Here is a 1,056,530-nt window from a genome sequence, read left to right on the forward strand (position 1 = left end):
GACTTTATCTACTGAGGAAGTCAATTTGACTCCTAGATATATCAAGGAAGGCGATGCCCATGGAAAAGAGAATGATTGAAGAGCCTGTACTCGTGTATTTGACAACGTGATGTTCAATATTTCCGTTTTTGAACGTTAATTTTAAAATTTGAAAGTAGGCTATAATGGTCAAATTCGCGTAGCCCCCCTGGCGGTTTTCCCGAGTGTGGCTCGGGGTTAAAATTCAGTCCCGTTAGCGGTAACCCCGAGCCACATTCGGGATTGCATTGCAGGATCCTGGTGCGGCGTTACTTACCTTGTCCCCGGGATCCTGCGATGTCCCCCGCTGTGTCTGCGGCTCCGTCCTCTGCCCGAAGCCTCTTCGTGCCAGGCTCCGTTCCCTGCGAGCGTCGCGATGCACGGGGCGGAGCCTGGCGGCAAATTAAAAAAACTGTAAAAATCATAACACATACAGTACTGTAATCTTACAGATTACAGTACTGTATGAAATTATTTCACATCCCTTTTGTCCCCAGTGCTTTGTCCTATGCCCTGCATGCAGTTCTATATTATATATACTGTTCTTTCTGGCTGGAAACTGGAGATTGTCCATAGCAACCAAAAAGTGTCCCTTTACATCAAAAATGGTTTTAGACCAGCTAGAAAACTGCGATAGTAAATTAGAACACTTGCAGAATTGAGCGATAGTGAATCGTGGGGAAATTTATTTTATTATTATTTTATTTTTATTTTTTTAATTATTTATTTTTAATTATTTATTTTTATTTATTATATTATAATTTATGTTTTTGTGTCTCAAACTTTATCATACCCGGGATATCTACTAGACTCTTGTTTGGACAGATTTAAGTGTGTTATTGTTAAGAATTACAGACCTACAACATAAAACGCCAAATTTCCATGCAAAATAATTGTACCGCTTTCAGCACCTAAAATCCGAAAGAATCATACCGCCAGGGAGGTTAATAAATTTGGTAATGTAGTTTCTGGTGAGGTAATAAAAAACAATATATCATCAGCAAAGGCCGCAATTTTGTGCTCCAACTTATCAACACGACAGCCTTGAATATCTTTACTTCGTCGAACATGTCGCAGAAATGGTTCAAGAGTTAATATAAAAATCAGTGGAGACAGGGGACAACCCTGTCTTGTACCATTACTCATACTGAAATAAGAGGAAGTCACCTCATTGATTTCTTACTGCCGCAGATGGAGCCAAGTATATCGCCTCTATCTATTTACTAAACGCCTTCCCTACGCCAATATGGGTCAACGTCCCCTTCAAAAATATCCAATCTACTTTGTCAAAGGCCTTTTCTGCATCAGAAGATAATAAACACAGTGGTATTTTTTGGGAATGGGCTAAGTAGATAATATCTAATGCTGTGTACACACGTCCGGACTTGTCGACCAAGCTTGTCCGACGGAACGAATCCGTCGGACAATTCGACCATGTGTGGGCTTCATCGGACCTGCAGCAGACCTTTTCTGTCTAAAATGTGAGGGACTTTAGATTTAGAACATGTTTCAAATCTTTCCAACGGACTCGAGTCCGGTCGAAAAATCCGTTTGTCTGTAGGCTAGTCCGAAGGACGCAAACCGACGCTAGGGCAGCTTTTGGCTACTGGTTATGAACTTCGTTATTCTAGTCCGGTCGTACGTCATCACGGTCGAATCCGTCAGACTTTGGTGTGATTGTGTGTAGACAAGTCCGATTCGACGGAAGTCTGTCGAAAAGTCCGACGTGATTCAGTCCGTCGAAAGTCCGGTCGTGTGTACACAGCATAAGGCTTTAGTAGTGTTATCGTTTGCCTCTTTTGTAGGCATAAAGCCTTCCTGATCAGGGTGGATGACATTCTGAAGGAGGTGTTGAAGCCTTGAGGCTAACATCCGTGTAAAAATTTTTAAATCAACATTTAATAATGAAATAGGTCTATAATTTTTTCATTGAGCATGATCCTTACCCTCCTTAGGAATAACTGTAATATGTGCACTAAGAGTATCTCTCGGTATAGCCCGATCTTCTAAAAGGGAATTAAATGCTTTTATAAATCTCGGGCCTAGGGTGGAAGCAAATGCCTTATAGTAAGCTACCGTGTACCCGTCGGGGCCAGGAGCTTTGTGGGGCTTAAGCATATTAATCGCCTCATATATTCGTCGATTGACATCGGTACATTTAGTAGTTCAGACGCGTCTTCGGATATAGACGGTAATCCTGAAGAGGAAAAATACTCTCAAATTAGTTGTTGCTTTTGTAATATCTGATCAGTAGATAACTTGGTCTGCAAATTGTAAAGCGACAAATAGTATTCTCGAAAGACCTCTGCGATTTCACTAGATCTAAAACTACAATTCCCACTGTCGGAGTCGATATGTTGAGCATAGTTTCTCCGGGAAATTTCCCTGAGTGAATGTGCCAACAATTTGCCTGATACAGGCCCGATTGGTGGAGTGCATCAAAGATAGTTGTTCTTCTGGAAGCTTCTCCCCTCTCCACAGAGAAATTCTGGAGCTCTGTTAGAGTGACCATCGGGTTCTTGGTCACCTCCCTGACTAAAGCTTTTCTCCCTCGATCGCCCAGTTTGGCCAGGCAGCCCGCTCTAGGAAAAGTCCTGGTGCTCCAAAACCCTCATCTGTATATATGAATTTTTATATATTAACATGTCATACTCAATATATGTTCATACAAGATGCTTAACCCTTTATCTATGATACTCTGCTTTTATATACTCTCCAAAGCTGCAGTGTCAGTGGCAGACAAGCAGCTTTATCACTACACACATGACTGTCTTTGGGACAAGCACCATAGTGAAATAAATGGATGTAAGCCACTAAGCAGATCATAAAATACTAAGATTTAGCCTTTCCAGATGTATTCTAATACATTCACTTATACAGATAGTAATAATACCCACTTTTCAACGGTATTTTAGTACCATATATATTCTCCATACTATAATTAGAGACAATGCTACGATATTTTTTTGATTTTTTCAATACTATTTTTTATATGGATATATCCTTTGCAAAACACATATGTACAGTTTTACCTGTATCCCATATATTTTACTTATGGCATAAACTGGATATCCATAGGATACCATACATAACAATACAGACCTGATAACAGATGTGGAAATACGGGGCAATTTAGGTAACAGCGATCACAGGTCAATTAGTTTCAGTATAAATCACACAAATAGGAAACATGAAGGGAACACAAAGACACTGAATTTCAAAAGAGCCAACTTCCCTAAACTACAAACCTTGCTAAAAGGCATAAATTGGGATAAAATATTAGGATCAAAGAATACGGAGGAGAGATGGGTTTGCTTTAAGAGCATAATAAATAAGGGCATTAGCCAATGTATCCCATTGGGTAATAAATTTAAAAGAGCAAACAAACATCCTGGATGGCTTAACTCCAATGTAAAAATGCATATAAAAGCAAAGGAGAAGGCCTTCAAAAAATACAAGGTTGAGGGATCATCCTCAGCATTCAGAATTTATAAAGAATGCAATAAGAAATGTAAGGGTGCAATTAGGATGGCTAAGATAGAACATGAAAGACACATAGCGGAGGAGAGCAAAAAAAATCCCAAGAAATTCTTTAAGTATGTAAACAGTAAAAAAGGGAGAACAGACCATATTGGCCCCATAAAGAATGAGGAAAGACATCTGGTTACAAAGGATGGGGAGATGGCAAAGGTATTGAATTTATTCTTCTCCTCAGTCTTCACGAGTGAATCGGGGGGGTTCAGTAACTAAAACTGCAGTGTTTATCCTCATGACACAACACAGGAAGCACCTACATGGTTAACAGAGGACGGAATTAAAATTAGACTTGAGAAACTTAACATTAATAAATCACCGGGACCAGATGGCTTGCATCCGAGGGTACTTAGGGAACTCAGTCAGGTGATTGCCAGACCGTTGTTCCTAATTTTTACAGACAGTCTATTGACTGGAATGGTACCAGCTGATTGGAGAAAAGCCAATGTAGCACCAATATTTAAAAAGGGCCCAAAAAACATCCCTGGGAATTACAGACCAGTTAGCCTAACATCAATAGTATGTAAACTCTTGGAGGGGATGATAAGGGACTATATACAAGATTTTAGTAATAAGAATGATATCATTAGCAGTAATCAGCATGGATTCATGAAGAATCGTTCTTGCCAAACCAATCTATTAACCTTCTATGAGGAGGTGAGTTGCCATCTAGATAAAGGAAGGCCCGTAGACGTGGTGTATCTGAATTTTGCAAAAGCATTTGACACAGTTCCCCATAAACGTTTACTGTACAAAATAAGGTGCATTGGCATGGACCATAGGGTGAGTACATGGATTGAAAACTGGCTACAAGGGCGTGTTCAGAGGGTGGTGATAAATGGGGAGTACTCAGAATGGTCAGGGGTGGGTAGTGGGGTTCCCCAGGGTTCTGTGCTGGGACCAATCCTATTTAATTTGTTCATAAACGACCTGGAGGATGGGATAAACAGTTCAATCTCTGTATTTGCAGACGATACTAAGCTAAGCAGGGCAATAACTTCTCCGCAGGATGTGGAAATCTTGCAAAAAGACCTGAACAAATTAATGGGGTGGGCGACTACATGGCAAATGAGGTTCAATGTAGAAAAATGTAAAATAATGCATTTGGGTGGCAAAAATATGAATGCAATCTATACACTGGGGGGAGAACCTCTGGGGGAATCTAGGATGGAAAAGGACCTGGGGGTCCTAGTAGATGATAGGCTCAGCAATGGCATGCAATGCCAAGCTGCTGCTAATAAAGCAAACAGAATATTGGCATTCATTAAAAGGGGGATCAACTGCAGAGATAAAACGATAATTCTCCCGCTCTACAAGACTCTGGTCCGGCCGCACCTGGAGTATGCTGTCCAGTTCTGGGCACCAGTCCTCAGGAGGGACGTACTGGAAATGGAGCGAGTACAAAGAAGGGCAACAAAGCTAATAAAGGGTCTGGAGGATCTTAGTTATGAGGAAAGGTTGCGAGCACTGAACTTATTCTCTCTGGAGAAGAGACGCTTGAGAGGGGATATGATTTCAATTTACAAATACTGTACTGGTGACCCCACAATAGGGATAAAACTTTTTCGCAGAAGAGAGTTTAATAAAGACTCGTGGCCACTCATTACAATTAGAAGAAAAGAGGTTTAACCTTAAACTACGTAGAGGGTTCTTTACTGTAAGAGCGGCAAGGATGTGGAATTCCCTTCCACAGGCGGTGGTCTCAGCGGGGAGCATTGATAGCTTCAAGAAACTATTAGATAATCACCTGAATGACCGCAATATACAGGGATATGTAATGTAATACTGACACATAATCACACACATATGTTGGACTTGATGGACTTGTGTCTTTTTTCAACCTCACCTACTATGTAACTATGTAACTATGTAACTATATAACCTTTTTCTATGATAGACCATACATATCATGATTTTTTATTTTATTTTCACATTTATTTCTGTCTCCAATACTTACTCCTTGATATTGTGCTGCCCCCAGGGGATCCTTCCTGTTTTGCCTCAGTAGTCGCTTTGGCCTGCACGCATCCGGGAGGGACGAGGATAGGTGAGATACTGTACCCCATTGAATTGGGACTACCACCAGTTAATACCATTCAGTACTAATCCTGATGTTCTCATGACAACTGCACCAGTAACAATGCCCAATGCCATCCCAGTTTTGGATTTTTAAAGTAACCTAACCTAGCATATTACAAAGTGAGTGATCTATTTCTACCTGATTATGATTGGATAAATACATAACCACATACATAGAATTTGTGATAATTTTATTTATTATCCCATATTCTAATCTGTTCTAGACGAATTGCTCTCTTTTTGCTATACCCCTGAAGAAGGACAAAAACATTGTTTATTCCGAAACGCGTCGGATGAAAAAGAGCCCTCGCATAACTCATTGTTTTGTGAAGAATACTATACTATTGATTATGTAATTATGTAATATGCTTTGTGGAATTTATGAAATACCATGTTTTTAAGCCATATTATGTTTAAAAAAAAAATCCTTTTACTTCCTATACTCTGTCACATACAATTATCACGTAAATATACACATATATTTTTTAGCAAAGTGCCTGTAAAGTCCATCTAGGGGAATTCTTTATTCTATATAGTTATATCTGGATGTGGCACAGCCCCGGTTCACCTAAGGAAGCAAATCACCCCATATTGACTAATAAGCCTTGGTAGAAAATACCGCTCCCCGTATGATTTAGCATTCCCTAGGAGACTAAGATAACGTAAAATCTTTTTAAATTATTAAAATCATCTCCAATAACTACTTTTCAGATGAGATTTGCTACAAATACATTTATTTTGTTATTGAATTAACCAAAACAATCTTTGATTAAACCACTCCCTTTTTTCCTTTGACCCTATGGCATCCGAAACTGAAAGCATGGACATTGAAAATAAATTTATAGGACAGGATTGGGAATCTCTCATGCAGGGGTATCTCAAAAAATTCGGAGACAACGAACAAATTGAAACGGAGATTTCCTCCTTGTTTTTTAGACTATCAAAAAATTTGGAGAAAAAAAAATCCCTCCTTTTCTGGCATGTACAATCATTCCAAGATTACATTAAAAGCAATATTAACCCAATGGGACTCCATGTCCAGATCTTCCCAACTATGGAAGACCTGGACACTGACTTCAAATCAACATGGGAAAATATACTCAGAACATGCTCACGGAATCTGATGGAGGCATTAATAGATGAATACACTAAGAGGACCAAAGTGTTGGATATGGAAATGATTAAAATATGTGAATGTGTGAATATGTTAAGACACACAAATCAGCTATTAATAAAGAGAAAAAACTAAAGACCCACCTAGAGTCCTTTAATAAAGACATTCTCACTAAAAAAGGTCAAACATTTTTGAGAGACAAAAACGCTTTTGAGGCCGGAAAAGCATATAAATGGAATCAGAACAAAACCACTACTAGAAACATCAACACGATACAGAATTCTAACTCTAATAGACCTCCATCTCACAACACGTCCTCTACAAATTCCAAGTCTAAACCTACAGTATGAACCAAACGCCAATTCCAAAGCGACTCTACATCAGACCACAAATCTAAAAAACAAATCTCTGAAAAAACACCTAAATCCCTCCACTCTAGCCTAGCAACACCTAATATCACGAACCTTTCTACATCCCATAACACACCACACGAAAGTACACCATCCACCCATCAAAATATACACACTACACAGGACACATAATGATATATCTTTTTTAGACCAAGTCTTAGCTGGGATCAAGCCAGTTCCACCCAACCTCAACACCTACATTCAATTAACACTTTGAATGCTCACCCAAAAATTTCTACACACCCGAATACAGATTTGAGTGTAATTAATTTATCGTCACATTCTTTATCGAGAGATGAAATTGCAGTCCTCAAAAAAGGACTTAACTTCTGCCTTAATCATAATTTAGACAAATTTGAACTCTACAAAGACCTTCAGCTATTTATTCGCAAAGTAATTCTCAAAAAACTCTATCAGAAACAAAACACAAGAACAAATTATACCCCTCTAGAAAATCAAGCGTTGGATCAACTAATCACCCTCCTTGAAGAGAGTGATACATCTGACCTCATTGACTCAATAGACCTTCCCCGAATTTTACAATCTATAGAAGAACCAGATTTGGTTAACCCTACCACTTCAATTATGTCTAAACTAAAGAAAAAATCAGATTTCTGTCCACCACCAAGTACATGCCCAAATGCGGCAGCTTTTCTAAAATTAGTTAATAATGACCTTAAAAAACGAAAAATACAGACAAAAGGACCCTCTAACCTAAACTCAGGGGAATTAGACGCACTAAACTCATTAGCAGCCAACACTAAAATCACTATAAAATTTTCAGACAAGGGCGGTAATGTAGTTGTTCTAAATAATGAACACTACATAAATATCTGTGAGAAAATCTTGAATAACCCTAATTGGTACCGCCGTATGCCAGTAACCATCATAGACAAATATAATAAAGAATTCTATATGCTGGTAGACTCTGTTCTTTTCTAAATAATACCATCAACAAATCCACTTGGACCTTCATTAGAAATAATTTTCCCAAAACTCCCACATTTTATATACTGCCAAACATACATAAAAATCTTCAAGACCCTCCAGGCAGACCAATTATTTCTGGTATTGGGTCAATTAGTGACAATGCAAGTAAAGCAGTAGATGAATATTTAAGACCCTTTGTGGTTTCATTACCATCATATGTACAAGACACAAGTCATCTTCTAAAAATTTTGGACCAACTATATGTGCCAGACCAAGCCTACCTGGTAACAATTGATGTGGAAACATTATATAGTTCGATCCCACAAGACCGGGGATTAGCAGCTATTCGACATATCCTTCAACTAAACCCAGACACCGATCCTACGTACAACGAATTCATGATCTCACTGCTCGAGTACATCCTCACCCATAACGTCTTCACCTTCAATGGCTCCCACTACCTCCAGGTGCAGGGGGTAGCGATGGGGACTTGTTGTGCCCCATCGTATGCCAACCTATACTTGGGGGAGTGGGAGAAAACCTTTCTTTCAGATGACAACCTTACCCAATATACCACCCACATTCTGGGATGGTATCGTTATATAGACGACATTCTTGTCATCTGGGTTGGACCCATGGATGTGCTTGAGCAGTGTTTATCAAGAATGAATAAAAAAGACTTTAATTTAACATTCACTATGTCATCCGACAAAGATCGTATAACATTTTTGGACATAGCAAGATACAAAAACAAACAGGGGAAATTAGGGAGCAAGCTATTCAGAAAAACCACCGCAGGAAACACAATAGTCCATGCAACTAGCTTCCACCCTCAACCCCTTATTAACTCGATACCATATTCACAATATCTTAGAATCAAGCGCAACTGTACAGACAACGACATGTTCATAAGAGAAGCAGGTTTATTACGAGATTGACTACTAGCACGGGGCTATACTCACAAAACTCTAAAAAGAGCCTATAAAAAAGTACTACAGAAACCAAGAGACACACTCTTTCAACCCCGTAAGCAGAAAAATAATAGTCAATTACTTATTATTACAACATATAATCAACAACATGACCAAGTCAGAAAAAATATTCAAAAATATTGGCACATGCTTACTCTTGGGTCATTTAGTACCAGAGAAACCCCAATTCACATTTAGACGAGTCAAAATTCAAAAATGAAGGGACAAGAACACACTGCAAATACAAAGGTACTTTTGCCTGTGCATCCTGTCGTTATTGCAGATATATGCTTACAGAAAAAAATCCTACTCTTCCGAACGGAAAGAAATTCCACCCTAAACATTTTGCCAACTGCAGGACCACTGGAGTCGTTTATCTGCTCCAGTGTACCTGTGGTTGCTTTTATGTAGGCAAAACAAAGTTGGAGTTTTGGAGGAGAGCCTACAGACACATACTCTCTATGCAAACGTGTGACCCCGGACCTCCCCCTAGGCCGCCATGTTTCATTAGTGCATGGAGGCAATTTCCCAAAGATAAAATTTTTAATACTAGATCGGATACACCCTAGTCATAGGGGGGGCGACTGGAATAAAATCCTCCTCCAAAGAGAGCTAAGATGGATTTATCTACTAAAAGCCACAACGCCACCGGGCCTCAATGAGGCAGTGTGCTTCAAACTCTTCCTCGAGGGCTTTTGCTCCGGCGGAATGGAGAAATAAACAGTATGCTCTCCATACTAACCCCAAAAACTCTCTGGTTTGCCCTCTAATTTACTATACACTCAATAATGATGAGAGTAGGCCTTTACCTTCTGTTTGTAATAGCACAAAATATTTTTAATGCAAACAATGATCAAATGTGATGTATAAACTAAGACCAAATACAATGCTTGATATATATGTATACTGTAAATTCCTAAATTTGCTTCCTTTTTTGTGTGGCACACAGGCCTGTATTTGTCTGCCCCCCCCGATGCCAATTATAACAAAATACTTCAGTCGACTCTATATAGCCATTCATAATATTTTGTTCTTTTTACACTGGCTTTGTATAGCATACATGGCTATTAGAAAATCGAAATAAATAATCCACTAGAAATACATAGAATAATGATATATAAAAATTCAAACATTATCGGGCATCTTGGGGGTATACCCGGGCTTAGCAGGCGGTGTGTGCCATATATAAAATACATATGTACATGTAATATGATTAATTGTTAATATACTGAATATTGCTCTAAGAATAATTATTCTGTAACATCTACTATACATATATTGGACTGTCATGTTTCCCATGTCATTGCTTACTTACTGTCAATAATTGTCTACTTTACTGTATTCTCCACTTTCTGTCTCCTGATAAAACAGGTGTCTTAACAGACACTAACTTTCCAGACTGACAAATCCCATATCATTTGATCATTGATACCAAAATAAGATTGTATTCCGATTCTTGTTCTGCATATTTATTTACTCATTTATACATATATAATAGTATATATGTTCTGTAAACCTTTATTAAGTGCTGTTATCCTTGTTCTAACATATATCACATCTAAGTACTACCCTTTAAAAGCACTAATTGTACTGTCTTTCTCCCTTCCTAGGTCTCTCCCTGATGCGGACAGCCAAGGCGAATGCCCGGCACGGAAAGCCGCCCAGATATGATATCTGGGCGGCGTCAGAGGAGGTCAGCTGGACGTTTAACATCCCCGCCCACGACCTCCATATTGCTACTCCGGTGGATATGCATAGTCCGCCGGCGCAGTATTCCGTGTCGGTGGGTGGGGTGTGCGTGACGCCGCTCCAACGTAAGTGTGCTCGCGCATGCGTGGTAGGGGCGGCGCCGCGCATCCCCCACTCAGGAGGCATATACGAGGCTCCCCTGATTTAGGACTACCCGAATCAGCTGAACGCAATTATTTGCGTCAGCTGATTGGGCGTCCACACACACAAAATGCCAGATCCTCTCATTCCCAGCTAAGGCGTTGTGCACGCTGGATGCTGGGATGCGCGGCTGGCAATCTTTAAACCTGAGCTAAATAGGTAAGCAAAAACCTTCAGATATCATGCACTATGGTATATTTATTTCTATCTAAGTAACCTTCAAACAATCCTTCCCTTGTTTCTTCTGTGGCAACTCTGCTCCAAAACCCTCATCTGTGTATATGAATTTTTTATATATTAACATGTCATATTCAATATACGTTCATACAAGATGCTTAACCCTTTATCTATGATACTCTGCTTTTATATACCCTCCAAAGCTGCAGTGTCAGTGGCAGACCAGCAGCTTTATCACTACACACATGGCTGTCTTTGGGACAAGCACCATAGTGAAATAAATTTATGTAAGCCACTAAGCAAATCATAAAATACTAAAATTTAGCCTTTCCAGATGTATTCTAATACATTCACTTATACAGATAGTAATAATACCCACTTTTCAATGGTATTTTAGTACCATATATATTCTCCATACTATAATTAGAGACAATGCTACGATATTTTTTGATTTTTTCAATACTATTTTTTATATGGATATATCCTTTGCAAAACACATATGTACAGTTTTACCTGTATCCCATATATTTTACTTTTGGCATAAACTGGATATCCATAGGATACTAAACATAACCTTTTTCTATGATAGACCATACATATCATGATTTTTTATTTTATTTTCATATTTATTTCTGTCTCCAATACTTACTCCTTGATATTGTGCTACCCCCAGGGGATCCTTCCTGTTTTGCCTCAGTAGTCACTTTGGCCTGCACGCATCCGGGAGGGGCGGGGATAGGTGAGATACTGTACCCCATTGAATTGGGACTACCACCAGTTGATACCATTCAGTACTAATCCTGATATTCTCATGACAACTGCACCAGTAACAATGCCCAATGCCATCCCAGTTTTGGATTTTTAAAGTAACCTAACCTAGCATATTACAAAGTGAGTGATCTATTTCTACCTCATTATGATTGGATAAATACATAACCACATAGAATTCGTGATAATTTTATTTATTATCCCATATTCTAATCTGTTCTAGACGAATTGCTCTCTTCTTGCTACACCCCTGAAGAAGGACAAAAACATTGTTTATTCCGAAACGCGTCGGGTGAAAAAAAGCCCTCGCATAATTGTTTTGTGAAGAATACTATACTATTGATTATGTAATTATGTAATATGCTTTGTGGAATTTATGAAATACCATGTTTTTAAGCCATGTTATGTTTAAATAAAAAAATCCTTTTACTTCTTATACTCTGTCACATACAATTATCAATTATTACGTAAATATACACATATATTTTTTAGCAAAGTGCCGGTAAAGTCCATCTAGGGGAATTCTTTATTCTATATGGTGATTCCTAACTTCATCCATTTACGGATGATGGAGGCCACTGTGCTCATGGGGACCTTCAGGTCTACAGACAATTCCTTGGACTTCATGGCTTGTTTTGTGCTCTGACATGCACTGTTAACTGTGGGACCTTATATAGACAGGTGTGTGCCTTTCCAAATCATGCCCAATCAACTGAATTTACCAAAGGTGGACTCCAATCAAGTTGTAGAAACATCTCAAGGATGATCAGTGGAAACAGGATGCACCTGAGCTCAATTTTGAGTGTCATTGCAAAGGCTGTAAATACTTATGTACTTGTGATTTTTTTTTGTTTTGTTTTTAATAAATTTGCAAAGATTTCAAACAAAATTCTTACATGTTGTCATTATGGGGTATTGTTTGTAGAATTTTGAGGAAAATAATCAATTTAATTCATTTTGGAATAAGGCTGTAATAGAACAAAAAGTGGAAAAATGCACTGTAAGTTAAAAACAAAGCTGCTTATCACTGTGTCCACATAAGAGCAAGGACAGCTCTCCCCATACACCACTCATTGTTTCTGTAAGCAGACTGACAGGTATCTTCGATGGTAGAAATCGATGATGTAACGTGTAGGGTGGGGAACCAAGACCTGTCAGTCTGCTTTATATATCTGAAATGTATTTGTCTTTTATATAAATGAAGAGGACTATGGACATTTTATTCCTTTTCTGAGCTACATTTGAAAATTGTCTTTGGTCAACCATCTAGTGCAATAAATCAGTATCCTTGGGCATGGCCTATCCTGGCTTTAAAAGGGGACTTTGCATTCCTGACCGACCTCCACTCATGTGAAATTGCACTCACCTTTGCAGGTCCAACTGCAAAGATGAGTGCACTTTCTCATGAGTGGAGGTGGTGATTATCACAAATAGTTGTGGCTTTGAGGCACCTTTAAAGCCAAGAAGTGTGACGGGGGATTGATTTGTTTTCTTTTGATTTATGGACATTCTCTTTTTTTGAGACATCAATTGTTTATCACATTAATATTTGTGTCTTACATATTGGAGCACCTAAATTCATTCAAGAATTTTTGTTTATTCATTATAAAACTAGTTTGTTTGGAGTCATCAGCTCATCTTCGTGCCACCAAGCTTTTACCATAGGTTAAATGATTCTGTGCTACCCAGAATTGGGGTTCTTATTGAAGAGCGAGATGCACACATTTTGTTTCAAAAGACTAAGGAAAATGTTTACACCTAGTCTGTGATACATTTGGATGCAGAGGGCTTGGCTAAAGTGTCCAGGGAGAACATTTACTGCTGTGTGGTTTCCTGCTGGGATGGCACACAAATCAAATGTTTGGCCTCTTCCTGACACCGTATTGCTAAAAAGTTATGGCTTTCTGAATTACCTTTGTCCTGGCTGTGATTTTTAAAAATGTTAATGACAATAAGCAAAATGTTCTTTTGCTTTGTTTCATTTAGGTCACTTTACAGTAAAGCAAGGAAGCAAAAACCCTTTAGTATATTATTGTGCGTTTACTACATAAGAATACTGTACAAACACAAGCTACTTACAATTGTAGGAAAATATTATAAGACAGAGTATTAAAGATATACATACAACACATGCACATGCTATCTAACTTTCCTGGCAAATTAGCATGGACAATGGTTTATGTACAATAGAAATATGCTAAAAGTCAATTAGCTTGGTTTATAGTAGGTTCATGACCTCCGTAGGCAATCGGGGCTCCAGGCTCTACTCAAGCAATTGCAAGAAACTGTGCACTAGTGTCACCCCAAAGTGAAGTTCCTTCTTTAGTTGTGTGAATTCTCCTTTGGCACAATATTTTCTTCTTATGTTGCAATGGAGCACACCATTCAGCTTATGCTGCTGGCCTTTTATGTGGAACGTTTGGGTAGCCATTCTTATATGGGTATATCCTTTTTTGCATCAGTTTCTATGAGCGAAACATTTCCTAACTCAAACTCTATATGGCACTTTGTATCATACATGCTATAGGTCAAATATGTCAAAAGGTCAAGCTATTATTGATTTTTTTTTACATAGCTTTGGTGCACTGTTTGACCTGAACTCATGTAAAACAGTGGGAGCAGCTAAAATGTGTACATTGCACATCAGCTTGTTTACTTTTGCCCAATATACCACTATAGTACCTATTTTACCATTGTATTAAAGGCCAGCTCATGCAAACATTGTTTTGGAGGCATTTGTTTGAGCAATATTCACTCAAGGAGACTATTTACTTATAAGAACAGATTTTTAAATGCGTGTGAAAAGTCAAACCTATACTAATATATATATATGTGTATATATGTGTGTGTGTATATATATATATAGATATATATATATATATATATATATATATATATCTATATATCTATATATAGATATAGATATATCTATATAGATATATAGATATAGATATATCTATATATACATACTGCAACACAGATGTTGTCCAAACCCACACTCTCCTTTGACTGTATCATGACAGAGATTTTCTTTCACTTCTTGTGTATGTAGGATAAGAAATAAGTAGGAATTGCCCCAGCAGACAGTAGAAAATAAACTGACAGATTTTTATTCTTCCCTGCTTTATTCAAAACAAAAAAGTTTGGGCTATACATACAGTTTAAAGTGAATCTACACTGCATCTGAGCACAACAATCCAAACACACTAATTGTAATTCATTTTTAATATTCAAAAGCAAACTTCCCCACCTATCCATGTCTCCATGCTTTATTTTGTTGAGAAATTACTTTGAAAAACATTCCACTAGCATTTCTGCCCATGCTCATCTCGAGTATAGGTAAATTATTCACGTAACATTTACTTCCTGGAATCCATCTGCCCTTAGCTCAAGCATGCATGCAGGAGGGTGTGCTTAGCTGAGAAAACCCCTATTCCTCTCCTAAAGACTCCTGGGATGTGTGACATCATTTACCAGAACGTAGCTAAATAAATGTAAAAAAAAAAATGAAAACAAATAAATATGATATACTTTTATATCTATTTACTAATGCTAGCAGCATGAGGATTAAAAATAGTCAATGTTGAATGGGAAAGTTCCACTTTAATGTCCAAAGCCTGACTACAGGTTCACTTTAAGATTCTGCCAACATACCCGGTATGTAGCCCCATGTATTTCCACATCTTGAAAATTCAGATGCTCTGCATGCTTCCAGCTGTGACTCTGCAGCATTTCAGCCTTCCATCCTCTAACGAAAATGTCCTGGAAGGGGGAAGCAAGAGTATGTAATCTGTTCCTTCTTAACTCACAGTCAGTAGGTTGTGCTGCTTGTGCCTCTTCTTTTCGGTGAAATTGTTCCCCGTCTATGCCCAACCACCCCTACCACTGTAATTATTTTCCAGTGCAGCAGAGGTTCATAGAAGTAAGAGGCTGTCACAGGCCCTCATGAAGAGTTACTAACTATGCCTGCCCTTTGAACCCAGCTGGTTCATTCATAGAAGGCATACTACAGCTTCTCTAAATGAAACTGGATCTATGAATGGAACCATTAAATGTTGAAAAGGTCTGCCCACCATGGGAGCATGGGAGGAGGGGACGAGGAGACTATAGAGCAGGAGATCTTCAGAGGATCGAAAAGGTCTTGTGGGTGATGTTTTCCGATGAGGCCGGTGATATAAATTGGGAAAAGTTGTGGATGCCTTTCGATGTCATAGTTGGCATTATGAGTTTTATGCATTGGGCGAGCAGAAACCAGCAAAAGGATTGGCAGAGAGGTTTGGTGAACACTAAGTGATTGGATAAGTGGATGAGTCTGGCAGCAGCAATCATGTATTGCTGCCCATAAAGCCCCGTACACATTCGGTCCTTGTGTATGGCAGCCGGTTGGAAAAACTAGAAGCTGACTGGCTACGGATCAGCACTCTCAGCTGATAGCTGAGAATGCTGACTGGAGTGTCCTGGTGGGGGGGTCCGTCCCCCTGTCAGAACAGCTCAGCAAGGGAGATTGCAGTACTAACGTTTGATCGTTAGTACAGAGGCTCCGACTGGAGCTGACAGTTTTTTGGTTTTTTTTTTATAAAAAACTCATATTGTGTACCAGGCTTTAGGGTCCAACCTGTCACCTCAAATAGAACAGTGAGAGATCTTCCCATCCGAATGAGCTACCAGCAGGCCTGTTGCATTTTTCTTTCCAACTTAGCTGACCTTGAATGCAAAACATTTTCTGTTATGCTATCTTTCCCTTTCCTGTAAAGAAAAAGGAATGACGGTAGAGAGGTTGTAAGGGTTTCCTAATTAAAATGCTGGAAATGTTCAGCATACTATTAAGTCAAAAATTTGCCAGTTAAAGAAATAAATGACTACTCTTAGGTCAAGGTCCAGTGGCCATTTTCCCTTTCTGGATTCCCTTTTTCTAGCCTAAAAGCAGCCTTCAAATTTCCTGTTTGCCATGAAGGCCATGATGATGTTCCCTGGCATTTTGGGATGAGCTTGTACAACCTTCAGTGGCTACACGTTACTCAGCAAAACGGTCATGAATTGGCTTACGATCTATATTCTAAGCCAAGCAGACCTTGTCTGGATATATTGAAGAGCTTTCATTTGATCTTGTATTTTGGGAAAAAACAGGAATAATGAGCACTCTTATGCCCCGTACACACGGTTGGATTTTCCAATGGAAAATGTCCGATCGGAGCGTGTTGTCGGACATTCCGACCGTGTGTGGGCTCCATCGGACATTTTCCATCGGATTTTCCGACACACAAAGTTTGAGAGCAGGCTATAAAATTTTCCGACAACAAAATCCGATCGCGTCAATTCCGACCGTGTGTGGCCTGTTCCAACGCACAAAGTGCCGCTCAAGCTCAGAAGAAATTCCGAGACGGAACAGCTCGGTCGGGTAAAATTAGCGTTCTGAATGGATACAGCACTTTCGTCACGCTGCAGTGTCAAAAATAGTTTAATACAGAGCACTCTCTTCTTCTTTATAATGTGAGAAGAATGAAGTCGTTTTGCTGCTCATATTCACACAGACTTCTCACAAACATCTTTCTTTATTATTTATTGTGATTCCCTCAATGTATTTAGATTTGTCACATCTGACCAAATTTGTTTTTGGTTGTTTTTCAATTTTTTTGGTTTTCTTCCAGGCTGGTTTTGTGTTTTTGGGGTTTTTTTTTTTTTTTTCAAGGCTGTGTTTTTATTGTTGTTTTTGTTGTGTTTTACTCCAGAATATTTGTGTGTGTGTTTTGTGTGTCAAGTTACCACGACACCATTGATGTCTTATATTATTTAATCTGTAGGAGATTGTTTGGTGTTGGTGTCTCCTCACAAACAAACTGTCCTTTTTAAAGGAAAACACACATAGGCAAATATAATTAAACAAAAAATTCCTTTATTAAGGGCTCACAACTAAACAAAGAGGGGGGCAACTCTGGAGAAACAGCTGAAATGGGTGAAGCCTTTGACCCCCAGGGCACACATCAACTATTTTCAAGCAAAATTGGTGGCCTGATAGTCCATATATAAGGGAGTGCAGTCTGGTCCAGAAGTCCCAGAGATCCGGAAAGCAGCAGATGACATCTGTGTCCCCAGGCTGTGGTCATACAATTGACTGCTTCTTTTGCCAGACCAGACTGAACTCAGCGTCATCACTCTCTGGTCTTCCTTCCACGCTTCCTTCCACGCTGTGGCTCTGGTGGTGGAGTTGTGGCAGCAGGAGGAGGAGGAGGAGAATGGTCCAACTCAATCACGTCGGTCTTGGGTGTGATTTTGCCACTCTCCCCCTTAGTTAGGACTTTATAAATAAGTTGCTCACACATGAGGCGTTGATCCTCCTGCATGCACTTCAGTTTGGTGGCAGCCATGCAGGCAAAGGCTTCTTCAGGAGTGGGTAAGGCTCTGAGGGACGCAGAAGCCTCCTGAATGAGCCTGAGCGCTGAATCCTGCATGTGTGTCGCCTTCCTCGCTCTTTTGTATGGAAGGCAGAGGGGAGGAACCTGCGATTCTGCCAGGCTGCGGCTGGTCCCAGGCTTCTCCTGGCTGACACTTAGCCCCGCCTCCTCCTGGCTGCCACTAACCCCCGCCTTCTCCTGGCTGCCACATTCCACAGCCTCCTCCTGGCTGAGGTCTTCCTGTGTATGAAAAAGGGACATCGTTTTAGTTTTTTATTCATCAATCACACACAATTTTCACCTCCTGACTGTTGCAAATTGAATGTTAACAAATATAACAGACTATCATTCTGAGCCCAGCATTTTTCATTCTTGTCCCAATTATTTGTGCCCACTACTATCTATTGATATGTAAAACACTTTTTTTCAATCAGCAATTAGTGTTCAATACTAACATCTAGTAAACATAATTTATTTATTGACCAGAAATCTGTAGAAGAATGCTATACCTGACTCAAGCTGGGCTCCTCCACTTCTTCCTGGCTGGAAGTCCCAGGTTGGACATCGGAAGCCTCAGCTGGGGTGGAAGGAAGAGTGGAAGGAAGAGTCGAGAGGGATTCCCTGACTTCAGTGTGGTCTGACAGAAATCGCAGTCTCTCACAGTCTCAGCCTGGGGACATAAATGTCATCTGCTCCAGCTCCTGATCTCTGGGAATCCGTGACCTTCTTGCACTCCCTAAGATATGTGCTCCTCAGGCCACCAATTTTGTTTTTTAAATAAGGGATGGTTGCTGTGGGGACCACCGGCATCACCAACTCCAGTAGTTTCTCCAGCGCTGCCTGCCTCTTTTGTTTATTATTATAATGAGGATGTCTCACCTGCCACAGACAGGGCAGCTCCCTGTATTTGTCTATGAACAGAGGGAGGAAATTGTGGTCGTTGAAGCCATCCATTTTCTCTGCAAGACACAACACAAGACAAACCCTAATGTCAGGCTAAACTCTACTAATCTTGTTACAATATAGGCCTCAATCTAGAAGCACTATAGGCCCAAGTTTGGCTCTTACCTTCGTTATCACGATCGGCGCCTCCGATACTCCTTTCTCCGCTCACAGCTCGTACGTACTACGCACGCGTGTTACGCTTTATACACACTGCGCATGCGTGTAACTCCGCCCACCCCTGACATTCTTTCTAGTCTATTCCCCGCCCCTTTTTGTTCGGCGCAGTGGGGGAAGAGCACATGGCGGAGACACAGCAGGTGCGTGCTAATTACAGCAACGAGGAGGAGGGGGAGGAAAGCCCGGAGCCAGAAACGTCTGGATCAAGAAGGAGAAGATTTAAGGCCTCAAATATGTCCTTTGGGGAGATGTTGGAGATGGTCGACATCCTGAAGAAGGCCAACTATGATGGAAAGTATGAACCTTACCCCAACCCCAGTGTCCGAAAGGCCAAGATAATGGCGAAAGTGGTCAAAAGACTTTCCCCCCGAATTTACGACGGTACGGGTACGACGATCGAAAGTTCAGCTCAGGAACTGGTAGTCGGACCTCAAATTAAGAGAACATGAGCAGTACAGAAAGATCCGGAGAGTGCTGCAAAAAAGTAAGTAGTTGTCCAGTGTTCCTATTCTTTTTGTGTTTATTACGTTCGTGCTGCTCCATGTGCTTTTCTGAACTGTTGTACAGTTTAAAATGGCAACTTTCATGTTCATGGGTACATTATTTGTTCGTATCAAACATTTTTCTTTCGGACTATAAAACACCATTGTTTTTGACATATGCATTGGACCACATTTTTTAGGGGCTACTTGTATGAAACTAATTTGGTTGTGTAGATGTGTTTGTTACAAGAATGAAATGCAAACTAGATTCTGTGTAAGGAGAGGACACTCAGCAGCAGTTTTCACATCTGGACACTGGAGCACTAGTGTGGGACACAAGAACACCCTTTTTATTAGGGGGCCCACACAGGTGCTCCACTGTATACTATAGGGGGGACTCCATCTGTGAAGCTTGTACAAGACAGGTAAAGTATTGAAGCTTGACAAAGGACAATACAAATTATACATCTTGGAACTCTATCAAAATAGACAATTGTACCCCACTTCCAAGCAATGTTTCATATTTATAGTTCTGCCATCAAATATCTGTGTGCTAAGTATACTTTTTTTTTCACATAGGGGAGAAAAGACTTGGAGGACACCCCTCATCCGAGGAGACCAGAGACCCCCCACCTCTGGAAGAAGGGGAAATAACCCCAACACAAGAAGAGCAGGAGGAAAGAGACGTGGTGGAACTAGTCACCACAACAGGTGAGTGTCTGCGACCACAGGCTCAGGTAAGAGATGGATGCCGGCATATTTATAATACATGTTTTTTTGGGGTTTCTCTCTTTTTAGGTGATCGTGATGTTGTGGATCCTGATCCTTTCACCTTGGAAAGTGCCCAGATCCTGATTGGGGAGATCATGGGGTGTAATGTTGCCTTGAAAAATATCATCAAAAACATCAATGATGTTATTAATAAAAATAAGAACATCACTGATGTTTTGGGGAGAGTTTAAAACCCCTCCAAAGCCCTTTCTTTTATGGTGTACTACAATTTTAAATTTTTTGCGCAAATTGTAGAAAAGCCACATTTTGAGGATGCACACAGTGTGCCAACATGTGCTATCTGCCATCACGGGAGATCAATGGACGCGTTTTGGGGTTGCAACCCCTTCCTCAATAATAAAGTAGCTGTGAGGAAGGGGTTGCACCCCCAAAACACGTCCCTTGATCCCCCGTGATGGCAGCTAGCACATGTTGACATTCGTACATTGGTGTTCAAAATTTGGCTTTTCTTGGGGTGACTTCTCCCCATCTGAACGCAATATCAAACACAGTTCCTAAATACTCATGTCTGATATTGCCTTCAAGTTCTACCAAATGTGAACTTTGTAAGTTCAAGATTTGTGTCTTTCTTGTTGGTTTGAGGAGGGAAGGACGGCCTCGGGACTTTGAGTGAGGTGGGAGAGATTCGGAACACTTCCAACATCAGTGCAAAAAATGTGTTTTATTGATCACAAAATGCTAAATACATACATGGGATCAGCAATGAGTGTGCGTTACCCGGCATAGTGGCCTAGTTTAAAGCATAAGTAAAGAACAAATACAATTCATTACACTTGATTTGTACATCCATAAGAGATCTTATACATAGTGAATCGCTAGAAAGCTCAAAATACACATACATCATCTAAATTAGTAAAATACATAATACACATGCATGGATAGCAGCAGTGTGTGACCATGTGATGACCAACTTCAAATACCCAACAAAATGGGCATGCATGTGGCATCGATAGTGCCCTACGCGTTTCGCGAGTCTCCTCTCGCTCATCAGGGGCTGATGCGTAATTTGTATGTCTAAAACAAAAAATATATTGAGAATAATGAGAATGTAAAAGTAACTAATAAGTCGGGGTAAACAAGGTGATTAGCACGGAAAGTCTGTAACAAAACGACCCCGTACTTACTTGGGTCTGTGAGAGCACCATTTATGCCTGGGACTTTTTACATCCACTCAGGTATTATTCCTTCAAATCTTTTTTCCACCTAACAAAACCTGTTGTGTAGGTGATACCCTCTCACCACACACAAGATTATCCAATTTAATTTGATTTAACATTTTTTGTTGGTTCACACATTTACCTTTATACAATTTAGATTTATTTTATATCATATATTTATTTGTATGTGTGCACTTCCCTCCAGCCCTTGCCCTTAATTATTTGTCATCATGACGGTCTATTCATTTATTTTTATTTTTATTTTTTACCATTTCATACTAGGAATCAACGTTAACCTTTACATATTTAATTTTTTACTTTTAATATAATCCTCTTCGGTTATTCCTGAGGATTAGAGATGACCCTCTGATGCTCAGTCTACTCTGGGTACATCTGTTTGAGACTCATGCATCCCTATATATATATTTCTTCCAGATATGTTTATGGACACCTCCAGACCACTTACCACATTAGCTCCTGCAGTCCTTGCTGTGCTTCCTGGTCTGTCCTGCAGCGGTTGTTGGTTGTCACTTCCCCTCAGCCCCCGTACCGGCATTGTTCATTGCCTCCATCTTGGGACCCGGTTTTATGGTGACCTAATCCAGCCAAGTGGTAAGTACGGGGTCGTTTTGTTACAGACTTTCCGTGCTAATCACCTTGTTTACCCCGTTTTATTAGTTACTTTTACATTATCATTATTCTCAATATATTTTTTGTTTTAGACATACAAATTACGCATCAGCCCCTGATGAGCGAGAGGAGACTCGCGAAACGCGTAGGGCACTATTGATGCCACATGCATGCCCATTTTGTTGGGTATTTGAAGTTGGTCATCACATGGTCACACACTGCTGCTATCCATGCATGTGTATTATGTATTTTACTAATTTAGATGATGTATGTGTATTTTGAGCTTTCTAGCGATTCACTATGTATAAGATCTCTTATGGATGTACAAATCAAGTGTAATGAATTGTATTTGTTCTTTACTTATGCTTTAAACTAGGCCACTATGCCGGGTAACGCACACTCATTGCTGATCCCATGTATGTATTTAGCATTTTTTGATCAATAAAACACATTTTTTGCACTGATGTTGGAAGTGTTCCGAATCTCTCCCACCTCACTCAAAGTCCCGAGGCCGTCCTTCCCTCCTTTTGCTGTATTTAGGGATGGAGGTGGTAGAGCGGTTTCTTCAGACCACAATTCTCCCTTTTCTGTATGTACCCGGGTGGAAGACACCCATTAGGCCTAAAATGTGGTCGGTTTTAACCAATGGTCCATTTTCACCAATACATCCTGCCTGAATCAGGTTTTACTTCCGGGTTGGTTTGGCTCCCTTTTGCTGTGGTTTGTTTGGTGGTGACACTGCACTTCCGGCATTGGGGGCTGCGACGTGCAAAGGGGAGGTTCACCCGACCTACTGCTGCCCTCGCCTGTCCTCCGGGCGGGCGGGGCCACCTGCACGTCGGCGTCATGTTTTCCACGCCCAGTGTGCGATGTCTTCTGACCTCGCTTTCCTGGGCTGTGTGGGACACCCCGGATGGTTGAGCGGCTGTTGTCACGCCCATCCGGCCTCTCTGGTGGGCGTTTCCAGCATCAGCCTATCACCATCCGTACATGCCGCTGGGGGCGTGGCCTCCGTGGCCGCTGTGGGTATATCTGGGGGCTCGGCGCGGCTGCAGTCTGCATTTGTGGTCGGTTGGTCTGCTATTATGGTTTTGGGTCTGTGAGAGCACCATTTATGCCTGGGACTTTTTACATCCACTCAGGTATTATTCCTTCAAATCTTTTTTCCACCTAACAAAACCTGTTGTGTAGGTGATACCCTCTCACCACACACAAGATTATCCAATTTAATTTGATTTAACATTTTTTGTTGGTTCACACATTTACCTTTATACAATTTAGATTTATTTTATATCATATATTTATTTGTATGTGTGCACTTCCCTCCAGCCCTTGCCCTTAATTATTTGTCATCATGACGGTCTATTCATTTATTTTTATTTTTTACCATTTCATACTAGGAATCAACGTTAACCTTTACATATTTAATTTTTTACTTTTAATATAATCCTCTTCGGTTATTCCTGAGGATTAGAGATGACCCTCTGATGCTCAGTCTACTCTGGGTACATCTGTTTGAGACTCATGCATCCCTATATATATATTTCTTCCAGATATGTTTATGGACACCTCCAGACCACTTACCACATTAGCTCCTGCAGTCCTTGCTGTGCTTCCTGGTCTGTCCTGCAGCGGTTGTTGGTTGTCACTTCCCCTCAGCCCCCGTACCGGCATTGCTCATTGCCGCCATCTTGGGACCTGGTTTTATGGTGACCTAATCCAGCCAAGTGGTAAGTACGGGGTCGTTTTGTTACAGACTTTCCGTGCTAATCACCTTGTTTACCCTGACTTATTAGTTACTTTTACATTCTCATTATTCTCAATATATTTTTTGTTTTAGACATACAAATTACGCATCAGCCCCTGATGAGCGAGAGGAGACTCGCGAAACGCGTAGGGCACTATCGATGCCACATGCATGCCCATTTTGTTGGGTATTTGAAGTTGGTCATCACATGGTCACACACTGCTGCTATCCATGCATGTGTATTATGTATTTTACTAATTTAGATGATGTATGTGTATTTTGAGCTTTCTAGCGATTCACTATGTATAAGATCTCTTATGGATGTACAAATCAAGTGTAATGAATTGTATTTGTTCTTTATTTATGCTTTAAACTAGGCCACTATGCCGGGTAACGCACACTCATTGCTGATCCCATGTATGTATTTAGCATTTTGTGATCAATAAAACACATTTTTTGCACTGATGTTGGAAGTGTTCCGAATCTCTCCCACCTCACTCAAAGTCCCGAGGCCGTCCTTCCCTCCTTTTGCTGTATTTAGGGATGGAGGTGGTAGAGCGGTTTCTTCAGACCACAATTCTCCCTTTTCTTGTTGGTTTGAAACATGCCTGTTTTATCTTAAATGGACATTTCTTCTTTTTCTAATGCCACCCCAAAAATTGTTATACAACAAATATGTTGGTTTGTTTTAAAAACCTTTTCTAAATGCACATGTGATTGTGCAGGTATTTAAAAAGATTGTTAATCAAGAATGTGTGGATTATTGTCTCAATGCTCCAACACTTTTGTGGTGCTCCAATTGCTGCTTTATGTGACAATGGGGGTTATTTAACAAGGGCCAATCCACTTTGCACTACAAGTGCAGTTTCAGTGCAGTTTCAAGTGCACTTGTAATGCAAAGTGTCTTTGCCTTTAGTAAATAACACCCAACAGTGCTTTGTAAGGTTACGCAATCACACCATTTTCAGGACTCACCACATTTCTGTCAGGGTCAGCTAAAACAAACACAAGCAGTAAATGTCAACAAAGATTTGCTTAATTTGTTTTTTTATTTGATAAAGGTTTCACACATTGTCTGGCATATTGATGGCCCCCCTACCCACAAAGAATTCAAGGTATCTTAGCCGGACATCACGGGCACTCGGGGGGGCAAGCCAGGACGGCCACTTTCAAGCGCCGTCAGGGTTGTTTCATTTATAATTCCGGCCTCAGGCCCACTGAGCCAGCATAGTTGGCAGAATGTTGACGTAAAAAGTTATGTAGAACACAGCACGCCAGGATAATATGATTCAGTTTATACTCCGCCATATGTATGGGTGTAAGAAATAGGCGGAATCGGCTGGCCATGATTCCAAATGTGTTCTCCACCAGTCTTCTGGCTCTGGCCAGCCGGTAATTAAAAACCCTCTGGTCCGGGGTGAGGGTCCTCATTGGGAATGGCCGCATAAGATGGTCCCCCAGCACAAATGCTTCATCCGCAATGAAGACGAATGGGAGTCCTTCCACATTGTCTTCTGGAGGTGGCAAGTCCAAGCTGCCATTCTGGAGACGCCTGTAAAACTCCGTCTGGGCGATGACTCCACCATCGGACATCTGGCCATTCTTCCCCACGTCCACATACAGGAACTCGTAATTGACTGACACCACTGCCAACATCACAATACTATTGAACCCCTTATAATTATAATAGTACGACCCCGAGTTGGGTGGTGGGACGATGTGGACATGTTTCCCATCAATTGCCCCTACGCAGTTAGGAAAGTCCCACCGCTGGGCAAAGTGGGAGGTCACAGTCTGCCATTCCTGTGGCGTGGAAGGAAACTGTTGAGGAAAACAAAAAAAATTAGTCTTTTTGCACATAAACATGGAAAGCAGATTAGACACAAAACTTCTTGGCCAACATCAAGATAACATTGATTAATGGGAATTTTTAAGACCTAAGTATAAGGTACACCTATCAGATTCTCCCTCCTCCCCCCTCTCATGGGCCATTTCTAACATTATAGGGGGGGACTCTTGGAAAGGTAACCCTCTCCACTTCATTGAGAGATGAATGCCTAAATAATGGGTATTACTTGGAACAGCCCCTCCTTAGTTACACTATTGGCAGCCCACTGGACAGGTAAGAACTGTCATAATACAAAGATATAAATACACACTGTACACATTTTAGCACATTTGGACATTCTGCTATTACCTATCAAGATAATAATAGGATACAAAAACTTTAAACAGTACCATTTGAAAGTATACAGGCAGGCCCTTGCACTACATGCTTTGGGGAATTCATCCATAATTCTGAGCACAGAAGAGATGGGTATAGTGTGTATGGGTTTGGCAAAGTCAGCAGATAGATGATTGAGGATAGATAGAGAATTGTTATCAGCTGACTTAGCAGTTGGGGGAGGGAGGGTTCCAAATGATTTGGGGACCACCCAAAAAAAGCTTCTGGCACTCTGCCAGAATTTAAAGCACAAATCACATTTAAAAACATTTTAGGGGGTATTTAGGGTAAAGCACTACTATGGAGCTGATAAAATACATTGTTAAGTGACTACATGAATATAGGGGCAGGAGACCATGCTGGGGAGGTAAGTGAAGGCAAATATGTATGAAGGACAAAAAAAAATAAGTACATAAAAATCCAGCATGCATGAGGACAAAGGGGACATTCACAGCATATTACAATCATGGTAATTAGGGAATGAGGAAAGAAATACATTACATTAGCAAACAATAAATACAATAAAATGTGATATTAAAGGATAAAAATGTTACCTTAATATACTCCTTCTGCAGGACCTGTATGATGGCAGAACAGGTCTCTGGGATAATGATACCCAGAGCCTGGGGGGAGATGCCTGTCGAGAACTTCAAGTCCTGCAGGCTTCTCCCTGTCACCAAGTACTACAGGGTGGCGACGAGCCTCTGCTCCGGAGTGATGGCTTGCCTCATGCAGGTATCCTGCCTGCTGATATAGGGGGTCAGCGAAGCCAACAAACGGTGAAATACGGGGTCCGTCATCCGGAGAAAGTTCCTGAAATCATCAGGATTATTCTCACGGATCTCACGGAGCAAAGGCATATGACAGAACTGGTCACGCTGAAGCAACCAATTCTTGGTCCATGAACTCCTCCCCACCTTGTTCATGGACTGGACTTGTGTCAAGGTCAGGACCCCAACACCAAGCCCCCGCACAGCACGAACTCTACGAGGAGTACGTATACGCAACATGGCTAGAAAACGGTCGGCTGCTCAGAACTAAGTAACAGAACGCACTGAAGAACAGCAAGGCCTGTGAAGAGCGACCTGAAAAACAGTAACGAACGAACAAGAACACAATGACTAATCAAAGTCACGTGTAGCTTGCTGCACGCACTGAAGAGCAGATACAAACCCACAAGCACAAACTGAACAGCAGAAAACGATCTGAAAACCACGAGTCTGAAGAAACATGAATCGTCTTTCACCAAACTTTTACTAACACGAGATTAGCAAAAGGAGCCCAAAGGGTGCCGTGCTTGGCTCTGAACTGTCCTTTTCTAGTTTCGTCGTACGTGGTTGACGTCACCGCGTTCTTGGCGATCGGAAATTCCGACAACTTTGTGCAACCGTGTGTACGCAAAACAAGTTTGAGCCAACATCCGTTGGAAAAAATCCTAGGATTTTGTTGTCGGAATGTCCGATCAACGTCCGACCGTGTGTACGGGGCATTACAATGCTTTATCTGAACTCCTGCTCTATTTCTCACAGAGTTCTAGAAAACTTTTTGTATTTTTATGCATTTTTTTTTCTGAAGTAGTATCAGGAAAAGTACTATGCAGGACAAATTTATATTGAACAAAAGGTACGCCAAGACATAGCTGATAGTTGTAACGATAATCAGGTGTTACAGCAACAGACATGTGGTATCTCAATATATCCAAACAAATAAATCGGCGTAGTCTGTGAAGTCCAGAGTTCTAAGGTATCATCTTTTCAAATAAGATGTTAGTCAGTATAGATCGCAAGGATATGGGTTAGAGGAGTTACGGTGGTACCTGATACTGGAGTTTTTTATCTTGCTAGAAAACTTTTTGTTTTATGTAGCTTCTGTATTGTGTAGCTAGCTATACAGGCAACTTACTGTAAATATGTATTTTATCTCTCACCTATTTTTTTATAAAATGTTTTGCAATACTGTTAAAATACAAGTAATCCAAATATTTCTTTTAAAAAGTCAACAGCCTGTAGCTAAATACATTAAAATAATACAAGTCAGTACTGTGTTTGCTAAATGTCCAAGAGCATGTTTGTCCACATTCTTTTATAATCAGTCTTCAGTAACTCATATGATAAATGTCCGTGACATGTGCGTGTTGTCTTTGCTGAGAGGGATTAAGCTTGATTAATTTACACTAATTTGGCAGCAGATTTACCCAGTCCTGCACTGCTTTACCATAATGAAAAATAGTGACATAAGTGCCATTAATCCGCTAACATCTTTTTTCTTTAACACAAGATTGTGTCATAATGATAAGAATGTTTATGAAAAGAAACAGTGTGTTTACAGTTGTTTGACCCAATTGTACCTGTATATGTAGACTTCAACCTATTGGTAAATGTCATGTCTTCCAAAGTTAACAATCAAATTTGCACATCAGCAGACTGGTAAAGCTAGCAAAAAGGGATTAATCACTATTCTTAAATTGCTGAACCTTTTCAGGATTACGTGGTAGTTGGTAATTAAGAAAGGGATGGGTGAGTTGTGTGGGCTTTGTTACTACCGTAATTTTTCCTTTTGTCATATATGTATACCTTTTTGATGTAAATTAATAAGAACCTAAATTAAGAGATGCGTGGAAGGGTATTACCAACACAGTTCTTATAAATACTACTAGTGGTGTTTATATAACATTTCAATTAACAGTATGACTGCTACTAGCCTTAGAATTTGTTGGCAGTTGCAGTTTACCCTCCCCTCTGAAGGTGGCGCTGTGTTACTAGCTGTTGTACAGAGGAGTGGAAGATGAGAGGAGCATTGTTCCTCTGCAACCTTTGTAGGTGTTACCAGGGGGCAGTGGTCCAATTGGAAGCTGCAACACTGGGTGACCTCATGGCCATCTTTAGTGGATCAATGCTAAGAAATAGCAGTGCCCCACTGCAGTTGGTGCACACATACAAAGTGGATTGAGCAGGGACAGGATCCACGCTGGATAGGGACATTTTACTTAACCCTAGGGAGAGGTTTCTGATGAGGAGGGACACCTCTGCTATTGCCTGGACTGCAGTGCTGTGACAAATTTTTGCATCCAATCTCCCCAGTCCCGCTTACACCGCTACGCTGCCTAACAGCCACCCCTCTACTCAGATGCTGCTCCTGTAACATAAGCCTTATTAGAGTTACCCCCTTAGTGCTGGGACAACTCCAATGTGCCACTAACTTTGCTGAGAACTTTTGCACCCGTGTTTATTGTGCTACTGAGACTATATCTCCATATTGTTTTGGAATTGTTAAGCAAGTAGTTTTCCGCTGCTCTCCATGTGTGTGTGCAGGTCAGGTAAGTTTTCAGTATGCTCTTACAATTGTAGCCAAGTCCCCTTTGGTCTAATGAAAACCTCCAGAGTTAGGGACAGCTGACATCCTTCTATGTAGAGTGGGTTACGAGGCATGGTGGGTATAATGCAAGGTAGATTCATGGGCGCCAGACACATCTTGAATGAAAAGAGATTTATTGTCTCTTAAACAGAACCGTGGGAGAGAGGGTTTAGGGCCAGGACAACCTTTAGTAGTTGCAATGTTAATTGGCAGTCTCCGAGGCTTCTATAGGTAGACAGCCATGCAGGGAAAGGCACCCAGCCACTCACCACATCTGGATATGTAGACACGCTGTCTCCTATGGCAACGATCTTGAACAGTTTCTAGCAAAGATTACAATGAACTCTTTCACTTCCTCTACAATCTCCTATTGTAGATCTTCACTCAACTGAGCTCCCAGTCTCTCTCTCACTAGACTTGCTGATCCACCGCCACTGGATCTCCTGAGCTCTTCCAACTTTGTCTCTCAGTATCTTCCTCGAGCGTCACCCCCGATTCCCTGCTGGGTCCCTAGCTCGGCATCGAAGATACTCCTCAAGTGTCACCCCACTGGCCTGCTCGGTCCCTGGCCTGGCACACAAGGCTGCTCTGTAAGCGTCACCTCCGGTGGCTGGGTCCCTGGCTTGACACCTGCTGCAGTTTCCCAATTCTTCACTGTCCCCGGTTGGCGAGAATACTGCTCTGGTACTTGCATCAGCTACTCACAGTGGTCCCTGGTAAAAAGGTGGATGGTCCCTTAGTGGCAACAGCTTCTCCTCTACCTCCAACCATGACAGGTTCTCCAGCTGGCAGAACCGTCACTTCTGGTTGGACTGCAAGCTGCAATCCAAACCCTACACTGCTCTCTTGCTTCTGGATAGGCCTTCCGACAGCCTAGCAGCCAGATATCACTGGGACAGGCCTCAGGCTCTGGCCTAGCAGCCCGGGGCAGCACAACACACGTCCACTCATACAGCCGTCCAGGTGGCACAGAACCCCAATCACCTAACCTCACCCAAATAAATAGGCTCTCCCAGCAGGCCAAGGGACCAAAGAAAATATCTGCCCATTGGCTGAGATACTCCATCTATTCCTAATCTGTCCTTACAATGCCCTTCTTGTCAGAAACCATGAATCAGACTGAGACAGAAGTACAGTTAAATCACTCTTGTTTATTAATAATAATAATAATAATAATAATAATAATAATAAAAAAAGGTAAACAGAGTAAACGTAGTCAAAACATAGTCAGAGTTCAGGAACCGGAATGGATAGTTAGACAAGCCAAAACATCAGGGAGCCAGAGATGAGCGTAATAGAACAGCATGCAGGATCTGGAGCCAGAAGGAATGTCAGCCAAGCAAGTCTTAAACAGGAACACAGGAGAGTGTCTCTAGAGATGTAACCAAGGCGAAGGCAGAGATCATCTGGACTGGACGGCTTAAGTAGGCAGGACTGACGAGCAGGATATCATCAACAGGTGAGTCACTGTGGAGAGATAGGAACTGGCAATTAGCTGACAGCTGAGCGGCCAGCTTTGAGAAGGAAGGGCTGAGCCCAGCCCTGACGCTTGTCTTATCTAATGCCACCAGATACCCGGCCATCTAGTGACAGAAGAGAGAAGTGCAGAAAATCCAGAATTGGGGTGGAATCAATTGATCCCCTATCAACTGGCCAAGGTGACTATACCTGCCAGGTAAATTTACTAGCAACCCTGCCTAAACATCAGGGTGCTACACAACATTTTTGTTTCATCATATCACTCTATGTGATTTCACACATGCTGAACTGCATGGCGCTACAGCACCATGCAAATCAGTTCAGTGCAATTTCAAAAAAGAGTCAGACTTTTTTCTCGCATTGTTGCACTGGGGCTGCCTATGCCAACTTCTGGTGACACAAAATCCACATATACGATGAACTGCAGTCAGTTCAATTAAAAGAGGATTTCAAAATAGTTTCTATGGTTTACTTTTTTAGTTAATTATAATTTTCTATGTGCTGCCTTAACTGAAAGAGCAAAATAAACTTATAAATGTGATCTAAAATATCCAGCTATATTGCAAGGTATATGGGAAGCTTATGTCTATAAATTGGACGTAGAATAATATGAGTTAAGAGACTTGAATCAGCCTATATACAGCTGGCACTGACAGAAGATCAGCAAATGCTACAAGCATGCATGTGCTAAAAATGGACTCACATTCCCATAAGAGTATTACATTTTAAGAAAATAGAAAGTAAACATTATGATCAGCCAGTGTTTGTAAAGTCATTTAGGAGGAATTAACCGGGGCTGTGGATGCTATCAATTTTCATGCTTCGGCTACTAGAAGAGCATGCATATTCTTATGGGTTTAACTAAGGTAACTAGACTTTGTGCAAAGGAAAAAACACGAGGAATGGTTTACATGTGCATACCTTATTGTTTGCACTTTAACCTCTTATATGAATTTGCTAAACACAACACATGGTCAGAGTTTAACCATTTTTCTTTGTAAAAAATATTGAACTGTATAAGACGATATGAACTAAGAGAATATGGAGGCTTCTACTACTGATCTATCCTTCTAGGACTGCTTGTTGCCTGGCTTTTTATGTTCATTCAATGGCTTGAAATATATTTACATTTTTGCAGTCAAATTTGAGAAAACCTCATTATATATTTGTTATGTGTTCTCATTAACGAGGTACCTGTTTAACCAAGCAAAGATTTGCATTTCTAGTAGGGTTGCACTGATACCAAGCATTAGCAGCAATCATCCCCTGACTTTCCCCTGTGTCCTCCCCCATTTCCTCATCCATACTCCTAAAGTCCCCCCGCCATGTCCTCCTCCACTCCCCCTCCGTGTCCTCCTCCGCTTCCCCTCAGTGTCCTCCGCTCCCCATCTGTCCATTCATAACTTTAGTGTATGAATGGAAAGGAGCCTCTGTCTCCTGTCCATTCATCTTCAGTGCCGCTTTCATCTTCAGTGCAGCTGGGGCTACAGAGAAAGGGATTATGGAATCTGTGCACTCAGTCCCCAAAGGGGAGATGTCAGTGATCTATTTAGACCCCTGATATCTCACCAAAGCCCCCCTCAAAAGGGTTGATTAATAAAAAATTAAAAAAAAAAAAAAAAAGGAACATTTTTAATAAATATTTAAAAGTAAAATTGTAAAAATAATAAAAAAACAAAAAACAAAAACACTGACACTGGACCCCCCCCCCCCCCCCTGAAAAAAAAGCATTGTAAAAATAACTTAAAATCAAAAAGTATATAAATTGTAAAAAAATAATAAAAAAATATCATTGTAAAAAATAAAATTGCAAAAAAAATAAATAGTGAATAAAAAAATACTGACACAGTCCAAACCTCATCAGTGCCACCTATCAGTGACCATCAGTGCTACTGTCACATGACATAAAACAAAAAGTATCGTAATCAGTATCCGTGAGTACCTGAAAAAAAGTATCAGTACAGTGGGGACGGAAAGTATTCAGACCGCCTTAAATTTTTCACTCTGTTATATTGCAGCCATTTGCTAAAATAATTTATGTTAATTTTTTTCCTCATTAATGTACACGCAGCACCCCATATTGACAGAAAAACACAGAATTGTTGACATTTTTGCAGATTTATTAAAAAAGGAAAACTGAAATATCACATGGTCCTAAGTATTCAGACCCTTTGCTCAGTATTTAGTAGAAGCACCCTTTTGATCTAATACAGCCATGAGTCTTTTTGGGAAAGGTGCAACAAGTTTTCCACACCTGGATTTGGGGATCCTCTGCAATTCCTCCTTGCAGATCCTCTCCAGTTCTGTCAGGTTGGATGGTAAACGTTGGTGGACAGCCATTTTTAGGTCTCTCCAGAGATGCTCAATTGGGTTTAAGTCAGGGCTCTGGCTGGGCCATTCAAGAACAGTCACGGAGTTGTTGTGAAGCCGCTCCTTCGTTATTTTAGCTGTGTGCTTAGGGTCATGGTCTTGTTGGAAGGTAAACCTTTGGCCCAGTGTGAGATCCTGAGCACTCTGGAGAAGGTTTTTGTCCAGGATATCCCTGTACTTGGCCGCATTCATCTTTCCCTCAATTGCAACCAGTCGTCCTGTCCCTGCAGCTGAAAAACACCCCCACAGCATGATGCTGCCACCACCATGCTTCACTTTTGGGACTGTATTGGACAGGTGATGAGCAGTGCCTGGTTTTCTCCACACATACCGCTTAGAATTAAGGCCAAAAAGTTCTATCTTGGTCTCATCAGACCAAAGAATCTTATTTCTCACCATCTTGGAGTCCTTCAGGTGTTTTTTTAGCAAACTCCATGTGGACTTTCATGTGTCTTGCACTGAGGAGAGGCTTCCGTCGGGCCACTCTGCCATAAAGCCCCGACTGGTGGAGGGCTGCAGTGATGGTTGACTTTCTACAACTTTCTCCCATCTCCCGACTGCATCTCTGGAGCTCAGCCACAGTGATCTTTGGGTTCTTCTTTACCTCTCTCACCAGGGCTCTTCTCCCCCGATAGCTCAGTTTGGCCAGACGGCCAGCTCTAGGAAGGGTTCTGGTCGTCCCAAACGTCTTCCATTTAAGGATTATGGAGGCCACTGTGCTCGTAGGAACCTTAAGTGCAGCAGAAACTTTTTTGTAATCTTGGTCAGATCTGTGCCTTGCCACAATTCTGTCTCTTAGCTCTTCAGGCAGTTCCTTTGACATCACGATTCTCATTTGCTCTGACATGCACTGTGAGCTGTAAGGTCTTATATAGACAGGTGTGTGGCTTTCTTAATCAAGTCCAATCAGTATAATCAAACACAGCTGGACTCAAATGAAGGTGTAGAACCATCTCAAGGATGATCAGAAGAAATGGACAGCACCTGAATTAAATATAACTGTCACAGCAAAGGGTCTGAATACTTAGGACCATGTGATATTTCATTTTTTCTTTTTTAATAAATCTGCAAAAATGTCAACAATTCTATGTTTTTCTGTCAATATGGGGTGCTGTGTGTACATTAATGAGGAAAAAAATGAACTTAAATGATTTTAGCAAGTGGCTGCAATATAACAAAGAGTGAAAAATGTAAGGGGGTCTGAATACTTTCCGTCCCCACTGTATATACTCTTTAAAAAGTGGTATCGGTGCAACCCTAATTTCTGAGATTTAAACAGCTCTGGCACATAGCACAGCCAAGAGAATGACAACACTCTCTATTTTACAATAAGCAATACATGGCTGACACTTCACTGCCCCTAGCTCACTGGACTGGACAGTGAGAGAGCACTAGCAGACTGATGAAGTAATTTTTCTGCTCATTTACTGCAGCAAACCTGATTGAATCCCATTGCTCCCACTCCCAGCTTTAATGTTGCTGTATAGGGGATTGCAAGAGGCTGTTATCAAGCCAAATTTAGGTATTTAAACTGCATTTAAGATTACCATTTAAATGTATTATTAAATACAGAGCTGTATTAATTTCTGTTTTTATATCTGCTTGAAGTTTAGCTAAAAAGTACAGCTGAAGCCAAAACTATTTTGTTTTAAATTTGTATGGTGTGGACAAGGATTAGAATGGCTGTTGGGTTTTTCTAGCTGTCTGCATCCTCATTAAGAAGATTAATCCCTTTATCTGTCCTAGTGACCAATGTCAATTGACTGAGCGTCAAAGTGAAATATAATCCCAACTTTTGAGTTTTTTCCAGAACAGGAATAGAGTAGAAAACATCCACTACATCCAGTAAACCAGGGATTTCACTTACTTTGGAGGAATTTGCTCTCAGTTCCTGTTATGGCTATAGGAAAGGAAGTGAAGGAAAATCTCCCCAATGAGACAAAGATGGCAATAAAAAAAAATAAAAGATAAGAAACTGGAAGGGATGTCTATCCAAAATGAAAAAAAAAAGTTTTGCCCTTAGTTCCACTTAGTACTTTGAGGTAAAAATCAATGTAGTATGTTTGATGACAGTGTGTACTCTTACCTGTCGCAAAGATCTATACCCTGGTTTACAGCCAACAATTGTTTGTTGTTATAATGGCTATTGCTAGTTTTGTATACTTTCAAAATTCTGAATAAAAACCATTGACAACGACATATCTAAAACAAATATAAATTCTGACTTTACTCAGATATTCTAATCTACATGCTTGTTCATCCAGGCAACTCTCGATTCACCAGTTCCTACAGTTTTCCAAACTCAGGCTTCAATATTTTTTTTAATTATAGGGTATAAAAACTCAAAACAGATATTCTGATAGACACTACATATTAACATGATCTGGAAATCACTTTAAAAGAGAAGTATGGGAATCACAAAAAAAAAAAAAAATCATACTCACCTATGTTATAGCTGTCCCTCGCCACCTCTAAGACCCCAGCCTTCAGAGAGCTGGTGACTGTCAGTCACCGGCTCTCTGCTCTACCCCTCCAATGTTTACTGTGGAGGGGATGTTAGCGGCTGGCTCAGGCTCTTAGTGGCCCACTGAGAGGATGAGCCAGCTGTTGGTCCTGTCTTCTGGGTGGATCTTTTCAGAGCTGGGACCCACTCTGTGATATCAGCCAACAGTGGGCTTTAGCCTGTTGTCAGCTTAAACGGGTCGCAGGAGTACAGAACTAACTGTACTCCTGTGACCAGGGGCGGACTGACCATTCGGGCACTCGGGCTCTGCCCGAGGGCCCCATGCCACTAAGGGGCCCCATCAGGGTTGCCAGCCTCAATAAAACCAGGGACAGTATGTAAAAATCCGCCTCTCCAGTGTGTGTATGTGTACTCTGTGTGTGTATACTGTGTGTCTGTGTGTGTATACTGTATGTGTGTGTGTGTATACTGTGTGGCACCGTAATCTATTGCCTGGGGGCCCCATAATCTCCTATTGCCTGGGGACCCCATAACCTCCTATTGCCCGGGGCCCCATAATCTTCTCCTATTGCCCGGGGGCCCCATAAACTCCTATTGCCCAGGGGCCCCATAAGTTGTCAGTCCGCCCCTGCCTGTGACCCACAGGAGAAGTATGGCCAAAAAGCTTTGCCTATACTTCTCCATTAAATAGGAAATGTCTTTTTCCTTACTGTAAGGTGTGTACAATGTGTAATGGAAAGTCATACTCACAAAGGTTTGTAGTAATAAACTGTGTATTAAAGCAGCAGGAGCTTGAAGTCACCTGCTTTTCTCATGTTGGTGGAGAATCCTGGGCTTTCCAATATAAGTTCTAATATATTTGTGGAGTGCCTCTGCCCTAGGCTGGATACATTTAGTTTTTGACTCTGCTGTACTTAGTGTAGCAGCATTTTTTTTTTTTAGGTCTGGTCAGGTCTATCCCTAAACCTGGGGGCTGATTGCAACTGCCTGCCTCTGGAAGAAGCTTCCAGAAATAGAGCAGGATGATTAATCTCTGGGCTATGAATATTTATCTGACCCCAGCCAATGCAGGGCCGCCATGCCCAGAAGGTGGCTGGGGAGAAGATGAATATTGGGGAAGGCTTGTTCAGAATCTCTTCTCCTTGGGCCATTGCCCCTGAAAGGCAGCCTGTGCTACTGAAAATCTTGCTGTTAGGCCTTGTTATGTGCTTGGCTGAGGGCCTGAAAGACATCTGCTGGAGGACACTATTATGAAGCTTATGAAGCTGGTTTGGAGAAAGACCCCCTTTTACTAAAGAGTGTCACAGGGAAGATGGTTGGAGAGCTGTCTCTGGTTATTGTGAGTAGAACCCTTGCCTAGAGTTTCAAGTGTACCTGTGTTTTGAAGTTTAGATGCCATGGGTAGCTACAAGGACTGTGACTGGTTTTACAGATTCTCAGATGGACTGGCTGTCCCCTCTGCCTTAAGCAATATTTAGGGTTGCTGCTGAAAGATTTTTGCTTGAGAATTTGTGCTCCTGTGCCTGCTCGCATTTTTGGAGTATCCTGCACCCTCTCTCCTGTTCAAGTACTGCAATAAAACTACAAAACGACACCCCTAGGCTAAGCCTGTGTGGGCCTGGCAGCCTCTGAACATGTATGGAAGACCTGGATTATTTCCAGTGGCCCCTTCAGGAGTAAGCAATACATTTGCATGCAAATAATGATACAAGGAGAAATTCTTCATACTACAGGCAAACATGCTCAAGTAGAAGTTCAGCCTTAAACTAAAATCTCTAAATCTACTTGCAGCCACAATCCAAGACTAACCTATCTAGCCCTGGAAATCAAAAATCGCTATACATATCTTTTCTGAAGCCGCTCCGGTCCCACGCTGAGCTGTCAGCGGTGGCTTCTCTGTGTATGCGGGTGCAGAAGAGGCAGCTGACAATGGAAGCTCCATAGTAACTCTATGGGTGACGCCACATCCCAGCTGATGTCAGCTGTCTCATGCACAGAGCTTCCCCTGCTGGAGACCGGACTGGAGTGGCTTCAGAAAAGGTATGTACAGTAAAACCTTGGTTTGAGAGTGTTTTGCAAGTTTAGCAAAATTTTTAAATACATTTTGACTTGATAAACAAGGCGATGTCTTGATATAAAAGTAGCATCCTGTGACAACTGAGAATAAAAAAGAAGAGAAGAGAGGCGTCTCTAAGGCTTTATGTACACGGGACGTTTTTACAACCTCTCCTGCTGAACGATTTAACTTGACTGATAGTAACCCACATTTAAAACATCCGTTTTGCTGCGTTTAGCAGCATTTTGCCGCGTTTGCGTTTAGAAGCGTTTCTAAAAAAAAAAAATACATTTTTTTTTTAAAATGGGCAAAAACTATAAAAACGCCTATAAACGAAACGCGGCTAAACGCGGGTTACGTGTTTGGCGTCTGAAACGTCGGAAACTTTGGTGTCTGAACTCATTTTTTTGCCTTCAAAAAAAGGCCTATAAACGCAACTGCCTAAAAACGACAGTAAACAAACCTGTGTACATGTACACATAAGATAAGATTGAATGAGTTCAGGGGCAGTTGAAAAAAGTGTCCAACTGCCTCCGAACGTCCGTTTAGCAGCAGCAGTGTACATGCGGCCTAAGTGTAGCAATATCCCTACATTTAATGAAGGTACAACATTTAGCAACTCACATGGTTGATGATTTAAACAGGCACATCAAAGTATGCAGGCATCCAGGGTAAAGCTGTCCACATAGACCGTCTTCTGCACTGCCATTGACGTCATCCCTTCCACACTGCGCTCCATGAGCGCTTCAAGCCTCACTTTTAGATCGCTCTACTGCAGGGTAGTCTTCCCGTTCATGATTGCAGACTGACAGCGGTGAGAGAATGGTCTATAGTGGACAGCTTTACCTCAGTTGCCTGCATACTTAGATGTGCTTCTTTTATTCATCAACCACGTGAGTTGCTAAATGTTGTACCTTAATTAAATGTAACCATATTGCTACATTTAGAGGAGCCTCTCTTTTATACATTGTAGCTCCTGCTGGATTTTGCTTCTAATCCCCTTGTGGAGGCTGCCACTTTAACCACTTGCTGCCCACCTACCGTCAAACGACGGCTCTTGTTCTGGGTGGACGGCATATGACGGCTTCCCAGAACAACCTCTCGCGCAGCGCGGTGATCGCGGCCACGCCTTGTTGCAAGGACATGCGACCCCGATCTGTGTAAGGAGCCGCGGCTCTTTAACCATGTGATCGGCTATGTCTAATCACAGCCGGTCACGTGTAAACACGGAAATGCCGATCAGCGGCATCTCCTCACAGGGGACAGCTAGGTATGTAATCAGGGCACTGATCATCAGAGCCCCGATTACAATTAAGTGCCCACCACTGCCAGCAACCAGTGTCAACCAGTGCCCACAAGTGCCAGCAATCTGTGCCCACAAGTGCCAGCAATCTATGCCCACAAGTACCATGCACAGTGGCCATTAGTGATGCCAGTCAGTGCTGGCTATCAGTGCTGCCCATCAATGCCCATCACTGCTGCCCATCAATGCTCATCACTGCTGCCCATCAATGCCCATCGGTGCCGCCTATCTGTGCCCACCAGTGCCACCTATTTGTGCCCAGTGCCCACCAGTGCCACCCATCAGTGCCACATATCAGTGCCACCTATCATTGCCCATCAGTGCTGCCTCATCAGCGCCCATCAGTGAAGGAGAAAAATTACTTATATTCAAAATTTACTAAAAGAAACTAAGAAAAACTGTTTTTTTTTTTTTCAAAATATTTTTTTTTTTAGGAAAAAAAATTAAAAACCTAGGAGTGATTAAATACCACCAAAAGAAAGCTCTATTTGTGTGAAGAAAATGATAAGAAAATGATATACTGAGCATGACCACGCAATTGTCATTCAAAGTGTGACAGCGCTGAAATGGCCTGGGCAGAAAGAGCGTTTAAGTGCCCTGTACTGAGGTGGTTAAAGTTGTGAGCACTGGGGTTTTTTTTTGTTTTTTTTTATAATGTTCTGCATGAATGGTGACAAATCAGTTTCTAATAACCAAAACGATTTACAATTAACTGCATGTAGTTATGCAGTATATATTTTTCAATCAAATGACGACTGTCCTAAATACACACAGAAAAGCAATAAAAATTAATTAGTGTGTTTGTGAAAAGCCCGGACTCCACTAATTTTCATATAGAGTACTAATAAATGTAGTGTAGCTAAAAGTTGTAATGATTTGGCATGATGATCCCTTTTGAAAAACATTTGTGTTACAGTTTATCAGACCTTTTACATTGTCAACATGGCATAAACTTTTTTGAAGTTGAAAGACACATATCACTAAAGGGCAATAATATATAGATATATCCCATGTTAGAGAGAGAACAATTGCACTAAGCTAAGCCATGGACACAACAAGGGCAATCATGGCATTATTGGAAGTATTACTCATGTGTATGTTATGCTGTCAGAACTGTGTACTACTGTGTGTAGTGGATAGAGTTTAAAATATCTACTGCTGTCTGCTGCGTTTTCTCTAGTGTAGCAAACTATTGAGTGAAGGAGAAATTTTGCACACATAAAAGGGATTGTTAAATGTACTTTGTTCCTTGAATTTCAGTTATATAACTTGCAGTGTACTGTTGTTATATACCTGTTTTAGAAGGTTAATCTTAATAATTTTCTATACACCTCAAATTGTTGTTTATTGCTGTCATATTTAATATTATGTCACCTTAGATGGGGTTAAAAATTCGTTTTGCGATACAATGAAAGTTTAATGTCGGGCATCCCCAGGGATAATGTGGCATCCCTGTTTTGTCAGCTATCCCCAATAGCTGAATTCTAAGGCTCGGTTCACATATATACGAATTTGATGCCTTTTGACCCGCATCTGATTCACATACCATGTGAACCAGACTGGCTTTCAATGGAGCCAGTTCACATATATGGGGGTCAGTTATGGTGCACATTAAAAAAGGGTCCTGTGCATTTTTCAATCCAGTTCAGGTGTGATTAAAATCAAATTCATCAAATTCGCACCTGAACCTCTGAATGGAAACCATACCCTGCACCGAAACTAGACCTGAATATATATTAACCGAGCCGCAATGATACAGAAAATGGGGGTCACTATCTTTGACTTGGTCAGAAAAGGTAGCGTAGGACCAAAAAATTACAGGGCTTGACCTATTTATTGGATTGAATCTAAAATGTAGGTTTGCAGGCTCGATTCACACTACTGCACTGCGATTTTCACATGATCTTCAGTGTGACTTTGGTTGTGACTTGGGTTGCGGTTTGGATGTCGTTTGCATATTCTTTGGGGACAAATCACACTGTGATACACAAAGTAGTACAGGAACCTTTTTCAAAATTGCACAGCACAGAGTCGCATTGAAAGGGCACCATCGAAAATAAGTCGATTTTCCTTGTCATGAAATTCTGCGTGACTCAAGTTGCATTTGAAATTGCACAAGTGTGAACGCAAATCAGTTTACCAAGACAGCCTGGGACCATTACCTTTGCTTTCTCTCTTATTAGCAGTCATCAATGTTACTAACAAAATGTTGTTTGAAAAAAAACTACTAAAAATCGTAAAATTTCATAATTGATTTTCAATGTACAGTATATGTTAATCTCACAGTGCTACTATAAATATATAGACTGATGCAACAAATCAAATAAATAATCAGAAAGGTGTGCAGCTTTACACTAATATGTGTTCCTATATCCAACAAAAATACACGAACAGAACTGTGACATGCTACCTTTCCTTCACTATAAGGTGTAACTCCCTATGGGGCCTAAAATAATGATATATCCAGTGATCAATATGCTCTGTAAAATAACAAAGAGACTTCTGAAATAACAAACTGAACTGAAAAGAAAAATGTGGTGTTATATGTACAGTATCTCACAAAAGTGAGTACACTCCTAACATTTTTGTAAATATTTTATTATATCTTTTCATGTGACAACATTGAAGAAATGACACTTTGCAAAGTAGTGAGTGTACAGTTTGTATAAAAGCGTAAATTTGCTGTCCCCTTAAATAACTCAACACACAGCCATTAATATTTAAACCGCGGGCAACAAAAGTGAGAACACCCCTAAGTGAAAAGGTGCACATTGGGCCCAAAGTGTCAATATTTTTTGTTGCCACCATTATTTTCCAGCACTGCCTTAACCCTCTTGGGCATGGAGTTCACCAGACCTTCACAGGTTGCCACTGGAGGCCTACTTCACTCCTCCGTGACGACATCACAGAGCTGGTGGATGTTAGAGACCTTCTGCTCCTCCACCTTCCATTTGAGGATGCCCCACAGATGCACAATAGGGTTTAGGTCTGGAGACATGCTTGGTCACTCCATCACCTTTACCCTCAGCTTCTTTAGCAAGGCAGTGGTCGTCTTGGAGATGTGTTTGGGGTGGATATCATGTTGGAATACTGCCCTGCTGCCGAGTCTCTAAAGGGAGGGGCTCATGCTCTGCTTCAGTATGTCACAGTACATGTTGGCATTCATGGTTCCCTCAATGAACTGTAGCTTCCCAGTGCCGGTGTCTTGCCGAGAAAGTTCCCTCGGTGGATAAGTTCCCCCCCTGTACTGCGCAGGCACAGCGCCTGCGCAGTACGAACTACTGTCAGCCGCCGGAGATAGCCGAAGCTCAAACTCTTCAATCAGCTGTACACAGCGCCTGCGCCCTAGGTCCAGGTTCCTTCCCCACCATCCAAGTGGACCTAGAGGGGGAATCTAAAAGAGCCGAGCGAAGCAAGGCCATGCCCGAAGCGTGGCGAGTGAAGCAAGCCGCGAGGGGCCCTCTTACAGGCGCCGTGTACAGCTGATTTTCAGCTATTCCGCTTCGGCTATTTCCGCCGGATCCTACTGCGCAGCGCCTGCGCAGTAGAGGGGGGAACTTATCCGCCGAGCGGAACTTTCTCGGCAGAACACCGCCAGCACTCATGCAGCCCCAAACCATGACACTCCCGCCACCACGCTTGACTGTAGGCAAGGCACACTTGTCTTTGTACTCCTCATCAGACCACAGGACAAGGTTCCAATAATCCATGTCCTTAGTCTGCTTGTCTTTAGCAAACTGGTTGTGGGCTTTCTTGTGCATCATCTTTAGAAGAGGCTTCCTTCTGGGACGACAGCCATGCAGACCAATTTGATGCAGTGTGTGGCGTATGGTCTGGGCACTGACAGGCTGACCCCCCCACCCCTTTGACCTCTGCAGCAATGCTGTCAGCACTCATATGTCTACTTCCCAAAGACAACCTCTGGATATGACACTGAGCATGTGCACTCAACTTCTTTGGTCGACCATGGCGAGGCCTGTTCTGAATGGAATCTGTCCTGTTAAACGGCTGTATGGTCTTGGCCACTGTGCTGCAGCTCAGTTTCAGGGTCTTGGCAATCTTCTTATAGCCTAGAGAATTTTTATGTAGAGCTGCAATTCTTTTTTTCAGATCCTCAGAGAGTTCTTTGCCATGAGGTGCCATGTTGAATTTCCAGTGACCAGTATGAGTGCGTTAGAGCGATAACACCAAATTTAACACACCTGATCCCCATTTACACCTGAGACCTTGTAACACTAACAAGTCACATGACACCGGGGAGGGAAAATGGCTAATTGGGCCCACTATGGACAATTTCACTTAGGGGTGTACTCACTTTTGTTGCCAGCAGTTTAGACATTAATGGCTGTGTGTTTAGTTATTTTGAGGGGGCAGCAAATTCACACTGTAATACAAGCTGTACACTCACTACCTTACATTGTAGCAAAGTGGCATTTCTTCAGTGTTGTCACATGAGAAGATATAATAAAATATTTACAAAAACGTGAGGGGTGTACTTACTTTTGTGAAATACTGTATCTACTACTGACTTGTGGTAAAATAAAAGGTAAAACACCCTTATAAATCGTGGCAACGACCCCCAAATAAATCGAATTTGACATAAAACAAAACTATGCACAAAAATATTTAGTTTAATGATCCCTTGAATTCTATGACACACAGCAGTGTCAAACATTGGAAGCAGAGGAAACAGCCACTATGATATTTAGCTACATTGGAAGAGTGGATATATGCTATCCAGAGATAATCACATGTGCGATTGTGGGTGGATATAGAGTCTAGATCAGTGGTTCTCAACCTTGCTAGTACCATGACCCCTTGATAAAATTTCCCAAGTTGTGGGGACCCCTAACAGTAAATTTATTTTCGTAGCATGGGTTATCAAGGCAAGACAAGTAATTTGCGCCCCTAACCCACGGACATTTAGTGCTCCCTGAGTCCCTTCCACTTGTACAGTATTAAAACCCCTTATGGTACATTTTAGAATGTACCACTCTTTCTTTTTGTTCTACTTTCTTTCCCTTTTATCTCTCTCTATACTAATTTATTGTGTTTTTTCCCCCTACCCCTCCCTCTAGCCGTTTTGCTTGTTCCTTCTCTTATTCTTTCTCTCCCTTTTACTTTGTCCCCCCCCTCTTTTCTTCTACCTTCCATGTATTCTCTATTTTTATTCCTTCTCTTACTCCTTGGTGGGGGGGAATGAGATGAGTGGCAGTGCTGACGGGAAGTTGGGATTGGCTCTGATGAGCCAACTTAGGTGCTTTTGATCCAGGTCATCTGATCTGAGAACTGTAGTGGGGACTTTTAATGGCAACTATAATCACAGGTAGTGTTACTCACTGTGTCTCCGGCTTCACTGTGTCTCCCACTTTGTGGCGTCTCGTAGCAGTGACACCTATGCCAAAATCAGAAGATTGGGGTCTCCTCCAGCCCCTCCCACTTCACATTCCTCACCAGTCCGCTGACCTCTAGTCTCTGCCCCCCAGCCATGCTGTTAACTGAATGGGCGGCTGCGGGCTCCAGGGACAGCCCTGCTGGGCAGCCGCAAAAAGGCTGGGAGAGCGGTGCGGGCTTCAGGAATAGCCCAGGGTTCGGTGACCCCTGGCAAATTATCATTTGACCCCGAGGGGGTCCCGACCCCAGGTTGAGAACCACTGGTCTAGATGTTAGAAACAGATAGATTCACCATGGGGAGATATATGGGGTGAGTTGGAAATGTCTCTTGTAGATAAAGTTACAACAGTTGATTATTGTAAGACCTTATAAATGTGATACATAAATGAAACATTGTAGTAGCAGGACTTCAGCATTCCGTATCAAGATCACACCCACTATGCTGCTTGTCGCCATAATCTGTTCATAACAGTAAGGTGTAACAACCAAAAATAATGTAAAAGTTAAATTTAATACAAAGGTGTTATTATTCTCCTTGTTTGCATTAATGGTGCTGAGATCAATCAGGTTTTCCCCAGCTAGGGGATAATTCATTCAGAACATTTAAATCAGATTTATTATTTTCTCAAAGTATGGTAATATTCATCGTTAAAAGATTGAAAAAAAATGGCTTGACACCGCTGTGTCATAGAATTCGAACATTTGAATATTTGAACAAAATATTTCTTGCAATTTGGTCTACTGAATGCCTTATTTCAGGCTTTGAATTATCAGTCATCCCCGTGTGTATGTGGAGTGACTGTGAGTGTGCTGATGAACCCAGGGCTGTTGTTTAATCATGACAATGTTGTCATTAAGGTGTCCTTTTATGAAACTGAGATCAGCGGCGATCCCGAGTCTCACCGCTGATTTCAGCTCATTACCAGTTTATGAAACTGAGATAATCAGCAGAGAACATGTTCTCCGCTGATTATCTCAGCACAGTGAGAATTTGTAACTGACTTCACAGAAATGGCCAGTTTATGAAGGTGCGATCTCAGCACCTCACTGGCGATCTGTGACAGAATTCTCACTTTCTGATTCACCATTTCAGAAGTGGAGAATCAGAGTGAGAAGCCTGAAACTGGCTGATATTCTGGAGAAAGCAAGAAGTCTTTTGACTTCTTTCTTTCACCAAACAGTCAGAGCACACCTTGCCCACCATTACACACCCCAAAACCAGCAGGATAGGAATTTATAGTGTATATATATATATATAGATATATATATCTATATAGATATATATCTATATAGATATATATATATATCTATATATATATATCTATAGCTATAGATATATATATATAGATATATCTATAGATATATCTATATATATCTATATCTATAGATAGATATAGATATATATATATATATATATATATTTTTTTTTTTTTAGATGTTCACGTCTCTGGCTGGGTTCACACTTGTGCGATGCGTGAACCAGCGTGATTCCTAAGTGGGTTTTCACATCGCACCTACATTGACATCTGCGCACCACTGCAGGTGTCAATGTAACATTAATGACACCCCCAGATCATTTCACAGATCGCAGTGCGAACTATGTAATGGTGCAGGAATCGGATCGCATGGGTGTTCACACCCATGCGATCCGATTCCAGTGCGGACCAAATAAAGGGTCCTGCACCATTTTGGTGCAAATGCAATATGATTTAGGGCCAGTTCCCACTGCTGCGGTGTCCGAGATCAGATGTGATTCGCACCGCACTGCAGTGCAAAATCACATCCGATCTCTGTGCGATGCGATTTCAGCCATACAGATAGTATTGCTAAATTTGCATTGCCCTCGGACCAAACTCTTACAGGACCCTTTTTTTGGTCCACAGCAGAATCGGATCGCATGGGTGTTCACACCCATGCGATTAGATTACTGTCCGTGTTTGCAGATCGCACTGCGATATGCGAACTGATTTGGGGGTGTTGTTAACTTTTAGGCCCAGTTCACACTTGTGCGATGCCAGACATCGCACAGGCATCGCATGTTATTAGCAGCACACTGCCATTCACATTACATGCGATGTCTGTGCGGTGCGATATCAGCTGTACAGATAGTATGGCTGATATCGCACCGCATTCGGTGCAAACACGCACAGGACCCTTTTTTCTGTTTGGACCAGAATCGGATCGCATGTGTGTTCACACATATGCGATCCGATTCATGTCCGAACTGTCAGTTCGCAGTGCGATATGCAAGCTGATCTGGGGGTAACAATGTATTGACACTCCCCAGCGATTCGTATATGGCAGTGTGAACAGACATGCGAGTCGCTGCGATGCGGGAACCCGCAGTGGATTCGCAGTGTTCTCGCATCGCACCAGTTTATCAATTTTTATGTTTATCTATAATGAAATATATTTTATTTTAATTTATTAATAAATATTTATACTTGTATACTTTATTAAAATTATTTTTTTAATGATTATAAATGTGTTTTGCATTTATATGAATGGTGTATAGCTGCATTACATATGTGCATTACATTCATTTACTATACACCATTCACATTTAAATAGGGACATGTATGATCTTTAAATATTGATAAAAACAATGTTTTTTTTTATAATTAGGTTAATGTATATTGTGTAGGGGGAATTTAACTTTATTATTTTATTAATATGTTGGGGAATAATGTGTGCTGATTTGTGTTAAACTTTTGTATTTTATGGTTACTCATACTGTAATCCTGCTATATCACGCGAGATTACAGTGAGAGGAGCCATTCTCAGGAGTTCCTGGCGTTTGTAGATCGCTCCTCAACTCAACATGAGAAGCGATCTACACACTTTCATAAACAGGCACTCAGAGGAGAACGATCTCCTCTGAGAATGCCTGAGAACTGAAAAGCGGTATTTTACCGCACTTTCATAAAAGGACACCTAAGTTTTAATCATTCTATTGGTGAAGGTTCTGATTAATTGTTCTGCTTATTTTGCCATATGATATGTTTATATTTCTGATTTTTGTATTGATAAAATTTTGTACCTATTCCGCAGTGTGTGTTCCATTTGAAGCCCCTTTTTAAACCTCTCTGGTTTAATTTTCTCTGTATGCATTCTATTAAGGCTTCAGGAACCCCAGTTATAATTAAGCTGAGTCGGTAACGTACTTAATATATTATTTTTATTTAAACTCTCAGCGTTGAATTTGCCCTTTCCATATCTGTTATTGTCACTTTAATGTATAGCCAAATTATTTTTTTATGAGTAGAGAAGGGTTAAAACGCCTATTAGGTCACTTTTTGCTGTCTGAGTCCCAGGGTATACCTAGTATGTCCTTGGTCTACAAACAATCAATAATATTTATTAATTTTGTTAAGGGTTGTAAATTATCATGTCTTTGAACACTGTCATGCATTAGTAGATCACTTTTTGAAGGGATTCTGCAAGCAGCATCTTAGAGCCTCATCTCTCCAACTATTAAGTTACATTGTACAGGATTAACTAAAAATTAGCCAGGCCCTATCATAGAGCACGTAATACTTACTTTCTTAAAGTGTAGTTCCACCCTCAAAAAAGTTTTTGTTTAAAAGTCAGCAGCTACAAACACTGTAGCTGCTGACTTTTAATAAAGACACTTACCTGTCGAGGGAGCCCGCTATGTTGTCCCCCCGAGGCCGATCCGTCCATCTGATCGTATACAGGTGCCACCATTGTAACTAAGAGAAGCTGGCAGTGGAGCCTTCAGGCTTCCCAGCCGGTTTCCTACTGCACATGTGCGAGTCGCGCAATGCTCAGAAGGCAGCGGGGGGGGGGGGAGGAGGAGGGGCAGCGCCAGAAGAGGAAATGACGACCTACCTCGCTGCGGCGAGGCTGGGATGGAAGTTCACCTTTTTACTACTAAGGTAAGCAAAAGAAAAAATTGTATATCCAAAAACGAGGGGTGGAGGGGTGGTCTGTTGTTTAAGACCAAGTACTAAAGTTGGGTGGAACACTAAACTCTGGTTTGAAAAAAAAAAACCCTCAATTCAAGCATGTATTTTTAACTTCAAAAAGTATTTTTTATTGTTCTCAGCCTCCTCAAAATTCCTTTCCTTTCTTCTTTGATCTGACTTTCCTGTTATAGCGTGCATACATTCATTCTCCATGGTCCCACTGTATGTAGGAACAAGTCATCCTCTCTTCTCTTGCTGTCAGTAAAATTGAGTTCATGCCCATGCTGAAAGAACAGTGTGTGTGTGAAGAAATATCCACAGGACTGGGCACAGAATAAAGGCCGTGTGTACATCTACACTTGCACGTTTGAATTGACTTTGGTGCCCAGTGACCTATTTAAAGCATTGCAAGACTCAGGATCGTTGCTGAGTGGTTGTCAGCCCCTGTGGCCAGACCCTGCTTGTTCTGTGATATACCTGGTTTGCCTTCTGACTACACCTGACCTCTGACTTGCTTCTTGAATCTGTACCTTGTTTATCCCTTTGGTTGATCTTCTGTCCATGTGACACTGACTTCAACCTGGTGTTTACTCTTCCCGTTTTTTTTGTACCTCTGCTGCCTGCCCATAGCCAACTTCTGCCTGTCTGAACACTAACTTGGCTCCCGCTTCTGCAGGCCCTGTGACAACACCTAGCACGAAAAGGCAGGCTTGTAAACAATTTCTGGGCAATTTTTAGGCATTTTGCCAAGGCACCCCTACAGAAACTCCCTAGAGTGCCTGTTTATAAAAGGCTGGGCCAAGGAATTTGCTAGTGAAACACTACTATATGCGAAAACAAAAAAAAGTGGGGATGGGACTTTACATGAGGTATGTTGGTGTGTATAATGGTATATGGAATAAACATGAATAAGTTGAATGTCACAATCCCCTAGGGGTAAATACATAATAATGCTAATAATGAGCATAATAAAGCCGGTAACACTGAAACATTTATGATACAAAATGTAATCATAAAGAGTCAATATATATAATAATAATAATAATACATTTAATAGCAAATGATTAATTGATGAACATGATTTGTGACAAACAAGGTAAATGATAATCAATCAAATACATACAAATAATTCATACATGATTTACATGATACATGGAATTGATAAAGGTTGTAATATGATACAGTTATCAGGGAAAACTTGTACTTGGCACCCATAGATGAACACTCAACGCGTTTCATGGGCCGTTGCCAATCGTCAGGAGTTGGGTGCATAAATGAGCTAAAGAATAAATAGATAAATTATTGAGTTATCTATAGGGATCCACTATTCCCCATAGAAAAAAAGGCAGAAGAAAGAAGGGAGAAACACTATCAATATTACTTACAAAGCAGCCCATAAGTTATAGCCAACTCCAGGGAATGGAATAGAGCGGTGGCCCGGCATAGGTGGTCCCAACAGGGGTTGAGGCAAGAGATCCTCAAAACAGGATCCGTAGGGAACCATGGCCAGGGAGCAGGTTGGACAGTCACAACACAACGCCATGTTGTGAAATATGTGCATAATTGGCATCTGCCCAGATCTGTGTGCGAATCTAAAGTAGAATATTGAGGAGCAATCAATAAACTGATGAGTTACTTGACTAGTGTGAGTGTAAGGTAAATGTGAGAGTGAGTGCGTGCAAAATTAATTGAATATGTGCAGTAACAGAAAATGTGTATATGATTAAATTAATTAAAGAGTATATATATATACATTTTTTGAATACATTGGATACATTTTTTGAATACTATTGCCCCATATGGTTTAAATGTTGATTTGGATTTGTATCTATTTGTTTGACATCTTTCAATTATAAGTGACAACAAAAAAAGAAAAAATATCTAAATGTGTTCTGAGATAGGGAGTTTTATATAAGGGTATACTCATTCTACCTATATATGCATTTTTTATAGGTTAATAGAACTCATTTGGAGAATAAGAATGATGAGATAAAGATATCGGCCGCTAATTGCTAGATCTTGTGTCTGTGGTGTATATAAAAATCACGTATCTGCATAGGTGGTGAATATACTATGAATTGAATCAATTAACCATATTGTTTCCACATGCGATGTATACCACTAATTTGTATTTAAAGGATTCATTGCAGTGAACCTGTTAGATATGCTCTGACGGATCTTAGGAAGGGCGCAAGCATACTAGCCCGAAACGTAATCCATCCATATCTGCATTCATAGGCATATAAATGTCATGATTTTGTCTGGAAAGATTGTACTTGCTTTGTAATTTTTCCATGTGACTACATGAAATAAAGCAACTGAAAGTTTTTAAGTGCAGCAACCCTCTGGACTCTTCTTCTATATATATACACATGTACAAGGCTGTGCAAAGAAATGTGCCAGTAGGTAGTTAATGCGTATGCAGTAGTGATAAATATGAATGTGTGTAGATGTATGTAAATGTATATTATATGTATGTACATGTATGTATGTGTGTATATGTATGTTAGTGTGTGCTTGTGTAGAAGTGTTTGTGTGTGCATGTGTGTGTATGTGTAGAAGGTATGTGAAGTGATGAAATAAATCCCCAATTACCTGAACTGAAAATCAGTGTGACACATAAAAATCTAAACCCCGTAATGATGGCATGTGAAGTGAAACGCCAGCTAGCCCCGGGCCAGATATACCCCTGGTCCTGGGCGGGTCCCGCCAACGTCATGTATACCATGTGGCAGCCTTGAAGAGGAGCACGCCACTCTTTATGATTACATTTTGTATCATAAATGTTTCAGTGTTATCGTCTTTATTATGCTCATTATTAGTATTATTATGTATTTACCCCTAGAGGATTGTGACATTCAACTTATTCATGTTTATTCCATATACCATTATACACACCAACATACCTCATGTAAAGTCCCAACGCCACTTTTTGTTTTCGCATAACATTTAGGGATGGAGGTATGTTGATGTTGTTGTTCTAGGATGAGACAGGTCACATTTATTTCTAGTTTTCTGAAACACTACTATAGTTTTTAATATATAGTTTTTTTTTTAATTCAGTAACATTTAACTACATTGTCATACACAATGCTAAAATCGCACATCTCATTTTGCCCTTGGTTCAGCAGTGAAGATGCAGAAAAATTAGGTATCTGTTACAAGAATAATAGAATCGAACTCCTTAAAAGGCAACAACACTAGAAAGCTGCTGCTACCATCTTGTACTAAATTGTTTAACATTCACAGCAATTAATGGGGTAATTGACAGGTCATGGTTAAAAAGGCATCTAAATTTTCTGTTCATTGCCCCAGCTCATCAGGAGGCCCCAACTCAATTCTTGGATGTGACAAGGAAATTGTTGTGCATTGATCCTAAATATGGTAGACAGAAGGTGCTGTGACACACTGTCAGATCCTTGTACACAGCATGAGAGGCCCATATTTGCATCAGAACTACAGCTAATGTAGGGCTGTCATTAGGCCCCATGTTTCAAGAATGATTCCAATTACTATTGTTATGTGTAATTGGAAAAAGCAGTGTCTCCTCCACATTAAAGCACTAATTTAATAATGACCAAAGTGCCTTTATGGGATGTTATCAGCCGGAAACACTCACTTAAATCAGTGGGGGTTTTGTCCAATAACCAGCTGAATAGCAGCTTCAGCTTAATTAAATTACATCCTAAATCTGAAACCTGAGCAAGTCGGAAAATCTGAGCAAATTCTTAGAGTCACGTGAAACTGACAGTTTGCTCTTAGGAACCCTATGGTTATGGGTTCTTCATGTAAGTATTTCCCCTAGCAATAAACCTTAGCACAAATGTACATAAAAAAAAAAAAAAAAAAAATTGTAACAAACTTAGAACAGTTTGTATTGCTCTTAAGTTTTTTTTTGTAGAATGCAGAAGTTTTTTTTATTACACAAACTACAAGGAAACTTAGCATTAATGCTTTAATCCAGTAACCCTATTATAAGTTTACTTGTTCTAGATTAGTGAGTCTCAAAGTACTGAACCAAAAAAAAAAAAAAAAAAAAAAATCAATACCTCAGGGATATCATTTTACTATCTAACTTGCTTTATTACAATTTTTTAATATGTTACAGGAAATCATATAATTCAACATCTAACTATACTCAGCTACTTGGCTTTATCTAGCAATGTGCTGTTAATTTTCTGCATCTGATACTTAATTGTATATGTAAATAACTAGAAAGATCGGCTAGGTTGTGTGTTTGTGAATATATATATATATATATATATATATATATATATATATATATATATATATATATAGTGTATATATAAATAGCATCATAGGAAATTCCTATTACACCTGATACCACCTAGTGGCTAAATTAGTTTTTTTCTGTTTTAAATCAATGAAAAACATTTGACCAGCACAGGAAAAAGTCAAATAACATTTTCTTTTTCTGCTCCATTCACAGAAAACAAATGTAAAAGCATGTTCACTGGGCAAATTGCTATTATTTATTTTACATATCCACCCCATAGCGTTTCAAAAGGCTTATGAGAAAGGAAAAAGCTTATGCTGAGCATTTATTTAAAAATCCTATAATGGTTTGTAAAACTAGTGTCATGGATGCACTCTGTTTTAGGACTTTAGCACACAGGCTACCTGAATCCATTCAGCGTAACTGCAGCCATATTTCCTCCACCCAGGCAGCCCAGGTACAGCGTAAAGCCTGCTATTAACATGAAGGGCTTTGTGCAACTGTATTCTTGTATAAGGTGTTGCTGTTGTAAACATGAGTACAGTGTATGAGTGTTTGCAAATATTTAAAAAATTTGGGTGGAGGAAACAGGACTGCAGTTATCCTGAACACATTTAGGCAGCCCATGTGCAAGAGCCCTTAAAGCAAATTTATGGTCAAAATGTAAAACTAGATAGCAATTTCCACATCGTGTTTAAATTATTTCTAGTATACTCCAAAAAATCTAGTAAGTAAATTGCTACAGATCTGGCCTATAACAGGCAAGCTGTGGGAGAGCTTTGTATTCCCTGCCTCTGGCCGCGCTGCCTCTCCTTAGCTCAGGGGCTGCAAACACCTTCACTCCCTGACACTCCATGTTATGTATGTGATTCCCGGCCCTGGGACATGCAATGCGGTGCCCCCCCCTGACTGATTGTGCACACTTGCCTTTAGGTAGCACCAGCCCTTCCGGGGGGGCACTTGACCCCCCTTGCCCCTACCTGCTGACGCCCATGCCTATGGAGAAGTAAGGAGAAATACTGTAGGTACCAGCCAGCCACTGGCAGTTGGCCAGAAAAATCCATCTATGTTGATCATTTTTTTCCCTCAGAGTGGGTTTACCCATGGGGTATCAGGGAAAAAGGGACATGGCCTAACATTCTCTCATGTGTTTAGGAATCTTAATAAAGTGGAGCTCCACCCAAAAGGAGAAGCTCCGCTTGTTTTCTACCTCCTGCTCCCTGCTACCACATTTGGCACCTTTGGGGGGGGGGGGGCGGTTACTTGTTTTTACACAAAATATAGCAGTGCAGCGCTCAATACAGGTCAGATGTATACGCATAAAATGTACATATTAAACGTATATAGATAAAACGCATGAGGCAAAGTCCCAAAAAGTATATATTAATCCAAGGAGATCAAAAGCTGCCCACTTGCAGAAGGGGGATCCCTCAGTTGGCAAGGAAAGGGTGCAGTGATAGGATAAGATTGTATTCGTATCACCACCAATGTGAACCTCCACCAAGGGTCTAGGCTGCTCACCTTATTGAGTGGACCTTCTGCGTTAACAGCAAGGTCACTCATGCATTCCCTTCCACAGGGTAGATTATGGAGATAGGGGTCCACAGGCAGTACCCCAAATTCAGTCTCATCGGTTGATATATATCATGTTAAAAACAAAAATAACAGGACATAGTGCTCTCCATACGAAAAGGTATAAAATTTATTAAAAAGGAAAAATATTACTCACAAAGCAAATTTTTTATACCTTTTCGTATGGAGAGCACTATGTCCTGTTATTTTTGTTTTTAACATGATATATATCAACCGATGAGACTGAATTTGGGATACTGCCTGTGGACCCCTATCTCCATAATCTACCCTGTGGAAGGGAATGCATGAGTGACCTTGCTGTTAATGCAGAAGGTCCACTCAATAAGGTGAGCAGCCTAGACCCTTGGTGGAGGTTCACATTGGTGGTGATACAACGAATACAATCTTATCCTATCACTGCACCCTTTCCTTGCCAACTGAGGGATCCCCCTTCTGCAAGTGGGCAGCTTTTGATCTCCTCGGACTAAGATATACTTTTTGGGACTTTGCCTCATGCGTTTTATCTATGTACGTTTAATATTTACATTTTATGCGTATACATCTGACCTGTATTGAGTGCTGCACTGCTATATTTTGTGTATGTCTTTTTAGGTTTTGTATATTGGCCTACAGTGTCCAGCTGCTGAGTTTTAGTAATTAGGTTTTGCGCTGTCTGTTTCTTCTGTTTAAGGGTTACTTGTTTTTGACAGGTTTTTCCCCCGGAAGTTTGGCCCCCCTACTCCTTCCTCCACTGCCGGGACATTCACAAAGCTCAGCGTGCTTTGCACATGCACAGTAGGGGAACCGGCTGTAAAGCCACAAGGCTTCACTGTTGGTTTCCCTTACAAGGAACGTTAGCGGCAGCACCAAAGAGCCGATTGAAAAATTGTCTGGGGTGCCAACATCACAGGATCCTAATATTAAAAATGAGCGGCTGGTGCTCAAAATTTTTGGGGGGCGCAAGCAAACTGAAAAATTCATATGCAACCTCTGCCCATCATATACAACCTCTGTGCCCACCATATGCAGCCTCTGTGCCCATCATATGTAGCTTCTGTGCCCATCATATGCAGCCATTGTGCCCACCATATGCAGCCTCTGTGCCCACCATATGCAGCCTCTGTGCCCACCATATGCAGCTTCTGTGCCCACCATATGCAGCCACTGTGACCCCCCCTCTCGCCCACCATCAGACCGGCACTTACCCCATCCGGGGGGTGACGGCGAGCTGTGGGACGGGCAGGCGATGGCTCCTCAAAAAAACAGGGGAAGGGAACGGAATTGGATACCCATTCCACCCAAAAAAGAATTCTTCAGTAAGGAACGAGCAATATAGCAAAAAATATAAATACGTTTAATAGAAGAAATTTTCACATATACACCAATCAAAAATTAGACAATGTGATGAGTAATGAACCAAAAACCTTCACCATGAAATAAAATAGACAACGTTATCTAAAAACAGAAAACACAGATGGCCACCACTTGACACACACATACACACTCCTAATCTAGGGCGAAGAAACAAGTCTTCTCAGTATATGCATATGATTGCTGTATGTGACAGGGAGGTAGGTGTGTGCAGCCATAAATGATGGGGATCCACCAGCAGAATGCTAACATCAAAACTGACAAATGTCCTGCAACACGGGCCACAATGATAATTGACTGCAGTAAGTAAAGTTGGGTGCCATTAACCAAGTGGCCAGTAAAGTGGATTAATGTCCTATGCAGAGAGCTGTAGGTAGGTGGAGATGGGAGTGTGCCTGAATGGATGCTTATAATCAGTCATAGCTACGATGCTAATTCAGGGAGAGAGACACACACTTGCGTGTAGACACAGCAATCCCATGTGGGGAATAAGCGGATTCAATCCCACCACTCGGTGGACCCCGATATGCGGCAAGCATGTAGGAAACTTCAGTCCTTCTTGGACCGTCTCATACCATACAGGGCAGCTGGATCCTTCTCATGCCCCGTACACACGGTCGGATTTTCCGATGGACAATGTCCGATCGGAGCGTGTTGTCGGAAATTCCGACCGTGTGTGGGCGCCATCGGACATTTTCCATCGGATTTTCCGACACACAAAGTTGGAGAGCAGGAGATAAAATTTTCCGACAACAAAATCCGATCGCGTCAATTCCGACCGTGTGTGGCCTGTTCCGACGCACAAAGTGCCACGCATGCTCAGAAGAAATTCCGACACGGGACAGCTCGTTCTGGTAAACTTAGCGTTCGCAATGGATACAGCACTTTCGTCACGCTGCAATGTTCAAAATGGTTTAATACAGCGCACTCTCTTCTTCTTTATAATGTGACAAGAATTAAGTCGTTTTGCTGCTCATATTCACACACACTTCTCACAAACTTTTATTTGTGTTTTTTTAGTGGGATTCCATGAATATATTGTTATTAGTTATCACATCTGACAGTTTTATATTTTTTTTATTTTTTGGATTTTCAGCCTTTTTTTTTCTTTAATGTTTGGATTTTTGCCAAGGCTGATCTTTGTTCAATGTTATTTTTATTTTTACTCCCGAATATTTTTGTGTGTGTTTTGTGTGTCAAGTTACCCCAACACCATTGATATCTTGTATTATTTAATCTCAAGGAGATTGTTTGTTGTTGGTGTCCCTTGTTCATTTCACATTGTATATTTGAAATGTACCTGAATCCTCACAAACCAACTGTCCTTTTTGAAGTAAAACACATAGGAGAGTATAATTCAAAACAAAAATCCTTTATTAAGGGATCAGAACCAAACAAAGAGGAAGGCAACACTGGATCAACAGGAGAAATTAGCGAAGCCTGGGACCCCCACGGCAGACATCAATTCTTCAACATCAAAATTGGTGGCCTGAGGAGTCCATATGTAAGGGAGGCCAGTCTGGTCCAGAATTCGCAGAGATCCGGATAGCAGCAGATGACATCTGTGTCCCCAGGCTGTGGTACCACAAGAGGCTGCATTTTTTGGCCGACCAGACTGAACCCAGGGCAATCACTGTCTGGTCTTCCTTCCACGCTTCCTTCCGGGCTGTGGCTGTGCAGTTGGAGATGTGGCAGGAGGAGGAGTAGGACCTGGAGGAGGAGGAGGACTGGGAGGACCTGGAGGAGGACTGGGAGGACCTGGAGGAGAGGGAGGAGGAGGAGGACCTGCAGGAGGAGGAGGAGGACCATCCCCAAGATGTGTGTGAGGTGTAATTTGGCCCCTCATACCTTTCTCCAGAGCCTCCGATATGAGGTCCTCACACAAGACTTTTTGGCCCTCCTCCATCCTCTGCATTTTATAGGCTATGAAGGCAGCAATGTTCTCCTCCATGGTGTGGGGTGCTCCCAGGACCTCTGTAGCCCTCCAAAAGAATGCTATAGCAGCCTCCTCTAGGGTACTCCTCCTACTGCCACTTTCTCTTTTCAGGGGGGGTGGAGGGACCTTGATATCAGCCAGCCGGCTCGGCCCGGCCACCTCCTGGCTGAGACTTCCCTGTGTATGAAAAAGGGACATGGTTGTAATGTTTTGCCTCATCAATCACAATCCTAAATTAGTACTCCCAACTAACATCTAGTTAACATCATTGATTGGACAAGCAGAAATATTTACAGGAATGCTATACCTGGCTCAATCTGGGCTCCTGCACATGTGACCTGGAAGGCCCAGGTTGGGCGTCAGAAGCCTCAGCCGAGAGGGATGGCCTGGGTTCAGTCTGGCCTGCCAGAAAGTGCAGCCTGTCGTAGTACAACATCCTGGGGACATAGATGTCATCTGCTGCTCCGGATCTCTGTGATTTGAGGACTTTCTTGCGCACCCTCAGATGTGTGCTCCTCAGGCCACCAATGAAAATCTTTAAATAAGTGATGTCTGCCGTGGGGATCACCTGCTTCACAATTTCACACAATTGCTCCAGTGCTGCCTTCCTCTTTGCTTGGTTCTTGAAATGGGGGTGGGTAATCTCCCACAGACAGGGCAGCTCACTTAGCATCTCTACGAATACTGACATGAAGTCATTGTCTTTCATTAACCACTTAACAACCAGCCCATAGCCAAATGACGGCTACAGGGCGGTTGTTTAACTCTGGGAGGACGTCCAGGGACGTCCTCCCAGAATTCTGCTCTCGCGCGCCCCCTAGGGCGCGCACTCGAGAGCATCCGTGATCACAGATCCCGGTAAATGGCCGCTGATCGCGGCCGTTTACCATGTGATCGCTCCGTCAAATGACGGAGCGATCACATGTAAACAAACCGGCGTCATCTGATGACGCCGGTTCCTCTCCTCCCCCTCTCCTCTCCTCCTGTGTACCGATCGGTACACAGTGACCGAAGAGGCGGATGGATGGATGGCTGCAGCGTTGTGGGCTGCATCTGTAGTGCCCACAGCGCTGCACAGAGACATCCAGCCATCCATCCATCCATGCTCAGCCATCCCTACTACTCTGCATGCCCTGCAATGCTGTGCAATACTCTGCAATTCCCTCTGCAATACCCCGCAATACTCTGCCATACCCTGCAATACCCCGCAATACTCTGCCATACCCTGCAATACCCCGCAATACTCTGCCATACCCCGCAATACTCTGCCATACCCTGCAATACCCCGCAATACTCTGCCATACCCCGCAATACTCTGCCATACCCTGCAATACCTCGCAATACTCTGCCATACCCCGCAATACTCTGCCATACCCTGCAATACCCCAAAGGCATCATTCAGATATCAACTTTTTCAGCCAGCGATTCCCTACACCATAAGAACTATCGTAGCGGCTGTTACACTGCTTGATCGTTCTTACGGGAGGCGAGAGGGGACGCCCCCCCCCCTCCCGCCGCCCTCCGGTGCTTCTACCGACTTACCGCTATGATCGAAGCCAGGATCTTTTTTTTTTTTTTTTTTTTTTTAATTTCAGGAACAGCCTAGAGGTGAGATGTGGGGTCTTATTGACCCCATATCTCACTGAAAAGAGGACCTGTCATGCCATATTCCTATTACAAGGGATGTTTACATTCCTTGTAATAGGAATAAAAGTGATCAAAAAATTTTTTTTTTGGGAAAAAAGTGTCAAACTAAAATAAATAAAGTAAAATGAACAATAAAAAAAAATAAAAATTTTTTAAAGCGCCCCTGTCCGTGTGCTCGCATGCAGAAGCGAACGCATACGTAAGTCCCGCCCACATATGAAAACGGTGTTCAAACCACACATGTGAGGTATCGCTGCGATCGGTAGAGCGAGAGCAATAATTTTGGCCCTAGACCTCCTCTGTAACTCAAAATTTGTAACCAGTAAAAAATTTTAAAGCGTCGCCTATGGGGATTTTTAAGTGGTGAAGTTTGGTGCCATTCCACAAGCGTGTGCAATTTTGAAAGGTGACATGTTAGGTATCTATTAACTCGGCGTAACTTCATCTTTCATATTATGCAAAAACATTGGGCTAACCTTACTGTTTTGTTTTTTTTTAAAGCAAAAAACAGTTTTTTTTTTCCAAAAAAAACGCGTTCCAAAAATTGCTGCGCAAATATCGTGCGAGATAAAAAGTTGCAATGACCGCTATTGTATTCTCTAGGGTCTTTGCTAAAAAAACATATATAATGTTTTGGGGTTCTATGTAATTTTCTAGCAAATAAATGATGATTTTTACATGCAGGAGAGAAATGTCAGAATTGGCCTGGGTGCTCCAGAACGCCTGAAGGTGCTCCCCTGCATGTTGGGCCTCTGTATGTGGCCACACTGTGAAAAAATCTCACACATGTGGTATCGCCATACTCGGGAGTAATAGCAGAATGTGTTTTGGGGTGTAATTTGTGGTATGCATATGCTGTGTGTGAGAAATAACCTGCTAATATGACAATTTTGTGAAAAAAAAAAAAACTTGATTTTGCAAAGAATTGTGGGAAAAAATGACAACTTCAAAAAACTCATCATGCATCTTTCTAAATACCTTGAAATGTCTTCTTTCCAAAAAGGGATCATTTGGGGGGTATTTGTACTTTTCTGGCATGTTAGGGTCTCAAGAAATGAGATAGGCCGTCAGTACTTCAGGTGTGATCAATTTTCAGATATTGGTACCATAGCTTGTGGACGCTATAACTTTCACAAAGACCAAATAATATCCACCGATTTGGGTTATTTTTACCAAAGATATGTAGCGGTATAAATTTTGGCCAAAATATATGAAGAAAAATTACTAATTTTCAAAATTTTATAACAGAAACGAAGAAAAATTTATTTTTTTACAGATTTTTCGGTCTTTTTTCTTTTATAGCGCAAAAAATAAAGAACCCAGCGGTGATTAAATACCACCAAAAGAAAGCTCTATTTGTGTGAAAAAAAGGACAAAAAATTCATATAGATACAGTGTTGCATGACTGAGTAATTGTCATTCAAAATGTGAGAGCACCAAAAGCTGAAAATTGGTCTGGTTATTAAGGGGGTTTAAGTGCCCAGTGGTCAAGTGGTTAAGATATCCATGTTCACTGCAAGACACAACACAAGACAAAGCCTAATGTCAGACAAAACTCTCCTAATCTTGTTACAATATAGGCCTCAATCTAGAAGCAGTATAGGCACAAGTTTGTCTCTTACCTTCGTTCTTACGATCGGCGCGTCCAATGCTCCTTCCTCCGCTCACAGATCGTACGTAATACGCACGCGTGTTACGCTTTATACACACTGCGCATGCGTGTAACTCTGCCCGCCCCTGACGTTCTTTCTAGTCTATCCCCCGCCCCTTTTCGTTCGGCGCAGTGGGTGAAGAGCACATGACGGAGTTACAGCAGGTGCGTGCTAATTCTAGCAACGAGGAGGAGGAGGAGGAAAGGCCGGATCCAGGCACGTCCCGATCCAGAAGGAGACGTTTTAAGGCCACAAATATGTCGTTTGGGGAGATGTTGGAGATGGTCGACATCATGAAGAAGTCCGACTATGACGGAAAATATGGGCCTTACCCCAACCCGAACATCCGAAAGGCCAAGATCATGGCGAAAGTGGTCAGGAGTCTTGAGAGGAATTTTGGGGTACGAAGATCGAAAGATCAGCTCAGGAAGCGGTGGTCGGACCTGAAGTTGAGAGAGCCAGAGCATTACCGAAAGATCCGGAGAGTGCTGCAAAAAAGTAAGTAGTTGTGCTGTGTTCCTATTCTTTCTGTCTTTATTCCGTTCGTTCTGCTCCATATGCTTTTATTAATTGTAACGTTTAAAAGGGCAACTTTAATGTTCATGTGCCCATTATTCGTTTGTATCAAACATTTTTCTTTCGGCCTCTAGAACACCATTGTTTAGGCCATATGCATTTTCACACATTTTTTGGGGCCTACTTGGATGCCAAATATTTGTTTGTGTAGATGGGTTTGTTACTAGAATGAAATGCCAACTAGATTGTGTGTAAGGAGAGGACACTGAGCAGCTGTTTTCACATCTGGACACTGGAGCACTAGTGTGGGACACAAGAACACCATTTTTATTAGGGGGGGCACACAGGTGCTCCAGTGTATACTATAGGGGGGCTACATCTGTGAAGCTTGTACCAAACAGGTAAAGTATTGCAGGTTGACAAAGGACACTAAACAATATACATCTTGGAACTCAGCTAAAATAGACAATTGTACCCCACTTCCAAGCAATGTTTCCTATTTCTAGTTCTGCCATCAAATATCTGTGTGCTAAGTATACCATTTTTGTTTTACATAGGGGAGAAAAGACTCGGAGGACACCCCTCATCCCAGGAGAACACAGACCCCCCACCTCTGGAAGAAGGGGAAATACCGCAAACACAAGATGCTGAGCAGGAGGAAGAAGAAGACGTGGTGGAGATTGGCACCACAACAGGTGAGTGTCTGCGACCACAGGCTCAGGTAAAAGAGATGGATGGTGGCAGATTTTTGAGACCTTTTTTTTTGTTCTTTATCTCTTTTTAGGTGATCGTGATGTGAGGGATAGAGAACGCTTTACTTCTGAAAGTGCCCAGATCCTGATCGGGGAGATCATGGGGTGTAATGCCGAACTGCAAAACATCAAGCAAAAAATCAATGATGTTATTAAAAAAAATAATAACATCATTGATGTTTTGGGGCGAATTTAAACCCCACAAAATCACCTGTTTTATTATTGTGGTCCAATCTTCCAAAAATGTTTTCAATGTTTAGAAAAGCCAAATTTGGAGGATGCACACAGTGTGCCAACATGTGCTATCTGCCATCACGGGAGATCAATGGACGCGTTTTGGGGGTGCAACCCCTTCCTCAATTATAAAGTCGCGTTGAGGAAGGGCTTGCTCCCCCAAAACACGTCCCTTGATCCCCCCTGATGGCAGATAGCACATGTTGACATTCGTAAATTGGTGTGCATCTTCCAAATTTGGCTTTTCCAGGGGTGATTTCCCCCATCTGAACGCTATATCAAACCCAGTTCCTAAATACTGATGTCTGATATAGCCTTCAGGTTTTACCTAATGTGAACTTTGTAAGTTCAAGTTTTTTGGCTTTCTTGTTGGTTTTACACAGGCCTGTTTTATCTGAAATGGATATTTCGATTTTTGATAATGCTACTGCAAAAATTGTTATACAACAAACATGTTGGTTTGTTTTAAAAACCTTTCGTAAATGCACATGTGATTGTGCAGGTATAAAAAAGTGCCTTACTCAAGAATGTGTGGATTATTGTCTCAACACTACAACACTTTTGGGGTGATGTGATTGCTGTTTTATGCAAAAATGGGGGTTATTTCCTAAGGGCAAATACACTTTGCACTACAAGTGCAGGTTCAGTGCAGTTGCAAGTGCACTTGTAGTGAAATGTGTTTTTGCATTTAGGAAGTACCAGCCAACACTGTTTTTTATAAGGTTACCCAATCACAACATTTTCTGCACTCAACACATTTCTGTCAGGGTCAGCTAAAACAAACACAAGCAGTAAATGTCCACAAAGAATTTCTTTTGGTTGTTTTTTATTTGAAAAAGGTTTCACAGATTGTCTGGCATATTGATAGCCCCCCTACCCGCAAAGAACTCCAGGTAGCGTAACCGGACATCACGGGCACTCAGGGAGGGCAAGCCAGGACGGCCACTTTCAAGCGCCGTCAGTGTTGATGGATTTGGGATTCCGGCCTCAGGCCCAACTGAGCCAGCATAGTTGGCTGAATGTTTTCTAAAAAAATTATGGAGAACACAGCAGGCAAGTATTATATGGTTCAGTTTATACTCCGCCATATGGATGGGTGTCAGAAATAATCGGAACCGGCTGGCCAGGATTCCAAATGTGTTCTCCACCAGTCTTCGGGCTCTGGCCAGCCGGTAATTAAAAACCCTCTGTTCCGGGGTGAGGGTCCTCATCGGGAATGGCCGCATCAGGTGGTCCCCCAGCGCAAATGCTTCATCAGCAACGAACACAAATGGGAGACCTTCAACATTGTCCTCTGGAGGTGGCAAGTCCAAGTTGCCATTCTGGAGACGCCTGTAGAACTCCGTCTGGGCGATCACTCCACCATCGGACATCCGGCCATTCTTCCCCACGTCCACATACAAGAACTCGTAATTAGCCGACACCACCGCCAACATCACTATACTATTAAACCCCTTGTAATTATAATAGTACGACCCCGAGTTGGGCGGTGGGACGATGTGGACATGTTTCCCATCAATTGCCCCTCCGCAGTTAGGAAAGTCCCACCGCTGGGCAAAGTGGGAGGCCACAGTCTGCCATTCCTGTGGCGTTGAAGGAAACTGTTGAGGAAAAAACAATAAACATTACTATTTTTTCACAGAAACATGGCAAGCAGATTAGACATAAACATTATGGGGCAACCTCCAGATAGCATTTATTAAGGGGAATTTAACAACAACAAAGTATAAGGTACACCTATCATATTCCCCCTCCCCCCCTCATGGGCCATTTCTAATATTATAGGGGGGGGAACTCTTGGACAGGTAACCCTCTTCACTTCATTGAGAGATGAATGCCTAAATAATGGGTATTACTTGGAACAGCCCCTCCTTAGTTACACTATTGGCAGACCACTGGACAGGTAAGAAGTGTCATAATACAAATATATAAATACACACTGTACACATTTGAGCACATTTGAACATTCTGCTATTACCTATCAAGATAATAATAGGATACAAAAACTTTAAACAGTACCATTGGAAAGTATACAGGCAGGCCCTTTCACTACATGCTTTGGGGAATTCATCCATACATCTGACCAGTAAAGAGGTGGGTATAGTGTGTATGGGTTTGGCAAAGTCAGCAGATAGATGATTGAGGATAGAGAATTGGGATCAGCTGACTTAGCAGTTGGGGGAGGGAGGGTTACAAAAAATTTGGGGACACCACAAAAAAACCCTCTGGCACTCTGCCTGAATTTAAATAAAAAAATAACATTTCAAAACATTTTAGGGGGTGTTTGGGGTAAAGCACTACTATAGAGCTGATAAAATACATTGTTAAGTGACTACATGAGGTGAATATAAGGCAGGAGACACCATGCTGGAGAGGTTATTGAAGGGCAAATATGTATGAAGGACCTAAAATAATAATTACATAACAATCCAGCATGCATGAGAACAAAGGGGACATTCACAGCATATTACAATCATGGTAATTAGGGAATGAGGAAAGAAATACAAGATATTATCAAACATTAAATACAATAAAATGTGAGATAAAAGGATAAAAATCTTACCTTCATATAGTCCTTCTGCAGGACCTGGATGATGGCAGAACAGGTCTCTGGGATAATGATCCCCAGAGCCTGGGGGGAGATGCCTGTCGAGAACTTCAAGTCCTGCAGACTTCTCCCTGTGACCAAATACCGCAAGGTAGCGACCAACCTCTGCTCCGCAGTGATGGCTTGCCTCATGCAGGTATCCTGCCTGCTGATATAGGGGGTCAGCGAAGCCAACAGACGGTGAAACACGGGGTCCGTCATCCTGAGAAAGTTCCTGAAATCATCAGGATTATTCTCACGGATCTCACGGAGCAAAGGCATATGACAGAACTGGTCACGCTGAAGCAACCAATTCTTGGTCCATGAACTCCTCCCCACCCTGTTCATGGACTGGACTTGTGTCAAGGTCAGGACCCCAACACCAAGCCCCCGCACAGCACGAACTCTACGAGGAGTACGCATACGAAACATGGCTAGTAAACGGTCGGCTGCTCAGAACAAAGTAACAGAACGCACTGAAGAACAGCAAGGCCTGTGAAGAGCGACCTGAAAACCAGTAACGAACGAACAAGAATACAATGACTACCTAAAGTCACGCGGAACTTGCTTGCACGCACTGAAGAGCAGATACAAACCCACAAGCACAAACTGAATGGCAGAAACGATCTGAAAGCCACGAGTCTGAAAAAGCGCGAATCGTCTCTCACCAAACTTTTACTAACAGGAGATTAGCAAAAGGAGCCCAAAGGGTGCCGCGCTTGGTTCTCAACCGGCCTTTTCTAGTCTCGTCGTACGTGGTGTACGTGACCGCGTGGTTGTCGATCGGAAATTCCGACAACTTTGTGCGACCGTGTGTAGGCAAAACAAGTTTGAGCCAACATCCGTCGGAAAAAAATCCTAGGATTTTGTTGTCGGAATGTCCGAACAAAGTCCGACCGTGTGTACGCCCTATCAGACCATCTCCATACAGCTTAGCATTCATCTGTTGGCGGTGTAGGTGTGGGCGATGGCTCCTGCATCCTCCATGGTTCCCGTGCGTCTCCTCCTCCTTTCCATTAGGTGTCCAATAGGGATGTATGTGCCTTCAGCCAATCAGGTTACGTGTATTAGACCCGCTCTCCCTGATTGGCTGAGAGGCGGTTCAGTGTTAGCAAAGCAAATATTAATTTGCTTTGCTAACACACCTGGGTGGGCTCGTAGCGCAATACTCTGCTCCATGAGTCCACATTTGTTGAAGCCTATTAGCGCCTATGGCTCTAATCCGGTGCTTCAAAAATACCCCCTGCCACTGTAATTCAGGCGCCCTTATGGATGCACTGCCACTGGTGGAGGGGTTGGAGATCCTCTTTAATAATAAATACTGTAGCTGTCACATCTCTCCCACAATTGTCTGATGCTGAAAAAGTCTCTACGTTTTTTTTTTTCCTTTTAGCGACTTGAATATGGAAATGCATATGAGACAATTTCTGGGTCTTTTAAATCTTCCTGAGCTGATTATCTTTAGTGTTTGATATTCTGATTTGACATTGATTTGTTTATTTCAGAACTTTATGGTTCAGTGTACATGTGTATTTATTGTTGCTTTTGCTTCTAGGATATCATATACAAGCCATTTTCTCTGAAAGCACTTGAAAACACATTGCATTTGACTTGCTTCTGAAGCTGAAGACCATGTACACTAACCCAAACACAGTGAAACCTAAACCTCTTGCCAGAGCCAGAGTTCCTGAACTGAATTCTTGTCAGGAAAGGGTTCACCTGCTGGTGGTACTGTGGCTTCTAGACCTATAGGCTGCAGTTCCGATGTCAACCAGTGGGTGTCCCTCAGCAGCCAGAAGCTCACATCATCTCATGTAATCAGTTATTACCTGATGCTGGTTGCAGGAAGTGTATTTAAACCCTGCAAATGCCCTTCCTCACTGCCTTGGTGTTGTGTCCGTGTGCCCCTGACTTGCATTCCTATGTTCCTACATTCCTGTGTTCCTGCATCCTGATCCTGGACCCTGATCCCAACTCTGCAGCCCAATCCCTTCCTACCTGCTCGCTCCGTCTTCCGTTACCCTCTCCTTGTCCTGTCTTGTTACCAGCTCCCTCTGCTTGGTCTCCCGTGAATGACCCTGGCTCTGTTACAACAACGCTTTGTTTATCCTGTTTTCTGTATATACTTGGTTTGGGCAGTTGTTGATTGTGTGTCGCTATTGTTTAGTTATCTGATTTGATTTACACAGTTTTGGTATATTGGAGGTGTGTTTACATTTATGTTATTTACTTGGTTTTAAATAAATTATATTTCTCTATACTTACGTGAGCCTGATATTCTCTGTGGCAGTTCACACATTTCCGGTCACATCGGTTCCTGACAATACTCCTCATTTTGTGTCTCAAAGCAGCCCTTGGGTTAATGGTTGACATGGAGGATTCATGTATAGTATACTCTGTACTGTGGTTCAGCTCCTCAATCAGCCGTGTTCAGCCAACACTTTTATGTAGCCCTTCAAGAGATAGTGACCTAACCTCACTTTCAAAGGAACTGAAAGATGGACACCTATCTAAGAGTGTTTTATAAGATTCTTTATGCACCATGTCTCTACATTCACAGTTGTCCTATTATCTTTTTTGTTATGATGGGGAAATAGGTAGGTGTAATTGGAAGAACAAAGGAAAAGTGCATATAATAAAGTGATTTAGATTGAGCTGGACCATTGAATAATGCAGGTGCTGGAGTTATGCCATGTGAAGACTGGCATAAAAGAGGTTTACAGTCTTATCTCAAATAGCTCCTTAAAAATCTTATATTCCCTAAACACATCCTGAAAGGCTTTCAGAGTTAGAATAGCTGTAGTATTATCAGATGCATCCCTGTTATCCTCCTGTGTAAAAACGGCTGGCCTGTTAATGGCCACGGATACTGGAATGAGGTTTTAAAAGTTCTGTTCTCAGGGGTAAACAGAGAAAGACAATATTTTTTTCTGAATGGAAACATCACTACAAGATTAACTGCTTTCATAGTCAGTGGGCAAGAAAATATCAGTTCCTCATTACTGTGCATTTGTGTATGGGTATTTTTTTTTTCAAAAGCAATATTTTTGTATTAAATATAAAATGTGACAGCTCTGCTCACAACTAGTATGTGTCTAATACATAATACCATCCAAAAAATGAAGTGTCAGTGCCAATAAAGACAAATTTTCAATAGGTGCAAAGGATTCATAAAAAATTCAAATAAAGTCCATAATAGATGAAAACAAATATCAAATAAATAAATAAATGGATATATTCTTAAAAATAATGCGCACAACAAGCTTCGCCATGGAAAACGCGCCTCACAACACTTTCTACTCTGTGACTTGTGCTTCCTTCATCGGGTGCAGTGCAAGCTCACCACCTTTTTAGACCCTTTAGTGGTCAAACACGCTCTGAACACAGTGTACTTCTCCTTTAAAAGTGGCTCCACATTGGTCACCACTCACCAGCAGCTCCAAAACGACATAGAAAGACAAGAATGCTTCCTATAGTGCAGTACCTAGGTATAATTCTGAATGAACCTCACCACCCCAGCTTCATATATTGCACTCACATTTATTTTGATAAAAAAACAGCGTGAACAAACATGCCCAGCAGATCTCACATATAACATGTAGATGACACCGCCTGGCTCTACCTCTACACGTTACGTCACCATCCTTGTGGCTTCATCTGGAGGGTAAAAAATTCTATTTTTGTATCTAATCCTCTTTAAGTAGTAAATTATATTTAGGTGCTCATGAATTTGCAAATTCTGCTACTACTGTCATTTATATTAACTAGGTGGCAAAATTTGTACATCATTGATATGCAGTATTCATTAAACAGAAACTACAACAATTTGGACTAAGGTTATTTGTTTTTTTATCCACTGACCAGGCCATTTTTTGTGATACGGCACTGCGTCGCTTTAACTGCCAATTGCGCGGGTGTGTAATGTTGTACCCAAACAAAATTTATGTCCTTTTTTTTTCCCTCACAAATAGAGATTTCTTTTGGTGGTATTTGATCACCTCTGCGTTTTTTATTTTTTGCGCTATAAACAAAAAAAGAGTGACAATTTTGAAAAAAAAAATAATATTTTGTACTTTTGCTATAATAAATATAAAAAAAAATAAAAAATAAAAATAATAATTTCTTTCTCAGTTTACGTCGATATGTATTCTTCTACGTATTTTTGGTAACAAAAATTGCAATAAGCGTATAATGATTGGTTTGCACAAAAGTTATAGTGTCTACAAAATAGGGGATAGATTTATGGCATTTTTATTATTATTTAATTTTTTACTAGTAATAGCACTGATCTGCGATTTTTATCGGGACTGCAATATTGTGACTGACACATCGGACACTTTTGATACTTTTTTGGGACCACTGACATTTATACAGCGCTCAGAGCTAAAAATAGCCATGGGGGGAGGGATTGGGACCGCATGCAGGCGAGAGGATGTGTGTGATCTGAGCTCCGTACGACCCACTCCTTCCTACCGCAATTGCAGCAGCCCAGACCAGCCTCAACACACCAGCAGGGATGCCATCAAAGAGGGGACCGTCCCCGCAGCCTTGACAGACCCTGAGGCTCCGCTCCAGCTCCCTGGAAGCCTACTTTTACTCCCCGCCAAGGCGGATCTAGAGGGCTTTGTGGCCCGGATGGAGAGGGCCCTTAGACAAGACAAGACATTGAGGCCTTACAGGCTGACACAGCCCACATTGGGGGGAGAGCGGAGATGCTAGACGCTTCACTGGAAGACATCACCCCCACACTGTGGGCCCTGCAGACTCATTGCCAAAAACAGGATCAAAGAATTGACTCCCTGTCTAATCAATTGGATGATGTGGAAAACTGCAGCCGCAGGGTTAATATCAGCATCAGAGGCCTACCAGAAGCTACTGCACCCAGGGACATAGTTCCCACTTTACAGGGAGTTTTCAAACATATCCTGGGCAGGGAAGCCCCACTCATATTGATATTGAAATTGATTGTGCCAATAGGGCCCTAAGACCTCCCTTGGATAATTCAGATAAACCCAGTGACATCATATGCAAGCTGCACAAATACTCCCTGAAGGAACGTATAATGCACCATGTCAGGGGGGTCCGCCACATGGACTTTGATAGAGCTAAACTGTCCCTGTTTCCAGATCTCTCCAGGTGTACGCTGATGCAGCGCAGAGCCTTTAAACCTATGCTGGAAGTCCTGCAAAAGGCCCATACAGTTTACCGCTGGGGATTCCTCTTCAGCCTTTCCATCACTAAAAATGTCCGTCAGGTCACCATGCGAAACATGTCGGGTTTGTCCTATTTCCTCTCTTGCCTTGATCTACCTATGGTGGACATCCTGGATTGGTGCACACCATCATAGACACCGACACCCGCTCATCCAGCGAAATGGCAGACAGCACAAAATATTACATAGCACACATGCAAAAAATGACACTTAACTCCTGCAAGGCTATTTAAAACACCTGAACATTTTCAAAAAATATGGGGATTTGGTCACACCATATTGCTATATGGTGCTTAAGCCCACTTACTGCGACAAAGTACCCCATTATTAGTTGCTCCTATGCTATCCATAGAATGGAAGATCCTGCTTCTCTGAACCATGGGAGAAGTATACTCCTCTATATAGGAGAACTAAAGGACTCCTCCTATAACACAGGTGGACACTAATGAGAGGCAATGTTGGACAGGAGCACCCCACTCCCTCATAAGGATTTGGTCGGAATCCATACAATAGACAAACAAAATATTTGGGTGCACACCCTAAAAGATGCATTAAAGATGGCGCAGCCCAAATATTTTGTTCGTTTATGGCAGACAGTAAGTCGCAGGCGCCGCAACAAGCCCCGCCATGGATCCGCACCTTCTACTGAACGAGGACCTTCTTCCTCGGCTGTACCCTGATTGACTGACCCTGCTGACTTTAATGTTTTTCCAAGCTTTCTTTTTCCTTTTTTTAGGATTACTGCTGCTGCTGCATATTTTTGACTTGCACATCCAACCCATGTTTGTGCTCTTTAGCTGGAGCGGGACCCCCCGGATGGGCCCTCGCCTGTTGCTGCGTTGTTAGGGTTGTTCTGCCACAGGTCTCTCTCCAAAATCCTCTGATCCCTGGTGCTACGCTGCCTATTGCACAGCTATGGCTTCCCTGAAGACTGTCTCGTATAACGTCCGTGGCTTAAGCTCTCTGTCTAAATGCAGTAAGTTGTGACTTGAAACAAAGAGACTGGGGGCACACGTTTTACTCTTGCAGGAGACGCACTTTCGAACTGACTCGGTCACCCGGCTTCCTACACACCTATATGACAAGTGGTATCTCTGCAATTTCACCCAACTAAAATCTGGTGGAGTGGCAATTGTGATCCATAAACATTCAAACGATATCGGAAGCTCAGACTGTGTTGCCCTCTAAGATTGCGGGAGCTTTTCGGGAATATTACGCTCAACTTTACCAACTTCCTGCCACACTCACTGGATGAGCAACTCAGCAAAAAACAGAATGCCTTTCCCACTATCTTGACGAGGCCCTAGCCCCCAAACAAACAACGCCAATTAGCGAACACCTTGAGAGGCCTATCTCCACGTCGGAGATTGAATTGGTAATTAAAGATTTGCCCCAAGGTAGGAGCCTGGCCCTGATGAGTTCACTAATGCCTACTATGGGAAATGTTCTCCCCTCCTCACTACCCCTACGGATACTTCAATGCTCTGGCCTCGGGCACCCTTCTTCCGAAGGAAGCATTGCTAGCCCATATCACAGTCCTCCTGAAAGAAGGAAAAGACACTTCTTCCCTGGGTAGTTACAGACCGATCTCATTGTTAAATACCGATATTAAGATTTTGGCGAAGATCTTAGCGAATCGGTTAAAACCCATCATGCCTACGGTAATTCACTCAGACCAAACAGGCTTCATAGCGGGGAGGGAGGCAAGGGATGAATCCAATCGCGCCCTATAACTAATCCATTGGGCAAATTTACAACAGACTGGTTCGTCCTGCCTTCTGCTGTCTACTGACGCCGAGAAGGCATTTGACAGGGTGGATTGGACTTATCTTCAGGCAGTGCTGTCTAGATTAGGCCTTGGCAAGAACATGCTTAGCTGGATAGGCTCGTTATACAGTTCCCTGGAAGCTCGGGTGAGGGTAAATGGAACTCTCTCGGACCCCTTCCAAATATGGAACGGGACAAGGGCTCCGCCCTATCTCCGCTCATATTTGCTCTTACCCTGGAACCACTGTTAAATATGATCTGGCTAAACTCTAACATTAAAGGGTTTACGGTGTGTACGACGGAACATAAACTATCAGCGTACGCTGACAATGTGCTCTTCTATGTCGATGACCCGCTGATTTCCCTTCCAAATGTAGTGCCCCTATGGGTCTACTGGGAGCAAAGAGGTACCTCCAGAGGCAGGGAGCGAGCTTACATTCACCCCAAGGCTGAGTCCATGGCTGTAATGGGAAGTTAGAACAGAATTTAGATGCCAGTCACTTTAATGCTTTAATGAGAACTTGAAAGAAGTAGTAGGAGAGAGGGTTAGGAAGGTTTCAGATATCCTTTTTGCAGATCACTTACAGACTCCTTGAATCTAAAGGCAAAACAGCTTTCTTTTAAGAGGATCTTGGATACCTGGGTAGGTCTCTCACACAGACCTAACAACCGATAGAATGTCTGGACAAGCCTCTCTCACAGACTTAGCAGCCAACAGAACCCCTGGATAAGTCTCTCTCACAGATTTAGCAGCCAGTAGCACTCTTGGATAAGTCTCTCTCACAGACTTAGTAGCCAGGAGCTAGATATCTTGTTTAAATTTTAGAACATCTTCACAGTACCAAAACCTTTAAGCCGACCCGGCGATACTGTAAGGTTAGTTAGATATAGGTGCGTACTCCAAACCAGGCCCTCCTGAGAGACCAGTCTTCACCCTGGCTCTCTCCAGCAAGGGTCCTCCCCTGGATCTCCTCAGCTTGCTCGGCTTCTTCCACACAGGCAAGACAGCCTAAGGACCACCCTTAGGATTAGTAGGCCCCAGACAGGCTTCTGGGCCTACTTGCAGAATATGCAGCAGCACATCCTCAGGCCAGGAGGGCCCCGATGTAACGAATGACTAAGAGCAGATGCAATCTGTTCAATAAATACCCCTTCCCAGAATGCACAGCGGCCAGGAACCTCCTACTGGGGTGTTTCTGGAAAAAGAATATTAATTACAGCTCAATTTAGTTGTAATTCTCACACTGTCCTGTGGTACCAGTGACACCTACTGGCAACAGTGGGAAATGCACAACTCAGTCAAGTTTAGAACAGTAACCAAATATACAATCAAATCTGAGCTGTTTACAGCTCAGCCAAAAACTACATTTACAATATAGCCCCAATTTTAGGAACAGGGGGCTACACAAACATGGCTGAATTGCAGAGATTTCACTCCCTATCTAACTGTAAAATTAAACATAGAAAGTCGGAAATTCTTCCTCTTGATATTCCCCCTGCCATGTGCTCCCAACTGCAGGCATCTTTCTCATTTACCTGGTGTTCTTCCTTGAAATTCGGTACTTAGGTGCAGGGTTTTTTTCAGCGGGAACGCGGGGAAATGCAGTTCCAGCACCTCCAGCACTGACTGTATGGGTACTGGGGTGTGCTGCAGGGTCTATTGATGCTGGCTGCTGAGGGATCTATTCTAACTGGAGGGGATCTATTTTTGCAGGGGGGTCTATTCTTACTGGTGGGGGGCCTATTGTTGCTGGCTGCTGGAGAGTCTATTGGTGCTGGCTGCGAGGAGCTCTTTTGTTGCTGCCAGGGGATTTTGTTTCGGGTGGCCCATTGTTAATGTTGGGATCTATTGTTGCTAGAGGGGGCTTTATTGTTACTGGCTACAGGGGATCTATTTTACTGCTTTTCTTGTTATCATTAACAAATTCCATATAAATTACTTATCACCAAAAAATGATACCTGGTTCTGTATTCTCTAAAAGGGCAGTAATGGGAGGTAGGTAGAGGGTGCTTGGAGGTGGGTAGGGGTGGAGAAAAGGGGTGACTCAGAAAGGGGGAGTTCCTGCACCTATTCTCTGAGAAAAAAAAGCCCTGCTTAGGTGTCTTACTCCCGGCCGTATTTACACAATTTTATACCTGCAACTATGCCCCTTTGCTCTCCACAATTAAAGCCTACTTACTGAGATGGGACCTACCTACCTACCTTTTCTTGGATGGGCCGAGTCAGTATCCTAAAGATGAATATCCTGCCAAGAGTCCTCTTCTATCTTCAGATGGTGCCTATTTCTCTACCCAGGTCTTTTTTCTCTCAACAGCCTGTTTTTAAAGTTCATCTGGCATGGTCGGAGCCCCCGTTTCGCCTTACGCACTCTGCAGCGCCCCAAGCAATTGGGAGGCCTTGGGGTCCTTTCCATGCGGAGACATTATTAGGCAATTGCTTTCTCATGCTCCATGGCTCCCCCGGGATTGTCGAGGCCTCTCAGACTTTGTGTCTCCTATCTCTGCTCATGTGCTATGGGTGTGGGACACCTTAAATGCTCAGGGGCAGCTGTCACCACCTGTATCCCTGCTGGCACCCTTAGGAGGCTTCCCATGGTTCATTCCAGGGGAACACCTCTCCTATTTTCGCACATGGGCAAGGGACGATGAGGCACAATGCGGAAGGTTCATACAAGAGCAAGACCTGGTCTCTCTGGACTTGCTTCACTCTCAGTTTGGCCACCTCCCGATGGACAAGTGGCGCTACAGACAGCTGCATCACTTTATTTAAAGCTTATCTCATACCATCCAGCCCCCATCCTCCCTGACTCCATTTGAGAAATTATGCATGGCTGCGGAACCTGTTCCCCATCCTATTTCAGTGGTTTATAGGATGCTGCAGTCGGCTGAGTCTCAGAGTAGGCCGGTTTATATACGGGAGTGGGAGAGAGACCTGCGGCATACGTTCACGGTACCCCCAAATGGAACACCTGTATAGCCTCACCCTCATAGCCTCGAAGATGCAAGAAAATAGCTTTAAGTTGTTGACCAGGTGGTACAGAGTTCCGGCCACGTTGGCTAGAATTTACCTGGCGGTTTCTGATGCCTGTTGGAGAGGCTGTAGGCTTTGGGGTACCTACTTCCATATATGGTGGGGGTGCCCGCAGCTTAGGCCCTTTTGGCAGGATATCAGAGCTCAGGTGAAGGTTATACTGGACATAGATATGAATGACTCCCCATTCGAGTTTCTACTTCACGTGCCATCCATGCCTCTTAGTGCATACCGTAAATTGGTTTTGCCACACCTTTTAAATGCTGCCAGGTGCCTGATTTCAGTACATTGGAAGTCGCTTCATGTTCCTGGAAGATCTGACTGGATTAGACTGGTTAATAATATTATGGTAGCGGAGGAATGGATGGCAAAGTGCAAGAATAGAAATGAAAAATGTTATTGTATATGGGCCACTTGGATACATTACAAATCTAATACATCATCAGTGCCATAGCCAACTACCTCTAGATCCTTTATGCCCTGGTCAGTAGTACCGGAGATCTTAACGGTAACATTCTCATGTAATTCAGTTAGAGGCAGAGGCCTGCATGTTACGGACCCCCGAAATATCTGTTTTAGCACTATTCATGAATCTAGACAAAGTGCTAGAGGTCACTTCCTCTGTTTTCAGACCCCCTTAAAGTTTTCACTCTTTGCAGCCATTTGCAGAAACTTGAACGGAGGGGATTTAGGGTTCGGGATACCCCAAAATGATAACAGAAATCAACAAAAGGACAAACTTCTGGCACAAATCCTTGTAACTACAGCCACAAGTCCCACAGTAGGTCTCATTTACAATGTCCCAGGAGATGACTGCCACCCTTCTTCCACATTACTCTCTTCAGTGAGGGAAACAAAAGAACCTTCTCTAGACTAGAACTCAAGAACAGTGCCTTCCACCAAAAATCACTTTAGCAATCTTGTCTGGGCCCTCAACCCAGCACCAGTTGAGGCTCAACTGCAATTAATATCTGCCTTAAAATAGCTGCATTCCAGAGGCAGCAGCCCCAGGACAAGTGGAACCCTAATTGCAGAGGAGGAAGAACACTCTGGAAACTGGAAAGCCCTCTAAAATATGTATCACTTTCCCAACCATCTGCTGGACACCTCCCTCCAGGGATTAGCTGAGGTATGATAAATATTCATAACTGAGTGACTGACCCTCTTGCCCTATCTCCGGGAAGCTTCTTCCAGAAACAGGTAGGGACAATCAATCAATCACCCAACTTAAAAAACCCTGACTAGACCAAAAGCCTAGTTCCTTGCTCCACTGACTAAATTTAGCCTAACAGAGGCAGTGTGCTATGTGTACATTTCATTCAAGTGGAAAATTATAATTTTTCTTTTTTGTGTGACCATTTCACCTCTTCTAAGCATATACAGAATATGCAGGTCAAAAACTGGAATTTTTTTTATTGTTGCCTTTTGTGCTCCTGCATGAACTGAACAGGCAAAGAACAGAATCCAGCAGAGAAGCGGACTAAGAGACATAAGGGCATAGTTCTAGAGCAGTATTCATATATTCACAGGGGCATGTTGTTGGGAACATTCACTTGCACATTCAGCCTATCAGGCACCTTTACCAATATATCTTCTTCAGTGGTCCTTACTGCACTATTTGTGCCCTAATTATAACTCAGAAAATTTGAAATTTACTTCATCTATGCTAAAAAAACAAAACAAAACTTTGCTTGACATGTATGCCTTTCTAAAGTAGCCAAAACGTGTCTTAAAGGAGAAGTGTGGGGTTCCAGATAAAACATCTATACTCACCTCTATGGTTGCAGCATCATTCTGATGCTGCAACTGTCCCCCGCCGGCTCTAAGACTGAGAATTGAGTGATCACATAACTGCTGATCGCTTTTTTCTCAGTCTTCCCTGAGTAGAAAAGGGTGACTGTTTCTTTGTGCGCTCGCATACAGCCTGAACAAGCTCTGAGATCACTCGCTCAGCACTGCCACCATTCACATAATGCCTTGTGTCTTTTTCAATAAATACAGTGGGGACAGAAAGTATTCAGACCCCCTTAAAGTTTTCACTCTTTGCAGCCATTTGCTAAAATCATTTAAGTTCATTTTTTTCATCATTAATGTACACACAGCACCCCATATTGACAGAAAAACACAGAATTGGTGACATTTTTGCAGATTTATTAAAAAAGAAAAACTGAAATATCACATGGGCCTAAGTATTCAGACCCTTTGCTCAGTATTTAGTAGAAGCAGTCAGAGAGATCTTATGTAAAAATAGATATCAAATTTTATTTAAAGTTACTATATATCAAAACATGCTAGTATAAAAACACTTTGTTGCTATCTCTTAAGGCAAATTGCCTATGTATCCTCTGAAACCAAACATAGGTTGATACTTCAAATGTGTTCATTAACAGATGATGTATCAATGTAACAGATGACAGGACTTAGACTAACAATACACACACAATAACAGACCGACAAATAACAACTGCAGTGCAGGCGCCAGACGTGATCCACATTTGCATAACAATCCCAGTGGCCAATCGCCAAAGTAGATAATGGAAAAGATATATGAAAGAATATTAAGTCAAGGGGTTGTTATGCAGGAGTGGTCCCCGGGGAAGCTGATAACCTAGGTAGACTAAATCGCTGTGGTCCCATACATGGAACTATTAATCTCGGGGCAGATGGAGATGCAGTGCGGGACAAGGATTTCTAAGCCTACACAAGTCCTTCAATGTATTCTATCAAGTCCTCAGATGTTGTTGTATTTAAGTTGCTGTCCCGTGCTTTTTATTTGGGAATCTAAGCATGAATATACAAGAGGTTACTAACAGCTGAATTTGTGATTAGGATCAAATTGGGTCAGGTAACACCAGGAAACAGTAGTGTGCATGTAGGTGGTCAGTAAGAGAGAAAGGCACTAGGTTTAAAGTTCCTTTCTATTTCCCGAGGTTTCCCAGGTTTAATTAAGCCTATTGGCTATTCAGGCTTTTTCCATGCATATCAACCACATTGAGATATTTGAATGCTGCGGCGTAAATAGATCTATTACTTATCTTATGTTGCCATTTCTCTTCCTTATGTAGTTCCAGATGCTCCAGGGAGAAATAGGTAAGGTCGTTGCTCCTTCCTAGTGTCAGCGCTGAGTGGTTTGGGCAGTTGCTGGTGGGTGTAATGTCCCAATGTTTTAGCAGTTACCTGCCCAGCAGCGTTGACTGACCAGATGGCTCCAGGTGGATCTGGCGTCCCAACAAACAGACGGCTGGCTCTTCGCCTCAGCGGCGCTTTCACTCGTTGTCAGCTTACACTGTATGTGACTTCAGCTCAGCACTGGATGTCGTTTGCTATACAGCAGCTCTCCACTTCTCCGCTTCTCCGCTACCAACGGTGCAGCGGGGGGGTCACAGATCTGGCGTCCTAGCACGCGACTGATGTCGGCACGTTTCGCAACGTTTGCATTACGTAGCTTCAACTGGACATTGAAGGGGCAGATCCACACCTCTCCTTTATGGTGTCTCAGGGTGTGATCACTCCTCCTCCTGATGTTTTCATTCAAAGATGTTTAGGACAAGCTTCAATGGCAGCTTGGATGGATGTCTTCCATACATCTGTGACATCTCCATGTTAACCCTATATCTCTTACAGGCTTAGTTGTTTCTTTACTACCTACTAGTGGATCCTTTAACACTTCTTGTGATTTCTATGTTTCTAATTGTGACAACATTAAACATATAAACATAAATATTTGGAGTCTAATTGATGGGGAAGTTTGCTGAAGAATTGATTAGACAGTCTAACGTGTTATGAGAGTGAGATAGACTTAAATGGGGGATCAGGGGGATGATCAGGTCCTGGGGGCAGACAAGTCCCTTGATTGAAATTACCATTCAGAGTTATTAAGAAAATATAAAAGAGGGCTACAAATATCCCAATTAAATCTTAATGGGAACGGAGGGGAAATGAAAAAAAAAAAAAAAAAAAAGAGAAAAAAGAGAGAAGAGAAAGAAAAAAGAAGAAAAAGAAGGAAAGGTTAAGGTAAGTTAGGATCCAAGTTGATCCACTCTGACCTTCTCTCACCCCTAATTGATTTTTGACCCTCTGACACCTCTCATATTGTGCCCATGTTTAAAATAAAATAAATCTACACTAGCACTGAGATAAATCTAAAAATGGCGTTCATTTTGGGAGAAGATATTGATAGGGAAATCAAGGAGACGTTTGAAGGAGACACCTCACAATGCCTAATAAAAATGAGGAGATCAGGGAAGGATTTAAAGAACACAAAAAACTTTTGATAAAGCACCTAAATAGGAAATGGGACGTCTCATTCCTAGAGATGTATATCCAACACAAAATAGTCCCTAGAGGGCTGCGAGATAAGACCATACCCGCCGAACACTTACATAACAATAGATTCCTTCCTAAATGGAAGGAATTATGGGTTGATCATGGTATAGCGGTTATGACCTTAATTGTGGAAGAAGAGAAAATTCAAATGATAGAACTCAAAAATAAAATAGAAGAAAGTGCTAAGGGACTAGACCTATTTAAGGAAGAAGATAAATTTACAAGGCAAAATTAACTCTTAAAAAGAGAAATAGAAAAAATACAACAAAACCTGAAGGCTACAAAACAATCGAAATATAGAAGGGACACCTTGGATTTTGAAAGAGATCAGGCATTTGACTTAACAACTAGAAGGGGGAGGAGTGGCTCAACACGAAGAGGATCCAGATCTCAGTCACAAAACAGACGAGATGGATCCCCTTCTTCAGTAGAAGAGAATAGTAATAACAAAACAGTCACTTTTTTAGAGGAAGAGGGGGTGGAAAAACCATCAAACCCCCCCTCAATGAGCAATCCTTCTCAAAAGAAACAAGACGGAAACAGGAGACAGAGAGGGAACAACTTAAAACAACAAACGGGAGGCTCACGGACAAGAAGCCAAAACTGTTAAAAACAACACTTAAGGAAGTCATGCCTAAAAAAGACAAGACTGTCATTAACTTATCTTCATTCCCCCTTCATTCCCCCTGGCCCAAAGACATATTGAATTACTACAACATGGGATGTCTTTCTCGCCAGTAAGCTCCATGGATGAATTTACCGTCTACAAGGATGTATTACTATATTTGAGAAAAGTATTTTTTAGATAATTGTACGAGCAAGACGGACCCATGGAGCTTAGTAAAGAGAAATTAGATGAGGATGATCAAAACGCAATCGAGATCCTCAACTCCCTATTAGAGGAAAATGAAAAAACAGAAATAACAAACTCCCCGACTAGAAGATCAGCAAATCTAAATATAAGATCTACAAAAATGCCATCGTTAGGCAAAAATAAATGGTTGCCATTCTGGAAATGGTCCAGGTGGACTTGGGTGAGATTCCCTGGAAACAACTAGGCCAGGACAACCTCACTCCCACAGAACGCAAGGCATTGAGAGAACTGAAAGAGGCAGGACAAATCATAATTAAAAGAAGTGACAAGGGCGGGAATATCGTCCTTATGGATGATGAGGATTATGAAAAAGAAGCCAAAGGCCTCTTGGGGGACCCCAATACTTATCAAAGATTAGACCACGACCCTTTCCCCAGAGTGGTGCGAGAATTGAACAGCAAATTGGATGATGCAGTGGAGGTGGGTTTATTAACAAAAAAAGAATTTGAATACCTTTCAGTAGAAGACTATAGTGTCCCCACCTTCTACTGCATTCCAAAAGTCCACAAATCCCTGGAAAAGCCTCCAGGGAGGCCAATCGTTTCCGCTATCCGAGGACCCCTGGACAGAATAGGAAAATACCTGGACTCCCTTTTAAAAACTATGGTGAACGACTTAAAATCATTTGTACAGGATACACGCCATGTACTGGCCAAGGTCGTGGATTTAAGAATTACAGGGGAAGCATGGTTAGTTAGTATTGATGTAGAATCATTGTATACATCAATACCACACAACTGGGGAATAGCGGCAGTTAAAGGCTTCCTGGAAAAAGTTTTCCACACTATGGGCCTCAAAATGAATTTCTAATCGAACTTCTGGAATTTGCCCTGAACAATAATTTCTTTCAATTCAATGGGGGCAGCATGGGCACCTGCCTCGGCGTGCCTCCACCTGGGAAGTTGGGAGGAGGAGGAGGTTTTCGGCCATCCGATGTACCTCAGCCACGTACATATGTGGTTGAGGTACATTGATGATGTGCTGGTCGTGTGGGTGGGTGACATTGACTCTCTTCATGAGTTTATTGCTGAACTAAACATCAACAGACGTAACATACGTCTAACCTATGCATACGACCAGCACAAGCTGTCTTTCCTGGACCTAACCATCAAATTTGAAGATGGCAGGGTAAATACATGTACTTATCGTAAACAAACGGCGGCAAATACACTACTCAGGGCCGATAGCCACCACCCCCCATGGTTAATAAATGGAATCCCTACAGGACAGTTCATTAGAATAAAGCGAAATTGTTCTAATGTCAAAGATCAAAACAGGGAGTCAAAAGAACTGTACAAAAGATTCCGGGAAAGAGGGTATTCCCATCGACAGATTCGTAGGGCAAGACAAAAAGCAGCAGCACGAACCAGAGAGAGCCTACTTGCCACTAATCAAAAACCAAAAATATCAAGAACAACTGAACCAGGCCCGGTGAGACTTATCACCACATATGGAGCACAGTGGGGATCTGTACGTAAAGTTCTAGAAAAAAACTGGAATGTCCTCTTTTTGTCCTCAAAAGCATAGCCAAAATAGTGGGGGATAGACCCAAGATGGTAGCCCGTAGACCAAAAAGCCTAGGAGACATACTTATACACTCTGAATTCACAAAACAACAAAATTCCACCTGGTTGTCTGAATTCCCACGTAGTAGGGGAATGTTTCCATGTACAAAGTGTCAAATATGCCCATTTGTGGAAAGAACAAACACGTTTAGAGATGCTAAGGGAGAGGGAGAATATGAAATTAGAGATCTTATAAATTGTTCCCCCTCTAAGGTGGTATATATGATAGCTTGCCCATGCCCTAACATCTATATAGGGAAGACTAAAAGGTCCCTCAAGGTTAGGATAGGGGAACATCTTAGAGACATCAAGAAGGAGAAGGAGAGAAGTTTGAGGGGGGAACAGAAGGAGAAAAAAGTTGAACGACCAGTAGCAAAACATTTCGCACAGTACCATCATGGCCAAATAGAAGGTTTAAAAGTAAAAGGTATTTACGTTTTGAAATTACCAGAAAGAAGAGGAGACTTTGATCGTATCCTTTTACAAAAGGAAAAATGGTGGATATATACCCTGAGGTCTCTCGTACCCCTAGGTATGAACACAGAATTGAATATCCAACCATTTCTAAGCCAATAAAATATTCCTGGCCTAAAGTTACATCCTCGGAATTTATGTCTTAAGGATATTTATTCCGCTTCCGAATCAATCCTCCTCTGCTCCTCTTCTGGTCTCCCCTGGGTCTCTCCCTCCCGTCCCTACATGGGACCTTCCCTCTTATATGTAACATATGGGACCTCTCTCCTTCTAGCTCTCTTCTCTCCACTCTCCCCTCCCCCCCACTCTCCTTTTTTCCCCCTCCCTCCCCCCCCTTCCCTTCTTTTTCCCTCCCCCCCCTTCCCCTCTCCCCCCCTTCCCCCATTTCCCTTTTCCTTCTTTTTTCTTTCTCTTCTCTCTTTTTTTTTTTTTTTCATTTCCCGTCCGTTCCCATTAAGATTTAATTGGGATATTTGTAGCCCTCTTTTATATTTTCTTAATAACTCTGAATGGTAATTTCAATCAAGGGACTTGTCTGCCCCCAGGACCTGATCATCCCCCTGATCCCCCATTTAAGTCTATCTCACTCTCATAACACGTTAGACTGTCTAATCAATTCTTCAGCAAACTTCCCCATCAATTAGACTCCAAATATTTATGTTTATATGTTTAATGTTGTCACAATTAGAAACATAGAAATCACAAGAAGTGTTAAAGGATCCACTAGTAGGTAGTAAAGAAACAACTAAGCCTGTAAGAGATATAGGGTTAACATGGAGATGTCACAGATGTATGGAAGACATCCATCCAAGCTGCCATTGAAGCTTGTCCTAAACATCTTTGAATGAAAACATCAGGAGGAGGAGTGATCACACCCTGAGACACCATAAAGGAGAGGTGTGGATCTGCCCCTTCAACGTCCAGTTGAAGCTACGTAATGCAAACGTTGCGAAACGCGTCAACGTCAGTCGCGTGCTAGGACGCCAGATCTGTGACCCCCCCGCTGCACCGTTGGTAGCAGGGAAGCGGAGATGCGGAGAAGCGGAGAGCTGCCGTATAGCAAACGACATCCAGTGCTGAGCTGAAGTCACATACAGTGTAAGCTGACAACGAGTGAAAGCGCCGCTGAGGAGAAGAGCCAGACGTCTGTTTGTTGGGATGCCAGATCCACCTGGAGCCGTCTGGTCAGTCAACGCTGCTGGGCAGGTAACTGCTAAAACATCGGGACATTACACCCACCAGCAACCGCCCAAACCACTCAGCGCTGACACTAGGAAGGAGCAACGACCTTACCTATTTCTCCCTGGAGCATCTGGAACTACATAAGGAAGAGAAATGGCAACATAAGATAAGTAATAGATCTATTTACGCCGCAGCATTCAAATATCTCAATATGGTTGATATGCATGGAAAAAGCCTGAATAGCCAATAGGCTTAATTAAACCTGGGAAACCTCGGGAAATAGAAAGGAACTTTAAACCCAGTGCCTTTCTCTCTTACTGACCACCTACATGCACACTACTGTTTCCTGGTGTTACCTGACCCAATTTGATCCTAATCACAAGTTCAGCTGTTAGTAACCTCTTGTATATTCATGCTTAGATTCCCAAATAAAAAGCACGGGACAGCAACTTAAATACAACAACATCTGAGGACTTGATAGAATACATAGAAGGACTTGTGTAGGCTTAGAAATCCTTGTCCCGCACTGCATTTCCATCCGCCCCGAGATTAATAGTTCCATGTATGGGACCACAGCGATTTAGTCTACCTAGGTTATCAGCTTCCCCGGGGACCACTCCTGCATAACAACCCCTTGACTTAATATTCTTTCATATATCTTTTCCATTATCTACTTTGGCGATTGGCCACTGGGATTGTTATGCAAATGTGGATCACATCTGGCGCCTGCACTGCAGTTGTTATTTGTCGGTCTGTTATTGTGTGTGTATTGTTAGTCTAAGTCCTGTCATCTGTTAAATTGATACATCATCTGTTAATCAACACATTTGAAGTATCAACCTATGTTTGGTTTCAGAGGATACATAGGCAATTTGCCTTAAGAGATAGCAACAAAGTGTTTTTATACTAGCATGTTTTGATATATAGTAACTTTAAATAAAATTTGATATCTATTTTTACATAAGAACTCTCTGACTGCCCTTTCTGACCATAAGTAGCTGTCTTTTTTATCCCAGGGACGCCCCTCTTGTGGACTTCCCTAGGGATAGCCCCCCCTTCTCTCTATATATGTATATGCTATAGGCTACGGCCAGAACTTCCAAAATGGAGGAGCGACAGCGAGCAATCAACGGCTATTAAATTATAGGAGTGAGAGAAATTATATGGTCAACCCCCTTTTTTTGTTTTGGTTTTTATTTAGTAGAAGCACCCTTGTGATCTAATACAGCCATGAGTCTTTTTGGGAAAGATGCAACAAGTTTTTCACACCTGGATTTGGGGATCCTCTGCCATTCGTCCTTGCAGATCCTCTCCAGTTCTGTCAGGTTGGATGGTAAACGCTGGTGGACAGCCATTTTTAGGTCTCTCCAGAGATGCTCAATTGGGTTTAAGTCAGGGCTCTGGCTGGGCCATTCAAGAACAGTCACGAAGTTGTTGTGAAGCCACTTCTTCGTTATTTTATCTGTGTGCTTAGGGTCATTGTCTTGTTGGAAGGTAAACCTTCGGCCCAGTCTGAGGTCCTGAGCACTCTGGAGAAGGTTTTCCCTCGATTGCAACCAGTCGTCCAGTCCCTGCAGCTGAAAAACACCCCCACAGCATGATGCTGCCACCACCATGCTTCACTGTTGGCCTGTATTGGACAGGTGATAAGCAGTGCCTGGTTTTCTCCACACATACAGCTTAGAATTAAGGCCAAAAAGTTCTATCTTGGTCTCATCAGACCAAAGAATCTTATTTCTCACCATCTTGGAGTCCTTCAGGTGTTTTTTAGTAAACTCCATGTGGGTTTTCACGTGTCTTGCACTGAGGAGAGGCTTCCGTCAGGCCACTCTGCCATAAAGCCCCGACTGGTGGAGGGCTGCATTGATGGTTGACTTTCTACAACTTTCTCCCATCTCTCGACTGCATCTCTGGAGCTCAGGCACAGTGATCTTTGGGTTCTTCTTTACCTCTCTCACCAAGGCTCTTCTCCCCCGATAGCTCAGTTTGGCCAGACGGCCAGCTCTAGGAAGGTCCTGGTTGTCCCAAAGGGCTTCCATTTTAGGATTATGGAGGCCACTGTGCTCTTAGGTACCTTAAGTGCAGAAGAAATTTTTTTGTAACCTTGGCCAGATCTGTGCCTTGCCATAATTTTGTCTCTGAGCTCTTCAGGCAGTTCCTTTTACCTCATGATTCTCATTTGCTCTGACATGCACTGTGAGCTGTAAGGTCTTATATAGACAGGTGTGTGGCTTTCCTAATCAAGTCCAATCAGTATAATCAAACACAGCTGGACTCAAATGAAGGTGTAGAACCATCTCAAGGATGATAAGAAGAAATGGACAGCACCTGAGTTAAATATATGAGTGTAACAGCAAAGGGTTTGAATACTTACGACCATGTGATATTTCAGTTTTTCTTTTTTAATAAATCTGTAAAAATGTCAACAATTCTGTGTTTTTCTGTCAATATGGGGTGCTGTGTTTACATTAATGAGGAAAAAAATGAACTTAAATGATTTTAGCAAATGGCTGCAATATAACAAAGAGTGAAAAATTTAAGGTGGTCTGAATACTTTCCGTCCCCACTGTACAAGGCATTCCCTGATTAGACAAGGTGGAGAAGAGAAGTGATATGTCACAATCTCCACCGGATACAACCAGAAAATACCTTGTATTCATTGAAAAAAGGCGTTCGGTGAATGGTAACAGTTGAGCAACTGGGAAGGCCAGGGTAAAAAGCAAGCAGACAGTAACCAGGATCTATCCAATTTGTAACTAGGAACAACCCTTAAGAAGGGAATAGCATAGAACAAGCCAAGTCATCTTCATGAGCAGAAGATGTGGATATCAAAAGTACAGAAAAGTGATAACTAATTTGCAAAGCCCGGTAAGTTGTCTCTAGTGCTTGCTTGTTAGTGTAAAAATACATTTTAGGCCTCATGTACACTGCTGCTGGTAAACGGACGTTCAGAGGCAGTTGTCTGCTTTTTTCAGCTGCACCTGAACTCATCCAATGTTATCTTATCAGTACATGTACACAGGTTCATTTAATGTCATTTTTAGGCAGTTGAGTTTAGAGGCCTTTTTTGGAAAGCAAAAAAATGAGTTCAGACGCTGAGTTTAGAGGCATTTCAAGCGCTAAATGCTTCTAAACGTGGCTAAACGCGGTAACCTGCGTTTAGCCGCGTTTCATTTACAGGCTTTTTCATTTTTGGCTATTTTGAAAAAAAATGTAAAATTTTTTTTTCAAACGCTTCTAAACGCAAGCGCAGCTAAACGCGGCATGTAAACGCGGCAAAACAGACATTTTAAACATGGGTTATTATCTGTCAAGTTAAATCGTTCAGGAGAGGTTGTAAAAACGTCCCATGTACATTAAGTAGAACTAAAGGCATTTTATTTCATTTTGAATAATGTAAGGGAGGGTTATATTCCCTGTCAGTTTTTTTGCAATCTGTGTCCAATTGGAGAGATTTGCCTTCACTTCCTGTCCCATAGCCAAAACCAGGAGTTAGAGGAAATCCCTGCAAACTGAGAGAATCCCTGGTTGTCACCAAGGTCACAGGAACTAATGTCCCGATTGAAAGATTTTCCCTCTATTACTGTTCTGAGAATGACCCAAGATGTGGGATTTTCTTTCACTTACAATGATAACAGTAAACAGGACAAATACAGAGGATGAATCTCCCCAACAGGGGCACAGAGATCAATAAAAAAAAAACAGGTGTTCTAAACCCTCTCCTCTCTATCCAACAGTAAAAAAATAAAAATAAAGTTTTACCTATAGTTACTGTAAACTTTAAGTCACCAACTTGGCTTTACCATCTGGCATTCCTTGGACAAATGAAGTCCAAATGACAAGCAGTGAAGGGAGATCACCTCAATGGTATTTTCCACCTAAAATAGATCAAGGAAATGAAAGAAAGTGATATATTTGAGAATTTTATCAATTTCTTAATATATCAAGTATCATGTTCTAGTAAACTAGTTCAGCAGTGGGAACTGATTCAATATATTCAAATACCAGCATATTGACTCCACAAGTTCTGCAGTATTGAGATCTATGGAGAGGTTTACTTGTTGGCAATTGTAAGTGACCTTTAATTGTTGCTCCTCCTTTGGTAGTTGGGGTATTGGAACTGGACACCCCTGACCAACATGATGTAGCCTGTGTACTGAAGAAACAGAGATAGAGACTTCTGCATGGCTGAATTACCAGGGCATTCAGAGGACGCATTGGGGACAGAAAGAGAAACCTTTCCACCCAACCTTCGTCTAGCAGGTCCTGTGGCTTGGTTTAGGACAACCTCAGGGCCTATGTGAGGAGCACCCTTTATGTGAGGGGAAGGTACATTTGTGATAAGAGAATGGTAACATCTGGGAAGATAGCTGCAACAGTTCTGTGACTCAGTGAGTGTTTGGCACTTGAGGGACTGCTGTTCACGATGTCATGTAATGGCAGTATAGTGCTCTGCACTTCAGATTTCTGTTCAGTGAGTAATATTAGTAAAAGCTAAGCTGTAAAGTGACTGACTTTACAAGAGATATACAGAACCGGTGATTAAGTTGTGCAGTAAAAGCATTTCAAATGCAATGGGACTGGAGGTTCGTTTATTCTGGGTAACAGGCATTAGAATATGGGAGGCAGTAGGCCTCAGGCCAGGAGACTGGGCCACAATCTGGTGGAGTAATTCCTAAAACAATAGGTAGGTGAATATCTCATTCAAGAAGAAACAGGGTGGGTCTAGAGTCACCATGGCACATACTAGCTGCTCCAACCATGGACAGCCTGTATATCAATTCCATGGGTTACTGTTGATGGACTTCCCATCTTCTTGCTGCAGGATTTCAGCTGTGTTGTACTGTATAAGCGAGGATATTTCTCAGTCGTTCATTGACAGACACAGCCTTCTTTATTCCTAACAATAGGGTTATATTGCCTCCGCAAGAGTAGGACTAGGCAGAACAAAAAAACAAAACACTTGGCCACTCCCATGGGCTGTCCTCAGTCCATATATAACCCCCTCCCTGCTCTATGTATTCAGTTCTGCCTAGTCAGGAGTAAGGACTTGGTTCCCTGCTGGAATTGCTAGTCCTGGGAATTGTTTGTTTATTTTTTGTTTTTTCTGGATTTTTTCCGGAGAGATCTCCAATCAACTGCCGGGCTGGGCGATGGACTGGACACTTGGTCCAGGGGTCACCCCAGTCTGGCCAGCGAGAGCATGCAGACCGCAGCTATGTAAGTACGTAAGAGGTAAGTAGTCCCCTCCTCTCCTTCCCTGGAGTGGTGTGGGAGGCGGGTACTCCCTGGGGTGGTTGGTCCCTCTGGGGTTCTCCTCCACCTCCCCTCCTCCCTCCTAATCCCCCCCTTTTCCCGGGTGAGGCCCAGGCTTCCGGCCTAGGGACTTTTTGGGACACATGGCCCTTTTTTCCACCCTCGGGTTGTATTGGGGGGCATCTGGTGGTTAGGCCTGGGAGGGGGTGATCGGGGGTCCTGCTGTCTAATTTAGGCCGCAGCTTTGCGGCCTACCAACTAGGATCAGTCTGGTCCCCCCGTGGGCCACGCATTCGCGGCCGGTGTGCGAAAAATTCAGGCCATGGTTTCGCGGCCTACCGGCCAAGTGTCCGTTCAGGGTAGGTCTGGCCCCCCCTGCGTGCTTGTGGTGGGCGGCAAAAAATTTAGCCCGCGGCTTTTGCGGCCTACCAGCTCTTGTCTGTTCAGTCTCCCCGCAGGCCACGCACTGCAGCCGGCATCCATAAATTTGGGCCATGGCTTGCGGCCCACCGCGGTCCAGTCCCCCCAAGGGCTGCGTGCTTGCGGTAAAAAATTTAGCCTGCGGATTTTGCGGCCTACCGGCTCTCATCGGCCCGGCATCCGTAAATTTAGGCCGTGGCTTGCGGTCTACCATGGTCCGGTCCCCCCGCGGGCCGCATGCTAGCGGCGGGCAGCCAGAAATGTAGCCCGCGGCTTTTCGGCCTACTAGGCCGCGGCTTCGGCGGCCTGCTAGACCCTGTGGCGGCCCCCTTTCCTGAGGGGTGGCACTGCGGGGGTCTGTGCCCCCTGTGAGGGGCTCCATTCTGTGCTCCCTGTAAGGGGCTCAGGTCTGTGCCCTCTGTGAGGGGCCATGGTGGTGCCCCTGTGAGGGGCCCAGTCTGTGGCCCACAGGGGCAATAGTTTGTGCCCCCTGTGAGGGGCCACGATCTGTTCCTGTGAGGGGCCACGGTTTGTTCCCCCTGTGAGGGGCCCCAGTCTGTGCCCCTTGTGAGGGGCCCAAGTCTGTGCCCCCTGTGAGGGGCCTCAGGGGTGCCTCCTGTGCAGGGCCACAGTCGGCATCCCCTATGTAGACTTCGGAGGGGGGTCCCAGTGGGTGGGACCCCCATCCCCCCTGACTTTTTGTTGTGGCGCTTAGGCAGATAGCCTAGTATAGGGCACTCCTGCCCTCCCCTACCTCCCCTGTTGAACAGTCCTACATCTGTGCGGGAACCTTTCAAGATGGGGGATGCAGCGGTGGCTGCGGGGGAGGGCCGGTACCGTCTTGGATAAGTCGTCTTGCGTGACGAAAGCATTCCCTTCTCTCTCTTATTTTGACAAATTTGTTCACGAAAACTGGAAGTGTCCAAAGTGCCTTTTGTGTTTCCAAAAACGCTTGCTGGAAGGTACCCCTTTGAGGAGTCCCCCTTCAGAAGGGGACTGTTACACCAGTAGTGAACCCCTCTGTTTCTAGGCTGCTCAAGGCAACCATGGCTCCAATAGAGGAATCTCTGGCTTCTAAGGGCCCAGCTGGCATACCTGGAGGGGGAGCAAAATCCCCCTGCCTTTGCTGCTTGGGGATTTATTGGGTGGGCGCTGCGGTTTGTCCGCTATGCCTCTTGGCCGCAGTTCCCCTGGTTGCTGAGTCTGTTGCCTCAGTGGTGCTTAGACATGCATTTTGAGGGGGCTACTCTGAATGACTTCATGTCGTGTCTTGAGTTTGTCCGGTTATAAGATAGTTTTCCGGCTGTGTTCCTCCAGTTTGTTGCTTCCAATGGTCATCTGTCACCAGACTGCTTGCTGTTCTCTGCGGGGGGCTGTGCAAGGCGCGTTGCGGCAGAGTGTGATTGGCCCGGTTCCCCTGCTGGGAACAGTGTCAGGGGTTTTATTCTAACCTGTTCTCAGTCTAAAAGATGGAGGGCAGGGTACATCTAATTCTGGCCCTTAAGGCCCTGACCTGCCTTGTGTGGGTACAGGAGTACAGGATGGAGTCCGTCCACACAGCGGTGGCACGCCATCATGGGGTCTTTCTGACTTCTACGACATCACGAATGCTTAAGCATTCTGTTATGTGTCCGACTCCAGCACTTCCTATGTCTCGTTGTGGGTGTGGAACATTATCGGCGCGTGGTGTGGTCCTTTGATCTGGCCACCACTCCTCGGGTGTTCACGAGGTGTTGGCCCCAGATCTGGCATGGTTATGTCAGTGGGGGTTGACGGTCCTTGACTGCCTGGGCGATCTTCTGCGCCGACTTCTCGATTACCCCGAGGAGCAATGTAGTTCCTATACAGACTTCCTCTGTTTTCAGTTGGCGTCTATACTATCGGAAGTCTGCTTTGGCCCTGCCGGAACATTGGTTTATCTGAGCCTGCCGGGCTTTAGCTCTGGCCAGCGTGTTTCTTCCCCTGGACAGACTCCAGAAGTGGCATTTTTTCATTTACTATCCAGCAGGTGGGCTCCTCTGTGGATCTACATGTGGGTGTTGGGTCTGATGGTATCTACCCTTTTTTTGAGGCAAGGTCATTTGCATCGTTCCATGTGGGCTCCCTTCGGGGAGATCCTGGCATCCTGGCATAATGGGACAAATGCCCAAGGTCTCTGAACAATCGGATTCGGCTGAGTCAGGAAACCTGAGGTTCCCTAGTCTGGTGGCTTAGTTCTCCGGTTCTTCAGTAGGGAAGATCCTTTCTCCCCTTGTATTGAAAAGGGTGACCACCAATACCAGTCTGTCTGGACGGGGAGATGTCCTGGGACGGGGCTCGGCTCCGGTTCATTGGACATTGGTGGAATCCGGGCTACCGTGTAATATCCGGGAACTTCAATTGATCAGACTAGGTCTGGATCATGGACGGCTTGACTCTGGGGGCTCCCAGTACGGATCCAGTCGAACAAGGCAACAGTGGTGGCTTATGTCCCTCACCAGGGTGGGCCAAAAAGGCTGTTGGCGACTCTGGCTGTTGTCAGTATCCTCCTCCGGTGGGCAGAATGTCTAGTTCCGGCCCTTTTCCGACGTATGCATACCAGAAGTGGATTACTCTCAGACAGTTACATCAGTTGGCTGGGGTTGGGCCACAGGGTGGGACCTTCTCTGGGCCAAGTTTCATCAGATTTGCCCTCGTTCCTATTAGGTGGCTCTGTTTCCGACCTCCATTTACGGAGGGATGAGCAGGAATAGGCCTTGAGTACCATAGAGGGCCAGGTGTCAGCCTGGGTGGTCTTCTTCAACGTCTCCTGGTCTCGCACTCCCTGGTGCGAGCCTTTGTGTTAAAGCGGTTAGACGTCTGTTTCCACCGGGGCGGTTTCTCCCACCGCCGTGGGATCTGAACTTGGTGTTTTCGGTTCTCCAAAGGCCTCTCTATCTTTCTCTCAAAATATTCGGGAGGTTCCACTGCTTACTCTGTCATGGATAGCAGTATAGTCAGTGTTTATCTGGCGCTCCAAATGGAGTAATCCTTAGGGGTATAGTCTGTGGCTGTAATAGCTGGATGGTGATGTATCCATAGAAAGGGGTATTAAAGGTTAAAAAGGAAGGCAGCCATCCTTCAGAGTGTGTCCAGAACTCTGCAAGACATGTAAGGAAAAAACAGGGAGGGGGAGGCGCCGACCTGACTGTAGTATTAAAATGATGACTTTAATAGGATAAGATTAAAAACACTTACAAGATGATAGAAGATGCATGCTCGTCAAAGTAAAGTGCAGTCCTGGCATTTCACATGGCTCTGCAGGTTGCAACGCTGTTCCGGATAGCTGGAAAGGATTGAGCAGCTGGCTGGAATGGATCACAGTGTTTCTCCAGTAGCAAAGGAACCAAGCAGCTCCACACAGACCAGCATGGACCGTGGAACAGGAAGTGATGTCACCAGCGTCTGATTGGACCTAGGCAGGGCTGGAATCTTGTCAATCAGGGCTGCAGTGATGAAAGGCTACGCACTTGGAGCTGACTGCTCCTTGCCCTGCTGCCCTCTAGAGGAGGACAGCTATATATACACAATGGAGAGCATGTGGGTGTGGTCGTGGGACTGGACCCCTGCTTAACCTTGCCCCTTGCTATAATTTATTGTTTACTGATTGGTCTGCTGGAAGTTCCAGTCCCACAGCCACACCCACATGCTCTCCATTGTGTATATATAGCTGTCCTCCTCTAGAGGGCAGCAGGCCAATAGAAGGAGCAGTCAGCTCCGAGCACATAGCCTTTCATCACTGCAGTCCTTATTGACAAGATTCCAACCCTGCCTAGGTCCAATCAGACGCCGGTGACATCACTTCCTGTTCCACGGTCCATGCTGGTCTGTGTGGAGCTTCTTGGTTCCTTTGCTCCTGGAGAAACACTGTGATCCATTCCATTCCAGCCAGCTGCTCAATCCTTTCCAGCTATGCGGAACAGCGGTGGCACCTGCAGAGCCATGTGGAATGCCAGTACTGCACGTTACTTTGACGAGCATGCATCTTCTATCATCTTGTAAGTGTTTTTAATCTTATCCTATTAAAGTCATCATTTTAATACTACACTCAGGTCGGCGCCTCCCCCTCCCTGTTTTTTCCTTACTCTGTCTCGGAAGGTGGCCTCTTGGTGGCTATCACCTCTACTCGCAGGGTGTCGTGAATGGTGGCGTTATCTTGTCATTCAGCTTACCCAGGTTAAGGTGGTGCTTCGCCCTTTTTTGCATAGTTATTGGATTTCCATTTGAATAAGGACATTGGGTTGGCTTCTTGTGTCCCTGGTCAGCACATCCCAAGGAATTGGCTTTATCTGGCCTGGATGTGTTTTGGGGGATTCGGATGTATTTGCCAGCCACTGAGTCTGTTGGTCTGAATGGATCGGACAGATGATGTCTCTGGGCTATCCTGTCAGGGATCGGTTTCCTACTTTCCCGGTTATGGCGCATTCTTCTCGGGCACTTAGTGCTTCTTGGGCCTTCTGTCATCAGGCGGCCGTTGCGGAAGTTGTACATTTTCACAAGTTCTACAAAGTGGATGGTTTGGCATCTGTGGATGCCTCTTTTGGCCACAGGTTTTTTTGCAGGCCACGGGTCTATTCCCTCTTGAAGGGGTATCGTACAGGTGGGGTTCCAGCTTGTCCTGGGTGAAGCTCCTGTTACCTGGTTGGCTCTTGTATAACCTCGGGATTTTTCGTTTTACCACCCCTCATGTTGGCACTGCTTTGGGACTTCCCTATCATTTGGAATAAAGAAGGCTGTGTCTGTCAATGAACGACTGAGAAAATAGGATTTTTTACTTACCGTAAAATCCGTTTCTCTGAGTTCATTGACAGACACAGCACCCTCCCCTCTATGGAGTTTTTTTTGATACTTCTATTACTGCTTGCTACTAAACTGAATACCTAGAGCAGGGAGGGGGTTATATACAGACTGAGGACGGCCCATGGGAGTGGCCAAGTGTTTTTTTTTTTTGTTCTGCCTAGTCCTACTCCTGCAGAGGCGATATAACCCTATCATTAGGAATAAAGAAGGCTGTGTCTGTCAAGGAACTCAGAGAAACTGATTTTACGGCAAGTAAAAAATCCTATTTTACTTGGCAGTAGACAGGGTATAGCATATCATTTATGATTTGAGATTATTTTAGCTTTCTGGAGTTTTCGAGGAATTACCAAACTGCTTCTCACCTAGGATTTCAGTTATATTTTTAAACATATTTTTCACATAAAAACATTCCATAGCATTTCATTTCAAAACCTTATACATAAACATGCTTATAATACATATATATATAAAACAAAACCCAAAATAACCACATTAAACTCAACACTTGGATAAATCTCATAAAACCTTCCAAAGTTGTTATGGGTGTTCGACCATCCCCCCCCCCCGTCTATATATTACAACAAAAAAAAAATCTCTTTTCTTCCTTCCTCCGTTCCCCCTTCCTCCCTCCTTCCCTTCCTTTTCACAAAACCTCCACCACCCTCCGAACTTTAAAATATAGTGTATCCCATTCCTCTTTCCCCTTTATTCTGGTGACTCCCCCCTTCTTATTTCTTGTTCCCAATCATAATTATCCTTTGTCCCATACTGTTTCCCATATATAAATATATATATATATATATATATATATATATATATATATATATATATATATATATATATATATATATATATGTAGCACTGGTAGATTTACAATCTACCGCAGATTAGGTAAATTTAGTAAATTGTGTGTTAGGAAGGTTAAAAGTTCGCCTCTGTTCCAGCTTGGCTGACGTTGTGTGTGCTTCCGTGCTGACCGGTGGGTGTCGCTGTTACCATTAGTCAGTGTTGGAAGGGCAACGTGTCAAAGTGTATAGATGCTCCTCTGTCTCGGAGACAAGCTCGGTGGAGGTGGTCCTCCGAGTTGCATTCTGGGAAGGGGGTATTTATGGGACAGACGCCATGTTCTAAGTTCGTTTTGCAGCCACCTGCTGGCCCTCCTGGCCAACAGGTATGCGTTAAGGAGCTACCTCGTGGTCCTCCGATTGGGAGGCCCACGATGCTACGGCGCAGGGGTGGGTCCAGAGGCTTGTCTGGGGCCTACCACCGCGGCCGTAGAATGGTCCTGAGCTGTCGGTCCTGTGTGATGAAGCTGGACAGCTGAGGAGATCCCAGGGGAGGACCCGTCTTGGAGAGATCACGCAGCGTGCTGGTCTATAGAGGGGCCTGGTGACTCGGTTGCAGGATGTATCCAAAAGAAGTAACTATACAGCATAGTGTCGCCGTTTCTTCTTAAAGGTTCAGGCACTGTGGCTGACTGTTCACTGCAGAAGATCTGCTACATCCTGTGGCAGAGGATCATGCAGATTTACCCCCAAGTAAGTCTGTGGCAGAGACTTTACATTCGTGCTGCGTACTGGCTGCTAGACCGGTGAGAGAGGCCTATCCAGACGAGCAAAGAGTGCATCCCATGAGGGGAACGCATTCCACATAATTATCTGACTTCTACCGGGACATTTGTCGCTAAGATCTTGTAAGAAGATATTTGAGTTTCTCCTGAAGGTTTCCTTTTCCGTCTCTTTCCTGCTACTTCCTAAAGTTTAACTATTCAATAAAGCATTGAAAACGTACTCTAGTGTTGGTGCGTGTGTCGTCCAGCAGTAGACTCAACGGAACCCCTAGACCCGGTGCCGGTGAAACAGAGGGAAGCAAAGTGAAGGTAACAGACCCATTTAAACCAGCAGCTCCACCGTGAGTTAGTGCTACATATATATGTGATATCTGTAATTTTCCCAACTCTATTTATGTTTATTTTAAAGAGGAGAAAGTCGCGACTCTCTATCATCATTATATTCCTCCTTAGTGATAAAAAACTCCCCACTACTTTACTTGTATGTGAGAACCATCATCTATTGTATTAAAGTGATTACCTTTTTGTGTAAAAAAAATACCCCACATCCCTCCCATCTTTATAGTGTAGTGTATCCCATTCCTCTTTCCCCTTTAATTTAGTGACCCCCCCCTTTTATTTCTTGTTCTCGTTCATAATTATCCTTTATCTAGTGCTATATCCCTCATATATATAAGTGATGTTTATAGCTTTCCCAGCTCTATTTATTTTTTTTTTAATAAGGAGAAAATCGCAACTCTCTGCTATCATTACATTTCTCCTTAGTGATAAAAAATAAAAAACACCCCACTACTTTACTTGTGTATGAAAACAATCACCTGTTTTATTAAATTCTCTAAGTGATTACCTTTTTATGTATGTCCAGGAGGAAAGAAGAGAAAGAGAGAGAGAAAAGAAAAAAAAAAGGGGGGGGGGAAGAGACGGGGAGCAGCGGACCCCCTAATCACCACCTATATATCCCGCTTAAAAAGTTTGTCTAAATTCCAGCCAACACTTCCAAGTGTTGGCATATTTTATTTCTGAATTGTTTTGCATGTGGATTACCTCTTCCATAGACCTAATTTTATCTATCTTCCTAAACCAATCCTATATCGTCAGGATATTTTTTAACTTCAAATATTTCGGAATTAATGCCTTTGCTGCATTCAGCAGGAATGGAGTAATTGCTTCTCTATATTTCTTCCTTGGCATCACCGTTACATGAAATAGGCACTGCCAAGGATCAAATTCAGTTTTAAATCCACTGATCTTCTTTATCCACCCTACTACTTCCCTCCAATATGGTTGAATTAGGGGACAATGCCACCATGTGTGTGCATGAGTTCCTTCCTCCCCACAATCTCTCCAACAGAGAGAAGATAGGTCAGGGTTGATTTTATGCAATTTTAATGGAACATAGTACCACTTCATTAATAATTTATAATTCATTTTTTTCATCCTTGTGTCCATTGAAGATGAGTGGACGTAATCATAAATTTTACTTCTCATTATTTCCGGCAATAAATGATTTAGTTCTAATTCACAACTTTCCAGAGGACGCATAGATTCCATATTAGGGGGAATCATCTATTTTTTCCCCCTTGGTCAACTAGTCTTTCCCATGAATCCAACCCCCTTGCTGAACGAAGAGGCTTTGGGAGAGATCCTACAAAATGTTGAAGTTGTCTATACTTCCATGTCCCAAGGCGTTTCACCGTATTTTTCTTGTAGTTCTGATAGTGAGCAAAGAACATTTCCTTTTAGAAAATCTTTTAATCTTAGATGGTCATAAAAAGTCCATTTTAAGTATAGTTTGTAATCCTAACCTGGAGGGAAATAGTTATTACCTGTGAGGGGCATCAGAGGTCTATTGTATTGCCTCAATCTACTTTTAGAGAGCTTATCTGCTTCTCACCTATGAATGAGACTGATGATAACATCCTACCACACCGCCTAGCAAGGATAGAAAACCCACTCTTTTCCTACAGGGAAGAAAAATAAGCTGAAGCAAATAAAGGTGTGCAGAGGGGGTGACACTTCAAACAAAAATATACAACATTTTTTTTTTTTATAAAACTCATTAAATGTTGTACTGCTTTCATATCTTACAGCTGCAGCAGCTCAAAAAAGAAGTTTTCCTTTTTGGGGTTCTTATTGTTTTCAAACAGGTTGTTAGTGCACAAGTCTAAAGATTGTTTTAGAATGATTGTACCTATGTGTCCAAGTCAGGAAAAATTCCTTTTCCCAACCAGGGTACAAAAAGCACAACAAAAAAGTTTCATAATATCCTGAGCTGTTATAAAAATGTGTATTTGGTGTGAGCTATTTCTGGACTGAACCTCTGTACCCAGCCTCAATAAAACTGCTAGGATCCAACCACCACCCAAACCAAACAGCACTCCCTTACCAGGCATTAGAGGGGTGTGACCACATGTTAACCCTTAATTTCTCACACGTTTTATCAGATAAACCACCAGTTTCAGTTCATGTACAGATAATGTCTAAATCAAGCCACTGACAATCAACAATTAAAAAAAGAACATGTGTGCATTTAGCATTAATGGTTACTGCTTCTTGGAAAAATCAAGTATACTACCTGGTATGGTCAAATAAAATAGTCTATGATTTTGTATAAACAGGATACAACTGGGCCTAGCTTTTTTTTTTAAATCAATCTATTTTATTAGTTCATAGAAAAAAATACAGAGACCAAGTGGCCTAGCCCACACAGGCAACTGGGAATGGCTTTTAACGAGAAAGGAAATTAAATTATATCTAAAGCCAAAGCTATTTGACTACTCCTTTCAGGTTTGTTTGTGGTCTGTGTCCCTGCTGGGGGAATGAACTCTCCCTTTAGTGCTGGTCTTTGGGCCTTTTCATTGACGGGGTGGAATGATGTCACTCCTGCACATGTGAGCAGGCAGGTAGAGGCATGTTATTGCAAAAAAGATCAGGACAGAAAGTTAAAGGGGTTGTAAACCCTTGCGGTTTTTCACCTCAATGCATTCTATGCATTGAGGTGAAAAACCTCTTGTAGTGCACCAGCCTCCCAGAGCCCCCCTTTTACTTACCTGAGCCCGATCGTTCCTGCGTTGGGGATGAGCACACCCGCTTCAGCCGATGTCTCGGGTCCTGAATGGATAGATTGATAGCAGCGCAGCCATTGGCTCCCGCTGCTGTCAATCAAATCCAATGACGTGGGAGCTGGGGGGCGGAGCTGAGTCCTCCTGTCTGTCAGGGGCGTTGCTAGGTATGCAAAAGATCTGGGTCTAGAGCCCATAGCAGCGCTCACCAACCTTTTTGCAGGCCCAGGGGGCACGCGGGTGGTAAGCAATTTTTCGTGGGCAAAGGCTGGTGTTGGCATTTCAATCATCATGGCACCATGGTTGATATGATGTCAGGGTGATTGAAGCGCATTGTTTCTATTGTTACATTCTAATATATAATGAAGTGGTTCAATATGCAGAATCAGTGGGAGCCCTGGGAGTGTCACTTGCCACATCTCCTGCCACCAGATGCAGTATGTCACCTGCCACCGTCACCTATCACCAGATGCAGCATGTCACTTGCCACCATCGCCTGTTACTAGATGTGGCTTTTTAACTTGCCACCGTCACCTGCCACTAGATGTGGATTGTTACTTGCCATGTCGCCTGCCACCAGATGTGGATTGTCTCTTGCCACATCACCTGCCACCATTTGCAGATTGCCACGTCACCTGCCACCATTTGCAGATTGTCACTTGCCATGTCACCTGCCACCTGATGTGGATTGTCACTTGCCACATCACCTGCCACCATTTGCAGATTGTCACTGGCCACGTCACCTGCCACTATTTGCAGATTGTCCCTTGCCACATCACCTGCCACCTTTTGCAGATTGTCACTTGCCACGTCACCTGCCATCATTTGCAGACTGTCACTTGCCATGTCACCTGCCACCATTAACAGATTGTCACTTGCCACGTCACCTGCCACTAGATGTGGGTTATCACTTGCCAACTGATGTGGATTGTCACTTGCCATGCCAGCCAGTGCCACCAAATGTGCATTGTCACAGGCTGGCAGCACTGATCCATTTAGTGAGGCAGGAGAGCGGAGATGCGGGGCAGGCAGTGAGAGATGATGTAATCTCTCTGCTCCCCACCGCACCTCCGACATTTTATAGGCCCGTGTGCTGACAAAATGAGCACCCACGCTGTGAGGGTGGAAGAGCGCTGATGTGTGGCGGGCAGTGAGAAATGATGTCATCTCTCTGCTCCCCACCGCACATCGCTCCCACAGTGAAGTGGCCCGGCTGTGAGGGCGGAAGAGTAGTGACGTGGAGCGGCAGAGAGAGATGATGTCATCTCTGCTCATCTGCCCGTTCGTTTCTCTCCTCTCATCCACCTTTCATGCAGCCTGCTCGCCGCAGCCGCGACCCGCTGGTTAGGCAGGGACCCTGCGACAAGAGACTCGTGGGCTATGGACTCCAGATTCGGGTCTACAGCCTCAATAGCCACCCCCTGGCGATGCCTATGCTGTCTGTGTCAATAGACGCAGCAGCAGGACACGGGAGCGCGCCCACATGAGTGCCCTGAGGGAGAGCGCTTCTCCGACGGGACACTCAAGCAGAGGAGGACCTAGGAGCGCTGCTGAGGGACCCCAGAAGAGGAGGATCAGGGCCACACTGTGCATAACCAACTGGACAGAGGAGGAAAATATGACATGTTTGTTTAAAAAAACAAAAAAAAACAGAAACAAATGTTTGCATATCCTTTAAAGTAAATTCAAGATTTTAACCAATTCAGCCCCAGAAGATTTTCCCCCTTAATGACCAGGCCATTTTTTGCGATACATCACTGCATCACTTTAACTAACAATTGCACTTTACTGCGACTCTGTACCCAAAGAAAATTGACGTCTTTTTTTCCCCCACAAATAGAGTTTTCTTTTGGTGGTATTTGATCACCTCTGTGGTTTTTATTTTTTGCGCTATAAACAAAAAAAGAGCAAAATTAAAAACAAAAAAAAACCCAATATTTTTTACATTTTACTATAATAAATATCCAAAAAAAATGTAAAAAAAATAATTTCTTCATCAGTTTAGGCTAATATGTATTCTTCTACATATTTTTGGTAAAAAAAAAAAAAAAATCGCAATAAGCATATATTGATTGGTTTGTGCAAAAGTTGTAGCTTCTACAAAATCACTGTCACTGCGGGGAACAATCGTGGGTCGCCGGCGGACATTGAGTTAGCCGGACTGGCTGATTGGCTCCCCCGCTGGCCAGTGGGAACGTGCGCCCACAAATCGCCGTGTACGAGTCGATGTACACCTACGGCGATTTGAGGGGTCGAGCCATATTGCCGCAGTGTAACTGCGGCAGCTGGTCCTTAAGCGGTTAAATTGGTTCTAAAGTCAAGACATTTTTCACCTTAATGCATTCCTTGCATTAAGGTAAAAGATGTCTTAGTAGTTGTATTGTCCCACTACCTCCCTAAACACCTTAGTTCTCTCTTGATCCAGATCTGTGCCCAACTGCAGTGGCGCCATTCCCTCTTCTTCATCTCACAGGACACAGAGGCAGCAGTGGGAACCATTGTCTCCTGCTGCTGTCAATCAAATCCTGTGAGGAGGGAGCAGGGCCGAGCCGTGCCCGCATCCTCCAATAGAATTGTGTTGCTCTGGGGGCACTCGCAGAAGAGGAGGAGCGGAGAGCACTGGCAGGGGACCCCAGAAGTGGAATTAAGAGACCACTCTGTGCAATACCGTTGCACAGAGCAGATAAGTATAACATCTCTTTTTATTTAATGGAAAAAATGACCTTTATATCCACTTTAAGTTGTAACTAGAACAAAGTAGAGGAGAACTCTTCCTTTGGGGCACTTGTTCCTGTGACAACTAATAGGATAAAAACCACACTGAAATGTCATCATCATCCTGTTCTCTGTTCCTGTCAGCATTTTCCCTGGCAGTATTTTAGCACAAATGAATTGACTGTTAGTACTGTGCTTTTTATTTCCATTCTGCTGTACAGGAAAAAACAGAACAGTTATTATAATAACTGCATTTTAAAATACATTTAATGCAGGTTTTAAATAAAACATATACTGTAGGTGTTAATTTAAGTTGTTATAGCTCTCTCGAGTTCAGATTTAAAAGAGAAATATATGAATTAATTTTAATTGAAGATTCATACTTACCTATCTGGATGCAGCATCGGTCCGATGCTGCATCTGTCACCCACCAGCTCCAGCACTGACAGCCTACAGCTCTCTGCTCAGGGAGCCCTGAGAACTGAAGGATTGGTGGGGTTTGATCGCTCGGTTCTCAGGGCTCCCTGAGCAGAGAGCTGTAGACTGTCAGTCACTCCCTCACTGAAGTGCTGGGCTGTGGAGGGGGCGGAGAGGCCGGCTCAGGCTGTCAGTGGTTCGCTGAGAGGCTAAGCCAGGTGCCGATCCAGGCATGTGGGTGGACCCTGACCATATGAATGTGATACTAACTGAGCCTGGACCGGCTCTGTGATCTCAGCAGACCTCAACCCACTGTCTGTTGAAAATGGGTCACAGGAGTGCAGACAGAACTGCACTCCTGTGATCCACAGAAGTACCGCCAAACGAGCTTTGGCAGTACTTCTTTAACCACATGCAATCTACATTTATATACGATATTTTATACAATATAAATGGCTACAAATCGTTTTCAATGAGAGGGCAGCACAAAAACTGTGCTCTGGCATGTTCAAAAATTGCAATTATATGTCTAGGCTACAGGGCTGACAAGTTTGTGACAATATATTAGTTATCTTAACTCAGAAAATACACACAGAAATACTGACAGTAAAGCTTCAGATCCCACAGCAGCTGGAGAGACACAAATTACTTATGTATAATCTACAACACCAAGACTGTGGAAATCTTCAATGGCTATGGCAAAAAAATCAAAGCTTTTTTCCATCAATTTAAGTATATTTTCAGATTCCTACTTATGAATTATGCATACAATTTCCAGCACTAATGAGCTCTGAATTTGGGATTACAGAAAAATAACCATGCACATGTCTCATTGATTTTCCATCTTCTGAAGCACTTGTTTTCAACCACTCCTCTGTGGAGATCATCTATGCATGTTAGTGGCTTGATTTGTTCCAATGTTTCTTTTCAAATGATAGAAAATGCAGATTTTCCTTAGGATTTTTTGTTTTCTTTTAGTACAATGTCTGATCGATCAGCCGGCTGAATCTAAAGCATTCGGTTATACCTTGCGTTGTGAAATTTAGTTGTTTTGCCTATAACATCCTGGTTCCGAGTATTTTAAGCTAATGCTAATGAGAAGACAAAACAAATGCAGTCAAAGAATAAGGACCACACTCATTTTGATGTTCATTCTTGGTAATAGATGGGTGACTGTAGTGGATGGCACCACGTAGATCTCAGTAAAAGATGCCACCAGCACTGCAAACATATACACTCATTTATTAGTGCAATTTTGCATTAGTCAAATATGCAAATGTTTCAGGGTCTTTTCCTCCAGACGACATAGTGACATCTCACTATGTTGCCCTGCTTGTGGCCCCCACAAACATTGGCTTATATGACTGATATGACATTGCATTAATATATGAGTGGACATGTTTGCAACACAGTGCTGGTGATATCTCATTGTTTTAATAAGACAAAACCAATGTTACATTTCTTAGTAGTACTGCTGCTTTCATGACATGCACTAGTTGTTTTAGAGGCTAAGTCTGCTTTTTATACCATGGTACACCCATATTTAGGGTGCCAAGCTGCCCCCCCTCTTTCATTACAGAGTCTGGGGGTTCCTCTCTTATGGCAGCTGATATCACTTGTTAAATTGAGCATGGCTGTGTGGGCAAGGGCTCTGAATGAGTAAACTACAAATCCCATCTGTCACCATGGCACAGAGACTTGTAGTGATCAATGCAGTGATTACCGCACTTTTAGTCAATTGATACTTCCTCCAGCTCTGTAACTGAATGTCCATACCGTACTGTATCCACTGATCATGGATGCAATGCTTTGCAGTCTCACATGCAAACAAAAAATAATAAATGCACATTTTGTTTTCTGCAAATGTAGGGGCCTTTACAGTGGGGACGGAAAGTATTCAGACCCCCTTAAATTCTTCACTCTTTGTTATATTGCAGCCATTTGCTAAAATCATTTAAGTTCATTTTTTCCTCATTAATGTACACACAGCACCCCATATTGACAGAAAAACACAGAATTGTTGACATTTTTGCAGATTTATTAAAAAAGAAAAACTGAAATATCACATGGTCCTAAGTATTCAGACCCTTTCCTGTGACACTCATATATTTAACTCAGGTGCTGTCCATTTCTTCTGATCATCCTTGAGATGGTTCTACACCTTCATTTGACTCCAGCTGTGTTTGATTATACTGATTGGACTTGATTAGGAAAGCCACACACCTGTCTATATAAGACCTTACAGCTCACAGTGCATGTCAGAGCAAATGAGAATCATGAGGTCAAAGGAACTGCCTGAAGAGCTCAGAGACAGAATTGTGGCAAGGCACAGATCTGGCCAAGGTTACAAAAACATTTCTGCTGCACTTAAGGTTCCTAAGAGCACAGTGGCCTCCATAATCCTTAAATGGAAGACGTTTGGGACAACCAGAACCCTTCCTAGAGCTGGCCGTCTGGCCAAACTGAGCTATCGGGGGAGAAGAGCCTTGGTGAGAGAGGCAAAGAAGAACCCAAAGATCACTGTGGCTGAGAAAGTTGTAGAAAGTCAACCATCACTGCAGCCTTCCACTAGTCGGGGCTTTATGGCAGAGTGGCCGAAGGTTTACCTTCCAACAAGACAATGACCCTAAGCACACAGCTAAAATAACGAAGGAGTGGCTTCACAACAACTCTGTGACTGTTCTTGAATAGCCCAGCTAGAGCCCTGACTTAAACCCAATTGAGCATCTCTGAAGAGACCTAAAAATGTCTGTCCACCAACATTTACCATCCAACATGACAGAACTGGAGAGGATCTGCAAGGAGGAATGGCAGAGGATCCCCAAATCCAGGTGTGAAAAACTTGTTTCATCTTTCCCAAAAAGAATCATGGCTGTATTAGATTAAAAGGGTGCTTCTACTAAATACTGAACAAAGGGTCTGAATACTTAGGACCATGTTATATTTTAGTTTTTCTTTTTTAATAAATCTGAAAAAATGTCAACAATTCTGTGTTTTTCTGCCAATATGGGGTGCTGTGTGTACATTAATGAGGAAAACAAATGAACTTAAATGATTTTAGCAAATGGCTGCAATATAACAAAGAGTGAAAAATTTAAGGGGGTCTGAATACTTTCCGTCCCCACTGTATTTATTTACTTTTGCAAAAAGAGAACTTTAGTCTTCTTTAGTATTCACTGTGTTGCTTGTGCTAAAGCATTGCTCACACGGTCTTCAGTCCGCAAGAGCTAATTTACACATTGTGCATCGACAGGCATTTTACTTCATCAAGGATATACAGAAAACAGTTGTTTCCTGTGTGTACCATGAGCACTGCAATGCAGCCCAGAGCTGCAGAGCAGCATGCTGTGATAAAATGCAGAATTGCATGGCACTGTACAGCAGCGCACCCCATCATGCTTGTTCTGCCTCCAGCAGGATATTAGGTTGTTTGTCTGCAATATCAGATTTAAACACAGGTTGGAGCCAGTGGTAAATTTACTGTTTTTGCAGAGTCTATAAACTGTTCACCTTTTACAAAAATACCCATCATTCTTCAGTCTAAGGAAGGGAGACAGGTGCATCCTGGGAGAAAAAAAAAAAGATTACAGCACACACATACAAAAATGACATTTAACTCCTGCAAGGCTATTTAAAAACATCTCAGCATAATCAGAAAATATGGGGATTTAGATACACCATATAGTGCTAAGCCCACTACTACGTCAAAGTACCCCAATATCAGTGATACCCACTCAATACCCACTGATATTGGGATACTTCGACGTAGTAGTGAGATTATGGCTATATGGTGTAACTAAATCCCCATATTTTCTGAATATGCTCAGGTGTTTTTAAATAGCCTTGCAGGAGTTAAATGTAATTTCATTTTTGTATGTGTGCGCTGTAATCTTTTTTTCTTTCTGTATGGTCTTATGGCCCCCCAAATCTTTGTGATTAGGCCTGATGAGAATTGTAGTTCCTGAACAACTGGAGGGCCGTAGTTTGAAGATCCCTGGTCAAGTGCATCCTAGGAACTCAAACTCTATCTTAGGGACTGAAAGAAGAAACCAGCTATCAGAGCACATGCTGGACTAAAACTTGCATCCCCTAAACAAAGCAGCCTTGATGAGAATTACTCATCGCCATCTACAGCCTAGCTTATTAATTGTATTTCTGTATATTTCATATATTGAATATATGCATCTGTATTTGTCTTTTTCTCCATAGTTTCACCCACCCTGTTTTGTTAATAAAGCTTCAAGATTACACTCAGTCTGGCTTATTGCAGAATCGGAGTGTTTAGCTACATGTCGAGTTACACACAGGGAAACGTGTAGCAGGGACAGAACAATGTGTCAGGGCTGGGCGCTGAGCCCTTCCTTCTCTGTGCTCAGGTTGCTCAGCTGCCAGTTAATTGCCAGTACTCATCGTTCCACAGTGGCTCACCTGTTGATCATCTCCTGCTCGTCAGTTAGATCCCATTCACACAGGGGCAACACGACTTGCAGGTCGCCTCAGCAAGGCGACCTGCAAACGACTTCCGCGGCGACTTGCAAAACGACTTCTGTATAGAAGTCTATGCAAGTCGCCCCCGAAGTCGTACAGGAAACTTTTTCTAAGTCGGAACGACTTGCGTCGCTCCCCTTAGAACGGTTCCATAGCACACAACGGGAGGCGACTTGTCAGGCGACTAGGTCGCCTGACAAGTCGTCCCTGTGTGAACCGGGTCTTAAGCTCACAGCCAGCCCCTCCTGGCTATTTAAACTGCCTGGTTCATTTCATCAATTGCCTTCACCTTGGTCAAACATATCTAGAGACTCTCTACTGTGTTCCAGTTGAAGACTTGTCTGGCTGACGTCCCATGGGTCTTGATCCTGTCTGCTGCATCTGACTAGGCTAAACTCTGGCTTCCTGATTTCCTGGCTTATTCTGACTACGCTAAACTCTAGCTTCCTGATTTTCTGGCTTATTCTGACTACCCAATTTGGCTACCGAACCCTGGCTATGTTTTGACTATGTTTACCAGTTGTACCATTTTATTAAAAGGTGTGATTTTTACTGCGTTTTCTGTCTCCGTCTGTTTCATGGTTCCTGACACAATGCTTCTGTACAGAGACATGAATGAATTGTACTTTTGTACAAATACAAAAAAAAGGGAGCGGTGTGTGATGCGCTAAACTGCGCACCACACTGCCCCCTTCCACAGTTGGGAACGGACAGTTGCAAGAGAGGTTAAAGTGCTCTGGCAGCAGTCCATTCCTGTGTGAATACAGTCTAAGAGCAGTTTGCGCAGCAAATATTCGCAAAACTTTTCAGCAGGCTTGGACTTTAAGGCCCCTTTCACACTTGTGTGACCTGAAAGTCACACAATTTTGCCGTGATTTGATGCGCCTTGAAGAAAGGCCTGTGTAATCTTGAGGACTAGGGACCTCAAGTCGCATCAAAGTCAGACCAAAGTAGTGCAGGGACTACTTTGAAGTTGCTTCGACTTGAATTCGCACAGATATGAAGGGTACTTATTAGAAATCATGGGGTACGACTTGTCATGCGACTTTGTAGTCTCAAGTCGCACAAGTGTGGAAGGGGCCTAAAGCACTATTCAGCTTCAGTTTCAACAACCATCATATGTTCTGCAGCTAATCGCTTTTCAGGAGGCGGTTGTTGACAGGTGGCAGAGAGGCAATATGTCACCTCTCCACTATCTGTTTTAACCCTCTGAAGGTTAAATCACAGCACTGCATACATTGCACGTGGTTGCAGGGCAACTGTACAGAAGCCACAATAATCTAAATGGGTCACATTTGGTGGTGGTACTGTCAAGTGAACGTGATGGGGGTTTCGTTTTGCAATTGCTATGAAGCAAATCATCGGAGCCACAGCAAGTGTACAGCTGGGAACAGTTGCATATCCCTGTTTAAGTGGATGGTTGGGGGCAGCAAAACTATGGCTTGACTGCCTGTGTTTACTGCCCATTGGCCTCCTGTGTGAACAAGCATTTAAGATATTTCATGTGTGTTATTCACTTGTAATAGCCTCCCTTGTGTAGACATCCAAAAGCCCTGCTACTGCTCCTGGGTGCCACAATCTTTGATCATGTCAACAGTATCAGCAGACTCTGAGCTGTTACTTAAAACCTAAGTGCAGCCAAAACACAAAAATAGTACAAGGGACATAACTTACAGTTAGTAGGATGTGTCCCCTGTGCTGATGCCTCTTTTGTCAGATGAAATCCTCCTTGCCCAGCTGTTCCATTCATAGAAGCCGTACTACGTGATCTATGAATGGAGGACGTGCAGATGATTGAAAGGTCAGCTGTAGTAAAACTTCTATGAATGGAAAGGGCAGGCATAGATTGGCACTCTTGTTGACAGCCTGTGAAAGCTCCTCAGTTATTTTAACTCCTAACAGATTATGGTGGAAATCGGTGATGGGGGTGGGAAGCATGGAGAGAAGGGGACTCAGATTGCAAGCAATTGTGCTGCAAGTTTGCTAAGCTATTGCTAGACTTGCCAGGCTTCCCAGGTTTGTTGTACAATTGCAGCAAGTCCACATTGCATGACTCCAGGACAAATTTCTTTACAAACATTCTGCAAGTTCTGGTTCAGTTATGTTGTGCAATAATCATCCCACCACAGGGATCACTGTGGCTGAATTTTCATGCTGTAGAATTGCAGAGTTCTTGCTGTATTGTCACCACTGCAACTTTGCTCTTGCTAGAGACTTGCCATATACATTTGCTATCAATTGGAACAGTGTAAACTAGAACTTGTGCTTCAAGTGCTCTGTAAGTGTACAACTTGCCAGAGAAAATGTGCAGCAAGTTACCAGGCTTACAATTCAACACTGCCACACATTTGTGTCAAGTTAGCTATGCTATCTGGGAATTTCCTTTACTGGTGCGTCTCAAAATTAGAATATCATCAAAAAGTTAATTTATTTCAGTATTTCAATTCAAAAAGTGAAACTCATATATTTTATATAGATGTGTTACACAATGAGTGGTATATTTCAAGCATTTCTTTCTTTTAACCAGTTCCCGACCCGCCGCCGCGATGACCACTGGGCACCCGCAATCGCTCGTGATAGAGCAAGAACCAGGATCTGTGTGTGTAAAGACACAAGTCTCGGTTCTGTCAGGGGAGAGGAGACAGATCGTGTGTTCATACTAAGTATGAACACCGATCGGTCTCCACCCCTAGTCAGTCCCATCCTCCCCACAGTTAGAACAGACCTAGGGAACACAGTTAACCTCTTGATCGCACCCTAGTGTTAACCCCTTCCCAGACAGTGACATTTATACAGTAATCAGTGCATTATTATAGCACTGATCGCTGTATAAATGTCACTGGTCCCAAAAATGTGTCAAAAGTGTCTGATTTTTCCGCCGCAATATTGCAGTACCGCTAAAAATTGTAGATTGCGGCCATTACTAGTAAAAAAAAAAATAATAATAATAAAAAACTCCATAAATCTATCCCCTATTTTGTAGACACTATAACTTTTGCGCAAACCAATCAATATACGCTTATTGTGATTTTTTTTTTTTTTTTTTTTAATTTGGGAAAAAGTAAAAGATGTTGTGTCTTTTCAAAATTGTCGCTAGTCTTTTGTTTATAGCGCAAAAAATAAAATCCGCAGAAGTGATCAAATACCACCAAAAGAAAGCTCTATTTGTGGGAAGAAAAAAAAGGACGTCAATTTAATTTGGGTACAGTGTTGCACTACTGTCAGTTAAATGACGCAGTGCCGTATCGCAAAAAATGGCCTGGTCAGGGAGGGGATAAATTCTTCCGGGGCTGAAGTGGTTAATGTTGATGATTATGGCTTACAGCTAGTGAAAATCCAAAATTCGGTATCTCAGAAAATTAGAATATTACATAAGACCAATAAAAAAAGGATTATTAATACAGAAATGTTGGCCTTCTTAAAAGTATGTCCATGTACAGTATAGTATGCACTTGGTCGGGGCTCCTTTTGCATGAATTGCTGCATGAATGCGGCGTGGCATGGAGGCGATCAGCCTGTGGCACTGCTGAGGTGTTATGAAAGCCCAGGTTGCCTTTATAGTAGCCTTCAGCTTGTCTGCATTGTTGGCTCTGGTTTCTCTCATCTTCCTCTTGATAATACCCCACAGATTCTCTATGGGGTTTAGGTTAGGCGAGATTGCTGGCCAGTCAAGCACAGCGGTACCATAATCATTAAACCAGGTATTGGTACTTTTTGCAGTGTGGGCAGGTGCCAAGGCCTGCTGCAAAAAATTAGACCAGCATCTCCAAAAAAAGCTGGTCAGCAGAGGGAAGCATGACGTGCTCCAGAATTTCCTGGTAGAGGGCTTTTGACTTGATAAAACACAATGGAACACCAGCAGATGACATGGCTCCCCAAATCATCACTGACTGTGGAAAATTCACACTGGACCTCATGCAACTTGGATTCTGTGCCTCTCCAATCTTCCTCCAGACTCTGGGACCTTGATTTCCAAATGAAATGCAAAATTTTCCACAGTCTGTGATGATTTGGGGAGCTACGTTATCTGCCATGTATGGTGCAGAGCTGCACCAGATTTTGTTTTTAGTAAAATACCCCCACTGCTTTAACGTTTCGGTTTAAAGTATATTCAGAACTTAAAGTCATACCTCCCAACTTTGAACTTGAGAATAAGGGACATCAGGGAGATAGTGACCTGCGGCGCACTATACAAAAAGTGCTTGTGACCAAACATTATAGTGGGAGGGGCTTAAGGGTCGTGGTTAAACAAAACCTGGAGAACAGAAAACCAAGATTCCAGGAACAATATTTATTTATTTTAGGTACTTATATAGCGCCGTCAATTTACATTGCACATTCACATCAGTCCCTACCCTCAAGTAGCTTACACTCTAAGGTCCCTAACTCACATTCATACATACTAGGGACAATTAAGACAGGATCCAATTAACCTACCAGCATGTCTTTGGAGTGTGGGTGGAAACCCACGCAGGCACAGGGAGAACATGCAAACTCCAGGCAGGCAGTGTCGTGGTTGGGATTCGAACCAGCGACCCTTCTTACTACTAGGTGAAAGTGCTATCCAGAATACAGATGACTCTTGTATTTAGACATTATTATCTCAGCCTGGAGCTCACATATAAAGCAAACATGATGGTTGTCAGACATTAGAGGCATCCAGAGACAAGCCATCAGAGCCCTCCCCTGTACAGACAGCACCCATGCCATCAGAGTTCTTCCCTGTACAGACAGTGCCCATGCCATCAGAGTTCTCCCCTGTGCAGACAGTGCCCATGTCATCAGAGCCCTCCCCTATGTAGACAGTGTCCATGTCATCAGAGCCCTCCCCTATACACACAGTGCCCATGTCATCAGAGCCATCCCCTATGTAGACAGCGCCCATGCCATCAGAGCCCTCCCCTGTACAGACAGTACCTATGTCATCAGAGCCCTCCCCTGTACAGACAGTGCCCATGCCATCAGAGCCCTCCCCTGTACAGACAGTGCCCATGCCATCAGAATTCTCCCCTGTGCAGACAGTACCCATGCCATCAGAGCCCTCCCCAGTACAGACAGTACCCATGCCATCAGAGCCCTCCCCTGTACAGACAGTTCCCATGCCATCAGAGCCCTCCCCTGTACAGACAGTGCCCATGCCATCAGAATTCTCCCCTGTGCAGACAGTACCCATGCCATCAGAGCCCTCCCCAGTACAGACAGTGCCCATGCCATCAGAGCCCTGCCCTGTATAGACAGTGCCCATGCCATCACAATTCTCCCCTGTGCAGACAGTGCCCATGCCATCAGAGCTCTCCCCTGTACAGACAGTGCCCATGCCATCAGAATTCTCCCCTGTGCAGACAGCACCCATGTCATCAGAGCCCTCCCCTGTGCCGACAGTGCCCATGCCATCAGAGCCCTCCCCTGTAGACAGTGCCCATGCCATCAATATACCCCCCCTTGCAGAGTGTGCCCATGCCAGGCGAGCCCTCCCCTGTACAGACAGTGCCCATGCCATCAGAATTCTCCCCTGTGCAGACAGTACCCATGCCATCAGAGCCCTCCCCAGTACAGACAGTACCCATGCCATCAGAGCCCTCCCCAGTACAGACAGTATCCATGCCATCAGAGCCCTCCCCTGTACAGACAGTGCCCATGCCATCAGAGCCCTCCCCTGTACAGACAGTGCCCATGCCATCACAATTCTCCCCTGAGCAGACAGTGCCCATGCCATCAGAGTCCTCTCCTGTACAGACAGTGCCCATGCCATCAGAGACATCCCCTGTACAGACAGTACCTATGTCATCAGAGCCCTCCCCTGTACAGACAGTGCCCATGCCATTAGAATTCTCCCCTGTGCAGACAGCACCCATGTCATCAGAGCCCTCCCCTGTACAGACAGTGCCCATGCCATCAGAGCCCTCCCCTGTACACACAGTGCCCATGCCATCAGAATTCTCCCCTGTGCAGACAGTACCCATGCCATCAGAGCCCTCCCCTGTACAGCCAGTGCCCATGCCATCAGAATTCTCCCCTGTGCAGACAGTGCCCATGCCATGAGAGCCCTCCCCTGTACAGACAGTGCCCATGCCATCAGAATTCTCCCCTGTGCAGACAGTACCCATGCCATCAGAGCCCTCCCCAGTACAGACAGTACCCATGCCATCAGAGCCCTCCCCTGTACAGACAGTGCCCATGCCATCAGAGCCCTCCCCTGTACAGACAGTGCCCATGCCATCACAATTCTCCCCTGAGCAGACAGTGCCCATGCCATCAGAGTCCTCCCCTGTACAGACAGTGCCCATGCCATCAGAGACATCCCCTGTACAGACAGTACCTATGTCATCAGAGCCCTCCCCTGTACAGACAGTGCCCATGCCATCAGAGCCCTCCCCTGTACAGACAGTGCCCATGCCATTAGAATTCTCCCCTGTGCAGACAGTGCCCATGCCATCAGAATTCTCCCCTGTGCAGACAGCACCCATGTCATCAGAGCCCTCCCCTGTGCAGACAGCGCCCATGCCATCAGAGTTCTCCCCTGTGCAGACAGCGCCCATGCCATCAGAGTTCTCCCCTGTACAGACAGTGCCCATGCCATCAGAGCCCTCCCCTGTACAGACAGTGCCCATGCCATCAGAATTCTCCCCTGTACAGACAGTGCCCATGCCATCAGAATTATCCCCTGTGCAGACAGTACCCACGCCATCAGAGCCCTCCCCTGTACAGACAGTGCCCATGCCATCAGAGCCCTCCCCTGTACAGACAGTGCCCATGCCATCAGAATTCTCCCCTGTGCAGACAGTACCCATGCCATCAGAGCCCTCCCCAGTACAGACAGTGACCATGCCATCAGAGCCCTGCCCTGTACAGACAGTGCCCATGCCATCAGAGCCCTCCCCTGTACAGACAGTGCCCATGCCATCAGAGCCCTCCCCTGTACAGACAGTACCTATGCCATCAGAGCCCTCCCCTGTACAGACAGTGCCCATGCCATCAGAGCCCTCCCCTGTACAGACAGTGCCCATGCCATCAGAATTCTCCCCTGTGCAGACAGTACCCACGCCATCAGAGCCCTCCCCTGTACAGACAGTGCCCATGCCATCAGAGCCCTCCCCTGTACAGACAGTGCCCATGCCATCAGAGCCCTCCCCTGTACAGACAATGCCAATGCCATCAATGCCCTCCCCTGTACAGACAGTGCCCATGCCATCAATGCCCTCCCCTGTACAGACAGTGCCCATGCCATCAATGCCCTCCCCTGTACAAACAGTGCCCATGCCATTAGAGCCCTCCCCTGTACAGACAGTGCCCATGCCATCAGAGCCCTCCCCTGTACAGACAGTGCCCATGCCATCAGAATTCTCCCCTGTACAGACAGTGCCCATGCCATCAGAATTCTCCCCTGTACAGACAGTGCCCATGCCATCAGAATTATCCCCTGTACAGACAGTGCCCATGCCATCAGAATTATCCCCTGTGCAGACAGTGCCCATGCCATCAGAGCCCTCCCCTGTACAGACAGTGCCCATGCCATCAGAGCCCTCCCCTGTACAGACAGTACCCATGCCATCAGAATTCTCCCCTGTACAGACAGTACCCACGTCACCCACTATACACTCCCTCAGATACATTCGAGCCCTCCGCTCTAGCTGTGTTGGGACGGTCACGTGCTCCTATGACACGACGTGTGCCGGGTCACATGACGTCCCTGTGGCTGCGCAGACTCCGCTGTCACCCGCTCTGTACTCTGCTATAAGTCAGGAGAGGAGGAAGAGTTTCCGGGCGGACTTTGTGCTTTTCATTATTCCTTCCCCCGTAGCTTATGAGCCGGTGAGGTGACAGAAGGTCTGGGGTCGCGGAGGAGTCGGGAAGTGACAGAGTGAGAAGCTGGGGAGGGCAATGTTATCATAGACTCTGTGTTGGTGATACACGTGGGCTGACCGGGCACAGAGGGCTCACATAGGTGACATTATATCACTAGACATTCTGCTTATACTCCAGACAGGCAGACAATAACACCGCTGTATAGTCATTAAAAATAACATTGTAAAAAGTATGGACCTCTGACAGCCCTCTATAACAGCAGCACTCAGACTAGGAGATGGAGGGGCAGCACTGGCAGCCAATCAGATGTTCTGCATGCAAAGAAGGAACCTGCCAATAGGAGGAGAGAGCATTCTGCTAAATCCATTAGTCTTTTGATGCTCCATCTCTGCCCAATCACAGGCTGGGGGCAGGCCACCCGTATGACATCTTTATTTCTATAGAGAATAGTCCGGTCACTAACCTGTCCATGGGCTGTATCAGTGCGACTTTGAAATCGCACTCCATCACCATGATTTCAAAGGCACACTGTGGTTTGGACCTCCGATTTCACGGTGACTTTTAACTTTATTTAACAGAAGTCAAGTTGCAATGAAATTGTAAAAGAGTAGTGCAGGAACCATTTTCAAGGTCACTGTGACTTAATCCCAACTATTTGAACAGTTCCGTTGCCAGCAATAGGGTGCGACTTGTCATGCAGTTTGAACTGTCAAATTGCATGACACATCGCACTGGTGCAAACCAAGGCTATGTGTTTGAAGTTCAGCTGTAAGAGTTTAAAGTGGAATTAAACTCCTAGAAATACCTCCTCATTCCAGCAATACAGTGGTTAATCCCTCTCTGGCCAATGTCATCTTCTCCCTGGCTACTTCCAGGTGCCAGGTCTCTGGATTGGTTGGTTGTGGGGAATTATATCATCTGGCATATTCAAATGGGAGTCTATCATTCTGGCACAGCTGGAGTGTGACAGGAATGCAGGCTGAGCTGCGCATGTACAGCTCAGTGTGCATTCAATGTAAGACTGCGAATGGGCATGGCATGTTTCTTCAGCAAAAAAGATTTGCCTGCTCAGTTTTTTATTAGTCAGGTTTAGTTCCACTTTAAGGTTCCTTTCACACAGGGAGGACTACGTTTTGATCAGCACGAGATTTGTCCGCTGACCTGAGCGAGCAGGTAACGGGTCCGTGTGCGCTCAGTTTCTGCAGAGAGGTTACAGACCAAGCTCGCTCTGCTCTATGGGTACCCGGGTGTAAGCAGACTCCTGTCCATTTACACCCAACTGCCCTCCGATCCGATCAGGTAGAGGTGGATGGATCCCCGTCCACAAAAAAAAAAAACAGATTAGATTGGAGGTAGGTGGGTGTAAAAGGACACAAGTCTAAAAGTAGAACTGAGGGCAAAATTATATATTTTTTTCAGTTTGGATAGATTAAAGCCTCATACACACAATAAGATTTTCCGATGACCGTTTATTCGTTTTTTGTTGCATGCTAGTCTCATGTCGAAAGTGAAGAGGTTACTCACCATACGAAAATTCTCGTATGACAGAATACAACTTCAAAAGTGACGTCATGGGTTAAATAGTTTTGTATGTATTCTTTCATTTCCGAGTAATCTTGCTCTTACAATCTTTTTTGGACAAAAACCGTACTGATTAAACGAAAATCGGACGTTGAGTTCACATCCGACAAAAATGTTATAGTCTGCACATCCAGCTTTTGTCGAATGAAAAATCGGACTCTGCTGTCGAAAGCACTGTTCTAACAATCCGAAAATTGGCAGATCGTCCATTGGATGAAATTTTACTTCTGATTTTCGTAACGTGTGTTTAGAGCTGCACGATTAATCGTTAAAAAATCGTGATCTCGATTCAACCCCCGCTCACAATCTCAATGCAGAATTTCTCGATTAATTCATGTAACAAGTGTTGAGAGTTCTATGCTCACTCAGCTGTCAAAAGAAAAAAAAAAAAAAACGGGCAGTCTGCCAAGTTTATCACAACTTTGTCCCTCCTGGTAGATAACTATAAACATTGTAACTTTTCATTCTTGGATCTAAAAGGAATGAACTTGGGCCTGTAAATTAGGTTAGTTTAACCCCTTAACTGCTTCAGCCCTGAATTAATTTACCCCCTTCCTGACCAGAGCGTTTTTTTGTGATTTGGCACTGCGTCGCTTTAACTGACAATTGCGTGGTCGTGCAACATTGCACCCAAACAAAATTGACATCCTTTTTTTTCCCCACAAATAGAGCTTTCTTTTGGTGGTATTTGATCACCTCTGCGGTTTTTATTTTTTGCGCTATAAACTAAAAAAAAAGAGTGACAATTTTGAAAAAAAAAAAAATCAATATTTTTTACTTTTTGCTATAATAAATAGCCCCCAAAAAAATATAAAAAAAACAAAATTTTTTTCCTCCGTTTAGGCCAATATTCTTCTACATATTTTTGGTAAAAAAAAATTGCAATAAGCATTTATTGATTGGTTTGCGCAAAAGTTATAGCGTCTACAAAATAGGGGATAGTTTTTTGGCATTTTTATTAATCATTTTTTTTTTTTTTACTAGTAATGGTGGCGATCAGCTATTTTCATTGTGACTGTAATATTATGGTGGACACATCAGACACTTGGCGCTATTTTGGGACCATTCACATTTTTACAGCGATCAGTGTGATTAAAAATGCACTGATTACTGTGTAAATGTGACTGGCAGTGAAGGGGTTAACCAGGAGGGGGCGCTGCAGAGGTTAAGTGTGTCCTAGGGAGTGATTCTAACTGTGTGTGTGTGGGGGGGGGCTACGTGTGACACGACACTGATCACCTCTCCCGATTACAGGGAACGGGGATCAGTGTCAGTGTCACTTGGCAGAACAGGGAAATGCTTGTTTACATCAGCATTTCACCATTTTTTCCTCTCCGTGAGACGATCGCGGGTATCCCCGTAGACATCGAATCCGTGGGACCCGCGGTCGGACTCACGGAGCTCGCGGCGAGCGTGTGCGCGCCTGCTATCCAGACCTTGCGAGATCACGTACAATAATATGATTTCGCGCAGCGGAGCCAACCTACCGCAGTAAAACTGCGGCGGCTGGTCCGCAACTGGGTAAAGACTAAATCTTTTTCTGACACTTATTTCTTACAAAGTTAAAATCATTTTTACAAATCATTAAAATAATTTTTTGCTAGAAAATTACTTGGAACCCCCAAACATAAAATATATATAATATTAGCAGAGACCCTAGGGAATAAAATGGCGGTTGTTGCAACATTTTATGTCAGACTGTATTTGCGCAGTGTTTTTCAAATGCAATTTTTTGGGAAAAAATGCACTTCAATGAATTAAAAAAAAAACTAAACAGTAAAGTTAGCCCAATTTTTTTGTATAATGTGAAAGATGATGTTACGCCACAAGAATCGTGAGAGAATCGTGATCTTTATTCTAAGCAAAACAATTGTGATGCTCATTTTAGCCAGAATTGTGCAGCTTTATCGTGTGTACGGGCCTTAATGGTGGGTTACTATATTTGTCAGGTTTTTTTTTGCCATCTGTGTCCTATTGAGGATATTTCCCTTCATGTTTTGTCCTATAGCCGTAACAGGAAGTTACACGAAACCCCTGGTAGTCGCCGCAATTTCTGTCCCTATTGGAAGATTTCCCCACTATTTCTGTTCTGGTGAACACACAAAATTTGTTTGTTTTTTTCTGTTGTCACTCTTGGTGATAACAGTCACCTGGACAAATAGACCAGGTTAGGGCTCTTTCCCACTGATGCACTTCTGATGCATTCCCAGTGACTTACAACGCAAGGTGCCTTTTTGGTGCGCTTTTGCAATACTGCACCAAAGATGCTGCTTGCAGGACTTTTCAAAGTGCAGTGTGAACAGTTAGGCTAGGTTTACACTGTGCGGGGTAGTTGAGGGTGCAGGAATCGCAGCTGTACCCGCAACCACCCACAGCCATAACGCTCTGCTCTAGAGACCACGCAGGGCTGCCATTCATTTTTAATGGCACCCCCATGTATCTTAGCGTGCTTGTGGGTTTTTTGCGAGAAACGCAGGCACAGCAGCCCATTTACATGAATTGGTTGCCGTGCCTGCGCAAATGCAGACCACAAACCCACACAAGTGTGAACCTAGGGTTACATAGGATTTAATGGGGGATAGTTTTCATGTGATTTTGTCGCCTTGGAAAAGCATGCTGAAGTACACTAGTGTGAAAGGGACCTAAATCTCCTTAAGACCCCTTTCACACTGAGGCAGTTTTCAGGCGTTTTAGCGCTAGAAATAGCGCCTGAAAACCGCCTTCTATTCATTTCAGTGTGTCTTTTCACACTGGGGTGGTGCACTTGCGGGACATTAGGAAAAGTCCTGCAAGCAGCATCTTTGGGGCGGTTTGGGAGCCCCGTATACAGCTTTCCCAAAACGCCCTGCCCATTGAAATGAATGGACAGCGCTTCCAAAGTGGTTAAAAGCGCCCTGCTAGCACCCGAAAAGCACTCCTAAAACAAGCGGTGTTTTAGTGCCAACGTGGTTTCTGCCCCAATGTGAAAGGGGTCTAACAGTAAGGCTGGGTTTACACTGACGGCATAGCTTGTTGGTCTTCTGAAATACCATAGTGGATCTATTGCTTTTCAGAGGTCTATGACAGGTGGTGAGGAGGTGATATGTCACCAGCTCACTGCTTGTTTTAACCCTCAAAATGCTGGTCCACCATGCCAGAAGGCTGGTTGCTGTGTGCCACCAGTCACTTGAATGGGTTGGTGGTGGTGCTGCTCACAAACACATCTCTGGGATAATTTTTGCTGCTCCTGCGATGTCTGGCCACTCACCCACTTGCCTTTTAGGCCTCATGCACACTGGACGTTAAAATAATGTTATAAAAAACGTTAGTAGCTTTGCAGTGAGCTTTTCAACTTTTTTCAACGTCTTTGCAATAGTGTTTTTTAGCGTTTATTGGCGCTTTTTTGTCATTTTTCCGCGTTAGTGTTTTAGCGTTTTTTTTTTTTTTTTTTTTTTTTTTTTTTTTTTGAGGGAAAATTTTTATCTTTTTTTTTTCAATGGATTAAAAACGTTAAACGCTGGTGAGCGACGTTTTTGAGCATTTATCAACGTTTGTTAGAGTGTTTTTACAGCTGAAAAACATCTCTCAGAACCCAGTAGTTTTTTTTACTGCTCAAAAACGCCAATGCCCAAAACTGCTAATTCAGCCTATGTGTGCATGGACACATAGGATAACAAGATGGAGAGTTTAATGTCTGTAGAAAAAAAAGTCTACAGCCAAAAACAGCAGCTGTAAAAACATCACAAAATGTCTAGTGTGCATGAGGCCTTAAAGTAGGACAAGTATCTGTGTCCATGCAGTTGCTGCATCCCAATACACTTACGTGGGCTGCCTGCACACAGCACGTGTTGACAAATATACAAACATCCCCTTTACAGTGTAGGGGCCACAGTGCCCATGCGAATGACGCTTTATACAGAGCATCAAGCATACAGGCTGGTTTAAACAAGCCCTTAAAACAGATGTGCCTCAGCATTGGATTATCACCTGGCATGAATTTAGAACGTTGCCAGCTCCCACCCAATTTATATCCTCATGCAGTTAATGTGAACCATGCTGGTGTTATAACCACAACATTCATATTAGTGATACACAGTTCAGGGCACAATTTTGGAATCAAAAGCTTTTAACATTCTTATGCACATACGTATATACATGTGGTTGACAACAATATGTGCATGTGTTAGGGAACAGAAGGAGCAGGATGTACAAGCAAAACAAAGTTCCTGATACATAAGCAATCGCTTTAGAGCTCAAAAGACATATTACTTTTGTGAAGGCTTAACTGAACTAAATGCACCTCTATTAAGTTCTGTTGACAATCCAATAGTTAATATATTCACATATATGTAATTGAATCTTTAGTGCATATGGAAATGACCGCAAATATTATTTATCTTTTAATGTCTTTGCACTAGTCTGAGAGGTTTATGTTTATCATTGTACCTAGATCAGTATCCCATGCAGTCCCTGCTTCGTCTTTCATCTACTGGGACACTCCCAACGTCCTCTTTGCGCAGGGTGAGATGTCTGTTCAACCAATTACTGAACTATCGGGGTATCATTCCTCAGCCCGTCCTTCTGAAGAGCCACACAACATCTACAGGTATGGTTAACAAATGCTGGCATCTGTAGGTTTGACATCTTACAAAGCATTTATAAACAATAACACTCAAGTGCTTTAAAGCCCAGCTCCATCCATACCAGGTTTACTCGTTTTAGAAAAAGTAAGGATCAAATCTCTCCTTATTCCTGTGTGTGTGGTTCTATTGGGGAGGTTTCCCCTCTCTTCTTGTCCTGGTGACCAGGTAAATTTCCTTCACAGAAAGATGTGGAGATGCTGAGCTTTAAAGAATATGTTAACCTAACGTTTCATATTCCTGATATGTGCCTGCTGTACCATGTACTTGTATGACAAAGTATCCTGTTCTTTGTAAAGGGGGAAAAAAAACGTACTAATGTATCAATAAAAATGAATCACTAAATAAAATCCAATGAGCAGCAGCTTAATGTGAGATATACACAAATAAAACATAAAAGGAAGAAGCCGCACTAATAAGTCCAATTTATATAATTGATTGTAGAAATGAATATCATCTCTCATATGGCAAAAACATGTTGAATAATATTCAGATTCTTCTAATATTAACACCACAGTGAGTTTGTTCAACAAAAATGTGTCCCCACCTTTATAAAAACTCGCTTACCAGATGGCAAGCAAAACTGGCATGTGGCTATAGCCCAGCCAAGGCCTTTGCTTGCACAGAAGATCGTGGAGATAAGCTCTGGATGGATGGCTGCATAGATATATCCAAACACCGATGATACAGCTCAATCCAGGACCATTAGTTCAGCAACCCACTCAGCAGTAAACCCAGAAAGAGAGAACTACCATAGTGTAATATTGCCTAACTTGTTATTTATTGTATAAAAAACAACATTGCACTTACATTGTATTCAATTTAAAAATCGCGCATAAAATAATAGAGCCAGCCGGCTACAAACAAGCTCCCGTCCTAACGAGACAACGTGCTGACGTCACCGCGCTGTCTCGTTAGGAGGACAGGATTTTATTTGTAGCCGATCGGCTCTGTTATTTTATGCGCAAGCCGTTTCTCCTCCCCCAGCCATCTAAGCTCATAAGCTGAGTATTATGTGAAAAAGTAAAAGAAAGGGTATTTATATTTTTTCTTTATACTGTATGTATACACAAATGTTTTGCCTACATTTCTTTCCATAATTTTCTGATGAAATAATTTTTGATTTTGCTTGGAAATGCCCTAAAATACTTTTTTATTTCAGTAAAATTCAGCTTTATGCTTTCCCACTGCAGTGTTCTATGCTGGCAGAGCTTATTAACAGCCACATACCTCACCACAAGTGTCATAACACAGACTTGGATTGCAGATATAGGAAGGGGGTGTTTCTGACCAGGTCTGTTATATCACTGAAAGCAAAACTCTAGGACCTATGGACCTGCATAGTCATAATTAGACAATATTCACACAGGTGTACATATTCTTACACCCATGCAAAGGGCCATCTTCACCCACAGGGGGTGCACTGGTGTTCCATACAGACCTGTGCAGGAACCTTGTTAAAACCAATGACAAGTGGTCGGCATGCAAGGGCGTGTATGGATTTCAAGCTCATCTTGCAGTCCACATGCAGACAGTGTTTTCTGATCTGTGCAACAGACCCACACATCTACAGTGGGGCAAAAAAATATTTAGTCAGCCACCAATTGTGCAAGTTCTCCCACTTAAAAAGATGAGAGAGGCCTGTAATTGTCATCATAGGTATACCTCAACCATGAGAGACAAAATGTGGAAACAAATCCAGACAATCACATTGTCTAATTTTTGAAATAATTTATTTGCAAATTATGGTGGAAAATAAGTATTTGGTCACCTACAAACAAGCAAGATTTCTGGCTTTCACAGACCTGTATCTTCTTTAAGAGGCTCCTCTGTCCTCCACTCATTACCTGTATTAATGGCACCTGTTTGAACTTGTTATCAGTATAAAAGACACCTGTCCACAACCTCAAACATTCACACTCCAAACTCCACTATGGTGAAGACCAAAGAGCTGTCGAAGGACACCAGAAACAAAATTGTAGACCTGCACCAGGCTGGGAAGACTGAATCTGCAATAGGCAAGCAGCTTGGTGTGAAGAAATCAACTGTGGGAGCAATAATTAGAAAATGGAAGACATACAAGACCACTGATAATCTCCCTCGATCTGGGGCTCCATGCAAGATCTCACCCCGTGGGGTCAAAATGATCACAAGAACGGTGAGCAAAAATCCCAGAACCACAAGGGGGACTTAGTGAATGATCTGCAGAGAGCTGGGACCAACGTAACAAAGGCTACCATCAGTAACACACTACGCCGCCAGGGACTCAGATCCTGCAGTGCCAGACTTGTCCCCCTGCTTAAGCCAATACATGTCCAGGCCCATCTGAGGTTTGCTAGAGAGCATTTGGATGATCCAGAAGAGAATTGGGAGAATGTCATATGGTCAGATGAAACCAAAGTAGAACTGTTTGGTAGAAACACAACTCGTCGTGTTTGGAGGAGAGAGAATGCTGAGTTGCAACCAAAGAACACCATACCTACTGTAAAGCATGGGAGTGGCAACATCATGCTTTGGGGCTGTTTCTCTGCAAAGGGAACAGGATGACTGATCCATGTACATGAAAGAATGAATGGGGCCATGTATCGTGAGATTTTGAGTGCAAACCTCCTCCCATCAGCAAGGGCATTGAAGATGAAACGTGGCTGGGTCTTTCAGCATGACAATGATCCCAAACACACCGCCCGGGCAACGAAGGAGTGGCTTCGTAAGAAGCATTTCAAGGTCCTGGAGTGGCCTAGCCAGTCTCCAGATCTCAACCCCATAGAAAACCTTTGGAGGGAGTTGAAAGTCCGTGTTGCCCAGCGACAGCCCCAAAACATCACTGCTCTAGGAGATCTGCATGGAGGAATGGGCCAACATACCTGCAACAGTGTGTGACAACCTTGTGAAGACTTACAGAAAACGTTTGACCTCTGTCATTGCCAACAAAGGATATATAACAAAGTATTGAGATGAACTTTTGATTTTGACCAAATACTCCATAATTTGCACCATAATTTGCAAATAAATTCTTTCAAAAATCAGACAATGTGATTGTCTGGATTTGTTTCCACATTTTGTCTCTCATAGTTGAGGTATACCTATGATGACAATTACAGGCCTCTCTCATAAGTAAAAATGTCCAAATTGGGCCCAATTAGCTATTTTCCCTCCCCGGTGTCGTGTGACTTATTAGCGTTACAAGGTCTCAGGTGTGAATGGGGAGCATGTGTGTTAAATTTGGTATTATCACTCTCTCTCTCTTACTGATCCCTGGAAGTTCAACATGGCATCTCATGGCAAAGAGCTTTCTCTCCGAGGTGCTGAAAAAAAGAATTGTTGCTCTACATATAGATGGCCTAGGCTATAAGAAGATTGCCAAGACCCTGAAACTGAGCTGTAGCATGGTGGCCAAGACCATACAGCGGTTAAACAAGACAGGTTCCACTCAGAGCAGGCCTCGCCGTGGTTGACCAAACAAGTTGTGTGCACGTGCTCAGCATCATATCCAGAGGTTGTCTTTGGGAAATAGATGTATGAGTGCTGCCAGCATTGCTGCAGAGGTTGAAGGGGTGGGGGGTCAGCCTGTCAGTGCTCAGATCATACGCCGCACACTGCATCAAATTGGTCTGCATGGCTGTCGTTCCAGAAGGAAGCCTCTTCTAAAGATGATGCACAAGAAAGCCCACAATTTGCTGAAGACAAGCAGACTAAGGACATGGATTACTGGAACCATGTCCTGTGGGCTGTTGAGACCAAGATAAACTTTGGTTCAGATCGTTTTAAGCATGTGTTACTGCAACCAGGTGAGTAGTACAAAGACAAGTGTGTCTTGCCTCCAGTCAAGCATGGTGGTGGGAGTGTCATGGTCTGGGGCTGCATGAGTGCTACCGGCACTGGAAAGCTACAGTGCATTGAGGGAACCATGAATGAATGTACTGTGACATACTGAAGCAGAGCATGATTCCCTCCCTTCAGAGACTGGGCCGCAGGGCATTATTACAACATGATAACGACCCCAAACACATCTCCAAGACGACCAATGCCTTGCTAAAGAAGCTGAGGGTAAAGGTGATGGACTGGCCAAGCATGTATCTAGACCTAAACCCTATTGAGCATCTGTGGGGCATCCTCAAACGGAAGGTGGAGGAGTGCAAGGTCTCTAACATCCACCAGCTCCGTGATGTCGTTATGGAAGAGGACTCCAGTGGCAACCTGTGAAGCTCTTGTAAACTCCATGCCCAAGAGGGTTAAGGCAGTGCTGGAAAATAATGGTGGCCACACAAATATATTGACACTTTGGGCTCAATTTGGACATTCCCACTTAGGGGTGTACTCACCTTTGTTGCCAGCGGTTTAGACATTAATGGCTGTGTGAGTTATTTTGAGGGCACACCAAATTTACACTGTTATACAAGCTGTACACTCACTACTTTACTTTTTAGCAAAGTGTCATTTCTTCATTGTTGTCTCATGAAAAGATATAATAAAATATTTAAAAAAATGTCAAACTTTTGTGAGCTACTGTATGTATGTTTATTATAATTAACTATTAATTACATTTTCAATTTCTATCTTTATCTTCAAAAAACTTGTGACAAACAAATTTGAAAGACTTGTTATACCTTGGGCTGTCTGCTATCCTAAAATGTGGTCAATTTGTGAGTTTTTAACCTGTCCTGGTACTCCAAGGCCTCCAAAAATATAATGGGTTTTCAGGGAATTAGATGCGGAATTTCCCAAATCATCTTATAGGACAGCTACTTAAGGGAGAAGTATAGGCCAAACTTTTTTGGCTGTACTTTTCCTATAGATCACAGAAGTGCAGTTAGTTCTGCACTCCTGTGCCCTGTTTTTAGTCGAAAGAGGGCTAAAGCCCACTGTCCGCTGACATCGCAGACCTGGTCCAGGCTCTGAAAAGCTGAAAAGATCCGACCATTAGGTTGGGATCCTACCAGAAGCAAGGGTTGGAAGTTGACTCAGCAAGCTGCTGAGAGTCTGAGCCAGCTGCTCCCGCCCCCTGCACAGCCCAGCGATCCAGTGAGCGCTGGAGGGGCAGAGCAGTGATTGACAGTCACCGACTCTCTGCTCACTGAAAACCAAGAGCTGAGCAGTGTTTGATTACTCAGTTCAGTCTTAGAGGTGGCCGGGAACAGCTGCAGCTGGAATCGGTGCTGCATACATCTAGTTAAGTATGAATTCATTTTTTTCTAAGCCCATGCTTCTCTTTTAAGAGATGATTGACTCCACCTTCAACAGGAAACACAAACCAGAAACAGATTAAAAAACCCCTCCCTCATCCTCAGTTGTTTTGTGTTTAAAACCATCTAGGAGTAAACTTTGTTATGTACATTTTGTTTCCCGTCACTGATAATTGTGGTTGTCCGGCTCCCCTCAGGTGACTAGGTCCTGGTGTGACAGTGTTCCTGGTCTGGGTGCTTACCTGAGAGTTTTTTTTTTTTTTTTTTTTAACCTCAAGACATGTGCTGGACCTTGCTGCTTGACTGATGCAGGCAACTTCAGCTGCCGATTGCTTTTTTGGTCTGTTGCTTCTTATGTGGTAGTGGTGCTGGTGGTCATCGGTCCCCCTTGGTGGGGGGGGTATCTTCCCACATTCTTCCGGCAGTATAGTGGGCAGGTCCCTTGTATGGTAGGCTGAGGAGAAGCAAGATGGTGCTGGATTTGTTCCAACTTCTGATAATGACACACTTCTCAGTTCCCAGAATGTGGACTTCCACCTGGCCACTTAAAAGCATGGATGTTCACACTCCGGTGCCATTCTGTTCTGGCCTATGATTGCCGAAAGGAGCTGACATTGGGCCAGTGAATACTACAGGCTGCAGCAGTGGAGTACATACAGCTGTAGGTTCCAGGGTGTGTGCAGGACCCAGACAGCAAGCCTCCTAATGAATCCCCACTCTATGCAGCTAAGTGGGGAGCCATCAGGCAGCAATTAAGCCTCCTGGGCAGGCTAGATTGGGGTTCATCTTTACTTTCAGAGTTGCATTTCCTAAAATAAGCCCATACCAAGTACCTTGTGATTGTTGCCTCAGGTACTGGGCTCTTAGCAAGACTGCATTGTATTTTTATTGTAGTCTAGCCCATTGTTTCTCAACTCCAGTCCTCAAGGCGCCCCAACAGGTCATGTTTTCAGGCTTTCCGTTATTATGCACAGATGATTTGATCAGGTTCACTGCCTTAGTAATTTCCACAGCTGTTTCATCTCAGGGAAATCCTGAAAACATGACCTGTTGGGGCGCCTTGAGGACTGGAGTTGAAAAACACTGGTCTAGCCTATTAAGAATATGGAGGTTGTTTCAGTGTGGGTCACCGCATTTATTGTTTTCGTAACTTTGGAAACTGTTTACTCACTACTTTGTTTTGTCACCTGTGCACTGTCATGTTGCAGTGATTTTTGCTACCTATGGTATGTCACTTTTCGACTCTTCCTTTTTTTTTTTTTTTTCTTATAATACTATTATTGTTTTCTGTGAAACCTGAAAATTCTATAAACAGTTAAATAATTTAAAAAAAAGGACATGGAGGTTGTAAATTTTAAGCTTTCTGATTCATATTGTATTTTGCTTGTACTAGGATTAGATCCTGCTGTTTGCATAAGGGTTTTTATGATGGGTATGCTTCATCAAACTGATGTGCTTGGATTGTTCACTTCCAATTGTCTTTTTTGCTTTACCTTGTAATATTGTGGTGGCTGCAGTTTGCAGTGTGATGGTTAATTGATTCATCTATGTCCATCCATGGATCACAAATGTTTTTATGAAACAAGCAGATCTCTTCCAACATGGTAAATTGTTAACCACTTGGGAACCACAATACGTTGCAGTTTCCAAGTGGCTTACCGGAATTATGCTTGAAGTTATCAACCATATTTTTTTCAGCTGGCTTTCTCTTCAAAGCATTCCGAACGGCTCTTGACGACAAAAAAATGGATCGTGTTTGATCACCACTATGGCCTTGGAGGAACAGAGTGACGTCATGACGTCACTTCTGGTCCAGGGTGGAAGTAAACAATTTTTTGTTTTTAAAGGTAAAGGAGGGGTCTTTTTGATCCCAGTTCCCTCCATAAAGAGGATCTGTCATCCATATGTATATTACAAGGGATGCTTACATTCCTTGTAATAGAGAAAAAAAGTGATAAAATTAAAATAAAGGGACAGTGGAAAAATAAAATAAATAAGAAAAAAAATTTAAAATGTAAAGCTCCCCCATCCCTCTGCGCTCGCATGCATAAACAAACGCATATGTAGGTCGTGCACGCATATGTACATGGTGTTTGCACTACACATGTGAGGTATTGTCACAAATGTTAGAGAGCAATAATTCTAGCGCTAGAATCTAGCGTTAATTCTGTAACTCTCAACAGGTAACCTGTAAAAATGTTTAAAGTGTCATCTATGGAGATTTTTTAATTACTGTAGTTTGTCGCCAATTTTTAAAGCATGACATGTTAGGTATCTATTTACATGGTGTAACATCATCTTTCATATTTTACAAAAAAAGATATATATATTTATTTTGTTTTTAATGAATTAAAAAAAAAATTCTAAAATGATTGTGTTTGAAAAAACACTGCGCAAATACTATGTGTCATAAAAAATGGCAATAATTGCCATTTTTCTTCCCTAGGGCGGGGATGTCAAACTTGATTTCATCGAGGGCCGCATCAGAATTATGGTAGCCCTCAAAGGGCCAGTTGTATCTGTAATGCCCGGTACACACAATGAGATTATTGGATGAATGATTGTCCGTTTTTGTTTTTTGCATGCTAATCTCAGATCGAATCTGAAGAGTTTACTAAAGTCACAAAAGAATAAAAATTCGGAAGTGATGTCATGTGTTGTAATGCATTTGTATTGTATTTTCAAATGACAGCTGTACTGATTTGAACGAAAATCTGGCATCGTACAAAAAATATTTTCGTGCCTGTCCAATTGGATAATATCGGATGAACTGTCATGATCGACGCTCGAAAGCTCTGTACTAACGATACGATTATCGTACTATCAATTGGAAAGCGGTATTTCTTTATTGTACATCACGGGACACAGAGCAGCATAGTAATTACTATGTGGTTATAGGCCACCTTCAGGTGATGGACACTGGCACACCCTAAACAGGAAGTTGCCTCCCTATATAACCCCTCCCATACAGGGAGTACCTCAGTTTTTTCGCCAGTGTCTAAGGTGTTAGTCACGGTTGAAGAAGTGCTATGAAGAACTCCGCTAGAAGGATCCTTGCTGGATCAAACGGCCTTTGCAAACTGGATCCATCCAAAGTGCCTCTGAGGCCAAAGTGGATGGTACCCGGGCCTTGTAACAGAAGAAACAAGGTTTTGCCTGTAACGCCTCTCCTTTGGAGGGCTGGACCCTGGGATCCAGGACTTTGGTTATGCCTCTAATACCATAAAGTTTTCTGGCAGGGTGCTATACAGGTCCAAGGGAGTGGACCCCCAATAAAAAGGGACCTGGTCCTTGAAGGTTTTTTAAATGTAGCCTGCCGTGATGGGTGAAGATTGGGTCTGTCTGGTCATACCACAGAATCCTGCGGCCGGGGAAAATGTAAGTGAAGAATCCTAAGATACTTTAAATGTACTTATGGATTTCTTCTTTTGAATAAATGTGGTCATGCCTAATTTCTACCACTAGAGGGTGTGAGAGCACATACCTTTTACATGTTCCTCAAATCTCGCTCTGTGTCCGAAAGGAGACAGCGTGCTAGTCTCAGCCAGTAGGATTTTGCAGGGGGGGATTCCTGGATAAGCCATGGTTAAGAGAGCCTTTACATACAGGTTCTTTTCACCCCGGGAGCAGGGGTGATGGACTCTGTGGCGGATGGCCTGTGCCCCATCCCCTGCCCCCCCCCCCCCCCCCCGCACGGAGGTCGCGGCAGCTCCACATTTTTTTCCTCCTTCGCTCTCCCCTCAGATCCAAGTGGCACCAACGCGCGCAAACACATAATCTCTAAATAATAGAGATGGGCGTGTTGGGGAATGGAGAGGGCTTAGCGCATCGCCGTGTGCGTGACCCAGCGTCCACGTGTATCACATGGCGCAGGGCTGCCGAGCCCATAAGACAGCCTTTAACCCCTTCCCGCCGACCGAACGCATATATGCGTCCTCGGCTTTCCGGGGTTATACCGGGATGATGCCCGCAGCAGCAGGCATCATCCCGGTACCGTTGTTTTCAGCGGGCGATCGGCTACCCGTATATAACAACCGATGCGGCTAAAAGCCGCTCGGTTGTTATACCGGAGGAGCGGGAGGGGACATCCCCCCCCTCCCGCCGCCTTCCGCCGCTGTTACCGGGCCTCCCGTGCGATCGGGAGGCCCGGTGTCCGTTCCGCTGCCTTCGGCGGCTGGGGGCGGACTGGAACGAAGCTGCGAGCGGCTTCGTTCCAGCCTTCTTCTTGTAAATGCGGAAGCGACGTCATGACGTCACTTCCCGTTTACTCGGCTGCCAATGGCGCCGAATTTAAAAAAGTACACAGTATTCAGAATCGCCGTTTTCGGCGATCTGAATACTTTGAAGTGTAAAGGAGGGATGGGGGGTCTTTTAGACCCCCCATCCCTCCATAAAGAGTACCTGTCACCACCTATTACTGTCACAAGGGATGTTTACATTGCTTGTGACAGCAATAAAAGTAAAAAAAAAAAAAAAAAAAATTTAAACACAATTTATAAAGTACAAAAATAAATAAATTAAATAAAAAAAAAAAAAAAAAAATTTTTTAAAGTGCCCCTGTCCCCGCGAGCTCGCGCAGCGAAGAAAACGCATACGGAAGTCGCGCCCGCATATGTAAACGGTGTTCAAACCACACATGTGAGGTATCGCCGCGATCGTCAGAGCGAGAGCAATAATTCTAGCCCTAGACCTCCTCTGTAGCTCAAACCTGGTAACCGTAAAATTTTTTTAAAGCGTCGCCTATGGAAATTCAAAGGTACCGTAGTTCGTCGCCATTCCACGAGTGCGTGCAATTATAAAGCATGACATGTTTGGTATCTATTTACTCGGCGTAACATCATCTTTCACATTATACAAAAAAATTGGGGTAACTTTACTGTTTGGATTTTTTAAAATTCATGAAAGTGTCACTTTTCCAAAAATTTGCATTTAAAACACCGCTGCACAAATACCGTGTGATAAAAAATATTGCAACAATCGTTATTTTATTCTCTAGATTCTTTGCTAAAAAAATATATATAATGTTTGGGGGTTCTAAGTAATTTTCTAGCAAAAAATATGGATTTTAACTTGTAAACACCAAATTTCAAAAATAGGTTTAGTCATGAAAGGGTTAAGCATACAGTGCAGCTGGCTGAACGGACACAGGAGCAGTAAGGTCATGTAAAGCTGGTGCATACGGGCATTCCCAGGACACATTTACTCAGTATCAGGCTGAGCATTAATAGCAGCTTTTCTTTGCTGGACTATAAGCTCAGCAGGTGGTGAGCTGGTTACTTTAGTACCTCTGCTTTTGTGCTTAGGACTATGCCTTCAAAGAAGGGTACAAACCTCCAAAGAAAGGCTCCTAAGGCATTTCCATCAGGCTCTGAGGATTCTAGTCATGCCTCAGTATCTTCCTCTCTGGAGAGACCAGAGGTGGCTAATCAGGGTGAGTCGTTGAGATTGTCAGTTGCAGCAGCTGTTTCCAATCTTCCAGCCCCTGTTTATGTTACTGAAGAAGTTTGTCCTCAGCTTTGGTTGGGTTACTATAGAGGTTAGCTGCTTAATCGCATCTTCTTCCCGGAGTGGAAAGAAACGCGATAGATCTCCCTTCCCCACACCAGGCCCTCAAGCAAGGGAGCAGCAGTGATCACATAAAAACACGTGATCGCATAACATGATCATTAAAAATGCATGTTTGGATGGATATGCGTGGTGTTTACTTAATCGCACAAGGGTGCTTGGTCACACAAGGGTGCTTGATCGCAGAAGATGCTTGATCGCACAGGGTGCTTAATTGCACAGGGATGTTTGATCACATAAAATGCTTGATAGCACAAGGGTGCTTGAGCGCACAAGGATGCTTGATCACACAACATGTTTGATGACACAGAGAGGCTTGATCGCCTAAAGTTGCATGATTGCCTTAAAGTTGCATGATTGCATAATGAGGCATGTTAATACATGTTTACTTAAATATACATGATTCCTCATGATCGCATAGGAATGCATGTCTGCATAGATACGTGTTGCGTAATGTAGCATAACATGTTTCATAAACGCATGCCTACTTTGCAAAGATGCTTGTTCCATGGCACGTGCTACATGAATGCGACTGTACATCGTGCACTTTTCATATTTCGCCTAAAAGCATATTTGTATGGACCATGCTTCCATGAACGCACGCTTCCATAGAGGCATATTGCTTTCATACATGCAGCATACATTAATGCTGTATACATATGTACTTGCTTTCTTCTGGAACTATTTACCTATGTGTTTCTTGGCATAAAACTACGGAACAGCCTGAGGGGAGAAGCCTACAAAACAGAGTCCCAAGGCCTCGATCACGGTGGGCGGAAGACTTCTGTGATTTTTTTTTTTTTTTTTTTTCAGGGGCTTGGCAAGAAGAGATCCTTGACGGATCGGCCATCTCTGTGGTAGCTCTAAGCTACTCCCCAAAGACCCTATGAAAAGTAAACCTTTGTCTGGTGCTAGATCGCTTTGAGCTGCCTTCCCCTCCAGCCCGAAGGGGAACCCGCCCACTGGCAGACCGAGCCACCTACCGCAGCCGTAGGCGCCCGGACGCTCACGGCTGAGGAGGGATTGATGTCTCAACGTGTAATCGCAGAGAGGGTATATAGTTTTATTCAAATCTCTTCACGGTACCGAAACCGATTAGAGATGTCGGGCCCATTTTAGATCTCAAAGATCTGAATCGCTTCTTAAACAATCTGCTTTTGTCGCATGGAGTCAGTCCAGTCAGTCGTATCCACCCTACGGGGAGAAGAAGTTATAACATCAATAGACTTCAAAGATGCATATCTACATTGGCCCATTTTCCAGCTCTTCAGAAATTTCTAGAAAACACAAAGAATCCTGCGAGCCACCACTGACCAGACGCCCATTATATGTATAGAGAAAGAGAAAAAGCTGCTGGCGTTAAACACGTCTCACAATTTGTGCAAACATAAATTAGTAAATACTAGGCCGCACTATAAATATGATCTCATCAAAAATATAAAAATATGCAAAAGGTAATAGGATCAATATAAGAAGCAGCAGCTAAAATCAGAACAAATTGTAAAATAAATGAATTGAAAAGTGCTGTACTATGTAATATGCACTATACACCCAATGATTGGATCCCAAATGTGTATATATAACATAGAAACACACAAGTATTGACCAATGGTGAAGTGCCAGTAAATAATAAAAAAATAAGGGAGTGGAAAAAAAAAAAACGTATAGATTCGTAAAATTCATAAAGTTCGTAGAAGTTCATAAAATATATGCGAGAAGAAGAGAAAAAAAAAAAAAAAAAAAAAAATATATATATATATATATATATATATATATATATATATATATATATATATATATATATATATATATATATATATATATATATATATATATATATATATATATATATATATATATATATATATATATAATATATTAGAGCAAGTAATAAAGTGCTCATGTGCAGACAGTGTCCTGCTGTGCTTCTAATCAATACGCAGGGTAGTCCATGCAATCAAAAAAAGCTTGGTAGGTGTTCAGATGTGCCAAGGTGTCCTCCCTCCAGACAGAGTGTCCTTCCCTCTGAAGTAGATACGAAATCTCTGTATCGAATACGCGTTGGGGAGGGGACAGGACGGCACGAGGAGCAGTCTACCTGCCATAGGAGGAAATGCACATCACCCCCATACCTTTCTGGTATCTGTTCTTATTGGTTATTGCTGGCAATAGAGTGGTGCACTAGACGCACTTTATAAATGTGAGTACCCTGTATTAGGGTTTGTTTGTGTTCATTAAATTGTTTAAACCTACTACTAGTGATACACCGAATTTTCGGCCGCCGAAACGTATCGTCCGAAAATGGCCTTTTCAGCAAAATGGCGAAAGAGAATTCTTGCCGATAATGTCGCCGAAAATCGCGCAGTAGCGGTGGGCGGTGTGCACGTTCCTCGCGGTTAAGACGCCGCACTCGTAAGCACATTCCCTGCACGTTCCCTGCTGAGACGCTGGCACCTTCCCTGCGGACGCTCCGCGTGCTTGAGAGATGCTGCTGGGACCCGAGAGATGCTGCTGGGACCCGAGAGACGGCTTCATAGAGGGCTGCACATAGCACACTCGAATACAAGAGTGGACACTGTCCCTCTTGCATGGCTACCATTACTACTATTCGCCGGTGAGCATTTTGCCTTATTTAAACTGACAGAAACAATCCAACTAGCAGTAGTATTATTTTATTTTATTATAGTACTGAAACTGAAATGATGATCTTTCTGTCTATAACAGTCAAACAGCATGTATTACTTACTACTTGGCCTTTGTTAAACAACAAGCCAGCACTCTTACCATGCAATACTAGTATTTAAAATTTCTTACTGTCTGCACAGCAGTAGATCTGACTTGTAGCAAAAAGATTTTATATAATTGAACTGATTAAATATGATTTGATTTGAAATGGAATGGAATGGATTGCAATTGCGTGCTATTTATTTTTTGAGCTATTCTATAGCTATAAAATGTATGCGCTTGTCATTGAGTATAGTTATACTACACGTGACAGCGAGCGCATGAATTTTTTAAACATGACATGACAGTATGCAATAAATATAATATAGTTAATTTAGTATAACTGATAATACTAGTATACTACGATGACAAAGTGTCAAATTCAATGACAACAATTACAAGTTTATAGTATACTACAGAATAGCTCAAAAAAATAAAATAGCATGCAATTGCAAACTGCAAGCAATCCCCCCCCCCCCCCCCCCTCAGATTTCACTCCCACTATAAAAAAATCATTCTATGCTATTATTCTGCGCTACCAGCAAAGGTGGACCATGTCTGCAGTATGGAAATATTTTAAAGTTTCTGAAAAAGACCCCAAATTTGCTATCTGTAGTCTTTGCTCAGCAGAAATTTCAAGAGTTGGTACAGTGCCAAGGCATTTTTCAACAGGGTTGATACACCACCTGAAAACACATCATCCAGTTCAGCATGCAGATTATAAGAAAACAGCGCCACTTTCAAAAAGTGCCTCAGGCTTAACACCATCTGTGGTCACAGTCTTTGAAAAGGTTAAAAAATTTACAGGTGACAGTCCCAAAGCTCGTGCCATTACAGATAAAATTATGGAATTTATTGCATTAGACAACCAGCCATTCTCTGTTGTGAAGGACGTTGGATTCCATAGGCTCATGCAACATATTGAGCCGCGTTACTCACTACCAAGCAGACGCTACTTTGCAGATACCTGTCTACCTGAATTGTTTTACAGTGTTAGAAAACACGTTCATGAGCTCATGACTACCGACATCATAGCAACCAGTTTTAATACCGACATTTGGAGTTCAGACGTCAGTCCAACGAGCATGCTTAGCCTCACAGCGCAGTGGATAGATGACAAATTTCAATTGCAAAACATCCTACTTAACGCACGTGAGTTTGTTGGATCACATACAAGTGAAGAGGAACACACTCCCTCCATATCTGATATGTTTGAAGAAATTTTACACGAATGCACTCCAATCCATAGCGGTGCCACAACAAGTGCAGCTACCAAACAGCTGGACATTTATTTAGCTGAACAGCCTACTGCCAGAAGCGACAATCCCCTTGAGTACTGGCGCATCAACAAAGAACGTTTTCCCTTGCTTGCACAGATTGCACGCAGATATTTATCTGCCCCAAGCACCAGTACAGAGCGTGAGAGACTATTCAGTCTAGCATCTCATATTCTTGATGAGAAGAGAAACCGTCTCTCCTGTGAGAAAGCTGAACAGCTTTTGTTCTTAAAGCAAAATCTGCCACTTTTACTGAAATAGATTTAAAAATCCGTAGCATAGACCAATTCATTTACCATGTTCATTGTAGTTCTACAGTTTTTTGCACTTCAGTTTAAGAGAGAACTCCAGCTTTTGAACTACTGTACCGTAGTTTGTTGCTGTTGGGCTAAACTATGTCTCTCCCTAAGCTGTCAGCCCGCTGCATGTGCAAATGAAAAACTGTATGTTCTGTATCTGTGGCTGTCTACATACTACATACTATAGCGCACTGTGTTCCAGGTATGGGCGGTGACTTCCATAAACACAGACTATGTACGACTATGTATGTAACCCGCAGCTACATACATACACTTATCGCACATCCAGCCGCTGACACCTTAGGGAGAGAGAACTGAATTACTAGTTCTGATGTAAGTTGGAAATTAATAAAATATAAAAAAGTCAGTCTTTGGCAGTTTTATATTATTATTATTATTATTATTATTATTAGGGGTGCAACGGATCAAAAAACTCACGGTTCGGATCGTTCCTCGGATCAGGAGTCACGGTTTGGATCATTTTCGGATCAACAAAAAAAAATCTCCCCCACTGTAATATCCACGTCATCTCCCCCCACTGTAATATCCACGTCATCTCCCCCCACTGTAATATCCACGTCATCTCCCCCCACTGTAATATCCACGTCATCTCCCCCCACTGTAATATCCACGTCATCTCCCCCACCGTAATTTCCACAATCTCCCCCCCACCGTAATTTCCACAATCTCCCCCCCACCGTAATTTCCACAATCTCCCCCCCACCGTAATTTCCACAATCTCCCCCCACCGTAATATCCATGTCATCTCCCCCCACCGTAATATCCACGTCATCTCCCCCCCACCGTAATATCCACGTCATCTCCCCCCACCGTAATATCCACGTCATCTCCCCCCACCGTAATATCCACGTCATCTCCCCCACTGTAATATATCCACATGTCCCCCACTGTAATATATCCAGTCCACATGTCCCCCATTGTTATATCCAAAATCTCCCCCACTGCAGTGCTGTAATATCCACAGACTCCCCACTGTATACATTATGAGATGAGTATTAGTAAGACTAGTGCTGTTAGTCTTACCTTACAGTTAAGAATAGAAGCCGCCAAGCCAGCCGCCGGACCCACGAGTTGAGGGCGGGGTGATGACGTCACCGCGCAGCTCAGCGCCGCCGGGTGTACCAAGATGGCCGCGGCTCCGGAGCTAGGCCGAAGCCGCGGCCTTTCCTAAGACCTGAGGCTGCGGAGCGCTCCGCGGATCGCGGGTGTGCCGATCACGGATCGGTGACGATCCGTTGCACCCCTAATTATTATATTTATTATTATTATTATTATTATTTATTTTTTTTTTTTTTATGCCTGTTTTATTTGGTATGGTGGTGCAATGTGCGCTGACTGCAGTCTTATTTTATTTTTATTTTATGTGGGTTACTTTTTATTAAAGTACTTTTTGACATTACTGGATTGTAGTATTCTTTTCTTCATAAAATTAATGATTAAGTTGAATATAAATAATAAAACGAATACGAATGTAACACAATTTTGTATATCCAATAATTTTTTGGGGTAATAAAAAAAAAAAGCCTATTTCGGTTTCGGTGCTGTTTCGGGATCAAAGAGGATTTATTTTTGGTATCTGTTTTGGCACCAAAAAACCCATTCGGTGCATCCCTACCTACTACACTATCAAGCGCTTTTATTTTTGCATAAACTGAGGTATTTCACGGAGGAGCCCTGGATGCAGTTTTTCCCTTCTGAGCCCAGAGGAGTTTAAATGCGTGTTTAGACTTGGCTTAATCGCTAAGTCCCACGCTCTAAGGTGAGCGTTCACTACCTAGGGGATCACTGGAGGGAGGACACCTTGGCACATTTGAACACCTACCAAGCTGTTTTGTGTTTGCATGGACTACCCTGTGTATTGATTAGAAGCACAGCAGGACACTCTGTCTGCACATGAGCACTTTTTTTTTTTTTTCCCGCATATATTTTATGGACTTCTACGAACTTTATGAATTTTACAAATCTATGTGTTTTTTTTTTTTTTTTTTTTCACATGAGCACTATATACTTACTGTGCATTTGGGTTTCCACTTCCTTATTTTTTATTTAATTATTATTTACTGGCACTTCACCATTGGTCAATATTTGTGTGTTTCTGTGTTATATATACATTTGGGATCCAATCATTGGGTGTATAGTGCATATTACATAGTACAGCACTTTTCAATTCATTTATTTTACAATTTGTTCTGATTTTAGCTGCTGTTTCTTATATTTTCCTATTACTTTATACATATTTTTATATTTTTGATGAGATCATATTTATAGCATGGCGTAGTATTTACTCATCAGAAATTTCTGCTTTTTGAGGTGGAACAGCGCCACTTTCAGTTTGTGGCCTTGCCCTTCCGGTTAGCCACCGCTCCCCGGCTATTTACAAAAGTTCTTGCCCCAGTACTAACAAAACTAAGAGGCCAGGGTATAGCGGTAATGGCATACCTTGATCTACAGCAGCAGGTCGTCTGTCGGTGGCACGGTTAAACCAAGGGTGTCAAGTACAGTCAGTTATCTGGAACACCTGGGCTGGATTCTCAACCTAGAGAAATCATCCTTACGATCATCCTTAAGATCATTAAGGATTTATTTTTGCCCCAGGCAAAATCAATGCTATAAGGAAGCTGGTCCAGGAGGTCAAAGCGAGGAAGGGTTCCTTCATTCACCTTTGCATGAGGTTGCTAGGGAAGATGCTGGCTTCATTCGAAGCAGGTCCCTATGTTCAGTTTCAAGACTGGTGCAATACAGTATTCTGTCTGCTTGGAACAGAAAGGCCTAAGCCTTGGATTATCCAATGAATCTGGCCCCAAGGGTGCGCCAGAGTCTCAGTTGGTGGTTGATAACCAGGGATTTTCAGGAAGGGAAATCCTTCATTCCAGTTACTTGGAAAATAGTAACAGATGCCAGCCTATGGGGCTTGGAACCAGTCCTAGAAGAGACCACTGTTCAAAGGAAATGGTCAGAGTCCACAAAGTCCTTGTCCATCAACATCCTGGAGAGTCAGGCAGTATGTCTGGCTCTAATAGCCTGGACATTCAGGTTGCGGAATTGTCCCGTCAGGATACAGTCCGACCTATTTGGCCTATTTCATTTACCAAAAAGGGGACACCAAAAACTCACGCAGCCCAGAGGGAGGTGAACATGTTTTGACTTGGGCAGAGGAACATGTTCCTTGCCTATGAGCAATCTTTTCGCAGGGGTGGAGAATTGGCAGGTGTTTTTTTTTTTTTTTTTTTTTCTGAGCCGCCAACAGTTGTTTCCTGGAGAAAGGTCTTTACATCTCAATGTCTTTCTAGCCATATGCCAGAAAGGGGGTACCCCCGGACATGGATCTATTAGCATCTAGGTTCAACAAGAAGTTGGACAGCTTGTGTCAAGGACAAGGGATCCGCTCGCCTAAGGGACGGATGCTTTAATGACTCCTTGGGATCAGTTCTCACTGATCTATGCGTTCCCTCCAGTTCAGCTGCTACCGTGACTGTTACGCAGGCTCAAGGAGAAACGGAAGCCGGTAATTCTAGTGGCCCCGGCACGGCCCAATAGATCCTGGTATGCAGGAATATTAAAGATGGCAGAAAGGGGACCCTTGGTCTCTTCCATCTCAGCCAGACTTGCTTTCGCAGGGGCCAGTGTTCCATCCTGCCTTAAAGGGGTTAATGTGACGGTTTTGGCTATTGAAACCCACATTCTAAGGAGTAGGGGGAATTTCAGGTTCAGTAGTAACTACCCTGATTAATGCAAGGTAGCTGGCCTCTAGGACCATTTACTATAGGGTCTGGAAGGCCTAAGTTTCTTGGTGTGAAACCAAAAGATGGCATCCTCAAAAGTATGTCATAAGTAGAGTTCTTGCCTTCCTACAATTAGGAGTAGAAATTAAGTTTAGCCGTGAGTACTATCAAGGGTCAAATCTTGGCCGCTTGCTTCGCATTCTTGGTCCAGGCCTTTATACAAGGGGTAACACGTATGATTCCACCAGTCGGGTCGCCCTTGTGCCCGTGGGATTTGAGTGTGGTTTTGTCGACTTTACAAGGTCAGCCTTTTTTAAGCCCTTGCGCCATGTCCCCTTGATCCTTGTGATAGGGAAATTGGTGTTCTTGGTTCAGGTAACTACCGTAAAAAGAGTTCCAGAGTTGGCAGCTTTTTCTTGTAAAGAACCATACTTAATCATTCTTAAGGATAAGGTGGTGCTGCGTTCTCACCCATCCTTTTTTACCTAAGGTAGTATCTAGTTTTCATGTGAACCAAAGATGTTTCCCTAAGGCCCCTTTCACACTGGGGCGGTGGGGGCGTCGTCGGTACAACATCGCTATTTTTAGTGCTGCTGTACCGTCGTTCTTGCAGCGGTATTCGGCCGCTAGCGGTGCGGTTTTAACCCCCGCTGGCGGCCGAAAAAGGGTTAAAATCCCTCGTACAGCGCGGCTATAGCCGCGGTATAGCCGCGCTGTCCCATTGATTTCAATGGGCAGGAGCGGTTTAGGAGCGGTGAATACACCGCTCCAAAGAAGCGGTTTGCAGGACTTTTTTCACCGTCCTGCCAGCGCACCGCTTCAGTGTGAAAGCCCTCGGGCTTTCACACTGAACAAACAGCGGAGGCTGTTTAGGGGCGGTTTGCAGGCAGTATTTTTAGCGCAATACCGCCTGCAAACTGCCTCAGTGTGAAAGGGGTCTTACTTCATTTTTTTTCCAAAACTCCGTTCTGCAGAAGAAAGATTATTACACTCTCTCGATTGTAGTAAGAGCGGTTAAAGTCTGAAAACAACTGCTCAGATATGGAAAACTGATACTTTGTTTGTGCTGCCAGAAGGGCCCAGGAAGGGACAGGCAGCGTCAAAATCTACTTTTTTTTTTTTTTTTTTTGAGTAGATTCGGCAGGTTATTATTCAGGCTTATGGTTTGAAAAGGAGGATTCCGCCTTTTCGAGTTAGAGCATGCTCTACCAGAGCAATAGGTGCTTCATGGGCAGTGCATCACCAAACCCTCCATGACTCAGATTTGCAAGGTCGCAACTTGGTCTTCGATCCACACATTCACTAGATTCTATCAGGTGGATGTAAAAAAGGCGTGAGGATGCCGCCTTTGGGTTCAGCGTGCTGCAGGCAACAGTATAGGTCCTCAAGTCTGATGATGCCCGATGAGCGGGGATGGATGTTTGTATGATCCTTGCTGCAGCGGCCCGCTGGGCAGTACGAGGAGCCGCGCATGCGCCCAGATCAGTCGGCGCTGTGTGATGTCAATCACGGCCGTGATAGGAAGTAGTGACAGGTAAATCGTCTCCCTGGACGGGTGGTTGCTATGACAACATGTTTTGGAGGCGCAGCAAAATATCAAATATAATGCTATTTATTATTTATGTTAATGAGTTGTACTGTTATCAAGATCATAATTGCAGTAATATTGTTTTTAATCTTTATGGCAGTACATGTGATCGCTTTCATTCATTTCAGCTAATTTGCAAAGAATAATATATTGTAGGGTTGTTTACTAATTATCTGCCCCCTCCCCTTTTTAATATCAATGTTATGTGAACTCCATACTCTCGGCCTGGTTCATTTTAAGTACTTGTCCCAGGAAGGGGTTTTGGATTCTGTATATAATGTGGGTAATGAAAGGAAGGGTGTGACCTAAAGGAGGCCGCGCCTCTGAAACATGTTGTCACAATAACCGCCCGTCCGGGGAGACGATTCATCTGTCACTACTTCCTACCCGTGGCCGTGATTGACGTCATGCAGCGCTGGTTGGTTCGGGCGCATGCGCGGCTCCTCGTACTGTCCAGCGGGACACTGCAGCAAGGATCATACACACATCCATCCCCGCTCGTCGGGTTCTGGAGCCCAGTCACCTCCACAGGCCCAGGAGAGGAGGCATACATGTTGGTGTAATCGCAAATATCTAATCTCCGCTTGTGAGTGCAACTTTTTGCTTTTACTTAATGATTTTAATTGAATAAACTATATAATACTAGGGCAGATGTGCGCTCTCTTTCTCCTTTTATGAGTTACAGATTTCAGTCCACCACCCAGTGGATTTACAAGGGAGCTGCAACACCTAGATCCAAGAGAACTGTTAAACACAGACTGGTATCCATTTAAGAAGTGTTTGTGGGACTTGCACTGTTTGGAAATTTTGTGTGCTATGCACAATGTGCAGGGTTCAGCTCTCTTGGCTCTGCACATCTCACTTCCACCCCTCCTCGTCTCTGACCTCTGCATCATTTCCTTGCATCTCACCTACCCTGCCCAAGGATCTGTGAGAGTTTTCACTATGTTTCAGCTGAAAACCAGCCCTGGGTGCGAAGGCCACATGAAATGGCGTGGAGGGCCGCATTCGGCCCATGGATATATATGAACAGGATAAGATTTTGCTCCGACTTGTTTTTTGACCATTTAAAGCAATCCCAGTGTGACATAAATTCCTTTTTACTGCTGCTGTAATCACCATGTCGGATGCCACAAGTTAGGCGGTTAGGACAAGGATCTGACTTCTAATCCGACTTCAGTGATATTCAATGGGCTGAAGTAGTACCAAAGCAGTGTAGGAACTTTTTTCAAAGTCGGACCGACTTGTTTCGGACCAGTTAAGACAGCTCTCATAGGGAACCATTGTGATTTATACACGTCATGTGACATGTGCTCCCAGAGTCAGCATGTATGTCATACCAGTGTGAACCCAGCCTGAAACATGTAAACAACAAGTGTCAGAAAAGGCTTGGTTTACAGGTGGTTAATTGCTTTCACTTACACCTAATCTAATCCAATTACCATTTAGTTTTAACCTGCACCAACACTAGGCTGGAAGTCCCAGGGATTGTCAGATGTGTAATTTCTTTACAGGAGATGTTAGGCTTTAGCCTACAGACAGAGGTCATGCATTAACCTATGCAGTGCCATGCAGCATGCTTTATATTCAAAGAAACAGAAACATCTGACACTGGGATGTGAAGATTTATTCTACTATAGACCCAGACCAACTACCTGGTCATAAATAGGTGAAAGGCAGGTAGGTAGATTTTTAATGCCTTTAAGTGAGGGTTCAGGATAATGGTATGCTTTCCCCCAATATCCTTGATACCCCTAGTGTTCAGGAAGATAATCCAGGACCGAGCAGAAGTAATTTTGATAGCCCCACAGGTCCAATAAAGGAGCTCTGTCTCAGCTTTGAAGTCTCTGGCAGTTGGTTTTTCCTGGATTCCACAGAGTTGTCTGGATGTATTATCTCGGGGATCGCTGTTCCCTCTGAAATTTTGACTCTTTCATCTGATGGCCTGAGGACTGAGAGGAGGATTCTCAAGAAAATTCCTGGCAAAATATAAATGGCATACATTCATATTCAATTCATTCATTTCTGGATAAAGTCCAGGAAGGAGTTGAGAAGGGTTTTTTGCTCAGTACCCTTAAGGTGCAGGTGGTGGCCCTTTTGGGTTATCTGTAGATTAGATTTGTCAAAGATCTTTTGAACTTCTAGTCTTTTATATAGTGGTCCCTTCTAGGGCTCAGTGCCTCCTAGAGTACCATGACTTGATGGATTAGAGATGCTATTATGTCAGTGTTCAGCATTTCTGGCCAGTTAGTACCTTCTAGAATTTAAGCTCATCCCTCAAGGTCAATGGCCTCATCAGGAGAAAAGAGGGCAGGTGCTTTATGAAAATAAATCTCTAAGACTGTGGTCTTAGAGCCATGCTTTCAGGAAGCTCTACTATTTGAAAATGTTTCCAGCTAGGACTTCTCCTTCGGAAAGAAGGCGTTGCAGGCATTGGGTCCCCCCCCCAAGGTATGTTTATTTGTTTATCCTCTCAAGTAACTGTCCTGGAAGATGATTTTGGAAAACCATGGTTACACTTATTGGTAACGGTATTTCAGAATCTTTCAGGACATCGTCCATACAGTATTCCCTCCTAGATGTGTATGGTGTTTTGAAATAGTTTCATTTTTACCTAAAAATCCCCCTTGTGTACATTGGTGCAGGTTCTTTACCTACAACAACTGAGTGGGAGGGAGGGGCTTTTCAATCACTTTCTGGTTTGTGTTTCCTGTTACACCTCTCAAGTAGCTGTCCTGGAAAATTCTCAGATATATCGTTCCTGGTAAGTGTAACCTTGGTTTTATACCCCTTGAAAGCCTGAAGGTGCTCCGCAGATTCTGGGTCCCTCTATGCCTCTAGGCAGCTAAAAAGGCTCACACAAGTAGTATCCTCATACTCAGGAAGATTAACAGAATGTGCTTTGGGGTATAATTCTAAGTATGTCCATTTTTTGTGTTAGAAATATAATTTAATCTTCTCTTTTCCTCTTACAAAATACCTTGTGGGTCTGCTTTCCAAAATGTGCTCATTTAGTGGTGTCCCCACTGTCCTGGCACTCCAGAGATTACAAAAATGTGATAAGTGGTCAGGAAATTAGGTGTGTAATTCATGCTCAAGAAATGCCTCTTAGATTTTGGGGCATCTCTATGTGTATGTGCAGTGAAAAGGTCTCACAAAAACTTAGAAGAAGCAGAATGTGTTGTGGGCTTTAATTTTAAGTATGCCGTGTGTGAGAAATAATTTGTTAAAACGACAACTTTGTGGGGAAAAAAAACAAATGTAATTTCCCCAAAAATTTGGGCAAATGCCTCTTACGAAATATCCTGGGGTGTCTACTTTCCAAAATGGGATCAAAAAGGGTGTTTTTCACTGTCCTGGCTGTTTAGGACCTCTAAATAATATACATTTGTTTCTGTTATTTTTTACCAAAGCAATGTAGCAGAATACAATTTGACCTACATTTATGAACAACGATTATTTATTTATGTTTATAACCTTTTTTTTTTTTTTTTTTTCTAAATTTTCAACTGTTTTCCTTTTTATACTGTAAAAAATTACAAACCTCGTGATAATTAAATGCCTAAAGAAATCTCTTTTTAGGATTTTATCCTGGTTGATTAATAATGCTTAGACAATAAATCACTCAGTCAACAGTTTTTGGCATATGTATAATTTTTACTAATCTTTCTAATCTACAACATACAATATACTATATGCCTAAGCTAATTACAATGTAATATATCACTAAAATATATTATCTTATGTCATCAGTTACTTCTTAACGATATTATTTATATTTTTGGTATCTGCACACAGTAAACGGAGACAGCAACTTTATGCTGAGGGCATTCTGGTGTGGTGCTCACTGAACAGTTTCATTGTTGCAGGGTGTTCTATCGAGAAATGCCCTCCGTCGAAAAATGCCTCCGATGGGTCTGCGCATGAGCAGTACGCAACGTCACTCCAGGTGTGACCTGAACATGGTGCATGCGTAGATCGTCGGAGGCGGCATCCGACGATCTGCTAAGCACTGAGGGAGAATGTAATTGTCAGATTCTGCCTCGCTGTTGCGAGGTGGTTTGTGGGTTTTAACTCGCCCTTAGACACAGCCAAAACCTGCCGTTTAACACACTCAAGCCACCGTGCAGCAAACAAAAAACATGCCGTTCAATATAGCCAAAACCTGCCCCGCAACAGTGAGGCAGAATCTGACAATTTAATAAATTAATTAGGAAGGTCTGCGCTTAGGAAGTGTGTGAAGGTTGCAGCCTCTCCAACCAACCCCCCCCCCCCCCCCACCCGTAAGAGGGCTCTAGAATATAGAAAGAAAGAAGATGTGAAGAGGCGCTACCTATATGTCAAATAGTGCTCTACCAAATCACTCTATAGTGGCTAAGTATTAAAAGACACAGTGTTAATGTGAAATAAATTATAACAAACAGTTTCCATAAAGGTGATAGTGTAATAGTTATCACACCTCACCTACCCCAGTAGGTGAGTACTAAAACCTTCTACAGTACCTGACCGCGAGATTGTGTTTTCAGCGCGATCCCATCGCGCTGGTTCTTGGGGTCTCGGCGACAGGGTACTGTGCATGTCGCGCTGGCTCGCTGATCGGGAAAGGAAAATTTTTTTTTTTTTTCCTTTCGTGATGAGTGACAGGCAGTGCTGTCAGCTGTCTGGTATGAATCATGAGGGGAAACGCCCCGCCAAATTTTAAATGAAAAAAACGGCATGGGTTCCCCCTCGGGCATACCAGGCCCTTAGGTCTGGTATGGATTGTAAGGGGAACCCCCTATGCTGAAAAATCGGCGTGGTGGTCCCCCCAAATCCATACCAGACCCTTTTCTGAGCACGCAGCCCGGCCGGTCAGGAAAGGGGGTGGGGACGAGCGAGCGCCCCCCTCCTGAACCGTACCAGGCCGCATGCCCTCAACATGGGGGGGTGGGTGATTTGGGGGAGGGGGGCACCCTGCGGGCCCCCCCACCCCAAAGCACCTTGTCCCCATGTTGATGAGGACAAGGGCCTCTTCCTGACAAACCTGGCCGTTGGTTGTCGAGGTCTGTGGGCGGGGGGCTTATTGGAATTCGGGAGCCCCCTTTCATAAGGGGGCCCCCAGATCCGGCCCCCCACCCTATGTGAATAAGTATGGTGTACATGGTACCCCTACCCATTCACCTAGGAAAAAAAAAGTGTCAATTAAAAAAAACACACTACACAGGTTTTAAAAGTAATTTATTAGGCGGCTCCAGGGGTCTTCTTCCCAGCATGCGCAGGGACTCTCGGGTCACGCCCCCTTATGACGCTAGGGTCCCTGCCCATTCTGGGACTGTGACGTCACAAGGGGGCGGGGTCACCGCCTATATAAAAGGCCGCGCAGCTCGCACACAGCATTCCAGCAGGAGAAAGCGTTGTGTCAACATCTCTGGAAGAGAAGAGGGGACAGGACAGAGCAGAAGATAGCGGAGGAGCCCGGTAGAAGGAAGAAGGCACCGGAGAAGAACCAGAGAGCGCGGAGACGACACTGGAGAGAGGGAGAAGAGGCCTGAGAGACCCCTGAAGTTGGCAGAAGACCCCCGAAGTCGGCAGAAGACTCCGGAGCTGCCTAATAAATTACACAGAGTGTAGTGTGTTTATTTATTTTTTTTATTGCCTTTTTTTTTCCTAGGTGAATGGGTAGGGGTACCATGTACCCCGTACTCATTCACATAGGGTGGGGGGCCGGGATCTGGGGGCCCCCTTATGAAAAGGCGCTCCCGGATTCCGATAAGCCCCCCCACCCGCAGACCCTGACAACCAACAGCCAGGGTTGTCGGGAAGAGGCCCTTGTCCTCATCAACATGGGGACAAGGTGCTTTGGGTGGGGAGGCCTGCAGGGCGCCCCCCTCCCCAAAGCACCCACCCCCCCATGTTGAGGGCATGTGGCCTGGTACGGTTCAGGAGGGGGGGGTGCTCGCTCCTCCCCACCCCCCTTCCTGACTGGCCGGGCTGGAGGGGGGGGTGCTCGCTCCTCCCCACCCCCTTTCCTGACTGGCCGGGCTGCGTGCTCGGATAAGGGTCTGGTATGGATTTGGGGGGACCACCACGCCGATTTTTTGGCGTAGGGGTTCCCCTTACAATCCATACCAGACCTAAGGGCCTGGTATACCCCTGAGGGAGAACTCACGCCGTTTTTTTCATTTAAGATTTGGCGCAGCGTTCCTAATCATGATTCATACCAGACAGCTGTCAGCAATGCCTGTCGCTCATCGCGAAAGGAAAAAAAAGTTTTCCTTTCCCGATCAGCGAGCCAGTTTGGCGCTGGCTCCCGCAATGGGGCTCGCAGGTGTCAAATCTCGCCGATAAATGCTGCGAGATTGACACAATATCGCGGTCACCTACTGTAGGTGTGGACACCAATCCTACACAGGAGAAGTTGGCACCAAAAATGTATTGGCTTACAAATTAGTGTATAAAACATCCGTACATGAATATCATGATAGTATAGTGATCCTTTGCTTGTAACAGTGCATATAGTGTCCAAACCCAAAATACAGGATGTGAATGAACCCAAAAACCATGCAGTTCATGCAGCATAATGCCTAGTCCCATAGGGGCAGCACTTGCCCCTATAAAGCATAGGCAACTGAGCTGTAGGTGGACAGCGTGCACTCTGGTTGCGTTCCACCCACTCGCTCAGCTTCCTGGAAGTCACGTGATGTGCGTAGTCTGTGATGTGCGTAGTACGTCTGATGAAACGCGTACGGCGTTTTTTAATTTGCCAAAATGAATTTTATTTTCAGAAATGAGAGCGATAAAAGCTGAAAAAAGACACAAGCTTGAAAATGATTGTTATTGCAAATAACATATGTACAATAGCTTAGTGAATTGAGCCTAGTGCCTGTTACCAGGATGAGGGCATACTATAGACGGGGTAGCAGTTGTCACAGCTCATTTATTCTATTCTCAACACTAGAGTTAGCCATCACATAAAACCCATAAGGATACATGGTGGACAAACCTACATCACTTTGCACTTTTAAAATTAAAGCTGAAATCTAGTCACCTGTAAAAATTACCCTTACTTTGGGCCCCACCTATGCTGAAAGGTTTAAATGCTCATTTTGTCCAGGGGGGATTAGAATAAGCCGTCATTTTTACCCTGTACCCCATTCCCTTGGTCGACGACACTCTCTTTCCAATGTGGGTGGGCCCTTGACATCCTTATGTACAAATAAGGATTTCAGGACTTCTGGTCCTTCATTGTACATGATGACTTCGGAAAGCCTGCAGCTGGAAGAACGATGAAGAGGAGTGGTTTTGGGGGACCAGTCATGCAGCTAGGAAGAAGCTTGCAGGAGAAAAGAATAAGTTAAAGCGGCTCTTCAGTCATTTTTTTTTTCAACTTTGCATCTATTAAACTTTCTGCCCTTGTTGTTTTAACTTTGGATAGTAAAACATTTTTTTCTGCCAGTAAATCCCTAATACAGCCCACTTCCTGTTTCTTGTGTGGTAAAAGAAACTAGTCTCATGGCATCATTCACAGCTCTCACTCTTGTGAGAGTTTGCCAACAAGGGGGGAGGGATGAGTCATAGGAGGGCCAATGAGAGCCACAGAGCTAGAGGAGCCTGGATGAGGGCAGAGATAACAGGAGACTGCAGAAATCCATGTGTATTCATCCACAGAGGAGAAATGTGAAGGCAAGCAGTGGTGTGTGCGTGTGTCTGTGTAAATCCAGGAAGTGAACAGGCAGCAGCTTCAGCTGCCCACAGTTCAAATGACTGCAGCCAGACTCAGTGGCGGGAGATTTCTGCAGCATATATGTCAAGTACAGAATCACAGTATATATAAAATAATATTCAACATGGTTGGAGGGAAGCTTCAGGATGGCAAAGATGGTTTTATTACAAATTATGTGAGCAGACTGCAGTTGCTCTTCAACCATTTGCTGCCCGCCATATAGGGTTATAACCCCTGTCAGTTTTTGCCATCTGTGTCCCATAGGGGAGAATTCCCTTCCTGTCCCATAGGCAAAACAGGAAATGAGAGGTTATCCCTCCAAAGTAAGGAAATCCCAGGTTGTCATCAGGGTCACCAGAACTTGTGTCCCTATTTGGAAGATTTCCCCTGTATTACTGTCCTAGTGTCAACCCAAAATTTAAGATTGTCTTTTTTACTTTTGATGATAGCAATAAACAGGACAAATGGTGAGAGTGAATCTCCCTAATGCGGACATAGACAGCAATAAAAACGAATAAAATAAAAAAGACAGGTGTTCTAATCATAGTTATATAATAGGTAAGTGTCAGTTAAGGGTACTCACCGAGACCGAGATGCTGAGAGCGGTAACTTCTTGCGACTAAGCGCACTCCACTCCTGGAGATGGTACAGGGGGTGAAGGGCACAAAGAGGCATGAGTCACCAGCAGGCTGGGCAGGTCTTGCGTGAAGGTCACCGGCAGGGAGAGAGCTGTGCAGGACTGGAAGATGCTGAAGCTCAGGAAGGAGGATAAACAGCTGATCCAACAACAGGCCGGGGATCAAACACCGTTGGTTAGTAAGAGTCTCTAGATAGGCAAAACAGTCTAGTGCAAGGACTGTCAGCAGGTCTGTCAGCAGGCTGATGACTAGTACTGAAGATTGATAGCAAAAAGTCCGTAGGCAGGCAGAGGGTCAAACACAGGTGACTGGAAGCAAAGTCTGTGAGCAAGCCAGGGGTCGAGCACTGAAGACAATAGCAAAGTCCAGGAGCAGGCTGAGGGTCAATCACTGGAGACGGGAAGCAATATCTGTAGACAGGCCAAGGGTCAAACACAGTAAGCAAGTGGAGAAGTCCGAGAGGCAAGCCGGGGGTCAGATGCAGGTAGAGATCAGAGCAGGTCAAGGTCAATCCGGGTCTTAACAGGTAATCAAGAATCAGGATACAAAGCAGGAACACACGGGGAGCTGAAAGACAAACCAGCAATCTGGCCATGGCACAGAGTGGCTTTTATAGGCCAGTGGGAGGCTCATGTTGTGCATGCTATTGCGTACGCACGTTCGCCGTTACGCTGAATCGCGCACGTGCATTAGCCGTTTAGCTGAATTGCGCACACGCATTAGCCGTTTCCCTGTAATGTGCCCAGGGATGCGCCAGAGTGCCGCTCTACCGCGCATGTGTGAAGGAAGGCAGCGATATTGGCGAGACTGGTACTTGCCTCTTTCCTGACAGTGCCCCCCCCCCCGATGGGCGGCCTCTGGACGCCCAATCTGGTCAGTAAGCCCGGGTGTTTCTTGTGGAAGGCTTGAATTAAGCATGGAGCGTGTAAATTACTTGGAGGTTCCCAAGAATTATCCTCAGGGGGGTAGCCCTTCCATTTAATCAAGTACTGGAGCTGCTTGCCCTTCTTCCTGCAGTCAATTATAGCTTCTACCTCAAACTCATTCCCGCCATTGATTTTAACCGGAGGAGGAGGTGGTCTTTTTTTTTCCTGAAAAAGGGCTAGGAATCACCGGTTTCAGTAGGGATGCGTGAAACACAGGATGTATCCTATAGGAACTGGGTAAGGCTAATTCAAAAGCCACAGGGTTCACAATTCTTTTGATTTTGAAAGGGCCGATGAATTTCGGTCCTAATTTCCGAGAAGGACAAGGTAGCCTTAGGTTGATGGCGGACAGCCAGACTTCATCCCCTACCTTGAAGGCTGGATTTTCCTTTCTTCCCTTGTCATAGTGTCTTTTGTAACTGTCCTGGGCCTTCTGCATGGTTTCCTGATTTTTTTTTTTGGAAATTTGACTGGATGGAAGTTATGCGGTCTTGCACAGCTGGAACTGATATTTCAGGGAAGGTATTAGGAAGAGAGGAGGGATGAAACCCGAAGTTGGACCAGAAAGGCGTTTGGTTAGTAGCGGAGTGGATGGAATTATTATAAGCAAACTCCGCATAGGGCAGGTGAGTGGACCAATCATCATCCTGGGAGCCGGAACAGAAGCAACGAAGATATTGTTCTAACGTTTGATTTGTCCTCTCCGTTTGGCCATTACTTTGAGGATGGTAAGCTGAAGACAGACTGACTTTAATTCCCAGTGCTTTGCAAAGCTCCCTCCAAAACTTAGAGGTGAATTGAACACCTCTATCGGAGACAATATTATTGGGTACCTCGTGAAGCCTTACTACTTCCTTGATGAACATATTGGCTGTATCCAGGGCAGAAGACGTGCCCACCATGGGGAGAAAGTGTGCCATCTTAGAGAGGCGGTCAATGACAAAAATGGTAGAGAAGCCTTCAGAGGGTGGTAATTCAACAATAAAGTCCATAGACACTTCCTTCCATGGTCATTCCGGGATGGGCAGAGGTTTCAGTAGACCCCAAGACTTGGCATTTGGCCCCTTGTTTCGCTGACAGGAGATACAGGAGGAGATGTAATCCTTGCAGTCCCGTCTCCAACCAGGCCACCAAAAGGAAAGAGAGACTAGTTCAGTGGTCTTTAGAGCTCCGAAATGACCTGCCAGTTTGTGATCATGAAAAGTCTCCAGGATCAGAGGTCTTACCTCAAGCGGGACAAAAATTTTATTCTGGGCCCAAAGTAAGTCATCCCGTTTCTTCAAAAAGGGCACCTCTGGCTCAGTACAGTGTGTAGAAGCTTGTTTAATGGTGGTTCTGAGGTCAGACTGGGTGATGAGGCAAAAATTTTGCGGGGAAAGGATGGTGCTAGGTTCTGTTATTTGAGGGGATTCTGGGAGAGTGCGTCCACTTTCCCGTTCAAGGAACCAGGTCTGTAAGAAATGTGAAAATTGAATCTAGAGAAGAAGAGTGCCCACCGGGCTTGTCGGGGAAAATCATTATAGAATGGGACGCACCCTCCAACAGATATCTCCATTCCTCCAAGGCGAACTTGATGGCTAATAACTCACGGTCTCCAACATTGTAATTTCTTTCAGGAGGGCTTAGTTTCCGTGAAGCAAAGGCTACTGGATGAAGGAGGGACTTGGGACCCCGTCTCTGAGACAGAATAGCACCTGTAGCCGCCTCTGAAGCGTCTACTTCCAATATGAAGGGTAGTGCGGGGTCTGGATGCTGCAGGATAGGTGCAGAAGTAAACAGGGCCTTCAACTCCTCAAAAGCCTCTTGAGCTTCCTGGGACCACCGAAAATGATTTTGTTGACAGGTCAGCTGGGTAATGGGCGAGACAATGGAAGAAACATTTTTAATAAGTCTTCGATAAAAATTAGCGAAGCCAATGAACCGCTGGACACCTTTTTTATCTGCAGGGGCCGGCCATTTTTGAATTGCTTTAACCTTTTCCGGGTCCATTGCGACCCCATCGGTGGAAATAATGAATCCTAGAAATTGAACAACAGTTTTTTCAAATTCACATTTCTCTGCTTTAAGGTAAAGTCCATGTTTTCTGAGGATAGTAAGAACTTTCTTTACATGAGTCTGGTGTAGTTCAATGGTAGCAGAGAAAATAAGGATGTCATCTAGGTACACAATTACGAAATTATCAAGGTACTCTCGAAAAATGTCATTTACCAAGTATTGAAAGGTGGCCGGGGCATTGCATAACCCAAATGGCATCACCAAGTACTCAAAATGTCCGAATCTGGATCTGAAGGCGGTCTTCCACCCGTCACCAGCACGAATCCGGATGAGGTTGTATGCACCATTTAAGTCTAATTTGGAAAAAATTTGTGCAGTTCGAAACCGCTGGAACATCTCTGGAATGAGTGGAAGCGGGTATCTGTTCTCCACTGTTATTTTATTGAGTTCCCTGTAATCAACACAGGGTCTTAGAGAACCATCCTTTTTTTCGACAAAAAAGATGCCGGCTCCAGCCGGCGAGGAGGATGGGCGGATGATTCTCATCGATGTAAACCCGGAGGGCTTCCAATTCAGTCTCGGATAGCGGAAATATGCGCCCATAAGGAATTTTCAGAGCCGGGTAAAAGTTCAATAGTCGTAAGACCGGTGAGGTGGGAAAACTCTCGGCTTTTTTCTTGTCAAAAATGTTCCTGAATTCAAGGTATACTGGAGGAACATGTTGAAGGTTGTCGGGTACCGGTTGCACAGTCAAACAGGAAGCTGGAACTGGGTTTAGACCGTGTTGAGAACAGTAATCCGAAATCTCTTTCTTGCTCCAATTAATCTGGGGATCGTGGGCCTGCAGCCAGGGAAGACCCAAGATGATGGGGAACATTGGGGAGCAGATGTCAAAACACAAGAGTTCTTGATGGCCGGAATCTGTGGTGGTGAGGATGGGTCTAGTCTCTTGAGTGATGGGTCCTGAACAAGGTAGAGTCCCATCAGCGAGGTGGACCTGGAGGCTTTGCTTCTTGTTCAAGAGAGGAATGCGTAGTCTTTGTGCTAGAGATGCATCTAGGAAGCAACTGCTAGCCCCCGAATCAATGATGGCCAGAAGCCGGATTCCCTCTTCCGCCACCTGTAAGGAGACAGGAAGGATGACATGAGTTTGAGCAGGACCAGTGACCTGAGAGTTCATGGTAAACTGGGAGCGTGACTTACTCACGGGACAGTTGCGTAGGAAGTGTTCTGAACCCCCACAATATAGGCACAAATTGGCTTGCCGCCTCCGTTGTCTTTCATCTGGAGTGAGAGGAGATCGGACCAGTCCTAATTGCATGGCCTCACTCTCTGGAGCAGGAACAGCAGAAGGAGCTGAGAATGGAGGATAGGCTGAAGAAGGCTTGGGAAGTATCCAGGTAGATCGGGAAGACTGAAAGCGCTCAGAGCGCCGTTCATGCATGTGCCTGTCCAGTTTGATGGTCAATTGGATTAATTCCTCCAGAGTAGTTGGTGTCTCGACCCAAGCCAGCTCATCCTTAAGAGTCTCAGAAAGACCCTGACGGTATTGGTACTTTAGGGCAGCTTCGTTCCATGCTGTATCAGCTGACCATTTTCTGAAGTCTACCGTGTAGTCTTCTACTGGTCTTTTCCCTTGGGAGAGGGTGTGTAGGATGGCTTCAGCTGTGGCGGTGCGCTGGGGGTCGTCATACAATTGAGACATAGATTAAAAGAAAGTGTCCAGTGAGTTCAGTATAGGGCTTCTTTGCACCATAAGGTTATGAGCTCAGGCCTGCGGCTCTTCGGATAATAAGGAGATTACAAATCCTACTTTTACAACTTCTGTAGAAAAAGTTCTGGGTTGGAGGGCCAGTTACAAGGAGCATGCGTTCTTGAAAGCTCTGAATTTCTTCCGGTCGCCAACAAATCGCTCAGGTGTAGGAACCCTGAGTTCAGGGAGGGCCATTACCATGGCAGCTGGAGCAGGCGACCCTGACAGATGCTGGAGACGATCCTCCATTTGGACATAACCCTCCTGCAATTTCTGGACGACTTGTGTGAGGGCTGCAACCTGCTGGCACAGGGCCTCAAGAGGAGAACCCGCTCTGTTGGCCTTTGACATGGCTGGTTTGTTCTGTCAGATAAGGGTACTCACCGAGGCCGAGATGCTGAGAGCGGTAACCTCTTGCGACTAAACGCACTCCACTCCTGGAGATGGTACAGGGGGTGAAGGGCACAAAGAGGCACAAGTCACCAGCAGGCTGGGCAGGTCTTGCATGAAGGTCACCGGCAGGGAGAGAGCTGTGCAGGACTGGAAGATGCTGAAGCTCAGGAAGGAGGATAAACAGCTGATCCAACAACAGGCCCGGGGGTCAAACACCGTTGACTAGTAAGAGTCTCTAGTGCAAGGACTGTCAGCAGGTCTGTCAGCAGGCTGATGACTAGTACTGAAGATTGATAGCAAAAAGTTCGTAGGCAGGCCGAGGGTCAAACACAGGTGACTGGAAGCAAAGTCTGTGAGCAAGCCAGGGGTCGAGCACTGAAGACAATAGCAAAGTCCAGGAGCAGGCTGAGGGTCAATCACAGGAGACGGGAAGCAATATCCGTAGACAGGCCGAGGGTCAAACACAGTAAGCAAGTGGAGAAGTCCGAGAGGCAAGCCAGGGTCAGATGCAGGTAGAGATCAGAGCAGGTCAAGGTCAATCTGGGTCACAACAGGTAATCAAGACTCAGGATACAAAGCAGGAACACACAGGGAGCTGAAAGACAAACCAGCAATCTGGCCATGGCACAGAGTGGCTTTTATAGGCCATTGGGAGGCTCATGTTGTGCGCGCTATTGCATTCGCCTTTACGCTGAATTGCGCACGCGCATTAGCCGTTTCCCTGTAATGTGCCCAGGGATGCGCCAGAGTGCCGCTCTACCGCGCATGTGTGAAGGAAGGCAGCGATATTGGCGAGACTGGTACTTGCCTCTTTCCTGACAGTAAGGTTGAATAAAGACAACAGTCCATCCAGTTCAACCTGTGTTGGTGTGTGTGTTTGTGTAGATAATCATTTCCTATATCCCTGTATAATGTGTTTGCTAAGATGCATGGCCAAGAGTCTTTAAAACTATCAATACTTCCTGCTGACACCACAGATTGTGGTAAAGCATTCCGCATCCTTACCTGCCTGACAGTGAAAACCCCCCTATGCAGCTTATGGTTAAACTGCTTCTCTTCCACTCTTTGTGTGGCCCCGTGTCTTCTTACACTCCCTGGGATCCTGGTGCTAGGATCATCATTAAGATATTTGTATACCGCTATCATATCTCATCTCAAGCGTCTCTTCTCCAGGGAGAATAGATTTATGGGGCCTACATGCGGTCGGACTTTTCGACCGGACTGGTCTGACGGACGCCGACGGACCAAATCCGGCGAACAATCCGATCGTGTGTGGGCTTCACCGGACCTTAAGTGGACCTTTCCAGTCGCAAATCTGACGGACTTTAGATTTGGAACATGCTTCAAATCTTTACGTCGTAACTCCGCCAGACCCAGAAATCCGCTCGTCTGTTTGCTAGTCTGACGGACAAAAACCGACGCTAGGGCAGCTACTGGCTATCAACTTCCTTATTTTAATCTGGTGTACGTCATCACGTACGAATCCGTCGGACTTTGGTGTGATCGTGTGTAGGCAAGTCCGGTCATTAGAAAGTCCGCCAAAAGTGTGTCGAAAGTCTTTCGGACGGGCTGTCGGACTTTTGTAGCTGAAAAGTCCGACCGTGTGTACACGGCATTAGTGCTTGTAGTCGTTCCTCGTAATTGAGGTCCTCCAGTCCCCATAATAATTTTATTGCTTTTCTCTGGACTCTCTCTCTAGCACATCTGTTCTGAGGATTGGTGCCCAGAACTGGATGGAATACGCCAGATGCAGTCAAACAGTTTTATAAAGTGGCAGGATTATCGTTTTATTTCTGGAGTAACTCCCCTTTTTATTGCATGCTAATATTCTGCTGGCTTTGCTTGCTGCAGCTTGGCATTGCATGCTATTGCGCAGTCTATCTTCTACTAGAACCCCCAGATCCTTTTCCATCCTGAAATCCTCCAGGGGTTCTCCCCCTAGTGAGTAACTTGTGTTTATATTTTTAACCCCCAAGTGCATTACCTTACATTTTTCAATGTTAAGCCTCATTTGCCATCTAGTTGCCAACTCCATTACGACTTTTTTGTGCCGTCATCAAACACTGAGATTGAGCTATTTATCCCATCCTCTATATCATTTATAAATAAATTAAACAGAATTTATCCCCAGGACAGAGCCTTGGAATACCCCACTAACCACTCTCAATACATGTTATTTATCACCGCTCTTTAGACATGCCCCTGTAGCCAGTTTTCTATCCAAGAACAAACCCTGTGGTCCATACCCACAAACCTCATTTTGTAGATTCACCGTTTGTGGGGGACTGTATCAAATGCTTTTGCAAATTCCAGATACACCTCATCTAGTGGCCTACCTTTGTTTAGATGGCAGCTTACTTCCTCGTAGAATGTTAACAGGTTGGTTTGGTAAGAGCAACCTTTCGTAAACCCATGCTGATTACTACTAATGATACTGTTTTCATCAGCAAATTCTTGGATGTGGTCCCTTAATATCTCCTCAAATAGTTTACAAACTACAGATGTTAGACTGACAGGCCTGTAGTTTCCAGGAATATATCTCTGCACCTTTTTAAATATTGATGCCACGTGGGCTTTTCGCCAACCAACTGGTACCATTTCTGTCAGTATGGTGTCCATAAAGATTAAGAATAGTGGTCTGGCTATAAACTGACTGAGTTCTTTGAGGACTCTTGGGTGTAAGCTATCCAGTCCTGGAGATTTATTTATGTTAAGCTTTTCTAATTCTTTTTCGGATTCTGGCCTTTGTTAGCCACAAGGGAACATCCTGTGACGTGTTACTGACAATACAGTCGTGGTTGTTATACCCATCCTTCTCCTGTAAGAGGATTGAGGAGAAGAAAACATTAAGTACAGTTGCCTTCTCCTTGTCATCTGTAACCATCTTCCCTTCATCGTCCTTTATGGGGCCTATATGTTCCGACCTTGCCTTTTTACTGTTTTATATATTTTCACTCTATCCAAAACTACTTGTAAAAAGAAAAGTTTTGCCTTTAGTTACACTTTGAGGAAAATTTCCAACTTTCAACGTTGTTGATTAAAATAACAAACAAATCATTTATAACAGAATTAAGCTCTTAGACAGTGGTGTTCAAATTGGTAAATAAAGAGGGCCTCAGGTGCAGCCCCCTGACATGTTCAAAGGCCCGCACAATAGAATTTGTACCCGTTTAAAATAGCGCTTGCATGTTAATATGTGCGTAATGCATACAGACTGGTGTGTGTTGTGCATATGTACTTCTGTGTGCTGCAGTGCATTGCTTTTTCTTTTTTTTTTCTCCCTTTTTTTTTTTTTTTTTTTTTTACAACTTCTATGGAATTCTTAATGCACTGTAGTGTGTTGAGATGCGTTACAGTTTGTTGGAATGTGATGCAGAACAACCTTTTTTATTTCTTCAGCCCATCAATGCGATGCGTCGGTGTGCAAACTGAAGGCATAGGACATAAAAAATTACTTTGTTCTTGTGTTGGGGCTGCATTGGGCATGCTGCTCATATATTCAAAATTGTTTTTTTCTCCTTTTTTTCTTTAGGTGACATTATTAACATTGGAGATGTATCCTATACAATAAAAGATCCGAGAAACCCAGAACTGGTACCTCAGAGTTACAGTAAGTCTCTTTGATTTCACGTCTGTAATAGAAGTATGAAAAGGCAAAATAACAGGTTGATTATATAGCAGGCATTCTATACTTGCCTCTCCAGTGCTCCTCTACTGCCAGAGCTCCTAGAAACACTTTTGCAAGATAACCTTTCTTGCAGGGTTAGGTAAATGCTGAGGGCAATGTCCAGTATTCAAGTATCCCCTGCCATCCCTGATCCCCCAATACTAGGGCTCTGTGGCAAGAAAGTGATGTCAAGGTAAGGACTGGATGCCTGTGCTATTAAGTTTGCATAAGCACCTCATAATTCTGTTTAAAAATTATTAAAAAGGAAGCTTGGGCATTTGACTGTAATAATGAATTGCTTCCTTGGAATTGCTTAAAAAACCCAGTACTGTTCATGAAAAACGTGGCACCTGCCATGTGTATTTGGTTAACCTAAAGGGTAACTTGGTGGAAAAAAATATCAAAGAAAAAAAAATAAAGCATGTAAAATTGCTACACAAGCCATATTGTAACTGAATGTTTATATAAATTACTTTTCCTTTTCAATCTGCAGCAGTGTAATTTTTGGAAAAGTCAATGCAACATGGCAACCTGGAGGCGTGCTGTACACAGCTGGTGTACAGAACGCCTCCAAAAAATGTCATCCTGCTTGTATGATTTTCCCAGAAGCCTGCACTAAGGTAAAAGTCAGATTTTGATCACCTCCTACAAGTTTTGGTGATATACTCCAAGAGTTAATTACTTCTAAAGGACTGCAGCACACAGAAAACGGAAAATTGTATACTCATCTTCTGTATTTTTCCTTTGCTGACGCATCTTCATGGCAGCACACACTGGGTTGTGACTCCGCCCTCACAACCTTACAGGATTGGTTAATTATAAATTTGTAAGAGAGACACCCCGCTTCATTACTTGTATCTATTACCTAAAAAAGAAGGGCGGGATGCTGTGTGCTGCCATGAAGATGTGTCCGGAAAGGAAAATTACGGAAAGGTGAGTATGCAATTTTCCGTTTTTCTGACGCATCATGGTAGCACACACTGGAAAATATCTTGCCAGTCGGGTGGGTGTAAGGAAATAATATTTATTTAACATGTAGCTGAAGAATTGGCTCGGATAAGGGTTCTTACGAATTCTACCGTTGTTAACTGAGCAGAATCTACCCTATAGTGGGACATAAATGTATGTCTGGATGACCAGGTAGCTGCTTTGCATATCATCTCCGGCGAAACCTTGCAGTATGCTGCCCATGAGGTTGCCATTGCCCTAGTTGAATGAGCCTTAATGCCCTCAGGTACTGGAAGTTGTTGAATGGAATATGCTTTCCTGATGGACTTGACTAGCCATGATGTGATTGTGCGTGGTCCTGCCACTTGTGCTTTTCTGGTCCCATGAAGAATTACCAAGAGATTCTCCATCTTCCTAAAGGAGGTTTTAGCTGTCAGATAAGTGGTAATTGCAGATTTTATATCTAAGGCATGAGGTTCACCCTGATCGTTAGAAAAGGTCTGGAGGCTGATGTCCTGGTTGTAATGGATAGATGTTGCCACTTTCGGAATAAAACCGTCTGAAGGCCTTAGTATCACTCTGTCCGGGTACAAAAACAGGTAGGGTTATGTTATCATCAATGCTTGCATTTCTGAGACTCTTTTAGCTGAGCTAATGGCGATGAGGAAGGTTAATTTTAGTGTTAAGTCCCTTAATGATATAGCCTCAGCTGGGTGAAAAGGGGAACTTGAAAGTATATCCAGAACTAGTGAGAGATCCCATGCTGGAAACGTAGGTCTTCTGGGAGGCCTGATCTTTAAGCATGCCTTCAAGAATTGAATCACGAGAGGGTGTAATGCCCATCTGATGTCTGCCAGAAAAGGCAGAAATCTGGACCTTAAGTGTACTTGAGCTTAGACCCTTCTCTAGGCCTTCTTGGAGAAATTCCAAGATCTGCGGGGCTTCTGGCGATAATAAATTCCAATTTCTTTGCTGAGCCACAGATGAAAATCTGTCCCATATTTTCCCGTAGGTGGTGTTAGTGGTACATTTCCTAGCTTGTAGTAGTGTTGATATTATTTCTTGAGAGCAACCTTGTTCTAGAAGCCTATTCCTTTCAACCTCCATGCCATCAAGGGCAGTTTCTTCGGAGCCGGATGAAGTTATTGGCTTTGGAAAAGCAGGTCCGGCATCACAGGAAGAGGTAGTGGGTCTTCCAGACTGAGCTTTAGCAAGGTCGTGAACCAAGGTCTCCTTGGCCAGAAAGGGATTACTGCTATCACCATGGCAGACGACCTCCTGAGCCTGGAGAGAAATATTGCAATTTGCGGCATCAGTAGAAATATGTATCCTAGTTGGAAGTTCCAAGGATGGAGAAGGCAGTCTATTCCTTCTGCCGATGGGTAAGTCGGCCAAATCGATATCCAGAATTCCCCAAGTCTCGGTCAGGAGAGAGAATGCTTGGTGGCTCAGAGACCATTCGTTGTTTAACAGGAACTCCCTGCTTAAACAGTCGGCCAACAGGTTCTGTGCAATTGGGACATACACGGCTCTCAGATCGGTTAGATATGTTTGGGCCCATTACAAGCTAGGGCGAACTTCCTCTAGTGTGCGGCTCCTGGTACCTCCCTGCCTCTGGATGTAAGCCACCGCCACTTTGTTGTCCATCTTTATTAAGACATTCTTCCCCTTTAAGGATGGGCCAAAGGCTAGGAGAGCCTGAAAAGCTGCTCTGAGCTCTAGTATATTCGATACAATGCCCTGAGCCTGGAACTGCCACTGTCCTTGAGATGCTTGATCTTGGTAGTGAGCTCCCCATCGCTCCCGGCTGGTGTCCGATGTGATCACTTCCGGCTCTGGGGGGACTATAGGCCTGTGTCTCCTGAGGTTGCATGTATGCGTCAACCACCATACTAACTGCTTCACCCTCTTGTCGTTGGGAATCGTCTGAAGCATTGATGCTCCATCCCACTGCATCAGAAATTCATTTTGCAGCATTCTCATGTGCCATTGAGCCCACTGGATCATTGGGAGAGTGGCGGACATGGAGCCCAGGATGCTTATATAAACTCTGGCTGGCAGAAACGTTGCTGACATTAATGTCTTCATCTTTTGAATTAGAGGAATTATCTTCTCTTGAGGAAGCTGCACTTTGTTAGTCTTGGTATTCAGTTCTGCCCCTAAAAAGATCATATTTTGTGTGTGCTCAAGGTTGCTCTTCTCCCAATTAATTTAACCAGCCGATGCTCTGGAGAGTCTTGACCAGTACTCTTTGATGATCAAGTAAAGTTTCCCAGCTGTCCGCTAGCAGCAGAATGTCATCTAGATAATGGTGTACATTTAATCCTTTTTTCCTTAGAAATACGATTACAGGTAGAAGAACTTTGGTAAAGGTTCTGGGAGCAGAAGATATGCCGAATGGTAGGCACTGAAACCCGAAGTGTTGGTGGTTGACTGAGAAATGAAGAAACTTTTGAAAGGCAGGATGTATAGGAACGTGTAGGTAGGCATATCTACGGACAGCATCCAATCTTCTAAATGTATTGCCAGCAGTATTGACTGGAGGCTTTCCATCTTGAAGGCTTTGATTTTGATCCTCTTGTTGAGATTTTTTAGATCTAACACTGGGCGCAGATCCCCTGTTTTCTTCTTTACTAGAAATAATGGGGAATACAATTCTCTTCCCTTCTGAAATGTTGGAACTTCCAGGATGACTCCCTTTTTTATTTTAACTCCATTACATACTTGAGTAGTATTCTCCTTTTGTCTGGTGACGATGGGAGTCTGGTTGTCTGAAAATGGTTTCTGGGCAATTTGCCAATGAACTAACATTTGTGACCGAACTCTATCGTAGAAAGTGTCCAGGTATCTTCGATGTTTTCCGTCCAAACCTGTATGAACTCTTTTTTTAAATCTGGCTCACAGTTGCACAGAATGGACGTGCGCATCTTCAAAATGACTTCTGCTGCTCCCCAGTCGGGGTGGCCTTAGATTTGTGCACTCTCTCAGAAAAGATGGCTGTTTATTCCTCCAGTTTCTTTTAAACTCTCTTCCTGGTCTATATGCCTTCGCCTCTCTGTACATTTCCGGAAGGTTGCGTCTATAAGATGGCTCCTTCTGTGCACAGCTTTGGTCTTCTGTCGGAGGGGATCAAGCCTGATTTGCCTCCTGTCACTTTTGAAATGTCCGAATCCAGTTTGGATTCAAATAGGTTAGATCCATCATATGGAATTTTGCACCAATTAGTCTTTGATGCCCGAGCAATGTCTGCTACCCATGGCTTTAGCCATAAGGCTCTCCTTGCCTTAACTGAGGCTAACATTGCTCGGGCAGAGGATCTGATGATATCTACTGAAGCCTGCCAGTTTCAGCTCTTGAAGGGAAGTGATGATCTTCTCCTGGTCGGCCCCCTCGCAAAGAGATTTCTCTATATTTGTGGTCCATCCAGATATGGCCCTACCAACCGCCACTGTGGTAACTGCTGGTCTACATGCACCGCCTGCCGTGGAGTATGATCTCTTCAAATCTAAATCGATTTTCCGATCAAGCACGTTTCGGAAGTGTAACGGAACGTCCCACACTCCACTTGAGTGCTTCCGTCAGTATACCACTTCCTTGTAGTCTGGATACAGATATCAGATATTCCAAATGCTTCCAAGCACAAAACAAGGCGAGACTTGCTTCACTGCTAACATGGACTATTTTTTTATATAGAATCAAAATTACAAGACTTTATATGTTGTTGGAACCTCCTCTAACAATACAACTGTAACCTAATTAACATGAGCTAGTTTACTAAATCATAGTTACATAGTAGGTGAGGTTGAAAAAAAGACACAAGTCTTATCTAATAGTTTCTTGAAGCTATCAATGCTCCCCGCTGAGACCACCGCCTGTGGAAGGGAATTCCACATCCTTGCCGCTCTTACAGTAAAGAACCCTCTACGTAGTTTAAGGTTAAACCTCTTTTCTTCTAATTTTAATGAGTGGCCACGAGTCTTGTTAAACTCTCTTCTGCGAAAAAGTTTTATCCCTATTGTGGGGTCACCAGTACGGTATTTGTATATTGAAATCATATTCCCTCCCAAGCGTCTCTTCTCCAGAGAGAATAAGTTCAGTGCTCGCAACCTTTCCTCATAACTAAGATCCTCCAGACCCTTTATTAGCTTTGTTGCCCTTCTTTGTACTCGCTCCATTTCCAGTACATCCTTCCTGAGGACTGGTGCCCAGAACTGGACAGCATACGCCAGGTGCAGCTGGACCAGAGCCTTGTAGAGTGGGAGAATTATCGTTTTATCTCTGGAGTTGATCCCCTTTTTAATGCATGCCAATATTCTGTTTGCTTTGTTAGCAGCAGCTTGGCATTGCATGCCATTGCTGAGCCTATCATCTACTAGGACCCCCAGGTCCTTTTCCATCCTAGATTCCCCCAGAGGTTCTCTCCCCAGTGTATAGATTGCATTCATATTTTTCCCACCCAAATGCATTATTTTACATTTTTCTACATTGAACCTCATTTGTCATGTAGTCGCCCACCCCATTAATTTGTTCAGGTCTTTTTGCAAGGTTTCCACATCCTGCGGAGAAGTTATTGCAATGCTTAGCTTAGTATCGTCTGCAAATACAGAGATTGAACTGTTTATCCCATCCTCCAAATCGTTTATGAACAAATTAAATAGGATTGGTCCCAGCACAGAACCCTGTGGAACCCCACTACCCACCCCACCATTCTGAGTACTCCCCATTTATCACCACCCTCTGAACTCGCCCTTGTAGCCAGTTTTCAATCCATGTACTCACCCTATGGTCCATGCCAACGGACCTTATTTTGTACAGTAAACGTTTATGGGGAACTGTGTCAAATGCTTTTGCAAAATCCAGATACACCACGTCTACGGGCCTTCCTTTATCTAGATGGCAACTCACCTCCTCATAGAAGGTTAATAGATTGGTTTGGCAAGAACGATCCTTCATGAATCCATGCTGATTACTGCTAATGATACCGTTCTTATTACTAAAATCTTGTATATAGTCCCTTATCATCCCCTCCAAGAGTTTATATACTATTGATGTTAGGCTAATTGGTCTGTAATTCCCAGGGATGTATTTCGGGCCCTTTTTAAATGTTGGTGCTACATTGGCTTTTCTCCAATCAGCTGGTACCATTCCAGTCAGTAGACTATCTGTAAAAATTAGGAACAACGGCCTGGCAATCACTTGACTGAGTTCCCTAAGTACCCTCGGATGCAAGCCATCTGGTCCCGGTGATTTATTAATGTTAAGTTTCTCAAGTCTAATTTTAATTCTGTCCTCTGTTAACCATGGAGGTGCTTCCTGTGTTATGTCATGAGGATAAACACTGCAGTTTTGGTTACTGAAGCCCCTCGATTCACTCGTGAAGACTGAGGAGAAGAACAAATTCAATACCTTTTGTCTGGGTGAAAATCATTTACCCAGACTAGGTGACTATTCAACACACATTACCATAAACATCAACACAGGGTTAATTAGAACAAACAACAATGTGTGGAATACCCTTAGAACCTGTGGTAAGCCAGACTAGACTGTTCGTCTCCTAGCCAATCCTGGAGGCTAATGTGATCAGCTCATTCAATTAACAGGTTGAGTTCACAATCAAACAAACCAATAATAGTCTCTACATACATCCTGGGAGATATTGTGGACAAATATTACTGTCCCATTTTAAGTAGTCCAAGATATATTTTCTCACTCACCCTGTGCCAGGATAGCACAGGGTGACTTAGACATAAGAGGTGTATGGGGAGCTGAAACAAGGGCATCCCCTACTTTCCAAGGGATTCTGAGTTCCACGGGCCCTCCCGTCACAGGAAGGTTACCGCATCTTTGATTGGTAAGGTAACATGTCTCACAAGTCGCATTAAAGATGCATCAATGACTGGTGCGTAAACTGGAGGGTATAAACTGGGTTCCTTTTAAGGGATACAATTTCGCTAGCCTGTTATTAAGCCTGGATCTTTTATCTGATCTTTCCCACTGATCTTTATTGAGATCCTCCAATTCCTCAATGAAAGGAAAGGATTCCAGTTCTTAAAGTTTTTGGGAAGTATTTTCAGACCTTTCGGGGTATTTCCTTAGTCTCTTCCCAACCTATGGCCTCCTTCACTTTAGCAAAAGGTTCGACTAGGGTAAAGTCGAATCCTGCTGACACCTCCTGGATCCTCATTTTCTGATGATGACTCTGGATCTACAGTCTGAAGAGGGGCTGCAGATGATGTGCTTGGAGCCACCCTGTCTGTTTCAGGCGCTGAAGTTTCAGGGAAAGATTCCCGCACTGACTCTCTGATGAGATCTGTTACCTCTTTGGCGTCTGACTCTTTCTCTTTTGTTGCTTCATTGAAGCATGTGCGACAAGCCAATTTCTCTGGCAAAGCTAGAGCGCCACAAACCCAGCAAGCGTTTGCTGCAGGACAGGTGTGATAACTCCTAGTGCGATGGGATGAAGGTGACCTCCCTTTGACGTGAGTGGCTATGACTTAAGTGGCAATGACATGATGAGGATCTCGATTGGCTTCTCCTAGATCTTCTATGGCTTGAGGCATAGCTTGATTGATCTTTACGTCTGGAGTTTGCGGGTCTTGACCTGGTAGGGCTGCCCAGAAATTGCAGTGTTAGTGGTCATGGTCTCTTTTTTTCTCTCTTCAATACTTACCTAAAAATGGAGGACAACCTCTTACCTTATATGCTGTGGGTGGTCTGCTTGAGCGGTGGCCTCCATGATCTATGAAACAAGGGATTAGAACCTGCAATAGAGTAGTAAGAAAAAAAAATACCCCATTAGATGAGATTAGAAAATACCAGTATATACAAAGGGAGGAAAAGGAAGGAGCAAGATACCCAATAGGAAAAGCAGTAAGATGTCAGACTCCTGTGCAGCAGAATCGTCCATAAACCAGCCAGCGTTATACTGACAGGAGAACTGAGCCTTTTAAATTCGCCGTTGCGGTGGAAGTGAGGTCATCACGCATGCGCAGAAGCAGTCTGGCGGTGCTTGTGCCATCTTGGAAATAGGCACAGAAGACTACTGGCTGGCTCTGATCTGGTTGACTGTGGGACTACAAGGCCCAGAATGGCCACGAAAAAGGAAAAGAAAAGAGGTAATTGAACACCCTGTGTGGGAAACAAAAGATAGGAGGCAACTGCAAAGTATGAAGCTTCTTTAACGCTTGTAAAATGCCAGAACATGTAACAGCCCCGGAGACCACCAGATTGGGGTTCTCTGCATGCAATAGCTCCTTTAGAAGACTGTACAGGAGACTTCCATCCAGGAGAGGCTTAACCTGGCTGGGGCGAATGCGGTAAGAAGTGCGATATTCATCTAATCTCGTCCAGTGAGGATAAGAAAATAGAATGAAGCGTGGTGTCTATCTTACAAATTTATAGTTAACCAATCCTGTCTGTTAACTTGCTGCACATTTTCACTGGCAAGTTGTACACTTGCAGAACATTTGAAGCACAAGTTCCAGTTGACACTTTTCCAATTTATAGAAAATTTACACCATTTAATTGGGTTGCAATCAAAAGATAGGCAGGCTATGATGTGTCCAACATTCTCATTCTCATTACATCTGTGGGATAGATTAGCGAAGCCCTTATGGTTTTAAGTCACCGCATAGTCCCATGGCTCCCTTAGTCTGCAACCCATCATTCACTCCAGGTCTCAATGCCCACACCTTTGCCTGGTGGACCAACAAGAGTTTGATGCGTATTTTCGACCTTTGAGATCACAGAGGGTTCTTATCTAAAGACACCCTATGAGACAAATACCAACTTTCAAACTCAGATTTTTTTCATTATGTTCAAATTGTGTATTTTTTGAAATCCTTACAATGTACATCTGATATTACCACTTCTGCCTCGATGGAGTATTTGTGTAGGTCCTTTGATAAGCACACTGGCCACATCTCTAAAATCTAGAATGTACTGACTTCCAAGTCAGAAAAACTGTTTTGTATGACGAAGTGGAAACAAGACATAAACGAAAAGTAGGAAATGGATGAATAGTTCACATTGTCACATTGTGCGTCAAAATCGTACATAAATACCTCATTGATTGAAGCAAACTATAAGGTATTGATGAGATGGTACATGGTTCCGACAAGAAAAGCCACATTTGTCACAGGGGGATCTTCCTCTTGTTTTTAAGGGTGTGGGTTGGAAGGCACAGTATTACATATATGGTGGTCTTGTCCCAAAGTGAAACGCTTCTGGATCCGTATCTACAATTTCATTTACTCACTTACACAGGTGAATCTACTCAAATCACCACAGCAAGCTCTCATGGGACGACCAGTTGAAGGAACACCAAGACAGGCAGGGAAAAATCATAGCCTTTATTTTTATGGCAGCTAGGATAGCAATAGCTAAGTCATGGAGAACACCCACGATCCCCTTCGACTTGGTGAAAAACAAGTTGTTGTGGATTATGGTAAACAAACGCTTTGGCGATTCTATTAGACAAACGAGCTAGGTTTGAAAAGATCTGGGAACCCTGGATTAAATACTTGTCTGACCCCTTGTGAGCTGTCAGGGTTCAGATAAGCTCATACTATGGGTTCAGATAAGCTCATACTCCCTGCACTGTCAGGGAGATTGACATTCTAAAATATGTTACAATGAGTATATCATTAAAGGGAAGGTTATAATACTCTGTCCAAATGTTGCATTTAGTGTCAGTATTTCTAGATCACACTGATCCCATGATAAATAGGATAGAGGATACTGGCCTCACAGTTATGTTACCATGGTCTTTCTCCTCCTTCCTCCCATTGAGTGTGTGGGAGCGACGGGGAAACCTTAATATACTTATAGTCACCTCCAGGGTGCAGAAATGTTGTTTTGTTGTATAATTTTCCCTTTTGTTTTTTTTCTCTATCCCTGATATGGGAAATGTTCTCTGTATCTGTACTGCGATACAGATTTATGATATGTTGTTCAATTTTTTAACTTTCTAATTTTGTCCTGTAAACTTCTTCAATAAAAATCATTGAAACAAGATTTCCCTCTTATCTTTTTCTAGGGACAAACCAAAATGTTGTTTTTTCTCTGTTTACTTTCAAGGATAATGGTAAACAGGACAAAGCGAGAAGATGAACCTCCTTAAGGCTGGGTTCACATCACAGCACAGAGTGGCTTACAGCAGGGGTCTGGTGTGTCCCTGTTCACCGTTTCAGGTCTGATTTCAGCCTGAATTTTTGTGTGAATTCGGACCTGAAATGTACCAGAAGATGCACAGGACTCCTGTGCAATTCACAGCAGAGCCGCTCCCGAAGATGTGTGAACCGGCTCCATTTGAGAGCCAGACACAATCTCCTGACATGCAAATTGCAGGGAAACCCACATCCAATTCGCAATAGTGTGAACCCAGCCTAAAGGATAAGTTCACCTTTTGACAATGCACACCCTGTGTATGGGTGTAACATGTTATGAAAGGTGAACTTATCCTTTAACCACTTTAATACCCAGCCATAGTCATATGACGTCCACAGATGGGATCTCCCATCCTCGGCGGGCGTCATATGACGTCCTCGGCTTCCCGCCGCTACTGCGGGCCCTCGGGTGCCCGTGGAACAGCCATCTGGGATCTGGCTTGTCCCACGGGACACAGCCCCTCCCCGATCAGGGTAAAGAGCCAATGAAATTGTCTCTTTACCACGTGACCAGCTGTGTCCAATCACAGCCAGTCACAAATGTCAACAAACCTGAGGGTAACAGCTGTTACTGGATTCTCCTCCTCACACACCGATCCAGTGTGAGGAGGAGATCGCGGTTAACAGTGAGTTACCACATTACTGTGAATTTACTGTGCCCAGATTGCCCACCCTGAATAAAGAGGACCTGTCATCCATCCATCCCATCAGAAGTACCTGTCCTGTGAGCCCATCAGAAGTACCTGTCCTGTGAGCCCATCAGAGTAACTATCTGCAGCCCATTGGTCCCTGGCGTTCAGCCCATTAGTCCCTGGCGTTCAGCCCATTAGTCCCTGGCGTTCAGCCCATTAGTCCCTGGCGTTCAGCCCATTAGTCCCTGGCGTTCAGCCCATTAGTCCGTGACGTTCAGCCCATTAGTCCGTGACGTTCAGCCCATTAGTCCGTGACGTTCAGCCCATTAGTCCCTGGCGTTCAGCCCATTAGTCCCTGGCGTTCAGCCCATTAGTCCCTGGCGTTCAGCCCATTAGTCCCTGGCGTTCAGCCCATTAGTCCCTGGCGTTCAGCCCATTAGTCCCTGGCGTTCAGCCCATTAGTCTGTGACGTTCAGCCCATTAGTCCCTGGCGTTCAGCCCATTAGTCCCTGGCGTTCAGCCCATTAGTCCCTGGCGTTCAGCCCATTAGTCCCTGGCGTTCAGCCCATTAGTCTGTGACGTTCAGCCCATTAGTCCCTGACATGCAGCCCATCAGTGTCACCCATCATACAGCCACTATGTCCAGAAAAGTATATACTCCAGAAGAGGCATATCAAATACTGAGTCTGTCCGATGAGAGCAGCGAGGAGGTCTCACATCCAGTTACAGTTCTGATTCCTGATTCTGGTTTGGAATATGAGCCCGTCGAAGGCAGTACACCATCATCCGAATCAGAGGAGGAAGTAGTCCGTCCAAAAAGAAGACGGTCTGAAGACCAGGAAGCCACCAGCAGTGCCAGACACCCCAATGGCCAATCGGTAAATGCCAACGGCCCTAGACCCCAGGAGGAGAGGCCCAGTACAAGCGCTGCTAGACCCCAGGAGGAAAGGCCCAGTACAAGTGCGGGAATTTCACGCCAAAGAATGATGCCTTAGCAAACCCATTGTGGCTGCCTTCTAGCACAGGGTCAGCCACAATCCCCCCTTTCACAGCACAGCCAGGTGTGCAGGTCAACACTGAAGGTTTTTCTAAAATGGATTTTTTCAATTTATTTTTCCCTGACGAATTAGTTCAAGGCATTGTGGACCAAACCATTCTTTTTGCCCAACAATTCATAGAAAACAACCCCAGCTCAAGCTATGCCCGCCCTTTTGAATGGCGACCCCCTAACAGTGGAGGAGCTTAAATTGTTTTTAGGCCTAACACTCAAAATGGGGCTTACAAAAAACAAAAAGTGCATGCATTTTGGTCTATCAGCCCTATCCACCACATGCCAATTTTTTCATCTGTCATGTCCAGGTCCCGATATGAAATTATAATGCGCAGGCCCCCCCCGCGAAATCACCCAGACTGATAAATTATATAAAATTTGCCCCCTAATTGATTTTTTTTTTTTTCCAAGAGGTTTGCCGAACTTTATATCACTGACCAGAACATATCTGTGAACGAGTCCCTGGTCCATTTCACAGGCCGGCTGGGAATCGAGCAGTATATCCCCAGTACGAGGGCGAGGTACGGATTGAAGCTTAACAAGCTCTGTGAAAGCTCCACCCGATATGTGCATGCCTTCCGCATGTACGAAGGCAAAGACTCCCAGCTCCAGGCCCCTGAGTGTCTACAGTACATGGGAATAAGCGGGAAAATTCTCTGGGAGTTGGCATTCCCACTCTTGAAAAATGGGTGTCACATTTATATGGACAATTATTATACTAATTTGCCCCTTTTCCGCCACCTATACCTGAAGAATACTTTGGCCTGCGGTACAGCAAGGAAAAACAGAAAGGGCTTCCCACAGTGTCTAGTCACCACAAGGCTACAAACGGGGGGAATCCATAAGCTTGAGGAACGAGTAAGTGTTGACTGTGAAGTGGAGGGATAGGAAAGACATATACATCATGTCCACCATCCATGATGACACCTCGGTGGAACTTCGCAGAAGACGCGGTCCCGTTCGAAAGCCTTTCCTGTATCCACGAATACAATAAATTCATGGGGGGGGGGGTGTGTATTTAAATGATCAAATGTTGCAGACCTATCTGTCAACACAAAAATCCCTCTTCTGGTATAAAAAAATCGCAGTTTACTTTTTTCATTTGACAATTTACAATGCTTTCATCACCTACCAAAAATTGACGGAAACACCCAACACCTTCTTAAGTTTATTGAAGAAATTGTCACTGCCCTGATCTATCAATAAGGCTCCCCCCCCCCCAGAAAGCATTCGCTCCGATTGTGTCAGCAGACTACATGAGCGCCATTTTCCTGACAATAATCCACCATCAGCAACCAGAAGAGGACGCCAAAAAAACGTGTGTGCACCAAAAGAGGAGTTAGGAAAGACCCCAGTTTCCATTGTCCCCAATGTCCCTCCCAACCTGGCCTTTGCATTGGAGAATGCTTCAGACTCTATCACACTCTCGTAAACTATTAGCCCATTTTCCTAATAGACTGCCTTTTCCCCGTTTTCAATTTCTGTTTTGAATATTTCCCTGGTGCCTCAACCAACCATATCATTGCCTTCCATGTGAACTGACCCTGGCCTGTTTATCGACTATGCCTCTGCCTGCCGTCTGCATTGTTTATCCGCCATGTTTCTGCCTTTCATGTGAACTGACCCTGGACTATCGACTATGCCTCTGCCTACTTGTCTATTTCTGCCTTTTACCTGCACTGACCTCAGCCTGTTGACTATGTTGTTTTTTCCTGCCCCTTGGACTGATCTTTCACTCTGCTACACAGGGGTCTCACATGTGAGGGGCTCCAGATGTGTGTTCTGAGTTGAGAAAAACGTTTTTGGTTTTCTGTGTTCCTGGAACAGGGTCTGGTTGTCCGGAGGCTTCAAAGAGATTTGGGTGGGAGAAGCCTCTATCCCTGATGGTGCTGCCTGAACAAATACTTTGACTGTGCTGACAATATCTCTGCCTGCACTGACCCAGGCCATGTGCCTGTTGCTTGGACCAATACTTTAGCTGTACTGACCATATCTCTGCCTGCTGCCTGTACTAACTATGGACAGTATTCCTGCCTGCTGCATGGACGATCCTTTTGCTGCTGCTGACAACATCCCTGCCTGCTACCTGGACCAATTCTTCGGCTGTGCAGACATTTCTACCTGTACTGACTATGGACAGTATTCCTGCCTGCTGCCTGTTTTGTTGTCGCTGTTCACGTTCCTGCCTGCTGCCTGGACCGGTGCTCTCCTCTGTGGACCACTGCACTACTAAAACCGCAGGTAATGTTTTCTTTACCCTTTGCTCAGCAGAATGTATTTTGATTTGTAATTGGTATGTACAGTACATGCTATGTGTTAGAAGTATGAAGGGCCTTCAACAATGTGGTAGGTTGGCAGGAATTTATGTGTGATTTATGCTCCTAAAACGCCTGACGGAGCTACTTGGATGTTGGGCCTCCTGTATGTGGCCAGGCTATGTAAAAGTCTCACACATCTGGTATCGCCATACTCAGGAGGAGTATCAGAATATATTTTGGGGTCTCATTTTTGCTATGTACATGCTGTGTGTTGGAAATGTCGGAAAAAAAAAAAGTTTTCATTTTTTTTCCACATTTTCCAAAAACTTCTGGAAAAAAATGAACCATTCCAAAGACTCTTTATGCCTCATAGATTATACATTTGGGTGTTAGCTTTCAAAAATTGGGTCATTTTGTGGGCTTTCCATTGTCCTGGTGCTCCAGGGCCTTCAAAAGTGTGATAGGTTGTCATCAAATGAGATGTGCAATTTCTTTTTCTATAATGCCTGGAGGTGCTACTTGGATGTTGGGCCTCTGTATGTGGCCAGGCTGTGTAAAAGTCACACATGTGGTATCGATATGCTCAGGAGGAGTAGCAGAATGTATTTTAGGGTGCCATTGCAAGTATGCATGTGCTGTGTGAGAGAAATAACTTGTTATGACAATTTTGTGTAAGAAAAAAAAAAAAATTTTGAGAAAAATTGTGGGAAAAAATGACAACTTCAAAAAACTCACCATGCCTCTTACAAAATACCTTGGAATGTCTACTTTCCAAAAAGGGGTCATTTGGGGTTTTTTTGTTAGGGATGCACCAATACCATTTTTTTTTTTTTTTTTTTTTTTTTTTTTTTTTTTTTTAGTACTCGCCATTAACGATACCTACGGCAACTGTTTTGTTTACACTTCAGCTGTCAGCAATGGTACAAAGCATTGAAAAGTCATTTACAAATGAAAGAAATTGATTTTGTTTTTTAATTTTGCGCTTTTTTTATGTGAAATGTGTAAATATATGTTAATATATATGTATGAAAATATTCAGTAACAAAGCAAACGAAAAAAAAAAAGTTTTAATTGTTTATCGTTTATAAAATAGACGTGAACAAAAAAAAAGCAGGAAAATAATTAAATGGAGGAGAATAAGGCGTTAATTAAGGCTGATTAGAGTAAATTAAGGGTTAATAAGGGGTTAAACAGAGGAACATTTTTTCCATCCCCACTGACAGCTCAAAGAACCGAACCTGAAAGTATTGGTTTCAGGTATCGGTGCATTTCCACGAGTACCAATACTTGCAAATACTCTGTATCGGCACCGATACTAGTATCTGTGCAACCCTAGTATTTGTATTTTCCTGGCTTGTTAAGGCCTTAAGAAATGAGATAAGCCTTTAGTACATCAAGCGTGATCAATTTTCAATGATTTGCACCATAGCTTGTATATGCTATAACTTTCACAGAGACTAGATAATATACACTAATTTGGGTTATTGTTATTAAAGATGTGTAGCAGTATAAATTTTAGCCCAAATTTATGAAGAAAAATTACTTCTTTGCAAAAAGTGTTTTTTTTTTTTTCAAAATTTTCAAAATTTTCTCTTTTTTTCGTTTATATTACAAAAAAAACCAAAAAAAAACAGAAGTGATTAAATACCACCAAAAGAGAGCTCTGTTTGTGAGAAAAAGATGATAAAAATTTTGTTTGGGTACTGTGTAGGATGACTGAGTAATTGTCATTCAAAGTGTGAGAGCGCTGAAAGCTGAAGTTTGGTCTGGTCAGGAAGGGTGTATAAATGCCCTGTATTGAAGTGGTTAAATGGAGCACAGACAGCAATAAAAAAAATCTAAAACTAAAAAAAATTGCCTTTACTTATACTTTAATGGTTTCAGTTGATTTTCGTATATATACAGTAGTTATAGTGTGTATGTAAAGTATGTTATCATTCAGTTGTTTGCTTCTTTGTTAATGCCTAACAACTGTATCTTTATGTCTTTAAATTGGTTTGTTCTGGATGCTTAATTGTGTTTGATTTCTCTTCTTGGAATATGTTAAGGCAGCTGCACTGTGGAAACTTCCTTAGTACTTAGTGTGCCTACAGCAGTTCTGATTCTCCCCCATGAGACCTACAGCTTAAAGCAGCTCTAACCTAATTTGTTTTTCTCTTGGTATTTAGCTAATGCAAATATTAATGAACAAATCTATTACAATATTATTTTTGGCAGTGTAATCATTTCTTGGCATGACCCAGTTGTAAATTATATAAACTGAAATGTTGGATGATAAGACATACAGTATGACATTACAGTATGCAATGCCAATTTCTTAAATATGGCAGAAACATTCTAACACAATCTACTATCTTTTTCTTTTGGATCACCCAGAGGGTTAATGAATAACAAAGTATTCAGAACACAGTATTTGAACAGGCCAGCCCTCTTTTAGGTGATTACAGAACAGTCACAGACATTTTACAATACGTGGCAAAATGTACATAATTTTTTTTAACTTGCAGGTTTTTAATTCTTTCATATGCTTTTAAATGGTACCACAGATGCCTAATATAGCAGTATTGCTTCCAAATACCAGGCTGAAAATTGTACAACTAAATACCTTTCATTCTGAATACTGTATCTGATCATATTTTAAGTTTTATTAAAATGTAAATCCCTGTCAATATGATAAAAGGAGCAGAGGGGTTGGGACTTTATATGAAGTACGTGGTTGCAATTGAATAGATTAGTGAATATAACAAGATGTTTATTAGTTCATATACATGTATGTACAAACATAATCTCTGTATCAAGTTCTGAAACTGTTAAACATGATAATAACATTGGTATCCATTAGTATCACAAGGTTAAAATTCCACAATTCACCAAAATATTTGGATGTGGCATGGATGAGCACTGATGTGGCATGGATGAGCACTGATGTGGCATGGATGAGGCATAAATGAGCCATGGATGGGGATGGATGAGCATGAATGCGGATGGATGAGGCAGGAATTGGCACAGATCAGTGCTGTGGGCACTTCAGATCCAGCCCACAGTGCTGCTGCACTCAATCGCTCCCCTCTCCACGCACACTGTACCGATCGGTATGGAGAGGGGAAGAGCTGAACTGGGCATTCTCCGTCTTGTCGACAACTTATCGCTCTGGTATTTGACAGAGGGATTACGTGGTAAAGGGCCCCTGTCAATTTCCCTTTACCATGATCCGTGATGGACATTCCCAGGTGCGTGGGCATACTATGACGCCCCCCCAGAGTTATCCAACCACGCTGTAGCCATCATTCGGCTTTGGCCCGGTCAGTAAGTGGTTAAATTATAACTGTTAATTGCATATGCGTACAATAAAGCATTTCATTTGATATATAATTTTAAAGGACGTGTTCTTAAGCGAACATTGCCATGGCATGCATTGAACTGCTGTCTGTGGTGCTGAACAGTGCACAATTCTTTACATTGTTTCCAGTTGCTGCTCTTCCTTAGCTGTATTCACTGCTATTTTTGTAAAGCTTTTAGTGTACATATTTTTAGTATTTTGTTATATCATGACCTCAGTTATTACTTTGGTTATCACTAGTATTTCATCGATTTTGAGGTTTAAAGCTGAATTTCACATCGCAGTGTATATATATTTTCTGCAAACCAATATCTATAAAAGTATAACGTGCTAAACATATACAGCATTCCAGCCATTTTATTCTAACGGTTATTTAGAAATGAGTTTTTTGAGATAGGATGTATTTAAGATGCTGATTAACAGGTTGGTATTTATTTGCTTGCTTCTTTTTGAAGCATTTGATAAGCAAGTTGTTTGCTCTTATAGTCCACTAATCATTCCAGAATGCATGCATTCATCATTATTGTTAGTGACTGTATGAACTTGGTGTTACTAAACTCAGGACCCTGCATTCACTATATCTGGTCTCCCACAGTACATGGCAATGTAATTATTTTAGCAAATATAAACTGCTAAATATCTTTTCTCAGTACAGATGTGCTCATAAGTTTACATACCCTGGCAGAATTTATGATTTCTTGGCCATTTTTCAGAGAATATGAATGATAACATAAAAACTTTTCTTTCGCTCTTGGTTAGTGTTTGGCTGAAGCCATTTATTATCCATCAACTGTTTACTCTTTTTAAATCATAATCACAACAGAAACTACCCAAATGACCCTGATCAAAAGTTTACGTACCCCAATTCTTAATACCGTGTATTGCCCCCTTTAATGTCAATGACAGCTTGAAGTCTTTTGTGGTATTTGTGGACGAGGCTCTTTATCTTCTCAGATGGTAAAGCTGCCCGTTCCTCTTGGCAAAAAGCTTCCAGTTCCTGTAAATTCTTGGGCTGTCATGCATGAATGTTTGAGATCTCCCCAGAATGGCTCAATGATATTGAGGTCAGGAAACTGAGATGGCCACTCCAGAACCTTCACTTTATTGTGCTATAGCCAATGACAGGTGGACTTGGCCTTGTGTTTTGGATCATTGTCATGTTGGAATGTCCAAGTACGTCCCATGCGCAGCTTCCTGGCTGATGAATGCAAATGTGCCTCTAGTATTTTTTGGTTTAAAACAGAACTTCTGGTTTCATGTAAAAAAATCCTAGAATAAAATGAATATGTAATAAGCCCAGATTTGTGAGGACAGATGAGATAATCAGGACTTGCGTATCAAACATAGATGGACTCTGCAGCCATTGTAAGTTTTGTTACAGCATTGAGGAAAGCTGATCCCAGAGCACATAAACATAATGACCCATTCAGCCAAATTTTCCATTTGGACACTGGTGTACAAATAATACAAGCATAGGTGTGCGCACAGGGTGTGCTGGTGTGCCTGGGCACACCCTAATCACCCCATGCGGTGTAGATTCCCCCTGCTGCCCCCCCGAAGTGCTGCCAGCCCCCTCCTGTTGCAGGATGGAGAGCTGGGAAAGGGGCTGGTTAATATGTCAGTTACTGGCCGCTTCCTTTTCTAAATGAACACAGTGAGTGATCAATACTGATCATTCACTGTGTTCATTCATAACTAAAGCATAGTTACTATGCTTCAGTTTGTGAATGAACAGGAAGCCACTTAGCACAGAGCACTTCATATTCATTAACTGTACAGTGCAGCTGAGGCTGCAGAGAAAGGTACTGGGGGGAATCCCTGTCCTCAATCGCCCCTTTTTCTTTCTCAAATTTAAAATGTCAGGGGTCTGTTTAGACCCCTGATATTTCACCAAAAAATAAAGCATAAAACAGTAAAATAATAATAATTAAAAAAAAAAACTACTGACACCGTCCTCTGCTCTACTGACATTGTCCACTGCTCTACTGACTGACACCAACTACTGCCCTACTGATACCATCCATGTATTAATACATTTTAAAATGTCTGTTTACATTAAGAGTGTGTGTGTGTGTGTGTGTGTGTGTGTGTGTGTGTGTGTATGTGTGTGTAATATAAATAAATATATATGCAACAGGCTGTGCACACTTTTGAATACAACATATAATACATGTTTCTGCTTAGAGCCTTTTATTTGCAGACAATATGATCCTTGCTACTTCAGTGTTCATAGAAACTGTAAGTCATAGAAAACCAGAGGCCCTTGAGATTCTTTAATGATTACCATCCTAAGCTTTGATTTATATTTACTTAAAGTCAGAAATGGTCCATAAGCAATTGATTCATCTTCTAGCCATGGAAATGTTCCCCAAAGCCATTAATAAACTCTTGTTGATCTTCTAATAGATTATAATTAGAAATTCTCTTGATAATTTATCTGTATTCTCTTATAGTCCTATTTACCTTTTTAATTCATGTCTAAATGATCATATCTATAGTTTCTAGTGAGATTATGTAAATTGCTCAGGCTGTTTAAATGTATTGGATTTGAGAAATAATCATAGATTCGATTCCATTTTGTCCAATACAGTACAAATTCACATATACCCTCAGTGGAAGCAAAGGTTTTAATCAAATATTTTAATTAGGGTGATAAATGTGTTGGCAGCACAGTGGCTCAGTTGTTAGCCCTTCTGCCAAGCAGCACTAGGGTCTCCAGGTCGAATCCCAACCACAGCACTCCCTGCCTGGAGTTTGCATGTTCTCCCTCTGCCTGTGTGGGTTTTCTCCGTGTACTTCGGTTTTCCTCCCACACTCCATGTGAATGTACAATATATACAGTATGTATGTGAAGAGCTGTGTAAATTGACAGTGTTATATAAGTACCTGTAATCAATAAATAAATTGTGTGCATATGTTTAACCACTTGACAACTGGGCACTTAAACCCCCTTCCTAACCAGACCAATTTTCAGCTTTTGGTGCTCTCACATTTTGAATGACAATTACTCAGTCATGCAACACTGTATCTATATGAAATTTTTGTCCTTTTTTTCACACAAATGGAGCTCTCTTTTGGTGGTATTTAATCACCGCTGGGTTCTTTATTTTTTGCGCTGTAAAAGAAAAAAGACCGAAAAATCTGTAAAAAAAATACATTTTTCTTCATTTCTGTTATAATATTTTGCAAATTAGTAATTTTTCTTCATATATTTTGGCCAAAATTTATACCGCTACATATCTTTGGTAAAATTAACCCAAATCGGTGGATATTATTTGGTCTTTGTGAAAGTTATAGAGTCCAAAAGCTATGGTGCGAATATCTGAAAATTGATCACACCTGAAGTACTGACGGCCTATCTAAATTCTTGAGACCCTAACATTCCAGAAAAGTACAAATACCCCCCAAATGACCCCTTTTTGGAAAGAAGACATTCCAAGGTATTTAGAAAGATGCATGGTGAGTTTTTTGAAGTTGTCATTTTTTCCCACAATTCTTTGCAAAATCAAGGTTTTTTTTTTTACTTTTTTTTTTCCCACAAAATTGTCATATTAGCAGGTTATTTCTCACACACAGCATATGCATACCACAAATTACACCCCAAAACACATTCTGCTATTACTCCCGAGTACGGCGATACCACATGTGTGAGACTTTTACACAGCGTGGCCACATACAGAGGCCCAACATGCAGGGGAGCACCTTCAGGCGTTCTGGAGCACCCAGGCCAATTCAGACATTTCTCTCCTACATGTAAAAATCATCATTTATTAGCTAGAAAATTACATAGAACCCCAAAACATTATATATGGTTTTTTAGCAAAGACCCTAGAGAATACAATGGCGGTCGTTGCAACTTTTTATCTCACACGGTATTTGCGCAGCAATTTTTTTAACGCTTTTTTTGGAAAAAAAACTGTTTTGTGCTTTACAAAAACCAAAACAGTAAAGTTAGCCTAATGTTTTTGCATAATGTGAAAGATGAAGTTACGCCGAGTAAATAGATACCCAACATGTCACCTTTGAAAATTGCACGCGCTTGTGGAATGGCGCCAAACTTTGCTACACAAAAATCCCCATAGGCGACGCTTAAAAATTTTTTACTGGTTACATGTTTTGAGTTACAGAGGAGGTCTAGGGCCAAAATTATTGCTCTCACTCTACCGATCGCAGTGATTCCTCACATGTGTGGTTTGAACACCGTTTTCATATGTGGGTGGGACTTACGTATGCGTTCGCTTCTGCATGCGAGCACACAGGGACAGGGGCGCTTTAAAAATTTTTTTTTTTTTTTTTTATTGTTCATTTTACTTTATTTATTTTAGTTTGATGCTTTTTTCCAAAGAAAAAATTTTGGACCACTTTTATTCCTATTACAAGGAATATAAACATCCTTGTAATAGGAATATGGCATGACAGGTCCTCTTTACAGTGAGATATGGGGTCAATAAGACCCCACATCTCACCTCTAGGCTGGGAAGCCTGAAATAAAGAAAAAAAAAAAAAAAACGATCCTGGCTTCGATCGTAGCGGTGAGTCGGTAGAAGCGCGGGAGGGGGGGACATCCCTCTCGCCTCCCGTAAGAACGATCAAGCAGTGGAACAGCTGCTATGATCATTCTCATGATGTAGGGAATCGCCGGCTGAAAAAGCTGATATCTGAATGATGCCTGTAGCTGCAACCATCATTCAGATATCCCCGCACAAAGTCAAGGACGTTGTATGACGGCCGGCGGGCGGGAAGTGGTTAAAACGCTTTTTTTTTTTTTTTTAACACAAAGTTGTCCATTTATACAATATTTCTACCACATAACATGTACATACCAAAAATGACACCCCAAAATAGATTCTCCTACTCCTCCTGAGTACGGCGATACCACATGTGTGAGACTTCCACAGCCTGGCCACATACAGAGGCCGAGTACAGCCGAGCATGGCAGGGTATGGCGGGGGCATGGCAGAGTATGGCGGGGGCATGGCAGAGTATGGCGGGGGCATGGCAGAGTATGGCGGGGGCATGGCAGAGTATGGCGGGGGCATGGCAGAGGCATGGCAGAGTATGGCGGGGGCATGGCAGAGTATGGCGGGGGCATGGCAGAGTATGGCGGGGGCATGGCAGAGTATGGCGGGGGCATGGCAGAGGCATGGCAGAGTATGGCGGGGGCATGGCAGAGTATGGCGGGGGCATGGCAGAGTATGGCGGGGGCATGGCAGAGTATGGCGGGGGCATTGCAGAGTATTGCACAGCATTGCAGAGTATTGTGGGGGCATTGCAGAGTATTGCACAGCATTGCAGAGTATTGTGGGGGCATTGCAGAGTATTGCACAGCATTGCATAGTAGTAGGGATGGCTGAGCATGGATGGATGGATGGCTGGATGTCTCTGTGCAGCGCTGTGGGCACTACACATACAGCCCACAGCGCTGCAGCTATCCATCCATCCCCCTCTCCTCCACAGTGTACCGATCGGTACACAGGAGGGGAGGAGAGGAACTGGCGTCATCAGATTTGACGGCACGATCACATGGTAAACGGCCGCGATCAGCGGCCATTTACCGGGATCCGTGATGCGCCGGGTCCTCTGGACCTGGCGGTCACGGATGTGTTCGGGTGCGCACCCCAGGGGGCGTGCGAGAGGGGAATTCTGGGAGGACGTCATAGTACGTCCTCCCAGAGTTATCCAACCGCCCTGCAGCCGTCATTCGGCTATGGGCCGGTTGGTAAGTGGTTAAAGAATTCACTGCATGCTGTGAGCTTCTCACACTGTGCATTATAAGCTTCATCAAATCAGATACAGCCCACCTCATTTCATGGTTGGAGGATGTCCAGCATCACCTAGCTCTTTTCTCCCCAGCCAGACCTGGCCTGCTCCATTCATTTGTTGGTTTTCAGTTCTTTCAATCATAGAAGCTTGGTTCACACCTATGCGTTCTTTGGTGCTTTTTGCAGACATTCACTACAGTTCATTTCACATGGTTTCCAATGGGATATGTTCACATCTATGCTTTTTTCAACCATTGCGTTTTTAGAAAGGGTCAGGGACTTTTTTAAACGCAAAACGGTGCTTTTTTTTGGTTAAATAGACTTCAATGGAGAGGCTTCAGAAAAGCATGTAGTGCCTTTTTTTACTGTGATTTTGCCACGTTTTTTAATCTGTCCAACAACAAATTGGCCCCCAAAAAAAACCCTAAAAAACGCAAATCGTGGTAAAAACGCACTGCAGAAACAACCAAAAGCAAACTGCATAGGCGTGAACTGAGTCTTAGTGGGCATTATTTAGGATGGTCTGTATATAAATGCAGTCTGTTTAGGAATGTCCACTCCTACAGACATCCTTTGACATTTGTATACCCTCCAAAGAGCCGGTCCACTGCTTGCATCAGGGAGTACTGATGCCAAATGCTGTGCAGTTTTCCAGAAGCTATGGACAACAGCCTTCCAGCCCCTCCCTCCAGCCATGATCTGCCAGCATTAGATATAACATTACTTACAGTATCTCACAAAACTGAGTACACCCCTCACATGTTTGTAAATATTTTATTATAGCTTTTCATGTGACAATACTGAAGAAATTACACTTTGCTACAATATAAAGTAGTGAGTGTACAGCTTGTATAACAGTGTAAATTTGCTATCACCTAAACATAACGCAACACACAGCCATTAATGTCTAAACCGCTGACAACAAAAGTGAGTACACCCCTAAGTAAAAATGTCCAAATTGGGCCTGAATTATGTCAATATTTTGTGTGGCCACCATTATTTTCCAGCACTGCCTTAACCTTTTTGGGCATGGAGCTCACCAGAGCTTTACAGGTTGCCACTGGAGTCATCTTCCACTCCTCTATGATGACATCACAGAGCTGGTGGATGTCAGAGACCTTGCGATCATCCACCTTCCGTTTAAGGATGCCACACAGATGCTTAATAGGGTTTAGGTCTGGAGACATGCTTGGCCAGTCCATCACCTTAACCCTCAGCTTATTTAACAAGGTAGTGGTGGTCTTGGAGGTGTGTTTGGGGTCGTTATCATGTTGGAATACTGCCCTGCAGCCCAGTCTCCAAAGGGAGGGGATCATGGTCTGCTTCAGTATGTCACAGTACATGTTGGTATTCATAGTTCCCTTAATGAACTGTAGCTCCCCAGTGTCGGCAGCACTCATGCAGCCCCAGACCATGACACTCCCACCACCATGCTTGACTGTAGGCAAGACACACTTGTCTTTGTACTCCTCACCTGGTTGCCCCCACACATGCTTGACAACATCTGAACCAAATAAGTTTTATCTTGATCTCATCAGACCACAGGACATGTCTTGTCTTCAGCGAACTGTTTGCGGGCTTCCTTGTGCATCATCTTTAGAAGAGGCTTTCTTCTGGAACGACAGCCATGCAGACCAATTTGATGCAGTTTGGAGCATAAAGTCTGAACACTGACAGGCTGACCCCCCACCTTTGCAGCAATGCTGGCAGCTCTCATAGGTCTATTTCCCAAAAACAACCTCTGCATATGATGCTGATCATGTGCACTCAACTTCTTTGATCGACCATGGCGAGGCCTGATCTGAGTGGAACCTGTCTTGTTAAACCGCTGTATGGTCTTAGTCTCCATGCTGCAGCTCCTTTTCAGGGCGTTGGCAATCTTCTTATAGCCTAGGCCATCTTTATGTAGAGCAACAATTCTTTTTATCAGATCCTCGGAGAGTTGTTTGCCAAGGGGTGGCATGCTTGCAGATGGGGTTCTTTCTCAAAGTGGGGGTATTTCTATAAGTGGGAGCACTTCTGACTCATCATCTAAAGGTCTCATCTGAAAATATCATCTTTGTCCCCCCACAGGTATGCTCTTACTGCTGCAACTCCAGCTAGAATCGCTTTACTGAAAACTGTTTCCCATGTTCCTTTTAACTCTGGTATGCTTTTTTGCTTAACCATCTGTAGACTGTCCACATTACTATTGTTTTTGTTTCCTCCCTATTCCTTTCCTTAAATTATGGCCTCCTTATCTTTATTAGCTATGCACCTATAAGTCTGTTTCTGAAGTGAGATTTTTTCTTGGTATAGCCAGCCTTGTTTTATTAACTCCCTGATTAGCAATTTGAAGCACCCTACTCCCCATCCTAGCAGTATATAACTAGGCATCTCTTGGGAAAGGCACGTTTGTCAAGGGGTGGCACGCTTGCAGATGGGGTTCTTTCTCAAAGTGGGGGTATTTCTATAAGTGGGAGCACTTCTGACTCTGCACTTCAGCGAATGCACACAGCGAAGGAACACGAGAAAACACCTTGAAAAATACAATACAGGTGACTTTGTTTACACTTTCAGCTCTTCCTCCCCCTTCTAAAATGCAATGTCTACCACTCCTTCTGACAGCTGTGTCTTCTATCCTTAAACTAACTCTCCTGCAGGCCTTTTCTCCACCCCACACCTTTATATATATCACCCTCACTTCTATCCTCTCCATATTACTGCACTCACCAACTCCGGCTAATTCTAAATCCACACACTCCATACTCCAAACCACTGGGGCATGTCCCTTCTTATAAATCTCATTCCCGCATTACTCCCTCACCCTTCTGCTTTTTCTATCCTCTGGTGATGTAGCTTCAAACCCTGGGCCTCCTTCATCTAACTGTACTCAACACACCCATTATCGTACACCCTCTGGCTGCAGCCGCAACGCACACAATCTAGTTCCCATTTCTCTTCTTCCCAAGACCAGACTGCCTTTCTCTTGCGCCCTTTGGAATGCTCGCTCTGTCTGTAACAAACTCACCTCCCTCCACGATCTCTTTATCGCTAACTCATTTAATCTACTCGCCGTTACCGAAACCTGGCTTAACGAACCCGACACTGCATCTTCTGCTCTATCCCACGGTGGTCTTCTTTTGGACTCACTCCCCCAGACCCAGTGGATGCAAAGGAGGGGGTGTTGGAATCCTTTTAGACCCACATAGCACCTTTCAAGTGCTTCACCCACCTCCCACTCTGTCACGCTCCTCATTTGAGGCGCACTGCATTTGTCTCTTCTCCCCAGTTTCTGTAAGGATAGCTGTGATCTACCGGCCCCCTGGTCCAGTATCATCCTTTCTTGATGACTTCTCTGCCTGGCTACCCTACTGTTTCTCTTCTGAAATCCCCACAATCATTCTTGGGGACAACAACATCCCTACTAATACTAACATTCCTGCAACTTCCAAACTTCTCAGTCTAACCTCCTCCTTTGACCTGAAGCAATGGATACATGCTCCTGATCACTCTGAAGGCAATACCCTTGACCTTGTCTTTTCCCATCTATGCACTCAATGTAACCTCTCCAACTATACTTACCCTCTCTCTGATTACTACCTTATTAACTTTACTCTCTCCCTCACCTCTGCCTCCTCACCCTCCATACACCTAACTGTTACCCGTAGAAACATTCGCCATCTCAACCCTTCTCTTCTCTTCTCTGTGACTGACCAACTCTATGACAAAATCGCACCTCTGTCCTGCACCAACCTAGCCACTTCTGTCTATAACACTTCACTTCTAGCCTCATTGGATACACTGGCCCCCCTCACTACATACAGAATCAGGCCCCATCCCCTTCAACCCTGGCAAACAAATACTAGAAGCCTGAAAAAACACAGCCGTGCTCTCGAGTGCCTGTGGCGTAAGACGAAGTCCCAGAAAGATTTCAGCCAGTATAAATCTGCCCTCCAAAAATACAGTTCCAGCCTCCTCACTGCCAAGCAGACCTATTTCATCACTCATTAAAAACTTATCATTCCGTCCCCGTCAACTCTTCTCTACCTTCAACTCTCTACTTCGCCCTCCACTGCCTCCACCCCACTAACTCACTCACTGCCCAAGAGATCACCAATCACTTCAAACAGAAGATTGATACAATTTGCGAGGACATCTCTACTGTTCAGATACCCTCCATGCTTTACACCTCATGTCCACAGGTACAATCATTACTTCCTCCTTTCAACCCCACCACTATAGACTAGGTTGCTAAATTACTTGCTAACGTCCATCTTACCACCTGCCCTCTGTATCCTGTTCCCTCACAAATGCTAAATTCACCCTCTAGCTCTATTCTACACTCTCTAAGGCACATCTTCAATCTCTCCCTCTTTTCTGGCTTCTTCCCCAACTCTTTAAAACATGCACTTGTCAGCCCCATACTTAAAAAGCCCTCACTGTACCCATCCAATCTTAACAACCTACGCCCAATCTCCTTGCCCCCCTTTTTATCCAAACTCCTTGAACGTCTAGTCTACAACCGAATGAGCATCCACCTTGCTGATAATAGCTTTCTTGGTCTCCTTCAGTCTGGATTTCGTCCTCAACATTCCAGAGAAACTGCTCTCCTAAAACTAACAAACGATCTACTAACGGCCAAAACTTAGGGACACTATAATGTACTCCTACTCCTGGTCCTCACTGCTGCCTTTGATATGGTTGACCACCCCCTCCTCCTCAAAAAACTCCATGCCTTTGGTCTCCATGGCTGTACTCTTTGCTGGTTCTCTACCTACTTATTTAACCGCACCTTTAGCGTTATCTACAATTCTACTTCCTCCTCGCCTCTTCCCTTCTCTGTTGTGGTCCCCCAAGGTTCTGTTCTTGGACCTCTCCTATTTTCAATCTACACCTCCTCCCTGGGTCAGCTGATAGCCTCCCATGGCTTCCAATACCATCTCTATGCTGACGACACTCAAATCTATTTCTTTACCCCTCAACCCACTTCTTCAGTCTCCTCATGTATCACTATTATACTATCAGATATATCAGTCTGGATGTCGCACCACTTCCTCAAACTTAATCCAACCAAAACCGAACTTATAATTTTTCCTCCCCCACATGCCACTTCCTCTGATCTCTCTGTTAAAATTGATGGCACAACTATCAGCCCATCCCCACATGTCTTCCACAATGTTGTAAAGAGCTGTGCAAACTGTTGGCGCTATATAAATCCTGTACAATAATAATACTGAACTTCCAGTGACCAGTATGAGAGAGTGAGAGCGATAACAACAAATTTAGCACACCTGCTCCCCAGTCACATCTGAGACATTGTAACACTGAGTCATGTGGCACAGGGGATTGAAAATGGCTAATTGGGCCCAATTTGGACATTTTCACTTAGGGGTGTACTCACTTTCGTTGCCAGCGGCAAGTTGCCAGTGGTCATGGACGGAGGATTAGGTAGGCAGATGTATAAGGTAGATAATCACACCCTGTGTGGCTAAAAAATAACTTTTATTAAAAACGACAGGTACTCACAAATATAGCACTACAACCTTAGTGCTGGGAATGGATGGTGTGATACAAATCATAAGGCATGTAAGGTGGCTGCAGTGACGTCCTGGGGTACTCCCGCACGCGTAACGTCCTATAAGGGACTTCCTCAGCGGTAGTGGAGTCCCAAACGCCAAATGAGTAAATATATAAAGCTACTAATTACATTCACATAAATCGTCCAATCACTTAGGGCCACTCAGAGGTTAAGGAATCGCTTCCTATAGCAACCGTGACGTCATCGACGGCATGACGCCCGGTCACGTGACTCGACAGATCCGGAAGATACTTCCTATTTACACCTACAGACTACCATAACAGCCGTGACGTCGTTGACGACACGACGCCCAGACATGTGACCTACACACATTATGAGCAGTAGCTGGAACACATGAGAGAGAGAGAGACTCCACCCTCACCAATAAGCCCTCCCTATGGAACACATTGGGAAATTATTTATTGATCTGAAATAAAACAATTTAAATCAAATTCGACATTGAGCCCCATGGGTACCCCCACCTGGGTCTCATAGACCCAGAAGGACTCCCGGCGGCTCAATTGCCGGATGAAATCCCCCCCCCTCCAGACTCTTCCCTTGGCGTGGGTAAGGGTGTGTTTGGAAGTTCTGAGGTAGAGGGAACAGGACGCGATTGATCCAAATTCACATCACAAGGTTTTGTCTGCCGTTTATACACATTCCCGTTCCCAAAATCTTCCAAATCCCTTATACATTTTTTCTTCTTTTTTTTTTTGTGTTTCGAAGTCCAATTTGATGAGTCTATTTTTTTAACTCAGCTGATAATCTGAGGAATTCTTCTGATTCCTTATGTGACTCAATTGAGCTCCTAAGTTCTCTAATCTGGGTTTCTAGCTGTGTCATTTTTCGTAGATTCCGTGACAACAAAAAAATCAACCAGTTCCAGGCCTTTACTGGTGAAGAAATACCCACATTCCTTCATGGATTCATCATCCATAAGGCCGTCGTTAGGAGGTAATTCACACCTAAGTCGCCAAACAGGCTAAGGGTAATGTCATAAAACATAAAGAATTTGTTGCTACGGCAACAAAGAAAATGTATCAAATTAAGGATTTTATAACATATTCTACATCAGGGGTAGTGTATATTATGGAGTGCGACTGTGGCCTCCAATATGTAGGGAGAACATCCAGACCTCTGCATATACGAATCGGAGAACATGTGACTAATATCAAAAAAGGTTTGATCACACACAACATCTCCAAACATTTCAAGTTATGTTACGGTCGCAACCCAGCAAAATTATTCTAGGGGGTTGAGAAAGTGACCCCGCACTGGAGGGGGGGGGGGGGGATTTAATCCGGCAATTGAGCCGCCGGGAGTCCTTCTGGGTCTGAGACCCAGGTGGGGTACCCATGGGGCTCAATGTTGAATTTGATTTAAATTGTTTTATTTCAGAATGATAAATAATTTCCCCCTGTGTTCTATCAGATTTAATTTTAACCACTTCACATCCAGGCCATTTCTGACACTTCGCTCCTACATGTCAAAAATCATCATTTCTTTGCTATAAAATTAGATAGAACCCCCAAACATTATATATGTTTTTTTAGCAGAGACCCTAAAGAATACAATGGCGGTCATTGCAACTTTTTATCTTGCACGGTATTTGCGCAGCAATTTTTCAAACGCGTTTTTTTTGAAAAAAAAACAGTTTCATGCTTTAAAAAAAAACAAAACAGCAAAGTTAGCCAAATTTTTTTGCATTGTGTGAAAGATGAAGTTACGCCGAGTAAATAGATACCTAACATGTCACGCTTCAAAATTGCACACGCTCGTGGAATGGCGCCAAACTTTGGTACTTAAAAATCCCCATAGGCGACGCTTTAACATTTTTTACTGGTTACATGTTTTGAGTTACAGAGGAGGTCTAGGGCCAAAATTATTGCTCTCGCTCTAACGTTCGCGGCGATACCTCACATGTGTGGTTTGAACACCGTTTTCATATGTGGGCGGGACTTACGTATGCGTTCGCTTCTGCGTGCGAGCTCACGGGGACAGGGGCGCTTTAAAAATTTTTTTTTTTTTTTTTATTGTTAATTTTACTTAAAAATTTTTATTTTTACACTTTAAAAAAATTTTTTTTTTTTTGATCACTTTTATTCCTATTACAAGGAATGTAAACATCCCTTGTAATAGGAATATGAGACGATCAGTCCTCTTTACAGTGAGATATGGGGTCAATAAGACCCCACATCTCACCTCTAGGCTGGGAAGCCTAAAATCAAAAAAAAAAATAAAACGATCGCCGCTTCACAGCTGAAGCGGCGCCGTTTTTTTGAATGCAGAGGCCGGGCGTGACGTCATAACATCGCGCCCGGCCTCCGAACGATCATAGAGACTCCGGCGACCATCTGGTCCGCCGGAAATCTCTATGGTGAACATCCGGCGCCGGCGGATCCGCTATCCGACTCACCGATCGCTGAGGTGAGTCGGTAGTAGCACCGGAGGGCGGCGGGAGGGGGGGGACGTCCCCTCCCGCCGCCCGTAAGAACGATCAAGCGGCGGAACAGCCGCTATGATCGTTCTTATGGTGTACGGAATCGCCGGCTGAAAATGCCGGTATCTGAATGATGTCTGTAGCCTCAGACATCATTCAGATATAAGCCCCGAAAGTCGAGGACGTCATATGACGTCCTCCGGATGTCAAGTGGTTAAGTATATTTTACAGAATATTTCTATATATTTATATAGGAGTTATTTATTATGTCTGGGTTGTTAACACATGTTTGGAGATTGAAAGGTGTTGATATATTGCACTAGTGTCAAAAGGTGGCTGCGATTATGTCTTTTTTAATCAGTTAAGGATTGTCTATTCCTTTATTTCTTTTTAATCTATTGTACCAATTTTTCACATGGATAACAATAATGTAGTTTAGTTATCCATCTGACTATTCCGGGTATTGAACTTGTGGGTGATGGTTTAGTCTTTAGCCATCTATAGCTGCATATACTCCCAGCCTCCTTATCTGTTGCAGAGAGCGGGTCTATTATGGGCGGTCTGTGGCTTGGCTTATCTGTCTCTTTGGGAATGGCTCCATAGGGAGGGCTTATTGGTGAGGGCAGAGTCTCTCTCCCTCATATGTGTTCCAGCTACTGCTCATAATGTGTGTAGGCCACATGTCTGGGCATCGTGTCGTCAACGACGCCATGGCTGTCATGGTAACCTGTAGGTGTAAATTGGAAGTATCTTCCTGATCTGTCGGGTCACGTGACCGGGCGTCATGCCGTCGATGATGCCACGGTTGCTATAGTAACCTGACTCTTACAATAGGAAGTGATTCCTTAACCTCTGAGTGGCCCTAAGTGATTGGACGATTTTCGCTGGAGCTGGATTACCCATGTGAATATAATTAGTGGCTTTATATATTTACTCATTTGGCATTTGGGACTCCACTACTGCTGAGGAAGTACCTTATAGGACGATACGCGTGTGGGAGTTCCCCAGGACGTCACTGCAGCCACCTTACATGCCTTATGATTTGTATCACACCATCCATCCCAGCACTAGGGTTGTAGTGCTATATTTGTGAGTACCTGTCGTTTTTAATAAAAAGTTATTTTTTAGCCACACAGTGTGCACTATGTATACTTTTATGTTACATGTTACCACTGTTGAAAATGGACATATTACTGAATGCCGTCTTATAAAAGGGTGTGATTATCTACCTTATCCATCTGCCTACCTAATCCTCCATCCATTACCACTGAGAGTGGTGAATGCCTGCTTTGACCTACCTGTTAATTTAGGGGTCTATTAACTGAGGTGATCATTTTGGCTAGCTGGTGGTGGAATCACAGATTGCGTTGCACCTTATGAACATTTATGACCACTCTTATCACTGCAGAGGAGATTTCTTTCTATTTACCCTGATAGTTTTCTCTTAAGTGGACTCGCAAATGTTTTTTTACAATATGAGTAAATTGCCAGTTTGCTGGTAGTGTTTTTAGCGCTGCACTGTTATTTTATTCTATTATTTTAAAGGGTTTGTATATTTACCTTAGTGTTCAGCTGCTTGAGTGTTAGTGATTTTGCGCTGACTGAATTTTTGTGGTTTTTCTAATATTTTATGTCACACTGTATTTGTGCAGCAGTGTTTTAAACACAACTTTTTGGGAAAAGGGACACTTTCATGAATTTAAAAAAAAAACAAACCGTAAGGTTAGCCCAATTTTTTTGTATAATGTCAAAGATGATGTTACGCCGAGTAAATGGATACCAAACATGTGACGCTTTATAATTGCACGCACTCGTGGAATGGCGATAAACTACAGTACCTAAAAATCTCCATAGGTGACGCTTGAAATTTTTTTTACGGTTACCAGGTTAGAGTTACAGAGGAGGTCTAGTGCTAGAATTATTGCTCTCGCTCTGATGATCACGGTGATACCTCACATGTGTGATTTGAACACCGTTTACATATGCGGGCGCAACTTCCGTATACGTTTTCTTTGGGGCGCTTTAAAAATGTTTTATTTTTCTTATTTATTTTATTTATTTTTATAATAATAAATTGTGTTAAAAAAAAAGATCACTTGAATGAATGTAAACATCCCTTGTGACAGTAATAGGTGGTGACAGGTACTCTTTATGGAGGGATCGGGGGTCTAAAAGACCCCCAATCCCTCTTTTGCACGGCAAAGTATTCAGATCGCCATTTTTGGCGATTCTGAATACTGTATATTTTTTTAAAACCGGCGCCATTGGCAGCCGAGTATACGGGAAGTGACGTCATGACATCCCTTCCGTGTTTACTGTTAGGAGACTGTAAAGAAGCTGCTTACAGCTTCGTTCCAGTCTGTCCCTAGCCGCCGGAGGTGGCGGATTGTTGATCGGGCCTCCCGGTGGAACGGGAGGCCCGGTAAGAGCGGCGGGAGGGGGGACGTCCCCTCCCGCTCCTCCGGTATAACAGCTGAGCGGCTTTTAGCCGCTTTGGTTGTTATCCCTGGAAAGCCGATCGCCTGGTCTAAAAAACAGTACTGGGATGATGCCTGCAGCTGCAGGCATCATCCCGGTATAACCCCCGAAAGCCGAGTACGCACATCTGCGTACGCTCGGCGGGAAGGGGTTAATTTAGAAGTACATATTGCAGTGTTGCAAGTATATTGCAGCATTTATTACTGCTGTAAGTGTAACTGCTCAGATAGATACTTGCACACTGATGGCGTTTGTAATTGGAGACGACATTGAGGAGGAAATCAGACTCACTTTCAGCGACAGAGGGGAAGAAGCCACTCCCTCTGCTGATGAATCAATAAAAAAATTATTTAAACTACATAAAAAGCTTACAATAAAACAACTAAATAGGAAATGGGACATTCTATCTCTAGAATCCTATATTGCTAAAGGTTTAATCCCCCGAGGGTTACGTGAGCGTGTCATTCGAGCAGAACATCTACATAATGAACGTTTTCTAACTAAATGGAAGCAGGAATGTATTGATCATGGTCTGTCCGTAATGAAACTCATAGTGGAGGAGGAAAAACTACAGGCTTCTGAGTTACAGTCACAAATTGAGGCTAGTCTGCAACAACTTGAACCCTTCGAGGACCAACTGCAATTTGAAAAACAAAATGAAATTTTGAAAAAAGTCATTAAAACACAAAAAAATTTAAGACACACTAAACAATCTAAATTCCAAAGGGATCTAGACGATTGGGCCCAGGGAGAAATCTTTGATCTGACTAAAATTAGGGGTAGAAGCACCTCAAGAAAAGGCCGACAATGGTCACGCTCCTCAACCAGAGGAACACCAAATACCTCAGAAAGCGATGAAGATACAGAAAGAATGGTTGGTTTTTTAGTAGAAGAATGCTCACATTTGGAAGTGACAACTGCTACCAAAGGGATCCTAAAAGCCCACAAGAGGAAGAGGAAAAGGAAAATACAAGAGTGCTGGGGACAGAGGAGAAACTACCAGGGCCAATACCCGGAGCCAGCAGAAATGACAGAAATAATCTCCCCACTATCATCAGACATCACTTCCTTAAACCCACATCCTGATCAAAACTCCAAGACTATTATCAGCCTCTCAGAATTTAAATTAGAAGAAAGGCATAGAAAATTGCTTGAAAAAGGACTCTCTTATTCACCTACTGGGTCAGTGAACGAGTTTGAGGTATATAAAGACATCACTTTGTTTTTACGAAAAGTCTATCTGAGACCGTTACATGAAAGATCTACCCAAGACGAAGATGAAACCCCCCCCAACTAAATCTCAAGATGATGAAGATCTAGATATACTTACCTCCTTATTAATGGAAAGTAAGGATGATGACCAATCCATCCCTACTCCCTCTAGCCCATTGAAACGAGACGCCAATCTACTTATAAAATCAACAAAAATGCCCCCTTTCCGAAAAAATAGATGGTTGGGGGTCTTCTTAGACCTGGTTCAAGATGACCTTACTAAGGTGAATTGGCAAAGAGGAAGAAAAGACAACCTGGATCCTGAACAACGCCGGGCCTTACGAGAGCTGAAGGAGGCACCAAATTTGGTGATAAAGAAAAGCGACAAAGGGGCAATGTGGTATTGCTTTCAACAGAATACTATGAAAATGAGATAAAGAGACAGTTAAATGACCGATCCACCTATGAAAAACTTCCTGCTAACCCCTTTACCTCTATAATCAATGAACTGAATTTTAAACTTATGTTCGCACAGGAATCCGGCCTCTTCTTGTCTCCGAATGAGTATGAGTATCTGAAAGTGAAGGAGTTTAGGACCCCTACAATCTACATCATTCCTAAAGTCCATAAATCCCTGAAGAACCCACCAGGCAGACCAATCGTTTCAGCGGTGAAGGATCCTCTGGAGAAAATTGGAAGATACCTAGATGCCCTACTGAAAGAAATGGTCTTTGAGTTACCCTCATACATTAGAGATACCCTTGATGTATTAGCAAAAATTGAAGAGGTAACCGTATCTCCTGGAACTCTCCTGGTAGGCATTGATGTAGAGTCTCTTTATACATCTATACCCCATGCATGGGGCTTGGCAGCAGTGGCACACTTTCTTGACCAGAAATTTCCACGTATGGGACCTCAGAATGAGTTCATCCTTGAGATGCTGCAGTTTGCCCTGACTAACAACTGCTTTGAATTCCTAGGGGTCTATTATAGACAAATACAAGGCACCTCCATGGGGGCCCCTTGGGCGTCTTCCTACGCATATTTACATCTTGGTTATTGGGAAGAGGAAGTTGTTTATTGCTCTGAATCTTATCTAGACCATGCCAAATTGTGGCTAAGATTTATTGATGGTGTCCTGCTGCTTTGGCAGGGGTCTGTCGAATCTCTTGAAGGGTTTTTGAGCGAACTGAACGAAAAACAGCTGTAATATACGCCTAACATTTACCTACGACTTGAACGAAATTTTCTTTTCTGGACCTCCTAATAAGGATTGATGGAGACCATCTGTCCACTAAAAAGTTTCGTAAAGCAACAGCAGCAAACACCCTTCTTGAGGCAACCAGCCATCGTCCTAAGTCCCTGGTCAGAGGTATACCAACAGGGCAGTTTCTGAGAATTAGATGCAACTGCTCACTGGATCAAGACTATCAGGTTGAATCAAAGCAACTCTATAAAAGATTTATAGAACGGGGTTACCCACATAGATCTTTGAAGAACTCAAGAAAACGAGCATCTGCAATTGACCGGAAAGAACTGCTAATACCAAAGAATGACCAAGATGCCAACAAGCGCATCTTGGTCATTGTGAAAATCAAGTGAAAATCATCACCACGTTTGGTACACAGTGGGAAGATGCGAGAACGATCTTGACTAAACATTGGCACGTACTGACTCAAGCTCTCCAGATGGCTTCTATAGTTGGCCCTAAACCCTTCGTGGTAGCAAGAAGAGCCAAAAATCTGACTGATGAACTCATCAGATCTGAATATACCTGACCCAATCCACGCAATTGGCTCACGGACCTGCCTCCATTGCGAGGGATGTATGCTTGTGGAAAATGCCATATTTGCAGATTTGTAGATAGATCTGACTCATTTAGCCTCAGTTCACACCAGAGGCGGCACGACTTGCAGGTCGCCTCACCGAGGCGACCTGCACACGACTGCCCGGGCGACTTGCAAAACGACTTCTGTATAGAAGTCTATGCAAGTCGCCCCAAGTCGCCCCCGAAGTCGTACAGGAACCTTTTTCTAAGTCGGAGCGACTTGCGTCGCTCCCCTTAGAATGGTTCCATAGCACAGAACGGGAGGCGACTTGTCAGGCGACTAGGTCGCCTGACAAGTCGTCCCTGTGTGAACCGAGCCTAACAGATGCAACAGGAAGAAAGGTGTATCAAATTAAACATTTCATTAACTGCAATACTACACGAGTACTGTATATGCTGGAATGTTCCTGTCATAAACTGTGTATAGGCAAAACAAAGCGTCCTTTAAAGGTCCGTATAGGGGAACATCTCTCAAGCATTTGTTCCCCAGATGACGATACCCCCATAGGAGAACACTTTTCAAAATATCACAATAGGGAAACAAACAGACTCAAAATTAAGGGGTTCTATGCCTTAAAACTTCCAGTAAGAAGAGGTGACTCTGACCTGATACTACTTCAAAAAGAAAAGGAGTGGATTTTTCGGCTGGGGACGCTCGCGCCAAATGGATTAAACACTGAGCTGAATTTACAGGTATTCCTGACTTCATAAGTTGATCTCCACTGAATTGATCGATTGTCAAAATATCATACTAAGCCTCAGTTTGTATAAATGTATCTATCTGTATTTAGCTTTACATTCACATCTTAATACAACTACTATTGAATTTAATAGATGTGATTAAAAGCATATAATGTCAACTTGTGAATGGCGATTTTACCTTATACATCAATGATTATATACTGTGAACTGCAATAGTCATATACTTCCACAAGATGGCAGCGGTGTAAAAACACTTTTTCCTTACAGCAGTCTGAATTCCCCTATGGGGTTAACATGACCATGTCTAGGCAGGAAGTGATGTAACAGGAAGTAATTCACTGAGTGTCACTCTGCCTATAAAAGGATTCTGTTCATGCAAACACTTCACCCTGAAGAAACCCACGTCACAAGTGGGTGAAACATGTCGGTGTGTGTGCCTACGCATGCCCTCTGCTGATAGCCAACTTGGGTTTTTCATCACTCCTTAGCCCTCATCCTATCTCTGCAAACTGGAAATCCACAAACAACCGAGAACTGGAAGTAAATGGCCAGGCGGCCCCATGCTGGTTTTGAGTGGATAACATCCTGTGCTTGTCACCAGGACTAGGAATACAGAGATTCGCATCCTGCACACCTGTGGACCCCTGCAAAGGACTCTGGATTCACCACCTTGTCGCTGCTATTGAGGACCAATCTAATATCATCTAAACATTGAGTCTCTTTTCAACTGGTATATCCAGCAAGCAATCACAGCCTGAACATTAAAAAAAAAAAAAAAAAAAAAAGGAAAATTTTAAATTTTTTTTTAATTTTTTTTTTTGGAGGCTCTGTATTTTGACTCAGCTGACTATATTTTCCGATCCAATCTATATACGGCGCTATCTTTAATGTTTCATGGAAACATGGTGCTGAATGACTAATAGGCTTGTTGTGGATCTATTGTTTCTCCTTGACTCAAGTCGCATGCTTGCATCACAGTGTGCTGCATTTTTTTATATATATTCTCTCTATGATTGACAGTGCTACATCCAGAAATCAAACCTGTCCTGTTCACTAACTATAAGGAATACTTTCTAGCCAGAATTGCATTTATTTGTCTGAGATAACCAATGATTTCTTTAACATTGTAAAGACTTAATGCAGCAACTCTATAGCCATATAGGGAGTCTGGAGGTCCATGGTTAAGCACAATACGGGTACCGACTTGTGCTACCAAGGTTTCCCGGAACTCACCTCGCCTAAACATATGTAAGCATTATATATTAAGTCACACTTAATGACTTGAGATGATTGACACGTGTGGATGACTGGGATATGGCTGAGCACATGGGCATGCGTTTTTAAGTGATAACGTTGTCAGTTTTTACCTTATGCAATCTCCTATTGTTTATGCTTTCCTTTCAATGATTAAAATGTTTTTCTACTAATTTTTCTAATAAAGTTTTATATCAGGTTAAACCCGCAGTTTGTTCCTTTTCCTTCACTGAAGGTAAGGACACCTTGGGTCCTATCCCCAATCCCCTTTTATTTTGACTACTTCTCCTGTTCTGACAAGGAACACCACCCTATTAGGTGAGTCGGTAACCTGTTACCTGAATTGACCAAGGATACTGGTCATCAGGACCCCGCCCATTGCGTTTTTTTTTTTTTTTACTACGATCTGTATACCAGTTCTTAGATGTGATGGCTACATTTGTTTCTTTTTTAGGCTTATTTTCTTCTATTTTCATCTGGGGATCCATGCAGTACGTCTGTTTGTTTTTCAAAAGAACAAGCTCTCCGGCAGAATGGATCAGTTACAGGGATGAGACAAACTATTTACCACTGACGGATTCTTATAATGATCAGTTTTTTTTTTTTGTGTAAAACCTTTATCCCAAAAGAGAAAAAAAAACTTTGCTGTAACGGATTATAAAGCGTGGGCTGTAGTTTGGCTTCAGTTTGTTAGTGTATTTAAATCTGTTAGTTAATCAAACACTCCCTTTCCCCCAGACTGACAATGCTGCTGCTGCTGTTGGGGCTCCTTAATCCAGAGTGTGTTTCTAACCAGATCACCAGGGGAAAACGGAGAGAAGACAGGCCACAAAGAAAACAAATGCAGCCACCACATCTAATGATTGGTAAGCCGCGATATATTACATTTTTGGTTTAACCACTTCAGCCCTGGAAGTTTTGGCTGCTGAATGACCGGGCCATTTTTTTGCGATTCGGCACTGCGTCGCTTTAACTGACAAATGCGTGGTCGTGCGACACTGCACCCAAACAAAATTGATGTCCTTTTTTTCCCACAAATAGAGCCTTCTTTTGGTGGTATTTGATCGCCTCTGCGGTTTTTATTGTTTGCACTATAAACAAAAAAAGAGCGACAAGTTTGAAAAAAAACACAATATTTTTGTACTAAAAAAATAAATATCCCCATTTTTTTTTTTTGTTTTTTTTTTTTTAAAAGCTAATTTTTTTATTCAGTTTAGGACGATAACTATTCTTGTTCTACATGTTCTACTACATATTTTTGGTAAAAAAATTGCAATAAGTGTATATTGATTGGTTTGCACAAAAGTTATAGCGTGTACAAAGTAGCGGATAGATTTATAGCAATTTTATTATTTATTTTTTTACTAGTAATGGCGGCGATCTGCAATTTTTATCATGACTGCGACATTATGGCGGACACATCGGACAATTTTGACACATTTTTGGGACTATTGGCATTTATACAGCGATCAGTGCTATGAAAACGCATTGATTACTGTAAAAATGTCACTGGCAGTGAGGGGGTTAACACTAGGGGGCGATCGAGGGGTTATCTGTGTTCCCTGGGAGTTGATTCTAACTGAAGGGGGAGGGGACTGACTAGAGGAAGTGATGGATTGTGGTTCCTAGCTAATAGGAACACACAATCTGTCACTCCTCTCAGAACAGAACAGGGAATTGTGTGTTTACACACACTTGTCGCTGTTCTGTCTCTCCTGCTCGCGATCGCTCGTAGCCGGCGGTCATCGCAGCCACGAGCATCGGCACCACTGCTGTGCAGCGTGCGCCTGCTATCCCAATACCACGAGCCGACATATAGCTACAATAGTTCGTGGGATCGTGCCGACCTGCCGCAGTAAAATGACGGCGGCTGGTCGGCAAGCAGTTAATACCACTTTAACTCTTTCACTGCTTGATAAGTGGGACTTTGCTCAGAAAATGTAGTCCTAGTAGATCACTTATAGCTATGTAAAACCTTAAAATACATGTTTAAATACTGTTTATAATCCAGTAATCTACCGTCTCATCCTGCTCAGCACATGTTAAGTTGCTGTCTATTGTCAGCATTATGCTTAAAATCAGAGTCGCTAGAGGCCAATCTGCTGACAGCTTTAAAGGATAAGTACACCTTTTGGGAACATGTTACTGTTTTAGGGAAGAACATGTAACATGTTCTCAATTTTGCAGGTTCCAAAAGAAAAGAAAAATTTTTTTTACTTGCAACAAAATGAGCATTTATTACTTTTTTCTAAAAGGTCAACTTGTTCAAGATTTACTGTTGCTGAAGGGGGGTGAAAGCAACTGGAATGACACAGACTGCGCGGAGGGAACACAGATTAGGGAGGGAGAAAAGTAAATTAGGAGAGGTGAGAGGACAAACTCTGCTGTCATAAAGACAAAAAGAGTTAGGTTCCATTCATGTATATGCAAATTGGATGTATTTTGAATCTCATCCGATTCGCATGACATCGTTTTGGGAAAAACCCAACAGGCTGGTTGTATACACGGACAGGGCCGGATTAAGAGCATCAAGGGCCTGATGCTGAGGATTTGGTGGGCCTTAAGGGCCGTGCGTTGGCATGCGCCCTGAGGAGGAAGGGTGCAGCCACGCAGTGCTAATCCAACACTATGGAAGCAGAATACTAGTGCCTGTTATTAATCCTGCCATCCGGTGCCCACCAGGCGGTGCGTGCGGAATTCAGGGGTGGTCAGGCCAGGGGAGATCTCTCCCCGTTGGCCCGTTGCTTTCCATGCATGGCCTGTTCTTTTTGGGCGGCTGGGCCCAGGGCTTTTCTTCTCAGGGAATAGGTGCAGGAACTCCCCACCTCCCCTTCCTACAAAAAAGCACGCCACGTCATAGGGTGGGTGTGGTCAAATTGTGCAGTGGGTGGGTCTTAAGGGGGCATTGTTAAATAAAACACAGAGTGCTGGGTACAGGACTGCATAATACACAAAGCTGCATAATACACAGAGTGCTTGGCACAGGATCGTACCCAGCACTCTGTGTTTTATGCAGTTCCGTACCAAGTGCTCTGTGTATTATGTAGTCCTATGCCCAGCGCTCTGTGTATTATGTAGTCCTGTGCTCAGCGCCCTGTGTATTATGTAGTCCTGTGCCCAGCGCCGTGTGTATTATGTAGTCCTGTGCCCAGCGCCGTGTGTATTATGTAGTCCTGTGCCCAGCGCCCTGTGTATTATGTAGTCCTGTGCCCAGAACTCTGTGTAATATGCAATATGTAGATATTCGCCAACACACCAAGGATCATCAATTACGTCTGAACGGTTTTTATTCAAAGAATAATCAGATCACAAAACGGTGTAGTGCAAAGATTTGGAGCAACGCAGGTCCCCTTTCGTCAGGCATGTGATAATTGGTTAAAGGAAAAATGCTGAGCATGTGTAAAAACATAGAAATAAATCATGTCAATCGCCACCATCACAGTGTAAATTGTCCAGCGGCACTACAAAAGTGAGATATATAATCACAATAAACAACTTGTAGAAAAAAATTATGCGCTAAACAAAAATCTCATATTGGGTTATTAAATCCAACTGTAGAAAACACAAGTAGTTGAATAAAAAAAAACTTCCACCTCGTGCGTGCTTCGTCACCGCAGTCAATATAGACTCTTACCAGAGTGCCTGAGCCCTTTATTATGAAGGGTCAAACAGACTTGATGTACAGTATCTCACAAAAGTGAGTACACCCCTCACATTTCTGTAAATATTTTATGATATCTTTTCATGTGACAACACTGAAGAAATGACACTTTGCTACAATGTAAAGTAGTGAGTGTACAGCTTGTATAACAGTGTAAATTTGCTGTCCTCTCAAAATAACTCAACACACAGCCATTAATGTCTAAAGCGCTGGCAACAAAATTTTCACTTAGGGGTGTCTATTAGCATGGCATATCTTGCCCTGGCAACCTTTGACCACTCTTCCTTGATAATCTCCTGTGCCAAAACTGACTGATATGTGGAACTTCAAAAAAATCCAACAAAGATTGGGATTTTTAGGTGCCAAGAAGGGAGAAATATGTACATATATTAAAATGTAATTGTATCCACATTATTCAAAAAGCCATAAAAGGATATCAATATACAGTGGGGATGGAAAGTATTCAGACCCTCTTAAATTTTTCCACTCTTTTTGTTATATTGCAGCCATTTGCTAAAATCATTTAAGTTCATTTTTTTTCCCCTCATTAATGTACACACAGCACCCCATATTGACAGAAAACACAGAATTGTTGAAATTTTTGCAGATTTATTAAAAAAGAAAAACTGAAATATCACATGGTCCTAAGTATTCAGACCCTTTGCTGTGACACTCATATTTTTAACTCAGGTGCTATCCATTTCTTCTGATCATCCTTGAGATGGTTATACACCTTCATTTGAGTCCAGCTGTGTTTGATTATACTGATTGGACTTGATTAGGAAAGCCACACACCTGTCTATATAAGACCTTACAGCTCACAGTGCATGTCAGAGCAAATGAGAATCATGAGGTCAAAGGAACTGCCTGAAGAGCTCAGAGACAGAATTGTGGCAAGGGACAGATCTGGCCAAGGTCACAAAAAATTTCTGCTGCACTTAAGGTTCCTAAGAGCACAGTGGCCTCCATAATCCATAAATGGAAGACGTCTGGGACAACCAGAACCCTTCCTAGAGCTGGCTGTCTAGCCAAACTGAGCTATCGGGGGAGAAGAGCCTTGGTGAGCGAGGTAAAGAAGAACCCAAAGATCACTGTGGCTGAGCTCCAGAGATGCAGTCGGGAGATGGGAGAAAGTTGTAGAAAGTCAACCATCACTGCAGCCCTCCACTAGTCTGGGCTTTATGGCAGAGTGGCCTGACAGAAGCCTCTCCTCAGTGCAAGACACATAAAAGCCCGCTTGGAGTTTGCTAAAAAACACCTGAAGGACTCCAAGATGGTGAGAAATAAGATTCTTTGGTCTGATGAGACCAAGATAGAACTTTTTGGCCTTAATTCTAAGTGGTATGTGTGTGGAGAAAACCAGGTACTGCTCATCACCTGTCCAATGCAGTCCCAACAGTGAAGCATGTTGGTGGCAGCATCATGCTGTGGGTGTGTTTTTCAGCTGCAGGGGCAGGACGACTGGTTGCAATCGAGGGAAAGCTGAATGCGGTCAAGTATAGGGATATCCTGGACGAAAACCTTCTCCAGAGTGCTCAGGACCTCAGACTGGGCTGAAGGTTTACCTTTCAACAAGACAATGACCCTAAGCACACAGCTAAAATAATGGAGTGGCTTCACAACAACTCTGTGACTGTTCTTGAATGGCCCAGCCAGAGCCCTGATTTAAACCCAATTGAGCATCTCTGGAGAGACCTAAAAATGGCTGTCCACCAACGTTTACCATCCAATCTGACAGAACTGGAGAGAATCTGCAAGGAGGAATGGCAGAGGATCCCCAAATCCAGGTATGAAAAACTTGTTGCATCTTTCCCAAAAAGACTCATGGCTGTATTAGATCAAAAGGGTGCTTCTACTAAATACTGAGCAAAGGGTCTGAATACTTAGGACTATGTGATATTTCAGTTTTTCTTATTTAATAAATCTGCAAAAATGTCAACAATTCTGTGTTTTTCTGTCAATATGGGGTGCTGTATGTACATTAATGAGTAAAAAAATGAACTTAAATGATTTTAGCAAATGGCTGCAATATAACAAAGAGTGAACATTTTTAAGGGGGTCTGAATACTTTCCGTCCCCACTATAGTTAAAATATCTTAAATTATGCAAGTCTATTTAATTAATTTTTTATAACATCGAATACTCTATTTATCCAATCATAGCTAATTGATGTAGTCATCTCAACATGTTTTGCCTTGAACACGGCTTCCTCAGTGTGTTGCGTTTGTTAAAATATGATTTTTTTTATATTAATCAGACATAACTTTACACAATAGTGGTTGGTCATAGAGATACTGTCAGGTTTTGCTTGTTTTAAATATGTCAGTCTTGTATTGTATTCCTAATATTGTAATAGTTTTGTATGTACAGCATCTTTGTATAGTAAAAGCACATTTACATACTGCAGAAGTCTCAGCTTCCTTGCTTATACCACAGAGTAACCTTGCTAGATAGACGCAAGCAAAACACTCAGGAGTATTTACACTACAACATAGAAGCTTTAATGATCATATGGTTTGAAATAGAAGAAAAAAACATGCAGATATCCAAAAACCATGCCCATCCAATCATGCGACTACGGGTCTCTGGTAGTATTAATAGTAGAGGTCGACCGATATATCGGCCGGCCGATATATCGGCCGATATTTGGCGTTTTTTACTTAATCGGCATCGGCCGATTGTGCTGATAAAAAAGGCCGATTGTAACTTCAGCCGTGACTTGCAAATGACTTCTGTAATAGAAGTCAATGCACGTTGCCGGAAAGTTATCTTCTCTCCTTCTCTGGGCAGCCTGCCAAGTCTGATAAGAAGATACATTTGTATCTCTTCAAGTTCTTTTTTATCAATAGACTGAACTCCGTGTAGGAATTCTCAGTTTAACCATTTAAAGACTAAATCTTTTCTGACACTTGTTGCTTACAGGTAAAAATCCAGTATTTTCTGCTAGAAAATCACTTAGAACCCCCAAACATTATATATATTTTTTTTAGCAGAGACCCTAGGGAATAAAATAGCGGTTGTTGCAATATTTTATGTCACGCGGTATTTGCGCAGCGGTCTTTCAAACGCAATTTAAAAAAAAAAAAATACAGTAATGAATTAAAAAAAAAAACCTAAGCAGTAAAGTTAGCCCATTTTTTTTTCGTCCAAAAGTTTTGATTACCTGTTTTTGTGTATTTAATATTTAAGATAGTTTTTTTTTTTTTTTTTCTAAATTATACATACAAGTGAACTGATTGGAGGTTTGTTTTGTTTAATGTTTAAATGTAAAAAATTTTCTGTATCACTTATCACTTAAGGTTGCTTTCACACTGGAGCGGGCATGCGTTGATGGTAAAACGCTGCTAGTTTTAGCGGCGCTTTACCGTCATTTTAGAGGCACTATTCGGCTGCTAGCGGGGCGCTTATAACCCAGCTAGCGGCCGAGGAAGGGGTTAAATGCGCCCCTGAAGCGCCGCTGCCAAAACGCTTTGCAGGCGCTTCGGCAGCGGTGCGCATTCATTTCAATGGGCAGGAGTGGTGGAGGAGCGGTATACACCGCTCCAAAGATGCCGTTTGCAGGACTTTTTTTTACATCCTGCCAGCGCATCGCCTCAGTGTGAAAGCACTCAGGATATCACACTGAGACTGCAGGGGAGCCATTTTACAGGCACTTTACAGGCGCTCTTTTTAGCCCAAAAGCGCCTGAAAAACGCCCCAGTGTGAAAGGGGTCTAACTGTTAGATTTTATGAGATGAAGGGAAAAAAAAAAAAAAATCGGCCAAATATATCGGCCCAAAAAAAATCGGCATCACATATCAGAATCGGCCACCGCAATTTCTAAATATCGGCATCGGCATCGGCCAGAGAAAAACCCATATCGGTCGACCTCTAATTAATAGGCCACAGGAGGGATACAGGGAGTTGTTTCAGAAAAGAAAACTCTTGTAGGAGAGCATGATAGATAGCTTTATACATTAATTCTCTCTAGTACAGCAACGATAAGGACACTGTCTCAAGGATCCAGATTTCTCAAACGGCCACAGAAATTAAAGGCAAACACCCATTCTGTGGCTGTCAGGCTATTGCAGTGTCATTGTGCTCTGGCCAGGCAATGTGTGAACTAAAAGTCCATTTTTTTTATTGCAAAGTTTTCTAGACAGGGTATATAGCAGTGTGAATTTCTAGTGTTAACATGTGGGCACACCCCTTTAGCACCTGATGGCGTTATATATGTACAAGCTATTGGGATCTGAGCAGGGGTATTTCTTATTAATTCTGTTGCATTGCAGGTCAATGGCCAGACCTGAACCTAGTGGCTCTCCCCCACTTTGTGTCTGTTTGCCCCATGTAGCGTTGTGTTCACTGTAGCATTTACATTTTGCAGAGCAGGTTAGGGATTACTTTGACGCATTTGGCCAGATTAATCATGTATTGTAATATGTATTAACAAAAAATCTCTGATTTTTATTGCAAAGTTTGCTAGAAAGGTTATATAGCAGTGTCACCATTTTAAGGGTGCATTATTTTAGAGTATAACATGTTTGGTTTCTATTTATGTTTTCTCTATAAAACCTCATACATACCTCATACATGGTACCCCTAGCCATTCACCTAGGGGAAAAAAGTGTCAATAAAAAAACCACACTACACAGGTTTTAAAAGTAATTTATTAGGCAGCTCCGGGAGTCTTCTTCCAACTTTGGGGTCTTCTTCCGACTTCGAGGGTCTTCTTCCGACTCTCCGCTCTCTCTGGTCTCTTCTCCCGGTGTTCGGCCTCTTCTCCCGGTGTTCAGCATAAGGGGCTTGAACTTTTGAACTTTTTATACAAGTTATATGAAATGATATTGCAAGACTTTTATAAAAAGTTCAAAAGTTCAAGCCCCTTATCTAAAGTATATAGTGAACCAAAGTGCAGCCATTTTCCTTACAGGCCTCTTCTCCCGGTGTCCGGTTCTTCTGCTGGGCTCCTCCACTATCTTCTGCTCTTTTGCCGATCTTTTGCTAGCGGTGGCCTGGTCTTCGCCGTCTTGTTCCCCCGTCTTGTTCCGCCGTCTTGTTCCTTCTTCTCTTCTTCTTCCGATGTTGACACGACGCTGTCTCCCGCTGTTATGCTGTGTGAGCGGTGCGCAATCACTTATAGGCATGGGGCATGGTCACCGAGTGATGTCACCCAGTGACCCCGCCCCCTTATGACGCCAGTCCCTGCGCATGCTGAGACTGTGACGTCACAAGTGGGCGGGGTCACCGCCTATATAAATGGTTGCGCAGCTCGCACACAGCATTCCAGCGGGAGAGAGTGTCATGTCAACATCAGAAGAAGAGAAGAGGGGACAAGACCGTGCAGAAGACCGGGCCACCGCTAGCAAAAGAGCGGCAGAAGATAGCGGAGGGGCCTGGCAGAAGAACAGGACACCGGGAGAAGAGGCCGAACACCGGAAGAAGACCCCCAAAGTCGGAAGAAGACCCCGAAGTCGGAAGAAGACCCCCGGAGCTGCCTAATAAATTACTTTTAAAACCTGTGTAGTGTGTTTTTTTTTATTGACACTTTTTTCCCTAGGTGAATGGCTAGGGGTATCATGTACCCCATACTCATTCACATAGGGTGGGGGGCCGGGATCTGGGGGCCCCCTTATTAAAAGGGGCTCCCGGATTCCGATAAGCCCTCCGCCCGCAGACCCCGACAACCAACGTCCAGGGTTGTCGGGAAGAGGCCCTTGTGTCCTCATCAACATGGGGACAAGGTGCTTTGGGGTGGGGGGGCCCGCAGGGTGTCCCGCTCCCCCAAAGCAGCCAACCCCCATGTTGAGGGCATGCGGCCTGGTATGGTTCAGGGGGGGGGCGCTCGCTCGTCCCCACCCCCTTTCCTGACCGGCCCGGGCTGCGTGCTTGGATAAGGGTCTGGTATGGATTTTGGGGGGACCCCCATGCCGATTTTTCGGCATAGGGGGGTTCCCCTTACAATACATACCAGACCTAAGGGCCTGGTATGCCCCGGGGGGGGGACGGGGACCCACGCCGTTTTTTTATTTAAAATTTGGTGCGGCATTCCCCCTCATGATTCATACCAGACAGCTGTCAGCACTGCCTGTCGCTCATCGCGAAAGGAAAAAAAGTTTTCTTTTTCCGATAAGCGAGCCAGTGTGACATGCACAGTACCCTGTCGCCGAGAATCAGCACGATAGGATCGCACTGGAAACACAATCTCGCGGTACTGTAAATGTTTACAAAGTGTCCATGAATAAGCCAAAGTGCTTCCAGTATGTCCTTTGGATAATCAAAAAGTGCTATGCTTACAAAGCCTCTTGCCACTTCCGGGTGTCCCTGGTGGCTTGATGTCGCTTCTTGTAACCCCCACATTGATGTATGTTTCCTTGTGATGATGTTTTCAGGAGGTGTTCTCCTCTTTTATATTTTATCAAAAAAATGGGTAATATATTTATGTGAATATAAATGTAAAAACTTCAATACAGGAACCAAGGTCTATGTTCTCCTCTTGTGCTGCCCGTCACCTTATAGTAAACAATGGAGGCTTACCGGAAAGCCTGCGACTGCCTTTCTCAGGGGGGGGGGGGGTCAAAACAGGCTTAGTAGATAATGCAGGAACACTGTTAGAGATTCCCAGGTGACCAGCTGGCATCATTCAGGCGAAACTTCCATGATTCATTAACAGAAAATAAGTGCTGCGAACCAAATGGGTGACCAAAGAGGCAAGAGCGCACCAATGGGCGACCGTTGAGACAGGAACTGCGCACCAATGGATAACGACTCTGTTCCGCTCTCAAAACACTGACTATGTGTGGTTCTAAACGGACAGCTAAACACTTGTCAGAGACTCCAGTAAACGGAAGCCCAATGCTTGTTTTGTCTACCAAAGTAATCCAACTTTACTTCTTTATTATTTATTTTTATTTTTAATTTTTGAAACTGCAATACAATACAATAACAAGATATCAGTACACATAGAATAACTAATCTAGCATAAATGACCGATGACACAACAGAAAGGCACTTACAGGTGATGATGTCTCAAGCCCCTTGAGAGAGAAACAGACATGCTGCATCCATGTAGAATGACAAAAATGGCTGAAGAACTTCCTAAACCAAAGGTCACATCCTGCATGAGAAATTTACATAACTGGAGATAAAGCTGCTACAGACTTCGGCCACTAGATGGCAGTGGTAAACTACACATTCTATATAAATAACTATAACTTAATTAGCCTGCAAGGGCAGCACACTCCCTGTCTGATATGTATAAGTAGTGATATAATGTATTATATCTACTGTACAGGGAAAAACACACTCATAAGAAAATACGTTCCTGTCTAGAACTGGTAACATAAACTAAAACATGAGTCCACAATATCAGTGTCTCTTGGCTATGGTACTTCAAGCTGGTAGCCCACATGAAATAGTTTTGTCCATAAACCCATCTTCAGATTGGAGAAGCCACACTAGGCCAAACTATCTCCAATGCCAATTGTAATCCACAGGATGAATTTTAACTCTTGGCGAATGTCACGTCTGAAAGCTGTCAGTGACCAGCTCTGTTATGTATTGTGTCAACAACATAACAGAAATACCTGTTCAAAGGAGAACAATGACATCCGAAACTGGTCTGGCGTACACTTTAACAGTCCCTTGTTTCCTCGCTTTGACTTCAACCTTTCTGACATTACCATCTTTACTTGGCAACGTATTAATGACAATTCCCATAGGCCAGTTGTTTCTGCTTTCTTGACGATCTTTTGGTAACTCTGCCATCTTTTGGCTTTCCAATCTCCCTCTGAGCTTGACACATTTGTGAATGATTGCAGACACTAGACTTTTTCCACCAAGAATCCAGAAACCTTCTGCACGGATTGCACCTTCTATTATGTGGCGCCCTTGGTGAACTATTTGATTGTGATAATGTCTTACAATCAAAGTAGCAAGGTGGTGATCATGAGGAATGATGACAGGCTGCTTCTCCTCATCTGACAGCGTGACAAAGGATAAACGGCCACCTACTTTCAATAGTCCATCTTGATCTATAAAAGGACTGAGTTTTGTAAGACGGCTATGTTTTGGAAGCGCCTTTTTGTAGTTCAATGCAGTCATATTCTTGCCTGAAATATGTGTGTTGTACAGAAGAAATTATGACTGTCTTGGCTTGTGAAAGTTCTTCTAAACTGACTCTTTCATGGAAAACGCCCCAGCTTCTGAGTCGATCGTCATTGGTTTTCTTCTGGAAGCTTTTCGCAACATGAATTAGTCTTGCTATGACCCTGCTTAGTCTCCTCCAGTTGGAAAATCTTTTGAAGCAATGTAACTGCAGTCTAGTGTCAACAGCTTTAGTACTGAAGCTTACTACTTCTGACCTAAGTTCAGGATCAGCTTCGGGTTCCACTAAAGAGTAAACATTGGTGTTATCAGGATTATCTACAACTGTCTGATACAGAAAATGTGGGCCTGAGAACCATATAGAGTTCTGAAGGCAAGCCATCTGTGTAGGCCTGGTAGCATAATCTGCAGGATTTTGTTCTGAGGGCATATAGAACCATTGCTCTGGACAGGTTGCTTGTCTGATCCTATTCACCCGATTGGAAACATAAGAAGAATCTCTTGGTAGTGTTACAGATATAGCCTAAGACTGTTTTACTGTCTGTAAAGAATTTCACAGCATCTAGGCTTAGGTCCATCTCGTCTCTCACTAGCTCATACAGTTCAACCGCTAGTACAGCTGCACATAACTCTAGGCGTGGAATTGTATGTGCCGGCCTAGGACTTAGTTTGGATTTTCCCATAACAAATCCAGCATGACAGACATTTCCTGCATTGCTTACCTTCAAGTAAGCAACTGCACCTATTGCTGTAACAGATGCATCTGAAAAAATGTACAGTTCTCTTTTGCAGGCTTGTGACAATGAAACAGGAACATAACATCTGGGTATTTGTAAACATTGTAAGGCTTGTAAAGACTCTGTCCATTGGACCCACTCATGGAGTCTCTCTTGTGGAAGTAAGGCATCCCACTCACTTTCTCCACTTGACAGTAAACGAACTAAGGCCTTACCTTTTATGGTGATAGGTGCTACAAACCCGAGAGGATCGTAGAGACTGTTCACAGTGGATAGAATTCCTCTTCTGATGACAGATGAATGAAAGAGCAGACATAAATCGCACTCAGTGCTTTGAATTGAGGTCCTTCTGCTGGCAAAGTACAGCAGAGAAAAAACTATTTTCTTCATTGATAAAAAAGACAAAATACAGTAAAAAAAAGTTCTACAAATCCTCCAGACACTGATCCCTCAGAGTCGTTATCCATTGGTGCGCAGTTCCTGTCTCAACGGTCGCCCATTGGTGCGCTCTTGCCTCTTTGGTCATCCATTTGGTGAGCAGCACTTATTTCCTGTTATGGAATCATGGAAGTTTCTCCAGACTGATGCCAGCTGGTCACCTGGGAATCCCTAACCGCGTTCCTGCATTTTCTACTAAGCCTGTTTTGATCCCTGTGAGAAAGGCGGTCGCAGGCTTTTTTTCCATTGTTTACTATAAGGTCACGGGCAGCACAAGCGGAGAACATAGACCCTGGTTCCTGTATTGAAGTTTTTCCATTGGGACATCTTCAGTTATGCACTTTGTCACACTTATGCACATAATTTTTTTTTTTAACACATACATTTATGTATGGATTTTCTCCTTTTTTAAATTTATTTTTACCTGATTTTTCAACATATTTTATTTCACTTGCTATTTTTGATTATGATACATATGTCAATTTAATGTAAATTTATATATTATGTTCACTTGGTAAAACCATTGGTTTATTATCCAGCGCTGCACTTTTCTATATATTTATCTTTTTGTGCCCCATATCAGTGTTATAGTGCTTAGCAGCAGGATATCCTTCACGGTTTTATGTTTATTTATATGTTTTTCATTTATCACACACCTAGCGCAATTTCTTTTCCTTATTTTAATATATTTATGTGCAATAAAATCAGAAAATATGCATTTGATAAACATGCGTTAATATAACATAAAAACTGCAACTACGACTATTTTATTGTCCAGGGTCTCTTCTTTCAGAAAATATATAATGCTTGGGGTTTTTAATAATATTTGATGTATTGTTATTATTTTTTATGCATTCTTTATTTTTCAAAACTCAGGCAGATTACAGTAGGAATGGTATCTCTAACTAATTGCAATGTACGGTAATGCAAAACCTCACCTCCTTAGGTTTGATAACCTGTAAAAACGCAGAGTACATACATTTGATGTTGGTGACATAAAAAAGAGAAACCGGTACAGTACATTGTAGGATACGACAATTTGCTTAATTCGACACAATACCATTTACAGAAACCCTGGTAAAGTACGGTAAAAAGGTACCTGATATACAGTATACATTTTCAAGGTATATACGAGGATATGAGTGGGGAGAACTCCAACCTCAGGAGAGACAAGTCACAAGTGCCCAAAAGGCTGTGCCAATAAACTAATCCGGGTGGAAATAAACCCCATACTGGGGGATTGGAAAGAACTGAGACGTGGGGTCTGCCAGGTGGGGAAACTGTTCTCCTTCTGTAAGGGAAGCTCCAGTATGTAGAAACAGATAGGATGATTGGAATAAAAAGCCCAAGCTGCAGATCTGACAATCCACAATGTATAGTATATGCAATGTGAAAAGGTCTTTTTCCTGAAAGTAACTGTTTATATTCATCTGTACATGAGTATTCCAACCAGTAATTGAGGCATTCATATTTGATAGGTGGTTGGGTCATAATTTGGCTTACATTGAATTAATCAATAGCTCCTTTCTGTCGTGTGTCAGCAGTTCAGGATGATGATGGTAGTGTAATTGTCTGAAGAATGTTTTTAGGCTAAGCATTATTTTAAAGTGGACCTAGCATATTTATTTTGTTAATTGCATGTATGCTAAGGAATGTGTGAGTGTGACATGTTCACAGAAATCAAAGAAATGCCCCTGATAATGCCTTCATCTGCTTCTTCTTCTCCAGAAGGATGAAATCATCCAGGATCAGCATCTATTATCTAAACTGAGACGCTGCCTCAGAGATGACACAATCATGTAAATCCTGCTGCTTATGCTGCACATGGCTGTGTTCACAATTGTCTGAAATAGATTGGTCCCTTGCTGTGGCCTCTGATTTTGTGACTTGCTACAAAGTTAGTGTTGCAGTCTTATCACTGTTGGAGAAGTGACTGAGGAAAGGATTCCTCCTTCCTGCAGCAACACTTGTGATATCATCTCAGTTTAGATAGAGTCACTGGAACACAAGGACATCTTTTTAACTACTGTTCTACCAGGGCTTTTTTTTTTTCGTACACATGTTAAAATCTGCATTGTTTGCTAGAAAATAACAAACAATTATATATTTTCTGAAAACAAAAGCTCTATTAAATAAAATGGCAATCCTTGAAATTGCAAAAAAAACTATGCCCCAAAATTGTCTATTGATGATACGTTAAAAAGCTTTACAGGTTATGAGTTTAGCGTTACCCATGAATTATAGCCCTGGAATCATTGTCCAATATTTGCAGGGATACCTAACAACATATGTGGCCCCATTTATGTTTATATGCAGACGCATTCCCTATATTCGTGTTTGTATTCGGGGGTGTACAAGGGTGTCAGGGTTGATTTTATTTTTAATTAATATAATTTTTAACACTTTTTTTTCAATTTAATTTTATTGCTGATACAAGGAGGCTAATGAAGCCTCTATGTGATAGCATGGACAGGTGACAGGTCTTTATGGAGACATCAGGGGTTTATTAGCCCCCCAATGTTTCCCCTGCCCTTTACTGCTGGTAATTAAGAACATATTATACAATCTCTCCCTCACCTGTGGCATCTTCGACAATGCTCTAAAACATGCAATGGTCACCCCCATACTTAAAAAGCCGTCCTTGGACCCTACCAATCTTAACAACATATGCCCTATCTGTAATGTCCTTATCCCTCCACTGGAGGCTCTGACATCTCTCCTGTAATGTCATTATCCCTCCACTGGAGGCTCCGACATTCTCCCGCAATGTTCTTATCTTTCCACTGGGAGCTCTGATCTCTCCACAAACTCCGTCGCATATTGATGATGTCACAACGACAACACCCGGCTCCTCCTCTTGTCCCTACTTAAATAGCCGACGCCTTTTGCTTGACGTTCGTGCTAAGAACCTGATGCCAGGCAAAGATCTCCATCAGAACAAAAAAAAAGGAAAGAAACTGCGCATAGGTGGAGTATACAAACAATGTGAAATTATAAAGCTGCAATTCCTCTATGCAACACAAACACAGTAGAAATCAAAACTGGAAAAAAACGGAATCGCGCTAGAAGGGACTAGTGATCATACATATGATCACCAATCCACAATATTATTAAATATGTGAATAAACTAGGAATGATAAAATAAAACACAACTAAAAACTGAAACATAATGACAAAATAAGTCCATCAAGTGTGCATTACTTGTATGCAACAGTAAGAACAAAAGTCCAAGTGTATACAGTATGTGTAAATCACCCGCGTGATAAATAAAAAATCAAAATGAACTGGAATTCCTGCTGTATAAAGACAAAGTACTTGATCCACAACCGTAAATGAAGGCTGGCCGCTTACCAGAAACTCATGATCCCCCGCTACAGAGGATCAGAGAAAGCTGTTTGTAAATAGTGATCCTGATCACAACCAATGGACCAGAAGCCTTGCACTGGGATGGAACATCAAGGACCTTGGTGCCGTGATGGAGGTATTCACACTGACAGGTATTGGGACATCAGCCCACTGCGTATTTCCTATATTTCCTAGGAAATATATCTTTGTTTCCTTTATTCCTGTGTATTGCTAATACACTTAAGTTTCCTCTGAAGCTCCCCGTTATGGCTGTGTATTACCACTCTAAATAAAACCAATTGTATTCCCAAACTTACCTGAGTCTTTCTACCTGATATCTGTCAAATTTAAAGTTACCTGTTACGAAAATAGTATTCATAGACTTCCGAAGCTGTGATCCACTCAATCCAACATAGTTCACTATTTTGTAAGAAAAACCTGCGCTAATGAGCAAACACAGCAAATAAAATAAAATGTTTGAAATGCAAAGTGCAGCTGCAACAAAATACTTCAAATATCAATAAAGTGTAAAAATCATATATAAACTTAAAATTGTGCGCTAGCATAAAAATTTCATATATAGTGAAATTAAATCTGCACCTAAAAAGCTTCTTGGAAAGATACCAGAAGCTGTAGTATATATTTAAAGTAAACCACAGTGCAGCAAAATAACAAATCACAAATTATGACACATCTCCGTGAGGGAAAATATATAAAAAAAGAGTGAAAAGTTCAAAAGTACAATTGAAATCCAAATCGCTTGAAAAACGCCACATTCAGTTCGTGAAAAACGAAATTGCAAGAAAAAGTGTGTGAAGAAGATAAGCCGTTCCTTTGATGTATCGCATCAAGGTGGAAAGGTGAAAGATGTAGGAGCACTTCCAAGCCACCAATAGTTGCGGAAGAGTAGTAATGGATGTACCCTTACCGAACTTGTTGGACCTCCTATGTAGCGAGGTCATACGGGCTTGCAGATATAGCCCTCTGCATCGATGGATATCGATGTCCTGGTCCTACTCACGAGCGCCACCCACTCAAAGATGTTATCTCTGCTTCAGCGTCAGGAGGGAGACTCGTTTCTCAGAGGATCCATGGATAAGGGGAAGAAAGAGGAAAAAACTCCGATAGTGTAGTAATACTCGTAAGGAGTTTATTGCTTTGGTTGACCATAGGTCTTTGTTTTATGCCGCCTTTTTTTTTAAACGAATTAAATTTTTACTCTTGAATTTTGTATAAGACCTATGGTCAACCAAAGCAATAAACTCCTTACGATTATTACTACACTATCAGAGTTTTTTCCTCTTTCTTCCCCTTATCCATGGATCCTCTGAGAAATGAGTCTCCCTCCTGACGCTGAAGCAGAGATAACATCTTTGAGTGGGTGGCGCTCGTGAGTAGGACCAGGACATCGATATCCATCTGTCCCTGCAGAGGGCTATATCTGCAAGCCCGTATGACTTCGCTACATAGGAGGTCCAACAAGTTCGGTAAGAATTGTGTCAGATCGAGGATCACAGTTCATCTCCAGATTCTGGAAAGCTCTCTGTCTAAAACTCCAGATTGACCATCGACTATCAACTGCCTACCATCCTCAAACAAATGGGCAAACTGAACGGGTAAATTGCTGTCTAGAACAATATATCCGTTGCTACTGCACTTACCTACAAAACGATTGGCATGAGTTACTTCCCCTAGCAGAGTTTGCATACAGCAACAATACCAGTACTACCACAGGTTGTTCACCTTTTTATGCTAACTACAGTTTCCATCCCTCCTTCATCCCTCAGCAGATACCTACCAACAACCCTGGGGCAGAAGATTTTATCAACACCTTAAAGAACCTCATTCCTCACCTACGCGATAACATCACTAGAGCCCAAAGCAGACAACAGGCCTACTACGATCTTCAAAGGAGAACTCCATCAAGATCAGAGATTTAGTATGGCTATCCACCAAACACCTTAACCTGCAGACGACATCACGCAAATTTAGTGGATTATTCATTGGTCCTTTTCCCATCCACTCAGTGATTAACCCAGCAGCAGTGAGGCTAAACCTACTGTCGTCCCTACGTATTCATCCAACCTTCCACGTCTCCCTGATAAAACCCTACCATCCCAACACCTTCCCCGGCTGAGTTCCAATTCCTCTACCGCCAGTTGAGGTTAATGGCCAGGAGGAATACGAAATCGCTCAGATCCTGGACTCCCGGCTACATAGAAACAGCTTACAGTGTTTGATCCATTGGAAGAACTACGGTCCACAGGATGACTCCTGGGAACCAGCCTCCGAGGTTCAGGCCCACGGCTTGTCCGCCTCTTCTATTCTCACAATCCTGACAGGCCTGCTCCCTTGGCCCCCAGGAGGGGGCCCTCAGGAGGGGGGGTCCTGTAATGTCCTTATCCCTCCACTGGAGGCTCTGACATCTCTCCTGCAATGTTCTTATCTTTCCACTGGGAGCTCTGATGTCTCCACAAACTCTTTCGCAGATTGATGACATCACAACGACATCACCCAGCTCCTCCTCTTGTCCCTACTTAAACAGCCAATGCCATTTGCTTGACGTTCGTGCTAAGAACCTGATGCCAGGCAAAGATCTTCATCAGAAGACTGCTGTCTTCACTCTCTGTTGGGCTGGTCAGAGCCCCGACTATCATCTCACTTTTGGGCCGAACAGAGCCCCGACTATCCTCTCACTTTTGGGCTGAACAGAGCCCCGACTATCCTCTCACTTTTGGGCCGAACAGAGCCCCGACTATCCTCTCACTTTTGGGCCGGACAGAGCCCCTCCAACTTCCAGTTGTTCGGCCAGACTGAGCCCCTCCCTCACTAGTAGTCAGAGGCTCTCCTCTGCCCTACCCTCAGTCAGCTTACTTTGCCCACAGAAAACCTTATCTGTTCCTTTCCACATAGGAGACCAGTACATCTCTCAAGAAGCCACTGGGTGACCCCATCACCAGAAATCCACTCACTGCAAGTATCTTTACGTTTCCTATAAACTTTATTCCTGTGTATTGCTAATACGCTTAAGTGACCTCTGAAGCTCCCCGTTATGGCTGTGTATTACCACTCTAAATAAAACCAATTGTATTCCCAAACTTACCTGAGTCTTCCTACCTGATAGCTGTCAAATTTTAAAGTTACCTGTTAAGAAAATAGCATTCATAGACTTCCAAAGATGTGATCCACTCAATCCTACAAAGTTCACTAGTTCTTGGCCATATCCCAGAAGACGTCCTATCGTGACCAAGCGCTTAGGGTGGGGCCTGTGACTCTGACGTCATTACGTTTTCCAGTTGAGACTAATGGGAAGCAAGCGGACTACAGGAAGCCTGTGGAGACGCCGCGATTTGTAACCGGTGATCTGTGGTGATCATTTGCCCTATTTGTATGGAATCTCTTGTAAGTACAATCTTTTTTATTCAATAAATCCTTCATATAAACAATTACACTATGGGAGCTCTTTTTGTTTCTGTTTTTCGAGTGCCACGGATCTAGCTGCCTTCACAAATGCCGTTATAGGTTCCTGGGAGACCTTATCTTTCCCTGTGCTTGGTGAGACCGCCTATGGTGGTCACCTGTAGCTGGTAAGGAGCCTCTATTCTCACATTGGGTGTGCTACTATCTTGGAACTAGGAGTCGGTTTCATACACCTACCTCTGGATTATTTTTTTCACTTCTTTTATGGACTTTTTTCTTATTTACTTTTTCACTGATTACTTCCGAGATGGGATTTCACATTTTTATATAAAAAAATTTTTGTTGTATTTTTTATTATTGATTTCTGTATTTGTTATTGTTTTATCTAATTTGGTTTATCACCTATTTTATTAACCAATTTTATGTGGTCCTTTTCATTTGCACATCACATTTTTGCTTTGTTTGGTATCCGCCTTAGTCTTTCTGGATGAAGGTCTTTTCACCATTACTTTTTTCAGTCTGACTTTTATATATATAATTTTAATTTATATATATTGTTTGTATGGTATCTGCCTTAGTTTTCTCTGATGAGAGTTTTTTCATTATTCCTTTGTTGTAATTATATATGATTTTAACGCTGCATCTTTTTCACTTATTTACTGGAGTTTTTGTATTAGACTTTTTGGTGCTGGCTGCTTTATTTTCTTTTTCATTATTTACCTTTTATTTAATTTTGAGCGCAGCGTTAACCTTTTGTGTTTTTTTTTTTTTTTAACAACAACATAGTTCACTGCTTGAAGCGTTACACTATCTCCTTGCTCCCCTTTTTCTCTAAACTCCTTGAACGCCTGGTTTACAACCAACTGAGTGACCACCTCATTAAGAATAACTTTCAATCTGGATTTCGCCCTCAACACTCCACAGAAACTCTTTTAAAACACACAAAACAACCTATTAACCGCAAAAACCAACGGACGCTATTCTGTACTCCTACTTCTGGACCTTTAAGCTACCTTTGACACGGTTGACCACCCCCCCTCCTCAAAAGAACTCTACACCCTCGGTCTCCTTGACTGTGCTCTTCAGTGGCTCTCATCCTACCTATCCCAACGCATCTTCAGTGTCACTTACAATTCTACTTCCTCCACTCCTCTTCCCTTCTCCGTCGGGGTCCCCCAAGGTTCTGGTATTGGATCTCTTATTTTCAATCTACACCTCTTCCCTGGATCAGCTGATAGCCTCTCACGGCTTTCAATATCATTTCTACGCTGACGACACCCAGGAACCCCAGGAACTTACACGGCAGGTGCCGGCAGGGGCCAGCACAGAGGCGGGTGGAGACAAAGAGGTAAAGGCACTAGCAAAGAGTAGATGGGTGACAGTCAGGAGGGGTAGAGGGGGAAGTGCCAGGGAGGCCGATCCAGGACTGGAGCATCCCAATAAGTACAAAAAAGGAAAAAACCGCGCTATAAAATGATATAAACAATGATCCAAATATAAAGTCTCACAAAAAATGTAATGAATAGCCCGGTTACAGTCCAGACAAAGAAGACGAGTATGTGATAAAAATTCTTCCAAAGGAAACAGTGAAGGTGGATACAGTTTAGCGGAACACACCAATATATAATGCGCTTACCAGACGTAAGCCTTAAAAGGACGAGTGGCTTAAACCCAGCCTGGGCCTTTATATATATGCTCCAGATGAAACGGGAAAGGGCGCCCTCGTTCCGTAGATCCACAAATTATGGTCCGAAAAAATAACAAAAGATATATAGCGTAATATTGTTTACATAAACACCACGCCAAACCAAAAAAAGAAGTGACACTCAATTGACCTTAAATCATGTGTAATCATATAAACTCCTATGCTAGATAGCTAGGACAATGTGGTGAGTATCATGCAAACATGCAAAAATAAAATCAAAGAGTCAAAATATGAGTGACAAATTATAAGTGGGTGAAAAAATGCAACGACTCCCAGAATCTGCTTACCAGATGTAATTGGGCAGTCGGCGTGTATAAATCACCTCAAAATTTCATGAAAAATTTGTGAAGAGAGAAACTCTCACCAGGTGCTGAAAAAACTAATAGTACGAGCTGCTTACCAGAAGGCAGACCCTCATATGCAGATCTAGTGAAATCAGGAACCCAACACCAACAGAAGCAGACACTAAACGGACCTTAGGGAATATCCCCTTACCAGACAAATCAAGCAGACAGGCAGATATATTGCAGTCTCAGCCAGACTCCCGAATGGATCAGTGTAATCACGTCTTGCCCTCTCAGTCCGGACTCAGCAGCACATATATAATCAAGAGCCAAATAGTGTAATACTGCGTATAGTAGGTTTATTATGAAAAAGAATAAGACTTACATAAATACGAGATTTAAAAGCGTTATGTCTATTATGTCTATTTGCCCTGATAAGGTTTAGAGTTATTATAGTTCACATAGTATACATAGGTTTATTTTAGATGCTCACTGTTAGAGAAGGAGATAAATGTGTTATTTCCTCTGCTGTGGTCCTTAGAATATATAATTTCAGGCTAATCATATGTTAATTTGAGCTGTCCTTATGTAATTAGAGGTAGGAGGACCTTTTTTAGTGGGATGCCTATATGACTCCGTTTTGTATGCCAATTGTTGATGTTACCCATACTCAAGATGGCGCTGTATGTGTGTCTACAGAGGATGATGCCCATACTTAAGATGGCGCTGTATGTTTCCCTATTGGGACTCAGAGCGAGGCTTGAGTTGGGCTTATAACGTGGTGGCTCAGTACGCTGCCTGTTCCCCATTGAGAACGTCAAACGTATGACGAAACGCGTCTGGGAGGGGCGTGCTTGTTCAATTGAGGACGGGAGTGTGTCCGGAGGCCGGCCGGCTTCGTTTTTACTTTCGCTTTTAAATCTCGTATTTATGTAAGTGTTATTCTTTTTTTATAATAAACCTACTATACGCAGTATTACACTATTTGGCTCTTCATTATATATGTGCTGCTGAGTCCGGACTGAGAGGGCAAGACGTGATTACACTGATCCATTCGGGAGTCTGGCTAAGACTGCAATATATCTGCCTGTCTGCTTGATTTGTCTGGTAAGGGGATATTCCCTAAGGTCCGTTTAGTGTCTGCTTCTGTTGGTGTTGGGTTCCTGATTTCACTAGATCTGCATATGAGGGTCTGCCTTCTGGTAAGCAGCTCGTACTATTAGTTTTTTCAGCACCTGGTGAGAGTTTCTCTCTTCACAAATTTTTCATGAAATTTTGAGGTGATTTATACACGCCGACTGCCCAATTACATCTGGTAAGCAGATTCTGGGAGTCGTTGCATTTTTTCACCCACTTATAATTTGTCACTCATATTTTGACTCTTTGATTTTATTTTTGCATGTTTGCATGATACTCACCACATTGTCCTAGCTATCTAGCATAGGAGTTTATATGATTACACATGATTTAAGGTCAATTGAGTGTCACTTCTTTTTTTGGTTTGGCGTGGTGTTTATGTAAACAATATTACGCTATATATCTTTTGTTATTTTTTCGGATCATAATTTGTGGATCTACGGAACGAGGGCGCCCTTTCCTGTTTCATCTGGAGCATATATATAAAGGCCCAGGCTGGGTTTAAGCCACTCGTCCTTTTATGGCTTACGTCTGGTAAGCGCATTATATATTGGTGTGTTCCGCTAAACTGTATCCACCTTCACTGTTTCCTTTGGAAGAATTTTTATCACATACTCGTCTTCTTTGTCTGGACTGTAACCGGGCTATTCATTACATTTTTTGTGAGACTTTATATTTGGATCATTGTTTATATCATTTTATAGCGCGGTTTTTTCCTTTTTTGATTTATTTTGGTGGGCCACACTTAAGACCGCAGCTTGTTTGTTCTTTCCTTTTTTCTTTTCCAAGCGCAGTTTTTTTCTTTTTATTTTATCCCAATAAGTACGCTCCATTGAGTGACATTGGTGTAACCAGTCAGGGACCAGCACTGCTGGAGATGAGGGACTCTCCTAGCTGCCAGGGGAAGAACTCCTCCAGTGAGAGTGGGGGGGCAGCAAAGGGAAAGGAAAGACAGATTCTGGTGGTAGGGGACTCAATTCTTAGAAGGACAGAGAGGGCAATCTGTAACCAAGACCTGAAGCGCCGAACAGTATGTTGTCTACTGGGCGCTCGGGTTCGGCACATCACGGATCTTGTGGACAGATTACTGGGAGGGGCTGGGGAAGACCCGGCTGTCATGGTGCACGTTGGCACCAATGACAAAGTCAGAGGCAGATGGAGTGTCCTAAAGAACGATTTTAGGGACTTAGGAGCTAAATTGAGGAAAAGGACCTCCAAGGTAGTGTTCTCAGGAATACTACCGGTACATCGAGCCACACCAGAGAGGCAGAGGGAGATTAGGGAAGTAAACAAGTGGCTGAAGAGCTGGTGTAGTAAGGAGGGGTTTGGGTTCCTGGAGGACTGGGCCGACTTCTCAGTCGGTAATCGGTACTATAGAAGGGACGGACTGCACCTAAATGAGGAGGGTGCAGATCTGCTGGGAATGAAGATGGCCAAAAAGTTAGAGGGGTTTTTAAACTAGGCGATGGGGGGGAGGGTCCAGAGACAGTGATAGCCAGCGCGGAAGATATTCCAGAGGGTAGTATTGGGGGCATTAGTGGTAGGTTAACCAAAGCACAAAAACACAAGGTGAGTATAGTAGCAAGTCCAAGTTGCAATCTTGAAACACCCAATACGAGGACAATATGCGACCGGTCTAAACTATGTGGCATGTTCACCAATGCCAGGAGCCTGGTGGACAAGATGGGTGAACTAGAGATACTGTTGTACAAGGAGGATTTGGATTTTGTGGGAATTTCAGAGACCTGGTTCAACAGCTCTAATGATTGGCTGGCAAACATTCAAGGGTATACCCTATACCGCAAGGACAGAGAGGGTAAAAAAGGGGGAGGGGTATGCCTATATATCAAGAATAATGTACAAGTGAATGTGAGAGATGACATCACTGAGGGGGCTAGGGAGGAGGTGGAATCTTTATGGGTAGAGCTCCAAAGGGATGAAGCTAAGGGGAAAATAATACTGGGAGTATGCTATAGGCCCCCTAACCTGAGGGAGGAAGTGGAGACGGATCTCCTATCACAAATTGGATTAGCAGCAAGGATGGGAAGTGTTATCATAATGGGGGATTTTAATTATCCAGACATAGACTGGGCGGAGGGAACCGCGCATTCATTTAAGGCTCGTCAGTTCCTTAGTGTCTTGCAGGACAATTTTATGGGTCAGATGGTAGACGCACCAACTAGAAATAAAACATTACTAGATCTACTGATTACCAACAATACAGACCTGATAACAGATGTGGAAATACGGGGCAATTTAGGTAACAGCGATCACAGGTCAATTCGTTTCAGTATAAATCACACAAATGGGAGACATGAAGGGAACACAAAGACACTGAATTTCAAAAGAGCCAACTTCCCTAAACTACAAACCTTGCTAAAAGGCATAAATTGGGATAAAATATTAGGAACAAAGAATACGGAGGAGAGATGGGTTTGCTTTAAGAGCATATTAAATAAGGGCATTAGCCAATGTATACCATTGGGTAATAAATTTAAAAGAGCGAACAAACATCCTGGATGGCTTAACTCCAATGTAAAAATGCATATAAAAGCAAAGGAGAAGGCCTTCATAAAATACAAGGTTGAGGGATCATCCACAGCATTCAGAATTTATAAAGAATGCAATAAGAAATGTAAGGGTGCAATTAGGATGGCTAAGATAGAACATGAAAGACACATAGCGGAGGAGAACAAAAAAAATCCCAAGAAATTCTTTAAGTATGTAAACAGTAAAAAAGGGAGGACAGACCATATTGGCCCCATAAAGAATGAAGGACATCTGGTTACAAAGGATGGGGAGATGGCAAAGGTATTGAATTTATTCTTCTCCTCAGTCTTCACGAGTGAATCGGGGGGCTTCAGTAACCAAAACTGCAGTGTTTATCCTCATGACACAACACAGGAAGCACCTACATGGTTAACAGAGGACGGAATTAAAATTAGACTTGAGAAACTTAACATTAATAAATCACCGGGACCAGATGGCTTGCATCCGAGGGTACTTAGGGAACTCAGTCAAGTGATTGCCAGACCGTTGTTCCTAATTTTTACAGACAGTCTATTGACTGGAATGGTACCAGCTGATTGGAGAAAAGCCAATGTAGCACCAATATTTAAAAAGGGCCCAAAAAACATCCCTGGGAATTACAGACCAGTTAGCCTAACATCAATAGTATGTAAACTCTTGGAGGGGATGATAAGGGACTATATACAAGATTTTAGTAATAAGAATGATATCATTAGCAGTAATCAGCATGGATTCATGAAGAATCGTTCTTGCCAAACCAATCTATTAACCTTCTATGAGGAGGTGAGTTGCCATCTAGATAAAGGAAGGCCCGTAGACGTGGTGTATCTGGATTTTGCAAAAGCATTTGACACAGTTCCCCATAAACGTTTACTGTACAAAATAAGGTGCGTTGGCATGGACCATAGGGTGAGCACATGGATTGAAAACTGGCTACAAGGGCGTGTTCAAAGGGTGGTGATAAATGGGGAGTACTCAGAATGGTCAGGGGTGGGTAGTGGGGTTCCCCAGGGTTCTGTGCTGGGACCAATCCTATTTAATTTGTTCATAAACGACCTGGAGGATGGGATAAACAGTTCAATCTCTGTATTTGCAGACGATACTAAGCTAAGCAGGGCAATAACTTCTCCGCAGGATGTGGAAATCTTGCAAAAAGACCTGAACAAATTAATGGGGTGGGCGACTACATGGCAAATGAGGTTCAATGTAGAAAAATGTAAAATAATGCATTTGGGTGGCAAAAATATGAATGCAATCTATACACTGGGGGGAGAACCTCTGGGGGAATCTAGGATGGAAAAGGACCTGGGGGTCCTAGTGGATGATAGGCTCAGCAATGGCATGCAATGCCAAGCTGCTGCTAATAAAGCAAACAGAATATTGGCATGCATTAAAAGGGGGATCAACTGCAGAGATAAAACGATAATTCTCCCGCTCTACAAGACTCTGGTCCGCCCGCACCTGGAGTATGCTGTCCAGTTCTGGGCACCAGTCCTCAGGAGGGACGTACTGGAAATGGAGCGAGTACAAAGAAGGGCAACAAAGCTAATAAAGGGTCTGGAGGATCTTAGTTATGAGGAAAGGTTGCGAGCACTGAACTTATTCTCTCTGGAGAAGAGACGCTTGAGAGGGGATATGATTTCAATTTACAAATACTGTACTGGTGACCCCACAATAGGGATAAAACTTTTTCGCAGAAGAGAGTTTAATAAGACTCGTGGCCACTCATTACAATTAGAAGAAAAGAGGTTTAACCTTAAACTACGTAGAGTGTTCTTTACTGTAAGAGCGGCAAGGATGTAGAATTCCCTTCCACAGGCGGTGGTCTCAGCGGGGAGCCTTGATAGCTTCAAGAAACTATTAGATAATCACCTGAATGACCGCAATATACAGGGATATGTAATGTAATACTGACACATAATCACACACACATAGGTTGGACTTGAAGGACTTGTGTCTTTTTTCAACCTCACCTACTATGTAACTATGTAACTATCTCTCCACCCCTCAACTCACCCCATCAACTTGTCCAAAATCAAGCTTATAATATTTCCTCCCCCACGTGCTACTTCCCCTGACTTCTCTGTCAAGAGCAATAGCGCAACCATCCACCCATCCCCACATGTCAGCATGCTGGGTGTTACTCTGAACTCTCCTTTCGACCCCACATCCAATCCCTTTCCAAAGCTTGCCGCCTCAACCTCCACAACATCTCTAAACTATGACCCTTTCTAACCAATGAAACCACAAAGCTCCTGATTCACTCCCTGGTTATCTCTCACCTTGACTACTGCAACTCCCTCCTCATTGGCTTACCTTAAAATAGACTATCCCCCCTTCAGTCCATCATGAATGCTGCTTCCAGACTCATCCACCTTACAAACCGCTCAGTGTCTGCTACCCCTCTCTGCCAATCCCTCAATTGGCTGCCACTCACCCAACAAATTAAATTCAAAATACTAACAATAAGTTACAAAGACATCCACAACTCTGCCCCCAGCTACATCACTAGCCTAGTCTGAAAATACCTACCTAATCGCCCTCTTCGTTCCTCCCAAGACCTCCTGCTTTCTAGCTCCCTCATCACCTCCTCCCATATCCGCCTCCAGGACTTCTCCCGAGCCTCGCCCATCCTCTGGAATACCCTACCCCAATCTGTCAGACTGTCTCCAAATTTATCCACTTTTAGGCAATCCCTGAAAACTTTCCTCTTCAGAGAGGCCTATCCTGCCCCCATCTAACAACTACACTATTTTCACCTTTAGCTTATGCCCCACAGCTATTACTCTTTTGTATAACTTGACCCTCCCTCCTAGATTGTAAGCTCTAACGAGCATGGCTCTCTGATTCCCCCCTGCATTGAATTGTATTGTAATTGTACTGTTTGCCCTAATGTTGTAAAGCGCTGAGCAAACTGTCGACGCTATATAAATCCTGTATAATAATAATAATACTAATTATGCTTGATCAGCTGTTTACTTGGCCACAGTAGCTGGACAGCTCTGAACACAGAAGAGTGCCTCTCACTCTCCTCGCTGAGGAACTTTGCCCATAGGAACGGTGAATCAACACATGCAGGGGGCCTTTACATTCAACCAGATCACTTTTACATATATTCAAAAGCACTTGCAGAAAAGGCAATCATTGGCTGAAAAAATCAATACCGAGCTTATGACTGAAGCAGCAGCTGTAAGCTTGTTTTAACCACTTGAATATTAGGACATTTCTAAATATTTATAAGTAAACATTTATTTATAAACATTTATAAATGCCTTGGTAGATAAGGGGTTAATGAGAAATTATAAAGAATCTTTTGAAATGCCACCATTACTGTATATTGTGACTTGTCAGTAATTTAAAGGGGTTGTAAAGATTTGTTTTTATTTTTGTTAAAATAACAAGCATGCTATACTTGCCTCCTTCGTGCAAGGGTTTTGCACAGAGTGGCCCTGATCCTCCTCTTCTGGGGTCCCCCAGCGGCGCTCCTAGCTACTCCCCGCATTGAGTGCCCCCTAGGAGACTCGCATTCCAAGGGGGTACCCATGTGGGCGCGCTCCTGAGTCCTGCTGCTGCTTCTATTGACACAGACAGCAGGACTTGGCCCCACCCTCCGTGTCACTGGATTTGGTTGACAGCAGCGGGAGCCAATGGCTGCTGTTGCTATCAATCTATCCAATGAGGACCCGAGACAGCGGCGGGAGCTGCTGGGTTCGTTCTCGTCGCTGGAAAAATCGGGTTCAGGTAAGTAAAAGGGGGACTCTGGGGGGCTGCTTCTCTACAAAAGGTTTTTCACCTTAATGCATAGAATGCATTAAGGTGAAAAACCTTGAGGGTTTACAACCCCTTTAATCAAGCAAACTTGTAAAGTTTACTGAAAGGTCTACTTTAATATTACAGCCTACAACAATATTGTTGCTGATCTCATTCACTTCTTTATAAAATTAAGATACATAAAACACTAGTTTCATTTTTCTAATATAGTTGTTTTGTTTATTTTTAGTTGCTGATCCACTTTGCCAAGCAGTTGTTCAACACTTAAGATGGATAATGCAGAAAGACCTCCTGGGACAAGATGTCTTCCTCATTGGTCCCCCAGGTCCACTAAGGCGTTCCATTGCTATGCAGTATTTGGTAAGTTTAGGCATGTTCAAAAAAGAGGGGGGTTTGGACTTTAAATGAGGTGTGTGGGATCACACAGCTCCATCCCTATATGTATACAAGAAAAAGAGGGTTTGGGACTTTAAATGAGGTAGATCTAGCATGGCTGAACGATGAGTCAATGTAACAAGACATGTTTTATTCATTAAAAAACATGACATGGCAATATGAGTACATGCATAGTAAATAAGCATAACAATCACATATTATTGACCAGATATTCATAAAAACAATCATAACAACTTGGAGATGACATATTGAGGTATCGGACAATTGTCCATAGTAAAGAATCGCTTGAAAAGCAGCATGGTGAGGTAGCTTGGCAGTAGATGAAATAAAACCATGTAAAAAGAAAATGGTGCATCAAAATTGGCCCAACGCACGTTTCGTGGTTTCCTACCACATCATCAGGGGTGAGTGCACCAACATGAGAACTGGTGGCTACTTGAAATGTTCATCCCAGGAGTTGAGGAAGGGGCCCGCAGGAAAGCCAGAGACACACAATGATCCCCATGGAAATGGAAACAAGTGGTCAAAAAGAAAACCATTTGGGCTCCAATGCTGTAAAAGTGAATAAATCAGGTAGACTATGAGTATATGAAGGTGTAGTATATAATTGAAAAGTATCGAACAGTAAATGGAGCCCAACACCAAGATAAAAAGGGGATACAAATAAAGTGTGGAAATAGTGAAAAAAGGGCATACCTGCTCAGAGGGAACGGAAGAGTGTAGAGCGCAGAGGATATAGGAAAAATAATGGACAGCCAATGCTGTCTTCAATTAAACACTGAAAAGCATAGGCAGAAAGCCCAGTCAGGTGATTACCTAAAGCTGTGACAGAGAACCATGATCCACAGATCTGTGCAGTATGCTGCTGGAGGTGCTACCAGGAGAGCTAGCAGAGTGAAATGGGGATCCTTATGTGCTCAGCATGACCAAATGGTCTCCTCCCAGCGTCACATATCACAAAAGGCAGCTCAGCAAAAGATACCAGGAAAGGGTTACAAATGGCAGCAGGAATCAGACCATATTAGAGTTATCATAAAAAATCTTATGTTTTTATTATATTGCAAAAAGGTTGTCACTATCTCGGGCCCAAATGTAGAAAAATACAGCTTCACCAAAGCTGGCTTATAGGAAGTCACTATGATGAAGTAATCACCACACAAAAAGACACAAGACAGCAATTATAACAATTAACAAGAAAATGTCCAAACGCCATGTGACAACACACGGGCAAACTGTCAGATGAAAAAAATCATCATAAAGGTAATTCCTAAAAAAAGGGGGAGGAGCCTCAAGGGCTATAACAGTAGATGACAGCCCAGCCGCGTGTGGCCCCAGGGGAGATCTCAATAGAGGAAAGGAAAAAAGCTAGTAAATATTGATATAGTGTTTTAAGGAGCATAGCCTGCTCAAATTGTCAGTGGCTGGAGGTTTTAGTCCCGATTGGTCTGTCTAGAAAGTAGTCATGACCACCTTATATTGAGCTTAGAAAAAGATTATTTTTTCTTTTTTTAAAAGGAAATCCTTGTTGTATATAAACATTAGCTCATATGAGCTAATGTTTATATAACCCTTGTTATTATTGGGCCTGTTGGTACAGTTCTGTTTGCCTTGTTGTCGCCCACCTTTCTCATTCAGGGACCAGGGTCTATGAATATCCAGCCGGTGTACTGTACAATTTAGGTAAATATTAATTTGATATCTTGAGTACAGTAAAGAATACAGACCACCCTCCCATTTGTTTCCTATGTTACTATGCATTGCTTGTTAAGATGTCTCATGGCGTGGGGGTAGGGTTATGGTGGTATACCTAGGGAGAGCCTGTTCATTATTCAGCATTCACATTATGCAAAAGCTCCAGCTCCCCTGTGTCAGGAAGCGCTCAAAAACAGGGCTAAGTTGTGGTAGCTTTGATGTCACCTGTCGGCTTCCATTGCCCCAGCATTGTTGGCGCTCCCTGCTCCCCCTGCAGTTGCCACTTGCTGACACAGGGAGCCACTGCTTCTACATCACATGGCTCGACCAAAGCGGAGAGTATACTTTTGTAATGGATGCACTTTTAAAGAAAAAAGGCTAACTATCCTTGTTATGGCATATGCTATATTGCTACTGGTTAGCTCTTACATACAAAGTTCATGTGAACTGTGACAAATCAGACATACCAAAAATGAATAGTGACTAGCAAAAGTTTTAGTATTTAACAAAGGAACTTTTGCTAGACACTTGCCTAATTGAACCTTCAGTTTACATTTGATAAATGCACTCCCGGTGCATAAAGAGTGTACTAAGTTTTCTTTCTTGGTTTGAGAATACTCCTATACCCTTTCCTGTTACAGGAGCTAACAAAGAGAGAGGTGGAATATATTGCTTTATCCCGAGACACCACTGAGTCTGATCTAAAACAGCGAAGAGAGATACGATCTGGAACTGCATTTTACATTGATCAGGTAAGCTGTTCTCACACCACATTACTCACATTTGTCAAAATTAAACCTTGTTGCATGAAAGCTGCACATGGAACGCTCTTGGACTTTCCAGGACAACAATGACTCCAAGCACAAGGCCAAGGTGAGCCTCCAGTGGCCATCAGTCTCCTGACCTTAATATCATCAAGCCACTCTGGGGAGATCTCAAATGCACAGTTCATGCAAGATGACAAAAAGACTTTGCATGACCTGGAGGCTTTTTGCCAAGATGAATGGGCAGCTATACCACCTGCAAGAATTTGGGAGGCTCATAGACAATTATTACAAAAACTTCATGCTGTCATTGATGCTAAAGAGGGCAATACACAGTATTAAAATCTAAGGGTATGCATACTTTTGAACAGGGGTAATTTCATCTGTTTACTTGTTGCCATGTTTTGTTTTATGTTCTGTAGCAGTATGTAGCAGTTCTTATAGGATTGTTTTGGGTCATTGACAAGTTAGTCTACAGTATGCTGGTCTTTTGTATAAGAATAATGTGCCATGATCCTTATGTACTTTGCATGGTTTCTAAAATAAAAATTGCGCAGTAGATTTTCTTAGTGATTTTTGTGGATGTTAGGAATATTCTTCTCCTGTGATCAGTCAAACTCCAGATGTGTTGAAAAGGAGACAATTTATTTCAATTGTGTCGACACAAAAGGATGAGCTTCTTACACGTTTGAGGGAAAATGCAGTCATATCAGAATACAGGATGCAACCTTCTTTTATGAGATCAACAAAAAGAATCCTATTGGCTACAAGCTCACTGGTGGCTCATGACGCATAACCGTTTTATTTGCCAATTCAAAGTGAGCTTCTTACAATCCTATTGTAGTTAGTTCAAACAGTTAGTTAAAACAATAGATAAGAAAACAAGTTAAAGCAAGGTGTCCTAAGCCATTTTAGAATTATCAGTCTCCATTTTAGATAAAATAGTTACACGATAAACATTAAAACTTTTCCAACATTCCCTCCTCTTCTGCGGCTATTTTATCTCAACACATTTCTATGATAGTCTCTGTTTTATGCACTTTCAGACTGTATGTCATTAAGTTGAGCTTCAGTGTCCACACAGGTCTCCCTCAGAGGCAGGAAGGGCTTGATACATTATTCTTGTGACTGCGGTTTCAGTCAATTTTTGTGAAAGTCCTCGAATACAGGGAATGCAGCAGCTTCCACAAGTAACCATGATGGCTAAAGCCACAGCAATAGAGATCAAACATGAGGTGTTTGCCACTTGGTTCCTAGCCTTAAACTCATCTGGCACTCCACCTGGGACACCAATCTCATCTACGTAGATCTGAAAGTCAAATGGCCCCTTGGGATAGGTGTCCCTTCAATACCGTTGGTGACTCTTAGTCCACGGGTGTTCTGACAGGACCCTCAGGGGCATAGCTAGCTGGACCATAGCACAATCCCCTTGGGTATCTTAGCTCGCAGTTTCTTATCCCCACACATCCACCAGACAGCTCTCTGAATGTCATGTTCAACCCAGTCATCATTGCCCTCGTTAATCCTCTCCCTGCAGTATTTATCGGGTAGTGACCCAAGATCCACCCCGCCTACGGTTCCCTGGGAGTGCAAAACAAGTAAAGTTGCCCTGATAAGCAGTAACCGCTGGAGATATCTGAGGTCTCTGTACTGGGGGAAACAACAAACTCAACGTGTGACAGGTAGAATTTGTTTCAGGTTTATAGCTCTTATTATATAACTGCAACATACATTTCAAACCTTCTGGATCTGTATTGTGATCTAGAGGAAAAGGGACCGTTGCTAAATGTGGTCTGGCTTCGGCCCAAACTAAACAATTTTCTCTTTTTAAGGTTTTAACTGTATATCTCAACCATTCTAGCCACTAATTTTTTTCTGATATCCTATCTCTAGGGCTATGACATTCTCTACAGTTAAGTTGGTGAATCTCATGGTTTTACTCAAAATTTCTATTTTAGTGTGGCCCTCCTCTTTTTCCCTCGCGTCTACCTTCTCCTGTTGTCTAGTTTTATTAGGTGGTAATACTTTGAGGAAAAATTTGCCCGAGGGGTCAGTTCCTGACACCCATGCTCCCATAGAGTACAACCGCTGATCTTCCTTCCTTGGCTCCTTTAATGTTATCAATAATTGGTTACAGTTCTCACTATGTGTGCAGGGGGAGTTGGCCCCTTTTGTAATTGTGAGTCTTTCTTTTATTCTACTCTCTTTAGGCCCTGGTAGATTATACCCCCAATCTTGATGCGCTGTGGTCCACAGGGCCTGATCCCATGCTTGACATCCTGCCCTATTCCAGAGCCACATAATGTATTTATCTGATCATAGAAGTCCCCTAGCCCCAGCTGTATCCCCACAATCTGCAATCTGACAAAAGTCAACTAAAATGGTACTAGTTATTCTTTCTATGAAGGTTAAATTCAATGCTTTTCCTTTTCTTTCCCAATCTAAAGGTTCCTCTGCTCTTCCATAACGTATACCCCCTCTTATGGATGCATCTCCTAGAGTCACCAGTAACCCAAGGATAATTACTGTCCCTTTCATCCTAGCCAGCTACAGAGCCCCAGCCGATAGGGTAGGGGAGTTGGAAGGGGAGGGAGACTTCACCGGTTTGAGACAAGTCCCACCTTGTTTGAGACCTCCCTCTGTAGCCGAATTTTCTAATTGCAATAAGTTTTTATTGAATTTTTCAGAGTAGTAACAAAGAAAAAATAAGACAGTCATAAACATTACCATCAATAGTGCTTTCATGACAAATACCTATGAGGCAGAGATATGTACATTCTTGTACTTGTCATTTACATCCACAACTACAGCCTTATGCTAATAATGCTTTCCAGAAGGTACCTCCTCTCCACTCCTACACCCCACATGGGAACTAACTGTGCCTGGAGGAAGGAGAAGCACCCCCCGACCGCATCTTACCTAATTTATTTATTTTGTTTTGGCTGCAGATAGTGGTAATATGCCAACAGCAATTGAATAATGTCTAACATAAATGAGAGGTTATAAAATTATATTAATTAACTTTAACTAACAATAACTTAATATGTCCTTGAGCAGCCTGTGTAGTAAGATTCATCATAGTTATTATCCTGTGGTTTTTCCATGTAATGTTTTACAAAGAATCTGAGACCCATGTTTTGTGGATACCATGTTGACCAAGGAACCCAGATTTTAGATATTGTATTCTGGTTTCCGAGACTCCATGTGAATTGTATTTCATACATTCTATGTGTATTTATTAGTTGAAGGGTTTCTGTTACGGGAGGCGGACTGGTGTCTTTCCAATGGCGTACAATGGTGAGTCTAGGTGCGATGAGTAGATGGGATACCAGTGGCCTAAGAGATGCTGGAATAGAGTCAATTTCCAATGAAAGAAGTGCCATACCTGGGGAAAACGCAACTTTTATACCTGTAAGTTGTTCTATTATTTGAAATATAATCGTCCAAAATCTCTGAATGCGTGGGCATAACCACAGCACATGAAGCAGTGATCCTATATTCCCGCACTTCCTCCAACATTCTGGTGAAGCTCCTGGAATAAATTTAGATATGCGGAAAGGGGTGAGGTACCACCGCAATAGAAATTTGTGATGCAGTTCCCATAGGTTGGCACTTTTAGTAGATGCATATGTGATTTTAAGTGCTTTTTTCCATTGGTCATCAGTATAAATCTTTTTAAAGTCCCTTTCCCATGCTTTTATGTTAGTAGTTTTACTAAAAGAGTTTTTATTCTGTAGAGATTTATAGAATAATGCCGTTCCTTTGAGTTTTGTACTTTTGTGCGTAAGAAAGATGACAATTTGCCAGGGAAGATGAATGATAAGTTCATTACTCTTTTTATCTAGTAAGTGGGTTATTTGAATATATTTATAATAATCAGAGGATGGGATATCATATTCAATCTGTAATGTTCTGAAGGTTTTAACCGTGGGTCCTACAAGGAGGTCTTCTAGGAACAGTTCGCCTCTAGAGCTCCAGTTGGCTAATGATAAGTCTGGTATTATGAGTTCTAAAGCTGTGATTGGAAATTTTAGAGGAGTTTGGGGTCCTTCAGGTGTTATACGTTTAAGGAGATATTGCCAGGCTTCGATGGAGGCCTGGATAGTTGGAGACTTTACAAGGGAGGTAGATGTGTGATACGTATTTGTTATCAGGTAATTATACAGATTCCCTCCTTTAATTTGTAGTTTTTCTAATTCTGTCCACAGAGAGATATCGTGGTTAGGAAACCAACCCTTCACCTGTGCCAAAATGGTGGCCGCATGGTAATCTTTAATCACCGTGTGGCCAATCCCCCCTGCATGTTTGGATTTAGTAATTTTGTTAAATGCACATCTTGCTTTTTTCCCAAACCATAGGTATCTGTCTATTTCAGATTGTGCTTGCTGAAAGAAGGATTTAGGTACTGGAATGGGTAGGGTTCGGAATAGATATAAGAACTGTGGTAAAACCTGCATTTTAAAAGCAGCCAGACGCCCAGTCCATGAAAGTTCAAATCGCTTTAGTTTATCTAGTTTGGGTCTCAGAGACTTTAAAAATGGAATATAATTTTCTTTAAATAGTTCGGATACTGTGGGTGTAAGTGTAATACCTAGGTAAGATATGCCATTTTCTTTCCACATATACGGAAATTTGTGTCTAATATTTTGTTTCATCTTGTCAGATAAGCCTAGTCCCAAAAGATATGACTTGGTTTCATTGACTTTGTAATATGATATTGCATTGAATAATTGTAAAGTTTGATGGACCGAAGCCAGGGAAGACATTACGTCAGTAAGTATCAGGATGACATCATCCGCGAATAGGCTGATGGTGTGCATTCTATCGCCTATTGTGATCCCTTTAATTTGGGGGTGTTGGCGGATATAAGTTGCCAGTGGTTCCATCAACAGGTTAAAAATTAAGGGGGATAAAGGGCACCCTTGGCGAGTGCCGTTAGTTATGCTAAATGGAGTAGATAATGTTCCGGATATGTATACTTGTGCTGATGGCTTTGTGTACAGAGCCATAATGGCCTGATACATTTGGCCGTGGAAACCGAATTTGTCTAGAACTTGTTCTAAATATGTCCAATGGATCCTGTCGAACGCCTTCTCTGCGTCCAAAGAGAGGAGCAGAGAAGGCGTTCCTTTTTTGTTAGCTAGATGGATAAGGTTGATCAGGCGTCTGGTCGCATCCGCTGTTTGACGACCTGTGGTAAAGCCAGATTGATCTGGGTGGATCAGTGAAGGGAGGAGATTTACTAATCTACCAGCTATTACTTTGGCGTAGATTTTCAGGTCGTTATTGAGTAACGATATCGGACGAAAATTTTGAGGAGTATCAGGGTCTTTCCCCGGCTTCGGTAATGCCACAATCATTGCCTTCAACATTTCAGGTGGAAAAGAGGAGGAAGAAGCAGCTTGATTAAATATTTCAGTGAGTCTGGGGGTTAGAACGTCTCTGAACGTTTGAAAATATTCACTCGTGAAGCCATCTGGTCCAGGAGATTTATTACTGGGGAGTGAGTCAATCGCTACTGATATCTCTTTTGTCGTGAATGGAGAGTTCAGTGCTATGTTTTGGGTATCAGTGAGATGGGGAAGTTGAATTTTATTAAGAAATTCAGAAATTGTGTGGGTTTGTGGTTGAATCGTGTTAGGGTCTGTGTTCAGGTTATAGAGGGAACCATAGTAAGTGCTGAATGCATCTGCAATATCTTGAGGGTGTTGTAATTTGGTGTGGGTTTCAGGATGTAAGATGTAGGGAAGTTTAGTTTTGTGTCTGTGTCCTCGTAGTCTGTCTGCTAATAATTTCCCTGCTTTATTGCCATTTGCGTAATACGTCATTTTCAACCTTCTAGAGGATTTTTCAAAATCCTCCAGTAGTATCATTCGGAGTTCCATTCTTAATTTGGTCAGTTTGTCTGATAAGTCGGGGGAGAAATTGGTTTTGTTCTGAGATTCTAGTGTATGGATTTGTTCAGAGACATTCAATATACGCTGCTCCCTCATCCTCTTGGTCCTAGCTCCAAGTTTAATGAGGAGACCTCTCATAAACGCTTTGTGTGCATTCCATGTCATAAAGGGGTCAGAGACTGAATTTACATTAAGCTCAAAAAATTCGGCCAGATCTTTCTGCAATATTGTTTTGGAAGGATCATCTCGGAATAGCCGCGGGTTGGATCTCCATATGTAAGTGGAGTTGATTATAGATGCGTCATCCACCATTAGCGATACGAAGCATGATCCGACCAAGTGATATTATTAATTGTAGATGATTTGATTTTGGTTAATAACGCTTTATCTATCAAAAAAAGATCAAGTCGGGTATAAATTTTGTGACTAGCTGAAAAAAAAGAAAAGTCTTTCTCTGTGGCGTGAAGACATCTCCATGCATCGTATATGTCGTAGTTCCTCAGCAGCGGTTGTAGTGTTTGAGTTCTCTTGTTGGATAGTGAACTAGAGTCTATTGTGGGGTCCGGTGGCAAATTAAAATCTCCGCACAGGAGTAGGCGACCTTTTTGCAAACGTGAGACCTGTTTCATGAGCCTATGAAGAAAGCGGGTCTGACGTATGTTTGGCGCATATACATTCACCACCGTATAAGTGGTATTGTTGATATCGCAGATTAATATGTGATATCTACCTTGCACATCTTTGACTTCTGAGTGAAGGCTAAATGCTACTGTATCCTTAATTGCCGTAAGTACTCCCTTCTTTTTTGCGTCTGTACTTGCAAAAAAAACATGTGGGAATTTGGGATGAGAGCAGTTAGGTTGAGCCTGTTTTTTAACGTGTGTCTCTTGTACACAAATGACGTCAGCCTTATTTTGGATGGCTTCCAGCCACATGGATCTGCGTTTCGCCGGATGGTTAAGGCCTCTTGCATTTATTGTTAAAAAAGTAATGGTCATAGTGTAAAGTCGGGTTTAAGCGCGTTAGATGTCATGTGAGGGTAACACTTACATAGGTTGCTGAGTTCATCAACGTTGATCCATATGCGATGGGGAGATGAATCCTTGTGATCGTAGAGTTCCTGAAGATTTGATTTATCAAGTAGTTGAATTTTTGGTAAATGTTGCGGCTGCGGACATAGACAATGGTTAACATAAAAAAGAACAGTGTAGAAAAGGATAAAAAAAGGAAAACATAAGGGGGTTTTAAACCAAACCCTGAGTAGGTCTGTGTGACCTGAGTGTGACGTATAGTCACTTAATTTGCAAGTAGGGGGTAAACAGCGAAACAGTTCAGCTTAGCGTTTTTTCCTCTGCTTGGGAAACAGTAGAGTGTAGTCTTCACTGACCTCAGTCAGCTCATGTATGCTTGCCGGAGTTTTTGGAGGTGACCAAATTCCAGTCATCTGTAAGCTGCTCAGGGCTACGTGAAACATGAACCTTTGGCGAATCCTCCACTATAATCTGCCATCTTTGGAGGAGCTGCATTCCCTTGGTAAGAGTGTCAACAACATACTCCTTTCCATCTTTAGTGATAATTAATTTAGTAGGGAACCCCCATTTGTATGTGATCTTGTGGTTTCTTAATGCTTTGGAGATTGTGTTTAGGTTCCTACGCTTCTGCAGGGTGAATTGCGATAGGTCAGCGAAAAATTGTAGATCTTTATGTTGTGGTGGAAAAAGATCTTTGCTGCGGGAGGCCGCCATCAGGCGTTCTTCTGTTTGGTAAAAGTGAAGCCGGAGTATAACATCTCTTGGTATGTTATCCGGTAGGTGAGATGGTTTAGGTAAGCGGTGGATCCTGTCCACGGTAATATCCAGTTCCGTTAGATCTGGTAGTATAGCCTGAAAGAGTTGGGCTCTGTAGGTGCGCAGGTCAGATTGCAGGACTGATTCGGGGATCCCCCTTATTTTAAAATTATTTCTCCTAGAGCGGTCCTCAATGTCTGCTAGTTTTGCTTTAAGGGCATCCAATTCATCTACATTGTTATCGTTTGCATCCACTAGATCATTGATGGTGGTAGCGAACTCCCCCATTTTGTGTTCAATATGATCTACCCTGGATACTGTTTCTTTAAGTTCCACACCAAATCTGTGGACACAGGATAGCATGTCAGCATGTAGTGAACTCCGGAGTGAGACTAACATATCCTTTAGTGTGGTGTCCAGTACAGGTTGGTTAGTGGTGGGAAAGAGATCAATTGAGTCAGGGAGATCTCTGGTATCTTCTCCTGAGTCTAGGCCTGGTGTTATGTCCCGGCTAGAATCCGAGGCATCCAGCCTCAATCTTGCTTTTTCCGGACTGCCTGAATTGGGGGTATGTATAGGGGAGTGTGTGCTCCTTTGTGGAGCATTCCTTTTTTGTGGATTGTCCTTGCCTGTTTCATATAGTGGGGTACTAGACATACCTCGCGCCGCTGTCCCGCCGCCGCCATCTTGCTTAGGCCCGAGCGGGTAGTATTCTGTCAGTTTTTGCGGCCTCCGGTTCTCCTTATTGCGCCGCGGCATGATCGATCGTTTCCCGGAGATGTGCTGCCGGTCCGCAGGTGGTTGTGTGCGGTTTTGGGCCAGTGGAGTAGGCGATGTGGGCCGGTGTGTTCCCGAGCGCTGTGGAGCTCCTCTATTGAGCGTCCATCTTCTTCCGCGGCAAGCTCCGCCCCTCGTAGCCGAATTTTCTGGTTCTCTTGCAGCCAACTGTTAATACTCTGCCTGTAAAACCTTTTTGCAATGGGACTGGTGAATCCAGGTAGACCTCTCTGCAATCCTTATAGCCGTGGGAGTGGTGAAAAGAACCTGATATGGCCCCTCCCACTTGGGTGAGTGCCAATGTTTTCTTTTTATTACTTTTACCAGGACCCAGTCTCCAATATGGATTTTCTCTTCTCCTTGGACTGGACCTTCTGGAATAGAACAGACTTCATTAATTTGTTTCTGTTTCAACAGGTTAGACATATATTCTGCTAAAGTACGTTCAGATTCTTCAGCTAGTGTTTCATTTGGTAGTAAGGGTATTCTGTATGGCCTTACATGTATCATTTGAAATGGGCTCAAACCTTCTTTTGTGGGTGTAATATGCATACTAGTCACAGCCAATGGTAAGCAATACATCCAGTTTTTACCTTTTTTCTTCCATATCTTTTTTCAGCTTTTTTTAAGATTCCATTGTGTCTCTCCACCAATCCAGCTGATTGGGGGTGGTAGACGCAATGTTTTTTTTACTTGGATACCCATCAATTCTGTCAAATGTTGTATAGTTTATTTACAAAATGGGGTCCATTATCACTTTAGATCTTTTCAGGAACTCCAAATCTAGGAATTATATCTTTTAGTAATGCTTTGGCCACAGTCTGTGCATCTGCACTTCCTGTCGGGAATACCTCCACCCATTTGGTCAGGGCATCTATGATTACCAAACAATATTTCTTCCTTTCACATTTGTTTAATTCAATAAAATCCATGCAGATGTGTTGGAATGGATATTGTGGTGTGGGGAACTTACCTTTCCGTGGTCTTATGCCTCCCTGGGAATTGTGTCCTGCACATATAATGCATTGAGAACAAAACGTTTTTGAGAAGTTTGTGACGTCATAGGCTGTACATACCTTATTTAACATCTCAGTCATCCCCCTGTTTGACACTCCATGAGTTACTCCATGTGTCAATACTGCTGCATACCTAAATAAGCATTTTGGAAATACCGGCTTTCCTTCAGGTGATGTGTAGATGTTATCCAATATTGTTTCTCCCCAGGGGATGCATTCTGCTGCATATCAGTAAGGACTGTATGATCTATCTCTATGATTTCCTGTTCTGTCATTATTTGATGTGTTTCTTGTGCCGCCATTTTAGCTGCTTCATCTGCCCTTTTATTTCCTTCTGAGATGGGGGGTCTGTATGTTTTGTGTGTGCTTGACATTTGCAGATTGCAAGCTCTTTTGGTAACTGTATTGCATCTAGGAGATCTAGAATGAAGTCCGTGTGTGAAATTGGCTTACCACTGGAGGTGACCATCCCCCTGTTTTTCCATTGTTGTGCAAAAACATGTACTGTTGAAAATGCATATTGACTGTCAGTGTATATGGTTACGGATTTTCCTTTTGATAGTATGCATGCTCTTGTCAATGCTACAAGTTCTGCTACTTGTGTTGAATAATGTTTTGGTAATGGCCTAGGTTCTAAGATTTCATCCTGTCTCACTACAGCATATCCAGTAGCATTTGTGCCATCTGAATTTTTCTTACTGGAGCCATCAACAAAAAGTGTCATGTCAGGGTTAGAGAACGGTACGTCTTTCAAATCACTTCCTGGCAGTACCTTTTCAGCGATGGCACCAGTACAGTCATGTAGAGGTCGACCGATATATCGGCCGGCCGATATATCGGCCGATATTTGGCGTTTTTTACTTAATCGGCATCGGCCGATTGTGCTGATAAAAAAGGCCGATTATAACTTCAGCCGTGACTTGCAAATGACTTCTGTAATAGAAGTTAATGCAAGTTTCCTTAAGTTATCTGTGGAGAGGATTCTATCCTCCTCTGGGCAGCCTGCCAAGTCTGATAAGAAGATACATTTGTATCTCTTTCAGGTTCTTTTTATCAATAGACTGAACTCCGTGTGTAGAAGCTCTCAGTTTAACCATTTAAAGACTAAATCTTTTCTGACACTTGTTGCTTACAAGTAAAAATCCTGTATTTTCTGCTAGAAAATCACTTAGAACCCCCAAACATTATATATATTTTTTTAGCAGAGACCCTAGGGAATAAAATGGTGATTGTTGCAATATTTTATGTCACACGGTATTTGCGCAGTGGTCTTTCAAACGCAATTTAAAAAAAAAAAAATACAGTAATGAATTAAAAAAAAAAACCTAAGCAGTAAAGTTAGCCCATTTTTTTTCGTCCAAAAGTTTTGATTACCTGTTTTTGTGTATTTATTATTTAAGATTTTTTTTTTTTTTTTTTTTCTAAATTATACATACAAGTGAACTGATTGAAGGTTTGTTTTGTTTAATGTTTAAATGAAAAAAAATTTCTGTATTACCTAAGGCTGCTTTCACACTGGAGCGGGCATGCGTTGATGGTAAAACGCTGCTAGTTTTAGCGGCGCTTTACCGTCATTTTAGAGGCGCTATTCGGCTGCTAGCAGGGCGCTTATAACCCAGCTAGCGGCCGAGGAAGGGGTTAAATGCGCCCCTGAAGCGCCGCTGCCAAAACGCTTTGCAGGCGCTTCGGCAGCGGTGCGCATTCATTTCAATGGGCAGGAGTGGTGGAGCAGCGGTATACACCGCTCCAAAGATGCCGTTTGCAGGACTTTTTTTTACATCCTGCCAGCGCATCGCCTCAGTGTGAAAGCACTCGGGATATCACACTGAGACTGCAGGGGAGCCGTTTTACAGGCACTTTACAGGCGCTATTTTTAGCCCAAAAGCGCCTGAAAAACGCCCCAGTGTGAAAGGGGTCTAACTGTTAGATTTTATGAGATGAAGGGAAAAAAGAAAGGAAAAAAAAAAATCGGCCAAATATATCGGCCCAAAAAAATCGGCATCATATATCGGCCATCGGCCACCGCGATTTCTAAATATCGGCATCGGCATCGGCCAGAGAAAAACCCATATCGGTCGACCTCTACAGTCATGTTTATGACCATCAGTAGGAAGTGGTAGTAGTGTGGATAGGTTTAATGTAGAACACCTCTGTATTGTTAAGTGAGGTTGTGTCAAAAGTATTGTCATACAGGAAAGGTGTTGTACTGGGCTCCAATGTGATATTGTTGTAAAAGGATAAAAGACACTGCTTGTGGTACTTTGAGTGTCAGCGGGTGATATAGCACTATAGATGCTGAGGCCTTAACTGCTTCAGCTGCAGCTACCACTGCCTGTACACAGGGTGGAAGTGCTCTAGTTACACTGTCTAGTTTTGTAGAATAGTAAGCAATTGGCCTCTGACGCCCGCCATGTGACTGTGTAAGTACTGATGTCATGTGACCTTCCCTTGAGTCTACTGTTTGTTCGAAAGGTTTGTCATAGTTTGGTGAGGCTAGTACTGATGAACTAGAAAGGACTTGTTTTAGGTCAGTAAAAGCTGTCTCTGTTTCCTCACTCCATTTTATAGCATCCTGGGGGGCCATGGGGTTCCCATGTATGGCATGGACTAACGGGGCGGTCAGTATTGAATACCCGCGGATCCAAGCCCTACAAAAATTTGTCAGGCCCAAAAAAGACATAATTTGTTTTAGAGGTGGACCGATATATCGGCCGATATTTGGCTTTTTTTACTTAATCGTCATTGGCCGATTGTGCTGATAAAAAAAGCCAATATAACTTCAGCGGGACTTGCAAATGACTTCTGTAATAGAAGTTAATGCAAGTTTCCGGACATTATCTGTGGAGAGGATTCTCTCCTCCTCTGGGCAGCCTGCCAAGTCTGATAAGAAGATACATTGTATCTTTTCAAGTTCTTTTATCAATGAGCTGAACTCCTTGTGTAGAAGTTCTCAGTTTAACCATTTAAAGACTCAATCTTTTCTGACACTTGTTGCTTACAAGTAAAAATCCTGTATTTTCTGCTAGAAATTCACTTAGAACCCCCAAACATTATATATATATTTTTTAGCAGAGACCCAAGGGAATAAAATAGCGGTTGTTGCAATATTTTATGTCACACGGTATTTGCGCAGCTGTCTTTCAAACGCAATTTAAAAAAAAAAAAATTAATGAAATAAAAAAAAAAATAAGCAGTAACGTTGGCCCATTTTTTTTTCATCCAAAAGTTTTGATTACCTGTTTTTGTGTATTTAATATTTAAGATATAGTTATTTTTTTTTTTAATCTAAATTATACATAGAAGTGAACTGATTGGAGGTTTGTTTTGTTTAATAAATGTTTAAATGTAAAAAATTTTCTGTATCACTTATTACTTAAGGTTGCTCTCACACTGGAGCGGGCATGCGTTGACGGTAAAACGCTGTTAGTTTTAGCGGCGCTTTACCGTCATTTTAGCGGCGCTATTCGGCTGCTAGCGGGGCACTTATAACCCAGCTAGCGGCCGAGGAAGGGGTTAAATGCGCCCATGACGCGCTGCTGCTGAAACGCTTTGCAGGCGCTTCGGCAGCGGTGCGCATTCATTTTAATGGGCAGGAGTGGTGAAGCAGCGGTATACACCACTCCAAAGATGCTGCTTGCAGGACTTTTTTTTAACATCCTGCCAGCGCATCGCCTCAGTGTGAAAGCACTCGGGCTTTCACACTGAGACTGCAGGGGAGCCGTTTTACAGGCGCTATTTTTAGCCCAAAAGCACCTGAAAAACGCCCCAGTATGAAAGGGGTCTAACTGTTAGATTTTATGAGATGAAGGGAAAAAAAAAAAAAAAATTGGCCTAATATATCGGCCCAAAAAAATCGACATCATATATCGGCCATCGGCCACCGCGATTTCTAAATATCGGCATCGGCCAGAGAAAAACCCATATCGGTCGACCTCTAATTTGTTTCTTTGTTTCTGGGTTCGGCACCTGGAGGAGGGCTCGAATTCTCTCCTCATCCAGGTGTCGACCTTCTTTTGAGATATTATACCCTAAGTATTTGACTTGCTGTTGCCACAACTGGAGTTTAGTTTTATTTACCTTATGCCCTTGGTCATGGAGGAAATACAACAGAGCCATTGTGTCAGTCCTACAAACCTCCTCTGAGGGAGACGCCACTAGGATGTCGTCTACATAGAGGTGGAGCTGGCTTCTCCCTGGTGGTACAAATTGAGCCAAGTTTGAGGACATTGCCTGTGAAAAGATGGTGGGGGACTCACAATAGACCTGGGGCAACCTGGTGAAGGTATACCTTTTCCCCCGGTAGGTTAAGGCAAACCAAAATTGATGGTCGGGGTGCACTGGAATACTAAAGAAGGGGCATTACTGATATCAATCAGAGAAAATAATACATTTCCTGGATCTAAATCATTCAGTAGTGTGTGTGGATACCGCAGGAGCTCTTGGTATAACTGCCTGGTTAACAGCTTGTAAATCCTGTACCATTCTCCAGCCTGTGGAAGGCGGAGCCTTCTTAACAGGAAAAAAGAGGGGTATTGCAGGGGCTATACCCTCCTCTGCTTCCTTCTTAAGGGGGTATCTCCTTCATCACCTTGCACAAAAACCTTTACTTTCACTTTCTTTTTTGCCATCGCTTTCGAATACTTCTCAGAATGCTTAGCATATTACAAAACATCTAAAACCGATGGAGTTCGGTAAGTAACCATGTTTTTAACAATGTAATACTTATGATCCTGTTTTAATCCATTAACAGAAGCTATCTTTAGCTGTTGCTGATATGCACTATTCACATCCTCAACTTCGGGGAGCCCGGAGAACACTTTAAAAACTTCTCATAGTTTATTCAGATAATCACTGACACTTTCCTTGTCTTCCTGTACAGTCATATTAATCTTTTGCCAGTCAGTTCGTTGTATCCATCGGAGATTGGATCTCTGATAGAAGGCAGTCAATCTGTCTGTCAAATCTTGGCTATCATGGGCCAGTGGTTTCCCTCTTTGTTGAGGGGGCACTGGGGCTGCACAGGGGTCACAATTTCCCTTTACTGATGCCCAATCTGATCCTAGAACCCTCCTTAAGGCCCTTTCCACTTCAACCCCGTTTAGCCTATAACTGTTCCTGAGACCTTCAATATTTTCAATGAATTCTGGGGCCCCAAACTTAGGATGTTTAATATGCTCGGTAGCTTTCTGCGCGTCACTCTCAGTCCATTGTCATAAAACAGTCATAGTTAGGGGCTGACCGATTTATCCACCTCTAGGGTTTGGAACTTCTATTAGGGAATACCCTTCAGCACCCTCCATGTCTTCCTCGCCATAATCTACTGTTTTTCTGGGTCTCTGTTTTTCCCTCGGGAACTCCCCATCCCCGGGACCATGCGTCAGGCAACGTCTCCTAAAATAGATCTGCTCATTCCATGGAGCTGACTGTCATCTGTGGAGATCAGGGAAATGGGGTTGGGGTTTTGTTCAGAGGTGGTTCCTCTGACAGGGGTGGATGTCACAGGGAGGGTGGTACTCTGGGTGGTGGCCTGCACCTGAGGGTGGGGACCATTATAAGGAGGTGGTCTCTGGAGGTAACAAATGAGATCATCCTATTTGTCCACTAGGGGCAGTTGGGCTTGGCATTTTTCTTTTGTTCTCCTTCCTTCTACTCTAATTCTAGTGTGCTCAAACCTGTATTCCACCATTTCTAACCCATACCTCTTTATTTTTTGGGTCCTAACAATTTAAGTTTATCCACCAATTCCTGACACCCTTTCACAGTTAGTATACCATTGAATCCAAACTTCCTTTCCCACTTATCTCAATACTTAACAGACTTTGGTTCTTTGCTATGCATACATTTCTTATCTCCCTCTAATGGCGCATAAGTCACAAGACATTCTTTTACAGAAACTATTCCCCATGTCTCTTTTTTTTTTTTTTTTGAGTTTAGAATACAAGACTGGTAATTACTCTCGAACCCTGCCAAAATCTATATAAAACAACAAAGTCTAAAACTCTCCAAACAGATTTTATATATATATATATATATATATATATGTGTATACTTTGTGTAAGACACCCCGAGTATGAAAGGGGTTAAAGCCGTTTAAGACATTCCATTTCCGAACACAAAGGCAGCTACCGAACACTTCAATCAGCCGAACAAGAATGAATAATTCTCCCCCCAAGTACGAGACGAAGCTCTGTCTTGAGGTTCAAACAGGAATGAATCTTTATTTTGAGATTGTTATGGAAATTTGGCTGCACACAGCCAAATCTCCTGTTTCTAATCATAATAACAATTTCGTCTAATGATGTAAATGCATCTCACCTTTTGATCATATGTCTCTCCTTCTGATGTAGCTCATCCTCTGGTGTGTGCCTCATGCTTACAAATAGACACAATACATGCTTCTTACATTCTCATCTCAGCAAGACTGCCTGCTCAGCTGTGTGCTGACTCTTTATTAGCATAACAGGAAGTCCCAAAGCTCGAGGGTTCGGCTTCCAACAGCCAAACACCTCTTACAAAGCTTATGACCTCACAGGATGTGAATGACCATATAAGGATTTAACAACACAGGAAAATGCAACAACCAATGAACAATGACTACAGGAGTCTTATGGGTGTGTCTGAGCAGAGACAGGGTGCATGCATGCTTTTAGAAGCCACATGGCTTTCAAACATTAACTCTGTCTCCAACCAGAACAACCCAAAAGACTCCCGTATTTCCGTTGATAGAAATCCCTATTATACATTGTTCCAGAGAACAATGTATACCTGGATTATTCTACTGTCTTTGTGGACGAGAGATTATCGGCAGGCGTACACTCATTGGGCCACAAATGTGTTGATCAGGCACACAGGGGCAACATGAGAGCACACTCGTTAAACCGATAATGTCTTTGCAGAGCGAACACACCCCCACCAGACGATCGTTCTGTGTATCGCACAGGGGCCCTTAGCTGGCGGACACATCCCCACTCCGCAAACATTTCTCTATATCCTCAAAGAGCTTTTCACTACCAAACGGATCTCAACCAGCGTCAGTCTACCCCAGTCAGCTCTTTAGAGCGGGCTGCAAGAGGACAGACACTGGGAGACTCTTATGACAATACATTAATATAACATTTTCCACAACAGAGATCTCACACAAATTTATACAGCAGGATGAAAATACAACCTCTCACCAGAAACCTAATCAACATCAGCTTATTAACTAATCATTTACCCAGACTAAGTGACTCAGAGACATGACCTTTAGGACAGACTTGTGGTCACCGAGCTTCACACATTAGTATAAACACAGGACACCTTCATACACCTTCATACAATTGCAGGGTTAATTAGCCCACAACAATAACTGAAAGAGAAGCCACACTAGACTCATTTACATTATAGAAGACAACAAACAGACATGTGGCTGGAATTGACATCAGCATCTCCTCACAGTATGTGTCCCAACAGTATGAATCAGTCACTATTTGTAATATGGCAAATACAGGGTTCCCAGAGTCTGTGTCTCTTGGAGGGATACAGACCCGAATCGAAAGTAACGCCACCTCAAGGGTCCCCAGGCATACAGCTCACCGTTCCGCCAAATGCCAGGGCCCATAATCGGTAGGCAAGAGGGTAGCATTCAGTCCCCTCCAAAAGCCTCTGTCTAGGCTAGGTCTGTCACATTTCTCCCCTTTCGGCAGGAGACTAACACAGGAGGAGACCCCAGACGGGTTGACTCCGAAGTTAATCAGTAGTTCGAGTCCTCTAATGCTGGTATCCACACAGTACCCCAAACAAATTGTTCCAAACAGAGTATTACTCACCCAGCCAACCTCTGCCTCTCTCAGAGAACATATCCGCCGCTGGGGAGAGGCCTGGACTGGCCCTTCTCTCTGGAGTCCTTTCAGCTGCTGGAGAGAAGACAGGGTGACTGGGCTCACTCCGTCATGCTGTTGGGGATCTGGGCCGACTGCCCAGCATCCCTGGGGTATACAGGTGGGGACTGAAGCCCCATCCACCTTTTACAGGAAATTCATCCTCTGTTAGTTGAGGGTAGAGGCCAGCAGCACTCTGCCCTGTTGCCAGCCCTTCTGCTGGAAACCCCACACCATCTGCTCTGGCTAACTGTTGGGGAGGAAGGTTGACTGCCCTGGCTCCCTGGAACTCTGTAGTTGTTGCCGGTGCTGGGCAGAGGTTGGTAGCACTCTGCCCGGTTGCCAGCACTTCAGCTGGGTTGGTGTCATCATTCTGGGGCACTGCCTGCTGTTGGCACTCCCTTTCACTGGTATTGTCTCCCAGGTGCACAAACCCTTGTTGGGGAGGGAAAATGGCTGCTTCTCCTCCCTGCATCTCTGAAATTCACTGGGAGAGAGGAACCATCACCTTCTCACCTCGGGCCTCTGAAACTGCCACGGGTGTAGAGCAGGGGTCCTGCAGTACTCTGTCCTGCTGCCAGAACTTGAGCAGGTGATGCATAATCTATAACATCCTCTGAACAGTCCATTAAGTCCATACATTCTGTAATCTGTGGCTGGAGAGATGAGCCGGCTGCCCCAGCTCCCTGGAACTCCACAGATGTTGCCATTGCTGGGCAGAGTTTGGTAGCACTCTGCCCTGTTGCCAGCACTTCTGCTGGGGACTCCACGTCATCCGCTTCGGTTAACCATTGGGGCAGGAGGCTGAATTCCTCCCCTCCCAAATTGTGCAGCTGCCATTGGGGAGGTGAGCTGGCTGCTTCCTTTTCCGTTCCCTCATCTGGCTGCTGGGAAGTGATTGCCACCTTCTCACCATGAGCCTCTGGAACTGCCACAGGTGTGGGGCAGAGGTCTTGGACCCTCTGTCCGGTGACCAGCAGCTGGGGAAGTTCCTTGCAACTCTACAGATACTGCTGTTGGTGCTGGGCAGAGCACACTAAAGTTTGGCCCTGATACCAGCTCTTCTGCTGGAGGCTCATCAGGTTGTTCTTCCTCAGCAGAAAAGTCTATCAAATCCCCTGTCTCTGCAACTGGTGTCTGGGGATAGAGGTTCACCATCTCCTGTCCGTGGAACCCAGAAGATGCCCTCAGTGCTGGGCAGAGGTTAGCAGAACTCTGCCCTGTTGTCAGCACCTCAGCTTTGGGGATGACAATCTCCAGATTTTCCACTGCCGATTCTTCAACCAGGATTTCAGAGTTGTCAACTGCTTTTTCCTGATAGTCCCAGGCAAAGGGAGCCCCACCCTGCTGCTGACCAGTGTCTAGCAGCTGTCTGTAGGCGATCTCCAGCTCCCATTCCTGAACGGCCAGAAACTCCAAATCTTCCTTTGCCCAGTGCCCTTCCGAGACATTGTCTTCGCTCTCTGTGCTCCATTATTTCCTCCAAACGCCACTCCCGATCACTCCCAAAGTCAGGGTCCCTGGACAGCCTCCAACACAACAATCCCAGGCCACATAGTCAAAGCCTTCTGTGGGGCTGTCATCTGCTGACCACGGGCACTCTTGGGCTACATACCACCGGAGGGCTCTGTAGCTCTCGTCCAACCGCATCTCTGCCCAGATCAGCCTGCTTAACTCGGCTGTCCACTCTTGCTTCTGTTGTTCCCCCAATAACAGCATTCATACTTTATACTGCGACCAGTACCTTACATGCATGGAGGGGAGAACTTTTCCCTGGTGTTGCTGCTTGAGAGCTAGTGCTTTCTTCCAGAGTTCGCAGCGGATAGAATCAGACCATCCCAGCAGGACCTGCTCTGATACTGGTCCTCTATGCTGTATCTGCATCTCTCGTAACCCCCTTCTGAATTCCTCTTCCATGGTGGCTGGTATCTGTAACTCTCCTCTCCTTTTCAGTTGGCGCTGCTGTGACTTCTGCTGCTGCAGCACCTCTTTGCTGTAGCCAATTTGCCTCCACCACCGCTATAACTAGGTCTATGATCTCCGCTGTAGGTTTAGGACCATAATGTGCCAGTCTTATGTTAATAGCCCGATCAAAACTTTCCTCTTTGGGTGTCCTGTCTGTTACGCTGGGCCTTTCGGTTATGTTGGGTCTTTCGGCTCTTTCCATTCCGGCTAGTTCTGCGATAATATCCCTCTTCTTACGGTTGTTGGCCGGTCGGCCCCGGTTCTCCGGTAAGTCCTTGAGGGTAGAGCGCTTTAGCCGTTCATACTGTGCTTCCATTGGCCTGTGTCCTCTTGTAGCTGTCCTTCTGGGCTGTGAGAATTATCCCACTGCTGCCAACAGTTGTAACGACACCAGAGTATGAAAGGGGTTGCTCCCTTCATACTCCCTCTAGGTGGAGGTATTTCTGGCCACCTGGGGTGCATTATCCCTGCCAGCGGCATTCTCGATCACTTCTGGACTCTGTGTCTATGTCCGCGCGTTATACGTCACTGCGTCACGCAATTACGGTGGAAGTGACGGCTGATACTGGGACTTCCATCTTTAGGAACACCAGGGGAGCCACACGATGAGCGCCGCCATTGCAGCGGCACCCTCACGATGGGTAAGTATGGGGCGGAGCAGAGACACCTGGGGCTCATCAAGGAGCTAATTGTTTAACGTCTAGATAACATATAAATTGGTGGCATATTTGGTGGACCATGAGATGATCCCCACCTCTCCACTTGGACAGTCGTATACTCTTGGGCACCCTGCATATAGGTAAAATACAACAACTATACTCATCGCATAGGTTTGGGCTTTGCTGTGCATTTACTGCACAACGGGCCCTATAGATTATTATATTATATATCCAAATAATCTTGCATTATAGATTCGTCGGCCCCCGGGCCCACAGTCTTAAACTCTTTCTGGGATTTACCCTGGAATTCTAACATCTGGACATCTCCGTTTATATGCCGGATTATTCCTTTCCTCTCTACTATTAAGATAACAACCTGGTACCTCTTACTCCACACTTAGTCATTTCATTTCACCCCATTTTTTGTTTGACTATTACATGCACAGTTGCACACACATTCACCTTCCCATTCCCCTTTCTTTTGCTATCACTCCACCCATCCTTTACACGTTTTCACCCTTATCACTCTGTTGTTGTTTTCACTCTCCTTTCAAATACACGGTTTCCACCAGTATTCCCATCATACCCTCACACGTCCCCTGCTTGCTCATTTCCACACTCACCCATGCACTATAGCCATCTTCCCATTCACTCGGTTCACATCACTTATTTTGGTTTGGTTGGTATTGTTATTTCCCTTGTTTTTTGTCTTCACCTCCCTTCCCCTTTTTTCCCCCTTTTTGTCTTTGTTTTCAATTGTCCCACACACACATCCTTATTCCTTTTCACTTCCACCATTTCCTTTCCACCCTCGCGTACCTCCAGTTCTCCACACATTTCAATTCCCATCACTTCATCAACATTTTGATTTTTTTCCTGCATGTCACTCACACCACACTCCTACACTTATTAATTTTCACCATTTACATTTTCTCACACATTCTTTCACACTTTCACCTTTCTCTAATCTGCAACAGTCCTTTATATATTTTCTTCTTCTCCCCTTCTCCTTATTTTTTTCTTCTTTTTTGTTAACTTTTATATGTACAGAATTATTAACATGTATAGACCATTGAGGCGCGTCCAATGATGCGATCCTGTATTTACAGGTTCTCATCTTACTTTATTTTAATTTATTGACTCTTGCTGAGTTACTATCTATATAGCTCAACGTATCAATATCATATGCAGGTCTGTTTTTACAAACTGGCTAACTGCCCATCTATAATCCCTAACTGGCATCAAAAATCCTTTGAAACCCCCTGTGCAAAATACAATGCACCTCAAAATACTGTCTCTTGATGATCCATCACAGGTGACGTTCTCTTGTCCCCATACGTTGCCTCCAAGTGGATTTCTCCAACAGTGTGACTCCTTGTAAGCTTTGCACGGGCGGTTGAGGCCCTCTCTCTGGAGTGTCGGCTGGCCAGGGTCTTTTTTGTGGGATCAAGCAAAGGGTTTTTAGAGGATCTCTGGTTAAGAGACTTTCTACAATACATTGTGATTGGTAACTATGCATTAAGGTGTTTGCTAACACTATAACAAAAAGAATCATATTGGCTAAAAGCTCACTGGTGGCTCGTGACGCATAACAGCTTTTTTTGCCAATTCACAGTGAGCTTCTTACAATCCTATTCCCTTATATAGCAAAGCCTGTGGTTTTCTGGCCTTAGGCGGTTAGTTAAAACAATAGATAAGAAAACAAGTTAACGCAATGTGTCCTTAGAAGCCATTTTAGAATTATCAGTCTCCATTTTAGATAAAATAGTCACACGATAAACATTAAAACTTTTCCAACAGTGGAGACTACATGGAAACAGTTTTTTTTTTTTTTCAATTACTTTTATCAGCATCAGGGAAAGAGGAAGAATAAACCCAGTACTATGCAAGGTGGTTGTAGCTGGTTTGCACAAACACTGATAAATTCACATAGCATATATAAAACAGATAAGTAGAGCAATGTTTTCTCGGCTTGTTGAGTTGAGGATTAATCCAAGTATATATCACAATTGCATTTTGTGACCCAAATGTCTAGGTTTGAAAAGAAGTTTGATAAAGGAGGAAGATAGGTAAGTAAATTTTAAAGCTGAACTCCAGGAAAACTAAAACTCCACTCATGCGTGGGGCTGCATCTACACTGCAATGGTTAACTGCTCATTTAGGGGACGATAAAAGCATTTTACTTACCAGATCCTCAACTCCATCATGTTTCAGTGGTCTAGGGAACTTCTATGAAGATTAATTTTTGAGTTTGGGGATCTTGCTATTGTGTTAAAGTTGTCCACTGAAGATTTGGTCGCATCTATGGTCAAGGTTCACTATGCCCTGTTAATAGGCACCGCTGTGCCACAGATTTCTTAGTTAGTAATGGACTCACTACCTGCAGGCAGTAAGGTACCATGGGATATGTAGTCCTTAGAAATTGAAAGTAAACAGCAGAGGAAAGCCTTAATTCTTAGTGCGGATATTTCAGTATATCAAGTTGCATACCCCTCATATTCTGTTATTACCAGAGACGCTCCTGATGACCTGGAAAAGGCCTTGGGTACCGAAAGTGTTTCATGCCACTTACTACTCCTTCTCTAGAGGGGTTTTGATCCTGACAAGCAAATCTTTTCCGTGTGTAGTTGAGTAGGTGCTTACGGATCCAAATGGTAAATTTAAAATACATGTCATGTATTGACCCTCTGGAATCAAAAGTATATAATAACCTATATTTACATACCACTTCCATTTAAAGTGGATCTTTTATATCTGATATTGGAGAAGATGGCCCTGCATTGCCCAGCTAAACTCCTGATTATTGGTGATGCTGGTGGCCGATCTCACGGAGGCTTGGCATTGGAGAAACCCTACTACCAGGGTGTAATCCTGCTTCTCCTTACCTTATAAAACCAATTCCTGCATAGATCTGGTGTTTACTAATCTCTCCTAGCTGATGTTCAGAAGGCCTGTTATCTCCCTGTCGGTCTATCTGACCACTGTCCACTGAACTTGTTGTTGCAGACTGGTCAGCACCGTAATAAATTTCTTTGGAAGTTGAATCAGCAATGGATTTCCCATCCGTCGTTTTGGAACATATCCCGTCTTGTTTGCAAGACTTTTTGGGCACCAATGTTGGGTCATCTTTTCCTGAAATATTGTGGGACGCTTTCAAGGCCTCCACTAGGGGTCACTGCATCTCTGTGGCCTCAGCTATTTGTTCAGAAAAAACTTTGGCTAAACAAAGCCTACAGGAAACTGTAATGACAGTGTGGAGCAGTATGCCTCCTCTCCTACTTCTGATAAGTCTGGACAACTTGAGTCCGCAAGGAGGGAGCTACAGCTGTGGCCAAAAGTTTTGAGAATTAAACACATATTAAGATTCACAAAGTCTGCTGTCTCAGTTGTTATGATGGCAGTATGCCTATACTCCAGAATGTTATGAAGAGTGATGATCAGATGAATTGCAATCAATTGCAAAGTCCCTCTTTGCCATGAAAATTAACTTAATCGCATAAAAAACATTTCCACTGCATATGTGAAGAAGACTTCAGGGCGCCCAAGAAAGTCCAGCAAGCACCAGGGCTATCTCCTACAGTTGATTCAGCTGTGGGATCGGGACACCACCAGCGCAGAGAGCTTGCTCAAGAATGGTAATAGGCAGGTGGCAGTGCATCTGCAGGCACAGTGAGGAGAAGATTTTTAAAGTATGACCTGGTGTCAAGAAGGGCAGCAAAGAAGCCACTTCTCTCCAGGAAAAACATCAGGGACAAACTGATATTCTGCAAAAAGTACAGTGATTGGACTGCTGAGGACTGGGATAAAGTAATTTTCTCTGAAGAATGCCCTTTCTGATTGTTTGGGGTATCCAGAAAAAACCTTGGCTAAGAACACAGCTATGAATAAAGAATGGTACAAAAATATCCTCCGAGAGCAACTTCTCTCAACCATCTAAGAACAGTTTGGTGACGAACAATGTTTTTTCCAGCATGATGGAGCACTTTGCCATAAGGCAAAAGTGATAATTAAGTGGCTTGGGTAACAAAACATGGACATTTTGGGTCCATGGCCAGGAAACTCCCCAGACCTTAATACTATTGAGAACTTGTGGTCAATCCTCAATAGGCGGGTGAACAAAATAAACCTCACAAATTCTGACAAACTCCAAGCATTGATTATGCAGGAATGGGCTGCCATCAGTACAGATGTGGCCTAGAAGTTGATTGATAGCATGCCAGGGTGAATTGCAGAGGTCTTGAAAAAAAAGGGTCAATGCTGCAAATATTGACTCTATGCATAAACTTCATGTAATTGTCAATAAAAGCCTTTGACACTTATGAAATGCTTGTAATTATACTTCAGTATATCATAGTAACATCTGACAAATAGATCTAAAAACACTGAAGCACAGACTTTGTGAAAATTAATATTTGTGTTATTCTCAACTTTTGACCACGGCTGCACATTTACACTTGGCTGAGGTTTCTTGCTATGCTAGCACATGAGAGACCGCTGACTATAATTCCTGCAGTTCGCATGCCAGATGGCACTATGGTTTCTTGGCAGAATTCACTAGCTACTATCCTACCCTTTATACCTCCTCATTGCAGTCAGATGTTCACCCTTTGTCTCTTGTCACTTTATTAGACCCCCTGGCCTTAGTGTGCTATGCTGGAACATGAGATTACCTCTGAAGAGGTCTTGCAGGCTATCGTCTTCTTTCCCAATAGCAAGGCCTCTGGGCCGACGGCTTCCTCATTGCATTTTTCAAATCTCATGCAAAATTTTAGCCCCATAACTGACATCTTTGAATAATACGTGCCTGACTTGAGGAGCTCTACCCCTTCTATGTGAGAGACGCCCATTATATTGCTTTACAAACCTCCCAAGAACCCGGTGCACCTATTATTATAGGCCCATAGCCCTTCTTAATTGTGATTTGAAAATACTTACTAAACTGCTATACTCTAGACTGAGTTGCATTGTCCATAACCAAGTAGGTCAAGACCAAACATGTTTCGTGCCTCACAAACCTACAGATATTAATGTGGGTAGGTTATTCTCTAATATGCATGCTCAACACCTGAGCCAGGGCTCTAGAGCCTCCCTGGACATAGAGAAAACCTTTGACATTGTGTAATGGCTGTACTTATAGGAGGTTCTCTAGAGGATGGGCTTTCCACTCTGCTTCATAGATTGGTTGAGAACCCTATTTAGTAACTATATAGTATAAGCCTCTATACGCTTTGTTGGCCTCCTTTCAGCTAAACCAGGGTACCAGGTAGGGCTGCCCCCTCTCTCCCACACTTTTTGCTCTAGCCATGAAACCTATGGTGGAGGCCCTCCATGTTTCCCCTGTAATTTGGGATTTAACAGTGGGTGATGTGAGGAGATGGTAGCCTTGTATGCCAATGACCTGTTATTGTTCATGAATGATGCGGGTCCCTCTTTACGTGGGACTCTTCAGGTCCTAAATACATTTTCTCCGACTACAGGCCACTGGCTTAATTGGCACAGTTTATTACGTTTTCCAATAGACCGGGGAGCAAGAGCGTCCTCTGGAGCCCTTCCACTATCGTGGGTTGATGCCTTCACCTATCTTGGGATGGTTATGTCTCGCCAGGTTACTGAATATGTGACTCTGAATCTTCACCTGTATTACTGGACGTCAAGGCTAGACTGAGGGCATGGCCTTCCCCCTTTCTTTGATTGGCTGTACTAATTGACTAAAATGAAAGTCTTTGCAAAATTCACATAGTTGTTCCTTAACTCCCCTCAGTGGATTTCCGAGTCCTTTTTAACCAGATTTAATCGACGATTTCCTAATTTCTTGTGGGGCTCTCGGCCGCCAAGATATACATTTTTCACATTGACCAGACTGCTCCTTCGGGGTGAACTGGCTATGCCAGGTTGCTAAAAGTATTTCTCATTCGTTCGTTGACAGACACAGCCTTCATAACGATAGGGTTATATCGCCTCTATTAGGAGTAGGACTAGGCAGAGCAAAAAAGCAAATGAGCACCTGGCTACACCCATGGGCCGTCCTTAGTCAGTATATAACCCCCTCCCTGCTCTAGGTATTCAGTTTTTTTCTGCCTAGTCTAGGAGAAGGACCTGGCTCCCTGCTGGGACCTGCGCTTCTTTGGATTTTGTTTTATTTCTCTTTTTTCCTGTGATGATCTGCAATCAACTGCCGGGCTGGGTGGCAGGCTGGATAATATAGATCCTGGTAGTCTCCCCAGCCTGGCCATCGAGCGCGCAGACCTTAGCTCCGTGCTGGGTCGGCAGCGACAAGCCCCATTCTGGACAGGGGCGGTCGGCGAGCAAAGTTTTGCAGGGGCACATATGACCAGACTACTGCCGTCTGGGTCACAGTGTCGCCATAACCGACAGCCACTCCATCTAGGTGGGAGGGTTTTGCACCCTACCGTGGTCCCCCCACGGGCCGCGTGCCCGCAGCGGGCAGGCAGAGATTTAGGCCGCGTAAGCGGCCTACCGTGGTCCCCCTGCGGGCCGTGTGCTCGCGGCGGGCGGCCAGGAATTTAGGCCGCGCCTTATGCGGCCTACTGCGGTTCCCCCCGCAGGCCACATGCTCGCGGCGGGCGGCTTCGGCAGCCTGCTAGGCCTTGTGGCGCCCCCCCTTTCCTGAGGGGTGGCGCTGCGGGGGTCTGCGCCCTCTGTGAGGGGCAATGGTTTGGGCCCCTGTGAGGGGCCTCCGGGTCTGTGCCCTCTGTGGGGGGCCCCTGGTCTGTGCTCCCTGGGAGGCTGTGTCCCCTGTGAGGAGCCCCCGGGTCTGTGTCCCCTGTGAGGAGCCCCCGGGTCTGTGTCCCCTGTGAGGAGCCCCCGGGTCTGTGTCCCCTGTGAGGAGCCCCCGGGTCTGTGTCCCCTGTGAGGAGCCCCCGGGTCTGTGTCCCCTGTGAGGAGCCCCCGGGTCTGTGTCCCCTGTGAGGGGCCCCCGGATCTGTGTCCCCTGTGAGGGGCCCCCGGATCTGTGTCCCCTGTGAGGGGCCCCCGGGTCTGTGTCCCCTGTGAGGGGCCCCCGGGTCTGTGTCCCCTGTGAGGGGCCCCCGGGTCTGTGCTTCCTGTGTGGGGCCTCGGTTGAGGGGCACTGGTTTTTGCACTTATTGTCTATGTGGGAGTATTTTCAAGATGGTGCAGCGGTGGCTGTGGTGGAGGGCCGGTATCCCTTTGGTTAAACGGTTTGGCGTGGCGAATGCGTTTCCTTCTCTCTCTTATTCTGACAAATTTGTTCATGAGGACTGGGAGTGCCCAAAGTGTCTTTGGTGTTTCCAAGAATACTTGCTGTAAGGTACCCCTTTAGGGAGTCCCTCCTTCAGTATTGGACTGTTTCACCAGTAGTGGACCCCCCTGTCTCTAGGCTGCTCAAGGCAACCATGGGTCCAATAGAGGAGTTCTCTGTTTCCTCAGGGGGCTGAGACATGTATTTTGGGGGGGGTGACCCTGAATGGCAGCATGTCGAGTCTTGATCTTGTCCGGTTACAGGATAGTTTTCCGGCTGTGTTCCTCCAAAGAATTTTTGCTTCCAATGGGTTTTGTCGCCAGATTGCTGGCTGTTCCCCACGGGGGGCTGTGCAAGCCCTGTTGCTGTAGAGGATGTTCCCGTGCTGAGAACGGTTTCAGGGGTTTTATTCAAACTTGTTCAGTCTACAGGATGGGGGTACAGTAGTTCAGGATGGAGTCCGTCCGTACAGCGGTGGTACTCCTTCGTCATGGGGACTTTCTGATTTCTATCGACACCACGAATGCTACTTACGCATTCTGCTATGTGCCTGTCTCTAGACCTCGGTTTTTTGCTGTGGGTGCGGAGCATTAGGAGCGCGTGGTGTTGCCCCTTTGAGTCTGGCCACCGCTCCTCGGGACTTCACAATGTGTTGGCCCCGGATCTGGCGTGGTTACGCCAGTGGGGGTTTGCAATCCTGGGCTGCTTGGACGATCTTCTTCTCCGACTCCTCGACTACTCCGAGGAACACTGTAATTCTTATACAAACCTTGACTGATTTCAGTTGAAGGCTATACTATCGGATGTCTGCTTGGTTCTGTCAGATGGTTGGATTATCTGAGCCTGACCTGGGCTTCAGCTCTGGCCAGCCTGATTTCTTCTCCCGGACAATACTCCGGAAGTTGCATGCTGCGTTTTTTTCATTTACTGTCTGGCAGGTGGGCTCCTCCGTGGATCTGCATGTGGGGTTGGGTCCGATGTCATCTATTTCTTTGAGGCGCTTCCATTTGCATAGTTCCATACAAGCTCCCTTAGGGGAGATCCTGGCATAATGGGACGAATATGCAGGGTCTCTGGACAATCGGATTCAACTGAGTCAGGAAACCAGAGTTTTCCCTAGTCTGGTGGCTTCGCTATCCAGTTCTTCAATGGGGTAAATCCTTGCTCCCCTTGTATTGAACAGGGTGACCACCAATGCCAGTCTGTCTGGGTGGGGAGAGGTCCTAGGACTGAGCTCTGCTCAGGGTTGTTGGACGTTGGTGAAATCTGGACTACCGAGTAATATCTTTGAACATCATGCGAACAGACCAGTCTGGATCATGGAAGGATCGACTTTTGGGGGCTCCCGTACGGTTCCACGGTTCCAATCGAGTGAGGCAACGGCGGTAGCTTATGTCCTTCGCCAGGACGGGCCAAGATAGGCTGTGGGTGGCCCTGGCTGTTGCCAGTATCCTCCGGTAGGGAGAGCGTCTCGTTCCAGCCCTTTCTGGCATACGCTTTCCAGGAGTAGAATACTGTAAAATGGTTACCTCAGTTGATTAGGGTTGGACCACAGGGTGGGCCCTTCACGGGGCCGTATTTTATCGTATTTGTCTCCGCTGGGGCAGGCCTGAGGTAGCGTCCTGGCTCAACAGGATGATACCGAGGTTTCTGGCAAGGTCACGGGAGCTTCTGGCGGCTCTAGTGACCCATGTTTCCTTTCCTTCTCTCCAGCCTTTGCAGTGTCTTTTTGGCAGGATCACTGGCTGCGGTGATTCTGGCCATTCTATTGGATCCGATTGGGTCCCGGTGGTCTGGGTACGCCGACCGGGTGCACCCGGTCACCAACGTTTTCCTTGGCAACTGCCTCTTAGGAAGGACCTACTGTCTCATAGACTGTTCTTCCACCCTGTTTTTAGAGTCGCTGGTTTTTAACGGCCTGGCTGTGATGAGCCAGGTGCTGCGGTTTCCAACACTGCTGATAGGGGGAATAGAACAAATGGGCTTTGAGTACCATCGAGGCCCAGGGGTCAGCCTGGGTGGTCTTCTTCAGCGTCTTCTGGTCTCACACTTCCTGGTGTGTACCTTTTTTTTTTATTCCAGGGGTTAGGCATCTGTTTCCACCAGTGTTACCAAGTTCAGATCCCATGGCAGAAGAAGAACCACACTGGTGGAAACAGTGTGGTTCTTCTTCTGCCATGGGATCTGAACTTGGTAATTTTGGTTCTCCAGAAGCCTCTCTATCTCCCTTTCAAAATATTCGGGAGATTCCAATACTTACTCTGGAGGAAGGTGGTCTCTTGGTGGCTATCCCCTCCGCTCACAGGGTGATAAAAAGGGGGGCGTTATCTTGTCGTTCACCTTACCCAGGTTAAGGTGGTGCTTTGCCCCTTTTTACAGGGTTCCGTCCTTGGATTTCCATTGGAATAAGGACATTGTGTTGCTTTTCTTGTGTCCCTGGTCAGCACTTTTCAAGGAATTTGCCTTATCTGCCCTGAAGGGGTATTGGTGGACGGGTCAAGAAAGGGGCGTTCTGTTTTTTCTGCAACCCTTCTCTGGAGGGCTATTCTGTCAAGAATCGGGTGTCCTTTTTCCTGTTACGGCGCTTTCTTCTTGGTGCTTAGGGCTTCTTGGGCCTTCGGTCATCATGCGTCCGTTGTGCAGGTTTGCAAGGCGACCACTGGTCATCAATGTACATGTTCACAAGTCTACAAAGTGAACGGGTTGGCATCTGCGGATGCCTCTTTTGGCCGCAAGTTTTTTGCAGGCCGCTGGTTAGGGGGTCTATTCCCTCCTTGAAGGGGTATCGTTCAGGTTGGGTTCCAGCATGTCCTGGGTGAAGTTCTTGTTATCTTGTTGGCTCTTGTATTAGCTTTGCGATATTTCGTTCTCCCACCCCTCATGATGGCACTGCTTTGGGACGTCCCTATCGTTATGAAGGTTGTGTCTGTCAATGAACGAATGAGAAAATAGGATTTTTTACTTACTGTAAAATCCATTTCTCTGAGTTCATTGACAGACACAGCACCCACCCCTCTGGAGTTCTTTTGATGCTTCTATTACTGCTTCTACTAAACTGAATACCTAGAGCAGGGAGGGGGTTATATACTGGCTAAGGACGGCCCATGGGTGTAGCCAGGTGCTCCTTTGTTTTTTTGGTCTGCCTAGTCCTACTCCTAATAGAGGCGATATAACCCTAGCGTTATGAAGGCTGTGTCTGTCAATGACAGAGAAATGGATTTTACGGTAAGTAAAAAATCATATTTTTATAGCTTCCCAGTTAGTAAAGACACAATGGTGGCTGCAGCCTGACATCTCCAACCTTGGGTTGGATGCTATAATGATTTAAAATGCCAATAAAAGATTTACCAAAAAAAAGGCTGAGGAGAAGCAATCCAGGAAGCTGTGGAAAGAAACACAGCACTCCCAACGTGAAAGGAGGTTTTTCAAGTAAGCTTATATTAGATTGTCAAAAATGTATAATTGTATTGATATAACAATGATGTTATAAAATGAAAGTGTATGCTGTGTCCATAAATTTGCTTTAAGCAGACTCGCACAGACTACCTAATAAATTTATAGATGCGTATCCAGAACTTCTAGACTTTAGGACACGCTCACCAAATATGTAATGTGGTGCCCATATAGAAACATAGGGGTAAAGAGTGGGAAATGTAAACTGCTAGACTAACAGGGACTATGTACCTTAATACTAGTACTTTGCCTCTATAAGCATTGTAGATATTCTGGCCCTGAAATTTGCTATCCGCTGCCATTGTGCCAGGTCCAGTGTAAGGCCATGAGCTCATTCCTAGGCTTACATATACAGTGCCTTGCAAAAGTATTCACCCCCTTGGCATTTTTCGTATTTTGTTGCCTCACAACCTGGAATTAACATGGATGGATTGAGGATTTGCATCATTTAATTTACAGAACATGCCCACAACTTTGAAGATTTTTTTTTTTTTTTTTTTTTTTATTGTGAAGCAAACAACAAATAGGACAAAATAACAGAAAAAGTCAATGTGCATAACTATTCACCCCTCTAAAGTCAATACTTTTATAGAGCCACTTTTTGCAGCAAACACAGCTCCAAGTCGCTTTGGATAAGTCTCTACGAGCTTGCCACATCTTACCACTGGGATTTTTGCCCATTCCTCCTTGCAAAACTGCTCCAACTCCTTCAAATTGGATGTTTTGTGCTTGTGAACAACAATCTTCTGACCACAGATTTTCTGTTGGATTTAGGTCTGGGCTTTGACTACATAAACCACTCAAGTGTTGCTTTAGCAGTGTGTTTGGGGTCATTGTCCTGCTGGAAGGTGAACCTCTGTCCTAGCCTCAAATCACACATAGAGTGGTACAGGTTTTGCTCAAGAATAAAACTGTATTTAGCACCTTCCATCTTTCCCTCAACTCTGACCAGTTTCCCAGTCCTGACTGCTGAAAAACCTCCCCACAGCATGATACTGCCACCACCATGTTTCACTGCGGGGATAGTGTTCTTTGGGTGATGTAATGTGTTGGGTTTGCGCCAGGCATAGCACTTTCTTTGATGGCCAAAAAGTTCAATTTTAGTCTCATCAGACCAGACCTTCCTCCATACATTTTGGGAGTCTCCCACATGCCTTTTTGCAAACTCAAAACGTGCCATTTTGTTTTTTGCTGAAAGTAATGGCTTTCTTCTGGCCACTCTGCCATTAAGCCCAACTCTATGGAGCGTACGGCTTATTGTCGTCCTATGTACAGATACTCCAGTCTCTGCTGTGGAACTCTGCAGCTCCTCCAGGATTACCTTAGGTCTCTGTGCTGTCTCTCTGTTTAATGCCCTTGTTGCCTGCTCCGTTTGTTTTGGTGTGCGGCCGTCTCTTGGCAGGTTTGCTGTTGTGCCATGTTCTTTCCATTTGGTTATGATAGATTTGATGGTGCTCCTAGGGATCATCAAAGATTTGGATATTTTTATTTAACCTAACCCTGACTTGTACTTCTCAACAACATTGTCCCTTACTTTGAAGAGTTCCTTGGTCTTCATGGCAGTGTTTGGTTTGTGGTGCCTCTTGCTTAGGTGTTGCAGCCTCTGGGGCCTTTCAAAAAGGTGTGTATATGTAATGACAGATCATGTGACACTTAAATTACGCACAGGTGGACATCATTTCACTAATTATGTGACTTCTGAAGATAATTGGTTGCACCAGAGCTTTTTATGGGCTTCATAACAAAGGGGGTTAATACATACGCATATGCCAATTATCAGTTTTTTATTTCTGAAAAATTGTTTTATGTATATATTTTTCAAATTTTTACTTCACCAACTTAGACTATTGTGTTCTGATCCATCACATATAATTCAGATTAAAAAAAACATTGAACTAAAAGCTGTATTGTAACAAAATAGATAAATAAAAAGACAAGGGGGTGAATACTTTTGCAAGGCACTGTAGGATAATTTGTTCTCTTTTGAAAACTTTAAATATATATAGGTGATATGTACTCTAGTGCTGTGTGAGTCTTTGCACAATTACTTGACTCGTTTTATGTTACTTACAGTTAAAGATTGAAAACTGAACCATAAATTATATAAATTTGCATTTAGATTTCATCTTTAAAAGAATATTTTGTTTTACTGTGGTACAAATTTGGAAGTGAGTTTGCATAAGCTGGGTTATTAAATACCAAAGAATGCAGCCTGAAACTGTTGTAATAAGAACTGGATTGGCCTTTTTTTAAGGTTCTTTATTTTCTATCATAATTTCCATTTTTAATACATTTGGGTTCCTTAAATTGGATATTATGTTGGATATGGATAACAGATAGACTGAAAAGAATCTATTTAAAAAATAAATTGCCTCATATTGTTCCCTTTATCTGCTCAAGGGGCCAAGAAGCTAATTACAAAAATGGAACTGGAGACAGCTAATTATAAGCAACCATTAAAACCTGGATTTTAATTTGTGTACACGTGAATGACAAGAGGATTTCATATGCAACAACGTTAACTCATTCAGCACTTTTTCTGTCTTTTAGTCAGTGTTATATTTATCATTTCATCTGACTTCTATTATTGTCTTAGTTTTACAAGGTATATTCAGTTTTTATGAATTTAATTGAATTTTCTTAAAATATGATCATAGTTACCAAAACACAGAGTGGTTGTTGAATTTTAGTGAGAATATGTTTCTAAACCAAGATACCTGTCTCCAAAGTATCTAATGGAGACTCATATTACTTTATACCAGTTCCAGGACGGTGACATAACTTATAGTAAAGCTGAATAGGCTGAGCTTGATTGCACCAAAGCTAGTATGCTGCTGTGAGTCAGAAAATAGCAGCTAACATTGGAAGTTGCTGAACTGAGTTTATTTCAAAGTTTAGCATTTATTAAAAGATCACATCATAGTTCCCATGTTTTGGATCCACGGAAGACCCCTTCACCAGACATGCCTAATATAGGGGTCCCGTGTGCTCCAAAATGTTGGAAATGTAATGTGATTTTTTTTTTTTTTTTTTAGATAATTTTTAGGACTATAATACGTTTTTAAGGTATGTTAGTGACATATTTTCACTCATGTCTTATGCGATGCCAGTCATCAATTGCTACAACATCCTAAATGTCAAGGTCTATTCCAGTATGGTGTGTGATGGGAATATATTAACCACTTACCCACTGGGCACTTAAACCCCCTTCCTAACCAGACCAGATTTTTCTTCATAAATTTTGACCAAAATGTATACTGCTACATATCTTTGGTAAAAATAACCCAAATTGGTGTATATTTTTTGGTCTTCGTGAGAGTTAGAGTCCACAAGCTATGGTGTCAATCACTGAAAATTGATCACACCTGAAGTACTGATGGCCTATCTCAATATCCCCCAAATGACCCCTTTTTGGAAAGTAGACATTCCAAGGTATTTAATAATAGGCATGGTGAGTTTTTTGAAGTTGTAATTTTTTCCCACAATTCTCTGCAAAATCAAGATTTTTTTTTCTCAAAATTGTCATATTAGCAGGTTATTTCTCACACACAGCATATGTATACCACAAATTACACCACAAAACACATTCTGCTACTCCTTCTGAGTACGGCAATACCACATGTGGGAGACACTTACACAGCAAGGCCACATACAGAGGCCCAACATTGAGGGAGCACCATCAGGCGTTCTAGGAGCATAAATTACACATATAATTTCTTGATTACCTCTTATGCCCTGTACGCATGATTGGACATTGATCGGACATTCCGACAACAAAATCCATGGATTTTTTCCGATGGATGTTGGCTCAAACTTGTCTTGCATACACACGATCGCACAAAGTTCTGAACGCGGTGGCGTAAAACACGTACGTCGGGACTATAAACAGGGCAGTAACCAATAGCTTTCATGTCTTAATTTATTCTGAGCATGCATGACACTTTGTGCGTCGGATTTGTGTACACACGATCGGAATTTAACCGATTGGATTTTGTGTTGGAAAATTTTATAGCCTGCTCTCAAACTTTGTGTGTCGGAAATTCCAACGGAAAAAGTCAGATGGAGCCCACACACGATCGGAATTTCCGAAAACACAATCCGATGACCCCATTTTGGAAAGAAAACATCTCAACGTATAATCTATGAGACATAATGTGTCTTTTGAACATGTCATTTTTTTCTACAAGTTTTTGGAAAATGTGGAAAGAAAATTTAAAACACATTTTTTTTTTTTTTTTTACACAAAGTTGTCTAGTTATACAATATTTCTAACACATAGTATGTACATACCAAAAATTACACCCCAAAATAGATTCTCCTACTCTTGAGTATAGCGATACCACATGTGGGAGACTTTTCTACAGCCAGACCACATACAGAGGCCCAACATGCAGGGAGCAATCTAGTTTGACTACCTATTACACTTTTGTGAGGCACTGTAGTGGCATGGATGAGAACTGATGTGACATGGATGAGCATGAATGGGGAAGGATGAGCCGTGGATTGGGATAGCTGAGCATGGTTGAGCCATAAATGTGGATGGCTGAGTACGGATGGGGGTGGATGGATAAATGAGTATTGCTGAGTATGGATTGATGGATGGCTGAGTATGGATGGCTGAGGCTGCATGGCTGAGGCTGCAATGGGCACATATCAGCGCTGTGGGCACTACAGATCCAGCCCACAGTGCTGCTGCACCTGATCTCTCCCCTCTCCGCTCACACTGTACTGATCGGTACAGAGAGAGGAAGCGGACATGACGCTGGTTTGTTTACAAGGGATTGCTCCGTGATCTGTGATGCGCCGGATCCTCCAGGGGCACGCAGGAACGCGATTCTGGGAGGACGTCAATGTATGTTCTCCCAGAGTTATTGAGCCGCACTGTAGCCATCATTTGGCTATGGTGCGGTTGTTAAGTGGTTAAAGAGGAGCTCCAGTCTCCTATGTAAAAATTAAAACTCAGCAGCTACAAAAACTGTAAAATAGTCACTCACCAGTCCCAGGTTCCAGCGCTGTGCCCAGCCCATCCGTTATCGCCCTGTGTGTTTCTCTACCTGCCGCCGGCATCTTTACTATGGACACTCAGCTGTGACAGCTTGCGGCTTCAAAGCCAGTTACCCACTGCGCATACACGAGTGGCACTGCGCCTGTGAATGGTCCGGCAGTTTTATGCGACCTGTGACGTGTCCCAGAATACTGCAAGGGGAAGGAGAACTTCCACCTAGGCGATTGGAGCAGAAGTGGGAACGGGTACCTGTCAAAATCTGGTACCCGCTCCCCCCTCCTCTCCAAAAGCACCATTTCACAAATGGGAGTGGGGGAGGAGGCTTTAAAGCAGAACTTCCCCTTTTGGGTGGAGCTCTGCTTTAAACACACACTCTTTAACCACTTCAATACAGGGCATTTTCACCCATTTCCTGCCCAGGCCAATTTTCTGCTTTCAGCGCTGTCACACTTTGAATGATAATTGCAAGGTAATGCGACGTTGTACCCAAATTACATTTTGATTGTTTTTTTTTCCCCACAAATAGAGCTTTCTTTTGGTGGTATTTGATCACCTCTGCGTTTTTTTTATCTTTTGTGCTATAAAAAAAAAAAGAGTGACAATTTTGAAAAAAACACCATATTTATTACTTTTTGTTATAATAAATATCCCATTTTAAAAAAAAAAAAAACATTTTTTTTCCCTCAGTTTAGGCTGACATGTATTCTTCTACATATTTTTGGTAAAAAAAAAAATCCCAATAAGCGTATATTGATTGGTTTGCGCAAAAGTTATAGCGTCTACAAAATAGGGGATAGGTTTGTCATTTTTATTATTTTTTTTTTTTTTTACTACTAATGGCGGCGATCTGTGATTTTTATCGTGACTGTGAATTGCTGCGGACAGATCGGACACTTTTGCCACTATTTTGGGACCATTGACATTTATAAAGCGATCGGTGCTATAAAAATGCACTGATTACTGTATAAATGTGACTGGCAGGGAAGGGCTTAACACTAGGGGGCGCTGAAGGGGTTAAATGTGTGTCCTAGGGAGTGATTCTAACTGTGGGGGGAGGGGACTGATGAGAGGAGGAGACCGATCGGTGTTCCTCTGTACAAGGATCATACGATGAGTTCTCCTCTCCCCTGACAGGACATGGATCTGTGTGTTTACACACACAGATCCACGTCCCTGCTCTGTGATGAGCAACCGCGGGTGCCTGGCGGACATCGCGACCGCCAGGCACACGCATCGGGTGCCCAGTGATGCGGTGAGTGCACGCACTGCCGGCAGCGCACGCGTGCTCTCCACAATGCCAGGAAGCCGAGGACAACATGTGACGCCCACCCGGAGGGAGGAAGGGTTCCTGCCGCCTTTATTTTACTATACGGTGGTAGGGAACTGGTTAGGTGTGCACATCAATCTTTGAACACCTAAACCCATGCCTAATATTTGCAGGTCAATATCCCAACTGCAAAAGTCTCATTGCAATCTTATATGCACATTCCTGATTTTTTTGAAAAGATAATTTCCATACCCATCCCACTTTATTATGAAGGAAGCATAGCATCCAGAAACAAAGTTCAAAGCAAAGCGTATAAAGTCACTACCACTTGGGAAACCGTTCCCTTTTAAGATCTGTCCTAGATCAGACTCTATGTCCTAAACTAATATGCCAAATTGTCTGTGATCCACGCTTCTGTAACATTTCCCTTTTGAACTTTTATTATAAAAATCAATTTATGCAGTTACAGCAAATGACAGAAACCTTGACTTGCATTACACATAATTGTGCTTGGTCATTAACACAGTTAATTAGTGTAAAACCTATTTAGGTTTTCTATTTTAAAACAGCATGGTACTGCCCACTAAACACAACCCCTTCAATTGTGTGGGGTTTGAGGGGGTTAAAGCAGCTCTCCACTACCTGTCAAATGGTTTCCGAAGAGCGATCCGAATGTGGGGTTATTCATCGCAACGTAATTTCCTCCTACATAACTTCCGGTTTGTGGAAGTAAACAGAAAGTCGGGTCAGTGGTGGTCATCTTGGATACATGTGGTATAGTAACCATATTGAATGTTGACATTTGCATTTGTAATGTGAGTTTACACTTGGAAGTGTTTTAATTTTTACTATAGCAATAAAAATTACTGCACTGTGGCTTTTTTTTAATGTATTGTTTATTCATAATGGTCAACGTGCATTTGGAGGACTAAAGGATACAAAGTTTAGAAACTGGAAGAAGCCTTATGCCCTGTACACACGGTCGGACATTGATCGGACATTCCAACAACAAAATCCATGGATTTTTCCCGACGGATGTTGGCTCAAACTTGTCTTGAATACACACGGTCACACAAAGTTGTCGGAAAATCCGATCATTCTGAACGTGGTGACGTAAAACACGTACTTCTGGGCTTATAAACGGGGCAGTAGCCAATAGCTTTCGTCTCTTAATTTATTCTGAGCATGCGTGGCACTTTGCCTGTCGGATTTGTGTACACACGATCGGAATTTCCGACAACAAAATTTTGTTGTCGGAAAATTTTATAGCAAGCTCTCAAACTTTGTGTGTTGGAAATTCCGATGGAAAATGTGTGATGGAGCCTGCACATGGTCGGAATTTCCGACAACAAGGTCCTATCACACATTTTCCGTCAGAAAATCCGACCGTGTGTACGGGGCATAAGAAGGCTGCCTGGAGGGACAACATAAATCTAAGATATTGTGAACCCACTTATTTTTTTTTTTTTTTTAACAGAAGGAATGTTTATTGAAATAAAACATCAGTTTATACATGACAGTAGATGTTACAAGAGAGAGATGTACTTCAACTAACAGGGATTGGCCCAAGTATCTCAAGAATTTTAAACAGAGATTCAACTAGTAAGGAATATAGGATACAGGAGCTTCTAACTCATCTAGCAAGTAGAAGAACCATTGTCAGCACAGCAAATACAGTAGCCTGCAGGAAGAGAAATCCCAATGTTGGTTCAGGTCAGCGGAGATAGGGGGAGGGAGAAGGGAGAGGTGGGAGCAAGAGGAGGGGGGGGGGAGGCAGGGACCGTGGCATGAAACTAACACTGTAAGGTATCTGGCCTCCACCCATGTTGACCACATTTTCTGGAATTTTTTGGGGCAATTGCAGCCCATATACGTGGACCCACTTATTAAGCTAAGAGTGTCAGGGAGGTCTGGTGAGTGCACAATTTGTGAGTGCCAAGAGAGCAGGGGATTTGTGTTTTGGATACAAACACACAGGAAAAACACTCTGCGCTTATGTTATGGGAAGGGGTCCCAAGGATGTAATGTACTTGATCCTCACAATAATACAGTATAGAGATTAAAATGGGGATGGAGAAATACGGTATAAGAACAGTTTAGAAGCGGTTTAAAAACAAGAGGAGAAAACTTAAATTTTCAATGTGGGATCAGCAGTAACCTCTCTGTGGGGGAGATAGTGTCCATAGGTATATGTACAGTATCTCACAAAAGTGAGTACACCCCTCACATTTTTGTAAATATTTTATTCTAACTTTTCATGTGACAACACTGAATGTGACAACACTAAAGAAATGACCCTTTGCTACAATGTAAAGTAGTGAGTGTACAGCTTGTATAACAGTGTAAATTTGCTGTCCCCTCAAAATAACTCAAAACACAGCCATTAATGTTTAAACCGCTGGCAACAAAAGTGAGTACACCCCTAAGTGAAAATGTCCAAATTGGGCCCAATTAGCCATTTTCCCTCCCCAGTGTCATGTGACTTGTTAGTGTTACAAGGTCTCGAGTGTGAATAGGGAGCAGGTGTATTAAATTTGGCTTTATCACTCTCACTCTCTCATACTGCTCACTGGAAGTTCAACATGGCACCTCATGGCAATGAGTATTGGGTACATTGTACCCCTACTCATTTACCAAACAAAGTTTCAAAAATAAAGACTTGAAGACTTATATGCAAGTTATTGGCCATATAAAGGGTATGGGGTGCCTGGGTACTGCCCTGGGGGACATGCATCAATGCAAATTTTTTTTTTTTAAATGTTTTAAAAAAGATTGTTTTTACAGGAGCAGTGATTTTAATGATGCTTAAAGTGTAACAATAAAAATGAAAAATTCCTTTAAATATAGTGTCCTTAATCTGCCTGTAAAGTGGCTCATCTTGGCTCATTTCACAGTTCTTAAATAGTTAGGGGGTGGGCCACCTGGTGATGTCACCTGGCGGTACCACCCCTTGTGACATCACTGGCCAGTGCATGTTGGGACGGTAATAGAGTGTAAACTTCCCAATTGGGGCACTAGTTCTGGTGACCTGGGGGGCCTCAAGGGATTCTCTTAATTTGCAGGGATTTCCTCTCACTTCCTGTTTGGCTATGGGACAGTAAGTGAAGGTAAGTGAAGTGAAAGTAATCTCAACAATGGCACACAGAGGGCGATAAAAAAAAAAATAAAATGTGTCAGGGGTTATAATCCTTACTCTATCCAAAATAAAAAAAAAAAAAATAAAAAAAAAAAAAAATCTTTTTGGCTGTAGTTCTACCTTAAGACACAAAAATGTGATATGTATTGGTTTCTTTTTTATTAGGAATTCTTGATAAGGTATATTGAGCGGTACATATTGCAAGATGATGTCCTTATCCTGATGTATGTAACAATCTTTATGTATCGAAACCTGTCAATCATATATTGTGCTGTTGTATACTACTTGCAAATCGAAAACCTGTCGAACGTATATTGTGCTGTTGTATACTACGTGCATATGGCATTAAACATCTTTAAAAAAAAATTAAAAATTCCACCTTTTGGGGGAAAAAAGCAAATAATGCATTTATCATTTTTCAGCATTTGAGCCTGTAAGGCATTGCATCTGCAATCAGTGGATCATGGGTGCAATGATCTGCCTCCTGCACACTCTTTCTCAAGCCCCCTTAGTATCAGTGGACTACAAGTACGATAACGTCACCGCACTTTAAGTACTACATTTCCTCTGTGGCAGTGGAATTTGGGACTTGTAGTTTTTTCGTTCACAACTTCCTATAAGTAAATGGCATGACAGCTGCGTAAATTTAAAATATGAGAAGAGCCAGTGGGGAGAAGAATCTTGTGATCCTGTAAAATGGATGGAGTGGGGGTTGTACATGCATGCTGACCATGGTTCATGATTCTCTTTAAATATGGGTGTAACATGAAACATGTTCAGAAAGGTGGACTTATCTTGGAAATTACGGTGCCTGAAGTTCTGCATTAAGTGCATTCTTTGTGGGTTTTTTTGTTCTGATTAGTCCCTCTGGGATACACTTTTCCTTTCCATTTTAACATGTTAAATGAACTTAGAATGTACAGATGGTAAGTAGGTGTATTGGGATATGGCTAAGTAAATATTTTCTAATTAGCTAAATGAAAATCATGTTCTGTGTAGCTTCAGTGCGTTCAGTGGGACTCACTGGAAAGTAATCTCTCTGGATGTTGTTTGATGATAAAGACGTTAAATGACAATTGACCTTTTGGTTTTCCATTGTCCTTGCTGTTATATATATATGTATATATAATTTTTTTTTTTCTTTTTAATTGGAGTGTGTTTTGAACTACAGGCGTAAATTCAAAAATATTTATATTTCATAAAGTCTGTGCAGTTGTTTATGATGGTGTCAGCATTTACTTTTTCTTATCTTTATATATAGACTGTTATGTAACTTTGTAAGGCCTGGTTCACACCTTTGCAAATCTACTTGTGTTTTGTAACCCATAAAAAACGCATGTGTCACAAAAATACATTGAGTTCAATGGTGTCATTCACATCTGTAAGCTGAAATTTTATATATATATATATATATATATATATATATATATATATATATATATATATATATATATATATATATATATATATATATATATATATATATATAATATACATGTAGTGGGGACGGAAAGTATTCAGACCCCCTTACATTTTTCACTATTTGTTATATTGCAGCCATTTGCTAAAATCATTTAAGTTCATTTTTTTCCTCATTAATGTACATACAGCACCCCATATTGACAGAAAAACACAGAATTGTTGACATTTTTGCAGATTTATTAAAAAAGGAAAACTGAAATATCACATGGTCCTAAGTATTCAGACTCTGTTGTGACAGTCATATATTTAACTCAAGTGCTGTCCTTTTGTTCTGATCATCCTTGAGATGGTTCTACACCTTCATTTGAGTCCAGCTGTGTTTGATTATACTGATTGGACTTGATTAGGAAAGCCACACACCTGTCTATAAAAGACCTTACAGCTCACAGTGCATGTTAGAGCAAATGAGAATCATGAGGTCAAAGGAACTGCATGAAGAGCTCAGAGACAGAATTGTGGCAAGGCACAGATCTGGCCAAGGTTACAAAAAAATTTCTGCTGCCCTTAAGATTCCTATGAGCACAGTGGCCTCCATAATCCTTAAATGGAAGACGTTTGGGATGACCAGAACCCTTCGTAGAGCTGGCTGTCCAGCCAAACTGAGCTATCGGGGGAGAAGAGCCTTGGTGAGAGGTAAAGAAGAACCCAAAGATCACTGTGGCTGAGCTCCAGAGATGCAGTCGGGAGATGGGAGAAAGTTGTAGAAAGTCAACCATCACTGCAGCCCTCCACCAATCCGGGGCTTTATGGCAGAGTGGCCCGACGGAAGCCTCTACTCAGTGCAAGACACATGAAAGCCCGCATGGAGTTTGCTAAAAAAATACCTGAAGGACTCCAAGATGGTGAGAAATAAGATTCTCTGGACTGATGAGACCAAGATAGAACTTTTTGGCCTTAATTCTAAGCGGTATGTGTGGAGAAAACCAGGCACTGCTCATCACCTGTCCAATACAGCCCCAAACAGTGAAGCATGGTGGTGGCAGCATCATGCTGTGGGGCTGTTTTTCAGCTGCAGGGACAGGACGACTGGTTGCAATCGAGGGAAAGATGAATGTGGCCAAGTACAGGGATATCCTGGACGAAAACCTTCTCCAGAGTGCTCAGGACCTTAGACTGGGCCGAAGGTTTACATTCCAACAAGACAATGACCCTAAGCACACAGCTAAAATAACAAAGGAGTGGCTTCACAACAACTCCGTGACTGTTCTTGAATGGCCCAGCCAGAGCCCTGACTTAAATCCAATTGAGCATCTCTGGAGAGATCTAAAAATGGCTGTCCACCAACGTTTACCATCCTACCTGACAGAACTGGAGAGGATCTGCAAGGAGGAATGGCAGAGGATCCCCAAATCCAGGTGTGAAAAACTTGGTGCATCTTTCCCAAAAAGACTCATGGCTGTATTAGATCAAAAGGGTGCTTCTGCTAAATACTGAGCAAAGGGTCTGAATACTTAGGACCATGTGATATTTCAGTTTTTCTTTTTTAATAAATTTGCAAAAATGTCAACAATTCTGTGTTTTTCTGTCAATATGGGGTGCTGTGTGTGTACATTAATGAGGAAAAAATGAACTTAAATGATTTTAGCAAATGGCTGCAATATAACAGAGTGAAAAATTTAAGGGGGTCTGAATACTTTCCGTCCCCACTGTGTGTGTGTATATGTGTGTATATATGTGTGTGTGTGTGTATGTATATGTGTGTGTGTGTGTGTGTGTGTGTGTGTGTGTGTGTGTATGTATGTATATATGTGTGTATATATATATATATATATATATATATATATATATATATATATATATATATATATATAATATATATATACACACAGGTGCATCTCACTAAATTAGAATATCATCAAAAAGTGGATTTATTTCAGTAATACAATTAAAAAAAAGTGAAACTCTTATATTTTATATAGATGCGTCACACACACAGAGTGATATATTTCAAGCATTTCTTTCTTTTAATTTTGAGGATTATGGCTTATAGCCAGTGACAACCTAAAATTCAGTATCTCAGAAAATTAGAATATTACATAAGACCAATAAAAAAAAAAGATTTTTAATACAGAATTGTTGGCTTACTGAAAAGTATGTCCATGTACAGTATAGTAAGCACTCAGTACTTGGTCGGGGCTCCTTTTGTATGAATTACTGCATCAATGCAGCGTGGCATGGAGGCGATCAGCTTGTGGCACTGCTGAGGTATTATGGAAGCCCAGGTTGCTTTGATAGTGACTCAGCTCAGCTGCATTGTTGGGTCTGGTGTCTCTCATCTTCCTCTTGACAATACCCAACAGATTCCCTATGGGGTTTAGGTCAGGTGAGTTTGCTGGCCAATCAAGCACAGTGATACCATGATCATTAAACCAGGTATTGGTACTTTTGGCAGTGTGGGCAGGTGCCAAGTCCTGCTGGAAAATTAAATCAGCATCTCCATAAATCTGCTCAGAAATGGGAAGCATGAAGTTCTCTAGAATTTCCTGCTAGAGGGCTGCGCTGACTTTGGACTTGAGAAAACAAAGTGGACCAACACCAGCAGATGACGGCCGGCTTCAGTGAAGAGGAGAGATCACCGACAATGGCTGCAGAAGCCTGAATGGTGACGTCTAGAGGTCGACCGATATATCGGCCGGCCGATATATCGGCCGATATTTGGTGTTTTTTACTTAATCGGCATCGGCCGATTGTGCTGATAAAAAAGCCAATATAGCTTCAGCGCGACTTGCAAAAGACTTCTGTAATAGAAGTCAGTGTAAGTTGTCTGTGTGAAGCGACTTCTCCCCCTCTCTGGGCAGCCTGCCAAATCTGATAAAAAGAACCTGAAGGATACAATGTTTACACTTCTGAATGAACTAAATTCCGTGTGTAGAAGTTCTCAGTTTAACCATTTAAAGACTAAATCTTTTCTGACATTTGTTGCTTACAAGTAAAAATCCAGTATTTTCTGCTAGAAAATCACTTGGAACCCCCAAACATTATATATATTTTTTTTAGCAGAGACCCTAGGGAATAAAATAGCGGTTGTTGCAATATTTTATGTCACACGGTATTTGCGCAGCGGTCTTTCAAATGTAATTTAAAAAAAAAAAATACACTAATAAATTTAAAAAAAAAACTAAGCAGTAAAGTTAGCCCATTTTTTTTCATCCAGAAGTTTTGATTACCTGTTTTTGTGTATTTAATATTTAAGAGAGGTTTTTTTTATATTTTTTTTATCTAAATTCTACATACAAGTGAACTGATTGGAGGTTTGTTTTGTTTAATAAATGTTTAAATGTAAAAAAATTTCCGTATCACTGAAGGTTGCTTTCACACTGGAGCGGGCATGCATTGACGGTAAAAGACTGCTAGTTTTAGCGGCTCTTTACCGTCATTTTAGCGGCGCTATTCGGCTGCTAGCAGGTCGCTTATAACCCAGCTAGCGGCCGAGGAAGGGGTTAAACGCACCCCTGAAGCGCTGCTGCCGAAACGCTTTGCAGGCGATTCGACAGCGGTGCGCATTAATTTCAATGGGCAGGAGTGGTGGTATACACCGCTCCAAAGATGCTGCTTGCAGGACTTTTTTTAATATCCTGCCAGCACATCGCCTCAGTGTGAAAGCACTCGGGCTTTCACACTGAGACTGCAGGGGAGCCGTTTGACAGGCACTTTACAGGTGCTATTTTTAGCCCAAAAGCGCCTGAAAAACGCCCCATTGTGAAAGGGGTCTAACTGTTAGATTTTATGAGATGAAGGTAAAAAAAAAAAAAAAATCGGCCTAATATATCGGCCCAAAAAAATCGGCATCACATATCGGCCATCGGCCACCGCGATTTCTAAATATCGGCATCGGCATCGGCCAGAGAAAAACCCATATCGGTCGACCTCTAGTGACGTCACCCATAGGCTTACTATGGGGCATCAGTTGTTGTCTGTCCCTTCGCTACACCGAAGCTGGCGCTGGGGCCCAGTCATGTGACCGGACTGAAGCTGCCTCAGATTAGGTAAGTATACAGATCTTTCCTGTACAGGGTAGATAGAATAGACTTATAATGGGAGTGGGAGTACAATTAGGCCTTGCTGGTATTTGACTGAAATCCCACTTTAATTATATGAAAGAATGTAAACCACAGTTGTTTCGCTTTGTGCCAGGTTCTGTTTAGATCCCTGAAGTTTTTGGCAGCTTTACTGAGACGTGTGGCAGATTCAGGTAGTTCTTAATAGCTCCACTTTTATAAGATTATTTTTACAAATTTAAACAGCTAAGCCATTCTTTTCATTTGACATGTGACCATGGCAAGAATTTCCCAATTTTTATTTTGTTGCCTAATTTCCCTTTATGTTCTGTTTTGCTTTAAAGTGTGCAGTGCGCGCAGCCACAAAGGGAAGGATCTTGGTTCTGGAGGGATTAGAAAAAGCCGAACGGAATGTCCTGCCGGTCCTGAATAATTTGCTGGAGAATCGGGAGATGCAGCTTGAGGATGGCAGGTTCCTTATGTCTGCAGAACGTTATGACAAACTGCTTCAGGTAAGAATAAATCTATCTATCTGTATATGTGTGTGTGTATATATATATATGTGTGTATATATATATATATATATATGTGTGTGTATATAATATGGAACCTCGCATTACGAGCATAATCCATTCCAGGAGTATGCTCGTAATCCAAAGTACTCGCATATCAAAGCCTGTTTCCCCATTGAAGTCAATGGAAATGAAAATAATTTGTTCCGCATTGACTTCAATGAGATGCAATAACGCATGCGGCCAGAGGCGGGGGGGCCCTGGAGAGCCTCGGAAATGGCTGCAAAGGCCCAAGGACACGTCGGCTGACCTCGGCAAACCTCGGAAAGGCTTTCTACCCGAGATTTGCCAAGGTCAGCTGTGCTGTCCTCGGGCCTTTCCGTGCATTTCCGAACGACGCCGATCGGCGACTTTCAGCTCGGCTCCGACGCCCCCCCACCTCAGGCCAAAAGCAGTACTGCACACCGCTTTGGCCTGAATCGTGTTCGTTTTGCGAGACAACACTCGCAAACCGAGTTAGGATTTTTAAAAATACAGTGCTTGTATTGCAAAACGCTCGTTAACCGCATTACTCGCAATCCGAGGTTCCACTGTGTGTTATTATTATTTTAATATGCTGTGTGTGTATATATGTGTGTGTGTGTGTATATATATATATATATATATATATATATATATATATATATATATATATATATATATATATATATATATATATATATATATATACATATATATATATATATATATATTTATTATACACACACATGAATTAAAAGCATGTATGCATGATTAATTGAAATATACTTTTTATCTTAATGCCACATATAAAAATAAAATTATTAATGTAATACAGAGTTTTGTATTCAGTGTTCTTGGAAGTGCAAACAAGAACAGTCTACTAAATTAAGCATACGCTTATGTACATTTATATAGCTTTTGTCATGTGGAATATAGGTGTAATTTTATTATGTAAATGGTTTTTCTAACGCACGTATTTAATTTCATTAAGGATTATTATCTGCTACCTTATGCAAACCATTTGTCTTAATTTAAGTCACCCATTTGTTAAAAAATACTTTCAATTATTACTGGTAATGTGAAAAGGGAATCAGCTTTAATGTCAGATTGAAGTTAAACTGATTAGTAGCGAACAGCTTTGTTTATCATTCTGGGTAATGTCTTTTCTGAAAATTAGGATAATTATTGGAAAATCATCAGGTCATGATCATAATTTACTTTAAAGAAAGGAACAATATTGTATCCCTAATCTATTTTAACAATAGCCTTACTTGACTTCTCATGGGATAGACTGTGCAGGCCGGAATAGAAGTAAAACCCGGGAATAGAGTAGTGGGAAAATGTACTGTTTCTATTTGTCCTGCTGATTATTGGCACTAAGACTAATAAGGGCTTGTTCATACAAGATGCTTTGGGTCTAGGTTGCAGCTATGTCCAGTGCATAGACAAGGCAAAATGTCTTGCTCCCTATGGTGCAACATGAACAGAAATAGAGAAAAGGAACATGGAATATTTAACTGCAGGCTTAAAAAACCTAGCTAGATTCAGGATATGGCTTCTATGGACCATCATGTATTTCCATTAGTACTTACTGTTTGCTGCCCAATACCCGTTTCCCTCCTCCAATTCATAATTGAGGCTCGATTGGGTGGGGACACTTTGTAACCTCTGCCTTATATGGATGTTCTTTCCTCCCCCCCTACATCTTCTCTTCCTTTTCCTTATATCTAATTATGCTCCTGTTCTATTCTGTATAATGGTATTACATTGAATTGTTGGAGTAGTCTTTATATACTAATGACACTCTCACTCTGACCTGCTTTGCATATTAACAGTGCATTGGCATATTCAAAAAGATACCTTGTATTTTTTTTTTTAAATGTAAGCATTATTTGTTGTAATATTTAGTAACTAACATTATTACCTCCCAGCTTATATGGCTCGTTTACAAAATCACATTTTTGTAACATCATTATGTTTTAAGATTGCATTGTTCTTGAATGTAATTTATAATATAAACCTTTACTAAACAAAGAGCTAAAAGATGAAAAAAGGGCAAGTCTTGCAGGGAATTTCCTTAATTTTGGAGAGATTTCACTCACTTCCTGGTCAGAAAATCAGAGTTGAGACAGTAGCTACTTACGTGTATGACACAAAGTAAACCTTTATGTACCATGACATGCATCCTGTACCCAGCTGCTGGTATCCCCCCTGTATACAGCACACCCCCTCTGCACTGAGTATGTTCTGATGCTGCTTTACAGGCTCCCTTCTTGACCTTGTATTAACCCCAGGCAGGCACGATGCCCAGTACCCATCATACCTGGTATAGCAGACAAGCATCCACCACACACCTTTTGTTCCTGTCCAAAACTACTCCAGCTTGCAATATGCACAACGCCTGGCATACTGATTAGAAAACTTGCTTTAATATTATGACATGGAATACAGCACTGAGAATGAAATCACAGAGTGAGTGAATGCATTGCAGTATCTGCTATAATATGAGGCGTGTCTGTTGGCTTAGGCTTGTGCACCACAGAGTAAGTGGACATGGGGTTGCCAGGGACATGCTTAGGAGCTTGCGACAGCAGATTTGATTGCAGTCTACCCATCACATGCCTGCGATCGCTGGGTTTCTGACCCTTGACTTGAGAAGTGTAGGTTTTTTTTTTTTTTTAAAAAAGTGAACTTATCTCATACCCCATATTTGGCTACCACAGTCACTAAGATGGTGAAATTTGTACTTCTGCCCACGTTTCTATTGGCCATCACTTTTTGACCTAAAAATACCACTGCCTTCTGTTAATAGTGCGTTTCTATGAGGTGCCTATTATGCCAAGCAAAAAAATTGAAAAAAAGAAGTAGTGTCTTTCTGTATTAGATTGTTAAGTATTATTATTATTTTTTTTAATCGTATTGGTTTTACTAATGTTTTCATGCACATTATCCACTTCCCGACTGCCCCATAGCAGATTTTCTGCTACAGGGTGGCCGTTCTGTGCAGAATCCCATATATATACACGGGGTGCGCTCACACCCTGGCCGGAGTGCCGCTTTTGCTGTGATTAGTCACAGCGGAATCCAATCAGCGGCTGTCTGCCTCCCCTGCTGGACAGAGCTCTGCATATGTAAACAATGCAGAGCGCCGTCCCAACAGTGGGGATGTGATGGATTTTCTTTAGAGTGCAGATCTGAGGAGGGAGCACAAGCAACTTTCACCCATTCACCAGTTGGCTATATCTGCACAAACTTTTACGCACAAGTCTCATTGAACTGGGACTATTTATATGGACTCTTGATTTTTTTTATATATAGTCGTTTACTGTTTTGGATATTAAATCTTTTTTGCACATATGCATTTTGCACATTGTCATGTTAAGCACTTTATGTTAATATAAGTGGATATATGCAAGATATAAATGTATATGATATAAGTGCTACAGTTATTATTTTTCCAGACAGGACTTTTCTTAAAGAGACAGGGTGGACAGCTCCCTGCCAAGATCTGGGAAATCTAATATATATGAAAAGGAAAATAGTAGGGCGCCAGATCAGTGTGTCATTCACAGCACCTGTTAGCTGGCAGGAGCCTGGGGGGAGACACCGCAAAGTCCATCCACCAGCGGGTCCCTTCTGATGCCTTGCAGCTTCTGTCGGCTTGGCTAGTCTGGAGAGAGCTGTCATCGCGTGCCGCCCTGCCACTGGAGCAGTATACAGGTTACCCTACATATAATAAAGTATTGTTTTCTCGTACCCACACTGATCTGGCACCCTGCTTTTCCTTTCTATGTACAAGAGGGTAAATTTGTCTGACAAATTTTGTTTATCTTTATAACCTGTAAATGATTCCAATGGATGTTCTCCACCATGACAACATAATTTTAACACATAGTCTGGTCAGTTAAAGGTGTTGTAAAGTCCCCAGGTATTTCACCTTAATGCATTCTATGCATTAAGGTGAAAAACCTTCTGTGCTGCAGCTTCCCCCCCAGAGCCCCCCTTTTTTTCTTACCTGAACCCGATCATTTCAGCGATGAGCATGAGTCCTGCAGCTCCAGCCGCTGTCTCAGGTCCTCATTGGATAAATTGATAGCAGCACGATCCATAGGCTCCCGCTGCTGTCAATCAAATCCGATGACACAGGAACCGGGGGCGGGGCCGAGTCCTGCTGTCTGTGTCAGTGCAGCAGGACTCGGGAGCGCACCATCACGAGTGCCCCCAGGGAAAGCCACTCTCAGTAGGGGCACTCGATTAAGAGGAGGAGCAGGAGCTCCTCCCCAGAAAAGGAGGATCAGGGCCACTCTCCAAAACCCTTGCACAGAGCAGGTAAGTCTAACATTTTTTTTTTATTAGAAAAATAAAACCTTTACAATCACTTTAATTGTTTTTATTCTTTTACTCCTCTCAATAAAATGGTGAGATCAACATCTAGAGTTTGGAAACCTTCCACAGTGCAATTTCTGCTGAGAGAAAAGAAACATAGAAACAAGAAATATTCTTTTCCAAATGAAAGAGGGAGGGGTGCTGCGCTAACCAAAAAAAACTGCTATAGATCTCCGTATGTGGTCACTTACTCTGTGCTAATAGCCCATAGCGCATAGAATCGCATAAATAAATAAAATCAAATAAAGTCGCAAAAAATAGCTCTCATCCTTTTTACCTTTTCTGCCTTTCTTTTTCCAATTGGGTAGCGCAGGAATATCTCTCATTTTATTCTTTTCCAAATGCTACACGGATGACAAAACACTTCTTTGCATGTCAGAGGTGCCCTAAAGACATAAAAAACTATTTGTGGAATTAAATGAGGACCATAATAAAAGTGTGAATATAAAGAAAGAAGAGAAAGGTCTGGTGTCCCCAGTGACACACTTAGATCCCTATAACATATAATAAAACAAAGGATTCGCCCTGGGACTTTAAATGAAGTGGGTACTGTTTCCGCCAGTAAACATAACATTAGTAAATACAGTATATGGTTTATTCAAGTAAAATTGTTTACATGCATAGATAACACCAACAGTTGCCATAAACAGATATATAAAACAAGAAATATTGGTACATGGATGTAATAACAGTCATAGTACACGGGCATCATACTACCCGACTAGTTTCGCGAGATCCAGCTCGCTCTTCAGGGGTGGATGTGTGTAACATTGTACCCAAGATAAAAAAAGTATATAGTTGGCAAAATGGCACAGTATTAGTTATACAGGCACAGGGTACGAGGGGTTATGGATCCCCATACTCACCACTGAGCTTGACCATGGCTACAGGTGTGCGGCTCCAAGATAGCGGCAGCAGGTGCCTTACCAGGGAGCTGAGGGGGCGAAGTCAGATGGGACCCCACCAGGGGCCAAATGGCGAGCAGGCATGGCATAGGTGTAGTGATGTAAACCTAGAGACCTCGTTAGTTCACAAAGAGTGTAGGCTGTAAACATAAGTATGTTTGTAAGGCATCTAAAGTAATAAAGTAGGATCAATAAGTACTAGTATGAAAATATATATGCATGAAATGAGAGGCCTGGACCCAAAGATGGTAGGGAACATGAAGATGGTAGGAAACATAGGGTAACAGAGGGATACTAACAGGTGCAAAGATAGAAAAGAAAAGGAAATGAAAGGGGTGGAGTGTGATTGTGTAATAGTAGGATAGTGATGTATCCCTAAAAACCTAATTAGTCCATAAAGATTATAGGCTATAAACATGAGTATGTTTGTCAGGCATCTAAAGTAGTAAAACCAATGAGTATTCGCATACAGATATGTGTATATATAAGTAAAAGGCCTGGGCCACGGATGGTAGGGACATGGAGATGGTGAAAAACATAGGATAGCAGAGGGATACTAACAAGTGACAAGATGAAAAAGACAGAGGAAAGAGGGGTGGATTGTGATAGTGTAGTGAGATGTGTGATATCAAATAAATAGAAATGAATGAAATAAATAAAGCTATGTATGAGGTATGCAAGTATGCCTAAAGGTAACAAGTATCAAAAGGTGAAGATGGTAAATACCTGTGTGTGGTGAATATCTTGAATATAAGAGTAATGAGACACAGCAGCAACCTCCACAGCTGTGTGTGTCCTCAATGAAGAGTGAAATTAAAATGCAAGCCATGCCTGACCTCCAATTTAACCCCGGGAGAGCCCAGGAGGCTATCTGGGAGCCGCACACCTGTAGCCATGGTCAAGCTCAGTGGTGAGTATGGGGATCCATAACCCCTCCTACCCTGTGCCTGTATAACTAATACTGTGCCATTTTGCCAACTATATACTTTTTTTTATCTTGGGTACAATGTTACACACATCCACCCCTGAAGAGCGAGCTGGATCTCGCGAAACTAGTCGGGTAGTATGATGCCCGTGTACTATGACTGTTATTACATCCATGTACCAATATTTCTTGTTTTATATATCTGTTTCTGGCAACTGTTGGTGTTATCTATGCATGTAAACAATTTTACTTGAATAAACCATATACTGTATTTACTACTGTTATGTTTACTGGCGGAAACGGTACCCACTTCATTTAAAGTCCCAGGGCGAATTCTTTGTTTTATTATAATAAAAGTGTGAATAGTTTTTCCCTCCAGAGTTTTCATTTCAGAAACTCTTTCTGCTGCTCCTGGATCATTATAAAGTGTTGATTTATCAGCAGCATCTTCAAGTAAGGAAGTGTTGCAAACTACTGCCTCACAAAAATACACAATACCTTCATTTATAGATAAAATGACACCTGAAAATCAGGATAAAATTCATCAAGCTCTTGCAGGAGCAAGATATGTTTCTGGATCAGCATTTTCAATACATTAAAATGACTTTCAATTTCTAAAACTACTCCATGCTAAATGTTTCTTTTCAATCTTTCTGAAAATGTTATTTTTTTCTGGAAAATATTTATTTATAATTTATTTATTATTATAATTTATTATATTTATTTTTTCTGAATATATTTTTTTTTTTGTCATAGTTTCACAATTTCTGGAAATGTTATATCTCTACACCTGTGTTACAATTCCTTGGGCAAATAACAGCTTTAAAGCAGTGTTGAACCCAAAAGCAAACATTTTTCTTATTGTACATCACGGGACACAGAGCCATAGTAGTTACTATGTGGGTTATAGGCCACCTTCAGGTGATGGACACTGGCACACCCTAACACAGGAAGTCCACTCCCTATATAACCCCTCCCACTACTGGGAGTACCTTAGTTTTTTTTGTCAGTGTTTAAGGTGTTGGTCACGAGTAAAGATGTGCTGTGCTGAGCTCCACTGGAACAATCCTTGCTGGGGCCAGCTATGCAGCTGGATCCATTCAAAGTGTCTTTTCAGTCCGAATTGAATGGTACCCGGGCCTCGTGGCGGAAGAAACAAGGTTTTGCCTGTAACACTTCTCTTTTTAGAGAGCTGGACCCCAGGATCCAGAGCTTTAGTTTTTTCAGCCATAAAGTTTATTCTGGCTGGGTGTTTTACGGGTCCAGTAGTGTGGGTTCACCGAGGGTCCCCAGTTCCTGAAGGTTTTGCAATGGAGCCCACCGTGAGAGGTGAAGATTGGGTCTGTTGGTTTTTACCACAGAAAACCCTGCAGCGGGAAAGTTAAGTGGAGGTTTCTAAGGAATTTTAACATTTTCTTATGAAATGTCTCCTTTAAAAAAGTAAATATTGTCATGCCTACGAGTCACCACTGGGGGCTTTATAGAGCACGTACCTTGTCATGCTTTCCTCAAACATCACGCTTGTCACACAAGCAGCAGGCTTCCCTCAGGCGAGCAGCTCAGACCTCTGGTAAGATTGGGGGGGATTTTCTTCACAAAACACCCCCTACCTGGACAAAACTCTCCCCCTCTCCCTGCAAGGGAAAACCCTCTTTTGAAAAGAGAGGGGGGGCTGTGATATGATGGAGGGGGCGGGGTTTAGCACGTTGTTGGCATCCTACAACGTCAAGTGCGGGAGTATGTTTAAAAGCTCAGTTTTTTGCTGGCTGCAGATGTCGGAGGGACACAATAGCAAAAAGGGGCATATAAGAGGTTGGTGACACAGGCATTCCCTGACACATTTACTAATAGCATCAGGCTGAGCATTAATAGCAGCGGCAGTGGCTGGACTATTGCTCAAGCAGTGGATGTGATTTCTTCTGACAGTACCTCTGCTTTTTTTACATCGGGCTAAGGTCAGAAGAGGGGATTAAAAAAAAAAGGGCTAAAAGGGTCTCAGTCAAGCTCTGGAAAGCCTACTCATCTCTACAATGGCATCCTCCCCTGAGAGGGGGTGGCTGGTCAGAGTGAGCATCGGGGCCATGAAATGTTTGCAACTGTTTTCAGCACTGCAGCCCCTGTCTATGTTACTAAAAAGGTCTTTTTTCCTCAGCCATGATAGGATTGAAAAAAAAAAAAAAAGTTAGCGGCTTAAACCACATCCCAGTGTGGGACATAATGCGACAGGTTCTCTTCCATTACCCAGGACCCTCAATCTGAGGAACTGGGGTGGGAGAAGATGAATTCCCTCAGGGGACCGTGGTGAGGCTGATGACTTCTCTTCTGTGGTGTCAAATGCGGCGAGATCAGCTTTCACAGTCTGTAAGAGTGATGGTGCAATTTCTTGCTGAATGGTCCGCTCCACATTTATGTACCCTTTACTGAGTGTTTGGGTTCCCTAAAGCCTCCTCAAGCTGTGCATGCCTTTTCTGTCCATTCATTGCTGGAAAAGCTATTTGTATCTGAGTAGATAAGCCAGCCAGATAAGCATTTTTTCCCTCCTAAAAAGTTTTTTCACACTTTATCCTATGGAGGAAAAAATTCACTAAAAGTGGGTATACCAGCAATTAACACTGCTATATCCTCTGTGAATAAAAGTTTTAATTGTCCGGCAGACAATGCTTAGGGATCCAATGGATAAAAAGTTAAATTCCTTTTAAAAAAAACACTTTTTTCTCTGGCAGATTGAGTGTCTCAGCCTGCGCTGACAGTAATTGGTTAATCGTTAAGAGACTAGTTTAAACAGGTGCTCAAGGTTATCCTGTTCAGCAAGCCCAGGATCTGGCAAGCTGCTAGCAGCTTTATGTTTGCAATAGTTGCTATGAGAGATTCTATCCTTCAGGCCTTGCACCCTTCGCTAAGCGCCATGCAAGAAGCTCCTGGCTAATCTTCCTTTTTGCGGTGAAACGGCTGTTTGGGGATGATTTAGGTAATACATCCAAAGAAATTATAGTGGAAGTACCCCTTTGCCATTTAAGAAAAGGAGTAAACGTATTTCATTTTAACAAGCTCCTTCTCCTGTGCCAGGGGTATCAGCCTCCAGGCAGTCACGACGGCCCCAGCCGTCAAGTTCAAAAGGTAATCCTCAGGGTCAACCCCAGGGACAAAAGGTCTTGGGGGAGGAAGCCTACAAAATACTAAACCCTCCTTATGAGGAGGCGCCCCCACTCGCTCGAGTAGGGGGAATACTTCTGCAGTTCTCAAGGATCTGGCAGGAAGAGTGTCAAGACAGATGGATGACTTCCTCAATATCTCCAGGGTATAAACTGGAGTTCTAAGAGTTCCCATCTCCTCGTTTTCTCATATCAAACGTTCCTAAGGATCCAGAGCAAAAGAAGTCTTTTTCTTTCAAGCATTGGACCATATTTTGGCAAAAAGTGATCATGGTAGTCCCCATGTAAGAGCAGGGGTTGGGGTTTGGTTCAAACCTTTTTTCACGGTGCCAAAACCGAATGGACATTCTGGATCTCAAAAATCTAATTTGATTCCTGAATATAACCGCTCTTTTTTTCGCATAGAGTCAATCCAATCAGTTGTCTCCATCTTACAAGGGGGAGAACTTCTGGCGTCAATCGACATCAAAGATGCATACCTCCATGTTCCTCACTCACCAGTAATATCTACTTTTCAAGGTAGAAAATGTTCATTTTCAGTGTGTAGCTCTGCTTTTCAGTCTAGCTACTGCACCTTGAGTGTTTACAAAGGTTCAGGCCCCTCCTCTAGCCAGATTAAGGGCCCAAGGTATAACGATTATAATTTACCTAGATGATCTGTTCTTGATAGACCAGTCGGTAGCCTGCTTAGACCAAAGTATGGTCACCACATTCAACTACCTGGAATACCTAGGTTGGTTTCTCAACCTAGAAGAAATCTTCCTTAAAACCATGAAAAAGGCTAAAATACGTGTCTGATCATCAATACACCCAGAAAAGGGTATTCTTGCCCCAGGCAAGATCAGCGCCATAAAGGAACTGATTCAGGTGGTCGAAGCAATTCTATTCAGCTTTGCATGAGGTTGTTGGGAAAGATGGTGGCTTCATTCGAGACTGCTGCAAAACGGTATCCCTTTCGGCTTGGAATAAAAGGGTTCAAGCTCTAGATTTTCCAATGTGTCTGACTCCAAAGGTGCGCCGGAGCCTCAGTTTATGGTTAATAACCAAAAATTTGCAAAGGGGAAAATCCTTCCTTCAGTTACCTGGTAACAACATATGCCAACCTTTTTTGGGTTGGGGAGCAGTCCTGGAAGAGGCAACTGTCCAAGACAAGTGGCCCAGATCAGAAATGGCCTTGCCCATTAACATTCTAGAAATTCAGGCAGAGCACTTGGTCCTGAGGGCCTGAACGTTCAATTTACGGAATTGTCCTGCCAAGATTCAATCCAACAATGCCACAGCAATGGCCTATATCAATCACCAAGGGGGCGCAAGAAGTTGTGTGGCCCAGAGAGAGGTGAATTATATCCTATCCTGGGCAGAAAACCATGTGCTTTGCCTATCGGCAGTCTTCATTCTAGGAATAGAAAATTGAGTCGCCAGCAGTTGTTCCCAGGAGAATGGTTTCTTCACCCCGATATCTTCCTGTCAATATGCCAAAGATGGGGGATCCCAGACGTAGATCTGTTTGTATCCAGGTTCAACAAGGAAACCGACAACTTTGTGTCAAGAACAAAGGACCCGCTAGCATGCGGAACAGATGCCTTGCTATTCTTACTGATTTATGCATTCCCTCCTATTCTGCCTGCGTCCACGACTTCTTCACAGGATCAAGCAGGAAGGGAAGTCGGGGATTCTTGTGGCCCAGGAGATCTTGGTATGCAGAGATCGTAAAGATGGCAGTAGGGGACCCATGGACCCTGCCGCCGCGGCCAGACCTTCTCTCGCAAGGTCCGGTATTCCATCCTACTTTACAAACGTAAAATTTAACGGTTTGGCTATTGAGACCCACATTCTGAAGAAGCGCGGGCTGTCAGGTTCAGTTGTGTCTACTCTGCTTAATGCAAGGAACCCGGCCTCCAGAGTCCTATATTATAGAGTCTTGAAGGCATATGTCTCCTGGTGTGAATCCAGGGGTTGGCATCTCAGGAAGTATGTCATAGGTAGAATCCTTGACTTTCTACAGATGGGATTAGAAATAAAGCTGGTCTTGAGTACTATCAAGGGCCAGGTTTCGGCCTTATCGGTATTATTTCAGTGACCACTTGTTTCACACTCTTTGGTTCATAGCTTTATTCAGGGGGTAACGCGGCTTAATACTCTGGTTAGGTCACCCCTGAACCCTTGGGACTTGAATTTAGTTCTGTCGGCATTACAGAAACAGCCTTTTGAGCCGATACGACATATTCTCTTGGTCCTTTTGACAATAAAACTAGTTTTTCTGGTAGCCATATCTTCTGCAAGAAGGGTATCAGAGTTGGCTGCTCTTTCTTGTAAAGAATTATATTTAATTATTCACAAGGATAAGGTTGTATTGCGTCCTCATCCCAATTTTCTACCGAAGGTAGTGTCAGGTTTTCATTTAAACCAGGATATTGTTCTACCTTCATTTTTGCAAGAACCCCGTTCTGTGGAAGAAAAGTCCCTACGTTCTCTTGATGTGGTGAGTTGTGTGAGTTGTGAGTTGTGATTGTTCAAGCTTATGGTTTTAAAGAGGAAAGTTCCACCTTTTCATAATAAAGCCCACTCCACCAGGGCTGGTAATACTTCCTGGGCAGTGCATCACTAAGCCTCCATGGCTCAAATCTGCAAGGCCGCAACTTGGTCTTCAGTCCATGCATTTACCAGATTCTGTCAAGTAGATGTAAAAGGCATGAGGATATCGCCTTTGGGCACAGTATGCTGCAGGCAGCAGTATAAGTCCTATGGTCTTATGGTGCCCTACTTTTGTTGTGTCTCCCTCCCTTCTTTTGGCATTGCTATGGGACATCCCACATAGTAAGTACTATGGCTCTGTGTCCCGTGATGTACGATAAGAAAATAGGATTTTTATAACAGCTTACCTGTAAAATCCTTTTCTTTGAAGTACATCACGGGACACAGAGGTCCCTCCCTTCTTACTGGTATACACGTGTATTGCTTTGCTACAAAAACTAAGGTACTCCCAGTAGTGGGAGGGGTTATATAGGGAGTGGACTTCCTGTCTTAGGGTGTCCCGTGATGTACTTCAAAGAAAAAGATTTTACAGGTAAGCTGTTATAAAAATCCTATTACTAAATTTGCAGCTTACCAATTCTTTGATGTGATAGCTGTATTTGTTTCCTTTTCTAGGCTTTCTTCTATTTTCATCTGGTGATCCAGCCAGTAAGTCTGTTGCTTTTCAATAGAAAAGCTCTCTTGCAGTTGCTGGGATGAGACAGACCATTTAACACTGGCAGGGGTGCTTAAAATAGTCAGTTTTATTTATGTAAAACCTTTTATCCCAAAAAGAAAAAAACAGTTTGCTGTAACTGTTGATAAAGTATTAGCTAGAGTTCAGCTTCAATTTGTTACTGTTTTTTAAACCTGCTAGTACTTGTAACACTACCCTCCCCCCGGAGTGACAATGCTGCTGTCCAAATCTGCCCCCTGTGCTCATTCATCCAGAGTGGTGTCTGTATAACATAGGGGGCTTGGTAATGGCCAAAAGGAGAAAACGAATGTAGCCACTACATCTAATGATTGGTAAGCTGCAATAAATTATATTATTGTTTTTAGGTTTGTTGCCCTTTAATACGGACATTTTTACCCAATGTTTAAAAACCCTGTACCTCTTCTACTCCCATTTTGCTACCTGAATCGGATCCCAGAAAGCTTGCCCTAGACAAGGCAGACTCAGAAGGGAATAAAAAGGACATTAAGGCAGTATTGGAGGAAGCTGTGGAAGATTTTTCTTTCCCAGATTGCCTCATTATAGAAGATGGAGTTTCACATAGCATGCTTGCTAATGTGGAAAACTCATGCCGTGTACACACAACCGTTTTCTCTGACAGAATAAACGCTGACATTCTTTCCGACGGAGTCCTGCTGAAACGGACTTGTCTACACACGATCACACCAAAGTCCGTTCGTTTAGAACGCAGTGAGGTACAACACGTACAATGGGACTAGAAAAAGGAAATTCAATAGCCAGTAGCCATTAGCTGCCCCTGCATCGTTTTTGGTCAGTCGGAATAGCATACAGAAGAACAGTTTTCCCGATAGGAATTGATTCCGTCGGAAAGATTTAAAACATGTTCTATTTCTAGGTCCTTCAGAATTTTTGAAAAAAAAAGTCAGATGAAGCCCACACACGAACGGAATATCCGATGAAATGATTCCGTCTGACCTTTTCTGCCGGAAAGTCCGGTGGTGTGTACGCAGCATCACTGCTGCCATCCGCAAAAGCCTTTTATTTGTGTAGCTTAATTCTCCTCTTTGTCACCATCCCTCTTTGGGTACAGACATGTAAAAGCCATTAAAAAAAAAAAAAACATTTGCTGTTCATGAGCAGATAGAATGTGCAATCTTTGACAATTGGATCACGCCAGAAAGGATTTTCACTCCTCCCAAAATCTTTGTTGAACTTTATACAGTGGAAAAGGAGTTCACAAAACAGTGGTCTATTTCTGTAGTTGATCCTGCCATCTCAGTCTTAACACATCTCACTGTCACTTTTGAAAATATTCCTTCTTTCAAAAATTCTTCAGAATTCAGATTGAAAGTTTGAGACGCTCTTAAAGGCTCCAGTTATTTTGACAGGCCCGGCCCTGCAACCAGATATTTTTGCAATTTCAGTATGTCAAACTGGAGCTAACTTGACTAGGGCAATAAACAACCAACATGACTCTGTTTTCCAGGATCATGCTTTAACAGAGCAGTTACAGCAAAAACTTTCTGCTCTGCTTTTTTTGTGTGGATACCCTAGAACCTGTTATGAACATTTTGAGAATGGCCCTAATCTACTTTCATACACGCAGAATTTTGTGGCTAAAAGCCTGAACAGCTAAAGCCGCCTTTAAAAAAAAAAAACACCTCATATGTATGCCTAGAATGCGAATTCCAGAAAAGTTGGGTTGCTGCGTATACAGTAATCTACATAAAAACAGAATACAATGATTTGCATATCTCATAAACCTATATTTTATTTACAATAGAAAATAGAAAACATATCAAATGTTTAACCACTTCTGGACCGCCCACATACTGCGGCAGAGCGGCCCGGCTGCGCAAACCGACGTACCTGTAAATTGGTCCGTGTATTAGATACAGGGAGCTGCGGGAGCTCGGTCCGGCGGATTCGATGTCCGCTGGTCACCCGCAATCGCGGTAAGAAGAGGCAGATTAAACTGGCATCTGCCTATGTAAACAAGGCAGATCCCCGTTCTGACAGGAGAGGAGAGAGAAAGATCACCTGTTCCTAATGATCGGGAACAGCAATCTCTATCTACCCCTAGTTGGTCCGTCCCCTAGAAAGGCTACTTTCGCACTGGGGCGGGGGGGGGCGTCAGCAGCAAATCGCTGCTAGTTTTAGCGGTGCTTTATCGCTGTTATAGCACCGCTTTTGGGCCACTAGCGGGGTGCTTTTAACCCCCGCTAGCGGTAGAGGAAAGGGTTAGAAGCGCCGCTGTCGAAGCGATTTGTAGACGCTTCGGCAGCGCTGCCCATGGATTTCAATGGCAGGGGTGGTTTAGGAGCGGTGTATACACCGCTCCCGCACCGCCCCAAAGATGCTGCTTCCAGGACTTTTTTTCCCGTCCTGCAAGTGCAGCGCCCCAGTGTGAAAGCACTCGGTCTTTCAAACTGGGGCTGCAGAAGAGGCAGTTTACAGGTGCTTATGAAGCGCTATTTTTAGCACAAAAACACCTGTAAAACGCCTCAGTGTGAAAGTAGCCTTAGAAAGCACTTCCCTAGGGAACACTTAACCCTTTGATCACCCCTAGTATTAACCCCTTCCCTGCCAGTGCCATTTATACAGTGATCAGTTCCTTTTTTTTTTTTTAGCACTGATCACTGTATTGGTGGCACTGGTCACCAAAAAGTGTCAATTAAGGTTAGATTTGTCCGCCGCAATGTCGCAGTCCCACTAAAAATCGCTGATCTCCATCATTACTTGTAAAAACAATAAAAAAAAATAAAATAAAAAGTCCCTAAATCTTTTCCCTATTTTGTAGACACTATAACTTTTGCGCAAACCAATCAATATATGCCTATTGCCATTTTTTTTTTTTTTTTACCAAAAATATGTAGCAGAATACATATTGGCCTAAACTGATGAATAAATTTAGTTTTTTTATATATATATATTTTTTTTAGATATGTATTATAGCAGAAAGTAAAAAATATTGTTTTTTTTTTTTTTTCAAAATTGTCTGCCTTTTTTTTGTTTATAGCGCAAAAAATAAACGCAGAGGTGATCAAATACCACCAAAAGAAAGCTCTGTTTGTGTGAAAAAAAGGACATCAATTTTGTTTGGGTACAATGTCACACGATCGTGCAATTGTCAGTTAAAGTGACGCTGTGCTGTATTGCAAAAAAAAGGCCTGGTCATTAAGGGGGTAAATCCTTCTAGGGGCTGAAGTCGTTAAACTGAGAAAATTTACCGTTTAACCACTTCTGGACCGCCCCACGCAGATATACTGCGTTAGAGCGGCCCTCCTGCGCGAAATCATGTACCTGTACATGATTTCGTGCACGGGTCTGGGGCACATGTGGGTGCTGCCGGCGACCTGCACCCGCTGTGATTGGACATAGCGGAAGCCAATCAGCGGGTCCGGCAGACGCGATATCCACCTGGACCTGCCGATCATTCTCAGGGGGGCAGAATGGCGGTCTATCTATGTCAACAAGGCAGACCGCCATTCTGTCATAGAGGAAAATGGAGATCTTGTGTTTCTGCTAACAGAAACACAAATCTCTGTTTTCCTCTAGTCAAAGCACATCCCCCACAGTTAGAAAGCACCCCCTAGGGACACTTAACTTTTAACCCTTTGATTGCCCCGATATTAACAACTTACCTGACAGTTGTACAGTGACAGTGCATTTTGTTTAGCACTGAACACTCTATTGGTGTTTTGGGGATTTTTTTTTTACCAAAAACTTGTAGCAGATTACATATTGGCTTAGATTAATGCAGATATTTGATTTTTTTCAAATTTTTTATTGGATATGTTTTATAGCAGAAAGTAAAAAATATTGTTTTTTTTTTTTTCAAAATTGTTGGTCTTTTTTTCTTTATAGCGCAAAAAATAAAAACCGCAGAGGTGATCAAATACCACCAAAAGAAATCTCTATTCGTGGGGAAAAAATTAGATGAACTTTATGTGGATACAGCGTCACACGACCGCACAATTATCAGTTAAGGCAACACTGTGTTGTATCGCACAAAAATGGCCAGTTCAGGAAGGGGGTAAAACCTTCCAGGTCTGAAGTGGTTAAAAAAATAAATAATATAATTTTGAAATTGATAGCAGCAACACGTCTCAAAAAAGTTGGGGGAGGGCAACAAAAAGCTGGCTAAGTAAGTGGAACTAACAAGGCAGAGCTAGAAAAACATTTTGCAACTAATTAGGTTAATTGGCAACAGGTCAGTGTTCACCAGTCTGTGAAAAGCTGGGTCTAAAAATTGTTTTACAATTTCATTATAATGTTACTCAATGTAAAAGTGCAAAGACTTTAAATATATCATCATCTACAGTACGAAATATCAAAATATTCATAGAATCTGGAGACAAGGCTGAAACACAATATTGGATGCCTGTGATCTTTGACCCTCAGTTGGCACTGCATTGATGGACATCACTGAATGGGCTCAGGAATACTTCCAAAAATCACTGTCTGTGAACACAGTTCACCGTGCCAAAAATGCAAATTAAAGCTTTAATATGCAAAGAAGAAGCTACAGTATATCTGAACATGATCTTCTCTGGGCCAAAGCTTGTTTAAAATGGTCTGTTGCAACCATTGGCGCTGCATCCTTCGAACTAAAGAGAAGAGGGAGCTTCCAGCTTGTTAACAGCATTCAGTTCAAAAGCCTGCTTCTCTGATGGTATTGGGGGGCATTAGTGCGTAATGTAATGTGCAACTTGCACAACTGGAAAGGAACCATCAATGCTTAAAGATGCAGTATATCCAGTTTTCAGAGCAGCATATGCTCCCATCCGGACAACGTCTTTTTCAGTAAAGGCCTTGCCAGGACAATGCTAAACTGCATACTGCATCTATGACAACAGCATGGCTTCATAGTAGAAGAGTCCAGGTGCTTAACTGGCCTGCCTGCAGTCCAGATCTTTCACCTATTGAAAATATTTGGTGTTTCTTAAAACTAAAAATACCACAAAGAAGACCCAGGACTGTTGAGTAGCTGGAACGTTATATCAGGAAAGAAATGGGACATCATTCCCCCCCTAAACTCTAGCAACTGGTCTCAGTTACCAGCCGTTTACAGAGTGTTTGTGGAAAGAAGAAGGGATGCTACACCGTAGTAAACATGGCCCTGTTCCAACTTTTTTGAGACGTGTTGCTGCCATGAATTTCAAAATTACCGTTTTTTTTTTTTTCTCTTAAAATAGTAATTTTTTTTCAGTTGAAGCATTTGATATATTTTATAGTTTCTACTGTAAATAAAATATGGGTTTATGAAATGTACAAATCATTGCATTCTGTTTTTATGTAGATTTTACAGTGTCCCAACTTATTTGGAATTGAGGTTGTAACAACTTGCCGACCAGCTGCCGCAGTTGCACTGTGGCAGAATGGCACGGCTGGGCGAAACAACGTTATGTAACGTGGCTTCGCCCTGTGGCCACTAGGGGCGCGCACGCCCTCTGCTCGCCCATGGAGCCGATGAGCGTGCCCCGCGATCGCTCAGGGCACACGGAGAACCGGGATCTGTGTGTATAAACACAAAGTTTCCGGTTCTCTGAGGGGAGAAGTGACTGATCGTCTGTTCATACAGAGTATGAACAGAGATCTGTCTCTTCCCCTACACAGTCCACCCCCCCCTTCAGTTAGAACACACACTAGGGAACACAATTAACCCTGTGATCGCCCCCTAATGTTAACCTCTTGCCTGCCAGTGACATTTTTACGGTAATCAATGCATTTTTTATATCACTGATTGCTGTAAAAATGCCAGTGGTCCCAAAAATGTGTCAAAATTGTCCGACGTGTCTGCCATAATGTTGCAGTCCCGATAAAAATCACAGATCGCCGCCATTACAAAAAAATAAAAATAATAAATATGGCATAAAGCTATCCCCTATTTTGTAGATGCTATAACTTTTGCGCAAACCAATCAATATATGCTTATTGCGATTTTTTTTTTTTTTTTTTTACCAAAATTATGTAGAAGAATACATATCAGCCTAAACTGAGGAAAAAATAGTTTTTTTAAATATATTTTTGGGGGGTATTTATTATAGCAAAAAGTAAAAAAGATTGCATTTTTTTTTTTTTTTCAAAATTGTAGCTCGCATTTTTTTGTTTGTTTATAACACAAAAAATAAAAACCACCAAGGTGATCAAATACCACCAAAAAAAGCTCTATTTGTGGGGAAAAAAGGACGTAGATTTTGTTTGGGTGCAACGTAGCACGACCGTTAAAGCGACGCAGTGCCGAATAGCAAAAAGTGCTCTGGTCAGGAAGGGGGTAAAATCTTCCGGGGCTGAAGCGGTTAAGGAAGACATATGTTTGGGGAGGCACTTGACCAATTCATAAAAGATATCACGAGAGGGAAGGTTTTATTTTCACAGTGGCGGATCCAAAAGCCTTCCTCCTCAGGAACCTCTAGCTCTAAAATGTAGAGCACCTAATCGCTCCACCCAGGCTTCATCTTTCAAACCTAAGTTCAGCCCTTCCTTTCAGTGCAAGATCACAAAGCCCAGCAAGTCTTCACTATGAGGGGTGCCCTCACTCCTAAGAGTGGGAGACATCTGTTGCAGCTATCTCTCTCTAGGTCACAGACATCCCAGACCAGTCGGTGGTCTTAAAGCCCAGCAATGGGTATTTGTCATATTCTGGAGTTAAAGTGGTTCTAAAGTCTAATGCACACGGTCAGACATTGACCGGACATTCCGATAACAAAATCCAGGGATTTTTTCTGACGGATGTTGGCACAAACTTGTCTTGCATACACACAGTCAAACAAAGTTGTCGGAAAATCTGATCGTTCTGAACACGGTGACGTAAAACACGTACGTCGGGACTATAAATGGGGCAGTAGCCAATAGCTTTCATCTCTTAATTTATTCTGAGCATGCGTGGTACTTTGTGCGTCGGATTTGTGTACACATGGTCGGAAATTCCGGCAATGGATTTTGTTGTCGGAAAATTTTATAGCACGCTCTCAAACTTTGTGTGTCGGAAATTCCTATGGAAAATGTGTGATGGAGCCTACACACGGTCGGAATTTCCGACAACTAGGTCCTATCACACATTTTCCATCGGAAAAACCTATCGCGTGTACAGGGCATTATTGTTTTTTACCTAAATGCATTCCCTCCATTAAGGTAAAAAACTACTTGTTTCCCCCCCTCACTAAACACTTACCTGACTCCTCCACTGATCGAGCGCTGTCCCATCTACAGCTCCATCTCCCTCTTTCTAGTCTCACGGGAGACAGTGAGAGATGTGGGAGCCATAGGCTCCAGCTGCTGTGAGTAAAATCCTGTCAGGAGCGAGTGGGGGGGTTGGTCTAGCACACAACCATCGATTTCAGCTGGAACATTCAGATGGTAGGATCAGAACTTGGCATAAACAACATGAAAGCGTGGATCCTGCCTTGTATCAATGGTTCAGGCTGGTGGTGGTGGTGTAATGGTGTGGGGGATATTTTCTTGGCACACTTTGTACCAATTGATCATCGTTTAAATGCCATTGCCTACGTGAGTATTGTTGCTGACCATGTTCATCCCTTTATGACTACAGTGTACCTATCTTCTGAGGCCTATTTCCAGCTGAATAATGCACCATGTCATAGAGCTCAATTCATCTCACACTGGTTTCTTGAACATGACAATGAGTTCACTGTACTCCAGTGGCCCCCACAGTCACCAGATCTCAATCCAATAGAGCACCTTTCGGATGTGGTGGAAAGGGAGATTCGCATCATGGATGTGCAGCCGACAAATCTACAGCAGCTGCATGATACCATCATGTCAATATGGACAAAAATCTCTTAGGGATGTTTCCAACACCTTGCTGAACCTGTGCCATTAAGAATTAAGGCAGTTCTGAAGGCAAAAGGGGGTCCAACCGGGTACTAGCAAGTTGTACCTAAAAAAGTGGCCAGTGAGTACATGTATATACAGTATCTCACAAAAGTGAGTACACCCCTCACATTTTTGTAAATATTTTATTATATCTTTTCATGTGACAACACTGAAGAAACCTGCAAAATATTTTCATGTTTAATTTATATTTATTTAGCACATAGCACTTTTTGTGGCGCTGATTGACTTTTACACAACACTGAAGATATGACTACAATGTAAAGTAGTGAGTGTACAGCTTGTATAGCAGTGTAAATTGTTTGTCCCCTCAAAGTAAATCAACACACCGCCATTAATGTCTAAACCCATGGCAACAAAAGTGATTACACCTCTAAGTAAAAATGTCCAAATTTGGCCCAAAGTGTGAACATTTTGTGTGACCACCATTATTTTCCAGCACTGCCTAAGTGAAAATGTCCAAATTGGGCCCAATTAGCCATTTTCCCTCCCCGATGACATGTGAATCGTTAGCGTTACAAGGTCTCAGGTGTGAATGGGGAACAGGTGTGTTAAATTTGGTGTTATTGCTCTCACTCTCTCATACTGGTCACTAGATGTTCAACATGGCACCTCATGGCAAAGAACTCTGAGGATCTGAAAAAAATAATTGTTGCTCTACCTAAAGATGGCTTAGGCTATAAGAAGATTGCCAAGACCCTGAAACTGAGCTGCAGCAGGGTGGCCAAGACCATACAGCGGTTTAACAGGACAGGTTCTGCTCAGAACAGGCCTTGCCAGGGTCAACCAAAGTAGTTGAGTGCACATGCTCAGCGTCATAGCCAGAGGTTGTCGTTGGAAAATAGACATATGAGTGCTGCCAGCATTGCTGCAGGGGGTGGGGGGGTCAGCCTGTCAGTGCTCAGACCATACGCCACACACTGCATCAAATTGGTTTGCATTGCTGTCGTCCTAGAACAAAGCCTCTTTTAAAGATGATGCACAAGAAAGCCCACAAACAGTTTGCTGAAAACAAGCAGACTAAGGACGTGGATTACTGGAACCATGTTCTGTGGTCTGAAGAGACCAAGATAAACGTATTTGGTTCAGATGGTGTCAAGCGTGTTTAGCGGCAACCAGGTGAGGAGTACAAAGACAAGTGTGTCTTGCCTACAGTCAAGCACGGTGGTGGGAGTGTCATGGTCTGGGGCTGCATAAGTGCTGCTGGCACTGGGGAGCTACAGTTTATTGAGGGAACCACGAATTCCAATATGTACTGTGACATATTGAAGCCAGGCATGCTCCCCTCCCTTCAGAGACTGGGCCACAGGGCAGTATTCCAACATAATAAGGACCCCAAACCCACCTCCAAGACGACCACTGCCTTGCTAAAGAAGCTGAGGGTAAAGGTGATGGACTGGTTAAGGCAGTGCTGGAAAATAATGGTGGCCACAAAAAATATTCAAATTTTGGGCCAAATTTGGACATTTTCATTTAACGGTGTACTCACTTTTGTTGCCAGCGGTTTAGACATGAATGGCTGTGTGTTGAGTTATTTTGAGGGGACAGCAAATTTACACGATTATACATGAGCTGTACACTCACTACTTTACATTGTAGCAAAGTGTCATTTCTTCAGTGTTGTCACATGAAAAGATATAATAAAATATTTACAAAAATGTGAGGGGTGTACTCACTTTTGTGAGAAACTATATGTTACGTACCTCATAGTAGAGCCTGACTTGTAGGAGGAGACCTCTCTTACAGCCCTGGGTCAGGAGCCACTGGAGTTGGGACAGTGGTCTCGAGAGCGCAGTGAGGTAGGAGCGCCTCTGAGATCTGTGGTAGCTGACACGGATGGACAGATGATGAACCACCAGGAAGGACCGGGATGCGGATGACAGCAGAGGCAGATGCAGGTTGGTGAGCCGGTGAGCTGGATGGTGCAGGATCAGCAGCAGGCTGGAGCAGGGTGAGACAAGCCGGGTCAAACGCAGGTAATCAGACAGAGTAAGGCAGTAAGCAGGAGCAGGGTCAGATGAACAGGCAGTGGTTGGCAACAGGATATCAAGCAGAAAGTCTTTAGCAGAGTCAAGGCAGGCCGAGGTCAGGATTGGAGATATCAGGTAAGTCAGCAGAGCCGGGTCATTACAAGTAATCAGATAATCAGTAATCAGCTGCAGATCAAACAGCCCTGCACAAGTGCAGCTGCTGTTCTTTTAAAGGCCCATTGGGGCTAAGCAGCGTCTAGCGCGCACACGCCGCTGCCCAGCTTGTTGGACTTAAGCTCGTGTGCGCGCACGCCTGCACCTCCGTCTCGCTACAGCACGTACCTGACATTGCCCCCTCTTAATGAGCAGCCTCCGGATGCCTAACTGGTCTTTCTTTTCTGGATGTGCTAGGAAAAAAGCTTGAATGAACCTTCTTGCGTGGATGTTACTTTCAGGTTCCCAGGAATTCTCTTCTGGACCGTACCCTTTCCTACCTTATAGGTATTGTACTTGGTTTTGCCATCTCCTACAATCTAGAATGGCCTCTACTTCATATTCCTCACTTCCATGAACCAGAACAGGTTCTGGTGGTCTAGACCCTCTGTCAGGAATGGGGTCAGGAACTGCAGGTTTTAACAATGAAACGTGAAATACAGGATGAATTCTTAGTGAGTCAGGTAAGTATAGTTCATACAATACATTATTAATTATCCTCTTCACTGGGAATGGATCTATGAACTTGGGTGCCAATTTTCTTGATGGACATGCCAACCTGAGGTTAGTCGTGGAGAGCCATACCTGGTCGCCCAGCTGCAGATTCAGTTCCCCTCCTCTTTTCCTATCGAAAGCCTTCTTGCTGTCCGCCTGGGCCTTTGTCACTGCCTCTTGTAAAACCTGGTTATTGCGACTGAGGAAGTCCACAGTGCTCTGGACTGCTGCAACTGAAGATTCTGGAAAAAAGTCAGGTAAAAATGAAAGGTGGAAGCCATAATTAGCAAAGAAGGGGGACTGCCCTGCAGCTGAATGACTGGCATTATTGTAGGCAAATTCTGCTAGGGGCAGTAAGGACACCCAATCGTCTTGAACAAAGGACGTGAAACATCTAATATATTGTTCGAGAGTCTGATTAGTCCTCTCTGTCTGCCCATTTGTTTTGGGATGGTAGGCTGAGGATAGAGCTAGCTCGATCTTCAGGGTTTCAAATAAGGCTCTCCAAAAGCGTGAAGTGAGTTGCACCGCTCTATCGGACACGATGTTTGCAGGGACTCCATGTAATCTGACAATTTCTTTGATAAATACTTGGGCAGTTTCCATAGCAGGGGTGCCTCTTCGCAGCAGGAAATGGGCCATTTTGGACAATCGATCCACAACTACAATGATTGCAGTACATCCTTCAGAAGACGGGAGCTCTACTATAAAATCCATGGAGATCATCCTCCATGGTCTATCAGGAACCAGATAAGGGTTTCAATAGCCCCCAGGACCAATTTCTTACCATTTTTGTTTTGAAAGCAGACAGGGCATGAGTTTACTTTTTGCAGAACTCCTCCAGACCAGGCCACCAGAATGTACGTCGTACCAGTTCAAGGGTCTTATGGACACCAAAGTGACCTGCTAGCGGATGATCATGAAGTAGCTTCAAGACTCCTACATCTTCTGGAACAAAGATTTGACTCCCCCTCCAAAATAAGCCATCCCTAGATGTCAGAGGGCTGAGAATTGTCCGTGGAGGCTTCTTTGATTCGAGAGAGGATATCTGTTTGTAAAAGCAGCAAGTTGCCTGCGGGTAAGATAGTGTCTGGAACAGATAGATCCTTGGGGTCATCGCAGATGCAGGATAATGCGTCTGGTTTAATATTCTTTAATCCAGGTCGGTAAGTAATGTGGAAGGAGAAACGTAAAAAGAACAGGTGCCATCAAGCTTGCCGTGGTTTCAGCCGCCTAGCAGATCTTAAGTATTCTAGATTCTTATGATTAGTGTATATTAGTACTGGATGGACGGCACCTTCCAACAAGTATCTCCACTCTTCCAAGGCTACCTTGATGGCAAGTAATTCCCAATCTCCAACCTCATAATTTCTTTCCACAGGAGATAACTTCCGTGAGAAAAAGGCCACAGGATGCATTAAATCCTTGATACCCTGACGCTGGGAAGTAACCGCCCCTACTGCTATTTTGAATGCATCCACTTCAAGGATGTAGGGCAGTGACTGATCAGGATGACTGAGGATTAGGGCTGAGGTATAAAGTCTCTTGAGTGCATCTTGGGCCTCCGAATTCCAGCAGAATCGCAGGTTTTGCTTGGTCGGCTGCGTGATGAGAGAGATTATGGTGGAAAATCCCTTAATGAACTTCCTGTAAAAATTTGCGAAGCCTACAAAATGTTGCACTTCTTTCTTGTCCACAGGCACAGGCCAATCTAATATAGCAGACAATTTTTGGGGGTCCATCTTAATTCTAGTCGTGGAAGTCGCCAATCCTAGAAATTGAATGCTCTGCTGCTCAAACTCACATTTTTCTACCTTTGCATACATTCCGTGTTGGCAAAACTGACATAACACCCCGCAGGCATGTTCTTGATGCCGGTCAAGCAATCCTGAGAAGATTAAGATATTGCCCAAGTAGACAATTACAAAAATGTCTAGAAAGTCTTTAAACACGTCATTGATAAAATGCTGGAATGTGGCAGGGGCATTGCAGAGTCCAAATGGCATGACCAAAAATTTGTAGTGACCAAATTGGGTACAGAAGGCCGTCTTACACTCGTCCCCAGCTCGGATGCAGACCAGGTTATAGGCTCCCCACAGATCTAACTTGGTAAAGATAGTGGCAGACCTTAATCTCTGAAACTGCTCAGACATCAGAGGCAAAGGGTAGCGGTTCTTGACCTTGATTTTGTTTAATTCACGATAGTCCACACATGGACGAATAGTCTGGTTCTACTTTGTTACGAAGAATATTCCGGCAACTGCTGGATAGGTAGAAGGGTGGATCAACCCCTTTTCCAGATTATCAATAATATGTTCTTTTAATGCTTCCTACTCCCGTTCTGACAGTGGAAAAATGCGCCCAAAAGGAATCTCAGCTCCAGGGAGAAGCTCGATTGGCAGTCATAGGGGCAATGAGATGACTGAAAACATCAATAAATTTGTGATATGGTTCAGGCACTGACTGGAGTATGTCTTGAGTCCATGCATAGCAGTGTAGTTGGTGAATCAGGGGGTCTTGATATACAATATCTCTGGCAGTAAGAAGACAAGAACTTGACCTCTCCTGATATCCAATTGATTTAGGGATTGTGGGCCTGAAGCCAGGGTAGGACCCAAGATCACAGGGAACAATGGGGAGGAGATGGTGTCAAGACTCCAGTAGTTCCTTATATTGGGAGAAGATGGTAACAGGTATTGGAGGTGTTTCCTGGGTTACTCGTCCTGACTTTATGCAAGAGCCATCAGCTCAGAATGTGTTGCTGGATGGAGAAGATTGAATCAATAAAGCAGCTGCATGCTCCGGAGTCAATGATAGCGTTGACTGAGATTATTCTTTCTGGGAGCTGGAACGAGAGTGGAAGGCAAGGTGAGTTGCATTGGCAGACAACGTTGACTGGTTAGCAGGAACAGAAGATGGGCACTTACGAGTCTTGGCACGGCAGTTGTGCATGTAATGGCCGTCCTCACCACAGTAGAGGCAAAGGTTGTTCTGCCGGCGGTGTGCTCGCTCTTCAGGGGACAGGGCTGGTCACATCAATCCTAATTGCACAGGCTTGGAAGCGTCAGGTGCTGAGCTGGCAGGGCTTGAACTGGCTGGTGCCAGGTAGCGTGAGGCAGGCCTGGAGCTCTTGGGGTCATCCATACTGGACGTCTTTGCTGGACGAATTGCTCTGATCGACGCTCATGGAGTCGCTGATCGATCTGGATAGCTAGGGTGATCAGTGATTCAAGGGTGTTGGGTATACCAACTTGGGCGAGTTCATCTTTGAGGTTTTTGGAAAGACCCATGCAGAACTTGTGTCGCAGAGCTGCATCATTCCACTGGGTGTCTACTAGGTCCGTAACATAGTCCTCAAGCGCTCTGTGGCCTTGCTGGAGCGCAAACAGAGCAGACTCTGCCGTGGCAGTCTGCTGAAGGTCTTCATAGAGCTGGGCCATGGCGTTAAAAAAAGGATGACATAGCATGTGTTTGTACGTTGTTTTCATGGAGCAGCCGGTGGGCCCAAGTCTGGGGTTCTCCTTGGAGTAGAGAGATTACAAACCCCACCTCGGTGGATTCTAGTGAAAAAGTCAGAGGTTGTAAAGCAAAGTACAGCTGACATGCGCCCGGAACTTAGTTCGGCCCCCTGCGAATCTCTCTGGAACGGGGACTCTGGGTTCGGGTGGTAGCATCACCACCGAAAGAGTGCAAACAGTCTGAAGGTGCAACAGGGTATGCAGAAGCTGCGCTACCAGGACCCAATAAATTCTGTACCCATTCTTCCAACTTGACATAGCCCTGCTGTAGTGATTTCACCATTTGTGGGAGAGCTGCGAGGTGCTGACAAATCTCATCCACCAGTGAGGTTCCTACTGCAGGCTCAGACATGGCTGTTTGATACTGTTACATACCTTGTAGTAGAGCCTGACTTGTAGGAGGAAACCTCTCTTAAAGGCTCAGGAACCACTGGAGTTTGGACAGTGGCCTCAAGAGCGCAGTGAGGTAGGAGGGCCTGTAAGATCTGTAAGATCTGTGGTATCTGGCATGGATGGACCGATGATAAACCACCAGGAAGGACCGGGATGCGGATGACAGCAGAGGCAGATGTAGGTCAGTGACCCAGTGAGCTGAATGGTGCAGGATCAGCAGCAGGCTGGAGCAGGGTGAGACGAGCTGGGTCAAACACAGGGTAATCAGACAGAGCAAGGTAGCAGGCTGGAGCAGGGTCAGACAAGCCGGGTCAACAAAGGCAATCAGACAGAGCAAGGCAGGGTCAGATGAACAGGCAGTGGTTGGCAACAGGATATCACGCAGAAAGTTTTTAGCAGAGTCAAGGCAGGCCGAGGTCAGGATTGGAGATATCAGGTAAGTCAGCAGAGCCAGGTCAGTACAGGTAATCAGATAGCAGGTACAGGTTTCAGGACACTGGAAGCTGCAGATCAAACAGCACTGCCCAAGTACAGCTGCTGTTCTTTTAAAGGCCCATTGGTGCCAAGCAGGTGCGTGCCCCACACACGCGTGTTCACACACGCCGATGCCTAGCTCGTTTGACTGGAACCCGTGTGCGCATGCGTGCACGCACCTCCATCTCGCTGCAGCACGTACCTGACACTATATCATTAAACAGTGCCTTGAAAAAGTATTCCTACCTCGAAAAAGTATTCCTACCTCATGACATTTTCCACATTTTGTCATGTTACAACCAAAAACGTAAATGTATTTTATTGGGAATTAATGTGATAGACCAACACAAAGCGACGCATAATTGTGAAGTCGAAGGAAAATGCGGCAAGTCTTTTTGGGTATGTCTCTACCAGCTTTGCACATTTAGAGAGCAGTGGCGGCCTGTCCATAGGGGGCGCATGGGCGCCGCCCCCCTCCAGGCAGTCACAAAAAAAAAAAAGAAAAAAATTTTAATACTGGCCCTTTAAAAAAAAAATACAAAAAAAGGTAATTAAGTGCACTGTATTCGGACGCCGGACACAGTGCGACGCCGGACACAGTGCACTTATGGGAAGCGCCACATCTATGCAATCACAAGATTGCAGATGCGGGTGTTTATCCCGCCTTGAGGTGCTTTCCGAAAGTGCCGAGTAGCTTCCGCCCGGCGCTCGTAGTATCTGTTACTACGGCCGGGCGGTTTGATTGACATCTCAGTTTGATGGTACTTCCTGCTTTCTCTGTCCCATTGTGCCCAGGAGAGAGGAAACAGGAAATATGAGGGGAGCGGACTCCTCTGTCGCCGCTGCCAGTGCCCGTCTGAAGGAGACACTGCAGCAGAGGACACCACAGCAAGGTAAGTACCGATGTGCTCCCGCAGAGAACGGGGGGGAGGGGGGTTCACACAGGCTGCATTTGGTGGACACAGGCTGCATTTGGTGGACACAGCCTGTATGTGGTGGGACACAGGCTATGCTGCATGTGGTGGGACACAGGCTGCATTTGGTGGGACACAGGCTGCATTTGGTGGGACACAGGCTGCATTTGGTGGGACACAGGCTGCATTTGGTGGGACACAGGCTGCATGTGGTGGGACACAGGCTAGGCTGCATGTGGTGGGACACAGGCTAGGCTGCATGTGGTGGGACACAGGCTAGGCTGCATGTGGTGGGACACAGGCTAGGCTGCATTTTGTGGGACACAGGCTGCATTTGGTGGGACACAAGCTGTATTTGGTGGGACACAAGCTGTATTTGGTGGGACACAAGCTGTATTTGGTGGGGCACGGGCTGCATGTGGTGGGGCACGGGCTGCATGTGGTGGGGCACGGGCTGCATGTGGTGGGGCACGGGCTGCATGTGGTGGGGCAAGGGCTGCATGTGTCGGGACACGGGCTGCATGTGTCGGGACACGGGCTGCATGTGTCGGGACACGGGCTGCATGTGTCGGGACACGGGCTGCATGTGTCGGGACACGGGCTGCATGTAAGGATGGACTCCACTGGGGACACCTGATGGCATCTGGTGGCAGGCGACGTGGCTAGTGACACACTCAGGGCTCCCACTGATTCTGCATTATGGTGAGTTGAATGATTTAATTTTATATTACATTGTAATAATAGAAATAATGCGCTTCAATTATCCTGACACCATAACAACCATGGTACCGGGATGATTGAAGTGCTAACACCAGGTGTTTGGAATATCTTTATCTGCTGATTGTTAAACTTTCTAGAATACACATATTTCTATTGCTGTGTAGGATCTGGGCCTGCTGTCCCTCCAGCCCTCTCTCCCTCCATCCCTCGTTCATCTCAGAGGCTAACCACATCACCTTAGAGCCACGCCCACTATTTTGCTGAAACCACGCCCATTTTCACCAAGTGGGAGGGGTCAAAAAGGAAGGACGGGGTCTGGCGCCCACCCCATCTTAAAACTTCATCAGCTGCCACTGCTAGAGAGTGACGTTTTTGCCCATTTTTCTTTGCAAAATAGCTTAAGCTCTGTCAGATTGGATGGAGAGCATCTGTGACCAGTAATTTTCAAGTCTTGCCACAGATTCTTCATTGGATTTAGGTCTGGACTTTGACTGGGCCATTCTAACACATGAATATGTTTTGATCTAAACCATTCTATTGTAGCTCTGGCTGTATGTTTAGTTTCATTGTCCTGCTGGAAGGTGAACCTCTGCCGCAGACTCCAACAGGTTTTCTTCTAAGATTGCCCTGTATTTGGCTTCATCCATCTTCCCATCAACTCTGACCAGCTTCCCTGTCCCTGGTGAAGAAAAGCATTGCCACAACATGATGATGCCACCATGTATCATGGTGATGATGGTGTGTTCAGGGTGATGTTCAGTGCTCATTTTCGGCCACACATAGTGTTTTGCTTTTAGGCCAAAAAGTTCAATTTTGGTCTCATTTGACTAGAGCACCTTCTTCTACATATTTGCTGTGCCTCCCACATGGCTTCTCGCAAACTACAAACGGGACTTCTTATGGCTTTCTTTCAACAATGGCTTTCTTCTTGCCACTCTTCCATAAAGGCCAGATTTGTGGAGTGCATGACTAATGGTTAGACAGATTCCCCCCCTGAGCTGTGGATCTCAGCAGCTCCTCCGGGGTTACCATGGGCCTCTTAGCTGCTTCTCTAATTAATGCTCTCCTTGCTCAGCCTGTCAGTTTAGGTGAACAGCCATGTCTTGGTAGGTTTGCAGTTATGCCTTACTCTTTCCATTTTTGGATGATGGACAGTGCTCCGTAAAATGTTCAAACATTGAGACATGGATCCTCGCGCCCGTGTGCACATGCGCATTAGCAAATTTCCATGTGCCATCTTCGGTTTTGTTGGGCATTAGCAGGTATGCTAGTCCTTCTAAGAACTATTCACTGACAGTGCCCCTTGAGGGGCAGCCTCCGGATGCCCAGGTGTGCTTGCTTCTCTGGGTATTTGCTGAAAATTAACGCAGGGATTTAGGGGCATGTACATTACTTGCTGGCTCCCATGAACTTTCCTCAGGTTAGAAGCATTTCTACTTTATGAGGTATTGATCTGTCTTCCTCTCTTTCGGCAGTCCAGGATGGCCTCTACCTCAAACTTTGTTTCCTCACCCACTGTGATGGGAGCTGAAGGTGGATTCTCTCTTCCTGCAGAGGAACCAGAAGTCGCTGGCTTGAGCAACAAAACAAGAAAGACTGGGTGAGTCTTATAAGAGCTTGGCAAGGACAGTTCGAAGACCACAGGGTTAACTTCCTTCTTAAATGCAAATGGGCCAATGAATCTTGGACCCAACTTCTGCAATGGGCAGGATAATTTAAGGTTTGCTGTGGAGAGCCATACTTTGTTGCCATCCTCCAGAGCTGGATTCTTTTTCTTCTTTTTGTCCTAATATTTTTTGTAATCCTGCACCCTTCGCATGGTCTCCTGAAGATCCTGATAATTCTCCTGGGTGAAAGTTAACCTGTTCTGTTTTACAGGTACTGCTGCTTCTGACACAGTATTGAGCAAAAATGAAGGGTGGAATCCGTAATTCACCCAAAATGGAGATTGTATGGAATTGTTGTATACAAACTCTGCACAAGGAAGCAAAGTTACCCAGTTATCTTGTGAGAATGTAGAAAAACAAGGAAGATGGGGCGTGGCCTGAAGCTGTATGCTGTGAGATGCGTCTGAGCTGAGCTCCGCCGGTGGTATCCTTTCTATCTGATCCTGATCCCATTTACCTTACCTACCCGCCCGGTAATTTGCCTCCGAAAGTCCCGGTTTACTGTGGAGACATGTCTCCACCACGCAAAGCGGCAGACACTTCTGCTAAACTAGATCAATTCCGCCACCAGGACAGTCTCAGGCCAAAGTTGGCGGCTCCATGTCCTCCTCGCCTGCCTCCCGTGCTGCTGACAAGACCAAGATCCTGGAAGTGATCACCACCTGCCATACCTCTCTTACCACCAGAATAGAAGAAGTGAAGGGGGATATCTCTACTACAACTGCGAGAACCGCATGTGGAGGAACAATTTGCGCTTTATAGGCCTTCTGGAAGGCACAGAAGGCAACAACCCTGCTACATTTCTCAAGGAACTACTTATTACATCTGACGGGCGTGGGGCCTTCTCACATTCCTTCGTGGTGGAGCGTGCACACCGGATGCCTGCCAAGAAACCACCTCATGGAGCACTGCCGTCGGTCTTTATTGTGAAATTTCTTAACTACAAAGACTGGGACGCCATCCTCCGCCTAGCCAGAGAGAAGGGTAACATACCTCTGCATAACCATCAGGTCATGGTATTTCCAGACTTCTCGGGGGAGGCCCAGAGATGATGCAGCCAGTTTACAGAGATCCAGAGGCACCTGCGTGTCCGCCATCAAGTGCGCGATGCTGTTCCCTGCTCACCTCCGTCTAGTTGGTGAAGATCGTGTCCACTTCTATGAGGAGCCTGAGGCTGCCACTGCTTGGCTAGACCGGCTGAACCCTGCTTGAGCTGTGGGTACTGTGTGGGCCCGTTTGGATACCGTCTCCCCATACACTGAAAGATTCTGCCCACCATCCTACGTTGCCTATTACTTTGGCTATAGGTTTTGCAGAGGGCTATGCATTCATGTTATGAGCGTTTATTCCACCATATGTTCAGTTATCTTGCTTGGTTAGTGCAGTCCCCTCTTTACTGCCATTGGGCAGTCTATAACCCTAGATACAAACCCTACCTACTATGGAACTACATCGTGCCATATTGCCGCCTGCGGACTCGGAGCAGCTTTGTGGTCAATTTTTCTATCTCCATTGTTTGACCACGGACGGTGTACCACCGGAGTCCTGCTGTGTGCAGTACTATTCAGAGGATTTTCGTCCCATCGGAGGCTAAGCTGAAAGACACACCCCCCTTTTTATTTTTATTCTTTTTTATTTTTTCTATCTCAAGTCTGCTACCCCAGATGATAGCCTGTCCGTTTTGGGCATCATACAGGTGTTTACTATGGCTCTGCACCACTTTGGGTTTTCTTCTTGGAACTAATGCTTGCACTTGTTGGTAATGTGTAGAGCAGGGAGGGTTAGGGCATCTTTATTTTTTCTGGTGATCGATTGCTATGCTTACTATATATATATATTTGACCATAAGTATGTTGCTATCCATTTACATGCTGATTGTATGTTATACTTCTGTATGCACTTCATCAATACCGTTCTATATAAGGGCTTCCAGTATCTCTAGGCCTCTCTGTTGTTCTGTGATCTCCTTATGGCTAGGTTAAAATTTCTAGTATGGAATGTCCGTGGCCTACAAGACAAACTGAAATGCACCGCAGCCCTGTCCTTTCTTAAAGACCAACGGGCGGATGTGATAGTCTTAGTTGAGACTCATGTACAGGGATAGTTACAGCGGGCACTGCGGCGCCCCTGGATTGGTTGGGCATTTCACGCCACTCATCCTACTTATTCCAGGGGTGTCTCAGTAGTTGTGGCCAAGTCAGTGTCCTTTGAGCTTCAGTCAGTGGTGTTGAACCCCCAGGTTAGATATGTTTTTGTTGCACGCCAAGATAGCAGGTAATGCGTTGTTAATCCTGGCCTGGTATGTTCCTCCCCCATATAACTCCACTATTCTTAGTGAGGGATTCTCATTCATGGCCAAACTCTTCATACTGGCTATCTGGCCGGGGGACTTTAACATGGTGGCCAATCCCTATCTGGACCGTTTGGACCTGGGGTCACAGACACCTAGGCTAGACCGAGACACCAGGTTTACACACCTAATGATGAGCTTTAATTGGTTAATACTTGGTGACACATATATCCTAAAAGTCAGGCCTACTCTTGCTTCTCCAGCTCCCACTCTACCATGTCCCGGATAGATTCTATTTGGCTTTCTGGTACCCTAATCCCTAGGCTGCAAAATGCTGGATTTGGCCACCCGACTAATGTCAGGTCATCCCCCCTGTTGGGTTGATCTGACACCATATAATGACCCCCTGTGATTGAACTGGAGATTAAATCCCTTTTGGTTGATTGTTATTCCTGATACTGAAAGATTGACCATGGAGTGGGGATTCTTTTTTGACAAAAATGAAGATACGTCCTCCTCACTTAAGGTATGGGAAGCATTTAAAAAACATGCCAGAATTCTACTTGCCGAATGTATTTCCAGGTTTAGAAGGGACTCCAAGGCTGGCTATGTCCAGGCTATGGCTCAGTTGACTGAATTAGAAGAAAATACTATGGTGGCGCCATCACCTGCCACATTGGCACAACTGAAACTTCAAACCAGGGTGGTTGACCAAATGTGCCAGGAAAGGGCCAAGCATAAGTTATTCTTTAGCAAACAAAAGATCTTTGGGTAAGCTGCTGGCGTACCTGGCGCATTTGGATTCCAGACCTCCAGTAGTTCTTACCCTACAATCTGATACAGCAGGTGTCCTCACGGACCCTGTGGTGATCGTTCGGAAGTTCACCTCCAAGAAGTGTACACATCTGAAATCGGTTATCCCCCACAGGACCTGGAGAACCTTCTTAATAGCCTCACGCTTCCCAAATTGACAACTGAACAGGTAGATATGCTGGAGGCTCTGCTCTCGGCAGATGACATTGCTTTCTCACAATTTCCGAAGGCTAAAGCCCCGGGTTCCGACCCATCGAATTCTACATTAATTTTTCTAAGGTACTAGTCCCCAGACTCCTTGCCCTTTACCAAGCAATATTTGATGCTACTGCCCTTCCAGAATCAATGCGTGAAGCTATTATAGTGCTAATTTCTAAACCTGGTAAAGACCCCCAGCTGCCCGAATCATATAGACCCATCTCGATACTGCAAACTGATATCAAAATAATAGCCAAAATCCTAGCCCTACACCTAAATACGGTTATTCTCTCCCTAGTTCATCCCGATCAAACAGGGTTCACGCCAGCAAAAAATACGGCCTTTAGTACCAGGCGTCTCATTATGAACATTCAGGCCTCCCATCCCAAGGCCTTTGATTCAGTTGAGTGGGAGTACTTATGGCAGTGTCTTCCCTGCTTCGGGTTTAGCCCCAATTTTATTAAGTGGCTCACTATCTTCTACACAACTCCCCAGGCCAGGGTGGTGGCCAATGGTTGGACCTCTGATGCCTTTTCACTTTCAAGGGGAATGCGCCAGGGATGCCCCATTTCGCGCTTTTATACGTGCCGGCCCTCAGGGCACATCCAGATATCCGCAGGCTGGCAGCTGGTTCGGTGGAGGAGAGAGTGGGACTCTATGCCGATGATATGATACTGTATCTAACTGACTCTGGCCCATCCCTCCTGATGACCCTACAGATCATCGAAAATTTCGATAGGTTTTCAGGACTTAAGATGACTTGAGACAAGTCCCAGATTCTCCCCATACATGTGTCCCCCCCCCCTCCACAGGATCAAGCTAACTTACCCCTGGTTAGAGTTAATACCCTTAAACACTTAGGAATGCAGGTCTCCCGGTCCATAGTGGATTATGTCTCCCTGAATCTGGAGCCATTGCTCCCGCTTATCAAATCTAAGACTCAGACCTGGGCAAGATTGCCGGTGGGTGTGATGGGCCGATTGGGCCTTGTCAAGATGATACTGTTGCCCAAAATGCTATATGTGCTCTGGCATTCACCAGTATATATTCCATTTAGATACTTTAAAATCATAGACACTTTGCTGCAATCCTTTATTTGGGGGCCCAGTAGACAAAAACTATCCTGGAAGGTTTCTCAGAGTCCAACCTCACTAGGGAGCCTCGCTGTCCCAGACTTTGGGTCCTACTACCTAGCGGCACAACTCTCCCATCTATATCGCATAGATAAATCTGACAAACACAGATATTTGGCCTGTAGTCCAATGGACCCACAGCTCCCCCACCCATTTTGTGATGTTTTGTGAGGCTTGAAAGGCTCTCTGGTGTTTCCGAATCAATCTGGCCTTTAGCTTCAGAACAAGCGCATTTGGGACCTGGCAATGTTCAAGATGAACTGTTCGGTATTCCATAGTAATACCACTGTATGGCACAATAAGCTCCTTCCAGAACTTCTCCAGGTACCTGACCCTGCAATTTGGATTTCTAAAGGAATATACCTGTTGTCCCATGTTATTCAAAATGGAGATGTCAAGACATTTGATGGCTTGAAGGGAGAGTTTAATCTTCCGAGCTATATGCTATTTTGTTTGTTTCAGGTGTGCCACGCACTACAAGCTCAGTTTACAGGTATCTATCCTACCTTACCCTCGTTAGATGCTCTAGAGGTGCTATATAGTGATGAACCACGCAAGCTAATCTCTGTGTTCTACAATATGCTCATCATTCCTGCTGTGACTAAATTAGCGTACTCTGTTAAACATAAATGGATAGATGTGGTTGGAGAGTTGGTTGATGACGATTGAGGGGAGGTGCTGGAGACCTGTACGCTGGTGTCTTTTTGGCTCTATACACCACCACAATGGATTTCAAATGAAACGAACAAGATGTGCTTTAACTGCAGACTTTCAGCTTTAATTTGAGGGTATGTACATCCAAATCAGGTGAATGGTGTAGGAACAGTTTGTATATGTGCCTCCCACTTTTTAAGGGGCCAAAAGTAGTGGGACAGATTAACAATCATCCATCAAACTTTCACTTTTTAATACTTGGTTGCAAATCCTTTGCAGTCAATTATAGCCTGAAGTCTGGAACGCATAGACATCACCAGACGCTGGGTTTCATCCCTGGTGATGCTCTACCAGGCCTCTACTGCAACTGTCTTAAGTTCTTGTTCTTGGGGCATTTTCCCTTCAGTTTTGTCTTCAGCAAGTGAAATGCATGCTCAATCGGATTCAGGTCAGGTGAGTGACTTGGCCATTGCATAACATTCCACTTCTTTCCCTTAAAAAAGTCTTTGGTTGCTTTCGCAGTATGCTTCGGGTCATTGTCCATCTGCACTGTGAAGCGCCGTCCAATGAGTTCTGAAGCATTTTGCTGAATATGAGCAGATAATATTGCTCGAAACACTTCAGAATTCATCCTGCTGCTTTTGTCAGCAGTCACATCATCAATAAATACAAGAGAACCAGTTCCATTGGCAGCCATACATGCCCACGCCATGACACTACAACAACCATGCTTCACAGATGAGGTGGTATGCTTTGGATCATGAGCAGTTCCTTTCCTTCTCCATACTCTTCTCTTCCCATCACTCTGGTACAAGTTGATATTGGTCTCATCTGTCCATAGGATGCTTCCAGAACTATTAAGGCTTTTTTAGATGTTGTTTGGCAAACTCTTATCTGGCCTTCCTGTTTTTGAGGCTCACCAACGGTTTACATCAAGTGGTGAACCCTCTGTATTCACTCTGGTGAAGTCTTCTCTTGATTGTTGACTTTGACACACATACACCTACCTCCTGGAGAGTGTTCTTGATCTGGTCAACTGTTGTGAAGGGTGTTTTCTTTACCAGGGAAATAATTCTTCGGTCATCCACCACAGTTGTTTTCTGTGGTCTTCCGTTGTTGCTGAGCTCACCGGTGCGTTCTTTCTTTTTAAGGATGTTCCAAATAGTTGATTTGGCCACACTTAATGTTTTTGCTATCTCTCTGATGGGTTTGTTTTGTTTTTTTCAGCCTGATGGCTTGCTTCACTGATAGTGACAGCTCTTTGGATCTCATATTGAGACTTGACAGCAACAGATTCCAAATGCAAATAGCACGCTTGAAATGAACTCTGGACCTTTTTATCTGCTCCTTGTAAATGGGATAATGAGGGAATAACACACACCTGGCCATGGAACAGCTGAGCAGCCAATTGTCCCATTACTTTTGGTCCCTTTAAAAGTGTGAGGCACATATACAAACTGTAGTAATTCCTACACCGTTCACCTGATTTGGATGTAAATACCCTCAGATTAAAGCTGAAAGTCTGCAGTTAAAGCACATCTTGTTCGTTTCATTTCAAATCCATTGTGGTGGTGTATAGAGCCAAAAAGATTAGAATTGTGTGGATGCTCCAATATTTATGGACCTGACTGTATATATCACACACAGAGCATATTTGACCCCACAACAAATTGACAAATTCTGCCCCTCTTGCAGTTCCATTTGCCCCAAGTGTTTGATCTCTGCCGGCACCTTTGACCATCTTTTCTGGCAATGTCCCCAGATTCAAGGATACTGGTCGCAGGTCATCCAGTTCCCCCATGATCAGATGGGCTCACCGGTGTGTCACTGGATCCTAGGCAATGCCTCCTGGGCCTAATTCCGGATACTGATATAGATAAATATATGCTCAAATTCCTCCATGAAACGCTATTTGCAGCTAAAAAGATCATAGCCAGGAATTGGATTCAGGCCACTACCCCCATGCTGGCTGCTTGGCTTGCAGAAATTAATAACACCTTACCTTACAAAAAGATTATCTACATTAATAGAGGATGCCCGGGCAAGTATAGCAAAATTTGCGATAGATGGTTACAATCCTCTTCAATTTTTATCTCTTTTGCCGTTTACACATGATTGTACATTCCGACAACAAAATCCGTGTTTTTTTTCCGACTGATGTTGGCTCAAACTTGTCTTGCATACACACGGTCACACAAATCTCAAGAACGCGGTCATGTACAACACGTACGACAGCACTAGAAAAGGGAAGTGCGCCACCCTTTGGGCTCCTTCTGCTAATCTCGTGTTAGTAGAAGTTTGGTGAGTCGATTTGCGCTTTTTATCGTTACTGCTCAATCGTTACTGCTCTTCAGTTTGTGTTTGTGGGTTCGTATCTGGTTTTCAGTGTGTGTAGTCATTTCGCATTTGTTTTTCAGTGCGTATTTTATAGTATTTGATTTTCAGTGTGTTCTTGTCCGCTTGTTTCTGATTTTCAGCTCGCTCTTCTCAGGCCTTTCTGTTTTCCAGTGCCTTCTGTTAGTTCATTCTGACCAGCTGACCATTTTGAAGCCATGAGAACCCTCACCCCGGACCAGAGGGTTTTTAACTACCGGCTGGCCAGAGCCAGAAGAGTGGTGGAGAACGCTTTCGTGATAATGGCCAGCCGGTTCCGCCTATTCCTTACGGCAATCAACATGGCGAAATATAAACTTAACCATATAATCCTTGCCTGCTGCATTCTCCACAACTCTTTAAGGAGAAATTCAATGAACTATGTTGCCTCAGTTGGGCCTGAGGCCAGACTTCAAGAAGAAACCCTGACGGCGCTTGAAGCTGTCCATCCTGGCTTGCCCCCCAAAGCGCCCGCGAAGTAAGACAAAAGTATGTTGAGTACTTTGCGGGTAGGGGGGCCATTGATATACCAGAAAATGTTTAAGAAACGTTTTCAAAATAAATTTTTTAGTTAAACTGAAATAAGATTTACTTAGATTTACTGCTTGTGTTTCTTTTAGCTGTCTCCTAGGTTCTCCAATGGGCTTTTCTTTTTGGCCATTTTCTTCAATAATGCAAATGTAATTTATTTGATACATGAGGTGACAATCTCTTCTTCAGGGAACTATTATTATGTTGTGGGTCTGATACACAAACTTTGTTTTTGTTGTTAATGTATGTATTGCATTACTGATATGAATCTACATAATTTTCAGCACCATAAATGAATTGTGGTGAGTCACAAAAATGGCATGATTGTGGCAAATTATAATGCACTGTGGGAGTTATTTACTAAAGGAAAATCCACTTTGCACTCCAAGTGCACTGCAAAAGTGCACATGAAACTGCACTGAAAGTGTGTCATGGTTATGCAATAGAGGTTGTTTGTCAGCTTACCTGTCTCCATGTGTTCATCTCCAAAGACCAGCTGTCTCTCACCTGACTTCTTTTATTAACTCTCCACTAGCATGGATCAACCTTTGTGTGTTTGGCTTCCTGTTCCTGCCTGCTGTGTGCTCTGTTTATTTCTGTTACCGACCTTGGCGTGTTCTATACTATTCCTGTCTGCTTGTGACCCTGACCTTGGCTTATTCCTTTACTACTCCTATACTTCTGTTGCCTACTGTGGGTGTGAGCTGGGGGACCCTGGGGGTCGCGACCTGGAGCCAGTTGCAGCCCAGTTCATCCTCTAGATGAACCACTAGAGTCTCTGGTGAACACCTGCTGGCTCTTAGACTCCGCGCCCCAGGTAATCCTACGCTCTAACCCCGGTGGGATCCGTGTTGGTGTTCCAGCGGTCCTGCCTTCCTTATACCCGGACTCCCATCCGCAGCAGTCAGCCGTAGGGTCCACTGCCTTGCAGTGCACTCCTGATCCCAATGGTGTGCATCTGTCACCTAGCCTCAATGTGACCTGACAAAGTGCACTTGTATTTGCCTTTAGTAAATAACCCCCATTTCAGTGCAAACACCAACTTAGTCCAAAAAATGATATTGAGCCTTGAAAAAAGAAGCCTCACATTGTTGAGTAGAAAACTTTTTACTCTCTGCACATTCACATGTGCGTTAGAAAAGGGTTTTTGAACAAACCAACATATTTACATTGTAATAATGACAGTACAAATCGCCTTTTTTGTGTTAACACAGGCATGTTTAAAACCATAAAACAATACACAACTCAGGAACTTACAAAGTTCAACTTTGACAAAGTGAAGGCAATATCAGACATTAGTATGTCCAAACTGTGTTGATATTGCCTTCATCAGATGAGGTGATGTCACCCCTGTGAAAGCCAAATTTTGAAGATGCACACAAATTGAGAGTCAAAATGGGGATTTCCCTCCTGATCCCATGCCTAATGTCAACATGTGCTAGCTCCCATCATGGGGGATCAATGGACGTGTTTCGGGGGTGCAACCCCTTCCTCTCATCTACTTTAGTTGCGAAGAAGGGGTTGCACCCCCAAAACACGTACCTTGATATCCCGTGATATCAAGATCACAAGAAATAATAAAGAAATCAGGTTGTCAGAACTGTGTGAATATGAGCAGCAAAACAACTTTGTTATTCTAGCATTATAAAGCAGAAGAGAATGCGCTGCATTAAAAGATGTAAAAATTTGCAGCGTGAAGAATGTGCTATCTCCATTACAAATGCTAGTTTTACCAGACCGAGCGCTTCCGTGTCGTAATTGATTCAGAGCATACATGGAAATTTGTGCGTCGTAATTGTGTACACACGATCGGAATTTACGAGAACGGATTTTTTTGTTGGAAAATTTGAGATCCAGATCTCAAATTTTGTTTGTCGGAAATTCCGACGGAAAATGTCCGATGGAGCCTCCACACGGTCGGAATTTCCGACAACAAGCTCCCTTCGAGCATTTGTTGTCGGAAATTCCGACCGTGTGTACGCAGCAATAGTGTGTATGGTATCCCACTCTGTTGGCATCGTCTAACCTCCTCCCCAATCTCTGTCTTTATATGCGTACGGTTATCCCGGAATATGGAAATAATTGACACCAGTGTTTTTGTTTTTTTGTTTTTTCTCCCCTGTGTTTGTTTATTGGGTTGTATTTTTTTATTTTATACTCTGCATTGTGCAGTTGTCCTGTATAAACTATTTACATAAAACTCAATAAACCTTTGTTTTTTTTAAAAAAAAGAAAAACAACAAAGATATTGCTCCACTGCTTGATTTGTTCTCTGTCTGGCCATTAATCTGTGGGTGATAAGCTGATGATAGACAGACTTCAATTTTCAAGGCTTTGCAGAGAGCACTCCAGAACCTGGACGTGAATTGCACTTCCCTGTCAGAAACAATGCTGTTTGGCAGGCCTTGTAATCTTACAATCTCCTTGATAAAGGCGTGCTATATCCATGGCAGAGGCAGTACCCACCAGGCTCAGAAAGTGGGCCATTTTCGACAGGCGATCGACCACTACCAGAATAGTGGAGAATCCTTCGGAGAGGGGTAAATCCACTATAAAATCCATGGACAGCCATGGGTAGTCTTCCACAGGTCGTCTGGGACTGGCAATGATCTAAGCAGGCCCCAAGCTTGCGTGCAACTTTTTTTTTGGGTACAGGTTGTGCATGAGCCCACATAGTCCTTGCAATCCTGTCTCAGGTTAGGCCACCAGTAGGATCGCTGAATAAGCTCAGATGACTTATGGGTGGTCTGCCTGTTTTTTGAGTGCAGAGATCTCAGATTCTGAGCATTTTCTGAGCATTGAGCAATGATCTGTTTGAGAGTTGACCTTAAATCAGGCTGAATCAGAAGAAAATTCTGAGGGGACAAGATGGTGTTGGGGCAACAGTCTCGGGAGTTTCTGGAAACATGCGTGAGAGTGCATCTGCCTTCCCATTCTGGGACCTTGGGCAATACATGAGAGGGAACCTTGATATGGATGAGGCCTAATGAGCTTGCCGTGGCCTTAGACATTTGGCTGATCTAAGATACTCTAGGTTCTTGTGGTATGTGAATATCATGATGGGGTAAGCTGCTCCTTCCAACAAATGCCATCATTCCTTCAGTGCGATCTTTAACTTTATAGCCAATAGCTCCCGATCACCCACACCATAATTCCTCTCGGGTTGGCACATCTTCAGAGAGAAGAAAGCTACTGGATGCAGCCTATGCCTTAGGACCTTATGATTTGGACAAGACAGCCCCGTGATGATTTCTGATGCATCGACCTCCAAGACATAGGAGGGCAGTGCTGGGTCTGGGTGCTGCAGAACAGGAGCAGATGTGAACAAGGCCTTTCATTTATCAAAAGCAGTTTGAGCTTCCTGGGACCACTAAAAACGGGTGTGTTGATGGGTCAGCTGGGTAATTGAGGCAATGATGCCTGAAAAGCCTCTAATAAATGTTCAATAGAAGTTAGCAAACCCCACAAATCTTTGGATGTCCTTTTTATCAGTGGAGACTGGCCATTCCAGGATGACGGATACCTCCTGAGGAGCTATGGCCACTCCATCTGTGGAAATGATTAAGCCCAGGAATTGAATAGACGTTCTTTCAAAATCACATTTCTCTGCTTTTGCATAAGTCTGTTTTCTTAGTGTGGACAGAACCTTTCTAACGTGGATTCTGTGTAGCTCCAAGGTGGCAGAGAAAATGAGATTATCATCCAAGTAAACTATCAGGAAGTGATCCAGGAATTCTATAAAATTGTCATTTACAAAATGCTGGAGGGTGGCTGGGACATTACATAGTCCAAATGGCATAACAGGATATTCAAAGTGCCCAAAGCAAGTTCAAAAAGCAGTCTTCCGCTCCTCTCCCTTACGGATACGCACCAGATTGTAAACGCCCCGTAATTCCAGTTTAGTAAAGATCTGGGCATCACAAAATCTCTGGAAGAGCTCGGGAACAAGAGGGAGAGGATAGCGGTTCTTTATAGTAATTTTGCTGAGCTCCCTATAATCCACACATGGCCCGAAGATATGGTCTTTCTTTTGCACAAAGATCTTAGCACCAGCTGGGGAGGATGAAGGATGACTGAACCCCTTTTCTAGGTTCTTGTCAATATATTGATGTAAAGCTTCAAGTTCAGTCTCAACAAGCAGAAATATTCGTCCAAAGGGAATTTTTGCACCCGGTAACAACTTGATTGGACAATCGTAAGCGATAAGGTGGTAATTTGTCTGCTTTCTTTTTTATCGAAAACATCCACAAAATCGTGGTAAACTGCAGGAACGTCTTGGCTGGTTTTGGCAGTCTGTTGGACAGTGAGGCAGCTGGCAGCTGACATGGATTCACGAATGAAGCAGGACTCAAGACAGTAGGCTGATGATTCCCTTTTATCCAGTCAATCTGTGGATTGTGGCCCCGTAGCCATGGGATTTCCAGGATCACAAGGAACATTGGTGAACAAAGAACATCAAAGCAAAGAAACTTTTGATGACCGGATTCAGTCTAGGTAAGTATAGGTAGAGTCTCTTGTGTAACGGGCCCAGATCTAGGGATGGTGCCATCAGCCAAGTGAACTTCAAGTCTTTGCTTTTTGGTTTGGATGGGAATACAACATTTTCTTGCTAGAGAAATGTCCATGAAGCAATTGCATGCCTCAGAATCAACTATTGCTGGCAGTCTGACCTCCCCTTCTGCCACCTGACATGAAGAATGTGGTGAGTAGGGGAATTTAGAAACCTGGAAGCACGTAGGGCTGTGGGGAGAGGACTTCCTGGGTCTCGCTAGACAGTTGCACAGGAAATGTCCAGCTCCTCCACAGTAGAGACAGAGGTTGGCCTGTCGGTGGTGAAGTCTTTCATCAGGGGTTAGAGCGGAGTGAACCAAACCAAGCTGCATAGGCTCTCCTTCAGAAGCAGCTACAGTAGATGATGCAGGCACAAGTGTAAGAGCAGGTGGGAACTTTGGTAGCATCCATGATGGTCGGAAGAATTGTAAACACTCCGACCGCCGCTCCCGCAGGCGTCTGTAGAGGTGGATCGCCAGCTGAATGAGCCCCTCTAGTGTGGCTGGGGTCTGTGCTTATGCCAACTCATCTTTGAGAGCTTCAAGTAGTTTCAGCTGATATTGGTATCTGAGTGTAGCCTCGTTCCAGCCCTGTGTCTGCAGACAATTTGTGAAAGTCCACTGTATAGTCCTCTGTAGGGCGTCGCCCTTGCTGCAAGGTATGATGGACAGATTCTGCCATGGCCATGTGTTGCGGATCATCATATAATAAGGACATGGCCTCAAAGAATGCATTCACTGAGTTGATGAAAGGATTCTTCTGCTCTAGCAGGTAGTGGGCCCAAGACTGAGGTTTATCAGAATACAGAGAAATAATGAACCCCACTCTGACAGTCTCTAGAATAAAAGTTCATGGCAGAAGGGCCAGATATTGCAAGCAGGCATTCTTGAACGCTCTGAACTTTCTTTGGTCACCAGAGAAACTTTCTGGAGTGGGTACCCTTGGTTCAGGAGGTGGGACCCCCATAGTAGGAGCAGGAGCTGAGCATTCTTGGGCAGGTGAGGTGGAGGTAGCATCTGCAGCAGGCGGATTAGGAGTTGCTGTAGCAGAGGACATCATTAGGTTTTGTAAGCAACCCTCCAACTGGAAATATCCATCTTGTAGCCTTGTCACTGCTTGGGTAAGGGCTGGGACTTGCTGGCACAAAGCCTCGAGTAGGGAAGCACTTCTGTCAGCCTCTGACATACTGGCTGCATGATACTGTCAGGTACCTGGTCAGAGGCTGAAGTGCTGAGAGGGCTTCCCCTGCGGCTGAATGCAGGGCACCCCTGAAGTTGGTAACAGGGAGTGCTATGCCCAAAGAAGCAGGGGTTTCCAGCTGCAACAGGCTGAGTGATGCGATGATGTCTGCTGGATGGTGGCTGGACAAGTGGGTCAAAAGCAGGGTCAGGAGCCCGGCCAGTTGTCATACACGCAATGTCAGCCAGGGGTAAAGCAGTGAGCAGAGTCAAGAGTAAGCCGAGGTCATACACTGATAATCAGGCAGCAGCGGAGTCCAAGAGCAAGCCGAAGGTCATACATGGATCAGCAGGCAGAAGTGGGATCAATGGAGTAACCTGAGGGTCAAAGCCAGGAATGGAGACAAGACCAGTCAGAGGCAAGCTGTGTCGGTAACAGGAAATACAATGAGGATAAGAGGAATTTTGACAAACCTGTATATTCCATATCTTGGAGTACAGTACAAAACACAGCTCCCCCTCACTTCCATTCCTTGGCATTCTCTGCATTTTTTCTTCAAAACTGAGGGTTCATGAAGTGGGGTAGGGTTATAGGGGAGGTGCCCAGTGGGTGTCTCCTTGAAAGCTTGCCAGTGTCTGATCACCTGAAAGTATGAACCTAAGACTAGGGTCTTTGATTACTTTACCTGTGTCCTGTACTGTATTCCAAGATATGGAATTTACAGGTAAGTCAACATTTCTCTTTCTGTGGTACCCTAGAAATAAAGGAGCATGAGCATTTAACTCTTGAAGTGCGGGACAGCCCCATAGCAAGAGAGGATTTTTGTTTTCCTCAGAACTCAGCTTTACAGCTCCCTAAAGAATGAAAAATATGAATATTTAAATATTAATAGCCAGGACACGGTTGAAATTTTTTCACATACAGTACTTTAATTTCTGTGCATTATTTGTAAATGTTTTTTGATTCCCTTAAAGATTTAAATATCTGCCGAATTTAGGATGCGCATCCATTTTTGAGGCATTTTGGATGTAAAATTTAATTTGCAAAGATTGGCTTACCACAGAAACACATAATTTTTGAAGCGTTAAAGGCTAGCATGTTTGGTAAAACTAATTGATACATGAGAGGGAAATTACCATGGAAACCAGAAATAGCTACCAATATATGCCTGACAATTAAGATTTATAATGCTCATTTTAATATTGTAAGATATTAAATGACTATTAATGAAATCCTAATAGATCAATATAAGTGTACCATGCATGCAGTTAAAATGATTACATAATAGGAATGCCCAGACAGTATGGCAACCAAGATCTTTAATCACAAGCGGAACTTTGGCAGACTTGGATGCATTGCGCATTGTAATAACACTATATAACAAATAGTCACATTTTCCACAGAGCCAATATATGTGTATGACAATTACATGTCATAACTGTCTTTTTTTCACATTTTATGGGCATTACCTGTAAACGACAATAATCAGTGTACAAGAAAAAATGTTCACAAAACCCACTGTATACCATATATTGTATACAGATATCCAAATAAAATTATTATAATTCAGTGTATTCCTCTTGGTGAAAGAGAAAAGTTTGCATGAGGAAAAGCCATTATGTGCAACATCATTTAGCTCAAAAGGGGAATAAAGTAAGTGTAAAAGATCTTTACTTCTGTGCCTACTTTCCACCTATGGCTTGTATCTCTAAGTGCCACAACTTTGTTTGCTGGTTTGTACACAAACCTTTCCCTTGCTACTTGTACAGCAACAGGGTAATGGCAATCTGTTTCTAAAGTTTAAACTGAACGATCAGCGATATAAGGCCTAGGACATAAGTGACACTTGCAAGGTGCTGCTATTTGGATTTATTAGTTTTCTACTATCAAAAGTCATAGTTATAGCTGGATCTGCAGCCTCAGAATCTAGTTCTACTGTAAAGCCTCATGCACACTGGTTTATTCTAAATGCTGTTTCTCCTGACAGGAGAAAATCAGCATTAAAAACTCATCTAAGCTGCGCTTTTTCAAACCAGTTTAGGCGAGTTTAGCAGCTTTTGATGTTTGGGCATTTATTTAAATCATTAGCCATAGTTTAAATTTTTTCGAACCATTGAAATGGATAAATGCTGAAATGTTAAATGCGCCTAGCATGTAGGCACGTTTCGCAGCGCTTAGCATTTTTTGTAGTTAGAATTTTCTCTCCGGAATGCCATTTTAGGGCGTTAAAATAATAGGATTTGTAATGTAAAAAAGCAGGTCATCCACATAAGCGGCAACATTGTGATGCAACCATGGGCTCTGTTGCCAGAGATGTCCATGTATATGCTCAAGTACAAAATCTAATAGTGACAGGGGCAACCCTGCCAGGTACCAGTAAAAAAAAAAATTGAAAGGGGCTAAGTCGGTATTATTGATGCGAGGGTGCAGAGTATACTGCCTCGATTCATAGACACATGAAGGCCCTATCCATAAGACTACACTTTGCATGAAGGACCAGTCGACACTATCAAAAACTTTTTCTGCATCTGTAGACAACAGGACTAGAGGTGAGGGTGTGCTTTTAGCTCTAGAAATTATATTTTATAATTTTTTTTTTTTATTCATTTATCCCTTGCTTCCCTAGTAGGAATAAAGCCGATCAGGGGAAATTATCTGTTGAAGGATGGGGTTAAGCCGGTTAACTTACATTTTTTTAAATAATTTTGGGTCGCAATTTAGTAAAGAAATCGTCCTGTAACTAGCACAGAGTAGGGGGTCCTTATCTGGTTTTGGAATCACAGAGATTTATGCCTTGGTCACATCCGGAGGTATGGTTTGGCCCTTCAAGATAGCATTAAACGACTCTAAGAAAAATAGGGAGAGCTGTGGTAAGAGCAACAATCAATTCCTCGGAAGTGATGATGGGTTTGGCTAAGTTTGCTCTTCTGTAGTAAGGGTAGGCAGGACAGCAGCTGTCAGGTATGAATTGATATAATTTAGTTTACAGGCTGGTAGAGAATCCGGAATTGGCGAATTTAAGTTGTACAGGTCTGTAAAATAAGACTTGAAGGTTTCCGTGATATCTGTAGTCATATGCACTCTGGTACCTGCGGCAGGGAAAATTGATGATTCGATTTGTTCATAGGGCATACGCCAATGCTCTACTGCATTTGTTTCCACACTCATAAAGAATCTTCTGTGACACATAAGGAGTTGTTTCATTCTAAATAAAGCAAGGTGGTCCCTGACTTCTGTAATTTTTGCATCCAATTAAATTGTTATGACGTAATTCCAAAGCCTGAAGTTTGGAGATAAGTTCTGAGGTCTCTTAATCTCTCACTTTCATGGGTCTGTGGCTGTATTTTATCAAATACCAGCATGTTGCACTTATAGGAAGCTCAAAGTTTTCAACCAAGTTTTTATTAAGGTCAAAGAGCATGCCCATTTCCTTGATCAGGTCTGAATGGACTTCTGGGTTCTGTAATAGTGACTTTTTGAGACACTAAGTTGTTGCCCCGAGAGGTAACATTGATAGCTGCTGATAATTGCTCACTGGCGCATGATGTGATAGGGCAATGTGATCTATCGTCCTGTTTTGCACCGCCAAAGGGAGGTATGCTTCAGTAAAAAGAAGTTAAAGTGTTACTAAACCCACAACAGCAAAATCAGTCTGTACAGTGCCTTGAAAAAGTATTTCTACCCCATAACATTTTCCACATTTTGTCATGTTACAACCAAAAATGTAAATGTATTTTATTGGGAATTAATGTGATAGACCAACACAAAGTGACGCACAATTGTGAAATGGAAGGAAAATGATAAATGATTTTCTAAATTTTTTACAAATATCTGAAAAATGTAGCGTGCATTTGTATTCAGCCCCCCTGAGTCAATACCTTCTAGAATCACCTTTCACTGCAATTACAGCTGCAAGTCTTTTTGGGTATGTCTCTACCAGCTTTGCACATCTGGAGAGTGACATTTTTGCCCATTCATCTTTGCAAGATAGCTCAAGCTCTGTCCGATTGGATGGAGAGCGCCTGTGAACAGCAATTTTCAAGTCTTGCCACAGGTTCTTAATTGGATTCAGGTCTGGACTTTGACTGTACTGGGCATATCTAACACATGACTATGCTTTGATCTAAACCATTCCATTGTAGCTCTGGCTGTATGTTTAGGATCGTTGTCCTGCTGGAAGGAGAACCTCCTCCCCAGTCTCAAGTCTTTTGCAGACTCCAACAGGTTTTCTTCTAAGATTGCCCTGTATTTGGCTCCATCCATCTTCCCATCAACTCTGATCAGCTTCCCTGTCCATGCTGAAGAAAAGCATCCCCACAACATGATGCTGCCACCACCATGTTTCACGGTGGGGATGGTGTGTTCAGGTTGATGTGCAGTGTTTGTTTTCCACCACACATAATGTTTGGCTTTAAGGCCAAAAAGTTAAATTTTGGTCTCATCTGACCAGAGCACCTTCTTCCACATGTTTTCTGTGTACCCCACATGGCTTCTCGCAAACGGGACTTCTTATGGCTTTCTTTCAACAATTGCTTTTTTCTTGCCACTCTTTCATAAAGGCAAGATTTGTTGAGTGCACAACTAATAGAAACCATGAATCAGACCGAGACAGAAGTACAGTTAAATCACACTTGTTTAATAATAAAAGTTAATAGTCAAAACATCGCCAAAGTTTAGTAACCGGAAAGGATAGGCAGACAAGCCAGAAAGTCGGGGAGCCAGGGATCAGCATAATAGAACAGCAAGCAGGATCTGGAGCCAGAAGGCATGTCAGCCAAGCAAGTCTTTAACGGGAATGCAGGAGTCTCTGCGATGTTGACCAAGGAGAAGACAGAGATCATCTGGGCTGGATGGCTTAAGTAGGCAGGACTGATGAGCAAGGATATCATCAACAGGGGTGTCACTGTGGAGAGATAGGAGCTGGCAATTAGCCGACATCTGTGCGGCCAGCTCAGAGAAGGAAGGGCTGAGCCTAGCCCTGACATAGTTGTCCTGTGGACAGGTTCTCCCACCTGAGCTGGGGGATCTCTGCAGCTCCTCCAGAGTTACCATGGGCCTCTTGGCTGCTTCTCTGATTAATGCTCTCCTTGTCCAGCCTGTCAGTTTAGGTGAACGGCCATGTCTTGGTAGGTTTGCAGTTATGCCATTCTCTTTCCATTTTCAGATGATGGATTGAACAGTGCTCCGTGAGATGTTCTTAGCTTGGGATATTTTTTTATAACCTAACCCTGCTTTAAACTTCTGCACAACTTTATCCCTGACCTGTCTGGTGTGTTTCTTGGTCTTCATGATGCTGTTTGTTCACTAAGGTTCTCTAACAAACCTCTGAGAGCTTCACAGAACAGCTGTATTTATACTGAGATTAAATTACACACAGGTGGACTCTATTTACTAATTAGGTGACTTCTGAAAGCAAATGGTTCCACTAGATTTTAGTTAGGAATATCAGAGTAAAGGTGGCTGAATACAAATGCACGCCACACTTTTCACATATTTATTTGTAGAAAATTTTGAAAACCATTTATCATTTTCCTTTTACTTCACAATTATGTGCCACTTTGTGTTGGTCCATCACATACAATCCCAATAAAATACATTTACATTTTTGGTTGTAACATGACAAATTGTGGAAAATTTCAAGAGGTATGAATACTTTTTCAAGGCACTGTATATGCAGTTAAGCATGCCTGTTATACTCACTGTGGAACCTAGGGGATTTATTCTCTGCACTGTGTAAAAAGGCTGTTTGATCCTGTCTTCTCTGATTCTCCCCTCCTTCCACAGTCCCCAATCCATCTGCTGATAGAACAGAGCCTTGGCAGCACTCTGCAAGTGCTCAGTTTGGTGTGTATTGCTAGAGGTTTTTTTCTTGTGAGGGTGCATGTGATCGTCACAGGACCAATCGGCACTGTCCAGACAGAGGGTTCTCGGTTCTGCAGCCTCATAGGCAGTCAGAGTAGAATAAAAAGTCCTCCTACAAGCTTTAACCAGACACTAATAAAAGTCATAATTCATAAGACTGCTATACTGTATACTGCTGATGAGCAAAGGTATTTTGCAGTTTATATTTACCAAAATAATTGCATTTCCATATTCTGTGTACTGTGGGAGACCAGATATAGTGGATTCAGGGTTCTGGGTTTGGTAACACTTTAATCCTGGAGTAAGAACCTTGGATGCCCAATAAAAAGAGTAATATGCATCAGACCACAGAGTTAGTGCATATACAAAGATTTCTTGATGCGAGTTCTAGCAGCACTGGACACCTGAGAGAGACCGCCTGTTGTGTCCTTGGATGGATCCAGAATGAGGTTGAAGTCACCTCCTAGCACAAGAGTCCCCTCTATGAACCCTTCCAGTCTTGTTAGCCGGGAGTCCAGGATTGAAAGTTGATCAACATAAGGTAAGTATACATTTGCCAGAGTGAATGTATGTTGCATAATGTGGCCCTTCAGGAACTGTAATCTACCTTTCATACCAGTATCAATGAATTACCAGAGGAATGAATTAGACAGTAAAATACTTTGGGTTTAGATACCTGTGAGGGGCTGTGACAACAATATGATATAAGGATCTTATTAAAACCCCAATTTCAAAAAAGTTGTGTAAAATATACCGGATTTTTCGCTCCATAAGACGCACCTAGGTTTTACAGGAGGAAAAGAAGAAAAAAAATATTCTGAACAAGTGTACCAAAATATTTAACATTATACTACTACTATAGGTGAGTGGTGGCTACACAGCAATACCACCCCTCCATCAAATCAGCTCAGCTGCACTATACCTGGGTGGTGGTGGTGGACATGGCAACCCCCCCCCCCTCCCCTTTCCCAGATCAGCTCAGGGTGGCAGGGCAGACACAAAAACCCCTTCTGCCTCTTCTATCACAACAGCTCAGGTGACTGGGCAATGGATACCATGCCAGCCCACACCCTTAACACCAGCTCACCTCAGGCAGCAGAGGACACTGCCATTACAATCCATAACCCCCTCTGGCTGGCTGGCTGGCTCTGAGCCTTAGATACACCCGGGTGGCAGCTCCATAGCGATGCCACTGACACCCCCCCCCCCCCATGTTTTGGCACCCAGGGCGGACCGCCTCCCCGCGATCCCTCTTGGTATGCCCCTGCCAGGATGCGCCTCCTATCCTGTCCTCTCTCCTCCCCAGACAAGCCGAGTGCTTGTATTCTGACATGGGGGCGGGGGGCTGGTCAGTATTCGCTCCATAAGTTGCAGGGACATTTTCCCCCATTTTTTGGGGTGTAAAAGTGCGTCTTATGGTGCGAAAAAAAAGAGTACATAAAAACTTGATGGCAGCAATACTTCTCAAATAGTCGGGACAGGGCTATGTTTACCATGGTGTAGCATTTCCTCTTCTTTTAACAACACTCTATTAATATTTGGGAACTGAGGAGACCAGTTGCTGCAGTTGCTGGAGAGAGGAATGTTGTCTCATTCTTGCCTGATATACAGTAGTATTCTAAATGCTGTTGTATTTTCTGCTTCAATATGCATCAAATATTCTCAGTTGGTGAAAGATCTGGACTGCAGGCAGGCCAGTTAACCACCCAGACTCTTCTACCAGGCATTCTCTTGTCATAGATGCAGTACATGGATTGAAAACTGGCTACGAGGGCGAGTTTAGAGGGTGGTGATAAATGGGGAATACTCAGAATGGTCAGGGGTGGGTAGTGGGGTTCTGTGCTGGGACCAATCCTATTTAATTTGTTCGTAAACGACCTGGAGGATGGGGTAAACTGTTCAATCTCTGTATTTGCGGATGATACTAAGCTAAGCAGGGCAATAACTTCTATGCAGGATGTGGAAACCTTGCAAGAAGATCTGAACAAATTAATGGGTTGGGCAACTACATGGCAAATGAGGTTTAATGTAGAAAAATGTAAAATAATGAGTTTGGGTGGCAAAAATATGAATGCAATCTATACACTAGGGGGAGGACCTTCTGGGGAATCTAGGATGTAAAAGGACCTGGGGTTCCCAGTAGATGATAGGCTCAGCAATGGCATGCAATGCCAAGCTTCTGCTAGCAAAGAAAACAGAATATTGGCATGAATTAAAAAAGGGATTAACTTCAGGGATAAAGTGATAATTCTCCCACTCTACAAGACTCTGGTCCAGCCGCACCTGGAGTATGCTGGCCAGTTGTGGGCACCAGTCCTCAGGAAGGATGTACTGGAAATGGAGCGAGTACAAAAAAGGGCAACAAAGCTAATAAAGGGTCTGGAGGACATTAGTTATTAAGAAAGGTTGCGAGCACTGAATTTATTCTCTCTTGAGAGGGGATATGATTTGAATTTACAAATACCATACTGGTAACCCCACAATAGGGATAAAATGTTTTTGCGGAAGGGAGTTTAACAAGACTTGTGGCCACTCATTAAAATTAGAAGAAAAGAGGTTTAACCTTAAACTACGTAGAGGGTTCTTTACTCTAAGAGCGGCAAGGATGTGGAATTCCCCTCCACAGGTGGTGGTCTTAGCGGGGGGGGGGGGGGGGGGGGCGCATCGATAGTTTCAAAAAACTATTAGATAAGCACCTGAACACCCGCAACATACAGGGATATACAATGTAATACTGACATATAATCACACACACAGGTTGGATTTGATGGACTTGTGTCTTTTTTCAACCTCACCTACTATGTAACTATGTATAGGCCTTCCCTGAAATGTCTGGATATATCTTTCAGTATTGATGGTGCTTTTTCAGATGTGCAAGCTGCCCTTTCCATACACTCAAATGCACCCCCATACCAACAGAGATGCAGGCTTTTGAATGCTGATAAGCTGGAAAGTCCTCTCCTCTTTAGCCCAGAGGTTGTGGTGCCCATGGTTACAAAAAGGATGCCAAATTTCGATTTGTCTCACCACAGAACAGTTTTCTACTTTGCAGCCATTTTAAAGGAGCTTTAGTCCTGAGAAGATGGCAGCATTTTTGAATCATGTTCAGATATGGCTTCGTCTTTGCATGGTAGAACTTTATCTTGCATTTTTAGATGGCACACTAAACTGTGTTCATGGGCAGTGATTTTTGGAAGTATTCCTGAGCCCATGCAGTGATGTCCATCAGAATCATGCCTGAAGATCACGGGCATTCAATATTGTCCCTTGTGCACAGAGATTTCTCCCAATTCTCAGAATTGTTTGATGATATTATGTACTGTAGATGATGATATATTTAAATTCTGCAATTTTATGTCGGGGAACATTATTCTGAAATTGTTTGACAATTTTTAGATGCAGCTTTTCACAGATTGGTGGACCTCTGCCTATCTTTACTTCCGAGACACACTGACTCTCTAAGATGCTCTTTTTATACCCAATCATGCTACTGACCTCTGTTTGCCAATTAACCTGGTTAGTTGCAAAATGTTCTTTCAGCTCTTCCTTGTTAGTTTACCATTTACTTTGACTACTTTTTGTTGCCCTTTCCCAACTTTTTTGAGACGTGTTGTTGCCATCAATTTCAAAATTATCCTTTTTTCCCCCTAAAATTGTGCATTTCCTCACTTTAAACTTTTGTTTTCTATTTTCTATTGTGAATAAAGAATGGGTTTACAAGATTTGCAAATCATTACATTCTGTTTTATGTAGATTATACACAGCACCCCATCTTTTTTGGAATTGGGGTTGTACATGAAATTCTCAGCCTATTTTAAAGGCACATTATCTTTGTGTCTCTGCAACAAATTCAAGGTAAAATGCTAAAAAGTAAGTATTGAAGCATTTTTTACTGCTTTGCAATCATTTTATTACACAGTAGTAGATCGGTTACCACACATCACCTGAAGGTTTTCAGGATTGTATTGTAATGCTGCAATTGAGCCTCAATCTGATAGGGCACATGTTCGAAAATGTAGCAGAAAATTATCTACAGAGACTGGTGTTGCTTTCAAATAATACTGGAATTTTCTAAATTATCTTTCGTCTTCCCATTGTTTGATTTATGTACAGAGGTGAACCATTGCTAATTATTGATTAATTTACTTTTATTTTCAGGAACACAGTAAGGATGAGCTGGATGCGTGGAAGATTGTACGTGTTAGTGAAGATTTTCGAGTAATTGCTTTAGGGCTACCGGTGCCCAAGTACACTGGCAATCCTCTTGACCCACCGCTGCGCTCTAGATTTCAAGCCAGAGATATTTATTATTTGCCTTTTAAGGTAAGACATTTGTTTATTGCATTCACACTTTTGGATTTGTTACCTCAATTCTAGCAGGACTTAGTTTGCAGTGCACACTCCAGTGTATGTGTTCTTAAAGCGGTAGTAAACTCTACAAAATTTTTTTTAAGTGGACCCCCCCACCACAGGTTTGTGCCATTTTGTGCTAGTGTGCACAGCATACTAGCACATTATGACAGACTTACCTTTCAAACTGGGCCTTCCATTGCTGAACTGTCACCACTCTCAGTGCTTCCATCTTTGCTAGGTCTTCTTGGTTCACGCTCTCTGGTTGTTTGAATGGAGGGCTACAATCCCATCACTTCTGTGCATGAGCATGGGAGTCACCATCGCGGCACAGCTCTCTCTGCAATGATGGCACACTCAGTGTGTCCTGAATGCAGAGCTTACTGCACAAGTGCCAATGAAGTCATGATCTGGAGCTGCTGTTCATATGTACCAGACGGTGCACATTTAGGCTGTTGTCAAGGGAACTACAGGAAAGACTTATTATATGCTTACCTTTAAGACAAAGTTAAACTACCACTTTGAATTGAACCTGTGGCTAAAAGGAAAACAAGAAAGCTAATTGCAGAAGCAGTTAACTTTTAGTGTGTGTAGTCAAAATATACCTGATGTTGTTATAGAATCTCCCACCCTAGCACTGTCCAGTGCCTCACAACCTCATTGTTAAAATACTGAGTTTAATAGGTGGCAGTTTTTTAAATAAGCTTGTTTGGCTGGGTTTCTTCTATGGATCACAGGAGTGCAATTCGTTTTGCACTCCTGTGACCCCTTTTCAGCAAAGAGCAGACTGAAGTCTGATCTTTGCTGACGTCACAGAAATCAGTCTAGGCACTGCGTCATCCCGACAATGGGAGTCTGGATCTGCCAGGTGCCTGCAAGCTGCTGAGAGCCTGAAACAGCCGCTCCCCGCCCCTCCACAGCTCAGCGCTCCAGTGAGTGAGGAGGGAGCAGAGCGGAGAGCTGCTGATTGACAGTCAGCAGCTCTCTGCTCAGGGATCTGTAAGAACCGAGCCATCAGCGGTGTTCGATCGCTCGGTTCTCATTGTAGAGGCGCCAAGGGACAGATGTAGCATCAGACAGATGCTGCATCCACCTAGGTAAGTATGATTATGGAAAAAAACCCTAAACCCATACTTCTCTTTTACGATTAGGAACACTCCCACAAGCCAAAGTCTGGGCCTGTTGGGAGAAGACATTGGACAGTGTATTGTGTGGCAGGACACTGTAGAACACATTGTAGAATCTAGCTACAGTGCCTTGAAAAAGTATTCATACCCCTTAACATTTTCCACATTTTGTCATGTTGCAACCAAAAACTTAAATGTATTTTATTAGGATTTCATGTGAAAGACCAACACAAAGTGGCACATAATTGTGAAGTGGAAGGAAAATGATAAATGATTTTCAATTTATATTTTTTTACAAATAAATATCTGAAACGTGTGGCGTGCATTTGTTTTTCAGCCCTCTTAACTCTGATACCATAACTAAAATCTAGTGGAACCAATTGCCTTCAGAAGTCCCCTAATTAGTAAATAGAGTCCGCCTGTGTGTAATTTATTCTCAGTATAAATACAGATGTTTTGTGAAGCCCTCAGAGGTTTGTTAGAGAACTTTAGTAAACAAATGTTTTCTTGATTTCATATTGAAAAAACTGCTCTCCTGAACCTTATTCACCCTCCTGTTGTATTAGGCTTCATGTACACTGCTGCTGGTAAACGGACGTTTAGGAGCAGTTGGGCATTTTTTTCAGCTGCCCTTGAACTCTCCTCCATGTTATCTTATCAGTACATGTACACAGGTTCGTTTATAGTAGTTTCTAGGCAGTTGAGTTTGGAAGCATTTTTTGCAATGCAAGAAAATGCATTCAGAACGGATGCTTAGAGGCATTTGAAACGCCTGTAACAGCTTGTAAACGCGGTAACTTGCGTTTAGCCGCATTTCATTTACATGTTTTTTAAATTTTTGACTATATATAAAAAAAAAAAAAAGATTCTAAACGTAAACGCGGCATGTAAACACGGCAAAACAGATGTTTTTAAACTTCGGTTACTATCTGTCAAGTTGAATCATTCAGGGGAGGTTGTAAAACATCCTGTATACATTAAGCCTAAAGTCTCCCCTTTCCCTTCTTTCCTCCAGACTACTGTACATATTAAGCTCCTGAATTCACTCTCAATTTGTTTTATCCCCCAAACCTTTTACCATTTTTGTTACCCGTCTCTGTACTTGTTCTATTTTATCAATATCTTTCTGTAAGTGAGGTCTCCAGAACTGCACACAGTATTCTAAATGAGGACTCACTAAAGATCTATATAGGAGAATCCAAGCTTCCTTCCTCCTGCTGGTGACCCCTCTAGTGATGCATCCTAGAATTCAATTTGCTTTTCCCACTGCCTGGTCACTGTTTGCTCATTTTGCAGTCATCTGAAATAAGTACCCCCAAATTTTTATCATTTGTAGTGCTGGCCAATACTCTACCAACACTGTACCCCCAATGTTGTACACTCTCAGTGGATTTCTTTTTCCCTAGGTGCATTATTTTACATTTAGAAACATGTAGACTAATCACTAATGTACCTAAAAAGGTTTTATCTCCTTTCTTAATAGATTTATCAATTTCCTCCTCTGATGATCACTGTCATTTGAGTGTGATCATCTGACAAAGCATTGTTACCTTAAATCCAGGAACATGCATACCGAAGTTCAGCAGGAATCGGACAAATTTTAAATTGCGTGTTCTTTTTAACAGAAGACGGATTGGCTTCAGCGCTTGGCTGCAGCGCTGTTCAGTGTATTCTGACAGGGGAGGAGTGAAAATACAAAATCACTCCAGGGGGAGATCCCTGCATCAATGTCACTTGTGTGGATATGGGAATATCAGAGTTTTTTTTTTTTTTTCATTCAACCCACTGGTGTGTGTACCCAGCTTTTGCAGTGCAGTCTTCAAAATTTGCCTCTCTCTGTTGCTTTGTATCTCTGACAGAGAGAGCGAGAGCGAAAGTGCCAGATTTGCCCAGCTATAGCATCTGAGAAAAGATAATAGTCCCCAAATACTTTATCATTATGAAAGGGTAATGGAAACACTAGGCAAACATTAAATATACAAGGAATCTGTCTTACATGTCAAATGGTTTGTATTTCTGTCCATCAAATTTTTAATTTCTTTTGTACACCTATGCCACACAGAACAGCTCTGTCTGCCAGAGTAGGAGACCTGATGTTTCTCTACTGCAGTTAAATAACACTTACAGGTTACTGTATAGGCCTTGTCTCTCCAGTCTGTGAGTGGACAGTAAAAGGAAAAACAGCACACTAATGGGCCAATCTTTGTCACTTTGTTTCTTCTAGTAACATGTTCCTTATTAGCACTGCAACACCATTAAATAACTCTTAGAGCTCATCTACACAGGGGTTTTCACATGCCATGGCCTTGACAAAAATGATCCCTCCTGTCACCTTAGATGGACATTACCACTGCAGAATGTGACCCATTCAAACGAATGGGGCCATGCTGCAACTATCCTATAACCGCGTGCAATTCACATGGTGGTGCTGCAGTGGTGTGGCATTTACAGGGTTAAAACAGGCAGTGAGAAGACAAGATATTGTCACACACCTCTGAAAAGCGAACCAACTGCTTGTCTAAACTCAGCCTGAGCCTAGGTTCACATTGGAGCGATTTGTCATGCGATTTGAGAGAACAAATTGCATGACAAGTCGCAGCCTATTGGAGGCAATGGCACTGTTCCAATCAGTGCAACACCAATTTTGCGGCGCTGCACAGATTTGCAAAAGTAGTTTCTGCACTGCTTTTGCTGATTTCAGGTGCGACTTCAATAGACATCTGTGCATGAAGCGACACAGATGTGTATCAAGTAGCACCTGAAATTGTGCTGACCTTGCTACTTTGAAATTACGCTACTTCAAGTGAAGTAGCGCAATTTCAAAGTAGCATCAATGTGAACCAGGGCTTAGTGCTGTTTCTTCCTATTCCAGTATCCCACAGGGCATTTTAGGAGGCTGAAACCAAGCCAAAATAAAGTACTTCCAGTACTTGCAGTAAAAAAATACATTTAATTATTTATTAATACAGAATACATGAACACAGAGCCGCATTGATAGGTGTGTGCAATGTCTGCCTGGATTTCAAATATAAATAAAATAAAGCTTGTTTATAAGTAAATACTGCATTGTTGTTCTTCGTAGACTATCAGGCAGGCACATTCTTTTCTAATCACATTGTATATCAGATATATGAGGTTTTTTACTAAAGTGTCTAAAATAAGAAACGTTAGTTGCAATTAGAAGACATTCTCATGCTCAGTAGTTAATATTCATGAATGGTGCCATCGGTGCTGCCCCAAATTTTGATATTTGAGCAGACTAATTGATTTTCTATATTTTTTAACACAAACAGGATCAGCTTCAGATACTCTATTCGGCTGGATCAAATATTCCTGCAGAAAGGTAATGAAATACAGCTGTACAGAAAGGCACAGCAGAAGCCAATCTGGTGGAAGCAGATGTTCTATTGTGTCAATATAAGTGTATCTTAAAGTGGTTGTAACGCTTCTCTCTCTCTATTTTTTTTTTTTTTTAGTAAAATAACAAACATGTTATGCTTACCTGCTCTGTGCAATGGTTTTGGAATGGAATGGAATTTGGAGGCCAAGTCAACACCTCTAACTCGTTGTGTTCTCCAAACCATTCTTGAACCATTCTTGAAGTGTGGCAGGGCACACTGCTGAAAGAGGTCACTTTTTCAAAGAGGCCACTGCCTTTAGGGAATACCATTTCCATGAAGGGGTGTACTTGGTCAGCAACAATGTTTGGGTAGTTGGTCAAAGTTACATAGCTAGTCTAGTTGAAAAAAGACAGAAGTCCAACTAGTTTAGCCAATAAAAAGGGAAAAAAATCATACAATCTTATATACACAATCCTATACTAACAGTTGATCCAGAGAAAGTTTTTTTTTTTTTTGCCTAACAGCAAAGCTTGATCCAATTTGCTCGAGCGGGGAAAAAATTCCTTCCTGCTCCTCCAAGAGGCAATCGGATATTCCCTGGATCAACGTTACCTATAAATGTTAGTATCCAGTTACATTATGTACATTTAAGAAAGAATCCAGGATTTTTTAAGGCAATCTACTGAGCTGACCAGAACCAGCTCTTGAGGGAGTCTATGCAACATTTTCACAGCTCTTACTGTGAAGAAACCTTTCCATGTTTGGAGATGAAATCTCTTTTCCTCCAGACGTAAAGAGTGCCCCTTGTCCTCTGTGATGACCTTTAAAGTGAATAACTCAAACCAAGTTCACTATATGGACCACTTATGTATTTGTACATGTTGATCATATCCCCCCTTAATCTCCTCATCTGAAGAGAGAATAAATTCAGTTCCTCATAGCTGAGCTTCTCCATGTTTCTTATTAGTTTGATTGTCCTTCTTTGCACCTTCTCCAATTCCCCGATATCCTGTTTGTGAACTGGTGCCCACAACTGAACTGCATATTCCAAATGAGATTTTACTAATGATTTGTATAAAGGTAAAATGATCTCTTTCCCTCCAGAGTTTATACCTCTCATCACAAGAAAGGACTTTGCTCGCTTTGGAATTGCATGCTATTATTAAGTTTACGATCTACCAGAACACCCAGATTCTTCTCCACCATTGATTCCTCCAGTTGTACCCCCTAGTATGCATGATGCATGCATATTCTTAGCCCCCCAAGTGCATAACTTTACATTTATCAACATTAAATCTAATTTGCCACAATTTTGCTCAATTAAACAGAGCATTGAGGTCGGCTTGTAAATTGGAGACATCCTGTAAGGACGTTATTCCACTGCATAGCTTGGTGTCACCTGTAAAGACTGAAATGGTACTTTTAATCCCAGACCCTATGTTATTTATAAAGTTATTGAAAATTAAGGGTCCCAACACTGAACCTTGGGGTACACCACTGATAACCTTACACCATTCAGAGTATGAATCATTAATGAATACTCTCTGAATTCTGTATTTTAGCCAGTTTTCTATTTACAAACTGATTTTTCCAAGCCTGTAGATTTCACCCTACACATGTGTCCTATGGGGAACTGTGTCAAATGCTTTTGCAAAATCCAAGTATACTACATCCACAGCCACCCTTCTGTCCGAGGTTTTACAAGGAGAAATCAGATTTGTCTGACAACTTCTGTTTTTCATGAATCCATGCTGTCTGTTGCTTAAAATATTTTTTCCAGCAAGAACTCACCTAAGTGGTCTTTTATTAAACTCTCCAGTATCTTCCCAACTATAGAAGTTAAGCTAACGGGTCTATATTTATTTGGTAAAGACTTTGATTCCTTTTTAAATATAGGCACCACGTTGGCCTTACGCCAATCCATTGGTACTATTCCAGTCATTAAAGAATCCCTAAAAAATAGAAACAATGGCTTTGAAATGACAGAGCTCAATTCTTTTAGAATCAAGTGTCAAGTATCAAGTAGAATCCACATGAATGACAGGGCCCTAGAATTCCAAGCAGAACTTTGCCCAAAGCATCACACTGCCTCTGCCAGCTTGCCGATTTCACATACTTTATCCTGGTGCCATCTCTTCGCCAAGTAAACCACGCACCCAGCCACCCACATGATGTAAAAGAAATCGTGATTCATCAGACCAGGCCACCTTCTTCCACCAGGCCACCTTCTTCCTGCTCCCTGGTCCAGTTCTGATGCTCACATGCTCATTAGATATTAATGGCTGTGTGTTGAGTTATTTTGAGGGGACAGCAAATTTACACTGTTATACAAGCTGTACACTCATTACTTTACATTGTAGCAAAGTGTAATTTCTTCAGTGTTGTCACATGAAAAGATATAATAAAATGTTTATAAAAATGTAAGAGGTGTACTCACTCTTGTGGGATACTGTAGGTATTTGGCTCCAGTTTAAATTTGCCCTAGTATGATGTTCTACTAAGTGTGTCCAAGATGGAAGTCTCACTCTCTGCCCAACAGAGAAAGCATTTTGAATCCCCAAGGAGAAATGTGATATAGAAATGTTAATGAATAATTCATAAAGAAAGAAGGTTAAAGCTTAGACAGTGTCATGTTAAGTCTGTTGTGTTGGTCTTCATAGTACACCCATGTTTGATTCAAGTTGTATAAACTAAGGCTATTGTGGCATAAAAGTTGTCTGTTTATGTAGCTTTAAAGCGGAGCTCCACCCAAAAGAGGAAGCTCTGCTTGTTTGCTTCCTCCCACCCCCCCTGCCACATTTGACACCTTTTCGGGGGGAGCAGATACCTGTTTTTGACAGGTACCCGGTCCCGGGAAAGTCCCCCTGAAGTTCGGCCCCCCTACTCTTTCCCCTGCCGCCAGGCCATTAACAAAGTGCAGCACGCTTTGCGCATGCGCAGTAGGGAGCCAGCTGTAAAGATGCAAGGCTTCACTGCCAGTTTCACATACAAGGAATGGTGGCGGCAGCACCCTAGAGGTGATTGCGAAATTGGTTGGGGTGCCACCATTGCGGGATCCCTGGACAGGTAAGTGTCCTAATATTAGAAGTCAGCAGCTACAGTATTTGTAGCTGCTGACTTTTAATTTTTTGGTGGGGGGCTGGTGCTCCACTTTAAAGATATATAGGACCTCAGTATGTTGATACTTTTCATTTCTCCAACGTAGTTTTTAGGGTGTTTATTAACAATTTACTTTATTTTAAATAAACCTAGTCTTTAATGGAATACTGGTCTATCGCAAACAGGTTGTATTTTCTGGGAGCATTTTCAGGTTTTATTTTTGATATTTATAAATGCTGAGAAAGCATGAGCATGTATACATAATGTTGTAACAGTACACTGTACACACTGTCATGTAGTTTATTTGTGACCAAAATTGTGCAGATTCTTTAATGGTTAATTTATATTTTACTGGAACCTCTTGGTGTTTATCAGCTCCTATTTATTTCTCTTAAGGATTTCTCAGCTTTTATCATTTGCTACAACTCTCTGCTCTCAAGAATCTGCCAGCCTTGGGCTTCCAGATTTCCCAGCAGACAATTTGACAGCAGCCATTGGCATTTTGGTAAGCCATTTAAACTGGTATTCTTTTAGAATCATCTTTAAATAATTAATCTTGGTCTTACATTTGTACAGAATGAAAATCATTAGGTAGGTCTCTGCACAGACCACAGATTTTATATCCTGGGAGAAAGAATGATGTAATTGTTCTGTTTGCAGTTTGGTGTTTTTATGTGTACCTGTGTTAATGCTGCAAAAACACACAATGTTTCTTCAATGTAAAATGGCATAATATGATAGTGTACTTTTGTATTGCATTCTGTCTGCACCATTTTGTAGTTTTACCTTGGTTATCCCTGTTCTATCTGGAACTGTTTTCTGCTGTTTAGGAAAATGTACTGTGATTATGGCAATCAGATTGTATGGGTTGCCAATATGTTTTGATTTGCTTGCTCAGTTAAAGGTGGGATCATCTGTGGTAATCGTCAGAGGACCCCCCACATAGCCATACAAAAACAACAGGCACAAGGAAAGCATGAAGCAGAGATCTATATTTAATTTAGAGAGTAAACTTCCTTTCAACTATTTTAGGCTTGGTGCCTTGATAAAATGCAGCTTCCATGGATCAGCAGGCAAATCTAGGTGGCTATTCACCTCTTTGGTTTAAGTGCAATGGCACCCCTGAATCCTGAGGCATTCTAGTATAAAAATGCTTCAACCATTTCCACTTGTTAACAGCCTGGCTTTGCTTGCCTCTTCCCACCATTGCCAGATGGATAAAAAAAAAGCTGTATTTCAGAGCTACAAAATGTTGAACTCCTCTGGCTAGAGTGCAGGGACCTCTCCAGGAAGGTTCATATTACTTGGCAGAACAAGGAGATATTCAGCACTCTGGTATGGAAACTTGGTCATAAGTCTAGTGAACACCTTAATCCGGCCATACATGGATTGAAATTTGGCCGATTCAGCAGGGGCTAGACGAATTTCGATCCATGTATGGGCTAGCTGGTTGTACACACGTCAATCTTATCTATCGACATGCGTACAACCAGCCTGTCGGGTTTTTCCTGAACAATCTGTGTCACTAGCTATAGCTGGCAACACTGATCATTGTATTCTACCAGCGGGGAAGGCTCTCTGTCAGCAGAACACAATAGCGCCGCAGGAAGGATTTTCCCATCAACACCAAGTGTGTTGATAGGGGAATCAGCACAATTTTTTCCTTGTCAAAAGAAGTTTATTGAGTATACAATATTATAAAGATACGTAAAGTAAGTTTACAAGGATCTATAAAGTAAGCTCATTGTTTTACAGTAGGGTTTATATAGGTAAATATCATGAAATTTCAAATATTAAACATTGGGTTCACGTAAACCTAAATTAAAGATATATATAATTTCCTTAGTTACTTTTGTAGGTATTTAAATGATTTATACCTACTATACATATTGTTTACAAGTAGAGTGTATATAGGTCAAATAAATTCTGATAATGAGCTTTAATCGTAAGGTGGAGAAAAGGAAAGAGAAAGAAGAAAAAGGGTAGAAAGGTAGAGGTATGGTCCACAAGGTTGTCCCGCTCGTCAGTTTACTATTCTTTGAAGCCTTAGAATGGGTGTCTCTGTAAGTCATTTAATCTGTTACCATGGCAACAGGACAGAGTCATTGAAGTTTGACAGGAACTGTTGTTTTATCCAAGGATGCCAAAGTTTTTCAAATTTTGGAATTTGATTTTGATCGATGGCTACCATCTTAGCATGGGACATTGTATTATTCATTCTGTGAATTGTTTCTGCTAGTACCAATGTAGGAGATTTCCATGCCTTGGCCACTGTTTGTTTTGCAGCCGTTATTAGTTGGATCATAAGTTTGAATTGAGAGAGTGTTAACCATTCCGGTTTTAGATTAAGTAAAGTTAAATATGGATCTGGTTGTATTATTTTTTTAAATATTTTAGATGCAATCACGAAGACTTCCTTCCAGAAGGTTTGGATTACTGGGCACGTCCACCATATGTGTAAATATGTGCCTATTTCTGGGCATCCTCGAAAACAAAGAGCTGAGGTATTAGGTGAATATTTTGCCACTCTAGCGGGTACAAGGTACCAGCGAGTTAGGACTTTATAATTTGTCTCCAGTGCTAAGATGTTGGGTGAAGATGACTTAGATGTGAGCCATATGTTAGACCAGTCCGTGTCTTCTAAAGTTCGTCCCGGGTCCTCCTCCCACCTCTGAACGTAAGAGGGTCTATTAAGATTTGCTACTCCATATAATTGATTATAAAGTGATGAAATTGTACCTTTAGCAAATGGATCTTTTGTACAGATTGATTCAAAAATGGATAATTGGGATAATGGTGTATCCCCCTTTAGGAATGGTGTATAGAAATTTTTGATTTGGAGATATCTAAATATCTCAGAGTTTGGTAGATCATATTTTTCTCTAAGCGATGGGAATGAAAGGAATGATTTCGATGCTATGAAGTCATTTAGTGTCTGAATGCCTGATGTTGTCCAAGCTTTAAAAGAATTTGGGTAGATCCATGCCGGATAAAAGGCCGGATTTCTGATAAAAGAAAGGAGAGGATTGTGTGGAGATTGTAACTGATATTTGGTTTTTAGTTTATCCCAGAGAGATAAGAAGTGTTTAGTTATGGGATTATGAATTTTAAAGCGGTCTTTAGGATCAAGCCATAATAAATTTGATATTAATAGAGGGTCATTTTCTGAAGCCTCTATAAATACCCATAATGGGATTTCCTGTTTTGCATGGTATTTGGACAGACTGGCCAAATGTGCTGCTCTGTAGTAGTTAGTAAAATTAGGGTATCCCAGGCCTCCTTTATTTTTGGGAAGATGTAGTGTGTGTATAGGTATACGTGGTTTAGAAGAGCCCCATATAAACAAAGTTGCTCTTTTTTGTACTATTCTCAAAAAATAGGAAGGAATTGGAATAGGGAGGACTCTGAATAGATAAAGCAATTTGGGTAGAATAGTCATTTTGATTGCATTAATCTTCCCTATCCAGGATAAAGGAAGTTGCGACCATTGTTTTATTAGGTTTGTGATCTGTCTTAATACAGGAGGATAATTGGTTGAGAATAAGTCAGAATGAGATGCTGTTAAATGAATTCCAAGATATGGGATTGATTTTTCTGCCCATGTGAATGGGAGTGCAGCCCTAGCCGGGATCAATTCCATGTTTGTGAGTGAAATATTAAGCACTAGGCATTTCTTAGGATTAATCATAAGGCCGGATAAGGCTGCAAATCCATCAAGAGCTGGTATTAAGTTAGGACCAGAGACCTGTGGTGATGATAGAAAAAGTAATATATCGTCTGCAAATATACATAATTTGTTTGTAATACCTCCTACTTCAATGCCAGTTATAGTTTGGTTTGTTCTGATGTATTGGGCCATGGGTTCGAGTATAAGGGCAAATAATAAGGGAGATAATGGGCAACCCTGTCGGGTACCTCTTTCGATATTAAAGGCTTCAGATTTGTATCCAGCATATTTTATATAGGCTTTGGGTTTATTATATAATGCTTTGATCCATGTTAAAAAGCGGGGTCCAAAACCCCATTTTTGTAATGAATATTGCATATATTGCCAGGATACTGTGTCAAATGCCCTCTTAATATCGAGAGATAGAAAACATAAAGGGATTTTCCGTTTTTTAGCAATATGTGCCAATAACACTGCCCTGCGTATATTATCGCCTGCCTGTCTATTTGGCATGAAGCCTACTTGATCTCTATGTATTAATTTTTCTATAATGCTATTGAGGCGTTTTGCTATTATTTTTGCTAATAATTTAATATCGAGGTTTAACAGAGAGATAGGCCGATAATTCACACAGGAAGTATCATCAGAAAGGGGTTTTGGGATCATACAAACAATTGCCATTAGTGTTTCTTGCTGAAAAGTATGTCCATCTAGAAGTTTGTTAAAAGTTTCAGTGAGAATGGGAGAGAGTATTTCTGAGAATGTTTTATAGTATGACTCGGTTGAAATGATGATAGGCAACTCCTATCCTCATATTGATTAGTGGTTCCAAATTAATAATAACTACTGCAGTAGGGAACAGACACAAAAGATACGCTCAGCATCTTTCCAAATTACTGTTCTGCTTTATTATGACGCAATTGAAGGTTTTTATGCACATGATTACGTGGGTATCACATTAATATTACAATTGTACGTTCATGGTAACAAGGGGCGTTACATAGGCAGGCTTATTCTAATCAGGACTCAAAAGAATGTAAACATTTACTGAAAACATTATTAGTGCCGTGTGCACAGTGAGGGCAGTGTGCAATACATACAAAATACAATACAATTATATACAGAACTTACAAATTTCCATTACAGTCTCCCCTCTTTTGATCAATATTTTGATCACTAACCATACCTGCTATCACCTTTAACCTGGAACCTCCACACGCTTAGGTAGAGGTAGTCCTGGCCAAAGAGGCAAAAAAACTCCATTGTGGAGAAAATAATAGCTGAGCAACTTTTTCATTACAAAATGACTTTTCATTGTGAAAAACAAATGATTGATAAGACATATTTACAGAGTACTGGCTGTACACTCCTGTGGCCAGAATGGCCTTCTAGCTGAATTGTGGACATGCTGACTTATCAGCATATGTAAACACAGACAATTCTACATGAAATGGAAGACGCACAAAAGACAAATATGACTTCAACTTGGCTGAACTACTTTTCAAATATATATATATATATATATATATCCCTTACAATTAAAGTAATTGAATAAAAAAGTACCCTAGACTGTGATCACAAGAGGGAAACAAATCAAACACAGAGATTTCTTTAATTAAGTCATTTTTGCAGTGTCTGGTGTGGATCCAGGTGACTTTTTCTTCACGTTTTGCAAAAACTGTACATGAAATAGATGCTGTATTGAGTCTCCAAACTTTTCCTTATATATAAATGTCTCTTAACAATCCACAAGTCACCTGGCTTTAGTTTTAGATCCTTCCAAACTTTTAGGATCTGGAATTGGGGAGAAAACACATAAATTAGTTTGTCAAAAACCTTAAAAGATCAGCAACTTTCTCTGTGAGATCCGAAAGGAGGACTTCAGCTGCTGAGACAAAATATAAGCAAGTGTGTAACACACTCCCAAACCAAATCCCATAGGGAGAGAGTCCAACATCCCCCTTAGGGGCTTCATAAAATATAAGAAAACATTCAGGCAAAAGTTTTCTAGTTTCTTACTCTACTTTGTCCGCTACATTGTAGACAGTAGGGGGTGTAAAAATAAAACCTCAAAACTTCTAGTAAGGACTCTCCTATAAAAAATGATTTCCTCTGTTACTCTCTGTACTCCCTGGCACTCTGTACTTACAAACTACTTCTGATAACACTTTTTACTGTGGCCTTTGCAGTAGCATTTGCCACTGGACATCCAAAAAACATGTCCATACAGACAAAATGTATACTCGTAAGATCCTGACTTGGGCATCTGGATATATCTTTTTGTAATCTCTGGGAGGGATGTTCAGCTTTTGGTAACACCTTTGGTAACAGGTAAAACAAGAAGTGGTGTGTTATAAAAACAACTGTGGTGAACCCTGGCTCTATCCCATGCTCATTTACTAAGGTAGCCATAACTTCTTGTGACTTATGACACGGTCCATGTGTCAAGCTGAAGGGAAAAGAGTGGCTGGCAGACATAAATGATCACCTTTTCCAAAGTCCTGTTTCATAAGAAGTTGCCCCCTGTGGACCACTTGTTCTTCTCGTTCTGGGGTCCTTAAAGTTGAATTATTAATCCCAGCTATACTGGGCCAGAACTAGGGTGGAATCTGTGAGTTGCACAGACCCATCAAGTGTCCGGGGCTGTAAATGCAGCATCCTTAGTCACCTGGTCTGCTTCCATGTGTGAAAGTTAATATGGCTACCTCAGCAAGAACCTGGAAGGCTGAAAACAGCCGATCAAATTAACTTGGCATGCTTGGTTGGTTTACCTGCCGAAGTAAAAACAAACTTCTGGCCCTTCAAATGGAACCAAAAGCTCTCTATATCTCGACTATCTATATAAATATACACTCTTTTTATAGCTCACAGGCTTTGCTAAAACATGGAGCTCTGCTTCTTGAGCTGGGGAAAAAGGATCCAATGACTTTGAATACAGAGTATCCTTCTGTGTGATAAACTGCATACTCAAATCTACAAAAAATTAAATATCTGGGTCTTCAGGGAGTGTGTCCCGCACTGGGCTCACAGCAGCTGATTCCTACACCATCAATTTAACACATGTGTCTTTTCCTTTCTTTTGAATAAATGTACGCATTTTTCATTGTTAGATTTGTACATAAACAAACTCATATTTTAAACCTTTCATTAAACAAACATTTAGTTAGCTGTATATTTGCTGCACAGAATGTCGGACCATTAAAAATTAAATGTCTGACCAAAACAATATCTAACTTTGTCTAATAGCACCTTTGCATAAAAGCTGAAGCTCTGATATATCGGGATGAACCCTTCATTAGTGGGTCCAGCTTGCATAAATATATTACAATGGCTTGTTTTCTATCACACTGTTTGTGTAAGAACTCCAGTTTCATGTTTCAAAAGACAACTTTTTCCTGGCAATATTATAATAAATGATAACAATACCCTGCGGTCATGGAGAGATGCCCATAAATCCAAAATATTCTTCTGCTTATACCACAGTACTTACAAGAAAAAGGGGCACATCATTTCACAATCCACACATTCTGCTTTGGATTTCAAAAATAAAAATAAATAAAAACAAAAGGACCAAGAATCTGTATGATGGACCAGAAAGCATCAAAAACTATAAAACAACTGGCTGCAGGTGGCATCTATCCTAACAGGGTGTGTGGACTTGATGTGATGGGTCTGTTATATTTAAATTTTATCTATTATTACTCTTACATCATGGACCGCACATCAAGTTATTATCAAAAACCTTAAAATTTCATTTTTATAGAAGAACTTCTTATGTATTCCATCCATCTTGGCTTTGTTAAATATTATGGCAGCTGTATTCCAAATAACAACCTCATCTTAATCTTTTTTTTTCTCTCAATAAGGGCTTATTGTATAAATGTAAAATTACAAAATTGCTATCTTAATCTAAACTAATCCCATTTTTACAAATTTCCCCAATAACCTCGACTTCATTTCCAACCAAAGGTTGTCTAAACCAGTTTCAATATATCTATATTATTAATAAAATTGTTAAACTCATATTAGAAATGAATACTCATTACTACTTAATTTTACTTAATTTCCCTTTTTTAAATGCACTGTTTCCACTATCAAAGGATATTCAATTTGTGTAATACACGGTTAAATGTAACCTTCATTTTACCATGTTTGGAAAACAGATTCAAAATAATTGTGATCACATTGTTTACCATTAGATTCGTTAACCCGGCACATTTTGTTATAAATGTTTTGTCTAAAAAACTGGAATTGGCATGATGTCCTTCCAGCTTATCACTAACCTCTCATCCCAGCCACATTTCTTTCAGGAGAGCACAAAGGAGGGGGTCACATCTGCGTACATGACACACACAAGCAATAGAACTAAAGGTCCCAGCATTCGCACACACATACACCAATATCTCTCTAAAATCGCTTACATTTTTCCCATTTGTGCACAACACATGCATATCATTCTCTCACTTTCTTTTAACTCTCATTAATATTTTCCTGTCTAAATTCTACTTTCTTTATTTTGTTCAGATATCTTTTATATCTAGCTTCTATGATCAGACGGGCAGCCAGAGTGCTCATCCCATCTTCTCTCTCTGACAACATATAAAGTATTCTGTTTCTGACTCTAATAGTTATAGTGCCTGACCCCAAATTCATCCCACAACTTAACATGAAAATGTCCCTTTCTGTCTAGTGTTAATGTCACCCTTGATCCATCCTGCTCACATAGATAGCTGTTTCTCTAGCTGTTTACTCTGCATGATTCTTAGTCCCTGTGGACTTTGGTAACCAAGTTACCCAATGTGGATCCCTGTCCACTCTAACCATTAATCTAGGGGCTCAGTATAGGCGGAACCGCACCTTTGGTTCATATATAGCGCTCCTCTTGCGCTGGGCATTTTTGAGGGTCTCTTACCCTTCATTCCCTTACTTAATTCAATGCCCATAATGACTGGCCAGTCTTCTCTCTTCTCTAGGTGTGCCTATACCCTCTTGCCTCTAAACTACTTTATCTAGCAGATGTACTACATATACCTGTGAACAGCACTATTTTTCCCTCTCTTATCTATAGCACTCTGATGGACAATAGACAGGGACAACATAACATATAACCACCAATCAATACAGTTCGATTAAGGGGAGTAAAATAGGTACCCTTTGTCCCGAAAATGCCTTACCGATCAAGGAATTCTGATAACTCAAATGTAAGCTAAAGGCTTACCTCAGCCGGCTGATTATCAGAAATTCCCGGATCGTCTCAAGCTCCTCGTTTCGGATACTCAGGGTCACCTGGAATCCCCTCCTAAGGCAAAGCTCGCCATGCTGACTCGGTTGAAATGATGATAGGCAACTCCTATCCTCATATTGATTAGTGGTTCCAAATTAATAATAACTACTGCAGTAGGGAACAGACACAAAAGATATGCTCAGCATCTTTCCAAATTACTGTTCTGCTTTATTATGACGCAATTGAAGGTTTTTATGCACATGATTACGTGGGTATCACATTAATATTACAATTGTACGTTCATGGTAACAAGGGGCGTTACATAGGCAGGCTTATTCTAATCAGGACTCAAAAGAATGTAAACATTTACTGAAAACATTATTAGTGCTGTGTGCACAGTGAGGGCAGTGTGCAATACATACAAAATACAATACAATTATATACAGAACTTACAAATTTCCATTACAAGTATAAAGCCGAGTAGCCGTCTGGGCCTGGTCTTTTGTTAAGTTTTAGGTCTTTTATGGCGTTAGCAACTTCATCTATAGTTATAGGCTCATCCAAACTGCTTTTTTGATTCTGAGATAACTCAGGTAAGGTTATTTTTGAGAAGAAGGATTCAGCCTCTGTAGGATTAAATTCATTGTTTGTCTTGTATAAAGTTGCGAGATGTGAGTGAAATTTATGGACTATTTTAACTGGATTACAAGCGTAAACATTTTTTGATAATTTCAAACGTATTGGTTTGAAAGATTTGTTAGTTGAATTTAATGCCCGAGCCAAATATGTACCTGGTTTGTTTGTATTCATGTAGAAATTGTGTTTGGAGTGTTTGAGGGATTTATCAACTGACTCAGTGAGAAATAGATCGTATTCCAATCTAGATTTTTCCAGATGAGATTTTGTACTCTGAGATGGATTATCTTGAAATGATATGTAGGCTGCATTAAAATTGAGTTCTAGTTTTTTTTGCTAGATTTTTGCGTTCCCGTTTAAATAGTGCCATTTGTCTTTGTATTGTACCACGCAAGACAGGCTTATGAGCTTCCCACAGTGTTATTGGGGAGATGTCTGTTGTATTATTAATTGATATGTATTCCTTTAAAGCTTGTTCAATGGCCATCTGATATAGTGGGTGTTTGAGCATTATGTCCGGTAAGTACCACGTTGGGTCATGCGCTTTTGGTATGGCTGAGGCTATAGTAGTGTATACTGCATTATGGTCAGACCACGGAATCGGAATTATATCTGATGCAATAATTTCTGGTATCATTCCTATTGTTAGAAAAATATGATCTAGTCTGGTGAAGGTTTGATGAGGGTGCGAGAAATAAGTGAATTTCTTTTTCATTGGGTTACTTTCTCTCCACGAATCTACCAGATTGTATTTGGAAAGAAGTTGAGACAGCACAATTTTTTCATTCAACCAGCTGGTTGAACAAAAGAAATATGTATAATGTACAGTATGGCCAGGCTTAGACATCAAGACCACTGAGATGTGTTTCAAAGAAAAGAAACCCTGTACAAGCCACTACCCAACCATAAAATCTGGTTCTTTGTTGCATATCATGTCAGATGCTTATCAGGCTGTGGAAAATTTGAATGTGTCAAGTTCTATCATCTCTTGACAGCACCCTTACTTTTGTTTATCCCAGAAAGCAATTTCTAGGATAATTTCTAGCACACACTGGTGATATGGGAAAAAGGGAAGGTTTTAACCTACAGTTCTCTAATTAAGATTGCAGGCCAATCAATGAGAAATAGACTAGTTATCAATAACACAATTTAAAGTTTACTTGGCTAGCCAAAGTACTTTTATCTTTGAAATAAAAAACAAATCTTGGCTATAAAGGACAAATGATACATAAAAGCAATATATGCTTATTCTTTATGTAACTTAAAATTTCACAGTAAATGATTGTTTATTGTGATTAAGTTGAATAAAGCCACCATCTAATATTCAGACTCAAACTGCTGATATACTGAAGCTTTGCTTTTACTTAGAGACAGACAGTTCAGAGACCTTAACTCGCCCAGAAATGTTCTGTTTGCTAATGTTTGGGTGTAGGGTAACCAGTCAGGATTACTTGATTTACTTATGATGTCTTTGACTTCATTGATCCGGATTGCCTATAGTTGTCAAAAGTGGTTTCTGAGCAGCCATGCAACTTGGATAGCAGTGAAGATTGTTATTATAGCAAACATTAACATCATACATTACATAAAGAGCATGTTTTATGTCTAAAAATACATCTAAGTATTTACAGCAACACATTATTTGTTAAAACATTACAGTGCAGCACTTGTTTATGTAATGAATGCTATAAATATGCCATAAATATAAATGAATAAATATGTCTCCTTCTTTGTGATAGTAAGGACTATTCTTCCTGGGATACCACTATGCTGTGCTTTCAGTAAACTACTGATTGTGTTAAAAGAAATGTGTTTTTTGACCATTTAACTAATTAATGCTGCTCCCTTCACTCTGAATGCCACCAGTCAGTGGGATTCGAAAGCTGTGGGTCAGGGCACCCAGGTATTGATAAATTAGATTATGAGGGTTATTCGGTCCTAACTATAGTGAAACATTCTCTTTATGTGTGGCCTTAAAATACTTTACACATTTCCCTGGTTTGAGGTGCATGGCATTAAGACAGCTATTCATTTTGAATGGACTGGCAGCTCACCTCAATGCACAAAAAAGTACTGGCATTGTTTTTTAAAACTCTGCATGTGTATTATGAATAGCTTCCAAACAAACATATATATTCATTTGGCATGGCTCAGCAGCACAAAGAACATTTACCTTGTGGTTCCCATACGTTACTACAGTGCATATGTATTTTATGCAATTGGGCCCTAAATGTGTGTTCAATAGGAATGATCCTGGGTGGGCATTGAGCTTAAAAGGCACATTCACACTTAATTTAGTGTTAACACACATTTGCATTAACAGATGCATTTCTTTGCATTCAGGCGCATTGTGCAGTAATGTCCACTCAACCTTGATTGACATTTAGCAGACACCATGCCTATCTAAATTAGTGCACACAGCTTTTCCTAAATGTGAACAGTGTACCAGATGCTGTGTGTTACATATGCTTGCACTTCAGATCACACTACACAGTATAAGATAGTTTTTGAGGCTCCCCTTCCATATTAGGCCATATTTGCAGATGTGGGAGTAGTGAAAACAGGTGCTTTAGTCCTTAATCTAGGAAAACAAATGTCATTAGTACACCAGGGATCTCCAGAGTAGATCCAGAGTGTTAATCGGTGATCACATCTTTACAGCAGATTGCAACGTTTCAGAGTCACAATGCCTGATGAAAGGGTCCTGAGTGGCTCCGAAATGTTACAATCTGCTGTAATGATGTGATCACTGATTTAAACTCTGGACCTAATCTGGAGATCCTGGATGTGCTGGTGACATTTGTTTTCCTTGACTTCCAGCCGTTTGTTGCTGCAGCACCCTTTTTATATGCATCGCTACGCCTGCAGGAACGTGTGCGTTGGCATTAGTACTTGACAGTCAATCTAACACACAGTCCTTCATCTAATCTGTACAACCCCTGTCACGTGGGCAAAGAGAATGTGAATGGGACCATGCTGCAACCGCCATGCATCCCAGGCTTTACAGAGTGAAAACAGATGAGATGACATATATCTCCCAGTCACTTGTCAGGTGCGGATCACTTTTCAGAGGGCAATGCAGGTGAAAATGAGCCTTTACTGCTTTTGTGCAAGTGGGCAATACAGCATTAACACCTAAAACATTTAGAAAACACAGCAAGCAAGTCAGTTCTACTCAATGAGCAACAACATTGCATTCACACATAAAGAGCAACTCGACAACATACAGTTCACTGATAGCTGCAGTTCCTGCTTTTTATTGTAGGTGAGGATCTGTTGAAATTGTTTACATCAGATAGGACACAGCAGCAGTGATTTACACCCAAAGCCCATGGGGCATTATAAAGACAGTCTAAGAAAGTCAATTAATCCTGTGGGAGACTAGCTGTCTGCAGGCACGAAGTGTGACTGCTGCAGTGCTCTTCATTGAAAAACTGGAGGTGCACAGTGTAGAATGGAAAGGGAGAAGAATACAGATCAACACAGTTTTCCATCAAGTATCAGAACAAGAAGCAGATTGGACCAAAATAGATGTTAATATATTGAATCACCTGTCAATGAATAAAAAAATCAGACCAGTGCTATTTCTAGAAAAGAAGCACCCATCACACAGAGTATTGACATCTGTGTGTTGCAGTGCACTTTCAGGTACATTTATATACAGTACATAAGTTAATGAGCATTGTAGTAAAGTGTGGTTTATCACATTTTACCACAACACATATGTGAATGGGTGCTTTGAGGTTAGCAGCCTAGACTATTCTGGGAGTCCAGCTTCCAGGAAACAAAACACAACTTTTGCTCAAAAGTGGTACAGTTTTCCAGGACAGATTTATTAAAATAAGGAAGAAAACAAAAGAAACAGCAGTGCAACCCCATAGTGTAGCAATTAAAAGAAAATGTCAATTTGATGAAAAATAGAATTGCACTCACAAAAGTGTGTGGGGCATGGCATAAAGGTGACTTGGGAGACACTAATGTCTTAGGGGCAGCCAGAGAACCATCAGCCTTGGCTACCGGCTGGGGATAAAGCATGCTGAAGATGGAGGAAACTGCTGTCAACGCAACAGTAGACACATGCGCTGTAGATACAGGACACATTTCTAAGCTGGTCGGCTTCTTCATTAGCCAGTCTATGCCAGGCTATCCGGTGGTTGGAAAGTGAGCACCTTCTCTGGTCTTCTAGCTGGCAGCTCCTAGTTTTAGCTATGTTTAGCACTCTGGGCAATCCAATGCAAACATTTTAATACTGTTGGTACATATCATTAATATTTTCATTCACCATTTATTATTTTCCACAATTTTGATTCCTTACTTCTTATTTTCTGCTTTTATTTTATTTTTTTCACCCATTTTGAATAATCCATCCATTTTGTAAATTCGATATCATCTACATTATTTCTGGTTTATCAGATCACTCCTGAGCGCTGTAGTTTGTTTGGGCAATGCTCATTCATCCACATATTTAAATACAAGTAACACAAACAAGCATATTATGTATGTTTGATATGCAGCTGAATATAATAAATGTCCACTGTAAATTGGGGGAGGGACTTTCTACTGTGCTTTCAAAAAAATAAAAAAAGTGGTTGGCTGCTAGTGCAGTGACAAAACTCTTCCTCCAAATAATGTTCTTTTAATTGTTTTTATATTATATCTAGCTTTAATTTTTTTGAGCCTGTAAGTCCCAAATCTGCATTTGTCATCAGTAATGTCTTTGTTTTTGTCCATCCAAAGAATGCGTTTCCCACAATGTCCTGTCAAAGATTGATCGAAAGGTTGTATCCCTATAGTGTGTTATTGGGGAAAGAAGGCAGGACTGCAGTGGAGGATACATTAAAGGTAAACATGAATTTTGTCACATTTCACAAATGCTTCTAGTCTGAATTACCATTTTGCGCTAATGTTCAAGAAAGTTGATGAAATAAGCTTTATAAATAGTGATGACCAAAATAATTTAAAATATCAGCAGATTGGGCAATGGAACATTTTTCGCCAGAATATATGCATGCAGATTGTCTAGTCTGTGAAGAATCATACAATTCATAAATCGTGGGTTCCTGCTTTGTGTGGTTCTTTGCAGACCAGAAAGATGTGAATGCAGTTATACAAATGATTCAGAAAACAGCAAATATCTGCTTTTGGTCATCATGTATGGGAGAAATAAATGCTGTTCAACCCTTAAAGACTGCTTTTACATAAATTGCAATCTACTAATTGTCTTTTTGAACAGACTATAGACAGAATTACTTTTATTACTTTTACTTTCTCCTTTCTTTTTTATATAATCTAAAGTGTATATTTAATAGCTAATCAAGCACTTAAAAATGGTGTTTCCATTGTTAATGGCTTTGGTGCAAATGAATAATTCACTTTAAAATACTTAGTAGATCTTGACATATAAAAAATTTAAGAATTTTTCTTTTTAGCTTATTTTATTTTTTTAACATCATTCTGCACTAAATTCAATATTTACTGATATACTTGTGAGGATCTGGGCAGTACTGAAGTTGTTTCTAGTTTTTCTTTTCTCCTCAGTTTTGTTTGCAAAGCTAAAGCCTATAAATTCCTAGTTTAAAGTAGACATTTAGGCTATACAATACCCCATCTTTCAATTGTGGCCCCCAGTGCTCCCTATTAGCCTGCATAGATTTTAGCATAAACAGCTTCTTAATGTTTTTTTATGGATTCACATGACTGCAAAGCCCAATCTTTTCTGTGTAATGTGCAGCTGGTGGGAGGACTTGCTTCCTCGCCAACAATGCTCAGAGCAGTGGAAATCGGTGGGTGATGTCACTGTTTTCTGTGATTCGGCCACATTATAGCCTAAACTTTTATTTTAAGAACCAATATATGTGGTTGATACTTGTACTTCATTTTTTATTCTCATGCCTTTATTTGCTTTTTTCATGTTTAACCACTTAAGGACCGGAAGGATTTGCCCCCTTAATGGCCAGACCATTTTTTGTGATACGGCACTGCGTCACTTTAACTGACAATTGCGCGGTCCTGCGATGCTGTACCCAAACAAAATTGACGTCCTTTTTTTTCACCACAAATAGAGCTTTCTTTTGGTGGTATTTAATCACCTCCTGCATTTTTTTTTTGCGCTATAAACAAAAAAGAGCGACAATTTAAAAAATATATATTTTTTTACTTTTTGCTATAATAATTATCCCAAAAAAAAAAAAATTCTTCATCAGTTTTGGTCAATATATATTCTACATATTTTTGGTAAAAAAAAATCAAAATAAGCGTATATTGATTGGTTTGCGCAAACGTTATAGCGTCTACAAAATAGAGGATAGATTTATGGCATTTTAATTATTGATTTTTTTTTTTTTTTTAACTAGTAATAACGGCTATCTTTAGCGGGACTGCGGCATTGGGATGGACACAGATCGAACACTTTTGACACTTTTTTGGGACCATTGACATTTATACAGCGATCAGAGCTAATAATAGCCACTGATTACTGTATAAATGTCACTGGCAGGGAAGGGGTTAACGCTAGGGGGCGATCAAGGGGTTAAATGTGTTCCCTCATGTGTGTTCTAACTGTGGGGGGATGGGACTGCCTGGAGGAGGAGACCGATCGCTGTTCCTAATCTTTAGTAGTAGCAGATCTGTCTCTCCTCCTCTGACAGAACAAAGATCTGTCTGTTTACATTGACAGATTTACATTCTGTCTCTGTCAGGGGTGATTGTGGGTGGCCGGCAGGCATCAGCTCCGGCGTGGCGCCGCGGGAGCGCACGCACCCCCTAGAGCTCTTAAAACTGCGACGACGTACCATGATGACGATTCGCCCAGGGGAGACACTGCGGCAGCTGGTCCTTAAGTGGTTAAAGTGGATGTAAACCCTATTCATGAAATTTGAGCTGGGCACATCTATCTGCAGTGTTTTGTTATCTCTCTTGAAAGCACTTCGTCTTGTAGCTCTGTCCTGCCCCGTTCCTTTACCAGCCTGATGACTTTTGACAAGCTTTCCGAGGCCGAAGATAGACCTGTGTGTTGGAGGAGGTTGCTATAAATAGATTAGCAGCCATCTGCACAGTTCACAGGCACCCTCTGCATGTGTGGGGAGGGGGTGTGTGCCTTTTTTCCAATCAGCTTTCTCAGTGTCTAGCAATGATCTCCTCCTACAGATGAGTGAGGAAGTGAAAAATCTAACAGGATGTGTACTCTAAACAGTAGGTAAAGGTGAAGACAGCAGATATACATGTAAAACTTATATAAGGAGATCTCTGTGTATCATCTGTTCATTTGACCGGGTACATGTGAGGTTTTGCATCCACTTTAAATTTAGACAAAAAGTACCAAGGGTTAGAAAGCAGTTGCGTGAATTGGTGTGTCCAGATGTGTCAGTTGGCTTGCTTGTCTTATTGTGTATTTCTTGGCCATAAAAACTGCTTTCATGTACTGTGAGAATTATTCAGCTTTCTAAAACATTGGAAATGGTTTGGTGTAGCCTTTCTTCCATACATTTTCTAAGTTGTTTTTCTCTTGTTCAGGTTAGACATCTTGGTGACAATTATGTTTGTGAATTGAACATTTTTTGGAGAAAATAATTTTGCGATAAAATAAGTAGTGGTATGATAAATCCAAATTAGCACATCAAGCAATTGTCTTTTGTTCAAGTTTCATATGTTTCAATGCTATTTATTTTTTTATTAATAACTTACCATGTTTTCAGAGATTTGAACTGTCAGACTCTAGAAAGCACCCTGATTCTCTGGCAATTATCAATGTAGATTCAGTGCGGAATTCTAATAGCCCTCAAGCAGCAGTAACTATACAATCTGGTGACAAGAACATCTCAGTGGAGGTAAGGTGCTTTATTAATCATTTTGTCAGATAATAATAATATTGATTCACTTTACAGTATATTGCAAATTAAAGCAAAACTTCAAGCGTGTGGTATTTTTTTTTAATTAAAAGGAAGGGACAAGTTTAGGGTTTTAGCATTCCTTTCCTTAATAATCCAGATGATGTAGCAATTTCACTTTGAAGAAGTTTATGCAGAATAAAAGAACTGTATCTTGACCATTGCATTTTAATATATCATATTATAACAATTAGTATGTCTGCTTATGTAGCGGTGTTTTCTGTGCCTGTGCAAGGTTCATGCTTTCTTGTGTGTCAGCTGTCTTTTGTCCTTTTGTCAGCTATGTGTTTCATAAATAGATTACTTTGGCATCATATTACCCTGCACCAATTTAATCAACATTTCCCTACAAAACAAAATACTGATCAACTATTAGAAAATGGTGCTGGAAAATCATTTGCAAAGCTGCAGGACTCTTTGAACCTGCTTTCTTCGGCTTTTAATCCAGACATGCCTAATGGGCTCTATTAATTGATGCATTGCTTATGATTATAGAATGCTCACTTTGCAAGTTGTCAAAGATGGTAATTTTAAAACGATTTTGGTCACCTTTACAAATGGTTATTGCTTTTAAGGCAAAATCAAATGTACTTAAGTCATTCTGATTGTGGCAGAAAGATTTCGCTAATTTTGATAAAGAAGATTGGGAGGAGTGTCTGGAGGTGCCACATGAAGGGGTTAATTTAATAAAGGCAAAAAGATTCTGCGCTTTGCAAGTGCAGTTGCACTCATTTTCCCCATAACTTAGTGAATGTGGTGAACCTCTGCTGAATTCCATTATCCAATCATGTGCAATTAAATTCATTTTTTTTTTTTTTTTTTTCCTGATTCGGTATTCTTTTTAAAGTGAAGCTTTGTTACATTCATCAAGCTCTGGGAAAAATTTGTAAAACTGCACTTGCAAAGTACACAGTCTGTTTGTCTTTAGTAAATCAGCCCCAAAGTCTCACTGCAGGATAGACAAATTCAAACATAACCCATACTGCTCAACTTACCCCAAATAGAATAGCATTTCTATTGTCTTCATGCCACCTTATCTGACTTAAATGCTTTAGCTTACAATACAAAATTACACATTTGATGTAGACTTTCCCTCATTTTTAACTGGTCTTGAGAGCAGTTCCGTAAGTTTACACATGACATGATGGGCTGCCCTATTGAACTAACCCTGCAAGGAATACTTAGTAACTTTATTCTTCCCACACTACACAACATACTTTTGTACTCTTGGCTGGGAAAACAGTAGTACTTTGATAGATGTCTGATCCCTTCCCTACAAAATCACAATGGGTCATTTTATTCCAATTCTTCCATAACCTTCAAGAAACTAATATATGCACATATATCTTGTCTGTCTAAATTTGAGAGTGTGGACTATCTGGCTGCACATTTTCTTTTCTCCCGTCTATAATCAACCATCTTTTTTGACCACCATGCTCTTCCTCTGTTATTATTAAAATATTCTAGAAAGCAATTTTTTTGTTTTGAATAGAATAGGGAAGATTTAGCTCTTCTGTCAGGTTTTATACTACTGTTTGGGCCTCTGCTAGGGAGCTGTGTTTGTTCTGTTGAGGGAAAATTTAAAAGTTGAGTTTTCTCACAAGAACTGTATAAGAGGGGACTTACATTGGAGAGAGTTCCTTTCACTTCCCGTTGCATCTTAGGAAGAGGAAGTGACAGCAAAAGATGAGCTGTCAGGGATTTTAATCCTTCCTTACTCTCGAAGAGAAAGTGAAGGAGAATCTATCCAACACAAGGTTATCAAAAGATAAACTTACTAGGATTGTTAACCCTACTTACTCTAGCCAAAACAAAAAAAAAATCCAATTAATAGAAAAAGGTTTGTCTATATTATCCCTTACTATGGTCAACCATTTTTTAATTAACTGCTTTTTAATTTTTTTTTTGGGTGGAGTAAAAAAGGGGTAAATTCCCTGTCAGCTTTCTTTTAATGGTTTTTATAAAGCGGCAAATCTGACATACTCAAAGCAGTCAATGCAGGTGAATCATTCAGGTACACATGTTTTAAATGACAGGGATTGATTCATGACTAGCGAATGTTTGGTGAAAGTCACATTCACTGCTTTATAAATGCCCTTAACATTTTAAGTGTTTGCTATTTTGCATCCCCTCGAACACTTCATCTCCAAAATAAAAACAGTAGACATTATACTTTCTCTCCTGAACTTTTTGTTTCATAGTTTTTATTGTTGTTCATTTGGGTGCACAGCATATTCACAATTGTTATTATGAGCAACAAACACTGCTACTGCAAGCCTTTATGTTCTTTAACTTACTACTACACCACTTATGTAAATTTGTGCAAATTTGTAACAAGTACACTCTATATTGTACACTCTATATACACTCTGTATTGCCACCCCCATCAAATAATTCCCCGCATCTATTACCTTTTGTACCACCACCCCCTCCCTTTAGAATGTAAGCTCTACGAGCAGGGCCCTCCTGTCCCTTCTGAATTGAACTGTACTGTAATTGTGCTGTCCTCCCTCTACATTGTAAAGCGCTGCGTAAACTGTTGGTGCTATATAAATCGTGTATAATAATATAATAATAACAATAATATTGTGACAGTGCTAGGCCTTGCCACAGTGTGATTATAGGAAAAATACACATACAATTTGCATTAAGGCAGTGTGTGAAGCTACAGAGCATTGTTTTTGAATGGAGAAGACTGGTTTGTCAGTGTTCTCCGAGTTTTGTAATCCCTGAGTGGGCCTTGAGCTTGAAGGCTTCAAAGTTCAATCCTTCAAACCTTTGTCTTGATTTTACTGGAGACCTGCAGATTGTGTGCGTGTACAGGTGTGCACACTTGTAAGCAAGGCTTGGGTAGAGCTCAGAGCTTCAGCCTCCAGCCTCCTGTCTGAAGACCAAGATGCGCAACCTGAGAGACTGTACTCCATGTTGGAGTGGAGGCAGCTACGCAAATCTGGGAGACTAAGAGAGAGTCTGGGGGACCAAGAACACTGGGACAACTAGGCGAGTCCATGGGACTGAGGGAATCTGTAAGTCTCATAGAGGTGAGAGAGTCCAGGAAGTCAGGAAGACCCTATATTGAGAAGCTAGCTGTGGGTCCATTCAACAGGGAGATGTGACTAAAGGCTGAGTGAGCCAGGAGCGAGCTGGGAGAGCTGGTGACATGGACTGAGTGACCAGTGACAAGAGCAGCGGTGCTTCTGAAGAGATAGCCAAGTGACATTGAATTTTCGTGGACCTGTTTTGATGAAACTGAAACTGAAAACCCTGCGTGGACAAGTTTTATGGTCTTTACTTTGAGTCTTGTTTAGGGGTGCAACGGATCAAAAAACTCACGGTTCGGATTGTTCCTCGGATTAGGAGTCATGGTTCGGATCATTTTCGGATCAACAAAAAAAAATCTCCCCCACTGTAATATCCACAATCTCCCTATTGGCAGGGTGTGGCAGAGTATTGCAGGGTATTGGCAGGGTATTGGCGGGTATATTGGCAGAGTATTGGCGGGTATATTGACAGAGTATTGGCGGGTATATTGGCAGAGTATCGGCAGGATATGGAAGAGTATTGTCAGGGTGTGGAAGAGTATTGTCAGGGCATTGCAGAGTATTGTCAGGGCATTGCAGAGTATTGGCAGGGCATTGCAGCAGGGCATTGCAAAGTATTGGCAGGGCATTGCAGAGTATGGGCAGGGCATTGCAGTGTATTGGCAGGGTATTACAGCAGAGCATTGCAGAGTATTGGCAGGGCATTGCAGAGTATTGGCACTGCTGCCATCCGATCTCTCCCCTCCACTGTACAGATCAGTACACAGAGGGGAGAGAGGAGCCGGCGTCATGACATGACGCCGGTTTGTTACAAGTGATTGCTCCGTCATTTGACGGAGCGATCACGTGCTAAACGGCCGCCGGGTGTACCAAGATGGTCGCCACTCCGGAGCTAGGCCGAAGCCGCGGCCTTTCCTATGGCCGAGGCCACAGAGCGCTCTGTGGATTGCGGGTGTCCCGTACGGATCAACCTCCGCGGATCGGATCAACCTCCGCGGATCGGATCAACCTCCGCGGATCGGATCACGGATCGATGACGATCCGTTGCACCCCTAGTCTTGTTTAATAAAAATGGTCTGGCAAGCCCTAAAATGAAGTTCAGACTGGCATGGTCTCACTTAAAAATGCTTCTACCACTGAGCTAACGACCCCCCATAACATAATATACATGAAATATTGTGACATCTTTCTTGTTCCATACAGTTACACCAATGTTCGGCTCAATATTTTCTGACTAGCTGGAGTTTGTTCTACAGTATATTCACAAAGCTGGAGAGTGTCTAATAATCCCATGCAACTTTGCATAAAGAAAAGTGTGTGTGTGTGTGTGTGTGTATATATATATATATATATATATATATATATATATATATATATATATATATATATATATATATATATATATATATATGTATGTATGTATGTATGTATGTATGTGTGTATATATATATATATATATATATATATATATATATATGTAATATATATATATATTATTTTAATTTGAGCAAAGGAGAATAGATCTTTTTTCTGGACCAGCATATTATTTTACGTAAGACCTGTTTAGTTAACATTTTAAAAAGCATTTTTTTCTGTTTCCCACTATTTTTTTTATAGGTTTATTCTTATTCCATTTACAAAAGAATCCTTTCAATCCAATACTGAGAAACCTTTCCAATCCTGGTGTTTTTTTTCCTGCAGCAAGCATTTTCATAGATAACAATATAACTAAATTCTAACTAAGAGAGAGAAAACCCAATTTTAAAGCATATTAAGACATCATTACCATGCGTCTACCCCTTGCTCTTCTGTTGACAGGTGACATTATTTTTTAACAGATGGCCTCAGGAACCCGGCCCTTGCACTTAAATTCCAAGCTTTCTACATTTATTAGGACCAGTACCCACGAGCAGCTGCTGGCAGAAATGATGCAGTCTCACATGGTTAAAGACATGTGTCTGATTGGAGGAAAGGTATTGTTCTAGATGTTATGGCTTTAAATTTAAAGTTTTATGTTTTTTAAAGTTTATACATATATCTGTGGACATACAGAATGAATAGCATTACTAAAGGTTCCTTCAAGCCATTATGGGTGAAATGGCTTCAGAAGGGAAATCTGCCCTTCATAGTCCTGAGCTCTGGTTTTGTACACCATTGAGTCTCGCTTCTACCGCTACATTAAATTACTCTACTCTACATTATTAGAGGAAAACTGAGAACCCCCTTGTGATTCTTATGGCAGAATTTTAAACCTTGCAACTTAAAGCATACCTGTATATCAAGGCAAAATAGCAAAAAGACATATGCAGTACATTTCTGCAGTGCATCCATATTTCCACTTGTTTTATCCCAGGTAAAATACCTTTCAGAAATTCCCATTGTCTTTTAAACCCTGTTATGGGATGACAACACACAGCATTTTTATAGATGTTATCAGCCCCTCACAGTGATCTCACTACTTGAGGCCCTGAGGAACATTAGAAACCATTTGTTGATTTAATTTTTCGATATCCATCAAGTATGAAATAGCAGTTTTGGGTTAACTGACCTTTTGGAGGGAAATTTGAAAGCTTAACTTATGCTTAATGCATTCCCCTCTACAGGGCTTTTTTTCTCAGAGAATAGGTGCAGGAACTCCCCCTTTCTGAGTCACCCCTTTTCTCCACCTCTACCCACCTCCAAGCCCCCTCCACCTACCTCCCATTACTGCCCTTTTAGAGAATACAGAACCAAGTATCAGTTTGTGGTGATAAGTAATTTGTATGGAATTTGTTAATAACAAGAAAAGCAGTAAAATAGATCCCCTGTAGCCAGTAACAATAAAGCCCCCTCTAACAATAATAGATCCCAACATTAACAAGCCACCCGAAACAAAATCCCCCGGCAGCAACAACAGAGCTCCTTGCAGCCAGCATCAATAGACTCTCCAGCAGCCAGCAACAATAGTCCCCTCCCTCAACAGTAGATCTCTCCCATCCATAACTGACCCCTCAGCGATATAAGACCCACCCCCAGCAACAATAGGTCCAGACCCCCCCTGCAAAAATAGATCCCCTCCAGTTAGAACAGATCCCTCAGCAGCCAGCATCAATAGACCCTGCAGCACACCCCAGTACCCCTTACCATTACATACAGTCAGTGCTGGCGGTGACGGAACTGCATTACCCCGCGTGCCCGCTGAAAAAAAGCCCTGCCCCTCTCTGTGATATTTGTTAACATACAGTATATTACCAAAGGTATTGGTAAGCCTGCCTTTACACATACATGAACTTAAATGGCATCCCAGTCTTTGTCCGTAGGGTTCAATATTGAGTCCCCCCCCCCCCTTTGCAGCTATAACATCTTCAATTCTTCTGGAAAGCTGTCCACAAGGTTTAGGAGTGTGTCTATGGGATAGTTTGACCATTCTTCCAGAAGCGCATTTGTGAGGTCAGCCACTGATGTTGGAGAGAAAGCCTGGCTTGCAGTCTCCGATCTAATTCATCCCAAAGGCGTTCTGTTGGGTTGAGGTCAGGACTCTGTTCAGACCAGTCAAGTTCCTCTACCCCAAACTCGCTCATCCACATTCTTATGAATCTTGCTTTGTGCACTGGTGCACAGTCATGTTGGAACAGAAAGGGCCAACCCCAAACTGTTCCCACAAAGTTGGGAGCATGAAATTGTCCAAAATGTCTTTTTATGCAGATGCCTTAAGGGTTCCCTTCACTGGAACTAAGGGGTCAAGCCCAACCCCTGAAAAACAACCCCACACCAACCCCCTCCAACAAATGATTTGGACCAGTGCACAAAGCAAGGTCCATAAAGACACGGATAAGCAAGTTTGGGGTGGAGGAACTTGACTGGCCTGCACAGAGTCCTGACCTCAACCTGTTAGAACACCTTGGGATGAATTAGAGCGCAGACCAGGAGCCAGGCCTTCTCTCCAACATCAGTGCTTGACCTCACAAATGTGCTTCTGAAAGAATGGTCATATAGTTCCTTAGACACACTCCTAAACCTTGTGGACAGCCTTCCCAGAAGAGTTGAAGCTGTTCTAGCTGCAGAGAGTGGGCCAACTCAATATTGAACCCTACAGACTAAGACTGGGATGCCATTAAAGTGCATTTTTGGTAACATAGTGTATAATGCAAAACTTAAGTGAGTTAATAGCAGGTTGAAGGATCTTTAACATTTTTGTTCATTATCAGGAAATAAGTGAAATGCACTGATAATGCAAGTTTGTGCTTTAGATGTGGTCCAAGATAAAGTTGATCACAGTAAATATTGTTTAACAGAAAATGAAGAAACAAGTGAGAGACTCAGACTTTAATTTGATGTGGAATATACATTAATTCCACCATAATTTAGAGTGAAGCATTCACTAAAGTCTTCCTTTTTCCCTAGGGGTGTGGCAAAAGTGTGATTGCTAAAGAATTTGCTGATATACTTGGGTATGAAGTGGAGTCTGTCATGTTGTACCAGGTAATCTTCTAAGCTTGAAAATTTTAGCAAATACACTGAAAATGGGTCCTTTTGATAATGAAATGTATATGCCAGTTTGATATAAAATGTACTATTTGTTTGATATAAAATGTACTATTAATATGAATGTCTATATTGTAAAGTAATAGTTGGTGAATTTTGAAGCAGGTAAAAAGTAAAAGCTACTTTTTACGTGAATGATTTGTGAATTCAAAGCAGAAACTAGGAATGATCTATAGTCTAATGTGTGCATTAGAAAAAAAAAAAACAGATCCAGTTTCTGTGTGTATATAATAAAATAATGGCTAAATGCACGCAGCGGTGTGCGCTAGGAGACACTATCCTGTCGCATCATGCAGTTTTTTTTTTCACAGAACTTTATTAATATGTTGCCAGTGACATTTCAATAAAGTTCTGATTACATCAGCGGTGGCGCAATACAGTGGTTCATGTTGCAACTAGCTCAGTAACACTGTGATGGGAACTGGCACCATTGGAAACAAGGCATTTGCTTTGTCTGTATGCTGGATCTGTTCTGAACAGGCCCCAAGAATTTCAGGCACTGTGGTGCACTGATCAGTGATCCTATCATTCACACCGCTTAACAGTAATACATGAGAATTTATTAAAACTGAAGTAATAAAATCAGAAGCTCACCAATCAGATTAATTTTTTTTTGTTCATTGTTCAGACTAGATATGAAAATTTAAATTCCTACTGCATGCTGCTGACAACAACCCTAATGTACATTTCCTTTGTTCCAGTTTTCATTACTTAGTGCCAAACCGTGATAAAACATTTTCATCTGCAAGTCTAAATCTAAGGTTTAATTACATTTATATTTATAATACACAAAATATATTTAAAATATATTTTTATGCAGGGACATCCCCCATATAACCTCTTCCACACGTAGCTAACATCAGTAAGAGAAGCATACCTCTTTCCTGTGGAGGCCTTTTTATAAGATGATGCTTTTATCAAGATGGCTGTACCAAAGTCCTTGCGGCTACTCCTGTAGGGGCACCATAGCCGCTATGGTGCCCCTGCAGGAGTCTCAATCTTTTTAACCTGTCTGGAGTGCGAAGACAACTGCTGCAGTTAGTGCAGGGCTTGCAACTTTTAAATCAGCCTCAGAATGCTGGTGCTTTTATGCTTTGGTCATGTTTTTATGCTGGAATGGTTTAAATTTATGTTTCAGCCATGTATGGGAGGCGCTGGATGTTTAAATTTCACACCATTTATGTCTAGTCTATTTAGCTCAAGGCTGTTGCATCTGACACTACTCTCTCATATGGCATCCCATGGCCCACTCATCCTTCCTCCTGCTGATCTAGGGAGTAGTTAACTCTGCTTCTGAGCAGTCCAATCAGGATTAGAAGCCTTTGGCTGAAATTTCATCCAAGCCTAAGAATATCATTGCTACCCATTTTGACACTATACATTCTTGTTTAGCATTAAAGCAGTCTGAGTCTGCTCTCCCAAGTGTATGTGGTCCCTACAAGTTCCTAAGCCTGTCCAGTTACACATTACTACTCTCCAATCTGATCCGCCTAGGTGGAGGAGGACTGATCTCCTTCCGTTTGTTTTTTGCAGGCCTGGATAAGATTGGAGGCAGGCCGCTGGTCCATAGGAGTGAATAGCCCATCCGATCAGGTCCGCTTGAAAAACTAACATTTGGACCTGATCGGAGCGGTCATGCGAAAGAGGGATTTGCCACTTTCTTTAATTGTTTGTGTAATAGTATAACTTCCATATTGTGTTTTTGTATTCTACATACATCTTGTTACTAGTTGGAGCTGTGTTCTTCTAATATGCAGAACACATCTTGACCTCAGGATTAATGTATGTACCGATGTTGGTTATTTGGCATGAACTCTTCATAATAAATTAGTATATACATACTGGTACATGTTTGTTGAGCACACACATTTCAACAACGCAGATTTTAATAAGCATTTAAAGAGCATAGAATAAATTACATTTGACTGCAATAAATATGGGAGAATAATGGGAAAATATCCCATTTGAAAGAAGGAGGAAGGGTAACAGAATTATTGTAAAGCCCAGAAAAACAAGCTCATTAAAATAGAGTACAAAGAAACATAACACATCTCTGCGTGAAAGTGTTTACACCACTGAGTTCCCTCTAAAAAGAGCTCTGTAATGTGCCGTAATGAGACAAAAATAGATGGGTAAGGTTTGTGATCTGTAATTCAAAGGGCATAAGAGAAGGGTGGCAGAAACAGCTAAAGTGCATTTAATCAAATAACTGTGGATAATTTCCCTCCTCTCAGAAGGCATTTAGATATAGGTTCATGCTGGTTTAGGAAACAAACTCTTTCTACATCTGAAGAAAACCCACTCATTGAGCAAGAAAGAAAATGATTTTCCTGTTGCTATTTCTAATTTTAAACATTGCAATAATGTTTTCAAATTAAGGAGCTTACAAAAAATAACACTTTAGCGCTGCTTTTGTCCTGTAATTAAAATTCCAGTGTGTGCATAAACTATGCTATTTTTAGCACTTATGAGTTGTTTAATGAAAATGTGTTTCTGGCAACTAAAGTGATCAGCTGTTGGCTACTGAAAGTTTTTGGTAAAAGTGCTTTAGTCTTTTGCTAGACTTTCCACTGCATTTCATGAATTATATCTTTTTACTGCAAAATGATTAAGGGTGTGGCTACATCTGGCTTACCTACTGTATGTGGTCTCAAACACGCTCACTATAAGGTTACTTATCGTTGGGGCAAGATTTGGGGACCCTATGGGGTTTCCCAGTATGACATCTTCTCTGACATTTGAAGGACTCAACATTGTGATACAGTAAAACAAACAGTGTTTTAGTGCCAGAAACTTTGGCTATATTTTTTTAGTTTTGTCTAGAATAGTCATTTTCTATAATTTTAATAGTAGGTTTATTTTAACAATGAGGGACAGAATAACAACAAACATATCCAGAAAAATGTATTTCAAAAAGTTGAATAAAAATATCTCCTATTAATCGGCAAGATTTCTGGTTCCCAGATGTCTTCTATACAGGTAACAAGCTGAGATTAGGAGCACTCTCTTAAAAGGAGTGATCCTAATATCAGTTGGTTATCTGTATAAAAGACACCTGTCCACAGAAGCAATCAATCAGATTCCAATCTCTCCACCATGGCCAAGACCAAAGAGCTGTCCAAGGATGTCAGGGACAAGATTGTAGACCTACACAAGGCTACAGAACCATTGCAAAGTAGCTTGGGCAGAGGGTGACAACAGTTGGTGCGATTATTCGCAAATGGAATAATAACTGTCAATCTCCCTCGGTCTGGGGCTCCATGCAGGATCTCACCTTGTGGAGTTTCAATGATCCCGAGAACGGTGAGGAATCAGCCCAGAACTACACGGGAGGGTCTTGTCAGTGATCTCAAGGCAGCTCGGACCATAGTCGCCAAGAAAACAATTGGTAACACACTACGCCATAAAGGACTGAAATCCTGCAGTGCCTGTAAGGTCCCCCTGCTTAAGAAAGCACATCTACAGGCCGTCTGAGGTTTGCTAATGAACATCTGAATGATTCAAAGGAGAACTGGGTTGAAAGTGTTGTGGTCAGATGAGACCAAAATCGAGCTCTTTGGCATCAACTCAACTCGCAGTGTTTGGCGCAGGGGAAATGCTGCCTATGACCCCAAGGACACCATCCCCACCGTCAAACATGGAGGTGGAAACATTATGCTTTGGGGGTGTTTTTCTGCTAAGGAGACAGGACAACTTCCCTGCATCAAAAGGACCATGGACTTGGCCATGTACCCTCAAATCTTGGGCGAGAGCCTCCTTCCCTCAGCCGGGGCATTGAAACACACAGCCAAGGCAACAAAGTTGTGGCTCATGAAGAAGCACATTAAGGTCCTGGAGTGGCCTAGCCAGTCTCCAGACCTTAATCCCATAGAAAGTATGCGGAGGGAGCTGAAGGTTCGAGTTACCAAATATCAGCCTCAAAACCTTAATGACTTTGAGAGGATCTGCAAAGAGGAAAGGGACAAAATCCCTCCTGAGATGTGTGCAAACCTGGTGGCCAACTACAAGAAATGGCTGACCTCTGTTTGCCAACAAGGGTTTTGCCACCAAGTACTAAATCATGTTTTGGGAAGGGGTCAAATACCTATTTCACTCACTTAAATGCAATCAATTTATAACTTTTTGCTTATCTGGATTTTTTGGTTGTTATTCTGTCTCTCACTGTTAAAATTATAGACTGATCATTTCTTTTTCAGTGGGCAAACATATAAAATCAGCAGAGGATCAAATGCTTTTTATCCTCACTGTAATTGTGTACACCTTTTAATATAATGCATATTTATTTAACTCTGTACACACGGTTGGATTTTCCCACAGAAAAAGTGCGATCGGAATGTGTTGTCGGAAATTCCGATCGTGTGTGGGCTCCATCGGACTTTTTCTGTCGGAATTTCCGACACACAAAGTTTGAGAGCAGGCTATAAAATTTTCCGACAACAAAATCCGATCGGTTAAATTCCGATCGGAAAGTGCCACGCATGCTCAGAATAAATTAAGAGACGAAAGCTCTTGGCTACTGCCCCGTTTATAGTCCCGGCGTACGTGTTTTACGTCACCGCGTTCAGAACGATCGGATTTTCCAACAACTTTGTGCGACCATGTGTATGCAAGACAAGTTAGAGCCAACATCCGTCGGAAAAAATCCATGGATTTTGTTGTCGGAATGTCCGATCAATGTCCGATCGTGTGTACAGAGCATAACACTTCTTGAAATGGAGACATGGAGAGGGCAGCAAAAAAGAACTAGTTTTCTGTGTTAATGGATGAGCCATTTGCCCCTGTCTCCTGCCTATCTTTACCTGTGTTTGTTTTTTAATTTTGTTTTTTTTTGTATTTGCTTTATTAAAGCATATAATGAATGAGTCACATAATTTAAAATCTGGTACACAGATATGACCAATTTAACTGGATTATCAAAACTCATGAACATACAAACAAAATAAAACCTTACTTCATATAGACTATGGTGTTTAAATTAACCGCCACCATTTATTTCTCTCATCCCATAGTGATCTAACAAATACATCACTCTCTCACAGCCACGCTTCTATTTATGCATACTACAGTAGAGCATCCAATGGGGATCATAACACTATCATTTGACTTTGCAATTGCTACAGCAATTGTGCAAAATTAGGAAATTTGATATAGATATCTTACCTAAAGAGTGGCCATGAAAATCAAGAAAGTAATTCATATTCCTGGGAGTTGCCCCGGGTTCACAGTGTTGTGGTCCAGGACACCGCATGTAATTTACACAGGAATTGCAGCACATTCTCTGGTGTCTCTGGGGTGCGATTTGAGTCATGGATTTGTATGGCTAAAATTGGACCGCGATATCACCAAACTGGTGCAGGACCCTTATTTTGTCTGTGCCAAAATCGGATTGCATGGGTGACGTAATCGGATTGCCACGCCCTATGGCTATATAAGAGATGTCAGACAGTGGGGGGACATCACAACGGAGGAAGACTGCCTTAGGACAAGAGCGGTCTTTTTTGTTTTTAGCGGGTAACCTGCGGCGAGGAAGAAGACAGCAGCGGCACGGGAGAAGGCGGCTCGGGGGGAAGACCGGCTCTTGGTTTTTTTTTTTTTTTTTTTACATTTCACTGCTTTTTTGATGAATAGGTACCCGATACCCATTCGCATAGAGAGGGGGTGGTATCTGGGGGTCCCCTTATTAAACATTCCGATAAGCCCCCCTCTCGCAGACCCCAAAACCATCGGCCAGGGTTGTCGGGAAGAGGCCCTTATCCCCATCAACATGGGGGCAAGGTGCTTTTTGGTGTGGGGGGGGCGCTGAGCCCCCTCTACCCCAAAGCACCCATCCCCCCCGTTGAGGGCATGTAGCCTGGTATGGTTCAGGAGGGGGGTGCTCGCTTGGCCCCTCCCTTTCCTGACCTACCAGGCTGCATGCTTGGATAAGGGTCTGATTTGGAGGCGGGCCCCACGCCTTTTAAAAAAAAAAAATTGACGTGGGGGTGTCCCCCTGGTGTGGTCTTTGGAGGGGCATGCAATTTTTTTTTTTTTTTTTACATTCAGCTTTCAGTGGGGAAGCCCGCTGACAGCTGATGACTCATCGGTTGTTAAGGACGCAGCGGCCAGCTTCCCAACCGCTTCTTAGCAACCAACTATACACACACTACACTATACATGTGAATCAATCATTAAACTGGAGCATGCAAAATCTGGTGCAGCTGTGCATAGAAACCAATCAGCTTCCAGGTTTTATTGTCAAAGCTTATTTGAGCAAGCTGAAGAAGCTGATTGGTACCATGCACAGCTGCACCACATTCTGAGTTCTGTATTTTTGTTAAAGTAATTTCTATCTTCTGCTTCGTTTCTCTGCTTTCAACATAAATCACTTCTGACAAGTTTTACTGACACCAAGAGAAAAATGGTGTCAGGGAGAGACCTCCAGCTGATTGATAGCCTCTGCTCTATTCCTATGTGCTGTGTGGAAGGTTATGTGTTCCTTCTCTCCAATCAGCTCTTAGAACTCTCCTCACTGAGCTCTGCAGAATGTAACTTTAGCTCTCTGCTGACAGCTCAGACAAGCTTTATAAATTCTGCACTTTGAATGGATCTAGAGAAGAATAGACTACAGATAAACAGGTAAAACGTATGTGGGAGTATTTGTTTCATCTCTGTGTATCACCTGGTCTGTGTAAGGGTTTACAACCATTTTAAGGGTTGGATTACTAAAATAGTGCATTCATCTTTTTTTTTTTTTTTTTTTTTTTTTCATGAACATAGCAACCTCTTAGCTCTTGCAACTTGTAACAATGTTATTGAGAAATTCTTGCCAATAGAAGCAGAATTTGGTGCTTTAGAGCAACATTGATTGGGGCTTTGAAGCAGCATTGACTGAAACTATCACGTAACACTTTTTTATTATTTGTATCATTCTACTCTACATTCAAATACTGTTGCTGTTATCACATTGATTTCTGTTGAACTGATTTGTGCAGGACATGACTGCCAGGGACTTGCTGCAGCAAAGGTACACACTTCCAAATGGTGACACTGCCTGGCGACAATCTCCTTTGGTTACAGCTGCCTTGGAAGGAAAACTTGTTATTCTTGATGGTATCCATCGTGTCAATGCAGGCACTTTATCCATTCTTCAAAGGTCAGTAACTGCTAGCTCTGAGCATTTTAGATGACCAGATATGGCTTAAAAATTATATTGTAAACTGAGAGATGTAATAATAATACATTCTTAAAATATGCACTATATCTCCTTAATAGTTTTTGTGGTGGAATGATTAATATCAACTATAGATATGTATATGCATACAGTATTATATTGCTTCTAATACTCTGCAGTCAAATTGGTGTCATAGAATGTAGTCCTAGAAAAGACTGACTGACTGAAAATACTTTATTGAGCTGTTCTTTACTTAAAAGTGATGAAAAAATAGCGTAACTCTATCTCAAGTTCCAATAGATATGCAAACAGTTCATTGACGCTCGGTTCACATCTATGCGGGTGGCTGCTGATGCAGGAATCGCATCAATATCCGCAACCACCCACAGTGAAAACACGCTACTTTGAGAAAATGTAGGGGCTGCCATTCATTCTGAATGGCACCCCCATGCATGAAAAAAAGGAAGTGCCTTTTGGGGGTTCAGGAACCGCACAGTCAAAATGACCGCGTTTTTCCACACCGTTTTCTGCAGGAAACACAGGCACAGCAGCCCATTTAAATGAATGGGCTGCTGTGCCCCAGCAAACAAGCCCTGACACAAACACATAGGTGCAAACCGAGTCTTATTGCATTTTCAAAAAGTTAGAGTACAAGTGATGTAAGTTCTGGAGGCTATACTGTATTCTTAACTCCTTCATGCCTAAGCCTTTTTCTGACATTTGTTGCTTACAAGTCAAAATTAGTGTTTTTTTGCTAGAAAATTATGTAGAATCCCCAAACATATAAATATATATATTTTTTTTGGCAGAGACCCCAGAACAGGGGTAGGCAACCTTGGCCCTCCAGCTGTGGTGAAACTACAAGTCCCAAGAGACATTGCAAGACTCTGATAATCACAGGCATAACTCCTAGAGGCAGAGGCATGATGAGATTTGTAGTTTCACCACAGCTGGAGTGCCAAGGTTGCCAACCCCTGCCCTAGAGAATAAAAGAGTGATCGTTGCTATATTTTATGTCGCACTGTATTTGCACAGCAGTCTTTAAAATGCATTTTTCTCCAGTCTAAAAAGAAAGAAGATGTGAAGGGGCGAGTGGCGCTACCTATATGTCAAATAGTGCTCTACCAAATCACTCTATAGTGGCTTAGTATTAAAAGACACAGTGTTCTTGTTGAATAAATTATAACAAAACAGTTTCCATAAAGGTGATAGTGTAATATCTATCACACCTCACCTACCCCAGTAGGTGAGTACTAAAACCCTCTAGGTGTGGACACCAATCCTACACAGGAGAAGTTATCACCAAAAATGTAATGGCTTACAAATTAGCGTATAAAACATCCAGACATGAATATCATGATAGTATAGTGATCCTTTGCTTGTAACAGTGCGTATAGTGTCCAAGCCCAAAATGCAGGATGCGAGTGAACCAAATCCAAATAAAAATGCAAAGAATCGCACCAAAAAAAAAAAGTTACATTTTTTAAAATAACCTTTTAATAAACGGAAGTTTTGGTTATACTGCACTATGGGAGCCAATTTCTCTTTTTTATGAGGATTATGAAAACTATCTATACATCTATCTATCACAACCCGGATATAGCTGCTCAAGGAACTGCAAAGGCTGAAACCAGTGGTTACCTGCCAACCTAAGGAGCTACATGCGCATTACCCATGTAGGGGTAGTAGGATCTGGTGAGTGGGGACCCTTGAGGGGGAGCACGCAAGTCACCTGTCAAGATTCTGTGATCACTAAAGTGGCCTGCTACAATTTCTCTAAACACGAACAGTCACCTTCATTGGGATGAATGCACCTATGTGTCTTTTGTACACGGTGCGATAAACTGCATCTTGGTGTAATTTTTAATTTTGGTGCGATTTTTGCATCTTTTTCTGTTTTTTGGTGCAATTTTTTTTTTTTTTTTGTTTTTCTTTTGCATCTTGGGTTTATATACACCTTGATTTTATGATTGGGACACTATATGTATACACTCATGTTTTTGTATATGGGGCGATAATTACATTTTGGTGCGATTTTTGTTTTTTTTATAACCTTTTTTTTTTTTTTTGGTGCGATTCTTTGCATTTTTATTTGGATTTGGTTCACTCGCATCCTGTATTTTGGGCTTGGACACTATACGCACTGTTACAAGCAGAGGATCACTATACTATCATGATATTCATGTCTGGATGTTTTATACACTAATTTGTAAGCCATTACATTTTTGGTGATTAACTTCTCCTGTGTGAGGGTTTTAGTACTCACCTACTGGGGTAGGTGAGGTGTGATAGATATTACACTATCACCTTTATGGAAACTGTTTTTTTATAATTTATTCCACAATAACACTGTGTCTTTTAATACTTAGCCACTATAGAGTGATTTGGTAGAGCACTATTTGACATATAGGTAGCGCCACTCGCCCATTAACATCTTCTTTCTTTTTATATTTCAGAGCCCTCTTACGGGGGGGTTTGGGGAGGCTGCAACCTTCGCACACGTCCTAAGCGCAGACCTTCCCAATTAATTAATTTACTCATTTTTCTCCAGTCATCTTCCAGGACGGCACACTTGAGATGACGGGTCTAACCTGACAGGAAACACAACAGAGTTTAAAAGGCCCCACCCTTCCCTCTGTCCCTCAGTTATTGATTGCGTTTCCCACAGGATGGCAGCGAAACCATTAATTTTTTTCTATTTCTTAGACCAAGGTCTGGGACCGAGGTCTCCCCCCGGAATGTCAGACCTAGGGTAGCCAGTGGTGACTGCAGGGTCTGACAGGGCTCTGCTCGTTCCGAGGGGGGTCATTCCCTCGTTCTTCCAGAAGTAAGTACTCAGGGGTGGTACAGCAAGAACCCCCCTGAGAAACTGGCGGCACTAGGACACGGTGAGGGTGTCCATAACCCCAGGGACCTTACATCCCACTCTCTCCTCCTACCTGACAGTGGTGGATGGCATGGAGGGGCCACTCGAATATCCCCCATCTGATTTGGGATGGAGTCCTTGATGTGTTTAGCATGGTGTCCCGGGTCAGGTGTGGCTGGTGGGACTGAGGGATCTGCTTGCCGCTGTGCTCTATCGGCGTCGTCCAGCTGCTATTGCGCATATCCGGATGTCGTTACGGCGCGCTCGGATGACGTCATTTCCGGGGACTCCGGGCTACAACAAAATGGCGGTGAGCAGCGCAGCAAGCAGATTTAAAAGCGGTAACGGAGCGGGGGTCCACGGTCCTGTGTCCCCCAATCTACCTGGAGTGATCCTACCCAGCGGTTGGTCGGCTAGATGGGATGGAGAAGGACGGACCGAATTTGGCAGCATCAGAGGTCACCACAGGGGGTGAGTGACCCAGCTGCTGTGGGGAGATTTGGGGTGGCCCTATTTTCCTCTCCCCCACAGGGTAATGGCTAAAATGGGTTTTTATTGTCATTTACAGAGATTGAATGCCCTACCCAGGGGACGGCCAGTAGGTCTAAGTCCAAAGCCACCTCAAAATCAAGGCGTTGTGGTTACTGTAAGGAGAAACTCCCACAGGACCACAACAAGCCTTTCTGCTTCAGATGCATCTATAAATTAGTAGGCAAGGAGACAGCACAAGCTGTGAAAGAATGCCGTACGCTACAGTCTGAGATGCTAGCAACCCTCCAGTCCTTTAGGACTATGGTCGAGAAGCTGCAGGTAGAAGCCCCTTTCAGTAGGGAGAGCTCCCCCTCTCAGGAGGGGATGTCAACCAGTAATAATGGGGGGTCCCAAGAAACGGCTCCCTGTTATTCAGATAAGGAGGAGATAGAGGACTCACAGCAGAGGTCTCAGGAGCAAGTGGAGGATTCTGACCAGGATAGTCGGATCGAGGCTAGGCCTGGGGGACATCTCCTCTTCTTAGCCGAAGACATGGAGGGTCTCCTCAAGGCAATCTATACGTCTGAGGACATTCAGATGCTGTCCACTCAGGTCTCAGCTCAAGATAAAGTTTATAGGGGACTGGACAAACCTCCAGCTAGGTTTCTTCCAGTGCACCAATCCTTTAAGGATATAATCCTAAGGGAGTGGAGGGAACCTGAGCGCAAGGTATTAACACTTAAGACCTGGAAACGTAGATGCCCCTTTAAGGATGAGGAGGAGGAGAAATTCCTAAAAGTACCACATTTAGATGCTTCTTTGGCACAAGTATCTAAACGTTCGGATCTCCTGTTTGAGGATTCCAGCAACATTCGGGATCAAATGGATAGAAAATCTGAAACCTTGTTGCGCAGATCCTGGGATGCTAATGCTGCAGCTATTGGTCCAGCATTGGCCTCCACCTGTTTCACCAGAAACGCAGATGCATGGGTCAGCAGGTTGATGAACCATGTCTCGCGTAAGAACGAATCCAAGGAGGTATTAGATTCTCTGTAGGTTATTGGGAAGGCGGTAGCCTTTCTGGCAGATGCTGCTGTAGAAACACTGAGAACAACTGCCAAGTCGACGGCTCTACTAAACTCCGCCAGAAGAGCCCTTTGGGTCAAAATGTGGGATGGAGATTTTACCTCTAAATCTCGACTCTGCGGTATACCATTTGAGGGCTCGCTGCTCTTCGGCTTGGACCTAGAACAGGTCCTGTCCTGATCAACAGAAAAGGGCAAGAAATTCCCAACTAAACCCAAGAGGGATAAAGGGAAGAAATTTTTTCGAGGCCCCCCCTTCAAAGAGCCAGTTTAAGGGTAAGAAGGAGCCGAGGAAAAAGCGGGGATTTGGTAAGGGCAAGAAGAAAGGTGGAATCCTTTTTTCTGGGTCCGTACCTTCCAACAAGGAAGCCAAATGACGCCAACATAAAGGTTGGTGGGAGGCTCTTGTGGTTTCTTTCCCAATGGGAGAAGATCACACAGAGCCCTTGCATCCTAAATCTTATAAGGGAGGGTTACAGGTTGGAATTTCTGTCCCCCCCTCCAAACTTTTTCATGTCTACCTGTCTCCCCAGGGATCCACTGAAAGCAAGAGGCCTTTTGGGGAGTGTCCGCAAGCTTGCAAAACAGGAGGTCATTATTGCTGTTCCCGTGAGTCAGATTGCCCAAGGGTTTTATTCCCACATCTTTGTGGTTCCGAAACCATCAGGAAAATTTCGGCTGATCATAAACCTATGGAAGCCGAACCAGTACTTGCTATACAAAAAAGTTCTGGAGAGTATCTATATGGTCAGAAGACACCTCCAAGGGGGAGTCTTCATGATCACGTTAGATCTGAAAGATGCTTATTTGCATGTCCCCATTGACCTGGAACACCAGAAGTACCTGCGTTTCGTGGTTCAGACAGAGCAGGGTGTCCAGCACAGGCAGTTCAGGGCACTCCCCTTCGGCCTAGTGGCCAGTCCGAGAATCTTTACCAAGTTTCTTGCCGAAGTGGTGTCTTTTCTGCACCTCCAGAGGATAGCCTTGATCCCATACTTGGACGATTTCCTAATTTACAGTCTGGCCCTAGAACAGCTCCGGTCAGACCGAGACAGAGGGTTGTCCACTCGAATCTCTGGGCTGGATGATCAGCCGGAAGAAGTCCTCCTTGGATCCCTTGCAGTCCAAGGTGTACCTAGGGTGCCGGGTAGACTCAGTGGCTCCAAGGATTTTTCTTCCCCTAGAGAAAATCTCAAAGGTACAGGGGGCTGTGTCAGCTCTCCACGAGACCGGAGAGGCCTCTCTGAGGACCATTATGGGAGTACTGGGGCTTATGTCATCTTGCGTCCCATGGGTCCAGCTCCACTCTCGGGGGCTCCAAGGATTCCTTTTCTCCTCCTGGGACGGGAGAAGAGAATACCTGGACGTAAGAGTATCTCTCTAAGGATAGCTATGAAACTCCTTAGACTGGTGGCTCAGTCCTAACAGCCTGTCAGGGGGTCGGACATGGTCACAACAAAATCCACTAAGCGTAGCAACGGACGCAAGTGCCTGGGGCTGGGGAGCTCACTTGGGAGATCTTTACGCCCAGGGTCCTTGGGACCCGAAGCAGAGCGAAGCTTTCTCTAATTTCTGGCAGTCAGAAAGGCGTTAAACTTTTTCGAGGACCAGGTCCAGGGGAGAGAAGTACAAATCTTCTCAGATAAAGCAGTGGCTGTGTCCTACCTGGGAGGAACTAGGTCCAGCAGGCTAATGAAGCTGACCCAGAAGATCCTGGAGGAAGCCGAGAAGAGAATTCTCTGTCTCTGCAGTCCATATAAAAGGGTCCCTCAATTTTCAGGCAGACTTCCTCAGCAGGCAGCCTATTCATCAGAGAGAGTGGGAGCTAAACGAGGAGGTTTTCTCTCTGGTGAGCCAACATTATGGCAACCAGATTTGTTTGCTTGCAGGAAGAACAGAAAAGTTTGGAAATTCTTCTCTCACCAGGGAGCAGGGCTCCTGGGGGTAGATGCCTTAGCCCAGAGTTGGGATTTCGGCCTGGCGTACGCATTCCCTCCCCTGGTGCTCATTCCCCGGGTGTTACAGAAGCTGTCCCTGTCACAGGGATGCCTCATTCTGATTGCACCCTGGTGGCCGAAGCGGGCATGGTTCCCCACCCTGAAGAAGTGGTCGATTGCTCCTCCGTTTCATCTCCCGTCCTGACACAATCTCCTCTACCAGGGCCCAGTCGTTCATCCTGACCCGGGGTTCCTTTCTCTGACGTCCTGGTTTTTGAGAGGGGGATCCTCAGGAGTAGGGGATGTTCGGAGAAGGTGATTGATACGCTTTTGCTTAGTAGGAAACCAGTCACTAGACATGTCTATGCAAAAGTATGGATGGTTTTCTCTCGCTGGGCTCAGTCTAGGGAAGACACTCTCCAAACAATCCCGACAGTCCTAGATTTCCTCCAGGAGGGGGTTGACCAAGGTTTAGCTGTCAGTACCCTCAGAGTCCAGGTTGCAGCCCTTTCAGTGTTTCTGGACAGTAGACTGGCTCTGAACTCCCTTGTAAAAAGATTTTTGACAGCCAGGGAAAGGGTAATTCCGGTAAGGACAAACAGGTTTCCACTGTGGGACTTGTCCCTAGTACTGGACGCCCTAACAAAAGGGCCTTTCGAGCTGGTGGCTCAAATTTAATTTAAATTTCTTTCCCTTTAAAATGGCCTTCCTTCTGGCCATCACCACAGCCAGAAGGGTTGGAGACCTACAGGCTCTGACTATTAAAGAGCCTTTTTTGTTTATTCCTAGAGGATAGGGTAATCCTCAGACAGGATTCGTTATATTTACCTAAGGAAGGTGACCTCGGTCTTCAACTGGTCACCGGTCATTATACTTCCATCAATTTGTCAGCACCCCAAAAATGATAAGGAAGAAAAATATCATTAATTAGACTTTAGACGTTGTCTTCTGGTCTATTTAGAGAGAGTAAGAGCGTTTAGGAGATCAAACCATCTACTAATTTTTCTGGCCAGAGAAAGGGTCTTTAGGCCTCCAAGCCAACGATAGCCAGGTGGATCAAGCAGACTATCTCAATAGTTTACGAGCATTCGGGTAGACCTGTCCTAGCTCACCTTAAGGCTCACTCAACAAGATCACTGGTGACCTCCTGGGCAGAGAGGGCAGGCGGCTCGATTGATCAGATCTGCAAGGCAGCAACATGGACGAGGCAAAATACCTTCCTGAGGCACTACAGAAGGTCCTACAGGCGGTGGTCCCACCCTAAGGTAGGCCTGAAATTCTTGCTCATCGTCTCAGGTGTGCCGGTCTGAAAGATGACTGGAGAAAATTACCAGTTACACTTACCGGTAACGGGTTTTCTAGGAAATCTTCCAGAACGGCAGGCCTACTTCCCTCCCCCTAAGTGTTGGTGGTGTTTTAATTCTCACAGAATGTACCTTCTGGCACCAGTGTGGGCTTATACTTTGTCATAACTGAGGGACAGAGGGAAGGGTGGGTCCTTTTAAACTCTGTTGTTGATTATGTTTCCTGTCAGATGAGACCCGTCATCTCAGGTGTGCCGTCCTGGAAGATTTCCTAGAAAACACGTTACCGGTAAGTGTAACTTCTAATTTATTTTGAAGAAATACACGTTCATTAATTTAAAAAAACAAAACTGTAAAGTTAGCCCAATTTTTTTATATAATGTGAAAGATGATGTTACGCTGAGTAAATGGATACCTAACATGTCATGTTTTAAAATTGTGCACATTCATGGAATGGAGACAAACTACGGTACTTAAAAATCCCCATATGCAATGCATAAAAATATCTACAGGTTTACTGTTTAGAGTTTGAGGAGGTCTTGTGCTAGATTTATTGCTCTCGCTAGTCAACTAATTAGTAAATTGAGTCCACCTGTGTGTAATTTAATCTCGGTATAAATATAGCTGTTCTGTGAAGCCCTCAAAGGTTTGTTAGAGAACCTTAGTGAACAAACCGCATCATGAAGGCCAAGGAACACACCAGACAGGTCAGGGATAAAGTTGTGGAGAAGTTTAAAACAGGGTTAGGGTATAAAAAAATATCCCAAGCTGTGAACATCTCACAGAGCCCTGTTCAATCCGTAATCCGAAAATGCAAAGTGTATGGCACAGCTTCAAACCTACCAAGACATGGACGTCCACCTAAACTGACAGGCCTGGCAAGAAGAACATTAATCAGAAAAGCAGCCAAGAGGCCCATGGTAACTCTCGAGGAGATGCAGAGATCCACAGCTCAGGTGGGAGGATCTGTCTACAGGACAACTATTAGTCTTGCACGCCACAAATCTGGCCTTTATGGAAGAGTGGCAAGAAGAAAGCCATTGTTCAAAGAAAGCCATAAGAAGTCCCATTTGCAGTTTGCTAGAAGCCATGCAGGGGACACGGCAAACGTGAAAGAAGGTGCTCTGGTCAGATGAGAACAAAATTGAACTTTCTGGCCTAATAACAAAACGCCATGTGTGGTGGAAAACTAACATATCACATAACCCTGAACACACCACCCCCCACTGTGAAACATGGTGGTGGCAGCATCATGTTGTGGGGATGCTTTTCTTCAGCAGGGACAGGGAAGCTGATCAGAGTTGATGGGAAGATGAATGGAACCAAATACAGGGCAATGTTAGAGTCTGCAAAAGACTTGAGACTGGGTCGAAGGTTCACCTTCCATCAGGATAACGACCCTAAACCTTCAGCCAGAGCTACAATGGAATGGTTTGGGTCAAAGCATATTCATGTGTTAGAATGGCCCAGTCAAAGTCCAGACCTAAATCCAATTGAGAATCTGTGGCAAGACTTGAAAATTGCTGTTCACAGCCACTCTCCATCCAATCTGACAGAGCTTGAGCTATCTTGCAAAGAAGAATGAGCAAAAATGTCACTCTCTAAATGTGCAAAGCTGGTAGACATACCCAAAAAGACTTGCAACTGTAATTGCAGCGAAAGGTGGTTCTACAAAGTATTGACTCAGGGGGGCTGAATACAAATGCATGCCACATTTTTCATATATTTATTTGTAAAAAATGTTGAAAATCATTTTCCTTCCACTTCACAATTATGTCCCGCTTTGTGTTGACTATAACATAAAATCCTAATAAAATACATTTACATTTTTGGTTGTAACATGACAAAATGTGGAAAATTTCAAGGGGTATAAATACTTTTTCAAGGCACAGTATATGGTGCTCCTTAGTCATATTTTTCTTGAGTTTATATGCCTTTGGTAGTAAAGACTGACAAAAGATTGCACTCTTTGCTCAAAAAGAACCCTTATCTGATTATGATTTGGATATTTATTGCTACTTGCCTGTAAGGGGCACCTCTGCTTTCCCTTAAGTAATCTCACTGTACGAGTGATCATTGGTAATCATTGGTGCATTGATGCAGGATTGAGTAAAGGTTTAGGGCTTCACAGTATGGCCATTACATTTGTAGGATTCCACAATGCTATTTAGTGTTTTAATCAAAACAGCACATGTAATACCTTGTATTGCTTATTGGTTTAACTTCCAAGTTTATATTCTTTATCCTGCATTTGCTTTAATGTAAATAAGTTTAATATACTAAAAACCTCTGAAGCATAAACTTGTCCTTTTAAATGGAAGTAGTTGTGTAAAGCAAATCAAAGTCTACTTTCACTGCTTAGTAAGTATATGGGATCTGGCAACACCATTGTTAGATTGTTCTGCTTTTGCAATATTTATAATATTTTTTACATCTTTATGCAATATTTATTTATGCTTATTGAAGCAGCATTAACAGCTCCTGCACTGAAACGCTCATTAGCCTGGAATTTTTCATATTTATTTTAGGTAGTATATGTAATCATAGCCTGGGATTATGGGATATGTTTTATTCGCTTAAGAAGAATCATGTGACAAAACTGACTGTTGAGTGCTACTAATCGTTCTCAGTGTTGGTCATTTGTGTATAAAGGTGCCATACAAGGTCTGATAAAACCAGTTTGAGTATCATTCTGTGACAGGGTGGGTCATATAGAGGTGCAGTTTGCGATTGTGAGAAGTGTTGTAAAATCACTTTGAGAATGAGAAGAAAAGGATAAAAAGCTTTGAATTTTTTTTCTGTAGCAAATCCATTTGTTGTCAGCAAGCCATAGTGGAACCTAGCAACACGCAAGGTCATCCAACGGCTGGCAAATCTCTTCACACCTGCCATTTTCGGTTAAACTTGAAAATACTCTGGTAGGAAATACAGTGAATGGGAAATTTATGGAGAAGAAACGGAATATGAACATTATTGTATTTCATTATCTTTGAAGTGAGCCTAAATTCAGCGACAGAGTATTTAATTGATTTTGTCAGTAATTATGCAAATATGTTGTGTTTAAATCGTGGTTCCGCCAAAAAAAAAAAAAAAAATTAAAGTCAGCAGCTACAAAAAGTGTAGCTGCTGACTTTTAGTAATCGGACACTCACTTGTCCCATGGTCCAGCAATGTGGGCGCAGGAAGCCCCGCTCCTCTCCCCCTCCTCTCCACGGCGCCGACATTGTTACTGTGGGCGCTCGGCTGTGGCTTCACAGCCAGGCACACACTGCGTATGCGTGAGCCGCGCTGTGAATGGCCAGGCAATCTTCTGGGACCTGTGATGTGTCCCAGAAGATTGCAGGGGGGGGTGAACTTACTTCCGGTGCCGCGGAGCCCCGGGAGGAAGTGAGAGCTGGATGCCTCTAAAAAGAGGGTATCCGCTCCCCCTCCAAAAAAATGACATGCCAAATGTGGCATGTCAGGAGGTCACCGTCACTTAAAGCGGAAGTTCCATTTCTGGGTGGAACTCCGCTTTAAGCAAGCCATAGATAAATAGAAATTTGGCCATTTCAGCTGGACTGGCTGAATTTCAATCCATCTATGGGCAGGCTGGTTGTACACAAGTTGATCTCTCAATCGACCTGTGTACAACCAGACTGTTGGGTTTATTCTTCCAGTCAGTGACACCGACTATAGCCGGCAACACTGATCATTGTATTCTGACAATGTGTGCTGCGGGAGTGATTTCCCCATCCACCAATGTGTGGATGGGGGAAGCAGCACATATTCTTTTAACAAAAAAAAAATGTATGGCCTGCCTTAAACCACAGCAAATGATCAGAGTTGGAGAGTTCTCATCTCCTTGTTAATGCGGCCATTATCTGTAACAGCTGCATGTAACGTTTTTCACAATGTTTTTACAGGCTAATTCATGACAGGGAGCTCACTCTGTACGACGGTACCAGGCTACTTCGAGGAGATAGATATCAGTTTTTAAAGAAGGAACTAGAAATTTCAGATGCTGAGCTACAAGAAAGGTATTTACAGAAACGTTAAAGCTTGCCACAGACGTTGCAGTCTTTTTGTACTACACCCTTTAGATTTGCCCACACCTATATAGTTCAAGGATCTATCTAAACAATCTACTAATTTCAAGGTATTCTAGAATTTGATTGTACCAGGTGTTCAACGCTTCCTTGCTCCCTCACGAGATAGACTTGGGATTTTGGTTGCTGAATTTACACTGCTCTATGCACACTACAGGTCCCCTAGTCCAAAGTGTATTGTTTGTTCCAAACAAACTAAAGAGAGGCAGGAAAAGGGAGGTTTCAGGAGCTCCTCTTCATCCATCAAGTTAGGAGGCCTATAGTATATGCAGACCAATAATTTCCTGTTTGCTGCCTACCCTTGAAGCTCCAGCCACAAGGAATCCACTTCCTCCCTGCCTGTTTCCAATATCATCCCTTATATTCACTATCAAATTACTCTTGATGTATATGCACACCTTTCAACCTATTGACTGCCGCAAGCCAGTCATGTGTTCTGTCAAATAATGTTTCCGATGCTCCAAGTATTTCCAGTTCTGTAATTTTATTCACTAAACTCCTAGCATTTTTTAACATGCCTTTTAATTTTGTACCAGCACATTTACTTTCTACTTGTGTGTTTTGATGCTGCAATATTATTCTGTCACCCCCTGGTCACTCTAGCTACTCCACCAACACTGACTACAGTAGAACTCCCTCTGATCCTCACTCACCACCTGGAATAGCTTTGTTTGTTCGCCACCACCACCAATTTGAAAAGTTCTTCTAACTTTTTGTCCATCTTCTCCCCTGCTAAAACTGTACTCTCTCCACTTAGGTTAGTTTCTGTTATAAAGCTTGTAGCTCACCAAAAAGTCAGTCCTGTTCTCCAGGAACCCAAAAACCTCCTTTCTGCACCAGTAGTTTCTTAGCCACTTGTTAAATTTCCTAAGCTCTTGTTGCCTTTCTGGTGTGGCTCAAGGTACAGGCAGTATTTCTGAGAATGCTGCCTTGGATGTCTGTTTCTTTAATATAGTTCCTAAATCCCTGAAATAGTTTTTTAGGATACTCTATCTTCCTCTAATTTTGTCACTGGTACTAATGTGTACCATGACAGCTGGGTCCTTCCCAGCCTCACCTAACAATCTGTCCACCTGATCCACAATGTGCTGAACTTGAGCGCCCGGTAAACAACATTCTGTTAGGGCAATCTGTCACAAATATCATGATCTCCTAACCTTCTAATAATTGAGTCCCCTACCACCAGTATTTGTCTATCCTTTCTTGTAACCTTGCCCCCATCCATTGTTCCCCTGGCAGCTAGGGGAGTCAGTCTGCTTCAGTAAAACCACTCCCTGACTGATATCCCCTTCATCACACAACCAAGCATATTTATTGGCATGTGTCAGCTCAGGACTGGCCTAACACTTTTCCCTCTACCCTGCCTAATGGTCACCTATCTACCTGGTTCTCCTGTCTGCACCTCCATATCTCCACCCACCTCTGTACTGGCTCCTGCCAGCACCTGATGGGTACATTCCAAACTCCCTTTCAGGTTGACAATGCTTTGCAGTGTTGCCAGTTTACAAAATGTGGAATTATTTGGGGTTAATATTCTAAAGGCAAATAAGCTGTTCACTTTGCAAGGAAAGTTGCAGTTTGCAAGGGAATGTTCCTAAGAGCTTAGTGGATGTGGTGAAATTTCACTATGCAAAGAATAATCAATCATGTGAAAGGTAAATGGCTTTTTTAAAAAACAAAATTCCTTGAATGCGATTAAGTATTCTTTGCAAAGTGAATTTTCACCACATTCACTAAGCTCTGAGGAAAATTCCCTTGCAGCCTATTTGACATTAGACTATCCACCCCAAATACTTCCACATTGTGTCAGCAGCTGGCAACACTGTAGCGCATTTTCAACCTGAAAGGGAGTGATGGGAGCAGAGCTTCACCTCATTCACTGAACTCTGGAGAAAATTTCCTTGCAATGTGAGCATTCTATTTGCCTTTATTACAGGATAAATTCATCTTTCGTAACATGTTACACCTATATTCAGAGTGTAACATGTAATATGTTATGAATGGACCAGCGCCCGCACCTCCCCGACCCTGATCTGACAGCTAGCAGGGATCTCACCACCCCCCTCCCCCGCCAGGCTGTCACAATTTAAAAAAAGAAAGAGGCCACACCACCCAGTCAGTGTGTTGTGAATGGAAAACTACAAGGTCCGGCAGACTTTGCAGCTGTCGGCTTGTAGTTTTCAATGAACTACCATGGCACTGAGCGCTGTGGTAGTTCATTGTGTCTCTGTCAGAATGTAACTGCTTCCTCTTATAAGGTAGGAGCAAGCCGGTACACTGACAGATCTGCAGGGGACCTGCATGGCATCAACGATCTGCTAATCGCTGGTGTAATGCTTTGCAGGCTCCTGCAACAAAAAATAATACATTAACATTTTTTACCTGCAAAAAAATGTACACCAATTGTATCACCAATTGAGTGTCCACTGGGTCAGTATATGACCAAACAATCGGACTTTAGGTGTAGAAACAGGACCATTAAGACTTCAAAATATGCTATTATGTGCATAAATATATATACAGAATATCATGTATATATCTTGCAGATGTCTTGTGTTTTTCCTGTTGATATTTGGTCAAGACATCAATTTGTAGGCTTATATATCATCGAAAGGTTCGTGAAAGATCGTGTGCTTGCCGTCTACTTACTGAATCCAAATAGAGCAGATATACAGAAGTTATCCAAGTAAATTTGCCTTTGAGATGTAGTCCACGATAAGTCAAGTATCAATAGATGATACTTAGATAATCCACTTTGTATGTATGGGAGATAAAGCTTATAATAAAAAAGCAAATAAACAGATTGATAAAAACAAAAAAACAAAAACCCATATGGGGCTAGTATGAACATTGCATGGAATGCAACACATTTCATTACCACACAGGTGATTTTATCAAGAGCAGTGCAGTAAAAAGTTATCTTCGCCTGGAAAATACAGGTATATGAAACAAATTGGCACCCAGGTGTCTGGGGATGTGGAAAAACCAGGCCGGAAGTAAAGTTGTACCGTAAATTGAATCATGTCATTAAAGAGCAAAAACCAGAAGTGATACCACGTCGAAAAAAACGTCACCAACATGTTCCCCTAAAAGGTGTCTGGGTCAAGGAGAAAGATTTGGAGTAATACCACACTGGAAAAGTTAGATAGATAGAAAGATATCACCATCAAAGCATTTAAACTGAAAATAGCATCTAGTAAATCAAAAAAGTATTTTTAAAAAAAATAGACCTCAACTTATCAAAAAATATATACCTCATCAAAGGAAAAAAATCACATAAAAAAAACGTAAATAAATTTATTCCAATTTAAATATTTAAAGATGGGAGGAATTTACAAGCAATAGGCAAAATTAATAGTCATTTACACCTGTTGCAACATTAGATTTCAATCTATATGTCCATTTTCTAGGTGAAAATAAAGCAAAAGTATATTGAAAAAAAAAACAAACAAATGCAGCCATCACAGAAAACGCTACTAATCTGCAATATATTATATTTTTGGTCCTTTAAATTTTATATTGATGTGACAGTTGAGCACAAAACATGTGTGAGATGACCAAGACTACTGGAGGATATTATGTATTTCAATTATTTTTTTATTTCAATTTTATATTTTTTTTGTGGTGTTATTGTTTTTTATTTTATCTTTTCTTTTTTTAATGTATCATCCATCAATCTACTGTGCTAATAGGAATTGTCTATTCAAGAAATGCAGTGCAAGCTGCATAGTTGTTGTGTTACCCCCTACATTTTGAAATGAACTTTGGGTAATGCTTCCTTTGAAACTCATCTTTACTAGGCAGTCTGAGCCTGACTTAACTTCATGGAAACATTTTATTTTCTAAAAAAAATAGGAAAAAGTTTCCCTTTGAACTTGCCAAAGGACTGCATTAATATCAAGCTTCATGTATTCCCTATATCCTTCTCGTTTCATCTCTTGTACCGAAAATGGTAACTATAGCAACAGAGTTTATTTTACCATCCTTAAAAAAGCATGGATGTTAGCTTCTTATGAACTGTAGTGTTGCACTTGCCAATTAAGGCATACATATTTTTTTTTTTAGTAATTTATATGGATCTGACATTCTACAGCATAAAAAAAAACAATGAGCTAATCATGCAATGATGAGCTTCATAATGAGCTTCTGGAGTAATAGCCTTACCAAAGTCATACAAACACACTTAAAAATACAGGGCTAATTGGGTGGATGTTGGCTTACTGCCAGGATTTTTTGGGTGAAAACTAGAAAACCTGGAATCAAAATCTATACAAATACTGTAGATGGAGGACTACAGTAAACTGTGCAGACAATGTCACTGGAGGGAACTGAACCGAAAATATCTGGAGCGATTTGTGCACTGTTTCATTATTTATGAGAATTACACTTATCAGTAATCATTTATGATGTCAGACATGTTGGGTCCAAAACTCAAAACATTAATACATATCCCATGCTGCCATCCTTACTTGTGTGTGTTCCATCAGGAAACTGGTGGGTACCCATATGTTCTTTTTACTAAATCACAAGCTGTATAAAGCTATCTCTACAAAAACAAAAATGTAATTTTAAACATCTCATTTTCTAGCATTAGAACAATTAGCACACTCAATGAAGAATAAAGAGTTTTTACATTCTCAAAAGATCAAAGTTACAGCTGTTTTCCTTATTGCAACTTTTATTTAATTTTTTTTTAAGTGAATTGTGTATATGATGTAATAGTGTTGATCAAATACTGTATATCCCAAAGCTCACTCAAAAGGGTGACCAGAACCAGGCCTGGAACCTGGTCTTGTTTAATATCTGTAGTTAACAGTATGCTACAGCATGTATTGTATAGATGAATTCTGCTCTGTCGGCTATTTACAGCAGAATACAGGTAGATAGATACTGATGTAAAATACGAGCTACTAAGTATATTCCTTAACAATTGAGATTTCAAAAAGGAAAGTGTAGAATTTGTGAATCTTTAGTTCATTGTCTCTGTGATTGGTAAAATAAATGGTTCTATTTTCTCCCAAATTACCTCTTCTATTTTATCATGTAATAAATTGTGAAAAAATAACAATGAATGATAGAATCAAGATGTAATTAGGTTAAGGCTGAACTCCGGGAATTCAACTACATTGTAAAAACTGCATACATACCATGAGTTAAGTCCAACAAGGTGCCGGCTGTCTTGTAGACTTATCTCTATTATTTACATCTGACAGGTTTATTGTGCTCCAGGAAGAAAACACCTGGAGCTCCAATGCTGCTCGCTGTGGTCTCGGTTCTTTAAGAGCAGAGCCGCTGGATCTGTTATGCTTACCCCTCTCCTTGTTTTGCCCATTTACAGAAGCCTTTGTATGATGTGAACTCATTCACAAAGTACAAAGGCTTCTGTGAATGGGCAGCAGAGAGGAGGGGTGAGCATGTAAGTTCCTTCACCTGGTTTCCTCCTTTAAAAACGATGGAGCTGGCCTGCTTCCAAGTGGAAAAAAAAGATAAAAATTGCCAACAGTGTCAGAAAACTAGCTGTTTATAATTTTTTTTTTTTTTTTTTTTTTTTTTTACCTCTCTCGAAATGTAGATACAAATAACAGGGAGGTTGCCCAGGGCTGTTTTTATAATAGTATGTGTCAAAACTGTTTTTCATTTAAAAAATTGTAAAATAATTTTGACATTTAAGTGGGTTTTATACTACTGGATGTACGTCTACTATCTCTGTTGGTAATATTTTTCATTCATGTGTAAGAATAAATGTCAAGTATGCCTGATACATAACCACTACATTTGTTGTAACCATTTAATTTTTTTTTGTTTTTGCAGGTCAATCTTTCCTATTCACCCTTCTTTTAGAATCATTGCTTTGGCAGAGCCACCAGTGATTGGCAGCACTACTCAGCAATGGCTGGGTCCCGAGCTTCTCACTATGTTTCTGTATCATATGGTAAAACCATCCACCAGAAAAGAGGAGATTCAAATAATGAAGGGAATGGTAAGAACTCTGTGATCTTTCTCAATATTTAATGTACTAGTTGCATTGTAAAACAATTAATTTGTTACTTTGAATTGATTCAGCGCTCACATAGCCTCTCTGTAATGAGCTTTCTACCGTCATTTATGTTGTAGTCCCAAAAAATATTTCAAAATAAGATTTCTGTGGCTTAGATGTTTTATTTTTTGTCTTCTATTGAAGATGCAAGCATAGTTCTTGGTAGGTATTAATGTTCAGAGTAATTACAGATTTTTAAAACCTGTTACATTCACACCTCTCATATACTTTTGCTTACTTAGACTACATTTTGAAATAATATATCTGTATTTGTTTCTTGATTCCCTATGTCCTTTGTAAATTAAACTCCATTTTTATAAGGTGTTTATTTTTTTTATTGTAAATACAAATTGTGTGTTCCTTTTTATTGCTGTAATGATTCTTTACAGTTTTTTTTATAGTAACTATGAGTATAGATGTAACTATATAGTAAGCTCAGCTAAGTACTGATCACAACCCCTATGGCCAAATAATGTGTTTCATCGTATGCTGTTAGGTGGAGAAATGGGGTTGCATGGAAGAGGTGAGGCACTATTGTAGGGTATAGTGCTGGGGTGAGATAATTGATCTCAGCAGCAAAAGGGGCAGGGTGGAGGAAGCTGAGTAGGGATCTTTACTGAGCAAAGGCTGAGCAAACTGTGGGTGGTTTACACATCATTTGGGATCTACAGGGGTTAACTGTGGGGGCTGCTACATTGCATTGACTGGCATTGATATTAAGATAACTTTATAGGAGGAAAGGCTGTAATTTATAGCAGCTTTCTTTGCTTGGTGCAGCACTGGGGCTGAGTAGGGGTTACTCTTCACATGGGATTGCCATTGATCCCAGAAGTGTGAAGTCATCCGCCCTTGGTTCACTCCCCTTAACCCTCTCTGCACTATCATTCATCCCAACTTGTAATTTTTAATTTAATCTCCTTAACTCCCCCTGAACTGTCCACCAGGTGTGTGTTGTAATCAAAAACTGTATACAGAAGTAAGGTTTTAAAACATGACTACATAAGATCTTTTACATAAAGATGATCACATTTTCACGCACATCTTTAAAGCTTTAAAAAGATGATAGATTCCTTTTAAGGTTTTTAAACTCGCTCAAATAATTCCCTGTGTGCAGTATTCAGAAATGAAACATACTACAACAATTGCTCTAACATATAAGGTAAATCAACCATCTAACCGTTTGTTGTCTGGGAAGAAACCTGTCCCAGCTCAGCCCAGCCTTGGTAATCCACTCATATCTCTGGTTATCTGAAAGTATCACTGTTGCATGGCCAGTGACTAAATGGAAATTCCGTTACTGGCCTTAAATGGTGGATCTATATTAGAAGACCTAAAAACCTTAGACAGGAGCATTTCAGTTTCCTTACGAAAGATGAAACAATTGCCAGACTAGCTTTAAACCAAACATGTACATTCAAAATCCAATTCCTTTCTGGCAAGCGCTCCATAAATCACAGAACATGAGTTTATTTTTATTCAACTGTTGAGAACAATTCCGAACCAAAGCCAATGGCCTTTCCCAAACCCTTGAGTTACTCTGACTGTTTTACACCATATTATACAATGAAGTGCACTCCAATCCACTTATCAGATGCCTCAAGCAAATGTTTCTCCAATACAGCAAACGTCATCTGCCCAGGGCACTCATAAATCATAATATGCCATATTATGATATATGAAAGTAGATAGGCAACAAGTTAACGTACATAATCCTTCATAAAGAAATGCAACATTTCAAGCCACAAAACAGGCTCTTTTTTCAGACATAGAGCTGTAAAGTTGTTTGACACCTTTACTTTGGTATTGATAAGGTTTCATTTTTTTACATTTTTTTTATTTGCTGCATACTAAAAAAAAAGCTGTTGGGAGCAATATGGAGCAAGTTGGGCTCTCTTTTTTCCTTAATGAAAACGATGTTGATACAATATAATGAAACATTTGGAAAATAGACAAAAAAGATGCTGGGACATTAAACACAACCATGGTCCAATGCCTCTAGAATTCAACATCATCACATTAAGTTTCTTTTTAACCACTTGCCGTCCACGCTATAGCCAAAAGACGTCTGCAGCATGGACTTCATTTGCCGGGAGGGCGTCCATGGATGTCTTCCCGTGCTTGAGCAGCCTGCGCGCCCCCTGCAGGGCGTGTGAGGCTCACTCTGTGATCAGCGAGTCTGAGACTCAGGTGATCACAGATCGGAGTAAGGGGTCAATCCTAACCCCTTACCACGTGATTAGCTGTCAGCCAATGACAGCTGATCATGTGATGTAAACAGAGCCGGTAATCGGCTATTTTTCCCACTCACGCTGGTAGTGTGAGGAGGGAAAAAAAGCCGTTCACCGGCGGCTGCAAGAGGGACATCAGTCCCGATCGTGGAGAGTCACTAGCGTCACCTACCAGTGCCCACCAGCACCACCTACCAGTGCCCACAGTACCACCCATCAGTGCCCACAGTGTCACCTATCAGTGGCCTCAATGTCACCTATCAGTGCCCACAGTGCCGCCTGTCACTGCCCACAGTGCCACCTATAAATCACCAATCAGTGCGTCATCACCAGTGCTGGCTATCAATACCACCTATCAGTGCCACTCAGCAGTTCCACCCATCAGGGCCCACCAGTGCCGTCTTATCAGTGCCCATCATTGTCACCTTATCTGTGCCCATCAGTGCCCATAAGTGCAGCCTCATCAGTGAATATCAATGAAGGAGAAAAATCACCCATTTGCAAAATTTTATAACAAACTATGAAACATGTTTTTTTTTGTTTAGCAAAAAATAAAAACCCAAGTGGTGATTAGATACCACCAAAAGAAAGCTCCATTTGTGTGAAAAAAATGATAAAAATTTTATCTGAGTACAGTGTAGCATGACCTCGCAATTGTCATTCAAAGTGCGACAGCGCTGAAAGCTGAAAATTGGTTTATGTGCCCAGTAAGCAAGAGGTTACGTTTTGATATTTAACAGCTCAACATTCCATTTAATTTGTTTCTCAGGTGCCAAATGTCCCAAAAGAGGCAGTGGAACAGCTGCTGACATTGACACACAAGCTACTTGACACAAAGGACCCCAATGTGAGTTACAGTTGTTTGACCTTTTATTATTGTGTGTTCTAATCAGATGGTATTTACTTATTGAAGTCTTGAATCAGGATTTCAGGCAAGCAGCTAAATGCAAGAAAAAGAGCCACTGCTCCAGTTGTATAAAGATGAAGCTGATTGGATTATCTTGCAGAGTGCTAGCCCCGGCCCGCCTCCGTGGGAAACTTGGAAAGAAGAAAGAAATGGCTGCACATCCAGAACTTCCGATTGCCTTTTATTTTGCTTCACAAAGATAACACCAGAGACACCAAACTGTGGTCACGTAGACGCATTTCACACATACCTCTTGTGCTTAATCATGACTTAGACAACTGAAAGATCTTAAATAGACTGCCCCAATAGCTACAGGTGTTCTGGTGGTGGTGATAATCGGTGATGAGAACACAACTCAATCAATCACCAAACCTCAGCCCCAAAGAGCATGCGGCTGGAGACTTGGGTAAAAGCTGAAACTGAAAGTCCATGTATCCATGCATACCAAAGAATCCTGAATACACATAGGAACATGGACCAACAGTCGTATATAAACATTTATAGATAATACCATAAACCAATAAAAACATTTGAAAAAGGAAAAAAACTATAAATAAATATACATACATAAAACGTGAAAAAACGATCGACTTAATGAAAAATAATAATATGCACATATATGACAATAAACCAATCATTCCATATAAACGTGTCTGCATGTGCAGGCACACATATCCACGTGCCCCCACACATGTCCACAAGGGACGTGCATATAAAATCATTTGCTAATCCATACTGGACCAATGAGAAATCCACAACGAAATGCATGTGTATCCACATATGTAAGCATGCATATATACATCAAGGGAAGCTGCCTCCATTATAGGATCCATAAAAACGCACAATGTCCCACAATAAATGCAGACACAGTGCCACACCCGACTATTGGATCCATACATATGTGACATGCATTCACCAAGATGAATCCAGATACAATGCATCTACATAAAAACACTTGCAATAGTTGCAATAGGAAATGGTGAGGACTACTCTAAGATGCACATAGAAAAATAGTAATAATAATGGTCATATACTGTGTGTAAATCTATCTATCTATATCTATCTATCCTATCCATCTATAGATAGATAGATCAAAATGAAAAAAATATTGGGCGCAAAATTTTCGCCCTCGTTCGCTAACCTTTATATGGGTTGGTGGGAGCGGTCCCGCATCTTTGGGGGTGGAAATCTCTATAGAGCTAGGATTGTCGTTTACCTAAGATTCATTGATAACCTCTTGCTGGTTGTATGTGGGGGAGTGGATCTCATGCCATCTATGCTTGCATATCTTAATGTTAATGATCTTAATCTGTCATTCACTGGCGCTGCTGACAACAGCTCCATGTGTTTTTTAGATGTCAGTCTGACAAGGTATGTTCTACCCTGTACAATAAACCACTCTCAAGCGAATCTCTCTTAGTTGCCCATTCTGGCCACCCAAGTCACACTATCAGGGGCATCCCTGTTGGCCAATTTTTACGTGTGAGGCACATTTGCCGTGACAACGACCAATTCGAACGGGAGGCAAGGTCTCTATATAGGAGGTTTTTACAGTGGGGTATTCCAGGTGGATGCTCGACAGAGCACTCACTATAGCCAGACATAAAAGGAGATCTGAACTTATAAGTAGAGTGACCCCTCAGAGAAAAAACAGTAGGAACAAAATAAGTAATCAACTAACACTGTCCACCCCCTTTAACAATTAATTTAATATGATTAAACAGATCTTTAATAGACATCTGCCTGCTTTATTCTCGGATATTTGTTCTGAGATATTAAAGGGGGGTATCAACATTGTCTCACGTAGAGCCCCCTCTCTAGGGTGTTCGTTGTCACCCAGCTTTTTTCACACCAAAGCTCCCGGATCGGTTACTTGGTTACACTCTGATGCAGCGTACACACGGTGGACTTTTCGACTGGACTGGTCCGACGGACTTTCGGCGGACTTCCGACGGACTTTCCCAACGAATGGACTTGTCTATACACGATCACACCAAAGTCCGACGGATTTGTATGTAATGAGGTAGGACCGGACTATAATAAGGAAGTTGATAGCCAGTAGCCAATAGCTGCCCTAGCATCATTTTTTGTCTGTCGGACTAGCATACAGATGAGCGGACTTTTCAACCGGACTCGAGTCCGTTGGAAAGATTTGAAACATGTTCCAAATCTAAAGTCTGTCAGATTTTTGACCGTAAAAGTCTGCTGCAGGTCCGATAAAGCCCACACACGGTCGAATTGTCCGCCGGACCAGTCCGGTCAAAGTCCGCTCGTGTGTACGCGGCATAAGGGTAACTACAGATGTGGTGCAGCTGGATACAACTGCTGCAGTCACTTCTAGGGTGGTAACACCTTCAGCTCTTCTGTTAATCACAAAATATACAACATTGGGTCCCTCTTCAACTGCAATACTAGCAACATAGTTTATTTAATCACATGTGTGATTTGCAACATGCAATATGTGGGAAGGACTACAAGACGGTTGAGAGATTGGTTCCAGGAACACATTTACAGTGTGACAAGGATTTGTCCACTAATGTGGCCAAACATTTTAACAGGTGTTACCATGGGGACAAAACAGCTATGCGGGTTCAGGTTATAGAAAAGGTCAAAGTATCAAGACTAGGGGTGATGCGTTCCGGTCCCTTTGTCGGAGGGAAGTCTTCTGGATTTTTCACCTCCAGATTCGCATCTCACTTGGGCACAACTTTGAGTGGCATGTTAGTCATTTTTATGAGTGATTTATTTATACTTCTCTCCATACATCGAGACCAACAGCCTGTTTTGTTTATTTATCTGATTTGTTATATATTTTTTAATATATGTCCCCATATTTCATTATTTGCCTTGTCAGCTTTTTATTGTGCCAAGTACCTTCTATCTTTATGACCCCCATGTGAGATATACATTGACCCTCTCATACACAACACAGCGTGGTTATTGTGCTATCGCCTGATTGCTATTGGCTTATGTGTCCGATGGTTGTTGGGCTGTTTGGGTTCGCTTTACCTTGGTTCTCCAACTTTATAGCGGACTCCATGCTTTGGTTGAGTTCTACTTTCGAGAAGGCACATACCCATTTATACTTGAGTATAAGTTGATCCGAATATAAGCCGAGGCACCTACTTTTACCACAAAAAACTGGGAAAACTTATTGACTCGAGTATAAGCCGAGAGTGAGCCTATCTGTGTCCATTGCACGCCTATCTGTGTCCATTGCTTGCCTCAGTGTGTCCATTGCAGCCTCAGTGTATGTCTTAGTGTAAACAAGAATATGCATCTAAGCTCAATAGAAGAGCAGGTACAGGGACAAAGGCAAAACTGTGTTGCCACCTCATTGTGAGGTACAGGAACATGAAGCATCTGGCTTTCACTGGAACCATGGAAAGTACATGGAAAAATACAGGTGGAACATGCATGACAGCAGGACAAATCCCAGTTTATCAGGGCAACCACATAAAGGGAAAGATAGAGTTCCAATACACTGCAGACAAACAGGAACAGAACCAAAAGCAAAAAGATACACATTTATACATGATCAGATTGTAAAGCCAATGCAGACTCGCAGGATCAAAAAACAAAGCTGATACAAGTGTGTACATTGCAGCCTCAGTGTGCCAATCTGCCTACCTGATCAGCCGTGTCATGCAATCAGATGGCGGCCATCCAGTGTTCAAAAGCCGCGCCTCCTCCTCGTCCATGATAGGCGGAACACTCAGTTTCCCAGCAGTCCGTGTTCAGTGTTCCACCTATCACGCACATCCTCTCATCCTCGTCCGTGGGATGAGGATGAGAGGACGTTCGTGATAGGCGGAACACTGACTCACTACTGGGAAACTGAGTGTTCCCCTATCACGGACGAGGATGAGGTGGAGGCGCGGCTTTTGAACACTGGTCGGCTGCCGTCTGAGCATGACATGGGCTGATCAGATATGAAGCTGGACGCAGTGACTCGAGTATAAGCCGAGGGGGGCACTTTCAACACAAAAAAATGTGCTGAAAAACTCGGCTTATACTTGAGTATATACGGTATATATACTATTACACTTACTGTGTGTGTGTGTGTGTGTGTGTATATATATATATATATATATATATATATATATATATATGTATGTATATGTGTGTGTGTAATAGTATATATACCGTATATACTTAAGTATAAGCTGAGTTTTTTTTATAATACTAATACTTTAATACTTAATAATAATTCAACACACAGCCTTTCATGTCTAAACTGCTGGCAACAAAAGTGAGTACACCCCTAAGTGAAAATGTCCAAATTGGGGTCCCAATTAGTCATTTTCCCTCCCCGTTGTCATGTGACTCGTTAGTGTTACAAGGTCTCAGGTGTGAATGGGGAGCAGGTGTGTTAAATTTGGTGTTATCGCTCTCACTCTCTCATATTGTTACCTGGAAGTTCAACATGGCACCTCATGGCAAAGAACTTTCTGAGGATCTGAAAAAAGAATGGTTGCTCTACATAAAGATGGCCTAGGCTATACGAAAATTGCCAGGACCCTGAAAGACCATACAGCGGTTTAACAGGACTGGTTCCACTCAGAACAGGCCTCGCCATGGTCGACCAAAGAAGTTGAGTGCACATGCTCAGCGTCATATCCAGAGGTTGTCTTTGGGAGATAGATATATGAGTGCTGACAGCATTGCTGCAAAGGTTGAAGGGGTGGGGACTCAGCCTGTTAGTGCTCAGACCATACACCGCACACTGTATCAAATTGGTCTGCATGGCTGTCGTCCCAGAAGGAAGCCTCTTCTAAAGATGATACACAAGAAAGCCCGCAGTTTGCTGAAGACAAGTAGACTAAGGACATGGATTACTGGAACCATGTCCTGTGGTCTGATGAGACCAAGATAAACTTATTTGGTTCAGATGGTGTCAAGCGTGTGTGGCGGCCACAAGGTGAGGAGTACAAAGACAAGTGTTTCTTGCCTACAGTCAAGCATGGTGGTGGGAGTGTCATGGTCTGGGGCTGCATAAGTGCTGCCGGCACTGGGGAGCTACAGTTCATTGAGGGAACCATGAATGCCAACATGTACTGTGACATACTGAAGCAGAGCATGATCCCCTCCCTTCGGAGACTGGGCCGCAGGGCAGTATTCCAACATGATAACGACCCCAAACCCACCTCCAAGACGACCACTGCCTTGCTAAAGAAGCTGAGGGTAAAGGTGATGGACTGGCCAAGCATGTCTCCAGACCTAAACCCTATTGAGCATCTGTGGGACATCCTCAAACGGAAGGTGGAGGAGTGCCAGGTCGCTAACATCCACCAACTTCGTCATGGAGGAGTGGAAGAGGACTCCAGTGGCAACCTGTGAAGCTCTGGTGAACGCCATGCCCAAGAGGGTTAAGACAGTGCTGGAAAATAATGGTGGCCACACAAAATATTGACACTTTGGGCCCAATTTGGACATTTTTACTTAGGGGTGTACTCACTTTTGTTGCCAGCGGTATATATATATATATATATATATACACACATATGTACACACACACATACACACACATATATATATACACAGTGGGGACAGAAAGTATTCAGACCCCCTTAAATTTTTCACTCTTTGTTATATTGCAGCCATTTGCTAAAATCATTTAAGTTCATTTTTTTCCTCATTAATGTACACACACAGCACCCCATATTGACAGAAAAACTTAGAAATGTTGACATTTTTGCAGATTTATAAAAAAAGAAAAACTGAAATATCACATGGTCCTAAGTATTCAGACCCTTTGCTCAGTATTTAGTAGAAGCACCCTTTTGAACTAATACAGCCATGAGTCTTTTTGGAAAAGATGCAGCAAGTTTTTCACACCTGGATTTGGGGATCCTCTGCCATTCTGTCAGGTTGGATGGTAAACGTTGGTGGACAGCCATTTTTAGGTCTCTCCAGATATGCTCAATTGGGTTTAAGTCAGGGCTCTGGCTGGGTCATTCAAGAACAGTCACGGAGTTCTTGTGAAGCCACTCCTTCGTTATTTTAGCTGTGTGCTTAGGGTCATTGTCTTGTTGGAAGGTAAACCTTCGGCTTAGTCTGAGATCCTGAGCACTCTGGAGAAGGTTTTCGGCCAGGATATCCCTGTACTTGGTCGCATTCATCTTTCCCTCGATTGCAACCAGTCGTCCTGTCCCTGCAGCTGAAAAACACCCCCACAGCATGATGCTGCCACCACCATGCTTCACTGTTGGGACTGTATTGGACAGGGGATGAGCAGTGCCTGGTTTCCTCCACACATACCACTTAGAATTAAGGCCAAAAAGTTCTATATTGATCTCATCAGACCAGAGAATCTTATTTCTCACCATCTTGGCGTTCTTCAGGTGTTTTTTTAGCAAACTCCATTCAGGCTTTCATGTGTGTTGCACTGAGGAGAGGCTTCCCGTCGGGCCTCTCTGCCATAAAGCCCTGACTGGTGGCTGCAGTGATGGTTGACTTTCTACAACTTTCTCCCATCTCCCGACTGCATCTCTGGAGCTCAGCCACAGTGATCTTTGGATTCTTCTTTACCTCTCTCACCAAGGCTCTTCTCCCCCGATAGCTCAGGTTGGCCGGACGGCTCTAGGAAGGGTTCTGGTCGTCCCAAACGCCTTCCATTTAAGGATTATGGATCCCACTGTGCTCTTAGGAACCTTAAGTGCAACAGAAATGTTTTTGTAACCTTGGCCAGATCTGTGCCTTGCCACAATTCTGTCTCTGAGCTCTTCAGGCAGTTCCTTTGACCTCATGATTCTCATTTGCTCTGACATGCACTGTGAGCTGTAAGGTCTTATATAGACAGGTGTGTGGCTTTCCTAATCAAGTCCAATCAGTATAATCAAACACAGCTGGACTCAAATGAAGGTGTAGAACCATCTCAAGGATGATCAGATGAAATGGACAGCACCTGAGTTAAATATGAGTGTCCCAGCAAAGGGTCTGAATACTTAGGACTATGTGATATTTCAGTTTTTCTTTTTTAATACATCTGCAAAAATGTCAACAATTCTGTGTTTTTTCTGTCAATATGGGGTGCTGTGTGTACATTAATGAGGGAAAAAAAATGAACTTAAATGATTTTAGCGAATGGCTGCAATATTACAAAGAGTGAAAAATGTAAGGGGGTCTGAATACTTTCCGTCCCCACTGTGTGTGTGTGTGTGTGTGTGTGTGTGTATGTGTATATATATATATATATATATATATATATATATATATATATATATATATATATATATATATATATATATACACATGCATTTTTTTAATTTTATCATATATATATATATATATATATATATATATATATATCATTGTGCATGTGCATCTTAGAGTGGTCCTCACCATTTCCTATTGCAAGTGTTTTTATGTAGAGGCATTGTATTTGGATTCATCTAGGTAAATGAATGTCACATATGTATGGATCCAATAGTCGGGTGTTGCACTGTGTATGCACTTATTCTGGGACATGGTGCGTTTTTATGGATCATATAATGGAGGCAGCTTCCCTTGGTGTGTATATGCATGCTTACATATGTGGATACACATGCATTTCGTTGTGGATTTTTCATTGGTCCAGTATGGATTAGCAAATGATTTTATATGCACGTCCCTTGTGTACATGTGTGGGGGCACATGGATATGTGTGCCTGCACATGCATACATGCTTATATGGGACGATTGGTCTATTGTCATATATGTGCATTTGTGTATATCATTATTTTTCATTAAGTCAATCGTTTTTCATGTTTTATGTATGTATATGTATTTTTTGTTTTTTTTCCTTTTTCGATTTTTTTTTTTTTTTGGTTTATGGTATTATGTATAAATGTTTATATACAACTGTTGGTCCATGTTCCTATGTGTATGCAGGATTCTTTGGTATGCATGGGTGCATGGACCTTCGGTTTAAGCTTTTACCCAAGTCTCCAGCCGCATGCTCTTTGGGACTGAGGTTTGGTGACTGATCGAGCTGTGTTCTCATCACTGATTATCACCGCCCCCAGAACACCTGTAGCTATTGGGGCAGTCTATTTAAGATCTATCAGTTGTCTCAGTCATTGTAATGATTAAGCACAAGATGTATGGGTGAAACACGTCTTTGTGACCAGTTTGGTGTCTCTGGTGTTAGCTTTGTGAAGCAAAATAAAAGGCAATCAGAAGTTCTGGATGTGCAGCCATTTCTTTCTTGTTTCCAAGCAGCTAAATGCACAGATGAAATACATACAATTGAACAGTTTTACCTGCCAAAATATTTGCAGTTCTTTTTATCCTGACTTGTTATCTAGGTGCACCTGGAAGACAGTTAGCCAATCCTGTATCCTTTACAGTGTCAACACAGGCTTACCCAAAACACCCCCCCCCCCAGCCTGAACCACTATGTGTTCTATGTTTGCTGTCAGTATACATGCACTGCAGCAAAGCTTGGTTGACTTCTGTTGCTGTGCCTCTCTCTCTCACTCCTGTACAGCAGGCTGATATAGATCTAAATTCAAGTAGTTACATTATTTAAAAGTAGAATGTTAAAAGTACATTTCACTTGGGTACACAAGTCTGTTTGAACAGACTGTAGTGAACGCCACACATTATTAATATATATTTTAAACCTGGTCTATTTATTGTCATGTAACTGGTAAGATTTTAAAGCTGTAATTTAAATGAACTGAAAAGAATAAAAATATATATATTTTGTTATTATGTTCTTTTACAAAGGTTTATTAGCATACAAACCAACATTTCAGGTTTACAATAAGATGGTTACATTATATGGTAGACATACCAAAGCAAAACCAAAAACCTATAACAATATAAAGGAGAAAGGAGCAGTAAAATTGTGCGGAATTCCAACGCGAAGGTCCATTGAGCCAGATGGCTAAATGGAAGTCCAGAAATAGTTTTCCAAGGTGTTCTAGAGGCCACAGGGTGTTTGCAATGTCCTCATAACACACTTAACATTTCCAAAAAGTTTGTGCTCAAAAAATCTCCTTATTGGGGTGGATGCTCTATATAAAGTTGAACTAGATAAGGCACTATAGTAAGCATAGTATTTGAATTAGAAGTATAACCATTCTAACCAGGGTAGTGCCTGGTGTCCTGCTAAACCTGTGGAATGAGTGCATAATATGTAGTGGTCAAATGAGAAAATAAGCAACCTAGAGAGAAAGGATGGAAAGAGCTGAAAGATAAGAAGAGAACAGAAAGAAGAGAGAGAAAAAAAAAAGGGGGAAAGTTGTTTTTTTTTTAAATTAGTTTCATCATCATCTTAATTATTTTTTCAACTTTGTATGGGGTAATGGTGAAAGTAGTCTTCGCAATCTCTAATAATGAATAATAATTATAGTAATAAAAAAAATAATATTTATTTATCTTTATTGTATTTGCAAGTATAAAGTGTATATTTTGGTCCCTTTCACACTTGTGCGACTTGTCCTGCGACTTGGGACTGCAAAGTCACATGACAAGTCATACCCCATGATTTCCAAAGAGTACCGTTCATCTGTGCGACTTCAAAGTAGTCCCTGCACTACTTTTATTAAACTTTGAGACTTGCGGTCCATAGACCTCAAGATTACACAGACATGGCTTCAAGTAGCGTCATAGTCACGCGAATTTCAGGTCGTACAAGTGTGAAAGGGGCCTTATTGATAATGTTTTTGTATCATGTAAACATTAATCGAGGTTCTGAGGCAATCATTATTTTATTTGTCTGTTGCATTTATCATGACAATAATATTGAATTTGATGAACCAGCCAAGTTCTTTTTCTCACTGAGGCATTTACCTTGATTATCTGGAATGCTCTGTTCTAATATGAGAACCTAGAAGTGAGTATAATGGAAAATTAAGTACACAGGTACATGTTATTCATTAGGAACATTGAATGCCAAATGTAGAAAAAGGGTTTTGGATCCCGCCTATCTATATAAAGTGTTGTCTGTCTGTGCTTATTTTTAGATGTTTCAAAGTAGAACACTAAAAAATTACTTGTGCTGAATATGTTGTCCCAAATTTCCAGTCATGTGCTCCCAGGTCTTTCCATTGTTGACGTCTATTTATTTTATTTTTAGCCTAACACCTGTTTCTAGTGTAATTTTGTGGCAAATGACTTGAATGAAATGTTCCTACAAAAAGTATCACATTTACTAGGAACTAAACTAATGACACGTCTGTGTCCCTTGATTTGTCCTGACTAGACTGGCAGTAGAAGGGTAGGTTTTATATTTGCCTGTTTTGATGGTGAGCATGTAGAATTAGTTGGGCACACTGGACCTAGTACACACCACTGTTTTTTTTTTCATTCAACCCATTGGGTTGAATGAAAAAAAAAATCTGACAGCTCTGGTCGGAGCCGCTGTACTAACAATCTGACGTTAGTACAGCAATATCCCCTGCTGACGGGGGACAGCCTTCCCGCTGAAACACTCCGGTCAGTGCTCTAGTTAGCTTCCCAAACACACGGGCCTAATTTCAGATGGATTTTAGTGAACCAGCCAATGTCACCCGACATTCGACCTGTGTGTACTAGGCTTTAGATGGTGAAAAAAAAATAAAATAAGGAAAAATTGTAACAGTAAAGGTAGTTGGCAAGGCCAAAATAGAAACTTTTTATTTCCCAATATCTCTTCACAGCTATCATCATCAATTAGTCTTTTTTAGGAGCTCCTCATTGGATGTTGTTCAAGGGATCCACTTTTTAGGATTCCAATCTTTCTCCTTTAATTACTTTGGCTCTGCCTTGTGCACTACTTTCAGTGTCTAGTCATCTTTGACAACTGCAGTTTGAATTTTTTTTGTCATTGATTTATACCTATATTGTTGTATCCTGTTATCGGTTTACATTTCAGAGTGAAGACAACATTTTCACCACAAACTGCTTTTGTTATCCCGTATAAGAAGATACAGAAATCCTGTCTCTTGCAGGTTTGCTTCTTCACCCTGTTCAGTGGGCCTATGTCACAAGAATTATATTTACTTAAATGAAAACCAAAAAACTAAGGACCCAATTATTGGGCAAGGTCCATGTATGCTCATTAGAGGCCCCATTTCTTTTTTTAGTCTTTACCAAAACAGATTATGACACTCAAAAGTATAATTATGTAAAACACTCAATCAATGTCCTTTAAATATGTCATGGGTCATATATCAGGTAGTGACTGTTTGTAGAGTCAAGCCTTTATAATGAAATTCTGCTTGTGAGTGCTATATTACACTCTATTTGGCAAGCGAAGACCGTTTTTATGTCCTATGTTTGCCAATGTTATGGCGATCATAATAAAACATTTGTAAATATTCTTCCTTATTGACAGACTGCATCTTTAGCGTCATCTTTATCTACGAGACAGTTACTTCGCATATGCAGAAGGTTATCTCAGTACCCAGATGAAAGTCTTTATCATGCTGTTAACAAGGCCTGCCTTTCAAGGTAGGTGCGCTGGTCTCCCAAACATTGTGACAGTGAAGTTCTAATTATCAAAAGATGTAGTAGTACATATGCAGGGAGTTATTAGACTACACCAGGATTGTGCTATATAAATGTGTTTATTTCAAATTTCTCATCATTTAAACAACTTTTGCCTGTTTAAAATTATGTACACTTCTGTGTTAGGAGTACAGGTACATGGGGGGGGGGGGGTATACTAAAACTGAAACTGGTGCATCTCTGCCTAGTAACCAGTCAGCTTCTAAATTCAGCTTATTCAATGAAACTTTGAAAAAAACATTTAGAAGCTGAGTTACTAGGCGCATCTGTGCCAGATTATGTGTGCGCCAGTTTTATTAAATCTCCCCCATAATGTTAGTTTTACTTATACCCTGTAATGGTGAAATGTGTTCTCAAGCACAGGTCTACACTGCAGATCAAACTTCACTCAATCTATGTAGAGTATCAAATGAATGTGATTTTTCACCACTATTACTAAGCTAAAGGAAAATTATTTTGCAATGTAAACATCCTATTTGCCTTTAGTAAATCAACCCCAATACCTTCATGTCTCAAATGTCATCAAATTTCCACACACTTTATCATTTCCAGTATTCCTTTGTAACTAGTATTGTGCATTTTAAAGTCATTTTAAAGAAAATGTATTGTGCATGTTAAAAGTCATTTTAAACAAAACTGCCAATCTAGCCAACTGTTTGTTATTATTTTCCAAATAACATTTTTGCAAGATGAGAACCATCTATACCTACGACACATTTTAAGCATTTCAAGCAATGTTGTGTAATTTGATCGAATTGGACAATCTATTTTTTTCTTTTTTCAAAAATGGCTTCAACTTAACTTGTATAAGAGTAGCACCTGCAATGGTTTTGCATACATTTGATGAAGATCATGAATATACTGTACCTGCAACAGACAAGGGCAGAGGGATGTTTTTTAATGACGTAGTGCTTTTTCTTCTTAAAACGGAACTAAACCCATCGATTTAACAGTTTAAAAAAACAGTTATATTCCTAGTACATGACGGGAACTGTCAAACCATCAACTGGTGATGTCATCACCTATCACTCATCTAGCATCATGGCAGAGGAGGATCAAACCTGAGACCAAGATGGCAGCTTCCCTGGCTGAAAACTATAGGAGGGTTTATTTCTGCTGTAACAGAAGCGTTTTAGTCATTAAGCTTTGACCTCATAATAAATTGGTCTATTACAAGGTGAGTCCAGCTGCAGCAGACATTTCTTATTCTGGAAAATACTGTCAAGTTATTCAACTTGATGGTTGCTTGTATTTCTCATAAAATCTGCTGAGTTTCGCACTGATTTTTTTGGTACATATGCCACAGTTCCCACACCCTGTTGGATTTGTAGATTTTTCATATTATGAAAAATGAAAAGTGAGAATACCCAGCACCCCAACATTAGCAGAAACAGACCAGGAAATGTAGAAGTGGAGATGTCTTGTCACTGGTTTAATGTAGAGAATCATAATGACAATTATTTGCACTGATAAAGCCTTTTATTTGTGAATGTTTATTTTAAGTACTTGCTGCCTGCTGTACAATGTTTAGCCTTTCCCATTAATAACTGTTACCATTTGTTCTGCATGTATACCTTTTTTCCATTTAACAAATAAAATATTAACTTAGGATTCTGTTTTATATATATAATTTTCTAGATTTTTACCCAGTCTGGCTCGATCAACATTACTGAAATACTTAGCGGACTCTGGGATAGAGGAAACCAGCGAGGAGCTGGAAAGGATGGAAAACAGAGATTATAGTTGTAAGATGTCATCACTGTATGCATTCATTTTTAGATCAACACTTGTAAATGAGCTAATACAAGGCATTCTTTAATTGGACAAGGGGAGAGGAGGGTAAGATGAACATCAAGACCACACTCTGTCCAATTACAGAAAGTCTTGTATTCTGTGGATCGAATACAAGACATGTTATCAATGGGTGAGGAGGGTCGGAAGCTAGAAAGCATGCTATCCAAATAAGCTGACAGTAAATCTAGCATGAAGACAGCTAAGATTTTTAGCATTTCTCTGGATGTAATATATACACTTTAGCGATAACCAAGCTGCACAAATTAAAAGTAAAAAAAGCATATTTCAGTGATATTTCATACTCATTAATTTTGGGTTCGGGTAATGGGTTATTTTTTAGATGAAATAAAATCTGGCGTACTAAGGCTTGGAAGTGTCACTGTACCAGTATTTAATACAGATGAGAAGATGAAAGTACCAGACATTCTGTTCTATGAGAACTCTCAGGTGCGTAGTACTCATACAATCCAAGCATGTACTGTGTACGTAATACACAATGTAAAGCTATATTTGATTGTTATAATCATTAACTTCTGCTTTCAGTAATTGATTATTTCTATTGTGTTCATCCATATTTTTTTTAATCTATTTGAGAATACAATATTACCACCTTAAGCAACACTTGATTATGAATTCATTTAGACATAAAATCATTTTAACTTGTGTTGCATACTTTATTATATAAAAAAAATGTTTATTACTGACACAGCTGGACACTTGCTGCTGAAAATTCTAAAATTAAAGAAGAACTTCTGAAGTGCAATATGCATTTGCACATTTCTTCTATCAATATGGCAAATATATTTCAAACATATTTTGTACATTTTCCTGCCTATGCAAATAACTTCCCCTGGCAAACCTGAAACCACAACATACGTGTTGGATTTTTAATCTACTGTATACAAGTAACTGTTAGAGACTAATGAACACAAAAACCGTAAGAGCTCATTCACAGTTAGTAGATGACCTGTGTTGTTTTGCAGTGGATTAATGCAGTTCATCACTAGGGCATATAGAAAACAATGGCTTTCTATGGGGTTCATGTACTAAAGACAAATAGACTGTGCACTTTGCAAGTGTGATTGCATTTATTTTCCTCAGAGCTCAGTGAATGTAATCAAACTACACTTTGTAACGAATACTAAATCAGGTGCAAGGAAAATGTAAAAAAAATGCATTTTTGCTTGCACATAAATGGATGGTGGAAATCAGAAGAGCTTCACCACATTCACTAAACTCTGGGGAAAATAATTGCAACTTCACTTGCAAAATGCACAGTGGATTTTCCTTTAGTAAATCAACTCTTATGTGTCCTGTTCACACTGCAGCACATCTCGGAGGTGTGGTGCAAAAAGTTGCGGTAAAATGCGGACATAAGATGTGTTATTTAAAATGTAGTTAGATATTTTTAATTGATTGTTTTATTAAAATGTTATCCTGGAGTTTTCCTTAACATATCTGCTTGCATGTACACCCTATTTGCAATATATTTTCTCCAAAAAATTGTCAAGAAAGCGGAATAAACTTTACGTTGATAACTGTTAAAATAGTCTGTTTCATGGTACACCCAAAGTTTGTTGTAACATGAAACATTGAGTCAGCAGCCCCTCCTCCTTGTACAATCAAAGGGTTCTTTTCCCCGACAGCTCCTGTCAATATTTACATTTGGCAGTGCTTTGCATGGCTCCACCACATCGTTCATTCACAGATATTTCTTGCCTACGGACAGGATGCCCAAAGGGGCTGTGGCTGTACCTGAACCCTGCATGCAAGGATGAGGATTGGCTGTCATGTTTCCAGTTGCCACTTAATCCTATAGGCAGCAATCTCCATGTACTATGTATCCAGGGACTTTTCTGGCAAGGTGCTGTTTGTGGATGTAGTGTGAACTAAGTTAAAGTTGTCACTTCCAGAGTCCTCTTCTCACAAAATCACTGGATTTGGGTCCTGGCAGCTGCCAAAACGTAGCAATTATTTTCCTGTGCGCCCCCACTCGCAGGACTTTATGTATGCTGAGGTGTTTTCATCTTGAAGTAATTCATTCAGCAGTACTCCATGCAGGAGAAACTCTACAAGAAATAGGATTTTCTTCATTGTCCTCCATCTGGCTATGCCCTTTTGTGTACAAAAGACCTTCCCTTTTCATAAACATTGAGTATGCAATCTGTGATGATTGAATCACTCCAGAAAGCAATTTAACTCCTCCCAAAATCTTTGAAGAACTCTATCCAGTGAAGAAAGTTCTGTTCCTGTAGTTGATACTGCCCTCTCAAGTCTTAAACAAACATGTCACTGTACCTTCTTTCAGAGGTTCTGCTGATAGAAAGTTTGAGATATTAGTAAAGGTTCTCTTTACTTTGGTAGGCCCAGCCCTGCAACAAGCTCTTGCTGCAATTTCACGATGTCAAACTGCAGCTACCTGAACTAGGGCAATAAACAATCAACATGATGCTGGTTTCCAAGATTACTTTTTAACAGAGCAATTATAAAGCAAATGATTCCAGATGGCTGCACCTCCAAAAATACTCTTTATTGAAGCTCACGTGACAGGGGACAGGTAATGACTAAGCGCTAATATTTGTGCCAAACGCATCTACCTCCTTGTCCCCTGCTTCATCTGTTAACCACCTGTCACATGAGCTTCAATAAAGAGGATTTTGGAATTGCAGCCATCCAAAATCATTTGTTTTATGACACAGCATGTGAGCTGGGCTAGAACCCAATTAGTGTGCGTGTATGGATTAACTGGAGACTCACTCACCTGGAGCTGCTTTCTTTGTTTCAATTTCAGCAATTAATTTCTGCTTTTTTTTTTTTTGGTGTATTCCCTAGAATATATCATGAGACAGATTTTCAGAATTGCCCTAATCTCTATTCAGGTGCACAGAATCTGTTGGGTAAACCTTGGACAGCAGAAGCCACCTGTAAAAGACACTTCACACCAGTGCCTTTTCAAGGAAAAAGCATTTTTGGGAGGACACTTGACCATTCATAAAAGATGTCACAGTAGGGAAGGTTTTGCTTAATCATTCTACCCAGGCTTTTACTCTCAAACCAAAATTCTGCTCTTCCTTTCTACGATAGACTTGTGCTACAAAGCCCAACAATTTTTTCCCAATGAAAGGGCGCCCTCACTCCTAAGAGGGTGGAGGGGGGTGTCATCTGTTACAGTTTGCCTCTGTTTCAGTCATAGATGTTCCCAACTTGTGAGTTCAGTCTGTGGTTTTAAGGGGGTATAAAATTGGCATAGGTAGACATCCAAGATGCCTATCTGCATATTCCCATTTATCCACATCATCAGCGCTTTCTGCACTGGGCAATACTTTTCACTTTAAAGCACTGCCCTTTGGCCTATTCTCTGCTCGCAGAGTGTTTACAAAGATCCTAGCACCTCTTCTTGCTCGTCTCAGAACTCAAGGCATCCAGGTTACAGGTAATCTAAATAACCTTCTAAAGGACTCATCTCCCTTCCAGCTGTCGGCAAACATCCACTGGACAGTTGAGATGCTTCAGGCTTTCGACTAGATGATCAATATCAACAAACCTGCTCTCAAATTTTTGCTTTTCCTGGAATATTTGTTTCTGGTCCTGGACACATCCCAAACGAAGGTTTTCCTTCCTTCAAGTCTATGCTTGCTATTTGAGGTCAAAGAGAAATCACAGATTGAGATTCTCCAATAGAGTTCTAGGCCTCATGGTAGCCTCCTTTGAGACTGTACCATATTCCCAATTTAATTCAAGACCTCTCCAACACAACATCTTGTTGACCTGGAACATGCCCCATTTCCTGACCTACCCATGCTTTCATCCAGCCAAACAAGGAATTCTTGGTGGATATCCAGCACAGCTTTTACAACCAGTAAGTCTTTCCTTCCCTGTCACTGAAAGTGACAACAATAAAAGCCCAGGTCTTAAAAGGTAGAGGTCTTTGAATTTGTTATTCCTACCTTGCTGAAAGCAAGAAAAGTTACTTCCAGGGGTATCTACTGTTGTACCTGGAAATTCCTTTTTGCCTGGTGAGAGCACAGGCACTTCAGTCTCAGAGATTACTCTGTGCCTCACATTCTAGCCTTCTTACAAACAGGTCTTGACCAGAACTTAGCCTTTAGCACCTTTCATTCTCCTTTGTAAAAACGTTTCTTCAAGGGTCTATCTTGCATTAAGCTCCCATTGCAGCACCCTGTGCTTCCTTGAGATCTCAGGTAAATAATAAAGGAATGTGGGACTTTAAATGAGGCAATTGACTTGTGGAGGTAGAGTAGTTGGTAAACATTATTAGTAACAATAGTATAAACAAGTAAAAAAGTATTTTCATATATATACATGCACACATGGCATGAACATGATGGATACAAATGTTTCAGCTTGGCATCACATGGGAAATATTGAATATTGATAAAAAGGTGTAAATACAAATGTAACATGTCATAGAAATGGCATTTGGCAATAAGGTAAGAAGTATCAATCTTGAGCATGATTAATTGTAGATTTAATACAGGATATTTCCTATTAACAGGCATTGGTGCACCATATGCAACAGAACTGCTATAAAAACAAAGCTACACATGCACATAGAGACATAGTACTCAATGAATTTTGAATGTATGAAAGATATGTATGGGCCAGTAACTAGATCATGAGCCAGACTTGACTGAGCACCCCATGGATACTCAATGCGTTTCATGGCTATATGCCATTCATCAGGAGTTGGGTACAGAAATAAACTAAATACAAAAGTATATGTAGTATTAGTTAATATATTCTACCTGTAAGTGGAGGAAAAACCTCATGGGGCGAAAGGGATCTATACTCACAGGTCAGCTGGAGCGCTGGGCTAGCATCAAGAGAGATGGGACCCCAAAATGGTTGTCTGTTCCGGAGCTGAGGCAAGGGACCCCGCCCCAGCCAAGAAAACACCCACAAAGCATGCTCGATCGCCACAACACATTCCACATGTGTGAGGATGATTACATATTTTTCACATATCTCTATATATTTTTTTCAGAACACTATATTTGCAATCAACCTCGCACACGTGGAATGTGTTGTGGCGATCGAGCATGCTTTGTGGGTGTTTTCTTGGCTGGGGCGGGGTCCCTTGCCTCAGCTCCAGAACATACAACCATTTTGGGGTCTCATCTCGCTTGATGCTAGCACAGCGCAGTGCCCCAGCTGACCTGTGAGTATAGATCCCTTTCTCCCCATGAGGTTTTTTCTCCCCTTACAGGTAGAATATATTAATACTACATATACATTTGTATTTACAGTTTATTTCTGAAATGCTTAAAGTTTCCATGGGGTGCTCAGTCAAGTCTGGCTCATGATCTAGTTACTGGCCCATACATACCTTTCATACATTCAAAATTCATTGAGTACTATGTAACTATTTATGTGTATATGTATGATATTGCCTGTTAATAGGAAATATCCTGTATTATATCTACAATTAATGTCTACAATTTATCATGCTCAAGATTGATACTTCTTACCTTGCCAAATGCCGTTTCTATGACATGTTAAATTTGTATTTATACCTTTTTATCAATATTCAATGTTTCCCATGTGATGCCAAGCTGAAACATTTGTATCCATCATGTTCATGCCATGTGTGCATGTGTGTATATGTGTATATATATATATATTATATTATTATCATTATACAGTATTTATATAGCGCCAACAGTTTACGTAGCGCTTTACAACTTGAGGGTAGACAGTACAAATACAATACAATTTGATACAGTAGGAATCAGAGGGCCCTGCTCCTTAGAGCTTACAATCTAAGAGATATATATATATAATATAAATACGTTTTTACTTGTTTCATACTATTGTTACTAATAAATAATGTTTACCAACTACTCTACCTCCACCAGTCAATTGCCTCATTTAAAGTCCCACATTCCTTATTTACCTGAATCAGGGATGGAGGTACATTCATTGTGCCTCATCAAAGTCCCAAACTCCCCCTTTTTTTTTCATTTTTTTTCCCTTGAGATCTCAGCTTGGTTCTCTCTGCCCTGCAGAGGCCACCCTTTAAACTTATCAGGGATATTCCCTTGACCTCTCCTACAAAGTAGCCATTTTAGTTGCTATTACATCTGTCAGATGTGAGTTGACAACTCAGGAGGAGCTGTTCCTCATATATCACAAAGACAAGGTTGTCTTACACAAAAGACCACCTTACCTTCCCAAGGTAGTATCAGTCTTCCACCTCAATGAGGGCATAGCCTTACCGTCCTAATGCCCTGCTCCAAAGTATCCAAAGGAAAACTCATTCCCTGGACATAATTAGAGCAATTATAGTCTACCTCAGAGTTACAGCTTCTCTATTTGTCCTGTTTTCAGAACCTTGCAAGGGACACCCTGCTTCCAAGTCCACCATCATGAAATGCATAATCTGATCACTAGAGCTTACATTCATAAGGACAAATCTCCCCCTCACTTTTACATACCCTTTCCACCATATTGGTGGCAGTTTCCTGGACATTTTGGCACCAGGTCTCTGTCACCCAGCCATGAAAGAACACCACCTGGTCATCTATTCATACTCTCCCAATGTTCCACCAGGTGGATGTCCAATCTTCTGTGGATGCAGCTTTTGGTCACAGGGATTTTGCAGCAGCACTCTAAAGTTGGGTCTTTGTTGTTGGGCCTTTTAGCACATTTATTTTTTTTATCCAAAGAAAAAATTTATTGAGAAAAAACATGTAAAAACATACACATACGACTTCACAATTGTAATCAGTAATACATTCTATCATGATATATAACACATTTGTATACACTGCAGACTGTATTATTTAACCAACATTTCTTAAGTCACCGACTTAACCAGACATTGTCAGACTGTTTATTTCACGGACATATTATAATCCATTTATAGACCCCAGCATCAGCATAAACAAAGGGAATAAGTAAACCAAGCAAGGGACTATACCGAACAGAAGAGGCTCAATCTGCTTGACATTTAGTACCTCATACCCCCAAACCCAGCAATCTGCCCACAACCAAATCCATCGGGGCGAGCCCAGGAACATTAAGCCATGGTCCCCAGAGTTTCTCGAACTTCTGCGGGCAGCCTCTATGTTGGTAAATTACTTTATCCTTTCGTAACATTTCCCCCATAGCATTAATCCATTCTCAAAGAGCAGGAGGCTCTTCTGAAATCCAATGCCTCATGATTATTTTACGTGCAACGAATATAGCTTTCATAACTGCCACTTTAGTATTTTCATCCCACCCCAGTGCATCTAACACATTGAGCAGACAGTGCTTGGGGTCTGTAGGTAACGTGACCTGAAATACCCTATTAACAGTGTCCACCACCCCACTCCAGTATGGGTGTAGCTTTGGGCACCTCCACAGCAGGTGGATCAGGTCCCCATGATCCCTTTTGCATCTGGTACAAAGTGGGGTGGGTTGAAGACCCATAGCATATAATCGGTGAGGGGTATAATATACTCGTAATATGATATACAGTTGTGTCAATCTTTGCGTAACGTTTAGGGAGCATGTGGGCACAGCCTGCAACACCTCTTCCCACTGATCCCCATCCATCGGGCCAACATCCCTCTCCCACTTGGCCAGCATCCCTAGAGGATGTTTATTACAAAGTTTTGTAGTAACATACTGTAACAATGTGATGTAAAACCCTTAGTATTGTTAGCCCCTGCAATCACATTAAACACGGGTGTTGGTGAAGCTGCCCAATCCAAGGACTTACTCTGTGCCACCACTGCATGTTTTAATTGCATGTAATAAAACCGCATGGATTGTGGTAACTCAAATAGCCTCTGCAAGTTCTCAAATGTATGCAGTTTCCCGTTCTGAAAAATCTGCCTGATATATATCACCCCATATCTCTTCCATATCGCTGCATGCTGTATCTTGGCTAATTCTGGGTACGTTTCATTTAACCATATTGGACTGTAGTCCGTGAAACCCGTCACACCCTGCATATATTTAGTTTTGGACCATATTTTTTGGATTAGGTCATAGGTCGGGTATTTCTTATTTGATTTACCAAAATCTAACGCCTCCAGGGCTGTCGGAACCGAGTCTTTTTTAACTGTGTGCAACATTACTAGTTCTGAGGAACTGCGTATAGGTCTCTCTTTCTCTGCGCCAGCGTGCATTGTACCTATCAGTTGCTGCAGCTGTGCAGCTATATAGTAGAGCCAGGGATTGGGAAGGGCGAGCCCTCCCTCATCCTTAGGATGCTGGAAATGTTCGAGTTTAATCCGTGGAGAGTGCCCCCTCCATATAAGTAGTCTAAATAGGGCATTAATAATTCTAAACGTCCATGGGTGTATTATGAAGTACATATAACAGCTGGGGCATAAGAATCATTTTAATCAAATTCACCCTGCCTGTTACCGACAGACAGAGTGAATTCCACGTTTTAATCCGTTCTCTATATTTTTGTAGCAACGGGGATATATTTAATCTACCGTAGTCTCTGATTATAGGCGTCACATGAATACCTAAGTATCTGAACGAGGTGGCTACAGGCACTGCACTGTTTATCCTCATGACACAACACAGGAAGCACCTCCATGGTTAAGAGAGGACGGAATTAAAATTAGACTTGAGAAACTTAACATTAATAAATCACCAGGACCAGATGGCTTGCATCCGAGGGTACTTGGGGAACTCAGTCAGGTGATTGCCAGACCTTTGTTCCTAATTTTTACAGACAGTCTATTGACTGGTACCAGCTGATTGGAGAAAAGCCAATGTAGCACCAATATTTAAAAAGGGCCCAAAAAACATCCCTGGGAATTACAGACCAGTTAGCCTAACATCAATAGTATGTAAACTATTGGAGGGGATAAGGGACTATATACAAGATTTTAGTAATAAGAACGATATCATTAGCAGTAATCAGCATGGATTCATGAGGAATCGTTCTTGCCAAACCAATCTATTAACCTTCTATGAGGAGGTGAGTTGCCATCTATATAAAGGAAGGCCCGTAGACGTGGTGTATCTGGATTTTGCAAAAGCATTTGACACAGTCCCCCATAAACGTTTACTGTACAAAATAAGGTCCATTGGCATGGACCATAGGGTGAGTACATGGATTGAAAACTGGCTACAAGGGCGTGTTCAGAGGGTGGTGATAAATGGGGAGTACTCAGAATGGTCAGGGGTGGGTAGTGGGGTTCCCCAGGGTTCTGTGCTGGGACCAATCCTATTTAATTTGTTTATAAACGACCTGGAGGATGGGATAAACAGTTCAATCTCTGTATTTGCAGACGATACTAAGCTAAGCAGGGCAATAACTTCTCCGCAGGATGTGGAAACCTTGCAAAAAGACCTGAACAAATTAATGGGGTGGGCGACTACATGGCAAATGAGGTTCAATGTAGAAAAATGTAAAATAATGCATTTGGGTGGCAAAAATATGAATGCAATCTATACACTGGGGGGAGATCCTCTGGGGGAATCTAGGATGGAAAAGGACCTGGGGGTCCTAGTAGATGATAGGCTCAGCAATGGCATGCAATGCCAAGCTGCTGCTAATAAAGTAAACAGAATATTGGCATGCATTAAAAGGGGGATCAACTCCAGAGATAAAACGATAATTCTCCCGCTTTACAAGACTCTGGTCCGGCCGCACCTGGAGTATGCTGTCCAGTTCTGGGCACCAGTCCTCAGGAGGGATGTACTGGAAATGGAGCGAGTACAAAGAAGGGCAACAAAGCTAATAAAGGGTCTGGAGGATCTTAGTTATGAGGAAAGGTTGCGAGCACTGAACTTATTCTCTCTGGAGAAGAGACGCTTGAGAGGGGATATGATTTCAATTTACAAATACTGTACTGGTGACCCCACAATAGGGATAAAACTTTTTCGCAAAAGAGAGTTTAATAAGACTCGTGGCCACTCATTACAATTAGAAGAAAAGAGGTTTAACCTTAAACTACGTAGAGGGTTCTTTACTGTAAGAGCGGCAAGGATGTGGAATTCCCTTCCACAGGCGGTGGTCTCAGCGGGGAGCATTGATAGCTTCAAGAAACTATTAGATAATCACCTGAATGACCGCAACATACAGGGATATGTAATGTAATACTGACACAAAATCACACACATAGGTTGGACTTGATGGACTTATGTCTTTTTTCAACCTCACCTACTATGTAACTGTTATTGGGAGGAGTACCCCCTTCATCAATAAGCATCAGGGAGGATTTGGTCCAGTTAATCTGGAGTCCCGAGTATCTTCCAAACTCCACTATGGTGGACATAGCTTCTGTGAGATATTTGTCTACGTCTCCAAGCAGGATCATGGTATGGTCAGCGTATAGCATCAATTTCTCCTGCTTGTCTCCGTATCGAAATCCGACAATATTAGGGTTGGCTCTTACTTTAATGGCCAGGGGTTCTATGGCTAGTGCGAAAAGCAGGGGTGACAAAGGACACCCCTGCCTCGTGCCTCTTCCTAAATTGAAAGTGTGCGACATAGCCCCAGATGCCCAGATAGCTGCCTGCGGGTTGTGGTACAGTAGACGCACCCACAAGATAAAAACATGTCCAAATCCGAAGCGTTTAAGAACTCCCCACAAGTACTCCCACTCTACGCCATCGAAGGCCTTCATAGCATCCAGTGAGAGCAGAGCCCTCTGTACCACATTATCCGCCGCGGATTGCATATTCAGGTAAAGCCGTCATAAGTTTACTGCCGTTGACTTATTGGGCATGAACCCCGCCTGATCAGGGTGAACGATGGCCACAATGGCCCCATTCAACCTCATCGCAAGGACCTTAGCTAAAAGCTTATTATCACTCTGCAAGAGAGATATGGGCCTATATGAACCAGGATCTGTCGGGTTTTTCCCTGGCAGCGTTAAGTACCATTAGTAACTTGGGTAAAAGTATGTCAGCGTATTGCTTATAAACCTCTACGGGTATCCCATCTGCCCCGGGGGCCTTACAGTTGGGGAATGCCGCTAATGCTGTTTATAATTCGTCCAAAGTGAGGGGAGCATCTAGATCCTCTTTTTGGCCCTTTGTGAGTTGTGGGAAGTCAATGTCCTGCAAATAATTTGCCAGTTCCTCCGGGGTGTATCACCCCGTTGGAAGATAGAGAGTCTCATAGAACCTGGCCAGTTCCATCAATAAAAGGTCAGGGGAGTTTACCAACCTACCCTCCGATGTTTTAATGGCTCCTATGACAGGGGGCGCTGTTGAGAGTTAGCTATCTTGGCCAGAAGGCGCCCAGTACTTTCTCCCTCCTCGTAAAATGCCAACCTGGAGAAGAATAGCCTTTTCTCTGCCGTAGAGGATAGCAGCCGCTCATAAGCAGATTGAGCTGACTGCCATGCCTCCCTAGCGGAGCCAGTCGGGGTTTGTACATAAGTCTCCTCCAAAGCCACTACCTGCCTCTCAAGTTCCTCCTTATGTTCTGATGAATTCTTTTTAACCTTGCCTATCTCTGAAATATCATAGGATGATACTTTTTTAAACCAGCAGATATCATCATACGCTTAAGTGGGGAACCCAAGCCTCTAACATTCCAAGAGATTATTGGCAGTTCAACCATTGGGCAAAACGGTGCATGGCTTTAAGGAGCAATGCAGTATAAGGTTCATTTCCATAAAGCTCTTGAACCTATCTGAGTCTGCAAGGCAAAGTGGAAGTGGGGGATCCTCCCCCCGGAGATGTGGTGGGGTCTTTGACAGCACATACCGCTTCCGGTCAGGGAGTTCAAACTTGGTTCTCAAGTCAATGAGGTCGGTAATAAGAATTGGTATAATGCAGCATTTCCAAGAAATAATTCTTCGGTAGTGTATTCCTTGGTAGAAATATAAGAAAAAACAAAAAAAACAGGCTGCCAACGGGACACGCCCATAGAAATGAAGTTGAAACCAAAGCCAGCGTGGCTTGCTCACTTTATCTCTCACGTAGAAAGAACGCATTTTCTCTTGCCTACTTCACAAGATAGCTCACTGTTCACGTAGCAATACCGAGGTTCCCAGCAGCATAAAGCAAAAACATTCCCCAAAGTAAAAAAGTGTGGGTAATAAAAACTGTAGGATCCAGTGGGAATATCAGCACCATCCAAAGGGGAATAAGTGAGCAACAAACAAGTCCACTGTAATGCAGTATTGTGGGACTCCAGAAGTTATCAAGACTATGCATGTCAGGCGGGCCTGTCTCCATCTTCTCTGTCTCGGTGTCTTAAGGCCTGTTTGTTACGATCTAGCCACATGGCTGCGTCTTGGGCTGATTCAAAGAAATGGGCCTGTCTGTCAGCGATGACTCTCAGCTTAGCCGGGTACAGCATGGCATATGGAAGCTGCAGAGCCCGTAGGTGCCGTTTCACATCTGAAAACTTGGCCCTGCGTTTTTGTAACTCTGTGGAAAAGTCGGGGTAGAACGACACTCTGACCCCTTTCACCTGGACATTAACCTTTTCCCGTGCATTCCTCAGAACCGCTTCTCTGTCTCTGTAATGTACAAGGACGGGCCTGGGGGGGGGGACTCCCGGTTGTGGCGGGCGACCTGGTGTGCGGTGTGCCCTCTCCACTGTAAAGAATTTGGAAAAGGCTTCTCTTCCAGATGTCTCTACCAGCCAGGTCTCTACAAACGTGGTGGCATCCCTTCCCTCTATTTTCTCTGGCAGTCCTACAATGCGTATGTTGTTGCGTCTTAAGCGATTTTCCATATCATCTGCTCTGTTATTGGTATCCTTAGCAAGTTGATAGGCCGCATGTGCCTCTCGAGCCACTGGTGGGAGTTTGTCTTCAATGTCACTCACTCTGCTTTCCACTGCAGTCGTACGCTCCTGTCTCAACAGGGATACATCCTCTCTCAGCCTTCCAAATTGCTCTTGAAGAGTGTTCACAGAAGCTGTGCAAACGTGCACAGCCTTAAGTATATCAGCTAAGGTTGGCTGTTCAGTATCTTCACTGTCTGTGTGGAGAGGGGGGGGGGGCGCTCTGCTGCAGCATCTGCCCTCTCCCTGCATATCAGTGTACAATGTGTCCAGCTCTCCCATCTCATGTGCCTCTTCCTGGGACAGTGCAGCAGACCCCCCTGCTTCTTTTACCCGGTGCCCCCCTAGCTTTTGGGTATAATACACCATGTCTCTTGGGTATTCCTTACCCTGTAGCTTCTGTGCCTTCTTACTAGCCGCCTCTTTATGTTTTTCACTTCCCCTCGGTGTGCGCTGTGCCAGGGCCGTGGCAGCGCCATCTTGGATTTCGGAGGTCATGATTTCCTCCTTTTTCTTCACTTTCCCCCTTGTGCAAAGGGCCGGTGGATGGTCTGGGAGGGTGAGAGGGTCGGTAGCCAGCTGGAACGCCATTTTTTGGCACCGGATTGCTGCTGGGAAAGGATCGGTTCAATGTGCTGGAGTGGAGCTGTGAGAAACACTTCTTCTCACATGCCGGTCCTGGCCACGCCCTCCCATTTAGCACATTTATAGTTGCCTAGTTGTTACCCACCCCTCTCATTCATTGCTTGAGGGCATCCCAGGGTCTAATGAACACTGTGTCTTGTACTGTACAATTAAGATAAGAGAAATGTGATTTCCCTCTAAATTCCATATCTTGAAGTACAGTACAGGCCACCTTCTCCCCATTCTTCTGTTACCCTGGATTGCTTGCTACAAAACTGAGGATTCACAAAGTGGGATAGAGCTATAGGGAAGGCAGCTAGTGGATGTGGCCTCCAAAGCTTGCTAGTGTTCAACCAATCTTGTACCTGGAGGTAAAAGCCTATAACCCAGGGTCAATGAATACTTTGCCTGTTTCCTGTACTGCACTCCAAAATATGGAATCTAGAGGTAAATCAAATTTCCTCTTTTACTATTGTTGATCTGGCTACTTTGTAATTGAATAAGACCTTTGCGGCCCCAGTAAATTAGGTTTCTGGTCTTTAAAGACACTACAGATAAGACACCCTCTTCAAGGCATCCTACTCTCTAGAAGGATCAGCTCCGCAATCTGCAGAGGAAGTTGTGCAGGCCTTCATAGTTTGGGCAAAGTATATGCTTAATTTCAGAACATCAGACACAGGGAACCATGCCAGCTGATAGTTCTTGGATAATTTTTTGAGAGACTTGAGTTTCCCTGTAGATGCCTTGGAGGACTCCATAAGGCAGATTTCCTGGTTGGGCTCGTGTCTGTCTACATGAGATGGATCCTTAGGCTCAAGTGTTGGTCGGCAACACTTCTCTGCATGAAGCACATCGAGAGGCTACCCCTTGAGGGCAAAAGGTTGTTTGGACCATTCTTGGATACCTTCATTCAGAAGTTAACTGTGGGGAAAAGCATGCTCTTACCCATAAGAAGTGAGGTGAAGGTAACCGGTCAGAAAATGGTGTTGCCTTTGGAATCCAAGAAGAGGTAATTTTTTAAGCAGTAAGCTTCAGCCTCTAAGCAGAAGCCTACATCCCAGTTCAATAAAAAGGAACTGGATCTCCAAGTCTGGAATCCTGACTTTGCAATCATCTGGACTCAGGAAGTCACAGACAATTGGTTCTGCAGTGTGGTGTTCAGAGATTACAATCTGAAGTTTCACTACTATACCCAGGCTTTTTGCACTTAAGTGTATCTTTGGAGACACAAGAGTGGATTTCTTTGAAGATATGGAAAGGCTGCTATCCCAGGGGGTCATTACACCTCTAACAGTAGGGGAGAAGGCTCCCATGAATGTTTGGGCTGTTATGGACCTTAAGGGTTTCAACAAGTTCTCTAGGGATGCAGAATTTCATGATAGAGTCTATCCAGTTTGTTTGCTTCATCAAGGGGAACTTCCTGATGTCTGTGGATATCAAGGATTACTTTCTTCACATCCTGATTTTCTGGCCTTCCCAGCAGATTTTGGGATTCACAATAAAGGATCACCACTTTCAGTTCATATGTGACCCCCAGAGTGTTTCCAAGATGTTGACTTTTAATCTGGCAAGGACTTGGAGTATTCCCATTGTAGGGTACCTGGACAGGGTGCTTCCCTCAGAGCAATCGGCTTCAAAGATGACCTCAAATGTTCAGCAGACAGTACAGGTCTGAGAAAGGTTTGGTTGGTTGCTGAACCTTTAGATGTTGGCCTTGGTTCTGACATAACATCTGGAGTATTTAGACTTATGCCGCGCACAGACAATCGGAATTTCCGACAACCAAACCGTGGATTTATTTCCGACGGATGTTTGCTGAAACTTGTCTTGCATACACACGGTCGCACAAATGTTGTCAGAAATTCTGAACGTCAAGAACGTGGTGACGTACAACTCGTACGACGGGACTAGAAAAAGGAATTTCAATAGCCAGTGCGGCTCTTCTGCTTGATTCCGAGCATGCGTGGAATTTTGTGCGCCGGAATTGTGTACACATGATCGGAATTTACGACAACGGATTTTGTTGTTGGAAAATTTCCGACAACAAGCTCACATCGAACATTTGTTGTCGGAAATTCCGATCGTGTGTACGTGGCATAAGCCTTCAACATGGCACAAGCTAAGGTACTGCTTCCACAAGACTAGTGCTTGTTCTTTTTTGTTTCCCAGGTGGAGTCCCTGAGATCATTGGAAGGTCCCTTGATTATGGTCTATAAGTTGCAGGGGAAGATGGTAGCAGCCTTCAATGTTGTCACATGTTCCCCCGTTTTCATTCCAGGGCTTTACAATTCAATATCTGGTTGGTTTGTGACAAATGTCTGGCGTCTTTAGATTTGCCATTGCATCTGTCTTCCAAGACCAGGTCATCCCAGGCATGGTGGAATTTCACGCAGGTACTGAATGAGCGGAAGGTGTTCTGGAGAACCTCTGAAGTCAAGAAATGTGGTGGTCAGAGGAGCAGAAGTCAATCTGCAATCAACCTTATGGAGTTTCAAGCAATTTGGCTAACTCTCCTACTCTAGTTTGTCTGCCTTCAGGGTCTCCCTGCCGGGATGCATTTGCACAATGCCAGGGGTGGTAGCTTGCGTCAATCATCAAGGAGGGACAAGAAGTTACATTGCTCAGCAAGACCTTATATTGTTTTGAATAGAACTTCACATTCTGGCTTTCTCCTCAGTGCATATTCCTGGCATGGAAAATTGGCAGGTGGATTTTCTCAGCCATCAACATCTGTATTTAGAAGAATGGGCCCTTCACGTAGAGGAGTTTGCAAAGATGTGTTCAGGGTAAGGGGCACTGGATTTAAATCTCTTTGCATCCAAATTCATCAACAATCTCTCAGGCATTTGGGGTGGATGCCCTGGTGATTCCTTGAAATCAGTTTCCCTTGATCTGTGCTGTCCTTTCATTGCAGCTTTGTCCTTACTTGTTGTGCATAACGGTGGAAGACATTCCATTGATTCTGATTACACTTGCTTGACCAAAACAGACGTGTGCGCGAACATCATAAATCTCTTTGCAGGTGAGCTATGGGCTCTTCCACTTTGGCTAGATTTACTGGCCCAGAGTCGAATCTTCCATCCTGCTTTGATGGCATGACTGGTGCATCCCTAGTCATGAGCCCTAGGGGTGTTTCTGACTCTGTTTTCCTTACCTTACTCAAGGAAAGAAAGACCTCCAGCAAAGTGTACCATCTTACATTGAAGACGTATTTCGCCTGGTGTGAAGTTCATAAATTTCATCCCCAAAAGTATGTTGTGAGATACATCTTGGATTTTCTCCAATCTGGCGTAGAAATCTCTGCTTTAAGTACAATCAAGGGGCAGATCTTGGCCTTGGCCATTCTGTTTCAGAGACCTATAGTGTCTCACTCCCTGGTCAAAGCCATCGTACAGGATGTCATACAAATTGTTCTATTTGCACAGCTTTTTTGTCTCTGTGGGATCCTAATTTGGTTCTATCTGTTTTGCATATTTCTCCATTTCAGCCTCTCCCTTGTTGCTTTTTATGCGCAAGGGTATTTTTTTGGTTGCCAATACATTGGTCTACAGGGTCTTGGAGCTGGCTGCTCTTTCCTGCAAGAAGCCTTTCCTGGCTTTTCAGTAGGATAAGGGGGTGTTGAGCACTCTGTCTTTTTTCGTAGGATGGTTTATTCATTCCATCTGAATCAGGACATTCTGCTGCTATATTTTTATCCTAAGCATCATAAGGCGAGTGAGCCTTATTTGGTTATATTTGGTTGTTCAATTTTATCTGAAGTCTACAGCTTCTTTTCAGTAATCTCAGCCCCTGTTTGTTCTTCCTGAGGGTCCTCACAATGGTCAGGCTGTTTCTCAGTCCACTATTTCTTATTGGGCTTAGGAATTTAAACTATTAACGCCTCTCTCCTAGACAGGGAGAGTATTTTATTCTGTAATATAGCTTGGTATAAGATTTTCAGTCCAGGAACAAGATATTCTCGATGTGCCAAGTACCATTTTATGGGCATGCCACCCAAGCCAGGGGTTTTATGTTTGGCAAAGTAAGGGTTTTGTCAATCTCCTCCACAGTAATCAGGCTGTCTAAGAATTATTTGATGATAAAGAAGGGAGCCGAATGTCACTGAGATAGTCCCTAAAAGCTTCAGAGTCGTATGTCGCTCGGGATGTATACAAATCGGTGTAAAATTGTAAAAAAGCGTTCACAATACTCTCTATAGAGGTGTGAAGATTACCTGTACTATCCAAGATCCTAGGGATGGTAAAGGGCTAATGTATAGGTTTGGCTAGATAGGCTAGTAAACAACTGTTTTTGTCACTGAAGTCAAAATGGTGTTGGGTTTGATACAAGAGCTTCTTTTGGCTTGTGTTAGTCAAGGCAATTTTGTAGGACCGTTGAGCATCCTGCCGTGAAAGGTGATTCTGTTAAGAAGGGTCAGATATATATTGTTGCTCCCTATTATCCACTGTTTGTGATAATTTGGATAAGGTGGAGTTGTTGGCTTTCTTAAGATTTCCCACGTGTGACATGTAAGAGCCCTTCATAAGGGGCTTAAAGTTATCCCATTGGAGGTCTGTGGAACCCCCAGGATCTATCTCCTGCCAATAAGTTCTCATGGCATCCTGACATTTGTACAACACCATGGGATCTGCTAGCCAAAAAGGGCTTATCCTCCAGGCAAGAAAGCCAGGTGTATGGGTCAAGCGGAGGCAAAGGGGCATAGTCAGACAGTGCCCTAGGGAGATGACGCACTTCCAAAACCTGGTGCAGAAAGGCCGGTGAGTTAAAAATGTCTAAATGTGAAAAAGTGCCATTAGAGTCTGAATGATGGGAGTAGACTTTATTGGGATATTTACACCTCCAGATATCAAAAAACCTATGGTCATCCCCCATCTCTTCAAAAAAGTAGAATGAGTGCGGGAACCTCCTAATCTGTCAAGTGAGGGATTTAAGACTGCATTAAAATCACCTGCTATTTAAAAATCATTCCCTTTGCCGTCAGGGTCAAACGGGGGGGTACACATTAACTAATGTATAAAAAGTATCCTGACATCTGATTGCCAATATTATAAAGCAACCCTGTGGGTCTGTACAGACATCTTGAATCAACAAGGCCTTTGTAATTTAGATACTCCTCTGGAGTAAGAGGAATATGTGGCATGAAAAGCATGTGCTATGTGTCGTCTTTTTAAGGCCAGCACTCTAGAGCCTATTAAATAGGTCGCTTGAAGAAAAATAACCTGAGCCCCAATTTTCTCGGCCCATCCGAAAGCCCGTGACACTGCAAGCTCAATTATAGACAGAAGGAGTAATGAGCACCGTTAATGGAACAATAACGCATTCTTGAGGCAATTGAAGGGGTCCGGAGGCCTCATGCCAGACCATCAAGCCAAGCACAGGCATCCTCAGGAGAGGTGAAGAAGTTTGCTCTTCCTTTGTAGACAACCCAGAGCCTGGCTAGATAAAACATGCTATATGGCAAGTTCTTATGCCGCAGCCTCCTCTTCACCGCAGTATAGGTGGCGCTTTTTAATGGCAACAGAAAAGTCCGGGACAATAGAAATATGATTTCCATTAAAGGACACTTCCTCCAGAGTGTGGGCCGCACGTAGAACCCGATCTCGATTCTTGAAGTGTAGTAGCTTAATAAGCATGGATCTAGTGGGGGGCACCAGAAGGTAATGGACGTAATAGAAATCTGCGGGCCCGTTCATGGCAAAAAGAGAGTGTTCAGCAGCACCAAGTTTTGAGCCAATTGTACATAAATCCCTCTGGATTCTTGCCCTCAGATCCATCAGGGAAACCAATGAAATGTAGATTGTTACATCTTAGCCTGTCCTCCAGGTTAATCAATTTAGCGGCCTGATCCAAATTAGACTGCTGCAAAGAGCAGACATCTGTGTGTAAAGGAGCAGTGGTATCCTCCATGTCACAAATACATTGTTTTACAGTAGGCACACCAGTAGGCCTTTTAATTTTTGCATATCATTTTTTAAAAAGGACAGGCCCACTTTGAACGATTTCATTTTGAGCAGTAAGGGTAGACTGACATGTGTTAATAGCTGCCATCACATGCTTTAGGGTTAATTCTTCCTCCTGTGGTGAAGCAGAGGGATAAGGAGGGGTTGTAAGAGACTCTGCAGCAGACATGCTGGTGTCATTATTTGTATGGCCCCCTTCCTCTCTCCACGCCATCTCATGATGGCTGTGCAATACATCAACTTCCTCTGCAGGGCCATTCCTAGGGGACGAAGGAGAATGCTCTGCAAAATGCTCCCTGATAGTAGAGGGAGGCTTGGGCTTTACACAGTCTGTTTTTTTTTTTTTTAGACTGAGAGGGGGCTGCAGCACTTACCATGTTCTACTTGGGTTTGTCTCTCTGTGGAAGACGGCATGGAGCCGCCGGGCCACCGCCATCTTTACTGTTGCCAGAGAGGGTCCAAGGAGAACTATCCCCTGAGCATTTGGTTGCTCCCTGCCTGCTTCTAACCATCTTGAAAGAGGCAGGGGGCTGTCAGCAAGCTGAAGAGGTGTTCTGTGTGCAGATTCCGGGCTTGCTGTGACTCTAGGATACCTGAAAGAGATCGGTGCTGCTGGAGCTATTCACTCAGAGCTCCTCACATACCCGCGGCCACGGCCACCCCCCAGTCCACTATTTCTAGGTGGTCTTGTCAGCTCATTTCTCAGGCCTGTGGAATCGAGGGCAAGGTTTCTACATTCCTGTTCAAGGCCCATTTTAGGGGTGTCAGTGCTTCCTGGGTGGTTTTGCTACAAGCTTCTGTTCAAGTGCATAAAGCTGCCATCTGATCTTCTCTTTACACATTAAGTTATACCAGGTTAATGTCTACTCCCCTGCAGATGCCAGTTTTGGGCAAAAGCTCTTGCAGGCAGGGGGCAAACCCTTTTTGAAGTGGGGTTTCCAAATAATGAGCATTTTGGCATTGTTGCTGTGTTTTTCTCTCCTCATGTGCTTTGTGACATGCCAAGTTGTCATGAATATGAAGAGCCCTGTGTCCTTTGAAGTATGATTAAGAATGTGTGATTTTTTTTTTTTTTTGGTGGTTTTCTAAAAACCTTTTCTTGGAGTACATCACAGGATACAGGGATCACTCCCCTCTTGTCTGTGTTTCTCTATGCTTGCTACAAAACTAAGACTTAGCTGAGCTGGAAGGTGTTGTGCCTGGGCAGGAAACTTCAACTTTTTTTGGTCAGTGTCCATTCACCTGAAGGAGGCAGCATAACCCAAGTGGTCATGAATATGTAAAACAACAATCCTAATTTCGTTTAGGCTTTTCCCCTATATTTTCACCTGGTGACCTTGTCAGTACAACATTGCCTGTCTTAGGGTAGCGTCACAAGCCATCTTTGTTACAGCAGCATTGTCAGTCCATGAAGAGGGTAGTGTTAGATGGACCTGACTAACAAATTAAGGCTGAACTCCAGATAATACTTTTCAAGCAATCACAGAAACAGTTTTTTTTTTTTTTTTACTTTTGGGATAAAGGTTTACATAACTGACTAAAACCTAGCAATTGTAAGCACCCCTGTCAGTGTTATATGGTTTGACTCAACCCTTTAACTGTCACTGTTGCTGGACCGCTTGGCTTGTTAAAGTGGTTGTAAACCCCTGACATGAAAATTGAATAAAACACATCTGACTATAATGTGTGCTAACCTGAATCCCAAGCACTAAGTCTGCCTCCTCTCTCTACTATCTGCATCAATCATTCCTAATAGATTAGGCCAACACCTCAGCCTTCCAGAAGACAACCCCCCTCCAGCACACATAAGATGGCTCATACGCACAGCTTTGTGTTTCTGTGAGCCTGTGAAGAGTGGGGGGGGGGGGGGGGTCACTTCCATCCATTCAGCTATCAGATTTCACAGAGCTGTGTTCTTTAACTCTGTAGTGTGTGTCATGTCAGATACCTGCCCCCTGCTTTCTGCTGCTTGCGATATGCTGTGTGAAATGTGTGTTTGGAAGACTGTAGAGGCGAGAGTGCTGCAGATAAACAGGTACAACCTATGTAGGAGGATTTGTTTCATCTCTATGTATCACTTAAAGTTAGTCACTTCGCAGGGTATATGTAACAGTTTACAACCACTTTAAGGATGTTGAAAAATAGACTTACTGGCCAGATTACCAGGTGAATGGAAAGAAAGAAAATGAAAACAAATGCAGCTACCACATTTAAGGATTGGTAAGCTGCAAATACAGTATATAACAGTTTTGCTTTAAGTATACACATTCTCCTTATGTTGTGCACATTTTTTCATGAATTTAACATGACTACTTTGAATTCATTTACATAATATTTGTTCATATCAGCTTTAAGGTCTAGAAATGTCCCAACACATGCAATCATGCGAATTCTCCAATGGCAAAAATTGAGTTTTTCTTTTTTGGTACCGGTATTAACGTGTTGATTGTGGTGAGTGATGTTAAATCACTTATACATTGGGTAGCCAAGTCTCATCAGCAGTGACGAGTACTATTTTTTTAAGGACTTTGGTTGACCTACTTCCACATGACCTGTTTCTTGTTCCTCTACTGAAAGCATCACTTGGCTTGAGAAAAAGCTGAGGGGGTGGAGGGATACATACATAACCACTGCATTCTGTGCATCAGTCACATAGAGATTCATTTTCCAATATGTATGCAAGCAGCTAAGCCTACTAATTTGTTTATCTGAGCGTGATATTGTCCTCAAGGTAATACAGCATACAGCAACAAGAGGGAAGTGGGTCAGCTCACATTTTGGCGGCATCTTGCTACTTGTAATTAGTGACACATTTTTTTTTCTCAGCAGTATTGGGAAAAAAATGCATTACACTGTGTTTCTCCTACAACTTGGGCTTTTAGGCTAGATTCAGTGAGCATTTTGCATTGGAGACATTCTAATATGGATTTGCTTTTAGGAGATCTGTCAATATAGGAATCCCTATGGAGTTTAATTTTGCATATGGGATGTCTGTCACACAGCTTCTTTAAGTTTTACTTTTAAGTAAATTACAACTAATATGTGTTTAACACATTGGTAGAACAACCAGAGCACACCTTGTTGTGAGGCTCTGCCCAGTGCTGCATAACCTTTCCAGCAAAAATGTTCCCACCTGGCCTTCTTCTAGTGTGTATGCATGCCATAGATTTATTCATTTCTTTGGGTAAGCCATACTCAAGGCAGCCTTTAAAGGTACAGCAGAGTACAGCTTACCCATAGGAATTAAGGGGGCTGTGGCATGCATGTACACTAAAAGTCTTTTTGCTGGAAAGGTTGTGCAGTACTGGGCAGGGCTTAACAGAGAAGGTCACTAGATCTAAGAGAAAGGTAAATATTTGGGTTGGTGGGCTTCACCTAGGTGGTTGGAGGGGAAATTGATTAAAAGACTAATTGTTCATTTGCCCTTTACCATTAGTAAAAGTACTAATGGTTCATTTGCCCTTTACCACACACCAAACTGTAAATATACGTTATTACTTTGACATTAAATGTTAGCTGCCATAACCCCGGTATATTTTTTTTTCAGTCATGCAGCCAGGTTTCAGATAAAAGTGGTCCCAGCGGTGGCAGAGGTGCCCCCCGTCCCGCCACTTCCTGATCAATTCCAAGCTTACTGAAGCCACCGGTAAGCTCGGAACCCTGATCTGATGCGGCCAATGGCTAGGCAGAAAGCTGAGTGAGGGCCAGATAGCCTTCACTAAGTTCTATGCCCTTGGGGGAACGGAGTCATCTTTGACATCACTTCTGGTCCTCGGGCAGATTGACAGGATTTTTTTTTTCTTATAGTCAAAATTACTTTTTTTTTTTTTTGCTTTTAAGGCCCCTTTCACACTGGGGCGGTTTGCAGGCGTTATTGTGCTAAAAGTAGCGCCTGCAAACCGACTTAAAACTGCTGCTACTGTTTCTCCAGTGTGGGGTTTCACACTGAAGTGGTGCGCTGGCAGGAGAGAAAAAATCTCCTGCAAACAGCATCTTTGGAGCTGTATTCACCGCTCCTTCACCGCTCCTGCCCATTGAAATCAATGGGGCAGCGCGGCAATACCGCAGCTGTAGCGGCGCTATGCGAGCGGTTTTAACCCTTTTTCGGCCGCCAGCAGGGGTTAAAACCGCACCGCTAGCGGCCGAATACCGCCGCAAAAACGACAGTAAAGCGGCGCTAAAAATAGCGCTGTTTTACCGCCGACGCCCCCACTGCCCCAGTGTGGAAGGGGCCTAAAGGTAAATGCGAGTCTTTGACTCCAGATCTCTCAATAAAGAGGACCTGTCATGCTTATTTCTATTACAAGGGATGTTTACGTCCCTCGTGATAGGAATAAAAGTGATCAAAAAAAATTAAAGGGACAGTGTAGAAATAAAAAGAAAAATTAAATAAGGAAAAAAAAATATTTAAAGCGCCCCATCCCTCCGATTTTTTGCACAGAGCAAAATGCATATGTAAGTCGCACCGGCATGTGTAAACGGTGTTCAAACCACACATGTGAGGTATTGCTGTGATCGTTAGAGTAAGAGCAATAATTATAGTACACGAACTCCTCCTTTAAAACATTGCCTATGGAGATTTGTAAGTGCCGTAATTTGTCACCATTCCATGAAAAATTGGCTCGATTGAGAACAGTGCTGGATCCCTGAACAGGTAAGTGTCCTTTTATTAAAAGTCAGCAGCTACAGTATTTGTAGCTACTGACTTTTATTTTTTTGTGGAAGACTGGAGTTCCTCTTTAAGAAGCCAGTGGTGTATACCTTTACGTGAAGGTGCCTGCTTTTCACACTAAGGTTTGTTTTTTTATCAGTAATATATGTCACTGAAAAGAAACAGAGGAAGAAAGTGCAAATTGCAGTGATTTGTGCTTCTTGTATGTTCAGAATAGGTAAAACGGTGAACAGGTGTACATTGCTGTTTGTCCATATTGTGATATGGTACTGCATTAATTCTCTGTAAATGTTTTCTACTGTAAAAGTATTTTTCTAGTTTGTCTACTTTAAAACTGTTATAATTTGTTCTTGCAGCACATGAGGGTTATGGAGGACATGCTAAAAGATTTCCTGCTTGGTGAACATTTATTACTGGTTGGAAATCAGGTGAGCGTGCTTGTGATATTTACAGATGTATTCACTAGCTCAAGCATTTCCCAGTAAGTTTACAGACCTGTGTGTAACAAGAGATGTTAAGAAGTACCTATTATCTCTAGGGACCCCCCAATGTACCTTGACCCTTGCTTCATTCTTGCATGTTCAGATTATTTTGTTACTTGCTAATGATATGCTGCTCATAGCCCTCTTTACCTGTGGTTTTAAAAATTAGCCTGTATAATTATTTTACCCCTACACTTGGCAAACTGTGTTAATAATCTTCTCCAGCTGAAAGTGTAAGCTATAGGGGGCCCGCAATTCAATAACATGGACTCTTTGCTTGCTAGAACTGACATGAGCATGTCCATTTATTGAAATGTAAAATTTAAAAACTAGCCTTAGTTTACTTGTACATCATACAAGTAAAGGTGTAAACTGGAAGGTGCTTGTTGTAAAATGTAACATTATATATTTTAATCCCTGTTAGGCCTTTTTTTAAAGTGTTTGAATGAACTATCTCTATTACCAACAGCAATCGGAGTCTTTAATACACAAGACTTGTAACTTCTGTTAGTGCCCTTCAGGTGACAAGGTATATTGCTTCCCTACTTGTTCATCTGGCAAACAGTTGGAAGATCCTGTGCAAAGTATTAAGTAATGCCTGTTCTCATTTCAAACCTTTGCCACAAAAAGGCAGCGTTGCAGCTAAAAATTCGATTTTAGTGATGTCACAGGATTCTTTGCTATAATATAGGGAATTAAAATAGCACTGACTGGATGACACTTTAAGCAGAGTAATGCCGCGTACAGACGAGCGGACTTTACTGCAGACTTGGTCCGGAGGACCGGAGTCCGTCGGATAATTCGATCGTGTGTGGGCTCCAGCGGACTTTTTTTTCCCAAAAGTTCGACGGACTTAGATATCAAACATGTTTCAAATCTTTCCGACGGACTCGAGTCCGGTCGAAAAGTCCGCTCGTCTGTATGCTAGTCCGACAGACAAAAACCGATGCTAGGGCAGCTATTGGCTACTTTGCTATCAACTTCCTTGTTTTAGTCCGGTCGTACGTCCTCACGTACGAATCCGTCAGACTTTGGTTGATCGTGTATAGGCAAGTCCGTTGAAAAGTCCGCCAGACCTAGTCCGTCGGAAAGTCCGCCCGTGTGTACGCGGCATTAAAATCACTTATCTTAGGTGTTAGCATTACTTCAAAATACATTTGTTACAGATTCAGCGCTCTGTAAAACCTCAATTGATTCTTGCAGCTTACTGTATGTCCATCTGCCGTAACAGACAGATTGATGTGCCTGTGAACAAATGCTTACCGCACACAAACCCAAATGAGTCTTCCAGTATGTCATGTAAGCTTTGGCAAGCAATGCCTTTGCATCTTCTATTTAGTTTGCACAAAGTGACGGAATATGTTAGCACCACAAGAATAAGCTGTCACAGTTTACCTGCCTAGGACTTTTGTTTTTAACCCTGGTTTTTCAAAGTATCATATTGAATGTGCCCAGAAAATCATGCTGCTCCATCTCCAGCTCCATCAGTTTCCAGGCACAGTAGATCTACTGCTCAGTGGTCCCCTGGCTCAGTAGTACCCCCGGTTTAGCAGATCCCCGCTCAGCATTTGCCCCATTCCTCCGATCAGTAGAACTCCCCAATCAGTAGTACATTCTCACCCCCCCCCCAGCTCAGTAGTACATCCCTCTTTCAGTAGTAGCATCCCCCTCCCCACAAGGTGGTAACAGTCCCATACAAATAGTGTGTAATAAAGTTCTATATTAAAGTTTTATTTATACTTTAATATTTACGTAACATTATAAGACTCTATTATTATAAGAGTAACATTATAAGACTCTTTTCATTCCACTGACACATAATCACACACATAGGTTGGACTTGATGGACTTGTGTCTTTTTTCAACCTCACCTACTATGTAACTATATATTATTAGATTAAGTTCTGTAAATTTATTTACATAAACAAATGTGTAGTGCTATCCTGTTAATAGAATAAACATACAATAGTGAATTAAATGCAAACAAATTAAGTGCAGAATCCCAACACAATCTCAATATAAGCTTAAAGTGGTTGTAAACCCTAACATATACCCAGTGAAGTGACCGTTCAAAGTGCAGACTTTTTAAACTTTTCTGAGCTGTCAGAAATAAGGAGAGCTGAAATTACACACGGCAGAGCTCAGTGAGGAGATCTGTGAGAGCTGAATGGGGGGAAGGGACACACCTCCTTTCACGAAGCACACAGGAACAGAGCTGAGTCTGTCAGCTAGAGCTCCCTCCCCTGTCACCTTTTTTCTCTTGATGTCAGGAAAACATGTCAGTGATTCCTGCTGATGGCAGAGGAATCAAGCAGCAGACAGAAATGACACACAGCTCTTTACCTGAGACAAGTACACACTATAAAGGAATATTCTTTGTTAATATTTCATGTCTGAGGGCCCACCACATTGATTGTGAAATATTATGTACAAGCCAGCTAAAACTATATATTGTGTAATAAATAATTCTTGTTACCACTTAAGTTCTTCAATACCCAGTGAATCACCATCAGGAACACTCTTTCACTGCCAGCACCACTAAAAATACTCCTCTTAATGAATCCAGAGCCCTTTTTTATGTAGGTCACAAGCGTTCCTTCGTAATATTAAACAGATGTTGAATTAATCCAACAGCCCCAGGTTATTCCTCTTCACTTCCAGGAATGCTCACATTATACAGTTGTGTTCATAAGTTTACATACCCTGGCAGAATTTATGATTTCTTGGCCATTTTTCAGAGAATATGAATGATAACACAAAGACTTTTCTTTCACTCATGGTTAGTGTTTGGCTGAAGCCATTCATTATCAAACAACTGTGTTTAATCTTTGTAAATCATAATGACAACAGAAACTAACCAAATGACCCTGATCAAAAGTTTACATACCCTGGTGATTTTGGCCTGATAAAATGCACACAAGTTGACACAAAGGGGTTTGAATGGCTATTAAAGGTAACCATCCTCACCTGTGATCTGTTTGCTTGTAATTAGCGTGTGTGTATAAAAGGTCAATGAGTTTCTGGACTCCTGACAGACCCTTGCATCTTTCATCCAGTGCTGCACTGACGTTTCTGGATTCTGAGTCATGGGGAAAGCAAAATCATTGTCAAAGGATCGTGTTGCAGGAAAAGGTAGTTGAACTGTATAAAACAGGAAAGGGATATAAAAAGATATCCAAGGAATTGAGAATGCCAATCAGCAGTGTTCAAACTCTAATCAAGAAGTGGAAAATGAGGGGTTCTTTTGAAACCAAACTACGGTCAGGTAGACTAACTAGGTTTTCAACCACAACTGCCAGGAAAATTGTTCGGGATGCAAAGAAAAACCCATAAATAACTTCAGATGCAATATAGTGGCTGTTTCAAGATGCACAATAAGGAGAAGAAAGATGGGCTGCATGGTCGAGTCGCCAGAAGAAAGCCGTTACTATGCAAATGCCAAAAAGTATCCCGCTTACAATAAGCCAAACATCAGAGAGACAAACCTCAAAACCTTCTGGCACAAAAGTCATTTGGAGTGATGAGACCAAAATTGAGCTTTTTGGCCACAACCATAAACGCTACATTTGGAGAGGAGTCAACAAGGCCTATGATGAAAGGTACATCATTCTTACTGTGAAACATGGAGGTGGATCGCTGATGTTTTTGGGATGTGTGAGCTACAAAGACACAGGAAATTTGGTCAAAATTGCTGGCAAGATGACTGCAGTATGTTATCCAAAAATTCTGGAGGAACATTTGCATTCATCACTCAGGAAGCTGCGAATGGGATGTACTTGGACATTCCAACATGACAGTGATCTAAAACACAAGGCCAAGTCGACCTGCAATTGGCTACAGCAGAATAAAGTGAAGGTTCTGGAGTGGCCATCTTAGTCTCCTGACCTCAATATCATTGAGCCACTTGGGGAGATCTCAAACGTGCAGTTCATGCATGACAGCCCAGGAATTTACAGGAACTGGAGGCTTTTTGCCAAGAGGAATGGGCAGTTTTACCATCAGAGAAGATAAAGAACCTCATCCACAAATACCACAAAAGACTTCCAGCTGTCATTTATGTTAAAGGGGGCAATACGAGGTATTAATAACTGGGCTATGTAAACTTTTGATCAGGGTCATTTGGATAGTTTCTGTTGTCATTATGATTTAAAAAGAGTAAACACAGTTGATTAATAATGGCTTCAGCCAAACACTAACCATGCGTGAAAGAAACATTTTTGTGTTATCATTCATATTCTCTGAAAAATGGCCAAGAAATCATAAATTCTGTAAACTTATGAGCACAACTGTATGTATCTCATCAAAGAAAAGATTATACATAGCATAACCCTGTAAAATGAATCCAAATTTATTGTAAACATAATAAACTCACTAAGCAAAAGAAGAAATAAAGCTCATTAGGTTCTGCTGTATGGTGCGCATACATATTGACATCCATCAGATGGCGTGCCCCATCCTACACACGTTTCATCAGAAATGACGTCCTCAGGATCGTTCCTGTTTCCTCTGAGGACATCATTTCTGAAGAAACGGCGATAGCAAAATGTTATTATTGCATAGTGTTTATTGCAGTCCCTCTTATGTACCATATAAATTATTAATGTGTACATTTATGCATAAGTTTTTATTTTATTTTTTATTTTAGTGTAAATAGAGTATGCTGAATTGAATGGTGCTGCAGGATAAATTATGGCAAAATGTATTTCTGGTAAAAGTGTAGTCTTTATTCTACAGCACTGTACAGTGTAAACAAAACTGAATTTTCACCATATTTTTTTGGTCAAACAATTCTCTTATTACTTTTTTTTTCTTATTTTGTAAAGCTAGCAAGATGACTGTTGATGTTGCTGATTTGACTGGTGATGTTGCTGGTGACTGCTGACTTTTATTAGTTGCTTGCTTAGAAGGGGTTAAAGCGGAGCTCCAGTCTCCTTGCCAATTTTCTCCAAAAAGCCCCCCCTGTGATTCTCTTGATTTGCACAATATAATAGGATCCTGTTATAAGTGTATTTCTTCTTCTTACTTACAAATATGAGATTTATCACAGGATCCCGGCAGACAGGCAGTGGTCATTATTAGCGTGGGCATCTGAAGCCTGCTCCTACTTGCTTCCAGGATTCCATGCAGCTGGCTACCCAGCATGCATGCCCTGATCTCGTGGCTGCCAAAACAATGGCGGCGGAAGTTCCCACCCTGTTGCTATGGCAACCTGTCAATCAAGACAGAACCTGGAAGGAAGTCAAGTGTGGTTCAAAGACTCCTGGGATAGATGACGCAGATATCCCAGGACTCCTAGCAAATCACCTAATGACCGGAAGTGCAGAATACATAAAGAAAAAATAGGTATTTAGAAAAAAATTAAAAAATAATTGCCATTACAGACTTTTCTACGGGTGGGCAGTGTGTTGCAAGGAACTTTAAGAAATAGGTGGAACTCCGCTTTAACACAGTGTTACTGGGAGTGCAAACTTTGGACTCTTTTAGTTCAGACATCATTGAGGAAGCTCCCCTCTAATGTTGGGTTATTGAGTAATTCATAGTAACCATCCTATCCTCCTCTGTGAAGAATAGTGGAATTTTCCATCATTTCAACTCTGTATGCTGGTTTTGTGTATAAAGGATATTTATGGCATCTGAAGACTTATCTCCTATCCTCCTAGCCTTTTACCACTATGGAAGATGTATGTTCAAATTTGCCTGTTTTTTCCAAAGACTTTGGATTTCTATTATTGCTGTTTATATTTAAGATAGACTTGAAAAAATATGACAGCAATAAAAGATGTATCCAGAGCCCGGTTCACTTTGTAGTTCATGATACATCCATGAATCGGCAAGGGAATGAAACTTCATGAGTGAAAAACAATCCTGCAGCTCCTCCCAATAGATTAGTGTTACTGTTGTTTACATATAAAGTGTTACTAGCTTTTAATCTCTCCGCCCTACTATTCTGTTTCCTTAAAAAATATATGAGAAACTCATGGATGATGAGATGAAAATATGGTGGGACCTCACTAGTTTGGAAAAATATACCAGTGAGTCCATGGTTCGCTGAGGGCTAAGAATTAAAAAAAATCACTCTACATTCTAAAGAAATTGTAATGGAATAGAATTGGATATTAACAAATTTTTTTTTTTTTTTTTGGACCAAATGGTCAGAGGCGAGGAAAACGCTTTGAATAACATACAGGTACAAGGGAACTATGAAAGGTTATATGGAATTACCATCCTATAAAGATTTTGAATTTGGATTACAAGTTACTTTTAATCAAATGGAAGCCAAGATCATGGAAACTAAGCACAATAAGTACCTGAGAGATTTGCTAGATCATTAGGGTGACTTGGTGTATGAGGGTGTCGGTGCTCAATACATTGTAAGCTGTCATCCTCGTTACTGAAAAAAATTGAACTAACAATGTTTTCGATCTTTAAATATATCTGTTACACAGTTATACTTTACTGATTCAGCATAGTCTGGGGGTTCTGTTTCCTAAACAAAACTCTGCTGGTTAAGTTTTTCAGAGTTTATAGGGTAGGAGTCAACAAAAAATGGGACAGACCAACCTAATACAAGATTTCTACAAAAAAAGGGAAAAGCAAACACAAAGAGGAAAAAAAAAGACAGGGAGAAAAGCAGAAAACACAAGAGGGAACAACCGGTATCGTCAGCGCATGAGGGAGAACAAGAATTGGATAATGTTATTAATATATAGCAGATGGTGTTGCATTCCCTCTAAGGGCTCATTGACATGGGAGGCAGTCTCTTCCACCCTCTTAAAAGTGATTAACTGGAAAAAACAGTTCCTTTACCTATTGTCAGCAAATCTATCAACTTCTTAAGTATAATAAGGAGGGTCCTTGGCCCAAAGGTCATGCCATTAGTAGTGTGGTTTGGGTCATTAATGGAGAGACTGGGGCTGTGAGTTGATGATTATGTTCAGCCACTGGTATAGCTTCTGCCCAGATTTATTCAAGACACAAAATTGATCTTGGGCCCCCTGTTTACTTTGAGTTGGCTTAGAAGTTATAACTGGGTTATTCTGATGTGAGTATCCTCAATTCTTCCATACCCCATCATTTGGCATTGTGTGCTCTACAGTACCATCTGAGCAGTTACAATCTTCTTTGTTGCAGGCAGTAGAATTTTTGCTTACCTACAACTATTTTATGTTTCATGGTGCCTGCTACCTGCAGAGTGAAATTTCCGAAATGGATGGAATGGATATGCTGGAAGCAATAGGTAGTATAATAAAGGGTGAAATTGTGAAGCTGAGCAGTAGCATTAAGGAGGTACAATGTAAACAAGTGACTGAATGAAAGGATGGGGCAGAGAGCTGGTAGTGTGAGTTAAAGATTGGATTGAGATTGTGAACCTGAGCTTGCTCAAAAGTATCAGTAAAGAGATACAGTATACCCAGGTGATCAGGCTGGGAAGGTGTAACAATGAAAGACAGGAAAACAAAATGAATGAAATGGAAAATATAGCACAATATATGAAGAACGGAATAGGGACCAGTAGGAAGATGAATAAACAGCTGGCTGGATCTAGGCTGATTTTCGCACCTAGACATTTAAATAGACAGGTGGAGCTTAGGCACTGGGAGGACCTGATAATGGCGCAAACAGAGTGACATAAATTGATAAATGAGTGAGACCTTTCTCAATTGCCAGGAGCGGTTGACAAGAAGCAATGAGAAAACAAACAACAATAAAGAAATGTAAAAATGAAGAAAAAATATACAATAAGGGTGAAATAATGAAACAATCATAATTCTGCAAAAATGAAACAAATAGAATGTGTACATGAACTGGGAAGGATGAAAAATAAATATAATAATTATGTATATATAATAAAAAAATAAAATGAAAACTAAGAAAATGGGAAAAAAGTGTATATATTTTTTCATAAATAATTAACAAAATATGTATAAAAAAACATAATTGATAAACAAACTTGTCGTAAAATTACATCTTTATTATTATTCATAGAGAGTCTGAGCAAGTTGTGGTGGTAAATCTTTAAAACGTAGTGGTTTACTTGAAGGTGTTGAGCTTGTGGATCCAGTAAGCTTCTGTTTGACATCACCTTGTAAATCTGTTTTAGTTTTTAGAATGAGGGTTATAAGCTATGATTACTGCTGTAAGTCTGGATTTTTATCATGGTGATTGGAGAAGTGATGAAAGACATTGTACTTTAGTCTAAAAAACCTTTCGTGATATATCAGTTTTTAGTGCACAGCTTCCATCCAGCCTCTGTTCAGGCTTTCTGTGTTATTTTATCCTGTTATTGTGCCAATTTGTTGATCAAGGTCAACTATATTTTTAATTGTTAGCTTTGTTTTTTTCCCCCACTTTTTAAATGGACCATTTTTCATTCAGTCAATGCAATGATGGGCTATATCTTTTTTGTTATTTTTGTGTACTATATGGTTTTCCCTTGATTAGGTAATCATTTGTAATTTTTACTAGTTAAGGCCTAGATAACAAATGCACACAACATGGACATTGTGATGTGATAAACTATATATCTGTATTTTAACTATGATAAGTTGAGTTGCTAGATTAGACTTTATACAACACTACTATATTGTATCAACTATTCCTTACACTATGTTGTTTTCATATGGATTACTATATAGCTTAGATTACTATATGATTTTATTTTGATGTTTTTTATGTTAGACCTGAGAAATGGAGAATCCCTTCCCCAAACAGTGATCACACATCTGATGTGTGCTGTTTAATATGTACCTCTGATGAAGGTGGTATGGAAACTGGGAGGTGCTTTTTACTTTGGAAATCTATTTAGACTTTAATACTTGCAAGTACCTAACCAGTTTTGATCCTCCAACTTCAGAAGCCTCAAATCCAGAATACGTTTGTAGCCATTGCATTTGGAAGACCCAGCTTGCAATCTTGTTGTGGGCCAGTGAATAATTAGTGAAGCTGGAAGATGAGGATCACAAGCCAGAAACGTACAACATTGTATATAATAAACTAAAAAAAATAAATTGATTGTAATTATATTTAGATTAAAGTGGAAGTCCACCCTAACACTAAAATCTATAAATCTACAGGCATCCACGATCTAAGACTAACCTTTCTAGCCTTGTTAAGAAGAAGTCGCTATACATATCTTTTTTGAAGCCGATCTGGTCTCCAGCGGTGGAAGCCCTGCAGAGGAGACAGCTGACAACGGCTGGGAAATTAATGGGAAGTGACATCACCCATAGAGTTACTATGGGGCTTCCGTTGTCGGCTGCCTCTTGTGCATCTGCATCCACAGGGAAGCTGCTGCTGACAGCTCAGCATGGGACCGGAGCGGCTTATATAATGTGATTGTAATTTTATTGTATATCACTGTATAAAGATTCCTTCTTTACAGGGCTAGATAGGTTAGTCTTAGGCCGTAGAAACCTGTAGATTTAGAGATTTTAGTGTAAGGGTGGACTTCTACTTTAACCGCTTCCCGACCGCCACACACCCATGTACGTCGGCAGAAAGGCACGGGTGTGCAAATGGGTGTACCTGTACGTCCCTCCATAATCCTGGGCTAGCGGGTGTGCGCCCATCGCGGGAGCATGTCCGCAGGTCTGTGGACTCAATGTCCGCCGGTGGCCCGCGATCGCGACGAGTTGAGGCAGAACGGGGAAATTCCTCTTTCCATGTTCTGCCTAGTGACATGATAGGGATCTACTGCTCCATGTCATCCGGAGCAATGATCTGTCATGTCCTAGGTAGCCCATCCCCCCCCACAGTTAGAACCTGCTGAGGGAACACAGTTAACCCCTTGATCGCCCCCTAGTGTTTAACCCCTTTCCTGCCAGTGACATTTACACAGTAATCAGTGGCTATTTTTAGCTCTGATCGCTTTATGAATGTCAATGGTCCTAAAATTGTGTCAGAAGTGTCCGATCTGTCTGCCGCAATGTAGCAGTCCCGATGAAAATCGCAGATCACCACCATTACTAATAAAAAATAAATAAATAATAAAAATGCCATAAATCTGTCCCATATTTTGTAGACGCTATAACTTTTGCGCAAACCAATTAATATACACTTATTGCGATCTTTTTTTTTTTTTTTATACCAACAATATGTAGAAGAATACATATCGGCCTTAACTGAGAAAGAAATTAGTTTTTTTACATATTTTTGGGGGATATTTATTATAGCAAAAAGTAAAAAATATTGCTTTTTTTCAAAATTGTCGGTCTTTTTTTGTTTTTATAGCACAAAAAATAAAAACCATAGAGGTGATCAAATACCACCAAAAGAAAGCTCTATTTGTGGGGAAAAAGGGCGTCGATTTTGTTTGAGTACAATGTCGCACAACCGCGCAATTGTTAGTTAAAGGGACGCAGTGCCTAATCACAAAAGAATGCTCTCATTAAGGGAGGAAAATCTTCCGAAGGCTGAAGTGGTTAAGAAAGTTTCATTTAAAAGAACCGTTGCCACTGAAAAAAATAACAAACCCAGTCTGTAAAAAAATACTGTTAATACTTGTCCTTCTATTGCCCCTCTTCCTTGCTGGTTCTGCTGTTCCTTTCACCAGCCTCTGTATAACCACTGTGTCCTTTTAGTGACATAGGGGTTGATGGAAGGAACCACAGAGCTCAAAGAGGGACAAAGCATCTTACATTCACAGAAGTGCTGTGTGAGTAAAGATAAGTGGCAAGGGCAGAGGTATAGGTAAGTGGGTTTAAACCCAAGACCAAAAATGTAATATATTGCAGCTTACCAGTCCTTAGATATGTTTATCTGGTAACACAATTCCTGTTCTAGGGTGACAATGCTCACCCACCAATTTATGGAAGAGCAGCATTGTCACTGTAAGGCAGGAAATGTGTTCAGATTACAGAGCACACACCCTTTCCTCATCTTCATAATAGAGGGAGAAATGTGCTGTAGTTCAAAGAGAGAGCAGGACAGGGCCCATATCGTTGTTTGAAAATAGACTGCAAAATTACACAGGGAAATCTTGGATTTCTGCCAGGTTCAATAGCTATTTTTCACTCAAATAGATGAAGTCATAAAATTAGCCAAACTAGCTGTAAAAAGAAAACTGAGGACTATTTTAATAGAAAAGATGCAAGAGAGGGCTGGAGGGGTATACAGTACTTGACACAACATAGAGGAACTACAAAAATGGTAGGGAATTCTAGTGCTTCACTGGTTGAAGAATTTAATAGGTTCTTCTCACGGTTTGAGGTTGTGTTACCAAACCAGGATATATGGTGTCCTTTAGGTCCAGGAAACTGTACACTCTCTATACAGGAATATGAGGTGGGGCAGGCGTTTAAGGCTATAAATACGAGGAAATTATCAGGTTCAGACGGAATCTCAGGGAGAGTACTTAAGGCCTGTGCTGATCAATTAGCTGGGGTCTTTGCCAAGAATTTTAATCGATCAATATCATCTGCTGTTGTTCTGGCATGTTTAAAATCAGCCCCTATTATTCCATTTCCAAAAAAGTCAACTGTGGGATGTTTAGATGATTATAGACCAATAGCACTGACCTCATTACTAATGAAGTGCTTTAAAAAGGTTGGTCTTGAAATATATATCAAAACTAGATTACTGGGTAGTTTAGATCCTTATCGATTTGTGTATAGGGCAAATAGAAGCACGTAAGATGCAATTGCTTTAGCTCTGCATGGGGAACTTAAGCTGGCCATACACCTATAGATTATCTGCAGATTTTCTATGGTTAGATAGAAAATGTGCAACAGATCTCTCCATGTTCGCTAAACTGTGTGGCTGGAGGAATCTCCCACTTTTTCCATCTAACCATAGAAAATCTGCAGATAATCTATAGGTGTATGGCCAGCCTTAGTCATCTGGAGCATTCGGGAAACTACATAAGGATGTTGTTTATATATTACAGCTCTGCCTTTAATACCATCATTCCAGATCGGTTGGTTGAAAAAATGCAAAAACTGGATTTGCCGTCCTTTATTTGTTTTTGGATAAGGGATTTTTTGGTCCATTGCTCACAGGTGGTCAAATTGGATAAGTTTGTTTCTTCCAAGCGAGAAATAAGTACTGGAGCACCGCAGGGTTGTGTGTTAAGTCCCTTTCTCTGTGCGCTATACACATATGACTGCACCCCCTATTATGAGCCTAATAGTATAGTTAAGCTTGCCGATGACACTACCGTAATTGGTTGTATCACTGGAGACGATGAGGAGCAATACGGGAGAGAGGTTGATAGGCTAGTAAATGGTGTACAGCGAATAACCTGATCCTAAACAAAGGGAAAACAAAGGAACTGATTGTAGATTTCAAAAGGAGCAGGCCTGAACCAGCACTGCTTTTATTAAAGGTGTGTGCGTGGAGCAGGTCTCTACGTTTAAGTTTTTGGGAACATGCATTTCTGAAAACTTATCATGGACAATCAACGTTACAGCCATTATTAAGATATTGCAACAGGTTTTATATTTTTTGAGACTCCTTAGGAAGAATGGCTTAGGAAGGAAAGTACTAGAGACCTTCTATCGCTCTGCCATTGAGAGTACATTAACGTATTGTATTCTAGTTTGGTATCCTAGTTGTACGCGGGCAGATAAAAATGCTCTAAAGAGAGTGGTTTGAACAGCGCAGGAAATTGTAGGGTGTGAATTTGTTTCTCTAGAAGAAATATATGAGACTCTTTGCCTTTGTAGAGCAGGAAAAATTGTGAGAGACCAGACTCATCCTGGTTGTCATTTCTTTGAATTAGTGCCATCTGAGATACGTTTTAGGGTGGTTACAACAAGGACAAATAGATTTAAAGAGAGCTTCTTTCCCAGGGCTATTAAGGCTATCAATGCAGGAATGAAATGAAGTCTTATTAGAGTAGAAATGTAATTTCATTGTGAATTAGTTTTCTACAATGACAATAAATCTATAAATCGTCTCTATATTAAAACATTGTCAATGGTAAATTTAAAAGGGAGCAAAAAGGAAAACTTATTGTTAGGGTTAACATAAACTTCTACTGTGTTTTGCTGGCTGGACTTTGCTTATTGTTTTTGGAACTGACAATGTGCTGAAAATGTGCTTTAGGTCATGAATGAAAAGTAACAGCTTCCCTCTTTTATTCACAGGGAGTTGGAAAAAACAAGATAGTTGATCAATTTCTTCATTTATTAAATCGACCACGGGAATATTTACAGTTACACAGGTGGGTATAGCAGGCTCTAAGGTTATTTTGTTATGTTCAGCAGCTATCACTAGCCTGGCATCTCGCTTCATTAAACTGCTTTTAATGCATAATAAAATTTAGTTTCAATATAGAGTCGGTGTTGCAGAGACAGAAAGCAAACTGTAATGTGCACTGTATCTATTTAAAGTGATTGTAAACCTCAGACATGAAATATGAACAGAACATATCCCTCTATAGCGTGGACTTGTCTCAATCCAGAACACAAATGTAATTTCTGTTTGCTGCCCCATTTCTCTGCTATGTGCATGCGAGTCATTTTTGACAAGTTTTCCTGACATCAAGAGAAAAAAGGTGACAGGGGAGGGACCTCCAGCACACAGCCTGTGATGAACAACCTTAGCTCTTTTGTTGTATGCTGTGTGAAGGGGATGTGTCCCTTCTTTCCAGTCAGCTCTCAGAGCTTCCCTCACTGAGCTTTGCAGTGTGTAATTTTAGCTCTCCGCCCATGATTTTCTAACCGCTCAGGCAAGCTTCATAAATTCTGGACTTTGAATGGCTGTAGAGATAGAAAAAGACTGCATATAAACAGGTATAACTTATGTAGGACAAAGGAAACAAAAAGTGAAGCGTAACTTAGCGTGGTAAATTGTAATAAAATTGAATATGAACAATAAAATACCACTCACATGATTCCAACTTGTATGCAGCTATATCATTATGAATGATGAACAACAGTTGTGACAGCCTTTCTCCAACACAGTCAGATCTCCTGGATCATCAACTGAATGTCTTGTGTGCAGCCCCAGGGAAGGAAGAGGCACATTGCCGGCTGCTTTGACAGTTTTACACTGACAGGCATCGGGATCAGAGCAGGAGACCAGCAGACTTCGAACCTTCTATGTGCAGCTTAAAGCGGAGTTCCACCCATTTAAAAGTCAGCAGCTACAAAAAGTTTAGCTGCTGACATTTATTAATCAGGCACTCACCTGTCCCATAGTCCAGCGATGCGGGCGCACGAAGCCTCGCTCCTCTCCCCCTCCCCTCCGTGGTGCCAGCATTCTAACTGTGGGTGCCCGGCTGTGCGCGTTGTGAATGGCCGGGCAATCTTCTGGGACCTGTGACGTGTACCAGAAGATTGCAGAGAGGGAGGGTTGAGAGGTGAAACTCCTCCCGGCGCCCCCCCCCCCAAAAATGACATGCCAGATGTGGCATGTTAGGGGGTCACCAGCACTTAAATGGAAGTTCCATTGTTGGGTGGAACTCCGCTTTAGGTGTCATTTCTGTCTGCTGTTTTGTTCCTCTCCTATCAGCATGAATCGCTTCTGACAAGTTTTCCTGACACCAAGAGGAAAAAGGTGACAGGCAGGGATCTCCAGCTGATTGACAGCCTTAGCTCTGTTCCTTTGTGCTTTGTGAATGGGATGTGTCCCTTCCCTCCCAATCAGCTCTTAGAGCTCTCCTCGCTGAGTTCTGCAGAGTGTAACTTCAGCTCTCTGCCCCTTTTTTTGTTACAGCTCAGACAAGCTTTATAAAGACTGCATGTTGAATGAAAATAGAGCAGAGAAGATTGCAGATAAACAGGCACAACTTATGTAGGAGGATGTGTTTTATCTCTGTATCACCTGAGACTATTCACTTCACTGGGTATATGTAAGGATTTACAACCACTTTAAGCTGTTGTGAAGACAGAGAGAAATTAATAGAATTTACCCTATGCCTTTAATAATTCCCAGAAATTGAGAACATGTCAGGTTTCTATGGTAGTGAGCCCTTGTAGAAAGCCAACTTGTGGTTTACCAGGGCATTGAGTCTAAGCCATCTTGAGTACTATTCCATGACCATGAGAGTGACATCACCAATCCCAGTATCATGCGATTTGATTTCTGGCTGCAGCAAAGGCAAGAGCTGCAATGGAGCACTGGTAAGTGATAATAACTGGAGAGGGGGACTTTACAAACACAAACTCACTTTACCCTGCATGGGCAAGGTGACATTGTTTCTGTAGCAATCAATTCATAATGCCTATGCCGTTACAATGCTATATTTTGCCAGCTGCATAGGCACTTAAAGTAATACTAAAGTCTATTTTTTTTTCCATTAAAAATAACAAACATGCTATATTTACCTGCTTTGTGCAGTGGTTTTGCTTGGGTCCCTCTCTCTTGTTCAGTGCCCCATCATCAAGCAGCTTGCTATGGGGGCACCCGAGCCGAGCCGCTACTCCCTGTGTCCATTCAGACATGGTGCGGTCTGGCCCTGCCCCCTTTCTCTCCTCATTGGCTTACTGACTTTGACAGCAGTGGGAGCCAATGGCACCACGCTACTGTCTCAGCCAATGAGGAGAGAGAGTTCTGGACAGCCAAGTCTCTCGTGCAACATCGTTGGATCTAGATGGGCTCAGGTAAGTATTAGGGGGTGCTGGGGAGGATGCTGCACACAGAAGGCTTTTTATTTTAATGCATAGAATGCATTAAGATAAAAAACCTTCAGCCTTCACAACCACTGTAAACGTACTGCTAACAGAAGTGTGATTGTGGGGTCTTTGCATTATAGAATACTTGGTGAGGCAAATAATAAAGTCATGACTCTTTCATATTTTATATTTGCCATTTTAATGGGTCCTATACTGTTGTCGTTATTGTCAGGATAAGAGTTTCTGATAATGAAGCACATCTGATTTATATGGTTCATAAAATGTGGAGTAAACATATCTTAAATACCTGCAGTGTATACTAAAACAGTAACATTTAAATACAATTGCTAACCTAAAGTGAGTGCTCACTGATTTTCTTTAAACCTACAGGAGAATTGGTCTTAAAGTGGATATAAACACTCACATATACCCAGTGAAGTGAACAGCCTCAGATGATACACAGAGATGAAACACATCTCCCTACATAAGTTTTACATGTATATCTGCTGTCTTCAGCTTTATATAGTGTTTAGAAAGTGCACACTGTGTTATAATTTTCACTTCCTCTTTCAGCAGTAGCGGTTTAGTGTTGGGAATACACTGGGAGACAGCAGATTAAAGGAAAGGCACACACACCCCTCCAGATAGGCAGAGACTTTCAGAGCTGTCCTTTGAGTAAAGCAGCTTTCTACTAATCTATTTATAGCACCCTCCCTGACACAAAATTCAGCCTGGTTTTATCACGTATCGGAGAACTTGTCAGAAGTTCTCATGTTGATAATAGAAGAACAGAGCAGGAGAAAGCCACAGGACTTAGTGCTTTGAAGAGAGATACGAAAACGCTACAGATATATGTGCCCCGCTCATATGTCTTGAATTGGGTTTACATCCATTTTAAATAACATTATTAAAAGTTATAATGCATACTGCACTGTATTACTAAATGTAGAGCAGTTGCCTCAGTACTGATGAAAAACATCAGATCAACAAATATTAAAGAGGAACTGCAGTCTGCTCACATAATTTGTAATAAAAACATCTTTGCCATTCTGAAGCTTCCCCCCAACCACTTATTTTTTTAACCGGTTCAATACCGGGCAATTTCACCCCCTTCCTTCCCAGGCCAATTTTTAGTTTTCAGCGCTGTCGCACTTTAAACGTCAATTGCGCGGTCGTGCGATGTTGTACCCAAAAGAAATTGACTTCCTTTTTTTCACCACAAATAGAGCTTTTTTTTGGTGGTATTTGATCGCCTCTGCGGTTTTTTTTTTTTTTTGCGCTATAAACAAAAGAAGAGCGACAATTTTGAAAAAAACACAATATTTTTTACTTTTTGCTATAATAAATATCACAATTTTTTTTTTAAAAAACACATTTTTTCCTCAGTTTTGGCCGATACGTATTCTTCTACATATTTTTGGCAAAAAAAATCGCAATAACCGTATATTGATTGGTTTGCGCAAAAGTTATAGCGTCTACAAAATACAGGATAGATTTATGGCATTTTTTAAAAAAAAATATTTTTTTATTTTTTTTAGCGGCGATCATGATTTTTTTTGGTGACTGCGACATTATGGCGGACACATCGGACACTTTTGACACATTTTTGGGACCAATCACATTTATACAGCGATCAATGCTATAAAATTGCATTGATTACTGTGTAAATGTGACAGGCAGTGAAGGGGTTAACCACTAGGGGGCGGGGAGGGGTTAATATGTTTCCTAGGGAATGATTCTAACTGAAGGGGGAGGGGACGCACTAGGGGAGGAGACCGATCTGTGTTCCTCCGTTCTGGGAACACAGATCGCTCTCCTCAGAGCTGACAGGCTGTGGATCTGTGTGTTTACACACACAGATCCACATGCCGGCCCGGTTAACGGGCAATCGCGGGTGCCCGGCAGACATCGCGGCCGCCGGGCACACGCACGCGCGCCCCCTAGACGGCCGGGAATCCCAGGACGTCATATGACGTCCACCCAGGATGGGAGATCCCATCTGTGGACGTCATATGACTATGGGCGGGTAGGGAAGTGGTTAATATATACTGTGATTCTGTACTTGCCAAATATGTTGCAGAAATCTCCCTCCACTGAGTCTGGCTGCAACCATTTTAACTGTGGGCAGCTGAAGCTGCTGCCTGTTCACTTCCTGGATTTACACAGACACACAGAGGCACACCTCCAGCTCTGCAGCTTTCATTGTCCCTTGTATGACTTTTTCCCCCCCACCGCTCCCTACCTGGCAAACTCTCACAAGAGCGAGCGCTATGCATGATGTAATAAGCCTAGGCTTTTTACCAGACAAGAAACGGGAAGTGGGCTGTAAAAGGTATTTACTGTCAGAAAAAAAATGTTTTACTATCCAAAGTTAAAACAACAAAGGCAGAAGATTTAATAGATGGAAATTGAATAAATGACCGAAGTTCCGCTTTAAATAGCTAATCAGCAAAACTACAGAAAATTATAATCAAATAGATACAACACTGTCATTAACCTTAGATTTTGTGGGGGTTTTTGTGCAGTAAATTAGGACATTGTTTATGCTGAATAGAAACTATATTTCCACCCATAAAAACACATTTTAGCTTTGCTTTCATGATCCATGTCTGTTATTAGTCTAGCAAAATCTCACTTTTCTTACATCTAAGATCTGATTTATTATTGATATTTTGGGATCAACTCTGCAGGGAAATGTAAACAATGAAAAAAAAAAATTATATCATGAAAACTCTTTGCACTGAGCACTTAAAATATATTTATTGATTGTACTTTGTTCTGTTTCTCAGGAGCAGTACTTAATATTTCATAGATCTTTTGTCCCAGTGCTACGCTAAAAAGTCTCCATACCTTAAAAAGATTTTTGCGGACATAATATACTCTTTATATCATTATCCCTAGACATTAAAAAGCATGCTATTCCACATTAATCCTGTAAAGACAAGTTCCTTCTTTTTCCTCTATTTATTTTACTTTCCTTTATTTTACTTTCCTATTTTCTCTCTTCTTATTTATTTTCCTTGAATCTCCCATTAATCATTTTAGTTATTGCATTTACAGATCCTTTGGTTTAGAATGAACAGTATTCTAGTTCTGAAGTACTTTAGGGTGATACTGTAAGAGGAAGGCTCCAATACCTTGGGTCTAATTTAACGAACAGCCGTGCTGTTCCAGATGGATGCAAAATGCTCTTACTTGCTTGTCGATACATGTGCTATTAGTAAGCTTCTCCACTCACTTTACCTTGGAAGCTATGTAACTGCCTTTTGTGATTTACCCAAAGGTCTCTTAGATGTTCTTTGTACATTATTCTTTTGGCTACCTCTTTGAATTATGACGGAACTATGTTACCGTGATATGTTTGGCTCTGAACCTTGTAAGTATTTATTTTTGATAAATAAGCAGCTAATTACTCATCTATATTGCAAAAACTAAAAGTTTTGTTAGCAATGTGAAACACTTTTGCCCTGTACACACGGTCGGATTTTTCGACAGAAAATGTGTGATAGGACGTTGTTGTCGGAAATTCTGACCGTGTGTGGGCCCCATCACACATCTTCCATCGGAATTTCCGACACACAAAGTTTGAGAGCTTGCTATAAAATTTTCCAGAAACAAAATCCGTTGTCGGAAATTCCGATTGTGTGTACACAAATCCGACGCACAAAGTTCCACGCATGCTCAGAATAAATTAAGAGACGAAAGCTATTGGCTACTGCCCCGTTTAGTCCCGGCATACGTGTTTTACGTCACCGCGTTCAGAACAATCGGATTTTCTGACAACTTTGTGTGACCGTGTGTATGCAAGACAAGTTTGAGCCAACATCCGTTGGAAAAAATCCATGGATTTTGTTGTCGGAATGTCCGATCTTGGTTGGGTCGTATTACAGCCAAAACTAGAATATCTCTTACAAGTGCTACCAAGAGTCCACCCAAATATACTTTAAATTCAGTAATGGCAGATCTTCCAATTTATATTGCAACACCGAAACTGACACACTGCCACTAACACCAACACCTATACTGCCACTGACACCTACACTGACTAAGCTAGACAAAGCATTTCTTAATTAGGCTAGACAAAGCAACTAATTAATCTTTTTTTTTTTTGCTTCAAGAGACTTTTTTTTCTTTTGTAATGTCTTCTCCAGTGTATCTATTCCTCCTTGCTAGCAGATAAGCCTCTTGTCTCTCCTTTTCACTCAGAATAGACAACATGGCAGCAGCTGCAGAATGAACGAATGAATGATTTCTGTGAAAGCCAGGCTATCATCAAAATTGTGATCGTAATCCAGTTCCTCTGGGTCCCTATCAATAGTAGAGACCCAGGGATGTCACCGATGGCCTGGTCTTGGTGCAGGAAGAGGGCAATAGAGCATGCTCCCAGCACAAACACACAAACAGATATACCTGGCGTCCACGTTTAACCACCTCAATACTAGATACTTTCACCCCCTGCCTGCCCAGGCCAATTTTCAGATTTCAGTGCCGTCACACTTTGAATGACAATTACTCCGTCATGCAACACTGTACCCAAGACAGATAGAGCTTTCTTTTGGTGGTATTTAATCACCACTAGGTTGTTTTCTTTTTTTGCTATATAAACAAAATAAACCAAAAATTCTGCAAAATAACATGTTTTTCTAATCATCTTTCTTTTTACATTTGGGACAAAATGTATTCTGCTACATTTCTTGCAAAAACAACCCAAATCAGTGTATATTAGTTGGTCTGCGTGAAAGTTATAAAGTCTACAAAATATGGTATGTATTTATATGCAGAAATTATGACATTTTGGCATTAATATTGAAAATATGACTGATCATGACAAAAAAGCTGTCTTTTATTTATGGATAGTGATAACATGAGTCATTTATTATCACATCATTTTTTCAATCCTTTTTTAACCACTTAAGGACCGCCTCACGCCGATGCAAGGCGGCACGGGCAGGCAAAATCACGTACATATATGTGATTTGCCTCCCGCGGGTGGGGGGTCCGATCGAACCCCCCCCCCCGGTGCCCGAGGCGGTCCTGTTATGTCCCCCGGCGATTGGAGGTGAGGGGGAGGCCATCCGTTCGTGGCCCCCCCCTCGCGATCGCCGCCGGCCAATCAGATCATTTCCTTTGCTGCTGTATGCTAAACAGCAGCAAAGGAAATGATGTCATCTCTCCTCGGCTCGGTAATTTCCGTTCCGGCACCGAGGGGAGAAGACAGGTATGTGAGTGAAAACACACACACAGTAGAACATGCCAGGCACACAAAACACCCCGATCCCCCCCCCAATCACCCCCCCCCCCATCACAAACTGACACCAGCAGTTTTTTTTTTTTTTTTGATTACTGCATGGTGTCAGTTTGTGACAGTTACAGTGTTAGGACAGGTACTGTTAGCCCCCTTTAGGTCTAGGATACCCCCCTAACCCCCCTAATAAAGTTTTAACCCCTTGATCACCCCCCGTCACCAGTGTCACTAAGCGATCATTTTTCTGATCGCTGTATTAGTGTCGCTGGTGACGCTAGTTAGGGAGGTAAATATTTAGGTTCGCCGTCAGCGTTTTATAGTGACAGGGACCCCCATATACTACCCAATAAATGTTTTAACCCCTTGATCTGACGCTGCCTGGGGCGACGCATATCACCGCTGGGCGATCAGGGGGCTAAACCTTTATTCGGTAATAAACGGCGGGTGCCCTGACACTATAAAAAATAAACGAACTAACCAGCGTCACCCGTAACAGTTATACGGTGATCAGTGGTGAAAGGGTTAAATAGGGGGCAAAGTACTCTCGGCTATAATGAATTGTCGGTCCTGGCAATACACATAAAAGTTCATTGATAAAAACGGCATTGGTTTCCCCACAGGAGAACCCAGAACCAAAATTTAAAAAAACAAAGTGCGTGGGGGTCCCCCCAAATTCTGGTCTGGTATGGATTTTTGAGGGGAACCCCGCGCCAAAATTTTAAAAAAAAATAGCGTGGGGGTCCCCCTCAAAATCCATACCAGACCAAGGGTCTGGTATGGATTTTAAGGGGAACCCCACACCAAATTTTTTTTTAAAAATGGTGTGGGGTTCCCCCCAAAAATCCATACCAGACCCTTATCCGAGCACGCAACCTGGCAGGCCGCAGGAAAAGAGGGGGGACGAGAGAGCGCCCCCCCTCCTGAACCGTACCAGGCCACATGCCCTCAACATTGGGAGGGTGCTTTGCCCCCCAAAGCACCTTGTCCCCATGTTGATAGGGAGAAGGGCCTCATCCCCACAATCCTTGCCCGGTGGTTGGGGGGGTCTGCGGGCGGGGTGGTTTATCGGAATCTGGAAACCCCCCTACCATTTCACAAAAAATGTGTGAAATTGGTAAAAAAACACAATACACGCCTTGGGACAAGTCCTTTATTAAAAAATAAACCTGTCCCACGGAGTCTTCTTCTTCTTGCGCTTCGACGGACCGAAGAAAAAAAAAAAAAAAGCCGCACACCGCCTACGATCTGCCTCCATGGGAGGTATCCGCTGTAATGACCGGCCGCTCTCAGGTGACAGCTCTTTTATAACTGAAGGCGGGGCCACATGATGATGTCGCCGGGTGACCCTGCCCCCCTCTGACGCACGGGGACATCCCTATGGCTTCCCCATAGCGTCAGAGGGGGCGGGGTTACTCAGTTACGTAACCGTGTGGCCCCGCCCCCTCTGACGCTACGGGGAAGCCATAGGGATGTCCCTGTGCGTCAGAGGGGGGCAGACTGGGTGTAAGCACTGTAGAGGGAGGGGCTACTGATGTCAGCCGGATGGAGACGAGAAGATATCCGGCGGGTCACGTGAGCACCCAGCGGCACTGTAAATAAGGTATTTTCCACAATAAAGTTACAAAAGGAGACATAATGGACATTATATAATCTTTTTACAAAATGGATTACATGTTTTTACAACTTTAACTAGGGCTTAGTTTGAGGGTAGGGCTTAAATTGCAGCCATCACCGAAAATAACACTAGGTCTTATTTTCAGGGAAACAGGGTGTATATGTATGTGTATATATATATATATATATATATATATATATATATATATATATACACACACACACACACACATACATATACATATAGTGTATATATATATATATATATATATATATATATATATATATATATATATATACACACACATATACATATATATACACACACACACACGCACATACATATACATACACACACACATACACACGCATATATACACAGTCCTGCTCAAAAGTTTGCATACCCTGGCAGAAATTGTGACATTTTGTGACATTTAATATTTAAAATATGACTGATCATGCCAAAAAAACTCTTTTATTTAAGGATAGCAATCACATGAAGCCATTTATTATCACAAACTAACAGAAATCACCCAAATGGCCCTGAAAAAAGCTTACACACCCTGGAATGTTTGGCATTGGTACAGACACAGAAGGTGGCACACACAGGTTAAAATGGCAATTAAATGTTAATTTCCCACATGAACAGTCAAAAGACCTGCGTAGCAAGGTAATGAAACTTTACAAAGATGGAAAAGGATATAAAAAGATATCCAAAGCCTTGAATATGCCAGTCAGTACTGTTCGATCACTTAATAAGAAGTGGAAAATTTGGAGATCTCTTGATACCAAGCCAAGGTCAGGTAGACCAAGAAATATTTCAGCCATAACTGCCACAGACACTGTTTGGGATACAAAGAAAAATCCACAGGTAACCTCAGGAGAAATACAGGCTGCTCTGGAAAAAGATGGTGTGGTTGTTTTTTAAGGAGCACAATACGATGATACTTGAACAAAAAAGAGCTGAATGGTCAAGTTGCCAGAAAGAAGCCTTTATTGTACAAGTTCCACAAAAAAAAGCCTGGTTACAATATGCCCAGCAACACCTTGACATGCCTCATTGGCTTTTTTGTGGCATTGGCGCAGTAAAGGCTTCCTTCTGGCAGCTCAACCATGCAGATTTTTTTTGTTCAAGTATTGTTGAATTGTGCTCCTAAAAAACAACCACACTGTCTTTTTGGAGAGCAGCCTGTATTTCTCCTGGGGTTACCTGTGGGTTTTTCTTTGTATCCTGAGCAAGTCTTCCTCCAGTTGTGGCTGCAATCTTTCTTGGTCAACCTGACCTTGGCTTGGTATCAAAAGAGCCTCAAATTTTCCACTTCTTAATAAGTGATTAAACAGTACTGACTGGCATCTTAATAAGTGATTAAACAGTACTGACTGGCATATTCAAGGCTTTGGGTATCTTTTTATATCCTTTTCCAGCTTTATAAAGTTCCAGTACTTTGTTACACAGGTCTTTTGACTGTTCTCAGATTAGCGCCAGTAGCGCTAACACCCACGCACGCAGCATACGCCTCCCTTAGTGGTATAGTATCTGTACGGATCAATATCTGATCCAATCAGATCTATACTAGCGTCCCCAGCAGTTTAGGGTTCCCAAAAACGCAGTGTTAGCGGGATCAGCCCAGATACCTGCTAGTACCTGCGTTTTGCCCCTCCGCCCAGCCCACCCAAGTGCAGTATCGATCGATCACTGTCACTTACAAGGCACTAAATGCATAACTGCAGCGTTCGCAGAGTCAGGCCTGATCCCTGCGATCGCTAACAGTTTTTTTGGAAGCATTTTGGTGAACTGGCAAGCACCAGCCCCAGGCAGCGTCAGGTTAGCGCCAGTACCACTAACACCCACGCATGCAGCATACGCCTCCCTTAGTGGTATAGTATCTGAACGGATCAATATCTGATCCGATCAGATCTATACTAGCGTCCTCAGCAGTTTAGGGTTCCCAAAAACGCAGTGTTAGTGGGATCAGCCCAGATACCTGCTAGCACCTGCGTTTTGCCCCTCCGCCCGGCCCACCCCAGCCCACCCAAGTGCAGTATCGATCGATCACTGTCACTTACAAAACACTAAACGCATAACTGCAGTGTTCGCAGAGTCAGGCCTGATCCCTGCGATCGCTAACAGTTTTTTTTTGTAGCGTTTTGGTGAACTGACAAGCACCAGCAGCCTAGTACACCCCGGTCGTAGTCAAACCAGCACTGCAGTAACACTTGGTGACGTGGCGAGTCCCATAAGTGCAGTTCAAGCTGGTGAGGTGGCAAGCACAAGTAGTGTCCCGCTGCCACCAAAAAGACAAACACAGGCCCGTCGTGCCCATAATGCCCTTCCTGCTGCATTCACCAATCCTAATTGGGAACCCACCACTTCTGCAGCACCCGTACTTCCCCCATTCACATCCTCAACCAAGTGCAGTCGGCTGCATGAGAGGCATTTTCTTTATGTCCTCCCGAGTACCCCTACCCAACGACCCCCCCCAAAAAAGATGTAGTGTCTGCAGCAAGTGCTGATATAGGTGTGACACCCGCTATTATTGTCCCTCCTGTCCTGACAATCCTGGTTTTTGCATTGGTGAATGTTTTGAACGCTACCATTCACTAGTTGAGTATTAGCGTAGGGTAAAGCATTGCACAGACTAGGCACACTTTCACAGGGTCTCCTAAGATGCCATCGCATTTTGAGAGACCCGAACCTGGAACCGGTTGCAGTTATAAAAGTTAGTTACAAAAAAAGTGTAAAAAAAAAAAAAAAATAAAAAAATAAAATAAAAAAAAATAGTTGTCGTTTTATTGTTCTCTCTCTCTCTATTCTCTCTCTCTATTGTTCTGCTCTTTTTTACTGTATTCTATTCTGCAATGTTTTATTGCTATTATGTTTTATCACGTTTGCTTTTCAGGTATGCAATTTTTTATACTTTACTGTTTACTGTGCTTTATTGTTAACCATTTTTTTGTCTTCAGGTAAGCCATTCACGACTTTGAGTGGTTATACCAGAATGATGCCTGCAGGTTTAGGTATCATCTTGGTATCATTCTTTTCAGCCAGCGGTCGACTTTCATGTAAAAGCAATCCTAGCGGCTAATTAGCCTCTAGACTGCTTTTACAAGCCGTGGGAGGGAATGCCCCCCCACCGTCTTCCGTGTTTTTCCCTGGCTCTCCTGTCTCAACAGGGAACCTGAGAATGCAGCCAGTGATTCAGCCAGCTGACCATAGAGCTGATCAGAGACCAGAGTGGCTCCAAACATCTCTATGGCCTAAGAAACCGGAAGATACGAGCATTTTATGACTTAGATTTTGCCGGATGTAAATAGCGCCATTGGGAAATTGGGGAAGCATTTTATCACACCGATCTTGGTGTAGTCAGATGCTTTGAGGGCAGAGGAGAGATCTAGGGTCTAATAGACCCCAATTTTTTCAAAAAAGAGTACCTGTCACTACCTATTGCTATCATAGGGGATATTTACATTCCCCGAGATAACAATAAAAATGATTAAAAAAAAAAAATATGAAAGGAACAGTTTAAAAATAAGATAAAAAAGAAAAAAAATAATAAAGAAAAAAAAAAAAAGCACCCCTGTCGCCCCCTGCTCTCGTGCTAAGGCGAACGCAAGCGGCGGTCTGTCGTCAAACGTAAACAGCAATTGCACCATGCATGTGAGGTATCACCGCGAAGGTCAGATCGAGGGCAGTAATTTTTGCAGTAGACCTCCTCTGTAAATCTAAAGTGGTAACCTGTAAAGGCTTTTAAAGGCTTTTAAAAATGTATTTATTTTGTTGCCACTGCACGTTTGTGCGCAATTGTAAAGCATGTCATGTTTGGTATCCATGTACTCGGCCTAAGATCATCTTTTTTATTTCATCAAACATTTGGGCAATATAGTGTGTTTTAGTGCATTAAAATTTAAAAAAGTGTGTTTTTTCCCCAAAAAATGCGTTTGAAAAATCGCTGCGCAAATACTGTGTGAAAAAAAAAAAATGAAACACCCACCATTTTAATCTGTAGGGCATTTGCTTTAAAAAAATATATAATGTTTGGGGGTTCAAAGTAATTTTCTTGCAAAAAAAAAATAACTTTTTCATGTAAACAAAAAGTGTCAGAAAGGGCTTTGTCTTCAAGTGGTTAGAAGAGTGGGTGATGTGTGACATAAGCTTCTAAATGTTGTGCATAAAATGCCAGGACAGTTCAAACCCCCCCCAAATGACCCCATTTTGGAAAGTAGACAGGCCAAGCTATTTGCTGAGAGGCATGTCGAGTCCATGGAATATTTTATATTGCGACACAAGTTGCGGGAAAGAGACAAATTTTTTTTTTTTTTGCACAAAATTGTCACTAAATGATATATTGCTCAAACATGCCATGGGAATATGTGAAATTGCACCCCAAAATACATTCTGCTGCTTCTCCTGAGTACGGGGATACCACATGTATGAGACTTTTTGGGAGCCTAGCCGCTCACGGGACCCCGAAAACCAAGCACCGCCTTCAGGCTTTCTAAGGGCGTGAATTTTTGATTTCACTCTTCACTGCCTATCACAGTTTCGGAGGCCATGGAATACCCAGGTGGCACAAAACCCCCCCAAATGACCCCATTTTGGAAAGTAGACACCCAAAGCTATTTGCTGAGAGGTATAGTGAGTATTTTGCAGACCTCACTTTTTGTCACAAAGTTTTGAAAATTGAAAAAAGAAAAAAAAGAAAGTTTTTTTCTTGTCTTTCTTCATTTTCAAAAACAAATGAGAGCTGCAAAATACTCACCATGCCTCTCAGCAAATAGCTTGGGGTGTCTACTTTCCAAAATGGGGTCATTTGGGGGGGTTTTGTGCCACCTGGGCATTCCATGGCCTCCGAAACTGTGATAGGCAGTGAAGAGTGAAATCAAAAATTTTCACCCTTACAAATCCTGAAGGCGGTGATTGGTTTTGGGGGTCCTGTGCACGGCTAGGCTCCCAAAAAGTCCCACACGTGGTATCCCCATACTCAGGAGAAGCAGCTAAATAAATTTTGGGGTGCAATTCCACATATGCCCATGGCCTGTGTGAGCAATATATCATTTAGTGACAACTTTTTGTAAATATTTTTTTTTTTGTCAATATTCAATCACTTGGGACAAAAAGAAATAAATATTCAATGGGTTCAACATGCCTCTCAGCAATTTCCTTGGGGTGTCTACTTTCCAAAATGGGGTCATTTGGGGGGGATTTGTACTGCCCTGCCATTTTAGCACCTCAAGAAATGACATAGGCAGTCATAAACTAAAAGCTGTGTAAATTACAGAAAATGTACCCTAGTTTGTAGACGCTATAACTTTTGCGCAAACCAATAAATATACGCTTATTGACATTTTTTTACCAAAGACATGTGGCCGAATACTTTTTGGCCTAAATGTATGACTAAAATTGAGTTTATTGGATTTTTTTTATAACAAAAAGTAGAAAATATAATTTTTTTTCAAAATTTTCGGTCTTTTTCCGTTTATAGCGCAAAAAATAAAAACCGCAGAGGTGATCAAATACCATCAAAAGAAAGCTCTATTTGTGGGAGGAAAAGGACGCAAATTTCGTTTGGGTACAGCATTGCATGACCGCGCAATTAGCAGTTAAAACGACGCAGTGCCAAATTGGAAAAAGACCTCTGGTCCTTAGCCAGCATAATGGTCCGGGGCTCAAGTGGTTAATCATGATGATAACAGAAATCGCCCAAATGTCCCTGATAAAAAGTTTACATACCCTGGAATGTTTGGCCTTGGTACATACACAGAAGGTGGCACACACAGGTTAAAATGGCTATTAAAGGTTAATTTCCCACATTTATGGCTTTTTAAATCACAATTAGTGTCTTTGTATAAATAGTCAATGAGTTTGTTAGCTCTCATTTGGATGCCCTAAGCAGGCTAGACACTGAGCCACAAGGAGGTAGAAAAGAACAGTCAAAAGACCTGTGTAACAAAGTATTGGAACTTTATAAAGCTGGAAAAGGATATAAAAAGATACCCAAAGCCTTGAATATGCCAGTCAGTACTGTTTAATCACTTATTAAGATGCCAGTCAGTACTGTTTAATCACTTATTAAGAAGTGGAAAATTTGAGGCTCTTTTGATACCAAGCCAAGGTCAGGTTGACCAAGAAAGATTGCAGCCACAACTGGAGGAAGACTTGCTCAGGATACAAAGAAAAACCCACAGGTAACCCCAGGAGAAATACAGGCTGCTCTCCAAAAAGACAGTGTGGTTGTTTTTTAGGAGCACAATTCAACAATACTTGAACAAAAAAAATCTGCATGGTTGAGCTGCCAGAAGAAAGCCTTTACTGCGCCAATGCCACAAAAAAGCCAATGAGGCATGTCAAGGTGTTGCTGGGCATATTGTAACCAGGCTTTTTTTTTGTGGAACTTGTACAATAAAGGCTTCTTTCTGGCAACTTGACCATTCAGCTCTTTTTTGTTCAAGTATCATCGTATTGTGCTCCTTAAAAAACAACCACACCATCTTTTTCCAGAGCAGCCTGTATTTCTCCTGAGGTTACCTGTGGATTTTTCTTTGTATCCCAAACAGTGTCTGTGGCAGTTGTGGCTGAAATCTTTCTTGGTCTACCTGACCTTGGCTTGGTATCAAGAGATCTCCAAATTTTCCACTTCTTATTAAGTGATCAAACAGTACTGACTGGCATATTCAAGGCTTTGGATATCTTTTTATATCCTTTTCCATCTTTGTAAAGTTTCATTACCTTGCTACGCAGGTCTTTTGACTGTTCATGTGGGAAATTAACATTTAATTGCCATTTTAACCTGTGTGTGCCACCTTCTGTGTCTGTACCAATGCCAAACATTCCAGGGTGTGTAAGCTTTTTTCAGGGCCATTTGGGTGATTTCTGTTAGTTTGTGATAATAAATGGCTTCATGTGATTGCTATCCTTAAATAAAAGACAGTTTTTTTGGCATGATCAGTCATATTTTAAATATTAAATGTCACAAAATGTCACAATTTCTGCCAGGGTATGCAAACTTTTGAGCAGGACTGTGTATATATGCGTGTGTGTATGTGTGTGTGTATGTATATGTATGTGTGTGTGTGTGTGTGTGTATATATATATATATATATATATATATATATATATATATACACACATATATATATATATATATATATATATATATATATATATATATATACATACATATACACCCTGTTTCCCTGAAAATAAGACCTAGTGTTAATATTCAAAAGGAGAAAAAATTAATCAACAGTGAGGTGAAGAGTAATCCCCAGTGAAGTGAAGAGTAATCTTATCTTATCTCTGGATTACATATTTGTGAAAAATATCTAGTGTAACAACATATAAAACCTTCATATATCAGTGAAGATAAAAAGAATACAATTAAAAAATTACAAAAATAACGTGATAAACTTAAAGTGTCCACATTCCAAAGAAATATGAATAAAGCTTAAGAAATAGTATTATTTAAAAAATGTCCAAATTTAGGGGGTGTAGCCACCAGATGGATCTAGAGATGTTCTAATCCCAGTGATATATCATGCGAGTAAGGCGGATTCCATACAATACAAATGATCCATAAGCGTCTCCTCCATAGAAATCTGATCAACACAAAAGATAAGGTACTCTTACCAACTTTGGTGGACTCACAGGCCGTTGGCGGTGAGTCAGAAAGGCTTGCACTGTCTCAGATTGGAGGACAGTATGGGGGCAGATCATATGCTGGTGAACCTCTTCCTCCAACTGGGGTACACGGATCCCACCCGAATGGACCGCACGATCTCCGTTTTGGTCAGAAGTGGTAATCATATACAAAGAAAGAAAAAAGGAGCCTCCACATGGTGTAAATCCAACGATTCAATTGGCATTTATTTAATCAATCATGGCCATTAACAGTCCATAAAGGTATAAAAATATAAAAAAAGTATAATAGAATCGATTCCAGTATTAAAAAAGGCAAGCGTGGTGTGGGTAGCTGGATACAGCAAGGAGACCCGACGCGTTTCGTCTGAAGAGACTTCTGCTGGGGTATATGCCATCCTGTCCCTACCACGCTTTTATACACATATTGAATTAGTAGATTATAAACAGCTGATTACAGCAGCGCGCGCTCTAACTTCCTGGGTACCTGGCGTGCGTTCCAATCACGATCACGTGTTGCATATATTAGCCAATAGGAAAGTAAAACCGCCTCTACCACCCAAGCCTCTGTATGAATGTCCTATCCAGATACGCTCTCAGTGAGCGGAAGTGTACGCTAGGTATCGGCCCATAATGAATCGTCATCGTGTGTGACGCGCACGTGACCGGCGTCACGTAATAGCGTCTGACGAATCATTGGATATTCCTCATTGTGTCTAACGCGCACGTGACCGACGTCACGTGATAGCGTCTAGCGTATCATTGGATATACCTCATTGCGTCAACCCGGAAATAGGAACAAGTTACTGGGGCCGTTGGAGCGCGCTTGCGTTCCAAGTGGATCATCGAGAACGGAAATAATCTAGGATAAAATCAAATAGATAAATACTGCATACTCAACCGTATGTCATATTAATAAAAAAAAATTAAATTAATGTGTTGAGGCAATTAAAATTTCAAATCGGATCAGGAAGTTAGTATGCATAGCGAGAAAAAATATAATAAAACGTAAATCTTGTACATCAAGTTCATAGAAATATAAGATACGACATGAATATTAGACACTCATATCCAATCATAAGATCTATCAAGTCTGTGTGGTATTGACTAGGCAATGAGGCCTATCACAACGCACCCATAACTGTAATCAACCAGTATGGTTAAATAAAAGATATAAGTTAAAATAAAAATGAGAATGTAAAACTGACATAAAATAACCGCTGGTGAAATCTTACTTAAAGGATACTAAAGACACCATTGCTAAACTGGACGGTGTCACCTATAGTGAAGATCTTATTCTCGCTACAGCTGACGTTAAGGCGTTGTATACTTGTATACCCCATGATTTGGGATTCAAAGCAGTTAACTCTTTCCTTTCCAGAAATGGTACAATCCCGGGTACTCAGAAGAGGTTTATAATGGATTTATTGTGTTTTGCCACCAAACACAATTACTTCTGGTACGACGGAGAGTTTTATCTCCAGAAAAAAGGGGTGGCTATGGGGGCAAAGTTTGCCCCTAGCCTGGCCAATATTTTTATGGCCAAATGGGAGGAGGATGTCGTCTACACCCTGGACCCACCACAATTGGTGTTATGGGCCAGGTATATCGACGACATCCTCCTCATATGGAGAGGTAATATGGATTCTCTGGATGAATTTATGGGTACTTTGAATAATAACCAGATTGGAATAGAGCTGACCTACGAAGCTAGTCGGTCGACTATTCACTTTCTGGACCTTGAGATTGCGGTTGTTGATGGCCACCTTACTACGAAGACTTTCTTCAAGGCCACCGATCGGAATGGATACATTCCGATCGATAGCTGCCACCATGCAGCGTGGCTGAGATCCGTTCCCCGAAGCCAGTTGTTGCGAATAAGACGCAACTGTTCACAACTTTCTGATTACTTCGATCAAGCTAATATCCTTAAGTTTAGATTTATTGACAAAGGCTATAATACATCTGAGATCGATGAAGTGATTCATAATGTTTCCTTGGTGGATAGGAATACACTTATTTCGGAACAACCTAAACGTAACTCAGAAAACAAACATAAGTGGTCTTTTCTTACCAATTTTTCGATTCAGCACAAACAGGTCAAGGATATTTTTCATAGGCATTGGAAAGTCCTAAAAAATGACACCGTTTTGGGACCAGTTCTGCCAGAACAAGCAGGGGTGATTTACAGAGGGGCTATGTCCTTGAGAGGGCAGATTGCTCCCAATGTAACTGACCCTCCCTCTGTCCCTTCATTTTTTCAGAATATTAAAGGTTTTTTTCCCTGCCGACGATGCAGGGTGTGCAAATATAATACACAAGAATCCCGCAAGATTGATAAGTTTGGATCTACCGTTACTGGGAAGGAATACTCTATTAAACACTTTGTTACATGTTCAACTAGGTACATAGTGTACCTCATAACTTGTCCTTGTGGGAAGCAGTACGTAGGGCGGACCATTCGCACATTTGCCATAAGGGTTAATGAACATATTAAATCCATCAAAAAAGGACGCACTAATCATAGTGTGCCCAATCACTACTTATTATGTCATAATCGAGACCCTACTGGTACTAAGTTCCAAATAATAGACAAGTTCACACCTCACTGGAGGGGTGAGTCTTGTGTTAGAGGAGTATCAAGGCTTGAAACTTTTTGGATACACCAACTAAGATGTTTTACGCCACATGGACTTAATGTGGAATGGGACATAAATTCATTCATTAACCAATCGTGATAGGTGTCTCCCCCCCCCCCCCCCTCCCGTTCATATATTGGCCCTTTCAAACCTTTATTCTAATACACTTAGTAGTGTCTTTATAGATTGATGATCACTTCCAATCTTGTTTTGAGAAAATACAGGTTGCGTGACCTGTATCAGGCCATGTGCAGTCTATTACTCACTTTGGTCAGAATATTAGGTTTTGGTTATATCTGGTTTTATTTCTTTTTTAGTAGCCCCTTTTTTATTTTATGTCAGTTTTACATTCTCATTTTTATTTTAACTTATATCTTTTATTTAACCATACTGGTTGATTACAGTTATGGGTGCATTGTGATAGGCCTCATTGCCTAGTCAATACCACACAGACTTGATAGATCTTATGATTGGATATGAGTGTCTAATATTCATGTCGTATCTTATATTTCTATGAACTTGATGTACAAGATTTACGTTTTATTATATTTTTTCTCGCTATGCATACTAACTTCCTGATCCGATTTGAAATTTTAATTGCCTCAACACATTAATTTAATTTTTTTTTTATTAATATGACATATGGTTGAGTATGCAGTATTTATCTATTTGATTTTATCCTAGATTATTTCCGTTCTCGATGATCCACTTGGAACGCAAGCGCGCTCCAACGGCCCCAGTAACTTGTTCCTATTTCCGGGTTGACGCAATGAGGTATATCCAATGATACGCTAGACGCTATCACGTGACGTCGGTCACGTGCGCGTTAGACGCAATGAGGAATATCCAATGATTCGTCAGACGCTATTACGTGACGCCGGTCACGTGCGCGTCACACACGATGACGATTCATTATGGGCCGATACCTAGCGTACACTTCCGCTCACTGAGAGCATATCTGGATAGGACATTCATACAGAGGCTTGGGTGGTAGAGGCGGTTTTACTTTCCTATTGGCTAATATATGCAACATGTGATCGTGATTGGAATGCACGCCAGGTACCCAGGAAGTTAGAGCGCGCGCTGCTGTAATCAGCTGTTTATGATCTACTAATTCAATATGTGTATAAAAGCGTGGTAGGGACAGGATGGCATATACCCCAGCAGAAGTCTCTTCAGACGAAACGCGTCGGGTCTCCTTGCTGTATCCAGCTACCCACACCACGCTTGCCTTTTTTAATACTGGAATCGATTCTATTATACTTTTTTTATATTTTTATACCTTTATGGACTGTTAATGGCCATGATTGATTAAATAAATGCCAATTGAATCGTTGGATTTACACCATGTGGAGGCTCCTTTTTTCTTTCTTTGTATATGATTACCACTTCTGACCAAAACGGAGATCGTGCGGTCCATTCGGGTGGGATCCGTGTACCCCAGTTGGAGGAAGAGGTTCACCAGCATATGATCTGCCCCCATACTGTCCTCCAATCTGAGACAGTGCAAGCCTTTCTGACTCACCGCCAACGGCCTGTGAGTCCACCAAAGTTGGTAAGAGTACCTTATCTTTTGTGTTGATCAGATTTCTATGGAGGAGACACTTATGGATCATTTGTATTGTATGGAATCCACCTTACTCGCATGATATATCACTGGGATTAGAACATCTCTAGATCCATCTGGTGGCTACACCCCCTAAATTTGGACATTTTTTAAATAATACTATTTCTTAAGCTTTATTCATATTTCTTTGGAATGTGGACACTTTAAGTTTATCACGTTATTTTTGTAATTTTTTAATTGTATTCTTTTTATCTTCACTGATATATGAAGGTTTTATATGTTGTTACACTAGATATTTTTCACAAATATGTAATCCAGAGATAAGATAAGATTACTCTTCACTTCACTGGGGATTACTCTTCACCTCACTGTTGATTAATTTTTTCTCCTTTTGAATATTAATTGTTACACAGAGGTTTATATATTTAGCGCTACACTATTTATGTTTATATACTTTGCACAATTTGGTCTTATTGGAGTGTTGGCTGCTATTTTACATTTCTGACTGGCGCGGTATTCCCTACCCTTCTTCGTGCTTATTTTCGGTGATGGCTGCAATTTAAGCCCTACCCTCAAACTAAGCCCTAGTTAAAGTTGTAAAAACATGTAATCCATTTTGTAAAAAGATTATATAATGTCCATTATGTCTCCTTTTGTAACTTTATTGTGGAAAATACCTTATTTACAGTGCCGCTGGGTGCTCACGTGACCCGCCGGATATCTTCTCGTCTCCATCTGGCTGACATCAGTAGCCCCTCCCTCTACAGTGCTCAGAGCTCTACACCCAGTCTGCCCCCCTCTGACGCACAGGGACATCCCTATGGCTTCCCCGTAGCGTCAGAGGGGGCGGGGCCACACGGTTACGTAACTGAGTAACCCCGCCCCCTCTGACGCTATGGGGAAGCCATAGGGATGTCCCCGTGCGTCAGAGGGGGGCAGGGTCACCCGGCGACGTCATCATGTGGCCCCGCCTTCAGTTATAAAAGAGCTGTCACCTGAGAGCGGCCGGTCATTACAGCGGATACCTCCCATGGAGGCAGATCGTAGGCGGTGTGCGGCTTTTTTTTTTTTTTTCTTCGGTCCGTCGAAGCGCAAGAAGAAGAAGACTCCGTGGGACAGGTTTATTTTTTAATAAAGGACTTGTCCCAAGGCGTGTATTGTGTTTTTTTACCAATTTCACACATTTTTTGTGAAATGGTAGGGGGGTTTCCAGATTCCGATAAGCCCCCCCGCCCGCAGACCCCCCCAACCACCGGGCAAGGATTGTGGGAATGAGGCCCTTCTCCCTATCAACATGGGGACAAGGTGCTTTGGGGGGCAAAGCACCCTCCCAATGTTTGAGGGCATGTGGCCTGGTACGGTTCAGGAGGGGGGGCGCTCTCTCGTCCCCCCTCTTTTCCTGCGGCCTGCCAGGTTGCGTGCTCGGATAAGGGTCTGGTATGGATTTTTGGGGGGGACCCCACACCATTTTTTTAAAAAAATTTGGCGTGGGGTTCCCCTTAAAATCCATACCAGACCCTTGGTCTGGTATGGATTTTGAGGGGGACCCCCACGCTATTTTTTTTTTAAAATTTTGGCGCGGGTTCCCCTCAAAAATCCATACCAGACCAGAATTTGGGGGGACCCCACGCACTTTGTTTTTTTAAATTTTGGTTCTGGGTTCTCCTGTGGGGAAACCAATGCCGTTTTTATCAATGAACTTTTATGTGTATTGCCAGGACCGACAATTCATTATAGCCGCGAGTACTTTTAAATGACTTTTTTTTCCTTTAGAAATGTCATTTTGCTCTTGGACTGTTGTAAACACGGGAAACATGCGGCACTTTACAGGCATACTATAGACACCCCCCAGGTACGAAATTTAAAGGAATATTACACTTTTATTGTTTCACTTTAAGCATTATTAAATCGCTGCTCCCAAAAAAGTATGTTTTTAAGACTTTTTTTTTTGCATTGATACATTTCCCCCGGGGCAGGACCCAGGTCCCCAAACACTTTTTATGACAATACCATGCATATAAGCCTTTAAAATTAGCACTTTTGATTTCTCCCATAGACTTTTAAAGGGTGTTCCGCAGGTTTCGAATTTGTCGCGAACACCCCAAATTGTTTGCTATTCGGCGAACACCCGATGTTCGAGTCATGGGGGGGGGCTCGGGGGGTGAAGGAGGGTGCCTAAACATGTCACATGTACAAATATGTGTGTAAAATGTAACATGTTCTAAAGGTGAATTTAGCCTTATCCAGAAGGCCTCACAAAGTATCTCTTTAGACTTATGACACATGCTCTGACAGCCACCAAATAAACAATTGCAAAAGCTTGGTTTAAGTCAAACCTAGATTACATAATACATTTTCCTATGTTTCCTATAAAGTTGATAGCAAAACTAACTGACTTGATGCCACAATTTAAGAAAGCCTGGGATCAGTGACTCCCACATTTCCTACCCACAGTCTTTGACTGAGGCTTGGTAGACTTCTGAGACTTGCATCATTTCTACTGTTGTGACTTGTACTTTTCCCATTCTAGTCCCGAGACACTCAACCACCCCTCTTATTTCTTCCTGACACTTTCCTATACCACTTCCTGGTTTTAAAAATTGTTAACTTCAAACCTTCTGATTGGAAAATAATTCTGCTTTACAATTGAATTCTCATGTTGGGTTTGTTAATTGGTAACTAGGCTATTTTTGTTTTGTTTATTGCTTTTTGTATTGTTTTTTTTTTTTGTTAACTTTTTTTGTCTGAGTATAGATAAGTGTTTGTCCCAGACATATTTAAAGCCACTTACTGTTGACGGACACACTATCTCTGCTGGAAGTCTATTCCGACTACCCCTTCAGTAAAATAATACTTTCTAGGATTACCGTAGTTTTGAACTTTCCTCCTGGTAGTTTGAGGTCATGTCCTCGTGTTCTTGATCTTGGTTTCATATTGAAAATACTGCCCTATTGAACCTTATTCACCCCCTGGATGTATTTAGATTAAATTGTAAGCTCTTCTGAGCAGGGCCCTCTTACTCCTCTTGTATTTTATTGTATTATAACTGTATTGTCTCTTTTTTTATATTGTAAAGCGCTACGTAAACTGTTGGCGCTATATATCCTGTATAATAATAATAATAATTTAACCACTTGCCGACCAGCCGCCACCATTATGCTGCGCCAGGTCGGCACGTTTCCACGAATCGCCTTCATTGTATGTCGGCTCCTTTAAGAGCCATATCAGGCTCAGGCGCTCTAGCTGCACGGCGGGGGACACAATGCACGTGGGCGGCGGCCTCAATGTCCGCCAGCCACGCGCAATCGCGGGCAAGAGAGCAAGAACGGGGATACGTGTGTGTAAACCTACGAATCCCCATTCTGTGAGGAGAGGAGACAAACAGTCTGCTTCTACTAAGTAGGAGCAGCTATCTGGCTCCTCCTCTAGTAAATCACATCCCCACACGGTTAGAATCACCTAGCAGGGAACACATTTAACCCCTTGATCGCCCCCTAGTGTTAACAGCTGTGTCGCAGTCCTGAAAAAAATCGCTGATCGCCGCCATTACTAGTACAAAAAAATAAAAATGCCATAAATCTATTCCCTATTTTGTAGACTCTATAACTTTTGCACAAAGCAATCAATATACGCTTATTGTGATTTTTTTTTTTTTTTTTTTACCAAAAATATGTAGAAGAATATATATCGGCCTAAACTGAGGAAGAAATTTGTTTTTTTAATATTTTTTGGGGGGATATTTATTATAGCAAAAAGTAAAAAATATTGCTTTTTTTTCAAAATTGTTGCTTTTTCTTTGTTTATAGCGCAAACAATAAAAACCGCAGAGGTGATCAAATACTACCAAAAGAAAACTCTATTTGTGGGAAAAAAAGGACGTAAATTTTGTTTGGGTACATTGTCGCTTGACCGCGCAATTGTCAGTTAAAGCAACAGTGCCGTATCGCAAAAAATGGCCTGGTCATTAAGGGGGTAAATCCTTCTGGTCATTAAGTAGATAAAGTTACGTTTCTGAAGTCGCTTCTGACATGTTTTATCCCTCTGACCTTTCACCATTTTTCTTACCCATCTCTGGGCAAGATTATTTTTCAGCACTGCCTTAACCCTCCTGGGCATGGAGTTCACCAGAGCTTCACAGGTTGCCACTGGAGTCCCCTTTCATTTCTCCATGACGACATCACGGAGCTGGTGGATGTTAGAGACCTTATGCTCCGTCACCTTCCATTTGAGGATGCCCCACAGATGCTCAATAGGGTTTAGGTCTGGAGACATGCTTGGCCAATCCATCACCTTTACCCTCAGCTTCTTTAGCAAGGCAGGGGTCGTCTTGGAGGTGTGTTTGGGGTCGTAATCATGTTGGAATACTGCCCTGCGGCCCAGTCTCCGAAGGGAGGGGATCGTGCTCTGCTTCTGTATGTCACAGTACATGTTGGCATTCATTGTTCCCTCAATGAACTATAGCTCCCCAGTGCCAGCAGCACTTATGCTGTCCCCAGGCCATGACACTCCCACCACTGTGCTTGACTGTAGGCAAGACACACTTGTCTTTGTACTCCTCACCTGGTTGCTGCCACATATGCTTGACACATACGCTTGACACCATCTGAACCAAATATGTTTATCTTGGTCTCATCGGACCACAGGACATGGTTCCAGTAATCTGTGTCCTTAGTCTGCTTGTCTTCAGCCAACTGTTTGCAGGCTTTCTTGTGCATTACCTTTAGAAGAGGCTTCCTTCTGGGATGACAGCCATGCAGACCAATTTGATGCAGTGCGTGGCGTATGGTCTAAGCACTGACAGGCTGATCCCCCCACCTCTTTAACCTCTGGATATGACGCTAAGCACATGTACTCAACTTCTTTGGTCGACCATGGCGAGGCCTGTTCCGAGTCGAACCTGTCCTGTTAAACTGCTGTATGGTCTTGGCCACTGTGCTGCAGCTCAGTTTCAGGGTCTTGGCAATCTTCTTATAGCCTAGGTCATCTTTATGTAGAACAACAATTCTTTTTTTCAGATCCCCAGAGTTCTTTGCCATGAGGTGCCACGTTGAACTTCCAGTGACCAGCATGAGAGAATGAGAGTGAGAGTAATAACACCAAATTTAAGACACCTGCTCCCCATCCACACCTGAGACCTTGTAACACTAAAGAGTCGCATGAAACCGGGGAGGGAAAATGGCTAATTGGGCCCAATTTGGCCATTTTCACTTAGCGGTGTACTCCCTTTTGTTACCAGCGATTTACTCAATAATGGCTGTGTGTTGAGTTATTTTGAAGGGACAGCAAATTAACACTGTTATACAAGCTGTACACTTACTACTTTACATTGTAGCAAAGTGTAATTTCTTCAGTGTTGTCACATGAAAAGATATAATAAAATATTTACAAAAATGTGAGAGGTGTACTCACTTTTGTGAGATACTGTAAGTGAGGTCTCCATAAAGGGACACAGTATTATAAATGAGGTCTCACTGAAGATCTATATAGGGGAATCAGAACCTCCTTCAACCTGTTGGTGACCCCTTTAGTGATGCATCCTAGAATTATATTTGCTTTACCTACTTGCCTGGCCACACTCTTTGCTCCTTTTGCAATCATCTGAGATAAGTACTCTCAGATCTTTTTCCTCTGTACTGCTGGCCAACACTATACTTCCAATGCTGCAGCGGCGCTTTGCCGGCGCTTTTAACCCTTTTTTGGCCGCTAGCGGAGGTTAAAAGTGCCCTGCTAGCGGACGAAAAGCAGCACTAAAGCGCCGCTAAAAATAGCAGCGCTTTACCGCCGACGCCTCAATGTGAAAGTGCCCTTAAGGCTATGTTTACATGGACCACTTTTAACTGTTGTAGTCCATTGTGATATTCTTCACTTTTGTATATGTGCAATTGTTCACTGTACACCATCAAACAATCAATTCCAAAATAACACAGCAGGCTGTACTTTAGTATTACAAAAGTTTCTTCAGAATCATTATGAGCATGAAACAGATAGTACATGGCTTAACACAACCAATACTGAACTTCTGTCTTAAAACTTTTCTAAGTCGTGCAGGTGTGTAAAGGTTAGGAATATATAGTAAACAGCAACATAGTCGCTGTTAAGATATATAAATTACATAATGCCTTTTTAGATTTTTTTTTGTCTTTGTATTAAGGGCTCAGAATACTATTTGGAAAAATAAATAATTTGCACCCATATTCTTAAAAACAATGTGTGTTTTCACAACTAACAAGTTGTCATTATCACTTAGTGCCCCTGTTCCTCATTCCAGCACCTGAGTGTTGACTGTTGCTTTTCCCCTGTTGGTGTTCACCTGCAAGGTGATTGACCTGATCAGTCACCTGATATAAGCAAACCGAACACTCTATCCCTTGCTTGTGATAGAGACAGTTACATGCATTGTTCCAGATCAAGCCTCCCGTTTGTCTGCCTTGCTTTGCTGTTGGATTTCACTGTTTATGACCCGGATCGGATATTGGACTATTCCCTGAACTCAGCCTGCCTTATTACCTAGACCAGTGATGGCAAACCTTGGCACCCCAGATGTTTTGGGACTACTTTTCCCATGATGCTCAACTGCACTGCAGATTGCATGAGCATCATGGAAAATGTAGTTCCAAAACATCTGGGGTGTCAAGGTTCGCCATCACTGACCTTAGACTGTCATTGGATCGGATTTTGGACTATTCCCTGAACTCAGCCTGCCTTATTACCTGTCTTAGAACCACGCTATCTGTCTGCTAAACTGCAAGTAGTCTGTTGTTTGCTCTGCTCATATCTGCCCTAGTGTGGTGGGCAGGCACTGTAGCATTGTGTATAAGTCAGAAGCGTAACTAGAACCTTCAGGGCCCTGGTGAAAGAAACCATGATGGGGCCCCCCTTCCATCCGAGCCCCAGGCTTCCAATTTTGGGAGGGTGTCCATGGACATCCTCCCAAAACAGTGCTTCCCGCCTGCCCCCTGGGACATGCATCCAGCGCAATCACAGGGGCCCTTTACCATGTGATCAGCTGATCACATGTAAAAAGACTTGCTGGTTATTCGCAGCCCTTTCCTACCATGCTGTGTCTGTGTGAGGAAAGGACTGCCGTTAACTGTCAATAATGTCAGTAAATTGTTTACACTGATAATCAGTGCCCCAATCTTCAGTGCCATCTATCAGTGCTCATCAATACCACCTATTAGTGTGCATCAATGCTGCCTATCAGTGCTCATTAATGCGGCCTATTAGTGCCCATCAATTCTGCCTATCAGCACCACCTATCAGTGCCCATTAATGCCGCCTAACAGTGTCCATCAGTGCCACCTATCGGTACTCTTCAATGCTGCCCATCAGCGCCCATCAATACTGCCTAAGTTCTGCCTATCGGTGTTCCTCAGTGCCCATCAATGCCACCTATCAGTGCACATTAGTGCCTCCTATCAGTGCTGCCTATCAGTGCTCATCAATGTGGCCTATCTGTGCCCATCAGTGCCCATCAATGCCTCCTATCAGTGCCTCCCATCAGTGCTCATTAGTGCCTCTTATCAGTGCCTCTTATCAGTGCCTTCTATCAGTGCCTTCTATCAATGCTCATTGGTGCCTCCTATCAGCGCCCATCAGTGCCTCCTATCAGTGCTCATCATTGCCACCTATCAGTGCCCATCAGTGCCTTATATGAGTGCCCATCAGTGCCTTCTATCAGTGTCCATTAGTGCCTTCTATCAGTGCCCATCAGTGCCTTCTATCAGTGCTCATCAGTGAATCCTATCTGTGCCCACCAGTACCAACTGCCTTCTCAGGAGAGCACGTCTCTGAGCGGAGAGCGTGTCTCTCATGGAACAACAGCACGGAGACACCGGCATTGACAGTTCTATCTCCCCCTCCATCCGTCCTCTCTCGCAGGGGATAACAGAGGACACACAGCTGATCTGCTCCCCCTTCTCCCCCCTCCCCTCTCCTGTGTGCTCCATGGGAAATGTGAGCTTGTTAGCTTCACACTCGACTGCCCGCCACAAGGACCAGGTTGGTTTCTTCCTCCATCTTAAAGCTAGTGATAATATTCCTAGGGCATCACGTCTGATACATGCTGTACAAAAAAGGGACATACCAACCTATCTCTTGTCCCTAGATATACTAAAAGTGTGTGATTTTGTCTCTTGGCCATACCTATTTTACATTTTCATCCCAAAATTCTTGAAATGAATCTAGTCTCTTTAGTCTGATCCACATGTTTCTGAAATATTTAGGATACAAATCTGGCTATTTTCCCATTGGGAGAGGTACCAGACATGGTTGCAACCCATTATTTGCATTGTTCAGTCATTTATCCACCTAATTCAATCTAATCTAGATATTAGAGACATTTAAATATCTGGATACCATCGCAGACTCCATTTGTTTGATGATGATGTTGACATTCTTATTCAGAACATCGCTTGACCACTTTGCTCAGATATCTGGCATTGAAGTGAAGAAATTGAAATTAAAGGTCCTCACTCTAACCTTCCCTTCACAGGACCTCCTTCCTTCATAGAATTCCTTTTCTTTAACCTGTGCAACACTCCAGGGTTAATGTACTAAACTGGAGAGAGCAAAATCTGGTGCAGCTGTGCATGGTAGCCAATTACCTTCTAACTTCAGCTTGTTCAATTAAGCAAAAAAAAAAAAAAAAAAAACTGGAAGCTGATTGGTTTCTTTGCAGAGCATCACCAGATACATGACATGAAACATGGCCAGGAAGATGGAGTTAGCTTTTACTTTATGCGTAGGTTCCACGTGTACCTGTCACAAAAATCTAACCGAGGTACAAAAAATTTGCTGCAGTTGTTGCTTCTTTTTGTACTTCTGTACTTTGTGCTTTTTTTTTTACATCACCATTGGGGATGAGCTTCGAGTTCGAGTCGAACTCATGTTCGTCTCGAACATCGGCGGTTCGCCAGTTCGCCGAACAGCATACAATTTGGGGTGTTCGCGGCAAATTCAAAAGCCGCGTAACACCCTTTAAAAGTCTATGGGAGAAATCAAAAGTGCTAATTTTAAAGGCTTATATGCATGGTATTGTCATAAAAAGTGTTTGGGGACCTGGGTACTGCCCCAGGGGACATGTATCAATGCAAAAAAAAGTTTTTTTAAAAGGGACGTTTTTTCGGGAGCAGTGATTTTAATAATGCTTAAAGTGAAACAATAAAAGTGTAATAATCCTTTACATTTCGTACCTGGGGTGTGTCTATAGTATGCCTGTAAAAGGGTGCATGTTTCCCGTGTTTAGAACAGTCTGACAGCAAAATGACATTTCAAAGGAAAAAAAGTCATTTAAAACTACTCACGGCTATTAATGAATTGTCGGTCCGACAATACACATAAAAATTCATTGATAAAAACGGCATGGGATTTCCCCACAGGGGAACCCTGAACCAAAATTTAAAAAAAAAATGGCGTGGGGGTCCCCCTAAATTCCATACCAGGCCCTTCAGGTCGGGTATGGATATTAAGGGGAACTCCGCGCCAACATTTAAAAAAAAATGGCCTGAGGGTCTGGTATGGATTTTAAGGGGAACCCCGCGCCAAAATTTTAAAAAATGGCGTGGTGTGCCCCAAAAATCCATACCAGAACCTTATTCGAGCACGCAACCTGGCAGGCCACAGGAAAAGAGGGGGGACGAGAGAGCGCCCCCCCCCTCCTGAACCATACCAGGCCACATGTCCTCAACATTGGGAGGGTGCTTTGGGGTAGCGGCCCCCCAAAGCACCTTGTCCCCATGTTGATGAGGACAAGGGCCTCATCCCCACAACCCTTGGCCGGTGGTTGTGGGGGTCTGCAGGCGGGGAGCTTATCGGAATCTGGAAGCCCCCTTTAACAAGGGGACCCCCAGATCTCGCCCCCCCCGTGTGAAATGGTAATGGGGTACAAAAGTACCCCTACCATTTCACAAAAAAAGTGTCAAAAATGTTAAAAATGACAAGAGACAGTTTTTGACAATTCCTTTATTTAAAGTCTTCTTCTTTCCATCTTCTTCAGGTCTTCTTCCTTCTGTTTCTTCCTCCATCTGCTTCTTCCTCTGGTTCTTCCTCCGATCCTCTGCTTCTTGCTCCGGTGTTCTCGTCCGGCATCTTCCTCCGCGGCGTCTTCTTCCCCGCTTCGTTCTTGGGCCGCTCCACATCCATGGGAGGCTCCCGCTGTGTGACGCTTCTCTTCTTCTGACACTTCTTAAATAATGGAGGGCGGGACCACACGGTGTCCCCAAACACTTTTTATGACAATAACTTGCATATAAGCCTTTAAAATTAGCACTTTTGATTATTCATGTTCTAGTCCCATAGACTTTAACGGTGTTTGCGTGTTCGAACAAATTTTTTGCCTGTTCGCATGTTCTGGTGCGAACCGAACAGGGGGTTGTTCGGCTCATCCCTAATCACCATGTTGCAGTTGGCGACATTAACTTTTAAATAGCTATTTCCAGATCTTTGAAAATCAAATGAAGACATAATTGGATTTTTATCTTCTTGTAATTTATTTTCTCCTTACAGACAAGCCTCATTACAAAATCCAGTAACTCCTGCTACATTTACAAAAACCCTTTGAGCATTAATGGATTTATTGTACCTCCTCTACTCTTAATTAAAATGTCAGTTTAAAGCCATAGCTGCATTTACATAGTACACAGAAGGCCACCTGTCATACTCACTAGTGCCACCTCCAGTATTTATTAGCTTAATTGATAAAACAATGGTTATAAGCTTTGTAAAATCATTGAAAGTGACACTTTATTTATGTAGGGATCGAAATGATAACCTGTACAGGTCATTTATATACAGTGCATCCGGAAACTATTCACAGCGGTTCACTTTTTCCACGTTTTTTGTTACAATCTTATTCCAAAATGGATTAAATTCATTATTTTCCTCAAAATTCTACAAACAAGAACGATCACGTAAAATACGTTTTTTTTTTTTTTTTTTAAATCTTTGCAAATGTATACAAAAAAAAAAAAATCACATGTACATAAGTATTCACAGCCTTTGCTCAATACTTTGTTGAAGGACCTTTTGCACCAATTACAGCATCAAGTCTTTTTGAGTATGATGCTACAAGCTTGGCAGACCTATTTTTGGGCAGTTTCTCCCATTCTTCTTTGTAGGACCTCTCAAGCTCCATCAGGTTGGATGGGGAACGGCAGTGCACAACCATTTTCAGATCTTTCCAGAGATGTTCAATCGGGTTCAAGTCTGGGCTCTGGCTGGGCCATTGTGCCGTAGCCACTCCTTTGTTATCTTTGCTGTTTGCTTAGGGTCGTTCTCCTGTTGGAAGATGAACCTTAACCCCAGTCTGAGGTCCAGAGCGCTCTGGAGCAGGTTTTCATCAAGGTTGTCTCTGTACATTGCTGCATTCATCTTTTCCTTGATCCTGACTAGTCTCCCAGTTCCTGACTCTGAAAAACATCCCCACAGCATGATGCTGCCACCACCATGCTTCACTGTAGGGATGATATTGGCCAGATGATGACCGGTGCCTGGTTTCCAGTAAATATGAGGCTTGCCATTCAGGCCAAAGAGTTCAAACTTTGTTTCATCAGACCAGAGAATTTTGTTTCTCATGGTCGGGGAGTTGTTCAGGTGCCTTTTGGCAAACTCCAGACGGGCTGTTATGTGCCTTTTACTGAGGAGTGGCTTCCAACGGGCCACTTTACCATACAGACCTGATTGGTGGAGTGCTGCAGAGATGGTTGTTCTTCTGGAAGGTTCTTCTCTGTCCACAGAGAAATGCTGGAGCTCTGTCAGAGTGACCATCAGGTTCTTGGTCACCTCCCTGACTAAGGACCTTCTCCCCTGATTGCTTAGTTTAGCCGAGCAGCACGCTCTTGGAAGAGTCCTGGTGGTTCCAAAATTCTTCCATTTACGGATGATGGAGGCCACTGTGTTTTTTGGGATCTTCAATGCTGCAGAAATTTGTGTACCCTTCCCCAGATCTGTGCCTCAATGCAATCCTGTTTTAGAGGTCTACAGACAATTCCTTGGACTTCTTGGCTTGGTTTTTGTTCTGACATGCACTGTTAACTGTGGGACCTTATATAGACAAGTGTGTGCCTTTCCAAATCATGTCCAATCAACTGAATTTACCGCAGGTGGACTCCAATCAATTTATAGAAACATCTCAAGGATGATCAGTGGAAACAGGATGCACCTGAGCTCAATTTTGAGTGTCATGGCAAAGGCTGTGAATACTTATGTATTTTTTTGTTTTTTATTTTTAATAAATGTGCAAAGATTTCAAACAAACTTCTTTCACGTTGTCATCATGGGGTATTTGTTGTAGAATTTTGAGAACAATAATGAATTTAATTCATTTTAAAATAAGTCTGTAACACAAAATGTGGGAAAAGTTAAGCGCTGTGATTACTTTCCAGATGCACTGTACATTGGAAGGATCGTTAGCAAAACTTCATTGCATTATTTTATTTGCTTGTGTTTTGTGGCCACTCTTTTATCTTGCCAAATTTACTGTCCAGCCTTTCAACATGAAATTCATAAAGGAGGCTAATTACATGTAAACCATGTCCCTGGAGTCAGCAGAGAAACTGCAATATTACAGACATAATCCATAAGTATCAAGGAATGGAGCCCTTAGAGGGGTAGGATGTAGGTAAGCCCATGTATACTACTTTCTGAATTATAGAGCATGTTAAAGACTTAAGTTTAGTTTAGAAAAATGTAAGTACAAGGGGCCCCCCCTTGTCATAATCTTCCAATGCGGCAAGGAAGTTGTGACAGGCATTAACCAAGCTTGCCCCCCCCCCCGTTATTCATTCATAAGAGCTATTGCTTCTGTGAATGAAGGGAGGGGGTGGACCCTTCAATCGTCTTCCAGTCCGCCATTCATAGATCCAAGCGAAAAAACTGGAGAGACTTTGACTTCACAGGAACCAGCATACGGGATGTGCAGCAACAAGGACCAATCATGGGAAGGATCATAGAAAGAAAAAATCGCCACATAGCAAAAACTCTCTAACTAAGGTTTTATTGAGTAAAGTAATGCACTTCCATCAATGTAGATGGATATAGGCACTGTATATATTGTGATCACAGGGAATAATGTAAAATGCAGTATCATGAAGCCAGCACTGTACGTCCCATTATCCGTCTACATTGAGGACGTACAGTGCTGGCTCCATGATACTGCGTTCTACATTATTTCCTATGATCACAATATATGCAGTACCTGTATCCGTCTCTCCAGTTTTTTCACTTGTTTGGCTCCTTGCTGCTGGCAGGGGGCCCACATTATTTGGTAAGAGTACCTGATCATCTTGTTTGGTGGTGGATGCAAATTGGATGGTGTGCCACCTAGCAGTGCTGCCTATCAGTGTAACCGATCAGTGCCCATTATTGCCACCCATCAGTGCCCATCACTGCCTCCTATCGGTGCCGCCTCATCCGCATACATCAATGAAGGAGAAAAATTAGCCGTTTTTAAATTTTATAACAAAATATTAAAATTTTTTTTTTTTTTTTTAATTCGTTTTTTTTACATTTTTTAAACAAAAAATAAAAACCGCAGAGGTGATCAAATACCACCAAAAGAAAGCTCTATTTGTGGGAAAAAACTTTTTAAATTTCATTTGGGTACAGTGTTGTATGACTGCGCAATTGTCATTCAAAGTGCGACAGTGCTGAAAGCTGAAAATTGGTCTGGACAGGAGGGGGGTTTAAGTGCCCAGTAAGCAAGTGGTTAAACTAGTATCAGATGTTGTTCACCAACTGGTCATATGCTACATTTTATGTCAAAAGTTTTCCAGTTAGCATTAGATGCTTTCAGAAAGGAGAAAGCATGTTATCAAACATGGGACTGTCCTCCTTTAAATGAAGGGACACCGGAATCTCTTTTGTTACTGGGGCTGATCTCTTCTGAGGTTGCAGACATGGTTGAGACACAGTGCCCTGGAAATATTGTGTGTTTGGTGGTATTTTACCATTAGGTTTGCTTTGGGGAGGCAGCAGTCTGTCTAATATAATGTAGCACAGCACAGTGGTGTAGTGGTTAGCACATTCACCTAACAGAAATAGGGTCGCTGGTTCAAATCCCGATCACGACACCATCTGCCTGGAGTTTGCATGTTCTCCCTGTGCCTGCGTGGGTTTCCTCCGGGTACTCCAGTTTCCTCCCACACTCCAAAGACATGCTGGTAGGTTAATTAGATCCTGTCGAAAAATTGGCCAAATATGTGTATGTTGTATGTGTATGTGTTTGTAAGCGTCTCAAGGACCCCATGGGGCAAAGGACCGCACTATACTGCAGATGGACACCGGCAGCAAAAAGCGCCCTGAGGCGATTCAGTTCGCATAGGTAGCGCTATACAAGTCACTCATTCATTCATTCATAAGAGGGTAAAGTTCCACAAAACCTCCCTGACGGTTTTCCTGAGTGTGCCTCGGGGTTAAATTTCAGCACCATCAGCAGTAACCCCCGAGCCACACTCGGGATTACATTGCAGGATCCTGGTGCAGTGTACTTGCCTTGTCCCCAGGATCCTGCGATGTCGCCCGCTGTGTCTCTGTGCCGGGCTCCGTTCCCTGCGAGCGTCACGACGCACAGGGGCGGAGCCTGGCAGCAAAGTAATAAAAAAGTAAAAATCATAACACATACAGTACTGTAATCTTACAGATTACAGTACTGTATGAAATTATTTCACATCCCTTTTTTCCCCCAGTGCTTTGTCCAATGCCTTGCATGCAGTTTTATATTATATATACTGTTCTTTCTGCCTGGAAACTTGAGATTGTCCATAGCAACCAAAAAGTGTCCCTTTACGTCAAAAGTGGCTTTAGACCAGCTAGAAAACAGCGATAGTAAATTAGAACACTTGCAGAATTTAACGATAGTGGATCGTGGGGAAATTTATTATATATATAAAAATCATTTTTTTTTAAATTATTTATGTTTATTTATTATATTATAATTTATGTTTTTGTGTTTCAAACTTCATCATACCCGGCATATCTACTAGACTCTTGGTGGACAGATTTAAGTGTGTTATTGTTAAGAATTACAGGCCTACAATATAAAACGCCAAATTTTCATGCAAAATAATTGTACCGCTTTCAGCACCTAAAATCTGAAATAATCATACTGCCAGGGAGGTTAAAGAGCAAGAAACCTATTTTAATCAGCAATATTATTTCAAGTTCTTAGGCAGACAACCGCTTTACTCTTCCTGTACATATCAAAAGTGAAAAAAGTGTAGTATTACTTTAATAACTAATAAGTAACTCCCTTCCAGCAATACAAGAGATTTTGTGAAAATATAAAATGTTGTTTGGTTTCCGCCTTGGTAAAACAGATCTGGTGGCTTCTATGTATGCCCTGAATGAGAAGAAAGCAACTTTCCTAAACCACTTTTCCCTGCTGTGTCTGTTTTTCAGATCGCATCACATCACAATACACTTTATCATAGTTTTCAGTTCTTCCGTTAGGCCCCTTTCACACTGGGGCGGTGGGGGCGTCGGCGGTACAACAGCGCTATTTTTAGCGCTGCTGTACCGTCGTTCTTGCAGCGGTATTCGGCCGCTAGCGGTTCGGTTTTAACCCCCGCTGGCTGCCGAAAAAGGGTTAAATCCGCTCGTACAGCGCGGCTATAGCCCCGCTGTCCCATTGATTTCAATGGGCAGGAGCGGTTTAGGAGCGGTGAATACACCGCTCCTTCCCCGCTCCAAAGAAGCGGCTCGCAGGACTTTTTTTACCGTCCTGCGAGCGCACCGCTTCAGTGTGAAAGCCCTCGGGCTTTCACACTGAACAAACAGCGGAGGCTGTTTAGGGGCGGTTTTCAGGCGGTATTTTTAGCGCAATACCACCTGAAAACCGCTCCAGTGTGAAAGGGGCCTTATTGTTTGCATTTTATTAATTAGAGAATCTGATCTTTAGATTATCAGGACAGATGTTATTCCTATTTCTCATCTCTCCACAACCCTTGTTTAGTAAACGTTTTTTTATATATAGAAACAGCCCTTTTGCAAATAAAGATCCTGAAGTTGTCACTAAACCCACATCATTAAAACTATCACTATCAGCAACTATGTCGGCTGTTTTTTTGTTGTTTTTTTTTAAAGTGGAGTTCCACCCACTTTTACAACTCTTCAGCATCCCTCACTAAACTGTGCACTGTAAACGAATTGGATATCTTTTAATTTTTTTTCTCAGCACCTACTGTATATCTGCTGTATTCATTTTTCACTTCCTCTTCCCTGGCAGCGGCCCATTGCATCATTTCCTGTTTGCAATGCCTTCTGGGAAGGGGCGGCAACTTCCTCTGAAACTGCCATTGCTATGGAAACCTAAACTGAAACCTATTACACTGCTTGTGCTGCACTGAGCATGTGCGAGATCTGCAAGGATTAGATCCAGGAAGAAATACAGTCTGGCTTCAGATGCCCACACTGGCCACGGCCTGCTGTAAGTTTATAAAATAACAAACTACTGCTATAAACAAAACAGACCTTAGTTTACAGAATAACTTTACTAGAATACATTAAGCTTGTGTATTATATGGGTATTATTATTTAAAAAGTTTAATTTCGGCCGGAACACCACTTTAACTGGCCATTGGTTCTCGGCATTCGGTCCGTGTGTACGAGGCTTAACAGTCCTGACATATAGCTCATTAACCGTTTAAGGACAGGACCGAGCCTCTCTCTGAGATTTGTTCTTTACAAGTTAAAAACAGTTCTTTTTGCTTGAAAACTACTCAGAACCCCCATATATTATATATATTTTTTTCTAACACCCTAGAGAATAAAATGGCGGTTGTTGCAATACTTTCTGTCACACCGTATTTGCGCAGCGGTCTTACAAGCGCACTTTTTTTTGGAAAAATTACCATTTTTTGAATTAAAAAGTAAGACAACAGTAAAGTTAGCCCTATTTTTTTTATTATTGTGAAACATAATGTTACACCGAGTAAATTGATACCCAACATGTCACGCTTCAAAATTGCGCCCGCTCGTGGAATGGCAACAAACTTTTACCCTTAAAAATCTCCATAGGCGACGTTTAAAAAAATTCTACAGGTTGCTTGTTTTGAGTTACAGAGGAGGTTTAGGACTAGAATTATTGCTGTCGCTCTACCCATCGCAGCGATACCTCACGTGTGGTTTGAATACAGTTTTCATATGCGGGCGCTACTCACATAGGCGTTCGTTTCTGCATGTGAGCTTGGCGGGACGGGGCTCGTTTAAAAAAATATATATTTTTCTTATTTATTTTTACACAGTTCTTTTAAAAAAAAAAAAAAAATTGTGTCACTTTTATTCCTATTGCAAGGAATGTAAACATCCCTTGTAATAGAAAAAAAGCATGACAGGACCTCTTAAATATGAGATCTGAGGTCAAAAAGACCTCAGATCTCATATTTACGCCAAAATACAATAAAACAATAAAAAAAAACATTGTTTCCACCCTGCAATGATATGGAGACAGGTGGGGGCCATCTTCCCCTCACTCGTCTCCATGTCAAGCCAGGAGAAGGATCCGATCGCCTCTGCCGCTACCAACGGCTCCGGTAAGTGGCAAAGGGCACCAGAGCGTGGCGGGAGGGGGGACCCTGTCCCCCTGCCGATAAAAGTGATCTTGCGGCGAATTTGCCGTAGAGACAATTTTTTTCTGAAAGCGGACCGCCCGCTGAAGAAGAAGATACCGGGGTTATGGCAGCTAGCTGCTGCCATAACAACGATAACCCTCTTCAAAGTACCGACGTAAAACTGCGGTGGGCGGACCGTAAGTGGTTAACTCTTTAATCTCAGCCAACCTTATGGAGATATCCAACTATTTTTTGTAAATGACAGAGCGATTTCAATCCTAATGGGTTGCTTTCTTTAAAATGTACGCTATAGCAAAAGCTTCCCTTAGAGAGAATCTGTTTAGCAGCTCTTGATCCTTCACTAAAAATTCATATTTCTAACAGAGTGCTATTAAACAACAACATTTTTTTTAACTATTTAAAACAATTGAAATGATGTACTTGAATTGAATGCAATTAAATGGCTCCAGAAAATTGGACGTACAGTATATTTTATGATAGATCAATAAAAATAATTTTAAATTAATTATAAAAAGCTTAGTTATGTTGAATCTTAAAATAATATTGCTCTCCTTAGTTATCATGGCAGAATTTTGGCAGAATTTTGCCTTTCCTGTTATGCCGCAAACACCCGATCAGAAATTCCGCCAGCAAAAGTCCGATGTGAGCTTTTTGTCAGAAATTCCGACCGTCTGTATGCTCCATCTGACTTTTCCAGCAAAAGATGGAGAGCAGGTTCTCTATTTTTCCGTCGGAAAAAGTTCCTATCGGAAATTCCGTTCGTCTGTATGCAATTCCTACGCACAAAAAACCATGCATGCTCAGAATCAAGTAAGAGACAGAAGCGCTCAGTCTGGTAAAACTAGCGATTGTAATGGAGATAGCACATTCGTCATGCTGTAAATTTTTGGATCTTTTAATAATATTTTTCGTTTTTAAAGCCAGATCTCCGTAATAATGTTTAGAATTATTTTTTGTAGTGATTGTTTTTTCCCTTTTTTATTTAAATCAAGATCTCCTTTTTTTGATTATTTTAAAATTATTTACTAGTGATCTCCATAATATATATATTTTTTGTGTGTGTGTCAAAGTTACCACAACAACATTATTATCTTGTATTTTTTAACCTCAAGGAGGTTGGTGTCCCTTGTTAATTTGACATTGTATTTTTGAAATTTACCTGCCTACTCACAAGCAAACTGTCCTTTTTTTAATAAAAACACATAGGCAAGTATTTGCTGAAAACAAAATTACCATTTATTCTGGGTCATAACAAAAGAACGAGGGAAGGCAACGCTGGAGAAACTGCAGAAATTTGCGAAGTCTTTGGACTCCAGGGCAGACAACTATTTGAAAAAGAAAATTGGTAGCCTGAGGAGTCCATACAATAGGGAGCACAATCTGTTCCTGTACTCCGAGAGATCAGGAACAGCAGCAGATCACATATATGACCCGAGGCTGGGGTACTACCACAGCCTGCGCTTCTTTAAGACCAAACTGAACCCAGGCCATCACTATCTTGTCTTGCACGCTTCCCTGTACGCTGTGGCTTTGTTTGTCGAGTTTTGGCAGGAGGTGGAGGATGGACAAACTCAGAAAGGTGTGTATTTTCTGTCAGTTGGACACTTAACCCCTTATTTAGGGTCTGTAAAATGATGTTCTCACAGTTGAGGCGTTGGCCCTCCTCCATTTCCTGCATTTTCGCTGCTACTATGCAGGCATAGCCCTCTTGAACGCTCTCAGGGTCGCATGAGCATCCCGAATGAGGGCAAGTGCTGCCTCATCCACGTTCCTCCCCTTCCTAGGCCTTTTGGGTGGAAGGCGGAGGGGAGGGACCTGGGATTGGGTCAGTCCACTGGGCCCAGCCACCTCCTGGCTGCCACTTCCCCCCTGCCTCCTCCTGGCTGCCACATTCCAGACCCTCATCCTGGCTGAGGCTTTCCTGTGTATAAAAAAGGGACATAGTTTTAGTTTTTGGTTCATCAATCACTCACAATTTTCAGCTCATGACTGTTAAATGCAAGTTAAATTCAAATTAAATGTTAATAAACAGAAAAGACTATCATTCTGACCCCAGCATGTTTTATTCTTGTCCCAATAATTTTTGTCCACTACTGTCTATTGATATGTAAAACACTTTTTGTTCAATCATTAATTTTTTATCATTAATATCTTGTTAACGTCATTAATTTTAGGACAAGAAATATGTAGAAAAATACTATATCTGCCTCAAGCTGGGCTCCTCCACTTCTTCCTGGATGGAAGGCCCAGGTTGGTCCTCGGAAGCCTCAGCTGGAGGGGAAGGAAGTGTGGAAAGTGATGACCTCACTTCAGTCTGATCTTCCAGAAAACGCATTTTGTTATAGTACCACAGACTGGGTATGTACACACCTTCTGCTGCTGCTCCTGACCACTGGGATGCCAGGACCTTATTACGCTCCTTCATGTACGTGCTCCTAAAGCTACCAATTTTCCCGTCCAAAAAATCGCTGCCTGCATTTCCGTCTTCACAAATTCCAACAGTTTCTCCAGCGCTGCCTTCCTAGCTGGTCTGTTATGATATAAATTATGTTTGACTTGCCACAAACTGGGCAGCTCCCTGTACCTATCGATAAAGTGGCTCATAAACTCAGGCTTTTTGAATGGATTCATTATTTCTACAAGACAAAAAACAAGAGAGAAATACTAATGTCAGGCTAAACTCTCATAATCTTATCACAGTATAGGCCTTAATCTAGAAGCAGTATAGGTCACTGATGCCCCAAGTTAAAATGTTACCTTCATTCTCACGAACGGCACTTCCTCCACTCACAGATCGTACTTCTGACTCATGCGCGTTAAGCTTTATATACACTGCGCATGCATGAAACTCCGCCCATGTCGCCCGCCCCTGATGTTCTTTTTAGAATATTCCCCGCCCCTTCTCTTTCGGCACAGTGGGAGAGTACATGGCGGAGACACAGCAGGTGAGTAATTCCAGTAATGACGAGGAAAGCCCGAATCCAGAAACGCACCGATCCCGTAGGAGATATAAGGCCTCAAATATGTCCTTTGCAGAGATGGCAGAGATGGTTGACATCTTGAAGAGGGCCGACTATGATGGGAAGTATGGACATTACCCAAACCCAAATGTGAGAAAGGCCAAGATCATGACTAAAGTTGTGAGAAGTCTGCACAGGAATTTTTGGGGTACGACGATCCAAGGAGCAATTGAGGAAACGCTGGTCAGACCTGAAATTGAGAGAGCATGATTATTACAAAAGGATCAAGAAACTGCTTCTAAAAAGTAAGTATTTATCCTGTGTTCCTATTATTATTATTACTTGCATGCTGCTCCATGTGCTTCTCTTTACTGTTGTACAGTTTTAAATGGCAACTTTCAGGCTCGTGGGCACAGTAATCGGTCGTAGTAAACATCGTTCCTTTGCCCACTAATAATACAATGTTTTTTGCAGATACAGGGTTAACTACATTTGGTCATGCCTATTTGTATTAAAATAAGTTTAGTACATTGTTGCCTAGATGTGTTTAACTAGAATGAAATGCAAACTTGATACAGTGTAATGTAAGGAGAGGACGCTCAGCAGCTGTTTACACATCTGGACTCAGGCGCACTAGTGTGGGACACCAGAACAAACTTTTTATGGTGTCCCACACAGGTGCTTCAGGGGATACTAGGGGTGTCTCCATATGTGAATATTGTCCAAAAAATGTAAGTATTCCAGCTTTGGTCAGGGAAACAATCATGTATTCAGCTTGGAACTGTGCCAAAACAGACAATTGTACCACACTTCCAAGCAATGTTTCGTATTCCTATTTCTGGACTCAAATATCTGTGTGCTTAAGTATACCTTTTTTTTAATTCTCATAGGGGAGAAAAGACTCAGGACATCTGAGGACACCAGGAACCCCCCAGCTCCTAAAGAAGGGGAACTCAGCACACCACAACCTGAGGATGTGGAGGAAGGAGAGGTGGATGAAGTGTGCAAAATAGTGGCCACAACAGGTGAGTGTCTGAGACCACAGCTTCAGGTAATAGATGTATGCCTGCATATTTAGAATACATGGTGTGTTTTTGATTTTAGGTGATGTGCATGTTGTGGAACAACAATCTCCTCATTTCACCAGTGCAAGGTCACAAATCCTAATCCAGGACGTAATGGTGTGTAGTCGGGATTTAGACATCATAAAGCAAAAAACCAATGCTGTTGAACAAAAACTGAAGAACATGATTGATGTATTAGGGAGAATCTAAATAACAACAAAATGACACCATTTTAGAATTTTTGGAGAAATTTCCTAAAGTTTGAATACATTTTGAAGATGCACACAGTGTGACAACATGTGCTATCTGCCATCATGGGATATCAATGTACACGTTTTGTGGGTGCAACCCCTTCCTCGCAACTAAAGTAGGTGAGAGGAAGGGATTGCACCCCCAAAACACGTCCTTTGATCCCCCATGATGGGAGCTAGTACATGTTGACATTGGTCATGGGATCAGGAGGGACATCCCCATTTTTGTGCATCTTCAAAATTTGGCTTTTACAGGGGTGACATCACCCCATCTGATGAAGGCAAGATCAACACAGTTTTGACATACTCATGTCTGATATTGCCTTCGCTTTTTGTACGTTGAACTTTGTAAGTTCCAGAGTTGTGTATGTTATGTTTTGAAACATGCCTGTTAAAGCAAAATATAAAACTAAAAATGTCAAACTTAATTAAACAAAGATGTATTTTTGGTGGAAAAATGTTTTACAACGCACGAATGTGCAAGTTTGTGTGGCTTCTTCTTTTAATGCTTAATACCAGTTTTTGTATTAAGTTGGTGTTTACAGTGACAATGGGGTTCATTTAATAAAGCAAAATCCACTTGGCACTAAAAGTGCACTAGGAGAACCTAGGAGACAGCTAAAAGAAACATAAGCAGTAAATCAAATTCAAGATGATTTCAGATCAAAATAATTTTTAATTCTAAAAAAGAATCAAAAATTTGCTGGCATAGCAATGGCCCTCCTACCCGTAAAATAGTCCAGATCCTTTTGCCGCACTATGATTCAGTTTATATTGCGCCATGTTGATTGCCGTAAGGGATAGGCGGAACCAGCTGGCCATTATACCAAATGCATTCTACAGCACTCTTCTTGCTCTGACCAGCCGGTTATTAAAAACCTTCTTCTCCGGGGTGAGGGTCCTCTGGGGGAATGGCCTCATCAGATGTTCACCCAGACCAAATGCTTTATCTGCAACAAACACAAATGGGAGTCCTTCCATATTCTCTTCAGCAGGTGGCAATCCCAAGCCACCACTCTGGAGATGTCGATAGAACTTGGTCTGAGCAAAGACTCCACCATCTGACATCCGGCCATTCTTCCCCACGTCCACATATAAAAACTCATATGTCGCCGTCACCACCGCCATGAACACTATACTATGAAACCCCTTATAGTTAAAATAGTATGACCCAGAGTGGGGTGGTGGGACGATGTGGACATGTTTCCCATCGATTGCCCCTCCGCAGTTGGGAAAGTCCCACCGCTCGGCAAACTGGGAGGCCACAGTCTGCCATTCCTGTGGCGTTGAAGGAAGCTGTGGAGTCAAACCAGAAAAAATAAAATTAGTACTTTTGCACATAACATTGCAAGCAGATTAGACACAAACATTCTTGGCCAACATCAGTATAACATTTATTTTAAGGAGTATTTAAAGACAAAAAGATAAGGTACACTTATCAGATTCCTCACCCCCTCTGATTGCCCATTGTAAAAATTTGAGGGGGGGTTCTTTAAGGAATTTAAGGACACAAATTACATTTGGACACATTTTAGGGGGTGTGTAGGGTAAAGCACTACTATGGAGCTGACAAAATACATTGTTAAGTGACTAGGCTATGTGTGTATGGGCCCAGGATAGCATTTTGGGGAGGTTAGTGAAGGCAAATATGCATGAAGGACAAAAAAGGAGCATTAAAAGCTTACAGCATGCATGAGGACAAAGGGGAAATTCACAGCATATTACAGTAATGGTAATTAGGGAATGATGAAAGAAATACAATACATTAGCAAACATTAAATACATAGAATGTAATGTTAAAGTAGAAAACTTACCTTAATATAGTCCTTCTGCAGGACCTGTATAATGGCAGAACAGGTCTCTGGAATAATGATCCCCAGAGCCTGGGGGAGATGCCTGTTGAGAACTTGAGGTCCTGCAGACTTCTCCCTGTCGCCAAGTACTACAAAGTGGCGATTAGCCTCTGCTCGGGAGTGATGGCTTGCCGCATGCAGGTGTCCTGCTTGGTAATATAAAGGGAACAGCAAAGCCAACAGACGGTGAAAAACGGGGTCCGTCATCCGGAGAAAATTCCTGAAATCATCAGGATTATTCTCCTGGATCTCCGGTAACAAAGGCATATGACAGAATTGGTCACGCTGAAGCAACCAGTTCTTCGTCCATGAACTCCTCCCCACTCTGTTAAAACAGAAAGACCTGAGAAGAGCGAGCTGAAAATCAGAAACGAGCAGCCAGAACTCACTGAAAAACAAATACGTACTATAATAATACGCACTGAAACCCAGATGCAAACTGACTACACGCACTGAAGATCAGTTACGAACCCACAAGCACAAACTGAAGAGCAGTAACTATCTGAAAAGCACGAGGCTGAAAAGCGCAAATCCTCTCCTGCCAAACTTCTACTAACACGATAAGCAGAAGGAGCCCAAAGGGTGGCACGCTTCGTATAGAACTTCCCTTTTCTAGTGCCGCTGTACGTGTTGTATGTCACCATGTTCTTGACGGTCGAAAGTTCAGAGAACTTTTGTGTGACCGTGTGTATGCAAGCCAAGCTTGAGTGGAATCCAAGGTTTTTCCGACGAAAATTCCCGATCCTGTGTATGTGGCATTAAAGTTATAGGGCTTTCATTTCACTTTAGTGACTGTTTTTTTTTTTTTCAGGAAGAGTTAGAACAGGAAGATTTGAATTATCCTTCATAATCTAAGATGAAACATTAAGTGCTATCAAATATTCTCTCAGGATTCTTGGCCTAGACCTGTTAAAGCAGTGCAGAACTAAACCCTCCTATCCTTTACAGCCAAGCAAGATGTGATCTTATGATCTCTGTTCAATCTGCAGTTGCCATGGAACTGCACATGTAATCGGTTACAGTGGATATAAAATGTCAGGTTTCTGTGATGTAAAAAAAATGAGACAAAGATAAATCATTTCAGAACTTTTTCCACCTTTAATGTAGCTTATATACTGTCCAACTCAATTGAAAAACAAACTGAAATCTTTTAGGGCGGAAGTAAAACTAAAAAAACTAAAATAATGTGATTGCATAAGTGTGCACACCCTCTTTTAACTGGGGATGTAGCTTTGTTCAGAATTAAGCAATCTCATTCAAACTCGTGTTAAATAGGAGTCAGTACACATCTGCCATCATTTAAAGTGCCTCTAATTAACCCCAAATAAAGTTTAGCTGTTCTAGTAGGTCTTTCCTGACATGTTCTTAGCCGCATCCTACAGCAAAAGCCATGGTTTGCAGAGGGTCCAAAGCATCTCACAAATAATTTCCAAGGCATTAGATATACCATGAAACACAGTGAAGAAAGTCATCATCAAGTGGAGGAAATGTGGCACAACAGTGATATTACCAAGAACTGGACCTCCCTCCAAAATTGATGAAAAAACGAGAAGAAAACTGGTCAGGGAGGCTGCCAAGTGGCCTACAGCAACATTAAAGGAGCTGCAAGAATATATGGCAAGTACTGGCTGTGTGGTACATGTGACAAAACTCTCCCCTATTCTTCATATGTCTGGGCTACGTGAAAGAGTGGCAAGAGTGAAGCCTTTTCTTACGAAGAAAAACATCCAAGCCTGGCTAAATTTTGCAAAAACACATCTGAAGTCTCCCAAAAGCATGTGGGAAAATGTGTTATGATCTGATGAAACCGAGGTTGAACTTTTTGGCCATAATTCCAAAATTTGGAGTATTTTTGCAAAGAAGAGTGGGCAAATATTGCCAAGTGAAGATTTGCCATGCTGATCGACTCATACCCAAAAAGACTGCTGTAATAAAATCAAAAGTTGCTTCAACAAAGTATTAGTTTAAGTGTGTGCACACTTATGCAACCATATTATTTTACTTGTTTGGTTTTACTTCCCTCCACCTAAAATATTTCAGTTTGTTCAACTGAGTTGTACAGTTCATAGGTCACAAGGTGGATAAAGTTCTGAAATGATGTATCTTTTTCTCATTTTTTACATATCATAGAAACCTAACATTTTAACAGAGGCATGTAGACTTTTTATATTCACTGTATAATACCAGTCATTTGATGGCTTGACAGTTCAATTGAGAGCCCAAGCATCTGTGACAGTTGGCATTAACCATATGTCTTGAATTTTACTTTTTTTTGGGAAACCGTTAAATTGCTGAGTTAAGTTTACTTTTATTAGATCAATAGGACACAACTAGTACCTTATATAAAGTCTATACCATGCCATTCTAGAAGAGAAAACCCTCATTACCAGAATTATTAGACACTCAAGTTGTACAAATGTACGAGAGAGGTAAGGATATTGGAAAAGCTGAAATCCAGACCAAACAAATATTGTCTAAATTCAAGTGCCATGTGTACTCTTGCTTGTTTGCTTGGTGTCCTTTTTTCAGATCTGTGCAGCAATCCACTCTAAAAAAAAATCTTCTGCTTTTTTCCACTTGTGTAGGAGTTTCCTGTAATAAAGACCAGTCACTGCTGTTTTTTCTCCTTATGCAGGGTACCTGGACCTATATCTACATTCTTTAGTTTTTTTCAGGCAGCCTGTAGTGGGTAGACTGGCTGAGTCCCACCCATGACTGCTTTCCGCACAAATCATGTGATCAATTGCCATCATGTCACCACTGCTTTTAGAAGTTTTTACAGACCTGGGTTAGCGGAGATTTTTGGTGCACAAAAAGTGGATTTATATCCTTTGTTGCTATTGAAGACTATATTTGAAATTTTTTGTACCCAGAGTTCAGGTTCAGTCTAAATGTGGCACTCTGGTTCAGGGCAAGCACTACAAAAACAATTTAATTTATTAAATAAATTTCAACCTTTAAAAAAGAGTTTGTTTAAAAGTTTTTTATTTTATATGTACACAGAACAGTCGTTTTTGCTTATATTACATAAGCTTATATGCTTATATTACATATATACTGTTACATAGTAGCATCATAACTAGACCAATTGCCTATTGAGTATAATCATTCATAAGCCCTAGCAGTTTTGGTCCAGAGGAAATAAAATACACACAACCAACTGTGGGCAATTTAACTTCATAGAAAAAAGTATCCTTGTCCCCAGAGGGCAGTCATACCACTTCACTGGATCAAAATATTAGTGGATTATTCTTATTAATTATAACAATGGAAAGCAAACCTATTTAGGTTTTCCTTACCAGAGGTTATTGTTGCCCAAATGCCCTGGCCAAGTTTTGCAGCACCCTAAAACTGGTGATGTTCATCTTCAGACTGAATGTTTTTATTTTTGTGAGTTTAGCCTCCAGCCTGCATGTGATGACTATGTCAAAGTTGTGTTCTAGAGCCAGTAGTTGTGCCAAGTGCTGTCTTTCATAAGGGACTATGTTCATAAACATATTCTTGGCAAGAGTCATTGTATCAGGAAACAGGTAATACGTAGCTTGTGGACGGGAGGAGGTTAATTAAATTGTCTCTAAGCATTTAGTGTAGCTTGGCCACCCTCTACATTTTAACTAATTTTGTAATAGGTTATGCCTACTTATAAAGTGGCTCCCTGGGGATCTGTACTGTAACTCTGTCCTGGAACAGAGCAATAAAAAGCTTAATCAGCAGGATAACAAGCTTTAGTGTGCTTTTCAATGAGTTCTATATGCTTAAAATACTGGTAAAGCATTTTTTTTATAAACAGAAAATGAGGACACGAGGGAAAGAATAATGAAAAGGAAGGATCTTTTTTAATTTACCCTTAATTAAATAGACTACCCTGTGCTGATTTTGAGTTATTTTACTTCTAAAATGCTGCCATTCTTAAATGCATGCTCTGTTCTGTTAATTTTGTTTTCAGTTATGTAAGTGGTCTATTAGCTTGGGAAACATTTATTTGTACTGACAAAGACACTGCCTGGAACTAAAAAGTCGTTTTATATGCCAAAAATATTAAGAAAATGCTGCATTAAACTTAATTTTCGTGTTTGTGTATACGTATTAGTAAGAGATACTTTGTCAATCCTGTATTTTGTCTTTGATATTCCCAGTCTTCATTATTTGGTATTATGTCAGTAGTTCTGCCTCAATAGATTTCTGTCCGATGATAGCGTGGACATTACTATGAACCGGCAATAATACTATTGTAGTTATACACAGTGCGGTTGATTTACTAAATGCAAATAGACTGTGCATTTTGCAAGTGCAGTTCCACTCATTATCCCCAGAACTTAATGAATGTGGTGAAGCTTCACTTTTTTAAAGAATGCCCTGTCACAGACCTAGCCAGAACAGAGGCTGTTGGAGAGGACTGTATGCAAGCCTGTTGCCCACCGATTATGGGCCCTAGCATTTGGGGGAATGGTGCTCTCTGTGAGCTGTATGCCTGGGGACCCTGGGGTTGGTGTTACTTTGGATTCAGCTCCATGTCCCCCCAAAACACACAGACTCTGGGAACCCTTTATATGCCATATTAGAATGGTGACTGATTTATACCGTTGGGACTCGTACTGTTAAATGCTAATGTCATCAATTCTGCTATAATGGGTTTATTGTAAATAAGCTTAGTCTAGGTTCTAAGGGTATTCAACTCATTGTTGTTTGTTCTAATTAACCCTGTGTTGATGTTTATGGTAATGTATGTTAATTGAATGAGCTGATCACATTGTCCTCTATACAATGTAGGAGACAGGACGACTCCTATTGGAGCTCATGTTAATTAGGTTAGCTTTGAGTCATCCTGGTGTATAAATGTGTGGGAGATCTCAAATAAAAGTTAGTTCTGATGTACTCCAAGACTGGTGTTGTCTAGTTCTTGGGGTTCCTATAGCCAGATCCATTGGACTCGTGTTCCAGAACTTAGGAAGCGGTATATGACGGAAGCACTCAAGCGGAGTGTGGGACGTTCCGTGACATGCCCAATCAAGTGCAAGGAAAAAAAAAAAACATTTTTGCTTGTACATGATTGGATGTTGGAAATCAGGTGAGCTTTACCACATTCACTAAGCTCTGGGGAAAATAAGTGCAACTGCACTTGCAAAGTGCATAGTCTATTTGCCTTTAGTAAGTCTATTTGCCGTTAGTAAATCTGCCCCATTGTCTCATTACAGCTTTGACTTAGTTAAAAATGTAAAGCTGTATAGTTGTTAGTGTATTTGTTTTCACTGTATATTGATATTATTATTATACAGGATTTATATAGCGCCAACAGTTTGCGCAGCACTTTACAACATGAGAGTACAGTTACAATGCAATTCAATACAGGAGGAATCAGAGGGCCCTGCTCGTTAGAGCTTACAATCTAAAAGGGAGGGTCAAGTGATACAAAAGGTAATAACTGGAGGGAATGAGCTGATGAAGAAAATAAAAGAACAGTTGTTAGGTGGAGGCAGGATAGGCTTTTCTGAAGAGAAACGTTTTCAGGGATCACCTAAAAGTCAATAGAGTTGGAGATATTCGGATAGATTGGGGTAGGCAATTCCAAAGAATGGGAGAGGCTCTGGAGAAGTCCTGGAGATGAGTATGGGAGGAGGTGACTATGGAGCTAGAGAGCAGGAGGTCTTGGGACGAACGAAGAGAACAATTTGGTTGGTATTTTGAGACCAGGTTAGTGATGTAGCTGGGGGCCAAGTTGTGGATGGCTTTGTAAGTTATTGTTAGTATATTGAATTTAATTTGTTGGGTGAGTGGCAGCCAATGGAGGGATTGGCAGAGAGGAGTAGCAGAAGCTGAGCAGTTTGTAAGGTGAATGAGTCTAGCAGCAGCATTCATAATGGACTGAATCGTGGATAACCTATTTAAAGGTAAGCCAATGAGGAGGGAGTTGCAGTAGGCAAGGAGAGAGATAACCAGGGAGTGAATTAGGAGCTTTGTGGTTTCATTGGTTAGGAAGGGGCGCATGTGGAGATGTTGCAGAGGTTGAGGAAAGTGATTTGGAAAGTGATTGGCTGTGGGGCCGAAAGGAGAGTTAAGAGTCCAGGAAAACACCTAGCACCCTGGCATGCGCAGATAGGTCGATGGTTGTGCCATTGATCATGAGAGAGAATTCAGGGGACGGAGCCTGTGGGGGAGGAAATATTATGAGCTTGGTTTTGAACAGGTTGAGTTTGAGGAAGTGGTGACATATCCAGGCTGTCTGTAAGTAAATTAGCAATTATTATAACCTTTATATACTGTAGCAGTTGTAAGAACAAGGTTCACAAAATAGTAGCTGTACGGCTGCCGCTTTAAGGTGTATAGGGGGGCACGCGTGCGCCGTGATACTGAGTGCGCATGCCCGGCAGTCGCAATGTTCACCGGGCACCTGCAATCGCTCCTGACAGAGCCAGAACGAGGATGTGTGTGTGCACAAATCCACATTCTGGCAGGGGAGAGGAGACAGATCATGTGTTCCTAGTATATAGGAACACCGATCTGTCTCCTTCCCCAGGCAGTCCCACCCCCCCCCCCCTACAGTTAGAACACACTGAGGGAACATATTTAACCCCTTGATTGCCCCCTAGCGTTAACCCCTTCCCTGCCAGTGACATTTATACGGTAGATAAAAAGGGAACTGCACTCTTAAAGTGACATATTAACCAAATATGAATACAAACAAATATAAATGAATGAATGCATAAAAATGATAATAAGTCCCAATAAGTGAATCGTGTGACGTATATAAAGTCCTCCAGTGGACAGTGGAACCTTCAATGGGAAATGAACAAACAGCAAAAATTGGTGAAAATCTTGTTACTTTTAAGGACGGACAAAGTGATTCCACCACCACAAAGAGTGCACGCTTACCAGCTGCACAAGTTTTAACTGATGTGGCATCAAGGCCGTATGAGTGAGATGGGTTTCCTCAGTGATAATAGTGAAGTGATAATAAACAACGTTGTTACATTAAAAACAATCGCTTGTTTATTATCACTCCTTTTTTTTTCTACAGTGTTCTATATATGTTAGTGTTGGTGTTTTTTGTGAGGGAACCCATCTCAGTCATACGGCCTTGGTGCCACATCAGTGAGATTTATATATTTTTATAGTACTGTGCAATAATCAATAAAGTTGTATTTTTCATTGATCAATACCGTTGTGATTCTCCCATTGATTGCAGTCCTGGGTCCCAACCCACCCTTTTTTCTTACTAGATTGTTACTCTGCTACTAGGGAGATACCCCATCATAGACGTATCGGCTGATCAATCATTATTATTATAATTTTTGACACTTAAACACAAGTGGATTCCAGTGGTTTTTTACCTTTTTGTTACTATTGCACACGTTTTAACTCTTGTGGCTAATACCCAGCCAGGGCCTTTTCCTCCAGGGACTCCAGATGTCTGGTCGAGCCATATGACGCAGTAAACAGTTGATCAAAAGTATAAAAAACACACGTATATTTGGGAGTCCATGGGTGAGTGTGAGCCTGTGGTGGAGGCACAGTCCTTAAAGGGTGCAGCTGGATGGATGGATGGATGATGAGCTGCTACAGGCACAAAGCCCGGATCTCTGTGCCACTGGCTGTTAATGGGGAAATGGCTCTGACAGCTCAGTAAGCATGTGTAGTGCCACTGCTTCCTCGTTCCCGGTGTCAATGGCCGATGGATGGTAATGTCCACCTGGAGTACAAGGTCACAGGATGCCTTTCAAGGGACTTTCCTCTTTCTCATCCTGACACTCAACTACTCTGCTGGGTTATATTTCATCTCCAGTAATCAGTGGCTATTTTTAGCTCTGATCGCTGTATAAATGTCAGTGGTCCCAAAGAAGTGTCAAAAGTGTCCGATCTGTCCGCTGCAATGTCCCAGTCCCGAAAAAAATTGTAGATCGCCCCCATTACTAGTAAAGAAAAATAAAAATGCCCTAAATTTATCCCCTATTTTGTAGATGCTATAACTTTTGCGCAAACCAATCAATATATGCTTATTGGGATTTTTTTTTACCAAAAATATGTAGAATATATATCGTTCTAAACTGAGGAATTAATTATTATTTTGTTTATTTGGGGATATTTATTAAAGCAAAAAATAAAGAAAATTTTTTTTTTTTTTTTTCAAACTTGTCGCTCTTTTTTTGTTGAACGCAAAAAATAAAAAACGCAGAGGTGATTAAAGAGGAGTTCCACCCAGGGGGGCCTTCAAAAAAAAAAAAATTAAAAGTCAGCAGCTACAAATACTGCAGCTGCTGACTTTTAATTGGGCACTCACCTGTCCCTGGGTCCAGCGATGCGGGGGATCGAAGCCCCGCTCGCCCCCCCCCCTCCGCTCGTCGGCGCCGGCATTTCAACTGTGGGCGCCGGGTTGTGGCTTCACAGCCTGGCACCCACTGCGCATGCGCGAGCGACACCGCGCGCCGTGATTGGCCGCTCAATCACCTGGGACCTGTAATGGGTCCCAGATGATTGACAGGAGGGAGGGAGCAGAGCGGAGCCCTTCCTGTGCCTGGGGGGGAAGTGATGTCACCAGCCCAGGCAAAGGAACAGGCAGACTACGAGGGACCCCCTAGCAACAGGCATTTAGAGGTAAGTGAAAAAAAAAAAATATCCAAATTTTTTTTGTTTTTTTTTTTTTAGAATTTTTCCAGGTATTTCTGTTTTTTGGGTGGAACCCCACTTTAAATACCACTAAAAGAAAGCTCTATTTGTGGGGAAAAAAGGACGTCAATTTTGTTTGGATACAGCATTGCGCGTCCGCGCAATTGTCAGTTAAAGCAACGCAGTGCCGTATCGCAATATATGGCCCGGTCAGGAAGGGGGTAAATCCTTCCGGGGCTGAAGTGGTTAAACAATATTAAAAAGTTGGCTGAAAGCAAAAGCAGTTAAATATAAGTTGCTTTTTTAACTGCAATTGTATGGATAGCTGTCACATTCTTCAGCAGGAAATTCTCTGGGAGAGCGATTTTCAGGAGTTTTTATTTGAACGTGTTTTCAGCATTTTTTTGCAAGCACATACAAGCATTTTAGAAGTGTATTACAGGTGTTTTACATGTGTATTCATGCTTTGGGCAGTTTTGTTTTAGCCAATAGAAATAACTAAGAGGAGATCAGTTAATATAGGTGTAGTCTGGCTGAAGAGAAGCAGTTGCAGCCCTCGTTTATCTGCTGCCACCTCTGTGTATGTGCCCACAAAGGACTTCTACACAAACACAATCCTGGCAGAGACTTTTACTGTAGAACTGCAAAAGCCAGTTAGCCAGTACAATCTTGCCTCCATCCACTAGAGGGCACTCAGGGACACGTGCATTGTAAGAGACCCCGTGGAGCATTGTGATGGATTCTGTGAAGTTTAATTTGCTGGATGAATAACTGTAACTGAAGGTGGGCTGAGAAATTACAATCCCCAACAGAGGGACTACCCTCTCTTTCACTAGTTAGGGGCTTTTACTGTTTGCTGCCTGTTAAAAAAAACTGTTCAGCTGTTGCATTATCATCATTTGACATTGTTTGTGCAGTTTATTCCTCTGATGCTTTAAAACACTCTGGGATACGTTCCAACTGTTAATCAATATAGTACAATGTTTTCTTTCTGGTTGATTTACCATTGCACAGTTCTCTTCCACATTCACTTGTGATAATACATTTTGCTTATAGTTAAACGGCTTGGTGTCAAGTTTTGGTGCATTTACATTACTGTGTTTGGGGTCATATATACAGTATGTACACGCACAGGTATCTGATTATATCCTCAGCCCAGCCTGGTGTGTCAGGAAATACCAAGCTGTTTGTAGAGTCATGGCACAAGAACAGACGACCCAATACATCAAGCGACTCCTTCAGGGGTAAGGGCTACATAGACATAAAAATGCCTGAAATACACCTGAATAAAACTCAAGAAAAAGTTTGAATCAGGAGTTTGCAGGCATCTCAACTGACGTCTATGGGGCCAAACATGCTCAATTATGCCTGAAAAGTAGCTCATATACTTTTTTGAGCAACGGGGCGCTCAGATGTGAACATATTGAAAACAACGGAATTTGGCTTGTTGAGTATTTTGGAGCTTTGATCGTAAAGCTAAAAAATGTTTAGGTGTGAAAAGAGCCTAATGCCCCATACACACGATCAGAAATTCTGCCAGCAAAAGTCGGATGTGAGCTTTTGGTCAGAAATTCCGACCGTGTGTATGCTCCATCTGACTTTTGCTAGCAGAATTCCAGCCAGCAAAAGATTGAGAGCAGGTTCTCTATTTTTCGTTCGGAAAAAGTTACTATCTGTAAATGCGTTTGTATGCAATTCGGACGCGCAAAAAATCACACATGCTCGGAAACAATTCGATGCATGCTCGGAAGCATTGAACTTAATTTTCTCGGCTCCTCGTAGTGTTGTATGTCACCGGGTTCTTGACGGTCGAAAGTTCAGAGAACTTTTGTGTGACCGTGTGTATGCAAGGCAAGCTTGAACGGAATTCCGTCGGAAAAACCATCCAAGTTTTTTCTGACGGAATTTCTGATCGTGTGTATGGGGCATAAGTTTAAAAAGATAACTACATGAAGGCATTTTTTGTAATTCTAAAGGAAACTTAAAATCATTTAACAGATATGGGTAACTAATAAACTCTGTACCGAGTAAGTATGATCCCTATTTTAGTACGAGTAAGAATCCTGGCAGCAGTGTTCTGTTTGTTGGTTTTGTTTTTAAGGCTCTTAGGTAAACCAAATAAAAGAGTATTATGATAGCTCAGTCTAGATGACCCTTAAGTGTGTGCTATTGTCTCAATATCAGCAGTAGAAAAAGCATCACAGCATAAACTATAATTAAAAATGGAGCTGCTTTTAAACATATATTGAGTACATCATATAAAAATCCAAACAATGTAGAAAGAGTGTCCAAATGCAAAAAAGTCCATCCAGGTAATTAATCAAAGTACTTGTGATACACCTGTGTGACAATGAAAAATATAAAATGAAAACAATATTGAATAAAGTCCAATTGTGATAAAGAAGGATCAGTCCTGTGATAATGTGTAATGTGACCTCCACCGTAACAAGAATGCCTGCTTACCAGTTTGTGTGGACCTCTTATAAAGAGAGGTCAATGGCTTATACCTAGCCAGGGCCTTTGTCCATCCAAAAAAGGTATAAGATTGGTAAATCCTACCACACACAAGATATGTAGAGCATAGGATCAGCATGCAAGCGTAACAAGCACAGCTGCAGCTCTCCTCAGAACCCATACAGCATGAAGTCCAATCTCAGGGTATCGCACATTAAAATTCCCCAGAAAAATATAAAACTCGCCATAGTGTAAAAACGTATGGAACTTTAATTGTAGCATAAAAAAATTGCACTTACATTTGGAAAGCATAAAACCACATATATAAATGAATAGCCGGCCAGCTAATAGACAAATGCCCATCCTTCCGGGAACATAGAAGCACAGTGCGTCAGCACGTCGCTCCACCCAGTGGATGGACAAAGGCCCTGGCTAGGTATAAGCTGCTATTGACCTCTCTTTATAAGAGGTCCACGCAAGTTGATAAGCAGGCATGCTTGTTACGGTGGAGGTCGCATTACACTTTTGTTGTTGGATGGTGTCAGCATCACAGGAAAGTTCCTATTTTATCACAATTGGACTTTATTCAATATTATTTTTTCATTTTATATTTTTCACTGTCACACAGGTGTATCACATGTATTTTTAAATAATTACTTGGATGGACTTTTTCGCATTTGGACATTCTTTCTTCATTGTTTGGATTTTTATTTGATGTACTCAGTATATGTTTAGCGCAGCTCCATTTTTAATTTTGTTTATTTACTGTGTCTATCTCACAGTTGAGTTGCTGCTTTTGAAAACCTTTACATATTCAAGCGCAGTTTCTTTTGTCTTTACAGTATAAAATAGGTTTTACTCATCATTCCAGTGAACAGGTTGCTATGTAAAAAGTTAATTATGAAAATTCTAACTTGATACTCTTCATTGTCTGAGTTAAATGAAAGACCATTGTAGGACCAGCAACTATTTTCTAGCCCATTACAGAAATAGGATTATCTCTGGATAAACCCGTAAGGCTTGGGGAGGCATGCAGTAAATGAAGTGGGTGTAATTACAAATCCGAGTAATGGGAAACTTTGTCCGGTCAAGACTCACATGGAAATTCAGAGGGCTATTATATTTAGTTCTTGTTGTTCCCAATGTCCCTTGTGCCTTTTCTGAGGAAGGCTTACAGACTTTACAACATATTGTTCATAGATATCATCTAATATTATTCTTTCATAAAGGTTGTAATTCACTTGCACTGATTTGATCCCTGCTCTTTTTGTGTCTTGTATCTTCAGACTTCGGAAAAAACATTTTGATACTTCTTGATTTTTACCGTTCACCATTTGTCCCCAATCCTTACTTTCTTACCACATCATAATGTAAACTAGCTGTTAATTGTCACTTGAACTTCATGTTTCCAGATTGTGTCAGTGAGAAAGGTTAAAAAAAATTCCATTATTGTAATTGTGTTGAAAAAAGTTTTCTTGTATGTATAATTAGGGTAGTTTAAATCAACCACTTTATCTTGTGTACATTACTGTAAAGTATAAGGGAATGTGTTTAATGAATATGAGGTAATTGCAGTGTGTTTAACTTTAACTTTAAAACCCTGGCTGCCCAAGCAGATCTATTCAGGGTAAAATGCAAGTCTGTTGCAAGTTATTTTGAGTCTGAACTCGCTGGAATGCTGAAGTCATACAGAGGTTGCTCGACTCCAAACCACTGGTATAAAAGCACTGAAAATGTTTATTGGGAATTACATAACGCCCCCCCCCCATCCTTGCTGGAAGTTGACACAGGCGGGTCATGTTGTTATTTCTGTAACAGATTTTAAGCACAGACGGCCAAGTCTGTATTCCTACATTCTTAAATTGAATGTCAAATATAAATACAGATGGACAAGATTCTCTTTGGAATTAAAGCCTAAAATGCTGTGTGCGATCATTCACCATCTGTTTATTGAACACAGTCCAAAAAAATAGATTGGAAACATGAAGCACTTAATATTTTGTAGTGTTATGGGTCTTGGCAGAATATGCAGTGCAGCACTAAAATGCTTATGATAGGACCTGCAAGGATGCTTGTTGATTAGGAAAGTGCCATATGGTCTATAGTAAGGTGTCAATTTTTGTCTATATAGTAGTTGTTCATGGTAAGAACATTACTTTTCAGTTGTGATAATCTGTGAGTAGAACATTACTTATTCATGGTTTTTCATGTGTTTTATAGGTAGAGTTCATCACAGAGAGAAAAGGTTTATTTAATCCATAGCTATGTAGCACATGCTGTAAATTATTATTAATTTAATCCCAGCACATAATTACATAGGTAACATACAATGTTACAGTAAAGTATTATTGAATCTTATATTGAAATTACAGCCTAACACCACTAACCATGCTACCCTCCCCTTCCTGCTACCTATCCCCCCCCCCCCCAACCTGTGTAAAAAAAAAAAAAAAAAGTTGTGTATGCCTGCCTATTTTCAGTTCGCTCTGGTCTGGTCACATAATTCCACTTTAAGATTGCAGGGGGGGACTTAAAACTTCCAGTGCATTGCCACAGTGATTCAATCGGAAGTGGGGATGGGTACCTGTCAAAATCAGATAACCCCCCCCAAAAAAAAAAAAAAAAGAAAAGAAAGTAAAGATGGGCAGAGGTTCACCAATCTGTGAAAAGCTGTGTAAAAATTGCCTAATTTCAGAATAATGTTCCTCGATGTAAAAATGCAAAGACTTCAAATATATCATTATCCACAGTACATAATATCATCAAAATGGTCAGAGAATCTGGAGAAATCTTTGTGCTCTAGTAACTGGTCTCCTCAATCCCCAGACATTTACAAAGTGTTGTTAAATGAAGAATGGATGCTACGCCATGGTAAACACGGCCCTGTCCCAACTTTTTTAGGAAGTGTTGCTGCAATCAATTTCAAAATTACCTTATTTGTTTCTTTTGAAAAAAAAAAAAACAATATTTTTTACTTTCTGCTATAAACTATACCCAATAAAAAATTGTAAAAAATCTAATTTCTTCCTCAGTTTAGGCCAATATGTATTCTGCTACATAGTTTTGATAAAAAAAAACAATTCGCGAATATTGATTGGTTTGTGCAAAAGTTAAAGCGTCTACAAACTGTGGGATATTTTTTTTTTTTACACTGGCAGGGAAGGGATTAACATTAGGGGCGATCAAAGGATTATACTGTGTTCCCTGGGAGTGCTTTCTAACTGTGTGCGGGATGGTTGCACTGTGGGAAGGGCAGAGATATGTTTTTCTGCTTGGCAGAAACACAAGATCTCGCCCTTCTCTTGTCACAGAACAGCGGTCTGCCTTGTTTACATAGGCAGACTGCAATTCTCCCTATCTCCTGAACGAACAGCGGTCCCGGAAGACATAGCTGATTGGCTCTCCCTATCTCCTGAACAAACAGCGGTCCCGGAAGACATAGCTGATTGGCTCCTGCTGTGTTCAGTCACAGCAGGTTGCTGGCGGTGCGTGCCCCAGACCCGGAAATGCCAGATCACGTTATTTAGTATGTGATCTGGCGCAGAGCGGCCGCCCTGCCGCAGTATATCTGCATGGGGCGGTCTTGAACAGGCTAAAATTGTACATTTATTCAGTTTAAACATTTAATATATTTTCTGTTTTCTATTGTGAATAAAACATGGGTTTACGAGAATTGCAAATCATTCCATTCTTTTTTTATGTAGATTTTACACAGCATTCCAACTTTTTTGGACTTGGGGTTGTAAAAGAAAATCCCAATTTGGAGTTGTTGCCGAAAAGTAATGGAGGGGAAATCTTCCAATGGGGACACTAGTTCTGGTGACCTGTGGTGCCCCGAGGAATTCCCTTAATTTGCAGGGATTTCCTCCCACTTCCTGTTTTGGATGTGGGACAGGAAGTAAAGGGGAATCTCCCCAATAGTACAAAAAAAACTGACAGAGATTATAACCCTTTACTCCATCCAAAATTTAAAAAAAAATATTTCCGTAAACAAGAAATTCGACAATGGTCAGTGTATTCAGTATATCTTGTGGCATAGGAATGCAATAAGACCAGCAGAACTGGGAGTTGATTGAGACATAGTTGCTCAAAATGGGTGCGATCGCTTATTATTTTAGGATTTTTAGGTAAGGCACGTAAATAAGTACAGTATCTCACAAAAGTGAGTACACCCCTCACATTTTTGTAAATATTTTATTATATCTTTTCATGTGACAACACTGAAGAAATGACACTTTGCTACAATGTAAAGTAGTGAGTGTACAGCTTGTATAACAGTGCAAATTTGCTGCCCCCTCAAAATAACTCAACACACAACCATTAATGTCTAAACCGCTGGCAACAAAAGTGAGTACACCCCTAAGTGAAAATGTCCAAATTGGGACCAATTAGCCATTTTCCCTCCCCGGGGTCATGTGACTCGTTATTGTTACAAGGTCTCAGGTGTGAATGGGGAGCAGCTGTGTTTAATTTGGTATTATCACTCTCACTCTCTCATACTGTTCACTGGAAGTTCAACATGGCACCTCATGGCAAAGAACTCTCTGAGGATCTGAAAAAAGAATTGTTGCTCTACATAAAGATGGCCTAGGCTATACAAAGATTGTCAAGACCTTGAAACTGAGCTGCAGCATGGTGGCCAAGACCATACAGCGGTTTAACAGGACAGGTTCCACTCAGAACAGGCCTGAAGTTGAGTGCAAGTGCCCAGCGTCATACCCAGAGGTTGTCCTTGGGAAATAGATGTATGAGTGCTGCCAGCATTGCTGCAGATGTTGAAAGGGTGGGGGGTCACCTGTCATTGCTCAGACCATACTTCGCACACTTCATCAAATTGGTCTGCATGGCTGTCGTCCCAGAAGGAAGGCTCTCCTAAAGATGATGCACAAGAAGCCCGCAAATAGTTTGCTGAAGACAAGCAGACTAAGTACATGGATTACTGAAACCATGTCCTGTGGTCTGTTGAGACCAAGATAAACTTATTTGGTTCAGATGGTTTCAAGCGGGTGCGGCAGCAACCGGGTGAGGAATACAGTCAAGCATGGTGCTAGGAGTGTCATGGTCTGAGGCTGCTTCTGTGCTGCCGACATTGGGGAGCTACAGTTCATCGAGGAAACCATGAATGCCAACATGTACTGTGACATACTGAAGCAGAGCATCATCCCCTCCCTTCGGAGACTGGGCCACAGGGCAGTATTCCAACATGATAACCACCCCAAAGAAACCTCCAAGACAACCACTGCCTTGCTAAAGAAGCTGAGGGTAAAGGTGATGGACTGGCCAAGCATGTCTCCAGACCTAAACCTTATTGAGCATTTGTGGGGCATCCTCAGATGAAAGGTGGAGGAGCGCAAGGTGCCTAACATCCACAAGATCTGTGATGTCATCATGGAGGAGTGGAAGAGGACTCCAGTGGCAACCTATTAAGCTCTGGTGAACTCTATGCCCAAGAGGGTTAAGGCAGTGTGGGAAAATAATGGTGGCCACACAAAATGTTGACACTTTGGGCCCAATTTGGACATTTTCACTACTACTAGTAGTTGGTAATGATAGTGCTCTTAAGCCTGGCTGATTTTCCAGGCAAGATTTATTCCAGAAATCTTGTTCTCAGGTTGTGTAAGAAACCAAGAGGAAGTTTCACTGTTAGAACTTGGAGTTGGAAAAACAACCTTGGCAGTACATTGATTTTAATGTTGCTATTGAGACAAGCACTTATTGGTCTGCACGATCACACTGACCAATGAAAAGTTGTTCTTTTAATTGGGACACCTTAACGTAAGAACAATCAGACTGTGTGCTTCTCATTGGTCGGCACAGTCAAGTGGTTGTGTGTTCCAGAGGTATGTATTGAGGTATAGTGAGCGCTACACCAGTAGCAATGGGGTATTACGGCCTCTATATGCAGTGGGATCCAGAGGGGGTAGCCAGGATATTTGAAGTTAGTTCACCTTTTTGTTTTTTTGAAAAGATAAACTTAACCTTTAAAAAATGTTTTCACGAATTCTAGAAAGGGCATGTTTAACCACTTGAGGACCGCCTCACGCCGATGTACGTCGGCAAGGCGGCAAGGGCAGGCAGAATCACGTACATACACGTGATCTGCCTCCCGCGGGTGGGGGGTCCGATCGGACCCCCCCGGTGCCCGAGGCGGTCCTCTTTTGTCCCCCGGCGATCGGAGGTGAGGGGGAGGCCATCCGTTCGTGGCCCCCCCCTCGCGATCGCCGCCGGCCAATCAGAACATCAGTATTTTCCGTTCCGGCGCCGAGGAGAGAAGACATCAATGTGAGTGCACAAACACTACACCTCACAGTAGAACATGCCAGGCACACAAAACACCCCCGATTGCCCCCCGATCACCCCCCCCCCCCGTCACACTGACACCAAGCAGTTTTTTTTTTTTTCTGATTATTGCATGGTGTCAGTTTGTGACAGTTACTGTGGTAGGGCAGTTAGTATTAGCCCCCTTTAGGTCTAGGATACCCCCCTAACCCCCACTAATAAAGTTTTAACCCCTTGATCACCCCCTGTCGCCAGTGTTGCTAAGCGATCATTTTTCTGATCGCTGTATTAGTGTCGCTGGTGACGCTAGTTAGGGACGTAAATATTTTGGTTCGCCGTCAGCGTTTTATAGCGACCCCCATATACTATCTAATAAATGTTTTAACCCCTTGATTGCCCCCTAGTTAACCCTTTCACCACTGATCACCATATAACTGTTACGGGTGACGCTGGTTAGTTCGTTTATTTTTTATAGTGTCAGGGCACCCGCCGTTTATTACCGAATAAAGGTTTAGGCCCCTGATCGCCCGGCGGTGATATGCGTCGCCCCAGGCAGCGTCAGATTAGCAGCAGTACCGCTAACACCCACGCACGCAGCATCCTCCTCACTTACAAAACACTAAACGCATAACTGCAGCGTTTGCAGAGTCAGGCCTGATCCCTGCGATCGCTAACAGTTTTTTTGGTAGAATTTTGGTGAACTGGCAAGCACCAGCCCCAGGCAGCGTCAGATTAGCGCCAGTACCGCTAACACCCATGCACGCACCGTACACCTCCCTTAGTGGTATAGTATCTGATCGGATCAATATCTGATCAGATCTATGCTAGCGTTCCCAGCAGTTTAGGATTCACAAAAACGCAGTGTTAGCGGAATCAGCCCAGATACCTGCTAGCACCTGCGTTTTGCCCCTCCGCCCGGCCCAGCCCAGCCCACCCAAATGCAGTATCGATCGATCACTGTCACTTACAAAACACTAAACGCATAACTGCAGCGTTCGCTGAGTCAGGCCTGATCCCTGCGATCGCTAACAGTTTTCTTGGTAGCGTTTTGGTGAACTGGCAAGCCCCAGCCCCAAGCAGCGTCAGGTTAGCGCCAGTACCGCTAACACCCACGCACGCAGCATACGCCTCCCTTAGTGGTATAGTATCTGAACGGATCAATATCTGATCCGATCAGATCTATACTAGCATCCCCAGCAGTTTAGGGTTCCCAAAAATGCAGTGTTAGGGGGATCAGCCCAGATACCTGCTAGCACCTGCGTTTTGCCCCTCCGGCCGGCCCAGCCCAGCCAACCCAAGTGCAGTATCGATCGATCGATCACTGTCACTTACAAAACACTAAACGCATAACTGCAGCGTTCGCAGGGTCAGGCCTGATCCCTGCGATCGCTAACAGTTTTTTTGGCAGCGTTTTGGTGAACTGGCAAGCACTAGCGGCCTAGTACACCCCGGTCTTAGTCAAACCAGCACTGGTGACGTGGCGAGTCCCATAAATGCAGTTCAAGCTGGTGAGGTGGCAAGCACAAGTAGTGTCCCGCTGCCACCAAGAAGACAAACACAGGCCCGTCGTGCCCATAATGCCCTTCCTGCTGCATTCGCCAATCCTAATTGGGAACCCACCATTTCTGCAGCACCCGTACTTCCCCCATTCACATCCCCAACCAAATGCAGTCAGCTGCATGAGAGGCATTTTCATTATGTCCTCCCGAGTACCCCTACCCAGCGAACCCCCCAAAAAAGATGTGTCTGCAGCAAGCGCGGATATAGGTGTGACACCCGCTATTATTGTCCCTCCTGTCCTGATAATCCTGGTCTTTGCATTGGTGAATGTTTTGAATGCTACCATGCACTAGTTGAGTATTAGCGTAGGGTACAGCATTGCACAGACTAGGCACACTTTCACAGGGTCTCCTAAGATGCCATCGCATTTTGAGAGACCCGAACCTGGAACCGGTTACAGTTATAAAAGTTAGTTACAAAAAAAAGTGTAAAAAAAAAAAAAAATATATATATATATATATATATATATATATATATATATATATATAATAAAAAAAAATAGTTTTCGTTTTATTGTTCTCTCTCTCTCTATTGTTCTGCTCTTTTTTATTGTATTCTATTCTGCAATGTTTTATTGTTATTATGTTTTGTCATGTTTGCTTTTCAGGTATGCAATTTTTTATACTTTACCGTTTACTGTGTTTTATTGTTAACCATTTTTTTGTCTTCAGGTACGCCATTCACGACTTTGAGTGGTTATACCAGAATGATGCCTGCAGGTTTAGGTATCATCTTGGTATCATTCTTTTCAGCCAGCGGTTGGCTTTCATGTAAAAGCAATCCTAGTGGCTAATTAGCCTCTAGACTGCTTTTACAAGCAGTGGGAGGGAATGACCCCCCCAACACCACTGTCTTCCGTGTTTTTCTCTGGCTCTCCTGTCTCAACAGGGAACCTGAGAATGCAGCCGTTGATTCAACCAGCTGACCATAGAGCTGATCAGAGACCAGAGTGGCTCCAAACATCTCTATGGCCTAAGAAACCGGAAGCTACGAGCATTTCATGACTTAGATTTTGCCGGATGTAAACAGCACCATTGGGAAATTGGGAAAGCATTTTATCACACTGATCTTGGTGTGGTCAGATGCTTTGAGGGCAGAGGAGAGATCTAGGGTCTAATAGACCCCAATTTTTTCAAAAAAGAGTACCTGTCACTACCTATTGCTATCATGGGGGATATTTACATTCCCTGAGATAACAATAAAAATGATTTAAAAAAAATGAAAGGAACAGTTTAAAAATAAGATAAAAAAGCAAAAAAATAATAAAAAAAAAAAAAAAAAAAGCACCCCTGTCCCCCCCTGCTCTCGCGCAAAGGCAAACGCAAGCATCGGTCTGGCGTCAAATGTAAACAGCAATTGCACCATGCATGTGAGGTGTCACTGCGAACGTCAGATCGAGGGCAGTAATTTTAGCAGTAGACCTCCTCTGTAAATCTAAAGTGGTAACCTGTAAAGGCATTTAAAGGCTTTTAAAAATGTATTTAGTTTGTCGTCACTGCACGTTTGTGTGCAATTTTAAAGCATGTCATGTTTGGTATCCATGTACTCGGCCTAAGATCATCTTTTTTATTTCATCAAACATTTGGGCAATATAGTGTGTTTTAGTGCATTAAAATTTACAAAAATGTGTGTTTTTCCCCAAAAAATGCGTTTGAAAAATCGCTGCGCAAATACTGTGTGAAAAAAAAAAAATGAAATACCCACCATTTTAATCTGTAGGGCATTTGCTTTAAAAAAATATATAATGTTTTGGGGTTCAAAGTAATTTTCTTGCAAAAAAAAATAATTTTTTCATGTAAACAAAAAGTGTCAGAAAGGGCTTTGTCTTCAAGTGGTTAGAAGAGTGGGTGATGTGTGACATAAGCTTCTAAATGTTGTGCATAAAATGCCAGGACAGTTCAAAACCCCCCCAAATGACCCCATTTTGGAAAGTAGATACCCCAAGCTATTTGCTGAGAGTCATGTCGAGTCCATGGAATATTTTATATTGTGACACAAGTTGCCGGAAAGAGACAATTCTTTTTTTTTTTTTTTTGCACAAAGTTGTCACTAAACGATATATTGCTCAAACATGCCATGGGAATATGTGAAATTACACCCCAAAATACATTCTGTTGCTTCTCCTGAGTATGGGGATACCACATGTGTGAGACTTTTTGGGAGCCTAGCCGCGTACGGGACCCCGAAAACCAAGCACTGCCTTCAGGCTTTCTAAGGGCGTAAATTTTTGATTTCACTCTTCACTGCCTATCACAGTTTCGGAGGCCATGGAATGCCCAGGTGGCACAACCCCCCCCCCCCCAAATGACCCCATTTTGGAAAGTAGACACCCCAAGCTATTTGCTGAGAGGTATAGTGAGTATTTTGCAGACCTCAATTTTTGTCACAAAGTTTTGAAAATTGAAAAAAGAAAAAAAAAAAAGTTTTTTCTTGTCTTTCTTCATTTTCAAAAACAAATGAGAGCTGCAAAATACTCACCATGCCTCTCAGCAAATAGCTTGGGGTGTCTACTTTCCAAAATGGGGTCATTTGGGGGGATTTTGTGCCATCTGGGCATTTTATGGCCTTCAAAACTGTGATGGGTAGTGAGGAGTGAAATCAAAAATGTATGCCTTTAGAAATCCTGAAGGCGGTGATTGGTTTTCGGGGCCCTGTACGCGGCTAGGCTCCCAAAGAGCCCCACACATGTGGTATCCCCGTACTCAGGAGAAGCAGCTGAATGTATTTTGGGGTGCAATTCCACATATGCCCATGGCCTGTGTGAGCAATATATCATTTAGTGACAACTTTTTGTAATTTTTTTTTTTTTGTCATTTTTCAATCACTTGGGACAAAAAAAATAATATTTAAGGGGCTCAACATGCCTCTCAGCAATTTCCTTGGGGTGTCTGTTTTCCAAAATGGGGTCATTTGGGGGGATTTTGTGCCATCTGGGCATTTTATGGCCTTCAAAACTGTGATGGGTAGTGAGGAGTGAAATCAAAAATGTATGCCTTTAGAAATCCTGAAGGCGGTGATTGGTTTTCGGGGCCCTGTACGCGGCTAGGCTCCCAAAGAGCCCCACACATGTGGTATCCCCGTACTCAGGAGAAGCAGCTGAATGTATTTTGGGGTGCAATTCCACATATGCCCATGGCCTGTGTGAGCAATATATCATTTAGTGACAACTTTTTGTAATTTTTTTTTTTTTGTCATTTTTCAATCACTTGGGACAAAAAAAATAATATTTAAGGGGCTCAACATGCCTCTCAGCAATTTCCTTGGGGTGTCTGTTTTCCAAAATGGGGTCATTTGGGGGGGATTTGTACTGCCCTGCCATTTTAGCACCTCAAGAAATGACATAGGCAGTCATAAACTAAAAGCTGTGTAAATTCCAGAAAATGTACCCTAGCTTGTAGACGCTATAACTTTTGCGCAAACCAATAAATATACGCTTATTGACATTTTTTTTACCAAAGACATGTGGCCGAATACATTTTGGCCTAAATGTATGACTAAAATTGAGTTTATTGGATTTTTTTTTATAACAAAAAGTAGAAAATATCACTTTTTTTCAAAATTTTCGTTTTTTTCCGTTTATAGCGCAAAAAATAAAAACCGCAGAGGTAATCAAATACCATCAAAAGAAAGCTCTATTTGTGGAAAGAAAAGGACGCAAATTTTGTTTGGGTACAGCAATGCATGACCACGCAATTAGCAGTTAAAGCGACGCAGTGCCAAATTGGAAAAAGTCCTCTGGTCCTTAGGCAGCATAATGGTCCGGGGCTGAAGTGGTTAATTGTGTTAGGTTTTGGAAACCAAGTAGAGGGCTCATCTTCCAAGATCCTTGACCACTGTGGAGTGCACTTTCCCCTAAACTGACCCTGCTGCTGAAAGTATTTAACCATTTGGGTTCTTCAAATACCTGTTTTGCCCCTCTGCTTCCAGTGATTCCTGCGACCGACTTGTATTTGCTGTAGTAATGTACAAGCTGGCGATATAAACCACAGCATAAAAAGGGTAAATAGGTAATCCACACAGCCGGAAGTATGGAATGCCTGCAGTTGTTAGGGAAAAGCAAAGAGGCGGCATATCCACAAACAGACTGCCCAAAATGTAAGTGTATTTCCTCTTCTGTTACAGGTATGCTTGAAGCTAACCAGTGCTTCTGGTAGTCTAGAAATCTCAGAATTATAAAATGTGTAAGTCTTTTCATACAGAGTTGTCATAGTGTTTTATCTACGCAAGCAGGGTTGTGTTTTAAGTCAACCACAATTTTTATTTACTGTTATTATTCAAACACAGTCACTAACTAGCATTTTTGGCTCAATCATCATTTTGTAATTCTGTCCACAGGGATACAACTGTGCAGAGCTTGACACTGCAGCCTTCTGTGAAAGATGGTATAATAGTATACGAAGATTCACCTCTGGTATGTATTTATATCATATAGTAGGTTTGGGAGTACATACCACACTTGGGAGACAAAACTTGAATTGCCGCAATAAGGATTTAGCGGTTTTTAAATTAGCCTTGTTTTCCTTTCTATGAAAAAAATACTGGTATGTAAAAATTACTATTTGGAAGTTTATAGTCGATAGTTCTTATGAATATCCTAAATTAGAGGTGTTTTGAACTGTGGAAGTTAATGCATGTAACAGCTATAAAAACTACTGAAGCTGATGCAGCTAATTCCAGAAAGTTTTTAAAGGAAACATGTGCTAAGAGAAAAATAGAAGCTACAGCAACCTTTTTCTAAAATTATAATTTCTTGGTATGCAGTCTCCAGCATGGGAAAACGTGCTGCGATTTGCAGTGCGTGGGATGCCAATAAAAATTATTGGTACCCCACGTGTCTGCTAAAAGCAGCACAATTTTGCTGCTGGTACGGTAAAGCATAAGATTTACACACAGTCCTGCACTTGCAGAAATGTGCACCTAGCCTAACATAGCATCCAGTTGTGAAGCCCTGGAGGCGTAACTTGCAGACACATTTTGTAAACTTTGCATTGATGAAAAGTGTACTTTGAGTATGTTGATTAACAGTTTAGTATTTGCTACAATTTTGGTTTTAATAAAATAATCCCTGAGTTCTACAATACACCTGGAACACCTCTTTAAAGTTGTTGTGCTGGTCCAAGACTCGATGTTTTCCCAACGAGTTATTCCTAGATCATTGAATCATACACTAATGCCCCGTACACACGGTTGGATTTTCCGACAGAAAATGTGTGATAGGACCTTGTTGTCGGAAATTCCGACCGTGTGTGGGCTCCATCACACATTTTCCATCGGATTTTCCGACACACAAAGTTTGAGAGCAGGATATAAAATTTTCCGACAACAAAATCCGTTGTCGGAAATTCCAATCGTGTGTACACAAATCCGACGGACAAAGTGCCACGCATGCTCAGAATAAATAGAGATGAAAGCTATTGGCCACTGCCCCGTTTATAGTCCCGACGTACATGTTTTACGTCACCGCGTTTAGAACGATCGGATTTTCCGACAACTTTGTGTGACCGTGTGTATGCAAGACAAGTTTGAGCCAACATCCGTCGGAAAAAATCTTAGGATTTTGTTGTCGGAATGTCTGAACAAAGTCCGACTGTGTGTACAGGGCATAAGTGTGAATTGCCAAGGTTTAGGACAATTTTACTTTAAAACCATAGTACTGCCATCATATTTTTTTTACATATCTGCTTGTTTAGAGTAAGTGTTTCTTGTGAAGTAAATGTACTTATGTGACTATTGAATCGTTCAGAGGTTATTTTAGCCAGTTGTGGCAATATTTGATTGGAATTAAATACCTATTTCCATTCTTATTGATTCCTTACAAAACTATGTTTTATTTTTAGGTTAAAGCTGTTAAAAAAGGCCACATCTTGGTTATAGATGAGGCTGACAAGGCTCCCACAAATGTAACCTGTATTCTGAAAACCTTAGTAGAAAGTGGAGAGATGATCCTGTCAGATGGCAGGCGACTTGTAGCCAGTAAGTATTGTATAGGTGCTGTTATATTATCTTTATCTTAAACATGTAGGACAGGCAAGCTTAAGCCTGCCATACATGGATCAAAAATCCAAATTTCGATCCTTTTACGGGCACATTGTACACAAATCAATCAACTTGTGTACAAGCAGCCTGTTGGTTTTCCCCGAACAATTAGTGTTGCCAGCTATAGCTTGCAATTCTAATCGTATTCTGGAGTCAAGCCCCCCCGAGCTCCCCATCGGCAGAACACAATAGAGCTTTGGGAGTGATTCCCCTATCAACGCTCACTGTGTTGATGGGGGAATCAAGCAATTTTGGTGGAAGGAAAGAGGTGTGCATTATGTATGGCCTGCTTTACTGGTTTTATAGGCTGAATGTGACCCTCTGGCTCTTTGCAGCCCTTAACCAGTCTAAGGATCTAAATTAAACAAGGCCCTAGGTATTCGCCATTCGCCCTTTGTATATGTTTCAGGTCTCAACAGTTAACAGAAAACCAGATTCCCCACAACAGGAAGACATATGCTTTGGGGTGGCTTGCAGTGCTGCCTGGATTAAAACAAGATGCTCCAGTCTGGCTGGCTAGATTTGTTGTATGCATTTGAAATGTTAAAGCCCATCTCCTGAAAAAAAACTTTTTTTTTTTCTTTTTAAGAGTGGAGAAAGTTTAAACATTACCTCAAGTTTCTGTTTCCTTTGCCTCAAGCAATGCAAACAGGAATTCTCCGCAATAGGGATACAGATGACAAAAAAATCAAATGCTGTTTTTCCCCTTTTCCAGTTCTGTCCAAAACTAAAAAGGTTTGTTTGGAATTTGAGTTTTTTTTCTGTTTTTACAGGATTGTAGACTGTGTATGTTATAACCACATAGCTACATTACATCCTCTCACCACTTCAAGGTCATCATAATGACAAAGAAACCCCTATTCTTTGCCACCTGTTTTTTATCTGTATATGCAGTAGTGCATGGGCATATGTCAGACCTCTGTAATGTGTGTTGTACACCAATCTAAGTATTAAATGAATTCAGATATCAGTTAATAACCCTCTGATCATTTGTGGTATATCAGGATGACTTTTGGGAAACTTTACTAGATGGTTACTAAATATAAGTGAACATCTCTATGCACCCGTGACCAATGTTTTACTGCCAGTCCTTTTCTTTTTGCCTTGGACATGCTGTCACAGTTACCATGATGTGTGTTTTTCATATAAACATTCTTCAGTCTTTACTCAGACTTTAGCTTTTAAACAGTAATCCTTGTAGAGTGTTCTGGAATTAGTGCGAAATCCCAGGATTTCTCTGTAATAGTAAGAGTTCTTTTAATTAAGTGTGTGTGTGATTGTCTGTGCAGGCAGTGGTCAGAGCACGTAGCAGTGAAAAAATTAGGGATTTGGTGACTCAATGACATACTAATGAATTATTAACAGGTGCCAAGTAATATTCTAGAGGGTCAAATCTGAATCATGTTCTAAAGACAGTTCAAGTCACTTTTATTTAATCAAGTAATATATCTTGTAGAGGACTGAAATTTATATAATTCCTTAAAAAGATAAAATGTTTTAAAAATTGTATTTGTAAGCAGAAATTATCCATGCCCAGTATGAATGCCTATTCTCTTATGATGCCTGTATGTTATTTAAAATATTTTAAACACTGCTACTGGTTCACTGAATGCAGTTTTGGTTCCCTTTTAAAGGGACATGCTTATACAAGAGGCATATCAGTCATCAAATATAACCCATAATGTATGCTTTAAAGTGGAAACTATGGGTTTTTATTTAGTAGAGTACTTATTTTAAAAGAAAATAACTTCTACAGCATCCAGCTGGTAGAGTGGTTTCATGCAGTGTTATTGTACACAAATCCATGTTTTATGATTGTAGCTTGCTGGTCTTTTGTTTCCTGTGGTGCATCCTACCTTTTGTTTTTTTGCATGTTTATCAGTTTTTGAGTTTCCTAACTTATGATATGCTGCAGATTGCACTGAGCCTATTTAAATACAGTAATAACAATAGCTGAGTAATGAGTGGAACTTCTCTGAAAACTATACAGGTAGAGGAGCAAGGAAAGCGGGCAATATATATGTGAAGAGTTATTGCATTTAAGTGTTCTTTCTAATGGTTTGTTTGTGTTTAAAGTAGATGTAAACCCTAACTGGATCACATGTAGTTTGTTTGCTAATGCATTAAGCATAGATAATTGCCATTTTTTTTATTTATTAAAAAAACCTTGTTTTTACCTGATTTCAGCACGCCTCATTGCAGCCACTTCCTATGTACATTAATGTAATGGATGCATCTCACGGTGCTTTCTAAAAGGGACAATTGTGGAACATGCCTTTGCATTGAATTTCAGTATGGACACATAAAATCTCCATTAGAAGTGCATGTGAGAGGTAGCAAAGCAGGGCAACAATTTGGAGGCATTGACAGACCATTGGTATTCCAGCAGGTCATTTCTCATAGCGGGCTAATAACAGCATAACATGCCTGTGCAATGTGTTTATAGCACCCTCATAGATAAGTTGCTACTATGTATGTAGTTAGCATAGTGTGTATGCTAACTACATACACTGCTTAACAGGAAACCATGAGGTAAAACATAGCAGCTTTCCTGACTAACAGGAAAGCTACATTTGTTCAGCTAGGGAATCCTGTGTGCTGTATTGGAATTGACTCCTCTGTATCTGGGCAACCTTGGAAGGATGCTAGGTGAAAAGGAGTGACGGGGGTAGCGCTACATGTGTCAGCAGGACTGCTTATAAACTCCACCAAAAGTGCTTGTGACAGGGGACAACACAAGAGAGGAACTGGAGACAGTAAAAGAGTGTTAGATTAAAAGGACTATGTGTGCCAAGCTACAGCTCCCCTGAACCACCTAGCTGCAGGTGCAGGAAGCAAGCTGACCACACATAGTCTAACTGGGCGTGGAAAAAAGGCTGCCATGCTCTAACTCGGAGTAGAAGAAAAATCAAATGCATTTCACTCAATCAAGGCTTAATCATAGATATCTCTATGATTAAGGCATGATTTTGTTAAAGATTTTTTGAACATATTAGAAGGGTGGTCTTAACCACTTGCCGACCGCTACACGCCGATTTCCGTACGCAAAAGGTCATACCCATACGTCCTTTTGCAATTCCCGCCTAGGGTGCGCGCGCATGCCGTGGGAGCATGCTCGTGGATCCTGTGGACTCAATGTTCGCCGGCACCCCACGATTGCAAGGAAGAGAGGCAAAACAGGGAGATGCCTATGTAAACAAGGCATTTCTCTGTTCTGCCTAGCAACATGACAGGGATCTACTGCTCCCAGTGATCAGGAGCAGTGATCACTGTCATGTTCTAGTGAGCCCACCCCCCCCCTACAGTTAGAACACACTAAGGGAGCAAACTTAACCCCTTGATCGCCCCCTACTGTTTAACCTCCCTGGCGGTATGATTATTTCGGATTTTAGGTGCTGAAAGCGGTACCATTATTTTGCATGGAAATTTGGCGTTTTATATTGTAGGTCTGTAAATCTTAACAATAACACACTTAAATCTGTCCAAACCAGAGTCTAGTAGATATCCCGGGTATGATAAAGTTTGAAACACAAAAACATAAATTATAATATAATAAATAAAAATAAATAATTAGAAAAAAAAAAAAAAATAGTAATAAAATAAATTTCCCCACAATTCACTATCGCTCAATTCTGCAAGTGTTCTAATTTATTATTGCTGTTTTCTAGCTGGTCTAAAGCCACTTTTGACGTAAAGGGACACTTTTTGGTTGCTATGGACAATCTCCAGTTTCCAGGCAGAAAGAACAGTGTATATCATGTAAAATTGCATGCAGGGCATGGGACAAAGCACTGGGGACAAAAGGGATGTGAAATAATTTCATACAGTACTGTAATCTGTAAGATTACAGTACTGTATGTGTTATGCTTTTGACATTTTTTTGAATTTGCCGCCAGGCTCCGCCCCCGTGCGTCGCACCGCTCGCAGGGAACGGAGCCTGGCACGGAGAGGCTTCGGAGGAGGACGGAGCGCTCGGACACTGCGGGGGACATCGCAGGATCCCGGGGACAAGGTAAGTAACGCCGCCCCAGGATCCTGCAATGCGATCCCGAGTGTGGCTCGGGGTTACCGCTAATGGTACTGAATTTTAACCCCGAGCCACACTCGGGAAAACCGCCAGGGAGGCTACCCCCTTCCCTGCCAGTGACATTTATACAGTAATCAGAGGCTATTCTTATCTCTGATCGCTGTATAAATGTCAATGGTCCAAAAATAGTGTCAAAAGTGTCCAATCTATCCGCCGCAATGTCGCAGTCACGATAAAAATCGCATATCACCACCATTACTAGTAAAAAAAAAAAATAATGAAAATGCCATAAATCTATTCCCTATTTTGTAGATAGCAAACCAATCAATATACACCTATTCCAATTTTCTTTTTTTTTTTTTTTTTTTTTTACCAAACATATGTAGAAGAATACCTATCGGCCTAAACTGTGAAAGAAATTTGTTTTTTTATATATTTTTGGGGGATATTTATTATAGCAAAAAGTAAAAAATATTGCTTTTTTTTCAAAATTGTCGCTCTTTTTTTGTTTATAGTGCAAAAAATAAAAACCACAGAGGTGATCAAATACCACCAAAAGAAAGCTCTATTTGTGGGAAAAAAAGGACGTCAATTTTGTTTGGGTACAATGTTGTGCAAATGCGCAATTGTCAGCTAAAGCCACGCAGTGCCGAATCGCAAAAAATGCTCTGGTCAGGAAGGAGGTAAATTTTTCTGGGACTGAAGTGGTTAAGGCAGGGATTACTATGTCTTTGGACAGTTTCTGCAATAAACATGGATGTTTGAAATCTATCCAGCATGCAGCAGCCTTTTTGTCTACTGTCAGTGACAGGGTGTTGCCACGCTTGTTAAAGGACCTTTGTGGCAGGATCAACAGGTATTATTTTAACAAAAGCGGTTCATTTCAAAAGATCTAAAATAACTTTTTAAATTAAACAACATATTACATATTTGTTTGAGATTTTAGTGTATGTGTTTGCATCTACTTTAACTTTTACATCAATTACAGTCACTAAGCCTGTATAACCACAATTCTTTTATGTATTTGCCAGATCCATTGGAATGGAAAGGAAGAGATAAGGTGATCCCTATTCATCCTGATTTCAGAATGATTGTGCTAGCTAACAGACCTGGGTTCCCTTTTTTGGGAAATGATTTTTTTGGTGCTTTGGGTAAGTTAAAGCTTCACAAAATGAATATCATACCTAGCTCACGTGTAGGCTTGTATAAACATTTAAAATGAAAGTATGGTGACTAAGACCACAGAGAATGTTTTTTAAACTGTAAAATCTTATTGCAAAAAGTCGCTTTATGAATTTCAAAACTTGAAAAAAAAAAAAATATATATAGATAGATAGATATAGATATATCTATAGATATAGATATAGATATATATATATATATATATATATATATATATATATATATATATATATAGACATAGTGTGTATGATAGCTTGATTTAAAGTGTAAGCCCACTCTAACACTAAAATCCCTGCATCTACAGACATCCATGATCTAACACTAACAAAACTAGCCCTGTAAAGAAGAAATCAGTATACAGTGCATCCGGAAAGTATTCACAGCGCTTTACTTTTTACACATTTTGTTATGTTACAGTCTTATTCCAAAATGTATTCAGTGAATTATTTTTCTCAAAATTCTACAAACAATACCCCATAATGACAATGTTAAAGACGTTAAATCTTTGCAAATTTATAAAAAAAAAAAAAAAAATCCCATGTACATAAGTATTCACGGCCTTTGCAATGACACTCAAAACTGAGCTCAGGTGCATCCTGTTTCCACTGATCATCCTTGAGATGTTTTTACAACTCCACCTGTGGTAAATTCAGTTGATTGGACATGATTTGCAAAGGCACACACCTGCCTATATAAGGTCCCACAGTTAACAGTGCATGTCAGAGCACAAACCAAGCCATGAAGTCCAAGGAATTGTCTGTAGCCCTCCGAGACAGGATTGTATCGAGGCACAGATCTGGGGAAGGGTACAGAAAAATGTCTGCAACATTTAAGGTCCCAATGAGCACTGTAGCCTCCATCATCATGAAACCACCAGGGCTCTTCCTAGAGCCGGCCTCCCAGCGAAACTGAGCGATTGGGGGAGAAGGGCCTTACTCAGGAAGGTGACCAAGAATCCGACAGTCACTCTGAAAGAGCTCCAGCATTTCTCTGTGGAGAGAGGAGAACCTTCCACAAGAGCAACCATCTCTACAGCACTCCACCAATCAGACCCATATGTTAGAGTGGCAAGAGGGAAGCCACTCCTCAGTAAAAGGCACATTACAGAAGTTTGCCCAAAGGTACCTGAAGAGTCTCAGACCATGGTCTGATGAAACAGAGTGAACTCTTTGGCGTGAATGGCAAGCGTCATCTCTGGAGAAAACCAGGCACCGCTCATCACCTGGCCAATACCATCCCTACAGTGAAGCATGGTGGTGGCAGCATCATGCTGTGGGGATGTTTTTCGGTGGCAGGAACAAGGAGACTAGTCAGGATTAAGTGAAAATAAATGCAGCAATGTACAGAGACATCCTTGATGAAAACCTGCTCCAGAGCGCTCTGGACCTCAGACTGGGGTGAAGATTAATCTTCCAATGGGACAATGACCCTAAGCACACAGCCAAAATAACAAAGAAGTGGCTTTGGGACAACTCTGTGAACGTCCTTGAGTGGCCCAGCCAGAGCCTAGACTTGAACCCGATTGAACATCTCTGGAGAAATCAGAAAATGGCTGTGCACTGACTCGCCCCATTCACCCTGATGGAGTTTGAGAGGTCCTGCAAAGAAGAATGAGAGAAACTGCCCCAAAATAGGTGTGCCAAGCTTGTAGCATCATATTCAAAAAGACTTGAGGCTGTAATTGGTGCCAAAGGTGCTTCATCAAAGTATTGAGCAAAGGCTGTGAATACTTATGTACATGGATTTTTTTTTTTTTTTTTTTTTTTAATAAATTTGCAAAGATTTCAAACAAACTTCTTACATGTTGTCATTATGAGGTATTGTTTGTAGAATTTTGGGGAAAATTCATATTTTGGGGAAATTAATTAATACAGGTTTTTGGGAGACCGGAATTCCCTGTGCTTGGTGAGACCGCCTAGGTGGTCAATTAAGTCGGTAAAGAGACTACATGGGTGTAAAGCAATCTGGAGGAGGGATTTTTCTTCACAACTTTTCATTGACATCCTGTTTTTACACCTGTATGAAAACCTACCGGTTAAACTCTTCATCACATGAATTTTCATTTGCTCCAGTTTCTCCATTTTCATTCTTGGGACTCTGCCTTAGCTTTTTTCTCAGACTTTTTTCACCCAATGCATTTGAGAATTTTTATTTTTTATATGGTGTAAGGTCATTGTTTATACACTCATGAATATTTTATTTATTATTATTGATTGTATATTATATTTCACCGTTTGAGCACATTATTAATTTATTATTTATTATCTCACTAGAGTAAATTCTTGGTGACCTCATATTATACAGTGGGGACGGAAAGTATTCAGACCCCCCTTAATTTTTTCACTCTTTGTTATATTGCAGCCATTTGCTAAAATCATTTAAGTTCATTTTTCCCACATTAATGTACACAAAGCACCCATATTGACAGAAAAACACAGAATTGTTGACATTTTTGCAGATTTATTAAAAAATAAAAACTGAAATATCACATGGTCCTAAGTATTCAGACCCTTTGCTGTGACACTGATATATTTAACTCAGGTGCTGTCCATTTCTTCTAATCATCCTTGGGATGGTTCTACACCTTCATTTGAGTCCAGCTGCGTTTGATTATACTGACTGGACTTGATTAGGAAAGCCACACACCTGTCTATATAAGACCTTACAGCTCACAGTGCATGTCAGAGCAAATGAGAATCATGAGGTTAAAGGAACTGCCTGAAGAGCTCAGAGACAGAATTGTGGCAAGGCATAGATTTGGCCAAGGTTACAAAAAAATTCTGTTGCACTTATTGTTCCTAGGAGCACAATATCCTCCATAATCCTTAAATGGAAGACGTTTGGGATGACCAGAACCCTTCCTAGAGCTGGCCGTCCGGCCAAACTGAGCTATCGGGGGAGAAGAGCCTTGGTGAGCGTGGTAAAGAAGAACCCAAAGATCACTATGGCTGAGCTCCAGAGATGCAGTCGGGAGATGGGAGAAAGTTGTAGAAAGTCAACCATCACTGCAGCCCTCCACCAGTCGGGGCTTTATGGCAGAGTGGCCCAATGGAAGCCACTCCTCAGTGCAAGACACATGAAAGCCCGCATGGAGTTTGCTAAAAAACACCTTAAGGACTCCAAGATGGTGAGAAATAAGATTCTCTGGTTTGATGAGACCAAGATAGAACTTTTTGGCCTTAATTCTAAGCGGTATGTGTGGAGAAAACCAGGCACTGCTCATCACCTGTCCAATACAGTCCCAACAGTGAAGCATGGTGGTGGCAGCATCATGCTGTGGGCGTGTTTTTCAGCTGCAGGGACAGGACAACTGGTTGCAATTGAGGGAAAGATGAATGCGGCCAAGTACAGGGATATCCTGGACGAAAACCTTCTCCAGAGTGCTCAGCACCTCAGACTGGGCCGAAGGTTTTTCCTTCCAACAAGACAATAACCCTAAGCACACCGCTAAAATAATGAAGGAGTGGCTTCACAACAACTCCGTGACTGTTCTTGAATGGCCCAGCCAGAGCCCTGACTTAAACCCAATTGAGCATCTCTGGAGAGACCTAAAAATGACTGTCCACCAACTTTTACCATCCAACCTGACAGAACTGGAGAGGATCTGCAAGGAGGAATCCCCAAATCCAGGTGTGAAAAATTTGTTGCATCTTTTCCAAAAAAACTCATGGCGGTATTAGATCAAAAGGGTGCTTCTACTAAATACAGAGCAAAGGGTCTGAATAATAAGGATCATGTGATATTTCAGTTTTTCTTTTTTAATAAATCTGCTAAAATTTCAACAATTCTGTGTTTTTCTGTCAATATGGGGTGCTTTGTGTACATTAATGTGGGAAAAAATGAACTTAAATGATTTTAGCAATTGGCTGCAATATAACAAAGAGTGAAAAATTTAAGGGGGTCTGAATACTTTCTGTCCCCACTGTATGTCTCTTACCTTATTTGGTTTGTAGTTTCCCAAATTCACGTATTGGAACTCCACCTTAGTTTTTCAGATTCTTTTCACCATTATCTGAATTTTATTCATTTTTCTTTTCCTTTTTCAAAATATTGGGAATGTATTTTGCATCCACATTTTTTCCACTTGTTTGAGTTTTGTATTTAAAATTTTTGGTGCTGGCAGCTTTTTATTTACTTTATTCATCTTCAGTTTTTCACATCTATTTCTAGCACAGCGTTAACCTTCGGGTTCTTTTTTTACCAATAAAACACAGTGGTCCTGAGAAATTAGAATTCCCATCAGGTAGTGTGAGGTTGTCAGTTTCCACTAGGTAAGGACAAGCTCATTAACGAGTGGCATGCGTTTCCGCCCTGGTTCCTTTCCATTTCAAGGATAGTAAGGGAGCTGAGGAAAACCGATAGAACCATTTGAACAGATAACATTTTCAACTAGTCATCGGGAAGGGCCAACATTAACCTTACTGGCAAAACCCACAACAATAACATATTGCATTCTCATATGATGGAGCTCCCTCACACAATATAAGAGAGCCCCCTCCCCCCAGAACTGAGGTAACTGCGTTGAGGGTAAGTAACATTATAAACGTAGGAAAATTGTTAACATCAGGGCATGTTCCAAACCACTTGAGAAAGGCCTATTACAGGCAATTGGTGATTGTAGTTATCACTGAGCGGGTATGCCTCTCATATTACAGTCATTGCGGTCATCCATAGGGTCCTGCGAGAGGGGGGAGTCCCTTGGAAGAAGATCGCTGTTGTTGATTCCACGAAGGTGAAATCGGGCGGCCTCCTGCTTGCTGTGCTTTGTGCTCCCTGGAGATCAGACCCAAGCTCAAGAGGACTTCCTCTCCATCGGGAAAGTTGGCGAAGGAGTGTGACTTGCCTTTATAGGTGAATGGCAAGCGGAATGGAAATGACCAGCGATATTTGATTTGATGATTAGTAAGCTGAGCTGGTAATGATTTCAGTGCGTGTCTCTTTTGTATTGTCAATTGAGAAATGTCCGCGAATATTTGTATGGTGTGGCCCAGGAGGGTTATGTCGCTCCTGGTGCGAGCCGTGGACATTATTTTTTCCTTGATTCTGTAGAAATGTGGATTGACTATGATATCTCTAGGTAGGCCATCCTGTCTAGGAGCTGTCAGGGCGCCATGCACTCGATTGATTTCCAAGTGATGTGGTGAAATATCCGGTATCAAGTCCTGCATCAGGGACTTGTACAGAATCTTCCAGATCAGTCACCGTATTCTAAAAAGATACCGCCTGGACCTATTTTCCTGATCATCTATTTTAGCGTTTGCCTGGTCCAGTTGATCTTGTAGAGAAGAGATCAGGGTAGAATTTTGGTTAACCCTCCTCACTGTGCCATCCATCTTAGACTCAATGGTGTCTAACTATTCACCAATGTTATTGAAATCATGCTTCATTTCAGCAGTGATAGACAGGCATGCTTTTGATAGCTCTTGCTGGAGTAGTGCTGAAAAGTGATCTAACAGGACAGAGTCCCCAGAATAAGGAGATGAAGGGAGTTGATCACTCCCTATGCTATTCTGGTTCAACGCTATCTCAGCCATTTCAGCCATATTCCTGTCCATGGATGAGGCTGGAGAATCAGCATAGTCCAAGCCCTCCCCCTGATATGCTGGGGAGGGAGAGAACTGTGGGGACTCACCCCTCTGTGGCTGGAGCATGCTGTTCTGTGACTGGGAGGATCCTGCACACGGTCAGCTTGTGAGGCTGCTGTGCTGCGTGGTGAGGTGGCTGTTTGTGCAGGGGAAGCCTCACCTCATTGGATCCTGCTCTCTTGTTTGGCTGCACATGAGCCCGTCCTCTGGTCTGACGCCATCTTGGATGGGGGAGGCTGAATGAATAGGTGGGCGGTGGGGGTCTCTTTTTGGAGGACCCCGCTCCTCTCTGTTGCATGGTCTGTTCTCCGAGCTGCTGGCGGTGTTTTCAGTGACCCCGACACGTATATTAGCTGGGAAAGTCCGGTGGTGTGCGGAGCAGGTCAGATCATGTCCGCTCCTGTGCCCGCGTGCATGCGCACTTACAGCTGCAAGTCTTTTTGGGGATGTCTCTACCAGCTTTGCACATCTAGAGAGTGAAATTTTTGCTCATTCTTCGCAAAATAGCTCAAGTTCTGTCAGATTGGATGGAGAGCGCCTGTGAACAGCAATTTTCTAGTCTTGCCACAGATTTTCATTTGGATTTAGGTCTGGAGTTTGGGTCATTCTAACACATGAATATGCTTTGAGCTAAACAATTCCATTCTAGCTCTGGTTGTATGTTAAGGGTCATTGTCCTGCTGGAAGGTGAACCTCTACCCCAGTCTCAAGTCTTTTGCAGACTCTAATTCCGCGTACACACGAGCGGAATGTCCGACAGAAAAAGTCAGATGGAAGCTTTTCATCGTCTATTCCGATCATGTGTATGCCTCATCTGACTCTTTTTTTCGAAAATTCTGATGGACCTAGAAATGGAGCATGTTCTAAATATTTCCGACATGACCATTTCCTATCCAGAAAACCGCTTTTTTGTATGCTGTTCCGATGGACCAAAAACGACGCATGCTCTGAAGCAAGTATGAGATAGAAGCTATTGGCTACTGGCTATTGAACTTCCTTTTTCTAGTCCCGTAGTACGTGTTTTATGTCACCTCATTCTGGACGGTCGGACTTTGGTATGACCGTGTGTATGCAAGACCACTTGAGCGGAATTCCGTCGGGGTTCTGTCGGAGAAACCTTCAGAGTTTATTCCGACGGCAAAACCGGTCGTGTGTACAGGGCTGCCCTGTATTTGACTCCATCCATCTTCCCATCAACTCTGACCAGCTTCCCTGTCCCTGCTAAAGAAAAGCATCCCCACAACATGATGCTGCCACCACCATGTTTCATGGTGGGGATGGTGTGTTCAGGGTGACGTGCAGTGTTTTTCATCACACATAGCATTTTGCTTTTGAAAAAGTTCATATTTGGTCTCATCTGATCAGAGCACCTTCTTCCACATGTTTGCTGTATCCCCAACATGGCTTCTCTCAAACTGCAGATGGGACTTCTTATGGCTTTCTTTCAACAATGGCTTTCTTCTTGCCACTCTTCCATAAAGGCCAGATTTGTGGAATCCACGACTAATAGTTGTCCTGTGAACAGATTCTCCCACCTGAGCTGTGGATCTCTGCACCTCCTACAGAATTACCACGGGTCTCTTGGCTGATGCTCTGATTAATGCTCTCCCTGCCCGGCCTGTCAGTTTAGGCGGATGGCCATGTCTTGGTAGGTTTGCACTTGTGCCATACTCTTTTCATTTTTGGATAATGGATTGAACAGTGCTCTGTGAGATGTACAAAGCTTGGGATATTTTTTTTACAGCCTAACCCTACTTTAAACTTCTCTACAACTGTATCCCTGACCTGTCTGGTGTGTTCCTTGGCCTTTATGATGCTGTTTGTTCACTAAGGTTCTCTAACAAACCTCTGAGGGCTTCACGGACTAGCTGTATTTATACTGAGATTAAATTACACACAAGTGGACTCTATTTACTAACTTGGTGACTTTTAAAGGCAATTGGTTCCACTAGATTTTAGTTAGGGGTATCAGAGAGCAAGGATTACTATTGCGACAACACATCATCAGTAGGGTAAAACTAACTTGTCTCACAACGGTCTAACCCAGCTCACAGTCCCTATCACTAACCAAAACTGCAGTGTTTATCCTCATGACACATCACAGGAAGCACCTCCATGGTTAACAGAGGACAAAATTAAAATTAGACTTACAAACTGAACATTAATAAATCACCAGGACCAGATGGCTTGCACATGAGGGTACTTGGGGAACTCAATCAAGTAATTGCCAGACCATTGTTCCTAATTTTTACTGACAGTCTACTGACTGGAATGGTACCAGCTGATTGGAGAAAAGCCAATGTAGCACCAATATTTCAAAAGGGCCCAAAATACATCCCTGGGAATTACAGACCAGTTAGCCTAACGTCAGTAGTATGTAAACTCTTGGAGGGGTGGATAAGGGACTATATACAAGATTTTAGTAATGAGAATGGTATCATTAGCAGTAATCAGCATGGATTCATGAAGAATCGTTCTTGCCAAACCAATCTACTAACCTTCTCTGCAGGATGTGGAAACCTTGCAAAAAGATCTGAACAAATTAATGGGGTGGGCAACTACATGGCAAATGAGGTTCAATGTAGAAAAATGTAAAATACTGCATTTGGGTGGGTAAAATATGAATGCAATCTATACACTGGAGGGAGAACCTCTGGGGGAATCTAGGATGGAAAAGGACCTGGGGGTCTAGTAGATGATAGGCTCAGCAATGGCATGCAATGCCAAGCTGCTGCTGACAAAGCAAACAGAATATTGGCATGCATTAAAAAGGGGACAACTCCAGAGATAAAACGATAATTCTCCTGCTCTACAAGACTCTGATCCGGCTGCACCTAGAGTATGCTGTCCAGTTCTGGGCACCAGTCCTCAGGAAGGATGTACTGGAAATGAAGCGAGTACCCAGAAGGGCAACAAAGCTAATAAAGGGTCTGGAGGATATTATTTATGAGGAAAGGTTGCGAGCACTGAACTTATTCTCTCTGGAGAAGAGACGCTTGAGAGGGGATATGATTTCAATATACAAATACCATACTGGTGACCCCACAATAGGGATAAAACGTTTTCGCTGAAGGGAGTTTAACAAGACTCGTGGTGCTCATTAAAATTAGAAGAAAAGAGTTTTAACCTTAAACTACGTAGAGGGTTCTTTACTGTAAGAGCGGCAAGGATGTGGAATTCCCTTCCACAGGCTGTGGTCTCAGCGGGGGGGCATTGATAGTTTCAAGAAACTATTAGATAAGCACCTGAACGACCGCAACATACAGGGTTATACAATGTAATACTGACATATAATCACACACATAGGTTGGATGTAACTATGAGTAAAGGGGACTGAATACAAATGCACATCCCACTTTTCAGATATTTATTTGTAAAAAAAAAAATTGAAAACCATTTATCCATTTTCCTTCCACTTCACAATTAAGTGCCACTTTGTGTTGGTCTATCACTTAAAAAACATTTACATTTTTGGTTGTAACATGACAAAATGTAGAAAGTTTCAATAGTGAAGCAGGAGGGATTCCTCCATCAACACTGACTTTGTTGATGGGGGAATCGAGAAATTTTCTTTCCTTCAACCCATGGTTGGAGAAAAGAAAATTGCATAATCTATGGCCAACTTTATTGATATACAATAAATGGCCCGGAGCAAAAGTTACTGTATGGGAATATCTACTATGTGGATAGTAGCTCGAAGAGGTGGATGTGGGAGATATGAGGTAGGTCATAATAGCCAATTACCAACCCTGGCCTGTGGTTATCCCAGCAGGAACTAGAGCAGTGAAGGCGAACCTTGGCACCCCAGATGGTTTGGAACTACATTTCCCATGATGCTCAACTACTCTGCAGAGTGTATAAGCATCATGGGAATATAGTTCCAAAACATCTGGGGTGCCATGGTTTGCCATCACTGAACTAGAATAATGCATGAATACATTGAAATGCCAGCCAGGTAAATTTTAGCAGATAAAAAGAACATTGTTTATGTACATAGTTTGAACCAACAAAGCAAATATGCGTAAATAAATTAGGCTTATTTTCATTCTATGTACCTATTCTTTCCATCTTCTAAGAAGATTAATAAAATCCTATACATTTGCAGCGAATGAGAGAAGGCATCTGTTATAAGTGGCATCTAGGGTTGCCAAACTGATATCAATGAATATTTCTACAAGGATTTATTCCAAGCCTTTTTCCTTATGATATAAGCATGTACAGAATTTCAAAATTGGAATCATGTATTCAATGGATTTCTATTGACAATAATGGAATATGGTATATTTCCATATGCAGACAATGAGCACATTCAATTCATCAATAAATAATTAAATTTACAATAAAATTACAGACAAAAACTTTTACTTTGATGTCAGATGTCAGATCAGGCTGTACAGAGAGACCAGACTGGGGGTGGGGCAGAGCCACGCTGTGTGTCTTATTGACACACAGAGTGGAGTTTGGGATTGAGCATGCTGAAGTGTCCCCCAAAGCTGTGTTGGTCTATCACATAAAATACATTTACATTTTTGGTTGTAACATGACAAAATGTGGAAAATTTCCAGGGGTGTGAATACTTTTTCAAGACACTGTAACTCTCACAATTAATGGTATTGTAAACATTAGGCTTTAATCACCTGACCGATTAGGGTCATAGATTGCCAAAAATCAGTGTAAATCTCCCATGCAGGTGTGTGCGATCAGAACCTGTACAAATCAATAACAAGCTCACAGGCATCACTGCTATTCGATTGCAAATGGACATCCGAAGTGTTACATGTAATTGACAGAAATGAGGCCCTAAAAAATAGGATTTTTGTTTATGATAGAAAACACAAAAAAAAGGTCATTACAACTGTCACCTGGGTTTACCTTTGTATAGTTAAGACATTTTTCTGTAGTTTTGGATTGGGGTAGGGTTAGGACTTCTGTCGGATTAATATTGCTGCCTGTATCCATGTTGGGGAAATTCATTTTCTCTGTTTTTTCTGTGAATACTGTGACTGAGACAGAAAGCTGTAGGAAATCCAAAATGATACAGTTGTCACTGGAGAAGGAATAGAAACACCATATCAGAAGACCACTGTCTAAAAACAGATTCTCCCTAGCTTTTTTAATATTTCCTCTGGTTTTCTTTTACTTTTTTGGGATTGGAAGTGGAGTGAAATCTCCTCAATGGAAGAGACAGCAAAAAAATAAAGTAACAGGGTTTTTCACCCTTCCCTGCTGTATTCAAAACTGATAAAATGTTTGGCTTGCATGCATATACTTTAAATGTCAAAGCCTCAGCGCATGTGCACGAACGAGGAAGATGGACGCCTGATTCCCTTGCTCCGCGCCGTCGGAGCAAACACACGAGTCTAGCCAGGCACAGACCGCGCACAGACACCTCTCATCCATCTCCCGTGGCTCTGGAACGACTCAGGCTGCCACCAGTTATATACTGCTCCTCCAAGCAGAAACACAAGAACCGGCAGCTCAATAAGGCCTCCCCAGCCTCAGGCAAGGGCAAAGGCAAAATGGCGCCCAAACCTCCGGAGCCAGACGACACAACCCAGCTCTCCGCAGCAGATCCAGCTTCACCTGCTGACCAATCCCCCACAGATCTGGTGAGTCTCCTGCCTGCAGACTCTGATTGCTTGCTGGCCAAATTCCGCAATATTGTACACGACGAGAGCACTATGGCCTCCCGCAAGCTTTTCTCTGATTTATTGAGGGGTCTTAAAGAGATAAGCTAACGCACTAATCAGTTGGAACAATGCATGAATTTAGCTACCACTGTGTTAGAGGGTCATGAGGAGGAAGTGGACAAATTGTTAGCTGAACTAGAGGCCATGAGGGATAAATTGGAGGATCCAGAGAATAGGGCCTGAAAGGATAATCTTTGCATCCACAGTGTCCCTGAAGCTATCACTGACCTACAAGGAACAGCAACTGCTTACTTTCAGGAACTGGCCCCTGAGATCCCGGTGGACAGGCTGAAATTGGATCGTATCCACCGGTCCCTAGCTCCTAAACCGTCTGATTGCCCCCAGATGGATATCATCAGAACATTTCACTACTAACGCACCAAAGAGAAACTCTTACTCTGTGAGAGAGCAGGAGGACCTCTCCTTTCAAGGTAACCCCCTCCAACTGTTCGCGGACCTCTCAACCTCTCATCGGTCACTATTGCCAGACGTCGGAGCCTGAAGCCCTATCTCCGGATCCTGCAAACCCAGGGGATCAAGTACAGATGGGTGTTCTGATTCAAGCTCTCCTTCTCACATCTAGGCCGCCAGTTCCATGCCACTTCTCCGTCCGACCTCCAACGCCACTTCCTGGAACTGCGGCTTGACCTGCCTTTGTCCCAAGATCCCAGGCGCTGCGAGAGCTACAGGCTCAATGCTTTCATAAAGCCACTAACAGCTCAAGGTAACTCTTTCACACCCGTGAGCATTCTATTGCCCCTTGTTACCAGATCCTGTACTGCACCTGATGGAACTTATCCAACTGTTGGACCGTACGCACGGATCTGGGTAGCGCCATATGGAGTTTGTTCCCTTCCCACCTAACCCCTGCCTCAAACCCTGATGCAGGGCCATGAGTGGTTACCCTGTTATAGGGTGCCCCGCCTGTGAGATGGTGGCCTAGTGTGATGACTTCCTGCCTTGTATGCCGTGCAGGGTTCATGGCTTCAGATCACCTCCTAGCCTTTTTCAGCAACGATATATGGCAGTCTGTGATTGTTCATTTGGCCATCATCTGCTAGAATTGTCTTGGGTGATTCCTGGAATGTTACAGGGTGGGAGGGTAATGGAACTCTAGCGGGGATTGTCTAGCACTGTTTACCTTGTTGGTTGTAATTTCTTTCTCCTTAACAAAGTTCTCTATTCCTGCCTTGTGGTTTGATAGAACTACAGGTGCTGAGCATGCATTTTTGGTCGCTCGGTCACTCTGGGCTGACCCGCTTGTAGATGGTGGCCCCGGGTGCTCGAGGTATGTTTATATGTCTTATAAGGACTTTTTTTTTTTTGTTTGTTCCTTTTGACTATGTTTTCAGAAATTTGTTAGGTCTTGTGCTAATGACATTTAAGTTGATTCTAACATTTCATAGTAGGGTTATGGTTCTGACAGACCACTGCTCCCCCTGTGTCGGCACTTTGCTAAGACGGATGTCTTGGCCAACATCTGACCCCGTTGTGGGCCTCACATCCCACACAGTGATGCATTTAAGTTTTCTATGTTTACTAAATCCCGAGACTCCCTCCGTTTCTTCGTGTCCTATGTCCTGCTTTCCTCTTCTTCCTCCCTTCCTATTTCTTCTCCCTTCTACCTACCTCTCCTCTTCCTTCAGTCCGCGTGTGTATGGGCATAACATTTTCTAGGCGCACCTTTTTGATTCCATGACCCTCAACTGGCTGTCCCTGAATGTTTAGGATATGAACTCCCCCCAAATGCAAGTGAAGGTTTTTAAATACCTCAAAAAACAAAGCATGCTTGCAGGAAACCCATTTTTTCTCCTCTTCCTTCCCCAAGTACTTTGATGCCTGTAACCCCCAAGTCTATTTGGCTAATGGCCCTACTAAGCAAAGAGGAGTCCTCATTGCTCTATGCAAATCAGCCCCCTTTAGTTGCAGTAGACAGATAGCAGAACCAAATGGTAGGTACCTTATACTGCAAGGTACTATTTAAACAATGAGATGACCATCGTGAATTGCTCTGCTCTGAATGACAATCCGGGGCATTTCCTGACTCACACCTGCTTCCTGTTAAAGTCCCACTTTTCTTGATAAAACCCTTTTCATCTGCTGCAAAAAAATTCTTACATTCCTTGCAGAGTCATGAGGTAGATGTCTGGAGAGAGCTTCACCCCTTAGGCAAGGACTACACTCATTTTCAGCCCCTCTATTCTCACTCCAGGATTGACCACATGTTTGTACTGCGGAAACATCTCCATTTAATTATTTCCGCCTCTATCTTAGCTGCCCATGGTTGGACCACGACCCTATCCTGACTGTTTGCCACTCCCTGCTTAGTAAGCCACAACACTCCCCCTGGGTAATGAATGACTCCCTTTTATCTTTTAAGGTAATCTTAAGTGACATCCACAAAGCCTGCGGGGAATATTTCTGACTCAATGCTGGGCCGGTCTCATCCCCTATGATGCTATGTGAAGCATATAAGGCAGTTCTCCGGGGCCATATTATCCAACTAGCGTCAAAACGTAAGAAAGAGCGAATGTTGGCTTGACGCAATTTGGAGCAGCACCTGGAGGCATCTTCAGCGGCCTTCAAACAATCCCCTACCCCCACCAACCGTAGGTTCTTGGACCAGGCCCGTACGGACCTAGATCTATGCTTAACCAATGGGGCAGAATGAATTTAGTCATCGCCTTACTAATCTTTATTCTGCCCCCAACCAGTCTTCCACCCTGGGCATAGACACCTTTCTGAACAGCTTGTCTTTGCCTTCCCTATCTGAAATTCACACATCCCTAATGGACCGAGACATACAGGTCTCGGAAGTCTTACAGTGTATCAAAGTTTTGAAGGTGGGCAAGAGGCCAGGCCCGGATGGCTTTACGGCACTGTACTACAGGAAATTGGCGGATGTCATTGACCCGTATTTGACAGCTACATATAATTCTGTTAAAGATGGTCAATCCTTTACATCAAACCTGTTGACCGCCAATATTGTATTGATCCCCAAACTAGACAAGGATCACTCTCTTGGGCTAATTTCAGGCCGATCTCATTAATTAATATAGATATGAAAATATTGACGAAGATTTTGGCTAATCGTCTGAATTCCTTGCTTCCACGCCTGATAAAGAAAGACCTAGTGGGGTTTCTCCCAAGAAAACAGGTGGGTGACGCTATTAGACTGTTTTTCCAAATCAGACATATAGATTATATTAGGTCCTTAGAGACAATGTTCTTGTCTCTTGATGTCAGTAAGGCCTTTGAAACCTTGTCATGGCCTTACTTAATGCAGGTGCTTCACAATTATGGTTTTGGCACCTCCTTTTTCAGTTGGGTCTCAGCAATCTATGACTCCCCCCAGGCCATAGTCAAATACTATGGCTTCAAATCGCCTCTTTTCCTCATTAAGAGAGGAACCCGACAAGGGTGCCCACTCTCCCCACTTCTATTTATCCTGGCACTGGGACCCCTGGCAGAGGTGATCCAAACCCATCCAGACATAACAGGGGTAGAAGTAGCGGGTACCTCGCACAAAATATCGTTGTTCGCGGACGATAGCTTGCTGTCATAACTAAACCTAGAATCGCCCTCCCTAACCTACTTTCTTTCTTAAATACCTTTGCAATGTTCTTGGGCCTATCTGTCAACCCTGCCAAATCTGCCAAATCTAAAGCTATGTCCATCAACCTTCCACCCTCAGAACTGGCATCCCTACAAACTGCATTTTCCTAACAGTGGTTGCCTTCATTGCACTATCTGGGGGTTAGGCTTACTCCAACGTATTCAGGACTTTATCAAGCCAATTTTCCTCTGCTGTTTGGGAAGCTAGTGGCTATGCTCTCATCCTGGTCCCATCTTCTGTTGTCCTGGTTCGGTAGAATAGCGACTGTACCTATGACCTACCTCCCAAAACTGCTTTACTTTTTTTGAGTTCTGCCAGTCCAGGTCCCTTCCTGTATTCTGTGCATACACCAACGCAAGCTCCTGCAGTTTGTCTGGTGCTCCACGAGACCCAGGATTAAGAAACAGGTTCTATACGCTCGCAAGATCAACGGTGGCCTCTCTGTTCCCAACTTACAAGCTTACTACACTGCAGCGGGCATAGCCCCACTCTCTCATCTTCATGAGAAACATCAAATGCCATTGTGGGCCACCATCGATTTAATGGACTCTCACCTGACACCGGTAGCCTCCCACCCTTGGCTTCCTCGAGAACACCGCACGAATACGATTGAACCATGTCTGGCACATTCCCTTCGGTTGTGGGAACTCCGTTAAATACTCGGCGGGCCTAATCTCTCCTCATCTTCCTCCACTCTGCCTCATTCATTAGCCAATATTCCCACCAGGACGCGATAACCCACTACAGTTCTCTTGGTGGACTGAGAATGGTTTTGTAGATCTTCACCCCTTATTCACCCCCACCAGGATAATCCCATTTGAAGCCCTACGTTACTCACATGATATCCCCCTTCGAGAGCAATACAGCTATCTACAGCAACAACATTTTCTCCAACAACTTATAAAATCTCGACCCACCCCTTATACTTTGACCCCTTTTGAAAACCTTTGCAGATCATGTCCCCATTCTTCTGGTCTATTCTCTTTAATCTATGCAGCCATAATTGGTTCCAAAAAACACCATTGAGACCTTGCCATCTCCAGTGGGAGACGGAGCTTGGGAAACAGCTAGATCCGGAGGACTGGCAGGTCATGACTATTTCACTATCCAAATGCTTCAAGAATGTTCTCTTCTTGGAAAACGCTTATAAAGTATTTTACAGATGGTATTATACCCCAACCAGATTGTCAGGTTTTACTCCATCCTATTCCCCATTATGTTTCCGTGGGTGTTCTCAAGAGGGAACAATGGCACACATCTGGTGGACATGTCCAAAGGTGTGCAGATTGTGGGTCAGGGTCTATACACTCCTTCGCAATCTTTTCCACACCAACCTAAAGAAGGACCATTTTAAGGCTCTTCTGTGGAAACCAATTGGAAAAGTACTTCGCCCGGAATGCCAGTTGGCATTGCACCTTTTTACTGCAACAAATGATCATGGCGAGGGCCTGGAAATCACTGACTGTTAAAAACTGCATAAATGGCATTATGGTAAATGAAAAATTGACAGCCATATTATCAGACATTCATGGTAAATTCCATCTGGTTTGGCAACCTTGGATAGCTCATAATCACCCTTTAAGACTTGATCCAGCACTGCTTTCACTCTAGTATGCCCTCTAGTATGCCTCTGCCTCCTTGCCCCGCGGACTCCCCACTCTCCTCACCCCCTTTTCTCACTGTCCTCACCCCCTTTCCTCACTGTCCTCACCCCCTTTCCTCACTCTTCTTTTCTGCTCTACACTCCTATCCTATCACTTCTCCTTTCCTCCTCCTCTCCTCCTTTTTCTTCCTTGCTTTCCTTCATATTTCTCTGGCCCACCAGGCTCAGGCCTGGATGTGATGGTTACATGGTGAAAAAGATTTCATTTTAACAAATAGATATATTATTTCTTGATAAAAGACAGGTTCTGCAGATACCCCCTGATAATCGCTTCACAAAAAGAGAAATTTTTCTTCATAAATTTGGGCTAAAATTTATACTGCTATATATCTTTAGTAAAAATATCCCAAATTGGTGTATATTATTTAGTCTCTGAAATTTATAGAGTACAAGCTATGATGGAAATCATTGAAAATTGATCACACCTGATGTACTGAAGGCCTATCTAATTTCTTGAGACCCTAACAAGCAATTACCCCCCCCCCCTTCCCCCAAATGACCCCTTTTTGCAAAGTAGACATTACAAGGTATTTAGTAAGAGGCATGGTGAGTTTTTTGAAGTTGTATTTTTTTTCCCAACATTCTTGGGAAAATTAAGAATTTTTTTTTTTTTTTACACAAAATTATCATAATAAGTTATTTCTCTCACACAGCACATGCATACTTGCAATGACACCCCAAAATACATTCTGCTACTCCTCCTGAGTATAGCGATACCACATGTGTGAGACTTTTACACAGTCTGGCCACATACAGAGGCCCAACATCCAAGTAGCACCTCCAGGCGTTCTAGGAGCATAAATTACACATCTAATTTGATAACAACCTATCACACTTTTGAAGGCCCTGGAGCACCAGGACAATGGAAATGCCCAATCAGTGACCCCATTTTGGAAAGCTAACACCCCAACGTATAATCTATGAGCCATAATGAGTCTTTTGAACAGTTCATTTTTTTCCAGAAGTTTTTGGAAAATGTGGGAAAAAAAATGAAAACGCGTTTTTTTTTTTTTTTTTACACAAAGTTGTCCATTTATAAGATATTTCAAACACAGAGCATGTGTATAGCAAAAGTGACACCCCAAAATATATTCTGCTACTCCTCCTGAGTATGGCGATATCACGTGTGAGACTTTTACACAGTCTGTCCACATACAGAGGCCCAACATCCAAGTAGCACCTCTAGGCGTTCTAGGAGCATAAATTACACACACAAATTCCTGTCAACCTATCACATTGTTGAAGGCCCTTCATATTAACACATAGGATGTACTATACATACCAATTACAAACTAAAATACATTCTTCTGAGCAAAGGGTAAAGAAAAGATTTCCTGCGGTTTTAGTAGTGCAGTGGTCCACAGAGGTGCGCTTCGGTCCAGGCAGCAGGCAGAAATGTGGACAGCGACAGCAAAACAGGCAGCAGGCAGGAATACTGTCCATAGTCAGTACAGGTAGAGATGTTGTCAGCACAGCCGAAGCATTGGTCCAGGTAGCAGGCAGAGATGTTGTCAGCAGCAGCAGCAAAAGGATCGTCCATGTAGCAGGCAGGAATACTGTCCATAGTTAGTACAGGCAGCAGGCAGAGATATGGTCAGTACAGCCAAAGTATTGGTCTAGGCAACAGGCACATGGTCCATAAAGTCCTGGGTTAGTGCAGGCAGAGATATTGTCAGCACAGCCAAAGTATTTGTCCAGGCAGCAGGCAGGACCATCAAGCTTATTGCCTCAGTCAGGAAAGAATGGGGACAGAGGTAGAGGCTTCTCCCACCCAAATCTCTTTGAAGCCTCCGAACAACCAGACCCTGTTCTGGGAACAGAGAAAACCAAAAACTGTTTTTCTCAACTCAGAACACTCTTCTGGAGCCCCTCACATATGAGACCCCTGTGTAGCAGGGTGAAAGATCAGTCCAAGGGGCAAGCAAAAACATGGTCAACAGGCCGGGGTCCGTGCAGGTTAAAGGCAGAAATAGATGATAGGCAGAGGCATAGTCGATAGTAGAGGTCGACCGATATATCGGCCGATATTTGGTGTTTTTTACTTAATCGGCATCGGTGGATTGTGCTGATAAAAAAGGCCAATATCAGCGGACTTGCAAATGACTTCTGTAATAGAAGTCAATACAAGTTGCCTGAAGCCTTCTGTGAAGCACTTCTCTCCTCTTCTGGGCAGCCTGCCAAATCTGATAAAAAGAACCTGAAGTGATACAATGTTTACACTTATGAATGAACTAAATTCTGTGTGTAGAAGCTCTCAGTTTAACCATTTAAAGACTAAATCTTTTCTGACATTTGTTGCTTACACGTAAAAATCCTGTATTTTCTGCTAGAAAATCACTTAGAACCCCCAAACATTATATATATATATTTTTTTTAGCAGAGACCCTAGGGAATAAAATAGTGGTTGTTGCAATATTTTATGTCACGCGGTATTTGGCGCTTCGGCAGCGGTGCGCATTCATTTCAATGGGCAGGAGTGGTGGAGCAGCGATATACACCGCTCCAAAGATGCTGCTTGCAGGACTTTTTTTTAACATCCTGCCAGCGGATCGCCTCAGTGTGAAAGCACTTGGGATATCACACTGAGACTGCAGGGGAGCCGTTTTACAGGCACTTTACAGGCGCTATTTTTATCCCAAAAGAGCCTGAAAAACTCCCCAGTGTGAAAGGGGTCTAACTGTTAGATTTTATGAGATGAAGGGAAAAAAAAAAGAAAAAAAAAAATCGGCCTAATATATCGGCCCCAAAAAATCGGCATCACATATCGGCCATCGGCCACCGCGATTTCTAAATATCGGCATCGGCCAGAGAAAAACCCATATCGGTCGACCTCTAGTCGATAGTCCAGGGGTCAATTCACGTGAAAGGCAGAAACATGGCGGATATTCAATGCAGAGGTCTGGCAGAGGCATAGTCGATCGGAGCAAATGCTTTCTGGGGGGATCCATGTTGATAGATCAGGGCAGTGACAGTGTCTTCAATAAACTTTAGGAAGGTGTTGGATGTTTCCGTCAATGTTTGATAGGTGAAGAAAGCTTTATACATGGGCAAATGAAAAATTTGTAAATTGCGACTTCTTTATACCAGAAGAGGGATTTTCGTATTGATAGGGCTGCAACATTTGATCATTTAAATCCACCACCCCCCCATGAATTTATGGTACTTGTGGATACAAGAAGGCTTTCAAATGGGACCGCGTCTTCTGAGAAGTTCCACCGAGGTGTCATCATGGATGGTGGACATGATGTATACATCTTTCCTATCCGTCCACTTCACAGCCAACACTTCCTCGTTCCTCAAGCTTGTCGATTCCCCCCTTTGTAGCCTTATGGTGACTAGACGCTGTGGGAAGTACTTTCTGTTTTTTCTTGCTGTATCGCAGGCCAAAGTATTCTTCAGGTATAGGTGGCGGAAAAGGGGCAAACTAGTATAATAATTGTCCATATAAATGTGATATCCCTTTTGCAAGAGTGGGAATGCCAACTCCCAGACAATTTTCTAGCTTATTCCCATGTACGGTGGACACTCAAGGGGCTGGAGCTGGCAATCTTTGACTTCGTACACGCGGAAGGCATGCACATATCCGGTGGAGCTTTCACAGAGCTTGTTGAGCTGCAAGCCGTACCTCGCCCTCTTACTGGGGATATACTGCTTGATTCCCAAAGTTCGGCAAACCTCTTGGAGAAAAAAAATCAATTAGGGGGCTAATTTTATATAATTAATGTCTGGATGATTTGGGGGGCACTGCGAGTTATCATTGAAATGCAGGAAGCGCATTATAATTTCATATCGGGACCTGGACATGACAGATTTTGATGACAGATCCTCTTTATTCGGGGCGGCAATCTTGGCACAGTATATTCACAGTAAAACTGTAACTCACTGTTAACCGCGATCTCCTCCTCAGACTGGATCGTTGTGTGAGGAGGAGAACCCAGTAACAGCCATTACCCATGTGGTGCTTACATTTGTGTCAAATCACAGCCGGTCACGTGGTAAAGCGCCAATTTAATTGGCTCTTTACCCTGATTGGAGCTGGGCTTTGTCCGGGGGAAAAGCCTCAACCCTGATCGCAGCGCTGCGCACCCCGTGGGGGCGCACGCCGATCTGCATAGTGACCGGCTGTGATTGGACACAGACGGTCACGCATTAAAGAGCCAATGAAATTGCTTTTTCATTTAATTGGCTCTTTACCCTGATCGGGGAGGGGCTGTGTCCTGAGGTACACGCCCCATCCCAGGCCTTCGGGCCCGCGGGAAGCAGAGGACATCATATGATGCCCACCTAGGATGGGAGATCCCATCTGTGGACGTCATTTGACAATACGGCGGTATTGAAGCGGTTAACTGAACAATCTGAAGATAGAAACTGATTGGTTATGCCACTCTTGTTATATGTACGGAGCACGCGAGGATTGTTTGCTGCTCTGCCAAGTGATCTTTTCTCTTTATTCTTTTCAGAACAACTAATAAAAATGTCTGAAATCATGCACTGTTGCTCCAGATTTAGTCTGCTACAGTTTTGCTAAAGTCCCCCACCCCATGAGCTAAACTGTTCTCACCAAAGTATAAAAAGGTTATTGAGAAATATTATGTAATTTGTACAGTAAATTGCCTGTAAAAGTTGATTGAACAAATGCCTTTTTTATTTTCTTGTGTTAGTTCTGCATCCCATTCATAGAGTTGGTCTGACTTTGTGTTTTTTTGCAGGGGATATATTTAGCTGCCATGCAGTGGATAATCCAGTACCACAATCGGAGTTGGCTATGTTGAGACAGTATGGACCCAATGTGCCTGATGCTGTTCTGCAGAAACTAGTAGCTGCCTTTGGTGAATTGCGAACAATGGCAGACCAAGGAATTATTACATATCCTTACTCAACCCGTGAGGTTGTCAATATAGTGAAACATTTGCAGGTAAGCTAAGAATCAGCATGGCAGAATGCTATTTATATTTAATAGTGTAATATGGATAACTGAGGAATGAAGACAAAAAAGAAAGAACATCTTGACTTTGGTCATTGCTTTTTATAACTGCTGTACATGCTTGACTTTTCCAGACTTTTACTTACTGTAAATTTCTCAGGGTTCAATTTAGATTTAAATAGGGCCAAAGTAATTATTGCTAGATGTCTGCCATCTAGCAGTATAAAAGAAGGATTTCACAGAAACAAACAAAAATACTGCCCAGGCAGCCGGGGCAGACAGAAAATGTTATATTTTTTTCAAATATTTGTAAACTGTACTCGTGTTCATGATAGCATTGCTGCATGCATGAGTACAGTGGGACACAGCCATTTATATTAATGACAGGCTGCATTCTGCACCTGGGCAGAGGGAATTTGGCTGCAGGTTATACCAAACAGGCTCATTCAACCTATGTGCAAGTGCCCTTAAATATCTTTAAAAAGTTTAGTATCTTTGAGCAGGACCTTGTTACACTGGGGTAGCTCCATCACATGTGGAGAGTACTTTCATCTTCATCATAGACCATGAAATAAAGGTGGGAGACAGTGACATATTTACGGAAGACAAGCAAGAACTTGTGAATGTATAAGCAACTACGTAGTCACCTTAGTATTTTTATATACAGTACTCCAAAAGCATTTTTGGCACTTTGTATAGATAACTAAAATATATGTATTAGATGATAAATTTATGTCTTGTGCATTAGTTTGTTTAAAACAAAGTGCATACGTTAACGTTCCATACATTTATCTTTCTTTGTTTTGCAAATATAGTTTTATTACATTTTCAGGAATGAACAAGGTCTGTACACAGTGACTGTATTTTACAGTAAAGTAGGTTGCAGCCTCTTGGTGATGGTGAACATGCAATAGGGAATTGCATTACATCAAGCAATCAATAACTTAATTTCTCTGGGTTGTTGTGTCCCCTCATTTCAGTGCTGTAAAGTTGTGGCGGCCTGGGGTTTCCACCCCCTGCCTATCTACATCTCGGATACACCCTGTCCCATTCCGTATAATCCTAACTAAACAATTTAAATATAGAGTAAAGATAGATAAAGTAAGAAGAGCTAGTAAAGAGAGGAAAGCCAAGGTGGATTGGGAAGGGGGAAAGAGGGGAGGGGTTTGGGGATAGCAAATGTGGTTAGGTGTGGGTGGCCTACGTACCATGCACTCAAGACTTCTCTTATCTTGCACCCAGAATATTGTTCATGTCTCGAGCAGGGATTTACCCTCTTCCAAATAGATGAACAAATTCTAAGGAGTCCACTTTTTTTGTATGTCTCATGTCTGTCGGTTGCCGTCAGTATCAAGTCCTCCATTTTTTTTTTTTATGTCTTCCACCTTGTTCAGCTATAACGCTGTCATCAGTGGGTTCTGCTGTTTCCAGAGTAAGGGAATGCAGGATTTGGCTGCATTCAATAAATGACGTAATATGGATTTCTTGTAGGTTCTGGTTGATATAGTGGAAACATAAAGTAAAAGGAATGCTGGATCATTCGGAATCTTAAAATCAGTGAATTTTTGGGATATGATGCGGACCGCCGTCCAAAAAGCTGTCAATTTAGGGCATGTCCAGAATATGTGTAAGATCGTTCCCTTACCTGTACCACATCTCCAACAGTGTTCTGGCGTGTCTGGAAAAATAGTGTGAAGTCGGCTGGGTGTCATGTACCATCTCGCTAGTACCTTATAGTTAGTTTCTTGTATCTTAGTACACAGTGAAGATTTGAAAAAGAGGCTTATCATATTCTGTATTTGTGGGGTAGTAAACGTGCGGTGTAAATCTCTCTCCCATTTCAGTATACAAGCTAGTGTTGGTTGTTCCTGTGGGGTGTTAAGTAGGGCGTACTCTTTGGAGAGGACTTGGGGCATTGGTTCTGTGCCAGAGAAGTACTCTTCAAATGTGGTTAGCTGCCTAGCGTACGTCTGGGGGTCTTGTATTGTCTGGAGGAAATTATGTATTTGCGCTGCATTCCAAAATGTGAGCCGATAGTGGCCCGAAGGGTCCATCAGCTCCTCCATGGTGGGCCATGGTGCAATTTGAGGGCTGGTGATATGGAGTCCCAGCACCACAATGCCCTCTTCAAAGGTATGGGAGATTGACTCTGTTCTATTTGTGCCCATAATTTCAGTTCACTGTGGAGCTGCCAGTCAATGACTCTGCCAAGGTGTACTGCTTGATAATATCGCCGGATGTCTGGCAACGCCAGACCTCCGCAGTGTTTTGGCATAGTTAGCTGGGTACGGGGGATGCTTGGTTTCTTATGAGCCCAGACAAAACGGGTGAAGAAAGCCTGTATCTGTTTGAAGTATGAGGATGGTATCTTGACAGGTAGAGCTTAAAACAGAATTTTGCCAAAATGCACATTTTTAGTAAATTACTTCTACCGAACCATGAATGAAGGTTCGTATGCCATTTTTTAAGTAATACTTTGGTCGTTGTTAACAGGGGAGGAAGGTTGACCTTATAGATATGGGAGAGGTCTGTAGGGATGCTTGTGTCCAAGTAATTTAGTGCGGATGATGTCCACTTGAAGCGGAAGCCAGATTAAACTATTGCAAGGGTGTGTGACGGCAGTGCGATTCCCATCGCTTCTGACTTGGCAAAATGTATCTTCAGGTTGGATAGTGTGCCATAAATATCGAATTATTTGAGGAGATTCGGGTAATGAAACTGCTGGATTTAATAGTGAGAATAGCAGGTCGTCGGCATATGCCGAGATCTTATGTTGTGTTTTATTGACTGTGACCCCTTGTATCTCAGGGTAACCTGACCATGCAAGGAAGGGTTCTAGGGAAAGGGCAAACGAGGGGGGATAGAGGGTAACCTTGCCTAGTTCCGTTTTTGATTGGGAAGGGTTCCAAGAGTACCCCGTTTGCTTTAATTGTGCAGTCGGGTTGGAGTATACTCCGGCTATCCGGCTCAGCATCACCTCTTCCAGTCCAATATGCCTGAGGACAGAAAACATAAATGACCAGTTTACCCGGTCACATGCCTTTTCCGGATCAGTATTTAGAAGGACACAGGAGGTCTTCTTGGACTGTGTCACATGTAGTAGATTCAGCACTTTAGTGGTGCTGTCTCTTGCTTCCCGTGTGGGAATAAATCCAACCTGATCCAGGTGGATGAGTTTTTGCAGGTGCTGTGCTAGCCGGGTAGCTAAGATTTTAGTGAACAGCTTGAGATCTACATTTAACAATGATATAGGCATATAGCTGCCACATGCTGTGGGGTCTTTTCCTTCTTTGTGAATAACAGAGATATGGGCTCCCAGTGTATCTCTGGCAAAAGAAGAGCCAGAGTCAATCGCATTAAATTGATCATGTGCGGGCTCAAGATTGGGATTAGTGTCTTGTAATATTGTACAGTGTACCCATAGCTTTCCCTTTCTAGCTCCACACAGATTTCAGGGGGTAGAGATTTGTAATTGAGATGTTCTAATGTATTCCTCTATGGCCGACAGGGGCGACGGTGGCAGCGGTAGATTGTATAGGTGGGAGTAAAACTCATGGAATTCTTGGGTAATTTGCACTGGAAGGACCATTTTTCGATCATCGCCCCTGACAACCTGAGGAATATACGTAGAGAGTTTGTGTTCCCTAATCATTTTCGCCAATAATTTCCCACATTTGTCCCCTGATTCATAGTTCGCCTTTCGGCAGAGCTATAGTGCTGCCTTCGCTTTGTAGCATAGCAGGTCAGTGATCTGTTTCCTGAATACTGTAAGATCCGTCTCTAAAGCCCGGGAAGGGGCATGTTTGTGTCTAGATTCTGTTGCTGCCAGTCTGTTTAGTAATTGGGAGAGCTGTTTCGTGCGTTCTCATTTAATGCGAGCCCCATGCTTAATAAAGATACCTCTGATGACTGGTTTGCATGCTTCCCATAAGATACCTGGGTCACAGTCAGGTTGGTCATTTGTTTGGAAGCACAATTTTAGCACTTTAGTCACCTCCTCTAGTACCTCTGGAGTTTGTAAGAGGCTTTCATTAAGGCCCCAGAAACGGTTTCTAGGTGATTGTATACCTATCAGGTTGTAGGTCAGGAAAATTGGTGCATGATCTGACCATGTGATATTCCCTATTGACATGGTACGGAGGGCATGCAGTTGAGTGTGGGGGATCAGAAAGTAATCTATTCTGGAATAGATTTTGTGTGGGGGATAGTAAAATGTGTAATCTTGCTCCCCCGAGTGCTGTAGTCGCCAGGCATCTATCAATTTGGGCTTTGTGTAATGATTTGGCTATACGTTTTAGGTGACTCGGAGGGATGGACGATGTGCCCGTTGAGGTGTCCGTTAAAGTCACCTCTGAGGATCAGTTGTCCTGCTTGAATGTCCTGTAGTTTTCCTGGTACTCGTTAGGGGCATAGATTGTCACTAGCGTCACCTGTATGTCTCCTAGGAGACCCTTAAGGAAGATGTAGTGGCCCATGGTGTCTATAAGAGAATCCTGGCGCTGCAAAGGGGTGTTGTTAGAAATTAATATTGAAACTCCTTTTGATTTAGTCGTCTGGTTAGTAGAGTGGAAGGTCAATGGATAGAACCTATTTTGTAGGTATTGGAGTTTGTCATTTTTGAAGTGCGTCTTTTAGATTAAAGCAATATCTGTATGGGAGCGTTTTAGGTCATGCATCAGCATGCATCTTTTTTCTGGTGTGTTGAGCCCTTTGGCATTGAGTGACATCACTACAGTTTTGTCCAGTGCCATGTTGGGAGGGGGGGACAGAGGGGAGGGGGAGAGAGGGGGTACGGGTGAGAGCGATAGAATAAGAGTTTAGGAGAATCTAGAGAGAAGAGGGTTTGGAGAAAAGAGGAAGGAGAAATCATTATAAAAGAGGAAAGAGATCGGAGAACAATGAAAAGAAATCAATTAATACAATCCGGGCCTATTGCCCTAGTTCCGTCTTAAATTACAGTAATTGCATATAACTCCCGGGGGGGGGGGGGTTGAAAGTGCTCCCTCGGAGGATATGCTATCCTATCTGGGAGGGAGGAAGGACAGTGCTCAATAGGTGAGCTCCCAACCCTCCCGTCCACCCTGACAAAAAGTAATAGTGCAATAATAGTCTCTACTCAAGAGTAAAACAGCAAGCTCTAATATAACATCATAACAGTGCTAATGTTCAAAAAAGGAATCAACCTGTAATCTTCCCTTGTACTATACTTCTCGCCCTTCCCCTCCTGTCCCAGTCAGGAAATAACAGTGTTATGCATTGTTGCTCTGTGAAATCGTAACCGTAGGTATTCCCCCTTGTCCCAGCCCCACTTCAGATCAGGCATATTACCCTTATATATTATGTTGTTATGTACAGGCTGCATTGTGTAACCAGTTCTGTTTGTCAACAGTTTATATCCCGCTCTCCCCTTATACAACCATACCCCCAGATGGAGACACCCAGCCCCCTCAATAAGTATAGCTGGCGTCCCCATCCAAAGAGAGTGGGCGGGGAGGGAACCCCCATTCACAATATAACCAGGTCGGCTTCTAGATCAGGACGGGTCTCCCATTGTTTGTTCTCCTTCTCTCTCCATATTTTCCCATCATATGTGCGGGTCCTTGGGATGTGGGGGAAGGAGGGACTGGGGTTTTCCCTGATTCACATATTCAGGTCAGTGCCTGCAGTTCATGTGCAATAGGGGCCAGAGTTCCCAGGTTGGATGTTTATCCCCGCTTTGGGCAGTTAAGGGCACCCCGGGCAGGTCTCCAGTAAAAGTTCCAGGAGGAGTGAGGTTGTTGTCACCAAGAGTGACTAACAGTCTAGGCGCGTTCAAGCCTTACATCGGGCAGGGGGGTCTCTGAGGGGCCACCGCCTGAGAAACGGGGGTGGGAAGGCCGGGGATCGCACTCCTATGGACGGGCAGGTGTGGCTGTCAGTGCTCAGATTCATAGTGTGAATCTGTTCAGGGGGGGGGGGGGGGCGTCCATCGGCGGGTGCGGATGGTAAAACAGTGCTTGTTTAATGGCAGCCGACAGTTCTGGGCAGTGCTCCAAACAAGGCGTGTAACGGGTCTGGGGAGGGGAAGGGGTTAGTCAAAAATGCAGGGTCATTGGCCTAGGACAGGGGCAACAAGGGAGAGATTACTCACGGCAGATAGGCTTCGCGATTTTCATGCCGCCTCCAAAGATGGTGTTCTGGGGCGGCGACAGTTTCGCTGTTCCCGGGGCGGGAAGTCTCGCCTTTGCTCTTTCAGTGGAAACTGGCGGTTTGGGAAGCATGGAAGAAGGGTCAGCCAGTTGGGGACATCAATCGGTTCTGCATCTAGGAACTCAAAGAGAGTTGGTAGAGATACTGGGGCCCAGAAAGTGAACGATTTCTGGTCTTTCCGAAAGGTCACTGATAGCGCATATCCCCATCGGTAGGTGGCATCTTGTTGTCTGGCCAAGTCTAGCAGCGGTTTAAATATAGCTTGCTGGTGTAGCGTGGCGCAGGAGAGATCTGGAAGTATCTTGATGGCGACTCCGTCGAACTCCAGTTCTCCCGCCCCCAGGCCTTGTGGATGATCTGCTCTTTGTGTACATAATGGTGCAGTCTGCAAATTCAATATAAAATATGTTGGTGCGCACCAACATATTTATATTGATTTATAGCAACGGTGTCACAGCACTAATTGGTTGGTTGCAGCTTACACATTTCTTTTTGGTGTTTTGTTATTTTATAGAGAATCCACATCAGAGCTTTAGTTTTCTTTTTTTCGCAGTCTGCAAATTACGTCTCGGGGCCTTGCTGGGTCTGCTGGTCTGGGGCCCAGCTGTCTGTGTATGCCATCTAGCATGACCCGATCTGGGAGTTCCACCCCCTCTATGCTCCAGAAGATAATGAGCCCTGTGTTGGCAAGATCTTCAGCCCCTGTGGCCTCCAGTAAGCCCGGAGATGTAGATTGTTCCTACGGCTTCGGTCTTCCATATCTTCCAGGTGTAGCTGCTGGTCTATCATGGCTTCCATCTGTGTCTCCTGTCTCTCCTCCAATACTGTCATCTGGTGATCTAGGGTAGATAGGGATGTTTCCCCTTTTGCTAGCCAAGATGAGAGGCCCTTCAGCTCCGAATTCACCTCCGAGACCTCTTTTTTATGTGCCACTTCCACTGTGCCTATCAAGGCCACAATGTCGGCTTTAGTGGGAAGTGCCTGTAGCAGGGATCGGAGCTCAGGACGGATGAGGGTTGCGATGGACCTCCTGAGTCAGGGTGGAAGTCTGGTGGAGTATCCAGGAATGAGTCCGGGATTCCAGATTCCGCCTGGAGATTAGGTGAGTGACTGGGTGCCTGGGCCCCCACCATGCTTGCACGTGCGGCCACTATCTTGAGGTCCGGGGAGCACAGTTGAGAAAGTTGGAATAATCGCCGGATTTCACTCTATGGTGGAGCTTGAGGTGAAGGTCTTGTAGGTTTATTGTTCCTCTTTGCTGTCCTCTTCCTTGAGAGTACATACTGTGCTGATTCTGGCTGTAAAAGTCGGGGTATTCCGGAGACGATCAGGAGCTCTGGTAAAACACGTCTCTATCCAGCCATGTCCAAACTGCGCCCCCCTACATTTATCTTTCAAAGAGTCAGGAAATAGATCAGTTTGAAATAGTAATTTAGACCAGTGCTTAATAACCAAAAATCTGTACTATTTCTAAAAGGTAATAAAAGTGAGAAATGTGTATATAAGTGAAAAAAATATGGAACGCTATCCCTGCAAACTCTGCTCTTTATAGTGCAAAACACACACAAATAAATAATAGAAACATAAGTGCATTTACAAGACATGTGATTGATAAACTACACATAGATAACCAACAATATATATATAATACAGTTGTGCTCATAAGTTTACATACCCTGACTGAAAAATGGCAAGAAATCATAAATTCTGAGAATATGAATGATAACGCACACACTTTTCTTTCGCTCATTATTAGTGTTTGGCTGAAGCCATTTATTATCAATCAACTGTGTTTACTCTTTAAAATCATAATCACAACAGAAACTACCCAAATTACCCTGATCAAAAGTTTAATACCGTGTATTGCCCCCTTTAACATCAATGACAGCTTGAAGTCTTTTGTGGTATTTGTGGATGAGGCTCTTTATCTTCTCAGATGGTAAAGCTGCCCATTCCTCTTGGGGAAAAAGCCTCCACTTCCTGTAAATTCTTGGGCTGTCTTGCATGAACTGCACGTTTGAGATCTCCCCAGAGTGGCTCAATGATATTGAGGTCAGGAGACTGAAATGGCCACTCCAGAACCTTCACTTTATTCTGCTGTAGCCAATGACAGGTCGACTTGGCCTTGTGTTTTGGTGTATTGTCATGTTGGAATGTCCAAGTATGTCCCATGCGCAGCTTCCTGGCTGATTAATGCAAATGTTCCTCCGGTATTTTTTGATAACATACTGCATTCATCTTTGCCATCAATTTTGTTCAAATTTCCTGTGCCTATGTAGCTCACACATCCCCAAATGTAGCGTTTATGGTTGTGGCCAAAAAGCTAAATTTTGGTTTCATCACTCCAAATGACTTTGTGCCAGAAGGTTTGAGGCTTGTCTCTGTGCTGTTTGGCGTATTGTAAGCAGGATACTTTGTGGCATTTGCGTAGTAATGGCTTTCTTCTGGCGACTCGACCATGCAGTCCATCTTTCTTCAAGTGCCTCCTTATTGTGCATCTTGAAATAGCCACACCGCATGTTTTCAGAGAGACCTGTATTTCACCTGAAGTTATCTGTGGGTTTTTCTTTGCACCCAGAACAATTTTCCTGGCAGTTGTGGCTAAAATTTTAGTTGGTCTACCTGACCGTGGTTTGTTTCAACAGAACTCCTCATTTTCCACTTCTTGATTAGAGTTTGAACACTGCTGATTGGCATTCTCAGTTCCTTGGATATCTTTTTATATCCCTTTCCTGTTTTATACAGTTCAACTACCTTTTCCTGCATTTGACAATTCTTTTGCTTTCCCCCATCACTCAGAATCCAGAAACATCAGTGCAGCACTGGATGAAAGATGAATGGGTCTGTCAGGAGTCCAGAAACTCATTGACCTTTTATACACACACACTAATTACAAACAAGCAGATCACAGGTGTGGATGGTTACCTTTAATAGCCATTCAAACCCCTTTGTGTCAACTTGTGTGCATGTTATCAGGCCAAAATCACCAGGGTATGTAAACTTTTGATTAGGGTCATTTAGGTAGTTTCTGTTGTCATTATGATTTAAGAGTAAACGCAGTTGATTGATAATAAATCGCTTCAGCCAAACACTAACCATGAGTGAAAGAAATGTTTTTGTGTTATCATTCATATTCTCTGAAAAAATGGCCAAGAAATCATAAATTCTGCCAGGGTACATAAACTTATTAGCACAACTGTGTGTGTGTGTGTATATATATATATAATATAAAATCATGTTATGTATGTAAAAAGCCAACAACAAATGAATAAATAAAACGTCTTTTGTGTCCAGAGTTTGGTTTATCGCTATTTAAAGTAGAACTAAAGGGCATTTTTTTTTTTTTTCATTTTGGGTAGAGCAAGGGAGGGTTTATAACCCCTGTCAGATTTTTCTTCACCATTTGTGCCACATGGCAGAGATTTTCCTTCACTTCCTGTCCCATAGCCAAACAGGAAGTGAAAGGAAATCCTTGCAAATTAAGGGAATTCTCTGGGGACCCCCAGGTCACCAGAACTAGTGTCCCCATTGAAAAATTTCCCCTCTATTAATTTTCTGGGGACAACCCAACATTTGTGTTTTTCTTTTACTTTCAATGAAAATGGTAAACAGGACAAATAGAGAGGGTGTATCTCCCTAATGGGAGCACAGGCAGCAAAAAAAACTGACCAGCATTCTAATTCCTCTCTATTCTATCCCAAACTAAAAAAAAAGTTTTGCCTTTAGTTATACTTTAAGTTCTGTTTTTTATAAAACTGATCTAGTGGTCCTGAGTGACCATAAACTTTGCAACAAAAGTATCTTTCTTGTTAGCTTTCACCCCTGTAATCAAAAAAACACTCTGTGCTGTTCCCCACACTCATGCTTTATTGAACATACCAGCGATGTTAGACTTAAGTGCTGGTACACAGTACCGCGATTTCTAATGCAACTTGAGTAGCACAGAATAACATGACAAGGGATATCGCATTATATTCAATGGTGCCTGTTCTCATCAATGGGACTAGGGCCCTAGGAGCTTTTAGCAATATTATGCTAGCATGCACAGCATATTAGAACTTTATGGCAAACCTACCTGCCAAGTGATTCCCTCCAGCCCTACGCTGTCAGCCCACCTGTCAGTCACAGAAACTGTTCTGACTCTTTGACCGCTTGGTAGGCCGGGCCATGATATCACTCCTGTACTTGCTCAGGGGAGTCACATCATTATACACTGAATTGCAAATGCTAGACTCAGTGTACATAAATGTTGATAGGCAGGAAGAAAGGTTTATGACAGAAGAGACCAGGGATAGGCTCAGGCGTTTTCGGATCCTAGTCCCAACTCACCTGAGCATTCCCCCCAGGAAGCCGTCACTGCACACCGCCAATCATAGGCAGTGAGGCATTCCCCGGCCCGCAACTGCACATACACACTCCGTGACTATGCTGCTTATGATTGGCGAGGTGCAGCGATGGCTTTCTGGCGGGTTTGCTCAGGTAGATTGGGACTAGGTTCTGAACACTCCTGAGCCCATCCCTGAAAGAGACCAATAGAGCCTCTTTGGTCATAAAAATCCTACCTGTCTGTAGGTTTAATTCCACTTTAAGTAGTGATCAACAAATTTCTGGATACAAAATTTTTATTCGTGCACAGTATTGTTAACTCTTCTGATTCATATATTGTTTTGTTATGTACGAGTAGTTAGGAGCCACAGGATATAAGGCTTGCAAATGCGCCTGATGTTTTTAATCTGATTAACCATATATAACAGATGGGTGCTAATAATCAGTGACCCGGTGTTCAACCACAGTATTAACTGAAACCGAAAAAATGGTGTATTAATTAAAACTAGAATGGGAGAATCATACTAATGTCCCTGTAGATGTGACAACTGAGGTAATGCAGCAAAGGCAGCACTGCAACAAGACATACTTCCTTCAAGTGAAAAAAAGCATTAACAAAGTGCCAAGGTTAAAGCCCGACAATGCGATGTAAGTGTTGTGACCAAAGAGCTCTTTCTCTGATGTAAGACCGCTAACTTGCCTAGACACAAAAACTGCTAAGTGACTGCAGTAGGTGACCTAGTGAAATCTAAATCAAATAAAAAGATCATTCGAGTTGCAATATTATGTCCTGCTCCTCTATTTTTTTCCAGAGATAAACTAAACCAGTCCTTGTCTGTACATGGGCAGGCTGTGAGATTTGCCACCTACCTAGTACTGTGTATAAAACAGTATTGTTTGTGGGGTATACATTCGTGAGCATTGTAAATCCTTCTCTGGTCAATTCTTAATGAATATCCATAACTTTATATCTGGGGATACTTGGAAACTTACTACAGTAGGCAAGCATTTATATATTTGTTCCAGAATGCAAAATCATAGCCTTGTCTGTATGCAATGTTAGAAGCCATCCTACTTGCACCCTTTATTATTCTCCCAGAAAACACTGCTTTATATGGGCAGTAAGCTTTCGTGTTTCCAAAATACAAAATAATATTTTGCTCTCTTACTAATATGCTGTGGACTTTCCATGAAAATTGGAATGTCCAACTCCCCACTAGCCCCCTTGCTGTCAAAGCAATAATAGCTGTGAAAAAAAAAAAAAAAGATTTTTACAGAAAAGAAAAACAAAAAACCTTGATTCCAGCTTTAGAAGCTTCTTGCGAGACATGAGTGATGCCAGCTATGGAATAGCTCAGCATTTGAAATTCCCCTAAGCATGTAAAGGGTTACAGGTTTATGGCCTAGACCATGGGTCCTCAAATTATAGCCTGCGGGCCGGATACGGCCCGCCAGGGTGATTTACACAGCCCGCGGACAGCCCCTTCCTTAAGATCGCAGCACACGCACTTGCACTCCCCCTCCCCTCTGCTACCTGGCTTCACGCAAGACAGGAAACATGACAGGCCCGTGAGAAAAGGGCTGGACTTTTCATGTTAAGAAGCAGGTGATTGCTGGGACCGCCCCACTGTCTAGTAACCAATCAATCACCTGCCTTTAACATGAAAAGTCCCACCCTTTTCCTGGACCTGTCATTTTCCTGTCTTGCGTGAATAAGGTAGCAGAGGAGTAGTGCAAGTGCTGCGATTTTATGGAAGTGTTTAATATCCATATTGGGGCTCTGTGAAGGGGGGGGTCCTGTGATGGAGGGCTCTGTGATATGGGGGCTTTGTGATATGGTGGCTCTGTCATGGAGGGTTCTGTGAGGGGGGCTCTGTGATATGGGGTTTCTGTGATGGAAGGCTCTGTGATATGGAGCTCTCTGAGAAGGGGGGCTCTGTGATATGGTGGCTTTGTGAGGGGGGAACACTGTGAAAGGGGGGGCTATGTGGTATAGAGGCTTTGTGAGAGGGGAAGCTCTGTGGGAGGGGGCTCTGGGATATGGGGCTCTCTGAGAGGGCGGCTCTGTTATAAGGTGGCTCTGTGAAGGGGGGGCTCTGTGATATGGGGGGAGGCTCTGTGATGAAGAGTAATCTGTGATGGGGGGGTCTGTGACAGGGATGTTGAAATTAATCGTAACATCGATGCATCAGGATTCGGCCATCCACGATGCGGTATCGATGCTACAACTTTAAAAAAAAAAAAATTTTATGACGTCATTCTCGTGCCGTGCCACACCATGCTCTGCCTCTGAGTCCGGAACCGAAAGGAGCCGAAGTAAGCCTACGCTGTCTTTTCCCTCCTCCCGCTGACATCATCCCCAGCCGTCCTGTGTCGCTCGCTTCACTTCACTGGCAAGAGAGGAGACAGACACGTGTTCCGAGTCCCGGTCCCCAGAGCTTTTCTCCTTCTCAGCTCACTGTTGCACACTGTGCAGTGCACACAGGCTGTTACGGGAGGGGGGGGTGGGGGAGGGAGACCATCACCCGACTCCTCTTACAACTGGCTGTGTGGGCAGGACTGTGGGAGAGAGACCAGAGCGAGCCAGGCTGCGCTTGTCCTCTGTCCTCCTCAGACAGATTGCCAGTCCAGGACTGATGGATGCAAATTCATGGTCTGCTGCTTATATCACATTTGGAGGTCTTCATTAGATCATAATATCATTAGATAAAGTAGAGGAATTCTATCACATTTTAAATTGAACTGTCTCTTATTTATAGTGAAATTATTTTTTGTAATAAGCATAGCTAGTAAAATTTCTGTTACCCGCTCAGAGAATCCTTACAGTATGGCAGCATGATAGCTAGGCACTAAGTACTCTTACCTTGTAATACAAATTTGCCAAATTATGACCGTAATAAAATAATAAACTTGATGGTGGACCTAAACATTAAAGTGACCATGCCATTTCATTAACTATGGTTTATGCATGTCTTATTGTTTTAGTGATTGATTCACACCTCAACTTCATTGATACCTTTTTTGTATGATTTATGGTTTTGCTAATCACTGACCCCACACATGCAGCCATGCATTGCATGTGTGGGGCAATGATGAGCAAAACCATAAATCATACAAAAAAAAAAAGTACCAATGAAGTTGTGATGTGAATCAATCACTAAGACAATAAGACATGCATAAACCATAGTTAATGAAATGGCATACATTGTCGTTTGGGGGGACGTTATGGGGACATTGTTTGTCTCTATCTCTTATATCAAGTCCACAGTCTCTGACCATCTCCTGTAGTATGTCTGCAGTCTCTGACCATCTCCTGTATCATGTCTGCAGTCTCTGACCATCTCCTGTATCATGTCTGCAGTCTCTGACCATCTCCTGTATCATGTCTGCAGTCTCTGACCATCTCCTGTATCATGTCTGCAGTCTCTGACCATCTCCTGTATCATGTCTGCAGTCTCCTACCATCTCCTGTATCATGTCTGCAGTCTCCTACCATCTCCTGTATCATGTCTGCAGTCTCCTACCATCTCCTGTATCATGTCTGCAGTCTCCTACCATCTCCTGTATCATGTCTGCAGTCTCTGACCATCTCCTGTATCATGTCTGCAGTCTCTGACCATCTCCTGTATCATGTCTGCAGTCTCTGACCATCTCCTGTATCATGTCTGCAGTCTCCTACCATCTCCTGTATCATGTCTGCAGTCTCCTACCATCTCCTGTATCATGTCTGCAGTCTCTGAACATCTCCTGTATCATGTCTGCAGTCTCTGACCATCTCCTGTACTATGTCTGCAGTCTCTGACCTTCTCCTGCATCATGTCTGCAGTCTCTGACCATCTCCTGTATCATGTCTGCAGTCTCTGACCATCTCCTGTATCATGTCTGCAGTCTCTGACCATCTCCTGTACCATGTCTGCAGTCTCTGACCATCTCCTGTATCATGTCTGCAGTCTCTGACCATCTCCTGTAGTAATTTGGGGGCAGTCTGGAGCTCCTCTTTAAGTTGTCTGCTGTGTTTACACTTTGCTACATGCAGGGAGTGTTGTCTTTTTTTTCAAGAACAGATAAAATTAAAAAAATGGAGTTCTTATGAACGGTAGAATTTTGTGGATGAAAACCATGCGCAGTAATTGTGATGCATCGCGGAATCGAATCGGATTGAATCGTCGACATGATGATCGTAATCGAATCGTGAGGCCAGTGAAGATGCGCACCCCTAGTCTGTGATATGGGGGGAGTTTGTGATGGGAGATATCTGTGATGGGGGGCTCTGTGAGGCTCTGCGATGGAGAAGAATCTGTGATGGGGGGGCTCTGTGATGAGATGAATCTGTGATGGAGAGGAGTATGTGATGGGGGCTCTGTGAAGGGGGGGATCTGTGATGGAGAGGAGTCTGTAATGGGGGGGGGGGTTCTGTGATGGAGGGGGGGAGTCTGATGGAGTGCTCTGTGATGGGGGGCTCTGTGATGGGGGGGGGGAAGTCTGATGGGGGGGCTCTGTGATGGCAAGGAGTTCGGCCCCCCAACAATCTGAGGGACAGTGAACTGGCCCCCTGTTTAAAAAATTTTTGAGGACCCCTGGCCTAGACTATGCCCAGGTGGCCATATATAGCACCCTTTTTCTTCATACTAAAACTGACAAAAGGACAAATGTACGTATTTTTATTTTATGTCTGTTGTGAATGCAGCTGGCCTACTGTTTGCGTTGCAGCTAGTTAATTTGTATGAAAAACAAGTCCTGCTACAGGTACGTTTTTTCTTTAAGCATATGATTTTATTGCATTTTGCTCTATTGGCTCATGAAGTTTATGTTAAGAGCACCCTTCAGGTGTTATGAATTAAAGTACAATTAAGATGCATTGGCTAAAATAAAATCCGTAAATTGATTATTCTTAAAAATAGCCTAAAACTAGAAAACTAAATTAATGAAAGAAACAGAAGTGTCACTTTTAATCAATAAATTGGACTCGCTGTTGTTTTTTTGTGGATTACTGTCACTAGCTCTAATCCAATTCTAGCAATCAATGATCTGTCAGTGTCTGCGTGACACGCTTTGCTGCCTTAAAGCCTGTAGGATATCCTTGCGATGACAGTGTGTTTTTCATGCGCATATTTTGAGCTTAGTTAGTATATTTGCATAGATGATGTGTTTTACTGTGTTTTCTTATTCTTTGCATATAAATGCATCTTTCTTTCTGGCAAGCTAGCAATACTTACGTGAAATATGAAAAAACTGTGAAAAATATAGTAATACATAATCTAGAACAGCCTTTTTCAACTGGCCTAAAAATTGCCCAAAAATGTATACAAGCCAGGGGGTGGATCAAGCTTCTAACCACCAGCGTCGTAACAACCAGTGATTTCATTGATTGATAAGAAAGACACTGGGCGCCTGCACAGCATGCTTGTTTGTCCTTCATCAGCACTGGGGACACAGCTGAGCGAGGGAGAGAAACCAAGGGAGAAGAGAAACACTGGAAAACTAGTCAGTACCAGTATGCAAAGGGGTGTTTGCTTTGGAAGAATAAATCACCTCTCACATTGGGTGTCCAGCGTTCTGTTATGCCAAACTAATAGTTTCATTTTATACATTTTAGAATGAGGTGCCTTTTTAAGATTGCAGAAAGGCACTAAAAAAAACGTTGAGAAACACTGATCTACAATACATACAGGGGAACTCAAAATGGCTTTAACGCCACTTTACTGGCAGCAGTTCCCCCAAGAACTGTCTGCGCCTAATTCAGGCAAGCATTATTGCCAGTGTCAGTTACATTACCAACACGTGTGGTAAGTTCAGGTAGTACTTACTACCACCACTTTAAGAATCTATGGCTGTGGCAGCAACAAATTCTTACCACCAATTCTCCGTTTAGGAAACTGGCAGTAATTAAAACCAGCCCTGAGCTGTCATACAGAAATACGCCAGTACTCAGAGCGGGCCATGCAATGTGACAGCTTCCTGCACCGGACTGCATCCCCTGCCTTATTCAGCTGTCAGCCTGGAAATTCCCTAACCAAAAGCTATATGTAAACGAATGGTCTGGGGATAAAGCTAATATTACCCAAATATAGGCAATGCCCATATTTGGGAAATGACTTGCCACAGGGTAGGCGGAACCTGATGAGGAACTAGTTCCCCATCAAGTCCACTCCATTTTTGAGGGACAGTGAATAGCAATGGGCAAATTTGAAAGCCAATTGGACTGAATAGTGTCTAACGATCTACCCACTGCTGTGTGCTGTTACTCAAAAGTAGAGTTGACCTGATGGGGAGTTTTCTGTCAGACTCCGCCCACCCCTAATATAAAAATTTCTTGGCCAAGCACCCATCAGTGTGACGGGGCAGTAGCCAGGGAGGTAGGATGGGAGTGCACTGGGGAAGGAGTGTGCAGTGGGGACACACACCAGTGCAGACAGACAAATTCATGTACTTGTCATAGAATTGGGCACAAGCACGACACTTTCAGAGCTATACCCAGATGAAATTTACAACACCCTTTATGAATTCCACCGATAATGTCTTGGCCTGGAGCTGAACTTTAAAGTTATAGTTCAGGATGGAAATGGGGAGCCCAGAAGCACTGCTTTGACTTTCAGACAGTCTAAACAACCTTTAAAGTGTGTCTAAATCCAAAAACAAAAATATATTTTTGCTTACTATGCCTTAGATGTGGTGGCTGCATTCGTTTTCACCTTTTAGGTTAAGAACAGAGAACATTTTCAGCAAGTAAAAGGGTCTATTTATCAGTGTATTTACCCACAATTCAGATTCACTAATTTTTCTAATCAGATCTTATGTAAAAAATGATGAATCTTGGGTAAAAGTTGTGTGAATTTGGGGTGAAAATAAGGGAAAAATTCCTGATGAAAAGTAATTGCAAATACTACATCTGAGGACTTTTAAGCTGCATTATATTTTTTTTTTTTTTCTTTGGTGGGGGGTTATATACTTTTGAAGCAGTCTTGTTCGTTTTTTTTTTTTTTTTTTTTTTTTTTTAAACATTACATTTTTAGTTATTTATGATGAGTATCATTACAGATATTCAGCAATATTAGAAATTACTTTGAATGGTTGATTATAGTACTTATTCAACAAATATTGTAAAAAAACAAAACAAGGTATTGCAGAAGAAAGGCATAACAGATATTGATATATTTTTGTTACTCAGACCCCGCTTACCCAAGATGGGATCAAACTGTAAGGAGAGCCTGTCCAACAATTTAATACTATCAACAAGGATCAAAGGTTGTAGTGTTAGATAATGAACTACATCTGAATCTCACATTATAAAGACAGTTATATTAAAATCACACGTATTGTTAAAGGTTACACTCTTAAGTATTTAGAAGCTCTAGGATGATATATCCAGTCTTGCCATTTCTTTTTAAAGGTAATCGTGGAGTAATCTTGTATATAGCATTAGTTCAAATTGTGCTTGAGTGTTTAATCTAGAGATTACATTCGAACTAGTTATAGTAAGCCTTGCTGCTGTTAATATATGAGCCACAATCGTTCTATAAATTAAGGGGTAAATATCACGTTTTATACCCAATAGAGCCATAGCAGGAGTAAGTTTAATTAGGTTGCCTGTGAGATTGGACATGAAGGTGGATATGGATTTCCTGAAGCAATCTTATTGTTCCTGGTATGGCGTCACTTCCGGTACCGGTTTGTACTTACGCTTGGCCTTTGGAGCACAATTAAAACTGGAGGCGGTCAGTTCCTCCTCCATTCTATATATAGTGTAGTGCAGAGCGGGGACCAAGCCGCTGATGACATCTGCATATGAGGAAACGCGTTGGGTAGAGCAAGGTCAAGTGAGGAGGTCGGACATTTTGTTGGTTGGAAACTTGGTTAGCGCTGTTGGACTGACGTGTGTTTTAAGTCTTAAAGTTTGTGAGTATTTGAATGCACTTTGAATAAATGTAAATCAGTTTTAAACACTGCACAATGAGGTTTTGTTTTACCCCTCCATGCTACATGGCCTGACATTGGTTTTGGTGATACATTCTTTTGAGACTGAGGTTAATTTGAGTGCAGCTGGCCACTCTTATTCAGGGGTTCCACAAAGGAGGGTAAGAGGCTTGGAATGTTGTGATATCAGTGGAGGACATATACTTATCACTGGGAAAAAATGCAATAGGGTGTAGTGAAACAATTAAGTAAGAGATGCTGTACTGAACAGTAAAGCATATGTGCAAAAACCATAAGTGAAGTGAAATGAACAAACACAGTATAAAGTGTCCACATATGGTAAATGGATAATTCCAAACTCAAATTAATAAGAGGAACTGGTATGGACCAAAAAATGATGTGAGACTGGAAATTAAAGTCAATGGTGCATGGTGTGGATCTGTGACTCAACAACGGGGTACAGAACTTCCGTAGCTGTAAACCAACATCTCGATATGGGGCATCAGAATGAAAACATAAGGAAGTAAGATAAGATGGGTACTCTTACCAGATGACGTGGACTCCACTGTCGTATGACATGGAGTCAATGGTGCATGGAGCCAAACCTAGGCTGGAAAACGATATCCGGAACGGTGGAACCTCTGTCTCACTTCTCGACTTCTCTGGTGGGGTGAAGAAACATCAGGAAGGGCCGCCAACTGGATATCAGCCAATAGACCTCAAGGATGTGTTCCAAGGAGAAGCTGGGGACAGATTTGATCCAGACCCCGTGATGGAAGTAGGGCTACTGGAAGGCAGTTTCTTGCATCGGGATAATATGCAAATAAAAAATAAAAAGCTTCTGCTCACTCACTATTAGACTGCGCTATTGGGTCCTACACTCACCGGCTGTTTTATTCATGATTCTGATTGGTCTAGCGATCAACAGGATCCAGTTCCTGATTACTTGACCTTTGTAGCTCCACTGTGATTGGCTATAGGGGTTATCTTATTGGATTAGATATTTATATATAGGAGCAGCGTGAAGGGGGAAGCTCATGCCCCTGTTGAAGACCCTCTTGGTCGAAACGCGTCGGGCGATCTCCCCTTCCTTACGCTGCTTAGATTTTATTTCAATTGGTGATCACTTTTATCCATTTTTTGTATGGTATTTTTAGAAATAAAAATCCCTGGTTTACCTGCACTATGCAGAAGCTTTTTATTTTTTATTTGCATATTATCCCAATGCAAGAAACTGCCTTCCAGTAGCCCTACTTCCATCATGGGGTCTGGATCAAATCTGTCCCCGGCTTCTCCTTGGAACACATCCTTGAGGTCTATTGGCTGATATCCAGTTGGCGGCCCTTCCTGATGTTTCTTCACCCCACCAGAGAAGTCGAGAAGTGAGACAGAGGTTCCACCGTTCCGGATATCGTTTTCCAGCCTAGGTTTGGCTCCATGCACCATTGACTCCATGTCATACGACAGTGGAGTCCACGTCATCTGGTAAGAGTACCCATCTTATCTTACTTCCTGATGTTTTCATTCTGATGCCCCATATCGAGATGTTGGTTTACAGCTACGGAAGTTCTGTACCCCGTTGTTGAGTCACAGATCCACACCGTGCACCATTGACTTTAATTTCCAGTCTCACATCATTTTTTGGTCCATACCAGTTCCTCTTATTAATTTGAGTTTGGAATCATCCATTTACCATATGTGGACACTTTATACTGTGTTTGTTCATTTCACTTCACTTACGGTTTTTGCACATATGCTTTACTGTTCAGTACAGCATCTCTTACTTAATTGTTTCACTACACCCTAACTTCCCAATATTTCTTAGCGCTGCATTTTTTCCCAGTTACCAGTTATTGTTTGTCACAATGTATGCAGCTGCTGGCTCACATATATTTTATTTTTGCTATTAGAGCGCAGTGTTTTCATATTCTCTTGCATCTACTTATCACCCTTTGTGTTACTAGTGCATTTGTGGTGGGTCTACCAGCCTTTGGATACTTTCATGGTACTGTTATGGACTTTTTTTTACTGCATGAAAGTGCTGTTAATGTATTTTTCTTCAGTAGAGTCACATATTGCCTTGGGTTCATTGGGAGTAATAAATGCCCCTGTGTCAGAGGCATAAATACCCAAGTGTCAGTGAGAGGAATAAATGTCCCTGTGTCAGTGGCCAGTAGATAGAATAAATCTCTTTGCAATGGTGGTCATTGGGAGCAATGAGTACCCCTGCATAAGCGGCCAGCATAAGTATCAGTGGGAAGAATAGTGCCCCACCACTGGTGTCAGTGGAAGGAATGATGCCACAACATTGATGTTCAATTGCACTTGCCTCTGTGCATGCCAACTCCAGGTCCCACTCTGCTTTTTTGTGATAATGTCACAGGTGGAACTTTATGGGCACCATTGGACCACTCTGCTAGTGATTAAGAGTGCCTGGTGCTGGAACTCTCAGTATTTCAGCACCCACTGCCACTCTACATCCAGCAGCTTCCTCCAGCTTGCAGTAAGAATCCTAACATGCAGGGACTAGTTTTTGGCAACCAGCAGGCCATAATTTAGAGACAGGTATGTAAATAATATGTTGAATATTGTTTTAGTTTTTAACTGTTTCTTGTTTTTTTTCTTTTCAGAAATTTCCAAATGAAGGACTGGCAAATGTTGTTCGAAATGTGTTTGACTTTGATTCTTATAACCAGGAAATGCGTGAAATATTGATTAACTCCTTACATAAGCATGGAATCCCAATAGGAGCCAAACCCACCAATGTGCAGCTTGCAAAGGAGTAAGGAAAATGTTTTATAAGCATTGATCCCACGGTTCATAATATATTTATTGATCTAAAACATGAGTTTTTATCTGCCACTGTATTTATTATAGACACCAAACATGATAAAATTAAATGATTGCTTTTACTGAATTGTGTGATTTTGTGCTTCTTAATTTACAAATAGAAATGTATGGATTATCTAAAAAAAAAAAAAAAAAATTGTAAAATTATAATTATAACATCAGATGTAGGGTATGTATTTAACCACTTACCGACCGGAAGATTTGGCTGCTTAATGACCAGGCCATTTTGTGCAATACGGCGCTGCGTCACTTTAACTGACAATTACGCGGTCCTGCAACTCTGTACCCAAACAAAATTGACATCCTTTTTTTTCCCACTAAATAGAGCTTTTTTTTGGTGGTATTTGATCACCTCTGTTTTTTATTTTTTGCGCTATAAACAAAAAAAGCGTCAATTTAAAAAAAAAACAATATTTTTAAATTTTTGCTATAATAAATATCCCCAAAATGTTTTTAAAAAACAAATTTCTTCCTCAGTTTAGGCCAATATATATTTTTACATATTTTTGGTGAAAAAAATGCAATAGGCTTATATTGATTGGTTTGTGCAAAAGTTATAGCGTCTGCAAACTATGGAAAAGATTTATGGCATTTTTATTTAAATGTAAAAAATTTTTTTTACTAGTAATGGCTGTGATCTGCGATTTTTAGCGGTACTGCGACATTGCCGCGGACAGATCGGACACTTTTGACACATTTTTGGGACCATTGACATTTATATAGCGATCAGTGCTATAAAAATACACTGATTACTGTATAAATGTCACTGGCAGGGAAGGGGTTAACACTAGGGGGTGATCAAGGGGTTAAATGTGTTTCCTAGTTAGTGTTTCTAACTGTATGGGAACAGGACTGACTGGGAGAGGAGACATAGTTTGTTCCTACTTAGTAGGAACAAACTATGTCTCCTCTCCCCTGACAGAACAAGGATTTGTGTGTTTACACACACAAATCCCTGTTCCTGCTCTCGTGCACATGATCGCGATCTCAGCCACTGGCCATGTGCATTGGGTTCCCAGCTGTGCAGCGGGAATTTGTGTGCCTGCTATTGCCCTTAAAGGTACAGACGTACCCATACGGCGATTCGTAGGAACGAAGCAAATTGGCCGACTTATATCAGCGTGAGCCGGTTGGCAAGTGATTAATATGCAAATGAGGTGAAACAACTGTCAATATGTCAAAGAGACACATAATTCCACAGTAGCTCACCAATTAATCTAGAAATCTCCTAAATATTAACATTGTGATAAAGTCAACATAAAAGGCCCATACATAATAGAAAAAAAATGTGTCCATATAGCATATCCAAAAAATATATGCTAACATATGCAAATCAATATGGTAATACAGTTCAACTTAAAGTGATGAAGAAAAAGAGTATAAAACAATAGTGAAATAAAATCTTGTTGATCCACCAAAATCCTTCACCAAAGGGATATGTGCCACTTTCACTCCTTAAGAGTAAAGCTCAACAGATGCTCATATTGCCTTATTATATGTTATTGAAGAGCCGCTTGAACACGCCAATCTCCATCCAGATCAATAAAGACACTCTACACATGTGGGTATAGAAATTGAGACAGAGCCTCTAATAGTGTAAAAACACCTTAAGGTGATCGGTTTATTAAAAGTAATGTACTTGCATCATAAAAGATTCAAATCGCCTTGTTAAAATTCCAAACATGCCAGGTGACTCAGTGTTGCGATCTCCTCATAGCTTCCTTTACACACATGGAGTCACCTCTGCATCGCCATGTAGCCATGCACTGACGTGTTTCGTCACTTCTGACTTCGTCACAGGGTCAGAAGTGATGAAACGCATTGGGGCATGACTACACGGCAACAGTGAGACTCCATGTGTGTGAAGGAAGCTATGAGGAGATCGCAACACTGAGTCACCAGGCATGTTTGGAATTTTATTTAACAAGGCGATTTGAATCTTTTATGATGCAAGTGCATTACTTTTAAGAAACCGATCACCTTAAGGTGTTTTTACACTATTGGAGGCTCTTTCTCAATTTCTATCCCCACATATGGAGAGTGTCTTTATTGATCTGGATGGAGATTGGCGTGTTTAAGTGGCTCTTCAATAACATTTAATACGGCGATATTTGCCAGACATGAGAGTGAATGGCAACAGCATCTCGTGAGCTTTATTTTTCTGGTACAATTTTTTTATTGAAATATATGAGCAGTAATAATAACTGTAATGATCCCATGCAGGGGATATGAGCAGTAAGCATAACATGGTACAACCTAATAATACACATTGGAAACATATTTGGTAGAAAGAACTGTTTAACATCAATAACCCTCCGGCCAAGGCCAGGAGTCAACATAGGATGACTGAGCTTAATTGCTCAGGGGTTGGGGTGTGGAGTTGTCCACAAAAATTTCGGAAAAACAAAACTTGGATCGAGGTCATACAAGCAAGCAAAAAACAAAAAAAAATTTAAAAGAGGGGGTCCAGATGGCAAAGGAGGGGGGGATGAGAAGGAAAGACGGAGAAGGAAAAGGAGGTGCAGAATAGGTAGGAAAGAGGTTCCCCCAGGTTGGGAGGGGCAGAGGAGGTCAGTTAGAGAGGCCTAGGCTGGTTAGATGCAGAGTAGGAAGAGCATAGGACCACCATGGCCCAATACCTTGAGGAATTTGGCGTGGGAGTCATGGAGAATACTAGACATCTTCTCATTAATCATGAGAGTCGTTAAGATGCTCTTCACCTCCGCAAACGAGACAGTCGGCCTCTTCCAGGCCCTTTTTATTGCATGCTTCGCAACAATAAACAAATAGGTGGCCAATTTCTGCTGGTAGGAGAAGAGGCCCCGGATCGGGCAGTGGAATAAGGCCAACTTGGCATCCTTGCGGATGGACACATGGAAGAGAGTAAACAGAAGACCAAATACCCTTGACCAGAATCCCACTAAGTGGGGACAGGTCCACCAGATATGAAGTTCATCTCCACGCTGACCACAGCCCCTGAACCATCTATAAATGTAGGATGGGTTTGATTTGGCAATACGGCTTGGAACCCAGTACCAACAGAGGAGTACCTTGTAGGCTGCCTCTAGGGTAGCCGCGTTAAAGGAGCATTTCGCAATATTTGACCAGGCTTTGCTCCAATCAGCCAAATCAATGGGAGATAAGTCTCACTCCCATTTGGGGACATAGGATATGGAGGTTGGAGTCCCGCTCGAGTTAAGGGAGGAGTAAGTCAAAAACATGGTACCAGGAGATCCTGGTGAGTGTTGGTATGTTTGCTCAAAGGCCATTTTCTGGTACGGAAAAGCATCATTGTGTCTGAGAGAGGAAATCCAGTGTCCTAATTGGAGCTGGTGGAAGAATTCCGCTGGGGGAGCTTCATGAGTCTCTTGGATTGAAGCCCACGAGGGGAAGGTGTGGGTTCCAAGAAAATGTCGGACCTGAGAGAATCCATGGGCTGGCCACCAGGAAAAAACATGAGGTTGTTCTAAGCTGGGGGGAAACATAGGGATATTTAGGAGGGAGAGGAGCGGAAGGGATGGGGACATGAGCCTACTGGAGTATCAGACCGAGTCCCAAAGCTTCAAGCTATGGGCCATCAGAGGCCTGAGTGAGGGGGGACACATTTTAGGAGAAAGCCATAAGAGGGCAGACATGGGGACCGGTGCACATTTGGGGATATCCAGGAGAACCCAGAGTGGAATATCGGAGGTTGCCTGGAGCATTGCAAGCTGGGAGATTTGCGTAGCCTGGTAATGTTATGTGATATTTGGGACTCCAATCTCACCTCTCAGCCTGTGGGCATACAGGGTAACGCGGGAGACCCTGGGACGCTTGTTGGCCCAAATAAAGGAAAGAAGCCTTTTCTGGAGAAGACGCAAGAAAAATGCGGGAATCCAAACTGGTAGAATAAGGAAGAAGTATAAGAGCTTCGGAAGGACCGTCATCTTGATGGCGTGGATGCGGCCTATCCAAGACAGGGTGGGGAACCGCCAAGATGTCATGAGCGCCATGATGGTACATAACGGGATAGTAGTTAGCAGAAAAAAGAGAGAAGTAAGAGGGAGTCAGCTTAATACCCAAATATTCAAAAGCATGGCCGGTCCAGCGGTACGGGAAGGTGGATTGGAGGTGCATAACCAGGGAACCTGGAAGGGAAATATTTAGCGCAGTGGTTTTGTGGGGATTAATCTGGAGCCCTGAGATGGTGGCAAAGTCTCCTTACCCAATCTACACTCAGGAGGGAGTGTAGATTGGGTAAGGAGACAATTGGGTTAGTAAGGGTCAAAAGAGCGTTGTCCGCAAACATATTTGCCTTGTAAAATTCGCCTTCATATGGAATTCAATTTATATTTGGGTCAGCTCTGAGGGCCATGGCCAGGGGTTCAAGGGCAAGGATAAAGAGAACAGGAGACAGGGGAAAACCCTGTCGTGTTCCTATGGGGAATGGGGATGAGAAGCAGCCCGCATAGTGGACAGCGGCCGAAGGGGAAGAGTAGAGTGCGGTCAACCAGGTGAGAACAGAGTCTCCAAAGCCCCACTGTTGAAGCACATATCGTAAGTAGTCCCACGAGAGGGAGTCGAAAGATTTGTATATGTCAAGTGAGAGAAGAAATCCTGGGATTTTGCGGTGGTGTAACAGGGAAATCGGGTGAACCACCTTCTGAACATTGTCCCCTGCCTGGTGACCAGGCACAAAGCCTACCTGGTCCCTGTGGATCAGGGAATGTAGGTATTTATTAATGCAAGAACACAGGATTTTGCCCAATAGTTTCATATCCTCATTCAGCAGAGAAATAGGGTGGAAGGCTCACGGGTCATGGGCTTCGACAGTAGTTTTCGGAATCATGGAAATGTGTGCTCATAAGGAGTCAGGGAAAGGCAGTGCTCCCTGTTTTATGCTGTTAAAGTATGCTGTCAAATGCGGGAGCAGGAGGGAGGGAAATTTCCGGTAATATAGGCCGGAGAAGCCGTCTGGGCCCGGGGCCTTTGAAAGCCAAATGCCTTTTGATGGCCTGGGCTACCTTCAGTTCAGAAATCTATGCATTGAGGGCCGCGTGAGCCGCAGATGAAAGGGGGGGGGAGATGGAGGTCACGGAAGAAGGTGAGCTTTATTTTCTAAGGAGTGGAAGTGGCACACATCACTTTGGTGTAGTATTTTGGTGGATCAACAAGATTTCACTATTGTTTCACACTATTTTTTTTCATCACTTTAAGTTGGACTGTATTACCATATTGATTTGCATATGTTAGCATATATTTTTTGGATATGCTAAATTTACCCTTTTTTTTATTATGTATGGGCCTTTTATGTCGATTTTATCACTATGTTAATATTTAGGAGATTTGTAGCTTAATTAGCGCGTTACTGTGGAATTGCTTGTCTTTTTCATATTTACAGTTGTTTCTCTTCATTTACATGTTTATTGAATAATAAGTGGCAGCACAAACAGGTGTTTTTCATTAGCGCAGTGCGTATATATATATATATGTGTGTATTTAATATACCAGCGAGGAACTCTCTTTGCTAGTATTTTAGTTATGATTCATAGCACAAGTTTATTGACTGTGCTAAATTTGAATCTGGCCACGAGTGACATTTTTAGCAGTCTGTAGGAAGCAAAAATTTAAGAACATTGATTTGTAAAGGGACTGTAATGGCAGTAATCTCTCTGGCTCGTGTAGTATGTCCTCGGTCTCTTAACAGTTCCCTGTTACATGTTGCCAGTCTCCAAACACATTTAAATCATGCAAGTAGTTTCTGACCATCTTCTGTACTATGTCTACAGTATTTGTCACCTGCATTATATTTAAATTCTAATGACAGTGTTCTGTAGTGTTGCGTATGCTAAATATCATGTTTGGCCCTTTGGTGATGCAATGAGTACACTTGAGGCCCCCTATGTCTAGTAAGTTGGCCATCACTGAACTGGACTATACTGTAAAGACAACTTAACTAAGTGTGTCTTCTGCTGAATTAATGCCTTTTGAAACCATTTTTGTGAGAGTAAGTCAGCTTTGTTGTCTAGTTTAAAAAAAAAGGCTTTGGGTGGGAATGGGGAACCATATAGACCCCTTTCACACTGTGCCGCCACCAGCGTCAGTGGTAAAGCGCCGCTATTTTTAGCGCGTTTTAGCGTCTGAAAAGGGGTTTAAATCCGCCCTCAAAACGCCAACGGAGCGGAGTTTTGCTGGCGGTATGGCAGTGCTGCCCTATTGATTTCAATGGAGAGCAGCGGTGAGTTCACCACTCCAAAGAAGCTGCTGGCAGGACTTTTTCTGATGTCCTGCCAGCGCACCGCTCCAGTGTGAAAACCCTCAGGCTTTCACACTGGAGTGAATGGAGCAGCTGTTTTAGGGCAGTTTGTAGGCGCTATTTTTAACGCTATAGCGCCAGCAAAACGCTCCAGTGTGAAAGGGGTCTTAATGTCCAGGGAAATTTTTTACATTTTTCACACATATGTTAAAATCTGCATTTGTTTAAAGAAGTATACAGTGGGGACGGAAAGTATTCAGACCCCCTTACATTTTTCACTCTTTGTTATATTGCAGCCATTTGCTAAGAACAATTAAGTTCATTTTTTTCCTCATTAATGTACACACAGCACCCCATATTGATAGAAAAACACAGAATTGTTGACATTTTTGCAGATTTATTAAAAAAGAAAAACTGAAATATCATATGGTCCTAAGTATTCAGACCCTTTGCTCAGTATTTTGTAGAAGCACCCTTTTGATCTAATACAGCCATGAGTCTTTTTGGGAAAGATGCAACAAGTTTTTCGCACCTGGATTTGGGTATCCTCTGCCATTCCTCCTTGCAGATCCTCTCCAGTTCTGTAAGGTTGGATGGTAAACATTGGTGGACAGCCATTTTTAGGTCTCTCCAGAGATGCTTAATTGGGTTTAAGTCAGGGCTCTGACTGGGCCATTCAAGAACAGTCAAGGAGTTGTTGTGAAGCCACTCCTTCGTTATTTTAGCTGTGTGCTTAGGGTCATTGTCTTGTTGGAAGGTAAACCTTCGGCCCAGTCTGAGGTCCTGAGCACTCTAGAGAAGGTTTTCGTCCAGGATATCCCTGTACTTGGCCGCATTCATCTTTCCCTCGATTGCAACCAGTCTTCCTGTCCCTGCAGCTGAAAAACACCCCCACAGCATGATGCTGCCACCACCATGCTTCACTGTTGGGACTGTATTGGACAGGTGATGAGCAGTGCCTGGTTTTCTCCACACATACCGCTTAGAATTAAGGCCAAAAAGTTCTATCTTGGTCTCAACAGACCAGAGAATCTTATTTCTCACCATCTTGGAGTCCTTCAGGTGTTTCTTTTAGCAAACTCCATGCGGGCTTTCATGTGTCTTGCACTCAGGAGTGGCTTCCGTCGGGCCACTCTGCCTTAAAGCCCCGACTGGTGGAGGACTGCAGAGATGGTTGACTTTCTACAACTTTCTACCATCTCCCGACTGCATCTCTGAAGTTCAGCCACAGTGATCTCTGGGTTCTTCTTTACCTCTCTAACCAAGGCTCTTCTTCCCGATAGCTCAGTCCCAAACGTCTTCCATTTAAGGATTATGGAGGCCACTGTGCTCTTAGGAACCTTAAGTGGAGCAGAATTTTTTTTTCTAACCTTGAGCAGATATGTGCCTTGCCACAATTCTGTCTCTGAGCTCTTCAGGCAGTTCCTTTGACCTCATGATTCTCATTTGCTCTGACATGCACTGTGAGCTGTAAGGTCTTATATAGACAGGTGTGTGGCTTTCCTAATCAAGTCCAATCAGTAAAATCAAACACAGCTGGACTCAAATGAAGGTGTAGAAGCATCTCAAGGATGATCAGAAGAAGTGGACAGCACCTGAGTTAAATATATGAGTGTCACAGCAAAGGGTCTGAATACTTAGGACCATGTGATATTTCAGTTTTTCTTTTTTAATAAATTTTGCAAAAATGTCAACAATTCTGTGTTTTTCTGTCAATATGGGGTGCTGTGTGTACATTAATGAGGAACAAAATGAACTTAAATGATTTTAGCAAATGGCCGCAATATAACAGAGTAAAAAATTTAAGGGGGTCTGAATACTTTCCGTCCCCACTGTATATTTTCTTAAAGCACATACCCTGAGGAATTAAATGATGGCAGTTGCAATATTTTTTTCCATAACACGGTTTTATTGAAGATTATGCAGTAACAAAACAAACATAACATAAGTGCAAAAACAATCTTCAGTACAAAAGACGGACATGCACAAGCAATCACATCTGTAACACAGGTGGCCCGCCATAGTTAGACCACGAATGGTTTAGAAAAGTATTATACAGTGTAAAAAAAACATAACAAAAATAAACAAGAGAAAGGCGTTCCAAGCCCCAGATCAGGGCACCTTCTTGGTGTTAACCATTATAACCAATAAGCACTAAGGTGCTACATACGAATAAAGTAACTCATTAAGCTATATATGTACCGCCTACAAAAGGAAATTCCAATCCAGCACTTTTGCACTATACCACTATTTGGTATAAGGATAATAATATAATAATATAAAATTAAATTTAAAAAGGGGTAGTGGGAGAGGGGAGGGGGAAAGGGGGGAAAATAGAGCAAGGAATGACAAGAGAAGAAAGAAACAGAAGAAAGAAGCTCTACGTAAGGGCCCGAGGGTGTCTCCAAATGCGGGAACCAAGCAACACCAGCTGATTCCCAATGCCCTGAACCACTATGCCCCAAAGATGGACTGGGCAAATAAAATATAGCTGAAACTAAAGGTGATGACTACAATCAGCTCAGTCCTGGCTGCGGGACCACAGAGCTGTTGTCCATGAGAACACTCAAGTCTTCAATAGTTCAGCTTCCACGCAGTTCTTGTATTCCTCTGTTGTTTCAAAATGCAGCCAGCATGCCCAAGTGTTGGTCGATGCAGAAATTCTATCCTGGGCCACATAAACCAGCTCCTCCATTTCCTCCAATCTGTTCAAACAAGCAAACCATTCTCATACAGTAGGTGGAGAGGTTTCTTTCCAGTGGACATGAATGCACAGCTGAGCAGCATTAAAGAGGAACTGTAGTCCGCTCACATAATTTGTAATGAAAACATCTTTGCCATTCTGAAGCTTCCCTCTAACGACTTTGCATATTATTTTATATATACTGTGATTCTGTACTTGCCAAATGTGCTGCAAAAATCTCCCTCCACGAAGTCTGGCTGCATCCATTTTAACTGTGGGCAGCTGAAGCTGCTGCCTGTTCACTTCCTGGATTTACACAGAGGCACACCTCCAGCCCTGCACATCTCATTGGCCTGCATTATGACTCGTTCCCCCCCCTCCCTTTCTGGCAAACTCTCAGGAGAGTGTGAGAGAGAGCTGTGCATGATGTCATAAGCCTAGGCTAATGACCAGACAAGTAAGAGGAAGTGGACTGTATAAGGTATTTACTGGCAGAAAAAAAAATGTTTTACTATCCAAAGTTAAAACAACAAGGGCAGAAGATTTAATAGATGGAAAGATGAAAAAATGACTGAAGCTCCACTTTAACCACTTACAGACCGGAAGATTTATCCCCTTAATGATCAGGCTATTTTTTGCAATACGGCACTGCGTCGCTTTAACTGACAATTGCGTGGGCGTGCGACACTGTACCCAAACAAAATTGATGTCCTTGTTTCCCCACAAATAGAGCTTTCTTTTGGTGGTATTTGATCACCTCTGCAGTTTTTATTTTTTGTGCTATAAACAAAAAAAAGAGCGACAATTTTGAAAAAGAAAAAAACAATATTTTTTACTTTTTGCTATAATAAATATCCCCCCAAAAAAGTAAAAAAAAATAATTTCTTCATTAGTTTAGGCAAATATGTATTATTCTACATATTTTTGGTAAAACAGATCTCAATAAGCGTATATATTGATTGGTTTGCGCAAAAGTTATAGTGTCTACAAAAAAGGGGCATTTTAAAAATATTTTTGCCATTTTACTATTTATTTTATTTTTACTAGTAATGGCAGTGATCTGCGATTGTTTTTTTTAGCGGGACTGCGACATTGCGGCGGACAGATCAGACACTTTTGACACTTTTTTGGGACCACTGACATTTATACAGCGATACTAAAAATAGCCACTGATTACTGTATAAATGTCACTGGCAGGGAAGAGGTTAACACTAGGGGTGATTAAGGGGTTAAGTGTGTTCCCTGGGAGGTGTTTTCAACTGTATGGGGGCTGGGCTGACTGAATGAGGAGATAGATCGCTGTTCCTAATCACTAGGAACAGCAGATCTGTCTCTAACTCCCCTGTCAGAAGAGGGATCTGTCTGTTTACATTGACAGATGCCCATTCTGGCTCTCGTTCCCACGATCGTGGGTGGCTGGCCATGCGCATCGGGTCCCCCGCCCTACAGTGGGCACGCACGCCTGCTACAGCTCCTTAATAGAGCCAACGTACACCTACGGCGATTTGTGGGAACAAGTCGACCTGCCTCCGTATAACGACGGTTGCTGGTCGGCAAGTGGTTAAGCATATGTACCATGAAGGATCTACTATATTGTAGCAATAGTTGAGCCGGAGAGAAGTCAATTGCACTGCCGGTAAGCCCAAAATGAGACAATGTGTGGGTAATTCTACCAATTATGAAGAAGCGTACCTTCCTCAGATAAGCATCGCCAACAGTGGTCAGAAACCGCGGGGGCAGTTGCAATTTTTATGTTACATGATATTTGTGCAGCTATTATCAAATGCATATTTTCAGGAAAAAATATAGTGCAAACACAATAATATACCCTTTTTTGGTAAAAGATGGGTTGCACTGAGTAAAAAGATACTAAACATGTTATACTGACTGCTAAAGTAATGATTCCAGTCTATATTACCTTTAAAGTGAATACTATATATTTAACATAAACCGATATATTATGTTGTATAACAGTACGCATATAATTATATACCTGCTTTCTTTTCAGTGAGTTATCTGCCATTCTTGCCAACATGGGGTAGGGCTATTGGCACCACTTTTTAGGCTGCAAATTGCAAAGGTATTTCATGCCTACTGGGCAGGTTAAAATTAAACATGTCAGCTCACATTCTATATATATAATCACTTTTGCATCTTTTTCTGTTTTTGGTAAGGTAACATGCACTTCAGAAAGTTGGGTATATTCAGTAAAGCAATTTGAAACCTATCTTGTATTATATCAGCTAAATGTGTATTTGAAGAAATGCCATTTTGCTGTTGAGCTGAGTGTATTACTTATAAATAGCCCCATAGTGTTTTTAAATATTAATTCAGAATGAACTAATCCCTTGTGTTTCCAGCTCTGTATTCTTCCAGAAAGGTCATCAAATAATGAATGCAGTAATTTTAAAACTGCATGTCATACCTTTTGATAAATACATTCAGACTTATATTATTCGCAAAAACACATTTATAAATGTGCTGTTTGGAATATAGGAGTGGCAGTGCAAGAAGGCAACAGGAAACATAAACTATTATCTTGTATGCTTAAAAATTTTAAAAAATGTAAACTCTAAATCCATGCAATTGCATCTTAACCACTTCAGCCCCGGACCATTTGGCTGGCAAAAGACCAGAGCACTTTTTGCGATTCGGCACTGCGTTGCTTTAACTGACAATTGCGCGGTCGTGCGACGTGGCTCCCAAACAAAGTTGACGTCCTTTTTTTCCCACAAATAGAGCTTTCTTTTGGTGGTATTTGATCACCTCTGCGGTTTTCATTTTTTGCGCTATAAACAAAAAAGTGCGTCAATTTTGAAAAAAAGCATTATTTGTTACTTTTTGCTATAATAAATATCGCCAAAAAATATATAAAAAAAACTTTTTTTTTCCTCAGTTTAGGCCGATACGTATTCTTCTACATATTTTTGGTAAAAAAAATCGCAATAAGTGTTTGGTGTGCGCAAAAGTTATAGCGTCTACAAAATAGGGGATAGTTTTATGGCATTTTTATTAATCATTTTTTTTTTTTACTAGTAATGGCAGCAATCAGCGATTTTTATCGTGACTATTATGGCGGACAGATCGGACACTTTTGGCGCTATTTTGGGACCATTCACATTTATACAGCGATCAGTGCAATTAAAAATACATTGATTACTGTGTAAATGTGACTGGCAGTGAAGGGGTTAACCAGGAGGGGGCGCTGTAGGGGTTAAGTGTGTCCTAGGGATGTGTTCTAACTGGGGGGGATGGGCTATGTATGACACGACACTGATCACCGCTCCCGATTACAGGCACTAGGCAGAATGGGGAAATGCTTGTTTACATCACCCCGTTCTTCCTCTCCGTGAGATGATCGTGGGTATCCCCGCGGACATCGAGTCCACGGGACCCGCATACACACTCATGGAGCTCGTGGCGCGCGCACGCCCAAAAGCCACGTCTTAAAGGGCAACGCACAGGTACGTTAATATGCCTGTACGTGCCCTTCTGACGACGTATATCAGCGTGAGCCGGTCGGCAATCGGTTAAATTGTATCTTAGAAGCATCAAAAAAGTCTAATAGTAACCATTGGTTTTAGTAGTTAGTAAGTCATTATTGAGTTTTAGAAGTGTAGTTTCTGTGGATGGTTGTAGTCAAAAGCTAGACTATAGTGGCGAAGAAGGTTGTCATTAGTGAGATAGTGGCTTAAGATGGTGTAGACTTGGTATTCTAGAAGTTTGGAGGTAAACCGGAGTGAGGGGATGGGTTTTAGGGCTCTTTCATACTCTGCTTCATTCTCTCCACTCCCATCAACAGGAGAATTCACAAGCAGATCTCCTGCAGAATCAGAGCCGAACAGGGCAGATGTCAGTTTTTTTTTTACATCCTTGCTCATTCAGTTTGTGTCTGCATTTACACAGCAGACAGGGGCAGACCCATGATAGCTCTATGGGTGGCCGGATGTAAACAGTCTTGTGCCCATTTACATCAGGCTATCTCTGATCCATCATGTTTAGGTCTGGAAAAATGGAAAAGGACCCCATTCTTTTCCATCTTCTTTTCCAAACCTGGACAGATCTAAAGGTAGGCGGATGAAAACTGACAAAAGTCTGTTTATATTAGCCTGCTGATGAAGCTTCTAATCAGGTCTCCCTGAAAAATGGACAGGTGGACCTGATAATGAAGGACTGTGTAAAAGGGCCATTGGGTTATTCAGTCTGGTGGGGTCCTTTGCAGGTTTTTTAAAGTGTTACTAAACCCACAACAGTAAAATCAGTCTATATCTGCAGTAAAGCATGCTTGTTATACTCACTGTGGAACCTAAGGGGTTAAACAGGAAGTAAACCCTGTTTTTGTTTTTTCTCTTTTTTTTTAAATATTATAGTTTTACTATATGTGTACATGCATTGCACCTTTAAACATGACTAAAATCTGATTTGCAAATACTTTTTTTACTTTAATAAAAGATCTCTTCTTCCAGGAATCGGCACCTCCATCTTTACTGTTGATGTCTCTTGTGTGGACTTCATTTCCGCCCTTCCTTTGTCCCCCTGCCTAAATCTCACGCATGCGCGTTCGCAATTGCATCTAAAATTAAGCATTATTTCTGGGGTGTGGCCTGGATGGCAATGAGATAGGACGTGAGTGACCAGAGCTCCGCTCGTGGTAGATCCTGAAGCAGATATCCTGCGCACTTAAAACTTAAGACTTTTTACCCTACATTTGTGAGAACAAAGTCTGCTACACTTACCGCACCATGTCCCCGCCGAAGAGGAACAATACAGCCTCTTCGTCCTTGAACAGATACCGGAGAACGGAGCGGGACCTTGAGGAGCAAGATGGCGCCTCTGCAACAGCACATGCAGTTTCACATACAGAGCATGAGGCGGCCGACACGGCGAAGGTCCTGGAGGCTATATGGAAGTGAAGGTGGACATTTCTTTGATAAGGCAAGACATGACCAAACTCCGGGAGCGGGTCATCGAAGCGGAGACCAGACTCGGTCGGGCGGTGGACACACTGTATCCCTTACAACACTCCCAGGAGGATTTGCAACGCCAAATACAGCAGCTGGCCCAGAAGCATAATGACCTGGAAAACCGCGCCCGCAGGTCCAATCTTCGCTTCATTGGTTTGCCAGAGGGCACGGATCCGGCCACATTTCTGGAAAAGCTCTTGATAGCCACATATGGCAGAGAGGACTTCTCTGCTACATTCGTGGTGGAACGTGCACATCGTATGCCCGCACGCCGCCCGCCTGAGGGTGCACTGCTGTGCACATTCATAGCGAAGCTATTGAACTTCAGAGACCAAGACGCCGTCCTTCGCCTTGCCAGAGTCAAGGGAAATATTCCCTTCCAATTGGGATTTGTTTCAGCGTTCCCGGACTTCTCCGCGGAGGTCCAGAAACAGCGTGCCCGGTTCACAGAGGTCAAACGGCGCATGAGAGCTCACCACATAAAATATGTCATGTTATTCCCGGCCCGCCTCCACATAGTGGGAGAAGACCGAGCACATTTTTTTGAAGACCCGGTGCTCGCCTCGGAGTGGTTGGACCAACGAGATGCGGAGAAGAACCGACCCGCCTGAAGGAGGCTTCTGCACGTCATACTTTGTAAGTGCGACTTTATGTTCCCGTCCACACCTTGACACTCAGCCCGCATAATGAACCCTCACTAGCAGCTCCACTTCGCTCCCGTAATGATGGATAAAAGTTGCCATTTCTGCACTGCTTTAGAGCTGTTGACAGGTCTTACATTTGTGGAGTCAGGTGCTCTTTGCCATATAACCTGTGATCAGAGAAGTACAATTTTAAACTCTCCAAACAAGATATACTTCATGGGCTCTAGTATATGGATCGTTATGACCCGCTTAGGGTCATCTCACTACTAAGCTTAATGCGGCTGGAGACTATATCTAACTATGAACGGTTCACTGACATTCTTTCTTCTTCCTCATCTCTATATATCCTATGTGCGGACATGGCCGGGGGGGTGGTTTAGTTGGATGCCATTTGTTATTTGTTCTCACTGTTTCCTTAGGACGTTTCTAAATGCTTTTCACTACAACTGGGCGAATGAATGGGCCTATATAGCCAAGAAACGTTGATAAGCTGTAACGCACATCTCCGCACATCTCATTGCTGGGTTCACAAGCAGCGTCTGCTCGCCCTCACTAGGAGCATGTTATACTGTCATCGGTGCTGCCCAATAGGCTTCTGCTGGCTACAGTACAATTAGTGTGCAATACTTCTATTTGCAAAGATAGCATGTTACCAAGAGGTAGTCGCATAGGTTTTGGGATTTATGCCCCAGCCAAATTTGGGAGGCTGAGGGCAGGGAGGGGGTAAGGGGAACTTTCAAGTTAAGTTTAAAGAACATGATTTATAAACTACTGAGATGTATTGGAAATAAGCATATGTGGTATCACACGGAGCTGAGATATAATGATTTACATGTAACTGTATAGAGTATGGGTGACCCTGCCCTGGGAAATGTTCTGCAGCCATCTCCCCAAAATTATTTAACCTGGTATGCATGGCTCCTAACCTGGAATGCAAGTTCCTAACCTGGAAAGTCGGGAGGGATCCGAGACAAACTTAAGCGTACCACAATTTTTGGATGCCTCAAGTCATACCGGGCAGATATAACCGTTCTGGTTGAGACACATGTTACAGGTCAGCTTCAACTTGCATTGAGGCGCCCATGGATAGGATGGGCATACCATGCCACATACACTAGCTATTCTCGGGCGGGTCTATTTTAATTGCCAAAACTGCCCCATTTGGCATTATTTTGGTGCGGACAGATCCCCAGGGCAGGTTAATTTTTTTGCACTGTACTATATGTGGCACACAATACCTAGTTATGGCCTTCTATATTCCCCCACCCTACAATTCCACTCTAGTCACCGAGGGCTTTTTGTACATGGCGCAACACCCGTCAATCCCTGCAATTTGGTTAGGGAATTTTAACATGGTTTTAAACCCGGTAATGGACAGACTACAGCTGAGTCAGAGTGCCCAACTCCCTAGCACTACCCGCTTTGGGCGCATATTGAAAGAATTTTCCCTAACTGATACATGGCGATACAAATACCCGAACACTCAGGCATTTTCGTGTTTTTCGGCGACATACTCCAGTATGTCCGAATAGATGAAAGTAAAGGTCACTACACGAGAGACTCAGGCCTTCCTTCACAACATACCTTTCCCTCAAATTTCAGAATCCCAAAGCTCTGGAGGCCCCCCTTACTATGGATGAGATCGCGGCAGCGATAGCATCCTTGGCACCAGCAAAGGCCCCTGGTACAGATGGTATACCACTGGATTTTTACGCAGCCTACTCGGAGATATTAGTACCTGAATTACTAAATTTATATAACCATATTTTTGAATCTGAGTCCCTTCCTGAATCCCTCCGTCAAGCGGTGATTATAGTGCTTCCCAAGCCAGGCAAAAATCCCCAATACCCGGACTTATACCGTCCAATTTCGCTACTCCAGGCGGATATAAAAATACTGGCAAAAGTATTAACCACCCGCCTCATTCAAATTATTCTTTCCCTCATCCACCCTGACCAGACGGGGTTCATGCCTGGGAAAAATCCAGCCATGAATCTACATCGTTTATACATGAAGATTCATGCAGGCCATGAGTCTATAGGGAGTAGAGCACTAGTGGCATTAGACGCCGCTAAGGCGTTTGATTCTGTGGAATGGGGATACTTATGGGAGTGCTTAAAGGGGTCTGGTCCCGGATTCATTAATTGGGTACAATTGTTATACTTTACCCCAGAGGCCAGGGTGGTGGTGAACGGGTGGACCTCGGACTGCTTCCCGCTGGGGCGGGGAACTCGACCAGGTTGTCCACTGTCCCCACTCCTATATGCCCTGGCGGTTGAGCCTCTTGCCATCTCCCTTAGGATGAACCCAGATGTCCGTGGTCTCCGTGTGGGGACCCTGGTAGACACGGTGAGCCTTTATGCAGATGATATGCTCCTTTACTTGGAAGACACTGGCCCTTCTCTCCAGGCTGCCCTACAGACCATTGAGGATTTTGGAAAACAGTCCGAACTGGTCCAGTTTGCGTCCGAACTGGTCCAAATCGCAAATTTTGCCCCTTGACATATCGCCCCCTACACGCTGCTCGGCTTCCCTCCCCTTACAAAGAGTTACGTCTAAGTATTTAGGTGTACAAATCACTAGAGAGCCCCTAGAATATATTGCTAATAATATTGAACCGCTTTTTACACATCTTAAATCACGTATACAATCCTGGGCAAGACTCCCACTGGGGATGATGGGGAGGATCAACTTTTTAAAAATGATCCTACTTCCAAAGTTCCTCTATATACTGTGGAACTCACCAGTGCTCATTCCCCTAAAAATCTTCAAAACGATTGACAAAATTATTAACTCTTTTATATGGGGACCTAACAGACACAAGCTGGCATGGAATACCCTTAAAAACCCTACCTCCTGAGGGGGGGGCAGCCCTCCCGGATCACCACGCATAGCTGCACAGCTCTCACACTTCTATCACCTCCACAAAACAGATAAAATCAGATACCAAACCCTAACATGTAGAAAGCCAAACAATGATACATATTCCCCTTTACAAGTATTATTTAGAGGCAGGAGGGGTTGGTCAGAACCCTCTACTACTTCAACATAAACGCATTTGGGAGATTGCGCTCAAACTGATCGGTGCTGATTTCTTTCACTCACACACACCCCTGTGGCACAACCCCCAGATGAAAGAGCTGTTGTCTCTACCGGGTGCTACGGTATGGGCTGCCAAAGGGATAATGTTTCTATTCCAGGTAATTACCCCCACAGGTGTAAGAAATTTTCAATCACTTAGAGAAGAATTTGAATTACCCTCCCACATGTTATTTAGCTATATGCAGTTGAGGCATGCTCTCCGTACCCAATTCGCTGACAGATTCCCTAACACACAAATGTTACCAATGATGTGATTATAGGAGCAGAACCAGCTAAACTAATATCCATTCTTTATAGCATATTACGTACACGCTCGGCGAGAATCATAGACACAGCTGAAGTCAGATGGGAGGAGGACATAGGCTCAGTAGATGACTCGGACTGGGATGAGATATTAGAAAACGTCAAGGAGGTATCATCTAGACTCATCGAGCACCTGACTCAGCTGTATGTGATACATAAATCTTACCTCACACCGTCAAGACTAGCTAAATTCTCTTCAAACTAGAACCTAAAGTGTCCAAGGTGCTCGGGCAGCCCATGCTCATTTTTTCACTTAATCTGGACATGTATATCCTATTTAAGATGATGTATGTTATATACTATATATGTATGATTTACTCACGAACAAACATGTTCTTTTTGTAAAAAAAAAAATAAAAAATTAAGCATTATTTCAATAGAAAAACCATTGCTTTACTTCCATTAATAAAAAAAACTTTTGAGTGGATCTCAGAATTAGAATAGCTGCAGATGCTTGCTCTGATGCCCTGGTTCACTCCCCCTGTGTGACGTCTCATACAGTCACAAGGGAAGGACCAGGAAGTTGAAGAGAAGGGCACATATCGCGATGCTTCCGTGCTGTGCCGTTTACAGGAAAAAGAAATGACACAGCATGCTTGAGGATACAGAAACAGCACACATAGCATGCCGTGAAAGAATGGATGGACTGGGCATGTGCTGGTGACATCACTACAGTTTGCAGGGCAGATTGTGAAGAAACAGAACCAGTAAGTAAAATTTCACAGGCAGCGATTAGCTGCTAGTACTATGTAGATTGCATTGAGCTAAAGTGAAAGTGGTGAGTTTACAACTACTTTAATCTGCTGCATTGTTTAAAAAAGGCTGTTTGATCCTGTATGCACAGATCCTTCCCTCCTTGCATTGTCTCCAAAACATGCCTAGATAAGACAGAATTACTGGAGTCAGGCTGCACATGCTCAGTTGGGTGTGTATTGCTAAAGAGTTTTTTCTTAGGAGAGTGCATATGATCAGCACCGAGCCAATCAGCCACGTCCAGACAGAGTCAGGGGTCCTGCATCCTGATAGGACAGCCAGTGCAATATGAAAACTCCTCATACAAGCTTTAACCAGGCACTGATAGAAGTCAAAAGACTGCTATTTACTGCTGATGAGAAAGGTTATTCAGCCGTTTATATTTAATTGTAATTGCATTTCCATGTTCTGTGTACTGTGGGAGACCAGATATGGGGAATGCAGGGTCCTGGGTTTAGTAACACTTTAAATATTAACCAGTGCATGTTTTAGAGGGGAAGAGGGAAGATGCCAGCAGAGATGGAGAGATTGAAGATGTGAGTTAAAGAATGCAAAATTAGTGAAGGGGATGACCACAATAGTTGTGAGGAAATGTGTCCAGGAGGCAGGCAGTGAGGTGGGCATTAGAGAAAAGTTTAACAACCTCCTCAGCAGTGAAAGGTTCAAAAGAGGAAAGTATTGAATGTGGTGGTAGACATTTGAGGGGGGTGTTAATTGGGGGGATACTGTAACTGGACAGTGGAGAGCTCACCACAAATTTCATCTATCTTGTTTTTGAAATGATTACCAATGTCCTGGGCAATGTATGAGTTAATAGGTGGAGGCAATGGAAGGCAAAGTAAAGCGTTAAAGGTCTTTTGGCAGAGGGAAGAATTACATTTTTAGAGGGCAGCTTTATACAGGACAAGGTCTTGCAGGAAACTATTTTGCTACACTTCCTCAAGAGCGTGGCTTCTTTATTTGAGACATCTTATATCATCTGTTTGCCAGGGCTTTTGCAGTCTGGCCTAATTTTTTGTGTAGTGTGGGAAGCAACCACACCAAGGGAGGAAGAGAGTGAGCTGTTGTAGATAGATGTAGACAGATGTAGCCAGGTCTGGGTAAGACAGGGGTAACATTTTGCTCTTGGGGAAGTCAGTAGCAGATTAGAATAGGCTTAAAGTGGCAAAGGTTTCTACAGGTAGCCATTTGCTGGCTGGGAGGATAAAAGTTGAAGATAGAGTGATTGTGAAACTAATAAGGTTATGATCAGAGAGATGAAAAGGAGTGTTGGAGAGGTTGCACGTAGTGCAAAGGCTGGAGAATTCAATATCAAGGGTGTTACCATCAGAGTGAATGGAAGTGTGTCTAGAAATGTATATCCTGGGTAGAGTCATCCTAACCTTAACCTTTTATGGCACCATCCCTTAATAGCAAAACACTATAATGGTCTTTCCCTGCATCCACAAAATATCATGGTGGAGAGAGGAAATTTTTAGGCCTCAAGCACACTGGATGTTATATTAACGTTATAAAAATGGCAGTAGCTTTGCAGTGAGTTTTTTCAACATTTTTCAACGTTTTTGCAATAGCGGTTTTTAACTTTTTTCCACGTTAGCGTTTTTTTTCAATGGATCAAAAACATAAAAAATTGCTGGTTTACCTGCGTTTTTAGGCATTTTTTACCGTTGGAGCGTTTTTACGGCTGAAAAACACCTCAGAACCCACTAGTTTTGCAGGTTTTTTTACAGCCAAAAAACAGTTGATAACAGCCTATGTGTGCATGGATACATAGGATAACATACTGGAAAGTTTATTGACTGTAGAAAAAAACATCTGAAGCCAAAAACAGCAGCTGTAAAAACGACCAAAAATGTCCAGTGTGCATGAGGCCTTAATGTGTCCTAAAGAGGACATATAGCACACAATTAATAAAATATAACCAACTTTAATACATAATTACGTTTTGCAGTATTTTAGCTTCTTCAGCATCCACAATTATGTATAGACAGAAGATACGGCTAAAGAATAGTAAGACAGCATACATCAAAGAAGGGTATCAAAGTGATAAACCTCCAAAAATCTCAGATGCATCCAAAGGGTAATGTATCCCTGGTGTCTGTTGTGCCCAGTGGTATCCTGTGGTGTTCCAGGTCCAAACACACCTGCTGATATCGGGGTCAAATATGGTAAATGGGGTCGCCATTGTTGTATACCATACGGTGCTGTGTGGATTAGTGAGGCTGCATTTAAGAAGAGATTGCCATTAAGATATTGTATTTAACCCTGATATCATATAATGGTCAATGCAGACTTCCATATAATTCTACCTATATTGCTTCCATGCCATGTTATACATGGTTTGGTAATATGTGTTCTATTTTTGAAAGCTCAGCACTTTTATTCTAATTGTCTGTATATTATTGTCATATTATATGTCAATTTTGACACTATTAAACTTTCAATTTTATACTATTTTGTTATACACATGTGCCTTTAAAGTCCCATTCTGAGGGGAAAACATTGTTTTTCATTATTCTTGATACCAGCAGATATGTTTGGACCTGAAATACCATAGGATACCACACCAATGGGAATACCCACCTGTTGCTGAAAAAATTCTCTAATGCCGTGTACACAGAAGCGGACTTTCGACCGGACTGGTCCGACGGTCTATTCGACGGGCTTTTGGCGGACTTACTACGGACTTTCCGAACAAACGGACTTGCCTACACACGATCACACCAAAGTCAGACGGATTTGTACGTGATGGCATACGACCGGACTAAAATAAGGAAGTTGATAGGCAGTAGCCAATAGCTGCCCTAGCGTTGGTTTTTGTCCATCGGACTAGCATACAGACGAGCGGACTTTTCGATAGGAACTGGGTCTGGCGGAGTTCCGACGTAAAGATTTGAAACATGTTCCAAATCTAAAGTCCGTCAGATTTTCGACCAAAAAAGTCAGCTGCAGGTCCGATGAAGCCCACACACGGTCGAATTGTCCACTGGACTCGGTCCGTCGGACCAGTCTGGTCGAAAAGTCCACTCGTGTGTACGCGGCATAAGAGACGATCTCTCAAAACTTTTCCTCTCACTTCCTGTTATGTCTATGGGACCAATGGAACGTAGAATGTACAAATGTGTTTCACTTAATGTGCATTGTGTTGAACTATTTGCAGCCTCAGAGTCACGAAGGAGGCACATTAAATAAATATAGTCACATATAGGGGGTTATTTACGAAGGGCAAATCCACTTTGCACTACAAGTGCACTTGGAAGTGCAGTCGCTGTAAATCTGAGGGGTAGATCTGAAATGAGGGGAAGCTCTGCTGATTTTATCATCCAATCATGTGCAAGCTAAAATGCTGTTTTTTATTTTCCTTGCATGTCCCCCTCGGATCTACAGTGACTACACTTCCAAGTGCACTTGTAGTGCAAAGTGGATTTGCCTTTAGTAAATAACCCCCATAGTCACATTTCTATATGCCAAGTGAACGTTATGTATCAACATCTGTGCATTGGTCATCTACCAGGCTGGATACATTTTAATGTATTGTCTACTTAGGCCTTCAGACTATATAGTTTTGGTAAGTTTAATTGATTTGGCATGCATGGAAACTTGACTGTGTGCATATAAGAGATACAGTTTATAGACCAGAAATCAATATTATCATTTCATAATAGGAGAAAACCTCATAATGGGTATTTATTTTAAATTCATAGTTTGAATAATGCTGGTCTGGCACTTAAATATGTGCAGTTGGTTTTTATAAATCTCTGATATTTGATCATTTTCGAAAGCACTGTGACACATTCTGTGGAGAAAACAAAATATTCTGTCTGAAAATGAATCTTGTTATCTGGAAATAATGTGAGTTGCAGCCTTGTTTATTGAACATTTTTCTGATCCAGTCATGACATACTAGTCCAGCTCTGATATTAGTATTTGATTTTTTTTGTGTGCGATGTAATTTTTCTTTTCTACAGAAACTCCTTTCAGCTCTAGGGGAGCAATCATATTTTTCATTCTACAAACTATATATAAACCAGTTTCAATCTTATTGTGTAAGGAAGTGAACTTAATCTCTTCAGACAAGACACAGTACAGTGACCATTATCTCCTTAGATAGCTCTGGAGACCAGGTTCAGTGCACAATGCAGTGACTGTTGCTTCCTTGGATATCCTCACAAGCGTGGCTCACTGCACAGTGCAGTAATCGTGGTTGCCTCAATACCATCATGGACGAGGCTTCTTGCAAAGTGTGTAACGAATGGCTCCTTAGATACCCTCACAGATGAGACTCACTGCACACTACGGTGGGGTGACCCATATAGAATTTGTGCAGGCTGAAAATCAGGCAGTTTTTGCATTTTACATTTTTCTTTCCAAAGCTTGTTTATTTTTCCAGGAATATTGTTATATTTCATGTTTTCTTTACTGTTTTGCAAGGTAAAAACAGTAATTAGCCAAATAGAGTATTTTGTATTAAATCCCAGAAACTGTTTTTCAAGCTTGATTTTTTTTATGTGGCAGTCAGTTAGGTGTTGCTATGTTGAAAATGTTTTTGTGCCAAAATCTGTGGTAGCTTCTGTACAGTACAGTATATGAAGCCATTAAAAAAGTTTCCAAAGCTTTCATTGCATGTACAGTACTACAATAGTTAATTTCGTACTGTGTATATGTGGGCTTTTTTCAGCAGTGACATTTGCCCTTTGGTGTTACATTAACTGATCCAGAAAACTGGATCTTGAACCCTTGAAGCATGAAAGTGTGAAAAAAATAAGCATTTTTAAGCCAGGGCATGAAGACGGGTGTCCCACTAATAAGATCATTTATTCTCCTATTATGGTTATTTTTTTCTACTACCACCTAGGAAGATTTAATCACATTAATGTGTAAGGAATCCATACATTTTAACACGATGTTTGTGTGTATATTCAAAGCTAGACAGCTAGTGAGGTTGTAAGAAACTGGATGACTAGAATTGTTACTAATGTAAGTGACTGGATGATTAGAATTGTTACTAAGCACCGTAGATTTTTTTCTATACAATCAAGAATGATTTACAGACTTTTTTTTTTTAAGATATGTGTCAAAATAATTCTATAACATCTCCCCCCCTCCCCACCATATAACATATTCATTTCTGCATTCTATAGGTTGCCACTTCCAGATGCTAGTTTTGTTGGCCACTGGACAATAACGCAAACTGGAAATGCCCGTCGCAAGCTCTTGTGTCCAACAGAAACACATCAGATCAATATAAAGGTTGTTTATTTTCATTTGTCATGGTTAATATCTACCACAGTAATATTAGATGCAGTAGTTACAATGCAGCTGTATAGCAGATGTTCACATGGACACAAACTGATCACTTTTGAAGGGTCTTTCTTCAGTAAGATCCTAGGTAATCAAAGACTGCTGCTGGTTTTACACATGGTGACTATACGATGGATGATTGGTGACTGGTGGCCAAAGACTGCTGCATTTTTTTTTGGACCATCCTTATTCCTTACATAGCACATCCAAATCTTCTGCAAGTTTGTTACAGATCAATAACATTTGTGAGAAGAATGCATTGAAACATGACACATGTGTAACTATTTTCCATGCAAAGTCATAAAAGTTTTATTGAAAATAGACAAGTATCTTTTCATATATTTTTGCTGACCTGTTTCTGTAATTAGGTGGGAATTGTATTATTGCTGGTATTACATGTTATAGTTTAATTTAATAAATACATTACTGTCAATTTTATTTTTGTCCCAAAATAGGGCCCAGTGTACATCAATGTACAGGGATTTGCATTGGAACGTACTGAGTCTCGGTCCCTGAGTTTCACAGAAGAAATGGCTCACTGGCGCATTCCACTCAGTGAAGTGAATATTGTTTGTGATGTCATTGCTTCCTCAGGTGTGTTATTGCAATTCCTTTAAAAAGCCTAAATCTGCATGATTGAAAATGTTTATTTTATATAAACCTCTGACAGCACTGTAATCTGTTAACATTTTCATTTGAATAATTTGGTGAATCTAGTCACTATCAGTGCACACAGTTCTGCTTTTATAAAAAATCAGGTTTGGTCCCTATAAAAAACAATAGGCACAAACCTCAAAATATCTGTGAAACTTGTTTTTAAATGTAAGGTGAATAATTTATGCTGATACACCTGGCCCCCATTCCCTTCTAACAAAATTTCTTTGATGATGCTATTTAAATATGTTAAAACCTGTTATGATTTTAAAAAATGCATAGGGGAGCTTTGATTAACTTCTAGTCCCCCTGGTGCTTGTGTTTGACCTACTGTATGCGTCCGTTCTTTCTGTGGGAAGTGCGCATGCTTCAACTCAAGTCACACTATGCACCAGATGATGAGGTATAATGTATTTAAAATATACTGCAGCTGCACTTGTTATCCTGCAATCTGTGCTTTACTTGCTTCTGACCTGACCCCTAAAGTCTGTGTGTTAACTTATTTCTGACTTCTGAACTCCTGCATTACTTAATCCTGACTCCTAAATTCTGTGTGTTACTTAACCCTGAACCCTGCACTCTGTGTATTACTTTGAGAACGTTGTGAATTACTTAATCATGAACTCTGCACTCTGTATGTTAATTAATCGTAACCTCTGAATACTCTGCATTATGTAATCCTGACCCCTAGACTCTATGTGTTTTTTAATCCTGACTCTTGCACTTTGGCTGTTACCTTACCCCTGATCCTGAACTCTCTGCATTACTTAATCCTGACCCCTGAACACTCTGCATTATTTAATCCTGTCTCCTGAACTCTTTGCATTACTTATGACTCATGAAATCTTTAGTTTACTTAACCCTGACCTCTGCACTCTGTGCATTACTTAATCTTGACCCCTGAACTTCATGTGTTCCCTATTCCTTACTCCTCAATTCTGTGCATTACCTAATCCTGACCTCCTGGGCGTCACTTGCACCTGATTCCTGATTACTTTGCGTCACTTACTCATGACTGCTGCACTCTGTGCATTACTCAATCCTAATCCCTGCACTCTTTGCTTTACACTCTCTTGACCCATAGCAGGAGCCAGTTAACCATAAACTGTGGCCACTGTTGGGCAACACCCATTATACACTGTCATTCTCTTTTGCATGGTGTATAAGGTATTTTTTCTTTATACCTGTAATGTCTGCCACTTTTTCCAAAAGTCTGTGAGCAAATAATTTCAGGATGTGGAAAAAATGGGGGCATGATTTTTTTGTGGATATGGCTAAATATGAGGGTGTGGTTTTGTGGACATGGTCAGTAAGTAATTTTGAAAATATGGTAACATTTGCTTAGCCTCAAGTGGACATTCAGGAAGAGATTTGCAGCAAAGTTTCATAGTTAGGTTGCAAAAAGACACAAGTCTATCTAGTTCAACCATTAGAAAAAAATAAAAAATAAATAGAAAACCACCATACGCAGAATCCTATATCCAAAGTTAGTCCAGAGTAAGGCAGTAAAACCCTTGAAAATGCATGGTCCAATTTGCTTCAGCAGGGGAAAAATAAATCCTTCCAGATCCTCCAGAAGGCAATTGTACATATCCTGGATCAATAATTCCTGGTGTTGTTACCTATTAGTGTTCATATCCATTTGAAAACAATCTAATGAGCTGGCAAAAAAACGTTCTTCTTAAAGCGGTGTTCCTACCGCAAAAAAAAAATACATTTTTTTTTAAAGTCATCAGCTGCAAACACTGTAGCTGCTGACTTTTAATAACACTTACCTGTCCAGGGAGCCCGCAGTGTCGGCCCCCCGAGGCCGATCCGTCCATGGGATCGGGTGCAGGCGCCGCCATTGTAACTAAAGGAAACCGGCAGTGGAGCCTTGCGACTTCACTGCCGGTTTCCTACTGCGCATCCGTGAGTCGCGCAGCACTTTGTGAATGCCCAGTTTGTCTTCTGGGACACACACAGGTCCCAGAAGACAGCGGGGGGGCTCCCCACACAAGAGGATATACTGTCCTGCGCCGAGGCCCAGAGGGTTCGGTAGTACACTATGTAATTCATAAAAAGGTAGGAAGGAGAAAAAATTTTTAATGTCCAAAAACGGGGGGTGGAGAGGTGGTCTTTCGTTTCATTTCAGACATAGGTGGAACTCACCTTTAAGGATTATTTTCACAGTTCCTGTGAAGAAGACTTTCCATATGATGTTAAATCTCTTTTTCTCCAGGTGAAGTGCCCCATTGTTCTTTGTGATGACATTAAAGTGAATAATTATACACCAAGTTCACTATATAGACCACCTATGCATTTATACATGGTGATTAGGGATGAGCTTCGAGTTCGAGTCAAACTCATGTTCGACTTGAACATTGGCTGTTCGCAAGTTCGCCGAACAGCAAACAATTTGGGGTGTTCACGGCAAATTCGAATGCCGCAGAACACCCTTTAAAAGTCTATGGGAGAAATCAAAAGTGCTAATTTTAAAGGCTTATATGCAAGTTATTGTCATAAAAAGTGTTTGGGGACCCGGGTCCTGCCCCAGGGGACATGGATCAATGCAAAAAAAAGTTTTAAAAACGGCCGTTTTTTCAGGAGCAGTGATTTTAATAATGCTTAAAGTCAAACAATAAAAGTGTAATATCCCTTTAAATTTCGTAGCTGGGGGGTGTCTATAGTATGCCTGTAAAGGGGCGCATGTTTCCCGTGTTTAGAACAGTCTGACAGCAAAATGACATTTCGAAGGAAAAATTCCATTCAAAACTACCCGCGGCTATTGCATTGCCGACAATACACATAGAAGTTCATTGATAAAAACGGCATGGGAATTCAACACAGGGAAACCCCCGAACCAAAATTAAAAAATGACGTGGGAGTCCCCCTACATTCCATACCAGGCCCTTCAGGTCTGGTATGGATATTAAGGGGAACCCCGGCCAAAATTTAAAAAAAAAATGACGTGGGGTTCCCCCTAAATTCCATACCAGACCCTTCAGGTCTGGTATGGATTTTAAGGGGAACCCCGCGCCAAAAAAAAAAAAAACGGCGTGGGGTCCCCCCAAAAATCCATACCAGACCCTTATCCGAGCACGCGACCTGGCAGGCCGCAGGAAAAGAGGGGGGGACGAGAGTGCGACCCCCCCCTCCTGAACCGTACCAGGCCACATGCCCTCAACATTGGGAGGGTGCTTTGGGGTAGCCCCCCAAAACACCTTGTCCCCATGTTGATGAGGACAAGGCTTATATGCAAGTTATTGTCATAAAAAGTGTTTGGGGACCCGGGTCCTGCCCCAGGGGACATGGATCAATGCAAAAAAAGTTTTAAAAACGGCCGTTTTTTTCAGGAGCAGTGATTTTTTTAATGCTTAAAGTCAAACAATAAAAGTGTAATATCCCTTTAAATTTCGTACCTGGGGGGTCTGGTATGGAATTTAGGGGGAACCCCACGTCATTTTTTTTTAAATTTTGGCCGGGGTTCCCCTTAATATCCATACCAGACCTGAAGGGCCTGGTATGGAATTTAGGGGGACTCCCACGTCATTTTTTTTCTTTAATTTTGGTTCGGGGTTTCCCTGTGTTGAATTCCCATGCTGTTTTTATCAATGAACTTCTATGTGTATTGTCGACAATGCAATAGCCGCGGGTAGTTTTAAATGGAATTTTTCCTTCGAAATGTCATTTTGCTGTCAGACTGTTCTAAACACGGGAAACATGCGCCCCTTTACAGGCATACTATAGACACCCCCCAGCTACGAAATTTAAAGGGATATTACACTTTTATTGTTTGACTTTAAGCATTATTAAAATCACTGCTCCTGAAAAAAACGGCCGTTTTTAAAACTTTTTTTTGCATTGATCCATGTCCCCTGGGGCAGGACCCGGGTCCCCAAACACTTTTTATGACAATAACTTGCATATAAGCCTTTAAAATTAGCACTTTTGATTATTCATGTTCGTGTCCCATAGACTTTAACGGTGTTCGCGTGTTCGAGCGAACTTTTTTCCTGTTCGCATGTTCTGGTGCGAACCGAACAGGGGGGTGTTCGGCTCATCCCTAATGGTGATCATATCCCCCCCCCATAATTTCCTCTTCTCAAGAGAGAATATATTAAGTTCAGCTAATCTTTCCTCACAGCTGAGCTCCTCCTTGCCTCTTATCATTTTTTGCATCTCTTTTACTTTTTAAGTAATTGTATCTCTCTCTCTTTCTCTCTGGAGTCTATACCTCTTTCAATATAAGCAAGTATTTTGCTTGACAATGCATGCTATTATTAACTCTAAGATGTACCAAAACACCCAGGTCCTTCTCTACTTCTGACTCCCCCAGCTGTCCCCCACTTAGAATGTATGATGCATACATGTTTTCAGCCCTTAAGTGCATAACTGTACATTTATCAACATAAAACATAATTTTCCATCTAGTTTCCAAATTAACCAGTACACTAAGGTCTGTTTGTAAGTTGGAGACATCCTGTAAGGACGTTATTCCACTACATAGCTTGGTGTCAGCAAACATGGTACTGGTACATGGAAATGGTACTTTTGATCCGGAACTCTAATTTTGGTTAAAAAGTAACAAACTTTGGGCTACACCTGGGGCTAATAACCTTAGACCATTCAGAGCATGAATCATTAATTACTACTCTCAGAATAGTCTTGTATCCAGTTTTCTATCCAATTCACAAACTGCATTTTCTAAGACTGTTTACTTTAAATTACACATTAGCCATGTGTGGGGAACTGTGTCAAACACTTTTGCAAAATCCAAGTATACTATATTTACAGCAACTTCTTTGTCTTTGTAATATTTTTTTGTAGCACGATACAGATCGTACTTGATACTGTAGCAGCCAGGGAATGACAGTTCTAAAAATGGAAATGGTCAGAACTGAGCACTTACAATGTCAGTTACTGTAGAGGAAATTGTGGGAACAGATGTTCCTCAGCCTTCTAAAACAGTTTGTTGTGGTCCTGGGCTCCCTGGAGGAGGGGTCCAGTGGAGGGGTGCCACACCACCCGCACTGTAAAGGTGATTGGACGGCCACCTGGATTACTTTGACAAGACAGCCAGGGGCAGGCTGAGTAAAAATGGTAACAAGCTTGCAGCTGCTACTGCAGTCATGAGCTTGTGTTAAATGCTTCACTTTCTGGACTTGTGTAGTGTGTCAAAAAAGACAAAGTAGTTAAAACAGAGAATGGATGGAAATCAAGAAATCAGTGCTTCTCCAAGCCCTGTGTATATGTCTTTTGTTCTTAATGACCAAGGTTCTGACCACAAAAGAGCTTTTCCCCATTCCACACAGCACAGCAAACCTGCTCTTCAAAGGGCACTGTGAGTGAAAACAAGGCCTTAATCTACTCCCTACTTTAATTTTATAAACTGGGTCTAGAAAAATAAACCTGTTTAGTTACAACATATTTGATTATTTTGGCAGCTTTTACATAAGTCCAGCTCTTTTAACTGCTTTTCGTGTTTGAAACTTTGAAAATGTTTCTATGTTTGAAAGTCTCACAATCTATTGAGTTAGAGGTCCATGTTAATGTACACAATGAACATCTCTTTTAGAAACGAATGGTGATAGCACTGTCCATGTGGCTACTTGTAATCCAGTGACCTTGTACTTTATGAAAACTCGGGATGATAAAGGATACTATGTGGATTTGTATGATGTATTTCCTAGAACTGTGGGAAGTGTGTGGCAGCCATCTGTAACTATGGCGCCTCTAGGTCATCCTCTAAGTGGACAGGTTATTCTACATGAAGAGCAGGTAGGTTCATTTAATTTCCATCTGTTCTGTAAGGAAATACGGTGAGTTAAAATGTCAGTTATTCATTGATCATTACACTGAGCTCATGTGTGTAAATGCATCAATGTTTCAGAGTATCCGATTGGACTTGTTAAGCTTACAGACACACATTCACACTTGTGTAGCTTATGGTAAATCTTGTGTTACCTCATCACGTGACATGGACCTCCTCTGTGTGTGGTGCAATGCAGTACCATTCATTGTAAATGGTACCCGATGCTTTATACTAGTACAGTGGAGGGAAATGAATGGGATGTCTTAACATGATGCTTGTTAACCCATGTGCATTAATACACTATAATGGATTGCTGAAGTGTAAATCCAGCTTTGGAGAGTTTCATAAGCAATCAAGCTCTGTTAATTTTTAGGATTTGTTTTAAGCAGTTAATTAAGCAAATTGTTGTTTAGATTAGCAGGTGCTGTAATAAAAGATGTAAAACTTGAAAGAGTAATGGGTACAGGTTTTGTTTATTTTAATTTTTTATTTAAATCCATGGTTTAGGGTATACAGCATGTATAATTAACATACATATTTTATTTAACCATGGTAATAGCAAAAGTATAGACAATAGAATCAAGCTGTTCTCTTGACTCAAGTGTAACAACAAAACAATACTTTCAAAATTAAAAGTCCATATATCAAATATAGAAAGAACGATATATGCAACAAAATTCACAGTGCCCAACACCCAGTGTTCTGTGCTTCGCAACAACTAATATGCAGATCGTCTTTGTAATGTGTTCATCCACCACCAGAAGCAATGTCTGCTCACCTCACACAAATAGGTAAATCGGTCATCTAACACATCTGCGATCGCATCCATAGCGGTTAGCTAGCTGATGATACCTCTCTATGCCCATGCTTTACTGAGATTTTGTAAGTGTTTTTAAGTAGCGGTGGATTTATACATTTACTACAAATAGAGAGAACTACGGTGTTGCCTTTTTGTCCCTTATGATCCTCAGAGCGAAACAAGGGATAGAAGGGATCCGTGCTTGGAGAGTGTAACATCAGTCGGATGTGTTAGCTTAGCGATTTACCTATTTGTGTGAGGTGAGCAGGCATTGCTTCTGGTGGTGGATGAACACAGGTTACAAAGAAGATTTGCATATTAGTTGCTGAAGAAGAACAAAGCAGAGGAGGGTAATAGGGGAAAAGTCTGGAAAAGGAGAGTGGGGCCAGGTAGGAGAAAAAGAATGGCAAAAAGGAAGTTATTACATACAGTGGGGCAAAAAAGTATTTAGTCAGCCACCAACTGTGCAAGTTCTCCCACTTAAAAAGATGAGAGAGGCCTGTAATTGTCATCATAGGTATACCTCAACTATGAGAGACAAACTGTGGAAACAAATCCAGACAATCACATTGTCTGATTTTTGAAAGAATTTATTTGCAAATTATGGTTTAAAATAAGTATTTGGTCACCTACAAACAAGCAAGATTTCTGTCTCTCACAGACTTGTATCTTCTTCTTTAAGAAGCTCCTCTGTCCTCCACTCATTACCTGTATTAATGGCACCTGTTTGAACTTGTTATCAGTATAAAAGACACCTGTCCACAACCTCAAACAGTCACACTCCAAACTCCACTATGGTGAAGACCAAAGAGCTGTCGAAGGACACCAGAAACAAAACTGTAGACCTGCACCAGGCTGGGAAGACTGGAAGACTGTATCTGCAATAAGCAAGTAGCTTGGTGTGAAGAACTCAACTGTGGGAGCAATAATTAGAAAATGGAAGACATACAAGACCACTGATAATCTGCCTCGATCTGGGGCTCCATTCAAGATCTCACCCCGTAGGGTCAAAATGATCACAAGAACGGTGAGCAAAAATCCCAGAACCACACGGGGGGGACCTAGTGAATGACCTGCAGAGAGCTGGGACCAACGTAACAAAGGCTACCATCAGTAACACACTACGCCGCCAGGGACTCAGATCCTGCAGTGCCAGACATGTCCCCCTGCTTAAGCTAGTACATATCCGAGCCCGTCTGAGGTTTGCTGGAGAGCATTTGGATGATCCAGAAGAGGATTGGGAGAATGTCATATGAAACCAAAGTAGAACTGTTTGGTAGAAACACAACTCGTCGTGTTTGGAGGAGAGAGAATGCTGAGTTGCAACCAAAGAACACCATACCTACTGTGAATCATGGGGGTGGCAACAACATGCTTTGGGGCTGTTTCTCTGCAAAGGGAACAGAACGACTGATTCGTGTACATGAAAGAATGAATGGGGCCATGTATCGTGAGGTTTTGAGTGCAAACCTCCTCCCATCAGCAAGGGCATTGAAGATGAAACATGGCTGGGTCTTTAAGCATGACAATGATCCCAAACACACCACCCGGGCAACGAAGGAGTGGCTTCGTAAGAAGCATTTCAAGGTCCTGGAGTGGCCTAGCCAGTCTCCAGATCTCAACTCCATAGAAAACTTTTGGAGGGAGTTGAAAGTTCATTTTGCCCAGCGACAGCCCCAAAACATCACTGCTCTAGAGGAGATCTGCATGGAGGAATGGGCCAACATACCAGCAACAGTGTGTAGACTTACAGAAAACATTTGACCTCTGTCATTGCCAACAAAGGATATATAACAAAGTATTGAGATGAACTTTTGATATTGACAAAATACTTATTTTCCACCGTAATTTGCAAATAAATTCTTTCCAAATCAGACAATGTGATTGTCTGGATTTGTTTCCACATTTTGTCTCTCATAGTTGAGGTATACCTATGACGACAATTACAGGCCTCTCTCATCTTTTTAAGTGGGAGAACTTGCACAATTGGTGGCTGACTAAATATTTTTTTGCCCCACTGTAGGGCATTTCCTTGAAACAGGGTTATGTAGTGAAGAGATTGAGAAGAGAAGCACTCAGCCTTCTGTGTTGGATGATTGAAATGCTGACGCATAATCTGAGAAAAATTTGTGTTGTGTCCAGTAGAACCAAGTTTTTGGAAAATTTCTGTTTTATCTATTAAGGAGGAGGTAAGATTCTCCATGTGCATGATGTCACTCACCTTGGTGTACCATTGGCTCAATGTGGGCACGGTGGCTTTTTTTCCCAATTGCACGAGATACATGCCTTAGCCACATTGAGGAGATGGGTCAATAATGATTTTTTATATCTGAATTTGGGGGGCAAGTTTTATTTATTTTCAAAAAGTGTTGCAAGTAATGTAATAATGTGATGTGACTTTAAAATTTCTATATGTAAATATAGCTGCTCTCACATGCATAGTATATATTAATACTTATCAGTAGGAACATATTTTTAACATTATTATATTATAAAAATAGATATGATTATTTGCATAAAGAAGATCATAGTCAAATTTATAGCTAAAATTCTCTTTAAACCAGCAGCATAAATAATCTCAAAAGTCTATTATTTTCTATTCATTTGCAAACTTAGGTGATAGAAGAAGTATGAATTTACTGAGATGCAAGAGAATTGTTTGGATGCACAAGTAGGGTTAAAATAAGCACATAAAAAAAAAAGCAGGTCGGACAATGATGGGTACCTCAAGCATTAATTTTTGACAATGTAAGATGGAGCCATCTCTCCTCAGCCAGAAAACAGGGAAAACAGGGTTTCTTTATCGTACATCACGGGACACAGAGCACCATAGTAATGACTATCTGGGTTATATGCTACCTTTAGGTGATTGGACACTGGCAACCAATAGTAAGAAGGTTCCTCCCATATAACCCCTCCCATACAGGAAGTACCTTTAGTTTTTTGCCAGTGAGGATGTTATAATTGGATCCATTCAGATGGCATATTCTGCTAAAGTGGATGGTTCAAGAACAAGGTTTTGCCTGTAATGTGTCCTTATGGAGCTGGACCCTTGTGATATGGTATTCCTGGTCTTTCACTTGCCCAAGGAAACCTAAAGGGTGCCTTACAGGTCCAAGGGTGTGGACCCTAAACAAAAAGGGGACCCGGTCCTCGAAGGTCCGCAGTGACGCTACCCGCGGTGATGGGGGAAGATTGGGCCTATTTCAGGCCCTGCTGCGAGGATTGGTGAGTGCTTCCTCTGGAGGCCCCATTTATTATGTATTACGGCTAGATTTTTGTGTCTGTTGTGCCACTGTAATAGTCTCAGAAGGCCGCAAAATACACTCGGGCGGATGTTCCCGCACAAGGGTCACATGGACTGGTCGCACGCGGGAAGCATGCGCGTGCATTGGGGGGGCCCGCGCCTACTTCTTCATGCGTGTGCCTTGGCATGTGCGGATGGCGGCGCCACGTGTGTCGCAGCGTGTCTGCTTGCCGCGTGTCCCAGTGGGCGTGCGCATGCGCAGTAAGGTCCCGGGCGTGCGTACGTCATGTGACGACGCACGCATATAGAGGGAAGTCGGGCACCTGCGTGTGTCAGTGCTGGTCATATTTGGCTCAGGAGAGTCGGGAGCCTGTTGCGGTGGGACAGAGCTGGGCACATGAGTCGGGTATTTGCAACTCTTTAAAGGAGGTTGCTATAGCTGATACAGCGATATAGCACAGAGAGTATTTTCCTCAAATAACCTTGTAAGCAATGTCTTCCAGGAAACGAGGTACGGGGAACAGGGCTAGTCCAGGGGTTAAAATGACTCCTTCAAAAACAGGAGATCAACCTCAGGCTACTGCAGCATCAATCTCCCCTGAAAGACCTGCGGCATTTGGCCTGGCTGAGCCATTGCATTTGTCAGGCATAGTGGCCACCACCAATATCCCTGCATCGGCTTATGTTACTAAGGATGACTTAACGTCAGCCCTTGCTGGACTCCCTTAGCCAGTTGGGCCCTTGTGATTTGGACCCAGAATGGGCAGAGGATTTTGAGGAGGTGGCCGTAAGGGATAAGGAGGAATCAGAGGCTGAAGAGTCCTCAGCGGGAGACTCAGGTTCTGAGGAACCATTATCGGCTTTGCAATCACAAAAATTGTTTATCCAGTGTTTTACTGATATGGTGAGAGCAGGATTTAAGTTACCCCCCGTACAGGGACCGGGGCTTTCCTGTTCTACATTAGGATCCTTGCGACCTCAGCAAGGTTCCCAGGCGTTTCCTGTGCATCCATTATTGGAACAGCTGATTTACACTGACTGGGACCACCCGGACAGGATATACTTGCCTCCAAAGAGGTTTTCTTTTTTATACCCTATGGAGGAAAAGTTCAAAAAAAGGTGGGATACGCCTTTGGATGCTGCTATTTCATCAGTGAATAAAAGCTTAACCTGTCCAGTGGATAATGCCCAAGGGTTTAAAGACCCAGCGGATAAAAAGCTGGAATCCCTGCTAAAGGCCTCCTTTGCGGTGGCTAGGTCAGCAGTGCAACCGGCAGTTGCGGCTATTGGTATTGTCAATCTCTGAAGGACCGTTTTAAAAGATTGGTCAGAAACCTGCCGGTTCAGGAGGAATATTCTGACAAATTGTCAGAGCTTCGTCGCGCTTTGTTTTGCAGTAGACGCGTTAAAGGATTCCATCCAGCAGATGTCTAGTGTTGCGCTACTCTCAATACATATGCTTGATGCTTATGGCTGAAAATCTGGTCAGCTGAGACGCCATGCAAAAGGCTACTTGCGGCGTTTCCTTTTTATGGGAAGCGTTTGTTTGGAGAAAAACTAGATAAGTATATCCAAAAAATCTCGGGGGGAAAGCGTTCCTTGCTTCCAGTTAAAATAAGGAATAAGCAGCCCACCTTTTAAAATTCCTAACGCTCCTGGGCCGAGCGCCTCTTCTCCCAAGAAGTATCGACGGCCTCAGCCACCTGCCTTTAAGAAACCTCAGGGTCAAATAAGACCTTGGACCCAGAAGTCAGCCAAAACCAATTCCAAGTCCTCCTTGTGAAGGGGCACCCCCACTCTTGCAAGTGGGGGCAGGCTGCGGTGGTTCGCAGACGCTTGGGGGAAATTGGTTCAGGACAGGTGGGTCATTTCTACGGTAACACAAGGTTACAAAATAGAGTTCCGGGATTTTCCTCCCAATCGGTTTCATCGGACCCAGTAAAAAGGAAAAGCCTATTCCTAGCTTTAAAACAGCTAGTGAGGCAGAAAGTAATTATCGAGGTGCCGCACAAAGAAAGATTCAAAGGATTCTATTCGAACCTATTTACAGTGCCCAAACCAGGTGGGGAAGTAAGGCCCATTCTGGACCTCAAGTCCCTAAATTCCTTTCTAAACATCCGAACCTTCCGCATGGAGTCGGTTCATTCAGCAGTCGCATCCTTGAGAAGAGAGGACTTTTTAGAATCCATAGACGTCAAGGATGCGTACCTACATGTGCCAATTTTCAGTCCGTATCACAGGTTCCTGCGCTTCGCAGTAGAGGGGCGTCATTTCCAGTTTGTGGCACTTCCCTTCGGTTTAGCCACGGCCCCTCGAGTCTTCACAAAAGTTTTGGCTCCAGTATTGGCGTTCCTAAGGTCCCAAAAGATCTCGGTGGTAGGATATCTGGACGACCTTCTGTTAAAGGATCAGTCTTACGCCACCCTAGTGGAAAACGTTTCAACCACCGTTCATTTCCTAAAGTTCCTAGGCTGGATCCTAAATACGGACAAATCAGCCCTTTGGCCAAGTCAGGTTTTGACATATCTAGGCCTAATCCTAGATACAACCCAGGAAAGGGTAATTTTACCTCCCTTAAAGGTCAGGTCTATAGTGTAACTGGTCCGAAAGGTCAAAGGGTTAGAAAGGCCTTCAATTCGGCTGTGCATAAGGCTGCGGGGCAAAATGGTGGCGTCTTTCAGCGCAGTTCCTTATGCGCAGTTTCACTCCAGATTGTTCCAAAGGGCTATCCTGGAAGCTTGGAACAGGTCTGTTCAAACTTTAGATCGTCCCATGTCTCTATCCTTACAGGTAAAACGGGACCTCTCTTGGTGGTCAAAAGCCAACAAGTTGGGAGGCGGAACTTTCCGCCTGTGACCTGGAGGGTGGTGACTACAGACGCCAGCCGGCTTGGCTGGGGAGTAGTCCTGGAAAAGGACTCAGTACAGGGAGTATGGTCCCAAGTAGAGAAGACCTTGCCCATCAATCTGCTGAAAATCCGGGCAGCTTGTTTGGCTCTGCTATTTTGGACGTCCAAATTGCGGGGATTTCTGGTCAGAGTCCAGTCCGACAACTCCACGGTGGTGGCATACATCAACCACCAAGGGGGCACCCGGAGCCGGGCAGCCCAAAAGAAAGTGAATCACATATTAACTTGGGCAGAAAGCCACGTGCTGTTTCTGTTGGCAGGGGTGGACAATTGGCGGGCAGACTACCTAAGTCATCAGCAATTGTTACCGGGGGAGTGGTCCCTTCACCCCTAAGTTTTCCTTCGAATCTGCCAGCGTTGGGGGATGCCAGATGTGGATCTCCTGGCCTCCAGGTTCAATGCCAAAGTGGACAGCTTTGTTTCCAGGACCAGGGATCCACTTGCTGTAGGGACAGATGCATTGGTGATTCCCTGGGATCGGTATTCCCTAATTTATGCTTTTCCTCCGATCCAGATGCTGCCGCACCTGTTACGCAGGATACAGCAGGAACAGAGATCAGTAATTCTGGTGGCCCCAGAATGGCCCAGGAGGTCCTGGTACTCAGAGATTGTGAAGATGGCGGTAGGAGACCCATTGCGTCTCCCATACCGTCCAGACCTATTGTCCCAAGGTCCCATATACCATCCTTCTTTACGGTCGCTGAATTTTATGGCATGGCTATTGAGACCAGGGTACTAAGGGACCGTGGTATCAGAGGACCTGTCCTGTCTACTTTAATAAATGCTAGAAAGCCAGTTTCTAGAAGTATTTACCATAGAGTCTGGAAGTCGTACATTTCATGGTGTGAGAGGAAAGGATGGCACCCTCGCAAGTATACGATCGGGAGGGTTCTTGCTTTTCTTCAAACAGGAATTGATTTCAACCTATCCCTAGGAACCATTAAGGGACAAATTTCAGTCTTATTGTTTTTTTCCAGAGGCCAATCGCATCTCATTCTTTGGTACAAGCCTTTGTCAAAGGAGTGCTGCATTTAAGGCCGCCAATTAAGCCGCCCTTATGCCCCTGGGACTTAAACTTAGTGCTTTCAGCTCTACAGAGTCAACCCTTTGAACCTATTAGGCGTATTCCGTTGATCCTATTAACTAGGAAATTGTTTTTTTTGGTGGCTATGACCTCAGCCAGAAGGGTGTCAGAGTTAGCCACCGTTTCTTGTGAAAAAACCTTTCTGTTTGTTCATCAGGACAAGGTGGTCATGCGGCCCCGTCCAGATTTTTTACCCAAGGTGGTTTCTAGTTTTCACTTGAATCAGGATATCATTTTACCTTCCTTTTTTCCTAACCCTAAGTCTAAAAAGGAAAGATTGCTCCACTCACTGGATGTGGTGAGAGCTGCCAAGGTTTATTTAGATATGTCAGCTCCTTTTCTGAAGTCTAACTCATTTTTTGTTCTGCCTGAGGGTCCTAAAAAGGGACATGCAGCAACTAGTTCTACCATCTCTAGGTGGATCCGTCGGGTCATTATCCAGGCCTATGAGTTGAAACACAAGGTTCCACCTCGATATCTCAAGGCTCACTCTACCAGAGGAGTTAGTACGTCATGGGCGGTGCGCCAACAAGTGTCTATGGCTCAGGTTTGCAAAGCGGCGGCTTGGTCTTCGGTTCATACATTCACCAGGTTTCACCAACTGGATGTTAGGTCTCTGGAGCCTAAAAAGGGGGATCTAGGAATTATTCTGTTCCCTCCCCTCAAAGGCATTGCTTTAGGACATCCCAGATAGTCATTACTATGGTGCTCTGTGTCCCGTGATGTACGATAAAGAAAAGTGGATTTTTAAAACAGCTTACCTGTAAAATCCTTTTCTTGGAGTACATCACGGGACACAGAGGTCCCTCCCCTCTTTTTCTGGGATCTTCATTGCTTGCTACAAAACTAAAGGTACTTCCTGTATGGGAGGGGTTATATGGGAGGAACCTTCTTACTATTGGTTGCCAGTGTCCAATCACCTAAAGGTAGCATATAACCCAGATAGTCATTACTATGGTGCTCTGTGTCCCGTAATGTACTCCAAGAAAAGGATTTTACAGGTAAGCGTTTTTTAAAAATCCACTTATTTCAGCTTTATAATCTGTGTATTAAGAGGTGGGTAGGAGTGTAAAGAACTTTGAAAGTTAGACCAGCAAAATGGAGCTTTGTTGCCAGGAAAATAAGTGTTTCCAACTTCAATAACCCCACAGCAATAGCCACTCTTCAACTCCCTGACCATATACTAGCTTTGAACCAAACCTGCCATAATCAGTGAAGACCCTTGCTCCTTAACTTAATTTCGGGAAATAGAGGCAGTTCTACAAGAGGAATACTGCTCCTTGGACTAGAATGGGCTGTCATAACAAGTTTTGTCATGATTGGGCATAAGAATCTGAATATTTACAGAGCAGACCTACATATGAATGATTTATGTGTGCCCTCTTGCTTAGCCGCAATTTACGTCTGAATTTTCAGCTTGAGAGGCCATCTGAAGCCTTAGACCTCGTTTACGCATGCAGTGCCCTTGGAAGAGCAGCTTGCATTTAGATCGCTTTTTAGAGGGCATTTATCAGGCACTGAGTGCCTTCTCACCAACAGTTTTAACCCCTAAACCCTGTACCACAACCACATACATTCACTCATTTGCAGGATGGTTGCAGGGTGCCCCTATTCAGTTGAATCGGTTGCATTTGGCAGACGGCACTGCCAAATGCAACAGCAGGGATCATTTTTGTGTTTTTAATTATTTTGGTCTTTTTTCTTTATCTAGTAAAAAAATTAAAAAATTGTGATTAAATAGCACAACATGAAAGCTCTGTATAAAAAAAGTTATAAAAAATTATTTTGGGCACAGAGTTGCATGACAGAGCAACCTAATAATAAATGGGGTGAAACATGCTGATACTGAGGGAGTTAACATGAGAGTCAGCACTTCTATTAAGATCTATGTTTAAAATTTCCCAACAGGTGCTGAAGGGTATTCTAAAGGCTTTAAGATGATCGAAGCCTGATGAAAAAAGCATTTGAAAGCTCTGTAAATGCTCATGAACACATTCAGATTGCTCTTCAGAGATTATTTGACAGGAGTTGAGGAGGCATTGCATCGCCTCTTCATCACCCTTTTTAAGCCTTTGAACCTAGCACTAGTGTGCCGCAACCCTATGCACTGCATGCAGTTGCAGGGTGTTGCAGAGCTGCCCCATTCACTTGAATGGGTTGCATTTGTTGGGCAGTAGTGGCCACCAAATGCAACAGGGGGGTGTAATTCCTGCCGTAGCCACAAAGCAAAGCATCGTGGTCGTGGCATGTGTACACCCTTGTTCGTGGCCTCTGTAGCATGGCTTATACATGGGATTTTACCACCCCCCAACTGCTAGTGTGAACAAGCCCTAAAAGCTTGCTGTTCACACTTCTCATATACAAATTTAAGCCTATGTAAACTAAACCTAATGTGCAGTCGAATGAAAGTTGAGATTCTTGCATAAGCCCAATAGTGATTGTTTTTTGGGGTTTTTTTTATCGTTTATATTTGTGTGCTTTCACGCCATTTAAATCAGGTATCATTTGGTATGTTTATATGCTTGAATTTATTGTGTACTGTAGTTATTACAATATTGCCTAATGATTTGCTTTATTTTGCATGCGCTATAATTTGGCCTTTACCATGGGAATTATATATTTGTAATGAAAAACCTGGGAATTGCATAAATCATTGTAATAGCAGCTTTTACCATAATATTTCCAGTTAGATTTGCGTATCATTTCACACAGAAGTTGGCAATAGGTTACTATGTCCCCAGCAAACAATGTGTGCGGATACCTCAATACCGCGTACACACGATCGGAAATTCCAGCAGCAAAACTCCGATGAGAGCTTTTTGTCGGAAAATGTGACCGTGTGTATGCTCCAACTGTCTTTTGCTGGCGGAATTCCAGCCAGCAAAAGATTGGGAGCATGTTCTCTATTTTTCGGTCTGGAAAAGTTCCTATCCGAAAATACGTACGTCTGTAAAAATTCTGACGCACAAAATTCCTACGCATGCTGGGAAACAATTAGTTGCATGCTCGGAAGCATTGAACTTCATTTTATCGGCTTGTCGTAGTTTTGTACGTCAGCGCGTTCTTGACGGTCGAAAGTTCAGAGAACTTTTGTGTGACCGTGTGTATGCAAGGCAAGCTTGAGCGGAATTCCATCGGAAAAACCATCCAAGTTTTTTCCAACGGAAAATTCACTCGTGTGTACGGGGCATTAGGCTGCATTCGCACCTGAGCGTTTCAAACTTGCGCGTTTTTACTGTGATTTTGCCGCAATTTTGTTCAGGTCACCAATGTAAAAGGCAGAAAAACGCCTGTAATCTGCCCCAAAGAAGCTCATGTTCTTTTTTGAGCGTTTTTTTTAAAGGGTTTTGCTTCAGGTGACAAAATGCTCAGATGTGAACAGGTGCCATTGAAATGAATGGGATTTTGCTTGTTTGGCGTTTTTCAGGCGTTTTTTCTGGCGTTTTACAAGCGTTTTATGAGCTTAAAACGCTCAGGTGTAAATGCACCCTCAAGCTATGTTTTTACTGGACTAGAATGGATTGCCTGTGTTTCTTTTGGCTGTGGTTGACAATTATAACTTCTCAGTATTTACACATCAAAAAAATATCAAAATTATACTTTCCAACATCACAAATTTCAATATTACACATGGAAGTGGAAGTAAGGGAGCTGCCATAGTTGGTTTGTTTTATAACGTGTCAGTTCCAAGTTTTTTTTCCTAATTCTGTCTTTACTTCCTAATGACCTCAGCGGCCTAGAACAAGCATATAGTCAGTAAAGTCTAATGTGTGTGCCTTGCATACTTCTATTAGGTCAGTGGCTTAATTGGGGTAGTAAAGCCAGAATCAGGATGACCACCCTGTATCCTGCAGTGTTAAAACAAGCAATCAGTAGCAGGTCCCATATTTCTATCTTTACAGGCCATCTTTAATGGAAACCCAAATCCTCGCAAAGGAAGTATAGAGACTATCATTGCTTATTTACCCTTCTGAAATACTACTTGCATTATTGACATGCTAATCCATTGGCTTGCATGCTTCCTGAGTCACTGACCTAAAACCAGTATACAGAATGGGAGCTGTGACTTCACTCTGACTTTCTAGATTAGCATACGTGTTCAAAGTTAGTGTCTCAAACAGTATTGAAGCCAAAGACTGCCAGGCAGATAACATTTTCAAAATGGATTAAAGGAGTTGTCAAGTCAGAAGTTTTTTTATCCTAATGCATTCCATGCATTAAGAATAAAAGCCTTCTGTGTGCAGCAGCCTACCTCAGCTCCCCTAATACTTACCTGAGCCCCATCTCTGTCCACCTGTCCATCTGATGTCCACAAGTGTCTCAGCTGTCCGATTGGCTAAAACACAGCAGCGGCGCCATTGGCGCCCACTGCTGTCAATCAAAGTGAGTCATCCAATCAGGAGAGAGAGGCGGCAGGACCAGGCCACAGCTTCATGTCTGAATGGACACTGGGAGCTGTGACTCGGCTTGGGTGCCCCCATAGCAAGCTGCTTGGTGTGGGGGCTGTGAACAGGAGGGAAGGGCCAGGAACACAGAAGAGGGAGCCGGGAAGAGGAGGGCTGCTCTGTGGAAATCCACTGCAACAGAGCAGGTGAGTATAACATGTTGTTTTTTTTTTTTTTCAATAAAAATAACAAAGACTTTACAATCACTTTAAGTATTGATAACCCCTGTATTGCTTTCAGTGCAGTTTTTCGTTAAAACCCATCTCCGTCTTTTGGCCAGTCCCCAAACAGTGCTCTCATGCTGACCTTACTGCTGAGACTTCTACATCATGACAGTACCCAACCACTGGATGGACAGCCAATAGGAAATCACTGCCTGTGTGACATGGACACACTGGATAAAATAATACCAAAGTATGCACTTTTTTTTCAAACAAAGCTATACTAAGCACTACACCCCTTCCAGATAACATAACCAGATCCTGACCTTTCAAATTTCCCCACTGTAGTCCAATCAATAAGCTTAGCCAAGTCTGTGACTGGCTAGAGAAGAAGTAGTGCCTCACTGATGGGCTCATCTCTTTGCTCCTTCTCCCAGTTAGCAAACTATTTTCTGGAGTCACATTACTGGATTAAATAAAGGGTTATATCTGCCTACATTTATGGTCTGAGGAAATTAGCCAAAAGTACATGCATCTGTTAAGGGACAGCAGTATAGCCTGTACATTTCTTTACCTAAAGCAAGTAACTATACAGTGTAGTAAAAACATATATGCACTGAACAAAACTGATTTTTATTAGCCCTTTTTTTTATGTTTTTAGAGCAATGTCATTCTTCTGCTGGACACCAGTACTGGGGCACTTCGTCGAGTTCTTCTTTCGGAAGAAAACACAGAACCTACAAGAAAATCATCCTGGTGGGGTAGTAAGGAAGCACAGGTAGCTTTTTTTGTCTTTGTTTATGCATCTGCAATAACATCCAAAACTAAACCAGGTCTTGGAACACCTCTGTTGGCTCCTTGCTGCATTTCACGTGCAGTGAACAGCATAACAGTACTAAAAAGTTTCTCATGGCCACCAATCATTTTTAACCCAGGAAGCATAGAGAGTGGAAATTAAGTTTATGTAAAGCCATACATATTTTCAGATTTGGATCAAATAGGGAGTGGTTAAGGCCCATGACATTTCCATCACTTTCCTTCAAAATCTCTCCATGGTGGGGGGAAATCCCCTCTTAGACAGTTGTCTGTAAAAAAAAATACCCCACATGCCTGTTTTGTGACATATGTAAACTTGGATTTTCCAACACTTGTAAAAAAAAGTAGTTAACAGTACTTAAAAGTACTTAAAAGTAGTAAAATAGAACTATAGGCCAAACTGTTTTTTTTTTATTTTGGATAGAGCAAGGGAGGCTTATAACCCCTGTAAGATTTATTTTTGTCATGTTTGTCCCATTGGAGAGATTTACATACACTTCCTGTCACATAGCCAAACAGGAACTGAGAGGAAATCACTGCAAATTAAAGTGGATGTAAACCCAATGTCATAGGGGTAATCTATAAGGATATACATGCCTCCTGCATGTATCTTTACCTGTCAAATGTCTCCCTTCTGTCTGTTATGAGAGCCGAAAAACTGCATGTTCTGTGGGCAGGTCTGTTGTCTGGAGCTCGGTGGGTGGAGTCGTGATGTCAGTAGACTCCCCGCCCACCTCTACACTCCCCTTGTCAATATTCATTTTCTCCTGTGTATTTCTAACTGAACTTCTGCTATGATCTCTAACATCCAGTGAAAAGACAGGAAAGTAACCACATGACATCAGCATGCCAAATCATGGTGAGGTGTGGAACAGCAAATCCTTGCAGAGCTGCTGAAGAAAGGAGTGGGGGAGGGAATTCAAAAATAATGCCTGTGTCTTAGACTGTCACTCACAGCAAGGGGGAGGATTTGACAAAGTTTTTGTCAGTTTGTCAAGATTTCTCTCACTGAACAATAAAAGAGGATTGCTCAGAGATGGATTAACTCTGTGTGGCAAGACTGGGCTCAAATGATAGGAAATCTTATACTCTACAGTATGATTAAAAAAAAATTCAGGTTTACATCCACTTTAAGGCAATCTCTTGTGGACCCCTAGATTACCAGAACTAGTGTCCCCATTGGAATATCTAACTCAAAATATGGAATTTTCTTTTACTTTCCTTTCAATGATAATGGTAAACAGGACAAATGGAGAGGATCAATCTCCCTAGTGGGGACACAGACAGCAATACAAATGGAGAGGTGTTCTAATCCAGCTCCCCTTTATCCAAAACTTATAAAAAAAAAAAAATTGTTTTAATTCAAAGCTCGGATACAGATTTTCTTTCTCGTTCATTGAGAGACACAGAAAGTCATTCACCTTCGGTTGATGCAGGTGCCTACAGGAGGATAACCCCTCCCACAACCAACATGCCTTTTTTTCTAGTGTCTTAGTTAATGGAAATCTTTTCTGTAGCTCTGCTGTGTAAAAGACTAACCTATTTTTGCTGGCACCATTTTTCCTTCATAGTTTCTTCAGTCAAGATTCTTATCTACAATGCTGCTAAAGCTGGTCTCCCCAACTGCAGCTATTTGGTGTGGCCTTCCTCAGCATGGCTTTTGGTGTGCTGGTTCTGGAGCCCAATGGACTGAAAGTTGTGGGGCTAGCCAGAAAGTAACATTCAGACACCGGGTTCCACGTGGGCTGCTTTCCAGACTGCACACTGGTAAAGGTTAGCCACAGAGCATTTTCCAGGTCCAGAGACACCTGCATTCCCTCAGCAGTTGCCCTGTCTCTTAAAGTGGGAGTCCGGCGACCAATTTTTTTTTTTTTTTTTTTTTTTAGGTCATTGAGACACTTTGCTAATCCCAAAATAATACTCACAGTTTGGGTGTAATATTTACACCTCTGTCTGTTTTCGTACTGAAAAATAACTTTAAAAATGTGATGCTGGCTGTTTCCATCTTGCTTGTGGGCATGTGAAGCCCACAAGCATTGATTTCCTGGATGCGGTGAATGCTGTTCATTCACAGCTTGGTCACGCGCATGATCATTGTTTCCGCACTGAATCTTGGGAAGCCTGACACTAAGCTCCCAGGAGAAAGAGCGGCGCCGGGGAAAGGCAATAAACACGCCTACTCCTATGGGAGGAGAGACAGGAAGTGTCACAATAAAGTACAATATAAAGGTAATTACAGCGATAAAAAATGTTTTTGTGTGGCATTTCAACATCTATGCAATTAACTGAAGGGGGTAAGATTAAGTTAAAAATTTGAGTGGAACCCCGCTTTAAGGCTCATTTTGTGAGTGTGCTGGTTAGTCCAAAAAAAAAAAGACACTACCTCAAGTACATAGGTCACTGGGCGCCTTTTAATTTCCCCATTTCCTATCATTTTTGCAGAACTGGTAAACACTTTTGGAGTGAGCGCTGACATCATTTGCTTTGTGGAGTGTTGTGTGCACGCGTTGTGCTCTTTTCAACCATACAGCTTTGAGGAAGAATCTCCCTGCTGTTGCTCCTGCTTTGCAAAGAGCCATAAGGAGCTGTGATCTTTCACCCATTCCTTATGGCTGGCTTTAGCCCCTATGGTCACATTGGCTATCTGAGCCCCATCTGCTACTAACTGCCTGGGTCCCTTGAGTACCTTAGGCCTTGCCTCTTGCCCTGAGCCTTATGTCACCTTTCTGCCAAGTGGTCACAACAGATCCTTTTGAATTGGATGCCCCCACTTACACTCTACTAAAAGCTCTGGTGCAGCAACATCTGCGGCTTAGAATCATGTTGCCCTCTGCTCCTATAGGCTATCTTTGGAGACCTCCTTAAGTCCATTGGGTGTGGCTGTCTCCTAAGCCCCCTTGGCTGCGGTTTTTACTACAGTCATACAAGACTATATGGCCCAAATCAATCACTTGTACCTGCTTTAAGAGCACTTTGTTAAAAAATAGTCTAACCCCACTGTTGATATTCCACCTAAACAAAGGGGCCACCATGCTGGTGGAGGATGCTCCTGTCTTTAAGGACACCAGTGAAAAACAGTTGGAAGCCCTCTCCTAGAGCTCTGTTCGACCTGACAGGCCCTGCAGACCATCCCATCTTGGTGGTGATGGAGACAAATTCTGGCTGGTAAAAATCTCCTAAAGGGATCCTCCAGGTTCCTCCACAGCTGTGGTTGATCTCTTGGTCATTAGATGTTTGGAGCACATGGTTCTAGCTTTAAAATACATTTGTGACAGAAGTTTCCAATCATATCCCCTGCATGTGTCTCCTGTCTGAGAACATGCAGAGGACACTTTAATAATAGTGTTAGAATGGGCAACCCACGTCTAAGAGGCATCTGATCCAAAATGCCTTTGAAGGACAGCATCTCCTTGGATCTACTCTGGATAATATTAACAAGGATGCTTCCAGAGGCAAGAACACCAATATTGACCAGTGGAAGAGGCCTAATGAACAGACTGAAAAGTCTTCTCCTTTGGTTAAGTAATGTCTTTTTCATCTCGTCCTGCATTATCTAATTCGAAACCCTCCAAGCTTGACTCCCAGTCTACCCACAAGGCTTGGTGCTCAAAGTGCTCCAAATCTGCAGACAATTCTTCCTCATTATTAAGGTGTGCCTCGTCTTACAAAAGTAAGAGGGGACACTTGTTAACTCTTATGGACGCTTGGCCTGCATGCATCCAAGATGGCTTGGTGTGGGAGCTGGTTTCCAAAGTACATAGTTTCACACTGTGACCCTCCTCTGTTTCTTACCACCAATCTTCCTTTATCACCACACAGACTAGCAAATCTCCCTTGAGTCCTCTCTGTTTTTTTGGACCAAGGTTTCATTGACCCAGTTCCTGTGGCAGAACATTTTCAAAGGTTTTACTCCAACTTGTTCACAGTCTCCAAACTGAAAGAGGCATCTGCCCTATTTGGATGTAAATGCACTGAATGTCATCAATCGAGCTCAGACTTTCTGCATGGAATTCACCGGGTCTGTCATCCCCTCCCTTCACCAGGGAGACCCTCTAGTTTCTTTGAACATGTAGGATGCAAGTGTACATCTTTCCAGCACATCAGCAATTTTTACATAGTGCCCCTTCACTACTGGTTGGAGCTCTGACTTTTGGTCTATCATCTCCACCTTCGTGTTGGTGCCAGTGCTAGCCCTGCCGTGCTCTTATGGAGTCCCCATTGTGGGATACTTGACCTCCTGTTAAAGGAACAGTCAATACAGGCTCTGTCGGACAACTTGGCTTTGACTGTTCAGTCAGTACAGAGGTGTAGATGGATTCTCTCTGCACTTCAGAATCCATTTGAACACACATACTTTCACCCACAAAATGGAAATCCTTGAAGTCATCACCTCTGAAAGGTAAGTGTCTGAACTAGTGGCCTTAGGCCTGCTATACACTATACAATTTGATTGTACAATCTTTTTACAAACTCTTTTAGATTTACCAAAAATTGAATATGAGGACTCAACTCTACAGTCGGTTTAATTTGTATTATCTCAAGTTGGCCCTTGTACTACCTAGTTGATAGTAGCTTTAAAGAAGATTAAGGTAGTTTCTCACTTTTACCTTGATCAGCACATCGTTCTTCCTTCCCTCTGTCCAGCTCAAGTTTACCAGAAGGAAAATTCCCTTCATTATCTGGATATGATTTGGGCTGTGTATTAGTAATTTATGACACTGCCTGATTTTTTTCAAGACCAGCCAAAATTGCAGATAGTTGGCATTTTTTGTATACAAGTACTTATCTTACTGAAGGGGATAAACTGGGGTGTTATACACCTATCAGTGGTGACTGCTAACATGCTTTTAGCAAGCTTCAGAACCACTTTAAATTTGTTAAATGCCTGTGAAAGCCCACTAGCTTTGTGAAAGCTTGCTGTACATGCTTATCTTATATAAGCTGAAGTCTGTGTGTACAAGGCCTAAGTGTGAACCGTAGCAGTTCAGGCATGTCATTAATGCCAGTTGCTTAATTCCTCTGCGTGTTGATGGGCGTGATGGATCAGTGATATCTACTGAACATCTGCACTAATATATGCTGACAGACTATAAATTGATTTAATGATCTGTGAAAGTAAATTGTTCATGCTGTTAGAAGAGAAACTTTTTCACTTGTGTTTATTTGTAGCGCTATATACTATATTTTTTTAAAATTTATTTGTAGCGCTATATACTATAATTTTTTTTTTGCAATTGTAAATAAAATTATTTGTTTTAGGAGAAACATAAAATGTGCAGGGATTTTTCACACAAGAATTGGCTGGTGTTCTTTAAAGAAAATGGGTAAGTACGTTAGAAAACTGCAAAATATATGTGTGATTTTGTGAGTGTATGTGTGTGTGTATGTATATATGTGTGTATATATGTGTGTATATATATATATATATATACACACAAGTGTCTTACAGGGTTGTAATCTGTTGTTTTACAGCAATTCTCTCATTGTTCTCGATGTTCTGGAGGGGACTGCCCACTCAATCGCCTTACCCATCAATCTTACGTCTGTTTTCCTAGTGGCAGAAGACAGGTGGCTCTTGATTGAGAGTAAATCTAACAAGTAAGTCAATTATCTTTGTTGCTGGTGTACAGTATGTAAACATTGCTTCTGCACAGAAATCATAAAAGATCATGGTGTTTGTGATTAATGTGAAAGTCTGCACATTAAAGATTACTTAAAGTGGAGGTCCACCCTGAAAAAAAAAATTGCACAAAAAAATACCTAAAAAAAATGGAGGAAAAAAAATTTTTTTTTACTTACGTGAAATGGCTGTTACATAGTACATAGTTACATAGTAAGGTTGAATAAAGACACCAGTCCATCGAGTTCAACCTGAACGAGTGTGGGTGCGTGTCTACAGTTATCCCTATTTTTTATTTAAGGTACCCATATAGCTCTGTCAATTTTTACGCAGCGCTCCACACATATATCGCACACTCACATTGGTCCCTACCCTCAAGGAGCCCTTAATCGAAGGTCCCTAACATTCATATACTAGGGCCAATTTTTGGAGAGAAGCCAATTAACCTACCAGCATGTCTTTGGAGGGTGGGAGGAAACCGGAGTACCTGGAGGAAACCCACGCAGGCACAGGGAGAGCATGCAAACTCCAGGCAGGTAGTGTCGTGGTTGGGATTTGAACCAGCGACCCTTCTTACTGCTAAGCGTGAGTGCTACTCACTACACCACTGTGCTGCCCATATGCTGCCCCTAGCTGTTGCTAGGCAGTCTTCCTAATCTGCCTCTGCCTACACCGCAGTGATCTTCAGTCTTCTGCTCCCCGTGTTGTCTTCTGGGGAATGGGGCGCGGTGTGTTATGGGAACTGTGTGTGTCCCACAACACATCGCGTCCCATTCACAAAGTGCCGCGCCGCTCGCGCATGCGCAGTAGGAAACTGGCAGTGAAGCCGCAAGGCTCCACTGCCTGTTTCCCTTACTTAGGATGGCGGTGCCGGGAGCCGAGGGGCGGGTCGGCCTCGGGCGGCCGACATCACGGGCACCCAGGACAGGTAAGTCTACTTATTTAAAGTCAGCAGCTACAGTGTTTGTAGCTGCTGACTTAAAAAAAAAATTTAGCTGGCCGGAATCCCGCTTTAAGGATCATCTAAAACCATAAGTCTACAAGTTTTGTTTTATACTTGTAGCACTTTGATTTTCAGGAGTTTAGTACATAACAAGGTTTTGAAAACAGATGTATGGTATGTAAACATAGTTACATAGTTGTTAAGGTTGAAAAAAGGCACCAGTCCATCCAGTGGTGTGTGTGGGTGTATGTGTTTATGTCAATAGTACATTGTATATCCCTGTATGTTGTGATTGTTAAGGTGCACATCTAATGGATTTTTTAAACTATCAACACTCCCTGCTGATACCACTGCTTGTGGAAGAGAATTCCACATCCTTACCACTCTGACATAGAATAACATTCTTAATTATCTGTTGGAAATAATCGTAAATTGCAACACCTTTCCAGAATATATGCTCCTTTCTAGAAATGACAAATAGTTTTTGAGCTAAAGATGTGTAGTGTCCATGTATAAAGTGTGTTTTTTTTCTTGGTTTAGGAAAAGTCATAAAAGGCTTAAAGGGAAGATATAATGTTTTTGGTCAGTTTTGATTTATTTGAAGGTTTGCAAGTTTATAAACAGACATTTATTTAAGTTTTAATTAATTTGATGTTTTCATCCCTGTTAAACAAATATATAGTTACATAGTTACATACAGTAGGTGACCGCGATATTGTGTCAATCTCGCCCCAGCATGCGCAGGGACTCTGGGGTCACGCACCCTTATGACGCCAGAGTCTCTGCGCAGGCTGGGACTGTGACGTCACAAGGGGGCGGGGTCACCGCTTATATAAATGGCTACGCAGCTCGCACACAGCATTCCAGCAGGAGTCAACATCGGAAGAAGAGAAGAGGGGACAAGACAGCGCAGAAGACCGGGCCCCTGCTAGCAAAAGAGCTGGAAGAAGATAGCGGAGGGGCCCGGGAGAAGAGGCGAACACCGGGAGAAGAAGCCAAACACCGGGAGAAGAGGCCGGAGAGAGCAGAGAAGTCGGAAGAAGACCCCGAAGTCGGAAGAAGACCCCCCGGAGCTGCCTAATAAATTACTTTTAAAACCTGTGTAGTGTGTTTTTTTTATTGACACTTTTTTCCCCAGGTGAATGGGTAGGGATACCATGTACCCCATACTCATTCACATAGGGTGGGGGGGCCGGGATCTGGGGGCCCCCCTTATTAAAGGGGGCTCCCGATAAGCCCCTCGCCCGCAGACCCCGACAACCAACGGCCAGGGTTGTCGGGAAGAGGCCCTTGTCCTCATCAACATGGGGACAAGGTGCTTTGAGGTGGGGGGCCCGCAGGGCGCCCCCCTCCCCCAAAGTACCCACCCCCCCATGTTGAGAGCATGCAGGCTGGTACAGTTCAGGAGGGGGGGGGGGGCGCTCGCTCGTCCCTCACCCCGTTTCCTGACCGGCCCGGCTGCGTGCTCGGATAAGGGTCTGATATGGATTTGGCGGGGACCCCCATGCCGATTTTTCGGAGTAGGGGGTTCTCCTTACAATCTACACCAGACCTAAGGGCCTGGTATGCCCCTGAGGGGGAACCCACGCCGTTTTTTTATTTAAAGTTTGGCGCATCGTTCCCCCTCATGATTCATACCAGACACCTGTCAGCACTGCCTGTCGCTCATCGCGAAAGGAAAAAAAAGTTTTGCTTTCCCGATCAGCGAGCCAGCGCGACATGCACAGTACCCTGTCGCCGAGAACCAGCGCGATGGGATCGCGCTGGAAACACAATCTCACGGTCAGGTACTGTAATAGGTGAAGTTGAAAAAAGACACAAGTCCAACCTATGTGTGTGATTTTATGTCCGTATTACATTGTATATCCCTGTATCTTGTGGTCGTTCAGGTGCTTATCTAGTAGTTTTTTGAAATTATCGATGCTCCCTGCTGAAATCACTGCCTGTGGAAGGGAATTCCACACCCTTACCGCTCTTACAGTAAAAAAACCCTGTACGCAGTCTAAGGTTAAACCGATTTTCTTCTACTTTTAGTGAATGGCCGCATGTCTTATCCAGAGAAAACAAGTTCAGTGCTCGTAACCTTTCCTCATAACTAATGTCCTTCAGACCCTTTATTAGTTTTGTTGCCCTTCTCTGTACTCTCTCTAGTTCCAGCACATCCTTCCTGAGGACTGGTGCCCAGAACTGGACAGCATACTCCAGGTGCAGCCTGACCGGAGTCTTGTAGAGTAGGAGAATTATTGTTTTATCTCTGGAGTTAATCCCCTTTTAATGCATGCCAATATTCTCTATGCTTTGCTTGCAGCAACTTGGCATTGCATGCCATTGCTGAGCCTATCATCTACTAGGACTAGGTTTCCATCTTATGCCCCGTACACACGGTCGGACTTTGTTCGGACATTCCGACAACAAAATCCTAGGATTTTTTCCGATGGATGTTGGCTCAAACTTGTCTTGCATACACACGGTCACACAAAGTTGTCGGAAAATCCGATCGTTGTAAACGCGGTGACGTAAAACACGTACATCGGGATTATAAACGGGGCAGTGGCCAATAGCTTTCATCTCTTTATTTATTCTGAGCATGCGTGGCACTTTGTTAGTCGGATTTGTGTACACACGATCGGAATTTCCGACAACGGATTTTGTTGTCGGAAAATTTTATATCCTGCTCTCAAACTTTGAGTGTCGGAAAATCCGATGGAAAATGTGTGATGGAGCCTACACACGGTCAGAATTTCCGACAACAAGGTCCTATCACACATTTACCATCGGAAAATCCGACCGTGTGTACGGGGCATTTGATTCCCTGAGTGGTTCTCCCCCCAGTGAGTAAATTGCATTCATATTTTTGCCACCCAAATGCATTATTTTACATTTTTCCACATTAAAAACCTCATTTGCCATGTAGTTGCCCACCCTATTAATTTGTTCAGATCTTCTTGCAAGGTTTCCACATCCTACGGAGAAGTTATTGCCCTGCTTAGCTTAGCATCATCCGCAAATACAAAGATTGAACTGTTTATCCCATCCTCCAGGTCGTTTATGAATAAACATTAAACAACTGTTTTCTTTGTGCCCTTTTAGGCTGTGTTGTGGTGGATTGTGTAAAATTGCTAAATTTTTCAAAAGCAAAAAAAAATATATAATAATAACGAACACATGTGCCAAATTCAAGTAGTTCTAACTAATGCTACTTTAAGAACCTGTTGCTATGGCAGAGACAGGCTCCTATAGAATAACCACCAGTGCGCAGATTAGGAAACTGGCAGTAACAAAGATCTCTGAGCTGGCATACAGAGGGTTAATCAGTGCTCAGAGAGGGGCATGTCTGTAATGAGAAGCTGTCATAAATGTGACAGCTTCCTGCACAGGACTCTATCCCTGGCTCCATTCAGCTGTCAGCTGGGTGATTCCCTGACTCAAGACTAGTTCAATTGACAACAGATAGCAGTGGGTGGCAAGACATGTGCACTGTGTTACGCTGTAGTGTGGGTGCATTGCCTGCTATTATAATTTTGCATTTGGGTGCTTTACCACTGTTCATGCTTTAAAATGTTGTGATAATATGCAATAAACTGCATGTTATAGTAATGCAGTACTAGTAATGTAATATAGTATAGTAATGGCCCTGAATGTTTTTCAGTCTGACGTAGAAAGCCAAAGACCACTAGTGCAGAACAAGGATCTATAAAGTATTGGTATGCTACATTTTATGATGCTTAATAATATTTTCCCTGCAGGAAGTTTCTTCTTACCACACCTGTACACGTAGAAGCTGAGAACAATGGAGTTTGTCAACTGCATGCTCTAGAAGAGGAACCAGTGAGCACAGGTTTTGGAGTTACAGCAGGTACTGAAAAATAATGTTTTGTGTATGCAGGTAGGGAAATGGAATATGCATTACAATCAGGCACTAGTCTTATTTTCCTATTAATACATTTAACTAACATATTGCTTTTTAAAAAGCAAAGTGTATAGGCTAAAATTGTCTTTTCAATGAGTTCCTGTATTTCACTTAGTTGTACCACTCAAAAATGATCTATGTATGGACTGCGTTGATATACCTGACATGTATAACGTTGGAGGATCTCCAGTTCTTTATTGTATATCACAGGACACAATAGAGTTATTTCTTAGACCACGAGGTGATTAGCAAATAGCAAAACTTGATTAAGCCCTGCATAACCCCTTCTACTCCCAGCATTGCCTTAATTTTGTTGCTAGTCTCCATAGGTGCTGAACATGTCTGCCTGAAAGAGGTTTCTGCTGAGATGCAGAAAATCTTTTTCAACTGCATTTAGCTACTGATTCTCAGTGCACCTTAGCAGTTATTAGACTAGTCCATATGCTAATTCCTAGAGTGGGTGTTCTCAAGCACCAATGAAAATGGGGTAGGGCTGTAAGCTGTGACTTGTCTGGATCCTGCGTTGAGCATTCACCTTGGCAGGCAGCTGCACCATGTGAGTTAGCCATTGAGGTGATATATAGTTCCATGGTCTGCTTTGACAGAGCCCAGTACCTGAAAACACTGACTGGGATGAAGTGAAGACTGGGCCTTTTGGCCCTGCTGCATATTACATAAGTTTCCCCAATCATAGTGGGTCCCCAAAGGCTTTTAACCCCACTTCTATGTTGTGGGAGGAGCTTTAAGCATAGTTGGCAGTTTTTCTCAAACAGGCCTAGAAACTGCATGCCCAGACCAACTGGTGCTGCCAGAGGATGCTCTTGTGCTCTACTGCTCTATTGTTGTATGGGGCTACATACAAGTGTGGTGCCAAGCCTAGGATGCGAGGGGGGCACAAGTGTAGTTCCCATGTGCTGCTTGGCCATGGCACTGCACAGGTGTGGCCCACTGACCTGTGGTACTGCGTCTGATCACCAGCTGATATACATACTCCAATATATAGGTATAGGTCAGGCTTTGCTATTTGCCAGTTTCTAATCAACTGGAAGTGGAGCACAACCCAGTGGTCTAAGAATTACATCTGCTGCATTCTGTAATGTACTTCAAGGGATGGTTGTAGCAAACATTTGGTTTATTTAAAGGAGTATGTCACAAAGGAAAGGGCGATTGAACATACAGTAGTTCACTGAAAACTGTAACATCTGTGTCTGGATTAAAGTAAAACTTTAAGCTACCATTGCAGACTTTCAATTCTGCCAATGTTGATTGCCTGGCTGTCATGATGAGCCTGTTGTTTTAATACATTGAGTTACTAACCCACATGTGGCAATAAGGACTTCTTTCTTGATATTCATCTTTGTTCCGGGTCATTGGTTCAAAAAATATTGAAGATTTCAGCATAACAGCCAGGCAATTAGTATTTTCAGAAAGAAGTCAGGAAGTTATGTTTTCAATTTACAGGTGATTTCCTCAAACACCCATAAATTGCTACATAACTCTGAGCTTGCTTTATACTGAAGGATTCACTTTAATAAAATGGAATTGAGCATTTTCCTTTGTTCCTTTCTTCAGGCTTTGATCTCTCCAACCCCCATGTGATATCCAGTGATCAGCTGCCACCTGAGAACTTGAGTGCAGCCATCGGGCAGAAGATCAATTCTCCTAATAGGATTCTTTCTGATGCGAATAGTTATGCCTCCATCATTGTGGGCTTCCCAGATCTACTGGTAACACATTAAAAACAATTAAGTATTAAGAAAATATTTTAAAAAACTTATAGGAAAACACTTCAGAAACTAGCACATTTAATTGTAATGCAAACTTCTACATATAACCTATTGACATATTCATCCCTTTTCTTTACGATGGGAGAGTAGCTAATATTTAATTCAGTATCTGATATTCTGAAAGAGTTTGTGTCTGTGCCTACTCCCTCCGTCACACCATACTGACTGATAGCTTATCTGAAATTAGACCAAATAATGGAAGCAACTGCTGCATCATGAGCAGAATTGTTTTATTTGGTTTATACATAGCAGGTAAGGAGGCCCATAAACAGTAGCATTCTCATTTAATGAAGAGTGCTTGTTTTTAAGTTCTAGAACCCACAGCAGTTGTTTAGAATTACATTTATTCTAGGCTGAAATCAGCAGAGCAAATTTTGATTGGATAATTACATTATTTATTCAGTAAGGAACTAAGGCTCGATTCACACCTATGCATGTTGCTTTTGAGCGTTTTTGGAGGTTTTTTTTTCATGCTTGCCACGTTTTTGAGCAGCGTTTTTGCCGCGTTTTTGCTGCATTTTTGCCGCGATTTGCGTTTTGCGTTTTTTTTGGTTTTTTTTTTTTTTTTTTTTTTTACAGTTTTTTTTTACAGTCTAAAAAAAAATAAAAAAAAAAAAAAAAAAACGGCAAAAACGCTGCAAAAACGCTGCAAAAACGCTGCAAAAACGGTGCACTTGCGTTTTTGATGCTTGTCCATTGAAATCCATTACATGCAAAACGCTGCTTTTTGCATGAAAAAAAGTCCCCGACCCTTTCCAAAAATGCAGAGAAACAAAAAGGCATTGATGTGAACATGTTCCATAGGAACCCATGTTAAAAAATTCCCGTGCATTTCTGCAAAATGCATCAAAAAACGCGCTAGTGTGAATGGAGCCTAAGGGGTTGATTTACTAAAGGTAAATAGACTATGTACTTTGCAAGGGCATTTACTCCAGAGCTTAGTAAAATGAGGTGAAGCTTTGCTTTGTAAAGGATACATAATTTATTTATTTATTTTATTTATTTCGGGTACTTATATAGCGCCGTCAATTTACGCAGCGCTTTACATATACATTGTACATTCACATCAGTCCCTACCCTCAAGGAGCTTACAATCTAAGGTCCCTAACTCACATTCATACATACTAGGGACAATTTAGACAGGATCCAATTAACCTACCAGCATGTCTTTGGAGTGTGGGAGGAAACCGGAGTGCCCGGAGGAAACCCACGCAGGCACAGGGAGAACATGCAAACTCCAGGCAGGTAGTGTCGTGGTTGGGATTCGAACCAGCGACCCTTCTTACTGCTAGGCGAGAGTGCTACCACTACACCACTGTGCCGCCCACATAATCACATGCAAGGAAAAAAACAGCCTTTATGGTTGCACAATTAGATGATGCATGTCAGCAGCACTTCCCCTCATTTACTAAGCTGTGGAAGAAATGTCTTTGTGGAGCACAACTGCATTTGTAAAGTGTGCAGTCTATTTGCTTTTAGTAAATCAACCCCTAAGGGATTTATTTCCACAGACAATGCTGCATGTTTTCTAAAAGTGAACGGAAGATATCTTATGTTGCTGATCCAGAATCAAATAGCATCTATTAACATACTATGGTTGCTAAACATATGTGTCTGTTGGTTTGTCAATGCAGTCACCTAGTGAAGTGTACAGCTGGAAGAGGAGGTCGTCTTTGGGAAGTCATGGAACTTTATCTGGTGATCAGTTTTTACAGTCAGGACGCAGTCAGTTTGGAAGTATGAGAAAAGGTGGTTGTGCGAGTTTATTAGCTGCTAACCAGATGGTGAGATGTGTGCCAGCTGTAGATGTCCCCTTTAAAGATATTTACCCTAAAGGTAAGCTTCGCAAAGTTACTGGGTTTAGTTTTAAGAACAGGTTTATAAAATTAAACCTGGTAATGCTTGTTTATTTGCAAATATACATTTAATAAAGGATTTATCCATGACCCAGGATTCTCAGACCATTATGGGTTTTCCAAAAAAAAGAGCACAGCAGCAGCTTTTTACTTTCAGAATGTCTCTCCCTAATTGAAACTCTGTTCATTACTGCAGAGAAGGAAGGGATGGAGTATTTCCTCTGACTGTTTTTGTTTTGTGTGTATTCTGAATAGCTCAACTCCAAAACTGTTTTTTTGGATAGAATGGGGAAGAGTTCCTATGTCTAAATTTCAGTAATGTTCGGGCTGCTATTTCAGAGATTTCTCCTTACGGTCTGTCAGGACAGGAAGAGATGGGAAATCTACCCACAAAGGTCACAAGCAAAACACATTGTTAAAGTAAAAAAAGCAGTGCAGCTCTTGCCCTCTGTCCAGACTTGCTGTGCCTCTGCCCTGTTTATCTGTGTAAGGGAAGACAGGGAAGGGGGGGCTAGGACATTGCTGTAAAGAGGAAGAGGAAGGGGTGGATGTGAAGGGGTACTGAGGACACTACTGTGAAGTATAGGGGAGGAGGGGTTGATGAGAAGGTGGGCTGTGGACACTGGTGTGAAGGGGAGCTGTGAACACTACTGTGAAAGAGAGGAGTGATGTGATGGGGGGGGCTTAGAACACTACTGTGAAGGATGGGGGGGGGCTGATGTGAAGAGGGGCTGAGGACAGTAATGTAAATGGGACTGTGTGATGTTAGTGGGGGCAGGGGACACTGCAGTAAAGGGGTTGTGAAGTGAAGGGGGCTGAGGACACCACCCTTGGGGAGGGGGTTAATGTCAAGGGGGTTAAGGACACTGCTGAGAAGGAAGGAGTGGCGTGATGTGATGTGAAAGGGGGGTGGTAACACTACTATGCAAGGAGTGGAGGGTGCGTGATATGAAGGGGAGCTGAGGACATCATAGGTTAGGGGGTGTGTAATTTGAGGGGGACTGAGGACACTTCTGTGAAGAGGGGGACTGTGATGTAGAGGGGGATCTTGATATGAAGGTGGGATTGTAATTTCATGTGCATGGTGGACTGAGGGCACTTATATTAAAAAAAAAAAAAAAAAAAAAAGGATTGTGATATTGGGTTTGGGGAGGAGGGGACTGTTATGTGAATGATCTGAGTCATCACAAAACATGCAATTTGGACCTCTGCTGGTAGAAAATTTTGCTAACTGGACCTCTGTGAATGTTAATTCAGTACCACTGTTGTAGAGTGAAGAAGGGTTACAATATCTACGAATGTTTGCATTGCTGTCTATGACTTTCTGTCTCAGTGATGCCCACACCCCCTTCCTTTTCTTGTATATGCGTCACAGAGACAAGATGTGTGAAAATCTCCCCCAGTGGAATCAAAGAGGTAAATAAAAATCTGCATCTTTGATGCCAGAATTTTAAGGTTCTCAAGTGCAAATTTATCATACATGTCTTCAAAGGGAACCTTGCAGTCTTTAAATAAAATAAAATAAAAAAATAAAAAAGAATAACAAATGGAAAAAAAAAAGTTTTTGCATATACCATATACTTACTTTAACCCCGGTGCTGTACTGCAGGGGGCAACATTACCATCCTTGGAGATATAATTTGAAGGAGTGCCTTAATCTGAATAATTTAGCGATAGGGTCGGGTACCATCGTCCACAATGGTTTAGTATTAAAGAGAGATACCTGGGGCTGCCCAAAACATGCCCCTGGCAAAAATGGAGAGCATTTGACTATCTTGGTACCCAAGGATTAGGTAAGAGGTATGATTAAAATATAATAATTTATTAATAGAAAAACATGATTAAGATAAGAAATGTAGATCTTGACACAGTCCTCTACATGTTTCATGGCATAGGCCTCTTCCTCAGGAGGAGTCCATCATTGTCATCTACAAAATAGGCATAATCTCATAATCAAACAGCCATAACAAGTAGTCTATAGTGCAACAACAGAGGGTGAAGAATAAATAAAAAACAATTGTACTTGATAAATAATAGAGTGTTCGCATATAGTTTGGGGGTCCATACATTCATTTATTGCTTACCCGAAGAAACCAATGGAACATAAGGCAGCAGGATAGAGGTACCCAAAGGTAGCCTCCCAAAGTCCCCCCAAGGCGGACACTGGACACACTGGGGAGTGCTGAATTATACGATTTCAAAATGCATGTATAATAATGAGATCGGTAATCTGTTATCAGAGGGAAAGAATTGGTTGAAAGAAAAGGGAAAAAATGGGGGGGAGGGGGAGGAAAGGGATAAGGGGGGGAGAAGAAAGGGGAAAAGGTTGGGATGGGGAGGAGGGGGAGGAAAAGAAATGAACGATAGGTGTGAGAGGGGGAGGAAAAGGAAGGGGGAGGGAGAGGGAAAGAGGAGGGGAAAGAAAGGGGAGGAAGGAAGATAAGGGAAAAGAACCAATGGAGATTAGGAAAGAAAAATAGAGTACAGTGGTTATCCAAAAAATATCAAAGGTATCAAAAACCAACCTAATATATCTGGATGTTCAGTGTAGCAACCTGGGGGTCAGGGGCACAAGGCTGGAGGAAATGTCATTTCGTGGATATGGAAGTTTATTTAAAGAAAATTTTCAAGTTGTTGCTTGCAGATAGGGACCAGGGGCGGACTGACCATTGAGCCACTCGGGCACTGCCCGAGGGCCCTGGGCCACTAGGGGGCCCCATCAGGGTTGCCAGCCTCAGTAAAACCAGGGACAGTATGTATAAATCTGTGTTTTTTTTACATCTGTCTGTGTATACTGTGTGTACATGTATGTGTATACTGTGTATGTGTATACTGTGTGGCCCCATAATCTCTGATTGCCTGGGGGCCCCATAATCTCCTATTGCCCGGGGGCCCCATGAGTTATCAGTCCGCCCCTGATAGGGACTATGTTGGAAGATTCCCAAAGGAATCAATCACAACAGAATCACAGTCCCTGAGATAGATATATATGTGTGTGTGTGTGTGTGTGCGCGTGTGTAAGGAAAGAGAAGGACTATACACCAGCATAGGTAGATACACATGAAGGACCATACACCAAAGATACACATGTATTTGTAGCAACAGTGCTACAGGTTAGAACACTATATCCAGTGCACTTCAAGACGGGTATTGAAATTTCCACGATTAGTATAAGGTATGGTATATGTTACAAAGGAGATGACTTACCGTATATTGCCTTAAGCGCCGTTTACCCCCGGGGAGCAGCCATCTAACTAGAGGCCGCACTATGCGCCTTTTTATGTCTCCAACCAGGTCCACACCTTCCGGTCGGCTGACCCCGGCATCTGACATCACCGGGTCTGTCTCTCCACACTGCACATTGCTTTCGCAATGTACGCGCACGCGTGTGACCAAAAAGGGGAGGCGGCCTGGATATTGGCCGTCACCCAGGTAGGAGTGGAAAGGGCTCTCCGACTGAACGGAGAACCTTCCCACCCTGGAGAGACGCATGCCCGCCACTGGGGAAAACTTACACCTCAAGCTGATCATACTTTCATATAGTTCCACGGAACAATACAGAATAGGAAAAATAAACAATATTAAAAGAGTTAACTGTGCAGTGGATGGAGAGATCATTGGAGAGATCTCTGGGATATCTCAGATCTTACGAGCAAACGCTCTAGCACAGGTTGAGGTGTGTTCTTGTGAGATTTGAATACTCAACATTCCTTTGTATCTCGCTGGAAGAATGATGATGATGTCACTCTCACCACAGTCAGGAGTAGGGATGAGCCGAACTCCCCCCTGTTCGGTTCGCACCAGAACATGCGAACAGGCAAAAAATTTCTTCGAACACAAGAACACCGTCAAAGTCTATGGGACTCGAACATGAATAATCAAAAGTGCTAATTTTAAAGGCTTATATGCAAGTTATTGTCATAAAAAGTGTTTGGGGACCTGGTTCCTGCCCCAGGGGACATGTATCAATGCAAAAAAAAGTTTTAAAAACAGCCGTTTTTTCGGGAGCAGTGATTTTAATAATGCTTAAAGTGAAACAATAAAAGTGTAATGTTCCTTTAAATTTCGTACCTGGGGGGTGTCTATAGTATGCCTGTAAAGGGGCGCATGTTTCCCGTGTTTAGAACAGTCTGACAGCAAAATGACATTTCAAAGGAAAAAAAGTCATTTAAAACTACTCTCGGCTATTAATGAATTGTCGGTCTGGCAATACACATAAAAGTTCATTGATAAAAACGGCATGGGATTGAATTGTCGGTCCGGCAATACACATAAAAGTTCATTGATAAAAACGGCATGGGATTTCCCCACAGGGGAACCCTGAACCAAAATTTTTTTAAAAATGGCATTGGGGTCCCCCTAAATTCCATACCAGGCCCTTTAGGTCTGGTATGGATATTAAGGGGAACTCCGCGCCAAATTTTTTTTTTAAATGGCGTGGGGGTCCCCCTCAAAATCCATACCAGACCCTTCAGGTCTGGTATGGATTTTAAGGGGAACCCCGTGCCAAAATTTTTTAAAAAATGGCGTGGGGTCCCCCCAAAAATCCATACCAGACCCTTATCCGAGCATGCAACCTGGCAGCCCGCCGAAAAAGAGGGGGGACGAAAGAGCGCCCCCCCTCCTAAACCTTACCAGGCCACATGCCCTCAACATTGGGAGGGTGCTTTGGGGTAGCGGCCCCCCAAAGCACCTTATCCATATGTTGATGAGGACAAGGGCCTCATCCCCACAATCCTTGGCCGGTGGTTGTGGGGGTCTGCGGGTGGGGGCTTATCGGAATCTGGAAGCCCCCTTTAACAAGGGGACCCCCAGATCCTGCCCCCCGTGTGAAATGGTAATGGTACCATTTCACAAAAAAAGTGTCAAAAATGTTAAAAATGACAAGAGACACTTTTTGGCAATTCCTTTATTTAAAGTCTCCTTCTTTCCATCTTCTTCGGGTCTTCTTTCTTCTATCGTCCTTCGGTTTATTCCTCTATCTTCTTCTTCCTCTGGTTCTTCCTCCGATACTCTGCTTCTTGCTCTGGTGTTCTCGTCCGGCATCTTCCTCCGCGGCGTCTTCTTCCCTGCTTTGTTCTCAGGCCGCTCCGCATCCATGGGAGGCTCCCGCTGTATGACGCTTCTCGTCTTCTGACACTTCTTAAATAACGGAGGGCGGGGCCACCCGGTGACCCCGCCCCCCCTCTGATGCATGGGGACTTGACAGGGACTTCCCTATGGGTTTCCCCGTGACGTCAGAGGGGGCGGGGTCACCCAGTTACGTAACGGGGGGCCCCGCCCCCCTTAATAATAATAATATGCATTATTAAAATCACTGCTCCCGAAAAAACGGCCGTTTTTAAAACTTTTTTTTTTTCATTGATCCATGTCCCCTGGGGCAGGACCCAAGTTTCCAAACACTTTTTATGACAATACCATGCATATAAGCCTTTAAAATTAGCACTTTTAATTTCTCCTATAGACTTTTAAAGGGTGTTCCACGGCTTTCGAATTTGCCACGAATACCCCAAATTGTTCGCTGTTCGGCGAACTGGCGAACAGCCGATGTTCGAGTCGAACACGAGTTAGACTTGAACTCGAAGCTCATCCCTAGTCAGGAGCCGGGTTGAGGTAAGTATATTTTTTGACTTTTTGCCCTATAGTTTTTTATTCTTCTTGCTTTAAATCTGCTAATAATTAAGGGGAAGGGCGCTTTTTTTTTTTTATTTCCACTGCAAGGTCCACTTTAATATCTGAGGACCTTTTGCTGAGTTAACCGCCATACTCATCATGAGTGTAGTGCAAATGCTGTATGTATTGTAAATGTGTGGTATGACTGGTGTCCCAGCAGAGAAGATGGGAGTTCAGGTGAATACCACCGATGCAGGTATCCAAGATTATACCAGTGTCAATTTAGCCCTTCTTAATTTAGTACATTTATGAGCCGCATGAATTTAAGGTGACAAATTCATTTCACGTAGTATGTGTGAAGAATATGTGAAGGAGCTGGTGTATTTTTGGGTAATATGACTCATTTATTAACTGTGAAGCAGCTCGTGCTTTTGCCACATAATTCATTATAACACATATGCAACCACTTTATTTTTAGTAAGATGTTAAATACAGGAGCCAAAATTCATGGTATTGTTTACTGAAGAGCTTTCCTAAATAACAAAATCACCTTAGTGCTACAAAACTCAGTGTACTACTTGGGTTCTAAATGCCACTTTTTGCAAGCAGCCTGTCGAGAAATTACATTAAAATGACATGTAAAGGTCACCTGCACCTTAGTTTGCAATTTTGATGTAACCTATGTTGTCTAACCAGACTCTTGAAGGGTATGCTTTAAAAACAGCACAGTTGTTACCCATCACCCAGTATACTTCTATTACAGTGGAATTGCAGCAATATGTTTTCATTTTTGTTTTGTTTTGAATAGTTAAGGAAAGGACTGGTGTCTCTGTCAGGTTGTTTTTTTGTGGGGTTTTTTGCTGTCTATTTATCTCTTGGGGAGATTCCCTCTTCCCTTTCTTACAACAGAATGTAACCTCTTTAACCTCCTCCCACCTGGCCACTGTACATAAATGGCCGGGTGGGCATTTCCTCTTTCTGAGTGGACACACAGGAACGCCCCTCAGAACAAGTGCCTGCAGCTCTGCCCTGTGATGGCTGTGATCACAGGACACAGCAAAGACAGGATCGGGATATGGGCGCTGTTATTGGCCCTCCTGATCACATGACGTCTGTGCCCAATCACAGCCTTCACAGCGTAAACAGGGACGTGTGTCTCTGTGACAGTTCTCCCCGCTGATTTCAGTGAGAGCTCAGTGTGTGGGAGGGGGGAATCTGTGACAGCTCTGTGTGTAGGGATGATTTTACACACAGAGCTGTCACAGATCCCCCCCACGAACAGTACACCAAGCACCACTGGCACCCCTGTACCCATGTACATCTGTCAGTGTCTCCATAAAACACCTGTACCAGTGTACAAAACATCTGTAATTCCCCCATCACAATTCGTCATGTTTACCATTATCATTGAAAGTAAAAGAAAATCCCAATTTCTTTATCGTACATTATGGGACACAGAGCAGCATGGTAATTACTATGTGGGTTATAGAACCACCTTCAGTTGATGGACACTGGCAAACCCTAAACAGGAAGTTGCCTCCCTATATAACCCCTCCCATACATGGAGCACCTCAGTTATTTCGCCATTGTCTAAGCTGTTGGTCACGAGTGAAGATGTGCTCAGAGGAGCTCCACTGGAGGGATCTTTGCTGGTTTTAAACAGCCTCCATAGACCAGATCCATCCAAAGTGCCGCTGAGGCCAAGGTGGATGGTACCCGGGCCTTGTATATGAAGCATAAGGTTTTGCCTGTAACGCCTCTCCTTGCAGGGCTGGACCCTGGGACCCAGAGCTTCTGGTCATGCTTACAATTACCTAAAGATTTTCCTGGCGGGGTGCTAATACAGCTCCAAGGGAGTCGAACCCTGATAAAAGGGACCCGGTCATTGAAGGTTTGCTAACACAGCCCACCGTGATGGGTGAAGTTTGAATCTGTCTGTCACAGCAGTATCCTGCGGCGAAGATAAGGGAAGGGAAGAAGCCTAGGAACTGTAAAAAGTCCACCTATGTTTTTTTTCTTCCATGAGTAAAATGTTGTCATGCCTTAAAGCATCAACTAGAGGGAGTAAATGCACATACCTTGATATGTTGCTTCTCAGTCAGCTCAGTGTCCAGCTAAAACAGCATGTGTTGGTCTCAGCAGCGAAGGGGTATTCCTAATCTTGAACTTTCAGCATGTTCTTCTCCCCCCTGGGGGAACTAAGGGGCTGGGAGGTAAAACAGCAGTTGTACCCCCGGGGGGTGCAGCGGCGGCAACGGCTTCCCTATCTATATATTCCCCACAGTAGCCATAAAGTGAAGCGCCTCCCCAGCCTCTCCTGGTCTTCCCCTCTTATGGGTCTGCACTGCCAGACCCGAATGCCATCCGCGCGCGGACTGCTGTTAATTTTAAACAAGGGGGGCTTAATGCACGAGGGGGCGTTGCTTAGGCGCTGGGGCGTGAGCAGAGCTTTGCAACTGAGACATTTAAAGCAAGACGTTTCTCAAGCAGGAGATCTCTACCTTGAATGCAACTGGAGAGATGGTGGTCTGACACACAGGACACAGTAGCGCTGGGGGCACATACGGAAAAGATGCATACAGGCATTTCCAGTACAGGAAAAAATACATTTTACTCAGCACCAAGCTGAACTTTATAGCGGCATTTGTATTGCTAGATTATTACTCAGCATATAGTGCATTTACTTAGTGCCTCTGCTTTTGTGCTTAGCACTATGGCTTCCAAAAAAGACACCACAAAGAAGGTACCAAAAATTCCACCCCTAGGCGCTGGGAACTCCAGTCGTGCCTCCACACTGTCATCCTCCCTTAAATACCAGATGGGGCAAGCCGGGTGAGTCATTGGAACCAATTGGTGGTGCAGCTGCTCACATCTCAGCCCCTGTATACGTGACTGAAGACGCATTTTCCTCCGCCCTGCTGGGCCTAGAAGGAAGATTAGTGGCTTTAATCGCATCCTCCATCCAAAAGGATACTAAGCGTGTTAGATCCCCCTCCCCCACCTTAGACCCTTCACCAAGGGGACAGTGGGTGGAGGATGAGGGATGAGGTGTTACCCTCAGGTGACCAGGAGGGAAGACAAACCGATTACTCCTCTGCAGAGGAAACAATGGTGGATGAACCCTTTTCAGCCTCGCAAGCTGAAAAATTGCTGGTGCAATACTTTACAGAGATGGTTTGTTCCACTTTCAAGCCACCCCTAACGGAGTCAGCTGAAAGTTCCGTTTCTTCTTTGAGTTCCTTAAAACCCTGACAGCCTTTGCATGCGTTTCCTGTCCATACATTATTGGAACAGCTTATTTTTGCTGAATGGGATCACCCGAATAAGCATTTTCTCCCTCAAGAGAGTCTCAGTTCTCTATCCCGTGAAGGAGAAATTCACCAAAAGATGGAATGTACCAGCAGTTGACGCTGCGATTTCTAGTGTGAATAAAAGTCTAACATGTCCAGTAGACAATGCACAAAATGCTTAAGGATCCAATAGATAAAAGGTTGGGATTCCTGTTAAAACCCTCTTTTTCTTTGGCAGGTGCGGTTACTCAGCCTGCAGTCGCTGCAATAGGCATCTGTCAATCCCTAAAGGACCAGTTTAGACAACCCTTAAAGAGGTTCCTGTACAACAAGCCCGGGATTTGGCCGAACTACCAAGTGCTTTATGTTTTGCCATAGACGCCATTAAAGAGTCTATTCACCAGGCGTCCTGCCTTGCGCTTGTGCTAGTACACATGCGTAGGATCCTGTGGTTAAAAAATTGGTCAGCCGAAGCACCATGCAAGAAGCTCCTGACTGGGTTTCCTTTTCATGGAGATCGGCTATTTGGGGATTATTTAGACAAATACATCCAAATGATTTCTAGTGGGAAAAGTACTCTTTTGCCAGTCAAAAGAAAGAATAAACGCCCTTCATTTAAGCGGACTCTTTCTCCTGTGCCAGGTACATCTGCCTCTAGGCAGTGGTGACGGCCTCTGCCTTCCGACTCTAGAGGAAAGCCTCAGGGTCAGGCCCAGGCACAAAAGAAGTCCTGGGGGTGGAAACCTGCAAAACAGAATTCTAAAGCCTCATTATGAAGGGGCGCCCCCCCCTCTCCAGAGTGGGGGAATAGACTTCTGCAATGCTCAGAAGTCTGGCAAGAGGAAATTCAGGACAGATGGGTCATCTCCACTGTGTCTCTAGGGTACAAACTAGAATTTTGGGAGTTTCCACTGTCTTGTTTTCTGAGGTCAAACGTTCCCAAAGATCCAGGGAAAAGGCAATCTCTGTTTCAGGCACTAGACAGATTACTGGCTTAGGGGGTGATCATACAAATCCCCACAGAAGAGCAAGGTTTGGGGTTTTATTCAAACCTCTTTACGGTACCAAAACCGAATGGAGATGTCAGACCCATTCTAGATCTACATAATCTAAATCAGTTTCTGAAGATCCGCTCTTTTCGCATGAAGTCAATCGGGTCAGTGGTTTCTATCCTACAAGAAGGAGAACTTCTGGCGTCTTTCGACATCAGGGATGCATATCTGCATGCCCCTATATTTCCGGCTCACCAAAGGTTTCTGAGGTTCGAGATAGAACAGCAGCATTTTCTGTTTGTAGCCTTGCCCTTCAGGCTAGCTACAGCACCCCGGGGGTTTACAAAAGTTCTGGCCCCACCTCTAGCCAGGTTAAGGGCACAGGACATAACAGTCTTGGCATACCTAGACGATCTATTGCTAATAGACCAGTTGTTTGGCTCGTTTGGAGCAGAGCGTGCGCATTGCAACCAGTTACCTGGAAAGTCTAGGTTGGATTCTCAACCTAGAGAAGTCTTCCTTAAAACTGCTAAAAAGGCTGGAGTACTTGGGTCTGATCATAGACACAGCTCAGAAAAAGGTGTTCTTGCCTCAGGCAATGATCAACTCCATAAGAGAGCTGGTGCAGATGGTCAGGTCAAAAAGGACATCGATCCATTCGCCTTTGCATGAGGTTGTTAGGAAAGATGGTGGCTTCATTCGAAGCGGTTCCCTATGCCCAGTTCCATTCGAGACTCTTGCAAAACAGTATCCTGTCTGCTTGGAACAAAATGATTCAAGCTTTAGACTTGCCAATGCGGCTGTCCCTAAAGGTGTCCCAAAGCCTCAGTTGGTGGTTGCTAACCCAGAATATGCTGAAAGGAAAATCCTTCAGACCAGTTATCTGGAAGTGGTAACGACAGATGCCAGCCTTTTCAGGCTGGGGAGCAGTGCTAGAAAAGACAACTGTCCAGGGACACAGTGGTCAAGGACAGAAAGGACCTTGCCCATCAACATCCTAGAGATCCGGGCAGTAGGTCTGGCTCTAAAGGCCTGAACATTCAGGTTAAGGGGTTGTCCTGTCAGGATCCAATCCGACAATGCCACAGCTGTGGCTTACATCAATCACCAAGGGGGCACCAGGAGTCTCGCAGCACAGAGGGAGGTGAACCATATCCTAACTTGGGCAGAAAGGAATGTTCCGTGCCTATCAGCAGTTTTCATTCCGGGAGTAGAGAATTGGCAGACGGACTTCTTGAGCCACCAGCAGTTGCTCCTAGGGGAATGGTCTGTTCAACCCGCCATTTTTCAGGCTGTTTGCCAGAAATGGGGGACTCCGGACGTAGATCTTCTGGCGTCCAGGTTTAACACGAAGTTGGTCAACTTTGTGTCCAGGATGAGGGATCCACTCACATGCGGAACATAAGCGTTGGTGACCCCGTGGGATCAGTTCTCACTGATTTATCCATTTCCCCCTATTCGGTTGCTGCCACGACTTCTTTGCAGGATCAAGCTGGAAAGAAACCCAGTAATTCTGGTGGCCCCAGCGTGGCCAAGAAGGTCCTGGTATGCAGAAATCGTAAAGATGGCGGTGGAAGATTCATGGTCCCTTTCACTACGGCCAGACCTACTCTCACAGGGGCCGATATTCCATCCTACCTTACAAACTCTAAATTTAAGGGCTTGGCTTTTGAAACCCACATTATAAAGAAGCGTGGGCTTTCCGGGTCAGTTATCTCTACCCTGATTAATGCAAGGAAGCCAGCTTCCAGAACTATATATTATAGAGTCTGGAGGGCTTATGTTTCCTGGTGTGAATCCAAGGGTTGGCACCCTCGGAGGTATATCATAGGCAGAATTCTTGCCTTTCTACAATTAGGGTTAGAGATGAAGTTGGCCTTGAGTACTATTAAAGCGGTTGTATACCCGCTGACATTTTTTTTTTTTTTTACCCCTGTAAGGCAAAAGGCATAATGAGCTAGTATGCACCGCATACTAGCTCATTATGAAATACCTTAGAACGAGCCGTCGGTATCTTACCTGGTCCACGCCGAGGGAGCTGTCATGTTGCCTCGGCGTGTCTTCCGGGTATCGCGGCTCCAGCGCTGTGAGTGGCTGAAACCGCGATATCGTCACTCCCGCGCTTGCACGCGGGAGATTTCTTCCCCGGCAAGGTCCGGCAGCTGCCGGGCCTTCAGCCGAGAATCCCCTGTGCGCATGCGCCGCTGCAGTCAGCGGCTCATAGCAAGGGGAATATCTCCTAAACCATACAGGTTTAGGAGATATTTTTTTTTACCTACAGGTAAGCCTTATTATAGGCTTACCTGTAGGTAAAAGTTAACAAATAGGCTATACAACCACTTTAAGGGCCAAGTCCCAGATTTATCATTCTTATTTCAAAGACCACTTGCTTCACATTCTTTAGTCCGTGGTTTTATGCAATCCGCCAGTTAGATCATCTTTGAACCCTTGGGACGTGAACTTAGTTTTGTCAGTGTTACAAAAACAGCCTTTTGAACCGATACAGCATATTCCCTTAGTCCTTCTGACAAGGAAGTTAGTGTTCTTGGTTGCTATATCCTCAGCAAGGAGGGTTTCGGAATTGGCTGCTCTTTCTTGTAAAGAGCCATACTTGATTATTCACGAGGACAGAGTGGGTTGCGCCCTCGTCCAGGTTTTCTTCAAAAGTGGTCTCAGGTTTCCACCTGAACCAAGATATTGTCCTGCCATCGTTTTTTCCAAAACCATGTTCCAGGGAAGAGAAGTCACTACATTGTCTTGATATGGTGAGAGCGGTCAAAGTCTATTGAAAGATGACTGCTCAGATCCGGAAGACTGATGTCTTATTTATACTGCCAAAAGGTCCTAAGAAAAGACAGGCAGCATCGAAATCCACTGTCGCTGAGTGGATTCGGCAAATTATAATTCAGACTTATGATTTAAGGGGCAAGATTCCACCTTTTCAAGTCAAAGCGCACTCTACCAGAGCAGTTAGTGCTTCTTGGGCAGTGCGTCACCTGGCCTCCATGGCTCAGATCTGTAAGGCCACAACTTGGTCTTCAGTACATACATTCACCAAGTTCTATCAGGTGGATGTATGAAGGCATTAGGATATCGCCTTTTGGCGCAGTGTGCTGCAGGCAACAGTATAGGTCCTCAAGTCTCTTGGCGCCCTACGGGTTGTGTCTCCCTCCCCTCAAATAGCATTGCTATGGGACATCCCACATAGTAATTACTATGCTGCTCTGTGTCCCATGATGTACTCCAAGAAAAGGATTTTACAGTTAAGCTGTTATAAAAATCCTATTTTTTGGGTTGTCCCAAGAAAAGTAATAGAGGGGAAATCTTCCATTGGGGACACTAGTTCTGGTAACATGGGGTCCCCACGGAATTCCCTTAATTTTCAGGGATTTCCTCTCACTTACTGTTTAGCAATGGGACAGGAAGTGAAGGACACAGATGGCGAAAAAAAAATCTGACAGGGGTAATAACTCTCCCTTGCTCTATCCAAAATGAAAAAAAAAAACAGTTTCCCTATAGTTCCATAGTCCAAAAATGGTGTGTAGCATTGGTCACGGAAATATTTTTACTCTCAATTAGCTGTTTGCAAATGGTACATGCAAAGTTATGACTTAGTTCACATGCAGACACTTGTTGGACCTCCCATTTCAAAACCATGGACATATGGATTTGCCTTTGCTATACAGTGCCTTGAAAAAGTATTCATACCCCTTGAAATTTTCCACATTTTGTCATGTTACAACCAAAAACATAAATGGCATATAATTGTGAAGTGGAAGGAAAATGATAAATGGTTTTCAACATTCTTTACAAATATCTGAAAAGAGTGGCATGCATTTGTATTCAGCTGTCTTTACTCTGATACCCCTAACTAAAATCTAGTGGAACCAATTGCCTTCAGAAGTCACCTAATTAGTAAATTGAGTCCACCTGTGTATAATTTAATCTCAGTATAAATACAGCTGTTCTGTGAAGCCCTCAGAGGTTTGTTAGAGAACCTTAGTGAACAAACAGCATCACCAAGGAACACACCAGACAGGTCAGACATAAAGTTGTAGAGAAGTTTAAAGCTTTGAACATCTCACGGAGCACTGTTCATCCATCATCCAAAAATGGAAAGAGTATGGTACAACTGCAAACTTCTCAAGACATGGCCGTCCACCTAAACTGACAGGCCGGGCAAGGAGAGCATTCATCAGAGAAGCAGCCAAGAGGCCCATGCTAACTCCGGAGGAGCTGCAGAGATCCACAGCTCAGGTGGGAGAATCTGTCCACAGGACAACTATTAGCCGTGTACTCCACAAATCTGGTCTTTAAGGAAGAGTGACAAGAAGAAAGCCATTGTTGAAAGAAAGCCATAAGAAATTCCATTTTCAGTTTGCGAGAAGCCATGTGGGGGACACAGCAAACATGTGGAAGAAGGTGCTCTGGTCAGATGAGAACAAAACTGAACTTTTTTTCCTAAAAGTAAAACGCTATGTGTGGCGGAAAACTAACACTGCACATCACCTGGAACACACCATCCCTACCTTGATACATGGTGGTGGCAGCATTATGTTGTGGGGATGCTTTTCTTTAGCAGGGACAGGGAAGCTGGTCAGAGTTGATGGGAAGATGGATGAAGCCAAATACAGGGCAATCTTAGAAGAAAACCAGTAAGAGCCTGCAAAAGACTTGAGACTAGGGCAGAGAGGTTCACCTTCCAGTAGGACAACGACCCTAAACATACAGCCAGAGCTACAATGGAATGGTTTAGATCAAAGCAAATTGCTGTTCACAGATGCTCTCCATCCAATCTGACAGAGCTTGAGCTATTTTGCAAAGAAGAATGGGCAAAAATTTCACTCTCTAGATGTGCAAAGCTGGTAGAGACATAACCAAAAAGACCTGCAGCTTTAACTGTGTAACTGCAGTGAAAGGTGAAAGGTGGTTCTACAAAGTATTGACTCAGGGGGGCTGAATACAAATGCATGCCACACTTTTCACTGTTCAATCCATCATCCAAAAATGGAAAGAGTATGGTACAACTGCAAACCTATCAAGACATGGCCGTCCACCTAAACTGACAGGCCGGGCAAGGAGAGCATTCATCAGAGAAGCAGCCAAGAGGCCCATGCTAACTCTAGAGGAGCTGCAGAGATCCACACCTCAGGTGGGAGAATCTGTTCACAGGACAACTGTTAGCCGTGCACTCCACAAATCTGGCCTTTATGGAAGAGTGGCAAGAAGAAAGCCATTGTTGAAAGAAAGCCATATGAATCTCCATTTGCAGTTTGCGAGGAGCCATGTGGGGGACACAGCAAACATGTGGAAGAAGGTGCTCTGCTCAGATGAGACCAAAATGTAACTTTTTGGCCTAAAAGCGAACGCTATGTGTGGCAGAAAACTAACACTGCACATCACCCTGAACACACCATCCCTACCGTGAATCATGGTGGTGGCAGCATCATGTTGTGGCAATTTTTTTCTTGAGCAGGGACAGGGAAACTGGTCAGAGTTAATGGGAAGATGGATGGAGCCAAATACAGGGCAAGTTTATAAAAAACCTGTTAGAGCCTGCAAAAAACTTGAGACTGGGGCAGAGGTTCGCCTTCCAGCAGGACAATTTTTCTAAACCTACAGCCAGAGCTACAATGGAATGGTTTAGATCAAAGCATATTCATGTTTTAGAATGTCTCAGCCAAAGTACAGACCAAAATCCAATTGAGAATCTGTGGCAAGACTTGAAACATGCTGTTCACAGATGCTCTCTACCAATCTGACAGAGCTTGAGCTATTTTGCAAAGAAGAATGGTCAGAAATTTTACTCTCTAGATGTGCAAAGCTGGTAGAGGTAAACCCAAAAAGACTTGCAGCTGTAAGCGAAAGGTGGTTCTACAAATTATTGGCTCAGGGGGGCTGAATACAAATGCACACCACGCTTTTCAGATGTTTATTTGTAAAACATTTTGAAACCCATTTATCATTTTCCTCCCACTTCACAATTATGTACCACTTTGTATTGGTCTTTCAACATAAAATCTGAATAAATTACATTTATGTTTTTGGTTGTAACATGACAAAATGTGGAAAATTTCAAGGCGTATGAATACTTTTTCAAGGCACTGTACCAGGCGCCACCCTACTGGGAAGGCTTTCCACATAATATTGGAGTTTGTGAGCTGTCCAAGTTAACTTTTCAAGTTAACAAGCAGGTAATTGGTTGTTAGGATGCAGGGTGGTCCTAGTAACCAATCAGCAGCTCCCGCCCTCTGTCCAGACCTGCTGTACCTCTGCCCTGTGTATCTGTGAAAGGGAATACAGTGAAAGGGGCAAGTACATTGCTGAGAAGTGGAGTGATGTGAAAGGGGATTGAGGACACTGCTGTGAAGGATGGGGTGGGGGGGCAGGGTGATGTGAAGAGGGGCTGAGGATATATAATGCGAAGGGGTGCAGAGGACACTGCAGTGAAGGATGGTATGAAGGGGAATTGAGGACACTGCTGTGAAAGGAGGGGCATAAGAATACTAATGTGAAAAGAGTAGAGGGGGTGATATGAAGAGAGGCTTAGGACACTGCTGTGAAGGGTAGGCCTGTGATGTAAAGGGGGAGATGTGAAGGGGAGGGAATTGTGATGTGGAGGGAGGGGTGGAAGAAACCAATTTCAAAGGAGAGACGGGAGAAATAAGCGATAATGCAAGCATTTTCCTTCTCCAGATTAATTAGAAATGAATATTTCTGTGATCCCTATATTTTTACTATGGAATTCAAGTTCACTTTATTATTTATACCCGTTCATGTCATGATGGGAATATTGATTTAATTTGCATTTTACAAATGATTTGTTTCCTTGCATACATGAAGCACCAGTCTTAAAAAATCTTTTTCCGAAATATTAGTGTGGTTTAGTAGGGAGTGATCCTGCTGTAGCCTTCCTAATCTAATCAGTACAGTTATCACAGACCAAGCTGAGCTTTTCAGTCCACTAACCTAATATGTATTGGATTGGTGTATTGGTGATTTGACTTTGCAGCAGACATGCATAGTGCTTTTTTTCTTATATGTGTTTTGTGACATTTTGTAAACGGATGTGTCATTATGCTACTTATGACCGTGACAAATCCCACCGCTCCCTTGTGTTTTTATAAAACCACTCTTGAATGGCTTTCTTTTTCTTAAATGTTATTTGCGAACGGGCAACAGCTTGCATAAAAACAATAATAAAACCTACAATCTTACATAAGACATGGATAAAAAATAATAAATACAACAATCATACATATAGATCTGCAGATAATACCCATTATAGCATTACAAAACCTCAGCGGTGTACTGATGTTTTTATTGTCATTCTTGGAGCATCTTTGGTGCTTAGTAATATTGTTTACAAACGGTCTTTTCTTTTTCCGGGTTATTTTCGTGCTTCTGATTATGCTCAATCTTGGTAAAACTTTTTTTTTTTACGTTTCCTGTACTGATTCTGATATCATGTATTGGTTCGTTCAGGAATCGTGCGGCAAAAATTTTCATGCATGTCCCTTCGGCTAATTTTGCATAACCTGTCCTGATCAGACCTTGAAACCTGTGTACTAAAGATCAGATTATCGTACGATCGCTTCAAAAGCGGTTTTCTCATCACCTGTACGAGGCTTAAGTGACATTTCCAGATATTTTTAAAGAGAATACACTATGATGTCCAGTATATATATATGTAATTCTGCCTCCTGCCCATTAGGGAATTCTACTTAGGAATATTCCAGTGGCAACTGTAGCTAAACTGAAGAGGCCAAGGTCATCTCGTTACCTCTGTGTCAAGGCTGGAAGAAGATTCCTCCACTCAGGTTTAGGACAAGGATCCTGGCCACAAACTTGACACTTTTTCAGGCAAATTCATCCACTTTCAACTAGCTTTCAATTGCAAAAATAACTGAAAAAGTAAAGACAACCTAACATTAATCGTTTACATCATTCATTTGTTTAGCCATTTTTGCAATCAAAAGCTGGATGAATGTGTGTAGTCATTAATGGACTTGGCATGGGTGAATTTAGTGTCATCACACCCAAAGTTAGGAAATGTTTAAATGCCTTCCATACAAAAGAGGCTATTTTTCTTCAACAAACAGAAGAGGTGAGAATTCACTTCTTTCTTTGCAGGTAATTGTTTTTTGTTTTTTCCATTTTTTTTTTTCTTTGGAATTGGAACTGTATGCAATACTATTTCTGATACAGACACTGTTTATTAAATATATTTTTAGTATGAACAAAAACATTGTGTTGCAGCACTGTTCAAACATTTCACTTTCAGGCTCAATGCACACAGGATTCTCAAAAAGTCGTTCTGGACGCTGTATTGCCGGCAGGAAAACCCTGCGCAAACACAATTTGATGCGTGTTTAGCTGAAGGCATGTGGCCTGGTATGGTCCAGGAGGCGGGGGGGGGGGGGCGGCGATCACTCTTCCCCTCCCTATGCTGACCTGCCGGGCTGTGTGCTCGGATAAGGGTCTGGTATGGATTTTGGGGGGGACCCCATGCCAGTTTTTTGGCGTGGGGGGTTCCCCTTAAAAGCCATACCAGACCGAAGGGTCTGGTATCGTCTGGGGGGGACCCCTCGCCAGTTTTATTTTTCATTTTGGCGAGGGTACCCCTTCACGCAAGTTGCGAAACCGCAAGTCGGATCATGATCCGACTTGCGGTGTGACTTCTATTCAAATCAATGGGCTGCCATAGGGATCCATTGATTTTGAATAGAGGCAGAGAAACGCCTAACGAGGCGTAACGTTCTGTTTACAGCGTTACACCTCGTTTAACAGCCTTTACCGTCATCTGGCGTCTTTAGGACTGCTCTTGAATGCGATTTTAGGGCCTTTAGACAACAGCCCACAAACTCCCCTGCTGATAAACATCCAAAAACGTCCATGTGTCCATGGACACATAGGATAACATAGAGGGGAGTTTATGGGCTGTTAAAAAAAAAAAAACGCCCAAACTCCCAAAAACGGCCGTTTATGATCTTCAGTGTGCATGGAGCCTCAAAGTCTTGTATACTACAAAAAGCCCAATAACTTCTGAGCACTGAATTCTAAACTTTGTTTGGGAGCTAGAATTTAGATGTAAAGCTAATTCTGAACCTTTTACCGTCATCTGTTTTTGTAAAGGCTTTGTCTGTCATCTATGTTTTCCTTTCTCCGTGATGTGAGGGGTTGTAGAAGAAGTAGAGACAACCTTTAAAATCTATAAATAAATCAGTGTGTGTCAGCTGGTGTGAAAGAATGTCAGAAATTATATACAGTATACTTAGGCTTCACAGTTTGTGGCATGCAAGCTTCCCATTGCACTTCATGGAAATTACATTAATAGACAAATCCCTTCATTTCATAATTAGATGCAACATTTCTACTGAAATGAAAAATGAAACACGTCAACAAAGCATTCATAACTTGTTTTCCACAGAGATTTAACTGTAAAAAATGATTTGAATTCTCTAGAGGAAATATTTCAATATAATTTACATTCTTGTTGATATAAGGGCTATCTTAATTTGTGTTTTTTTTATTCTACTATTAGATACAGTTCCCCCCAATTCCTCTGCATTTTTAGAAGTTACTGACCTTAATTCGAAGAAACTGAAGTATATTCCGGTTCCCAGGTAAGATTAGTCTACATTGAGGTCTTTAATGCCGGCAAGGAGAACTAGGCTAGAAAAATGCAAAATAAACAAAGAAAAGCCTTGCGAGCCACAATGTTGTAATGCCTCAAGCGTGAAAAAACATCTAGCTGCCTGCGTAGAACACGTTCATATACCGTGCGTTACTGTATATATAAAAGATACGCTGCGCGAAGGTGAAGATATGTATTTCATGAATATATTGGATCCACTGATCACGTGCTAAATAGTTTTTGGATTTGATATTTACACTCATTGTGTGACACTTGGCACTTTTTTGTGTTTTGCACTTATACTTATTGTGATATATAATTTTGCATGTTGCACTTTTTTCCTATGTAAATAGATGTTTATATATATTTTTTACTATGCACAATGGCACCGGCTGAATATTTGCCATTTTTGCTTGGATGTCATTACATCTAGCATAATATTTACAAGTTGCACTTATATATTGATTTGTTTTTTGGATATCCATTGTATGTATATATATATATATATATATATATATATATATATATATATATATATATATATATATTATTTTTTGTTTTTTGCACTAAGGCCGGAAAGGCTATTTATATAGCATATCACACATATTATTATTATTATATTATTTTCTTTAATATCAATTTCTTTAACATTTTGAATACTTTCTTGATATATCTTCACCTTAGCGCAGCGTATATTTTATAGAAAAATGCAAAGAAGGGATTGTGTGGGATTGGCTTGTATGGTTAGTTTTTAAAGACTGGAAAAGAAAAGTTTCTCTAATAACCAAACCAGCCTGATTCTACTTGTTCTATGCAGAGCCTAGAAAGAATCAGTTTGGCTGCTTTGAACTCCAGAGACATTTTGCTCTCTTTTTTATCATTCTTGATATAGCACCAAGCACACATAGTGATATTTCGACAATATTGCTTCTATTTTTGTAAGCAGACATTAAACCTAATATTTCCTGATCTGAAATATAATCTACAATTAAACAGATTTATGGTGAAGAAAGCAAAGAATGAATTTTTGGTATGCTGAAAGATATTTGTGATAATGGTCTGCTGGCAAAATGGGCTTCATTTATTGTTATACTGTACATCATTTACAAAGAAGTGCATGTGTTAATTTTGACATTTCATGAAAAAAAAAAAAAAAAACATTTATTGTTATACAAAGCTTAAAGCATAATTAAACACGAAAATGTAATATATTGCCGTTTACAAGTCCTTAGATGTGGTAGCTGCATTCCTTAAATTTTTTTATAGCTAATAACATTTAATCAAATCCGAAAATTCCTTTTGTCCTTACCAGAAATGCAGTGTCTTTGTCGCTTTCTGTGAAATTAAGTGGAAGACTAAACAATCTCATTCTTCTTGTGTAAACCACTAATCCTATCACCACCATGTGGATGAGCAAGGGCAGACATGTTTGAAGTCCAGCCTAATTTAAAAAAAAAAATTCTTGGCACCTCATATCACCCCTAATAAAAGACCTAAACTCAGTTCACACTTGTGGAGTCTGACTTTGTTACGACTTTTACACTTTCTGCCACTGAAGCAGTGTCAAAGTCAGACCAAAGTAGTACAGGAACCTTTTCTGAAGTCACAGCAACTTCAGTAGTGTCAATTGGAACGGCTCTCATAGAGATACATGGCATTTCACATGTCCTGCGACTTTGGGTCGCACAAGTCTGTTCCTAAGTCGCAGGAGTGTGAACCGAGCCTTAGAGCTACTTTGTTAAACAGTAGCAAATAACCCCTTTCTATATTCAAGGTGGTGTCTATTGCATAAACTATGCAAACAACAAAACTTAAATGGTCATACTACACTTTTTATAGATTACAAAAATGTTATCCCTGGCTTTTATTCAAATACATTCTAACACTGGTAGCCTCAAAGTATCACCTTCACTAGACAATTGGACACCGCAAAAACCTGAAAAACTCTTTTTTTTCTAGGAAATAACTCAAAAGTTCCCGTTATTTTTCTACTGTATATATTAATGTCATTGATGTTGCCTTGTATTGTCAGTTCTTGGAGTCCAGCTTTCCTACTAATGTTTTCTGTTGTATTTCTTCAAGTAATGCAATATCTAGCCATATAACCACTGGCAAATATTAACATATTGATCATTATCATATAACATCATCATAATAATATGTTGACACAAAACATAAAGTTTTGTGGTGAAAATGTACTTAGAATTATCAGGTATGCTCTACAAAAACACACTGGGGTTGATTTACTAAAGACGGCCGTAGGTGGTGCGAATCTGGGCCAATTCAGCAGGCACTGGCCGAAATTCTAACCATGTATGCCCAGGCTGATTGTACCCAAGTCGATTCATCGATCCACTGGGGTACAACCAGCATGTCCAATTTTTCATGCAATTATTGCCAGTGGCTATAGCCGCTAGCAATAATCAGTGTGTTCTCCTGGTAGGGATGGCTCCCTGCACCCCCCCCCCCCACAATAGCTCCACGGGAGGTTGCAGTAAAGAAAATCGCACCATCTATAGCTGGTTTAAAGGCAAATAGGCTGGGGGGCGTGTCCAAGATGGTGACGGGAGCAGACGTGTAACTGTGGAGCTCCCAATCCGGACTTTCATCCTTCACCCAACCTAGTGTGGAACTGGATTAATACTGCCCATATACCTCTCAGACTGCCTCCCATAGTGTCGGGGAATGAAAAAGAACAAGAAGGGGACACAGAAGAGACGTACCTCCAACGCAGTGCACACACTGCCGAAACCCAGGCCTCCCCCCTCCGCGGCCTGCCACATGGAGACTCAGACAGTGTCCCCGCCTGATGATGTGATTCAGGCCGGTTCTCCAGCCTTTGATGCCCTGATGCTGGCAATCACCACATGCCAATCTACCCTCATGGTGAAAATGGATCATGTCCACACGGAGACAGCCCTTATCCGTCGGGACATGGACAGGTTCAGGGAGCGGGTGACGGAGATGGAGAGTAGGGTCTCTATCATGGAGGATACTCAGAGAGACCATCATGCTGACCTACAGATCCTGAAATCCAAGGTGAAAGTCCTTGAAGCCAGAGCTCAAGACGCCGGAAACCGGAATCGCTGGAACAACTTATGGGTCCTGGGACTCCCGGAGGGTGCCGAGGGTTCGGATCCGGTCACCTTTATGGAGCAATTGCTTTCCATCCTTGCTTCCGAAGGCGCGATTCTCCCCGGACTTCTCCATCGAATGTGCTCACCGCATGCCGGCGACCAGAGGCCCGCAGGGAGTACCACTGCGCACTTTCATTTTTAAACTCCTGCATTACAGGGACAGATACAGTTCTCCGTGCGGCTCATCTGCAGGGCGAGCTGAAATTTGAAAATGCAAAGATACTAATCTTTTCAGATTACTCTATGGAAACACAGAGACAACGCAAATCCTTCGACCAAGTTCGTGCCATGTTAAGAGAAAAGGGAGTCAAGTACAGCATGCTTTTTCCCTCCAAGCTGTGGGGGCAAGATGGAGAACGGGTGCAATTCTTTACTTCTCCCAGAGATGGGGCTGCATGGGCTGAAACATTGCAACGCTGATCCCCTCGCAGTTTTTCTCCCTGCTGATGTCTGTGAGTATGTTATTGGGGGGCCCCACAACTAATTGTACAGTGTAAGGGACCACATTTGGGCTCCGTGGGGTGTTTTTATTTTCTCCTGACACACAGTCACCCACACGTTACCACCGATGCCACTGATAGTGAACTGTTCCCACTGTGTCGGGGCGTATGGAACTGGGACCTCATGACCTGTATCCCCCCCCCCCCTTCAGAGCCTGCTCTTGGTTCCCCCCCCCCCCTGTTGCTGAAGTTTCGGCCACACACTGGAGGATCCTATCCCTATGGTACTGTACTCGCCCACCCGCACAACCCCTCCTGTGTTCCCCTCCATTCTTTCAACCCTGGAGTGATTGCAGCGGGAGGGTGTTTATATCGTGGATGCAACCCTGATGTATTTGCTCAGGTCGCCTGCAAACACACCTGTGGGGACCACCAGAGAAACTGTCCTCTTCCCCCCCCCCCCCCAGTTCTCCCCCCCTGCCCTGATCCTGTTTTGTTAGGGGAAGTTCAATGACTGTTCACCTAAGTACTGTGCCCCGGGGCTCCGGGTGTTCTACACTAACTCTCCTTTACCAGATTTTTCAGGTACTTTTGACTGTTCAGATTCACAGAGGCTAGAGCCTTTTGCACAACATTGCCTTCATGTCCGGCCATAGGGCTGGTGTTCATTTTGGGAAGCAAACACTCCTCCGCGGTTGGGGAGGTGGGGTGGGGAGTTGGGCCACTCTGATGGCTCTCAGTTTGCTGTTTTAAATTGCATGACCATAACGTTTTTGATCACTTTAATTGCACTATTGTGGAGACCTGGTCCTTTTCTCTGCCTTGTTCTGGCTGCCTGTAGAGAGCCACGACTCACTAACTCTGATACTCCTTGCTATATATTATTAATATATATGTATGGCTACCCTTGACGCCCTCTCCTGGAACACACGGGGTTTGAACTCTTCGGTTAAACGTTCCTTAGTCTTCCAGTTTATTAAGAGGTACAACCCCCATGTGTGTGTGTTACAGGAAACGCATTTGATAGGAAACAAGACCCTCGGCCTTAAAAAAAACGCTGGTAGGTCACCACTACCACTCCACTTATTCTAATTGCGCCAGAGGAGTCCGTATCCTTGTTCTCAAAACACTCCCCTTTAAGCTCCTTGACCTGGTTCTGGATCCCGATGGTAGGTTTGTGTTGGTCTATGCATTGATTCATAACTTGCCATGGGTTCTGGTAGGATTGTATCTGCCGCCTCCTGCATCCCTCAAATTGTTATATCTGCTTTCAGCCAAGTTAGCACAATTCTCCTCGGGCAATGTAATACTAATGGGAGATTTTAACCTTGTCTCAGACTCTGCTATGAACAGATGCGCCACGGCTGGCGACGTGGGCTGACACATATGGCCTCACAGATGTGTGGAGGTGGAGACACCCCCTTTCTCGGGCCTTCACCTGTCACTCTGCCACCCACAAATCCTTTTCACGTATAGACCTTGCCTATGGGGGGGGCGCCTTTCCTGTCCAGGGTGCGGGACATTTTCATCCTTCCTAGGGGGATTTCGGACCATGCCCCGTTACTTCTGTCCCTAGAGTTGACAATGGTCCCATCTGACAAACTCTGGAGACTTTCCAGATTTTGGGTTTCAGATGCGGAGGTGGAGTCCTGGTTTCACGACACACTGAGTCACTTCTGGAGAGGCAATCCGGGGGCGGCTGTGGCGAGCTCCGTGTGGGAAGCCTTCAAAGCCTCCTCAAGGGGACACTACCAGTCAATAATAGCAGCAGTGAGGAGGGAAGGTAGAGCGGAGCATACTAAGATGGAGGATGAGGCGTCTAGACAGTAAGGTCCCGTGACCCCCAACATTATACCCAACTTCAATCTCTGACACAGCAGGCACTTCTTCTGCGCACATCTTTGATGGAGAAGAAATTACTCCATCAATCCCAGAGCATTTTTGAGCAGGGGAAAAGACGGGGCGTCTATTGGCCTGGTTATCCAGGGAGCAGTCGGGAGTGATGACCATTGCTTCCCAGGACATCAACCAGTGCTTTGCTAATTATTACCAACAGCTTTACAGCTCCCGGGTGACCTACGACCAGAAAGACCTGAATGACTATCTTGAGGCTATTGACGTCCCTGTCCTCACCTCTACCACCGCAAACAAATTGAACGCCCCGATTAAGATAGAAGAGATACAGACGGCCCTAAAAATGATGCAGGCGGGCAAAACCCCGGGACCGGACGGGTTCCCGGTTGAGTTTTATAATACCCCGTACACACAGTCGGACATTGATCGGACATTCCGACAACAAAATCCATGGATTTTTTCTGACGGATGTTGGCTCAAACTTGTCTTGCATACACACGGTCACACAAAGTTGTCGGAAAATCAGATCATTCTGAACACGGTGACGTAAAACATGTACGTCGGGACTATAAACGGGGCAGTAGCCAATAGCTTTCGTCTCTTAATTTATTCTGAGCATGCGTGGCACTTTGTGCGTCGGATTTGTGTACACACGATCGTAATTTCCGACAACGGATTTTGTTGTCGGAAAATTTTATAGCAAGCTCTCAAACTTTGTGTGTCGGAAATTCCTATGGAAAATGTGTGATGGAGCCTACACACGGTCGGAATTTCCGACAACAAGGTCCTATCACACATTTTCCATCGGAAAATCCTATCGTGTGTACAGGGCATAAGACTTACATGGAAGACCTGGCCCCCAGACTGCAGTTGCTTCTGTCTCAGGCATTGGAGTCCGGAACACTCCCGGATTCGATGAGTGATGACGTGATAATGGTCATCCCCAAGCCTGGCAAAGATCCCACCTTATGTTCTTCCTACCGTCCTATTTCCCTCCTTAACGTCGACATAAAAATATTCGCAAAAATCCTTGCCAACCGTCTGAACACTGTTATTATGGCCCTGGTCCACCCAGACCAAACGGGCTTCATGCCAGGTCGTGGTACGGATATCAACATTCGTCGGCTGCACACCCACATAGCGATCGCAGACCCTGAAAGCCCCGGAGTGGTGGCCTCTCTCAACGCCGAGAAGGCCTTCGACTCGGTCGAGTGGGGCTACCTGTGCACGGTACTCGCTAGATTTGGTTTCGGTCCTCGATTCCGGTCATGGCTGCAGATGCTATATGCACACGCTAGGGCCCGCATATGCAGTAACGGGACCCTGTCGGACTCCTTCTCTCTAGGGAGGGGGACTTGACAGGGTTGTCAACTGTCACCGGCACTCTTCGCCCTTGCCCTGGAACATCTTGCTGCCCACCTTAGGAAAGATTCTGGAATCAAGGGCATAAGGATGGGCCCACTAGAAGAAAAGTTATCCCTTTTCGTGGACGACTCCCTGCTATATTTGGCGGATGCCTCGACTTCCTTAAGATCTGCCCTGACCCAGTTTGACAACTTCAGCCGATACTCGGGGATACGTATCAACTGGGACAAATCTGTATTATTTCTGCCTTATCCGTCGTTGCCCCTAACAGATTCTCACACGCCTCTACGTTGGGTGGAAGAATTCACATACCTAGGGGTAAAGGTGGGTCCCACGGTGGGATGCTACCTGGCTAGGAATGTCCTCCCGGTGTTGGACCAACTGACCAAACAATGTGCTACGTGGCGCAACCTCCCTCTCACACCTGTGGGCAGGGGGAACTTAATTAAAATGATATACCTATCCAAATTGCTATATTTTTTCAGACAGACCCCTACCCCTATCCCCCAATCCTTCTTCTGACAACTAGACAGTATTGTGACCACCTTCATCTTGGCTGGTCGTCTCCCTTGGGTAGCTCGACGCACTCTCTACCTCCCCTTGTCCAACGACAGGCTGGCTCTCCCAAATTTCCTTGCATATTACTGGGCGGCGGATCTAGTCACGTTCAGATGGTGGTTCTCTCAGCCTAGACAGAATCCGGCCGTCACCTTGGAGGCTGCTGTTCTCGGGTCATACGCGGCACTCTCCAATCTAGTTTTTAGGGGTTGTAAAGCACATCCATCCGTAACAGGGCCCATGAGGACTACCATATGTGCCTGGCAATGCTCCAGAGCGATTGGGGCTAAGTGAAAGACTGTCTCCCCCCACACCCCACTTTGGGGTAACCCCTTCCTTCCTCATTTACACACGGTGCCTGATTCCGCGATATGGGCTAAACGAGGTATTGTTACCCTGCGACATGTCATGCCAAACGGTAAAATAATGACATTTCAGGAACTAAGATGGACTTATGACCTCCCCTGCTCTTTCCAGTTCAGATATTGCCAGCTCCCCGCTCCCCAATGCTCTTAACTCACAATTTGCAGACCCGGTGACTCTTGAGTCGGACTCGATTGAACGACTCCTGATCTCAGGAGTGGTGGGTAAACCCCTCTCATCCCTTTATCTATATCTTACCGTGGCTCATGATACTGATACTATGGTCACATTAGGTAAATGGAAAACTAGCATCCCTGACTTGGATGAGGAGATCTGGGAGGAGACTGTCTCCTCATATATCCCCTCTATGATTGCATCATTCAATTGAAGTTCTTACATAGGGCATACTACACCCCACAGAGGCTTGCTAATTATATACCCCTCCTTCCGTCCACTATGCACAAGGTGTGCCCTTGAACAGGAATCCTTTTTCCACATGGTTTGGACTTGCCCTAGAATTTGCTCCTATTGGCAGGAGGTGGCGGACACCCTGACGGAGATATGTGGAGCTCCAGTACCACTGAACCCCCTCCTATTCTTGCTTAGTTACCTGGGGGATGTGTAGGGAGACAGATATACCAAATTGTGTATGACCTTCATCCTATTTTATGCCAGGAGAGAAATCTTGCTGTGCTGGAGGGGGTCAGAGCTTACAACAAGATGCTCTTGGTGGAATACAATAAACAGAGTGTTACTACTGTACAAAATTACGGATGAGAGCAGAAACTTTCCAGCAAAATTTGATAAAATCTGGTCGAGTTGGGGCAACGCCTGCGGCTGAGACACACTTGATCACAGAATACCCAAGTAAAGCAGATGGGAAATTGTGATGGGTGGTCCTTGGCCTCCTCTCCTCCCCTCCCTCCCTTCCTCCCCCCCCATCCCTTCGCCTGTCTTCCCCCCCCCCCATCCCCTATCACTCTTCCTTCCTGCCCCCCCCACACACACACAAAAAAGTGGAGGGGTGGCGCTGCTATAGGGTAATGCCTGTCCATACTCTTACCAACCTTCTCCTTGGTTCTGTTACATGCTCCCATCTGATGTGATCTTATCTGTATATACCTTGTATCTGTTATGTTCAACCTCATACCTACAATAACAATGTGACTCGTAACTCTCTGCAAGGATTCTAATGACTGTACTGTCAATGCTTTGTATGTTTATTTTATTGTTCAAATAAAAACTTTTACTGTCAAAAAAAAAAAAAAAATGGCAAATAGGCCGTTTACCTAGCAAAGGAATTCACCCAAGAGATTAGTGAAGGTGGTGATGTTTCTCTTTGCCCAGAATACCTGATCAGTTGCAAGTGAAATAGAAAAAAGAACATTTTTGCTAGCACATGATGGGATGAAGTCAGTACAGCTTCAGCTCATTCACTAAGTTCTGGGGAAAATTTCCTTGCAAAGTGAACAGCCTATTTTCCTTTGGTAAATTAACCCCGTTGTGAGAACTCAGCTTTCTGTATGTAGATAAAGTTAAAAATATTTTGGCACAATTACATTGGCACTGCCTTATAATATCATTATCAATAAGGTGAAACTGAGTTGCGAGTCCATTATTTCAAAGTCTCAAGGTAAAATGGTTATAAACTGAGCTACACAGATAATTGTTATAGTGCTACTAAAATCTTCATTATTGATTGACCTTTATAGCACGCAGATAAACAAGGGTCTGATCTGCTTTCATTCCACATGACAATCTCTTATTTATTTTCCTCTTTTGATTATTTGCTTTTTCTTGGATTGACCTAATCTTTATGAGACCATGGTGCACCCCTGACTGAGACAAGTGTATGTGACCGTCTCTTATATATGTGCTTCTTCCAGTTCTCACCCTGAAGCCATTGCTTTCTTGTCAGATCTTATTCTGTGTCAGCTTACATGTCATAATAGATAGTGGGAGTTGCATGCACTTGCTCACATCTCTTTCATATGACAAGTCAATTAGACAAAAAAATTCTCATGGGCCTTGTATAAAAAAATGTTTAAAAAATATGGAATTTATTTTGTTTGTAACTAAGGGTTTTCCATTAAAACATTTTCACAGAAAATAACAAATATTAGTGCATTTATCTTTCTATATATTGAAACTTTTTTTCTTTATTTTTTTTGGGATTTTTACATTTAAGGGTCTATTAGGTGTAAAGATTATTAAAAAGCAAATTTTATATTTGTTAAAATCATTTAATGTCATAAGTAACAGAGTTGTGAGATAAGACCTAAGGCTCTGTTCAAACATATGCGACGGTGCGCACCCAATTTTACATGTCGTGTTTAGTGCAACCCTTTCATTTTAATTGCCTGCCCTATGTGCGGGACTGCATGTAAATTGCACATTTTCCCGGTCCTTTAACAAAAACACGTTGCTGTTAGCCAATCGAATAACCTCAATCAAAAAGTCATCAGAAGTCTGCTCTATTCATTGCCTTACTGATGATAAATATATTGCTGCAAACGTAGTCTACACCACTTTTTCAGTAAACTGATACAATTGTTTTGAAGTATTCAATCTTTATTCTAGGTAATATATACAATTACTTTACAAAGTTTTAATCAGAATCCAATAACTCCTTATAGATACTTTTACTTTATTTTCTGCCTTATATATTCACATTGAGATTTACAATAATTAAGGAAGTCTCCGGCCAAAACGCGTTAGCACTTTAGATGTAGCACTGCTGTTAGTGCCAAATAAAAATTTGTAAGAAGAAGCAATCGTGTTTCTGGCATTTTTTGCTAATTTTATTGGCTGGCTTTGTATTGTTCTAAAAATTATGTGACAATTTATTATTTTTGTCTTCTCATATTTTTGTTGTTGAGTCATGATCTGATTTATTTTTCTTCATTTCCTCTTATGAACAGCTCCAATCTTTTGTGTTTCAGAGCTGTATCAGTGTCTCCGTACACATCTTGGCTGTCTAAAATATCAGACACAGACATTCTGCTGGCTGCACATGGAAACAGTGGAGTTGTCACAGTAGATATGGGAGGCAGCGTTAGGCTATGGGAGACTGGACTTGAAAGTATTCAGCGTTCTTTGCTTGAATGGAGAAATATGATTGGACAAGATGATGGGCGACCTGTTCAGGTAAAATATTGTGCTACATTTGCAGAACTGTTTGAAGTGTCTGTCAGTACGTATAAAATTCTGTTTTTCCTGTTTTGACTCACATTTTCTCAGTTATTTTACTTTTTTGTTTAGACAAACTATTTCTGCAAAATAAATCACAATTCATCAGGCAGGATGAAAAAATTGATTCAAGATTTTAGTGCTATATATACTGTTAACAGTTGCATTTTACTTTTGCGGCTGTTAAGAACTTTCTCTAATAATTTCTGTTTTATGTTCCCTTCACATAAATAGAAATGGCAAAACAAAAATGCCAGTAAAGCGTCTCAGACAACATTATGCATGTACAGTATATGCAAGTAACAGTGGGCAATGGGAATAATACAATGGATAAACTTCCCAAGGTAGCGAATGTTTAGGAGAGTTATTTTATGTTAGCAGCGCTACCACCATCTAGTGGTTAAAACTGTACCTTCTCTTAACTGAACGGTGCTTGTAATCAAAGGTAATTTTACCTTGCATTAAACACATACATATAATAATATATAATAATAGGGAATCCTGCTCTAACACAATATTTGCAGTCCATATTTCGATAATTTATTTCACTTTGTAATCATTAGCAAAAGATGCCCACAGAATTTGCTACACTTATTTTTACCTGCCTATTTTTCAACAGCTTAACGAGCAAGGTCTCACAGTTGTTTGCTCCATGTGTCAGACTGCAGCTTTGGCTTGTTGTCTGTGCTTATGCAGGTCTCTTGAGAGAACGTAGATATAGAACTCCAATATAACAGACTACCATCACCTTTCTGAAAGTTGTCAGGATACATTGATAGATATTGGCCATCTAACGTTCCAGGATCATGCACACACCAGCTTTACCATTACAAGGTCTACTTGTTAACCCAATTGATTTAGTGGATCTACATTTAAACAAGGCATTTTAGTACACAGGTTATATTTCCTACAATTATGGACATAGCAAGCAGTGACATGGGATACACAGAATATACCCATAATGCTTAAACAATAATAAATGTATACTGAAACTTTGTAAATGCCTGTTTACATTGGATAATGAACCTGCAGGTTATGGGGCCATTGGCCTGTTAGATAAGGTCATAAGTGCCAACATAGAACCAAAGAGAGAGATAAGTAACAGAAAAGGGAGAGAGTAAAAAGGAGGATCAATGTGCAGAAAGGGGGGAGGTAAAAAAATGACAGAAGAGCAAGAAAGAAGAGGGAGTTGGAAAGGATGTTAAGGAGAGGCATAGGTAGAGAATGAGGAAAAGGGGGACCAAGGGTGGTGTAGTCTAGTTAGGTGCTCATCAAATAGCGAGCAATATTGGTCGTTTGGAAGCATATAAAGCATTATTCATGGTACCATGACCTTTTGAAGTTTAGGCACACAGTTTGGTATCACAGAAAGTTTCTTAAAATGTAAATGTTATACTCAACATTGCTCCAACAAACAATAAAGTGCCTATATTAATATAATCAATACAATAAAAAAATTAATTAGCAATATAAAGTGCTTGGTGCAAATATAGTGCAAACTTATAAAGTGAACTTGTTCAACTCGTAATGTGCAGATCCTGGTGACACTCCCTGCTCCCCTCCTGGGTCCCCACTCACCGACAATAATCTTTAAAATCACCTGGTATATGGGTTGGAGTATCGCCTTCCACCAATGCCTAGGACTGCTGGATGTATTCTGTGTATAGGTGAGGATGTCACCTTTCTTCCACTGATAAGCTATGAGACGTCAGGTGTATCCTATATCCGGGTGAAGGTATCACTTCTCCAACCCGGTGATCGGATATCCATATTGTAGATGAATGGCAATGAAGAGAAAAAAGGTGTATAGTGTAATACTGCTAAATGTATTTGTTAAAGGTCAAAATCATTACACTTACATCAAAGATTTAAAAACATGCAAAAAACACTGCCTTGGCGTGCAAACAACCATCACTAGGTCTCCTTCATTTGATTTTATTCTTATTATTATTCACACAGAAAGTTTCTTATTTATCATGCACCAAGTCTTAACTTGTTTTACTGTTGAGGTTGCCTATTTTGATGCTTTTGCTAAGGTTTGCTTACCAGCCATTAAAAAAAAAAGTAGCAAATATTAATTGTGAGCTAGGGCATCCCTCTGGTTTAAGTTTAACAAGGCTGCCCATTAATCCATCTAGATGCTTTTCCCCAAAATCATAGATATCTTAATATACAGTAAATCTGCAGTGCCAGGGCTGGAGTTCCAGCACATGCAGCCTGCTGAACCACATATTGGAACTGTCTGGGGTATTGCATGTAATGACTGTATGATGGTGCATGATACTGTGAGTTCTGGAGTGCATGTTGCTGTATCAGATTGCTTGGTGCAGTGTTTATCAGGGTACTTAGTGATGTATGTTTTGGTTTCTTGGTGTGGTGTGTAGAGTGCATGCTGCAATATAGCATTTGTAGTTTAACCATAAAGTCTCTATCCTTGGCATAGCATACTATTCAGGTTTATACTCTGAAGACTTTTGTTTATGCATGAATGTCCAGATGCCTTATAAAGTCCATTGCCATAAGTGGAAGACTATTACGTTAGTCCCCAGGGTAACAGCAGGTTATTTGAAGTATATGAAGGCTGCTAAAATACTGATTGTTAGGGGACAAATGTTTTAATCAGTAATACACTGGATGAGCAGTTCTTGGCTGTCACATTTTGGCTGCTTCTTTTCGGCCCAGTTTCTACCGTGCAGGATAAGGTAATTATTCTGCTTCAGGGTTTGGTTTAATATCATGTATAAAGTAAGAGGTTAGGTTCAAAGTTAACCCCACATTTGTTTGAAAATTAATATAACATATACAGTATGTTTGTGACACAAGAATATTTTAGATTTAGTGTTAATAAAGTTTACATTTCTAGTTAATTTACTTGTGACTTTCAGCTCCCTTTTCTGATGCAAGCATCATTCTGTAAGCATTTTACACACCTGTGTCTCTGAACACCTGCTGCATGATATATTTCTCATTGGTATGAGGCTGACAAGAGCTTGTCTTTGGTGTTATTGACTCTATCCTCAAGTACACTCAACAACTCATGTTTTTGGCATCTCCTTAAAGTGATTGTAAAGTCTCGTTTAAAAAAATAAAATAACAAACATGTTTTACCTGCTCTGTGCAGTTGGTTTTGCACAGAGCAGCCCGGATCCTCCTCTTCTCGGGTCCCTCTTTGCTGCTACTGGCCCCTCCCTCCTATTGAGTGCCCCCACAGTCAGTAGTAGTCACAGCTCCGTGTGTCCTTTCAGACACAGAGTCCTGGCCCTGCTCCCTCTCTCCCCTGATTGGCTGACTGACTTTGATTGACAGCCGTGGGAGCCAATGGTGCTGCTGCTGTGTTTTAGCCAATCAGGAGGAGTGTTCCGGGTCTCTTAGAGATTTGTGGACATTGCTGGAGAGAGATGGGGCTCAGGTAAGTAATTAGGGGGTGTTGGGGAGGCTGCTACACACAAAAGGTTTTTTCTATCTTAATGCATAGAATGCATTAAGATAAAAAAAACCTTCTGCCTTTACAATTCATTTAAGTAGGAACAACTGGGAGAATTAGTGACAAGGTTTAGTCAATTCAATTATCACAGCATATTTAACTAAAATTCTCAGAACATAACCTCTTCAAAATCCTGAATGAATTTATATTTTGTAATTGAAAACAGGGGTGTAACCAAAAATCACAGGGCCCCAAAGAATCTTTTTAATGCCCCCCCCCGTACGAATGTGTGGAGGGGGACTACAGGTCTCTTTCAGCCAGAGGATCTAGAAGAAAAAGGAATAGCGTACTTTGTTCAAAAGTACACGTTTTCCTTAAAACTATGCTATCACTAATTTAAAGAGCCACTGAAACTTTGCCAACCAGGGGCATATTGACAGTAACCCTGCAAAGGGGCCTTCTCAGCCTAGTCATTCTCACCTTGCAAGTACTCCATTACTATTCCTTTCTCTTCCACAGCCTGTGACACAATTCTCAGAGCTTACAGCTAGGTGGGACCACCTGATCTCTACAGTGCTCAGGTATAAAATCCAGTCACTAGGCCCAAGCACTGTCACAGTCACCGACACCTCAGATTTCAAAGTAGCTACAGAGGAGGAAGATGCTGTGAGGGAGCACCAACATGAATGTAAGAGGGTCAGGAGGGCTGCTTTACAAAGAATATGTCACTTTGCCATGCATTGACAAGGTAACAGGATTAGGAAACCCAGTGACCCTTACAATGTTGGCCGTCAGTGGAAAAAATGTCAAACAACATTGGTCAGAGGAAGGAAGAATGACTGGCATCATTGGTCAGTAGGAGAAATAAAATGTTTTGTTGGTGATCAGTGGGAGAAAAATTGTCTGGCATTGTTGTTCAGTGAAAGAAAAATGCTTGGCATCATTTGTCAATGGAAGAAAAAAAATGCCTGGTGCCATTTGTTAGTGGTTGGAAAAATGTCCCAGCATTCAGTGGAGTAAATATTGCTTCAGCCTCAGTAGTCAGAAAAATTACATTGCATCAAAGGTTAGTGGTAGTTGAAAATACCCAGGAGTCCTTTGCATGAAAAAATGTTCTGACATTCGTGTAGGACAGAAAAGGTTTGGTGTCAGTTGGAGAAAAAAATACATTGGTGCTAGTGGAGGAAAAAATGTCTTGCTATTGGCGAAAGAGCTACCTCCACCTTAAAACCATTCAAACCTTGGATCAGCCCCCCTCTCTTTAACCCTTTCAGACCTTTGATCAGCTTCCCCTTCAACCTTTTCAGACAAGATCAGTCCCCCTTTCTGCTTACCTCCTACCTCTACCCAGCGGGACTGCAGAGCACACTGAGGAAATCTATCATAATGGGGAAGTGGGGATAGATTTTCCTGCTGTCCTGTACTGCGGCTACACTGGTTTGAGGTTTGTCACTGACACCAGTTGCTGGAACAAACTGTTCAGTACGTGCTGCTGGGATATAGGAAGCAGAACAGCAAGCAGCAGCAGCTGGAAAATGCCTGCCACATCGGCTGCCTGGCCCAGTCCACCTCTGATCTCTGCAGCGCCCACCAGGCCCCCCTTTAGCCCTGGTCCCATAGAGGCCACATGCACTGCTATTGCTGTAGTTTTGTCAATGGTTTCACAAAATCACACACTGTTTTACATTGTTCACTGTTACATTGTCCCTTCTATTTCTGTATATGGATGATGGCACTTTAATTATTTTAATTTAAAAAAAAAAAACATCTAAGTCCCTTTTTCCTAATCGATTTACAGCTGTCAAATTACCCAGATCTTTTCCAACCTGTCTGTAGGGAAATATAAGCAGGAGGAGCTTCTAGTCCTCTGCTGCTGGTCACATGTTCAAATAAAAATTAAAAAACAGCCTTTGGAATACAAAGCAAAATAAATAGTATCAATAAACGGTTTTAAATTGTCATACAAATATATATTTAAAATCAAATCTTTATTATTTTTTGGAAACAACATGGTGTGGGCAGATTTCTGCCAGTCACAGGCAGTGCCACGCCCCTCCAGCCTGTGTCTCTGAATTAGAGGGAGGTGAAGCCACCATTAATCTACATGTAATATCCCTTCCCCCATTGTGTTTAGCTGGTTAGTGGGCACTGAGGAGGAGGGAGGAAGTTGGCTGTCATTTACCACTGTGTATACACCCACATGTGTGACTCTACAGTCACATGGCTTGCTCAGATGTGATAGGGAGAAAATGTTTAGCATAGAAACTCACTGAAAACTGAGTATGTACAGAGCAGCCACCAAAGCTGCAAAATCCCGAGATAGAGAGCAGCAGAATACAGAAAACAAATCTCATAGTGACTAAGTGATTATGAACAGCATGTAATACAGCATGTATTTGTGTTTTTTTTTATGATGTGGGTTTAGTGACACTTTAAGGTGCATATAGGCAATATAGAGTACCATCTCATTACTTTCTCTTCCATTGAGAAATTGCTGTAGTGCCCCAGTCTATTTCCAGTTCTTTTAATTATCTGATGACCTAACACTCCGTGCATGTAATGAAGAAGAATTCCCAAACACATCCACTGCTAAAAAAACAAAAAAAAAACTGATGTAACAAAAAAAATGTTTGTCTCAGCTATCCATTTATATTTGAACCTTCACTGGAATTTAAAGTGGTATGAAACCCAAAGCCAAAATTACTTGCACTATTCATACTGTAAAAAAAGTTTTGGGTAGAGAAAGTTTAGGCTTCAGGTAGTACAACGCCAAAGGCTTTCTCTGGATTTTGAATTAATGCACAACTGTAGTGTTTTTTTTTTTTTTTTAACATTAGTATCTCACTGATAGTTTTCACTTGTGCATATTACTAGGAACACCTTTTTTCACTATAAATTGTCCCTGCTTTTTACAATGAGTTTGCCAATGACTGTCTTTGTACATGATGTTCTGCATTGCCTGCATACTACCATTTGGTGGCGGCATTGTTGCAAGAGAAATGTCTTGCTGTTCCAATACCTTTCAGAGAAAATGATATGCCGTGTAAATATTTGACCAAGCTGCTCAATATTTGTTTAAAATATTAACCATGTGTCATACATATATCTCAATAAGCATTGTAGTTTATACTGTTGGGAACTGTGGAGTCTGTGGAGATGATTGTATTGTATTGTAGCAATAAAACCTGTGTTGTATTAACACTGTGAGGGAAACTTACCAAAACTGGAGCAGCCAGAATGTGGAACAACTGTGCATGGTGACCAATCTTCTTCTATCTTTCATTTTCAAAGCTTAACTTGAACAAGCTGAAGATAGAAGCTGATGGTTACCGTGGACAGCTGCTCCAAATTCTAATAAAGTCCCACCAATGTTCATAAATAAAATATATGGCAGGGCTTAAATTATTATAGCTAATATAGAATGGCAAAAAATATATTTAAAAAAAAGGGTATAGTTTTGAGTGGTTGTATTGTTTATAAACTGTGTAAATCATTTTTACAGGTTTTTATGCATAGGAGCTGAAGAGGGACATTTGTGTTAGGGATAGAGGAGAAGACAGTGAGAGGAAGCGCTTTAGTGAGGGGAAAAGGGAAGAAAGAAGAACAGAAAAAGATAAAGTGGGGGGAGGGGGGGCTGATGAGATGAGTCAATGCAATTCACCATGTACGTCTAGTTATCTCCCAGAAGCCCTGAAATCTAGGGTGCACAGTGTTTGCCACCAGTTCCAAGGTCATAGTTTAGACCTGGCCTCTCATGCCCTCGGAACATCACTATTGTTCAGTGAGGCATTATGCCACATTGGAGGACCAGTAGTTTGATGCAGGCTATAAGAGGAAACTCAAGTGTCCTCTGAAGTGTGATTTGAATGTGGATTGCTCTTCAGAGGGCAACATGTTTGTAAACAAGGCCTCAGGATAATTTTCCCTCCCCGTCTTTCTGGACAGCCTGATTGAGAGACCTTGGCTCCTCTTCTTCCTTGGAAATACTACTCCAGCCCCCATAAATTTTCACCTTCCCCTGCCAGCCTCAGTTATTTGTGTTTCCCCCGGTGGGGAGACACTGCGCTAGGAACCAGGCCTAAGCAATCAGGGAGACTGGGGGCTGTATTTTAAAGTCCCTACCTAAGAGACAGGGTTCTCTAGGGCAGTGGCAGGGTACTTACCGGCCGCATCTTGTCTGCCTCCCTCGCTTCACCGAGCGCTGGTGGAAGTCCGGGGGGCCCTCTTTCACAGCCACAGGGCTGTTTGCAGGAGGCATCTCAGTCCCCCCAGGCACAGGCTGGAGAGGAGTCGATACACCGCACAGGCGGTGAGAAGACTCCACAGGCCGCTCCACCAGCATGTCGGAAGCAGATGCTCAGACAGCGCTCAGTGATGCCAGCTCCAGCCATCCTAAGGTAAGGACACCCTGGGGAAGGGTTCCCCCTCTACCTAGGTTTTCCCTCCCCCTTCATGGTTCCTGTAGTGGGGGAGGGGAAGGAATCACTCTAGGTGGGCACAGGGGGGGGGAGACAAGACCAAGTCTCTCATTCTATAGGAGGGACTGGGCTCTCTCCTTGGTTGTTGTTCTCTCCATGGAGAGAATAGGGATGGGGAGTCCAGAAAACCCTCAAGGTACAAGTTGTCCCTTGATGAGGTAGAGGACCTCCTGGGGGCTGTCTACACCACCCTCGGTATTCAGGAAGACAGAAAAACCCTATCTCCTCTCCATGACCAGATGTATGGGGGCTTAAAGGAACAGAAAAAGAAAGTCTTTCCTGTTCATGAGGTCCTAATAGAAATGGTCAAAAAGGAATGGCAGGATCCAGAACGGAAACCCTTCTTTTCTAGGGCCCTGAAAAGAACATTCCCATTTTCGGATGACCCTGCCTCAATCTGGAACAAGAACCCCTTATTGGACGCAGCATTCTCGCAAGTGTCCAGACACACAGATCTGGCCTTCAAAGATCTAGGAGCTCTGACAGATACCATGGACAAGAGAATTGATGATTCCCTGCTAAAAAAGACCTGGGATTCAACTCTAGGTAATCTGAAACCAGAGATGGCGGTCACTGTGGTAGCCCGTAATCTCCAACACTGGCTTACACAAATTCAAGCTAACATCGAGGCAAGTACGGCTAAAGAGACTATTTTGTCATCCTTTCCGACTATTCTGCGAGGGGTAGCATATATAGCGGATGCTTCGGCTGAGTCGGTTCGCATGTCAGCCTGGACCGCTGCATTAGCCAACTCAGCCAGAAGAGCCCTCTGGCTCAAAACATGGCCAGGCAACAATGCCTCAAAAATTAAACTATGTGGCATTCCGCTGACCGGTGATTTTCTCTTTGGCCCAGGTCTAGAGACAATTGTAGACCGTACCGCCGATAAAAAGAAGGCGTTCCCAGTGAAATGAAAACCCCCAAATCAACCCAAGAGGGGGTTTTGTCCACAAAAAAGAAAGCCTCCCAAGCCAGAAGGGCAAAATACTTGGAGCCAAAGGGGTAAGGGCAAAGAAGGAGCGATTTTTCGCCCTCCCGAGCAGCCCCATAAGACCCAGTGACTCACTGGTCACAGTGGGAGGAAGATTGGGGGCCTTCCTTCCTTCCACAGTGGGAAGTAATTTCCTCCAACCAATTCATTCTGGGGATCATACCAAGGGGGTACTGTCTAGAATTTACAGAGTCCTCTCCACGTCGAAGGTTAGTAACGCTTCTCCCCAAATGTACGGTAAAAGCAGAAGCCCTCCTGGGAGCATTGAAGGAACTAGAGCAATGAAATGTGGTTTGCAGAGTTTCAAGAGAAGAAGAAGGGATGGTCTTTTATTCACACGTCTTTGTGGTGAAAAAGCCCTTTAGGAAGTTGCAGATTAATTCCAAATCTGAAACCCCTGAACAAAGTGATTGTCTACAAAAGGTTCCAGATGGAATCGATATTCACAGTCAGGGCTTTACTGCCCCAGAACTGTTACATGGTGTCATTAGATTTGAAAGATGCTTACCTCCACGTACCTATTGCGGAAACCTTTCAAAAGTTCCTGCGCCTATCGGTAAAGGTAGAAGAGGAAACCATTCACCTGCAGTTTCAGGTGCTGCCATTCGGCCTATCCTCGTCACCCTGAGTATTACACAGGTCATGGCAGAAGCCATGGCCTTTCTGCGAATCAGGGGGGTATCAATTATTGCATACCTAGACGATCTACTTCTATTCGTAGCATCCTCAGAGCAACTAATCAGGGATCTGGAACTAACAAAAACAACCCTCATAGGGTTAGGATGGCTACTAAACCTGGAAAAATCCAGCTCAATTCCAGCTCAACAAATTTCCTATCTAGGATACCTGCTGGACTCTACTCAGCTGAGAGTTTTTCTCCCACCAGAAAAAATTCTTAAACTGGACCGAGCAGTAGCACCCCTTCAGAACAACCAGCAGGTTTCAATACGGGCGGCCATGTCAACCCTCGGCCTACTAACCTCTGCCATCCCGGCAGTCCAGTTGTCAGGCCTACACTTCCGTCCCCTGCAGGCCCTGGTTCTAAAGATGTGGGACCACAGCCAGGAGTCTTTAGACACTCTGTTCCTGAGGGGGGAAGAGAATGTAGTGGCCGATTTCCTCAGCTGAACGCAGCTGAGAGAGGCTGACTGGGTACTCAATCAGGAAGTTTTCAACCTCATAGTCAGGAGATGGGGCCTCCCAGTGGTGGACCTTTTTGCCTCAAGGAGCAATACAAAGACCCCATATTTTTTCTTTCTCAGCAGATGGGAAAACGCGCTAGGTGTAGACGCCCTGACACAAAGCTACGCCTTCCCACCTCCGGTGCGTCTGCCGGCATTTCTAAGAAAATTTCAGCTAGAAAACACCACTCTGATTTTAGCGGCTCCATACTGGCCCAAAAGGGCTTGGTTCTCGATCCTCGGGCAGTTGGCAGCGGAACCTCCCTGGCTCCTTCAAACCCGAAAGGATCTCCTATTGCAGGGCCCAGTTCTCTGTCCCCAGGTAGACCGCTGGAACTTAGCGGCCTGGCTTCTGAAGAGGAAATACTAAAAAGCAAAGGCTTTTCCGAACAACTAGTAGCCACCCTCCTTGATAGTAAAAAGGAGGAGACGCGCCAAATCTACCAAAAGGTTTGGGGGCGCTTTAGAGTATGGTGCCTAGAAAACTCTTTTAAGGTGCAGAGCCCTATAGCAGTCCTGGAGTTTCTGCAATGCAGGGCAGATAAGGGGCTAGCCATCAGTACCCTTAGGAGCCAAGTCTCAGCGCTTAGTGCGTACCTAGAAAAATCCCTGGCCACCAACCCCTGGGTGGTCAAATTTTTCAGAGCCCTTTCAAGACAGAGACTAGTGCAGGGTCCTTCCTTCCCTAAGTGGGACCTTTCCCTGGTCTTGCAGGTTCTGACTGAACCCCCCTTCGAGCCTTTAGAAGATTGTGCTCTAAAGGACCTAACTTATAAGGCTGTTTTTTTGGTGGCAGTAACCACTGTCAGGAGGGTCAGTGAAATAGAGGCTCTTTCAGTTAGACCCCCTTTTGTGTTGTTTTCTTGGATCGAGTCGTTTTTAAGACTGACCCGGCTTTTTTTACCAAAGGTGGCTTCGAAATACCATAGAAGCCAGGAGGAAATCTTGCCAACTTTTTGCCCTAATCCCTCAAACGAAAGGTAATTTAGGTTCCATACTTTGGACGTCAGGAGATGTATCCTACGTTATTTAGAGATGACAAAGAGTTTTAGGAAGTCAGACTCTCTCTTTATTTCTTTTTGTGGAGCAAGAAAGGGACAGAAGGCTTCTAGATGTACCATTGCCAGATGGCTCAGGATAGCTATTAGTCAGGCCTACAAGCTGACAGGTAGAGAGGCCCCCATGGGGATTAAAGCACTCTACCAGAGCTATGGCAGCTTCTCAGGTGGAAAGAGCTAGAGCAACTCCAGAGCAGATTTGCAAGGCAGCAGTATGGTCCAGTTTCACCACATTTGTGAAACTCTACAGAGTGGATCTGGTATCGGCAAGTGAGCAGGCCTTTGGGCGAAAGGTATTGCAAGTCATTGTCCTTCCCTAAGTGGTAAGTGCTCGTCTATCCTGTCAATGTGGCTGTCCTGAAAGACGGGGAGAGAAAATTAGAGTTACGCTTACGCTACGACTTTTCCAGTAGTCTTTCAGGACGGCCCTAGTTACCCACCCGAATTTTTGAAGGGTCTTGAGGAAGACCTAAAACGCAGGCACAATAGTACTATGTGATAGTATGTTATTAACATGTTCTTGTGTCTCCCCAGCTAACCGGAGGTGCTCTAGAAAAAACTGAGGCTAGCAGGGGGAGGTGAAAATTTATGGGGGCTGGCGCAGTGTTTCCAAGGAAGAGGAGGAGCCAAGGTCTCTCAATGTGGCTGTCCTGAAAGACTACTGGAAAAGATGTTACCGGTAAGCGTAACTCTAATTATTTTTCACATTGCCTTATATGGGGAGAGAAACCATTCTGACATGAACAAAAGCTCATGTACATAGGCCTTAACACCGCTGGGTACACTGAAAGTGATCCTATAAAGGACAACATTACTAAAAGGCTATACAGATGTTTGTGAGCCTTGTAAACATGTACTGTAAATTGTATCAATAATGCTTGAAAAAAAGCATAGAGCCTATGTTAGCTTGTGACATCTGTTACAATCAAATTGCATTTATACCTTGGAGCAGTGTTTCCCACCCTTTAAACTTATGGACAATATGGAGGCACCTCATTCTAAAATGTAAAGATGTAAACAAATAGTTTTGCATAATGCAGCAACATCCACACACGTAGCACACACAATGTAAAGCTTCATACACACGATCGGATTTTCCACAGACAAAACCTCAGAATTTTGTCTGAAGGTGTCTGGATTTTGTCTTGCATACAAACGGCAAGGAATTGTCGGCCAACAAACGTGAACGTAGTGACGTACTATGTGGTTTTTCATCTCTTTAGCGCCATCCTTTTGGCTCCTTCTGCTAAATTCGTGTTAGTAGAAGTTTGGTGAGTGTTGATTCGCACTTTTCATTTAGCGATTTTCAGTTTGCGCTTTTCATTTTATGTTTTCAATTCGTATCTGAACGGCCGTTCGTCACCCAGACATGTTGCGGAATCACAGGAGATAACGTGTATTATTGGCCTTGGAGTTATTGCTTTGACCCAAGTCCAGTCCAGGAATAGGAGGAGGAAGAGTTCTTGGACAAAAAATTGGTTGCTTTATTAATCGTGACCAATTATGTCATATGCCTTTGCTGCGGGAGCTCCAGGAGAATAATTCAGGTTTTTTTCTGAATTATCTCGGGATGACGGACCCCTGCTTTCACCAACTCTTGGCATTGTTGACCCCCGATATTAAGAAGCAAGACACATGCATGAGGCTTTTATTTTATTTTTTGGTTGAATAATAATGATTTGATTTGTTATATTTTCTATATTTTTGGATGCATAGAATGCACTTTTTGGTTAAGTTCTTTTGGCAGATAGCATGTCTAATTGTATTTATTCTATTTTTAATGCATAATAAAAAATATGTGGAGAATAATACTTGGCTATGTGTTTTACTTCAAATGACAGTTTGGGAGTAGGCAGATACATTTAAAAAAATACAATGTAAAATTGAAAAGGAAAACCAACATAGTTGTATCTTTGATCTTAAAAACTACAGGATAATTGTGTTGTGGTAACTTGCCGAAAAGGAAAAAAAAAAGAATAATATGATTCTTGATATCACTAGAAAAAAAAAGCCTTTGAAAATTCGTTTGCAGTAACTCCATCAGTATCACCAGCAAAGCAGCTTCATTATTATCCCATTAAAGAAGAAGAGAATGTGCGCTGCATTTTGAGATTTCATAATCTGTCACGTCACGAATGTTAATTCTCCATTACGAACACTAGTTTACAAGACCGACCGCTTCTGGCTCATCCTTGCTTCCGAGCATGCGTGTTTGTACTTTGAACTTTTGTCCGACGGACTTGTGTACACACGCTCGGAAAATTCGACAACAGACATTTGTCTGCGGAAAATCCGACAACAATTGTCCGATGGAGTGTACAAACGGTCTGATTTTCAGCCTGTCATCACTCATTTCCCGTCGGAAAATCCGATCGTGTGTACGAGGCTTTAGAGGTGATTTATTCTTCCAAAGCAAATACATCTTTGCACACTGGTACTGATTAGTATTCCAGTGTTTTTCTACCCCCTCAGTTTCTTTCCCTCACTAAGCCAACATGACCCCAGTGCTGATGGAGAGGGGCAAACGAAGATGCTGTGCAGCTCCCAACATCTATGAACTGATGTTGTTAGGACTTTGGCAGCTAGAAGGCTGTAAAGGTGCACAATGAAAACCTGTGGCTTTGTATAACTAAAAGACAGGCCTGATCCACCCTCTGGCTAGTGTACAATTTTTGGACAATTGTTAGGCATTTTGCCAAGGCACCCTGATTAAAAAATGCTGCCTTAGAGCAAGTAATTCCAATTAACCTCCCTTTATCAGGGGTAAACTTATGTCAATGAATTTATTAACCTAGAATCAGTTTTCTTATTCCCACACAAGCTATACATTTCTGTTAGCACAAGGCAAGCTTTTCCTGATCTCTGTAATCCCCACACTGGCATCATAGCACATGACTGCATTAATAGGAGTATATCTTGTTTGCTTTTACATGCTTCAGTTGGCTGGCATTCATATAACCTTCTCTGTTGCAAGTTATACTTTGAAGGATGTGTTCTTGTTGAGCTTACAATTAACATCAAAGCTATTTATTTTCAGTCTCCCACATAAAATATGTTTGTATTGTATTTGGTGCATTAAAATCCTCCAAGACATCCAAACATGTTTCAGAAGACTAGTATATAGGTTTAGACATCCGATTCATATATTGGCGATTCTAAATTTAATCTCATCGGATGGTATGCAATACATGTAGAAAATAAACAAATACACACACCTACACACCTGTCTGCATGTCTGTTAGCCTGTCTATAAATGTTGTTAAGTACATTAAAGCTCCTGGAAATTAGTAAAGAAAACTTGTAGTGTGGAAGTATGGAGGCCACCATTGCTGAACTCTGCTGTTATGCTGGTCTACTTTTTTCAGTACTGATTTGAAGAAAGTTTGTAGATTGTAGAATCATTTTCCAGGTCAGTGTCTAAAATATTTGAAGCCTAATGCAGTGATGTAACCAGTATTCTCAGCAATGGAGGCTTCCTTATTTTTTATTAATACAGGTTTACGTGCGTATGTATATTTACATTTTTTACATACACTGAATTGTCAAAAGTATAGCAAATGCGTACCGCGTTTTGCTGCGATTTGGAATTGTGGGCAGAATTGCTGTGATTCCGCCCACGGTTCAAAACGCCTAGGTGTGAATGGAGCCTAGGTGTGTATTATTGCAGAATAGATATAGCATGTCTCTTCTGCAATAAAGAGCAGCCTTCTCAATAGTTTTTAAGAGTTAAGTTTAGTTCCACTCTAACTTAGATACTCTCTGCCTACTTTATTATCACTCAAATGTTCAAAGCATGTATATGTAAAGCGCTGCGTAAACTGACAGCGCTATATAAGTACCTGAAAATAATAAATAAAAGCAGCTTTTAATCTGATTGGTGGGTCAGAAAAATGCATAATACTGACACTTTTTTACATCACGCTTTCTGTATGTCAGAGGCTCCAAGGAGCCAGCGCTGTGTGGGAATAAGGCCATTTTCACACAAATGGCAAACTGTATTGCTTTCAAATTTGATTGCTTTGCAGATCGTGGTTGACAGCCGGATCATCGCTGCCTCCTGCACCTGCTTTTTGATCAACCAGGTGGACTTTTCTATCTCAACGGGGATTGTACATTGAACTATCGTGGTGCAACAGCTGTAGCCACATTTAACACGCAGTTGCAGTGCCGATACATTGACTTCAATGGCCATGTTTGACGGGAGCATCACAGCCATAGCAATGTGAGCTCATTCCTATGGCAACCATGTAAATTTGGAGGTGAGCAGTTGGGGGTTGACAAAAACGCAGATCAACTGCCTGTTAGCCTAACCACCATGTATCACATCACCCTATAGTAATGTCCTTGTAGTATGCAAACCCCTTGACTCTGGCCAGCAGCCCATAAACACAGATCTGCCATGACTACCATAATTGTGGGGTATATTTTAAGAACTAGTTATAGTATATAATATTGTTACATTTCTTCTTTTAGTATAGTGTGACAGGTGTCATTTTTTTCTTAACACTGTAAGCTTAAGATATGATACAAGTATAAATGACATATTCATTGTTATGGTGGATAGTTTGTGAAGCTGGGATGTTTGTGACAGACTAATGTATTACATCATGACTGTCTCCTGGCATTAGCTCTGTGTGTTTTGGATTTGTGATGTCTTGATGTTATATTCAAAGATTTGCATCTTTCAGTAGGATGAAACCATCTTTTAGTGACTGAGTTTTGGCAGGCAGCAGATGTAACATAAGGGAGAATGAGGCAGATAGCCAGGAAATGTCCTAGCGGTTTCTATTGTGGCTAAGATTCATATTTTCTGAGTGAAAGCACAGGAAGAGTGTTGGTTGACTAACATGGTTTTGTATCGTGCAACTATGATGTGAGTGCACAGCTGGGACAGCATCTGCTGTGTACATGTGAGACACAGTAAAATTAAAAAATACTGAGGCACTGCCGTTATTAAACTCATGTATTAAATATCTTCCAAAAATGCTGCATGTGGCTGGAATTTGATAAGTATACAAACATTATGGGACCAAAATGTCCAAGGTTGTTTCTTTTTAACACTTAGTATTTCACCTGTGCAATAATAGTTGATTTTGGTTAAAGGGGTTGTAAAGGTAAAAGTTTTTTTACCTTAATGCATTCTATGCATTAAGGTGAAAAAACATCTGACAATACCACCCCCGCCAGCCCCCTCGTTTTACTTACCTGACCCCTCAAAAGTCCCGCGCTCGCCCCTGACATCCTCTTCGCCGCTCAGCCTGGTCGTTGATTGGCTAGAGTGGATGGATTGAAAGCTGCGCAGCCATTGGCTCGCGCTGCTGTCAATCACATCCAATGACGCAGCACGCTGGGGGGCAGGGCCGAGTGATACAGTTATCGGCTATGGCCGCCAGCTGTATCACGGGAGCGCACCTGCAAGTACTCAACACCATGCGAGGGAGCTCGCATGAAGGTGTTGAGTCCTTGCGGGGGGGAGCCGAGACAGCCGCTGAGGGACCCCAGAAGACCAGGTTCGGGGCCACTCTGTGCAAAACGAGCTGCACAGTGGAGGTAAGTATAACATGTTTGTTATTTAAAAAAAAAAAAAATAACTAGTGATCCTTTAAAGTGATTCTAAAGGCATAAGGTTTTTTTAACTGGATTCTCTTTCAATCCAGTGCTGTGCCCAGGAGCAGCATTGCTGCTCTCTCACCTTGCAGGCAAAGAGGCAGTAGTAGGAACCATTGGCTCCTGCTGCTGTCAATCAAATTCTGTGAGGGGGGAACAGTTGGGTGGGGCCAAGCCGCACTGTGTGTGTCCATGGATACACACAAATGTGTAAAAGAAAAAACTTGTGCACTGCCAAAAAATGTGATGAAACTAAAGTGTTAACATGTGTTGTTCTGACAGCTGCTGCAATCACTGAATGTGTGTTCCTCACATATAGTAGCAAATATATAGATAAAAAATGCTGAGCTGCTCTGATATACCAATGTGTACAATGACAAATACTATAAATCCATCAAAGAAGTGAATAGAAATAAAGTACTAATAAAAATAATCCAATAATATAGTGATCCTTAATTAACACAATGAATGTCCTGTGCTACAAAGTCCAAACAACACTATTTGGCAATAGTGTATTAAAATGTTCAATCAGTGAAATATTCCACTTGCTGTGTCTCCTTTTTGAGTATGAATTCCATCATTAGGTGTAGTCTTCACCTGTTATATTATTCTACATAAAGCATTCTACTGGTCTTTATAACCCAAATCCCAGTGCTGTAAGTGCTTGCTGTATCTTCTCCAGTGCTCCACCAGCTAGTGAATATATGAGAGTGGCCTGTACCTGTTAATTAAACCTAAGTTTTTTTTTTTTTTTTAAACTCTTTATTGCAAAATTTTACTTTACAAGTTAATTAACACAACTTACATTATCTTTTCTATACTTTTTCTTCCACAAATTTTACATAAATATCATTATCATTTCCACTCTTACACTCACTCTTCCCTCTCACTCATCTTATGGTCACTAATTCTTTTCTCCTTTTACTCATTTTATACTGTAATTTCTGGTCTTCCTATGTCTGTCGTCAAATATAATTTATTCCATTTTGCCCAAACCCTATCATATTTCTGCATACTTCCTCTTTGTTCATACATTATTTTCTCACATGGGACCACCTGGTTTACCACCCTCACCCACTGATTTATTGTAGGTGGGCTTGGCTGGATCCATTTTTCCACTGTTTGTTTTCGGGCCAGGAATAATACTTTTTGCAAAAATATCCTAGTGTAACCACACACCCTATCTTTTACCACCCCCAGCACACATAACTCCACCGTAGCCGTCATAGGTTTATTTATGACTTTTCCTAGTTTCTTAACTACCTGTTGCCAATACCTTCCTATACATCCACACTGCCACATGACATGGATAAAATCCGCTCCACCCTCTCCACATCTTGTACAATCTGACGCCTGCATCCTCCCCATCCTATGTAGTCTATTTGGTGCCAAATATGTCTGATGTATTATATTTAATTTAATTATTCTATTATTCATTGCCGGCGATACTTTCAGATGCGAGGAGCAGATTTCATCCCAGTCCTGATCACTCATTCCCGGGATAACTCCCTGCCATTTTTCCCTCACACCCACCGGGTCCCCCTTTATTTTACTCTGTAGCAAGTGTGAATACAACTTAGATATCAGTCCCTTTGGTCCTTGAGATTTTAATATTCCTAGATTATTCCTAGAATCTAGAGATTTTTGGTTCTTTTCTTTCAAACTGTTCTCTTAGTAAGTGTCTTAGCTGTAGGTATCTATAAAATTGTTTACTCTGGAGGTTATATTGTTTACACATATTCTCATATGTCACTATTACATTGTTATTATACATCTGGCCAATATTTTTTATTTTGTTCTGTTTCCAGTAACTACTATCTTCAAATCTTTCTAATTTTTCAAACATTGGGTTGTTCCATAATGATATTTCTGGTGGAATGTCCCTATATCCCGTTAATTTTTTTACCTCCTTCCATACCTGGCCAGCTTTAGAAGAGGAATTTTTATTCCAATCCTTCTTAGTTCTGCTATTTCTAATCCTACCAAAAGATCTCCTACCTGCATTTTATTTAGTAAATATTTCTCCACCCTCATTTCTCGTTCCTGAACTACCCAGGTCCTTAAGTGTTTTAATTGCCCCGCCAAATAATATAAATATAGATCGGGTATTGCCAGTCCTGCTGATGTATTAGGTCTTTGTAGCGTGGAGAGCTTTAATTTACAACGCCCATTTGCCCAGATGAATCTAGTTAACAGGGAGTTTAATTTTTTGAATATATATTTTGGTATTTTTACCTCCGAGTGCACCATCACATAGAGACACTTCGGTAGTATAATAGATTTAATCAACTGTACTCTCCCTGCCATTGATAACGGTAGTTTTTTCCATACTCCCACTCTATTCTTTACATATTCTACCAAGGGGTCTATATTTGCTTTAAAGGGGTGTTCCGGCCGAAATTATACTTTTTAAATAAAAATACCCCTATAATACACAAGCTTAATGTATTCTAGTAAAGTTAGTCTGTAAACTAAGGTCTGTTTTGTTAGTTTATAGCAGTTTGTTATTTTATAAACTTACAGCAGGCCGTGGCCATCTTAAGTGTGGGCATCTGAAGCCAGACTGTATTTCTTCCTGGATCTCATCCTTGCAGATCTCGCACATGCTCAGTGCAGCACAAGCAGTGTAATAGGTTTCAGGTCAGGTTTCCATAGCAACGGCAGTTTCAGAGGAAGTTGCCGCCCCTTCCCAGAAGGCATTGTAAACAGGAAATGATGCGATGGGCCACGGCCAGGGAGGAGGAAGTGAAAAATGAATATAGCAGATATACAGTAGGTGCTGAGAAAAAAAATTAAAAAATATCCAATTTGTTTACAGTGCACAGTTTAGTGAGGGATGCTGAAGAGTTGTAAAAGTGGGTGGAACTCTACTTTAAGGGCTTCTTCTGCTTCCATTGTAATATTTATTCCTAAATATTTAAAAGTGTCCACTATTTTTAATGGGGTCTGAAAATTCCTCTCCTTTCCTGGTCTTAATAACATCAGTGCAGATTTTTGCCAGTTTATTTTGAGTCCCGATAGTATCCCATATGTTTCTAGTATCTTCATGGCCTCCCCTAATGAGCTATATACATCCTCCATATATAATATGATGTCATCTGCATATAGTCCTATGTGTTCAGTCCTATCCCCCACTCTAATCCCTTTATATATTTTAGATTGTCTAAATCTATTAGCTAGTACCTCTATAGCAAGTGAGAACAATTGGGGGGACAGCGGACAACCCTGTCTCGTTCCCCTTTGCAATTTCACTGTGGGGGACAGAATTCCATTTATCAAAAGGTTAGAGCATGGTTGTTTATACAATATTCTCACCCATTTTCTGAAACCTTCCCCAAATCCACTTTTTTCCAACACTGCCTGCAGGAATTCCCATTCTATAGAGTCGAATGCCTTGGCCGTATCCAACGATGCCAAGGCACTCGACTTTGGAAAATAATCTTTCAGCTGAACCATCAGCTGAGTTCTTCTAATATTGTTTGTTGTGGACTTCCCCGGCATAAATCCTGTTTGATCTTCTGATACAATCGATAGAATAACCCCATTAAGCCTCTTAGCCAGTACCTTTGCCAATACCTTGTAGTCGATATTTAACAAAGATATTGGTCTATAGGACGCACAATCCTTCCTATCTTTCTCTGGTTTTGGTATCAGTATTACTTTTGCCTAATGCATGGATGTATGCATCTCCCCTCGATCAAGTGTCCCCCTATACATCTTGGTCAGTGTCGGAGCAATAATCTCCACATACCTCTGATACATTTCCAATGGGATGCCATCAGGTCCTGGTGATTTACCCTTTCCCAAAGACTCTATGGCTTCTTTTACTTCCTCCACTTCAATATCTTTCTCCAACTCCTCTTTTTGCTCTTCTGATAATTTCAGGAACTTCAAGTCCTCTAGATATTTTCCTATCTGCTCTCCTGTACATGTCAGCGTCGTTGTATACATTTTATCATAATACCTATAGAAGGTTTCCCCAATGTCCTCCACTGTCTTAACCGTCTCCCCCTTCTCATTCCTCACTTCTGTTATAGCCAGTGTGGATACTTGTTTTATCAGGTAATTTACTATTTTATTGGCATAGTGTCCTTGGTCATATTTTTTTTGTTTTAACTGGAACTTCTTATGTTTATTTTTAATTATTAACTGATTCTTATATTGGCGCACCGCTCCTACCCATTTTATTTGGTTCATGGTAGAGGGGTTCTTAATAAACTCTGTTTCAGTCTTCTTACATTCTTCTTCCATTTCCTCTTCCTCTTGCCTATTGGTGCGTTTAATATATGATATTGTCGATCTTACTATCCCTCTTATATACGCCTTAAAGGTATCCCATGTTACTCCCTCCTTTATACTGTCCCCATGGGCCTCCAGAAACATTTCTATTTGCTCCGGTATATGATCATTTGACCCAATCTGGGCTAGCCAGTAGGGCTGTATTCTATATCCCGGCCACCTTCCTCTGGGACCCATCCTTAGCTCAAAAATAAGCCCAGAGTAGTCAGACACCCCTTTAATCATGTATGCAGCTGAGTGCACCATTGGGAGTATTTTCTCATTTCCCAGAGCCAGGTCTATCCTAGACATGCTCCCCCTACCCGGAGCATGCCATGAATAGGCCCTGACTCCTGGGTTTCTAGTCCTCCAAATATCGAGCCACCCCACCTCCTTCTGGAAGCAATCCAACATTTTAGACCCTTCACCTCTCCCGAGACTTTTTTTTACTTAAACCTAAGTTATAGGTCTAGAAACATCTGTTCCCCAATGTCAGGGGCAGTCAAATGTATAGACTCCCTTAGGATATGGCCACCTCTCAGACGCTGTTTGGTATCTCCTTTCTCCTTATCCAGTTATGCCCCGTACACACGGTCGGACTTTGTTCGGACATTCCGACAACAAAATCCTAGGATTTTTTCCGACGGATGTTGGCTCAAACTTGTCTTGCATACACACGGTCACACAAAGTTGTCGGAAAATCCGATCGTTCTGAACGCGGTGACGTAAAACACGTATGTCGGGACTATAAACGGGGCAGTGGCCAATAGCTTTCATCTCTTTATTTATTCTGAGCATGCGTGGCACTTTGTCCGTCGGATTTGTGTACATACGATCGCAATTTCCGACAACAGATTTTGTTGTCTGAAAATATTATATCCTGCTCTCAAACTTTGTGTGTCGGAAAATCCGATGCAAAATGTGTGATGGAGCCTACACACGGTCGGAATTTCCGACAACAAGGTCCTATCACACATTTTCCATCTGAAAATCCAACCGTGTGTACGGGGCATTAGTCTCATGGATATCCCCATGGTAATCTCTAGACAGAGCTCATAATCACAGAGAAACTAAAATAGTGTAGTATGTAAACCTCCAAAAATTTTCTTAAAATCACCCCATCAGTCTCCTCACACATCACTGATTTACTAACAGACATATCAGCCTGGATGTCACACCACTTCCTCAAACTGAATCTGAATCTAAATCCGAGCTCAACATATTTACTCCCCCACGTGCCCCTTCCCCTGACTTCTCTGTCTAGATCAATGGCACAACTATCAGTCTGTCCCCACAGGCCAGGGTGCTAGGAATAACCCTAGACTCCAAACTGTTTTTTCAGGCCCACATACAATACCTGTCTAAATCATGCAGCCTTAGCCTCCGCAACATTTCCAGAATTCACCCCTTTTTAACTAATGACACCACCAAGCTTCTTATTCACTCCTTGGTTATCTCTCGCCTTGACTACTGCAACTCCCTCCTCATTGGATTACCCTTACATACACTATCCCCCCTTCAGTCCATAAGGAATGCTGCTGCAAGACTCATCCACCTTACCAACCGTTCAGTGCCCTCCACCCCTCTCTGCCCATCCCTCCACTGGCTTCCACTCACCCAACAAATAAAATTCAAAGTACTAACAATAATTTAAAAAGCTGTCCACAACTCTTCCCCCAGCTACATCACTAACCTAGTCTCAAAATACCTACCAAGCCACTCTCTTCAGTCCTCCCAAGACCTAGCTTACTTAGCTCTCTAGCTCCCTTGTCACCTCATCCCATGCTTGCCTACAGGATTTCTCCAGGGCTTCTCCCATCCTTTGGAACTCCCTACCCCAATCTGTCCGACTGTCCCCTAATCTATCCATCTTTAGACGATCCCTGAAAACCCTTCTCTTTAAAGAAGCTTATCCTGCATCTAACTAATACACTGTCTCACTTTCTCCATCAGCTCATCCCCGCAGCTATTACTTTTTGTATCAGTTGACCCTCCTTCCTAGATTAAGCTCTAGCAAGCAGGGCCCTCCGATTCCTCTTGTATCATTATATATATATATATATATATATATATATATATATATATATATATATATAATTTTTTTTTTTCCACAGTAAATTTCAAACTATATAAATGATTTTTTCATCCATTATATATACAGGTAGTATTTCAGTAATCGCTACTCTCATTCTAATGGTATACATCTAGTATATTATTTATACATTACACTTTAAAATCACTTGTTTTATATATATATATATATATATATATATATATATATATATATATATATATATATATATATATATATTTATTTATATATATATATATATATATATATATATATATATATATATATATATATATCCTTTGTGCCTAGCTGTGGCTGGATAAGCCGCTTATGCGGTATTTTCAGTATACCTCATATGCATTAATAATCTCCAGATTGATATTTTCACCTTAGCGCAGCGTATCTTTTGTATAAATTGTAATATAACTGTAATGTCTGGCTTCATTTTGTTAAGCGCTGCGCAAACTGTTGGCGCTATATAAATCCTGTATATTAATAATAATAATAATGTGATTTTAGTATGTTGATTAAAACTGCCTCTCCATTGTAAGTGTCTTCTTATTGGAAGCATGCTCAGATACAGCAGCTGTGTAGCCAGTTATGGCAGCAGATCCTTCAGGATGTCTGAAGTATTCATGTTGGACTGTGCAATATCTGATGTTGCAGTGTGTGTCTGATCATTGTTTCTGACCTGGTAAATCCCATTTTGGCAGTTATACAGATTAAGGCGAGATTTGTGTTGTTATCTGACCATCACATTAGAAATAAAGTGTGAAAATTGGAGTTTTAAGGTGCCAAATTATTCAATTGAAACAAAATCAAAAATTAACAAAATTTTATTCAATAAACATTAAAAAATGTTAAAATCAACATATGAATATTTATATGGTCATAGTACATGGTATTCTCAGCTCTACATGTTTCGCCATCAGCATGGCTTCCTCAGGCGCTTATTATAAACCATGTGTACAATATCACTATAAACAAATAGAGAGCAAAACAAGTATATTCAATCAGCACAGAATACCTACATTTATAAGGACCATAAAGGTCTATTAAAGATATATAGAAAACACACATATATATACACACACACAATTAATTATAGAACATTTGAAATGACTGCAAACACCGCTCCAAAGAACTACCAGAAACTCAAGTCTCTTGCAGAGAATCAGTGTGTCACAGAGGGGACATATACCCCTTCATTGAACCTGCAAGGAAACATCTCTATTTAAGTTTGAACAAGCTAAATTTAGTTTGCTCAAACTTAAATAGAGATGTTTCCTTGCAGGTTCAATTAAGGGGTATATGTCCCCTCTGTGACACACTGATGTCTCTGCAAGAGACTGTCCACTTGGGGTTCTGGTAGTTCTTTGGAGCGGTATTTGCAGCCTGGGTGAGAGTTCATTTATCAAATGACCTATAATTGTGTGTGTGTGTGTGTGTGTGTGTGTGTGTGTGTATATATATATATATATATATATACCGTATTTATCGGCGTATAACTAGCACATTCATTTTAAGAGGGAAGTTTCAGGAAAAAAACTTAAATTTTAAATAAGGGACTTTGAAGCAAAATAAGGGTCAGTGTCCATCTGCAGCCTCACCATTACCATCAATGCAGCCTGATCAATGCCCATCTACAGCCTAACAAGTGCCATCAATGCAGCCTCATCAGTGCCATCAATGCAGCAGCCTCACCATTGCCATCAGTGCAGCCTGAACGATGCCCATCTGCAGCCTAGAGGGGACAGGGAGGGGGGCGGGACGAGTGCCAACAGATTATATACAGTGAGAATCTCCTATGATAGGCAGAACAATGGTCCAATGGCGGCCCAGGAGACAGGACTTCCTATTACAGAGGCTGCCAAGTAAACAGGAGATTCTCACTGTATGTAATCTGAGGGCGCTCGTCCCGCCCCCCTCCCTGTCCCCTCCAAGGCAGCTAAAATTGAAGTATTGGCGTATAACACGCACACACTATTTGCACCCAATTTTCATGGTGAAAAAGTGATTGTTATGCGCCAATAAATACAGTATATATATATATATATATATATATATATAAATATATATGTGTGTGTGTTTTCTGTATATCTTTAACAGACCTTTATGGTCCTTATGAATTTAGGTATTCAATGTTTATTGAATACACTTAATGTTTAATGTTTTTCTCTCTATTATTATGAATGTTGAATGTTCATATGTCGATTTTAATTATTCATTTTCAATTGAATAATTTGGCACCTTAAAGCTCCCATTTTCGCTCGTTATTTCTAATGTTTCTCTTATAGGGAGGTGGTGCCTTCTAATGAGACCTCTCATCCTTGGGTAAAAAAACTTATTTCTCTTTCTTAATCTGACCATCACACTTACATGAGTTTTTGAACATCACATTCCAAAACCATGAGCAGAGTTACCCCCTCCCCTCCCTGTGGCTTTAACAGCCTGCACTCTTCTGGAAAGGTATTCCACAGTATATTGGGGTATGTCTGTGGGAATCTGTGCCCATTTAGCCAGAAGAGTATTTTTTTAAGTCAGCTTGCAATCTTGGATGAAAAACCCTTGCTTGTTCCATTTCATCAAGTGTTCAGTAAGGTTAGTGCTCAGTGCAGGTCACTCAATTTCCTACACACCAAACATATCAATTTATTAACATTTATTGACCTGTCTATGTCCACGGGGACACTGTAGTGCTGGAGCAGCACAGTTATCAGGATTTTGTTTTGAACAAGCAAGCTATCGCTTGTGAAATGCGTCAACTGCTTGTCCTGTGTTTGTCTGATACACTTGTGACAATAAAGGTACATCAAGCAAGTTTTTGGAAATCTCAGAGTGCGACCATTTCTTTGTTCTATACAGTTATCAGGATTTCCTGGGTATTCTGTGTTTCAATAGTTTTTTTGGAATGCAACCTTCAACTGCATTTTGAATTTAGATTATCTATGCTATCTAACCTCAACACTTGTGGGGTCATTCTCCTCTTCTCAATCTGGTGCCATGTTTGGTTTGCCTGCTAGTTTGTCTTCATTTGGGCTTTCCCTTGTGTTGCACTTTGGTGTGTTACAAGTGTAACATCCACACAAACTGTGGCCTTGACACACCAGGGGTTAACCTCTGTGAAATTCTGCACTTTACTGGTGTCATAGAGCATCCACCCACCTTGTGACACCAGCAAAATAGGGGAGCTCTACCTATTTGATAAACCATAATAAAAACAAAATATTATATATTTTACTGGTAATAATAGGTTGCAATATTATAAGCTTCCTATAAACTCTATTTTAAAACTATTTTGTTTATAAACTTCTACCCATACAACAATCTCTCATCAGGTGCACAAAAAGCTTGCTTTGATCACCATTTCATTTAAAAATTTTACAAAAGGGAAAAACTGCTTTAATATCCAGATTAATCAAAAGGAAATAAAACATTTGAGGCATGTAGAGTAATCGTATTATTTACAGTGCACCTAGCAATTGTGCTGCACCTGGCAAATGATGTGTGCATTCATAACGAGAACAACACAGATCCTCAAAGCAACCCTTAGCTAATCATTTGCTCTCAAATACAATAACACAGTGATCCTATAATCAAACAAAAAATCCTGTGCGGAATGTGCTGGAGGGTTAATACTGCTGCAGCCAGAGTGCTCTTCTACACAAAGCCATAGGTATGAGCTACAGTGCTCCCCATCATCAAGGGGCCATATCTATAACCAAAACAAGCGACTCTTCTCTTTATGGGTGCACAGAAAACAAAGACACCCCTGTCATGAAAAATAAACAGCCTCTAGAGTCTCTCATCAAAAATAATTTTCAGCCCCCTAGTGTAATTTAATGTAATTAAATTACACCACAGACTTGAAAGAAGACAGCTCCTTTATTTCTCAAAGTAATCATTCTTTTTTTTTTGTTAATACTGGTGATTTATTAGTGGTGTCATTTTCATGTTTTCTAAAAGGCTATTGACATTTCATCATGCTGGATCAGGCATCTGTTGGCAGCACATTCTTTGGTCCTATAAATTTTACTATACTTTAGCTTGGCACAAGAGCCACACTGGCTACAGAGTTCTTCATCTATTGCAGACATTGCTGCATGCCAAAGAGTTGATGTCAGTAATACTGATGACAGAGCAGACAAGTTCATAGCTTGCCATAATACTACACCTGAGAATAATAGCTTTACTGATGTTTCCAGTTATCGGTGGCTGAAAATTAACAAGGAATAGTATATGGATGTCTAAACTAGTAAAATGTTAACTGCCGATTATTCACTCATGCCCCCCTGTAGATTTTCTATTAAATGTAAAAAAAACTTGGTGCATTGAAGCACATTTTATAGTTTTGTTTGCTATAAAAATCTACACTTCATTTGTACAAAAAAAAAAAATCATAAAAGTAGATTTTTTTCAGCAATTCACCAATGTGTAAATCAGCGTTTCAGGCATGTCCATTTTCTTTACACATGTTGATAATTTTTACGTTGACAAGGATCACAGATTTAAAACAGAAGCAATCCCAGACATGCAGTGTGATGATTTTAGTGAATGACAGAAGGAATTAGGTGTCTGAAATAAAGTCTGAAAAAAAAGAGGTTTTAGGCAAAAGAGACATGCAAAGTTTCCTGCAAGAAAACCCTCTTTTGCTGCTTTTTATTCCATGTACTCTACCTGCCATGTACAGTACATACCCAGTTGTTTCCAGATACCAGGAGTATACGCTTAGGAGTTACCCAAAGGTTCTACATCTGGGTCCCGGCATCTGTAGTGCTCAGCTAAGCCCGCTGTGTAATGTTTAATGATGAAATGCCACCATTGGCGGCTGGTGCTCAAAATTTTTGGGGAGGGCGCAAAAAAATGTTGAAAAAAAAATCATCAATTGCAGCCCCTGTGCCCTCAAACGCTGCCACTGTGCCCTCAAATGCTGCCTGTGTGCCCATCATACGCTGCCCGTGTGCCCATCATACGCTGCCCGTGTGCCCATCATATATTGCCAGTGTTCCCATCAAACGCTGCCAGTGTGCCCATCATATGCTGCCAGTGTGCCCATCAAATGCTGCCAGTGTGCCCATCAAATGCTGCCAGTGTGCCCATCATACGCTGCCAGTGTGCCCATCATACGCTGCCAGTGTGCCCATCATACGCTGCCAGTGTGCCCATCATACGGTACCAGTGTGCCCATCATACGCTGCCAGTGTGCACATCATACGCTGCCAGTGTGTACATCATATGCTCCCAGTGTGCCCATCAAATGCTGACAACCCCCCCTGCGAGCGGATGGATCACGGGACACAACTTGCCGACACCACCCCCCTGCGAGCGGATCGTGGGATGGACACACTGCTGACGCACCATCCCCGCAAGTGGATCGCTGGACAGAAACCCCCCCCGTGGATGGATCGGCACTTACCTTGTCCTCTTCTCCAGCACTTACGACAAAGCACTGAGCATCCAATAGGGACGCCTGGTGCTTTGGCCAATCAGGAAACAGGTCTCACTGACCTGCCTCCTGATTGGTGGGGAGGCAATGCAGTGTGAAAATAGAGAATATTCATTTGCTATGGTCACACAATTGGGTGGGATCAGGGCGCGCTCTCTGCGCCCCAGCCCACCCTTTTTTGAAGCCTATTAGAGCCTCTGGCTCTAACCAGGTGCTTCAAAAAAATACACCCCCTCCTGCCCCTGCCATAGGAATCCATGCATCCGGCATCCTGAAAGGGGCCGGGCGCAGGGATGGGGGGCGGCGCCCGTGTGCCTGCAATGCACGGGCCGCCACTGGATGCCACACTCCTGACAGCCCATGTACTATATTAAGATGGAAAGCCACCTCAGCCTAGGCTTCTCCCAGGCCACCCACTCTGACTTAGACTAAGCCCTGTGGATGGGCTGAAATGCATCAGAGTATGTGCCCTTGGAGGAGGCTAGGCGGGGGTCGCATTCTATCTTAATACAGTGCCTTAAAAAAAAGGTATTCATACCCCTTTAAATTTTTCACATTTTGTCATGTTACAACCAAAAATGTAAATGTATTTTATTGGAATTTTATGTGATAGACCAACACAGCTTTGGGGGCACTTCAGCATGCTCAATCCCAAACTCTACTCTGTGTGTCAATAAGACACATAGTGTGGCTCTGCCCCACCCCCGCTTCCTCCTCACTGGCTGTGATTCACAACAGCAAGAGCCAATGGCTTCCACTGCTTTGTATGAGCCAATGAGGAGGGAGAGAGCCTCTGCTCATATGCACATTGCTGGATCGAGATCAGGCTCAGGTAAGTATAAGCGGGGCTGGGGAAGGGGGAGCAGCTTGCAGAAGGTTTTTTTACCTTAACCTTAATTCCTTCCCTCTGTCCCACTCCTTCTTTAGCAGGAATCAGGGCTTAATATCAGTTCAGAGAGAAGTCTGGTCTCTGAGTACAGCCTGATCTGAAGTCTGACATCAAAGTAAAAGTTTTTGTCTGTAATTTTATTGTATATTTCATTATTTATTGATGAATTGAATGTACTCATTGTCTGCATATGGAAATATAGCATATTCCATTATTGTCATAAGAAATCTATTGAATAAATTATTCCAATTTTGAATTACTGTATGTGCTTATATCATAAGGAAAAAGGCTTGGACTAAATCCTTGTAGAAAAATTCATTGATATCAGTTTGGCAACCCTAGATGCCACTTATAACAATATGCCTTCTCTCATATTAATCTTCTTAGAAGATGGAAAGAATAGTTACCCAGAATGAAAATAAGCCTCATTTATTTATGCATATTTGCTTTGTTGTTTCAAACTGTGTACATAAACAATGTGCTTTTTCTCCTCTAAAATTTACCTGGCTGGCATTTTCGATGTATCCATGCATTACTCTAGTTCAGTGATGGCAAACCATGGCACCCCAGATGTTTTGGAACTACATTTCCCATGATGCTCATATACTCTGCAGAGTAATTGAGCATCATGGGAAATGTACTTCCAAACCATCTGGGGTGCCAAGGTTCGCCATCACTGCTCTAGTTCCTGCTGGGATAACCACAGGCCAGGGTTGGTAATTGGCTATTATGACCTACCTCATATCTCCCACATCCACCTCTTTGAGCTACTATCCACATAGTAGATATTTCCATAAGATAACTTTTGTTCTGGGCCATTTAATGTATCTTAATAAAGCCAGCCATAGATTATGCAATTTTCTTTTCTCCAACTATGGGTTGAAGGAAAGAAAATTTCTCGATTTCCCCCATCAACTGAGTCAGTGTTGATGGGGGTATCCCTCCCACTTCACTATTGTATTCTGACAGTAAGAGGTTTCCCAGTGATCACTGCTGGTGGCTGTAGCCACCGGCAGTGATCATGTGAAAAAAACGTTCAGTACAACCAGCCTGCCCATAGAGGGATTGAAATTCACCTGGTTTCTGCTGAACCAGCTGACTTCTGATAAGTCTGTGGCTGGTTTTAAACTGCTACCTTTAAAATGATAAGTATCTTAACAATATTTAGGCATCACGCCTTTTTTCAAGTTTTGTTAGGTCACATTTTATTTTAAGCCTTGGAAATCTGTTTCCCATACAAATAAGTATAGAAACACAGTTGTTGCTTGCCTATGTTTATGTAGTTTTAAATGTATAGTGTATAATAATTGTTTAGGTTAGTCTGGTGCTGATATCCTCAAATAATCCAAATTTTTACTCTATTTTTTTTTTTAACCACTTGACTTGTATCTGCAAAGGAACTGTGCTAGCACCTTCAGCTAAACCTGGGCTATGCTGTGGATGGATGGCTAATGTGCTCACCTGGAGTAGCTTTCTGTTCAGTACTGTACTAATGACGCTGGCTGGAAAGGGGTTAAACATCTAGGGCGATCAGATTTAACTGTGTGCCTAGTGTTTTTGTGTACGGTGTTAGGTGCTTTGCAGGAACACAAAATTCATATCTTCCCCCTGTCAGAACAGAGGTCTCCCTTATTTACATAAGATCACCGTTGTGTGTATTCTAACGATGGTGCCAGTGGACATCCAGTGCCCGGCGCCCACCGATCGTCTTCTGCTGTGAATAATCACAGCAGAAGTGGCTCGCCAACCCCCTTTAGGGGGAAGTACAGAATCCTGCATATATATAGGATTCTGCACAGGAGATTCACCCTGTAGCAGTTTCCAATTAATCCCGATTTATATGAACTTAGTGTTATGTAATCTAGTATGATCTTTTACCATCACATTGATCAGTCTATGCACTGTTTATACATTTTTATGTAGTTGACATATGCACATTACAAGGGTGTTTTTATTACCCAGTTTCATAGTAACTTGTATATAAAAAGGTAATCCAACATCTGGTAATATATACAATGTGATTTTATTTGTTAGCTGGTGGCCTGTACAGTGCTTAGTTCCCTGACAGCTAGCAGACTTCATAGACCTATTCCCTGGTACCTAATATATGCAATGCATAATTATGTACAGTAGTTGCATAAGTGGCACCTACTTACCTGATATCTCTTGTATGTATAATACGCAATTCTCTAGGATTGTTTATTACATGCAATGTTCATTACCCTTGCACCAAAACATAATTGCATGATATAAAGGGATGTATTCATTTCTCAATTTCTTTAAATCTAAGCACAGTTCTTTGATGTTTAACTCCTTATACAAATATAAGACACATTGGGGTTGATTTACTAAAATTGAAGAGTGCAAAATCTGGTGCAGCTGTGCATGGTAGCCAGTCAGCTTCTAACTTCAGCTTGCTCAATTAAGGCTTGACCAAAAAAAAAAAAAACCTGGAAGCTGATTGGTTTCTATACACAGCTGCACCACATTTTGTGCTCTCCAGTTTTAGTAAATCAACCCCATTGTGTGCATTATTTTAAGAATAAATCAAATGTTTTTCATAAGATAACATTACATTATTAATATCCTTTTTTATTCAATGTCATATGATTCCATCCCAGCTGCGGATGATGTATGAGCCAGGGTGTTAATGTTTAATATGGCTTGTCCAATCTGTTTACAAGCACACATGGTGATGTAGAATTCTTGGAATGTGCTCTTTCATAAGCAATACATAAAGCAAGATTATTTTGCAAATGGAGCTACTGTATCAGAATAGCATCTCTGCTTGCAGCTGGCAACAAGCCAGGCTTATATCACAAGAATTCTTTGCATGAATTTTCTGCTTTAATTTCAAGCTATGGAAGATCCATCACATTCCTGAGCTTTCACTCAGTTTTCATCTCAGCTGGAAATAATGAATTTTATTGTTCCTACTTTTCTTTTCTTAACAAAGCTGGTATTATGTTGCTTATGTATATATATTTTTAAATAGTGCTGCCAAAGTAATGGCACTTGGAAGCTGGATGCAAAAGCACATTTATTGCCTTTACCGATGCTGATTTGCTCTGGAACCTGCTTTCCCAATCATTGGACAATCCAGCCTTAGTAAACTGTACAAATGAACAGGATTGCAAGCTTAAACAGAGATGGACAATGTGGTCCATGTTTAATTTAAGGCACTATAATACATTTAACAAATTGTTTGCCTTTGTGTATTTTCTCTTTTGGCTTAAAGTGTTACTAAAGTCAGTTTTTTTTAAATTAAAATAACAGTAGTATTTCACAGAGCAGCCCCGATCCTCTTCTTCTTGGGCTCCTCGAAGATGATCTTGACTCCTCTTCTTCTTAGTGGGTCTCCATAGCAAGCCATTTACTATGGGGGACACGGTGTTTGCTCGCTCCAGAGTTGTGTGTCTATGGAGCCGCGCTCCATAGACACACACAGTGGGGACATAGCCCCGCCCCCCACTTCCTCCTCACTGCATTTGATTGACAGCTGCAAGAGCCAATGGCTGAAAGAATCCGGTGTAAAGAGGAAGCGAGGGCAGAAGATACACAGTGCTGGATCTATTCTCCCCTCTCTTCCCCTTCACACAGGGAAGGGGGAGGACAGAGCAATAGAAACCATTTTTTTACCTTAATGCAAGGAACGATAAAAAGATAGAAAAACATTTTCGCTTTAGCATCACTTCATACAATGATATACAAGTTGACTGTGTTCATCAGAAGCAATTGGAAATCTTACAATTTTAATGCCGGTTAATGTACAGTCTAAATGTATTTCAGACATGTTAAGAGATGGGATTAGACTTGATTGCCAGCATTGAAGGGAGTTGCCAGTGTTGAACCAAAACTGCACTCCAAGCCACACTTCAGTGTGTAAACATTGCAATCGGCTTGTAAACAAAACTGGCACCATCATTTTACAATACTCTTCTTCACAAGTGATGGAGCTCCAAAAAATTGTAAAACATTTTGTAAATAATGTTGAAGAGTTTTGTTCACAGAAGAGCAACTTGAATGTTGGCAGCAATGTTTAACCACTTGGCGACCGCCGCACGAACATTTACGTCGGCAAAAGGGCATGGACAGGCAAATGGGCGTACAGGTAAATGCCTTTAAATGTGCCTCCATGTGGTCATGCGTGACCCTACTGTGAGCTCCGTGAGTGTGATCGCGGGACCCACGGATTCGATGCCCACGAGGACACCCGCAATCAACTCATGGAGAGGAAGAACGGGGGAAAGGCTGATATAAACAAGCATTTCCCCGTTCTGCCTAGTGAAACTGTGATTGGGAGCCCGGATCAGTGTCTTGTCACACGTAGCCCACCCCCCCCCCCCCACAGTTAGAATCACTCCCTAGGACACACTTAACCCCTGCAGCGCCCCCTAGTGGTTAACCCCTTCACTGCCAGTCACATTTACACAGTAATCAGTGCATTTTTAATCGCACTGATCACTGTATAAATGCGAATGGTCCCAAAATAGCGCCAAAAGTGTCTGATGTGTCTGCCATAATGTCGCAGTCATGATAAAAATTGCAGATTGCCGCCATTACTGCTAAAAAAAAAAAATATTAATAAAAATATCATAAAACTATCCCCTGTTTTGTAGACGCTATAACTTTTGAGCAAACCAATCAATAAACGCTTATTGCAATTTTTTTTTTTTTTACCAAAAATATGTAGAAGAATATGTATCGGCCTAAACTGAGGGAAAAGATTTTTTTTTTATATATTTTTTGGGGATATTTACCATAGCAAAAAGTAAAAAATATTGCGTTTTTTTAAAAACTGTTGCTCTTTTTTTGTTTATAGCGCAAAAAAAAAAAAAACACAGAGATGATAAAATACCACCAAAAGAAAGCTCTATTTGTGGGGAAAAAAGGACATCAATTTTGTTTTGGAGCCACGTCGCACGACCGCGCAATTGTCAGTTAAAGCGACGCAGTGACGAATCGCAAAAAACGCTCTGGTCTTTGGGCAGCCAAATGGTCCGGGACTGAGGTGGTTAAAGTGAATTTGAGTTAAACCCAATGCCAGGGATGTAGTTCAGGCATTTGTAGAACATTCTGGGAGCCCTAAAGCCCTAGTTGTAAATAACAACCTTAGGAACTGAAGTAATGCGTAGCCCCTAGCCCCTTCTAGGACTCACTCTTGGACCATGACTATCATGGACAGCACCATAGGACTGGAAAGCATAGATTATCCAGTCACTGTTTTCATATTCAAGCACCCTGAGTTTGAGGACTTCTGGGGTATTCTACCAGCTCGATAAACATACCGTGGGGACGGAAAGTATTTAGACCACCTTAAATTTTTCACTCTTTGTTATATTGCAGCCATTTGCTAAAATCATTTAAGTTCATTTTTTTTCCTCATTAATGTACACACAGCACCCCATATTGACAAAAAAACACAGAATTGTTGACATTTTTGCAGATTTATTAAAAAAGAAAAACTGAAATATCACATGGTCCTAAGTATTCAGACCCTTTGCTCAGTATTTAGTAGAAGCACCCTTTTGATCTAATACAGCCATGAGTCTCTTTGGGAAAGATGCAACAAGTTTGTCACACCTGGATTTGGGGATCCTCTGCCATTCCTCCTTGCAGATCCTCTCCAGTTCTGTCAGGTTGGATGGTAAACGTTGGTGGACAGCCATTTTTAGGTCTCTCCAGAGATGCTCAATTGGGTTTAAGTCAGGGCGCTGGCTGGGCCATTCAAGAACAGTCACGGAGTTGTTGTGAAGCCACTCCTTCATTATTTTAACTGTGTGCTTAGGGTCATTGTCTTGTTGGAAGGTAAACCTTCGGTTCAGTCTGAGGTCCTGAGCACTCTGGAGAAGGTTTTTGTCCAGGATATCCCTTTACTTGGCCGCATTCATCTTTCCCTCGATTGCAACCAGTCATCCTGTCCCTGCAGCTGAAAAACACCCCCACAGCATGATGCTGCCACCACCATGCTTCACTGTTGGGACTGTATTGGACAGGTGATGAGCAGTGCCTGGTTTTCTCCACACATACCGCTTAGAATTAAGGCCAAAAAGTTCTATCTTGGTCTCATCAGACCAGAGAATCTTATTTCTCACCATCTTGGAGTCCTTCAGGTGTTTTTTTAGCAAACTCCATGCGGGCTTTCATGTGTCTTGCACTGAGGAGAGGCTTCCGTCAGGCCACTCAGCCATAAAGCCCCGACTGGTGGAGGGCTGCAGTGATGGTTGACTTTCTACAACTTTCTCCCATCTCCCGACTGCATCTCTGGAGCTCAGCCACAGTGATCTTTGGGTTCTTCTTTACCTCTTTCACCAAAGGTCTTCTCCCCCAATAGCTCAGTTTGGCCGGACGGCCAGCTCTAGGAAGGGTTCTGGTCATCCCAAACATCTTCCTTTTAAGGATTATGGAGGCCACTGTGATCTTCGGAACCTTAAGTGCAGCAGAAATTTTTTTGTAACCTTGGCCAGATCTGTGCCTTGCCACAATTCTGTCTCTGAGCTCTTCAGGCAATTCCTTTGACCTCATGATTCTCATTTGCTCTGACATGCACTGTGAGCTGTAAGGTCTTATATAGACAGGTGTGTGGCTTTCCTAATCAAGTCCAATCAGTATAATCAAACACAGCTGGACTCAAATGAAGGTGTAGAACCATCGCAAGGATGATCAGAAGAAATGGACAGCACCTGAGTTAAATATATGAGTATCACAGCAAAGGGTCTGAATACTTAGGACAATGTGATATTTCAGTTTTTCTTTTTTAATAAATCTGCAAAAATGTCAACAATTCTGTGTTTTTCTGTCAATAAGGGGTACTTTGTGTACATTAATGAGGAAAAAAAATGAACTTAAATGATTTTACAAATGGCTGCAATATAACAAAGAGTGAAAAAGTTAAGGGGGTCTGAATACTTTCTGTCCCCACTGTATGTGCATGCAAATAATCAAAACTGCATCAAAGTGTGAGAAACATATACCATCATCTTTCAGTATGTATCTGGAAAACCAACTTAGCTTAGTTTAAAGCATATCTAAATCCAAAAACAAAAATGTATAGTATTGCAGCTTACCAGTCCTTAGATGTTGTGGCTGCATTAGTTTTATCACACTTTTTTTTCTTTCATATTAAATTAATAATCCTTCAATTAACATTCTTCCTGTCCTAGGGTAACAATTGTATTAAGCAGCATTGTCACTCTTAGGACAGGGAGTGTGTTACGACTACGTAACACTATGTTAGGACTACACAACACTTCCCTCTCTTCTCCATTACAGGGAGAAGTAGCGAGAAGTGTTTGATAGTATACATAAATAGCAGGGAACAATGTTAACGGATAACAGTCCAGAAGCAGAGACTACAGAAAGTTATCAGCACACAAGATTTCTGGCTGCATGAACACAAATGCATATATCAAACAGATATAATTAAAAAAATGTATAGAGATATTTAAAAGATAAAATGGGAACAAATAAGAGGAATCTATTTATTTAGTTTATGTAAACTTTATTTAATGCAGATTATTGTATTACTCTTATCTGTTGCTGTTTGGCATGAGAGATTTTCAGTCAAGCTGATGGGGGAATTTATGGCATTGCTGCACAATAGCTTTGGAAGCACGGTTAACCTTTCAGACTTTTCCTTTTCTGATTTATGAGCCATATAATATGGAAGAGAACAAAAGTTGTCTAGGCATCTACCACTCTACTACAAAACAGTCATTAGTGAAACTAAGTGAAATCTTGATTTAGGGATAAGAGATGCAAAGGTCACGGTTTTATTTTACATTCAAGAGCTAAAGTACAGAAAAGCTGAATTATGTTTCCTTGTTAGGGAAATAGCCTTAAGGAATGTCATGCTTTTTAGTAGTGATTGTAGCAGAAAAGCCTCTGAATGTCCACATTCAATTGCTTAACACTGTGGAGAGTTGGTGGGGGATCTGCTACATATTTTTTGGTCATGTCGGAACTTATCGTTTTTTGGTCCAAGGTGCAAGACATCAAACAGTTAACAGAGTACGATTTGGGATCTGACCAGCTAGATATCTCCTCCATCTCTCTGATTTTTCAAAACGCAAATACCGAAACTCGTTGGTCGCTCATCTTTTGAATACGACAAAGGCCTGCATTCCAGCCTTATGGAAGCGGGAGGCATCCCCCTCGATCTCGTTGTGGTTTAAAAAAATAGCCGATATATATGCTATGGAAAAAAGTATTGCAATTACGCAAGGTAAAGAGGAGAAATTTAATTTAAAATGTAAATCATGGTCCCTTTTTGTATGTACCAAGGAATATGGCTGTGAACTTGAGGAAGGGGAGTCAGCGGGGGAGGAAGGAGAGAGAATTTAATATTTATTTGTTTATTTATTTTTTGCCCGCCATAGTAAACTATATCAGTGTATAAGTGAGACGCGAAGGTGGGATAATATTTATGAACGGTAGAATGGATAATTTGGAGAGTGGGGGATATCCCCTCCTTCTTTTTTTTTTTTTTTTTTATGGCCTTAAATATATCGGATGGGAAAAAGAAAAGGGATTGATTTATGTTAAGATATATTTTGTGATACGCATGCAACAAAAACTGTGTCCGTTTATATGTATAATTAATTTTTGGAAAAATAAATAAAATATAGGATTAAAAAAAAAAAAAAAACACTGAAGCGGACTCTAGAAAAGCTCTGCTTCTTTTAATAGTATAAAAGACCATGAAGTACATTTTTATTCTTATCCCATAATACGTATTATAATCTAGCTTGGTTTTTCTATGTAAAAGCTTAACCACATTCAAATTACATTTTATTTTGTCTTGATGGATTATTGTGTTTACACCAGGGCTGGATTCCTGCATTCACAATATATTTCATGCCTTAGAATGGAAGGGCAGACAGGGTAGCCCACAGCCACCTACACATTTTGTAGTGGTCACTAGCGCATTCCCTTGTATACAAAACTGTTCCAAACTGCCTCCCTGTCTGTCCGTGTAAATCGTTTGGGCCCTTATTGCTGCTTATGTGTATCCTTTTTTTGTGTACACAGTTTACCCACAGTGGGTTTGTGTACCTAGAAATAAACTGCTAGCAGAATAGTTTGCCCACATCTTGACAGTTAGCTTTGTGTGGGTATAGCATCTGACCCTACTGTATTAGTCGTGGTGCTAACATGAGCCATTTGTCTGGTTAATGAGGAGGGTATCACAAGGCAAGTGGGTTTGAGGTAGGCAGGTTGAATTAATCTGGCCCTAAAAACATCATCTTCCACCAACCCTGATTTCTGGAAAACTAGTTTGATACCTGCATGCAATGGTGTTGCTTCTGTTTCTGTTCCTTTCATCGTTTCATTGTTTTGTTATTTTCATGGTTGATTCAGGGGATGATATTTAAACTGAGGCTGTTAACATTTTTTTTAAATGGAATTTGTGCACTTACAGTAATATGTCCTAATAAGAGTACAGTAAAAATCTGTGAATGTGACTGACATTTGATTTGGCTTGGTCATGAGAGAACTAATATTTTCAGAATGTTTTGACAAGTTTCTTTATTTTTGACAAGTTTCCTGTAAGAGGCAGAAACTAAAGTAAATGATTCATTTTTTTTCTGTAAAATCCTGTGAAATATGTTGGACCACATAGACTGTTAAGATAAATTAAAGATTTCTTTCTCGTTCATTGGGGAACCTCAGAATTCATAGACTATTGGGTTATACTGCCACCTACAAGAGGATTTGGACACTGGCAAACAAGAAAAACTTGTGGCCAGCCAAGTATAACAACCCCCTTCTCCTAGCATGCCTCAGTTTTGTGGAAAAGTAATACTGAGAATTTGGCTATAGACACAGGAGGATGTGACCTGTGTCCCTCAAGTACAAAAGTACAGAGTACAAAAATTATATTTTCTTTCGCACTCATTGGGGAACACAGGAATTTGTAGACTGTTGGGCCAACCATCAACAGTCCTACAAAGTGGTGGGCGGTAGCAGCAATAAAAAAATAGGCCCACAAGAAAACAACAGAGCTGCGGACTGCCTGCAGCTTAACAAGTTCCCCAAGGGACCTTACACCTAAAGCTGGCATGGGATGATGCCTGAACATTCCAGCTGTTAAAATTTGGTGAATGTGTAAACAGAAGTCTAGGAGGCAGCATTGCAGATCTGGGGAACAGTAGCCTAATACCAAAAATCCCCAAAAAGAATGAGAGACCCGGTAAATTGCGCCTTGACAGGAAAGGGTTTAACCTAATTCTAAAGACCATAAGCTTGAGTAAAGTATTTGTCTGACACACCAAGAAGCGGGTTTCCGAGCTTGGTACAGTGGGGATTTCTGCAGATCCTGACCAAAAGTGAGGACCAGGTGCACACCTCCCCTTGTTTGCAGCGTGCTGGCACTAACACAGGAAGAACTTGCCTGGGTAGAGCATTGGCATGTCTCCTAAGCAGTACTGTCCCGCCACAACCAAACCTCCCCACTGTACTGTTTAGCTCCTCAGACTCTCTCCTTCCAGCTCTTGCAGCTTTCCACACAGACATTTGACAGGCTCAGAGAGGCATGCTGGCAGTGGAGGCATCAAGTCAAGGGCCAGCTAGGGACAGCCAAATAGCCAGATAAGGCCATGGGGCTGCAATTTGCCCGTGGCTGCTTTACAGGGACCATCAGGAATGACAAAGAGAGAGAGTCAGACTTTCCAGTGGAGACAGTGGCTGTGAGGTAGACACACACAGCACAAACTACATCCAGCCAATTGAGGGAGATCTCCTTCTGATGAACTTGGGCTAAGAGAGGAATGGAAGAACTGTGTCCTAATGTCGGCGTGAATAGGTTCAAAGGGATCCCTGTATCTTGACACATCTGAGATCCCCCACTTGTGACATAGGTCCTGAAACTCTTTCAGGTGCAGCTGCCATTCCCCCAGTTTTATTTACTGCTGGCTGGGTTAGTCTGCCTGCCAGTTGTCCACACCTGGGATGTTAATGGTGTACAAGGCTGGGAGGGACATGAAGTTCTGCCCAGGACAGACATTTTTCTAACTCTCTTGTCTCAGTGAGGCTTCTTGTTACTCCTTAATGTTTGTTGAACACGACTGGTATGGCATTGTCCAATTAAACGCTGATTGGGTGACACTCCATTTGGGATATCCAGCACTGCAGGACAACCAAATCGACCAAAGTTCCAGAATGTTGATCAGGGGAAGAGATTCCTCCAACAACCATTTTTCCTGCACCAACAAGGTGTCCATGACTCTTTCCAGCCCAGCAGGCTTGCATCTGTCATGAGGATCTTCTGAGAGACCAGAAGAAAGACTTCACCAACTCCAGAACAGGGTGGCTGGACCTCTAGGCCTGGGACAGCATGGTCTTCATGCCAAGAGAGTTGTGGTTGAAAAAAAATAGCTAGCAAAGAGGTTAGACTTTTCAGCACTGTAGGAAAAAGTGCCCATCCTCTTAGAAAACTAGCAAAAACCTGAGGCATGTTGAAAGTAGGAGGGGTTATACCAGACTGGCCAGTGGCCAGGTTTTTTTGTTTGTCGGTGTCCAAATCATACATAGGTGGCAGCATAAACTAACAGTCTCTGAACTTCTGTGTCCCTCAATGAAAAAGAAATGAAACTTTCATTTGTTTTAGCGGTCTGTGGAGTGAACATATTCTGTAGTATTTTACAGAGCAAAATTAACTATTCACTTTAGTTCCTGCCTCTTACAGAAAACCTGTCAGGAGAGAAATATGGAGGCTTCCATTCTGAAAATACTAGTTCTCCCATGACAAATCCCAAACAAAAGTCTTACTTTCACTTATTTAAATTGAATTCATGCTAGGCCATCTCTTCAGTTTTAAACCCTACCCATGATCCTTTCTTTATTTGTATTATTTTATAGGACTTAATTGTATTTTTATCATTCTTCAAAATGCAGTAAGTTAATGATTAAACAAACACAACTTCAGATATTGCATCTCTGAAATAATAATAAAAAAAAATTACTGCAGCTCTGTATAAACTACTAAAATAAACGGAGTTTGACAAATACGTGCAATGTGCCCAACCAGCTGAAATACATATATGGGGACTGCTAAGTTTTTATTATTCTCTGTTTTGCTAATAGGAAGTTTTTCTCTCTTTCTGTCCTACATACAGTGCCTTGAAAATATATTCATACCCCTTGAAATCTTCCACATTTTGTCATGTTACAACCAAAAACGTAAATGTATTTTTTGGGGATTTTATGTGATAGACCAACACAAAGTGGCACATATTTGTGAAGTGGAAGGAAAATGATAAATAGTTTTCCAAATGTTTTACAAATAAATATCTGAAAAGTGTGGCGTGCATTTGTAGTCAGCCCCCCTGAGTCAATACTTTGTAGAACCACCTTTCGCTTACAGCTGCAAGTCTTTTTGGGTATGTCTCTACCAGCTTTGCACATCTAGAGAGTGAAATTTTTGACCATTCTTCTTTGCAAAATAGCTCAAGCTCTGTCAGATTGGATGGAGAGCATCCGTGAACAGCACGTTTAAATTCTTGCCACAGATTCTCAATTGGATTTAGGTCTGGACTTTGGCTGAGACATTCTAAAACATGAATATGCTTTGATCTACACCATTCCATTGTAGCTCTGGCTGTATGTTTAGGGTCATTGTCCTGCTGGAAGGTGAACCTCTGCCCCAGTCTCCAGTATTTTGCAGACTCTAACAGGTTTTTTTCTAAGCTTGCCCTGTATTTGGCTCCATCCATCTTCCCATCAACTCTGACCAGTTTCCCCGTCCCTGCTCAAGAATAGCATCCCCACAACATGATGCTGCCCCCACCATGATTCACGTTAGGGATGGTGTGTTCAGGGTGATGTGCAGTGTTAGTTTTCTGCCACACATAGCGTTCCTTTTTAGGCCAAAAAGTTACATTTTGGTCTCATCTGACCAGAACACCTTCTTCCACATGTTTGCTGTGTCCCCCACATGGCTCCTCACAAACTGCAAATGGGGCTTCATATGACTTTCTTTCAACAATGTCTTCCTTTTGCCACTCTTCCATAAAGGCCAGATTTGTGGAGTGCATGACTAATAGTTGTCCTGTGGAAAGATTCTCCCACCTGAGCTGTGGATCTCTGCAGGTCCTCCAGAGTTACCATGGGCATCTTGGCTGCTTCCCTGATTATTGCTCTCCTTGCCCGGCCTGTCAGTTTAGGTGGACGGCTATGTCTTTGTAGGTTTGCAGTTGTGCCATACTGTTTCCATTTTCGAGTGATGGATTGAACAGTGCTCTGTGAGATGTTCAAAGTTTGGGATATTTTTTTTATAACCTAACCCTGCTTTAAACTTCTCCACAACTTTATCCCTGACCTGTCTGGTGTGTTCTTAGGCTTTCATGATGCTGTTTGTTCACTAAGGTTCTCTAACAAACCTCCAAGGGCTTCACAGAACAGCTGTATTTATACTGAGATTTAATTATACACAGGTGGATTCTATTTACTAATTAGGTGACTTCTAAAGGCAATTGGTTCCACTAGATTTTAGTTAGGGGTATCAGAGTAAAGGGGGCTGAATACAAATGCATTCCACACTTTTCATATATTTATCTGTAAATAATTTTGAAAAACATTTTTCATTTTCCTTCCACTTCACAATTATGTGCCACTTTGTGTTGGTCTAGAACATAAAATCCCAATAAAATACATTTATGTTTTTGGTTGTAACGTGACAAAATGTGGAAAATTTCAGGGGGTATGAACACTTTTTTCAAGGCACTGTACACTATGGGGGGGAGATTTACTAAAATTGTTGCATACAGTATTAAGTGCAGCTGTGCATAGTAACCAACCAGCTTCTAACTTCAGCTTGTTCAATTAAGCTTTGACAATGAAATCTAGCACCTGATTGGTTATTATGCACAACTGCATCAGCTCCTGTGTATGCCATTTTTAGTAACCCCCCCCCCAGTGAGAAGAACATCAAATCTCCCCAAAATTAGGGAAATACCTTGAGAGTTGTTACTGCAATGGGCATCCCCACTATAGATTTCCTTATATTCTACCAGTAAACGGTAGGTTTTCCATCTTTTAATGACCTGCAAGGGCAAAACTAGCAATAAAACACTGACAGAATATCATATCCTTCCCAAGATAACCCAAAAATTAAAGCAAACTTTTGACTGGGGGGGCGTGGCCAGGACCGGCATGTGAGAAGAAGTGTGTCTCACAGCTCCTCTCCAGCACAGCTCACCGATCCTCTCCCAGCAGCGATCCAGAGCTAAAAAACGGCTATCCAGCTGGCTACCGACCCACTTACCCTCCTGGATCAACCACCGGCTTTGTGTACCCGGGGGAAAGCAAAAAAAAAGGAGAAAGAAATGATCTCCGAAATCCAAGATGGCGCCGCCGCGGCCCTGGCACAGCGCACACCGCGAGGTACTGAGAAGTCCAGAGAGGCAGCTAATAAGAAGACCCAGAAGTTACAGGGTAAGGAGTACTCAAGGGACATGTTATATTATGCCCAAAAGCTGGGGGGGCCCCAGGATCAAAGCGCAGGGGGTTCTGCTGAACTGCCTCATGCTGAGGATCGCAGGCCAGGAGAGCTGAGTTCACTGCACACTGACATGCAGGGAGAAACAGACGCTGCTGCTGAGCGGCCCTCCTCACTCCACACAGACACTGATACAGAAGAGGCTGAACAACCAACTTTAGCTGACATACTCAGGGCTGTGCATGTCTGCACAGCGTCTGTGAACACTCTTAAAGAGCAATTTGGTGGGCTGAGAGAGGATGTATCCCTGTTGAGACAGGATCTGCAAAAGATCAGAGAGCGTACAACTGCAGTGGAAAGCAGAGTGAGTGACATTGAAGACCAACTCCCGCCAGTTGCTCGGGAGGCACATGTGGCCTATCAACTTGCAAAAGACACTAATAATAGAGCAGATGATATGGAAAATCGCTTGAGACGCAATAACATACGCATTATAGGTCTTCCAGAGAAAACGGAAGGAAGAGATGTTACAACATTTGTAGAAAACTGGCTAGTCGAAATATTTGGAAGAGAAATCTTTTCCCCATTCTTTACGGTGGAAAGGGCGCTTCGCACGCCAGGCCGCCCACTACAACCGGGAGCCCCCCCCAGACCCATCCTTGCCCGGCTTATGCATCACCAGGACAGAAAAGCAGTTCTAAGGCATGCACGGGAGAAAGCTAATGTCCAGGTGAATGGGGTCAGAGTGTCGTTTTACCCCGACTTCTCAGCTGAGGTCCAAAAACGCAGAGCTAAATTCTCAGATGTGAAAAGGCGCCTAAGGGCTCTGCAGCTTCCCTATGCTATGCTGTACCCGGCCAAGCTTAGAGTGACCGCCGACAGACAGGCTCATTTCTTTGAATCAGCACAAGATGCAGCCATGTGGTTGGACCGCAACAAACAGGCCTTAAGACGCCGAGCCAGAGAAGAAGGAGAAGATCCCGCCTGAGGTATACCGAGGAAGACGACTTCTGGAGAACTATACTGCTGAATCACAGTAAGCTTGTTTGCAGCTCACTTATTGTCCTTTGAATTCTGTGGACATTCCCCTCTTGATCCTGCAGTGTTTACTACCCATATTCCTTTGCTTGGGGGAATGTTTTTGCCTTATGCTGCTGGGAGCCTTGATATTGCTACTCGATCAGTGAGCTATCTTGTGAAGTAGGCAAGAGAAAATGCGTTCTTTCCAAGTGAGAGATGAATCGTGAAGGCCATGTTGGCTTTGGTTTCATTACCATTTACATGGGCTTGTCCGGTTGACAGCCTGGCTTTTGGTTTTGGTTGGTTTTTTTTTTTACCACAGTTTTTTTTTACTCATACCGAGAAATTTGCTACCGAGGAGATCTTTACTGGAAGTACCGCACCTTACTAACTTTCATCACCGTGGTCATTGAAGTTACAATCAAGCTTGAATTTCCTGGCTGGACACAACGGGAGAAGACAAAGACCCCAGCAATTTCTTTCGGGGAATTTCCCCCAACCACTTTTGCCCCTGTTGATTCAGGTATATCGGGGGGAGATCTGAACGAGACTCTTAAGCGGTCCCAACCCCTGAAGTCACGCTTAGTTTTGCCCAATGGTTGAACTGCCAATAATTTCCTGGAATGTAAGAGGTTTGAGCTCCCCCCTTAAACATATGATGATTTCCACATGTTTGAAAAAATACCACCCTATGATTTTATGCATGCAGGAGACCCATTTAACAGCCGAAACCAGGTGCTGCCTCAAGTATGCATGGGTGGGGAAAGCATATCACTCCACTCACACCTCGTACTCAAGGGGGGTGAGTGTAGTGATCCATAACTCTGTAGATTTTCAGGAATTTGATGTATGCGTAGATGATGAGGGACGATATGTATTTTTACATTGCAGAATTGGAAAGCTGAACTGTATATTGGCCTGTGTGTACGTGCCCCCGCCGTTCACGGCGGATGTTCTCCGGCTATTTCTCACTTATTTAGAGGGCCGACCGGATTTACCGTTGCTGATGGTGGGGGACTTCAATTGCTGGTTGAGTCCCTCTGTGGACAGGCGCCCCTGTTTGGGGGCCCCTGTGACACGGAGAGACTCTCCATTGCTTAGATTGCTTAATGAGGTTGGGTGGGTAGATATATGGAGACTAAGGAATCCGAATGAAAGACAGTTCTCCTGTTTCTCCAAGACCCACGGGACGTTGTCTAGAATTGATTTGGCTGTAGGTAACCTCGCCATGCTCCCATCTGTCTCAGAAGTGCTGTATAAGCCCCGTAGTGTCTCAGACCACTCACATTTAGTGATTAGCTTGATTATATCCCCGAAATCTGGGCTCCCTAGAGCCCCATGGAAATTCAACGCCTTTTGGCTGAAACTATTTCTAACTCACGGAGAGATGGAGCGGAGCATGGGGGAATTTTTGAACGCCCGGGAATTTTTACAGTCCCCGATGGAACAGTGGGATGCCTTTAAGGCCTATATGAGAGGGTTGCTCATTTCAGAAATAGGCAAGGTAAAGAAGAACTCATCAGAGCATAAGGAGGAACTTGAAAGACAGGTAGGGGCCCTGGAGGAGTCCTATGTGCGTACCCCGACTGACTCCGCCAGAGAGGCATGGCGGTCAGCTCAATCTGCTTATGAGCGGCTGCTGTCCTCAACAGCGGAGAAAAAGTTATTCTTCTCCAGGTTGGCGTTCTATGAGGAGGGTGAAAGTACTGGGCGTCTCCTGGCGAGGATAGCCAACTCCCAACAGCGCTCACCGACAATAGGAGCCATTAAAACATCTGAGGGTAGGTTAGTGAGCTCCCCTGACCTTATATTAGTAGAATTAGCTAAATTCTATGAGGGTTTATACCTTCCAACGGGGCAATATACCCCGGAGGAACTAGTGGACTATTTACAGGACATTGACTTCCCACAACTCACCAATAGCCAAAGGGAGGCTCTAGATGCCCCCCTCACTTTAGAAGAACTACAGATGGCTTTGGCGGCATTCCCTAATTGTAAGGCCCCAGGGGCGGACGGGATACCTATAGAGATCTATAAACAATACGCGGAAATACTTTTGCCTAAATTGCTAATGGTTTTCAATGTGGCTCAGGAGAAACGGAGGCTGCCCCCCTCTATGACCATGGCGAATATAGTACTCATACTGAAACCGGGAAAGGACCCGACAGACCCTGGCTCATATAGGCCCATATCCCTACTACAGAGTGATATTAAACTTCTAGCCAAGGTCCTCGCGCTGAGATTGAACGGCGCCATCACAAGTATTATTCACCCGGATCAGGCAGGGTTCATGCCCAATAAGTCTACGGCGGTTAACCTGAGAAGGCTCTATCTTAATATGCAATCTACGGCCGACAATGTGGGGCAAAGGGCTTTGCTATCACTGGACGCTATGAAGGCCTTTGATAGCGTTGAGTGGGAGTACTTGTGGGGAGTCCTTGAGAGTTTCGGGTTCGGAGAAGTATTTATATCATGGGTGCGCTTATTGTACCACAACCCGCAGGCGGCTATTCGGGCGTCGGGAGCTATGTCATACACATTTAATTTAGGGAGGGGCATGAGGCAGGGGTGTCCTTTATCACCCCTGCTTTTTGCTTTAGCCATAGAACCCCTTGCGATTAAAGTAAGGGCTAACCCTGACATTGTCGGATTTCGATACGGAGACAAGCAGGAAAAATTGATGCTATATGCGGACGACACCATGATCCTGCTTGGAGACGTAGACAAATCTCTTACAGAAGCCATGACCACCATAGTGGAGTTCGGCAGGTACTCGGGACTCCAGATTAACTGGACCAAATCCTCTCTAATGCTTATTGATGAAGGGGGGGTCCCCCCTGACAATAACATGGTACCCCTGACTACTTCGTTCAGATACCTGGGGATCCAGGTGACACCTAGGATCAGAGATTACGCTAGATTAAATATTTCCCCACTGCTACAAAAATTTAGAGAGCGGATTAAAACATGGAATTCGCTCTGTCTGTCGGTTGCAGGCAGGGTGAATTTGATAAAAATGATTTTAATGCCCCAACTTCTATACGTACTTCATAACGCACCCATGGTAGTGACCTTAAAGACGTTCAGAATTATCAATTCCCTCTTTAGATTACTTATATGGAAAGGCCGTGCACCCAGGATTAAACTTGAACATCTCTAGCGTCCTAAAGATGAGGGTGGGCTTGCCCTCCCCAATCCCTGGCTCTACTATGTAGCTGCGCAGCTGCAGCAATTAATAGGTTTAATGCACACAAACACAGAGAAAGAGAGAATTACGTGTAGTTCCTCTGAAATGGTGATGCTGCACACAGTAAAAAGAGACTCTGTCCCGATGGCTTTGGAGGCGTTGGATTTCGCTAAGTCAAATAAGCAATACCCGACCTATGATCTAATTCATAAAATCTGGTCCAAGACCAAATATATACAGGGAGTGACAGGGTATACAGATTACAGCCCAATATGGTTTAATGCTACGTACCCAGAAATAGCCAAGATACAACATGGGGCGCAGTGGAGGAAATATGGAGTGCTATATATCAGACAGATCTTCCAAAATGGGAAAATGCACACATTTGAGGCTCTACAGGGGATCTTTGGGTTACCACAGTCTATGCTGTTTTACTACATGCAATTGAAACATGCTGTGGTGGCTCAGAGTAAATCCTCAGACTGGATCACCTCACCCACACCTTTGTTTAATTTGATTGCAGGGGTTACCAACACTAAGGGATTTATTTCTCAATGTTACAGTATGCTACTACAGAGCTTTCTAAGTAAACATCCTTTAGGTATGCTGACAAAATGGGAGAAGGATGTCGGTCCTCTTGATGGAGATCAATGGGAGGAGGTGCTGCAGGCGGTACCTATTTGCTCTCTAAACGTCACGCAGAGATTAACACAACTATATATCATACTTAGAGTATACTATACCCCCCATAGATTGCATGGTATGGGCCTTCGGCCCACTCCACTCCGTGCCAGATGTAAAAGGGAACATGGGGACCTGATTCACCTACTGTGGAGGTGCCCAAAGCTCCATCTCTATTGGAGGGGGTCGGTGGACACCGTTAACAGGGTATTTCAGGTTACGATGCCCACGGATCCAAAACACTGTTTGCTTAATGTAATAGATGAGCTGGGATGGGAGGACAGTACTAGAGTGGCAATTACTAGAGTTATGTTTATGGCACGGAAACTAATAATGACACATTGGATATCAGAAGAGCCTCCTGCTCATAAAGAGTGGATTAATGCTATAGGGGAACTGTTGCGGAAGGAAAAAATAATTTACCAACACAGAGGCTGCCCACAGAAATTTGAGAAAATTTGGGGATCCTGGCTAAATGTCCCTGGGCTTGCCCCGGTGGATTTGGTTGTGGGCAGATTGTTGGGTATGGATATGTGAGATATCATATGTCACAATGTTGAAACCATTTTTTCCCGATGTATATACCAGTGTATAACTTGCTTCCTTATCATATCCAGTGTGAGACGCTGGGGGATGTTAACTAATCATTTAATAAAAAGTAATAATAAACAAATTAAAAAAAAAAAAAAAAAAAAAATGAATAATAGAAGGGGGTATTAAGGTGTCTACAAGCCAAGTAGATAGATTGTTCAATGTCTCAGGAAATGCTAGATTATTTTTACAAACTGAGGTGCATGCAATTTTGATGTCACTCAAGGTAAATTGTTATATTGAATACAAATATAATGTCGGTATGTTTTTCTATATGTTTTTTCTCAATAAAAACTTGTTTTTGGATAAAAAAAAAAAAACTTTTGACTGGAGATACACTTTAAAGAGTAGTGTAAACTTGATGGAGTTCTATTATTTGATACTGTTTTCATTTAACAATGCTCATTTTCACTCTATATGTTTTACAGTATTGTGAGCTGCTTCATATATGCAAGTTTCATATATATATAATTTTCACTTTGCAAAGTTAACGTTATGCTACTGTTAGGTGAAAAGCTGATGTAATTATATTGACTATAAAACAAATCATAGAGGGACTGTATTTGAAGGTGCTGTGAGTGAAAATTGATGTACCAGTTCTTATTATAGGGGTTTGGCAATATGTATTTGTGACGTTTGTGTTCATTCTAGTACTTTAAGTAAGGATGCTACTACATCATCTAAATATTGCAAACAATGCTAAGAGTAGTTACATAAATGTAAACATTCAGCAGGTGGTTAGGCATCTTTATGGTAACTTTTGTTGAAAGTAAATATAGTGGAGGCTAATTTGGGAAGTAGGTACAGTCTTATGTTGTTGCCAGCCTTGCCACTGGCCTGCACTTGTCTTTTACTATCTTTAGCAGGCTCTGTGGGTGGCAAGGAATCTACTACAATCCGTAAGGGAAAATCCTGAGTGTTTGATTGCTGAGTGCTTACGTTTCATGTCTAAGGAGAGTGGCGGCTGAGACTGAATGAGCAGACTGGCTTGTCATCTAACAGAGAACCCATAATGTTGTCTAAAGGCAATTTGCACTTACGTGATGAAGAAACAGCTTTGTATCTACATGGTGACCCCAGCAACCTCCCGCTGACACTGACTTATGGTTGCGTAGCCAATGCATTTTTTTTTTCAAACACTTTTGTCAAACATTTTACTTTTCCAACTACCAATAAAAAGCAGGGTTTTTTTATACCAATAATATTAACCATAGAAATGAAATAGTGAACATTGGTTTGTGGCTCTTCAGCTTTTAAGTTCTTCAAGCATAGAGTCTGGAGATGTAGTATTTTACTTTATTTTTATTTTTGAATGGGTGGCTGCAAAAAGGCCGATTGGGTGGCTGTGGGCTCCAGGAACAGCCCAGCTGGGCAGCCGCAAAAGGGCTGGGAGAGCGGTGCGGGCTTCAGGAACAGCCCAGGATTCAGTGACCCCTGGAAAATCATCATTTGTATATATATACTGGAATTTTTTTTTTAACACTAGTAATGGCAGTGGTCAGTGACTCATAGCGAGATTGCAATATTGCAGCGGACATTCTGACACTAACTGACACTTTTAACACTTTGTAGGAACCAGTAAAACCAATACAGTGATCAGTGCTAAAAATATGCACTGTCACTGTACTAATGACATTGACTGGGAAGGAGTTAAACAGCTAGGGCAATCAAAGGGCTAAATGTGTGCCTAGCCAGTGTTTGTGTGTACTTTGTCAGGTGCTTTCACTAAGGGAAGTGATGGATTTATTTCCTGCTTTGCAGGGAAAGAAAATCCATCCCTTTCTCCCTGTCAGAACAGAGGTCTGCCTTGTTTACACAGGCAGAGCTCCATTCTGTGTGTTTCCCAGAGGAACGGCTGGTACCAGCAGATATCCGTTCGCTGGCACCCGCTGATCGCCTTCTGCTGTAACTCTTCAGCGATGCAAGATCTCAACTCCTGGAGTTTCAATGATCATGAGAATGGTGAGGAATCAGCCCAGGAATACATAGAAGAATCTTGTCAATGATCTCAAGGAATTTGGGACCATAATCACCAAGAAAACAATTGGTAACACACTATGCCGTGAAGGACTGAAATCCTGCCGTGCCCACAAGGTCCCCCTGCTCAAGAAAGCACATGTACAAGCCTGTCTGAAGTTTGCTAATGAACATCTGAATTATTCAGAGGAGAACTGGGTGAAAGTGTTGTGGTCAGATGAGACCAAAATCGAGCTCTTTGGCATCAACTGAGCTTGCCGTGTTTGGAGAAGGAATGCTGCCTGTGACCCCAAGAGCACCATGCCCACCGTCAAACATGGAGGTGAAAACATTATGCTTTGGGGGTGTGTTTTTGCTAAGGGGACAGGATAACTTCACTACTTTAAAGGGACGATGAACAAGGCCATGTACCGTCAAATCTTGGGTGAGAACCTTCTTCCCTCGGCCAGGGCATTGAAAATGGGTCATGGATGCGTATTCCAGCCTGACAATGACCCAAAACACATGGCCAAGGCAACAAAGGAGTGGCTCGAGAATAAGCACATTAAGGTCATGGAGTGGCCTAGCCAGTCCCCAGACCATAATCGCATAGAAAATATGCGGGAGAGAGCTGAAGGTTCAAGTTATCAAACGTCAGCCTTGAAACCTTAGTAACTTGGAGAGGATCTGCAAAGAGGAGTGGGACAAAATCCCTCCTGAGAGGGACAACAAGGATTTTTGCCACCAAGTACTAAGTCATGCTTTGCGAAGGGGTCAAATATTTATTTGATGCAAATCAATTTATAACTTTTTTGAAATGTGTTTTTCTGGATTTTTTTTTGTTATTCTGTCTCTCATGGCTTAAATAAACTTACCATTAAAATTATAGACTGATCATTTCTTTTTCAGTGCGCAAAGGTACAAAATCAGCAGGGGATCAAATACTTTTTTTTCCCTCACTGTATGTGCATATCTGTACTAACAATACCTACTCTCTAACATGTGAAATTGTAAAGCATATTACTTTTTTTTTTCTTTTCCAATGATTTTATTAGAGTTATCAGAAATAACACCAAAGTACACAGCAGTACAACATCCATTCCTTGCTCCATCTTGGCATATAGTAATGGTTACAGAAAAATGTCAGCAAATAACAAGCAACCTATAAGTAACCTCCTATTATTTAGTCAGGTATCAGAGCTATAGGTGGCATAAATCCTAAACACTTTAGGAATATCAATAACACAATTATCAGGAGGAAACAAATACAGGAAAACAATATGTCAATTGAAGTTGTATCAAGTAATTAACTACAACCTGTACAATTCCATGGACTTCTCGCCCTTCACCGGTACATATAATAAAGAAGTCACACAGGACCAACAATGGCCTGAAAGTTAAACCAGCATATGGAAGAGAGAGAAGAGAAAATAAAAAGAAAAGGAAGAATCTAAAGAAATGAAAAAAGAAAGGAGTAAAAGAAAAGATGTAAGAGACAAGGTACGGGGGGCATGGCCAAGATGGGTCTGTGAGCGGCTGCTTTTCAGTGAGCTCCACTCTTTCTTCTTACAAAATCCAGATCCAGAGCTAATTTGAGGACAGCCTTCTATTGATTTTGACCGGGAGAGTGAGCGGGTTCACCTGCTGCTGTGAGGGGTGAAGAATTCTGGCCCCAGACCCGTGCTCGGCAATCCCCACAGATATCTCTGACCTGCCTCGTGTGACTAGGCTGCAACCGCAGACTTTCCTGCCGGGCCTCGGAGCGGGACGGAGGCTCCTCGAGTACCCTGCTGCAGAGGAGGACCGTATCGGCTCACGGGGCGATCAGCGGTGACAGGTGGGCCCGATCTCTGGTGGTAACAGGCCACACTTGTGGGTACATCCCCCCCCACGACCAACTAGGCCGCAGCCGCGGCCTTTCCTGACGGCTCAGCTGATCCGAACCAGGCGGGAGGGGTTACGCGGCCTCCACCCGGAAGGCGGGTGCTCTGTGCGGCCCACAAGACAGGGCCTAAGGAGTGTGAGAGGGTCTGGAGCTTCCCCAACACGGGCCCCGGCCTGCTTGCTGAGTTAGGCTGAGAAGGAGGTGGACATGCCTGAAGGACCCTGAAACCCCCTGTGGAGGACTGCTGCTGCACTCCAAAACTGCAGGTGAGGGGTAAGATTGCCTGGGGGGTCCCAATCTACTCAAACCATTCTTCTGGACACTTACTGGCCCCATTATCCGGCTCTCATCGTTGCCTGTATAGACAGGAGGGTGGCCCCAGATATCTGAATGAGGCGCAGGAACTCCAGTGCAATGTTTAGCAAAGGGGGCAAAAAAATTGACTTTTCCACCACAGCCAGATCCCCCTCAAACGCCCACCGACCCCTGTGCAGAGGTTCACATCACCCGCAGTGCCCACAGAGCCTCACAGATGGGCCCCATGGACTCGGCTGAGTCCCAACCCCCCTGGCTGGCGAACGTCATGGCGGCCATCGCCACTTGCCAATCTACGTTAACAACAAATATTGAGGCTGTTCAGTCGGATATGGGCCTAATCCGTCAAAACATAGACAAACTCAGGTCAAGAGTCACTGAGACAGAGCAAAGATTGAGTAGTAATGAAGACACAACAGCAGAACATGGAGCAGCACTCTGCACCCTTCAAACCAAAGTAAAGGCCTTGGAGTACAGAGCCGAAGACACCAAAAATAGAAGCCGGCGCAATAACCTCCATGTTGTCGGCCTACCTGAGGGAGCAGAAGGAAACAACCCCACCTCCTTCATAGAGGGTATGTTACATGACCTCCTACCTGAGGCTCGTTGGTCGCCTCACTACACAGTGGAAAGGGCACACCGCGTACCGCCTAAACCGGGGCCTCCTGGATCCCCCCGCACACCTTCATTCTCTGTCTCCTTAACTTCAGGGATAGAGACGAAGTCCTCCGTGCCTCTAGGAATGTTGGGGACCTCCGATACCAGAATGCCAAGTTAATGATTTTCCCTGACTATTCGGTGGAGACCCAAATGCTCAGAAAATCCTTCAACGAAGTTAAAGCGGCAATCAGAACGCACAACATCCAGTACAGCGTACTCTTCCGTGCCCGTCTGAGAGACCAGGACGGTGAGACGACCCGATTCTTCAGCACACCTAGAGAGGCATCTACCTGGCTGGATTCGTTACCACAGATCCGCTGATCGACCAAACGGTATGTGCCGCATGATACCCTCAATTTTGCTCAAATTAAGCCGGGCCCAGGCCTGGGTTGGCCCACAAACTACCCCATGGATGAACTATCTTTGTTGCACCTGTTGTGCCCAGTTTACATCCATGGTATGTGCGGATTTGAAAGCGGTAGTTAACCACCCCTGTCGGTGACATTTAAGTTAGTGCTCCTGACAGAGGACATGGTCAGGAGACTTGTATTATGCCGTTCCTCTACACCTGTTTGCTCTCCTTCTGGAGTATTAGAGTTCATACTATGTATGCCCACCTAATGCTGGATCGAATTCACTGTGGGGACACCCTATTGTTTTCCTTTCCCCTTTTGACTCTTTGTCCCTTACAGCTTGCTACATTAAACCAGCAGTAATCTCACATTTGGAAAGCTGCTTGAACTGCTGCTTGCCCCCCCAAGAAGTTCCGGGGGGCTAAGCTCGCCTCTTACATGGACCCCCTGTTGCGGCCGGTGAGCTGAATCAGTTTGGGATACATACCCACCTCAGTTTGGGAGGGTTGGGTGGGGTGGGGGTGGGTTAATGTTCCCCTAACGGGGACAGTTTATTTTATTTCAGTTATTAGGTCCTTATAAATGTTTTTAGTTTGTTTTTGTCAAACGCTCTCTGGTGTTCCAATTCATTAAAGCTTATAACCCACATATATGTGTGCTCCAAGAAACGCACCTCATAGGGAGCAGGGTTCTCGCCCTTAAAAAACCGTGGGTGGGCTACCATTACCACTCCACGCATTCCAGTTTTTCCAGGGGTGTTAGCATTCTGGTATTGAAGTCTCTTCCTTTCCGGCTCTTGGATTCGGCCCTGGACCCAGACGGTAGGTATGTCCTCATTCACGCTAAGATTCACTCTTTGACGTGGAAATTGTGGGTTTATATTTACCTCCCCCGGCATCCTTGCCGGTGCTAAATCAAATAACCAGCAAGATGGCTGAATTTGCCTCTGACAGCGCTTTCATCCTGGGTGATTTCAATCTAGTCCCTGATCCAGATCTGGACAGACTGACGACCGCGGGACATCATTATCCTGGGTTGGCTGAATGGGCAGATACCTACGGCCTGACAGATGCCTGGAGGTGGAGACACCCCCAGGCCCGGGCATTTACATGTCATTCAGCCTCCCATAAAACATTGTCCCGAATAGACCTGGTTTTTGCTGGGAGCCCGGTACTTCCAAGGGTCACGGACATACAAATATTGCCTAAGGGAATTTCAGACTATGCACCCTTGTTCTTGTCATTAGACCTCTCCCTGGGCTCAGTTGATAGGTTATGGAGCCTATCTAGATTTTGCATTTCAGACACTGCTGTGGACGCTCAATTCAGAACTGAATTGATTGGCTACTGGTCAGTTAATGGTGGCTCGGCGGAGCCCATGGTTGTGTGGGATGCCTTCAAGGCCACGACAAGGGGACACTACCAGACCATCATTGCCAGAGTTCGCAGGGAGCGCAGGGCGGATTTGATAGAGGCTGAGAGGGAGGCGATTAGCGCTGAGGTTCTTTTTGTTCGCACTCGAGATCCTCTACACTACTCACAATTACAGCTTATGACTAAGGAGGCTGTTCGCCTTCGCACCTCTCTTACCCAGAAGAAAATGCTGGCACAGTCCCAATGGATCTTTGAGCAGGGGGAGAGATCGGGGAGGCTGTTGGCTTGGCTCTCCAGAGAACAGACAGGAGAGATGAGCATCTCACATATCAGGGAATCCTCGGGACAGCTGATTTATACCCCAGACGGGATTAATTGCTGTTTTGCAGAATTTTACAAATCCATTTACACCTCTAGGGCAGATTACAGTAAGGAGAACCTGACGGCATATCTAGCTGATATCGACATTCCGACCCTTACCGAAACATATCGTAACAAACTTGACACCCTATTACGACTTTGGAGATAATGCAGGCGCTTAAATCAATGCAGGCATGAAAAACTCCGGGACCCGATGTCATAGCAGTGGAGTTCTACAAGCAGTATGCTACAGGCTTCATGCCCGGAAGAGGTACGGATATTAATATCAGACGACTTCTTACTCACATAGACAGAGCAGATGAGACGACAATGGGAATGGTGGCCTCACTCGATGTGGAGAAGGCTTTTCACTCCGTCGAGTGGGGTTACTTATGGGAAGTGCTCTCATGATTCGGGTTTGGTCCTGGTTTCACGAACTGGCTTCACATGTTATACCATGGTCCCTCAGCTAGAATCCGTACCAACGGTTGCCTATCGGGAAAGTTTCGATCAACTCGGGGCACGAGACAGGGTTGTCACCTCTCTCCGAGCCTATTTGCTCTCACAATGGAGCCCCTGGCTATATGCGGATCCTGGTGTAAGGGGACTTCAGGTAGGCCCAATTGAGGAAAAGCTGTCACTGTATGCGGATGATGCCCTGCTTTATTTAGCAGATGCGTAATCCTCTTTACAGACTGCACTGGACCTAATCAACTGATTCGGTCGATACTCAGGGATTCGCATTGATTGGGACAAATTGGTTCTCTTCCTGCTCCATCCCTCGACCCCTAGAGTGCCACATCCACAGCTTAAATGGGTAGATGATTTTAAATACCTGGGGATTAAAATTAGTTGTAAAGTGCAGGACTATATGGAAAACAATTTGTGACCACTCATGACACATCTAGCGGCTAGATGTGCTGCATGACAATCCCTCCCTTTGACCCCTGTGGGCAGAGTTAATCTGCTAAAAATGATTTATCTTCCCAAATACTTATACTTCTTCCGTAATACCCCCACACACATTCCCAGGACTTTTTTTTCGAAGGTTGGAGAGTCTGCTGACATCCTTTTGTCTGGGCTGGGAGACCCCCCAGGGTGGACAAACAGATATTATATCTCCCACTTTCGGGGGGGATTGGCGCTCCCGAACTTTCAACTATACTATTGGGCGGCCATCCTGGTCATGGTCCGCTGGTGGTTCTCCCAGCCCGCACAAAATCCAGCGGTCACTCTAGAAGCGGCCATTCTGGGCTCTTTTGCAGCCCTGAGCAACTTGCCATTCCGTGGACTTAGGGCTAGTTCGTCTGACAGTTCTGATGCGAACTACAGTGAAGGTCTGGCAGGAGGCTAGGAAGATTTACGGGAAACCCAACTGCATTTCACCACACATGCCCCTATGGGGTAACCCTATGCTCTCCCACCTCTACAGTATCCCGAACCCTTCTTTATGGGCGAAAAAGGGAATCATTACCTTAAAGCACATAGTTCAGGATGGTAGGATTATGACTTTCCAGGTGATAAGGCAAACATATGCACTTCCGTTCTCTTTTCATTTCAGATACTGGCAGTTGAAGCACGCCTTTGAGGCCCAGTTCCCTGCCCGCCTCACTTTGGAGTCAGACTCCATTTAGCGTGTCTTGATCTCCGGTGTGATGGGGAAGCCTCTCTCGACATTATATTTTTATCTCACACTAGAATATGACACCAAACTAACCAAAACCCGGGAAAAATGGAGGATGGATATCCCATCCCTCGACGAAGAGGAGTGGAAGGAGTGTTTAACTTCATTCATTCCTTTGATGATTGCTACAAAAGAAAAGTTCATACAATTTAAGTTCCTACACAGGGCATACTTCACCCCACAGAGACTGGCACGCATTTACCATCAAAGAGACCCGAACTGTCAGAGATGCAGGCAGGAGGTGGGTACCTTCTGGCACATGGTCTGGTCCTGTCCCAAACTCCGACCTTACTGGACGGCAGTGGCTTCTACACTTAGCAATATAACAGGATTGAATATACAGGTTGATCCTCAAATACTACTACTAAGCCATTTGGAAGATGTTGAGGGAGACAGGTATTGTAAGTTGTGTCTTACCTTTTTATTATATTATGCAAGACGTGAAATGCTACTGAAGTGGAAACTAGAGGAACCTCCTACTCTGGCCTCGTGGAGGAGGTCGGTGACCTCGGTACTCCCTCTGTATAGAATGACCTATGAAAGTAGACAATGCCCAAGGAAATTTGATAAAATCTGGTCCTCTTGGATAGATGCCTCTGATGGCCCTGAACCCCCTTCTCCCTAATTATGACTTGAATCACACTAGCGGATATTCTCTATCTCATGCCTTTAACCTCGTACCTTGTTCCTACTCCCCCTTCCCCCTCCTTCCTGCGCTCCCCCCCCGCTTCCTTTACTTCGATTATTCCTTGCTTTGCTGCATCTTTCCCCTCTTTCTCCCCCCTTCCTCTCCCCCCCCCCCCAGCCCACTTGAATATTGGATATCTACATATTGTTTGTGAGGTTTTACTAATGATTTCGTGCACTAATGTGTATTGATGACTGATGCTTATGACACCTGCACTGCTGGAACATTTGCTAAATTTGACTGCCGGATGAAGGTGGTTTTCCCTGTCTATATCCTTATTTTTCTGAATGTACTGTATTATTTTGTATTGTAATGCTGATTTGTCTAATAAAAATTTCTGTAAAAAAAAGACAAGGTACAAAACGTACACCCTCTACACAGTATGTATTGTAAAAATGTCTCTCTGTCCAGATCAGGAGGGTCCTGAGAGGTATTTTATCCAGGGATCCAATGTTTTCTTGAAGTAGGCCAGCTTATTGCATATTATTTTTTTTAAAAATAACATTTTGGCCCCTTAATATCTCCAATTAGTTTTTTTATTAACCCCTTCATTCTTTTTTGCCGACTTTTTTGTTTTATTTTTCATATATGAACTTTTTAAATTTATATTTGTATATTTTTGTACTGGCAAATTAAATAATTCTAGAGCTTTTATAAAATAGAATAAAATCTGTACGTTTTATACATTGCAACCTATGTTAGTTCCCAGATGGAAGAATACGTTTTGGAGACATTAATGTTAATGGAAGCCTGACTTTAAATGAACATGCTTATTATGACCAATTCATATTGCTCTTACCATGTCACAGCATCTCTTCTCATCCAGTTTGCTTTCCCATTGACAAAAAGGTGACAAACCTTGGACCTGTGGACCGTGGCTATCATTCCTGTGTTGACTGAATTTGATAAAAGTGTACATAAATAAAAACGAGAATTAGCAGCTCTCATTTATATAACCCCAGGTATAAAAATATATATTCCCTATATTACCAAGACAAACAAGGTCAACGTTTCACTGTCGCTTCTTCAGAACCTATTTCCATTGACTGCAAGCAAAGGGATTCTGCATGGGAAAAAGAACAGTATCAAAAACCTAATGAAAAGGATGACATATGCAGACAAATCACATATGATAAGATAAACCCCATAGATGGTATGGAGACAAAATATATGGGGTACCACTTACATAGTAAATAGAGCCCTCTCATAAGCGGCATGCCATGTGCTTCCCAGGCACAACCAGATTAGCGAGGCATTCACTAGATTAGAACCAACCAGGAAAGGAAATACCTCTAATGTCCCAATCTGAGAAGGACAAAAATGTGATGTTCATTCTGATTTCCTGTTTCTTGTGGTCAAATTTCAAATTGGCAGCTTATTGTGCCTGTACTCTCGGATGGTGTTTCTTTCTAAGTGTCTATTGGAGGCCAGAGCGCATAAGTTTCTATGTGCGCATGCACGGCAGACGGCGATACTTTCAATTGGTGGCTTGCCGCGCCTGTATATTTCGAATAGTGTCTTTTTTCCAAGTATAAGTTAAGGGCCAATGCGCATAAGCGTACCTTTAATATTCGTGCATGTGCGGCAAACAGCGATTATTTTCTTACTCTATGGGGGATTCCTCACCATTACACTTGCACATGCCCTGCATGTTTGGATGTATTGGTACAGCCCTCACAGCTGATTATAGTCAGCTCATCTGGGCTGGGAGGTGGTGCTAATTGGTGGTTGTATTTAAGGATCAGTTGTAAGGGCTCTCTAGGGCGGCATGTTCATCCAGGACCTCTGTTGAACAGGTTAGTCTACACACTGGGACTTTCTGTGTCCCTTTCATTTAAATTGCTGTTTAGCTTGTGAAGTAATTTATGTTACTCTGCTCCCTAGATCTATTGCTGCAGCCACGATTAGCACGTATCTGATCTAGTACCCATTAAAATTGATCATTGGGAACTATAGTATGCCAGTTAACTGGTAAGTTCAATTATAATGTGGCTTGCGTTTAGCTCTATCTGCCATAAGCTGAATATTAACTAATAGTGACTACCACACCCTTTGGTTTATGCAGGTTTGGGTTTATCCCTTGCTAGTTATTTGGAGGCTTTTACACAGTCCATTTTATTACTCATCCTGAGCCATTATATGTAGGTATTGGAACAATCTTTATTTATGAATCTTGAATTGATACTGTCATGTCATAATATTTGACATTATATAGCGAATATTTTTGTGTAATCCACATATCTATATTACCTGGTAGGAATCAAGAGGAGGGTGGCCCTAGATACTGTGGAGAATGAATAGTTACCTCAATGTAGTGTTGTGAATCTGCTGGTCCTGTGAGTGCCTCACTAAGATGCAGTTATTATTAATATATCTTACCCCGTATCTTTATATGGGGATTTATTTTATATATATATATATATATATATATATATATATATATATATATATATAAAATATTATATTTTCCTTTCATCACATTTTGTCCTGCTCAGATTGGGACATTAGAGGTATTTCCTGGTTGGTTCTGATCTAGTGAATGCCTTGCTAATCTGGTTGTGCCTGGGTAGCACATGGCATGCCGCTTATGAGAGGGCTCTATTTACTATGTAAGTGGTACCCCAAATATTTTGTCTCCATACCATCTATGGGCTTTATCTTATATGTGATTTGTCTGCATCTGTCATCCTTTTGATGACGTTTTTTGATACTGTTCTGTTTCCCATGCAGAATCCCTTTGCTTGCAGTCAATGGAAATAGGTCCTGAAGAAGCGACAGCGAAAAGTTGACCTTGTTTGACTTGGCAGTATAGGGGATATATATTTTTATACCTGGGGTTATATAAATGAGAGCTCCTAATTTTCTTTTTTTTATTTATGTACACTTTTATAACATTTTGTAATATTTAATAAACAGCCTTTTTTGTTAAATTATAGTGTTCCTTTGTGGTAAAGTCCACTCAAATGTCCAAAACAATTTTCTAACAGTTTACATTGGATTTGTTAACCCCTTAGCTAGCTATCTCTTCTAAATTCCTGTTGACTTAAACACTGTTCGTGCAGATATGCAGGCTTCATTTTTCACACCTTTCACACAGTTTGGTATTCTCACCTTTGGTGCCATAGGACTTTTTTCCGTAACAACTGGGGCTATGCCTTACGCTTGAGAAAAAGAACTGTCAGTACAAGGAGAGGAATCTCTGGCTGTTTTCTTTTTCACAACGCTATGCACTATGTGACAGATACTGAGTTGAATGAAGATGAGGAAGAGGGGACCCACAAGAGGGGAGGAGACACAGGGTGGAGTTAGAGTGTTTAGTTATTTTTAATCTCTAGGGGCTAATTTATTTTGTTTGGACTTTTTTCGTGAATGTGCCAAACTGGAGAAATAATTTGTTTATGGATTATATGTTCACAATTTCAGGATTTTGTGATAAGTGCACAATTTATATTATTCCATTTTTTTATTCTCTCTTTACTTAAAGTAGTACTGTAGTTTGACTAGTCTTGTAATAATGTGCAAACATGCTCAGCAGCCTGTTTGCCTTCTTCCAATGCCGACAGATCAGTGTGTGCACCCTTTTCTCCTGATATTCTTCCAGGTTTTTATAATTTGGTTATTGGGTGGCCACTGATGATGTAATTCTATGGATGATATAACATTTTTCCAGCTCTGTTCTCTAAATCCTAGAGCCAGGAATGTACCGGGAATGAATATTGTGCTGAGCAAGAGCCACAAGCAGCGTACACAATTTAAAAAAATTGCTAGGAGACAAGGAAAATGGGTTCTCCTTGATTTTTTTTTTTTTTTTTGCCGACGAGGTTCCACTTTTAGGGGTATAAAAAAATACTGTTAAGTAATGTGTTGTATTCATGGGATAATGCAGTTATGATTTTAGAATTAATAAACTTTTATTTTATAAATAACTGCTGTTATAAAGAGAAATCTTCACTTGAAAATTTTCAACAAACTGATAGTGTTGATTTCCTAGTTGCTTGCTGAACTCTATGGTTCGATCCATAAGCCCTGATATAACTAATGTGTATTGTAGTCTAATGTGTATTGGAGTGGCTTAGGGGTTGGCCAGAGGAACCACTGAACTTACCTTGAAACCAGGACCTTGACACCCCTTGAAGTTTTGGCTTCTGAAGAGACTTAAGTCAGGGGCAGCTCTTCATTAAAGAGGCGTTCAAAGGTGGGGCAGTGGCAGATGTAAGTATTTTACAATCTTATTTGCAGGAAATTCTTGTTTTGGCACACAATCGCTTTTAAACTGTTCTGACATGCCGCATTTAGGGTACGCTGAGGCAACACTCCCCTGGTCATATTGATTGAATGGTATGATGACTGTCATAGGTGCATCTGAGCCTGTACAGTTGTGTCCCTGACACCCTATGGCTGATTCTAATAGTGGAACTTAAAAAGGTGGTTGCTTCACTCTTTCTCCTGTGAGGTTTCTCTGACATTTTCAGACAGCAGTCTATCTTCAAAATGTTTCTTCAGCCATCTATCTGTAGCACCCCAGGCGAGCTGTCCTACTCGGCCCCTTTACTAAAGGTGTATCTCTGCTGCAATGTCCTGCAGCTCCAGTGCATATTGTGGAATGGATTCTCTGACTCTCTGCTTTCTGCTGATGAAGGTCCTCTAATGTTACCACTTGGCTATACATCACTTCTAAGCAGTTAACCATCTTGTCAAGGAAATCCTTGTGTTCTCCTGGGAGGTGTAGGATTAACTTTCTTCCCCCTATAAGATATTAATGGCCAGCTCTGCCTGCTGAGCAGGTGGGATCTCATATGATTGTATTATGCCCCACAATAGCTTGGCCCAATCACCCAAATCTTGACCTAGCCCTGTGTACTTGGATGATTGTTGCGGCAAATCCTGTCAAAAATAAGGGGCTCATTACTGCATTAGCTGTAAGTTGCTTGATTCTTTTTAAAGCAGTACTATTGGGCATTACTGTTATGCCTCTCTCCTGACCATTTGATATAGCCGATCATGTTCATAGATCAAGTGTAACAACATGGGTAGTTTGCCAAATGATGAGAAAGGGAGTAAATGTAACTTGTAGGTGCAACGTAAAAAACAATAAAAAAAAAGTAAAAACAGCTTCAGGATGGAAAAACATGCGTACAGTGTAGAATAATCCAAAACAGATTTTGAGAGTTGCACAAACATGGACTCTTCACAGCAATGTCTCTGTGTTTCAATTAGGGTAGCACGTGACAGTATAGCATGGTCTCTATAAGACCCTAACAACAGAGAGTCAAGCTAGGGAGCCCTACTTCAGTAAACCACTTCAGAACACAAACAGCTACTTGCATTTATCCTCACGAGGACAGCACCCTCCTCATTGAAGTCAAGAATAGTTTTGGTAGCTCAAGTGCATGGTTAGTGAGATCCCTGGCCAGAAAACACAGGGCCACTCCACTCCACTGAAACATGAGTACTCACATAGCAGTTGGGGAGGGAGTTTCCATGGTTCCAGAGTAGCTGTGTGCTATTGGGCTCCTACCTGGCTGCTGCACACTGGTTCTGACAGTGGAGGGGGAGCCTATGACTTGGCTGCAGATCACTTTCCCAGCAACCTCTCTCTTCAGTTGTGACTTCTCTGAGCTCTTGAAGGAGGAAAGTAGAGAAAGCTATCTACCCTGGATGTATCCAGGAACCAAGGAAATTGTCAGAAAAGGGGTCAAAGGGACCTGCACCTGAGCATGGTGAGTAAATGGGCACTCTACAACAACTGAAATGTCAGAAACATGTCATTGACATTTCATTAAGCCCTATGAACTGTAACGCACTGCACTGTGTTAAAAGGCAACCTATTCTACTTTTTTAATACACACCAATGCGGTGTGAATCAACCCAAACATATTCAAACATAACTAGTACTCCTGCTTTATTTGTATGCCTGAATTGTGTCAAATCTGAATGGTTCAGACATTCATAGCCAAGGTAGACTTTTGCATTATGCAGTGGAAACATTATTGTCTGCCTGGCCACATAAAAAACAAACAAGGCTCAATTCATGATCAGATCTTTGATCATAGTTTCAGTATTTACAATATTGCCATGTACCAGTTTCAGTATTTTTACTTACCAGCCCAGTGATCAATTACTGTCATCAACCAGGCTGGGTGACAGTTATCTCCTGTTCCTGGCCAGTCTGAATCAGAACTGCAGACATGGATGAATTTGTACAGATTTGTAAACAAATGTTACCTATTCTCATTTGTAATACATCGCTGGATCACTTAAGAGTATGGTAAACTCAATACTTTTCTTTCTGCCGGATAGTACAGTTTACGTTGTACTTCCAGCTTGCTCCAGATAATGAGAGCTGCGGGGCTTGTAGCTTGCAGCGCTAGTGTCATTTTCAGATACCTCTCCCCTTGGCCATTTACAGAATACAGTATATCTATTCGATAAGTGCAACAAAAATACCTGTTGATCACATGAGAAACTCAAGAGCTTTCCTGTGTCATGTGTACACAACCCCAGATTTACTAAAAATGGCGTACACAGGATCTGGTGCAGTTGTGCATAATAACCAATCAGGTACTGGATTTTGTTGTCAAAGCTTAATTGAACAAGCTGAAGTTAGAAGCTGGTTGGTTACTATGCACAGCTGCACCTGATTTTGTGTGCAACAATTTTAGTAAATCTCCCCCCATGATGTACAGTGCCTTGAAAAAGTATTCATACTCCTTGAAATTTTCCACATTTTGTCATGTTACAACCAAAAACGTAAATGTGTTTTTTTGGGATTTTGATTTAATTGGGATTTTTACCAACACAAAGTTTGCCTCCACACCGGTCATATGATTGACCTTCAACCTGATGCCATACCCCCCCATGGCCGGGTTTACCCTTTGTCTGTCTCGGAGGACAAAGCCATGGATGAATATGTTGCTGACACACTTTCTCATGGATTCACCTGCAAATCCTTGTCTCCTGCTGATGCTGGTTTCTTCTTTGTGAAGAAGAGTGGTGAACTGAGACTTTGTATTGATTATAGGGGTCTCAAGCATTTCACGATTAAAAATGGAAAACTGCGTTTAATACCAGAACAGGCCATTACGAGTACCTCGTAATGCTGTTTGGCCTTTGCAATGCTCCGGTAGTTTTTCAGGAATTTATCAACGATGTCCTCTGAGATTTGTTGCAGCTATGTGTGGTGGTTTATCTCGACGATATCCTTATATTTTCCAGTTCCCTAGAGAGCTACCACACAGATGTCTGTCGTGTACTTCAGAGGCTGAGAGAAAATAACCTGTATTGTAAATTGGAGAAGTGCGAGTTCCATCATGAACAGGTTAAATTCCAGGATTATATCATTTCCACTGCTGGTTTTTCGATGGACCCAAAGAAACCTTCGGCAGTTCTACAGTGGCCGCGACCCGTGGGTTTACGTCCACTGCAATGTTTTCTTGGCTTTGCCAATTATTATCAGAAGTTTATTTCTAACTTCTCATCTCTGGTCAAACCCCGGACTGATATGACCAGAAAGGACGGTAACCTACAGAATTAATCTCCATTTCATTAAGGCCTTTGAGAGTCTCAAAGCTGCCTTTGTTTCTTCTCCTGTGTTGGCACATCCTGATCCTATGTTACCCTTTATCCTTTAGGTTGATGCATCTGAGACTGGAGTTGGCGCCATTCTGTCTCAACGTCCTACCTCTGAGAGCGCTATGCATCCTTGTGGCTACTTTTCCAAGAAATTGTCACCTGCGGAGTGCAATTATGAGATTTGGGACAGAGAGTTGTTAGCGATCATTTTAGCCCTTAAAGAATGGAGGCATCTCCTCGAAGGAACCACTGTGCCAGTTCTCATTCTGACTGACCATAAGAATCTCACATTCTTGCTTGAGGCTAAACGCCTCTCTCCCAGAAGGGCGATGGGCTCTTTTCTTGTCAAGCTTCAATTATATAGTCTCATTCTTACCTGGTACTAAGAATGTAAGGGCTGATGCATTATTGCAACAGTTTTCCTCTGCTTCCAAGATGGAGTCGGTTCCTGTTCATGTGATACCTCCCGATCGTATTCTGTCTATGATTCATACCAGTCTCACTTCACCTTTGGGTGACAGAATTCTTGCCGCTCAGATCTATTCTCCTCCTGAGAAACCTTGTGACCACTGTTTTGTCCCTGAGAGTCTTCGCACCGCTGTGCTCCAGACTTACCATTCTCCCAAGGCTGCTGGCCACCCAGGAAGAATCAACTCATTTGGGCTATTTCTCAACAATTCTGGTGGCCTAGTCTCCGCGCTGATGTAGCCGCCTTCGTAGCTGCTTGTTCCATGTGTGCTATGAGTAAGACACCACAACACCTTCCAGTGGGCTTCCTACAACCCATACCCAATGGAAACAGGCCTTGGACCCATCTGTCTATCGATTTTTGTGGAGTTACCCAACTCCCAGGGCAACACAGTTATCCTTATGGTGGTTGACCGGTTTTCGAAAATGTCACATTGCATTCCACCTAAGAAGTTGCCCACAACCAAAGAACTGGCATCCATTTTTGCTCCGGAGATCTTTCGATTACGTGGCCTACCCAAGGTTATCATTTCGGACAGGGGTAGCCAGTTTGTATCCAGATTTTGGCGAGCCTTTTGTGCACAGTTGGGAATTCAGCTTTCCTTCTTTCCTGCGTATCACCTGCAGTATAATATAATACTGCAGGTGATATAATATAATGGGGCCACAGAACGAGCTAACCAGTTATTGGAGCAGTTTCTACATTGCTATGTTTTTGACCTCCATAACTGGTCAGACCTTTTACCTTTGGCAGAGTTTTCTCATAATAGTGCCGTTAATACTGCTTCCTGATTGTCTCAGTTTATGGTGAATTATGGGTTCCAACCATCCACGTTGCCTGACTCATTTATTCCTCAGAGCATTCCCGTGTTAGAGGAGCGTCTCCATGGTCTTCATCCACTTGGGTACAGGTCCAAGAGTCCTTGAGACATGGCAATGATAGGTACAGACTCCATGCTGACCCAAGTTGGGGAGAGGGTCTGGCTGTCATCTCGCAACCTCCAACGCAGTGTTCCCTCACTGAAATTGGCACCACAGTTTATTGAGCCTTTCCGTATTCTCCACAGGATTAACCCTGTGGCTTACGCTTTAGACCTTCTGTGACAGACTCACCCGGGACAGAGGCTATTGGAGGGGACTGAACGCAAGCCTCTTGCCCACCGATTATGGGCCCTAGCATTTGGGGGAATGGTGCTCTCTGTGAACTGTATGCCTGGGGACCCTGGGGTTGGTGTTACTTTGGATTCAGCTCCATGTCCCCCCAAAACACACAGACTCTGGGAACCCTTTATATGCCATATTAGAATAAGACTGAATTATACTGTTGGGACACATCCTGTGAGGAGATGCTGGTGTCATCAACTCCAACTACCTGTATTTATGTTAATTGAGTGAGCTGATCACATTAGCCACCAGCACTGGCTAGGAGACGAACTGTTGATGAATAGGCTGAGGAGGGGGGAGATTGTTGTTTGTATTGTTAATTGTAATTAGCTCCAGATATTGTGTTTATACTACTGTGTGAAGCTCGGTGCCCAGAAGTCTGTCATCTGGTCTGGGTAAATGTTTTAGTAAATTAGCTCATGTTAATTAGGTTAGCTTTGAGTCAGCCTGCTGTATAAATGTGTGTGATATCTCAAATAAAGAGTTAGTCCTGATGTACTCCAAGACTGGTGTTGTCTAGTTCTTGGGGGTTCCTATAGCCAGATCCATTGGACTCGTGTTCCAGAACTTAGGAAGCGGTATATGACGGAAGCACTCAAGCGGAGTGAGGGACGTTCCGTGACATTGGTGGCAAGCAGCAGGATAGCTTCCTGCAGTCTGGGACATCCAAACCTCCAACTGGATCTAAGATCAGCATAGCAGACTTCAGTCACCCCAGCGGAAATATGGACCTGGCATCAGAGTTCCCGGGGCTGCTGCGGATCATCCTTTCAACATACACCAGGACTGTGTCTAAGGATGAATACCTGGAGCTCAGGCAGCAGATTTGGGTGGGGCTCTGGATCGGAGCCCTCCAGCTCGCTGGTATAAAACAGGGCAAGTGCTTTCCAACCCAAGAGCAACAGGCCAGTGACCAACGGGCATTGCGGATGGCATTCCTGGGAGAGCGGCCCCAGGAGCAATGGGTGACTGAGTTGGACAGGCTGGTCCAGCAGGAGATAGAGCTGGAAATTCGTTATCGGGCTCTGCAATGGCACGCAGAGGAGGGATATTTAGGGGAGACAACAGAATGCTCTCCGGAGGGATATGACTTTGGCGGCCCTGGATTGCTGTGGGAGAGCCTTACAGATCATTTTATGTTTGGCGATGAAGGGGAACCTGACCTTGAGGACCTGAGACAATATAGAGAGTCTATGCTCGGTCTTGCAGGGGTCTCAGAGCTCAAACCTGATCTGGTCCATTTGCTAAGGAAGGAACAGCATCTGGAAAGGGCATACAGGAAACTGCTAGAACAAGTTCAGCAGCATGCCAGAGAATCGGCAGTGGAAAATCCGGAGATTGCCGTCCCCAAACCTGAAGTGCTGACAACAGGGCAGAGCTCTGCTAACCTCTGCCCAGAAATGATAGCATCTTCTGGGTTCCATGGACAGGAGATGGTGAACCTCTATCCCCAGACATCAGTTGCAGAGACATGGGATTTGATAGACTTTTCTGCTGAGGAAGAACAACCTGATGAGCCTCCAGCAGAAGAGCTGCTATCAGGGCCAAAGTTCATTGTGTTCTGTTCAGCACCAACAGTGGCTTCGGCCTTCTTGAGAATAGAGTAGTCGGCCTTTCTCCCACAACACTGACAGGGACATGTGATTTTCTTCCAGCAGCATCTATGGAGTTAAAACAAACTTCTCCAGCTGAAGATCTGGTAACTGAACAGAGGGTCCAAGACCTCTGTCCCACACTTTTACCAATTCCAGAGACTGGGGATTTAATAGACGTTTCTGTAGAGGAGGAACCACCTAGCAAACCCCCAGCAGAAGTGCTGGCAACCGGACAGAGGGTCCAAGACCTCTGCCCCACACCTGTGGCAGTTTCGGAGGCTCAGGGTGAGAAGGTGGCAGTCACTTCCCAGCAGCAGATACAGGGGGAGAAGGGAGAGGGGGTGTGTGTTGTCCCTCCCCAACAGTTGGCCAGGGTGGAGGAAGCGGACTTTCCTCCCCAGCAAAGATCAGTGCACCTGGGAGACAGTACCATCGACATGTCGTCCCAGCAGCCAGATGAGGGAATGGAAAAGGAAGCAGCCGGCTCCCTTTTCCAATGGCAACTATACAGTTTGGGAGTGGAGGAAGCCAGCCTCCTGCCCCAACGGTTAGCTGGAGCGGAGGATGCGGAGTCCCCAGCAGAAGTGCTGGCAACAGAGCAGAGTGCTACCAACATCTTTCCAGCACTGGCAACAACTGTGGAGTTCCAGGGAGCCGGGGCAGTTGGCCCCTCTCTCCGACGACAAGCTGATGTAGTGGAGCTGCTACTCCCAGCTGAATCGCTGGCAACAGGGCAGAGCACCGCTGGCCTCTGCCTAGCACCTAGTGTCTCTCTACAGCTTCAGGAAACTGGGGTGATCGGCCCCTCTGCCCAGCAGCAGACCGAGCCCAGGAATGTTAAAAACAATAGAGCTGAAGCCCTGGCAGCCAGACAGAGAGTAAATGACCTCTGCCCCACACCTACTGAGGTCAACTATTCCGTGCAGCCAAGAAAGGAGATCATGCGGGAAGACTATGTGAGTTCACTCTGCCTGACTAACGCATGTCCAGACCAGGTGGAGGTCTGGGACCTTGTTAGTCAACCTTTGATGGGGGAGAAATGTGACAGACTCACCCGGGACAGAGGCTATTGGAGGGGACTGAAGGCAAGCCTCCTGCCCACCGATTATGGGCCCTAGCATTTGGGGGAATGGTGCTCTCTGTGAGCTGTATGCCTGGGGACCCTGGGGTTGGTGTTACTTTGGATTCAGCTCCATGTCCCCCCAAAACACACAGACTCTGGGAACCCTTTATATGCCATATTAGAATGATAAGACTGAATTATACTGTTGGGACACATCCTGTGAGGAGATGCTGGTGTCATCAACTCCAACTACCTGTATTTATGTTAATTGAGTGAGCTGATCACATTAGCCACCAGCACTGGCTAGGAGACGAACTGTTGATGAATAGGCTGAGGAGGGGGGAGATTGTTGTTTGTATTGTTAATTGTAATTAGCTCCAGCTATGGTGTTTATACTACTGTGTGAAGCTCGGTGCCCACAAGTCTGTCATCTGGTCTGGGTAAATGTTTTAGTAAATTAGCTCATGTTAATTAGGTTAGCTTTGAGTCAGCCTGCTGTATAAATGTGTGTGATATCTCAAATAAAGAGTTAGTCCTGATGTACTCCAAGACTGGTGTTGTCTAGTTCTTGGGGGTTCCTATAGCCAGATCCATTGGACTCGTGTTCCAGAACTTAGGAAGCGGTATATGACGGAAGCACTCAAGCGGAGTGAGGGACATTCTGTGACACCTTCCTTCCAATATGTGTATCTCTAATGTATTCCATGTCTTCTTATTAAAACCTTTGGTGTGCAACCGCTTCACCACCTCGGTGCCATGTCCTCCCAGTACAGTGGTTGAGAATCATGAGGAGTATGAAGTACAATCCATCATTGACTCCCGTAGGTTCCGTGGGCATATACAGTACCTGGTTCATTGGAAAGGGTACGGTCTGGAGGAGCGCTTTTGGGTCTCATCCTCAGACGTACATGCCCCTGTCCTCCTGCGTGCTTTCCATAGACTTTTCCCCTTAAACCTGGTGGCCCTCCGAGGGGGAGGGGTCGTTGAGAAGTGGGTACAGTCAGGGCTGGGCTCAGCCCTCCCTTCTCAGAGCTCAGGTTGCTCAGCTGTCAGTTAATTGCCAATATTCTTCATTCCACAGTGACTTACCTGATAAACATATCCTGCTCGTCAGCCTGCTGGATATTTAAGCTGCTTGCATCAGATCTCCTGTGCCTTCGCCTTGGTCAGCATATCCAGATACTCTCTGCTGTGTTTTCCTGTTAAAGACTTTTTCCTGGCTGACTTCCCTTCTGGTTCCTGATACTGTTTGCTGCCTCTGACTATGCTGATCTCTGGATTCCTGTTTTACTGGCTTGTTCTGACTACCTGCTCTGGTTACCGAACCCTGGCTATGTTTCGACTAAGTTTGCACTGTTTGTACAATTTTATCATTTTATTAAAGTGTGATTTTTACTGCACTTCTGTCTCAGTCTGATTCATGGTTCCTGATACCCAGTCAAAGTCCTGAACTAAATCCAACTGAGAATCTGTGGCAAGACTTGAAATTTGCTGTTCACTGACGCTTCCCATCCAATCTGACAGAGCTTGAGCTATTTTGCAAAGAAGAATGGGCAAAAATGTCACTCTCCAGATGTGCAAAGATGGTAGAGACATACCCAAAAAGACTTGCAGCTGTAATTGCAGCAAAAGGTGGTTCTACAAAGTATTGACTCAGGGGGTTGAATACAAATGCACCCCACACTTTTCAGATATTTATTTGTAAAAAAATTTGAAAACCATTTATCATTTTCCTTCCACTTCACAATTATGTGCCACTTTGTGTTGGTCTCCAACCGTGATTACAGGGACTTTGGTCCTGAAAAGATTAACCCTTCTGCTGAAAAGAAGGCCTGAAAAGGAACAGGAAGGAGTGCGCACCTGTCAGTGAGCTGGAGTGTGAGGTAGGTCTACAGCTGTGAGAAAGTGTGGGCTGTCTGGCGCCTGATACAGTGTTTGCTGAGTTCCTGGGCCTTTGCGGCACCCTAATGCACACGGGAACCATAAAACCCTGGTGTGGGATGAGTATAATGGTGGTGAGCCATTGTGTTGTTTTCTCATTATGCCAGACTTTGGATAGTTTACTTTTGCTGAAGAAAGATGTGTGTTTGCCTGATTTTAAAAAGCAATAAAAACTGTTTTACTTTTACCATTGGCTGGCTGGTGATCCCAGGCTCGCCATTTTTCAATACATATAAAAAATAGTAAATACCTTTTTTTTCTCTCTCTTTTTATGAGTGATCAGATGACCATTGTTTTGAGCTGCGTAAGGGGCTTAATGAGGTAGGGGTGAAGATGTGCTTCTGTGCCCTAGTGTGGTCAGTTCATTTGGAAAGTGTTGGATTTGCGGGATCACTAGGTTTTTCACACAAATGAAGAAATGCAAAGAGAACAAAATACGTTTTAGTACAAGTACATGTCAACAGAGATACATATCAGAAATATGAAATGTTGGGGTGGCATACATTTTAACAGTGACATGTTGAACAATGGCGGAACTAAGTCATGCATACACAATAGTAAGCCACAGTCCACAAATATGTTGCTGAAAGAAACTTGAAAGTCCGATCCGTATTGTGCATGTGTTTATCGCCACTGCCATATTTGATAACAACACATAAATAGCAGCGCATGCACATTAGTATGCTGCATTGAGGAAATATGGTTGTGATAATCTTTCTCATATGTGGCGGTGAAGTGGAAAGCCAATTACCACAGTGCATGTATGAATTATCACTGCCATATTTGCTTACTGCACACACAGTGCTGTGCAGTAGTGATTATTGAAGCATGACGTTGGTGCTGTTACCGCTCATATGCACATTAGTGGCAGTGACCGCCTTTATTATAATGGAAAGCTGACATCTGCTGGCTGCTGAAAGAGAAGTGAGCCTAGGATTATAGTACAGGTCACAGCTTCAGAGCCCCAGAGTACACCCTCTGCCACTGTACCAACGCACAATATACCGCTCAGCGCCACTGCACAAATGTGCAATTCCCACTCACTGACGTACAAAACCCCACTCACCGCCACTACTCCAATGCGCATTATGCCCCTTGCTGCCACAGCACCAACGTACAATAACCCATTTATCGCCAAGCACCATTGCAACATATGCCACTCACCAATACTGCAATATTGCACTGACCGACACTGCAATGGTGCACAATAACCAACTCACCACCACTGCACCAATTCGCAATACCTTATGTACTGCCACTGTACTAAAATATAATGTCCCATTCACAGTCATGCAATTACCCAGCCACTGCAATAGCACCGACATGTAGTACTATGCCACCACGCCACTGCACCATCCCATAGCATCCCACTCGCTGCCAATGCACTAATGGACAATACCTCACTCAAAGCAACAGCACCAATGTGCACTTGTCGCCACTGCACCAACGCTAGCTTCTGGATTTTCCACCTTTGTGCTGATGTGCACTTCTCCATGTGTCGCTGCAGCACTGATACCCTTACCACAGTGGCAGCACAGGCATTCTCCGCCACTGCACAAACACATACATTTGCAGTCATTGCCACTGACATGGACTTCTGTACTTGCTGCCACTGTACAAAATACCCCACTCACCACCACTGCATTGACACGTGATACTTCACTCACCCCCACTGACCAACATGCAATACACCACTTAACGCCACGACACTGATGCGCAATACCATATACATTACAACTGCACCAACACACAATATTTCACTTATTGCCACTGCACATGAGATATTCCTCCTGAAAAATATAGTCACATTGCATGACATATTTGTTTTTAGGTTTAGGTATATGTGTGCTGCAGAAGCTGTTAGCAGTGTATTATCAGAGGAAAAAAAAACAGCATTTAGCAAGGTTTCCAACATGTTCTATCACTTTTGTCCCTGACATTTTGGTCACCCATATTGGGAAACTGTCATTTAATATCTATGGCAACATTAGCCTCAGTATACATAAAGCCTATGGGCCTGATCACTTTTTTGCCTGCTCATCTGCTAATCTTATCCTTACACACCTCCACTCTCAGCTGTCCAAAAAAGTCTGAATTGCACAAATCGAACAGGTATTCATAGCCAAGTAATTTATTTGATATACTGTAGAATTGGCTGGGTTGGATTTTGATAGTTGTTTTTTTTTTTCCAATTCATAATTTTTATTAACACCAATTTTCATTTACAGCACTTAGAACAAAAACAACTAAATACACATTAAAAAAATAAAAATAAAATAAACAAGAAAAAAAACAGTAAACAAACCAAGAGGGTAACACACATATACCGCCTATCTTTCTTTCAATTACATCAACACTATTATTCATGTAACTAACTCGTCCCTTTCCCCCAATCTTCTCTCCCCCTGTTTTATCTACCTCATTATATATCCATCCACGGGAAAAAATCCCCCCCTGCAATAAGACCAACAGTCATATGTATCTATAGGTACGCCTATCTATACAATCCATTTATATCCTAAACGTACCCCTCTTACTCTTTATTTCTCTTTTTCTACTTTTCTTCCCTCTTGTTTTCCCTTTCTTCTCCCTCTCCCTTTCTTTTTCCTTTTTTTCCCACCTTTCTCTTCCCTCTCCCTTTCTCTCCCCTTTTCTTCTCCTACCTTTTATTTACTTTCCCTTATTTCACCCTCTTTCACTTATCCTTCCCCACATTTTCTATAATTTTAAAAAGAACCATCCACCCCTGGAGTTCCATCTGTTGTTATTATAAAAGGAGCCATCCCAGGCATGCCCAGCCACAAATCCCATATTTCCATATTTTATGAATCTTTTTTATTTGCCCCCCCATTCGACAAACCTGCCATTCTTTTAATACAGTGTCATTAACCTGTAGGCACCATTCCTTGTATGTTGGCACAATCGAGGAAATCCATTTTTATGCAATAAACATCTTGTTAATTGCTATCCTAATTGTTGGTATGTATGTTTCTTTTTCTAGGCACCCCAGCAAACTTATTTTAGGATCCCTTTGTACTTGTATTTCCTATACCCGGTTAATAGTATCAATAGTTTTTTGCCAGTACCTGAATAATTTGGGACATTTCCATACCATATGTATTAGATCCGCTGAGGTTCTCCTAACCGGGGACAGTCAGATGTATCTCGTCTACCCCAGTAATACAATTAAACTGAGGTCCTATACACACTATGAATTATGTATAATTGTGTTAGTTTTCTGGGGTAAAACTGATTGTACTTGTTCCAAAATATTTTGCCATTGTTCATCTGTTATATCTCCTAGGTCCTTTTCCCATCCCTGTCTAGCTTGATAGGTAGCCTTTCCCTGAAGTTGGCCAATTAAATCGTGATATATTTTAGGGATGATGCCCTTTTTCAACTGTATCTTTGCGATTAAGTCTATTGGCATATTTTGAACTTTTAAATTCTTTCCTTTAAGTTGGATCTGTAAAGCATGTCTTAATTGTAAATATTGAAAAAAGGTGTTGAGGGGAAGGAAATATGATATGTTTTTAGCACCCCATCAGGGTATAATTGGTCAATATATTGAATCCTCGATCCTTTCCATACCCCAAATCCTTCTAGTATATTTATCTGCTTATACTTTATATTCTGTCATAGAGGGGTATAAACTGAAATATGTATATATTGCATTTTTAATTTAATTTCCTGCCATATTCTGTTCATCAACATTAAGGTGGGTCTTTGTATAGCGTTTCCAATGGATCCGGATTCCAATTGAGCTATTAAATGATTACAAGAGGGTCGAGTCAAAAGTATCGGTTGAATTAGGTCCATCCTGTCTACATTGCCCCATCTGTTGCAGTTGAGAAGCAATAAAGTACATCTTTGCATTTGGCACAGCAAGTCCCCCCTTATCTTTGGGAAGTTGTAATGTAGAACGCCTAAATCTAGGAATTTTACCCTTCTATAGTAGGATACAGAACAGGGAATCTATTTTTTTTAAATCATTTAAGGGGAATCCACATAGGAGAATTATGTAGAATATAAAGTAATATAAAGAGGGCCCCAAAACATTTTAATCAAATTTGCATGTCCCACCAAAGATAAAGGTAATTTAGTCCATATTCTACTCTTAAATTTATCTAAAAGTGGCATCAAATTTTGATTCAAATATTGCTCGATTTTAAAGGAGACCCAAATACCTAGATACTTAAAAGACTTAGCTATTCTAATCTGATTTACTTTCTGTGTTAGGATTGGGGACATCTCATCTAGTGGGATCAGTACAGATTTATCCCAGTTTATGATGAAACTGGAGAAGGAGCCAAAGGTCTCTATCAGGGTTACAGCAGAAACTATTCATATCTCCCAGAAACATCAGAGCATCGTCTGCATACAAAGTTTATCTTCCCTTTCTCCTCTTCTAAACCCTTTAATTAGAGGTGTTTGATTGCTATCGCTAGGGGCTCTATTGCTAATGCAAACAACAATGGGGATAACGGGCAGCCCTGTCTGGTACCCCTAGATAAAGAAAAAAATATAGTCGATACAGTACCATTAATCTGTAAACATGCTCAAGGGGCATGATATAATTTATCCACCTCACAGAACCTTCACCCAGGCCAAATCTTTCCAAACCTCCCAGAGATATGTCCACTCGATGCAGTCAAATGCTTTTGCTGCGTTGAGGGACAAAACAACTCTTTTTTCCACATTATCAGGAGTCATCTGCAGGTTAAGAAACAGTTTCCTCAAATTTATAGCTGTGGACCTTCCTGGGATGAAACCTGTCTAGTCCTGGTGTATCAATTTCCCTATAAAGGTATTTAATCTATTGGCCAATACCCTTGCCAATATCTTAACATCTAAGTTCAGCAACAAGATTAACTGATAATGCTCCGGTAGTGTCTGATCTTTATCTGGTTTGGGTATTACGATAATAGTTGCTTCATTCATTGATTTCGGAAGCCTACCTATGTTGAATGCCTGGTTAAACATTTTCAATAGTTTCACAAGCAGTATTTTTTCCATAGATCTTATAAATCTCCAGCGGCAAGCCATCAGTTCCTGACGCTTTACCACTAGCCAATTCTGAAACCGCTCTTGTTATTTCCTCCAATGTGAGTGGGGAATTAAGTCTTTCTCTGTCATCTGCAGAAATTGAGGGGGAAAGTCTTCTCAGAGTTGGTCCAATTTATAAGTCACCTTGCGCCTATATAAATCACCATAAATCAGCATAAAAGGATAAAAAGGATGATATAATATCTATCTGATTATGTGAGATGTCTCCTGTTGGCAAACATACCGCGGGAATAAAATTTGAACGTGTCTGAGATTTTACAGCTAACATTTTCCCATTCCTTTCCCCTTCCTCGTAATACCTACTCCTTACAGATCCGAGATCTTTTTCCAGGACTGTTCTTTTATATAAAAGTTGGGTGTCTTTCCATATAGAATGATTTATTAAAGTAGGGCTCTGGATATATTGAAATTCTTTTTGTTGCACTTCTCCTACAAGGCGAGTTTCCCACTCTGCATTAGATTTTTTTTTAACCGACTAATTGCTTGTATTAGTATTCCTCTTAAAAATGCTTTCATTGTATCCCATATCACCTGTGATGTTGCAGTATCTGCATTATTCTTAAAGAAATCGACCAGAGATTGACGTATGGGGCTGTTCAACGGCAGTACCTGCAACCGCTGAACATTGACTCTCCAATTCGATTTGATTCTTTTGATTGTTTTTAAAGACAAAGAAATTGGTGAATGGTCTGAGAAATTCCTTGCTAGATACTGCACATCTGAGACAAATGAGAGAGTTAGTTCTGTACCCAGGACTAAATCTTATCCTGGATAGTGATCCATAAGTAGAGGAGCAACATGAATAAGCATGCCCTGTAGGATTAAATACCCTCCATATATCCTGAAGCCCCAGTTCTTATAGGTGAATCGCAAATGGAGTTTCTACCCGTTGGCCTGCTGGAAAGCGATCCATAGCTGGATTACAAACGTTATTAAAGTCTCCCATTATCAGTAACGGTATACCAGCATACTCTGCCAAAAACTCCCCAATTTTGCACAATACTTCTGAGCGATATGGTGGAGGGATATAAACTGGGCCCAATATATAAACCGTTGAAAATAATGTGCAAACCAATAAAAAAAATCTGCCCTGTGGGTCTATTAATGCCTTCCTGCAGGAAAATTGAATTTTTGATGATATTAATATACTGGTACCTCTAGCATATGTAGAGTATACCGAATTATATTGTATAGGGTACCTCTCGTTCTGTAATATTGGCGTTGTGTCCTGTGTAAGATGTTTTTCCTGCAGTAAAGCTATTGACAAATTATATTGTTCCAGTGCAGAAAAAATAGCTCTCCTTTTTACTGGTTCTTTCAGTCTGCTCACATTCCATGACACTATTCTAAATTCAGCGTTCATTCTTCACATTTTTCAAAGAATAAAATAATTGCCTTCATAGCAATATAATAATGGAATAGAACCAGACTCCAAACAGACATCTCCAAAAAAAAGAGCGAGGGAAAAGAGAAGAGGAATATCGCACCCATAACAGTGGAGGCCGTCCAAAATCCAGACAAACCCCACCAACCCAATCAACATTATTTTGATAGTATTTATGTGTAGACCCAGACAGACAAAAAAAACCACAAACACCACACACTACAAACCTCAGCCACTCCCAAAAAATAGAACATTTTCCCCCAGGGGAAAAACAGAGGGAGGAAAAAAAAAAAACAGTAGCAATCCCTCATCCACCATCTCTCTCCACCCAACAGCAATAGGACAGAGGAGGGGAGCGGCGGGTGCAGAACCGAAAAAATGAAAGATAGCGACAGCCACCCCCCACTGCCCCCAGCCAGTCATATAGGAAACATTTTCATATTTATATAGTGTAATTTTTCCTTGAATATCTTCTCCTGATGAGGTAGCAGTAGCTGCTCATTTTTATCTAGCCAGATAGTGGCAGAATTGGGATTATCAAAAAAAATTGTTTCATCTCTAGCTACAATCCTTAGCTTCGATGGATACAACATCGCGTAGGTCAGTTGCATATTGCGAAGTCGCTTTTTAAACCTCTGAATATTTAGCTCTCATTTTCTGCACTTCCACCGAGTAATCCGGATAAAATTTGATTTTGGATCCATTTATTTCCACATTGCCTTTTATTCGGGCCATAGCCAGAATTTTATCTCTGTCTCTATAATGCAGCATCTTAATAATAATAGCTCGCTCAATGGAAAAAAAGGGAGAAAATTATTTTCAAAAATTTTTAGCAGCCATTGCTCCATAAATTCTACAGTGTTATTCTCTTCTGTACGCTCTTGGAGGCTGATCAATCTTAAATTATTTCTTTGCAATCTATTTTCAAAATCATCGATATGATTAGCATGTTGCTTTAACTGGAGACCCGCCACTTTGAGATCTCTTTGCATAAGTGGCATTGTGTCCTCCATATTACCAACTCGACTTTCTACTACTGTAGTGCAGTCTTGCACTTTTTGCATATCTTGGCGAATACTAGTGATCTCCTCATGCATCTGTTGAAACTGATTTGTCAAAAAAGATAGCGTAGCATTGCTTATTTGAACCGCTTTAAACACATCTTTCAATGTTGGCTCTTCAATCTGAACTTGTTGCACATTTTGAATATTTCCAGATGGGATTCCAGTAGAATTTTTAATAGTAGTATTATCTCCCCCCTCCTGTGCCATCTCTCTTTCTTGGCAATTACCTTGTGCCTCTATATTAGTATTAACTTTGTACTGTCCAAGGTTAACCAGCTTATCCTCTGAAAGTGCAGGGGGTGTAGGGGTTGAGTATTGTTTAGGAGAAGCAGAGGGTTCTGAAATTGAATTATATACAAAGCCTTGTAATTTCTCTGCTGCGCCCAAAGCTGCTTCTTTCTGCTGTGATCGAAGAGAAGACAGCCCCACTCCATCTTGAGCTCCTGGGCCTAACACTGTCCTATCCATTTTATTCCTCCTCATTATCGCTTATACCTGAGCCGAGGTTTTACCTAAAAAATTTCAAATTCGCACAACTTTCCCAAACATCAACACAGTCCTATGTCTCTCTATGCTATGTAACTGTGAATGGTTTGAATATGAATATTCACCTATTCTGTCCTTTAAATCTTGAAGATGCCCTCATGCATGGTAGATCTTCCAGCAGTGAGTATAACAGTAGGTATAAAAATAAAGGAAATAAGGAGAATACAATGAGTAGAAAAAAATGCAGCGTTCCGTTTCCACATGTATTCTTCCATATACTCCCCCACTCCAATGCAAGGATCTCCCATTGGCTCAGACTCCACAAATGCTCCATTTAGAGCCCCATTTGGGCCTTATTCAGCTCTACTCATACCTCCACATCACACATCATAACCAGGGACATCAGCAGCGGATAATGGCAAGCACATAAGAGCGGGCAGATGATCAAGGAGACCGGGAAACAAGCCGGGACATCGCAGCAGTCACAGGCTTTCACAGTCGCGATCCAGAGATCTGATATGTCTCCTCGTTGTTCCGCCCAGCACAGACCTCTTAGCTCCGGGCACCTTCAGCTCCAGGCACAACCACTGACACAGGTACAGGCACAAACACAGCCCATCCAGCTCCCAAAAACTCCCACTCTCCAAAGTTCTGAGCATGAGTGTTCACATGTTCTCCCAGGTGTTATTGGAGGGGTAATCAGTAGCAGGAGGGTGGTGTTCCACTCCCATTCACATCCTGCTCACATTGCTTACTGATCACTCCCCCTGGATTTTGATAGTTTAACATTGTTGTCCCTCTGGGATAAATCTGTATCCAGTGATGTTTGCCCACTGTATAGACATGTACAGCCAATAACAGTCTATTGAATTTTCTATTAAAGAGTCAATTAGAGGTCTATGGGGGCTTTTCACTGTTGTGTTTTTAATCTGCCCAGATTATTTTATCTCACAAGGCAATCTGGTAAAGTCTGTTCCTTAATGAAATCCAAAGAGGAATCATCACCACCTTCTGGAAGCTCATATGATTTTTGAGGAATGCAGCTTCTATAGTCTAGTGACATACTGTAAAAGAACCAAGGAATGCAATATTTAGAGCAAAGAGATTGCATTTTCAGAGTAACAACTGTCTTTAAAAACACTGTTTAGAATGTAGCCTCCCCTAGATTAAATCAATTTCTGATTAATTTAAACAGTGGGCTAATGATATGGTAGATGCTAAATTACAGCAAAACATCATAGTGGTAATCTCTGTAAGCTTGCCGTCGTAATTTACAATACACAGGCACTTCTCTAACTGCATAGCTGTACATAGATGTTTCACAACACAGAGCCATAACAAAGCAATTCAGGCATTATTTTACAGATAAAGCTAACCCAGTGAAAACCTGTGTTATCATTGCAGTATTTAGCAAATGAGAAATGTTGGCACATACAAGTAGTAAAGATATGGCTGAACAGAAGTGGTCATTTGGGCATTTCCATCAAAGAATATTTAAAAAACTCTCAAGCAGAAGCCAAAGCTGCTTTTAAGTCTGATTTTCACAACAAAAGGATCAAAATTGATCAGAACCAATAATAGCTATTGTATAAAAACATAAAATTACTGCACTTGTGTCAACAACAATTACTAAAAAGCTGCAATTACAACTGTGCGATATTTATCACAAACATAAGAAATAAAAATAAAGTGTTAAAACAAATAGGTATTAAATATGGGAATATCCCATAGCGTTTGACCTTCCTAATAAGAGGTCCTGGCTGTCTAGTAAGAGCATATCTTATCTGTTTGGTGGTGGTCGACCGCTGTGGTGGAGGGTGCTTGATTTGTTTCATTTCTTATCCTTGGTTACAATACTGACTACTTTTTCCATCACCATTCATTGGATTGATATTTTGGGACTTGATTCAAGATTGAGCACTTTGCACATTTGACACCTATTTGTTTTAGTTTTAACACAACACTTAATTTGAATTATTTATTTATTATTTTTTGGTGTATAGATGCACACAAGACATTTTTTCTTCCCAGTTTGACTAAAAAAAGCTATGTTGTCACCTTAGGCATAGTAATTACTATACAATATAGTAACTGCTATACTTAGGGATATATGTCATTATAGTGCAGGGCACACTATGGCATCTTAAAGTGGTTCTAAAGGCTGAAGGTTTTTCACCTTAATGCAATCTCCGCATTAGGGTAAAAAAACCTTCTGAGTGCAGCTCCCCCTCTCAGCACACCCCCCCCCCCCCCCCATACTTCCCTAAACCCAATCTCTATACAGCAATGAGCACACAAGCAGCGGTTCTCTCAGCTCTCTCTTTCCTCATAGACTCAGACACAGCACCAAGAGCCAATGGCTCCCACTGCTGTCAATCACAGCCAGTGAGAAGGGAGCAGGTGGCGGGGCTAAGCAATGCTATATGTGTCTACGGACACACAGACACAGGGAGTGAGCCTGCACATGTTCCCATAGCAAGTGGTATGCTATGGTGGGCACTCAGTGGGGCCTGAGAAGAGGAGGATCAGGGCTGTTTTGTGCAAAACCATTGCACAGAGCAGGTGAATATAACATGTTTGTTATTAATTTAAGCCCCAAGTGACTAATGTTGTTTTGCATTTGCTCTATTTTTTAGATCACAGTGCAGAGAGAGAGCGGTTTGGATGTGAGTTCACCGAAGCATGGAAAGATGGATCCGGATAACATGCCCCATGTTGGTGGAAATATGTGGGCTGGTGGAACGGGTTAGTATTATATATAATGTATTATATATAATGTAAAATGTGTCAAAAAGATATCAGAATATATTATTTATAAATCATTCTAAAGCATGTTGTATGTGTAAATATAATTGTTTCAACAGTGATAACGCAGCATTACGACATTGCAGTATTCAGCAATACTGCATTGTAAATGCAGTTGTAGACAGGGCTAGAGATATTATTACCTTTGGCAGAGGTGGGCCTATTTTTAACTGTTTAGGTAGCATGCACTTTTATTTTAAGCCCCATCCCATTATTTCAAGCTGAAATGGAAGTGCTATCCTGATACAGTGTAAACTTTATTGAAGCCCAGCTGACATGCCCCAACTATATGCGGCACTCCGCTATTTCTAATACAACCTTGTTGGACTTATAACTTTTTATTTTGTCAAATCTTCACACTTCTACTAACTCTGACATTTTGCATTGAATGTAGTAGAAAATATATTATGGGTTGTGCATACTGGATGTCTGCAGACTGTTACTTGTACAGGTATATTGGCAATAATAGTGATCCACAGGGAACTTATTGTTAATGATCTTTCCCAGTGTTGCTATTTAATAGTGTTTTGAATGTACCATAATTCAGATAACCTCTTTAGTTAATAAAAATAGTTTGAATAAAACTGTGAATGCTAGATTTCTTAGCTTAGTGTAACAGGTTGTTAACCACTCTTTCAGATCCCAGTTAGAGAGAGTACTTAAATGAGACCAAGAACCTTGCTGTAATATTCGTTTTTTAGTCAGCTGTGTTGCCCAGAAATCATTTGCAGTGTAAACCAGTTACAGATTTTTTTGTAACTGAACTCTAGTCATCAGCAGTAAATTAATATTGCATCACCCCCCACAGACACCCCCCCCCCCCCAGATATAAAGGATTAATAGCTAGTTTAGTCTAGGGGTAAAGTAGATGAATACATACCTTATTCCTGGCTTTGTCGATTGTTCCCCTCCTTATGTGGGTAGTACCCTCGACGTCAAAATGCAGGACCATTGGTTTTGCATATTGGTAATGAAGCCAGGCAGGCCATGACTGAAATACTGGTGAAGAAGGAGCAGTTCATGACACCAGTCATGGTGGGTGGGAGACCTGTGATAGTGAGGAATAAGGTAAGTATTTGACTACTTTACACGCTAAACACAAATCACATAGTTACATAGTTACATAGTAAGGTTGAATAAAGACACCAGTCCATCCAGTTCAACCTGAGTGATTGTGGGTGCGTATCTACAATTACCCCTATTTATTTAAGGTACCCATATAGCGCTGCCAATTCACGCAGCACTCCACACATACATCGCACACCCACAATGGTCCCTACCTTCAAGGAGCCCACAATCCAAGGTCCCCAACTCACATTCATATACTAGGGCTAATTTTTGAACAGAAGCCAATTAACCTACCAGCATGTCTTTGGACATGTCATTTTCAAGATCTTTGCAAACACATGGTAGATTTAGTTCCTGTAAAAATCTTGGTGCCTATTTTTTTTTTCAAACATTCCAACTGTTATTTATTATAAATGAGACATTTCAAAACCAACATATCAATACCTCACACATTATTTTGACATATTATAAAACACCAGTTATTTTCCTTTCCCTCAGAACGCTTTCATTATTCATGTAGCATGTATTCAGCACATTGTTTTGCTCATGTTTCCTCTACGAATGCTGGTTTGCTGTCATGTTTGTGGGACACTAAAGCTTCATTCATTTTACTTTTCCTTTGCCCTTCTCATTACTGCTTTCTCTGATCTTTACCAGCATTACAACTCTTAATCCGGGGTCTTCCCAAGTCAAGTCCCACACCTGTGTAGAGTGCAGCTTGAGGCAAGGGCGCTAGCCTGTAGTGGAGGATCCCGGGCCTGTCATGTGATCATGTCTATTATGTAAGACATGGCTCTAGGAATGCTTTTATTTTAATGATCCCTCACAAGAGTAACCTTTCTGCTGGGTCATTGCCTTCATTTTCACAGATTCATTGGGAAACAGCTGCCTGCAAAATGGTTATCAAGCCTGGATGATCTACCAAGTGTTATAAACTCATAGATCATCTTGCTTGGTATTTTTCTGTTATTCATGCTTCACGCTACCCTAAAAACAAATTTACAGTTTAAAAAATGTTTACCAATTAGGTGATATTCTTCTAAAATAAATTTTTCTAGTCTTACTGGTTTTCTTTCTCTATTGGTGATATCATATTCTGCCTTCAACAGCAAAGGGCACACAAACATTTTTTCAGACAATAAAAGCAGTAATACATGAAAGTAACTGTAGTGTACTTACTGCAACTTGTATTCTTTCTTGTATGTAAAATAGAATGTGCAATCAGCGCAAAAATATACCCCCCAGAATGCAAACTGAACACTAAAAAACTTTCACAAAAATTCGTAACAAATGATAAAACTAGGAAGTGCACCGCAATAAAACACAGTTCAATATGCTGCTGAACAACAAGTCCCAGTAAGATGAAAAGATAACTCCACCAGTGAAGATCAGCAATATCAAATGAATGGTAACAGTCCCTCTATCTTCAGTCTAATTTCTACGCTCACCTCAGAGCATGGACCCCTGAGCTAACAGGTAGTCATGCAAGCAGGTCCCACACAAAAGGTAGGCTGCAAAACAGGTTCGTTTAAACTTCTCCTCCAGATCGATAACATCAGTGGGGGCATCAAACCGTATACAGATAAAAAGAGGGAAGATCTAAGTGCTCACTTGTCCATGCATTAGGACTGCGTTGACGAATACGTGTCCTAATGCAATGTTTCTCTTCTCCCTCAGTTTCTCTTCCTCACTCAGCTAATGTGATCCCAGAGCTGATAGAGAGGGGCAGGGGAGGGGCAAACAAGGATGCTGTGCAAGTGCCCAACATCCTCCTTATCAACCGAACATGTTATTGGTTATTAGGACACTGGCGGCTGGAAGGCTGTAATGGTGCACAGTGAAAACTTGTAGTTTTATGTAACTAGTAGGCATGCTTGATTCCCCCCCTTAGGCATTTTGCCAAGGCACCCCTTAAGACACCTAAAGGCACCCTGGTTGAAAAAGTCTGGCCTAAAGCACCATTCACACTTACGAGTGGGGCCATTTGTGATTACCCGTGGGAGACTCAGAGTGGATCCATGTAAATAGGTGCAGACAGAACAATAAGAATAGACCAGCAGATCAGAATGTATTGCAATATCTAATGTGACCTTCAGACTGTTATATACTGACAAAATGACAAACTAAGGCCCCATTCACATTTGAAAATGAGGCCATTTGCAATTACCCACAGGAAACTCACCAGAATCAATGCAAATAGGAGCTATTGTAAAGCCCCTTTAAAAGCAAATGGGAGCCTGACAGCACCTGTAGCTATTTCTGGCCATTCGCATGTAATCCCTCATGCAGCATTTACATGCAAGCATCTGCAAACAGCTATAGGTGCTATCAGGCTACATCAGAGGCGTAACTAGAACCTTAAGGGCCCCGGTGCAAGAAACCATGAAGGACCCCCCTGTCCCGGGGTCCTTGCCACTGATCTATGCCCTTTACTCCCATTGCAGGGCCCTTTATTGTGGTCCTACAGCAGGACCCTTTCACGTGTTCTGCAGCGTGACCCCTTCCTGCATGGTTGCCTACCTTTCCAAAAAAAACGTCAGGTACACTTTTTTTTTTAATGTGTTCAGCCAGCCATTGTAGAGGGCGAATCTTAATTAGGGGTGGGCCATTTAAAATGGACATGGTTCTACAAGAACCATCTAATGCCCTTTGCACATCTATATAGTGGGGACGGAAAGTATTCAGACCCCCTTAAATTTTTCATTCTTTGTTATATTGCAGCCATTTGCTAAAATCATTTAAGTTCGTTTTTTTCCTCATTAATATACACCCAGCACCCCATATTGACAGAAAAACACAGAATTGTTGACATTTTTGCAAATTTATTAAAAAAAAATCTGAAATATCACATGGTCCTAAGTATTCAGACCCTTTGCTGTGACACTCATATATTTAACTCAGGTGCTGTCCATTTCTTCTGATCATCCTTGAGATGGTTCTACACCTTCATTTGAGTCCAGCTGTGTTTGATTATACTGATTGGACTTGATTAGGAAAGCCAAACACCTGTCTATATAAGACCTTACAGCTCACAGTGCATGTCAGAGCAAATGAGAATCATGAGGTCAAAGGAACTGCCTGAAGAGCTCAGAGACAGAATTGTGGCAAGGCACAGATCTGGCCAAGGTGACAAAAAAATTTCTGCTGCACTTAAGGTTCCTAAGTGGCCTCCATAATCCTTAAATGGAAGACGTTTGGGACAACCAGAACCCTTCCTAGAGCTGGCTGTCCGGCCAAACTGAGCTATCAGGAGAGAAGAGCCTTGGTGAGAGAGGTAAAGAAGAACCCAAAGATCACTGTGGCTGAGCTCCAGAGATGCAATCGGGAGATGGGAGAAAGTTGTAGAAAGTCAACCATCACTGCAGCCCTCCACCAGTCGGGGCTTTATGGCAGAGTGAACCGACGGAAGCTTCTCTTCAGTGCAAGACACATGAAAGCCCGCACAGAGTTTGCTAAAAAAACACCTGAAGGACTCCAAGATGGTGAGAAATAAGATTCTCTGGTCTGATGAGACCAAGATAGAACTTTTTGTCCCTAATTCTAAGCGGTATGTGTGAAGAAAACCAGGCACTGCTCATCACCTGTCCAATACAGTCCCAACAGTGAAGCATGGTGGTAGCAGCATCATGCTGTGGGGGTGTTTTTCAGATGCAGGGACAGGATGACTGGTTGCAATTGAGGGAAAGATGAATGCGGCCAAGTACAGGGATATCCTGGACGAAAACCTTCTCCACAGTGCTCAGGACCTCAGACCTCAGTCTTTTTGGGAAAGATGCAACAAGTTTTTCACACCTGGATTTGGGGATCCTCTGCCATTCCTCCTTGCAGATCCTCTCCAGTTTTGTCAGGTCGGATGGTAAACGTTGGTGGACAGCCATTTTTAGGTCTCTCCAGAGATGCTCAATTGAGTTTAAGTCAGGGCTCTGGCTGGGCCATTCAAGAACAGTCACGGAGATGTTGTGAAGCCACTCCTTCGTTATTTTAGCTGTGCTCTTAGGGTCATTGTCTTGTTGGACGGTAAACCTTCGGCCCAGTCTGAGGTCCTGAGCACTCTGGAGAAGGTTTTCGTCCAGAATATCTCTGTACTTGGCCGCATTCATCTTTCCCTCGATTACAACCAGTCGTCCTGTCCCTGCAGCTGAAAAACACCCCCACAGCATGATGCTACCACCACCATGCTTCACTGTTGGGACTGTATTGGACAGGTAATGAGCAGTGCCTGGTTTTCTCCAAACATACTGCTTAGAATTAAGGCCAAAAAGTTCTATCTTGGTCTCATCAGACCAGAGAATCTTATTTCTCACCATCTTGGAGTCCTTCGGGTGTTTTTTTTTAGCAAACTCAATGCGGGCTTTCATGTGTCTTGCACTGAGGAGAGGCTTCCGTCGGGTCACTCTGCCATAAAGCCCCGACTGGTGGAGGGCTGCAGTGATGGTTGACTTTCTACAACTTTCTCCTATCTCCCGACTGCATCTCTGGAGCTCAGCCACAGTGATATTTGGGTTCTTCTTTACCTCTTTCACCAAGGCTCTTCTCCCCCGATAGCTCAGTTTGACCGGACGGCCAGCTCTAGGAAGGGTTCTGGTCGTCCCAAACGTCTTCCATTTAAGGATTATGGAGGCCACTGTGCTCTTAGGAACCTTAATTGCAGCAGAAATTTTTTTGTAACCTTGGCCAGATCTATGCCTTGCCACAATTCTGTCTCTGAGCTCTTCAGGCAGTTCCTTTGACCTCATGATTCTCATTTGCCCTGACATGCGCTGTGAGCTGTAAGGTGTTATATAGACAAGTGTGTGGCTTTCCTAATTAAGTCCAATCAGTATAATCAAACACAGATGGACTCAAATGAAGGGGTAGAACCATCTCAAGGATGATCAGAAGAAATGGGCAGCACCTGAGTAAAATATATGAGTGACACAGCAAAGGGTCTGAATACTTAGGACCATGTGATATTTCAGTTTTTCTTTTTTAATAAATCTGCAAAAATGTCAACAATTCTGTGTGTTTTTCTGTCAATATGGGGTGCTCTGTGTACATTAATGAGGAAAAAAATGAACTTAAATGATTTTAGCAAATGACTGCAATATAACAAAGAGTGAAAAATGTAAGGGGGTCTAAATACTTTCCTTCCCCACTGTGTATGTGTATGTGTATATATATATATATATATATATATATATATATATATATATATATATATATACACACACACACAAATGTTTTGTCTTTCATTTCTATTATAACCTGAATAGGCTGTTTTACATGGTGAGGGTTTACATATAATTTAACTGTAAGGGTACTTTAGCTTCATCTGTATGTCCCTTGTCCCCCTTAGGGGGCTATACGTGATTTGCTGCGGGTAAAGTTATTTCTCTTATTTTGGAATTGGGGATTTGACAGAAACACTTGTTAAAAAGTTTGCTCCACGGGGCACTTGGTTGCCCTCGGATGACCTCTAAACCAAACTCTAGGACAGTCCCCCATGAATACTTGGAGATACATTAAGCTAAGGGACTTTAATTGTAAATCCTTAAAGTGTTAAAAAAAACAGGAGCCTGCATTCACTATTTCTGGTCTCCCACAGTACACAGAGCATGGAAATGCAATTATTTTAGTTAATATAAACTGCTAAATACCTTTTCTCATCAGCAGCATATAGCTGTGTCTGGCTGAGTACTAGTTAAAGCCAGTAGGAGGAGTTGTCATTCTCCTCTGACTGTCCTGTGAGGCAGCTTGATTCCTGACCCTCTGTCTGGACAGTGCTGATTGGCCCTGTGCTGATCAAATGCACTCCCCCCCCCAAAAAAAAACTCTCTAGCAATACACACCCCAAACTGAGCATGTACAGAGTGCCTCCAAGACTCTGTGCTATCAGGAGATTGTGGAAGAAGGGGAGGATCAGAGAAGACCGGATCAAACAGCCTTTTTACACATTGCGCAGGATTATCCCATTAGATTCCACAGTGTGTATAACAAGCATGCTTTACTGCATATACAGACTGATTTTACTATTGTGGGTTTAGTAATGTTTTAATTACACTCAGACCCCTTGATATTTTTTGGGTATTTGAAAAACTTTGCAAAGACAACTCAGGTATTAATCGTTTTCTTTCTTTAAAGGGTAAGTTCACCTTTACAGATTAATCTGTAAGGTGAACTTACAAAGGACCCCTACCTCGCCCCCCTGTCCCGCTGACCTGAATAGTGGCCATCGCCTATTCTGAGCCCTGGTATAGCCGTCTCATGGCTTAGAAATTCCTGGAGCTTAATCGTACCTATCAGAAGGTACGTTTAGGAGTATTCTAATTGGTCGGCGCCATTACATGGATGGCGCCGACCAATCAGAACCCGTGTAGCTTTTCCTCTTAGCAGGGAAGAAGAAGAGACAAAGCTGAGAGCATTTTTAAGCCCCGAAGCCATGAGGCTGCTATACCGGGGCTCAGAACAGGTGATCGCTGCCATGCAGGTCAGCGGGACTGGAAGGTGGGGGGGGGGGGGCGAGGTGGGGGTCCTGTGTAAGTTTACCTTACAGATTTTTCTGTAAAAGTGAAACTACACTTTAATGTGCAAACTTTGGTTTACTTAGGATGCCTATTTCTTAAACAAATGGGAAATGGGAAAAAATGCAATTTTTCTCTTGTCAAAAATTTTACAACACTGCCCTTGACTCGCATTTCCTCTCTTAGCACTAAGGTTATATACAGACTGGCTCCTTTATTTGTCTGTGGTGGAAATACCCAAAGATTCAGCTGTTCTGAAAAGCTTAAAGGCCGTGAATAGAGAAAATATCCCAACATCCTATTACTTATAATCCTTTCCAATTCCTGTTCTATGGCACCTACACCTCCATTAAGTTATTTAAAATTAGTGTGCTTCCACATCCACTAAATGCTGCTAAGGCCCCATCACTCACCCTTGGAAACAAGAACAGTGCCCTAATCTGCTTGAAAAGGAGAACACCGTGAACGATATCATGGAGGTAGAAAAGTAGGTGTTCATGAGACAGGACAAATATGATAAGTTTTATCAAATCAGGGCTAGCTGGTTCTACTATTCAGCACAGATTACCACCTCAAGATAACCTCTGAATGATACTGGTGTAGCACCTTCTAGTGTGTGCTAACAGCAGTGAGAGTAGATAAACTGTACTCTGACTCCTGTTACACGGTGAGTCTGTAATAGGGTTACAAGATTATGGGGCTGGGGGGGGGTGCTGCCTTGCATATTTATGGGACTTCAGCCAATCCCCAGGAGTGGGCTTGGCAGGGGACTGGGAAACCCATAAATGGACATGGACCTTGCCAGCAAGGAAGATCGGATGGAAGATGGAGAAGCAGTGCTGAGGGAGGCTGTCGGTGGCCCTTGAGGGACCCCTTCCCCCACGGTGGGTTTACCTCAGGCTGGAGCTCGGGAGGCTGGCCTGGAAGGATCCCACCACAGAAGGCAGTTAGAGGTATTTAAGCCGAAGAGAGCAAGGAGAGACAGTGAATAGATTAGCACAGTGCAGGGACAGACAAGGGGAGAAACTGCCACCTTTGGCAGATCTCTCATAAAGCCAGCGGTGTGCCAAGTTTTCATCCGACCTTGCCCTGGAGAATCTCCATGTGTGTGTGTGTGTGTCAGTCGGGCAAGACTGGGGCAGAGAGACAGTCAGCAGGACTAGGTAGAAAAGCAGCCAGGTGCAGCCAGGTGGGCTAGTATTCTGCAAGCAAGAGGAACTGGGATCAGTATCCACAGGAAGGCAGAAGGAGATGTGTTATGCTTTTCACTCCATTTGTGCTACTTTGTCAAAGGGACTGAAAGTTCCTGCCTGTAAAGGGCCTTTGCTGAACTAGCGACATACTGTTAGTTCGCTTCAACAATGAACCAGCAGGAGTGTGTGCAGTTGGAAGTGAGAAGAGGAATCTGTAAATAGGGAGGAAGTTGTCCCTGAAGTTCTGTTCATTGTCACGCTGGGCATCCCATAATCCCTTACCCTATCCAAATAATCATCCCATTATAAAGCAACAAAACAAGCTGGGTGAAAGAAGGAATTGCAGTGTGATTGGCTGTGCAGCAGTGGTGAACCCTAACTTCAGCAACTTCTACGAGGGTAGTGCTACACTAGTACTAATTCTTTGGTCTGGGCCACATTGTTTAGCACTAATCATTCTCCTTTAGGCCTTTAGATGAGCTTTAAATATGCAGTTGTTGGAAAGATTTCAGATGAAGTAATGCAGCAGTGGAAGTTCCTGTCATTTAAGGACAAACTAAAAAAGTTATATTTTGGCAGTGAGAGGCATTTAGCGCAGGAACATAAAACATATTGAAGGAATATCAGTTATTGTCTATGTATCTTAAACTTAACATGAGGAAAGAGTTTTTCTCAGGGCTCAGCATTATTAATAGCTCCCTTTTAAAAAGCTGTGTGTATGCAACATTTACTTTACATTAACTCGCAAAGGTGTTGTTCAGTAATGCTTTAGAGCTCATTTCTAAAGCATGGAGGTAAAGAAATGGAATAAATACATCTGTTTAGTTGTCTGGGCAGTGCATTTACTTGTCTTTGATATATTTTACACATCATTTATGAAATAACAGCTGTTGTGCAGATTCACTGCACAGAGAGAAAATAAATGCTGTAGCAAATAGAAACCAATCAGATGCAAACACCTAGCAATTTATTCCGTAGTCTGTGGAAAGCTGCACCCCACCGCTTATCCATCCTGCCTCCAGCCACTCCTTCCTGCCTGTCCATCTTGCCTCTAGCTGATGCTTCTGACCCATCTTGTCCAGCCTCCAGCCACTCCTCCCTACCCATCCATCCTGCCTCCAGCCGCTTCTGTCCACCTATCCCTTCTGCCTCCAGCTACTCCTCTCCTACTCTTATAATAGCATGGCAGCAACGTCATTTGCAGCAATGACATAATTCTTCCACTATGTACACACCTGCTAGCAGGTCCGTTAGTCGTTTGGGAAGCCATAGCGATTGCGTAACCTGCACTTTAGTAGCGGGGGAATTTAATATAGGCAAGTTATTTTAAAAAAAACATAGATTTATGATTGCCTTACTTTTCTGTATTTTTTTTAGACTAGTTACCGTATTATTATTTTAAGTGTATGGAAAATGAACCATCTGAGAGGGTGATAAAATAACACATTGTGGGATAAATTAACAATTGTTTAGACTTTCAGCCATCCAGTACATTTCATGCAAAAAAAAAATATATATTTTCACAGCTAAACAATAGTTACGTTTGTGATCTAAACTAAAGATGTTCTAAGGCTTACTGTTTTTTAATAGCCATATACTATAGGACACATGGTCTTTAGATTTTTAATCATGAGGTATATGCATCTACCTTGGCTGTTGGACGCTGGCAAAAAAACCTTGCATCAACATCCCCTATATAACCCCTTTCACTCCCAGCTACATTCGTTTTTTGCTACTGTCCTTAGGTGATGGACCTCTTCACGCTACTGAAAGAACCTTACTTGTTTACTAAGGAGGTTTTTTACTCTAAGTTGATTCTCCTTTCAAGATTCTAGGCTGCATTATAGCCATTATAGCTTCTTCTGCAGCTTCTGGATCAGTTGACTCTACGGCTCAGCCTTGGGGGACTGTACCCAGACCTCGCTTGGATTAAGATGGAAAGCTGGCCTCTAATATTTTTTTGGGGTGCTGGATCTTGCATGGGCACTCACCTTGGGATGTGATGCATCTAATTGAGTTTGTCACTGGGTGCTGTACTGGTCCATGGCTGTGGTCTGTTGTTGGTGGAGCCCTGTTCCTTTATGCCAGCTGTGGAGGGTGAAGCCAGCATGAGAGTCTCACCCAGAGTGCAAATACATCTGCAGCAGTAAGAGCAGGGCTTATACCCATTATATTTGTCCTGAGGTGCTGTTGCTCTTATGCCTAGGCCATAAAGGACCTTTAGGCTGTGACACAGTATGTTACAGCTTTCAGCGGGAGTCAGTTTGGAGTCATTTTTTGCCTTTGTTGCATCTGGCACTATTGCACCTGTACGACCTAGTTTCCAGTGACTACACTAAACATGTGTGTGCCATTTTCTTTCTTTTGCCATGCCTTCTCTCAGTCATCACCAGCAGTTCCTGGCTTCTTACTGTACAAAACAGCACAGCAATCTTTGGATTCCTGTTTTGGTTCTGCAGCTTATGGTGTCTGGCACAGAAGGCTTGCCAGCAACAGAGGTTGTGAGTGCCTCTGGAGACACTTTTTTTGCACAACACATGGCAGATCATAAGCGTCAGGGTTAAGGGTCAGATGGCCTCACTTGTTCAAAGTTGCATGACTTTGGGTGTGGGGGGGTTAGTCTATCTCCACAAAGCCCTGCTACCCTCTGTTCAGGTAGTTGCCCCTAGTCTGACTTCCTGTCTTCCTCTGAGCACTCGACTGGGCCTTCAGTCATACAGCCTTTCTACTGCTTATCTGGTGAGGCGTTTTATGCTCAAGTGTCTGATTTAATGGTCAGGATTTCAGTCCTTTTTAGAAGCAATAGATAACAGGGATCACAAGCAAGCCCTTTCAGTCTCCCCTCCTGGGTCAGCCCCTGACTTTGCCTTGGCTGAAGATGCACTGCCTGAGAAGGAGGTAGGTGTGGAAGATCCTTCTTCACTTTCTCAGAAATTAGATAAAGACAAGTCGCCTTCGACTGAAATTTCATCTAAGCTTAGGAATACTTTTGCTTCAATTATTGATGCTGTACACTCTTGTTTAGTGTTAGAGCAGCCAAAGCCTGCTCACCCCAATGTCTCCTGAATCTGTTTCCTACAATTGCCCAAGTCTGCTTAGACCTTACCCAGTCCACTCGCTCTGAAGGCCTGTCCTATATGACCGGCCTCACCCTGAAAAGCTGATTGTTTCTATAAATACATTTTGGTCAGCAACATTTTAATCTTACAAAACTGGACGGTCCCTGTAGGGACCCCATCATCTCTTTTTTTTAAGAATTGTATTCTGGGACCCAGTGGGCAAAAGGTTAAAGGCTTTTTTTAAGACCCTTTTTTTCTTGACAGGTCCTTTCATGCATTCTGCAATTGCGTCCATGGCAGTTTGCCAGACCCTTGCTGTCTGGAATAACTGCAAGGCCAGAGACTCTAGCTTCATCTTAACAGATCCCTCTGTTTGTCACCAGCTAGAGCTTTTACCTGTGGCTTTATGCTACTGTGAAAGCTGGTGGATAAATTTCGCTACACCTCCAGTATGAGCCTTCTCTTCATCCACAAGAAGTGGAGTATTATTTGGCCCAAATGCTGGTTAGAAGAACTCCTGTGATTAGGGAAAGTTCCTTTTGTCCTCTCAAGTCTCCAGCTCCAAGTCTAGGACTAACTGTTGTCTGAAGATGTGGTCATTCAAGCCTGGCTCAAAGCCATTTTCTCAATGATGAGGGTGTCCACACTTGTCAGAGCCAGTGGGGGGAGTGCCTGTGTGCTTTTTTTGGCCTTCTGGTCCCAGAAAACATCAGATGTTTGAGTCTAGACTGTTATTTCTAGGGACTACAAACTGGAGTTTTGAGTTCTGCCTTCACCGTGCTTCATGCCCTCAAACCTCACTCTCCACAAAGATAGACCGGTCAGCAGATCCTCCTCATAATGTTAATTGTCACAGTCCCACACGAGGAGAGCTTTCAGGGTTTCTACTCCAACCTGTTCACAGTTCTAAATCAACCACCAAGGAGGCCGAGTTGCAGATTTTGGCCCTGTCCACATAACAGGTGTGAAAAATATTTCAAGCAGTCTTTCTCAGAGTCTTAATCTGGTCGAACGGCTCTCCACCTGAAGGTGTTCTAAGCCCTTTGCTACAGGGGAGCGATGCTGCACATGGATCTTTTGGCATGCAGATTCAACAAAAAATAGGTTTGTCTCCAGGTCCAAGGACCCACAGTCCCTCAAAGTGGATGCTCTGGTGACTCCGAGGGATCATTTCTACCTGATCTATAGCTTTCCACTCTTCAGATCCTCCCTCTTCTGCTTTGCGGAGTTGAGATGGAGGACATTCCGGTAATTCTCATCACACCAAACTGGCATAGGAGCATGTGGTATGCTGACATACTCAGTCTTCTGGCGGACTGTCTGTGGGCCCTCCATGATCACCTAGACAATCTGGTCCAGGGTCCAGTACACCATCCTACTTCTTGATTGCTGGCTTAAACACCATGGCTGGTGAAGCCCAGGTGCTAGGGGACAGGGGCCTATAGGATTTGGCTACCAAAAAAAACTCTTGAAGGCTAGAAAGCTTACTTCTTGAAAGTCTACCTTCACATCTGCAAACTCTATTTTGCATGGTTTCTGACTAGAAAATGTTGTCCTTGGAAGTACTCCATGGCATGCAACCTATCCTTCTTCTAGTCTGTTCTAGATCAGCATCTGACCTTAAAGCAATACTAAACATGCACCGTTTGATTTACATTGTCCATTCTATTTTTGTGTGTGGATGATGGCACTGTAATTATTTTAATTAAAAAAAAAAAACTTTTTTCCTAATCGATATACAGCTGTCACATGACCCAGATCTTCCCCAGCCTGTCTGCAGGGAATCTCGGCCTTGCCTATTTTGTTTCAGAGACCATTAGCCTCTCATTCCTTGGTTAAAGTAGTTGTAAAGCCAAAAGGTTTATTACCTTACTGCATTCTTCAGCCACCCCAGCCCCTTTCCCAAATACCTGAGCCCAATCTCGATCCGGTGCTGTGCCCGAGAGCAGCAGCACTGCAAATCCATTGTATAGAGCAGGTATGCCATGTTTTTCATTTTAAAAAAATAGTACTTTTAGAATAATTTTAAAGCCCTTGTGCAAAGTGTCGCACACATTTTATCCCCTCACAATCCCCTGTAACTCAGTGGAACCCTAATCTGCTAATTTCAGGCCTTCAGAGACTGCCCTTTCAAATCTATTGGGGATATATTCTCTTATCTGACCTTACTCACAGTGTAGTCTTTCTCATGACTGTCACCTCTGTGTAGAGGATCCCTGAGGTAGCCAACAATCCTTTTCTAGTGCTATGCAAGAACAAGTTAGTCCTGTGACCTAAAGCCTCTTCCTCCGTAAGGTGGTTTACCTTAACCAGGACATTGTCTTTTCCTCTTTATGTCCTGCTGCAAAACATCCCAAGAAAATGTGATATGGTTTATGCTGTGAGAGTCTACTTAAGCTACAGCATCTTTTAGGCAATCAAATTCCCTCTTTGTGCTTCCTGAAGGTTCCCACAGGGCTTCTCACTCCACTATTGCTAGGTGGATTAGGCAAGCACTTCCTTCCCTGTTAATGTGCACGCTACCAGTTTCATTAGTACTTCATGAACTTTTCAGCAACAAGCACCTGTTTCTCAGATTTTCAAGCCTGTCACCTGGTCCTCTGTTTACACATTTGTTAAGTTTAATGGATGTTCAGACTTCTTCTTAAGACAGTTTCGGGCTCTACAAGCTGCTATATTAGTTATGTGGATGCCTTCTTGACCCTTTTATTATGTGGACTTGTTGGAGTTTGTTTTCCTGTGCTTTCCTCCTCTTTATTGAAATGCTTTTGTGTGTCCCATGCTTAGACTAAAGATCCCTTGTCTGGTACTGCCCAACGAAGAAAATAGGATGTTTGACTTACCCGCAAAAGCTTTTTCTTGGAGTACAGTACAAGACGCAGGGTTCTGCCCTCTATTCTATGGTCTCCCTATTGCTTACTACAAAACTGAAGCTAGCTTGGAGTGGGAAGCGTTAGATAGGGGGTGCAGTGTCCAGTCACCTGAAAGTATCATATAACCCATGGTTAAAGACTAAAGACCTCAGTCAGTGAATACAAAAAACAAGTATAATTTGTAGAAGGTCATGATCTTTACATGTCCTGCCATATCAGATGTTTTACTAATGTACATACAAATGCAGTCATCTATTCTTTGCCTAAGTTGACTGTACATACCAGGGTCCACAATCTTTAATTTCACAAAAGAAAATTACATGAACTTTAAAGCTCTTACTCTAGATACCTGAACAGATGGTTTGATATACAGTAGGTCTTTGCAATGAAGGAACATAGAATTAAGAATGGAAAACTTTTTTTTCTGTTGTTTTCCATAGCCCTAGTACAGCCGCAACACTTGAAGCTGAAATCCAGCACCATTTAGTCTAGTTATGTACTTACACTGGGAGTGAGTTGATCAGCAATATTCAATGCAGACAAACCATACCTACTCAAAGGGCATAGTAAATTTGTGTCACAGAATTCAAAGAAGTAAATGTGTGGGGATCTTCATAAAAAAGTATACAAACTTCAAGATTGTTCAGATTAATGTAAGTTGTCTAGAAATAATTGAAAAACAGTGTGGAAATGAATATATGATTTTAAAGTTTGACCATAGATATGCTTTTTTTTAATGTGGATAGAGTAGTACACTTTCTCTAGGTTGATTTTGAAACATTTTGATGTATCCCAAACATGGCCCTCTTTTTTTTCTTGTAATCTATATTTACTCTGTTTTCACTAACTTTCACTGCTATACTAGGCCTATTTTCTGTGACTTTCTAGGTGGCAGAGACACGGCAGGACTGGGTGGAATGGGTGGTCCATATCGGTTGGATGCAGGACACAAAGTCTACCAGGTGTCACAGGCTGAGAAAGATGCTGTACCTGAAGAAGTTAAAAGAGCTGCTAGAGAAATGGCAGAGAAGGCCTTTAAACAGAGGTAGGTGTAGCTTTTGCAAGAATGTAAGTGTATACAAACAATCTAAATATATTGGTACTTTCACCATATTACTTTAGTTAATAGTTAAAATAAAATAAAAAATAGTTTACGTAGTGTCCAAATTTCTCAAATATCTAAATATGGGTTCTGTGTGGAAGCATCTTACCGGGTATGTATAGCCTTGATGAAATTTCACATTTTAAACATACATCATCAGTAACATTCTTGGCACATCTGGAAGACCTCCGCTCACTTATAATAAACCCGTGTGTAAACATACCTATATCTGTGTATGTTAGGATAATTTAAAGGGTGACAAATTTAAGGTGTAAACACAATCTGTCATACACCTAAGAGTGATGGTGACAAAATGTGACTTTTCCGAGAGCTGTACATTCTATAGTTAAAAAGAATCCTCAAAGTGGAAAAAGCAACACAGGCTCATGTGACACTGTTCCTGAGTTTCCATTTAGAGAATGCCTGTTGCATCGGTTCTGGACTAAGTAAGAGCAGCAGAATTCGCAGCAGCTCAGCAGACATACAGATCATTTCCACAGAGTGCTGATGGCTGCTCAATAAAGAATCTTCTTGCCACCTGGTGCTAAACTGCTACCTTGCCTGCCCTTCATTACATCCAGCATGTCCAGCTCTGTCAATCTCAACTACATCCTGCTGCTGTGAGCCCAGAGGGAGTGGTTCCTTTGTATTTTCTATTGCTGCATAAGAGGAGGCAAAGATGCCAAAAGGCAACGAAAGAAAACCCAGCTCACATTGGGATCACCAGATGGCAAGTAGTCCCCAGATTTCCTTCATAAGAGATGAATACTCTGTAGAGGGGGATGGGAGAATTGTGTTTCCTGCAGGCTGGGTATGCATTTCTCCATTCCTTCCCATCCAAATCACATACAATTACAGTATATCCCTTCCTCGCCTCCTCACCCCCACAAACAATAAATCCTTTCCAAGCCACCTCACCCCAGCCCGCAGTGTTCCGCCTGGTCACCTGACGCCCTGTTAACAGTGCATTCCTACATGGTCACCTCACTTTCTCCCCTCACTAACAGCGCATCATCTGGCCACCTTAGTCCATGTTGTGACAGTAAATCCCTCCCCAGCCACCTCACCACAACTTACTTTTGGCCACCTCATGCCCCGCAAACAGCGTAACCCTCCCTATCCCAAGGAGGAGATCACATGAGATTCCTCCCTGCCACCTTATCACAAGCACAAAGTGCATCCCATGCCAACCACCTCACCTCCTGCTCAAAACACATATTATCCCAGCCACCTCAAACCAGCTCAGAGTGCATACCTTTCCAGCCACCTCACTAGATATTCATTCCTCCCCCGCCATCTTGTCCCCTAGTCACAGCACAACATTCATGGCTGCCTCCCCCCCCCCCCCCATCCCCTCTCACAGCACATCTCTCAGTACATCAATCTCAGCCATCTCATTACCTACTCACAGTGCATTTGTTCCTGCCAACCAGCATTAACCATAGTCCCCACTCCACCATTCTAACCACCTCCTCTGCTTCTTCAGTGCAATCTGCTACCTCTGAACACCTGCATACTGCACTTCTCTCAGACAATAAACTCCACCATACAAGTGTACACTCTAATTTCTCTGAACCCTTGCCGCCTGCACACTACACACCATTCTGACAATAAACTCCACCATACAAGTGTCCACTCTTCTGCCTCTTATCTTCCACCACCAGCACACTCCACACCACTCCACTCTGACAATCAGCTCCAAATACAAAAGTGACAACTCTGCTGCCTCTGAACCCCTGCCACCTGCACACTACACTTTGCTCTGACAATAAACTCCACCATACAAGTGTCCACCCTTCTGCCTCTGATGCCCCGCCACCAGCATACTCCACTCCACTCTGACAATTAGCTCTACCCCACAAGTGTCAACTCTGATGTTAATAATCCCCCACCACCAGCACACTACTCTACTCTGACATAAAAATCCACCATACAATTATTCACTCTTCTGCCTCGGATCCACCAGCACACTACTCTACTCTGACAATAAACTCCACCATACAAGTGTCCACTCTTCTGCCTCTCATCCCCTACTACAGCACACTCCATTCCACTCTGACAATCAGCTCCAATCCACAAGTGTCCACTCTTCTGCCTCTGATCCCCTGCCACCAGCACACTCCACTCCACTCCACTCTGACAATAGGCTACAACCCACAAGTATCCACTTGACTGTCAACCAGCACACTACTCTGACAATCAACTCCATGGACCCCAAAAGTGTCAACTCTGCTGCTCCTGATACTCCACCACCTGAACTATACACTCCTCTCTGACAAACAGATGATCAGTCAATTGAGACATTAACCTACTAAGTTTTTAAAATAATGTCAGTATCTTAAACAGTGGTATACATTTGTGAGTTCCAGAAAGTCCAGATTCTAGTAGCCGCAATAAGATATAAAATATGAGTTGAAAAGAAGGATAAGTGTTGGTAATATGTGTAGCTTTCTATTGTAGTAACTTATTATTTAAAGGAGTTTCGGGTGGAATGAGATAGGGTTTAATCGCTCATCAGGTCTTTACTGCTGCCTGTGACCTGACAATTTCTCTCTATACCTATAGTCAAGTTACGACCATTGGGCCACTGCTGTGAGCCAGACATCTTAGCTACCCCTTGGAAGTGAATTCTACTAATTTGCCTGAGATCCAAGCTGCACTCTGATACCCATGTAATTCTGTGGTATTTGTACTAAATGACACAGTTGCAGTAGGTTTTCACACGTGTTGAGGGACTTCTGTCTTTATATCAGGGCTACATATTAAGACCTGTAAAAGATGTGCTTCATAAGAAAGCAATCTGCTTACATGTGTATAACTTTACATTTTGTAGTGCAGCACTAAACAATATTAGGCTTCTTCTGTCACTCAACCATACTTAAACTGTGTACTCAAATGATATCATGACCTTGGAATGTTTAGTGTGTGTGATGTAAACTGTTTCACTGTTGAGGATGGATTCCCATAGAATTGAAGTCCCTTACTAGAAAGGCCATTGGAGGCCAGGGCTAGTCTCCGTCAGTGGGTGTGGCAGCAGCTAACCTTCAGTTTGACAGTGTGCCTTGACAGTAGTGCTCCTGACTTTTCCTCAATTATGCAGCTTAGCTAGAATGAACTAGCTTCCAATTGAAATTCGAGCCAACATGAGTATTACATTTATTGGTTTGGTGTCTTATTATTGCATGCTCAGTAATATTATATATTTTCTTTTTTAGATTGAAGGAAATTCAGATGAGTGAATATGATGCTTCAACATATGAGCGTTTCTCAGGGGCGGTACGCAGACAAGTACAGTCTCTTCGAGTCATTTTGGATAGTTTGCAGGTAAACTGCTATAACTGAGTTTAATAATGTAGAGAAAATGTTGGTATACTGTATATAACTAAAACAACACATGTTTCTAAATAGTTAAAACATTAAACTTATTAATGCATACAGTTGCTGCAAAATGGCTGTGAACCCTTTGAAATTACCTAGACCTCTGCGTGATTGGTTTCTAAACACGGTATGACATTTTTTTCATAGTAATTATTACATATAGTGTGGTAAAAAAGGAAAGTTTTTATTTAGCATATCACATTAGTTAAAATTAGTTATTGCATTAGCCCTGCAGCTCAGGGATCTGAGATTAAAACCCATCTACATGGAATTTATATATTTTTCCCTTGTTTGTTAGGGTTCTCCCTGGGAGCTCCTCTCCCCTCTGACAATTCAAAAACATAATACAAGGGGCATTCAAGTCAAACCAGCACTTTAAATTCTACCTGTATAAAAAGAGATGCTAGCTTTGCAGTAATACATGCAGTAGTAAGTGGCAAGTGTGTCCTATTACTGATAGGCGTCGCACATGTCGCGGGCCAATCCAGAGACCATTAAGCAAGATGGCAGACAACAGTGTTAGTGTGTGTATGGATCAGTGTGTGGTGATGATGTTTCTTGTGAACAAAGGCGTAAACAAAAATCTGCGGATATCTACAGAAGGCTTCAAGCACAGTAGGGTGACGAGACAGTCAGCCGCAGTAAGACATTTGAATAGTGTAAACGTCTCAAAGATGGCCGTACATCCGTACGTGACGATCCCAGCTGTGGTGGTTCCCAGACCACAGCAGTCATTCCTGTGAACTTTCAGAGCGTGGAATACCTGATCCTGGATAATTGATGCATAGCCTGTTGTGAAATTGCACAAGAGACGAATCTTTCTGTTATGTACTGATGACGAAGTGAAGCAGGCTGTCCTAGGATGGTTTAATCGTACTGACAAATATTTCTATGCTGAAGCTTTCCAGGCATTAGTTAAACACTGAGTGTATAAATGTAGCAGGGGAGTATGTTGAAATATAAATGCAGTTTTCACTCCTTGAAATTTGTTCTTTTTATTTGAAGATTGGGCTAGACCATTTATTCAACCAAGTACTTTCAGACTGTTCACCAAATAAAATAATAAACTTTGGCATAACTATAATTAAATCTAACATGTACATAGTTTATTTGAAAAGCGATATTTTTTTAAGTTTAAATTTACAGAAGCATTGAACGCACATTTAACTTGCATAATTATACTTCATTGTTTATTCATAGTTCAAACATTCCAGCATACAATAAACCGGTGTGTAAACATATTCAAATATTAATTTTGTAATCACAGATCTATTTTATGGCTCTCTTTACCAAACAGTATATTATTTCTAGTCACTTTTCCTTTTTCAGATCAAAATTTTAGGTCACTAAAACTAAGGACGCCAAAGAAATCACCATTCGTGCTGATCAGTTATCAATTAAATTCTCTCTTTCATATCTCTACTCTAGTATGGAGTAAAGAAAAGGAGAAGTTGACAGGTTGCCAGTGGTAACAAGAACAGCTCTTTATTTCAGCAATGTTTACTGAGAAATCTTTTATGAGGTCTAAAATTAAACAACAGTGTCACAACAACAACAACAGTGTCACAGTCTAGCCTGCAGTCCTCTGCTGGCTAATTTCTTACATCCTTGCTGCAGTGGTTCTGCTAGATCTGTGATTCCATGCGCATGTGCTGCTGGCTTAATGTTATATAATGTTATAATGTTCCATGTAATACACATGTATATAATATACGTGTGTGTGTGTGTGTGTGTGTATATATATATATATATATATATCATTACATATCTGAGTGCGGATTCCCCCTCACATCACGGTCCTCAGAGACCTCCCCACTTACATCAGGGTCCCCAGAGAGCCTCCCCCTTACATTAGGGTCCCCAGAGAGCCTCCCCCTTACATATGGGTTCCCAGAGAGCCCATTCCTTACATCAGGGTCCCCAGAGAGCCCCTTCCTTACTTCAGGGTCCCCAGAGAGCCTCCCCTTATGTCAGGGTCCCCAGAGAGCCCCCCCTTACATCAGGGTCCTCAGAGAGCCCCCCCTTACATTGGGGTCCCCAAAGAGCCCCCCCCCTTGTCTGCAGCAAATATAAAAAAAACTTCTGCTCACCTGGGGGCCAGGGGAAGCAACAGGACTGTTTAACCACTCAGCTCAAGTACTTACCGCTTGTGGTGATTCAGATCAGACTGGGCTCCGGGAACCGGGCTCCATCCGCTCAGCTAGTGACCAGGGGAGGAACAGGACTAGTTAAAGTTATCAGGCACAAGTTCTTATCTATATTCAGCAGTTTTGACAATTTAATCATTGTCCCGACATTCACTTCTATACCAATTTGCCGGGCAATGTATTTGTCGGGAATGGCAATACAAGGATTACTCCGCCTGAGTAATCATCAAATAGTCCCAGCGGATTATACCTTGTGCTGCGGTTCCTGACACCTACATTGCCCGGCAAATTGGTATAGAAGTGGACGTCGAGACAATGATTACATTGTCGGAACTGCTGAATATAGATAAGAATTGTGCCTGATAACATTAACTAGTCATGTTCCTCCCCTGGCCACCAGCTGAGCAGATGGAGCCCAGAGCCAACCCTAGGTATGAGACTCGGGGCTATGGGCCCCAGATTCGGGGCTATAGCCCCAGCAGCCACCCCCTAGCGATGCCACTGCTGGTGGTTCTGTGAGATGGTCATTTTTGGATATGAGGATTTGTAGCCACCTGCCCTGGAAGGCCAGGGAAAATGTGTGAATTCAGAAGCCCATTCACGCCTTTTTTCTAAGTAGCATACAGCAGAGTATGATATTGTAATGAGACTAGAAGATCATGCTTCAGAGTTTCTTTGGCTCTTCCACCTTCCATTTTAAAAACTGCATGAAGCTTATCAGTATTATGTTACCTCTCCTGGAATACCGTTGTTAACAGTTCTTGATTTCCAGAGATAATACCAGCTTTAGAACATTTGCCTGTTGAAAATTTTCTCCCTGGAAATCCCCCAGGTTTACAGTCCTGAATTACTGTATTTTGAAAATGTATCTTTTCTGCATATGAAAGTTATTTTTATATTTATTAAAGACCAACAAGTTTGGCTGGGTACAATTGAAAGACCAAACAGCTACTTGTGTACAACTCAATTTCCCAAAAATTTGGGACACAGTGTAAAATCTACATAAACACATATTGCAATGATTTGCAAATCTTATAAACCCATATTTTATTCACAATAGGAAATAGAAAACATATCAAATGTTTAAACTGATGTTTAACCGCTTGCCGACCGCCTCACGCAGATATACTGCGGCAGAAGGGCTCGTACAGGCAAAACCACGTACCTGTACATTGCACTTTAAGAGGGCGGCAAGCTCCGTGAGTCGGGTTGCGGGTCCCGCGAACTCGATCGCCGCGGGGATACCCCCGATCGCCTCACAGGGAGGAAGAACGGGGAGATGCTGATGTAAACAGCATCTCCCGTTCTGCCTAGTGACAGTGTCACTCGATCTCTGCTCCCTGTCATCGGAGCAGAGATCAGTGATGTCACACACACAGCCCATCCCCCTGACAGTTAGAAACACGCCCCTAGGACACACTTAACCCCTACACTGCCACCTAGTGGTTAACCCCTTCACTGCCAGTGTCATTTACACAGGAATTAGTGCATTTTTATAGCACTGATTGCTGTATAAATGACAATGGTCCCAAAAAAGTGTCAAAAATGTCCGATGTGTTCGCCACAATGTTGCAGTCACGATAAAAATCGATGATTGCCGCCATTTAAAAAATATTAATAAAAATGCCATAAAACTATCCCCTATTTTGTATACGCTATAATTTTTGCACAAACCGATCAATAATCGCTTATTGCGATTTTTTTTTTTACCAAAAATATGTAGAAGAATACGTATCGGCCTAAACTGAGGAAAAAAATAGTTTTTTTATATATTTTTGGGGGATATTTATAATAGCAAAAAGTAAAAAATAATGGGGCGTGGCCAACACCGGCATGTGAGAGGATGTGAGTCTCACAGCTCCGCAGCAGAACCGCCATTTGATCCTCTCCCAACAGCGATCCACGGCCATAAAACGGCTTCCCAGCTAGCTCCAGACCCCCTCACCCTCCTGGATCAACCGCCAGCTCTCTGCACCCGGGGGAAGTCAAGGAAAGGAGAGGAAAGCATGACCTCCGAATTCCAAGATGGCGCCGCTGCGGCCCTGGCACAGCGCACACCGCAAGGCAGTGACAAATTCAAGGGAGGCCCCAGCACTGGGGCCCAGAAGCTCCAGGGTAAGGACCCACTGAAAGACATGCTGTACTATGCCCAAAAGATGGGGGGTCTCCAGGATCGAGACACGGGGGGGCGCTGAGCGGGCACATGTGGCAGTTCATGAGACTTTAACACAGGATACATTGCACACTGATGGCTGTGAAGACATAGTTTTTCATACAGATCAACCCCCCTCCTTCCTGCTGACACTGACGCTGAGGACACAGTGCAACCTACTCTGGCTGACATACTTAAGGCTGTACATGTGTGCACAGCCTCTGTGAATACCCTTAAAGAGCAATTTGGAGGGTTGAGAGAAGATGTCTCCCTGCTAAGACAGGACTTGCAAAAAATCAGAGAGCGCACGACTGCTGTGGAGAGCAGGGTCAGTGAGGTAGAAGACGGACTCCAGCCAGTTGCTCGTGAGGCCCATGCTGCTTATCAACTTGCCAAAGATACTAACAATAGAGCTGACGATATGGAAAATCGCCTGCGTCGCAATAATATCCGCATTGTAGGTCTGCCAGAGAGAACGGAGGGGAGAGATACCACTGCCTTTGTGGAAACATGGCTGACTGAGATATTTGGGAAGGAAGCTTTTTCCCCTTTCTTTACAGTTGAACGGGCGCATCGCACACCAGGCCACCCGCCGCAACCAGGGGCTCCCCCCAGACCTATACTGGCCTGGCTTCTGTATTATCCTGATAGGGAAGCGGTGCTGAGAAACGCACGGGAAAAAGCCAATATACATGTAAATGGGGTTAGAGTGTCGTTCTACCCTGACTTCTCGGCGGAGGTGCAGAAATCCAGAGCCAAATTCTCAGGTGTTAAGAGGCGCCTGCGAGTTTTGTAGCTACCTTATGCTATGTTGTACCCAGCCAAACTCAGAGTTACAGTGAATAGACAGTCCCATTCCTTTGAGCAGGCCCAGGAGGCAGCCTTGTGGCTGCATCGCAACGAACAGGCCCTGCGCCACCGAGCTAGAGATGAAGATGGAGACAGACCTGCTTGACTCAGTCATACTTGAACCCCTCTGGAGACCTTCATAGGATTACTACAGGAAAGTGGTTGGAAGCTCACTTATTGCCCTCTGGGTGCTGTTGGGGTTCTCCCCTCTTTTTGCTCGCATGAATACATGCCCCTATTTCCCTCGGTACATATTGTTATGCCGACAGGTGAATTATGCACCTCAGGGGAAATCCCCAGTATTATGCTGCTGGGAGACGTTATATTGCCATGTGACTTGTGAGCAATCTTGTGAAGTAGGCAAGAAAAAATGTGCTTCCCCTATATAAGGGTTAAATCAAGATTACCATGTTGGTTCCTGTTTCAAGGTTTTATTCATAGGGTTGTCCCGTTAACAGCCTGGTTTTTTGTTTTTTCTTCTGCATTATCATCTTCTTTTTTTTTTACTTATACCGACAGCTATATCTGCACACTACTGTGCTATGGTTGCAGGACTTTGCATTTCCTGTCACTTATGAGATGGCTTCCACCTACTCTGACATTCTGCCCCGTACTTGGACACTGTACTTGAGGCCTGTATCTATTTTGTTAGTGTGGCAGGGGGGACCCCTGAGTTTGCCTGAACAAGGAGACTTAAATCTATCATATTACTCTCTGTACTCTGGGTTAATATTGCATTCCTCCTTGAGGATATGTCTGCCTTTTTCAGATGTCTGAATTACCAATAGTGTCTTGGAATGTCAGAGGTTTGGGCTCCCCACTTAAGTGCATGATGGTATCTACATGTATGAAGAAATATCACCCTATGATTTTATGTATGCAAGAAACGCATTTAACCACTGAAACAAAATGTTGTTTTAGATATGCATGGGTGGGCACAGCCTATCATTCCACTCACACCTCTTATTCTGTGTTGATACCGAGGGCCAAATCTTTTTTTGCATTGCCGAGTGGGAAAAGTATATTGTATTCTGGCTGTGTGTATATACCCCCGCCATTTTCGGTGGCAGTAATACGACTACTGCTGACATATTGGGAAGGCAAACCGGATTTGCCGTTACTGATAGTGGGTGACTTTAACTGCTGGTTGAGTCCCTCCATGGACAGACACCCGTATTCTGGGGCCTCTGCCACATCGAGGGAGTCTCCATTGCTGAGATTACTGAACGAAGTGGGTTGGATTGATATATGGAGGTTTAAGCATCCTGCTGAGAAACAATTTTCTTGCTTCTCCAAGACTCATGGGACACTGTTCAGAATTGACCTTGCCGTGGGTAACCTGGCCATGCTCCCATCCATATCAGAAGTGCTGTATAAGCCCCGCAGTGTCTCGGATCACTCGCATGTAGTGATATATTTGATTATATCCCCGCCATCCACACTCCCTAGAGCCCCATGGAAGTTCAATGCCTACTGGCTAAAACTATTTTTGACACACGATGAGATGGAGCGGAGCATGGGGGAATTTCTGAACGGAAGGGACTTTACAGACTCCCCGGCGACAATGTGGGATGCTTTTAAGGTATATGTTAGGGGGCTATTTATCTCCAAAATTAATAAGGTAAAGAAGAACTCCTCAGGGCAAAGAGAGGACCTTGAAAAACAGGTAGCGGCTCTGGAGGAGGCATATGTACAAGCCCCAACAGACTCTGCCAGGGAGGCGTGGCAGTCGGCTCAATCAGTTTATGAGCGGCTGCTGACTTCCACGGCAGAGAAAAAGCTCTCCTGGCTGCAGAGGGCGAATAATTTATTTCCTATCACCATTCAATTGATTCCTAGTGCATTTTAAAGCTTGCGAGTTGGTAAGCATACTCTACAGCTACGGCGGTGGGAATATCACCTTTTGGTTTATGTGCACATCAGGGTGTTGGTCACTATTGAAGGTCTACATATGATATATAGAAATACTACACTATGGCCAGTTTCTTAATTTTCTCCCTTTTCCGGTGTATATGAACTGGGGGAACGGTAACCTGATCCTGGAAAGAGCCGAATACTCTCTACCATAAAGGCCCTGGCTGGGTTTAAGCCATCCGCCTATATTGCTTGCTGTTTCGGTAAGGGTAACTTACTACTACGGTGTTTGGGTTCTTCAGTTGGACTGTTAACTAAATTTGTGTACATGGAAGTGTTTTGGTGATCCGGAGTGCTTTCCTTTGAGGATTAATTTGGATTTTCAATTTATTTCAAGATATATATCTAAAGTAATTCATTGGACTTCTAGCCCAGTTTATAATTTATTATTGAGATTTTATTATATGCAATTAAAAGATGCTATTACGGCCAAGGGCAGATCTTTGGAGTGGACCCCCTCCTCGACTCTTTTGTTTAACTTAATAGCAAGAGCGCCTAATACTAAGGGCTTTATATGACAATGCTATTATATGCTACTACAAAACTTCCTGAACAAATACCCGCTGCGTATGTTGGAAAAGTGGGAGGGGGAGGTGGGCTCGATTGATGGAGACCAGTGGGAGGAAGTCCTGCAGGCAGTACCCACTTAAATATATTGCACAGACTGTCGCAGCTGTATTTACTGTTCAGGGTGTGTTATACCCCACATAGACTGTTTCTTATGGGCTTGTGACCTACCCCGATTTGTACCAGATGTAAGAGGGATCACGGAGACCTGATTCACCTACTGTGGAGGTGCCCAAAGCTCCACCCCTACTGGAGGGGGGTGGTCCACAAGCCTGAGACATTGCCTTTTATATATACCAGATGAGTTGGACTGGGAAGAGTGTACTAGGGTAGCAGTCATTAGATCCCTGTTTCAGGCACGCAAAGTAATTATGGCTCATTGGATATCAGAAGATCCCCCTACGCTTAAGGAGTGGATTAACACAATGGGAGATGTGCTCCAGAAGGAGAAGGTAATCTGTCAACACAGGGGTTCCGCTCAGAGATTCGAAAAGTTATGGGGGCCATGGCTGGATGTACCGGGAATGGCCCCGGTGGATCTGGTCATGGGCAGACTGCTGGGCATTGGTACTTACAGTAAATGAGGTTAACCCTGGTTTTTTGGCTCTAGTACGTGGGTGCTGGTGGTGTTGTCTAGAACAGGGCATGTGATCTGGCCAGATTACCAGGAAATACTTAGATAAATTTAAGTAACATGCATATTTTCTTTATGTAATGACCCTCTATGTAATGGAAAATATCTTTTACTTCGGTATATGTATGTATATTGCTGCTCTTTAATAATTTTTTTTTTCCTTTGGATAAAAAATAAATAAATAATGCGTTTTATTCAAAATTGTCGCTCTATATTTGTTTATAGCGCAAAAAAAATAAACCGCAGAGGCGATCAAATACCACCAAAAGAAAGCTCTATTTGTGGGAAAAAAAAGGACATCAATTTTGTTTGGGAGCCACGTCGCACGACCACGCAGTTGTCAGTTAAAGCGACGCAGTACCGAATCTCAAAAAGGAAGAGGGTGAATTCTTCCGGGGCTGAACAGCTACTTGTCTACAACTCAATTTCCCAAAAATTTGGGAAAATCTACATAAACACATATTGCAATGATTTGCCAATCTTATAAACCCACATTTTTTTAACAATAGGAAATAGAAAACATATCAAATGTTTAAACTAATGTTTAAACTACCATTCCAAGAAAAAATGGGGTAATTTTGAAATTAATAGTATTAACACTTCTCAAAAAAGTTAGGATAAGGCAACACAAACCTAGCAAAGTAAGTGGTGCTAACAAGGAAGAACATTTTGCAAATAATTAGGTTAATTGGCAACAGGTCATTGACATGATTGAGTATAAAAAGGGCATCTTAGAGAGTCTAGAAAACTGTTCTGTGGTCAGACAAATAAAAATTTGACATTCTCTTTTGGCAATCATTGGTGCAGCATCTGCCGGACTAAAGAGGAGAGAGACCTTCCGGCTTGATATCAGTACTCAGTTCAAAAGCCTGCCTCTCTGATGGTATGGGGTTGCACTTCTGGAAAGACACCATCAATGCTGAAAGATATATCCAGGTTTTAGAGCAGCATATGCTCCCATCCAGATGATGTCTTTTTCGGGGAAGGCCTTGCATATTTCAGCAGGACACTTCTAAATCACACACAGCATCTATGACAAACAGCATGGCTTCGTAGTAGAAGAGTCTATCTGCTTAACTGGTCTGCCTGCAGTGTAGACCTTTCACTCATTGAAGATATTGGTGCATCTTGAAACAAAAAATACAACAAATAATTTAGAATCCTGTATCAGGCAAAAATGGGCAACATTCCTCTCCCAAAAGTGTGGCAACTGGTCTCAGTTCGCAGACGTTTACAGAGTGTTGTTAAAAGAAGAGGGGATGCTACACTGGTGTTGCTGTCATCAATTTCAAAATGACTTTATTTTTTTCTTAAAATTGTACATTTTCTCAGTTTAAACATTGGATATGTTTTCTATTTTCTATTGTGAAAATATGGATTTATGAGCTTTGCATATCATTGCATTCTGTTTTTATGTATATTTTACACAACATTCCAACTTTTTTGGAATTGGGGTTGTATTTTGAAGGTGTTACTCCCACAGTGCCATAACAATTCCCCCGTTAATTGAATCCATCGGATGAGCATGACACCATCATTTGGCTTTATAATAGCATTGAGAGCTGGGGGAAGTGTTTTTTACTGGTGGAGATGCAATGTATATTTCCTTTGAAGTGACCAAAGGTTGTAAGAGATGGATGTATTTTGCCTGCAGGGCTACTGTTTAGAAGCAAATATTTTATTGGAAATCATCACTTACACTGCAAAAATATTTATAATATACAATTTGCTGCACAGACTCTGTTAGATGATATTGTGAAAAGGTGATAATCACCATTGTGGCAGTAAAATCTTCTCAGGAACTTATTTGAAAAGGTTAACAACTTTTTCTTCAGCTTTGTACAAATGACAAAACAATACAGAGACAGCTAGATGATTAGCTGGAAAGGTAGCATGCGGGTGATCAGCAAATTGATGCTGGAAGATTAGTAAAAGCAGTGTAAACTGCAATTCAATGTTTCTAAATGTAAAATATTGCACCTAGGGAAAAATAATCCCTTGAGAGAGTACAACATTGGGAGCACCGTGTTGGCCAGCACCACAGAGGAAAAATATTTGGGGTTACTTAACTCAGATGATTGCAAAATGAGCAAACAGTGTGACCAGGCATTTGGAAAAGCAAATAGAATTATAGGATTCATCACCAGAGGGGTCACTAGCAGGAGGAAGGCGGTCCTTATTCCCCTTTATACTGTAGATTTTTAGTGAGACCTCATTTAGAGTAATGTGTCCAGTTGTGGAGACCAATAGAGCAAGTCTAGAAATGGGTAACGAAAATGGTATAAGGTCTGAGGGATAAAACCTCAGGAGAGACTTCAGGAACTTAATATGTACAGTCTGGAGGAAAGAAGGGAAAGGGGAGATATGATTGAAACCTTCAAATACATCAAGGGGGTGAATAAGGTTCAAAAGGGCAGTACTTTCAATATGAAACCAAGATGAAGAACACAGGGACAAACCTCAAACTAACTGGAGGAAAGTTCAAAATCATTCTTAGAAAGTATTATTTTACTGAAAGGGTAGTTGATGCTTGGAATAGACTTCCAGCAAAGGTAGTGAGTCAGGCAACAATAAGTGGTGTCAAACATGCATGGGACAAACCTAGATCTATACTCAGACGAAAAAAAACAAACAAAACATTTATTAAAAAAACGGACTCGATGGACCACTTCCACTGCTGTCACTTTTTTGTTTTTATGATATGTGTAAATGTACTGTCAAGAATAACTTCAGCTAAAATTGAAAACACTATGTTGAGTGAAGGTTTAAAGAAAATATGTACCCCAGTATTCATGTATTATGTGTTATCATTTTGAAGAGAAAGGGGGAGAGGTACAATCTCAGATTTTTATCACCAGGCGTTGTCATCACCAGGACAGAAAGGCACAGACAACAATAACAAAATATGTCAGTTCTCACCCTTTTATGCTCTATTAAATGTGTGTTTATGTCTGTGTCCCAATTGATGGACTTCCCATCACTTCCTGTCCTTTCAGAAAGGGAAACAAAATCTTGCTAATCAACCATAAACAATATTCTTAGCATATCTATATTGGACGCTAATGTATGCTATGTATAATATATTCATGTTCAGTCAGCAGTGAGGCCTTGTGGCTTGATTTTTCCATCACTAATCTTGTGTACAGCTATTCAGGATTGCAATTTCCTTCATACAATATGGTGGGAAAGTGGTCTACAGTAATTCCTTCAAGCAATTTAATGGGCTATTCATTGCAGCCATTTTATTTTCTTTAGCAATAAATAAGCTAAATGGAGTTGATCAGACTTGAATAAGTCTTTATTTTTGCATGGGTTTAATAATGAATTTCCACTTCGTTCTTTAGTTTCTTGTATTTTTAACATGCTTTAATGAGAACCTCCATTTACTTAGTTGGAGATCAATTCACAAGGGGATCTTGTCTCTTTTCATTACTCCTTAGTGCCATAGTTCAAAGGGCTTCAGCACCTCTTTGTAAGTGGGGCACATGAGCGGCTCATACCCAGCGTAGCATGATGTCACTTCCAAGACATGCTTTTCAAGTAATAATTTGTTCACCTCTGAGCCAGCGAGCAGCACGAAGATGCTAACTGCAGCAAGATTGTATCATGTCTATGAAAAGGCAACCAGCCAGCTCTCCATAAATGCAGCTCTCATTCTGTGGAGACCAGAACACCAGCTGATAATCAAGAAGCCAAACAAAGAGCCTGTACCTTCTATAGGAAGTACATGTATTCATTCATTTGTAAAGCTCTTCAGGAATTTAGCATGGCATTGTGAAATGTAAACTCAAATAAGGGGCACAAAGTTTACCATCGAGAAACATTAAAATAAATATTAGCCGTTCAGATTTTTACACAAATATCTGAGCCAGATTGACCGACAATACTGCAATTGGTCAAACTTATATATACACCAATGATACTTTTATCTTTTGTTACCTCTTGAGTGACAAGGTTAACCTGTTTACTGATCTTTGTGGAAGTTTTATCCTTCTACTGAATAGAGAATTTGTCCAGTATTACAGATTACCTTACATCGAATACAGTAAACAAAATACAATCGGACTTGTTTACGTATTACTATATCACTCTTTATCTAACATTTCCATATCTGTGGGGAAATATGTAATGGCCTAACTATATGTCTTAAATTAATCGGAAAAGGGAATTTACAAAGATTGCCTTCATCTCGTATACTGTATTGGAAACCAAAGTAGGATCCTTTTTTGTGAGCTCTAAAGGGTTTATTGGCAACTTGTAAAATGGCATCCCTATTGATAAAGCAGCTAGTCAGGATCACTGTTATGAAACACTGTGTCGCATACTATGGTTTCATATCATGCCTCAGTGTTTACAATAATTGTTGAAGAAAAAGAGCACCAAAAGGATAAACTGATCAGGTAGTTAAATGTAAATAATTATCCTAATGGGAAGTATATAGTGCTCCTTTTTCTCTGCACTTCACGTTTTCAGCCAAGACCCCTTAGCTCATTTTAAAGTCATTACAATGTTGTGCTATTGTAAAGCAAACCTTTCGGTCTGTAATCTTATTGCTTTCACCTCACCATTAGTAAAGATTGTACCTCGTCCCTAATTAAATTTCATATACAAACATGGAGTGAAACTTTATATAGCTATCGAGAAAAAAAATTGAAAATTATAAAAATATCTTTTTATTCAATACAATTAACACAATATAAAATATTGCAATCAAATACATTAAAGGTTTATATAGCATGTATACATTTCATCATATAAAAGATGTCTTCATTATTGGTATGTAAAAGAATCTGAATGCATTTCAGCTCATATAGAGTCTTCATCAGGAGGAAAATAGTACAGTCTGAAATACAAATATATATTTAAATACCAGCAACATTCACAAAAAACATTATAAAGGGAGAAAGGGAGAAAAGCAATTGCAAATCGACTAAGTGTTACAATAACTTACAAAAAGTTCAGTGATGCACACAGAGGATGCAAATCCAAGGAAAACCCTAGAATGCAGGCCTGGTGTAATGCAAGAGATGCTAAGCCCAGCCGCACCCTCAAATCAAGGAGGGAATAATTGCCTAACAAAAAATAAAATCATATCAATATGGAGTCAAGATACAACTCAATCTACATGATATAAATGAGTATTAACTCCCAAACAGGCTCATCTAGTATACACAGAAGGAAAGCTACCACAGGTAGGGCTTGTGAAGTCCTCAACAAAAAGAAAAGAACAAAATAAATAAATAAAAATGTGGTTTCTATATGTATACATATATTGACCAAGCCATCTACCTGATAAAGATGAATGCTGAAAACATGAAGATGGGACCACCACAGCCCAGTACACACAGCAATGGCTATGAGAGACAAGGCAGCTTCTATATCGAGTGACCCCAACCAGTCAGCTGGTGCTAGAACGCCAATCAGACTCCAGCGGTAATCCCCGCCACAGCACTCAATAACTTAAATAAAGCAGCTGGGCAAAGGGAGGAACAAAAAAGGAGCCTCCCTACTGCATCTACCGCTTGTGCGTCCAGACCCGGCCATCGGCACTCGCAGAGCAGCCCAGGTAACTTCCGGGAGCACCGGAGGATGACTGGCGTCACTTCCAGCATGGCATGTGCCAATCCCTGAAGTGCCGAACGGTAGGACTGCAGCCATCATAAATGATGGAAGAGCACCAGCATGCCAAAAGACCAACCTGCATCATACAAAATTGTGAAATCATCCCAGGTTGACTGAGGCCACTATACATGGGAAACAGATGGCAAAAAACAGATCCCCACTCCCATAGACCAACGTCCGTAGGGTGGGGGCTGGACATGTTGGGCATCCTTCAAGGAAATCCTTAAAGGGACCTGCATCCACTCTGTACAACGAATAATAAACACAACAAAGAAGCAGTGAAAACTATAAAACCAAAAAACTATTTAATGTTGTCCAATTACTCTAATGAATAATAAAAACAGGTAAGATATTGTGATTACCCAAAAAGAGCAATTACATCAAATGTTCCCACCAGTTGCAGATCACATGAATGGAGTCCGATTTCAGTTCAGTGCAGAAAACGCTCAGGATTCGCTGCATTTCCTGTACCGCATAAATGTGAACTGAGCCTAAGTGAGGGTGCTTGTCTTTATGTAATCTGAGGATCTGCAGATGTTAGCAGGAGCCAATATTTTTTCATACATTTTCTCACTGGTAAATTCTGATTATTAAAAGTTGTCGTAATTCTAAGCGGTTGTTCACAGACTGATCTTTTCTCGTTCTTAAATAATAGATCAGTATGGGAATGATGTATAGCCTTGTTGTAAGCCTTATGCAGGCATGTTTTGGAGTATCCTCGTTCTAATAAACAGTTTCTCAAGTCATTGGCTGCAGTTTTAAACTTTTCTTCTCCATTACAATTGCAAAGGAGTCGCAAATATTGCAAATATCAGGGGCGTGGCTTGGCAAGCGACCGAGATGGACGTGTTCTGGAGGAGCTCCGGGAACGACACAGCCTGCAGCCGGACAACCCGCAAGCGCAGACCCGGAGATGGGTAAACTGACCCTTCAGACACCCCACTCCAGATCCCGCCTTAACTCCGCAGCTCCTCCGCCGCCAGGAGCATCACCGAACTGCTCAAAGCACAGCCGGCATAGCGAGGTAGTGGAACAGGCCCCAAGATGGCGCGGGCCCTGCAGGACGAGGAGGACTTCAGCGAGGACTCGCAATCGGCAGCTGAGGAACCAGGTAGGGGACGCAATCGCTCCAACAAACCCCTCACATATGCGGACATGTCTGGATTCACTGCCGACATAAAATCAACATTTTCAGCGCCATCACAAACTTGAAGTCAAACCTCTTAGTACTGTCTGACAAGATGGTGACCATAGAAGCCACAGGCAGGCACAGGGACAGAGCGCTGAACAGATTGGAGAAGGTCACAGACTCGCATGCCTCACAGTTCATAGAAATGAACAGGCACTTAGAGGACTTAGACAACCGAGGGAGGAGGAACAATATCAGGGTGAGGGGGATCCCTGAGACGGTGGTATCGGATCAGATCATTCCTGCACTACAGAGTAGACATGTGCATTCTTTTTCGTCCGAATTTCAGGTATTTTCGTTATCGTTTTAACAAATGATAACGAAAGTGCAGAATCCGAAAAACGAAAGATCCGACATAAACAAATGCTTTATTTTCATTTTCGTTGCTACAACAGTTCGATATAGATAGGAGATTTGACATGATGATGACAATAACAATCTGTGTCCATCAAACCTGTGGTCGATTGTGCCTAACCTTAACTCTATTAGTCCAAGATTATTCTACATAGAGGGAAAAGATTCGACGTAGGGGAGAAAAGATTCGACGTAGGGGAGAAAAGATAAATAAAAATAAGGATGATGATGAATGTTATTGGCTGATTGTAACCAAAGAGGAGGAACAGTAAAATAGCTAGAACTAAGTACACACATAGTTTGGCTTATGGTGTCTGTTGAAAGTTCTAAGAAGATTCGAAGGAGCAGGTAAACTATACGGCGCCGTACAGTTTAGCTGCTCCGTCGATTCTTCTTTGAACATTCAACAGACACCATAAGCCTTCAATGACAGATTCAACCTTAATTTGGATTTTCGGACGAATGCAGTTTTTAACGAAAAACTAAATAAATAAAAACGAATTTCGGGAGTAACTAAATAAATTTATTTTTTGGACGAAAACGAAATTCCGAAACGAAATATTTCAGTGTGCACATGTCTATTCCCTGCTGGAAAGACAGGAAGATACGGATATAGAATTTGTGAGAGCCCACAGAGCCCTTAGAGCTAGAGGCCCGGACATGGCCCCCCCCCCCCCCGGGACATTATTTGCTGCCTTCAGAGTTATCCACTTAAAGAAGACATCATGAGAAAGGCACGCAGAAATGGCCATATTGTCTTTAATGGTGAACATATCATGCTCTTCCAGGACCTCTCCCAAATCACTCTAAAAAAACGCAGAGCATTGCGCCCCCTCCTGGACAAACTCAGGGAGCATGACATACGTTACACGTGGCGCTTCCCTTTTGCTTTGGTGGTAACGCTGGCAGGGAAACAACATATACTGCGCTCGCCATCTGACTTACCAGATTTCTGTGATCGCCTAGGTGTGGATAGAGTAGAATTGCCTGAATGGCACCAAGAATTTGCTCTGCCGCCAATTACCAGAAGCTCCCACACCTCGCCACCCTCCATGCCAGAGAAGCAGCTCCCCAAACGGATGCAACATGGCCGCGGCGGCGGACAAAACTCAGGAACCCCGAATGGACGACAAACCCCTCACGGGTCCCAAACAGCGGAGTAAAACATTACGCCTATAACCCTGAAGTCTAATGCATCAGCTACCAGCAGCATCCACAATTGGACTTGGAACTTGCTATCCGCAACTTATCCCCCTCTAGGTATAACACCAACAGCCTAACACCACCAGAGGACTTATACTTGACCACTACGCGCAAGAATAACCCAGACTGAGCAAAACTTTCGCCCTGACAACATTGACATTGGTTGCAACGAAAGTGGGCCGATACATTGCTTGTGTCGCGATCAGTTTAATGGGTGACACCGCTTCTAGGAACTGTATCTGGTGAATACATATAGTTGTACCCTGGTACCCCTTATGTTGTGCTCTGGGGAATCTTGGAACTTATGTGATGAAACAGTACATGTGGATGCTCCCAGCGGGAACAAGGTACGTCTCACACAGACTTCAGGGAGGATTATAGACTTCCAGAGACACATTTTTTACTCCCTCCACAGGGTTGATCCTCAATGACATTAGTTTATATTTGGCCTATATTTTCAGGCTGTGTCGTTCTTTTTTCCTTTTTTTTTTTGGTATACACCTCCTCGTTCACATTTTTGGTGTTTTTCTTTTTGTTTTTATAATAGCACCGTGGTCAAGTCTAGATCTTCACCACGGTACCAATAGTTGTGACTGTGCCACCCCGGTGGTGACCTACCCACGTACCCACAAAGTGTATCTGGGCCGGAGATTTCACGACCCAGGTGCACTAACTATACGCTTTAGAGAAGGTTAATTACTATCTAAAGTTTGTCTTCTTGCATAGTTACTCCGGTTATATATGATTCGCTCTCTATTCTTGAATCCTATTTTTCCTGTTCTTACTTCTTCTTTTCTTCTTCTTTTCTTCCTTTCTTTTATCTGTACCTCTCCTGCGATCTCTCTCCTTGGTCTGCTGAAAAGTACCTTAAACACTGAGTAACTGTGGTTTGGTTTCGCAGAGCTAGATTGAAACATCCTCCCACCACCGAACTCTAGAGATGGCGTTCTCGTCACTTGGGAGGACACCCCTGGTGATCTCTCACAATATCAGGGGATTGAAATTTCCTGAGAAACGTGTTTCCCTTCTCAGGGAGCTGAAGAAAGGTAGGCCTCAATTCATTTTCTTACAGGAAACACACTTTAGGACCAACCAAATTCCTAAACTTACTAACGCATTCTTCACTGCAGCCTACCATGCAACTAATGACATTGCAAAAACTAAAGGGGTGACAATTCTAATTAGTAAAGATACCCCGTTTACCCTTACTGACAGGTTGGCAGACCCAGAGGTTCGCTACATCTTCATTAAGGGGACTTATAGAAACAGGACAATAACGTGTACTTTCCCAATTCGTCTCAGGTCACCTTTTGCCAAAAGGTCATTCGGGAGCTCAAGGGCTTTACATCGGGGCTCCTGATCATGGGAGGTGACTTCAATGTCCCCCTAAACCCCACAGCAGACTCCTCCACTGGAAAGTCATGCATCACATACAGAGCACTCAAAAAAAATCAAACAAATTTTAAATTCACTACAGTTGGTGGATGCATGGCGATTTCTCCATCCAAAAACTCGAGATTTCACATACCACTCCATTCCCCATGATCAATACTCACGTATCGACCATCTTTACATTTCTCAAAGAGACTTGCAGACGGTGACAGAGGCCCACATAGGCATTCAGTCGATTTCAGACCATGCGCCCATTTCTCTGGGGGTGGATTTATACTCCTCACTGCCCAGGCCAAACACGTGGAGATTGAACACCTCTCTGCTGACAGACCCTGAACTACTCCCCCGTATCCGGACAGCTATATCTGACTTTTTCATAACCAACAACACACCTGACATGGATCCGATGATTTGGGAAGCACATAAATGCACAATATGGGGGGGATTTAAGATGGGTGCCCAACGCAAAAAAAAGGCAAGAAAAATTTGTGACTTGACTGACCAAAATACGTAGACTAGAAACCTCACACAAACAATCCCTGGCTGCTCAGACTGCTAGGGAAATGTTAGACACCAGGAAAACATTACAACAATTGTTCGAGACCAAAACGAAGAGATCGCTATTTTTTTTTTAAAAAGTCTACTATGAGTCAGGAGACAAGACGGGTAGGCTTTTGGCCAGGGCTCTAAGAGAGGCTAACTCCACCAATGTCATAGCGGGTATCAGGACACAAGACGGGACACTAGAAGTCACATCAGAAGCCATAGCGACCCAGTTCCATCAATATTACTCCAAACTCTATAATCTAACATGCCAACACAGACCCTCTACAATACCAACTGATAGAATGCAGGCCATACAGGACTATCTGACTGACAGCGGTCTCCCACAGTTGGAGGATGCTGAGACGATCCCTTTAGAAGATCAGATATCACTTACAGAGATTCAGAGGGCAATTAAGGGACTTAAGTCAGGAAAGAGTCCAGGTCCGGTTGGTTATACATCTGCCTACTATAAAACATTTAGCGACATTCTATCAGCACCCTTGACCAAGGCCCTGAACTCCCTCTCTATGCCTGGACAGGTCCCTCCTGACTTTCTCTCAGCTCATATAACAGTGATACCCAAAGCAGATAAGGACCCCACGGAGTGCTCAAGTTACAGACCCATCTCGCTACTAAATCTAGACCTCAAGCTACTATCCAAAATCATAGCTAACAGGCTAAAGCCTCTCCTCCCCTCCTTAATTGGCCCAGACCAGGTGGGGTTTATGCCGGGTAGAGAGGCCAGAGATAACATCATCAAGGCCTTGCTCTTGACGCATGCGGCACACTCTCAGGGTCTTGAAGGCCTTCTCCTGTCCACGGATGCAGAGAAGGCCTTTGATAGGGTCTCCTGGGACTACATGCTGGCAGTCTGCCGCCATGTTGGACTGGGCACGCATATGATGACCTGGATTACAGCCCTATATCAAAACCCATCCGCCAAAATAAAAGTAAATGACATTTTGTCAAACAAGATTCTGATCTCCAGGCAGGGATGCCCCCTGTCACTGTTACTGTTCATCTTATCACTAGAGCCATTTATTAGACGGGTTAACAAAGACCAATCCATTTCAGGTTTTGAAGTGGCCAATAGAGTGTAGCAGCATATGCCGACGACCTCTTGTTTTTCCTAACCAAACCACATACCACAATTCCAAATTTAATGAAAGAATTCACACACTATGGTTACATTTCTAACCGCAAAATCAATTACACCAAATCTGAGGCAATGAATGTCACACTGACAGCAGACACACTTACCAGAACTCAGGAGAATTGCCCATTTCGCTGGCACTCTCAAGTATCTTGGAGTTTTGCTATCCCCGAGACTGGCGACAATGTAGGAAAAAAAATTTCCACACATGCTGCGAAACATTGCCACAGATTTACAGAATTGGAACTCCAAATACTTCTCATGGTTCGGAAGAGCCGCCATTCTCAAATGACTATCCTCCCCTGACTATTGTACCTTCTGAGGTCACTACCTGTCAAAATCCCACAGAACTTCTTCAAACAACTACAGTCTCTTCTCCTACGATTCCTTTGGGGTCACAAACGACCCAGAATTAAATTTGCACTCCTAACTAGGCCCAAGGAGCGGGGCGGTATGGGATTACCACATTTCCAAAACTATTACCTGGCCTCTCATCTCACAAGAGTGATTGACTGGCACTGCCATGGGAAGTCCAAAGATTGGGTCAAACTGGATCCTTGGCACACTCAGGTTTTCCCCATGGATTCCTTGGAGAAGCCAACATCATTCTATAAAAAGACACCCACTGATTGGGACCACTATGGACGTCTTCCAGACGGTGATTAAGAAGTTTGATTTAACGTCACAACTCAGCCCACTAACTCCATTGCAAAACAACCCAGATTTTGCCCCGGGATTAGTGGGTAGGGCCTTTCATTCTCAAGACCCACAGAAACAACTTACTGCAGGGGATTGGCTCAGAAATGACAGAGTTAAAGACTACTCTGTGCTGAAAGATGACAACAAACTTCCTCATTTGCCTCGCTGGTCATACGTCCAAATCTGCAGCTATGTCACTGATAAGGCTAAACAATCCTACTTCCAAAGGCCAATGACTCGACTGGAGACAGCGTGTCACAGGGGCGATGACTTTGTCAAAACAACATCTGTCACATACACATGGCTACAATATTCTAAAACAACAACCGAGAACAGATTTAGGAAAGAGTGGTCTAGGGCCCTGCAGAGAGATATTACAGACAACCAGTGGCTGACGGCTTGTACATTAGCACATAAATGCTCTATCAGTACCAAATTGCAGGAGACGGCGTACAAGCTCTTGACACATTTGTATGCCACACCCCATAAACTCAAAGCTTGGTTCCCAGAAGTATTAGACCGGTGCTGGAGATGTGGGGGAGAGACTGGTACTCTCCTATACATATGGTGGCAGTATCCGATCCTTGAGGCCTTCTGGACCGGGGTGAGGGACACCATACGACAGATCACGGAGACCAGAATCACTCTAGATGCAGCCTGCTGCTTGCTTCACATTTCCAACTTCCCGTATAAAAGATATAAAAAATCCTTAACAAAGCACCTTCTGAATGCCGCTAAGGCCCTGATACCGCTCCGTTGGAAGAGCACTCAGGCTCCATCAGTAAAGGAGTGGCGTCAGAAAGTCTATGAGGTCTGTCACATGGAAGACATACTGACTCAAACCTCCGACGACATAGAAAGATACCACAAGACATGGTCCCCCTGGCTCCATTTTAAGGTTTCAACAAAGTACGATCATTTGATGAACAGTTAATGCTCTAATGGGCAAAAGAGCTTCTCGCTCTCCCCTAGCCTAGCTCTAGCGTAACGCGGCGACCAAGGAGAGAGACATTACCATCTCGCAGGTAATCCTTTTTGTTTTTATTTCTATACCTCCTTTCTTTCCTTCCCTCTACCATTTCTTTCCTATTCATGTATATTAAAATCTCTCAAAGAACTCTCAGCTAATTGACTGTTATGTTCTATGTCATACAAACTTAGTTAGTTCCAGACACCCAGCTGGGTGAGGCAATTGAAAACCTCAAATGAGATCTTATTCCTACATGCCTCCAGTTTGGGCAGTACAACATCATAATACATAGACTAACTGCTGCAACCCCGTCTGGTAGATAGCCTGTACACCTGATGTTTATTCGATGTTATGTACACGTGTACCAGATTAATACTGCAATGTGGCTTTGATTGTTAAACTGCATTTACCTCTAATAAAAACTTTTGATGTAAAAAAAAAAAAATATTGCAAATATGGATTGGAAGTAATGATGGGTTTAGGATGAAATCTATTTCCAGCAGTGGGTTTTCTGAAGCGTTTCTGGGTTTTCCTCTTGCCCTCTTTTTTTTCTCTTGCCCTCTTTTCCACTTGCCCTCTTTCTTTTTTCCCTCTTGCCCTCTTTTTTTCTTTTTCCCCCTTTTGTTTTTTGTTTTTTTTTTCATCTTGCTCTTTTTTTTCCTCTTGTCCTCTTTTTTTTCATCTTGCTCTCTTTTTTTTTCTTATACCCTCTTGCCCTCTTGTTTTTTTCCTCTTTTCCTCTTGCCCTCTTTTCCTCATATTTTTTCCCCTCTTGCCTCTTTTTCTCTTGCCCTCTTGCCTCTTTTTCCTTTTCCCTCTTTTGTTTTTTCCCTCTTGCCCTTTTTGTATTTCCTCTGCATTCCTTTTTTTTTCTCTTGCCCTCCTTTTTTCTCCCTCTTTTCTGTGGGCTCCTGGACCTCTCTTTTCCTCCCTCACTTCAGTTTGTTTGAAATGAGCTATGTGCATTAGTTGAAGTCATATGCACTGCTCTATGCATAAAAACAAAAAATGTGTAGCACCACTCAACAGAAATGTGCAAAATTAGAAAAGTCCATAAATGATCATCATAAAGCATAATAAAGTCCCAAAAACTACACATTGAATCAAGAAAGAGGGTAGTAGAAACGACCATCCAACGCCATAACATATGCTTGGTCCTGTCAAAGTGATCATGAAACCAGTCACCAACTCCTTGTCAATTTAACACTCTCTGGAACAAAGGGCTGTCAACAGCAAACAACAGCAAAACCACCTGTGACTCGCAGAGTGTACCCTCTGCTGTAAGTGCAGTGTTCCACATTCCATGGCACCTTCTGATAAACTGCAACTAAGGCCAGAAAAAGAGAAAGATTATGGAGTTAACGTGTATCCTCACAGGGTGACACTGTGGATGCACAGATAGCAGTGTGCCAACGTCCCGATAATAGATGTATAGAGACTAAAGACTAGGAAAGTGGACTAAAGGCACGACCATATAAAAGTAATTAAGGTTTTTTATTTATAGAAAAATATTAAAAAAGAATTATTCATACATAGATATATATAAAATTTATGAAACTGTTATTATATGACCCACACACAAATTTTGACAACACTTCCAAAGTAAACAATTATATTGATACACTCAATGGTACAGTGGTTGAAGTTCCAATGATGGTAACCAAGTGAAGATATAAACATGGAATAGTTTGAGTCAGAGTGTGGATCCAAATACAGGATATTCGCTCTACATGTTGCGCATAAGAATCCGCTTTTTCAGGAGCAGATGGATAAATAAGATATTTTGTGTAGACAAATTTGCTGCCGGACTTTAGGAAGGTAAGTAGGTAACCACCCAGTCCAGAATGTAGAGTCATATAATCATCAACCACAGAGGTTTAACGTTGTAGTTTGCTGGTAAGCAAAAGAATATATGAATATACCCAGGGAAAAATGACCAACATACAGCTGAAAAGACACACATGCTGGTGGTATAAACCAGCATGTGTGTATCAAAATAACAAGGCTTTCCAAACAAAGTAGAAAAAGCAGGCTTAAAGCTCAAAAGAGGCTGGTACCTCAAGGTTCAAGCTGTACTGTGTGATGTGTATGCCTCCTGGTATCCAATTATAGTCTGCGGTCTAAGGCTAAAAAAAGGTCACCATGAGCCAAAAGTGATGTCCAAAAGTGCAGCAGTTTTATTAAAATAGTGTAAAATCACAAATAGACATGTACAAATGTAAAAACACTCACATAGGAAGCCACTGCTGACCCTTGATTGTGCAGCAGCATGACTTTGGCAGTAGAAACTCCGCCCCCACGAATTTTGGACATTATCAAGAGGTCCTCTAGTGTTGACATCCACTATCTTTAAGTAGCCTAGCCTGTTTCACCCCATCACAGGTGCAGAGTAATGCAGATTCATTGCCGAGGCCGGAAATAGTCTCTTAGCTATATTTGAGTAGACTAAAAGGGAAGTACTGAGAAAAATACATTCAAAATGAACAAAACCTTAAAGAAAAAAAATGGGGCATGTTGATCAATCCAACAAAACCTGCAACAATTATACAACAATAAAAATGCTGAAAATAAAGGTGAATTAACAAAAAAGGATATAAAAAATATCTGCAAAAATCCCTGTGAGAGAGCTTTTTTTTTTTAAATCGATTTTTTCTTTTACATTTTTTTATAAATATATAGTCAGTGGTTTTGCTTACCTTGCTTTGAATGCTTTCTGACAAAGTTTTTTGCAGATTATTTTTCATATTCTTTTTTGTTAATTTATCTTTATTGCCAGTATTTTTATTGTTTTATACTTGTTGTGGGTTTTGTTGGATTGAGCAACATGCCCCATTTTTTCCTTAATGTTTTGTTCATTTTGAATGTATTTTTCTAAAGTACTTCCCTTTTGGTCTACTGAAATATGGCCGAAGGACTATTTCTGGCCTCTGCAATATATCTGCATTACCATGCACCTGTGATGGGGCGAATGAGGCTAGGCTACTTAAAAGAGGTGAATGTCAACACTAGAAGACTCCTTGATAACGTCTGTATCCCAAACATGCCGGGGGTGTAGTGCTAATGTCACACTTCTACACGATCCCGGGTTGGCAGCAGCTTCTTACTGTGCCTTAAAAAAATATTCATAGCCCTTAAAATTTTCCACATTTTGTCATGTTACAACCAAAAACCTAAATTTATTTTATTGGGATTTTATGTAATAAACAAGCACAAATTGGCACATAATTGTGAAGTAAAAGGAAAATGATAAATGGTTTTCCAAATTGTTTTTACCAATAAATATCTGAAAAGTGTGCCATGCATTTGTATTCAGCCCCTTTACTCTGATACCCCTAACTAAAATCTAGTGGAACCAATTGCCTTCACAAGTCACCTAATTGGTAAATAGAGTCTGCCAAACCAGCCCCCTGGCAGCTGCCTAAAGCTACCATGCAGCAACAGGATCTGTGTGTGACTGTGAGTTGCACAGGATCCTGTGACAGGGGCAAGGCAGCTGGTAGTGACAGGCATGGCTGCAGCACCTGAGACTTGCCTTCTCCATGGGTGCAGTGTGGGTCAGAGCACGGTGGGCTCCCCTTCCCTCAGAGCCTGTGTGCCCTGCACACATGGATGATACACCACTGCTTGAACAGTATTTAGTGTCACTTTAATTCTCCAACATTTACCAAAAAGTTTTGTCTGGAGTGGAAATTATGGATTTTTTTTGTTTTTACATTTTTTTTAATTTGTATTATTCTGGAGGGTGATGTTAGGCAGTTACGGAAACACATTTATTATTTCAGTTCCATGTTAAAATTATTATGTTTCACATCGTGCCAAATTATGCTTTTCTTCATGCCTATCCCTGTGTGGTGTTATTCTGGCAGTACAGGAATTACAGCTTGTAGGCAGCAAGGTATCATGGAATATGTAGTCCTTAGAAACAGCAGAGGAGAAGTTGCAAAGCATGCCGGGAATCCAGGAAGTTGTGGAAAGAGATACTTACATTATAAAGGCCCCATTCACATCTGAACGACATGAGAGTCACATTTTTTTGCCTTTCTAGGGACCATTTTTATGCACGCTTCTGGTGCAACACCATTCACTTGAATAGGCTGCCCTCTGCTCCAAAATCGCACCAAAGTAGTTCCTGTATTCTTTTTTGGAGCCGACTTTGGCTCATTCCTGAATAGCACATTTTTGCATGTTTTTCAGGCATTTTGACGCAAGCGAAAAGGACCCATTTCTGAAGAACGTTTGGGGTGCCATTAACAACAAATGGCACCCAAACATGCACTGCTCATGCCGAAACATGCAGAGCAACTCTCACGCCGAAAATAGATTTTTTTAAGTTTATTTTGGATTGTTAAAAATGACAGTTTGTTTTGTTTTTACAATGCTAATGTTATAAAATGAAATTGCTTGCTAGATGTCCTTTGACATTAACTCTATTGCCGCATACAATTTCCGACTACAAATGTTCGATGGGAGCTTGTTGTCGTAAATTCCGACCGTGTGTAGGCTCCATCGGACATTTTCCGTCGGAATTTCCAACAAACAAAATTTGAGATCTGGATCTCAAATTTTCCAACAACAAAATCTGTTGTCGGAAATTCCGATCGTGTGTACACAATTCCAACGCACAAAATTCCACGCATGCTCGGAGTCCAGCAGAAGAGCCGCACTGGCTATTGAACTTCAATTCTCTCAGGTCGCTGTACGTCACTGCATTCCTGACGTTCTGAATTTCCGACAACATTTGTGTGACCGTGTGTATGCAAGACAAGTTTGAGCCAACACCCGTCGGAAAAAAAACATGGATTTTGCTGTCGGAATGTGCGATCGTGTGTACGCGGCATAAGACTAATTTACCCAACTAAAAAAGTATTGCTTTGTTTTTATTTGGTACACTGTTGCTTAAAAGATGAATTTTTTGCTCAAAGAGTTTTATTGAAATGTAGGTTTGTAAAATTAATAGAAAAATACATTTTAATGTAGTTGCTTTGTCAAAAGTGTAGTGTAAACAAAATACCATTGTTATGTTCTGTAGGCACACCCAGAATTGGTGGGCTCATGTCATGTGATATGTGATGTCAGAAATCTCTCCGCTCTTCAAGTTTGGTTGCAGCACACATTTCTGCTCGCCTTGATTCACATGACTTTAGTGAAAAAGTAAACCAGAAAGACATTTTTCTCAATGCAGTCTTAATCTGCTTACACTTGGTATGTTGAGAATACACTGCTCCATTCAAAATGCTATACACTAATCAGACAAAACTTTTTGACTACCAACCTAATATTGTGTACGTCCCATTTAGATGCTAAAACAGCCCTGTCCCCTTCAGGCACAGACACCACTAGACCTCTGAAGGTATGCTGTGGTATATGGAACCAAGCTGTCAGTAGCAGATCCTTTAAGTCCTGTAAGTTGCGAGGTGGGGCCTCCATGGATCAAAGTTTTTTTTTTTCCAGCACATCCCACACATGCTTGATTGGATTGAGATATGGAGAATTTGGAAGTCAACATTTCAAACTTGTTGTGTTCCTCAAACCATTTTGAATTCATCAGACCAGACCACCTTTTTCCATTGCTCCGTGGTCCAGTTCCGATGCTCACGTACCCATTGTATACAAAAACATGCACTGCATTCGTAGTGCTATTTATTGTTAATGGCACCCTAAACACAACAAGCAGACATGCGTCATAACACGCAGTTTAAATCACGCAAAGGGCAATGTCCAAAATGATCCATGAGCTTTTTTAAAGCACATAGGGCAACTCAGTCAAATGAATAGGCTGGCCTATGCATGTAGTGCGGAAACTTTCACAAAAAAGATGCGCTCAAAAACATGCGTTCACATGGCCCTCAGATGTGAATACACCCTAAAAGGTCTGTCCATGCACAACAGATGGATCTTAACAATGCAGTGCCTAACAAGAATAAGAGCACAGAGGGTGACTTAGCCCATGATTTTTTATCGGTTACTAATATATAACTTTTTGATAGACTAACCCTTTAAATTAAAATAAATTTAACTGTTATTTTAGTACAAGGTCCATTTTAAGGAATATATGTTATGTATTTATCTGTTTTAAACCTTATTATTCATTATACCGCTTGTGTAGGGGAGAAGAGAAGTTTATGTTGTTAGTCAATAGTCAATTAAAAAACTGTTCAGATGAAAATTTTCTTGTGCAGGAACGCCAACTCTCTTGCATGTGATCAGCGTATGGCCACTTGTATAACCTCACACCCAAGATAAACATCTTTATCTTTCAGATTTAGATTTTTGTTAAAGATCCAAAATAGAAATTTGATGGTTTTCCTACTTTTATTCTGACTACTAGTAGCAACTTTCTTTTTTCTAGAACATTATATCATTATGTTATTTTATTTTATTGTTTTTCCTAAATAACTTGGTATGCTTTTTCTGTTCAACTTTCATATTCTGTTTATCTTACCTTTTACCATATTTATACATAATTTCTTGATTTGTATTTGTTTTAAAGGCAAAGGGTAAGGAAAGGCAGTGGCTAAAACACCAGGCAATAGGAGAGCTGGATGATACCAAAATCATTGATGGACTGACGGGAGAGAAAGCTATTTACAAAAGGCGTGGAGAGCTTGAGCCAGAAGTAGGTAGCCTGCCAATGTATGTCTCACCAATGTTATTCTTTGGGTGTAGCTGACTACAAGTTGGAGCCATGTCTGACTTTCCAGGCTCCAGGGATATATTACTAGGCATGTTTGGCAAACTATAGATGAAGATCAGTAGTGAAAATGAGGAAACTATAATGTGGTTTGCCTTTGTTCATGTATTGTACTAATTTGTATTCTATTAAAACATCACCATTCCAAGCATTTAGACCAGCAATGGTCAACTTGAAAAAAATAGGGGGCCTCAAGTGCAGCCCCTGACACATCACAGTCCTGGTGCAGTGAGGTAACTTGCACCAAATTAGGCAGCCTATTCAAACATGAATGAGCTGTAATGCCTGGAAACTTTGGTTCTTCTGCATCTTTGCAATGTACTGCAATTACTGTAATGTCCTGCACACTGAAGAGAAAGTTGGAGCCATTGGTGTCAGTGACCACGATAAAAACCGACAGCATTGGTGGCAGTGATATTAACCCCTAAACCTTGGTGCTCAATAGCCATGCTATTTAAGCCCCTGTCCCCCACTAATGGTTCGTGGGAGAGTTTTTTTAATGGACATGACCCTCCTCTTCCACCCCCCACACCTGTCTTACTGCAGGTCAGTAAAGTGTTTTTTGTTTTGTTTTTTTAATTTGTATTTTGAGTGCAAGAAGCATATTGCAAAGATGGACATGAAACAATGAACTTGCAATCACTGGTACATGCACAATGAAGCTTCAAAATGGGCATTCAAAAGTGATGGTAAACAGTGTAATATCAGTCCACAGCAAGATACAATAGAGTCAGATTAATGTTATAAAATACCATCCTTAGCGACAAACCCTAATACAGTTTTTCTCAGTATTTTTCCTGATATCTTAACAGAGGGGGAGAATCTATAAAAAAAAAAAAAAGGTAAAAGGATAAAAGGGGGAGGAAAGAAAGAGGTTAAAAGGTAAATGGTAAATACCTTATAGGCTGACTCAAGAGTGGTAGCATTATAGAACAAGTTGCAATAGCAGAACACGTATCTTGTTAGGCTTTTTCTGATTTTTGGGCCCTCAAGTCTTCTTACCATCTGGTTATATAAGTATGTGTGGACAGGGAGGGTAGACGGTTGAGTTGGGAATAGACTAAAAAAAATTTGGGTGCCAGGGGGTGTAGCGGCAGATGTATTCAAAATTGGTCAGTGTAGTTAGTGGATTTTTGTTTCGGAGGAATGATGAAATCCAATGCCCAAGTTGGACGTACCAAAATAGTTCTAAAGGGAGAGCTTTAAATCTGCTTTGGAGGGTCACCCGGCATAAGACAAACCCCTTCTACATGAGAGAGTACACCATGATAAAAGTATGTGAAGTCCACCAAGAAAAGGAAATTGGGGATTCGAGTCCCAGTAAAAAAAAAAAGGGGAGATTACCTGTGATGGGGAGTAAGGGAAGTTGTGGCAAAAGCATTTTGCTGGAAAATTTTGCAGAATTCCAGATCTTCACGGTGTGTTTTAGTGGGGGGCAAAAGGTGAGGGGACAAGAGTCAGGAGGGATCCAGGGGAGCGATTTTCTATTTATAGGAGTAATGTTAATGGTTTCCAGTTCCACCTACAAGGGGGCATCACAACACACATTTAAAGATACTAGCAGTATGATTTGGGCAGCTTGATAATATTTCAGAAGATTGGGAACACCAAGGCCCCTTTGTCGTCTGTGGGTACATAGTCTATCTGGGGATTCTAGGTTTGTAATTGTTCCAAACAAAAGACATTATATGATTTTGGAGAGATTCATTGGGTAAAAGAGGACACTGGAATCAATGGAGTGTGGAATAGATATAATAATTTGGCTCTGCTGGTGGTCAGTGGCAGTGTTTTTTATGCCCCCCACTGGTGGTCAGTAGCAGTGTTTTTTAGGCCTCCCCCTCCCCCAGTGGTGGTCAGTGGCAGTGATTTTTTGGCTTTCTACCCACCCCCCACCGTAGTGGTCAGTGGCATTGTTTTAACCCCCACTGGTAGTCAGTGGCTGTGTTCTTTAAGCCCCCCCACCCACTGACTGGTGGTCTTCGGCAATGTTTTTTAAGCCCCCCTCCCACTGGTGCATAGCATTTCAGTGCCCATAACCCCTCTGCATTTCTTGGTGACAAATTTATCAAAGGACATGGCAGGCCGCACACAGGAAGCTTTGGGGCCACATGCGGTCTGCAAATTGGGCACCGGGTATTTAATGATTGCACACTTTGATTGCAATCTGGCATTGTTGTTCCAAGCAATCATCTGTACCTTTATTTTTATTCTATTCTAGCACTTGTCTTGTGGAAATAGCTGTCCTGCTAGTTTAACCCCTTAAATAATGGTATACTGCTTGCCAGCACTGCCTTGAATTTAAAATGTGAAAATGTAGGCCAATGTGGACACTACTTCTAACACTTCCCTCTCTCACCTAAACACATTGGAACATAAAAAGAAGATTGCACAAAATCATGTGGCAGGAGACCCACTCAGAACTTTATCAGAAGTTTTTTGCAAGGTATGACCTTATCACAGCCATATTGTTGTTTTAAATAAAAGCGACTGCGATCTGACAAAGTCACATGACAGGCTCTCCTCCAGTCACAGAATACAACAGAGAGAACTTTGTGAAGTACCACAGGCTCAATACCACAACCTGCAACGAAATGTCCGCTCTCCGTTATTAAAAAACAACCCATGGATTACATACAGTAAAAAAAATGCCAGTACTAAAAGGTTTTTCACATCCACCAATCAAATTGAAACAAACCTACAGTGTACAATGGAAGAAAGCTGCTATGATCATATAAATCTGTAGTATTAGATGAAAAACTTTAAGTTTTTTTTTCTTATATGCTCTGTTTCCTTTTACAGGTTGGAAGTCCTCAGCAGAAGCCAAAAAGGCTTCGTCTTCTGGTAGATGTGTCTGGCAGCATGTATCGATTTAATGGGGTGGATGGCAGGCTGGAGCGCTCCATGGAAGCCACGTGCATGCTAATGGAAGCATTTGAAAATTATGAGCATAAGTTCAAGGTAATTACAAAGAGAAAAAACAGAGTCATGATTCTCCAGCATACTCATCTTAGAAAACCTGATGTTTTCAAGGAGCATTATTCATAAACAGGAATGTGATTCAGTTTGTCTGTCGTTAGGATAAAAAAAAAACACAGTCTATAATCTATGGTTATACATGACATTTTCTTTAACTCCTTTGCCTGAAGAGGGTTTGGCAGGAGAGACGAGGTCATTTTTGTAAATGTGTAACTTTATATTCTTAATTTTTTTTTTTTTTAAATAATAAGGCACATATTTTTTCAGGTCAAAAAAATGTGCATTTATTTTTTTTCTTAGGAGCTTGCAGAGTATTTCACCCATAATCAGCAGATTGCAGGCGCATTGTCAGGCTCCTGCAGCTGACTCTTCCATATGGGCAGACAGTTACTGAAGAGCAGCAAGAAACAATGACTTACGAGAGCTCTCAACAGCGCCTTCACATTAGGAAAAAAAAGATGTCTGCCATAGTGGCAGACAGTACTTGTAATTCACTCATTTACACTTTGCTGTGAATGAATGATGTGGCTGTGTGGGTGAAGCCTGCACAGCCACGCTGTTTTTGAATTGTGACAGCAGGTGCGGGGAGTGGATCCCTCACCGTCTGTCACTGGGCGGGAGGATCATTACTTGTTACACCATAAATATGGGTCTAACTTGTAACATGTTATGTAAGGTGAACTTATACTTTAGGTATGAATTCTTTACCCAAAAATCCAAATCTCCAAACCCCTTTTTTTTTTTTTTAACTGTTGTGATCCGACTTCCTAGTAGAGGGTGGCTATGTTGGTTCTACATGGTCCCACTTTATGAGGAATGTAACCACTCTCACTTACTCGCTGCTGAGATGGTCTTGGGATTAAAACTATATGATGTGTAGTGTGCATAGAGCAGTGCACATGACCACAAATAATGTGCACCTCTTGCTCCAAACAAAAAAAAAGGTGGGGGGGAAGAGGTTTTGTAGCTCAGGGAAGGACATTACAAGGAGGCTGAAAAACACAGGAAATTCATTGTATGAAAATTGATTACAGGGCCATTGAGTAGTTTGTTTGGAGGATATCCTTTAGTGACACCTTAAGGTGGGTGAACCAGCATTGCACACAGACATATGCAATGATATCAACCACAACATTAAAGGGGTTGTAAAGGCAGAAAGTTTTTTATCTTCATGCATTCTGTGCATGAAAATAAAAAGCCTTCTGTGTGCAGCGCCCCCCCTAACACTACCTGAGGTCCCTCTCTGTCCAGCGATGTCCACGAGTGTCTCAGCCATCCGAGATTCTCCCTCTTGATTAGCTGAGACACTGCAGCCGCGCCATTGGCTCCCACTGCTGTCAATCAAAGTCAGCTAGCCAATCAGGAGAGAGAGGGGCCGGGGCTCTGTGTCTGAATGGATACACGTAGCTGTGACTCGGCTCAGGTACCCCCATAGCAAGCTTCATGCTGTGGAGGCACTCAACAGGAGGGAGGGGCCAGTAGCACAGAAGAGGGACCCGAGAAGAGGAGAATCCAGGCTGCTCTGTGCAAATCCACTGCAACAGAGGAGGTAACATGTTTGTACAGTCTCGTTTGTTTTAATATAAAAATAACAAACACTTTAACAATCAGTGATGTTTCTGAAGATACAGTGTGGACGGAAAGTATTCAGACCCCCTTAAATTTTTCACTCTTTGTTATATTGCAGCCATTTGCTAAAATCATTTAAGTTCATTTTTTTTCCTCAGTAATGTACACACAGCACCCCATATTGACAGAAAAACACAGAATTGTTGTCATTTTTGCAGATTTAAAAAAGAAAACCTGAAATATCACATGGTCCTAAGTATTCAGACTCTTTGCTGTGACACTCATATATTTAAGTCAGGTGCTGTCCATTTCTTCTGATCATCCTTGAGATGGTTCTACACCTTCATTTGAGTCCAGCTGTGTTTGATTATACTGATTGGACTTGATTAGGAAAGCCACACACCTGTCTATATAAGACCTTACAGCTCACAGTGCATGTCAGAGCAAATGAGAATCATGAGGTCAAAGGAACTGCCTGAAGAGCTCAGAGACAGAATTGTTGCAAGGCACAGATCTGGCCAAGGTTACAAAAAAAATTTCTGCTGCACTTAAGGTTCCTAAGAGCACAGTGGCCTCCATAATCCTTAAATGGAAGACGTTTGGGATGACCAGAACCATTCCTAGAGCTGGCCGTCCGGCCAAACTGAGCTATCCGGGGAGAAGAGCCTTGGTGAGAGAGGTAAAGAAGAACCCAAAGATTACTGTGGCTGGGCTCCAGAGATGCAGTCTGGAGATGGGAGAAAGTTGTGGAAAGTCAACCATCACTGCAGGCCTCCTCCAGTCGGGGCTTTATGGCAGAGTGGCCCGACGGAAGCCTCTCCTTAGTGCAAGACGCATGAAAGCCTGCATGGAGTTTGCTAAAAAACACCTGAAGGACTCCAAGATGGTGAGAAATAAGATTCTCTGGTCTGATGAGACCAGGATAGAACTTTTTGGCTTTAATTCTAAGCAGTATGTGTGGAGAAAACCAGGATGACTGGTTGCAATCGAGGAAAAGATGAATGCGACCAAGTACAGGGATATCCTGGACGAAAACCTTCTCCAGAGTGCTCAGGCTGGGCCGAAGGTTTACCTTCCAACAAGACAATGACCCTAAGCACACAGCTAAAATAACAAACAAGTGGCTTCACAACAACTCTGTGACTGTTTTTGAATGGCCCAGCCAGAGCCCTGACTTAAACCCAATTGAGCATCTCTGGAGAGACCTAAAAATGGCTGTCCACCAACGTTTACCATCCAACCTGAGAGAACTGAAGAGGATCTGCAAGGAGGAATGGCAGAGGATCCCTAAATCCAGGTGTGAAAAACTTGTTGCATCTTTCCCAAAAAGACTCATGGCTGTATTAGATCAAAAGGGTGCTTCTACTAAATACTGAGCAAAGGGTCTGAATACTTAAGACCATGTGATATTTCAGTTTTTCTTTTTTAATAAATCTGCAAAAATATCAACAATTCTGTGTTTTTCTGTCAATATGGGGTGCTGTGTGTACATTAATGTGGAAAAAAAATTTAAATGATTTTAGCAAATGGCTGCAATATAACAAAGAGTGAAAAATTTAAGGGGGTCTGAATACTTTCCGTCTCCACTGTACCATGAGGCACCCATAACATACCCCTAAAAGATCATTCTGGGGAGTGCAATTTTGTATTTTAGAACAAAGTAAATATTTTTTTAAATTTGGGTAGTATTGTACACCGGAGAATAGCAAGGAGTAAGCATTTATGTCATAGACCTAACCTTATTGGATAAAGTGCTGTGCAGCCCTCCTGTCTACATGTCAGGAATGACTGTGCAGCTATTTATTTTATAAGATTGTGGGAATAGCTAGGAAGGAATCAAAGCAGAAAGAAGGGCTTTATGGAAAAGAAAACGGAAAATTTATATCAAATACTTACCGTAATTTTCCTTTCCTGATAGGCTCCATGGCAGCATACGTGTGGGTAGGCTCCGCCTCCATAACTACCCAATAGGACCCCCTCTCCCATAAATCTTTGCTCTAGGCTGCTATCCATGTTCCATAACTAGCCTACTCCAGACATTTTGGGAGGGACTCCTGCTGCCATGGAGCCTATCAGGAAAGGAAAATTACGGTAAGTATTTGATATAAATCTTCCGTTTTCCTGACAGGCTCCATGGCAGCATACGTGTGGGAAATAACTTGCCCAAAAATACACACGGGCGGGCAAAAATGTTTGAGCAAAGAAACCAAATTTATTTTACATTGTCAACCGACAATACTTGTAAACCAAAATTAATAGATGACAGAGCCGCAGGCTCAACACAATAATGAGAAACAAATGTGTTAATAGAAGACCAGGAAGCCGCTCTACAAATGATTTCAGGCGCGACATGCCGTGAAGCTGCCCACGAGGTCGAGATGCTCCTGGTCGAATGAGCCGTCACTGCCTCTGGAGGAGCCAAGCCCTTTGCCTTGTATGCCCTCTGAATGGTCTGCACAATCCAAGAAGAAATTGATCTGACCGAAGCTCGCCTTCCTTTGTTTTTACCATGGAGAAGAACGAAAAGGAATTCCGTTTGTCTGAATGGACTTGTGACCTCCAGATATTGCTTTAGAGTGTGGCCAACGTCAAGTGGATGAACATCCTGATCGTCCATTGTTCTGAAAGTAGGAAGTACAATCTCTTGATTTTCATGAAAGACTGAGGTCACTTTAGGGTTTGACCCAAGGATGGGAATCAACACTACCCTATCTGGAAAGAAGGTTAGGAAAGGTTCTTCTGAACCTAAATTTCTAATCTCTGACACTCTTTTAGCCGATGTCACAGCTACTAAGAAGGTGGTCTTGAGCGTGAGATCTCTCATGGAAAGAGGTTTGTCAGGATCTGATCCGAGATTGGAGAGAAAATCCAAGACAATAGGAAGGTCCCATTTGGGGAACCTAGGTCTTCTTTGAGGTTTAAGCCTGATAGCTCCTTTAAAGAATTGACGGACTAATGTGTGATTAGCCCAAGATACTCCTGTAAAGGCCGAGATGGCTGAAACTTGCACTCTTAGTGAGCTGACTGCTAAAGATAGGTCCAGCCCTGATTGGAGAAAACTTAGAATGTCTTCTACTGCTGGAGACTTACACGGATTTGACCGGGAAGACATGTGATCAGAGAATTTAGACCATATACGTTCGTATACTCTGTTCGTACTTCCCCTCCGGGCACTAAGAAGAGTTGGAATAGCTTCTTCCGGACAGCCTAGGGATTCAAGCCTTTCCCTCTCAAGAACCACACCCTGAGGTGTAGGCAAGATGGGCATGGGTGTAACGTCGAGCCTTGCGACAGTAGATCCGGCCTGAGAGGAAGGGGAACTGGGTCTTGATAACTCAGGAGTGATAACAGAGGAAACCACGGCCTGTTGGGCCAGAAAGGAATCACTGCAATGATCTCCACCTTCTCTGTTCTGAGCCTCCGGAGGAGTTGCAGAATCACCGGTACCGGAGGGAAGGCATAAGCCTTCTGAAACTTCCAATGATCTGAGAGAGCATCTATCCCGTAAGCCTGAGGGTCTCTGAACCTCGAATAATATCTGGGCATCTTGTGATTGCATGGAAAAGCAAATAGATCGACCTCTGGAAGTACTCCCAGGGTCAGAAGCCACTCGAACACCTCTCTGTGGAGAGACCACTCGTTGTTGTCCATTTGCACTCTCGAGAGGAAGTCCGCCTGTACATTCTGGATCCCCGGAATGTAAACTGCCGAGATGTTGGACAAATATTTCTGAGCCCAGCTCATTATTGGCTCCACTTCTTGTAGCAGAGACCAGCTGCGAGTTCCACCTTGCTTCTTTATGTAAGCCACCGCGGTTGTATTGTCCAACCTTAGCATCACAGATGAACCTTCTATTAGATGGCGAAATGACAGGAGTGCCTGAAAGGCGGCCTTCAGCTCCAGAATGTTGGAGACAATCCCTCGAGCAGGGAAACCCCATCGGCCTTGCGCCACTTCTGAAAGGCAGTGAGCGCCCCAACCTCAATTGCTGGCATCCGAAGTTAACGTGACCCATGAGATGGGCACGATTGAATGGTGATTGCGCAGATTCTTCCCTTGAAGCCATCAAAGAAGAGACGTCCTCATGGATGATGTAAGATGTATGCGCGGGACTTGGCTGGAAGAATCCCATTGTTGAAGGAACCCTTTTTGGAAGGGTCGTGTATGCCATTGGGCCCACTTCACCATAGGAATAGTAGCTGTCATTGTGCCAATTACTTTCAGGCATTGGAGAGCTGAGAGGTGAGACGACGCAAGGGCCGCGTGTATTCTGTCTCGAATCACTCCAATCTTCTCCTCTGGAAGGGAGATGGTGCCTTCCAATGTGTTGAAGTGAGCTCCTAGAAACACCAGAGATTGTGTTGGCTCTAAATGGCTCTTCTCTAGATTCAGAAGCCACCCGAATTTCTGCAGGGTGGAGATGACTAAGCTCCTGTGCTCTAACAGTTGATCTTCGTTCTGAGCTAGGAGAAGTAGGTCGTCTAAATAGTGGTGGAGACGAACCCCCTTGATACGGAGTAGAGCCACAACCGACAACAGGACCTTTGAGAAGACCCGAGGTGACGTTGTTAGGCCGAAGGGTAGACATGTGAACTGCAGATGCTGATTGCCGACCGCAAAGCGGAGGAAATGTTGGAACTCTGTTGCCACTGGCACGTGAAAGTATGCATCTTTCAGATCGATTGAAATCATCCAATCTCCCAGATGTATTGAATGTTGGATCGTAATTAAAGACTCCATTTTGAACTTTTCTTTTCGGATAAAAGAATTGAGATGTGTTAAATCTATTACTGGCCTCCATGTACCGTTTTTCTTCTGTATCATGAACAGAGGAGAATACATGCCTTTGCCTTGTTCGTTTTCTGGAACAGGGATGGCTGCGCCTTGATCCAATAAACAGCTCACGTAGGTTAATAGGACCTGCTTTTTCTCTTCTGAACTTGGAAGAGCTGTGGGAACAAATCTGAGTCTTGGGGTATCGCTGAAAACCCACTTGTGACCGGAGGAGACCGTCTTGACGGACCAGTAATCTCGGATTGAGGCCGCCCAGACATGCCCGAAGTGGCGAAGACGAGCCCCCACCTGGCATGCCTGAGCGGGCCCAATCTCAAAAGGACTTTGTGGCGTCCTGGTTGCCAGAGGAACCCCCTTTTGCGGGTTTCTTGAAAGAAGACTGCCTGGCTTTCCAGGATCTAGAGAACTCCCGACCAGGTCTGTAGCTGCGCGCATCCCTAGCGCGATCAGAGTTTTGTCTTCTAGAAAAACTGCGTTTCTGATTTTGTAGGCGTCTGTCTTGAGGGAGGAAACCAGACTTCCCACCTGTGGCCCGGGTTATGGCACTATCGAGCTTATTGCCGAACAATGAAGAACCTTCAAACGGAATTCGGCACCAAGCTTGCTTGGAAGCTGGGTCCGCCAACCACGGATGGAGCCATAGGGCACGACGAGCTGAAACAGCTGCCAACATAACCCGGGACATCAGGCGGATGACATCAATATATGCCTCCCCAAGAAAGGCTGATGCCAGCCTGATCTCTTGGATAGGAGAATCCTTAGCTGTTTCAGTAGAGATACCTCTTAAGAACTCATCCACATTATCAGACCAAGATTCCAAAGCTTTGGAAACTGCAGCTATCGCAAGTACTGGCTTACATGCCATTCCTGACGTCAGGTAGTTCTTCTTTAAATCCGAATCAATTCGCCTTTCCAAAGGATCTTTAAAAGATACAGTGTCTTCCAAGGGAAGCATTACATATCTTGCTAGTCTCATTAAAGCTGCATCCACTAATGGGGCTGATTCAAGGTGCTTTACTTCCTCTTCCTTGAAAGGATATAGTTTCAAGACCTTTGACTGCATGGAACTTTTCTTGTCCATTTTGCTCCATTCCTCAGAAATGACCTCACCCAGCTCAGAGAGAAAAGGAAAATACTGTCGCTCCTTATTGAGCTGCTTAAAAAACTTCCTCTGTTTTGGGGGGGAAGTAACTGGATCTTCCCACTTCAGGGCCTCTTTTACTGCCTTCACCAAAGAAGGAACTAAAGCGAACTCAAACCCCACGCCAGGATCTTCCAGATCCGATTCGCCGTCTGAAACAGGAGCAGAAGGGTGACTTGGTTGGGAAGAATCCCATGTCTCATGCACAGAACCTTCACCCACTGGAGGGCATAATGGGTCTGATGGGGAATCACGGGGCTGCTGGGCTTCTCTCTCCTGTAGAGATTCTTTCACAACCCGCCTAACCATAGATTCCAAACGCTGGTCTGCACCATCCCTCTCATCTGCAGCTTTAGAGAAGCAGTGATCACAGAGAGATTTGTCTGTTGGAACAGGCATCCTACATCCCCAGCATGATTTTCCTGAACTCTCTTTAGAGTGAGATGAAGGGGGGTGAGAAGGATTTTTATTGCGCTGTTCAGATCTGGAAGGAGATCTATGATGGCTAGACCTGGAGGAAGATTGCCGGTGGTGTGATTTTGATGATCCACTTCCTTTATGGGAACTACGGTGTGGATCAGACCTAGTAGGGCTGTGAGGAAAGAAACACAGAGAAGATAGAGAAAGAAAATCAGCTGGTGTCCTAAAAATCCTACTCTCACTCCTTGTACAGGCAGAAAAGCAAAACTGCAAACATACCTGCTACAAGCGGGCTGGCCACTAGGGGGCAGTGAGGAGTCCATAGTGTCAATACAGTAGGAAGCTGCAGAGACAGATTCACAGGATCAGCTGACTGACAACAGACCTCCACCCCCAGACAATAGAGATTGTCTTACCTTGAACCGCCAAGATAGTAGCCCCGGGAAGTCGCTGTATCCCCCACGATCATTCCCAGGGCTCTGAAAGCTTTCCACAGCTTTTAAAAGTGCCGCCCGTGACGTCATCGCCGACATCAGACGCGAGACGCTCGCGCGCATGCGCGAACCAAGCCTCGACTTCGTATTGGGACCGCGCATGCGCAGAACGTACACTGGTACCCGGAAGTCACAGAGAGAGCGGCTGCTGGAACGCAGAGCATCAGCGCCACTCTAGGACACCAGGAAGCAGGAAAAAAACACACAGAGATATGATACACATAAACACTGCTGCCATATGTGAATGAAATGTAAAAACTTACCCCTCCACCTACGATCACCTGGGCCGAGAACGCCATCCATACACACACACACCGGACTTGGCAGCAGATAATGGTCGCCTGAAACATTAGGCAAACAGACCGTGCGCACATAGACGAACCGATCCAATCTTCAGCGCTACTCTGCTATACACTCCATACCCTGCTAATAGTCAGGGCCTATCGGAGGAATCTTTGGCACTCGGCATCATCGATCGTAGGGAGGTTTTATCTTCAGGTAGGAGAACCAACACCTGGTCCTACGGAGGAGGACAAAAAAGGAACATGGATAGCAGCCTAGAGCAAAGATTTATGGGAGAGGGGGTCCTATTGGGTAGTTATGGAGGCGGAGCCTACCCACACATATGCTGCCATGGAGCCTGTCAGGAAAAATAAAATTCAGTGTATATCCTTTATACAAACATATTGCCAATGCCTGTTAATGATTCAACTAAAAACCGACTGAGCCTTTATCAGGGATTTTGTAAGTACATTAGAAAGCTGTGCAGGCTTAGATAAGGAGGATTTTTTGCAGTTTGGGTGGAGATTTTATTTAGTTTAGATCTGGCATTTCAAAGGGGAAATGCTTACTGTTGAAGTGGCAAGTCTTGAAAAAATGTAAACTTTACCCCTTTACCGAGCCATAAAATGTAAAAAACTGAAATACATATAAAAGAAATCCGGTATGGGTCTATTTACCACTGTTATTTTGCTTTAATAATTTGTATGTTTCTGAGATATTGTACCACATGCTGCAGAGGGCATTGAACAATTGACAACAGTTCACATAGGAACTTAGCATTGATTGGCCTCAATCCTTTCCATTGAGCCACTGTTTAGAAGGTGGTTAAATATAAGAATGGAAAAAAATGTGTTCGTAAAAGAAAAGTGTATTTCTCTTTTGTTCTTTGGAGAACACGGTACATCTTAAAAAAAATCATCTACTGAGTATATTGCAATCTGGAGCAGTTAGACATTAGGTGCACTTAAAAACAAAAAACGTCCCTTGCTGGTGACAAAAACCCCTCTACAGCTGTTTCTACTCTATCACCTCAGCACAGAGGGTATCTGATGTGGTGGTGTTGTCCTACAAGCCAGCATATTTAATACTACGTTATTATAAAGTTGTCTAAGACGCTCCTTTTTGCCAAAGGTGATGTCAGCTCTCCTCCTGAACAAAGACATTATGCAACTATCACTGTGACCCCACACTCCTTGGATGTAGTCAGGGCAATTAGGTTGAACTTGAACACAACAGATAGATTTTGGAGGACAGACTCCCTGTTCGTGATTGTAGAGGGCTTTGCGATGTCAACAGCTGCAATCTCACACTGGATACAGCAAACTATTGTACAAGCATATTCCATAAAGCACAAAGAACCACTTTTTCTGGTAACTGCACATTCTACCAGGTGCAGTAAGTGCATCCTGTGCTTTCAGTCATCGGGCTTCAATTTTACAGGTTTGTAAAGCAGCCACTTGGTCATCTGTTCATTCATTCACCAAATTTTACAAGGTGAAAGGTGCAGCTTCAGCCAATGCATGTCTTGGTTGTAAAGTGCTACAGGTGGCAGGTTTTTGTCCTCCCCATAAAATCCTTCTTGCTTGTGTTCATTGGAGGATACACCCCCCTTTCCTAGTATTGAAAAATAAAATATGTATTGCACACATCACCATTTTTCTAGGTAAATATATTTCTAAAGGTGCTATTGACATGACATTTTCACCACATGTGGGTAACAACCCATGTAATCCATACATACAAAGAAACAGAAAAAGTATTGAACAGGCTATTGCTCAGGTGTTATTTTGGCCCATTCTTCGACATAGATATATATAAAAATACTGCGCTAACAAAAACGAATAAATGAAAAATAGCTGCAACAATCCAGTGTTGTACGACACCAATCAAATAAATAGAAAAATAATAGTCGCGCTAACGGCAGTGGGTGAAAACTACAGACATTGAATGCCACAAATACTGATGACAAAAATGCCTCAATATCATGTACAAAGATTGTCCACCTTTAAATCAAAAACCGTGCAAACATAAATATTACCTCACTGTTATATAAAAATTATGCACCTTAAAATCAAAAAACGTGCAAAGAAAATACATTAAAAGATATCCATACAATAAATCAACATAGATGTGAAATAGTGAAGTTGAAAATAGAAAAAGAGTCCATAAAGTGAATTCCTCAGTGATGAGTGATGCAAAAATTCTAAAAGTGGCAAGTGCGTTGATGGGACCTCCACCTCAGACAAACACTGTCGCTTACCAGAGAGCGATGGTCCTACAGGGGACCACGCTAAGCAGATGGCTATACACCCCAGCCAGGGATCTCGCAGGCAGGCACCAAATATCTCAGCGTCCATGGGGATCCATACCATCAGTCACAGCAAGATGATGTATTCTCAAGAAATAAAACACATAAGGTGCTCCACATAGCATAAATCCTTTATGATTTATTGAATTTTGTAAAAGACAAATGCACACTTAAGATAAAAAATTGTAAAAACAGCAAACAGATTCATACAAGCCGGCCGGCTTCAGATCAACCCGTGTGTTCCGGGACTAGACGAACAGCGGTGACTTTAGGACGTGGCTCCTCCTCCCTACGTCGTTTCGTCACTAGCGGACGTGGTCACGGGATCATCCCGTGACCACGTCCGCTAGTGACGAAACGACGTAGGGAGGAGGAGCCACGTCCTGACGTCACCGCTGTTCATCTAGTCCCGGAAGACACGGGCTGATCCGAAGCCGGCCGGCTTGTATGAATCTGTTTGCTATTTTTACATTTTTTTATCGTAAGTGTGCATTTGTCTTTTACAAAATTCAATAAATCATAAAAGATTTACGCTATGTGGAGCACCTTATGTGTTTTATGTCTTGGGAATACATCATCTTGCTGTGACTGATGGTATGGATCCCCATAGACGCTGAGATATTTGGTGCCTGCCTGTGAGATCCTTGGCTGGCGTGTAACCATCTGCTTAGCGTAGTCCCCTGTAACAAGGGACCATCGCTCTCTGGTAAGCGACAGTGTTTGTCTGAGGTGGAGGTCCCATCAACGCACTTGGCACTTTTAGAATTTTTGCATCACTCATCACTGAGGAATTCACTTTATGGACTCTCTTTCTATTTTCAACTTCACTATTTCACATCTATGTTGATTTATTGTATGGATATTTTTTAATGTATTTTCTTTGCACGTTTCTTGATTTTAAGGTGCATAATTTTTATATAACAGTGAGGTAATATTTATGTTTGCACGGTTTTTGATTTAAAGGTGCACAATCTTTGTACATGATATTGAGGCATTTTTGTCATCAGTATTTGTGGCATTCAATGTCTTCGACATAGACAGTCTTCAAATCTTGAAGGTTCAGTGAGTCTCTTCTATTAACTCTGATCTTTAGACCCCTTTCACACTGAGCTGCCCCAGGCGTCAGTGGTAAAGCGGCTCTATTTTTAGCGCCGCTTAACCGGCGTTTTAGTGGCGCTATTCGGCCGCTAGCAGGGCGGTTTTAACCCCCCGCTAACGGCCGAAAAGGGGTTAAATCCGCTGGGGTTAAATCAGCACTGCCCCATTGTTTTCAAAGAAGCTGCTGGCAGGACTTTTTGTGACGCCCTGCCAGCGCAGCGCCCCGCTCCAGTGTGAAAGCACTCAGGCTTGCACACTGGGTTTGCAGCTGAGGCTTTTTTCAGGGGCTTTACAGGCGCTATTTTTAGCGCTGTAGCGCCTGAAAAACGCCTCAGTGTGAAAGGGGTCTAAGTTTTTTCCATAGATTTTCTATTGGATTCGAGTCAAGTGATTGGCTGGGCCATTCTAGCAGCTTTATTTTCTTTCTTTGAAACCTATTGAGAGTTTCCTTGGCTTTGTGTTTGGGATCATTGTTCTGGTGAAATGTCCACCCTCGTTTCATTGTCATCGTCCTGGTAGATGGCAGCAGATTTTTATCAAGAATGTCTTGGTACTTTTTTGTTAAAAAAAAAAAAGAATGTCTTGGTACATTTTTACATTCATCCTTCCTTCAAAGATATGAAGTTTACCAGTACCATATGCTGAAGAACAGACCCACACCATGATGTTCCCACCTCCAAACTTCACTGTTGGTATGGTGTTTTTGGGGTAAAGTGCCATGTTCCATTTGACCTCCAAACGTGGTTTGTATTATGGCATCCAAAAAGTTCAATTTTGGTCTCATCTGACCAGACCATATTATCCCATTATTTCAAAGGCTTGTCTAAATGTTGTGCAGCAAACTTTAACAAGCTTTTTCTACAGCAGTTGAGTCTTGCGTGGTGAGCATACATAGAAGCCATGGAGGTTGAGTGCATTACTTATTGTTTTCTTTAAAACCATTGTACCTGCTAATTCCAGGTCTTTCTGAAGCTCTCCACAAGTGGTCCTTGGCTCTTGGACAACTCTTCTGATAACTATTTTCACTCCTCTGTCAGAAATCTTGCGAGGAGAACCTGGTCGTGGCTGGTTTATGGTGAAATGATGTTCTTTCTGTTTCTGGATTATGGTGCCAACAGTGCTCACTGGAACATTCAGAGGTTTAGAAATCCTTCTGTAACCAATGTCATCAGTATGTTTTGCAACAATAAGGTTGCGAAGGTCTTGAGAGTGCTCTTTGTTTTTACCCATCATGAGATGTTTCTTGTGTGACACCTTGGTAATGAGACACCTTTTTATAGGCCATCAGTGGAGACCGAACCAGCTGATATTCATTTGCACTGACAAGGGGCAGGGTTGCTTTCTAATTACTGATAGATTGCAGCTGGTGTCTTGGCTTTCCATGCCTTTTACACCTCCCTTCCTCCATGTGTTCAATACTTTTTTCCCTGTGTCATTCCATTTTATTACACATAACTTAATTTCTGAACTTATTTGTTTTAGTTTCTTTGTATGTGTGGCTTGCATTGGTTGTTACCCACATGTGGTGAAAGTTTCATGTCAATAGCACCTTTAGAAATGTATTTACCCAGACAAATGGTGATGTGTTCAATACTTATTTTAACACTGTATGTCACGTGAGTGTTCATGGCTGTGGAGAAGGTTTTGGTCACCAGCGAGGACCACCACCTGGGCTGTCATTTGTTTTTTAGTGCACCCAGTGTCCAACTCCTGCATGTGGCAATATACCCAGTTGTAAATTATCTAAAGCAGAGCTGTGTCCTCCAGTGAACACAGAAAACAAAATTTTAGGGTGAGTACAAAAAAATCATATTTTTACAGTTTTTTTCTGCTGAAGCCTAGATTTATAAAAGATAAAAAGAACTCAAAAATATGACAGTAGCCAATCATATATGGCCTTGATTTTTACGCTTCAGTAATTAGTGTGTTACATCTATTTTTAACAAGTTGAGCTTCCTGACCTGTGAACCCCTTATGGCCCGAAGCAATGTTTATATTATTACTATGGCCTGTTGATTCTGCAATAATTTCCTTTGATTGCCTATGATGCTGCGGTAATACAAAAGAAGTTTAGGCTTTAGGTATACTTTAACAGGAGAACAGGAGAAAGGAATTAGGGCTAATTAAGACATTTGATTGTTAAATAGGAACAGCTAATACTGTTTGCAGGCATCATTTACACAGAGCAGTATTTGACTGTGAAAATGACAACCGGTTGATGAATATACTGGCAGAAGGACCTCAGTGGGGGAGAAATAACGAGGTATAAGAGATTCAGCTTAGGAGTTAACATGACATTTTTAGTACATATTAATACACTCAGGGTCCCTTATCGGTTAAAGAAAACATGCACTATTCAGATTCTACCTACTTCCCCATTATGCAGCAGCTTTGGTAAATATGACTGATTACCTGTTTACCTAGCTAAATGGATGTTCACTCAAAAGTGAAAGTACCATTCATCCTCCCCATGCCACCTGCACTCCTAACACATTTTGAGTTTCTTTTTTTTTCGGGAGCAGGTGAAAGGTACCTGTTCCCGCTTCCTTAATTCTCGCAGAGGTTAGAATTACATTGCTCGTCCTGAAGAAAGGGGAGGTGAAACTGCGCTAAGGAATCCACAAACAATTTACAAATGAAAAAATGGGGCAGATGGGTGCCTTGCTATTCAAAAAGGAGAAAAAAGAAGGAATTGCTGCCTCTACATATTGCTACCTCCTAGGTGGAGCAAAGGAATGAATTTGAAAGGGCGTAGATGTGGCGCTATTCTTCTTTGAGATGAAAAAGTGGGAACCCAGTGGTGATGTGAAAATTATTAAAAATATTAAAAATTGACCCTGCCGACACAATCAAAAACTAAAACACAATACTGACAAAACAATATCAAAAGTGAAAAACAATAATAGTATTACACCTGGATCAGTGAAGGTGGGGTGTGGTGCTACATCCTCTGCCTGGGCCAAAAATCAGAAAGGTGTCCAGGGGAGGTGGATTAGATCTCCCTGGTATTAAAATTAGTGTCAGATGATAGGTGTATTAGACCCTCTGTGCCAGCAAAGAGGTCAAATTGACCTACCAAGTGAATGGTGTGTTGCACCCTCTGTCTGCTACACAGATGAGTGTAGAATGTTGGGTAGTTAGAAACCAAAGTGCTGCATCCTAATGTGGAAAACCCAGACCAAAAGTGTTTGATAATTCATCCGCACACACCACAGAGCTTGTAACACATCAGTGGGTCACAGGCTATTTTTTGTTTTTTATATTTATTTTTATATTTATTTTTTCTATAACGGTTTTGGTCTGGGTTTTCCACATTAGGATGCAGCACTTTGGTTTCTAACTACCCAGCATTCTACACTCATCTGTGTAGCAGACAGAGGGTGTAACACACCATTCACTTGGTAGGTCAGTTTGACCTCTTTGCTGGCACAGAGGGTCTAATACACCTATCATCTGACACTAATTTTAATACCAGGGAGATCTAATCCACCTCCCCCTGAACACCTTTCTGATTTTTGGCCAAGGCAGAGAGGGTATAGCACCACACCCCACCTTCACTGATCCAGGTGTAATACTATTATTGTTTTTCACTTTTGATATTGTTTTGTCAGTATTGTGTTTTAGTTTTTGATCGTGTCGGCAGGGTCAATTTTTAATAATATTCACATCACCACTGGGTTCCCACTTTTTTAATTTCAAAGAGGAATAGCGCCACATCTACACCCTTTCAAATTCACATCGCTCGTCCTGCCACCACCCCCTATCCACCCACTCGCATTCCTTCTGGGACGCATCATATGTCCCAGCAGGCTGAGGGATCAGACTCAATGCACCTAACAATTTTCTGCATGCTTAGTGGGGAGTTTGATTCCCCAGGAAGTCACAGCAAGCGCCTGAATCCAAGATGGTGGTGCTTTTTAAATGTCAGCAGCTACAGTATTGTAGCTGCTGACTTTTAATTAAAAAAATGGGTGAAGTTCCTCTTAAGCCTGTGATTGTTTATTTACACTGATAAAGTCTGGGACAGTGCTTCAGTTGTCATGGTCAATGTACCAGATGTGACCCAAAATAATTTATGCATAGAAATAAGTAGCACTTTCTATTAAACTAACATAGAAAAAAGCTTGGTATTACATTAAATTTCCAAACTGAAAGACTTTCTTACATCAGAGGAGCCTAGAGATGATTTACTTAGGATGTTTGTGACCCTTAGACATGTCATAGATGACCTCCCATCCACACATTTGAGGTGGATGTAGGAATCCTCTGGCTGAGCTATTGTATTCTGACAGCGAGGTGACTTCCCTGCCATCAGAATACACTATGAGCGATACTGGCTGTACAGACATCAATCGATATTTTGATTTCTGTATAACCACCCTGCCTATACATGGATCAAAATTCGGCCAGACCCTGCTGAATAGTCCAAATTGCAATCCATGTATGGCCATCTTTAGACAGCCTGTCATGTGATTATTACAGAACATCTAATGTGTGCAGTAAAAAAACTGACAATGAATTATAATGATTTTCTACCCAGCAATTTCTTTAGAGTCAAGCTGGCAGTAGTCCATAAGAGTGAAAGAATACAGAGCATATAGTCATCAAATGTTTATATTACAAAATCCATGAAGTTATAGCTGTATACAGACTATATAAGATAGGTAGAGAATGTATTGCAATAACATAGCATGATATGCAGAAAATGTGTGTTGCATAACTACTAAAGTTATTAATGTTTGAAAAATTGTTAGTGTAGATTTTTACAGAATATGTTCCTAAATCTGCTTCTGGTATGTCTTTTGCGTACATCAGGCTCTGAACTCCATTAAAGCTGTACACTTTGTTTAATTGACTTTTGTTTACCTGTGCTCTTCTGAATATTCCCATAATTTTTTCCACACTAGTATGATGTTTCGGGACATTCGGGGGATAGTTATAACATCGAATTCATGAGAAGTGAGAAGATTCCAAGGAACAATAAACAGCGACTGGATATTCTAAAGGTGATAAGTCATATTGTTTTAGTACTGTAAAGAGTCCAGTCACTGCTTTTGTCAGCCAATGTGTCGAGATCTCCACTTAAAGAAATTTTTTCATCCAGTGCACAAGAAATCATTTATGGCGCTTGGGGGCTCTGGTCCTTTACATTTCCCATGGTACATTCCCATTATGTTTGAGTACAGTTCACCTCTCAGTAAATGGTGTTGAAGCATCAGTGAACTTAAGGTTCAATAAGTAATAAACAGACCTAAGAACATCTGTGTAAGTATAATATTACCAATGGAAATTAAATCATTTTTGAAAGATGCATCTTATAGTAGCGTTTGTTACATACAGTAGGTATGTGTGACAAAATTTTTTGGGGAAATATTACATCAACCAATTGCCATAATTCTTCAGGCTTGGTCCATACTGTGAGAACTATACTGAGCAGTCCAATTTACCAGGGCCATGAGTCATGAAGCTTCTTTTGAGATCTTCTTTCTAATGTTCTTCTGAAATTTTACATAAGTGTGTATTCATTCAGAAAAATCAAAGTGGAATGATCCATCTACCTAAATTGTTAAAATGGTGGTGTTGTATGCTTTATTTTTTTTTTAGACTATGCATGCTCACTCTCAGTTTTGTATGAGTGGAGATTACACTTTGGAGGCTACAGAACATGCAATTCGGGAGATAGCCAAGGAGGAGGCAGATGAATATTTTGTTATAGTCTTGAGCGATGCCAATTTAGAACGATATGGTATACCACCAGCAAGGTTTGCCCAGGCATTGACTATTAATCCTCAAGTTAATGCATTTGCTATTTTTATTGGGTCTTTGGGAGACCAAGCTGAAAGGTAAGTTGTTTTCTATCAACAAAAACATGTTTTCTTTTTCTCTGTTGTTTCCTTTTTCCATACTGTTTACTCATGGCTGCATGCCACTATAGCTCACATGCCACAGACACTGACAAAAGGTAGCAAGTATACTCACATAATGTATTTGTGTAGGAAGGTAGTGGTAGTGCTGCCCATAGCAAACCAAATAGATGACAACTGTTTTGTATCTAGAACACGTTCGAAAATGGAAGAAAATATTTAGTTTGCCGTTTTTATGCATGGGACTCTGTGTTTTAGAATATCCTTTAACCTATTTTTTTTCTTAGAAATGACAATACATTTGTTATATAACCTAAACTAGCTCCAGAAATAAGTCAAATGCAAGAGCCTTCATGTGCCTGTTTGTACAATTGTAGTTTCATGAGAATCCGGAAAATGCTATATTAAAAACAAAATTCCTTGCAATTGAATAACTTGTCTGGCCTGCTGGCCTGTCCCTATGATGGGCAAGACTTACTGGTCAATAGGAAGATGGGGTAAGATGGGAGTGGGCAGACCAGCTATCACCACTGCTAGAAATTGTTAAATATTGCATATTGGAGCTTATTGAATTTGGGGTCCAGGGAAGCTTGTGAAGCTCAACAGAATTATTTGTAGTCAGGGTGCCTGCTTTTGAATTATGGAGCCAATTTCGGTACCATGACAGATATACACTAGTTAAATGGCTTTATGTTAGGTTTTCGTGAATTGTTTTACATTTGTCCTCCAGTGCTCTTAGTTCAACACTAGACATTCCCTTTAAAGAGCAACTGGAAAGTTGTGTACCAAGGTTTGCTCTTGTTATTTTGCCTCCTTCCTGTCACACCAACTTGTTCTAGTACTTACTTCCCTGGTCTATTCAAGATGTTTTCTTTCACTGGACAAATGAATAACCACTATCTATTTAGCAGTATCAATGCACAAGTAAAAGCCTTCCTCTTCTTTCTTTCCATGGTAAAGATATTTGCAATGCTAATATCCTCATCCTTTTCCCTGTAACTCACAGACTTCAGAGAACTCTTCCAGCGGGCCGGTCTTTTGTTGCTATGGATACCAAGCAGATTCCACAGATCCTACAGCAAATATTCACATCTACTTTGTTGTCAACTGCGTAAGAACGTTGTGTCCATCTCCAAAACACAGGATGTCACATGAGGACAAAATAACAGCTCTTTAAAATAATGCTATTTAAATAATTTCACCATGTGTCTATAGTGGAGGCTCAGTATTGAGTTCTCATTTCAAATTTTCTGTTTTCAGTGCAGAACATGTAATATTTACTGGATTGTGCAATTTTAGCTACTTATGGAGGAAATGTACATTAGATGAGAAAAAAGTAATATTGACTAGTGATATAATAGTAGCATTGTGCCTGATGTCCAGTCATATTTTGTCATTTTAAAGAAAACCTTTCACAACCATTGTGCTAAAACATTTAATATTAAACTCCAGCTTTGGTAAAAGGAAAAAAATGTCCAGGTCTTTTATACTATATAGCTGGATTTTTGCTAATTTTACAGCAGAATTACAGATGTGGTTCTCTTCTGAAATACCACTGTAACATATTTCTTTTGGACTTCTACATTTACATTCAATGTTGGAGGGGGGTGAAGACAGTGCATAGTGTGTCAATCAGTGTAGCAAGCCACGAACATCGCATGCAAGTTCTGTTATCAGACAGATTCCATTACAGCGATAAAGACCTTCTAAAGATGTATTGCGGCAACAGGAAATGTGACATAAGCTGGGTATAGACTTTTTTTTTCATTCAATCAGCGCGTTGAATGAAAAAAAAAACTTACAGATCCCTGCATCAACACAAACAATGTTGATGCAGGGATCTTTCCCACTGCTGTATTGTATTCTGACAGGGGGACTACCCCACTAAGCCAACCCCCACCCCCATCTTCTTCATAATGCACATATCTGCTCTGCAGGCTTTGGCTGCAAGTGCTGATCAAATGCTGGTTTTCCAGCATGACCATTCAACAGAAGCCGGTCATTAGACTGGCTTTTGTTGAACAGACAGTGGTATGCATGTATCAAGAGTCTGCTGGTACCTGCTGAACCAGCTGACTTTCTGTACGTGTATACCCAGTTTATGCAAAAACACTCCAAACATTTTAAGGGGTATATTTATAAAACAGTAATTCCAACATTCACTGCTAGTGAATTTTCCTGATTTTAAATGACTTTGAATCCAATAGATGGCCATGTTCTGAATAGATGACCAAGAACTTTTAGAGACTATTTTGCTAAATCTTATCCAAACAGGAGACCTATACATATCCAGAACCTTTTAACTGTTAGCCTAGCTTACAGTTTTCTGGCACTCCGTACTTTACAAGAATTCAGTAATTCATCTAAAAGCATTTCAATGTCAGTGGTCCAGTGGGGACAGGTGAGGTGTCATACATAATACAGTGCACCCTTTTCTGCTGTCTAGTAATGGCTGTGATAGGTTTTAAGAAAAATTACAGAAAAATTGCAATGAATGGCATTAATTTATAATCTTTAAACTAATATGTATAACTGTTACCATGATTTTGGTGAGCTCTTACTGATTAACTTTAATATATTTGATTCAGTATAGTTTCAGATATATATGAAATGATGCATATTTTTTATGAACATTATCTACAAATTGTTGTTTTATTCTGCTGCTCAATCATATTAAAAAAAAATTGAAAGTGAAGTTTTGTCTTAGTGATTGATGGATGCAGTGTGCCGCTTTACATTTAGCAAGCTATTTGTGTGTTTGATGTGGTGTCTGGCTCCTAAGTGACCTGAGTTAGTAAGTACATCCTGTGCTGGAATGTCAGCGCTTTGCCACTGACCCCTTAAATACCACGGGGCAGTGCAGGGACTGATATTCATAGCTTTGGTCACCATAGTTCATGTTCAGTGAGATTACAATCTTTTAGACACTTTGACCTCTAATTAAAGGCAAGCACATTATTGGTGTTAACATGTTACAGATGACAAAAGTAATCAAAAGATAGACCGTTTTTTCAAAGGTCAATGAAGAAAATTGTTGATATCTGTTGTGTATTAAAGAATGGTTAGTCTACCCAGAATTAATATTTCTATTTTGAACATAAACTGGCAGACCTGGCCTCTGTTAAGGGATTGTATTTTTTCTAGGGTTGCACTGATACCACTTTTTTATAACTGAGTACAAGTACCGATACTTTTTCAAGTACTTTCCGATACCAATTACCAATGCTTTTTTTAATGTCATGTGACAGTGGCACTAATATGCAGCTCTGATAAGGCGTGGACTGTGTTGGTAGTTTTTTATTTTATTTTATTTTTTACAATTAATTTTTTAATTATTTTTTACAATTTATAAATATTTTGCTATTTTTTTGCGATGCTTTCTTTTTTTTGGGGGGGGGGGGGGTGTGGACGGCGTCTGTGTTTTTTTATTTTTTATTATTCATTTGTACAATTTAACTTTTAAACATTGAGTTATTACATTTTTTTTTTAATCAAACCTGTTTGGGGGGGGGGGGGGCTCTCTGTCCATTCAAAGCAAAGGGAAGAGCACACGGAGGAGGACACGGGGAACTGGAGGAGGACAGGGGGGAACCTGAGGAGCAAAGGAAGGAGCGCACGGAGGAGGACGAGGGGAACTGGAGGAGCGCACAGAGGAGGACATGGGGAACTGCAGGAGCAAAGGGAGGAGCGCACAGAGAAGGACACGGGGGAACCGGAGGAGGACATGGAGGGGGACGGACTGGAGCACACAGAGAACACAGAGGAGGATATGGATGGGGACCAGAAGAGGATACAGTGGACAGTCAGGATGATCTGTGCGGTGGTGGGGGAGTTGCAATCACCAATCTCCCTGTGTGGATTTCAATAAAGCGTCTGACAGCTGAGGAGAGGAGGGGGTATGTCAGGTACCTGAACATGCCTGACTGTTCAGGTGTCGGGTCAAGCATCAGACTATCAAGTATCGGTGCAAGCCTAATTTTTTTCCAATCCCTTGACTACCCATTGATATTATGAGGGGGGTTTCATTTGAAGCAGTATTAAACCCAAAACCAAAAATTTAATATATTGCAGCTTACCAATCATTAGATGTCGTGGCTGCATTCGTTTTCCTTTTTAGGCTTTTTCCCTCTGTTTTCACCTGGTGATCTGGCCAGTAACACATCTCCTGTATTAGAGTACCCACTCTGTGGATGAATGAGCACAGGGGTACCTTTGGACAGCAGTATTGTCAGTGTAGGGGGAGCGTAGCGTTAGATGTACTAGAAGATTTAGATACACTAACAAATTGAAACTAAACTCCAGCTAACATTTTATAAACCGTACAACAAAGATTTGCTTTTCCTTTTGGGATAACGGTTTTACATAAATAAGAGCTGATTATTTTAATCACCCCTGCTAGTGTTAAATGGTTTGTCTCATCCCTGTAACTGATACATTCTGCCGGAGAGCTTGTTCTCTTGAAAAACAACACTTATTGGATGGATCACCAGGTGAAAATAGAATAAAGAAAGCCTAAAAAGAAAACTAATGCAGTCATCACATCTAAGAATTGGTAAGCTGCAATGTAATACATTTTTGTTTAAGGGTTTAAAACTGCTTTAATATTGTGTTTTAAGTTAAGCTACATTATATGGACATTTTTGACTACTTTTATCTTTCTGTTTGTCCACATTAATGTTAGCATTATATTTTCATTACTGTTTTATTACATGACATGTTGTATGTTCCTGTTGGTTTTAATTTTATGTTTTATTCATTCCTAAGCAGAATAAAAATATAACATCAGTTTTGTTCCATTTTCATTTCAGCATCCTTACTCATCTGACATACTCATGCCACATCCAGCAACTGTACCCATAAATGCACACCATGTTGTACCTCACTCCTAGCACTCCTCCAGCATACCCACCCATAAACACAAACCAGTTCCAGCCCCCCCGCCAACCCATCACACCCAATACATAAACCCGCTCACACCTAGCCACCACCCCTTACACACACATGTTCGACAAATCTGCCCACTTCTAGCCCAAACCCCTGTACCCCCTACACACACCCATGCCATAAATGCCCTTATACCAAGCATCTCCTTATACATATAGTACACCTATGCTATGCATCCCCCCACACTCAACACCCCCATTGCATATACACACCTATACCATGAACCACTGCACACTCAGTCACCTCCAGTATTAGTTACTCCTCATTACAGGATCATATATATATTTTTTTTTTATTATACATTATAAGACACAGGATTTTACTCTGGAACCAATGGGCTATATTGCCACTTTCAGGAGAACTGGACACTTGCAAGCAAAGTTCTAAGGACTAGTGTAACCATTTTGCCTCCCAGCATGCCTAAGTTGTTTTCTATTATTCTTAGAATGCTTTCTGCTCTGAGAGAGGCAAAATCTATTTCACTTTTTATCAAGACAATGGTTTCTTTTATCAAGATCCTTCAGTTTCTGTGCAGCTACTGGGGCTCCTGTTTGCAGCTTCTACTACTTTGCCCTGGGAGACCATACCAGACCCCTTCTGTTGCCCATTAAATATGAGAACAGGGTGCTGCTGCAGTCCCCTAAGGGTCTGTCATTGGAGCGCCACCTGCAACACATTCAGTCATAGGCAGGATAGAACCAACTCTGGTTTAAATTTTGTGCCATTTTTGTTGGTTCCAGGGCTACGGCCATGATGCCTCACTGACCCTGTGCAGCTTTCTTCTAAGTGGGACTTACTGTGCATGTGTATGCCATCTTGCACGCGAACCTGGCTCTGCCTCTGCTGCCTTTACCACCATCCACACTTGGATCCCATCAGGCGTATCTTGCTGCCCAAGATCAGATGCGTTGTTAATCTCTACTGCCCTGCCATGTATTGTGAGCACCCCAAGGGTAATTCTCTGTGACCATAGTGGGTCATAGGCACTAGCTCATGTTCAGCTAACAATGTAGGGGGTGCCTGCAGTGCCCACCCCGAGGGTCCTGAGGATGTTGATCCAGACCGCTGCTATTACCCACCTCAGGGGCCTTCTTAACCTCTTGTGGGGTGATCCACTCCTCTTGCTTATTGGAGGAAAAAATTTCTAACACCATTTCAGAACATATAGGTCAGATTTCAGCTCTTGTTAGTGCCTATGGCCCGCAGGGGCCACAAGCAAGCCCCCTCTACCTTTCCTCCAAAATCTGTATTTGATCTTCGTCTAACAGCAGCTGCTGTCTCCCATTTAGATGTAATGAATGAAAACAATGCCTTGTTACGCTCTGCAATCAAAATGCTGACATATTTTAAAAGATTAGGACAGTATTTTTGTCTTTATTATCATAACTGTCACTACTTATATAGTAAGCTCTCTCAAAATGCCCTGCTAAAACCTTCCCTGTACAATTACTGTTGCTGCCTCTACTGTGGCGGCCCTGAAACTGAGAAGGTTCCCACTCTTCCCAAGCATTTTACTCAGCAATATCCAATTAAAGATATTTTTCCAAAAAACAGGCTATCCCTGTTGTAGACCCAGCCCACTCCTGTTTTAACATAGACATTATCTGTCCCAGTTGTGGATATCCCAGTGTTTAAGGACCCCAAGTATAAATGTTTAGGAGCCCTTTACAAAGCTCTGTTTGGCCTGGCAGGCCCTATTATGCAGCCTTCTGTTACGATCATATCCATCTGCCAAACTCTGGCCATCTGTTCAAAGACTATCTCTAGGGATCCTTCTAACTTTCAATATATGCTAAGGATCCTTTGGCTTAAATGTTGGTCTGTGGCGCTTCAGTGCAGGAAATCTTCTGAGGAGATGCCTTTCACTGAAGAACACTTGATAGCAAATTTCTGGAAATCATGTTTCTTTTAAGCTTCAAAGGACAAATCTGGAACCCAGTTTTCTGTAAGCCCTAGATCTCCAAGTCTACCAAGTCCAGTGGTACAGTGGGTAATATAAGTATTGAACACATCACCATTTTCCTAGGTAAATTTATTTCTACAGGTGATATTGACATGTTATTTTCACCACAGGTTGGTAACAACCCATGCAATTCATACATATAAAGAAACCAAAACAAATAAGTTCAGAAATTAAGTTATGTGTAATAAAATGGAATGACACAGGGAAAAAGTATTGATTACATGAAAAAAGGATGTGCAAAAAGGCATGGAAAGCCAAGACACCAGCTGAAATCTATCAGTAATTAGAAAGCAATCCTGCCCCTTGTCAGTGCAAATTAATATCAGCTGGTTCAGTCTCAACTGGTGGCCTATACAAAGGTGTCTCATTACCAAGGTGTCACACAAGAAACATCTCATGGTGGGTAAAGAGCTCTCTCAAGACCTTTGCAACCTTATTGTTGCAAAACATACTGACCACATTGGTTACAGAATAATTTCTAGACTGCTGAATGTTCCAGTGAGCACTGTTGAGGCCATAATCCAAAAGTAGAAAGAACATCATTTCACCAAAAACCAGCCTTGACCAGGTGCTCCTCGCAAGATTTCAGACAGAGGAGTGAAAATAATTATCAGAAGAGTTGTCCAAGAGCCAAGGACCACTCGAGGAGAGCTTTAGAAAGAGCTGGAATTAGCAGGTACAATTGTTTCAAATGCACTCAACTGCCATGGCCTGTATGCATGCTCACCACGCAAGACTCCATTGCTGAAGCAAAATCATGCTGAATCTCATTAAAGTTTGCTGCAGTTTTTTTGGGGGGAGAGAATGAATAAGATATTTTGGGAAGAATATGAGTAAAGGGAAACGGCCGGAGAGAGCACCATCTTTTTTTTTTTTTTGCGGTCCACTCAATCAGATTGCCCTTATGTGTGTGTATGTGTTATTGTTTTGTTATGTTAATCATGTCCTTGTCTGTGTATGTTTGTCCTGTATGTTGATTTATGTGCACCTTTTGGATTATTTTTTTACCTCCCCTTTTCTTTCCTCCCCTGTCCATGCTTTTTCCCTCACCTTCATAGGGACCTATGAGGGATTGGGTGATGGGGATGGTGTATTGGGGGTGGGGGGGAGAAAAGAGGAAGGAAGTAGGGAGGCATGGGTTGGAGTGAAAAATTTTGAATTTGTCAGATTAGGTTTGTTTTTTTGGCTAATTTATTTGAGATTAGTTTGACACAGCTCCCTTGAGTGAACTACTAATCTCATGGAATGTTAGGGGTCTTGGTAGCCCTTCCAAGCGGCAAGCAGTGTTTACCTCAGTAGGGAGATTTTCACCATCAATAATATGTTTCCAGGAAACTCATTTAAATTCTGACACTTTGCATTACTTAAAAAGGAATTAGTTTAATACCCGATGTCACGCTATAGATACATCATACTCCAGAGGAGTTTCTATACTTATATCTAAAGGATTGGATTTTACATGTAGACACATTAAGAAGGGTAGTAAAGGTCGATTTATTTTTTGCACTGGACATTATCAGGCCGACCATACGTGATTGGAAATACAGTGGGGACGGAAAGTATTTAGACCCCCTTAAATTTTTCACTCTTTGTTATATTACAGCCATTTGCTAAAATCATTTAAGTTCATTTTTTTCCTCATTAATGTACACACAGCACCCCATATTGACAGAAAAACACATCATTGTTGACATTTATTTATTATTACAGATTTATTAAAAAAACAAAAAACTGAAATATCACATGGTCCTAAGTATTCAGACCCTTTGTTCAGTATTTAGTAGAAGCACCCTTTTGATCTAATACAGCCATGAGTCTTTTTGGGAAAGATGCAACAAGTTTTTCACACCTGGATTTAGGGATCCTCTGCCATTCCTCCTTGCAGATCCTCTCCAGTTCTGTCAGGTTGGATGGTAAACGTTGGTGGACAGACATTTTTAGGTCTCTCCAGAGATTCTCAATAGTTTAAGTCAGGGCTCTGGCTGGGCCATTCAAGAACAGTCACAGATTTGTTGTGAAGCCACTCCTTCGTTATTTTAGCTGTGTGCTCTGACATGCACTGTGAGCTGTAAAGTCTTACATAAACAGGTGTGTGGCTTTCCTAATCAAGTCCAATCAGTATAATCAAACACAGCTGGACTCAAATGAAGGTACAGAACCGTCTCAAGGATGATCAGAAGAAATGTACAGCACCTGAGTTAAATATATGAGTGTCACAGCAAAGGGTCTGAATACTTAGGACCATGTGATATTTAAGTTTTTCTTTTTTAATAAATCTGCAAAAATGTCAACAATTCTGTGTTTTTCTGTCAATATGGGGTGCTGTGTGTACATTAATGAGGAAAAATTTTTTTTAGCAAACGGCTGCAATATAACAAAGAGTGAAAAATTTAAGGGGGTCTGAATACTTTCCGTCCCCACTGTACATATATTCCCCTGCCTTATTCATTGGAAGTATTTAAAGAATATATTCAGTTTGTATCTGACAAACCAAAATGTGCATGCCTATTGGTTGGAGATTTTAACCACTTAAGGACAGAGCCTCTTTCTGAGAATTGGTGTTTACAAGTTAAAAACATTTTTTGCTAGAAAATTACTTAGAACCCCCAAACATTATATATATTTTTTTCCTAACACCCTAGAGAATAAAATGGGGGTCATAATACTTTTTGTCGCACTGTATTTGCGCAGCGGTCTTGCAAGCGCACTTTTTTGAGAAAAATGTAAATTTTTTGAATCAAAAAATAAGACAACAGTAAAGTTAGCCCAATTTTGTTTTTATATTGTGAAAGATGTTACGCCAAGTAAATTGACACCCAACATGTCACTCTTCAAAGTTGCTCCAACTCGTGGAATGGCGACAAACTTTTACCCTTAAAAATCTCCATAGGCGAAGTTTAAAAAATTCTACAGGTTGCATGTTTTGAGTTACAGAGGAGGTCTAAGGCTAGAATTATTGCTCTCACTCTAATGAATGCTGAGATACCTCACATGTGGTTTGAACACCGTTTTCATATGCGGGCACTGCTCACGTATGTGTTTGCTTCTGCATGTAAGCTAGGCGGGACGGGAGCGTTTAAAACATTTTTTTTTTTTTTCTTATTTATTTTATCTTTTATTTTTAATTTTTACACTGTTCTTTTAAAAAAAAATGGGTCACTTTTATTCCTAGTACAAGGAATGTAAACATCCCTTGTAATAGAAAAAAAGCATGACATGACCTCTTAATTTCTGAACGTATTTGTTTTGGTTTCTTTGTATGCATGGATTGCATGCGTTGTTACTTACATGTGGTGAAAATTTCATATCAATAGCGCCTTTAGAAATATATTTACCTAGAAAAATGGTGACATGTTCAATACTTATTTTACCCGCTGTAAGTTGTCAGAATTTTACAAGTGGGGGGATATCTTTTGGCCTTCGCAGCCATTTGATCCCTGGATATTTCAGATGCTTGGGTTTGAAACATTATCTTTGGGGGGTACAAACTAGAATTTCAGTCTCGCCTCCAACCTGTTTCATGTTGTCAAACTTGCCAACGTGTATTCAAAGATTAATGGGCCTTCATGCTGCTCTGAAGTAGTTCCTCTCCCATGAAGTCTTAACCATGGTGCTGGAGGGAGATGTGTTTTAGAGTGTCTATTCTAATCTGTTCACAGTTGTCAAAGTAAAGGGAGGCATCTGCCCCATACTGTATCTAAAGATTCTCAACAGATGTTTACAGGTTAAACATTTCTGTATGCTACCTGTCCAGTCAGTCATTGCTTGCCTCCACTGTGGACATCAAGGATGTGTACTTACACATCCCCATTTTCCCGGCACATCAACTCTACCTGCACTTTACTAAGAGCACAAGACATTACCAATTTACAGCCCTTCCCTGTGGCCTGTCCACTGCACTTTGGGTCTTCACCAAGGTATTAGCCCCTGTTCTTGCTCTGCTTCACTCTCAGGGCCTTCCCATTATGGGATATCTGAATGACCTTCTTCTCCAAGAAAAGTCAGCACAGGCTTTATCAGCTATCGCCCTTATAACTATTCAATCCCTATGCAGGTTTGGCTGGATTCTAAATCTCCCAAAATTGGCACTGGGACCATCTCATTGTTTGAAGTACCTGTCCAAGGTCTGACTCCCAAAACCGGGCCTTGGCCTGGCCTGGTGCATAATAGATTCGGCAATGGAAGTGAAGGCACTCTTTAGTTGCAAGGGACTTGATGACCAGGGAAAGACAGTCTCCCAGTCAGTGGAACTGAAAGTGATTTGGTTGTTCTTTCAGTGCTGGACAACTTACCTGCGAGGTCATCCAACCAAGGTTCAGTCTGACAACACCATGCTGGTTTCTTACATCAACCATCAGAGGGGAACTAAAAGTCTCACAACTCGTAGAGAAGCAGATTTGATCCTTGCATGGGTGGAAAGTCATGTTCCAACCCTATCCACAGTAAACATACTGGTCGCAGAAAATAGGCAGGTGGACTTCCTCCGCTGTCAACATCTAGACTCCAAAGAGTGATCTCTTTACTCCAAGTCTGTCGATAGTTTGGGGTGCCAGAGGTGAACCTTCTCGCTTTCAGGTTCTGTACAGGTATCCCGTTTATTCTCATCACACCAAACTGGTTTAGGCAGACATTGTACTAGAACCTCATTAGGGTCCTGGCTCACTTTTTGTGAGCCCTCCCAGATTGTCCAGATTTTCTGTCCATAGGATGGGTTTACCACCTGATTCTCAGTTCAGGCTTTAATGGCTTGGCTGTTGAAGCCCAGGTCCTGAGGGATAGGAAACTTTCTGATTCCATTACCCCTACACTCTTAAAGGCTAGGAAGTTAGCTTTTCACAAAGTCTTATGCCCCGTACACACGGTCGGATTTTCCGACGGAAAATGTGTGATAGGACCTTGTTGTCGGAAATTCCGACCGTGTGTAGGCTCCATCACACATTTTCCATCGGATTTTCCGACACACAAAGTTTGAGAGCAGGATATAAAATTTTCCAACATCAAAATCCGTTGTCAGAAATTCCGATCGTGTGTACACAAATCCGATGGACAAAGTGCCACGCATGCTCAGAATAAATAAAGAGATGAAAGCTATTGGCCACTGCCCCATTTTTAGTCCTGACGTACGTGTTTTATGTCACCGCGTTCAGAATGATCGGATTTTCCGACAACTTTGTGTGACCGTGTGTATGCAAGACAAGTTTGAGCCAACATCCGTCGGAAAAAATCCTAGGATTTTTTTGTCAGAATGTCCGACCGTGTGTACGGGGCATTAGTCTTAGTGATTCTCCTCCAGAGACAGCTTGCTTCTGACTCCTATGTGAAAGCCTCCGTGCAGGGTGTCAATTACATTGTGCCACCCTATTGACTCCATGGGATCTCAAACTGGTTCTGTCAACTCTTTAAAAACTGCCATTTGAAGCTGTTATGAATATTGCTCTATCTTTGCTTACTTGCCTTTCTAATCACCATCACTTCTGCAAGGTAAGGTGAGTCTCTGAGTTAGTGACCTTAACCTGTAAATAACCCTTTCTTGTGCTACACAAGGAAGAGGTTGTTTTAAAGCTCAGGGCCTCTTTCCTTTCCAAGGGTTTCTTTCTTTCACTTTAACCAGGACATCTTCTCTCTGTCCTGCTCTTAAACATCCCAAAGATATTTCCCTCCATTGCCCAGATGTAGTGTGCGCTGTTCAAGTTATCTTCTGGCTATAGCTTACTTCATCAGTCTGACTCCCTTTGTCAGTCCTAAAGGTCCCCATAGGGTATAGCCCTCTTCTCATTCCACTATCGCTAGGTGGATTCATCAGCTCATCATTCAGGGGGCAAGGTTCCTGGTCAAAGCACACTCCACTAGATCACTAAGTGCTTTATGGGCTTTTCAGCATCAAGCATCTTTTGCACAGATATGTAAGGCTGCCGTCATTCGTTCATTAGTCTCAGGCCTTACCTGATGCTGGATTTGGTCATAAGGTTTTTCTGACAGCACTGTGGGCTCCCTTGAGCTGCCCTTGTTAACTTTGGTCCTGTTAGCCTTTCATTTGTTGTTGCCCACACCTCTGTTTAATCATAGCTCCCAACTGTCCCTGATTTTGAGGGACTGTCGGTTATTTTAGAGACTGTGATTTGGAACAAAGTCCCTCTGTCCCTTTTTCCTTCTCATTTGCCCCTCATTTTGGTCTGATCTACATTGTTGTATATAAAATGCACTATTTATCTTTCAAAAAGTGTTTCACAGTGCTAAACCTTTCATCCAATTTCTAAATTGCTGCATTTGTAAATTTCAGAAGCCAGTATAAAGGAATAGTGGTGGTTAAAAAAAGTTATTTGTGGGGTTAACTATTTTTTTTTTGTATAACTTTCCTTTAAGGGGCTTGGAAGGGGGTGTGTCCTATGCCTACATACTTTTGCTTGTAGGTGACCCTCGTTCCCATCTCAAAAAGTTGGGAGGTATGGTTTATTTGCTTTTGGAGGTCCCATTGGTTCCAAAATACCATCCTGTGTACTGTAATGTACAATTAAGAAAATTAGATTTCTTTCTTACAAGTAAAATCCTTTTCTTGGAGTATATTACAGGACAGAGGCCTTGATACTAAACTGAGGCATGCTAGGAGCAGGAGAGGTTATAGTTGGCTATCCTTACAGCTTTGCTTGCCATTGTCCATCTCTCCTGAAGGTGCCAGTTTAACCCATTGGTTCCAGAATACCATCTTGTGCAGAGGCGGCTCTAGACTTTGTGAGGCCTTAGGCAAAACTTAGACATGAGGCCCCACTCACTCCCATAATGGGAAAAAAAAAAACTGAACTGAACTGTATTAGGAGGGTACAGTATAGGGGAGTGGACAGTACAGGGGGTAGGTAAGTGGGCATAATAAAGATATATTTTCTTCAAGCAGAGCTGCACAGGGAAGCTGCTCTCACAGATCCTACCTATTCTGGTAGGCTGTCACAAAGAGAGAAATAAAAGGGGGAAGGAAGGAAGGAAGGAAGAATAGATAGAAGGAAAGAAAGATAGAAAGAAAGAAAAGAAAGATAGAAAGATAGATAGATAGATAGATAGATAGATAGATAGATAGATAGATAGATAGATAGATAGAAGGAAAGAGATGGATGAATAGATAGATAGATAGATAGATAGATAGATAGATAGATAGATAGATAGATAGATAGATAGATAGATAGATAGATAGATAGATAGATAGATAGATAGATGGAAAGGAAAGGAAAGGAAAGGAAAGGAAAGGGAAAAGGAAAAGGGAAAAGGAAGGGAAAAGGAAAGGAAAAGGGAAAGGAAAAGGAAAAGGAAAAGGAAAACTCCCCTTGTCATTTTCCTGGGCTCCAGCATGAATTTTCCCTCCCACACATCCCCTTCTCTGAGGCAGAGCAGAGAACACTGCCGAGGAGAGTGGGCGGGGCAGACACAGGAGGAGAGGGCGGGAGGAGGAGGAGCAGAAGCTCTCTCCTCTTCTGTCTGGTTGTGCGGGCAGCAGGGGGAGGGGGGAGATCTGTCAGAGCTCTACTGAGCGGCTCTCCCTCCCTGTCTGTGATCCGGAGCTCCGGTCACACGTCTCACTCGCAGCCTGTATCTCTCCCTGTAGCAAAGTGAGGGGATACAGGACTGTGTGATGGCGGAGTCGGAGATCTCTGCTGCTGGAAGGGGCGGCTCTCTAATTAGGTAAACTAGTCAGCTGTGCGAGGCCCCTATGACTGCGAGGCCTGAGGCCACCGCCTATTTTGCCTAATTAGAGAGCCGCCTCTGATCTTGTGTTCTGTAATGTACTCCAAGAAAAGGATTTTACAGCTAAGAACAACGTGGTTAGTATCCCATTCACTATTTATTAAATTATTTTCACAAGTTTAATTTGTTGTTTTTAATAAATAACTATAAAGTATGAAAGTTTACTTTTGTGTTTGGAACTTTTTATAAGTTGAATAGTTGCTGTGACTATAGAGTCGATGGCAGCTGAGTGTTTTGCTTTGGGCAAACATGAGGCCAGACACTTGCATCTCAAGTAATCATTGTCTGCTCAGTCACACATGGCAGACAGGCTTACCTGGGGCCAGCTACAATGTGCACAGGAAATTTACACAGCACAGTGTATTTTTAGCTAGGAATGAAAATGATTCACCATATAGGCTACATGTATACTGTTTTCATTCTAACAAACATGTTCTATGATATGGCATTTGATGTGATATAACACCATTTCATTTTATACTGGTCAAATCATGATCATATTAAGATCATGCTTATAATCAAGTTGTGTATGCAACAATTCCTCAATTATGTCTAAAGGAAACAATTCCCCATGCTCTTCTCCCCCCCCCCCCTTTGCCTGGCAGAGTCTTGACAAATACCTGGTACAGGTTAATATTTGATTTCCTGCCTTTGCTTCATGTCACAGAGGGGCCATGGAGGGTGCTTAGCCATATGTTCGCTCCAACTCAATCCCTACCTAGAACTCACACTGTGATTTTGGGGTGTGGGAGGCTTCCATTAGGTGAGAAGGTTTCAGCAGAGGAGGTTGCCTGTTGCAACACTTAAAGTGGTTATAAAGCCTAAACATTCTTTGTATTAAGGTAAACAAGGCATCAGTACAGCCCTCTAGACCAGGGGTCTTCAAACTATGGCCCTCCAATTGTTCAGGAATTACGATTCCCATCATGCCTAGTAATGTCTGTGAATGTCAGAGTTTTACAATGCCTCATGAGATATGTAGTTCCACATCAGCTGGAGGGAGGGCCAAAGTTTGGAGATCCCTGGTCTAGATGAAGAGAAGGTTTGGGGGTAAGTATACACCCAAATGCATTCACAATCACTTTAATCGTTTACCCTGAATGTGCAAATGACATTTTAACTAGTTTTAATTTCCCATCTCACTCGCTGTGTTAAGGTAAACAAGGCATCAGTACAGCCCTCTAGACCAGGGGTCTTCAAACTATGGCCCTCCAGTTGTTCAGGAATTACGATTCCCATCATGCCTAGTTATTTCTGTGAATGTCAGAGTTTTACAATGCCTCATGAGATATGTAGTTCCGCATCAGCTGGAGGGAGGGCCAAAGTTTGGAGATCCCTGCTCTAGATGAAGAGAAGGTTTGGGGGTAAGTATACACCCAAATGCATTCACAATCACTTTAATACTTTACCCTGAATGTGCAACTGACATTTTAACTAGTTTTAATTTCCCATCTCACGCACTGTGTTCTGGCCCCATCCACTTCTTCCAATTTTTTTTTTTTTTGCTTGGTGGTTTATCTACCTGTGGTCTGGAATATGTTTAGCTGATTTAAAGATCAACTATTTTAAATGCTTATTTGCAGCGATTTTCCTTTCCATTACTTTTTATTAAGTTGCAATGTGCCTCTAAACTTGCTAGCTAATTTGGCTAGTCAGTTCCTTAGCACATCCTCTCCCTCCTTGCATACCATAGCCCCCACCTCTTCTGTAAGTGTCTAATTACTGTCTGTGCTAGCCTAACTCCTCTGCCTCCCAGGTCCCAGCAGAGGGATGAATTAAAGAGTAATACTTATAGAGTGTTGATTGAATGACAGCTCTGAGTAGCTGCTGATATCACATCCAAAATGGGGACACCCAGCAGCAGTCACAGGGATTGTCTTTAAAAAGGAGGCTTTTATAGGTAAATAACATGCCTAAAATACATTAAATGCACAAATAATTTTATGGAAGGATCACTGTTAAAATGAATAGTCTGGCTTCAGGTCTCTTTAAACCATTTAAAGTGGGTAAAATAAGCTCATGGCTACAGACATGAGTTTAGTGTCTTTTAGGCTTTATGTACACAGGGCAATTGCCAAGTTCTCCTAAACGCCTTTCCTCCTGGCGGCAGCGTTTTGGCAGAAAAAATGCTTGACTCTTTTAAACATATGTAACATGTTTAGTGGTGGGGTCAAGAACTTGGGAATTCATTTATTTCATTGGCCAGAATAATAACCTATTCTGACCATTGAAATGAATTACCACTCAAGCGCTGAACGCACCTAGAATTAACCACTTCAGCCCCGGAAGGATTTACCCCCTTCCTGACCAGAGCACTTTTTACAATTTGGCACTGCGTCGCTTTAACTGCTAATTGCGCGGTCATGCAATGCTGTACCCAAACGAAATTTGCGTCCTTTTCTTCCCACAAATAGAGCTTTCTTTTGATGGTATTTGATCACCTCTGCCGTTTTTATTTTTTGCGCTATACACGGAAAAAGACCGAAAATTTTGAAAAAAATTGATATTTTCTACTTTTTGTTCTAAAAAAAATCCAATAAACTCAATTTTAGTCATACATTTAGGCCAAAATGTATTCGGCCACATGTCTTTGGTAAAAAAAATGTCAATAAGTGTATATTTATTGGTTTGCGCAAAAGTTATAGCGCCTACAAACTAGGGTACATTTTCTGGAATTTACACAGCCTTTAATTTATGACTGCCTATGTCGTTTCTTGAGGTGCTAAAATGGCAGGGCAGTACAAAACCCCCACAAATGACCCCATTTTGGAAAGTAGACACCCCAAGGAAATTGCTGAGAGGCATGTTGAGCCCATTGAATATTAATTTTTTTTGTCCCAAGTGATTGAATAATGACAAAAAAAAAAAAAATTACAAAAAGTTGTCACTAAATGATATATTGCTCACACAGGCCATGGGCATATGTGGAATTGCACCCCAAAATACATTTAGCTGCTTCTCCTGAGTACGGGGATACCACATGTGTGGGACTTTTTGGGAGCCTAGCCGCGTACGGGGCCCCGAAAACCAATCACTGCCTTCAGGATTTCTAAGGGCGTACATTTTTTATTTTACTCCTCACTACCTATCACAGTTTTGAATGCCATAAAATGCCCAGATGGCATAAACCCCCCCCAAATGACCCCATTTTGGAAAGTAGACACCCCAAGCTATTTGCTTTGAGGCATGTTGAGTCCATGGAATGTTTTATATTTTGACACAAGTTGCGGGAAAGTGACACTAAATGATATATTACTCACACAGGCCATGGGCATATGTGGAATTGCACCCCAAAATACATTTAGCTTCTTCTCCTGAGTATGGAGATACCACATGTGTGGGACTTTTTAGGAGCCTAGCCGCGTACGGGGCCCCGAAAACCAATCACCGCCTTCAGGATTTCTAAGGGCGTGAATTTTTGATTTCACTCTTCACTGCCTATCACAGTTTCGGAGGCCATGGAATGCCCAGGTGGCACAAATCCCAAATGACCCCATTTTGGAAAGTAGACACCCCAAGCTATTTGCTGAGAGGCATGGTGAGTATTTTGCAGCTCTCATTTGTTTTTGAAAATAAAGAAAGACAAGAAAAAACATTTTTTTTTTTCTTTTTTCAATTTTCAAAACTTTGTGACAAAAAGTGAGGTCTGCAAAATACTCACTATACCTCTCAGCAAATAGCTTGGGATGTCTACTTTCCAAAATGGGGTCATTTGGGGGGGGGGGGGGGTTTGCCACCTGGGCATTCCATGGCCTCCGAAACTGTGATAGGCAGTGAAGAGTGAAATCAAAAATGTACGCCCTTAGAAAGCCTGAAGGCGGTGCTTGGTTTTCTGGGTCCCGTGCGCAGCTAGGCTCCCAAAAAGTCCCACACATGTGGTATCCCCATACTCAGGAGAAGCAACAGAATGTATTTTGGGGTGTAATTTTACATATTCCCATGGCATGTTTGAGCAATATATCATTTAGTGACAACTTTGTGCAAAAAAAAAAAAATTGTCTCTTTCCCGCAACTTGTGTCACAATATAAAATATTCCATGGACTCGACATGCCTCTCAGCAAATAGCTTGGGGTGTCTACTTTCCAAAATGGGGTCATTTGGTGGGGTTTTGAACTGTCCTGGCATTTTATGCACAACATTTAGAAGCTTATGTCACACATCACCCACTCTTCTAACCACTTGAATACAAAGCCCTTTCTGACACTTTTTGATTACATGAAAAAATTATTTTTTTTTGCAAGAAAATTACTTTGAACCCCCACACATTATATATTTTTTTAAAGCAAATGCCCTATAGATTAAAATGGTGGGTGTTTAATTTTTTTTTTCACACAGTATTTGCGCAGTATTTGCGCAGCGATTTTTCAAACGCATTTTTTGGGGAAAAAACACACTTTTTTAAAATTTAATGCACTAAAACACACTATATTGCCCAAATGTATGATGGAATAAAAAAGATGATCTTAGGCCGAGTACATGGATACCAAACATGACATGCTTTAAAATTGCGCACAAACGTGCAGTGGCGACAAACTAAATACATTTTTAAAAGCCTTTACAGGTTACCACTTTAGATTTACAGAGGAGGTCTACTGCTAAAATTACTGCCCTCGATCTGACCTTCGCGGTGATACCTCACATGCATGGTGCAATTGCTGTTTACATTTGATGCCAGACCGACGCTTGCGTTTGCCTTAGCGCGAGAGCAGGGGGGACAGGGGTGCTTTTTTTTTTTTTTATTATTTATTTTTTTGCTTTTTTATCTTATTTTTAAACTGTTCCTTTCATATTTTTTTTTTTTTAAATCATTTTTATTGTTATCTCAGGGAATGTAAATATCCCCTATCATAGCAATAGGTGGTGACAGGTACTCTTTTTTGAAAAAATTGGGGTCTATTAGACCCTAGATTTCTCCTCTGCCCTCAAAGCATCTGACCACACCAAGATCGGTGTGATAAAATGCTTTCCCAATTTCCCAATGGCGCTGTTTACATCCGGTCATGAAATGCTCGTAGCTTCCGGTTTCTTAGGCCATAGAGATGTTTGGAGCCACTCTGGTCTCTGATCAGCTCTATGGTCAGCTGGCTGAATCACCGGCTGCATTCTCAGGTTCCCTGTTGAGACAGGAGAGCCAGAGAAAAACACGGAAGACGGGGGGGGGGGCATTCCCTCCCACTGCTTGTAAAAGCAATCTAGAGGCTAATTAGCCGCTAGGATTGCTTTTACATGAAAGCCGACCGCTGGCTGAAAAGAATGATACCAAGATGATACCTAAACCTGCAGGCATCATGCTGGTATAACCACTCAAAGTCGTGAATGGCGTACCTGAAGACAAAAAAATGGTTAACAATAAAGCACAGTAAACGGTAAAGTATAAAAAATTGCAGACCTGAAAAACAAACATGATAAAACATAATAACAATAAAACATTGCAGAATAGAATACAGTAAAAAAGAGCAGAACAATAGAGAGAATAGAGAGAGAGAGAACAATAAAACGACAACTATTTTTTTTTTATTTTATATTTTTGTATGTGTTTTTTTTTTTTTTTTGTTTTTTTTTTTTTTTTACACTTTTTTTTTAAACTAACTTTTATAACTGTAACCGGTTCCAGGTTCGGGTCTCTCAAAATGTGATGGCATCTTGGGAGACCCTGTGAAAGTGTGCCTAGTCTGTGCAATGCTGTACCCTACGCTAATACTCAACTAGTGAATGGTAGCATTCAAAACATTCACCAATGCAAATACCAGGATTGTCAGGACAGGAGGGACAATAATAGCGGGTGTCACGCCTATATCCGCGCTTGCTGCAGACACAACATCTTTTTTGGGGGGGTTCGTTGGGTAGGGGTACTCGGGAGGACATAAAGAAAATGCCTCTCATGCAGCCGACTGCATTTGGTTGGGGATGTGAATGGGGGAAGTACGGGCGCTGCAGAAGTGGTCGGTTCCCAATTAGGATTGGCGAATGCAGCAGGAAGGGCATTATGGGCACGACGGGCCTATGTTTGTCTTTTTGGTGGCAGCGGGACACCACTTGTGCTTGCCACCTCACCAGCTTGAACTGCATTTATGGGACTCGCCACGTCACCAAGTGTTACTGCAGTGCTGGTTTGACTACGACCGGGGTGTACTAGGCCGCTGGTGCTTGCCAGTTCACCAAAACGCTACCAAAAAAACTGTTAGCGATCGCAGGGATCAGGCCTGACTCTGCGAACGCTGCAGTTATGCGTTTAGTGTTCTGTAAGTGACAGTGATCGATCAATACTGCACTTGGGTGGGCTGGGCCGGGCTGGGCGGAGGGGCAAAACGCAGGTGCTAGCAGGTATCTGGGCTGATCCCACTAACACTGCGTTTTTGGGAACCCTAAACTGCTGGGGACGCTAGTATAGATCTGATCGGATTAGGTATTGATCTGATCAGATACTATACCACTAAGGGAGGTGTACGGTGCGTGCGTGGGTGTTAGCGCGACTGGCGCTAACCTGACGCTGCCTGGGGCTGGTGCTTGCCAGTTCACCAAAACGCTACCAAAAAAACTGTTAGCGATCGCAGGGATCAGGCCTGACTCTGCGAATGCTGCAGTTATGCGTTTAGCGTTTTGTAAGTGACAGTGATCGATCGATACTGCACTTGGGTGGACTGGGCTGGGCCGGGCGGAGGGGCAAAACGCAGGTGCTAGCGGGTATCTGGGCTGATCCCGCTAACACTGCGTTTTTGGGAACCCTAAACTGCTGGGGACGCTAGTATAGATCTGATCGGATCAGATATTGATGCGTTCAGATACTATACCACTAAGGGAGGCGTATGCTGCGTGTGTGGGTGTTAGCGGTACTGGCGCTAATCTGACGCTGCCTGGGGCGACGCATATCACCGCCGGGCGATCAGGGGGCTAAACCTTTATTCGGTAATAAACGGCGTGTGCCCTGACACTATGAAAAATAAACCAACTAACCAGCGTCACCTGTAACGGTTATACGGTGATCAGTGGTGAAAGGGTTAACTAGGGGGCAATCAAGGGGTTAAAACGTTTATTAGATAGTATATGAGGGTCCCTGTCGCTATAAAATGCTGACGGCGAACCTAAATATTTACGTTCCTAACTAGCGTCACCAGCGACACTAATACAGCGATCAGAAAAATGATCGCTTAGCGACACTGGTGACAGGGGGTGATCAAGGGGTTAAAACTTTATTAGGGGGGGTTAGGGGGGTACCGTAGACCTAAAGGGGGGTAACACTCACTGTCCTACCACAGTAACTGTCACTAACTGACACCATGCAGTAATCATAAAAAAAAAAAAAAAATACTGCTTGGTGTCAGTGTGACAGGGAGGGGGGAGGGGTGATTGGGGGGGGGGATCGGGGGGCGATCGGGGGGGATCGGGGGTGTTTTGTGTGCCTGGCATGTTCTACTGTGTGTGTGTGTGTGTGTGTGTGTGTGTGTGTGTGTGTGTGTGTGTTGGTGCACTTACATGTCTTCTCTCCTCGGCGCTAGAACGGAAACTGCCGAGCCGAGGAGAGATGACATCACATCCTCTGCCTGTGTGTACTATACACAGGCAGGGGATGTTCCTCATTGGCTGGGAGCGATCGCGAGGGGGGGGGCCACGATCGGATGGTCTCCCCCTCGTCTCTCATCGCTCATAGCCAAATGCCGACCGCCGCTGGCACCGGGGGGGGGTCCGATCGGACCCCCCGCCCGCGGGAAGGCAATCACGTATGGGTACGTGATTTTGCCTGCCCGTGCCATTCTGCTCACGTATATATGCGTGAGGCGGTCGGCAAGTGGTTAATGTGTGTTGCCTGGTGTAGGATCTCCTTTGAGGGCTCCTCGCTATTTAGTAACAGGCTGGACAGCGCTATAGCCAGGGCCACCGGTGGGAAGTCGGGCTTCCTACCTCAGGATAGGCGTCTGTTCGGTCAGAAGGGAAGCACGCTCTTACAGGCCCAGCCCGGCCAGGACTTCAGAAGGAATTGGAACAGAGGGCAGGCTCCCTTCCGAAAGTCCACTAAAAGCCAGGCGTCCAGTGGACATGAGCCAGCTAAGTCGTTTTGAGATTTGGCCCACCAAGCGGGTCGGGTGGGGGCTTGTTTGCTTCTCTTTCCGGCATGTCTGGGTGGCCTCAATCTCTGATTACTGGACCATCAAGATGGTATCCTCAGGCCACATATGGTCTTTCACCAGTATTCCTCCCCCCAGATTTATTTCCACCCTGCTACCACGGTCGGAAGAAAAGAAGCAGATCTTACTATCCTACGTGGATTTGCTGAGAACACAGGGAGTGGCCGTACCTGTCCCAAAGGTCGAAGAGTTCCAGGGGGTACACTCCCCTCTCTTCTTAGTTCAGAAGAAAAATGGTTCATGGCACCCAGTGATAGATCTAACTTACCTAAACAAATTCATAAAATATGAAAGGTTCAAAATGGAGACCCTGTCTACCATCCAGCAAGCCTCACAAAAATTATTGGCACGATGGTCTCCATGACCCCCATTGCCAGGTGGTCTCTGTGGAGGTTACGTCCCTTTCAGACAGGGTTCCTTCAGCAATAGAATTCGAGGGACATCAATCAGTCCGTTTACATAACATCGGTGATGAGGGACAGTGTCTTCTGGTGGCTGCTGCGCAAAAAATTTGCTCACTTGCAACTCCATCACCCCCGTCTCATGGGTCACGGTCACGACCGATGCCAGCGGTGTTGGATGGGGAGCCCTCTGCATGTCAGAACTGGCACAAGGCAAGTGGGATGCCCGTCTCCACAATCCAGGCTCAAACTTCCTGGAACTTCAGGCGGCCTGGTGTGTCCTTCAATCCCTCACTCATCTCCTGAAAGGGGAGTCAATGGTACTAAGGATGGACAACATCACAGCGGTCTCCTATGTGTGGGGGCAAGGGGGCACTCAGAGCTCCACCCTGCTCCAAGAGGTCGAACCCATGTCTTGGGCCCTGAAAAACCTGGCCAATATTTCGTCAGTCTTCATCCCCAGAGCCCAGAATGTCCAGACGGACTTCCTGTGCCACACACCGTTGGACAACAACCAGTGGTCTCTTCATGTGCAGACATCCCAGTGGATCCTGTCCCTGGGAGTCATTCCCGAAGTGGATCTATTTGCATCCCTCTGCAACTTCAAGGTCAAGAAGTACTGCAGCCAGGCCTTTGGAATGGATGCCCTCACAGATCAGTGGAGCTTCAACAGGGCATACGCCTTTCCCCCACTCCCGATCATCCTCAAGATCTTACGGAGACTTCAAGCGGAAGCGGTCGAGGTGGTGGTGGTTGCACCTTACTGTCCGAACAGGCCATGGTTTCCCCTCCTGACCTAGCTCAGCTTCCGGGATCCGGTGCCTCTTCCTCTCAGGCCAGACCTTCTTTCTAAGGGGGCAGTCCTGCACCCTTGTCTGGCATTACTGAAACTGATGGTCTGGTTCTTGAGAGGGAGAGGCTGGAATCTTTCAGGTGCACTTCAAGAGTGATTTCTACCCTCATGAGCTCAAAAAAGGCGAGCACGAATAAGGTATATAAGAAAATATGGGCCAAGTTTGTTGAATTCTCATCCTCTACAGGCAGATCAGTTAGGGATAAAGGATTTCCTCAGCTTCCTTCAATCCGGCCTAGATCTGTCTCTATCCATCAGCTCCCTTAGTGTCCAAGTCTCAGCCTTATCGGCCTTCTCTGGAACATCATGGGCTGTTCATCCACTAATCTGGCAGTTCTTCCGTGGGGTGTCAAGACTCAGGCCCTAAAGAAGATTCCCCAAATGGGATCTTCCCCTTGTTCTTGACTCATTGTCTGGACTTAGTATCATGGGGTCTACCCCGCTTTCTAACGAAGACCTTTCTGCAAAAGTTGCCTTCTTGGTCCCTAGTACTTCGGCCAAAAGGGTTTCTGAGATTGGTTCCTTGGGTCATGAAGAACCATTCCTGACCTTTTTTCCGAACCGGGTGGTCCCATCCCTATGCTCGGCTCAAATCCGAAAGTCACTTCAGTGTTCCATGAGAACCAAGAAATCATCCTACCTACATTCTGGCCCTTAAGGACACGTGTATTTACACTATTTTCATTTCCTTCCCACAGAATGTGCTATTCATTCTACAGTCACATGTCTGATTCTAGTATTGAGTACACAGCACAGATGTGCTGCAAAATACCTTCAAATGTTGGTCTATCACATAAAATCACAATAAATACATTTACGTTTTTGGCTGTTATATGAAAAAATGTGGAAAATTTGCCTGGACACATAGGCTAACATGCAGGGGCGTTTAGAGGCAAATAAAGCCAGATGCCCCTGGGAGCAGCTTAAAAACGTCCAGTTTGTGTGGGGTCACATTTACAGTGGTGAGAAGTACTGAAAACCCACCCCAACTCCCTCACCCTACTTCCCACCAGACACCCACTCTGTTTTCTGAGCTCTCCCATTCTCCCAGGGAGAGCGGTAAATGCCAGTTACTAAGAGAGAAGGAGGTGATCAGGGTACAGCTGTTCCCTGATTCCCCCTGCGACTAATCAGCCTGGATGCAACCTATATTGTGTCACTTCCTAGTTCAGAGCTGTCATTCCTCGGCTACTGTAGCCGAGGATGTAGCTAATATAGCATGGAGGGCAGGGCAGATATGGGGGGGTCCAATAGACCCCTGATGTCTCAATAAAGGGAACCTTTCACATGCCCATGTTATCATATGGGGGCTTTTTTAACCCCTTGTGATAGCAATTAAGTTGCAAGAAAGAAACTATTTTAAAAGTGACACTGGCCCCCTGGCACATGTTTGCGAATGCATACGCTCGCATAGGTATATGTAAACATTTATTGTGCCACACATGTGAGGCATTGCTGCAAACATTGGAGTAACAGAACTAATTCTAGGGCAAAAGTTCATGGTTAACTTGTAAAGGCTTTTAAAGTGTCACATATTAAACATTTAGGTAGTTTTTCATCAGTCTTGACATGTGTGGTATCTATTTACTTGACGCACCCCAATATTTTTTACTTTACCAAACATTTAGTTATTATATGTGTTTGGTAAGGAGCTATGCAAATATCACACAACATAAAAAAATTGCAACTGCCACCATTTTCTTCTACAGAGTCTCGGTTTCAGAATAAAGGTTTTGGGTGTTCTAAATAATTTTCTTGCAAAAAATGCTAATTTTAATGTGTGTGAAGAATTGCCCAAGATGGAAAGTGGTTAAACTAAAGTTCAATTGTGCTTTAGGACAGAATATTCAGATTTTTGTCTAAGCCCAGTTGTGACTTAATTTCGTTATGGTGTTTATGCACATTTCCTGTTAATGGGTCATGAAAGAACTCTGAAGCCAGATTTATTTAAAGTGCCTATTATACAAAAACAAGTGTAAGGGTGTGCATTCTTAAGTAGATATATGCAGCACTGTGTAGATATTTAGATATTTTGGATATGCTAAGAATGTAATTGTGATTGCTCACATTTGTTTTTGGTGGCTTGTGTATGTTGCTCTCAAACTTGTAAAGTCATCATTTTGATGCCCCTGAAATTATATGGATGGTCCGAGATACCTCTTCTGACTACTCATATTTGTGCAGATTTTATCATGACCAATAGACAGCCAAACAAGCTTAAACTTTCTCATATAAATGCAGTATTTTCAGGCAAGGCAGTGAAGCAGCCAGCTTTGTAGGTATGCATTACCTCTTCTGTTTCTTTATGCCTGGACAGATTATTGAAGTAACTAATGGACACTAAAAAAATTTTTTGTGCATGACTCCATAGCAGAACTGTAGTGACTTTGAAATACTCTTCTAACATGTCTCAATGCACATACAGTCAGAATTCTGTAGCTATACCCTTATCTACAGTTTCTTCCTGACTGCAAGAATATTAGGTACAAATACACTATATGACCTAGAGTATGTGGATATCCCTCCAAAAATTTGGTTCAGGTGCACAAAGTAAGGTTTGGTGTGGAGGAACTGTGAGCGTGCTGCCCAAAGCTCTCAACCCAATTGAACACCACATAAATGTTGGCTGCTAGCCAGGTCTTGTTATCTAACATCTGTAACTGACCTCACACATGCTCTTTTAGTTGAAACATGCCTCAAAACCTCCTGGAAATTCCTGTCAGAAGAGAGGAGGCTGTTATGGTCACAAAGTGAGGACTAACTTGGTTTTGGAAGGGAATGTCCTACAAGCTCATATATGTGTTATGGTCAGGTGTATACAAACCTGACATCAATCTCTTTGCTCTGCTTTAGCGCTTACTGGTTCCTCCCAATAACACACTATTGTATTATTCACAATAAACATGAATAGCTTCATGCCATAGGGAAAAATGCTATATATGTGTAAATGGTGTTACTAATATAGTTGAGAGCCATGCTTTATAAAGTCCTTGTCATGCAGGTTGCTGGGGGAATTGGAAATTTTTCATTCTGAATTTCAAATGATCCCTACGATTGTGTACCTTTCTAGGTAAGATAGATAACAGGGGCTATTTTGAAAGGCTGTCTCAGAGAGACAATACAAAGCATTTTTATACGTTTATATTTTTCTCTGGTTGCTCAGTATTTGATCAATGGATCCACTAAATTTCAATTTTGTTATAAAGACAGAGTTGGGTTATAATAGGAATATATCCGGTACTTTCTAGATTGTAAGCTCTAACGAGCAGGGCCCTCTGATCCCTCCTGTATTGGATTGGATTGTAACTGTACTGTCTGGCCCCATGTTGTAAAGCCCTGGGCAAAATGTTGGCGCAATATAAATCCTGTATAATAATAATCTGTCAAGTGTAGGTAATGGAGCAGCTGATAGTAAGTGCAAGATGTTAATTATACTCACCTTCATGCTCCAAAGACTTTGATCTATTGCCTCATTTTCCCAGTCCAAGTGTTGTCCTGGACTTACAGAGTGTACTTCAATCTCTGATAAAGTCAGATTCCTCTGAGATGCTTATTGAGTGAACAGAGGAAGGTAGGTAACTTTATTCAGCTAATAAAGCATTTTCACTAATAAAATAAAGTTAATGTGTGCTTTAAAAAAAAACACATCTCTTAGGTAAACCACTGTATGCTGTGTTGACCCTGAGATATTTTTGAACAAGTTCATAATTAATGTTTTAATCTAGCACATTTTAGGACGGAGGAAATTTACCAATGGTTTACTGGACTTGTTGATCAAAGACAGATTGACAAAAGTAAAGGGTAAGGAATTTAAAAAATGCTTTGTATCAAGCCTGTCCTCAGAATAAACCAGTCTTTGCCAAATGGACCAAGTGGTTCATCTGTCAGCATTACATGATTTCATTTGATGGGCTTTGACAGGCTGGTATAAGTAAAAAAAAAAAAAAAAAAAGTAAAATAAAAAGAATTAAGAAGTACCGTAGATGCTTGTAGGAATTTGGCCTTAAAGGACAACTGTACCGTTCTTATGTTGATCATTGACTGCATATTCTTAGTATACTATCCCGTTTGAGTTAGTAGAAACTGTGTGCATGCACAGCCAGCACTCCTGAGATTTTTGTCCATCTTCAAGTGTTTTAGGATTATGAAAATACACAAAATTTCCCCTGCATTTTAATTCACAAAGTTCAGGCACAATCATTTTTGAAACACATATTTAATTTACATACAGTATTCGTACCCCTTGAAATTTTCCACATTTTTTCATATAACAGCCAAAAACGTAAATGTATTTATTGGGATTTTGTGTGATAGACCAACACAAAGTGGCACATAATTTAACCCATTCATCCTCTGTATTTTGCAGCACATCTGTGCTGTGTACTCAATACTAGAATCAGACATGTGACAGTAGAATGAGTAGCACATTCTGTGGGAAGGAAATGAAAATACTGTAAATACACATGGGCTTAAGGGCCAGATTTACCATTATGTCTGGATTACCTAGGCCTAAGGGCTAGAGGGGCTTTATTTTGCTTTTTGCTTTATCCTTGTGTCAGAAGTGTGTTATCTATTTCTTTATCCTTTGAGAAAGGTAAACTAGGGTATAAAGAAATGGAATGTGTTCAATGCGGAATGTATAGTTATTTAAATAAAAATTACTATAAAATTGACAAAATATTTTACATACAAATGTACAGTTTTACATACAAATATACAGTAAGTGTTGAAATATTTTATGTGATTTAATTGTGTTTTTTCTCATTCACATCACATTTAGTAAAAGCCACATTATGTGACTAGTTTTCTTCAAATCTCTATTCATTTATGCCTAAGCCCTCATTCACACCTGTGCGTTTTGTAGTCCAAAGCTCCAAAATGCTCAACAGGCCAAATCCCAAGCTTTTATATAGTCTCTGTTCACATTGGAGTATTCAGGCTCCTGTTGCTCAATGCCTGAAGCTCAAAAAAATACATAATCTACTTCTGAGGCTGAATGGGGCATTTTTGGCCCCACTGACTTCAATGTGAACCTGTGTAAAAATGTGTTTTATGCATGCTCCCATAATTAGGCTTGGAGGCCAAAAGTACAAAGTCCTGCCTGAAAAAGGCTCCTATATGGCACTTCACTCTTAAAAATGAGCAAAAAAGCTTCAAAATAGCCTACATACATTTAAGTGTGAATGGGGGCTAAAGTATATGTTTTCCAAGGATTCAGACACACAAACCCCACTGGCATAATGATGTTCAGTGTAAAAACAATATTGGTAAAAATCAGATACCTAATAGCCAGAATAAATACAATTATACAGGTACTAAATCTGGTTAATGTGTAACTACATCTTTGTGTTCACCCTGAAGAAGTCTGAGACATTTCAGAATACCCAAACATATATGGCCAGCTCTTCTGAACTTGCAGATGCTTGACATTCAAAATATGTGTTTTGCTGTATGGCCCTTTAGGTAAATTTACCAGTTGCCATGAATTAGTACTTGACACATTATAGTATGCAGCCAGCATTCCAAAAATACTGTAATGCTCCTTAAAAAAGTAACCTTTGTTCTAGCTAGGTTGAGATTAGATTATCAGTCTGCCTTTCCCCAAACTGGTGCTCATTAATACCTTGGCATTCTGGTGCATGGTGTTAGTGCATTGCACTAAGGCAGCCCATTCAAATTAATAAGCTGAGAACACACCAAAATGTCCAAACAAACAGGCATGTGCCATTTCTGGCAACACAGAGAGTATGTTACCATGTGTTGTGGTGCACTGCAACGCAATGAAGCTGGACTACAGTGCTGGATCAGTCTCCACTAAATGAAGAGACACTGCAGATGACAATGTGACACCAGATTCAAGTGAGTAGAAAAATGTATTAGAGCTTCTTTTAAAATAGGTAACTTGGTACTGTAGTATATGCTAAAAGTAGGTCAGTCCCAAGGGTATACATACAGGGGTCACCATTGCGACACGTCCCTATGCTCCAGGGGGCTGTGGGGCACGCTGAACACCTGGATAGGAGGGCAGTGGCAGGTAGAGGATCCGATCTTTCCATGTAGCCACTAAATACCCGCTTCTCTTCCTCCCCCCCCCCCCCCACAGACATTCAGTGGCTGCAGGAGGGAAGTGGAAGGCATGAGAGCTGGCTGGTAAATGTATAATTCACAGACCCTTTCCTTGTCTTAATGAATAGAGTCAGTGATCGGTACCCAACTGTGTTTACTATGCTTCAGTTTATGAATGAACGGAAGCTTTGTACAGAGCTATTCCTGTTCATTCATTCTGTGCAGCTGGGGCTGCAGAGAAAGGGACTGTTGAACCTGTCCTCTGTCTCAAAAGTGAGAAATCAAGGGTCTGTTTCACCAAAGCCCCCCCAGGGGGGTCCTAAAAATATGTAAATAATAACAAAATAAAATTGTGAAAAGAAAATTGAAAATAAAATAAAACGATAAAATAATAAAAAATACCTACCAGGGTCACAAAGATTGCACTTATGACTGGGCTTTGGCAATCCATCACTGTGTGGGGACCCCAAGACAGCAGGAAGGTGGCCTGCTGCTGGACCCTTATAAAGGGTCCCACGATGGGAGTAAAGGACCCCTGGATCAGAGGGAAAGGTCAGTTTCTTGCATCAGAGCCCTGAAAGTCCTAGTTACGCCTCTGGTCATTACGGGTATCGGTAAGACTCTAAAAAGAAAGAGAATATTTGCTAACAAGGATATGTGTAAAGGGGACCACTGTGACATAAAACTTGTCAAAGCGGTCTGCGCTGTAGAGGGCATTAGGATGGCTAGTGATCTGTATACCCAAGTGTTTCAAACAGCAGTCAAACCAAAGAAAGGGGATCAAGGATGCAGGGTTTGAAGCTCTGTGGGCGTAAGTGTCACATTTAGGGTCCATGTACACTGGCATAAAAAAAAACGCTGCTTCTACAGGAATTCTGTGTTTTGCCTGTAGAAGCAGCTCAATCGTCCTTGCACATTAGGATGATTAAAGGAATATTTTAGGCTCAGTGTTTTGAGGTAGGTAAAAAAGCCTAGTTTGCGTTTTTGAGCTTTCTGGCAGAAAAAACACTAAACGTGCCTAAAAATTTGCACAAAAACGCTCCATATGAGCGTTTTCTTCTGCCAGGGAAACTGCAATTTTTTAAGCTCAGTGTGCATGGAGCCTGTGACGGGAAGGCCCATGGAACTCAGAATCCCTTGGAAAGTAGGGGATGTCCTTGTTTCAGCTCCCCATACACCTCTTATGTCTAAGTCACCCTGTGCTATCCTGGCACAGGGTGAGTGAGAAAATATATCTTGGACTACTTAAAATGGGACAGTAATATTTGTCCACAATATCTCCCAGGATGTATGTAGAAACTATTATTGGTTTGTTTGATTCTGAACTCAACCTGTTAATTGAGTGAGCTGATCACATTAACCTCCAGGACTGGCTAGGAGACGAACTGTTGATGTTGTTTGTATTGTTAATTGTAATAAGCTCCTGCTATTGTGTTTATACTACTGTGTGAAGCTCAGTGCCCACAAGTCTGTGTCCTACAGGTCATGTCTCTGAGTCATCTGGTCTGGGTAAATGATTTAGTAAATTAGTTCATGTTAATTAGGTTAGCTTTGAGTCATCCTGCTGTATAAATTTGTGTGAGATCTCAAATAAAGAGTTAGTCCTGATGTACTCCAAGATTGGTGTTGTCTAGTTCTTGGGGGTTCCTATAGCCAGATCCATTGGACTCGTGTTCCAGAACTTAGGAAGCGGTATACTGACGGAAGCACTCAAGCGGAGTGTGGGATGTTCCGTGACATTGGTGGCAAGCAGCAGGAAGCTTCCGGCAGTCTGGGAAATCTAAACCTCCACCTGGATCCAAGATCAGGATAGCAGACTTCAGTCACCCCAGCGGAGATATGGACCTTGCATCAGAGTTCCCGGGGCTGCTGCGGATCATCCTTTCAACATACACCAGGACTGTGTCTAAGGATGAATACCTGGAGCTTAGGCAGCAAATTCGGGTGGAGCTCTGGATTGGAGCCCTCCAGCTCACTGGTATAAAACAGGGCAAGTGCTTTCCAACCCAAGAGCAACGGGCCAGTGACCAACGGGCATTGCGGATGACATTCCTGGGAGAGCGGCCCCAGGAGCAATGGGTGACTGAGTTGGACAGGCTGGTCCAGCAGGAGATAGAGCTGGACAATCATTATTGGGCTCTGCAATGGCACGCAGAGGAGGGGTATTTAGGGGAGACAACAGAATGCTGTTCGGAGGGATATGACTTTGGAGGCCCTGGATTGCTGTGGGAGAGCCTTACAGATCATTTTATGTTTGGTGATGAAGCGGAGCCTGACCTTGAGGACCTGCGAGAATATAGAGAGGCTATGCTCGGTCTTGCAGGAGTCTCAGAGCTCAAACCTGATCTGGACCATTTGCTAAGGAAGGAACAGCATCTGGAAAGGGCATACAGGAAACTGCTAGAACACGTTCAGGAGCATGCCAGAGAATCGGCAGTGGAAAATCTGAGGATTGCCATCCCCAAACCTGAAGTGCTGACCACAGGGCAGAGCTCTGCTAACCTCTGTCCAGCACTGATAACATCTTCTGGGTTCCATGGACAGGAGATGGTGAACCTCTATCCCCAGACACCAGTTATAGAGATAGGGGATTTAATAGACTTTTCTGCTGAGGAAGAACAACCTGATGAGCCTCCAGCAGAAGAGCTGGTATTAGGGCCAAACTTCACTGTGCTCTGCCCAGCACCAACAGCAGTATCTGTGGAGTTACAACAAACTTCTCCAGCTAAAGATCTGGTAACTGAACAGAGGGTCCAAGACCTCTGCCCCACACCTGTGGCAGTTTCGGAGGCCCAGGGTGAGAAGGTGGCAATCACTTCCCAGCAGCAGATACAGGGTGAGAAGGGAGAGGAGGTGTGTGTTGTCCCTCCCCAACAGTTGGCCAGGGTGGAGGAAGCGGCCTTCCCTCCCCAGCAAAGATCAGTGCACCTGGGAGACAGTACCATAGACATGTAGTCCAAGCAACCAGATGAGGGAATGGAAAAGGAAGCAGCCGGCTCACCTCCCCAATGGCAGCTACACAGTTTGGGAGTGGAGGAAGTCAGCCTCCTGCCTCAACGGTTAGCCGGAGCGGAGGATGCGTCCCCAGCAGAAGTGCTGGCAACAGGGCAGAGTGTTACCAACCTCTGCCCAGCACCGGCAACAACTACGGAGTTCCAGGGAGGCGGGGCAGTCGGCTTCCCTCCCCAACAGCCGAAGGGCTGGCAACATGGCTGAGGACTGCTGGACTCTGCCCTCAACTAACAGAGGATGGATTTCCTGTGAAGGTGGATGGGACTTCAGTCTCCACCTGTATACCCCAGGGATGCTGGGCAGTTGGCCCAGATCCCCAACAGCATGACAGAGTGAGCCCAGTCACCCTGTCTTCTCTCCAGCGGCAGAAAGGGCTTCAGGGAGAAGGGCCAGTCCAGGCCTCTCCCCAGCGGCAGATATGTTCTCTGAGAGAGGCAGAGGTTGGCTGGGTGAGTAATGCTTTGTTTGGAACAATTTATTTGGGGTACTGTGTGGGTACAGGCATTAGAGGACTGGAACTACTTACTAACTTCGGAGTCAACCCGTCTGGGGTCTCCTCCTGTGTTAGTCTTCTGCCGAAAGAGGAGAGATGTGACGGGAGGGCCAGTGGAACTCAGAATCCCTTGGAAAGTAGGGGATGTCCTTGTTTCAGCTCCCCATACACATCTTATGTCTAAGTCACCCTGTGTTATCCTGACACAGGGTGAGTGAGAAAATATATCTTGGACTACTTAAAATGGGAAAGTAATATTTGTCCACAATATCTCCCAGGATGTATGGAGAGACTATTATTGGTTTGTTTGATTCTGAACTCAACCTGTTAATTGAGTGAGCTGATCACATTAACCTCCAGGACTGGCTAGGAGACGAACTGTTGATGACTAGGCTAAGGAGGGGGGGGATTGTTGTTTGTGTTGTTAATTGTAATTAGCTCCTGCTATTGTGTTCATACTACTGTGTGAGGCTCGGTGCCCACAAGTCTGTGTCCTACAGGTCATGTCTCTGAGTCATCTGGTCTGAGCACAGGGTGACTTAGACATAAGAGGTGTATGGGGAGCTGAAACAAGGACATCACCTACTTTCCAAGGAATTCTGAGTTCCACGGGCCCTCCCGTCACAGAGCCTTTAACTTTTGCATTTATTGCGTTTAACCTCCAGTCCAGAGATCCAAGCCAAACTAGTTTGTTAAGAAGATTGGGGGTGTAAACGAAAGGAGAGGTGATAAATAGCAGGATGTCATCCGCAAACATGCAGAGCTTATGCTGATTGCCTGCCACCTCTAACACTCAAGTTGTTGCAACAGAGCTTAGTAAATGAGGAGAAGCTCTGCTGACTTCCAGCGTCCAATTTTGTGTAAGCAAAAATGCTGTTTTTTACTTTTCCTTGCATGTGATTGGGTATTCTTTATAAAGTTAAATTTTACCTCATTTATCAAGCTCTGGAGCAACTGCACTTGCCTTTAGTAAATCAACATCAAGGTGTGCAAGGGTTCTATCACCTGTGCAAAAAGTGGTGTAGAGAGAGGGCACCTCTGCCTAGGGTCTTTAGCTATGGAGAAAATGTTTGACTTGGAAGCCCCATATCATACATACGCCCTCGGGTCCTCATATTGAAAACATCCACAGCAAAAAAATTTGGTTCAAAGCCCCACTGACCTGCAAATAAACCAGAATACTGTGTCAAATGCTTTCTGGATGTCTAAGGACAGGAGGTACGCAGGAACAAAGCATGGAGTGCTGCGGCGTGCAATAACAACGTTGCTCTATGAATGTTATCCTGCGCTTGCATTTGGGGATTGAAGCCAACCTGATCTTTATGCACTAAGGACCCTATTATTGGACCGAACCTAAAGATGAGTATCTTTGAAGTAGCTTGATGTCTCAGTTAAGTTGTGATATGGGACGATAATTAGACCACAAGGAGTTGTCAGTATCTGGTTTCGGATGATGGATATGATAACTGTTAGGGTCTTCGGCTCAAAGGAGTGTGCTTTAAGCAAAGAATTGTCAAGAAGGGCTGCCAGAGGTTCTGCAAAATTCTTACAGTAGGCTGCTGGCAATCCATCATTTGTTGGGACTCATTGCCTTGATTGCCCGGAGGACTTCTTTAACCATTATGGAGCTGTCCAAATGTGCTTTCTGAGCGGTGGTCATAGCAGATGGAGTCACTTCCGCTGTAGCTGCATGTTCTCTGCCCTGCGCTTTCAGATAGAGAGCAGGGCTAAGTTTGTAAAAAGCTGATAGGTGTAGCCTTGAAAAGACGTGAGGAATTTCTGCAACAGAGGAGTTCTTTCATGTGAAAATAGTGTAACTTGGTGATTATATTGCATGATGGGCCATCGGGCTGATAACACATCAGAGCCCAATGAACTTGGTCCATTTTCAGGCTTTCGAGCGTGATAGAGAGCAGCAACTGCTGAAAGAGTGCAGTAACAGTAGTTGGCAAGTCCACAACTGTATCGGAGATTCCTCCTGATGTGAAGATTGGAGTGCCTGGAGTGATTCTCTACATCTTCTAAGTGAGTTAGGAGGGTTTTATTCTGCTCCCGGAGTGCTTTTAGGTCCCGATCATGACCCCTAAAATCCAGCTTTAGTTCATCCACCCAAGTCTCCAGATCTGATGTGTGCTGTCCCTGCTCTCTAATTTCTCAGGCCAGGCAGTCTGTTATCTGACCTGAGGTATTTTTCAGTGCCTTCCTGAAAACAGCCTCGATCTGTTAGAACCCGCTAGGGTTAGATTCTGCTTCCTAGTCCTCTCCGCTGTTGTGGCTGCCCGGAGGCTGGGTATGCTCCGATGTAGTGGCAGCTGACTGTTAAATCGCCTTCTTGGAAGAGGCCCAGGCTAAGGCCTCCCAGATAGTCTTCAGGATAAGGTAAAAATGGAGCACTAGGTAGTCAACTAGTGAGGTAATAATTAAGAGTTCCAACAGTCAGAGATATCTCTTAAAGAGCAAAAGTCCATATACTACTGAAGCCAGGCCTTTAAAGGATTCTGGCCAGTGTCAGTGTCGACAGCCAGCTGTATAGAGTAGAAGACAACTCTGTATGCAAGTGAGAGAGGGAGAGAGAGCGGCGCCACTCTGAGTGTAGAATTTTCAACTCACATTAGAGTAGAAGTATACAGGCATGTGTGTGTTGTAATCAATCCATAGGATTCTGTTCAGCTGGGCAGAGGTGATCGTCAGTCCCGGCCGCCCTGGAGGTGTCCGAGGCTGGATGTGATCAGCTCAACAAGCACGTCAGCTTCATCAAGCATATGCCTGATGAAGGAGCACGCATGCTCTGAACGCGAGCTCTACCACGCCCCCTGTCCATCACGGTTGACGTGCTTGTTGTGCTGATCACATTTAGCCTCAGAGACCACCGGAGCAGACGGGACTGACAATCACCCCTGCCAAGCTGATTACAATACACACACGCTGTATACTTCTACTTTGTGAGTTGAATGTAGTTCATTAAACTTGATGATTTTAACCTAAATACTACACTCAGAGTGGTGCCGCTCTCTCTCCTCTCCCAGCTTCTGCTTGTTCCACGTGCTGGTGGGAACCATCATGGGCAGAACCTCGGTGTATAACCAGGCTGTGCAACTATGAGTAGGCTGTGAACTGTAACTGGTGCCGGGTGAGCTTATAAAACCCCAAATTTCTCCCGCCAGGAGCAGCGCAACTGGCCTTAATGTGTATAGGGGCGGAGCATTCTGATGACATTATACCACTGTTACTACTGTTGAGGTCTCTATGTGGTGATTGGCTCCTCTGTTTGTATCTGCTGGATGTGGTTTTACCGGGGGAGTTTTTGTGATTATGCACTGCTATTATATGCAGTATCTATCGTGCTTATAATCCCTAAGTGCATTTTTTTTAAAATGCAGTGAGCACTTTGAAGCTTCTCTTATTTATGTAGCTTTTTACATTGTGATATAAGCTGAGTTGGCCATTCTTAAATGGGTGACTCAGAGAGAAGACCAGACCGTCACTAACCCCTATAGGGGGGACAAGCTGCATTGACCTCATATCAGCTTAGTGGTCATAGCACTAAGGTGACCAGATTGAAGTGTCACTGAGTGAAGAGCATTGCACTACACAGTGTGATATTTGAAGAGAAGAGCAACAGCTGTATTCACTTGAAATGGGACTTGAGCACTTGTGAATTGTTTCATAAGTCCCCTTTCACACGGGTGCTCTGTTTGTCAGCTTTTTATCTGTCTGTTGATGGATGAAAAACCGGCAGCAATGCATTCCTATGGGCAAATGGATGCAAACGAACATCTTCTGTTTATATCAGTTTTTTGTCTGCTTCACTCAAAAGGGGAAGTTCTGCTTATTTGCATCCCCCCCTTTAACATTTGGCACTTTTTGGGAGGGGGTAGCAGGTACCTGATTTTGAAAGGTGCCTGCTGCCACTTCCAGTCGGATCACCTCGGCAATCCAAGCAAAAGTGCGGCTCCCCTTCCTTCCACCATAGCCTTTTGGCACAGTTCACAGGTCCCAGAAGACTGTGGTACCATTCACAAGTGCAGAGCGGTTTGCACATGTGCAGTTAAGATGCCGGCTCCTGGACCCGAAGCCGACTAAAGAATCGGCACAGGTGAGGACAGTGCTGGATCCCTGGACAGGGTAAGTATCCTTATATTAAAAGTCAGCAACTGACTTTTAATTTTGGTGGGGGGGACTGGAGAATCGCTTTAACCACTTCAGCCCCGGAAGAATTTACCACCTTCCTGACCAGAGCACTTTTTGCGATTCGGCACTGCGTTGCTTTAACTGACACTTGCACGGTTGTGCGACGTTGTACCCAAACAAAATTGATGTCCTTTTTTCCCACAAATAGAGCTTTCTTTTGGTGGTATTTGATCGCCTCTACGGTTTTTATTTTTTGAATTTTGAAAAAAACGCTTTATTTTTTACTTTTTGCTATACTAAATATCCCCCAAAAATATATAAAAAAAACATTTTTTTCCTCAGTTTAGGCCGATATGTATTCTTCTACATATTTTTGGTAAAAATAATCGCAATAAGCGTATATTGATTGGTTTGTGCAAAAGTTATAGCGTCTGCAAAATAGTAGATAGATTTATAGCATTTTTAGTATTAGGTTTTTTTTTTTACTAGTAATGGCGGCGATCTGCGATTTCTATCGTGACTGTGACATTATGGCGGACACATCGGACAATTTTGACACATTTTTGGAACCATTGGCATTAATACAGCAATCAGTGTGATTAAAGATGCATTGATTGCTGTAAAAATGTCACTGGCAGTGAAGGGGTTATTCCCTATAAATTGTTTAAGTAACCTTCTTTGGCATGAAATACACTGTTATTGTGGTATCCCTGAATTTTATATATTGTGGTCTGGTCACTTACTCTCTGCATATACAGAGAGATTTTAGATTTATATTACTATATATTGCTATATAACTAGCTGGTGTTTGGCCACTTCCTGCTAACACAGGAAATAAGGGTGTTGGTGTTTACTGTATATCAATGAGGGTTACATCACTTCCGGTGTCGTTGATCATTTCCGGTTCCAGTGCATTCGTCACTTCCGGTTCCGGCAGAAACCAGAAGTGATGCTAATTTCGAACTGCGCCATCAGTGAGAGTAGTGGGAGGCATTGGGTGTAATGGGCAGCACTTAAAGTATATAAGACAGCCAATCACAGACTCCACAAGCTTCTGATGACTCACATTTGATGAACTTTATTGATTGCACTTTATCTGCACTATATTGGCACAGGAAGTCACCAGAAATATATTCCAGCATGTCACCAACCCTATATCTCACATTTGATGAACTTTATTGATTGAACTTTATCTGCACTATATTGGCACTGAGCACTTTATTTTGTTATACGTGTTATTATGTTACACATGTTGATGTTTGTATACATGCATATTAGTAGTTTATTGGTAAAGCGCTTAGTTTAAAATTATTTTGTCACTAGGGGGCGGTGAAGGGGTTAACTGTGTTCCCTGGGAGGTGATTCTAACTCAAGGGGGAGGGACTAACTACAGGAAGTGACAGATCGTGGTTCCTAGCTAATAGGAACACACGATCTGTCACTCTTGTCAGAACAGAACAGGGAAGTGTGTGTTTACACACACTCGTCCCTGTTCTGTGTCTCCTGGTCACGATTGCTCGTGGCCAGCAGTCATCACGACTGTCGGCCACGAGCATCGGCGCCCCCGCTGTGCAGCAGGCACGCGTCTGCTACCCGGACCCCACGAGCTCACATACAGTAACGTGGTTTCGCGCAGGGGAGCCAACCTGCCACGGTAACGCTGCGGCGGCTGGTCCGGAAGCGGTTTAAGTACATTTTGTTTAAACGGAACAAGTCTATATTTTTGTGCCTTCTAAAATATGGAAGCAGACGAAGAACAGATGAAGAATAGATGAAAAACGGATGTAAACAGAACAGAACTAAACGGAAGGTGGATGTTAACTAATGTAAATTGAATCAGTTTTGCTTAGCGAAAACGTGACAGAACGGATGACACCTATGTGCAAGGGGTCTTACACGGTCGGATTTTCCGACGGGAAATGTTCAATATGAGTTTGTTGTCGGAAATTCTGACCGTGTGTATGCTCTATCAGATATTTGCTGTCGGAATTTCCAACAACAAATGTTGGAGAGCAGGTTCTCAAATTTTCGGACAAAAAACTGTCCGAGGCACAAAATTCCATGCATGCTCAGAATCAAGTACGAGACGGAAGCGCTCGGTCTGGTAAAACTAGCGTTCGTAATGGAGATAGCATATTCGTCACGCTGCAAATTTTTAAATCTTTCAATCCAGCGCATTCTCGTCTTCTTTATAATGCTAGAATAATTAAGTTGCTTTGCTTCTGATATTCACACACAGTTCTGACAAACTGATATCTTTATTATTTCTCGTGATCTCCTGAATAATCTTTTTTTTAAATTTTTTTTAGCCAGATCTCCAGAATAATGTTTATTTTTTTTTAGAGTCATCTAATTTTTTTATTTTATTTTTTTATCAAGATCTCCTGAATTTTTTTTTATAGTGATCTCCATATTATTTTTTGTCGTTTTGTGTGTCAAGTTTCCACAACACCATTATTATCTTTTTTTTTTTTTTTTTTTTTTTTAACCTCAAAGAGGTTGGTTGGTGTTGGTGTCCCTTGTTAATTTGACCGTGTATTTTTGAAATGTACCTGCCTACTCACAAACAAGCTGTTCCTTTTTAACTAAAACACATAGCCAAGTATTTGTAAAGAAAAAAAAAATAGTAATTTATTAGGGGTCATAACAAACTAAAGAGGAAGGCAACGCTGGATAACTTGTTGAAATTGGCGAAGCTTTTGTACCCCAGGGCAGACGTCAGTTATTTGACAGGCAAAATTGGTAGCCTGAGGGGTCCATTTAATAGGGAGCACAATCCGGTCCAGGACTCCGAGAGATTGGGAGCAGCAGCAGATGACATATATGTCCCCAGGCTGTGGTCTTACCACAGCCTGCGTTTTTTGCCAGACCAGACCGAACCCAGGCCATCACTCTCTTGACTTCCTTCCACGCTTCCTTCCAGGCTGTGGCTGTGGTGTTGGAGTTGTTGCAGGAGGTGGAGGAGGAGTATGGTCCAACTCACATACATGAAATATATTGGTGAGTTGGCTCCTCACCCCCTTATTTAGGGCCTGAAATATGACCTCCTCACAGATGAGGCATTGGCCTTCCTCCATTTCTATACAGCCAAAGGCCTCCTGGACATTAGGGGTGGTTGTGAGGACCGCAGTAGCCTGCCAAATCAAACCAAGGGATGACTCCTCCACATTCCTCCCCTTCCTGGGCCTTTTTGTTGGAAGGCGGAGGGGAGGAACCTGCGATTCGGTCGGGCTACTGGGCACGGCCACCTCCTGCCTGCCATTTTTCCCTGCCACCTCCTGGCTGCCACTTTCCACAGCCACCTCCTGGCTGCCACTTTCCACGGCCTCCTCCTGGCTGAGACTTTCCTGTGTATGAAAATGGGACATAGTTTTAGTTTTTTGGTCGTCAATCACACACAATTTAGAGCTCATGACTATTGCAAATTGAATGTTAACAATTAGAAAAGACTATCATTCTGACCCCAGCATTTTTCATTCTTGTCCCAATCATTTTTGGCTACTACTGTCTATTGATATGTAAACCACTTTGTTAAATCAGAAATTAGTGATCAATAATAGCATCTAGTTAACATCATTAAAATTTTGAACAGAAATATGTTGAACAATGCTATACCTGGTTCAAGCTGGACTCCTCCACATCTTCTTCCTGGGTGGAAGGACCAGGTTGTACGTCGGAAGCCTCATCTGAGGTGGAAGAGTGGAAGGAAGTGTAGATAGTGATGGCCTGGGTTCACTCTGATCTGACAAAAACCGCAGTCTGTCTTAGTACCACAGCCTGGGGACATAAATGTGCTGCTGCTCCTGATCTCATGGAATCCGACCTTTTTGCGCTCCCTATTATACGTGCTCCTCAGGCCACCAATTTTGCACTTCAAACAGGTGATGTCTGCCATGGGAATCACCGGCTTCACCAATTCCAACAGTTGATCCAGCACTGCCTTCCTCTTTAACCACTTCCGGACCGCCGCACGCCGATGTACGTCCAAACTTTGACGGTGGATATCGTTGTTATGGCAGCAGCTAGCTGCCATAACCCCAGTATCCCCGTTTTCGTGTGGCTGCCGGCTTTCTGATAAAAGTGGTCCCTGTGGCGGATTCGCTTTTTACTTTTATCGGTGGCGGGAGAGGGCCCCCCTCCCGCTGCGATCCGGTGCCCTCCGCTGCTTATCGGAGCCGTCGGTAGTGACTGAGGCGATCGCGTCCGTCTCCCTTCTGTGCCTGGAGACGAGTGAGGCTAAGATGGCACCCACTCGTCTCCATGACACTGCTGGGCGGAAGCGACGTCAAAACGTCACTTCCGCCCACGCCTCTTAAAGGCATATTTTTTTCAATGTCATTGTTTTAAATTACTTTTTTTTTATTGCATTTTAGTGTAAATATGAGATCTGAGGTCTTTTTGACCCCAGATCTCATATTTAAGAGGTCCTGTCATGCTTTTTTCTATTACAAGGGATGTTTACATCCCTTGTAATAGGAATAAAAGTGACACAATTTTTTTTTAAACAGTATAAAAATAAATAAAATAATGTAAAATATTTAATAAAAATACAATTTCTTATTTTTTAAACCCCCCGTCCCGACGAGCTTGCGCACAGAAGCGAACACATACACGAGTAGCACCTGCATATGAAAACGGTGGTCAAACCACACATGTGAGGTATCGCCGCGACCAGTAGAGCGAGAGCAATAATTCTAGCCCTAGACCTCCTCTGTAATGCAAAACATGCAACCTGTAGAATTTTTTAAACGTCACCTATGGAGATTTTTGAGGGTAAAAGTTTGACGCCATTCCACGAGCGGGCGCAATTTTGAAGCATGACATGTTGGTTATCAATTTACTTGGCGTAACATTATATTTCACAATATAAAAAAAATTGGGCTAACTTTACTGTTGTCTTATTTTTTTATTTAAAAAAGTTAATTTTTTCCAAAAAAAGTGTGCTTATAAGACCGCTGCGCAAATATGGTGCAAAAAAAAGTATTGCAACGACTGCATTATATTCTCTAGGGTGTTAGAAAAAAAAAACATATATAATGTTTTGGGGGTTCTACGTAATTTTCTAGCAAAAAAACCTGTTTTAAACATGTAAACACCTAAAATCCAAAATGAGGCTGGTCCTTAAGTGGTTAATTTGTTGTTATAAAATTGTTGTTTCACTTGCCACAGACATGGCAGCTCTCTGTACTTATCAATGAAGTTGGGGAGGAAGTCATGGTCATTAAATGTATCCATTTTATCTGCAAGACACAACACAAGACAAACCCTAATGTCAGGCTAAACTCTCCTAATCTTGTCCCAATATAGGCCTGAATCTATAAAAACAGTATAAGCCACTAACCACTGATGCCCCAAGTTAAAATGGTACCTTTGTTTGCACGATCGGCGCTTATGCTACTCCGTCCTCCGCTCACAGATTGTACGTACGACGCATGCGTGTTATGCTTTATCTGCACTGCGCATGCGTGAAACTCCGCCCCTGACCTTCTTTTTAGTATATTCCCCGCCCCTTCTCTTTCGGCACAGTGGGAGATCACATGGCGGAGAGACAACAGGTGCATGATAATATCAGCACAAGGAGGACGATATTATCTTTGTAGAGATGGTGGAGATGGCGGACATCTTGAAGAGGGCCGACTATGATGGGAAGTGTGGACCGTACAGCAACCCAAATGTGAGAAAGGCCAAGATCATGACTAAAGTTATGAGAAGTCTGCAGAAGAATTTTGGGGTACGACGATCCAAGGAGCAATTGAGGAAACGCTGGTCAGACCTCAAATTGAGGGAGCAGGATCAGTACAGAAGGATCAAGAGAGTGCTGCAAAAAAGTAAGTATTTTGTCGTGTGTTCCAATTATTATTACTTGCATGCTGCTCCATGTGCTTTTCTTTACTGTTGTACATTTTAAAATGGCGTGGGGACAGTAATCATCCGTAGTAAACATCATTCGTTAGATCGTCCATAGTAAACATCGTTTGTTAGATCGTCCGTAGTAAACATCATTCGCTAGATCGTCCGTAGTAAACATTTGCTAGATCGTCCGTAGTAAACATCATTCGCTAGATCGTCCGTAGTAAACATCGTTTGTTCGCCCACTAATACGATGTTTTTGGCAGATGCAGGTTAACTACATTTGTTCAGGCCTATTTGTATGAAAAGAAGTTTAGTACATTGTTGTCTAGATGTGTTTGTAACTAGAATGAAATGCAAACTTGATTCGGTGTAAGGAGAGGACACTCAACAGCTGTTTACACATCTGGATGCAGGAGCACTAGTGTGGGACACCAGAACAACCTTTTTGGCGTGTCCCACACAGGTGCTCCAGTGGATACTAAGGGTCTCTCCATCTGTGAAACTTTAATAACAAAAAAGGTAAGTATTCCAGCTTTAGAAAGGGAAAAAAACATGTTTTCAGCTTGGAACTCTGCCAAATCAGACAATTGTACGACACTTCCAAGCCATGTTTCATATTCCTATTTCTTGCCTGAAATATCTGCTAAGTATACCTTATTTTTTATTCACATAGAGGAGAAAAGACTCGGGACATCTGAGGACACCAAGAACACCACACCTCCTAAAGAAGAGGAAATCCCCACACACCCTGAAGAAGATGTGGAGGCAGAGGTTCCGGAATTGGGCGAAATAGTGACCACAACAGGTCACTGTCTGAGACCACAGCTTCAGGTAATAGATGTATGCCTGCATATTTATAATACATGGTGTGTTTTTTTATTTTTAGGTAATGTTGTGGAAGAAGAAACTCATTTCACCAGTGCAAGTGCACAGATCCTCATCAAGGAGATCATGCTGTGCAATCGGGAATTAGAGAAGATAAAGGAAAACATCAATGATGTTGAAAAAAGACTCAGCAACAGCATTGCTGTTTTAGGCAGAATATAAAACACCCAAACATTTTTACATTTTGTCATTATAATTTTTTAATTTTAAAGAAGTTTTAAAGTAATTTGAAAGTCAAATTTTGAAGATGCACACAATGTGTCAACATGTGCTATCTGCCATCACGAGATATCAATGTATTGTGGGTGCAACCCCTTCCTCGCAACTAAAGTATATGAGAGGAAGGGGTTGCACCCCCGAAACATGTCCATTGATCCCCCATGATGGAAGCTAGCACATGTTGACATTAGGCATGGGATCAGTTGGGAAATCCACATTTTCACTCCCAATTTGTGTGCATCTTCAAAATTTGGCTTTTGCAGGGGTGACATCACCCCATCTGATGAAGGCAAGATCAACACAGTTATGACATACTAATGTCACATATTGCCTTCAATTTATCCAAGTTGAACTTTGTTAGTTCCTGAGTTGTGTATGTTATGGTTTTAAACATGCCTGTTTAACCAAAAAGAGGATATTTCTACTGTCAAACATAAAAATGTTATACACCAAAGATGTTGGTTTGTTAAAAACCCCTTTTCTAATGCACATGTGAATGTGCTTTGAGTAAAATGTTTTATACTCAACAATGTGTGGCTTCTTTCAATGCTCAATACCAGTTTTTGGAGTAAGTTGGTGTAGTTTACAGTGACAGAGGGGGTATTTACTAAAGGCAAATCCACTTTGCACTACAAGTGCACTTTCAGTGCACTTGTAGTGCAAAGTGGATTTGTCTTTAGTAAATAACCCCCACAGTGCTCTAAAATTTGCTCCAATCACGCCACTTTAGGGACTCAAAGCAATTAATTAATGGAGCTGAAAAGGATGATTATTTTTATCATTAATAAATTACATACATTAACAACAAAAACAAGGTGTGTGTGTAGCAGACCCACAACATAATAGTTAGCTGAAGAAGAGATTGTCACTTCATGTATCAAATAAATTACATTTGCACTATTTAAGAGAATGGCCAAAAAAAAAGGCCATTGGAGAACCTAGGAGACAGCTAAAAGAAACACGAGCAGTAAATCAAATGAAATATGAGTTCAGTTTATACCCAAAAAAAATATTTTAAAAATGTTTCACACATTGGCTGGAATATCAATGGCCCCCCTACCCGCAAAGTACTCCACATACTTCTGTCTAACTTTGCGGGCACTTTGGGGGGGCAAGCCAGGACAACCAGGTTCAAGTGTCGTCAGATTTGTATTTTGAAATCCGGCCTCAGCCCCAACTGTGCCCACATAGTTTGTTGCATTTTTTCTGAGGTAATTGTGGGCAATGCAGCAGGCAAGTACAATATGGTTCAGTTTATATTCCGCCATGTGTATTGCTGTCAGAAATAGGCGGAACCGGCTGGCATTATTTCGAACGCATTCTCCACGACTCTTCTGGCACTGGCCATCCAGCAGTTAAAAACCCTCTGCGCCGGGGTGAGGGTCCTCATGGGGAACGGCCACATCAGGTGATCACCCAACCCAAACGCTTCATCAGCGATGAACACAAACGGAAGATCACCCACATTGTCTTCCGCAGGTGGCAAACCCAAGCTGCCATTCTGGAGCCGTCTGTAGAACTCCATCTGGGCTGACTCCACCATCCGACATCCAGCCATTCTTCCCCACATCCACATACAAAAACTCGTATGTCGCTGACACCACAGCCAACATCACACTACAATTAAACCCCTTATAGTTATAATAGTATGACCCTGAGTTGGGGGGGTGGGACGATGTAACATGCTTCCCATCTGTTGCCCCTCCACAGTTAGGAAAGTCCCACTGCTGAGCAAACTGGGATGCCACAGTCTGCCATTCCTGTGGGTTTGAAGGAAACTGTGGAGTCAAACAAGAAAAAAAAAATTTGTACTTTTGCACATAACATTGCAAGCAGATTAGACACAAACATTCTTGGCCAACATAAGTATAACATTTATTGAAATTAGTATTTTAAGACAAAAGTATAAGGTCCACTTATCAGATTCCTCACCCCCTCTGATGGCCCATTGTAAAAATTTTAGGGGGGGGGGAGATGTTTTGGACAGGTAACCCTCTCCACTTCATTGAGAGCTGAATGCATAAATAATGTGTGTTACTTTGGCCAGCTCCTCCTTACTTACACTATTGGCAGCCCACTGGACAGGTAAGAAGTGTCATAATACAAAAATATGAATACACACTGTACAAATTGAAGCACATTTTTACATTCTGCAATTACCTATCAAGATAATAGGAGAATAAAACTTTAAACAGTACCATTTTAAAGTATTCAGGCAGGCCCTTGCACTACATGCTTTGGTGAATTCATCCATAAATCTGAACACAAAAGAGGTAGGTATAGTGTGTATGGGTTTGGCAAAGTCAGCAGATAGAGTATTGGTAGCAGTTGGGGGGAGGGAAGGTTTCAAATGAGTTTGGGCCCCCAAAAAATTGCTTCTTGCACACTGCCTGAATTTAGGGACAAAAATAACATGTAAACACATTTTAGGGGGTGTTTAGGGTAAGCACTACAATGGACCTGACAAAATACATTGTTAAGTGACTAGGCTAGGTGTGTATGGGCCCAGGATAGCATGCTGGGGAGGTTAGTGAAGGAAAATATGCATGAAGGACAAAAAAAAGGAACTTTAAAAGCTTCGAGCATGCATGAGGATAAAGAGGACATTCACAGCATATTACAATCATGGTAATTAGGGAATAATGAAATAAATACAATACATTAGCAAACATTAAATACATAGAATGTGATGTGATGTTAAAGGATTAAACTTACCTTAATATAGTCCTTCTGCAGGACCTGAATGATGGCAGAACAGGTCTTTGGAATAATGATTCCCAGAGCCTGGGGGAGATGCCTGTCGAAAACTCGTTGTTCTGCAGACTTCTCCCTGTCGCCAAGTACCGTAAGGTGGCAATGAGCCTCTGCTCGGGAGTGATGGTTTGCCGCATAATATAAGGGGACAGCAAAGCCAACAAACGGTGAAAAACGGGGTCCATCATCTGGTGATAATTCCTGAAATCATCAGGATTATTCTCCCGGATCTCCCGCAACAAAGGCATGTGACAGAATTGGTCACACTAGAGCAACCAATTCTTCATCCATAAACTCCTCCTCACCCTGTTCATGACTGGACCAACACCAAGCCCCTGCACAGCATGAACTCTATGATGAGTACGTACCCACAACATGGCTAGAGTCGGCTGGTCAGAACGAACTAACAGAACGCACTGAAAATCAGAAAGGCCTGAGAAGAACGATCTGAAAATCAGAAACGAGCAGACAAGAACGCACTGAAAACAGATATGAACTGACAACACGCACTGAGGAACAGATACAAGCCCACAAGCACAAACTGAAGAGCAGTAACGAACTGAAAAGCACGAGGCTGAAAATCGCAAATCATCTCTCACCAGACTTCTACTAACATGAGATTAGCTGAAGGAGCCCAAAGGGTGGCGCACTTGGTATTAAACTTCCTTTTTATAGTGTTGTCGTACATGTTGTAAGTCAGTGCGTTCTTGGCGATCGGAATTTCCGACAACATCGGTCGTGTATGCAAGACAAGTTTGAGCCAACATCCGTCGGAAAAAAATCCACGGTTTTGTTGCCGGAATGTCCAATCGTATGTACAGGGCATTACTCTGTTCCCATTATTTGTTTTTTACCACATTGGGATTATAATACTGGATTTTAGCACATTGTTTTACAGGTTTTTTCCCACAATGTGTTTAGTTTTAGATCTGAATTATATGTGATGGATCAGAACACAATAGTCTAAGTTGGTGAAGTAAAATTTGAAAAATATATACATAAAACTATTTTTCAGTAATAAAAAACTGATAATTGGCATGTGCGTATGTATTCACCCTTTTGTTATGAAGACCATAAAAATCTCTGGTGCAACCAGTTACCTTTAGAAGTCACATAATTAGTGAAATGATGTCCACCTGTGTGCAATCTAAGTGTCACACGATTTGTCATTACGTATACACACCTTTTTAGTAGGCACCACTAACCAAACACTGCCATGAAGACCAATGGAACTCACCTAACAAGTAAGGGACAATGTTATTGAGAAGTACAAGTCAGGGTTCGGTTATAAAAAAAATATCCAAATCTTTGATGATCCCTAGGAGCACCATCAAATCTATCATAATCAAATGGAAAGAACATGGCACAACAGCATACCTGCCAAGTGACGGCCACACACCAAAACTCACAGACTGGGCAAGGAGGGCATTAATCAGAGAGGCAGCACAGAGACCTAAGGTAACCCTGAAGGAGCTGCAGAGTTCCACAGCAGAGACTGGAGTATCTGTACATAGGACAACAATAAGCCATAGGCTCCATAGAGTTGGGCGAAAAGTTTGCGAAAAGGCATGTGGAAGACTCCCAAAATGTATGGAGGAAGGTGCTCTCGTCTGATGAGACAAAAATGTTACTTTTTGGCCATCAAAGAAAACACTATGTCTGGCGCAAACCCAACACATCACATCACCCAAGAACACCATCACATCGTTTCACACACAGTGAAACGTGGTGGTGGCAGAATCATGCTGTGGGGATGTTTTTCAGTGGTCGGGACTGGGAAACTGGTCAGAGTTGAGGGAGAAATGGATGGTGCTAAATACAGGGATATTCTTGAGCAAAACCTGTACCACTCTGTGTGTGATTTGAGGCTAGGACAGAGGTTCTCCTTGCAGCAGGACAATGACCCCAAACACACTGCTAAAACAACACAGTGGTTTAAGTAGTCAAAGCCCAGATCTCAATCCAATCCAATAGAAATTCTGTGGTCAGACTTAAAGATTGCTGTTCACAAGCGCAAACCATCTAACTTGAAGGAGCTGGAGCAGTTTTGCAAGGAGGAATGGGCAAAAATACCAGTGGTAAGATGTAGCAAGCTCATAGAGACTTATGCCGCGTACACACGAGCGGACTTTATGGCAGACTTGGTCCGGCGTACTGGATTTCGTCAGACAATTCGATCATGTGTGGGCTCCAGCGGACTTTGTTTTCTCAAAAGTTGGACGGACTTAGATTTGAAACATGTTTTAAATCAATCCGTCGAAATCGAGTCCGGTTGAAAAGTCCGCTCGTCTGTATGCTAGTTCGACGGACAAAAAGCCACGCTAGGGCAGCTATTGGCTACTGGCTATGAACTTCCTTGTTTTAGTCTTGTCGTACGTCATCACGTACGAATTCGATGGACTTTGGTGGATTATGTGTAGGCAAGTCCGTCGAAAAGTCCGCCGGGCAAAGTCTGCCGTAAAGTCCGCTCGTGTGTACGCGGCATTAGCCAAAGCCTGATAGCCGCAAAAGATGGCTCTACAAAGTATTGACTTTAGAGGGGTGAATAGTTATGCACATTGACTTTTTCTGTTATTTTGTCCTATTTGTTGTTTGCTTCACATCTAAAAAAAAAAAAAAAATCTTCAAAGTTGTGGGCATGATCTGTACATTAAATGATGCAAATCCTCAAACAATCCATGTTAATTCCAGGTTGTGAGGCAACAAAACACAAAAAATGCCAAGGGGGGTGAATTCTTTTGCAAGGCACTGTATCTGATTGCGAAATAGTTTTTTGTTAAAAGAATGTTTTCCAAATTTTAAGCATGTCGATTTTTTTTTTTTTTACTTTGCCATATCACATCTCAATAGAACTTTTTAAACACAAAATTTCAAACCCTTGTAATTTAACCACAGAGGTTTCTAAACAGAGGGAACACAATTCTATGAAAAGGTTTAAAATGTAAAACCTAGGACTGTATGAGTGGAGTGTGGTCTCCTTGTAGACATAAATCTTTCTGGAGGTTTTTGGGACTTCTGGTTACATAATTTCATCGCAAGCTGGCTGTGATTTAGATGTACACAGTATATATTGAGGATTGTATGTGTAGTATATTTAAATTTAAACATTCATGTAAAAGCTGTCTTTGTCTGCTGTTGCCTTACACTACTGTGGCAAATCAGAATAGTTTGAATGCCGATCTGTGTTCTACTAATATTTTCAGAGCCTGAAACAAGGGATCAGTGTTGTCTATTACTTTCATGGTCTCTAGTCTGCTTATTTTAGGTACTTGAACTAGCCAATTTGCCTTTTCTCTATACTATATATGTATCTATATATTTATATTATGGACAAATACATCATACACCAGTAAAAGGCATGTAGTATGCTGTCAACACGTGAATAGACCTTTCATGCCATGCAGTAAAAGATTATTTTTGTATTCTCTTATTATAAAACAATATCTCCCATCGTTATTCAACAAAGAGTTCTTATTCTGAAAGTGGTTCAAAAAGTCAAAAAGTTCCCTGCAATCAGGTAAAAAAGTCCCACTATCTGTTCTACCTACCCTGTCCCTAAACACTTACCTGGCTCCTCTCACAGCTCCAGCAGTGCATCTCTCACTTCCTGGTCTCACAGGCTCCTGCTGCTGTCAGTCAAACTCCTATAACAGGGGAATGGCTTATCGGTTCTGTGTGTATTTATGGATGCACACAGCCCGGCTCAGAAGCTCATGCGCATGGGTGCCCCCTTAGCACCCAGCTTGCTAAGGAGGCACCCAGAGGAGGAATTAAGGGATAGCACAGGTGAGGGAGTGCCAAAAAAGCCCAAAAAGCAGGGAAGGGGCTGCTCTGTATAACATTTTTTATTATAACACAAATTAGCCTATACCAACCAATCAGAATTATCACAGCTGAACTCAAACTACATTTCAAGTGCTTGTTCAGGCACTTCCTGTTATAAGTTGAAAACGTTCTGTTCCTGTCTCCCAGTTGTGCACCTGCCCTGTCACGCTTTTACACAGGCTTCTGATGGAGACTAAAAGTGACAATTTCAGCACACTTGATGCATACATGGTCCACTATTGTCACTCTCAGGAAATCTGTCCTGAGTAATGATGCAGGAGATAAAAGTAGCAAAGAATGAAAAAAGGAGAAAACAAGTATTGAATTTAAAAAATGGCAATAGCTTGCGATAAACGGTGCTTTAGCTAACGTAATGTAATTAAGTACATACTTAAGCACTTGACCGCTAGAAGATTTACCCCCCTTCATCACCAGGCCATTTATAGCAGCACGTTACTTTAGTGACAATTGCGTAGTCATCCGACACTGTACTCAAATAAAATTTATGTCATTTTTTTCCCCACAAATAGAGCTTTCTTTTGATGGTATTTGATCACTGACAATTTTGAAAAAAAAGAAACAATGTTTTTTGCTTTCTGCTAACAACATATCTAATAAATAATGCAAAAATCAAATTTCTTCATAAATTGAGGCCAATATGTATTCTGCTACATGTTTTTGGTAAAAAAAAATACCAATAAGTGTCACACCTGTCTATATAAGGTCCCACATTTAATAGCGCATGTCAGAGCACAAACCAAGCCATGAAATCCAAAGAATTGTATGTAGGCTTCCGAGACAGGATTGTATCAAGGCACAGATCTGGGGAAGGGTACAGAAACATTTCTGCAGCACAGAAGGTCCCAATGAGCACAGTGGCCGCCATCATCTGTAAATGGAAGAAGTTTGGAACCACCAGGACACTTCCTAGAGCGTGCCACCCAGCCAAACTGAGTGATCGGGGGAGAAGAGCATTAGTCAGGTAGCTGAGCTAGAACCTGATGGTCACTCTGGCAGAACTCCAGAGTTTCTCTGTGGAGAGAGGAGAACCTTCTAGAAGAACAACCATCTCTGCAGCACTCCACCAATCAGACCTGCATGGTAGAGTGGCCAGACGGAAGCCACTCCTCAGTAAAAGACACATGACAGCCCGTCTGGAGTTTGCCAAAAGGAACCCGAAGGACTCTGACCATGAGAAACAAAATTCCATGGGCTGATGAAACAAAGTTTGAACTCTTTGACCTGAATGGCAAACATAATGTTTGGAGGAAACCAGGCACCGCTCATCACCTGGCCGATACCATCCCTTCCGTGAAGCATGGTGGTGGAAACATCATGCTGTGGGGGGGGGGTTTCAGTGGCAGGAACTGGGAGTCTAGTAAGGATCAAGGGAAAGATGAATTCAGCAATGTACAGAGACATCCTTGATTAAAACCTACTCCAGAATGCTCTGGACCTCAGACTGTGGCAAAGGTTCATCTTCCAACAGGACCACAACCCTAAGCACACAGCCAAGATAACAAAGTAATGGCTACGGGACAACTCTATGAATGTCCTTAAGTAGCCCAGACTTGAACCCGGTTGAACATCTCTGGAGAGATCTAAAAATGGCTGTGCATCGACGCTCCCCATCCAACCTGATGGAGTTTGAGAGGACCTGCAAAGAAGAATGGGAGAAACTGCCCAAAAATAGGTGTGCCAAGCTTGTAGTAGGAGGAGCCAAGGACGCTCTGTGCAGATCAGCAGTATCACACAGTGTACTGCAGTGAATCTGCTCCTGTCTAAGGCGGCTGACTGCTATAGCAAAACCTGCATATGCCTTATCATTATAAGGCACACGTGAGTGGATTGAAGTTTGCCTGTGTACCTTGGTATCCTAACTATTGCACAATGATTGGTTTTTTCTCTTATCTGCCTGTTAAATGAGATCTGTTTATGATTCTCACATTGGTTGTGAACAGAAGCAAAAGAAACATTGTTACTATAAATGTCAATGAGCACCTTAATTAAGCAAGTGTTTTTAAACAGCTTTGCTAGTGGGACCGGATCAAAGCTTTATACCAATCGGATTCTACACTTGTATAATTGATCCTTCTGAATACATCCCTATATATTTATCTTTATGTGGATTTTTTATGTGGATTTTTTTACACATTTGGTGGCACTAATTTTTTAATAATTTTTTATAATTTTACACTATTTTGATTGCTGGATTTTTTAGGAAATTTTACTCACCGCTGGATTTATTTGAGTATTTATATTTATTTATTTATTTTTATTCATATATATTCATTTTTTTGCACATTGTGAAGCGCTTCAAATACCATTATTTAAGCTTGTAGTATCATACTCAAAAAGACTTGAGGCTGTAATTGGTGCCAAAGCAATGAGCAAAGACTGTGAATACTTATGTACAGTGCATTCGGAAAGTATTCACAGCGCTTCACTTTTTCCACATTTTGTTACCTTTCAGCCTCAATCCAAAATGCATTAAATTCATTATTTTCATCAAAATTCTAAAAACAGTACCCCATAATGACAACATGAAAAAAGTTTGTTTGAAATCTTTGCAAGTTTATTAAAAATAAAAATGAATAAATGACATGTACATAAGTATTCACAGCCTTTGTCAATACTTTGTCCTGCAAAGATGAATTAGAGAAACTGTCCAAAAATAGGTGTGCCAAGCTTGTTGCATCATATTTAAAAAGACTTGAGGCTGTAATTGGTGCCAAAGGTGCTTCAACAAAGTATTGAGCAAAGGCTGTGAATACTTATGTACGTACTGTACATGTGATTTTTTTCATTTTTTATTTTTAATAAATTTGCACAGATCTCAAACAAACTTCTTTCATGTTGTCATTATGGGGTATTGTTTGTAGAATTTTGAAGAATTCCATTTTGGAATAAGGCTGTAACATAACAAAATGTGGAAAAAGTGAAGTGCTTATGAACATTTTCCCAATGCACTGTAGGCATATCTCAGTTCTCTGTGTATTATCGACGATCAGCGGGTGCCAGAGGACATCGACTGCCCGGCATCCACACATCGGCTTGTGCTGTGAATATTCACAGCAGAAGTGGCCTGACGGAGGCTCGTGTGCCCCCTGCAGGCGAAAGTGCAGAATCACATGTATATATGTGATTCTGCACAGGAGAGCCTCCCTGTAGCAGTAATACTGCTATGGGGCAGACAGAAAGTGGTTAAGAACGTCACCCATTGTGTAATTAAGTCCATTCCAATTCCTATATATTAACCAATTCCAATAAAAATAATCAAGAATTTTCCATTTAAATTTGGTCTCCTATCCAGGAAAAACATACTTTCACAAAGCCAGCAATACATTTTTTCTTCTTAAAGGTGTCTTATCAATGTTGTGGAGGGGTGAAGAGAGGATTGGAATGGTGCAACGAGAATTACTGAAGTGAAGGTCTGCTTTCAGAATTTAAACTTAGTCATAAAAACTCTTTTTTTTAATTTAACAAGTAAAGGTACACATAAACCAAATCAATAAACAACAAAATAAACATAAGAACTATTTATTGGTTTTTATTTACATATGCATGTGTACTAATAACTAAGGGAGGACATAAAGGGGCATATTTGATCAGCAATGGCATTGGATTCAGTAACTGCCAGTTAGTATTATTTAGTTCTTTCTACTTGTTTCCTAGGTACTGTATATTGTTATGTGATGTGCATCTCCGAAAAATAATCGTGTGTAACTGCTGTATTATTTTTCCTTTTTAAACAGTGCTTAATCTTCCAGATGTCCAAAGCTGAGGGGAGGAGTATAATTCAGCCACAATTAGAGCACCATAATTCAATTATCTCTCGTCCATTGTGTCTGCAGTCTGCTGCTGTTGTAAGAGAGTCCACCTAGATGGATGTTTTTCTTCTGCAGCTGTTTAGTTTATTAGCACAATCCCATTCAGTGTTAGGTATGAGCTGATATAAAAATTCCATTGGAATGTGTCCACTTTAGTGCCAGCTACTTTAAATTAGTTTTTATTTTAATTATAATGATAAGTGAGCCTAAGGGTCAGCAGACTGTGATCCCTGACCCCCTGTTTGAACTGATGGAAGCATATGCTTCGCCTTATGGCACAGCCAGGAAGCATTAAGCCAGAATCTCTCTGGTTGTTTCTGGGTGTGTATTCTAGTGTAAACCCAGTAATGAACTGCTGCCACTTAATTAATCTAACCACTATCTAATTCAAAGGACCAGGATAATGTGTGAGGAGGCTAGGTATGCACTAGGGCATTTTTGTGATGTGAGAGCTTTAAGCAGTTTTTGTGATACTTAAACAGTATATGGCTAAAAATGAACAGTGTCAAGATGACCATTATAGGAAGTGTTGGGGTGAACCATAGGAGCATGCACACTGTAGGATCACCATATTACCAAAGCTTGGGGGAAAAAAAAACATCTACTACACCAGTAAGCTGTGCTCCCTGTTGATCCCAGGCCTTTTTTTCTGGCTGGGCATACCATTATCTGTAACCTAAAATGATCGCCCTAAAGCTGAACTCTAGGCAGATATATAAGCTACACATTAATGCAGCTCTGTTATGATTAACACAGCATTAATGCATTTTGTATATGCAATCAGTGTAAGTACTCAAAAGGTATCAACCTTTGGCAATTACCTTAGGCTACAACACAATGAGTGACAGAAATGAGCCTTTCAGTGTGCTTTTGGTCCTTTCACTGTCCAGTCACAGACTAGGGAATGGACAAGACCTGTAAGTGTGACTTAAAGTGGTAGTAAACTCAGAATTGTTCAACTCCGCTTACAGACAGGCTTTTTTATAACAGAAGAGACTCTAGAGGTCTCTTCTGTTATACATGTCCCCCCTTACTGTCAGCGGGTAATGTGATCTGAGCCACACATGTGCAGTTTAGACCACATTTACATCCCACTCTGTGTGCTGTAGCGATGTGACTCCCATGTGCATAAGTCACATCGGCCTGGCCAGTCATGCGCCTGGAGATGTGAAAACGGGAACGAAGAACGGGTGAAAATGGAAGGGCCAGGAACCAGGGAGAGCCCTGACAGCGCTTCGCTGGAGGGCTCTGTTTGTAGGTAAGTTTAAAAGACTTTACCACCGCTTTAATTGAAGCTGGTAAAAAACAGATTGTCTGTCCTGTCAGACAGGGCTGTTCTGTGTGGCAGAACTGTGTAAATCTCGGAACTGGATGGGCAGAGTTTGGATGAGCTGTTTCCTTTGACAAGTGAAACAGCTTCCATAATATCTGTGTATTAAACTGTTTGCCTAAAGTTCAGCTTTAACAGTGTTTATATTTTGTTTATCCAGTATTCTTTCAAAAGGTTTCTGGCCTTTGTGAATCAATCTATAGCCAAATGACACTGAGCCCACATGGCCCCATGGCAGTCTTAAAGGGGTGGTAAACCCTCGTGTTTTTTCACCTTCATGCATCCTATGCATGAAGGTGAAAAAACACCTGGCAGTCGCCGGCCCCCCAGCCCCCCATTTTACTTACCTGATCCCCATCATCTCTTCGGCGGGAACGCGCTGTCTCTCTCGCCACGGGGTCCCGGCTCTTGATTGGATAGATTGATAGCAGCACAGCCATTGGCTTTTGCTGCTGTCAATCAAATCCAATGACATGGGCGCTGGGGGGGGGGCGGGGCCGGGCCGCGTCCGGCATTCGTGTCTGTGGAGCGTGTCATTCGTGTCAGGAGCGTGCCCGCAAGGTAACCCCCATGGGAGAGCACTCTCCTAGGGGGTTATCTGATGCGTGTAGGAGCCTCGAGAGCCGCTGGGGGACCCCAGAAGAGGATGTTCGGGGCCACTTTGTGCAAAACGAGCTGTACAGTGGAGGTAAGTATGATGTGTTTGTTATTTAAAAAAAAACAATCCTTTACAATCACTTTATGGTCTGCTATAGCTATAGTGTAACTCTGGTAACAGGTGAGACAAATCAAGGTACTGGGAATGCTATCCAAAATGTATTACTGCTGTGATAGTCAGAAAACCTCAATTCGCACTAATCTAGTTGGGGTGAAAAATACCTAGCCTGCATATGAACAAGACTTAGGGACAGGTAGATATCCACTGCAGCGTGCCCGAGTGCTCTTTGCCTGAAAGAAAAGCAAGCTCTAAGCAAGGGGACTATGTCTACATATTCCAGCACTTGACTTTCAGCTGTAGATAAAGTATACTTCTAAGGTACTCGTAGACATTCACTGAATTTTGGTACATTTTACCAATTTTAGTAATAATATACAGGAACAATTGAACACAAAAATATGCACGTTTGTATCAGCTAAGTGTGCCTAATTATGCGCTTTACAGACATCTTGTGTGATGTCCCCATGCTCATATCCTCTGGAACTCCCTGTGTTTTGACTCAAAACAGCATGGTCCTCATCAACACGCGGCATGGCTTTGCTGAGGGCAGAGCATATCAGATTAATCTGATTTCATTTTTTTGACTATATAACTAATGTTTTGGACCAGGGTGGTGCTATGGCCTATCTTGACTTCAGCAAAGCATTTTATACAGTTCCATATAATGATCTAATAAACGGTTGTACAAGCTGGCCATAATTCAGCAAGGATCGGCTTCTCATGAACAGGCTTGTTGTCAAATTTTGCTTTGCATGCAGCACTGACCAGTGTATTCAGACAGCAGGGGAATCCCACTGTCAGAATACAGTGACAGAGCATTGAGGATTCGCATCCCCCTTGATGTGTGGATGGGCGAACCCACTAATCTTTTTTTGGCTGAACGAAAAAAAAACTGTGCCATGTATGGCGAGCTTAAACCTTTGGGTGGTTCAGTGGATATGCAGTTGGGTAAAGGATAGATGCCAGAGTGTGGTTGAAAAAGGGGTTCATTCAGAAGAGACCAGTCCCTCTGTATTAGATCCTGTTCTATTTATTCTATTTGAAATTAATATACCTAAAGGGTTGGTGGGTAAGGTATGTATTTTTGCTGATGACCCAAAGGTGTGCAATAGGGTTGGTATCCCTGGAATTGTTTGTAACATGGAACGTGATTTGAGATTGCTGGAGATTGGTCAAAGCAGTGGAAACTGCAGATCAATGTTTCTAAATGTTAAATAATGCAACTAGGGAAAAAAAATTCCTCAATAGAGTATAATATTTGGTGTACAGTGTTGGCCACCACTAAGATGGAAACAATGATGATGATGATTACAAAATGAGCAGTGTGGCCATGCAGGAAGAAAAGCAAATACTTTTCTAGGCAGCATCATTACAGGGGTCACCAGCAAGAGGTTCTGATTCCCCTATATAGATCTTTAGTTAGACCTTATTTAGAATACTGGGGTTGATTTACTAAAATTGGTGAGTGCAAAATCTGGTGCAGCTGTGCATGGTAGCCAATTGGCTTCTAACTTCAACTTGTTTAATTAAGCTTTGACAAAAAAAAAATGGAAGCTGATTGGTTTCTATGCAGAGCTGCACCAGATTTTGCACTCTCCAGTTTTAGTAAATCAACTCCAGTGTGTCCAGTTCTGGAGACCTCACTTATAAAAACATATTGATAAGATACAATGAATCCAGAGACGGGCAGCAAAAATGGTGAAAAAAAATGTATCAGAAAGGACTTGAGGAATTTAATATGTAAAATCTGGAGGAAAGAAGGGAAAGGGGAGACCTGATTAAAACCTTTCAATACATCAGAAGGGTGAAAAAAGTTCAGGAAGGCAGTATTTTCAGTGTGACATGAAAATCAAGAATGCAGGGGAATGACCTCAAACTAGGATGGGGGAAGTTCAAAACTAATCATAGAAAGTATTATTGTACTTAAAGAATAGAGGTAATGAGTCAGTCAACAGTAAGTGGTTTCAAACATGTTTAGAATAAACAAAGAATTATACTCAGACAAAAAAGTAAATATAAAAAACAAAAAAATATATATTTAACCATTTCAGCCCCGGACCATTTGGCTGGCCAAAGACCAGAGCACTTTTTGCGATTCGGCACTGCGTCGCTTTAACTGATAATTGCGCGACATGCGACATTGCTCCCAAACAAAATTGACGTCCTTTTTTTCCCCACAAATAGAGCTTTCTTTTGGTGGTATTTGATCACCTCTGCAGTTTTTATTTTTTGCGCTATAAACAAAAAAATAGCGTCAATTTTGAAAAAACGCATTATTTTTTACATTTTGCTATAATAAATATCCCCAAAAAATATATAAAAAAAACATTTTTTTTCCTCAGTTGAGGCCGATACGTATTCTTCTACATATTTTTGGTAAAAAAAAATCGCAATAAGCATTTATTGATTGGTTTGCGCAAAAGTTATAGCGTTTACAAAATAGGGGTTAGTTTTATGGCATTTTTATTAATATTTTTTTTTATTAGTAATGGCGGCGATCAGTGATTTTTATCGTGAATGCGACATTATGGCGGACAGATCGGACACTTTGGTCGCGATTTTGGGACCATTCACATTTATACAGCGATCAGTGCAATTAAAAACGCATTGATTACTGTGTAAATGTGACTGGCAGTGAAGGGGTTAACCACTAGGTGGCGCTGTAGGGGTTAAGTGTGTCCTAGGGAGTGATTCTAACTGTGGGGGGAGGAGCTATGTGTGACATGACACTGATCACTGCTCCCGATTACAGGGAGCTGTGATCAGTGTCACTAGGCTGAACGGAGAAATGCTTGTTTTCATTAGCATTTCCCCATTCTTCCTCTCCGTGAGACGATTGCAGGTATCCCCGCGGACATCCCGGCGGGTGCGGGCACCCGCAAGCCGCCTCTTAAAGGGCAACGTACAGGTACGTGATTCTGCCTGTACGTGCCCTTTTGCCGATGTATATCGTCGTGAGGCGGTCGGGAAGCGGTTAAATAAAAAATGGGGCAGACTTGATAGAAGAGTGATAAAAAAAAGACCAACGGGTCTATGTAACTCCAATCTCCTATCTTCTATCCCACCTCCATCTAAAAACTGAACTTTTAATTTCTCTATCAGCCCATCCCTCTTTCGTTTGTTGCCTTTTATAACACCTGCTCTTCTCTATTAGATTGAAATGCCACGTACACACGAGCGGACTTTTCGACCGGACTGGTCCGACGGACAATTCGACCGTGTGTGGGCTTCATCGGACCTGCAGCAGACTTTTTCGGTCGAAAATCTGACGGACTTTAGATATGGAACATGTTTCAAATCTTTACGTCGGAGCTCCGCCGCACCCAGTTCCTATCGAAAAGTCTGCTCGTCTGTATATTAGTCCGATGGACGAAAACCAACGCTAGGGCAGCTATTGGCTACTGGCTATCAACTTCCTTTTTTTGGCCTGGTGGTACGTCATCACGTACGAATCCGTCGGACTTTGGTGTGATCGTGTGTAGGCAAGTCCGTCGGAAGTCCACCTAAAAACCGTCAGATAGACCGTCTGACCAGTCCGGTCGAAAAGTCAGTTTGTGTGTACGCGGCATAAGCTCTCACAATCAGGGCCCTCCTAACCCTCTTGTATTGAAGTGTATTGTAGCTAGCTGTGCTGTCTCCATTTATACTATAAGCGCTGCAGAAACTGTTGGCCCTATATAAATCTTGTATTATAATAATAATAATGTCTTGAGAGCTGTCGGGTTGGAAAATCCCATCCATTTTCCCAATTTCTATTCATGTGTGGGCCTTAAAACAGACAGTTCTGCTCCAAGCATTATCAATGATTTTTCCTTGTTGAGAAGTCAGTCAGTCTGGCCACTTATACAAAAACTAATGTGAAATACAAGAAAAAAAAAGGCTCTTAAGAACGCTAAAAACAAATACAAATATTGACCCGTTGATGTGTTCTTTCAGTAAATAGAGACAGGCATTCTTTAAATATTCTTGAAACAAGAGCTGACTGAATATGATCACTGAAGCATCTTTGAAATGAATCCCAGCAATCATCGCTATTTACAAGTAATCATGGGTTCACTTAGCACATTCTAGTCATCAGTACCGATAACTAATGTTCTTATACATATTAATACAGCTGTCAAAACAGACACTTAAATCAGACATAAAAATTTATGGTGCAAGTGCACTGTGCTAATTCAAACGTGTCTTCTTCATACAGCTGTGATATTCTCAGATAAGAGCCATGTTCCTATCAATTTGGAGCTCTACTCAAAAATGAAGAAAACAAGAATATAAATAAGTAGTTACGTTGGAAAAATAGCGCAAGACTAGTATTTGTGACTAGCGCAAGAAACTTCACACTAGCCATGTCTGATTTCATGCAGCCCTTCTCTCTGTGCCATTGGAAGCGCCCATGCACTCCAAGCCTGTTTGCAAGTATGTTTAGGTGTTTCATTGTTGATTCTTTTTTGTATTATTATTGTAATTTTTTTTACTATTATTAGTTGTTAAATTGATACTAAAGGTATTTGTTTAAAAAAAATAATAAACATGTCAAACTTAGCTGCTCTGTGGAATGGTTTTGCACAGAGCAAGCTCGATCCTTCTCCCGTCAGGTTTCCCACTGGCTCTCCTGGCTCCTCCCCCCACTTTCCAGGGGGGCACTCGTGTGTGCTCGCTCCTAAGCCCTGCTCTGTGTGTCTATTATACACACAGAGTGTGGCTCAGCCCCGCCCCCTTCTCCCTCCTCACTGGCTATGACTGACAACAGCAGCAGGAGCCAATGGCTCCCATTGATGTGCCAATGAGGATGGAGAGATCCGGAAGAGCAGCTGCTTTAGTGCACATCGCTGGATCAGGCTCAGGTAAATATGGGAGGGAACTGGGGAGGGGGAGAGGAGGGGGGGCTGCACACATAGAATGCATGAAGGTAAAAAAACTTCAGTCTTTAGAACTACTTAATTTCCTAAATAACCAACCAGTTGCTAAACATGGCCAATCACAGCAAAACACACTCTAGTATTTAGGCCAAACATAATGTACGACCACCAGAGTATAGCTTAGGGCTTACTGGGACAACACAGAGATCGCTGTTCCTGATCACTAGGAACAACAGATCTCAGTGCTGTGCTAACAATCCGATTTCACCTGCTGAGCTATTGTGTTCTGACAGAGGGATTGGCTGAGAGCGCTGATCGGGAGCTGTTCGGCTGCTGGGTTTTCCAGCATGCTTGTCAGACAGAAGCCAGCCGAACACTTTAACCATGGCAGATGTCATTGTGACTTCAGTGGGGTGATAATATTACAGTTGCACATCAGTAACTTCTGAATTTTGTTTTTGTGTGTGGTAGAGCTTTCCCATTTCCCTTTGAATGGCAGAGCTTGTGATGATGTCACGCGCAGGAGTCACTGTTTACGGCACAGACCTTGGTATGCCATTCCTTCAGAGCGCATGCGCCTGTGACATCACCAGCTGCAGCTCTGTGGAATATTCCTATTAGGAGATATTCATTTTACCAACAGGTAAACTTTATTATAAACTTACCTTTTGGTAAAAATGTCCTAAATTACTTTACTACCACTTTAAGAGAAAAGTTCCTTAAGTGGGTCACAAACAGACAGAAATAAAAAATATGACAGAACATTTAACACCTTCCCACGCTATTCAAAAATTAAAAAAAAAAACAAAAAAAAAAAACATACTTTTTTGCATTTCTACATCCTTACTGTTCCACATTTCTGTTTTCATATTGCAATAGCACTATGAGCAGAATTTTTAAAAAATGTATATGGTGCAGTTGATGTTGATCTTGCCAGTAGATCGATTATTTTTCCATTTCCTTTAAAGCTGAACCCTCCCCACTGCCAGAGTTAACTGCTCATTTTGTCTAGGGAACGATGAGTGATATACTTATCTTTTTCCTTGCTTCCATAGTTTTCGTGCAGCCAGTCCCCAGAATCCTTTTCACTTCGTTGCTTGGCCAGTTGCAGCTCTCTGATGTCATCACATAAAATACAGGAATAGCAGTTCTAAATTTTGCCTGATTTCATAGCATTGGGCAGCAAGAGTACAGGCTGCCATGGGAGAGAAATAACATAAACCAGCTATACATGGATGAAAATGTGGCTGGTTCAGCAGGATTGGCTGAATTTTGATCCAAGTATGGGCTAGCTGGTTGTGCACAAGTCAATCTATTGAGCAACTCGTGTTCAACCAGCCTGTCGGGTTTTTCCCAATTGCTCGGCAACACTGACCATTGTATTCTGCTGGCAGGAAAGGCTCCCTACTGGCAGAATACAACAGCTCAGCGGGAGTGATTCCCCCATCCACCTCGAATGTGTGAATCGGGGAATTGATCCATTTTTTTTGTTCAACCTCCTGGTTGAACAAAAAAAAAATTAATCAGGTATTGTCTGCCTAAGGCTATCACCTTACTCATCATCTCCAAGCCAAAACAAGCCATTTAACCCTTGTAGCGAGGAAGGGAACCCACTGTAAAATCCACTCCCAAGTTTAGCTTTAATAGGTCATGTTGTTCCCTGACATCAGCTGAATCTAGTTACTGTGAAGCTACCCTCAATATCAGTGTGGTCATCCTTAGTACCCTTTCCATATCGGCATTCCAATATGCATTTTGTATTTTATTTTGTATTCAGATGCATGTTTGAATTTTAATTTTTTTATACTCTTCAGATTTTTTTATTAAAAAAATAACTAAAAAAATGTATTTTGAGAAAGAGTCTCATTTTTTTATGATGTTGTTATTCTTCACTTTGCACCAGTCCAGGCCATACAGTCTATAGGTAGTCAATAAAAAAAATAAAAATGCATAAATTATCTGGATGATTGCTTTAAATAAAGCTTAAAGTTAAAGGGTTCAGGGAGCACCAGGCTGGAGAAGAGACAGGGGGACTGGCTCTGCCTCTCAGCCGTGCGTTGAGAGACAGAGCCAGCTGCCAATCAGGCAGTTGGGTGGATCCCAACAATATGGAATCCTTCCAGAACCTGGAGAGCCTCTGCCACGTCAGCTGAGAGCAGGCAATAGCTGCTCCCAGCTGACTCTGGGTCACAGGAAGACAAAATAAGTGGTCTCCTGTGACCCAGAAGAGAAGTATGGGCAAAAATACTTTCACTGTACTTCTCTTTTAAGCATTTGTGAGGTAAAAACTGCTCAATACCTCCCTACTTTTCATGAAAACTATATTAAAATCAGGTTAATGCTTTCCGCAGATATTAGACTGTATTAGCTAGGAAACCATATAAATTTGAAAAATTATTTTCTGTGCCTCCCAAATTAAATCTGTATACAGATAGGTAAGCACCAGCTAAGCAAAGTCCATGGCATAGAACATACAACAAAAATACATTTCATAATACAAACCTAGTCAAAAACACATGTGTGTGCCAGGGACCAGTGATTCCTTTCTTCCCTTAGCATTTTTTTTAAATAAGATATGGTTTTATTGAAAAGAAAAGTATACAGACAGGGTAACAGACAAACGTGCACAGCATGTCCAGGACAGCTTCCCAAGTTTCACACACCTCACAGTATAGCAACAAATACAGTGTATAGTATAAGCAGTTGTACAATCATAGCTCACCATTTTTGCAAAAGACAGTACAGTTGCGTTACGAGGAAACAATGGCAGAGTGGATACTCACATCACACCAAAAACTACGAATACATACACTGGTAAGTCATCCTATCAAGGGGACACAGTTCAACCAATGAGTAACCTATCCATTACCAATTCTAATGGATTCAAGCCTGGGGTATCCAGCAAGGGGCCCCAAAGATTTTCAAATTTGCGAGGGCATCCCCTGTGCTGATAGATATATTTTTCCAGTCTTATGCCCTGTACACACGGTCGGATTTTCCGACAGAAAATGTGTGATAGGACCTTGTTGTCGGAAATTCCGACCGTGTGTGGGCTCCATCACACATTTTCCATCAGAATTTCCAACACACAAAGTTTGAGAGCTTGCTATAAAATTTTCCAACTACAAAATCCGTTGTCGGAAATTCCGATCATGTGTACACAAATCCGACGCACAAAGTGCCACGCATGCTCAGAATGAGTTAAGAGACGAAAGCTATTGGCTACTGCCCCGTTTATAGTCCTGACGTACGTGTTTTACGACACCGTGTTCAGAACGATCGGATTTTCTGACAACTTTGTGTGACCGTGTGTATGCAAAACAAGTTTGAGCCAACATCCGTCGGAAAAAAATCCATGGATTTTGTTGTCGGAATGTCCGATCAATGTCCGACCGTGTGTACAGGGCATAAGAGTTGCACCCATACATTGCACCCATTCTTTATGAGATGGGGAGTCAGTAGACTTCCAGTATGTAAGTATGACCCTTCTAGCTTGGAAGAGAGCCCTAGCCACTGCTTCTCTAATATGAGCAAGTCGGATTCCCTTAGCATTTAATTTTAATATTTTGATATTTCATTTTAAAAAATGTTCCACAGCAAAACTGACCTAGCTTCTAAAGGCAGAAGGTTTTTTATCTTAATGTAGTCTTTGCATTAAGATAAAAAAAAACAAACTTAAAACCTTCTGTGTGCAGCAGCACCCCTAATATGTACAGTCAGGTCCATAAATATTGGGACATCGACACAATTCTAATCTTTTTGGCTCTATACACCACCACAATGGATTTGAAATGAAACAAACAAGATGTGCTTTAACTGCAGACTTTCAGCTTTATTTTGAGGGTATTTACATCCAAATCAGGTGAACGGTATAGGAATTACAACAGTTTGTATATGTGCCTCCCACTTTTTAAGGGACCAAAAGTAATGGGACAATTGGCTGCTCAGCTGTTCCATGGCCAGGTGTGTGTTATTCCCTCATTATCCAATTTACAAGGAGCAGATAAAAGGTCCAGAGTTAATTTCAAGTGTGCTATTTGCATTTGGAATCTGTTGCTGTCATCTCTCAATATGAGATCCAAAGAGCTGTCACTATCAGTGAAGCAAGCCATCATTAGGCTGAAAAAACAAAACAAACCCATCAGAGAGATGGCAAAAACATTAGGTGTGGCCAAATCAACTGTTTGGAACATCCTTAAAAAGAAAGAACGCACCGGTGAGCTCAGCAACACCAAAAGACCCGGAAGACCACGGAAAACAACCGTGGTGGATGACCGAAGAATTATTTCCCTGGTGAAGAAAACACCCTTCACAACAGTTGGCCAGATCAAGAACACTCTCCAGGAAGTAGGTGTATGTGTGTAAAGGTCAACAATCAAGAGAAGACTTCACCAGAGTGAATACAGAGGGTTCACCACAAAATGTAAAGCATTGGTGAGCCTCAAAAACAGGAAGGACAGATTAGAGTTTGCCAAACAACATCTAAAAAAGCCTTCACAGTTCTGGAACAACATCCTATGGTCAGATGAGACCAAGATCAACTTGTACCAGAGTGATGGGAAGAGAAGAGTATGGAGAAGGAAAGGAACTGCTCATGATCCAAAGCATACCGCCTCATCAGTAAAGCATGGTGGTGGTAGTGTCATGGCGTGGGCATGTATGGCTGCCAATGGAACTGGTTCTCTTGTATTTATTGATGATGTGACTGCTGACAAAAGCAGCAGGATGAATTCGGAAGTGTTTCGGGCAATATTATCTGCTCATATTCAGCAAAATGCTTCAGAACTCATTGGACAGCGCTTCACAGTGCAGATGGACAATGACCTGAAGCATACTGCGAAAGCAACCAAAGACTTTTTTAAGGGAAAGAAGTGGAATGTTATGAAATGGCCAAGTCAATCACCTGACCTGAATCCGATTGAGCATGCATTTCACTTGCTGAAGGCAAAACTGAAGGGAAAATGCCCCAAGAACAAGCAGGAACCTTGAGACAGTTGCAGTAGAGGCCTGGCAGAGCATCACCAGGGATGAAACCCAACGTCTGGTGATGTCTAAGCGTTCCAGACTTCAGGCTGTAATTGACTGCAAAGGATTTGCAACCAAAGTGTTAAAAAGTGAAAGCTTGATGGATGATTGTTAACCCCTTTACGCCGACCGTACGCAGATGTGCGTACTCGGCTTTCTGGGGTTATACCGGGATGATGCCTGCAGCTGCAGGCATCATCCCGGTACCGTTGTTTACAGCGGGCGATCGGCTATCCAGATATAACAACCGATGCAGCTAAAAGCCGCTCGGCTGTTATACCGGAGCAGCGGGAGGGGACATCCCCCCTTCCCGCCACCTCCCACCGCTCTTACCGGGCCTCCTGTGCAATCGGGATGCCTGGTGTCCAATCGGCTGCCTTCGGCGGCTGGGGGCGGGCTGGAACGAAGCCGTGGGTGGCTTCGTTCCAGCCTTCTCATTGTAAACGCGGAAGCGACGTCACAACGCCACTTCCCGTTTACTCGGCTGCCAATGGCGCCAGTTTTAAAAAAATATACAGTATTCAGAATCGCCGTTTTCGGCGATCTGAATACTTTGAAGTGCAAAGGAGGGATCGGGGGTCTTTTAGACCCCCGATCCCTCCATAAAGAGTACCTGTCACCACCTATTACTGTCACAAGGGATGTTTACACTCCTTGTGACAGCAATAAAAGTAAAAAAAAAATTTTTTTTTTTTTTAAACACAATTTATAAGTATAAAAATAAATTAAAAAAAATTTTTTTAAAGCGCCCCCATCCCCGCGACCTCGCGCAGCGAAGAAAACGCATACGGAAGTCGCGCCCGCATATGTAAACGATGTTCAAATCACACATGTGAGATATCGCCGTGATCGTCAGAGCAAGAGCAATAATTCTAGCCCTAGACCTCCTCTGTAACTCTAACCTGGTAACCGCAAAAAAAATTTAAAGCGTCGCCTATGGAAATTCATAGGTACCGTAGTTTGTCGCCATTCCACGAGTGCGTGCAATTATAAAGGGTGACATGTCTGGTATCTATTTACTCGGCGTAACATCATCTTTCACATTATACAAAAAAATTGGGGTAACTTTACTGTTTGGATTTTTTAAAATTCATGAAAGTGTCCCTTTTCCAAAAATTGCGTTTAAAACACTGCTGCACAAATACCGTGTGATATAAAATATTGCAACAATCTCCATTTTATTCTCTAGATTCTCTGCTAAAAATATATATATATATAATGTTTGGGAACTCTAAGTAATTTTCTAGCAAAAAATAAGGATTTTAACTTGTAAACACCAAATTTCAAAAATAGGCTTAGTCATGAAAGGGTTAATCTGTCCCATTACTTTTGGTCCCTTAAAATGTGGGAGGCACATATACAAACTGTTGTAATTCCTACATCGTTCACCTGATTTGGATGTAAACACCCTCAAATTAAAGCTGAAAGTCTGCCGTTAAAGCAATTTTTCGTTTCATTTCAAATCCATTGTGGTGGTGTATAGAGCCAAAAAGATTAGAATTGTGTCGATGTCCCAATATTTATGGACCTGGCTGTAAGTACCTGGGCCCCATCTTGATGCAGCGATATTGTGCGAGAGCCTGGGCTGTGTGAGGACTCTCCCTCATTACAGTGCCTTGAAAAAGTGTTCATACCCCTTGAACTTTTCCACATTTTACAGACTCTAAAAGGTTTTCTTCTAAGATTGCCTTGTATTTGGCTCCATCCATCTTCCCATCAACTCTGACCAGCTTCCCCGTCCCTGCAGGGGAAAAGCATCCCCACAGCATGGTGCTGCCACCACCATGTTTCACGATGGGAATGGTGTGTTCAGGGTGATGTGTAGTGTTAGTTTTCCGCCACACATAGCGTTTTGTTTTCAGGCCAAAAAGTTCAATTTTGGTCTCATCTGATCAGAGCACCTTCTTCCACATGTTTGCTGTGTCCCCCACATGGCTTCTCACCATAGATGTGTGCACGGGGTGTGCCAGGTGTGCGCACACCCTAGTGCCCAGGCACACCCCAGGCTCAGAATGTGTTTGTGATAACTCCATTTTGGCACCCCTGCTAACTTGTAGTGGTGCCAGTGGGACTATCTTTCAGTTGGATGCCAAATTCCTGGGAGAACTACAGCCACTGACTGTGGAGTAAACAGTCAGGCATCCGCATTTCCGATACTGTCTCTGTATTTCCGGCTACAGCATCCCTGATAGAGCCAGGGCTTTCACAGCTCCAGTACAGGTGGGCAGAGCAGGAAGAGCTCAGTACAGCTCCGATCATGCTTCCTGCCCAGCACACAGCACAGCTCTTCCTGGGGCAAAGTGAAGATCTCAGAGGATGGATGGCAGCCTGCATCTTCTCCACATGTGAGTCCTGACCTTCTCTGCTTTCTATACAATGCTGTGCTGTAACCCTAACCTGCACCTTGTAGGGACGACTTACTGAGAGAGAAAGTAACTTTCTTAAATAGAATAAGAATTACTGGGACTTCTGTTACATAGATTTATTCAACATACACATTATATCTTATTAAAATCATTTTTAATAACATATAGTATATTATTAGCATAAACTGCAAAGAATGTGATTTTATAATACAGCCCCAACTTCAGGAAAGTGAAAGTCCATCCATGCATTGTGGGGGGATATCCTCTTTCACTTACCTGATTCCAAGCTCTCTTTCTTCACTCAAAGCCTTGACATTATCTCATACCATAGAGGGACATTAACCCTGTATGGTATGATGGGGAGACTAGAGTGTGGTCACAGCCTGTAGTTTACTCCCGTGCATGCGCGCGGTAACGGCACACTAGCTGAAGCAACAGCATGAACGAGCCATTGCTTCCGTGCGCATGTGGCGATGACGTCAGCACATGCTGATACAGGGGATATCTCCTAAACCGTGCAGGTTTAGGAGATATCCGGGGTAGCTGCAGGTAAGGCTTATTATAGGCTTACCTGTAGTAAAAAGTGGATTGTAAGGGTTTACAACCACTTTAAGGGGCAGTAAAAGCACAGCTCAACAGCACGGTTTTACTGTGAACAATTAAATGTTTTAATACATTTTAAAAAATAGTTTCTTTTTTTTTTTTTACATTGATAATTGTATATTTAATTAAAACATGTTTTAATACATTTATTTCTAAAAGCGCACATGTGTGTGTATATGTGTGTGTATATATATATATATATATATATATATATATATATATATATATATATAAAAAATAATATATACACATACATGTGTGTTTGAGCTTTGGGTTGCACACCCTAATGTAATAGGTTGCGCACGCCTATGCTTCTCACAAACTGCAAACGGGACTTCTTATGGCTTTCTTTCAATAATGGCTTTCTTCTTGCCACTCTACCATAAAGGCCAGATTTGTGGAGTGCACGACTAATAGTTGTCCTGTGGACAGATTCTCCCACCTGAGCTGTGGATCTCTGCAGCTCCTCCAGAATTATCATGGGCCTCTTGGCTGCTTCTCTGATTAATGCAACCCTTGCCCGGCCTGTCAGTTTTGGTGGACGGCCATGTCTTGGTAGGTTTGCACTTGTGTCATACTCTTTCCATTTTTGGATCATGGATTGAACAGAGCTCCGTGAGATGTTTAAAGCTTGGGATATTTTTTTATAACCTAACCTTGCTTTAAATTTCTCCACAACTTTATCCCTGACCTGTCTGGTGTGTTCTTTGGCCTTCATGATGCTGTTTGTTTACTGTGGTTCTCTAACAAACCTCTGAGGGCTTCACAGAACAGCTGTATTTATAGTGAGAATAAAGTACACACAGGTGGACTCTATTTACTAATTAGGTGACTTCTGAAGGCGATTGGTTCCACTAGATTTTAGTTAGGGGTATCAGAGTAAAGGGGGCTGAATACAAATGCGCGACACACTTTTCAGATATTTATTTATAAAAAAATTTGAAAACCATTTATGATTTTTCTTCCACTTCGCAATTACGTGCCACTTTGTGTTGGTCTATCACATAAAATCCATTTACAGTTTTGGTTGTAACATGACAAACTGTGGAAAATTTCAAGGGGTATGAATACTTTTTCAAGGCACTGTAGCTGAGACAGCAGTGGGCACCATTGGCTCCCTCTGCTGACAATCAAAGTCAGTGAGCCAATAAGGAGAGAGGGGGGGCAAGGCTTAGCCGCGGCTCTGTGTCTGAAAGGACGCAGAGCAGCGACTTGGCTTCGTTGGCCCCATATCAAGCTGCTTGCTGCAGAGGCACTCGGCAGGAGGGAGAGGTCAGGAGCACTAGCAGGGGACCCGAGAAGCGGAGGAGCAGGGCTGCTCTGTGTAAAACCACTGCACAGATCAGGTAAGTATAACATGTTTGTTTAAAGCTTAACTCCAGGAATTATCTTTTTTTAAACTTACATTGTAATTCTTCATAGTATACATACATCCTGGGGGCTGCTGGGGAAGCAGAAATTCACTGCAGTAGCTTGTCCTACATACAGCCAGTTCTGGCCTCTTAGGGGTGCTGCTAAAGTGACTTTCCTTCTGTATACTAAACATAGGGGGTTGCACGCTCTGCACCTCTGCCATTCAGAGAACATCTTATATATTTTTCAATGAATGCAAGAATCTTTCAGATTGGATGAGGTGGGGATTGTGACACCATTCCCCTTGTGCAATCAAAGAACTCCTCAGAAGGAACTAATCTACCTGCATTTTTTTCTGATGCATCAAAAATATGCTCACCTGCCAGTTCCAGGTGGACACAGTTACCTTGTATACTTCAGTACTCCAGGGATCCTGAAGGGAAGCTGTAAACTGGATATAGTACTAAGCGATTCAGTTTTTTCCTACTGTATGTTCCAATAGAAAAAAAAATGCATTACATTTGTGCACATACGTTAATGTAACACATTGAAGATCCAATGTCAAAGTGTGGAAACTGTTAAGACTTGACCTGCAAACGTTATCTGAAAAAACACAGAAGATACTGCTCTACTGGAAAGTTACCACGTTGTGTTAGAATGTACCGTATTTGGTTCTGATATAACACGTAAGAGGTAGGAGGACAGTTACACGGCAATAAATGCTTGAACTTGTCTCAGAATAAATATATCTGGAGGGTACCTCTCTGTAAGTACACCAAAACAGACTTCCATTCATAAGCTGTGTTGTGTCAAGGTTAAGTGGTAGGCCACTTGGAAGATGATGAAGGGAAATATTTCATGAGGCCTCTGCCATAATAAGCAACACATTACAGAGACTGTTATTGCACAGTTGGTGTACTAACACTGCAGGTTTATATTAAAAGGTGTAAACAAGGGTGGCTCAGGATCCAAATGAGAAACAAAACTTCTAAATATCAAAGAACTGACACAAACAGCAGTGTGTTCGCACACATTTTAAACAGAAGAGGTCAGGGCTGATTCAGCTCTAGGCGTGCTTTACATTAAACTATAATGAATGGTAGAACTAGAGAAAAGGATATTTGTACATTTCAGGCGCTTGGTAGTAGACTGGGTCAGCATAGACCAGTCATAATACAATATTCGTGGATCAGGACAAAGTCCATCTGTTATCTCTTGGAGTTACAAGTACAGTTCTTCTTGTACAGTTGCAGATAAATAACAATAATTCTCCAACATGAAGGATCAACAAGGCAAATATCTTCAGGAAAACCCATTATAGGTGAAACACATGTTGACTGCCTGCAGGCTTCTCCTCCTAACAATGCTTGTTGCCAGGATGTCATGCTGGTCCAGTGGCTTCAATACTATCTGAATCTCTAACCAAGAATAAGTATGTAGGTATAGGTTCTAAGTTTTTAAGTTGCATGATGTATCTAGTTCAGCAACCAAGAAACTATTGAAGCCAGAGACAGACAGGCAACTAGTATTTCCAAAAACAAGTCAGCAATGGCAGACTGCATACTTCCTTTATGTCAGCGTAGCAAATAAAACAAATGCCCAGCTATTGGTCCTACCCCTCCTATTTACTAACAATGGTGGTTAACAAAGGGGTTTTCTATAGTCTATATCTATCATTGCATCCTTGGAGGTACAGTATGTGAATAGATAGAATGTCACTGACACATTGTCCTACTCACACCACACAAGAGAGCATAAGAGCTACTTGTTTAAGGCCTGGACAGTAGCAATCTTCCCAACACTGTCTCAGCACCATTCCAACATCCTGGACAATCAGGAAAAGTTGACATTGCAGAAGACCAAGGCAAGTAGTAAAAGTGAGACCTCCACCCTGATCCAGCTAACATGGACCAGTATTTGGAACTTTTCAGCTCAGAGCTGCTGGGTGGAGATGGCCTAATGAAAAAATTAAACCTTAAAGCGGAGTTCCACCCATTTTTTTTTTTTTTTTTACATTTGCAATTTATCTTATGGCTTTAGAGAAAGCCCTTACCAATGGCAATTGTTTTTGTTTTTTTTAAGTAAATACCTTTTTTCTTGTATTTTGAGCAGCACCTCCGGCTGCGGCCACCTAGGCGATGTCGCAACTAGATGATTTGCAAGGACTCCTGAGATAGTGGTATCATGTATCCCAGGAGTCCATGTGAATCGCCTAGTGACGAAATCTTGTGTTATTTCCAGAGCGGAAATTACTCCAATGGGAGGACCGGGATGTCCTGATTCACAGATTGCTATAGCAGCGGGGCAGGAACTGTCACTGACTCCGCCATTGCTATGGCAACCTGTTAGGGAGAGCTGAACAGTGGTATTACTGCACAAGCGTGGGAGGTGCATGCTGAGTAGCACAGCTGACATGGAACCTGCCTGGTTAGTATTTACATATTTTAACATAAGGACCACACATATGACATGTTCTAAATGTTCCTGTATATGTTTAGACAAGTACAGAGGAGTGTTTTAAATAAAAAGTATTTGGGTGACTGGAACTCAGCTTTAAAGCGTCACTAAAGGCAAAAACTTTTTTTTTTTTTTTTTTTTGGATAGAGTGGACAGGGATTAGAACACCTGTCAGTTTTTATTGCTGTCTGTGCCCCTCTTAGGAAGATTCACTCCTCCTATTTGTCCTGTTTACTCGTATCATCAAAAGTGAAAGTAAAAGTGATGGGTTGACATCAGGAGGGGACATCTTCCAATAAGGACACTAGTTTTGGTGACCCTGGTGATATCCCTGGATTCCTTCACTTTGGCTAAGGGACAGGAAGTGAAGGAAAATCTCCCTAGTGGGACACAGAAGGCAAAAAAACTACCAAGGGTTATAACCCTCTCTTGCATCTAAAATGAAAAAAAAAAAAGTTTTGCCTTTGATGGCACTTTGACCAAGCACCCCCACCAAAAATACCATTAGAGAAGCACTGTGTACTTGATTTCACAGAAAGCATTTTACTTCTTTTTTTTTAATTTAAATTGAAGTTGTGTGACGTGCTTTTTTTAACCAGTCTATAACAAAGTATTTTTACTTCTTCCCAGTCCATATGCTCAGACTGCATATTTTATATAGACAACATAAAATACAGTACATGTGTATCCACACGATTACCAATGATACTTCAGGTCCTGAAATATGATATTGTCTGAACCTTTCTGATCTGTGGTCTGTTCTTCATTAACATCTGTTCAAACAACATGCAGCCAGCACTGACCTTTGTGTTCCCCGATCTGTCACAGAATGGCCCCTTTGTGGCCTCCAGCTGCAGCAGCAATAGTCTCTATTTAGCAGCATGGACACAATGTATCATTTGCTGGAATATCTGCCATTTCATGTAACATTTGACTGGTATAAAAAGAGCTTATTCTTTTTTTTTTCATCAATGGAAACTTTGCATTAATCTCCTACCTAAACACACTTTCTGAATTTAACATGTGCAGTGCCAGGGAAAAACTAACTTTTACAGGTAAGTGAGAGGTCCCTGCATTTACTGGACCAGTTGGCATGTGTAAGTCTAAAGTAGGCAAACATCAAAATACACAATAAATATCTTTGTGTAAACCAGGGGTAGGCAAACCCCCGGTACTGGTGCCGCAAGCGGAACGCAAAGCCTCTTTTGCCACCACTCGACTCCCTCCCCATCAGCAGAGCACCACAGGAAAATGTCAGTGAGACACGAATGCATTCCAATTTCAGAATTCCCCCATGCCGCACCTGCACTGAGGGGGGAGGCACTCTGCCCCCACACATTGTAAAAGATGGGAAATATTGTTTGGTTCTCCAACTTTGCTGTAGCTGCGATCGTCAGCTTTTGTGATGGGGAAGAGATTGGGTGCAGTTCTGCTGGGGGGGGTGGGGGGGCAGTCCCTGTTTCCAGGAGAAGGAGGACTGTCTTGGCCACTGCTAAAGTCAGTAAAAATAATAAAATAGTGCAGTGCAATAACAATAGAAAACGAATAGTCCATTGAATATTGAATAATGCCGGTATGAAAAAAAGCAATGCAGGCACTAGGCAAAAATCCAAAAACAGCTCCCCAAGTGACTCAGGCAGACAGGACAATGTAACAGTGATTGAGGTCCCTCCACCACAGGTAGTCCAAGCCTCTCACCTCATATATTCGACCTGAAACAGGTCACAAAGCCTTGTACCCTCTCCTGGGGTGATGGTAATAAGTAGGTGAAGCTGTGCTCCTCTCGTTTTATGATTGCTTATTGGGAGACACCTAAAGGCTTCACCTACTTGTTACCATCACCCCAGGAGAGGGTACAAGGCTTTGTGATTTGTTTCAGGTCGAATATATGAGGTGAGAGGCTTGGACTACCTGTGGTGGAGGGACCTCAATCACTGTTACATTGTCCTGTCTGCCTGAGTCACTTGGGGAGCTGTTTTTGGATTTTTGCCTAGTGCCTGCGTTGCTTTTTTCATACCAGCATTATTCAATTATTATGGACTATTAATTTTCTATTCTTATTGCGTTGCACTATTTTATTATTTTTACTGTTCATGTGAAGGGTTATTATGAATTTACCTTGAGTGTCAGCTTGCAACCTAGGTTATTTATGGTTTTATTTTTCTGCGCTGAATACTGTTTATTTTTAAATCACTGCTAAAGCCAATCACAGTTCTGCTAGCCCCGTCCACCATCTGGAGGAAGATGACTCACTTGGTTGTCACTACCAATCTCAGAAAGAAGGGATTTCGCTGTGATTGAGAAAACCACAATCAGGTGACAGTTGGTGGAATTACAGTTGAGCTTCTGGGAACTTTGTTGAACTTATTCCTGAACCTTTGCGTCACTTACTACTGAACCCCTGCACTCTGTGTCCCTTTAAGCCACAGCCAGTATTTAGTGCAATGAAAATCACACCCAACCACTTTTTCTCAGCTGCAAGGGCCCGACTTATGATCCTGCACACAGGCCCACTGCTTTCAGAAAATGCCCCTGACCTGAGCTCATCATTGCGCATCTATTCCAGATGCTTGTATGTGACATCACATACAAACACGTGGGCTGGATGCAAGAAGTGCATCAGCAGGATGAGTGTGCCAGGACAGGTAGATGTGTCTCAGCTCTGCTTCCTTTCACCACTCTGCATATCACGCATATCATATATGAGAAGAGGGTACAGCGGTGGACTAGATGAGCACGAGGGTACATCGGTGGGGAAAATGAGCAGGAGGGGTTCAGAGGTGGAACAGAAGAGCAGGAGGGTACAGCAATGGGACAGATGTGCAGGGAAGTTCAGTGGTGGAAGAGGTGAGAAGGGGGGTTCAGCAGTGGGACAGAAGAGCAAAGGGGTACAGTGATGGGCCAGATAAGCAGGGGGGTTCGGTGTTGGAGCAGAAAAGCAGGGGGGGTGCAGTGGGGCAGATGTGAAAGGAGGTGTATTTGTAGGGCAGGAGAGCAGGGGGTTACAGTGGTGGGGCAGGAGAGCAGGGGGAACAATGGTGGGACAGGAGAGCAGGGGAACAGAGGTGGGGCAGAAGAGCAGGGGGGTACAGAGGTGAGATAGATGTGCAGGAGGTACATTGGTAGGGCAGATGAGAAAGTGGGTTACAGTGGTGGGGCAGATGAGCAGATGGGTTCAGTGTTAGGACAGATGAGAAGGTGATTCAGTAGTGAGACAGAAATGCATGGAGATACGGCGGTGGAGCAGATGAGAAAAGAGGTACATTGATGGGGCAGATGAGCAGGAGGATTACAGTGGTGGGACGGATGAGCAAGGGGATAGAGTGGTGGAAAAGATGAGCGGGGGGGTTCAGTGTTGGGGCCGAAGAAAAAGGAGGTACATTGGTGGGACAGATGAGCAGGGGGTTACAGCAGTGGGGCAGAAGAGCAGGGGGTACAGAGGTGGGCCAGATGTGCAGAGTAGAAAGGAGCTACATCGGTGTAGCACATGAGCAGGGGGTTACAGTGGTGGGGCAGAACAGCAGGGGGAAAAGAGGTGGGATAGATGTTCAGGAGGTACAGTCGTGGGGCAGATGAGAAAGGGGGTTACAGAGGTGGGGCAGATGACCAGATAAGTTCAGTGTTAGGACAGATGAGAAGATGTTTCAGTGGTGGAGCAGATGTGCATGGAGGTACAGTGGTGGGGCAGATGAGAAGGCAGGTTAGAGTGGTGCAGCAGATGGGTTCAGTGTTAGGACAGGTTAAAAAAGGGGATTCAGTAGTGAGACAGAAGAGCATGGGGATACAGCAGTGGAGCAGATGAGCAGGGAGGTACAGTGGTGGGGCAGATAAGAAAGGGGGAAATTTGGTGGGGCAGATGTACAGGAGGTTACAGTGGTGGGACAGATGAGCAGGGGGGTACAGAGGTGAGGCAGATGTGCAGTGTAGTACAGGTTGCCTACCCCTGGTGTAAACTGTTTTGCATGCCAAAATATTTCTAATTCTGTGCAGTCAATTTTGTAACTCAGATGACCCTAAAGGAAATTCTACAAAGTTCTTACTTTTCTCAACTGCAGACACAGCATTACAGCTTAGTCAAGTCTTCAATTGAATCATTTAGAAGATGAAATGCCAGGTCCTGCAGGTAATTGCAGTTCTGCAGAAATGTAAAAAAATCAGAATGCAGACCTCTGTAGTTCTGCCAAAGGGAAGTTTAGGACTTTTTGGTTCATTACGGCATAATAATCTTTCCAGATTTCCAAAGTGTTTATTGAGCTTAAAAAAACTGAGATTATTTTTCACTGTGTTATTCAAACATCAGTAATGAGCTGACACTGTATAGTTGATTTATTTTGGAACTACAAGACAGAATGATATTTTCACAGTTCATCCAACCCTAAGGCGGTTAGACACTTGTTTTTCCAAAACTAGCAATTACTAGTTTCAATAATGATGGTATATAAAAATATGTTTTCAAAGAATGAACGTTTCATAATATCACATGAGCACATAAAATGAACTCCTGCCAATCAGAATAAAATGTTGACATTTTGTTGTATTTAAAGCAGAGCTAAACTTTCTTTTTTTTCTATGGTTTCTGTCCCCTGCCAATATCTTCTTATAGGTGCTGGTCTTCAGCTATCTTCATGCGCATGCACAGGAGTCAGTCTTCCTGGCACACTGGGAATGTGCCAGCAATGTAGGCTGAGCTGCACGTGCCCAGCTCAGTCTACATGCCGGAGAACGCTATGAGCAGGCAGGTGTATTGTATTGCAGAAAAGATATTACATGTCTCTTCTGCAGTAAAGAGCTTGCCTGCTCACAGTTTGTCACAACGGAATTTTAGTTCTGCTTTAACGGCCTCCGGCCACTGTAGATATATATGGCCGGGCAGGACAAGTGCTTTTCTTGGGGGTCATACCGGTAAGTCTTCCCAATCTAGTGGCTCGTGCACGCCAGGGGGGGATGGGCACGCAGCAATGCAATCTGTGAACATCACCAATCCAGGTAGAGGGCTGCTCTGGTTGTAAGGTGTGCTACAATAAAATGCAGCTTGCCTGCATTTTATCGAGCCTGCTGCAGCGCAGGTCCAGGCTGTGTTGCAGTGTGAATGGGACACACAGAAAACAAACAATTTTTGTGTGTCCTTGCAGTGACAGGCATTTTACATTGCAGTAAAACACTGGTCACTGTACTATGTGTGAATTCAGCCTTACTTTCAGATTCTGAATATGAACCCATAAAAATCAGAGTTTCAGTAACTGATTCAGAGGAGGAAGGGGTACCAGCAAAGAGAATCGGGTGATCTGAACAGCAGCAGGCAACCGCCAGCATGTATATCCTGGTGAAGTGGCGAGCACCAGCAAAGCAGTGCACCTGTATGAAAGGCCAAGTAAAGGTAGTAGGGTTTCACATCAGTCACATAAAGCCGCTTATATGCAAAATGCACCGGTTTTAATTATACTGGAAGGATGTCTGTTCTAGGTTACTGGGAGCTCATTCCCCCTTTTAAATCATTGCGAAAATCTTCGCACTTAGTGAAACTTTTTATTTTCTTGTTACTGTTCATGACTTTATTTGTTTTTCATGTTTTCATTGTACCTGAGGAGCACTATGAAAAATTCACCTTACTTCTATGCTAGATGTCCATTACAAGAAACTTTAACAACATACCCTGTTTCCCCGAAAATAAGACCTAGCGTGATTGTCAGTGATGGCTGCAATATAAGCCCTACCCCCAAATAAGCTCTAGTTAAAGTCCTTGTAGGTCTTATTTTCAGGGTAGGGCTTATTTTCGGGGATAAAGGGTAGGGCTTATTTGGGGGGTAGGGCTTTTATTGCAGCCATTACTGACAATCACACTAGGTCTTATTTTCGGGGAAACAGGGTAGGACTGCACTGGCTGTCTATATCTGATCAAACAGCACCACCTACAGGTAACAAAATAATATTTCACTTGTTTATTGAAACTACAGCAAAACACAGAGAACTCACTATCACAGGACCCATGACACTATCAATTGTCTCTATGAATGTTCACGGACTGAATAGCCCATTCAAAGGGAGTTCTATGTGGAAGGAGCTGGATAAGCTCAAGGGGGATGTACTTTGTGCCCAAGAAACTCATTTTATGGCGACAACATAAAGGATAAGGATAATAAGGATTTCCCTTATATTTTCAATTCCGCAGCACCGGTTAAAAATGGGGTGTACTGAAAGCTGTTAAACATTATATCACATTTAAACTACATGAAGTAATTTGCGACTCTAATGGAAGGTTTATTATCCTGATATGCTACATGAACAACTAACAACATTCTTGAAATCTCTACTAAAATGGGTAGAAAAGGTCAAGAGAGGCTCACTGCTTCTTTGTTGAGATTTTAATAGTGTAGTCAACAAAACCATGGACTGTTCTTACCCGAACCCTGCTAATAGACATGAACTTCAACCCCTCCTAACGGACAAAGATCTGAATGATACATGGAGATGTATACATTCCTCTGAAAAAGACTTTACCTATTATTCGTTCCCTCACCGGGCGTACTGAAGGAATGATCTTATCCTCTCAGACCTTAACCTATTGCAGAGAACTCTCTCAGTCACGACTCATTCCATAACATGGTCGGACCATGCTCCAGTCTCCATAGTTTTAAAAGAGCAAAACTCAGCCTCTCCGCCCTACCTCTGAAGAGACAACACCGATCTGCTTTCCAATCCCATGCATGTCAACAAATTGAATCAGCAACTTACGGAATTTTTTAGGATTAATGATAATGCGGACACTAGTATAGCATCATTGGGGTGCACCCACAAGGCATTCAGCAGGGGTTTACTTATTCAGGCAGCTGCAAGGGAAAAAAGGAGGAGGGCAAGGCTGTTGAACACCCTACTTGAGGACCTCAAAAAGTTAGAACAACAACATAAACACAATCCCCCCCTAAAATAGAAACTGACTTATTTAATTGCAGACAAAAGGTTTGTTTGTCACTTATCTCAACCCATCAGAGATATCTGAGACGAACAAAAGCAATGTACTATGCACAGGGAAACAAAGCAGGTAAATTATTAGCTAATTATATTACAAAACGACAGCAACGGGCAAAACTAAACAATATCAAAGATCCACATACAGGAAAAGTAGAACATCACCCATCAATGAGAGTTAATGCTTTCATGAAATACTATCGAGACCTATACAACCTTAACCTAGATAGCAATACACCACAGCCCATGGAACAGACTATTAACTCTTTTCTTAGCACAGTGACCCTACCTTCACTGACCGAGGAACATCTCACTTCACTCAGTGCACCAATTCTAACTAAAGAAATCCTAGATACCATCCATGCCCTACCAAAAAATAAGTCACCTGGTACAGATACAGGTACCTCCTACATATTGTAGAAACCAGGAAAACACCCATGGCAATTTTAGCATTGGATGCAGAAAGAGCTTTTGACAGGGTACATTGGGGATACCTTAAAGCAACCCTACAAAGGACCCATACTTTCTGCGGTTTTTGCATTATACACTAAACCTTCAGCCAGGGTATTCTCGTTCACTGCCATTTCCGAAAAATTATATATCACTAATGGAACCCGACAAGGTTGTCCATTGTCTACCATCATATTTACCTTAATGATGGAATGATGGAACCCTTGGCAGAGGCAATTAGAAATGATAGCAATATATCAGGGATCAATGTTGCAGGTCATGTTAATAAGGTCATGCCTCAAAAAAAGGCCCAGACAGCTGAGCTGTAGGAAGTGGGCTGGGAGATAACAGCTCCACAATGTGATGGAATAGGGTGTTTGTTTTCTACTCTTCCATGATGGCTACCTCATTGTGCCTCACCCTCACTTTCCTCCTCTGCTCTTTCTGGCACCCAAGTCGCGTCAGTGACTTCATCATCATCATCATCTCCTCCATCCTCATTACCACTGGAGACAACTTGGCAATAGGCTGAGGCTGGGGGAACATGACTGCCAACTTGTGTACAAGTGTTCACCCCTCTCTGTAGGCTCATGTTCCTGCCTTCCTCAACCTCAAAACCAACATCTGAATCAAGTAATGGCTGTGCATCTTCAAGGAGCAAGTGGCTGACGCTGTGTTCATATAACTCAGCTGACTCCTCCATGCCTGATGATGGGGCTATGGCAGGAATAGCTGTGGACAAGGAGACAGCTTCAGCCACTCTGTCAGCTGCAGTGGACTGTACACTAGTCTCTGCTGGGGGGAGGATGGTTTAGTAAGCCAGTCCACCACCTCCTTTGCATGCTGTGGCTGGATAGCATGGACAACATCACTAAACAGAGGAAATGATGCCCTGCCTGAGGACTGATCACGTCCACCTTTGCCTGTGGACACATACGCTGCTGGCCCCCTCACAGTGCCATATGAACATCTGCCTCTCCTTGTTGTCCTCCCAGGCATGATAGGGGGGTGCTTATTAACAAAATGTAATAAAGAAAATGTGTACGTGGATGCACTTTAATCAATGGAAAGTGGTGTGTGGTGCACTTTAACTCACTACACAGACACACTCCACTGATACAGTATGATGTGCTGTAGTAAAACTGCACTGATGCAAAACTGCAGTGGACTGTACACTAGTCTCTGCTGGGGGGAGGATGGTTTAGTAAGCCAGTCCACCACCTCCTTTGCATGCTGTGGCTGGATAGCATGGGCAACATCACTAAACAGAGGAAATGATGCCCTGCCTGAGGACTGATCACGTCCACCTTTGCCTGTGGACACATACGCTGCTGGCCCCCTCACAGTGCCATATGAACATCTGCCTCTCCTTGTTGTCCTCCCAGGCATGATAGGGGGGTGCTTATTAACAAAATGTAATAAAGAAAATGTGTACGTGGATGCACTTTAATCAATGGAAAGTGGTGTGTGGTGCACTTTAACTCACTACACAGACACACTCCACTGATACACTATGATGTGCTGTAGTAAAACTGCACTGACGCACTGCAATATACTGCGCCACATGTGCAGTAATGCACAGAAATATACTGCGTTAAATGCACAGTAACGCACTGAACTATACTGCGTAAAATATGCACAAACTGTTTAGTATCACTGAACAGAGCTCTGTTCTATGTCTCTCCATGCTGATATCACACTAAAAATGGCTGCTATTGAAAGAATACGTTTATAGTGTGGGGCGGGAATAAGAGCAATGAGCCATGATTGGATAGAGTCATCATGACAGTGTCCAATCATGGCTCTAAAAGTACTCAATGCCCTGATTGGGCAAAGCTTTCATTGCTTCAGCCAATCAGGGTTTTCAATGCACTGTGCGGTGGCGCAGCAGGCCGAACAAACGGTCGAATGCCCCAATAAATCGGGTGTTCAGTGAACATGCGAACAGCCAGTGTTCAGCCCAAACTCATGCTCGGGTCAAATCGTTTGCCCAACCATGCCCAGCAATACATTGCTGCCAATATTGCAAATTCATCCTATGCCCATCTACTGTATTTCAACGGAAACCTGTCATGGTTGAAGAATTTCAAATTTTTCTTGGACACTAAATATGTGACTCTATTCCTTCAATATACCCAGGACACACTATGCAATGATCATGAGGTGTCTACACTTCAATGACAATACCATGTCCCCCCCCCCCCCACACACACACACACACAAAAATCCTCCTACATACAACAAGCTGTACAAAATTAGGCTACCCCTCAATTTTGTTTCCCAAAAATGTTCTGATATAGATACTCCCGAAAAAAATATCTGTGTTGATGAGTCCCTCATCCATTTTACAGTCAGACTGTGCATCAAACAATATATCCCAAGTAAACAGGCAAGATACAGGGTAAAGTTATACAAACTTTATGAGAGGGCTGCAGGGCACATGTATGACTTCCAGGTTTATGAAGGAAAAGACAGCCAGCTGGAACCCCAATCTATATGGAGAGCAGTGGAAAAATTGTGTGGGACCTTGTTTCACCCCTTATCCCCTATTCCATCACGGATATCACCTCTATGTGGCCCTTTTTTTACACTGGCTTTCCACCACCTTTATCTCCAGCAAACTGTAGCCTGTGGCACAGTATGAGCAAATAGCAAGGGCTTCCTACAAAAAAAAAAAACAAAGATAGTAATAGACCTCAATCACTAAGGTGTGATTGTAGTGACACCAAAATTATTAAAAAACAAATATATGAGTATGAACGTGCAATTGCCTTAAACAAGTTGTGTATCTGATTATATACCCGGATACTGCTGCATACACTCTGTGTTCCCACATGTGACAAACAACCAATATATTTAATAGTGCTGAGCAGTATTAGCTAAAATAAATAATTAATAAACTTACATAATGCCACAAATCATATACCCCCCCCAAAAAAAAAAATCAACTGTGCAAGTCCACAATAATTATGAAATAGAAGACCTTCAATTATCAATGTGTGTATCCATTATCATTTTCTTCCACTTGTATACTGTACACTTTCTACAACATTTTTGTGAATCGCTCCAACTTGTATTGTGCAAAACGCATCACCAACATTCCAATACGCTCACCTTGTGGTTAGACCCAATAAAAATCAGGTCTCATGCACTTTCCCCTTAAACAGGGTATGATATGCCAGAAGTATTGTTCCTCATAGCTGTATACAGATGTCATTCAATCCACCTCCATTCACAGGAATCCTTCAGTGGTTGTATATAGGAAGCTCAAAAAAGAAGGACAAAAAAGTGTTCTCCATATATTTAAGATTATTTTTATTAAAAATAAAGCCCAAGATTAACCACTTGACCACTGGGCACTTAAACCCCCTTCCTAACCAGACCAATTTTCAGCTTTCGGTGCTCTCACATTTTGACAATTTGACAATTACTCAGTCATACAACACTGTACCCATATGAAATTTTTGTCCTTTTTTTCACACAAACAGAGCTTTCTTTTGGTGGTATTTAATCACCGCTGGGTTTTTTATTTTTTTGCGCTATAAAAGAAAAAAGACTGAAAATTTGGTAAAAAAATTAATTTTTCTTTGTTTCTGTTATACAATTTAGCAAATTAGTAATTTTTCTTCGTAAATTTTGGCCAAAGTTTATACTGCTACATATCTTTGGTAAAAATAAGTACAACTTGGTGTATATTATTTGGTCTTTGTGAATGTTAGAGAGTCCAAAAGCTATGGTGCCAATATCTGAAAATTGATAACACCTGAAGTACTGACGGCCTATCTAATTTCTTGAGACCCTAACATGCCAGAAAAGTACAAATACCCCCCAAATGACCCCTATTTGGAAAGAATACATTCCAAGGTATTTGAAAAGATGCATGGTGAGTTTTTTTGAAATTGTCATCTTTTCCCACAATCCATTGCAAAATCAAGATTTTTTTTTTAATTTTTTTATTTTTTTCACAAAATTGTCATATTAGAAGGTTATTTCTCACACACAGCATATGCATACAACAAATTACACCCCAAAACACATTCTGCTATTACTCCCGAGTATGGCAATACCACATGTGTGAGACTTTTACACAGCGTGGCCACATACAGAGGCCCAACATGCAGGGAGCACCTCCAGGCGTTCTGGAGCACCCAGGCCAATTCTTATATTTCTCTCCTACATGTAAAAATAATAATTTATTTGCTAGAAAATTACATAGAACCCCAAAACATTATATATATATTTTTTTTAGCAACGACCCTAGAGAATACAATGGTGGTTGTTGCAACTTTTTATCTCGCACGGTATTTGCGCAGCAATTTTTCGAACACTTTTTTTGTGCTTTAAAAAAAAACAAAACAGTAAAGTTAGCCCAATGTTTTTGCATAATATGAAAGATGAAGTTACGCCGAGTAAATTGATACCTAACATGTCACCCTTCAAAATTGCACACGCTCGTGGAATGGTGCAAACTTCGCTACTTAAAAATCTCCATAGGTGACGCTTTAAAATTTTTTACTGGTTACATGTTTTGAGTTTCAGAGGAGGTCTAGGGCCAAAATTATTGCTCTCGCTCCAACGTTCTCAGTGATACCTCACATGTGTGGTTTGAACACCGTTTTTATATGTGGGCGGGACTTACGTATGTGTTCGCTTCTGCATGCGAGCACACAGATAGGGGCGCTTTAAAAAAAAAATTTTTATTGTTCATTTTACTTTATTTATTTTAGTTTGACACTTTTTCCCCCCCAAAACATTTTTTGATCACTTTTATTTCTATTACAAGGAATGTAAACATACTTGTAATAGGAATATGGCATGACAGGTCCTCTTTACAGTGAGATCAATAAGACCCCACATCTTACCTCTAGGCTGGAAAGCCTGAAAAAAAAAAAAAAACGATCCTGGCTTCGATCGTAGCGGTAAGTCGGTAGAAGCACCGGAGGGTGGCGGGAAGGGGGGGTCCCCTCTCGCCTCCCATAAGAATGATCAAGCAGTGGAACAGCCGCTATGATCCTTCTTATGGTGTAGGAAATCGCCGGCTGAAAAAGCTGATATCTGAATTATACCTGCAGCTGCACCCATTATTCAGATATCCCCGCTCAAAGTCAAGGACGTCATATGACGGCGGGCGGGAACTGGTTAAAAATTGCAGAGTATTGCAGAGTACTGCGGGGTATTGCGGAGTATTGCAGGGTATTGCGGAGTATTGCAGGGTATTGCAGAGTAGTGCAGGGTATATTGCAGAGTATTGCAGGGTATATTGCAGAGTATTGCCGGGTATATTGCAGAGTATTGCCGGGTATATTGCAGAGTATTGCTGGGTATATTGCAGAGTATTGCTGGGTATATTGCAGAGTATTGCTGGGTATATTGCAGGGTATATTGCAGAGTATTGCAGGGTATATTGCAGAGTATTGCCGGGTATATTGCAGAGTATTGCCGGGTATATTGCAGAGTATTGCCGGGTATATTGCAGAGTATTGCTGGGTATATTGCAGAGTATTGCTGGGTATATTGCAGGGTATTTTGCAGAGTATTGTCGGGTATATTGCAGAGTATTGTCGGGTATATTGCAGAGTATTGCCGTGTATATTGCAGAGTATTGCCGGGTATATTGCAGAGTATTGCTGGGTATATTGCAGGGTATATTGCAGAGTATATTGCAGAGTATTGCAGGGTATATTGCAGTGTATTGCTGGGTATATTGCAGAGTATTGCTGGGTATATTGTAGAGTATTGCTGGGTATATTGCAGGGTATATTGCAGGGTATATTGCAGAGTATATTGCAGGGTATATTGCAGAGTATTGCAGGGTATATTGCAGAGTATTGCCGGGTATATTGCAGAGTATTGCCGGGTATATTGCAGAGTAGTGCAGGGTATATTGCAGAGTAGTGCAGGGTATATTGCAGAGTATTGCCGGGTATATTGCAGGGTATATTGCAGAGTATATTGTAGGGTATATTGCAGAGTATTGCAGGGTATATTGCAGAGTAGTGCAGGGTATATTGCAGAGTATGTTGCAGAGTATTGCAGGGCATATTGCAGAGTATTGCAGGGTATATTGCAGGGATGGCTGAGCATGGAGGGATAGATGGATGTGACTGCAATTGCCACTGAGCACCGCTGTGGGCACTACACATGCAGCCCACAGCGGTGCTGCCATCCAATCCCTCCCCCCTCCCCTCGCACTGTACCGATCGGTACAGAGAGGGGAGGGTCGCCGGTTTGGTTACATGTGATCGCTCCGTCATTTGACGGAGCGATCACATGGTAAACGGCCGCGATCAGCAGCCGTTTACCGTGATACGTGATGCGCCGGGTCCTCTGGACTCGGCGGTCACTGAAGTTCTCGGGTGCGCGCCCCATGGGGCACGCGAGAGCAGGATTCTGGGAGGACGTCCCACGGACGTCCACCCAGAACTAGCCGACCGCACTGCAGCCATCTTTCGGCTATGGCCCGGTCGGCAAGTGGTTAAAAACTTAACTCAAAAAGTGTACATTTGCTGGTGCACATCAGATTACATACAAGTACATTAGAAATGGCTCACCCAAGATTGCAGCCCACACACTTCCTGTTTGCAGCGTGAGGTCATAGGCTCCTCACAATGCATATTGTCACAGAGTCCGTGACTTCTTCAGGGAGAAGGAGCTTTGAGTAGGTAGAAGCCTCTACTCCTGTGTTCAGGCTTTACCTGGTGGAGGCCCTAAGCCTCATGTTTGCTGATGATGCCTAGACCAATCCTTTGGCTATTTGCTGACATGTCTATGCCTGCTGCCTGAGCTGACCCTGGCCTGTTTATGGACCATGTTCCTGCCTGTTGCCTGGACCAAATCTTTGGCTATTTGCTGACCACATCTCTGCCTGCTGCCTACATTGACCCTGTTCCATTTATGGTCCATGTTCCTGCCTTCTGCTTGGACCACATCTTTGCCTGTTTGCTGACCACATCTCTACCTGGCACCAGTACTGACCCATGCGCACGTCCCACTGACTACGTTCCTGCAAGACACCAGTCCCACTAATTCTCTGCAGACACCTGCATCTCTCAAACACAGATGCTCTTTTGTTTTCCCTGTGTACAGACTCCTGTACTTCCTGTCCAGTGAACATAGCATTGGGCTATAGGGGCAGCCACGTGCCAGTAGATTAGGCCTGCTTGGTTTTTAGGAACAGGGACTGCTGTAGGTTTGCTATTTTTACTGGCCACTCAAACAGAGGTGACCATTACAGTACACTGTTTTCCATACAGTGTTTATTGATTTTTGCGATACACAGGTTGCAATGTAGAGCACATAATCAGTCAAAACAATGAAAAAGTCTTACACGTGTGGTATTCCCATACTTGGGAGGAGTAGATAAAAGTTTTTTGTGGTGCAATTCTAAGTATGCTTGTGCTGTGTGTTGGAAATATCTTATAAATTGACAACTTTGTATAAAAAAATAAAAATAAAATTTAATTTTACTTCCACATTTTCCAAAAACCTGTGGCAAAATAATGACATGTTCAAAAGATTCATTATGCCTTTCAGAAAATACCTTGAGGTGTTTGCTTTCCAAAATGTGGTCGTTTTGTAGGTGTTTCCACTGTCCCGGTGCTCTAGGACCTCTAAATTGTGACATGTAGCCGGATATACCATAGTTTGTAGACTCTATAGCTTTCATGCAGTCTAAATAATATACATAGACTAGATTTTTTATCAAAGAAATGTAGTAGAATACATTTTTGCCTAAATTTATGAAGAAAGATTATTTATTTGCAGACTTTTATAACCAAAACTAAGAAAAAATGTTTTTTGGTTTTTATTCAAAATGTTCAGTCTTTTTTCCATTATATAGCAAAAAAAAATGTGTTTAAATGTGATTAAATACCACCAAAAGAAAGATATATCTGTCAATGAAAATGTAATTTTGGTACATTGTTGCATAACCGAACAATTATTTCAAAGCATGACAGTACTGAAAACTGAAAAATGGCCTGTACAGAAAGCCCCGGAGTAACATTATCTAATGCAGTGCGATCAATTCACAACACTAGCACATTGGGATAATGAAACTTTTTTTTTTTTAAGCAACAGTCATTTTCAGTTGAGTCAAATGAGATCTGAAAATTACAGTCACATGCCTGAAATAAAGATTCTGATCTTTGTGGTAAAACTTTGTGAACTTAAATAAGTCAAGGGAATTGCTCCAAACCTAAAACTGATCACCTTTGGACCCAATTGCCTGTCTCCTCCTATCCTCTCCTTCTATAAAGTTATCCTTCTTTTATGGTCATTGCACAAATCTGTATAAATAAACATACTTTTGAAAGTATAGTTGTACCAAACATCCTTTGTAAAGTGGCAGAGGACGAGTCGTTATAAGACAAAACTCATACAATGTTCCAGCAGTCTGAAAAAAGTGAAATTCATTTATCATCATAGATTTCTTGATGGAGATTGTTGATAAATACTTCTGTCCCAAGTGGAGGAACTTCTCCAAGCCAGCCTGCAGGAGGATTATACCTTTGCATCCACTCCAGAAGGTAAGATTTATTGTCTTTATTCAGAGAGTTAATCCGTTCCTCGCGTTGTTGTCCATCATGAGAGAATGATCTGCTCTCTTCATAGGATCAAAGGCTGAACTGAGCTCTTTTCCATGCTCTGACCAGGAGAAGAAGACAAAATCCCCGGTTTTCCCCTTTGGCCATAATCAGTGGGTAGAAGGCTAGCCCCTTTTCCCTTCCAAATGCCCCTGTTCCAGTTGGGTCTGTCACACTCTTTAACCACAGTTCATAGTTTTTTGACAGTGGAAATTTGTCTCTTGAGCCTGGTGAACTTGCTGGCACACACTCGTGCCATCAGAACTTTTCTTGGGTTAATGTTATTTTATGCCAGAAAGGCTATAGTACTGAAGTGGAAGTCTGATCAAGCCTCTACTCTAGACTTCTGGAAAAACCTGATTTAACTCTATAGTCCCGCTTTACAAGGCCACTTACCTGTCCCTAGAAGTTTAACAAGGTTTGGTATCTGTGGGTCAACTCAGATACCACGATTGGATCCCCTTTTGACTCCTCAGCTCATTAATCAGTACCATCCTTCTGCACTTTATGAAGTGATAGACCTATTTTTCTTTCTGTATGTGGGGGGCCTTCTTTTTTTCTGTTGAATCCTCCCCGCTGAAGGGACCTGCCTATAATTTTTTGGGAGAAGGAGGTTTTCCTTCTGGCTCCATGTCTGGAGCTGTAGTTGTTTTACATACTTTGTTGACCTCCTTTTACATGGGGGTACTGAGCAATGGTTGTTCTACTTTAGTTCGTTAAGTTATACTGTATCTGTATTTGTTGCTTTAGTGTTGCTTACTTGAGCTGGGGTATGTTCCAAGGTTCTGTTTTGTAACTCTTTTTACCTTTTTTATTCTAATAAAAAGCAAAAGAAAAAATTGAATTTCCTGCTTGTGTGACTGGCTCTCTGATTTTCCCAGAAGTCTGCACTAATATTCAAGTCAGATATTGGGCATCCTCCACAATAGAAATGTAAGTTTTGCTAAGATACTCCCCAAGGGTTAATCACTTCTAAAGCGATGTAGACACTGCAGCTTTCCGAATTGGGACACTACTATCGTTCTCTTCATTCCTCCCAATACCTCCTGCTCTCGAGTTCCCTTCTCACCACCTCCCATGCTTGCCACCAGGATTTCTCCAGAGCCCTCTCACAACTTCTGTAACTCCCTATCCCAATCTGTCCAACTATCTTCTACTTTGTCCACTTTTAGGCAATCCCTGAAAACTTTTCTCTTCAGAGAAGCCTTTCCTGTCTCCACCTAACAACTGTACTTTTATTTTCTTCATCAGCTCACCCCCCACAGTTATTATCTTTTGTATCAATTGACACTCCCTTTTAGATTGTAAGCTCTAACAAGCAGGGCCCTCTGATTCCTCCTGTATTGAATTGTGTTGTCACTGTACTGCCTGCCCTCATGTTGTAAAGCACTGTGCAAACTGTTGGCACTAAATAAATCCTGTATTATAATAATAATAATAATAATAATAATACTAGTGCATCAGCTGTATAATGATGAATCAATAACTCCCATTCAGTATGAGTATGTAGTCTGTCTGGTGAAACAAAGAGCAACAGAAGGTAGGACTCTGCAACAAAGTTTGTCAAAATCTCGGCAATGTACATTGATCACCCAGATGGGTTTGTTTTTTTCCCTCAACATAAGTGGAGTTACTCTTTAACAAAGTTTAATGTTTCTCTCTGTTGATCCTGCCAGTAGATTAGTTGATTTCCCACTTACTTTAACAGGGTGACGCTGTTCATTCAGCAGTTTTAGATGGACATTTAATTTTAGACAGATTTTAAATAAGCAATACTCAACTTACTGCCCAACTGCAGCTAATACCTTTTAAAAAGTTTTTTATTCTTTTGTCTGTGTTTTGAAAAAAGCTAAACTAGTCCTGAAGACTGATTCAGTTCTGAAAAGCTATAACCAAACATCTGTGAGGTTTTAGTGCACTGAGTTTGGTGCGTTAAAATGTGCATTTTCAAGCCAAGGATGGTTCTTCAAGCACCACCGGCTCAACAGGTGCCATAGCTGCTGATTACAATAGCTTGCATTGGAGATTCCTCCATCCATGCTGTTTAGTGTGGATGAAAGAATCAGCTGATTCCTCAGAGAGAAAATATAAATTTGTATGCCTAGATTATCAGGGCGCTACCATTGCAGACCTCCTTGTGATACTGTTAGTTGCTTAGCACCAACTGGCTTCAATACCTCCTATATCACTGACCTGGAACAAGTATGCTGGTCAGGAATGGCACAGTAAGTTTAGTAGTCCCTATCTGATTATCTGTTAGTGATTCAAAGTACTAAAGGCAGAGAATCAGCGTGACAACAAAACAACTAGCATATACAGTATAAAGGACAGCAATTTTGTCTTGGGAAAGGTTTTGAGCACAGGTTTTTTTTTAAATGATCACAATGTGTTGCTTTCCACAGTCCAGACAAGATCATGGCTCACCAGGATTAGGCCAAACTTAGTTGGGATTAAACCCACAACCAAAAGGTATTATATTGCAGCTTAACAATTCAGAGATGCGTTAGCAGCATTCGTTTTCTTTTCTTTTTTTTGCCTTCTTTCTTTTATTTTCACCAGGTGATATAGAGAATAAGCCTGTTACATTTAAATTTCCTTTATCAGACCAAACTGTTCAGCAAGTGTCAGGGGGTTGAGACAACAGAAAATTTCTATCAAATACTTTTTTCCTTTCCTGATGGACTTCATGGCAGACAACGTGTAGGTTAATCCCGCCCCCTCATACCTCATAGGACCCCTCTATAATAAATCTTTGTTCCAGGCCAGAGGCCATGTTTCATAATTTAGCCTACTCCAGCTACTGGGAGGGAACTCCTGCTGCCATGGAGTCCATCAGGAGAGGAAAATTATGGTAAGTATTTGATAGAAACTTTCCGTTTTCCTGACAGACTCTGTGGCAGCCAACGTGTGGGAAATAACTTGCCATACACACCCGGGTGGGCAAAGCGCTGGACAAAAGAAAAACGGTTTAATTGGCACCATCAACTGACAAGATACGTAAACCAAATTTAACAGAAGATAACAAGACTGGCTCTACGCAGTAGAGCGCCATGAACGTGTTAATTAAAGACCACAAGGTCGCCTTGCAAATAACTTCTGGAGCCACGTGACATGAATCTACCCATGATGTAGGCATGCTTCTAATTGAGTGAGTGGTCACCGCTTCTGGAGATGCCAAGCCCTTAGCTTTGTAAGCCCACTGAATGGCCTGAACAATCCATGAACAATCCATGCTGCAATAGATCTGGAAGAGGCACGCATTCCCTTACTCTTTCCATGAAAAAGAGCGAACAGGTGGTTGGTCTGACGGAACAGAGCTGTAGCTTCTAGATACTGACTCAGAGCTTTCCTGACATCTAGGTGATGAACACTGGAATCCCTGGTAAATCTGAATGTTGGAAGAGCAATCTCCTGATTGTCGTGAAACACAGATGACACAATGGGGTTTGAACCCAACATAGGAATCAAAACTACCTGATCAGGAAAAAAGATTAGAAATGGCTCCCTGCATCCCAGAGAGCTACATTTGGAAACCCTCTTGGCTGATGTTATAGCCACCAGGAAGGCAACTTTTAGAGAGAGTTCTTTAATAAAGGACTGATCTTCATGTTCCAACTCTCTACCTGAGAAGAAATCCAGGACAAGGGGAAGATCCCATATAGAAAATCTTGGCTTTTTTGAGGTCTGAGCCTTATTGCTCCTCTGAAAAACTGCTGAGTAAGAGGGTGTCTAGCCCAGGAAACGCCCGTAAAGGCAGAAATTACAGGGACTTGGACCCGCAGCGAGCTGACTGACAAGAAGAGATCCAAGCTCAATTGTAGGAAGCCCAAGATATCATGAATCTTTGGGTTATTGCAAGACCCTGCAGTGGAAGAGGTGTAGTCTGCAAATTTTTTCCAAATCCTCCGGTAGACCCTGTTAGTGCCTGCTCCTCTAGCATTCAATAACGTGGGCCTCCAGCCTCCAGCCTTCCCCTCTCAAGAACCAGATCATCATATGTAGATGGGCTGGGCATGGATGTAGAGTTGCCTCTTGTGATAGGAGATCTGGTCTGGAGGGCAGAGGAACTGGGTCCTGAAAGCTGAGTTGCATCAGCAGGGGAAACCATGGCCTGTTTCGCCAGTACGGGACTATTGCCACAATCTTTGCTTTTTCCATCCTGAGCCTCAAGAGAAACTGGAGAATGACAGGAACCGGGGGAAGGGCATTGGCCCTGTGGAACCGCCAATGGTCTGTCAGAGCGTCTACCCCGAAAGCCTGGGGACGAGACCTTGTGTAGTATTTCTCTAGTCTGAAGTTGCACGGGAAGGTCGAACAAGTCTACTTTCGAAATGATTCCCAGGGACAGGACCTACTTCAAGACTTCGGGGTGGAGAGTCCACTCGCTGTTGTCCAGAGACACTCTTGACAGAAAATCTGCCTGAACGTTCTGGACTCCAGTAAGATGGACAGCTGTCAGGTTGGCCAGGTTCTTCTGGGCCCAGGTCATGATGGGCTCTACTTCCTTCAACAGGGAGAGACTGTGAGTACCCCCTTGTCTCTTGATGTATGAGACTGCTGTTGTGTCGTCCAGTCTTAGGAGAACTGAGGCTCCTGCTGTTAAGTGATGAAAGGCCTGTAGGGCGCAGAATGCTGCCTGGAGTTCCAGAACATTGGAGACTATCTTCTGAAAAGGAAAACGCCATATGCCTTGGGCTACTTCTGCCAAGCAGAGAGCGCCCCAGACCCTGTTGCTGGCATTGTGATGGTGATCCAAGACACAGGTGCAATGGAGTGACAATTGAGGAGGTTCCTCTGTTGTAACCACCAAGGAAGGCTTTCCCGCATGGATAAGGTTATTCAGATAGAGTGATCCCGAAGCCCTGGGTTCCACTGCTGGAAGAAGCCCTTCTGGAAGAGCCGCATTTTCCACTGAGCCCACTTTACCATGGGTGTTGTTGCCACCATGGTGCCGATGATCTTTAGGCATTGAGAGGCTCAGAGTTGAAAGGAGGACATTGCAAGCCGAACTCTGTCCCAGATCACTGGGATTTTTTCCAGGGGTAAGGAGATGGTGCTCTTGATAATGTCAAATTTTGCCCCGAGGAATACCAGGGACTGCGTAGGATCTAGACGGTTCTTTTCCAGGTTCAGTAGCCAACCGACCTTGAGTAGAGTGGAGATGACCTGAGATCTGTGGATTAGCAACTGCTCCCTGTCCCGAGACAACAACAGCAGGTTGTCCAGGAAAATGATACAGACGGATACCTCAGGTCCTGTTCAGAGCCACGACAGCCAACAAAAGCTTTGAAAACACACGAGGCAATGTCGTAACCCCATAGGGGAGACAGGTGAACCGCAGATGGATTTGATCAACAGCAAAGCGAAGGTATTTCTGGAATTCTGGGATTATCCCTAATAGGGACTGACATGGTGTCGCCAGCAGGGTTTTGTGTACGATCAGAATCCACTTTATTCGGAGACTCCCGGACCACCTTTCTGACCAGTGCTTCCACTTGTTGGTCCCCACTCTCTCTTTCTCTTGCAGCTTTAGAAAAGCATCGCTTGCAGAGCGACTTGCCTTCGGGGACCTGGGCCCCACATCCCCAGCAGGCCTTTCTCTCAGATCGGCTGGAGTTGCGGTGAGAGTGTCGCCCGGATGTGGATTTTGGCTCCTCCCTGTGGTGCCTAGACCTGGAGGATGATCTATGGCATCTGGAGCTTCAAGAGGAGTGACGGTGTTGAGACCTAAAACGGTCTTTATCTCCCCATGCAATGTTTTGGTGTTCAGACCTAGCAGGACTGAGTGTAAAAGAAAGAGTTAAAAACTTTTAAATAAGTTAACCCAGACAATACAGGCAGAGGAGACAGCAATCATACCTGCAGCGTAAGGGTTGGCAAAAGGAGAGCGGTGACACAATCATAGTAGAGCAGGATAGGATAAGGCTGCAAGACATGAATAGAAATGGATGAGACCCCTTACCAGCAGTAAGCCAAAGGATTCCTGGGGAAAACCGCCGTTCAGGCTTGCTGTATAACCCCAAGAATGAAAGAACTGAAAGCTATTTAAAATAGCCGCCGCTGAAGACGTCACTGCATCCCGCGGCGTAACTGCGCCAGGAACGTCGCCACCCAACCGTATTGTCGGAACTGCGCATGCGCGAACCAAGCCTCGGTTTCACTCGAGGCTTGGCAATGCGCAGACAGAACCCAACAACTTTCTGAAGTGGTTAGCTGGAACACAGAAACGTACCAGCCGCCATGGCCATAGAAAAAAAATGGAGCCTGGAAGGAACAACAAGGGGACACACAACACAGAGACACTGCTGCCATATTAATGAGAAATGCAAATACATAACCACCACCACGGCACGATCCCGACCAGACCTGGGACTGGGAGCCTCTGCTTGACCGACCACACGACCACGGCGTTTACAAGGCCTCCCGCTAATAGCTGGGACGTTTGGCCACATTGCTGCTTGCCTGCCAACGGCCAGATTAGTAAGCTCTTCATGGTATTGCATATTATCGCCCGTGTCCACCTGCTAATAGCTAGGATTGCTGGACTTCAAAGAGGAACATTTTGAAACCACAGTATCGCCGTGCACACCACCATGCCTGGATTTGCAGGAAACTTCATAAAAAGGTAAGACATCATCTTGGTCCTAGGAGGAGGACAAACCGGAACAGGGCCTCTGGCCCGGAACAAAGATTTACGGAAGAGGGGTCATATGAGGTATGAGGGGGTGGCATTAACCCACAGGTTGGCTGCAATGGAGTCTGCCAGGAAAAATCATTTACCACTGACAGGAAAGGAAAAACTAAAAGAAAAAAAGGTTGCTGTAACTGCTTAAAAAAGCAATAGCTGGAGTTTAGCTTTAACCAGTTCGGCTCCAGAGCAATTTTTTGTTTTGTTTTCCGCATACATGTAAAAATCGTAATTTTTGACAATAAAATTACTTAAACCCCCAGAACATTATATATTTTCTGAAAGCAGAGGCCCTGTAGAATAAAAAAATTATAGTTGCAAACTTTTATGTCACATGATATTTGCGCAACTGTTTATTGAATGCAAATTTTCAGGAAAAAATATAATTAAAAAAATTTTAGTGCAAAAACACACAATATAATACCCATTTTTGGTAAAAATATAAAAGAAAATGTTGCATTGATAGATACCAAACATTCCATGTCTTAAAATTGCGTGCGCCCACATATCGCCAATAACTATGGTGCCCAAAAATCTCCATAGGTGACGCTTTAAAAGTCTTTACAGCTCATGGGAATGTAGGTCGCACTATATATTCATAAATAAATACACTACAACAGGTTGGTGTTGAAAATGGCCACGGCACCTTTATTGGTGTTAGAATTAAAATATATAACTTTATGCAAATAAATAATAAAATATCAATAAATATTCTTTCAGATTCAAAACAATTCTAACTCGCTCAGTCATAGGACTCGAGCTGTAAATAAATCATTTCAATAAAACCAAGTCCCCCCTTGATACAAGGGTGACATAACCACATAATGGTGCCAGCGACAAGGGTGGGAGGGAAGGGGAGCTCAAGCTTAAGCCGCCTCAGGGCAAGTGTGAGCGGGTCTGTCACACGGAGGCTTATATAGCGTCTCAGTCTGAGGAAAAAAATTTTTTCCCGCTCCTTGCCTCATGACCAGTCCGCCCTCTCTTTTTTTTTTTTTTTTTTTTTTTATTATTTTTTTTTAAATAAAAAAAAACTTTATAATTAATTTCTTTTTTGGCGACCACAATCCCATGATGCAGGCGCTTTATTGTGCCCACTATTCATGGGAATGTAGGTCGCACTATATATTCATAAATAAGTACACTACAAAAGGCTGGTGTTGAAAATGGCCGCGGCACCTTTATTGGTGTTAGAATTAAAACAAATAACTTTATTCAAATAAATAATGAAATATCAATAAATATTCTTTCAGATTCAAAACAATTCTAACTCGCTCAGTCATAGGACTCGAGCTGTAAATAAATAATTTCAATAAAACCCACCAGCCGGGTTTTGAAAACAAAACTAGGCTACCCCAGCACCGCGGCCTGTTCGATGCAATTTTGAAGACCTAAATTGAAAATGTCAAGACCAACATCTGAAAGATGTACGCCATTTTGTCTGTAAAGACCGGGAAAACCTCCTTCCAAATCTATGTGACGGAAGGAAATCCCCCCAATTGATGGTAAAAATTTTTCAATTGAATGATTAATTCTCCATCTTATCTTTTCCAATAGTCTGCTGTCTTTAGAGTACAACCAATGTAAGCGAGAGACCATCTCAGAGAAAACAACACAAGTATTTGGAAACATTACTCTTAAACGATGCAAATCTTGCTTTATTAGAAACATTAAATCCAAACTTTTTAATCTACCCACATCGTTACCTCCAATGTGTAAAATTATCATAGTTGGATAAGGCCAAGAATGAAACAATTCAGAAATATGAAGAAAAAGATTAGTCCATTGTAAACCACGAATTCCTTTCCATAAAATAAGAAACTTATCGGAAGGTAAAGATAGGTTGGAACCATAACAACGCTGTGAAGCTCTCTTATGAGCCCAATAAATGTATGAATGGCCAAATATCCATATGCAAGATTTGGCACCTAGAATCCAAGAGACAAGTTAGGTTGGATGTAAATGTTAAATCTACTAGACTCCCATCTACCCAAACTCATAATGACCTCATCACTCAAACCCAATCTAGCAGCTTCTGTAGCAGCTCCAATTCTAAAAGAATGAGTAGAAAATTTAAAAAGCGAAAGGCCTAAATGAGAAAAACAACGTCTTAATACTGCTGAAAACTGAAATTTAGTCATAGGAGAGGAGTCAATATGAACAAAAAAATGCTGACCTGAAACTGGTCTGACAGCAAGGTATTTTTTTAGAATTAATAAAGGACAGAGGATGGAGTCCCCAAAAGCAAATAGATTGAGCCATTGACCTTTACCTGATCTATCCATTTTGGATTTTCTGACAAAAACAAGGACCTTATCTTCCGAAAAAGACACTTCTGATAAAAACAAACCTTCTAAACTGTGTTTGTAATTTGGTAACATCTCAGATATACGAAAAACCGCAAAAAACTTTAAAACAAAAGCAGCATGAAATAATATAGCCTCATACTCTGAGATGCAAACAAAAGGAGTAGCCAAACACAGCTTTGATAATAATTCCACAGTAATTGGCCTGCGCCTATCTGGAGTCAAGTTTTTCTTCCGTAAACCCTTTAAAGCTTGTCTAACAGAAAAGAAACTGTTACAAGCTAGAAAATTATTCAGCTTCAAGAAAAAAAAAAAAAAAAAGACTCCAGCTAATATTTTATTAATGTGGTTAAAGGAAAATTCCGATTGAATTAATGAACACAGAAATGCTAAAATTGAACTCTCAGAAGGTGGTAGACCCTTAGAGCCCAATTCTTTATTGAAATTCAACCACCTTTACCATGCAACTGAATAATCAGTCCATGTTTTAGGAGCGATCGAATGCTTAATAACCTGAATTACTGGATTTAAATTAAATCCCAAAGATGACTCGGGCAACAGTGCCCAACCAGATCTGCAGAAGGTAATAGCTGTCTGAAGCGAGCCATCAGGAATCGAGATAAGGCATCAGCAATGACATTAAGATTGCCTGGTATATGTTTCGCCTTAATCCAAGTGTTTAAATTTAAGCATAATAGAACTAAATAATGCAAGAGTTTTATGACTAATACCGATTTTGAAGAAAGGCAGTTTAAAGCAAATAATACACCTCTATTATCTGTATGGATAATAATTCTTTTGTTAGCGAGCTGATCACCCCAAATTTCCAAAGCAACTAAAACCGGAAAGAGTTCCAGCAAAACTATGTTCTTTGTAAATTTGTTAGTAATCCAAGGGGGGGGGGCATGAGCCCAAACACCAATGTGAACGAAAAATCGCAGCAAAACCTTGAGAACCAGCAGCGTCTGTGAATAATTCTAAATCTGCTGTGAAAACAAAGTCTTCCTGGAAAAAAGATCTGCCATTAAATTCTTGTAGAAATTGGGACCATACCAGTAAATCCTCTTTAAGAGCACAAGTCAACCTAATGTGGGTAAAAGGGGATTTGAAGCCTGACATAGCCAAAGATAGCTTTCTAGAAAATATTCTTCCCATAGGCATAACGCGGGTAGCAAAAGCCAGAAGACCCAGAAAAGATTGAAGCTCTTTTAATAAGATCTTTTTTCTGCGCTGGAAGAATGAAATGAAGGATTTCAAACTGGAATAAGTGCGTATCAATCTTTTTTTTTTTTTTAACACGTGCGTATCAATCTTAATGCCCAAAAATTCAATGATTGGAGATGGGAAAGTAGTTTTTTCAATTGCTAAGGGAATGTTGAAGTATTTTGTTAAAAGGAAAAATAACCTGAGGATTAAGGTGCATATTAAAGAATTCGGTGGGCCAATGAACAGGAAGTCATCTAAATAATGAATAATTCCAGTATGACTAGATTCAAATTGTAGTACCCACTGAAGAAAAGAAGCAAAAACTTCAAAATAATAGCAGGACAATGAGCAGCCCATTGGAAGGCATTTATCAGAAAAAATAACCTTCAAAACAAAAACCCAATGAATTGTAAGATTCCGGGGCAATGGGCAATAATCTAAAGGCTGATTGGATGTCTGCTTTTGCTAATAAAGCACCCCGACCAAACTTTTGAATAATTTGGATAGCATCATCGAACGTAGCATACTTGACCGAAGTCGATAATGGATCAATTTCGTCATTTAGAGATTGACCCGCAGGAAACCATAGATGGTGAATGAGCCTGTAGGAATTCGGCTCTTTTTTAGGTACTAAACCCAACGGGGAAACTCGAAAATTAATAAATGGTGGTGAGATAAAGGAGCCAGCAATCCTATTGGCTGCAATTTCTTTTATTAATGTATCCCTAACTATTTCAGTATGGAGGGAAACTGATTTTAGATTTTTTGACAAATGACAGCCTGGACCTGTAAAAATAGGGAGTTTAAAACCTGTTGAAAAACCTTCAATTAGTAATTGAGCTTTCCCCTTGTCGGGGTATAACATTAACCATGGATGCATTTCGACTAGCCTCACAGGTGTGCAGGCCTTTTGTATGATCCCTGAGGACTTGATTGCTAGATGTTCTTTTAAAGCATCTTGAGACTGGGTGGCTACCAAAACAAAAAGAACATTCATGACGATAACGACATGAATTCAACCATTTGCATTGATTTTCATTAAATGCGTAACATGTTCCTTTTTTATAAACTGATGCTAACGCATTTGAGGTCAAGTTTGACTGGGGCTGTGGTCTTTTATATATCTGCTTCTGTGGGATAATTAAGTTTAACCATAGCCCCACATCTTTGTTACCCCATTTTAAATTAGGGTATATTGCAATTTTTTGACGGAAAGATTCATCATAACTAAACCATCCCAAACCACCGAAACTTTTATAAGCTTCCAGAATATGTTCCAAATGTTGAAAAAGCCCAGTACATTTCTCTGGATGCTTTTCCCCCATTATTGCAGAAAATATACAAAATGCCTGCAGCCAATTAAAAAAGGATCTAGAAACAGGACGGCGTCTATCCTCCGTACTATCTTCAGAGCTTTTATCCGTTTTTATGAAATCTTTCGCAATAGGTAATAAAGATAATAAATCCAAGAATTCGCCTTTCCATATTTTTTCTTTTACTGTTAAAGGCAAATGGAATCCTAAAGGAGACATTTCACAAGGAAGTACCTCCTTGAAACATGTCTCCGAAACAGAATTAGGAATGCTTACAGGAATGCTTGAATTTATAGCAACAGGATTAATATTAGCAGAATTACCAGACCAAACATAACTGGAGAAGGAGATAAATTTGTGGACACAGATGTAGTATTATTAGTAGATATATGCTCATTAAATTTATTTAATGAAACTAGTAATTGGTTAATTAATTCTTTTTGAGAAAACTCACCGACTGGACTGTATTCAGAATGACTGCATCTGACTGGAATTTGTATACCTGGCGCTGCTTGACTAATATCACCTGTAAGGGAGGAAAGAGACATAGGGGCTCTCACAGCATCCAGCCTGGCTGGCCTGGATGCAAGTGATGCCACATTTGACTGAGGTATCTGCCTGGACTGACTACCAGCATACTGTGGCGACTCCTGTATTGTAGGTAAAGCCAGGCTTGCAGGGGGAGAGTCAGGCGAAACATCTGTTAAACTAGGCAAAGCTGTTTCATTCCTGGGGGGGGTTTCCCTGCATGGTGTGGATGATAGGTGAGTTCTGCCCCTGCCTCGGCTATTGCGGCTTGGAGAAGGGGATAAAACTCTCCTACTTCTTTTCCCCCACCTGTTGCTTCTTCTAACCCCTTGCACTGACTGCGCTTGCTCAGTTATGGCTGTAATTCTATCCTCACTCACCGCTGCTGTTTCTAAAAAAGAATGCTCTGAGGGAAAGCTCCGCTGAATGATGCGAGCCGGTGAGCGCTGTGCTGAGTCAGAGACAGCTGGCCGAGATTCACAGAGCGGCTCCATAGCTCGCTGTCCTGCTACATTACCCACAGGAGTGTCCGTTTCTGAGGGGGCTAAACACCGCTGGAGCCATTCGTCACCTCCTTCTGTTTCAGCCCTTTCAAGGACTCTTCTTACTAACGACTTCATGCCCAGAGACAGCCCAAGCCAGCCAAGTTAGCGCAGCGGAGCTCAAGCTTAAGCCGCCTCAGGGCAAGTGTGAGCGGGTCTGTCACGCAGAGGCTTATATAGCCTCTCAGTCTGAGGAAAAAACGTTTTCCTGCTCCTTGCCTCGTGACCAGCCCGCCCTTTCTTTTTTTTTTTTTTTATTTTTTTAAATAAAAAAAACTTTATAATTAATTTCTTTTTTGGCGACCACAATCCCATGATGCGGGCGCTTTATTGTGCCCACTATTCATTAGTTTAGCGTTAACTAGGAGAGCTTTTGCTAGAATTATTTTTCTCACTCTGAACATCGCGGCAATATGTCACACGCATGGTTCAACCGCTTGCGCACCCTGGGCTTGCATTTGTCTTTGTACAGGTGTGTGGCAATTTTTTTTTAATTATAATTTTATTTCTTAAAACATTTTTCTTTTCTTTTTTTATATTTAATTTTACTTGACTGCTATCACAAGGGGTTAATAAACCCCTATATAATAGCATTGGGCAGGTGATAGGTACTCTTTATAGAAATATTAGGGGTCTGCCCTTCACACCATCTAACCAAGCACAGATTGGCTTAATTAGATGTGTCCCCTGGCTGCACTGGCCAGTAAATGGTGAATCTGAACCCAAAAGTGACATCACTTCTGGTTTCATTGTTTGCATGTGAGATTGAGGTATGAATTTGCCTCAGTCTCACAGCACTCTCCCTCCCCTAGCGGATGTGTTTCCAGGCTTCAGTAAGAGTGGAAGAGCCCGGGAACTACAAGAGGAGGGTTGTGGCACTGCGCTGCCAGCTCTGTGAAAGTGATAGGCAGCTATGGAGCTACCGCATCACTTTCACTTTGAATCCAGTCACCGGCTACACAAAACCCACACAAGCTGATGGCTGCTACTGTAGCCATCAGCTTGTGACTAAAAGTTCACTCTTTGGATGTACATAGTACATTCAAAGAGCTGAACTGGTTAATTTGTTACTCAAGTCCATCATCTGCTAGTGCATTTAACACTATTCCCCCACCCCAAGACTGGCAATGCTACTTTTCAAACGTGTCTCCATTACTCCTCCATCTAGAGTGGAGACCCCTAAGGCAAGTATGGTGTTACTGGCTGTATCACCAGGTGAAAATAAAGGGAAAAAGCCCAGCAAAGAAAACTGATGCAGCCACCATGTTTAAGCATTGGTAAGCTGCAATATAATATATTTTTGTTTTTGGGTTTATTACTGCTTTAAAGCTGAAATTCAAACTTTACCTGGCAAAAGATTTGCATTTCTGGCATGGACTCCTGGGTTTTACAAAGCCCAATCACACATCAGAGCCACGTTAGTGATCTAAATTTTCTCTACTGCAGTTAAAGCAGTACAGGTTGGTATTATCTTTGCCCCAGCTTGTAACTGGACAATGAAGGAGCAGCAGCAGGCTTATGAGCCCACCCCTCTATGCTTTCCTCTTATCAGTTTGTACTTTGTCAGTCCATGTGCATGCAGCACATTTTTTACTGGCCCTTTCAGCTGCCCCTCCCTCTAAAAGCCTTTGTTCTACTATACAGATGTACTATGTACTATGCTCCTGTAGAGCTGATGCATATAATGTCTCTGTGTATTTGGAGATAACGCACCTCGCTCCCCCCAGCATTTACCAACACATCTTGGACATTTTAACAATTTATTTAACCAGCAACAATCTGAGAAAAAGCAATGTGTATTATAAAGAGCACACAAGCAACAAAACAATATATCTTGTATGGAGGGAATACTGTCTAAGCAGTAGCAATTTTCTAGCAATATGCAACTGTATGGGAGGCCTATGCTTAGCACCAAGAGGGAAAAAAGCAAGTAATAGCAGCTAAACAGCCCTTTTCTCACTGGCCAGTAGTAGATGAGTGATGGAGCCCTTTAAGAAATAACACAGTCTCAATAAAAACAAAAACATAGTTTTTTTTGTTACTCACCATAAAATCCCTTTCTATGAGTTAATTGATGGACACAGCCTCTCTTATTTATTTAATCATGACCAAACAGGGCTTTATAGCTCCACCTACAAGAATAGACAAAAAAAAACCACAGCACCACCTATGGGCAGTCCTAGCTGGTATAAAACCCCCTCTCTGCTATGGGCCATCCAGTTTGTAACAAGCAGTGTCAGAAAGTATAATTACCATTAGAGGGGTGGGTGCTGTGTCCGTCAATAAACTCAGAGCAAGGAATTTTACAGCGAGTAACAAAAAATCCTGTTTTCTCTTATGTTCATTGATGGACACAACCTCTCTTCTTTAATCATTACCAAGAAGGATGTCCCAAAGCAGTGCCAAGACAAGAGGTGGGCAAACCATGAAAAAAAAAACCTAGATGGCCTATAGGGGGTTTTATATCAGCTAGGACTGCCCACAGGCAGTGCTGTCTTTCTTTTCTGCCTAGTGTCCTACTCCTGTAGGTGGCGCTATAAACCCCTGTTTGGTCATGATTAAAGAACAGTATCCGTCAATGAACATAAGAGAAAGACAGCTTGCTGAAGTTTAAACTCTTACCAGTCCTGCGCTCACTCCCAAAATGTATATGCGATCACACAGAGTTATAATTTGATATAATTTCAGCAGGTGGGAGGGGAGGATCTATCAGGCAGTTCAGTCACACAACGTATTCACCAAATGTCTCACACATTCCTAGGGAGTAGACGCACAATATACAAATTCCAAGGTACAAACAGCGACTTGTCCCTTGGTTTCCTGGAAGTGTCCTTGGACGACAGCCACCTGCAACAGGGTCCTGGGCACACTTGGTTTCTGTCTCCACCATTGGAATTTCAGATGCACTTGGGGGGGGGGCAATCTCTAGCAGTGGGGTAACTTGCAGACAGGCAGTTTAGTCCCCACTCCTGCACCCCATCACCACGTGTGTCCTCACTCCTCACTTTTGTATTGGTACTATATACAGTATCTCACAAAAGTGAGTACACCCCTCACATTTTTTAAAATATTTTATTATATCTTTTTATGTGACAGCACTGAAGAAATGACACTTTGCTACAATGTAAAGTAGTGAGTTTACAGCTTGTATAACAGTGTAAATTTGCTATCCCCTCAGAATAACTCAACACACAGCCATTAATGTCTAAACTGCTGGCAACAAAAGTGAGTACACCCCTAAGTGAAAATGTCCAAATTGGGACCAAAGTGTCAATATTTTGTGTGGCCACCATTGTTTTCCAGCACTGCCTTAACCCTCTTGGACATGGAGTTCACCAGAGCTTCACAGGTTACCGCTGGAGTCCTCTTCCCCTCCTCCGTGATGACATCACGGAGCTGGTGGATGTTAGAGACCTTGCACTCCTCCACGTTCCATTTGAGGATGCTCAATAGGGTTTAGGTCTAGAGACGTGCTTGGCCAGTCCATCACCTTTACCCTCAGCTTCTTTAGCAAGGCGGTGGTCATCTTGGAGGTTGTTGTTTGTTGTTGTTTGGGGTTGTTATAATGTTGTAATACTGCCCTGCGCCCCAGCCTCCGAAGGGAGGGGTTCATGCTCTGCTTCAGTATGTCACAGTACATGTTGGCACTCATGGTTCCCTCAATGAACTGTAGCTCCCCAGTGCTGGCAGCACTCATGCAGCGCCAGGCCGTGACACTCCCACCACCATGCTTGACATTAGGCAAGAAACACTTGTCTTTGTACTCCTCACCTGGTTGCCGCACACACAGCTTGACACCATCTGAACCAAATAAGTTTATCTTGGTCTCATCAGACCACAGCACATGGTTCCAGTAATCCATGTCCCTAGTCTGCTTGTTTTCAGCAAACTGTTTGCGGGCTTTCTTGTGCATCATCTTTAGAAAAGGCTTTCTTTTGGGATGACAGCCATGCAGACCAATTTGATGCAGTGTGCGGTGTATGGTGTGAGCACTGACAGGCTGACCCCCCACCCCTTTAACCTTTGCAGTAATGCTGGCAGCACTCAAACGTCTATTTCCCAAAGACAACCTCTGGATATGATGCTGAGCACGTGCACTTAACTTCTTTGGTCGACCATGGAGAGGCCTGTTCTGAGTGGAACCTGTCCTGTTAAACCCGCTGTATGGTCTTGGCCAACGTGCTGCAGCTCAGTTTCAGGGTCTTGGCAATCTTCTTATAGCCTAGGCCATCTTTTTGTAGAGCAACAATTCTTTTTTTCAGATCCTCAGAGAGTTCTTTGCCATGAGGTGCCATGTTGAACTTCCAGTGACCAGTATGAGGGAGTGAGAGCGATAACACCAAATTTAACACACCTGCTCCCCATTCACACCTGAGACCTTGTAATACTAACGAGTCACATGACACCAGGGAGGGAAAATGGCTAATTGGGCTCAATTTGGACATTTTCACTTAGTGGTATACTCTCTTTTGTTTCCAGCGGTTTAGACATTAATGGCTGTGTGTTGAGTTATTTTGAGGGGACAGCAAATTTACACTGTTATACAAGCTGTACACTCACTACTTTACATTGTAGCAAAGTATAATTTCTTCAGTGTTGTCACATGAAAAGATATAATTAAATATTTACAAACATGTGAGGGGTGTACTCACTTTTGTGAAATACTGTATATATACAATATTTTGGAATTAATAAAGCTAATTTTGAAAGGGAAACTCCTGTTTGCTCTTGTATTATAACTACTATGGGGGTATATATTTTTACAATTTGGCACTGCGTCGCTTTAACAGACAATTGCATGGTCATTCAACGCTGTACCCAAATGAAATTTGCGTCCTATTTTCCCCACAAACAGAGCTTTCTTTTGGTGGTATTTGATCACCTTTTGTGGTTTTTATTTTTTGCACTATAAACAAAAAAAGAGCGACAATTTTGAAAAAAAAACAAACAATTTTTTACTTTTTGCTATAATAAATATGCCCAATTTAAAAAAAACAAAAAAACAAATTGCTTCATCAGTTTAGGCCAATATGGATTCTTGCAAAATATATGTGTATCTGGTGTTGACTGCGTTACCTTCTAAATCAGTTTTTTACATATACATAAGTGATTTACATGACTCTAAATATCACCACTCAAATTCATCAATCTAAAAAACTTATACAGATTATAAAGTGCAAAGTCCAATATGTATCCACTTGTGCTTATAGGTTTCTATCGACTTGTGCTGGTAAAATTGTGGGTTCTCCACCACTAATTGTGCTGCTGTAGTGCTCCTCCTTAGTGATTAAAAGGTGACTTTCAGTGCCAAAACCACCACCGCTTAAGGATTGGCCACTCACCTGAATAAAAACACATACAAGCCCTCGATTCATTAAGGGATAACCATTCCACTTGGAACTGTCCCCAGTGCCGCTTGGTATGTGAATACGTCCTCGTGAAAAACAAACAGCCTTCATAGCACAATATGCTTTGACCATTTATTAAAAGATTAGATGTATAAAGCTGTACAACTCATATGTTTCTGGTGCCCATATGCTGGCACCAAGCTTCTCCAGCAGTTTGTATGAAATGGTAAGGGTCTCCGTTAGTCCCGTTCTCCTGCGTGCGGAGCAAGCCTCGTCCCCGCTCGATTTCCGACCCGCAGCTCAAGCCTCGTTTTTGCCAGACAGGGGATGACAGGGGATGACGTAGCGTCACATGTGTATTCCCAGCAGCTTTAGGCAGCAGGCCTGATTTCCCATTGTCTAAAACCTTTAGGCAGCAGGCCCGATTTCCCATTGTCTAAAAGCTTTAGGCAGCAGGCCCGATTTACCATTGTCTAAAAGCTTTAGGCAGCAGGCCCGATTTCCCATTGTCTTGAGGCTGCTGGGAATACACATGTGACGCTACTTCATCCCCTGTCATCCCCTGTCTGGCGAAAACGAGGCTTGAGCTGCGGGTCGGAAATCAAGCGGGGACAAGGCTTGCTCCGCACGCCGGCGAATGGGACTAACGGAGACCCTTACCATTTCATACAAACTGCTGGAGAAGCTTGGTGCCAGCATATGGGCACCAGAAACATGTGAGTTGTACAGTTTTATACATCTAATCTTTTAATAAATGGTCAAAGCATATTGCGCTACAAGGGGATAGAAACCTATTAGCACAAGTGGATACATATTGGACTTTGCACTTTATAACCTGTATAAGTTTTTTAGATTGATGAATTTGAGTGGTGATATTTAGAGTCATGTAAATCACTTATGTATATGTAAAAAATTGATTTAGAAGGTAACGCAGTCAACACCAGATACACATATATTTTGCATGATTCTCTCACAGTTGGAGGAATAGTTTGTTTTCACTGCAGCAACCAGGGGTTTTAATTTTTATTTATAAATTTATTTAAAATATCGCAGTATTTCACATTAAGCACATTCTAAGTGCGCCGGTGGCACACCTTTTCACAATATAGATTCTTCTATATATTTTTGGTAAAAAAATCGCAATAAGCGTATATTGATTGGTTTGCACAAAAGTTATCGCGTTTGCAAACTATGGGAAAGATTTGTGGCATTTTTTATTTTTTTTTTATTTTTTTTTACCAGTAATGGCGGTGATCTGCAACTTGTTTTTACTGTGACATTGAGACTGACAGATCAGAGACTGTTGACACTTTTTGGGACCATTGGCATCTATACAGTGATCAGTGCTATAAAAATGCACTGATTACTGTGTAAATGTCACTGGCAGGGAAGGGGTTAACACTAGGGGGCGATCAAGGGGTTAATTGTGTGTTCCCACTGTATGGGGATAGGATTGACTAGGTGAGGAGACATATTGTTTTTCCTACTTAGTAGGAAAAAAACGATATGGCTCCTCTCCTCTGACAGGAGAGGAGCTGGCTCTTGTGCACGCGATCGCGACGGCCAGCCACCCGGTCCCCCACCATGCAGCGGGCATGTGCGCGCGCCCTCTGGTGGCTGAAAAAGGAAAGGACGTACCCGTACGGAAAATCACCCAGGGGAGCCATTCTGCTGCAGTATATCTGCGTGACATGGTCGGGAACCGGTTAAGATGGCCAAGATACATTTTGGACCATATTGGATCTCTGTGTGTTTTCAATGATTGTTAATGAGCTCATCCCTCTGTTCTTCCTCCTATCAATGTGTTCTTTTTCAGTCCATGTGCATGCCGCACATTTTATTGGCCCCTATGGCTGTCCCTCCCACTACCAGCCTAATGCTGGCCATACACGCAAAGGTCTTTTGCAGATTGAACGATCAATCGTCGGTCGAAAGCGAATTGCCCACTAACTGACAGAACAAGCTTGTTTACGTGATTGTTTCCATGACCGTCATTACTGCTGGATAACAATAAAAACATGTATAAATTATACAAGACAGAATATTCTAATCATTTCGATTACAACATACACATATACACTTTAGATGAAACGGTAAAAGTTTTCGCTTCAGATCCATCGACATTAGCCGGGCCCACAGTTAGAATCATTGGTAAAGTTGGGTCCACTAACGGCACAATTGTTGAACGACCTTTCTGAAAATCGACCAGTTTCAGCTGAAATTCTGTGCGTGTATGGCCAGCTCATAATCGAATTATAAATCTAATTCAGGTGTGTACACCTAAAAACTCATTGTAGTCATTTTAATGAATACATGACTGTTTTAACTGATGTTCATTTATTGTAGACAGAGTTAAAATGTATTTATTTATTGTTTTTAATTTGTATTCATTGGTAGCTAAAATAGAAAGTTGTAAGTAATATAATAGTCTCATCATTCATTAGTCAAACATCAAACCTAAGAAAACATACATGCTGTAATTACAGGCCTTCCTAGATGCTAGAATACACCAGTAATTAAGGGAAAATGTGTTGAAAACACAAGAGATTAGTAGTCTTTTAGCAGCAACACAGTGCCATGAATAAGAGAGTTAATAATCAGCCGCATGTCACAAATTCTCAGGTGCGTGTACGTGAAGAGTGATGGGACTGACATTAAGGAGTAAAAGTTTCACTTATTGGTTGTAGAGAATTGTTTTCTTTCTAAAACAATGTCTTGGTTATACACTTCTAAAGACAGAAAAAACACAGTCTGTGAGTTTTTGGACACGAGTGCTTTATTAATGACAAAACATGAAATAAAATGTTTCTATATAAATAAATAAATCAGTTTATATTTGTATACATTTTTTCAAAGATTTAATTACAAAGGGGATTGAGAGCACATACCAATAAACAGCTCTATACATATTTTGACTGTTGGGAACAGTTTCTAATGTGAAAATATGGCCAAACTACCTCAGGACACATTGCTCAATGCCTGAATTATATATACCAGGGATCTCCAAACGTTTTAAACAAAGGACCAGTTTATTGTCCTTCAGACTTTAAGGGAGCCAAACTGTGGCCAGTGTAGAAAATCCCCTGACATCAATGGGAGTAAACAATGCCCTATCATTGGTATTCTTGGGATGAATATTGCCCCATTGTTGGTATCAGGAAGGAATAGTGCCCCTTCATTGGTGTCAGTGGGAGGAATATTGTCCTGCCATTAATGTCAGTGGGAGAAACAATGTCCTGTTATTGCTATCAGTGACAGGAACTATGCCCTGTTGGTGTCAGTGGGAGAGAAAAGAACCTCAAGGGCTGGATAAAGGCAAACAAAGGGCCACATCTGGTCCCCAGGTCGGAGTTGGGAGACCACTGGTATTACTGGTGTTACTATCTTGCAGTCTATGCACATGTGTGTGCAATATAACACTCCAAAAGCAAATCAAATGCAGTATGCTTCTTTGTTGCTTTAATTTGCTTACTTTGACCTGTAAGTTGATATGCAAAGAAATATCTGAACATAAATCCTTCAAAAACATTTTGTACGTTGTCATTTAATTTGCACTCATGCAGGGATGTTTACCATTAGACCTTAGGCACACTAGTTAAGATGATAAAGTTTGCATAAAAAGTAAAAAAATTCTTATAACCTTAACGTAACCATGTGAAAAGATTGTTATCAAAACACATTAATTACTGCAGTAGCTAATGAGAGAAATAACCTTTTATGGTGACTGAGACACTTTTAACAAGCAGCATATTTTTCTTAGGTTTGCATATGATTACTACTATGTATTTATCTGTCTGAATAACTTCATTATCACTACTTAAAACTTGTTGAATGCCTGCTGAATCCTGCTAGCAGCATGTTTAAAGTGGCAATCAGCACTCCGCAGATCTGTCTTTGACATCTACAAACTGGAACTCAAGGTTGCTTTAGTAGTTTAGAAAACTGCTCAAACATTTCCTGAAACCTTTATAAAAGTATTGTAAGCACTGTTCTTATACTAGCTGAAGTCAGCATGTACAAGGCCTTAGAGAAAGCAGAGAGCATTTTAACATGTGTTGTATTGTTTTAATTAGATTTAATAGAGAACTGTTTTTAAGATACTCAGTTGGTTTCTATATGGTCAACATAAAGTCCATGACTACCAAACAGAATCTTGTTTAAGGAATGATTCCTTGCCAGACAGATAATTATCCACAATTTTCTTTCTGGGGTCTTTAGAAAGCTCTTTTGATCCTAATGGCATCAAACATGTCAAAAGCAAGAAGAGGGCCAGACCATAGATCTCTGAGGTTTAAATAGGACAGTTCCACCTACATACTACTACTAGGAGGTTCTAACAATTGGCACCCAATCTGGAATACCTAATTCTAATTTCATAGATTTGAAGTGGTGGTAAATATTGGGGTTTACGTACTTTTCAAGGTAACAAATCTGCACTTTTGTGAGTTTAGATTATGAGAATAAATACACCATGTCAGTTGTATGTGTCGTTTGTTCAAATATATTACCTTTATATGTAGACACTATTTTAATGATCATCCAGTGTTTGCCTGCTCAGATATGTTTCCTTGCGTTGTAATTATTCCTTTGCATAACTGTATCTGTCCTAATCCAACTAAGCAAACAGTGGAGTGGTTTTATTCACATTGTTTTACAGAATATTCTTGTATTCCTAGGGGAACAAATGAGAAGAACTCTGGTTGGAAGCTGAGAAAGCGTTAGGCTAAATTTACGTATATATAATGAGTATTGTGTGCTATTATGACTATAATATGTAACAATGAGAGCTGAAAATAATAGTCACATGGCTGCTGCAAAAATCAAAATCTAAAAACGCAAGCAATTGTTAAATATGATAACATTGTGGCTCAAATGTATAGCTTTAGATTGAGTAAGTAAATAATACATTCCATTATTCATAAAATTGGAGTGTGTGCTCTTAAAGTGGGAGTCCGGCGACCAATCTTCTTTTTTTTTTTTTTTTTTTTTAGGTCATTGAGACACTTTGCTAATCCCAAAATAATACTCACAGTTTGGGTGTAATATTTCCACCTCTGTCTGTTTTCGTACTGAAGAATAACTTTAAAAATGTGATGCTGGCTGTTTCCATCTTGCTTGTGGGCATGTGAAGCCCACAAGCATTGATTTCCTGGATGCGGTGAATGCTGTTCATTCACAGCTTGTTCACAAGCATGATCATTGTTCCCGCACTGAATCTTGGGAACCCTGACACTAAGCTCCCAGGAGACAGTGCGGTGCTGGGGAAAGGCAATAAACACGCCTACTCCAATGGGAGGAGAGACAGGAAGTGCCACAATAAAGTACAATATAAAGGTAATTACAGCGATAAAAAAAAATTTCGTGCGGCATTTGAACATCTATGCAATTAACTGAAGGGGGTAAGATTAAGTTAAAAATTTGAGTGGAACCCCGCTTTAATTTTCTTGTACAGCCAAGATGGCAGGCTGCAACAAATGCCTCAGATAACCAACACCCAGACAGGAAAATGGTCTTTTTCTAAATAACTGCTGGATCCTATAGATACTTCTTGATATCTATATGTACTAGAGTATGCTAGCTACAAGCAGCCATAACTGTCTGCTAGTACCATACCCTCCTTTTCTTAATAGGATCATCACTAAATTAATGAAATAAGCAATACACACTGGATCAACTATTTTTATAACAGTGTGAGATCATGGCACGCTAAGGTTTCTTCAATATACAGAATGTTCAAAGAACATCGCTGAAATAAATCTGGATAGTATTTTACAATTAGGGTGTTCAAAAAAAACCATTAGATGCTTCCAACAACCTAATTTTCTACTACAATGGAAATACTCAACACCCAGTGTGTGTGTGTGTATGAATGTGAATGGGTGTATATATTTTAGCGAATGCATTCATGTGTGTTATTGAAATGTCTCTTAGGGGGTATTGCTGTTCTATGAATGTAAATAAAAATAGGGGTCATTGTGCACCAGGTTGTGTGTATACTCCCAACCCCTGCACTATGTTCGCTGGGCTAGATGTTAATTTCACTCCTGACCCCTGCGCTCTCTCCTTTGCTCTTACTCTCGATTTCTGTACATTATTTATACTTCTGACCTCTGTACTTGATACATTACTTTTACTCCTGGCCCCTGCACTCTATACAATACTATTGACCTTGGAAATCTGTGCATTACTTTTATTAATGACGTTGAAACACTGTACATTACTTTTACTATTAACCTCAGCACTGTGTACATTACTTTTACTTCTTACATCTGCATTTTGTACATTACTCTTACTACTGACCTCAGCACTGTGTACATTACTTTTACTTCTTACATCTGCATTTTGTACATTACTCTTACTACTGACCTCAGCACTGTGTACATTACTTTTACTTCTTACATCTGCATTTTGTACATTACTTTTACAAATTACCCTTGTGCTCTGTAAGTTAATTTTATTACTGACCCCTGCATGATGTACATTACTCCTGACCCCTGCACCCTGTAAGTTACACACTTGCACTCTGTGTGTGGGTATGACAAATGAGCATGTACATCAGGAGCACAAATCACAGAGGAGGGGGCTGCAGTTTGGCATTTTCACTCTGTGTACTGAATTGTTATTATTATTATTATACAGGATTTATATAGCGCCAACAGTAAAGTTACAGTAAAATTCAATACAGGAGGAATCAGAGGGCCCTGCTCATTAGAGCTTACAATCTAGAATGATTTGTCCTGGTACTGCCTGACATACCTAATGTTCACAACATCATGCTTAATAACAGTACACGAACAGCTCCAGCTGTATACTATGGGTTAAGCTTTTTTTACTCCTCTGTGATAGACTTTTTAGCCAAGACATGCTGGAATGGAGGACTGGCCACAGTTATTGTAAACTGCATGGATTCTGCCAAAGACATAGGAAAGCAAAAAAAAAAAAAGTAATTTGTCACATAAAGAGATTCTGCTCTTTTTTTCACAAATGTTATTATCAATTGCCTTTTTTGTCTTCTGCTGTTTTATTTTTTATTTTTTTTAACAGGTCTCCAGAATAAATGTGCTTGTTTTGGTTCATAATCTACAAGCATACTGCGGTAGCTATTAGCAGAATGAGTTCTGTGAACCTCACCAATTCGTACTGATGGTTCATTGGTTATGTGCTATGCCAGGTATGTCAGACATGCTGCCTATCACACAAGCTGGCAATAAGATTTAAGCTTCATCTCATCTTAATTAAACAACACAGTATAGGATAATGATACGGAATTGAAACAGAATTCCAGCACTCAATTTCCGCAATTTGTGCCAGCTGTTGCCTCAAAAGATCAAAATTCCCCTTTAATTGTAGACTACAACATTTTAATACTTATCAAAAACTAAATTAAAAAAGAGATCACAATATCTGTATACATTTTACTGACATGCAAGTACAGATTTAGAGTCAAGTAATATATATTATACAGCTTAAAATCTGGTGCTCCAACCCTATATCCCAATCAAACAGCCTTAAGCAGTTAATATATTTTATGACTTTTTATATTATTATTATACAGGATTTATATAGCACCAACAGTTTACGCAGCGATTTACAATTTTAGGGCAGACAGTACAATTATTATACAATTAATACAGTAGGAATCAGAGAACCCTTGAAACCTTACTAATATAAAATATACAAGGGTTCTTCAAAAAAGTTCCGCACTTTTTTTTATGAAACATAAAAAAATGCGGAAACTTTTTGAAGATCCCTCGTATTATACAGTCATACCTTGATGAACCTGTGTATTTTGTTATCATTATTTCTATCTCTCTCTTCTGTTGAATTTTCAAGCCTATGGTCATCACACAACTTACCCAAACTACCCTTTTTATTTATTATTATTTATTATTTATTGGTGTTTTTTTAATTGTTCTACCTATATATTTGTAATTGCATTTATTCACACTTTAGCTATGAGTAAGCATCTTTGTATGTGAAACGCGTTAGCTATCGCTATCTCCTGTCTGTGTTGATGACTCTTGTTGATTTTATCATGGAATAAAGATGATTGTTTTTCAGAGTGCAGCAGTCCGGGATTTCCTTGTTCATACAGATTTGCGCACAGTCTGCACCTGAACCTCATCAAGGGTGAATAATTTTCTAAATCCATTGTCCGCAGGGCTTGTGGAGCGGCATTATCATTGCTTCACGTTTATCCGGACTTTGCCTACCTTTTTTGCCAGCTCAGGTCTGTGGTTCTTTTGGCATTTACGTGTTCCATAGCGGCTACGGCTACACGGATACACTATGGACCACCCGACTCAAAAGATATTGACGAATTCTCAACCTACTTCAGTCATCCCTGACACAGATCCGGAGTTTAGCCGGACACTCACAGCCCCATCTGATAACCCACTTAGGAACAGCCAGCGGAATTTGTCCCGTGTTAGGGATACAGATGATCTATTGTTAAGGAGTACTTTTCGGAGACTTGAAAATATTATGGCGAAAGAAATCAGAGCATTTTGGGATGTTAATACCCTTACCGAATATATATCGCTTAGACAGATCCCTCGAGGTTTAACCACCTCAATACAGGGCACTTAAACCCCCTTCCTGCCCAGAGCAATTTTCAGCTTTCGGTGCTCTCACACTTTGAATGACCATTACTCAGTCATGCAACACTGTACCCAAATGAAATTTGTGTCCTTTTTTTCACACAAATAGAACTTTCTTTTGGTGGTATTTAATCACTAATGGGTTTTTTATTTTTTGTGCTATAAATAAAAAAAGACTGTAAATTTTGTGAAAAATTGCCTTTTTCTTTGTTTTTGTTATAAAATTTAGCAAATTAGTAATTTTTCTTCATAAATTTTGGCCAAAATTTATACTGCTATATATCTTTGGTAAAAATAACCCAAATTAGTGTATATTATTTGGTCTTTGTGAAAGTTATAGAGTCTACAAACTATGGTGCCAATCACTGAAAATTGAAAACATCTGATCAGGCCTTCAGTACATCAGGTGAATCTCATTTCTTGAGGTACTAACAAGTCAGAAAAGTACAAATACCCCCCAAATGACCCCTTTTTAGAAAGTAGACATTCCAAGGTATTAAGTAAGTAGCATGGTGAGTTTTTTTAAGTTGTAATTTTTTTCCCACAATTCTTTGCAAAAGGAAGATTTTTTTTTTTCAAAATTTTCATATTAACTGGTTATTTCTCTCACAGAGCATATGCCTACAACAAATTACACCCCAAAATACATTCTGCTACTCTTACCGAGTATGGGGATACCACATGTGTGGGACTTTTACACAGCCTGGCCACATACAAAGGCCCAACATTGAAGTCACACCATCAGGCGATCTACGAGCATAAATTGCACATCTCATGTCTCAACCACCTATTACACTTTTGAAGGCCCTGGAGCACCAGGACAAAGGAATTGCCCACAAAATGACCCCATTTTGGAAAGCAAACACCCCAACGTATAATCTATGAGGCATAATGAGTCTTTTGAACGGTTATTTTTTTTCCAGATGTTTTTGGAAAATGTGGAAAAAAAATGAAAACGCATTTTTTTTACACAAAGTTGTCCATTTATAGGATATTTCCAACACATAGCAAATACATAGCAAAAATGACACCCCAAAATACATTCTGCTACTCCTCCTGAGTATGGCGATACCACATGTGTGGGACTTTTACACAGCCTGGCCACATACAAAGGCCCAACATTGAAGTCGCACCATCAGGCGATCTATGAGCATAAATTGCACATCTCATTTCTCAACCACCTATTACACTTTTGAAGGCCCTGGAGCACCAGGACAAAGGAATTGCCCACAAAATGACCCCATTTTGGAAAGCAAACACCCCAACGTATAATCTATGAGGCATAGTGAGTCTTTTGAACGGTTATTTTTTTTCCAGATGTTTTTGGAAAATGTGGAAAAAAAAAATAAAAACACATTTTTTTTACACAAAGTTGTCCATTTATAAGATATTTCCAACACATAGCAAATACATAGCAAAAATGACACCCCAAAATACATTCTGCTACTCCTCCTGAGTATGGCGATACCACATGTGTGAGACTTTTACACAGCCTGGCCACATACAAAGGCCCAACATTGAAGTAGCACCATCAGGCGATCTACGAGCATAAATTGCACATCTCGTTTCTCAACCACCTATTACACTTTTGAAGGCCCTGGAGCACCAGGACAAAGGAATTGCCCACAAAATGACCCAATTTTGGAAAGCAAACACCCCAACGTATAATCTATGAGGCAAAATGAGTCTTTTGAACGGTTATTTTTTTTCCAGAAGTTTTTGGAAAATGTGGAAAAAAAATAAAAACGCATTTTTTTTACACAAAGTTGTCCATTTATAAGATATTTCCAACACATAGCAAAAATGACACCCCAAAATATATTCTGCTACTCCCCCTGAGTATGGGGATACCACGTGTGTGAGACTTTTACACAGCTTGGCCACATACAGAGGCCCAACATCCAAGTAGCACCATCAGGCATTCTAGGAGCATACATTCCATAGATAATTTCCTGGCAACCTATCATTTTTGAAGGCCCTTCATATTTCTAACACATAGCATGTACATACCAAGAATTACAATCCAAAATAAATTCTATTGCGGAAAGGATAAAAAAAAAGTATTACCTGTGCTTTTAGTAGTGTCCACAGAAGAGAGCACTGGTCCAGGCAGCAGTCAGGGATGTGCTTAGCAACAGCAATAATAACTATCCAGGCAGCAGGCAGGAATATTGTCTATAGTTGGCACAGCACAGTCCATAGGAATTGTTCAGGCAGAGACAGCCAGCACAGCCATAATATTGGTCCTGGTACACTGTTACCTGCAGACACTCATTATTGTACCGCTCTCCAGCCCTTCATAAACATACTGCCTCTTGCTACAGCGAATTATTTGCATAGTCCAGGTAGCAGGCAGAGGTGTGGTCCGTTCATGCGGCAGGCAAAGGCATGATGGCAGTAAGTCAGCAGAAGGCTGAGGGCCGCAATCGTGTAAGACCTGTGCACAGGGGTAAAGGCTCCAGACCCTAATCCGGAAATTACAAAACCGGGAGAAAACAAAAAAATTGTTATCTCCATCCGGAAAAACTTTTCTGGAGCCCCTCACATATGTGAGACCCCTGTGTACTATAGTAGCAGGGCAACAGATCAGTCCAAGCGGTAGGCAAAAGCATAGTCCATAAAACAGGCCAGGGTCAGTTAACGTGCAAGCAGTCCAAGCGGTAGGCAGAAGCGTAGTCACAAAACAGGCCAGGGTCAGTTCATGAGCAAGCAGTCCAAACGGTGGGCAGAGGCATAGTCAAAACAGGCCAGGGTCAGTTCATGTGGAAGCAGTCCAAACGGTAGGCAGAGGCATAGTCAAAAGGCAGGCCAGGGTCAGTTCACATTGAAGGCAGTGGCATGGTTATTTGGGGAAGCATAGAAAATGATCAGCGAAAATGGGGAAAATATGGGCTAATAACTTAGGGATGTATGATACAGTTCGAAGCATTCACCAATACAAAGGCCAGGTTGGGAGGAACACTGGGGACAATGGAAGCTGGTATCTTTTCGAAAACCTCTTCTGCTGCACACGCGACATCTTTTTTGCCGTCTTCGGCCTGCTTCCGATGGTGGAATGTTGTACGGGAAGTGGCGTTCATGAAGTCAGCTAACAGCATCAGAACGAAGTCCTTCTGGGAGGGGTCTTTGTTGATAGATGAGGGACGTGACTACTACTTCTATGAATTTTAGGAAGGGGGTGGGGCTTTCTGTGGATTTTGTGTAGATTATGTAGGAATTGTAAATGGCCAAATGGATTAGATATATTGCTACCTTCTTGTGCCAGAATAGGGCTGAATCATTTGGTCATTGAAATCCACCCCACCCATGTAGAGATTATAGTCTTGGACACATGTCGGTTTTTCAATGGGACCTCGTCTTCGCTGAACTACAACTGTAGTGTCATCATGAATGGTGGACATCATGTGCACGTTCCTGTTATCCTTCCACCTCAAGGCCAGCACTTCATTACATCTCAGTGTTGCTCTTTCCCCCCTTTGCAGCCTTTTGTTCACTATGGATTGTGGGAAGCCCTTCCTATTTTTTCTTGAGGTTCCGCAGGCCAGGGTTTTTTCAATATATAGGTGTCTGAAAAGGGGCAGGCTGGTATAAAAGTTGTCCAGGTATATATGATAGCCTTTTTTCAGAAGTGGGTAAGCCAGGTCCCATACGATTTTTCCAGTTGTGCCCATGTAGGCCAGGCACTCAGGGGGCTGGAGCTGGGAATCTCTTCCCTCATATTTGTGGAACGCATATAGATATCCCGTGGCTCTCTCACACAGCTTGTAAAATTTGACTCCATATTTGGCCTTTTTGCTAGGAATATATTGTTTTATTCCTAGCCGGCCTGAAAATGGTACCAGGGACTCATCCACACATATATTCTTCTCGGGTACATAAAGTTCTGCAAATCGTTGGGAAAATAAATTTATCAGTGGGCGAATCTTGTATAGCTTATCGGAATTTGGATGATTGCGGGGAGGGCACTGGGTGTTGTCGTTAAAATGAAAGAATCTCATAATCATCTCATATCGGGACCTGGACATTGCGGCAGAATACATGGGCATATGGTGGATGGGGTGGGTGGACCAATAGGTATGTCCTTCATTTTTCTTTGTAAGGCCCATATTTAGGGTGAGGCCCAAAAACAATTTGAAGTCCTCCAAATTTAAATCTCTCCACTCAAACGGACGGGCATAAGATGATTGGGGGTTGCTGGCAATATACTGCTGGGCATACAAATTTGTCTGGTCCACAATGAACTGCAGCAAAGTGTCGGGCAAAAACAGGTGAAAAAAATTGATCTCTGTAAAATTTTGGGTGTTGGCCTGCACACCTGGCTGTGCTGTGAAAGGGAGAATATTTGGTGATCCCGAGTTGGAAGGCAGCCATGTTGGGTTGGCAAGACCATCTGGCATGTATGTAGCGGCCCTGGCTCTTGGGGGACGTGACACTCCAGTAGTTGGGGGAGTTGAATTTCCTGTGCTGGAACTCAGGTGTGATGTGGCAGCACTGGTACTGGGCATTTGTGCGCGGGGCCTATCTCTGGTGGCAGCACTGGTACTGGGCCTTTGTTCCTGGGGCCTATTGCTGGCGGCAGCACTGGTACTGGGCCTTTCTTCCTGAGGCCTATTTCTGGCGGCAGAGCTGGTACTGGGCCTGGGAATATAATCCTGGTTGCTGGCGGCTTCCTGGTTTCCAGAGTGTCGTGCCCTTTTAGGAGGGACCCATTCTTCATCCGAATCATTGCTACTCTCGATCGGTTCAAATGCCGAATTTGATTCGGAATCAGAATTGGACTCTGATGAAAACTCCCCGGTGCTCTCATTAGTCATAGAGAGGATCTGGAACGCCTCCTCACTAGTATAAACTCTTTTGGACATGGCTGTGTGGCGGGTAGCTGTGCGACGGGTGACAGATGGGTGGCAGGTGACGGTCACTGATGGGCTGTACGATAGGTGGCACGTGACGTTCACTGAGAGGTGATGGTGTGATGGGCGATGGTCACAGATAGTTGACAGGCGACGGTCACTGATGGGTGACAGGTGCACCGCTGATGGTCACTGATGGGTGACAGGGCACAGTCACTGATGGGTGACGGGTGAGGGGGCACGGTCACTGATGGGTGACAGGCCACGGACGGTGACAGGTGATAGTCACAGATTGTTGACAGGCGACGGTCACTGACAGGCGACGGTCACTGATGGGTGACGGGTGCACCGCTGATGGTCACTGATGGGTGACAGGGCACAGTCACTGGTGGGTGACGGGTGACAGGGCAGGTCACTGATGGGTGATGGTGGCACCGCTGATGGTCACTGATGGGTGACAGGGCAGGTCACTGATGGGTGACGGGTGCACCTCTGATGGTCACTGATGGGTGACAGGGCAGGTCACTGATGGGTGACGGGTGCACCGCTGATGGTCACTGATGGGTGACAGGGCACGGTCACTGGTGGGTGACGGGTGACAGGGCACGGTCACTGGTGGGTGACGGGTGACAGGGCAGGTCACTGATGGGTGACGGTGGCACCGCTGATGGTCACTGATGGCAGTCTCTATGTGACAGGTGCACTTTTTATGGGGTGACTGTTGGGTGACAGATGACAATTGGGGGGGGCGATGGGACAGAAGTGGTGTTGGTGCAGACACTACAGTACATAGATCTGTAACTCACTGCTCCTGGCTCTTCTCTCCTCACACTGGAAACGGTGTGCGAGGAGAGAAGGGCTAGTAACAGCTAGTGACAGCTCTTTGTTTATAGTTAGTGATCGGCTGTGAATGGATCACAGCCGATCACATGGTACACAGCCCTGGCCAATGGCTGTAAACTATCGCCGGTGACGAGCAGTGTTCCCGGGGAACACGCCGCCACCGACGTGCACGGGCAGCGCGCTCACGATCGCGCGCATGCGCCGTGCAATGCGGGGATGTACCATTAGTGATCGGCCGTGACTTCATCAAGGCCGATCACGTGGTAAACAGCCATGCCCAGTGGCTGTTCACCCCTGTCGGTGACGAGCGGTGTCTCGGTGACACGCCGCCACCGACAGTACAGGGCTGCGCGCTCACGATCGCGCGCATGCCCTGTTTAAACGGGCTCACGTCATATGACGTCCACCCAGAACAAGAGGCTTACCGTCCCGCCGTCATATGACGGTGGGCAGTAGGCTACTGGTTAAGGACTAAGAAGTTCCCTACTTTTGAGCTTACAGATGACACTCTGAAATCGGAGTGGATGGATGCACTTTTAATTGCTCATTTCAACTAATGAAAATCATTGTAGACTTCAGACAAAAGGATTTGGTTCGTCTGCAAGGTGAGATGGCTAATGTCCAGAAAGAATTAGCGGAGTTACAACATATGACACTTTATACCGAGCTTGACAGCCAGCTGACTAAAAAGATGGACAAATTGGAAAGGGGTGTCATTGCTACCAAGAAAGATAAAAAAAACAGAGATCAACTGCATTATGATACGGGCAGAGTATATTCCTGGAAGTAACCCCCCTTTCATCAGAACTATCCAAGGAGGACTCCCTCTAAAAAGCGAGTTAGTTTTTCAGATACTGAAGGTGAATGGATTGGCGATACTTTGGCAGTTTCAGATTCCTCCTCCTCAGATAATAATTATGCATCTCAAAACACACCAAAGGAAAATACCAATGCTTTAAACCAGGGAAGCTTTGGCCGCAACAAGAAAGGAAAGAAAAAAAGAAAAGGAAGACACGGAGAGCAGGAAAAAGATTCCAAAGAAGTAAAAGAAGCCAATGGGGATCGCTACCCACTTCGGGGTCGGAAACAATAAAGAATCATAATGTTGTAATTTGTCATCGTGTGCACTTTCCACTGATGGAGTATAACTTCTTTCTAAAGGGCTGAATTTTTGTCCCTCTAACCATTTTGATCTGTTCGGAACCATTTTGGATGTCAACAAATTAGCTCGTAACCTTACATTACAGAAACATTTCTTTTTAGAAAGGGATTTAGCAAGCTGTGGTTATTAAATTTTGAATTCTACTGACTGCACAACAGGTGGTGAGTTTTTCTCAAATTCTTACTTATTTGCTGATGTGTGCGCACTTATAGAACTGACAGACTTGGAATTGGAGTCTAACCATGACATACCTATCAGAAATGCTAATTGTTATCTGGTATCCCTGAGTATTAAATCTGATTTTTATCCCATCAACTCTAGAGGGAAAGACATGGATCTCTATCAGAAGTTAGTCGAGAGAGACTTAAATCAGCTTGCTAGAAATATTTCTGATGGTATGCCAGAGAATCTGTCAAGTGGGGAAAAAATATTGCTTAATAATTTACGTAAAGATCCATCTATAGTGATTAGAAATGCTGACAAAGGAGGAGCAGTAGTTGTTTTGGATTCTGTTGCATATAGAGAGGAAGCTCTGCGTCAGCTTTCAGATTTAGCCACTTATCACAAGCTCAATGGTGACCCTACAGAGTCCTTTAAAAAGGAATTATCATCTCTTCTGGACAGAGCTGTTTCGATTGGTATTTTTACTCCCAAAGAAAAAGAAGCATTCATTCCAGCCTTCCCAACGATGCCGGTTTTCCATCATCTCCCCAAACTTGATAAGGGACTTACACCTTTGACTGGTCGACCTATAGTGGCAGGAATTGACTCTCTTAACGAACGCTTAGGTAAATGAGTTGACCAGCAATTGGAACCATTAGTTAAAAGTCTGCCTGGCTAAACTAAACAATTACTATCAATGCTGGGGGGAATAGCATGGAAAGATAATTTCTGTTGGATATCATGCGATGTCTCTAGTCTATATTCATCAATTCCGCATAATTTTGGTCTTAGAGCAGTTGCCTTTTTTTTGGATAGATCAGGACATTTTTCTTCTGTAGAACAAGAATTTATCATTCTTTGTTTGGAATATCTCCTTACTCACAATTTTTTTATGTTCGACGGGGACTATTATATCCAAAAATGCGGAGCCTCTATGGGAGCCAAATTCTCGCCATCCCTGGCCAATCTCTATATGGGATGGTGGGAAAGGCTCTGCATTTTTGGTGTTGATAGTCCCCGTCACGGAGATACTGTTTTCTTTTGCAGGTATATTGATGATCTGTTATTTATTGTTTCTGACCCTCATATTAAGTTAGAATCATGGCTTAAGTATTTGAATGACAATGATCTTAATTTGAAATTTACCGGTAAGTTGGATCCTCACACAATTGAGTTTTTAAATGTTACTCTTACAGGAGCTGGTAATGAAATTGTTTCTAATCTATTTAGGAAACCTAGCGCAGGGAACACAATTTTGAGGGCTGACTCTAGCCACCGGGTCATACTATTCGTAGTATCCTGGTTGGCCAGTTTTAGAGGTTAAAGAGACTTTGCAGTAGGGGGTCTGATTTTGACTCCGAGGCTATTAACATGGCATCTAGATTTATAGAGAGAGGCTATTCAGTATCAATGATTAATAGGGGCTTGACTATAGCGTCTGAGACACCAAGAGACAAACTGTTAGAAGAAAAACCGAGAAAAGATAACAGAAAACAAAATGATAAAAAAGGGACTTATAGTAGCCCTACTTTTACTACCCCGTATAGCCTAGAATATGATAAAATACGAAGAATAGTTAAAAAACACCTTTCCATTTTGTCACATGATCCTGTTTACTCGCAGATTTTGGCTGGTGGGATATGCACTGTTTCTAGGAGGGCACCATCACTTGGAAGTTTGTTGTCACCTAGCCTTTTCTCAAGTAAAACTAATATAAACAACTGGTTGCTGTTTAAGGGCACTTTCAAATGTGGAACACATAATTGCTCTTATTGCCCATTCATTAATGGTGGTGATGTAATCATTTCCTCATCAACAGGCAAATCTCACAAGATTCATTCTTTTGCCAATTGCAACACTCATTATGTGATATATACTATTACATGCACTATATGCTCCATACAGTATGTAGGTAGAACTATACATAGATTAAAAGATCGATTATACGATCACCTCTACGATATAGAGAAAAATCACAATACCAGTGTTGCACGGCACTGGAATGAATTCCATAACAAAGATACTTCTAGTTTGTCCATTCAAGCTATAGATACAATTTTGAGACCACCAAGAGGAGGCAATAAATTTAATTTATTATGCAAACGAGAAATTCAGTGGATCTTTATTTTAAATACTCGACTCCCGTTTGGCCTTAATTTTGAATGGGACGTGTCCCATTTCTATCAATGAATTTCCGATATGTAGGAGGCACACAACTTAGTTTTATTTAGTTTTGATTAGCCTTTAAATTAAATATATATACTCTCTTGATATATTTGTAGTCTCTATGTAGTTTACTGTTGAGACACTCTACATGTATATATCAATAGCCTAACTCCTCCAGTATCAATTTGATGGAAGGTTTTGTAGTCATGTAGCCTTTAATCAAGGGTTGCATAGTTGTGTAGTCTTTAGTCAAGTGTAGCTTTTAAATCAATTGTTTATTTTTTGATACATCTGTAGCTTCCATTGTTTTTACCGAGAGACACTTTCTAGACACAGATTAACAATCTCAATCTGTTCAGCGTCAACCGAAATAGAAAGTTATGGAGCCATATGAATCTGTTTAACTTAAGTTATAGCAGGATGGGGGTTTTATATACTTTAATAACCCTAAAAGAATCTTTTGACAGTCCATTAATAAGTGCTCTTTATATCGGTTGTATGTTGTTTGTCTGTGAAAGGTGTCAATGGCTTTGCTTTTCAACAAACGGAGTGAGACTCTGTTGTTGATTGGTATACCGTTGATGGTCTACAGGGGGAGATAACCTTTAGTATATTTCCCTGATAGTCTAAAATGGGAACTAGTTCTAGTATTCAGGGTTCAGGGTCGTATACTTTACTGTATGTTAAAATTAGTATCTAGAGAGAGCCTTTGGTCCCGTCCTTTAGATCTTTGTATGTATTTATATGTGTTGTTATGTGAGGTTTCCAGGGTAAATCCCAACTGACGCAATTTCGTTTGATCTGGAAGTGGGTAGCACTGACATATATAATAAAAAAATTTTCTCTGCCATTTTTTGGTTTTGTTTTGGTTCGGTTTTGGTCCGTTTTTGGTTAGATTTTGTCTCGCTTCTCTGTTTTTCTGTAATTCTCTGTAATTTTCCAATAGAGCGGCGCACTTGTAAAGTAATTGTGTTTTTACTTAGAGATATAAATTATACATACATTCCCACTCTATTGTTACTACGAAGAGTGGGTTTCTATTTTTTCAGCAGACGGAGCTAGACTCTGTTTAATTATAGCCACATTATTGATGGGGTATAGCGTGTTTAAGGTTGAATAATTCACATACACTATCGAGATTTTGTAATGTGAGCTAGTCTAAGGGCTTGTGGCTATTATAAACGGAGAAAGTATTGTTCATTAGTTTAGGGTTTAGGCGGTCTAACTATTTAATTCTTGTAATATTGCTGTATCTCTGTTCTGCACAGTCCTTTATTTATCTATTTTTTCATTTTTGTTGAATCTTGCTGTTTTCAGCAGTTTGATGCCTACACAGTCTACATTAATATGAATCTATTCATATACAATCTATATAGGTTCATTTACATATATAAGGATCCCTGTAGACACCTCGTTGTACGTCAGGATTCACAAATTTATATTCATACGTAGATTCCTGGCTTTAATTCTGGGTCTCTGTCACAGAAAGTTTTTTACTGAAAAGCTATCAAGCTTGACATGTAGACTTATATTATCTTGTGTAATGTTAGAAGTGGGAAGACATCTAATTTGGCTTTATCCTGCATAATGTTAAAAGCTAGAGGGCAGGACCCGTTTGTTCAGTCAATTTACCTATAGCTGCAGTGTTACAGCAGGAGGAGTGAGACTGCTTATGGCTTAAATGTTAGTTTATTCTTAGTTTATTTTTGGTCAGTTAATTTATCTACAGCCTCAGTGTTACAGCAAGAGGAGTGAGACTGCTTACGGCTCAAATGCTAGTTTATTTTTAACTTTTGTCTAAACATTACGTAATTTAAGTACACTTTAATGGGTATTTTCAGTATCCATTGTCAGTTTATCGTTTTTGGTATATGTATGGGATATTAATATGCAGATATGCGAATTTGGCCACTATGTGTTTTCTCTTTGGCTGTTGCATAAAGTGGAGGTAACATCTTAGTTTTCCTAGGGCAAACAACATTGGGATTCCTACATTATATATTTATTTCAGCATTCTGGGTTGAGTTTACTTTTTAAATATGTATATCAATATATATATATATATATATATATATATACGTTCATGTTGTTCAAGCACGTTACATTTCAATAGCCAAAGATTTGGGGCTGTGTGATTTCATACATGTGTGTCCTTGCTTTTTAATCCATTATTGTTCATTGATTTAATCGATTAATTGCCTCTAGTTCTCTTATTGGTGGTTTTTTAATTGTTCTACCTATATATTTTAATTGCATTTATTCACACTTTAGCTATGAGTAAGCATCTTTGTATGTGAAACGCGTTAGCTATTGCTATCTCCTGTCTGTGTTGATTACTCTTGTTGATTTTATCATGGAATAAAGATGATCGTTTTTCAGAGTGCAGCAGTCTGGGATTTCCTTGTTCATACAGATTTGCGCACAGTCTGCACCTGATCCTCATCAAGGGTGGATAATTTTCTAAATCCATTGTCGGCAGGGCTTGTGGAGCGGCATTACCATTGCTTTACCCTTTTTCAAGGGTAAATACACCACAAATCCACCCTCTGCTGCTACTTTATCTATTCATATAATCTTGTATAGGAGATGATTCTATCCTCTGGTGTTCCAGTCTGCTTTGGCACATGAATTGGGAGATGCTATAGCAAATAATGGATATTGTAATATTGTAATAATAGCACTTTGGGCTATCTCTGACATATGGTTACAGGGAATCAAATTGTAGAGTACAGCTGAAGTTGTGCTTATCAATTAAAAGTCAGCTGACAACTTTTCCTAACCACAAATAAAAAGGATAGCATCATAATCATTTTCATGCTTGACAAAAGTGAACCAAAGTACAATGTGTTAGCTTTGAAATAAAATGAAATCTGATTGGTTGCAATGGGCTACTCTGATTTATTGCACTGCCAAAGAAAAATGGTTATGCAGAAAAAAAAAAACTGCAGCATTCCTGGATGGCTTCCTTTCCCCTGCCAGAGCTCTTGGCTCCCTCTTTTCTGTGTGCTACCATAGAAAGCCATAAATACTTACCTGAGTCCTATCTCATTCCAGCACTGTGCCCGAAAAAACATAAAACCATTCATGTATAGGACTGACATTCTTGTATACAGTATGTATCTAATTGCTGTGGCCTGCTCTAGTAACATGAAATTTCTATGGTTCACTGCCATGTCAGTCTCTCTTGCCCTTGTGTTGCACAGGTTCCTATCCCATATCAGTCACATAGATCAGAGTTCAGAAGAATAGACCTGAGAGCCGGATGGGAAGTTGATCAGTAGACTGACACACTCATCTGAACAACTAGGAAGGAGAGACAAAAGATCATTGTCTGTTCAGGAAAGGTAGGATAGCTGTGGCCATAAGGCATCCGGTTATGTATTGTTGTGATGTTATTTAAGAGCTGATTCTACTATGCTTCTTTATAGTTTTCTTTGAGCTAAGAAACGTTTTTCCATGTGCATCTAGTAGTAGTTAGTCCTATTCAGCTGGACTTGTTCTGTAATGTTGAAGATGTTTTGTAGCTTGTTTAAGCCCCTTCTTCAGTTATTCGAAACTTAGATAGTGGCTTGGTCTAGCTATGAAACTTCTACATTACAGAACAGGTCCAGTTGAACAGAACTAACTACTACTAGATATATTATGAGTTGGTTAAATAAGAACCTTCACAGACACCTTTCCATGTGTGTTTTTATACTCATGACAATCCTGCATTTTCATGCATTGCCATTATCATCAATAGCCCATTTAACATATAAAAAGGGCAACACACACCAAAGCATCAGACAGATGTGAACTAGTATCATGTAGCGCAATGGCTAACCCGTTTACATACGTTCATGTGTGTCAAAGTACATGTAATCAGGCCTTTAGATTTCCCTGAAATCATCTCCTTTTATGTTTCAATTATTTTTATTAAAGTTTTACAATACAATGAACAAAGGTCTCGACTTTACATTATGCTAAATACAACATGTTCATGGAGCTATACATTTAACATTCTAGTGTACTTGAGGAATCCTCCTCTTGTTGTATACATGGACCCTTATCACCTTCTGATGTGAGCTATTAATTACTTGTTTAAATAAGTGTGGTTTATACACTTTTCTCATCTCAGAATCTTAGACTCTATATAATACCTCAACTTCTATGGCCCGTTTCATATTTCCATTCCTAATCCCTAACTTTTGTTCCGTCCGCTGTGACCAATCAGCCCCCCTTCTAACTCTCGGGGAAATGATCTCCTTTTAGAACCCAAAGGTGTGAATCCAGCCTAATCAATAATAAAAAAGAATAAATGAAAACTATATTTTAAAAAGTTGGTGTAGCATTTATAATTGTTACACAAGCCATTTGTAATTTAATAACATTCAAAGTTGCCCTCCTTGTTCAATCCTTAGCCAGCCATGGTTTTCTAAAATTCCCAAAAAGTTAGAATTTAGCCTTCTTACAACCATAACAATACTTTTCTGTAGACATCATTGCAAGGAAAGCTAGTTATAGATGATCCACCTCGATCAATTTCTGTTGAACAGGGGCGACCACACAAAGATTGAAATTCGGCTGGTCCTTGCCAAACTGGCCAAATTTCAATCCACCTATGGCCAGCTGAAGCAACAACAGTCTGTGTAGAAAACACCCCCATTTCATTTCCTTTGATTGAGATTGGTTTACTTCTTTTCCCAGAAACTGGCACAGGGTTTGATGTAGAATTTCAGGTATCTTCTGCACCATCCATATAATTACTGCAGTGGACCTTTGGTCATTGGTAATTATTTGGTCATGCATCTACAGGGTGCTCGAAATGCAGAATTACAGGACTGGTATTGACTATGTACTTACCCCGTCAGCAGTGAGTTTGAGGAAGTTACTAGAGTGTCTCCGTGTCTTCTGAACCAAAGCAGGTAGGAATCTGCAGTGAAGTTTATTAAAATGTATATAAATATAAAATTGTAATACGTATAAAAAGCTAGAGAGTGCAAAATCTGATATAGCTCTGCATAAAAAACAATAAGCTCCCAGTTTTCTTTTGTCAAAATTGAATTGAACAAGCTGAAGTTAGAAGCTGATTGGCTACCATGCATAGCTGCACCAGATTTTGTGCTCTCCAGTTGTAGTAAATTAAACCCCATAATGTTTATTTATTCAACAAACGTTTCACAAATACATACTGTTGAAAGAGGGCACAGGGGTTTATTAATATAAGTAATCCAGTCTTCCATATTTCCTTTTCCATCAAACATTTCCCTATCTACTATGGATTAATGGTGACATAGCAATGTTTCTCATATGGAATTTATCAAGTTTCCTAAAATTACTTTCACACATAAAATGATTTAAACAAGTAGATAGAAGTGGGGTGACTTTGCTGAGTCTGCATTTCTGACCATAGCTGGATAATATAACAAGAGCTCCCATATTTCATGGGATGCCGTAAGCGGACACGCATGCAACCTTGCGGTTTTTTATGTTGTTCTGGCCAGAGTCTATTGAGAAAATCTTTGCTGCCAACCCCTCATGCTGCATTCCTCTGACATGAGAACAGTTATGAAATAGGAGCCTTTCTGCTTTCTTGTGTGAGGGGAACCAGTGTTTCCAGCATCCAAAGTCTAACTCATTTATCAGATACTTCTGGATCACCATTCCATTATTTATTTTTTTGCCTCCTACACTAATAATTAGAATATGTATATAATATGCTGTAGACACAGATTGTCTGTGCATTCAGCTCCCGTTCACACCAGTGCGACTTTTCATGCGATTTGACAGTTTCAAATTGCATGACAAGTCCCATCTCATTGCCGGCAATGGAACCGTTCATATCGCCTCTACTCATGATGCAGAGATTATGAAAAAGGTTCCTGCACTATTTTTTACCGATTTCATTGCAACTTGCATAGATTTCTGTTAAATGAAGTCACAAGCCGTAATTAAATCACCAGTGCAAATCGCACTGATGTGTGGCTTTGAACCAGAGCTTATGCTAGAAGAACCATGTCACCATTTACATGGGTTCTCACAGCTTATGAAAATATCCTACCCTACTAAAACTAATACAAGGGTCATAATAGTTTTCTCTTTTGTTCCATAGGAACAAGAAATACAAAAAAACATGGAAAACATGTTCACAAATAATCAGTTCTGAATGCAAACAACCTAAAAGAATCTATAGCAGCTTTTCTCAACTTTTTTACCCCAGAGGAACCCATAGGTCATTTTTAGGTCTTCAGAAGCCGGTAAACCAATTCATTGGCGGTCATTGAAAAAACACCTCTTATATTGTTGACCAGTGTGAACGATGTCCCCCTTACATTGTTGGTCAGTTTGCCAACCCTACAGACAGCCAAAAAGATCATTGGTCTCATGCACCTGACTATGCCAAGTGGCACTTAACCCTAGGACCTAGGTGGACGTCATATGACGTCCTAGACTTTAAGTGGTTAAATTTGAATGATGCCATCATTCAGATATTGTTTTTTCCTGGTGGCGACTTCCTCTCATTTAAAAACAATCATAGTGGCTGTTTAGCCACTTGCTTGCTTTTACAGGCAGCGGAAGAGGATGTCCCATAACCCCCCCCCCCCCCCCCCCCACCGCCCTCCGGTGCTTCTTACGGCTTGCAGTCTGGAAGCCGGAGAATGAATTGGCTGGCAGCGGCCATTTACCATAAAGCTGACCAAGAACCAGATTGACCTCCGCCATCTCTATAACTTTCGGAGGCCAGGAGCAATGTTATGACGTCACTACCGGCACCGGCAGATGTAAACACTGCCATTTGTTTTAGCTGGAAAGCCAGAGATGTTTTTTTCTTATCTCAGGCTTTCCAGTCTAGAGGAAAGATCTGGGGACTTATAGACCCCAGATCTCTCTGTAAAGAGGACCTATCATTGCCTATTCCTATTGCAAGGGATGTTTACATTCCTTGTAATGGGAATAAAAGCGATAAAAAAAATGTAACCACTTCAATACACTTCCCCCTTCCTGTCCAGGCCAATTTTCAGCTTTCAGCGCTGTTGCATTTTAAATGACAATTGCGCGGTCATGCAACACTGTACCCAAATTAAATTTTTATCATTTTGTTCCCACAAAGAGAGCTTTCTTTTGGTGATATTTGATCACCCCTGGGGTTTTTATTTTTTTGCTAAAAAAATTAAAAAAGACAGAAAATTTGGGGAAAAAAATTTTTTTTTCTTTGTTTCTGTTATAAAATGTTGTAAATAAGTAAGTTTTCTCCTTCACTAATGGGCACTGATGAGGCTGCACTGACGGGCGCCGATAAGGCGGCATTGATGGGCATTGATGAGCTGGCACTGATGGGCACTGATGATGAGGCTCTAATATGCAGCACTGATAGGCAGCACTGATAGGTGGCACTGATATGCAGCACTGATGGGCATTGATAGGTGGCACTGATGGGCACTCATAGGTTGAACTGAAAGTCTGCACTGATGGGCACATATAGGTGGCACTGATGGGCACGCATAGGTGGCACTGATGGGCAGTGATAGGCGGCACTGATGGGTGGCACTGATATATGGCTCTGATAGGCAGCACTGATGAGGAGGCACTGGCAGGCAATACTGATGGGCACTGATTGGCACCTCTAATGGGCACTGTTTGGCAACCCTGGTGGTCATGGGTGGGCATCCCTGGTGAGCACGGGTGGGCATCCTGGGGGGCTGCGCTGATAAGCAATCAGCGCAGCCCCCCCCGTCAGGAGAGCAGCCAATCGGCTCTCCTCTACTCACGTCTGTCAGCACGAGTGGAGTAAAAGCTGATACACGGCTCTTCCTGTTTACACTGTGACCAGCTGAGATTAGACACAGCTGATCACATGGTAAAGAGCCTACATCAGAGGCTCTTTACTGAGATCAGTGATGCGGTGTGTCAGACTGACACACCACACCAACGATGACTGCACTTATCCTATCCTATGACGTCCAGTCAGGATAACTTTACCACTTTACCGCAAGTCGTTCTGTTATATGGCGGGCGGGAAGTGGTTAAAGAGAAAGTGTAAAAATAAAAAAATGTAAATAAAATAAACAATAATAAAAAAAAATTAAAACACCTCCCATCCCGGCGTTCTTGCACACTGAAGCAAATGCATACGTAGGTCGCGCCCGCATATGTAAACAGCGTTCAAACCACACATGTGAGGTATTGCCGCGAATGTTAGAGCGAGAGCAATAATTCTAGTACAAGACCTCCTCTGTAACCCTAAACTGGTAACCTGTAAAAATGTAAAGTGTAGCCTTGGAGATTTTTAAGTTTTGAAGTTTGGCGCCATTGCACGAGTGTGCGCAATTTTAAAGCATGACAAGTATCTATTTACTCAGCGTAACATCATCTTTCACATTATACAAAAAAATTGTGCTAACTTTGGTGGGTTTTTTTTTTAATTCATAAAAGTGCAAGGACCGCCATTTTATTCCATAGGGTCTCTGCTAAAAAAAACATATATAATATTTGGGGGTTCTGAGTCATTTTATAGAAATTTTCAACTCTTGGATATATGTTTGATTGTCACTCTCATTTGACTTTCAACTCTGCATTTTCTTCCCATTTTAAGGGGTGTCATTGTTTTGTGGAGTGCTGCCAAATGGAGCTAATGTGCCGGTGATAATTCGACTGACCCATTGAAGATCTGTATTCAGCACCTCATTTTTACTTTCGTTTTAACATTTGCAAAGCGTCTTGCAAGTGGTTTACAGAATAGCTGCAAGTAAAACAAACTTGCATGGCCACCCCCAAAAAATAAGAATCCATAATTCAAGTATTGTCAAATAACTTCAGTCTGCTTTGAAAGTCCTACTTGTGCTGTGGTAGAAGGGAACATTGCATCTGTTCTGGGAGCTGCTCAATAAACTGCTGAAAGGCACCGTGTGCTTCGTTACCTTGGAAGCCCTGAACTCTGATCAAAAACATTTCTTTATAATGCCTACTGACACAGCATTTTAGCTCTCCAAATGTAATTTATTCATAATTAATATTTTGTTTTTTGTTTTTTATCTGAGAGGGCTACTAATTAGCAAAATAGCTACCACAATCTCCTAGCAGCTAGGTGAACAGACATAATAAATTGTTATTTCGCATGTTGCCAGAAGCTAAGAATTTTTGCAGCACAAGGCAATATAAATACAAGGTAAAGCCTAATGTCTTAAGAGAAAGAGTTTCCTGGCATATGACCATTCAACTTGAACGAAGGCAGAATAAACCATTTTGAGGTATTGAAAATGCCTATGCATTGCAGTAACACATGATTGCAAGCATGTTGCCATGCCATTCTTTTTCACACCAAAGCACTAAGGCAGCACACTTGCGTTGCAGTGTACCTTGACACATGGTAACACATTACCCCATACATTCAGGTGTGCTATGTAGGTGTCATTTTTTTTTTTTCTTCTGGTGTATTGTCACCCCATTCAAATGCATAGGCTGTCTTAACATAATGAATGTTAATGTGTATGTGTTAACACAATGCACCAGAATTGAAAGGTTTGAAGGCCTCTAAAACATCATTCTGATCTTATCTTCAAATGTAAAAGGAGAGCTGTTTCCTGCTATGGATTTGAGGGAAAGACAGGGACATTTGCTCTATCTACAGACAAATTAAACCACTCCAATCTCTCCCCACCCAGATATACCTATTTACTAAAACACCTAACACCTATTTTTATTTACCAGAGTCTACTGTCACATGACCCTCCGTGTTGCCTCTTTCGTTAGTGAATACCTCTGATCCACCACTGCACTCCAGGCCTGCAGCCAACCTCTTGTCATCACCCCTCTTTGTGATGTTATCACACTGCTGGAGTCTTTTGCACTCTTTAAGGACTCCACCACTTTCAGTGCTTTCACTGATTTTGATTAAATTGTTTGTTACAAGGCTGTCAGACCGTCTCACACAGCTTTACATCATGCATAGATCATACCTGACCCCAATTCGTTTTGCCAAATACAAACCTGAACACAACCCACTATGTCCCAGATGCGACAGTCCACTCAGCACCTTCTTCAATCTCCTCTGGTCATGCCCAGCAATACAAGACTATTGGTCCCACAGTGAAATTTATCCACAATGAGATGGGATCTCCCCTGACACTATGTCCCAAACAATGTTTACTGGGGGTGTTTCCAGATCCCGATTTGGATAAATTTCATAAAACATTCCTCCAGGAGTCATTATTTATTGCTAGGTTACTTATAGCAAGAAAGTGGCTACAGGTCATACCACCAATGTTCCAGGAGTGGATTTCCGCTATCAATAAGGTCTTACCATATAAAAAAGATCCCCCCCCTGAGACTACCTCTTTTCTGACCCTAACTATGGCTATATCACTTGGGCCCCTTGCGCCCCCGCAACAAATATGTAAGCTTTTGTATCATAATATTGAACGCATAAGCTTTGTAAAACATGTCATTAATATGGATCCTCTTGTTGATACTGTATATTATGCAACCGTAATAATAATGTATATAACCTGTATGCTTTTACTCTTCCAAATAAAACACCACGATATTTGTAAAAAAAAAAAATAGTTTGTTACAGAACTATGATGAAAAAAATTCCCCCAAAGTACAGAAGAAATTAATAATACAAAGAGCTGACCTAAGATAAGAAAAACTATTTATATTACAAAAACCCATTAGGAAAGCACAGAAGGCCTCAGCACTGGCAGTTTTGCAGAATATATTGTCCAAGATCAAGTGTAAAGTGTCTCTATACCCAAAACATCCTCTAACACCTAAAGCCCAACTCCTGGTCTTTGAAAATGATATAAAATAAATTGTTGCATTTAGACAGCCCATTGGGCTAGCAACACGCAGAAAACAAAATTGTGGCATTTGTCATGTAGCGCACCACAATGCATAGTATCACGTTACAATGTGTTGCAGTGTGTTAGGATGCATGGACATCAACGTACACATCTAATAAAAGCCAAATGTATTTAGGTTTAACAGAATACCACTAGAAAATTACATATCGTATTAAAACAACTAAAAACAGAAGAAAAATCCAATATAATATCTAAAATAAGGATTATAGAAAATATACTAACAACTTTAACCCTTGTTAGGGGAAAAAAAACATTTCCCCTACCAGCATAAGGCCTGAATTGTATGCTAAAAATGATCAATACTAAAAAATGAACCAGTTACTCCATGTGTTTAATAAGGTGAACCACTTTGTTTTTTTTTATAAATTTACATTTAAATTATGTTATAAAAACCACCAATACATATGGTATATAACTGCAATGTTGGGAGAGGAAAAGAGTACAACACAATGAACGAAAAACATATCAACTGACTCGTAAGAAAACAGGAATATACTGGCAATCACATTAAACAGAAAGGCAAAAGAAGGGTATATTATAATATGTATATTATTTTTCATAAAGAAGTGACTGCTCCCTATGAGGTTGGGTCTGGGCACAATAAAGCACTTCCCCACAATGATGCAGCTAAATAACTGACTCCATAAGAACTGAATTAATAATATAAAAACTCTATGAGTTTGTTTCAACAAAATTTGAAATGTCTGCTAAAGCCTATAATCGTAGCGGGACAAAATCCAGTCCTTACTACCCACAGCCAAAAGAACAGCTTGAGAGGACTGCACAAACTGTCAAACATTTACTTTTGCCATGCTAAAGTACAGTTATATACGAAGAAATGGTATAAAATCACCAGCTTAACTGCTCAGTGCTCATAAGCCTGTTATTGTCCTTTATTCTGCCTGTGACAATTAACCAACTGCAACCAAATGCAAATTAAATACAATAAAATTATGCAATCTAAATACTATACCAGCTAAAAGCAACACTTGTATACTAAAACAGCAGGAAAAAACAACACATACAAACTAAAAACCAGAATGCAAAGAAGCAAAGAAGCCACTACCATAGCTAAAAGTAACAAATGTATGTACTTAATACACAGTATAGCTACAGTGCCTTGAAAAAGTATCCATACCCATTTAGTTTTTTTCCACATTTTGTCATGTTACAACTAAAAACCTAAATACATTTTATTGGGATTTTATGTAATAGACCAACACAAAGTGACACATAATTGTGAAGTAGAAGGAAAATGATAACTGTTTTTCAATTTTTTTACAAATAAATATGTGAAAAGTGTGGTGTGCATTTGTATTCAGCCCCCTTTACTCTGATACCCCTAACTAAAATCTAGTAGAACCAATTGCCTTCAGAAGTCACCTAATTAGTAAATAGAGTCCACATGTGTGTAATTTAATCTCAGTATAAATACAGCTGTTCTGTGAAGCCCTCAGAGGTTTGTTAGAGAACCTTAGTGAACAAACAGCATCATGAAGGCCAAGGAACACACCAGACAGCAGACAGGTCAGGGATAAAGTTGTGGAGAAGTTTAAAGCAGGGTTAGGCTATAAAAAAAATCACAAGCTTTGAACATCTCACAGAGCACTGTTCAATCCATCATCTGAAAATGGAAAGAGTATGGCACAACTACAAGACATGGCCGTCCACCTAAACTGACACGCTGGGCAAGGAGAGCAGTAACCAGAGAAGCAGCCAAGAGGCCCATGATAACTCTGGAGGAGCTGCAGAGATCCACAGTTAAGGTGGGAGAATCTGTCCACAGAGTGGCAAGAAGAAAGCCATTGATGAAAGAAAGCCATAAGAAGTCCCATTTGCAGTTTGCAAGAAGCCATGTGGGGGACACAGCAAACATGTGGAAGAAGGTGCTCTGGTCAGATGAGACCAAAATTGAATGTTTTGCCCCAAAAGCAACCCTAAACACACCATCCCCACCGTGAAACATGGTGGTGGCAGCATTATGTTGTGGGGATGCTTTTCATCAACAAGGACAGGGAAGCTGGTCAGAGTTGATGGGAAGATGGGTGGAGCCAAATACAGGGCAATCTTAGACGAAAATCTGTTAGAGTCTGCAAAAGACTGGAGACTGGGGCAGAGGTTCATCTTCCAGCAGGGCAACGACCCTAAACATACAGCCAGAGCTACAATAGAATGATTTATATCAAAGCATATTCATGTGTTAGAATGGCCCAGTCAAAGTCTAGACCTAAATCCAATTTAGAATCTGTGGCAAGACTTGAAAATTGCTGTTCACAAACACTCTTCATCCAATCTGGCAGAGCCTAAGCTATTTTGCAAAAAAGAATGAGCAAAAATGTCACTCTCTAGATGTGCAAAGCTGGTAGAGACTTGCAGCTGTAATTGCAGCGAAAGGTGGTTTTACAAAGTTTTGACTCCGGGGGGCTGAATATAAATGCACACCACAATTTTCAGATATTTATTTGTAAAAAGATTTGAAAACCATTTATAATTTTCCTTCTACTTCACAATTAAAGTGGGAGTCCGGCGACCAATCTTTTTTTTTTTTTTTTTTAGGTCATTGAGACACTTTGCTAACCCCAAAATAATACTCACAGTTTGGGTGTAATATTTCTGCCTCTGTCTGTTTTCGTACTGAAGAATAACTTAAAAAATGTGATGCTGGCTGTTACCATCTTGCTTGTGGGCATGTGAAGCCCACAAGCATTGATTTCCTGGATGCTGTGAATGTTCATTCACAGCTTGTTCACAAGCATGATCATTATTCCCGCACTGAATCTTGGGAAGCCTGACACTAAGCTCCCAGGAGACAGTGCGGCGTCGGGGAAAGGCAATAAACACGCCTACTCCCATGGGAGGAGAGACAGGAAGTGCCACAATAAAGTACAATATAAAGGTAATTACAGCAATAAAAAAAAATTTCGTGTGGCATTTGAACATCTATGCAATTAACTGAAGGGGGTAAGATTAAGTTAAAAATTTGAGTGGAACCCCGCTTTAAGTGCCACTTTGTGTTGGTCTATCACATGAAATCCCAATAAAATACATTTACATTTTTTGATTGTAACATGACAAAATGAGGAAAATTTCAAAGGGGTATGAATTCTTTTGAAGGCATTGTATGTAGTAGTTTTATACAACACAGTCACTACCTGTTCTAAAGCAGATAGCTCTATTTGTTGATCATTTGATCATTTTTTGATATAAAGGCCGACAGAATCAGAAGCCAAGTCATGTACCTTTCAAATTTTATCTGTGTATAGAAGGAATAGAAGACAGCTGATGAAAAACATCACATCAGATGGAGTAAATGAATATTTGAGCCTAAGGGAAGACAGTCCAGTAGATACACCAAATTCACAATTGGGCTCTAAGAAGCAAAACCATTTCTGCAAATATACAGAAAATTTTGTAGTGCATTCGCCACCAAATCTTGAATTATATATGCATTGAATATGCACTCTGACTGTAGTGTTTGGCAATGCTAAAACTTGTATCATATTTATTTTTGTTTCTTTGAAAATAAGTCAGAAGCAGCATGGCATGGTGAACATTAGGTAGCTCCATTACAGACACATACAGTACTGTGCAAAAGGTTTTGGCAGGTGTGAAGAAAAGCTGTAAAGTAAGAATGCTTTTTAAAAATATATATTTTAAGTGAGCAAAGAGAAGAAAAATCTAAATCAAATCAATATTTGATGTGACTGCCCTTTGGCTTCAACCCAGCATCAATTCTTACACTTGCACACTTTGTACACTTGTACAAAGTCAGCCAGGAATTTTGTAGGATTAGAGTTAGGTGTATAATTTAGGTGTATGATTAACCAATTATACCAAGCAGGTGCTGATGATCATCAATTTCATATGTAGGTTGAAACACAGTCACTAACTGAAACAGAGACAGCTGTGTAGGAGCTTAAAAGGGGTTGAGGAGCAGCCAAACTCTCCTACTAAGATGAGGTTACGGTTTCATATCACAGGTCATATACCATGGCAGGACTGAGCACAGCAACAACACACAAGGTAGTTATACTACATTAGCAGGGTTCATAGGTGTGCGCAGCCTCTTGCATTAGGGTGTGCACCCCAAAGCTCAAATACATATGCATGTGTATATGTACTGATGGTGTAAGTAGGGCAGTGGACAGTCTAATTTTGTTAATTTTCTTTTCCCAAAATTTTGAGGCTTGTGTAACATTTTTGGGGGGGGATGAAATATCAGTGGTCTAAACAGGGTGGAATATGCAGCACACAAGGCAATTAGGGTGTGCCCAGGCACACCTGGCACACCCTGTGCGCACGCCTATGTCAGGGTCTCTCCCAGACAAAGATTTAAAACCAGACTGAGATTTCAAAATGTGCTGTTCAAGCTCTTTTGAAGAAGCACAAAGAAACGGGCAACATTGAGGACTGTAGACGCAGTGGTTGGCTAAGGAAACTTATTGCAGCAGATGAAAGATACATCATACCTACTTCCCTTTCGACATCGGAAGATGTCCAGCACTGCCATCAGCACAGAACTGGCGTAAACCAGTGGGACCCAGGTATACCCATTTACTATCAAGAGAAGTCTGGTCAGAAGTGGTCAAAAATTGCCGCAAAAAAGCCATACCTCCAATGTGGAAACAAAGCTAAGTGACTGAACTATGCACAAATCATAGGAACTGGAGTGCAGAAAAATGGCAGCAGGTACTCTGCACTGATGAGTCAAAATTTGAAATATTTGAAAGGAAGCAGTTTGTTCACTGAAGGGCTGGAGAGCGGTACAGTGAAGCATGGTGGAGGTTCCTTGCATGTTTGGGGCTGCATTTCTGCAAATGTTGGATATTTGCTCAGGATCACTGGTGTCCTCAATGCTGAAAAATACACATGCAGATACTTTATTATACATACCATCAGGGAGGCGTGTGCAGGGCTGCTGTTAGAAATCATGAGGCCCCCTACAGCCTTCCTGACAGGGCCCCCCAACGGCGCCTACTAAGTGGAACAACGGCACTTATTTTATCCACTTACACCCCACAAATAAAAAAAAAATCCCTCTTTTGCTCCAACCTCTTTTGACCTGATGGGACTCAGAGAAATGTAATGTAAGCTCTGGTAAGCAAGTAGGAGTGGGGGTGTGGTCTAGTAAAATCCATTTATTCATTTAGGCTGCAATTAAAAATAAAGCTGCCCTGAGCCCAGGGCGTGTGATTGGCCTGAAATGTGTTCTGCAGCGGTACAACAACTTCAAACATGCAGGCAATGTCATTGAAAACTATCTTCTGCATAAAGAAGATCAAGGAGCCCTGGAAGTGATGGTTTGGCTCCCACAGAGCCCTTATCTCAACATTGAGTCTGTCTGGGAATACATAAAGAGACAATACGATTTGAGGCAGTCTACATCAGCAGAAGATCTGTGGTTAGTTCTCCAAGATGTTTAGAACAACCTACCTGCCGAGTTCCTTCAAAAACTGTGTGCAATTGTACCTAGAAAAATTGATGCTGTTTTGAAGGTAAAGGGTAGTCATACCAAATATTGATGTGATTTGGATTTATCTTCTGTTTATGTACTTTCCATTTTGTTAATTAATTAAAATCATTTATTAACACTTCTGTTTCTGAAAGCATTCTTAATTTACAGCATTTTACACACCTGCCTAAATATTTTGCTCAGCAGTGTATGCATAATAAAATTGGGACTGTATTCCTGAGTGTAGGACAGGAGCCATTCCAATTTTGTATTAAATGTTGAATATAGGGTTTCATGCATGTCTTTAGTGTCTCTGGTTGTCCAGCATATATACAATATACTGTATATGTATATGTATTCAGATATGTACACAGTATAATAGCTTTTGTGAACTGCACCAGTAGTAATGGTTGTTTAGTACTTTCCAAAGCGCTGAAGAGTGCTGTGTTTCCAGCACATCCAACAGGGGTTGGCACTGAAATAAGTGTTCCAAGTCTAATAGGAAACATTGAAGCCTTGTAGGTCAGCTGTTTCCCATAACCGATAGGAATAAAACACAGAGAATGAAGTATTGTCATTTGTATTTTATTTGGAGGAAACAAAAGCTTATTAAATAACTAGTAGCCTGTTCTCTCTACTATATGGCTGCCTATTTAGAATGGAAGGGTTACTTTACATATTTGTAGGTCTGCCCGACTAATCCTTTAGGGATCCTGGTCTACAAATTATTCAATGTCTGGAAATAGTGTTTCAGTGTAAATGGATTCCAGAATGTCGCTTTACTTTCTCTGCCAAATTCATTCTGAGTTTGGAACTTGCATCTGGAACATTTTTCATTTACCTATAGAGGACATAAGCAGGGAGGTGTGTACAAATGAGCAACGCAAATAAGTCACATTAGCTCAACAAGCATTGCAGGCATCCATGATCAATCTATACAAAGCCTTAATATGCAGTGCTGGGTGCTTGGCCACACTGTATGCTCTATCTAATGGCTTAGCTTTATCAAGCAGAATGGTTTCCTATGATTAAAGAGTTAATGTAATTTCTCACAAACTCTAGTTGCAGTCTGTTTCTTTTTTTATGAGATTCCAGTACAGAACTGTAATTTATAAATTATCATGTTTCATTTAAGAGATGAGCTTTTCAATGGAAATATTAAGATGGCCATTCTAAATGAATTTGTAAAAAAGGTCACAGTGTCAGGGCATATGGAGCCACATCTCATGGCTGAACAAAGACCCGCTTCTCTGTGAAAGACCATGGCACAAATATCTGGATTGTTCTATCAGCCTGGGAAATGGCAGCAAACTATGTGGAAATATAGACACCATCAGTCTTATAACAGCCCAAACATATGTTTTAGGAGGAGCTTAAATGAGTATCAGATTTTCTTTTTTTATAAATGCATGCATGCTAATTAATGTATCGCAGATATTAAGCACCTCTCAAACAGATCACAGTTCTACATATGACAATGCATTCCTCAACCTTATTACCCAGAAGCCAATACCATCTTTGTCCAGACTTCATCCACAGTCAACATCTATATATATGTCCTATTATCTCACACAAAACACCCAGCTGCTTCTCACCTTGTGATTATCCTAAGCCCGGATTCACACTGCCCGCGACTCTGGCACAATTTGCATTACAGAAGTCTATGTAAGTCGTACCAAAAGTAGTGCAGGAACCTCAAGTTGCACCAATTAGAATGGTTCCATTACACAGAATGGGCTCTGATATCTGATGCGACAAGTGCTCCAAAGTCCGAGCGATTATCGCATCGGGCCTGAGCTTTACATCTTAAGCCTGGTACACACTAATGCCCCGTACACACAATCGGACTTTCCGACAACAAAACCGTGGATTTTTGTTCGAAGTTTGTTGGCTCCAACTTGTCTTGCATACACACGGTCACACAAATCTTGGCCAACAATTACGAATGCGGGAGCGTAGTGACGTAAAAGACGTACGACAAGCCGATAAAAAGGAAGTTCAACAGTCATGTAGTATCTCCATTACGAACGCTAGTTTTACAAGACCGAGCGCTTCTGGCTCGTTCTTGATTCCGAGCATGCGTGAACTTTTGTGCGACAGACTTGTGTACACACGATCGGAAAGTCAATAACTTCACTGGAGCTCAAGTGTTTCTTAAGAAAAATTAAATACTGTTTCAATATGCTGAATTGGCAGGAATTTTTTTTCTGTAAAATGTACTGCTCTGTCCAATGTATCTCATGGAAAGCAGGGGTCTCCAAACTTTTAAAACAAAGGGCCAGTTTACTGCCTCTCAAACTGTAGGGAGGCCAGACTGTGGCCAATGGAAGTAGAAAATGTCGTGGCATTGATAGGAATAAACAATGCCATAGGCTTGGTGCTCAGTGGGAGTTAAAAAATTACATCTGTGGTATCAGAGGGATTAATAGTGCCCTATCACTGGTGTCAGTGAGAGGATTAGTACCCCATTGTTGGTGCCAGTGGGAGGAATAGTGCCCCATTTTTGGTTTTAGTGGAAGGAATAGTGCCTCATATCAGTGAAAAGAATAGTCCCGAGGGCAGGATAAAGGCAAGCAAAAGACCACATCTGGCCTACAGACTGCAGTCTGGAGACCCCTGATGGAAAGCATACAGGGTTTGATTTATTAAAACTGGAGAGTGCTAAATCTGGCACAGTCGTGCATGGTAGCTATTAAGGTTCTAACTTCAGCTTTGACAAAAAAAATAAATATATGGAAGCTGATTGGTTTCTATGCAGAGCTGCGCCAGATTTTGCACTCTCCAATTTTGGTAAATCAACCCCACAGTTCTCTATTTTGTGTGAGACAGAGGGTCAACCACTATTTACTGTGAAATCTTTCACTTTTCTTGCAAATAACCCTTTGGATTAGTATCTTGTTTTAAAGTTTTGAACAGAAAGACATCCATCCGAACAATATTCTTTAATACAGCAGGTATCTCTGGGATTTTAGACAAAATTGCATGTGCAAGGAAAGACTGAATAGTAAATGATTTGAACCATCCGATCTGTTACCAGGAATATTGGTCATGTCATTTGTTCCTTTTAAGGTAATGAAGTAGAAGGGGGTATTTTCCAAAACATAGCGAACTACCTGAGGACTTTTTGCTTCTCCGCCCCATTTTGGATAGAAAAAGAGAGGGTTATAAACAACTGTCATTTTTTTGCCCTCTGTCCCAATGGGGAGATTTCTCTTTACTTCCTGTCCCCTAGCTAAAACAGGAAATCTTTTCAAAGTGACAGAATCCTTTTGAGGTCACAAGAACCAGTGTCTTTATTGGGAGATATCCCCTCCCTTTCTGTTTTGGTGGCAGCCAAAACTTTTTCACATTTGGTGAGAACAGTTAAACAGGACACATAAAAAGGGTGTATCCCCCCCCCCCCAACACCCCAACAAGGCCACAGACAGCAAAAAAAACCCAAAAAACTGATGAGTGTTCTAATCCCTCACTGTTCTATTCAAACCTAAAACAAAAAATGTTGCCTTTAGTTAGAACTCTTTGGTTGTACAATACTGTCAGAGGTTGCAAATTATGTAGAGGTGGGAGAATTTTAACATACTGTACATACTGTACGTAGTTGTAAACATTAGTAGTTTTTCTTCATATTATAAATGGTTTTTCTTTCCTCTGGGTACAGGGCCTTTAAAAGGACCAACAAAATTGTATTCCAATATTATTAATTATATTAATAACACACATACGTACACAAATTCTTCTCCCATGTCAAAGCTAGGCAGAAAAAAAAAACAAGCCATACATAATACAATTTTGTTTCCTTTAATCACGGGCTGAAGGAAAGAAATTTGCTTGATTACTCCTGCTTTGGTATTGTCAGTTCGTGTTGATGGGAGAATCCCTTCTGCTTTGCTATTGTATTCTGACAGTGGGAGGTTTTCCAGCGAAAAAAAAACCCATCTGGATGTGGAATCGGCCAAACTTCGATCAGTCTATGGCTGGTTTAAATCACTTCTGTACTAGAAGAAGTACACAATCCGAAACCACATTTTCATTTTTTGAACCTCTGTTTCTTCCGATTTATCTTTGAAATGTGCAGGTGACATGCGATTCCTCCCACATGAACCCAGCACCAACCATCCAAGTTATGTTACAAAAAAGCATACCATGTGTTACATGTGACATCAGCATGTCAGGGGGTTGACCTCAGTTTGTGAAACCTTGTCATATGTCCCCATTTCATTTAAAAGGAGAAAGCAATTTCTTCACCCGTCTCATTACAGCCAGCACCAAATATAGAGGGGTGTTAGGCCTCATGTACACTGAACGTTTTTACAGATGCTGTTTTTGGCTTCAGACATTTTTTTCAAGTCAATAAACTCTCCAGCATGTTATCCTATGTATCCATGCACACATAGGCTGTTATCAACAGTTTTGGCTGGGGTGTTTTTTGGCTGTTAAGAAAAATCCCAAAACTAGTGGGTTCTGAGAGGCGTTTTTCAGCTGTAAAAAAGCTCTAACATCAAAAAATGATCAAAAACGCAGTTAAACGCTTAAAAACACAGCTCACCGGCATTTAAACGTTTTTGATCCATTGAAAAAAAAAGAGCTAAAAACGCTAACGCTGAAAAACGCTAAAAAGCTTTATTGCAAAAACATTGGAAAACTCACTGCAAAGCTACTGGCGTTTTTATAACGTTATTATAACGTCCAGTGTGCATGAGGCCTTATGGTCAAAGTCTATTGACGTTTTCTAGAATGTGCAAACATGTGAAGCAATAATAAAAAATAAAAATTGGACACATTTTATTTTGTATACAAAAATATATTATATTGGAAAAAAAAAACTTAATTACATTTGTTTCAACTATAACATTACAAATTTCCATAAAAGCATTTTAAATTACAATTAAGCAACATCATGTAAAAAATACAGTCAACTGTATCTTTAAAAGTATTAAACAAATATATATATATATATATATATCTCTTTCTAATACATGCAGCAGGTGGAGGCAAAGATCAAACACAGTAGTACGTAGGTGTGATCTTGCGGAAACGCCTGCATTATGTAACTCTACTTCATGACGCTTTACAGCCTTCTGTGTTCTTGCACTGATCCCATGACCAGCTATACAGTGCTTTACATGCCTACAAGAGACAAGAGATACATTGGTCAGCCAAGTACAAGTCATAACCCTATATGGTACACCAAATAGCAATGTATGGGGAACTCAAAAGGTTCTTCTAAGTAAGTGGCATTTGAGAAATAATAAAATATATAAAAAAGTGCAAGTTGCAGTAAATACTTTAGGAAAAGATATACCAAGTAGATGGTTTGTTTTGTGAGATGGACACAACTATGTTATATAACTCAGGCAAGGTATATATATATATATATATATATATATATATATATATATATATATATATATATATATATATATATATATATATATATATATACTCATACATATACATACATGAAAGCATTGTCTCCTTTTAATAGGAAGTTCTGCAGACAAATGGGAGCTGAACATTGCCAACTTGGTTTTGTAAGGGCAAGTTCCAGAGTATTCATTCTTATTCTGACTTTGCTGCCTAGAACAAGATGCCTCAACCTCTCACTGCCTGCCTGCATGTTCTCTGCTCAGAAGAGAGCCAAGAAAGGTGTAACCCAAAATTCAGTTCTGCCCATACCTTACCCAGCACAGTAAAGACTTTCTTTAGTTTTGAAAAGAGTTGGGAAGTATACCCCTGTTATTGATGCCCGTCACTCTGCTGGGTAGGTTCCCCTAAAGTCCTATCATGTAACCCTTCTGGAATGCAAGAGTATATTATAATGTATTTGGGACATACAGCCATTATTTAAACTGCTCAGTATATAGAAAATACACCCCAGTATAGCTTATAGGGTTACATTCAACCTGATGTAGACATCTAGGCTGCAATAAGGCAGGGAACAAAGTAAGAACTGCAGGAGGAAGCAGACATTCTTAACTCAGAGTGCACCCTGGTTATTCAGCTGCAGCACTATAAATGAACTGAACCTGTGACCACTTAAATTAAGTCGTTAGAATGAGTATTTCGATAAAAAGCACCTTATACTACATATGATAGGACAATTGAAACTTTACATTTGAAAAATTAAAACCTCATGTGTTACTTTAGTAAATCAGGTTCATTCTGTCCTAACTTTTCATCTCCGATGGCTCAGTGCATAGGTAAAGTCCCTGAGTTATTAGGCAATACAAGTCCCAGAATGCATGTTAACATAAGTTTATTGTCATACATGTGGTTTCCTATTGGCAAAATCGCTTTGACAACTTAATGCAGCCTAGCAATACTGGGTCACACTTAGCTTATCAGCTCTCCTGAGATTCAGACCCATTTGTGTGGTTACAAAGCAGATCACTTACCAGTTAATGCATAAAGCTTAACCACTTGCTGACCAGCTGCAGTCATACTGCGGCAAGGTGGCTCGTTCCCACAAATCGCCGTAGCTGTACATCGGCGCTCCCAATGCCCAGCGGGGGATCCAATCAGTGGGTCCGCCAAATACGCCGGCAACCCGCGATCGTTCCCCACAGTGACAGAACGGGCATCTGCCTGTGTAAACAAGGCAGATCTCCATTCTGACAGGGGAGATCACACAGATCCTGTTTTCTGCTATGCAGGAAGACAGATCTGTGTGTTTCCCCAGTCACACAGCCCCCATACAGTCAGAAAACACAAACAGGGAACACAATTAACCCCTTGATCGCCCTTGATGTTAACCCCTTCCCTCCCAGTGTCATTAGTACAATAAATAGTGCATATTTTTAGCACTGATTACTGTAATAATGTACAGGCATACCCCACTTTTAAGTACACAAGGAATTTATTTACTAAAGATGGAAAGTGCAAAATCAGGCTCACTTCTGCATAGAAACCAATGAGCTTCCAGGTTTTATTACCAAAGCTTAATTGAACAAGCTGGGGTTAGAAGCTCATTGGTTTCTATGCAGCAGTGAGCCTGATTTTGCACTTTCCAGCTTTAGTAAATAAACTCCATTGCGTACTTAAAAGTGGGGTATGCCTGTAATATAATAATAACTGGTTCCCAAAAATGTCAGTTAGGTGTCAGATCTGTCCGCCGCAATCCCGCTAAAAATCACTGATTGCCACCATTACTAGTAAAAAATGTATAAATAATAAAAATGCCATAAATCTATCCCCTATTTGGTAGACGCGATAACCTTTGCGCAAACCCATCAATATAAGCTTATTGCGATTTTTTTTACCAATAAAAAAATGTAGCAGAATACATTTCTCCCTAAACTGATGAATACATTTGTTTTTTTTACATTTTTTATTTTGGAAACGTTTTATAGCAGAAAGTAAAAAATTTATTTTTTTTTTTTTTCAAAATTGTCGCTCCTTTTTTGTTTATAGCGCAAAAAATAAAAATGCAGAGGTGCTCAAATACCACCAAAAGAAAGCTCTATTTGTGGGAAAAAAAGGACATCAATTTTGTTTGGGTACAACATCACACGACCGCACAATTGTCTTTTAAAGCGACGGAGTGCCGTATCGCAAAAAATGGCCTGGTCAGGAAGTGGGTAAATCCTTCCAGGGCTGAAATGGTTAACAAGGAACTTGGAAAGTAACAGAAAACAGTCATTTACAAATATACTCACTTGCTAGTGTTCTGTCAAGGTCAGCAATAAAATCTTCCAACTCTTTTGTATCTCCAAGTTTAGCTGTGCAAAAAAAATAAAAATAATAATGAATACTAAATAATTACATTCTACACCACTTAAAATTGTTGCTGTTAGTACAAGATTTAAGCAAGGCATGAAAAAAGCCCACAGAATGCAAGAGATCACAGGATGCAAAGATTTTCAATGCAATCAGGATATTTCCTTGGATGGAGAGCAAACTGTTCTATGAGTGTAAGCACACAGGGTTCCCAGGGATTAGGATGGCTGAACTTTCATTAGATTCTCAGGCCATCTCAGCTTCCCAGCACTCCCATTTACTGCCATCATCACAGGATAAAAACAGACTTATGCCAGACATAGGCGTGCGCACAGGGTGTGCCAGGTGTGCCTGGGCACACCCTAATCACCCTGTGCTGGGCAGATTCCCCCTGCTGCTTGGCTACAGAGAAATGGACCGGGGAATCTCTGTCCCCAGTCCCTTTCTTTATCTCAAAAGTGAAACATCAGGGGCCTGTTTAGACCCCTGATATTTCACCAAAGCCCCCAATGGGGCCCCTAAAAAGATTGTAAAAAACAATAATAAAAATGAAATGTAATAAAAAAATAAACTACTGACATAGTCCACTGCTCTACCGATGCTGTCCATTGCCCTACTGCCCTATATATTTATACACACACACTTTAAGTGTGTTAGAGCTTTGGGGTGCACACCTAATGCAATAGGCTGCGCACACCTATGATGCCAGATCTGTTTATTTCAGGTAAAGCCACACCACCTAAAGTCATTTTCGTTTTAGTCAAGCTTTTGCTCAACCAATTTACATTATAGCTTAATAAATATTTGAATCTCTAATACAAGTGAGGCCATACTGTACCTTTTCGTGGTGTTTCTGCTGGAGAGGACAGTGATGGAGAAGACAAAGTCGGGGAGTTCAGTTTTTCATCGCTGAAACTAAAACTGTTTCTACAAAGTGAATCTGCACCTGAAAAACAAAAGAGAAGGCTACCGTAAGTCTATATATAAGGGGTTGAGAATGCAAATCATATTTCCCAGTTTTAAAGACTGGAAATCCAAGACAGAAACCACCATACACTGTATAATTCAGGCTTTATGAAAACTGGATACAAGCACATCTTGTTCATTTAAATAGTTTCTTCAGTCTGTTTGAAAACAATTAAAAGTCAGCAAATACTGTAGCTGTTGACTTTTAACCACTTCAGCATCCGGAAGGTTTTACCTACTTCCTGACCAGGCCATTTTTTTGCGATATGGCACTGCGTTGCTTTAACTGACAATTGCGTGGTCAAGTGACGCTGTACCCAAATAAAATTGATGTCCTTTTTTTCCCTTACATATAGAGTTTTCTTTTGGTGGTATTTGATCACCTGTGCGTGTTTTTTTTTGTTTTTGTTTCCGCTATAAACAAAAAAAGACCAACTATTTTGAACAATAAAAATAAGATTTTTTTACTTTCTGCTATAAAAAACATTCTCAATTAAAAAAAAAAAACAAAAAAACAAAACAAAATTCCTTTATCAATTTAGGCCAATTTGTATTCTGCTACATATTTTTGGTAAGAAAAAAAAAAAATCCCATATATGTATATATTTATTGGTTTGTGCAAAAGTTATAGCGTCTACAAACTATGGAATAGATTTAGGGACTTTTTATATGTTTTTTCTAGTAATGGCGGCGATCAGTGATTTTTAGCGGGACTGCGACATTGCTGTGGACAAATCTGACACTTAATGACACTTTTTGGGGACCAGTGACACCAATACAGTGATCAGTGCTAAAAAAAAATACACTGCCACTGTATAAATGACACTGGCAGGGAAGAGGTTAACATCAGGGGCAATCAAAGGGTTAACTCGAGGAAAAGAGGCATCTGTGTCCCTGATTAGTAGGAATCACAGATGTCTCCCTTCCTGTCTGACAGAAGGACGATCTGCCTTGTTTGCATAGGACGGTTCCTTCTGTCTCTCCAGCAAATGATCAAAGGTGGCCGGTGGCTATCGTGGCCACGGGACCCACTGATTTGACACAGCGGGAGCCAATCGCAGCGGGAGCGCTGCTCCGGTGGCACGTGCCCCAGAGCCGTGCACAAGAATCAGGTACAGGTACGTGATTTTGTGCTTACGGGGCCTCCCTGCCACAGTAAATGTACGTGGGGCGGTCCTTAAGTGGTTAATAAGAGGAAACGTATCTATCCAGGGTTCCAGCACTGTCATACCTCAAGCCAGTTCCTTGCAGGTCTTCGGGTCCACAGTGCCGGAATGTTTATTGTGGGAAGCTGGATGGGACTCCTTGTGACTTCAGAGCCAGCTTTGTGTTGTGTGAATGGTCCGGCAGCCTCCTGGGGTCTGTGACACGTCCCAGGAGGGATATGGGACAGTGAAAGTGGAAGCAGGTACTTGACAAAACTAGGTACCAGCTCAAAAAAAAAAAAAGTTTCAAAAGTGGTAGAGGAGGGGGGGACATAAATCAGAACTTCCCTTTAAGGGTGAAGTTGTACTTCAAGTAATTGACTATTGCATCAGAGTTTTCTATGCATCAATTTCCTGTTTTAACATGTTGTTTATTGAAATAAGCTGTAATCTGGTATATATAGAGTACATAAATGCATACTGTAGCAATAAACTGAATTAATCTCCATGCACACTGGGCTTAAAAAAACGTCTCTTCTCTTGGTAGTAAAAAACACTCATATAGAGCATTGTCTGTACAAAGTTTAGACCAGTTTAGGAGAGTTTTACATTTTTTTATGCCAGTAAGCTCCAAGCAGAAACGTGAACCAGAAGCCTTTCTTTTCTGCCTCTAAGGCTCCATGCACACTGAGGCTCATAAACGTCTGTTTTTGGGAGTTTGGGCGTTTTTTTTAACAGCCCATAAACTCCCCCCTATGTTATCCTATGTGTCCATGCACACATGGACATTTTAGGATGTTTATCAGCAGTGGAGTTTATGGGCTGTTTTCTGAAGGCCATAAAATCACGTTCAAGAGTCAATTTTCTGACCACAAAAAACGCCAAATGCTCATAAACGCTGATAAACGTGGCTCCCCAGCGTTTAACGTTTTTGATCCATTGAAGAAAAAATAAATAAACGCTAAAAAACGCTAATAAACGCTATTGCAAAAACGTTAAAAAACATTGAAAGACTCACTGAAAAGCTACTGCTGTTTTTATAACCTTATTTTAACATCCAGTGTGCATGGAGCCTAAACGTTGAGCTCAAAATCTGCCTGTAATCATCCTAATGTACATGGACACATAGGATAACATTGAGCTGCTTCTACAGGCAGAACACAAAACTCCTGTAGAAGCAAAGGTTTTTTTAAGCCAGTGTGCCTGGAGCCTTAAAATGTTATTCAGCTAGAAGAGTAAAGGTTAATGGAGGATGGCAGCACTGTAGTGTTTGTACATGTGTATTGACTTTTCAGACTCTGCCCTTGTTTCTCCAGCATGTCTGCATCAATTGCAATTGGGTGTCTATCTCTCTGTAGGTAAAAATAAAAGAGATTGCTACTGTAATCAGTATTAGCTTAAATCAGGTCCGAGCCAAGGCCCTACCCTCAATTTTCACAGTCAATTTTTTTCAACGTTACTGTTAATGAAAAATGTCAAGCTAACGTTTGTAAGATCACATTCTCTAAAATCCAACTTACGTTTATGCTACTTTTATATTGCAGAAGCAGCAGGCAGTTGCCAGGTATAATTGACCAATTATGACATCCATAAATGTGGACTAGTCACATCACATCTAAATTAACACTCAATTATACAACGCAGTGGATTTACTAAAGGCAAATAGACTATTCACTTGCAAGGGAAATTGCACATTAAAAATGAAATTTTCCGCACAGCTTAGTAAGGCAAGAGACTGGATATTTTTTGCAAACTGACATTTCACCTTATTTACTAGGCTCCGGGGATAATTTTCTTGCAAAGCGCAACTTCCCCTGCAAGGTGAACAGTCTATTTGCTGTAAGTACAGAAACGCCAATGTATGTATGCTAAAGCTTCCATCTGCATCACAGATTTAGAGCTCCATTGCACATTTTGTGTGGTTATAGGCATAGTTAGAAGTTGGCCTGGCAAAACCAAGCAGGAACAGCTAAATATAAAGGAACCCACAGAGGCAAGGTTATAGTTACAAAGCTGTACCCAAACATTAAAATAAATATAATTACAACTGTAAAATATTTCCTGTGACTGTACAAAAGTGAGCTTGTTATGGAAGAACAGTATTAGAATGGAAAATGGAAAGTTTAAGCAGTTACAGAATTCCAACAAAGCATTCAAGGGGCTTCATGATTTTAGTTTACCATTCAATAAATGGAATTTTATGGTGGATTTATGCAAGTGAGCAAAATTTCAAAAGATTGAATTCAGTGACAACAAGGAAAAACAAAATAAGCAGCTTCTGCTGGTAGAAACCAGTCATATCCCAGTCATTTTCTAATGCAGGTTAGAAAATGAAATATTGTTTGTGAGTCCCTATGGGTGAACGACTCCCTCCAGCTTTCACCCCCAATATTTTAAATTAATGTAACCTGCTATCCAGCAGTACTTTGTGTATTGGGGCACTAGTTGGGAAATCCAATGGCCTACATACTTTAGAACTCATCCATTAGGATTATTGCATTATCACCAATGCCAACAAAGTCATAGCACACCCTTTTTTCCATTACTGGGTAGTAAAATCAGATTAATAAAATTAGTAAAAATGGAATACAGTAACTATAGAAACTCTACAACAAAAAGAGGAACAAAGAGATTCTGCCATTATCATCTATTTCTATAGTAACACAGCCATGGAAGAAATAAACAAGAAACACACAATAAAAAAAAAAAACCAGCAACAACAACCAGCTTTACTGATCTCAGTGTCACATAGAATACACTGTTCAGATGTGATTGGTAAGCAGTATCTGCTTTCCATATGTATTGTATAAATGTGGATGCTGTGACTCCTGGTTGACAGAAGATGCCCTTAGGCCCTGTTAACACATATTGTTCATGTTATCTGTGAATTCCCTTTTCTGTAATAAAACAGTTTTGACATTTGTGGTTCAGATGTGTTAAATATGAGCAAAACTGGATGATATATATCAATGGACCCGATGATATAGTACATTAGTGCAGTAAAACTGCAGCATACTTCCTCTCATTGGTGAGAACTACTTCCACTGACCTCAGTCTGTGGTTTACCAGCAGTGGTAGCAATCATTAAGCTGCAGGAAACAAGAAAAGCAAACTGGCTCTTACTAACCAGGTGCGAATAGATACGTCCATACAAGAATGAGGTACAATTCCTCCCTTAGGTTACACGTTTGTTACATCAGACAACTGCTTAGGAGCATGACTAGATATGCCAAAGGATCAGTCCACTCAAAAGCAATATTTATTATTGGTGGAGCCTGGTAGGCTGAGAAGGTACTTGGCATCTAACATGCAGTGGTCTCCAAAATACTGCCCAGGGGCTGGATGCAGGCTTTGCTTGCCTTTATCTGGCCTGTGGGGAACTATTCCACCATCTGACACCAATGATGGGGCACTATTGCACCAACTGACACCAATGATGGGGCACCATTCCCCCAACTGACACCAATGATGGGGCACCATTCTCCCAACTGATACCATTATGTTGCACTTTTCCTCCCATTAAAATCAAGGATGGTGCACTGATGCAGGGCCATTTTTTACTCCTACTGGCCAGTCTGCCCCCCCCCCCCCCAAGCCTGAAGGACAGAAAACTGGCTCTTTGCTTAGAAAGTTTGGAGACCCCTGTAAGATGTCTTAGTTGGCTCAACAGGAGCACTGACTGAAAATCTCCTGATAGTTTTAGTAAATAACTTTAACCCTATCCACCTGGGAGTTTGGGTGTTTCCACCTACCTTAGAGAGTGTTTCAACCCCACCCATTTTACTTTCCATAATAAGAGATGAGTAAAGATAAAACTCCATCTCCCATCTCAATGACCACAGAGGCTGTACAGACCTAGAGGGGTTGATTTACTAAAGGGAAATAGGCTACCCGCTTGCAAGGGCAGTTGCACTGTTCAAGGGAATTGTCCCAAGAGCTCAGTGAATGTGGTGCAAATTTAACTTTGCAAAGAATACCCAATCATGTGCAAGAGGGAAAAAAAAAGACAAAAGAGTAATGCCCTCTACACACGGTTGGATTTTCCGACAGAAAATGTTCGATGGGAGCATGTTGTCGGAAATTCCGACCGTGTATAGGCTCCACCGGACATTTTCCATTGGAATTTCCGTCACACAAAATTTGAGATCTGGATCTCAAATTTTCTGACAACAAAATCTGTTGTCGTAAATTCCGATCATGTGTACACAATTCTGACGCACAAAGTTCCATGCATGCTTGGAATCAAGCAGAAGAGCCGCACTGGCTATTGAACTTCATTTTTCTCGGCTCATCGTACGTGTTGTATGTCACCGCGTTCTTGACGTTCGGAATTTCCGACAAGATTTGTGTGACCGTGTGTATGCAGGACAAGTTTGAGCCAACATCCGTCGGAAAAAATCCAGGATTTCGTTGTCGGAATGTGTGATTGTGTGTACGGGGCATAACAGTTTTGACAAAGGCAAAGTTACAACACTTCACACTTACAAACAGAAGATGCTAGCAGAAAAGGTATACTGCCCTTTACTGAGTGGACATTGCAGTATATCATAACAGATGAAAGAAATGACCTATGAATAGTTGCTTAAAATTAGCAGTTTTACAACAAACACAAATTGATGTCCAGCATTTCAAGATTCTAAAGAAAAATAGATGAAGCTGACATTATAATACACAAATCAAGAGAAACATGGTGTTCTCTTAGCAACCAGAACTAAACACTCTAGTAACACAAAAAGCCACAGTCTTCCTGTTTTTACAGACTATGCATTACAGATAAAAGTAATATGTAAAAAAAAAAAACCTTTATGCAATGGAACACAACTAGTAAAGTCACAAGGATACACAACCTTAACTTGGTTTAAAAAAAAAAAAAGTGTGTACGAACACCTGCAGAGTGCATTCATACAGGAGAGCCTCAGGGGAACAACCCGTCTTTATTCATTCCTGACTCATCATGCTCATTTTTGTCCCTGGAGATACGGTACTTCAAACCCAACGGTTTAGAATTCAATAACTCATGCCCCAGACAGTGGAAGTGGCAAAAACCAGGGAAATCTTTACTAATCGCCCTAGAGGTACTAATGACACTAGAACATGAGAGAAGACAAAGAACACTGTATTCGTGATCAAAGAGAGTACAGGACGTCTTCCTGATTAATAGATGAGATCATACAGTGAAGGACTTGTGATGCTGCTGCACAGGTATGACATAATGGTCAAACAAGAACTGGCAGGATTTGTTTTCTTAGCTAGGGGTAGCCACACATCAGAGATGAACTACAATGTCAGGAATGCATTTTAATCCAGGGGATAGAGGACCTGCTATGAATTGTGTTGAGCAGGCTGTCTACAGGCAAGTGCAAAGCTAAATTCAACCAACAACCCAGAGTTCAGCTTCACTCAGAACAAATATGTACAGGGTTTCCTCCTATGTCTTAGGCAGCCAGCCAACAATTTCGAGAACTGTCAATGTTACAGAGTGTCCCAACTCTGTGGATCTGAGACAGTATGTCCCTTCAGCACTTGATATCCTCCATTCATCGGCATTCAGGACATGCATACCGACACATAAACAGCTATTAGAAGCTCAATTACATTGAACTATATAAACAAATTGAAGGAAACCTATCATTTCAAATATGTAGGCAGCCACTCCTAATTTTTGTTTTGGAAGTGCTACCTGCTTAACTGACAGAGTGACCTTTGCCCTTCAGCATTTTCTGAGTCACGGACCCAAAACAAGATACGCAGTCAAAGACATCAGAACTTTTTATAATACAGTGACCTAAAAGAGAATGCAGCATCGGTCCACCCTCAGGCTCTGAGACTGAGAACCGAGCGATCAAACGCCACTGATTGCTCAGTCCTCAGAGCTTCATGAGCAGAGAGCTGTCAGTCACCGGCTCTCTGCAAAGCAAACCTCCCCATGCTCACTGGAGCACTGAGCTGTGGAGGGAACTGGAGCGGCTGGTCGAGGCTCTCAGTGGCACGCTGAGAGGTTGAGCTAGGTGCCTGTCCAGGGTTCTGGGCGGATCCCCACCAGTTACGATCTTTTCCCAGCCTGAACTGGCTCTGTGACGTTAGCCGACAGCAGGCTTCAGCCGCTGTCTGCAGAAAACAGGTCACAAGAGTGCAGAATGAACTGCACTCCTGTGACCCACTCCACAGAAGTACAGACAAACAAGCTTCTTCTCATACCAAACTAGCATTTGGTATGAGAAGTGCCTAAAAAGGACTCGTATACATTACAGCTTTCAAGTGCCCAGAGCCACTGCAGCCTGTGATCCACCACAATTCTTCTCACATAGCTCAGCACATAAGCCAGGGTGATGACTGGGTACAAACTCTGGTGTTCCCCATCAACTAAGTGATAATTTTGCTGGAAAAGAGCACCTGCTGCATCACCTTAACAGGACAAGGACCTATTGGAGTTATAGCTAAAGGGGCTGGAGAGAGGGTATTTGTGAAATTGGACTCAGTATATGTAGTGCTCAAGGTTTTAAGCAAGCCATAAACTATTCCAAGTTTGGCCAGTTGCTGATGAACCAAACAAAATGTGCTACATGGGTGGCCCTGTTGGCTCCCTCCAGCCTGAAATTTTGGCTCAATGGTGGCTGCATCCACTAAATCAGTCACTGATTGAATACTCTGAAAGCCACCTGCGGAGATTGTCAGAATACAGTAGGCACAGCATAATTTGTCTATCCATACCGTATAGCATAGACAGAGGATTCAGGTTTTTTTTTTTCATTTATTTTTTTTTTGTTTAGCCCACAGGCTAAATGAATCACTCCTAACAGTGTTTAGCCCCATCCATTGAGGAGCTTCAGATGGTCTAGAATGGATTCAAATAGATGCAAACAGAAGGTATTCAATAAGACACGCAGGAACCAAATCCAGTTTCAGATTTCATGGTGTTCCCATAATGTCACCTTAAAGTGGAACTTCAAATAAACATTTGTAATCCTTATGCTGCTGGAATTAGCAAATAGATATGCAAGTATATCAATTTACTTGTTTTGCTTTTTTTTTTTTACATTTCTTCAGTTACTTCCTGTTTTCTTTCCTAGGCAAATGATGTCATACAATTCCAAGAGTCTTCAGGAGGAGAGGAGTGGTTTTCCCAGCTAAGAACATTCTCCTGCATCCACGCTTGAGCAAAGGGCAGATGGATTCCAGGAAATAAATTCTACAGGAATCATTTGCCCACACGCAAAATGGCCACGGCCAGAAATGCTAGGGGTTGTTTTTCAAAGTGATTTCTCAACAAAATAAAGCATGGAGACATGGATGTATGGGGGCAGGGCTGGTGCAAGTATTTTGACACCCCAGGCGAAACCTCATTTTGCCATTTTGCCGCCCCCCCCCCGGCTCCACCCCTGACTTCACCCCCTTTGCCCTGCCCATGTATTCCCCGCCTTTTAAATTAAGTGCCCATCAAATGCAGCCCACCAGTGCCTATCAATGAATGTTTGCTTGCTTCCATTCATTTGGTAGTCAGGACACAGACACAGTCCTCCACTGCCACTGCGCCTCTGACACTGAACGGAGCAGCGGCTGCCTGCTGATGCTGAGACTTAGTTGCTTGCTGCAGAGAGAAGAGAGTAGGAACATCAGTGGCCGGGCGCCCTAAGCAGCAGTGGGCCCTAGGCGCCTGCCTAGTTTGCCTAGTGGTAGCACCGGCCCTGTATGGAGGGAGTTTGCTTTGAATATTAAAAATGAATTAAATAGAGTTTTTGGTTTGTGATGCTCAGATGCAGTGAAGATCCGCTTTAACAGTTGCTTACTTTCTGAGTCGCTGATTCCACTGTCACTGATACTGGCACTGCTCCTCCTCTTCATGGTCTTCAGGTGTTCATCATAACAGAAACGCCTCTTGTTAAACGGCGAGGAGAAATCTTCCAACACGGCATCAAATTCACACAGCACTTCATTCAAATCGTCATCATATTCAATAAAGGCATCTGTAAGAAATAAGAAGAGAAAAGGTTCATATACTATTCTGTGTTTTAGGACATTAGACATTTCTGCTCCTTTTATGGTCTCCAGTGAAGAGTACTGCCAACTAGTAACCCACATAAACGTGTTGGAAGTTGTTTATATCTGACGCTCTGTTGGTTTTAGGTTACGTGAATAGTTTTTAGTGTGGATGCCAATTAGCACAGTTATTCCATAAAGCCAGAGTGATCTCATCTCATTACCATTAATAGCAACTAAACAAACATTACAATACATAGGTACAAACATGAAAACAACAAAACTTCACCAAACAGCATGGTTGGTGCTACTACTATGATGTACTGTCATAGTACTACTATCATCATGGTAATTCACAAATAAAAAAATTGTGCCTATAGTGTAGTCAAGATGACTATCGGAATGCTGAGACAGCTGCAATCCAAAGCCCTTGTGGTCATTCAAAGATGACTCAAAGCTGTCGGTAATGGCTCTCCTTTTTCCTAGATACCATGTTTGTAAAAGATGAACCCTGGGGATTGAGAAGTATAAATCTTCCTCAGTACTGTATATCATATTCAGATTAAATATCAATAGGGGGAGAATCTTTCACAAACACATTTTTGTAACAGACTTGGAGAACACTAGCCTTTGACTCTAGAAAGTAAGTGAAATCAAATAACATGTCCTTGTATGAAATGAATAAAGGAAAATCATTAATAGACGATATCACAAACAACGCATGGCAAACCAATCTGTACGAAGAAAAAATAGATGAGCTTAAGTGAGCATGAAACCACAAAATGAGTCATTGTCTATTACAGGACTTGGTAATGCCATAAAGATGTACTCATCTCATTTTGAGAGAGTGATTGGTTTTCAAGATTTTCCCCTGGCTGCCCCCTCCAGCAATCATCAGACTGACACATTTCTAGAACTAGGTGGGCCGAGTCTGTAGGCAGCTGTATTGGCAGCACTGCAGAACTCTTCCACTGTGGATACTCCTCATAATAGAGCATTAGCAGGAGGCTGGGAACAAAGGGCACAGAAAGGCTCTTTGGCAAAACACTACTCCCCACTTTATGGGAAGCCTTTGATTCAATAGAGATTGTCTGAAGCACATTGAATAGCGACATCTGCTATGACAGAGGCCTGCAGAGCAGTGCACAGGTTAAAGGCATCCCAAGTCTTCAAAGCCGGTTTTATCATCAGAGCAAAGTTTGCCATCTCTGTCTATAGAAGAGCGATGAAAGTAGATGAAATGTGCTCAGAGACAGATTTCAGGTTTGATATGCTGTGCATACCACAGAGGGACTCATAGTAGAACAGAAACCTCAGCACATTTAAAGGGAAGGCATAGCAAGGGAAATTCAGTGTGCAAAACCTGGTGCAGCTCTGCATAGAAACCAATCAACTTCCAGATTTTATTTTCAAAGCTTAATTGAACAAGCTGAAGTTAGAAGCTGACTGGCTACCATGCACAGCTGCACCAGATTCTGAGTGCTCCAGTTTTAGTAAATCTCCCCCAATGTGTTTTAGTGAACACATCACATTGTTTATTTAGGTTTACATGCAAGAGAAAGAAAATCCTGTGTTCTGAGTTGTTCACCAGAACAGGAATACAGGGGACATCTAATGAGGACATGTTCTCGTGACTCTGGTGACAACCAGGGATTCCTCCACTTTCGAAGAATTTCCTCCCACTTCCTGTTGTGGCCATGGGACACACAAAAAACTAAAAATAGTGTCATCAGAAAAATAATTATTAAAGCGGAGCTCCACCTATTTAAAAGTCAGCAGCTACAAAAAGTGTAGCTGCGGATTTTTAATAATCAGACACTCACCTGTCCCACAGTCCAGCGATTCGGGTGCAGGAAGCCTCGCTCCTCTCCCCTGCCTCTCTGAGGCGCCAGCATTCTAACTGTGGGCGCTCGGCTGTGGCTTCACAGCCGGGCGTGCACTGCACATGCGCGAGCCACGCTATAAATGGCCGGGCAATCTTCTGGGACCTGTGACACGTCCCAGAAGATTGCAGGGAGGGAGGGGGGAGAGGTGATCTTCCTTCCGGCACGACGGCGCCAGGGTGCCTGTAAAACAGGGTACCCACTCCTCCCCCCAAAAAATGACATGCCAAATGTGGCATGTCAGGAGGTCACCAGTACTTAAAAAAGAAGTTTCATTTTTGGGTGGAACTCCGCTTTAATACTTACTTTACAGCATACAGAAAATATCCAATATACAGAGTTTTGACCAGCATAGCTATCCAACACTTCTAGGTGTGTCAGAGAGTATCCCCTCCACCAATGCTCCTTGGTTCCATCCACAACCCTCTATGTCACTCCAGGACACAGTAGTGATGTAGCAGGATCAACTACAGCTCACAGCAGGGAACACACTATCTGACACACCCGGATGTGTCAGCCATGAAATCTCAAGACAGCAGAGATTGGAGTTGCTGCCCGCTGGAAAGATAAGTATTAATATTCTTCTGTTACAGGATGGCACTATGTCAGTTTCATACTGTCACAGCCTTACATTTGTGCTCAGAGGGAAGTACGCACACACACACACTTTGCAGTGATGGTAAGTGGGAAGAATATGCCCCCTTACATTGGCATGCAGCAAAAGTAGCCCCCCCCCAACATTGGCAGTTAGTGGAAAGAACAACACTCCCCTCGTATATTGGTGGTCAGTGGGAAGAACGCCTCCCTCCCACCTTATGTTGGTGATCAGTAGGAAGAATGCCCCCCTTACAACACTAGTTGTTAGTGGGAAGAACACCCCCTTCCTTCACTGGTGGTTTGTGGAATAAACACCCCTCCCCCCTTACACTGGTAGTCAGTGGGAGGAATGCTCCCTTTACACTGGTGGTCAGTGGAAAGAACATCCCCCCTTGGATTGGTGGTCAGAGGAAAGAACATCCCCCCATGGATTGGTGGTCAGTGGAAAGAACATCCCCCCTTGGATTGGTGGTCAGTGGGAAGAACAACCCCCCTTACATTGATGGTCAGTGAAAAACATCCCCCCTTACATTTATGGTCATTGGTAAGAACATCCCCCACTTACATTGGTGGCCAGTGGGAAGAACATCCCCCTTACATTGGTGGTCAGTGAGAAGAACATCCCCCCTTACATTGGTGGTCAGTGGGAAGAACACCCCCCTTACATTGGTGGTCAGTGGGAATAACACCCCCCTTACATTGGTGGTCAGTGGGAAGAACACCCCCCCTTACATTGGTGGTCAGTGGGAAGAACACCCCCCTTACATTGGTGGTCAGTGGGAAGAACACCCCCCTTACATTGATGGCCAGTGGGAACAACACCCCCCCTACATTGGTGGTCAGTGGGAAGAACACCCCCCCTTACATTGGTGGTCAGTGGGAAGAACACCCCCCCTTACATTGATGGTCAGTGGGAAGAACACCTCCCCCCCTACAATGGTGGTCAGTGGGAAGAACATCCCCCCTTACATTGGTGGTCAGTGGGAAGAACATCCCCCCCTTACATTGGTGGTCAGTGGGAAGAACGCCCCCCCCTTACATTGGTGGTCAGTGGGAAGAACGCCCTCACCTCCCTTAAGGTGGCAATACATGGATCGAAATTCATCCAGCTGAGCATGGACCGGACAAATTTCAATACATTTATGAGCAGACTGGTTGTACGGAAGTCAATCCATGCATGGCCAGGAAAGACTGACTTCTGTACAACCAGCCTGTCCAGTTTTTCCAAAATGATCGGTGCAGCCTTCTATACCTGGCAACACCTGACCAATGTGTTCTGACACCAGGGAGGGCTCTCTGCTTGTTGGAGCACTGTAACACAGAGGGAGTGTTCCCCCCCATTCACATAGACTGTGTATACGGGGAAGGGTTGAACAGTAATTAAAGACTAATGTGTAACCTAACTGACATTGGTGGTTAGCAGCAAGAAAGGCACCCCACCCCCCTTAAATTGGTGGTTAGCCCCCCACTTCTAAGGCTACATGTACACTGGCAGCTCCTAAACTTGAGTTTGAGCTTTTTTTTGCCAAAGCTCCTAAATACAACTCCATAAAAGCCTGTGTGTCCATGTACACATGGGCTTTTAGCAGCGTTTAGGAGCTGGAGTGTATAGATGAGCTTCAATCTCCCTCTCCTGAACATGGAAGGATAGGAAAATTTTGACTGGCAGCCGTGGGAAAATGTTTGCTGTTTTTGCCGCGTTTCCCGCGGTCAGGGTAGGGTAGTGTGCATGTCCTTACATTGGTGGTTTGTGGAAAGAACGAACACTCCTACATTGGTGGTCATTGAGAAGAATGCCCTCCTTATACTGGTGGTCAGTGGGAACAATGCTCCTCCCCCCTTACACTTGTGCTCAGAGTGCCACCCTTCCATACAGAAAAGGTCACTAATAATTCTGCCATGTAGGATTGTCACCAAAACTGTGCATGTGCCATCAGATGGGGGGGTTCAATCAGCCACAGCTCAAGGAAAATCCTGGATACTTCTGGAGTAACGCTGGGTGAGAATTTCTCCTCTACATGTTCAATAAAGACACAATTCTACTATACATACTAAGTTATATCATATGTATTAAATGATACTATACTTACTAAATGATACTATACGAACTACATTTATACTATAGTTATTAAATGATACTATACGTATTAAATTATATTAGATTTATTACATTTATAATATCCTTAGTAAATGATACAATATGTTTTGAATGATATTATCCTTAGTAAATTATACTATATGTATTAAATGATATTAGCCTTAGTAAATTGCACTATATGTATTAAAAATAGTATCCTTAGTAAATTATACTATATGTATTAAATAATATTATACTTATTAAATTCATAATATTCTTAGTAAAGTATACAATATGTATTAAATTATATTATCCTTAGTAAATGATACTATATGTATTAAATGATATTATACTTATTACATTTATAATATCCTTAATAAATGATACAATATTATATTATATTATCCTTAGTAAATGATACAATATGTATTAAATTATATTATCCTTAGTAAATTATACAATATTTATTATATGATATTATCCTTAGTAAATGATACTATATGTATTAAATATTATTATACTTATTACATTTATAATATCCTTAGTAAATGATAGAATATGTATTAAATGATATTATCCTTAGTAAATGATACAATACTTCTTAAACTGATACTATACTTATTATAAGTAAAAGCAATGGTATAAATGACAAAGGTAGCCCAGCATGCAGCAAGATGATAGAAGAGCTCTATGAAGGTAGGTGAGGTCACCCTCCTAATGAAGGCAGCCAATGGTCTCCAGGCAGAGGTGACAAGTGCCATGTAATGTATTGATGGTGGGAGTCCAGGAAAGTCAGTAGAGGTGACCAGCTGAGAAGTTCATCTTACCTCTCCGAGATGACTTCACTTTAGGGGACTTCATAGCTCCAACCAACACAGAGGAGTAACGGATGAGTAGGGCTGAGTAGGGCTGAGTAGGGCTGAGTAGGGCTGAGTATGTAGATGCTCCGGGGATCTCTTTCCACTCGCACAGCACAGATCTGATGTATGATTCCCTCCGTGCACAGCTCCTTTTATGTGCGAACTGCCTGGGCGGTGACGTCACCCGGTGGGCGGGGAGGCAGCGAAGTTCCATTCATTACAGTCACGTTGGATTCCATGTACTATCGGCGAGCCGCTCTTATATCAGATTATCACTAGAGGGCGCCCATTTCCATTGACATTGTAAAGCAAGCTAGGTCCAGCAAATGAATAACAATACAAAGGTAATGAGTGGTGAGGGCATATGAGGCTGAATGATCAAATGTCCTTGTTTTCTGGAGACATTTAAGAAGTTTAAAATGACAATAAAGGTCCATTTACACTACAATATGTGCCTTGAGCATGTGCTGCATTTTGAAATTGCATGAAGTACTTTTGCATTTTTTTTTTTAAACTTGACTAATTTTTCCTAATTAACAGTTTTGATTCTTGCAAATTACGTTTTCTTTTTCCAACTCAGGGCAACCACACTATTGAAATACATTGCTTTTACACTATATATTTGCTGGTATGCATTGATTAACTCATGCCATCATGTCTGGTATAAATGGACCACAAAAAAAAAGTTTTAAGCCATTTTAATTATTACACAGGATTTATACAGTGCCAATAGTTTGCGCAGTGCTTTACAACAGAGGGCCCTGGTCCTTAGAGCTTACAATCTTTTGTACTAAAACGACTGCATGAACTCAGTGTGTGCCATACGTGGGCAATCTGATGCCTCTTTTAATCTCCTAAGAAGCGCCAGGGAAGGGTAAAGGGAATCTAGCTGTTTCCTATAGGACTCGTTTACACCAGCAGCCAATCTGATCCCGGCCGCTGGTGTGCACTGGAAGGAATGGAGCTAATGCGCTAATTCCAGTGCATTACACGGTTTACCTTTTTAGAACTTTATGCCTCATGTGACATTTCACTAGGGTAACCGTAGATGTATCAGTGCACGTAGGGTAAAATGCAACACAGGTTTTTCTTCTTCTTTTTTTTTGCACTAACAGTTACATTTTCGAGGTGTATCCCCTTTTTCGTAGTCCAATCATTGCTAATCAAGATCAAGAACAAGGAGATACACCCCAAAAGGTTGTCCTGAGAATCTAAAAAAATTATCACAAACAATACTCAACTGTGTCAGATGTTGATGAAATCACTTATGCTGGACATACACAGAAATCATTTGAAAAAAAAAACAGTTGGATTTATAAAGATCTGTCAAACGTGCATACAATAATGCAATCATTGCATCAAAATATTTCCCACAATTGTCAACATCTTATCAATCATAAACAACATAAATGGTACATTTTTCATTGATCGGTGCAAATGATTTTTTGACCTATGTGAACCCTCCCAGTCACCAACTGTATTTAAAAGAAAGATCTTTCTATCGTTGGTTGAACTTCTGGGGTTACATTTTAATACGCGCATGCGCTTTCGATTTTTTCGAACTGTTTTCGATCAATTCCACTACTAGGATTAATCATTTTTCCTTAAATGATCCAACACTGTTTGTTTTTTGCCATCAAATTTTTTATTTTAATAACCGAAATGAACCCACTGATGTTTCAACAGTGGAACGAGCGAGTGCATCAAATGCTTTTTCAAAACGATTTTCTACCCGTGTATGGCCAGCATTATTAGAGTCCTTGCACATGGGCAGCTGATCCAGTTCAATGTAAAGGCCTGTGTCGTTCTCCCTCCAGGGCAGCCCAGGTGCAGTGTACAGCTTTCCCTGGACATGAATGGACATGAAGAAATATACTGCTGTATTAGGGTATATGGCTATATACTACCAAACAACACAAGTAAAGTGTGCGGACATAAGCAAAAAATAGAGAAAATTTTTATCATACACCCATACGCTTTACTCACGTTTATAAAAGCATTGCCACATACTCAACTACAGCGGCACACAGCCCTTCATATCTATGGGAAGCTGTATACTGTACCTGGGCTTCCCAGATGGTGGAAAGACACTGCCAGTTACATTAAATGGGCTCAGCTACCCATGTGCAACGACCCTTACAAAGGAAGCAGCTCCCTGATATTTTAAGTGGCCTTTCTGGACCTTGTTAACACTGAAGAGTCCTTAACATAACTTCCTGGTATCAGGGATCCCCTGCTAATAATTACTATATCCAGTGCCAGGACAAGATCATCCGGTGCCCAGGGCGAAGATGGAAAACCCGCTGTGGCAGCTACAGCGCCTACAAATGTTTGGGATCTATACTGGAAATTTTTTTATACTAGTATTGGCGGCAATCAGCAACTTAGGCATGGTTCACACTGGGGCTATTTGTCAGGCGACTTAGTCGCTTGACAAGTTACACCCCATTCAGTGCAATGAAACCGTTCTAATCGGAGCAACTACAGTCGCTCCATCTTAGAAAAAGCTTCCTGCACTACTTGGGGACAACTTTAGAGCAGCTTGCATTGACTTCTATTAAAGAAGTTGTTTGCAAGCGGCGCTGATGTTTTGGGCTGTGCGGCTACAAAGTTGGGTGACACTGGATGGGAAGGGGTTAACATCTAGGGGCAATCAAGGGGTTAACTGTGTGTCTAACAAAGTGTAATGTGTGCTGCTTTTTACTACTGATTGATTTGTTTCTTTTCCCTGCTTTGCACAGAAAAGAAAAAAAGTGATCATTCCCTGTGTATAGAGCGCTGTGTTGATTGTCAACACAGAGCTCTGGGCTGTGATTGGACACAGCCGATCAGCAGCTCCTAGCCATTAATAATTGGCTGGGATCTGCTGACAGACTCTCGCTGTGTACAATCACAGAGGAGTAGGTGGGAGGAGCATGCACCCGAAACAGGCAGCGACGTGTGGGTACGTCCCGGTGGCTGTAGCTGCCACCTGCGGTGGGTTAGCAAGTGGTTAATTAGAAATGCTATTGGTAATATACAGCAGGAAGGGGGTTAATGCACTGTCACTGATGCATTAGTGTCCAGTGGCAGTTCATTAACCCCTTTGTGCTGGATTAGTGGCACCAGTGTCAGTGTTAATTAACCCACTGGTGCCACTAATGCAGTACAAAGGGGTAATTAACTGCCACTGGCCACTAATGTATCAGTGACAGTGCATTAACACCCTTCCTGCTGCATATTGCCAATATAATTGCTAATTAAGCAAACTCCTCTCGGCCATCTGCAGAAGGTAATCTGTTTACTTGAGTGATGATGTCCTGCTTGGTTCTCCTTGATCTCGCTCCCATGTTATATCTCCGGTGGGTGGCAGCACTCCATGCTCGTTCCCCATCCCGCCTCTAGGCCGGCCTCTCAGTGACGTCACGCCGGCCAGGACTAGGAAGCGCCTGTTGGGTGGAGATTACTCCACCTGACAGGGAGGTGAGGGGCAGGGCTGGTCTTGGGCTTGTGCTGGGTGCAGGAGCACACTCGGCACATTCTGTTATCTATGTAGCACGCTCGGTACACCGGCACGTCTACTGCGACACCCTTCCTCCAGTAAATGGTCCAGCCCAGGGCATCCACCACTTCTGCCCCCCTTGTACCGAACTGCCTATATCTACAGATCAAGGTAGATTAGTGTGGTGGTCACTGGGAAGAATGCTTCTTACATGTGTGGATATTTGAAGGAAGGTCCCCCCTACAGATAAATAAAATATCACTGTTGTCAGTGATTACTTATGTGAGAGACAAAAAAATGCTGATTGCTTGAACTGATTGCCCTGACAACCTCTGGAGGAACCCTAGGTTTCCGCTGAAGCCTAGTTGAGAAAGGCTTTTAAAGTTTCAGTTTCCTGCAAAATCAACTAGTCCTCTGAGTGCTGCGTGCAGGCCCTGATATTTGGTGTTAGGGTGGCTCCTTTCCCTTGTAGGGTCCCATTAGCCCCCTGCTGGAGCCACCCTTTCATGCACATGCGCAGCCTCAAACAACAAACACCTCTGGCCCCTCCTTGAAGTGTCTGAAAGCCAAGTTATTCCCTCAGGCTGTCTGTGCAAGTCAGTGGAGACAGGGTCCTCAAGTCCACAAAATTTTCTTTGTGACGATGCATGCACATGAGCTGGCAGAAGGCATGATGGGATATGTAGTCCAGGTAGCTGTACAGTCAGTCCCCAAGTTACAAACATCCGACATACATACATCCAACTTATATACGTCCAAATTACATACATCCAAATTACATACATCCAACTCGTACTTACAAACCAAGGGAGACAACAGGAAGTGAGAGGAAATCTACCCCTAGGAAGGGAAATTCACTCCTCTCCTGAGTTATCATGGGAAAATGGTGTCACCACTGAAACTTTATTACCAATCCTTGTTTCCACGGCAGCCCATAATTTTCAAAATCCAATTGTTACAGGGACAGAAAGTGAGGTGAAATCTTTTGAACAGGGACACAGACAGCCAAACAAATGTTACAGGGGTGTTAACCCTTCCCTATACTATCCAAAAAACGTAAAAATATTTTTTTGGCGGGAGTTACACTTAAAAAATGTACCTGTTCCAACTTACATACAAATTCAACGTCAGATCAAACCTACAGAATCTTGTTACTAACCTGGGAACTGCCTGTATTTTGCTGAATGGAACTTATGTTATTCCTACGCTCCCCAACAGGAAGTCCAGGGAAGCGGTGCACAGGAAGACAGAAGATGTAGATATACAATTGCAAAAAAAATAGAGTTTTTATGTAATCGGAATTCATACATATGTGCAAATCAGTGTCCTTCACAGTGACAATCAGTGCCCAGCATTAATACCTGTCAGTACCTGCCCAATCAGTGCTGCCCATCAGTGCCATCTATTAGTGTCCATCAATGCCACCTGTCAGTGCCAATCAGTGCCGCCTATCAGTGCCAATCAGTGCCGCCGGTCAGTGCCCATCAATGCCACCTGTCAGTACCCATCAGTGCTGCCTGTCAGAGCCCATCAATGCCACCTGTCAGTGCCCATCAGTGCCGCCTGTCAGTGCCCATCAGTGCTGCATATCAGTGCTGCCTATCAGTGCCCATCAATTCTACATATCAGTGCCTCCTCATCAGTGCCCATCATTGCCACTTTATCAGTGCCAACTCATCAGTGCCCATCGGTGCCTCCTCATCAGTGCCCATTAATGCCGACTCATCAGTGCCCGTCAGTGAAGGAGAAAACAAAATTTTATAACAGAAACAAAGAAAAAAACATTTTTTTCAAAAATGTCGGTCTTTTTTAGTTTGTTTAGCAAAAAATAAAAACCGCAGAGGTGATCAAATACCACCAAAAGAAAGCTCTATTTGTGGGAAGAAAATGATAAAAATTTTTGTTTGGGTACAGTGTTGTATGAGCACGCAATTGTCATTCAAAGTGCGACAGCGCTGAAAGCTCAAAATTGTCCTGGGTAGGAAGGGGCAAAATTGCCTGGTATTGAAGTGGTTAATTTACAGCACTTTTCCACACCTGCCTAAGACTTTTGCACAGTACTGTATAAATAGATAGATAGATAGATAGATAGATAGATAGATAGATAGATAGATAGATAGATAGATAGGTGCTTGAGTACCCATACTAAATTATACTAAATACTAAATGACCCTTCCTCAATATTTGTGTACATGTACTGATAACACACATCACAACACCTACTGTATTTAAATGGTGATTTGGTGGTAATGAGTTGCAGAATTTGACTCCTTCCACCCATGTGATCCTTTGATGTCTGACACTCCCAGCACATAAGGAAGATCCTACAGTTAACGAAAGCCCACATGAAGTGACAAACATTTATTATTGTAAACACATGTGTAGGAAAGATAGGAATAAGCTTACATGGTACAAATAACTTTACTGGTATGCAGAATATACGCATGACACAAACACTATATTAAATACCATCAACCACAGCATGTAAAAAACACAAAGCAACCAGGATAATTATTCAACCAAAACCACAAAGTAACAATTTAATAAAACAAATAGAAGTCAAACAACCGTGTGACAATTAACCAACAATACAAGAAACTCCAAAATACATCAGGCTGTGTTAATCTCTAATGATAAATGAGGAGCCTGTCATAATATTTGTGGTCTCGTTTGGGACGGTCAAAGACACTAACTCCTTTATTAAATACAGCATTACCATTTTTGAGACTGCACATTTTTAGATTGTAGTTCCCAATTAAAGTAGATTTCACATTACAATAATAGTTAGGGAAAGTACAAGAAACTTCCCATTTTAGAAACATACCTAACCACAAAAATCAACAAAAATGATCAGACTTCCCACAAGGCTTCAGCATAACCTTGCCTCTAACAAATATTGCTTTTTGATTTTGTTCGCAGTGTAGAGATACCTTTGAGGTATTTCAAAGAATTTATCAGGCCAGGCATAGCCTAAAAGAAAAGAGGAATGACAAGTGTACTTCTACAGACAATCAATAAGATAATAATGTTACTCTGAGAGATATGGTTAAACATCTGCAGTATTCTAACAGTAATTAACAGAACTGAACTGCACTTACCTAGCAACAGTATATAAAGACAACCCTCACTTGCTACAACAGTCCCCATTTTATCTCACTGGCCAGTGACTAATGAAAGAAAAAAAAAAGAACACATTGGTCAGCAAAGTTTGAGCTCTTAAAGTGGTTGTAAACCCAGATGAAAAACAAAAAAATGTTGTCCTGGAGTTATCTCCGGGTCCGCAGACTACAGCGCTTTGATTGGCCAGAGCCGCGATGACGTCACACCCGCGCATGCACGCGGGAGCCGCCAGTAACGGCACAGCAGCTGAAGAAACGTCACAAGTGTTTTTTTTATTTTAAATAACAAACATGTTATACTTAACTGCTCTGCGTAGTGGTTTTGCACAGAGCAGCCTGGATGCTCCTCTTTTCAGGTCCCTCGCTGGCGCCCCTGGCCCCTACCTCCTGCCGGGTGCCACCACAGCAAGCAGCTTGCTATGGGGGCATCCAAGCACGCACACTCCTGCCCACTTTGTCTCCTGATTGGCTCACTGGCTGTGATTGACAGCAGTGGGAGCCAATCAGGAGTGCGAGTCCCCGGAGGGCCAAGGGTCTCGTGGACATCGCTGGATCGAGAGGGGGCTCAGGTAAGTATTAGGTGGAGCTGGGGGGGCAGCTGCATACAGAAGGTTTTTTTTAGCTTCATGCATAGAAGGCATGAAGCTAAAAAACCTTGTGCCTTTACAACCACTTTAACAAAGAATGTGCTGTACTTAGAATGCAGTAGCCCAGTGTAAGAAATGTAAAACACAGTGAGCGGAATTTATCAAAACTGGTGCAGTCACATCCTGGAACAGCTGCGCACGGCAACCAATCAGCTTCTATTTTCAGCTTGTTCAGCTTTGAAAATGAAAGGTATGAGCTGATTGGTTGCCATCCACAGCTGCTCCAGATTCTGTCTGCTCTAGTTTTGATAAATTCCACTAAGGGCTCATTCAGACAGGCACTGAGACCGAGGTCCTGTATGCTGAGTCACTTTTTGCTGCATCTGCATCCACCAGAGAGCTTCAACTATAGAAGTGGGTGCACAGATCGGAATGCAGATACTGTGCGTTCGCATACATGCATCCCTTCCTGTCTGTGTGTCAAATTTTGCTGCTGCATCCCAATTGACTTTGATTGGACTGCCTGCACAGGGATGCACAGAACACCAAGTATCTCTATGCGGTACAACGCCATCACACTGGGCATGGACGCATATGCTAATATGAATGAAGCCTAATTGTCATGTAGGCCAGATAGCAGGAAAGAGAAGATGTCGCGTAATCAAAAGAGAAGTATGGGAATTTTTTTATTTAATCATACTTACCTAGATGGATGCTGCATCTGTCCTCCGCCTGCTCCAAGGCTGAGAACCAAGTATCAAAAACTCAGTTCTCAGTTCTCCCTGAGCAGAGAGCTTGTGACGGTCATTCTCTGGGTCTCTGCTCTGCGCCCCCCCCCATAAAAAAACACTAGGCTGTGGAGGGGGTGGGAGCGGCTGGGTCAGGGTCTCAGCGTCACGCCGAGAAGCTGAGCTGGGTGCCAGTCATGTGGTGGGTGGATCACGACCATATGGTTGCACTCTTTCCCCAGCCTGGACCAGCTCTGTGACAACAGCAGACAGCCCGCTGTCAGCTGAAAATGGGTCACAGGAGTGCAAAACAATCTTCACTGCTGTGATCCACAGAAGTACAACCAAATAACCAATAAATCTATCACTTGACCTGTCTCTCTGCTCCTGTTTGGCATTATTTGCGACAATTGATAAATGTCCCTATTTATGTTGTGAATTCACCCTCGAGGGCCCAGGCAGGCTCTTCCTCAGCCCAGGCTTTAGATCCAGGCTATTTCTCTCTGAAGCTGACAGGTCCTTCAGTCACGCACTTTCCTAGGCCTCCACTATCCCCCTCTCATAGTCCAGGGCATTCAGACACCTGCTGTCCTAGTCCAGGGCCTCCAGACACCCCCTCTCCTAATCTAGGACCTCCAGGCACCCCCTCACCTAGTCCAGTATCTACTTTGTACCCCCCCATCCAGGGGCCTTTGCCACACCAACCGCTATTTCCTAGTCAAGGGCCTCTTCTGCACCCCCCCAGTCCAGGGCTTCCTCTGCATTCCCCTCCTAGTCCAAGGCCTTCCCTACAGCCCCCCAAGTTCAGAGCCTCCTCTGCACCCAGTCCTCCGAATCCAGGTCGTTTGCCACACCAACCCCACTTTTCAACTCCAGGACCTCCTTTTTACCCCCCCCCAGCCCAGGGCCTTGATTGTACTCCCCTCCTAGTCCAGGGCCTCTTCTGCATCACTCAGTCCAGGGCCTCCTCTGCCCCCCCCCCAGTCCAAGGCCTCCTCTGCACTCCACTGCTAGTTCAGGGCCTCCTCTGCACCTCCCAATCCAGGGCCCCCTGTGTGCTGCCCTCCTAGTTCAAGTTCTTCTCTCCTAATCCAGAGTCTTTGCCACACCAACCCTTTTCTAGTCCAGGGCTTCCTCTACACCCCCCAACTCCAGCGCCTCCTCTGCACCCCCCCAGTCCAGGGCTTCCTCTGTACCTCCCCCCCAGCCCAGGGCCACCTCCAAACCCCACCCCATCCCAAGTCCTCCTCTGCAAGTCCTCCTCTGGCACCCCCCCTAGATGCCTCACTCAGGGGTGTGTCCCCCCCTGACCCCCCCTAGTTTCGGCCCTGCTAGGAGATGTTGCTACATTCTCTGAGCCAAAGATATGTATGGCGGCTTCTTATAGAGTGAGATCTTTTTGGATTTTGAAAATAATTACCCCAGCTATTGTGAAGCAGGGTTTAACTTCTCTGAAGTGTGAGCTCATTCTACTAGAGAGGGTTTTAGCTTCTAGGGCAGCTTATGCCAAGGTATCTGCAGATGACATCTGCAAAACTATGAGTTGTAGTTCATGTTCCATTGTTGTTCCAATGCCCGTTGGAGGTGGCATCAGCTAGCTCTGCTTGTTTTGTCTACTCATTTAATTTTACAGCCTTGAAGGAGGATTAAAATATGTTTTTCACTTGATCTTGTTTTATAAACTGCTTAGCTATATCTAGGTTTTGTATTTTCGCTTGGTTTAGTTTTCTTTCTTTTGTATGTTGAAAGAATTAGAAAATTTCTATAACATTTACCCTTTAAAAATGTGTTTTTCAGCCAGGGTAAGATCTAGCCTAATTTGGGGGTGCTGTAATAAAAAAGTCGGGAGGTATATTGACAAAAGTGAGTGACAGTCTGTAACATGAGTTACCACCCAGAAGTAACATTTTATAGGTAGTGCAGAGGCAATGTCAGTATGTATCAAGCCTAGTACACACGGGCCGAATGTCCGACGACATCGTCCAGTTCAATAAAAACCGGCTGACATTCGTCTTGTGTGTATGGCAGGTGGTCCAACAGAAGCTGGCCAATGATAGGTTATAATACTGCTGAACAATATTCTCATTGTTCTTGAGCTGGCCAGAAAGTTTACTTGGAAAACAAAGAGACGCTTTAACTAGATGTGTTTATGTGCAAGATTTCCTGTGATGAAATTTGTGGTATTTATATTTTTCTAAGCATTTCTTACCAGTGATTTTCAATGCACTGGTACACAGGCTGCAGGATAAATCCACTAACGCTCAAAGTTTCTTAGTATAAAATACATTCCTACAGTTTGCAATAGTAGAAAAAAATAATCTACTCCAAGATCCAGGCCCCAAGGTTCTCCCTAGTTGATTTCTGTACCAATGACACTGACTATGCAGACCTTGCCTGTGTTAAAGTTTGGGATGGGTCCTTGTTAAATACCGTAATCTGTGACAGGTAGCAAATAAAATGTATAAGAAATTTCAGATTTATTTTGAAAGCCAATAGAAATAATGTGCAAAGTTCAGTAACACAAACCAATTAAATGGATTTTTTTTATTCATCTTTTATTTTAATTTGGAAAAAAGATATCAGGAAATATTCTACATTGTAAAGATGTAACCAACACAGGATATGTTTTACTGTAGAAACAACAAATGTTTTAAAGAATTTGTAACTTTATAGGGGGAACTGTGCTAGATAGGGGGAAATCATATATAAATAACACCATTTTTAAAAAATTTGACTACAATATATAAATCTATTTATATCACTGCTTCCACTTATATGGCCCTTTTTACGTCTGACCCTCTCAACACATAAAGAAGATTTTTTAGTGACATACATTTACTTTTGTAAACACATGTAGGAAAGTTTAGGAATGATCTTACATGTCATAGATAAATGTGTTTGCTATCAGCATCTTCACTTTCTACTGTACATCATGCATTTTCTTATACCACCTTATTGAATCGCCCTGATTTGGATATTTGTATCGATTTTGCTGTTCCCAGATGTCACAACTCTTCCAAAAAAGTAATGCTGTACTGTTTGGATCAGTGACAGTATGTTCCCAGTCTACTCTGCTCACTTCTAAATCATTCAATTTCATTTAATGTCCCTGAGTCACATCTTACTGGAGCTTCTCGCTCACTGTGTAGTGATATTCCTTTACTTTCCTTGTATGGAGCTTACTGAGAAGGAAGAGCTTATTGTAATGGCAGTGATAGCCTTTTTACTTGTTAAAGATCATCATTCTGTTTCACTTCTCCTTTTCTTTGCACTAAAAATAAATAAAATTCCTACTGAATTTTTAGAAATGAAAGAATTTCACATGTAAAGGCTTTAAACATTTCAACATACAGGAGTTGGGCAAATTAGGGAAATTTTGGGTAAGGGTTATATAGATTACGTTTTAAAGTGTTGTTTCATTTCTCAGCACTGAGTTAAATTAAAATAAAACTGAACTGTAACAAAAAAAAAAAGAATATTTAAGATCTAAATATACAATACAGTGCCTTGCAAAAGTATTCACCCCCTTGGCTTTTTACCTATTTTGTTATATTACAGCCTTAAGTTCAATGTTTTTTAAATCTGAATTATATGTGACGGATCAGAACACAATAGTCTAAGTTGGTGAAGTAAAATTAGAAAAATATATACATAAAACTATTTTTCAGAACTAAAAAAAGTGATAATTGGCATGTGCGTATGTATTCATGCCCTCTGTTATGAAGCCCATAAAAAGCTCTGGTGCAACCAATAACCTTCAGAAGTCAAATAATTAGTGAAATGATGTCCACCTGTGCGTAATTTAAGTGTCACATGATCTGTCATTACATATACACACCTTTTTGAAAGGCCCCAGAGGCTGCAACACCTAAGCAAGAGGCACCACTAACCAAACACTGCCATGAAGACCAAGGAACTCTCCAAACAAGTAAGGAACAATGTTGTTGAGAAGTACAAGTCAGGGTTAGGTTATAAAAAAATATCCAAATCTTTGATAATCCCTAGGAGCACCATCAAATCTAGCATAACCAAATGGAAAGAACATGGCACAACAGCAAACCTGCCAAGAGATGGCCGCACACCAAAACTCACGGACTGGGCAAGGAGGGCATTAATCAGAGAGGCAGAACAGAGACCTAAGGTAACCCTGGAGAAGCTGCAGAGTTCCACAGAAAAGACTGAAATATCTGTACATAGGACGACAATAAGCCGTATGCTCCATAGAGTTGGGCTTTATGGCAGAGTGGCCAGAAGAAAGCCATTACTTCCAGCAAAAAACAAAATGGCACGTTTGAGTTTTTGCGAAAAGGCATGTGGGAGACTCCCAAAATGTATGGAGGAAGGTGCTCTGGTCTGATGAGACTAAAACTGAACTTTTTTGCCATCAAAGAAAACGTTATGTCTGGTGCAAACCCAACACATCACCCAAAGAACACCATCCCCACAGTGAAACATGGTGGTGGCAGCATCATGCTGTGGGGATGTTTTTCAGCAGTCGGGACTGGGAAACTGGTCAGGGTTGAGGGAAAGATGGATGGTGCTAAATAAAGGGATATTCTTGCTCAAAACCTGTACCACTCTGTGTGTGCTTTGAGGCTAGGATGGAGGTTCACCTTCCAGCAGGACAATGACCCCAAACACACTGCTAAAGCAGCACTTGAGTGGTTTAAGGGGAAACATGTAAATGTGTTGGAATGGCCTAGTCAAAGCCCAGACCTCAATCCAATAGAAAATCTGAGGTCAGACTTAAAGATTGCTGTTCACAAGCGCAAACCATCCAACTTGAAGGAGCAGAGCAGTTTTGCAAGGAGGAATGGGCAAAAATCCCAGTGGTAAGATGTGGCAAGCTCATAAAGACCTATCCAAAGACACTTGGAGCTGTGAGGGCCGCAAAAGGTGGCTCTACAAAGTATTGTCTTTAGGGGGGTGAATAGTTATGCACATTTACTTTTTCTGTTATTTTGTCCTATTTGTTGTTTGCTTCACAATAAAAAAAAAATCTTCAAAGTTGTGGGCATGAAATGTAAAATGAAATGATGCAAATCCTCAAACACTCCATGTTAAAGTGGTGTTCCACTCAAAAAAAACAAAATGCATAAATGTGCCAAAAAAAAAAAAAAAAAAAAATTTGGAAATTTTTTTTGTTTACTCGCCTCTAAATGCCTGTTGCTAGGGGGTCCCTCGTAGTCTGCTTCTTTCAGTGCCTGGGCTGGTGACATCACTTCCCCTCGGTGCAGGAAGGGCTCAGCTCTGCCCCCTCCCTCTTGTCAATCATATGGGACATGTGACAGGTCCCATATGATTGCACGGCCAATCAAGGCACGCGGCGCCGCTCGCACATGCGTAGTGGGTGCCCGGCTGTGAAGCCACAGCCAAGCGCCCACAGTTGCAATGCCGGCGCCGCCGAACGGTGGAGGAGACGAGCTTCCAAACCCCTGTATCACTGGACCCTGGGACAGGTAAGTGTCCGATTATTAAAAGTCAGCAGCTGCAGTATTTGTAGCTGCTGACTTTTAATTTTTTTTTTTTTAGTGGGAACTCCTCTTTAATTCCAGGTTGCGAGACAACAAAGCACAAAAAATGCCAAGGGGGTGAATACTTTTGCAAGGCACTGTACATGGGGGACAAAATCAATAAAATGGCACAATAGTGAACTTAGGGAGGTTGATTTACGAAAGGCAAATATACTGTGCACTGCAAGTGCGCTTGCTCTAGATCTGAAGGGAAGCTCTGAAATGAGGGGAAGCTCTGCTGATATCTATCATCCAATCGTGTACAAACAAAAATTATGTTTTTTTATTTTCCTTGCATGTGATAGAGTATTCTTTGCAAAGTGAAGTTTTACCTTATTTACTAAGTTCTGGAACAAATGCGCTTGCAGTGCACAGTATATTTGCCTTTAGTAAGTCAACCCCAAAGTGTATGTAAACCCTCACCTTGTAAAACAAAACATTGGGGTTGATTAACTAAAGGTAAATAGTCTGTGCACTGCACAAACCATATTGGCCCCACAAAGAATGAGGAAGGAAATCTGGTTACAAAGGATGGGGAGATGGCGAAGGTATTGAATTTATTCTTCTCCTTAGTCTTCACAAGGGAATCGGGGGGCTTCAGTAGCCAAAACTGCAGTGTTTGTCCTCATGACACATCACAGGAAGCACCCTCACGGCTAACAGAGGACAGAATTAGAATTAGACTTGGGAAACTTAACATTAATAAATCACCGAGACCAGCTTGCACCCGAGGGTACTCAGTCAAGTCATTGCCAGACAATTGTTTCTAATTTTTACTGACAGTCTACTGACTGGAATGGTACCAGCAGATTGGAGAAAAGCCAATGTAGCACCCATATTTAAAAAGGGCCCAAAATACATCCCTGGGAATTACAGACCAGTCAGCCTAACATCAATAGTATGCAAGCTCTTGGAGGGGATGATAAGGGACTATATACAAGATTTTAGTAATGAAAACGGTATCATTAGCAGTAATCAGCATGGATTCTTGAAGAATCGTTCTTGCAAAACCAATCTATGCATCAGCATGGTGAGTTGCCATCTAGATAAAGGAAGGCCCGTAGACGTGGTGTATCTGGATTTTGCAAAAGCATTTGACACAGTTCCCTATAAACGTTTACTGTATAGGGTGAGTACATGGATTGAAAACTGGCTACAAGGGCGAGTTCAGAGGGTGGTGATAAATGGGGAATACTCGCAATGGTCAGGAGTGGGTAGTGGGGTCCCCCAGGGTTCTGTGCTGGGACCAATCCTATTTAATTTGTTCATAAAGGACCTGGAGGATGGGGTAAACAGTTCAATCTCTGTATTTGCGGATGATCATAAGCTAAGCAGGGCAATAACTTCTCCACAGGATGTGGAAACCTTGCAAGAAAGTCTGAACAAATGAATGGGGTGGGCAACTACATGGTAAATGAGGTTTAATGTAGAAAAATGTAAAATAATGCATTTGGGTGGCAAAAATATGAATGCAATCTATACACTAGAGAGAGAACCTCTGGGGGAATCTAGGATGGAAAAGGACCTGGTGATCCTAGTAGATGATAGGCTCAGCAATGGCATGCAATGCCAAGCTGCTGCTAACAAAGCAAACAGAATATTGGCATGCATTAAAAAAGGGATTAACTCCAGAGATAAAACGATAATTCTCCCGCTCTACAAGACTCTGGTCTGGCCCCACCTGGAGTATGTTGTCCAGTTAGGGCTCCAGTTCTCAGAAAGGATGTACTGGAAATTGAGCGAGTATAAAGAAGGGCAACAAAGCTAATAAAGGGTCTGGAGGACATTAGTTATGAAGGAAGGTTGAGAGCACTAAACTTATTCTGAACTTATTATATCTCTTCTGGAGAAGAGATGCTTGAGAGGAGATTTGATTTCAATTTACAAATACCGTACTGGTGACCCCACAACAGGGATAAAACTTTTTTGCGGAAGGGAGTTTAACAATAAATGTGGCCACTCATTAAAATTAGAAGAAAAGAGGTTTGACCCTAAACTACGTAGAGGGTTCTTTACTGTAAGAGCGGCAAGGATGTGGAATTCCCTTCCACAAGGGGTAATCTCAGCACCTGAACGACTGCAACATACAGGGATATATAATGTAATACTGACACATAATCACACACATAGGTTGGACTTGATGGACTTGTGTCTTTTTTCAGCCTCACCTATTATGTAACTATGTAAGTTACAGTTGCTCTAGATATGAGGGGAACATGCAAGGAAAATAAAAAAAATGAATTTTTGCTTGCACATGTCTGGGTGACAGAAATCAGCAGAGCTTCCCCTCATTTCAGAGCTTCTCCTCAGATCTAGAGCAACTTCTAGTGCACAGTACTATTGTCTTTAGTAAATCAACCTCATTGAGTTTAAAATAGAAATGAAAGGCAAAACATTTGTGTATACATCTAAAAAAACATTATAAACACCTTTTTCCTCTTTTTTAACTACCTCAATACCAGGCACTTACACCCCCTTCCTGCCCAAGCCAATTTTCAGCTTTCAGCGCTGTCACTGTTTAAATGACAATTGCACAGTCATGCTACACTGTACCCAAACAGAATTTTTATCATTTTGTTCCCACAAATAGAGCTTTCTTTTGGTGGTATTTGATCACCTTTGCGTTTTTTATTTTTTGCTAAACAAATAAAAAAAAGGCCTATAATTTAAAAAAAAAAAAAAAAGGTTTTCTTTCGTTTATGTTTTAAAATTTTGTAAATAAGTAAGTTTTCTCCTTCATTGATGGGCACTAATAAGGCGGCACTGACAGGCGCTGATAAGGCGGCACCACTGAGGTGGCACCAATGAGGTGGCACTTATGGGCACTGACAATGGGCACTGATAGGCGGCACTGATGGGCACTGGTAGGTGGCACTGATGGGTGGCACTGATAAGCAGCACTGATGGGCACTCATGGGTGGCACTTGTGGGCACTGATGGGCACTGATAGGCGACACTGATGGGCACTGAAAGGCTGCACTGATGGGTACTTATGGGTGGCACTGCTGGGCACTGATACATGGCACTGATGGGCACTGATATGGGGCACTGATAGATGGCATTGATAGGCATCACTGATGGCACTGGCAGGCACTGGGGATGGGCACCGATTGGCAGCCGCCTGGGCACTGATTTGCATTTTTCTGGTGGTCTAGGGTGGCATACCTGGTGGTCCAGTGTGGTGGCATCCCTGGTGGTCCTGGCGGCATCCTGGTGGTCATCCGAGGGGGGCTGCGCTGATAAACAATCAGCACAGACCCCCCCGTCAGGAAAGCAGCCAGACGCGAGTGAGGAAAGGCCGATCAATGGCTCTTCCTGTTTATATCATGATCAGCTGTGATTGGACACGTCTGATCACATGGTAAAGAGGCTCTTTACTGAGATCAGTGTAGAGGTGTGTCAGACCGGCACACCACCGATTGCCATGATGCGCATCCCCACAGGCGCCCAAGAGTGGTCGTTCTGGGAGGCCATTATATGACGTCCACCCAGAATGAGAGCCGCGCCACCCAGCCGTCATTTGACGGCCGGCCGGCGGAAATCGGTTAAATAAATAATCACATATCCTTTGTACTCAGCTACATATGAGCTAGAGGAGGAGAAATAGCAGCACACTGATCTTCCCAGTGAAAGGCTATGCAGGAAGGGGGGAAAGGGGTGTTGTCAGGACAAGTCTGATCATTGGAGGAGAGTACAATGAGTTCCCAGCATAGCTAAAGAACTGACCACGGTGTGTTCTCCTGCTTAGTGTAGTCACTTCTTAATAGGAAAGCAGAGGGACTGGCAAGAACACCAGGGATTTCACACAAAGGAAGCAATACAAAGAGAACAGGACACTTTGTCATACAAGTACATGGGACAGCAGGCCCCTATCAGGAATATAAAAAAAGTTGGGTTTACATATCCTTTAAGGTCATGTGTACATGGCTTTTGTTTGCATTAAAATTTCTTCTTTCTCTATACAATGAGAGTGCATCTTGAAGCAGCTTAGAAGGTTAGAAGCACATGTGAAGGATCTCTTGTGACCTTAAAAAGCTGGAATTCATTCTACACTCCAATTGCTCTAGATCCAACTCACTATATTTTGGGCTTACCTTTGCCAAACTCAACCAAATTAGCTACAAAGCTGATTAACCACATTCTATCTGCAGCCAGATGCTTGATAGCCTTAAAATGGAAAAAGATATCCCCACCATCAAAAGAAGATCTCTATAAACATATTCACAGTTTATAACATGGAAAATGTACCTACTAGACTAAACAACACTGTCGTGTCGATAAATTTAGATAAGTCTGGCGCCCTTGGTGTATTTCAGACATATCCTGATCTCATCAGTGGATTGATAACTTTGGTTCCGACTACCTATGGAGACTCTCTGACGCAATTGGGTTTGTCTGGTAGGGAGGGGTAAAAGGCCCTCAATCTCTTTTACTATACTTTCCAATATCCCCTACGTTACTTTGCTCTACTCCCCTTTTTCCTATAATTTTCCATCTCATTCTCTTTTCTATCTTTCCTTCCATTTTCAACCACTGATATGGTTTAGACTACAGAGGTGTCTGTTATTGTTTATCACAAAAATGTTCTAGTGATAATATATCATAACACACAACTCACGAGCGTGTTCAAGAATACGATGCACGAGATTCTCGGAAATCCACTTTTTTATCACTTTATTTGTTATTGTTCTTGCCGAATATGCTTGAAGCAACAACATTTCAAACCAGTTTATATTATTGTAAGATGTCTCCTTAGAGTGATTGTGACGTATTTTCTTTATAGTAGAATATGTCTTTAGATGTGCGTATATATAATCCGCTGTAACAAAATATACATGTATACCCTTTTGAAAAATCTTTTTCAATAAACAGAAAGGTGAATAATAAAAAACTGCAATTCATGGCAGGGCTGCCATAAGAAAACTGCTTATATCTTGCTTTGTTAATGTACGGACAAATCGATTGGCGTAAAAAACAGAAATTGAGGATCCCTGGCAAGGAATGGCAGCAATATGAGAGATCAATCAAATTTGCACAGCTAAGTATAATTAAAACCCAATACAGGTAAACCCAACCAGGTAAAAAACTTTATTGCACTTGCTAATGTGTTTGAATTTACTAAGTATATTTCTGTGTTCGTGTTTTGACAGTTACTGTGTTAAAGGGAATGATTAACACTTTTCCATATATTTGTTTATGTATTACGTTTTAGTACTATTTTTTATTGCTAGAACATAATTTTTTTGTTGTTTTCGAGCTTGTTCACACCAGGCATGTTGAGCTGTGTTGATTAATGCAGGCTCGATGCAAGAGCACAGAGAAAACAATTGTTCTCAATGTGCCCTGTTCAAGCTATACATGCTGCATTTTTATGCACTGCAATGCACTTCAACCCATATCAATGCCACACAGTGTGTTTTAATGTTAAATAAAGTTAAAAAGAGTAAATAGTGTGATTCATTATAACAATGAATCCTACCACCCCTACACAATGCACACCAGTCTGAGTGTGTTATACAGTATGGTGCATAAGTGGCTAGTACTTCTACCTAGCAGCACTAGGGCTGTCTGTTTGAATCCCAACAATGGCACTAGCTGCCTGGAGTTTGCATGCTCTCCCTGTGTCTGCGCGGGTTTCATACAGGCATTCCGGTTTCCTCCCATATTCCAAAGACATGCTGGCAGGTTAATTGGCTCCTGTTTAACCACTTGACGACCGCCTCACGCCGATGTACGTCGGCAAGGTGGCACGGACAGGCAAAATCACGTACATATACGTGATTTGCCTTCCGCGGGTGGGGGGGTCCGATCGGTCCCCCCCCCAGTGCCCGAGGCGGTCGCCATTTGTTCCCGGGCGATGAGAGGTCAGGGGGAGGCCATCCATTGTTGGCCACCCCCTCCCGATCGCTCCCGGCGAATGAAAATGCTTCCTTTCCCTCTGTAATGTAAACAGAGGGAAAGGAAGTGATGTCATCCCTCCTCGAGTCGGTCTTTTTGATCTGGCGCCGAGGAGAGAAGACATCAAGTAAGTCTGCACAACACTACACTAACAGTAGAACACGCCAGGCACACTTGTCACCCCCCATCACCCCCCAATCACCCCCCTGTACCCCCTGTCACTCTGACACCAATAGCATTTTTTTTTTTTTTGCATTGGTGTCAGTTTGTGTCAGTTACAAGTGTTAGGGCAGTTAGGTTAGCCCCCTTTAGGTCTGGGGTACCCCCCTAACCCCTCCTAATAAAGGTTAACCCCTTGATTACCCCCCATCACCAGTGATCGCTGTATTAGTGACACAGGTGACGCTAGTTAGGGAGGTAAGTATATAGGTTCGCTGTCAGTGTTTTATAGCGACAGGGACCCCCATATACTACCTGCTAAAGGTTTTAACCCCCTGATTGCCCCTTTGTTAACCCTTTCACCAGCGATCACCGTTTAAGTGTTACGGGTGACGCTGGTTAGCTAGTTTGTTTTTTGTAGTTTATTATAGTTTATCACAGTTTATTATAGTTTTAGGGCACCCGCCGTTTATTACCTTATAAAGGTTTAACCCCCTAATTGCCCGGCGGTGATATCAATTACATTTTTAGGGTCAGCTAAAGTCTGCGTCACCCCAGGCAGCGTCAGGTTAGCGCCAGTACCGCTAACACCCGCGCACGCAGCATACACCTCCCTTAGTGCTATAGTATCTGAGCGGATCGATATCTGATCCGATCAGATCTATACTCCCCAGCAGTTTAGGGTTCCCTGAAACGCAGTGTTAGCGGGATCAGCCCAGATACCTGCTAGCACCTGCGTTTTGCCCCTTGGCCCAGCCCTGCCCAGCCCACCCAAGTGCAGTATCGATCGATAACTGACACTTACAAAACACTAAACACACATAACTGCAGCGTTCGCAGAGTCAGGCCTGATCCCTGCGATCGCTAACAGTTTTTTGGTAGCGTTTTGAATCAGTCGCTGACAGTCAGGAGCTTTTTTGCCTGTGAGTCTCACTAGTGTACCCCTAAATTTAGAGCCCAAAATGGCAAATCGAAGGTACACTAGTGAAGAGGCCTACACGTTTCTGAGTATGACAGATAGTGAAGAGGAAGTCACTCATCTGTCAAGTTCAGGCTCAGAATACGAACCTGTAGAGGACAGCGGCTCCATGACAGATAGCTCTGACGACAGAGTTGTGGTCCCTGCTAGAGCCAGGCATACCAGACCCCAATCTTCTTCTTCTGTCCTTGAAGTGCAAGAACCGCAGGGCTCTCGTATGGAGCAGAGAAGTACTAGCGCCGCTATTCCTTCTGGTGAACTGGCAAGCACCAGCTGCCTAGTACACCCTGGTCGTACATCCAGCACTGCAGTAACACTTGGTGACGTGGCGAGTCCCATAAGTGCAGTTCAAGCTGGTGAGGTGGCAAGCACTAGTAGTGTCCCGCTGCCACCAAGAAGACAAAGACAGGCCTGTCGTGCCCATAGTGCCCTTCCTGCTGCATTGGCCAATCCGAATTGGGAACCCACCACTTCTGCAGCACCCGTACTTCCCCCTTTCACTGGCCAACCCGGAATTCAGGTGGAAACAGTTGACTTTACGCCACTGGATTTTTATTCACTGTTTTTCACCGAAGATCTCTATAGATCTATTGTGGACCAAAGCAATTTATACGCTGGTCAACACATCGCCGCTAATCCCCAGTCCTCCCTTGCCAGAGATTGGAGACCAATTACGGTCTCCGAATTTAAGACCTTTCTGGGCCTTTCCCTCCTCATGGGGTTGAATAAAAAGAGTAAGTTGCGGTCATATTGGTCCACTGACCCAATTTACCATTCGCCCTTGTTCTCTGCTTCCATGGCCAGGGCACGATACGAGCAGATTTTGCGGTTCATGCACTTCAACGACAATGAACTCTGTCGTCCTCGTGGAGACCCTGCATACGATCGGCTCTACAAAATTCGGCCCCTCGTAAACCACTTCAACCAACGTTTTGCAGACTTGTTTACCTCCCATCAAGTTGTCTGCATTGATGAGTCCCTGATTACATTTTCTGGCCGCTTGTCATTCAAACAGTACCTTCCCAGCAAGCGTGCCAGATACGGGGTCAAGATGTATAAGCTCTGTGACAGGGCCACAGGCTATACATGTAGATTTATGGTTTACGAGGGCAAAGATAGTCACGTAGAGCCGACAAACTGCCCTGACTACATAGGAAGCGCTGGCAAGATAGTGTGGGACTTGGTGTCACCCTTATTCGGAAAGGGGTACCACTTGTACGTGGACAATTATTATACGAGCGTGCCACTTTTTAGTCACTTGTTTGATCAGCAGATTGGAGCATGTGGCACCGTGCGACCTAATCGCCGGGGCTTTCCCCAGCGGCTTGTAGATTCCCGTCTTAGGCTGGGGGAGAGAGCCTGCTTGAAGTATAATAATTTGCTCGCTATGAAGTGGAGGGATAAGAAGAATGTTTTCGTTCTCACCTCCCTTCATGCAGACACGATGACCCAAATTCCTACGGCGACTGGTGTTGTGGAGAAACCCCTCTGTGTCCACGAATACAACCTTAATATGGGAGGGGTGGACCTCAATGACCAGTTGTTGGCGCCGTACCTAGTTGCCCGTAAGGCCAGACACTGGTACAAAAAAGTGTCTGTTTATTTATTTCAATTGGCTTTGCTGAACGCTCATGTGCTATACAGAGCTTCCGGACGGACTGGATCCTTCCTTAAATTCCAGGAAGAGATCGTCAGAGCCCTTCTGTTTCCAGACGGTGCTCTACCTCACCTTCCCCAACCAAATGCAGTAAGCCGGCTGCATGAGAGGCATTTTCTTTATGCCATCCCGAGTACCCCTACCCAACGAGCCCCCCAAAAAAGATGTCGTGTCTGTAGCAAGCGCGGATTTAGGCGTGACACCCGGTCTTATTGTCCCTCCTGTCCTGGCAATCCTGGTCTTTGCATGGGTGAATGCTTTGAACGCTACCATACACTAGTTGAGTATTAGCGTAGGGTTCAGCACTGCACAGACTAGGAACACTAACACAGGGTCTCCCAAGATGCCATTGCATTTTGAGAGACCCATACCTGGAACCAGTTACAAAAGTTAAAAGTTACTAAAAAAAAGTGTAAAAAAAATAAAAAAATAAAAACACAAAAAAAAATATAAAATAAAAAAACCAAAAATAGTTGTTGTTGTTTTATTGTTCTCTCTCTCTCTATTCTCTCTCTATTGTTCTGCTCTTTTTTACTCTATTCTATTCTGCAATGTTTTATTGTTATTATGTTTTACCATGTTTGCTTTTCAGATTTTTTATACTTTACTGTTTACTGTGTTTTGTTGGTAACCATTTTATTGTTTTCAGGTACGCCATTCAGTTGCAGCGCGGATTTATTTATCTTGACAGCAACAGCGTTTGCTCCCACGATATATAAAGCCGTGACTCCAGCGCTGTCGGAGGTGATTTCACCACCACAGTTACATACTTCAGCATATATGCCGAAGCGTGGGGGCAGCAGTGGGTGGAGGAGCAATTTGCTCCTGCCTTTTGCGGGAGGATGCCCCCATGCTTCGGCATATATATATTTTAGGCACAGGTTGCGTTAAATGTTTTATTGTTTACTATGTTGTTTTTTTTTTTGTATTTGCTTTGCAGGTATGGTAAGTCTTAATGTTATACTGTAATGTTACTTTGTTTCATTGTTAACCATCATTTGCTTAGCAGGTACGCCATTCAGTTGCAGCGCGGATTTATTTATCTTGACAGCAACAGCGTTTGCTCCCACAATATATAAAGCCGTGACTCCAGCGCTGTCGGAGGTGATTTCACCACCACAGTTACATACTTCAGCATATATGCCGAAGCGTGGGGGCAGCAGTGGGTGGAGGAGCAATTTGCTCCTGCCTTTTGCGGGAGGATGCCCCCATGCTTCGGCATATATATATTTTAGGCACAGGTTGCGTTAAATGTTTTATTTTTTTACTATGTTTTTTTTTTGTATTGCTTAGCAGGTACGCCATTCAGTTGCAGCGCGGATTTATTTATCTTGACAGCAACAGCGTTTGCTCCCACGATATATAAAGCCGTGACTCCAGCGCTGTCGGAGGTGATTTCACCACCACAGTTACATACTTCAGCATATATGCCAAAGCGTGGGGGCAGCAGTGGGTGGAGGAGCAATTTGCTCCTGCCTTTTGCGGGAGGATGCCCCCATGCTTCAGCATATATAAATGGTGCATGTATGCCCATCATTAGAAGTGGGTGGATGAAGGGAGGTATTCTAATGGTAGGCATACCCACCGATCAATATCTTTTTTTCGTTCAGCCCACAGGCTGCATGAAAAAAAAGTTTACAATATATGCCCAACAAGGACCAGCAACGTACTGGTATGTTGCTGGACTTTGAGTGGTTATACCAGAATGATGCCTGCAGGTTTAGGTATCATCTTGGTATCATTCTTTTCAGCCAGCGGTCGGCTTTCATGTAAAAGCAATCCTAGCGGCTAATTAGCCTCTAGACTGCTTTTGCAAGCAGTGGGAGGGAATGCCCCCCCCCACCGTCTTCCATGTTTTTCTCTGGCTCTCCTATCCCAACAGGGAACCTGAAAATGCAGCCGGTGATTCAGCCAGCTGACCATAGAGCTGATCAGAGACCAGAATGGCTCCAAACATCTCTATGGCCTAAGAAACCGGAAGCTACGAGCATTTCATGACTTAGATTTCGCCGAATGTAAACAGCGCCATTGGGAAATTGGGAAAGCATTTTATCACACTGATCTTGGTGTGGTCAGATGCTTTGAGGGCAGAGGAGAGATCTAGGGTCTAATAGAGCCCAATTTTTTAAAAAAAGAGTACCTGTCACTACCTATTGCTATCATAGGGGATATTTACATTCCCTGAGATAACAATAAAATTAATTAAAAAAAAATAAAAATGAAAGGGATAGTTTAAAAATAAGATAAAAAAGCAAAAAAATAATAAAGAAAAAAAAAAAAAAAAAAAGCACCCCTGTCCCCCCCTGCTCTCGCGCAAAGGCGAACGCAAGCGTCGGTCTGGTGTCAAATGTAAACAGCAATTGCACCATGCATGTGAGGTATCACCGCGAAGGACAGAACGAGGGCAGTAATTTTAGCAGTAGACCTCCTCTGTAAATCTAAAGTGGTAACCTGTAAAGGCTTTTAAAGGCTTTTAAAAATGTATTTATTTTGTCGCCGCTGCACGTTTGTGCGCAATTTTAAAGCATGTCATATTTGGTATCCATGTACTCGGCCTAAGATCATCTTTTTTATTTCATCAAACATTTGGGCAATACAGTGTGTTTTAGTGCATTAAAATTTAAAAAAGTGTGTTTTTTCCCCAAAAAATGCGTTTGAAAAATCGCTGCGCAAATACTGTGTGAAAAAAAAATATGAAACACCCACCATTTTAATCTGTAGGGCATTTGCTTTAAAAAAATATATAATGTTTGGGGGTTCAAAGTAATTTTCTTGCAAAAAAAAATAATTTTTTCATGTAATCAAAAAGTGTCAGAAAGGGCTTTGTCTTCAAGTGGTTAGAAGAGTGGGTGATGTGTGACATAAGCTTCTAAATGTTGTGCATAAAATGCCAGGACAGTTCAAACCCCCCCCAAATGACCCCATTTTGGAAAGTAGACACCCCAAGCTATTTGCTGAGAGGCATGTCGAGTCCATGGAATATTTTATATTGTGACACAAGTTGCGGGAAAGAGACAAATTTTTTTTTTTTTTTTTGCACAAAGTTGTCACTAAATGATATATTGCTCAAACATGCCATGGGAATATGTGAAATTACACCCCAAAATACATTCTGCTGCTTCTCCTGAGTACGGGGATACCACATGTGTGAGACTTTTTGGGAGCCTAGCCGCGTACGGGACCCCGAAAACCAAGCACCGGCTTCAGGCTTTCTAAGGGCGTAAATTTTAGATTTCACTCTTCACTGCCTAGCACAGTTTTGGAGGCCATGGAATGCCCAGATGGCACAACCCCCCCCCCCCAAATGACCCCATTTTGGAAAATAGACACCCCAAGCTATTTGCTGAGAGGTATAGTGAGTATTTTGCAGACCTCACTTTTTGTCACAAACTTTTGAAAATTGAAAAAAGAAAAAAAAAAAATACATTTTTCTTGTCTTTCTTCATTTTCAAAAACAAATGAGAGCTGCAAAATACTCACCATGCCTCTCAGCAAATAGCTTGGGGTGTCTACTTTCCAAAATGGGGTCATTTGGGGGGGTTTTGTGCCATCTTGGCATTTTATGGCCTTCAAAACTGTGATAGGTAGTGAGGAGTGAAATCACAACTTAACGCCCTTAGAAATCCTGAAGCCGGTGCTTGGTTTTCGGGGCCCCGTATGTGGCTAGGCTCCCAAAAAGTCCCACACATGTGGTATCCCCGTACTCAGGAGAAGCAGCAGAAAATATTTTGGGGTGTAATTCCACATATGCCCATGGCATGTTTGAGCAATATATCATTTAGTGACAACTTTGTGCAAAAAAAAAAAATTGTCACTTTCCCGCAACTTGTGTCAAAATATAAAATATTCCATGGACTCAACATGCCTCTCAGCAAATAGCTTGGGGTGTCTACTTTCCAAAATGGGGTCATTTGGGGGGGTTTTGTGCCATCTTGGCATTTTATGGCCTTCAAAACTGTGATAGGTAGTGAGGAGTGAAATCACAACTTAACGCCCTTAGAAATCCTGAAGCCGGTGCTTGGTTTTCGGGGCCCCGTATGCGGCTAGGCTCCCAAAAAGTCCCACACATGTGGTATCCCCGTACTTAGGAGAAGCAGCAGAATATATTTTGGGGTGTAATTCCACATATGCCCATGGCATGTTTGAGCAATATATCATTTAGTGACAACTTTGTGCAAAAAAAAAAAAATTGTCACTTTCCCGCAACTTGTGTCAAAAAATAAAATATTCCATGGACTCAACATGCCTCTTAGCAAATAGCTTGGGGTGTCTACTTTCCAAAATGGGGTCATTTGGGGGGGTTTTGTGCCATCTTGGCATTTTATGGCCTTCAAAACTGTGATAGGTAGTGAGGAGTGAAATCAAAAATTTATGCCCTTAGAAATCCTGAAGGCGGTGCTTGGTTTTCGGGGCCCCGTACGCGGCTAGGCTCCCAAAAAGTCCTAAACATGTGGTATCCCCGTACTCAGGAGAAGCAGCAGAATGTATTTTGGGGTGTAATTCCACATATGCCCATGGCATGTTTGAGCAATATATCATTTAGTGACAACTTTGTGCAAAAAAAAAAAAAAAAAAGTGTTACTTTCCCGCAACTTGTGTCAAAATATAAAATATTCCATGGACTCAACATGCCTCTCAGCAAATAGTTTGGGGTGTCTACTTTCCAAAATGGGGTCATTTGGGGGGGTTTTGTGCCATCTTGGCATTTTATGGCCTTCAAAACTGTGATAGGTAGTGAGGAGTGAAATCACAACATTACGCCCTTAGAAATCCTGAAGGCGGTGCTTGGTTTTCGGGGCCCCGTATGCGGCTAGGCTCCCAAAAAGTCCCACACATGTGGTATCCCCATACTCAGGAGAAGCAGCTAAATGTATTTTGGGGTGCAATTCCACATATGCCCATGGCCTGTGTGAGAAATATATCATTTAGTGACAACTTTGTGCAAAAAAAAAAAAAATTGGCACTTTCCCGCAACTTGTGTCAAAAAATAAAGTATTCCATGGACTCAACATGCCTCTCAGCAAATAGCTTGGGGTGTCTACTTTCCAAAATGGGGTCATTTGGGGGGGGTTCTGTGCCATCTGGGCATTTTATGGCCTTCAAAACTGTGATAGGTAGTGAGGAGTGAAATCAAAAATTTATGCCCTTAGAAATCCTGAAGGCGGTGATTGGTTTTCGGGGTCCCGTACGCGGCTAGGCTCCCAAAAAGTCCCACACATGTGGTATCCCCGTACTCAGGAGAAGCAGCTGAATGTATTTTGGGGTGCAATTCCACATAGGCCCATGGCCTGTGTGAGCAATATATCATTTAGTGACAACTTTTTGTAATATTTTTTTTTTTTTGTCATTATTCAATCACTTGGGACAAAAAAAATAAATATTCAATGGGCTCAACATGCCTCTCAGCAATTTCCTTGGGGTGTCTACTTTCCAAAATGGGGTCATTTGGGGGGTTTTGTACTGCCCTGCCATTTTAGCACCTCAAGAAATGACATAGGCAGTCATAAACTAAAAGCTGTGTAAATTCCAGAAAATGTACCCTAGTTTGTAGACGCTATAACTTTTGCGCAAACCAATAAATATACGCTTATTGACATTTTTTTTTACCAAAGACATGTGGCCGAATAAATTTTGGCCTAAATGTATGACTAAAATTGAGTTTATTGGATTTTTTTTATAACAAAAAGTAGAAAATATCATTTTTTTTCAAAATTTTCAGTCTTTTTCCGTTTATAGCGCAAAAAATAAAAACCGCAGAGGTGATCAAATACCATCAAAAGAAAGCTCTATTTGTGGGAAGAAAAGGATGCAAATTTTGTTTGGGTACAGCATTGCATGACCGTGCAATTAGCAGTTAAAGCGACGCAGTGCCAAATTGGAAAAAGACCTCTGGTCCTTAGGCAGCATAATGGTCCGGGGCTCAAGTGGTTAAATTGGGCTTAGTATATGTATGTATGTATGAATGTGAGTTAGGACCTTAGACTGTAAGCTCCTAGAGGGCAGGGACTGATGTGAATGTACAATATATATGTAAAGCGCTGTATAAATTGATGGCACTATAACTCCTTCGCGTCCGAGCTATAGTCGAATGACGGCTACAGCACGGACCTACTTTGCCGGGACGCAGACATATGACGTCCGGCGCGCTCTGTGATCACAGAGTTAATGAGACTTGGCTGATCACAGATTGGAGTAAGAGGCCGATCCCGGCCCCTTGCCATGTGATCAGCTGTCAGCCAATGACAGCTGATCACGTGATGTAAACAGAAGATCGGTAATCTGTTTTTTTTTCTCCTCACGCTGTCAGCAAAACTGATCACCGGCTTCTGTGAAAGGGACATCGGTCCCAAAGAGGAAGAGGCACAGCCATATCATCTGTGCCCACCAGTGCTGCCTGCCAGTGCTCACCAGTGCATATCAGTGCCACCAATCAGTGCCCACCAGTGGTTCCAATCAGTGCCCATCAGTGCCTCATCATCAGTGCCGCCTAGCAGCGCTGCCTCTTAGTGTCACCTACCATTGCCCATCAGTGCCCATCACTGCCACCCGTCAGTGCCCATCACTGTCACCCATCATTGCCCTTCAGTGCTGCACTGCTCAGTGCCCAGCAGTGCCACCAATCAGTGCCCAGCAGTGCCGCCTCATCAGTGTCCACCAGTGCCGCCTATCAGTGTCCACCAGTGCCGCCTTATCAGTGCCCATCAGTGCAGCCTACCAGTGCCCATCAGTGCCGCCTCATCAGCGCACATCAATGAAGGAGAAAAATGACCTGTTTGCAAAATTTTATAACAAAATAGAAAACTGTTTTGGGTTTTTTTTCAAAAAAATAAAAAATAAAAAAAACAGCAGTGATTAAATACCACCAAAAGAAAGCTCTATTTGTGGGGAAAAAATTATAAAAATTTCATTTGGGTACAGTGTTGTATGACCGCGCAATTGTCATTCAAAATGTGACAGCGCTGAAAGCTGAAAATTGGTCTGGGCAGGAAGGGGGTTTAAGTGTCCAGTAAGCAAGTGGTTTGATTGTAAATTATAATTGACTGAAACCCATTATATAGTAGTTTTCTATACAATTTAATTCTTAAATGCCACCAACATCATCCCTGATAAATAGTGCAGGACCCCAAAGTAAAATTGACAGTTAAATATTGAGGATCACAAGAGTAGGAGGGGCACGGCTCTCCTGGTGTAAACTGCACGAGTAGCAGGTATGCATCCCTGGGTCCCCCCATCCTGATGAAAGTGTCTGGGGTAGCTAGGGGAAGAAAGAACAGAATAATTGACAATCATCTTATGTTTAGGAAATCATGATCCTTAAAAATATTGTTCATATTTTTCTACATATGTAGCGGTATCCTTGTGAGGGCTACTGAGTATAGTAGTCCACCTGTCACCCTGCCCAGCCAGGCACACGATTTTCACTCACTCTTAGACAGAAAACAGTCCATGCACTTTGATTTTGTTTTTTTTATTAAGGGGAAATAACTTGGATGGGGTAAGGAAATATGGGATGCCCACTGCAATTTTCAGGATATTTACATGGGACCAAAGCTATATACACTCCCTGTATATACACTCCAGTCTTCACTCCAGCACAACACTTGCTTGCAGACTATTCCTCCTCAGCACCTCCAGGACATCACTTGCTTGAACTTTCAGGACCAACTAGCACAGGTCTAGGCCTGACACAGCCAGGCCTTGCAAGTTTCCTTTGCGGACAGGGACATAGGATCCCTATGGTGTAGCAAAAATATGACAGTCCTTGGTTCTAGTTGTCCTACACGGGGCTACTGCTCCCAGCACCACCTCTTCGGGCCCTGTCAGCCCTCCAGGCTGTAGCTGCCTCTCTCTTCTGCCCATACTTCCACAGTCCTCTCTTCTGGTTTTGCACCCATCTCAGACTGCTCTCTCCCAGTCCTCTCAGGCATGCCTCTCCAGTCCTTCTGACTGTATATCACTCACCAGCCCTCCTGACTGTGACCTGTAGTACCTCCCTGGAGACTTGCCTGGCAGTGCTTTCTCTCGCTGTCCTCTCCTTGCTCTTCTTGGCCAGGACACGTCTGTGTGTTGTAGGAGGGTCCCTTCCGCACCTAAACCCACGCCCAAGGTTACCACCCTCCAGACTGGGGAGCTCCCTCCAAGGCCACCAAAAGCCTAGCACTCCATCTTCAGCTTCCTCACGAACCACTCTCCCCCACCAGCTGGGCTGACCCTAGGTAGTTAAGGAGGCCTGCCCCCTACCAATCCAAGTTGGGGATTGGTCAGAGCTCCTTAGAATACCCCAAACAACTCCACCTTCCTCTTCTCACCTCCCCTTCCAGAAAGTACCAGAAGATTATGGAAAGAAGTGGGAGGTCCTGGTGATGCTGCCTGTGAACCACCCAGCTTTACCCTGAGTCACTCTCCCAGACCCAGATCAAAACACATCCAGACTTGTCTGGCAACCAAGCCTGGGAATGTACCTATTATACCAAACAGAGTGCTACTCTCTTAGCACACTGCTCTGCGCCCGAGCCCATCCTTTTTTTAAGGCCAATTAGAGCCTTAGGCTCTAATCATGTGCTTAAAAAAAAAAAAAACCCTATTGGGATCCATGCACCCGGCATCCTGCATTGAGATTAGGGGCCGGGCGTATGGATTAGGGGGACGGCACCCCTGCACCCCATATGGATGGGTCACCACTGCATTACAGCTATTTAGCAAAAGTGACATTGCCATGAGACAAACTATTACATCCCATCCCATTCATAAGCTGTCACAGCAGCATGTTTTTTTTAATATCAAAACTATCTGTACAAAGAACACTTTATAGCCCCCTGGCAGTGTTATAGCTTGTCACAACCCCTGCAACTGTGTTTTTTTCTGGAAAAATATAGAGGAAAATATAAACAATATAAAAAAATTACAATCAGGAATTCATACAATATTGTTTATAATAGCTGCACTTTACATGTTCATTCTAGCAGACCTTACTCTATATAACTGGAATGGATGGCATGCTGACTTAGACGGCGTGTCAATTACTGTCTTCTTAGCGTCATAAAAATGAAAACAGCAATCAGTCATAGGCTAATGATTTCAGTCCTTAGACTATGGACTAAACATAGTCTGGAAGCTATGTAACCCAATGATTCCACTAACAAGAGTCAGTAAAAGGAACTAGACATTGACAGGGCCATGTGATGAGTAACTTCGTATAAATAAGCCAAAAGAGACTGCCACCATCAGCTGACTCCAGTATATTATAGGCTTGCAGTGTCAGATTATCTACAAACATACCATAATGGTTTTACCTCTGCCTGGGTCAACTGATTCACTTAAAGAATAACTCCATTTGGAAAAAAATATAGCAAATAAAAAATATAGCTTAAGCAATTTTCACAAAAGCAATATTCCTGTTCAATCTGCAGGTGCTGTAATTTTCTGAAGAAATGTAATTTCCTTCTTGTGTGATTGGCTCACTGATTTTCCCAGGAATCAGCACTAAACTACAGGTTGAATTTTAGGCATCCCCTGCAATAGGATGTCCAGTGAGATACTCCAAGGGTTGAATACTTTGAATTTTTCATTAGAACATGAAGAGTATACCAGCTGATGATTATAATGAACCAGAATCTCCTATTCAGAAACCATCTGCAAAGGACATGGTGAAATCAAACAGCTATTTTTCAGTGCAGAAACAGGTAGGAATCTGCTACAAATGTTGTTAAAATCCATGCAATGTACACTATATTACCAAAAGTATTGGGACACCTGCCTTTACATGCACATGAACTTTAATGCATCCCAGTCTTAGTCCGTAGGGTTCAATATTGAGTTGACCCACCCTTTGCAGCTATAACAGCTTCAACTCTTCTGGGAAGGCTGACCACAAGGTTTAGGAGTGTGTCTAGGGGATATGATAATGATATAAATTGAGTTAACATGGTAGAGGAATTCTTTACACATGCAAATATCACAGTCGCCTCATTATTAATATCTGGTGATGAAAATGTTATCATTAAACCCATATATTAGTTATCATCAGCATGTGTAACATACCTCGGTAGGCACTTGAAATTTTGAGAAAACTAAAATATGGAGACGTTTACAATTAAAAATTACAATTATTATTATTATTGTTATTAGAGTCGTTGGAAAGGCAGTGGCTGTATTATTAGGTTATCTTAATAAAGCATTATGTATATGTCAGTGCTTAGGCATGGTTGGATTCTAAACTCATTTTGGACGTTCTGAATAGCTTCTGGCAATATCCAAATAGATGTTGTGCAGTTTTTTGGGCTTTTTTTTTACCAGTCAGCATACATTTGAATCTGATCTCCAGGCTAATATAAAAGACACTAATGTTTTTAAGCTCTGTATTTATGAACATATTCTTTTTTTTATTTGGTCTTTATATTAGCAGTATACTACCTAAACTTGACTTGGTTTCAGCCTCTTGCAGTTCTTGTACAGCAGAGCCCAGACTGGGGGAGAATGAAGCAGCACAAGGACCAAACAGGTTTGCTACAGTGGTAGAATCTTGCTGATAAGAGGAGAGAGCAGAGTGAAAGAAAAATGAGCTCCCCAGTCTGCTGTTTCTCCTTTTACTGTTCAGTCACAAGGGAGATGGTGGGAAGGAGACCTGTAAGTGAAAGAAAAACCGCAGCAGAAAATATTAGGTGTTCTGCCCTGCCAGAGGCGGCTGTCTTGTGTTGCAGAGCTGTGAAAATCTCCAGGTTGGATGAACAGAAAAACAAATCTTTTGGCAGGTAAAACATTTTAGTAAGTGTATTTAAGGCTCCTTTCACACTTATACGACTTCAAAGTTGCGCAATCTTACCGCGATTTCGTGGCCGCTATTTTGCCGTGATTTTACCGCGATTTTGCCGCGATTTGGGAGCAGTACTACTTTGTACGACTTTGCCACAACTTTGGCATTAACAAATGAAAACATACAGTAGGTGACCACAATATGGTGTCAATCTCGCTGCTGTTATCGGCGAGATTTGACACCTGCGAGCCCCGTCGCGGGGACCAGTGCCGAGCTGGCTCGCTGATCAGAAAAGGAAAACTTTTTTTTCCTTTCGCAAAAAGCGGCAGGCAGTGCTGACAGCTGTCTGGTATGAATCATGAGGGGGAACGCCGCGCCAAGTTTTAAATGAAAAAAAATGGCGTGGGTTCCCCCCTAGGGGCATACCAGGCCCTTAGGTCTGGTATGGATATTAAGAAGAACCCCGTACGCCGAAAAATCGGCGTGGGGGTCCCCCCCCAAAATCCATACCAGACCCTTATTCGAGCACGAAGCCCGGCCGGTCAGGAATGGGGGTGGGGACGAGCAAGCGCCCCCCCCCCCCCTGAACCGTACCAGGCCGCATGCCCTTAACATGGGGGGGTGGGTGCTTTGGGGCAGGTGGGCGCCCTGCGGGGCCCCCCCACCCCAAAGCACCTTGTCCCCATGTTGATGACAAGGGCCTCTTCCCAACAACCCTGGCCGTTGGTTGTCGGGGTCTGCGGGCGCGGGGCTTATCGGAATCCGGGAGCCCCCCTTTAATAAGGGGGCCCCCAGATTCCGGCCCCCCACCCTTTGTGAATGAGTATGGGGTACATTGTACCCTTACCCATTCACCTAGGGAAAAGAGCGTCAATGAAAAAACACAGTACACAGGTTTTTAAAGTAATTTATTAGGCAGCTCCGGGGTCTTCTTCCGACTTTGAGGGTCTTCTTCCAACTTCGGGGGTCTCTCCAGCATCTCCTCCCGGTGTCCTGATCTTCTGCCGGCTCCTCCGCTATCTTCTCCCGCTCTTTTGCTAGCGGGGGCCCGGTCTTCTATGCTGTCTTGTCCCCTCTTCTCTTCTTCCGATGTTGACACGATGCTCTCTCCAGCTGGAATGCTCTCTGAGCGCTCCGCAATGGACAATGGACTTATGAGCATGCTGGGACTGTGCCGTCATAAGGGGGCGTGGTCAACATCACCCGATGACCATGCCCCCTTATGACGGCACAGTCCCAGCATGCCTGGGGACTGTGACCTCATAAGGGGGTGGGGTCACCGCCTATATAAGTCCATCTCGGATTCCGATAAGCCCCCCGCCCGCAGACCCCGACAACCAACAGCCAGGGTTGTCGTGAAGAGGCCCTTTTCCTCATCAACATGTGGACAAGGTGCTTTGGGGTGGGGGGCCCCGCAGGGCACCCCCCTGCCCCAAAGCACCCACCCCCCCATGTTGTGGGCATGTGGCCTGGTACGGTTCAGGAGGGGGGGGGGGGCGCTTGCTCGTCCCCACCCCCATTCCTGACCGGCCGGGCTGTGTGCTCGGATAAGGGTCTGGTATGGATTTTTGGGGGGATCCCCACGCCGATTTTTCGGCGTAGGGGGTTCCCCTTAATATCCATACCAAACCTAAGGGCCTGGTATGCCCCTGGGGGGGAACCCACGCCGTTTTTTTTCATTTAAAACTTGGCGCGGCGTTCCCCCTCATGATTCATACCAGACAGTTGTCAGCACTGCCTGTCGCTCATCGCGAAAGGAAAAAAAAGTTTTCCTTTCCTGATCAGCGAGCCAGCGCGACATGCACAGTACCCTGTCGGCGAGAAACACAATCTCGCGGTCAGGTACTGTACATGGCGTGAGGCTTGTGCTTACAAAGTCGTACTAAAATCATGTCTATATTATTCAGGTACGATTTGCATACTACTTGAGGGTTTAACATTGAGGTCTATGGAGTACAACTCGCATTGAAGTTGGACCAAAGTAGTGCAGGGACTTCTTTCAAGTCGGCACGACTTAAAGTCGTGCCAATATGAATGGTAGTCATTGAAAATCATGGAGAATGACTTATCATATGATTTTGCAGTACAAAATCATGGGACAAGTCGTATAAGTGTGAAAGGGGTCTTAGGGTAAATAAAAAACCTTCGGAGTGCAGCTCCTCCCCCTTATGCCCTTACCTGAGCCCAATCTCAATCCAGTGCTGTGCTGAGCAGTGGCTCTTTCCACTCTCTCCCTCCTCATAGGCTCAGAGACAGCTGTCAATCACAGCCATTGAGACAGGAGCAGGTCTGAGTGGTGCTCTGTGTTTTAATGGACACACAGAGTGTGGCTCGGAAACTAGCTCACACAAATGGCCCCATAGCAAGGGGCTTCCTATAAGGACACTTGGTGGGGGGAATGAGCCAGGAGAGCTAGCAGGGGACCTAAAAAGAGGATTGAGGGTGCTCTGGGCAAAACCAATGCACTGGAGCAGGAAAGACATGTTCAATATAAAAAAAAGAAATATGTGGGTTTACAATAACTTCAAACTTTGTTTTTTAGTTTTGGATATAGTGAAGAAGGTTATTTTTAATCCTGTCATTGTCTCTCCTTTATTGGGAAAACTCACAAGCTGCATTTGCCCAAGTGACTATTGTCACCAGGACAGAAAATTATGTTAATTCCAAAATGTAACATTTGTCCTTAGAACAGGAGGGGAGGGAATTTAGTTGCACACCTTTTCTGGTGACAAATTCATTTTGGAGAGATTTCTTCTGACTTCCTGTTGTGTCTCCAGAACAAGAAACAAAGAGACATTTCCTTAACAATACATAGATAGCAATAATAAAAACCCAACAGAGATTTTAACCCTTTCATTCTGTATTCAAAACTAAAAACAAAACATTTTTGGCTTTAGATACATATATAGACAATCTCTCAAAAAATGTACAAGGAAAATCATCTTTGTACATATACTTTTACAACTGAAAGTGACTAAATCATGAATTGTGAAATGAGAATGTATTATGTAAGAATTGAAGATTTATTTAACAAAAGCAAAGTCTTCTGTGGATTTTTGCATTAGATTTACAATAGTGTCGTTATATGTAATAAGCCTGAAGCCTGATTAGTCCTTATGAAACAGGCTTAACTGTTGAAAGATCAGCACATTATTAGGCAGGAGATAGCACAGCACTGCCAGTGTTACGTAGATGGCTCGCTAATTTTTTGTGATGCCTCACATTGCCAGAAGAATAGCTTCTTATACAGTATATAATTCTACAGTTGCAATATCTTAGTATGCTATCAGCAGAAGTCCAACTAGGAAACAAGCATCATTTTTATGCAGGATCTTTATTATTTAAAAAAAAAAATATGCACAAAGTCTATTATTTGCAATAATTAATTCTGGTTTGTATCATCAAAAAAATGCATTAATTAAAACTGAAACCAGACTGAAGAAAAATGCAGTGGGTTTCCCTCCACATGGTTGAATGCCAGTTTAGTTAGGGGGATTGGAATATGGTAAAATACTTACCTTCCTTGCTCCTGCAGGCTTCCTCTGCGTTGTATGGCAGCCACCCCTTAGTTGCTTCTTTTCACTGCCTGAAAGCTTCTTAATGTCACCATGTACTATAGTCCTGCAATGAAAGCAGGAGAGAGTGCTGGTTGCCAGGGGAGTTGGTGACAGTGAGCAATGAGGTAAGTAACTTACCTTACTTGTCCTCTCCTAGACCAGTGGTTCTCAATCTTGAGGCCAGGGCCTAGTAAATTCTTCCAAAACTTTCTGTACCCCAACAGCAAAAAAATGGTTATTCTCATACAAAACAAAACTATAGGAATGCAAAATATGTATATAAATTCTAGAAAGCTCTGGATGGAGCTAGGTGTCACTATGAGGAGATGAAAGTTCTGGGGGGGGGGGGGATCTGCAGCAAACTTGGTGGCCCTGTATGGAATTAAGTTTCTGGAAGGAACTGGGGGTAACTATGAGCAATGGGTTGCAGCTCTTTGGGGGGTTGGGGAGCTCTCCAGAAGGCTGGGGGGGGGGATGAGATGATATGGAAGACTGGAGGGGCCTGCAGGACCAGGAGGCTCTGTGGAAACTATTGGGGCACAATGGGGGGCTGGAGACTCTGCAGCAAGCACTGTGGGAGGTTGGCAGCCACTGTGCAGAGTAAGAGGATGGTGGGCACAGCGGGCCACTTTAGGAGTTTTGTTGGCACTTAAGGAGCAGGAAGGGGGCCCACTGCAAGGTCAACTATGTCTCCGGTCCATAGTTCAGCTTTATTGTCAACATGTAATATTGAGAACAAATAGTGGATAGTGTGGCTTTCTACAAGCAATACAATGAATCAAACAGCAGCTGTTTGGCACAGGTTTTTTCTGCAACTACCATCCTGATCATCTCCTTATCTACTCAGGTCCACATTCACTCCAGGTTTTCCCAGATTGTAAGGATTAAAAAGGTGGAACATAGAACACAGACCATAGATCCAGAAATAACTCTGTTTTCTCCATAAACGAATACTGTTATTAGAAAGGGCTGTTATGCACTGGTATTTCAGTCCACTTACAAATGGCCCATCCGCGGGCTGGGTCTGCACAACACATTTGTTATTCTTAGTACATTGTGACATAAATCTGTGGCCCTAGGAGTTGCTTTCTGTTAGGCACTGATCCCAGGTAGGCTGCCTAAATAGAAAATTCTCTCTACACAATTCTTTTAAAAGCAGGAAACTGACCAACAAACTCTTATTGGGGATACCCAACTGTCCTGGACTCTCTAACCTTTATCCTCCACAATCAACATATCACATTTTTACAGACAGGTCCAGCAGCAATTTTTCAGAGCACGATGAAAAATTCTTGTGCTTCACATTGAAACATAGGTAATGCCACTTTCTACCCCTAAGGAAGTCCTAAATAACAAAATATGTCCCTAAAAACAAAGGTACCAGTATCGGCCTCTCGATTGTAAGGTGATACTCATATGCCTCATCAAAACAAACCTACTGCAACCCAGGCCAGATTTCTGTTTCAGCAAACCATGGGTACATAAAATTACGTGCCCATTACCTATAAACACATGCTACACCAAACAGGCCTGATGCATACTGGGTGCCAAAAACTCTGCTTTTAAGAGTGTTTGGCTTTTTTTCTTTCTGCCTCTAAATGCCCCTGTACATTAGCCTATGTGCCCATAAACACACACAGGTGTTTACAGGCAGAAAAAAAAACATCACTTGAACATTCAGAAAACATGCCAAAAATGCTATATGCATTTAGTGCTTGAGTGTTCATTCAATTCAATGGCCAGAATAAATTAATATTCTGACCAATGGAATGAATGAGCACTCAAATGCTTAACGTGCCTAAACATGTTTGCAAAACCTGGCTTTGGGTGCATTTTTAAGTTGTTTTTCTCCTGCCAGGAGAAAAAACATTCTGAATAACTGAACAAACTCCCAGTGTGCATGAGGCCTAACCCACTCCTCTGATATGCTAACCGATACACTGAGACTTATACCTAGTACACATGGGCCGAAAGTTGGGCGACATCGGCCAGTTCAATAAAATCAAACAGACATTCGGCTAGTGTGTATATCAGTCAATCCGACAAGCCGGCCGCTTCGGACAAGCATACTGGAAAGCCAGCAGCCGACTGGCTCCCGATCATGACCAGAGTGTCCTGGCGGGTGGAGGGGGCATCCTCCTGTCAGAACACAACAGCTCAGCAGGGGAGATCGCTGTACTAAAGTTGGATCTGTACCTGGTCTGGTACACACTAATGTTTTTTTTCCTTCAACCCAGAGAGTTGTACAGCCATCTCCCCCGCTGAGCTGTTGTGTTCTTACATGGGGACAGCCCCCCTGCCAGAACACTCTGGTCAGGGCTCTCAGCCATTGGCACTGATTGGGAGCCAGTTGGTTGCTGGTTTTCCAGCATGCTCGTCTGACAGAAGCTGGCCAAACGGCCGGCTTGTGTCAGACCAGCTGACATACACACAGGCCGAATGTTGGCCGTTTTTTTATGAACTGGCCGATGTCTCCCAACAATCAGCCTGTGTGTACTAGGTATTACGGTGAAATAAAGGTTTATAAATGGGCTGTAGAATCAAAATGAGCAGAAATTTACATTCCTAGCTTCTACATTCACAACCAGTAGAGCAGTTTGCAGAAAACAAGTCTTCATCCTAACGAGATCATCTGTACAGAGCAGTCAGCATTTCATAAATGCTTTTCCCTGGAAAAGTCAGAGAGTGCACAGGCTAGTGACACATCTCCGCACTGTTGCAAACTCTGTCAGTTTTAGTCAGCTTATTTATAGGAATTAAACTGAATTTTGTATGTGGCTTAACAAAAGAGATACATGAGCCCCACTATTATTAAATATATCTTCAGTGCCATAATATGATTACAGTTATGATTATATAAAAAGATACAGAGTTGATACTGACTGAATATTGTTATAAAGAATGGAAATAGTATTGAATCGGTAACGATTAGAGTTGAAAAAAAAAAATTATTACTCTGTCATTTTGTAGTGATTTGGAAATATGTACATAAAAGCAAATTAATAGAATAGGTAAACTGTAGCTATTTTTAATATTATTTGTATAGAGCAGAATGGTATTATATAGATAGTTTTTCTTTTTTGTAATGTAGCTCCATTAGGGGAAGTCTACTTTCACCTCTTGTCCCAGAGACACAATAGAAAAGGAGAGGAAATCTGCCTACATCCAAATTCCCTTAGTTAGCTGTCACAGGAAGTGGTTGGAAAAGTGGAAGATTTTGTCTATATTGCTTTTCAAACCAAAGTGATGAGATTGGCTTTTGACTTGGATTCAAGTTTGTCTGAACCTGGAGGTTGAATGTCATTGCTGGGCCAATTAGCTGCAGGTGGGAAATTCTCTGTCCCACAGCTTTCATAAACAAAGGAGCAAAGATGCTTGTGACATCAATGGCCTAATATGGGCACATTGCCATTGTAGGTTAATGCCATTGACCTAACATGGCCTTGTGACTATATTAGGTCAATGATGTCACAAGCAACCTTGCCTCTTGCATGCGCTCATTTGCCAGGTGGTCAATTTCCTGTCCACAGCCGATTAGCCCACCAAAGAGAGCTAACTTTTGGGTTCTGACTGAACCGGAGCTTACTAGGGACACTAAAAGCAATAAAAACTGATAGAGGTTTTGGCTGGAGATGCTTAGGAATATCTAAAATATTCATTTTGGGGGTAGGGATTTTATTATGACTGTTTTGTTGTTGTTTTAATTTTTATTTTATTTTTGCCGGTAAAGTTGATGTGCATATAATGCCAAGGCGATGCTGTGGGAGATTGCAATTTACTGGACCACCATAATGCTATGAGCAGATTTCAACTGATGTTGTAGTATGTATCAAATGTTATGCTGTTTATGATGTTAACCATTTTGTGATGTAACCTAGTACTAATAGAAAGGGAAAACTGACATGTTCTAAAACAACAATTTTAAAGGGTAAACAGAGAGACAAGCAGTTCAGTAGGAAGTGTTGACCATAGTAAGCTATAAAACAGTTGCAAGAATGCTTTGGTGCTGTTATTACTTCATAGTTGTCAAGCTGTTTAATCATGAATATCTGAAGATATATTACCTTTTCATCAATTCCTTTGCAGTAGTCCTAACTAATTAGTACTTTGTTTTATGATGTTCTTTGTGGGTCTTTACTTTCTTAGGTTAACTAGTGCAGTCTAATTATTAATGAATATGTGCATTGTGTGGAATCTTGCAGCTTTACAGGCAGCTGTAGTGAATTAGATGAAACTGCTTGTATAACTGAATGAGCCCACAGTTCAGCTTTTAGAAATACTTTCCACTATATGAGTGAATTAGTAATGTAGATGCATTACACTTGAGCATCATTATTAATAGGACAATGCTAAGTCTGTTTACAGCTAAAGAGCATCCTGTAAGCAGTTACAGAAAAACATATCCCCCAGTTCTGAATAGTCATTCTACTTCCTTTGGGTTGGGGTTAACATTTCTTAGTATATTTTTATAGTGCAGGTTATAGTCTAACTAGATTAACAATTTATATACTAGAGATGAAGATGTCTGGTTGATGTTGAAATAACCAAAGGTAACATCGTTGACTTACTAGAATACCAACACTTAGAAATCTATCATTGTTGCTGCAGTATAGCAAAAGGTAAAGTATGTGACTTCTATCTATGAAACATGTAATTTGTAAAACTCTGCCCCACTTTGTCTTCAAATGAAGTTACATAGTTACATAGTTACATAGTAGGTGAGGTTGAAAAAAGACACAAGTCCATCAAGTCCAATCTATGTGTGTGATTATGTGTCAGTATTACATTATATATCCCTGTATGTTGCGGTCATTCAGGTGCTTATCTAATAGTTTCTTGAAGCTATCGATGCTCCCCACTGAGACCACCGCCTGTGGAAGGGAATTGCACATCCTTGCTGCTCTTACAGTGAAGAACCCTCTACGTAGTTTAAGGTTAAACCTCTTTTCTTCTAATTTTAATGAGTGGCCACGAGTCTTGTTAAACTCTCTTCTGCAAAAAAGTTTTATTTCTATTGTAGGGTCACCAGTACGGTATTTGTATATCGAAATCATATCCCCTCTCAAGCATCTCTTCTCCAGAGAGAATAAGTTCAGTGCTTGCAACCTTTCCTCATAACTAATATCCTCCAGACCCTTTATTAGCTTTGTTGCCCTTCTTTGTACTCGCTCCATTTCCAGTACATCCTTCCTAAGGATTGGTGCCCAGAACTGGACAGCATACTCCAGGTGCGGCCGGACCAGAGTCTTGTAGAGTGGGAGAATTATCGTTTTATCTCTGTAGTTGATCCCCTTTTTAATGCATGCCAATATTCTGTTTGCTTTGTTAGCAGCAGCTTGGCATTGCATGCCATTGCTGAGTCCATCATCTACTAGGACCCCCAGGTCCTTTTCCTTCCTAGATTCCCCCAGAGGTTCTCCCCCCCCCCCAGTGTATAGATTGCATTCATATTTTTGCCACCCAAATGCATTATTTTACATTTTTCTACATTGAACCTCATTTGCCATGTAGTTGCCCACCCCATTAATTTGTTCAGATTTTTTTGCAAGGTTTCCACATCCTGCGGAGAAGTTATTGCCCTGCTTAGCTTAGTATCGCCTGCAAATACAGAGATTGAACTGTTCATCCCATCCTCCAGTACCACAGCAAGAGCTACTACACTAAACTGCATGTGACCTTTTACTATATAGGAGTACTAATTCTGTTTCAATCTTTTTATTGAAGTATAGGAATACAAAAGTTATGACAAATAATTTGTATCTTCCGCAATGTAAAATACAGAGTGAATAGGTAAAAGTCAAAACATTTTTAAACTTTAAAAAAATAAAGCTGGGGGCGTGGCCTAGCACCAGAGGAAGATGGCAATTTAGAAAGAGAGCTCCGCCACAAAGGAGTTCTGTCTTGCCTTTCTTTTGCAGGACAGACTCGCTTACACTGAGTGAAGATGACCGGGAGAAGCACGTCAGCCTCTCGATCCCAGCAGGACCCGTCCACACAGCTAAGCCAGAATATACTGGTGATGTTCCGAATATACTGGCGATGTTCCGCACCCAGCACATCGAAACACAGGCCGCATCTCTTCTCAAAAGCCTTGGACTGGAGTGCGGTGAGCTATGCTGCCACTGCCGATTCTCCAGGTGCCTCAGCTTCAGGTATGCTTACCTCACACTCCTCTCCCCTCTTGTGTCTAGCGGACCTACAGCAAGTGGCCATGGACATTAAAAATACTTTGTCTGCGGCAATCTCAGATCTTAAGACTGACATTAGGGCACGGGGAGTCGGCAGCCATGACACATGGGGCGGCCATCCAGCAAGTCCAAAGAGTCACTAGTCTGCATGCCCAACATCTGATAGACATGCACCGGCACATGGAGGACCTGGATAATAGGGGCCGCAGGCGCAATCTGCGGGTGAGGGGAATACCAGAGTCAGTAGAGGGGCCCCAATTGCAATCAGTCGTCTGGGCCATTTTTAACACTTTGCTGGGAAGGCCTCCTGATGCCCCTGTGGAAATGGAGCGGTGCCACAGAGCACTCCGACCGAGGGGTAGGGACACCGATCCACCCAGAGATGCTGTTTGCTGCCTGGTCAGTTTTACCCAGAAGGAAGACATACTGCGACTGGCACGCACTCATGACCATGTGGAGCACGAAGGTGCACGCATTCAGCTGTTCCAGGATCTCTCGGCCATCACTCTCCAGCACAGGAGAGACCTGCGTGCGCTCCTACAAGTGCTCTGGGACAGACACATTGCTTACCGGTGGGAATTTCCCTTCTGTTTGCAAGCTACCACTGGAAATCGCACGGCACTACTGAGAACACCAGCAGACTTGCAGTCTTTCTGTGATACCCTGGGCATCCCGGTTGTCGAGGTGCCAGATTGGTATAGTGCATTCCTGCAACCAGATCCCTGGATCCCTACACAGCCCGATGCCACTCCTCGATCACAAAGAAGCAGACAAAGGCGGCGTAGACCCTCTGCCAACTCTCCGCCAAGAATCTGTTAAGACATGGAGACAGAAGACAGCCCATGAGCCTCCCCATTGTCTGTTCGCCGCAGACATCTTGGAGAGCAGACCTATGCTCCCTCTACACCTTTTCGTTGATTCCCAGAGATCTATAAGTATTGCCTAACCCTAGTATGCTATTACTGACCTTTAGCTGCATCTATAGCCTTCCCTATCATGCACTGGAGGTCCCCCTTTTTTTTTGTGCATTTGGGACCTCAGTTTACTCTGCCAAGCCTGGGGGAGGTCATGCTCATAGGGACCTGGCATTTCCTTGGCATACGGTGTGATGGCGGTTGTACTCATTGCAGGGCTCTATACCAACAAAGAGCAGAGGTGTGCTTCACTTCTTTAGGGCATCCAAGCTTGGGGTGTCCTGTATACTGCTCCAGTTGCAAAGGAGACTGCATTAAATTGAGCCACAGTTGAACTTTTGGGAGCTGCTTGTTCTCCCCAACGTGCCACTCTGATACACCCGGCTGACCCGGGATACCGGATGTGTGAATACACAAACAGAAGTCTCGCCCTGGTACCTGTGCTGCTCTCTAGTATAAAAATTACAGAACAATTAGGCGAGCAGTGACACATGTTGAGTTTTCTGCAGCTACTACAGTAGGGGTACCCTTGATTTGGGTGACATGCTATGTTTACAAGTTCATGGTTTGTTTTCTTCTCTTTGTGTTTTTTTATTCACTGCTTTTTTGGGTTTTTTTTTTTTGCTTGTTCTCCCATTTGGCGGGTCTCAGGGAAACTTTATTAAGCCTGTGACACTTGAGTGTGCTATTGCCATACAATAGATTGCACCCTGATGTTCCAGTTCCATCTGGGGCGTTCATGGCGGGATCTGCTCTTGAGTGCCACACCAGTCACGCCCCCTTGGAATCCCCGTGTCTTGGACGCTGGGCCCTTGACCTGGTCTGGATCTGGGGAGCCCGGGGCATATACTTCTTAAATGCTAAGGGCTTAAATGTTCTGGAAAAGTATAGCAGTGTTTTGGCTGAAGCACACAGACACATAGCCCAAATTGTCTTCTTACAAGAGACCCACTTTAAACGGGGCTCCATTCCCCGTTTATCTAATATGTGCTTTGCTGAGGTTTATCACACACCCTGTGCTGACTCTAAGACTAAAGGGGTTTCAATTTTGATGGCTAAGTCATTGGTGTTTCACCTCTTTGACCAAATGATGGACCCTGAAGGAAGATTCCTCTTTTTGAAAGGAACCTGGAAAGATATACCAGTGACCCTAGCCAATATATATTGTCCCAACTCCAAACAGGAACCCTTTATAAAGGATATTCTTTTGAAACTTACACCTTTCCAGTCAGGTCTATTAATTCTAGGGGAAAGATTTTAATATGACTCTAGATCCACTCTTGGACACCTCCACTGGTATCTCCTCATTCCCATTTTCTGCCCTGCGTCAAGTGAAACTTCAACTAGCCTCTCTCACATTACATGATACCTGGTGCACTCTTAATCCTGGAGAGAAAGATTATATTTTTTTTCAGCCCCGCATAATCGCTACTCGAGACTGAATTATCTCTTTATACACCAGGCAGACCTATCCTACCTTTACGATGCTACCATTGAAAACATGCTGCTTTATGATCACCATCCGGTTACATTAACCTTACGATTCCCTCAGAGGGAGAGGTATACTAAGCTGTGGAGATTAGATGCCTCCCTCCTGGCTGACCCTGGGACACAGAAACCATTAGGCAGATGCTCAGTGATTACTTCAGGCATAATGGCACGGTGGATGTGTCTCCCATGACTCAATAGGAGGCACATAAGTGTGTGATACGGGGTGACCTGCTTGCCATAGCGGCTAGGAAAAATAAGGAACACCAAGCTTTAGTGTTAAGCCTTTCGGACATGATAACTAAACTGGAAGCCCAACATAAATGCTCCCGGGCTACTCAAGAAGCAAATGAGTTAGCAGATACACAATCACTTTTATTGGGGGAACTCTTCAAAAGGGCAAGGAGACGCCATGTACTATCGACTTTCTTAGCCGACATAGCCCCATCGCTTTATCTACAAGTGACTGGACTGCTTTGGAAGCTCCGCTGTCCACAGAGGAATGGGAGGAAACCCTAAAGGCCACAAAGCCAGGCAAGAGCCCGGGCCGGATGGCTTTTCGGCACAGTATTACAAGTGCTTCACTGACCTCCTAGTCCCACGTTTCCTTAAAGCATTTAACACATTATCTATTACCCCATGCCAGTTTGGAACCTTGTTAGAAGCATACATCTCAGTAATCCCAAAGGAAAACAAAGATCCCACCAATGTAGCAAATTATCTGGCCAATTTCACTCCTGAATGTATACTCACCATTTCTTGGTTTGGAAATGCCTCTATCTTAAAGATGACGGTCCTTCTCCGCATATTGTACAAACTACAGACTGTCCCGACTCATCTTCCGCCCTCCTTCTTTGTAGCCTACAAAAAGATGTGTAGGGTGGGAGAACAAATTGGCGCGCATCGGGTGGATGAAGCTGGTATTACCGAAATCTAATGTGGAATTGGACTTTCTGATCTACCACGCTATTACTGGGCAGTCCATATGAATAGAGTTGTAGATTGGAGGATTCATTCGCGTTATAAGGGATGGGTGAACCTTGAGCAATTGATTGCGATTGATTGCAGGGTCTGAGCTTCGCTTGATTCCATGATTATCCAAAGAGCAGGTACCACCTTCCCTTCACACACATCCTCTCATTGGGGCGCCTCTTCACGCCTTTGACAGGGTCTGTAAAGCCCACGCACTTTCAGTTATGGCATGTTCGATTACCCCTATTAGGGGCAATCTGTCCTCCGGGACTGGCTGCAAACTATCTTTCAAAGGAATGGCCATATGCGGAGATGCTAGCGAAACTTTTCCTTCGCAGGGGCAACTTTGTCCAGCAGCAGGAGCTTGCTGCATTATCCAACACTAAATCCTTCTCTTTTTGGTCCTATGTCCAACTAAAACATTTTCTAGATGATCCGACGAGGAGAGGAAGTTACATGAAACCACCTACGGTCTTTAGAAAAAATGGATACTACTTGAGTAGCCAAAAATCGGAACAATGGAGAAGTGAAAAAATATATATATATAGTTTATTAGAAAAAATACATTGTATAAACACAATAATCACAAAAAGATAAAAGCATGGAAGCTGATACAGTCAGTACAGTAAGCCCTTGTGCGTCTACGCGTTTCGCCGTGAGGCTTCTTTAGGACACAATCAAGGTTCAAAGGCGTAGAAAGAAGAAAAAACAGAGAGCAAGTCTCACTGTCTTTGATCGAATAAGTCTCACATATAGATTCGTATATAGATTCCCCGTAAAGGAAAATTCATTGTGAATATTTTATCTCTTCCAAAGTATTTGGAACAGGGGCCCATGCATATCATGTATTAGAAAAGAAAAGGAGAGACCGTCCAGCTATTGAGACTGAAATATACAGCGTCATAGAATGGCAGTGTGCCTTAATCAGGTAGAGTATTGCTGGTACCAGATGCCGTAGCCTCTACTGGTATAAAATGCATGTCAAAGGTAAGATAATGGCATGCCCCTGGGAGATGGCCAGGTGCTGTACTATGGTCTTTGAATCGTTGTGTTCTGGTGTGGCACCCCATGTAATTTCAGCATTATATGCCTCCATGTTTGAGGAACCTTGCGCTTTGTTACGCTCAGATCATGCGTTCTGGGACTCGGTATTGGACATGGAAATAGAGGATATTAGCTGGGACCGTATTCATTTGTTTATACACAAGGGAACCCTGAATGTGAATACACAGGAAATGGGTATAAACTGAAAAACACCAGAACTACTTCACAAAATTTTCCCGATGGTACTAGATCTGTGTTGGAGATGTGGCAAGGAAGAAGGGACATTTCTCCACATTTGCTTGGCCTGTCCTCTAATTCAGTGGTACTGGAGTAAGGTTCCTGAGGTGTCTCTGCGCTTCCGCTTGAGTTTTCGCCAGCGCAGTACCTCCTTCATCTCTCTAACATAGATCAGTAGTAATGCATATGATTAACGCTGCTAGGCTTTGTATACTGGTACACTGGCGGTCCTCACTGCCTCCCTCAATCAAAGAATCGGCGCAACGAAGCAGCTGTAAAGAGGTGATGGCGGAGCTGATATACACTTCGCAGAATAGAATCTCCAGCTTCTCGGCTACATGGGAGTCTTGGCTTACTTGTAAAATTTCTCAGCTATATCAAGATATAATTCAAAACAAAGATTTATAGATTATCACGGTGCATTATTCACCCCAATGCTGCGTAGGGGCATCGGTTGAATATGGTGGACCTTGTGAGACGTATATACGAGCCAGTAGTGGATGGAGGGGGTAGCTGGTGGTAATCCCACCCCCCCTCTGTCTGTTCTCTTTTATGTGCGGATCCTTTCACCCCCCCCCTGTTCCCCTTGTCCTTTTTTTTTCTTCTCTTTCTTCCTCTCCGCCTAAGTTCTAGTACATGGAGGTAAGGGAATTGGGGGCCATAGGGAGTAGTTGACTCAGACCCTTGTACCATCAGTAATTGCCTGAACGACTAGGAATACGAGTAGTGCTACAGATCGGGCGTTTTTGGATAGCCCTGAGAGGCTTCTAGACAAGTAAACTACCAGCTAGGCGAATAATCTCTGTTACAATGTTATGTGAGAGGCTACTACATTAACACTGGTTACGATCTACGCCTTGTACTTCCCATCGTTTCTGGTGATCTGTATACTGAGATATGATGTACTACAAACAGAAATGTTTTTCTTTTTTGATTATGTAGCGCCCTGCTCCTGAAGAGCAGACGCTATTCTTTTGAAATTTAAATTAGTTGTAGCTGCAGTTTTGGCTCAACTTATTATTGCCTAAATTGAATGGTTTCTGTGCCAGATTGGCTGGACTGTGCAGATTTCCATCTAACCATGGGTGGTGTTGTCATCACTGGTGGAATGGGAACTACTACTACTCGTTGCTCAGAGGATTTTCGGTGGGAGTGGTTCACACACTGGACATTTCTGGGTAGGGGTATTTAAGGCACAGATGCCATCTTACAGGGTTCTTTTTTGCTATCGGTTGGTCCGCGCTTCCTGACCCCCCGGGATCGGGGGGTGGGTTGGCGCTCCCCATCTCGTGGCCATCCTGGCCTGGGAGACTACGAATCCTTAAAGTTCTGCCTTGAGCTTGGTGGATCTAAGGCCTAGCTACTAAAGGAAGGATCAGAGTCTTAGTGGCCTATGGGTCGGCATGATGGTCTCTTTGCTGTCAGGCCTGCGGGAAGAAGCAAGGGACTGCAGTGACCAGGGGAGGACTCTTCAGGAGAGGACCGAGCATAAGGCTGGTATCTTGAGAAGAGCCTGGGAACTGTCAGAGACGCATCTTGGATTAGTATCACAGTCAGTTCTTCAGGACTGTACGGTCTGTGGCAGAGGCCGTTTAGATCATCCACAATTTGTTCACCTAGAATCGTAAGCTCTGTGGCAGAGACCGTCTTCGAGCATTGCATCGGCTGCTAGGTCAGTGAGAGGGGCCTATCCGGTGATTGCTGAATCCAGCTTTGGAAGTTTTATTCGCTGGATGTAGAAATTATCTCTGATCGCAACGTCCAAGGTACCTGAATCCCTTTTTCACCCTCTGTCTTTCTATTGCGTGTGATGTTACTGAATAAAACTTGGAAAGAGGAAAAAAGGAGCCAGTGTTTCAGTTGAACGAGTGATGAGTACCCCTAGAATGGACACTGGAAGCAAGGTAACTGTAGGCCTGAAAAAAAAATAATTAGTAACAGACTGCCTGGAGCGGAAGAGCTGTAAAATATATGTGGAGTCTGGTGTTTGCTACAATTATAATACTCTGCAATGTTCTGTAAAAACTTTTTGAATAAAATCTTTATATTAAAAATAAAAGACAAATGCAGGCTCGTAGAAATATGGAATCGAAGAGCTTGTCTGCAGCCATGCCATGGTTTGAGAAAGGAGCCAATAGGAGTTGCAAAGTGCATCATTATAGCAACCAGCTCATCCCAGGTGTGACAACACATCCTGCCTTGTGTCCCACAGTGGCTCTCCTCACTTCCTAAAACATTGGACTTGGTTTCCTCACTGTCAACACTCTGCTGTCACGAGCGGCTCTCTTGGTGGACGGCTTCCATCCATTGTGGCATGGCTGCAGATAAGCTCTTTGATTTGGAATTTCTGTGAATTTGCATTTGACTTCTTTTTTTATGATCACTTTTTTTTCTTTATTAAGACAAGTTCCAACATGCAGGTACACATTGCACAAGGTATCTATTTAAATCCTTTCATTAAGACAAACCACAATAACCCCATCCCAGAGAAAACACACCTGATCCCTGATCATATTGTCTTCAGGAAGAAGAGAAAAAAAATGATGAGCCCACACCCATCTATCTATTCATAACCAAAACTCATTTCGTGCAACACATTACACATATTATTCAAAATATAATTTAAGAAGGAGGCTTTACAGCACCCTATTACATGTATCAATCTACAAAAAAACAAACAGACACAAAAAAAAGTGTATAATTTCAAATTACCATTGTCATATTCTTTTATATTTGGTGTTTTTACTCAGTATAACCTCCCCCTACTACTTCATATACCTCTCCTCTTTTCATTTCAATATTTCAATCCACCCTTCCTTGTGTGGTTTTCATTACGTGTTGCCTATCCCATGCCTAATTTACCATTATAAATTATCCTCTTCGTTTAATGACATCAATCATCTCTCATCTCTCCACTGTGCCTCCCAGGGGGAGAAAGAAAAAAAAAGGAGGGTGGGGTTCCCCTCACCAGATGAATCCCACAGATTATCCAATCCAAAGCACAGCACTATCCCCCGTAGGGTTTAATCCACCCCTATTTCTATATAGTACAGCCATCCTGCCCATGTGTCTTTAAATGTAACCTGTTGATCCTTAACCATGTGTATCTATCTCTCTGCTTCCATTATTTTTTCCACCTCTCTCTTCCAATCCATTATAGTGGGACATCCAGGCTGTTTCCAAAATCTAGGTATCAATATTTTTGCTGCTTTTAACAAATGTGGAGTAACACTTCTCTTATAAAATCCAGCAGATGATGGCATCCCATGAAAGAGAAAATTCAATGGGGAGGGTTCTACAGGTCTTATGGGCTGTACACACAATAGGATTTTCCAACAACAAATGTTGGATGTGAGCTTGTTGTCGGAAAGTACGACCGTGTGTATGCTCCATAGAACATTTGTTTCAGAATTTCCGCCAACAAATGTTTGAGAGCAGGTTCTCAAATTTTCTGACAACAAGACTTGTTGTCGGAAATTCTGAGCGTGTGTACACAATTCCGACGCACAAAAGTCCACGCATGCTCGGAATCAAGCAGAAGAGCCGCACTGGCTATTGAACTTCATTTTTCTCGGCTCGTCGTACGCTTTGTACGTCACCGCGTTCTTGACGTTCAGAATTTCCGACAACATTTGTGTGACTATGTCTATGCAAGACAAGTTTGAGCCAACATCCTTTGTAAAAAAATCCACGGTTTTGTTGTCAGAAAATCCTATTGTGTGTACATAGCAGTGTCATTTTCTTAATCCAAGGAGCTATCGCCTCCCAGAATACTTTAATATCTGGGCAATGCCACCATAAATGAAGAAATGAACCCAGTTAACATCCGCCGATGGATATATCTGAACCAATCGAAGCGGTGTATGATACCATCTTGTCAAGAACTTATACGACTGTATATGGGAACTTATTGAGGTATGGTGTGTTGCCCCTATCACCCTTTTAATTTGTTCGGATGTAAAATTATAACCCAGCTCCCTTTCCCATTCTCAAATTAAATAGGGAGTTGTCATATTTTGGGCACTCAGAACCAGCTTATACATTGGAGACAACATGTGGCCCGGCTCTGATAAGTTCACACACCCTTCCTCAAAAATAGTAAGCGGGTTCGCTGACCTAACCTGATGCTTTCACTTATTAAACAGATCCATCAATTGGCGATATTTCAATACGACCATTGGTATTTCCCCAATCTCAAAACCAATTCTGCCAACGGTAGCAATTTACCCTGTTGGGCCACGCTAGCACAATTACCCTTCTCACCCATCCCCCAATGGTCTAAACGCCGTTTCTCTTCCCCTGGGGGAAACCAGGGGAATACTTCCAGTGGTGTCATGGGGGATATGGGGGGGGCAACTTTCCCATACTATTCATTCTGTCCAAATAGACAGTGTTGTTTTCGTCAATGGTGAAGAATATTCCGATAACACCCTATATGAAACCGGGATCCGGGGGGCTCTAGCAAGGTTCCTACCCACTAGTGTTTTCTCCAGAGGCACCCAAAGTTTACTAACAGAGTCATGGCACCAGTTCATAATATGAACCAGGGCCATGGCTCTGTAATAAGTCACTATGTCCAGAAGTCCCACCCCACCCTCCCGTTTTGGTCTCCTCAGAATCTCATATGCCAACCTAGGGTGTTTAACTCCCCACACAAAGGTCATAAAAGTCCTTGGTATTTGTTTGAAGAATGTCTCTGGGAGTATTATGGGTACGGTATGTAAAACATTCATAAGTCTAGGGATTACACTCATTTTGAGTGCATTTACCCTGCCGAACCACGTCAAAGTATGACTTCTCCACTTCTGCAAGTCTTTTAATATAGATACCACCAAGGGTCCATAATTTAGATCATATAGGCGCTTTACAGCTGAAGAGATATAAATCCCCAAATAGAATATAAAATCGAGGTGCCAAACAAAAGGAAAAGATTGTTGCAGAGTATTCCTCATCCTCACAGGCAAATGGCTCGGCATCAACACTGATTTCTCAATGGCTTCTTAATCATAATAAACCATTGATGCTGCACCACATAGAGAAAGGCACTTTTACAAATAAGAATCTTCACAGTCAGGAGTACTAACTCTAGATTTCAATCCCTCCATGTTCATTTGCCTTTAAAGTATAGAGTAGCAGGAATCTGTATAATTTACTAGTTTATATGATATCCTGTAAATCATCTGAGAATGAAAAAAAAAAGATATAATTTAATAATCCAGTTTAACTCAAACCTCTAAATCTTGCAGTATCTGACCCAACACATTAACACTGTGCATACATTAAAAGAAATAGAGGCATGTAACCACAGTGTGAAGGTCAATACAAAATCTTTTGACATTTGAACACTACCAATAAGTCAGTTAGCCAGTAGCATCTACTAATTAGAGCATAAAGAAGCATGATTAACTCCTTCTGTCTGTGGGTTACTTTACTTTGGTTGTGCTTATCACACTGCAATTTGTCATTTCATTAAATTTTAAAATGAGATTCTCTTTGACCAATAGAGATTCTGTGTTGGCTAAAGCTCTATGTAGCTCTATAATAACCAACATAATTTGTATATTCACCAGTGACCCCACCAGTGGCTCTCAGATACCTTTGATGTAGCTTATGACAGACAGTTTCCAAATAGTCTATGCCCTGTTTGAACAGCTGCTATATCTTACATCCAGCATATGAGTGAAATTAGGAGAAATTACCTAATTTATATAGCTTATTTAAAAACATAATACAAACTATTTATGAACTATTTCTATATTTATCTGGGCTCATAACTGTCTTTTAAGTCGCAAGGTGGCAAAAAGTGACATCTGATACGCATGATACTATATAATTGATTATATAAATCAATAAATTCCCTAAAATTTAAAGGTTTAAAAAAAAAAAACACCTGTGCTTATTAGTATGCAGGTTCAGTGGAGCTTTCTGGTGTGAACTGGCCCTTGAAGTCTGCATCATAGGGGTTGTTTTTAGCCGTATTGTGCAAGTCAGAACAGTGAGGCACTGCTTTGACACAGAAGTCGCACCTTCTCCTCATGTTGATGGAGTCAAGGGCCTCTCTCCGATGACCCTGAGCAGTGGTTGTGGGGGTCTGTGGGCATATCAGAATCTTGAAGCTCCCTTTAACAAGGGGGCCCCCAGAATCTGGCCTCCGCCCTATGTGAATGAGTATGGGGTATTTTGTACCCCTACCAGTGTTAATTTTGGCAGCTAATTTTGATTTAGTCTTAGTCTTTTGACTAAAATGGCATTTTAGTTTTAGTCCCATTTTAGTCTTTTGACTAAAATGCCATTTTAGTTTTAGTCGTATTTTAGTCATGTCAATTGTTTTAGTTGTATTTTAGTCTACTAAAATAGTATTCATTTAGTCGACTAAAAGAAGTGTAGTGTTACAAAAAACAAGAGACATTTTTGACAAGTTCTTTATTAAAAATGAAGAATGTCCTCAGTCGTAGCTCCAACATGTCTTCTTTCTCCGGTTCCGCCACCAATGTCTTCTTCCTCCAGTTTTCTCCCTTCCACTGATTTCTTCTCTCTCCTCTGATGTCTTCTCCCTCCAGTGATGTCTTCTTCCGCCGCCAAATAAAAAACGGTCCTCCTCCGATGCTGGCTCCAGCCGCTGTGTTAGCTTCATTGTCTGCCAGTTCTTATATAGCTATGGGGCATGGCCATCTAGTGACATCACCTGGAGACCCCACCCCCATGTGATGTAATTGACTCATCACTGATCTTCACATAGGGGCCTGGGTGGGATCTGGGGGCCCTCTTGTCAAAGGGGGCTTTCAGATTACGATAAGCCCCCTGCCCGCAGACCCCCACAACCACCACCCAGGGTTGTCGGGATGAGGCCCTTGTTCCCATCAACATGGAGACTAGACATGTGTGGTCCATTTTGTTCTGAATTAAAATCTGGACAAATTTTCGTTATTTGGAAATTCGGATGTATCTGAATTTCCGAATTAGTAGCGAATTTAAACTAATCCAAAAAAAACGAAATTCGAATTCAGACGAATTTCGAATTTGAATCGTTTTTGAATAGTTTTTCGAATACTTTTTGAATTCAAATAGTTTTCAAATTTGAATTCAAAAACTTTTCGAATAGTTTTCAAATTCGAAAAACTTTTCGAATTTGAATAGTTTTCCAATTTCCAAAGAGAAATAAATAGAATAGAAAAAATATTTCTATTCCTTTATTTTCTATTCTATTCTTTTCTTTTGGAAATTGGAAAACTATTTGAATTTGAAAACTAATTGAATTCGAAAACTTTTCAAATTCAAAAACTATTCGAAAACTTTTTGAATTCGAAAACTATTCGAAAACTTTTTGAATCGATTCAAAAATGATTAAACGAAACTTATCCCGAAAATGAATTAAATGAATGAAACAAATTTAACTAAACAAATTTATGTAAATAACTAAACGGAACCAATTTTTTCGTTCTGCGCATGTCTAATGGTGACAAGGTGCCTTGGAGAGGGTGTGCAGAGCCCCCCATGTTGAGGGCATGTGGCCTGGTATTGTCCAGGAGGGGGGCACTTGCTCGTCCCCCTTTCCTGACCTGCCAGGCTGCATGCTCAGATAAGGGTTTGGTATGGATTTTGGGGGGGACCCACGCCATTTTTATTTTTGGCGGTGGGTTCCCCTTCATGATCCTCAGAGCACAAGTTGCATGCCACAAGTCAGATCAGTTAAGATGATTATCCAACTTGGATGTGACTTACATTCAAATCAATGGGCTAAAATCGTGCCCAAGTCGGACCAAAGTAGTGCAGGAACCTTTTTGAAGGTCGGACCGACACAAGTCGGACCAGTTAAAACGGCTCTCATAGGGGCCATGTATTTGGACATGTCATGCAACTTGTGCTCTCGAAGTCGGACCGCATGTTGGACCAGTGTGAACCAGCTCTGGGTCCTACGTTTTTAGCTGTATTGATTGGCTAGGAAGACATAACTCGCACACATGCGCCTGGGAGTTACTGATTCAAGTGCCCAACAAGTACCAGAATTGTATACCAAGCTGCTTGTGTGGCTGTCAGTATGCAATTCATACAAAAAAAAAAAACTGTTAGCATGCAGAAGAAAATTTTTCTGGCAGAAGAGTCATAAAGAGGCTCTAATATATATTGCTACCAATTGTTTTAGTTTATGAATTTAGCTTTACTTTAGCTTTATCTTACTTAATGAACCCATCATCTTCAATGGCTTTTGAAGTCAGATCTCTATTTAAGAGTTAACTTATAATTCTCAGTAAAATTCTTTATTTTACTATTCTACTTTATGAATAAGAATAAGGTATTTGGTTCAAGGTAAATTTAATTTGCTTTCAAATATTTGGTACTATAATCGGCAAGGCATAACTAAGATTAAATCAAACACTAAAGCACCAAGTTCATATTAATTTCCTATTAAGCTGGATAGTTTAGTACTGGATATAACACAGGACCAAATACCAAAAAATAAAAAATAGCCACCCTAATAAATTACCTCTTTGGAGAAGTGAATACGTCTGCTTTATGTAATGTGGCTAAACACTGGTCTAAGGAATTACAAATTCAGATTAAAGAATTAAATCTACAATATTACATGAACAGATTTAGGAATTTAATAAGCTCCAAAGTCTTGAAAGAACGCTTTATAGTTCTGTTTCATGATTACTTAGGGCTCAAGTTCTCTGTCAAGCATGCCATCCCCACAAACACATGCCCATTATGTAACTCCATGAACTCATGAGCACCCTTACGATTTTTTGGCCTAATACTGTTTTAGTTTAAGTCATTCAAACGGGGAAACTATAATGCTCTTCTAATCACATATTCTAAATGTAATAAAAGTATTGTATATCTAAACTCAATTTGTTGGGTGATAGAGGGATAGGGGATAGTTAAACCACCTGTAAGGCGTTTTTCCAGTTGTGTCCAGTTTGAGAGATTTCCATTCATTTTCTGCCCTGTAGGCACAACAATTGTCCTTATTGTCCTGCATTGCTGTTCTGGGAACAAAGTACAATTTGGAATTTCCCTAAATTTTAGACCCATATAAGGTGCTCACTAGGGGTGAGCTCGGGAGTAATCAAACATGAGTCAGAACCCACCTGAGCTATCCCACCAGGAAACTGCCAAAGTGGGCAGCCAATCATAGGCAGCAGAGGCATGTCCTGCCTTGCAGCCCTACATATACAAGGGGTGTGTATACATGAGACTGCAGAGTGGGAAATGCTTCAGTTACCTATGATTGGATGTGCGCTTTGACAGCTTCCTAGTGGGATTGCTCAGATGAGTTTGGACTCATACCTGAACACTCCTGAGCTCATCCCTGGTGGTTACTATAACAAACAGAGAGTTTATCTCCCTTCCGGGAACAGAAGCAGCAATAACACTTTGATAGTGGTTCTAGCCCCTCACTGCTGTATCCAAAACTAAACTTTAGAGACTCTTCAACTCCCTATATCTTTTTTTGGTTTTGGCAATGTCTCAGTTTCACACATTATACCTTCTAGTGCCTTGGTGCCCGACATGTGGCCCTCAAGCCGCATTTGGCCTGCCAGTACTCAACGTGGGATCCATGTGCTCCAGACCTCACTGCAGGTCCAGAGCACAGAGTTGTTAATATGTATACAGGAACCGTTGTCAGCACTCCTGGATGAGTGAGAACAAAGCTATTGGCTTGTTAGTTCAGATGCGCTGTGCTGCTTACAGATCGGGACTCTGCTGTTCACCCTGGTCACCTCACACCATGTCAACCTCTCCTCCCTGACCATATCTCCACCAGTCATACCACCCTCCCTTTCCCCCTGTCAGATTCCTCCTATACCATTCCTCTAACTTCAGTCAATGTTCTTTTTTTTTCTTTCCTGCTCCTGTTCCCCTTAGTTCGATCACTCTTGCCTACTTTGTCTCCCTGCCAGGCTGCTCCTCTCCATTTCCTGACTCAAACAGCAGATTGCCTTTTCTTAAACCGTTATTAAACCCAAAACCAAAAATGCATTATATTACAGCTTACCAACCTTTAAATGTGGTGGCTGCATTCGATTTAATTTTTTTGGCTTTTTTCCCTCTGTTTTCACCTGATGATCTGGCAAGTAACACATGTCCTGTATTAGCGAGACACAACTCTGCAGGATTAAGCATTGGAGGCATACCCAACAGCAGAATTGTCAGTCGCGTGGGGGGAGTGTTAAATGTATTAGCAGATTTAGAGCCACTAACAAATTGAAGCCAAACTCCATCTCACCTTTTTAAAGCAGTTAGAGCAAACTATTTTTTATTTTCTTTTGGGATAAAGGTTTTACACAAATTAAAAAAGCTGAGCATTTTAATTACCGTTGCCAGTGTTACATGGTTTGTCTCATCCATGTAAAGTATTACACTCTTCTGAAGAGTTTGTGTTGTGAAAAACAACAGACTTGCTGGCTGGATTACCAGATGAAAATAGAAGAAAGAAAGTCTAAAAAAGGAAACTAATACAGCCACCACATCTAAGAATTGGTAAGCTGCAATATAACAAATGTTTGCATTTGGGTTTAACCACTTCTGGACCGGCTCTGCTGATATACGTCGGCACTTTGAAGAGGGATATCTTTGTTATGGCAGCAGCTAGCTGCCATAACCCCAGTATCCTCTTCTTCAGGGAGCGGTCCAGTTTCCTATAATAGTGGCCTCTGAGGCGGATTCACCACAAGATCACTTTTATCGGTGGCGGGAGAGGGCCCCCCTCCCGCCACTCTCCGGTGCCCTCCGTCTCTTACTGGAGCCGTCGGTAGCGGCGGAGGCGATCGGGTCCTCTCCCTGGCTTGGTATGGAGATGAGTGAGGGAAAAATGGCCCCCACTCATCTCCATACCATTGCAGGGCGGAAGCTGCATCAAAACATCACTTCTGCCCATAGCTCTTAAAGCAACATTTTTAATTTTTTCTTAAAACATTTAATATTTTTATTGCATTTTTGATCCCAGATCTCATATTTAAGAAGTCCTGTCATGCTTTTTTTCTATTACAAGGGATGTTTACATTTATTTTATTTTTTTAAAGAACGGTGTAAAAATAAAAGATAGGAAGTAAAAAAAATAAGAAAAAAACTATTTTTAAAACATGCCCCGTCCCGCCGAGCTCACGTGCAGAAGCGAACGCATACGTGAGCAGCGCCCACATATGAAAACGGTGTTCAAACCACACATGTCAGGTATCGCCATGATCGGTAGAGTGAGAGCAATAATTCTAGCACTAGACCTCCTTTGTATCTCAAAACATGCAACCTGTAGAATTTTTTAAACGTCGCCTATAGAGATTTTTAAGAGTAAAAGTTTGTCGCCATTCCACGAGCGGGTGCAATTTTGAAGCGTGCATGTTGGTTATCAATTTACTCGGCGTAAAATTATCTTTTACACATTTTAAAAACAATTAGGCTAAATTTACTGTTGTCTTATTTTTTAATTCAAAACAGTGTATTTGTTCCAAAAAAAAGTGCACTTGTAAGACTGCTGGGCAAATACGGTGTGACAGAAAGTATTGCAACGACTGCCATTTTATTCTCTAGGGTGTTAGAAAAAAAATGTAAAATTTTTTAAACTTGTAAACAACAAATCTCAAAAAGAGGCTCGGTCCTTATCAATGGTGGAAGGTAAACAAAGGCATTCATGTGAATGTTACCAGGTGAATTGAGGACAATAATGACCCACTGCTGTACTCACTTCGAACCAAAATACTATGAATTCATTTATTTACAAACACAAGTGTATTCATACTTGTGAAAAAAGATAAAAAGTTTATAAAACAAAGAAATAAGAAAAAAAATATATAAAATGAAATAAAAAATAAAGATAAGTTCAAACAGCAGCTTTAAAATTTTAAGGAGACATTAACACAAGCATGCACTTAGTGTTTAAATGCAAATGTTGCTATTTTGACCCATTTAGTCATTTTGTTTACTAATATATCAAGTTTATCTAATTTACCGCTAATAACAAAAAAATAAACCAATTAATAAGTAAAAACAACACAAGGAGAATTACATTTTGTTTACAACTACTGGGGGTAAGCTTTTTTTGTTTGTTTGTTTAATACTCTGCCTTGCACCATTAAAAGCAAAAAAAAAAGAAAGCATCTTTTGCTGCAATATTCACCCCATCCCTGTTGCTGTTCCCTACAGACTGTTTCCTTCCAGGTCTAGCGATATTTGTCTTCTAGGTTGAATGATGCCCAGTACCATATAACCCACTCCCTGTGTCCCTAGGCTGTAATGGAGCCACCCCCTGGGGGTGCAAGAACAAATTACAAAAGTTAGTAAAACAATACTATGATGCGGCCTTTCAGACATGTTGGGGGTTGCACCTGAGACCTTCTGTATTTACTAAGTTGACCACCACTGCTCTAGTGTTTGTAGTATACACTAACGTATTATACGTAATTTTTTCCCGGGACAGATAGCTTAAATTTTGCAGCAAATTTAGATACCTATGGGTACATATATTTTTGAATGCATATATTTTTATATTTTTTTACTTCCTAAACAACAGAGTCTGCTTATTAAAATATCAGATTAGTATGACCTTTATGTGAAGTGAACAAACTTTAGGAGAGGTTTATTCTCCTTTCAACTTTATGATGTAAGGCATGTGGGATGAAAAACTTGTGAAAATTGTTAGCATAACATTAACATTAAATTAAAATGAGTTGACGAGGACACAAATTAGCACAATGACAACTTTTGCGCAGGTTTCCAATTGCTAAAAATTCAAAGGACTTTTGTTAACCTCCTTGAGCATTTGTTTTGGTGGAGAACACTAATGTCATCCAGATTATCCAAGGAGGAACCTTGGGATTAATATGTGGAGAGAGAGAGTTTTTTGTTTTTACTTTTTTTTTTTTCATATGAATTTTTTTATAGGGGGGTTTGATCTGGTCAGTGGAGCCCTGATCCAGACCTCACAAGTAGCTTTGCAGCAGCAGATCGCTTCTAATAGCGATCTAGTGCTGGCTGCAATCAGCTAGCAATAGATCACTATAGCAATGATCTCTAGCTGTAGGGAGAGACTGGACAGAGCTTCAACAGCTCTGCCCTGGTCACTGCACTTACTGGAAATGCCATGATGTCATGATGTAAACACAACACAAAAGTGTTGTGCTTGCATTCACCTCTACAGTGTATTCTTATGGAGCAGCAGAATCGGAAGCGCAGAAGCTAATTTTTTAGGTTCCTGGGCTTAGCTTTGGACCTCAGCCTATGTGTCCATGGCAGAGACACCCTGCAGGTTTCAGCACTAGTTCTGGCAGGACCCCATCATTTAAGATGTTTTTGGGTCAAATAGCTGCTATCCCAAGGCCATTTTAAAATGGCAGCTGGAACTAAAATGGTTAAGTTATGCCTTCCAATGTTCAGTGTTCCAATGTGGGTATCACTTTTTTATTACACATAATACTACTCACCTTATACTTTAGTAGGTGGTATAAAGAATACTACCTAGAAACTGAAACTTCAGACAATGAGTTAAATGACAAACACAAACACATAAAAGTTTATCAGATTTGGGATTCATTTCTAAACACTTTGTTCAAGGATAAATCTCATAAACTTACTAGTTATTTATTCTCTTAGTTTGACATCACACATTTTCTTATAATGTTAAAGAAATAGCTTCTTAAAAATTATATTTGTTTGCTATATTTTTTTTTAGAGTTCTTTAGATTTATTACTTAAAGAGAATGGCACACCTTCTACGAATAATCAAAATAATAATTTATTCATTCCTAAATTAATATATAGGTGTTCAAACCTACTAAAGAGTTATAGTCCCGTTATTTAACTTAATTTACTTAAAGTCTAAGGGGTCAATTTATAGATATAGATTTACTGTGCAATTTCTCAAAGCAAATGTTCATATTCATATTTTCCATACTTAAAGAGAAATCACATATCATAATTTAAAAAAAAAATCAACCCATTAGCAGTCACATACAACATACAAAAGACATTCTGATAACAAAGAAGATTTGCCCATCGCATTTAAGTGTAACCAAATTAATTTAATAACTGCCACATTACACAAAGGGACAGTTGGTGAATAGGGTTGTTTTAAAATCATGGGCAACTATGGAAAATTCCCATTAAAAATGATGAGTAAAATACAGACATATAAAGTTGTCACAATGTTAACTTTGAATCACACAGTGAATCCTCCGACAAAGTGACAGCTTCTTTTGGAAGAACCCCTCACATAGTGATACCCACCTTGCCCATCCTCCTCTGCTACTGTGTTGCTCCATCTGAACTGGGAGTCCAAACTCTGCATGAGCTATAGGTCAAACGGTATTTAAATGTATACAGGGTTATCTCTTCAAAGGAAAGATAATTGGCCTACATAAACCAATGTAAGGGGGCTCACCCTCCTTACTAGATTTTTAATTTATTATAAAAAGGGAGTTATAAGTTATAATTAAGGGAGTGAAGGAAGATAAATGAGACCCTGTGTTACATGGCCTCACATGGGGCCTGGATGGGAAGCAGATCCTGCATATTAGTCAGGGAAATCTTAGGACTTGAATATCTATGTGATATAAAGAATCAGGCTGATGATTTAGTCCACTGGTATTCACCTAAAGTCCATACAAATGGTTTCACAAGAAAGTGTTTAATTCTATAATATCGTCTAATCTCTATGTTTCATATCCAGCGTTCTTTAAAACCAAGTTATGCATTTCTAGTAATGCAGACACCCTTCTGTTTGTGGATGTGTTCTCATTTCAGAGACAGCTTCCCGTTGGCTCACGATGCAATGTTTATACATGATGAGCTTCATCTTTGCATTCCAGTCAGGATTCTCTAACAGTCATACAGACGCTCAGGGTGCTATAAAAGTGAATGTGAGGGAACTCATAACTAAATATTACCCACTGTTAATCAATGTCATCCTCTCCATGTGACTAAAAAAAACACATAGCTTGGATGACTGCAGACTGACACTTAGAACTTGATTCAACTACTCCTATGTTGACCAGAAAACTATTGCCAAGGTCTATTTATTACATACTACATGATACATCAATCCTAAGTCCAGGATGTCCAGTTTAGCCGCAGACACAATGCTGTGTGTTGTTGACCAGCTAAGCTGGCCATAGACGGGTCTTTTTTTTTTTCAATCAGTGGTCTGAATGAAAAAAGAAATGGAGGGATTCCTTCATCCACACAAGCGAGGTGGATGAAGACATTGTATTCTGACAGTTGGACCTGTTAGCATTAGAATACACTGTTTAGCTACTATAGCACCTGATCGACAAAAAAAATTCAGCATGTGCCTTCAAGAAAACTAGATCAATTGATCAACTTGTGTCAAACAGTGACAACCACACTCTGATCAAAATGTGGCCGGTCTCTGCTAAACTGGCCATATTTTGATCAGCTTTACTGTTCATCTTGGGTGACTACCCCAGTTTACGTTCCTTAGGGAAAGACGTTTATATAGCTCATATCATTTCAAAATAGTTTCCAGACACGCTACTACTGACTATACAAAGATTTTCTTTTTTCTCATCCAATATGCATGTTATTCAGTAAATGTTTGATATAACCCCTACCAGTAGAATGGGGTACACCACTTTTCTTGGAAGTGATGTAAGGAAAAAATGAAATCTCTCAACATACTTGCATGTGTGCTACTGGTACTCTGAGGTTTTCTGCTTCGGTGTCCAATTACTATGCCAAGGTGGCAAATCTGTTATGTTTTACAACTGCACAGTTTGTGTTGTGCTGCCTTAAAGGCCCTGTTTCACAAGTGGAATATTGTTTTTCTGTTAATTGTATGCGGCTAGTACTTGTAATGATAGCTTTTAGTATATAAATTTCTTTTTTTATTTCAGGTGCCTTTATTTGTAGTTTTACCCACAATTACAAGCAAACCAAGCTGTCCAGTAAAAGTGACAGTTACAGGGGTTGGGACAAACTATACCAAAGCCAGGGATGCTTACAACAGCCAGCTTCTATCCATATGGTTTAAACCATAATTCCATAAAAATGGAGGTGAAATGGCTGTGCTCAAATCCAATTAGGTTACATATATATAACACATCAGGTAGTAAAGGGTTCATCCAAAATTTTCATGTGGGCTCACCTCTATGGCTTTGAACACAGACACATCTTCATTTCTATCACATAGAATCTTTAGATTTCCTCAAATTTGCCTGTCTACTCCATATCTCCATATCAGCACTATATACCCATTAAATGGAAACTTTACTATTTCAATTAACACTAACTAGTTTGAATCCTTACGCTCCTAACATTAGTAAATAGATATGAAGGTATATCCTCTTTTGTATGCCCTCCTGCCTTCATGCCTGAGCTAAGGGCAGATGGATTCCAAGAAGGAAATGCTATATGAATCTTCTGCCCTTACTTATGATGATTCCTCCATAATATAAAGCATGGAAACATGGATGGATGAATATTAAAAATGAATTAATGCTTTATACAGGTAAAGGAGTTGTAAAGGTAGAAAGTTTTTTATCTTAATGTATTCTATGCATTAATATAAAAAACCTTTTGTGTGTAGCAGCCGCCCCAGCACCCCCTGATTACTTACCTGAGCCCCATTTATCCCCAGCGATGTCCACAAATGTCTAAGCCGTCTGGCACACTCCTCCTGATTGGCTGAAACACAGCAGTGGCACCATTGGGTCCCGCGGCTGTCAAAGTCAGTCAGCCAATCGGGGGAGAGAGGAGGGGTGATGCCGCGTCGGGCTCCATGTCTGAATGGACACACGGAGCTGTGACTCTGCTCCAGTGCCCCCATAGGAAGCTGCTGACTGTGGGGGACACTCGATGGGCCAGGAGCAGCAAAGAGGAACCCAAGAAGAGGAGGATCCAGACTGCTCTGTGCAGAACTACTGCACAGAGGAGGTAAGTATTTGTTATTTTTTTTTGTTTTCAAACGAGACTTTACAATACTTTCCATAAGCAAGTAAGTATTTGGTATTTTGCAAAAGAAAGTAGGGACTGGCCAGAGAAGGATTTATATGATGCAATCAGTAAGCTTGAACATATTTTGATATATATGTGAACCAAAAATCCCTGTTTTTATGCAAAAGTTTGCTAAAAATATGCAAGAGTGTATAGCAATCTGCAAAGGGTTAGTTCAGAATTTTCAGTATTAGAACTTGATAATGGGAGGAAATCTGCTTCAGCGAAACCAATACTATTGACTCACCATTTGCCATCTGCCTGGCTTTTTGGACCCAGCTTCTAAAGTTTAGTGCTTTATTTGTGGTACAATATTATGAATACTGTATATGTGTAGGTGATAAGTATGTGAACATCTAAATTTGTCTGTTAACTAAATGAATGTGTACTCGGGTATAGTTACAGTATTTCACAAAAGTGAGTACACCCCTCACATTTTTGTGAAAATTTTATTATATCTTTTAATGTGACAACACTGAAGAAATTACACTTTTGCTACAATGTAAAGTAGTGAGTGTACAGCTTGTATAACAGTGTAAATTTGCTGTCCCCTCAAAATAACTCAACACACAGCCATTAATGTCTAAACCACTGGCAACAAAAGTGAGTACACCCCTAAGTGAAAATGTCCAAATTGGGCCCAAAGTGTCAATATTTTGTGTGGTCACCATTATTTTCCAGCACTGCCTTAACCCCCTTGGGCATGGAGTTCACCAGAGCTTCACAGGTTGCCACTGGAGTCCTCTTCCACTCCTCCATGACGACATCACAGAGCTGGTGGATATTAGAGACCTTACGCTCCTCCACCTTCCGTTTGAGGATGCCACACAGATGCTCAAGAGGTTAAGGTCTGGAGACATGAGTCCATAACCTTTACCCTGTGCTTCTTTAGCAAGGCAGTGGTCGTCTTGGAGGTGTGTTTGGGGTCCTTATCATGTTGGAATACTGCCCTGTGACCCAGTCTCCGAAGGGAGGGGATCATGCTCTGCTTCAGTATGTCACAGTACCTGTTGGCATTCATGGTTCCCTCAATGAGCTGTAGCTCCCCAGTGCCGGCAGCACTCATGCATGCCCAGACCATGACACTCCCACCACCATGCTTGATTATAGGCAAGACACACTTGTCTTTGTACTCCTCACCTGGTTACCACCACACACGATTGACACCATCTGAACCAAATAAATTTATCTTGGTCGCATCAGACTACTGGACGGACATGGTTCCAGTAATCCATGTCCTTAGTCTAATTGTCTTCAGCAAACTGTTTGCGGGCTTTCTTGTGCATCATCTTTAGAAGAGGCTTCCTTCTGGGATGACAGCCATGCAGACCAATTTGATGCAGTGTGTGGCATATGGTCTAAGCACTAACAGGCTGACCCCCCACCCCTTCAACCTCTGCAGCAATGCTGGCAGCACTCATACATTTATTTCCCAAAGACAACCTCTGGATGTGACGCTGAGCATGTGCACTCAGCTGCTTTGGTCGACCATGGCGAGGCCTGTTCTGAGTGGAACCTGTCCTGTTAAACCGCTGTATGGTCTTGGCCACCATGCTGCAGCTCAGTTTCAGGGTCTATTTATACCCTAGGTTGTCTTTATTTAGAGTAACAATTCTTTTTTTCAGAAACACAGAGCGTTCTTTGCCATGAGGTGCCATGTTGAACTTTCAGTAACCAGTAAGAAAGTGAGAGCGATAACACCAAATTTAACACACCTGCTCCCAATTCACACCTGAGACTTTGTAACACTAATGAGTCACATGACACCGAGGAGGGAAAATGGCTAATTCGGTCCAATTTGGACATTTTCACTTAGGGGCATGCTCACTTTTGTTGCCAGCGGTTTAGACGTTAATGGCTGTGTGTTGAGTTATTTTGAGGGGACAGGAAATTTACACTGTTATACAAGCTGTACACTCACTACTTTACATTGTAGCAAAGTGTCATTTCTTCAGTGTTGTCACATGAAAAGATCAAATAAAATATTTACAAAAATATGAGGAGTGTACTTACTTTTGTGAGATACTGTATATATATACATACACATATATATATATATATATATATATATATACTGTACATACCATTAATTTTCCCTTTTTCCTTATAATACTGGCATCCTGGCATTTGTTCTGTGTTAAAACAACTATATTATCAGATGAGAAAACCTCAATGGCTGGATTTATTAATGTGATCAATAGACTTAACGCTTAACACATTGGGCAAAATAAACTAAGCATTCCCACCCAGTAAATTAAATTCCTAAAATTCTAAGTCCATCACTTGCAGATTACAACTTCCAATGCTTTTGCATCCCTATGCTTCCTGTCTTCACAGGAAAGAGTTAACGGTGACAACGGCATGCAAGGGTGGCTCCATTATTTGGTCAGACTGATTACGGATGTGGCTATTGAAGTGTTCAGCTCTGACCTACAGACTAGTTTCCATATAGTCTATAAGACGTCCAGAGGCGGCTCTCTAATTAGGCAAATTAGGCGATCGCCTAAGGCCTCGCACTCACAGGGGCCTCGCGGCCTCCTAATTTGCCTGTTCTCAATCACTGAAGTTGACGCCGGCGGCTCCGCCTACCCCCACTGGAACTCTGTGGCTTAGGAGCTGATGGACAAATCAGACACTGCCCGCAGCCTGAGGAATAGCGGCCTCATCACGGAGCGTCCCAGTCCGTGGGGCCTCATGTGTACGTTTTGCCTAAGGCCTCACAAAGCCTAGAGCCGCCTCTGAAGACGTCTAACTTCAAACAGCTCTGGGGTCTGTCTAGTTCTTTCTAGTACCTGCCCCAGATATGACACACTTAGACCTAAGGACAAAGTCTAAGGTATGTCTGTTCCCTTGTATCCCCTTCAGTACATGAGCTAAATATAGTCAAACATGACGTCTGTCAACACTGTTCTGTTCTGTAGATGTGACCATGGCTTATATTTCACAAACGTCTTGTGTGAGTCTTACAAGGCACTTGAGTCAAGTTACAAGTTACCAGTTCCCCATATATCAGAATGTATAGACAAGCCGCCACACACAGCCTAAACCACCCAGGTCAAAATGTAAGTGATATAGGAATGAACATGCTTATGCCTTATTAAGTCTTTGTTTCAGCAATGATACAATAAATATGCTGCATAACTTTATGTTACATTAAGTGCCAAAATGCAAAATGGATTTTGTTTTGATTTGATTCACATCAAAACTGTTATATTTTTCTATAATCTTTCTTTAGGGAAATGAGTATGGGTTTATGGATCTGTATTCACATGTGGACATGAGGCAGAATGTTGTGTGTATGTACAGTATGTGTGTATATATAAATACAGTACCTTAGTGGTTCACAGCCCTACTATCTGCATGGAGTTTGCATGCTTTCCTTGTGCTTGCATGGCTTTCTTCCAGGGAACTCTGGTTACCACCAACACTCCAACTACATGTGGGTATGTTAGTTGACTCAAATGAGTACACCCAAGATGATTGCCTGCCTCCTAAGTGCTTTGAGTTTTCAGGGAGAAAAGCTCTTGTAGAAATACTAGTTACTGTATTTATTGTCGTATAACACTCACTTTTTCACCATGAAAATCTGGTGCAAATAGCATGTGCGTGTTATACGCCAATACTTAAATTTTAGCTGCCTCAGAGGGGACAGGGAGTGGGGCGGGACAAGCGCCGTCAGATTACATGCAGTGAGAATCTCCTGTTTACTTGGCGGCCTCTGTAATAGGAAGTCCCTTCTCCTGGGCCGCCATTGGACCACTGTTCTGTCTATCATAGGATTCTCACTGCTTGTAATCTGTCGGCACTCATCCCGCCCCCCTCCCTGTCCCCACTTGCTGCAGATGGGCATCGATCAGGCTGCACTGATGACAATGGTGAAGCTGCTGCATTGAACGCAATGGTGAGGCTGCTGCGTTGAAGGCAATGGTGAAGCTGCTGCATTGAAGGCAATGGTGAGGCTGCTGCATTGAAGGCAATGGCAAGGCTGCTGCATTGATGGCAATGGCGAAGCTGTACTGATGACACTTGTGAGGCTGCAGATGGGCATTGATCAGGCTGCATTGATGGCAATGGTGAGGCTGCAGATAAGCACTGACCCTTATTTTGCTTCAAAGTTCCTTATTTAAACTTTAATTTTTTTTCCTGAAATTTCCCTCTTAAAATGAATGTGCGTGTTATACGCCGATAAATACGGTATTTAAAAAATGAATTAAAATGTGTGTATATATATATAGATATATATATATATATATTTCTATATATATATATAGAAATATATATATATATATATATATATATATATATACACACACACACAGTGGGGGTTATTTGGAAGTGCAGTCCTGTGAATCTGAGGGGGAGATCTGAAATAAGGGGTAGCTCTGCAGATTTTATCATCCAATCATGTGATCATGTGCAAGCTAAAATGCTATTTTTTATTTTCCTTGCATGTCCCCCTCGGATCTACAGCGACTTTACTTCCAAGTGCACTTGTAGTGCAACATGGATTTGCCTTTAGTAAACAACCCTCAGTATCTCACAAAAGTGAGTACACCCCTCACATGTTTGTAAATATTTTATTATATCTTTTCATGTGACAACACTGAAGAAATGACACTTTGCTACAATGTAAAGTAGTGAGTGTACAGCTTGTACAACAGTGTAAATTTGCTGTCCCCTCAAAATAACTCAACACACAGCCATTAATGTCTAAACCGCTGGCAACAAAAGTGAGTACACCCTTAAGTGAAAATGTCCAAATTGGGCCCAATTAGCCATTTTCCCTCCCCGGTGTCATGTGACTCGTTAGTGTTACAAGGTCTCAGCTGTGAATGGGGAGCAGGTGTGTTAAATTTGGCGTTATCGCTCTCACTCTGTCATACTGGTCACTGGAAGCTCAACATGGCACCTCATGGCAAAGAACTCTCTGAGGATCAGAAAAAAAAATCTCTACATAAAGATGGCCTAGGCTATAAGAAGATTGCCAAGAACCTGAAACTGAGCTGCAGCACGGTGGCCAAGACCATACAGTGGTTTAACAGGACAGGTTTTAGTCAGAACAGGCCTCGCCATGTTTGACCAAAGAAGTTGAGTGCACGTGCTCAGCGTCATATCCAGAGGTTGTGTTTGGGAATTAGATGTATGAGTGCTGCCAGCATTGCTGCAGAGGTTGAAGGGGTGGGGGTCAGCCTGTCAGTACTCAGACCATATGCCGCACACTGCATCAAATTGGTCTGCATGGCTTTCGTCCCAGAAGGAAGCCTCTATTAAAGTTGATGCACAAGAAAGCCTGCAAACAGTTTGCTGAAGACAAGCAGACTAAGGACATGGAACCATAAGATAATAAGATAAACTTATTTGGTTCAGATGGTGTCAAGCGTGTGTGGCGGCGACCAGGTGACGAGTACAAAGACAAGTGTGTCTTGCCTACAGTCAAGCATGGTGGGGGGGAGTGTCATGGTCTGGGGCTGCATGAGTGCTACCGGCACTGGGGAGCTACAGTTCATTGAGGGAATCATGAATGCCAACATGTACTGTGACATACTGAAGCAGAGCATGATCCCCTCCCTTCTGAGACATGTTGGAATACTGCCACAGGGCAGTATTCCAACATGATAAGGACCCCAAACACACCTCCAAGACGACCACTGCCTTGCAAAAGAAGCTGAGGGTAAAGGTGATGGACTGGCCAAGCATGTCTCCAGACCTTAACCTTTTGAGCATCTGTGGGGCATCCTCAAACGGAAGGTGGAGGAGCGCAAGGACTCTAACATCCACCAGCTCCTTGATGTCATCATGGAGGAGTGGAAGAGGACTCCAGTGGCAACCTGTGAAGCTCTGGTGAACTCCATGCCCAAGAGGGTTAAGGCAGTGCTGGAAAATAATGGTGACCACACAAAATATTGACACTTTTGGGTGTACTCACTTTTGTTGCCAGCAGTTTAGACATTAATGGCTGTGTGTTAAGTTATTCTGAGGGAACAGCAAATTTAAACTGTTATACAAGCTGTAAACTCACTACTTTGTAGCAAAGTGTCATTTATTCAGTGTTGTCACATGAAAAGATATAATAAAATATTTACAAAAATGTGAGGGGTGTACTCACTTTTGTGAGATACTGTATATATATATATATATATATATATATATATATATACATATATATATATATATATATATATATATACACACACACAGTATCTCCATTTCCACTGCACAGTGCAGGTCAATAATTAAAAGGGCAGGGGTGCCTGAAGTTGGTGGATTATTCTCTAATAGAGTAATACATTATGTATGTGTGTGTGTGATGTTATGTATCTAAAGTCTTAGAGAAGCCTTTCTCTGTCTTTTCTCCCCAAAAGAACCCTAGAAATAATTTTCCGATCTTAGGAAAACCTTGCAAAAACCAATTGATTGGTGGTCAGTGGAAAAATACATTTACATTTGGTGGCTAGTGGGGAGAATGCCACCCTTACAGACAACTAAAAAGATCTGTGGGTTTATGCAGCTGTCTCTGCCAAGCGGTATTGACTCCAGAAGTATGCAGGCACCATCAAATATGAGGTCTATCAGCTATAGGATGCTAGGAACTCTTAGCATCATCTGGAGAAAGTTCCATGGAACCTTGGCTGAGAATGACTGCTCTAAAGTATCAGGGACCATAATCTTTTTTATTAAATTTGTATAATCCAGACTACTAGGTTGAATAATATGTGTTATAGTGATCCGTAAGTTTGTGAGTTTTTTTCCCTCCTTAATGAGATTAACTTTCAGAAGCCAATTTTGAATGTGCAAGAGTCAATTCTTCCCCAGCTAAGAAGGATGATAGCTTTTGCAGATATAGATATTTTATACTTGCCAACTGAAGTTGTGATAAGATGCAAGAGAAAAGTCAATATCTTGAAAGGAAGCCTCTCAGAGTTACATCTTTCAATATGTTCCCCAAACCTTTGGTACATCTTTCTCCAAGCCTCTGTCCAGGATAATATGCTAATTTTGTCCTGCTAAAGTTTTTTTATTTACTTAAGGGACCAACGGTGATGCCAGTCCAGCAATCTCAACAGAAATTTTGCGTATGGCTAGGACATAGACTGATTCCCCTCTGTTTGATATTGGAAAGTGTTGCTAATTAAATCAAATTTGTTTGATAGCTTCTCATTTATGTGATGGGAAATATCTTCCATCAAGAAATGTTGGACCAAAGAACACATAAACATTTATGGCTGGTTGGGGTCAGGGGCGACGGCTCAGGCGGGGCGCAGGGGTGTGGCCCCCCCCATCCATAGCATCTGGCCACCTAATCTACATGCTGGGTGCTGGACGCATGGATTTCAATGGGGTTTTTATTTATTTATTTTTTTTGAATCACACGTTGGGGTTAAAAAAATTTGAACACTCTACCACCTTATACTTATATGCTAATTTCAGCCTCATCAGTGAGCACATCCTTTTGCCACCATTCCAATTTAAAACGCTACATACGACCTTTGTTTTACAAAGTATTTTGTAAAATAGATACAATTCTTAACTGGATAGATTGCACAGGGTTTCATAAACTTCCATGTTTATAAAATACTTGCTTTTATCTTTTTTTTCAATCTCAGTACTGCTTGTCTTCTGCAGATTTTTGCCAGCCACTTCCTATCTATATGCATGAGCTCCAGTGACAGCTGTAGGTCATTGCTCAGAGAAGGCTTCCTGACAGTGACAACAGCGGAACATGCCTGTGCAATGTGCACTGGCATGGACGCTTGCAGTCACCACTAGAAGCTTATGTGACAGGGTGACATAACACAAAGAAATGTATCTAGCCATGCGAAACGTAAATGAAAGCCTACTAATCATGCCACAATGGCAAGCCAGCTTGCTGCATATTTTAAAGGGTCATTGCCTAAAAAAAAATATATTCCAGTTTTGAGTAAATGGTGGCATGTCAAGTTACCCATTAGTTTTTCTTTTATCTTCTAACCTGTGAGGACATCATTTTATTCAAAACATATACACTCACCGGTCACTTTATTAGGTACACCTAATAATAATATTAGGTACCAGGCTGGACCCCCTTTTGCCTTCAGAACTGCCTTAATTCTTCGTGGCATGGATTCAACAAGGTGTTAGAAACATTCCTCAGAGATTTTGGTCCGTATTGGTTCACAGATTTGTCATCTGCACATCCATGATGCAAAGTTTGTTCCACCAAATCCCAAAGGTGCTCTATTGGATTGAGATCTGGTGACTGTGGAGGCCATTGGAGTACAGTGAACTCATTGTCATGTTCAAGAAACCAGTGGTGAGATGATTTGAGCTTTGTGACATGGTGCATTATCCTGCTAGAAGTAGCCATCAGAAGATGGGTATAGTGTAGTCATAAAGGGATGGACATGGTCAGCAACATACTCAGGAAGGCTGTGGCGTTTAAACGATGCTCAATTGGTACTAAGGGGTCCAAAGTGTGACAAGAAAATATCCCCCATACTATTACACCACCACCAACAGCATCCTGAACCTGTAATACAAGGCAGGAGGGATCCATGCTTTCATTTTGTTTACACCAAATTCTGACCCTGCAATCTGAATGCTGCAGCTGAAATCGAGACTCATCAGACCAGTCAACATTTTCCCAATCTTCTATTCTCCAATTTTGGTGAGCCTGTGCGAATTGTAGCCTCAGTTTCCTGTTCTTAGCTGACAGGCGTGGCACTCTGTGTGGTCTTCTGCTGCGCTTTTAGAGATGGTATTCTGCATCTCTTGGTTGTAACAAGTGGTTATTTGAGTTGCTGTTGCCTTTCTATCATCTTGAACCAGTCTGCCCATTCTCCTCTGACATCAACAAGGCATTTTTATCCACACAACTGCCGCTCACTGGACCATTATCTGTAAACCCTAGAGATGGTTGTGTGTGAAAATCCTAGTAGATCAGTAGCTTTTGAAATACTGACCAGCCCGTCTGGCACCAACAACCATGCCACGTTCAAAGTCACTTAAATCCCCTTTCTACCTCGTTCTGATGGTTGGTTTGAACTTCAGCAAGTCATCTTCACCACGTCTAGATGCCTAAATGCATTGAGTTGCTGTCATGTGATTGGCTGATTAGCAATTTGTGTTACCAAGCAATTGAACGGGTGTACCTAATAAAGTGGTCGGTGAGTGTATATAAATTTGTGTTTACCGTCCTGTAAATTCTGTGGGAAGACATTTCATGCAGCTGCTGGTAGGTAGTACCTTGGGTTCTCCAGGTGTACAATATCTGCTTTGCAAAACAAGCATAAAAATTGAAATGATAGCAGTTTAGGACTACTGCTCCCTTAAATATTTTCCTGTGAGTTTTTCTCACGTAGTGTACCCAAATTGCTGTGCCTGGTTAACAATGGGGTCATTCACACTGGGGCTCTGTCAGTAATTCAGCACTTGTGATCTGCTGCTTAAAAATACTAAAAGAACTAAAAAGTCTTTTAATGTGTAAACAGACCCTTATCACCAATAAAAGTAGATGGGTGTTTTTGTAGGTGTTCAATGAACATAGATTTACATTTAAGTGGCCCTTTACTGTATCTTTAATGATTCACATGGTTTTTACTCTTCACACTTCAGTGAAATTCAGTAGGAAGTGTGTAGGAGCAGTTTATGAATGAATATGAAAAAAAACACATATACTCGTTTCAGACTGCACTGGGAAATTTAATATCTCATACAATGCTATCCGTGCTCATTCTTAATATTCTGGTTAATTCGCTGTACAAAAGGCAAGAAAGTCTTCTAAAATGGTGGGAAGGAAAGACATGAAGTTGTCTCTTGGTTGGTTGTCTTTTTTGGGAGACCTCTGTGTGCCGATCTGTCCTCAACATGGCAGCTTCTATGTGACTAGCTGATGTGCCAAATTTCACACCTCACTAGAGATCTGGATTTTTACAAAGTAGATGTTTTAGGACTTTAAAGTGTCCTCAGCTGCACATTGGTGTTATTACAGAAAACAGTCACATTATAATTTCGCACCGTGGTTATCTCTTCTACCAGTTTACTGGGATATCTTCAGACCTTCCCATGCTACTCTTCACACCTCTGTGTTTTTACATATGTTATTACTGCTGGAAGGAACAGCTCTGCATATTTCCCACTGACACAGTGCATTGCCCAAGTTCCCAGACTTCTTTTGAATTGTGCACTGGTGATATACAGCATTGCATTTAGATAATAGAATAAGACTTTCAAGCTGATTGCACCCTAAAAGACTGCTGTTTTCCCCAGTTAGCTATTAAAAGTATTACCATCAGCAGGGCTAGATTTTTTTTTTTTTTTAACAAAGATAAACTTTATTCAACATCATTGTTCACATGTCAGTTTACAGCATAATGTACATGGATTAGAGTATTGGTATGATTACAAAAAAAGAGGGGGGGGGCCATACTTAAACGGTTCCTGGTTTGTGATCTGCCCATAGGGGTCGAGCTAGGAGTCTGCTTCTGGGCTGGGTGGAGATACCTCCAATGGCAGGGATCCCCAGGAGTCTATCGATGAGGACGATAGCTTATAGCAGGGCTAGATTTAATGTATATCTAAAGCCAAAACTTTTTTTTTCAATTTGTTTCGACTAGGGTAGAGAAAGGTTCAAACATATGTCATTTTTAAATTTTTTTGCTGTCTACTTTTGGATAGATTTACCTTAACATGAGCCCAAAGTAAGAGATATTCCCTCTTATGGGGCGTACACATGGTCAGACTTTTCGTCTACAGAAGTCCGACAGACACAGACGGACCAAATCCGGTGGCAATTCGATCGTGTGTGGGCTTCCCCGGACTTTCATCGGACTTTTCCAGCCGCAAATCTGACGGACTTCAGATTTGAAACATGCTTCAAATCTTTACGTCGTAACTCCGCCGGACCCAGAAATCCGCTCGTCTATATGCTAGTCCGACAGACAAAAACCCACGCTAGGGCAGCTATTGGCTACTGGCTATCAACTTCCTTATTTTAGTCCGGTGTACGTCATCACGTACGAATCCGTCGGACTTTTGTGTGATCGTATGTAGGCAAGTCCGTTCATTAGAAAGTCCGCCGCAAGTCTGCCAAAAGTCCGTCGAAAGTCTGTCTGACGGGCTGTCGGACTTTTGTAGCCGAAAAGTCAGACCGTGTGTACGCGGCATTAGACAGTTGTCAGCAGAACAGATATTCCCATTGGAGGACTGACTCTCTAGCCCTCTTCTGGTGATTACTCAAACCTCTGTATTCTCCCCTCAAGCCTGGTACAAGCCTGATACACACAATGGGGTTGATCTACTAAAGTCAATTAGACTGTGCACTTTGCAAAGTGCTGTTGCTTCAAAGCTTAATAAATGAAGTAAAGCTTCACTTTGCAAAGTACATTCAATCACATGCAAGAAAAACAAAAACAAAAAAAAAACAGCATTTTTCTTGCACATGATTGGATGATGGAAATCAGCAGAGCTTCTGTTCATTTACTAAGCTCTGGAGAAACTGCACTTGCAGTGTGCAACAGCACTTTGCAAAGTGCACGGTTTATTTGCCTTTAGTAAATCAACCCCTATGCGTTTTTTTCCATTCAGCCCATCAGGTTGAACGAAAAAAACTGTGAGCTCCAGTCAGGGCCGCTGTACTAACGCTAATACAGCGATCTCCCCTGCTGAGCTGTTGTTTTCTGACAGGGGGGACAGCCCCCCCACCAGAACACTCCAATCATCGCTCTCTGCCATTGGTTGAGAGCGCTGATCAGGAGCTGGATGGCTGCTGGTTTTCCAGTATGCTCGTCCGACAAAAGCCAGCCAAATGGTTTGCCTCTGTCAGGCCTGCTGCCTTACACGGGCCGAATGTCAGCCAGTTTATATTGAACCAGCCGATGTTGCCTGGCATTTGGCCCGTGTGTACGGGGCTTCACTCTCAGTCTTGGTGACCATGGTCCCAAGTCAAATAAGGGGCTGAACCTTCCTTTGACATAGACAATAACTCTTCCCTACTCTATACAAAACTAAACAAATCCTTATGCCGCATACACACGGTCGGACTTTCTAGAAAGCTAGGTCCAACGTACTTGCCGCCAGACTTCCGGCGGACTACCGCCGGACTTTCTGAACGGCCGGACTTGCCTACACACGGCCGGACTTTCCGGAATCCGGTCTTCCCGACGGACTTCCGCCGGACTTTCAGAATGAACGGACTTTCCCACACACGGACAAGTCCGTTCATTTTGAACGTGACTTGGGTACGACGGGACTAGAAAAGGAATTCAATCTCGCCGCTTTTTTTGGCGAGATTGAAACCTTGCGAGCCCCGTTGCAGGCCCTTAGGTCTGGTATGGAACTTTAAGGAGAACCCCCTATGCCGAAAAACCGGCATGGGGGTCCCCCCAAAATCCATACCAGACCCCGATCCGAGCACGCAGCCCGGCCGGTCAGGAAAGGGGGTGGGGACGAACGAGCGCCCCCCCCCCCTCCTGAACCGTACCAGGCCGCATGCCCTCAACATGGGGGGGTGCTTTGGGGGAGGGGGCGCCTTGCGGTGCCCCCCCACCACAAAGCACCTTGTCCCCATGTTGATGAGGACAAGGGCCTCTTCCCGACAAGCCTGGCCGTTGGTTGTCGGGGTCTGCGGGTGGGGGGCTTATCGGAATCCGGGAGCCCCCTATAATAAGAGGGCCCCCAGATCCCGGCCCCCCCACCCTATGTGAATGAGTATGGGGTACATGGTACCCCTACCCATTCACCTAGGTAAAAAGTGTCAATAATAAAACACAACACAGGTTTTTAAAATAATTTATTAAACAGCTCCGGGGGGGGGGTCTTCTTCCGTCTTCGGGGGTCCCTCTGGTTCATCTTCTCCCGGCGTCCGGTTGGTTCTTCTCCGCTCTCCGGCCTCTTCTCCCGGTGTTCCAGGTCTTCGGCCGGCCCCTCCGCTGTCTTCAAGTAGCTCTATTGCCAGCGGAGGTCCGGACTTCTGGGCTTCTTGGCTTCTTGTGTTCTCTTCTCTTCCCCCAGATGTTGACACGACGCTCTCTCCGGCTGGACTGGTCTCTGAGGGCTGCGTTGTGACTTATATAGGCGGAGACCCCGCCCCCATATGATGTCACAGTCCCTGGGCATGCTGGGACTGTGACGTTTTAGGGGGCGTGGTCGACCACGCCCCCTAAAACGTCACAGTCCCAGCATGCCCAGGGACTGTGACATCATATGGGGGCGGGGTCTCCGCCTATATAAGTCACAACGCAGCCCTCAGAGACCAGTCCAGCCGGAGAGAGCGTCGTGTCAACATCTGGGGGAAGAGAAGAGAACACAAGAAGCCAAGAAGCCCAGAAGTCCGGACCTCCGCTGGCAATAGAGCTACCTGAAGACAGCAGAGGGGCCGGCCGAAGACCTGGGACACCGGGAGAAGAGGCCGGAGAGCGGAGAAGAACCAACCGGACGCCGGGAGAAGATGAACCAGAGGGACCCCCGAAGACGGAAGAAGACCCCCCCCCCCGGAGCTGTTTAATAAATTATTTTAAAAACCTGTGTTGTGTTTTATTATTGACACTTTTTACCTAGGTGAATGGGTAGGGGTACCATGTACCCCATACTCATTCACATAGGGTGGGGGGGCCGGGATCTGGGGGCCCTCTTATTATAGGGGGCTCCCGGATTCCGATAAGCCCCCCGCCCGCAGACCCCGACAACCAATGGCCAGGGTTGTCGGGAAGAGGCCCTTGTCCTCATCAACATGGGGACAAGGTGCTTTGTGGTGGGGGGGCACCGCAAGGCGCCCCCTCCCCCAAAGCACCCCCCCATGTTGAGGGCATGCGGCCTGGTACGGTTCAGGAGGGGGGGGCGCTCGTTCGTCCCCACCCCCTTTCCTGACCGGCCGGGCTGCGTGCTCGGATCGGGGTCTGGTATGGATTTTGGGGGGACCCCCACGCCGGTTTTTCGGCGTAGGGGGTTCTCCTTAAAGTTCCATACCAGACCTAAGGGCCTGGGATGCCCCCCGCGCTCGCCGCAATGGGAAAATTAGTTTTTCCTATTGCAGCGAGCGCGAGATGCAGTAACCTGCTCCTCCGTCGTATCTGGTCCTTCGGACTAGCATACAGACGAACGGGCTTTCCGTCAGGAACTGAGTCCGGCGGAGGTACGACGTAAAGATTTGAAGCAGGCTTCAAATCTAAAGTACGTCGGATTTCCGGCCGAAACGGTCCGTCGGAAGTCCGATGGAGACCACACACGGTCGGATTGTCCGCCGGACTTGGTCTGGCGGCGTCCGTCGGACTTTTGCAGGTGAAAAGTCCGACCGTGTGTACGCGGCATTAGGCACAGAATACCTGAATCTTTAGGTGGAAAGGGCACACAATTTTTTTTCTGATCATCTGTAGAAATACAGTGATCCCATTTAAATGCAAATACATATCATCATAATGTTCTAAGCCAGATAGGACCAGTAACTAAAACACATGATTAAGAGGTGATCCTAGCACCAATGGTAGTGTGCCTAAAGACTCTATTGATAGAATACTGATCCTGACCTTCAGATATGTTTATTTTAAACCACAAAATGATTACATGATGTACATAAGAACAGGAAAACTTACAATTATGCAGAACCTGTACAGAGTGAATGGAACATTTCTTTTCTCCCATCAACATTTGAGTAGTTATCTTACACATTTTAGCATTTTGAAACGTAGCTTCAACAAAATATTTTGTGTATTAGTCTTCCCATGTAACACATAGTACAGGCAATGCTTTAAATGTGCTCAGTGTAGTTGTGGAAGCCAATGGTTCCACAACAAGCACACTGACAGCTATAGGCAGTGAGTCAGACGCAGGGCTGCTTGCCTAGTGAAAGCCCATCATACACTGTGCGCTGAACCATGTCATTTCACTATGAATGACACACTAATTATGAATGAGGTCATGGGAATTTTTTAGTAATCAGACAAGAATATAAGGGTGTTGTTCATTTATAAAATTAATTTAGTGATTGTTTTCTTAGTGTCAAGCTTCTAGTTTAAATTTCCTTGAAAATCATAACCAGGCATTTCCCATTTATACTGACCTGGGTATATAAAATCAATGGCAGTCAGATTGTGCAAGCATGATTAAACTGCCATAGATAGAAACATAGAAAAGAGACAGCAGAAAAAAAAAGACAGAGTATTCCATCAAGTCCTTCCTTATTTTTTTATTTATACAAGTATTTGTATTTTTTTTTTACTTTTTTGTCTGAGTATAGATCTGTGTTTGTCCTAAGCATGTTTGAATCCACTTACCGTTGACTGACTCACTACCTCTGCTGGTAGTTTATTCCAAGCATCAACCACTCTTTGGGTAAAATAGTCCTTTATAAGATTAGTTTTGATTTTTCCTCCTGCTAGTTTGAAATCAGGTCTCCGTGTTCTTAGCTTTACTGTATATTGAAACTCCTGCCCTCCTGAACCTTATTCACCCCCTTGATGTATTTAAAAGTACCAATCATGTCTCCCCTTTCCTTTCTATAATAAGTTCCTGAAGTATTTCCTAAAAAGCTTTTTTTCCCTCAGACTCACCATTTCTGTTAACCATTTCTGGACTTGTTTTATTTTATCAATATCTTTCTGTAAGTGAGGTCTCCATAAAATGGACTTGGTATTCTAAATAAGATGTCACTAAAGATCTATGTAGGGGAAGCCGAACCCACTTCCTCTTGCTGGTGACCCCTCTAGTGATGCATCCTAGAATTATATTCACTTTTCCCACTGCCTGGCCACACTGTTTGCTAATTTTGAAATCATCTGCAATAAGTACCCCCAACTCCTTTTCCTATGTAGTGCTGGCCAACACTGTGTACTACAATGTTGTATTCTGTCAAGGTATTCTTTTTCCCTAGGTGCATTATTTTACATTTAGAAACATTGAACTGCAGTTTCCACTGCTTTGCCCAATCTTCCAGCAATGCCAAATCATGTTCCATAATACAGACACCTCCAGGCATTCCAACCCTATTACACTTTGTATCATCAACAAAAAGACATAACTTACCCAACAGCCCTTTAGTTAGATCACTTACGTATAGATGAAAAAGAACAGGTTCTAGTACAGAGCCTTATGGTACACTCAGTGCCGGGACAAGGTCATCTAGAGCCCAGGGCGAACATGTCAACCCCCCCCCCCCCAAAACACACCAAACACTAAATCTGCATGCTTACCCCCCTCCTTCCAGTACAAATCTGCCCCCCCCCTGCAGAAATTCCCCTTTTCAGCAGAGATATGTGCACCCCATCCCCTAAATCCGCCCAAATCAAATACCCCCCTCCAAAAAAATCACCCCTCCTAGCACAAATCCTCTAACCCTAAAATGTCCTCTTCTAGTACACATCTTTTCCCCTCCACTTCAAATCCCTCCCTCCCTCCCAGCACATATTTCCCCCAAATCCCCCCCCCCCAAATTTCTCTTTCTAGAACAATACTTACTCCCTGCTGCCCCCAAATTCCGTCTTCCAACACAAATGCCCTCCCCCCAATCTCCTTGTGGTGCCCCCCACCTCACATGATACCACAGTGCCCAGGGCAGTCGCCCCTCCTGCCCACCCCTTGTCCAGACCCTGGGTACACTACTGGTGACTGGTCTCTGTTCCAATTGAATCCCATTTACAACCACTCTCTGGTATCTATCCTTCAGCAAACTGCATATCCCCTGAACCACCCAAGGATTAAGTCCTAGCTTGTACAACTTTTCTATTAGATCATTATGTGGAACTGTATCGAATGCCTTGCTAAAATCAAGATATTCTATACCCACAGCACCACCCTGGTCCAAAATATTGGTAATATCGTCAAAAAATTCAAACAGATTAGTCTGACATTATCTGCCCTCAATAAAGCCATGCTGCTTTGGGTCCAGCAAGTCATGTATTTTTAAGTGATCGATGATCCTTTTTTTCAGGAGCGATTCCATTACGGTGAATACAACCAATGTTAAACTCACTGGCCTGTGGATAGGTACACCTTGTGGATAGGTACAATATTAACTGTGCTGCAATCATGGGGAACGTCTCTTGTTAGAAGAGATTGATTAAAAATCTGATTAAAGACTTGTTAATAGTCCAGCAACTATACCTCAAAGTTCTCTTAGAACTCTGGGATGAATACAATCAGGGCCCATTGCTTTATTAAGCTTTAACCGAGTAAGTTCCTCTGCTACCACTGTCTCCAGAAATCCTGAAAATTAACCATCATTAGTGAGCCAGTCACACAAGCAGGAAATTATGTTTGTGGGGAGCATTCTGTACACATTCTGTGTACAGAACACCTCCAGGTAGCCATATTGCATTGCATTTTATAGAAAATTACAGAGCTGCAGATTGAAAAGGAAAGGTCATTTTTAATAACATTTAATTACAATATGACTTGAGTCGCAATTGTATATACTATATTACTTTTTTTTTAATTTGTCATTTTTTTCACATGAAAGTGGAGTTACCCTTTAAATGATTTACTACATCCAGGCCTCCCTCAACATAAGAGTTGTGCCCAGTTTTCATTTTAGTGATCCAATTGTATTTTTTCCTTCCATGGCTGATCTACCAGAAAGGTTTTGTTTCTTTTCTTAATAGATTTAGCAGCACTGATAATGTGTTTGGCCTCATTTTGTCTATTTTTATACACTTCTCTATCAGCTACACTTCCAGTTTCCTTGAATCTCCTGATCTGCTGATTTTTTTCCCCCTTTACTATCCTACTTACCACTTTAGTGAACCATATTGTTTTTCTCTTCCGTTTACTCTTACCAATTTGCCTGACATATAATCTAGTTGCCTCCAGGTTGGTAGAGTTCAACAGTGTCCAACGATTACTGACTCATATTGTTTTACTCCAACATTTTAATTGATTTTTTAGAATTCCCCTATTTCAGCAAAATTTGTCTTTATGAAATCTTAAACTGAAGTTTTTGTATATGAATTTTCAGTTCTTGCTTTAATATCAAACCAAAGACATTGCTGATCACTAGAACCCACATTTTCTTCAACAATCGATTTGTCAGTACTAGGTCTAGAATATGATCACCTCGGGTTTGGCTTTTTACTAACTGTTTCAGAAAAACCCCATTCAGTGCTTCCATTACATCCCTGCCCCTAGCTTGTAATAGCAGCTTAAGGATTCCAGTTAATGTCAGGCATTTTGTCACCCATAATTAAAACCCCTCCCTTCATTGCCATTTGAGTTATCTTGTCAATCAATGAGTTATTACAATCTTCAGTCTGTCCTGGGGGTCTGTATACTACACCAATTCGAAGGGAAATCCTTCTCTGTTTGGAAGGCAGACCCAGATGGACTTGAGTATTTAATTTTTTTTTTAAATTAATGTTAGCGTTCTATTTTCTACATATATTGCAACTCTACCTCCCGTCTTCCCTACTTCGTGGTTCCTGTATAGTGTTTACCCTGGTATAGTTCCCAGTCATTTAAATCTTTGAACCATGCCTCTGTAAATGCAACAAGGTCCAAGTTGTCCCTGAACATAAGAACTGTCAGCTTTCAAAGCTTGTTGCCTAAACTTTGAGCATTAGTGCACATGACGTGGCAAACACTGCTACCTACTGCTTTATTGTTTAGCACCAGAAACCTTAAATGAAGTAACTACCCCATCAGCCTAGTTCTTAGCAAAACAAACTCTCACTTTTTTTTTAACCTGCTGGCGACAGAAATGCTCCTCATCAGTTACACCTCTGCCACATTTCTCAGTTTAAATGCATGTTTAAAAAACTCCTGCATTCAATACTAAAAGCTCAGAACCCATGTGTGAGGGATGCAGACCATATCCTTTGTACAGCTCAATGTCAGACCACCTGATAGCATCATGACTAACATAACCAAAACCTTCAGCTTTGCATCAATCCTTTAACCAAACATTGCACTCTGCTATACAAAGTACTTTCCCTTGTTGTCCATTATGGATCAGTAAGACCTCTGAGAATATAAGAGTACACCCTAACTGGTGAAGATCCTGACCCAAATTCTGAAAATCCTTTTGTAGAGAACACACAACATTCTGGGACAAATCATGTATGCCAAGGTGCACAATATCAAAACTGCACTCTTCACTAGCTTTGATGACAATATTTAAATTGCACTTTTTATCTCCCCTAGTAGTAGCACCAGGTAAACTAAACTCCTTTGACACTTCCACATGATTATCTAAAGAAGCACCTCTTACAATTGAATCACCAACAAGAAGAGGACTTCTCCTTTTAGGAGCCTTATCTGCAACACTTACCTGGTTTGCAACATCAGATAGAGCAGTTACTTTTTGCAAAGTCCATCATCAAATAATAAAAGCAAACGCATACATACTGTATTTATTGTTGTTGTTCAGTCGTTTCCGACTCTTCGTGACCTCATAGACCATAGTGCGCCAGGCTGTTCTGTCCTGCACTGTCTCCCCAAGCTTGCTTATTTTCATGTTCATTGTTTCGGTGATGCTATCTATCCATCTTGTTTTCACTGTATTTATTACGGGTACTTATATAGTGCCGTCAATTTACAAAGCGCTTTACATATATATTGTACATTTACATCAGTGTAGTGCATTGCCTAAAGCTGGCCATACACTAGTAGAATTTTGATTTTTGGAATGTTTGTTTTTTCACTTTCCAATGGTTTGTGGGGTCAAATTGAAGATTGCAATTGTGATAAGAATTTCAAAGGCGCGAGATGGAATTTTTTCTCGAATTAACAAAATCCTACATTCGGATGTGTTTTTTTGTTTGGGAAAATTGGACATATTGTAATGTGCATGTTCTAAGCACAACAGAAAAATGATTGATATGTCTGGAAATAGCAGGTCTGGATGAAATTTTAAGGGCTTTCAGATGAAAAAAATTTACTCAATGGGGGCAAGATCATATGCTCCCATGAACTTTTCAGAATTTCCAGATGAACTCTTGATTAAAATTCTACTGATGTGTGGCCAGTATTACCTTCATGTTAGAGCAATAACAATTAGTCTGGATAAGACAACCCAGTTAAGCAACTTTTCCCTGAAGGTCAGTAAGTAGTCAACTTTTAAGCAGGGATTCTAACTTTTATTCAGTTGCAAACATCCAAAAGTATGTTTATACCTCAATCATTGTACACAGTGATGGTATAGCGATGGTATAGCAGTCTCCTCATCATACCTCTGTCTGGGATTCTTATAGAAGATGAGAGAAGAATACTGGTTGCTACTTTGACCTCCGTTTTTGATTGGAGAATTTGATTGACTGCTGTGGAAAACACAAACAGTTCTATCAGGGACTTCTGTGTTTGTGATAGAAAGAAAAAAATGTTTTCCTAATCATTTTCAGGTTTTATTGTGTAATTTGAAATGCTTTGGTTACAGATGAAGAATTTTATTGTAGAAGTCCATAGTTCGACACTGACAAATTTCCACGTCTGCACTTCTCTCAGCATGAATTACAGTTTCTTATGCCTCAGTAATTTTTATATCTGAAGAAATGGTCAATGATGAATTCTGAGCATTTGGGACAAAGTATTCCAGCCTCATATGGGAACTATCATATTTTGATTATTTACTTGGTTAGATCACTTGCCACATTGCTTACAAGTCTCTGGGAGCTCTGCAACAAATTAGGGATGAATTGATTCAAATGACTGTGTACATGTAAATAATATGCAGTGTGCTCTGCTTAGTATATGAGGACAGGGTGAGGCAACACAGTCTAATATACTACTGGGACAAAACATATGCATCCAGGTTGGTGCCTCAGAACATTCTAGCCAAACCGTCAACATTGCCTGGGGGTACTGATTACAAAGACCAAGGTGTGACCTGTGCCAGACTGAATAGGGATCCATATGATAATAATGCTTGTTGTGACAAATTATTAAGCAAGGTTAAAGTTGGAAGACATCAGTAAATAACAAGTGTGTTCCTTCTAAACACCACCACAAGGTTGCATTTACAGTGCATGGAAGACTGTAAAAGTAGTTGCAAACAACCTGCATTAGTCAATAAAGCATTTTGTGCGGATGACAGAGAGCACAATAGCTTTAGGATGGATAAAGGAACCCTGAGTGCTTTATTTATTCTCCTTATTGCTGCGAAAACCAGGCTAGGTATAATGGTAGGCTACAATTCTTACTATTATTTTATTTTTTAACTTATTTATGGAATTTCTCTAAACCATAGTCATTCAATACATTTTTGCTCCATATGAAATTGTACTGATATATTAAGTTGAGTTGTAATAATTTACATAGCTTTTCAGAAACTTGGAGCCACAGGGGGAAAGAAAGGGATGCATTCAAAAATATATGCAACCAATGGCCTACCCCTCCTCATCGGGAAAAGGTCCAGTGTCAAGGGAAAAGATGGCAAAGTGCACACCACCCAGGCGGAGAAGGGGATGGGCCTAGTAGTGGTGCGTGCAGCAAAATGTATGTAAAACTCAAATGTATTGTGAAACTCAAGGTCTACCAGGGAATAGTGCAGTGTTCACTCACTTAGTATGTCTTCCTCCTTCCACAGTTTGGCATGTGCATTAAGCTGAAAACAGGGTCTAGCCATTAAAAAAGAAAATGTTAGTTTACCTGGCAAGCACACGGAGATGATTTTCTGCTCAACTGCCATGCCACTGTTCTAAATTCTATGTTCGATTTCAGGATGCACATGTGCATTACAATAAGTAAGATTTTCCCAAACAAAAAATAAATTGTCTGTTAGAATTTTGTTCAAGAAAAATTTCCATTCTTTTCCTTCAATTCTCCTCACTACTATGGCTCAAATAATCGTCAATTTGAGCCCAATAACTTCTAAACACCATTCAGAAAAAAATACTCAAAAGTACTTCCTTGTCCTCCTCCCCACTCCAGCCCCTAACGCATTTGAGGTTATTTTATTCTTTTACGGGGAGCGGGTACTTTTCTTGACAGATATCCGCTCCCACTTCTTTCACCAAAGCGAGAATGGCATTGCTCATCCTACCCGCTGCCTTCAGGAGCATGTCACACGTCTGAGAAGATTGCAGGACCTGTCTTACATCTTGCGCATGTGCAGTGGGTTGCCAGCTGTGATTCCACAGGAAGCTGGCTCCCAAATGCAAAATAGCAGCACCAGGGACTCGCAGTGAGGATAATTGCTTGCAGAAAAACAGAGCTGGACTCCATGGACTGGAAAGTGCCTGGTCTATAAAAGTAAACAGCTACAGTATTTGTAGCTGTTAACTTTAAATAAAAATAAAATGGGTGAAGTTCCTTTTAATAAATGAGTCTTTGTTTTTTTCATAGTTAACCCCAAGATGGTGTTTGATATGAAGATTAGAACTTGCACGGGTCAGCAACTCAGAAAATAAGGAACTTATAGAATTAGTATGAGATCCAACAACTATCATTATTAGAAGTAGTGGCCCTTGTATTTCTTTCAGCACATATTCTTTGGCAAGGGTGGTGTGTGAGCCCTTTTTTTTTGCATGGATAATAGGTCTCAAAGGCTTCATTGCCAATTCACCAGGGAGTTAGCTAACTTACTTTGAGAAGTAGGTTGCACATGAAAAATGCCAGCGCTTTCTTTGTTTCAAAGCACCTCTCTAACCCTGAAGGGCATGCAGGCTGGTATCAGTGCATCCAAACACGTACGTTAGAGGCACACTTTTCACCTCAAGTTCCAAAATGACTTGACCTGTTAGACACAAAGTCTAATTTATTATGTATTCCACCTGTACTCATTGCTTTAAAGGTATCATTATTACTCATGAGAACTCTAAGCCCCGGTTCACGCTGAGGCAGTGCGACGTGCAGCGCGACTGCCTCAGGCAACCTGGACACGACAGGGGCGGCGACTTGCAAAACGACTTCTATATAGAAGTCTATGCAAGTCACCTCAAGTCGCCCCCAAAGTAGTACAGGAACCTTTTTCTAATTCGGAGTGACTTGCGTCGCTCCTATTAGAACGGTTCCATTGTACAGAACGGGACGCTACTTGTCAGGCGGCTAGGTCGCCTGACAAGTCGTCCTAGTGTGAACCGACCCTTAAGCTCACAAGCTGAACTCATATACTGTAAACTGTTACATAGTTAGCTAGATGGTAAAAGAAACATATTGTCAGGCACAATGTCCAAAACAGGCTATAGACAAACAAAACACTGACCAGATTGATTGATGAGCCCGTCTTTGGTGGCAGGTGACAACTCTTAATGGGTGGGGACAACATTGATTGTCTGTCTCAGCACTACTGTCTGCAAGTGTTTGCTGCTGCTCTGGTAGACAAACTTTGCCACCAAAGCCCAGCACTATTGAAGTGTCCAGTGTGTCACTGATCTTGATGCCCGAGGCTTTAGTCTCAGATATCTAATGATGTGCACACAAAAACTTAAATTTTCTTTGACACTTACATGCAGGAGACATTTGAGACAATATGAAGCCCAAATTCTGGGGTCCCAAAAGAACAATGGGCCTAAATCAAATAGAAAAAGTGCACACTGAGCACTAAAGCACACTTCATGCTTCTTCACTATACTGTGCACCACTAACCACAATAAACTCAGCACTCCATGCTGTGTATACCACTCAATATACCAAGCACACTGCAGCATGCCCCATTACACATGAAATGCCTCGCCATACACTTATCACTGCAGGTATCATTGCAGTTGGTTAGGGTTGGAGGCAGGATGGTGCTTATTCAGGGTGGATTTTGCATGGTGTCAGTGTGGGGCACAGGAGACTCTGGAACCAGAAAAATTTGGCAGGTGAACACAGAACTGGGTAGCCCCTTTCACACACCGCCCCTGATCTATGCCACCCAATTGCTCATAAGCCTCCAAAGACATATGAAACAATGCCAATAAAGACTGCCACAGCTCCAAACACACAGAGGCACTCACCAGTCCATGCTGCAGGGCCATTCCAGGCCAACACCTCACCTATTGCAGCTGAGGTAGAGCACCCTGCCAGCGAGGCACTGGGTATGCTTTACACTAGAGGCCACTATAACTAGATCCAGCGTTATACATAAACAGGGATGTAAGGAACAGGCCAAGAGATATGGAAACAAAGTCACAAAAAAAAGTTAAAAAAAAAAAAAATCATTTTCTGAGAGAAGCTGGGAAGCATCTATCACCTTCAGACACTAGCACAAAACTGAGGCATGGTTGAGCCGGGAGGGGTTGTGCCTGGGGAAGGATTTCTGCCTTTTTTTGGCCAGTTTCAATCCACCTAAAGGTGGCAGCACAACCCAAAGTAGTCATGATTATTATAATAACGAATCCAATAGCAAAAGACTATTTCCCGGCTTGAAAAAATTAACAAGTTCTGGACAGCGCACTCCGGAATATAGATTTTATTAGTAAAAAGTCCAACAGATACAAGCCACAGCAAAAAATTGTGACAAACGAGCTGACGCGTTTCACACTTAACAGTGCTTGGTCATAGGGCAGCACTGTTAAGTGTGAAACACGTCAGCTCTTTTTGCCTCATGTTGCTATATGCTTAGCCGGCACCTGGTGTTCCAGTTCCGAGGAGAGTTCTATATCCACATTTCCACCTGGAGCGGTGATCCCTTTCCCTTCCCCCATTGTTCCTAAATAAAAACATATACTCCTTATGAAAATCAAGTGAAACTAAACGTGTTTTATAAACGTGATGCAATAGAAGTAAACCAGTAAGTGATAATAATAGCACAAATATTAGTAATAATAGTGAAGTTTATGATGAATATTAACACACTGCTTCCTCAAATAATCCACCTCAGTGGCACTTATTCTCTAAATAGATAAATGACTAATCCCTGGGAAGGTCTATAGCTAAGACGGCCCTAGATGGAGCGATTTTCTTTCCTGCAACCACGGGCCATGGTCAGTGTTGATGGGGGGAAATCCCTCCTGTGGAACCATTGTGTTCTCCTGGCTGGGGCGCAGGGGGAGCCACCCCTGCCAGGAGAACACTGTGATTACTGCTAGCAGCTATAATAGCTGTTAGCAGTAATCACATGTAAAATCCAACAGGCTGGCTGTACCCAATTTGATCAACTTGGGTACAGTCAGTCTGCCTGTATATGGTTTGAAACTCAGCTGGATCAGCAGGGATTTAAACCGTTTATGGCCAGCTTTAGTGGCATAGATTCTATGCATTTGATCATTGGAGAGCAGATAAGGAGGATTCTTTCAGTTTATAGTGGAAAAGACCCCTATCGCTAACAAGTTTTCCTGACACCAAGAGAAAAAAGGTGACAGGGGGAGGGACCTCCAGCTAACTGATAGCCTCGACTTTGTTCCTGTGTGAAGGGGGGTTTGTCCCTTCCTTCCAATCAGCTCTCAGAGCTCCCCTCACTGAGCTCTGCAGAGTGTCATTCCAGCTCTACATCCCCTTTTTTCTGACAGCTCAGAGAAGCTTTATAAATTCAGGACTTTAAAAGGATGTAGAGAAGAGAAGACTGCAAAAGCGTTTGACACAGTTCCACACACACACACGGCTAATGTGTAAGGTAAAGTCTACAGGCTTGAAAAGATCAATTTGTAAATGGATAGAAAACTGACTAAAAAACAAATTCAGAGAGTAGTGATTCATGATTAATACTCTGAATGGTCTAAGGTTATCAGTGGTGTAACCCAAGGTTCAGTGCTGGGATCAGGGCTGTGTTTTGGCCTAGGCCTAGGGCGGTACTTTGCGGGGGGGGGGGGGCGCCCCCCCGCATGAGAGAAAGTCCCCCCACCGGTCTTCCCGATTCCCGCGCCTGCTTCCGGCACACATGCAGCCCATGGTGGCTGGCTTGCTGTAGCGGCACCGCTGTGTATAGGTGTGCTTGGCAGAGGATGGGGGTGGGCGTGTAACTCACGCCCCCATAATCGGACAGTGAGCCTTATGCTCCGCCTACCCTCCTCCGCACTGCTTTCCTTCAGTGAATCTCCTCGGCACCAGGGCAGGGTCTGGCTGTGATGTGAGGAGGAGAGAGAGAGAGGAGCACGAGGGAAACCCCCAGGACAGGGGCACAGTGGCAGCAATTTATGGGGCACAGTGGCAGCAATTGATGGGCACAGTGGCGGCATTTGATGGGGCACAGTGGCGGCAATTGATGGGGCACAGTGGCTGCATTTGATGGGGCACAGTGGCTGCATTTGATGGGGCACAGTGGCTGCATTTGATGGGGCACAGTGGCTGCATTTGATGGGGCACAGTGGCTGCGTGAGGAGCACGAGGGAAACCCCCAGGACAGCAGGTAAAATTACTGAATAAATGATATCCTTGTTATGGGCAGTGGCAGCATTTGATGGCACAATGGCTATATTCGATGGCATTTGATGGGGCACAGTGGCAGCATTTGATGGGGCACAGTGGCTGCATTTGATGGGGCACAGTGGCTGCGAGAGGAGCACGAGGGAAACCCCCAGGACAGCAGGTAAAATTATTGAATAAATGATATCCTTATTATGGGCACAGTGGCAGCATTTGATGGCACAATGGCTATATTCGATGGCGACAGTGGCTACAATTGATGGGCACAGTGGCTGCATTTGATGGGCACAGTGGCTGCATTTGATGGGAACAGTGGTTGCGTTTGAGGGCACAGTGGTTGTGTTTGATGGCACAGTGGTTGTGTTTGATGGCACAGTGGCTGCGTTTGATGGGCACAGTGGCTGCGTTTGATGGGCACAGTGGCGTCAATTGATGGGAACAGTGGCTGTGTTTGATGGCACAGTGGTTGCGTTTGAGGGCACAGTGGCTGTGTTTGATGGCACAGTGGCTGCGTTTGATGGGGCACAGTGGCTGCGTTTGATGGGGCACAGTGGCAGCAATTGATGGGCACAGTGGCAGCAATTGATGGGGCACAGTGGCTGTGTTTGATGGCACAGTGGCTGCGTTTGATGGGGCACAGTGGCTGCGTTTGATGGGGCACAGTGGCTGCGTTTGATGGGGCACAGTGAGGCTGCAGTTGATGTCTTTTTTTCTGTATTTTTAAGTTTGTTTGCGCCCCCCAAAAATTTTGACCACCAGCCGCCACTGGCATGTGCAAAGTGTTCCATGCATGCTAAGATCAATGCAAACCCATTAAACAGTCCACATTTAGTGAAAGTGCATTAATATGCAGATCATGATATTGCAATAAAGTGCTCCAGCAATGCTGAAATCAATGCAAACTCATTAAAGAGGAGTTCCACCCCTACCCCCCCATGAAAACATTGAAACTCAGCAGCTACAAATACTGTAGCTACTGACTTAATATTAGGATACTTACCTGTCCAGGGATCCCGCGATGTCGACACCTCAGCCGATTTTCGGATTGGCTCTCGGGTTTTGCCAACATCTTTCATGGTAAGGGAAACTGGCCGGTTCCCTACTGCACATGTGCACTTTCTGAATGGCTTAGTGGAGCAAGGAGGAGGGGGGTTGAACTTCAGAGGGGGCAGCACAGTCTCCCGGAAGTGCGGAAGGGTACCTGTCAAAAACAGGTACCCGTTCTCCCCCCCCCCTGAAAGGTGCCAAATGAGCCTAAACAGGAAGGGGTTTGGTTTATAGATGATAGGGTGGGTCTTAAACAGGAAGGGGTGTGGCCTCAGCAGAAAGGGTGGGTTGTATTTAAATTAGTCAGGCCTAGGGCAGCAAAAACCTAAATACACCACTGGCTGGGATCCTTACTTTTCAATATCTTTATAAATAACATAGGGTCTGGGATTAAAAGTACCATTTCAGTCTTTTCAGATGACACCAAGCTATGCAGTGGAATAACGTCCTTACAGGATGTCTCAAATTTACAAGCCGACCTCAATGCACGGTCTACTTGGGCAACTAAGTGGCAAATGAGGTTTGATGTTGATAAATGTAATGTTATGCACTTGGGCGCTAAGAATATGCATGCATCATACATACTAGGGTGAGTACAACTGGGGTAATTTATAGTGAAGGATCTGGGGGTTTTGGTAGATCATAAGCTCAATATTGCCAAGCTGCGGTTTCCAAAGCGAGCAAAAGTCCTTTCTTGTATTAAGAGAGGTATGGGGACAGAGAGAGATATCATTTTACACCTGTACAAATCATTAGTAAGACCTCATCTGAAATATGCAGTTCAGTTTTGGGCACCAGTTCTCAAAAAGGATATTGGGGAACTGGAGAAAGTGCAGAGGAGGACAATCAAACTGATAAGAAACATGGAGGAGCTCAGGTATGAGGAAAGATTAGAGGAACTGACTTTATTCTCTCTTGAGTAGAGGAGATTAAGGGGGGTATGATCAACATGTACAAATACATAAGTGGTCCATATAGTGAACATGGTGTTGAGTTATTCACTTTAGGGTCATCACAGAGGACAAGGGGGCCCTCTTTACATCTAGAAGAAAAAAGATTTTGTCTCCAAATACGGAAAGGTTTCTTTACAGTAAGAGCTGTGAAAATCTGGAATAGACTCCCTCCAGAGGTGGTTTTGGCAAGCTCAGTTGATTGCTTTAACCACTTCAGCCCCGGAAGATTTGGCTGCTCAATGACCAGGCCATTTTTTGCAACACGGCACTGCGTCGATTTAATTGGCAATTGCGCGGGCGTGCGACGTTGTACCCAAACAAAATTGATGTCCTTTTTCCCCCACAAATAGAGCTTTTGGTGGTATTTGATCTCTGCGGCTTTTATTTTTTACGATATAAAACAAAAAAACGAATGACAATTTTGAAAAAAAAAAAAAAAAACAAACCAATATTTTGTACTTTGCTATAATAAATATTCCCAATTTTTTTTTTAAAAAGCAAATTTTTTCCGCAGTTTAGGCCGAAATGTATGCTTCTACACATTTTTGGTAATAAAAATCGCAATAAGTGTATATTGATTGGTTTGCACAAAAGTTATAGCATCTACAATATAGGGGAAAGATTTATGGCATTTTTATTATTATTTTTTTTACTAGTAATGACAGTGATCAGCGATTTTTATCTGGACTGCGACATTATGGCGGACAGATCGGACACATTTTTTTGC

General features: G+C 42.3%; 2 protein-coding genes across 4 annotated transcripts; one reads left to right on the forward strand and one right to left on the reverse strand.

The window, feature by feature from the left end:
• The first annotated feature begins 114,159 nt into the window (after window positions 1-114,159).
• VWA8 (von Willebrand factor A domain containing 8) lies at window positions 114,160-801,075 on the forward strand. Of its 3 annotated transcripts, none has more exons than XM_073614208.1 (46): window positions 114,160-114,279; window positions 120,284-120,439; window positions 157,792-157,869; window positions 225,900-226,030; window positions 228,400-228,510; window positions 274,390-274,557; window positions 329,121-329,285; window positions 333,733-333,782; window positions 337,276-337,384; window positions 351,144-351,248; window positions 354,101-354,232; window positions 359,172-359,306; window positions 361,717-361,794; window positions 368,829-368,989; window positions 380,576-380,689; window positions 386,570-386,738; window positions 389,793-389,870; window positions 401,236-401,351; window positions 403,047-403,153; window positions 403,543-403,649; window positions 427,536-427,607; window positions 440,747-440,823; window positions 508,844-508,919; window positions 510,346-510,481; window positions 515,603-515,722; window positions 537,017-537,222; window positions 558,291-558,442; window positions 582,336-582,444; window positions 582,951-583,089; window positions 588,707-588,909; window positions 602,249-602,365; window positions 607,663-607,727; window positions 607,876-608,001; window positions 612,713-612,822; window positions 614,449-614,603; window positions 616,298-616,499; window positions 635,959-636,040; window positions 646,711-646,915; window positions 730,011-730,119; window positions 745,761-745,917; window positions 749,190-749,298; window positions 777,234-777,359; window positions 780,234-780,392; window positions 797,424-797,522; window positions 798,121-798,359; window positions 799,387-801,075. In XM_073614208.1, exons 2-46 carry the CDS (start codon window positions 120,295-120,297, stop codon window positions 799,493-799,495), a joined length of 5,718 nt encoding a protein of 1,905 aa, XP_073470309.1. In that variant the 5' UTR covers window positions 114,160-114,279; window positions 120,284-120,294; the 3' UTR covers window positions 799,496-801,075. The 3 variants fall into 3 exon arrangements, with proteins under 3 accessions (XP_073470309.1, XP_073470308.1, XP_073470310.1); XM_073614207.1 differs by having other exon boundaries at window positions 114,163-114,328; XM_073614209.1 differs by having other exon boundaries at window positions 114,163-114,328; window positions 120,289-120,439.
• Window positions 801,076-944,945: 143,870 nt separating this feature from the next.
• RGCC (regulator of cell cycle) lies at window positions 944,946-963,558 on the reverse strand. Its single transcript, XM_073614210.1, has 5 exons — window positions 963,369-963,558; window positions 957,795-957,971; window positions 948,735-948,842; window positions 947,836-947,898; window positions 944,946-945,307 (listed from the first exon to the last, which is right to left on the reverse strand). The coding sequence occupies exons 1-5, from the start codon at window positions 963,400-963,402 to the stop codon at window positions 945,300-945,302; spliced, it is 390 nt and encodes a 129-aa protein (XP_073470311.1). The 5' UTR covers window positions 963,403-963,558; the 3' UTR covers window positions 944,946-945,299.
• Window positions 963,559-1,056,530: the final 92,972 nt, after the last annotated feature.

The sequence above is a fragment of the Aquarana catesbeiana genome, linkage group LG02 (genome assembly GCF_042186555.1).
Source record: "Aquarana catesbeiana isolate 2022-GZ linkage group LG02, ASM4218655v1, whole genome shotgun sequence".
Classification (NCBI taxonomy): Eukaryota; Metazoa; Chordata; class Amphibia; order Anura; family Ranidae; genus Aquarana; species Aquarana catesbeiana.

Bases quoted from the DNA above. Each gene is read 5' to 3' on its own strand.
- VWA8 (XM_073614208.1), top strand. From the start codon at position 120,295: ATGCAGTCCCTGCTTCGTCTTTCATCTACTGGGACACTCCCAACGTCC. The intron at 359,307-361,716 runs GTATTGTTCTAG...CTTTTTCCCTAG, and splicing joins TGTGTCTGATTGGAGGAAAG to GGGTGTGGCAAAAGTGTGAT. The intron at 612,823-614,448 runs GTACTGAAAAAT...TCCTTTCTTCAG, and splicing joins AGGTTTTGGAGTTACAGCAG to GCTTTGATCTCTCCAACCCC.
- RGCC (XM_073614210.1), bottom strand. From the start codon at position 963,402: ATGAAGTCCCCTAAAGTGAAGTCATCTCGGAGAG. The intron at 957,972-963,368 runs GTAAGATGAACT...TATTTCTTACAG, and splicing joins AGTGAAGTCATCTCGGAGAG to ATGCCTTTATTGAATATGAT. The intron at 948,843-957,794 runs GTAAGCAACTGT...TTTGTTTTTCAG, and splicing joins TGGAATCAGCGACTCAGAAA to GTGCAGATTCACTTTGTAGA.